Below are 956,381 nucleotides of genomic sequence, written 5' to 3'. Positions count from 1 at the left end.
AATGACAATTACTGTTATGTGAACAATCCCCAAAAGTCGTTTTACACGCAGCAAGATCACAAATAATAATCAGATATACGACCAAGTAGATCTGTTTCTGATGGTGTTGGTAGCAAGTTAAGGACATCAGGCGAATACCCACGCCCCCCTCGTGTCAAGTAGTGCTATGGGCTCCTTACCGTCCATCTAAACTAGCAGTCACTCACGATCTTGGTTTAATTTGTCATTTGAAGGACAGTATTTCAGACTGTACAGCTCTTCCGCAGTACCTGAGATGGGAAGGTTGTCTTATGAGGAAAGGCTGGACAAGTTGTTATGAGGAGCATAGATAGAGCAGGCCGGAAGAAGCTTTTCCCCTTGGTGGAGGGATCAATGACCAGGGGGCATAGATTTAAGGTAAGGGGCAGGAGATTTTTGAGGGAATGTGAGAAAGAACGTTTTTACTCGGAGGATGGTGGGAGTGCGGAACTCGCAGCCTGAAAGGGTGGTAGAGGCTGAAGTATTTAGATGTGCACTTCTGATCCCAGGGCATACAAGGCTATCGGCCAAGTGCTGGGAAATGGGATTAGAATAGTTTGTTTTTGACTGGCGCAGACTCGATGGGCTGAAGGGCCTTTTCTGTGCTGTAAGACTCAATGACTCTATGAGGGTAGGGTTGTATCCACTGGAGTTTAGAAGAGTAAGAAGTGACTTGAGTGAAATATATAAGATCTTGAGAGATATTGACAGTGTGGATGTGGAGACAATGTTTTCTCGTGTGGGAGAATCTAGAACGAGGGGTGACTATTTTAAAAATAAGGGGTCGCTCATTTAAACTCGATGGGCCAAATTGCCTCCTTCTACACTGTAAGTTCTATGATTCTATGAGGAGAATTATTTTCTCTCAGAGGGTGGTGAGTGTCCAGAACTCTCTTCCTCAAAAGGCAATGGAAGCAGAGTCTTTGAATATTTTAAGGCAGAGGTAGATGGACTCTTGGTTAATAAGGGGGTGAACGGTTATTGGTGGTAGGTAGGAATGTGGAGTTAAAGTTACAATCAGATCAGCCATGATCTTATTGAATGGCAGAGCAGGCTTGAGGGGCTGAGTGGCCTACTCTTGCTCCTAGTTCATATGTTTGTATGTTGTGTGTATGTTAGTACTGCACTTATGGGGACTGGTTTAGTTCAGTAGATAGCTGGTTTGTGATACAGAGCAAGGCCAGCAGTAGAGCTTCAATTCCCATACAGGCGAAAATTATTCATGAAGGTCTGCCTTCTTGACACTGCCTTGTGGTGATCTTCAGATTAAACCACCAGCAGTCAACTCTCCCCTTCAAAGAGGAAAGTAGGCTATGGTCATCTGGGCCTATGGTGATTTTACCTTTACCTAGTACTGCATTGGAGTGTCAGTTTAAATTATGTCCTCCTGGAGTGGAAATTGAAGCTATAACCTTCTGACCCAGAGATAAAAATGTTACTAACAAAGTGAAGTTTTAAAAACTTTCTGAAGCATTTGTACATGGTATATTTGAACAGGTTTGGTAGCAAGTGCACCATTTTGGAGGTGAAATTTGCCTTGGGTTGGGAGGCAATGTTAAATGGACAATGGTGAATCAGTTTTATATATCTGTCCAATCTTCTCTTCCATTGAAATCAAATCATGACACTTGCATCAAGTTTGCACCACTCCCTCGAAGAATTTCATAGCCCTTGGATTTTTTAATCACAACAATTTCTAGACTCTCCTAAATATTAGGTACTGGCCCAACAGAAATAAAGATAAACATGTGCCTGGAACCTGAGGAAGAAAGCAATAACATAAAATCATAATGAAAATTAGCATCTACCAGAACAGATGATGAAAATACACAGTAGGGCCAGCAGCATCTATAAAGAGAATGTGAGTTATTGAGTAGAACTCTGATGATTCATGGTCTTTCTACTTTTTGCTAGTTTTTTCTTTGTTTTTGCTTCAGATTTGTAACAGTTGAATTTCGTTTCATTAGTTTTGGAGTATCCTGAAGCCAAGAACGATGTTGATATAAATGCAAGTTTTTATTTTTTTAATATGAGAAAATGCAATTGATCCTTAATGTGTACCGGCAGGTATTTTGTAACCTTTTTTATTGTATCAAAACATATACCGGTAAGTGCACGGAAGTGTTTCGCATAATGCAAGAAAAACATTTTGAAAAATATAAAGAGAATTGAGAGGGAAATAGGATGAAAATGCTTTCAAAAATGTAGAACATCCTGGACAGTGGACATTAAGGACTGAGGCTCGTTAACAGTTCAGTAGTGTATCTTTGAAAAATAAGTTTAAGGAAGTCTTTAACGATTCACACTAACAACACAATAACAACTAAAATAATAATTAATGTTGAACATATTTCTTTAACGAGTTATTGAAATGATGCATTATATCTTTTGGAAAAGGCAACAAAAACCTTTTGAAAAGGAAAGACTGAGCGGGTTCAGGCCTTTACTCATTGAAGTTGAGAAGAATGAGAATTGATCTTATTGAAACCTAAAGGGAACGAAGATCGAAACATTGCGAGGGGGCTTGGCAGGTTGGTGCTGAGAGGTTGTTTTCCCTCTTGGGGGAATCTAGAATTAGGGGGATACAGTTTCAGAATAAGGGATTGTCCATTTAAGTCAGAGATAGGAAGGAATTTCTTCTCTCTGATGGTCATTAATCTTTACAATTCTCCATCCCAGAGAGCAGTGAAGGCTTGATCATTGAATATGGTCGAGGTTGAGTTGGACAGGTCTTTGATTAACAAGGGAGTTAAGTCTTATGAGGAACCAGCCGGAAAGTGAAGTTGAGCCCACAATCAGATCAGTCATATCCGTTAAGTGTGGAGCAGGCTCGAGGGGCCAAATGGCCTATTCCTGCTCCAATTTCTTATTCAACTAGTAAAATGGAAATCACTCAAGTCTGTAACAAAGACTTTATTCAAGCATGCTGGGGAGACACAGCCTGGTTCTTCAGGGTGTCTCTCTGATACAAAGGCTGCAAGATATATTTATATATTTTGGTTATCATATTTCACTAAACAGATTACAGATGTTCCCTTTACCTCACTGGGAGGATAGCTCAAGTCTATGATCAAACCTTCCAAGTCTTTGCTTCTTTTCACACTATTGCTTACCCATCCTGTGAAGGTCATTAAGTTTGTGATTGTTAGTTTCTCACACCATCATACCTCTGTGTTGGCTATATTTTCCATCATGCTAAGAAAGAGCTCGAAGAACAACTCATGTCTACATTTAAGGCTGTTAATGCTCATAACTACATTTGTCTACTTCAAAGATATTAATGCTCATCTTAATGTTGAATTATTTCAATTACCCCACTTCACGAGAAAGTACTCAGAACACATGATAGATCTATCAGCATCCGAAAAGTTTTCACGAGGAGATTCTTCATCAGTGTAATGCAAGAGTGGAAATATTTGAAGAGGAAAAATAATTGAAATAAATTAATGTAGCAGCAACTGCTCCATAGCTTAATTTGCTGCTCTGTTAATCTCACCATAGGGCAAACTACAATTGTAAATCACAGAAGATATTTCAAATAGCCTGCAATTACCTGTCACATACACCAGTAGTCACCAGTACTGAAAGAAGGTCATTGCGCTGAAAAACTCAGTTTCTCTTTCCACAGAAGATTCCTGACCCTTAGGACTATTTCCAGCTTTTTCTGTTTTTAATTCAGATTTGTCTGCAAGCTAGGGTGAGAGCTGCTGTGGTTACAATTTAAAAATCAAATTCCCGGAGGGCGGCACGGCATCCTGTTGCCCCTGGAATGAGGCACAGGGTTATTGTGACTGGACTAGAAATCCAGAGACCTAAGGTATGCTCTGGGACCCAGGTCTAAATCTCACCATGGCAACATTTTCAATGGTGGAATTAAAAGTCTAATGAAATCATGAAAATACTGTTGATTGTTGTAAAGCCCATCTGATTCACCTTTGGGGAAGGAAATCTGCCACCTTATCTGGTCTGGCCTCTTTGTGGCTCAGATCCACAGCATGTGGTTGACTCTTAAATGCCCTTAGGGATGGACAATAAATGCTGGACCAGCCAGCAACACCCACATTCCCAGGTGTGGCACAGTGGTGAGCACTATTGCCTCACAGTGCCAGGGACCTGGGTTCAATTCTGGCCTTGGGTGCCTGTGTGGAGTTTGAACGTTCTCCCTGTATCTGTGTGGATTTTCTCTGGGTGCTCCAGTTTCCTCTCAGAGTCCAAAGATTAGGTGAATTGGCCATATTAAATTGCCTCTTAGTCTCCAAAGATGTGCAGCTTAGGTGGGGTTACGGGGATAGGGTGGGGTGGGGCCTAGGTAGGGTGGTCTTTCAGAGGGTCAGTGCAGACTTGATGGGCCGAATGGAATCCTTCTGCAGTGTGGTAATTCTATGAATGAATAAAAAACATTTGAAAGGAAGGATGGAAGGGGTGTAAGGGACAACCCTGCACGATCCAACTCAGGGCTTGTGGAGATCCTTGAGGAGCTGGGATAGGGGAGAATGGAACTCTCAATTGTAAAGCACAGAACCCAAACAGCCTGATGCATGTTATTGCACAGCAGTCAGGTTCAACGTGGGCAGAAGTCTTTTTTTCAAAACTGGCAAGTGTTGAGATCTGGGTGTTCTTGAGTTGGATCATGCACATCACCTTTCATTTGGCTGTTGGGCCAGTTTCGTAAATGGCGAGGCTCCTGGACCTCCAAGGTGCCACCTTCCCTCCTTTACAAGGTCAGAACAGGCCCTACTATGGCTGGCATCTGCTGTTTATGCTCTACAGGTAACTCCCACCTCCTGGTAATCCTCAGCACCACTAACGGAATGCTAAGCTCACCTCTGGCTCAATTAGGGCATTCACATTTGACAGTCACAACAACGTATGAGCGCCGCAGGTGTAGCCTGGGTCAGGACCTGGAAATTATCTGATTTAAATTTAAATTCAAAAGAAAGCCTGAAGCATTTTCAGTATGCTGCTCTATGTCGTAATTATTATCCAGAATTCTGCAATAGACACAACCACTATGAAACTGAGTTTTGTTTCACCTAAACTTTCCGCGCTATAATTGCTGTTTTGCCTTTAAAAATAGGTGCATGCTTGCGCACGCTTCTGGGATTTTGGTGAGAGAGTGATGTGTCTGTCAGAAGTGTACTGAGTATGCAGACTGTGATTTCAATCAGTGCGTGAAATGAAAATTGAAAATTGCTTATTGTCACAAGTAGGCTTCAAATGAAGTTACTGTGAAAAGCCCCTAGTCGCCACATTCCGACACCCAGGCTGGTATGGGAATTGAACCATGCAGCTGGCCTGCCATGGCCTGCTTTCAAAGCCAACGATTTAGCCCTGTGCTAAACCAGCCCATGTGTCAGTGCTGACATTTTGGAGCTCAACACTCCAGCTAATGCATTCCCTTAACCTCAAGCTGAACACAAGTTCAGCATCAACAAAGACCCTCCCCGCAGTAGTGCTACTTAAAGGAGTCAATTTGTTTCAGATTATAGTTCCCAATGAATGTCTTTTGGCTTGTGCTGTGATTGTCAAAGTGTTTGTTGGTTTTCTTTTTTTTTAATAAACGTTTTATTGAGGTATTTTCTTTGGCATTTTAACAGCAACAGAATCAACAGTATCAATAACAAGAGAAATATATACATAGTGCAATTTACACCCTCTCCCGCAGGTCTTGCCATTGCTTACCCCCCTAACTTACACTAGCCTAGGCCCCCATCCTCGCCCCGCCTTTCTATTGACGATTAGTTCTCTGCGAGGAAGTGGTTGCCATCTCTGGGCGAACCCCAGCTGAGACCCTCTCAAAGCGAACTTAATTTTCTCCAGGCAGAGGAAGCCTGCCATGTCTGAAGGCCAGGTCTCCGATTTTGGGGGCTTTGAGTCCCTCCATGCCAGCAATATACGCCTCCGGGCTATCAGGGAAGCAAAGGCCAGAACGTCCGCCTCTTTCTCCTCCTGGATTCCTGGGTCCTGCGATACCCCAAAAATTGCCACCTCCGGACTCATTACCACCCTCGTCTTTAATACTGTGGACATGGTGTTGGCAAACCCCTGCCAAAACCCCCTCAGTTTTGGACATGCCCAGAACATGTGGACATGGTTCGCTGGCCCCCCCCCCCCCCCCCCACACACACACACTTTGCACATCTGTCCTCCACCCCAAAGAATCTGCTCATCCGGGCCACTGTCATGTGAGCCCGGTGAACAACCTTAAATTGGATCAGGCTGAGCCTGGCATATGTTGCGGTAGCATTGACCCATCCTAACGCGTCCGCCCAAAGGCCCTCCTCTATCTCTCCCCCCAGCTCCTCCTCCCACTTTCGCTTCAGCTCCTCAGTCTGCGTCTCCTCCGAACCCATAAGCTCTTTATATATGTCCGAGACGCTCCCCTCCCCTATTCATCCTATAGAGACCGTGTTTGGTGGTTTTCAATTGCTGACAGCTGCAGGAAGTGGTGTGGCACATACTGAAGGACCTTGTCCAGACTTCAAAGTTCTGCGTGGACCACTTCCTCCCAGACATTAGCAGTGGCAACAATGAGCATCAAACTTGGCTGGAAGAGAGTGAGGGCTTTCAGCAAAAAGTCATATCTGCCCAGAGTGTTCAAGGAGTAATTCTCCAACCTGAACCTCGGTGAGGAACAGCATGCAGATTTTTCACTTTTTCACTTCACTAAAGGAGTTTCACAATGCGATTCGCTACTTGCTGTCGTGTTGGGTGCTCTGCTACACAGACGAACCAATACGGTTGCAGATGGTACAACTCTGTTTTATTACTTTCAATAACAACATCTGTAAACTTGTTACTGTGGTTCGTTCATTACCCTTTAACCTGTGGACCCAGCCCTAACACTATCTTGGAGAGGCACTCAGCACATGCTGAATGTCTGAGTGGCTTGCTGTGAGCTCTGTGCACTGAGCTGTCTCCTGCTGGAATGAGCGGGAAGTGTGGTGTTCCCCGTTTTATAGTGCGTGTGCCCTTGCTTGTGATTGGCTGTGGTGTTGTGTGTGTGTTGATTGGTCCGTTGATCTGTCCATCAGTGTGTATGTGTGTTTGCACTATGATGTTTATCTGAATATCATGACATTTGCTATATGTGCAACTTCGGAGCAGGGTGAAGACAGTATTACCAGTGGCATGAAAGGTGACCGTGGCCACAAACTTCGATTCCTCAGGTAACTGTCGCAAAATCTCCAAATTTGTCATTCACATAAGGGAGGCTCTGTATTCCAAGAGAATGGAAAAGCAAGCTTCCCAGAGAGGTAGGCTGAGCATGCAGCTTCAAGGATTGCAGGCTTCCCTATGGTGTAGAGTGCCACGGTTCACATACATGCCACTTTGCAGGTGTTAGATGTCAATTATGACCTGGACCACAAATGGAGAGGAGTGCACTCGGTCAATGTCCAGCTGGTGTGCACCATACACAGCATATCATGCAGATCATTGTTTAGTATCCTGGCCGCAGTTATGCTGGAAGTCCACTGCACCTGCTGCATTTGAGCCACCATGATATACCAGAAGATGGCTACTCAGTGATCTGAGATAGCACTGACCACATTACCCAGGACTCCAGTGTACAGCTCATGCAAACATATTGCCATGCAAAACATGATCAAACTGCAGTGACATTTTTACAATTTAACACACCGTGCCTAGGCACAGGGCAAATGAAACAGCCATCAGGGACATTACTTTGAAATCCCTTCCAGAATTTACACGTCAATCACACTGCTGAGCCAATCATAGAGGAGGGGGCAGCTCTTCCCTGACACAACCTCTGGTCGGATCTACATTAACCATGTTGCTTCTGGCCAAGAGCCTGCGCAGTCAGGAGCAGCGGTATACAATCATAGATTATCATAGAATTTACAGTGCAGAAGGAGGCCATTCGGCCCATCGAGTCTGCACAGGCTCTTGGAAAGAGCACCCTACCCAAGGTCAACACCGCCACCCTATCCCCATAACCCAGTAACCCCACCCAACACTAAGGGCAATTTTGGACACTAAGGGCAATTTATCATGGCCAATCCACCTAACCTGCACATCTTTGGACTGTGGGAGGAAACCGGAGCACCCGGAGGAAACCCACGCACACACGGGGAGGACGTGCAGACTCCGCACAGACAGTGACCCAAGCTGGAATCGAACCTGGGACCCTGGAGCTGTGAAGCAATTGTGCTATCCACAAGGCTACCGTGCTGCCCGTAGGGGAGGCCCAGCCTGAGGTGCCTGATGGGAGTTGTAGTTCTGCTGCTTGCAGCAGTGGCTGGCGCCCAGCGTTCGGGAATTCTAATTTGAGAAAGCCCGGCCCCAAGCAGCTGTTCCATGGGTGGGGCTGGAATTGCAGGTACGCACCAGTAAACCCCAGCCTCGGGCGGCGGAAACCAGAATTGCAAATGATTAATCCTTTATACCTCGCCGCCGCATTATCACCACCCTCAAGTGGCAACCCTCTTGTCCCCCCCCCCCCCCCGCATTCCTCCTCCCCCACCTCCCCATTCCCCTCCCTCATCGCCTCATCCTCCATCCCTAATTTTGGTCCCAGCACAGATCGCTGTGGCATTCCACTAGTTATAGGGTGCCATTCTGAAAATGTCCCTCTTATCCCAACTCTCTGTCTTCTATTAGTTTGCTATATCCATGCTAATAAACTGCCCCAACACAATGGGCTCTGATCTTATTAAGTAGCCTTTTTCGTGGGACCTTATCAACCATTTTTTGGAAATCCATGTATATTACATCTACTGATTCCCCTTTTATCTATCCTGCTTGTTACCACCTCAAAAGATATTAAACAATTTGTCAGGCATAACTTTCTCGACATAATACCATGCTCAGTCCCTCCTCATCCCTCCTCCCTCACCCCTCAACCTCTCTCCACGCGTCATCCTCCCCTCCATCTCTCCTCATCTCCCCACCATCTCCTTTCCTTCCTTCCCAACTCCCCTCCTCCCCTCCATCCACCCTTCCCGTCCTCCTCTCTCCCCCATCCCCCTCCCTCCCTTACCCATACCCCAACCCTCCCTTACCCCTCATCCTCCCTTCCTTCTTCACCCCCCCCCCCCCCCCCCATCTCCCCGTAATAAAATGCTGATTGTGTGGGAGTGAGAGTGTGTGTGTGTGTGTGTCTGAGACCCATTTGGATTCAGGCTCCCTCAATCCTGTCAGCAGCCTCCAACCAGGAAGGGCCTCCGCGCACTGTGATGCATCCACTATCGCACTAGGAGCGAGAAACACATTTAGCAGGTAAATCCCTCGCCATAGCTCTGAGGCGAAGCCAAGTCAGTCCATTTTAAGCCTGCATTTCCTCAGAAAGAACAATGTATTCTGCTATTCGATTAATGTGCCTTCTTCCATTGTGTTATTGCAAGCAGGAGAAAATCAATGCAATGGCTTCTATTATAGAATCTCAGCACCAGGGATGTGACCTCTTTAGGCTTCCCAATCTAATGCATATTTTATAAAGATCAAGAATTTGTTCATATAAAGCCAAATTCATTAACAATGTAGAGTATCTTTAGACCCTAGAAATTTGGTTAATTATTTAATTTTCTATTAGAAGCATAACCACAATATCAAAATTTAGCTATATATATTATGAAACAATGATAATGGTCATCATAGATTATCATAGAATTTACAGTGCAGAAGGAGGCCATTCAGCCCATCGAGTCGGCACCGGCTCTTGGAAAGAGCACCCTACCCAAGGTCAACACCTCTATCCTATCTCCGTAACCCAGTAACCCCACCCAACACTAAGGGCAATTTTGGACACTAAGGGCAATTTATCATGGCCAATCCACCTACCTGCACATCTTTGGACTGTGGGAGGAAACCGGAGAACCCGGAGGAAACCCACGCACACACGGAGAGGATGTGCAGACTCCGCACAGACAGTGACCCAAGCCGGAATTGAACCTGGGACCCTGGAGCTGTGAAGCAATTGTGCTATCCACAATGTTACCGTGCTGCCCACTGTCATATATTGAGGCGTGTTACCTTATTCAATAGATAATATGATGGGAAAAAGATAGCTGAGGGGTCAGACAAGAATTTCTTTCATTACTCAATATGCTGGGAAGTAATGGACTTAATCAATGACAGAACTATCTGATTTTCATGTGGGAATTGTAGAATTTCATAACACAGATGGAAGCTATTTGGCCCATCATTTTCACCATACAGCTCTGAGAAATAACTATTCATGTTGTCCTATTCCAATACTTCTCTTTTTTTTAAATTAGGATACAAAAAGTGCGATGGAGTCTATTCCTGCCACTGTTTCTGGTGGGAACATTCAATGTCCCAACAGCCCCTCAATCCATATCAATGGTTTTTGTGTCATCATATTTTATTTTGTTGAGAAAGGTATTGCTGCAGACAACCTGCTGGGTTCAATTTTCAGGTACATAGAACGGTTTCAAAAACGGAGATTTGGGTGTACTGTTTACGGAAATAAGTTATAGAGAAGAAACATAAAGTTTTTTACTTAAATAGTCAGAAAGTAGCCTCAAAAATTAATATTTCACAAGTATAAAACATTGGCAACATTACATGTGTAGGTATCAGACACAGCTGAAGTTAACGAAAGACACAATTGATGCCAAAAATCATTGGGAAAAAAACAACTGATCAGGTGGTATTCTCATTATAAAGCTTTATAATCATAGAATTTACAGTGCAGAAGGAGGCCATTCGGCCCAACAAGTCTGCACCGGCCCTTCGAAAGAGCACCCTACCTAAGCCCACTCCTCCACCCTATCTCCATAATCCAGTAGCCCCAGCCAATGTTTTTGGACACTAAGGGCAATTTATCATGGCCAATCCACCTAACCTGCACATCATTGCACTGTGGGAGGAAACCGGTGCACCTGGAGGAAACCCATGCAGACACAGGGAGAAAGTCAAACACCACCCAAGCCGGGAATCAAACCTCGGACCCTGGAGCTGTGAAGCAACTGTGCTAACCACTGTGCTACAGTGCCCCCCACGGTAGGTTATGTTCTGTTAGTGGCCAGAAAAACATGACCATTAGCATGGTGGTTAGGTTGGAGGAGTAGGATATGGTTGAAATGTAAATATATATGTTTTGTATTCATGTTCAATATTTGAGATGATACAGTGGTAGGTATACATGCTTTAGATATTGATTCATAGAAACATAGAAAATAGTAGCAGGAGGAGGCCATTCGGCCCTTCGAGCCTGCTCCGCCATTCATTATGATCATGGCTGATCATCAAGTTCAGTACCCTGATCCCGCCTTCCTCCCATGTCCCTTGATCCCTTTCGCCTCAAGAGTTATATCTAATTCCTTCTTGAAATTACACAACGTTCTGGCCTCAACTACTTTCTGTGACAGCGAATTCCACAGATTCACCACTCTCTGGGTGAAGAAATGTCTCCTCACTTCAGTCCTAAAAGGTTTACCCTTATCCTCAAACTCTGACCCCGAGTTCTGGACTCCCCCATCATCGGGAACATTCTTCTGAATATACCCTGTCTAATCCTGTAAGAATTTTGTAAGTTTCTACGAGATCCCCTCTCACTCTTCTAAACTCCAATGAATATAATCCTAACCGATTTAGTATCTCCTCATAAGGCAGTCCTGCTATCCCAGGAATCAGTCTGGTAAACCTTCGTTGCACCCCCTCCAGAGCAAGAACATCCTTGCTCAGATAAGGACACCGAAACTGCACACAATACCCCAGATGTGGCCTCACCAATGCCCTATACAATTGCAGCATAACATCTCTATTCCTATACTCAAATCCTCTCGTTATGAAGACCAACATACCATTTGCCTTTTTTACTGCCTGCTGAACCTGCTTACTTTCAGTGACAGATGCACGAGGACACCAAGGTCTTGTTGAGTATCCACCTCTCTCAACTTATTAGATAATAATCTGCCCTCCTATTGTTGCTACTGAAGTGGATAACCTCACATTTATCCACATTATACTGCATCTGCCCACTGACGCAGCCTGTCCAAATCACGCTGAAACATCTATGTATCCTTCTCACAGCTCACCCTCTCACCCAACTTTGTATCATCTGCAAATTTGGAGACGTTTAGTTCCCTCATCCAAATCATTATTAATGTGAACAGTGGGGTTCTAGCCCAGATCCCTGTGGTAGCCCACTAGTCACTGCCTGCCAATAAGAATAAGACCCATTTATTTCAATGTTTTGCTTCCTGTCTGCTAACCGGCTTTTTATCCACCTCAAGATACTACCCGCAATCCCATGCGCTTTAACTTTACATATTAATCTGCTGTGTGAGCCTTTGTCAAAAACCTTACGAAAGTCTAAATAAACCACATCCACCAGTTCTCCCTGATCAACTTTACTAGTTACATCTTCAAAGAATTCTAGTAGATTTGTCAAGCATGATTTCCTTTCATAAATCCATGCTGACTATGTCTGATTATACCACTGCTTACCAAATGCTGCGCTATGAAATCCTTGATAATGGGCTCCAGCAACTTCCCTACTACCGATGTTAAGCTCACTGATCTATAGTTCCCTGTTTTCACCCTACCTCCCTTTTTGAATAGCGGGGTTACATTCGGTACCCTCCAATCTGTAGGAACCATTCCAGAGTCCAAAGGATTTTGGAAAATGACCACCAATGGGTCTACTATTTCCAGGGCCACTTCATTAAGTACTCTGGGGTGCAGATTATCAGGCCCTGGAGATTTGTCCACCTCAATCCCATTAATTTCCTCCAAACCATTTGTTTACTTATACTAATTTCCTTAAGCTCCTCACTAAAACTTGTGCTTCTCAGAACTTCCGGTTCATTATTCATGTCTTCCTTTGTTTCCTGTTATGATTCCCCTGTTTCGGACTTAAGGGCCTACATTAGTCTTTGTCAATATTTTTCACTTTTCATACTTATAGAAACTTTTACAATCAGTTTTTATGTTCCCTACAAGTTTACTTTCAAATTGTATTTTCCACCTTCTTAATCAATCCCTTGGCCTGCCTTTGGTGCATTTTAAACGGTTCCCAATCCTCTGGTCTTTTTTTTTCTTGCTAATTTGTTTGCCCCTTTGAATCTAATACTATCTCTAATTTCCCTTTTAAGCCATGGTTTAGCCACAGTTCCCTTTCTACTCTTGCGCCAAATAGGAATAAACAACTTTTAGAGTTCATCCATTCGGCCCTTGAATGCTTGTCATTGCCTGTCCGCTGCCCTTCCTTTCAGTAATGTTTCCCAGTCCGTCATTGCCAGCTCATGCCTCATACCATCATAGTTACCTTTCTTGAGGTTCAGGTCCTTGGTCTCAGAATCACTACCTCACTGCACGGTGGCACAGTAGTTAGCACTGCTGCCTCACAGCTTCAGGGACATTTATTCAATTCCGGTCTCGGGTGACTGTCTGTGTGGAGTTTGTACTTTCTCCCCATGTCTGTGTGGGTTTCCTCCGGGTGCTCCAGTTTTCCTCCTACAGCCCAAAGGTGTGCAGGTTAGGTGGATTGGCCATGATAAATTGTTCATTAGTGGCCAAAAGATTAGGTGAGGTTACTGAGTTACGGGGATAAGGAGGAGGCGTGGGCTTGGGTAGGGTGCTCTTTCCAATGGCCGGTGCAGAATAGATGGGCTGAATGGCCTCCATCTGCACTGTAAATTCTATGATTCTATTCACCTTGATAAAGAATTCTACCATGTTATAGTCACTCATCCCCAAGGGTTCTCTCACAACTAGATTGCCAACTAATCCTTTTTCATTGCACAACACTCAATCCAAGGTGGCCTATTTCCTTGTTGGTTCCTCAACATACTAGTCCAGAAAACCATCCCATATACACTCCAGAAATTCCTCCTCTATTGTACTGTCATGCAATCTATATGCAGATTAAAGTAACCCATAATCAGAGATGTTCCTTTATCACATCAATTTCTGATTTCCTGCCTAATGCTACTCCCAACATTACCATGCAGTTTGGCTGTCTGTATACCATCCCTACAAATGTTTTTTGCCCCTTGATGTTTCTTAACTCCACCAGACAGATTCTAAATCATCTGTATTAATATCATTCCTCAATATTGTATCAATATCTTCTTTGATCAACAAAGCAACTCCATCACCTTCTCCTTTCTATCTGTCCTTCCTAAAGACTGAATAGCCCTCAATGTTTAGTTCTTATCCTTGGTCACCTTGGAGCCATGTCTCCTTAATCCCAACTATATCATATCCCGTTACATCTATCTGCACAACTAATTCATCCATTTTATTTCAAATGCTCCATGTGTTCAGGTGCAAAACCTTAGGGCTAGTCATTTTAACAAACCCTGTCTCTTCCCTACTATTTTTTACAAAGTTATTATCTGATTCAGGCTTTTGATTTCTCTGCCTGCCACTTTTCTTATTCCCCTTTCTGTCTTTTTCTCTTGTTCTTAATTCCCCCAGCTCTGAATCCTTTCATATGTTCCCATCCCCCTGCCATATTAGTTTAAACCCGCCCCAATCCTGAATGTAAATGCATAAAAGGCCTTAGCATTGTTTGGGGCACTGAAGATTGATCAGGTTTCTGGACCTGATAACATTTAACCTCGAACGGTATAGAAAATCTGAGATACCATACAAGCCATTAATTTAGCTGACTAATAGTTCTTTGAGATCTGGACTGGTTTGAATAGATAGAAGAAAGACCTTGATGTATGAATGCTTATGCACATGTGCCAATCCCCATTCATTAATATCTAGATAGGAACACAGGAAAAAGAGAAAGCCAATCAGCCCCTTGAACTTGTTCTGCCTTTATGGCTGATCTATATCTCAACTTTACCCAGTTCTGTTCCATATCTTGTTGGTAACGTTCTATAATTCATTTTTACTAGGCTTGAATTGCATAAATAACCAGCATAATGAATTTCTAGCTATGCTAAAGATGAATGATTCAATGATTCCTGGTTTGAAATAAAAATCCAATCCGACAGTAATAGGTTTTCATTTTGAACGCTCGACTATGATGAGAACAATCTGAGCCTGTGTGGAAGCAAGTTAAATTTGCATGCGGGCAGTCTGAATTTGCATGACAGCAAGCCGAGCATGCAGGACTTCAGCCGGAGCATCCACTGCAGCAGCCGGATATTAGGGTGGCTGCTGATTATGCTCCAGTGAAAGCTGATGCTGCATCATAGGTGGGTCTGCATGTGTTTCCAGATGATGGACTCAAAGCTCTGCTCAAAACCCTGTGTCAAGTTGGTGCTGAGTTCCTTCATGGTCTTTGACATTGATTGCATTGATCTCCCATCATCCCCTGCACTGCAGGGGGATGGGAAAACGAGCTGCAGTCCAGAAGCCAGTGTCGAGAGTAGTGAGGTACTGAGGAGGGTATCAAGGTCGCAGGAGTGTACTGGCAGGCAGGAAGGTGGGTTGAAGTGTGTCTACTTTAATGCAACGAGCATCCAGAATAAGGTAGGTGAACTTGGAGTGTGGATTGGTACTTGGGACTACGATGTTGTGGCCATTACGGAGACATGGTTAGAACAGGGTCAGGAATGGTTGTTGGAAGTTCCGGGGTATAGATGTTTCAGTAAGTGTAGGGAAGGTGGTAAAAGAGGTGGAGGAGTAGCATTGTTAATCAAGGATAGTTTAACGGCTGCAGAAAGGCTGTTCGAGTGGGATCTGCCTACTGAGGTAATATGGGCTGAAGTTAGAAATAGGAAAGGAGCGGTCACATTGTTAGGAGTTTTCTATAGGCCCCCAAATAGTAATAGAGATGTGGAGGAAGAAATTGCGAAGCAGATTATGGATAGGTGTGGAGGTATCAGGGTAGTTGTCATGGGTGACTTTAACTTTCCAAATATTGATTGGAACCTATACGTCGAACAGTTCGGATGGGGCAGATTTTGTACAGTGTGTGCAGGAGGGTTTCCTGACACTCTATGTGGATAGGCCGACAAGAGGTGGGGCCACATTGGATTTGGTACTGGGTAATGAACCGGCCAAGTGTTAGATTTGTTTGTGGGAGAGCACTTTGGAGATAGTGACCACAATTTGGTGTCTTTCACTATTGCAATGGAGAGGGATAGGGCCATACGGCAGGGCAAGCTTTATAATTGTGGGGGGGGGGGGGTTGCGATTAGGCAAGAATTAGGGAGCATATGATGGGAACAGAAACTGTCAGGGAAAGGCACAAATAAAAAGTGGAGCTTGTTCAAGGAACAAATACTGCGTGCCCTTGATAGGTATGTCCCTGTCAGGCAGGGTGTAAATGGCCGTGTGAGGGAACCATGGTTCACAAAAGAGGTTGAATGTATTGTCAAGAGGAAAAAGGAAGCGTATGTAAGGATGAGAAAACAAGGTTCTGTTGGGTCGCTTGAGGGTTACAAGGTAGCAAGGAATGAGCTAAAAAAAAAAGGCTTAGGAGAGCTAGGAGGGAGCATGAGAAGTCCTTGGTGGGTCAGATCAAGGAAAACCCCAAGGCTTTTTACTCTTATGTGAAAAATAAAAGAATGACCAGGGTGAGGTTAGGGCCGGTCAAGGACAGTAGTGGGAAATTGTGCATGGAGTCAGATGAGATAGCAGAGGCGTTGAATGAATAATTTTCTTCAGTGTTCACCAAAGAGAGGGGCTATATTTTTGAGGATGAGAGTGTGATTCAGGCGGGTAGGCTGGAGAAGGTAGATGTTCCGAGGGAAGATGTATTCGCAATTTTGAAAAACCTGAGGGTCGACAAGTCCCCTGGGCCAGATGGGATATATCCAGGGATTCTTTGAGAGGCAAGGGATGAGATTGCAGAGCCTTTGGCTTTGATCTTTGGGTCCTCACTGTCCACAGGGATAGTGCCAGAGGACTGGAAAGTGGCGAATGTTGTTCCTCTGTTCAAGAAAGGGAATAGGAATGACCCTGGTAATTATAGGCCAGTTAGTCTTACTTCGGTGGTCGGTAAGTTAATGGAAAAGGTCTTGAGGGATAGGATTAATGACCATTTGAAAAGATGCAGCTTAATCCGGGATAGTCAACACGGATTCGTGAAGGGTAAGTCTTGCCTCACAAATTTTATTGAATTCTTTGAGGAGGTAACTAAGTGCGTAGATGAAGGTAGAGCAGTTGATGTCAAATACATGGATTTCAGTAAGTCGTTTGATAAGGTTCCCCATGGTCGGCTCATGAAGAAAGTAAGGAGGTGTGGGATAGAGGGAAATTTGGCCAATTGGATAAGTAACTGGCTATCACATCGAAGACAGAGGGTGGTGGTGGATGGAAAATGTTCAGACTGGAGACCAGTTACCAGTAGTGTACCACAGGGATCAGTGCTGGGTCCTCTGCTATTTGTGATTTTTATAAATGACTTGGAGGAGGGGGCTGAAGGGTGGGTCAGTAAATTTGCCCATGACACCAAGATTGGTGGAGTAGTGGATGAGGTGGAGGGCTGTTGTAGGCTGCAAAGAGACATTGATAGGATGCAGAGCTGGGCTGAAAAATGACAGATGGAGTTTAATCCTGATAAGTGCGAGGTGATTTATTTTGGTAGGACAAATTTGAATGCGGATTACAGGGTCAACGGCAAGATCTGAGGAATGTGGAGGAACAGAGAGATCTTGGGGTTCATGTACGGAGATCTCTGAAGGTTGCCACTCAAGTGGATAGAGCCGTGAAGAAGGCCTATAATGTGTCAGCGTTTATTAACAGGGGGCTTAAGTTTAAGAGCTGTGGGGTTATGCTGCAACTGTACAGGACCCTGGTGAGACCACATTTGGAGTATTGTGTGCAGTTCTGGTCACTTCATTATAGGAAGGATGTGGAAGCATTGGAAAGGGTGCAAAGGAGATTTACCAGGATGCTGCCTGGATTGGAGGGTAGGTCTTATGAGGAGAGGTTGAGGGAGCTAGGGCTTTTCTCATTGGAGCGAAGGAGGATGAGAGGCAACTTAATAGAGGTTAATAAGATGATGAGGGGGATAGATAGAGTGGACGTTCAGAGACTATTTCCTCGGGTGGATGTGGCTTTTACAAGGGGGCATAACTATAAGGTTCAGGGTGGGAGATATAAGAGGGATGTCCGAGGTAGGTTCTATACTCAGAGAATGGTTAAGGTGTGGAGTGGACTGCCTGTTGTGATAGTGGAGTCGGACATTTTAGGAACTTTCAAGCAGTTATTGGATAGGCACATGGAGCACACCAGAATGACAGGGAGTGGGATAGCTTGATCTTGGTTTCGGACAAAGCTCGGCACAACATCGAGGGCCGAAGGGCCTGTTCTGTGCTGTACTGTTCTATGTTCTATGTGCAGTCCTTGATAAGCAAGGGGGTGAAAGGGCATGGGGGATGGGTGATGCAGAGCTGAGGAAACAATCACATCAGCCATGATCTCATTAAATGGCGGAGCAGGCTTGAGGGGTCAGGTGGTCTACTCCTGATCCTAATTCGTATGTTTGTGTGTTCATTGGCAGCCCAACTATATCCAGTGTCTCGTCCCTCCAAACCTGCCTCTAAAATACATGTAGGGTTAATATCTGAGGTGGTGAGAAAGTAGTCTCCCACTATAAAACACACGAGGAATCAACACTCTGCCTCTTTCCACTGGTGACAACTGTAGTGACAGTCAGGGTGTATATATCAGTTAACACCTTCTGCACGTGGCTCAGAGCTAGTATAGTCTAGTTAGTTATAGTAAGCACGCTTAGATTAGTAGAGTGTCAAACCCACAGCGAACTGTGTGCACTGCTTAACAAGTTCAATAAAGTGTATTGGAGTCTACTTTCAAGTACAACTGCATCCAGTTGCAGTCCGTGTTACCTCAGGGTGATTAACACGACACTGGCAATGTATGAAAGCTGTGTGATCAGGATGTGAGGTTCGCAGCAGTTCTGCGTGTGTGAGAGTGAAGTAAAGCTATGAAGGTGATATGGGTTGTGACTGGTACAGATTGTTGGAGTGATGGAAGAGTGGCACACTGAGCAACATCTGAAATAAATGTGCAGTTGGTGGGATATGGCATCTGATGATGAATTCACTGGCTGTCACCATAAGTGTGAGGTCATTAAACTTCTTGTGGCAGTGCACCCAGTTCCTCAGGGCTAGATTCCTGGCATTGACTGTCACAGCTATCTACTCCCACTGCATGCACAGTTTGTCTCCTAGTGCCTCCTAGTCCCCAGTGGATAGAGAACCTTTCTCCTCCTCTTCACCTCCTCTACCAAGACATCCAGCAGAACTTGAGAGAACATTGGAGCAAGCTTTCTGCCGGGTTGCGTCACAGTTCAGGGATTCTGTTTGCTCACATAATCATCTGCAAGCATAGAATGGTTACAGCACAGAAGAAAACCATCTGATCCACCAAGTCCGGTTCTCAGTCCCTTTCCAACATAGTTTCAATCCTCTCCCACAATGCCAACAAACAGCCCAGCTGAACCATTGGTCCCAGCTCTCTTGACTTGCAACCCATATAACTGAAGGATCCCATTTCCCCCATCTGCAGCCAAAGTGTTCCACGAATCTAAAGCCCTCCCTCCTGTATCATCCCTCCAGCCATGCATTCATCTGCTCTCTGCTCCTATTTACATTCTCATGAATGCATTAATTTTACCACATGCTCCAGCTAGAATGCACCCTCTTTTTAAGAGGTGCATCCTAGTGTTATGTACTGCAAACTAGCTTTAAGTAATACTAGCATCACCAAAACCTGGGTGACTGCTGAGGCACACAGTCATTGGGCAGTGTGTTTTGTGCTGGTTGAATGCTCCAATCAGGCAAATCAGCAGGTAATGTGTTTGTGTGCTGCCTGCATTGAAACAGTCGGCTTAATCATGTCATATCCAATTTTGTGGCCACGGTATTTCAATAGATTTTTCATGGGTTAAGGGCAGTACTGAAAAGGCCACCATTTATTGCCATCTCCAATTGCCTTGGAGAAGGTTATCTGAAACTGTTGTAGTCCATGTTGTTTTTGAAAACTCACCACTATTCTTAGAAGTCCCCCTATACCAAAAAGGGCCGACATTCTAAATGGTGATCAGGGATTCTCACTCCCCGACTCTGATGCAAGCTTCAGTGGGTGCTATTCAGGTCAAACTATGTTTTCAAGTTATCCCCCGGTATAACCCATACCTTCACCGAAGATTTCATCTACTTACCACTTAGTAGCATCGATCCTGGGTCCCGCATTGCTAAGTAAGTAAAGTAGAATTTGGAATAACCACTATTTCAGGTTAAATTAAGTTATTTTATTATTATATTTTTTTTCTTTTAAAAGCTGCAATCACTGTCTTTACAGAAAAGTAAAAAGATCTTGCTTCTGGATTCTTCCGGTTGGTTGAAGGGACCTTCAGGCCCAACTTGACAATCAATCTTCTTTTTAAAATCTGGTCTTCTTTAGATGTATTCGCTGATGAGCTCGGTTGCTGTGTCCTATCTTTCCCATGTACCGAGCTGTGAGAGCTGACTCTGCTGGCTGTCCCCTTTCTTCGGGTTTATATATTTTTGGAACAGTTATCTAGTTTTCATGACTTTATTGTAAAGTAACTCTTGATTAACTTTGATTGTAAAAAGTATCTTTGATCTAAACATTCTAATCCAACTAAGGATTCATTTTGACATAACCTTATCTCATAGATCTGCTTACATTGTGTCCTTTGTGATGTTCAAAATGCTTTGACTTCAAGAGGTGTTACTTTTAATTCCTGTCATTTCTATAGTTTTATTTTCCAATTGTGTCCTCAGCTCATAATTTTGACTTTGATTTTGGCTTTAAATTATATTTCTCATAGACTGATAGTCTCCAGTTTTCTTTAATTTACCTGGTATTAGCAAATTTTCACACCTAGAATTCTCTCCAAATTCAACTGAACCTCATCCATGCTTTTCCAGATGCTTACTAAGATAGTTACTTTCAATGAAGGTGTGAGCCATTGTTTTTGGCTTCATTCAAAATCCTGTTTGTCTTGTTTGCTAAGTCTGCTTGACCAAGGATATCTGCATTTTACAATCCTTCCCTGGCAGCTGCTGTTAAACCTTTGTGGGATCTTGCCCTGTATTCTCTCATGTTTCTCTCAGACCAGATATTGCCAGACTTCCATGTTTCAAATGACACATCTTTCCATATTTTCAATAACAATGTGGTGAAGGTGCACCCACAGAGCTTTTCGAAAAGGAGTTCTAGAATTTGACGCCTGTGATGGCAAAGGAACGGTGATATTTTTCATGTCGGGGTGGTGGCTGGCTTGGAAGTGAACTTGCAGGTCATGCTCTCCCATACATTTTGTTCTTCTAGGAGATGGAGGTTGCCAGATTGATGGAGTATTGGCACGTTGGTGCAGTGCATCTGCATCTTGTACATGATACACATGGCAGCCACAGTGTTCTGGAGTGAGTGAATATTTAGGCGATGGATAGGACGCCATTCCAGCAGGTTTTGTGTCCTTGAAGATGGTGTTGAGTTTCTTGAGTGTTATTGGAGCTGCACTCATCCAGGCAAGGGGAGAATAATGCATTACATTTCTGATGTGTGCCTTGTTGAAGGTGGGGAGTCAGGAGCCACAGACAATCCAGCTTCTGATCTGCTCTTGTAGCCACTGTATTTATGTGCTTGGTCTAAGTTAAGTTTCAGGACAATGACAGTGGGGAACCTGACAAATGATAATGCCAAGGGGAGGGTGTTAGGCTATTTCTTGCTTGAGAAGGCTATTGCCATTCACGAGTGTAGTGCAAAGGTTGTTGCTGTACGGGACTAGCTTGGCTAGCGATGCAGCTAGTTCTGAGACACAAGTCTTCAGCACGACAAGTGGGATGTTGTCAGGGTCCATAGCCTTTGCCGTGTTCAGTGCCTTCAGCTGTTTCTTGCTTTCATGTGGAATGAATCGAATTGGCTGAAGACTGGCTTCTGGGATGTTAGAGACTTCAGGAGGAGGCCGAGGTGAATCATCCACTCGGCCCGTCTGGATGAAGATGGTTGCAAATGCTTCAACGTTGTCTTTTTCATTCCCATGCTGGGTTCCCCCATCATGGAGGAAGGAATGTTCATGGAGCTTCCTCCTCCTGTTATATGTTCATTTGTTCACCACCATTCATCGCTGGATGTGGCAGGATTACAGAGTTTAAATCTAATCCAATGGATGTGGGATCATTTAGCTCTGTCTGCTGTATGCCACTTCCACTGTTCGCATGCACATTGTTGTAGCTTGATCAGGCTGACACCTCATTTTTAGCTATGCTTAGTGTTGCATCTGCCACACTCTTCTGCAATCTTCATTGAATCAGTGTTAGGCCCCTGGCCTAATGAAATGATAGAGTGATGGATATGCTCGGTCATTCGATTACAGCTTGTTGCTGAATATAATTTTGCTGCTGCTGATGGCCCACAACGTCTCATGAGTGCCTAGTTCTGTTCTGCTGGATTTAATCTGAATCTGCCCCATTTAGCATGGTGGTAGTGCTACACAACACAATGGAGGGTATCCTCAGTGTCAAGACTGAACTTCATCTCAAGGTTTTTGTGGTGGTCTAATTTCACTACTCGGCTGATGGCTTTTCTTAGTTTATTTGCAGCAGCAGGCACGGTACCAGCACTTACTGGGCATTTCAGGTTCATGTTTAAAAGAAATTTAAAAGTCTCACTCACAGCAGGTACTCCTGAAACTACAAAATTTAAATCAAATTTGAATCCAAATGTTTTCTTGAAAATAACTGTGCTGTGGATTGAGGGGAGCCTGTAGTCATACTGTACTTTTTTTTCCAGAAAGTATTTGATAAGGTTCCATATCAAATCTTATCGTGGAGAATAAAAGCTAAAGAAAAGGAGATAGTTGAGGAGGGTTTGTCTACTGAGTCAGTATGGGTGGAAGTCAGAAACAAGAAAGGAGCAATCACTTTATTGGGAGTTTTCTATAGACCCCCCAATAGCAGCAGAGAGATGGAGGAACAGATTGGGCGGCAGATCTTGGAAAAGTGCAGAAGTAACAGAGTTGTTGTCATGGGTGACTTCAACTTCCCTAATATTGACTGGAACCTCCTTAGTGCAAATGGTTTGGATGGAGCAGATTTTGTCAGGTGTGTACAGGAAGGATTCCTGACTCAATATGTAGATAGGCCTACTAGGGGGGAGGTCATATTGGACTTGGTGCTCGGCAACGATCCAGGCCAGGTGTCAGATGACTCGGTGGGAGAGCATTTCGGTGACAGTGACCACAACTCCTTGACCTTTACCATAGTCATGGAGAGGGATAGGAACAGACAGTCTGGGAAGGTATTTAATTGGGGGAGAGAAAATTATACTGCTATTAGACCGAAGCTGAGGGGCATAAAGTGGGAACAATTGTTCTTGGGGGAATGCACAACAGTAATGTGGGGATGTTTAAGGAGCACTTGCTGCGAGTGCTGAATAGTTTTGTCCCACTGAGACGAGGAAGGAATGGTAAGGTGAAGGAGCCTTGGATGACATGAGAAGTGGAGCTTCTAGCCAAGAGGAAGAAGGAAACTTATGTAAGGTTGAGGAAGCAAGGATCTGACACGGCTCTAGAGGGTTACAAGGTAGCCAGGAAGGAACTAAAAAATGGACTGGGGAGAGCTAGAAGGGGACATGAAAAAGCCCTGCGGGAAGGATTAGAGAAAACCCCAAGGCGATCTACATTTATGTGAGCAATAAGATGATGATCAGAGTGAGAGTAGGGCCGATCAGGGATAGTGGAGGGAACTTGTGCCTAGAGTCTGAGGAGATGGGGGAGGCCCTAAATGAATATTTTGCTTCAGTATTCACGAGAGAGAGGGACATTGTTGCTCATGAGAACAGCGTGAACCAGGTTAATAGACTCGAACAGGTTGATATTAAGAAGGAGGATGTGCTGGAAATTTTGAAAAGCATCAGGATAGATAAGACTCCTGGGCCTGACGGGATATACCCAAGGTTACTACGGGAAGCGAGGGAGGAGATTGCTGTGCCGTTGGCGATGATCTTTGCGTCCTCACTCTCCACTGGAGTAGTACCGGATGATTGAGAGAGGCAAATGTTGTTACCCTGTTCAAGAAAGGGAATAGGGAAATCCCTGGGTATTACAGACCCATCAGTCTTACGTCTGTGGTGAGCAAAATATTGGAAAGGATAAATCATAGGATTTATGATTATTTAGAAAAATATTGTTTGATTAAAGATAGTCAGCATGGCTTTGTGAGGGGCAGGTCATGCCTCACAAGCCTCATTGAATGCTTTGAGGATGTGACGAGACACATTGATGAAGGTCGGGCAGTGGATTTGGTGTACATGGATTTCAGTGAGGCAGTTGATAAGGTTCCCCATGGTAGGCTCATTCAGAAAGTGAGGGGGCATGGGATACAGGGAAATTTGGCTGTCTTCCCATACAGAATTGGCTGGCCAAAAGAAGACAGCGAGTGGTGGTGGATGGAAAGTATTCTGCCTGGAGGTCGGTGACCAGTGGTGTCCCGCAAGGATCTGTTCTGGGGCCTCTGCTCTTTGTGGTTTTTATAAATGACTTGGATGAGGAAGTGGAAGGGTGGGTTAGTAAGTTTGCCGATGACACAAAGGTTGGGGGAGTTGTAAATAGTATTGAGGGTTGTTGCAGGTTACAACAGGACATTGACAGGATGCAGAGCTGGGCTGAGAAGTGGCAGATGGAGTTCAACCTTGATAAATGTGAAGTGATTCATTTTGGAAGGTCGAATTTGAATGTTGAATACAGGGTTAAAGGCAGATTCTTGGAAGTGTGGAGGAACAGAGGGATCTTGGGGTCCACGTACATAGATCCCTCAAAGTTGGCACCCAGGTTGATAAGGTTGTTAAGAAGGCGAATGGTGTGTTGGCTTTCATTAACAGGGGAATTGAGTTTAAGAGCTGCGAGGTTTTGCTGCAGCTTTATAAAACCCTAATTAGATCACACTTGGAATATTGTGTCCAGTTCTGGTCACCTCACTATAGGAAGGATGTGGATGCTTTGGAAAGGGTACAGAGGAGATTGAACAGGATGCTGCCTGGACTGGAGGGCATGTCTTATGAAGAAAGGTTGAGGGAGCTAGGGCTTTTCTCACAGGAACGAAGAAGGCAGAGAGGTGACTTGATAGAGGTGTACAAGGTGAGAGGCATGGATAGAGTGGATAGCCAGAAACTTTTTCCCAGGGTGGAAATGGTTGTCACGAGGGGACATAATTTTAAGGTGATTGGAGGAAGGTATAAGGGAGATGTCAGAGGTAGGTTCTTTATATAGAGAATGCTGGGTGTGTGGAATGCACTGCCAGCACAGGTGGTGGAGTCAGAGTCATTAGGGACATTTAAGCAACTCTTAGACAGGCACATGGACAGCAGTAAATTGAAGTAAACGTAGATTAGAATAAATGGTCGGCACAACATCGTGGGCTGAAGGGCCTGTACTGTGCTGTACTGTTCTATGTTCTATGTTCTAAAGTTGTAGAATGTAACATGTTAGCCTGGATAGAAGATTGGCTGGTAGAAAACAAAGAATATGCACAAATGGGTCTTTGTCTGATTGGCAAGATGTGACGAGTGGAGTCCCAGAGTGATCTATCCTGGGGCCTCAACATTTTACAATTTAAATCAATAACTTAAATGAGGGGAACGAAGGCATGGCAGCTAAATTTGCAGATGATACAAAGATAGGTAGGAAAGTATGTTGTGAAGAAGACATCAGGGGTGGGATTCTCCGTACCGCCGCACCCATTTTCTGGTGTGGCGCACCCCTACCGATAATGGGATTCTCCATCCCAGCAGCCGGCCAATGGGGTTTCCCATTGTGGGCAGCCCCACGCCGTCGGGAAATCCACGGGCGTGTGCGCGCTGCCGGTGAAATGGAGGATCCTGCTGACGGAGAATCCAGCCCAAGGAGTTTGCACAGATAAAGATAGTTTGAGTGAGTGGGAAAAAATCTGGCAGATGGAATATAATGTGTGAAAACGTGAAGGTGTTCACTTTGGCATGAAGAATAAAAAAGCAGAGCATTACTTAAACTGACTTCTGACGTTCAGAGAGATCTAGGTGTTCTCATGCATGAGTGACAAAAAGTTAGTGTACAGGTACATTGTGTAATCAAGAAGGCTAATGGAGCTTTCTTGTGAATGTGACCAGTCACAGCTCAATGTGTCAGTAACATCTCCCCAAGAGAGGGTGATGTCATGTCTCCAAAGTTGGTCATGGCGGGGCGGGGGGGGGGGGGGGGGGGGGGGGGCTGGTTATTTATTTCTGCTCCATTCCTCTGCCTGCACCATTTTCCACAATTGCTGCTTTTCTGCCTCTCCAGCTCCGGGAGAAGATCCTGCGCCTGTGGGTGGAGGAGGAAGCAGGCATTCAGACTGAGAGCGGAATCGGTGACATTGTGATTTATTTTACATTCCTTTCAAAGTACAGACCCCCTTCCCCGCTTGTGTTCCTGCAAATTGCTTCTGCATGAACCAATATCCAGTCCCTGGAGTAAATCTGAATTCAGGCAGAAATGCAGGAAGGTGCTTTAGGACAAGGAACGGCACCCTGGGCAGTGTCCTCAGCAATGTTCTTCACAAGAGGAAATGCATCTCGCGGTCTGCACCTCGGCCACTCTGCACTTTACAACCAGGTACAGTCCCTGCTCCATTCCCTGGCAGCAGCATGGTTATTGTGACTTTCCACTGATCCCCTTGCCTGCTCTGCATGTTTGAGTGCGCCGACTACGTGACCGGAGATAAAATGCAATCTGCAGAAACCTCTTTTATTGTGTCCAGGACCGATATTGGTGCTAATAATTACCTAATTAATCTTTGGACAATATTCTCTCCAAGGATGTTGATGCTGTTTGAATTTCAGAGTAAGCAGATATTGTACCTCTTTTGGTCGTTAACTGTGTCAATGTTGGAATTGAAAAAAAAAAGAAGGCTAATGGAATGCCATCCTTTATTACGAGAGAAACTGAAAATAAAAGTAAGAATGTTATACTTCAGTTGTACAGGGAATTGGTGAGACTGCCACTCAAATATTGTGTGCACTTTTGGTCTCCTTATGTAAGGAAGGCTATAAATGCAGTTCAGAGGTTTACTAAATTGATACCTGGAATTAGCGGGTTTTCTTGTAAGAATAGGTTCCACAGGCTGGGTTTGTTTCCACTGAAGTTTAGAAGAGTGAGAGGGTGGACTTTCAGTTGCGGCTATGCGGAGCTAAGTCGCACGTTCGGCAGCTCCCGCTAAAAACGGACTTTTGGGCTCTTTTTAGGGCCCGTAACGGCACTTGTTTGACGTTTCCCGGTGTGGGAAGGGGACAGCAACATTCCCCCGATAGTGTATGGATTGGACCAGGAGTGGGGCGATTTAAAAAGTGGCATTGAAGCAAAGAAATGTGCGAGGGAGGAGGACCAAGATGGCGGCGGGCGGAGACCAGGCAGCGTGGAGGCAGAGCTTCTCCAGCGCTGTTTTAAGGAACTGAAAGCGGAGCTGCTGGAGCCGATGAAGGTTTCAATTGATAAGCTGCTGGAGACTCAGGCGGCCCAAGGGGCGGCGATCCGGGAGGTCCGGCAGAAGATCTCGGAGAACGAGGACGAGATCCTGGGCCTGGCAGTGAAGGTGGAGGCGCACGAGGCGCTCCACGAGAAATGGCAGGCGAGATTCGAGGGGATGGAGAACCGGTCGAGGCGGAAGAACCTGCGGATCCTGGGTCTCCCGGAGGGGCTGGAGGGATCGGACATGGGGGCCTATGTGGTCCCCATGCTGAATTCGCTGATGGAGGCGGGGGCCTTTCAGGGGCCCTTGAGCTGGAGGGGGCCCACTGAGTGCAAGCGAGGAGGCCCAGGCCCAGCGAGCCGCCGCGGGCGGTGCTGATGCAGTTCCACCGGTTTGCTGATCGGGAGTGTGTGTTAAGGTGGGCCAAGAAGGTGGGAGAACACGGAGATCCGGATCTGCCAGGATTGGAGCGCGGAGGTGGCGAAGAAGAGGGCCGGTTACAACCGGGCGAAGGCAGTGCTGCAAAGGAAGGGGGTGAAGTTCGGTATGCTGCAGCCGGCGCAACTGTGGGTCACCTATAAGGACCAACACCATTATTTTGAGTCCCCGGAGGAGGCGTGGACCTTTGTTCAAGCCGAAAAACTGGACTCGGACTAAGGGTCGGGGACGAGGGGTCATGGTGGAGGGATGGTTGGGGATTGTTGTGTTGTGTTTCGAGGGGGGGTTCTTTGTTTGTCGGGGATTGATTGGGCATTGGTTTGATTAGGACCACCGGGCGGGCTCGTGGGGGAGGGGGGGTGGGGGGGTAGGTAAACTGCTTGGGGGGTTGATGGTCAGTAGGGGAGATGGGGCCCCGCGGGGGGGGGGGGGGGGGGGGGGGGGGGGGAGGCCTGAATTGGGGGCAGTGGGACCGGGCCTGGAAGGCGGGGCCAGGCGAGTGGAAAGCGCGTGCTTTTTCTCACGCTTAGGTCTGAAAGGGCGGGGCCGGAGCTGGGAAGCGCGGGCTTTTCTCCCGCGCTGGGAGTGGAATGGATGAGAGCCTGCTGGTGGACAAGGGGGGGAGGGAAAGATCCACACTGGGGGTGGGGGGGTCGATGGAGCGGCGGGAGTGGCCGGGATCAGCAGGAGTCAGCTGACTTCCGGGAGTGCAATGGGGGAGCAATGCTGCTAGCGGGGGTACCTAGCCAGGGGGGGGGGGGGGGGGTAGTTGCTGCTGGAATGGCCAAGGGGGAACTGGAGTTGGTAGAGGAGGTCGGGGCGAGGGTCTGCCGCTGTGGGGAACGGGTCGTGCGGGGGGCGCGGGCAAGTGGCTGGCCTAGGAAGGACTATGGCTAGTCGGCGGGGGAGGGGGGTGAGTAGCCCCCTGATCCGGCTGATAACCTGGAATGTAGGGACTGAATGGGCCAGTCAAGCGGGCCCGGGTGTTCGCGCACCTGAAGGGGCTGAAGGCGGATGTGGCCATGCTTCAGGAGACGCACCCGAGGGTGGCGGATCAGGTAAGGTTGAGAAAGGGGTGGGTAGGGCAGGTGTTTCATTCGGGTTTGGATGCAAAAAATCGGGGGGGCTGGCGATCCTGGTGGGGAAGAGAGTGTCATTCGAGGCATCGAGCATTGTGGCAGACAATGGCGGTTGGTATGTGATGGTAAGTGGCAAGCTGCAGAGGCAGCGGGTGGTGTTGGTCAATGTATATGCCCCAAATTTGGACGATGCGGGGTTCATGCGGTGTACGCTGGGCCGGATTCCGGACCTGGAGACAGGGGACCTGATAATGGGGGGGGGGTTTCAACACGGTGCTGGACCCGGCACTGGATCGCTCTCGGTCTAGGACGGGCAGGAGGCCAGCAGCGGCCAGGGTGCTGAGGAGGTTCATGGACCAGATGGGAGGGGTGGACCCATGGAGGTTTGCGAGGCCGGGGGCCAGGGAATTCTCATTCTTCTCCCATGTCCAGAAGACCTACTCCCGGATTTACTTTTTTGTCATGAGCAGGGCGCTGATTCCGAGGGTGGAGGATACGGAGTACTAGGCGATAGCCATTTCTGATCATGCTCCGCACTGGGTGGACCTCGAGCTGGGGGAGGAGAGGGACCAGCGCCCGCTGTGGCGCCTAGAGATGGGGATGCTGACGGACGAGGAGGTGAGCGGGCGGGTCCGGGGGTGTATAGAGAGGTACCTGGAGGCTAATGACAATGGGGAGGTGCAAGTAGGGGTGGTCTGGGAGGCGCTAAAGGTGGTGGTCAGAGGAGAGCTGATCTCCATTAGGGCACACAAGGAGAGGGGGGAGAGGAGAGAGAGGGAGAGGTTGGTGGGGGAGATGGTAAGGGTGGACAGGAGGTACGCGGAGGCCCCGGAGGAGGGATTGCTTAGGGAACCGCGTAGCCTCCAGGCTATGTTGATCACCAGGAAGGTGGAGGCGCAGTGGAGGAAGGCGCAGGGGGCAGTATATGAATACGGAAACAAGGCGAGCCGGATGCTGGCGCACCAGCTTCGGAAGCAGGAGGCAGCTAGGGAGATCGGGGGAGTTAGGGATGGAGGAGGGAGCACGGTGCGAAGTGCGGTGGGTATCAATGGGGTCTTCAGGGACTTCTACGAGAAACTGTACCAGTCTGAACCCCCATTGGAGAAGAGAGGGATGGGTCGCTTCCTGGACCGGCTGGGGTTTTGAAGGGTGGAGATGGGGCAGGTGGCGGGGTTGGGGCGCCGGTTGGGTTGGAGGTGTTGGTCAAAGGGATAGGGAACATGCAGGTGGGTAAGGCACCGGGGCCGGATGGGTTCCCGGTTGAATTTTACAAGAGGTATTCGGACCTGCTGGGCCCGCTGTTGGTAAGGACCTTCAATGAGGCAAGGGAAGGGGGGGCTCTGCCCCCGACGATGTCTCGAGCGCTGATTTCCCTGATCCTGAAGCGGGACAAGGATCCCCTACAGTGTGGGTCATACAGGCTGATCTCACTCCTAAATGTAGATGCAAAGTTGCTGGCAAAGATTTTGGCCATAAGGATAGAGGACTATGTGCCGCAGGTCATACACGAGGATCAGACGGGGTTCGTGAAAGGGAGGCAGTTGAATACTAATGTACGGAGGCTCTTGAATGTTATAATGATGCCGGCGATGGAAGGGGAGGCGGAGATAGTGGCGGCGATGGATGCGGAGAAGGCCTTTGATAGGGTGGAATGGGGGTACCTGTGGGAGGTGTTGAAAAGATTCAGGTTCGGGGAGGGGTTCGTCAGGTGGGTGAGACTGCTATATGAGGCCCCGGTGGCGAGTGTGGCCACGAACAGAAGGAGGTCAGAGTATTTCCGGCTACACCGGGGGACGAGGCAGGGGTGTCCCCTGTCCTCCCAGCTCTTTGCGCTGGCGATTGAACCCCTGGCCATGGCGTTGAGGGAGTCGAGGAACTGAAAGGGGGTGGAGAGGAGCATCGGGTGTCGCTCTATGCGGATGATTTGCTGCTACATGTGCGGACCCGGTGGGGGGAATGCCGGAGGTGATGAGGATCCTTAGGGAGTTTGGAGATTTCTCCGGGTACAAGCTTAATATGGGGAAGAGCGAGTTGTTCGTGGTGCACCCAGGGGATCAGGAGAGGGGGATTGGTGAGCTTCCGCTAAAAAGGGCGGAGGGGAGTTTCAGATACCTGGGGGTCCAGGTGGCTAGGAGCTGGGGGGCCCTACATAAGCTTAACTTCACGAGGCTGGTGGAGCAGATGGAGGAGGGGTTTAAGAGGTGGGACGTGCTGCCACTCTCTCTGGCGGGTAGGGTGCAGTCAGTTAAAATGACGGTGCTCCCGAGGTTTTTGTTCCTGTTCCAATGCCTCCCCATCCTGATCCCTAAGGCCTTCTTCAGGCGGGTTAACAGGTGCATTATGGGTTTGTGTGGGCGCAGAAGACCCCGAGGGTGAGAAGGGTGTTCCTGGAGATAGGGGGTGCAGGGATAGGGGGGGGTTGGCGCTGCCTAACCTCCGTGGGTATTATTGGGCCGCCAACGTGGCAATGGTGCATAAGTGGATGATGGAGGGGGATGAGGCGACATGGAAGAGGCTGGAGATGGCGTCCTGTGTGGGCACGAGCCTGGAGGCGCTGGTGACGGCGCCGCTGCCGCTTCCTCCAATGAGGTATACCACGAGCCCGGTGGTGGCGGCTACCCTCAAAATTTGGGGGCAATGAAGATGTCACAGGGGGGAGGTGGGGGCCTCAGTGTGGCCCCCGATTCGGGGGAACCACCGGTTTGTCCCGGGGAGGATGGACGGAGGGTTCCTGAGCTGGCACAGGGCAGGTATTAGAAGGATGGGGGACATGTTTGTGGACAGGAAGTTCGCGAGCCTGGGTGAGCTGGAGGAGAAGTTCGGGCTCCCCCCCGGGGAACACCTTCAGATATATGCAGGTAAGGGTGTTTGTTCGGCGGCAGGTAGTGGAGTTCCCACTTTTGCCGCCGCGCAGGGTCCAGCACAGGGTGCTGTCGGGGGTGTGGGTTGGAGAGGGGAGGATCTCGGCAACATATCAGGTGATGTAGGAGGAGGAGGCGGCCTCGGTGGAGGAGCTAAAGGGTAAGTGGGAGGAGGAGTTGGGTGAGGCTGTTGATGGGGGGACGTGGGCGGATGCCCTGGGGAGAGTGAACTCTTCCTCCTCTTGCGCGAGGCTCAGCCTCATACAATTCAAGGTGCTGCATAGGGCTCACATGACCGGGGCATGGATAAGCCGGTTCTTTGGGTGCGAGGACAGGTGTGCTAGGTGCTCAGGGAGCCCAGCAAACCACACCCACATGTTCTGGGTGTGCCCAGCGCTGGAGGAATTCTGGAAGGGTGTAGCGAGGACGGTGTCGAAGGTGGTAGGTTCCAGGGTCAAGCCGGGCTGAGGGCTCGCAATATTTGGGGTGGCAGAGGAGCCGGGAGTGCAGGAGGCGAAAGAGGCCGGAATTCTGGCCTTTGCGTCCCTGTTAGCCCGGCGAAGGATTCTTCTTCAGTGGAAGGATGCGAGGCCCCCAAGCGTGGAATCCTGGATCAACGATATGGCAGGGTTTATTAATTTGGAGAGGGTGAACAGGAGTATAATGGTGTTTGTGTGGGCGCGAGGGACTCCAAGGGTGAGAAGGGTGTTCCTGGAGCAGAGTAGAGATAGGGGGGGACTGGCGCTGCCCAACATCTGTGGGTACTACTGGGCCGCCAATGCGACGATGGTGCGCAAGTGGGTGATGGAGGGGGAGGAGGCTGCATGGAAGAGGCAGGAGACGGCGTCTTGTGTGGGCATGAGTCTGGCAATGGCGCCGCTGGCAATGGCGCCGCTGCCGTTCCCTCCAAGGAGGTATACCACGTGCCCGGTGGTGGTGGCTGCCCTCAAAATTTGGGGGCAGTTGAGGCGGCACAGGGGGGAAGTTGGTGCTTCGGCATGGACCCCTTTACGGGGGAACCACCGGTTCGCCCCAGGAAGAACAGATGGAGGGTTTTCGGGGTGGCACAGGGCAGGGATACGAAAGTTGAGGGACCTGTTTGTGGACGGGAAGTTCGCGAGCCTGGGTGAGCTGGAGGAGAAGTACGGGCTCCCCCCAGGAACACCTTCAGGTACTTACAAGTAAGGGTGTTTGCCAGACGGCAGGTGGTGGAATTCCCACGGCTACTGCCACACACAGTACAGGACAGGGTGCTCTCGGGGGGGGTGGGTGGGAGTGGGGAAGATCTCGGAAACTTACCAGGTGATGCAGGAGGAGGAGGAGGCCTCGGTGGTGGAGGTGAAAGGTAAGTGGGAGGAGGAGTTGGGAGAGGAGATTGAGGAAGGGACGTGGGCAGATGCCCTAGGGAGGGTGAACTCTTCCTCTTCATGCGCGAGACTCAGCCTCATACAGCTTAAGGTGCTGCACAGGGCAAACATGACCGGGACAAGGATGAGCCAGTTCTTTGGGGGTGAGGACAGGTGTGTTAGGTGCTCAGGGAGCTCAGCAAATCACACCCATATGTTCTGGGCATGCCCAGCGCTGGAGGAATTTTGGAAGGGCGTAGCGAGAACGGTGTCGAGGGTGGTAGGATCCAGGGTCAAACCGGGCTGGGGGCTCGCAATATTTGGGGTGGCAGAGGAGCCGGGTGTGCAGGAGGCGAAAGAGGCCGGAATTCTGGCCTTTGCATCCCTGGGAGCCCGGTGAAGGATCCTTCTTCAGTGGAAAGATGCGAGGCCCCCAAGCGTGGAATCCTGGATCAACGATATGGCGGGGTTTATTAAATTGGAGAGGGTGAAATTCACCTTGAGAGCATCGGTACAAGGGTTCTTTAGGCGGTGGCAACCGTTCTTAGACTTCCTGGCAGAACGATAGACATTGGTCAATGGCAGCAGCAGCTCGGGGGGGGGGGGGGGGGGGGGTGGGGGGGATGGGGGTGGTTTACTTTATTATTGTTTTTGTTATTTACACTGGAGGGTCTGAGGGGGTGTATACACCTGTTGTGTTAAGTTGGGGTGTTATTGTTAATTTATTATTTATATACAGGGGAGGGTATGGGGGGTTGCTTTTCTAGATTATGTTCTGTACTTAACCCTGTTGGGTTCCTTTTTTCATTTTGTTATTGATATTTTATGAAACCTTTTAATAAAAATTATTTTTAAATAGTAAAAAAATTTGGAGAGGGTGAAATTTGCCTTAAGGGGATCGGTGCAAGGGTTCTTCAGGCGGTGGCAACCATAGATTATCATTATCATAGAATTTACGGTGCAGAAGGAGGCCATTCGGCCCATCGAGTCTGCACCGGCTCTTGGAAAGAGCACCCCACCCAAGGTCAACACCTCCACCCTATCCCCATGACCCAGTAATCCCACCCAACACTAAGGGCAATTTTGGACACTAAGGGCAATTTATCATGGCCAATCCACCTAACCTGCACATCTTTGGACTGTGGGAGGAAACCGGAGCACCCGGAGGAAACCCACGCACACACGGGGAGGATGTGCAGACTCCACACAGACAGTGACCCAAGCCGGAATCGAACCTGGGACCCTGGAGCTGTGAAGCGATTGTGCTATCCATAATGCTACCGTGCTGCCCCAAACCGTTCCTAGACTTCCTGGCAGAACATTAGAAGATGGTCAGCAGCAGCAGCAACCCGGGGAGGGGGGGGGGGGTGGGCTCGGAGGGGGTTGGTTCGTTTTTCTTGAGGGGGCGTGTATATTTGCCTTTGTGTTGATGAAGGCTGTTCATTTATTATTTATGGATGGGGGGGGGGGGTTTGTTCTTTTCTTTCTGTATTTTGTTGCTGATATTTTGTGAAAATTTGAATAAAAATTATTTTTGTTTAAAAAGAAGAGTGAGAGGGTCACTATATTAAAGAATATAAGATCCTGAATGGTCTTGACAAGGTGGACGTGGAAAGGATATTTCTTCTTGCAGGTCACTCCAGAATTAAAGGGCATTGTTTTAAAATTAGGGGTTACCCTTGCATGACAGAGAAGAGGATTTTTTTTTCTCTTGGGACTTTGGAACACTCTGCCTCAGAAGGAAACGGGATCACTGAATATTTTTAAGATGTGGCGATGCCGGCGTTGGACTGGGGTGAGCACAGTACAAAGTCTTACAACACCAGGTTAAAGTCCAACAGGTTTGTTTCGAAGTCACTAGCTTTCGGAGCGCTGCTGCTTCCTCAGGTGAATGAAGAGGTATGTTCCAGAAACATATATATAGACAAATTCAAAAAGATGCCAAACAATGCTTGGAATGCGACCATTAGCAGGTGATTAAATCTTTACAGATCCAGAGATGGGGTAACCCCAGGTTAAAGAGGTGTGAATTGTACCAAGCCAGGACAGTTGGTAGGATTTTGCAGGCCAGGTGGTGGGGGATGAATGTAATGTGACATGAATCCCAGGTCCCGGTTGAGGCCGCACTCATGTGTGCGGAACTTGGCTATAAGTTTCTGCTCGGCAATTCTGCGTTGTCGCGCGTCCTGAAGGCCGCCTTGTGAACCCAAACCCTCTCTCCAACCCCTTCAACCCCCCGCCCCCAAGCCTTCCTTCACTACACCTCTTCAACCCTTCCGACCCTTCCTGCATACCCCCCCTCCCTTCAACACCCCCAAACCCTTCCTACACACACACACCCTCTCACCACTGTAAACCGCGGTGTGGCTAACAATGCCCTCTCTGTGTCTCCTCTTGAAAAGTTCTCCCACAATTGCTGGGAGAGAGCCCAGACTGGCCAGACATAAGAATCCTCACCACCTTGATGGCCACTGGGAGCAGGTGTCCTCCTCCATGTGGTGCCACCGTACCAAGTCCGTGAGGACATGGCACAGGTGCTGCACCATCTCCTTGTTGAAGCGGAGCCTCCTGCGGCATGTGCTGTCCGTCATCTGTTCAAACGACCAGCATGTTTTCTAGTCTCAAATCACAGTTTGAAGTAAACAGCCATGTTTATATTAAATGGACCTTGGAAAGTACGTAAGTTGAAATATGTAGGATGTATGTTCTTGCCCTTGGCTAAAAACAACTCTAGTACACATTTTGTTATCTTTCGGAGGACAATGTTGGTGTGGTGGTATGTTGACCCCTGGCTCCGCCCTGAAGGCGGAGTATAAGAACCTGAGCTTCTCCCCGCCGCTTCATTCTGTTGCTGAACTGCTGGGGACAAGTCTCGCTTAATAAAGCCTCATCGACTTCATCACTACTCGTCTCTCTCGTAAGTCATTGTGCGCTACAATTTTTTTTTTTTATTAAATATTTTATTGAAAATTTTTGGTCAACCAACACAGTACATTATGCATCCTTTACACAATATTATAACAACACAAATAACAATGACCTATTTTATAAACAAAAAATGAATAAATAATAAATAACAAAAATGAAAACTAGCCCTAATTTCCAGTCTTTCCCCTATGCCGTCTCCACTGTCCCCAAATCTTCAGTGTAGCCACCACCACCGGGCTTGTGGTGTAGTTCCTCGGTGAGAACGGCAATGGGGCTGTCACCATAGCCTGTAGGCTAGTCCCCCTACAGGACGCCCTCTCTAATCTCTTCCACGCCGCTCCCTCCTCCTCTCCCATCCACTTACTCACCATTGAAATATTAGCGGCCCAATAATACTCACTTAGGCTCGGTAGTGCCAGCCCCCCTCTATCCCTGCTACGCTGTAAGAATCCCTTCCTCACTCTCGGGGTCTTCCCGGCCCACACAAAACCCATGATGCTCTTTTCAATCCTTTTAAAAAAAGCCTTCGTGATCACCACCGGGAGGCACTGAAACGCAAAGAGGAATCTCGGGAGGACCACCATCTTAACCGCCTGCACCCTCCCTGCCAGTCACAGGGATACCATATCTCATCTCTTGAAATCCTCCTCCATCTGTTCCACCAACCGCGTTAAATTTAACCGATGCAATGTGCCCCAATTCTTAGCTATCTGGATCCCCAGGTAACGAAAATCCCTTGTTACCTTCCTCAACGGTAGATCCTCTATTTCTCTACTCTGCTCCCCTGGATGCACCACAAACAACTCACTTTTCCCCATGTTCAATTTATACCCTGAAAAATCCCCAAACTCCCCAAGTATCCGCATTATTTCTGGCATCCCCTCCGCCGGGTCTGCCACGTATAGTAGCAAATCGTCCGCATACAAAGATACCCGGTGTTCTTCTCCTCCCCTAAGTACTCCCCTCCACCTCTTGGAACCCCTCAACGCTATCGCCAGGGGCTCAATCGCCAGTGCAAACAATAATGGGGACAGAGGGCATCCCTGCCTTGTCCCTCTATGGAGCCGAAAATATGCAGATCCCCGTCCATTCGTGACCACGCTCGCCATCGGGGCCCTATACAACAGCTGCACCCATCTAACATACCCCTCTCCAAAACCAAATCTCCTCAACACCTCCCACAAATAATCCCACTCCACTCTATCAAATGCTTTCTCGGCATCCATCGCCACTACTATCTCCGTTTCCCCCTCTGGTGGGGGCATCATCATTACCCCCAACAGCCTCCGTATATTAGTGTTCAGCTGTCTCCCCTTCACAAACCCAGTTTGGTCCTCGTGGACCACCCCCGGGACACATTCCTCTATTCTCATTGCCATTACCTTGGCCAGGATCTTGGCATCTACATTTAGGAGGGAAATAGGTCTATAGGACCCGCATTGTAGCGGGTCCTTTTCCTTCTTTAAGAGAAGCGATATCGTTGCTTCAGACATAGTCAGGGGCAGTTGTCCCCTTTCCTTTGCCTCATTAAAGGTCCTCGTCAGTACCGGGGCGAGCAAGTCCACATATTTTCTATAGAATTCGACTGGGAATCCATCCGGTCCCGGGGCCTTTCCCGCCTGCATGCTCCTAATTCCTTTCACCACTTCTTCTACCTCGATCTGTGCTCCCAGTCCCACCCTTTCCTGCTCTTCCACCTTGGGAAATTCCAGCCGATCCAAGAAGCCCATCATTCTCTCCCTCCCATCCGGGGGTTGAGCTTCATATAATTTTTTATAAAATGTCTTGAACACTCCATTCACTCTCTCCGCTCCCCGCTCCATCTCTCCTTCCTCATCCCTCACTCCCCCTATTTCCCTCGCTGCTCCCCTTTTCCTCAATTGGTGTGCCAGCAACCTGCTCGCCTTCTCCCCATATTCGTACTGTACACCCTGTGCCTTCCTCCATTGTGCGTCTGCAGTGCCTGTAGTCAGCAAGTCAAATTCTACATGTAGCCTTTGCCTTTCCCTGTACAGTCCCTCCTCCGGTGCTTCCGCATATTGTCTGTCCACCCTCAAAAGTTCTTGCAGCAACCGCTCCCGTTCCTTACTCTCCTGCTTCCCTTTATGTGCCCTTATTGATATCAGCTCCCCTCTAACCACCGCCTTCAACGCCTCCCAGACCACTCCCACCTGGACCTCCCCATTATCATTGAGTTCCAAGTACTTTTCAATGCACCCCCTCACCCTTAGACACACCCCCTCATCTGCCATTAGTCCCATGTCCATTCTCCAGGGTGGGCGCCCTCCTGTTTCCTCCCCTATCTCCAAGTCCACCCAGTGTGGAGCGTGATCCGAAATGGCTATAGCCGTATACTCCGTTCCCCTCACCTTCGGGATCAATGCCCTACCCAGCACAAAAAAGTCTATTCGCGAGTCGACTTTATGGACATAGGAGAAAAACGAGAACTCCTTACTCCTAGGTCTGCTAAATCTCCACGGGTCTACACCTCCCATCTGCTCCATAAAATCTATAAGTACCTTGGCTGCTGCCGGCCTCCTTCCAGTCCTGGACTTCGACCTATCCAGCCCTGGTTCCAACACAGTATTAAAATCTCCCCCCATTATCAGCTTTCCCATCTCTAGGTCCGGAATGCGTCCTAGCATCCGCCTCATAAAATTGGCATCATCCCAGTTCGGGGCATATACGTTTACCAAAACCACCGTCTCCCCCTGTAGTTTGCCACTCACCATCACGTATCTGCCCCCGTTATCCGCCACTATAGTCTTTGCCTCGAACATTACCCGCTTCCCCACTAATATAGCCACCCCCCTGTTTTTCGCATCTAGCCCCGAATGGAACACCTGCCCCACCCATCCTTTGCGTAGCCTAACCTGGTCTATCAGTTTCAGGTGCGTTTCCTGTAACATAACCACATCTGCCTTAAGTTTCTTAAGGTGTGCGAGTACCCGTGCTCTCTTTATCGGCCCGTTCAGCCCTCTCACGTTCCCATGTGATCAGCCGAGTTGGGGGGCTTCCTACCCCCCCCCCCCCCCCTTGTCGATTAGCCATCACCCTTTTCCAGCTCCTCACCCGGTTCCCACGCAGCTGTATCTCCCCCAGGCGGTGCCCCCCCGCCCATCCTCCCCCATACCAGCTCCCCCCTCTCCCCAGCAGCAGCAACCCAGTAATTCCCCCCTCCCCCCCCCGCTAGATCCCCCGCTAGCGTAATTACTCCCCCCATATTGCTCCCAGAAGTCAGCAAACTCTGGCCGACCTCGGCTTCCCCCCGTGACCTCGGCTCGCACCGTGCGACGCCCCCTCCTTCCTGCTTCTCTATTCCCGCCATGATTATCATAGCGCGGGAACCAAGCCCGCGCTTCTCCCTTGGCCCCGCCCCCAATGGCCAACGCCCCATCTCCTCCACCTCCCCTCCTCCCCCCATCACCACCTGTGGGAGAGAGAAAAGTTACCACATCGCAGGATTAGTACATAAAACTCCTCTTTCCCCCCTTTTTAACCCCCCTCTTTGCCCCCCACATTCGCCCCACCACTTTGTTCAAACGTTCTTTTTAATAACCCACTCATTCCAGTTTTTCTTCCACAATAAAAGTCCACGTTTCATCCGCCGTCTCAAAGTAGTGGTGCCTCCCTCGATATGTGACCCACAGTCTTGCCGGTTGCAGCATTCCAAATTTTATCTTCTTTTTATGAAGCACCGCCTTGGCCCGATTAAAGCTCGCCCTCCTTCTCGCCACCTCCGCACTCCAGTCTTGATAAACGCGGATCACCGCGTTCTCCCATTTACTGCTCCGAGTTTTCTTCGCCCATCTAAGGACCATTTCTCTATCCTTAAAACGGAGGAATCTCACCACTATGGCTCTGGGAATTTCTCCTGCTCTCGGTCCTCGCGCCATCACTCGGTATGCTCCCTCCACCTCCAACGGACCCGCCGGGGCCTCCGCTCCCATTAACGAGTGCAGCATCGTGCTCACATATGCCCCGACGTCCGCTCCCTCCACACCTTCAGGAAGACCAAGAATCCTCAGGTTGTTCCTCCTTGCGTTGTTTTCCAGTGCCTCCAACCTTTCCACACATCGTTTCTGATGTGCCTCCTGCGTCTCCGTCTTCACCACCAGGCCCTGTATGTCGTCCTCATTCTCGGCTGCCTTTGCCTTCACGACCCGAAGCTCCCGCTCCTGGGTCTTTTGTTCCTCCTTTAGCCCTTCGATTGCCTGTAGTATCGGGGCCAACAGCTCTTTCTTCATTTCCTTTTTGATCTCTTCCACACAGCATTTCAAGAACTCTTGTTGTTCAGGGCCCCATGTTAAACTGCCACCTTCCGACGCCATCTTGGTTTTTGCTTGCCTTCCTTGCTGCTGTTCTAAAGGATCCACTGCAATCCGGCCACTTTCTCCTCCTTTTTCCATCCGTATCCAGGGGGGATTCCCTTCTGGTTTACCACACGGTGTTTTTAGCCGTCAAAATTGCCGTTGGGGCTCCTATCAAGAGCCCAAAAGTCCGTTTCACCGGGAGCTGCCGAAACGTGCGACTCAGCTGGTCATCGCCGCACCCGGAAGTCCTGCGCTACAATTTATTAAGCGAGCTTAAAGGACTATGGAGCTCCAGATTGCCCTGGAATGCCTGCGGATCAGCCCCCACGCAGCGAACTCGGCAGCAGTATTTAAACACTGGCAAGCATGTTTTGAAGGCTACCTCCGAACGGCCCCCGGCCGGATCACAGAAGACCAGAAAATGCAGGTCCTGCATTCGAGGGTAAGCCCGGAAATTTACCCTCTCATAGAAGACGCAGAGGATTTCCCGACGGTGCTCGCATCACTGAAGAGCATCTACGTTCGCCCCATGAACCAGGTCTACGCGCGCTACCAACTCGCAACGAGACGGCAAAGTCCCGGAGAATCGCTAGAATAATTCTACACCGCGCTGCTAATTTTGGGACGGGGCTGCAGCTGCCCGCCGGTGAACGCGATCGAACACACGGACATGCTAATTCGCGATGCGTTTGTGGCAGGTATGAACTCTCCCCAAATCCGCCAAAGACTTTTAGAAAGAGAGTCGCTAGGACTCTCAGAGGCACGGGCCATTGCAGCTTCTCTAGATGTGGCCTCGCAAAACGCCCGCGCCTACGGCCCCAACCGTGCGGCAGCCCCTTGAGCTCCGTGGACCCCCGTCGCGACAAACCCCCCCCCTCCCTCACAGGCTTGCGCGGTTAAAGTGCCAGACCATCCCAGTGGGGCCCGCTGCTATTTCTGCGGGCAAGCGAAACACCCCCGGCAGCGCTGCCCGCAGCTATTTGCAAAAGCTGCGGCAAGAAGGGCCATTACGCGGCTGTGTGCCGGTCCCGGGGGGTCGCCACAATCCCCGGAGGAGAACGAGCCCAGCGCATCCCAAACGCTCCCCAACCCCCCCAGCGCCCCATGTGCGACCCGCGGGCGCCGCTATTTTGGGTCCCGGGCACCACGAGGGGAGGATGGGCGCCACCATCTTGTGACCCCCCAGCCACGTGCGATTCATGGGGGCGGCCATTTTGTCCACCCCCGACCACGTGCGATCCATGGGGGCGGCCATTTTGTCCACCCCCGGCCGTGTGCGATTCATGGACGCCGCCATCTTGGATGACAACAAAGGACCCCAGCATCGACGGCTCCACGGGGTCCGAAGAAGACGCCGAGACACTACGACCACGACTGGCTTCGGTGACTCTGGATCAATCACGGCCCCGGACGCTCCAGACGACGACAACAACGGTGCTGATCAACGGACACGAGACATCATGCTTGATCGACTCTGGGAGCACCGAAAGTTTCATTCACCCAGACACAGTAAGACGCTGTTTTCTGACCATCCATCCAAGTACGCAAAAGATTTCCCTAGCTGCAGGATCCCACTCGGTAGAGATCAAAGGATTCTGCATCGCGAACCTAACGGTGCAAGGGAGGGAGTTTAAAAACTACAGGCTCTACGTCCTTCCCCAACTCTGCGCGTCCACATTACTGGGATTAGATTTCCAGTGTAACCTGCAGAGCCTAACATTCCAATTCGGCGGCCCAATACCCCCACTCACTATCTGCGGCCTCGCAACTCTCAAGGTTGAACCGTCGTCCTTGTTTGCAAACCTCACCCCGGATTGCAAACCCGTCGCCACTAGGAGCAGACGGTACAGCGCCCAGGACCGGATATTTATTCGGTCTGAAGTCCAGCGGTTGCTGAAGGAAGGCATAATCCAGGCCAGCAATAGTCCCTGGAGAGCCCAGCTGGTAGTAGTAAAGACCGGGGAGAAGCAAAGGATGGTCATAGACTATAGCCAGACCATCAACAGGTACACACAGCTAGATGCGTACCCTCTCCCCCGCATATCCGACATGGTAAATCGGATTGCCCAGTATAAGGTTTTCTCCACCATGGACCTCAAGTCCGCCTACCACCAGCTCCCCATCCGCCCAGGTGACCGCAAGTACACAGCCTTCGAGGCAGACGGGCGTCTATACCACTTCCTAAGGGTCCCATTTGGTGTCACGAACGGGGTCTCGGTCTTCCAACGGGAGATGGGCCGAATGGTTGACCAGCACGGGTTGCAGGCCACGTTTCCGTATCTCAACAACTTAACCATCTGCGGCCACGATCAGCAGGACCACGACGCCAACCTCCAAAAATTCCTCCAGACCGCTAACGCCTTGAACCTCACATACAATGAGGAAAAGTGCGTTTTTAGCACAAACCGGTTGGCCATCCTGGGATACGTAGTGCACAATGGGATAATAGGCCCGGACCCCGAACGCATGCGCCCCCTTATGGAATTTCCCCTCCCCACTGCTCCAAAGCCCTGAAACGTTGCCTGGGGTTCTTTTCATATTACGCCCAGTGGGTCCCCCAGTATGCAGACAAGGCCCGCCCGCTAATACAGACCACTACCTTCCCCCTGTCGACAGAGGCTCGCCAGGCCTTCAGCCGCATCAAAGCGGATATCGCAAAGGCCACGATGTGCGCCATCGACGAGTCCCTCCCCTTCCAGGTCGAGAGCGACGCATCCGACGTAGCTCGGGCGGCCACCCTTAACCAAGCGGGCAGACCCGTGGCCTTTTTCTCCCGAACCCTCCACGCCTCAGAAATCCGCCACTCCTCAGTGAAAAAGGAAGCCCAAGCCATAGAGGAAGCTGTGCGACATTGGAGGCATTACCTGGCCGGCAGGAGATTCACTCTCCTCACCGACCAACGGTCGGTAGCCTTCATGTTCGATAATGCACAGCGGGGCAAAATTAAAAATGACAAGATCTTAAGGTGGAGGATCGAGCTCTCCACCTTCAACTATGAGATCTTGTACCGTCCCGGAAAGCTGAACGAGCCGTCCGATGCCCTATCCCGCGGCACATGTGCCAACGCACAAATAGACCGTCTCCAAGCCCTCCACGAGGACCTCTGCCACCCGGGGGTCACTCGGTTCTACCATTTCATAAAGTCCCGCAACCTCCCCTACTCTGTGGAGGAGGTCCGTACAGTCACCAGGAACTGCCACATCTGCGCGGAGTGCAAACCGCACTTTTTCAGGCCGGATAGAGCGCACCTGATCAAGGCTTCCCGCCCCTTTGAACGCCTCAGTCTGGATTTCAAAGGGCCCCTCCCCTCCACCGACCGCAACGCATACTTCCTGAACGTGGTGGACGAGTACTCCCGTTTCCCCTTCGCCATCCCCTGCCCCGACATGACAGCGGCCACAGTCATTAAAGCCCTTGGCACCATATTCACACTGTTCGGTTGCCCCGCATATATCCATAGCGACAGGGGGTCCTCCTTCATGAGTGACGAGCTGCGCCAGTTCCTGCTCAGCAAGGGCATAGCCTCGAGCAGGACGACCAGCTACAACCCCCGGGGGAACGGGCAAGTAGAGAGGGAGAACGGCACGGTCTGGAAGACCGTCCTACTGGCCCTACGGTCCAGGGATCTCCCAGTTTCCCGGTGGCAGGAGGTCCTCCTGGACGCGCTCCACTCCATCCGGTCGCTGCTGTGTACCACCACTAACCAAACGCCTCATGAGCATCTCCTTGTCTTCCCCAGGAAGTCCTCCTCCGGAACGTCGCTGCCGACCTGGCTGGCGGCCCCAGGACCCATCTTGCTCCGGAAACATGTGCAGGCGCACAAATCGGACCCGTTGGTCGAGAGGGTTCACCTTCTCCACGCGTACCCGCAGTACGCCTACGTGGCGTACCCCGACGGCCGACAGGACACGGTCTCCCTGCGGGACCTGGCGCCCGCCGGCAACACACACACCCCCCCGACACCGATCAGCCCCTCCCTACCACCGGCGCACCCCGCGACCGCCCCCTTCCCGGGAGGATCGGTCCTCTTCCCGTGCCCGCCCAGGAGTGAAACAGGAACGAACACCGAAACACTCCCGGAGACGACGACGCCTGAACAAGCACCTGCACCACCACCGGGGCTGAGGCGATCGACGAGGAAGACCAGACCGCCCGCTCGACTCGTGGCATCGGCGTGACACCAAGAATGTTGGTGGATTGTAGCAAAAACATTTTTTTTTCTCTTACTAATATTGTAAATAGTTTCACAAACTTTGTACATAGCCCAGTGTAGGGCTAAAACTGTAGTAACATGCCCGAAATTTCCAGGTCCAGCCTTGTAAACCCCTACCACCATGCGAACCACCACCCCGCCGGGTTCCTTTTTAACAAGGGGTGAATGTGGTGGTATGTATTAGGGGTCATGTGGGACTGTGACGCCGTGATGCTATTGGCTGACAGATCCCGGGTCCTGGTTGGCTGTTGACTCCTGGCTCCGCCCTGAAGGCGGAGTATAAGAACCTGAGCTTCTCCCCGCCGCTTCATTCTGTTGCTGAACTGCTGGGGACAAGTCTCGCTTAATAAAGCCTCATCGACTTCATCACTACTCGTCTCTCTCGTAAGTCATTGTGCGCTACAGTTGGGTACTCTGCTACACAGACAAACCAACACGGTTGCGAATGGTACAACTCAGTTTTATTACTAACATTTATTTACAGTGGTAAACTGGTTACTGAGGTTCGATCATAACCCTAGAATCTGTGGACCTATTCCTAATACTATATTGGAGTGGCACTCAGCACATGGTGGATGTCTGAGTGGCTTGCTGTGAGCTCTGTGCCCTGAGCTGTCTCCTGCTGGAATGCCCGGGAAGTGTCATATTCCCTGTTTTGTAGTGTGTATGCTCTTGCCTGTGATTGGCTGTGGTGTGTGTGTGTTGATTGGTCTGTTGATCTGTCCATCAGTATGTATGTATGTATGTTTGTACCATGATGTTTACCTGAATATCATGACAAATGTGTTTTCATAATAAAGCTGAAACCAGAATATTTCAGCAGTATTTCATTTATGTTAATTTCCCTTCCACAACATCCAAGTACTCCGCAATCTCATCTTTAATAACGGACTCGAAAATCTTACCAATGACTGAAGTCAGGCTAACCGGCCTTAATTTCCCATCTTCTGCCTCCCTCCCTTCTTAAACAGGGGTGTAACATTCACCACCTTCCAGTCCTCTGGGACCCTGCCTGCTTCCAGTGATTCTTGAAAGATCACCACCAATGCCTCCACAATCTTCTCAGCTATCTCTTTTAGACCTCTGGGGTGTAGTCCATCTGGTCCAGGTGATTTGTCCACCTTCACACCTTTCAGTTTCCCCAAAAGTAGGCTTCTTTTCTCTAGAATTTGGAATGTTAAGGGGTGTTCTGATCGAAGTCTTCAAGATATTAACAGGAAAAGGCAGGGTAGATAAAGATAAGCTGTTTGACTGGTTGGAGATTCTTTTTTAAAAAAATATATTTCATTAAAGTTTTCAAACACAATTTTTTCCCTTACAAATCAAAAAACAAGGTAACATGATAACTGCAATATAACATTGTTTAACTAACATGGTAAACTAACCAAATAACACAAAGTAATATTCCCCCCCGCCCCCTCTCCCCCTCCAAAAACCCAAACAATTTACCCCCCCTCCCTCCCCTGGGTTGCTGCTGCTGGCCATCTATCTTCCCTCTAACGTTCCGCTAGGTAGTTGAGGAACGGTTGCCAACATCTGGTGAACCCTTGAGCCGATCCTCTCAGCGCAAACTTCATCTGCTCTAGTTTTATGAACCCCGCCATATCATTTATCCAGGCCTCCAGTCCGGGGGGTTTCGCTTCCTTCCACATGAGTAAAATCCTACGCCGGGCTACTAGGGACGCAAAGGCCACGACATCGGCCTCTTTCGCCTCCTGCACTCTCGGCTCATCCAAATGTAGCTAACCCCCAGCCTGGCTTAACCCGGACCTTCACCACCTTCGAGATCACTCCCGTCACTCCCCTCCAATACCCCTCCAGTGCACAACCAAAACATATGTGTGTGGTTCGCCGGGCTTCCCCCGCACCTCCCACACTTGTCCTCCACTCCGAAGAACCTGCTCAACCTTGCTCCCGTTATGTGTGCTCTATGCAGCACCTTAAATTGGATCAGGCTAAGCCTGGCACACGAGGAAGAGGAATTTACCCTGCTTAGGGCATCAGCCCACAAACCCTCCTCAATCTTCTCCCCGAGCTCTTCTTCCCATTTTCCCTTCAGTTCGCCCACCAGCTCCTCCCCCTCTTCTCTCATCTCCCGGTATATCTCTGACACATTGCCCTCCCCGACCCACACCCCCGAAAGCACCCTGTCCTGGATCCCTTGTGTCGGGAGCAGCGGAAATTCCCTCACCAGTTGTTTCGTGAACGCTCTCACCTGCATATATCTAAAGAAATTTCCCCGGGGCAGCTCATACTTTTCCTCAAGCGCTCCCAAGCTCGCAAACGTCCCGTCTATAAATAAATCTCCCACTCTCCTGATTCCTACCCGGTGCCAGCTCTGGAATCCTCCGTCCAGCCTCCCTGGGGCAAACCTATGGTTGTTCCTGATCGGGGACCACACCGGGGCTCCCAGCACACCCCTCTGTCGCCTCCATTGCCCCCAGATACTTAATGTTGCCGCCACCACTGGGTTCGTGGTAAAAATTGTGGGAGAGCGGCAGTGGCGCCGTCACCAGCGCTTTTAAACTCGTCCCTTTGCAGGACTTCATCTCCAACCTTTTCCACGCCGCTCCCTCTCCCTCTATCATCCATTTACGAATCATCGCCACGTTGGCGGCCCAGTAGTAGTCGCCCAAATTCGGCAACGCCAGTCCCCCTCTGTCTCTGCTACGTTGTAGGAACCCCCTCCTTACCCTCGGGGCCTTCCCTGCCCACACGAAGCTCGTGATGCTCCAATCTATTTTTTTAAAGAAGGCCTTAGTGATCAGTATAGGGAGACATTGGAACACAAATAGGAACCTCGGGAGGACCATCATCTTAATTGCCTGCACTCTGCCCGCCAGTGACAGCGGCTGCATGTCCCACCTTTTGGAAATCCTCTTTCATTTGTTGCACCAGCCGTGTCAGATTGAGTCTGTGTAAGGTTTCCCAGCTCCTGGCTATCTGAATCCCCAGGTATCGGAAGTTTCTTTCCACTCTCCTTAGCGGTAGGCCATCTATCCCTCTACTCTGGTCCCCAGGGTGTATCACAAAAAGCTCTCTCTTTCCCAAGTTAAGCCTATATCCCGAGAAATCTCCAAATTCCCTCAATATCTGCATGACCTCTGTCATCCCCCCCACTGGGTCCGTCACATACAGCAGTAGGTCATCCGCGTAGAGTGACACTCGGTGTTCCTCTCCCCCTCTAATCACCCCTCTCCATTTTCTGGAGTCTCTCAGCACTATGGCCAGTGGTTCAATTGCCAACGCGAACAGTAATGGGGACAACGGGCATCCCTGTCTCGTTCCCCTGTGTAGTCGAAAATACTCCGACCTTTGCCAACCTGTGACCACACTTGCCGTTGGGGCCCCATAGAGGAGTTTAACCCAGCTGACAAACCCGTCCCCGAACCCGAACCTCCTCAGCACCTCCCATAGATACTCCCACTCCACCCTATCAAATGCCTTCTCTGCATCCATTGCCGCCACTATCTCTGCCTCCCCCTCTGCTGGGGGCATTATTATCACCCCTAATAGCCGTCGCACGTTGACATTTAGTTGTCTCCCCTTTACGAACCCTGTCTGGTCTTCGTGCACCACCCCTGGGACACAATCCTCTATCCTCGTTGCCAGCACCTTTGCTAGCAACTTGGCGTCCACATTTAGCAGTGAGATAGGCCTATAGGACCCGCACTGCAGCGGATCTTTATCCCGCTTCAAGATTAGCGATATCGTCGCCTCCGACATTGTCGGGGGTAGGGTCCCCCCTTCTCTGGCCTCGTTAAAGGTCCTTACCTGCAGCGGGGCCAACAAGTCCACATATTTTCTATAGAATTCCACCGGGAACCCATCTGGTCCCGGGGCCTTCCCTGCCTGCATGTTCCCTAGCCCCTTGGTAACCTCGTCCACCCCAATCGGCGCCCCCAGGCCTTCCACCTCCTGCTCCTCCACCCTCGGGAACCTTAATTGGTCCAAAAACTGCTGCATCTCCTCTTTTCCCTCTGGGGGTTGGGACCTATATAGTCTCTCGTAAAAGGTCATAAACACCTCGTTTATCTTCCCTGCTCTCCGCACCGTAGCTCCCATTTCATCCCTAATTCCCCCTATCTCCCTCGCCGCTGTCCTCTTTCGCAGCTGGTGGGCCAACAGGCGACTCGCCTTTTCCCCATATTCATATCTCATCCCCTGTGCCTTCCTCCACTGTGCCTCCACCCTCCTTGTGGTCAACAGGTCGAACTCCTTCTGGAGTCGTCGCCTCTCCCTGTATAGTCCTTCATCCGGCGCCTCCACATATCCTTTATCTACCCTCAAAATCTCCCCCAGTAGTCTTTCCCTTTCCTTGGCCTCTATTTTCCCTTTGTGGGCCCTGATGGAGATCAGCTCTCCTCTGACCACCGCCTTTAGTGCTTCCCATACTACTCCCACTCGGACCTCCCCGTCGTCATTGGCCTCCAGGTACCTTTCGATACATCCCTGCACCCTTCCTCAGACTCCCTCATCTGCCAGTAATCCCACATCCAGTCGCTAGAGTGAACGCTGCTCCCTCTCCTCTCCTAGTTCCAGGTCCACCCAGTGTGGGGCATGATCTGAAACAGCTATGGCTGAGTACTCAGTTCCTTCCACCCTCGAGATCAGTGACCTTCCCAAAACAAAGAAATCTATCCGGGAGTACACCTTGTGAACATGGGAGAAGAAGGAGAACTCTTTGGCCATCGGCCTAACAAATCGCCACGGATCCACTCCCCCCATTTGGTCCATAAACCCCCTCAGCACCTTGGCCGCTGCCGGCCTTCTTCCGGTCCTAGATCTAGATCTATCTAACCCTGGTCCAACACGGTGTTGAAGTCCCCCCCCATTATCAGGTTTCCTACCTCCAGGTCCGGGATACGTCCCAGCATCCGCTTCATAAATCCCGCATCATCCCAATTCGGGGCATATACGTTAACCAACATGACCTCCATTCCCTGCAGTTTGCCACTCACCATCACATATCTGCCTCCGCTGTCTGCTACAATGTTCCTAGCTTCGAATGACACCCGTTTCCCCACCAGTATGGCCACCCCTCTGTTCTTTGCATCCAGCCCTGAGTGGAACACCTGACCCACCCATCCTTTCCTTAACCTAACTTGGTCCGCCACCTTCAGGTGCGTCTCCTGAAGTATGGCCACGTCTGCCCTCAGGCCTTTCAAGTGCGCCAACACTCGGGCCCTTTTAATCGGCCCATTTAGGCCTCTCACGTTCCACGTGATCAGCCGAACTGGGGGGCTGCCTGCCCCCCTCCCCTGTCGACTAGCCATCACCCTCTCTAGGCCAGTCCCACGTCCCGGTTTCGCGCACCCACCCGTTCCCCAGGCGGCACATTCCCGCCCCGACCACCTTTTCTTTTACCAGTTCCTTTTCGATCTCTGCAGCAGCAACCCAGTTATCCCCCCCGCTAGATCCCCATCTAGCATGTTTACTCCCCCCATATTGCTTCCGAAAGTCAACTGACTTCAACTGACCCCAGCTTCTCCCGCTCTCTCCTTGACCCCCCCGTGTGGGGAACTCCCACCCGCCTTGCGCCTATCTTCCCGCCATCATCTTTCTGGCGCGGGAACAAGAAAAATAAGCCCAGTGTTCTCTAGAGCCGTCCCGCCCCTCGTGGGGCAGCTCCCTCTGCTGCCCACTCCCATTCCCCATCCCCCGCCTATGTCTCTTCTTCCCCCCCCCACTGGCGCCCACATTTCAGTGTCCCCCCTCCCCAATTTACATCTCTATATACATCAGCATTGTCGTTTCCCCTCTAACATCAGTCCCTCAGTTCTGATCCAGTTTCTCGTTTTTAATGAAGGTCCATGCTTCTTCTGCCGTTTCGAAGTAGTGATGCCTCTCCTGGTGCGTGACCCACAGTCGCGCCGGCTGCAACATCCCGAACTTCACCTTCTTCTTGTGTAGCACCTCCTTGGCTCGATTAAAACTCGCCCTCCTTCTCGCCACCTCCGCACTCCAATCCTGGTACACCCGTACCACCGCATTCTCCCATCTACTACTTCGTACCTTTTTGGCCCATCTCAGAACCACCTCTCTGTCATTGAAGCGATGAAATCGCACGATCGTCGCCCTAGGTGGTTCTCCCGCCTTTGGTCTCCTCGCAGGGACCCGATGGGCCCCTTCCACTTCCAAGGGGCCCGAGGGGGTCTCAGCTCCCATTAGCGAGCGTAGCATCGTGCTCACGTAAGCTCCGCCGTCCGCTCCTTCCACTCCCTCGGGGAGACCCAGGATCCGAAGATTCTTTCTCCGTGATCTGTTTTCTAGGACTCCAATCCTTTCAATGCACTTTTTGTGGAGCGCCTCGTGCGTCTGCATTTTGACCGCCAGGCCCAGGATCTCGTCCTCGTTGTCCGTCACCTTCTGCTCCACCACGCGGAGCTCCATCTCCTGGGTCTTTTGTGTCTCCTCAAGCCCCTCAATTGCTTGTAGCATCGGAGCCAGCACCTCCTTCTTAAGCAGCTCCACACACCGTCTCAAAAATTTGTCTTGGTCCGGCCCCCATGTCGCCTGGGCTCCCTCCGCCGCCATCTTGCTCCTTTTTCCTTCTGCCCCTATCCTCGAGGATTCTTCGCGATGTAGCCGCCGCCGACGATATTTTTCTCTTTCGTTGGGGGGGGGGGGGGAGTCCCTGTTATCTCACCCCACACCGGGTTTCATCCCGAAAAAATTCCCCGTTGGGGCTCTTAAAAGAGCCCGAAGGTCCGTTCGAGCTGGAGCCGCCGAAACGTGCGGCTTAGCTGGTCATCGCCGCAACCGGAAGTGGTTGGAGATTCTAAAACGAGGGGACATAGTTTTAAAAATTCGGGACAGACCATTCTGGAGAGATGTTAGGAAGCACTCCTACATGCAAAGGGTGGTGGAGGTTTCGAACTCTCGTCCACAAATCGCAATTGATTCTAGATTGTTGTTAATTTTAAATATGAGAAAGATATTTTTTAGTTCAGCAAAGGTGTTAATAATAATAGCTCATTGTCACACGTAGGCTTCGATGAAGTTACTGTGAAAAGCCCCTAGTCGCCACATTCCGGCGCCTGTTCGGGGAGGCCGGTACGGGACTTGAACCCACGCTGCTGGCCTTGTTCTGCATTACAAGCCAGCTATTTAGCCCACTGTGCTAAACCAGTGCAGTGGTGGTTAAGGGATATGGGTCAAAAGCAGGTATATTGCGTTAGGCCACAGATCAGCCATGATATCATTAAATGGTGCAGCAGGCACAAGGGGCTGAATGGCCTATCCCTGACCCTATGTTCCTGTAAGTCCGCATGACTCTTCTCGAAGAGGCAAACCAGACTCAAAACGTTAACTCTGTTTCTCTCTCCACGGATGCTGCCAGACCTGCTGTGTTTTTCCAGCATTTTCTGTTTTATTCCAGATTTCCAGCATTACCATTTCTTGCTTTTATTCAAACGGAAGCTATGCCTTATGTCTCAATAGGAAAGAAGTACAAGACTCACGGCTGGCCATGGGGGAAGTATGAGATTCAGAAGCTCAAGGGAAGCAATTCTCACCTTAACACTCAAAACAGGGGCTGGGGCTGGGGAAGGAGAGAAACACTAATGGATTGAACTAAATCAAGTAAGATGTTAAATGCTGGAATACTGGATTAGGCCACTTTAACAATTGGTACTGATTATTATTCCACCATGCCAACATGTATGATGGGATTTGTAGAAATTACCAATTGCATTTTAATGGGCTACAAATTGCAGAGCTCGCTACAGTCAAAGTTACATAATTAGACAAGTAATTTTAAACAAAGCAAATGCTCTTAAGGAGTTTCAGGGCAATTTGGCAGTCCTTAATTGAGATGGAAGGCGAACATAGGAAGATTGTAATTTTCCATTTGAGCTTTGTATCTCACCCAATACTTGTTAACTTCATCATTTCCTGGATTTTAAACCTACAGGCTACATTTACCTGGCAGCTAAAGGAAGGCTTGAAGGGCCAGAGGAGTAGGAGTCTTCCCTCAGCCCACTAAGCTTACCTCCAAGTGATGGGCCCCTTGCAAATGGCCACCAACCAAGCCCCACCACAATCTTGTTCCACCCCTTTCCCGCCACCTCTTCTACACACCAGCTATCTTTCCACCCAATAGCCAGTCTGATGTTAAGATCACCTGGGGCTCCAAGAACACTTTACTTCCAGATTTCCTGACCATAATCCTTCCCCAACCCTCAGTACTCCCTTCCTGACTGACATATTATTGTGACCAGAGGGTGAGATCTTCCTAATGCTCATGGAGTTGTACGTCCAGACCCCGCTGTGGTTGGGAGAGGGGGCCAACGGGGCCCAAAAGTATGGGCAATGGCTAGCGGGCTGGTTCCCGAAGTCATTCCCAAGATCAAACATGTTCACCAGGATATGGGGAGCGCAGAATCACAATCTTGTCACATCCCCCATTGAGATCAATTAAAGTGCCTATAGAGTTCATTAAGAATTCATTATAGTGGTGTGTGGGGCATGGGAGTGTCAAGGTACATAATGGGAAGTGTGTCACTCCAGGAACTTAGCCTGAAGCCATAAATGGTTCAATGAGGCAAAGGGGAACTCCTCTATGAGGAATTAGGTGCCCTTGGTGCTGTGCAGAGTGGAAACTCAGTGCTCACACAGTGTAGGGAGTCACATACCTCCTGGTATCTCAGGCACAGAAGAACAGGACCAAGGCTGCCAAATATAATTGGACAACCAGTTGACCACAAAGAAGACAGCAGCTGGCAATGGGGGCGATGACCCTCGGACTTTGAGTGAAATGGTAATGCAGTGCTGTACTTTTCTTTGTTCTAACATCCTCGCAGAAAGGGTGGAGCCCTCAGAGTCAGGAAGAGGAACAAAGGGCAGGAATACTCTCAGCATCCCGGGCCCTCAGGAGGCCATATTCGGGGTGGACCAGCCGGGGTTGGAAACGGGCGCGGAGGCAGATGTTGTAGCTTAGCCTCTTTGATCGCCCGAAGGCGGATCCTGGTAGGGTGGAGATCAACCTCTCTACCCTGTGCCCTGGCGTGGCGGGGGGACCTGCTGGAATTCTTAACGCTTGAAAAGGTCCAATTTGAACTGAGGGGAAGGATGGAGGGGTTCTACAATTCATGGACGTTATTCATTATGCACTTTCGAGAATTGGATCACATCGAACATTAGGGGGGTTGGGAGCTGGGAGGGTTGGGGGGAGGGGGACTGTATGTGTTAATGGTGACTATGGGTGATTCCTGATTCCTTTTTGTCATTTGTTTATGTTAACATATGGGCTAATGTCTGGAGTTTGGTGGGAGGATGGGATTGTTGTTATTGATATTGTTGATGTTATTGGTGTTGTTATTGAGGGGCAGCGCGGTAGCATTGTGGCTAGCACAATTGCTTCACAGATCCAGGGTCCCAGGTTCGATTCCGGCTTGGGTCACTGTCTGTGCGGAGTCTGCACATCCTCCCCGTGTGTGCGTGGGTTTCCTCCGGGTGCTCCGGTTTCCTCCCACAGTCCAAAGATGTGCAGGTTAGGTGGATTGGCCATGATAAATTGCCCTTAGTGTCCAAAATTGCCCTTAGTGTTGGGTGGGGTTGCTGGGTTATGGGGATAGGGTGGAGGTGTTGACCTTGGGTGGGGTGCTCTTTCCAAGAGTCGGTGCAGACTAGATGGGCCAAATGGCCTCCTTCTGCACTGTAAATTCTAGGATTCTATGATATGGGGATTGACATTACATTCGTTACTGATTATTGTTTATTGTTGGATGTAAATTTGGGAGCAAATGTGAAAAAGGAGGAGAATAAAAATATTTTTTTTAAAAAAGGAATACTCTCAGCATAGGACCTATCACTAGAAGATAAGTGACACAGTGGCACAGTGGTTAGCACTGCTGCCTTACAGCACCAGGGTTCCAGGTTCAATTCTGACCTTGGGTGACTGTGTAGAGTTTGTACGTTCTCCTCGTGTCTGCGTGGGTTATTCCGAGTGCCCTGGTTTCCTCTTGAAGTGTAAAGATGGTACAGGTTAGGTGGATTGGCCTTGCTAAATTGCCCCTTAGTGTCCAAACGTTATGTGGGGTTACGGGGACAAGGTGGGGGAGTGAGCCTAAGTAAGGTACTCTTTCAGAGCATTGGTGCAGACTCAATGGGCCGAATGGCCTCCTTCTGCACTGTATGGAATCTGTAATTCTGAAAGAAGCTACCTGGATGTATGTGAGAACCAGTGCTGCAGGCATGGACTGTGGCTCAGCTGGTCACAGAGATCTGTGCCCTCATTGACAAAGGCGTCACATATCAAAGCACTGGACACCATGCCCTGCCAGTAGCATTAATGTTACTGTGGTCTTGAACTTCTTCACTTCCTTCTAAGGAACAGCTGCGGACCCTTTTGGCATCACACAAACAGAAACACACCACTACATGTCGCCTGTCACTGCTGTGCACCCCCCCCGCCCCCCCCCGTCCCCCACTGCTGATGTCTTAACTATCCTTGAAGAAGTCGATAAAAGGCCTCCATCTCAGGGCAAACCCCTCCACATACCCTGTAAAGGCAAACTTGATTTTCTACAGCCTAAGGAATTTCGTGAGGTCACTCACTCGAGGCTCCCAACTTCGGCGACCCCAATTCCCTTTACTCCAGAAAAATTCATCTCCAGGCTACCAGGGAGGCAAAGGCCAAGACGTCAGCCTTTCTCACCCACTGGGCTCCCGGGTCTTCCGACACCACGAAAATCGCCACTTCCAGACTCGGGGCAACGTTCACCTTCATCATCTCGGACATAACGTCAGCGAACCCCTGCCAGAATCCCTTCAGCTTCGGAGAGCCCAAAACATGTGAACCTCCCCGCGCACCGCCCACAGCTATGTTTCACCCCCTCAAAGAACCTGTTCATTCTTGCCACCGTCATATGCACCCTATGAACTACTTTGAATTGAATAAGGCTAAGCCTAGCACACAAAGAGGATGCGTTCACTCTCCTCAAAACTCTTACCATAACCCAGCCTCCGCCTCCCTCCCCAGCTCTTCCTCCCACTTCCGTTTAACTTCTCCCATCGGGGCTCCCTCCCAATCCATTAATTCCTTGTAAATCTCCAACACCCAACCCTTGCCAACCCCTGATTTCGACACCACTTGTCCTGCAACTCTGGGGGCAGCAGTTCGGGAAAGGATGGCACCTGTAAGTACCAATACCCACTCCCGCTGGGCAGCTCATGCTCCTCTTCCAATTCCTCTAAGCTCGAAAAGCTACCCCCACAAATAGGTCCCCAAACTGTTCAATACCCACCGCTGCCACCCCAGAACCCCGCATCCAACCCCCCTGGTTCAAATCTATGATTCCAGCAAATCGTGCCCAGACCGAGGCACCCTCCAACCTCTGGTGCTGCGCCCACTGTCCCCACACCCTCAGAGCCGCCACCACCACTGGGCTCGTGGAGTACCTGGCTGGCGAGAACGTCAGAGGTACCGTCAACAGTGCTCCTAAACTAATGACCTTACAAGAGGCTGCCTCCATCCGCTCAAATACCGACCCCTCCCCCACTTCCTCACCATGGCTATATTCGCTGCCCAATAATAGTTCATTAAATTTGGCAAGGCAAGTCTCCCGTCCCCCCCACTTCTCCATTCCAGCAGCACTTTATTTACCCATGGGGATTTCTCCGCCCACATAAACCCCGAAATTGAGGCATTAATTTTCCTAAAAAAGGCCTTTGGAAAAAAGATCGGAAGGTTCTGAAAAACAAATAAAACCTCGGAAGCACTGTCATTTTCCTCCAGGTGCATCATTGATGCACTCATCGGCACACTCCTGCATGACCAAATCACCTAACCTGTGCACCTTTGGAATGTGCGGACAAACCAGAGCACCCAGAGGGAACCCACAAAGACACGGGGAGAACATGCAAACCCCACACAGATGGTCACCCAAGGCCGGAATTGAACCCGGGTCCCTGGCGCTGTGAGGCAGTAGTGCTAACACTGTTCACCGTCATGTCCCGTCTCCGATACTATGGTGATCTGTCCTGATTTCTGTAACATGGCCCTCCAGAGTGGTATGGACCTTGAGTATAGTGAAGCCCTGAAACGAACTGGCTCATCAGAGAAAGTGGAGGAGCAGGAAATGGTGGCTGAGAGGGAGGGTACAAAACGGGCTGAAAAGATCTTGTCAGAATGTCATGAATGTCAGCGATCATTTGATTCATGACCATGTGAACTGAGCTCCTCTGACCCAGGATGAAGGGGATAATATGGAGCTAGAGGCTTTACCCTCACTATAGAGGAACCGTTGATTTCCTTGACCACCTCAGACCACATTCCTTGTCAAATCTGCAATAAAATGAATCAGACATGTGACTTGAAGTCAGGTCAGGGGCTGGTTTAGCACAGGGCTAAATAGCTGGCTTTTCAAGCAGACCAAGGCAGGCCAGCAGCACGGTTCAATTCCCGTATCAGCCTCCCCGAACAGGCGCCGGAATGTGGCGACTAGGGGCTTTTCACAGTAACTTCATTTGAAGCCTACTTGTGACAATAAGCGATTTTCAAGTGTTATTATTTACACAGCATAAAGCAATGGACAGTGCTCAGAGACAGTAAGAAGACATCCCAGTGACCAACTTAGCGTTCCGTGGTACCTCTGTACTCAGCCACTCCTACATGGTATTCTCCTTGTGATCTCAGAGGTGGAGATAGCCTGTTCACATCTTGGCTTAAGGCTGAGGTACATGTGGTGGTTGTGGGGACATCTTCAGATGCTACTGCACTGACGTCATTTTAGGGGCTGCCTCCATCTCTTGGCCCTGATGCACAAAGGCTCTCACTGTTAGAGGAGCCAAGGGAAGCCGAGGATGACATTGGAACCCCTCATTCTCCTCTGTAACATCTTCCGAACTTGGCCGATAACCTGGATGGTTGTAGGGGTACACCAGCTAGGATGTAATGCTGGGGTTTAACCGGTATCCCTTGCAAACATCTCTGCATTACCAGCATCGCTCACTAGTTCAGGCTACACAATGTAGCATGCATCCTGTGGATCGCCATGCACTCCAACTGATGCCACGTATGGTTCCCCACAATGTTGGCCACCACCTCAATGGAGAAGCTCATATGTTCAAAGCCATGACTCGGTGAAATATATGAGCTAAATGGGCTCCTCCATTCTCAGCCCATGACCTGGCCCTGCCTCAGGAAACTCTAAGAAGTCTTACAACACCAGGTTAAAGTCCAACAAGTTTATTTGGAATCACTAGCTTTCGGAGCGCAGCTCCTTCATCAGGTGAGTGAAGAGGTGGGTTCCACCTCTGGCATGTGGGAGCACATCTGCTGCAGCTGGTCCAGATAAATTCTCCTTTCCTTTGACCAGCTGTGCAGGGCTGTGTTATATTCTGAGGGGAACTGACCACATTCTCTAATACCTCCTAATGCACAGCGGCGCAGTGCTGTAATGTACTTCCTAACCGCACATGAAGACCAACTGAGGGGAGTGTTCCAGCTCTGGTGAATTGTGTGCTCATAAGATGTCACGACGTCTCTTCTGTTTACAGCTGCTCTTCCTGGGCTGATGCTTGGATGGGTGAGGGTCTCCAAGGCTGGATGTCTGCATCTGTGTATGACACAAAATATCATGACAGCTAGCCTGGGAGAACAGGCTCTGCAGTGCTGAGGCTTCCCAACAGAAATTAGTGTTTGGCGTGATGTAGAGTGCAATGTACCCTGTCAATGCAAACCATGCCCTCTGATATCAGAAGCTGCATCATGACTGCCCATTCAAAGGGCCAACTTCTTCCTCGGTCAGTAACCCTGGCTATTTCCTTTGCTCAATTCCCTATCGGCATTATCACATGAAAGTAGGAATAATCTCCTTCCATTCGGGCCCTCTCCCTCGAATTGTGTGCCCATTTCTCCTGCAAGGACAAAAGAGAATGCGATAAGGCACCGCTGGCCTCTGTGGCCATTGTCTGCTGGCCCTATGCATTAGAAGTTGCACGTCTCAGTGGTGACATGTCCTCAACAGCAGTGTTGCTTGGAGCCATTTGAATGAGTCAGTAACTGCCCTTGGCACATACACCTCCCATGTTCAGGAGCAGCATGAGCCGTGAGGTAACTCAGCTGGTATGTCTGCTAGGGAATGAATACCCAGAGGTCTGTCCTGAGGTTTGGGGGGTGGGTTCCATTCACATTGTCAGAGCGTATGAGGTAATTGAACTGTTACCGGGACTGAATCCAGGATCTACGGGTTACCCCTCTGCCCCTCACAATTGCTGCTCTCTCCTACCAGGTTTGCTTCCTTTGTGCAGGTCTGCAACTTCTCCTTCATCTAGGGCAGCCCTGTTTCAATTGTCAGGCCTCTGGCTCTCCAAAGACATCTTCGGAAGGTGAAGAGATTGATTGAAACATCAGCCAGAGAAATGGCTGTTGTTGTCTGTTTAGATTGAGTCGTGTGTCTGTGCCGCCCCCGATTACTTTTGGATGGTGAACCTGTCTCTATATCAATTACCGGGTCACTCCCTTAAATATTGTGTATCATTTCCGTTTCTCTCCCCAAGACTGGACCGTTTGTGACCCAGGAATCATGCCTGCACACATTCCACTCCTGTAATGTGAAGATTCCCTTAGGAGGTCAATTGGTTTGGGGAAATATGCCAGTCAGACACATTTGTTTGGCCTGTTATCTTTAACATGTGTTCCATGTTGTGAGAAGAATTACAAAGAGATTGAAATTTTCTATAAATATTAGCCTGGATAAATACCAACAATAAATCAATGTTTTGGTTTAGAATTGACCTATACTGTAAAATCATTAATATCTGGCATATATGGGGAATGGGTGCTGCCAGTTAATCAAAAATACTGGTTAGCCGAGGGTCCCATTTACCAATGGAATATAATACCATATTTGTAGCATGGATTAGTTTGCAAGTACTCAGGAAGCAAAGAACAATTCTTTTTACTTCTAATTGCAAACAGTAAATTAAAAGATAAATTCATGTATAAAATAGTAGTGTACAGGTCTCAGATAACTTTGTAATTGCTTCCAGTTGACGAAGACAAGGGGCAAAATTCTCCTACCCGCCCCGTCACATTTCTGCGCCGACCGGCCGGCGGGAGTCTCCGTAACACCGGCCGGTCAATGGGGTTTCCCATTGTGGGGCAGCCCCACGCCGTCGGGAAACCCCCGGGCGCCGGCAAAATGGAGACTCCCGCCGGCGGAGAATGACGCCCAAGATTTGTATCAGAAATTCCAGATAGTAGTGAATTCCGGTTGGTAGAGTCCCAGATATCACAAAGTTCTCTAAGTTGTATCTCTAAGTTGTTTTATCAGCTCACTTCCCAGAACATATGTTAAATATTTGCAAGTTTGCATATGATGTTAAAGTATCGAGTTCACATAGTTACATATTGTTACAAATTGTGGGGAGGTGGTGGCATTGTGGTATTGTCACTGGACCAGTAAATCAGAGACCCAGGGTAATGCCCTGGAGATCCAGGTTCAAATCCTGCAGATGGCGAAATTTGAATTCAATAAAAATCTGGAATTAAAAGTCTAATGATGACCTTGAAACCATTGTCGATTGTTGTGAAAACCATCTGATTCACGAATGTCCTTTAGGAACGGAAATCTGCCATCCTAACTGGTCTGCATGTGTCTCCAGACTCACAGCAATTAGGTTGGCTCTTAACTGCCCCCTCAAGGGTAATTAAGGACTGGCCTAGCCTGCGACACCCATGTCCCATAAACAAATGAAAATAAACCCTGGCTACCCTATTTTATGACTGGATATTGGGCAGTAAAGGTAAATTCTTGATCATAAGGGGTGTGAGGGCCACTTATGGTGAAAATGGTGAACTCAAAGAGATTCTCTTTAATCGGACATTGTTCCTTCATCTTCGGGACTTGAGTTTGAATCCAATCCAGATTGATGGAACATAAATCTCACATGAAAGTGCTAGTCCTAACCCAGTTCCATATCAATCTCAGTCCACAGCACTTAACTATCGAGTACAACAACATCTGACTACTTATTTATTAGGCACAAATATCCTTCACTCACCTGATCCCAAATAATAAGATAACTCATGTAGTATGAAGAAAAAAAACTATCATTAAACTAGTCTTGTAAACCAGTTTAGGATTAAGAATTAGTTGTTTGGTAGTACACAACTACTATTTTTAAAAAAAATATATTTCTTTATTCTCCTCCTTTTTCAGATTTTCTCCCAAATTTACACCCACCAACAATAAACAATAATCAGTAACAAATATGTCAATCCCCATATCAATAACAACGATCCTGTAGCGCACAATGACTTACGAGAGACGAATAGAGATGAAGTCGATGAGGCTTTATTAAGCGTGACTTGTTCCCCGCAGTTCAGCAACAGACTGGAGCTGCGGGGAGAACTCCTGGTTCTTATACTCCGCCTTCAGGGTGGAGCTAGAGATCAACAGCCAACCAGGACCCGGGATCTGTCAGCCAATGGCATCACGGCTTCACATTCCCCATGACCCCTAATGCATACTATCACAGATCCCACCCTCCCAGTTTAGGTGGATTAGCCATGCTAAATTTCACCTTAATGTCCAGGGCTGTATATGTTAGATTATGGCGATCAGGCAGAGTGGGCGGGGGAATTGACCTGGGTAGAGTGCTCTTTTGGAGGTTGGTGCATACTCAATGGACTGAATGGCCTCCTTCTGTACTGTAAGGATTCTATGATTTTATGGGGAAAAGAGATGAACTCAAGAGGGGATGTGAGAGGGCCTGCGCTTGACATCAAGGCCACATTTGACCAATTGTGGCATCAAGGAACCCCAGTAAAAGTGAATTCAGTGAGTATCAGAGGGACAACTCTCCACTAGTTGGAGTCATAACTAACACAAAGCAAGTTGGTTGAAATTGCTGGAGTCCAATTATCCCAGTTTCAGACCTTTACTTCAGGAGTTCTTTAAGGTAGCGTCCAAGGCCCAATCGTCTTCAGCTGCTTCATCAATGATCTTCCCTCCAACTTATGGTCAGAAGTGGGATGTTCACTGATGACTGCGCCATGTTCCAAACCATTTACGGCTCTTCAGATACTTAAGCAGTCCGTTTCCAAAAGCAGTAAAACTTAAACAACATTCAGATTTGGGCTGATAAGTGGCAAGTAACAATTGTGCCTCACAAGAACCAGGCAATGACCATCGGCAACAAAAGAGAATCTAAACATTGCTTCTTGACAATTAATGGCGTTACCTTCACCGAATCCCCCAATATCAACATCCTTAGAGTTATTAATGACCAGAAACTGAACTGGATCAGCTGTATAAATACTGAGGCTACACAAGCAGGTCAGAGGCTGGGAATTCTATGGTGAGTAACACAAGTCCTTGCTCCCCAAAGTCTGCCTACTATCTCAAGACACAAGTCAGGAGTCTGATGGAATATTTTTCATTTGCCTGACTGATTGTATCTCCAATAACACTCAAGAAGTTACACACCATCCAGGACAAAGCACCCATTTTATTTGCACCCCATCCACCATCTTGAACATTAACTCCTTCCAACACCAGCACATCGAGGCAGCAGTGTGTACCATACACAAGATGCACTGCAACAACTAACCAAGGCTCCCTGCACAGAACCTTCCAAACCTATAACCTTTACCACCTAAAAGGGCAATGGCAACAGACACATGGAATGCACACCACCTGCAAAATCCCCTCCAAGTCACACACCATTCTGACTTTGAACCATATCACCTTTTCTTCACTGTCACTGGATCAAAGTCCTGGAACACTTCCTACAGCACTGTGGACATACATACACCAAATGGAGTACAGCAGTTCAAGAAGGCCTACTGCACCTTCACCTTCCCGAGGGCAATTAGGGATGGGCAACAAATGCTGGCCGAGCCGGTGACACTTGCATCCCATTAATTTTTTTTTTAAATCCTTTTGGTACTAAACTAATTAGTACTAATTTGGTACTAAACTAATTAGAGGTTGTGAGTTGAAATCCCACTGATGAGTTGTGAATTGAATTGAATTGGCAATATCAGACAAAATGAAAATAAGAATTTTAGGAATGGTGGTGAAAATCCACCTAATTCAATCATATCATTCAGGACAGGTGCCTATGTCCTTCAGATGACTCAAGCCCATACCATGGGGTTGCCTCTTAAAGCTCCCTCAAGTGGCCTTGTGCTCACTCAGTTGTAAAATAACAATTGCATGAATGATGCGATTCCTTACCACAAGGACTGCAGAATCTCTAGAAGGCCACCCCCATTCTCAAGGCAATGAGAAAGGATAATGAATGTGGACTTGTCCGTATCATCTGCAGCCTGAGAATGAATGAGGAAAAGAATGGACGAATATCCAAGGAACGGTAGACCATATCCAGACGTGACCTCAGGTGATTAATGTACAAATATGTTCCCAGCAGTTTAAAACTCAATTAATAACTAATTGCATTATTAAATATTTGGAGACTTGGTTAATTTAATTACATCGTTCAACTCATTAAGCTCCTTACCTTATAACATCTCTCAAAATACTAATGGCATATCAACTAATGTAATATTAAATTATAACAATCATTAAACAGAGGAATTGGTCCCATTATGCCCTGTGTAGGATCTTTGGGCCTTAAATCTTTTTCCTTTAAAAGTACAGGCCTTTACAGGTATAAAATACAGGTAGAAAAGGGTATCTAGATCTACACCTGAAGTGCTGTAACCTGCAAGGTTCCGACTCGGTGCTGGAAGGTGGGATTAAAATGGACGGCTAGTTTATTTTTCAGCCGGCCCAGACCCTGTGGCTGAATGGCCTCTTTCTGTGCGGTAATTTTCTATGGTTCTGTGGCTCTATATGTCTTGTTGCAACTTCCATTTCACAGAGCTGAGAAATTATTGTAGCTCAGCCCTTCCTAAACAGCAGCTGGCCTGCATCTGTCAAATGCAAAGGGCAGTTGATGGTACTTTTACCCTGTCCTTAGCCGAGATTCAATTTTGGTACTGTAGTTTGCTATTGAATCATTGAATACGGAGCTTGCTGCCCACACCATCAGTGAGGGAATTAGGCAAGGTTGATGTGATTCTGAAATCCTGCACATACTTAATTCCTGAATTTAATCATGCTGCTTTGTTGAATTACTGAGTAACGGCCACACAATTCCCTATGGCCAGGCAGAGAGAGTTGGTGTAAGAGTTACCCTAAGTTGCTCCTCTGTAGCTAGTTGTAGAGTGACATTAGCACTGGTGTGGACATAGTTTAAGGGGTGAAAGAAAGAAAAAGAATATTCAATAATGGTAGAAAAATGCTTATTAATTTTTTGTTACAAAAAGTGACCAGATGATAAAGTGCAGGACACTAATTATTTTGGATAACTAGGTACTCAATGAAATGCCAGAAAAGTTAAATCATCTGATTTTGTAATTTTTTGCACACTTCTTAGCAGGAGGGCACTGCTTGACGCCTGAGCAATCTGTTAGTTCATGTGTTCCTGTAACGCACTTTAGGTGCCAGTTTCCTTCACAGATCTTAGAGATGCATGTGACTTTCTATGTGTTTTGCAAATAGATTCTTGGTAATGATGAGCTACACAAATGAGACATGTGGAAGAACTACCTCCAGAGGGCTGTGACATAGCTGCTTTGAGCTATTTAAGGGCTTGACAAGTGACATGGCCCCGCGATCAACCAGGTATTCGCAAAAACAAAAGGCTCAGAGGAACGATTGAAATGGAATATAAACAGCTCCTGGAAAACAGCTGTAGTTTAATAACAGCCACTAAAACAAAATCATTCAACATCGGAGTTTTGGTTTAATTGGTTATCCTATGGGGTACTGGGTGGAATACTGTCCCTTCAGCTCAGGAAAATGGATGTGCATCTTGCTGATAACCTGTTAAAAGTTATAAAGGTTCTCAATGGAATAGAATGAAGTCAAAATACAAATAATTGTGAACACGTGTACAACAAACAAACAGCTAGGAATGGGTGAAATGGGAATATGATGCTGGGCAAGTAGGGCGAACACGACTGAGAATGGGATTCAAGCACTTTTGCCAGGGTAAAGGGCATGTGTGAGCTTAGATAATTCTAAAATTAAAACTGTGTTCTAGTTTCCTGCATTGTCATCTTTTAGCTCAATGGCCACCACATCAAAATTAGAAATTTAAAATAACTTGGCTGATCTCTCATCTACCGCTGGGGAAATTGCAATCAACATTTGTGAAAAGAAACAAACTGGTAAGAATGTTTTCACAGAAAACGATGAAAGCGCGCCTAAACTTTTCAAAAAGTATTGTTTGTGTGATATCGAACATGCACCTGCAGCTCTTTTCTTTTACCATTTTCAGTGAATGGGTTAGCTTCATTTGTTACATCATGGGTGCAGCCTTGAATAATGTGTCCACTTTTCTTTCAGAAAAATGGTGACTTGTGATTCCATGGGTTTTAAGGTGCAATCATCTTGTGTTCTGCTGTCTCTCAATCATTCTTCATTGTGCAATCTTAAGTAATTAAAGGTGGGTTTCCTCCGGGTACTCCGGTTTCCTCCCACAAGTCGCGAAAGACGTGCTGTTAGGTAATTTGGACGTTCTGAATTCTCCCTCTGTGTACCCAAACAGGGGCCGAAATGTGGCGACTAGGTGCTTTTCACAGTAACTTCATTACAGTGTTAATGTATGCCTACTTGAGGCAATAAAGATTATTATTATCTGTGGCATGCAAACCTTGGACACCATGAAGCTGTCTTGTTGAAGTTGCAAAGAAGTCTTTATTAACAGTACTGAACAATGAACACATTTACAGTGGAGGTTAAATGTATGGAGAGGACCCTTGCATGGTGCTACCTATCTCTAGGCAGTCCTTAGCTCTAGGCCATGTGCCTTCCTGCATCACCATGTGGGCCGTACTGCATTCAGTCCCTTGTTAACCCTTTAAGTACCAGATCCTTCTATTATACCTCCCCTGTATATAGACTGACATTAGTTTACTTACAGTTTGCTTCAAACTTACATCGGTATAACTCTTGTGTACTTAACTTTAGTGTTGCAACTATAGACAATTCTAGCATCGTGTGGGTGGCACTGTATTCAGTCCCATGTTAACCCTTTTGGTACCAGATCCTTCTACCACAATAGGCAGTAGCAGGAAATGGATTACATATCTGTCTCACCTCTGCCCACTATAGTGGCTGCCAAAAGCATCCGCCTCCAATAGGCAGGAACTAAGTTTAAGTGCACACTTGGAACCATGTACATTTTACTCCGATAGAGACCATAGCCATGTGAAACAATCATGCAGGTCTGCAAGAAAAGTCACAGAATGAACATTGTAATTTCTGCCAATTCTTAACTGTTTTCCTTCATAATTCTCTGGCCTGTTCGGTTTGCTTTAGTCTTTGTGCCAACTGTTGTTCATTATGTAGTTTTCTGTCCCCAGTGCCATGAGTGACAATGATTAGTGTCCCATTGGGAATAATGGAGATATGCAAAGGTTGTATAAGAAGTCCTTTATGCCCAATCGATTCTATATTCATGACAGCACCTGAAGACAAAGGTGTTTTGGCACATGATTTGTGCCACCAGGAGAAAGGAAGCAAACTTGTAACCATTATGAGTTCTTTAAGAAAGTAATACCATCCAGACAATCTTGCCCCAGGATTGGTTGGGTGAGCTGAACTAATGGCAAGAAAGAGCCTTAAACGTTATTAGTTCGGGTACGTGACTTACTTAATGGGAATCAGAAGCTGAATGAAAATACATTTTGTCGACAGGATATCTTCTAAAGCCACAGACAACAGGACACACTGAACAATTGATATGCAGAGTTATGATTGATGCGACCATCAATTCACACAAGACGGAGAGTTGAAGTGAACAGTGGTTTTAATCAGCTAAAACTGTGCTTGTCTGCGACTGCTCTGTACTGAGTGCCGCCTACTGGCTGCAGCTCTATATACCTCTCCCGAGGCAATACAATGTAATGCAATTACAATGGTGAAAGGTAGCAGTAATACATTCACTACAGTGATAAAATTGCTAAATTTCTCCAATACCGGCTTAACGGTTACAAGTAATGATTCAGCATGTTGTTGAAGTTATTGTTTAGTCTGATATTAAAAACATCTTCATCTTTCCCAAATTTTGAAGTTCACAGCAGCAAATGCAAAATCCGAGAAAAAAATGAAAGCAAAAACACAAAGTAAACGAAAACTGAAAGCCCATTAACATTCTGCCAGCAGTCAAGAGTAAAAGTCAAGTCTTGGGTCTCAGTTGAACAGGGAAAAGTTTGTTCCATGCAGAGGTTCTTGTTGAATCTTGCAGGTACAGTCCCAAGAGAGGAAAGAGTCAGGAATCAGCACGCTTGTGTGAGTTGTCGACATGGTAAACATTGTCTCTAAAATCCCTGGATCATAGGTTAAGTCAGGAAGGATGATGAATAATGTTCAGAAAGTGTAAACATAAGTCAACATTATGGTTAGAATTCTCCAGCTGTTTGCTGGCAGTGGGATTCACTGGTCCTGCCGGCAGCTCACCCCCGCCCATGTTTTCCTAGTAGCCTAAGGTAACTTCAATAGGAATTCCCATTGACACCGGTGGGAACCGAGAATCCCACCGCCAGCGAACAGCACATCGCCTCCTGCCTCCAAGAAACATGAGGCTGGGAGGCCGGAAAATCCCGTCCTATTACAAGGCAGCACCATGGCACAGTGGCAGCACTGCTGCCTCACAACTCCAGGGTCTCAGGTTCAATTTCGGCCTTGAGTGACTGTATGTGTGGAGTGTGCTCGTTCTCCCCGTGGCTGCGTGGGTTTCGTCCGGGTGCTCCAGTTTCCTCCCCCAGTCCAAAGGTGTGCACGTTTGGTGGATTGGCCGTGCTTAATTGCCCCTTAGTATCCAAAAAGGGTAAGTGGGATTACTGGGTTACGGGAATAGGATGGAGATGTGGGCTTGAGTAAGGTGCTCTTTCCAAGGGCCGGTGCAGACTCGATGGGCCAAATGGCCTCTTTCTGCACTGTAGGGATTATATGAAATAAAGGGGGCCATTCTCAGGTTGGGTTGCACCCGAGAGAATAGTGGAAGAGCCCCTAAATGGGCTCTGCACCGGGAGCCATACAGAGTGTGATGCTTCTGGCCTGCTGCAGGGACGATATCTGGTTCACGCCCTCACTAAAGCTCCCAGTATTCACATTGGTTTTCCCACCCAAAATGACACGTAGGATGGGATTCGCCATTTGGGAGACAACGTGCTCCTGCTGGTGGAGGATTGCTGTAAATGAATGCTGCCGCTGGGAGCAGCAGCGATGAGCTATTCAGGGCATGCAAATGGCCAGCATGCAGGCACCGTGCAGCCAGCATGATTCCTCACCCGCTGGTGTATGATTCACTGGGGATGGGATTAGCCCTTAGAGATGGCAAGCTGGAGCAGCTTTTAAGCGCGCCACTAACCCCACCCTGATTTCAACATGAAGATGGTGACTAGAAGAGCTGTACCTCACTTTCTGGATGCCGGCATTGATAGTTAGCTGGACGTCATTGAGGAGAGGAGGGCCCCCCTCTTTCCCAGGGTGGGTTAGAGACCCAAGTCCGCCCTTCTCGATCAGGCTTGGGGTGAGGTGGCAGAGGCCATCACTGCTGCCAACGTAACCAAGTGGATCGGCATGCAATCCTTCGAGCAGCTCGGATGAGTAACCAATGATGTGCACCTGACATCACTCCTGTCCCTCACCCCTCACACGTGCCCCCAATCCCCTAGAAGCCAACAACACCCCACTTGCCTGCATTTCCATTACAGCTCACCCTCCATGAACTCCCAACATAGGTATTGCCCTCCTTGGCAAGGAGTCCTGCACACACACATACCGACATCTACAACCCCCCCCCCCCCCCCCCCAATCAGACTCACTTCCCAGCGCCTCAATATGTCCTTTTCTATGTCCCCAAGGATAAAATGACCCATAACTGCCAGGGGCAGGAGAAGATTGCAGGGGGCAGTACATAATTGAAGAAAGGGCACTCAAAATTGCCAGGGAAGTTGAGGCGAGGGCACCAAAGAGGTGAAAGGCCAATGCAACTATCATCTTTCATAGTGTTGAACTTCCCAAGGTCTCCACCTTGTCTTTTGTCTTACAGGATCCCAATTAGACAAGGTTGTGCCATGCAGGATCGCTGACCCCCCCACCAAGACCCTGAAGACACCCTGGGCATGACTCCGGGTAGGGCACCGACATCTCGGCACTGCTGTCACCTGCACCATCCACCATCGCAGAGACTGTCACCTCGGTGGGCAGTGATAGTGATCCGGCTCCTGGATCACCACACACCTGCTGCAGCACATCAGGTGGAGGCAGGGACTCTCGAGGGAGTGGACAGTCGGAGGGCTGCCCAAGCCCAGGGAACAGCTGTCACCCAGATAGATTTGGGGCTTCTGGAAAGGATGATCCCGGCACTCATACAGATGCAGAATCAGAGCCAGAAGCTATAGCAGGGGGTGTCAGCGACATTCCAGCAACTGCAAGGCCAGTTGGAGGAGTTTACTTGCTTTCAAGCACAGGATGTTACTGACAATGCCTGGCACCCAGGCCAAAACTGAAAGGGTGGCCGCCGCCGTGGAAGGCTTGGGGCAGGAAAGGAGAGCCCAGGCACATGTGAACATGGTCCTGGTGTAGATGGTCATTGCTGCGGCGCTCCAGAACTTGGCTTAGTCACAAAGCATCGTGGCTGAGGGTGTTGAGAGCACTGGCTGAATGCTAAGTGACCATTACTGGACATGGTCAAGGCACTGAGGGGCATGACACACCTGCAGAGTGAACTATCCAAGGCACTGAGGGACATGACTCAGTCTCAGCATGCCTTGCCTGAGGGCATCGGGACCATGGTAAAGACCTCTGGTGCTCATGCCAGCCTCCCCGTAGTCCCATGAAGTAGCCAGTGAGCATCCCGAGGGAGCCCATGCTGGTGCTACCCGCAGGGAGATGCTAGAGCACTTTAGCCCTTCCAAATCCCCCCCGACTGACACTGGAGCATCTGCTGGACAAGAGGCTGAGCATGCTGAACCCGTCATCACCTGTGACACCGGAATGTCGGCCAGTCCCATTCAGGTCCAGGCCCTCCAGGGACGCCTGCAAAGGGCATCACAGGAGAGGGGACAAGAGAAGCACCAGGCCACTTCTGATGTGCTGTCTGGGAAAACACCTAGAAGGAGCGGTAGGCCATGAAACATTAGAAAGGTAGATGACACTTAATTTGGCACTTGTACATTCAGTGCTAGATAGTCAGGGATAAGGGCATGCATCATTCACAATTAAAATATTTTGCATCGCTTGTTCGTTCTGTCTCTCCCCTCTGTTCCATGGGCGGGAAGGATGGGCTGGGACTGGGTGTTGTGCAGTGGATGTCAGGGCGAAGGGAGGGGGCAGGCCTCCCGTGACACAGGAACGTCTCACATGTCTACATCATCACTGAGAGGCTGCAGGACATGGGAGCAGCAGTGTGAGGCTGCCGCACCTCCCACAAAATGCCCCCCACGCCCCGAACATTTTGGGAAAAATGTGAATCGCCAATGCACATGCAGGGATCACCCGGGGGGACAGCAGACTGTTATCTTAGAGACAGGAGTCAGACTCTGTCACACAATGATCACCAGAGCTCATCTCATAGTGAGTCATCATCATTTTCTATCCCACAGACAAGACCCGCTGTTACTGCCAACCCAGGGGGCCAACACTCTGTGGTGATGCTGGTATGACCCTCAGAGGGGGAGGGGGAGCTGTGGTATTGGGAAGGAGTGGAAGGCTAGGGGAAAGGGGGAGTGAAGGACTATGGGAGGGGAAAGGGCTGAGTGGCTCACAGAGAGATGGATTCAGAGTGGGAGGGAGGTGTCGAAGTGGAGATGGGGAATTGGTGGGACAGAGTGGCAGAGTTGCAATTGGCCTGACCTCCTAGTTGGTAAAGCGGGAGGTGATGAGATTGTCCTATGTGCGGTGGCCCTGGATCACACGTTGGGCGGCTTGCAGTGCGAGCTCCGCCTCCACACCCGGGACTTCCTGAACACCCTCCTCAACATCCTCGTCAGGTGAGGCCACCCACTTTTCCTCCTCCTCCAGCATGTTGCCCTTCTTCTGCGTGATGTTATGGAGCATGCAACAGACTGCCACGATGCTCAGGGCCCTCTGGGGGATATTGGAGAGCCCCACCAGAGCGGTCCAAGCATCGGAAGCGCATCTTGAGAACACCGATGCATTGCTTGATGGCACTCCTGATTGCAGTGTGAGCATCGTTATAATGGTTCTCCGCCTCGTCCTGGGGCCTTCACACTGGTGCCATTAGCCATGACCTCAGTGGGTAACCCTTGCCGCCCACTAGCCAACCCGTCACCCGAGGGAGCGGCTCAGAGGTGCCGAGAACTGATGAGTGAGCCAGGATGTATGTGTCATGCACGCTGCTTGGAGAACGGATGCAGACACCAGCTGCACATTCTTGGAGTGGAACGCCTTCCTATTGACCAAGGGCACCCCTTATTGAGCAAGTGCTCGGAGGGCAACATGGATGCCATCAATCGCCCCCCTGGACCTGGGCATGCAAGCGATGGTGGCAAATCCAGCTGCCAGGGCATCTTGGTCCAGGTGTAGATGCCCGGATGCATAGGGCATCCATGACAGTGCAGATTAGCCTGTGTGTGCCTGTTTGCGATATCACTTACAGATCCAGGCTCGAGCCCTGGAATGAGCCAGAGGCGACTGTCACCTTGACAGCCACAGGGAGCGAGTAAACCCCTCCATACCCTCGCGGTTACAGGTGCACCACAATCCGGCACAGGTGGCACATAATCTCCCTGGTGGAGTCTTCCATGGCACATGCAGTCCGGCAGCTCCTTGAAAGACAAGGGTCGATGTTTTAAATGTGGCCTGATGTCACTTCATTTGTTCTTCCTCCTTGGCCTGACGGACGGCTGGCACATGAGCCTCATCAGCTGTCCCCTGCTCTTCTGGGAAAGGCTCCTCTTGTGCAGGGTCCTGCCTGGGCTGTCACACCGTCATGCACCCGTGATGGCGGCTGCGGCCAGATAGGTAGCGAGCATAGCTGGCTGTAGTCTGAAATCCATGAACTCTGCGGGGTGGGCGAGGGGGGGGAATTCTGCGGGATGGGCGAGGGGGGGAACTCTGCGGGGTGGGCGAGGGGGGGAACTCTGCGGGGTGGGCGAGGGGGGGAGACACTAAGGATGTCAGAAAGCTGAGGATTCCATTTGCCATCCAATGCCACCAGGTTACATGGTCACCATGAGTTGTCTTGCTGTGTCACTCTCACCATGTGTCCCCCCTGCCCCTCCTCCCCTTCCCCTTCGAGATGAGGTAGTCCGCACTGCATCCCTATCCCCACCAGTGACTGGCACCCAGCCTGTGATGTGGGGGGCTTCTATCCTCACCACCCGTCCATGCCAACTATGGTACTGGTAGCTGCCGCAAGCAGTGTTAGGGAGGGACTCAGCCGCCCTCGTCCTGCGTCTTCCGGTGAGGTCTATATGGGTCTCCTCACGAGGCGAGCCTTGTGCTCTCCCGCTGGTAGGGTGGCATCTGGTTGCGTGATGGAGACATTGATACTGTGCAGGCAATTGTCTCCATGCTAAGAGGCTGGTGTGTGGACAGTCCTACAGATGGGGGTGAGCGAGGGATGTGTGACGTTGCTAGTAGCTTAGTTACAGTGTTATGTGGAGCCTGGGTTTTTCACACAGGTTGTGACAGGGATGTGGTCATGTTTCCTGGCCAGGGTCGAGATCCATGGAATCAGGGACACGGTGGACAGGCAAGGCTTGGAGACATCTCATGATTTTCAGGGGTGAGCTAGCTGATAGTGTCACTGGTGAGGCTGTTACTCTGAGAGGGGCTGTGTGCCAGGGAGGATTCCAATGGCCCCAGTGCATGTGTCCATTGTTTGGGGTGAGCTCTGCTGATCCCTTGCTACCTCTGATGTGGAGCAGCACTTCTAAGAGGTGCAGTGAGGAATGCCAACACCTTGTGGGCTGGCCATTGAGCATGGCCACGCCCTTCCCCTTGATTATTAATGTGTAGCAGCAATAGGAGTCTCAGCCACGGTACCCTGGTCCTGAGGGGGACATCAGAGTCCACACATTTGCCACAAAGTCAATCCCCACTACTCCGAGGGGTCCAGGCAAACACCACCCAGAAAGCGCGACAAGCTTAAAAAGGTCACTTGCCTCCTTGATCCCCCTTAATGGCCATGTCGCCTGGTCCCCGCTTGTAAATACTTTCACCAAATTACGCCAGCATGACTCCGGGCTGTGAGGGGTGGAGAATTGCAAAGGGGTGGAGATTTGGGCTTCAGCCCATTATTGAGATTTAAATCCATGCAAATTGCGGATTTACATGGTGCCTCCGGTGCGGAGCGGGAAGGTGGCTGAGGCCGGCGTTGGGACAGCAGAACATCGCAATGATTCTGGAAACCAGTGCCAATCCGGTTTTTAGCCCGACGCTCGATTCTCCGCTGGATAAGGAAAGCCGCTGCCTGCGGCTGGAGGCAGTGCCCCTCAGTCATTTTTTGGGAGAATTATGCCCAAAGAGTCAAAGAATAGAAATAGATTGTAATGCTGTCTGTGATGACTATCCTGTTGCAAAATGCAAATATGGCTTGGTTATGGAAATTAATATGCAAATAAACTATAGCAAGTATAGCTATGGGGAAAGTACAACTCGGTGTTATTAGAAATTCATATTTATTTGTTTAAAAAGAAACTGCTCAAGGACAGATAATTGGAAAAGGCAAATAAACACTGCAATTCATATCCTGTGCTTAAATTGGTGTGAATGAATTAATCTTTTTACGGACTCAATGTTGGTATTTGTTTGGCTGTTACAGAGTGGACAGTACTGATCGAACATTGTCCTGCAGCTCACCATTCATTCGGTGGCAGAGATTCGTAACCACCCGTCTGATCAGCCTTAGATTTTGCCTGTACTTCTTCTCCATTTAGAACTGATAGTGCTTCCTGATCTGAACACATTGGTTCAAATGTACCAATGAGCTGCGCCCCCCACTCACCGTCACTGTGCTCCCATCATAGTTACAAGTGACACCCCATTTTGTTTGGGGCTGTTCTCATCTGGTTCCATTCTTACCTGTCTAATTTTAGCCAGAGAGTCACTTGCAATGGCTTCTCACCCTCTGCTCACACTATTGCCTCTGGTGGTCCCCATAAAAACCCATCTGGTTCACTAATGCTCTTGAGGGAAGGAAATCTACGGTCCTTACCGGGTCTTGCCTACATGTGTTTCCAGACCCACAGCAATGTGATGGACTCTTAACTGCCCCTCAAGGGTAGTTAGGGATGGGCAATAATGCTGGCACAGCCTGCGACTCCCATGCCCATGAACTATTTTATTTTAAACTGGCGAGGCCCGTTCTGGAGGGTTTGTTCCAAACTCAGGTCTCTTCTCCATGAATGTTGATCTGTGAGGTTATCACTGTTGAAATCTCGAAAGCTTCGTCTTTTATACGGTTTTAGTTCTTTCGTATAAACAATGCTTCACCATGCAGGCATCTGTTGCCCTTGGAGAGTCTTGTTTTTGTTGTTTCAACATAAAATGTGATCAGTGAAGAGTCCAGATGTACAAGTTGTTGTTCCTCCTTTTTCCATGCAACACATTTTGCTGAGCTGCAGCTTTTCACACAGAAGTCTGTTCGCTTCTTTTACCATCATGCCTCACAACGTTGGCCATCTCTCTGATCCATCTCGGTCTCCTCCGGAGGTCCCGAGCATCACAAATGTCAGTGTTCAGCCAACACGATTCACTCCACGTCATGTCAAGGAATGGCTGAAGGCACTGGATACTGCAAAGGCTCTGGGCCCTGGCAATATTCCGGCAATAGTACTGAAGACCTGTGCTCCAGAACTTGCCTCACCATAACTAAGCTGTTCAGTACAGCTACATCACTGGCATCTACCTGGCAATGTGGAAAATTACCCAGGTGTGTCCTGTACACAAGAAACTGGAAAAATCCAACCCAGCCAATTACCACCCTATCAGCCTATCTGCCAGAGCCACTCAACCCCTGATTTCATTACAGCCTTGGTTCAAATATGAACACAAGAGCTGAATTCCAGAGGTGAGGTGAGAGTGACTGCCCTTGACATCAAGCAGCATTTGACTAACTATAGCATCAAGGAGCCCTAGCTAAACTGGAGTCAATGGGAATCAAGGTGGAAACTCTCCGCTGTTTGGAGTCACACCTGCACAAAGGAAGATGGTGGTGATTGGATGTCAATCATCTCAGCTCCAGGACCTCACTGCAGGAGTTCCTCAGGGTAGTGCCCTCGGCCCAAACATCTTCAGCTGCTTCATCAATGACCCTTCCATCATAAGGTCAGAAGTGGGGATACTCGCAGATGACTGCACAATGTTCAGCACCATTCGTGACTCCTCAGATAATGAAGCAGTCCATGTCCAAATGCAGCAAGATCTGGACAATACACAGGCTTCGGCTGACAAGTGACAAGTTTCATTTGTACCACACAAGTGCCAGGCAATGACCATCTCCTACAAGAGAGGATCTAACCATCGCCCCTTGACATTCAATGGCATTACCATCACTGAATCCTTCACAATCAACATCCTGGGGTTACCATTGATCAGAAACTGAACTGGACTAGCCACATTACTGCTGTGGCTACCAGGGCAGGTCAAAGGCAAGGAATCCTACAGCGAGTAACTCATCTTCTGACCCCCCAAAGCCTGTCCACCATGTACAAGGCACAAGTCAGGACTGTAATGGAATATCCCCATTTGCCTGGATGAGTGCAGCTCCAACAACCCTCAAGAAGCTCGACTCTGTCCAGGACAAAGCAGCGCGCTTGACTGCTCCCCATCCCACAAACATTCAGACCCTCCACCACCAACGAAGAGTGGCAGCCATGGCCATCTAGAAGGACAAGAGTAGCAGATACCTGGGAACCCCACCACTGGAGGTTCCCCTCCAAGTCGCTCACCACCCTGACTTGGAAATATATCACCGTTCCTTCACTGTCACTGGGTCAAAATTCTGGAAGAAATCCAGGTACGACCTCCGCAAAGCCATCCGAGATGCCAAGAGAGAATATCAAACCAAGCTACAGTCACAGACAGACTCTCGGCGGTTGTGGCAAGGCCTAAACAACATAATGGGTGACAAAGCGAAGCCGAGCAGTATCTCCGGCAGCAGTGCACCCCTCCCCGATGAACTCAATGCATTCTATGCTTGATTTAGCAGGAAACCAACAATCTGCTATCGAGTGCCCCAGCAGCCCATAACTCACCCATACCCACCATCACAGCTTCCGAAGTCAGATCAGCCTTCCTGAAAGTGAATCCTCAGAAGGCAATGGGCCCGGACGGGATCCCTGGTCGTGCACTCAGAGCCTGCGTGGACCAGCTGGCAGATATGTTCGCGGACATGAAATGAAATGAAATGAAAATCGCTTATTGTCACAAGTAGGCTTCAAATGAAGTTACTGTGAAAAGCCCCTAGTCGCCACATTCCGACGCCTGTTCGGGGATACATCTTGAACCTGTCCCTACTCCGCTCCAAGGACCCCACCTGCTTCAAGAAGACCACCATTATACCGGTGCCAAAGAAGAACCAGGCAACGTGCCTCAATGACTACCATCCGGTGGCCCTGACTTCAGTCGTACTGAAGTGCTTCGAATGGTTGACCATGAAGCGCATCACCTCCATACTCCCAGAACGCTTGATCCACTGCAATTTGCATACCGCCGCAACAGGTCCACAGCAGACGGCATTTCCCTGGCCCTACACTCATCCCTAGAGCATCTCGACAACAAGGACTCCTACATTAGACTCCTATTTATTGACTACAGCTCCGCCTGCAACACCATAATCCCAGCCAAGCTCATATCAAAGCTCCAAAACCTAGGACTTGGCTCCTCACTCTGCAACTGGATCCTCAACTTTCTGACCCACAGACCACAATCAGTAAGAATAAACAACCAACACCGCCTCCATAATAGTCCTCAATACCGGGGCCCCACAAGGCTGCGTACTTAGCCCCCTACTCTACTCCCTGTACACAGACGACTGCATGGCAAAATTTGGTTCCAACTCCATCTACAGGTGTGCTGACGATACGACCATAGTGAGCCGGATCTCAAATAACGACGAGTCAGAATACAGGAGGGAGATAGAGAACCTAGTGGAGTGGTGCAGCGACAACAATCTCTCCCTCAATGCCAGCAAAACTAAAGAGCTGATCATTGACTTCAGGAAGCAAAGTACTGTACACACCCCTGTCAATGGGGCCGAGGTGGAGATGGTTAGCAGTTTCAAATTCCTAGGGGTATATGATGTACCATCAAAGACCACGAGACGAAAAGGTGAAACTATTGAGACTTTATTGCACTAGATGTTGAGCCTACTGCAGCTGAAATCAGAATGGAAACAACGCAGGAGAGCATACACTTTTATACATCGCCTGCTGGGAGGAGTCAGCAGGCTGGGATTTACTGGTGTAAACTGTAATACAGTGTCATTGCCGTAATACACGTAGTGTGTGACCAGTGGTGTTTACCACATTCACCCCTGTTTTAAAAAAAAAGTCCAGCGGGGGTGAAGCACCGTTACAGATTGAGTCTGTCGGGGACGTACCTGCGACTCCGGGAGCGTGGTGTCCTCTCCTTCTTCCCCCAGTAGTGGATCCGGTGAGGGGACGGATGCTGCTGGGGTGGGGGCTGCATTGAGTGTCGCTGGTGGGAGGGTGAACGGTGCAGGGGCGGGGGAGGCCACCGAAGGGGGAGGGGATGGTACCAGGTCGCGGGTGGTGGTGGTTGTGGGTGGGAACCCAGCGGGTGCCAGGGAGACTGTGTCCTGTCGCCCGTCGGGGTGTGCCACGTAGGCGTATTGTGGATTTGCATGGAGTAGGAGGAATTTTTCGACAAGGGGATCCGATTTATGACTCCTCGCATGCTTCCGGAGGAGGACAGGCCCAGGAACTGTCAGCCAGGTTGGGAGCGAGACACCGGAGGTGGACTTCCTAGGGAAGGCAAACACAAGTTTGTGAGGGGTCTCATTAGTAGCACTGCACAGGAGCGACCGGATGGAGTGGAGCGCATCGGGGAGAACCTCCTGCCAGCAGGAGACCGGGAGATTCCTAGACCGAAGGGCCAGCAGAACGGCCTTCCAGACCGTCGCGTTCTCCCTCTCCACCTGCCCGTTTCCCCGGGGGTTGGAGCTGGTCGTCCTGCTCGAGGTGATGCCCTTGCTGAGCAGGAACTGACGCAGCTCATCACTGATAAAGGAGGATCCCCGATCGCTATGGATGTAGGTGGGGAAACCGAACAAGGTGAAGATGCTGTGCAGGGCCTTGTTGACCGTGGCAGATGTCATGTCGGGGCACGGGATGGCGAATGGGAAACGGGAGTACTCATCAATTATATTGAGAAAGTACACGTTGCGGTCAGTGGAGGGGAAGGGCCCTTTGAAGTCCATGCTGAGGCTCTCAAAGGGGCGGGAGGCCTTCACCAGATGCGCTCTGTCTGGCCGGCTTGCACTCGGCGCAGACTTGGCAGTCCCTGGTCACGGTCCTGACCCCCTCGATGGAGTAGGGCACGTTGCGGGCCTTGACAAAATGGAAGAACCGGGTGACCCCCGGTGGCAGAGGTCATTGTGGAGAACCCGGAGTCGGTCCACTTGTGCACTGGCACATGTACCGCGGGATAGGGCATCTGGGGGCTCGTTGAGCTTCCCCAGGCGATACAAGATCTCGTAGTTATAGGTGGAGAGCTCGATCCTCCACCTCAAGATCTTGTCGTTCTTAATCTTGCCCCGCTGTGTATTGCTAAACATGAAGGCAACCGACCGTTGGTCAGTGAGGAGAGTGAATCTCCTGCTGGCCAGGTAATGCCTCCAGTGTCGCACAGCGTCCACAATGGCTTGGGCCTCCTTTTCGACAGAGGAGTGCCGAATTTCGGAGGCATGAAGGGTGCGGGAAAAGAAGGCCACGAGCCTGCCCGCCTGGTTGAAGGTGGCGGCCAGAGCCACGTCCGATGCATCGCTCTCCACCTGAAAGGGGAGGGTCTTGTTGACCGCGTGCATCGTGGCTTTGGTGATGTCCGCCTTGATGTGGTTGAAGGCCCGGCGGGCCTCAGCCATAGGGGAAAAACTGTGGACTTGATGAGTAGGCGGGCCTTGTCCGCATAATTAGTGACCCACTGGGCGTAGTAGGAGAAGAACCCCAGGCATCGTTTCAGGGCCTTGGGGCAGTGGGGGTGGGGGAGTTCCAGGAAGGGGCACATGCGGTCGGGGTCGGGCCCTAGGACTCCATTTTCCACAATGTGAGGCACGATCAATTGGACAAAGACGATAGTTGAATCCAACTGAGGCTTTATTGCTAACAGATGAGTGGCCTCCCACAGCAGCTGGCGAAATGGCTGCTGGCTGGTGGCCACGCATATTTATACCCCGTCTCCTGGGCGAAGCCAGCCGGCAGGGACTACCGGCGAACCTGTAGTACAGGTCCTACTGTACATCACCTAATACAGGTGCAACAGTGGTTTACCACATTCACCCCCTGTTAAAAATTGAGTCCGGTGGGGTTGGTGGATAACTATATACAACAATGAGTTAATATTTACAAGATTTGAGCAAACAAAAGTTCTTTGATGTCCGGTGGACCGGTCAGAGGTTTAGCCGGTCCGGGGCCTTGATGTTCCTCTGGGAGCGACGCAGTGGTGTTGGCGATGTTGGTGCTGATCTGGTCGAACGTGACTCCGGGTGCATGCCACAATCCTCTTCATCATCGGTCGTGGGCAGGGGGAGGATGGATGGTCCTGGGGGGCTGCTGTTGGGAGCGACGGGGGTGGGGAGGGTGGCGCCGGGGGCAGAGGGGGTGTGGGGGTGGAACCTGCTGGTGCCAGGTCCCTGAGGGAGACAGTATCCTGGCGGCCGTCGGGGAACGCCATGTAGGCATACTGGGGGTTTGCGTGGAGCAAGTGCACCCTCTCCACCAACGGGTTCGCCTTGTGGAGTCGGACGTACTTACGGAGAAGCACGGTTCCCGGAGCTGCGAGCCAAGTCGGGAGCAACACCCTGAATGTGGACTTCCTGGGGAAGGCGAAAAGACGTTCATGGGGTGTATTGTTAGTTGCAGTGCATAGTAATGAGCGAATGGAGTGGGTGCATCAGGGAGGACTTCCTGCCAGCGGGAGGCCAGGAGGTTCCTGGACCGCAGGGCCAGCTGGACGGTCCTCCATACCGTCCCCTTCTCCCTTTCTACCTGTCGGTTTCCCCGGGGGTTATAGCTTGTCGTTCTGCTGGAAGCGATACCCCTGTTGAGCAGGAAGTGACACAGCTCATCACTCATGAATGAGGATCCCCTGTCACTGTGGAGGCGGGGAAACCGAACAGAGCGAAGATTGTGTTGAGGGCTTTAATGACGGTGGCAGACGTCATGTCGGGGCATGGGATGGCAATGGGGAATCTGGAGTATTCGTCGACCACACTGAGAAAATATGTGTGACGGTCGATGGAGGGGAGGGGCCTTTGAAGTCCACGCTGAGGCTTTCAAAGGGGCGGGAGGCCTTCACCAGGCACGCGCGATCCGGCCGGTAGAAGTGCGGCTTGCACTCCTCAGAGACCTGGCAGTCCCTGGTGATTGTCCTTACTTCCTCGACGGAGTAGGGCAGATTTTGTGCCTTAATGAAGTGGTACAACCGTGTGACACCCGGGTGACAAAGGCTGTTGTGCAGGGTCCGGAGTCGGTCTACCTGTGCGCTGGCAAAAGTACCTCGTGATAGGGCGTCTGGGGGCTTGTTGAGTTTGCCAGGGTGATACACAATCTCTTAATTGTAGGTGGAGAGCTCGATCCTCCTCCTCAAGATTTTATCGTTCTTGATCTTGCCCCGCTGTGTGTTGTTGAACAAGAAGGCTACCGACCGTTGGTCAGTGAGGAGAGTGAATCTCCTGCCGGCCAGGTAATGCCTCCAATGCCGCACAGCTTCAATGATAGCTTGGGCCTCCTTTTTGACGGATGAGTGCCACATTTCTGAGGCATGAAGGGTGCGGGAAAAGAATGTCACGGGCCTGCCTGCCTGATTGAGGGTGGCGGCAAGGGCGCCGTCTGATGCATCGCTTTCTACTTGGAAGGGCAGTGTCTCATCTACAGCGTGCATTGTGGCCTTGGCAATATCAGCTCTGATCCGAGTGAAGGCCTTTTGGGCCTCGGCCGTCAGGGGAACCTGGGTGGACTGTATGAGTGGGCCGGCCTTGTCCGCATAGTTTGGGACCCACTGAGCGTAGTACGAAAAGAACCTCAGGCAGCGTTTGAGGATCTTGGGGCAGTGAGGGAGGGGGAGCTCCATGAGGGGGTGCATGCAGTCGGGATCGGGCCCCAGAACTCTGTTCTGGACCTCATAGCCGAGGATGGCTAAGCGGTTCGTGCAGAACACGCACTTCTCCTTGTTGTAAGTGAGGTTTAGGAGAGTAGTAGAAATTTGGCAATGTTGGCGTCGTGGTCCTGCTGATCATGGCCGCAGATGGTGACGTTGTCTAGGTACGGAAAGGTGGCCCACAACCCGTACTGGTCGACCATTCGGTCCATCTCCCTTTGGAAGACCGAGACCCCGTTTGTGACGCCGAAGGGGACCCTAAGGAACTGGTATAGGCGGCTGTCTGCCTCGAAGGCGGTGTATGGACGGTCCGATTTACGGATGGGGAGCTGGTGGTAGGCACATTTCAGGTCTACTGTTGAGAAGACCCGGGTCTGCGCAATCTGGTTAACCATGTCAGATATGCGTGGGAGGGGGTACTGTTACTAACTTTGGTTGGTTCCTAATTCGTTGCCCGTTGGGTCTTTACTGAATTTGCTCTGTTTCTATAACCTTTGTTCTAGAGTCACCAGGTATCTTTATGATACCGCCACGAGGTTCAAGTTCAAGTACTGATCAATAACTCAACACACCAATTAGTAAGATTCAAATCAAAACACATTTATTATACACAGTAAATCACTACTCATGCATAAACTCTACTTTCTAGACTATTCCTATCACTAAAAGGCCTATACTTAGCTTCGGAATTGGCCCACCAGGTCAGGGGAACAAATGGCCTTTCGTTCAGGTCCTGAGTCTGCAGGATTCAAAAGCTGGTATGGACTGGTAGCTAGGAGCGCCTATCTCGTAGCGAGCGTTGGCTGGAGACTTACTTGGTTGATGCGGCAGCTTAGACAGGTCACTCTCACGGGTTGATTCAAGTTGCTGAGTGACCCTGCCAAAGAAGGACGATTTGAACTTGGGGATTCTATTTTATAGTCCCCAGGGGCTTCCCGCCCTTTGGGGCGGACCCCGTACCTGGTTCCAAATAATTGGACTGCGTTCCGATCATTTGGATCGATTTCTCCAATACTGGAGTTGTTCCCTGATCGCTGGGCGGTCCCTAAATGTCCGTTGGCCTTCTTTTGTCTTGGCTCCTGCTGGCGCCGAGGAGTCTGGCTTGGCTTTATTCACCTTGAGTGTTGCAATTGTGCCTTGGAATTTCTCATTACTATGCAGCTGGATGCTGGTTTCAGTGCTGTCTGGTTTTTGCAAGTTTCAATACACATGATTTCTGCACTTACTCAATTTTGCCTGTGTTGGCTGAATTTCCCTTCAGTCTTTGCGGTTCTCCATTTTAAGTCGGGAAGTGGCCAAGTGGCTACAGTACGCGTCGAGCTGCGTGTACCGGTTGATGGTCTGGCTGTAGTCCACGACCATTCGGTGTTTCTCCCCAGTTTTAACTACTACCACATGAGCTCTCAAGGGGCTGTTGCTGGCCTCGATGATGCCTTCCCGAAGCAGCCGCTGGACTTCGGACCTGATGAAGGTCTTGTTCTGGGTGCTGTACCGTTTGCTCCTGGTGGCGACGGGTTTGCAATCTGGAGTTAGATTTGCAATGAGGGAAGGTGGATCAACCTTTAGGGTCGCGAGGCCGCACACAGTAAGGGGTGGTAAGGGCCCGCCGAATTTCAGAGTTAGGCTCTGGAGGTTGCACTGGACGTCCAGGCTGAGGATTAGTGCAGCGCAGAGGTTAGGGAGGACGTAGAGGCGGAAGCCACTGAATTCTACGCCCTGGACCGTGAGCGTGACCTTACAGTAACCCCGGATTGCTACGCAATGGGATTCGGAGGCCAGGGAGATTTTTTGGTTGGCGGGGTGTATCGTGAGGGAGCAGCGCCTTACCGTATCCGGGTATATGAAGCTTTCGGTCCTCCCAGAGTCCAGCACGCAGGAGGTTACATGTCCGTCGACTTTCACACTGGTGGATGCGTTGGTCAGGTTATGCGGACGAGACTGGTCGATTGACATAGAGGCGAGTCTTGGTTGGTCGTCGGATAATGGGGCGGCTGGTCAGCCCGGGTCCTGGAATGCTGGTGGTGCCCATGTGCTAAGGGTAGACAAGATGGCGGCGCCTGAAGATCTTGAGGGTTACAAAATGGCGGCACCCATGGAACGCACATTGCGGGGGTGGAACAAGATGGCGGCGCCCATGGAACGCATGTGTTGCGCGGAGGGGAAGATGGCAGCGCCCACTGGCCGCACGTGGTCTGAGGGGGAGCGGATGGTGGCACCCATTGTCCGTGACCGAGGGGGGTGGGGGCAATAGTGGCTACTGAGCAGGCCTGGCACACTGCGGCGAAGTGGCCTTTCTTCCCGCAGGCTTTACAAAGGGCAGCGTTGGCGGGGGTGCTTCTGTTGGCCGCAAAAATAGCATTGGGCCCCCCCCGGGGTTCGCTGGCTGGCGTGCAGCACAGGCGTATTGGGTGGGCAGCGCCCCCGCTGGGGCGGCTGTTTGTGGGGTAGGAGCTCGAAGCGTAGGAGGGGTGGGACGCGCGGCTGGGGGTGTAGGACTGGATGTTTGCGCAGGGCGACCGTCATGGAGGGCGCTATCGTTTTAGTCTCTGCGAGGTTGCACGTGGCCCCTTCTAGGAGCCGCTGGCGTATGAGATCTGACCCAATTCCAGTCACAAAAGCGTCCCGCATAAGGAGGTCTGAGTGTTCCGTGGCCATAACAGCCTGACAGTCACAGTCCCGGACTACTGGGGTTAGGGCTCGCCAGACGTCTTCTATGGACTCACCAGGGAGTTGAGAGCGAGTGGCGAGTGCATGCCTGGTGAAGAGCGTGTTCGGTTTCTGTGCGTAGTTGTCCTTGGGTCGAGTCATGGCTTCGGCGTAGTTCGGCACGTCCTGGATTAACGGAAAGACTTTGGAGCTCAACCTGGAATATAAAATCTGAATCTTCTGAGCCTCCGGAACAGGGCTTGGTGCCGCGTTGATATACGCCTCGAAGTAAGCTAGCCAGTGCTGGAAGTCCTTTCTGGCGTCGCTTGAGTGCGGATCCAGCTGCAGGCAATCCGGTTTGATACGGAGGTCCATCCTTAGAAACTGATAGCAATAAATTGAGGCACGATCAATTGGACAAAGACGATAGTTGAATCCAACTGAGGTTTTATTGCTATCAGATGTGTGGCCTCCCACAGCAGCTGGCGAAATGGCTGCTGGCTGAAGGCCATGCATATTTATACCCTGCCTCCTGGGCGGAGCCAGCAGGCAGGGACTACCGGCGAACCTGTAGTACAGGTCCTACCGTACATCACCTAATACAGGTGCAACAGTGGTTTACCACACAACGTAGCCAAGAATGGCTAAGCGGGTGGTGCGGAAAACGCATTTCTCCTTATTGTAGGTGAGGTTCAGGAGGTTAGCGGTATGGAGGAACTTCTGGAGGTTTGCGTCGCGGTCCTGCTGGTCATGGCCACAGATGGTGACATTATCTCGGTACAAGAACGTGGCCCGCAGCCCGTATTAGTCAACCATTCGGTCCATCTCTCGGTGGAAGTCCGAGACCCCATTGGTGACACCGAAGGGAACTCTAAGGAAGTGATAGAGGCGGCCATCTGCTTCGAATGCAGTGTATTGGCGGTCCTCCGGGCGGATGGGGAGCTGGTGGTAGGCGGACTTCAAGTCAACTGTGGAGAAGACTCTATACTGCTCAATCTGATTGACCATGTCAGATATGCGTGGGAGGTGGTACGCATCGAGCTGCATGTACCAGTTGATGGTCTGACTGCAGTCGATGACCATCCGGTGTCTCTCCCCAGTCGTAACTACCACCACTTGAGCTCTCCAGGGGCTGTTGCTGGCCTCAATGACCCCCTCCTGCAGAAGCCGTTGGACTTCCGACTTGATGAAGGTCCTGTCCTGCGCACTGTACCGTCTGCTCCTCGCGGCGACGGGCTTACAGTCCGGGGTGAGATTTGCGAAAAGTGAGGGCGGGTCGTGAGGCCACAGACGCTGAGGGGGGGGGGGGGGGGGGGGGGGGGGCAGGGGTCTGCCGAATTTCAGAGTAAGGCTTTGGAGGTGGCACTGAAAATCGAGGCCTAGTAACAGGGCAGCGCAGAGGTGGGGAAGGACGTAGAGTCTGAAGTTGCTGTACTCTACGCCCTGTACGGAGAGGGTTGCGACGCAGTACCCCCGGATTGCACGGAATGGGATCCGGAGTCCAGGGAGATTTTCTGGGTGACGGGGAGGACCGGGAGAGAGCAGCGCCTTACCGTAGCAGGGTGGATGAAACTCTCTGTGCTCCCGGAGTCAAGAGGCAGGTCGTCTCGTGCCCGTTGATCCTTACAGTCGTCGTAGCGGTCGCGAGGTTGCGGGGCCGAGACTGATCGGGGGTGATGGAGGCGAGCTGCAGAAGATGTTGGGAGTTGTTGGGCTGATCGGCGGTGGCTGAGGTATCGGCGGCCCGCGAACGGCCATGCAAGCAGGGATCCGGAGGCGCGGTCCGAGATAGTGTCGAAGATGGCGGCGCCCACGGGCCGCACATGGCGGATGACATCCAAGATGGCGGCACCCACGGGACGCACGCGGCGGGCGGCAGGGAAGATGGCGGCGCCCCTGGATTGCACGTGGGGGGTGTAACGATGCTGGGCCTGAAAATGGCAGCGACCAATAGGGCCTGGCAAACGGAGGCGAAGTGGCCCTTCTTGCCACACCCGTTGCATGTTGCACTCCGCGCTGGGCAGCGCTGCCTGGGATGCTTGCTCTGGCTACAAATAGCATTTGGGCTCTCCGGGGTTGGCTAGATGTCGTGCGGCACAGGCTTGCAGTGTACCCAAGTCGGCAGATTGTGGGGCCCACGATGCCCACGAGGGTGCCGCGCGGTCGGAGTTGTAGGCCTCCAGATTGCGGGTGGCCACTTCTAGGGAGTTAGCAAGCTGCACAGTCTCTGCAAGGTCAAGCGTAACCCCTTCCAATAACCACTGGCGAACATAATTAGACTTAATGCCCGTGACATAGGCGTCTCTGATCAGCAGTTCTGTGTGTTGGACGAATGACACTGCCTGGCAATTACAGTTCCTACCAAGTATCTGCAGAGCACGCAGGAAATCGTCCTGAGACTCCCCCGGGAGTTGACGTCTCGTGGCCAGGAGGTGCCTGGCAAACACTTGATTCACAGTCCTGATGTACTGTCCTTTTAGTAGCGCCATCGTTTCCGTGTAGGTGGGCGCCTCCCGAATGAAGGGAAAAACTTGTGGGCTCACCCATGCGTAGCGGGTCTGAGAGGGCTTCTGTAGATGCTCCGAGGTATCCTTCAAAGCAGGCTAGCCAGTGCTCGAAGGTGGATATGGCGTCGGCCGCGTGGGGGTTCAGCTCCAGGTGATCAAGCTTGACTAAGACGTTCATCTCTAAAATTCTAGTGCAATAAATTGATGTACCATCAATGACCACGAGACGAGAAAGGTGAAACTATTGAGGCTTTATTGCACAAGATGTTGAGCCTCCTGCAGCTGGAACCAGAATGGGAGCAGCGCAGGAGAGCATAGACTTTTATACATCGCATGCTGGGAGGAGCCAGCAGGCTGGGATTACTGTGTAAACTGTAATACAGTGTCATTACCGTAATACACGTAGTGTGTGACCAGTGGTATTTACCATAGTATACATCTCCAAAAATCTGTCCTGGTCCACCCATGTCGACGCTACCACCAAGAAAGCACAACAGCGCCTATACTTCCTCAGGAAACTAAGGAAATTCGGCATGTCCACATTAACTCTTAACAACTTTTACAGATGCACCATAGAAAGCATCCTATGTGGCTGCATCACAGCCTGGTATGGCAACTGCTCGGCCCAGGACCGCAAGAAACTTCAGAGAGTCGTGAACATAGCCCAGTCCATCACACAAACCTGCCTCCCATCCATTGACTCCATCTACACCTCCCGCTGCCTGGGGAAAGCGAGCAGCATAATCAAAGATCCCTCCCACCCGGCTTACTCACTCTTCCAACTTCCATCGAGCAGGAGACACAGAAGTCTGAGAACATGCACGAACAGACTCAAAAACATCTTCTTCCCCACTGATACCAGACTCCTAAACGACCCTCTGATGGACTGACCTCATTAACACTACACCCCTATATGCTTCATCCGATGCCAGTGCTTATGTAGTTACATTGTATATGTTGTGTTGCCCTATTATGTATTTTCTTTTATTTCCTTTTCTTTTTATGTACTTTTTTTGAAAAAAAATGTTTATTAAGAATTTTTTAACAAAATTTTCAACCATACAAAACAACCCCCCCCCCCCCCACCCCCCATAACACAAAATAAAAAAAGCTTGCATAGCAAGACATGAACATGGCAAGTCAATATGATACAGAATTTTGTACATTGGATTCCTCCCGTACATATCAGTTTCCCGGATCATTCGTGTATTTTCTTGCTCAAATGCCCCCCAGAAAAGCCCCCCTTCCCCCTTCCTCCCATCTCCCCCCCCCCCAAGAAAGATGTGTACCACCCCCGCTCCCCCCCCCCCCCCCCCCCACGGGTTGCTGCTGCTGTCCGACCTTCATTTAACGCTCCGCGAGATAGTCTAGGAACGGTTGCCACCGCCTGTAGAACCCCTGCGCAGACCCTCTCAAGGCGAACTTAATCCTCTCCAACTTGATAAACCCTGCCATATCATTTATCCAGGTCTCCACGCTCGGGGGCTTCGCCTCCTTCCACATTAACAAGATCCTTCGCCGGGCTACTAGGGACGCAAAGGCCAGAATGCCGGCCTCTTTCGCCTCCTGCACTCCTGGCTCGTCCACTACTCCAAATAGTGCTAGCCCCCAGCTTGGCTTGACCCGGACTTTCACTACCTTAGATACTGTTCCCGCAACTCCCCTCCAGAACCCCTCCAGTGCCGGGCATGACCAAAACATATGGACATGGTTCGCCAGACTTCCTGAGCACCTCCCACATTTGTCCTCCACCCCAAAGAACCTACTCAGCCTCGCCCCCATCATATGCGCTCTGTGAACTATCTTAAACTGTATCAGGCTAAGCCTGGCACACGAGGAAGAGGAATTAACCCTACTTAGGGCATCAGCCCACAGCCCCTCCTCAATCTCCTCCCCCAGCTCCTCTTCCCATTTACCTTTCAGCTCCTCTACCAAAGCCTCCCCCTCTTCTTTCATCTCCTGGTATATCGCCGACACCTTGCCCTCCCCGACCCATACGCCCAAAATCACCCTGTCTTGAATCCCCTGTGCCAGGAGCAGCGGGAATTCCCTCACCTGCCGCCTCACAAACGCCCTCATTTGCCATATGCCTGAAGGCATTTCCCGGGGGTAGTCCAAATTTCTCCTCCAGCGCCCCTATGCTCGCAAACGTCCCGTCGATGAACAGGTCCCCCATTCTTCTAATCCCTGCCCGATGCCAGCTCTGAAACCCCCCGTCCACCCTTCCTGGGTCAAACCGATGGTTATCCCTGATCGGGGACCACACCGAGGCTCCCATCGCTCCCCTCTGTCGTCTCCACTGCCCCCAGATCTTTAGCGTTGCCGCCACCACCGGGCTCGTGGTGTACCTTGTCGGCGAGAGCGGGAGCGGTGCCGTCACCAGCACCCCCAGGCTCATTCCTTTGCAGGACGCCATCTCCAACCTCTTCCACGCCGCCCCCTCTCACTCCATCACCCACTTACGAATCATCGCCACGTTGGCTGCCCAGTAGTAGCCACCCAGATTCGGCAACGCCAACCCTCCTCTATCTCTGCTATGCTCCAGGAACCCCCTCCTTACCCTCGGGGTCTTGCTCGCCCACACAAATCCCATAATGCTCCTGCTTACCCTCTTAAAGAAGGCCTGGGTAATCTCAATTGGGAGGCATTGGAATACAAAAAGAAACCTCGGGAGAACCACCATTTTAATCGACTGTACACGGCCCGCCAGCGAGAGTGGCAACATGTCCCACCTTTTAAAGTCCTCCTCCATCTGTTCCGCCAGCCGCGTCAAATTAAGTTTGTGCAGTGCCCCCCAGCTCCTAGCTACCTGAATCCCCAAGTATCGAAAGCTCCTTTCTGCCCTCCTCAACGGTAGGTCGTCTATCCCTCTTCCCTGATCCCCCGGATGCACCAGAAAGAGCTCACTCTTTCCCACATTGAGCTTATAGCCCGAGAAGTCTCCAAACTCCCTTAGGATCTGCATGACCTCAACCATCCCCTCCACTGGATCCGCCACACACAGCAACAGGTCGTCTGCGTACAGCGGCACTCGATGTTCCTCTCCCCCTCGGACCACCCCCTTCCATTTCCACAACTCCCTTAACGCCATGGCCAAAGGTTCAATTGCTAATGCAAACAGCAGAGGGGACAGGGGGCACCCCTGTCTCGTCCCTCGATACAGCCGGAAATACTCCAAACTCCGCCGGTTCGTGACCTCACTCGCCACCGGGGCTCTATACAGGAGCTTAACCCAACTAATAAACCCTCCCCCGAACCCAAACCTCCTCAACACTTCCCAGAGATACTCCCACTCTACCCGGTCAAAGGCCTTCTCCGCGTCCATGGCTGCCACTATCTCCGATTCTCCCTCCACCGATGGCATCATTATCACATTTAGGAGCCTTCGCACATTGGTATTTAGCTGCCTACCCTTTACGAATCCCATCTGGTCCTCGTGAATCACTCCCGGGTCACAGTGCTCAATCCTCGTAGCCAACATTTTTGCCAGCAACTTAGCATCTACGTTGAGGAGCGAAATTGGTCTATACGACCCGCATTGCAGTGGGTCCTTATCCCGCTTCAAGATCAAAGAGATCGTCGCCTCCGACACTGTCGGGGATAGGGTCCCCCCCTCCCTTGCTTCATTAAAGGTCCTTACCAGCAACGGGGCTAACAGGTCTACATACTTCCTATGAAGCCCCACCGGGAACCCATCCGGCCCCGGGGCCTTCCCCGCCTGCATGCTCCCCAGTCCTTTAACCAGCTCCTCCACCCCAATGGGCGCCCCCAAACCAGCCACCTCCTGCTCCTCCACCCTCGGGAACCTCAGTTGGTCCAAGAATCGTCGCATTCCCTCTTTTCCCCCTGGGGGCTGGGACCTATACAGCTCCTTGTAAAAGGCCTTAAATGCCTCATTCACTTTCACCGCACTCCGCACTGTAGTTCCCCTGCCATCCTTGACTCCACCTATTTCCCTCGCTGCCATCCTCTTACAGAGCTGATGTGCCAGCATCCGACTCGCCTTCTCCCCATATTCATATATCGCCCCCTGTGCCTTCCTCCACTGTGCCTCTGCCTTCCCTGTGGTCAACAGGTCGAACTCCATCTGGAGACTTCGTCTCTCCGAGTAGTCCCTCATCAGGAGCCTCTGCATATCTCCTGTCTACCCTTAAGATCTCCCCCACTACCCTCTCCCTTTCCCTGCCCTCTCTCTTCACCCTATGAGCCCTGATGGAGATTAACTCTCCCCTGACCACCGCCTTCAGCGCCTCCCATATTCCTCCCACCTGCACCTCCCCGTTGTCGTTGGCCTCCAGATACCTTTCGATGCACCCTCCCACACACTTCCTCGTGTGCCAGCAGTCCCACATCCAACCGCCACAACGGGCGTTGGTCCCTCTCCTACCCCAGCTCTAGCTCCACCCAATGCGGGACGTGGTCTGAAATGGCTATGGCCGAATACTCCGTCCCCTCCACTTTCGGGATCAATGCCCTGCCCAGAACAAAAAAATCTATCCGGGAGTAGGCCTTATGAACGTGGGAGAAAAAAATAATTCTCTGGCCAAAGGCCTGGCCAATCTCCACGGATCTACTCCCCCCATCTGATCCATAAACCCCCTGAGCACCTTGGCCGCAGCCGGCCTCGTCCCCGTCCTAGATCTGGAACGATCTAATGCTGAGTCCAACACCGTGTTGAAATCCCCACCCATTATCAAGCTCCCTACCTCCAAGTCTGGAATACGCCCCAACATCCGTTTCATGAATCCAGCATCGTCCCAGTTCGGGGCGTACACATTTACCAATACCACCTCCGTCCCCTGCAACCTACCGCTCACCATCACGTATCGGCCTCCATTGTCCGCTACTATGTTCTTGGCCTCAAACGACACCCGCTTCCCCACCAGCATTGCCACCCCTCTATTCTTCACATCCAGCCCCGAATGGAACACCTGTCCTACCCATCCCTTCCTTAACCTGATCTGCCACCTTCAGATGTGTCTCCTGAAGCATGACCACGTCTGCCTTCAGTCCCTTTAGGTCCGCGACCACTCGGGCCCTCTTAACCGGCCCATTTAAGCCTCTCACATTCCACGTGATCAGCCGGATTGGGGGGCTACCCTCCCCGCCGACTAGCCATCTCCTATCTTAGGCCAGTCCCGTGCCCGCGCCTCCCGCACCCTCCAGTCCCCCAGACGGGGAACCCCCGCCCCGACCACCTCTTCCATTTTCAGTTCCCCCTCGGCCAGTGCAGCAGCAACCCTATTGTCGTCCCCCCTCACCCCCCGTTCCCTCCCCCCCTCCCCGCTAGATCCGCATCTTGCTCTTTTGCTCCCCCTATACTACTTCCGTGTGTCAGCTGACTTCTGCTGACCCCGGCTTCCCCCGCTTTCCCGTTGATCTCCCCGTGTGGGAATCTTTCATTTTATGTACTTAATGATCTGTTGAGTTGCTCACAGAAAGATACTTTTCACTGTACCTCGGTACACGTGACAATAAACAAATCCATTCCAATCCAATCCTGGAACTCCCTCCCTAACAGCACAGTGGGTGTATCTATACCTCAGCGACTGCAGCGGTTCACGAAGGCTGCTCATTACCACCTTCTGAGGGGCAACTAGGGATGGGCAATAAATGCTGGCCTAACCAGCAACGCCCAAATCCCGTAAATTAATTTTTAAAATATCATCCAGCCTCACACCTCTTTCGCATTCCCAATTTTAATCACTCCTCCATTGGTGGCTGCACTGTGGAATATCCTCCCTGCACCTCTCTGGCTCTCCAGCTCACTTTCCTTCTTTAACACACTTAAAATCTTCCTCTTTGACCAAGCTTTTGGACATCTGACCTAATACCTGCTTCAGTGGCTCGGTGTCATTCTTTGTTTTATAATGCTCCTATGAAGCTTTGGGATGTTTATAAAAGCAAATTACTGCGGATGTTGGAATCTGAAACAAAAGCAGAAAATACTGGACAATAACAGCAGGACTCATATTCATAGCCGAATGCCCACGCCTCAATGAATTTCCGGCTCGACACAATACTGAATTCTTCTCCCGCCGCCTTCGTCTCTGTGCTCACTTCTTCAGGCAGGAATCCTCTCCCCATTCAACAGATCCTTTTACCCGCCTCCAACATTTTCCCTCCACCTGGACCCCTCCTCCAGCCCCTTGATCTTTGATCTTGATCTTTTTATTGAGAACTGTCGCGTGACATCAACCGTCTCAATTTCTCTGCTCCCCTCACCCAATCTAATCTGTCTTCCTCTGAACTTGCCGCACTCGGCTCTCTCAGGTCCAACCCTGACTTTGTCATTAAACCCACTGATGTGTTGAGTGTTCTGGATCAGAAACAGATCACCAACACTGGAAGTGGTGCAACTCTATTTTATTATAAGGTTAACTATATTAACACACTTGAACTGTGGGTAAATGCAATACCAACTTTAACTGTTGACCCTTGCCTAGTCCTAACCAGGTGATGCACACAGCACATGGTGAATGTCTGTGTTGCAGGCTGTGAGCTCTGTGCTCCAAGCTGGCTGCTACTAGAATGAGCGGGAACTCTCCTGTCCCCTGTCTTTATAGTGCGTGTGCTCTCACTGGTGATTGGCAGCGGTGTTGTCTATGCTGATTGGTCCCACTGCATGTCCATCAGTGTGTGTGTGTGTGTCTGCACCATGATGTACTGGTGTATATTATGACATCCCCCCTTTGAAATAAAGAATATGTGCCTGCATGACAACAGTAGTGAATGTACCTGATTATGTGTGTGCGTGTTATTTACATGACTATGGACATGAGGCTAATCTATTTACACGGGAAGGTGCCTGGTGCCGAGGAATAGGGTGCCACACCAACAACGAAATGAACATTATATACAAACTACTGGAACGATGAAACAGGATAACAGAACAGATCAAAGAGTCCAACATCGTACAAGTCATAAGTTAAGTCTCTGAGATGGGCGACGAATTCTGGTTGACCGCCGCAAGGGTGGGTCAGGAGCCACCGGCTGAGGAATGGGCTGGGCCATGGCAGAGTGAGGAGGATGCAGAGTATTCGGAATCTCCACATAGTCCAGGTTGGGGACAACAGGAGGGCGTGGCACCGGTGGAGGATCACGTAGCGAGTGTAGAACGAGACGAAGGGCACGCCGATTGCGGCGGCGAATGGAACCATCTGGTAGACGAACCAGGAACGAGCGGGGAGACACCTGCCGAAGAACCACAGTAGTTGCAGACCAGCCACCCTCCGGAAGATGGATGCGGATGTTGTCATCCGGCGCCAGAGCAGGGAGATCAGCTGCCCGAGCGTCATGCGCCGCCTTGTGTTGTGCACGAGACTGTTGCATCCACTGAAGGACCGGAACGTGGTCGAGGTCTGGGACGTGAATGGACGGCACCGTGGTCCTGAGGGTGCGACCCATGAGCAGCTGGGCTGGCGACAGGCCCGTGGAGAGTGGGGACGAACGATAGGCCAGCAAGGTGAGGTAGAAGTCGGATCCTGCTTCGGCAGCCTTGCAGAGGAGCCGTTTGACGATGTGGATGCCCTTTTCTGCTTTGCCATTGGATTGGGGGTGCAGGGGACTGGATGTCACATGCACAAAGTTGTACCTGCTGGCAAAGTTGGACCATTCCTGGCTCGCGAAGCAGGGGCCATTGTCCGACATCACAGTGAGTGGGATGCCGTGACGAGCAAAGGTCTCCTTGCAGGCACGGATGACCGCCGATGATGTGATGTTGTGCAGGCGTACGACCTCCGGGTAGTTCGAAGAATAGTCTACAATCAGAACATAGTCCCTGCCGAGCACATGGAACAGGTCAACGCCTACCTTAGACCAAGGGGACGTGACCAACTCATGGGGCTGTAGGGTCTCACGTGGTTGGGCCGGCTGGAACCGCTGACAGGTGGGGCAGTTGAGCACTGTGTTGGCGATGTCGTCATTGATGCCGGGCCAGTATACAGCCTCTCGGGCCCTCCGTCGGCACTTCTCCACGCCAAGATGGCCCTCGTGTAGCTGTTCCAAAATGAGCTGGCGCATGCTGTGCGGGATCACGATGCGGATCAGCTTCAGGAGGACACCATCGACTACTGCCAGATCGTCTCTGATATTGTAGAACTACGGGCATTGGCCCTTGAGTCACCGTCATGTGGCGCATGGCACGCTGTAGTAGGGGGTCAGCCGCAGTCTCGCGGAGAATGTGGATAAGGCGTTCATCCGTGGCCGGCGGATTGGAGGCCGTGAAGGCCACAAGGGCGTCAACCTGGCAGACGAACCCCTCTGGGTCACACGGGGTGTTGACTGCCCTGGACAGAGCGTCGGCTATGATCAGGTCCTTGCCCGGGGTGTATAGGAGCTGGAAATCGTACCGCCGGAGTTTAAGCAGAATGCGCTGGAGGCGAGGGGTCAGATCATTCAGGTCTTTTTGTATAATGTTGACAGGCGGGCGATGGTCGGTCTCGACAGTGAATTGGGGGAGGCCGTACACGTAATCATGAAATTTGTCAACTCCAGTCAACCGGCCCAGGCACTCCTTTTCAATCTGCGCATAGTGCTGTTCCGTGGGGGTCATGGCACGTGACGCATATGCAACGGGGGCCCATGATGAGGCCTCTTCGCGTTGCAGGAGCACCGCCCCAATGCCGGATTGGCTGGCATCCGTTGAAATTTTTGTTTCCTTCATGGGATCAAAAAATGCCAATACCGGGGCCGTGGTAAGCTTGGTCTTAAGCTCCTCCCATTCGCGCTCGTGGGCGGGAAGACATTGGCAGTCTGTCGTCTTCCTGAACAGGTTCCGGAGAGCTGTGGTATGGGAGGCGAGGTTGGGGATGAACTTCCCCAGGAAGTTGACCATGCCCAAAAATCGGAGGACCACCAGAGATTTAAAAAGAGCAGGAGCTGAGAGTCGGAGCAGAGATTTAAAAAGAGCGGGAGCTGCGAGTCGGAGCGGAGATTTAAAAAGCGCGGGAGCTGCGAGTCGGAGCAGAGATTTAAAAAGAGCAGGAGCTGAGAGTCGGAGCGGAGTTTTAAAAAGCGTGGGAGCTGCGAGTCGGAGCAGAGATTTAAAAAGTGCGGGAACTGCAAGTCGGTGCGGAGATTTAAAAAGCGCGGGAGCTGCGAGGCGGAGCAGAGATTTAAAAAGAGCGGGAGTTGTGAATCGGAGCGGAGATTTAAAAAGATCGCGGCCTAGTTTTGGGAGCGTTTCGGAGGAGGAGGAGCAGTCTCTGTCAGGGAGAGAACCTGAGAACATCTGAGACCCTCAGAAGGTAAGTAAGTGATTTTTACTCATTTTTACTTTTATTACCTTTTCAAATTGTGTGTGTGTGGGGGGGGGGGGGGGGACTGAAGTGACATCACAGAAAAGCTGTGACCTGAGTGGCTGGTTGGGAATCTACACTAAATTAAAAAAATTAAGCATTGGTAACGAATTAAACATAATTACTTAATTATAATTTAGAGGGGTATCTAAGCCAGAGATCGGAGAGTACTATATTTAGCTTTCACATTTACAGTAGAAATCTAGTGCTAGGAAACAGATAGTTAACAGTAACTTAAAAAAAAATTTTTTTTAAACTTTTAATTTTAATTTACTAATTAATTGACGCCATGTCAGTTAGAAGGGTGCAGTGCTCTGACTGTGAGATATGGCAGGTCCGGGAGGCTTCCAGCGTCACGGATGGCTTCATCTGCAGAAAGTGCACCCAACTGGAGCTCCTCACAGACTGCATGATTCGGTTGGAGCAGCAGTTGGATACACTTAGGAGCATGCAGCTGGCGGAAAGCATCATAGATCGCAGTTATGTAAATGTGGTCACACCCAAGGTGCAGTCAGAGAAATGGGTGACCACCAGAAAGGGCAGGCAGTCAGTGCAGGAATCCCCTGTGGTTGTCCCCCTCTCAAACAGGCATACCCCTTTGGATACTGTCGGGGGGGGATAGCCTATCAGGGGAAAACAGCAGCAGCCAGAGCAGTGGCACCTTGGCTGGCTCTGATGTTCAGAAGGGAGGGTCAAAGCGCAGAAGAGCAATAGTAATAAGGGACTCTATAGTCAGGGGCACAGATAGGCGCTTCTGTGGACGTGAAAGAGACTCCAGGATGGTATGTTGCCTCCCTGGTGCCAGGGTCCAGGATGTCTCCGAACGGATAGAGGGCATCCTGAAGGGGGAGGGCAAACAGGCAGAGGTCGTTGTACATATTGGTACTAACGACGTAGGCAGGAAGGGGCATGAGGTCCTGCAGCAGGAGTTCAGGGAGCTAGGCAGAAAGTTAAAAGACAGGACCTCTAGGGTTGTAATCTCGGGATTACTCCCTGTGCCACGTGCCAGTGAGGCTAGAAATAGGAAGATAGAGCAGCTAAACACATGGCTAAACAGCTGGTGTAGGAGGGAGGGTTTCCGTTATCTGGACCACTGGGAGCTCTTCCGGGGCAGGTGTGACCTATATAAGAAGGACGGGTTGCATCTAAACTGGAGAGGCATAAATATCCTGGCCGCGGGGTTTGCTAGTGTCACACGGGAGGGTTTAAACTAGAATGGCAAGAGGGGTGGGCACGGGAGCAATAGGTGAGAGCATTGAGGGAGAACGAGGGAATAGGGACAGTGTGGCTCTGAGGCAGAGCAGACAGGGAGAAGTTGCTGAACACACCGGGTCTGGTGGCCTGAAGTGCATATGTTTTAATGCAAGAAGTATTACGGGTAAGGCAGATGAATTTAGAGCTTGGATTAGTACTTGGAACTATGATGTTGTTGCCATTACAGAGACCTGGATGAGGGAAGGGCAGGATTGGCAGCTAAATGTTCCAGGATTTAGATGTTTCAGGCGGGATAGAGGGGGATGTAAAAGGGGTGGCGGAGTTGCGCTACTGGTTAGGGAGGATATCACAGTTGTACTACGGGAGGACACCTCAGAGGGCAGTGAGGCTATATGGGTAGAGATCAGGAATAAGAAGGGTGCAGTCACAATGTTGGGGGTTACTATAGGCCTCCCAACAGCCAGCGGGAGATAGAGGAGCAGATAGGTAGACAGATTTTGGAAAAGAGTAAAAACAACAGGGTTGTGGTGATGGGAGACTTCAACGTCCCCAATATTGACTGGGATTCACTTAGTGCCAGGGGCTTAGACCGGGCAGAGTTTGTAAGGAGCATCCAGGAGGGCTTCTTAAAACAATATGTAGACAGTCCAACTAGGGAAGGGGCGGTACTGGACCTGGTATTGGGGAATGAGTCCGGCCAGGTGGTAGAAGTTTCAGTAGGGGAGCATTTCGGGAACAGTGACCACAATTCAGTAAGTTTTAAAGTGCTGGTGGACAAGGATAAGAGTGGTCCTAGGATGAATGTGCTAAATTGGGGGAAGGCTAATTATAACAATATTAGGCGGGAACTGAAGAACCTAGATTGGGGGCGGATGTTTGAGGGCAAATCAACATCTGACATGGGGGAGGCTTTCAAGTGTCACTTGAAAGGAAATCTGGACCGGCATGTTCCTGTGAGGAAGAAGGATAAATACGGCAATTTTCGGGAACCTTGGATAACGAGAGATATTATAGGCCTCGTCAAAAAGAAAAAGGAGGCATTTGTCAGGGCTAAAAGGCTGGGAACAGACGAAGCCTGTGTGGAATATAAGGAAAGTAGGAAGGAACTTAAGCAAGGAGTCAGGAGGGCTAGAAGGTGTCACGAAAAGTCATTGGCAAATAGGGTTCAAGAAAATCCCAAGGCTTTTTACACGTACATAAAAAGCAAGAGGGTAGCCAGGGAAAGGGTTGGCCCACTGAAGGATAGGCAAGGGAATCTATGTGTGGAGCCAGAGGAAATGGGCGAGGTACTAAATGAATACTTTGCATCAGTATTCACCAAAGAGAAGGAATTGGTAGATGTTGAGTCTGGAGAAGGGTGTGTAGATAGCCTGGGTCACATTGAGATCCAAAAAGACGAGGTGTTGGCCGTCTTAAAAAATATTAAGGTAGATAAGTCCCCAGGGCCTGATGGGATCTACCCCAGAATACTGAAGGAGGCTAGAGAGGAAATTGCTGAGGCCTTGACAGAAATCTTTGGATCCTCACTGTCTTCAGGTGATGTCCCGGAGGACTGGAGAATAGCCAATGTTATTCCTCTGTTTAAGAAGGGTAGCAAGGATAATCCAGGGAACTACAGGCCGGTGAGCCTTACTTCAGTGGTAGGGAAATTACTGGAGAGAATTCTTCGAGACAGGATCTACTCCCATTTGGAAGCAAATGGACATATTAGAGAGAGGCAGCATGGTTTTGTGAAGGGGAGGTCGTGTCTCACTAACTTGATAGAGTTTTTCGAGGAGGTCACAAAGATGATTGATGCAGGTAGGGCAGTGGATGTTGTCTATATGGACTTCAGTAAGGCCTTTGACAAGGTCCCTCATGGTAGACTAGTACAAAAGGTGAAATCACACGGGATCAGGGGTGAGCTGGCAAGGTGGATACAGAACTGGCTAGGCCATAGAAGGCAGAGAGTAGCAATGGAAGGATGCTTTTCTAATTGGAGGGCTGTGACCAGTGGTGTTCCGCAGGGATCAGTGCTGGGACCTTTGCTGATTGTAGTAAATACAACTGATTTGGAGGAAAATGTAACATGTCTGATTAGTAAGTTTGCAGATGACACAAAGGTTGGTGAAATTGCGGATAGCGATGAGGACTGTCAGAGGATACAGCAGGATTTAGATTGTTTGGAGACTTGGGTGGAGAGATGGCAGATGGAGTTTAATCCGGACAAATGTGAGGTAATGCATTTTGGAAGGTCTAATGCAGGTAGGGAATATACATTGAATGGTAGAACCCTCAAGAGTATTGAAAGTCAGAGAGATCTAGGAGTACAGGTTCACAGGTCACTGAAAGGGGCAACACAGGTGGAGAAGGTAGTCAAGAAGTCATACGGCATGCTTGCCTTCATTGGCCGGGGCATTGAGTATAAGAATTGGCAAGTCATGTTGTAGCTGTAGTTAGGCCACACTTGGGGTAAAGTGTTCAATTCTGGTCGCCACACTACCAGAAGGATGTGGAGGCTTTAGAGAGGGTGCAGAAGAGATTTACCAGAATGTTGCCTGGTATGGAGGGCATTAGCTATGAGGAGCAGTTGAATAAACTTGGTTTGTTCTCACTGGAACGACAGAGGTTGAGGGGCGACCTGATAGAGGTCTACAAAATTATGAGGGGCATAGACAGAGTGGATAGTCAGAGGCTTTTCCCCAGGGTAGAGGGGTCAATTACTAGGGGGCATGGGTTTAAGGTGAGAGGGGCAAGGTTTAGAGTAGATGTACGAGCAAGTTTTTTACACAGTTGGTGGTGGGTGCCTGGAACTCGCTGCCGGAGGAGGTGGTGGAAGCAGGGACGATAGTGACATTTAAGGGGCATCTTGACAAATACATGAATAGGATGGGAATAAAGGGATACGGACCCAGGAAGTGTAGAAGATTGTAATTTAGTCGGGCAGCATTGTCGGCACGGGCTTGGAGGGCCGAAGGGCCTGTTCCTGTGCTGTACATTTCTTTGTTCTTTGTTCTTTGTTCTTATCCGCTGGCTTCTGCATGGCCATGATGGCTGCCACCTTGTCCGCATCCGGCCGCACACCCAACCGGGAGATGTGGTCCCCTAGGAACTTGAGTTCCGTCTGGCTGAAGGAACATTTGCCTCTGTTGAGGCGAAGGCCTTGGTCCTGTATTCGTTTGAAAAAGCGCTGGAGGCGACTGATATGCTCCTGCGGGGTGGTGGACCAAATGATGATGTCGTCAACATAGACGCGCACAACCTCAATGCCCTCCATCATTTGCTCCATGATCCGGTGGAATACTTCTGATGCCGATATAATCCCAAACGGCATCCTGTTGTAGCAGTATCTTCCAAACGGGGTATTAAAGGTACACAGCTTTCTGCTGGACCTGGCTATTTGAATTTGCCAGAATCCTTTCGAGGCGTCAAGTTTGGTGAAGATGTTGGCCTGAGCCATCTCGCACGTGATCTCCTCGCACTTGGGGATAGGGTAATGCTCCCTCATTATGTTGCGATTCAGATCCTTTGGGTCAATGAAGATCCGGAGCTCGCAGGAAGGCTTCTTTGCGCACACCATGGAACTGGCCCAGCCGGTTGGTTCCGTCACTCTGGAGAGCACTCCTTGGTCCTGGAGGTCCTGCAGCTGCTGCTTGAGGCGGTCCTTGGTGGGTGCATGAACCACAGGCGTGGCGTCTTGTTTGAGCAGGATCTTGTAAGTGTATGGAAGCGTGCCCATGCCTACGGAAACGTCGCGGTGCTGGTCGATGATGGCATTGAGTTGCGCACTGAAGTCCGCATCCTGGAAGGCAGACGTGTCCTCTGGAGAGAGAGAGTGTACTCGTTGAACAAGGTTTAGGAGTTTGCACGTCAGTGCATCTAGCACAGAGTCCTTCGAGGAGCCCACGATCGCGAAGGGAAGGATGGCTTTTCGCGTGTTGTGCGTCACTTCGAGTTGGCATGAACCGGTAGCAGGAATGACGTTGCCATTGTAGTCCACTAGTTAGCAGGTCAACGGAAGAATGGTTGGTTTAATCCCAAGGGTCTGAAAGGCTGACCACGCTAGGAGATTAGCGGAAGCACCAGTGTCCAGGCGGAATCGTATCTGGGATCGATTGACCGTCAGGGTGGCACACCACTCGTCGTCTGGATCAATGCTGTGCACCGACAGAGGCTGGTGGTTTTGATTCGGGGACAGCCTGTTCTTTGTTATAACAGCGACTCGAAAAGGCTCCCTCGGGTCCTCGGTGTCACTGGTTTGGGGGAAGTCGGAATCGGACTCGGTTTGGGGGTAGGTAACTGCTTGTTGCAGGGTTCTTCAGAGGTTTATTTAATTTCCTGTTTCAATTTGAGGCATTGTGCTGTCATTCCAGGTGAAGGAAGGTTGTTTTACAGCTTTAAAAGATTTTTTCTTTGATTTGGGACGTTTCCCCTTTAAATGGGCGTGGTCCGGGGCCTCTGACGTCATGACGCGCGTGATGTAGTACGTAGGAGGCGTTTGCACATGTGCAGATCGCGGTTCCTTTACTGATGGCCGTTTTCGTGATTGCGCACGCGCGGCGTCGTGCAACTGCACAAGTGCAGTCCCTTTAGAAAGATGGCCGCCGACCAACATCGTTCTCTGCTCCGGGATTTCGGCCTCAAGGTGAGTACTGGCACTTCTCTTACCTTTCCTTGCTGGTTGGAGTGTGTTCTCCTCACAGTATTTGCCGAATTTGTCCAGGACTGCCTGGAAGTCGCTCCTGTTTTGCCCCTTGGAGAACTTGAATTTTTGAAAGATTTCTTCTGCTCTGGCACCGGCAATGGTGAGGAGAAGTTCTGTTTTTTCAGGATCGGCCAGGTCTTCTAGTTCGGCTGCCAGCAGGAAGATTTCAAACTTTTGCCGGAATGCCCGCCAGTTTTCGCGGAGATCGCCGTGGCACTGGAGCTGCTGCGGAACCCAGATCTTGAACATCTTGCCTGGGTATCGTTGCTGGTTGTCACTGTACGCTGAGGTGCCGGCGATGCGGACCGGCGGCGGCGGGTTGATGTTCTCCATACTTCAGGATGCTGGAATGCTGATTAGTTGCAGGTGGGTCTCAGAAGGGCTAGTATGCAACCACTCCTTGTACCATGATGTGTTGGGTGTTCTGGATCACAAACAGGTCACCAACACTGGAAGTGGTGCAACTCTATTTTATTATAAGGTTAACTATATTAACATAATTGAACTGTGGGTAAATGCAATACCAACTTTAACTGTTGACCCTTGCCTAGTCCTAACCAGGTGATGCACTCAGCACATGGTGAATGTCTGTGTTGCAGGCTGTCAGCTCTGTGCTCCGAGCTGGCTGCTACTAGAATGAGCGGGAACTCTCCTGTCCCCTGTCTTTATAGTGCGTGTGCTCTCACTGGTGATTGGCTGCGGTGTTGTGTATGCTGATTGGTCCCACTGCATGTCCATCAGTGTGTGTGTGTGTCTGCACCATGATATACTGGTGTATATTATGACACCCACACGTACTGACGCCAACTCTCAGACACTTTCTCCTACCTCCTCCTGGACCATGACCCCACCACTGAGCATCAAGCCATTGTTTCCAGGATTGCCACTGACTTCATCTCCCCTGGAGCCCTTCCTTCCACAGCTTCCAACCTCAATCTCCCAACCCCGCCAGGCTGCTTCTACCTCCTCCCCAAAATCCATAAACAGGACTGTCCTGATAGGCCCATCGTGTCAACCTGTTCCTGCCTCACCGATCTCAGTTCTTCCTATCTTGACTCCATACTCTCTCCTCTTGTCCAGTTCCTTCCCACCTATATTCGTGATTCCTCCGATGCCCGACACCATGTCAACAACTTCCAGTTCCCCAGCCCTAACAATCTCCTCTTTACCATAGATGTCCAATACCTCTGTACCTGTTTCCCACTAGGATCGGTTTGAGGGCTCTCTTCTTCCTCGAACAGAGGCCTGAGCAAGCACCATCCACCACCACTCTCCTCCATCTGGCTGAACTTGTCCTCTCACTGAACAATTTCTTCTTTAACGGGCATGATCCAATAGCCACGCTGCGTAATGAAAAGCAGCTTGCCATGGTGCAGCGTGGCCGATAAAAACTGGGCGGTGGCGGCACGGTGGCACAGTGGCAAGGTGGTTAGCACTGCTGCCTTCAGCACTGAGGTCCCGGGTTTGATCCCGGCTCTGGGTCACCGTCCCTGTGGAGTTGGCATATTCTCCCCGGTCTGCGTGGGTTTCACCCCCACAACCCAAAGATGTGCAGGTTAGGTGGATTGGCCACGCTAAATTGCTCCTTAAATGGAAAAAAAATAATTGGGTAGTCTAAATTTATTTATTTTTTAAACTGGGAGACCCCGTCCTGGGATCTACCTGGCTCTTGTGAGACATTGCGATGTAAATCGATCTCATTGTGGGCAGGATCACTTTTTGGCAAATCTGCATATTAGAGCAAGGCAGCTAGCCTCACTCTAATGTGAAGATTCTCGAGGTACCTGAGGCTTTGGAATTCATTCCCTTGCCTCAGAGACCTCAGGTGAGTGCCATTCAGCACTGGACGCCACAAATGGGCACAAGACAGAATGACATTTGTGGGGGTCTCCCAGGGGATTGGAGGCCCCCAGTTGCATGCCCTTTGGGCAGATTGGTACCTTGGCACTGCTAGTGTCACCTGGGCACACTGGAAGTGCCAGCCTGGCATCTTGGCAGTTCCACCTGGGTGCAAGCATGGCATTGCTGAGGTGGCACTGCTGGCTGGCATAGGCAGTGACAGGTTGGCACTGCCAAGCTGGCATTTTGGTGCATGTGTACGATCAGGCCAGGGTGCCCTGCATGGGTGTTGGGGGGGACCAGAGGCCCTCCCATAGTGCGTTCGGATTGGGGATTGCTTTGGGGGCCTCGGAGCTCTCCACTGTACAGAACAGGGGAATGTGCGGCCTTGGCCATGCATTCCCTATTCAGGCCCCTGATACAACGACAGTCGTGTTGAATAGCCATGGGCGGGATTCTCCATCCCGCCACACCTGGGGCTGAATTCTTCGCCGGCGGGATGCCCTGTGTTGCCGGCAGCCTGGGGGTTTCCCGACGGCGTGGGGCTGCCTCACAATGGGAAACCCCATTGACTAACCGGCTTAACGGAGCATCCGGCCGGCGGGGTGAAGCAGAAATGTGGCGGGGCGGAGAATCCAGCCCCAGTTTTCTGGTGCGGGGTGCCCCCGACGGCAGCGGGATTCTCCATCCCAGCAGCCGGCCAATGGGGTTTCCCATTGTGGGCAGCCCCACGCCGTCGGGGAATCCCCAGGCCTGGGTGCGCTGCCGGTGCAACAGAGAATCCCGCCAGCAGAGAATCCAGCCTCATTTGTTCCTCGGCCCTGTGAGCGCCAGGCTAAAGAGGCTCACTATTGGACTTTGTAAACTTTTTAATCGCATCCTACATGAATCATTTCCTCCAAACCAAAGGTGTGGCTATGGTTGCCTGCATGGGTTCCAGTTTTGCCTTTCTCTTTATGGGGTATGTGGAACATTCCTTGTTCCAGTCCTACTCTGGCCCCATCCCACAACTCTTTTATCGGTACATCGACGATTGTTTCGGAGCCACTTCTTCTTCCTGTCTGGATGGGAAAATGTAATAATTACGCTTCCAATTTCCAACCCTCTATCACCTTCACATGGTCCATCTCCGACATTTCCCTTCCCTTCCTTGACCTTTCTATTTCAATTTCTGTGGATAAACTGTCCACGAGAACATGCATACATACATACAGTGCAGAAAGAGGCCATTCGGCCCATCGAGTCTGCACGACCCACTTAAGCCCTCACTTCCACCCTATCCCCGTAACCCAATAACCCCTCCTAACCTTTTTTGGCACTAAGGGCAATTTATAATGGCCAATCCACCTAAGCTGCACGTCTTTGGGCTGTGGGAGGAAACCGGAGCATCCGGAGGAAACCCACGCACACACGGGGAGAACGTGCAGACTCCGCACAGACAGTGACCCAGCAGGGAATTGAACCTGGGACCCTGGCGCTGTGAAGCCACAGTGCTATCCACTTGTGCTACTGTGCTGCCACTAATATCCATTACAAACTTATAAACTCTCACAGCTATCTCCACTACAGCTCTTCCCACACCGCCTGGGCCATCTGCCGCTGTTCCTCGTTGCCCTTTGACATCTGTGTTCTGCCATTCCCACATTCTAATCTCTTTATGTGACGCTATGAACACCCGTCTTAGCCTTAACCACCCCCCATTTGTGTTCCTTTTATCTTTCTCTCCACAACATCTTTGGGATGTTTTATTGTTTTAAATGTGTGACATTGATGTAAGTTGTTGTTGTTGCTGTAGATGGGCATTAATATTCCATGAAGCTTTCACTCCCACCTTGCTCCTCTGGTGGCAGAGGGCAGCACAGAAAACCCACCAGGTCCCAGAGGTATGATAAAGTCCCGTTCATCCGAACACAAATGTAAAATACTGCGGATTCTGAAAATCTACAATGAAATGGGGCGGCACAGTGGTTAGCACTGTTGCCTCACGGCTCACAGTAAAAAGCTGGAAATACTCAACACGTCTGGCAGCATCTGTGGCGAGAGAAAGCAAATTAATGTTTCAGGTTGATGACCTTTCGTCAGAACTCTTTCTTTCTTCCTTTCAGGTGTGAAGGATCGCAAACTTCAAAGGAAAGAGTTCTGATGTCGGGCCATCAACCTGAGATGTTGGGCGCGATTCTCCACTCCCACGCCGGTTGGGAGAATCGCCTGGGTCGCCAAAATGTCCGGGGACGAATCCTCCCACGATTCTCCCAAGCGGCGGGAACGGCCTGGTCGGGTTTCGCGGGCCGCAGGCCGGAGAATCGCCGGAGACACCCAAAATGGCGATTCTCTGGCACCCCTGCTATTCTGAGGCCCCGATGGGCCGAGCGGCCAGGCAAAAATGGTGGGTTCCCCCCGGCACCGTCCACACCTGGTCGCTGCAGTCGTGGGCGGTGCGTGAACGCTGGTGGGGGTGGCCTGTGGGGGGGCGAGGGGGGATCCTGTACCGGGTTTCATCTGGAATGTGGGGTGGCCCGCGATCGGTGCCCACCGATCGTCGGGCCGTCCTCTCTGAAGGAGGACCTCCTCCCTTCCGCGGCCCCGCAAGATCCGTCCCCCATTTTCTTGCAGGGCGGATTTAGAGAGGATGACAACCACGCATGCGCGGGTTGGCGCCGGCCATCCCGCGCATGCGCGGATGATGCCCGTTATGCGGCGCCACTTTTATGCGGGCGACAAGGCCTGGCACGTGTAGATGACGCGGCCCCGATCTTGGCCCATTGTCAGGGCCTGAATCGGTCGGGACCGGGGCCGTTCCGCGCCGTCGTGAACCTCGACGGCGTTCACGACGGCGTGGCCACTTCGGCGTGGGAGTGGAGAATCCCGCCCGTTAACTCTGGCCAGAATTCTCCGATGGTTGTGATTCACTTTTCCCACCGGCCGCATATCCTCGCCTGCGTGTTTCCTGGCGGCATGGATGTTCACAATGGAAAATCCCATTGACAAGCGGCGGGTAGATAGAATCCCACAATCAGTGAATAGCGTGTCGCTGAGGAACATGCGGCTGGGGAAGCAGAGAAACCAGCCCGCTGATTCTCTCTCCACAGATGCTGCCAGTCCTGCTGGGTACTTAGCATTTATGTTTTGAATTTAAGCTCCAATTCATGCTGGCAAATGTATTCCTCCATACAGAAAACAATACCTATTGGAGTGTCCTGGATAAAACAATGCCAAGGTATTCTTGTTAACAAGTTAGTTTTCCCCCTGCATAGCAATAAAACTGCCAAATAAAAAATGCTGGCTTTCACCCTTTCGATACCAAGCTCCTACGGTGTTGGCATTGGAAAACAGACCTGATAACAAATACTAGCAGCAACCAGGGATCAACAAATCAAGAGCTTTTGTTTATTGATACTTTTATTTCTATCCCCAATTATGAGTTTTGAGGCTGTTTTTACATTGTTGAGTTAACCAGAGTGGATTTTTAATAAAAATAAGTAACCAGCTGAATCATTTGCACAGTACATTTCATAGCCAGGTACAAGCCCCAATTTTACCTCAGGTGGGAAGGTGCATAGCAGGACTGAGGCCCAGGAAATTTTAACTCCTCTACATATCTGAGTCAGCCTCCCACCTGCACCTGGGATAATGACTATCAGGACACACTGGAGGCTGAAAGCATTGCCCTTATCATTCAGGTTTCTCACGGGGTTGGGATCCCACGGAGCTTTGAAAGTCTAGCCCTTTCTCGGTAGCCCAGTGTACTGGAGCAGGCCACTGTCTTGCAAATACTTCATGCTTTGCCTATGCAGACTTGGAGAATGCCCAGGAATAACTGAGGACTGAGCTATAAGGAATGGTTGGAGAGACCTGGTTTTTTAGACATAATTCATGGGCACTCTTGGCAGTGGTGTAGTAATAATACCACTGGAGCAGTAATCCAGAGGCCGAGGTTAATGCTCTGCAGATGTGGGTTCAAATCCTGCCACAGCAGCTGGGATAAATAATAATCTAGAATTAAAGACAAGTCTAATGGTAACCATGAAACCAATGTCAGTTGTTATAACAACCCATCTGATTCACTAATGGCCTTTAGGAAAGGAAATCTGCCGTGCTTACCACAGCAATGTAGTTGACTCTTAAATGCCCTCAGTAAGCCGTGCAGTTGTATCAAACCGCTAGGAAACCTAAAAGGATGAAACTGAGTGAACCATCCAGTCGACCAAAACACCGGAAACAACAGCAGCAAACCCAGCCCTGTTGACCCTACAAAGAACAAAGAACATTACAGCACAGGAACAGGCTCTACCCCCCACCAAGCCTGCGCTGATCCAGATTCCTTATTTAGACCTATTACTTATTGCCCAAATGATCTGTATCCCCCCATTCCCTGCCCGTTCATGTGTCCATCAAGACACATTTTAAATGTTGCAATTGTGCCTGCCTCCACCACCTCCACTGGAATGCCTTCCAGACACCCATCACTCTCTGCATGAAATCTTTCCCTGCACATCTCCCCAAAACTTTTCCCCCCTCACCTTGAATATGTGGCCCCTTGTAATTGCGTCTTCCTCCCTGGAAAAAAGCTTCTGACTATTCACCCTGTCAATACCTCTCGTAATCTTATAAACCTTAATCAGGTGTCCCTCAGTCTCCGTCTTTCCAACAAAAACAGTCCGAGTTTATTCAACCTCTCCTCATAGCTAACACCCTCCAGACCAGGCAACATCCTGGTAAACCTTCTTCGCACTCTCTCCAAAGCATCCACGTTCTTTTGGTAGTGTGGTGACCAGAACTGCACGCAATATTCCAAATGTAGCCTAACTAAAGCTTTATACAACTGCAACATGACATGCCAACTCTTGTACTCAATGCCCCAGCTGATGAAGACAAGCATGCCATATGTCTTCTTGACCACCTTCTCTACCTGCATTGTCACTTTCATGGAACTATGAACCTGAACACCCAGATCCCTCTGTACATCAATGCTCTCAAGGGTTCTGCCATTTACTGTATAATTCATGGCTGCATTTGACCTCCCAAAATGCATTACCTCGCATTTGTCTGGATTGAACTCTGCCATTTTTCTGCCCAACTCTCCAATCTATTTATATTCTGCCATATTCTCTGACAGTCCCCCTTCACTATCTGTAACTCCAGCTATCTTAGTGTCATCGGCAAACTTGTTAATCAGACCATCTACATTTTCCTCCAGATCATTTATAGATATTACAAACGACAGTGGTCCCAGCACTGATCCCTGTGGAACACCACTAGCTACACATCTCCATTCTGAAAATCTCCCTTCCACTGTTACCCTCTGTCTCCTGTTGCCGAGCCAGTTCTTTATCCAGCTAGCTAGCACACCCAAATCCAGTGCGACTTTACCTTTTGCGCCAGTCTGCCATGAGGCACCTTGTCAAACGCCTTACTAAAGTCCATACAGACAGCATCCACAGCCTTTCCTTCATCAATTAATTTTATAACCTCCTCAAAAACTTATCAAGTTGGTAAGACATGATCTTCCCCGCACAAAACCATATTGCCTATCACTAACAAGACCATTTGCTTCCAAATGTGAATGACTCCTGTCCCTCAGTATCTTCTCCAACAGCTTCCCCACCACTGATGCCAGGCTCACCAGCCTATAATTACCTGGATTATCCCTGCTTCTCTTATTAAAAAACGGGACAACATTGGCTATCCTCCAGTCCTCTGTAACCTCACCTGTGGTCAAAGATGATGCAAAGGTATCTGTTAAGGCCCCAACTATTTCCTCTCTTGGCTCCCACAGTAACCTGTGATATATCCCATCCAGCCCAGGGGACTTGTCTATCTTAATGCATTTTAAGATATCCAACACTTCCTCCTTCATAATTCTGACATGTCCTAGAGTATTCACACACCCATCCCTAACCTCAACATCCGTCATGTCCCTCTCCTTGGTGAATACCAATATAAAGTACTCATTAACGATCTCACCCGCTTCCTCTGGCTCCATACATAACTTCCCTCATTTGTCCTTGAGTGGGCCTACCCTTTCCCTAACTACCCTCTTGCTCCTTATATATGTATAAAAGGCCTTGGGATTTTCCTTGACCCTGCTTGCCAATGACATTTCATAGCCTCTTTTAGCCCTCCTAACTCCCATTTGAGTTTGTTCCTACTTTCCCTTTATTCTCTAAAAGCTTCATCTGTTTTTAGTTGCCCAGACCTTATGCATTCTCTCTTTTTATTTTTGACTGGTCTCTCAATTTGCCTGTCATCCATGGTTTCCTGTCTTTTCTGACCTTAATTTTTGCAGGGACTTACCTGTTCTGCAAAGTCCTCTTTACTAACATCTCGGGGCTGGTAGCAAAATTGGGAGAACTGACCCCACAATCTAGTCAAGCAACAGCCTGATATAGTCATATTCACATAATCAGATCATAAAGACAATAACCAAGACATCACCATCCCCGGGTATGTCCTGTCCCATTGGTAGGACAGACCCACCAGACGTGGTGGAGGCACAGTGATATACAGGAGGGGGGGAGTTGTCTTGGGTGTCCTCATCATCTACTCTGGACCCCATGAAGCCTCATGGCATGAGATCAAATATGGGCAAGGAAACCTCTGGCTGGTTACCGTATATCGCCCCACCCCCTCAGCTAATTCATCAATACTCCTTTATGCTGAACACCACTTGGAGGAAGCACTGAGGGTAGCAAGGGTGCAAAATATACTTTGTGTGAGGGACTTCAAAATCCATCACCAAGAGTGGCTCATTAGCACCACCACAGACTAAGCTGGCCGGGTCCTAAAGGGCATAAATGCTCGACTGGCTCTATGGCAGGTGATGAGAAAGATAACAAGATTTGCAAGGGCAGAACGGTAGCACAAGTGGATAGCACTGTGGCTTCACAGCGCCAGGGTCCCAGGTTCGATTCCCTGCTGGGTCACTGTCTGTGCGGAGTCTGCACATTCTCCCCGTGTGTGCGTGGGTTTCCTCCAGGTGTTCCGATTTCCTCCCACAGTCCAAAGGTGTGCAGGTTTGTTGGATTGGCCATGATAAATTGCCCTTAGTGACCAAAAAGGTTAGGAGGGGTTATTGGGTTACGGGGATAGGGTGGAAGTGAGGGCTTAAGTGGGTCGGTGCAGACTCGATGGGCCAAATGGCCACCTTCTGCACTGCATGTTCTATGGTCTAAGAGGGAAAATCTTATTTGACTTCGTCCTCGCCAAACTACCTGTTGCAGATGCATCTGCACATGACAATATCAGTGCAAGTGACCACCACACAGTCCTTGTCGAGACTAAGTCCCATCTTCAAATTGAGGCTATCCCTGTTGTATTGTGAGGCATCACTGCTAAATGGGAAAGAATTTGAACAGATCTAGCAAAACTGGGTATCTTTGAGGAACTGTAGGTCATCAACATCAGCAGAATTTTACTCAACCACAATCAACGTCGGACATATTCCCACTCTGCCATTACAATCAAGCCAGGGGATCAGTCCTTGTTCAATAGGACATGACAGGAGCAGCACCAGGCGTACCTAAAAATGAGGTGTCAACCTGGCAAAATTACAACACAGGACTACTTGCATGCCAAATAGTGGAACCAGCATTCAATGGACAGAGCTCAGTGATCCCATAACCAACAGGTCAGGTCTAAGCAGTACAGTCCTGCCACATCCATTCATGAATGGAGGAGGACAATTAAACAACTAACTGGAGGAGGAAGCTCCACAAACATCCCCATTCTCACTGATGGGGGAGCCCCGCTCATCAGTGCTAAAAGAAAAAGCTGAAGCATTTGTCACAATCTTCAGCCAGAAGTGCTGGGTGGATGATCCATCACGGCCTCCTCCTCCTGGTAACAATAATAATTTCTTAATTCTACCCACAACACAAACAGAACTGGTTAATGGAATACAGGTCATCTATACAGATAAAGGCATCTCATCCTTTAAGAAAAACATGTTGCAGTTTAGGAAATTGCCCAACATGTGGCTCATTTTCAATCACATAATTATCTCTGTCCAAAAAACAGATAACAAGCTCTTATGTTTCTTGACAATAAAGATGCAAATGAACTGTTAAGATATATTTATTATAATAAATTCCTACTGGAATCTTGCACATATTGTTTAGAAATTTAACAGAGACAGTTTAGAGTTGGGGGGAAAGTTCACCCAAGAGGAAGTCTGCAGAAGGATTTGGATAGGTTAGGTGAATGGGCTAGGGTCTGGCAGATGGAATTCAATGTTGCCAAGTGTGAGGCTATCCATTTTGGGAGGAATAACAGCAGAATGGATTATTATTTAAACGGTAAGATGTTAAAACATGCTGCTGTGCAGAGGGACCTGGGTGTGCTGGTGCACGAGTCGCAAAATGTTGGTGTGCAGGTGCAACAGGTGATTAAGAAAGCTAATCGAGTTTTGTCTTTCATTGCTAGAGGGATGGAGTTTAAGACGAGGGAGGTTATGCTGCAATTGTATAGGGTGTTGGTGAGGCCGCATCTGGAGTATTGTGTTCAGTTTTGGTCTCCTTACCTGAGAAAGGACATATTGGCACTGGAGGGAGTGCAGAGGAGATTCACTAGGTTGATCCCAGAGTTGAGGGGATTAGATTATGACGAGAGGTTGAGTAGACTGGGACTGTACTCATTGGAGTTTAGAAGGATGTGGGGGGATCTTATTGAGACATATAAAATTATGAAGGGAATAGATAGGATAGATGCGGGCAGGTTGTTTCCACTGGTCGGGGAAAGCAGAACTAGGGGGCATAGCCTCAAAATAAGGGAGGTAGATTTAGGACGGAGTGTAGGAGGAACTTCTTCACCCAAAGGGTTGTGAATCTCTGGAATTCCTTGCCCAGTGAAGCAGTTGAGGCTCCTTCTTTAAACGTTTTTAAGAAAAAGATAGATGCCTTTCTAAAGAATAAAGGGATTTGGGGATATGGTGTACGGCCGGAGAGTGGAGCTGAGTCCACAAAGATCAGCCATGATCTCATTAAATGGCGGAGCAGGCTCGAGGGGCCAGATGGCCTACTCATGCTTCTAGTTCTTATGTTCTTATGAATCATGTTTGTGGCAATTGAACATTAGCTACTGGGAGCACATTGTGAATTGTGGTCCCCATGATTTGCCACCCATTTCTAGGTGATAGTCACATGGAGGTAAAGCCCTTTATGGTATGTGTGAGTGACAGGCTGTGGATTTCATCACTGAGAAGAAACATTGTGCAGAAACCAACAAAAATAAAAACAAGGGGATATTCATCAGACTATTCATGAGCATTTCCAGGGTCTGGATTTCAAAGCGGGGTCGGGAACCCAACAACCAGATGAATTCTGTGTCCTGACCCCGCGTCTCAGCTGCATCGTTCTCGCAATACTATTTTAAAATTCAAATGGAACCTGGGACCCAGGTGCTGTGAAGCAACATTGCTAACCACTGTGCTACCATGCTGCCCTCGAAGACCAAGAGAACAGGTCGCGCCGCCAAAGCCTCCGCGTTGTGGGCATAGCAGAGGGTACCAAGGGCAGGAACCGTACGGAGTACATGGCCCAGATTCTAGGCAAATTTTTTGTAGGGGAAAGCTTCCACAAGCCCCCAGAAATGGACAGAGACTACAGGTCACTAAGGAAATTTGGCATGTCCACATTAACCCTTACCAACTTTTACAGATGCACCATAGAAAGCATCCTATCGGGCTGCATCACAGCCTGGTGTGGCAACTGCTCAGTCCAGGACTGCAAGAAACTTCAGAGAGTCGTGAGCACCGCCAGGTCCATCACACAAACCTGCCTCCTATCCATTGACTCCATCTACACCTCCCGCTGCCTGGGGAAAGCGGGCAGTATAATCAAAGATCCCTCCCACCCGGCTTACTCACGCTTCCAACTTCTTCCATCAGGCAGGAGATACAGAAGTCTGAGAACACGCACGAACAGACTCAAAAACAGCTTCTTCCCCACCTTCACCAGACTCCTAAATGACCCTCTTATGGACTCACCTCGTTAACACTACACCCTGTATGCTTCATCTGATGCCAGTTCTTATGTAGTTACATTGTATACCTTGTGTTGCCCTATTATGTATTTTCTTTTCTTTCCTTTTCATGTATTTAATGATCTGTTGAGCTGCTCGCAGAAAAATACTTTTCACTGTACCTCGGTACACGTGACAATAAACAAATCCAATCCAATCCAATCCAATCCAAAACCCAAAGCCAGGGAGTAGCCATGGGCACATCATCACAAAACTGCACTGGTACCAAGACTGGGAAAAGATTCTAAACTGGGAAATGCGTACATGGTCCTGTAAGTGGGAGGCACACTTGATCCGTGTGTGCCAGGACACTGGGGGAACCTGGCGAAGCAGCGGGCGGAATTTAACACAGCCAAGGCCCTTTACAAGAATAACGTGCGGTTCGGGATGCTGCCAAACTCGGGATGACTTTCCAGGGGAGGGAGTACTACTTCACCGCACCGGCAGAAGCAGACAGATTTGTACACAAGCACGGGCTGGGAACGCAACAACGCTAGCAGTGAACCAGAATTCTAGTCTCATGGGTCTAAGCAGAAGAGACTATTTGCATGGGAACGATCTGCCTTATCTTTGACCTGGCTATGAGTCTCAGGAAGGAAGGGGTGAGAGCAGTAGGAAGCAGAAGTAGGTGAGGAAGAGGAAAGTGGGGAGAGAAACGCAATGGTTGGGGAAAGGTGTGGATCGATGACGGAGGGTGGCACAGGGAAGTACGAATGAGTGGAGGGCTACGGTACAACTCCCGACGGGGAGAGAGTGCCTGGAGGAGAAAGCTCTAGATGGGGGGAAAAGCTGGGGGGAGGCCCATGGGGGGGGGGGGGGGTGGGGGGTGGGAAGGGATGGGAGGAGGTAGAAGGCTGGCTACGACAGATGGCACATGGCTGCAATCGCACATGGCGTACAAACCGATGGTGGCCCTCAAACAAAAGGAAATCCTGCAGTGCAGGGATGCATCCACGATATAAGTATGGTTGACCCCTTGACGCCATGGTGGGGGGCGGGGGGAGGTGCATAGAAACCCTCTGTCAGAACTTTCACCTGGAACATCAGGGGACTTAACAGCCAGGTGAAAAGATCCACAGTCTTTGCCCATCTGAGAGCTGACAGTCTTCTTCCAGGAAACCCCAAGTCAGGGGAAAAAAAATCATACATGGCAAACAAATTGAATGTTTTCATGGAACAAATGGGAGCAGTGGATCCAAGGAGGTTCACACACCCAGGGGAGAAGGAGCTCTACTTCGTCTCCCAGGTACACAGAGTATATACCACGATCAACTTTTCTGTAGTGGGGAAAGTAGTGCTTCCAGGGGTAGCAGGAGCAGAGTACTTTGCAATCGCACTTTCCAACCACATTCCACATTACGTGGATGTGAGGGTAAGACAGGATGGACACAACATCTCTATGGAGACTGGCCACAGATCTCCTGGTCGACAAGGCATTCTGAGAAAAGATAGCACAGGCCATAGACAAATACGTTACCAACAACCAGAATAGGAAGACCCACCCTCCATGTTCTGGGAGGCACTGAAGGTGATGATAAAAAGGAAAATTGCGTGCAAGGTGCGCAAAGATAGGATGGAGAAGGCGGCTAGACAACAGCTGGTCGACTCCATACAGGAGGTGGATCGGTGGTACTCCTCAACCCCAACCGTGGAACTACTGGTGGAGAGGAAAAAAGCTACAGATGGACTTTGACCTGCTCTCCACTGGGAAAGCAGTGCACCAGCTCCAACAGACACGGGGGGGTGGGTGGTGGGGGGGGGGGGGGGGGGAGAGACCTTTTACGAACATGGAGACATAGCCAGCCGCCCATTGACTCACCAGCTGAGAAAGCAGGCAGCCATGAGGCAAATATCTCAGGTTAAAGACAGAAGCGGTAGGCTAGTCGCTCTGCCAGAAAAGATCAATTAAGCCTTCTCAACCTTCTATCGAGGGCTGTATACATCCGAGCTCCCGGAGGGGGTCTCAAAGATGAAGCAGTTCCTCAATGGACTAGACATGCCGGTCGTGGGGGAATATAAGAGATGGGGCGTGGAAACACCATTAGAACTGGGGGATGTGATGGAGAGAATCAACTCCATGCTGGCAGGGAAGGCAACGGGCCAGGTGGATTCCTGGCAGACTTCTACAAAAAATTCATACCAGCTTTAGCCCCGCACTTGCGGGAGATGTTCGCAGACTCACTAGTAAGAGGCACCCTGCCACCAACACTGGCACAAGCCTCAATGTCGCTGAAAGCCAAAAAGGACAAACAGGCCCATCTCACTACTCAACATGGATACAAAGATCTTGGTGTAGGTCCTGGCAAGGCAGCTGGAGAGCTGTGTCAGAGGTAGTCTCGGAAGACCAGACGGGCTTTATCAAGGGCAAGCAGCTAACATTGAACATCAGGCGGCTGCTGAACGTGATAATGACCCCATCCGGGGACAGAACACCAGAAGTGATCATCTCCCTGGATGCATAAAAGGCCTTCGACAGAGTCGAATGGAAATGCCTCCTAGAGGTACTGGAATGGTTTGGGTTTGGGCCAGGGGTCACCTCCTGGGTGAAACTACTGTACAATGCTCCCCTGGTAAGCGCACGGGCAAACACCACCAGCACTAAATACTTCCAGCTGCAAAGAAGCAGCAGGCAGGGATGCCCATTGTCCCCGCTGCTGTTTGCTCTGGCAATCGAGACACTAGCGATCGTCCTCAGAATGGCGAAGGGATGGAGAGGTATCGAAAGGGGGGACAGAGAGCATAGAGGTTCACTCTACGCGGATGATCTGCTCCTCTACATCTCAAACCCCTGGACCATCATGGAAGGGATAATGAAATTCCTAAAGGAGTTTAGAGCCTTCTCGGGCTACAAACTTAACCTGAGCAGAAGCAAGATCTTCCCTGTGAACCTACAGGGGGAGGGACAGAGCTGGGGAGACTGCCATTCAAGAAAGCCCAGACCAAATTCCGCTACCGGGGGATCCAAATGGCCCAAGACTGGATACGCATCCACAAATAGAACCTCACGAGTCTGGTGGAGGAAGTCAAAAGGAATCTGCTGAGGTGGGGCCCACCCCCACTCTCAGGGAGAATACAGATGATCAAAATGAACGTGCTGCCCAGGTTCCTCTTCCTGTTCATATTCCTTCCAATCTGCATCCTCAAGGCCTTTTTGAACACAGTCGACAAACTAATCATAGCTTTTGTGTGTGTGTGAGGGGTGGGGGGGGGGGGTGAAGTAACATAGGAGGCCTGGCCCTTCCGAATCTATAGTTCTACCATTTGGCGGCCACTTCAGGAAGTGCATGGGGATGGGTGAAGGAACCGAGAGAGGAGTGTGTGTAGATGGAGAAGAGTTCCAGCATAGGGATATCCCTCCAATCTCTAGCCACAGCCGCTGTGCTATCCTCTTTGGCCAAATACTCGACGAGCCCAGTGGTAATAGCCACACTCCGGACGTGGTACCAAATGAGGTAATACTTTGGCTTCATCTGCAACAACCACGTGTTCACTCCGCAATAATGGACCCCACCTGTTTGGTGGGGAGGGTGAAAGATGATCTGGCAAGGTGGGATGGTCTCCCTCTGTCATTGGCGGATTGGGTATAGCGGTTAAAATGAGTGTGCTGCCACGATTCCTGTTTATTTTTCAGGTGCGGAGCTGGGTCAGAGGGGTTGACTTCCAATGGGTCAGAATGGAGGAGAGTTTGGGTAGGGGGTCGGGATTGAAGGCGCTAGCGAGAGCACTGCTCCCGACGGCCCCGGGGAGATACTCAGGGAGTCAGGCAGTAATAGCTTCATTGAGAATTTGGAGGCAGTTTCGCCAACACTTCGGGTTGGGGGCAGGGTCAAGGGAAATGCCAATTCGGGGGAACCATAGATTTGAGTCAGGGAAGTGGGATGGAAATTTTCAGAGATGGGAGGAGAAAGAAATTAAGACACTAAAAGATTTGTTTCTTGGGGGTCGTTTTGCGGGACTGAAGGAGCTGGGTGCGAAGTATGGGCTGGAGCAGGGGGAACTATTTAGATACATGCAGGTTCGAGAATTTGCCAGAAAGGAGATACAGAGCTTCCAAGTAAAGCTGACTTCCACATTGCTGGAGGAGGTGCTGACGACAGGGGGACTGGAGAAGGGGGTAATATCGGCGGTTTACGGGACTATTTTGGAAGAGGAGAAGGCGCCGCTGGAAGGGATCAAGGCAAAATGGGAGGAAGAGTTGTGAGAGGGTGATGAACGATCAATGACCACTAAAGCGAGGTTGTAGTCCAACTGAAGGCTTTAATAACCTAGATGTTTCCCCCAGCAGCTCAGGTACAGAATGAGGGCTGCTGGGGCGGCACGGGTTCTTATACCCCACCTATCAGGGCGGAGCCATTATACACTCTAGCCAATAGCAAGCATACAGGTTCTACTAATGGTACTTTAGCCTCTCAGGTACCGTAATACCTATAATACCACATTCACCTTCTGTTAAAAAAAGTCCGGTGGGGGTGGTGGCAAGAAACTACAAAACATAACAATATGGTATAATTAGTTATGGAGGTACCGTAATACCTCCCTACAGTGTTTAGTAACTATTTACAAGTCTGGTAGCTATGTACATTTGGTGTTGTATATTTACAGATTACAGTTAAAATGAAGCAATCAATCGATCGGGGGCCCTGGTCGTCCTCTGTGATCGTCGGAGCCTCGGTGGTGACTCCGGTGGAGGCTCGGGCGTCTGTGACTCCGGGAGCGTGGCTTCGATCTCCATGGCAGCTTCGGCACCCCTAGACGGCGCTGGTGAGGAAATCGGCTGACCTGGGGAGGGAGCGCCTGCGGGGGGCGTCGGTGGGTGGGGGGGCCTAGACAGGGGCGGCGGAAGGACCGATCCTCCTGTAAGGTGCTGCAGTGGAGGGACTGGTGGCTGGAATGTGCCTGGAGTTCCGGCGGGTGCCAGGTCCCGTAGGGAGACCGTATCTTGTCGGCCGTCGGGGTACACCACGTAGGGGCACTGGGGGTTAGCATGGAGCAGGTGGACCCTCTCGACCAACAGGTCCGACTTGTGCGCCCGCTCGTGTTTTCGGAGCAGGGTGGGTCCAGATGCTGCCAGCCAGGTTGGGAGCGAGGTCCCAGAGGAGGACTTCCTAGGTAAGACAAGGAGACGTTCGTGAGGTGTCTGATTGGTGGTTGTACAAAGTAGTGTCCGGATGGAGTGGAGGGCATCCGGGAGGACTTCTTGCCAGCGGGAGACTGGGAGGTTCATGATCCATAGGGCCAGTAGGACAGTCTTCCAGACCGTTCCGTTCTCCCTCTCTACCTGTCCGTTACCACGGGGGTTGTAACTGGTCGTCCTGCTCGAGGCGATGCCCTTGCTGAGCAGGGATTGACGCAGTTCGCCGCTCATAAAGGAGGACCCCCTATCGCTGTGTATGTAAGCGGGGAACCCGAACAGTGCAAAGATGCTATGGAGGGCCTTGATGACGGTGGAGGCGGTCATGTCAGGGCAGGGGATGGCGAATAGGAACCGGGAATACTTGTTAATCACGTTCAGGAAATACGTGTTGCGGTCGGTGGAGGGGAGGGGGCCTTTGAAGTCCATGCTGAGGCGTTCAAAGGGACGGGAAGCCATTATCAGGTGTGCTCTCTCTGGCCATCCCTGGTGGCAGTCCTGACCTCCTCGATGGAATAGGGCAGGTTGTGGGTCTTGACGAAATGGAAAAAGCGAGTGACCCCCGGGTGGCAGAGGTCCTCGTGGAGGGCTCGGAGGCGGTCCACTTGTGCGGTGGCACATGTGCCACGGGACAGGGCGTCAGGAGGCTCATTCAGCTTCCCGGGACAAGATCTCGTAGCTGTAGGTGGAGAGTTCGATCCTCCACCGCAAGATCTTGTCGTTTTTTATCTTGCCCCGCTGTGCATTATCGAACATGAACGTTGGTCCGTGAGGAGAGTGAATCTCCTGCCGGCCAGGTAATGCCTCCAATGTCGCACAGCTTCTACTATGGCCTGGGCCTCCTTTTCGACTGAGGAGTGGCGGATTTCGGAAGCATGGAGGGTGCGGGAGAAGAAGGCCACGGGTCTGACCGCTTGGTTGAGGGTTGCCGCCAGAGCTACGTCGGACGCATCGCTCTCGACCTGGAAGGGGAGGGACCCGTCGATGGCGTGCACCGTGGCCTTCGCAATGTCTGCTTTGATGCGGCTGAAGGCCTGGCAGGCCTCTATCGACAGGGGAAAAACTGTGGATTGGATCAGGGGACGAGCCTTGTCCGCATAGTTGGGGACCCACTGGGCGTAGTAGCTAAAAAACCTCAGGCAGCGTTTTAGGGCCGTGGAGCAGTGAGGGAGGGGGAACTCCATAAGGAGGCGCATGCATTCAGGGTTGGGGCCTATAACTTCATTTCGCACTACGTAGCCGAGAATGGCTAGACGGTCGGTGCTAAACACACATTTATCCTTATTGTATGTTTGGTTAAGGATTTTAGCGGTCTGGAGAAATTTTCGGAGGTTGGTGTCGTGGTCCTGCTGGTCGTGGTCGCAGATGGTGACATTATAGAGATACAGGAATGTTGCCCGTAAACCGTACCGGTCAACCATTCGGTCCATCTCGCGCTGGAAGACCGAGATCCCGTTAGTGACACCAAAGGGAACCCTTAAGAAGTGATAGAGCCACCCGTCTGCCTCGAAGGCAATGTATTTGCGGTCACTAGTGCGGATGGGGAGCTGGTGGTAGGCGGACTTGAGTTCCACCATGGAGAAGACCTTATAATGCACAATCCTGTTTACCAGGTCGGATATGCGGGGGAGGGGGTATGCGTCCAGCTGCGTAAACCTGTTGATGGTCTGACTGCAGTCGATGACCATCCTATGCTTCTCCCCGGTCTTTACCACCACTACTGGCTTCAATGACCCCTTCCCTCAGTAGCCTTTAGACCTCTGACCTAATAAAGATCCGTTCCTGGCACTGTAGCGTCTGCTCCTGGTGGCGACGGGTTTGCAATCCGGGGTGAAGTTCGCAAACAGGGAAGGCGGGTCGACCTTAAGGGTCACGAGGCCGCAGACAGTAAGGGGGGGTATAGGGCCGCTGAATTGGAAGGTCAGACTTTGAAGGTTACACTGGAAGTCTAAACCCAGGAGTGTAGCCGCGCAGAGGTGGGGAAGGATGTAGAGACGGAAATTTTTGAACTCCCTTCCCTGGACTGTGAGGTTTGCTGCACAAAACCCTTTATCTCCACTGAGTGGGAACCGGAGGCCAGTGAGATTTTTTGATTAACAGGGTGGATGAGGAGGGAACAGCGCTTTACCGTGTCGGGGTGTATGAAGCTCTCCGTGCTCCCAGAGTTAATTAGGCAGGACGTCTCGTGCCCGTTGATGAAAACGGTCATCGTAGCGGTTGAGAGTGTTCGAGGTTGAGACTGATCAAGAGTCACCAAGGCCAATCGCAGTAGTTGGGAATTCTGTTCAGGCAGTGTGTGGTCGGCCGAGCTGCGGTCCTGGGGGTTCATCCAAGATGGCGTCTCCCATAGGCCGCACATGGCCGGGGGTGCACAAAATGGCGGCACCCATCCCTCAAGCGTGGCGTCCGTGGAACAAGATGGCGGTGCCCGGGGTCCACATGTGGCCCTGGGATATGGGGGTGGCGGCGACCGCTGGCCACACGGGGCCCGTGGAGAAGTTTGTGGTGGCGGTCCGGATTCACCGCTGGAGACCGCGGCCACCGCTCGGGCCTGACATACCCCCACGAAATGGCCCTTTTTGCCGCATCCCTTGCAGGTGGATGCATGGGCCGGGCAGCGCTGGCAGGGGTGCTTGGCCTGCCCGCAAAAGTAGCAGCGGGGCCCCTCGGGGTTGCCAGGTCACCTTGCAGCGCAAACCTGCGGAGGAACGGGGGAAGTCTCGGGGTCGGCCGCTGCGGGGTTCCACGCTGCCCAGGGGGCTGCTGCGCGGTCGGGAACGTAGGCGCGGGCGTTCCTGGAGGCCATGTCCAGGAAGCCTGCAAGGGCCCGTGCCTCTCTGAGACCCAGGGTGTCCTTCTCGAACAGGCGCTGGCGGATTTGTGATGAAAGCATACCTGCCAGAAAGCGTCCCGGACTAAGAGTTCCGTGTGTTCGCTCTTCGAAACTTGCGGGCAGCCACAGCTTCTGCCCAGCACCAGGCGTGCGTGGTAGAATTCCTCCAACGATTCCCCAGGGGTTTGCCGTCTTGTTGCAAGCAGGTGCCGGGCGTAGACCTGGTTTACCGGGCGAATATAGTGTCCTTTTAGCAGCTCGATTGCTGCATCAAAGTCTTCCGCTTCCTCGATGAGGGTGTAAATCTCCTGGCTCACCCTTGAGTGCAGGACGTACAGTTTCTGCTCTCCCATGGGTGTGTTTTTGGCCGTCTCGAGATACCCTTTAAAACACGCCAGCCAGTGCTTAAAGATTGCTGCTGAGTTTGCCGCGTGGGGGCTGAGTTGCAGACACTCCGGCTTGATTCGGAGCTCCATCCTTCCTTCTTAAAATTCTAGCTTATTAAATTGATGCACGATCAATGACCACTAAACGAGGTTGTAGTCCAACTGAAGGCTTTAATAAGCTAGATGTTTCCCCCAGCAGTTCAGGTACAGAATGAGGGCTGCTGGGGCGGCACGGGTTCTTATACCCCGCCTATCAGGGCTGAGCCATTATACACTCCAGCCAATAACAAGCATACAGGTTCTACCAATGGTACTTTAGCCTCTCAGGTACCGTAATACCTATAATACCACAGAGGGTATGGAGGAGGGGTTCTGGTGTGAGGTGCTCCGGAGGGTGAACACCTCCACCTCGTGTGCGATGTTGGGGCTGATACAGCTGAAGGTGGTGGATAGAGCGCACCTTACAAGGGCGAGGATGAGCTGGCTCTTTGAGGGTGTAGAAGATGTGTGTGAATGTTGCGGGGTGGGGGGGGCACGCAAACCACATTCATATGTTTTGGTTCTGTCCAAAGCTGGAGGATTACTGGAAGGAGATGTTCAGGGTAATCTCTAAAGTGGTGCACGTGAAACTGGACCCGGGCCCTCGGAAGGCCATATTCGGAGTGTCGGACCAACCGGGGTTGGGAACGGGCGCGGAGGCAGATGTTGTAGCCTTCGCCTCGTTATCGCCCGAAGGCGGATCCTGTTAGGATGGAGACCAACCTCTCCACCCTGTGCCCTGGCATGGCGGGATACCTGCTGGAATTCTTGACCCTTGAAAAGGTCAAATTTGAACTGAGCGGAAGGATGGAAGGGTTCTACAATTCATGGACATTATTCATTTGGCACTTTCGAGAATTGGATCACACCAAACATTAGGGGGGTTGGGGGTTGGGAGGGTTGGGGGGGGAGGGGGGACTGTATGTGTTATTGGAAACTATGGGTGATTCCTGATTCCTCTTTGTCATTTGTTTATGTTAACCCAATGTCTGGGATTTGGTGGGAGGATGGGATCGTTGTTATTGATATGGGGATTGACATTACATTCGTTACTGATTATTGTTTATTGTTGGGTGTAAATTTGGGAGAAAATGTGAAAAAGGAGGAGAATAAAAAAAATAAAATAATGGACCCCACCTTCAAAATGCCAAGGGAACTCCGACAATTAGGGGCATTTACAAGGGCGATAGAGTTGCGATCCTGGGGGAACTCACGGAGAGATTCTGGTTACCAAGAAGAAATGAACTGAGATACATTCAGGTCAAAAACGTCCTCCGCAAGGAAACAACCAGATACCAGGACACTCGTTAGTAAAAGTACAGCTGGTCGCGGGCAACCTAGGGAAGGGAAACTGTGCGGATTTGTCCGGACGGGCAACTATTGGAGGAAATACGAGACAAGGAAATAATGGGAGTAGTAACTAGTCATAGAGATAGGGGAGGACTATGGATCGAAGCACTACACAGGGCAAATTTCACTTCCACGTGTGCAGGGCTGAGCCTAACACAGCTAAAGGTGGTGCACAGGGTGTACCTAACCAGAACTCGAATGAAAAGGTTCTTTCCAGAGGTGGAGGACAATGTTGCCAGGGAAGCCCGGTCAATCACACCCACATGTTCTGTGTTTGTCCCAGACTTTTCGGGTACCGGGCAATCTTCTTTCAGGCAGTGTCCAGGATAGTGGGAGTGAGGGAGGAGCTTTGCCCAAAAGTGGGGGTCTTCAGGGTCTCAGACCTGCCATGGGGAGGGGGGCCAACACGCTAACGTTTGCCTTCCTGATCGCCCACTGGAAAACCTGCTCAGCTGGTGATCGGCAATACCACCCAAAGTTGCAGACTGGCTGTGCGACGTGGTGGAATTTCTCAGGCTGGAGAAAATAAAATTCGCCATCCGGGGTTCAGAAGAAGGCTTCCACAGGAAGCCATTGATCACCTTGTTCTAAGACCTGTTCGCAATCAACAACCAGTAGAGTAAGGGGCAAGGGGCGGGGAGGGGGGGGATGTGAACGAGCGATGGGTCAAAGAAGAAAAGGAAAGTGGGGAGAGGGATGTGCGGAATGGGGAGGGGTGAAGGCACGCAAAGAGAACGAGAGGGACAAAGCCGCTGAGGACTGTTCCGAGGGCAAGCTGAAGCCCAAGCCAAACTGTAAATAGACACTTGTAAATACGGGCTCTGGCCATACTGGGGACTGTGACATGTAGGCCGACTAAAGGGGGATCTCAGCCACAATGGGGGAGAAGACACTTGCCTGTAAATATATCTGCTGATTTCTGTTTGTCGTTTCTTTATTTCCCTTTTTGGCGTGGTTTTGTAATATGTAACTTGTGAATTGTTAAATATAAGATGTATAAAATTCATAAGATGTATAAAATATAAATTCAAATATAAGATGTATAAAAATAAAATTCAAATAGCATAATTGGGCAGGAAGCAAGCTTGATGTCCAATTAATGGCACTGAGCACCTCCAGGAAGCAGACGTTGCCTGGTTGATGTCGGCAGCAATACGATTGGATGGATTGGATTTGTTTATTGTCACGTGTACTGAGGTACAGTGAAAAGTATTTTTCTGCGAGCAGCTCAACAGATCATACGACGGCCATACTGGGGATTATCACTGTCCTGCAGGCAGCTCAGCAGACAGACCTTGCAGGAGAATCGATCATGAGGACAACTGGGCCAAACCAAGGTAATGTGTACATTCCTGGGCAGATTACCCGATGGCTCCATAACTTTCACTGTTACAAGAGGAACCTTTCTTTGGCTTTATGGCAAACCCGACAGCATTGCACTAAAGTGCACCAGACTGCTTGTTTTTGCCGAAGAAAATATTACAAATTCCATTCCCAACTGCACAGATGCCTTAACAGGCTCCTTAAGGAGCTTAATCGGCCATTAATTGGTGGCAAGCTGGTTTCTGTTTGCTTCCTCCGCCAACCCTTTGAAAATTTCAAACTGTCCCAGTGGCATCGGGATAACAAGCTAACCTCCAGGTCTGAGATTTTTTTTCTTTCATGAGTTGTGAGCTTTGCTGACAAGGCCAACATTTGGTGCCTATCCTCAATTTCCCTTGAATTGGGTGGCGTGCTAGGTCATTTCAGAGGGCAGTCAAAAGTCCATGCTGGGGGTTTATAGTCACATATAGGCCAGTCCAGGTAAAGGTGGCAAACTTGCTTCCCTAAAGATCTTTAGAACAATCAATGATAGCTGTAATGGTCACCATTTCGGAGATTAGCTTTATATTCCAGATTTATTAATTGAATTAAATTTAAATTCACCTTCTGCCTTAGTGAGATTTGAACCCATGTCCCAAGTTATTAATAATAATAATCTTTATTTGTGTCACAAACAGGCTTACATTAACACTGCAATGACATTACTAAGAAAAGACTGCACCTCTTGATTATTGGCCAGTGACATAGCCACTATGGCACCATCTCCCTGCACCAATTCCTGGCCACAGGGCCCCTTGAAAATCCAGCCCCTGGTCTCTAGCTCAGTGCAGTGAAGCAGGCTATTGTCCTTGCTCGTAGTTAGTGCTTTGCCCATGCAGACTTGGGGAATGCCCAGGAAGGTCTGAGGACTGAGTATAAGGAATGCATGGATAAACTTGGGCTTGCACATGAAAGGCAGCAGTTTGAGGGAGCATTGTAAGGGCAGGATTTCTATTTCCAGTGAGGAACAGCACTCACTGGGAACACATATTGGCAAATTGTGCATCCATCCAATTTAGAGAAATGTATCCAGACAGGTATGGGTCCACAATGATGGGAAGGGTGTCAGGATGGCCGAGTGGTCTAAGGCGCCAGACTCAAGGAGTGAAGTCCTTCCACTGTAAGCTGGGTGTTCTGGTCTCCAACTGGAGGCATGGGATCGAATCCCACTTCTGACACACAATTGAGGGAAAAAACATCTGCAAAGAGGCACTAAACGGTATAGGAAAGGTAAACCTGGAGCATCGCTGTGGTAGTATGCATTAGGGGTCATGTGGGACTGTGAAGCCATGATGTCATTGGCTGACAGATCCCGGGTCCTGGTTGGACATTGACCTCTTGCTCCGCCCTGAAGGCGGAGTATAAGTACCTGGAGCCCTCCCCCACAGGTAGTCTATGACTGAACTGCGGGGGAAACAGTCACGCTTAATAAAGCCTCATCGACTTCACTCTATTCGTCTCTCGGAGTCTTTTGTGCGCTACAATTTATTAAGCGTGCCTAAAAAGGACTATGGAGCTCAGGATCATCCCGGAATGCCTGAGGATCAGCCCCCACGCAGTGAACGCGGCAGCAGCTTTCAAGCATTGGCAGACTTGTTTCGAGGCCTACCTCAGAACGGCCACCGGCCGGGTCACAGAAGACCAAAAACTACAGGTCCTGCACTCGAGGTTAAGCACGGAGATTTTCTCTTTCATCGAAGACGCAGAGGATTTCCAGTCGGCGTTCGCAGCACTGAAAAGTCTCTATGTCCGCCCAGTAAACCAGATCTACGCTCGCTATCAACTTGCAACGAGACGGCAAAGTCCCGGAGAATCGATAGATGAATTCTACGCCGCGCTACTAATTTTGGGACGAGCCTCCAGCTGCCCGTCGGTGAACGCAAATGAACACACGGACATGTTAATGCGCGATGCTTTTGTGGCAGGTATGAACTCCTCCCAAATCCGCCAAAGACTTCTAGAAAAAGAGTCGCTAGGACTCTCAGAGGCACGGGCCCTAGCAGCCTCCCTAGACGTGGCCGCGCGTAATACCCGCGCCTACGGCCCCGACCGTGCGGCAGCCCATTGGGCTCCGTACGTACCCGTCGCGACAAACCCACCCCCCCCCCCCCGGACACCCCACAGGCTTGCGCGGTCCAAACACCAAGTCGCACCGGGGGCGCCCACTGCTATTTCTGCGGCCAGGCGAAACACCCCCGGCAGCGCTGCCCGGCCCGCGCAGCAATCTGCAAGAGCTGCGGGAAAAAGGGCCATTTCGCGGTTGTGTGCCGGTCCCGTGAGGTCGCCGCTGTCCCGGGGGAACAGGGAGCCCTGCACGCCGCTTACGCTCCCCAACCCCCTCAGCGCCCCATGTACGACCCGCAGGCGCAGCCACTCTGGGTCCTGACCACCGCAGTCCCGAGTGAACAGGGAGCCCTGCACGCCGCTTACGCTCCCCAACCCCCCCCCCCCCCGCGCCCCATGTATGACCCGCCGGCGCTACCACTGTGGGTCCCGACCACCGCTCTCCCCGGAGAAGAGGGAGTTCTGCGCGACTCTAACGCCCCCCAAACCCCCCCCCCCCCCCCGCGCCCCACGTATGACCCGCCGGCGCTACCAATTTGGGTCCCGACCACCGCTGTCCCCAGAGATGAGGGAGCCCTGCGCGTTCCTAACGCTCCCCGGCCCCCCCAGCGCCCCATGTGCGACCCGCAGACGCCGCCATTTTGGGTCCCGGCCACCACGAGGGGAGGAAGGGCGCCGCCATCTTGGACCACCCCAGACCTGTACGACGCATGGGGGCGGCCATTTTGTCCACCCCCGCCGCCATCTTGTGACCCCCCAGCCATGTGCGATGCATGGGGGCAGCCATTTTGTTCATCCCCGACGCCATCTTGGACGGCAACAACGGACCCCAGTGTCGACGGCTCCACGGGGTTCGAAGAAGACGCTCCACTACTACAACCACGTCTCGCTTCAATAACGCTGGACCAAGCTTGGCCCCGGACACTCCAGACGACGACGACAACGGTGCTGATAAACGGGCATGAGACACCATGCTTAGTCGACTCCGGGAGCACGGAGAGCTTTATCCACCCCGACACGGTAAGACGCTGTTCCTTGACCACCTATCCCAGCGCACAAAAGATTTCCCTAGCTGCAGGATCCCACTCCGTACAGATCAAAGGTTTCTGCATAGTTACCCGAACGGTGCAGGGGAGGGAGTTCAAAAACTACAGGCTCCACGTCCTTCCCCAACTCTGCGCCCCCACATTACTGGGATTAGACTTCCAGTGCAATCTACAGAGCCTTACCTTCAAATTCGGCGGCCCAATACCCCCACTCACTATCTGCGGCCTCGCAACCCTCAAGGTGCAACCCCCGTCCTTGTTTGCGAACCTCACCCGGATTGCAAACCCGTCGCCACTAGGAGCAGACGGTACAGCGCCCAGGACTGGACCTTCATTCGGTCCGAAGTCCAGCGGCTACTAAAGGAAGGCATAATCCAGGCCAGCAATAGTCCCTGGAGAGCACAGGTGGTAGTAGTGAAGACAGGGGAGAAGCAAAGGATGGTCATAGACTATAGCCAGACCATCAACAGGTACACACAACTAGACGCGTACCCTCTCCCCCGCATATCCGACATGGTCAATCGGATTGCCCAATATAAAGTCTTCTCCACCGTGGACCTCAAGTCCGCCTACCATCAGCTCCCCATCCGCCCAAGTGACCGCAAGTACACAGCCTTCGAGGCCGACGGGCGATTATACCATTTCCTAAGGGTCCCATTTGGCGTCACAAACGGGGTCTCGGTCTTCCAACGAGAGATGGACCGAATGGTTGACCACCACGGGTTGCGGGCCACGTTCCCGTATCTCGACAATGTAACCATCTGCGGCCACGACCAGCAGGACCACGACGCCAACCTCCAAAAATTCCTCCAGACCGCTAAAGCCTTGAACCTCACGTACAACGAGGACAAGTGCGTTTTTAGCACCAACCGGCTAGCCATCCTGGGCTACGTAGTGCGCAATGGGATAATAGGCCCCGATCCCAAACGTATGCGCGCCCTCATGGAATTTCCCCTCCCGCACTGTTCAAAAGCCCTGAAACGCTGCCTGGGGTTCTTTTCATACTACGCCCAGTGGGTCCCCCAGTATGCAGACAAGGCCCGCCCTCTAATACAGACCACGACCTTCCCTCTGTCGACAGAGGCTTGCCAGGCCTTCAGCCGCATCAAAGCGGATATCGCAAAGGCCACGATGCGCGCCATCGACGAGTCCCTCCCCTTCCAGGTCGAGAGCGACGCCTCCGACGTAGCTCTAGCGGCCACCCTTAACCAAGCGGGCAGACCCGTGGCCTTTTTCTCCCGAACCCTCCACGCTTCAGAAATCCGCCACTCCTCAGTGGAAAAGGAAGCCCAAGCCATAGTGGAAGCTGTGCGACATTGGAGTCTTTACCTGGCCGGCAGGAGATTCACTCTCCTCACCGACCAACGGTCGGTAGCCTTCATGTTCGATAATGCACAGCGGGGCAAAATCAAAAACGACAATATCCTAAGGTGGAGGATCGAGCTCTCCACCTTCAACTACGAGATCTTGTATCGTCCCGGAAAGCTGAACGAGCCGTCCGATGCCCTATCCCGCGGCACATGTGCCAACGCACAAATTAACCGCCTCCAAACCCTCCACGAGGACCTCTGCCACCCGGGGGTCACTCGGTTTTTCCACTTTATCAAGTCCCGCAACCTCCCATACTCCTTAGAGGAGGTCCGTACAGTCACAAGGAACTGCCACATCTGCGCAGAGTGCAAACCGCATTTCTTCAGGCCGGATGGTGCGCACCTGATTAAGGCTTCCCGCCCCTTTGAACGCCTTAGTCTGGACTTCAAAGGACCCCTCCCCTCCACCGACCGCAACATATACTTCCTTAATGTGGTGGACGAGTACTCCCGCTTCCCATTCGCCATCCCCTGTTCTGACATGACCGCGGCCACAGTCATTAAAGCCCTGAACACCATATTCACACTGTTCGGGTGCCCCGCATACGTCCACAGCGACAGGGGGTCCTCTTTCATGAGTGACGAGCTGCGCCAGTTCCTGCTCAGCAACGGGATAGCCTCGAGCAGGACGACCAGCTACAACCCCCGGGGGAACGGGCAAGTAGAGAGGGAGAACAGCACGGTCTGGAAGACCGTCCTAATGGCCCTACGGTCCAGGGACCTCCCAGTTTCCCGGTGGCAGGAGGTCCTTCCGGACGCCCTCCACTCCATCCGGTCACTACTGTGTACTAGCACTAATCAAACGCCTCATGAGCGCCTCCTTGTCTTCCCCAGGAAGTCCTCCTCTGGAATGTCGCTGCCGACCTGGCTGGCGGCCCCAGGACCCATCTTGCTCCGAAAGCACGTGCGGGCGCACAAGTCGGACCCGTTGGTCGAAAGGGTTCACCTCCTTCACGCGAACCCGCAGTACGCCTACGTGGAGTACCCCGACGGCCGATAGGACACGGTCTCTCTGCGAGATCTGGCGCCCGCCGGCAACACACACACCACCCCGACACCAATCACCCAACCCCCCCGCTTCCTGCCACCGCCACATCCCGCGACCGCCCCCTTCCCAGGAGGATCAGTCCTCCTCCAAGGCCCGACCAGGAATAAAGCCCAAGCTGAAACCGTAAGGCTCCCGGAGAAGACAACACCAGAACAAGCACCACCACCACCGGGGCCGAGGCGATCGACACGGACGACCAGACCGCCCGACCGACTCGTGGTGTCGATCTAACAGTACAATGTGGACTCTTAATGAGAACATTTTGTTTTTCCTGACAATTGCTGTAAATAGTTGAAAAACAAACCTTGTACATACTGTTATATTGAAAGTTTTCCTCCCAGGACCAGCCTTGTAAACCCTTACCACCATGCGAAGCATCACCCCGCCGGGTTCATTTTTAACAAGGGGTGAATGTGGTAGTATGCATTAGGGGTCATGTGGGACTGTGAAGCCATGATGTCATTGGCTGACAGATCCCGGGTCCTGGTTGGACGTTGACCTCTTGCTCCGCCCTGAAGGCGGAGTATAAGTACCTGGAGCCCTCCCCCGCAGGTAGTCTACTACTGGACTGCGGGGGAAACAGTCACGCTTAATAAAGCCTCATCGACTTCACTCTATTCGTCTCTCGGAGTCTTTGTGCGCTACAATCGCTTAACCTTGAAAAGTGTGAGGTGATATAATTTGGAAGCAGTAATTTGACAAAGAAGTTTTCAATGAATGGCCTGACACTGGAAAGTTCCGAGGAACAAAGAGACCTTGGTGTGTTTGTCCATAGATCTCTGAAGGCAGAAGGGCAGGTTAACAGCATGGTGAAAAAGGCATATGGGACACTGGCCTTTATCAGTCGAGGCATAGATTACAAAAGCAGGGAGGTCATGTTGGGAGTTGTATAGAACTTTGGTGATGCCACAGCTGGAGTACTGTGTGCAATTCTGGTCGCTACATTATAAGAAGGATGTGATTGCACTGGAGGAGGTGCAGAGGCGATTCATCAGGATGTTACCTGGGATGGAACATTTAAGTTATGAAGAGAAGTTGGATAGGCTTGGATTGTTTTCGCTGGAGCGGAGAAGACTTAGAGGCGACCTGATCGAGGTGTACAAGATTATGGACAGGGTGGACAAATTGCCCTGAGTTGAAGGGTCAATTACGAAGGCACACAAGTTCAAGGTGAGAGGTGGGAGGCTTAGGGGGAATTTGTGGAAAAATCTTTTTACCCAGAGGGTGGTGATGGTCAGGAATACAGTGCCTGGGAGGATGGTTGCCTCACATCCTTTGAAAAGTAACTGGATGAGCACTTGGCACGTCATAATATTCAAGGCTATGGGCCAGGTGCTGGCAAATGGGATTAGGTACGCAGGCCAGGTGTATTTCATGCGTCGGTGCAGACTCGATGGGCTGAAGGATCTCTTCTGCATTGTATTATTCTATGATTCTATGATTCATTAGGTAAAAGAAAATGTTGTCACAGTCCTAGAGGACCATAGACTGCTCTCCAAGATTTGACTGGCGATGATTTAACCTGAGGGTAACCACACTGCGGGTCAGGGGCAAGGTTGAGGAGGTGGGGCCTTCATGGTAACTTTAGTTGGTACAGGAATTGAGCCCGCGCTGTTGGTGTTACCCCTCATCACAAACCAGCCAGCCAGCCAACTGAGCTAATTGACCAGGAGCATCAGGTAAAGTACTAATAATAGAATAAGAGAACAAGTTTAAGTAAACCTAGAACTGATGATAGGAAGCTCTATTTCAATCAATTTGGGAACACTGCCTGTAATCTTCTTTTGATTCAATTACATGGATATTAAATAACAGGCCCGGCACAGTGATGCACTGCTGCATGCTGTGCCCTCCACTACGAGTGAATTGACCCCAAATTATGAATAGCACATGAAATGGATTTCCAGGTTAGGTAGTGGAAGCACAATCATTGAATTATTTCAGAAACAGCCAGATGGTAAATTGTAGATATTCCTAGATGAATGTACCGAGATGGAGTTCATAACTATATTTGTCTGATCTAGTGAACTGCAGCAGTGGGTATGTTGGGGTAAAATTAATTATAACTGTGATGTGGGGGGAAAAAACCTAGAGTCATTATCATTATAATCTGTGGTGGGGTAGGTGGATGAGGGGGATGAGGGATAATAAATGCAGATTGAGCAGTAATTATCTTTGCAGGGAAAGACACAATTATGGCTTGGAGGTGGGAAAGAGCATAGTGATGCTAACTGTATGGGAGGTCACAGTATGATACATGTAGGCAGTGATACCGTGCTAATAACTGTTGGGAAAGGAGATAATGATTGGGCACAAGGAGGAGATAGCAATTATAATTACAGGAGGAGACCACAGTGATTATATATGTGGCAGAACAGGGACCAAAACACATTAGGAGAGAGGACAAGGAAATTCACAGACTAATCGACTGGAGAAAATATAAAAACAAGGGATGGAAAGGCATGACCAAGGTGAACAGTTGATTGATTCCAACATAATCTCTCTGAATAAGTTGCCATTTCTTGATAGAACTTTATGAAGATGGATGTTTAAATCATTAGACCTTACAGATTACCATTGTAGTGATACATTTTATCAGAACAATTTCTAACCAAGAATATGAATTTTTTCCCATTGTTATTTTGCAATTTAAGCATTCAATTAATGACACAAAACAAATGTTCAGGTGAATTTTATAATGTATTCTCACAAACAATGTTCTGCAGAGATAAATTTAATGTTCTCTAAAGTTATTTTGCAGCAGAATCGACAGTTTTGAATCCTACCCTTTTCACAATCCCTCTTGTGAGTGGCAATACTCCACCAAAATTCTAAATTAAGTAATTGAATAATGAATTGAAATCATGCATTTTTCATATACTGATCATCAATGTCACCCAACGTTTGTTGTTCATCCTTAATTGTCCTCAAGAAGGTGGTGGTGAGCAGTCCATTTGCTTCAGGCACACTTTCAAAGCTGTTAATGGAGTTCCAGGACATGTGATCCAGCGACAGTAAAGTCGATATAGTTCCAAGTCAGGATGGCGTGTGGCTTGGAAAGTAACTTGCAGGTGGTGGCGTTCCTATGCATCTGCTGCCCTTGTCCTTCTAGCTGATAAAGGTCATGGATTTGGAAGGTGCTGTTGAAGGAGTCTTGGTGAGTAATTACAGTGCATCTTGAATACAGTATACACTGCTGCCATTGTGTGCCAGTGGTGAAGAGAGTAAATGCTAAAAGGGAGTGAATGGGGCAACACAGTGTTTATCATTGCTATCTCACAGTGCCAGGGACCCAGATTCAATTCCGGCCTTGGGTGACTGTGTGGAGTTTGCACTTTTTCCCCGTGTCTGCGTGGGTTTCCCCCGGGTGGTCCAGTTTACTCCCAAATCCAAAGATGTGCAGGTTAGGTGGAGTGACCATGCTAAATTGCCCCTTAGCATCCAAAGATGTGCAGGTTAGGTGGTGTTATGAGGATAGGGCCGGGGAGGGTGGGGGGGGGGGGGGGGCGTTGGGCCTACATAGAGTGCTCTTTCAGAGGGTCGGTGCAGACTCAATGCGGCAAATGGCCTCCTTCTGCACTGTAATGATTCTATGGCCATACATTGATGGGATGGGATGCCAATTAAGTAGGCTGTTTATTCTGAATGGTGTTAAGATTCTTGAGTGTTGTTGGAGCTGTACTCATCCAGATTCTTGGCTTGTCCATTAAAATTGTTGCCTGGCACTAGTGTAGTGTGAATGTAATTTGCCACTTATCAGCCCAAGCCTGAATGTTGTCCAGGATTCGTTGCATATGGACATATGTATTGCTGCAATATCTAAGAAGTTGTGAAGGGTACTGAACATTGTGAAATTGTTAATAAACACCCCCATTTCTGATCTTATGATGGAGGGTGGGTCCTCGATGAAGCAGCTGAAGGTTAGTGTGCCTAGGACACTGTCCTGACGAACTCTGACAATACTGTCCTGGGACTGAGATGATTGACTTATGATTGATTATTAAGAAGATATATAGGACACTTGCCTTTATTAGCTGAGGTGTGGAATATAAGAGCAGGAAAGTTATAATGGAGCTGTATAAAATGCTCATTAGACCACAGCGAGAGTACTGTGTGCAGTTCTGAATGCCACAATACAGGAAAGAAGGGATTGCACTAGAATGGATGCAGAGGAGATTCACCAGGATGTTGCCTTTTCAACTATGAGAGGCTGGATAGGTTGGGGTTGTTTTCATTGGAGCAGAGAAGGCTGAGGGGGTCCTGATTGAGGTGCACAAAATTATGAAGGAAATTGATTGATTAGATGGTAAGAAACGTTTCCCCTCAGTAGCGGGGTCAATAATCAGAGGTATAGATTTAAGGTAAGAGCGAGGAGATTGAGAGGGGATTTGAGGAAAGAAATTTCACCCAGAGGGTAGTGGGAATCTAGAATTCACTGTCTGAAAGGGTGGTAGAGGTGAGAATCCTCACAACATTTAAGAAGCATTTAGATGAGCACTAGAGATGCCAAGGCTACGGACCAAGGGCTAGAAAATGGGATTAGAATAGATAGGTGCTTGAAGGCCCAAGGGCCTCGTTTTGTGCTGTAAAACTCTATGACAGTTATGACTCTATGACCTCCAATAACCACCTTTGTGTTAGGTATGACTTCAATCAATAGAACATTTCTCCCCCACTTCCTATTGACTTAAATTTTGCCAGATTGGTTTTGACCTGGTTGCTCTGGACAGTACAAACTTGAGCAACGTTCCACATTGCCAGATCGATGCCACTGTTGTAGCTGCACTGAAACAGCTTGGCTAGGGGCACAGCTAGTTCTGGAACAGAAATCTTCAGAGCTATTACAAGGATGCCAACAGGGCCCATAGCCTTTGCAATATCCAGTGCCTTTAACTGTTTCTTGATATTGCATGGAGTGAATCAAATTGGCTGAAGACTGACATCTGTGATTCGGGGGGACTTAAGAAGATGCTGAGATGGATCATCCACTTGTGGCTGAAGATAGTTCCAATGCTTCAGCCTTGTCTTTTGCAGTGAAGTGCGGTGCTCTGTCATCATTGTGGATGGGGATATTTGCGAAGCATCATCTTCTGGTTAGTTGTTTAATTGTCCACCATCATTCCTGACTGGATGTGGCAGGACTGCAGAGCCTTGATCTGATACGCTGGGATTGCTTAGCTGGGTCTATTGCCAAGATACCAGATAGCCAATCATTTTCAGTTAAGCCTAGCGCTGCTCCTGGAATGCCTTCCTGCATTCTTCATTGAACCAGAGTTTATCCCCTGGCTTGATGATAATGACAGAGTGGGGGATATGCCCGATGATGAGGTTACAGATTGTGGTTGAATAAAATTGCTGCTGATGATAGTCAACAATGCTGTGTGGATGTCCAAGTCTGAGCTGCTAGAGCTGTTCTGAATCTATCCCATTCAGCTCGATCACTGTGTTTCTGCTGATGTTAATTCATGGTCCATGCACCTTTAGACTCAGTAGCTCTTCCATTCCAATTCTTCTAGTGGTCATACCTAATTTGAATTTGAAGAAAATCATTCAACGAAGGCACAATAATAAAATCAACAAAAGATGTTATAATTGGACATAAATCTTCTCGATTATTTTATTTAATAATTCATGTCGCAAAGAAAATAATTTGTCAAGCTTTGTTTAAGAGATCAATTATTCATTTTTATCGTAAATCTTGCCAATAAATAAATCATTAATAATGCTGAATTGTGAAGTACTATAAACATACAGCTAAAGGGCATTATATATGAAAAATAACTAATTAACCAATGCAATACTTCGCCGCTTCTTATCACTTGTTGTGGCATCACCATTTCTTTTCTTTTTAAAACTTATTTTTGCAGTTAAGGGGCAATTTAACATGGCCAATCCACCTACCCTGCACATCTTTGGGTTGTGGGGGTGAGACCCACGCAGACATGGGGAGAATGTGCAAACTCCACACGGACAGTGACCTGGGGCCGGGATCAAACCTGGGTCCTTGGCGCCATGAGGCAATAGTGCTAACCACTGCACCACCATGCCGCCCACATCACCATTCATTTTCAAATCAAATGTACTCTGGAAAAATTTTAAAGATATAGCTTGGTATCGGACATGGCGGAGATTCAATGGAATCTTGTGCGACGCCGCGATCTGGATCTCACCCTCACTGGAAAACCCTCTAAATGCTGCCTCGGTGGAGAGAGGCCAAAAAACATCAAAGTGTTGTAGAATAGTGGGATGTTTCTTGTCACTGCAGGCTCCAAGAAACACCCCACTAAACGTGCCATTCAGCGGACTTTAACACAAATCTGCAGAATCACGCCCATAATCTGATCTTTTCTATTGATCAGTCGCTGACTTATTCTTGCTGCTAACCAGGCCATCTGTCATAAAAACAAAATATGCTGGAAATATTCAGCAGATGCAGCAGCACCTGTGGAGAAAGAAACAGAGTTGACATTTCAAGTCAGTGCCTTACAGCAGAACAGTTCTTGAGGCCCTCCGTGAGGTTGTGCCCAATTACGGATGCAAGGTGTGCAGGACAGGTAGGAGGGCCAATATGAGTGCCTGAGGCACTGGGCAGCTACACTGGGAGAGACGGGCACTGCCGCTTTACGAGGGGTGGATTCTACGAGTTTGCTCAAGATGGAAGCACCCTCTGAAAATTTGTAAATGCCACAAAATATACATGGCTACAGTTGCCAGGTCATCATAAAGGTGGGAGAATCCTCCACACGATTGAATATGGCCATGGCTATGGATCCATGCGGGACAGCATTGTTGGATGAATCTCTCCACCACCACCCACTCAACTTCCATCGACCTTTGCTGGTAGGCCCCATTTCATTAACAAGCTCGAACATTGTCTGGAAATTCCAGTAGCCATGTGAAGAGTGTTCTCAGTTGGCCCAATTTATTTGGTCTAAGTGGCTGCCTGCCACTGATGGGCAAATAATAACATTTGCACAACACAAGTGCCAGGCAATGACCATCTCCAATAAGAGAGAATCAAACCATCGCCCTTTGACATTCAATGGCCTTACCATCAATGAGCGCCCCACCATCAACATCCTGGGGGTTACCATTGACCAGAAACTGAACAGGACTAGCCATATAGCGTGGCTACAAGAGCAGGTCAGAGACTAGGAATCCTACGGCAAGTAACTCACCTCCTGACTCCCCAAAGCCTGTCCACCATCTACAGGACACAAGTTAGACGTGTAATGGAATACTCCCCACTTTCCTGGATGAGTGCCGCTTTAACAACTCTCAAGAAGCTCAACACCATCCAGGACAAAGCAGCCCGCTTGATTGCCACCCCTTCAACAAGCATTTGCTTCCTCCACTACCGCCACACATTAGCAGCTGCATGTACCATCTACAAGATGCACTATAGGAACTCACCAAGTCTCCTTAGGCAGTACCATCCAAACCCATGACCACTACCATATAGAAGGTCAAGGGCAGCGGGTACCTGAGAACACCACCAGTTGGATGTTCCCCTCCAAGTCACTCACAATGCTGACTTGGAAATAACTCGCTGTACCTTCACTGTCGCTGGGGCAAAATTCTGGAACTCCCTCCCTAACAGCACTGTGGGTGCACCTACATTACATGCAGCGGTTCAAGAAGGCAGCTCATCACCACCTTCTCAAGGGCAATTAGGTTTGGGCAACAAATGCTGGCCTGACCAGCGAAGCCCACATCCCATAAAAATGTGTTTTAAAAAAGCCATCACTGCCCTGAAGCGATCTACAGAAAATAAGCCAGAGGCAGGAACATGCAGACAAATCCCCTGCCAGCTGGTTGCAAGAAATTGCCAGCATGCCAAACACCAAACCAACCCCTGGCTCGGGGTAAAAATCCAGCTCAATGTTTCTATGATGGAGCAGGCGGTGGCATCATGGTATTTTCATTGGGTGTGTGACCCAGAGTAATCCTCTGGGAAGCCGGGTTCAAATCTCACCATGGCCGATGATAGAATTTGAATTCAATAAAAATCTTGAATTTAAAAGGTCTAATGTTTACTATGAAAGCATTGTCGATTGTTGTAAGAACCCATCTGAAACACTCGTCCTTTAGGGAAGGAGATCTGCCACCCTTACCTGGTCCCTACATGTGACTCCAGACTCACAGCAATGTTCGATTCCCGGCTTGGGTCACTGTCTGTGCAGTGTCTACATGTTCTCCCGTGTCTGCGTGGGTTTCCTCCGGATGCTCTGGTTTCCTCCCACAAGTCCCAAAAGACATGCTTGTTAGGTGAATTGGACATTCTGAATTCTTCCTCAGCGTACCCAAACAGGCGCCGGAATGTGGCAACTGGGGGATTTTCACAGTAACTTCATTTCAGTGCTAATGTAAGCCTACTTGTGACAATAAAGATTATTATTATGTGGTTGTCTTCTAACTGCCCTCTGAAATGGCCTAGCAAACCACTCAGTTCAAAGGCAATTAATGATGGGCAACAATAGTGGTCTTGCCAGTGACACGCACATCCCATGAAAGAATTTTTAAAAGTGCTCAATCAGAAAAGACCTCTCATTAATATACATGTGAATAATGGATGCTCTGTTTTGTCTGATTTCTTTTCGATCAATCAAAATTAATGATCAAGAATGGATCATTTTGTCAATTAAGAAGTCCTTCTGTTCGAAACCATCTTTGAGAAGAAGTGGATTTTTAAAATTAAAACTGGGAAATGGGAAATCACATACACATTTAACTTTTGAGATTTTTATGGCAATTTTGTTTTTTTCTTTTGAATATGGGTAGTGGGTGCCTGGAACTCGCTACCGGAGGAGGTGGTGGAAGGAGGGACGATAGTGACATTTATGGGGCATCTTGACAAGTACATGACTAGGATGGGAATAGAGGGATACGGGCCCAGGAAGTGTAGAAGATTGTAGTTTAGTCGGGCAGCATGGTCGGCACGGGCTTGGAGGGCCGAAGGGCCTGTTCCTGTGCTGTACTTTTCTTTGTTCTTTGTATTACTTAAAGACTGTATAAGTAGAAAGCTTATTAACTGTATAGCAATTACTTTGAGACAGAACATATAAAAACGGAAATTGGTTGACAATGGGATAAGTCATTCGGAGCAGGGACATCTGATAGTGAAAACAACTACAGATATGTTGAGACCAGTTGCCAAACAGGCAAGTCTGTGCTGGAAGATCCAATATTGGGCAGGAATCTGTGATTAATTGAATAGCTTTACCAAAGAGCAGCACAGGCAGAATGGATCAGATGGCCTCTGCCTGTGCAGTAACATTCTATAATCTTTATTATTTATCATGTCAGCATTCACTTCAAAATGTGAAGTGTGTGGAACAGGGTCAGGTTGAGTGAATATGCGGATAGATTTAATTTTAATTTCCTGGCAAATTAGCTTACAACAGATACCAAGTAGAGAGCAGTACTGATTACTCTCTGTGATCCAAAGATGTACATGTTAGGTGGATTGGCCATGCTAAATTGCCCCTTAGGTTGGGGCTACAGGGCAGGGATTGGGCAGGGCAGGACATAGGATGGTCTTTTGAAGTGTCAGTGCAGACTTGATGGACCTCTTTCTGCACTGTTGGGATTCTATGATTTTGTTCTATGATCTGAGATGTTAAGTCAAGGCCAACTTTTGCCTGCTCAGATGGATGCAAAGGATCCCACGAACCCACGGTGACATTGGCAACTATAATCCAGTCAGTTTAACATTAATGGTGGGTCAGGTTTTAAAAACAGTAATCAGCGGGAAAGAAATCCACAGACACTTGGCGAAGTTTAGTTAAGATAGCCAGCATGGATTTGGAAAAGGCGGATTGTGTTTGACTATTCTAATTGAATCTTTTGATGAAGTAACAGAGAAGGTTGATGAAGGAAATGCGGGGGATGGATGTAATTCAAGAAAATGTCTGACATCGTACCGCATAACAAGCTGGTTAACAAAGCTGTGGCTCATGGTCAATGTGAATGTGGATTAAAATAAAATTGGCTTAATGACAGAAAACAGCAAGTCATGGTGAATGATTATTTTTCAGATTGGAGGATAGAGAAATAGCAAACAGTGAGGATATTACCAATTGCCTGCAACATGGAGCAGATAGGCTAGCAGAATGGTCAGCCTAGTGGCCTAACCATTGCTTTATAAAGGTTCAAGATAACATTCCAGGAATTTAATACTGAGAGATGTGAGGTGATGCATTTTGGCAAAAGGGATGGGGGGGGGGGGGGAGGTGCGGGGTTGGGCATAAATACCGACTTAATGGTGGTTTAGCTCAGTGGGCTAGACAGCTGGTTTGTGATGCAGAACAAGGCCAGCAGCGTGGGTTCAATTCCCGTACCAGCTGAGAATTCTGAATTCTCCCTCCGTGTACCCGATCAGGCGCCAGAATATGGCGACTGGGGGCTTTTCACAGTAACTACATTGCAGTGTTAATGTAAGCCTACTTGTGACAATAAACATTATTTATTTATTTAGATCTAAAAGATGGAACCTAACCAAAAAGTGGCAAAGTTTCAGTTCCACCAAGAAAACCAGGGTGAAATCCGTTGACGGGGTTGATAGGATTTCTCACAAATCTTATGCCGCTTTAAGAAAAGTTTTTCTCCCCATTTGAATCACACCATGCTTCAGGCACCGCCATCCCCCACGTTGGCTGACAGGGCAATGGAGCAGATACATGGGACCCAAGTCTCCATCCTCATGAGCCACTTAAAAGAAGACCCCGGCATGACATTTGATGGGGTGAGTGATTATAGACATAACCATGAAGGCTTGCTTTGGTGGTCACTTCAGTGTAGCTTCTGTGAGGTAAATTCTTGATTGAGCATTGGGGTTCATTGTTTGTGACTGAGATCAGTGGCATTTTTCTTAAGGTTATCATATCTCATTGGCACTATTGAGGTGAGTAGAGTAAAGTCTGCATCGAGCATGACATTTACACATCTAGAGGACACCCACATTCTCACATTTCACACACCCTACACACTCATTCCTAAGAGACAAGCTTCCTAAACAAGCCCAATTGGTAGTCAGTAGAGCTCAACCCCTTGCTAAGCAGAATTGTGCATGAGTGTGGGGTTGCACTCACAGTTCAGTTGTGCTTCTCCAAGTGAGAGGGTCTTCATTACTCATGAGGCACGGAAGCAACTCATTCCTGAGTTTCCCACTCTGCCTTTGCAGCCTGGCTTCTCATGGGATCCCACCTAGTTATCACACAGTCACCCCGAGTGGTGCCCCTCCATATTCACCTCCTCCCACGCACTTTCCAGCTCCCAATAAAGATGGGCCCACTCTCAGTGGTGATTTGGCCTCAAGCCCAGCAAGGAGGCCACAGGGAGTGATAGCTGCATGTCAGCCTCCAGACCCCCTTAAAGCAAGGGGTGCCCCAAATGGAAAGTAAGGCCTGCTAGTAACCCCTACTCCCAAGGAACGAGTGATTGACTCCCAGCCTGGTCCTGAGTTGAAACTACCTGTGTTCCCAGCATCCCCTCCGGTGCACCCTGAGCAGTGAAGAGCCTGGAGAGTCGTGGCTGCCTGAGAGCTCACCTCCAGTATCCCCCTTGGAGATGAAGCCGACAGGTTCACGTTTACGTAGAGCAGTTGTAAATGACTGCAGCATGATTGTCATGCCGGGGCCCAATAAGTATTCAGTGAGGGAGGAAGGTCTGGAGAGAGAGTGTGCTCACTAATGACATGCTAATGTTTAAATGAGCTTCCTGGGGTGCAGCAGACCCAATTACACCAGAGGGCATTGCGTTTTTTGATTTTGGAGTTTGAGCCTATGTTGACTTTCTCAGAGAGAGAGGGCTCAAGATCCCCCAAAGAGTGTACAGGAACAGAAGGAGTGCTTGTGCATAAGTCTTTGAAGGTGGGGAATATATTGAGAGAGTGGTTAACAAAGCATATGGGATCTTGGACTTTATAAATAGAATCATGATTACAGTTTTGGATAAGGTAGAAATGGAAAAAACTGTTCCTATTAGCTAATGGTACAAGACCTAAGTGACACAAGTATAAGGTTTTGCATAATATATGCAGTGGGATGTGAGGGAATACTTTCCTTATGCAGTTTGAAATAATGATCTGGTACTTGCTGCCCACGAGTGGTGGAAGCAGAGAAGATGAACGATTTCAAAGTGGGAAAATGGGACTGACTGGATTGCCCTCCAGGGGGCTTCCATGGGCTGAATGACCTCCTTTGGTGCCAGAAATGACTATGAGCTGCAAGGTATAGGATCTGCTCACTCCTACACTTCCTGAAGACAAATGCTCTGAGGAAATATCCAAGTAACCAATGAATACCTGAGCACAAAGCCACTTGTTATTGAAGGGCAATTAAAAAGGAAAAGAAGGATTGGTGTTTATATAACTCCTTTTGTGGCCTCAGGATGTCCCAAAGAACCTTGCAGCCAGTAAAGTACTTGTCAAAATGCAACAGTTGCTGTAATGTAGCTGAAGACACCAGGCATAAGTTACAAACTTATTTTGTTATTTGTAACCCTTTGAAAGCACCAGTGCCAACAAGAAATCTTTGTCAGATCACTAACTTTGAAGTGATGTCATGTGGCAGAAAGACTGTTTTTTGTTGTTGTGTGGGAATGTGAAAAAATGAAGTGTTGGTGCTATTGAATAAAAGATGAGAGCTGTTTTTTATTGCTTTAGTGTATGTTTTGTTGTGGAAGCTTCATGAAGGTCAGTTTGAAAAACTATATCTGCTTTCCCATTAAAAAACAATAACACCACCTGGGATCTGTCATCAATGTCAGGTTTAGGACCATAGGAATAAGGAGCAGAAGTAGGCAATTCAGCCCTTCGAACCTGCTCCTCCATTCAATCAGATCATGGCTGATCTCTGCTTGGTCTCAAATCCACCTCCCATCTGTTCCCCATATCTCATTAACCCGTTTTTAAAAAATCAGAAATATATCTATCTCCTTCTTGAAACCATTTAATGACTCTGATTCTACTGCACTATGGGGCAGCGAGTTCCACAAATTCACCACTCTCAGCGGGAAGTAGTCCCTCCTCAGTTCCTTAGTTTTAACTAGGGAAGTATTGTTATAGCCACAGAAAGCTTCAGGTGCTCTGCCTGATCCCATGCTCCACACACTGGTGTAAATTTTCCAGGATGGCCTCCAAAGGAAATTGTGAAACCCAGCAACAGAAATCTCCTGTCCCTCATTTTTAATCCCAACTCAGCCATTGTTAAATCTACTCAAAGATATTCTCATACTTCAAGGAAACAGCCTCATCATTTGTGCGTGTAGATAGTTATGAGTGTGGTGCTTTTCATCATGGTTTCAATGTTCGTATAACCATTATTCTAGAAGAGTGCCATGGTTATTTTTAATCACTTAATAGTACAATACAATTGCTGTTACCCAGGCTCATTCTTGGAAAGAGCTGTTATCACTTCAAATTCTCAGGGGGAAAGTTTTACTTGCAAATTGGTAATTGAACACTAGATGGCCCCTTGATTGAGATGAATGGTTCCCTTGGTATCAACGATATTGGACTAGTATAAATATCTGGGCCTTCTGAAGACATCAAAGATCGCGAATCGGTCGAATCCCACACCATTTCTCATTAGAAGCGATTGTGTTCCACGTGGCGCCGTGCTAGCCCCTCAACAGTAGCTGAATCGGTCCAGGAGCGGGGCCAGTTTTGCTGTCATGGAACTCCACGAATCAGGCACCGGCATCAACATCTAGTCTCAGGAACGGAGAATTTAGCTCCTTTTAATGGTAGAAAGGCCAGACGAGAGGATGGAAACTGACTCTGCTGGAAATCTGTATTGCTTGGATCTGATCTTTCCATTCAATGCCAGGGTCTGTAGCCAACGGTGACCCAGGTCGCAGGGCGGGAATCACAGCAGGCCGCCTCCACTCCTGATGTACTCTCTGGGGATCCACTGAGACGTAGCGTTAAGGCCCTTAAGGCCAGAAAGTGAGACACCAGTTAAGTTGGAAGGAATGAACTGGCTCTCCCCTATTCAACCTCCTTGGATGGTCACAACAAAGGTTTAAGTCTTTTATTTACGAGGATATGATTTTTCCAAATCAAAGATGCATTTAGCTATTTATGCAGTGAGCAATTAGGAGTCAATCAAACATTAAAAGAATATATGGCCCACGATTTTACTAAAAGGCAACAAAGTCCCACAGCGAGCGCGTTTAGCTGCGCGTTTCCCGGTGCTTGCAGAAACACAAGGCTATAAAACGTCACTCACGCTTATTCGGGCGCCTCAGCGGTGGCCACACATTTCCCCGTTTGTGCACTGAGGAGCTCTGCTCACTGGAACTCCACAGTGTAGCGGGAGATCAGGACGCTATTTTTTAAATTTACTGCAGAGCTCTGAGGTGCAGAGGGATCTGGGTGTTCTAGTTCATGAATCACAAAAGGCTAGTGTACAGGTACAACAGGTAATTAGGAAATCTCACAGAATTGTTACAGTGCAGAACGAGGCCATTTGGCCCATTGCGTCTGCACCAGCTCTCCAAACAAGCCTTTTTCCCGTGGCCCTGCAAATTGTTTCTATTCACGTTATCATCTAACGCCCTCAATTAAACTTGCCTCCACCACACTTCCAGGTCGTGCAATCAGACCCAAACCACTTGTGTGAAACAACTTTTTTCCACACCGCATTTGGCTCTTTTGCAAATCACTTTCAATCTGTGCCCTCTTGTTCTTGATCCTTTAGTGAGCTAATAAAATGTTGTTGTTTATTATGAGGGGAATTGATTACAAAAGTAGGGAGGTTATGCTTCAATTGTACAGGGCATTGGTGAGACCACATACGGAGTATTGTGTAGTATTAGTCTCCTTATCTAAGGAAAATGTAAATACATTAGAAATAGTTCAAAGAAGGTTTACTAGACTAATACTAGGAATGAGCGGAAAGTTTGGAGAGGTTAAGTTTGTATCCAGTAGAATGTAGAAGGGTAAGAGGTGACTTGATCAAAACCTTTAAAGATCCTGAGGGATATTGACAGGGTTGGTGTGGAGAGAATGTTTCCTCTTGTTGGAGAATATAGAACTAGGGGTCACTGTTTAAAAATAAGGGGTGTCATTCTCCGCCGGCGGGAGTCTCCGTTCTGCCGGCGCTCGGGGGTTTCCCGACGGCGTGGGGCTGCCCCACAATGGGAAACCCCATTGACCGGCCGGTGTTACGGAGACTCCCGCCGGCCGGTCGGCGCAGAAATGTGGCGGGGCGGGTAGGAGAATTTCGCCCAAGGAGTCGTTCATTTAAGACTGAATGAGGAGTTTTTTCTTTCAGAGGTTCATGAGTCTCTGGAACTGTATTCCTCAAAGAGCAGTAGAAGCAGAATCTTTGAATATTTTTAAGGCAGAGCTAGATTAACAAGGGGGTGAAAGGTTAGCGGGGTAGACAGGAATGTGGAGTTGAGGTTAACCATGATCAACCATGATCTTATTGAATGGTGGAGCAGGCTGAAGGGGCCAGATGGCCTACTCGTAAATACGAGCTAGGAGGAGGAGACCACAAGACCATAAGACATAGGAGCAGAATTAAGCCACTCGGCCCATCGAGTCTGCTTCGCCATTCAATCATTGCTGATATTTTTCTCATCACCATTCTCCTGCCTTTCCCCCCATAACTCCTGATCCCCTTATTGATCAAAAACCTATCTATTTCTATCTTAAAGCCACTCAGTGATTTGGCCTCCACAGGCTTCTGCGGCAAAGAGTTCCACAGATTCACCACCCTCTGGCTGAAGAAATTCTTCCTCATCTCTGTTTTAAAGGATTGTCCCTTTAGTCTAAGATTGTATCCTCTGCTTCTAATTTTTCCTACAAGTGGAAATATCCTTTCCACGTCCACTCTATCCATTCAGCCCTTCGAGCTTGCTCATTCAATGTAATGGCTAATCTGATTGTATCCCCAACTCCACCCCCCTCCCCCTGATAACCTTACACCCTGTTGCTCATCAATAATCTAGCTTCTCTGCCTTTAAGAATATTCAAATATTTTGCTTCCACTTCCATTTGAGGAAGAGAGTTCAAAGATTCTGACAAGAAATTATCCTCATCTCCATACTAAATGGGCAACCCCTTATTTTTAAACAGCGGCCCTTAGTGTCAGATTCTCCCATTAGAGGAAACATCCTCTCCACATCGATCCTGTCATGATTCCTCAGAATCCTCTGCGTTTCAATGAAATCACCTCTTATTCTTCTTAACTCCAGCGGATAAAAGTCTAGCCTTTCCAACCATTCCTCATAAGACAACCCGCTCAATCTAGGCATTGGTCTAGTAAACCTTCTCTGAACTGCTTCCAACATATTTACATTCTTTCTTAAATAAAGAGACCACTACTGTACTACTCCAGATGTGGTCCCACCAATGCCCTGCACAACTGAAACATATCCTCCCTGCTTTTATATTCAATTTTCTTTGCAATAAATGATAACATTCTATTAGCTTTCCTAATTACTTGCTGTCCTGCATACAAGCCTTTTGCAATTCATGCACAATGACACCCAGATCCCTCTGAACTTCAGAGCTCTGCAATCCCTCACCATTTAGATAATATGCATTTTTAATTTTTCTGCCAAAATGGACAATTTTGCATTTTCTCATTTATAATCCATTTGCCTACTCATTTAGCCTAACCCATCTGTATCCCTTTGAAGCCTCCTTGTGTCCCTTTCACTTTGTACTATCCTACTTATCGTTCCGCCATCAGCAAATTTAGCAATAACTTTGATCTCTTCAAGTCATTTGTATAAATTGTAAAAGTTGAGGCCAATCAGAAAAAGACCAATTTATGCCTACTCTCTGTATCCTGTTCGCTAGCCAATCTTCTATCCACCTCCTACATTGTGAACTTTTATTAACTGCAATATGATGTTTTACTTTATCAAATGCCTTCTGAAAATCCCCCAGTTCCCTTTTATCCACAGAATACGGTACTTCTTCAAAAGAACTCCAATAAGAATGATCAGCATGATTTCCCTTTCACAAAACCATGTTGACTCTGCCTGATTGTCCTGAATTTTTCCTGCTATAACATCTTTGATAATAACGTCTAACATTTTCTCAATGGCAGATGTTAAGCTAGCTGATCTGTAGTTTCCTGCTTTCTGTATTCCACTACTTTTTTGAAAAAAGGAGTTACATTCGCGATTTTCCAATCTAATGGAGTCTTCTTCAAACCTAGGGAATTTTGGAAAATTAAAACAAATGTGTCAATTATCTCACTAGCTACTGATTAAGTGATGTACATAGTACATAGAAAATACAGCACAGAACAGGCCCTTCGGCCCATGATGTTGTGCCGAACCTTTGTCCTAGATTAATCATAGATTATCATTGAATTTACAGTGCAGAAGGAGGCCATTCGGCCCTTTGAGTCTGCACCGGCTCTTGGAAAGAGCACCCTACCCAAACTCAACACCTCCACCCAACAACAAGGGCAATTTGGACATTAAGGGCAATTTATCATTGGCCAATTCACCTAACCCGCACATCTTTGGACTGTGGGAGGAAACCGGAGCACCCGGAGGAAACCCACGCAGACACGGGGAGGACGTGCAGACTCCGCACAGACAGTGACCCAAGCCGGAATCGAACCTGGGACCCTGGAGCTGTGAAGCAATTGTGCTATCCACAATGCTACCGTGCTGCCCTTGAGAACAAATAAATCTACACTATATCATTTTACCGTAATCCATGTACCTATCCAATAGCCGCTTGAAGGTCCCTAATGTTTCCGATCAACTACTTCCACAGGCAGTGCATTCCATGCCCCCACAACTCTCTGGGTAAAGAACCTACCTTATGTTTTAAGGGTCAATACTGGATTTCCCAGCCAAGGTACCTGTCAGTAACTTGCCAGGGTCACTGAGATGAGTGCACAGAGGAAAGAGCTTCTTGAGTGAAACTGACAGGTTGGGCAACCTTTAATCAGCAAAATTGAAGTGTGCCCAGCACGTCGCCCCGCTGCGGTGGCAAGTTGTGGATGACACACCAGACCACTACAAAGTGGGCGATGCTCCGGGCTGTGTACTGCAGGCACCACCGGAGCAGTCGAGGCATCACTACCGCACTTTGAGCAGTCCGATGCACCACTCAATGACAGCCCGGGCAGCCACCTGGGCCTCATTGTATCAGATCTCCGGCCTCCGTACTTACATCATTAGACAGGTCCTCAGCGGGTACCCCTTATCTCCCAAGAGCCAGCCGCTCATCCTAGAGTGGTCCTTGGAAGAGGACAGGGATGATCGACTGCCCCAGGATGTAGCTGCCGTGGACATTCCCTGGGAAGCGTGCACACACTTGCATGACTTTCATGTGGTGGTCACACATGAGCTGTATGTTCAAGTAGTTGTACCCCTGCCTGTCAACGTAGGGCATTCACAGATGGCCCCGTGAGCACAAGGCAACATGAGTGCAGTCTATCAGCCCCTGATCCTGGGGCATCCCAGCGATGGCGGAGAATCCTGTTACCCGGGCATCTTGTTGGGTTTGGTCCATGTCAAAGTTGATATAGTTTTCTGCCTGGGCAAACAGGGCATCTGTGACCAGTCGGATAAACCTGTGGGCTGTGGCCTGAGAGATGCCACACAGGTCTCGACTCGAGCCCTGGAATGATCCCGAGGCGTGACAGTTCAGGGCTGCGGTGACCTTGACAGACACCGGGAGTGGGTGTCCTCCTCTTCCACATGGCGACAAGTCCGTGAGGACATGGCACAGGTGCCGCATCATCTCCTTGTTGAGGCGTAGCCTCCTGCGGCACGCGCTGTTGATTATCTGTTCAAGCAACCAGTGACACCTGTACACCCTGGGCCATCGCGGTCCTCCCTCTCTCAGTCCCTACATGGCCTGATGGGTGGCCGGGTCCTCTGGTGTGGGCGGTGAGGGCTATGGGTGCTTGGTGGGGCAGACGCCCCGGAAGGCGTACACACAATCCAGAGATTGGAATGGTGGTGCTGCCTGTGGTTGCCCCCACCCAAAGCCTCTGTCCCCACCTTCTCATTGAGGCCCACCCCTGCCGAGGGTTTCCCCTCGCCTTTTCCCACCTGGCCGAGCACTGGGGCAGCATGCCCAGCACCCCTGGGCTCTTTGCCTGTGAGCAACGATGGTTACTCACCTCCTTGGCTCCCCACAGAAGCCCTTCTGCCAGGTTCCTGTTTTCTCATGCCTACGAGAGCGGGCCGGTTGCATTGAAACTGTTTGGCGTCGGGCACGTTCTCGTTTTTGGCCTCTCCCATTATTCACCGGCCTCGTTTTGCTGAGTGAGAATGCAACGAGGCCAGAAAATCGCACCCTTAATGTGGAAAAATGTATATATAGTATATATGGCATGGTATTTTACAGGGTATCCTGCTCCCTGGCCTCGTAGCTAAAGATTCATTGGGGTTCAATGTGAGATTTCTGCCCCTTTCTCAGGAGGATGTCCCACCTTAGCTGCTGACTAATCAGATGGCTGCAAGCTCTGAAGCCATGGGGAGCAATGGCCACTGCTGAAACTATCAGCGGCCCCCAATGCTGAGGACCCCTGCCAAGTCTGGGGTTGGAGGTTTCACAAAGGCAGTGTATGGTAGTAGTAGTTTTAAAAGGCCGGGAGGAGGGCAAAATGGGGAGATGACCTTGCAGGTGCTTCTAATGTGTCCAGGGGGCTCAAAAAAGGTTTTCACCCTCGCCTTACCTGCCGCAGGTAAAATAATGCCAGTGGCGGGATAAGGCCCTTAAGTGAGTCCCCATAAAATTTCAGACAGGTTGGCAGTAGGAAGGCCAACTTCTGGATTTTATGTCGTCCCCCCACCCACTTGCAAACCACCAGCGGGGCAATGTAAATCCAGCCCATTAAGAAAATCTGGGCATCTCATACTGACTTGCGCTCAGCATGAAGTAGACCTAGGAATCATACACTCAACCTACCCAATTAATGTGCAGGGCAGCAATCAACAAAGCAAACTGAATGATAAATTATATATTTAAAATGGTGGAATACAAGTGGGTGGAAGACTTGATCAAACAGTATAATGCTCTTGTCACACTACACCTTTAATAGTGTCCCCAGTCTGGTCATTAAGACACACATTTAAGCATTGAAGGAAATGCAGCTGGGAGTCATGAGATTCAATCAACAGCAATAGAAGTCTGACTTTTGCGTAAAGACTGGAGAAAGCTGGAATTTTCAGCCCTGAAAGGGGGCGTTGTACAAGTGATCTTAGAGTAAGCAGTTAGGAGAAGGTAAATCACTAAACTAAAATATGTTTCAAGAATAATATGAGGGAGGCCCAGGCCCAGGACTGATCATACGAAGCTCCATTTCATACTAAGCGTGACCATTACTTATAAGGAGTCCTGGACAGGCTATGACATATGTTCCCATACAGGAAGTCACAATAGAATTATCAGGGGCTTAATGATGACAAGCTGACCTAAGCTAATAAGAGCCATGGTGCGGCCTTGTAAATGAAGTGGGGCACTTTAATGCAACTACAGCATAAACTATGAATCTTCACAAATTCGTCAGAGTGGATATTGAAAGTATCAGAACTGCTTTATTGTTGCATCATTTAGTTAGTGTTAGTAATGAATCCACTCACTATACAAAGCTTGCACTTTAATTTCAGATGGAAAATTTAGATGAGAAAGGATGGGAGGAGACTCGAGTGGAGCATAAACACTGAGATGGACGATTGGGCGTAATGAACTGTATTTGGGCTGAACATGTGAATTAGAAGGAGTAGCACGGTAGCGTGAGCAGCACAGTGGTTAGCACTGTGGCTTCACATCGCCAGATCCCAGGTTCGATTCCAGGCTTGGGTCACTGTGTGTGTGGAATCTGCACGTTCTCCCCGCGTCTGCGTGGGTTTCCTCCAGGTGCTCCGGTTTCATTCCACAAGTCCTGAAAGATGGGCTGTTAGGTGAATTTGATGTTCTGAATTCTCCCTCTGTGTACCTGAACAGGTGCCAGAAATGTGGCGACTAGGGGCTTTTCACAGTAACTTCACTGCAGTGTTAATGTAAGCATAGTTGTGACAATAAAGATTATTATAAGTAGGTCCCATTAAGATCATGGCTGCTCTGACTATAACCTCAACCCTCCATTCCTGGGGAGGGTTGTCTGCCCCGATAACTTTTCACCTCCTTATTAATTACATCCTTTGTAATTATATAATTTTGAACTGGCATGAGAATATGTCAGTACTGAACTGTACTGTAGACAACATGAACTGAATGAAGTTAAAGCTATCAAGCCATATGGAATCAATGATATCTGTCATGGTCACCATTACTGATGCTAACTTTATATTCCAGATTTATTAATTGAATTTAAATTCCGCCAGCTTCCATGTCCCCAGACCTTCGGATTACTAGTTTAGTGACATTACGACTATGCCACCATCTCTTGGCAAGGTAAGTCCAGCAACATGCCCACTCAAGCCGGAATTAAAGTTGGGACCCCCATAACATTATCAGATCCTGATCTACACACGTAAAGAAAACCCCTCAGGCTTTGTGGAGCTTATTCGCTCATTCGGTAGCTTGAGTTGAAATCGTGGCTGGCAGAACCAAGGTTGGTTTCCTGTTGCTGAACGACCTGGGACATTTTAACTGCTCTCCAAATAATGTTAATATTGGACCCCATAGATTAAGTGACTGAGTGAAATTAGTCACGGTTCTCATAAAGCTCTAAAATACCGTTGCACCATTAATGGAGACCTCTATTCTGCTTTTCAATTTTCAAGTGAATTATTTTCATAATTCAAGTGATTATTTTAATCCATGCACCTGATTTACTTAAGGGTAGTCTCTGTTAAATGAGAATTTCACTTCCACTCGGTGTCCCATTTACAATAAAATCCCAATGTTTTGAATTCCAGGGACCTGCCCACACATTCATGAGGCCGCATTCCCACATAAATGCATCTTTAACTAAACCATGTGCCTCCAAGCGTGTATGTCAAAACCAACAGATTTGAATGCCAAATTAAAGCATGGGAAAGCAGTCAATGTGTGAAGTCGTTATTCAATTTGCTCACATCTCACAATGGCTTGACCTTGTAAATATAATGGGCGGTTTGCATTTAAAAACGTTGGGAGTTAGCTTTTCTTGCTCTGTGTGCTGGCGTCAGCCATGTGTGATACAATCCACAATGTCATCAATGTAGTCACACATGTTTTTGGTGCTTTTGGTCTGCGAAATTCCGGAGCATTTCTACAGCCTCTGTGGCACCGGTAGGCTTTTAGGATATCATCACTAGGACGGGCAAGCGGGTGGGGGTTCATCGGACTCTTCAGGGTCATCAGACTCCATGATTTTGTGTTCTTGTGTGGTCTAACTCCACTCTGATTGGTCAGTGCTGTCAGATGCCAAACCTAGATGACTTTGGCTAATCCAGAGTTACCAATGTGGAATTGCAGTTTATCATGGACACCATTCAAGGGTAGTTTTTCTGGCAACAGGAGTGATTGACAACTTTGACATAATCGTAATTTCATATCACCCAAATTTGACTCATTGTGACTTTACAGTAGCATGTTTAAATTATATTGAACTCATAACTGTTACCTGTTCAGTCCAGAAAAAAGTTAAGCAGCAATTCCTGCTCGTTCTTTCTTTTTAATACACAGGTTTGAAAAGACGGAGACCTCAGGCTGTGAAGACTGCCAAGGCCATCCTGTAGGAGGATATTATTTAGGTATTGATGAATGAAATCGCGTTCTTGCTGTTACTTTTGCCACATTGACTCTTCTTACATGAGCCATGGATTTTGTTAGTATGCGAATACAAGAAACTCAGATTTAGATTCTGATTCCATATTGTGTACCTGAACAGGCGCCGGAGTGTGGCGACGAGGGGCTTTTCACGGTAACTTCATTGCAGTGTTAATGTAAGCCTACTTGTGACAATAAAAGATTATTTATTTATTTATTATTTTAGATGGTAAAATATCACAATCCTGGCTGTAAAACGAGGAAAAGATAATGGATCTAACTCTTAAATACAAATCTCTGACCTTTAACAAGGACAGGCCACTGTGAGGTCTCAAGCAAACTGTCAATGATTCAGTGACTTCATGCTCATTTACAAAACCAATTAGGTGACCCCAAATTAGACATCCTCAACCTCAAGAGCTGTCAGAAACTTGGCTAGTTATTTACGAAAAGTGGGAGATTGGAAATGTTATCCAATTCATCAGACTCAACGTCATGACCCAAAATGTCTTATGTCGTAATTGTGTCTTATGCCCGCAGTTAGCCAAGTATTCAAATCTATGCCCAACCGTAGATGACCTTGAATCGCATATTATTCTATAGATCAGGATTTTAGGATAATGTCAAAATGGCTTTATAATCTAGCTCATCTCTCCAGTGCACTACTGAGGATGTGTCAATGGTGACACATGGTGCTGTCCCTCAAATGATATGTTAAAAACCAATATTGAAGCCTTCATGGAATGATAGCCTTTTAGGATACCAACACTAGGAAGATTAAACGGAATGAAAAGCCATCTTGGTCTGGACCCATTTTTTGAATTCAAATTTGACTCTGATTCCTGATCCATATCACCTGTGAAATGTCAAGCGCAAGATGTAATGTACCAATTAGAAATGGCCACCGGTGATAAAGACTAATTTACACCTCAATTGAACATGGTTGACAGAGACATTACAAGTTGCCTGTGAAACTGGCATGTACGTGCCATCGACTCTGGCCTTCTGCCTTGCCTTTACCATCCGGTTAAATCAAATGGCTACAAGCATTTACATTTATTTAGCAAATACAAAGCCCCTAAGCCAAGCTTTCTTCCGGTCCTGTTGTGTTGTGTGCGGATAGGCCTCCTCTGAGTCTCTGGATTGGACATTCTTCTATGATGTGGTGCATAGTTTGTTCTCTGCCACAGGCACATAGGGGGCTGACACTAATGCTCGATCTGTGGAGGTTAGTCAGGCAGGGCCGTGGCCAATCCTGAACCTAAGGGTGGACCACCCATGCCTTGGCAGGTTAAAACCAGGCAGCTTTTGCATTGGGTCCAGGTGGAATTTGCGTTGAAGTCCTGCGTGGGAGGGTTTTTCCAGATCGGCCTTCTTGATGGGCATCGTACCTTGGGTGGGCTGAATATATCAGCATAAAATGGCAGGTGGGGGGGGTATTACAAACTTTTTCTATTATTAAGCATGTACAGACCAGTGCATGGACAATGAGGAGGCAACAATCATCTGACCTATTTGCCCTCCAAAATATTTGAAGTAGTTGTTTTACAAAACCATAGTTACAAATTTGGCTCAAGGCAATCGAGAATAGAATCAGAAGGATCCATACATACTTTAATAACATTAAGAATTTTTGTTTTGTTTTGAGAGGGGCCAATTGCAAAAACACTAGCTGTTTTCTGCCTGCCTCATGACTGAAATGCAAATCCATTTGGAATACTGTAGCGACAGTAATTGGCAACTTAAACATATTCAGATGATTGTGTGAGGAAAAATTCAACATGTTCGAATGCTTTTATTTTCCTTCAGCTTTTGAATGAATGCCATTTTGTTTATGCAGCATCTCGAGTTCTCAAACAATATTGAGTACTGTTAGCTATTTGTTTTAATGGACTGAAGAGTTCCAAATAAACCACCTTCAGCACTGCTTGCTGACTCTGTGACCTCTCTTGATAGCTTGAGCTGAAATGGTGAGGTGATCCGACCACTTTATGAACCATTGGTCTGACCACCCTGAGAAAAATGTGTCAATTCTGGTCACTGCTCAGCATAACCAATAAGGCACTTTTAAATTAATTTATGCAGAGGATTAATTGCAGAATTGATCTTTCAAAGGAACGTTGGATAAAGTATTAAAGTTGCGAATGATACAGGGTTATGGGGAGAGATTAGGGCAGGGGGATTAATACGCTCCAATTTTGTAAAACCTAAATAAAGTAATCTTTCCAAGAAACCCGATCAAACAGAGGATTCCTGTGCCACGCTAGAGGTAGGGGAACAAGTAATGATTTTTACTGAAGTCCCCCCCATCTCTCTATCCCGGACAATTTTAGGCTCAGGGCCCTCTGTGTTTCTTTCCAGCAGCATCAGCAGGTCCTTATTTCAAAGAAACATTTCACCTTTAGTATCTTAGCTGTACCTTAAATGAGATAATGAGATCTTCTGTTCTAAGCATTATGAAAGCAGTTAATGCTAAGTTAATTCGCATTGATTTCAGCCTGTGCTTGGTTTGTCTCCTTCCCTCGCTACCGTCTCACTGCTCTCTTTCAAAAAGGTGATTTTAGCTGGCTCAAAAACAAATTTTCTATTTTGTTCTATCAAATTCACATCCTTGGGACCCTTAAAAAAAATACAGCCCTGTGTGGTGAAAAACTGCCATGGAAACCACAAATAAAACATGAAATTCCCCTGGCTTTATTGAAACCAGCGCTGGGATTAAGAAGGCAGAATATGCTTGTGGGTTATGAATAAACTGGACAAAAAAAGTCTAAGGAAAATAATTAAGCAACAAGAACAGTCGGAGCAAATTTACTTTGTTTCCACAAGTGTGCTGCCACCTGTGTATACTTTCCTTCTCATTGCATTACAACAACTTTCTCATCAGTTCTCAAGTCTCGAGCAATGCTCGTGCCAACAAGGCGGTGAGCAATACTTATTTTCTTCAGTTGAAACGACTTACTAAATAAAGTAGATCAATTTTACAAGTGTTTTTTCAGGACCTTGTAGGCTTAGTGTATGGCTAGTTGATGAATTGGCTGTTCGAACATTCTTGACAAGTCTTATTTTATACACAACAGGGAACTGAAGATAAAATCAAACTTCAGCCAAAGTTCAAGGTTGTTCCACAGCCAAATAGCAAGCTGATTTAAGAGTAAAATTGATGCTCCCTCGCTGCCAACTGTGTTCAAAAAGGGTGTGGGTTGGAAAAAAAGAGAGAACGTGGTGACATTGATTTTCTAATATGCACATCCTTTCCGTGTCTGCTGCTCCCCAACTCCCCCAGCACTTGGAGCACAGGAGCTCTGAATTACAGAGAATCAGAGGAAACATAGACTGATGACAATTTGATGAGGGCAGTGTTATCAGTGGAAGTGCAGACTTGATGCCCTTTTGGCATCAAATGTAATGCAGGAGAAAATCTTTACCACGATGGTCAGACATCCAGTACTGAATAATCAGTGCACGTCAAGCTTGATGACAGATACGATAAGGCAGGAAAATACTACTGCTGGCCAGCATCCCAACTTCCGGACACATTCTCTGCGCTTGCCATTTTGCTGAGGTAAATTCAGGATCAGGGGCGAAATTCTCCGGTATCGGCGCGATGTCCGCCGACTGGCGCCCAAAACGGCGTAAATCAAGTCGGGCATCGCGCCGCCCCAAAGGTGCGGAATCCTCCGCATCTTGGGGGGCCGAGCCCCAAGCTTAAGGGGCTAGGCCCGCACCGGACAAAATTCCGGCCCGCATGCTGGCGGAAAAGGCCTTTGGTGCCCCGCCAGCTGGCGCGGAAATGACATCTCTGGGCGGCGCATGCGCGAGAGCGTTAGCGCCCGCTGACGGCATTCCCACGCATGCGCAGTGGTGGGAGTCTCTTCCGCCTCCGCCATGGTGGAGACCGTGGCGAAGGCGGAAGGGAAAGAGTGCCCCCACGGCACAGGCCCGCCTGCGGATCGGTGGGCCCCGATCGCGGGCCAGGCCACCGTGGGGGCACCCCCCGTGGCCAGATGGCCCCACGCCCCCCCCCAGGACCCCGGAGCCCGCCCGCGCCGCCGGTAAGGTAGGTGGTTTAATCTATGCCGGCGGGACAGGCATTTTAGCGGCGGGACTTCGGCCCATCCGGGCCGGAGAATCGCGTGGGGGGGGGGGGGGGCGCCAACCGGCACGATTCCCACCCACGCCGAGTATCCGGTGCCGGAGAATTCAGCAACCGGCGGGGGCGGGATTCACGCCCGTCCTCGGCGATTCTCCGACCCGGCGGGGGGTCGGAGAATCTCGCCCCAGCAGTGTCACCCAACCTCATGAGGTGGCCAGCCAATTAGATTCATTAAGATCCTTTTTAAGGGCATTGAAAGCTGGCTAAATAGGACTTTCCAATAGTCTGCAGTTTTCCAACCAGGCGGGGGGCAGTATAACTGCCTGGAGATGGGCATCCGTCTCCAGACCAAGGGGGTGCGAGTATTCCAGCAAGGTTAGAGATCCACCTGGCCTGCCTGGGTGTGAGGACAGCCAAAGACCGCCTTGAAAAGGAATCACCTGTACAATGGTGATCTGGCTGCTGCATCTCAGGGTAAGGTGGTGTGCTAAGAAGGGGAAACATTTTGGAGTGAGGCACTGAGGGTGAACTCGACCTCGTCCTGTGCGAAGCGAGTCTCATGCAGCTAAAAGTGGTGGTCCGGGCTCACCTCATGAAGGCTAGAAAGGGTTGTTTTTTTTTAAGGGGTGGATGACAGATGTGTTCGGGGGCCCGGCCCACCATGCGTACACGTTTTGGTCGTGCTCAAAGCTAGTGGGCTTCTGGACGTCCATTTTTGAGACATCGGCAATCCTGAACATTGGGTTGGAACCTTGCCCATTAGTGGTGATTTTGGGGGTTTTGGTTGTGCCGGAACTCGGGACGAAGCCGGGGGCAGACGTCCTGGCCTTTGCCTCACAGGTGTCAAGGAGGCAGATCCTCTTGGGCTGGAGGTTGACTGCACTGCCAAGCGCCTCGGTGTGGCTGGGTGACTTGAAGGAATTTTGTGTGCCTCGAAAAGGTTGAGTTCACTGTTAGAGGGTCAGTGGAAGGGTTTTACCGTAGATGGTGTCTGTTTAATAATGAACTTGAAAGAGATGGTCACTGATAGCTGTTAGGGATCGGGGTGGGGGGGAAAGACTGTGGGTGCGGGGGAATTAGTAACTAAGTTAAACTGTTGCAGGGGAAGGAGGGGTGGGGGTTCCTACAATAAAAAAGAATAATAATTAAACAGTATGTTTTGTATATAAATTGCTAAAAAGTATAATAAAAATATTTTCTAAAGAAAACAAAGTAATACAGGGAGATGATTATCATAGAATTTACAGTGCAGAAGGGGCCATTCGGCCCATCAAGTCTGCATCGGCTCTTGAAAAGAGCACACTACCCAAGCCCACAACCCCACCCTATCCCCCAGTAACCCCATCCAACACTAAGGGCAATTTTGGTCACTAAGGGCAATTTATCATGGCCAATCCACCTAACCTGCACATCTTTGGACTGTGGGAGGAAACCGGAGGACCCGGAGGAAACCCACGCACACACGGGGAGAACGTGCAGACTCCGCACAGACAGTGACCCAAGCCGGGAATCGAACCTGGGACTCTGGAGCTGTGAAGCAATTGTGCTAACCACTATGCTACCATGCTGCCTAAATACTTTATAGGCAGGGGGAGGCAGATATCTGGAGAAAGAAATGTATATTCACCTTTAAGTGTAAATAAAGTATTTTACATGTATTGCCACAGAAAACAATGGGGCTGGTAACTTCAAAGTGGAGAGATAAAGACATTTGTACATACCTGCCAAAAGCCAACTCCACAGGGTGGATACCATCACAGGGAAATAAATTGTATAATTGTAGAACACTAACTAAGGAAAGGGAGAGCTACAACTAACATCAGGCCTACAACAAACTGCAGATATAGTCTCCATAAATAAAGCAACCATTTTCTGCCTTCACTGCTCCGGAAGACCATTTCCCAGACACGGCCACCGTAACCTGTTTGTGTAATTATTTGCTGGATTTAGCTCATAAAACTATTTAAAAATCAGATATTGTTTGCGAAAAGTGGTGTCTCAGAATTCAGGTAAATGTAGGTAGCTGGGGGACCAAGGGATAGTTTCATTAAAATTGTGTGTATAGTCATCAATTTATTTAAGTGTCATAGTGTATAACAGTCCTAATCTTGTGTGTTTGTGTCTTTCTTTATGTTAAGAAATATTCTATGGTAGCACAAGTGGCTAGCACTGTGGCTTCACAGCACCAGGGTCCCAGGTTCGATTCCCCGCTGGGTCAGTCTGTGCTGAGTCTGCACGGTCTCCCCGTGTCTGAGTGGGTTTCCTCCGGGTGCTCCGGTTTCCTCCCACAGTCCAAAGACGTGCAGGTTAGGTGGATTGGCCATGATAAATTGCCCTCAGTGACCAAAAAGGTTAGGAGGGGTTATGGGGATAGGGTACAAGTGAGGGCTTAAGTGGGTCGGTGCAGATTCGATGGGTCAAATGGCCTCCTTCTGCACTGTATGTTCTATGTTCTTTATTAATTGTTGACACAACAAAGGAACTGGGTTGTACTGTTGCTCTTTTTAATGGAATACTATCCCACGGGCGTCACCAATAATGTTGGCAATCGGCACCGGAGTAATGTCGCCAATTAATAATGATGCTCTTTAGAGTCGCCAGGGATCAAATGATACCACCACAAGGCTTTACCGGTTATCGATCAAAGGAACACACAACCAGTTAGTCAGTGCAAGTTCAAAGATGGTTTATTTACACACAAGGATTACTTCGACATGCAACACAAAACACTACAAGTTGAACCACCAAACAACTACAATAACCTATACTTAACTTCAGGGCAACTGGCTCTATGCAGATGGACAAGGCCTTTGTCCGAATCTTGTGGGGCTGGGTGGAAGAAGTGGCTCTGTTTCTGCTGGGCTCATCCGTCTGGTAGCGATCATTGGTCTTGAACTTGTCTTCTGGTCGTAATGCTGCACTTGGGTTGGCATAGGCCGGATCCAAGAGAGACCGAGCACATGGCTGTGTCTCTCCTTATCCCTCTGGGATTCCGTGCTCTTTGGGGCGGTCCTTAACTTGGACCCAATAATTCGACAGGCTTCGATCACTGCCTTCGATTTTGGCCAATAAAGGGCGGGTGACTTGATAGCTTGACATGTCCTTGGCAGTCATTGACCTTGGCTGTTTGGACTCTGAGTAAAGACAGTGGCGCCGATAAGTCTGTATCTGTATCGGTTACCTGAGTACAGTTCTTTTGTCCTGGGGAAATAGGCCATTAGAATGCAAACGAGCTGGGGTTGCGATCGCGTCTAGCTATCTGGGTTGCAAATACACACACAAGCTCTGAGTCTGTCTAAGTCCTGGGTTGGCCATAATTCCCATGGCCCTTTGCACGTGGCCATCTGAGATGGCTACAGTACACCGTTCCTCACATTACCAGAAAAAGCACATGCACCACCATGTGCCGATGTGTCACCGATTTGCAAAGTTAATCTTCTGGGTTTTGGGATACCCTTGCATTTTACATCAACGTGGTTCATAACCACAGGCCATAGAATAGAATAGAACACAGAATTTACAGTGCAGAAGGAGTCCATTCGGCCCATCGAGTCTGCACCGGCCCTTACAAAGAGCACCCTTCTCAAGCCCACGTATCTACCCTATCCCCGTAACCGCCACTTAACCTTTTTGGACACTGAGAGCAATTTAGCATGGCCAATCCACCTAACCCGCACATCTTTGGCTGTGGGAGGAAACCGGAGCATCCGGAGGAAACCCACAGACACACGGGGAGAACGCGCAGACTCCGCACAGACAGTGACCCAGCGAGAATCGAACCTGGGACCCTGGAGCTGTGAAGCAACTATGCTAACCACTATGTTACCGTGCTGCCCCCAGTGGGATAGTGGTCATTTCACTGGACTAGTAATCCCAAAGCCCAGGCTAATCCTCTGGGGTTCAAATCTCAACATGTTAGCTGCATTTAAATTCAATTGATAATATTTGGAATTGAAAGCAAGTCTCAGTAATTATGATCATTAAACTATAATAAATTGTGGTTAAAAATCCCATCTTGTTCACTAATGTCCTTTAGAGAAGAAAATCTGCCATCTTCACCTGGTCTGGCCTAAATGTGACTCCCGATCCTCAGCAATGTGGTTGACTCTTAACTGACCTCTGAGTTGACCTTGAAGGGTAATTGGGGATTGGCAACAAAAGCTGGCTTTGCCAACGTCAAAGATACCCACGTCCCATGAAAGATTGTAAAAGCGTTGGAGGGTGCCTCCATGTTGAAACTCATTCTCAGTTACTTCTCCATTACTGCAGCCTGCTGCTCCTCAAATTTGAAAGCTTTTTGGACTTCCATCTTCAAGAGCCTGCCTGTTGCCCTTAATGGATAGAAACCCTGTCTGCATCCCCATAAAAATCTCAACAAATCAATAATTTTTTCTCCAGGGGCAGGTTCGAGATCTGGAAACAGTTCCTGCTCCTGTTGCCAGGCCCATGCGTGAAAATTCAGCCCCGAGCTAATTTTCTATTTCTCAACTGAAGCATTTTTTTTCATCTTAGACCATAAGACATAGGAGCAGAATTAGGCCACTCGGCCTAATCAATCATGCCATTCAATCATGGCTGATATTTTTCTCATCCCCATTCTCCTGTCTTTTCCTCATAACCCCGGATCACCTTCTCAATCAAGAACCGATCAATCTCTATCCTTTTAAATTTTTTTTTTTTTTTTAACAGTACCCAATTAATTTTTTCCAATTAAGGGGCAATTTAGCGTGGCCAATCCAACTACCCTGCACATCTTTTGGGATGTGGGGGCGAAACTCATGCAAACACGGGGAGAATGTGCAAACTCTACACGGACAGTGGCCCAGAGCCGTGATCGAACCTGGGGCCTCAGTGCCGTGAGGCAGCAGTGCTAACCACTGTGCAATCGTGCTGCCTATCTATCTCTATCCTAAAGACACTCAGTGATTTGGCCCCCACAGCCTTCATGCGGCAAAGAGTTCCACGGATTCACCACCCTCTGGCTGAAGAAATTCCACCTCATCTCTCTTTTAAAGGATCACCCCTTTAGTCTGAGATTGTGTTCTCTGGTTCCAGTTTCACTGCTACAGCTTCCTCACTCCTGGTGCTTCTCCTTTGCTTGAATTTTCTCTTTAATTTTTTTCTCTCTTGGAATCCGAGCCTCTCAGTGATTTGTTCCTACATCGACCTCTACCCATATGATCCATCTTTGGCCTATGATACACAGAGACAGAGGGAAAAATTCTACACTCATCATGTGACTGTTTCATTCTGGTCCTAGCAAGGAAGCAGCAGGATCCAGAAGAACATCATGAGCAAACATTGTTAATTTTCCATGCCAGTTCATATTTGACCTGGCATCAAGAGTTTGCCAAAGTGGTAGTGGTGGCGTGTGTTGAGTGCACGGTGGGGCGAGTGTGCCAAAGTGGGGCAGTGGGGACTGGGGTGGGGCGGGCTGGCATTAGAATTGCACATATGAGCAATTCAGAGGCTCAATGCCAAAAGTTTTAAAGACACAGCTGCTTAAAAGCAATTTGCTAGAGGGAGAAAAAAATTGTTTCAACCTTGGTAAGGATATTTGAAATGTATTTTCAACCTTTCCAAAAGCTGAATGGGACAGAATATATGCTTGGAAAAATCCAAGTAAAGGCGAAAGAGATTGATTGATATTTATTTATTGTCGCATGTACCGAAGTACAGTGAAAAATATTTTTCTGCGGCCAAGGGAACGTACACAGTACGTACATAGTAAACAAAAGAATAATCGACAGAGAACATTGACAAATGGTACATCGACAAACAGTGATTGGTTACAGTGCGGAACAAGGGCCAAACAAGAGCAACATAGGTCGTCGTGAACAGTTTCTTACAGCGAATAGATCAGTCCAAGGGAGAAGACAGCAGGTAGTATGCAGCCAAGTGCTGATGTAGTGCAGCACTTCAATCCTCTGGTGACCGCAGGCTCAAAACTCTGCCCAGTACTCGCACAACCTGGGGTTGGCTGCAGAGGAAGCTGGTATACATAAGAAGGTGCTAAAACAGGACTTCCCAGTGGCATAATTTATTATGTAAATGTCATAAAGCGTAGACTGTCAGAGTGTGTCTCATTTACTGTTGGTCCATGACAAGACCTCACAAACGATTACAGTTCTTTATTAGCTTATTGTGCATATCCAAACTACAGCAGGACACTCACTCAAGTGGTAGCTTAGAATTTGTAACCTTGCCTATTAACTGCTTCAAAGGGCTGAAACATCATTGCAATACAGGCTAATTGCATGTTATATTGTCAACACATAGGATGGATCAGGATAGTCTCCAAGGCTGTTATCAATGGCACTGCTACCTAAGGAAATACACCAGTTTGGTGGCATTGAGTGGCTGTGTCATTGCTGCTGTTGGTTTTCCATAGAAAAGGAAATGAAAATACTGGACAAGATTACTGACGCATCCGTCACCTGTTTGATACACATGTGGACAGATGCTGCTTATGTTACCCTGGAGCGAAATGGAAGCAAAACAGTTGAAACTAATCCCATATATCTCAGGCTAAACACAACATTGGTATAAGATGGATAGAAGCATATAAAGCGTATAAAGAATTGATGTTACAATACTCAGTTATATTTCTTCCCTTACTTTGAAGGGAAAATTGGGACCAAAAAAAAAAAAATCAAAAAATGCATTTATACAATAGTCAAAACACCAATCAAAATGAACTTCAAATACAGCAGAACGGTCCCCATAAACTACTGCTTCTGTCCATGGGTGGAATTCTACCTTTCCCCGCCAATCGGTTTGTAGGTGGGTGGTGAGTGTAAAATTCCTCTGATGGGCTTCCCAATAGCTCCCACCTGCCTTGACCTCTTTGCAATTTTATGCTGGGATGGACAAGGTCTTGGCAGGCCCACCCACCCCAATTGAGGCTCTTAAGTACCAATTATTGACCACTAGGGGCCATTTCTCGGTCATCCTCAATTGTTACCCTGGCAGGAGTTCCAGGGTATGGGGAACCTGAAAATAATTGGGTTCAGGTCTCGGGCAGGTTTCTATCAACAGCCCCCTTATTAACATTGGGTGCTCCCTCTCTTATTTGGCTGCATAACCTCCATCTCCCACCCAGCATCGCCGGCAAACCCCAATCCCCCACCGTTCACCTTCACCCACCTCCCCACTAGGCTTCCCAAAACCTCCCTGCCCTGAGACCCTCAAAACCTATCTTTTCCTGGAGTCCTGGGACTTTGGAGACTGCAGGATGGAAAATCCCGCCATCCTGGTCCGTGATCTATTCCAAAATGAAGCAGAACTGAGAGTCTAATAGCAGAGGAACCACTTCCTCTAAAGTTATAGATGGTGGGCCTTCAGAGAGCTGGCAAGTTAATAATTGATATTGGTTATTTCTAATTCCTGGGTGTGCCCTGCCTGTACCAGTTATTAGACAGTTAATCTGGACAGAAATGGCACATTCATCTTTGAAATTGTATCTACTTTTGTAATATTAGTGTGTTCAAGGCTGAAAGGGTTAATGTGTGGGACTGGAAAAATAGTACCACCCACATGACAATGTAAGACAGAGACATGTGACTAGGAGTCTAGAGGAGAAAGCTCATGACTTTGACTGAGTAATAACTGTGGTCTTGTATATCTGTAAATAATTATGTTCATCCAATAAATCAGTTATTGTTCAGACTTATCTATGTCTCTGTAACCATTCCTTAACCAGCCACAGCCAACATACAACATGGTAGCAGCAGTGAAGGATCACAAAATCCACGGAAATCAACTTTGAAAAAGTAGTGAAAGATCCTGAATTCTCCAAAATTCTATTTTAAAAACGTTTGCCAGACTGACCCAAGAAAAGACACCAACTGAGAAAATCTTCAAAAAAGCGCAATGGAAGTCTTGAGGCTGACAGGCTGAGAAAAAAAATCAACTGTTCTGTTTTCTAAGGGCTCCATCATAGCACGTGACGGTCCATTGAAAATTATAATCCAGCAGCAGAGTCAAAGAACCAAGCGATGATCAAGGAAAGGTGAGCAAACCTTGAAAAAGGCTCAAAATCTTCAAATTAACGGTGCTGTAAACAGGCAGGGCTGGGAAAATTTTCACTTTTAGTGAACACAAGTTTCTGTACAGCCCAGAACCCGGGTCGGAGGTCGGCACCATTTTACATGGCCACGGCGAAACACCAAATGAAAAAAAAGCTGAAGATATAATTCCCCAACAGGAGGAAAGCTGTGAACCGAGCTTAATAGTAACTTCCAGCGATTAGTTTAAAAATTCTGCAAAGTTTAGGAATGAGTACCAGATTGCAGTCACTGCAGAGGGATTGCAGGTTACCCAGGAAGTGTCAAGAAAGTATTCAGGAGAGAAAACAGGTTGAAATGCTGCGCTCTTTCCCTCTCGCTCTTTTGGAAAACGTGTGCCAATATAGAAAATATTGCACAAATTAGGGCACTTAACCATGTGCGCAATTGTATGGCCACGCTGCGTCTGAAAAGCAACCCACCACGGCGTAGTGTGACCGATAGAAACTGGAAGACCCCACTCCAGGGATTTATCTGGCTCACAAGGCCTCACGAGATCCAACGCGATCTCCCGAGACGTTACTTTAATGTGCAGGTTCCCGAGGTGTGGGATGTATCCCGTTCGCCTCTGAGACCTCGGGTGAGTGCCATTCAGTTCTGGTCTCCACAAATGGGAACCAGGCAGAACAACATCGTGGGGGTCCCCCAAGGATCGGAGGCCCCCAGGTGCATGCCCTTTGGGCAGGGTGGTCCCCCTGGCACCCTTTCAATGTCAGGATCCTAAACCAATATCACATTCGAAGGATTAATAATAGTAATCTTTATTATTGTCACAAGTATGCTTACATTAACACTGCAATGAAGTTACAGTGAAAATCCCCTAGTCACCACACTCTGGCGCCTGTTTGGGTACAAGGAGGGAGAATTCAGAATGTTAAATTCACCCAACAAGCACGTCTTTCGGGACTTGTGGGAGGAAACCGGAGCACCTGGAAGGAACCCATGCAGACACGGGGAAAACGTGCAGACTCTGCACAGACAGTGACCCAAGTAGGAATCGTACCTGGCACCTTGGCGCTGTGAAGCAACAGTGCTAACCACCGTGCTACCATACACACTGCAAAACCGCCTTTCTTCGCCTGGGAAAATCCCGCCCATTAATTTGGTTTCCCTCTCCACAAATGCAACCTGATCAGCTGAGCAATTCCAGTTTTCATTTCAATCGTTAATTGGAACAGTAGCATGAATTCCCTTCAGTGTGCGCATCTGGGAAAGTTCAAACAAACTACTCAGTGCTTCTGAATATCAGGCGAGACTACACCTGGACATGGCTGCAGTAGCTCCCAGAGTCAAATGGCTCACTGAAACTTTAGCACAGTGGGCTAAACAGCTGGCTTGTAATGCAGAACATGGATAGCAGCGTGGGTTCAATTCCTGTACCAGCCTCCCTGAACAGGCACCGGAATGTGGCGACTAGGGGCTTTTCACAGTAACTTCATTGAAGCCTACTTGTGACAATAAGCTATTATTATTATTACTACAGTGAAGAATGGATTCCTGAATAAAACAAAGAAAGCTTTCAATGCCATTGAATCCAGAACAAACCTTTCCCGGGCATTAGTTTCTGACTTCACAAAGTGTGGAAAAATTAACCTAAGACATTATTCATGACTATTGTAGAAATAACGGCACAACAAAGAAAAATTATAATTTATTGGGTTTAGGATTACAATACAAATGGTTCTCACTTTTTTTCCCAAATTTAACGCAGAATTGCAATTATTATTTTTAAACGGACACAATTTTTTCCCCTGCATTATTATTTCTCACCAATCGTGAATTCCATTCCTGATAAAATACAGAACGAGTTAAACACAATCTTCCTGTTAAAAAGCAGGTTTTCACACACCAGCCTTTCTTGGTTCTGCTCCCTGTTTGAGCAACAATAATGGGAGCATGATGGGTAACTTTATTATAACTATGCATTTTATTTAAAATGTTTTATTAATTTTGACTTCACAGCATTCAGAAAAAAAAAGGGCTCAGCAGAGGGGGAGGGTGGGGGGTCCACCGTATCCTTTTTTTGAAAAAAAAGATACAAAATGTCTTCAGGATTCAGTGCAGAACATTGTTCTTTGTATTAAGTTTAGGAGCTTTTTCCAAGGTACAATTTCTGGCAACACCTTTATGAAATAGGCTAAATGTTATTAAAAAGACTTCAAGGTTCTCTGATTGAGGGCAAGAGGCAGACGCTGAAACTGTTGGGATTCGTGAGTAACATCAAAAAATTCTTGATGCGCAGAATGAATGGAGTGACGGCCAGTTGGGTAAGTAAAGGCAAAAAAGCCTTCCAGTCACTTTGAATAATTTAAGAGGTGGTTGGATGCTGTGGTAGGAAGCAGGACTGAGAGCTTTTCTGGATGAGTGAACCAAGATGGCTGATTGTACTTCGCCTATCTATGTTAATCTGGTGTTCAAGTGTTTACATTGGAGAATGTAAACTTGAATGAATAAGGACAAAGCAGTGGCAGGTATCTGAAACATGATAGCCAACTTTACAGACAGTGCAAGGGAAACATCCCATCAGCTTCGATGCAGAACCCCAATGTTTCTTCCAATCACACAAAAGCTGGAGATTACCATCTCATGTAGATTTATTAAAAAAAGAGGAAAATTAATCTCTATTTATTCACCATCACCCAGTCGATTAGTGCTTTCCCTTCGTCTATTTTCCAGACTTCAAGGAAGGATTTCATTTTCTTCCTACAAGAAATAATAATAACAGGGTGACAGATTGTACATGTGGCATTAAGATTTGGCTGTAATTTATATGACAAACACAATTGAAGTGTTAAGAAGATTTTTGTGACTAATTATATGTCTTTCTTTGAAGCCATAGTTTAAATCCCATAATGAGGTTGGAGCAAAGTCCTGATTGTCTGAGTAATTACAACAGATAAAAATCCTTGTGTAGAATAAATATAAACAGGTTTGACCCATCTAAATGTTCATCAATAGCAAAACATATTTCTAAACAATATTTGATAGTCCTCACTTTCCTTCATTGGTTTATTTTCATGAGGGCTGAATGCCTCATTCTGTCAAAGCCAAGGCTTTATGGTCACCTGCATGCATGGTCCTTACTCAGCTATTAGAAAACATCTAAAAGTCAGAGATGAAGGAAATGTTCAAACAACTGGCAAGGGTCCATATGATCTACTCCTGCATCGATTTATGTTCATATAGTAAAATCATTTATATCTATTTTTTATTCATTTACGGGATGTGGGCATTGCTGGCTAGGCCAGCGTTTATTGTCCATTCCTTGTTGCTGTTGAGAAGATGGTGGCAAGCTGCCTTCTTGAACCATGCAGTCCATGTGGTGTAGATACATGCACAGTGCTATTAGGGAGGGAGTTAAGGATTTTGATCCAGTGACAAGTGAACAAACAATGATATATTTACAAGTTAGGATGTTAAATGGCTTGGAGGGGAATTTCCAGACGTTGATGTTCTCATGTGTCTGCTGCCAGTGTCCTTCTAGATAGAAGCAGCCATGGGTGTGGAAGCTGCTGTCTAAGGAGGCTTGGCTTGTTCCTGCAGTGCATTTTGTATACACTGCTGCCATTGTTCGTCGGTGGTGAAAGGAATGAATGTTTGTGGATGGGATGCCAATCGAGTGGGTTGCTTCGTCCTGGATGGTGTCGAGCCTCTTGAGTGTTGTTGGGGCTTCATTCATTCAAGCAAGTGGAGATTACTTCATCACACTTCTGATTGAGCCATGTAATGGTGAACAGGCTTTGGAGAGTCAGGTGGTGAGTCTCTGACCCGCTCGTGTAGCCTCAGTATTAATATGGCTAGTCCAGTTCAGTTTCTGTTATTAAATGCAATAGCCTTCAAACTTTCCAATGCTCGATTAGACTTCATACGTAACTGAGGCAGGTTAATTATGAATGGAATCCACTGGAAAGTAGATGAGGCCTGACCGTGCCAGGTCTCTGCATTTTCCAGGATTTCCTGGACTGCCTTGTAGGGGCAGAATTTCCACCTGTTTCTTATGAAGCAAACATCATTGGGTGGCTGAACTGAGGTGGGGAATGCTTTCTTCTGGGCATTCCCACATTCCTGGTTCATTCAGGAACAGGAATGATATTAGAGGCTGACTCACTCAGTGGGATGAAGAATATTAACCAGCTCGAAGTGGGTCCTACCTGAGGAAATCAAATCTGCCAAGCTGGATCTCAGAATAGTATTTTTTAAATTAAAAATAAACTTTACTGGCTCCTTACACAATGCAGAGAAATGTACAAAGCAGAGTTTGGGGAAGCAGCAGAGCAGTCCTTTCCTCAACTAATGTTGAGCAAGTGCCTGGATTACTGGCTGTAACAAGCAGCTGGGCTCTGGAGATGCACCAGCAATTGTGTGAAGAATCTGCCCGTCACTAACACCACGAACTCTAGCAGGATTAATGCTGGAGGGTACCAGTGGGAATGCTCTAAATTTCGGGAACAGTAACCCGACTTCAATCCCAGCCTTGGGTGACTGTCTATGTGGAGTTTGCACGTTCTCCCCATGTCTGCATGGTTTCCTCCAGTGCTCCCCATTGCTCCTGCAGTCCAAAGATGTGTGGGTTAGATTGAATGACCATTCTAAAATTGCCCCTCAGTGTCCAGCGATGTGCAGGTTACATTATGGAGATAGGGTGAGGTGGCCAGGGGAGCGGACCTAGGTAGAGTGCTCTTTCAGAGGGTCGGTGCAGACTCGATGGACCGATTGGCCTCCTTGTGTACTGGAGGGATTCTATGGGTTGGACAGTTTTAATCCTCTTAACCATCATCCTCATTCTTCAAAGTGCACTTTATCCATACTGCTTTCAGGACTGGTTCTGTTCAGCCATATTCTTATTGAAAGGGTGAGCAAACTCGAGGGGCTGAATTCCCTACTCTTGTTCTCACCTTATTTTTACATCACTGTGCTGAAACGTTACAAAAAGCATCAAAACTACAACAACATCTGCAATCTCAATGCGATTCATATGCTGAAAAGAGTGGAATATCTTTCTTTATAATTCCATACACGTGTTTTCAATCAGTTAAGCTAAAATGTGGCAGGCGAAATGCAAAGATGCTACAGCCTGCAAATGAAAAAGGATAAAGCATCCACAATGCTGAACTCTTTCAGAGTTCAGGTTATTATTATTTTTTGAAATGGAGGAGGAAAAAAAGCAGTTTGGGAAATATTTGAGAAGCTTTACAAGGTCTCTGGGGTAGAAACAAAATGATCATCAGTGAAGTGTTTCCACTCTGAAAATGAACTGCTCAAGGCCTAAAGTTAATTAGTTTCTTTTGGAGTCTCACTGGAAATCTTGCATGTCTGACTATTAGTGAGCTCACAGAACATGGCACTTCATGGAGCAAATGAGTACACATGGAAAGAGCAAACTGTTGGCCTCCACACAAGTCACAATGATTAGGGGACCGGAGTGCAAAACAACAAGATGAATTGAACAGGACCATAACACAGTGGTAGGGTAGCCTCAAAGCTATCTCACACTGAAGGACATATCTCCATGGGCAAATCATGGGACGCAAGCCTATCCAAAGGTGAATGTTTTTGTTGACCCGTGAGTGGGGGGACGCAGGGTGAATATTTTAGCAGGACATGCAGCACACCCTGTATTGAAAGAGCATTTGAAGCCACTTGTAAAAGTAAGCATTCACATTTAACATTTATTCCACAGGGAAGGATTAAATAATAATTCAAGAGCATTGCAGACAAGAACGTGTTATGTAACCCCTCACGTCAAGAGTTGAAATCCACATCAATTCTGTTTACACTAAGTTCATCCTCCTTGAGGCATAATGAATTGTGTTTCAATTTTCCCAGGATTCCCTCCCACAGAGAATTTTCTAACCTGAGCAATCGGGGGACAGGAATTATAAGCAGTGGCTGATGCGCCCATCCGACCCTTTTGGAAATCAGCCGAATTAGGTTCCTATTTTTGGAGGTGATATCCTGATATCCTGCTGCAGGTTCATAAAGTTCTGTTGCAGGTTAAATTGAAATGGGTCAATGAGGGTAAATTGCCAACTACAAAGGACACAAAACTTTGCCCAGTAGAAGGACTTGGATAGTAAAAAAAAAAATCAAAACGTGCAAGACAGGAACCTTTCTCCCTCCTCAGTTGATAGGCAGCAAAATTGAACTACTGCATAAGATGGGTGAAGGGAGTGCTATCCCTTAATTAGTCTGCAAGATGGAATTGCAGATAATCTTTTGAGTTGGACTGAAATTTAGCATAACTAAAGAAAGAAAATTGTGGTTATGAAAAGAGCTGTTTCAACATGGCAGGCAATTGTTGAGGCTGTTTGTGTTTACAATGTGTTGGGGCCAAAAACAAAGCTGTCCAAGTTAGCAGATGACACCAAACTGAGGTGGTGGGGAGTAAATCCAACAATAAGAAAAACAAGCAAAATTAAACGGAAGTGTATGGATTGCAAAGGTGAGTTGGTGACGAATAAAAATGGAAATTGACATGTGAAAGTAATTTGTCTGCCATGTGTCCGAGCACTCCTACATGTAATTTTATATCTACGTCTCCCTTAGCCCTCAACCACTCTAAACACTCTTGTTTCCATCAACCACCTTCTATCCCTTTAAGATTTTAAACATTGCTGTCAAATCACCATAAAAATAGCCCCAATTTATCAAGTCGTTCTTCACATTTATAGTTCCTCAAACTGGACAACATCCTAATCAATCTATATTGAACACTGTCTACTGCCTCAACATTTTTCTTGTGGTCCAGGGTCCAAAATTGCTCCAAGTACACGGATTGCGGTTATTAAGGATTTGTAGATTTGCCATTACATTTCAAATTTTACATTTTATAACGCTTGCCATAAAACCCAATAGCCAGTGGGTGAGATCTAGCAGCCTTGTCCACAAATCCCGTTATGGCTGCTAAATCTCAAGGAAGGGCCAAAATGGGATTTGTGACGGCGAGATGTCGGTTTGAGATCTTCCCCAAACTCCTCCAGAAAAGCAGTGAATCTTATTTCCATTAATTTAATTTAATTTAATTTAAATGTACTTAAAACAGCTTTATGCCGTAGCATCCGCCCACGATGGATCCCCCCCCGGCGGCATGACATTATGCCGGCATGAATGACTATTGTTTTTCATAAGTGAAAACCAGTCGTGATGACCATGCCGGGGGTACAGAGGTGTCTAGAGGCCCTGCGGTTGAGGGCTAAGGTAGCTCCAGCACCCTAAAGTGGACAGTGCCAAGGGGTGACCCTCCGCTACTAGGGGAGTGGTGGTGGTGGCAGCGGCGGCAGTGGTGGGAGAGGAGGAGGAGAAGAAATGCCCTGAATCTTGTGGGGGTGGTCCTCTGTGTCCATGGGAGGGGTTGGAGGAACTTATTTTAAACGCAGATCGGGGCACCCTTTAAAGATGCACCCTGATCTCGGTACTCACCTGGTCACACCTGGCCAGGGCGACGGCATAAACCGTATCCCCAGATTTACAGTGCCCTAACTGGCAGAAAATCTGGTCTGAAAATTCAGCTGTGTTTCTGGAAAGAAACATGCTGGTTGTCAGTCCAAGCCGGACACTCGGAAAATTCCGCCCAGTGGCTTTTGTTGGGACCTTATCCAACCAAGGTGTGGCTGTTGTGACCAAAATTCCCAAATCCCTTTGCTCTTCCACATTACCCAACTTTCCATATTCAAAGTATGATTATTACACTTTTATTTATTTATTTTTTTAAAAACGGAATGTATCACATCACATTTACTGACATTAAATGTCATCTGCCTCGGTCATTTACTCTGTCTCCCATGTTAGGATTGTCTGCAAATTTGGACACCATTGTCTCTCACCCTATTATCTAAACACACTCAACAGAAGTCATCGCAAGATAAAACTCCGCAGGGCATCGCTCCCTACTTCAATTTCCAGCTCAGCACTTCAAAATCAATCAAGTGTGAAGGGAGGTGGGGGGGATGATTGGAATGCACTTAACTCTCTTTGAAGTGGTTGATGTTTGTAAACATTGTGGTTATAGCACTTCAGAGTTATTGATCATGAAGGGAGATGAATGATGCAAGGCTAACAACTGTGTTTGTGGAAACTGTTAATCACAGCCCACTGAGCGAAATGATTGAATGACTTGCAGCTAAAGGATCCAAGGTGTTCAAACGCAGGTTACTGCATTTCACTTTCCAGGAATGGACATGTGCTGTTTCCTCTGTTTGAGCCAGCGGATGTATGCCCAGGTGAGTGTTACAACTGTAATTTTTTCAATGCCTCTGTCTGGACTGCTCTCCAGCTTCCAGACAGGGGTCTCCTTTCTGGGAAGTCTCTGGTGGGTGTTCCTTTAGTTAGGGAGTCTCTGTTTGGGATTCTTTAAGTTAGGGGGTCTTTCGTGGGGGAGGGGGCTTTAGTTTGGGGGTCACTGAGGGGAGTCTCCTTAGTTAGGGGATCTCGGAGGGGGGTTCCTGTAGTTGGAGGGGGGGTTTCTGGTGGGCTCCCTTTCTTTGAGGGACCTTTGGGGGTTTCCATATTCAGGGTTCCTTGTGGGGGGTCCACCTATTCAGGGGGTCACTGTGGGTGGGTCTCCTTTTCAGGAGATCTCTCTTGGGGGAGTCTCCTTATTCAGGCGTCTCTGGGGGGAGTCCCCCTATTCAAAGAGTCTCTGTGAGGGGTCCGCTTATCCAGTGGGTCTCGGGGGATCCCTCTATCCAGGTGATCTCGGGAGGGGGGGGGGGGGGTGAGGGGGGGTCCCCTATCCATGGGATCTCAGGAGGGGTGCCACTATCCAGTGGATCCCCTTATCCAAGGGGTACCTGTTAGTGTCACTCTAGTTAGGGGGTCTCTGAGGGGCGGTTCCCTATTCAGGGGGTGTTGGGGCATCCCCTTATTAGGGGGGGGTTCCCTCTATTCAGAGAGTCTTGAGATTTCCCCTATTCACGCAGTCTTTGGGGGGGGGCGGGCGGGTCAGGTCACCCCAGTACTTGGTGGAAGGGGGCGGACCCAGAAAATTCGGCTGTGGGGGCTGAATTGCAATGCGGGGAGTGGTCAGCCACAGGATTCTCGCTACTGGGCTGCCCACTCAAAATGGTGGCCCGATAGCAACAGTCTCTCGGCAATCCTTTGTATTCCTTTTTTAAAAAATATATATATTTTATTCAAATTTTTTGGCCAAACAAAACAATACAAAGGTTTTCCTTTTTACAACAGTAAAACAGTATAAATAACAGTGGCCGTTTTTAACAAATAAAATCCTTTGTATTCCTAGCCATGCATAAATTTGCATGGCAAAGACTATTGAATTGCTTCCTGATTTACATAGATACATAGAAGATAGGAGCAGGAGGAGGCCTTTTGGCCCGTCGAGCCGGCTCCGCCATTCATCACGATCATGGCTGATCATCAAACTCAATAGCCTAATCCTGCTTTCTCCCCATAGCCTTTGATCCCATTCTCCTCAAGTGCTATATCTAGCCGCCTCTTGAATATATTCAATGTTTTATCATCAACTACTTCCTGTGGTAATGAATTCCACAGGCTCACCACGCTTTGGGGAAAGAAATGTCTCCTTATATCTGTCCGAAATGGTTTACACTGAATCCTCAGACTGACCCCTAGTTCTGGACACACCCATCATTGGTAACATCTTCCCTGCATCTACCCTGTTTGTTCCCGTTAAAATTTTTTACAAGTCCCCATGAGATCCCCCCTCATTCTTCTGAACTCAAGCGAGTACAATCCCAACCTAATCAATCTCTCCTCACATGACAGTCCCGCTATCCCTGGAATCAGTCTGGTAAACCTTCGCTGCACTCCCTCGAGAGCAAGAACATCCTTCCTCGGAGGAGACCAAAACTACAATACTCCAGGTGTGGCCTCACCAAGACTCTGTACAATTGCAGCAACACATCCCTGCTTCTATACTCGAAACTTCTCACAATGAAGGCAACATACCATTAGCCTTCCTTACCGCCTGCTGCACCTGCATGCTTACCTTCAGCGACTGGTGCACAAGGACACCCAGATCCTGCTGCACACTCCCCTCTCCCAACTTACATTCAGGTAGTAATCTGACTTCCTGTTTTTGCTTCCAAAGTGAATAATCTCACACTTATCCAAATTATACAGCACCTTCCATTGATTTGCCCACTCGCCCAACCTGTCCAAATCATGCTATAGGATCCCTGCATCCTCGTCACAATTCACCCTCCGACCTAATTTGGTATCATCTGCAAATTTTGAGATGTTACATTTTGTTCCCTCATCCAAATCATTATATATATTGTGAATAGCTGGGGTCCCAGCACCAATCCCTGTGGTACTCCACTGGTTACTGCCTGCCAATTTGAAAAGAACCCATTAATCCCGACTCTTTGTTTCCTCTCTTAACAAATAATGATGCACACATGCAAAATGTGAAACCAGAGTAACATCAAATATTTACATGCGGAACTTAATTTGGAAAAACATCAGTACCAACTTTGTGCTCTCAAATCTTAGTTAGTGGCAATGGAGTTGGACGGGAAAGTTGTCGCTGTGACGCAGAGCCTCTCTGTTTGACCATGGGACTCTTTAATAAGCTGTGCACGGATGCAGCATTGTGAACTGACAGTGGGTTTTACCAATAGAAAGCTTCCTTAATCTCTAAATCACATAATCCACGCACACCATTGGCAATTAAAATTTTGTCTGCTAATGTGTGAGAAAAGACACAAAGAGAGAAAGTGGAAGTGGGGCACAGTTCTGCTTACAACGTCAGGAATGACATGCTATTGACCAAATTCCATCCTATGGGACTCGAGGGTCTTCATTTAAGACTGAGATGAGGAGCAATTTCTTCTCTCAGAGGGCTGGGAACCTTTGGAAAATAAGCCTCTTGAACTATTGGGGATTCAACACTTATTGGGAACAGGCAGGAAAGCGGAGCTGAAGCCAAGATCAGATCAGCCATAATATTATTTTTAAAAAATATATTTTTATTCTCCTTTTTCACATTTTCTCCCAAATTTACACCCAACAATAAACAATAATCAGTAACGAATGTAATGTCAATCCCCATATCAATAACAACAATCACATCTTCCCACCAAACCCCCAAACATTAGCCTGCATGTTAACATAAACAAATGACAAAAAGGAATCACCCAGTCACCATTAACACATACAGTCCTTCTCCCCCAACCCGCCCAGCCACCCCCCTAATGTTCGATGTGATCCAATTCTCGAAAGTGCATAATGAATAATGCCCATGAATTTTAGAACCCCTCCATCCTTCCCCTCAGTTCAGATCTGACCTTTTCAAGCGTCAAGAATTCCAACAGGTTCACGTGCCATGCCAAGCCACAGGGTGGAGATCCTCTCCACCCTAACAGGATCTCCTTCGGGTGATCAACGAGGCGAAGGCTACAACATCTGCCTCCGCGCCTGTTTCCAACCCCGGTTGGTCCGACACCCCGAATATGGCCCAGAGGGTCCGGGGCCAGTTTCACTTTAGAGATTACCCTAAAAACCTCCTTCCAGTAATCCTCCAGCTTTGGACAGGACCAAAACTTATTAATATGGTATGAAGCCCCCCCCCCCCGCAACGTTCACACACATTTTCTACACCCTCAAAGAGCCGGCTTATCCTCGCCCTTGTAAGGTGTGCTGTATACACCACCTTCAGCTATATCAGCCCCAACCTCGCACCAGAACCCCTCCTCCATACGCTCTCCCAACTCTTCCTCCCACTTTGCCTTGATCCCTTCCAGCGGCACCTTCTCCTCCTCCAAAATAGCCCCGAAAACCACCGATACTATCCCCTTCTCCAGTTCCCTTGTCGTCAGCACCTCCTCCAGCAATGTGGAAGCTGGCTCTACTGAGAAGCTCTATCTCCTTTCTGGCAAAATCTTGAACCTGCATGTATCTAAACATTTCCCCCTGCTCCAGCCCTTCCTTCGCTCCCAGCTCCTTCAATCCCGCAAATCGACCCCAAGAAACAAATCTTTTAGTGTCCTAATTCCTTTCTCCTCCCATCTCAGAAAATTTCCCTCCCACTTCCCTGGCTCAATCCAGGGTTCCCCCGAATCGGCATTTCCTTTGACCCTGCCCCCAACCTGAAGTGCTGGTGAAACTGCCTCCAAATTTTCAACGAAGCTATTACAACCGGACTCCCTGAGAGCTAAGACGAGCAAGGAGGGGACATGAGAAGTATTTGGCAGGAAGGATCAAGGAAAACCCAAAAGCTTTCTATAGGTATGTCAGGAATAAGCGAATGACTAGGGAAAGAGTAGGACCAGTCAAGGACAGGGATGGGAAATTGTGTGTGGAGTCTGAAGAGATAGGCGAGATACTAAATGAATATTTTTCGTCAGTATTCACTCAGGAAAAAGATAATGTTGTGGAGGAGAATGCTGAGCCCCAAGCTAATAGAATAGATGGCATTGAGGTACGTAGGGAAGAGGTGTTGGCAATTCTGGACAGGCTGAAAATAGATAAGTCCCCGGGACCTGATGGGATTTATCCTAGGATTCTCTGGGAGGCCAGGGAAGAGATTGCTGGACCTTTGGCTTTGATTTTTATGTCATCATTGGCTACAGGAATAGTGCCAGAGGACTGGAGGACAGCAAATGTGGTCCCTTTGTTCAAAAAGGGGAGCAGAGACAACCCCGGCAACTATAGACCGGTGAGCCTCACGTCTGTAGTGGGTAAAGTCTTGGAGGGGATTATAAGAGACAAGATTTATAATCATCTAGATAGGAATAATATGATCAGGGATAGTCAGCATGGCTTTGTGAAGGGTAGGTCATGCCTCACAAACCTTATTGAGTTCTTTGAGAAGGTGACTGAACAGGTAGACGAGGGTAGAGCAGTTGATGTGGTGTATATGGATTTCAGCAAAGCGTTTGATAAGGTTCCCCACGGTAGGCTATTGCAAAAAATACGGAGGCTGGGGATTGAGGGTGATTTAGAGATATGGATCAGAAATTGGCTAGCTGAAAGAAGACAGAGGGTGGTGGTTGATGGGAAATGTTCAGAATGGAGTACAGTCACAAGTGGAGTACCACAAGGATCTGTTGTGGGGCCGTTGCTGTTTGTCATTTTTATCAATGACCTAGAGGAAGGCGCAGAAAGGTGGGTGAGTAAATTTGCAGACGATACTAAAGTCGGTGGTGTTGTCGATAGTGTGGAAGGATGTAGCAGGTTACAGAGGGATATAGATAAGCTGCAGAGCTGGGCTGAGAGGTGGCAAATGGAGTTTAATGTAGAGAAGTGTGAGGTGATTCACTTTGGAAGGAATAACAGGAATGCGGAATATTTGGCTAATGGTAAAGTTCTTGAAAGTGTGGATGAGCAGAGGGATCTAGGTGTCCATGTACATAGATCCCTGAAAGTTGCCACCCAGGTTGATAGGGTTGTGAAGAAGGCCTATGGAGTGTTGGCCTTTATTGGTAGAGGGATTGAGTTCCGGAGTCGGGAGGTCATGTTGCAGCTGTACAGAACTCTGGTACGGCCACATTTGGAGTATTGCGTACAGTTCTGGTCACCGCATTATAGGAAGGACGTGGAGGCTTTGGAGCGGGTGCAGAGGAGATTTACCAGGATGTTGCCTGGTATGGAGGGAAAATCTTATGAGGAAAGGCTGATGGACTTGAGGTTGTTTTCGTTGGAGAGAAGAAGGTTAAGAGGAGACTTAATAGAGGCATACAAAATGATCAGGGGGTTGGATAGGGTGGACAGTGAGAGCCTTCTCCCGCGGATGGATATGGCTGGCACGAGGGGACATAACTTTAAACTGAGGGGTAATAGATATAGGACAGAGGTCAGAGGTAGGTTCTTTACGCAAAGAGTAGTGAGGCCGTGGAATGCCCTACCTGCTACAGTAGTGAACTCGCCAACATTGAGGGCATTTAAAAGTTTATTGGATAAACATATGGATGATAATGGCATAGTGTAGGTTAGATGGCTTTTGTTTCGGTGCAACATCGTGGGCCGAAGGGCCTGTACTGCGCTGTATTGTTCTATGTTCTATGTATCTCCCCGGGGCCGTCGGGAGTGGCGCTGTCGCTAGCTCCTTCAATCCCGACCCCCTACCTAAACTCTCCTACATTCTGACCCATTGGGAGTCAACCCCTCTGACCCACCTTCTCCACATTCGTCGCCCAGTAATAATACATCAGGTTCGGAAGACCCAAACCCCCTGCCTGCCTTCCTCTCTGGAGTAGCACCTTACCAATTCTGGCCACCTTCCCTCTCCATTTGAACGAGGTAATCATCCCTTCAATCTCTCCAAAAAATGCCTTTGGCTGGAAAATCGGCAGGCATTGGAAAATAAACAGGAATTGCAGCAGCACATTCATGTGGTGATCCACTGTAATAGGAGATGTAAGGTAGGACCTGCACTACAGGTTCGCCGGTAGCTCCTGCAGGCTGGCTCCACCCAGGGAGAACTGTATAAATATGCATGACCTCCAGTGCCCTGCCATTTCGCCAGCTGCAGCAGGAGGCCATGCATCTGACTGTAAAAAAGCCACAGTTGTACCCAACTTTAGTCTTTGTGCAATTGATCGTGCATCAATTTATTACAGTCAGAGTTTCCACAGAATGGATATCCGAATTAAGCCCGGTTGCCTGCAGCTGGATCCTCACTCGCCCAACGCCAGGAAAGACTTTACTCACTGGTTAGCATGTTTCGAGGCTTACATCAACGAGGCTTACATTAACGAGGCGGACCCCGCGCCAACGGAGACTCAAAAAATAAACGTCCTGTATTCCAGACTGAGCTCCAACGTGTTCCCGTTGATCCAAGACGCTACGACTTACACAAAAGCAACGGAACTCCTCAAAGAACACGACACGCAGAAGGCGAACACGCTCTTCACTAGGCATGTACTTTCCACCCGCTCGCAACTACCTGGTGAGTTCATCAAAGACTTCTGGCGGGCCCTAATTCCACTCGTCCGGGACTGTGACTGTCAGGCCGTTACGGCCGCCGAACACGCGAATCTCCTCATGCACGATGCCTTCGTGACGGGGATTGCGTCGGACCGCATCCGAGAACTATTGCTGGAAGGGGCCACGTTCGAACTGGCGGAGACAAAAACCTTGGCGCTCTCCATGACGGTCGCATCCCGTAACATACAATCGTACCTCTCCCACCACGCTGCCCACCCTTCTACCCCTTCCTATCCCTCCTGGACCCCGCCGACGACCTCCTCAGCCGGGGCTCTGCCTTCGCAATACGCCTGCGCCGCACGCCGATCCGCGCACCCCGGGGGTCCCCGCTGCTACTTCTGCGGTCAGCAGAAGCACCCCCGCCAACACTGCCCGGCCCGCACTGCAGTTTGTAAAGCCTGCAGTAAAAATGGCCACTTCGCGGCTGTGTGCCAGTCCCGCGCAGTCGTTGCGACCGCGCCTGCTATCACCCCCTCCCCCACGCCAGACGCAAAATGGGAGCCGCCATCTTCTCCTCCCGGGTCCATGTGCGACCAATGGGCGCCGCCATCTTGTCCCCTTTCAGCCACGTGCGCCCTATGGGCGCTGCCATCTTGTCCCGACCCCGCAATGTGCGCACCATGGACACCGTCATCTTGTTCCCCACAGGGTCCCCGGACATCCCAACATCGGAACTCCACACGCTCGCCACCCGAAGCATCCGATGGCTACCCGCAGCTCGCTTCGATGACACTGGACCAATCTCGCCCGCACAACCTGGCCACCGCGTCGACGACGGTTAAAATCAACGGCCACGCGACCTCGTGCCTGCTGGACTCCGGGAGCACCGAAAGCTTTGTTCACCCAGATACGGTAAGGCGCTGCTCCCTCGTGGTCCACCCTGCCAATCAAAGGATCTCCCTAGCCTCCGGATACCACTCCGTCCCGATCCGAGGCTTTTGTACAGTCACCCTCACGGTCCAGGGCGTAGAATTTAGTAACTTCCGCCTCTATGTCCTTCCTAATCTCTGCGCTGCACTCCTGTTGGGCCTGGACGTCCAGTGCAACCTCCAGAGCCTCACCCTCAAATTCGGCGGGCTCTTACCCCCCCTTACCGTTTGCAGCCTCGCGACCCTCAAGGTCGATCCCCTCTCCCTTTTTGCCAATCTAACTGCGGATTGCAAGCCCGTTGCCACTAGGAGCAGATGGTACAGCACCCAGGACAAGACCTTCATCAGGTCTGAAGTCCAGCGGCTGCTTAAGGAGGGTATTATCGAGGCCAGCAACAGCCCCTGGAGAGCCCAAGAGGTAGTGGTTAAAACTGGGGAGAAACACAGGATGGTCGTGGACTACAGCCAGACCATCAATCAGTACACGCAGCTCGACGCGTACCCCCTCCCACGCATATCTGAGATGGTCAATCAGATTGCGCAGTACCGGGTCTTTTCAACAATTGACCTGAAATCTGCCTACCACCAGCTCCCCATCCGGAAGTCGGACCGGCCATACACTGCCTTTGAGGCGGACGGTCGCCTCTACCACTTCCTTAGGGTCCCTTTCGGTATCACAAGTGGGGTCTCGGTCTTCCAAAGAGAAATGGACCGAATGGTCGGCCAGTACGGTTTGCGGGCCACCTTTCCGTACTTAAATGTCACCATCTGCGGCCATGACCAGCAGGACCATGATGCCAACCTTGATAAATTCCTCCGTACTGCCACTCTTCTCAACCTGACTTATAACAAAGAGAAGTGTGTGTTCAGCACGACCTGGTTAGCCATTCTCGGCTGTATAGTCCAAAACGGACTTCTCGGGCCCGACCCCGACCGCATGCGCCCCCTCATGGAACTTCCCCTCCCCCACTGTCCCAACGCCCTCAAACGCTGCCTGGGGTTCTTTTCCTACTACGCTCAGTGGGTCCCAAACGATGCGGACAAGGCCTGCCCATTCATCCAGTCCACCCAATTCCCCCTGGCGGCCGAGGCACAACACGCTTTCGCCTGCATCAGAGCAGACATCGCCAAGGCCGGGATGTGCGCTGTGGATGAGTCACTGCTTTTCCAAGTAGAAAGCGACGCTTCAGACGTCGCCCTTGCCGCCACTCTAAACCAGGCAGGCAGACCCGTGGCATTCTTTTTCCACACCCTTCATGCCTCTGAAATTCGACACTCATCCGTCGAAAAGGAGGCCCAAGCTATCGTTGAAGCTGTGCGGCATTACCTGGCCGGTAAGAGAATCACTCCCTTACGGACCAACGGTCGGTTGCCTTCATGTTCAATAACAGACAGCGGGGCAAGATCAAAAATGATAAAATCTTGCGGTGGAGAATCGAGCTCTCCACCTATAATTACAAGATCTTGTATCGCCCCGGTAAACTCAACGAGCCCCCAGACGCCCTCTCCTGAGGTACATGTGCCAGCGCACAAGTGGACCAACTCCGGGCCCTACACGACAGCCTTTGTCACCCAGGGGTCATTCGATTGTACCATCTGGTCAAAGCTCGCAATCTGCCCTACTCCATCGAGGAAGTAAGGACAGTCACCAGGGGCTGCCAGGTCAGTGCGGAGTGCAAGCCGCACTTCTACTGGCCGGACCGTGCGCGCCTGGTGAAGGCTTCCCGCCCCTTTGAACGCCTCAGCGTGGATTTAAAAGGGCCCCTCCCCTCCACCGACCGTAACACGCACATTCTCAGTGTGGTCGACGAGTACTCCAGGTTCCCCTTCACCATCCCGTGCCCTGATATGACGCCTGCCACCGTCATCAAGGCCCTCAGCACCATCTTCGCCCTGTTCGGTTTCCCCGCTTACATCCACAGTGACAGGGGATCCTCATTCATGAGCGATGAGCTGTGTCAGTTCCTGCTCAGCAGGGGTATAGCCTCCAACTGGGCGACCAGCTACAACCCCGGGGAAACGGGCAAGTAGAACAGGAGAATGGGACGGTTTGGAGGGCCGTCCAGCTGGCCCTACGGTCCAGGAACCTCCCAGCCTCTCGCTGGCAGGAGGTCCTCCCTGACGCTCTACACTCCATCCGGTCACTATTGTGCACCGCCACTAATAATACACCCCATGAACGTGTTTTCACCTTCCCCAGGAAGTCCGCATCCGGGGTGTCGCTCCCGACTTGGCTCACTGCTCCAGGACCGGTCCTTCTCCGTAGGCACGTCCGACTCCACAAGGCAGATCCCTTGGTGGACAGGGTTCACCTGCTCCATGCCTACCCTCAATATGCCTACGTTGAGTTCCCCGATGGCCGCCAAGATACTGTCTCACTCAGGGACCTGGCACCGTCAGGTTCCACCCCAACACCCCCCCCCCCACCAATGCGCCCCCCACCCCACACCGCGCCGCCAATATTGACCCCACCAGACCACCACCCCCCTCCCCTTTTCCTCACAAGAGGACTTCTGCACGGTCCCGGAGTTCCCCGATGACTGGCCAGCATCAGCACCGCCATCGGTGCCACCTCCACTACCGACTTCGCCACCACCGTTACGCCGCTCCCAACGAAGCACCAAAGCACCGGACCGGCTGAACCTTTGACAGACTCCGGACCGTCAACATGGACTTTTCTTTCCCTCCCACTGTACATAATTGCACTAATTGTATATAGTTTCACGTCACCCCCGCCGGACTCATTTTTAACAGGGGGTGAATGTGGTGATCCACTGTAATAGGAGATGTAAGGTAGGACCTGCACTACAGGTTCGCCGGTAGCTCCTGCCGGCTGGCTCCGCCCAGAGAGAACTGTATAAATATGCATGACCTCCAGTGCCCTGCCATTTCGCCAGCTGCAGCAGGAGGCCACGCATCTGACTGTAATAAAGCCACAGTTGTACCCAACTTTTGTCTTTGTGCAATAGATTGTGCATTAATTCATTTTAACCGCCTGTACCACCAATGAGAGAGGGAGTCCATCCCACCATGCCACATCAGCTTTCACCCTCCCTACCAAACTAGAAATGTTGTACCTATGGAGCCCCCCCCCCCCAATCCTGAGCAACCTGCACCTCCAGGTATCTAAAGTGAGTCCCTGCCCTACGGAATGGCAACCTCCCCACCCCTGGCCAAGACACCACAAAATATTCACTCTTGTCTTGATTTAATTTGTACCCGAGAAAGACCCAAACACCCAAGGCCACTCAAGTACTCCCCCTATTGACACACTCGGTTCCGACACATATCGTAACAAGTCATCGGCATACAAGGACACCCTATGCCCTATCCCTCCCCCGCCCTATCCCTTGCCACACTCCCGAACTTCTTTAACGCGATGTCCAATGGCTCAATCGCGAGTGCAAACAGCAGGGGGGACATAGGACATCCCTGCCTAGTCCCACGGTGGAGAGGAAAGTATTCTGAGATGATGTTATTTGTGCGGACACTGGCCCTCGGCTCCTTATATAATAGCTTTACCCAGTCCACAAATCTGGGTCCAATCGCAAACCGCTCTAGAACTGCCGTCAAGTGCCCACATTCTACCCAGTCAAACGCTTTCTCAGCGTCCAATGTCACAACCACCTCGATTTCCTTCCCCTCCGCCGGTACCATAACCACGTTCAATACCATACCAATGTCCAAAAAGAGCTGCCTCCCTCTCACAAACCCCGTCTGATCTTCACCTATCACCTTCTGGCCTACCTGCCAGTACCTTCGCCAATATCTTTGCGTCCACGTTTAAAAGTGCCTATACGACCCACACTCCATCATATCCTTATCTTTTTTTAAGTAACAGGGAAATCGATGCCTGCCACAAATTTTGTGGCAACACCCCCTTTCCCTATCGCCTCCTCAAACATCCCCACCATCAGCGGTACCAGCTTATTTTTGAATTTTTAATAATATTCCACCGGAAACCCATCCGGCCCTGCTACCTTCCCCGACTGCATCCTTCCAATCTCATCTTTTATATCCTGCTCCATTATCGTCCCCTCTAATGTAGCCCTATCCCCCTCCCCTAACCTCGGGTACTCCAGCCCACCTAGAAATTCCTGCATCTCCTGGCCTCCCCCAGGTGGCTCTGAGCTGTACAACCTCTCACGGAATTCCTTAAAGACCTTGTTAATCTGATCTGGAGCTACCGCCAAATTCCCTGCCCTGTCCCGCACCTGGACAATTTCCCTTGCCGCAGCCTCCCTGCGGAGCTGACCCGCCAACATACGCCCCGCCCATTTCCACCATTAGCCCAGCCAGCGCCTTCGTCCCCCCCCTGACGGGACCAGCAAGCGCGGCCGTGACCTGTCCAATCTTGGCTCCCGCACCAAGTTCCAGTCCCCCCCACTATCAGTTTGTGTGTGTCCAAGTCGGGGGTGGCCCCACACACCTTCGCGAATCCCACATTATCCCAATTGGGACCGTATACACTTACCAGCACCACTAGCCTCCCCTCCAGCACCCCTGCCACAATCACATATCTACCCCACTGATCTGCAACCACCTTCTCCACCTGGAACCGTACCCTTTTGCTGACCATTACCGCTACCCCTCGAGCCCTTCCATCAAATCCAGAATGAAACACCTCTCCCTTGTTGTACAATGCCGCCTTCACTCAGCTGAACGCCGCTCGTCTCTTGGCCAACTCCACCGTAAAGTTTTGGTAAATCCGAACTCCTGCACCATCCCACTGCACCTCCCATTTCCGCTTTGCCCAGTTTAACACCTTCTCCATCATGTGGTATTTATGGAAACAGATAATTACTGCTCTCGGTGGCTCATTTACTTTGGGTTTCAGCCTTAATGATCGATGAGCTCGGTCCAGTTCATACCGGGTTTTCACCCTCCCCCATCAACTCCGCCAGCCTCTTAGCAAAGTACTCAATTGGTCTTGAGCCCTCTGCCCCTTCAGGCATGCCCACAATTCTCAGATTTTGCTGCCTCGAGCACTTCTCCAAGTCCTCGAGCTTTGCTCAGAGTCCTCTGTTGACCTCCACCACCCTCCGCAGTTCATCTCCCATCGTTCCACCTTGTTCTCTCACCTCGGCCGATGTCGTTGCCACATCCACCCTCACCGGGGCGATTGCCTCCTCAACCAATGATCTCAGTGCGACCGCCATCTCCTTCCTCAACGCCTCCATGTACCTCGCTTCTCCAGCTCCAGAGCCATCACCTCAGTCATCTTTTCCACTGTAATTAGTGCAACCCCACCACGCGGACCGGCATCCGCCATCTTGTCAGCTCTTTTACTGGTCCTCTCCTTTGGCGGCAAACCCGCATTTCCTCCTTTCTTCACAGCTGTTTTTGGCATCCCTTAACCACTTAGTATTTTTCTCCTACTTTCTTCAATGTCCACATAAAGAAATAATTTAAAAAATAATAAAAATAATAAACAATAAACTTTTTTTTTTTTTTTTAAAAAAAGAAAAAAAATTCAAAAATTAAAGCTCAAAAAATCTCATCCCCTGGAACCAGACTTCAATCATTCATTTTCAGCGGGGGCCAGCCGGTGTGTGCTGCTCCCCCTCTACATTTGTGCTGGATTCATGTCTCGCCTCAGGCCACGCTCCTCCCCCGCCGCTTGCTTCGGGCTCGATGCCCCTGCTCCTCCGGTCATGGGGGTCCCCACCGGCTCCAAACCGGCCCGACCCGGTGCCCGTCCCTCAGGCCCCAACGCTGAAGAAATCCCGACCGGCGAAAACCCCAGGAAAACCGCAGACCGGCGTGAGCCCCTCTCCAGCACGACCGCTCCGCTCGCACGCGCCACCAAAGAAAAGGTCCAATAGGCTGTATAGTTTAAACCTGCTCTTCCATATATTCTTATGTTCTGGTGCTTTGGTGACATTTGTGATACACGAGTATTGAGGTTCACGTGTTGAAAGGTGAGCTGGATTTTCAATCCTGGCTCTAGGATCCAATATCTGGAGAATTCCTGTGTCCCAACTCCATACTGATTTATGACACTATTCAAATAAGTAAACCCCCTAATTGGTCCAGAGGTTACATTCATTGACCAATTAGGAGTCCACGACCCTCCCAGCACCCGCCCACGACCCACCCACAGGTCGCAACCCCGACTTTGAAACTGACTGTTCTAAGCCTCACAATCTTAGCTGCTTCATCAATGGCTTTTCCTCCATCATAAGGCCAGAAGTTTGGATGTTCGCTGATGATTGCACAATGTTCATCGCCATTCGTGATCCTTTAGATACTGAAGTAGTTCATGCCCAAATGCAGCAAGACTTGAACAACATTCAGTCTTGGACTGATAAGTGGCAGGTAACATTTTCACCACATAATTGCCAGGCAATGAACAACTCCAACAAAAGAGAGTCCAACCAACTCCCCTCGATATTCAATGGCATTACCATTGATGAATCCCCCACTATCAACATCCTGGGGGTTATCATTGACCAGAAACTAAACTGGACCAGCCAGGACCAGCCATATAAATACTGTGACTGCAAGAGGAGGTCACATTAATGAGGTCATGGCCCTGGCAGAACCCAAACTAAGCATCAGTGACCAGGTTATTGCTAAGCAAGTGCTGCTTGATAGCACTGTTGATGACTCCCTCTTTCACTTTACTGATGAGTGAGAGTAAACTGATGGATCAGCAAGAGGCTGAGTTGGATTTGTCCTGTTTTGTGTGGAAAGGACATAACTGGGCAATTTTCAACATTGCCCGGGAGATACCAGTGTTGTAGCTAATCCCGCAAATAGTTCTGCCTCCCATTTACAGGCTGTTGTTTCCACCGTTAGGTGAGGTCCTCCATCTAGTGGCACCCTCTTGCTCTCCGGCTGCAAAGTTTCACTAAGTTGGCCCTGGGACGAGAAGGTCGTCCTACGAGGAGACATTGGGCTGATTCTCTGGAGTTCGGGGGAATGAGAGGCAGTCTCATTAAAACGGACAAAATTGTGAAGGGGTTTGATAGGGTTGACTGCTTCTGTTGTGGATTGCGTGCGGGGAAGTCTAAAGCACAGGGGTTGTGAATGTTTGGAATTCTCTACCCCAGAGGGTTGTGGTTGCTCCATTGTTGAATACATTTAAGGCTGGGCTGGATAAATATTTGGTCTTTTCATGCTGTAAACCTTTATGGCTCTTGGGGAATTAAGAGATATAGGGAGCGGGTAGGAAAATGGAGTTGAAGACCAAGATCAGCCATGATAGTATTAAGTGGCAGAGCAGGCTTGGTGGGCCAGATGGTCCACTTCTGCTCCTATTTTCTGCGAATAGTGCTCACCTTTCAGTGAGGGTTCTGGTTAGCACTCCCGTTGGCCCCTCCTACATCTGTGAGCTGCCACCATCCCTAATTGGGTGGCAAACTAACTGGCCACCTCCTGTAAAATTAAGCCGGTAGACGCGATAGTGAAGTGCGTGAGGTTTGGACTCCGGAATTGGTCCTGATGCTTGGTTTCTGATGCCCGCAGCAATATTCAATCAATTGAAATTAAAAAGGGATTGCTTGTGAGAGCTCGTAGCACAAAGTTAGCACTTAAATATAATGCAGAAGGTTATGTCATGGAATGGTTGTTGCTTAGCTACAATTGTGCATGAAGGGTTTTATTGTCTAGTTCTTTGATCTTAGTTAGGCAATATGACAGGAAATCTATATAAACAAAACTGTTAAATAATAGTGGTTTATTCTATGACAATAGCTTATTGAATGAAATTATGTTCATACATAAATGGGAGAGTTTTTCACCAGCTGATTTCCTATCACTCCATGGCACTGTATACTGGTTATGTCCTTTCATCCAAATATACCGCAATCAAAGAGTATTCGGCATCCAGCACTTTTATGGCTAATGTCTTGTCTACCACCCAAGAGAGAGATCTTGAAAAATTGTCATTCTGTTAAGCCTCCATTTGGAAATGGATTATGAGAGAAAATTGTGCCAGAATAAGGAGCTGGATCCCTCAACAAATCAAATCTGTGATTATTTAGAAAATTTATGAGAGCATGGATTAGTGCCAGTCTTCTTTCCACCAATCAGTTTATGGGAGTTTGATATCTATCTCCTAAATCAGGAATGGAGCCTGTATGAACCTAGCATCCTGCAAATTGGTATACTCACCTTTTGAGGGTGCAGCCCTCAATCATGTGAAGCAGCTATTAATGAAGACTTTAGCTGTGACGGTGAACATTTAAAAGAATGAATGCTCTATATTTAAATATCATGTGTTGACACTTGCAAGGACAATATAATTTTTAGAGTTGGCAGTCACCCAGTTTATGTAACAATGTCAGTGAAAATCACTTGAAAGGTGGGAATATACTTTTGGTGGTAGAAAATACTCTGGTTGGCTTAATATATTCAACTATTGCCTGAAACAGGTTCTGCAGCTAAGAACCATCCATATGTTATGAAAAACGTTTCATGTTGGGACTCACATCATGGCAAAATGAAATGAAGTATTTGTGGTATAATTGTACACTCACTAAAACATCTCCGTGTTGCTGTCAAATACATATCTCCATGTCACTGTCAAATACATAATCAGCTACTTGTAGACAGTTTGTGGCCAGAGAAATGCACAATTCAAATCATTTTCAGACACAGTGAATTTAAATAAAAGAGGACACGTTAAAAAAAAAGACAAGCATTCCTACGGGATCAAATCGAGAATACTCCCGTGACCCATAATTTTGTGACGTTAGATTTCAATCATGGTCAACAAACCTGCTTCTTGGTCGGCTGTAAGAAACGAATTACAAAACTGCTTCATTTTAAAATGTTGTTTTGTTGAAAAGCACTGATTCAGTTTACCAAGAGTTTAATACCTTAATGCTTTCTAGCAGATTATTACTTAGCAGCTGTCAGTGACAGCAGTACAGCATGCTTCATGACAGATCTATGCATTTAGAATACAATGTACCCTCAGAAAATAACTCTTTTTGGGCTATATTGACTTTCATCCCTTGACTCGGAGACATGAGCTCATCACCTAGGGTAGAACTGCAAGTTGCTCCTGTTGTCATCCTTCGATGCAAAGGAGAGCATTTTTTGCATCAATTTCCATCAGAACAGCAGGGAGACACTGGCTTTTTGGAGCTTGGTGTTGTAAAGGTGACTCCCACAGGGTCACATCAGTGTTTATATGCTGACGTTTAAACAGGCTTGAAACCTATTGTATTGATCAACTTCAGTGTGCCATGATGAGCTCGTCATTTTAGGCAACATAAAATCTCTTCAAACCTATAATACAATTCTCATCATGGTAATGTTAGACTGCAATATGATATTTTACATTGATAGTATGAACGTTCCACTTGAGAATGTGAGAAATTCCTCGTAACCTTGTGACAGCAGCCATACTACCTGGATAGTTACTGACAAGCTGATTCACACTGGAGATTGGATTCATGTGGAGTTCAAATTTCAGGTTTATGAATGATATGAATCTCCCTCTCTACTTGGGAACTGCAAAGCAGTAGGAATAAAACCTGCTATTTACCTGATTTTGTGTTAACAATAGCGTGGAACAGTAACCAACCTTTTATCTTTAAATCTACATCACTAAAAGCAGGTTCTGCAGCGTACCCTGATAGCATGAGTAAGGTTCTCAGAGGTATATAGCAAGAAAACTGCCTTTCCCACATAGGGTTTCGTTGCGACTTTTCACTAGTTAGTGAGAAATAAGAGTCCAACTGGTTCACCAGACCCGTGTCCTTCACCAGGAGTCAGAAGATGTAGCTAATCCCTCTTTTCAAGATTAAGAAAATCAGGCCAGAATGTGACTGCTTAACCAATTGAGAATCAGCTGTCTGTTCTTGCTTAGACTGAAAATCTCAGATGTTGAATATAAATTTGACCCAGGGTGAGGGGTACTGAATAATTCATAAACACCAAGTGACTGTGGTACTTTCATGCGTAGAACAATCTGTCCACACAGCCTGCTATTGAGCGCTCTGCTTATACAAGTTTTGCTTTGTTGTGAGCTTGTATTAATATTAGGTTTTGATTTACTGTCTCTTATGCCTCATGGACTGTTGACTGCAGAGGTAATAATCAGATAAAAGATGCTCAATGATGCCAGTGTGAAGGAATCACAGTGAGAGTGTTTTCAATTTCTGAAGCGACTACTTACTATATATAATGTGTAATAATTGTTCATTTTAGAGAGAACTGGTAGTGCTGAGGAGTGTTCGCAGTGAAGACTTTTTGGCTTTATTTGGATGGTACAGTTATGACTTCTCATATAAATAAGTGACCCGTGAACAAAAGAATGATGATCTGTATTCCTACACTGAAAACAGAAGCATATTTAAACATTTTGCCGATGTGACTGTTAATTAATTTATTCAAGCTGAATAAAATAATAACTGCATGAGCCTAATTGCTACATATATCTGAAACACCCTTAAACCTACTCAATGTTGTCAACAGCATAAAGCACTAAGAGGGTATTCTTTCAAGCTGTTTATGTGTGAAACACCAAGAAATTCTTTGGTACAGAATCTCTTTCATGTCTAACGGGAGTGACCATCATTGCACAAGACCGAAACATGATGCAACTTCAACATTGCATTTTAGTTGCCGTTAGGAGGAACACTAAAATTTTAGCTCCTAATTACACGTATGCAGATACTCAGGCCTCGTGAACAGGCAGGGATTAATATGAAACATTAATTACAGAAATTGATTGTGTTTTTGGAATCTACTAGCCTTTCTGGTTTAGTCCACGCACATACGGTAAACATTATTTTAACCATCGCAATGATACAATTGAGACCCCTTCAGTTACTATTAACCTGTAAAATAGATTTGATAAAATCACACTGGCCCAGTGTTTGTTGGGAGTGAGGCATCTGGCAACATGCCTCATTAGATTTTTGCGCTCACCCTTCAGCTCAAAATTATTTTGCCTTGTAACTTGCTGGAAGTGTGAGCTGATAAATGAGGGCAATGGGACACTTAGGAATGTAGTGAATAGCGGGACCAACAGTCATCTCCATAACCAATGATATCTAAGGATTGTGAAAGAAACAGCAATGACTAAACGAGGCTGAATTAAAGTCTAATCAGGCACAGGAGAAATGGAAAGAGAAATAAATTGGAAAATTTTAAACGAGAATCATTTCTAACATGACTTCACTACCTGTAGGAAGGAGACTGCACAGTTTATACATTGGGTTGGATTTTGTTTATTGTCACGTATACCAAGGTACAGTGAAAGATATTTTTCTGCGAGCAGCTCAACAGATCAAGATAAAGATAAATAGTTTTTTGAAGAATAAAGGAATAAAGGGTTATTATGGTGTTCGGGTGGGAAAGTGGAGCTGAGTCCACAAAAGATCAGCCATGATCTCACTGAATGGCGGAGCAGGCTCGAAGGGCCAGATGGCATACTCCTGCTCCTAGTTCTTATGTTCTTATGATCATTAAGTACATGAAAAAAGGAAATAAAATAAAATACATAATAGGGCAACACAAGGTACACAATGTAACTACATAACACCGGCATCGGGTGAAGCATACAGAAGTGTAATGTTAATGAGGTCAACCTATAAGAGGGTCGTTTAGGAGTCTGGTAACGGCGGGGAAAAAGCTATTTTTGAGTCTGTTCATGCATGTTCTCAGACATCGGGCAGGTATCTCCTGCCCGATGGAAGAAGTTGGAAGAGTGAGGAAGACGGGTGGGAGGGGTCTTTGATTATGCTGCCCGCTTTCCCCAGGCAGCGGGAGGTGTAGATGGAGTCAATGGATGGGAGGCAGGTTTGTGTGATGGACTGGGCTGTACTCTTTCTTAGTGGTAGCGTCGACGTGGGTGGACAAGGTCAGACTTTTGGAGATGTGTACCCCTAGGAATTTGAAACTGCTAGCCATCTCCACCTCGGCCCCGTTGATGCTGACAGGGGTGTGTACAGTACTTTGCGTTCTGAAGTCAATGACCAGCTCTTTAGTTTTGCTGGCATTGAGATATAGATTGTTGTCGCTGCACCACTCCACTAGGTTCTCAATCTCCCTCCTGTATTCTGACTCATCGTTATTCGAGATCCGGGCCAATATGATGGTAGCGTCAGCATTCCTTTTCTGCTGGTGAAGTTGAGTGGCATTGTATGAAGAGCTAATCAAAAATCACATTACAAAGACTCTTTTGCTCTTCAGTAGCAGCGCTAATTTTGTGCAGCCGTTCAGCTGTAAATCAATATGCAAATTCAGGAACTGGATTTTCCTGGTTGAATCGCAATCCTAAAGCTGACCTCAATCCCAGAGCTGGCTGTGGTGGGATGTGGCACATCATCTTCGCAGAGTTGTCCAATTAGGATGCTGCCTCTGGTAGTTCCATTCAACTGGGGACAGTGAGCAGACCACAGAGGTAGGTGAGAAGCCCAAGTGGGAGGCAATTCTGGAGACAGAACTTGGAGACAATTCTAAAATTAGCTCATCAGATCTCTTACCTGACATGTTTGCACCTCTATGTGGTGTGTGCGTGTTTGCGCCTCTATATCGTGTTTGCGCGCGTTCGTTCCCATTATTCCCATCGTCGAGCAGGTACCCACACCCACCATGTCAGGAGGCTGACAGTACCTTGGAGGCAGCAGATCAGGGGACCAGAAACCTCAGCATGGGCCCATTGCAACATGATAGGTACAGTGATATGCATCACTGTAAATACACAAGGGGCTAATGTAAATACACTTAGACTAGATAGACACTAGAGGGAGCACCAGAGACATGACACACAGACAGTCAACCAATAGGTCAGTAGGATAGGACACGACCAATGGGCATTCACGATACACAGAGGTGACACTACACAGGAGGGCATTACACCAACCCATATAAAAGGACACAGCACACATGTTCAGTCTCTTTCCAGTGGTGACACTCAAGTGTGTACACAGGGTTGATTTGAAACACATCACCCACCACGTGGATTGTAGCAGACTGGTTCGTCAGTCTGAGTAGCTATAGCAGGATTAATAGTAGCGTCGAATCCAAGTAGGAGAATTGTTAACGGTAATAAATGTGTTAAAGCTATCTCCAAGTCTGAACCTTCCTTTGTCAGGGTGCACATCAAGGAAGCAGCTTATGCTATGTCAAGAGCAGAACAAAACAATAGGAACAGCCACAACCTCCATTTTGAGATGCCTTCATGGTCTCCTGCCTCCCTCAGCAATGCATAACTCTTCTGGTGGAGCTGCTGGCCAGACATCTCTGTGGGCCCTCCTGTTTGATTCCTGCTTCGCTGGTCCTCCTGCCATCCTTAGCTGGAGGGGATTCTGGCTGCAGCCTCTTAATTGTCCGCCTCTGGGAAGATCATGTGCGATATCCCTCCATGACAAACCCGGAATTAAGATGAATATCGGAATCATAACCCGACAGGGAAAATGCAGCTCAGAGGACGCGCAATGTCTGGCAGACAGCCCCACCAGGAGAGATGGATACTACCGAGGCAGGCTAAAGGCCAGACTACTTTCAGAATTTGCTCGTGGCCTTGCCTTCACTTAGCCAGGAAAACTCAATGTCACCCACACCGTAATTCAGGGGATACTTCATCACCACAAGTTGCTGGGCAACTTACACATTAATAACAGTGATTAAACACGTTGCTATTTTGACATAAATCTGGGAGCATTATTTCAATGCAAATGCATTCCTGAAAATCGGAAACATTTTGTAGCAACATATATGGCCCATGAGACTGGCACTTATATTTTAAAAAAATAAAAGGTTGGTGAGTGTTAGTTATTGCTTAATGTCCAGCAACAATATAGAGGATTCTAGAATTGAAAAGCTGCATTATGATTGCTTGGTTTATTCATGTCCACAGGACAGATGGAATACTTCTCTAGTGACAAGTTTTGGAACAGTTTTGAAAAGCCATCATAACTCAGACACTTTAATGCACCTGAGCCAAAGGACCATTTATCTGTCGAGGTAACTCCGAACTGTCAAGAATGGGGAAATGCCAGTGTAAAATGTCGGCAAAAATGCTTGAGCACATCTGAAAAGCCATTAACTATGAGAAGTGGTAGTTATCCTTCAGAGTACGTACCTCAGTACAAAACCTCTGATTATTACCTGCTGGAGTGTAACATTCTTCCATTTCTTATCGCAAGCAGCCTGTCGTTTCTTTGGGTGAATTGTTAATTTTTTGACAATCACTGTCAAATTAGATGGCCAGTTTGTACTTTCGGCCAAAGCTCACTCAGAAGTAGATCTAGGCCACCCACACTAGGTATTGGATTTGAAAATCCAATTCCCAAAGATGAAAGTCTAGTACCCAATGCTATAGCATCACATATGCCTCCCTATTGTAGTAGCCTTGGTTCAGTGTTGGCACTCTCACTTCTGAATCAGAACATAAGAAACAGGAATAGTAGACCATATGGCCCATCGGGCCTACTTCAACATTCAATACAACTATGGCTGATCTTCGGCTTCAACTCCGTTTCCCTGCCCCCTCCCTCTCCACAATGCCTTAATTCTCCGAGACCAAAAATCTGTCTATCCCAGTGTCAACGTATTGAAATGAAATGAAAATGAAATGAAAATCACTTATTGTCACAAGTAGGCTTCAATGAAGTTACTGATGGAATATCCACAATCCTCTGGTGTAGAGACTTCCAAAGATTCATCTGAGCAAATATTTTCTGATCCCAGTTCTAAAGGATTGGTCCCTTATCCTGAGAATGTGCTCCTGTATTTAAACTCCCCCCAAATCTCTCAGTATCCACCCTATCAAGCCCCTTCAGAATTTTGTAGGTTTTAATGAGATTACCTTTTATTCTTCTAGACTCCATAGAATATGAACCCAATTTACTTAGCCTCTCATAGAATTCCTACAGTTCAGAAGGAGGCCATTCGGCCCGTTTAGTCTGCACCTACCCTTCGAAAGAGCACCCTACCTAGGCTCAATCTCCTATCCGATCCCTTTAGCCTCACACAACCTTTGGACACTTAGGGACAATTTAGCATGGCTAATCCACCTAACCAGCACATCTTTGGACTGTGGGAGGAAACCCACGCAGACTTGGGGCGTGTGTGTAAACTCCACACATACAGTCACCGAAGGTCGGAATCGAACCCAGGTCCCTGGCACTGTGAGGCATCAGCGTTAACCACTGCACCATCAGCCTGCCCATCATAAGAAAACCCCCTCAGTAAATCTAGTGAACCTCGGCTGGACCGCCTCCAATCCGAGGATATACCTTTCTTAAATGTAGAGACAGAAACGGCACACACTATTCCAGATGCGGTCTCAGCAAAACTCGGTAAAACTGTAGCAAGACGTCTTTATTTTTGTGCTCCAATCCCCTTGCAATAAAGACGAACATGCCATTTGTCTTCCTAATTGCTAGCTGTACCTGCATACTAACTTTCTGTGTTCCTTGTATAAGAACACGATGTCTTGAACTTCAACACGTACAAGTTTCTTAACTTTAAAAAAAAAAAATTCTGCTTTTCTATCCTCACAAACAAAATGAATACCTTCTCACTTCCCTACATTATACTTCATCCACCACCACCCGATTGTGCACTCATTTAACCTATCTATATCTTTTGGCAGCCTCTCTTTGTCATTGCCAGCTAACCTTCCCAACTAGCTTAGTATCATCAGCAAACTTAGATGTATTACTCTGTCTCTTTATCGAAGTAATCAATGTAGATTCTAAATAGTTGAAGCCCCATCACTGATCCTTGCGGTACTCAACTATCCACTCCCTGCCAACTGGAAAAGGCCCCATTTATGTCCACACTCTGTTTTCTATCCATTAACCAATCCTCTGCCACGCTAAAATATCACCAATACCATGAGGCCTAATCTTGCCTATTAACCTTTTATGTGGCATGTTATCAAATGCTTTTTGGAAATCCAGGAATACTACATTGACTTGTCGCCCTTTGTTTACCTTACTAGTTACATCTCAAAAACCTAATAAATTTTTCAAACAGGATTTCCTTTAGGTTGGCTTGTTCTAATCATACTATGTTTTTCTAAGTACATTGTAAAGATTTCATTAATAGTAAATTGCAGCATTTTCCCCAAAACTGATGTTAGCTTAACTGGCCTATGGTTCACTGTTTTCTCTCTCCCTCTTTCTTGAAAACAGATATTCCAATTTAATGGGACTGTCTCCAAATCCAAGAAATTTTGGAAAATTATAGCTAGCACATCGGTTGAGATTTTGCGCCCAATCACTATCCCTGCATCTATGTCTTTCAAGAATCTTAGCATGTAGGCCATCAAGTCACAGGCAGTTGTAACCTCATGGAACGGTATATTCCCCACTCTACCATTACCACCAAGCCAGGAGGTCAACTCTAGTTCAACGAGTGCAGGAGGGCATATCAGGAACAAACCAGGCAGACATACAAATCAGGTATCAAACTGATGAAGCCGCATTATAGGACTCCCAGCATGCCAAACAGCGGAGGGAGCATGCGATAGAGCTAAGCGATCCCACAACCAATTGATCAGATCTAAGCTCTGCAGTCCTGACATATAAGGGGCGGTGCAGTGGCTCAGTGGTTAGCACTGCTGCTTCACAGCTCCAGGGTTCAATTCCAGCCTCAGGTGACTATCTATGTAGAGTTTGCACTTTCTTCCCGTGTCTGCGTGTGTTTCCTCCGGGTGCTCCAGTTTTCTCCCACAGTCCAAAGATGTGCGGGTTGGATGGATTGGCCATGCTAAATTGCCCCTTTGTGTCCAAAAAGGTTAGGTTGGGTTATTGGGGATAGTGTGGAGGCGAGGGCTTGGGGAGGGTGCTCTTTCCAAGGGCAAATTCGATGGGCTGAATGCCCTGCTTCTGCACTGTAAATTCTACATGAAATCCCATTGTGAATTGTGATGGGCAATTAACCAACTAACTGGAGGGGAGGCTCCGCAAATATCTGCATCCTCAGTCATGGGGAGCCCAGAACTTCAGTGCAAAAGATCAGCCAGAAGTGCCAAGTGGATGATCCATCTCAGCCTCCTCCAGAGGTTCCCAGGATCACAGGTGCCAGTCTTCAGCCAATTTGATTCACCACAGTATAGCAAGAACCAGCTGAAGGCACTGGATACTGCCAAGGCTTTGGGCCTGACAACATTCTACTATAGTACTGAATACTTGTGCTCCAGAACTAGCCCCGCCACTAGCTAAGCTGTTCCAGTATAACTACAATGCTGGCATCTGCCCGACAATGTGGAAAATTGTCCAGATAAGGCTGATACACAAAAAGCAGGAGAAATCCAACCTGGGCAATTATTGCTCTACTCTCGATCATCAGTAAAGCGATGGAAGGGGTCATCAACAATAAAGTGGCACTAACTCAATAATAACACGCTCACTGTCATGTAGTTTAGATACTGTCAGGCCATTTGTCTCCTGACCTCAAGACAGCCTTGGTTCAAACATGGACAAAAGAGCTGAACGCCAGAGATTAGAAGGTTGCATTTGACCGTGTATGGCATCAAGGAGCCCTAGCAAAACTGGAGTCATTGGAAATCAGGGGGGAAACTCTCTGTAGGTTGGAGTCATACCTAGTATAGTGCATGATGGCTTTGTTGTTGGAGGTCAATCATCTCAGACCTAGAACATCGATACAAGAATTCCTCAACTGCCCGAGGCACAACCATCTTCAGCTGCTTCATCAATGACATTCCCTCCATCATAAGGCCAGAAGTGGAGATATTCACTGATGTTTGCACAATGTTCAGCACCATTCTTGACTCCTCACTGCAGCAGTCCATATCCATATGCAGAAAGACCTGGACAACATTCAGGTTTGGACTGATAAGTGGCAAGTAACGCTTGCGCCACATTAGTGATGGGCAGTGACCATCTCCAACAAGAGATAATCTAACCATCTCCTTTGGCATTCAATGGCATTACTATCACTGAATCCATCACTATCAACATCCAGGGGTGACCATTGACCAGAAACTGAACTGAACTAGCCATATAAATACTGTGGCTACAAGAGCAGGTCAGAGGCAACGGAATCCTGTGGTGAATAACTCATCTACTGACTCCCAAAGCTTGTCTACCACCTGCAAGGCATAAGTCAGGAATGTGATGGAATAATCCCCAGTTGCCTGGATGAGTGCAACTCCAACAACACTCCAGAAGCTCAACACCATCCAGGACAAAGCAGCCCGCTTGATTGGGACTCCATCGACTACAACACACCCTCCACTCGTCAACGCAAAGTAGCAGCAGTATGTACCCATCCATAAGATGTATTGCATCAACTCATCAAAACTCCTTCGGCAGCATCTCTCAAACCCGCAATCTCTACCACCAAGAAGAATAAAGCCATCAGGTGCATTGGTACACCGCCACTTGCAATTTCCCCTCCGAGTCGCACATCAACCTGACTTGGAATAATATCACTGTTCCTTCGCTATCGCTGGGTCAAAATCCTGAAACTCGTTCCTGAACAGCACCGGGAGGTATGAACCGCAGTGGTTCAAGGCAGTGAGTCACCAGCATCTTTTCAAGGGGACTAAATGCTGACCTAGCCAGCGATGTCCACATACCATGAAAATATAATAAATACATGCTGCAATTAGACTTTCACATTTACGATTATGAACCTTGAGAGGAGAATGTGTCACCCAGTCCATCAGTTAATGGGGATGAGTGTGAGAAGTGGACTCCTGTAGCTAGATTTTAAAAAGCAAAATTACTTTACAAGTAATCCAGTATGAAGTACCAATGGAATTATGATTATAAATTAGTCCATGAGAATATTAATATCTGAATAGCAATAATTACTGTGCAAATGTCTGACTTAAATACATTCAGTAGCTGACTGCCAAGAAAGTAGAATAATTAGATAATGAAATGAAATGAAATGAAATGAAAATCGCTTATTGTCACAAGTAGGCTTCAAATGAAGTTTCTGTGAAAAGCACCTAGTCGCCACATTCCGGCGCCTGTTCGGGGAGGCTGTTACGGGAATCGAACCGTGCTGCTGGCCTGCCTTGGTATGCTTTCAAAGCCAGCGATTTAGCCTTGTGCTAAACAGCCCCTTGTTTAGGATACAGGATTGTAGATCAGTCTTGACTACAAGCTTTCTCTGTAGAAACTAATACTAGTTTGAATTTTTTTTTAAATCTGGGGCGAAATTCTCCGTTATCGGCGCGATGTCCGCCGACCGGTGCCAAAAACGGCGCAAATCCCATCTGCATCACGCCGCCCCAAACGTCGCTAAGTCTCTGGCCCGGAATGGGCTGGCAGCGACGTGACGCTATCCGCGCTGGCTCACGTGGTTCACGCCGTGTGGTGTCATGCACGCCGCAACGGCGCATAAGACGCGCTGCTCCCCCACCCGACCAGAAGACCCGACCTGATGGCCGCCCGCTGCTCAGCCCCGAGGCTCCAGTCCCGCGACATTGGGGCGCTCCTGGATGCAGTGGAGCAGAGGAGGGACGCCCTGTATCCCGGACACAGCTGCAGAGTCGCCCCACGCCACAGCCAGCATCTGTGGAGGGAGGTGGCAGAGGCCGTCAGCGCTGTGGCCCTGACACCACGGACAGGCACCCAGTGCCACAAGAAGGTGAACAACCTCGTCAGGGCAGCCAGGGTGAGCCCCCCCCCCCCCCGCCCGATATCCATATCCCCCTCCCCCATATTCCCCCTCCCCCATATCCACCCTCCCCCATTTCCCCAAGTGAATCCAGCCCTAACCTTAACCTCTGCAATACACGTGCAACCGATGGCGTGCATTCATATACCTGTCTAACACTGTTGCCTTTTACCCCTGCCACCACCCCCCACAGGAGAAGCGCGCACACAACACCAGGGAGCATGTGAGGACTGGCGGAGGCCCAGCTGATGAGAGGCCACTGACCGAACATGAGGGAAGGGCCCTGGAACTGGCTGGCGGACCTGAGGACCGGGAGGTTGCTGATGCAGAGGTCGGGGGCCCACCAGCAAGTGAGCCACCGACAGCCCATCCCCATATCCCTCCCTTCCCCATATCCCCCCCTCCCCCATATCCCCCCTCCCCCATATCACCTGATCACTGCCTGCGTGTCTAACCATGCATGCTTCATTGTGTATCGTAGGAGCAAACGTCGAGGCACCCATCCCCGCAGATGCAGACTGCCCGCATGATGCTCCTCGGAGACACGGGAGACGGAGAGACCCGGACCCTCCAGCATGCGACGCCCGCACGATGCCCCTCGGAGACCACAGGAGACGGAGAGACCCGGAACCTCTGGCATGCGACGCCCGCACGATGCCCCTCGGAGACCACGGGAGACGGAGAGACCCGGAGCAACAGGGAGACGGCTCCCCCGTTTCATGCGGGTGCGGCGACGCAGGCGTGGGCCACCCAGCGACGCGAGGGGCAGCCATAGGCCCCCGTCACAGCTGAGCCACGAAACCACAATGCAGGACACCCCTACCCAGGAAACTGAAATACAGGACAGTGACACAGATTGGATGGGCGGAGACGAACCGCCACCCCAAAATGCCATGGACTCAGAGTGGGACGATGCGCATGACGCAACGCCACTGCTGTCACCAACACCCTCCACCATCGCAGAAACACTCACCTCGGTTGGGCACTTTAGTGATGAGGCGTCTGGTACACTCACTGGTGCGCACAACACAGCCGTCCCGGTACGGCTGGTGGAGGTAGGAGCAGCAGAGGGGCCGGGCGGTCGGAGGGCAGCCCAGCCCAAGCGAACATCAGCCGCCCAGATGGATCCCGGGTTCCTGGAGTTACCACAGCCACCCATCGGTCCGATGCAACCACCGAACCTGAGACGAGCGAAGAGGGTGGCGGCCAGCTTGCGGCGGCTGCAGTCGCAGGTGGAGGAGTCCACCCGCGTCCAGGAGCTGGCAGTGGTGCCGGTCATGCGTGCCACCCAGGCCGACACCGCACGGGGGCGTCCGCGGTGGAGGCAATGGGTGCGACGGTGTCAGACATGGGGAGCGGTTTGCGAGGCATGGGGCTTTCCGTGCAGGCGGCGTCTGTGGCCCAGGACATGGCTGCCCTCTCACAGGAGGCCATGAGCCAGCGGCAGATGGCAGAGGGGCTCAACTCCGTGGCACAGTCTCAGAAGGCCATGGCCCAGTCTCAGCAGGCCATGGCCCAGTCTCAGCAGGCCATGGCCCAGTCTCAGCAGGCCATGGCCCAATCTCTGCAGGCCATGGCCCAGTCTCAGCAGGCCATCGCGGAGGGCATCGGCGCCATTGCCCATGTGCGAGCTGGCATCGCACAGTCACAGACAGGGTTTGCCAACCCCCTGAGCTCCATGGCTGCAAACCTGCAGACCCCTGTCGATACCAGCACAGGCCTCCAGGACTGGCAGCGCCAGATGTTGGGGGGGGCGTCAGATGGCCAGTCCGTTCGCATCCCCCACCCACGTAGAGGCCTGGGGGCCATCGGGCACCCCGAGGGAGGAGGTGCTGGGGCCCGTTCCGGGTCCCATTGTAGGGGAGGTCCCGGAACACCTCAACACCTCGGGCTCCCCCCCTTCCGTCCCAGGTGCATCGGGTGGGCAATGGGCAGGACAGGCTGGCAGCTTGCCATTCCAGTCGCCTGGGCCGCAGCCTGGCCCATCTATGCCAGGACGCCCCAGGAAACGGCCGCCAAAGGGATCCCGTGTCAGAGGGCAGGAATCACAGGAGTCCACCTCCAGTTCTGCTGTACTGTCTGGGGAACCACCTAGGCGTAGTCAAAGGGCCCGTAAGGCCAAACAATTAAGACACTGAGTAAGTTGGCATGGGTGCAGGGCACAGATGAGTTTTAGGGGCTAGGGCACGTGCATGAACTCCTTTGGTTATTAAAGTCAATGTTACACCTACAGAAGCTGCCTTTGTGCTCTGTCCAAAGCGTGCGGGGGTGTCATGTACGTTGAGCGCAAGTGTGTGTGTGAGGGGTGGTCTTACCTCAGCCCCAGGTGAGTCTGTCCCCTTCCCCCTGGGCCGCCATCAACATCCCCCCGGGCAGAGGACGGGACCGTGCGCTGCAGTGTCACAGCCGCATGCAGGGATGGTCCGGGTGGATGGTGGTACTGTGGCCATGGGTCAGACATAGTCCAACGATGTGGAGCCAGGAGCTCATCGCAGGGCGGGTTGTCATCATCCTCCATGGCCTGCAATAGACACGCGTCCACCGGCAACTGTGTGAGCCTGGCCGTTGTGTCGCAGGTGGATCGGCAATGGGGGGTGGTGTGCATGCGGGTGGGGTGGGTGGGGTTGGGGAGGGGGGTGAGGGTGCTGGGTGGGTGGGTGGGTGGATGGATGGGGGGTGTGGGTGGTCGGGTGTTGCCATGGTGTGGGGTCTGTGGCCATACTACCCGATTCCCACACCCATCTAGTTAGTGAAGCGGGCGTCTATCAGCCTGTCCTGTGCCCGCTGGCCCAGCCGGTAACGGTGGACAGCCACCCGCCCATGTCTAGCCCGTCTGCTCTGACCATTGCCCCCATCCCCCTCATCTGGGGAGGTCTGCGCCTCTTCCTGCTGCTCCTCCACTCCGCCGTCCTCTGCCTGCGGCACATCGCCCCTCTGTTGGGCTATATTGTGCAGGACGCAGCACACTACAATGATGCGGCCGACCCTATCTGACCGATACTGGAGGGGGCCTCCAGAGAGGTCCAGGCACCTGATACGCATCTTCAGCACGCCAAAGCACCTCTTTATCACTCCCCTTGTCGCTACATGGGCATCATTATAGCAGTTCTCTGCCTCATTGCGTGGCCTCCGTATAGGCGTCATCAGCCACAATCGCAATGGGTAGCCCCTGTCGCCCAGCAACCAGCCCCTCAGCCGGGGATGGCGTCCCTTGTACATGCCGGGGATGTATGACCGCGACAACACGTATGAGTCGTGTACACTGCCCGGGTAACGGGCGCAGACGTGCAGGATCATCATGCTGTGGTCGCAGACCACCTGTATGTTCATCGAATAGGTCCCCTTCCTATTGGTGAACACGGCCCTGTTATCTGCAGGTGGCCGCACGGCGACGTGCATCCCATCAATCGCGCCCTGGACCATGGGGAACCCGGCCACGGCAGAGAAGCCCACGGCCCGGGCATCTTGGCTGGCCCGGTCCACAGGAAGCGGATGTAGCGGTGCGCAATAGCATATAGGGAGTCTGTCACTGCCCGGATGCACCGGTGCACCGATGTCTGCGATATGCCGGACAGTTCCCCACTCGGTGCCTGGAATGACCCCGTTGCATAAAAGTTCAGGGCCACCGTAACCTTGACGGACAAGGGGAGAGGGTGTCCCCCGCCATTGCAGATGTGTACCACGGTTTCCCGGCTCATCTGGAGTCTCCTCCTGCATTCCCGGTCCGTGAGGTCCTGGTATGACAGCCGGGGCCGGTACACACGGGGCGTCCTCGGGTGCCTCCGTTGCTGTGGGGCCGCGACGTCCTCCTCCCCCTCCTCGTCCTGTCGGTCAGGTGTCCCTCCAGCCTGGTCAGCTGCCGCCTGCCCCTCTGCGGCAGCCTGCGCCGCCTCTCTGGCACGCTCCTCATCCAGGGCAACATGGACATTAGCGGCTCCCTGGCATGGACACCCCCCCACACCTCCCCGGCACGGACCCGTCCCCCACCCGTCCCCCTCCCCGGCACGCACCCCCCCCGCCGCCGGCACGGGCCCCCCCCCCCCCCCCCCCCCCCCCCCACCCCCACCCCCCCACGGCAGTCATACTCCCGTCCCCGGCACTCACCCCCCCCTCCCTGCACTCCCCCGGAGCCCAGCCCACTCTAACAACCCCCCCCCCGCCGCGCGCACACACACCCTACACACAACTCTCCCCCACACATACAGACTGCGGCCACTCCATCGCCTCTCCAGCGACCAACTCCCCAGGCCGTCACCCACCGCCACGCTGGTCGGCGTCAACCATGAGCACTGGTTGACGCCAATTAATAGGTGGTTTGATTTACACCGACGTGACCATGGGACTTCGGCCCATCCGGACGGGAGAATATCGGCAGCCCCGAAATCCATTGCCTTGCGCCCACCCGTGCCATTCTCCGAGGTGTGCGGCGCGATTGGCGTCCCGCCGACTTTTCTCCCTTCAGAGAATTCGGCGGGGGCGGGATTCACGACGGCCCACGGCGATTCTCCGACTCGGTGGGGGGTCGGAGAATCTCGCCCCTGGTACTTGATTTTCAGCTTTACATACAACTGACTAACTGGATCTGAAGTTGTTCTGGATTTCAATCATGTTTCTTTTTTCCTGAGTTTCTGTTCAGACTCATTTACATATTGCCAATGCAGAATCTGTCCTGAACCAGTGCAATTGGGCAGTATTGTGGAATGAGGATGCACGATGGCGCAGTGGTTAGCACTGCTGCCTCACGCCGCCGAGGTCCCAGGTTCGATCCCTGCTCTGGGTCACTGTCCATGTGGAGTTTGCACATTCACCCCGTGTTTGCGTGGGTTTCGTCCCCACAACCCAAAAACGTGCAGAGTCGGTGGATTGGCCACACTAAATTGCCTCTTAATTGTAAAAAATTTATTGGGCACTCTAAAGTTATTTTTAAAAAAGTATTGTGGAATGGAAATTTTTGTAATGCAACCTTCTATTGAAGAATGGCAATTTAATAAGGTCTGATTAACATAGCTCAAAATGGGCGTATCACAAGAAATGTTTTTTCATTTCACCATTTGCGAGTAACCTGGTTTTAAACAAATGAAAATTCCGTTAAAATATTCACAGGACCACTTTCTCATTATATTGAGGCACGGTAGCCAGTTTCTTAGTAAATTAGTAAGTGTACATTGAAAAGCCTTAATCCATAGAATCCCTACATTGCAGAAGGAAGCCATTTGGCCCATGTTGTCTGCACCAACTCTTTGAAAGAGCACCCTACCTAGGCCCACTCCCCATCCTATCCCCACCATCCTGCACATCTTTGGACACTGAGGGGCAATTCTTTCAGCATGGCCGATCTACCTAACCTGCACATCTGTGGGATGAAACTGGAGGCACCTGGGTGAAACCCAAGCAGATATGGGGAGAATGCGCAAACACCACACAATCACCTAAGGCCAGAATTGAACCCGTGTCCCTGGGTGCTGTGAGGCCAGTGGTAACCACCTTGCTGCCCTAACCACTGTGCTACCGTGTCACTCTAAAACACTACTATTTGGGCATATGTGGCCAAAAGGACCAACTTAATTTTGGACCCTGTTCAAAGGCCTACAAAAGGCCAACAATGAGTGGAAACTTCTTATGCATCTAGCATAACCTTTCATAAACCTTGTGCAAAAGATGACAGAAACCTAAGGAGCACCGTACACAATTATTACTTTGAAGTTCTGCAATCCTTTGTGCTGGTCATGCCAATTTTGGTTGATCTGAGGCAAAAAAAACAATTGCCACCAAATGGAGACTTCAGCCCCAGGAGTTCAGTTGGAAGGAAAGACGACAAAAAAATCTTTTCATTAGCGCTGAGCGATGAAGAGCAGATCGGTAGAGGTGATCAAATTATGACGTCTTTTGTTCCAAGGTTAGTATGGAAAAATAATTTCCATTAGTTGGTGATTTGAAGGCATAAATTTAAGAACACTAAAAATAAGAGCGAGATAAGGAGTATCATGTAACAAGATATTGTTGGGACATGCAACATTATAGTTTCATCAGCTAGTATTCTAGTCCATCCAAATGTCTAGCTATTTAAACAAATTAAATTCAAATATTTAATGTAACAACAATCAGATATATTTACTTATTGCCAGTACAATGCTGGTTGAATGGTATTAATAACAAACTGGTATAAAATCCCAATCACTATTTTCTTCTGTGAGAATACTCAAGAAAGGTGTCAGAAATGGCCAAACATTTCAAAACTAAATAAATTTGAGTTTTGAAAACTTCCATTTTGTCAAATGGATACAGGTGAATGTTTTAGCCATCTGGGATGGCCACTTCCAGAATACAAAATGGATGCTCACAAAGAATATAGGGAACTGTGAACAATGCTAGAAAACAAGCAGGCACAGAGCCTGAATGTGTATTTGGGAAACAGCTCCCAGACGGAATTGAAACTATGGGTCGATTAGCATATTGATGGCCCATCTCCGGGAAACAAAGGAATGACATTCAGGTAACCGATACTATTGCAGACATCCCGGCGCCAGTTCCCCAACCGAAAAGCACAAACAAAGCAAGGCCAACGGCGACCTAAGACACACCCAGCCATCAGGGCACCCACCCCTTTATTGGTCAAGATCGATAACAGTGATCGAGAAGCGGCCCAATTAATTGGGACCAAGTTTAAGGCCCGCCTAAAAGCGCGCAAAGCCCCTCCAAGTATAAGAAGGAACCCCCACAAGAGATTCGCCCTCTTGGACTTGGCTCTCAAAGCGGAGAGACCCGTCCACCAGCATCACCAGAAGCAAGTAAGTTCAAGGTCAACGCTCGCTACCAGACGGACGACCTTAGCTGTTCTCCTGTATATCTTCGAACCCAACAGCCTCAGATCCGAACAACGGCCATTGTTCCTCTGACTAAGTGGGCACCCGAAGTTAAGAATAGGCGTTAGCGTTAGAGATAGTTTAGTTTGTAGTACTGTTGTGCATGAGTAGGTCTTACAGTGTGTGTGTAAATAAATAGTATTGACTTTGAACTAACTGGTGTATTGGCTCTTTGATCAGTATTCGGGTTTGAACCTTGTGGCGGTATCGAGGGATACCTGTCGACTCTAAAGTAAACATAATTTAAGATTAAGGAAGGTGATCATATTGACCGCCATATTTATAACCAGATAAACAGAGCAACAATGTAATTTGGGGAGCATTGAGCAAGATATTTAAAAGGTAAAGGTTTGAAAAAATCTGCAGAAATTTATTTGTGGATTTCTGCAAGCTAGCTTCAACTTTTCACATTTCAGGCTTATCGTACCTCTTAATGTCCATCAAGCCTTCCAACTCTTTGGATTTCTGAGCGGCTTTCCTCAGCACTTCTTCGGGGATACTTGCTAGTTTGGCAACATTCAGGCCGTAACTGCAATCGGCAGCTCCCTCTGTCAGCTGATAGAGGAAAGTGATCAATTCAGGTTGCAGTTCCTCCACACAACCTAGAGGATTAAAAGGGCATGTGTCAGTTAATCCTCTCCTGGGCCAACAATTAAAGCAGATGGCTGGCATTAAAGGATGAATCGTTCTTATTCTGAAGAAAATGTAATCATACATCATGCAGAAGTGCAGAATAAAAGGGCCTAAACCTGCTCAGACACATTGTACAATCTGAATGACCTGCTTTCTCGGGTTTCTTCAGCATTTCTTTATGCACATTTGCTACAAACACTTTGGGTGCCAGGCGCAGCGGGTGAATCCCGGGAGAGGCTCAAATCAGGCTTTGCGTTGGGCTCATCGCGAGTCATCCGACTTGCTCCGCTGGCGTGATCTGTAATATTCTGGTGAATCGCGGCCTTTATATGTACAGTGGGTCTATTTAATTACCACAGACAATTTAGCAGTTACATTTATATTGACTGGATTTATAAACAGATGATGTGCCAAAATAAAGCTGTCATGTAATTGGAAGGAAACTTTTGATTTAAACAGACCAGTGAGTAGCATCGTCCAGCTCATGATGGTCTCACCAGACCATGCACAAATTATTCGCCAGCATGGTGCGTTAACGTGCATCTCAACATTGTTTTAGGTGCAGGCAACTCAGAAGACAGATCACCATCAAAAAATGTAGGAACTTTCAGTTTGCTTCTATGAGTTGGCACATGGTCGTGAGGAACAAACATTCACCCACTGAAGCTCATCTCTCTTATACCTTAACCTTTTGATTATATTATACCCCTAATATTTTTATTTCTCTTTCCCATCTAGCAGGTTACTCCCTAAGTACATTATTCAAGTAATGTTATTCCTGTTATTTTAATTATAAATTTGATTTTCATTACATCAGACTCCTATTCATTGACTACAGCTCGCTTTCAACACCATAATCCCAGCCAAGCTCATATCAAAACTCCAAAACCTAGAACTTGGCTCCTCCCTTTAAAACTGGATCCTCGACTTCCTGACCCATAGATCACAATTAGTAAAGATAAACAACAACACCTCCTCCATGATAGCCCACAATACCAGGAACCCACAAGGCTGTGTATTTAGCCCCTTACTATACTCCACATACACACTCGACTGTGTGGCAAAGTTTGACTTCAACTCCATCTACAAGTTTGATCATGACCAGACCATTGTGGTTCGGATCTCAAACAACAATGAGTCAGAGTACAGGAAGGAGATAAGGAACATAGTGGTGTGGTGTAACAACAATTTCTCCCTCAATGTCAGCAAAACTAGGAGCTGGTCATTGACTTCAGGAAGCAAACTATCGTACATACCCCTGTCTGCATCAATGGTGCCACCGTAGAGATGGTTGACAACTTCAAGTTCCTAGGTGTGCACATCACCAACTATCTGTCCTGGTCCACCCACCTCGACGCTACGACTAAGAAAGCACATCAGTGCCTATACTTCCTCAGGAAACTAAGGAAATTCGGCATGTCCACATTGACTCTTACCAATTTTTACAGATGCACCATAGAAAGCATCCTATCGGGCTGCACCACAGCCTGGTATGGCAACTGCTCGGCCCAAGGCTATAAGAACCTACAGAGAGTCGTGAACACAGTTTAGTCAATCACGCAAACCCGCCTCCCATCCATTGACTGTCTACACCTCCCATTGCCTTGGGAAAGCATAACCAAAGAGTCCTCCCAACCGGGTTATTCTCTCTTCTAACTTCTTCCATTGGGCAGGAGATACAAAAGTCTGAGCACACTATAGATTCAAAAACAGCTTCTTCTCCACTGTTACCAGACACCTGAATGACCCTCTTATGTACCGAACTGATCTCTCCAAGCATCTTCTCTACTGAGTAGTTGCATGGTGTATTGGGCAGAACGGTAGCACAAGTGGCTAGCACTGTGGCTTCACAGCGCCAGGGTCCCAGGTTCGGTTCCGAATACCGCTGGGTCACTGTCTGTGCGAAGTCTGCAAGTCTGCACGTTCTCCCCATGTCTGCGTGGGCTTCCTCAAGGTGCTCCGGTTTCCTCCCACAGTCCAAAGACGTGCAGGTTAGGTGGATTGGCCATGATAAATTGCCCTTAGTGACCACAAAGATTAGGAGGGGTTATTGGCAGACTCGATGGGCCGAATGGCCTCTTTCTGCACTGTATGTTCTATGTATGTTGCATATAGCGGCACAGTAGCACAGTGATTAGCACTGTTGCTTCATAGCACCAGGGTCCCAGGTTTGTATTCCCGGCTTGGGTCACTGTGCGGAGTCTGCATGTTCTCCCCGTGTCTGCATGGGTTTCCTCTGGGTGCTCCGATTTCCTCCCACAAGTCCTTTATTATGATGAATTCTTACAAATCTGATTCCAATAACCATTTCCTCGAGTTTTGAAATCCCGCAGGAACCCCTGCTTTTGTTATCATCCCAGTTGATGTTATGACTGGATGGGAAGATTGTAACTTTTACTTTTTTGTTAAATAAAACGTGGAGTAACAGAGTCATAGGACTAACTATGTTAATTAGTGCTAACAAGAAAAAAAACATTTATTAAACATTAACAGAGAACAAAGAAAAGTACAGCACAAGAACAGTCCCTTTGGCCCTCCAAGCCTGTGCCGATCATGATGCCCTAACTAAAAAAAAACCTTCTGCCCTTACTCGGTCCGCATCCCCCTATTTCCTCCCTATTCATGTACCTATCCAGATGCCTCTTAAATGTTGCTAATGGATCTGTTTCCACCATATGCTCAGGTAGCGCATTCGAGGCACTCACCACTCTCTGCGTGAAAATCTTACCCTGCACATTTCACTTAAACTTTCCCCCTCTCACCTTGAACTTGTAATTGACACCTCCACCCTTGGGAAAAGCCTCTGACTGTCCACCCTGTCTATGCCTCTCATAATTTTGTCAGTTCTCCCCTCAGCCTCCGTCTTTCCAGTGAAAACAATCCTAGTTTACTCAACCTCTCCTCGTACCCAGCACCTTCGAGGCCAGGCAACATTCTGGTGAACCTTCTTTGCACTCTCTCCAAAGCTTCCACATACTTCTGATAATGTGGTGACCAGAACTGCACGTAATACTCCAAATGCGGCCTAACCAAGGTTTTGTAATAGCTGCAACATGATTTGCCAACTCTTGTACTCAATGCCCCAGCTGATGAATGCAACCACGCCATATGCTTGGTTTTTATACAATACTCATTTACCCGTAGCTTCACATAGGGGCTGTTTAGCACAGGGCTAAATCGCTGGCTTTGAAAGCAGACCCAGGCAGGCCAGCAGCACGGTTCAATTCCCCTAACATCCTCCCCGAACAGGCGCCGGAATGTGGCGACTAGGGGCTTTTCACAGTAACTTCATTTGAAGCCTACTTGTGACAATAAGCGATTTTCATTTCATTTCATTCATATATACACAGACTTTAAGGGTAACATAGGTTATAAAGTATACCTTGGGCTATAATGGTCGAAGTAACACACAGTGCCTTTAAACACACAGACTTCCTGTGGCCAGACACATTCCACACTGAACCCAAGTGAATGTCTGTGGATTGCTCTTCAAAGTCCTCCCCAATTGATTCTTATACTGTGAGTCACCTTGTTTCACTGACCTCCAGCTTCCACATGAGTGATTTCAAAAAGGCACACTTTAAAATCTTCTTTTAAATTATGCTTTCCCTCAGCTTCCAGTAAAAATTCCCTTCCAGGGTTTTACACCTCTCCCTTCTGGATCCACTTACCTGGGTTATTGCACAAAATCTTCACAATTGCTTTAACTATTGAATCCCAGACTGTATTAAGATGACACCAAACATTTGGTTTACTTTTGAAGTCTGCCTTCCCAATTTAAATCTGGTTACTGCAGTTGTCTCCTCAATTCAGAATACTTTATCTGCTTTTCCCTAGAATTCTCCTGAACAGTACCATGTTCATTTCATGATCTCTGTTCCTTAACTTCAGTCTCCTTAAGACATTCTTTCCATTCCAATTCCGATTGGTCTTCATCTGGTTCTTTGGGAAGTCTGCTTTTTTTGCAGCCCACTTGCCTGTCCAGCTTTTCTTCTGGCAGAGTGAAGATATTTATTCCCAGGCTTCCTACCTTCAACTTCAATATATCCAGCTAAAAGCTAAACTCAAAAAGCCTTCTTACCTTAAAGGTGCCCCCGTTGCTAATCAACAACTTTTACTTCTCCAGACTTTTCACGATAACCTCTCTAAGCACATTGGAAGCAGTTTGAATTGAAACCAAAACCCCACACATACAAACACGTTTGTCTAGCATGAATCTAACTAAAGCTTTTCCATTCCTTACACAGAAACATTACATTAAACCTACTTAAAATTGCAGCTTATTTTTAATGTTTAACTATACAAATATAAATCCCTTAAAGCTAGAACTGTTTTCCTGACATACTTACTTAGCATTTTTTTTCTATGTATTGTTTTTTTTACATCAGACATCTTATTCTTCTCTTCTGCTGCAATATTTAACCCTCTACCTCCACAAGGAGATTCCTTTTTTTGACTCCTACCGGTTATACCTAAAAATTTTTTTTTTTACAATTTAGAGTACCCAATTAATTTTTTCCAATTAAGGGGCAATTTAGCGTGTCCAATCCACCTACCTTGCACATCTTTGTGTTGTGGGGGCAAAATCCACGCAAACATGGGGAGAATGTGCAAACTCCACAAGGACAGTGACCCAGAGCCAGGAATAAACCTGGAACCTCGGCGCCGTGAGACTGCAGTACTAACCACTGCGCCACCGTGATGCCCGGTACACCCAAGATTGAATGGAATGAGAAGAGTTGTCTGGGCTACAAGGAAATTAAACAAGTGGGAAATGGAGGTTTAAGAAGCTGTTACTAATATAAACAGGTTAATAGATCATTTACCCTTCACTGGGTTCCCAATCCAGCAATTCCTCTATGGTCTTACACCTTCCAACCTCTGAAACCTTCTGCAGTCCTTCAACCAGTGTTCCCGCTAAGCTTTACAGCCACATAATGGATTAGAAGTTACTGCACAGATTCTGTTGTGTTGTAAATGTCTCATGTTCAGTAAGGCAAAAATAATTGAAGTGATCGCACACTGAAAAAACCTTCTGCGATCTCTGCATTCCTCCAGTTCTGGCCTTTTCCATATGCACAATTTCCCTTGTGTCTTCATTTGTTCTAAGCCCTGGAATTCCTTCACGAATCTCACCATCTCACTACTTAATTTAAGACATTTCTTAACTTCTTTGACCAAGCTTTCAGTCTATTTTAACCAATGTCAAGTTGGATATTAATAGGAACTTGATTGCAATACTAAATTTCTGCTCATTATTAAAGAAAAACATGTACTATTAGGTGGTCAGCACAATCTCTGCTATGGTTTTAATATTGAGACAAAAAGTTTTGAAATCTTGGATGACAATCCCTGAATTGTGCCACGAAACAAGTATATTTTGTTGCCAAATGATGTATTTATTGGAAATTAGTTTGATACCATTTCACTTCCTTCTAATTATTGTGACTGCACAGATGGTTTAATTTGTCCAAATGAATTAGAAATCCATCATGGTCTATTCCTCTTAATTAATGCTGCGCTGTCTCGGAGAGCAGAGCTACGACAGCAACAATATTAGTGCTTTCTGCGATGTCAGTAAAAAAGTGTGGTCTCTTTGGGTATTTGTGCTTCTGCATTATCTCAATAGGGCGACACGATGGCACAGAGGTTAATAATAATAATAATAATCTTTATTGTCACAAGTAGGCTTACATTGACACTGCAATGAAGTTACTGTGAAAACCCCCTAGTTGTCACATTCCGGTGCCTGTTCGGGTACATAGAGGGAGAATTCAGAATGTCCAAATTACCTCATAGAACGTCTTTCGGGACTTGTGGGGGGAAACCGGAGGACGCGGAGGAAGCCCACGCGGACACAGGGAGGACATGCAGACTCTGCACAGACTGTGACCCAAGCCGGGAATCGAACCTGGGACCTTGGCACTGCGAAGCAACAGTGCTAACCACTGTGTTAACGTGCCATAGCACTGCTGCCTCAAAGCTCCAGGGACCCAAGTTCCTTTCCAGCCTCGGGTCACTGTCTGTGCGCAGTCTGCACGTTCTCCCCGTGTCCGCATAGATTTCCTCCGGGTGCTCTGTTTTCCTCCCACAGTTCAAAGATGTGGTTAGGTAGATTGGCTATGCTAAATTGCTCTTGGTGTCCAAAAGGTTAGGTGGGGTTACTGGGATACAGGGATAGGTTGGAGGCGTGGGCTTTAGTACGGTCTCTTCCCAAAGGCTGTTGCAGACTTGATGGGTCAAATGGCCTCCTTCTACACTGCAGTGATTCTCTGAAATCTGCTATTTATCATAGGCCAGGAAGTAGCATGTTTCTGATATTCATGGAATACTCATGGCATCTTCGAAACTTACACCAAGATTTCCAAAAATTATATCCAAAAAAAAAATCGGAAAATTGTTTCATTTTGCCTTTGAGATCGCAAATAGCTCTCCCATGGATCAAGGAGGCTGAGGCCAGCACCTCTTCCTGTATTAGAAGATCCTGATGCTTGAAGTTTACACAGCATATTATGGCTGTACAATGCACCAAGGCTTATTTTCATGAAATGATCTCCGTATACAATGCTCATTGTAGGTTGTCCTTTCACGCTTTGCATCAATCAATAAGGGGAAAGCAATTTTATATTTCACACATTGTGAGAACTGCAAAGAAAATGCCTATTGGCAAGACATTATAGCTGCATTTTAATACTATCTTAAAAGTCAGTACTCCGGTTGGGAAGGATGAATATGTTCCTGCACTGTGATGTCTTTCTAAAACTCTGCAGGGCTCAAGAGAATCTGGCGGCATCAAAGAGCTAATAGTTTCAATTATCATGCTACGTCAAGTACCATATACAAGAAGAGCAAAGCCACAAGTAATTTTAGTGCATTCAATTTTTCTCTTTTAATCAGGGTTCCTTTGCATAATTTCAATTCCACTTCTTCCCTTCAAAGTATCTAAAGGTAAAAAGGTAAAGTTGCCATAGTCCCAGATGACCAAAGACTGGTTTTTACTTTGAGGGGGAGAGCTGACTGTTGCTGGTTTAACCTAAGGATCCCACACCTCAGACGAGGGGCAAGGTTGAGAAGGCACGGCCTTCATGAATAATCTTAGCCAGTATGAGACTTGAACCCGCGCTACTGGCCTTGTTCTGCATCACAAACCAGCTGTCTAGCCCACTAAGCTAAGCCGGCCCCCTCAATTGTTGTGATAACTTATGTACGTTAACATGTCAGAGCACTAAGAAAGGTTGAGGCTACTTTAACATTTGATGCAAAATGGACAAAATATACCTGCCACCTGCCCATTGTTGCCTTGGAGAAGTCTGTGCCTCATCTGCAGCCACATTAAAAGATGCAAACCAGTGATCCAATGGAGCTTGCCCACTGGGAAAGGCAGGAAATTGGGGAACTTCTATGCGAGAACCAATGCTGCACCTCCCAGACTCAAAATGTTGTACAATGAGGAGTATTTGGGGTCACTAGATCTCAAAATATAAAATGAGTCCAATATCCATCATAGGGCAATTAATTATCTGCATGTTAAAATGGCCTCCTGGCTAAAACAGGTGAACATTCTAGCCACCGCTCTAAAGCAGGGTTTTTCAAACTGGGGGTCGCAACCCACAGGCAGGTGTCGGGGGGTTGCGGAGCAATAGGTCACGGTGTTCCTGTTCACGTCCAAAGGCCACGACTGTCTTTTAAGAATGCCGACCGCGACTGGCTTTTAAGTTGAGAATGCCTGCCGTGACCGGCTTTTAAGTTGAGAATGGTGGCTGCGACCAGCCTTTAAATGCGAACGCTGCAGTCTTCCCACCAGAAGCTGCAGCAGGTCATGTGCCCGGCACATACACTGACGTTACACACCCTGTGCGTGCTATCGGCACAAATTCGCGGATGAGTGATTCCTCCATTTTGTAGCTGCCAGTAAGGAAGCAACAGGACTGTGAAGAACTGAAGATGGGTCATTTTGGAATAAAGAAGAAAGGGCTAGAGACACAAACAAGCCAGGATCTCACAACTGAATCTTTTGGAGAGAGCTGCTGAGGAGAGTCCACAGCAGGACAAAGCAGTGTTGGTGTGAGCTGCATAAAGAGCTCCAGGGCTTTAAAGGACTACCCATTAAGAAGAAACTGAAATCGTAAACAAAGCACTATTAAGATGATTTCTTGAAATGTGGCTTTGTTAATTGTGTCATTACAAATCAGGATGCAAAGCCCATTTGTGGTATATGCAGGGAAGTACTGGCAAATGAGAATTGGATGCTAACGATAAACCTTTACAATTTTCAACAAACTGAACCTCAAATTGCAAGGTAAGGATGATGGTTGCTTTCGGCACTGCTTTCCAAAAGTAATTGAAAATTTGACAAGTGCGAGTACAAAGCCAAAACTATTACATGTTCCTCACATTGCTACAGCACATCGAAGGAAACAATGTTAATAAGTGGACTGTCAATAGACTGACCTAGGCCCAACCATCTTCAGCTGCTTCATTAATGTCCTCCCTTCCATCACAAGGTCAGAAGTGGGGATGTTTGCGGATGACTGCACAACGTTCAGCACCATTCGTGATTCCTCAGATAATGAAGCAGTCCATGTCCAAATACAGCATAACCTGGACAATATCCAGGCTTGGGCTGACAAGTGGCAAGTTACGAGAGAGGGTCTAACCATTGCCCCTTGACATTCAATGACATTACCATCACTGAATCCCCCACAATCAAGAACCTGAGGGCTACCATTGATCCAAAACTGAACAGGACTAGCCACATTAATACTATGGCTACGGAGCTGGTCAAAGACTAGGAATCCTACGGTGCCCCCCCCCCCCCCCACCCCAAAGCTTGTCAATCATCTACAAGGCACAAGTCAGGAGTGTAATGGAATACTCTCCACTTGCCTGGATGAGTGCAGCTCTAACAACACTCAAGAAGCTCGACACCATCCAGGACAAAGCAACCACTTGATTGTTCCACTTCCACAAGCATTCAAACTCTCCACCAGTGATGAACAGTGTCAGCTGTGTGTACCATCTACAATGTGCACTGCAGTAACTCACCAAGATTCTTTAGACAACACCTTCCAAACCCACGACCACTACCATCTAGAAGGACAAGAGCAGCAGATACCTGGGAACCCCACCATCTGGAGGTTCCCCTCCAAATCACTCACCACCCTGACTTGGAAATATATCTCTGTTTCTTCAATGTCGCTGGGGCAACATCCTGGACCTCTCTCCCTAACAGCACAATGGGTGTACCTACACCTCAAGGACTGCAGCGATTAAAAAGGCAACTCACCACCATCTTCTGAAGGGAAACTAGGGATGGGCAATAAACGCTGGCCTAACCAGCGAAGTCCGCATACCGTAAATGAATTTATTAAAGCGCTATTGTAAATAAGTGAACCCTATAAATCTTAGTAGAATAAAAAAAAGACTTGACATTTAAAGTAACAAAACAAAATATGCTATCCATGTTAACTAGTTCACTTAATTTCCTTCTGTTAGCCTTTTTATTTGAAACAGAGTTGTAGCAAAAGGGTACACTTTGGTACCTTTATAAAATTATACTAAAGACGGTATATAAATTCAAGATGTTGTTTTGTTATTAATATTAAGGTACCACAGTTTCAATCTGCAATTACCAAAGGTCTGAAAAATAAGAAACGGTAGATTCACTTCCAACGTGATTACAAAGTTGTGCATATGGGCTTTCCTTAACCAGGGTATCACAATTTGTTCAGGCGTCCATTCTCAAACCTTCATTCATACCATTTTGTTCATCAACGTCCTCATTCAACAAGAAAGCCATATGATAATTCCTGAGATTCTGTGGGTAGAGTTTCTCCAGTTCACACACTGGCGGATAGTGGGTAACAAATAGCGTCAGGGACTTTACCTGAAAGTAAAATTATAATACATTATCACATGGTATTAAATGATCAGCACCACTGAATCCCACAGTTAATTAATACACATATCCAGTTAGAAATAGGAGAGCTTAAAATTCCAAAGAAGCATAAAAAATTAAAGGACCATAGCAAAGTGTGAAAATAAATCCCTGACCTGCTGAATGAATGTATAGTCACCATAGTTACTGCAACAAAAGTAGTAAAGAAATCTCGGTGTTAGCAACATATAAGCCTATGGTTAATCCACTTACCCTGCACACCTTTGGGTTTGCGGGGGTGAGACCCACGCAGACACGGGGAGAATGTGCAAACTCCACACGGGCAGTGATCTGGGACCGGGATCAAACCCAGGTCCTCAGCGTGTGAGGCAGCAGGGCTAACCACTGTGCCACCATGTCGCCTCTATGAGACTACTCGAAACACTTGGATCTATCCTCTATTTGGTCCAAAATGGATGACCCCACACTTGGTTAAGTTGAAATCCATTTCTACAATTTTGCTTACTCACTCAATTAATTTATCAGTGCCTCTTTGTAATTTTATACTCCTATCTGCACTATTTACCATGCCACCAATCCTGTGTCATCCTCTGGATATTCTTTACAATGACCTCCATTGCCACCTCCAAGAACCTGTGCACCCACTCCCTACATCCCTCAACCATCCTGCAACGTACCTCTGTGTGGCAGGCAGTGTGCTCACACCTTCGGCAGAAGTGGGTGCAAGAAGACCACATATATAAAATTGAGCTAATCAGCACTTTAGTGCCAAATGCACAGATTTCTGGTTCAGCACTTCCAGGCAATTTTAAATGATAGCAATCAGCTACTGGGACCAAAACTGTGCTAAGTCCAGACTTTTAAACAGAGCTGTCTTATTGGCACAGGAACCATTTAATTTCCATTTTCATCCTTTGCCAAAATGTAATCCCATTGTTTCGAAGAAGCAACACTAAGAGCAACGCAACCGTTCATCAGACAAAGGGGCATCGAGGGAGAAGCTGATCATCATAGCCTTCTCCCATCTCAAGCTCTTCTTTATTCACACTACTTAACCATTGCCACTGACATAAAACCGATGGCATTACCATCGATTTAGCATTCTGTAAACTATATTTTGAAGCTTATGACACTATAATAAGCTATGCTCTTTACTTTTACTGTGTTTTTCCAGGAAGCTGTGCCTGTACCCTGATGCGCTCATCACTGTTCAGCAGTACTCACTTGCACCCTCACAAACACCAGCTCAGATACATATTTAGGATAGTGAGACAGAGGAAACAGTACAGGGTATTAAATTGCTGCATTGGGGCAGGTTGTATAAGCGCAGAAGGAACCTGTTGGATTGAGCACCAGCCAAAATCCATCCTCACTTCTTGAGCTCAAGGATCTGAACCTCATTGGGCTTGATATTAAAAACAAGGGTGCTTTTGTAGCAGAGGATCTTACAGCAGGAAAGATGGGACGAGTTGCCATCAACATCAAGGTATCTTTAAACCAAATTTGTTACCAAGGAGCTTCAGCAAAACAGAGGTCAGTTGGGCTCGGGGAACCAGTCTTTATTAGGAAATTACCGTTGTATTTTCTGACTATTTCAAGTAGAAGGCAATTACAGTAACTCTATCGAATACCGATTATCGCAAAAAACACGATTCTTACTACACTTTGCTGTCTGTTACTATTGGCTAGGTTAGTTTTGTGTGTAAAGAGGGCATCAGAAGAAGGATCAATATACATCTGATACCTTTCTGTAGTCAAATCCAGCTGAACTTGTCTTATTGAGACAAAAAATGCAATAAATCATCAATATGTCAGTATCGCCTTGACCCATCTGTCCCCTTTCAGTTCTGAATAAAGTTATCTTGGCCCCCGACTAAAGATATCTACTTGAAGAATATATAAACAGTAATCCCTGACTGGTGATTCACCAGTAAGTTATTGCAGAAATCTCAAGAATGACAATTCAGTAGTTCATGGATGGTGAAGGGAAAGGGGAAAGTTTCAAATAAGTGACCATCAAGAACCTCACCAAAATCCTTCTACAAAGGACCTTACTTCTCTGGTAGCCACCCTAATGCTCTCCTACATTATGTGACAGGCCACCAGCGTTTCTCCTTAAAAAGCCAAAATAAAAGTCATCTGCTTTACTTTATCAAGTATTTTACCCGCTCGCTTATCAGTGCACTGTGTCCAAAATAAGGGGTTTTGGCAGAAAATACACACAATTTTACCTTCTAATGAGGAAAAGGAAATAAACCTCATTGTGCTACCTTTACAATTGGGTATAAAGGAAAGTGAAGGAGTAAAAAACTATTTGGAATTTGCACCATGTTACAATGTCAGGGCCTCAACAAACCCATTTAAATTAAAGGGGGAAAACATTTCTGTGGAAGAAATAAGAAAGGAAATGGTTACGACAAATAATTATTCCAATTCAGCACGCCTGTGATTTTTATACCTTCCATGACCTACGATCTTTCACTTAATTGTCTACCGGTTAATCTCAAATTCAAGCCTTCTGTGCATTCCCATTTCTAATCGCTCCACCATTGATGACCCTTCTACCTTGTTTTCCTCCTTTCAAACATTCCTTAAAACCTGACTCCCTGATCTCTTGTCATCAGACCTAATACCTCCTAACGTGGATTGATGCCATACATTGTTTTATAATGCTCCTGTGACGTATCCTTGGGATGTTTCATTACATTAAAAGGAAAGGCACAGATTTGTTGTTGTTGTCTATCCCTAGCCCCGTTAAATGAAACCGCAGGCATGATATTTTTCTATTAGGCATCATTAAGACATCGTTACTCCAGTGAGAAATTAGGATAAAAATTACCTGCAATTTTCCCCAGTTAAATATGGAGATGGATGATTACTATCTGAACAAGGATATTAATTATGTGTAAATAATGAAAAGAGTACGTTCACTTAAGGGGAAAGAACATGCAGTGCTTTTACTTGAAATACTGAATTATACTGTGTTGTTAAATATGTCAATGCGGATTAAGAATGCGCATTGTCAAGTGTTTACCATATGTAGAGATCACACGTTGGAAAATGAGGAAAATGAGCCAACAATGATAGTGGTCATTAAAGAACTGGAGTCCTAGAATGTTCATAAGCCACTTCTGACTACCACTTGGCTTCCCTCAAGGGAGGCAATTATTAGATAATGTTGGGAGAATTGCAAGCACAATCATAACAGGATAAGTTCTTAAATTTTTGTTTTTGGAGGAACTTCCTGCTTACCCAATATTGGATAAAGGATAAGCTTTATGACAATTAGAACATAGTGGAGGGATCAAGAGAGATAGTGATGAGGTGGACTTGGATATCGTTGATATACATGTGGAAACTGATGCTGTAGTTTTGGATTGTGTTGCTGCGGGGCAGCATGTCATTGAGAAATAGGAGGGAGGCCAATGATAGATCTGTGGGCGAAGCCAGACCTAATAGAGAACCCATACAAGTGATTTTCTAGCTAAAACTGGATAGATAAGAATGGAAACAGAGGCCAGTCCTACTTAAATGACAGGGGAGAAGCATTGGTGGAGGATCATGTGGTCAACTGTGTCAAAGGTTATTGAAAGTTAAGAAAAGGGGAGATAGTTTACCATGGTGACAGACGCAGAGCAGTATTTCCCAAAAAATATCAACGTATCAGCTTCAGTCAAAAAACTAGCGGAACATGAAGGTTTCTCGACGCGATCTTCCCACACTTTGCCATTTTGTTTGCACTGTCATTGGGAGGGGTGGGGTCCAGGGTGCCCCAAACTCAAGGTGAAATTAAAGATCCCCGCCATTGATAGCATGTTGCCCCCCCCCCGCCCCTCCCCGCCAAACCGGAGACCAGTAGTGATTCTGTCATGTGTGAGTACCTTTAAGAACTGGGTGTTTAGCAAATAGCTGTAGTGGGTGGGTATCTTTTAAAAAATGGGTGTTTATCAAATAGCTGCAGTGATGTCAGAGTGTGGGTGGGGCTGTCTGCTTTACTTTCGCTTTGAACTAGCAGCTACAGGATGTGTTTAGTTTCGTTTTGCAGATTGGAAGCTGCATCATGCAAAACCAGGTGTAATTCTGATTTATTTCTGCATGAAAGGAATGTCTTCAAATCACTTGCTAATTTAAAAGTGATAACTGCTCTCTGTAGAGAATTTAAACCTGATGTCTGTGTTGAAGAGGGTATTTGTCTTATGGATGTTGCAAGGGAAGATTAAGGAAAGATTAAGGGTTACTTATAGAGTACTGTATTCTTTGTGGGGATTATTGGTGTTGAAAGTTGTTAAGATGTTTACTGTGTGTTTATAAAGTGTTAACTGGATTCATAAATAAACATGGTTTTGGTTTAAAAGCACATTAGATCTCTGTTGCATCACACCTGTAAAGTAGGCCCTTGTGCTCCCCATAACCACAATCTATTAAAAGTTGTGGATCAGGTGAACTCCGTGATACACTTTGGGGTTCTCGTAAACCCTGACCCCCATAATAATTCCTGCCAGGCGGCATGTCAATGGGTGGGAACATAGCACGTTTCCAGAAGATTCAACATCATGCCGACTTTGAATATTAAATCAATTTAAATGCATGGTAACCAGGTTCACACCCTTATTATGTCTACTGAGGGGGTCCTGGAAGCATCGTGAACTGTTTGGTTGGCCAAACCTGATATTTTCCCGACAGAGCCAGATTTGAACCACGCCGGAAATTCACCCAATAGTCTGTCAATAATAAATGCTGGCCCAGCCAGCGATGCCCACATCCCAACTTGAAACTTTGATAAGGGCTGTTTCAGTACTGGGACAGGAACAGAAAGCTGGTGGAGGGATTCAAATATAGGCTTCCATGAAAGATGGGCATGGATTTTGGAGGTGACAACATTTTCAAGGACTTTGAGGTGGGACAGTAATTTTAAGGACAGGGGCTTTGAGGTTTTTGAGGAATGAGGTGATGACAGCAGATTTGAAGAGGAAAGGACAATACCTGAGAGCTAACCAGCTAACAATTTAGCTAACAGGGGGTCAAGGAACAGAAATGCGGTCAGCAACATTCCCTTCAAAATATATTTGAGGTGCACAGCTAGGTTTTTTTCAGTGCATGGTCCCTTTAGATTCTTCTGTGTGGCCACACATGCACATTATATATAGAATTCATAGACTTTACAGTGCAGAAGGAGGCCATTCGGCCCATCGAGTCTGCACCGGCTCTTGGAAAGAGCAACCTACCCAAGGTCAACACCTCCACCCTATCCCCATAACCCAGTAACCCCACCCAAAACTAAGGGCAATTTTGGACACTAAGGGCAATTTATCATGGCCAATCCACCTAACCTGAACATCTTTGGACTGTGGGAGGAAACTGGAGCACCCGGAGGCAACCCATGCACACACGGGGAGGATGTGCAGACTCCGCACAGACAGTCTCCGCACAGACATATATCTCAGAACAAAGCCTGCAAGATACCTACCACGCTGCTGTGCATACACACGGATTAACGGAAGCATTAGCTGCCAGCAGTTTGACAGAAATAGAGCCATGGGTGAAGGAGCTGGGTTCCATGGACAAGAAGATCTCAGAGGGAAATTAGGAAGGAAACGAGAAGAAGATGAGAGTCCCGGTCTGGGGTAGGGCAGCCTTAGAGGGGATTTGGCCCGGTGAGTCAGGGAAGAGAGCAAAATGGCAGAGGCAGCTGAATGGATGGTCTTAATCTTTATGACAAAACGTTCCTGAGCCCCTTGCACTTGGCTTCAGAGGCGAGGGTGGAGGATGCTGGGGAGCAGAAGTGTAAAATATTTTTTTATAGTGGAGAAGAGAACTGGTGGGTGGGGGGAACTTGGAACTCCATCATGATCCGGGAATAGTGAACAGTTTTGGCATCAGAGTGCAGGAACCAGAAGTGCTTTATGTGGTGCAAACCGACTGGTAAATGGCCATAAACATTCAAGTTTGTGTCCCTTGGATTAAGTAGGCAGAGATGAATGCAGTACAGGAGGAACCAGGGTGAGAGACCATAATCGTTTTAATTATGTGCATCAAAGGTAACTGTTTGATTGAACAGATTGCCAGCTACAGAACGCTCATGGGAAATGGTAGGCTAGGCAGGTAAGAATCTAAAAACGAAGATACAAGTGCCTTAAAGAAAGAGTTCTTTCCAGGATGAGCAAAATCAGAGAAACTAGAGGTAGCTCTCATCTCAACCTGGTATTCCTAAAATACAGAAAATGGAAGTGGTGGCATTCTAAAAGCAGAAAGATCAGGCTAATCAGACATGACCCTGAATGGATTAATTAACAATTCAAGAGAGAAATAAAAAGAAACAATGAACTCTACAATTTCTAAAAGGAGAAAGAAGCTAGGGATTAGCAGAATACATACAAAAGTATGCAGAAATAGGTTAGAAACCTGCGATTAGAGAAGTTGAAACAGAGAAAAAAGGTATAGCTTCATAGAACATAGTGCAGAAGGAGGCCATTCAGCCCATCGAGTCTGCACCGACCCACTTAAGCCCTCACTTCCACCCTATCCCCGTAACCCAATAACCCTTCAGATGGAAACATGGAAAGTCATTTTCCACAGTTAAAAGGACAATGAGTGCAGAGGTGGAATCATAAGAAGTGCAAGTAGACTTGAAAAAGAGACATGCGTGAGATAGGATACATTTTAAATAGCTGCTTCCTTCAAATATTCATAGGAAGAGTGCTAACCAGCTCAAAAAATAATAAATCTAAACTGATAAACAGAAAGCAAGTCTAGTGTCTTATATAAATATAGTGTCTTTCACAATCACCTGATGTCACAAAGCACTTGAACATGAACATCACTTATTGTCACGAGTAGGCTTCAATGAAGTTACTGTGAAAAGCCCCTAGTCGCCACATTCCAGCGCCTGTTCGGGGAAGCTGGTACGGGAAGCTGGTGACAGCCAACAAAGTACTTCAGAAGTGTAATCACTGTTGGAATTTGACAGCCAATTTGCGCGCAAGAAGATTCCATTGACAGCAATGTGTTAATGATCAGATAATGGGTGTCATTTAACATGGGGGGGGGGGGGAGGAGTGTCCCGTTTTGGGCACATTTAGCTGGGTGTTTCTTGACGCCTGCAGTGCCAGGAACGAACCCGCTATCGAATGGGACACTTTTTTTGGTCTCGGCAAGGAACACCCCGCCAAAGCTGTACTCACCTTCATTTTGTGCACTGTTGGATTCTGGACACCCCAACGCCCCAACTTTCATGTTAGGGATCCCTTCACCCCACCTCACATGAACAGGCAACCCTGGGTCCAATCCCTGACATGGGCAACCTGGTTCTGGGGCACCTTGGCACTGACAGCTTGGCAGTGCCCCTGCCAGGGTACTCAGGTGGCAATGCCAAGATGCCAGGCTAGCAATGCCAAGGTGTTCAGATGACAGGAGTGTCAGGGTTCCACCCTGCCCAGTGCCTGACTACCCAGAGTCCTATGATGGCCTGGGAGACTTCCCAGATGCCGTTACCCTTGGTCCACGTTTGTGTAGACCAGTGCTAAAGGGCGCCATGATAACGACTTGCATGGCGTTTGTTCCCGGGCTTCGGGCGTACAACATATTTAAGTGAACCTAACTGCTCACTTAAATAAGTAAATCTCGATCTCACCCAGCGAGTGGTGAGATTGCAATGTCTTGTGAGGTGTTCTAAACATCGCAAATCCCAAGGAGGCCTCTCGCGAGATGTAATAGCCTGTTTGCATGTCAACGAGTCAGGTGTGATGAGGCCGTTCGATCGCACCCAACGTGTTTTGTGATGTTGATTGAGACACAATTACTGACAGAATACCAGGGATAAAACCCCTACTTTTCATCAAAATAAAGCTATTCAATCTTGTGTGTCCATCAGAGTGTAAACAGGGCCTCAGTTTAACATGTCATTTGAAAGACAGCATTTCTGAAAGTGCACTGCCAAGTAATGAAAAGGATTGCTGGCCCTGATCTTGTGTATTTCTGGAATGGGATTTAAACTCAGAACATCATAAATCAGAGGCAAAAATGCCACCAAGTGAACGACAGCTCAAGTATCAGAGAAGATTATGGAGATTTGGGTGAGTAATGACTCCAATGGAGACCAGACTAGACTAAAAAAGGTTCATTGCTTAACAGAAATAAAGCCGTAGCGCACAATGCTCTTGTCCCAGCCGGAGACCATCAGGAACTCCTGGTCCGGGTCACAGTATTTGGGTCATAGTATTTAAGCTCCCACTAGCAAGCCACAAGATTGAATCACAGACGAAAAGATTTGGTTTATGAAGTTGGAGAAATTGGGAGTTTTTAGCTTTCAAAGGAAACATCTGAAAGGTGATCTGATAGACGTACACAAGGTTAAAAATGGTTTGGAAATGGCAGCATGGTGGCGCAGTGGTTAGCATTGCTGCCTCACGGCGCCGAGGTCCCAGTATCGATCCCGGCCCTGGGTCACTGTGTGTGTGTGGAGTTTGCACATTCTCCCCGTGTTTGCAGGATTTCGACCCCACAACCCAAAGATGTGCAGGGTAGATTTTTGGCCACGCTAAATTGCCCCTTAATTGGAAAAAATGAATTGGGTACTCTAAATTTTTTTTTTTAATGGTTTGGAAAACTAAATGTGGAATTGTGAATAAGACAAGGGAGCATGGTTCAAATTTATAAAACAGCAAATGGAGAACAGGTATTCAAAATGTTATTTTCATTTAAAGAGTGATTAATATTTGGAATGGTTTCTTTGATAAAGGAGAAGAGGTAGAAATGCTGGAATCATTTAAGAACCAGTCAGGTCTTGCTTTGCAGGAACTTAAGGGTCTTGAATGACTTACGCTGAATCTAAATGACCTTCCTCACCAGAAAAAGTGGACGAATGAAGGAGAGCAAGAGGAGAAACGAGGGACAACCAATGCCAGAGAATTACAAAAATGAAATGGTGAAAGAAATTCAAATGAAATTATTTCAAGTAGGGCAATTGTGACCAATTCACAGAAACAATTAACTATAAATCATTTCTGAAATCATCATTCCTATGACAATGATTTAGAAAACAGCAACACAAGAATAATAAAAGTCAGTAATGAGAAAATGCATTACACGCATCAAAAAAGCATGTTGCTCCAATACTTTAACTCTCACATCACCTCATTGTATTTTAAATAACCTCTTTGCTTTTGCCCCTTTCTTCAATAGATGATTTAAATCGTCTATTCTTAATTTTGCATAAGCTGTCAATCGCAGTTAATTGCATCAAATTGCAAACTTTTATTGGCTTATTTAGAATGGCAAACAATACAAAGTAACAAACCATGGGCCAAAGGTTTTGCCAACAAAGATTGTCAAACACCTCTTTATCCCTGTCCCACCGTGCACATCATAGTTTGCAATTATGCCATGTTGTACGGTTTTAATCTAACATAATACAACTTTCAAAAATAGAAATGCGTTGCCAGGATACACTGTTAAAAGCCCTTGCAGCAATGAACCAACATTGACATGAAACACAACTGTGAATGTTGATCAATCGGCATCCCTACAGCAACGGCTTGAAGCTGTCAAAAATGTTTATTCAGCAAGAAAAAGATCATCGGCAATGGTGGCAGACATGTGGTAACTACAAAGTTAAGATTTCCATGAAAAAAAACTGTTTTTCATATGACGGCACACGCCCACTTTTCACAATGCACATCATTCAAAAAATATTATAAAGAACGCAATTACAAATTATGCCGGACAACCATTCTGGATTAAGACACAAAATTATAGAAATGTCCAGTGTTAATCTCCCAACATGGAAATAGCCATTTCAAGTAATAGAAGTATATATCCTACATATAGGTTTCAACTGGAGCTACAGGGCAAATGAGTATAATATGTCAAAACAACAAATTAATTTTAATCAGAGTTTCACTGGTTGTTGTTGCAGTTAAGGTTGGTTTTATATTTTTCCATTGCGACAGCAGGAATTGACAAGAATAGGTAAGGAAAGACTCTTTGCTCCATGAGGCATCCAGTAGAAAGTGCATAAAATTAGAATTTGAGCTAAACTAGTTAAAAGTGAATTCAGAAGAGATGTTCAAAATCATGAGGTGGTTGGACATGGTAAATAGGAAGTTGTTGTTCCTGTTTCTAAAAAGTTCAAGAATGAGACAGCACAGATTTAGTGATTTGCAAAAGAAGAAAATACAATGAGAACACAAACTTTTTCACATGAGTGATTCAGGTCTGGAATTCACTGCCTGGAAGTGAGGTGGAGGCAGGTTTAAGCGAGGCATTCAAGAGGGCATTAGATAATTACCTGAATAGAAATAATCCACAAGGACCCGGGTTCAATTCCGGCCTCGAGTGACTGACTGTGTGGAATTTGTACTTTCTCCCCGTGTCTGCGTGGGTTTCCTCTAGTTGCCTCCCACAGTCCAAAGATGTGCAGGTTAGGTGGACTGGCCATGCTAAATTGCCCCATAAGTGTCCAAAGGGTTAGGTAGGGTTACTGGATTGCGGGAATAGGGTGGAGGTTTGGCTTAAGTAGGGTGTTCTTTCCAAGGGCTGGTGCAGACTCGATGGGCTGAATCGTCTCCTTCTGTATGGTAGGGATTCTTGAAAACTTAATAATAATCTTTATTAGTGTCACGAGTAGACTTACATTAATACTACAATGAAGTTACTGTGAAAATCCCCTAGTCGCCACACTCCAGTGCTTGTTTGGGTACACAGAGGGAGAATTCAGAATGTCCAATTCACCTGACAGCACATCTTTCGGGATTTGTGGGAGGAAACTTGTGGGAGAAAACTTTGCATATGGTGTATGGAATGCACTGTTTCAGAAGGCCATGGATTCCAAATCAATTGAGCTACTTAAAAGCAAGTGAAATATTTACTCGGCAACTAAGAGTACAAAGGGGTATGAATAAAATAAAGGTCATTGTGATTTATGCAAATATGAGCTGCCCTGGCTAACAAAATGGCACAGCATGCTTCACAGGTCAAATATCCTTGCGTACTCATGATAATGTATCCTTATATATAAACTGTCTCTTTCACTTTTCTGAGTTTATGTGAATGCCCCTTTCTTGTAGAGGGATTGTGATTATGCCAAATATATGATTCGTGTTCAAACTTTCTCTGCTGGCAGTGTTTTCACTCACAAATGGTGCTCAGCTGGAAGGCAAGCTCTCAGCCAGCAGTCAAGGAATTTTTCCAAAATGTAACCTAGCCAGAGGACCATAAAAGCAGCCAGAAAATTGAACAGGTCAAACTCTTCATAACTTTGGAGAATAAGAGAAAAAACTTTTAACCTCAAAATGGAAACTTACTGGACCAAATTGCCATTTTGCTATTTAATTAACAAAATAAGCAGGTAATTTATGCATTGTTTGTCCCGAATCAGTACAATGTTGTTCAATCATTTCTATTATTTAGCAACTACCAGTCAGTTTAATCCTAGTGACACCCCTCCCCCACCTCATTCCCATCACAATTGGACCAGAATTAAGGGTGGCATCAGGCAGCCTACCTGCTAATGGGTCAATTGAGGCTCTCGAGCAATTAAGTCCCACTTCCAATGGCAGGAGAGGTCCACACCAAGTGGCCTGCCCAGCAGGTGGGCTGGCATATCTCCCTTAACCTACCCCCTGGACCCATTGGATGGAACCCCCATCACCACCACCACCCTAACCATGCAACCCCACATGCCCCGCCCTGCTAGGATGTCCTCTCCCCAGTCTCAATCACTAGACCCCACCAACTTCACCGAACCCGAAAGACAAGGCTCCAATCCATTGCAGCTCGCCTCCTCACCGCTCAAGTGCAGTATCAGCGGTGGCCACCACTCCCACAGGCGCTACTAATACATCGAGGCCCGTCGGCAACTCTCTGAGACAGGACGTCCTGCCCATCCTAATTGTCCTTCGAAGGTTATAGTGAGCCACCTTCTTGAATCACTGCAGTTTATCAGGTGTAGGCACAACCATAGTGTCAACACAATTGTTTGATGAGTGTAACGTGGTTGATTTGGTGTTTATGGATTTCAAATGGCCTTTAAAATATACCACACAACAGACTTTCCAGTAAAGTTGAAATCCATGGACTAAAAGGGAAAGTGGCAGCATGAATACAAAGTTGGCTGAATGATAGGAAACAGAATGGGTTCCTATGAGAACTACTGCTTCTCTTGATACATCTTAATAATCTATTAATATATACAGGCACAATTTCTAAATTTACAAAAGGCCCAAAAATTGGAAGTATTGTGAACAAAGACGAGGATATTGATAGACTTCAAGACGACATACTAGCAGGGTGGTCAAATGGGTGAAATTAAATGCAGACAAATATGAACTGGTAGATTTTGGTAGAAAGAATAAGAAGCACCAATATAAAATAAAGGACATAATCCTAAAGAGGGTGTAGGAGCAAAATGATCTGGGGCAAACAAGCTCAAATCCTCAAAAGTGACACTTGGGAAAGTGGTTAAAAGGCATATGAAATCCTGCGTTTTGTAAAGAGAGACAAAGAGTAGAAAAGCAGGAAATTATAATGAATCTTTACAAAACACTGGTTCGCTCTCAACTACAAAATGGTGTCCAATTCAAGGCATTTTAAGAAACATATGAATAAGAAGCCGGTGGAGGCCATTCAGCTCCTCAAGTCTGCTCTGCCATTTAATAAAATGGTTGATTTGATAATAACTTCAAATAGGCATGCCACCTACCCCATATAACCTATCACTCCATTGCTTACCAAGAGTCTGTCCAGCTCTGCCTTTGAATATTTTAAAGACTCTGCTTCCACTGTCTTTTCAGGAAGAGAGTTCCAAAGAGTCATGACCCTCTGAATGAAGAAATTGCCCTCATAAAGAACAAACAAAGAATACAGCACAGAAACAGGCCCTTCGGTCTTCCAAAACTGCACGGATCCAGAGTCCTATCTAGACCAACCATCCGTATCCTTCTATACCCAGTCTATTCATGTGCCTATCCAGATAAGTCTTAAAGGTCGCTAACCTATTTGCCTCAACCACCTCACTTGGCAGTGCATTCCAGGCTACCACCACCCTGTGTAAAAAAACTTCCCCCGCACATGAACCTGTTTCCCCCCCCCCCCCCCCCGCCCCACCACCACCTTGAACTTGTGCCCCCTTGTAGTTTTAAATTCCACCCTGGGAAACATCCTCCAACTGTTCACCCTATCTATGGCTCTAATAATTTTATAAACTTCTACCAGTCACTCCTCAGCCTTCGTCTCTCTAGGGAAAACAATCCCAGTTTATTCAATCTCTCCTCGTAGCTAAGATCCTCCATACCAGACAACATCCTGGTAAACCTTTTCTGTACTCTCTCCAAAGCCTCCACGTTCTTTTGGTAGTGCGGTGACAATAACTGGACACAGTGTTCCAAATGTGGCCTCACCAATGCTCTATATAACTGTAACATAATGTTTGAGCTTTTATATTCAATGCCCCGTCCTATGAAGTCAAGCATGCCATATGCTTTCTTTACCACCATTTCCACCTGTACTGTCACTTTTAAGTATCTGTGGACCTACACGCCCAGATCGCTCTGTCTCTCTATACTCCTGATGGTTCTGCCATTTATTTTATAGCTCCCACCTGAATTGGATCTACCAAAATGCATCACCTCTCATTTGTCCGAATTAATATCTTTCTGCCATTTCTCTCCCCAATTTTGCAGCCTATATCCTGTTGTATTCTCTGACAATCTTCATCACTATCCGCAACTCCTGCAATCTTAGCATCTTCTTCAAACTTACTAATCAAACCCATTGCGTTTGCTTCCAAGTCATTTATATATATTACAAAGAGCAGAGGTCTCAGTATTGATCCCTGCGGAACACCACTAGTTATGGAACTCCATTCGGAAAAACACCCTTCAACTGCTAGCCTCTGTCTTCTATGGCCAAGCCAGTTCTCAATCCATCCAGCTAGTTCACCCCTGACCCCATGTGATTTAATCTTTTGCAACAGCCTGCCATGAGGGACCTTATAAAATGCTTTACGAAAGTCCATGTAGACAACATCCACAGTCCTTCCCTCGTCAATCATTTGTCACCTCAAAATATTAACTTAAATTAGTGAGACATGACCTCCCTTGTACCATGTTGTCTGTCGCTAAGAAGACCATTCACTTCCAAATGTGCATAGATCCCATCTCTGAGAATCTTTTCCAACAATCTCGGTTTTAAATGGGTAACTTATTTAAAAATAGTGACCCCCCAGTTCCAGACTCTCCCAGAAAAGGAAACAGCTCATCAGTCAGAGTCATACAGTCCAGAAGGGCTGATGAAATTCAACGTGGGCAAGTGCGAGGTCTTGCACTTTGGAAAAAAGAATAGAGGCATGGACTATTTTCTAAACGGTGACAAAATTCATAATGCTGAAGTGCAAAGGGACTTGGGAGTCCTAGTCCAGGATTCTCTAAAGGTAAACTTGCAGGTTGAGTCCGTAATTAAGAAAGCAAATACAATGTTGTCATTCATCTCAAGAGGCTTGGAATATAAAAGCAGGGATGTACTTCTGAAGCTTTATAAAGCATTAGTTAGGCCCCATTTAGAATACTGTGAGCAATTTTGGGCCCCACACCTCAGGAAGGACATACTGGCACTGGAGCGGGTCCAGCGAAGATTTACACGGATGATCCCAGGAATGGTAGGCCTAACATACGATGAACGTCTGAGGATCCTGGGATTATATTCATTGGAGTTTAGGAGGTTGAGGGGAGATATAATAGAAACTTACAAGATAATGAATGGCTTAGATAGGGTGGATGTAGGGAAGTTGTTTCAATTAGCAGGGGAGACTAGGACCCGGGGGCACAGCCTTAGAATAAAAGGGAGTCACTTTAGAACAGAGATGAGGAGAAATTTCTTCAGCCAGAGAGTGGTGGGTCTGTGGAATTCATTGCCACAGAGGGCGGTGGAGGCCGGGTCGTTGAGTGTCTTTAAGACAGAAGTTGATAAATTCTTGATTTCTCGAGGAATTAAGGGCTATGGAGAGAGAGCGGGTAAATGGAGTTGAAATTAGCCATGATTGAATGGTGGAGTGGACTCGATGGGCCGAATGGCCTTACTTCCACTCCTATGTCTTATGGTCTAAGGGCCCTTCGGCCCATCGACTCTGCACCAACGAAACTACACTAAACCCACTTTCCAGCACTCGGCCCATAGCCTTGAATGTTATGACATTTCAAATACTCATCCACATACTTTTTCAAGTTTGTGAGGTTTCCCGCCTCTACTACCCTCCCAGGCAGTCTATTCCAGACTCCCATCTCCCTCTGCGTGATAAAACCTTTTCCCAAATCTCCTTGAAACCTCCTGCCCCTCACCTTAAAACTTATGTTCCCACGCTATTGACACTTCAACTACAGATGCTTTCCATCCATCCTGATCATACCCCTCAATCTTATACATCTCAATCAGGTCCCCCTTCAGCCTTCTCTGCTCTAAAGAAAACAACCCAAGCCTTTCCAGCCTCTCTTCATAGCTCAAATGCTCCATCCCAGGCAACATTCTGGTGAACCTCCGCTGCACACTCTCCAGTGCAATCACATCCTTCCTATAGTGAGGCAACCAGAACTGCACACCCCTCCAGCTGCAACCTAACAAAAGATTTTTTCCTCTCCATATGCACTGTCAATACCCCTCAGGATCAATCAAGTCACCTCTTACTCTTCTAAGCTCCAGCAGACACAAGCCTAGTTTGTCCAACCGTTCCTCATAAGACAACCCACCCATTTCAGGTATCAATCTAGCAAACCTTTTCTGAACCGCTTCCAATGCATTTGCATCTTTCCTGAAATAAGGTGACCAATACTATACACGGTATTCCAAATGTGATCTCACTAATGCCCTGTATATCTTTTTTTTCCTTTTTTTTTTGGCGAATGCAAAATAAGTTTTATTGTGTAGAATTTAGGCAGGGCAGGTGAGTGGCATACCTACCCTTTTAAAGGTTTATGTGCTGTATAAAGGACACACAAATTAATCAATTCCATAGGAATTTCAGTGACTCTTGAACTGGCTATTTATTGGTCATGGAAATGGGATGCTGCGTAGAATCCTCTGGAGAATCTCATTTCCTCGAAGGGCATGAAGTGTGTCTTCATAGAGGTGGTTCACCGCGCTACACAGCTGCTCGTGTGGGAAGTCTGTTCTCCTGCACATCACCACAGTGATGACTGTGCCTAGCAGCAGGAAGAGCAGCACCTTCAGCAGCACTTGGTGGAATAAGTGTCCCTTTTGAGATGATGGACTGGGGGCAAAAGCTGGTTTTTCCAACGTACCAATAGGTTTCTCCTCCTTTGGCTGGCTGAATCTCTGTAATTTCTGTGCATCATACTCCTTCCTGCGCCTCTCCTTCTCCTCCATTTTCTCTCGTTTACGCAGCTCCCGTTCCCTTGCTTCCTTAGCCCGCATTTCTGATTCACGCCTTTTCTCCAACTCCCTTTCAACCTGCAGCCTCCGCCGTTTCTCACGATCTTGTTCAGACTGAATAGTTTTCATGTACCGCAGAACATTGGCTGCACTCAGTTTGCACTGCTTCTCATCCAAGCAGTCGCCTGCCACCTTCTCAAGCAAAGGATCAAGTGGATTTCCTTTTAAATCCAACCACTTCAAGTTCTTGAGCTGAGCAAAGCTGACAGGCAAATTGGTCAGTTTGTTGTTGTACAGGTCCAAATGCTGCAGGTTAACGAGGTGCCCAAAATCTGAAGGAAGCTCCTGCAACTGGTTCTTGCTGAGGTCAAGTTTGATGAGGTGAGTCAGGTTGCAGAATTCTGGCGGCAACATGATGATACAATTACAGGACATATCCAGATTGGTGGCCTTGGGCAGGGCTGCCAGCTCCCGTGTCGGCACTTCGCTCAGGCCGCTCAGGCTCAAGTCCAGTTCGTTTCCATCCAGCCGCTCCTGGAGGCTCAGGCTCGGGCTTGGGTTCGGGTTCTGCTGCTTCCTGCTGTTCTTCGGCATCTCTACTACTGCGGCTCGAAGCCCCAGCTGCGCCGGCCTCACTTTGCACTCTGCCCTGTATAACTGAAGCGTAAACCTCCCGACTTTTGTATTCAATTCCCCTCACGGTAAATAAGAATATTAACTTTATTATTTTGGTGGGAGGATGGGTTTGGTGAGAGGATGGGATTGTTGTTATTGATATGGGGATTGACATTATTTTCGTTACTGATTATTGTTTACTGGTGGTGGGTGTAAATTTGGGAGAAAATGTGAAAAAGGAGGAAAATAAAAATATTTTAAAAAAATATTAGCTTTATTAATTATTTGCTCCACCGGCATACTGGCCTTTTGTGATGCTTGCACTAGGACACCCAGACCCCACACACACGGGAAGAATGTGAAAACTCCACATGCATAGTAACCTGGGGCCTAGACATCATTTTGAACTTCTCCATGTCATTGCTGGCCCCTATCTGCAGTAATCATCTCTTTTTTACGGGTTTAGATTCAACGTTTAGGTCATGGGAGGGGAAGGGTTTGAAGAGATTTGGGGACTTGTTTGTGCAGGGAAGGTTTATCAGTCTCGAGGAGCCATCGGAAAAATTTCAACTCCCTGGTTCCAATCTGCTTTAGATAGTTTAAGATGTGATTTTTCCGGTGAGGCTTTTCTCTCTTTTCCCTTTGCACCACCTTCCTTCCGGAAGAACAGAATCTCGTCTGTTGCCGAGTCTGGTGGAGGAAGCATCTTGGGTATTTACAGCCAGATCTCGTCAGTGGAGTCCACTCCGTTGGATGAGGTAAAGGTGAAATGGGAAAGTGAATTGGGTCTTTTTCTGGATGATGAGGTGTGAAGGGAGGATAACCACATGCATATGTTCTGGTTGTGTTTTAAGTTCGAGAGCTTTTGGGTCTCTTTCCATAGAGCCATGTCAGAGATTCTTAATGTTGATCTGGAGCCATGTCCGTTGGTAGCCATTTTCAGGATATCAGGATCGACGGTGCTTCGGATGGGGGTGAAGGTGGATGTCCTCGCTTTTGCCCTGTTAAAAGCCCGGAGCAGAGTTCTGTTTGATCGGCTTGGTTGAGTGACGAGGTCAAGTACACCATTATGGGGTAATGTCCGTAGAAGGGTTCTACCAGATGGCAGCCATTCATTTCCTTTTTTAAAGAGTTGTTGTTAAGGGCTTTGGTTTAATGTTGTAGGGTTAAGTTAGTGTGGGTTCTTGATTGTTTGTGTTCTTCTTGCATTGTAACTTGTATTAACTATTCCATATTATTGTGTTTATAATGAAAAATCTTTGATAAAAATATCGAAATAAAAAGACTGATTGAGCTTATCCAAGTGCCTTACTATAACCTTTTAAATCATAACTTCTAACATTTTCCCACGACAGATGTTAAGCTAACTGCCATTAAGCTTTCGGCTTCCCTTTTTGAATAATGGAATTATATTTGCTATCTTCCAAATCTAGGGAATTTGGGAAAATTATCAGGGATCTAGACAGAGTAGATAAGAAAAAACTGTTCCCATTGGCATAAGGGTTGAAAGCCAGAGGACACCAATTTAAGGCAATTAGCAGAATCAATGGTGGCATGAAGAAAATCTTTTTACGCAGCAAGTGGTTAGGATCTGGAAACACTTCCAGAGAGTGGTGGAGGCAGATACAAATGGGGCTTTCAAAAGGAATTGGACAAGGACCTGTACAAAGGGAATGCAGGGTCATGGGTAAATGGCAATGAAGTGGAAACCAATGAGCTGTTCTTGCAGAGAACAAGCAAAGACACAACGGGCCATCTGTGGTGTAACCATTCTATGATTTTATGGACACAATCTGCTGGCCAATGGAACGGATAAGCACTCAGTCTGGAAATTAGATTCATATAGCAAAACAGCAGCCGCAAAAGAGCAGTTTGACCAAACACATGCACCAAGATCCACTTTTAACGCTAATTTAGCAGCACAAGCTAATTGCTTTAGAGTTGAACACTCATTTCCAGCATTTTGGGATTTCATTTTTGCATGCAAAATACTTACATCCTTAATAAAGTGCTCCAGAGTAGCATAAGCGATGGCAGTACCATCGTGAGTACTTGTGCCTCTTCCCAATTCATCCAAGATGATTAAAGATTGAGATGTTGCCTTTTTTATTATCTCGGCTGCCTCTGTCAGCTCTTCCATAAATGTACTTTGACCTTTGTAGATGTTGTCAGATGCTCCCATTCTGTAAAGTAAAGATTTGATCTTTTAAAACCTGCTGATATCACCCTTAATTTTACAGAAAAGGATTCAGAATTTCCTAGCAATTGTAGTGACTAGGACCCACCTGCAATGAAAATTAAGGTATACTTGGCAAACTGGACAATATGTTTAAAGAGTCTAGGCTTTGATTTGTGAAATGCAGCTTCTGAGGTGCAGACATGAAAAGTGTCAAGCACCAGAGATCCCTCAGGACACTAAATGGTAAGGTAATTGCTGCTTATGAGTGAATGCAATAAGTTAGACCTTCAAAGTTGATGCAAAGGCCTCTGACAGAAGTGCTCTTTGATTCCTTTCCATATTGTTTCATGTCAGAATGGAGTGACATAACAATCAACCATGGAATTCAGACTAGTTTGACACGGCTTTTGCTTTGTAATTGTTTTGGTGAACATGGTTTCAAATTATGGCTGTTTATTTTCTGAATGAAGAGGGCAGCTGTTAGCTCTCTTGGGTAAAAGCTGGCACCATGACAAAGAGTAACCATCGAGAGGAATTAGCAGCATCTGTCCTCCTCCAGCAAAGGCTCAAGCCTGTAACCTTCACTTGCTTTCTATCCCCACGAGTGGGAAGTGGAAAGTTAAGAAGTGTTTTTTAAGTACAAAGTCTTACAACACCAGGTTAAAGTCCAACAGGTTTGTTTCGATGTCACTAGCTTTCGGAGCGCTGCTCCTTCCTCAGGTGAATGCAGAGGTCTGTTCCAGAAACACAGATATGGACAAATTCAAAGATGCCAAACAATGCTTGGAATGCGAGCATTAGCAGATGATTAATTCTTTACAGATCCAGAGATGGGGTAACCCCAGGTTAAAGAGGTGTAAATTGTATCAAGCCAGGACAGTTGGTAGGATTTTGCAGGCCAGATGGTGGGGGATGAATGTAATGCGACATGAATCCCAGGTCCCGGTTGAGGCCGCACTCATGTGTGCGGAACTTGGCTATAAGTTTCTGCTCGGCGATTCTGCGTTGTCGCAGGTCCTGAAGGCCACCTTGGAGTTTTTGTAGAAACTTAATGTTAAGTTTCTACTTCGTACTACAGTACGAAGTCTTACATCGACACCGCAAACTGCCGGCTCAAAGTGGAGAGGATCTCCAGGAAAATCGCGCATATAGACACTGACATTAAGTTTCTACAAAACTTTAACCTGGTGTTGTAAGATTTCGTACTGTGCTCACCCCAGTCCAACGCCGGCATCTCCACATCATGTTTTTTAAGTGTCAGGTTGACATGAAAAAGGCGCAACTAGTGGTGGGAGATTGGAATGAATCAGTAATTTGCAGCAGACTCATTAATTAATTATGAGTGAAGTACTCTTCAGTCCTCCTGGAGGTTGTTGATGGCTGACAACCATATTGGTTTATTGATTGTGTCTGGATGGGTAGATTGAAACTTCTCAGGCAAATGCTAGTAGCCCTGAAAGATAATGACCTAAACATTATAGCAAGTTTAGCTGTATTAACAGCAGGAGGTTTACCTGTCATGGTTAAGCTGTGCAATTTTATGCTGGTTAACAGCCAGCAGTACGTCTGCAGAGACTTTAGATGTTGTCAATCTGCATGCAAGTCCTCGGAGTTTGGGGATTCAACCGTGTCTCTATAAGGAGATAGCATTTATTCTTTTTCAGGCAAACAGGTAATAGTTTGACATGGATCTCCTAATTGTTTAGAAGTGTCATGTGATGGTACCTTTAAGAAATGGATGTTTAAGCAATGTACCTTTAAGAAATGCAGTGATGTCAGAGTGTGGGTGGAGCTTGGTTTTAGGTCAGCCATTTTTCAGTTTAGTTTCAGTTTGAAAAGAGCTTGGGTGTGTGCAGTGTTTGCAGTGAGCTGGATCTGCTGTGATCTCTGCCATGAAAGACTATCTCTGGATCATTTGGGTGATTTAAACTCATAATAGTAAAGCCTTTAACCTGATGTGTTTCTGTTTAAAGGTGTTAAGTCTCTCTTGGATGTTGAAAGTAATAACTGAAGGATTATTTAGTGTTGTAATATTTTTGGGGTTATCTTTGAAATAAGGGGTGTTAAGAGATCCAATGTTTATTTAAAAGGGTTAAATTGAGTTCATAGAATAAACATTGTTTTGTGTTTAAAATCCCACGTGTCCATAACTGTAATATCACACCTGGGGAACAAGCCGTATGCTCAGAAAAGCGACAATAGCATTAAAGGGGGAGGTTGGTTGAACTCCATGATACATTTTGGGGTTCTGAAAACACCTCGCCCATAACAATTGGGGGCTCGAGGGGGATAAAAGTCTATCTATTGGATTAGCTTTTGTGAACTTAAAGACAGTGATGGAGTGTTGCTTTTCCGGTGTAGTATTTTAGTTTAAGTGGGGAGTGTGTTGTGGACAATGGCTCTTTCAGAGGCTCAGAGGTTTTTGGGGATGGAGACTGTCACACGCAGTCTTACGGACAGAGACTAAACGCAGACTGTTGGGTCTGGCAAAAACATTGCAGTTAACATTACCTGACAAAATGCGAAAAGATGAGGTAATTATGGCAGTGGTTAAGCATTTAAAGTTGCCTGAAATACTGTTTGACTCATGGGAAATGGCAAAAAATTCAGTTGCAAATTAAACAAATGGAACATGAGAAAGAATTAAAGCGGCTTGAATACGAAAGAGAGAGCACGGAAAAAGAAAGAGAAAGAGAGAGAGGAAAAAGAAAAGGAGAGAGAAGAAAGGAGAAAAGAAAGAATAGCCTTAGCAGAAGAAAAAGAAAAAGAAAGGGAGATACAGATCAGGGAAAAAGATAAAGAGAGGGAGTTTGAACTTCAGAAAATGGCCATGAAACATGACAATCAGTTAAAATTGGCAGACATAAAGGGAAACGTACAGTTGGATGATAGTGATGAGGATAGTGAGAAAGAGCGTCATAGTCGAAGGCTTGGTGGGAATCTATTTAAATATGTCCAAGCATTGCCAAGGTTTGACGAGAAGGAAGTGGAAGCCTTTTTCATTTCATTTGAGAAGGTAGCTAAACAAATGAAATGGCCACAGGACATGTGGGTATTACTGATTCAAACAAAGCTGGTAGGTAGAGCTAGTGAAATGTTTGCATCACGACCGGAGGAGGTATCTGGAACGTATGAGGAGGTGAAGAAATCCATCTTAAGTGCATATGAGCTAGTGCCTGAAGCTTACAGACAAAGGTTTAGAAATTTAAGGAAAGAATTTGGTCAAACATACATGGCGTTTGAAAAGCTCAAACAGGGTAATTTTGATAGGTGGATAAGGGCTTTGAAAATAGACAAAACGTATGAAGCTCTCAGAGACATTATACTTTTGGAGGAGTTTAAAAATTCAATTCCTGATGTAGTGAGAACTCATGTGGAAGAACAGAGGGTTAAAACTGCGAGATTAGCAGCAGAAATGGCAGATGATTATGAATTAGTTCATAAATCAAAGATTGGTTTCCAACATCAGTTTCAGCCGGTGAGGGATAGAAACTGGGGACATGAGAAATACTCAAGTGGTAAAGGTAAAGGTGATCTGATGGGAGACAATAAAGAGAATGTACCTCAGATTAAAAAAGAAATCCAGGAGGGTGGAAAAGAGATGAAAAGTTTCAGATGTTTTCACTGTAATAAAGTAGGCCATGTAAAGTCACAGTGTTGGTGGTTGAAGAAAAGCACTGGAAAGGCTGATGTGGTAAAACAGGATAAGACAGTGGGATTTGTTAGAGTGGTAAAGGAAAGCCCAAGGGAAGCGAAGGAGGTGCAAACGATTGTACAGCCTGTTCAAGAAGTAATTGTTAAGAAGGTGCCAGATGTCTTTAAAGAATTTACTTGTGTGGGTAAAGTTTACTCATGTGTATCAGGAGGAGCAGGTAAAGAAGTCACAATTTTAAGAGATACAGGGACTAGTCAATCTTTCATGGTAAGAGATGAGGCATTATGTAGTTTGGGAAGAATGTTGCCAGAAAAGGTGGTGATATGTGGAATTCAGGGTGAGAGGAGTAGCGTTCCATTATATAAGGTACGGTTGGAAAGTCCAGTGAAGAGTGGTGAAGTGGTAGTAGGAGTAATAGAGAAACTATCTTGTCCAGGAATACAGTTTATCTTGGGTAATGATATAGCTGGATCGCAGGTGGGAGTGATGCCTACTGTGGTTGATAAGCCAGTGGAAAATCAGTCAACTGAAGTGTTGAAGAATGAATATCCTGGGATTATTCCGGATTGTGTAGCAACAAGGTCGCAAAGTCACAGGTTAAGACAAGAGGAGAAATCAAAGAGTGAAGATGAGGTTGAAGTGCAATTATCAGAAACAATTTTTGATCAGAAGGTTGAAAAAGAACAAGAACAGGTGGAGGATGAGGCGGATATTTTTAGTTCAGGAAAATTGGCGGAGTTACAACAGAAAGATGTAGAACTAAAACGGATATATCAGAAAGCATATACGGAAGAGGAATCTGAGAGTATACCAGAGTGTTATTACTGTAAAAGTGATGTCTTGATGAGAAAATGGAGACCTGTACATATGCAAGCGGATGAAAAGTGGGCAGAAGTTCATCAAGTAGTATTGCCGGTAGGGTATAGAAAGGAGGTGTTGCGAGTTGCACATGAGGTACCAGTGGGAGGTCATTTGGGAATAAGGAAAACTCAAGCTAAAATCCAGAAACATTTTTATTGGCCTGGACTACATAAAGATGTAGTTAAATTTTAAGAGATTTAAGAGAATTTGAGGAACCTTTTACGAGGGTCATAATTGATTGTGTAGGACCGCTTCCTAAGTGGGAATCAATTTCTTTTCACTATAATGGATGTGTCTACTAGGTTTCCAGAGGCCATTCCAGTACATAATATTACAGCTAAAAGGATTGTGGAGGAGTTACTTAAATTCTTTACTAGATATGGACTACCCACAGAAATTCAATCGGATCAAGGATCAAATTTTACTTGGTTTTAGATCAGCCATTTTGCAGTTTAGGTTCAGTTTGAAAAGTGCTTGGGTGTGTGTGCAGTGTTTGCAGTGAGCTGGATCTGCTGTGATCTCTGCCATGAAAGACCATCTCTGGATCATTTGGGTGATTTAAACTCACAAAAGTAAAGCCTTTAACCTGATGTGTTTCTGTTCAAAGGTGTTAAGTCTCTCTTGGATGTTGAAAGTAATAACTGAAGGATTATTTAGTGTTGTAATATTTTTGGGGTTATCTTTGAAATAGGGGTGTTAAGAGATCCAATGTTTATTTAAAAGGGTTAAGTTGAGTTCATAGAATAAACATTGTTTTGTGTTTAAAAACCCACGTGTCCATAACTGTAATATCACACCTGGGGAACAAGCTGTGTGCTCGGGAAAGCAACAATAGCATTAAAGGGGAGGTTGGTTGAACTCCATGATACATTTTGGGGTTCTGAAAACACCTCGCCCATAGAAGAAACCCCTCTTTTCTAAAGTACATTACCTGGGCAACTTGCACGTACTGAAATAGACAATGTTTCATGATAAATGGCAATCCAGGTTAGGAGGAGTGCGCTGTCCGCCTCACTTTTTCTACTTCTGGGTCGGCTATAACCAGAGTTTGAATTTTTAAAAACTTCGATATTTCCAATTTAATATACATTTAACTCTGACAAGCGAAGTCTAGGAATTAGGCCAGCCAGATTTCTTGCGTTAACAAGGAGTTTGTTTTATTACTAAGACTCACTCAGGCAATGATACAGAAATTAACAAAAAGATTTAAAATGAATAAACATGTCCAATGTCCCACTAATGCAAAAAACATACACAACTTCCCCAGGCATGCACAAAATAAATAAAACTTTACAACTTAAAACTTGGTCAGCAAAAGAAAGGTCAGATCAGAAAAATAATTCATGGATTGTCCAAATGCTTACACACAGCCAGAGTCACTTTTCATGATGGCTGCTGATATTTTGGTTCTCACTGAAGCAGTTGCTTTGCAGTCATGGCAAATTGATTTTGTTTTCTCTCTAAGGCAGTGTTATTGAATTGGAACCCTCCTTTAAGAACTCCTGTTTGGCAGCAATGAGGTCTTTTGATGAGTTTTTAGACCACAAACAAGGCTCAGTTCTGTTGAGAGACCTTTCAGAGAGAGAGAGAGAGAGACGGTGGGTAAGCCGCTGCCTATTATACCTGTGGCAGTCTCTATCTGTTAATTAAATTCTAATATTTTTTCCACCAGAGTTGGGTCACATGACGTCTCTCCAGTTTCAATCTGGGGCACAGTTTAGCCATTACCTTGGAGAGTTCTGTAGACTATGGACCAGGTTCCGCCCCCGCCTGCCGCAACATCACTCAGTGGGCAGGGGCCGGAGAATCCCACCCTATGTCTCCATGAAGTGACTTGTGGGTCTTCATGAATGCAATTTAGTAGCTACTGTAGGCCAGTGTCCTTTGTTTACCACAAAACGTTCTATTATATATAGATGACATTGCAAATTACTTAGTATTCTTCAATATAGCACACCCTCATAACAAATTGGATAAAAAATAACCTGCACTCCAGTATACCTCAAGATATGTGACAGACATTAGGATACGGATTTTAATGTCCTCCTGGAGTCCGTATTGGGTCAGGAACCACCAAACTGTTCTCTTCATGATGAAATTAAATTTCCCATATAAAAAATGGTCTACACAATCTTCCCATAGGCAGGAAGAGATTTGGTTTAGGTTTGGGCCGCAACCTCGCTTGCTTGTCCTCTGACATTCAGGTTCGCCATTCACAGCTCTGCGGAAAATTTACTTTTTCAGTCCCCTGGTGTTTTCATTAGGCCAGGTGCTTTTAGGAAGTTTTCTGAAACTCAACTTGTTTGAGAGTTGGTGAGCCTTGGGGGAAGTCTGGCTAGGTGTTGGGAAAGTTCTCACAGGCAAGTGTTAAATGTTTGGACAACTTCAGATGTCATTATCAGATGCTGTATCACAAGTTAGATGCATTTTTACAGCAATACCTTATCATAGGGCTCTATCCTTCAAAGGTAAGTAGCCCATTAAATTGATTAGCGTTGGATAAGTATTGAGAAGGATTAGAGTACATCTTCTATTGGGAAAAGTGCTATGAAACATTCAAAACTGAAGAAATCTGTCGATTGGAGTTGGGGTGGCATAGTAGTTAGCATTGTTGCTTCACAGCACCAGCGACCAAGGTTCGATTCCCGGCTTGGGTCACTGTCTGTGCGGAGTCGGCACGCTCTCCGTGTCTGCATGGGTTTCCTCAGGGCGTTCCGGTTTCCTCCCACAAGTCTACATGATTTGAATGTCTACACTGCTTTAAATGGGCGAAAAAGTAGCTCAGTGGTCAGCACTGTTGGTTCGTAGCGCCAGGGTCCCAGGTTAGATTCCCGGCTACTTGTGACAATGAAGATTGTTTTTTTTTAAAAATGTGAAAACAAAATGGTCTGCAGCTTTCAATGGAAAAAAAAGTTACCTGCTCCTGGAATGCTTGAATGGCAGGCCATCTGGTCTAGCTTAGAAAAACCTAGCCATCTGTTTTTACAGTTTCAATAGGCTCCCTTATCTGCAGTTGCAAGGGTTTGTTTTGACAGCTGAGCCCATTATTAATGATTGGCTGGGTTTCAAAATCTCAGAAACTGGTATTCCAGCTAGGGGTTGTGTATACAGTTTGACTGACAGTTTTAAGATGTTATTAAAGGATTATATTCGAGGTAGCCACTGAATAGATATTTGTTTGTTTTTACTGAATGACCACGAGGGAATTTAACTTTTTTCATTGGGTCAGGTGTTTTTTTCTATATGAATGGTTGTGTTTTTGAGGTACAGCTCTTTTAGATTGTTACAGGTGTACTTTTTAATGCTCACATTAAAGTTTGCTATTACTTGGCTCCTGATGACTGTATATAGTGGCTATTGAAGATACATGGAGGAATAGGGAATATGAGGTAGCATGGAGGGAACATGGGGAATATGAAGAAGCATGGAGACGGCATGGGGGTGAGGGTAAAAGGGCATAAGAACTATGTGGAGAGCTGGGCCCATGTCACAGCAAACCAAAGTAGGGTTTCTCACCTGCCCACCTTGGAACCGACAGTCCTCTGCTCGGAGAGTCAGAATCCTGCTCACCCACGTCTCCAGGAGGGGAAAATAAGGCAGGTGGGGGCAGACGTGATGAGTTTCCAATGTCAGGAAATGGCCCAACTCACATTTCCCCTAGCTCAACATCTGTCAATACTGACCACCTACAATGCTTGGTATGACAAGCGCCCATCTAATTGCCTGTCAAATAGTCATGTGTTTGCAGCATCAGAACTACATCTTCTTCTATAGGGCTCTGAATGTTCTGAGCACGCTCAGCACTTGATGCAAGGTTAGTTAAAATCATGACATACATATGATGAGCCGACACAGCGCCTGTTAACAAGTCTGCACTCTGATTTTGTTTCAATTGAAAGGACAATATAGACATTATTAAATATTATCTAGTCTCTCCACTCCGCTGTAAGCCTATTAGGCATGGCAGTGTCACAGATATAAGCCTATTAAGCATGGCAGTGTCACAGAATAATATAAACATAAGAGAATTCACAAGATTACTACATTTTGATAGCATATTGGCTCCTCTGAGGTCAGGAAAAACACTGTATAAATCCAAGGTTCTCTTTTAGAATAGCCCTGGGCCATCAGTTTAGCATTGGTCTCTCTTTTGGATCCTCTCCTGACCAAAATGTTCCATGATAATCATAGCTCTTCAGTCCACTGTATTTACCCCACTGTAAAGAGGGATTTCCAGAGAGGAGGACCTAGCGTTAAATTTTCTGTGTGGTTGGTCCACCTTACTCCTGTGAATAATGATTCTTTCTTTTTATGCCCGTAGTGCATTTTGATGAATCTAGGAAATTTTATATATATTGGCTACCTCAAATATCACCACATGCTGTCATATGCACTTGCCTTTTCCAACCTGGAGCAATTACTAGTATTTAGCACCTCTGACCTGTGAACCTTACTTGATATACGCCTCTCACCTCCCACTTTGCTTTGCTCAATCTAGAAGAGGTTTGCTTGCCGCCTTCATCCAATTTTGAGGAGGCAGCGTTATCCGAAACATAGCTGTTCAGATACTGGCAGACCTGCCTTTGACTCTTAATTGTTTACTTGGATCAGTAAAACTCCAAGGCTATAATTAAGAAGAACATGCTGTAAGTGACCTTCCTCCAGAGCAGCTATTAATAATTGCTCTAGTTGCAGTAAACAGCACACAGTTCATTAAATTTTTTTTTTTAAGTTCTGAGCATTTAACTTCTGTAAATTTAATCCAAATCAAAGAAAGAGTTAACCAGTTATTTTACTGAAAAGGATTTTCTTTGAACATGGTTCAATCCAAGCAATTTACGTAATTCTTCAGAACTGTGCCTCTTGTAGAACTTCACCCACCAGGAGTGTGGACTGTCACAGGATTTTATGTCACTTATATGAGGATGATTTAGTTTTGCCATTGTTACGGCAGCACTTATTGGTCAGAATTGGAAAAACATGAGACAGCTACAACAACTTACATATATTAATATTCACGTAGCAGCAACACTAGGCAAGCTACATTTATAAAAGGATGAGTTTTGAGAGGTTTGCGAAAGGAGGATAAGGAGGTGGAGACACAGAGAAATTTAAAGAGTGATTTCCAGAGAAGAGGACCTAGCATTAATTTTTCTGTGTGGGTTCTTTCTTTTTATGCCCGTAGTGCATTTTGATGAATCTAGAAAATGTTATATATATTGTATTATGTGTTATTAAAATAACTTGGGTTAAGGTATCCAGATTACATGTCTGCTAAAGCGCTGATAAAGGGGTTAACTACTAGGCAGGCTGTGATGCCACTCATGGGAGGGGTTGGGTCTGTTTTGAGTTTTGTTTTCGGCCTTGCACTATGTCTGTTGCTTTTAGTTTCATTTTTAGAGTTCTGCTCTGGTTTCTGAGGAAAGAGGTTACGTTTCTCAGACTGGCATCTGAAGGCTTCTCTCCAAGGACTTTGTGAATAAATCTGTAACCCACTCGGTGTTTACTTCATTTTATAAGTGGCATTTGACCTGTAGTGCAGTCATTTTCGAACCGAGGGTCGTGACCCGCAGGTGGGTCGTGGGGCCATGCGTTGTGGCGCTCCCGATTGCAGGCCATGCATCACGGTGTTCCCGATCATGGGAAGAAGTGTCTAATGGCGCAACTGGCTTTTTAAAATGGTGGCTGCAACCAGCTTTCAGAATACCGGCCATTCCGCGCTGCATGCCCCCTCAGCAATGCGATGGCTGGACGCCCAGCAGGGCAGAACACCTCCTCCTGACTTCAGCGCGCTGACCCATGAGCAGATTTTTTTTTCATAAACTCGCTGGAGTCTTCCTGCCTGGAGTGGCGGCAAAGAGCAGGTCATGCACCCCGCACACTGACGTCACATGTTCTGGGCACAAGAGAAAACCCTCCAGTTTGCAGCTGCCACAACTCAGAAGAAACGGAAAACAGGACTAAGCAGCATAACGATGATTACTTGAGATCTGGGTTATTAATTGTGCCACTGCAAATCATGATTCAAAGTTCATTTGTATTATAAGCAGGGAAGCACTGGCAAATGAAAGTTTAAAACCCTCAAAGACATTTGAAGACTTAAGCATGGTGAGTTAGAGGACAAACACCATAATAAATGGACTACAAAGCGAAGCCGAGCAGTATCTCCAGCACCAGCGCACCCCTCCCCATGAACTCAATGCTTTCTATGCTCGGATCGAGCAGGAAACCAACGGTCCGCTGTCAAGTGCCTCAGCAGCCCATAACACACCCATACCCTCAATCACAGCTTCCAAAGTCAGATCAGCCTTCCTGAAAGTGAACCCTTGGAAGGCGACGGGTCCGGACGGGATCCCTGGTCGTGCACTCCGAGCCTGCGCGGATCAGCTGGCAGATGTGTTTGCGGACATCTTTAACCTGTCCCGACTCCACTCCGAGGTCCCAACCTGCTTCAAGAAGACCACCATCATACCGGTGCCAAAGAAGACCAAGGCAACGTGCCTCAATGACTACCATCTGGTGGCCCTGAGTTCAGTTCAATTAACTGCTTTGAGATATTGGTCATGAAGCGCATCAACTCCATACTCCCAGAACGCTGTGATTCACTGCAATTTGCATACCGCCGCAACCGGTCCACAGGAGAAGCCATCTCCCTGGCCCTACACTCATCCCTAGAGCATCTCGACAACAAGGACTCCGACATTAGACTCCTATTTATTGACTACAGCTCCGCCTCCAACACCATAATCCCAGCCAAGCTCATATCAAAGCTCCAAAACCTAGGACTGAGTTCCTCACTCTGCAACTGTATCCTCGACTTTCTGACCCACAGACCACAATCAGCAAGAAAAAACAACACCTCCTCCACAACAGTCTGTACTGTACACACTCCTGTGTGTACAGTATCAACGGGGCCGGGGTGGAGATGGTTAGCAGCTTCAAATTCCTAGGGGTACACATCACCAAAAATCTGTCCTGGTCCACCCACGTCGATGTTACCACCAAGAAAGCGCAATAGCGCCTATACTTCCTCAGGAAACTAAGGAAATTCATTGTGGTGAATGGAACTACTGTTAATTCACCAGTGCACTGTGATATCATGTTACTGCTGTATCGTGTTACGTTACGTGTTTAACCCTGTGGGCTCCAACTATGGGCCATTGTACGGCTTAACCCACAGGGGGATATGTCGGGGCATGTACGGGCTCGCCCATGGCTCCACCCCTTACAGGAAGTATAAAGCCAGCAGACCTGCGGAGCCGCATTCATTGTTGTACCGGTCACAGGCAGGCTCAGGTAAGCTGATTGAAACCACGGTTTACTTCTCAACGTGTCTCAGTGAATTGATGGTCGCATCAATTTAATCAGCTTAAAATACTACTATGGTATCAGCCCTCAAACCTGATAGACTGGAACTCGATCCACAGGCCGCGGAGGCGAGCGAAGTTTTTTCGCACTGGCTTCGATGCTTCAAGGCCTATCTCGCCGCGTCGTCTACGCCATCCGTCACGGACGAACAGAAACTGAGTCTTCTCCACGCACGGGTGAGCCATCGTATTTCTGTCCAGCTCAATGGCGCTGCGTCCTATACAGAAGCCCTTGCACTACTCGAATGCATATATGCACGGCCCGTGAACGAGGTCTACGCACGACACATCTTCACCACTCGCTGCCAGAGCCCCGGGGAGTCGCAAGATGACTACCTACACGATCTCGAAGCCCTCGCACGCAACTGTAACTACCAGGCCGTTACGGCCCCTCAGCATATGGAACTCGCTATCCGAGACGTTTACGTGGCGGGCGTCCGATCGAACTATGTAAGACAGCACCTGCTCGGAAAAGGGGCCCAGGACCTGGAGGACACGGTAACACTAGCTACCTCTCTGGAGGTTGCGTTTCAGAGCCTTACTGCGTTCCCCGCCGACCACGCGACCCCCTCGTGGGCCCCCGACCAGAGACTACCCCAGGCTTGTGCTGCGCAGCCGCCCGCCCATCATGGGGGGCTGCCCTGCTATTTTTGCGGCCAGTCCCAACACCCCCGACAGCACTGCCCGACCCGCAACGCGAACTGTAGTAACCGCGGGCGAAAAGGACACTTCGCCAAGGTCTGCCTGGCCAGGTCTAAAAACTCGAACTCACAGGCCCGATCCACAGACCCACAGGCCCGCAGACCCCGCAAGGTGGCAGCGTGTCTGCCGCCTCCGCCTCCGCACAACACGTGCGACTCATGGGGGCCGCCATCTTGGCAATCCTCCCCCACGCGGCCGGCCACGTGCGATCCATGGGGGCTGCCATCTTGGACGCCATCGTCCTCACCGCCCGCCATCTTGGCCGCCATCTGCTACGACGCCCGAGATGTACGAACGACATGGACAGCTGCCATCGCGGGGCCGCCCCAGCACCTCCGATCACGCCGCCGGCTATCCCCAGCTCAGCGCGGTCATCCTGGACCAGTCGCGACCGAAGCACCTCCAGAGCTCCATGATGGCCGTCCGGGTAAACTGGTATGAGACACCTTGCCTTTTCGACTCCAGGAGCACAGAGAGCTTCATTCACCCGGTCATGGTAAGACGTTGTTCACTCCCAATATTTCCGACGCGACAAACTATCTCCCTCGCCTCTGGGTCGCACTCAGTGCAAATCCAAGGGTGCACTACTGCAACCCTAGCGATCCAGGGTGCCGAGTATGCTAATTTTAAACTATATGTGCTCCCAGACCTCTGCGCTCCTCTCCTCTTAGGACTCGATTTTCAGTGCAACCTCATGAGCCTAACTCTTAAATTCGGGGGGCCCCTGCCCCCAATGCAGCCTCGCGAACCTCACCGCCGATTGTAAGCCAATAGCCACCAGAAGCAGGCGGTATAGTATGCAGGACGGGAATTCCATTAGGTCCGAGGTTCAGCATCTCTTGCGGGAAGGGGTCATAGAAGCCAGCGATATCCCCTGCAGAGCGCAGGTGGTGGTCATCAAGACCGGGGAATGGAACTACTGTTAATTCACCAGTGCACTGTGATATCATGTTACTGCTGTATCATGTTACGTTATGTGTTTAACCCTGTGGGCTCCACCTATGGGCCGTTGTACGGCTTCACCCACAGGGGGATATGTCGGGGCATGTACAGGCTCGCCCATGGCTCCACCCCTTACAGGAAGTATAAAGGCAGCTGACCTGCGGGGCCGCATTCATTGTTGTACTGGTCACAGGCTGGATCAGTTGTAAGCTGATTAAAACCACGGTTTACTTCTCAACGTGTCTCTCAGTGAATTGATGGTCGCATCATTTGTCATGTCCACATTAACTCTTACCAGATGTCCACATTAACTCTTTACAGATGCACCAGAGAAAGCATCCTATCTGGCTGCATCACAGCCTGGTATGGGAACTGCTCGGCCCAAGACCGCAAGAAACTTCAGAGAGTTGTGAACACCGCCCAGTCCATCACACGAACCTGCCTCCCATCCATTGACTCCATCTACACCTCCCGCTGCCTGGGGAAAGCGGGCAGCATAATCAAAGACCCCTCCCACCCGGCTTGCTCACTCTTCCAACTTCTTCCATCGGGCATGAGATACAAAAGTCTGAGAAAACACACAAACAGACTCAAAAACAGCTTCTTACCAGACTCCTAAACCACCCACTTAACATCACACCCCTGTATGCTTCACCCAATGCCGGTGTCTATGTAGTTACATTGTGTACCTTGTGTTGCCCTATTGTGTATTTTCTTTTTCTTTTCTTTTCATGTACTTAATGATCTGTTGAGCTGCTCACAGAAAAATACTTTTCACTGTACCTCGGTACACGTGACAATAAACAAATCTAATCCAATCCTCTATTTTGTTTCAATATAAAATATCCCTATTTGTCAGTGGAATCACTACTGGCAGTGAAGTATCATTTCCTCACAGTTCACAAATTAAAAAATTGTTCAGGTTTCTCGTCCGGTTTCCTAATATAAATTGGGGGTCTGGTCCGGTACCGTAACAGCATTCTCCCAAAATACTGTAACACTGATCCTTGAAGTAACTTGTAAATACTGTCAAAATGTTTGCACCTGACCTACCAGGTGAAAGTTGGAGTATTTTTCTCATCTAATTTGATAGTTATATATATGTAAGGATTGACACATAGCCATCTCTATTTCCAGCTGCTTTAATGCAGCAAACCTTATATAAAAAGGAAATGACAAAAAAAGTGACGCTGTCCCACCTTGAAAAAAAACAGCTGTATTATCAAACTGACCAACCATTTAGCACTCCTTTGCATTTTCTGAAACTCCTTCATTGACTTACAAAAGATTTTGTTCAGCATAAAATCCCAGCTAACAACGCCAATATATAAATATCTCCTGTAAAGTTGCCTGTTCCATCGCAGTACATTTGGAAATTCCTAAATAACCACACAGCACTGTGAATAGTTCAGTTGAAGCAGGTTCAGAGGTCCATGGAATATAAATTCCACTTTGGACAATGCTGGCATGCTGAACTTTAGATAAGTGAAGAGAATTGGCACAATCATATAACTTTGCTTGATGCCTGTCTGGCTACGAAAGGGCTAGGTCTCCAATCCACTGCAAAGGATTGTTGCTAAGGGTCAACCTCCTCAACTCCTCATAAAAAAAACGGTTGCTCTCTCGATCAACGTCAGCAAAACCAAAATCCTCCACCAGCCCTTTCCCCAGACAAGCGTCTACCTGTCCAGCCTTTACTAAAAGATGTGGAGACTTTAGAAGTCATTGAAAATCTCCATACCTCAGCAGCTACCTTTCTGAAAAGGTGACCATCGAAGAGGAAATCCAGCATAAAATTAAGTGTTTCAGCAAAGCTTTCCACAAATTGCACAACCCATGTTTTTGACAAGAGATCTCCAGAGCAGGACAAAGGCTTTTGTCTACAATGTTGTTGTTGTTTCCACCCTACTTGTGAGGGTGAGACTTGGGTCACTTATCAAAGGTCCCTCCGGGTGCTGGAAAATGTCCATCAGGAAGGTGAACAAACTCAGCATCCTCATTGAAGCCAATTCCTCCAGCATTGATCAAGTGAAATCCACTCCGCTGCTCTGGACACTGCTTCAGTGCGCCAGAAAAATTGGCTTCTAAATGTGGCATCTGAATTCAGGGACAGTCTGAAGGCTTTACTGAAAAGGGAATGGACAGTGTGTGAGAGGAACTCGTTGTAAACCGTACCATATGGCGGCAGCCCCCAAAAAAGTTGCAACACGGTCATAAAATGACCGCTTAAACTCTGCTGCAGAGAAGCAAAGAAAGTGGAAGGAGAGAAAACAGAACCCTGGCTCGACAGTCTCCTTTCCTCGGGGCAATTCTCGTACTCTCTGCCCATAGAGTTGCGGTTCGCAGATTGGCTTGCTGAGTCACCCGAAGACCCGCAAATCATGAAGCCTGGCAGGCCTCATGCTTGTTTCAAGGGACTGACGACAATGGCGGCTGAATCCTGTTGAAGTGCACTGAAGAGAGAAGCAAGTGGGAGAGAAATAGGAATATTAATTTAGCTAAGCAGACCGCGTGAAACAAAAGCCCAATAGGAAACAAAAGCCAGAAAGAAATCAAATGAGAAGAACTGGGAAAAGGGATGAGACTAATATTTTTAAAATTAGCTTGTTTCAATAAGTACAGCGGATGAAACTTTATCTGTGGCACACTGTTCCCAACAGCTAGTTCCCAAGCCACAAATGTCGGCAACGTGCATAGGAGACAAATATGATCATACAGCAGACAAAGCTTTTCACTGGTGAAGCCTGTTGTCAGCTGACAATGTACATATGGATGGGTTATAAAAAAGCCTCTTGGTCGAATCGGGGGGGCTTTTCATCACGGCCACAAATTCGCTGTCCAAGTCCATTGCCATCAATGGAAGACTTACTGAGGGAACAAAGGTGGCATAGATGGTGTATAAATTTAAAGTTCACTTGTAAATATTTCACAGTGCACTGGTTTCACATGCCCATCATTGTTATTTGTTGAGTCTAGGTTATAGTCGGAGAGCTGGATGCAATGGCACACCTCATGATTGGCACACATTGATGGATACGGGGGAGTTGAGGCATTTTTTCTTTTTTAAATGTGGAAGAAACGGTGATGTGTTTTTGCCTACACTCTTTATTGGATGTTAATTTCCAGTGTTGTACTAGCCACTCTGGGCCAGCCATTGGGCCCACATGTGGACAGGGCTGGCACAGTCTTATAGCTCCTCATTTTCTTACCTTGTCTAACAGCTCCCACCACCCCCCGACCACACCAAGGATGCCAGTCTCTTTCCCCCACCACCCCCTCCTTCCACATTACCCACACTCCCTCCACCTCACCACTGACTCTCCCTCACCAGTCCTGAGCCTCCACGCAAGCTGCCATTCCCCTGCTCCCCTCCCATGTACCGCAGAGTTCAACAAAAAAAACTACCGACCTCAGACACAACTGCGCAAAGCCAATTGGTGCACGCCACCTTTAAAACAACTTGGACTGGGCATGAAATTCTTGTGTGCCACTAACTTTACCTTGAAGGTAAGACATAATTTTCAAAGTTTTATGCTAATAAATATTCACGGCATGCAAATGTATTACAAATGGGAACGCGCCACACACTGCTGACTTAATCTCTGCACTTCAACCTGCCGACAAGAAATTTAAATTTTGGCTCCTCGCCAACTCAGTCACCCACATACCGCATTTCCTGTTTGTGTAGGGTTCAGAAAATCCCCCCCGCCCCCCCCCCCCCCCCCCCGAAAACGGAGCGGCCGCAGCAAATACGCTCCCGCACAGCCACAAAATCACGGCTTTTTTGGGGGGCGTTTTCCCGGGGAATTTTCAAAAAAAATTTTTTTTAATTCTTTAGGCCCCGCGAATTCGGCCCTGCCCAGGCGGCAAAGCTCTGATCCACGGAGCTGGAGATGGAGAGAAAAAAAAAAAGGAGAGACTGGTCCCGGTGAGCTGCACGTGGAGGAGGAGGGGGGATCGCTCAGAAACGGCCTGAAAGTCGGAGCATGGAGAGGATCACAAGAACAAAATAAGAATTTTTTAAATTCAACCTTCCTTGTTCCTCTCCTGCAAATTTTTAAAAAAAACTTTTTTAAAAAAAATTTTTAAAATCCCTTTTTATTAAAAAAAAAATTGTTTTTGAAAGGATTTTTAAAAACCCTTGGGGGTTGTTTTATTCTTTGGGGGGAAACAAAATAAATATTGATTTTTCGCACCAAAACCCAGGAAAAAAAGAGAAAGGCACAGACCGAAATAAGCCTCCAAATAATAAATTGGGGGGACGGCGAGATGTAAGAAGGAGCAGCAGCGAAGGAAAAAAGGAGCTGCGACCGCGCAGGCAGACGACCCCACGGGGCGAGGCGGAGGTTCAGGCGAATCAGGAAGCGGAAAAGCTGGCGAGCCGAGCAGCGGAGCAGGTACAGGACGCGGTGACCATCACAGGGGGAGGAATGGAGAAGCGTGCTGAAAATGGAAATAAACGCCATAAAGGAGGAGATAAAAACGGAGATAAACGCTATGAGGGAGGCACTCACGACGGAGCTCCACACGATGATGAAGGAGATGCTGGCGGAGACAACAGAAAAAATGCAGCGAACCATCAACGGCCTGGAAAGGAAGGTGGAGATGCAGGAGAAAACTATTCAGGAGTTGGAGAGGGCCGCCTTGGACCAGAGCGACAGGACTGTAACAATGGAAACCGAGGTGAAAAGGCTGGTAACGACCCAGGGGAGCCTAAGAGGGAAAGTGGAGGACCAGGAAAATAGGTCCAGATGGTAGAATGTTAAAATAGTGGGTCTGCCAGAGGGGATGGAGGGCAGAGACCCAATACATTACGTCACCCAAATGCTGGGCAAGCTAGAGGGAAGGGAGAAGTTTCCAAACCCCCCAGAAATCGACAGGGCACACAGGTCGCTCCGACCCAGGCCCAAAGCCAGGGAGCAGCCCAGAGCGACCAAGCTGCACAGATTCAAAGACAGGGAAAAAATCCTAAAGTGGGCCCGGCAGACGAAAGCGAGCACGTGGGAAGGGAAGACCATAAGGGTGTACCAGGACATTGGGGCGGACCTGGCCAAAAGAAGGGCTGAATTCAACAGGGCCAAATCAGCACTCTACAAAAGTAATGTGAAATTTGGGATGTCATTCCCGGCCAAACTCTGGGTAACATTTGAGGGGAAGGAGCTGTTTTTTAACAGCAGCGGAGGAGTTAGTTAGAGCGAACAAACTGGGGGAGGGACAGCCACAACGGCAATCATGAAAGCGACGGGGATGGAAAAGGAAGGAAGAATCGGAACAAAGAGCAGCGGGCAGACCGCAAACAGAGACGATAAGATCACGAACTGTACACACGTGTTTGGTGCACTGTGCGGGACTGTGCTGACTCATTCCCGGGCTCGTTCCACCTCTCGATGCAGTGGGGGGGGGAGCGAAGCAAGGTGAATGAGAGTGAAAAAGGAGGACAGGAGGGCGAGACGAGGGCTAGCAAAAGGAAGGTAAAACAGGACCAGAGCAGGGCAAATGCTGGGAGGGGGCCACCGTGCTAGCGAGGAGGGCTAACACGGGAGGGCAGGAAGAAAAGAGGGCCACGGCACGCTTCTCAGGGGAGAGGGAGCGCCTGGCAGGGGGGGGGGGGGGGCAAGAGAAGGGGGGGGCAGGGCAGAAGGGGGAGGGGGGAAGAACACAGGTGGGGGACAAAGGAACAGGGACTAGGGGGGGGGGGGAAGAGGAGTCAGAGGGAGAGCGCAGAACAAAAGAGAAACAAAGGGAAGGGTGAGGTAGATAAGCAGCACGAACACAGGCCTCGGCAGGCATGGAGCAGGGCGAGGAACCAAGATGGTGCCACAAACAGCCACTCAGGAGGCCTTCAGGATGAAGGGAGACCCTGGAGTGCAGGAGGGCGCAGCCACGTGGCGTACACACAGCTGGCGGCCATGGTGGGTGCCCCCTGGACAAAAGGAAACCCCGAAGCCCTGGGGCCCGACCTCATGGTGACAGTGGTGACCGTGGCCATTTTGTACGGCCCCCTAATCGGAGGGCAGGGGCGCATCCACCAGGTAAGTATGGGTGACCCCGCAGGACCGGGGGGGGTAAAAAAAAAAACCCCACCAGGATTATTACCTGGAACGTAAGGGGACTCAACGGCCCGGTCAAAAGATCCAGAGTCTTCACCCACCTAAGAAGCCTGAAAGCAGACATAATCTACCTACAAGAGACGCACCTGAGGGAGAAGGACCGACGGCTGGTAAGGAAGGGCTGGGTGGGACAGACATACCACTCATGCTACGGGATGAGGGCTTGGGGAGTAGCAATATTAATTAGTAAGGGGGCGAGGTTTATGGAAACCAAGAGTTACGGACCCAGGGGGACGGCACGTCATGGTCAGCGGTGTCCTGGAAGGGGCACCGGTCGTACTGGTAAATGTGTACGCTCCCAACTGGGACAACACAGAATTCATAAAGAAGACCATGGCAGAAATCCCTGACCTTGACACACATCGACTGATCATGGGGGACGACTTCAACTGTGTACAGGACCCACTGACCGACCGATCAAACCCCAGAGCAGGGGAAAAGACTGGCATGGCTAGGGAACTAGGAGCATTTATGGAGCAGATGGGGGCGGTGGACCCATGGAGGTTCCTGCACCCGGGAGAGAAGGAATTTTCATACTTCTCACAAGTACACAAGGTATACACCCATATCGACTTCTTTGAAGTGGGGAAATCGGTGCTTCCAGGGATCACGGGAACGGAGTACTCCGCGCTCGTAATCTCTGACCACGCTCCACACTATATGGATGTGAGGTTGGAGACAGGTCATGCCCAGCGCCCCACATGGAGGCTGGACACGAACTTCCTGGCCGACAAGGCCTTATGTCAGAAAACATTGTGGGCCATAGGCGACTACGTGAGTAACAACTAAAACGGGGACGTCTCACCCTCCATGTTCTGGGAGGCACTGAAGGCCGTGATTAGAGGACAGATCATAGCCTACGAGGCAAGCAGAGATAGAGAAGAGAGGGTGGCCAGGCAACAACTGGTGGACTCCATCCTGGAAGTCGACAGAAAATACCCCGAGGCCCTGACTGTACAGCTGTTGGCGGAGAGGAAAAAGCTGCAAATGGACTTTAACCTGCTATCCACTAGGAAAGCAGTGTACCAACTCAGTCAGAAACGGGGGACCTTCTACGAACACGGAGACAAGGCTGGCCGCCTATTGGCTCACCAGCTGAGAAAGCAGGCAGCCACAAGGGAAATAGCGCAGGTTAAGGATAGCAGAGGCAGACTGGTAACAGAACCAAAGGAGGTCAATCGGGCATTTGAGACCTTCTACTGGGGACTGTACACCTCCGAGCCCCCCAACAGGGACGCGGAGATGAAACTGGTCCTAGACGGACTGGAGCTACCAGTTGTGGGGGAAGACAGACGGGCGGAGCTGGAAGCACCAATAGACCTGGGAGAAATCATGGAGAGCATCAGCTCCATGAAGGCGGGGAAGGCACCGGGTCCCAATGGGTTCCCGGCGGACTTCTACAAAAAATCTGCACCAGTCCTGGCCCCACACCTAAGGGACATGTTCGTGGACTCACTGGCAAGGGGCACCCTGCCCCCAACGCTAGCGCAGGCCACAATTTCACTGATACCCAAAAAAGATAAAGACCTGACGGAATGTGGATCATACAGACCTATTTCACTGCTGAACGTGGATGCGAAATTACTCGCAAAGGTCCTGGCCAAAAGGCTGGAGGGCTGTGTACCAGAGGTGGTCGCAGAGGGCCAAACCGGCTTCGTCAAGGGTAGGCAGCTCACAGTGAACATCAGGAGGCTGCTGAACGTAATAATGACCCCCTCTGGGGAGAGAACACCAGAGGTGATCGTCTCCCTGGACGCAGAAAAGGCCTTCGACAGAGTCGAATGGAAATACCTCCTCGAGGTACTGGAACGGTTTGGGCTAGGAGCGGGGTTCACCACCTGGGTGAGGCTCCTGTACAACGCTCCCAAAGCGAGCGTCCGAACTAACACCCCCAGCTCTAAATACTTCCAGCTGCAGAGAGGAACAAGACAGGGCTGCCCCCTGTTCCACTCTTGTTCGCGCCAGCCATCGAACCCCTGGCGATAGCCCTGTGGGACGCGAAAAGCTGGAAGGGAATCCGGAGGAGACAGAGAGCACAGAGTCTCACTCTATGCAGATGACCTGCTCCTCTATGTCTCGAAGCCACAGCAGGGACTGAAGGCAATACTGCAAATACTGAAAGAGTTTGGAACCTTCTCGGGCTACAAACGTAACCTGGGCAAAAGCGAGGCATTCCCAGTGAACCCAAACAGGGGAGGGAGACAGCTGGAGGAGCTCCCATTCAAAACAGCCCAGAACAGATTCCGCTACCTGGGGATCCAGATAGCCAGAGACTGGACACTGATCCACAAGTGGAACCTGACAAGCCTGGTGGAGGAAATAAGAAGAGACCTTCAAAGGTGGGGCTCACTCCCACTCTCCCTGGCGGGGAGAGTGCAGACGATCAAGATGAACGTACTGCCAAGGTTCCTCTTCTTGTTTAGATCCATTCCGATCTTCATCCCCAAGGCCTTTTTCCAAAACGGAGACAGTCTAATCATGGTGTTTGTGTGGGGGGAGGGGTAAGAACCCGAGAATCCCAAAACAGACACTGCAAAGAAGGAAAATCAAAGGGGGCTTGGCCTTACCAAACCTACCACTGGGCAGCAACGGCAGGAAGAGTGAGGGGATGGGTACAAGAACCTGACACATATTGGGTACAAATGGAGGAGGCATCCTGTAAAGGAACGACCCTCCGGGCCCTGGCCACAGCAGCACTCCCATCCCCCTCAACAAGATACACAACAAGCCCAGTGGTAGCGGCTACGCTGAGAACATGGACCCAGCTCAGACAACACTTCGGGATAACTAAAATGTCCCCCATGGCACCCATCTGCGGCAATCACAGATTCCCCGCAGCCATGCGAGATACCACCTTCAAAAGATGGAGGTGGGACAGGGGCACATTGACGGTCGGGGACTTCTACGTAGGGCACAGACTGGCGACACTAGACAAACTGACGAGGAAGTGGAGGCTAGCAAAAGGACAGGAAATGAGACACCTCCAAATAAAACACTTCCTCCGCAAAGAGACAGTGGGGTACCCTGGGACCCAAGAAAGCACACTACTAGAGGACCTGATAGGCACAAGCAACGAGAAGGGGGGGCTATGTGGGAAAATATACGGACAGCTACTGGACAGAGCACGAACTCCACTGGACGAGATCAGACAAAAATGGGAGGACGAACTGGGGACAGAGGTAGGATGGGGACTCTGGAGCGAAGCACTGAGCAGGGTGAACTCCACCTCCTCCTGCACAAGGCTAAGCGCAGCACAAAGTGGTGCACAGAGCGCACCTGACCAGAACCCGAATGAGCAGGTTCTTCCCGGAGGTGGAGGACCAATGTGAGCGGTGCCAGAGGGGCCCGGCCAACCACACCCACATGTTTTGGGCTTGCCCCAAGCTTGCTGGGTTCTGGACAGCCTTCTCTGAGGCAATGTCCAAGGGTTGTGGGGGTGAGGGTGAAGCCATGCCCAATAGTGGCAATCTTCGGGGTATCGGAGCAGCCAGAGTTACACATGGGGAAGGAGGCCAACGCCCTTGCTTCCGCTTCCCTAATCGCACGCCGGAGAATCCTGCTCGGCTGGCGATCGGCAGCACCACCCACAGCTGCAGACTGGCTCGCTGACCTTTCGACCTGGATAAGAATAAGTACGCCACCCGAGGGTCAGAGGAAGGCTTCCTGGATACTTGGGGGCAGTTTGTCGGTCTGTTCCAAAACCTGTTCGAGGCCAGCAACGAGGAGTAACCTAATAAGATTTTTTTTTTTTTTAAATAAACACAAAAGTTTAATGTGAACAGAGAATCTACAATATTTCAAAACATACAAAAGTTTTATAAAAGGTTAAAAGTTATGGTTCTCTGCCCCCATTTTAAGCTCTATCCTAATCCCCACCAACTCTCAGGAGCGATTAAAAATCCACCTTTGTAGGTGGATTTGCATGAATTTCAGAAATTCTGTTTTTAATTTTCATGGCCCCAGTGTTGTAAATCCAACTTGATGCAATTGTGAAATATCACAGAACATAAACACTGGTTATATAATATTGACCAAAATACATGGCTGCATTCAAGTAATTCAGTGTTCTAGGAATTGTAGAATGAATATTCAAGAATCAGCCAGAGGATGTAGGCAAAACATCATTGCTCTGTGTAAATGGTATTTTGAAGACAGCAGTTCCTCGCATTTGGTGTTCAAATGTTTATCTGGCAACCAGGGAAATCGGTACAGTAAAATGGCCTCAAGTGTTTAAGTATGCGGAAATGGTACAACTAAACCAAGTACTTGAAATGCCCCAGACACGTCAGTGAAGGTTTAAAAAAAAGTATTCAATAGTACTATTGTGACAAAACAAACTCATATTAGGGCTCAACTGAAAGCTGGTCCAGCACTGTCAAGATGCAAATAAAGCTAGGAGACAAATATATGGCTGATTATAAATTAGTGTTGACATATATATCTTTCAATTCATTTCCTGGTATTTAGTGCATCCCATTGATACTGCAATGAAGCTACAGGTTGAGTATCCTTTATCCAAAACCCTTGGGGCCAATTGCATTTCGGTATTGGGCTATTATCAGATCTGCCATATATATATCATACAGACTAGGTCTACTAGTCAGCATTGTAGCACAAGTGGCTAGCACTGTGGCTTCACAGCACCAGGGTCCCAGGTTCGATTCCCCGCTGGGTCACTGTGCGGAGTCTGCACGGTCTCCCCGTGTCTGCGTGGGTTTCTTCCGGGTGCTCCGGTTTCCTCCCTCAGTCTAAAGACGTGTAGGTTAGGTAGATTGGCCATGATAAATTGCCCTTAGTGACCCAAAAGCTTAGGAGGGGTTATAGGGATAGGGTAGAAGTGAGAGCTTAAGAGGGTCGGTGCAGATTCGATGGGTCAAATGGCCTCCTTCTGCACTGTATGTTCTATGTACTTGTATTGCAACAGCCAAAGCCTAGGCTAGCTATAATCTATAAATGCTAAACTGCTTCTCCATTTGCCAACTCACACTACTTTTTAAAATCGGTTAATATTTATTACACCTGTAACATATTACATTGCTTTATTAACATATACATTAGTTGCACAGCCACTGAACAAACCTTTCAGTTTTTGGATGTGTTTTGTTTTCGGGTAAAAATATTCAACCTTTATTATATGCTACCACTCTCCTGTTCACTTGTAGCTGGTCTCAAAGGTTCTCAACTCCTGAAATGCTTAAAAATACCCAGAAATTGCTGGGAATATGCAGGAAGGGGCATTGGCCCAGACCTTCCAATCAGGATTGGAATTCCTCTTTCTGACCCCGATCAGACTAAAAAAAGTGATCTTCTGATAGAAGATTGTGATGAACGGTTACTGCCTTGTCATCATGTAAGATGATGTCCCCTTTAAGACCGGGCTTGGAACCCTGGGGACTCTGCCTCTGGCTCCGCCCAACTGTGAGCCATGTATAAGGGGCTGCCTTGTGGGCTGTGCAGTAGTTAGCACATGTCTCAGCTCTAGCATAGTTCTCAGTCTATTAAAGCCTTCTTTACCGTTTACACTCTAATAGACTAAACTAGATCAGGATGGACGCAGGCCTAAAACCAGAGAAGCTCAATCTGGAAGCACGGACACCGGAGGCAAAGGAAATGTTTAAATACTGGCTGCGGTGCTTCGAGGCCTACCTGGACTCAGCAGAGATTCCCATCCTGGGGCCACGCAAGCTGAGCCTACTCCACCCCGGGTGAGTCACAGAATCTCCGCCACGCTCGAAAAGGCGACGACTTATGAAGAGGCGGTTGAGTTACTCCGCAAGCGGTTTGTCAAACCCATCAACGAGGTGCACGCCAGGCATCTGCTCTCTACCTGCCGGCAGCGCTCGGGGCAATCGCTAGACGAATTTGTCGAGAAACTCACCGCGCTTGCTAGGGACTGTGACCATCAGGATGTGACAGGGGAAATCCATATGAACCTGCACATCAGAGACGCTTTCGTGTCCGGCATCCGCTCGACCTACATCCGTCAGCGGCTGATCGAAAACGGGGCAAAAAACCTCCAGGACACGCTAACGCTCGCCTCCTCGCTGGAGGTGGCCCGACATAACTTGGGTACGTACCCCGCGGACTCTGCGAGCCCACCCCGGACTTCCTCAGACTCAGCCGTATTACAGGCCTGCGCCACGCGGCGACCCGCTCACCATGGGGGCACACCGTGCTACTTCTGCGGACAGGGCCAGCAACCACGCCCACGCTGCCCAGCCCGCTCCGCGATCTGCAGCGACTGCGAGAAGGGGCATTTTGCGAGGGTCTGCCTGGCCAGACCCAGGGGCCAGAAAAACAAAGAACAGCCGGCCCGAAAATCAGGCTCTCAGGCCTCGCAATGCGGCTGCGCACCGACCCGACACGCCCCCTTCTGACGAGTCATCAGCCTCGTGCGAATCATGGGAGCGGCCATCTTGTCGGCGGCCATCTTCTCGACCCAACACGTGCAACCGACGGCGGCGGCCACTTTACGAGTCCGACTCGGTGGAGGACTCTGACTACCCGCGAGTGGGTGCGATCACCCTCGACCAAACTCGGCCAAAACACCTGCAGAACTCTATGATGCAGGTTCAGGTCAACGGGCGCGACACTGCATGCCTCTTCGACTCCGGGAGCACGGAGAGCTTTATCCATCCTGAAACGGTAAGACGCTGCTCCCTACGCACCCATCCCGCATCCCAACCCATATCCCTCGCATCTGGGTCCCACTCGGTCCAAATCAAGGGGTATTGTGTTGCAGATCTCTCAATCCACGGTGCCGAATACACCCGTTTCAAATTTTATATCCTCCCTCACCTCTGTGCCCTCCTGCTGCTCGGACTGGATTTCCAGTGCAGCCACCAAAGCCTGACACTGAAGTTTGGCGGACCCTTGCCCCCCCCTCACGGTATGCTGCCTTGCGACATTGAAAGTCGCACCCCCCTCGCTGTTCGCGAACCTCACTCCCGACTGTAAGCCAGGAGCCGGCGCTACAGTGCCCAAGATATGACTTTTATCAAGTCAGAGGTCCAGCGTTTACTGGGAGAGGGGGGTCATCGAGGCTAGCAACAGCCCTTGGAGAGCGCAAGTGGTGGTAGTCTGGTCCGGGGAGAAGAAACGGATGGTCGTGGATTATAGCCAGACCATAAACCCATTCACGCAGCTCGATGCGTACCCCCTTCCTCGCATCGCGGAAATGGTAAATTGGATCGCCCAATACCGAGTCTTTTCCACGGTCGGCCTCAAATCCGCCTACCACCAGCTCCCCATCCGACCAAAAGACCGCCCCTATACTGCCTTTGAAGCAGCCGGCCGGCTCTTCCACTTCCTCAGGGTCCCCTTCGGTGTCACAAATGGGATCTCCATCTTTCAAAGGGCGATGGACCAAATGGTGGACCAGTACGGTTTGCGGGCTACATACTCGTACTTGGACAATGTCACCTTCTGCGGCCATGACCAGCAGGACCATGACGCAAACCTCGAAAAGTTCCTCCAGACCGCCCGAGCCCTTAACCTGACCTATAACGAGGGAAAATGCGTTTTCCACACCACCCGGCTAGCCATCCTCGGCTATGTCGTGGAAGACGGGGTCCTAGGTCCCGACCCCGACCGCATGCGCCCCCTTAAGGAACACCCTCTCCCCCGCAGCCTCAAGGCCCTCAAACGGTGCTTGGGGCTTTTCTCTTATTACGCCCAGTGGGTCCCCAAGTATGCGGACAAAGCCCGCCCACTCATAAAGACCACCATTTTCCCCCTCGGGGCTGAGGCTCAATTGGCCTTCAACCGCATCATGGCCGACATCATCAAGGCCCTATGCACGCGGTGGACGAAACCATTCCTTTCCAGGTAGAGAGCGATGCATCAGACATCGCCCTGGCTGCTACCCTCAATCAGGCAGGCAGACCAGTAGCGTTCTTCTCCCGAACCCTCACCGCCTCCGAGGTTCGACACTCTGCAGTTGAATAGGAGGCACAAGCCATTGTGGAGGCTGTGCGGCGCTGGAGTCACTACCTCGCCGGTAGGAGGTTTACCCTCATCACCGACCAACGGTCAGTCGCCTAAATGTTCAATAACACGCAACGGGGCAAAATAAAAAATGATAAAATTGAGGTGGACGATCGAACTCTCCACCTACACGTACGATATCAAGTATCGTCCAGGGGAGCTCAACGAGCCCCCAGATGCCCTGTCCCACGGCACATGTGCCAATGCGCAGGGCGACCACCTGCATGCCATCCACAATGACTTCTGCCACCCGGGGGTTACCCGGCTTGTCCATTTTGTAAAGTCCCGCAACCTACCGCACTCAACCAAGGAGGTCAAGACCATGGTCAGGGCCTGCCAGATCTGTGAGGAATGCAAATCGCACTTCTACCGGCCAGACAAGGTTCGGCTCGTGAAGGCCTCGGGTCACTTTGAGCGACTGAGCGTGGACTTCAAGGGGCCCCTCCAGTCCACCAATCGTTATGCCTATTTCCTCACCGTTATCGATGAGTTCTCCCGTTTCCCATTCGCCATTCCCTGCCCCGACATGACCTCAGCCACCGTGATTAAGGCACTGCACAGCATCTTCACCCTGTTCGGTTTCCCCCCTTATATCCACAGCGACCGGGGTACATCGTTCATGAGCGATGAGCTGCGTGAGTATCTGCTCAGCAAAGGCATCGCCTCGAGCAGAACGACCAGTTATAACCCACGGGGAAACGGGCAAGTGAAGAGGGAGAATGCGACAGTGTGGAAGGCTGTCCTTCTGGCCCTGCGGTCGAGAAGTCTCCCAACCACCCGCTGGCAGGAGGTCCTACCCGATGCACTACACTCCATTAGGTCACTCCTCTGCACGGTCACGAATGAGACCCCTCACAACAGATTGTTTCCAGGAAGTCTACCTCCGGGGTCTCGCTTCCACCTTGGCTGATGGCTCCGGGACCTGTTCTTCTCCGGAGGCACGCGAGGAGCCATAAAACGGACCCCCTGGTTGAAAAGGTCCGACTGCTCCACGCCAACCCCAGTTACGCTTACGTGGAGTACTCCGACGGCAGGCAACATACGGTTTCCCTCCGGGATCTGGCACCCGCTGGATCCCCCACTACAGACGCCCCTTCCTGCGCCGTTCCCGTGCAGGACCCGGCGCCCCCTACAACACACCCCCTTCCGGCCGGTTGGTGAGCACCTACCATGCGCCCCCCCCATGACACACCCCGCCGGCGCCGCTACCCCCGGCCCTGCCTAGTCCCCCTGCCCCGACACGGACCGAGCTCCAACCGCTGTGCTACCCTCAACCAAGACGTCCGTGCCCGCCGCACCACCGCCCGAACTGAGGAGGTCGGTGAGGACGATCCGGCCACTGAAACGGATGTACCTATGATGGCACTTCACCCCCGCCGGACTCTTTTTTAAACAGGGGGTGAATGTGATGAACGGTTACTGCCTTGTCATCATGTAAGGTGATGTCCCCTTTAAGACCGGGCTTGGAACCCTGGGGACTCCACCTCTGGCTCCGCCCATCTGTGAGCCATATATAAGGGGCTGTGCAGCAGTTAGCACATGTCTCAGCTCTAGCATAGTTCTTAGTGTATTAAAGCCTTCTTTACCGTTTACACTCTCAGCGTCATTATTGAGGGTACCTCAAAGATCCTTCGCATCTGACCCAGTGCAGCAAACTATGTGGGGAGCAACATGGAAAATCCTTACAGAAGCTACTCCTCACCGTTTTAGAGCTCTAGCTTCCATATTCTTGTAAGTAAATAATTCAAGTGTCCCAAAGCCGATTTGGGAAACAGTTACTGGGAGGAGGTAAATGTGTAGGATAAGTGTATAAGGAAGAAAGATGGGTGATGGGGTAGGAAAAATGGCAAGATGGAGTCAGGTCGGGTCGGGAGGAAGGCAGATGGGTTGTGGGGGGCGTGGGGGGGCGAGGAAAGAGTGGAATTGGGGTCAGATAAGGAGTCAGGTTGCCCACCTGACCGCTTGCCCCTCTCAGCTCCCTCACCCACTTACCTACCTCATTCGTTCACCATTCACTAACACTCAGACTGGCCATTTAAACTTATCATGTGACAGTTAAAAGTGGGCAGATCTTCTGTGCTGATATGTGGCTTCCTGCGCTGAGTGACTTCTTCTGGATTCCGCATCAGAAGTTGGACCTTTTTAAACCAGGTTTCTGACTGATCATCGGACAGAACGGTTCTGACACTGATTGGAAGATTGGGCCAATGAATAAGAGCAGGGAATTTCAGCTAGAGCACACCACACCACTTGAAGACTAAGCACCAGCAGAAGCACTAGGCCGGAATGGCCTTCTTTCATGCTGCCAGAATTATGAATTACAGAATTCAGCAGGCAGTACCAAAGTACATCCTCCATAATCTGCAACATTTTCACCATTATCCCTGGTTGCCTCAATTTTGATCAGTAGTTTTTTGAAAATGGCTTCTTCACTTTGATTGTTATTAGGACTCCTCAACCTTTTGAGAATAGAGGGGTCAGGCAGATAATCATTCCAAAGTCACTGTGTACCCTCCTAATTAACTGCGTTAAGATGGAATATCAGAAAGCAAATTCTGCCGATGGCCGACTCCATTATCATATCTTGAAGCGATATGGCATTAAGCTAAAGACTAAAATCAAACTCTACCAGATCATTGTCCTCACCACCCTGCTGTATGACGCAGAATCCGCGATCTGCTGTGCATGCCATTTCAAAACTCTTGAACACTTCCACCAAAAACAGCCAAGTGCTCATGTGCCTCAAGTTCTCCTCTTGGTAGCACATTCCAAATCCTTACTACTCTTTGGGTAAACAAGTTTTTTCCTAATGCATTTAAGAGTGATTGTCTTAAATATATCTAGTATTGGTCTTTCTCACAAGTGAAAATATTTTAACTATTTCTATCCCATCAAACCCTATCGTTAGCAAAACCCGTTATCAGGTCAACCCCCAGATCACCAGTTTTTAATTTCTAAAAAAAGGAGACTCAGCCTTTCCTGTTAATTATATCCTCTCAGTTTCATTATTATCCTTGTAAATCATTTTTGCACCTTCTCCGGTGCCTCTCTATCCTTTTCATAATATGGGGACAGAATTATAAACAGTATGCCAGGTATAGATTTAAGAGTCAGGCGTTATTGCTACTGGGGTCAAGGGCCAGAACTAGCGATCGAGGAGTTCAGAGCGAGCAGCCAGCTCCAAGCTGATGAAATAGCGACAGCCCAACCAGCCTCCAGCTCAGGAGGTACTTTGGTTGGGAAAATGAAACATCACAGCAGCTCGGGGTTGCTTTCATGGAGTCCATAGGAACACTGTTACCTCCCAGCCCCACACAAATAAAAGGGAGCTTACCCAAGGCCTCATCAGCCAGAATGTTAGCTGTTTACAGTTTTTGGGCTCAGCTGGGATTATGCTCCATTCAATTCAGTCCAAATCTAGCAAATCGGGCTTATATGTCATAGAATACCGATTAGCATTTTAGATGGGCCTAATATCCAATTCAGGTAGCCAGAATTACGCCATGGGGAACATGACCTTGAGCACAGCAATGGATTTGGCACATAACAGTGAAGGGAAGGGAGAGATTCTTGTGCACAATGAGGAGATTGTGTTGGCCTGCTGTTTATGGTGGTGACTTTGTGAAGAGATCGGCAATCAGATCAAGGACCCAGAATTCACCGGAGTCACATTAGTGGGAAACTGTTTTGCCAGAGCTATATTATATTGATAAGCTACGGATAAACAAAAAGGCGGCACGTTAGCACAGTGGTTAGCACTGTTGCTTCACAGCTCCAGGGTCCCAGGTTCGATTCCCGGCTTGGGTCACTGTCTGTACAGAGTCTGCACATTCTCTCCGTGTCTGCGTGGGTTTCCTCCGGGTGCTCCGGTTGTGTGGGTGGAGTTGCTGGGTAGCAGGGATGGGGTGGAGGGGTGGGCTTGAGTGTGAGTGCTCTTTCCAGGGGACGGTGCAGATGGGCCGACATTTCTCCTTCTGCACTGTAAATTCAATGATTCTACAAAAAACTTGGAAGATTTAATCTTAAGAAGCTGTTCGATGTATCCCCCATTAAGAATAGATTGAAATTGTTACAAATTCACTTCTTTTAGGTACGTTTCTCACTCCATGATTTTGAACCAATTCCGATTACTAGGCTGTGTCCCCCACAAGCTGGAAGCTATATCTCAACTGTCCTCAGCTTTTACAGGGCAGCACAAACTGCAGGATTAATAATTATCCAATTTGTAATAAACTGCATAATGAATTAGCCACTGTTTGCCAGTGCAACACTACTCCAGAAATGGCAGCAATACCAACAGGAGTAAAAAGGTTATTAAAAAGGTACTAATGCAACTAAAATGTATTTATTTACATTTCAATAAAACCATAGAAAACATTTTGACAAAAACTAGCAATATAACAGGAAACTATAATGAGCAACATCAATATTGGGTAAATTTATCTTTCAGAGGACAACCTCTGGAAAAAGATGTTTCTGTCAAGGCAAGATTTGCCTACCTTTTATCCTTTTAGGTTTGGAGTCAAATAAAACAGAATTCTGATTATTTAACACAAAAGTCTCACATTATGGAGTGATACAATCATACAAAATCATACAAAATTGACAGTCAGGAGACAATCACCATACCAGCCAGAAACGTATTCAAGAGGCTCACCACTCTCTGGGAAAAGAGCCACCATCTATCTTCTAGACTATTTGTATTTTTGCACAGTTTGCAGAATCTGTTTTAACAACTCTTTCTGAATTTGGAAATTTGAATAACAGCTCTTCTTTCCTCTGAAGTCTGGGTCGTTGGCCAAATTGGTGAGATTAAATTTTAGATATACAACAACCCATTGAAAAATATAAACATATCCAACAGGTTTCTCCTCGTTCAAACAGCAATTGGTATTTATATCTGCAGCAGACAGACCACCATTCCATTGTAACATCTATTGTTTAATATATAAATGTCCAGGCACATGCAGTGGGCAAAACATGATTTAATTGAGGATACAGTAATAATTTTGTTTATATTAATGATCCCATTAATAATTTAAATTGGCACACTATCTTAGAACAAAACATCCTGCGCAAGGCTAAGCCTAATGCAGCTCAAAGTGGTGCACAGAGCGCACCTGACCACAACCCGAATGAGCAGGTTCTTCCCTGGGGTGGAGGACAAATGTGAGCGGTGCCAGAAGGGCCCAGCCAACCACACCCACATGTTTTGGGCTTGCCCCAAGCTTGCTGGGTTCCAGACACCCTTCTCCGGGCAATATCCAAGGTTGTGGGGGTGGGGGTGAAGCCATGCCCAATAGTGGCAATCTTCGGGGTATCGGAGCAGCCAGAGTTACACAAGGGGAAGGGGGCCAACGCCCTTGCTTTCGCTTCCCTAATCGCATGCCGGAGAATCCGGTTCGGCTGGCGATCGGCAGCACCACCCAAAGCTGCAGACTGGCTCGCTGACCTCCCAGAGTTTCTCCACCTGGAGAAGATTAAGTATGCCATCCGAGGATCAGAGGAAGGCATCCTGGATGCTTGGGGGCTGTTCGTTGGCCTATCCCAAAACCTGTTCGAGGCCAGCAATGAGGAGTAAGCTAGGGGAAAAAAAATGATGAGGAACCAAAGGACTGTGGGAGGAAGGTGGGGAAACCACAAGAGGAGAGGAAGGGTGCTGAAGCAATGGGGGGGTATCATAGACCGATCTAGAGAGCAACAAAATGTACATAGAGTTAGTTAAATGAAGGATAAAACAAACCTCTCTGTAAAATAAAGTAAATTAGCGCAGGCAAGAAAAATGTTATGTAGATTAAAAAAAAACGAACAACAAAACGATAGTTGATTTTGTTTATATCTTGAACAGTAGCACACTAGTTGTTTATTTTAAACTGGCGCAAGTTAATCCATGCATTTACAAGAGAGATCATTTTGGAGTGACAATTCCACACTTCAATATTTGCCCAGAGACTGCAGCTAGCTTTGATAGAAACGAGGAACAGGAATAGGCCATTTGGCCCTTCGAGTTTACTCCGCCATTAAATATGATCATGGTTAATCCTCTCCCTCAACGTGTTTCCCCATACCCCTTGTCTAGAAATCTATTTCCTTCTGAAATGCATGTATTCAATGACTTGGCCTCCACAGCATTCTGTGGCAGAGAATTCCACAGGTTCACACGACCATCTGAGTGAAGAGGCTTTCCCTCATTTCAGTCCTAAATGGCCTACCCCATACCCTGAGAGTGCGACCCCGTGTTTTAGCATCCCCCCCTCCAGTCAGAGGAAACAGCATCCCTGCATCGAGTCTGTCCTATCCTGTCAGAATTTTATACGTTTCAATCAGATACCCCTTCATTCTTCTGAATTCCAGTGATTACATTTTATATAATAATGCTTTAAATAATAATTTCTTTAGCTTTACAACATGGCGTAAAGATCATACTCAGAACAGAGTCCACACAATTACAGGCCCAAAGAGGATGCATTGAACCCAAATAAAACTGGAAGGTGCATGAAAATCTAGCTCTAGAAATCAATGTTGCATTCATTAGGTTACCGATGATGGTAGAACTAGACATTTAAGCATGTAGTTTCAAACATATTTTTACTTTAAGTTTGTCAGCTTCTTGAAGTTTAAATTTATATACTTCACTGTTATTGGCATCATTCCTTTTCAACGTAAAATAAATTTTCATAAACAATAACCCCCTTTTTATTCTTTCATTGGATCTGAATTGCACCTGTCGATGGTGGAAAGGATTTGGGGGGTCAGAAGAAGAGTTAATTGCCACAGGATTCCCAGCCTCTGATCTTCTCTTTAAGGCACAGTATTTATATTGGCTGGTTCAGTTTGGTTTCTTGTCAGTGGTAACCCCTTGATGTTGGGGCATTCAGCAATGGTAATGTTGTTGAGCATGAAGTAGAGATGGTTAGATGCTCCCTTGTTGGAGATGGTCATTCCTCGAACATTATTCGCCAGTTAGCAGCTCAAGCCTGAATATTGTCCAGCTCTTGCTGCAGGCGGGTACAGACTGCTTCAGTATCTGAGGAGTTATGATTTCTCCAATCTTCCGTAGGCAAACTGATGAGTACTTTATTGAGACAAGGTGAAATGTAAACAAAGAAAGTGGTTTACTTTTTGTGAAATACATAACAGAAATTCATAATCATTCATTTCCTGCCACTCCTTGCACAATTGATAGTCTTAAAATATGCAAATATCACCCTTGGTCCAAGCCTGTCCCACTTTATTCGTCTTATGAGCTTAGAAAGAATGTGCTCTGTGCCTCTCTTGCTCGGACTGTTCCAACTCAGGCCCGCGACAGCCTGTTTGTTTCTCCGCACCACACAATGAGGGTGGGAATCAGAGAGCGAGACAGCCAAGAGTGAGTGAAAGTCCTGGTGTAAGAGAGGCAGAAACTGAGGGAAAGGGAGAAAGCAACAAAGAGTATGATAAACAGTCCAATTGTGCCAAATATGTAATCTCATCCTCATCCCCAACTCCCTTATGTTGTGCCTTGAGGATTGGCTCCTCAGCACATCTTAATGTAAACAAATTGAATATCAAGAGGGAAAAATATCTCTGAGGCGTTAAACAAACCTCCCAGTTTCAAACTAATCTGGTATGAGAGATGCAGAATTCTACGAATTCCTTCATCTTCTGCTCCAGTGAACGGGCTTAAATCAACATTCCGGATGGCTTGTGCATTTCTGAAATTTAATCAGAAATGGGAGAAATCTTGAAATTTGAGAACGAATAGCTAAGACCAACACCGTACGTTTCAGGTTAGCTCCACAGCAACATTTTCACCACCAAGTCTGAAGTTCATGAATTCAAGGCCCTCGGCAGCATATCAGTACAAACCAAGACTGACATTTTAGTGCAATACAAATGTGGTGCTGCATGGCCATAATACTTGGCTTTCAGATGAGACATTAAACTAAGGTCCTTGATCAGGTACAGTTAAGGTATCTCAGAGTATTGTTTAAACAACAAATCGGTTTCTTTCCATTATCCACAACCTTTATTACCTCGAAAGGGGCTGGTTTAGCTCAGTGGGCTAGACAGCTGGTTTGTGATGCAGAACAAGGCCGGCAGAGTGGGTTCAATTCCCGTGCCATCTAAGAATTCTGAATTTTCCCTCCGTGTACCCGAACAGGCGCCGGAATGTGGGGACTAGGGTCTTTTCACAGTAACTTCATTGCAGTGTTAATGTAAGCCTACTTGTGACAATAAAAAAAAATTTTTTTATTATTTAGAATGAAGGACATATGTCACTGCTTCTTCAATATCGCTGGGTCAAAATATCGTATCTCCGACTGCATATTTTGCAGGTATTTCCAGGAGGTGGGATTGGTCCTTGGATTCGAGATCACTGGTATTCCTTTCTCAGGCTCCTTTTCCAGATCTCCTCTTGCCATTGTGTGTTCTCGAAGAATTATGTTCCTTCGATCAGGTGATTCTTCCAAATAGGACTCTTCTGAGTAAGGTTCTCCCAGGCATTGAGGTCTATGTTGCATTTCTTGAGGAAAGCCTTCGGTGTGGCTTTGAAGTGCTTCCTTTGTCCTCCTCTAATTCAAAAGTCTTTGAGCTGGATGAAGAAGATTTGCTTTGGCAGTTGGGCTTCTGGCATCCTAAGCACATGGCTGGCCCAGCGGAGTTGGTTTTGAATGATCATGGCATTGATGCTGGTGCTCTTGACTCCTTCAAGGATGCTGATGTTGGTACACCTGATCTCCCAGCTGATAGAAGAATTGGGAGGATAACTGTCTTGCACGCGATGATCTTGGTATCAACACAGATGCCACAGTCACTGAAGATTCTTGTTATACTCGTCCGAAGGTGGAGCTCGCAGATTGGATATGACGTTAATGAATTTCTCTGGACAGCTGACCTTGGACAGGGTCTTTCACAGCACTTCCCGAGTGACTGAGTCAGAAGCCTTGGTCAGATCGATGAACGCCATGTAGAGTGGTTGATGTTGCTCCAGGCATTTCTCTTGAAATTGTCGAGCAGTGAAAATCATGCATGTTTTTCCAGGGTTTGGTTGGAAGCCACATTGGCTTTCCGGAAGGATTTCTTCAGAGATTGGGAGAAGGTGGCTAGTGAGGATTCAGGTGATAAACTCCCGACGATAGAGACTAGGGAGATTCCTTGATAGTTCACACAGTCCACTTTGACTCCTTTCTTGAAGATTGTGGCGATGATGGCAACCCCGAGGTCGACATGGATTTCTTCTCTATCCCAGATTTTCAGGAACAGCTGATGGAGATGGCCTCTTCCAAGTGTGAAAATCTCCTTTAGAATCCCACCTATTCCTGTGGCTTTTCCATTCTTCAAGTGTTTAATGGCAGCTTCAACTTCACCCATGCTTGGTGCTGTCGAAGATCATCTTTGATGGGGAGTTGGAGGATTTCCTCAAACATATCCTCATCCATGATCGTATCACGGTTTAGGAGTTCTTGAAGTGTTCTCTCCATCGAAAGTCCGATGATTTCGCTGTCTCTCAAGAGAGTTCTGTCCTTACTCAAAATGGTTTTGAAGCCTAGTGTGTTGGGTTCATATATTGCCTTTATAGTACTGAAGAAACCCCAGATGTCGTACTTGTCGGTGAGGAGTTGCAGTTCCTTAGCTTTGTTAGTCCACCATTGGTTCTTGATTTCACTAGCTCTTCCTTGTACCTCCGCTTTTGCTGATTGATGAGTTCTTCTCTGTGCCTTGCTGGCTATGCCCTTTTACCAGGTGCAGAGAGCTTTCCTCTCCTTATCGATGGGGTCTTGGATGGTGTGGTCGTTCCCGTCATGCTAGTCTTCGAGTTTTCTGGTCTTGTAGTTGATGGTTTCTTCACAGCTCGACATTATGGCTGTCTCCAGCTCTTTCCAATTTTCCTCCATTCCATTAGAAAGAACACTTTGGAGATTTTGGTGAAGATATTGTTGGAAGTTCACTAGTATGTTTGGTTGTTGAAGCCACTCAACGTTGATCTTTTTCTACTCCTCTAGTGGAGTTTCAGGGACATGGAGGAGTGGATGAGCCAGTAGTCTGAATGAATGTATGTTGTTTCTAGCGGGTATAAAGATGTCAAACTACAAGCTTGACTGATAATGTTAAAATGGTTGTTAGTGCAACGGTTTGGACACTCAGGAATGTTCAGCAAGTTCTGACAAATTACATCTAACATCGGTTTTGCAAGCACGGACTGTTTGAGTATGATTTTTAAAAATTAATTCATGGGCTCTGGGTTTCACTCACTAGACCAGCATTTTAAAAAAATATATAGTTTTTTGAAAATGTTTTCATTATAAAATAACACAATTATATAATAAAACAGATGCTTCAAGTTATACTGTACAAAAAGCACAATCAATAATCCAAAACCCATCCAATTTCAACCCCCCAACATTGAACTAAAACCTCCCTTAACAACGGACAGTGACTAACTCTTTAAAAAAGGAAATGAATGGCTGCCATCTTCGGTAGAACCCTTCTACCAAACCCCTCAGTGTACATGACCATCTCCAAATGTAGGAACTCCATGAGGTCATCTAACCAGGCCGAGGCACCGGGTAGAGTAGAAGACCTTCACCCAAGCAGAACCCGCCTCCGGGCTATTACCGAGGCAAAAGCGATACATTTGCCATCACCCCCATCTGCAGCACCAGTGAGTCAAATATGCCAAAAATTGCCACCTATGGAGAAGACTCCAGCTCAACATCAAGAATCCCTGACATGGTGTTGAAGGAGGAGAATCAAAAGCTTAACAATTTGGGACAGGGCCAGAACGTAGCCAGCCCCTGAGAATACCGCTCATACCTGTCATCCAACCCCGAAAAGAAACCACTCATCCTCACCTTGGTTAGACGAGCCCTGTGCACCACCTTGAACTGAATCAAACGAAGCTGAGCACAGGAGGAAGTGACGTTTACGCTGCAAAGAGCCTCGCTCCACACCTTCTTATCCAATTCATCCTCCCATTTCACCTTCACCTTCGCCTCATTAAACGGAGCCGACTCCGCTGGCAGGATCTGCCTATACATACCCCAAATACTCCCCCCACTAGGCCCTGCCAAAGATAAAATCCTTTCCCACAGGGAGGACAGTGGCGCCTTGGGAAATGAAGGGAAATATATGAATAAATTGGACGAAATTTTTCCGATAGCTCCTCAAAAGTGGCGAACCTACCCTGCACAAACAGGTCCCCACGTTTTAAAAACCATTCCCCTCCCATGACCTAAATGTCGAGTCGAAGCCCACTGGCACAAAGAGATGATTACTGAAAATTGGAGCCAACAACAACATGGAACTGAATTTAAAATGCTGCCTGAAGTGCTTCCAGATTCTCAGGCTGGACACCACTAATGGATTTGAAGAAAATCTCGCAGGAAAGAACAGCAGTGAGGCTGTTACTAAAGTGGCCAAAATACAGCCTCTACATGAACTCGCCTCCATTACCCCCATACGGTTCTTGGGTCACTAAGCCACCCCAGTACCTTTTCAATATTGGCAGCCCAATAACAAAATAATAAATTTGGTAAAGCTAAGCCACCTTACTATCTATATCTCTGGAGGAACGCCCTACCGATCCTTGGGGTCTTGCCCACTCAAATAAAAGGGGACACTAATTTATTAACTCTAATAAAGAAGGATTTGGGGAGAAAAGTGGGGAGACACTGGAAAAGAAATAAAAACCTCAGGAGGACATTCATTTTGATACTCTGAACTCTGCCCATCAACGACAGGGGGAGGTTATCCCATTTCACTAGACTTGCGTAATTTATTTCATGACGTTAGGCCCAGTCATGGGCCACCCGGATAATGAAAGCTAAATCTGGCAAGGTGAAAAGGCTACACCCCAATCAGCTCCCCTCCCTGCGGGGTTAACCGGAAGGTATCCACTCTTGTCCAAATTCAACTTATGCCCAGAGAAGGAGTCAAATCTCTTAAGTAGCTTAATTATCTTATCCATAGTGTGAACAAAGTCTGAACTATAATATAAAGAAGATCAGCTGCATAGAAGGACACCCTATGGTCCCTCCTTCCCAGACTTATCCTCTTCCACTTAACAGAAGATCTTAACGCCAAGGTCAGTGGTTCAATTGCTAATGCAAATCGAAGCAGAGCCAATGGACATCCCGGCCTCATACCACTATTCAATGGAAAATTGGATTGGATTTGTTTATGGTCACGTGTACCGAGGTACAGTGAAAAGTATTGTTCTGCGTACAGTTCAGACACAACATTCCATACATGAAAAAAATAAGGCATACATAAATATATAATGCAAATACATAGACACAGGCATCAGGTGAAGCATAGAGGTGTGTAGTGCTACTCAGTAGAAAAGATGTGTGAAGAGATCAGATCAGTCCATCAGTCCATAAGAGGAGACTGATAACAGCGGGAAAGAAGCTGTTTTTGTCCCTGTCAGTGCGTGTTCTCAGACCTTTGTATCTCCTGCCCGATGGAAGAAGTTGGAAGAGTGAATAAGCCGGGTGGAAGTGGCCTTTGATTATGCTGCCCGCTTTCCCAAGGCAACGGGAGGTGTAGACAGAGTCAATGTATGGGGTGGCAGATTCGCATGATGGACTGGGCTGTGTTCACGACTCTGTAGTTTCTTACGGTCTCGGGCCAAGCAGTTGCAATACCAGGCTGTGATGCAGCCAGTGACAGTAAAGAAACAGTGATAGATTTCCAGGTCAGTAAGGCGAGAGGCTTGGAGGGGAACTTCCAGGTGGTGGTATTCCCAGCTATCTGCTGCCCTTTTCTTTCTATATGGTAGCGATCATGGGTTTTGAAGGTGTTATCCAAGTAGCTTTTCAGAGTTTCTGCATGAAGATATACACTGCTGCTACAGTGTATCGGTGGTGGAGGTAGTTAATGTTTGTGGATGGGGTGCCAATCAAGCAGACTGTTTTGTTCCAGATCGTGTCAAGCTTCTTGAGTGCTATTGGGGCAGCATTCATCCAGGCAAGTGAGAGTATTGCACCACATTTCTGACATGCCTTGTAGATAAGGGACACACTTTGGACAGTCAGGAGGTGAGGAGTCTCAGCCCCTGACCTGCTCTTGGAGCCACAGTATTTACATGGCTGGTCCATTTCAGTTTCTGATCAATGGTAACCCCCAGGATGTTGATTGTGGGGGATTCAGCATTGGTTATGCCATTCAATGTAATGGGGTGATAGTTAGATTCTCTCTTGTTGGAGATGGTCATTGCCTGGCACACCTGGACATTGTCTTGGTCTTAATGCATATGGATATGGACTGCTTCAGTATCTGATCGAGTTGTGAATGGTGTAAATTGTGCAATCATCAGCGAGAATCCCCACTTCTGACCTTATGATGCAAGGAAGGTCATTGATGAAGCAGTTGAAGATGGTTGGGCCTAGGACACACTTTGAGAAACTCTTGCAGTGATGTCCTGGAGCTGAGATCACTGGCCTCCAACAACGAAAACCATCTTCATTTGTGCAAACCAGTGGATAGATGCATCTGAGGCAGTCAGGTTGATGAGGATGAGGTCAAGTATAATTTTCCCTCGTGTTGGTTCCGTCACCACCTGCCACAGACCCAGACTAGCAGCCATATCCTTTAGGACGTGGCCAACTCGGTCTGTAGTGGTGCTATCGAGCTACTCTTGATGATAGATGGTGAAGTCCCTCACCCAGAGTACATTTGGCATCCTTGTCAATTTCAGTGCTTCCTCCAAATGGTGTTCAACATGGAGGAGTAATGATTCATCAGCTGAGGGAGGGCGGTACCTAGTAACCAGCAGGTTTCCTTGTTCATGTTTGACCTGAAGTCATGTGACTTCAGGGGGTTCAGAGTCAATATTGAGAACTCCCAGGGTAATTCTCTCCCGGCTGTATACCCGTGTGCCGCCACCTCTGCTGGGTCTGTTCTGCCGGTGGAACATGACAACCTAGGCATGGTGATGCTTTGGGACATTATGTGTAAAGTATGATTCCGTGAGTATGACCATGTCACGCTTGGTTAGTCTGTGAGACATTTTGGCACACGCACTCAGATAGTAGTATGTCAACAGGGCTGAGTTTGCCTCTGTCACTTCCGGTACCTAGGTCGATGATCCATCCAGTTTCATTCCTTACTGACTTTGTAGCAGTTTGATACAGCTGAGTGGCTTGCTAGGCCGTTTTGGAGGGCATTTCATTTAAGAGTCAACCAGGTTGCTGTAGAACTAAAGTCACAAGTAGGCTAGACCAGGTAAGGATGGCAGATTTCCTCCCCTAAACGTACAGATGGGCTTTCACGACAATCAACAATGATTTCACGGTAATCATCCGATTTTCCATTCCAGATTTTTTTTTAATTGAATTTAAATTCCAGCATTTGCCATGGTGGGATTCAAACCCGGGTCACCAGGACTTTACCGTGGGTCTCTGGTTTACTAGTCTGGTGAGAATACCACTACGCCTCCCTTTCCTCCTCATCAGGACTCTACTTATTATGAACTGAAGGAGCCTGCAGTTCGATTTGATCAGCCAATCGCTGGGATATATTCCGATGTACCTGCTGTCACACCGGCACTGAGATTCGTACATGACGTTGCTCACTTGTCTAGGAGACGGAACATCTTTTAAGACTGGCAATAGCATCCGGTCAGTGAAAAATATCACTTAAGTAGCCATTGTATAGTAGCAGCATGAAACGTCTGGCTTAATCAGTAGAACAGCATTACCTGGATAAAAGCAAATTACTGTGGATGCTGGAATCTGAAACGAAAGAGAAAATGCTGGAAAGTCTCAGCAAAGAGATTTTCATCGGACTCGAAATGTTAGCTCTTTTCTCGCCCTACAGATGCTGCCAGACCTGCTGAGATTTTCCAGCATTTTCTCTTTCGAACAGCATTATCTGATTGCCCCATTCCTGGCCCCGTCAAGGTCTAAAGATCAGGCTCCATGTATTCTGCAGCAAGAAACTCACCTCCTGACTCCCTAAAACCTTTCCACAGGGCACAAGTCACCTATTTATGCCTGAGGGGGTTCACGTGCCCACAAGGAATATCTGCCTCTTGTCCCTAACCTGCCCTTGCATCCAGCATTTATGTGGTTGTTCTAGTTATATTACTGGACAATGGTGACTCCCAGATTGTTGATGGTGGGGAATTCAACAGTAGGAATATCACTGAATATCAAGAGGTGGGGTAGTTATTCACTTATCGGAGATTACATGGCACACATGTTCCTTGCCAATTATCAGCCCCACAAGTGCTACAAATCCACTTGATAGGCAACTAATAATAATAATAATGTTTATTAGTGTCACAAGTAGGCTTATATTAACGCTGCATTGTAGTTACTGTGAAAATCCCCTAGTTGCCACATTACGGCACCTGTTCGGGTACGCTGAGGGAGAATTCAGAATGTCTAATTCACATAACAGCCAGCACGTCTTTCGGGACTTGTGGGAGGAAACCGGAGCACCCGGAGGAAACCCATGCAAACATGGGAAGAGCATGCAGACTCTGCACAGTAAGTGACCAAAGCCGGGAATCGAACCTGGGACCCTGGCGTTGTGAAGCAACAGTGCTAACCACTGTGTTACCCTAACAGCTAACGGTTTTATCAACTTTAACTCCAGGATATGGCAAGTCACAAGATTACAAATCACTTCCTGATGATCTGACATTTTTTGAAGAATGGAAAATTCTGCCTCGATGGCAATTAGAAAGACAATCACTATAAACCTATCCAGATTTCACTTTTTACTTCAATTTTTCTCCAACACATGTCAGAATTATTTGGGAGGAAATAGACAATTGCTAAGTTGTGGCGAGCTATTCACACAAGCTAATTGAAGACAAGGTATGTGGCAGATATGAGCAAAGATCTGTTTTACCAAATATGGCCTTATTCAGTAGGAGCGAGCTTGGTGAGGTTTGGATTCAAAATAGCTTCGGTTTGGAGCTGTTCCAAATAATTCACTTTGCCCTTGAACGGAATTTTTTTCCCATGGTGAGCTTTTTTAAGTGTCTTGCTGGAGAATCTGTTGCTTATCAGAAGACAAAATTTTGATTTTGATTTGATTTATTGTCACATGTACCGAAGTACAGTGAAAAGTATTTTTCTGCGGACAAAGAAACGTACACAGTATACAAAAAAAATAGAACGAAACAAGTAAACGTGAACAGAGACATTGAAAACCACAACCTCTAAGCTAACTTTACAGAAATGTTTTAGATAGTTCAAATGTGCCAAGTACGAGTGCCGGAATCAAAGCTGGTATAAAAAGCAGCCAACGGAGATTTAAAAAGAGCACATTAAACTGAACTGGAGAATCAACAAAACAATCCAGATTCTCTGTGGAATAAAAGGCAGCAGGTAAATTCCTTCAACTCCACCTGACACAAAGAGCATCTCTGCAATTTTACCTGTCCGTGCCCAGCATCCGCCTATATATATTCGCAGTCACTTGTGACAAGAAACAATCTTAGTGCCATATCTAGACGGACACAGTCTCAATCAGACTAAATGGCTTTCGTTTACAGCATATGTATTAATTGCATATTTCTACATAACATGCCATCCAATGGCCAGTATCCCAATCCTGACGGTTGAGCTTTTGAGAGCCCTGACGAGAAATGTCCAGTAAAACTAGTCGAGGCTTGGTTGTGTGTTCGGTTCTAGGCTTGGTGACAGTGATTCTAATTACTTGCAGTGAGCGCTATGTAAATTCTCCACTATTACTGCGTTGCTGAGGTTAATCGATGGGTCCCATTGGATAATTGTCACTGATGCCAAAAATGATCATCTAGACCATCACCAATATTCTAATTTGCAAGGTAGCTGAAGGTGTTCCTGAACAGATAGTACAGCACTGCATCTAGCTCTCCCCTGACCCAGGCTCAGGAGATGACACTTTACCACGGACATCAATATTAGATGTGGCAAAGCCTCCAGATATGATTTGTGGCATTTTGGCAAGTATGGCATACCAGGCTATGCTGGCTGTTGGCCATCCTGCCGCATCTCCTATCATGCAGGGAAAGCATTATATACTGGTACAGAAATTTGTTTGGGCCTGGCCAATTTTCAGGCAAAGATCAGGCACCGAAGAGACCACTATGGTAGCAGATCGATGTAACAATGATTTGCCAGGCTACCTCAGAGGGCAGTTCAGAACCAACTATGTTGCTGTGGGATTGTTGTTGTGATATAGGCCAGAAGTACTGTTCTCTTTCCCTAAATGTTCTCGGAGAACAAGCTGGGTTTTTAAGACAATCGGAGTTTCATCTGATCGCAGCTTTTTTCTTTTATTTCAAGGAATTTTTAAACAAAGCCAATTTCCCATTGTGGAAATGAGGGGATACAGTTTAAAAGTAAGGGATCTCCCATTTAAGATGAAGAGGAGGAGAAATGTTTTTCTGAGGGTTGTGATGTCTTTGGAACTCTGTTCCCCGGAGAGAGGTAGAGGCAAGGTCATTGATTATTTTTTAAAGGCAGAGGTAGACAGATTCTTAACGAACATTGGAGTCCAAGGTTACCAGATTTATAAGAGATAGGATGTATAATCATCTGGAAAGGAATAATTTGATTAGAGATAGTCAACACGGTTTTGTGAAGGGTAGGTCGTGCCTCACAAACCTTATTGAGTTCTTTGAGAAGGTGACCAAACAGGTGGATGAGGGTAAAGCAGTTGATGTGGTGTATATGGATTTCAGTAAAGCGTTTGATAAGGTTCCGCATGGTAGGCTACTGCAGAAAATACGGAGGCATGGGATTCAGAGTGATTTAGCAGATTGGATCAGAAATTGGCTAGCTGGAAGAAGACAAAGGGTGGTGGTTGATGGGAAATGTTCAGACTGGAGTCCAGTTACTAGTGGTGTACCACAAGAATCTGTTTTGGGGCCACTGCTGTTTGTCATTTTTATAAATGACCTGGAGGAGGGCGTAGAAGGATGGGTGAGTAAATTTGCAGATGACACTAAAGTCGGTGGAGTTGTGGAAATGCAGAAGGATGTTACAAGTTACAGAGAGACATAGATAAGCTGCAGCGCTGGGCTGAGAGGTGGAAAATGGAGTTTAATGCAGAAAAGTATGAGGTGATTCACTTTGGAAGGAATAACAGGAAGGCAGAGTACTGGCTAATGGTAAGATTCTTGGTAGTATGGATGAGCAGAGAGATCTCAGTGCCCATGTACATAGATCCCTGAAAGTTGCCACCCAGGTTGAGAGGGTTGTTAAGAAGGCATACGGTGTGTTAGCTTTTATTGGTAGAGGGATTGAGTTTCGGAGCCATGAGGTCATGTTGCAGCTGTACAAAACTCTGGTGCGGCCGCATTTGGAGTATTGCGTGCAATTCTGGTCGCTGCATTATAGGAAGGATGTGGAAGCATTGGAAAGGGTGCAGAGGAGATTTACCAGAATGTTGCCTGGTATGGAGGGAAGATCTTATGAGGGAAGGCGGAGGGACTTGAGGCTGTTTTCGTTAGAGAGAAGGAGGTTAAGAGGTGACTTAATTGAGGCATACAAGATGATCAGAGGATTAGATAGGGTGGACAGTGAGAGCCTTTTTCCTCGGATGGTGATGTCTAGCACGAGGGGACATAGCTTTAAATTGAGGGGAGATAGATATAGGACAGATGTCAGAGGTAGGTTCTTTACTCAGAGAGTAGTAAGGGCGTGGAATGCCCTGCCTGCAACAGTATTGGACTCGCCAACACTAAGGGCATTCAAATGGTCATTGGATAGACATATGGACGATAAGGGAATAGTGTAGATGGTCTTTAGAGTGGTTTCACAGGTCGGCGCAACATCGAGGGCCGAAGGGCCTATACTGCGCTGTAATGTTCTATATTCTATGAGTAGGGAATGGGGATTTGGATTTATCATGAATTAAATGGCAGAGAAGGCTCGAGGGAAAGAATGGCCTACTCCTATCTAACTCGTATGTTCCCAATTCAAATTCTCAACCTCCACAGTCAGATTTTAATTCTCATTCTTTGGATTATTAATCAAGACCTTTGGATTACTAGCCCAGTACCATAACACTTTCTTACCATTGTATTCGCATATCTTAGTGGAGAAATGGCATACATGAAAAAGTGAAATGTGGATAACGCTGCAATGCGATTACATTCCCAGACGCATGCTTTAAAGAAACTGCACCCAATCAGTCAAAGCAATTAACAGCGGAATATCAATAGAAGAGCAGATCATCATTACACAACATCAGAGATAAGGCTCAGTGAAAAGCCAATGAATCTTTTCTCCAACTCAACAAAAATCTGACTGGATCTCAAGGAATTTTGGTTTAGACCAAACATAGAAACCCTCTCCATTGAATTTAACTTTATGCAGACTGCCAAGAGGATCCCTTTTTGAAGATGCAATTTCTATTTTTGTTCCCCTACACGCATTTAAACTTTTTTTTAAGTTAAAAAAAAACAGACCAGACAGGCCGAGGTGCCACAAACCACAATTTCACATCCCACAAAGTTGGAATGAAGACGGACAATCAACCTCTTTGGGAGCGTGAAAGACCCCTTCTTCTGACTATTCAAACCACATTGAGGCTTGAGAAATGTTTCCGAGATGAGACAACAAAATTCAATTAACTGTTCTGAAACAATAACTGCAGCAGACATGAACTAAATCAAGCCCTTCTGGAAAATACAACCAGCAAGAGAGAGGGATAGGAAGAGGACAATGCCATACTGAAACAGGCTGTTGGAGCCATGGTGCTTCTCTCTCTCTCTGGAGGTACTTCACCCAGTTTGTAGCGACCACCCTGAGAAGAAAACAATTTTGAACAGAGATCTTTTGAAAATGTGGAGACCTGCTCCATTCGACTTAATCTAGGAGAACAGCTCAACTAAACGGTTGCAATATTGAATCACTGCATCAAGACCAATCAAACAACCGCCAATGGTATACTCCATTTTTTCTTTCCTGGACTGTAAAATACTTATTAGTCACCGAACATGTGCCGGAATGTGGCGACTAGGGGCTTTTCACAGTAACTTCATTTTGAAGCGTACTTGTGACAATAAGCAAATTCATTAAATTTCATTTCAGTCTATCATCTTGCTCTGCCATTCGTACTTGTCTGTGTGTGGGCTCAGACCAATACACGAGACCTTATCAATGATGTTGCATTTTTATTATTTCAATAAACTTATCTCATTCTTTGTTTAACCCAAGAAAACATTTCTGAGCAATTTTCTACAACTCGACAAGTAAATAGTGGGATACTTACAGAATTGGCCATAGACACCATAGAATTTACAGTGCAAAAGAAGGCCATTCTGCCCATCACGTCTGCACCAGCTGTTGGAAAGAGCACCCTACCCAAGCCCACACCTCTTTTTTGGACACTAAGGGCAATTTTAGCATGGTCAATTCACCTAACCTGCCCATCTTTGGACTGTGGGAGGAAACCGGAGCACCTGGAGGAAACGCACGCAGTCACGGGGAGAACATGCAGACTCCGCACAGACAGTGACCCAAGCCGGGAATTGAATCTGGGACCCTGGAGTTGTGAAGCAATTGTAATAACCACCGTGCTGCCCACGCGTCTCTAAATTCTTTTAAAATACTTATTATGGTCAAACAAGGAGGGGAGAACTGGGGAGTCATTTCACCCTTCGCCACCTGGTAATAACAATACCTAATACAAATTTTTGAACAATGTATCGATTCTGATCCATTGTGCGAGTATGAATGGAAAAAGGGACTTTTGGAGCAACCTACCATGTTTAAGTTGGCATATAAGTGGAAACGTCAATCCAAATATCTTGAAATGTACAATACTGCCAAATATCTTCTTAGTTTTAAAAGCTTTCTCAAAATTTCTGATCTAGGTATGGCATTAGCAATAGGTTGCACAAAAAAGTTTTCAGGAGAACATTATGAAGACCTTTAGATTTGTACTTGGGAAATTCAAACAAATTAGAACATAAGCATCTTCCACTAAAGATAATTCAAGTGCACAGAACGAAATAATGCTACAACTGACAAATAAGAAAAACGTCTCACTTGTGGGGTGGCATAAATATGGATACAAAAGATTGGAAGTGATATTAAGGTGGTATAAAAGTTGTAAATGAAATGAAATGAAATGAAAATGAAATGAAATTCGCTTATTGTCACAAGTAGGCTGCAAATGAAGTTACTGTGAAAAGCCCCTAGTCGCCACATTCCGGCGCCTGTCCGGGAAGGCTGGTACGGGAATTGAACCGTGCTGCTGGCCTGCATTGGTCTGCTTTAAAAAGCAGCTATTTAGCCCTGTGCTAAACCAGCCCCTGGTTAGGAAAAATCTTAAGCAATTTAATAGGTTGCATTCGCTAACTTATCATACATAGAAGTTTACAAAAATGCAACATGCCAAGTCCACACTGAAAAGAAAATAATAATCTGGGTGTTGTGGTAGGAATAATGGTGAAGCTATTAGTGCTCACCATTATCATGGAATAAGATGGACAGCAATGTCCAGTGACTACAAATGCAATTTTCCCTGTTCTTTAAAAGCTTTGTTACAATGATAGCTCATCCAAAGACTTGGCTAGATAAAGGGCATGGATTTGCACTAGTGACCCAATAGAAGTCCAGTAATCATACCAAAAACATTGATCTATTTAAGTCTACATGAATTTTTAATAGATTAATATCTTTATTAAGGCCCAACAACCAATCTGGCACTGAAAATTCAAGATTATAATCGTTTTTAAAAAATAATCTTTATTGTCACAAGTAGGCTTACATTAACACTGCAATGAAGTTACTGTGAAAAGCCCCTCGTCGCCACATTCCGGTGCCTGTTCGGGTGCACAGAGGGAGAATTCAGAAGGTCCAAATTACCCAACGGCACATCATTCGGGACTTGTGGGAGGAAACTGGAGCACCCGGAGGAAACCCACGCAGACACTGGGAGAACGTGCAGACTCCACGCAGGCAGTGACCCAAAACAGGAATCAAACCTGGGACCCTGGAGCTGTGAGGCAACAGTGCTAATTACTGTGGTACCATACCGCCCACTTCCAGATGGGTAGTCTCATCCTTGTTTCCCCATAAACCCTGTGCTTGCTTTCCTAACAGTCTCCTGTTGCAACAATGCCTCAGTTTTAAAATTCCCATCCTCGTGCTCAAGCAGCTCCACAATATCACCCCATTATCCATGTAACAACCGCCAGCTCTGCAACCCTCTCAGATCTTCAAACTACTCAACTTCTGGTCTCATGAATATCCATTAGTTTCATTGTTGCACCATTGGCAGGCAGCTTTTAAGTAGCCTAGGCCCCAAACTCTGGAATTCCCTCCCTAAACCTCTCCTCTTTTAAGATGCTTCTTAAAACATGCCCCTTTGGTGAAATTTACGGTTACCTGCCATATTCCCATCTCTTTATTTGGTTCTGTGTCCAGTTTTATTCACTCCAGTGAAGTGCTCTTCTTTCAAAATTCTTTAATGGAATATGAGTGGCACAGGCAAGGCCAGCATTTATTGCCCATTCTTAATTGCCCTGGAGAAGATAGGGTGAGCCACCTTCTTCAATCACTGCAGTCCATCTAGAGTAAGTACACCCACAGTGCTGTTAGGAAGGAATTCTCAAGATGCTCACCCAGCAGAGAAGGAGCAGCAATGTATTTCCAGGTCAGGATGTTGGGAGGCTTGGAGGGAAAATTGCACGTAGTTGTGTAGCCATGCGTCTGCCTTGGGATGTTTGACTATGTGAAAAGTGTTATCTGAATGCAAGTTATAGTTTTTCGTTATAAATTCAATTTAGTAGCTCTGGAACATTATTCCTAGTCTTGGCAGTAATGTAATTGGAGAATCTCTAGCATTTTCGATCACAGCATACATAAAGCACTTTGGACACGACAACTCACAACTTTGAAATTGGCATTAATGTAAATGATTATTCTATTTTGGCCGATATCATCGACTGCCTATTTTAAATGCTGCTGACTCTATCACCTGATAAACAGCCGTAGCTTTCAGATAAAACAAGTGCAATGTATTTTTAAAAATAATATAGCGTGCCCAATTAATTTTTTCCCAATTAAGGGCCAATTTAGCATGTCCAATCCACCTACCCTACACATCTTTTGGGTTGTGGGGGAGAAACCCACGCAAACGCGGGGAGAATGTGCAAACTCCACACAGACAGTGACCCAGAGCCGGGATCGAACCTGGGACCTCGGCGCAGTGTGGCAGCAGTGCTAACCATTACCGCTACCGTGCTGCCCTAACAAGTGCAATGTATAAACCTACAGGTCAATCAGCATCAGACAAAATGGTCCTTTATGTTTCAAATGCAAGAATACTTTCTTCCCTTTCATCCATTGAGAAAATTGAGACATTCAGCAGAAAATTAAGTTAATCTTTGCATCTATAATACAAATCTGGGCTGTTCTACATTTGCAACAGTTGGCTACACCAAATGACTTATCATAGTTTGTATGGTCAGCTGCTTCGTCTGATAGGACAAGCGATATAGATACAGTTAACAGTTAAATTAATTCCAGAAATGTTGACATAGGATTGAACCAATTCGAGGGGATATAGCTTTTATCATATCTGAATACACTAACAACACGGTCTTTAGTGAGCTGATGAATGATAAACGGCATTGCCTAAACATAGTTGTCAAAATTAGCCCGTTGGGTTATCATTTAGCTTTTAAAGCATATTTTACAGGATTAAAAAGGTAGATTGCTCACTGGAGTAATCCTCCTCCTCAAACTATCCATTGAATTTTGGAATGAATTATTCTGGAAGCAGCACTGATAGTAAGTGTCATGATATCCACATTAGCATATCATGGTGCAATCACACACACACTGATCGACAGGTAGTTGGACCAACCAACACACACAAAATCACAGCCAATCACCAGTGAGAGCACACGCACTATAAAACAGGGAACACCACAGTTCCCGCTCATTCTACCAGGAGATAGCTCAGAGCACAAAGCTCACAGCGCGCCACTCAGACATACACCATGTGCTGAGTGCCTCACCAAGATAGTGAAAGGACTGGGTCCACAGGTTAGCTGGTGAAGCACGAACCTCAGCCAGCAGTTATTAGTTGTTATTGTTTAAGACAATAAAACAGAGTTGTACCATCTACAACCGTGTTGGTTCATTTGTGTGTCGAAACACCCAACACGACATGATACCAGTAGTGGAAACTCGCCAGCGACTGTGAGACCGACCTGCACCTTTTCAGAAATCCGCCATCCTGCTCCATGGAAACCATCAGCCCGCCACAGCCGCTCCGAATTGCTGGAAATCTTGGTGTCAACTGGAAGCTGTTTAAACAGCACTTCCAGCTCTTCCTAGAAGCCACAGACAGGGAGAATGCATTGGACACCAGGAAGATCGCCCTCCTCCTCTCCACGGCGGGGCAACATGCCATCCACATCTACAACTCCCTGGCATTCGCGGAAGGCGAGGACAAGACAAAATACAAGATGGTGCTTCTAAACTTCGAGGAACACTTCAGCGTGGAATTTAATGAGAGCTTCGAGAGGTACCTCTTCCAGCAGCGCCTCCAGGGTAAGGATGAGCCTTTTCAATCTTATTTGATATATCTCCGTATCCTCGCGCAGTCCTGCGGCTGTGAGGCCATCTCCGACTCCATGATTCGGGATCAGATAGTTTTTGGGGTCACCTCGGACACCCTATGCCAGCAGCTCCTCAAAATAAAGTGCCTCACCCTAGCGACTGCCATCGAGACCTGCGTCCTTCACGAGAACGTGACCAGCCGGTACTCCCAAATCCAGGCGGCTGAATCGGCACGGCAGGGATCCTACGAGGTGGAGCGGGTCCAGTCGATAGAGTTCTTCCCGGCCCGCGGCCCGGACGAGGGCGGCCATTTCGCCCGCTTTCCGAGGCCTCCCGCGCTTGTACGCGCCAAAAGAGGAGACGTCAACGCAGAGGGACGGGATGCGCAGGCGCTCTCTACGCAGGACCGCACCGCGCATGCGCGGTGGTGCAACGAACGCCATGACGTCACGACGTGCGGCAACTGTGGCTCCGACAATGCCTCCGCTGTGGCAGGATGGACCACTACGCTGCCTGCTGTCGAGCAGCTCAACCTGCCAACTCTCAACAATTCCGCCAGCCTCGCAGGGACGTGCGGGCCATTCAGCCCCCATACACGGAGTCATATCCTGACAACAGACCAGTGATACCGACGACAGGGAACCCTTCCGTGTTGCGGTAATAAACAAGAACCGGATGTCCCCAAGTCGGAACCACCAGCTGATGCCAGTGCACAGCATTGATCCGGGCGATGATTGGTGTGCCACCCTAACGGTCAACCGATCACATTTCGCTTGGACACTGGTGCCTCCGCCAATCTCCTTGCATGGTCAGCCTTCCAGACCTTGAAGGTTAAACCACCGATTCGGCCATCCCACTGTCAGCTGGTTGACTATAACGGAAATGCCATCCCGGCCACGGGGTCCTGCCAGCTCGAGGTTACACACAACTCACATAAAGCCACATTGTCTTTTGAAATAGCTGGATCCTCGAAGGACTCTCTGTTAGGCGCACCGGCGTGCAAGATCCTCCACCTCATTCAGCGGGTACACACACAGTCTCCAGAAGGCACGTCCGATTGAAAAGGAGTGCCTAGGCTTGTTGACCGGCATCGACAAATTCCACGATTATGTGTATGGTCTTCCGCAGTTCACTGTGGAGACCGACCATCGCCCCCTGGTCGGCATCATTCAGAAGGACCGCAACGATATGACCCCTCGCCTCCAGCACATTCTGCTCAACCTCCGCTCGCCACTTCCAACTTGTCTACACCCCGGGGAAGGACCTCATCGTTGCAGATGCTCTGTCCAAGGCGGTGAACACACCGTCCGAATTGGAGGGGTTCGTTTGTCAGGTCGACGCACAAGTAGCCTTCACATCGGCCAATCTGCCGGCTACTGACGCACGTCTGGCCCACATTCGCCGTGAGACTGCGGCTGAGCCCTTCTACAGCGTGTAATACGCCACATGACGGAAGTGTGGCTCAAGGGGCAGTGCCCACAATTCTACAATGTCCGGGACGACTTGGCCGTCATTGATGGTGTCCTCTTGAAGTTGGACCGGATTGTGATCCCACACAGCATGCACCGGCTTGTCCTCGAACAACTGCACGAAGGCCATCTCGGAGTTGAAAAGTGCATGCGGAGGGCCCGAGAAGCGGTGTACTGGCCGGGCATCAGCGACGATATCGCCAACGTGGTGCTCAACTGCCCCACCTGCCAAAGGTTTCAGCCTGCACAACCCCCTGAGACACCTCAGCCCCATGAGTTGGTCACGTCCCCCTGGGCAAAGGTGGGTGTGGACCTCTTTCAAGCACTCGGCAGGGACTACATCATTCTGATTGACTATTTTTCAAATTATCCGGAGGTCATACGCCTGCACGGCATGACACCATCAGCTGTTATCCGGGCATGCAAAGAAACCTTCGCTCGCCATGGAATTCTGCTCATCGTCATGTCTGACAACGGGCCTTGTTTTGCGAGCCAAGAATGGTCTTCTTTTCCCACCTCATACAACGTCACACACGTGACGTCCAGTCTTTTGCATCCCCAGTCGAATGGCAAGGCGGAATAGGGCGTCCACATCGTGAAGCGGCTCCTCAGCAAGGCTGCAGATGCCGGATCTGACTTCTGTTTGGCCCTTCTGGCCCATCGCTCGGCCCCACTGTCCACGGGCCTCTCGCCGGCCCAGATGTTGATGGATCGCACCCTCAGGACCGCTGGACCTGGCCACAGGCAAGCGAGGAATAGGCAAAGTGGCAGGAAGCTCAACAAAGTCGACATCAGGGACAACAGGAGGGCGTGGCACTAGTGCATGATCACGTTGCGAGCGCGGAACCAGCCGAAGGGCCCGCCGATTACGTCGGCGAATGGAGCCATCAGGCATGCGAACCAGGAACGAGCGGGGAGCCACGCGGCAGAGAACCTCTGTATTGGTGTGCCATTGGTGTACCGGTTGCCGACCAGCCACCCTCCGGTAGGTGTATGCGGACGTTGTCTCCAGGCGCCAGGGCAGGAAGATCAGTTGTCCGAGCGTCATGTGCCACCATCTGCTGAGCACGCTGTTGTTGCATCCTTCGCAGTACTGGAGCATGGTCGGGTTCAGGAACATGAATGGATGGCACAGTGGTCCTGAGGGTGCGACCCATCAACAGCTGCCCCTATTCCGCTCCGAGGTCCCCACCTGCTTTAAGAAGACCACCATCATACCGGTGCCAAAGAAGAACCAGGCAACGTGCCACAATGACTACCATCCGGTGACCCTGACTTCAGTCGTAACGAAGTGCTTCGAGAGATTGGTCATGAAGCACATCACCTCCATACTCCCAGAACGCCTTTATCCACTGCAATTCGCATACCGCCGCAACCGGTCCACAGCAGACGCCATCTCCCTGGCCCTACATTCATCCCTAGAGCATCTCGACAACAACATCTCGATTTACCAGGATGTTGCCTGGTATGGAGGAAAAATCTTATGAGGAAAGGCTGATGGACTAGAGGTTGTTTTCGTTAGAGAGAAGAAGGTTAAGAGGAGACTTAATAGAGGCATACAAAATGATCAGAGGGTTAGATAGGGTGGACAGTGAGAGCCTTCTCCCGTGGATGGAAATGGCTAGCACGAGGGGACATAGCCTTAAACTGATGGGTAATAGATATAGGACAGAGGTCAGAGGTAGGTTCTTTACGCAAAGAGTGGTGAGGCCGTGGAATGCCCTACCTGCAATAGTAGTGAACTCGCCAACATTGAGGGCATTTAAAAGTTTATTGGATAAGCATATGGATGATAATGGCATAGTGTAGGTTAGATGGCTTTTGTTTTTTTACTTCCCATGTCGGTGCAACATCGTGGGCCGAAGGGCCTGTACTGCGCTGTATCGTTCTATGTTCTATGTTCTAAGGACTCCTGCATCAGACTCCTATTTATTGACTACAGCTTCGCCTGCAACGCCATAATCCCAGCCAAGCTCATATCAAAGCTCCACAACCTAGGACTTGACTCCCCACTCTGCAACTGGATCCTCGACTTTCTGACCCACAGATCACAATCAGTAAGAATAAACAACACCTCCTCCACAATAGTCCTCAATACCGGGGCCCCGCAAGGCTGGATACTTAGCCCCCTACTCTACTTCCTGTACACACACGACCGCGTGGCAAAATTTGGTTCCAACTCCATCTACAAGTTTGCTGACGATACGACCATAGTGGGCCGGATCTCGAATAACAACGAGTCAGAATACAGGAGGGTGATAGAGAACCTAGTGGAGTGATGCAGCGACAACAATCTCTCCCTCAATGCCAGCAAAACTAAAGAGCTGGTCATTGACTTCAGGAAGCAAAGTACTGTACACACCCCTGTCAGCATCAATGGGGCCGAGGTGGAGATGGTTAGCGGGGTCAAATTCCTAGGGGTCCACATCACAAAAAATCTGTCCTGGTCCATCCACGTCGACGCTACCACCAAGAAAGCACAACAGCGCCTATACTTCCTCAGGAAACTAAGGAAATACAGCATGTCCACATTAACTCTTACCAATTTTTACAGATGCACCATAGAAAACATCCTATCTGGCTGCATCACAGCCTGGTATGGCAACTGCCCCTATTGCACTCCGAGGCCAGTGGACAGTGGGGCCGAGCGATAGGCCAGAAGGGCCAAACAGAAGTCAGAATGAATAAAACATTTTTTAAAAAATTTTAAATGCCTATATCGACCATTTCCTATTGTTAACTGAAAGTTGCTTCACAGCAACAGGGACCCGGGTTCGATTCCCGGCTTGGGTCACTGTCTGTGCGGAGTTTGCACGTTCTCCCGGTGTCTGCGTGGGTTGCTTCTGGGTGCTCCGGTTTCCTCCCACAAGTCCCGAAAGATGTGCTGCTAGGTGAATTGGATATTCTGAATTCTCCCTAAGTGTACCCGAACAGGCACCAGAGTGTGGCGACTAGGGGATTCTCACATTAACTTCATAGCAACGTTAATGTAAGCCTACCTGTGACACTATTAAAGATTATTATTTAGAAAAACACAAGCCCTATATACGCTATATCTCGAAGTGTGGCCCGCAAGGATTCTCCAGGTGGTCCATGGGCTGGTGAAAAATGCAAGTGGCTATTCAATGCCACAATCAGATTTTACAAGAAAACAGGTCAAACCCTCATCCCCACCACTCGCGTGAAGCCACAAATTAGATCGCTTATCATATGCATTGCATGAGTCATCAGAAGTGTGAGCAACAACAATGTAATTTTATCCGCAAGGTTAATACATATGGCTGTGAGGGCCTAAAACAAAAAGGAGGAACCGGATGAACGTGAAACCTGATGGGAGACCAAATCTCCCCAGCTTGGAACCAGACATCAACTCATTGGTGTCTCATCAAAAGCAGTGCCATCTTTCCCATTACGTTTTATGTTTTTTTTGGTGTTGCAATTGAAAGTGGAGTAAGACGAGTAGGTGGTCCGCTAGCGGGGTGATCTGCTGGTGAAAACGTTTGTGACACATCATGTAATACACAATGTATTACTAAGAAGGTAAATGGGTGTTTCATTCAGGTTATAATGTTTAATTGCTGTGAAGTAACACATACAGGTCAAACAGGGTTTAATTCCTCTCTGACAGAAAATGCAGTTGGTTTCAAATTTGTCATTTTTGAAAAAAATGTCTAATTACTATGATCGATCACAGACTACAGAAGTTCTCTCTCTGTTGCAAATAAGATATTTTCTATTGCTCTAACAGGTTTTCACCACAAATACAAGTAGTGCGCCTTCATTTCGTTTCATCTGTGCATTGACATACGATAAAAGTTTACGAAAGGATCGGTGTGACAAAACATGTCCAAAATAACTATTATATCTTCAGCAGTCACTTGCTAATGAGCATCTTGTCCATCATGGTTGGTGTTGCTCTTGGCACTTCACTTGCAGTTGTCGAGCAGTGAAAATCATGTTGGTTTGGTCGGACGCCACACTGGCTTTCCAGAAGGATTTCTTCAAAGACTGGGAGAAGATGACTAGTGAGGATTCAGGCGATGATCTTCTGGCGCTGGAGAGCAGGGAGATTCCGCAGTAGTTGCCATAGTCTGCTTTGTCTCCTTTCTTAAAGATGGTGGGAATGTGGGGGTGGCGGGGTCTGCAGGAATTTCTTCTCTGTCCCAGATTTTCAGGAACAGCTGACGGGAGGTGACGGGTGATCTCTTCTCCAGGTTTGAAAATCTCCACTGGAATCCCGTCTATTCCTGTAGCTTTTTCATTCTTCATGTATTTAATGGTGGCTTTGACTTTGTCCACTCTTGGTGGGAGTCCAAGATCATCCTTAATGGGGAGTTGGGGGATTTTGTCAAAAATTACCTCATCTATGATTGTATCGCGGTTTAGGAGTTCTTTGAAGTGTTCTCTCCATCGAAGGCCGATGATTTTGGTGTCTCTCAAAAGGATTATGGCCTTACTTTACACTGGTTTGAGGCCTAGAGTGTTCGATCCATACATTTCCTGGTAGCACTGAAGAAGCCCCGGGTATCATGCTTGTTGGCGAGGGGTTACAGCTCCTTAGCTTGCTTAGTCCACCATTGGTTCCTGATTTCCCAGTTCTTCTTTGCATCTCCCCCTCTGCTGATTGAGGAGTTCTCTTCTTTGCCTTGCTGGTAATGTTGCGTTGCCTGGCCAAGAGAGCGTTTCTCTTTTTGTCGATGAGGTCTTGGATGGTGTGATCATTCTCGTTGAACCAGTCTTGGTATTCCTGGTCTTGTAGCCATTGGCTTCTTCGCAGTTCGAGATGATGGCTGTCACCAGCTCTTACCAGTTTTCCTCCAGTCCATTAGAATAAATACTTTGGAGATTTTGGAGAAGACGCCATTGGAAGTTCACTAACATGCTTGTTTCTTGAAGCCACTCAACGTTGATCTTTTTTCTGAGCTGTTTCTTCATATTTCACTGCTGAGGAGTGAAACTGGAGGAGTTTGATAGACATCGAGGAGCGGGCCAGCCGCTGGTCTGTCCAGCACTCATCTGCATTGGTCATCGTTTTGGTGATGAGGGCATCCTTTTGATCTCTGATCAAATGATGCGTAAATCAATCATGTGCCAGTGGTTTGACCGTGGATGTTGCCAACATGTCTTCAACTAGTCTTTTTGGCAGAACAGTGTGTTAGTGACAACAAGCTGGTGTTCCATGCACATTGTAGCCATCTGAGAAGGCCACTTACAACAAGAAATATGGACGTTCGCAAAGCCTAAAGGGAAATATGGAGAATGTAAGATTCAGGCAGGCACAGAGCCTGCATGTATATTTGTGAGCAGAGAATCCAGACAGCATTGAAACCCCCAACCGATTAGCATTTTAATGGCCCATCTCCGTAAGACAAAGGACTGATACTCAGGTAACCGATACAAGCCCAGACATTTCGGCGCCACTCCCTTTACTCAGGAAGCGTAAACAACAAGGCCAATGACCGCTTAGGACACGCCCAGCCATCAAGGCACCCGCCCCTTTATTGGCTCAGATCGAAGGCAGTGATCGAGAACTGCCCAATTAATTGGGTCCAAGCTTAAGGACCGCACAAAACGCCCCAAGGATAAAGAGAGACACTGCCATGTATTCGATCTCTTTTGGACCTGGCACTCCGGCAGCGTCCATCTCCAACACCACGACCAGAAGCCAGTCCAAGTTCAACGCCCGCTACCAGACGGATGAGCCCAGCTGAACCGCAGTTACTTCTCCAGACCCAGTAGATCCAGATTCGAACAAAGGCCACTGTTCCTCTGACCTAAGCCGGGTGCCTGAAGTTAAGTACAGGTTGTCATAGTTGTTAGGTGTAATTTAGCTCGTAGTGTTTATGTTGCGTGTATAAGTTAATCTTGTGTGTAAATAAAGTATTATTGAACTTGAACTAACTAACTGGTTGTTGGTCTTTGATCGATATCCGGTTGAACCTTGTGGTAGTATCATTTGATACCTGGCGACTCTGAAAGCAATATAATATCGATATCTAGATAAAAGGGCAACCTTATTGACGGCTATATTTATAGCGAGTAAATAGAGCAATGAGATGGTGAGCAGGAGAACCCTGTTGGAGTTGAAGTTCCCAACTCGTTACTTTCTGATGGCTCCTTTCCAGGCTTGGGAGTCCTTTCCAATCCCAGCGTTGAAGTCCACAATCATAGAATAGAATATACAGTGCAGAAGGAGGCCATTCGGCCCGTCGAGTCTGCACCGGCTCTTGGAAAGAGCACCCTACCCAAGGTCAACACCTCCACCCTATCCCCATAACCCAGTAACCCCACCCAACACTAAGGGCAATTTTGGACACTAAGGGCAATTTATCATGGCCAATCCACCTAACCTGCACATCTTTGGACTGTGGGAGGAAACTGGAGCACCCGGAGGAAACCCACGCACACACGGGGAGGATGTGCTGACTCTGCACAGACAGTGACCCAAGCCGGAATCGTACCTGGGACCCTGGAACTGTGAAGCAATTGTGCTATCCACAATGCTACCGTGCTGCCCACAAGGAGGATGATCTGATCTTCCTTAGGAATGTTAGAGAATAGGGTGTCCACGGTGGAGTAGAAACCTTCTTTGGACTCAACAATGGCATTAATGGTTTGGGTGCAGACACTCATGACTGTTGCCTGCTGGTACATGGCAAGTTGGAGACCAGAAGGTCATGAGGTATTCATTGATGTCAACAGGGAGCTCAGAGAGCGAGTTATTGAGTTTGTTTTTGATGGTGAATCCAATTCCATGCTTCCTGGGCCAATCCACTTAATTTTACTCTACAGAAGAAGGTGCAACCACTGCCATCTCCCTATAGCTGCCCATTGCCTGCTCTTCAGATCTCTTGCAGGGCAGTGACGTCAATGTTGAAGTGCCTGAGTTTACAGGCAACAAGGGCAGTTCTTCCTTCTGGTTGATTGTTTTGCCCATGAGGATTTATACATTCCAGGTTTGAAATTGAGTTTAACTTTGATTTTCGGACTACAGGTAGAGGAGCCAGCTGGATGCGGTTTTCCTGCCAGGTTGGAGTCGCAACTGACCATTTTTAGGGCATGTTTTCTAGACCATCCTCCCATGCCAGCCACTCTGATTGATCAGAAGCTCTCCAAAGCTGCATTCCCTCCCAAAGGAGGGGTAGAAGTTCCAACCTATGCGTGTCGTTCTGGAATCCACATTATAGGATAGCACTGATAGTTATAGCACCAGAAAGAGTGCAGAGGAGATGTACTAAGATGTTGCCTGGGCTGGGGAGTTTAAATTATGAAGTGTGATTGGATAGACGGGGTTGTTTTCCTTAGAGCAGACAAGACTGAGGGGAGACATGATTGAGATGTATAAAATTATGAAGGCATAGATAGACAGGAAGAAGCTTTTCCCCTTGGTGGAGAGGTCAGTGACAAGGGAACATTGATTTAAGGTCAGGGGCAGGAGGTTTAGAGGGGATGTGAGGAAAAACCTTTTCACCCAGAGGGTGGTGGGAGTCTGGAACTCGCTGCCTGAAAGGGTGGGGGAGGCAGAGACCAGTATGTAGATGTGCACTTAAGATGCCAAGGCATACAAGGCTATGGACCCAGTGCTGGAAAATAGGATTAGAATACTTTTTCCTGTAGATTCAGGATAATTTCAAGTTTACAGCAAGGATGTGTCAAGCACACACTGGTTTTAGAGCAATAAGGCAGTTCTTTCAGCAAGGAAGGGAGATTGCGTTCCTTCGCCATCCAAGGTCTAAACACTTCTGCTATGTTCTCTCAGAAAATATCACGCAGGAACCAATCACTGACTGCTGTCAGGCCGAACAACTCGTTATCCAATGGAACAGACTTCCTCCAAAACCGATGCTCAAGATTCACTAGGCACGATGTGTTTGGGGCGGGATTCTCGACTCCCGCGGCAGAGTGTCCACACCATCGTAAACGCTGTCGCGTTTTACGACGCCATGAACGGGCCGACCCCATGACTCATTCTGGCCCGCAAAAGGGGCCAGTACGGCACTGGAGCGGTTCACGCCGCTCCAGCTGCTGATCCCGGCGCAAACTGGACGCCCCGGGATCCGCGCATGCGCAGTGGCACCGGCGCCAATGCGCGTATGTGCAGTGCCTTCCTTCAACGCGCAGGCCCCGATGCAACATGGCGAAGGACTACAGGGGCCAGCGCAGAAGAAACGGGGCCTCCAGCCAGAGAGGCCGGCCCGCTGATCGGTGGGCCCCCCCGACTCTTCCGAGCCGAGTTCCTGCCGGCTCAGAGCAGATGTGGGCAGCGCAGGCGGGACTCACCGTTTTCACAATGGGCGCTCGGCCCATCCCGGGCCTAGAATCGGCGGGCCGGCTGCGTAGAATGGCCCCTGACCAGTGCCATGCCAGCGCAAATGGCGCCGATTCTCTGCTCTGCGTAGAATCGTGTGCTGCCGTCGGGGCGGCGTGGCGCGATTCGGGCTGGTCGCGGGGATTCTCTGGCCCGGTGTCGGGCTGAGAGAATCCCGCCCCTCGTTTCTCCTCACCAAAATACTAAACATAGGAACACATTATCTTGACAAGCACTCTTCTGCTTAAAGGTACATTCTGATTATGGGTCCATGGACCAAAAATAATAAAATAAAATAAATGGGAACAAAGGAAATAAACAGGAAGGCTTCTCACCACATGGATTACAAAGTACATATTAAGCTACAATTGTCTCATTAAGGCAAAAAGTCCGTTTTAAACACGCAAAATGACTGTGGTCAAATACAAGGACTCCGCTCTGAACCCAAGTTATTGTCTGGTTTTCTCCTCAGAATCCTCCCAGATGATTGCCACATGAGAGCTTCTGAACTCCACTCCCAAAAATACGGTTTAAATTCTTCTCTCATAATAATGCTTTCTCCTGGCAATTTGCATTCCGATATCCAGCCTACTTTTTCCAAATGACTTTTTAAAACAGAGCTTCCACTCCACTTTTACCAGTGAAACTAGTCCAGGATTTTACACCAGCCCCTTTAGAATTTCTTTGTCTTAAAGGCTTCCACACAAACCCGGAGATCCAGCCACTCATTTACTTGATTATTTCAAATATCGTCTCACAAAGTTTAGAACTACTACAGCTACTTTTCTGGCCTCTTATGATCCAATGCCTTTTCTGTGACTTTACTGAACAGTAATCTGTTCTTGTTCCCAGTTTCCTCCGATTCCTTTAACCTCAGATTTCTTGGAAACTTCTCAATTTCTACAGTTGCATGAACTGTTCATTACTCCATGGTATGGTTTTTCTGATGGCAAATCGGAGAGAGATGTGTACTCTCTAGCTTTCTAAACTAACTGCTTCTAGCAGAGCTGTGAGAGCTCTCGCTCTCCACATTCCTCCAATTAATCTGGCTTCCAGTTAAAACAAAGGAAAGTGGCCTCCTGCTGCTAAGCAACGCCCCCGATACTACTATTTATTCTTCATGCTGTAGCCCTCTCGTAGCACAATAAAAACACAGTTGGAAATTAACCAGACCCCACATATACGAACACCTTTCTCCAGCTGACTATAGGTTTTACCCTTCCAGGTAGAGAAACATTATATTAAACACACATAAACCTATACCTTATTTCTACAGATCCCTTAAAACTACCTTTGTTTTCCTAACATCACTTAGCCCAACCCCTCCCCACCAGTAAGCCTTAGCACCTGCCCCATTTCTTCTCTGTGAATCAGGTCAGGATGCTTCCTATATTAAAGACACAGGTTGACAATTTCTCCTTTGACACCATGCAGCTGAGAGAGCTGATGCACTCACTACTCCCAGACACACAATCAGCCTCTCCTGTAATTGGTTACCAGGAGCAAAAGACGACACTGTTTATAACAGCACACTGTACAGGAGTGCATTCAGGAAGCTTCAAGAGCACTTAGTAACCATATCCTCCAAGAGTGGATTAAAGATCCATAAATAACTGAAAACAAAAATTGGAAAAATTAAACTCTTTCCAAATGCATGTGTATCTCTGGAACACAGATCCTGTTTCTCAGTAATACTTCCCCAAATGCTTATCCATGCTTGCAGCATTCATTGTGACAGCTTTATTATAGTCAAAAGTCTGTTGCTATGTTACGTGGTGTAACATACTTCAGTATTTTTGCCAGCATAACAGAGACCAGTTCCTTGCCAACAAAATACTCAGGTACGAACGCAATGGGTGCATGGAACATTTCAGTCCATTTATTATTTTTTATTACTGGCTCATATTACTTAACTGCTGAAATAAAATGGCAAGTGAAAGGGATTGCCTGTTGACACATGGCAGTATTGCCCAGTTTGTCATCCTTCTTTTCCCTAAGAATATGGAACAGCTGATGTATGGAATAATTAAGGCATTGTGCAGCAGACACACAGAAAAGCTGGTGCCAGAAATACTTAATTAAGTACCACTGACGTCGATTCAGGCCACAGAAGGGGATTATAGGGATTACTCCTTCCACAACTGATTTTAAAACTCTGACTTGTAGATGAACTCCACTAGGCCAGAAATGGATTTCTGCAGAAACAAAATGAAGATTAGGCTGCACCGCAATGTTTCAGATGGATTTTGAAGTTTCGGATCATTTGAGATCAGGAAGAGGCAAAACCTGCTGCAACAATTAGCATTTCCTAGCACTTAAGAGGGAGAAAAACAGCTTGAAATGACGCGTTCAACACACAGTACTGACTTATTCTGCCATTGTTTTACACCTGGACTCTCATGACTTGCCTATGTAGTGACAATGGCCTCTGCTGTCATTCAGGATTAGGGCCGGAATCTTGTGGAGGTGCGGGGGCCTTGGCTGCCAACTCAACATCCATTGAGAGTCCAGTGTTGCCTCTTTCAGTGAAGGCTCATGGTATCTCATTCACTCAGAGGAGCGGGTGCGTTTTCACGAGCTCTGGCTCTGCTCACCTTTTAATCCATCATTTCATCCTGGTGCACATTTCATAGAATCATAGAATTTACAGTGCAGAAGGAGGCCATTCAGCTCATCGAGTCTGTATCGATTCTTTGAACGAGCACCCTACTTAAGTCCACACATCCACCCTATCCCCTTAATCCAGTAACCCCAGCTAACCTTTTTTGGACACTTGACAGTAATTTTAGCATGGCTAATCCACCTAACCTGCACTTCTTTGGACTGTGGGAGGAAACCGGAGCACCCGGAGGAAACCCACGCAGACACGGGGAGAACGTGCAGATTCCGCGCAGACAGTGACACAAGCCGAGAATCGAACCTGGGACCCTGGAGCTGTGAAGCAACAATGCTAACCACTGTGTTACTGTGCTGCCCAGTAACTTGCCTTTTCTTGGGTAATGTCCCTGGACCTGGCTGTTTTTCTGAGAGAGCGGGTACCTTTAGAAGAGCAGTGGATGCACATGGGAACCTTCCTGCACTCGATAGAGGACTATTCCTGGTTAGGGGCCGCCTTAGTCGTCGAAATCCTGCTGCACGGCGTGTCGTTTATCCTGATGGATTCGGGAGATGGGGGCTGAGCTGGTTGTCCCCATTAGCCCAATCCCTGGAGAGAGATGGGAGATGAGTTCCTGATTGAGTTTGAGAATTGGCTGCCACGCTTTGGTAATCTTGATTTGGAGGCTAGGTGCATCAGATTCAATGGAGCACAACGTATCCTGTCGTTGTGGCCGGGGTTCAGTAGGGCCCACCGATCACTGGTTCTATTTGCCCTAACCTCAATGCTCATCACGAGGGGTTTTTTGAGTCATTTCTCCCAGCCGGGGAGTCTAGGCTGTGGACTGCCTTGACATCAGAGAGACGGCATGGTAAAAATGGTAGTTTAGGGCAGCACGGTGGCACAGTGGGTTAGCCCTGTTGCCTCACGGCGCCGAAGTCCCAGGTTCGATCCCGGCTCTGGGTCACTGACCGTGTGGAGTTTGCACATTCTCCCAGTGTTTACGTGGGTTTCACCCCCGCAACCCAAAGATGTGCAGGCTAGGTGGATTGGCCACGCTGAATTGTCCCTTAATTGGAAAAAATTGATTGGGTACTCTAAATTTATACTTTAAAAAAATGAAAAAAATAATAGAAATGGGAATATCTCATGCTTCAATCGATGGAATCCTGGAGAGATCGTGAAGATTGCTCCTGTCTTATCCTTTGCCTTCTCATGCGACATGGGAGATGCCTTAATCTTGCAATTTACCCTGCGGTTCTTCGATAATCCTGGTCGTTACTCCGTGTTAATCATGCTGTTGACCTTTCTTTCCTGAGGGGAGTGCGAAATGTGAGTGTGATGGTCTGTGCCATCGATTATCCTTATCCTGCTATCCTGTTTCAACAAGATCATTTTGAGTCAATTATGGGAGGTGTGATTTGTTAACAGATTTGTCAACTCCTTTCGTTATTTTTTTCTTACAATCCTTGTGGTGGTTGAGGAGGGAAGTGTTTTTTGTCACCTCCCCTATCTCGTTTATGAAGAAGCCAAGTGGAGGGTGAAGGGTGGGTGGATATGATTGTTCTTTTTTAAATGTTCTTTGAATTTTAAGAACAAAGAACAATACGGCACAGGAACAGGCCCTTCGGCCCTCCAAGCCTGTACCGGCCATGATACCAACCTTGGCCAAAACCCCTCAGCATTTCCTAGTGCCTATACCCATCCTATCCACATAAACATCAAGATGCCTTTTGAACGCCATTAATGTGTATGCTCGGCCCAGGACCGCAAGAAACTTCAGAGAGTCGTCACACGAACCTGCCTCCCATCCATTGACTTAATCTACACTTCCTGCTGCCTGGGGAAAGCGGGCAGCATAATCAAAGACTCCCCCCCCCCCCCAAACCCGGCTTGCTCACTCTTCCAACTTCTTCCATCGGGCAGGAGATACAGAAGTCTGTGAACAGACTCAAAAACAGCTTCTTCCCCGCTGTTACCAAACTCCTAAACGACCCTCTTATGGACTGACCTCATTAACATTACACCCCTGTATGCTTCACCCGATGCCGGTGGTTATGTAGTTACATTGTGTACCTTGTGTTGCCCTATTATGTATTTTCTTTTATTCCCTTTTCTTCCATTGTACTTAATGATCTGTTGAGCTGCTCGCAGAAAAATACTTTTCACTGTACCTCGGTACACGTGACAATAAACAAATCCAATCCAAGCACGGTAGCATTGTGGATAGCACAATTGCTTCACAGCTCCAGGGTCCCAGGTTCGATTCCGGCTTGGGCCACTGTCTGTGCGGAGTCTGCACATCCTCCTCGTGTGTGCTTGCGTTTCCTCCGGGTGCTCCGGTTTCCTCCCACAGTCCAAAGATGTGCAGGTTAGGTGGATTGGCCATGATAAATTGCCCTTAGAGTCCAAAATTGCCCTTAGTGTTGGGTGGAGTTACTGGGTTATGGGGATAGGGTGGAGGTGTTGACCTTGGGTAGGGAGCTCTTCTCAAGGGCCGGTGCAGACTCGATGGGCCAAATGGCCTCCTTCTGCACTGCAAATTCTATGAACCCACAACCTCCCGTGGCAACGTGTTCCAGGCACTCAACACCCGCTGTGCAAAAAAGCCTGCCCCGCACATCTCCTCTAAACTTTGCCCCACGGACCTTAAGCCTATACCTCCTGATGACTGACCCCTCCATCCTGGGAAAGAGTGCCTATCCATCCACTCTAAACATGCCCCTCATCATTTTGTAGACTTTTATCAGGTCACCCCTCAACATCCATTGTTCCAATGAAAACAGTCCGAGTCTGTTCAGCCTCTCCTCATAGCTAACACCCTCCAGACCAGGCAACATCCTGCTAAACCTCCTCTGCACCCTCTCAAGTCTCCACATCCTTCTGTAGTGTTGCGACCAGAACTGTGCACAATAGCCCAAGTGCGGCCTTACCAAAGTTCTATACAACTATAGCATGACTTGCCAGTTTTTATACTCGGTGCCACATCCAATGAAGGTAAGCATTCCGCATGCTTTCTTAACTACCTTGTCCACGTATGTTGCCACTTTCAAAGATCTGGGGACCTGCACTTCCAGATCTCTCTGACCTTCCATATTCCTAAGAGTTTTGCCATTTATGATATATTTCCCCTCTATGTTATTCCTACCAAAATGCATTACCTCACATTTGTCCGGATTAAACTCAATTTGCCATTTCTCTGCCCAAGTCTCCAACCTATCTATGTCCTGCTGTTTCCTCTGACAATCCTCAACACTATCTGCCACTCCATCAACCTTGATGTCATCCGCAATTTACTAATCAGACGAATGGTGGCAAGGACAGAAAATCCGGTGGGAATCAGGAAACACTACTATCGTCAGAGACATCACATTTCCGGATTATTCCCAGCCCTCGTCGGCAACGTCACAAGACACACGCCCATAAAGGGCATGAACTTTATTTTAATAAATTTCAATGTTATTCGTGGTCCCCCACCAAATTGCAACCCCCCCCCTCATGAAATATGCATACCTTGCCGACGGGTTTACAACAGGTTTGGCCAAGTGTGAGGCAGAGGAGGGGATCCAATCTTGGAAGCAGATGTGAGTATAACCACCCCATGGGAGGGGGTAGAGTGACATGTCTCAGCAGTCGACACTGCCAGATTGACAGTGCCAACCTGTGACTGGGGCAGTGCAGGGGCGAACCTAGTGGGAGTCCCTTTTGGGAGGGTTTGCGTTGATGTGTTGTGGGGGTGGGGTGCAGCGGTGGGGGGCGAAAGAAAGAGCAGAGATTGAAGGGAGTGCATGTCAGTGATGAATGTCAGGTGTGTGTGGCGGGAGGTAGATATTTGCGTGTTGGGGTCTGTTTGGTTGCAGCACTGGACAGGGTGTCCTTTAGAGATGACGCCTCGATCTCTTTCAAGCCGACTTCTGCCTTTATGATATCCCACCCTGCTAGGTTGACAACATGAACCACATCCACTTATTTTGGCAACGGGGCTCTGAATTGAGGGAGAAACTGGTCTGTGCAACTGGAGGGTTACACACCAGTTTTCTGTCTGAGCCTGACATCTTGCCAAATTCTGTTAAGGTTATACCCTAAACCTCCTATTAGCCTCCTTATTCCAGTGGAAATCGCCTCAGTATATCACATCTCTTCTCATTGCTGCTATCACATTAGCGAATCAATGCTTTGAACTCTTACGGGTTTAATATCATTTCTGTAATGTGGCACTTATGACTTCACCCATCACGAAGTTTGGCATAACCATTGCCTTGTAGATATCTTCCACGTCCCTATGTGCCCCGATTTCCAAAATTCAAACCGCTATCCAATTCTCACTATTGCCTCGCCACCAGAAACGAGAACCCAGAACACTGTATTCAGAGCTGATTCTGATCACTGGCCTGGCCAACAGTGGCCATTGGCCATTTCAGCATTTAAAAAAATATCAACAATGCAAGACAGAAGATTGCAACTTGTGAACTTGCTGTTAAACAAGTAATAAAAGGCAAAGCAGTGACAATTGAGTGGGTTTGCATATCGTGGTAATGAAGTCCTACTATTTCATTCTCTAGAACAGCACTTACTCCAATATACAGTTCAGATTGCAATGGCTGGCTCAGCACCCTCAGGAAGTGGTTCAACTCATCCAGTTCAATGTATTTCAGAGGCAAGTCATTCAATGTGTCACACAACCTCTGGAAGAGCAGGGTATCTCAGTCAACAATTTCTTCATTTACGCAGTTAACTGCGCATGGCTAATAACTAGAAATTGCCGACAAATTTGCACGTGAGCAAGGTTAACCTCAACTGTTATTTCCATTGAAAATTTAGCTGAATTGATTTTATATTTTAGGCAGACATAGTCAGATTGTCTGTCTCTACTGGTTTGTGAGAAATTGTTTTGATTTTCCTGGAGTCCTTAATCTTGAATGAATGTGAATTTCTTCATATTTAAACAAAAATACAATTTGGCTGTTTCTCCATTTGTTTGATTTCAAGCTTTTTATCAAAAAGATGTTCAATCTGGACTCCCGGTGGTGGTCATGGAGGAGTAGGTCGCACATTCGATAGCTCCCGACTGTGACGGACGTTTGGACCTTTTTCTCCCGTTTTTTTCTGGATTTTATTGGATAAATCGGTGAAGAGTAAAACAGTGAGGAGAAATCCCCCTCCAGTGTAAGGAGAATTGGACCAGAAGTGGCCGTGTGAGAAGACAAAGTCCTACAAGGAAGACGCGAGCAGAGCTGACAATATGGGAAAACATGGCGGAGAAGCAGGTCCGCGGGGAGACGGCACAGTGGTCGACGGAGCAACTGGTGAAGTTTTTTGAAGATTGCTTCACCAAGCTTAAGAAGGACATGCTGGACCCGATCAAGGCTTCGATTGATCAGGTGGTGCAGAATCAAGAAATACACAGACGGGCGATCCAGGTGGTGGAGAAAAAGGTATCTGAGCACGAGGAATACATAACTGTGCTGGAGACCAAGGTGGAGATGATGAATGACCACCAGAAAAGAATGCAGAGAAGCGGAGGACCTGGAGATCAGGTCCAGTAGGCAGAATCTGAGATTCGTCGGCCTCCCTGAAGGCAGTGAGGGATCAGATGAGAGGGCCTATATGACGAATATGCTGGAGAAGTTGATGGGGGCTGAGGCATTCCCTCAGCCCGTAGAAGTGGATAGAGCGCAGAGAGCTCTCGCGAAGAAGCCCCGAGTGAACGAGCCGCCGAGGGCGATTGGTGGGGGGGGGGGGGGGCCTCCCGACCAGGCTGATCACATGGAACTTCTGTGGTTATTAAGAGGGTTGAATGGGCCGGTCAAGAGGGCTCGCGTGTTTGCGCATTTGAGGGGGCTGAAGGCAGACGTCGCAATGTTTCAAGAGTCACGCCAAAAGGTTACAGACCAGACTAGAATGAGAAAGGGGTGGGTTGGCCAAGTATTCCACTGAGGGCTGGACTCAAAGACCAGGGGGTTAGCGATCTTGACCAATAAACGAGTGCCATTCGAGGCAGGAAGAATCATGTCAGACAAGGGGGGGGTAGGTACATAATGGTGAGTGGGAAGCTGGAGGGGGTGAGAGTGGTACTTGTGAACATATATGCTCCAAATTGGGACGATGTGGAATTTATGAGGCGGGTGTTAGGTAAGATCCCAGTCTTAGGGTCACATAACTTGATCATGGGAGGGGACTTCAACACAGTCATTGATCCAGAATTGGACCGGTCAAAATCCAGGACAGGGAGGATGCCAGCCGCTGCAAAGGAATTGAAGGGGTTTATGGAACAGATGGGGGGAGTAGACCCATGGAGGTTTGCACAGCCAAGGGTGAAGGAGGTTTCTTTTTTCTCCTATGTCCACAAGGTATACTCTCGCATTCGACTTTTTTGTTCTGAGCAGGGCTCTAATACCGGGGGTGGTGGATACGCAGTACTCGACAATCGCAGTGTCAGATAATGCCCCACATTGGGTGGATCTACAGGTTAGTTTGGAGAGAGGGCAACGCCCGCTTTGGAGGCTGGATGTGGGGTTGTTAGCGAACGAAGCGATCTGTGGGTGGGTGAACAAGTCCATCCAGAACTATCTGGAAACAAATGATAGGGGGGAGGTCTCTCCATCAACGGTTTGGAAAGCTTTGAAGGCAGTGGTCAGAGGGGAATTAATCTCGATACGGGCCCACAGAGAAAAGGCTGAGTGGGATGGGTTAGTTGAGGAGATACTCCAGGTGGACAGGAAATACTCGGAGGCCCCAGACGCGGGGCTACTGAGGGAGCAGCGATGGTTACAGGCGGAGATTGGGCTGTTCTACAGGGAAAGCGGTGGAACAGCTGAGGAAGGCAAGGGGGGTGATTTAGCAGTATGGGGAAAAAGCTAGCAGATTGTTAGCGCACCAGCTCAGAAAAAGGGAGGCGGCCAGGGAGATAGGGAGAGTAAAGAGTAGACAGAAATCTTTGGATCCTCACTGTCTTCAGGTGATGTCCCGGAGGACTGGAGAATAGCCAATGGTGTTCCTTTGTTTAAGAAGGGTAGCAAGGTTAATCAAGGGGTGGGGAGGGAAGGTGGCCAGAGTGAGAAAGGTGCTGCTGCAGAGGGAGAGGCAGGCAGGGGGTTTGGGTCTCCCGAACCTGTTGTACTACTACTGGGCGGCGAATGTGGAGAAGGTGCGGAGCTGGGTCAGAGAGGTTGATTCTCGGTGGGTCAGAATGGAGGAGAGTTTGTGCAGGGGGTCGGGGCTGAAGGCACTTGCAACAGCGCAGCTCCCGATAGCTCCGGGGAAATATTTAGGGAGTCCGGTAATAATAGCTTCATTGAAAATCTGGAGGCAATTTCGCCAACACTTCGGGTTGGGTTTAGGGTCAAGGGAAATGCCGATTCGGGGGAACCACAGATTTGAGCCAGGGAGGTGGGATGGAAGTTTTCGGAAATGGGAAGAGAAGGGGATTAAGACGCTAAAAGATTTGTTTCTTCGGGGTCGGTTTGCAGGATTGCGGGAGCTGGAAGCGAAGTATGGGCTAGAGCAGGGAGAAGTGTTTAGGTACATGCAGGTTCGGGATTTTGCCAGGAAGGAGATACAGAGCTTCCCAGAGGAACCGGCCTCCACATTGCTGGAGGAGGTGCTGACAAGGGAACTGGAGAAGGGGGCAGTGTCAGCGGTGTACGGAGCTATTTTGGAAGAGGATAAGGCACCACTGGAAGGGATCAAAGCAAAGTGGGAGGAAGAGCTGGGAGAGGTTATAGAGGAGGGTATCTGGTGTGAGGTGCTCCGGAGAGTGAATGCCTCCACCTCATGTGCAAGGTTGGGGCTGATACAGCTGAAGGTGGTATATAGAGCGCACCTCACGAGGGCGAGGATGAGCCGATTTTTTTGAAGGAGTAGAGGATGTGTGTGAGCGTTGCGCGGGGGGGGGACACGGGACGGGACGGACCGCTCATCACGTTCATATGTTTTGGTCCTGTCCAAAGCTAGGGGAGTACTGGATGGAGGTGTTTAGGGTAATTTCCAAGGTGGTGCGTGTGAAACTGGACCCGGGTCCCCGGGAGGCCATATTCGGGGTGTTGGACCAGCCAGGGTTGGAAACGGGTGCGGAGGAAGATATTATAGCCTTCGCCTCGTTGATCGCACAAAGGTGGATCCTGTTGGGATGGAGAGCAGCCTCTCCACCCAGTGCCCTGGCGTGGCGGGGGGACCTGTTGGAATACTTGACCCTTGAGAACGTTAAGTTCGAACTGAGGGGAAGCTTGGAGGGGTTCTACAAGTCATGGGCACTATTTATTATGCACTTTCAAGAACTGGATAACATTGAACATTAGTTATGTTGTTATGGGGGACTTTAACTTTCGAAATATTGACTGAAAACGCTATAGTTCGAGTACTTTAGATGGGTCCGTTTTTGTCCAATGTGTGCAGGAGGGTTTCCTGACACAGTGTGTAGATAGGCCAACGAGAGGAGAGGCCATTTTGGATTTGGTACTGGGTAATGAACCAGGACAGGTGTTAAATTTGGAGGTAGGTGAGCACTTTGGTGATAGTGACCACAATTCGATTATGCTTACTTTAGTGATGGCAAGCGATAGGTATGTACCGCAGGGCAAGAGTTATATCTGGGAGAAAGGCAATTATGATGCGATGGGGCAGGACTTACGATGCACCGGATGGAGAGGAAAACTGCAGGGGATGGGCACAATGGAAATGTGGAGCTTGTTCAAGGAAAGTATGTACCTGTCAGGCAGGGAGGAAGTGGTCGAGCAAGGTAACCGTGGTTAACTAAAGCAGTCGAAACACTTGTCAAGAGGAAGAAGGAGGCTTATGTAAAGATGAGACATGAAGGTTCAGTTAGGGCGCTCGAGAGTTACAAGTTAGCTAGGAAGGACCTAAAGAGAGAGCTAAGAAGAGCCAGGAGGGGACATGAGAAGTCTTTGGCAGGTGGGATCAGGGAGAACCCTAAAGCTTTCTATAGATATGTCAGGAATAAAAGAATGACTGGGGTAAGAGTAGGGCCAGTCAAGGACAGTAGCGGGAAGTTGTGCTAGGAGTCCGAGGAGATAGGAGAGGTGCTAAATGAATATTTTTCGTCGGTATTCACACAGGAAAAAGATAATGTTGTCGAGGAGAATACTGAGATTCAGGCTACTAGACTAGAAGGGCTTGAGGTTCATAAGGAGGAGGTGTCAGCAATTCTGGAAAGTGTGAAAATAGATAAGCCCCCTGGGCCAGATGGGATTTATCCTAGGATTCTCTGGGAAGTTAGGGAGGAGATTGCTGAGCCTCTGGCTTTGATCTTTAAGTCATCTTTGTCTACAGGAATAGTGCCAGAAGACTGGAGGATAGCAAATGTTGTCCCCTTGTTCAAGAAGGGAAGTAGAGACAACCCCGGTAACTATAGACCAGTGAGCCTTACTTCTGTTGTGGGCAAAATCTTGGAAAGCTTTATAAGAGATAGGATGTATAATCATCTGGAAAGGAATAATTTGATTAGAGATAGTCAACACGGTTTTGTGAAGGATAGGTCGTGCCTCACAAACCTTATTCAGTTCTTTGAGAAGGTGACCAAACAGGTGGATGAGGGTAAAGCAGTTGATGTGGTGTATATGGATTTCAGTAAAGCGTTTGATAAGGTTCCCCACGATAGGCTACTGCAGAAAATACGGAGGCATGGGAATCAGGGTGATTTAGCAGTTTGGATCAGAAATTGGTTAGCTGGAAGAAGACAAAGGATGGTGGTTGATGGAAAATGTTCAGACTTGAGTCCAGTTACTAGTGGTGTACCACAAGGATCTGTTTTAGGGCCACTGCTGTTTGTCATTTTTATAAATGACCTGGAGGAGGGCGTATAAGGATGGGTGAGTAAATTTGCAGATGACTAAAGTCGGTGGAGTTGTGGACAGTGCGGAAGGATGTTATAAGTTACAGAGGGACATAGATAAGCTGCAGCGCTGGGCTGAGAGGTGGCAAATGGAGTTTAATGCAGAAAAGTGTGAGGTGATTCATTTTGGAAGGAATAACAGGAAGACAGAGTACTGGGCTAATGGTACGATTCTTGGTAGTGTGGACGAGCAGAGAGATCTCGGTGTCCATGTACATAGATCCCTGAAAGTTGCCACCCAGGTTGAGAGGGTTGTTAAGAAGGCGTATGGTGTGTTAGCTTTTATTGGTAGAGGGATTGAGTTTCGGAGCCATGAGGTCATGTTGCAGCTGTACAAAGCTCTGGTGCGGCCTCATTTGGAGTATTGCGTGCAATTCTGGTCGCCGCATTATAGGAAGGATGTGGAAGCATTGGAAAGGGTGCAGAGGAGATTTACCAGAATGTTGCCTGGTATGGAGGGAAGATCTTATGAGGAAAGGCTGAGGGACTTGAGGCTGTTTTCGTTAGAGAGAAGAAGGTTAAGAGGTGACTTAATTGAGGCATACAAGATGATCAGAGGATCGGATAGGGTGGAGAGTGAGAGCCTTTTTCCTCGGATGGTGATGTCTAGCATGAGGGGACTTTAAATTGAGGGGAGATAGATATAGGACAGATGTCAGAGGTAGGTTCTTTACTCAGAGAGTAGTAAGGGCGTGGAATGCCCTGCCTGCAACAGGAGTGGACTCGCCAACACTAAGGCCATTCAAATGGTCATTGGATAGACATATGGATGATAAGGGAATAGTGTAGATGGGCTTTAGAGTGGTTTCACAGGTCGGCGCAACATCGAGGGCTGAAGGGCCTGTACTGCGCTGTAATGTTCTATGTCTAGTTTGGGGGGGGGGGGGGGGCTGTGTATATTAAGGGTGACTATGGGTAATCCCTGATTCCTTTTTGTCATTTGTTTATGTAAACATGCGGGCTGATGTTTGGGGGTTGGTGGGAGGATGGGATCGTTGTTATTGTTATGGGGATTGACATACCTTGCTGTTTATTGTTAATTGTTGATGGGTGTAAATGCGGGAGAAAATGTGAAAAAGGAGAATAAAATTTTTTTTATTTTTTTTTAAAAAGGTTAATCCAGGGAACTACAGGCCGGTGAGCCTTGTGTCAGTGGTAGGGAAATTACTGGAGAGAATTCTTCGAGACAGGATCTACACCTATTTGGAAGCAAATGGGCGTATTAGCGAGAGGCAGCACGGTTTTGTGAAGGGGAGGTCGTGTCTCACTAACTTGATAGCGAGTTTTTCGAGGAGGTCCCAAAGATGATTGATGCAGGTAGGGCAGTGGATGTCGTCTATATGGACTTCAGTAAGGCCTTTCACAAGGTCCCTCATGGCAGACTGGTACAAAAGGTGAAGTCACACGGGATCAGGGGTGAGCTGGCATGATGGACACAGAACTGGCTAGGTCATAGAAGGCAGAGAGTAGCAATGGAAGGGTGCTTTTCTGATTGGAGGGCTGTGACTAGTGGTGTTCCGCAGGGACAGTGATGGGACCTTTGCTGTTTGTAGTATATGTAAATGATTTGGAGGAAAATGTAACTGGTCTGATCAGGAAGTTGCAGATGACACAAAGGTTGGTGGAATTACGGATAGCGATGTGGACTGTCAGAGGATACAGCAGGATTCAAATTGTTTGGAGACTTGGGCGGAGAGATGGCAGATGGAGATTTATCCGGACAAATGTGAGGTAATGCATTTTGGAAGGTCTAATGCAGGTAGGGAATATACAGTGAATGGTAGAACCCTCAAGAGTATTGACAGTCAGAGAGGTCTAGGTGTACAGGTCCACAGGTCACTGAAAGGGGCAACACAGGTAGTCAAGAAGGGATACGGCATGCTTGCCTTCATTGGCCGGGGCACTGAATATAAGAATTGGCAAGTCATGTTGCAGCTGTATAGAACCTTAGTTAGGCCACACTTGGAGTATAGTGTTCAATTCTGGTCGCCACACTACCAGAAGGATGTGGAGGCTTTAGAGAGGGTGCAGAAGAGATTTACCAGGATGTTGCCTGGTATGGAGGGCATTAGCTATGAGGAGCGGTTGAATAAACTCGGTTTGTTCTCACTGGAACAACGGAGGTTGAGGGGTGACCTGATAGAGGTCTACAAAATTATGAGGGGCATCGACAGAGTGGATAGTCAGAGGCTTTTCCCAGGGTAGCGGGATCAATTACTAGGGGGCATAGGTTTAAGGTGCGAGGGGCAAGGTTTAGAGGAGATGTGCGAGGAAAGTTTTTTTTACGCAGAGGGTAGTGGGTGCCTGGAACTCGCTACCGGTAGGTGGTGGAAGCAGGGACGATAGTGACATTTAAGGGGCATCTTGACAAATACATGAATAGGATGGGAATAGAGGGATATGGACCCCGGAAGTGCAGAAGATTATAGTTTAGACGGGCAACATGGTCAGCACAGGCTTGGAGGGCCGAAGGGCCTGTTCCTGTGCTGTACTTTTCTTTGTTTGTTCTTTGTTCTAGAGGTGGGAATACGGTCCTGGACCCAGTGGGGGTGATTGAGGTGTTTATGGACTTTTACAGCAAATTATATGAGTCAGAACCTCCGGCAGGGGTGGAGCGGATGAGGCAGTTTTTGGGTCAGTTGAGGTTCCTGAGGGTGGAGTAGGTTCCGGTGGAGGGGCTGGGAGCCCCAATTGAAAATGAGGAAATAATTGAGGGGCTAGAGGGCATGCAGTCGGGCAAGGCCCCGAGGCCTGATGGCTACCCGGTGGAATTCTATAAGAAGTTTTCTGAGATATTGAGCCCACTGCTGGCGAGGACATTTAATGAAGCAAGAGAGAAGGGAGTCCCCCCCAACAATGTCGCAGGCCTTGATTTCATTGATCCTGAAATGGGAGAAGGATCCGGAGCAATGCGGGTCATAAAGGTCAATTTCTTTGCTGAATGTGGACGCCAAACTGCTGGCTAAGATACTGGCCACAAGGATAGTGTCCCAGGGGTGATAGGGGAAGACCAGACGGGATTTGTTAAGGGCAGGCAACACAAGGCCAATGTTCGAAGGCTTTTAAATGTTATTATGATGCCCTCAGAAGGAGGGGAGATGGAGGTGGTGATAGCGATGGATGCGGAGAAGGCTTCTGATCGGGTGGAGTGGAATTACCTGTGGGAGGCGCTGGGAAGGTTTGGGTTTGGTGAGGGCTTTATTGACTGGGTGCGGTTGCTCTATCAGGCACCAGTAGCGAGTGTGAGTACGAACCGGCTGAGGTCAGAGTACTTTAAACTACACCGAGGGACGAGGCAAGGGTGCCCCCTCTCCCCGTTACTGTTTGCTCTGGCTATAGAGCCATTGGCCATAGCGTTAAGAGCCTCTAGGAACTGGAAAGGGCTGGTTTGGGGGGGGGGGGGGGGGGGGAAAGAGCCGGTGGTTTTGCTTTCCGCAGATGACCTGCTCTGCTTTATTTCAGACCCGTTGGAGGGGATGGGGGAAGTTATGCGGATCCTCGGGGGATTGGTAATTTTTCGGGGTATAAATTGAACAAGGGGAAAAGCAAGATGTTCACGATCCAGGCAAGAGGGAAGGAGAAGAGACTGGGAGAGGTTCCGTTTAGAATGGTAGGAAGCAGCTTTCGATATCTGGGATTCCAGGTGGCCCGGGAATGGGAGGCACTGCACAAGTTAAATGTATCCCGGCTCGTAGAACAAATGAAAGAGGAATTTAAGAGATGGGACATGCTCCCGCTATCACTGGCAGGGAGGGTACAGACTGCAAATGGCGGTCCTCCCCAGATTTCGGTTTGTCTTTCAGTGCCTCCCCATCTTCATCCCAAGGGCCTTTTTCCAAGCGGGTGAATAAGGTTATTGCGGGCTTTGTGTTGGCGAGTAAAACCCCGCGAGTGAAGAAAGTGTTGCTGGAGCGCAGTCGGGGGGAGGGTGGTTTGGCGCTGCTGAACTTTTGCAATTACTACTGGGCGGCTAATATGGCCATGATTAGGAAGTGGGTAGTGGGGGAGGGGTCGGTGTGGGAGCGGATGGAGACGGCGTCATGTAAAGACACAATTTTGGGAGCACTGATATCGGCACCTCTTCTGTTCTCGCCGGCCCGACACTCCACAAGTCCGGTGGTGGTGGCGGCTCTGAGAATCTGGGGGGCAGTGGAGGAGATACAGGAGAGTGGAGGGAGCATTGGTTTGGACCCCGATTTATAATAACCATCAGTTTGTACCGGGTAGGCTAGACTGGTGGATTCCGGAGATGGCAAAGGGCAGGAATTAGGAGGATGGGGGGGTCTATTTATAAACAGGAGCTTCCCCAGCTTGAAAGCTTTGGAGGATAAATTTGAATTGCACGCAGGGAATGGGTTTAGGTATTTGCAGGTGTGAGACTTCTTGAGACGGCAGGTTCCGGCATTCCCACTGCTGCCGCCACGGGGGATACAGGACAGAGTAGTCTCCAGTACCTGGATGGGAGAGGGGAAAGTATCAGATATTTACCAGGAACTTTTGGATGCTCCGGTGGAGGAGCTTAAGGGCAAGTGGGAGGACGAGTTAGGAGGAGCGATAGAGGTGGGTCTGTGGGCGGATGCCCTAAGCAGGGTTAATACATCCTCATCATGTATCAGGCTTAGCCTGATACAATTCAAGCTAGTCCACTGGGTACACATGACAGTGGCCCGGATGAGCAAGTTTTTTGGGGTAAGAGGAGAGGTGTGCGAGAAGCCCAGCAAATCATGTCCACATGTTTTGGGCATGCCCGAAGCTTAGAGGGTTTTGGCAGGGTTTACTACGGCAATGTCCACGGTACTCAAAACACGGGTGGTGCCGTGCCCAGAGTGGGCGATCTTTGGAGTGTTGGAAGAGCCGGGAGTGCAGGGGGCGAAAGAGGCCAACGTCTTGGCCTTTGCCTCCCTGGTACCCCGGAGACGGATCTTATTAACGTGGAGGGACTCAAAGCCCCAGAGTGTAGAGACCTTGGTTAGTTTGGGGGGGGGGGGGGGTCGGAACCGGGTGTGTCGATAGGGGGAATACTGGAGCTGCTTCGTGTGTTTGGGTCTTTCTCGGGGTACAAACTAAATCAAGATGTGGAGATGCCGGCGTTGGACTGGGGTGAGCACAGTACGAAGTCTTACAACACCAGGTTAAAGTCCAACAGGTTTGTTTCGATGTCACTAGCTTTCGGAGCGCTGCTCCTTCAAAGAACAAAGAACAAAGAAATGTACAGCACAGGAACAGGCCCTTCGGCCCTCCAAGCCCGTGCCGACCATACTGCCCGACTAAACTACAATCTTCTACACTTCCTGGGTCCGTATCCTTCTATTCCCATCCTATTCATATATTTGTCAAGATGCCCCTTAAATGTCCCCATCGTCCCTGCTTCCACTACCTCCTCCGGTAGTGAGTTCCAGGCACCCACTACCCTCTGCGTAAAAAACTTGCCTCGTACATCTACTCTAAACCTTGCCCCTCTCACCTTAAACCTATGCCCCCTAGTAATTGACCCCTCTACCCTGGGGAAAAGCCTCTGACTATCCACTCTGTCTATGCCCCTCATAATTTTGTATACCTCTATCAGGTCGCCCCTCAACCTCCTTCGTTCCAGTGAGAACAAACCGAGTTTATTCAATCGCTCCTCATAGCTTATGCCCTCCATACCAGGCAACATTCTGGTAAATCTCTTCTGCACCCTCTCTAAAGCCTCCACATCCTTCTGGTAGTGTGGCGACCAGAATTGAACACTATACTCCAAGTGTGGCCTAACTAAGGTTCTATACAGCTGCAACATGACTTGCCAATTCTTATACTCAATGCCCCGGCCAATGAAGGCAAGCATGCTGTATGCCTTCTTGACTACCTTCTCCACCTGTGTAGCCCCTTTCAGTGATCTGTGGACCTGTACTACTAGATCTCTTTGACTTTCAATACTCTTGAGGGTTCTACCATTCACTGTATATTCCCTACCTGCATTAGCCCTTCCAAAATGCATTACCTCACATTTGTCCAGGTTAAACTCCATCTGCCATCTCTCCGCCCAAGTCTCCAGACAATCTAAATCCTGCTGTATCCTCAGACAGTCCTCATCGCTATCCGCAATTCCACCAACCTTTGTGTCGTCTGCAAACTTACTAATCAGACCAGTTACATTTTCCTCCAAATCATTTATATATACTACAAAGAGCAAAGGTCCCAGCACTGATCCCTGTGGAACACCACTGGTCACAGCCCTCCAATTAGAAAAGCATCCCTCCATTGCTACCCTCTGCCTTCTATGGCCTAGCCAGTTCTGTATCCACCTTGCCAGTTCACCCCTGATCCCGTGTGACTTCACCTTTTGTACTAGTCTACCATGAGGGACCTTGTCAAAGGCCTTACTGAAGTCCATATAGACAACATCTACTGCCCTACCTGCATCAATCATCTTAGTGACCTCCTCGAAAAACTCTATCAAGTTAGTGAGACACGACCTCCCCTTCACAAAACCGTGCTGCCTCTCACTAATACGTCCATTTGCTTCCAAATGGGAGTAGATCCTGTCTCGAAGAATTCTCTCCAGTAATTTCCCTACCACTGAAGTAAGGCTCACCGGCTTGTAGTTCCCGGGATTATCCCTGCCACCCTTCTTAAACAGAGGAACAACATTGGCTATTCTCCAGTCCTCCGGGACATCCCCTGAAGACAGCGAGGATCCAAAGATTTCTGTCAATCTTTCAGGATCCTCAGGTGAATGAAGAGGTCTGTTCCAGAAACACATATATAGACAAATTCAAAGATGCCAAACAATGCTAGGAATGCGAGCATTAGCAGGTGATTAAATCTTTACCCCATCTCTGGATCTGTAAAGATTTAATCACCTGCTAATGCTCGCATTCCTAGCATTGTTTGGCATCTTTGAATTTGTCTATATATGTGTTTCTGGAACAGACCTCTTCATTCACCTGAGGAAGGAGCAGCGCTCCGAAAGCTAGTGACATCGAAACAAACCTGTTGGACTTTAAACTAAATCAAGACAAGCGTAAGTATTTTGTGGTGTCTCGGCCGGGGGTGGGGGCACGAGTGGGGGGGCTGCCATTCCGTAGGGCAGGGGAGCAAGATGCCCGGGAGTGGGGGGGGGTGGGGGGGGGGGGAATGTCGGTGTCCGCAGGTACAACATTTCTAGTTTGGTGGGGAGTGTGAAAGCCGATCTGGCAAGGTGGGAAGGTCTTCCTCTGTCACTGGCGGGTCGAATACAGGCGGTTAAAATGAACGTTTTGCCGCGATTTCTGTTTATTTTCCAATGCCTGCCGGTTTTCTTGCCAAAGGCTTTTTTCAGAGAGATTGAGGGAAGGATTACTTCGTTCATATGGGGAGGGAAGGTGGCCAGAGTTAGAAAGGTGCTGCTACAGAGGGGAAGGCAGGCAGGGGGTTTGGGTCTTCCAAACCTGATGTATTACTACTGGGTGGCGAATGTGGAGAAGGTGCGGAGCTGGGTCAGAGGGATTGATTTCCCAGTGGGTCAGAATAGAGGAGAGTTTGTGCAGAGGGTCGGGATTGAAAGCACGAGCAACAGCGCTGCTCCCGATGGCCCCGGGGAAATACTCTTAGTCCGGTAATAATAGCTTCATTGAGAAGTTGGAGGCAGTTTCGCCAACACTTCGGGTTGGGGGCAGGGTCATGGGAAATGCCAATTCGGGGGAACCACAGATTTGTTGAGCCAGGGAAGTTGGATGGAAATTTTCAGAAATGGGAGAAGAAGGGGATTAAGACAGTAAAAGATTTGTTTCTTAGGGGTCGGTTTGCAGGATTGAAAGAGCTGGAAACGAAGTATGGGCTGGAGCAGGGGGAAATGTTTAGATACATGCAGGTTCAAGATTTTGCCAGAAAGGAGATACAGAGCTTCCCAGTGGAGTCAGCCTCCACATTGCTGGAGGTGGTGCTGACGACAAGGGGCATGACAAGGTTGTAGTGTCGGCGGTTTACGGAGCTATTTTGGAAGAGGAGAAGGCACCACTGGAAGGGATCAAAGCAAAGTGGGAGGAAGAGTTGGGAGAGGATATGGAGGAGGGGTTCTGGTGTGAGGTGCTCCGGAGAGTGAATGCCTTCACCTCATGCGCGAGGTTGGGGCTGGTATAGCTGAAGGTGGTATACAGAGCACACCTCACGAGGGCGAGGATGAGCCGATTCTTTGAAGAAGTAGAAGATGTGTGTGAACTTTGCTGGGGTAGGGGTCCCCGCTAATCACGTTCATATGTTTTGGTCCTGTCCAAAGCTAGAGGATTATTGGAAGGAGTTTTTCAGGGTAATTTCTAAAATGGTGCACATGAAAGTGGACCCGGGCTCCCGGCATTTCGGGGGGGTGGGGGGGGGGGGGGGGGGGCACTAATCACGTTATTATGTTTTGGTCATATCCAAAGCTAGAGGATTACTGGAAGGAGGTTTTTAGGGTAATTTCTAAAGTGGTGCATGTGAAACTGGACCCGGGCCCCGGGAGGCCATTTTCAGGATGTCGGACCAGCCAGGTTTGGAAACGGGTGCACCAGAGGCAGATGTTGTAGCCTTCGTCTTGTTGATCGCCTGAAGACGGATCCTGATGGGTTGGAGGGCAGCCTCTCCACCCTGTGCCATGGCGTGGCGGGGGGACCTGTTGGAATTCTTGACTCATGGGCATTATTCATTATGCCCTTTCAAGAACTGGATAACATCGAACATTAGTTGGGGCGGGAGGGGGGCTGTGTGCCCTCATGGCGATTATGGGTGATCCCTAATTCCTTTTTGTCATTTGTTTGTGTGAACATGCGAGCTAATGTTTGGGGTTTGGTGGGTGGATGGGATTGTTGTTATTGATATGGGGATTGACATATTTGTTACTGATTATTGTTTATTGTTGGTGGGTGTACATTTGAGAGAAAATGTGAAAAAGTAGAATAAAAAATATTTTTAAAAAACAAAGTGTGTTAGAAGCTGTTCAGAGAAGGTTTACTAGACTAATACCAGGAATGATAATTAAGAAACTTACAACCTACCTGCCCCTGCGAGATCCACTCGATTCTCCAGCCTCTCCAGGGAGGCTGCAGCTGGGCACCCATCAGTGCTGGTCAACACAAACGTGGACCAGGCAAAATGGCACTCGGGGAGTCTCCCGGGCCATTGGAGACCCCTGGGTGGTCAGGGTAAGTGCAGGTGGCCCCCTGGCCCTCCCCCCGAACATGGGCACCTTGGCAGTGCAAGGTGCCTGGGTGGCACTGCCATGGGTCAGGGGCCGAGGGGGGCCATGCCCATGAAATGAGGGTGGAGGGGGGTTTGATGGATGGGGGAGTGCAGGTAGTTAAGTCGGGACCTCTGGGAGGTTGGAGGGCTGATGGCTGGGGGTCCTAGAAAGGGGGGGGGGTTGCTGTAAAGGGGGTTGAAGAGAGGGGACCCCCATTGACTCCATAGTGGGGTGTCCTCACTTAGGGGCTGTGGGGTAGTGTCCATTTGTGTGTTTGGGGGGGGGGGGGGGGGGGTAACATTGCCCATCGGTGGGGGGGGATGACCCACATGCTCACTTAGAAATGGGGACACCCTTTCAAAATGGCGGCCCGAGTACAGCTGGGTAGCACAGTGGGTAGCACTGTTGATTGACAGTTCCAGGATCCCAGGTTCGATTCCCGGCTAAGGTCACTGTCTGTGTGGTGTCTGCACGTTCTCCCAGTGTCTGCGTGGGTTTCCTCCGGGTGCTCTGTTTTCCTCCCACTCCCGAAAGTTAGGTAATTTGGACATTCTGAATTCTCCCTCTGTGAACCCGAACAGGCGCTGGAATGTGGCGACTCGGGGGTTTTCAACAGTAACTTCATTGCAGTGTTAATGTAAGCCTATTTGTGACAAGAAAGATTATTAAATTAAAAAGCTCCCCAGTGTTAAAAAAAAAAAATCGGAAGTGTGGCTGAACCGGTGAGAAACTCCAAAACAGTGACTAAGTGTCATTGAATAGCGGTGGGGAATTTGCTGGCAGCAAACTCCCTGAAAAACCCGCCACAAATTAACTTAGAAAGTTTTTGGAAGAATCACGCCCAGTGAATCACTTTCAGCCTTTCCCAGTATGATCCTAACACAGGACGCTAGAAGTGACTCTCCCTTAGCTTTGTCTATTCAATAATCATAATAATATTCTTTTTTAGTGTCACAAGTAGACTTACATTAACACTGCAATGAAGTTACTGTGGAAAATCCCCTCGTCGCCACACTCCGGCGCCTGTTGGGGTACACAGAGGGAGAATTCAGAATGTACAATTCACCTAACAAGCAGGTCTTTCGGGACTTGTGGGAAGAAACCGGAGCACCCGGAGGAAACCCATGCAGACACGAGGAGAATGTGCAGACTCGGCACAGACAGGGACCCAAACGGGAATCGAACCTGGGATCCTGGCGCTGTGAAGCAATAGTGCTAATGTAAGAGATAATCGCAGTTTGAAACCATGTCCGATTTCATAGCTGCTTCTTCCTCTACATGTTTACAGACAAAATATTTCCACATTTCGCCTGTTTGGCCTCGTCATTTAAGATCATTTTCTGACATGTACGTGCCACACAGCAGTCTTTACTTTGGCTCACTGCTTGTCAGCATCAAACCCACACCGTTAACAGCAATAAAAAGCAATGAGTGATGTGGTTTGCAATATCTGGTTGAGAGAGTTTGGACTTTACCTACTGCACAGATTTATCACCTTCTGCAGCTCTCAAGGTTTGACAGTAAGTGCGGCCTCCCCCAGCTATTACTGCGTAATTTCCAATAATATGTCTTGCTCATCTATATTCTGTGACAAGGTTATTTAATTGGATTCCAGTAATCAATCTACTGATGACCTCAGTACTTCATAAACCTGGGCACAAAGAGATCAGTCATGAATGACTCATAATGAGTGACCAAACATTGTTGAGCAGATTATCAGTAGAGATAAATCTCTACATCTACGTATATTAAAAATCTCAGTCATGGTTTTTTATGTCAACATCCATAATGGGATAGTCAAAACAGTGTTGACTTCACAATACACCAATAAACTAGAGCTATCCACAGCACCAAAGAGGCTATTCAGTCTATTGTGTGTGAAATTAGGAGAACTTGTCAATTAAAAAAAATAAGTTCTGCACATTTTCCAATTTTATTTATAAAATCTGATCTATCTAAAAACGAAGTCAAAGCAAACCAAGGAACCTGAAAGAAAAATTCAGTTCATTAAGCAATATATAGAACCTACATAGACTATACTGCCTTGGATCTTCCTTTTCTTCATATATATCTTTAATTTTTCCTTAAAGGATGCAATCATTTTTGCTTCAACCACTTCCCATAGGAAAGCATTCCCGCTTCAAACAACAGGGTAAGAAATTTCTCTCAATGTCGAAATGATTCTCTTAGTGATGATTTCCTCATCACCCACTCCTCAACCACAGAAGATTGTCTTTCCCCATTTGCTCCATCAAAATTCTTCAATTTGTTTTGAAAATTAAAACTGCATTCAATGTCCTTTTTACCTCGCTTTGTGGATCTAGTCCCAGCATCTCAAGAGTCTTCTATTACTAATATTCCACCATCCCACTGAATCTAGCTCGTGTCAGCTTTAAAATCTTTCTATCAGTGTTCAGTGTTAAGAATTCTGTAGAAGCTGGTAACATTTTTTTTTGACTCCGTGATGGGCTGAAGGGGCTCTTTCGGTGCTGTAAACTCTATGGGTGCCATCACCAGAAGGCCCTGCCACCAGCCAATGGCGGGCCACCTCCTCCGCCGAGAAACATGCCGCAGGAAGGCCAAAGAATCTCATCCTCTGACTCTATGAAAACACCAACACGATCTTAGTTCCCCTTCCAAGCAACTCACCATCCTTCATTGTTGCTGGATCAAAATCCTGGAATTCCCTCCCTCATAGCATTGTGCGTTTATCTACACCACCACATTCTCAACGGCAATTAGGGATGGGCAATGAATAGCACATCCCTTGACTGATTTTGTTGTTAAAGTTCATCACAAATACTCTAAAACCCAAAGTCAATATTAGTAAAATATGATTTCCAGGCAAACTGCAGTAATTATAAAGTATAAATTACACATTAAATGGCAGATACAATCAAGATGGGTCAACAGTCTACAAGTATATAGGTCATCAAACTCAGTCACTAAACCCTTCAAAACTAAATGACCTGGAGGAGGGCGTATAAGGATGGGTGAGTAAATTTGCAGATGACACTAAAGTCGGTGGAGTTGTGGACAGTGCAGAAGGATGTTACAAGTTACAGAGGGACATAGATAAGCTGCAGCGCTGGGCTGAGAGGTGGCAAATGAAGTTTAATGCAGAAAAGTGTGAGGTGATTCATTTTGGAAGGAATAACAGGAAGACTGAGTACTGGGCTAATGGTAAGATTCTTGGCAGTGTGGATGAGCAGAGAGATCTCGGTGTCCATGTACATAGATCCCTGAAAGTTGCCACCCAGGTTGAGAGGGTTGTTAAGAAGGCGTATGGTGTGTTAGCTTTTATTGGTAGAGGGATTGGGTTTCGGAGCCATGAGGTCATGTTGCAGCTATACAACACTCTGGTACGGCCGCATTTGGAGTATTGCGTGCAATTCTGGTCGCCGCATTATAGGAAGGATGTGGAAGCATTGGAAAGGGTGCAGAGGCGATTTACCAGAATGTTGCCTGGTATGGAGGGAAGATCTTATGAGGGAAGGCTGAGGGACTTGAGGCTGTTTTCGTTTGAGAGAAGAAGGTTAAGAGGTGACTTAATTGAGGCATACAAGATGATCAGAGGATTGGATAGGGTGGACAGTGAGAGCCTTTTCCTCGGATGGTGATGTCTAGCACGAGGGGACATAACTTTAGATTGAGGGGAGATAGATATAGGACCGATGTCAGAGGTAGGTTCTTTACTCAGAGAGTAGTAAGGGTGTGGAATGCCCTGCCTGCAACAGTAGTGGACTCGCCAACACCAAGGGCATTTAAATGGTCATTGGATAGACATATGGACAATAAGGGAATAGTGTAGATGGGCTTTAGAGTGGTTTTACGGGTCGGCGCAACATCGAGGGCCGAAGGGCCTGTACTGCGCTGTAATGTTCTATGTTCTATGTTCAAGGACTTCACCTGATCCCCAATCAATAGTAGTGCACAACCAACAGGCATGTTCTTTCCAAAACTGGCCCACTCTGCACATCCTCTCAACTATGCTTACGATGGTCTGTGTTTATCCATCAATGTTATCTCCAAAAAACAGAAACAGCTGCTTTGCTAATTCTTAGCTTCTGGATATGACTTGATTTCTTCAGCTTGCCATAGTGCACCACTGGATGATAAACTGCTCCTACTGAGCTTGGATCGCTTTGCAGCTTTAAGCCTTAATCAGTTTCAGAGGACCCATAAGTTTTGGTTTCAGTTTTGTTTTCCTGAGAAACTGGGAGGGTCAGTCTCCTCTTTCAGTGAGGAGCTGTCTCAAACAAAAACGCAAGTTTGGCAACAGCGCATTCCACAACATCAGGCAAACAATAACTCTCAGCCAGCACCCCAAGTACAGGTTAAAATAACTCTCAGCCAGCACCACAAGTGTCGTGTTAAGCACACTGAGATAACACGGGCTGCAACTGGATACAGCTATAACTGAAATATACTCCAGACCTTGAAGTTAATTCAATTTGAGTTATTGAACCTGTCACACAGTTAGCACAGTTCTCTGTGAGTTCGACTCTCTGCTAACCTAAGTGTGATTGCTCTGTCTGAACCAGACGCTCTTCGCCACGTGCTGTAGGTGTTATGTAATATATACATTGAACTCACTCTGTAGATGTCCCCAGTGGAAAGAGGCAGAGTGTGAGTGCCTCGTGCCTTTTATAGTGGGAAACCACCCCCAAGTGTTCTGCCTGCTGATCGGTTATGTCCTGTTCTCTGTGTTCATTAGCTGCCTGTCTGTATCTCATTATGTGCATGTCTGCATATCATGACACCAAGTATAGGTTATCTGGTTAACTGAGATTAACTTATTTCTGGTAGGTGGGAACTTCCTGTGAACAGATCAGTTGTCAAGTTTGTTTATGTAACAAGGACCTCAGATAAGGAGTTTGTGAGTGATGAGACTGAGATGCTCCGAGGACAAGACAGGCATTATGCAAATACAAGTTCTTTCTTTTTAAAGAAGGCAACTATGTATCAAATGTTATGTAAACCAATTACTAAAAAAAACATTGTTCAGAGTTTTTTTTAAATGCCATGTCCTAGATTCTTAAGAAAGAAGTCTCTCTAATTTCATAGGTGCAATCCATCAAAGACCTAGAATTGGTGTGAAACAAAATAACCAAAAAGAGAGCAGATCTGTAGACCTCTCAATCATTCAATGTACTAATACAAATAAACCAACATTTGAACTGTTGGTATTTCTCATACACAATTCTCCGACTGTTGAACCAGTTGAATATAAAATCCTAATCTTAGTAAAACACATTTATCATGGGGAAAGAATTCCTCTGTGTTTTAAGTGTTATAACTCAAATTCATCCTCATAACAGATTTATAAACAGTAACAAGGCAAAAGTCATACTCCATGCTGACATGGAAGAGACACTAAAATAGAGGTGTCTGACTGAATTTGCGCACATCTACAGAGTAACACGCCAGGCCTGCTAGAGGAGCAGGCTGAACACATCTTTTGCAAATGAAGAAGCGACGTACATTTTGAGAGGGATAGAATTAAAACCTAGAGAAGTTATGCTAAACTTGCATCGAACCTTTGTTGGACCACACTTGGGAGTACAGTCGCCATATTAAAAAAAAAGATACAGAGGCACTGGAGAGGGTGGCAAAGATTTTCACAAGGATGATATCAGAATTGTGAGGTTATATCTATCAGGATAGATTGAACAGGCCTGGCAGTCTTTTTTTTCTTGAAATACATGAAGGTTTTCACCTACATAGCTTGGCAGTGAGGAAAATAGTTACATCAACTAAAACATGCGCCAACCGACAAATCTAAAAAACACAAAGAGAAATAACTGCCTCCAAAGAAAAAGATGATTCTTCAAAAATGGCCCCAAATGTAAGCACTGTGACATATGAAATGAAATGAAATGAAAATGAAAATCGCTTATTGTCACAAGTAGGCTTCAAATGAAGTTACTGTGAAAAGCCCCTAGTCGCCACATTCCGGCGCCTGTTCTGGGAGGCTGTTATGGGAATTGAACCGTGCTGCTGACCTGCCTTGGTCTGCTTTCAAAGCCAGCGATTTAGCCCTGTGCTAAAGTCAAAGAGATAGACTGGGGGTGTGGCAAGATAGAATAATTTTCATTGCAGATCAAAAAAACCTCCATAAGCTAGGTCCATAAAATACGGCTTCTGAATTGGTGGAATTACAAGTTATTTAAAATGGATTTGAGTAGCATCGAGGCAGGAGATTTATTCTTGATGGAAATCTGGGCATATCTACCCCACCCTCCGTTTCTAGGAAAACATTAGTTCTTGACCATTCAACGGTATGAGTTTCAGACTTGGGCTTATATTTGAATTAACTGCCAGCTAAAATAAGACAGATCTATCTGAGAAACATGACGACTGATTTGATGTCCTCATATTGAAATCACGAGTATTATTAGTTTTAAGTGCGATTAATTTAAGGCCAGCATCTCAAGGAGCAAATATAAGATATACAGAAACAGAATAAGATGAAGTTCATGTTTATCACTGGAGTAAGAACATAGGATTGGAGATATGATATTCCAGATTCATTCACAATTCTCAACACCAGTTGTATTTTCTATCCGCATGGCGCTGAAAAAGTCATTATTCTTTCGGACATTTTTTCCCACTTGCGGCCATATACATTTCAAGTGAACTATTTTCTTTATTCTAAGAGGAAGACAGTCAAGGGTCTCACTTTCTATGAAAGGTCTTCAGAGAAACTGAAATGAATTAAAGTACACATCATTGCCATGGATTTGGCCTTTGAGCAAGGGTTAAAAGTAGAAAGATGTGCAACAAATCGAAGGGTTAACCCTTCGAGAGTGGATATAACGCTACTCTGATACTAAACAGTCTTTGGAATTTAGAGGGAATTTGTTTTGTTATTTACAGCACAGGAGGCGGCCATTCAGTCCATCACGTCCACACCGGCTCCCAAAAGAGCTACCCAGCTAGTCCCACTCTCCAGCCCCATCTCACTAGCCCTCTAAATTAATCACTTTCACTTATCCAGCTCTCTTTTGAAATCCGCCTCCACCACACTCCCAGGCAGCTTATTCCAAACCCCAACAGCTCCAAGTAAAGAAGTTTCTCCTCATCTCACTCCGAGCTCTCTTGCTGACCATCTTGAACTTGTGATCCCTAGTCACTGACATACCAACTAGTGGAAACAGAATATCCTCCTTTACTCTGTCAAAATTGTTCAAAATTTTGAGCACCTCAATAAAGTCACCTCTCAATCTTCTCTGTTCCAAGAAGAACAAGCCCAATTTCTCCACCTTTCCAAGTATCCAAAACTCCTCATTCTTGGTACAATTCTAGTAAATCTCTTCTGTACTCTCCCCAGTGCCTTAACATCCTTCTTTAAATAAGATGTCCAGAACTCAACACAATACTCCAGATGTGGTCTGACCAATGATTTGCAGAGGTGTAGCATCGCTTCCTTGCTTTTATACCCTATGCCTCTATTTATAAACCAAAGGATCCTATAAGCCTTCTTAACAATTGTTTGAACTTGCCAGGCTGTCTTCAGAGAATTATGCACTTGAGCCCCGAGGACCCTCTGCTCCTGTACTCCCCTAAAGTTGTACCATTGAGCCCATATTGTCTCCCCATGTTTCTTCTACTAAAATGCTGTTTCTACCTCACATTTCGCTGCATTATAGTTCATCTGCCAGGTGTCTGTCCATTTGGCCAACTTGTCAGTGTCTCTCTGAAGTTGCTTAGCATCATCCTCACAATTCTCCCTAGTTTAGTATCATCTGCAAATTTAGAGATTTTGCCCTCAACACCCACTTCTAAATCATTTATATCGATCAGAAAAAGCAAGGATCCCAAAACAAAGCCCTGGGGAGCACCACTTTCAACTCGTCTCCAGTCTGAGAAATGCCATCTATACCAACCCTCTGTTTCCTGTCTCTTAGCCAACTTCTAATCCATGCTGCCAAGGACCCATTGTAGTGATCTCTGTATGTGCATGTACATAAGGGGTAAATGTGTAATCAGAAGATCAATAAGAGGGCAGCGCTAACAGGTATAAAAGCCGGACTCCGGCTGTTCCTCGCTTTCTTTTGGGTGTCCAGTGACCAGGGCAGGAGTATAGATTTAGCTCAGAGTGATTAGTGTAGTCAAACATAGCTACTGTATAGCCGCACATGGTGACCACATATGGCCTATGTGGTCACCATGTTAACACTGCAACACTCCCCTGACGGTGTCCCCCAGGAGTGTTGTGTCTTTTGGCTGCCAGGCCCGGCAGAAGCAGTGGAAGATTTGGCTGCAACAGGATAAACAGGGTCCCTTCCAGCATGCAAGCGGGGGAAGGGCAAGCTTAAAGCTGCAAACTGACCTGAGGACCTTTATCAAAAGTGAATTCTAACAGCAGAGGGAACAACTGTGAAAAGATCTCACCAGGGCCACTGAAGAAGCGGGGACGAGGCTTCCGGTGGCGGCCATGGAGGAGTAGGTCACGCATTCGGCACCTCCCGCCTGGAACGGACACTTAGACCTTTTTCAGGAGTTTCCACGGACATTTTGGGGCAGATTGGTGAAGCGAACACTGCCAAAAGGATTCCCTCTCGAGACTTTTGGGCTCTTTTCAGGGCCCCCAAGGGCACTTTTACGACGTTTCCCGGTGTGGGAAGGAGTTAATAATAGTTCCCCGTCAGTATATGGCTTTAACTAGGAGCGGGGTGACAAAAACGGTGGTGGTGGACCAGAAGAAGGGAGGGAAGGACAAAATGGCGGCGGGCGGAGACCAGGCAGCGTGGAGGCAGTGGGCGGAGGAGCAACAGGAGGGTATCCAGCGCCGCCTCAGAGATATTAAAAAGGACCTGCCAGAGCCGATGAAGGCTTCTATTGATAAGCTGCTGGAGACACAGACGGCCCAGGGGGTGGCGATCCGAGAGGCTCAACAAAAGATCTCTGACAATGAGGACGAGATCTTAGCCCTGGCGGTAAAGGTGGAGGCACACGAGGCACTCCACAAGAAATGGCAGGAGCGGTTCGAGGAGATGGAGAATCGGTCGAGGCGGAAGAATCTGCGGATTCTGGGCCTCCCGGAGGGGCTGGAGGTGCCGGACGTGGGGGCCTATGTGGTCACCATGTTAAACTCGTTGATGGGAGCGGGGTCCTTCCAGGGGTCCTGGAGCTGGAAGGGGCCCATAGTGTTGGCAAGGAGGCCCAAGGCTAACGAGCCTCCGCGGGCGGTGCTGGTGCGGTTCCATCGGTTCGTCGATCGGGAGTGTGTGCTCAGGTGGGCCAAGAAGGAGAGGAGCAGCAGGTGGGAGAACGCGGAGGTTCGGATATATCAGGACTGGAGTGCGGAGGTGGCGAAGAGGAGGGCCGGGTACAATCGAGCGAAGGCGGTGCTGCACAGGAAAGTGGTGAAGTTTGGCATGTTGCAGCCGGCGCGATTGTGGGTCACCTACAAGGACCGGCACCATTATTTGAGTCTCCGGAGGAGGCGTGGGCCTTTGTTCAGGCCAAGAAGCTGGACACAGACTGAGGGTTGGTGATTGGGGACTGCGGTGGATATGTTATGCCTATTCTTGGTTCGGGGGCGGGGGGGGGGCCTTTGCATTGTTTTGGGTTTCTTTTTCTCTGTGTTTTTCTCTTTCGGGTTGGGGAGGGTGGATGGGGCGGGTTGGGCACTGTTTTGGTTGGTGGCGGGGCCTGGTAGGTGGAGAGCGCGAGATTTTTTTCCCGCGCCGAAGACTGGGGGGGGGGGGGGGGGGGGGGCGGGACAGCGAGGATTGTTTCCCGAGCTTAGAACGGAGGGGGGAGGGGGAGAGCCTGTGAACGGGGAGCGGGAGAGGAGGGTGTGCCACACAATGGGAGGAGTCGAAGGGCAGGCGGGAGTGGCCGGGGTCAGCAGGAGTCAGCTGACTTGCGGAAGTGCAATGGGGGGAGTAAACCAGCTAGGATGGGTCCTAGCCCCGGGGGGGGGGGGGGGGGGGGGGGGGGGGGGGATCGAGTTGCTTCTGCTAAGATCAAGGAGGAGCTGGAGCGAGTGGGGTGGGTTAAGACGGGGGTATGCCGCTGTGGGGAACGGGCCGGGTGTGGGTGCGGGCGTGTGGCTGGCCGAGGAGGGATCATGGCTAGTCAGCGGGGGAGAGGGGCGGGTAGCCCCCTAATCCGGATGATAACCTGGAATGTAAGGGGACTGAATGGGCCAGTTAAGCGGGCCCGCGTGTTCGCGCACCTGAAGGGGCTCAAGGCGGATGTGGTTATGCTCCAGGAGACACACCTGAAGGTGGCAGACCAGGTAAGACTGAGGAAAGGGTGGGTAGGTCAGGTGTTTCACTCGGGGCTAGATGCCAAAAATCGAGGGGTGGCGATCTTGGTGGGAAAGAACGTGTTATTCGAGGCGTCGAGCATTGTGGCAGATAATGGCGGTAGGTACATAATGGTAAGTGGTAAGTTGCAGGGAGAGAGGGTGGTACTGGTCAATGTGTATGCTCCGAACTGGGACGATGCGGGTTTTATGCGGCGTATGTTGGGTCGGATCCCAGACTTGGAAGTGGGGGGCCTGATAATGGGGGGAGACTTTAACACGTGGTTGGATCCTGCACTGGATCGCTCCAGGTCTAGGACGGGTAGGAAGCCGGCGGCGGCTAGAGTGTTGAGTGGATTTATGGACCAAATGGGAGGGGTGGACCCTTGGAGATTTGCAAGGCCGGGGACTAGGGAATTTTCATTCTTCTCACATGTCCATAAGGCTTATTCTCGAATCGACTTTTTCATTTTGAGTAGGGCGCTGATAGCGAGAGTAGAGGATACCGAGTATTCGGCAATAGCCATTTCGGACCACGCCCCGCATTGGGTGGACTTGGAGATGGGGGAGGAGGGGGACCAGCGCCCGCTGTGGCGCTTGGAGGTGGGGCTGTTGGCGGACAAGTAGGTGAGCGAGTGGGTCCGAGGAAGTATAGAGAGGTACTTGGAGACCAACGACAACGGGGAGGTCCGAGTGGGGATGGTATGGGAGGCACTGAAGGCGGTGGTGAGGGGAGAGCTGATCTCCATCAGGGCCCACAAGGAGCGGAGGGAGAGGGGGAGAGGGAGAGGCTGGTGGGGGAGATGGTGAGGGTAGACAGGAGGTATGCGGAAGAACCTGAGGAAGGATTGTTGAGGAAGAGGCGCAGCCTCCAGGCCAAATTCGACCTGGTGACCACCAGGAAGGCGGAGGTGGAGTGGAGGAAGGCCCAGGGGCTGTCTACGAGTATGGGGAAAAGGCAAGCCGGATGCTGGCGCATCAGCTTCGGAAGCGGGACGCAGCTAGGGAGATCGGGGGAGTCAAGGACAGGGGAGGGAGCGTGGTGCGGAGTGGGGTTGGCATCAATGGGGTCTTCAGGGACTTCTACGAGGAATTGTACCGATCCAAGCCCCCACGGGAGGAAGGAGGGTTGGGCCGTTTCCTGGACCAATTGAGGTTTTCAAAGGTGGGAGAGGGACTGGTGGCGGCACTGGGGGCCCCGATTGGGCTGGAGGAGCTGATCAAAGGGATAGGAAGCATGCAGGCGGGGAAGGCACCGGGGCCGGACGGTTTCCCGGTCGAGTTCTATAAATAATATATGGACCTGTTGGGCCCGCTGTTAGTTAGGACCTTTAATGAGGCAAGGGAGGGGGGGTGGGCTTTACCCCCGACGATGTCCCGGGCACTGATCTCCTTGATCCTGAAGCGGGACAAGGATCCCCTGCAATGTGGGTCTTACAGACCGATTTCCTTGCTAAATGTAGATGCCAAGGTGCTGGCGAAGGTCTTAGCCACGAGGATTGAGGATTGTGTGCCGCAGATCATCCATGAAGACCAGACGGGGTTTGTGAAGGGGAGACAGTTGAACGCGAATGTGCGGAGGCTTTTGAACGTTATCATGATGCGGGCGAGGGAGGGGGAGGCGGAGATAGTGGTGGCGATAGACGCTGAGAAAGCCTTCGATAGGGTAGAGTGGGGGTACCTGTGGGAGGTGCTGAAGAGGTTCGGGTTTGGGGAGGGGTTTGTCAGGTGGGTTAGGCTGTTGTACGAGGTCCCGATGGCGAGTGTGGCCACAAATAGGAGGAGGTCCGAGTACTTTCGGTTGCACCGAGGGACGAGACAGGGGTGTCCCATGTCCCCCCTGCTCTTCGCACTGGCGATTGAACCCCTGGCTATGGCACTGAGAGAGTCGAGGAAATGGAGGGGGTTTGTGCGGGGTGGGGAGGAGCATAGGGTGTCGCTTTATGCGGACGACCTGCTGCTGTATGTGGCGGACCCGGTGGGAGGAATGCCAGAGGTAATGAGGATGCTTAGGGAATTCGGGGACTTTTCGGGGTACAAGCTCAATATGGGGAAGAGCGAGCTGTTCGTAATTCAGCTAGGGGACCAGGAGAGGGGGATTGGCGAGCTCCCACTAAAACGGGCGGAGAGGAGTTTCAGATATTTGGGGGTCCAGGTGGCCAGGAGCTGGGGGGCCCTGCATAGGCTTAACTTTACAAGGCTGGTGGAGCAAATGGAGGAGGAGTTCAAGAGGTGGGACGCGGTGCCGCTGTCCCTGGCGGGTAGGGTGCAGTCAATCAAAATGATGGTGCTCCCAAGGTTTTTGTTCCTGTTCCAGTGCCTCCCCGTGTTTATCCCGAAGGCTTTTTTCAGGCGGGTTAACAGGAGTATAATGGGGTTTGTGTGGGCGCGAGGGACTCCGAGGGTGAGAAGGGTGTTCCTGGAGCGGAGTAGAGATAGGGGGGGCTGGCGCTGCCCAACCTCTGTGGGTACTACTGGGCCGCCAATGCGACAATGGTGTGCAAGTGGGTGATGGAGGGGGAGGGGGCTTCATGGAAGAGGCTGGAGACAGCGTCTTGTGTGGGTACGAGTCTGGGGGCGCTGGCAACGGCACCGCTGCCACTCCCTCCAAGGAGGTATACCACGAGCCCGGTGGTGGTGGCGGCCCTCAAAATCTGGGGGCAGTGGAGGCGGCATGGGGGGGAAGTTAGGGCCTCGGCGTGGACCCCATTACGGGGGAACCACCGGTTCGCCCCAGGAAGAACAGGTGGAGGGTTTTCGGGGTGGCCCAGGGCAGGCATACGGGGGGACCTGTTTGTGGACGGGAGGTTCGCGAGCTTGGGTGAGCTGGAGGAGAAGTACGGGCTCCCCCCCGGGGAACACCTTCAGGTACTTACAGGTAAGGGCGTTTGCCAGACGGCAGGTGGTGGAATTCCCACGGCTACTGCTACACACAGTACAGGACAGGGTGCTCTCGGGGGGGTGGGTGGGAGTGGGGAAGATCTCGGAAACTTACCAGGTGATGCAGGAGGAGGAGGAGGCCTCGGTGGTGGAGTTGAAAAGTGGGAGGAGGAGTTGGGAGAGGCGATCGAAGAGGGGACGTGGGCAGATGCCCTCGGGAGGGTGAACTCTTCCTCTTCATGCGCGAGGCTCAGCCTCATACAGTCTAAGGTGCTGCACAGGGCACACATGACCGGGACAAGGATGAGCAGGTTCTTTGGGGGTGAGGACAGGTGTGTTAGGTGCTCAGGGAGCCCAGCAAATCACACCCATATATTCTGGGCATGCCCAGGGCTGGAGGAATTTTGGAAGGGCGTAGCGAGGACGGTGTCGAGGGTGGTAGGATCCAGGGTCAAACCGGGCTGGGGGCTCGCAATATTTGGGGTGGCAGAGGAGCCGGGAGTGCAGGAGGCGAAAGAGGCCGGAATTCTGGCCTTTGCGTCCCTGGTAGCCCGGCGAAGGATTCTCCTTCAGTGGAAAGATACGAGGCCCCCAAGCGTGGAATCCTGGATCAGCGATATGGCAGGGTTCATTAAATTGGAGAGGGTGAAATTCGCCTTGAGAGGATCGGTACAAGGGTTCTTTAGGCGGTGGCAACCGTTCTTAGACTTTCTGGCAGAACGATAGACATTGGTCAATGGCAGCAGCAGCTCGGGGGGTGGGGGGGTTTACTTTATTTTTGTTTATGTTATTTACACTGGAAGGGTCTGAGGGGGTGTATACACCTGTTGTCTTAAGTCGGGGTGTTAATGTTAATTTATTATTTAGGTACGGGGGGGGGGGGGGGGTGGTTGTTGGGGGGTTGCTTTTTTAGATTGTTTTTTGTACTTAACCCTGTTGGGTTCTTTTTTCTTTCTCATTTTGTTAATGATATTTTATGAAAACCTTTAATAAAAATTATTTTTTTAAAAAAAAGATCTGTACTCCATTGTCTTTGTATGTTCGTATGTCATTGACATCCTGACTCCTTCCTTTGATTTAAAAAAAATCTCTAATATATCCCTTTTACCTTGTCTGCTTTAGTATAATCAGCATCTCAAGTCTCTCCTGATAATAATTTCCCACCACTAGTATTATCCTAATAATCTATACTGTATACTTTCTATGGCTTTAACATTCTTTCCATAATGGAGTGGTCAAAACTGCACACAGCACTCAAATTGTGACCGAATTGATGTTTTGCAAAGATACAGCAGGACCCTAGTCGAGGATGTTATATTATCGGTTAGATAATCTAAAATTCTATTTGTCTTTTCATAGCTTTTTCTATTTGCACTTGAACTTTCGAGAACAAAACTCCTGAACCACCAGGTTCATTCGCTTATTAGTTAAACTGGATCTGGTCTACTGTTTATGAAACACCGGCCTGACATATCCCCTGACAGGAACTAATGCAGCCTCTATGTCTCACACAATCAGAATTATCTCAGATACCAAATGCTGGACTGTGACTTTCCTTCCAGGATCCAGAATGTTTAGCCTCAACAACGGTTTGAAGCTAAAGCGATGAGAAGCCAGCTAATTCCAGCAAATAAATGGTTTTGACCATCAATCACAACATCCTTTGCTACCCTATCACTAATGCCAGGTTAACTCTTTGTCATGACCCCAGTTGATGTTATAACTGGACGGGAAGATTTCAGAAGGGAACCTTAGCTCAAAAGACCACAACTTTTACTTTTAAAAAAAAATAAAACCTGGAGGAACAGAGTCACAGGACCGCTGGTTCCTTTTAACAGCAAGAAAAACAACATCAAACACGAGAAGTTGGATTATTATACAATACTCCTTTACTCCTCTTTGCTTAACAAATACACACAGACTTAAAGATGAACATTGTTACGACACCCAGAGCTCGTGCACCGTCAATTCCAGCCCCACAGAGAGTCGCAACACAGGTGACATTAGATTTTATATTAATACCCGCGGTTGAGTTACTTTGAAAACAGTCACCAGATATAACATGGAAAGATATCGATGCAGATGGATGTCTTCCAGTCAGTTTCTTTCTCAAGGTTAGGCCTTCAGTCAAGTACTTTTCTTTCCCTTCAGCTTGTAATGATCTTCAGTTCTGACTCACAGGGACAGCAGGCAACCAGCTACAGAGAGGGAGAAAACACAGCTGCGCCTGGACAACCATAGTAATCTGTTCTTGTTCCCAGTTTCCTCTGTTCTCTTTAACTCCAGACTGCTTGGAAACTTCTCTTCATTTCTCTAGTTTCCTTAACTAGCTGTCCATTATTCCATGTTTCAGTTTTTCTTATGGCAAATCAGAGAGATATATTCCCTCCCTAATCTTCGAAACCAACTGTTTCTACCAGAGCTGTGAGAGCTGCCTTCTCACTCCACGGGCGCGATTCTTACAAAATACTTAAAAGTTAAATTGTGGCGGGTTTTTTAGGGAGGTTCCCGCCGGCTCTGCCGGCGAGTTCTCCACCGCTACCCAGTGACACCTAGTCACGTTTTTGGGCCCTGGGGAGTTTATCACCGGTTAAGCCCAGGCTTAGAATTTGTTTTAGCACTGCGGAGCTAAACTGTGATCGGGCCATAATTTTGAAAGGATTCCCAGATCTCTAAGTGAGCGTGTGGGTCCCCCACAGCCCCCACCCACGGGCAATTCCACCCCCCCACACACATGGACACTAACCCACAGCTTGCAAATGAGGACACCCTGCTATGCGATCCTTGGAGGTCCCCCGCTCTTTAGGCCACCCCAACCCCCTTACAGCACCCGCTCCCTCCTAGGACTCCCAGTCATCATCCAACCAACCTCCCGGAGGCCCTTATTTACCTGGCCTGCACACACCACTCTTCAAATCCCCCCTCCACCCTCCTTTCATGGGCATGGTCCCCGTCACCCGCTAGCCCTTGGCAGTGCCAACCTGGCACCCATGGCAGTGCCACGCTGGAACCCAGGCAGTGTTCTTGCTGGCTTGGCAGTGCCATTTGGGCACCTTTGCAGTGCCAGGGTGGCCAAAGGCTGTCGGGAGACTCGCTGCAGGCCTCTTCCGGCATTCTCCGGCTGCGTTGTGCCCTCGCTTGAGCACATCACAGATAGAGAATCGTGCCATTCATCTCTCCAACTGCTCTAGCTTCCAGTTAAAACTAACAAAGGAAAGTGACCCCCTGCTGCTAAGCAATACCCCTGCTACAACAATTTATTCTTCACATCGCAGCCCTCTCGAAGCACGATGAAAATGGTTGTAACATAGCCAACCCCCACATACAAACACTTCTGTCGAGCATGAATCTAACTACTAATTTTACTCCTCCAAGCACAGAAACCTTAAATTAAACACTTAAAATTATACTTTACTTCTAATAATATATAATATAATCTTTATTATTGTCACAAGTAAGTTTACATTAACACTGCAATGAAGTTACCGTGAAAATTCCCTAGTCGTCACTCTCCGGCGCCTGTTCAGGTACACTGAGGGAGAATTCAGAATGTCCAATTAACCGAACAAGCATATCATTCAGGACTTGTGGGAGGAAACCGAAGCACCCGGAGGAAACCCACGCAGACACGAGGGGAACATGCTGTTTACCAATACAAATGTAAATCCCTTAAAACTATCTTTGATTTTCCTTATGATTAGGAAATGAAAGATTTAGTTAATTTTCATTATGAGAAAGTTCACTTTGCCTTCAATTAAAAATCTTAAGCACCCAATCAGTAAATTAATCTGGTACGTGACCAGAGTGACAACCAGTTGCTGTCAAAATTCTCCAGTCTCGAGACAAATTAATTGTGCGCACGTGTGTTATATGACTTTCCTTTAACTTGAGTCTTTGTATCACAACTGAACAGTTGCAAAAACAATTTAGGGACTTAAACATCCAACTACTGCCAAAATACCTGGCTTACATGGTCATCTCAGGAAGCAGTGTGATATAATCGCTGACGGCAGATTCAGCCTGCCTAGGCCAACAGGGTGGATTTCATTCATCCTCCCAAACAACCAATTCCATTAAATCAACTCAGAAAAAGTTAGTAAGAAATTTAGGGCTGGATTCTCTGTTTCAGGGACTATGTGCCCACACCATCGTGAAAACTGTGGTCTTTTACGCCAGAAAAACTGGCGTCAAAAGGCCACAGATTCACAGCTCTGCATGGGCTACCAGGGAGCCGTCGTGAAGCTCACAGCTCCAGGTACGGCCCCCCGCACTTCCGGGTCAGAGGCCATGCATGTGCACGGCGGCCGCCTCCAACAGCCGCGCCATGCTCCATGGCAGACTCAGACCACGGAGGTGGACCGCGGAAATAGTCTCCCCGTTCGGATGCGCGCCCGACCCGGACCGCCTGCACAATTGCGGCACAGTCCCGTATGAGGCGCCGCCTGCGCTCCGATCTGCCCGCCCCTGACCATGGCGGCCGCGGACTGAGTCCGCAGCTGCCACCCGAGTATCCCGAACAGCAGGACCAGATTAGAACCACGCGTCGGGACTTCGGCCGGTCGGGGGCGGAGAATAGCGGGGCAGGCCTCAAGCAATGGCCGCAGGTGGAGGATACGCGGCGCAGCGCACCTCTAGAGAATGCCGTTTTTTGGGGGCCAGAGAATGCCGTTTTTTGGGGGCCAGAGAATCAAGGAACCATTGCCGGTCCCGATTCCATGCATGAAACTGAATTCTCCGCCCCGGCGCCAGGTGTGATTTCGGCTTTGGGGTGCCGAGAACCCAGCCCATAGCATTTTGAGGAACGCCTGATCAATTCTGAGGCAATGAATGGGGATAGGTGGGAATGTGGAATTCAAAACCCAAGTGGGACTGCCATGGGACATTCTAGAGAATGGACATTATTGAATGGTCGAGCAGGCCCGAGGGGCCAAATGGTCTCAGCCTGCTCCTATTTTGCACATTTGTATGTTCACAATAATGCACCAGACAGTGATGATGTGAAGATAGAATTGTGGAAGTATTCTCCCACTTTCCTACTGTATCATCCAGGCTTTTCGCCAGCCTCCCACCAATGTTACAGTAGAAAATGGAGATAACCTTTGCAAAAAATTGTGTGCCTATAATCAAAGATTGCTTTTACATTAAAAGCTGGCAATTGGCACATTATTTTCCCCACCTTACCACACCAACTGTCCTCATTTGTACAAACAGTAGTTAGAGCTACTTTAATTATCAGAGCATAAAGAAACTTTTAAAGTAAAATATCAGTTCTAGTTATACAAAAGAATTAGAAATTCTACTAAAAGCCAACTGATTCAAATATAATTTTGTCTCCTCTATGATGGTGGTTAATACTAGGTAACATTAAATTATTCCATGCGAGGAATAATAAAAGTTATATGATCTACTTTAAAATCGTCCACCTTTTGATGCTTTTACTGATATTATCAACCTTATTTGACTGTTCCAAGAACAGCCAATAGCTCTTTGAAATAAATGGAGAATTGTTTCTAGTGAGAGATAGTCAGTGAAAGGAAATTAAGCTTTGAAAAGTGCCAGCATACAGAGAAAGAGCTCACTGCTGAAGCTACTGCTGTATTACATCTGCACACAAAATGCGGATGAAACAAGGCTTTGAAAATTCTAGAGCCTTCTTCATTCATTCCTTCACGCATTAAGGTCCGGTGTTGCAGGAGACACTGCTATTCATACATCATTTGTAACTGTGTATGACATTACTGTTTAGTTCATTTTCCACGAAGACAGTACTGATAAATGTGGGGCGATGAGACAATATACGGTCAGCCCATTATTGTGATTGATAAAGCCAATATTGGGCCAGCTGGGAGTCCTGATAAACTCTCCCTCTGTGATCTTTTCTTCAGCAGCCAACAAAACTGAACCATGCACAACAATATTTGCTGGATAAATCACTTCTTTCCTGTTGTCAAATCTCATGAATATTTAAAGTTGCACCATCTGTTGAGATCTATTCATCAATGCCAAGTCAGTACCATAAATTCAATAAAGTTCTCAAACAAATTATCTTTGTGCAACTGAGTCAGTTCAAAGATAGACAACTAGTCAAATGTAAAATAAAGAAACATCAAGTTGAAATGCACTAGTTCCTTGAAAGCAAACACAGATTCTGCACACATCCCTGAAGGATTGCTTCGTTCACCAATAAACCATGCAAGGCAAACACATTTATTTTTAACTTCTTAGCAAAATCAGCCTGCGTAATTTCTGCTCTTGCAGAACTATTATTTTTAAGGGAGGCTTCGAAAGCAACTGGATGTGTCAAAATTTTGAATCTTGCAACATACATTTTAATACAACTGAAAATTGCACAATATTAATTTTAAACATGCTCACTGAATTCAGTTTATACCTTGTTTTCAATTCCATGCACCAACAGGGATCCTTCTAAATCAGAGAGTGAAACAAAATGGGCATTCTCATTTGCATTTCTGGCTTTTAAAACTATGAAGATGATCAGCCTGGTGGGCTATGAGGCACTTTATTCACACTCTCAATCAATACTGGCATGCCAACTCCAATTTTGATGGTTTTGCCAAATAACTTCCATCCAATGCTCTATTCTGTCCAAAATTTATGACTGACATTGACCTTTAGCCCAGTAATCTCAGTCAGATCCACCGCTCTCTGGATTGCAATTAAATATGGTCATAATCTTAAGGATACGAGTCTCCAACCTAATGATTTCTCTTTGATGTGAGGAAGTACAAAAAAGCAATTAGTTTAAAATTTCCACTGAATTGAGAGTATTGACCAGACAAAAAATAAATTGTTCAAATAACTTTAAATCTCAAATCTGATCATTCTGGAAATCAATGGCAGCTTTTCAGTCTCTCATTCCCAAGCCTAATTTTCCTTCTTGGAAACTAGCTGATGCTCATTCCATCCTTATACCTATTGCATTACACTCCGCACAACTGTGCTTTCCAAAATCCAAAGCTGCCGTTCACTCTCAAACTGTTCATCATCAATACTATAATTATCAGTATGAATCCTTGTGGTCTTTCACCTTTATTTTTTTACTTGAAAATATTTATATTAAATTTTTATCATTTTTTGCAAAAAATACAAACATTACAAACAACAGTAAACTGAATAATAAAAACAATACCCTAGTAAACCCACCCCCTCCTTACTTCTCCTCCCTCACCCCTCTAACAGCTAACAGTGAACAATTCCTTAAAGTACAATATGAACGGGTGCCATCCACGGGAGAACCCTTCAATTGACCCCCTCACGGTACATTTGACCTTCTGGATGTGCAAAAACTCCATTAAGTCACCTAGCCACACCAAGGCACTAGGTGGCATCACCAGTCCCAACTCAGGAGGATTCGCCTCCGAGGAACCAGCGAGGCAAATGCCTAGGCACCTGCCCCCATCCGCAACTCCGGCAGGTTCGATACCCCAAATGTAGCCACTAAATGACAGGAGTCCAGTTCAATATTCAGAATTTCTGATATGGTGCTTGAAAAGAGACACCCAGAAACCCACAAGCTTGGGACATCTGTAGTTTGCAGGCCCTCTCGAACAGCGCTCGCACCTGTCCTCAATCCCATCAAAGAAACACCTCATTCTGACCTTGGTGAGGTAGTGAGGTGCGCCCTGAGCACTACCTTGAGTTGGATCAAACTCAGCCTCGCACAGAATAATGTGGCATTCACCCTGGAGAGAGACTCATTCCACATCTCCTCATCCAGCATAAGTCCTAACTCCTCCTCCCATTTAACCTTCACCCACTCCATCAAGACAGACTCTTCCCCGAAAGTCCATCGATAGATGCCGAATGTACTACCTTCTTCCGACCCCAAACAAAAAAGTGTCCTATCCAATTAGGTTGAAAGCGGCACCACCGGAAATGCTGGAAACATCCGTCGATCAAAGTTCCGAACCTAGAGGTACCTAACCGCGTCCAAGCTCGAGAGCCCGACTTTGTCTTGCAGCCCCTCCAGGCTGGCAACCACCCCTCCAAAATTAAATCCCTCACTCTCTCCAGCTCCTTCCCCTTCCACCCTTGAATGTGGCATCTAACTTAGCCGGTTTGAACAATTGGTCCACTTAAATAGGGGCCCGCCTTGACGCCGACCCCAAATTGAAATGCTGCCTCCATATTTTTAAAGTGGAGACAACCATCGGCTTGGAAAGGTACTTTGCAGGCAGTCGCCAGCACCCCTAAACTGGACGCTTGACACAACCCAGACTTCATCTGCACCAGGTTACATCCTGGGTCTCCACCCCACCCCATCTCCTCCTCCTGTCCATATGAAACCCAATACAAGCCACTCAATCCCCTGAAAAACAGACTTGAGTAGGAATACGGGAAGACGTTGAAATAAAAATAAAAATCTCGGCAAGATGTTCATCTTGAGAGATTGCATCTGGCCTGTCAAAGACAGTGGGGAACCCGCGCCAGAAAGAATAAGGCGGGAAGACAGGCGCAAGGCGGATGGGAGTTCCCCACACGGGGGGGTCGAGGAGTGAGCAGGAGTAGCCGGGGTCAGTTGAAGTCAGCTGACTTACGGAAGTAATATGGGGGGAGCAATCATGCTAGAAAGAGATCTAGCGGGGAGGGGGGGGGAGGGAGGGGGAGGGGGGGGGACAACTGGGTTGCTGCTGCGGAAATCCAAAAGGAAATGGCTAAAGAGTGGGTGGGCGGGGATGGTGTGCGACGCTGGGGGAGCGAGCGGGAGCGCGGAGGGGGGATATGGGACTGGCCTAGAGAAGGTAATGGCTAGTCGACACGGGAGGGGGGCAGGTAGCCCCCTAGTGAGGCTGATCACGTGGAACGTGAGAGGCCTGAACGGACCGATAAAAAGGGCCCGAGTGCTCGCGCATTTGAAAGGACTAAGGGCAGACGTGGTTATGCTCCAAGAGACGCACCTAAAGGTGGCGGACCAAGTTAGGCTAAGGAAAGGATGGGTGGGACAGGTGTTCCACTCAGGACTGGACGCAAAGAACAGAGGGGTGGCCATTTTGGTGGGGAAACGGGTAGCATTTGAAGCAAAGAACATCGTAGCAGATAGCGGAGGTAGACATGTAATGGTGAGTGGTAGGCTGGAGGGAATGGAGGTCGTGTTGGTTAATGTGCATGCCCCAAATTGGGACGATGCGGGATTCATGAGACGGATGCTGGGGCGTATACCGGACCTGGAGGCAGGAAACTTGATTTTAGGAGGGGACTTTAATACGGTGCTAGACCCGGGGCTAGATAGATCCAGCTCAAGGACCAGAAGAAGGCTGGCAGCGGCCAAGGTACTTAAGGGGTTTATGGACCAAATGGGGGGAGTGGATCCATGGCGATTTCTTAGACCTAGGGCTAGGGAGTTTTCCTTCTTCTCCCATATCCATAAAGTATACTCCCGGATAGATTTTTTTTGTGTTGGGAAGGTCGTTGATCTCTCGGGTGGAAGAAGCTGAGTACTCAGCCATAGCGGTTTCGGATCATGCCCCACATTGGGTGGACCTGGAAGTAGGAGAGGACAGGGAGCAGAGAACACTCTGGACTGATGGCGGAAGAGGGAGTGTGTGCAAGAGTGCGGGGGTGTATTGAGAGATACCTGGAGGTCAATGACGACGGCGAGGTCCCTGTGGGAGTGGTCTGGGAAGCATTAAAAGCGGTGGTCAGAGGAGAGCTGATCTCTATTGGGGCCCACAAAAGGACAACAGAGGCCAAGGAAAGGGAAAGATTACTGGGGGAGATTTTACGGGTGGACAGGGAATTTGCAGAGACCCCGAAGGAGGAATTGTACAGGGAGAGGAGACGACTCCAGACGGAGTTTGACCTTCTGACCACCAGAAAGGCGGAGGTACTGTGGAGGAAGGCACAGGGGAGGAGGTATGAATATGGGGAAAAGGCTAGTCGCCTGTTGGCGCATCAATTGCGAAAGAGGGCAGCAGCAAGGGAGATAGGAGGAATTAGAGACGAAAGGGGAGACACGGTGCGAAGGGCAGGAAAGATAAATGAGGTTTTCAAGACCTTCTATGAGGAACTGTATAGGTCTCAACCCCCAGAGGGAGAGGAGGGGATGCGGCAGTTCCTGGACCAATTGAGGTTCCCGAAAGTGGAGGAGCAAGAGGTGGCAGGCCTGGGGGCGCCGATTGAGGTGGACGAGGTTATTAAGGGACTGGGAAGCATGCAAGCAGGGAAGGCCCCAGGGCCAGACGGCTTCCCGGTGGAATATTACAGAAAATATGTGGACTCGTTGGCCCCGTTGATGGCGAGGACGTTCAATGAGGCCAGGGAAGGGGGGACTCTACCCCCGACGATGTCGGAGGCGACGATATCGCTAATTTTGAAGAGGGACAAAGATCCGTTGCAGTGCGGGTCCTATAGACCTAATTCACTATTGAACGTGGACGCCAAATTGCTGGCAAAGGTACTGGCATCGAGGATAGAGGACTGTGTCCCGGGGGTGGTGCACGAAGACCAGACAGGGTTCGTAAAAGGGAGACAACTGAATGTTAACGTGCGACGACTATTAGGGGTGATAATGATGCCCCCAGTGGAGGGGGAGGCAGAGATAGTGGCGGCAATGGACGCAGAGAAGGCATTTGATAGGGTGGAGTGGGAGTATTTATGGGAAGTGTTAAGGAGGTTTGGGAACGGGTTTATTAGCTGGGTTAGACTTCTTTATGGGGCTCCAACAGCAAGCGTAGTTACAGGTCGACATAGATCGGAGTATTTCCGATTATATAGGGGAACAAGACAGGGATACCCGCTGTCTCCATTGTTGTTCGCGTTGGCAATTGAACCTCTGGCCATGGCGTTGAGAGACTCCAGGAAATGGAGAGGGGTGATTAGAGGGGGAGAAGAACACCGAGTCTCGTTATACGTAGATGACCTATTGTTATACGTGTCGGACGCAGCGGGGGGGGATGATAGAGGTTATGCGAATTTTGAGGGGGTTCGGGGAATTCTCGGGGTATAGGCTAAACATGGGGAAGAGTGAATTATTTGTGATACATCCAGGGGACCAGAGTAGAGAGATAGAAGGCTTACCGCTAAGGAAAGTGGAAAGAAACTTCCGATACCTGGGGCTTCAGATCGCTAGGAGCTGGGGAACCTTGCACAGACTTAATCTGACACGGCTGGTAGAACAAATGGAGGAGGACTTCAAGAGGTGGGACATGCAGCCTCTATCGCTGGCGGGCAGGGTGCAAGCAATTAAGATGATGGTCCTCCCGAGGTTCTTATTTGTATTTCAATGTCTCCCTATACTAATCACCAAGACCTTTTTTAATAAAATAGATAGGAGCATCACGAGCTTCGTGTGGACAGGGAAAGTTCCGAGAGTAAGGAGGGGGTTCCTTCAGCGTAGTAGGGACAGAGGAGGACTGGCACTACCGAACTTGGGTGATTACTATTGGGCCGCCAATGTGGCAATGATACATAGATGGATGATGGAGGGTGAGGGAGCGGCGTGGAAAAGGCTAGAGAGAAGGTCCTGTAAAGGGACGAGTCTAGAGGCGCTGGTGACGGCGCCGCTACCGTTCTCACCGAAAAAGTACACCATGAACCCGGTGGTGGCGGCAACACTGAACATATGGGGACAGTGGAGGCGACAGAGAGGGGTGCGTGAAGCCCTGGTGGGGTCCCCTATCAGGAACAACCATAGGTTCGCCCCAGGAAGAATGGATGGAGGATTTCAAAACTGGTACCAGTTGGGAATTAGGAAGGTGGGAGATTTATTTATAGATGGGACTTTTGCGACCTTGGGAGCATTGGAGGAAAAGTATAAGTTGCCCCGGGGAAATTTCTTGCGATATATGCAGGTGAGGGCGTTTACTAGACACCAGGTGAGGGAATTTCCATTGCTCCCGACACAGGGGATACAGGACAGGGTGCTTTCAGGGGTGTGGGTCGGAGAGGGCAAGGTGTCAGAGATATACCGAGAGATGAGGGAAGAGGGGGAGGAGTCGGTGGGCGAACTAAAAGGAAAGTGGGAAGAAGAATTAGGGGAGGAGATAGAGGAGGGTATGTGGGCTGATGCCCTAAGCAGGGTAAATTCCTCTTCCTCATGCGCCAGGCTTAGCCTGATTCAATTTAAGGTGCTACATAGAGCACACATAACGGGGGCAAGATTGAGCAGGTTCTTTGGAGTGGAGGACAAATGTGGGAGGTGTGGCGGGAGCCCGGCAAACCACGCACATATGTTTTGGGCGTGCCCGGCACTGGAAGGGTATTAGAAGGGAGTGACGGGAGTGATTTCGCAGGTGGTGAAGGCCCGGATCAAACCAGGCTGGGGGTTAGCTCTATTTGGAGTTGCGGAAGAGCCGGGAGTGCAGGAGGCTAAAGAGGCCGATGTCATGGCCTTTGCGTCCCTAGTAGCCCGGCGCAGGATCCTACTCATGTGGAAGGAGGCGAAACCCCCCGGACTGGAGGCCTGGGTAAATGATATGGCGGGGCTCATTAAACTGGAGCAGATAAAGTTTGCCCTGAGAGGATCGGCTCAAGGGTTCACCAGGCGGTGGCAGCCATTTCTCGACTACCTAGGGGAACGTTAGAGGGAAGACAGATGACCAGCAGCAGCAACCCAGGGGGGGGGGGGGGGGGGGGGGGGGGGGGAAAGAAGGGGGGGGGTTTAGTTTAGTTTAGGTCAATAGACAATGGGGTTTTGTTACCTGTGTATTGTTAAAAATTTCTGTTTTGTTATTATTTCGTTTGCTTTGTAAGAGGGAAAAATTGTTGTTTGGAAAAAAATTTCAATAAAATATATTTCTTTTTAAAAAAGACAGTGGGGAAGGGTGTCCCACCTTTGCAGGTCCGCCTTGATCCTGCCCACTAGGTTGTTGTAATTCAATTTACGGAACCATGTCCAATCCTGAACTACCTGGCCCCCCAAATACCGAAAGCTAGTCCCGGCCAGGCGGAAAGGCAAACCCCCCAAACTGGCTCCATTCCTAGAGGTGGTGACCACAAAATATTCATTCGTCCCTAAATTTAACTTGTATCCCGAGTCAAGCTCTTCAATATACCTATTGTCTCCCATAACTGACCCGGATCCCCGAGATAAAACAGAAGGTCATCTACATGTAAGACACCCTGTGCTCCACCCCATCTCTACCAATCCCTCTCCACTTGTTTGTGGCCCTCCGGGCAATCGGCAATGGCTCAATCGCCAGCACGAACAAGAGGTGAGACACATGGCACCCGGCACTCTTCTATCATCCCCCTATGTAGCCAAATAAATCCAGAACTCGTGGAGTTGGTACGCGTGCTGGATGAAGGAGCCGTTTACAATAACTGCACCAGAGCCCAACCGAAACATCTCCAAGACTGCGAAGAGGTACCTCCACTCAACCATGTCTAATGCTTTTTCTGCGTCCAGCGACACGATTATTTCCGATTCCGGCCCAGTAACCTGGGTGAGAACCACATCGAGCAGATGTCTCATGCTGGTTGACAACTTTCAGCCTTTCACAAAACCCATCTGGTCCTCCCCAACTATCTCCGGGAGACAGGGTCCCAACCGCAGCGCCAGGATCTTGGCCGAAAGCTTTGCATCCACATTGAGCAGTGAGATCGTGGGATCCTTATACGTTTTCAGGAGAAGGAAGATGGGCGCCTGCCTCAACATCCTAGGAGAGAGCCCTGCTCCAGGAAATCATTATACATCTCCATCAGTAACCAAACCAACTGATCAGCAAACTTCTTATACAATTCTACTGAGAACCCATTTAGCCCCGGCGCCTTCCCCATCTGCATCTTTTCTCGGGCTGTTCAGACCTCCTCCAATCCCAGTGGTGGCTCCAGCTCCTCACCCAATTCCTCCCCCACCTTGGGAAACTCCAGACCCTCTAAAAACCCTGCCATTCCCCACTCATCCCCCGGTGGCTCTGACCTATACAGACAATCATAAAAGGCTCAAATCTGGGTGAGAGACCAACCTACCCTCCGAATCCCTAACCTGAAAGCATCCTGTCACCTTAGCTGGTGAGCCAAGAGATGACTGGCCTTCTCCCCATACTCATATACCAGCCCCTTCAAAAGCCTCAGCTGGTGCACCACCCTGTCCATAGACAGCAGGACAATCTGCATGTGCAGCTTTTTCCTGCGTACCAATAGTTCCAGAGTTCAGTCGCTCACATATTCACGGTCCACTCCCATGATCTCATCCATTAACTTCTGTCACTCCTTTTTGGTCTCTCCATCCACGTGTGCCTTGTATGATATGATCTTCCCTCTAATCACCGCTTCAACAAACAGGGCGAGACTATTCCCTTCCCATTGAACTTTCCATATTCCTTATGGCTCTAGAGACCATCCCCCAAGAACCCAATATGCGATAAAAGCCCCAAGTCCAACTTCCATTCCGTGTGTTGCGTCCGACCCACCTCTAACATCAGATCTACCAAGTGCAGGACATGATCAGAAATAAAAAGGGTAAAGTCGCCTTAGTCCAGATGACCACAGGCTGCTTTCCCCTCTAAGGAGACGCTGACTGGTGGTGATTTAACCAGAGGATCACCATACCTCAGGCGAAGGGCAGGGTTGAGAAGGCAGGCCTTCACGAATAACCTCCGCCAGTACGGGAATTGTTGGCCTTGCTTTGCATCACAAACTGTGGGCTGAAGTTAGAAATAGGAAAGGAGCGGTCACTTTGTTAGGAGTTTTCTATAAGCTCCCAAACAGTAACAGAGATGTGGAGGAAAAGATTGCAATGTAGATTTTGGATACGTGCGGTAGTCACAGGGTAGTTGTCATGGGTGACTTTAACTTTCCAAATATTGATTGGAACCACTGTAATTCGAATAGTTTGGATGGGGCAGTTTTTAACCAGTGTGTGCAGGGGGGTTTCCTCACACAATATGTGGATAGACTGACAAGAGGAATATATGGCAGGGCAAGGTTTATAACTGGGGGAATGGTAATTACGATGCGATTAGGCAAAGAATTGAGGAGCATAAGATGGAAACAGGAATTGTCAGGGATAGGCACAATTGAGATGTGGAGCTTGTTCAAGGAGCAAATACTGCGTGTCCTTGATATACATGGCCCTGTCAGGCAGGGAGGAAATGGTCGAGTGAGGGAACCATGGTTTACAAAAGAGGTTGAATGTCTTGTCAAGAGGAAGAAGGGGGCTTATGTAAGGATGAGAAAACAAGTTTCAGTTAGGGCACTTGAGGGATACAAGATAGCTAGGAAGGAGCTCAAGAAAGGGCTTAGGAGAGCTAGGAGGGGGCATGAGAAGTCCTTGGCGGGTAGGATCAAGGAAAACCCCAAGGCTTTTTACACTTGTGAGGAATAAAAGAATGACCAAGGTGAAGTTAGGACCGGTAAAGGACAGTAGTGGGAACGTGTGCATGGAGTCTGAAGATATAGGAGAGGCCCTAAATGAATACTTTTCTTCAGTGTTCACAAAGGAGAGGGGCCATGTTGTTGAGGAGGATAGTGCGATACAGGCCAGTAGGCTGGAGGAGGTAGATATTCGGAAGTAAGATGTGTTAGAAATTTTGAGAAGCCGGAGGATAGATAAGTCCCCTGGGCCTGATGGGATATATCCTAGGATTCTTTGAGAGGCGAGGGATGAGATTGCAGAGCCTTTGATCTTTATGTCCTCACTATCTACAGGAATAGTGCCAGAAGACTGGAGAGAGGCGAATGTTGTCCCCTTGTTCAAGAAAGAGAATAGGTATAACCGTGGGAATTATAGGCCGGTTAGTCTCACTTCGGTCATAGGTAAATTATTGGAAAGGGTTCTGAGGGATAGGATTTAAGATCATTTGGAAAGATACAGCTTAATCCAGGATAGTCAGCACGGATTTGTGAGGGGTAAGTCTTGCCTCACAAGTTTGATTGTATTCTTTGAGGAGGTAACTAAGTACATAGATGAATGTAGAGCAGTTGATGTCTTATACATGGATTTTAGTAAGGTGTTTGATAAGGTGCCCCATGGTCGGCTCATGCAGAAAGTAAGGAGGCATGGCATAGAGGGAAATTTGGCCGATTGGATGAGTAACTGCTCATCACATAGAAGCCAGAGGGTATTGGTAAATGGTAAATTTTCATCCGGGAGCCCAGTCACCAGCGGTGTACCACAGGGATCAGTGCTGGGACCTCTGCTATTTGTGATTTTTATCAATGACTTGGATGACGGAGTTGAAGGTTGGGTTAGTAAATTTGCTGGAGCAAAATGGCTAGATGAGGATCTAGTGGGGGGGGGGGGGGGGGGGAGAGAAAGGGAGGGGGGAGAACTGGGTTGCTGCTGCATTGGCCAAAGGGTAGCTGGAAGTAGGAGAGGTAGTCGGGGCGGGGGTCCGCCACCTGGGGGACTGGAGGGTGCGGGAGGCGCGGGCACGTGGCTGGCCTAGAAAAGGAGATGGCTAGTCGGGGGGGGGGGGGGGGGGGGGGGGGGGGGGGGGGGTGGTAGCCCCTGATCCGGCTGATAACTTGGAATGTGAGGGGCCTGAACGGGCCGGTCAAGAGGGCCCGGGTGTTCGCGCACTTAAAGAGACTGAAGGCAGACGTGGTTATGCTCCAGGAGACACATCTGAAGGTGGCAGATCAGGTTAGGCTGAGAAAGGGATGGGTAGGGCAGGTCTTTCATTCAGGGCTGGATGCGAAGAACAGAGGGGTTGCAATACTGGTGGGGAAGCGGGTGTCGTTCGAGGCACTGAATATTGTAGCAAATAATGGAGGTCGATATGTGATGGTGAGTGGTAGGTTGCAGCGTACTGGTGAACGTATATGCCCCGAATTGGGATGATACCGGATTTATGAAACGCATGCTGGGTCGGATTCTGAATCTGGAGGTAGGAAGCCTGATAATGGGGGTGGACTTCAACACGGTGCTGGACCCAGCACTGGACCGCTCTAGGTCCAGGACGGGTAAGAGGCCGGCTGCGGCCAAGGTGCTCAGGGGGTCTATGGACCAGATGGGGGGAGTGGATCCATGGAGGTTTGCTAGGCCGCAGACCAGGGAATTTTCCTTCTTTTCCCATGCCCATAGAGCCTACTCCCGGATAGATTTTTTCATTTTGAATAGGGCTCTAATCCCGAAAGTGGAGGGAACGGAATATTCGGCCATAGCCCTCTCGGACCACACCCCACATTGGGTGGAGCTGGAGTTGGGGGAGGAGAGGGACCAGAGCCCGCTGTGCCGCCTCAATGTGGGACTGTTGGCAGATGAGGGGGTGTGCTGGCGGGTGTATTGAAAGATACGTGGAGGCCAACGACAACGGGGAGGTGCAGGTGGAGGTAGTCTGGGAGGCGTTGAAGGCGGTGGTCAGGGGAGAGCTAATCTCCATTAGGGCCCACAGGGAGAAGAGAGAGAGGAGGGAGAGGGAGAGGTTGGTGGGGGAGATTTTAAGGGTGGACAGGAGTTATGCAGAGGACCCCGAGGAGGGGCTACTGAGGGAGCAACGGAACCTCCAGATGGAATTCTACCTGATGACCACGGGAAAAGCAGAGGCACAGTGGAGGAAAGTGCAAGGGGCGGCGTATGAGTATGGGGAGAAGGCGAGTCGGATGCTGGCACACAGCTTCATAAGAGGGAGGCAGCGAGGGAGATTGGTGGAGTTTGGGATAGAGGGGAGAATACGGTGCGGAGTGCGGTGAGAATAAACGAGGTATTTAGGGACTTCTATGGGGATCTGTACAGGTCTGAGCCCCCAGCGGGGGAGGAGGGGATGCGACGATTCCTAGATCAGCTGAGGTTCCCGAGGGTGGAGGAGGAGCAGGTGGCTGGTTTTGGGGCGCCGATTGGGCTGGAGGAGCTGGTTAAAGGATTGGGGAACATGCAGGCGGGGAAGGCCCCGGGGCCGGATGGGTTCCCGGTTGAATTTTACAGGAAATACGTGGACCTGCTGGGCCCGTTGCTGGTGAGGACTTTTAATAAGGCGAGGGAGGAGGGGATCTTGCCCCCAACCATGTCCAGGGCGCTGATTTCTTTGATCTTGAAGCGGGACAAGGATCCATTGTAATGCGGGTCGTATAGACCGATCTCGCTCCTCAATGTTGATGCTAAGTTGCTGGCGAAGGTGCTGGCTACGAGAATTGAGGACTGTGTCCCGGTGGTGATTTATGAGGACCAGACGGGATTTGAGAAGGGTAGGCAGCTAAATACAAATGTGCGGAGGCTCCTCAATGTGATTATGATGCCCTCAGTGGAGGGGGAAGCGGAGGTAGTGGCAGCTATGGACACGGAGAAGCCTTTGATCGGGTGGAGTGGGAGTATCTTTGGGAAGTGTTGCGGAGGTTTGGGTTCGGGGAGGGGTTCATCAGTTGGGTCAGGCTGCTATATAGAGCCCCGGTGGCGAGTGTGGCTACGAACCGGCGAAGGTCGGAGTACTTTCGGCTGTACCGGGGGACGAGGCAGGGTTGCCCCTTAACCCCCTTGTTGTTTGCACTGGCAATTGAGCCGCTGGACATGGCACTGAGGGAGTCCAGGAAATGGAGGGGATTGGTTCGGGGGGGGGGGGGGGGGGGGGGGGGGGAAGAGAACACTGGGTGTCGTTGTATGCCGATGACCTGTTTTATGTTGCGGATCCAGTGGAAGGGATGGCGGAGGTCATGCGGATCCTTAGGGAGTTTGGGGACTTTTCGGGGTATAAAACTCAACGTAGGGAAGAGCGAGCTCTTTGTGGTGCATTCAGGGGACCAGGGAAGGGGGATAGACGAGCTACCACTGAAGAGGGCGGAAAGGAACTTTCATTACCTGGGGATCCAAGTAGCTAGGAGTTGGGGGGCCCTGCACAAGCTCAATTTGACGCGGTTGGTGGAGCAGATGGAGAAGGATTTTAAAAGATGGGATATGCTGCCACTCTCACTAGCGGGTAGGGTGCAATCGGTCAAAATGACGGTCCTTCCGAGGTTTCTCTTTGTGTTCCAGTGCCTTCCCATCTTGATCCCCAAGGCCTTTTTCAAACGGGTAAGCAGGAGCATTATGGGATTTAAGACCATAAGACATAGGAGCGGAAGGAAGGCCATTCGGCCCATTGAGTCCACTCCGCCATTCAATCATGGCTGATTTGAACTCCATTTACCCGCTCTCTCTCCATAGCCCTTAATTCCTCGAGAAATCATCCCCCCTCTGATAACCTTTCTTTTCTTTGGGATAAACCTCTGTACTGTGTCCTCAATTACTCCCAGAAACTCCTGCCATTGCTGTTCTACTGTCTTTCCCACTAGGCTCTGCTCCCAGTCGATTTTTGTCAGTTCCTCCCTCATGCCCCTGTAGTTACCTTTATTTAACTGTAACACCTTTACATCTGATTCTACCTTCTGTTTTTCAAATTGCAATCTGAATTCGACCATATTATGATCACTGCCTCCTAAGTGTTCCCTTACTTTAAGATCTTTAATCAAGTCTGGCTCATTACATAACACTAAGTCCAGAATGGCCTGTTCCCTCGTGGGCTCCATCACAAGCTGTTCCAAAAGGCCCTCCTGTAAACATTCAATGAATTCTCTTTCCTTGGGTCCACTGGCAACATTATTTACCCAGTCCACCTGCATATTGAAGTCCCCCATGATCACTGTGACCTTGCCTTTCTGACATGCCCTTTCTATTTCGTGGTGCATTTTGTGCCCCTGGTCCTGACCACTGTTAGGAGGCCTGTACATAGCTCCCATTATGGTTTTTTTTGCCTTTGTGGTTCCTCAACTCTACCCACACAGACTCCACGTCACGTGACCCTATGTCGTTTAGTGCTATTGATTTAATTTCATTCCTAATCAACAAGGCAACCCCGCCCCCTCTGCCCACCTCTCTGTCTTTTCGATAGGTTGTGAATCCCTGGATGTTTAAATGCCAGTCCTGAACCCCCTGCATCCATGTCTCTGTGATGCCTACCACATCATACCTGCCAGTCACAATCTGGGCCACAAGCTCATCTACCTTGTTCCGTACACTGCGCGCATTTAAATATAGCACCTTTAATTCTCTATTGACCGTCCCTTTTTGTTTACTTAGTGTGGTGGACCTTGGTTTACTGAGCCTTTCCATACACTGTCATATTTTGTGAGATGGGGACTATCGTAACCGCTCCGGAGTTCTGTCTTTTCGTGCTTATTTGTATTCCTAAGCAGCTGCGCTTCCCACTGATTACTTCACCTCTTGGTTCCCTGACTTTCCCTTCCCCCCCCCCAATCTCTAGTTTAAAGTCCTATTGACCACCCTATTTACTCTTTTCGCCAGAACACTGGTCCCAGCTCGGTTCAGGTGGAGACCATCCCAACGGAAAAGTTCCCCCCTGTCCCAAAACTGATGCCAGTGTACCATGAAAAGGAACCCCTCTTTCCCACACCACTCTTTCAGCCACGTGTTAACTTCCCTTATTCTTGCCTCCCTATGCCAGTTTGCACGCGGCTCGGGCAGTAATCCGGAGATTATGACCCTTGAGGACCTGTTTTTTTTAAAAATTTGAATCCTAGCTCTTTATAATCTCTAAACAGGTCCTCTTTCCTAGACTTGTGTGGGCGAATAAGACCCCGAGGGTGAAGAGGGTGTTTCTGGAGAGTAACAGGGACAGAGGGGGGCTGGCGCTGCCGAATTTATGTGGCTATTATTGGGCAGCCAATGTGGCGATGATCCGTAAGTGGGTAATGGAGGGAGAGGGGGCAGCGTGGAAGAGGCTAGAGATGGCGTCCTGTGTGGGCACAAGCCTGAGGGCCCTGGTGATGGCACCACTGCCGGTCTCGCCGACAAGGTGCACCACGAGTCCGGTGGTGGCAGCGACGCTGAAGATCTGGGGGCAGTGGAGGCGACACAGGGGTGAGGTGGGAGCCTCGGTTTGGTCCCCGATTCGGGAGAACCATCGGTTCGTCCCGGGAAGGATGGATGGGGGGTTTCGGAGCTGGCATCGGGCAGGGATTAGAAGAATGGGGGACCTGTTCATCGATGGGACGTTTGCGAGCCTAGGGGCGCTGGAGGAGAAGTTTGAGCTACCCCCGGGAAACGCTTTCAGGTACATGCAAGTGAGGGAGTTTGTGAGGCAGCAGGTGAGGGAATTCCCGCTGCTTCCGGTACGTGGGATTCAGGACAGGGTGATTTTGGGTGTATGGGTTGGAGAAGGCAAGGTTTCTGCTATTTACCAGGAGCTGCAGGAAGAGGAGGAGGCCTCGGTGGAGGAGTTAAAGGGCAATGGGAGGAGGAACTTGGGGAGGAGATAGATGAGGGTCTGTGGGCTGATGCCCTGAGTGGGGTTAATTCTTCCTCCTGTTTTGCCAGGCTCAGCCTAATACAGTTCAAAGTCACTCACAGAGCGCATATGACAGCCCGGCAAATCACATCCATATGTTCTGGTCGTGCCCGGCGCTGGATGGGTTTTGCGAGGACTATGTCCAAGGTGGTGAACGCCCAGGTCAAGCTGAGCTGGGGATTGGCATTATTTGGGGTATCGGACGAGCCAGGAGCGCAGGATGCGAAAGAGGCCGGTATTCTGGCCTTTGCGTCCCTGGTAACCCGGCGGAGGATTTTGCTACTACGGAAAGATGCGAAGCCCCCTAGTGTGGAAGCTTGGATCAATGACATGGCAGGGTTCATCAAGCTGGAGAGGATAAAGTTTGCCTTGCGAGGGTCTGTGCAAGGGTTCCTCAGGCGGTGGCAACCGTTCCTAGACTATCTCGCGGAGCGGTAGGAGGTCAGCAGCAGTAACCCAGGGGTGGGGGGAGGGAGGGGGGTTTCTTTTGGGGTGGCGTTTGGGTTAAGGTGGGGATTTTTCCCTATTTGTGTTTTTTACTGTTATGTGGGGGGTTATTGTATATGGGGGAAATCCAATGTATAATTTCTGCTTGTGATCTTGTTTCTTTCTTCTTGTTTTTGGGGGGGGGGGGGGTTTGTTGAAAATTTGTTTTAAAATTTGAATAAATATTTTTTTTTTTTACAAACCTCATTCCTTTGCTAAAATGAATGAAAAGTAAGTGAAATGTTTACAAGAATAACTGTAATTAATTTACTGCAGGAGTACCTCGTGCTAGTTACAATGCTACACTGCTGTCATAGTTTTAATCACAAGACAGTTACTGATTTAATATACATTCATAAGAAATGTTTATAGCTTACAGCAAATTGATTATGCAATGAGGAGGAATTATTTTATAATTGCTTTTCATGATTGAATCAATAATTTATGACAGAATCAATAATTTATCTAATCTACACAGCAATGCAATCAGAAAACAAAGACCTGAAGTTGAATTTGTTAAAGCAGAGTTATTCTACAGTACTGGAAATGCGCCATGGCAACGGAACTGCTTTTCCCTTCTACAGGTTTCTGTGCTTCATTGTTGGCAGTGTCAACATGGATATAAGTACATGGTGCCTATTATTCAACATACTGCATCTGGGACGAACTCTCGATTTGTGCTACTCCATGGCAAACTTGTGGATATCATCCATCCATATTTAATATTCATATAAATAAAACCCATCCATAAGTGACCGATCATTATTACTTCAGCAATATTAATTAGAACAGGGTCCTACAGCAAGCACATGTTATATAATCAAACATTATACACCAATGATACAAATAACGTATGCAATGTCAATATTCTAAATGAGAGAGGCCATGATATTCTAAGGTACAGGAACCCGGCTTAGCCGTTTACACAGAATTTTATGCCTAGCGGGCTGGGGTGTGGGGGTTTACCGTGCCCATCACCCTCCTGCTATCACTGGCTTTCCACCAGAGGGGGGAATGGGACACTGCGCCACCATGCGCAGTATATCCTGGCAGCTTCCCTGCAGACTTGAGGTAGGGGGCAATTCCCTCCTGATCAGACATCCTGTGGTCCAAGGAGGACTTTTCCTTGGCAATTGCCACCTCAGCTGTAAGACCCCCCCCCCACGCCCTTGCCTCGGCAATTGCCACCTCAGCTGTAAGACACCACCCACCCCCCTCCCCAAAATAAATCCTCATTTCACCAGGACCAGTCTGATTGCCATTGCCGAGCCCTGGCCTGACTTTCCTTCACTCTGGGCTCTGGTGACAGCACCTCACCTTTCATCTTGCCACTCTACAGCCTTCAATATCAAGTTCAACAACTTTAGATAATAATCTTTGCCTCACCTTGTTCCATTTTTTTATTTCTTTAATCCTTCATGTTGCAGTCAGATGACTGCTATCTTCCCTTAGGTCTTCCTGTCCCCACCCTTCCTCTTCCTCCTCCACTGACCCTTCAACTGGCATAAAAACACTTATATTTCAATCTTCCTTCAGTTCTGATGAAAGGTCATTGACCTGAAAGGTTAACTCTTTCTCTCCACAGATGCTGCCTCACCGGAGGAATTTGAAAACATTGATGAAAATTTTAAAATGAGGTGTCACTCAACCAGTGATCACAGAGGTGAACAGATCTAGTGCGAGTTAGGATACAGTTGAGTTTTGAATAAACTTATTTACATTCATTTCTTGAGGATATCCGCAGTATAACTGGTCCAAAAATGAAATAAAAGAGTACATGTTAAAGGGAACAGTGATGCAAAACTATAAGTACTTTGTACATCTGCCAATAAAATTATCATGATCATCAAGGAAAGTCAAAGAGATGGACGCTATGAATGAGTTCAAGAGGCAATTAGATGCTTAAAGAAAGAGAGGCTTTCCTCAGTGCTGTTCTAGTCTGCACTGTGAGCTGGTGAGTGAGAGTGTTTAAAGGGTTAATATCTGATGTACCATCAATTGACGACAGACGAGGAGTCGGGAGAAAAACTGTGGCTTTAATCAGCTTAAAGACACCTGCTGGCAGCCGGTCCCAGAATGAGGGCAGGGCTGGAGGTTGGCCACCTTTATACATGAGCCCGAGGGGAGGAGCCACAGGCAGAGCCAGCAGGGGCAAGCCCAGGCATGTGACAACACAACAGTACAGTACAATACAATACAGTGGTTTACCACAATATCTATCCAATGTCTACTGTTTTTTCTTTAATGTAGCAATTAAGTAAAAATTACTAATCAAATTTGAGGTTAAGTTTAATTCCAATCTTAAAACGACCCTCTAAGAGCAGCAACAGCTACTTAATTAGCCAGCTAGCTTAAACAGGTTTTTCAGGGAGTATAAGAACAGACCTTCCCCAATGCTGCCTCGTCTGCCCTCAGCACTGTGTTGGTGTACTGCACAGAGTTTAAAGTGGGATTTTGGTGAGGGAGGAAGTTTGGTGAAGAGGGCCAGGATATGCTACTTTCTTTTTCTACCTTCTTTCAGCCTCCAGTAGCTGTCTCTTGCTTTGGTACAGGGGAAAACGCTGATCGGTGAGTAATTGGCAAGTTGTTGAATTGTAATAAATGGCTTTTAAAGTTATGGTAAGTGATTAAGGTGTATCATATTCTGAAGGTTTAAAAACAATACAAATTGGTGGTAACGTTAATAAACTAGTTAAACAAGGAAAGATAAATAAGTGAAGAATATAAGTAGGCAATTAATTAAAACAAATTAAGGATGGCAGAAGGTGATGTGCCACAATTGCTGTATGTGGGAACTCCTGGATGCCAGTGAGATCCAGGACAAACATATCGGCAGTAAATGTTTGCAGCTCAAGGAGCTTCGGTTCAGAGTCATTGAGCTGGAGACTGAGCTGCAGACACTGCAACATAGCAGGGATGGAGAAAGTTACCTGGATGCTTTCTGCCAGCAGGCAGTCAAACTACTTAGGATATAGGGCGAGATTCTCCACTCCCGCGCCGGTTGGGAGAATCGCCTGGGCCGCCAAAATTTCCCAGGACGCCGGTCCGACGCCTTCCCACGATTCTCCCAAGCGGCGGGAACGGCCCGGTCGAGTTCCACGGGCCGCAGGCCGGAGAATCGCCGGAGACATCCAAAATAGCGATTCTCCAGCACCCCCGCTATTCTCAGGCCCGGATGGGCCGAGCGGCCAGGCCAAAACGGCGGGTTCCCTCCGCCGCCGTCCACACTTGGTCGCTGCCGTCGTGAACGGTGCGTGAACGCTGTGGGGGCGGCCTGCGGGGGGGGTGAGGAGGGATCCTGCACCGGGGGGTACCTCAAATGTGGGGTGGCCCGCGATCAGTGCCCACCAATCGTCGGGCCGTCCTCTCTGAAGGAGGACCTCCTTCCTTCCGCGGCCCCGCAAGATCCGTCCGCCATCTTCTTACGGGGCGGACTTAGAGAGGACGGCAACCACGCATGCGCGGGTTGGCACCCGTTATGCGGCGCCAGCCGCATCATCTATGCGGCGCCGCCTTTACGCGGGCGACAAGGCCTGGTGCGTGTAGATGACGCGACCCCGATCCTGGCCCATTGTCAGGGCCTGAATCGGTCGGGATCGGGGCCGTTTTGCGCTGTCGTGAACCTCGACGGCGTTCACGACGGCGCGGCCACTTCGGCGCGGGAGTGGAGAATCCCGCCCAGGGTCTTCTGATTTGGTCAGGGACAAGAGGGTGTAAATGTGTAAGAGGCAGGTAACAATACCCAGATGACAGGAGTAGAGGTGCTTTAGACTTTGCAATTGTCCAATAGGTTTGAGGTTCTCGCAGCCATTCAAATGGAGTGGGAGGTGTTATATTATATTCCTGGTAGCATGTTGCATTACTTGGTTAAAGTAATATCTGTCGTTACTGGTTGCAGATGATCTTGAACAATACACGAGTCTTCGGTGTAAAGTTAACAAATTTATTAAGTAACGATAAAACTAATAAATGAGGTCGACACTCTACTGAACTAAATCTGGAAATAAAGTAATGAAAAATAACTGCACAAACTGTATCTGAACTACACATGGTGGCTAGGCTAAGACCTGACTCTGCTACACGACAGCTATTTAACTACCCCTGTGTGGAAAGAGACCAAGAGCCTCTAGGAGCTCGGTTATATGGTGTGGTTTAGTGGTGCACTCTAGTGTTAGTGCCACAGTTGTGATTAACCCTTTAGTTGCCTGTCTGTTTACATATCATTACAGGGGGAAAGCAAAAAGAAATGTGGTAGTAGGGGAAAGTATATTGAGGGGGATTGACAATGTTCTTTGCAGTTAGGGCAGCACGGTGGCGCAGGTTTGGTCCTGGCTCTGGGTCACTGTCATGTGGAGTTTGCACATTCTCCCAGTGTTTGCGTGGGTTTCGCCCCACAACCCAAAAGATGTGCAGGTTAGGTGGATTGGCCATGCTAAATTGCCCCTTCATTGGAAAAAAATTAAGTGGGTATTCCTAATTTATTTTATTTATTCAAATGTTCTTTGCAGCAAAGAGCTCTATTGTATACCCAATGCCAGGTTTTGGGGCATCTGCTCGGGGCGAGAGAGGAAGTTGAGGGGGAGAATCCAGCTGGCGTGGTCCATGTAGCTACCAGTGACCTAGTTGAACTAGGAAAGGGGTTCTGCAGAATAGGCGGAGTTAGATAATAAATTATCAAGCAGGTCCTCAAAAGGTAATAATCTCTAGGTTAGTATCTGCCCAAGCCACGTGCACAGGGCAAATACGGTTAGTGAAATTAATGCGTAGCTCAGAAACTGATGTGGGAGAAGTGAGTTCTGATTCTAGGGGCACTGGCACCAGTTCAGGGAAAAGGGAGATCTGTACCATTGGGACAATCTACACCTGAACTGTGCTGGGACTAGTGTTCTAGCAAGCCACATAACTAGGGAGGTAGAAAGGGTTTGAAACCAATTAGTGGGGACAAGGGATCAAATTTGGGAAGATGTGTTAACTCAAAGATAAGAGACAAGGCAAAAGAGAAAGCTAATAATACAGGAAATGAAAAACAAGTCGTGACAGGAAGGAATAGAGAGCACAGAGTACAATTCTGTGAGTAAAACCGTAGTCACGGCTCGTGGTGTACAAAACAATAATAAAAATGAAAGGTTATGTATCTGAATGAAAGTAGCATTTGAAACTAAACAGATTAACTGAAAGCACAACAAGAAATAAATAAGTGTGATCTGATAGCCATTCCAGAGACGTGGATGCAGGATAACATAGAATGGGACCTGAATATTGAAGGGCACGTGATCTTTAGGAAGGACAGGAAGTTGGGAAAGGTGGAATGTGCCTCGACTGATTAATGATCATATTTATACTTTAGAGAGATAATGCAAGTTCAGGAAACCAGAATGTAGAAGTGATCTTCATTAAAATGAGAAATGATAAAAGCAAGAGGTTACTTAACTACATGTTAAGACAGAGTATAATGGGCGGCACAGTGGTTAGCAGTGCTTCCCCACAGCTCCAGGTACCTAGGTTCAATTTCAGCCTCAGGTGACTGTGTGGAGTTTGCACTTTCTCCCCGTGTCTGTGTGGGTTTCCTCTGGGTGCTCCGTTTTCCTCCCACAGTCCAAAGATGTGCAGGTTAGGTGGATTGGCCATGCTAAACTGCCCCTTAGTGTCCAAAAGATTAGGTTGGGTTACTGGGTTACAGGGATAGGCTGAAGGCGTGGGCTTAAGTAGGGTGCTCTATCCAAGGGCTGTTGCAGACTCGATGGGCCAAATGGCCTCCTTCTGCGCTGTAAATTCTATCATTCTACAGTACACTGTTCCTTTCTCCAAATCACTAATATATATTATGAAGAACTGCAATCCCAGGCTTGATCCCTGTGGCACTTCAATCTGAGAAATAACCGCTTATCGCTATTCGCTGATTCCTGTTAGTTAGCCAATCTTCTATCCACACCAGAATCTTATCTCCCGTGGCACAGTGGTTAGCACAGCAGCCTATGGCACGGAGGACCCGGCTTCGAATCCCGGTCCTGGGTCACTGTCCATGTGGAGTTTGCACATTCTCCCCGTGTCTGCGTGGGTTTCACCCCCACAACCCAAAGATGTGCAGGTTAGATGGATTGGCCATGCTAAATTCTGCACTGTAAATTCTATAAAATTCTATGAAATTGCCCCTTAATTGGGGAAACAAATAATTGGTCACTCTATAAAAAAAAAAGGAATATTACCTCCAACACCATGAGCTCCTATCTTGTGTAGTAACCGATTGTGTGGCACCTTATCAAATGCTCGTTCATAATCCAAATATACAACCTTGACCGGTTCTCGATCAACTCTGGTTGATACCACCTCAAAGAACTCTAGTAAATTTGTCAGACATTATTTCCCCTTCATGAAACCATACTGACTCTGCTCGATCAGATTATTACTTTCCAAATGCATCACTATACTCTCCTTATTAATTGATTCTATTATTTTGCCAATTAATAAATTATTGCCTACTTTTGCCTCCTTCTCTTTTTGAACAGGGGTACCACATTGGCAGTTTTCCAATCCTTTGGCACAGCTGCAGAATCCAAGGATATTTGGAAATTGACTATCAATGAACACATGGGCCGGGATTCTCCCCTACCCGACGGGGCGGGGGGTCCCGGCGGGATGGAGTGGCGGGAACCACTCGGGTGTCGGGCTGCCCCAAAAGTTCTCTGCACCTTTAGGGGCCAAGCTTTCACCTTGAGGGGCTAGGCCTGCGCTGGAGTGATTGGCGCGCCGCCTGCCGGCGGGAAAGGCCTTTGGCAGCACGCCAGCCGGGGCCGAAGAGACTGCGCCGGGCGGCGGAAGTCCGCGCATGCGCGGGAGCGTCAGCGGCTGCTGACATCATCCCCGCATGCGCAGGGGGGTTGTCACTTCCGCATCGGCCATCGCGGAGGCTGTGGCCGAGGCGGAAGGAAAAGAGTGCCCCACGGCACAGGCCCGCCCGCGGATCGGTGGGCCCCGATCGCGGGCCAGGCCACCGTGGGGGCACCCCCTGGGGCCAGATCGCCCCCCCCCCCCCCCCCCCCCAGAACCCACCCGCGCTGCCGGGAAGGTAGGTGGTTTGATTCATGCCGGCAGGACTGGCATGACAGCAGCGGGACTTCGGCCCATCGCAGGCCAGAGAATCGCCGGGGTGGCCCCACCGACTGGCCCGGCGCGATTCCCGCCCCCGCCGAATTTTTGGTGCCGGAGTATTCAGCGGCCGGCGGGGGCGGGATTCACGCCGCCCCCCCGGCGATTCTACAACCCGGCGGGGGGTCGAAGAATCCCACCCATGATCTCCATAGCTACCTCTTTAAAGAACCTGGGATGCAAACCATCAGGTCTAGGAGACGTGTCAGTCTTTGACCCCATTCGTTTGCCTGGCAATGGTGACTATATTTAATCCCTCCCTGTATCAATTAATAAAATATATTCTTTAATTTAAAATAAAAACACAAGGAGGACTATAAAATACCACAACACTTAACTACACTCAAGTTACCTCTTTCTTCCCAACTACCTACATTTCCTGAACTCTGAGACACCCTTTGTTCCCAAACAACATTCAATATTATGTAACACTATGAGCCAAATCCAACAGATAACGACCACGCACAGGCTCTTTGTCCACATTTGGGAAAACCGTCTGCAGTTTCAGTGAAGGTGTAATCTTCTTGGTTCAAGTTTTGGAATTTAACCGGCTGCCCTTTTAGCAGTAGCTTGTTTTTCATGGAAGACTGTTTTCTGCAGCTGGGTATGACTGTGATGATAGCTGCCTCTATGGTGTCCCTATCTCCAGTTATTCTGCTATGGATATATTATTCTTCCCCTTTGATGCTACCAACCCTGTGGATCCAGCTTTTAGTATACAAGTGTCGATTTCCTTATCTCTCCATTTTGAAGTTAGCTCTTCTATACCCTGTTGTGCCCCCATTGTCAATTGCTTTTCTCACTGACATGCTAATTCACATACCAATACCCCCTTCAGAAAGCTGCCATTATCAATTCCCCTTTTTGTTTTTTTATTTCAACTTCATTTTTTTAAACCTTAATTTTCCCCAATTCTTAACACTAGTGAGACAGTTCATGCATTGTTTTAATTGTCCAAAACTCCCTAGATCTGAGGAAGGTTCCATTAGGTTGGAAAATAGCAAGTGTAGCACTTTTATTCAAAAAGGGAGGGAGATTTAATAAAACAGGAAACTGCAGGCCAGTTAGCCTAACATTTGTCACAGGGAAAATGTTAGAAGTCATTATTAAAAATGTTATAAGCAGGGCAATTAGGAAAAACTCAAGACAATCAGGCAGTCAACATGATTTTGTGAAATGGAAATTATATTTAACAATTTATTTGAGTTATTTGAAGGAGTCACATGTGCTGTGGCTAAAGGGGAACAAGTGGACATGCGTAAATTTCTAGAAGACCTTTGATAAGGTGCTACATCAAAAGTTATTGCAGAATATAAAAGTTCATAGTATAAGGGGTAACAAAAAGGTAATAAGCAGGTACAGCAAGTAATTAGAAAAACGAATAGAATGTTATTGATTATTGAGAGGAGAATTTAATACACAAGAAGGGAGGTTATGCTCACTAGTACAGGGCACTGGTGAGACCACACCTGGAATATAGTGTACAGTATGGGTGTTCTTATTTAAGGAAGAATGTAAGAAGGGGGTGTAGATAGCCTGGGTCACATTGTGATCCAAAAAGACGAGGTGTTGGGTGTCTTAAAAAATATTAAGGTAGATAAGTCCCCAGGGCCGGATGGGATCTACCCCAGAATACTGAAGGAGGCTGGAGAGGAAATTGCTGAGGCCTTGACAGAAATCTTTGGATCCTCGCTGTCTTCAGGGGATGTCCCGGAGGACTGGAGAATAGCCAATGTTGTTCCTCTGTTTAAGAAGGGTGGCAGGGATAATCCCGGGAACTACAGGCCGGTGAGCCTTACTTCAGTGGTAGGGAAATTACTGGAGAGAATTCTTCGAGACAGGATCTACTCCCATTTGGAAGCAAATGGACGTATTAGTGAGAGGCAGCACGGTTTTGTGAAGGGGAGGTCGTGTCTCACTAACTTGATAGAGTTTTTCGAGGAGGTCACTAAGATGATTGATGCAGGTAGGGCAGTAGATGTTGTCTATATGGACTTCAGTAAGGCCTTTGACAAGGTCCCTCATGGTAGACTAGTACAAAAGGTGAAGTCACACGGGATCAGGGGTGAACTGGCAAGGTGGATACAGAACTGGCTAGGCCATAGAAGGCAGAGGGTAGCAAAGGAGGGATGCTTTTCTAATTGGAGGGCTGTGACCAGTGGTGTTCCACAGGGATCAGTGCTGGGACCTTTGCTCTTTGTAGTATATATAAATGATTTGGAGGAAAATGTAACTGGTCTGATTAGTAAGTTTGCAGACGACACAAAGGTTGGTGGAATTGCGGATAGCGATGAGGACTGTCTGAGGATACAGCAGGATTTAGATTGTCTGGAGACTTGGGCGGAGAGATGGCAGATGGAGTTTAACCTGGACAAATGTGAGGTAATGCATTTTGGAAGGGCTAATGCAGGTAGGGAATATACAGTGAATGGTAGAACCCTCAAGAGTATTGAAAGTCAAAGAGATCTAGGAGTACAGGTCCACAGATCACTGAAAGGGGCTACACAGGTGGAGAAGGTAGTCAAGAAGGCATACGGCATGCTTGCCTTCATTGGCCGGGGCATTGAGTATAAGAATTGGCAAGTCATGTTGCAGCTGTATAGAACCTTAGTTAGGCCACACTTGGAGTATAGTGTTCAATTCTGGTCGCCACACTACCAGAAGGATGTGGAGGCTTTAGAGAGGGTGCAGAAGAGATTTACCAGAATGTTGCCTGGTATGGAGGGCATAAGCTATGAGGAGCGATTGAATAAACTCGGTTTGTTCTCACTGGAACGAAGGAGGTTGAGGGGCGACCTGATAGAGGTATACAAAATTATGAGGGGCATAGACAGAGTGGATAGTCAGAGGCTTTTCCCCAGGGTAGAGGGGTCAATTACTAGGGGGCATAGGTTTAAGGTGAGAGGGGCAAAGTTTAGAGTAGATGTACGAGGCAAGTTTTTTACGCAGAGGGTAGTGGGTGCCTGGAACTCACTACCGGAGGAGGTAGTGGAGGCAGGGACGATAGGGACATTTAAGGGGCATCTTGACAAATATATGAATAGGATGGGAATAGAAGGATACGGACCCAGGAAGTGTAGAAGATTGTAGTTTAGTCGGGCAGTATGGTCGGCACGGGCTTGGAGGGCCGAAGGGCCTGTTCCTGTGCTGTACATTTCTTTGTTCTTTGTTTGTTCTTTGTAACTGTGTTGGAAGCAGTTCAGAGAAGGTTTACAAGAGTAATACCGGGAATGGATGACTTGTCTTGTGAGGAAAGCTAGGGTCCACTGAAGTTTAGAAGAGGAAGAGGCAACTTTATTGAAACACACAAGATTGGATTGGATTTGATTTATCGCCACATGTACTGAGGTACAGTGAAAAGTATTGTTCTGCATACAGTCTAGATAGATTGTACCATACATGAAAAAAACCATAGGATATACATACATAAATACACAATGTAAATACATAGGCACAGGCACCGGTTGAGCATACAGAATATAGTACTAGTCAGTAGAGAAGATATGTGAAGAGATCAGTTCAGTCCATGAGAGGGCCATTTAGGCCATCTGGTAACAGCTGGAAAGAAGCTGTTTTTGAACCTGTTAGTGCGTTTTCTCAGACTTTTGTATCTCCTGCCCGATGGAAGAAGTTGGAGGATAGAATAACCCAGTGGGAGATGTCTTTGATTATGTTGCCCGTTTTCGCAAAGCAGCGGGAGTGTGTAAACAGAGTCAATGAATGGGAGGCAGGTCTGTGTGATGGACTGGGCTGTGTTTACGACTCTCTGTAGTTTCTTACAGGCTTGGGCTGAGCCGTTGCCATACCAGGCTGTGATGCAGTCAGGTAGGATGCTTTCTATGGTGCATTTGTAAAAATTGTTAAAAGTCAATGTGGGCATGCTGAATTTCCTTAGTTTCCTGTGGAAATATAGGCGCTGTTGTGATTTCTTTTTTTAAATAAGAATTTAGTGTACCCAATTCATTTTTTTTTCCAATTAAGGAACAATTTAGTGTGGTCAATCCACCTACCTTGCACATCTTTGGGTTGTGGGGCGAAACCCATGCAAACACGGGGAGAACGTGCAAACTCCACACGGACAGTGACCCAGAGCCGGGATCGAACCTGGGACCTCGGCGCCGTGAGGCAGCAGGACTAACTCACTGCGCCACCGTGCTGCCCTGCTGTTGCGATTTCTTGGTCGTAGGGTCAATATGGGTGGACCAGGACAAATTGTTGGTGATATGCACACCTAGGAATTTGAAGCTGTCAACCATCCCCACCTCGGCACTATTGATGCAGACAGGAGTGTGTACAATACTTCGCTTCCTGAAGTCAACGACCAGCTCCTTGACAGAGTGGATGCCGAGAGGATATTTCCTCTTGTGGGAGAATCTATTACTAGGGGTCATTGTCTTAAATGAACAACCTCTTATTTTTATAGAAATGAGGCAGACTTGTTTTCTCTCAGAGGGTAAAGTGGCTTTGGAAAACTCTGCTTCCAATGCAGCGGAAGCAGAATCTTTAAATATTTCTGAGACAGAGTAGATGGATTCTTTAAAAACAAGAGGGTGAAAGGTAATCGGCAGTAAGCATGATCGTATTGAATGGCGCAGCAGGCTTTAGGAGCCGAATGACCTACTCTTAACTTGTATTTCTACAGACAAGAGATTGAGTGTTAAGATGAGATAGCAAGAAAGTGGAACTGATGTATAAGGAACAGATTTGTTTCGCTATAATAGTTCTCTACTGTTCCTAAAAGATTATTAGTGATAAATGGGATCAGACTTAGGAGGGTACCATCAATGACACACTAATTATCAGTGTAGCAAACATACTGACTATTCCTGCAATTATGACATTTTAACTGAAGCAATGGAACACATGGCTCACAGGATATTAAACCATTTTAGACTTTGATAAGGTATCCACATTAACTCATGCAGATTAACTGTGTGTATATAATAACAATGTTCATCATGTCTCCTCGATTATTGCAATCTTTAAAATAAATTTGAAAACATATAACATTCACAAAACTGATAACTAGAATCTCACATATTGGCTAAACAATTATTTTTACAGAAAAGGGAGAACGGAATCCCCCAATACAGTACAAATACACTCCCAGCAGCGCAGGTTCAATTCCTGTACGTGGCGGAGGTTATTCATGAAGGCCCCGCCTTCTCAACCTTGCTCCTCGCTTGAGGGTGGTGATCCTGAGGTTAAATCACCATCAGTTAGCTCTCCCCCTCAAAGGGGAAAGCAGCCTATGGTCATCTGGGACTATGGCAATTTTACACTTTCAAATACATTGAAAAAAGTATTTTCCACCTCCTGCCTTTAAAATTCTTGGCCAATTCAAAAAATGGATCTGCCCATTGCCACCGAACTTCTGAATAAAAATTGTGCAATCTGACACAAATTGTTTGCTACAATGTTTGGACAGTTATTTCTACTGCTTCCCTGCTCTGAAACAAAAGAAGGTTGCAGTTGGGTCATTGAATTTTTTGAAGAGGTGACTAAGGTAGTGGACAGGGACCTATGGACTTTCAGAAGATATTTGATAAAGTCCCACATAAGAGACAGTTAACCAAGGTAGAAGTCCACAGATTAAAGGGCAAATTACTGACATGGCTGGGATAAACTGTTTTTCACTGGTTGGAGATTCTAAAACTAGGGAGCATAGTCTAAAAATTAGGGCTAGACCGTTCAGGAGAGATGTTAGAAGCACTTTTATACACCAAGGGTGGTGGAGGTTTAGAAGTCTCTTCCACAAATGGCAATTGATGCTAGATCAGTTGCTAATTTTAAATCTGAGATCGATTTTTGTTAAGCAAAGATATTAAAGGATAGGGGTAAAGGCAGGTATATGGAGTTAGGCCACAGATCAGCCATGATGTAAGGGCAGGCTTGGAAGGCTGAATGGCCTACTCCTGGTCCTATGTGTATTAACACCGGGGTGGTTTCCATATCAGTCGGTGACAAGCAACATTCATACAAAATTATATAAGCCTTTTAGCAAACTCTGTTAAGTACCAAAAAGCTGGATTTTACATTCAATCCTGCATATTGTTACATTTCTACACAAAACGACTGATTCAATACAAGCGATCTATCATTCCTAACATAAAGGCAGAAATCTCCTAACCAGCATTATAGCTCACAGACAATATAGCGTAACTTCTAAACACTGGAGGGACATTTATAGGATACCGTTAAATATTCAGATGCTGGTACACCAAGACGTTTCTAAGCTGCATGATAATGCTGCTGGCTCCCAACATGCGCCTTCAAGACCTCCCACCAGAAGAACCATATCTTCTGGCTTTTCTCAGCAGGCAGCCTGAACATCTCTGGCACATTTATTTGCTACCGACTGTTGCTTCTGCAGCATCAACCTACTTTGTATATTCTGCTTCAAAATAGCTACAGGCATATCCCATACTTGCCAATATAATCAGTCTTCTGGTTTTACTATAGTCCTCGTCAATAATTATTCAGAACCTAGCAACAAGCCTGTGCCCCCAGATGCAACTGAGTGAACAGATTCTTGTATGGTCCAAAGAAATTAGAGCCAATTCTTGTTGAGGCTCCACAGCTTCTAAGAATGGGACCAATATTCCTCAAAATCAAACCAGGCTCACAGCGAAGGAGAAAGGTACAGCAAGGAGGAGGGGAGAGAAAGGAATGCACACACCAGCAAAGATTTAGACTGAATCAGTCTGGCCTGGATTTTAACCTCAATCTTGATTTAGATTGTTAGTGCACTGGTTAACAATTGAACTCCCTTTATTTTATAAAGTAAGGACTTTGTAAAAAAAAAAAGCACACAAGTGTCCACCAATCCTAATGTGTTAATGATACCACAAGAGGATTTTCTCCCCAATTTCCCTTTTCTCCAAGTGCATTAGTTTAAATTAATTATTTCAAAACAATCTGATTTGAGACCAAGTATCTGCACAAAAAGATCAAATGTTGGCACTGTTTTAGCACAGAAAGCAATTTCACAGAATTTACAGTGCAGAAGGAGGCCATTAGGCCCATCGAGTCTGCACTGGCTCTTGGAAAGAGCACCCTACTTAAGCCCATGCTTCCACCCTATCCCCCTAACCCAGTAACCCCACCGAACCTTTTTGGACACTAAGGGCAATTTATCATGGCCAATCCACCTAACCTGCACGTCTTTGGACTGCTAAGGACTGTGAAAATTTAAAACATTTTAATAGCTATGCGAGATAAGGGAAATGACAGAAATGAATTCTCATGCGAAGCATTTGCTCGTATTGAGAAATTAAAGCCATACCTTGTGTAAATGTTATCCACAACGCCAATCACAGCTTCTCCTGCAGGAACATAGGACCCAATTTGTGCCATGACAGTGATCAGTGCCACTTGTCTTATATAAGAACTCTTTCCTCCCATGTTGGGCCCAGTAATTACCATCACCCTCTGTCCATCTCCCTGAAAAACAATACCCAACAAAATTAATGATCATTATTTTATTATTAATTGATCTGTTTTTGTCTTACCATGAAATATACTGACTGGACACAGCACCGCTCCGCATGCTCATATATAATCTGTTTGGAATAAGACTGCACATTTCCTTCTGAGGAATAGATTATCTCACATTCTTTCCTTCAATTCATCACGACTATGCCAGTTCTTTGAAATTTCTCCGTAATCTTTTTCTCAGAGCCCTACAATTGTTTTCTTTTCAATTAAAATGTTATTGAATCTACATTTTGGGCAGTGCATTCCAGATTAGAACAACTCGCTGCATAAAATCCAATCCCCTCAGGACCAGTTTCCCCTCAGAGGCAAGTGTTCGGTTCACCAAAAGACAAAAAACATTGATGAAAGGAGGAAAGGGAAAACATGGAACTAAAAGCAAACATGCAAAAGTTCAAAAGATAGCACAAATCCTGGTGGCAGAGAGATACAAATTTGGACAAACAGTGGCGAGACATTTTACAATTATATTAGTTCAAACAAGATGGTCAGGAGCAATGTAAACTGACCATAAATTGCCAATGAAAATTAGGAAATAGCAGGTATGTTTCTTTTAAATGTTTTTATTGGGTCTTATACTTGGTATACTTACAAATGCACACAGAGAAATCAAAAGAAAAAACAAATGAAAAAAAGAGGAAATATATATACTAAGAAACAAGAAACATTTCATAGCACTTAGCAGTAAAGTGGGGGGGGGGGGGGGCTTTCTCTTCCCCTTCTTCGCTTTTTTTACAAAACAAGCAAATTAAAACCGGGTGGAAGGGGCCCGTGGGTGATTCCCCAGATGTCACTTGCAACTCTTGGTCGGTTTTCTTTTTTGTTTGTGTCCATTTGCCTCAGCTTCGGCCTTCGGTCGTTCCTTCTTCCTGCTCTTTCTTTCTCTCTTTCGCCTTGCTATGCTTGTTGTGGTCGTTGTAGTTTCCTGCGCTCCCCCCCCCCCCAGTTTGTGTTTCCTCCTCTTTACTCACTTCTGGCTCCCCTCTGTTGTTCTCCTTCCCTCCTCCCTCCCTCCCCCCGTCTCCCCCCTCCCCCCCCAATCCCACCCTCCCCAACCCCACTGCCTCCCCTCCCATCCCCTTCTTCTCTGCTACTCCCCTTTCTTTTCTGCTGTATGCGGCTACTCCCTGTTGCTCCCCCCCCCCCCCCGTCCCCCGTCCCCGCAACCCTCCCTCTCTTCTATCATGTCTTGGTTACTTTCCCCTGGGTCTTTGCTACTTGTTTATTTGTTTGTTGGCCACAAACAGGTCCCGGTACAGTCAGGTGAATGACTCCCAATATTGAGGAAGCCATCTTTTGACCCTCAGATGGCGAATTTGATTTTTTCCATTCCAATCGGTCGGACAGCCAGTCTGCAGCTTTAGGTGGTGGTGCTGACCGCCAGCCAAGCAGGATTCTACAGGGGGCGATCAGGGAGGCAAAGGCAAGGACCTGTTTCCTGCCACTCAGTCAATTCCATATCCATGTTGCTACTATCCCTCTTACTCCATGAACTTTAGCTTTGCTCACATCTCTGTTGTATGGCATGGTCATCTCATCAACCCTCTCGGTTACCTCTACAAAACCTCCAGCGAGTTGAAACATATTTTCCCTCGATAAATCTGTGCTAGCTTTCCTTAATTAACCCATAGTTGTCCATTAACTTTGTCCCAAATTATTTCTAGAAGCTTCCCCAAAGTTAAACTGTCCGCCCTGTAGTTATGAAATGTTCTTCGACCAGGGGGGTCCCCAAAAAAAAAGGTTAGCTGGGATTACTGGGTTACGGGGATAGGGTGGAAGCATGGGCTTATGTAGGGTGCTCTTTCCAAGAGCCAGTGCAGACTCATTGGGCTGAATGGCCTCATTCTGCACTGTAAATTCTATGATTTCTCTTAGCTTTGCTATAAGAAAAAACATACCATGGAGTAATGAGCAGCTAGTTGAAACTAGAGCAATGAAGAAGTTTCCACGAATCCGGAGCTTCAAGATACTAGAACAATGATCTGTTCAGTAAAGACAGACAGGGTTGAGAGGAAGGCAGAGTCTCCAGAAAGACATCTGAAGTGGTTTTCAGATTTGTGGCATTTTACTACAGTCTGTGGAACGGGAGTTAATATACCTATGGAAATTAGTGGCTGGATCACCGTCTGTGTAGTAGCCTGTAAGACAAAGAAACCCTAAAGAGATTGGTGTGAAACCCTGGATTTGATTCGCTGTTAAAGGTGGAGCAGAAGCCTTGTTTGAAAGTGTCATTTGTAAAACCTGGACTGGAGTTCGGAATGCAAATCACCAAGGGAAGGAATTATTGAGAGCTGTGTTTAAAGTGTGTTTTTGAGAGTGGAGTTTTTAAACTTTCCTGTAACAATTATTTAGGGGGATTTGGAGGAGAAAACCAGAGACACGAACTTGGATTCAGAGTGCAGTGTATTTGACAATGGTCGTCATTGTGTGCTTAAAAGGGACTTTTTGTGTGAATGAGACTTTGTGATCCATGTTGATCTTTAAATCTGTGTGTATTTGTTAAGCTAAAGGGGTATTGTAATCCAAATTTTTCATGTTCCAAAAATTTTTTAATTCTGGTCATTAAAACTAATTAGCGATCCTGTGATTTTGCTCCTTCACATTTTATAGAAATAAACACTTTTGAGCCAGGCTTCCGATCTGGAAATTTCTCGTCCAATTGTAACACCAGTTGTAAGTTTTCAACTGATCTCGTCAAACTGGCTGGTTTGATTAACTCCATGAGAGCTCCAGATTTGTGTATTTTCATTGCTCCACATCTGTCAGCTGTTTCCATTAAGTGTCTATTAAATCTATTTAATAACTTTGCCATTACAAAATGTGTCTATCAATTGACCTAATCAGTTTGCAGACTATTTATTCTGCTTTACAATAAAACCACCAATGGCACATTATGACCAACATACTAAATAATAATAATAATCTTTATTGTCACAGGTAGGCTTACATTAACACTACAATGAAGTTACCATGAAAAGCCCCAAGTCACCACATTCCGGCGCCTGTTCAGGTACACTGAGGGAGAATTCAGAATGTTCAAATTACTTAACAGCATGTCTTTCGGGACTTGTGGGAGGAAACTGGAGAACCCGGAGGAAACCCACACAGACACGGGGAGAATGTGCAGACTCTGCACATCCAGTGACCGAAGCGGGAAATCGTATCTGGGACCCTGGCGCTGTGAAGCAACAGTGTTAACCACTGTGCTACATGATTACATTTCTATATCAGTGACCGTGGTTTCTCCTTTTACAACAATGGGGAAAATATAAGTAGCGGAAAGGGGGCATTTTTCAGGTTGGAGGGCAGTAACCAGTGGAGTGCCACAAGGAACAGTACAGGGACTGCAGCTCTTCACAATATATATTAATGATTTGGAGGAATGAACAGCGTGGATTGTGACCAAATCAGCGGATAATACAAAGGGAAGGCAGGTTGTAAGGAGGATATAAATAGTTTACAGAGAGCTATTGACAGGTTAAACGAGTAGGCAGAAAATTGGCAAATTAAATTCATTGTGGGAAAATGTGAGATTGTTGATATTGGAAAAAGAACGAGAAGGAGGTTACAGAGTTCCCGCCGACTGTGACCAGGTGTGGCCGGCGCCGGCGGGACTCTGCCTTTTTAGAGGGGCTGCTCAGCCCATCCCGGGCCGAGAATCGGCGGCTCAGCCGGGTACAGTGGCCTGCGACCGGTGCCGCGCCTGCTCAAATGGCGGCAATTCTCCCCTCTGTGGAGAATCGCATGCTGGCGTCGATTTGATAAGACTGATTTGAGTAAGAATTTCTTCTCTCAATGAATGGTCAATCTTTGGGATTTTTTTACTCCAGGAGGCAGAGTACTTGAACATTTTCAAGGTGGAGATCGATAGGTTTTTAATCAGTCGGAATTAAGGGTTACAGTGGACTTAGTGTTAGATCAGCCATGATCGTATTAAATGGCAGAATGGGCTCGAAGGGCTGAATGGCCTATTCCTGTTCCTATTTCTTATGGTCTTATGATCTGATAAGTGACTTCAGAATACCTCGAACAGAACACCAGGCAGAGCAGAACATTACAGATCCGCTCCTAGAGTTTGCATCATCCAAGTTGTTGCATGCCTCACTACAGTTAAATTGTTCTGAATTTGTAATTATGGGAGTATTGTGGTTAGCGTGGAAGTTTAACTTCTTCTATATACTGTGGATAAAGTAGCCAGCATTTTAAGCAATGTGTTAGAGCAACTGTGCCTGAGAATTAAACTCCACTATCATCTCCACACATGTCTGGACAAACAGATATCAAATAACCATTCATTTATTTGGTAGAAAACACAGATATAAGTGGCTATATAGTGCTGAAAATAGGTTGATCACACTTGTGCTGAAGCCAAATTTTTCATTAAGTGTTCAATGACATATCAGGAAGGGAGGAGTTAGCTCCGTGTTTCCAGTCATTCAATTGTTTTGTTCTCAAATGTATTCACTGACCTTAACCCTACCCACTGACCTGCGCTTCCAAAAAAAAATAACAGGTTTGACGCCATGTCTAATAATTTCCACAAACACAAATCAAGAATCAAAGCACGCGAGGTTTCCAATAGCCACAATTGTCAGTTTGTTCTTTATAAATATCGGCAACCCTCCCAGTAGTCGTGTGTATCTGGCATTGAAATGAAACTTGCATCACAATTAACTCGGGGTGAGAAGAGTATGAAACTACTCAGTATTTTCCGGACTATATTCTCTGGATAATTTGCAAACTATTAACAGCAGTTGGAATAAGAAATATGATTTTATTCATACGGTATTATTTTCCAATCTTCCCACAAAAATCAAATCCATATTTTTCTTAAAAATCCTTCCAATGGATACAAATTAAAAGGTGCAAGTAGAACTTCCACCATTGTCTCAAGTTAATACATATTGTGTCATAACAACCATCAATGTACAATAATTCTCCAAACATCACCACTCTTTCTTTTGGCAATGATCTTACAACTTCTAGTTTACAATTTCAACACATTTGGAAGCAGTTCTTTCCTACTTTACCATATTTCATTATTTTTGAATATTTGCATCAGTTCTCCTTTTAACCTTTTCTGTACTCAAGTTGTAGTTCCCTAGTCTCTTATAGCTACAGCCTCTTGTACCGATACCAATTTGTTGAATCCTTTTTTCCCCCCACACTTTCCTGGGCACTCCCTGGAAGTATATCCAAAACTCTTAACTATAGCCTAACTGTTCTTAACTATAGCCTAACTGACTTCAGGTGGCGTCCATGGAGGAGTAGGTCCTGCCTGTGACGGACTTTTGGATTTTTTTCTCCCGTTTTCCCCCCTGATTTTAAGGGAAGAATCGGTGGAGAGTGAGATGGAGAGGAGAAATCCCCCTTCCAGTGTATGGAGAATTGGACCAGAGGTGGTCGTGTAAAAACACAAAGTTCAACAAGAAAGATGCGAGCAGAGCTGGCAACGCAGGAAGGCATGGCGGAGAAGCAGGGCCGCGGGAAGATGGCACAGTGGTCGACGGAGCTTAAGAAGGACCCGCTGGACCCGATCAAGGCTTTGATTGATCAAGTGGTGCAAGAAATCCATGGACATGCGATCCAGGAGGTGGAGAAAAAGGTGTCCAAGCACGAGGAATACATATCAGGTGCTGGAGACCAAGGTAGAGATGATGAATGACCACCAGAAAAGAATACAGAAGTAGCTGGAGGACTTGGAGAACAAGTCCAGGAGCCAGAATCTGAGAATCGTCGGCTTCCCTGAGGGCAGTGAGGGATCGGATGCGAGGGCCGCGAGGGATCGGATGCGAGGGCCTATGTGACGAACGTGCTGGAGAAGTTGATGGGGGCTGAGGCGTTCCCTCGGCCCCTGGAAGTGGATAGAGGGCACAGAGACCTCGCGAAGAGGCCCCGAGCGAACGAGCCACCGAGGACGATGGTGGTACGGATGGACCTATTCCTGAATAAGGAACACGTTAGGCGGTGGACCAACAAAGAACAGAGCAGCAGGTGGGAGAATTGTGAGTTGCGCATTTATCAACTCCTGGGCGTGGATTTGGCCAAGAGGCGAGCTGCGTTTAATCGGGCAAAATCGTCCCTCTTTAAGAAGAGGGTGAAATTCGGAATGTTGTACCCAGCGTGTCTGTGGGTCACATATGAGGACCAGGCTGATTACATGGAACATTAGAGGACTGAACAGGCCGTCAAGAGGGCTCGAGTGTTCACACATTTGACGGGGCTGAAGGCGGACGTGGTAATGTTCCAAGAGACACACCTAAAGGTTACAGACCAGACTAGATTGAAAAAGGGGAGGGTTGGCCAAGGATTCCACTCAGGGCTGGACTCAGAAGACCAGGGGGGTAGCGATTTTGATAAATAAACTGGTGGCATTCGAGGCTGGGAGAATAGTGTCAGACACAGGGGGCAGGTACATAATGGTGAGTGGGAAGCAGGAGGGGGTGCGGGTGGTACTCGTGAACGTATATGCTCCGAATTGGGATGATGTGGAATTTGAGGCGGGTGTTAGGTAAGATCCCAGACTTAGAGTCATGAGGGGAGATTGTAACAGTGTCATTGATCCAGAATTAGACCGGTCAAAATCCAGGACAGGGAGGGTGCCAGCCGCGGCAAAAGAATTGAAGGGGTTAAACAGATGGGGGGGGTAGTATACCCATGGAGGTTTGCACAGCTAAGGGCGAAAGAGTTTTCTTTTTTTTCACATGTCCACAAGGTATACTCTCGGATTTACTTTTTTGTTTTGAGTAGGGCTCGAGTACCGGGGGTGGTGAATACGGAGTACTCGGCAATCGCAGTGTCGGATCATGCCCCACATTGGGTGGATCTACGGGTTAGTTTGGAAAGAGGACAATGCCCGCTATGGAGGCTGGATGTGGGGTTGTTAGCGGGTGAAGCGATCTGTGGGCGGGTGAACAAGTCCATCCAGAACTACCTGGAAACAAATGATACGGGGGAGGTCTCTGCAGCAACGGTCTGGGAAGCTTTGAAGGCAGTGGTCAGCGGGGAATTAATCTCGATACGGGCCCACAGAGAAAATTTGGAATGGGCTGAGAGGGATAGGTTAGTTGAGGAGATACTCCAGGTGGACAGGAGATACTCGGAGGCAGCGGACGGGGGCTACTGAGGAAGTGGCGGAGGTTACAAGTGGAATTTGGGCTGTTGACTACAGGGAATGTGGTGGAACAGCTGAGGAAGGCAAGGGGGGGGGGTGCAATCGATGAGTATGGGAAAAAGGCAAGCCGAATGTTAGCGCACCAGCTCAGAAAAAAGGGAGGCGGCTAGGGAGAGTAAAGAGTAGAGGTGGGATCATGGTCCTAGACCCAGTCTGGGTGAATGAGGGGTTTACGGACTTTTACAGCACATTATACGAGTCGGAACCCCCGGCTGGGGTGGAGGGGATGAGGCAGTTTTTGGGTCAGTTGAGGTTCCCAAGGGTGGATGAGGATCTGGTGGAAGGGCTGGGAGCCCCAATTGAAATTGAGGAAATAATTGAGGGGCTAGAGGGCATGCAGTCGGGCAAGGCCCCGGGGTAGGACGGCTACCGGCGGAATTCTATAAGAAGTTTTCGGAGATATTGAGCTCACTGCTGGCGAGGACATTTAATGAAGCAAGAGAGAAGGGAGTCCTCCCCCCAACAAAGTCACAGGCCTCGATTTCATTGATCCTGAAACGGGAGAAGGATCCGGAGCAATGCGGGTCACACAGGCCAATTTCTCTACTGAACGTGGACGCCAAACTGCTGGCTGAGATATTGGTCACAAGGATAGAGGATTGTGTCCTGGGGGTGATAGGGGAAGACAAGACAGGATTTGTAAAGGGCAGGCAACTCACGGCTAACGTTCGCAGGCATTTAAATGTTATTATGATGCCCTCAGAAGGAGGGGAGATGGAAGTGGTGGTCGCGATGGATGCGGAGAAGGCTTTTGATCGGGTGGAGTGGGATTACCTGTGGGAGGTGCTGGGAAGGTTTGGGTTTATCTTGGGAGGGATTTGAAAAAAATATAGGTGTTTTAAATTCATGTCACTGGTGAAACTAAGTGACCACGGAAATGATGATGAATGGAAATTTTTGCAACTTGGGGTAAGGGAAGCAGAGTTTAGGATTTTCGGAGGGTGGAAGTTGAGAGGGCAGCAGGGAGAGCATCGTAATAGTTCAGTCTGGAGGTAACAAGGCACGGATGTTGGATTCAACAGCAGATGGTTTGAGGCAGGAGTGGAAAGGAGTGATGTTAGCAGTGGAAGTAGATGGTTTTTCTGAAGGGCAGAATGATACTTTTCTGAAGGGCAGAATGATACTAATATCTGTGCAAGAAAGATGAATCAGTCCATGTTTCAACTGGATTGTTTTCTTTGAAGTTGCATTTTGAAAGCACACAAAGCTTATTTGAGGAAATAAATAGAAACTGAGGGTAAGGGGGAAGCTGGTTGAGGAACATGGGAGCAGCTGTCTCCTGTCACCCGCCTTAGAAGTGGGTCAAGGATGGTTCAGGGTGCAATGAGTAAGAACAGAATAAAAAGGGAGGAAGGAAACATCCACAAGGAAGAGATAGTGGGTAGGGGCCAGGAAGAGAACAAGCTCTTGGGAATGTGACTGGTGGATAGGAGGAAAAGTAGCACAAATGTTTGGGGAAAGGAATGGAAGGCAGCTGGCAGGAGCCATATTTCCCTGCAAGCCCTTCCAAAATGGAACCTCTTAACATCGGAGCCTCCTTTACCTGCCACACTCGCCACCATCATCTCTTCAAAAGAAAGAAAGGAAAGAAAATGAAGAAACAAGTGAAAAGGGACAGAGAAGTAGAAGGACAAGATAAAGGTTGTGATGAGAAAATGCAGATCTGGCTTGAGTATTCAAGCATAAATTTAAATCTAGATCTTAACTTCACACATTAGGAAATGTTTACTTTCACCTCCTGGTGTCACAAATCAGTGTGAATATGTAGCAGTGAACACATACCCCTGCACCTTCTCTACCTCCCCTTACCTCGACAAAGATAATTTGGAGAAAATATATTATAATGCCCTTACTTTCTGCCACATGACACAAGTGAAAACATATTGTTAAAGCAAAGGTCATCCAATCAACCAAACACACATCAATTTAATTGCAAAGTAGGACACTGAAAGATTTTATTGAATACTCACATGCAGTTCAGTGCTATTTGGAACATACTGCTCCTGTTCTCCCATAAGAATGTCAATCACAGGGTGCCTGCCATTCTTGATTACTATTTGTCTCACTTCTTCCAGCACAGTTGGTCTGTACAGATAAAACAATGTTTTAAAGTATTAAATAATATAACACTTGGTGTTCTATATTCTGTGAGAGCACTCACGTTATCAATATATTTTGGTTCATTTCAATTCTAAAATACAAGTCAACATGTACAAGTCGCACAGAGAACAGTTGGATGTTCAGATATATTACTTCTTCTTAGGCAGTACTTTGGGACTGAGGATGAATTGCTTCCACCCAATCTGGTAGGTTGTGAAATGGCCGATACGCCCAATGCATGATCTGCAGGCTCAACTATTTGCAGGGCAGGTGATGCATGAAGGATTGGGTAGATGAATAGTTTGGAGTTTGTGCGCTCTCTCCAATGCCTAGATTTGTTTGCCCCCTGTCCTGGAATGCCCTTGCCATCGGAACAGGCCCTGCTCTGTCAACGTGTAACGGCATACGACGACCACCCAACATTAAAATAATTCACACACCAGCATCTTCTACTTGCCAATATGAAATTTGGGACTTGGGACATCAGGACCCTCATGGACAGCCCCAACAGTCACAGCCCTGAGCACTACATTGCTATCATAGCTTGGGAACTCGGGCACATTGACACCAACAATGTTGCCCTGAGTTAGATACAATACGCGAGAGAAGGCAAAAAAGGAGCAAAACAGCAGCTACATCGTTTACCGGAAGGGCAATCCACAGATAAAGAATAAAGAACAAAGAAAAGTACAGCACAGGAACAGGCCCTTCGGCCCTCCAAGCCTGTGCTGTCCATGCTGCCCGTCTAAACTAAAATCTTCTACACTTCCTGGGTCCGTGTCCCTCCATTCCCAGCCTATTCATGTATTTGTCAAGATGCCCCTTAAATGTCACTATCGTCCCTGCTTCCACCACCTCCTCCGGCAGCGAGTTCCAGGCACCCACTGTGTAAAAAAAAAAAAAAAAAAAAAAAAAAAAAAAAAAAAACTTGCCTCATACATCTGCTCTAAACCTTGCCCCTCGCACCTTAAACCTATGCCCTCCAGTAATTGACCCCTCTACCCTGGGAAAAAGCCTCTGACTATCCACTCTGTCTAAGCCCCTCATAATTCTGTAGACCTCGTATCAGGTCGCCCCTCAACCGCTGTTATTCCAGTGAGAACAAACCAAGTTTATTCAACCTCTCCTCATAGCTAATGCCCTCCATACCAGGCAACATCCTGGTAAATCTTTTCTGCACCCTCTCTAAAGCCTCCACATCCTTCTTGTAGTGTGGCAACCAGAATTGAACACTATACTCCAAGTGTGGCCTAACTAAGGTTCTATACAGCTGCAACATGACTTGCCAATTCTTATACTCAATGCCCCAGCCAATGAAGGCAAGCATGCCGTATACCTTCTTGACTACCTTCTCCACCTGTGTTGCCCCTTTCAGTGACTTGTGGACCTGTACACCTAGATCTCTCTGACTTTCAATACTCTTGAGGGTTCTACCATTCACTGTATATTCCCTACCTGCATTAGACCTTCCAAAATGCATTACCTCACATTTGTCCAGATTAAATTCCATCTGCCATCTCTCCGCCCAAGTCTCTAAACGATCTAAATCTTGCTGTATCCTCTGACAGTCCTCATCGCTATCCGCAATTCCACCAACCTTTGTGTCGTCTTCAAACCTACTAATCAGACCAGTTACATTTTACTCCAAATCATTTATATATACTACGAACAGCAACGGTCCCAGCACTGATCCCTGAGGAACACAACTAATCACACCCCTCCAATTAGAAAAGCACCCTTCCATTGCTACACTCTGCCTTCTATGACCTAGTCAGTTCTGTATCCACCTTGCAAGCTCACCCCTGATCCCTTGTGACTTCACCTTTTGTACTAGTCTACCATAAGGGACCTTTGTCATCTGAAGTCCATATAGAGAACATCCACTGCCCTACCTGCATCAATCACCTTTGTGACCTCTTCGAAAAACTCTTATAAAGTTAGTGAGACACGGCCTCCCCTTCACAAAACCATGCTGCCTCTCGCTAATATGTCCATTTGCTTCCAAATGGGAGTAGATCCTGTCTCGAAGAATTCTCTCCAGTAATTTCCCCACCACAGACGTAAGGCTCACCGGTCTGTAATTCCCTGGATTATCCTTGCTACCCTTCTTAAACAAAGGAACAACACTGGCTATTCTACAGTCCTCTGGGACATCACCTGAAGACAGTGAGGATCCAAAGATTTCTGTCAAGGCCTCAGCAATTTCCTCTCTAGCCTCCTTCAGTATTCTGGGGTAGATCCCATCGCCCTGGGGACTTATCTACCTTAATATTTTTCAAGACGCCCAACACCTCGTCTTTTTGGATCTCAATGTGACCCAGGCTATCTACACATCCTTCTCCAGACTCAAGATATGTAACTCTTCTACACTTGAGCCAACAGACAAAACCAAGGAAGGATTCTACACTGACCTTGAATACCCCTAGACTGAGTCCCAGTGGGCAGCAAACAGAGCCTGATCTGGAATTGTGTTATTGGCAAGGAAGGAGAGAAGGGAAAGCAAACTCCAATGGAGTCCTCCTCTTGATGTAGCATGACATTGCCATAGCCAACACCCTGTTCTTCCAGTGAGACAAGCACAAGATCTCATGGCAACACCCACAGTCCAAACACTGGCGCCTGCTTGACTAAGTCATCGTTGAAGCAAGGAGTCGATGAGATGCCCACATCGCCTGTGCCACCACAGCTGTAGATATCACAGGAAGAACTACTTTAAAGTCGGTGCTTTAGACTCCACAACCAATAAAGAGGCAGCAATGTCAGCATCAGAAAGAGGACTTATCAATTCTGTGCTAGTTTATCTCCGCATGAGGCTCCTGGTCTAATCCACTGTCCTGCTTGGTCATCAGAACCTTAAATTGTCTCCATTTCAAGCAATAGCTTAATTTCCTTTTAAAAGGAAATTATGGATGGTTTCAACAATAGTTCACAGCCGGAAATTCCACATTCTAATCACACGCTGTGGAAGAGGTTTCTAGCTTGCCCTTTAATTCTAAAAATTTTATATTTGTTCCTCATTATATTCTCATTGGTTAGTGGAAACAATCTATCACTATTTCATAGAACCCTTTATAGACTAGTTGGCAGTGATGTACAACTCAGCTGCTCTTCCTGGGCATCAAAGAATTGTTGCACTTCCCAATCTGTTTTTGGGGTAATGATTCTTGTTTACAAAAGAAGTAACGTTTGTAGAAATCTCTTCAAATATCCAATCTGGTGATAGGTTTCCCATTTGCTTCTCATTTCTGGGTGTGTCTCCCTTTACTCCTATCTTACAGGTATCAGTAAATAGAATATTTACATTTTCTAACTCAAACATGGGCAATAAAGAATGTGTGTGAGAAAAATAAAACCCATTTGTGGTTTTTTCAAACAAAAAATATTAATGTTAGGATGAGGAAAGACACTGCCCCCTTCTTTGAGATTACTAGGTTTTTTGAAGTATAAATTATTTAATTGTTAAATCATTTGTCAGTTTTAAGAGTACTAAGTAAAATGCCTTTGACATTGCCCATGATCAGTTGATTAATATACTATTTGTAACATACATGTATTAGTTACATGAGATGGGAGAGAGATTTCAGTAACTCGATGGGCTGAATGGCCTTCTTCTGCACTGTAAATTCTATGATTCTATGAAGTCATTCTATGGTGTCAAACTTGCTAGAACGTCCAATTATTTCACCACAGACTACTGTTTATATACAGGATTTCCAGTCTTCTTTCTGACATCGGTAAGTGTTAGCACAAAAGCCACAGGAAGTGTGTGTGTATAAACAAGACGTACACTCCCATATACATTATTCTGAGGCAACTAAAGCTGCATCAGGTGTTGGAATTAGATTGGTATTTATTTCCTCATCCTGTCAAACTGTTTGATTTACACACCGTGTCAGTTTAACTTGAATAATGGTTTTGAAATTTTTCTTCGAATAATTTTAAAAACACACCAAATAGATTTTGTTAGACTGAAAGAGAAGCATCGTGGGATATTGTGTCAAGATTCTTGGAACTGCCTTTCACTCACACTTCCGATAAGTCCAAGCTAAAGGCTTTAGAAGTGGCCATGGTCTTCAAGCAAAATAAGACATTAAATGACATAAAAACACATTTCAATTGCTAAATTTAGTCCAAGAGTAAAATGCATGTTTTTTTATTTTAAAAATTTAGTTTGAATCTTAATTTTGGACATAAGTTACTTCTTTTTTTTTGTAAATATTTTATTGAAAATTTTTGGTCAACCAACACAGTACATTGTGCATCCTTTACACAATATTATAACAACACAAATAACAATGACCTATTTTATAAACAAAAAATGAATGAATCAATAATAAGTAACAAAAATGAAAACTAACCCTAATTGGCAACTGCCTTATCACAAGTAACACTCTCCAAAAATATAATTTAACAGTCCAATATATAATTATCTGTAGCAACGACCTATACATATTATACAGTATATATTAACAACCCTGAGAGTCCTTCTGGTTCCTCCTCCCCCCCCCCCACCCCCCCGATCCTGGGCTGCTGCTGCTGCCTTCTTTTTTCCATTCCATCTATCTTTCTGCGAGGTATTCGACGAACGGTTGCCACCGCCTGGTGAACCCTTGAGCCGACCCCCTTATGACGAACTTAATCCGCTCTAGCTTTATAAACACTGCCATGTCATTTATCCAGGTCTCCACCCCCGGGGGCTTGGCTTCTTTCCACATTAGCAATATCCTGCGCCGGGCTACTAGGGACGCAAAGGCCAAAACATCGGCCTCTCTCGCCTCCTGCACTCCCGGCTCTTGTGCAACCCCAAATATAGCCAACCCCCAGCTTGGTTCGACGCGGACCCCTACTACGTTTGAAAGCACCTTTGTCACCCCCATCCAAAACCCCTGTAGTGTCGGGCATGACCAAATCATATGGGTATGATTCGCTGGGCTTCTCGAGCACCTCGCACACCTATCCTCCACCCCAAAAAATTTACTGAGCCGTGCTCCAGTCATATGCGCCCTGTGTAATACCTTAAACTGAATCAGGCTTAGCCTGGCACACGAGGACGACGAGTTTACCCTGCTCAGGGCATCTGCCCACAGCCCCTCCTCGATCTCCTCCCCCAGCTCTTCTTCCCATTTCCCTTTTAGTTCATCTACCATAGTCTCCCCTTCGTCCCTCATTTCCCTATATATATCTGACACCTTACCATCCCCCACCCATGTCTTTGAGATCACTCTGTCCTGCACCTCTTGTGTCGGGAGCTGCGGGAATTCCCTCACCTGTTGCCTCGCAAAAGCCCTCAGTTGCATATACCTGAATGCATTCCCTTGGGGCAACCCATATTTCTCGGTCAGCGCTCCCAGACTCGCGAACTTCCCATCCACAAACAGATCTTTCAGTTGCGTTATTCCTGCTCTTTGCCACATTCCATATCCCCCATCCATTCCCCCCGGGGCAAACCTATGGTTGTTTCTTATCGGGGACCCCCCCCAAGGCTCCAGTCTTTCCCCTATGCCGTCTCCACTGTCCCCAAATCTTCAGTGTAGCCACCACCACCGGGCTTGTGGTGTAGTTCCTCGGTGAGAACGGCAATGGGGCTGTCACCATAGCCTGTAGGCTAGTCCCCCTACAGGAAGCCCTCTCTAATCTCTTCCATGCCGCTCCCTCCTCCTCTCCCATCCACTTACTCACCATTGAAATATTAGCGGCCCCATAATACTCACTTAGGCTCGGTAGTGCCAGCCCCCCCCCCCTATCCCTGCTACGCTGTAAGAATCCCTTCCTCACTCTCGGGGTCTTCCCGGCCCACACAAAACCCATGATGCTCTTTTCAATCCTTTTTAAAAAAGCCTTCGTGATCACCACCGGGAGGCACTGAAACACAAAGAGGAATCTCGGGAGGACCACCATCTTAACCGCCTGCACCCTCCCTGCCAGTGACAGGGATACCATATCCCATCTCTTGAAATCCTCCTCCATTTGTTCCACCAACCGCGTTAAATTTAATCTATGCAATGTGCCCCAATTCTTGGCTATCTGGATCCCCAGGTAACAAAAGTCCCTTGTTACCTTCCTCAACAGTAGGTCCTCTATTTCTCTACTCTGCTCCCCTGGATGCACCACAAACAACTCACTTTTCCCATGTTCAATTTATACCCAGAAAAATCCCCAAACTCCCCAAGTATCCGCATTATTTCTGGCATCCCCTCCGCCGGGTCTGCCACGTATAGTAGCAAATCGTCCGCATACAAAGATACCCGGTGTTCATCTCCTCCTCTAAGTACTCCCCTCCACTTCTTGGAACCCCTCAACGCTATCGCCAGGGGCTCAATCGCCAGTGCAAACAATAATGGGGACAGAGGGCATCCCTGCCTTGTCCCTCCATGGAGCCGAAAATATGCAGATCCCCGTCCATTCGTGACCACGCTCGCCATTGGGGCCCTATACAACAGCTGCACCCATCTAACATACCCCTCTCCAAAACCAAATCTCCTCAACACCTCCCACAAATAATCCCACTCCACTCTATCAAATGCTTTCTCGGCATCCATCGCCACTACTATCTCCGTTTCCCCCTATGGTGGGGCCATCATCATTACCCCGAACAGCCTCCGTATATTCGTGTTCAGCTGTCTCCCCTTCACAAACCCAGTTTGGTCCTCGTGGACCACCCCCGGGACACATTCCTCTATTCTCATTGCCATTACCTTGGCCAGGATCTTGGCATCTACATTTAGGAGGGAAATAGGTCTATAGGACCCGCATTGTAGCGGGCCCTTTTCCTTCTTTAAGAGAAGCGATATCGTTGCTTCAGACATAGTCGGGGGCAGTTGTCCCCTTTCCTTTGCCTCATTAAAGGTCCTCGTCAATACCGGGGCGAGCAAGTCCACATATTTTCAATAGAATTCGACTGGGAATCCATCCGGTCCCGGGGCCTTTCCCGCCTGCATGCTCCTAATTCCTTTCACCACTTCTTCTACCTCGATCTGTGCTCCCAGTCCCACCCTTTCCTGCTCTTCCACCTTGGGAAATTCCAGCCGATCCAAGAAGCCCATCATTCTCTCCCTCCCATCCGGGGGTTGAGCTTCATATAATTTTTTATAAAATGTCTTGAACACTCCATTCACTCTCTCCGCTCCCCGCTCCATCTCTCCTTCCTCATCCCTCACTCCCCCTATTTCCCTTGCTGCTCCCCTTTTCCTCAATTGGTGTGCCAGCAGCCTGCTCGCCTTCTCCCCATATTCGTACTGTACACCCTGTGCCTTCCTCCATTGTGTCTCTGCAGTGCCCGTAGTCAGCAAGTCAAATTCTACATGTAGCCTTTGCCTTTCCCTGTACAGTCCCTCCTCCGGTGCTTCCGCATATTGTCTGTCCACCCTCAAAAGTTCTTGCAGCAACCGCTCCCGTTCCTTACTCTCCTGCTTCCCTTTATGTGCCCTTATTGATATCAGCTCCCCTCTAACCACCGCTTTCAACGCCTCCCAGACCACTCCCACCTGGACCTCCCCATTATCATTGAGTTCCAAGTACTTTTCAATGCACCCCCTCACCCTTAGACACACCCCCTCATCTGCCATTAGTCCCATGTCCATTCTCCAGGGTGGGCGCCCTCCTGTTTCCTACCCTATCTCCAAGTCTACCCAGTGTGGAGCGTGATCCGAAATGGCTATAGCCGTATACTCCGTTCCCCTCACCTTCGGGATCAACGCCCTTCCCAGCACAAAAAAGTCTATTCGCGAGTAGACTTTATGGACATAGGAGAAAAACGAGAACTCCTTACTCCTAGGTCTGCTAAATCTCCACGGGTCTACACCTCCCATCTGCTCCATAAAATCTTTAAGTACCTTGGCTGCTGCCGGCCTCCTTCCAGTCCTGGACTTCGACCTATGCAGCCCTGGTTCCAACACCGTATTAAAATCTCCCCCCATTATCAACTTTCCCATCTCTAGGTCCGGAATGCGTCCAAGCATCCGCCTCATAAAATTGGCATCATCCCAGTTCGGGGCATATATGTTTACCAAAACCACCGTCTCCCCCTGTAGTTTGCCACTCACCATCACGTATCTGCCCCCGTTATCCGCCACTATAGTCTTTGCCTCGAACATTACCCGCTTCCCCACTAATATAGCCACCCCCCTGTTTTTCACATCTAGCCCCGAATGGAACACCTGCCCCACCCATCCTTTGCGTAGCCTAACCTGGTCTATCAGTTTCAGGTGCGTTTCCTGTAATATAACCACATCTGCCTTAAGTTTCTTAAGGTGTGCGAGTACCCGTGCCCTCTTTATCGGCCCGTTCAGCCCTCTCACGTTCCACGTGATCAGCCGGGTTGGGGGGCTTCCTACCCGCCCCCCTTGTCGATTAGCCATCACCTTTTTCCAGCTCCTCACCCGGTTCCCACGCAGCTGTATCTCCCCCAGGCGGTGCCCCCCCGCCCATCCCCTCCCATACCAGCTCCCCCCTCTCCCCAGCAGCAGCAACCCAGTAATTCCCCCCTCCCACCCCCCCCCCCCCGCTAGATCCCCCGCTCGCGTAATTACTCCCCCCATGTTGCTCCCAGAAGTCAGCAAACTCTGGCCGACCTCGGCTTCCCCCCGTGACCTCGGCTCGCACCGTGCGACGCCCCCTCCTTCCTGCTTCTCTATTCCCGCCATGATTATCATAGCGAGGGAACCAAGCCCGCGCTTCTCCCTTGGCCCCGCCCCCAATGGCCAACGCCCCATCTCCTCCACCTCCCCTCCTCCCCCATCACCACCTGTGGGAGAGAGAAAAGTTACCACATCGCAGGATTAGTACATAAAACTCCTCTTTCCCCCCTTTTTAACCCCCCTCTTTGCCCCCCACATTCGCCCCACCACTCTGTTCAAACGTTCTTTTTAATAACCCGCTCATTCCAGTTTTTCTTCCACAATAAAAGTCCACGCTTCATCCGCCGTCTCAAAGTAGTGGTGCCTCCCTCGATATGTGACCCACAGTCTTGCCGGTTGCAGCATTCCAAATTTTATCTTCTTTTTATGAAGCACCGCCTTGGCCCGATTAAAGCTCGCCCTCCTTCTCGCCACCTCCGCACTCCAGTCTTGATAAACGCGGATCACCGCGTTCTCCCATTTACTGCTCCGAGTTTTCTTTGCCCATCTAAGGACCATTTCTCTATCCTTAAAACGGAGGAATCTCACCACTATGGCTCTGGGAATTTCTCCTGCTCTCGGCCCTCGCGCCATCACTCGGTATGCTCCCTCCACCTCCAACGGACCCGCCGGGGCCTCCGCTCCCATTAACGAGTGCAGCATCGTGCTCACATATGCCCCGACGTCCGCTCCCTCCACACCTTCAGGAAGACCAAGAATCCTCAGGTTGTTCCTCCTTGCGTTGTTCTCCAGTGCCTCCAACCTTTCCACACATCGTTTCTGATGTGCCTCATGAGTCTCCGTCTTCACCACCAGGCCCTGTATGTCGTCCTTATTCTCGGCTGCCTTTGCCTTCACGACCCGAAGCTCCCGCTCCTGGGTCTTTTGTTCCTCCTTTAGCCCTTCGATCGCCTGTAGTATCAGGGCCAACAGCTCTTTCTTCATTTCCTTTTTGAGCTCTTCCACACAGCATTTCAAGAACTCTTGTTGTTCAGGGCCCCATGTTAAACTGCCACCTTCCGACGCCATCTTGGTTTTTGCTTGCCTTCCTTGCCGCTGTTCTAAAGGATCCACTGCAATCCGGCCACTTTCTCCTTTTTCCATCCGTATCCAGGGGGGATTCCCTTCTGGTTTACCGCACAGTGTTTTTAGCCGTCAAAATTGCCGTTGGGGCTCCTATCAAGAGCCCAAAAGTCCGTTTCACCGGGAGCTGCCGAAACGTGCGACTCAGCTGGTCATCGCCGCACCCGGAAGCCTCCGGACAGAAGTAATTTCATGCACTGAGAAAAATGCGAGTGATTTGTTTCCTCAAAAACATTTTGAATGGTTTGATTGGTTCATTCGCAAACCATGGTGGAAAAAAAGTGGGCATGCTGATATAAGGTTCTGTCATTCTGTAAGTTTGTGTGCATTTGAACTTTAAACACTGACATAGGAAGTTTCAATGTTATGCAATACGGAAAGGCATGACTCGGAAACAAGACACATGAAGTAATACAAATGGACAGGGAACATGTGCCACACCTGACAGAGTGTCAGGCTCCATACCAGGTCAAAGTACTGTTCCTAACCTTCCAAGGCATGTGAAGCATGTATACCTAAGAGTTCAAAGCAGTAGCTGCTACTACGTAGAGATTTTTATATTGGTACAAATGAGAGCGTTTTAAACTAGAACAGTGATCGTCTAAGATAAGCTGGTGCAAAGCCAAGATGGTGGAAACATCAGGTTGCGTTTAAAGGCCAGAGCACAAAATAACAGGGCAACTCCAACCTCATTTCTTCAGTTGAGCCCACCAGTAGGTCAGCAGACAAAGTTACACCAAATCATAGCATCATAGAATTTACATTGCAGAAGGAGGCCATTCGGCCCATGGAGTCTGCACAGGCCCTTGGAAAGAGCACCCCATTTAAGTCCACACTTCTAATCTATCCCCATAACCCAGTAACCCCACCTAACCGTTTTTTTTTAGACACTAAGGGCAATTTAGCACTGCTAATCCACCTAACCTGCACATTTTTTGACTGTGGGAGGAAACCGGAGCACCCAGAGGAAACGCACGCAGACACAGGGAGAACGTGCAGACTCCGCACAGACAGTGACCTAAGGCGGGAATCGAACCTGGGACCCTGGAGCTGTGAAGCAACGGTGCTAACCACTGTGCTGCCCTGATGATCCAGGCATCGACGTACCTTATGGAGTGCTTGTATATAAAGACCAGGGGCGTCATTCTCCGACCCCCCCAGCGGGTCGGAGAATGGCCGTTGGCCGCCGTGAATCCCGCCCCCGCCGGTTTCCGAAGTCTCCGGTACCGGAGATTGGGCGGGGGCGGGAATCGGGCCGCGCCGGTTGGCGGGCCCCCCCGCTCGATTCTCCGGCCCGAATGGGCCAAAGTCCCGCCAATAAACTGCCTGTCCCGTCGGCGTAAATTAGAGTACCTATTTACCGGCGGGACAAGGCGGCGTGGGCGGGCTCCGGGGTCCTGTGGGGGGCGGGGGCGATCTGACCCTGGGGGGTGCCCCCACGGTGGCCTGGCCCGCGATCGGGGCCCACTGATCCGCGGGCGGGCCTGTGCCGTGGGGGCACTCTTTCCCTTCCGCCTCCGCAACGGCCTCCACCATGGCGGAGGCGGAACAGACTCTCCCCACTGCGCATGCGCGGGAAACTGTCAGCGGCCCGTTCAGCTGGTTGGGAAGGGAAGGAGAGAATGATGTGCTTTCTGGATCAGCTGGAATTTCCTAAGGTGGAGGAGCAGGAGAGAGTGGGGCTGGGAGCACAGATTGAGACGGAGGAAGTAGTGAAAGGGGTTGGGAGCATGCAGGCGGGGAAGGCCCCGGGACCAGACGGATTCCCAGTTGAATTCTATAAGAAATATTTGGACTTGCTGGCCCCGCTACTGATGAGAACCTTTAATGAGGAGAGGGAAAGGGGGCAGCTGCCCCCGACTATGTCAGAGGCAACGATATCGCTCCTCCTAAAGAAGGAAAAAGACCCGCTGCAATGCGGGTCATACAGGCCCATTTCCCTCCTGAATGTAGATGCTAAGATTCTGGCCAAGGTAATGGCAATGAGGATAGAGGATTGTGTCCCGGGGGTGGTCCATGAGGACCAAACTGGGTTTGTGAAGGGGAGACAGCTAAATACAAATATACGGAGGCTGCTAGGGGTAATGATGATGCCCCCACCAGAGGGGGAAGCGGAGATAGTGGTGGCGATGGATGCCGAGAAAGCATTTGATAGAGTGGAGTGGGATTATTTGTGGGAGGTGTTGAGGAGATTTGGCTTTGGGGATGGGTATATCAGGTGGGTACAGTTGCTGTGTAGGGCCCCGATGGAGAGCGTGGTCACGAATGGACGGGGGTCTGACTATTTTCGGCTCCATAGAGGGACGAGGCAGGGATGTCCTCTGTCCCCGTTATTGTTTGCACTGGCAATTGAACCCCTGGCCATAGCACTGAGGGGTTCCAGGAAGTGGAGGGGAGTACTTAGGGGGGGGGGGGGAGAAGAACACCGGGTATCTCTGTATGCGGATGATTTGTTGCTATATGTGGCGGACCCGGCGGAGGGGATGCCAGAGATAATGCGGATACTTGGGGAGTTTGGGGATTTTTCAGGGTATAAACTGAACATGGGAAAAAGTGAGTTATTTGTGGTGCATCCGGGGGAGCAGAGCAGAGAGATAGAGGATTTACCGTTGAGGAAGGTAACAAGGGACTTCCGGTACCTGGGGATCCAGATAGCCAAGAATTGGGGTACATTACATAGGCTTAACACGGTTGGTGGAACAGATGGAGGAGGATTTCAAGAGATGGGACATGGTGTCCCTGTCATTGGCAGGTAGGGTGCAGGCGGTTAAAATGGTGGTCCTCCCGAGATTCCTTTTTGTGTTCCAGTGCCTCCCGGTGGTGATCACGAAGGCTTTTTTCAAAAGAATTGAGAAGAGCATTATGAGTTTTGTGTGGGCTGGGAAGACCCCGAGAGTGAGGCGGGGATTCTTGCAGCCTAGTAGGGACAGGGGGGGGCTGGCACTACCGAGCCTAAGTGAGTACTACTGGGCCGCCAATGTTTCAATGGTGTGTAAGTGGATGGGAGAAGGGGAGGGAGCGGCGTGGAAGAGATTGGAGAGGGCGTCCTGCAAGGGGACTAGCCTACAAGCAATGGTGACGGCGCCGTTGCCGTTCTCACCAAAGAAATACACCACAATCCCGGTGGTGGTGGCTACATTGAAAATTTGGGGGCAGTGGAGACGGCATAGGGGAAGGACGGGAGCTTCGGTGCGGTCCCCGATAAGAAACAATCATAGGTTTGTTCCGGGGAGAATGGATGGGGGATTTGGAGCATGGCAAAGAGCTGGGGTAGTACAACTAAGAGATCTATTTGTAGATGGGACGTTTGCGAGTCTGGGAGCGCTGACGGAGAAATATGGGTTGCCCCAAATGGAATGCATTTCGGTATATGCAATTGAGGGCTTTTGCGAGGCAACAGGTGAGGGAATTCCCGCAGCTCCCGACGCAGGAGGTGCAGGATAGAGTGATCTCAGAGACATGGGTGGGGGACGGTAAGGTGGCGGACATATACAGGGAGATGAGGGACGAGGGGGAGATCATGGTAGATGAGCTGAAAGGGAAATGGGAAGAAGAACTGGGGGACGAGATTGAGGAGGGGCTGTGGGCTGATGCCCTACGTAGAGTAAACTCATCGCCTTCATGTGCCAGGGTAAGCCTGATACAATTTAAGGTGCTACACAGGGCGCATATGACTGGAGCACGGCTTAGTAAATTTTTGGGGTAGAGGATAGGTGTGCGAGAGGCCCAGCGAATCACACCCACATGTTCTGGTCATGCCCGGCACTACAGGGGTTCTGGGTGGGGGTGGCAAAGGTGCTTTCGAAGGTGGTGGGGGTCCGGGTCAAACCAAGCTGGGGGTTGGCTATATTTGGGGTTGCAGAAGAGCCGGGGGTGCAGGAGGCGAGAGAGGCTGACGTCTTGGCCTTTGCGTCCCTTGTAGCCCGGCGCAGGATATTGTTAATGTGGAAGGAGGCCAGACCCCCGGGTGTGGAGACCTGGATAAACGACATGGCAGGGTTTATAAAGTTAGAACGGATTAAGTTAGTGTTAAGGGGTTCGGCTCACCAGGTGGTGGCAACCGTTAGTCGATTACCTCACAGAAAGATAGAGGGAATGGAAAAGTAGTAGACAACAGCAGCAACCCGGGGGGGGGGGGGGGGGGGGAGGAATCGGACGGACTCTCAGGGATGTTATTGTATATGTATTTGGTATATGTAATTGTATATTGGATTGTTGGACTGTATTTTTGGAGAGTATTTATTTTGGACAAGGCAGTGGCCATTTAATTTTGTTTTTGTTTATATATTACTTATTTATTTGTTTAAAACTGGCCACTGTTATTTATATTGCTTTATTGTTGTGTAAAAGAAACACTACGTATTGTTATGTGTGGCCAAAAATCTTGAATAAAATATATTTAAAAAAAAAAAGAATGGGTGGTGAATCAAAAAAATGGAGTGGATTTACAAGAAAAATTATACATGTATTAGTCAACAGATGGGCTAGATGGACCAACGGTCTTTGTCCGCCTGAAACTGTTCCACTCTTACACAACTGAACCAGTGTATATTTTGGAAACGTTAAGGACACTCAATAATCCAAAAATGCTTTATACAAGACTAAGCTCAGAATATGGGGGTCATCACTTAGAATTGAGAGGGCGGCAAATTTATTTACTCAGAGGGTTATTCGTCTATGGAATTCTCTATCCCAGAGAGCTGTGGTTGCTCAGTTGACGAATTCATTCAAGGCTGAGAACCTTAGAGTTTTGGATATTAAGGATTATGAGGAGTTGATATCAATGTTCAGATAATTATTGAATGGTGGAGCAGATTTGATTGGTTTTATTTCTTAATGTCTTTAATATCAAATAAACTTTTGAATGTTATTCTTTTATCAAAGCCGCTACAGGAAACTAATCACGCAACATCATACACAATTGTTTGATGCAGCACAGGAGCACACGTGGCTAGCACTGTGGCTTCACAGCTGCAGGGTCCCAGGTTCGATTCCCTGCTGGGTCACTGTCTGTGCGGAGTCGGCACGTTCTCCCCGTGTCAGCGTGGGTTTCCTCCAGGTGCTCTGGTTTCCTCCCACAGTCCAAAGACATGCAGGTTAGGTGGATTGGCCATGCTAAATTGCCCTTAGTGTCCAAAGAGGTTAGGAGGGGTTGTTGGGTTGTGGGGATGGGGTGGAAGTGAGGGCTTAGGTGGGTCGGTGCAGATTTGATGGGCCGAATGGCCTCCTTCTGCACTGCCTGTTCTATGTTCTAATTCAAATTCAAAATTCAATTATCTACAATCATGGGGATTATGGATGATTAAATTTAATGTGAAATTACAGTATAACATTATCAAATAACAAGTGCCATTGTGGAATAACATTCTGTGAGGAAGAAATGTACACTTCACAATGGACTAAAATCAAACAGGCTGATTCAGGATTTGAGACCATAAGGGTATGAATTCAAGGCCCACCCAGGGACATAAGTAAATTATCCAGGCTGACATTTCAGTGGAGTAGTGAAAAGATTCTGTTGAGGTCCTGTCATTTAGATGTTAAACTAAGGTTCTGCCTTTCCTCCTAGCTGAGCCAAAAGATCCTGTGCCACTATTCCATAATCTTCTCCTGATGTCCTGGCTCTCAATCAACATAATTAAAGCGTTTATCCCATTCTCACTTGTGGGATCTTACAATGCACAACATTGGCTGTCACATTTCTCCATATTGCAACAGTGCCTATATTTCAAAAATACTTTGTTGGCTAAGAAGCACATAGGGCATCATCAAGCTGTGAAAGGAATTATATAAACGCAAGTTCTTTCTTCCGTTCTAGAGCACAAACTGCAAAGGAAATTGGAGTGGGCAAATGCCAGATAAAAGTGCACTAGAGAGGCAAAAAATATAAACAAAACCTCCAAAATTAAATGAATAGCAGCAAGAGATAACAACAAGCTTATAAATCAATTTTATTACCTGGTATATCCTTCTTGCTTAGCAACTGCTGCCAATGAAAAGATGCAGTCAATGGTTGCCAGGTGACTGATTGCATTTCTTATTCTATGGTAGTGTTCACCAAACTGACTGTAGATGAACAGAATGAAGATATATTTTTTTTAAAAATCAGTTATCAAAGCACAATAAATGTCCCTCAAACAAGTTGCTAACCATCCACATCCACGTATCCTGGCTGAATAATAGAGGGTTCAGAGGGGATGTGCGGTATGGTAGCACAGTGGTTAGCACTGGTGCTTCACAGCGCCAGGGACACGGGTTCAATTCCCGGCTTGAGTCACTGTCTGTGCGGTGTCTGTACATTCTCCCAACATCTGCGTGGGTTTTCTCCGGGTGCTCCGGTTTCCTCCCACAAGTCCTGAAAGACGTGCTTATTAGGTGAATTGGACAATCTATATTTTCCCCTCTGTGTACCCGAACAGGCGCCGGAGTGTGGCGACTAGGGGCTTTTCACAGTAACTTCATTGCAGTGTTAATGCAAGCCTACTTGTGACACTAATAAAGATTATTATTATTATAAAAGCAAGTAAGAGAAGCAAAGTGGGAATATGAAAAGGGATGGGCAACCAACATAAAAAGGAATCCCCAAATCTTCCATAGGCCTATAAAAGGGTGATAAAAAGAGTAGGGCTAATTAGGGACCAAAAAATGTGGTTTACGTATGGAGGCAGAGGGTATAGCGGAGATATTTACCAAGGAAGAAGCTACGACTCAGACCATGGTGAAATTAGATGAGTTTATAATGATAAGGAGGCATTGGATAGGCTGTCCAGAAGGCACCGAGACTGGGTGAGATGCATCACAAGATACTGAGGGAAGTGAGAGTGGAAATTGCAGAGGCACTGGCCATAAATATTCAGTCTTTCTTAGACTTAGGGACAACTGGAGAATTGCAAACGTTCACACCCTTTTTTTGAACAAGGGTGTTAAAAACAAAAAAGCCCAGCAACTACAGACCAGTCAGTCTAACGTTAGTGGTGGGGAAATTTCTAGAATCCATAATTACGGACAAAATTAGTAGCCACACGGACAAATGAGAGTTAATTAAGGAATACCAGCTTAGATTTCTTATGGAAATTTGAGTTTAACTGGAGTATTTTTAAGAAGGTAAAGAGGATTGATGTGGGCGACACTGTTGATGTGGCGTACATTGATTTTCAAAATGCATTTGATACTGTGCCCCAAAACTATGTGAGCAACCTTCTAGTTTATGGAATAAAAGTGACAATAGCAATATTAAATTGGTAGAAGTTAGTGGAATGGACAGGCAGGTGGCAGATAAAGTTCAATGTGGAGAAGTGCAAAGTGATTCATTTTGGTAGGAAGAAAATAGAGACACAATATTAAATAAAGGGGGGTGCAGGAGCAGAGTGACCTGGGTGTGTGTGTGTTTAAGTCATTGAAGGTGGCAAGACAGGTTGCGAGAGTGATTAATAAAGCGTCTAGTATCCTGGACATTATTAATAAGAACTTAGAGTACAAGAGCAAGAAGGTTATGTTGGGAGCTTGTATAAGACACCAGTTCAGCCTCAGCTGAAGTATTGTATCCAGGTGTGGGCACCACACTTTAGAAAGGATGTGAAGGCACTGGAGGGAGTGCAGAAAATATTCAGAGGTTCCAGGAATGAGAAACTTCAGTTATGAAGATAAACTGGAGAAGTTGGGACTGTTTCCCTTGGAGAAGAGACGTTTGAGAGGAGATTTGACAGAGGTTGTTGGCAGAGTAGATAGAGAGAAACTTGCCACTTGTGAAAAGATAGAGAACGGGAGGGCACAGATTCAAAATCATTGGCAAAAGTGACATGAGAAAAAGCTTTTCCATACAGTGAGTGTTAAGGCCAGAATGCACTGCCCAAGAGTGTGGCCGAGGGAAGTTCAATTGAGGCATTCAAAAGGGAATTAGACTGTTATCTGAAAAAGAAGAATGTGTAGGATTACGAAGAGAAGACAAGAGAATGGCACAAAGTGAGCTGCTCATTCAAAAAGCCAACACAGATATGAGCCGAATGGCTTCCTCATGTGATGTGACAATTCTGTAAAACCATCCTATAAAAAAGCATGTTGGATTTTGCAAATGTGCAAAGAAGAAAACCGAATGAGTTTTGCACAACCTTGAAATGCCATTAAGATTTTTCAATTGGACACTTAACTGAATAATATTCATTCGGTTTCTTCTCATTCAATTTTATTCAGGATGATTCACTTTATTCCAGTTTTTAACATTTTTTAAATTCCACAGTACTTGGAAATAAACATTTTTGCAGTTGTCAGAGCTGCTGTTTTTTCTGACAGGAATTTAGATTTGACTATTATGGTGGAGAAAAACCAATTCATGCCCCATACTCAAAGAACATTAATTTGTCAGGGAGTCTGGTACCCTGGTCAACATTAGCCTTTATTCAATATGGACATACTTGGAGTCAAGTGGCGGGCTACACTGCTGAATGCAAATAGTGGCTGCCATGGAGAACGTTAAAATCTAGGGTATGGAAGATCCCACAGTTATTTTCTGCTCTCCCAGTCTTCCTAAGTGGCTGTTCCCAGTTGCATATATCCACTCAAACAATTGTATTCTTTCACCACCTAGAAGCTTCAACAGTGCTGTTATTAATTAAATGCCAGAGCATCAATGTTATGAAGCGGTAACAAAAGTGCAATGTCACTTTACACATGTATAAAGAGAGCAACAAAATCCCATTTCTACCCCTTGGATATTTTAGCCCTGTAACAAGTAAAATATGAGACAGGGAAGTCTCCAATGTCTGCAAGACATTAATTAGAATTGAAAAGTTTCATCCATTGGACTAATCAACATTAAGCTATAACCTTTGCACAAAGGAATATAGATATAAACTAACAAAGCAAGTTCATGACCATCAGGAAGCACCCATCATAAAAACAGTGATTGATGCATGAAATAGTCATCCAGTTAGAATAATGGAAGAATAAACTTTGGTTTCATTCACCTGGCAGTACAGTGTGATGTCCTGGTGACAGGATTATAAATTTATTCGAAGGATTACCTCAATGGGCCAAATAACCTGTATTACACTAGTGTCTTCATACTTTTTTCATGATCCTCTTCACTAAACATTTACACCACTGCTGATATTTCAGGAGGAGGGAAAAATCATTCCAGTCTGGAAGAACTGAGCATAATGTATGTTTTATCTGAATTATTATATTTTAGCTATTTAAATGATGTACGTCCATGTTGGTGATGACATTCCTGTGTTATGCGTTTATAAACAAAGCTCAAGAACAATCCTAGAACAGTTACGGAGGTTTCAAAAACCTCTTCAAATCAATATTTAATTTTTTTTAAATGTGTATTTTTGGACAAATGGAAGTAGCAGAATCCTTCAGGAAATCATATCTAGCCAAACCACTTTGGATCAAGCTGGGGGCATTGGTGCCCTCATGTGAGGGCATGCATCTTCATGATTTTTGTCATGCCACAAATCATACCACAGTCCAAGAGGCAACCTAAGTTCACATCAATTGATGTAGACAAAAAAAAAAATCTTTACATTTGTATCTCAGACCGCAATACCATGACACTGCACTTAAACCAAAGCTAGCTTTCTCAGCAGGCATTGTTCTGCTATGAAACATTGCCAGTCAATTTACCAATGGCAGCTTGTTCCAGTTACTGATCATTCAATCGTTCACGTTACTGATTTGATATTTCTGATGATTAACTTCCAACCAAAATCTCCACGGCCCCCCTCCCAATATCAAAAGAGCTGCCATGTATATTCTTGTTTTCTAACTGTTTAGTGAAATATCTTTAAGCTACAACAATTCAGCTCTTATCACACCTGAATGCTAATTTCGCCATAACTGTTTATGGAATGCCTCATTTCCTAATGCTGCAGGAGCAACAAAGATATAAAGCATCCATAATACATTTAAGTTCAACAAAATCGACCTTTTAAAAAAAATTGTAAATGCAGTTAATCAATGTTTTAAATTTAATCTTACGTTTCGATTATCTAACTTCTACAACAAACAGTTTTAATTCAGACTTATAGCCATGACATACTCCAGCAATTTCAGCCACTCTGCATTGCAGTCAAGAATAAGCTGCTCTCGAAGCTGGCACAGACGCTTATGTTGCTCCACAATGAATGGGGTATGGAAACGGATGACGGCTTTTGTGCTGCAGATAAAAAGAAATGGAACCAAGGTTACTAAAGTAATCAGTTATGTCAGTAGTGGAGGAAGTCAGATTCACAAAGAATTCTTTCTGAATTAGCCTTGAAGAGAATACATTTTTAAAAAGTGCTGTTATAGCGAACCACTTTCTGTACTGTCCATTATAGCAGAGGGAGCACTTAGTAATAAAGTTGCACACACCTCAGGCACAACAAATAGATAAGCCTAAAGAAGCAGCCCAATTTAATATCAGAGCATTCCTTTCATCTAAATAGATAAATGAGCGCATTGACCAGGTGGCAAAACAAGTGTAACATGAAAAGTGGATTTCTCAATCAGTAAGACAGGCGATTTCTTCTGGCAGGTATTCTGTCCCTGTTCAGAATACAGTAATTTTAATAACTGCAGAATTTTTCAATGCAAAATTGTAGCCGTTAGCCAACAGGTCACACAGCATTCAATAAAGATAGAATGTGTGATGTTAGGTACAATTTGTGTGATGTTGTGGTGAGACTAACTACTGCTATGATCTTGCTGGAGGTAACTGCCATGCAAACCAAATCCTAAAGGGAAACTTGACGAGCTTATCACAACTCATTTTCTTTGTGTTTTGACCACGAGAAGATATAGAGGTACTGAAGTCAGGAGCTACAAATTACAGTAACCTTTTTGAGCATTTTAAATATTAAATTAAAATGTTTATTAATAAAAGATAATTAGTCAACACTACTTCCTACTTGGTATAGACTCACCAATAAACAGCCCTTTAGGCACAATCCCTTAAAGATGTTTAACTTTCTAGGTTGACTGAAAGCTGCCTTGCTTCTTCACAGTTCTTTTCCCAGCACAGATCAGTCCTCCAGGAGGTCTTATATGGCCATTTCCCCCAAAAGCAATCCTCAAGTGGTCCTTATTTTGTTTAATCTGTATTTGAAACTTACCTTTCCAAATAAAAATTCTTTCATGTTCTCCTTATTACTTCCACTTTCGGGTCAAATAAAATTGAATAACCGTGCCTTATTTATTCATGATATTTTCTAAGTTTCTACATTCATGTTCTCCTTTTTACTCCCCATTAAAATTCAACAACTAAACACAACAAACCTTCTTCATCTCCCAATGCAAATTTCTACCCACGGCTTATTTATTTAATGAAATTCAGCTTGGCCATATTTACTTGATGCTTTTCATACCAAGGCCCCTTTGATTTCCTAAACCGTGACACTGTCACACTGGACACACACACACAAGTCCGCTTTGTAGAATAACACGATTAAAAAAATATCGGTCTTGCAATACTAATGGAGACCATTTAGCCCATCATCCCTATGCTAGCTCTTTGGTATCCAATTAGTCTCAATGCCCGGCTCTTGTACAATTGTCCTATAATTGTTTCTCCTTCAACATTTATCCAATTCTCTTTTGAATGTTACCAATAAATCTATTTTCATCACTCTTTCAGGCAGTGCATTCCCAACCATAACGATTCACTACATTAAAAAATGTTATCTCGTGTCATCTCCGGTTCTTGTGGCCCACTGATTATTACCATTTTGGCCACTGGAAGGTTTTTCTTTACTTACACTATCAAAATTAGGATTTTGAAGACCTCCATCAAATCTTCCCTTAACCTTCTCTGCTGAGCAGAACAATCCCAGTCTTCAATAACTTAAATTCCTCATCTCTGCTGCCATTCTAGTAAATCACTTCTACACAATGTCTAAGGCCTTGATATTCTGCGTAAAATGTGTGCCCAGAACAGAACACTATTCTCCAAACCAATGTTTTTTTTAAAGCTTTACCATAACTTTGTAGTTTTTGTACGCTATTCCTCTATTAAGAAAGCCAAGGATTCAATATGCTTTTAAAACAGGATTTCTCAACTTGTCCCATTCCTGAACACCCCTTTTAAAATTGTATCACTTCGTTCCCATTGCCTCTCCTCATTCTTCATGTCAAGATGCAGCACTTCGCAATCTCTGGATTAGATTTCACATCTACCACTTTCTTAAGTGTAATTAGGTTGAAGCATACCTCATCTTCTCATTATGAAACAAAATTTTCCAACTTGCACTCCGGTGATATTACAAAACACTCCACTGAGAATGTAGGGTATTCAATATAGTTGGACATAGCTCTCCATCTGAGTATTCAGAAACATAAAAGCACCAAAATATTCTCTAGTTACAGAAATCACAACCACCTTTGACTCCCCTCATCCCATCCTAGATAGATACAGCAATGTAATTCACCAAAAAGGTCCCAGCAACCTCTTGCAGAGGGAGAAAAGCACTATAACATTTTAAAATTTTGTATGTCTGACTTAATTTTTCATAAATTAATCTAAGTATACATGCTGTGACATTATAATAGTTGCCGACTTCCTTACATTTAAATGGTGTCTGAGTTAAAGTGCCAGTAGGTAGTGTCAATGATTCAACTAGCAAGGACTCGTTGTGAGATGAAGAACCTGTTTGCTCAATGGCAACAACACTTAGCCAATAAACCAGGAAATCTCCTTGGCTGGTCCTTGTGAATCATTTATCTCTCACTAGAGTCGTACGTTTCCTGTTGTATCAGTGGAAAGCAGTCAATTGTATTGATGGCAAGTTACGTATACGGTTCTTAATTGGATTTATGCATGAACTATTGATTGTTTCCTGATGAAAAGCATCTCTGAACCAACTCTCTACATTTATCATAAAGTTGCACAAAACAAACAATAACATTTGGGCAGAACTCACAGGTCAGTCACCAATTGTGGAGCGAAAGAAGTAGTTAATGTTTCCAATGTGGACATTTTGTATTTATTTGATTTGAGCTAGAAAAGGAGGCTATTTAGTTTTCCAGAAATATTGCTTTTGGTATCTGTGGTATCAGAAGCAGGTTTTTCAAAGTAATTTAGGAGGAAATTGCAATGGAGGGAATTTAGGCAGCCAATTGCACCCTCTAGCACTAATGAGATACATGACCGGGTAATCTGTTTCAGTGGCCGTGGTTGGAAGGTAAATATTTGCCAGGATACAAAAACTCCAGCTCTACTTCAAATAGCAGCATGGGATCTTTAATGCTCAAACCAAAAGAATTTAGTTTAACATCTCATCCCCTCAATATTGCATTGAATGCCTACCCAGATTATGTACTCATGGCTCTGCTGTAGGTCCAGAACCTTCTTTGTCTTCGGAGGTGTGGGTACTACCTCCCCAATCCATCCCCCTCCCCTTAAATAGGGTTCTGGCCCAAATCCACAACACTCCAGACAATCAAAATACGACCCTATCCACCTCCCCACCCCATACCTCTTAACCCTAACCCCACCTTGCCTGCACAGATTGTTAACACTTACCCCACAAGCAAATTTGTGAGGAAAAACTGGGAAGGAAGCTTCTGAGAGGTGATCCTACAGAGATGTACGGAATACTAAACACCACAGAAATGGTCAATCCAGAAAAATCACGAGAGAACGCAAATTCAAACTAGTAAAAAGACAAATTCAGGACGTCAAGTAACAGAGTGATCACTACACTGGATGGACTCCTCAATGGAACACAAAGCAACAATTCTAGATTCACTTAAAATCAATTGGTTGCTGCAATAGGGTGAGGACTTTGAGATCTTTCAGTATAGATGAGCTGCTATTCTCATGAATATTGAGTGGGATCGCTTACATCCACCGGAGTTTAGTTTAATGGATCATCCTCCTAATCTCTTCCTCTATGGATCAGTATATATTCCATTCTATTGTAAATCACATAAATCTCACTGAAAATGGGGGGAGATAGTACACGCAGTTTCTCGCATAACTGACCGGAAAAGCATCAATCAAATGCAGGCTGGGGAAAAACAACCTTTGATTTACAAAGAAAAGTGTGATTTACAAAGAACTGGACATGAAGGTATGTTTTGGGACTACTGACACATATTCTCCCCAAATCTCTGATTGCCTCCCTAAGATTTTTGTGCAAGTTCATTTAAGATTATCTTTCATGGTATTAATACGAGTCAAGTGAAAAATAAAATGGAATAAAAAAGGCGTTCATTTTTCTCTATAAATGAAAAACACAACTTGCACAAATAAAGAACCGTTAATATCGAAAATACCCCCAAAGCATCTTGAGAGAGAAGCAGAGAGAAAACAAAATCAACAGGAAGAACAGATACCAAGCTATGGAAGGAGAGAGTTGAACGCTTGGTCAACAAAGTTGGTTTAAGGAAGGATTTCAAACGTAGATGTGCAAGAGAATGGGTTTAGAGAAGGTGTTAGCAAAGGTTTGACACAAGTGGTTGACCTTGGGCCAGTTGGAAAGCTTGTAGAATATGAAGGCTTGGAAGGAGCAATGTTTGATCTAAACTGGGTGCCGCGACAGATAATATTGCAAAGGCAGAAATAGGCAAAGTTGATCATAGCTGTAATGTTATCTCTGTCTAGCTCAGCTGTTGAAAGCTGGAGTCACTAGTAAGGAAGTGGAGTTTTGGATCTTCTGAAGGTAGTCACAGGATCAAACACAGTGATAAAGATGTACAGCTGGAAGTCCAGCATGGATATGAAAGCAGGTCAACTGCCTGCAGATGATGCTATTCAGATGCAGCATGTAGATCAGGCTGATGGAGAGCTGGTGGTGGGGGTTTGACGTGGGGCCAGGGAATAGATCCCTGAACTCCAAAGTTGAAGGTTGAGGATAGCAAAGAGAAGCAATGGATGTGTTCTCATAGGTACAAGTGGAAGAACTCCAAGAGCAGTGCCACAGATCTGGACAACAGAAGCCAGAAAATGGACGAAGATGATATGGTCAAACATTCAGGAAACATTGACAAAGACAAAAATAAATTACACACATTGATCGTGCTCACTGAAAACATATAGTTCAACTTTCAGCTAGGGCAATCATAATGCTAGGAACAAAGCAATGACAGACCAGAGAGATTCAAACTGTACATTATTAGGAAATAGCACGTTAGTAATGAAGGCGCACAGTTTAAATGACAGACTTACTGAAGCATTTATTAATTTATCAAAATCCCGTTCAGTCCATCTCCCCACCAGCACAGCAGAAACTCCTCACTGCTCTCACTGATGAGATCACCAGCATTTTCCATTTAACACGAGCATCAATTTGTATTTACGAAAACCTATAAAATGTTGATGTGTAGGCAGCTCTATCTAACGAATAACCCTGCTGGTCATCCTTGCATTAGTTATGTACTGCGGTGACTTCCGGTGTGGACAATGGAGTAAGTGGTCACATACAACGCAGCTCCTGCCCAAGGTTACAGAAAACGGCTCTTTTTAATCAATACGGGGTGGAATTTTGATGAAAAGATGTAGGTGAATATTGGAGGAGTACTTTCCCCCAGGAATGGTATGTCTCTTGGTTACCAGACCCGGCAGAAACAGTGAGGGATTTGGCTGGTGCGGCAGCAAAGACAAAAGCCTCTTCAAGCATGCAGGCGGGGGAAGGGCAAGCACAAAGGCTTCAAACTGACTTGGTGGCCTTTATTAAAGCTGAATTCCAGCAGCAGAGCAACTGCGAAAAGATCTCACAAAGGCCACTGAAGAAGCGGTGACGAGACTTCAGGTGGCGGCATGGAGGAGTAGGTCGCGCATTCGGCATCTCCCATCTGGAACGGACACTCGGACCTTTTCTCAGGAGTTTTCACGGACCTTTTGGAGCAAATTGGTGAAGCGAATACTGCCAAAAGGATTCCCTCTCTGTTGTATGGGTATCTGGACCAGGAGTGGCCGGGTGAAGCGTTTAAGTCTCAACAGACAGAAGCGTGCGGAGGGGGCGCCGAGGCACGGCATGGCGGCCGGTATAGACCAGGGTGCATGGGCGCGGTATTCACAGGAGCAACAGGAGTTCCTCAGGGGCTGCTTTGCTGATCTTAAAAAGGACATGCTGGCCCGGATGAAGGCATCAATAGACCAAATGATCGCAACTCAGGCGACACAAGGGAAAGCGATTAAGGAGATGGAGAAAAAGCTATCCGACCATGAGGACGAGTTGGTCGTATTGACCCTTAAGGTGGAGGCGCAGGATGACCTCCACAAGAAGTGTCAGGAGAGGCTGAAGGACCTAGAAAACAGGTTCAGGAGACAGAACTTGAGCACTGTGGGCCTCCCCGAAGGTGTGGAGGGGTCGGATGCAGGAGCATTTGTGTCCAAGATGCTGGAGACGCTGATTGGGACTGGGGTAATCCCTCAACCCCTGGAGCTGGACGGGCGCACAGAGCCCTCGCAAGGAAGCCCAAGGCGAATGAACCGCCGAGGGCCATGGTGGTGAGATTTCATCGCTTCTCGGACAAGGAACATGTCTTGCGGTGGGCAAAAAAAGAACGGAAGAGCAGGTGGGAGAACAGCGTGATACGCAACTACCAGGACCTGGGTGTGGAGCTGGCCAAGAGTTGGATTCAACTGGGTGAAGGCGACCCTCTTCAGCAATGGGGTGAAATTTGGGATGCTGCACCCAGCGAGGCTATGGGTCACGTACAAGGAACGGCATCACTATTTTGAGACACCGGACGAAGCGTGGTCATTCGTCAAACAAGAAAAGCTGGACTCGAATTAAAGGACAGTTAAGCTTTGGTAGAATGCGGCGGTGGGGCTGGGTAACACGGTACCGTTTCTAATATAAGATGGTATACAATGTTGGGTACGTGTAAGGGCTGTGGTGGTGGCTGGAGGGTGCAGTGTTTTCGGCAAAGTTGAGATATGGAGGGGGAGGGGGCCCTGTACTTAGTGCGATTTTTCAGGAAGTTGGAGCCTTGGTTCAATAAGTGTCTCCTCACGGGGCAATGTTAGTGTCTTTTGTTTATTTTTCGTTTCGTATTACTATTTACTCACTGGGGCTGGAGAGGTAGTTTAATTGGTTTATTCATGTGGGGAGAGGGGTCCAGACAATGAGGCGACAGTCTGATCGGCGCCAGGGGCGGGAGCCGCCGGGGTCAGCAGACTTTCGGGAGTGTCGTGGGGGGTGAACAAGTGCTCAGCTGGTGCTTGGTGGGGGGTTTGGGACGTGGGGCTGTTGGGGGGGCCGGGGGTCGGGGGTGCTGCTTTGCTGACAGGATCCCTGGAGGTTCACGCGGCCGAGAGCGAAGGCGTTCTCTTTTTTCTCCCATATTCATAAGATTTATTCCCGCATAGACTTCTTTGTCTTGAGCAGGGCGTTAATCCCAAAGGTGGCGGGAACAGAATACTTAGCAATCACAGTCTCGGACCATGCCCCGCACTGGGTGGACCTGCGGCTTAGTGAGGAGAGAGGGCAGCGCCCACTCTGGAGACTGGATGTGGGGCTGCTGGCGGACGAAGAGGTTTGCGGGCGGATTAGCAGGAACATCCAGGATTACCTGGAAACAAACGATACGGGTGAGGTAGCAGCGGCAATGGTCTGGGAGGCTCTGAAGGCAGTTGTCAGAGGGGAGCTCATCTCAATTCGATCCCATAGGGAAAAGAGAGAAAGAGCGGAGAGGAAGAGACTGGTGGAGGAGATACTCCAAGTGGACAGGAGATACGCGGAGGCCACCGAGGCAGGGCTACTGAGGGAGCGGAGGAGTCTGCAGGCGGAGTTTGAACTGCTGACCACAGGGAAAGCGGTAGCACAGCTGAGGAAGGCAAAGGGGGCAGTCTATGTGTACGGGGAGAAAGCGAATAGAATGCTGGCACACCAACTGCGAAAGAGGGAGGCGGCCAGGGAAATCGGGGGAGTAAAGAATAAGGAGGGTAACATGGTCTTGGATCCAGGGGGAGTGAACGGAGTCTTTAAGGAGTTCTATAGTAAACTATACGAGTCGGATCCCCCGACGGGAGCGGAAGGGATGAGGCATTCTTTGGACCAGTTGAGGTTTCCAAAGGTGGAAAAGGACCTGGTGGAGGGGCTGCGGGCCCCGATTGAATTGGAGGAGATTGTCAAGGGTATAGAGTGCATGCAATCGGGTAAAGCCCCGGGGCCGGACGGTTACCAGGTAGAATTCTATAAGAAATTTTCGGAAATAGAGCCCACTCCTGATGAGGACCTTCAATGAGGCTAGAGAGAAAGGAACCCTCCCCCCAACAATGTCACAGGCCTAGATCTCACTCATTCTTAAATGAGGGAAGGACCCGGAACATTGCGGGTCATACAGGCCAATTTCGCTTTTAAACGTGGATGCCAAATTGCTAGCTAAGATTCTGGCCACAAGAATGGAGGATTGCGTCCCAAGGGTGAGAGAGGAAGACCAGACTAGGTTTGTTAAAGGCAGACAACTCAATACCAATGTCCGGAGACTTTTGAATATTATTATGATGCAATCAGAGGGAGGGGAGGCGGAGGTGGTAACAGCGATGGACGCAGAGAAAGCCTGTGACCGGGTGGAGTGGGAGTACCCGTGGGAAACGCTGGGGAGGTTCGGGTTTGGTGAGGGCTTTATTGGCGGGGTGAAATTGCTGTACCTGGCGCCTGTAGCAAGTGTATGTACAAACCGGCTGAGGTAGGGGTACTTCGAGCTTCACCGGGGAACGAGGCAGGGATGTCCCCTCTCCCCATTATTATTTGCCCTAGCTATAGAACCGCTAGCTATGGCGCTGAGAGCCTCGAGGAACTGGCGGGGACTGGTTCGGGGTGGGGGGGGGAATATCGGGTCTCGCTATACGTGGATGATTTGCTCCTGTACATTTCGGACCCTGTGGAGGGGATGGGGGGGGTTCTGCGGATCCTGAGGGATTTTGGTAGTTTTTCTGGGTACAAACTGAATATGGGAAAGAGCGAGTTGTTTGTGATCCAGGCCAAGGGAAGGGGCAGGAGGAGAGACTGAAAGAGCTGCCGCTCAGGATGGCAGAGAAAAGTTTTCGTTACCTGGGTATTCAGGTGGCCAGGAAATGGGATGCCCTGCACAGGCTCAACCTGACCCGGTTGGTGGAGCAAATGGAAGGGGACTTTAAAAGGTGGGACATGCTCCCGCTGTCACTGACAGGGAGGGTTCAGACCGTGAAATTGACTGTCCTCCCCAGATTTTTGTTTGTCTTTCAGTGCCTCCCCATCTTCATCCCTAAGGCCTTTTTTAAGCGGGTGAGTAGGAGATCGCTGTTGGGAGCGTAGTCGGAGGGGGGTTGGCGCTGCCGAACTTTCGCAGCTACTACTGGGCGGCCAATATAGCTATGATTAGGAAGTGGCCGATGGGGGGGGGGGGCGCGCGGCGGTCGCGTGGGAGCAGCTGAAGGCGGCGTCATGTAAAGGTACTAGTTTGGGAGCTTTGATAACAGCTCCTTTGCCTTTCTCGCCGACCCGTCACTCCACAAGTCCAGTGGTGGTGGCGATACTGCGGATCTGGGGAGTGGAGGACGTACAAGAAGGTAAAGGGAGCGTCGGTCTGGACCCCGATATGTAACAACCACAGGTTTGCCCCGGGTAGGATGGATGGTGGGTTCCAGAGCTGGCAGAGGGCAGGCATCAGAAGGATGGGAGATCTGTTCATAGACGGAAGTTTTCCCAGTTTGAAGGCGCTAGAGGACAAATGTAATCTGCCACCAGGAAACAGCTTTAAATATCTGCAAGTACGAGCCTTCCTGAAAAAACAGGTAGTGGCCTTTCCGACGCTGCCGCCACTGAGGATACAGGACAGGGTGGTCTCCGGTACCTGGGTGGGGGAGGGGAAGGTGTCGGATATCTACCAGGAACTACAGGAGGCGGAGGAAACCCTAGTGGAGGAGCTCAAGGGCAAGTGGGAGGAGGAGCTCGGTGAGGAGTTGGAAGCGGGTCTGTGGGCAGAGGTCCTGGGCAGGGTTAATTCCTCCTCATCATGTGCCAGGCTCAGTCTAATTCAATTTAAGGTGGTCCACCGGGCACATATGATGGCGCGAGAATGAGCAAGTTTTTTGGGGTAGAAGACAGTTGTATGAGGTGCAAGGGCAGCCATGCAAACCATGTCCACATGTCTTGGGCATGCCCGTAGCTTAGAGAGTTCTGGCAAGGGTTCGTGAGGGCAATGTCCAAGGTGCTTAACACTCGGGTGGTGCCAAGTCCAGAGATAGCGATCTTTGGAGTGTCAGAAGACCCGGGAGTTCAGGGGGCGAAAGAGGCCAACGTCATGGCCTTTGCCTCCCTAGCCTCCCTTTGCCTCAGGAGCTGTTTAGCACAGGGCTAAATCACTGACTTTGAAAGCAGACCAAGGCAGGCCAGCAGCACGGTTCAATTCCCGTAACAGCCTCCCCGAACAGGCGCCGGAATGTGGCGACTAGGGGCTTTTCACAGTAACTTCATTTGAAGCCTACTTGTGACAATAAGCGATTTTCATTTTCATTTCATAGTAGCCCGGAGACAGATTTTATTAATGTGGAGGGACTCGAAGCCCCCGAGTGCAGAGACTTGGGTTAACGACATGGCTGGGTTTCTCAGCTTCGAGAAAATAAAGTTTGCCTTAAGAGGGTCTACGCTAGGGTTCTCTCCGAGGTGGCAGCAGTTTGTCGACTTTCTCAGGGAAAATTAAAATGTCAGCAGCAATCCGTGTTGGGGGGGGGGGGTGCTTCATGTGTGGGAAGACCGAGTCGCGTGGGGTAATGTCTATTTAATTGTTATTGTATATTCTCTTTTTGCACTATGTTAATGTTCACTCTAGTTTGTTGTTATTATTGTTACTACTGTTTTATTATGAAAAATTCTGCAAAACCTTAATAAAAATACTTTTTAAAAAAAGTTATGTACTGCGACACGGTAGCACAGTGGTTAGCACTGTTGCTTCACAGCGCCAGGATCCCAAGGTTCGATTCCCGGCTTGGGTTAAGTCTGTGCGGAGTCTACACGTTCTCCCATTGTCTGTGTGGGTTTTCTCCGGTTGCTCCGGTTTCCTCCCACAGTCCAAAGATGTGCAGGTTAGGTAGATTGGCCATTCTAATGTCCAAAATGGTTAGGTGGGGTTACTGGGATAGGGTGGAGGTGTGGGCTTAATTAGGGTGCTCTTTCCAGGGGCCAGTGAAGACGCGATGGGCCGAATGGGCTCCTTCCGCACTGTAAATCCATTGATTCAGAACTCCCGTGCTTAAAACGGAAAAGAAGAAACAACATTTTCCGAATAAAATTTAATGTTATTGTTTTCATAATGGCATTTGGAATACATAATCTCAAACAAGAACTCCATTTACATGTAATCCCTGTAGGCCAGTAAAGCGGCCTAGATTACACTGCCCCGTTGCATGCTTTGCAAGCAGGAAGAGCTCACAATTACTACACTATAACAACATTATAATCTCTCTCAAAATAAAAAGTCGCCATGGAGTTTAATTATATACATATTTGCAGTAACTGAATAAATAAGATAAGACATTCTGCAGCTGATCTAATACAGCCTTATGCTCTATGAGCTTTCGAGCAAGATTAGCCCTGACAGCAAAGCAGTAAGTGACCAGTTAGGTAAGTGTAGCACAGCCCATAGCTCACAGTGCGATCCAAAGCAGGAAATTTGAAGAGCAGCAACAATAGAAACAGATGAACATTGTCAAAGAAAGGACACCAGCATTCTGTTTGCAAAGCCAAAGTTTCGCAAGTAAAATCGCTTCATGCCCAAATTGGCAAGTTCAAGCAGCTCATAATTTTTTTCATTCTTTCGTGGGATGTGGGCGTTGCTGACTGGCCCAGAGTTTTTTTTACCCATCCCGAATTGCCCTTGAGGGGACATTTAAGAGTCAACCACAGTGCTGGGGATCTGAAGTCACATGCAGGCCAGACTAGGCAAGGATGGCAGATTTTGTTCCCTAAACAGTATTAGTGAACTAGATAGGTTTTTACAACAATCTACAATGGTTGCATGGTTATCCTTAGACTTTTAATTCCAGATTTTAATTGAATTCAAATTTCACCATCTGCCGTGGTGGGATTCGAGCCCAGGTCCCCAGAGCATTACCCTGGATCGTTGGATTACTAGTCCAGTGACAATACCATTACACCAGTGCCTACCCTTCATGGTAATAAAGCCAATAATTCAAAAATATTATGATTATTCATGTATGAATAATAAAAATTGCACCGTTCATTCAAAATATCAGGTTGCAAAAAGTTACCCTTTGAAATTTGAGCTTGACTGGAATCATAGAATAGTTGCAGCACAGGAGACATTCAGCCTGCCATGACCATGCCAGTCCTAAGAGAGAGTACCTGTACATATCCAACTGACTCTGAATGTTCATTGGCATCTAATAAGAATATACAAACACAGGAAATAGGAGCAGAAACTGAACTCGACAAGCCATGTAAATGCTGTGGCTAGGCAGGCTGGGAATCCTGTGGCGAGTAACTCACCTCCTGAGTCACACAGCCTGTCCACAATCTACAAGGCACAGGTCAGGAGTGGGAAGGGATACTTTACACTTGCCTGGATGACTGCAGGTCCAACAACACGCAAGAAACATGACAGCATCCAGGCCAAAGCAGTCTAATTGATTGGCACCCATTCTACAAACATTCACTCCCTCCACCACCAATGCACAGCAGCAGTGTTTTCATCTGCAGGATGCACTGCAAGGAGGACAAGGGACCATCTAGGAGGTCAAGGGATAGCATATGCATAAGAACACCACCACCTGGAAGTTCCCCTTCAAGCCACTCACCATCCTGACCCAGTTGTCGCTGTCATAATATCCACTCATGTATATAATGAGTTGCAGACAGGCAATGATTGACACACAGGATGACCAGTAAGCACACAACAGTGCAGCCAATCACCACACAGGACACTACCACTATAAAGCCAGAGGACACTAGGTTTCCTGCTCTCTCGGGACCCAGCCACTGAGACAGTCAGAGTGCAAGAGCTAGCAAGTGCAAACACCATGCAGTAGCTAATAAGTCTGGTCAGGCTACTATAAGGTCTCCAGTCAGTTCAGTATAGTGCCGCCCCACAGCTGAATATGTATATCAGTTCTATCGTTGAATAAAACAGTGTTGGATCTTCTCCAGTGTTAAACGTCTGTTTCTAGCTTCCCTGCATCGAGTGCAGTCCACATTGAACCTACCTGCCTAACACAACATGGTACCAGAGTGATACTGATCAGAGTGCGCAGGTGCGTACGTCGACCGACCGCACTCCACATGCGCGATGGTGCACGGAATGCGCTGACGTCGGCGTCATGACATGTCCAAATTGTGGCCCCGCCCATTTAAAGCGGCAATGTCCGGCAAAAGGACGCCGGTGTCTAGTGTGGCAAGCTTGCCCACTACGCAACCCTTTGCAGATCCGCTCAACCGCTCAGCAGCCAGCGATCCCAGCTGCTGCGCAGAAGTGTCCGCTCAATACAAGGCATGCCAGATTCCGATCCCGACAGCCCAACAGACCATGATGCTGAGTGCCTCAAGTCCCCATACCGGGTGGGCATCATAACTACACATGCACTGCTTTCCACCACAACGGCGAAACGCCTCTCGATCCTCAGTGTGGATCCTGACGACCTCCGTGTGGATCCCGATGACAAGTGGTGTGCTGTCCTCACAGTTAACAAGGCTCGCATCCGATTTAAACTGGACACCGGCGCATCAGCGTACCTCATCTCAAAATCCAACCTCGACACCATCCGCGCCAGAACAAGCATTCTTCCACCGGCCTGCCAGCTCCTTGACTACAATGGCAATGCCATAGCTGCCAGTGGTTCCTGTCAATTAGGGATATCCAACAAGGCGATCAAGGCACCACTGCGGTTTGAAATCGCCGGGCCTGACAGAGCGTCCCTGCTTGGTGCTTGAGCCTGCAAGCTCCTGAACCTGGTTCAGCGAGTCCACACCATGTCATCATCACCGGCGATGGCCTCGCCTGATGTAAACTTGCAAGCCGACATAGTTGACATTATCACACAGTACCACAGCGTATTCGATGGAATGGGCACGCTCCCATACCGATATAAAATCCTGCTCAAGCCGAATGCCACCCCTGTAATTCATGCACCACACCGGGTGCCGGCACCTCTCAAGGGTCGTCTGAAGAAGCAATTACAGGACCTCCGCGACCAGGGCATCATATCGAAGGTCACAGAGCCAACAGACTGGGTCAGCTCCATGGTCTGCGTTAAGAAGCCGTCAGGGGAGCTTCGCATTTGCATTGACCCTAAGGATCAACATCATGTGGGAGCATTACCCGATACCAAAACGTGAAGAGTTGACCAGTGAAATGGCTAATGCTAAATTCTTTACTAAGCTGGACGCCTCCAAGGGTTTTTGGCAAATACAGCTGGACGCGTCCCGTCGCAAGCTGTGCACGTTCAACACCCCGTTCGGTCGCTACTGCTACATCCGGAAGCCTTTTGGGATCATATCTCCCTCCGAAGTATTTCACCGCATCATGGAGCAGATGATGGAGGGCATCGAGGGGGTGCGAGTATACGTTGACGACGTAATTATCTGGTCTACAACGTCCCAGGAACACATCGCTCGCCTCAAGAAGGTATTCCAGAGAATTCATGAACATGGTCTCCAGCTCAACAGGACCAAGTGCTCATTTGGTCAATCGGATATCAAGTTCCTGGGTGACCACATCTCGCAGCAGGGCGTGCGGCCAGATGCCCACAAGGTCTCGGCGATCAACGCCATGAAGACCCCGGAGGACAAGAAGGCGGTCCTCCGCTTCCTCGGGATGGTCAACTTCTTCCTAGATCTGGTCCTGTGTAATGAGGCAGGATTGATTAATGATCTCATAGTTCGGGATCCTCTTGGAAGCAGCGACCACAATATGGTGGAATTTAAAATACAGTTGGAGGATGACAAGGTAAAATCAAGCACTAGTGTTTTGTGCTTAAACAAAGGCGATTACAATGGGATGAGAGAAGAACTAGCTAAGGTAGACTGGGAGCAAAAACTTCATGGTGAAGCAGTTGAGGAACAGTGGAGAACCTTCCAAGCGATCTTTCAGTGTTCAGGAAAGGTTCATACCGACAAAAAAGAAAGACGGTAGAAAGGGGAAAAATCGACCGTGGATATCTAAGGAGGTGAGGGAGAGTATCAAATTGAAGGAAAAAACATACAGAGTGGCAAAAATGAGTGGGAGACTAGAGGACTGGGAAGTCTTTAGGGGACAACAGAAAGCTACTAAAAAAGCGATAAATAAGAGGACTATGAAAGTAAACTGGCTTAGAACATAAAAGCAGATAGTAAAAGCTTCTACAAATATATAAGACAAAAAAGAGTGGCTAAGGTAAATATTGGTCCTTTGGAAGATGAGAAGGGAGATTTAATAATAGGAGACGGGGAAATGGCTGAGGAGCTGAACAGGCCTTGTGGGTCAGTCTTCACAGTGGAGGACACAAATAACATGCCAGTGACTGATGGAAATAAAGATATGATAGATGAGGACCTTGAGATGATTGTAATCACTAAGGAGGCAGTATTGGGCAAGCTAATGGGGCTAAAGGTAGACAAGTCTCCTGGCCCTGATGGGATGCATCCCAGAGTGTTAAAAGAGATGGCTAGGGAAATTGTAAACGCACTAGTGATAATGTATCAAAATTCACTAGACTCTGGGGTGGTCCCAGAGGATTGGAAAGTAGCAAACGTGACACCACTGTTTAAAAAAGGAGGTCAACAGAAAGCGGGTAATTATAGGCCGGTAAGCTTAACTTCGGTTGTAGAGAAAATGCTGGAATCTATCATTAAGGAGGAAATAGAGGGGCACCTGGAGGGAAATTGTCCCATTGGGCAGACGCAGCATGGGTTCACAAAGGGTAGGTCGTGTCTGACTAATTTGGTAGAATTCTTTGAGGACGTTACCAGTGCAATAGATAACGGGGAGCCAATGGATGTGGTATATCTGGATTTCCAGAAAGCTTTTGTCAAGGTGCCACACAAAAGGTTGCTGCATAAACTAAAGATGCATAGCATTGAGGGTAAAGTGGTAGCATGGGTAGAGGATTGGTTAACTAACAGAAAGCAGAGAGTGGGGATAAATGGGTGTTTCTCTGGTTGGCAACCTGTAACTAGTGGGGTCCCTCAAGGATCAGTGTTGGGCCCGCAGTTGTTCACAATTTACATAGACGATTTGGAGTTGGGGACCAAGTGCAATGTGTCAAAGTTTGCAGACAACACTAAGATGAGTGGTAAAGCAAAAAGTGCAGAGGATACCGGAAGTCTGCAGAAGGATTTGGATAGGTTAGGTGAATGGGCTAGGGTCTGGCAGATGGAATTCAATGTTGCCAAGTGTGAGGCTATCCATTTTGGGAGGAATAACAGCAGAATGGATTATTATTTAAACGGTAAGATGTTAAAACATGCCGCTGTGCAGAGGGACCTGGGTGTGCTGGTGCACGAGTCGCAAAAAGTTGGTGTGCAGGTGCAACAGGTGATTAAGAAGGCTAATCGAGTTTTGTCTTTCATTGCTAGAGGGATGGAGTTCAAGACTAGGGAGGTTATGCTGCAATTGTATAGGGTGTTGGTGAGGCCGCATCTGGAGTAGTGTGTTCAGTTTTGGTCTCCTTACCTGAGAAAGGACATATTGGCACTGGAGGGAGTGCAGAGGAGATTCACTAGGTTGATCCCAGAGTTGAGGGGATTAGATTATGATGAGAGGTTGAGTAGACTGGGACTGTACTCATTGGAGTTTAGAAGGATGCGGGGGGATCTTATTGAAACATATAAAATTATGAAAGGAATAGATAGGATAGATGCGGGCATGTTGTTTCCACTGGTCGGGGAAAGCAGAACTAGGGGGCATAGCCTCAAAATAAGGGGAGGTAGATTTAGGACGGAGTGTAGGAGGAACTTCTTCACCCAAAGGGTTGTGCATCTCTGGAATTCCTTGCCCAGTGAAGCAGTTGAGGCTCCTTCTTTAAACGTTTTTAATAAAAATATAGATACCTTTCTAAAGAATAAAGGGATTCGGGGATATGGTGTACGGGCCGGAGAGTGGAGCTGAGTCCACAAAGATCAGCCATGATCTCATTAAATGGCGGAGCAGGCTCGAGGGGCCAGATGGCCTACTCCGGTTCCTAGTTCTTATGTTCTTATGTATATCAGTTCTATCGTTGAATAAAACAGTGTTGGATCTTCTCCAGTGTTAGACGTCTGTTTCTAGCTTCCCTGCATCGGGTGCAGTCCACATCGAACCTACCTGCCTAACACATCAGTCGCTGGCTAAAAGTCATGGAACTCCCTGCCTAAAGTACTGTGAGTTCACCTGTACCACAAGAACTACAGCAGTTCAAGGAGACAGCTCACCGCCACTTTTCAAGGGTAATTAGGGATCAGCAATAAATGCTGGCCTAGCCTGTAAGAGAATAACAAGAAAGAAATTCAGCCTCTACTGACTTTCGAGATGGTTCTCAGGAAAGAAATTCCTTCTCATCGTCTTAAACGGGAGGCTCCTTATTTTTAAACTGCGGCTCCCTAGTTCTGGATTCTCCCACAAGGGGAAACATCCTCTCAGCATCTTCCCTGTTAAACCCCCTTAGAGTCTCATATGTTTCAATATGATGACCTCTCGGGCGGCACAGTAGAACAGTGCTTAACGCTGTTGCTTCACAGCGCCAGAGAACCGGTTTCGATTCCCGGCTTGGGTCACTGTCTTTGCGGAGTCTGCACGTTCGCCCCGTGTCTGTGTGGGTTTCCGCCGGGTGCTCCGGTTTCCTCCCACAAGTCCCAAAAGACTTGCTTGCTCGATGAATTGGACATTCGGAATTCTCCCTCCGTGTACCCGAACAGGCGACATGGGGATTTTCACAGTAACTTCATTGCAGTGATAATGTATGCCTACTGGTGACACTAATAAAGATTATTATCCAAACTCCAATGACTTTAGGCCAAAACTGTTCAACCCTTCCTCGTAAGACAATCCCTTCAACCTAAGAATCGACCTTGTGTACCATCTCTGCACTGCTTCCAATGAAAGTATATGCCTTCTTAAATAAGGGGCAGAAACCTCCCATGCCCTCGCTGGCGTGGGTGTTTTCATAAAATACACTTTGTCACATGTAAATATCACACAATATATCATTCCACTGTATTAATGTGTGCATCATCTTTTTTAGGCTCTTGATTAGTCAGAGACCGTCCAGAACCAATGTGCCAAGCAAAAGTCTGGACTTAGCTGAAGTGGGTGGCACGGTAGCACAGTAGTTAGCACTGTTGCTTCACAGCACCAGGGTCCCAGGTTCGAATTCCGCTGTGCGGAGTCTGCACGTTCTCCGTGTCTGCGTGGGTTTCCTCCGGGTGCTCCAGTTTCCTCCCACAAGTCCCGAAAGACGTGCTGTTGGGTAATTTGGACATTCTTAACTCAGAAGAGTTTTACATTGCACAGCTAATTACACACACCCTTTAGAGCTCACTACATTGGGCCATAACCTCCTGGTTCCCTAGCCTCGCATTAGCAGGGTTCTCCAAAGATTCGGTGGGGGGTCCCCCTGGAAGTTCCCGTGGAAGAGTTTACCTGGCAATTGTCCAGAAGGGCAAAATTCCCCTGGACAATTGCGCTGGGCTGGGAACCATCTGACAAAGCAATCAGAATTGCTAATTTCAGATGGTTCTGCCAGTTTTACACACATAGTTACTCCAACTCCAACTCTGAAAGAGTTAGAAGAAAACAAAAGCCTTCTAATTTCAGAATAACAATTTTTGAGCCCCGTATGGCACCTTCCCCACTCACCAATGTGCAAACCCCCAATGCCACATTCCATTCACTTGCCATAGAAACTTATCTTCTTCCTTTCAATGGGACCTTTAAACTCACCTGCTCCACATTCAAACAAAAGTTGTCTTGATGTTCAGGGTAGTCCCTCAACTGGAGTCAAGTGCTCTTCGTGGAGCCTAAACAGAGTATTGGTGAGCAGGTTGTTGTTCGGAATGTGCTGCTCTCAATCATACCATCCATTACTATTCAGATATCCGAGAGTAGCTGATAGGGTGGTACATGGGTGGATTGAATTTATCCAACATTTTGTGGACAGGACATAGCTGGGCAATTTTCCATGATGATGGGCAGATGCCAGTGTTGTAGCTGGATTGCAGCAGCTTGCGAGGGGTGCAACAAGTTCTGGAGCACAAATATTTTGTTCTATAGCTGGGATATTTTAGCTGGTTTAGCCTCAGTGGGCGAGACAGCTGGTTTGTGATGCAGAACAAGGCCAGCAGTGCGGGTTCAATTCCCGTACCAGCTTACCCGAACAGGTGCTGGAATGTGGCGACTAGGGGCTTTTCACAGTAACTTCATACTTGTGACAATAAAAGGTTATTATTATTATTACATTTTGGGGCCCAAAGCCTTTGCTGTATCCATACGCTCAACCCTTTCCTGATACCACATGGGGCTAATTGAATTGTCTGATAACTGGCATCTCTGATGCTGTGGGCCTCAGCAGGAGGAGGAAAACAAAAAGAGGCCGAGATGGATCATTTACTCAGAACCTCCAGTTTCTGCTTTGATTGTTGCACTGATGTGCTAGCTCTGCCATCAGTGAGGATGCACGTGCTCATGTGACCCCCTTAGTTTTTCTGTTTGTTGTTTAAATTGTCCATCATCATTTATGAACTTTGATCTGATCCATTGCTTGAGGGATGACTGGGCTGTGTCTTTCACATGCTGCTTCTGCAGTTTAACATGCATGCAGTCCAGTTGTTGCATCAGTAGGTTGATATCTCATTTTTAAAATTATGCCTTGTGCTGCAACTGGTATGTTCTCCTCCACCATCATTGAATGAAGGGTTAGTCCCTTAGCTTGATGGTTAATGGCAGAATGAGAGATATGCCCGGCCACGGGGATACAGATTATGTTACTGCTGATTGCCCAGACTACCTCATGGCTGCTCAGTTTTGAATCTATCCCATGTAGCATGGCGGTAGTGCCACACAACACAATGGAGGCTGTCCTCAGTGTGAAGACGGATGCAATTGCTGAAAGAACTGTACGGTTTTCAAAGGTTTTGGACCTGCTCCAAATTCCATTCCCTAGCTACAAACTTCACCATTCTCGTTGGCAACTGCCCAAGGCTGTTTACAAGCTTTGTATTTTGTTTCACGCTATGGATGGCTTCCAACCACTATTCTTGCCGTCACTAAGATCACCTTTTCCAACCTCCTTAACATTGCCCGAGTTTCCCCCTTTCTCCGCTCATCTGCTGAAACCGTCGTTATATCTGGACTTAACCATTTCAATGCACTCCTGTGTAGTCTCCCAGTTTTACCCTCTGTAAACTCGAGGACATCGAAAGGTCTGCTGCTCACGTCCTTATGCACACCTCTCACTCCTGTGCTTGCGGATTTACGGTTGGCAACCCAGTCAAGCAAAATTTTTGTTCGTCTTTTCAAATCCCTCCATGATCTCAGAAGTTATATTATCCCTTCCAGCCCCAGAACCCAGTTGCCAATGTTGCGAGCTTATGAATTCCCTCCATAAGCCTCTCCCCCTTATCTTTCTCAACCTATGTCTTCGATCAAGCTTTTGGTCTTCTGATTTAATGTTTCTATATGAGGCTCAATGTGGTGCTTGGTTTGATGATGCCCCTGTGAAGCACCTTACAGTTGTGTCCTTCAGAGGTCTGCCAGTTCGGTCATTAGAGCTACAATTGAGCCACTCTGGGTGATGAGCAATGTAGTTCCCCCACCCAGAGTGCATTCTGTGCCCTTGTTCCCCTCGGAATCATAGAATTTACAGTGCAGGAGGCCGCCATTCGGCCCATCAAGTCTGCACCGGCCCTTGGAAAGTGCACCCAACTTAATCCCACACCTCCACCCTATTCCCATAACCCGTACCCCCACCCAACCTTTTTGGGCACTAAGGAAAATTTAGCATGGCCAATCCACCTAACTGCACATCTTTGGACTGTGGGAGGAAAATGAAGCACCCGGAGGAAACCCACGCAGACACGGGGAGGAAGTACAAACTCCACACAGAAAGTCACCCGAGGCTGAAATTGAACCCGCGTTCCTTGGAACTGTGAGGCAGCAGTGCTAACCACTGTGCCACCTTGCCACCCATCTTTCAATTTGTGTTCAACATGGAGAAAATCTGATTCATCAATTGAGAGAGAGTGATAGGTTGTAATTGGTAGGGGTTTCCTTGTTCAAGTTTCTGTGACATTTCATGGCACCCGAGGTTCATGTTGAGAACCCCCAAAGCTATTCTAGTCTGGCTGTACGCCATCTCTGGTGGGTCAGTCATACCGAGTGTCATGATATTCAAACACACACATCATGATGGACACACCAACAGGCAAATCAGAGCACACAACACCACAACCAATCACAGACAAGAACACCAACCATATAAAAAGCACGAGCACGACACCTGGTGTTCAGTAGGTCTGGGGACAAAGAAACAGAGAAGAGCTGTTACAACATCACAAGCAGGGAACCCCCACGTGCAGAGTGTCAAGACAAAACTGTACATAGTAAGTTTGAATAAAATAGCGTTGTACCATATACAACCGTGTTGGCTCATCTGTGTGTCAGAACACCCAACACCACATGGTACAGGAGTGGATCGATACCTGCCTACTAACCTGCCATTCTGGACATGGACCGCACCGACAAACCGCAGCCGTTGCAAGTCGCGGGGAACCTAGGTACCAATTGGAAGCTCTTCAGGCAGCGATTTGACCTGTACATCCGTGCCACCGAAAAACAGAGTGCCTCGGATGAAACGAAGATTGCAATGCTCCTCTTCTACGCAGGTCAGCACGCCGTCGACGTCTTCAACTCACTGGTGTTCGAAGAAGGCGAAAACCAATCCAAATATGACACGGTCATCCTCAAACTGGACCAGCACTTTCAAGTTGAAGTAAATGAAAGTTTTGAAAGATACCTCTTTCAGCAACGCCTGCAAGGTAAGGAGGAGCTTTTTCAACCCTTCTTGACGCACCTCCGGATTCTAGCGCAGTCCTGCGGTTACGGCACCACCACAGAGTCCATGATCAGGGACCAGATTGTTTTTGGCGTTGCCTCTAGTGGCCTACGCCAGCAGCTTCTTAAAATAAAAAGCCTCACCTTAGCGTCTGCTGTGGAAGCCTGTGTCCTCCACGAAAATGCTACCTGCCGTTTTGCCCGATTTCAGGCGTCCGAGTTGGCACGGAGGGGGTCCCCAGCCGTCGAATCGGCAAGCCAGGCCGCCCACGACGTCGAACGCATCCAGGCCGTCGATTACTTCCCGACCCACGGCCCGGACGACAGCGGCCGCTTCCCGCGCTTTTCGCGGTCTCCCGCGCAGGTGCGCGCCAAAAATAACGGCCACAACGAGGGACGCACTGCGCAGGCGCGCCCACCGCAAGATCGCACTGCGCATGCGCAGTGGCGCAACGAACGCCGTGACGTCATGACGTGCGGCAATTGTGGAGCTCTACATTTAAAAGGGCAATGTCCTGCAAAAAACCGACAGTGCCTCAGATGTGGCAAGATGGGCCACTACGCTGCCCACTGTCGTTCGGCTCAACCCATGGATCCGGCACATCCTCGACAATCTCGCAGACAAGTCAGGACCGTCCAGCCCACGCATCAAGACTTCCAGTTAAGTGATGCAGATGACCAGGATGCCTTCCGCGTTTCCGTCATCGATGTCAACAAGGTCAATGCCATCAATCCAGCCGATGAGTGGTGTGCCACCCTGACGGTCAACCCGAACTCGTCGCAAGCCCATTAGACTGGACTTATAATACCGTTCATATGTCTAACAAGTTGCACAATTTTACATGATAACCTGTTGTTGTTTATCGTTCCAGATGTCGTCTGACTGGACAACTGTTCAAGTTTTTTTTCTTCTCTCGTTCGCATTTATGTTATGTTATGGTACAACTTGGTTCATGTGACGCACCCGACATCGCCCCATGTACATAGTTCCGTCATATGCACATGCTGCACACGACACACACACACTCTTAGATGCACTCACGACACGATCATATTTATTACCACGTAGGCACATATCTTTGTAAAAAGGGGGGATGTCATGATATTCAAACACACACATCATGATGGACACACCAACAGGCAAATCAGAGCACACAACACCACAACCAATCACAGACAAGAACACCAACCATATAAAAAGCACGAGCACGACACCTGGTGTTCAGTAGGTCTGGGGACAAAGAAACAGAGAAGAGCTGTTACAACATCACAAGCAGGGAACCCCCACGTGCAGAGTGTCAAGACAAAACTGTACATAGTAAATTTGAATAAAATAGCGTTGTACCATATACAACCGTGTTGGCTCATCTGTGTGTCAGAACACCCAACACCACACCGAGGACTTGTGTAAAACTGTTCTTCTCGGACTAAACGTTATTCCGAGACTAAATGGTGCTCTTTTGAAGGGATTGTGTGAGGACACAGCAGTGAAAGGGTTGGGGAAAGAAACTGCTGCCAGCCTGTACCTGGTCCTCCAGCATTTTCCTCCACCCATCTCCCAAGACTTGCTAGCAATGTCATGAGGCCCAAAATCTTTTCCCGTTTCAGATGTGCTGCCTCCAGAGGAGAGAGGTGAGTCACAGCCAGAGGCACAATTTTCAATAAACCTCTGGCTCTGGCTTCCAACATCTGCTTGACTACCCCACTGTTCCTGGAGGATTACATTTCTCCAAGTTTCTGCTGCACAAATGGATTTGGTGACACAGCTATTTCATGGCTAATGCAAGTCTTGACAGCAACATGGCAAACATTAGAAAACCTTATTTGATGATTTTTGCAATTGCCGCTGTTTAAACAATGAAGCCAATTCAGAACATTTATTTTGTATACATCCTCTATGTATTTGCCATATTCCTCAAAGTGGTGTGCATCAGTGGTTCTGAGCATTTAAATCTTTCACCTCAGCTACCTGTTGCTTACAAATCAAGCTCATGGGATTTCCACTTATGTCCACAAGGGAATTCAAAGTTAAATTCATTATTAATATGAATGTTCTGGTAATTAGTGTCCTGGGACACAAACCGCACTGATTTAAGAGGGAGAGTTTAAAGGTTATAGCAAAACAGAGATTTAAAAATGTTTTTTGTTTGAATGAAATTAACTTTTTATCTTTTGTGACAAAAATGCTGAAACTGGCTGTAATCATTTTTCCCTCACTTAGTACCTTGGATTTGGCTGAGACAATGTAACAACTTACTCTCACCTCATGTGTTCATTCTCTTTATCTCCCTCGCTGAACTTCTTGTCAAAGAGTGGGCATATTGGACTACTAGGTGCAAGCTAATTTACCTGCTGTTAGCTGGCTGGTGCTACACTCACCTCACATTTATCTAATCATAGCCAAAGAATCACTTGAATGGTTTCTCTGCCCACCCCCACGTTGTTTCTGGAAGATCTATCCTTGACTCCCCCCACCGGCCCCCCTCTCCTATTTCTCATCAACATGCTGCCACTTGGCGACATCATCCAAAATCATAGCTTTAATTTTCACATGTACTCTGATCGCACTCAGTCCTACCTCACCACTGCCTCACTCAACTCCCCCACTACTGTTAAATTATCAAACTGCAGTACAAGCAGAAATTTCCCCCAATTAAATATCGAGAAGAATAAAGCCTATGAGCTGAGTTTTCATCTCCCAATGTTAAGCGAACCCACGTTGGGAGGCCCAAACTGGCAGCATGCCACAATTTTAAACTTTGTGGATCACTCCTGATGGATATAATTTTCCCGGGGTTGTGGGGACATGGTAGGTCACAACTGACATTTACGTGAGTTGACATCAAGAGCGCCATTTAGATGTCTGCTGCAAATTCAGTTTTCACTGACGTAGGTATTTTTGTCGATGCGGACGGGTTCCTGAAGACTGTGAACTGCGACAAGCAAGTCAGTTTGTGAATCTTGGGGGATGCTTTCTGTGGAAAGTTTAAACGGTCTTGTCAACTTCAAATGTCATAATTTAATGTTTTTAATGATGTGGTTCATCAAAGAGCTTTGTTCTTTTAAAAGGTAAGTGATCAAATTGACCAGCATTGTCTGAGTCTTCGCATGCATAGGAGTACTTTATCCAGAGGATAAAGTCCTCTTGTGAATACAACAGTGTGTGGAATCTGATTTAAATGGGTCATCTGGCCTCTGTAGTTTGACTTTTACGTTGATTTGAAGTCTAGAGAACTGTTGAGACTGTTGAGAGCAGAAGGATGGACAAAGACTATAATAACCCGCAACTTCCTCAGAGTAGCAATCCGTGACAGATTGCCATTCCACAGTGACGTACCTGAACTTGAAACAGGAAGCGCCCATCTCAGCTGACCTTTCTGAAGGGACTGAAGGAGTAAAGCATGTCCACTGCTCCAGCAAAGTGCAAAAGGAGCGGACCGAAGGAGGTCATGCCCCTTGACAGGCCCTCAATGGGACCTTCAAATTCAGCTAGCCTCAAACACAACACATGGCTGGTCAGATCGAAAATGCCAGGCCAAGAGTGAAAAAGATTTCTATCGTCAAAACAGAACACCTATTGCTCTTCACGTGGCCATGGCACTGTAAGCGCAAGGTAACAAATGAGGAAATTCCAAGCCAAGTTCAGCATCACTATCAGCAACAACCCATTCAAGGCATGAGCATGAACCCAGGACAACAAAACCTGGTATTCAATAAGTCTCACAAAACCCAAAAGAAGTCGGAGGTCCATGTTGTCCTAACATACTTGGTCAGGCCAACTAAACAACCACTAGCTAGACACCTTGGATCTCCTATTTTCCGAAGAAATGTTTCAGACCATGAAAAGTTTCAAACTTGGATCCATCAAACGGTTTTACAAAAAACGGGTCCAAGAGTCAAATAATTTGCTGACTGATGCAATCAGCTCATTAGGGCTTGTTGTCAGGCACATTGTGTGATGCACACCTCTCCTTTATCTAAAAATAAATTACGGAACTGTGGTTCAAAATTAGATCTTGGATGATTTCTACCTCAATTCTAATGACCTCTGCCTTTGATCCAGATCTCCCGATATCCTTACTTAACAGATCTCAGTTTTGAAAATTACAGTTCGTGCAGTGCTTTGACATTTTGAGGGGATTAATCCCAATTTCCACGACCCTTTGTGTGAACATGTACTTCCTGATTTAATTTTCAATCTAAAGTATTCTCCCATTAATATGTTAAAAAGAAACTGCTGAGAACACCATCCTCAACAAGACACTGAACTTGGATTTTTGGGGGTAGGAGGTGAAATACTTACTTTAAAGGTTGATGTTATACTTTTCTCATTCATTGCAATGTTTCCCTTTACAATTGTAATTGCCGTGCTTTGAATGCACCAATTCCTTAATGTGACATGCAAAAGTCAATGTAATCAAAAGGGAATATATGGTCCACGAGTTTCTTCTGCTTTGCACCCTTTGAAGCCTGGGCACAAACCAATTACAGCAATATTTTTTACATTGCAGAAAATTAAGTCTTAGTTAAACGCATGACTGCCATAGGCCCATACAGTGCTTCACGGTGGTGCCGGCCTCCACATTGCTGGAGGAGGTGCTGACGACAGAGGGACTGGAGAAGGGGGTAGTGTCGGCGGTTTACGGGGCTATTTTGGAAGAGGAAAAGGCACCACTAGAAGGGATCACAGCAAAGTGGGAGGAAGAGTTGGGAAGAGGGGTTCTGGTGTGAGGTCCTCCGGAAAGTGAACGCCTCCATCGCGTGCGCGAGGTTGGGGCTGATACAGCTGAAGGTGGTATATAGAGCACACCTCACAAGGGCGAGGATGAGCCAGCTCTTTGAGGGGGTAGAAGATGTGTGTGAACGTTGCGCCGGGGGGGGGAAATAACGTTCATATGTTTGGTCCTGTCCAAAGCTGGAGGATTACTGGAAGGAGGTTTTTAGGTTAATCTCTAAAGTGGTACACATGAAACTGGACCCAGGCCCTCGGGAGGCCATATTTGGAGTGTCGGACCAGCCGGGGTCTGAAATGGGTGCGGAGGCAGATGTTGCTGCCTTTGCCTAGTTGATCGTCTGAAGGCGGATCCTGTTGGGATGGAGAGGAACCTCTCCACCCTGTGCCGTGGCAGGGGACCTGCTGGAATTCTTGACTCTTGAGAAGGTTAAGTTTAAACTGAGGGGAAGGATGGAAGGGTTCTACAATTCATGTGCATTATTCATTATGCACTTTTGAGAATTGAATAACATTGAACATTGGGGGGGGCGAGAGGGGGGACTGCATGAGTTTATGGTGACTATGAGTGATTCCTGATTCCTTTTTGTTATTTGTTTATGTTAACATGCGGGCAGTTGCTTGGGGGTTGGTGGGAGGATGGAATTGTTGCTGTTGATATGGGGATCGACATTATATTCGTTACTGTTATTGTTCAATATTGGTGGGTGTAAATTTGGGAGAAAATGTGAAAAAGGAGAATAAAAATATTTTATAAACAAAAATGACTGCCATAGACCCAGGTCTCATTGATCTTTTACATAAATTCATCATGCCCTTCAACCAAAAGTACTTCTGTCCACAAAACCTAGCCCCCCACCCCCCAAACTCGGTACACACACCATTCATTGCAACCACATTTTCAAGTACAGCAGGAAAGAAAGTCATCTTTCTAGTGTTGAATTGTAAACGTTGAGAGGTTTTATGCTCATTTATACTTGCTCTATTTCCTGAATGATTTTTACGGCATAAGCGCAAATCACATTTAAACGGAAAAGCTTCTCTGAGCACCAAGGGTTCCAGAAGGCTATATGACATAGAAGCAGAATTAGGCCACTCGGCCCATCGAGTCTGCTCCGCTATTCAATCATGGCTGATATTTTTCTCATCCCCATTCTCCTGCCTTTCCTCCTGCAGTCCTTGATGCGCAGAGATAATTAAATGAGTTGAAAAGTTACATTTTGATACCGAAAGAAAAATATATATATTCGGTGCTTTCCTTAGGCTCCAATTACTTATTTAGATTTATGTCCATTTTAAAGTTCAACCATATTCTAATTGGGAGCATACTTGGGCATAAAGTCATAGCCTCCAAACGGGCCCAACATAGGCTCCCAGATTTTGTCCATTTTTAATTTTTTTTTATAACTTTACTATTTTTCTCTAATTAAGGAGCAATTTAGTGTGGCCAATCCACCTAACCTGCACATCTTTGGGTTGTGGGGGTGAGATTGTGTCCAATGATGAAACTCCAGGCCATGGAACAGAAACAGAAATGGGCCTTTAGAAAAGTGGGGCTTCAATTGACCACCCGAAACTGCAGCCTGGTTCATCATTCTTTCACGTGTCTTAAGTAATGCTTCAAGGACAAGGTTTACCCTCCTTTTCGTAAAATCCAACTGCAACCCCTTTTCCTTATGAGCTCTTCCAAATGAGTACTTCCAAAATCATACCCACTTAGTATAATGTCAGCTTGGCCCAGTTGTAACTAGTGCAAAACTGAAGGGGATATGCACTGTCCAAGGCACTATCTTTCAGATGTTAAACCAGGTTTGCCAGCTTATTGCAAAAGATCCTTTCAAGAGGAGCAGGGAGTTCTCTAGTTTCCTGGCGAACATTCATTCCTCAAACATTAAAAACAGAACAAGTGCTCGCTCATTCATTTACTACCTGTAGAACCTTGCTGTGCACCATGTGAATGCTGCATACATATGTCATGAGGATGTGCTTACGAACTACATAAATTCCAGTCAATAGTTACGACCAACTTCCTAGATTTTTAAATTTAGTCGAAAATGAATGGAAAACCAGAATGTTCAATTTCTAAACAGTAAAAAGTAGAATTATTTCAACACATACCTTGAAATTTGTGTCCAGTCAGTTGGAATGATGGATAGCAGAGAGTTTTTGACTTCTATCAAAAACTGGAAGATAAAACAGGATTAGAAATGTTACAAGTAATTAAAATATGCTGTTGTTCTGGAACATTAGTGGAATGGAAACTGTTGCATCTTTCCCTATTGGCACCATCATTTGGCTAGATTCAGATGGTTTCTCAGCCATAGTGCTGCACTCCGATCAGAACCCTATTCACACCGACTAGTTGGATCTTAATTCACCTTTCAGAAGAGAGATCTGCATGTGTAGATACATACACACAATCCTGTCCTAGCCTTCAGAACATCAACATCGGAGTTCAGCATAAACAAAGAACAAAGAAAAGTACAGCACAGGAACAGGCTTTCGGCCCTTCAAGCCTGTGCCGATCATGATGCAATAACTTTTTTAAAACTTTAAGCCCTTACTCGGTCCATATCCCTCTATTTCCTCCCTATTCATGTACCCATCCAGATGCCTCTTGTAGCCATCTGGGATGGCCACTTCCCGATTACAAAATGGACACTTTGCAAAGATTGCAGGGAAAATGGACAATGCTGAGAAAACAAGCAGGTTCAGAGTTTGTCTGCATATTGGAGCCGCAGCTCCCAGACAAGACCAAAACTGTAGGCCAATTAGCATACTAATGGCCCATCTCAGAGAAACAAAGAGTAACATTTGAGTAACCGATACTAAGGCAGACACCCCGGCGCCAGAGGAGACCGAAACAAAACAGGCCAACGGCCACCTAGGACATGCCCAGCCATCAGGGCACCCACCCCTTTATTGGATAAATCAACAGGAATGATCAAGAAACGGCCCAATTGATTGAGGCCAAATTCAAGGCCCGCCCAAAAGAGCGCAAAGTCCCTTATAAGAAGCAGCCCCCAAGAGAGAATAGTTCTCTTGGACCAGGCTCTCACCGAGGAGAGACCTGGCCACCAGCTGCACCAGAAACAAGTAAGTCCAAGGTCAACGCACGCTACCAGACAGACGACCTTAGCTGTTCCCCTGTACCAGTTCGACCCCAGCAGCCTCAGAACCGAACAACGGCCATTGTTTCAATTGCTTCACAGCTCCTGGGCCCCAGGTTTGATTCCAGCTTGGGTCACTGTCTGTGCGGAGTCTACACATCCTCCCCGTGTGTGCGTGGGTTTCCTCCGGATGCTCCGGTTTTCTCCCACAGTCCAAAGATGTGCAGGTTAGGTGGATTGACCATGATAAATTGCCCTTAGTGTCCAAAATTGCCGTTAGTGTTGGGTGGGGTTATTGAGTTATGGGGATAGGGTGGAGGTGTTGACCTTAGGTAGGGTGCTCTTTCTACGAGCCGGTGCAGACTCGATGGGCCGAATGGCCTCCTTCTGCACTGTAAATTCTATTCTATGACTGAGTGGGCGCCCGAAGCTAAGTATAGGCTTTAGCAGTAGTGATATTTTAGTCTGCAGAGTTTTGTGCATGAGTATATTTAACTGTATGTGTAAATAAATAAGCATTGACTTTGAACTAACTGACTGGTGTATCGAGTCTTTGATCAGTATTCGGTTTTGAACCTTGTGGCGGTATCGAAAGATACCTGGCGACTCTAGAGCAAACGTAATTAGGATTAAAGAAGGCGACCATATTGACCGCAATATTCAGAGCCAACCAAAGAGCAACACTCTTAAATGTTGCTAATGTGGCTGCTTCCACCACATCCTCTGACAGTGCATTCGAGGCTCCCTCCACACTCTGTGTGAAAAACCAACCCTGCACATCTCCCTTCAACTTTCCCCCCCCTCACCTTGAACCTGTGCTCCCTTGTAATTGATACTTCCACCGTTGGAAAAAGCCTCTGACTATCCACCCCGTCTATGCCTCTCATAATTTTGTGGACCTCCATCAGGTTTCCCCTCAGCCTCCGTCTTTCCAGTGAAAACAATCCTAGTTTATTCAACCACCCCTCACAGCCAACACCCACGAGACCAGGCAACATCCTGGTGAACCTTCTTTGCACTCTCTTCAAAGCTCCCACAACCTTCTGATAATGTGGTGACCAGAACTGCACGCAATACTCCAAATGCAGCCTAACCAAGGTTTTATATAGCTGCAACCTGATTTCCCAACTCCTGTACTCAACACCCCAGCTGATGAAGGCAAGCATACAATGTGCCGAAATCACCTTGGCCACTTACGTGGCCACTTTTAGGGAACTGTGGACCTGCATGCCCAGATCCCGCTGTATGTTAATTTTCCTTAGGGTTCTGCCATTTACAGTATAATTCATACCTAGATTTGATCCTCCAAAATTCATCACCTCGCATTTATCCGGATTAAACGCCACCTGCCATTTCTGTGCCCAAGTCTCCAATCTATCTATATAATATTTATTATTGTCACAAGTAGGCTTACATTAACACTGCAATGAAGGGGCAGCATGATGGCGCAGTGGGTTAGCCCTGTTGCCTCACGACGCCGAGGTCCCAGGTTCGTTCCCGGCTCTGGGTCACTGTCCATGTGGACGTTGCACATTCTCCCAGTGTTTGCATGGGTTTCCCCCCCACAACCCAAAGATGTGCAGGCTAGGTGGATTGGCCATGCTAAATTGCCCCTTAGTTGGAAAAAATTAATTGGGCACTCTAAATTTTTTTTAAAACACTGCAATGAAGTTACTGTGAAAATCCCCGAGTCGCCACATTCCGGCGCCTGTTCAGGTACGCTGAGGGAGAATTCAGAATGTCCAATTCACACATCTTTCGGTACCACCCACATTTTTCTCCAGATCATTTATATGTACTACAAACAACAGAGGTCCCAGCACCGATCACTGCGGAACACCACTAGCTACAGATCTCCATTCTGAAAAACACCCTTCCACCGCTACTCTGTCTTCTATAACCAAGCAAGTTCTGTATCCATCTAGCCAGCCCACCCTGAATCCCATGTGATTTTAGTTTTTGTATCAGTCTGCCATGTGGGACCTTGTCAAATGCCTTACTAAAGTCCATATAAACTACATCTACAGCCCTTCTCGCATCGATTTTCTTTGTTACCTCTTCAAAAAACTCAATCAATTTGGTGAGACACGATCTTCCCCGTACAAAACCATACTGCTCGTCATTAACTAGTCCATTTTCCTCCAAATGTACATATATCCTGTCCCTCAGCACCTTTTCCAAAAGCTTCGCCACCACTGATGTCAGGCTCACCGGCCTAGAATTTACTGGATTATCCTTGCTTTCTTTCTTGAACAAGGGAACAATGTTGGCTATTCTCCAGTCAGCTGGAACCTTAAGTGTGGTCAAGGAGGATGTGAAGATATCTGTTAAGGCCCCAGCTATTTCTCTCGTCTCCCGCAGTGACCTGGGATAGATCCCATCCTGCCCCAGGAACTTGTCTACCTTAATGCAATTTAGAATAGTCAACACTTCCTCCTTTGATATATTGACGTTCCCAAGAGCGTTCACACACCCATCTCTGACCTCAACATCCCTCATGTCATTCTCCCTGGTGAATACAGATATAAAGTACTCATTAAGGATTTCACTCACTTCCTGTGGTTCCACGCAGAACAGCCCTCTATTATCCTTGAGTGGGCCTACTCTTGCTCTGCCTACTCTTTTGCTCCTAATATATGCATAGAAGGCCCTGGGATTCTCCTTGACCATGTTTGCTGAAGACATTTCATTGTCCCTTTTAGCCCTCCTAATTCCACGTTTAAATTCCTCCCTACTTTCACTGGACTCCTCAAGGGCTTTGTCAGTTTTTCGATGCCCAGACACATCGTAGGCTTCCTTTTACCTTTTGGCTAAGCTTACAATTTCCCTCGTCATCCATGGTTCCCAAATCCTGCCATTTATATCCTTCATTTTTGCAGGGATGTGCCTGTCTTGCACTTCAATCAATTGGCCTGTAAAAGTCTCCGACATGTCAGATGCGAATTTGCTCTCAAATAGCCACTCCCAATCCACATTCCCCAGTTCCTGTCTAATTTGGATGTAATTGGCCCTTGCCCAATTAAGCACCCTCACCCACGGGTCACTCTTGTCCTTATCCATGAATACCCAAAATTTGAAGGAATTATGGATGTTAAACCTAAAATGCTCCCTCACTGAAACATCAATCACCTGGCCTGGCTGATTCCCCAATACCAAGTCTAGCATGACCCCCCTCTCTGGTTGGATTGTCAACATGCTGTATCAAAAAACCCTCCTGGACATTGCTTTCCATCCAAGCCCCTGGCTGTAAGGGATTCCCGGTCAACATGGGAGAAGTTAAAGTCACCCATCACAACTACCCTGCTTTTTTCACACCTTTTCAGTAGAAGAGTCATTTGGATTCAAAATATTAACTCGGTTTCTCTCTCCACAGATGCTTCCAGACCTGCTGAGTTTATCTAGCATTTTCTGTTTTAATTTCAGATTTGCAGCATCTATGGTATTTTGATTTTATCCAAATTTAGCCTGTCTTTTAAACTAATTGCAGCTAGCTTTACCAAAGGAAGTCCAAAAAGTTCTACGATTTCCTTAAAACTTTCCAGGCACCTTTTCAAACTGATTTGATACACCATTGAAGTTGCAATCCCAGTTTAAAAATTAGAAATAATGCAGGGGGGGCTTCAGATGGTTTCTTTAAGATGGAGGGAGACAAAAGAGGCAAGGACAATGACAGCTGTTAGGGTGAGGAAAATAATTATGAAATAGAGATTGGTGGGTAAAGCACCACTAAAGCTACGCAAACTAGAAGGCCCACTTTAAAGTTCCTGGTTAATGATGAGTTTGCTGAACTTAGAAGCAGAATCAGCTTCAACATTCCAAGATTAGGGAGGAGGAAAAAGACATTCCATAATTATCTTTTTTGGGGGATATATGTCTTGCACTATGTCCCTGGATGATCCTGGTTGGAGTTTGGTTGTGAAGAGCCGAGTTGAATCAGTGAGAATCCTTGTTTGATTGGGGCTATCGGAGATGACGGAGGTGGGGCCCAGCTTGGAGTGGCGTTTTTTCTGGTGAGCGGGTCTACACCTCGACAGTGCTGTACACATCGGGACGATGGCTTCCACTGTGAATGATGTTCTGGATGATCTCAGCTAGGTGATGCAGGTTTTTGGTGCTCACTTTGATGAACTGCAGGTTCGATGGAGCGCATTGTATCCGGTCTTCATGGGGGAGGCTCCGACCATTGGTCTTACACAGTCCTGTCAGTCATGCTCGACGTGAGGGGTTAAAGGTGGATAGCCAAGTTGGGTTTCCCCCTCCCCGGCTGAGCCCTGGGTTTCTGGCCGCCTGGGCTTCAGGGCAAAGGCTTTGCAAGGTGATAGTTCTATGGAATTTTTTTTAGAGATCTTGAAGGTTTTTCGATGATCCTGTCATGGCCTTTCCAAGCACATAGATGGTGTTATTATCCTGCACTTCATCAGTAACCCTGGACTTTATTCCTTTGTGATTATGATGCTGATTTCATATTGTTGTCTTTTCTCCTGACAAGTGTACGATGTTTGATCACGAGGGAGAGTGTAGTTTGTTATCCAGTTTTAGCAAGAACCATATTGAATAGGTATGGTGATATATGGTTTGTGCACAGTCTTATCCTTTTTTAGTGTGCTATAATCATTGCATCCAGGAGAAGGGCGTGCATAACACAGTTTCTATAGAATGTTCCCTTTGGTGCAGACTATATCCGCGATACATGAACTCTAAGACTTCTCCTGTTCCCCAAACAACATGCAAATTGAACAATAAGCTTTTGTTACCACATAATACAGGGATTATACTTAAATCCAAGAACCGTCTTTTTCCTGGTCAAGCAACGATATTTTAAAACTGTTGTTACGAAGGTTTTCTGCAACACCCCTTGACCATCACACTCTGCTTCATTGTCACGGTCATTGCCGCTTGCAACACACCCCATGCCGAAAAGCTTAAAATGTGCCTTCTAGACCTTTTACAAAATCATCTAATAGGAACAGTTTTTCTTTGTCTATTTTATCTAAGCCTGTCATAATCTGGTAAATAAAAACAGAAAATGCTGAATAAACTCAATTGGTCTGGGAGCATCGTTGGAGACAAACAGAGTTAACATTTTGGATTTAAATGACCCTTCTACAAAACTGAAGCAAGGTAGAAATGCAGAGAATTGTATAGTTGGAAAGGGGGCAGAATAGAAGAACAGGGATGGCACAGGGATGGAACAAGGAACAGTTCAGCACAGGAACAGACCCTTAGGACCTCCAAGCCTGCACTGACCAAGCTGCCCATCTAACCTAAAACCTTCTACATTTCCGGGGTCCGTATCCCTCTATTTCCATCCTATTCATGTATTTATCAAGACAACCCTTAAATGTCACTATCGTCCCTGCTTCTACCACCTCCTCCGGCAGTGAGTTCCAGGCACCCACTACCCTCTGCGTCAAAAACTTGCCTCGCACATCTCCTTTAAACTATGCCCCTTGCACCTTAAACCTATGCCCCCTAGCAATGGACTCTTCCACCCTTGGAAAAAGCTTGGGACTATCCACTCTGTCCACACCTCTCATCATTTAGTAGACCTCTATCAGGTCACCCCTCAACCTCCGTTGTTCCAGTGAGAACAAACCAAGTTTATCTAACTTTTCTTCCTAGCTAATGCCCTCCATACAAGGTTACATCCTGGTAAACCTCTTCTGTACCCTTCTCCAAACCTCCACACCCAGATTCCTCTGCCTGTCAATATTCTTAAGGGTTCTGCCACTTATTTCCCACCTGTATTAGACTTTCCAAATTGCATTACCTCACATTTGTCCACATTAAATTCCTTCTGTCATCTCTCTACCCAGTCTCCAACTGATGTATATCCTGCTGTATCCTCTGACAGTCCTCATCACTATACGCAATTCCATCAACCTTTGTATCAGCCATAAACTTACTAATCAGACATGTTACACTTTCTTCCCAATCATTTTTATATGCTACAAACAGCAACAGTCCCACCACTGATCCCTGCAGAACACCACTTGTCACAGCTCTCCATTCAGAAAAGCACCCTTCCACTGCCACCCTGTCTTCTATGACCTAGCCAGTTCTGATTCCATCTTGCCAGCCCACCTCTGATCCCGTGTGACTTCACCTTCTGTACTAGTCTGTCATGGGGTATCTTGCCTTACTGAAGTCCATACAGACAACATCCACTGCCCTCCCTTCATCAATCATCTTCATCGCTTCCTCAAAAAACTCAATCCAGTTAGTGAGACAAGACCTCCCCTTCACAAAACCAGATGGAAGAAAATAATGTCTCGAAGAATCCTCTCCAATAATTGCCTTACCACTGATGTAAGACTCCCCAGCCTGTAATTTCCTGGACTATCCTTGCTAGGTCGGGGCAAAGGGGATATGACATAAGACAAAAGAGCGCGTTAATGGTGCCATTAAGGGATGAAGAATTCTAATGTTGCAAAAGGCAAGATAGCAGGATGTGTTTTTGGAGCAACTGAGCAGCACCTCGCTCATACCTCCTGGTGCTAGCTTTCCTGGTAATGTGGTGGCCCCCTCCTGGGTTTGGCCTTTCCTACGCCGCTGTTTTTCTTCCCTTTCCCCTATTTCCTGTGCCCCGCTGTCCTCGCCCCTCTTTTGCGTGCCTTGGCTTTAAGTTTCAGAATGAGGCCGTACAGTCCCGCACAAATTGTCTTTTAGTCTCTAAGGGTGACAGCTTTACCCGTTTCTGCTGCAATATTCCGAGCATGTTCTTTTGGACAAACCCATCCATTTCTGCAGGGGCCGTAAAATAGTGCTCCCTGCCCTGAAACTTACCCATAGCTTGGCAGGGTAGAGCATCCCAAACTTCACTACACTTTTGAACAGGACCGCCTATACTCGGTTGACTCGGCCCAGCGTTTAGCCAGGTCTGTCCCAATGTTCTGATATATTCTTATCTGGTGTCACTCCCAGTTGCAGGTTCTCTCCTGGTCTTGGTACTAGTGCATCTTCGCGATTATTGCCCTCAGCTGTTCCCTGGCTCTGGGTTTTGGCCGGAGTAACCTGTGTGCCCTGTCTATCTATGGCGGGCTTGAGAAGCTGTCCCTTCTCCAGGTTTCTCCAGGCTCCTGTTGCCTCTCGTTTCCTTGCGGCCTCAGTTGCAGCTGTCGTTTGACAATTTAGCAAATATCTTACTTCTTCGCTTGTAGGTTTAAGAGGGTGATGAGGTGGCTGTTTTTCTTCTCCCTGGGTTCTGGCGGGCTATTTTGGATAAAATTGCCCACATTCCATTTCCTTGGAGGAGAGCCACCTTCCATGCACCCATTCAGAATATTCCAGTAACTGGAAGATGGTCATTACTGACTGTTTATTCAGCAGTGCTGAGTTTCAACGGTGTCATTTGTTTCAGGGTTTCCACTGATCTTCCCATGAAATTACAGCAGAAAACTGGTTAAACTTCCTGGAAATTGTCCCCATCCCCCGACCGAGTGCCCCCCCCATGTGCAAGTTTCAATTCATGCTTAGATTATGACTCGTGAAACAAACAGGTTGATTCCATGACTGTAACCTCTCAACCACGAATGGGGAAAGAGAGGACACAGGGCAAGGTCGAGGCCTGCAATTTCTCAACCACAGGTAACATTACATGGTGCAAATGTGAACATTTTAGCCCTTAAAATGTTGCACCTATATACATGCCGAAGCTGTCACATGATAATCATTACCTGGAACAAAAATAAAAAGCTGTTTTCTTTAAAAAGAGACTTCCATTTAGTTAGTAAAATCCTCATGGTCCAATCACACTGTACCAAACAACAAAGAATCTGCCAGTGGCTCTTCCATCGGTGTCTACACCACACTCGTCTAGTATGCAAGCTCTCTCATCATGGCACCCAACTGTATTTTAAATGAAGAAGTATGTTTTCCTCTGTTAGTAGATAGTTGCAACATTTACCATACTGTCTAAGCAAGTTGCGCATTCTTTGAAAGAACATGTGTTCATACAGCAGACTGTTGCTTGATTTGATTTTACTTCTTAGATGGCAAATAGTTCCATACACAGAATTATAAAAGACATTGTTTAAAGGAACAAAAACAGAACAGACAAGTTGTCACATGAATAATTCATATGCTATTTTGAACTCAGCTGGAATTGATAGCTATTCTAATTTTTAGGTTTGCTGAAAAGCATTCAATTTGATTTCTGTATGTTCCACAAAATACAGAAACAGAATAAATACCCATAAACTAATTCTAGTGAAACTCTTTTCCCATTGCTACCTGTACCACATATAACTACTGCAATTACTTCCCACGTTACTATCAGAGAGAGAGAGCAGGGATTAATAAAAATGAGCAAAACAATTGCACGATCTCAACAAGCAGTAATAGTAGACAGAAAATCCCCACGGCAAAATGCTCTGACCTTTATGAGAATGTACTCGCACTATGGTATGCAGTACACAAAATTACTTAGTACCATTCTGAGGTCCTGCTGACCTCGACTGTCTGGGATGTAATTGATGTTTTTGCCAAAGACCTCCAAGCACAAATGATCAAACCACAATTTAGGTTACATAGATCAGGATGACAGTCAGATGCTTCTGAATTTCTTTGTCCTGGAGACATGGGTGGGCGATGCTAGAAAGATTGTATGAGCTGGCCATCCTTAACTAGCATTAGAAGACAATCGTGGAACTTCCGTTGGCGGCAAGGAGTTGAGCGGTTGCATGAATGGTGGCTCCTGCCTGAACTTTGTTTTTGACCCAAGGAACGGGCACCAAATCTGTAAAAAAATCAAACTAATCAGACCCCCATCAACAACTCGACTGATTTGGAATGCCGGCGAACCACCAGACAGGATGCAAGGGGAGCAAAAGCATGGAGAGAAGAACCCCAATATCGGAGCGGGGGGGACCCTGCTTCGCAACGCAAATCCGAACATTCCGGAACCAGCAGAGTCGCCAACGCTGTCCCAGTCGTCGACAAAGAGGCTGATGGAGCTCATCTCGCTAGAACTCCAAAAGCATAGTAAGGCAGTAAAAAAGGACCTAATTGCGGCGATGAAGGCCACGCTGGCCCCCATAGATGGGTCGATGGATAGGGTTGAGTGACAGCTGCTGGCCCCCATAGATGGGTCGATGGACAGGGTTGAGTGACAGCTGGAGGCCCAAGGAGCGATGATCTGGGAAGTGGAGAAATGGTCACCGAGCAAGACATTTAAAAAATAAATTTAGAGTACCCAATTATTTTTTTTCCAATTAAGGGACAATTTAGCGTGGCCAATCCACCTATCCTGCACATCTTTGGTTTGTGAGGGTGAAACCCACGTAGACACAGGGAGAAAGTACAAACTCCACAAGGACAGTGACCCAGGGCCGGGATCGAACCCGGATCCTCAGCGTCGTGGGTAGCAGTGCTAATCACTGTGCCACCATGCTGCCCCAACACCGAGCAAGACTAACGGATCGCCGAAAAAAAAAAAGAGGTTGGCATCGACCCAAAAGACACTGAAGGCCATTATAGATGACCAGGAGACAGGTCCCAGCGCCAAAACCTTTGGATCGTCGAGCTACCATAGGGCACAGAAGATAGGAGCCGAACCGAGTTCATGTTTAGGATGCTCGGGAAGCTGGTCAGGGAAGAGGGCTTCACCAAACCCCAGAGATAGACCGGGTCCACAGGTAGCTCCACAGAAGCCGCGACCAGAGGAACCACTGCGGACGGCAATCGTTAGGCTACACAAAAACCAAGACAAGGAACGTATCGGAGTTGAGTGAGGAACACAGTCTTACAAATTGGAAGGACACACCATCCATGTCCACCAGGGCATTGGTGCCAACCTGGCCACGTGCAAAGTGGAGTTCATAGAAACATAGGAATTAGGAGCAGAAATAGGAAATTCAGCCCTTTGAGCCTGCTCCGCCATTCAATCACATCATGGCGGATCTCTTCCTGGTCTCAAATCCACCTCCCTACTTGTTCCCCATATCCCTTTAACCCGTTTTTGTTTTTTTGGTTTTTTTAAAAATCAGAAATATATCTATCTCCCTCTTGAAACTATTTAATGATTTAGACTCCACTGTACTATGGGGCAGCGAGTTCCACAAATTCACCACCCTCTGCGAGAAGTAGTTCCTCCTCATCTCAGTTTCAAATCTACCGCCTCTCAACCTATATCTGGGACCTCTTGTTTGAGATTGCCTCACAAGGGGGAACATTTGGTCTACATTTCAATCCCTTTTAGTATTTTATATACCTTGATCAGATCGCCTCTCATCTTTCTAAACTCCAGCGAGTATTAGCCCAAACTGTTTAATCTCTCCTCATACGCCAACCCCTTCATCCCCGGAATCAATCTGGTGAACTCCTCTGAACTGCTTCCAATGCCACCACATCTTTCCTCAAATGAGGAACAATACTCCAGATGTGGCTTCACCAACACTCTATATAATTGCAACAACACTTCTCGACTTTTATAGTCCTTTTGCAATAAATGCTCACATTCCATTTGCCTTTCTTATTACATTTTAACCTGCATACAGACTTTCTGCGATTCATGAACAAAGACACGCAGATCCCTCTTCCCAGGCGCATTTTGAATCTGCTTTCCATTCATTTTGCCTGACTATACAGACTCCGTAAGTGCATACGGTTTTAGTTTAGGCAGGTACCATGGTCAGCGCAGGCTTAGAGGGCTGAAGGGCCTGTTCCTGTGCTGTATTGTTCTTTGACCTGCTACGTTACCGGTGGACCTCTGCAAAACGTTTACAGCAGCACTGGCCTGCATCTGCAGGAGGTGTTGAACGACTCGCTGTCACATGGGCCTCGCTGCTCATACTGGCACAGGCCTCAATTTCACTGATTCCGAAGAAAGGCAAGTCCAGCGGAGTGTGGGTCATACAGACCCAGCTCACTCCTGAACACTGACGCAAAATTCCTGGCAGAAGTTCTGGCGAGACGACTGGAGAATTCTTTGCCAGAGGTGGTCGTGGAAGATCAGAGTAGATTTGTTGAGGGCAGACAGCCGAAGGCAAACATCAGACATGAACATAGCCTTGTCCCCACCCAGGGAGGAGACACCATAGGTGCTCAACTCCTGGACACAGAGACCTTCGACCGGGTGGAATGGAAGTACCTCATTGAGGTACTGGAATGGATTAGGCCAGTGTTCACCTCATAGGTGAAACTGCTGTACAGCGCTTCTATGGCGAGCATACGGAAGAACGCCATCAGCTCAAAGTACTTCTGGCTGCACAGAGGAAGGCAGGGATGCCCGTTGTCCATGCTGTTGTCAGCTCTGGCAATTGAGCCACTGCCTATTGCCCTCAGATTAGCGGAAGGTTGAAGAGGCTTTCAGAGAGGAGACAGGATGCACAGAGTCTCTCTATGCAGATGACTTTCTGCTCTACGTTTTGAACCCAAAGCCAGCATGGGAAAGATATTGGACCACCTGAGTGAGGTCGGGGTCTCCTCGAGATACAAATTAAACCTGATCAAGAGCGAAATGTTCCTGGGGAACCCCAGGGGGGAGAAGCATAACTGGGGACGCTGGTGTTCAAACTGGCCCAAACCAAGTTCAGATACCTGGGGGTCCAGTTATCCCACAATTGGACCCGGCTCCACAAATGGAACCCAGTCTCGCCTGGTGGAGGAGGTGAAGGGGACATGCGGAGATGGGACACACTCTCACTCTCCCTGGTGAGGAGAGTACAGACAATAAAGATGAACATCCTGCCAAGGTTCCTCTTCGTGTTTGCATAACTCACGATCTTCATCACCAAAGCCTTCTTCGCTAAGGTAGACAAACTAATCACGGCCTTCTTGTGGGGTGGAAAAGAACCTCAGGATCCGAAGAACTGTCTTGCAGAGAAAGCGCTATCAGGGGGCTTGTCATTGCCAGATCTCCTGTTCTACTACTGGGCAGCGAATGTGGAAAGGGTGTGGGGTTGGCTGGGGAAGCCGTGGGAGGAATGGGTGTAGAAAAAATAAGCGTCCTGTGTAGGGACATCCCTGCGAGCACTGGTCACCGCCCCACTCCCATTCCCCCAACCAAGTACTCGATGAGCCCAGTGGTGGTCGCTTCATTGAAAGCCTGGAACCAGCTTAGGCACCATTTCAAGCTAAGAGACATGTCTGACTCAGCTCCTTTCATTAAAAAACACAGATTTTCCCGGCCAAAGTGGATGCCCCATATAAACCCTGGAGAAGGGAGGAAGGGGTGTTGAGGGTCAGGGGCTTGCAGAGTGGAAACTATGGGGAAATTAACAGAGAAGTTCCAGCTCCCGAAAGGGAAAGAGCTCCAGTAACTTCAGATAAGTGACCTCCTCAAAAAGGAGGTCCCATCGTATGCTCCAGTTACCCAGGCACACCCTGCTAGATAGACTGGCATCACAGGACAAGTTTGGAGAGAGGGGTTGTGCAGACATATATGGATGACTACTAGAAAAGGTCAGGGCCCTACTGAACGAAACGAGAAAGAACCAGGCCTGGACCTAGGGGAAGGATACTGGAACATGACTTCGCACAGAGTGAACTCAACTTCTTTGTGCACGAGACTGAGCCTGAGGCAACTGAAGGTGGTGCACAGGACATAACTGACCAGGACAAGGATGAGCAATTTCTTCCCAGGAGCTGAAGACAGCTGTGAGCAATGTCGAAGGTGATCCGGCCAACCACTCCCACATGTTCTGATCCTGCCCAAGACTGATCGGATTCTGGACCACTCTCTTAGAGGCCATGTCCAAGTGCATTGGAGGGGGGAGGGAGGGAAAGAGTTGAATAATTTTTTTTAAAAATTTTTTTTAATAAAGACAACAATCATGGACCTTTTTCAACAAATTAATTGTCTAAAATTGGACATTAGTTTGAAATGCCTGACTCATGACTGCATCACATTTAGTGCACAAAATCACACTGCAACAGTAATGGGAAACAAATGGTGCTTCATCCTCAGTGGATTCATTTAAAATAATCAGCAGAATCTTCCAACCTGATTAAATCAAACTCAGTTTACCTCTTGCCCCGAAACTGTCACATAATCTAGAGACGGTTTTCTCAGAATCAATCGGATCTCCCTGCGATGCTCCTGCAGTTGGGAAAGCACATTCTGAATCTCCAGCTTTAGCTGCTGTATTACAGGGAACTCAGTGAGGTCTGTAAAGAGCTGCGTCTTATCGCCTGTCCTGTAAAGATGACAGACACAAGCTATGATAATGCAGTAATTTTCTTTCAACATGGTGTGAAACACATGAAGTGTATCAAACACTGAATAAATTCACTATTATGTATAATATTATATGTCAATTATTTTCTGTTTACGGCAAGTTTACCATTGCTCAAGTCACAAAGAGGGATATTCACAGGAATTTAATTTCAGACTTATGTTGACCATGATTAATCTAATTTTAAATTTCCATTGTAACCACATTGTTTTTTTAAAGTAGCGCACTAGTTGGTTCTCTGCCAATCTGAAGTTATTAGAGGCCAAAAGCAGTAGTGGGATTAATATTTTTGGCCATATGCTGTCAGCGAAACTGAGCCAGGATTATTTTGGAAAAACAATCAGATCTAGAGATTATACGGGTGGGGAGGAAGAGAAAAGAAAGCAAAGCAACAAGGTTTCCACCCTGTGCCTAAAATGGCAGTCTTGGCAAGACTCCTTTTATCTCAAGGGGTGAAGGGGTGGTGGTGGTGAGGGGGGGAGGGGGGGGGAGCAAAACATTAAGTTAAAAAGAAAATGAAAGAATTTCTGCCTTGATTTAATGACTCGATAAAATTCATTTCCAAAGCTGCCCTGATCATGTCAATCCTCAAGTCCCTCGACTGCTGATGCACCAAATTTACGGTCAACCTTCACAAAAGCAGAGGAAATGGATTTGCATTTTTAGATCTTTTTTTTAAAAACAAGGAAAAAAGCACCTACGGTGCTTCATGGAGTAGGGTAAAGGTGCCAAAACTGTATCGCTTTTTTTAAAAAATCAATTTTTTCCACCTAGTGGTGACTCAAAAGGTTGAACAACATGCTTTACTCACAATCACAGGAAGTACAACTTAGTGAAATTAGACCAATCGAAATGTTGTTAACACAATAAATTATATTTCCCAGGGCTTCTGGAAAATATAAGCAAAAATGTAAGTGGGGGAATGAATCTGCATGTCTAATTTTCATGTGCGCACACAGATCCAGGAAGGCTCAAGGCCTGTCCAAAACTGGGCCCTGGGGCTCAATCCAATAACTGCATGAGTTGCCGATGCCTCTAGTGCTTCCAGAAGTAACTCTCAACTTCCCCACAAACCAATTTGGGCCATTTGCCTTGCTGGAGCAAATTGGTTAAATCTAGGTTGGAAGTGTGGAGAATAAAGAAGAATATGCAAGGGGAAATTGCTAATGGTAGGGCCCTCAGGAGGGCCCTACTGCCTAAAGGAGTGATATGGGGCGAGACATATTTCAATTGTCTCTGTGGCCCGACACAACTGGTTCTGTTTGCCATTTTCCGTCTAAAAAAACAAAACAGAAAAGCTAGATCCAATTTCTATCTCAAAGAATCAAAGTATTAAGAAAAATATTGCTCATACTCAACATTCACAATAAAGAAACAGGTTAATTCAACAACCAGGTTGCAAGTACTAAATTACAAGTATGGAATCTTTCCACCCGAACGTACTTGGCTGCACTTTCATCCAAAATCTTCAAATAATGATACACAGGGTCCAACAGCTGTGGCAGCTCCAAAAGAACACTACGAAGAAGGGATGAAGTTAACTGGGCCTCAGCAGCTGGAAGCAGTGCCTGGAAGCCCACTTCCAAACTTCTTAAAGTGCGGACCAACTGGTAGAACTCCCACGTGGAGCACTAAAAGAAAATGAATTAATTGGTCAGGAACTTTGACAAACACAGGATTATTTGCAGTACTTTGCCTGTGATTATGTACTGCTGCCTTCAACTTGCACTCAAGATCAAAAGCAGCCCCGTTTAATTATTTTACGGAATATAAATTAATACCAAAAGCAAAGGAAAGACCTGCAAGCAGACTCTTATTCCATTCTGCCGCTCCATGGAAAGGCAATATGGGAGAAGAGGGTTCTGGGCAGAGGCAACGCACGACATCTGATACCAATTAGCAATCGCCACACTGGGCACCCAAACACACTATGTGAAATATTCAAGGTTTGAAAATGTAATGTTATTTTAAACAGCTGAATTTAGTCAAAAGTTATATTGGGATGAAATCACACTGCCAAACAGTCTTTTAAATCCATCACTACAGAACCGCTCTAGCTTCTACTTGCATGAAAAACGAGTTTTTTAAAAATGGTATAATGTACCTGCTAAAATAAGTCACAGACATTTTTTACAAATCAAATAAACACACTCATATAGCTAATATTGCAGAGCAAGAATTCACCAACTGTGCGTTACTATGGAACCAGAGGAAATATCTTGCAGCACAATCATGGTGGTAATTTGCCACATTTGGCCGTGTTCTGGACAAAGTGCAGGACAAATGCTGTCTTAACATCCCACAGTGAAAGAAATTGGGTGCTGACAGACTACTGCAGAATGAGTAAACTCAGCCATTTGCATTCACAAAGTTAGGTGGAAAGGTAAGCTGCGAGGAGGATGCAAAGAGGCAGAAATAGATTCTAAGCTGGTTAAGTGATTAAGAATTAAAGTGACAGATCGAGAATGAAGAACAGAATTTTTTTTAAAAAGAAGATATTTCAAAGGAATTTGAGATTCCAGTTCGTGAATGACAGAAAGCTAGCATGCAGGTACATCAAACAATTAGAGACAAATGGTATCCAAATCGTTATTGCAAGTGGGTTGTATGGTAGTCTTGCTACTATTATGCAAGGATTTGGTGAGCCAACACCTGAAATCTGCATATAGATCGGATCTCTTTAATCACCAAAAATAAACAATTATCTGAGAGGAAATGTAACAAAGATTGACCAGCTTTACTCCTGAGATGAGAGGATTGTCCAAAGAAAGATTGAGCAGATTGCGAGTGATCTCATTGAAACATACAAAATAATGAGGGGGCTGGACAGGGTAGCACTTAGATTCACTTGTGCTCCTCTGTGGTTGCTCCTCTGTGGTAGTTGAGTTTGTAATCTGTAGCTGTGCAAATAACTACAGAATCCAACCTTGCACATTCTTCCTTTTCAGAAAACAGTCTAATTCCCTTTTGAATGCCTCCATCACACTCAGGCAGTGCATTTCAGAATCTAGCCACCCACTGTGTGCAAATCGTTTTCCTCCCATCACTTTTAATAATTCATACTGTGCAAAAATTGGTTTCAATTGTATTCTTCACCAACTGGTGTACAACAATATGGCTAGAATGGGGATGTGTGGCTGATGTAGAAATTTAGCCTTGTGTGCTCACTAGTTACTTGTAAGACCACAAGACATAGGAGCAGAATTAGGCCATTTGGCCCATCAATACACCTTGTCATGGCTGATACGTTTCTCATCCCCATTCTCCTGCCTTCTTCGCATAGCCCCTGATCCCCTTATTTCACCTTGTATACATAAAAATTATGTTCTGTTTCTTCTGAATATTTTCCAAAGACTCCACGAAAGCATGAACTGACATTGGTCCTCACTCATTTTGTGCATCTACCTTTTTGTGATAAATGCTACAGATTCCTCTCTCCAGATCAGGGAGCTTCGACAGCAGGTTTTTGGTCTTTGCCAGGACAATGGACTCCGATGTCAGAATTTCGGTAACTGCATCCAAACGAGCATTAACTTCACTAGAAACACAGAATTGAAGAAAGTCAATGATCGCTTAAAATAATTTATTAGGAGCTATGTCTATCGGTCAATTGCTGGAGATCAGGTGATCAAACCAGGAAATCAGGTGGCTTGCACTTCCAGCAGTTTCAGCTGGATATACACCCAAAAGATATTTCTTTTCAGGTAGTATGTTTACGTTTTAAATCTGGCAGCTAATTATGCATTGTGATACAAATGGTTCACTGGTATTTCTCATATGGTTTGAAGAGGACCTTTCGGTGTCGAGAAGCAAGGGGATGCTTCAAACCTCAATATAAAATTGGCAAGTATTCAAATTTTAAAGCAATTTTTATTTAACGTATTGGTACTTTTATCCAATACAAGGTGTATTAATGTTGACTGCATGGGTAATTTAAAAAGCATTATCTCATTGGTAATTGTATAGAAAATGTCGATTCAGTTATTCTTACTACTGCAGATAACATTTCTGCATTTATCATCTAATTTCTGAATGGCACCAAGGCAAGACATTCTCACCAATATCATAGCAAAACTACACAGAAAATATATCCAAGAGCTGTTAAAAAAGAAACACTCCTGCAAAAATCAGATATGCCATCCTGGAGGTCAATTTGACTCAGTGAGTTATGCAAGTGTCATTAGTCAACGTATCACAGTTGGGGCAAATAGACAACAATGCGCATCAGAAAATATTTAGCTCACTTGGTCTTTCTGTTCCAAGAAAGTTAGCAACTGAAGTTAAAAGTACCAGTTGAATAGCACTACAAATCTCTGGTCATCTCGTCAACTCAAAGTTCATAATACAAAGCATCACAAAACACGTCAATTATCTTCCCCATTTCAAGTTAAAAAAGAAACGTGTTTTCAAAATGCAGATGAGTTTATCGCCCATCCTCATTTGCCCCAAGAAGTTGACCATGGACCTCATTCTTGAACTGCTGTCGCCCTCCTGTTGACAGTGTTTATACAATATTGCTGGTGAAGGAATTCAAAGGTATTAATCCAGTAACAATGAAAGAAGAACACCATGGGAATAGTGTAAATGGGCTTTAGAGTGGTTTCACAGGTCGGCGCAAGATTGAGGGCCGAAGGGCCTGTACTGCGCTGTAATGATCTATGTTCTATGTATGGCCGGGATTCTCCGCCGGCGTGATTCTCCGTTATACCGGTGCCCGTGGTTTCCCGGACGGCGTGGAGCTGCCCCACAATGGGATACCCCATTGACCGGCTGGCCTAACGGAGAATCCCACCGGCCGGTCGGGGCAGAAATGTGGCGAGGTGGGGCAGAGAATCCCGCCCATATGTCAAAGTCGCAGTGACTTTCATTTTTTTTCCAATTAAGGGACAATTTAGCGTGGCCAATCCACCTAACCTGTATATCCTTGGGTTCTGGGGGTGAAACCCACGCAAACACAGGGAGATTATGCAAATTCCACACGGACAGTGACCCAGAGCCGGGATCGAACCTGGGATCTCGGCGCCGTGAGGCAGCAGGCTGACCTCTGCATCACCATGCTGCCCTCAGTGACTTCAAGTTGATGGCTTTTCCTTGACTTGCTGCTCTTATTACGATCCATAATACTGACATCGCAAAGTCGGGCGATGCAGTCAAAGTAACTTTGGTGAGTTGCTGTGGTGGTGAGCTGTATGCATTAGAATTACAGTGGAAAGTATGGACATTGAGTCCAGGCATTGAGCACAGATCAGCAAATTACTTTGACTTGGATAAGGTCAAATTTCTGAATGTTGTTGAAATTGCTCCATCCAGATGAATAGGGAGTGTTTCACTACACTTCTCACATACCTTGTAAATGGTGGATAACATTTGTGGGGTTTAAGAGTTCTGAATGTAAGCCACTTGTCTCTCTCTGTTCCTGGCTAAACCACATAAACTTCTACTCAATAATGACTCACAAGATACTGAAATCAGCCTTTTCATCCCGTTTGCGTTACTTGACACAAAATATTCAAAATTGGAGATTTTACCACATTCGCTTCTCTCCTCATAGCTGATACTCCATTTCCTACTCCCTCCTCACAGACTGCTAAGAGTGTCATGCGGCCAGCATTACAGTGAAGCAGGCTGGGTGCTGATTGTAGGTAGGAACTGGTGAGTATTTATTCTTCCATTTGACAGAATAGTAAGAACAGGTACAGTCTGTTCTTGGTGCTATCAACATTTTCGAACTTGGAAGCAGTAAGTAGAGTGATGGTAGGAAGCTTGGCCACATGCAGTGTGTGGCCATCTAAAATGGCCGCCCACAAAGGATAATGGGAATAATAATAATAATAGCTTATTGTCACAATGAGGCTTCAATGAAGTTACTGTGAAAAGCCCCTAGTCGCCACATTCCGGTGCCTGTTCGGGGAGGCCGGTACGGGAATTGAACCCGCGCTGCTGCCTTGTTCTGAATTACAAGCCAGCTATTAAGCCCAGTGTGCTAAACCAGCCCCTACATAGACAATACTTTTCGTCAGAATTCACTCAGGAAAAAGATAATGTTGTGGAGGAGAATGCTGAGCCCCAGGCTAATAGATTAGATGGCATTGAGGTACGTAGGGAAGAGGTGTTGGCAATTCTGGACAGGCTGAAAATAGATAAGTCCCCGGGACCTGATGGGATTTATCCTAGGATTCTCTGGGAGGCCAGGGAAGAGATTGCTGGACCTTTGGCTTTGATTTTTATGTCATCATTGGCTACAGGAATAGTGCCAGAGGACTGGAGGATAGCAAATGTGGTCCCTTTGTTCAAAAAGGGGAGCAGAGACAACCCCGGCAACTATAGACCGGTGAGCCTCACGTCTGTAGTGGGTAAAGTCTTGGAGGGGATTATAAGAGACAAGATTTATAATCATCTCGATAGGAATAATATGATCAGGGATAGTCAGCATGGCTTTGTGAAGGGTAGGTCATGCCTCACAAACCTCATCGAGTTCTTTGAGAAGGTGACTGAACAGGTAGACGAGGGTAGAGCAGTTGATGTGGTGTATATGGATTTCAGCAAAGCGTTTGATAAGGTTCCCCACGGTAGGCTATTGCAAAAAATACGGAGGCTGGGGATTGAGGGTGATTTAGAGATGTGGATCAGAAATTGGCTAGCTGAAAGAAGACAGAGGGTGGTGGTTGATGGGAAATGTTCAGAATGGAGTTCAGTCACAAGTGGAGTACCACAAGCATCTGGTCTGGGGCCGTTGCTGTTTGTCATTTTTATCAATGACCTAGAGGAAGGCGCAGAAGGGTGGGTGAGTAAATTTGCAGACGATACTAAAGTCGGTGGTGTTGTCGATAGTGTGGAAGGATGTAGCAGGTTACAGAGGGATAAGCTGCAGAGCTGGGCTGAGAGGTGGCAAATGGAGTTTAATGTACAGAAGTGTGAGGTGATTCACTTTGGAAGGAATAACAGGAATGCGGAATATTTGGCTAATGGTAAAGTTCTTGGCAGTGTGGATGAGCAGAGGGATCTAGGTGTCCATGTACATAGATCCCTGAAAGTTGCCACCCAGGTTGATAGGGTTGTGAAGAAGGCCTATGGAGTGTTGGCCTTTATTGGTAGAGGGATTGAGTTCCGGAGTCGGGAGGTCATGTTGCAGCTGTACAGAACTCTGGTACGGCCGCATTTGGAGTATTGCGTACAGTTCTGGTCACCGCATTATAGGAAGGACGTGGAGGCTTTGGAGCGGGTGCAGAGGAGATTTACCAGGATGTTGCCTGGTATGGAGGGAAAATCCTATGAGGAAAGGCTGATGGACTTGAGGTTGTTTTCGTTGGAGAGAAGAAGGTTAAGAGGAGACTTAATAGAGGCATACAAAATGATCAGGGGGTTGGATAGGGTGGACAGTGAGAGCCTTCTCCCACGGATGGAAATGGCTGGCACGAGGGGACATAACTTTAAACTGAGGGGTAATAGATATAGGACAGAGATCAGAGGTAGGTTCTTTACGCAAAGAGTAGTGAGGCCGTGGAATGCCCTACCTGCTACAGTAGTGAACTCGCCAACATTGAGGGCATTTAAAAGTTTATTGGATAAACATATGGATGATAATGGCATAGTGTAGGTTAGATGGCTTTTGTTTCGGTGCAACATCGTGGGCCAAAGGGCCTGTACTGCGCTGTATTGTTCTATGTTCTATAATACACAGCCCCGGTGTATGGTGCAGAGGAAACCAGACCTACACAGAAACTTGCACCTGCTAAAGCTCGATCACCGATTTCCCCAGGACAATGGGACACAGATTGAAACATAGCAGTAGTAACAGACTAGGGCCGTCTATTTACCTTATTTGGGAGTGCCTACATGCCTTGGGCAATAACAACTAGGACACGCCCAGCTATCAAGGTACCTGCCCCTAATTGGCCAGAATCGATTAGAGTGTTCAAAATCCTATCGATCCATTGGATCCCGGGTTGGGACCGCCCAAAAGAGCACGAAAGATCAGAGGATAAGAAGAACTGCACGACCAATATTCTGTCTCTTTTGGGACTGGCCTCTGCCCCACCAACTGCAGAACATCGACCAGTCAAGTTCAAGGACCCGCGATCGCTACCTGAAGGACGAGCCGCAGCCAAGACGTACCTGACGACTTCCAGCCGCCACACGTGGGGATTCAGACAAAGGCCTTGTCCAACCTGCACAGAGCCGGTCACTTGAAAGGTAAGTAACGGTCATTTAAGCTGTTAGGTATAGTTTAATGTGTAGCCGCGTGGAGATTATTACGCATAGAGCCAAGCCTATGTTTAATAATAAACAGTAATTGAACTAATATACTGGTTGTGTGGTCATTTGTCCAGTACACGGAACATACTCGCGTCTTGTGGTTATTAATAATAAAGATAAAAGAGCAGTAAGTGCACCTCCTGTACGGTGTGGGAAACCAGGGACACTCCAAATGTCCAGAATGAATGTGTGCGCAGGAAATGTCCACAGCGGCAGCAACTGGAAATCCATATATCAGGGCTGAAGTCACTCTGGAGAATCCATAAGGCTCAAACGTTCGTGGACAGCACGCTTGGAGAGGTGGTCACACCCCAGGCTAAGTCTGCACAAGCAGAAAGGGAATGGGTGACTTCCGGCAGAGTAAAAGTGGCAGATAGTGCAGGAATCCCCAACCCCTGTCAAACACATATGCTGCTTTGGATACTGTTGGGGTTAATGGCTTCTTTGTCGATGCCACTACGAGTTGCTTAACTGGAGATGGGGAGGTAAAGGGGTGGTGCTATAGTGATAGAGGATTTAATTGTAAAAGGAGCAGATATACATTTCTGTGTCCACAGAAGTGACTTTGGGATGGTATGTTGCCTCGCTGGTGCTTAGGGAACAGGATGTCATAGAGCTACAGAACATTTTGGAGGGGGAGGGTGAAGAGTCAGAAATCATGGTACACATTGGTACCAATGACATAGGTTAAAAAAGGGTTGAGGTCCTGAAAGAGGAATAGAGGAGTTAGGTGATAAATCACGGCTGAACATGGCTCCATTAGTGGAACCTGTCTAGCCTGGTGGAGGAGGAAAAGAGAGAACTGCGGAGTGGGGTGCGTTCCTGCTCACCTTAGTGGGAAGAGTGCAGACGCTAAAAATGAATATGCTGCCATGGTTCATCTTCTTATCTAGATCGTTCCCGATCTTCATCCCTAAAGTCTTCCAAAGTAGATGAGCTAATCATGGCATTTGTGTGGGCTGGAAAGATTCCCAAGATCCGAAAAACCATCCTACAAAGAGGGCAGCATATGGGGGTTTGGCTCTGCTGAACCTCCTATTCTATCACTGGGCAGCAAACGCAGAAAGAGTGAGGGGCTGGCTGGGACAGCCAGAGGTGGAATGGGTGCCGATGGAGGAAACTCTCTGTTGGGACATCCCTTCAAGCACTTGCCACCACCCCACTCCCAATTCCTCCCCCCCCCCCCCCCCCCCCCCTCCCAAACCAAGTACTCGAGTAGCCCAGTGGTGGTGGCCACACGAAGGACCTGGACCCAGCTCAGACACCACTTCAAACTTGGTGACTTGTTTGCTGCAGCCCCCCATCTGCAGAAACCATAGTAGATGCCACATGACGGGTTGCTGACAATAAGGAACTTGTGCATAGACGGTAGAATAGGGACCTTGGGGGAATGAGCGGAGAAGGTCCAGCTGCCGAAATGGAACAAGCTCCAGTCCTTTAAGGCAGTGTTTCTCAAATGTTTTTTCCTGGGACCCAATTTTACCAACCAGCAAACCTTCGGCACCCGCCGGCCGACCATCGCGACCCATGCCAGCCAACCTTTGTGAGGCACGATCAATTTGACTTAAAGACGAAAGTTGAATCCAAACTGAGGCTTTATTGGTATCAGATGTGTGGCCTACCACAGCAGCTGGCAAAATGTCTGCGAGCTGGAGGACAGGCATATTTATACCCCGCCTCCTGGGCGGAGCCAGCAGGCAGGGGCCACAGGCGAACCTGTAGTGCAGGTTCTACCGTACAACCTCTAATAGAAGTACAACAGCGGTTTACCACATTCACACCCTGTTAAAATTGAGTCCGGCGGGGGTAGTGGATGACTATATACAATCATGATTTTAATATTTACAGAGCAAAACAAATGTCTCTTGGCGTCCGGTGGACCGGTCAGAGGTTCAGCCGGTCCGGGGCCTTGATGGTCCTTTGAGAGCGACGAAGTGGATACGGCCTTGTTGGTGCTGACCTAATCGAGGGTGACTCCGGGAGCGTGGCAAAATCCTAATCCTCTTCATCAACGGGCGTGGGAAAGGGGGAGGGGGGGTTGCGAGCGACCCGGGGGGGGGGGGGGGGGGGGCTGGTATCCTGGCGGCCATCGGGGAACGCCACGTAGGCGTATTGGGGGTTTGCGTGGAGCAAGCGTACCCTCTCCACCAACGGGTCCGCCTTGTGGAGTCGCACATGTTTACGGAGAAGCACGGTTCCCGGAGCTGTGAGCCAAGTCGGGAGCGACACCCCGGATGTGGACTTCCTGGGGAAGGCAAAAAAACGATCATGCGGTGTATTGTTAATGGCAGTCCAGAGTAACGAGCGAATGGAATGTAGTGTATCAGGGAGGCCCTCTTGACAGCGGGCGGCCGGGAGATTTCTGGACTGTAGGGCCAGCTGGACTGCCTCCATACCGTCCCATTCTCCCTTTCTACCTGTCCGTTTCCCCGGGGGTTGGAGCTTGTCATTCTGCTGGAGGCGATACCCCTGCTCAGCAGGAACTGACGCAGCTCATCACTCATGAATTAGGAACCCCTATCACTGTGGATGTAGGTGGGGAAACTGAACAGAGTGAAGATCGAATTGAGGGCTTTGATGACGGTGGCAGATGTCATGTCAGGGCAAGGGATGGCAAAGGGGAACCGGGAGTATTCAGCGATCACACGGAGGAAATGTGTGATGATCAGTGGAGGGGAGGGGGCCTTTGAAGTCCCTGCTGGGGCGTTCAAAGGGGCGGGAGGCCAAGTGCGGCTTGCACTGCGCACAGACCTGGCAGTCCCAGGTGATTGTCCTTACTTCCTCGACGGAGTAGGGCAAATTTTGTGCCTTAAATGAAGTGGTACAACCGTGTGACCCCTGGGTGACAAAGGCTGTCGTGCAGGGTCCGGAGTCGGTCTACCTGTGCGCTGGCACATGTACCTCGTGATAGGGCATCTGGGGGCCCGTTGAGTTTACAAGGACGATACCTAATCTTGTAATTATAGGTGGAGAGCTTGATTCTCCACCGCAAGATTTTATCATTTTTGATCTTGCCCCGCTATGTGTTGTTGAACATAAAGGCTGCCGACCGTTGGTCAGTGAGGAGAGTGAATCTCCTGCCGGCCAGGTAATGCCTCCAATGCCGTACAGCTTCAACGATAGGGCCTCTTTTTCGGCGGATGAGTGCCGAATTTCAGAGGCATGAAGGGTGTGAGAAGAGAATGCCATGGGCCTGCCTGCCTGATTGAGGGTGGCGGCAAAGGCGACGTCTGTGCGTCGCTTTCTACTTAGAAGGACAGTGTTTCCATCTACAGCGTGCATTGTGGCCTTGGCAATATCAGCTCTGATCCGGGCGAAGGCCTGTTAGGCCTCGGCCATCAGGAGGAAGTAAGTGGACTGTATGAGTGGGCGGGCCTTGTCCGCTTAGTTTGGGACCCACTGCGCATAATATGAAAAGAACCCAAGGCAGCGTTTGAAGGACTTGGGGCAGTGGGGGAGGGGGAGCTCCATGAGAGGGCACATGCGGTCGGGATCGGGTCCCAGAACTCTGTTCTGGACCACATAGCCGAGGATGGCTAAGCAGTTCGTGCTGAACACACACTTCTCCTTGTTGTAAGTGAGGTTTAGGAGAGTAGCGGTGCGGAGAAATTTAGCAAGGTTGGCGTTGTGGTCCTGCTGATCATGGCCGCAGATGGTGACATTGTCTAGGTACGGAAACGTGGCCCACAAACCGTACCGGTCGACCATTCGGTCCATCTCCCTTTGGAAGACCAAGACCCCATTAGTGATGCCGAAGGGGACCCTAAGGAAGTGATATAGACGGCCGCCTGCCTCGAAGGCGGTGTACGGACATTCCGATTTACGGATGGGGAGCTGGTGGTAGGCGGATTTCAGGTCCACCGTTGAGAAAACCCGGTACTGTGCAACTGGTTAACCATGTCAGATATGCGTGGGAGGGGGGACGCGTCAAGCTGCATGTACCTGTTGATAGTCTGGCTGTAGTCCACGACCATTCGGTGTTTCTCCCCAGATTTAACCACTACCATTTGAGCTCTCCAGGGGCTGTTGCTGGCCTCAACGATGCCTTCCCAAAGCAACCGCTGGACTTCGGACCTGATGAAGGTCTTATCCTGGGTGCTATACCTTCTGCGCCTGGTGACGACGGGTTTGCAATCTGGAGTTAGATTAGCAAAGAGGGAAGGTGGGTCGACCTTTAGGGTCGCGAGACCGCACACAGTAAGGGGTGGTAAGGGTCCGCCGAATTTAAGGGTTAGGCTCTGGAGGTTGCACTGGAAATCCATGCCGAGGATAAGTGCAGCGCAGAGGTTAGGAAGAACGAAGAGGGGGAAGCCCTGGAATTCTACGCCCTGGGCCGTGAGCGTGGCCGTACAGTAACCCCGGATCGCTACGCAATGGGATCCGGAGGCCAGGGAGGTTTTTTGATCGGCGGGGTGTATCGTGAGGGAGCAGCGCCTGACCGTATCCAGGTGTATAAAGCTCTCGGTGCTCCTGGAGTCTAGCAGGCAAGAGGTCACATGGCAGTCGACTTTCACGCTGGTGGATGCGTTGGTCAGGTTATGCAGGCGAGATTGGTCGAGTGACTTGGAGGCGAGCCTTGGTTGGTCGTCGGATAATGGGGCGGCCGTTGAGTTGCGATCTTGGAACGCTGGTGGTGTCCATGTGCTGAGGGGTCGACAAGATGCCCAGACATCTTGGGGGTTACAAAATGGCAGTGCCCATGGAACGCACGTTGCAGGGGTGGAGCAAAGATGGCGGCGCCCATGAAACTCACGTGTTGCGCGGAGGGGAAGATGACGGCGTCCACTGATCGCACATGGTCTGGGGGTGGGAGAGGAGGAGGAGAAGATGCCGGCGCCCACTGTCCGTGACGGGGGGGGTGGGGGCGATCGCGGCCACTGAGCGGGCCTGGCACACCGCGGCGAAGTGGCCCTTCTTCCCGCAGGCTTTACAAAGGGCAGCGCGGGCCGGGCAGCCTTGGCGGGGGTACTTTTGCTGGCCGCAAAAGTAGCATCGGGGCCCCCCGGGGTTTGCTGGCTGGCATGTAGCGCAGGCGTATTGGGTGGGCAGTGCCCCCGCTGGGGCGGCTGCCTGTGAGGTCCATGAAGCGTAGGAGGGGTGGGCCGCGCGGCTGGGGGCATAGGACTGGACGTTGCACAGGGCGACCGTCATGGAGAGCGCTAGTGTTTTAGTCTCTGCGAGGTCGTGCGTGGCCCCTTCTAAGAGCCGCTGACGTATGATGTCTGACCCAATTCCAGTCACAAAGGCGTCCCTCATAAGGAGGTCTGAGTGTTCCTTAGCTGTAACATCCTGGCAGTCACAGTCCTGGACTAGTGGGATTAGCACCCTCCAGAAGTCTTCTATGGACTCACCCAGTAGTTGAGAACGAGTTGCGAGCGCGTGCCTGGGGAAGAGCGTGTTTGTCTTCTGCTCGTAATTGTCCTCGATGCGAGTCATGGCTTCTGCGTAGTTTGGCGCATCCTGGATCAGCGGGAAGACTTTGGAGCTGAGCCTGGAATATAAGATCTGGATCTTCTGAGCCTCTGGAACAGGGGTCGGCGCCGTGTTGATATACGCTTCAAAGCAAGCTAGCCAGTGCTGGAAGTCCTTTCTGGCGTCGCTTGAATGCGGATCCAGCTGCAGGCGATCTGGTTTAATACAGAGGTCCATCCTTCAAAAGTGACACCAATAAATTGAGGCACGATCAATTTGACTTAAAGACGAAAGTTGAATCCGAACTGAGGCTTTATTGGTATCAGATGTGTGGCCTCCCACAGCAGCTGGCAAAATGTCTGCGAGCTGAAGGACACGCATATTTATATCCCATCTCCTGGGCGGAGCCAGCAGGCAGGGGGCACAGGCAAACCTCTAGTGCAGGTTCTACCGTACAACCTCTAATGCAAGTACAAAAGTGGTTTACCACACTTTGCAACACAAGCCGGTCGACATTCGCGACCCAGGATTTTCTCTTACCTTTAATGCGAGAGGGGAGCCTGCTTGGTATTCATTTAGTTGTTTGTTGCTGACAAAATGGAGGATTCGCAATCGCGCCCAAAACATGTGATGTCAGTGTTTGGGGCGCGTGACTTGCTCTCTGCCTTGCTGCAGGCAGGGAGATTGCATTGAATTTTTTTTTTTAATCTTCTGGGTCAGCGTGCTGACATCAGGAGGAGGCAGTGCTTCTCGCTGGGCTCCGTGCATGCGCATTGATGATCGGGCACGAATGCACAGTGCACCCACATCTTTTTAGCTGGTCACGGCCATTATTTTTAAAGCCGCTCGCAGCCGGCATCGTTAAAAGCCAGCTGTTGGGATGGCTCGCGACCCACCCGACACCCTCCCTCAACCCACCTCCACTTTGAAAATGCCTGCTTTAAGGTGCTAAATTGGGGAAGACTAATTATAACAATATTAGGCAGGGACTGAAGAATGTGGATTGGGGGCGGATGTTTGAGTGTAAATCAACATCTGGCATGTGGGAAGATTTCAAACGTCAGTTGATAGGAATTCAAGACTGGCATGTTCCTGTGAGGAAGAAGGATAAGTATGGCAAGTTTCAGGAACTTTGGATAACGAGAGATATTGTGAGCCTAGTCCAAAAGAAAAAGGAAGGATTTGTAAGGGCTGGAAGGCAAAGCACATGAGGAATACAAGGGAAGTAATAATAAGAAGAATCTTTATTGTCACAAGTAGGCTTACATTATCATTGCAATGAAATTACTGTGGAAAGTAGGAAGGAACTTAAGCAAGGAGTCAGAAGGGCTAAAAGGGGTCACGAAAAGTCATTTGCAAACAGGATTAAAGAAAATCCCATGGCTTTTGACATGTATATAAAGAACAAGAGGGTAGCCAGGGAAAGGGTTGGCCCACTCAGGGACAGGGGAGGGAATGTATGAGCGAATCTATGCATGGAGCAAGAGGAAATAGGTGATGTACTAAATGAGTACTTTGCATCAGTATTCACCAAAGAGAAAGACTTGGTGGAAGATGAGTCTGGGGAAGTGTGTGTAAATGTTCTGGTCGCATCGAGATCAAAAAGGAGGTGGCGTCTTTAAAAACATTAAGGTAGATAAGTCCTTATATGACACCCAGGAAAGAACCAGGCTAACAACGGGGAGACAGTTGGGTGGAGAGAATGCATGTAAAATTTGTAAATAAGAAACGTCACAATGTGTGAATACAGGTGCACTATATGTTAAATTGTTATTCAGCAAAAACTGGGAAAATGCCAATGAAAATATTTTTTTTAAAAGGTAGATAAGTCCCCAAGGCCTGATGGAATCTATCCTAGAATGCTGAGAGAGGCAAGGGAGGAAATTGCTGGGGCCTTGACAGAAATCTTTGTTTCCTCACTGGCTACAGGTGATGTCCCAGAGGACTGGAGAATAGCTAATGTTGTTCCTGTGTTTAAGGAGGGCAGCAAGGATAATCCTGAAAATTACAGGCCGGTGAGCCTTATATCAGTAAGGAAATTATGGGAGAGGATTCTTCGAGACAAGATTTACCCCCATTTGGAAGCAAGTAGACATATCAGCGACAGGCAACATGGTTTTGCGAAGGGGAGGTCGTGCCTCAATAACTTGTATTGAGTTTTTCGAGGGAGTGATGAAGATGATTAATGAAGGTAGGGCAGTGGATATTGTCTATATAGACTTCAGTAAGGCCTAGGACAAGGTCCATCATGGCAGACTGGTAGAGAAAGTGAAGTCACACAGGATCAGAGGTGAGCTGGCAAGGTGAATACAGAACTGGCTCGGTCATAGAAGACAGAGGGTAGCAGTGGAAAGGTGTATTTCTGAATGGAGGGCTGTGACTAGTGACGTTCCTAAAGGATCAGTGCTGGGACCTTCGCTGTTTGTAATATAAATAAATGATTTGAAGGAAAATGTAACTGGTCTGATTAGTAAGTTTGCATATGACACAACGATGGTGGAAAGAAAGAGAAAGATGGTGGAATTGTGGAGAGCAATGAGAACCGTCAGAGGATACAGCACGATAAAGATCGCTTGGAGATGTGGGCAGAGAGATGACAGGTGGAGTTTAATTCTGACAAATGTGAGGTAATGCATTTTGGAAGGTCTAATACAGGTGGGAAATATACAGTAAATGGCAGAACCCTTAAGAGTATTGACAGGCAGAGGGATTTGGATGCACAGGTTCACAGGTCACTGAAAGTGGCAATGCAGATGGAGAAGGTAGAAGTTGAGAAGGTAGTCAAGAAGGCATACAGCATGCCTGCCTTCAACGGACAGGGGCATTGAGTATAGAAATTGACAAGTCAGGCTGCAGCTGTATAGAACCTTCGTTAGGCCACACTTGCAATAGTGTTCAATTGCGGTCGCCACACTCCCAGAAGGATGTGGAGGCTTTGGAGAGGGTACAGAAGAGGTTACCAGGATATTGCCTGGCATGGAGGGCATTAGCTATGAGAGGTTGGATAAACTCAGTTTGTTCTCACTGGAATGAAGCTTGTTGAGGGGCGACCTGCTAGAAGTCTACAAAATTATGAGGGGCATGGACAGAGTGGGTAGTCAGAATCTTTTTCCCAGGGTGGAATAGTCAATTACTTATGTTTAAGGTACGAGGCTCAAAGTTTTGAGGATGTGAGAAGGAAGTTTTTGTTACACAGAGGTAAGTGGGTGCCTGGAACTCGCTGCCGGAGGAGGTGATAGCAGCAGCTATGATAGTGATGTTTAAGGGGTGTCTTGACAAATACATGAATAGGATGGGACGAGAGGAATACAGACCCCGCAAGTGTTGAAGGTTTTAGGTTAGACAGGCAGGCTGGTCAGCACAGGCTGATGGGCTGAAGGGCCTGTTCCTATGCTGTACTTTACTTTGTTCTTTGTACTTACAGCTGAGACTTGCTCCGCAAAGAGATTGAAACCCGGTCACACCCTACTGGACAGACTGTTAGTGCAAGATGAGTTAGGGAACAGTAAACGCACCAACATATATGGACGACTGTTAGAAAAGGTAAGGGCCCCACTAGACAAGACACAGGAAACATGGGAGGAGGAACTCGGCATGGAGTTACAGAGAAACATACATAGAAAATAGAAGGAGGCCATTCAGCCCTTCGAGCCTGTTCTGCCATTCATGTCGCATTACATTCACCACCCACCATCTGGCCTAGGCTTGCGAAATCCAACCAACTGTCCTGGCTTGAGACAATTCACACCTCTTTAACCTGGGGTTACCCTCTCCCTGGATCTGTAAAGACTTAATTACCTGCAAATGCTCGCATTCAAAGTATCGTCTTGCATCTTTGACTTTGTCTATATATATGTTTCTGGAACTTACCTCTTCATTCACTTGAGGAAGGAGCAGTGCTCCGAAAGCTAGTGATTTGAAACAAACCTGTTGGACTTTAACCTGGTGTTGTAAGACTTCGTACTGTGCTCACCCCAGTCCAAAGCCGGCATCTCCACACCATTCATTATGATGGCTGATCTTTAACTTCAATATCCTGATCCCACCTTCCACCCATATCCCTTTAGCCCCAAGAGTTATATCTAATTTTTTTCTTGAAATTACACAATCGTTTTGCCTCAACTACGTTTGTAGTAGTGAATTCCACAGATAGGGAGAGGACTCTGGTTCAAACCATTGCATAGGGCGAACTCCATCTCCTCATGCACAGGGCTGAGTCCGTCGCAGCTAATCGTGCTGCACAGGGCACACCCGAGTAAGTTCCTCAAGGAGGTGGCGGACAAGTGCGAGCAGTGTTGGGGACTCCGGCCAACTACACCCACATGTTGTGGTCCTTCCCCAAGCTGGCCACCATTTTTGAGGTCATGTACAAGGTTGTGGGGGTGAGGATGGAGCCATGCCCTTTAGTGGCGGACACAAATACACATCCCAACACCCACACAATTTTTTTTTCTTTCCTAAGCTATAAAGTTACCACATCTGTCACAATCGGCAAATATGTACCGCACAAGCAAAATATACACTACAAGTGTATAGTCTAATCGCCAGGGTATTGAATTTGATGATTAGCCATGACCATCATAAATAAAGGTCTCAAAGGGCCAAATGCCCTTTTTCTGCTTCTATTGTATGTTTCTATGTAAATCATGCCTAACATATATACTCGTCTTCTTTGAGGGAGCATCAGCCAGCGATGATAGAGGAGAACCAGTCAATGTTATGTATTTGGATTTTCAAAAGGCATTTGATAAGGTGTCACTCAAAAGGCAAGACACAAGATAGAAGCTTATAGTGTTAGGGGTAATATTCTGGCATCAATAGAGGATTGGCTAACTAAAAGGAAGTAGCGGCTAGAGTGAAGGGTCCTTCTGAGATTGGAGGACATTAACCAATGGAGTGCTACAGGGATCAGTACTGCGACCTGCACTTCACAATATATAATAATGATTTGGAAAGAACAGAGTATGCTGTGGCCAAATCAGCAGATGATTCAAAGGTGGGAGGGAAAGCAGGTTGTTAGGATACAAATAGATAGAGAGATAGTGACAGGCTAAGTGAACAGGCAAAAATTGACAAATGAAATTCAATGTAGGAAAATGGGAGTTTGTTCATTATGGAAGAAAGATTGAGAAGGCGGATTATTATTTAAATGGAGAGAGACTGCAGAAAACTGTAGCACAAAGGGACTTGGGGGTCCTTGTTCATGAAACACAGAAAGCTTGCAGACAGGTGCAGAAGATAATGCGGAAGGCAAATGGGATGCTAGCTGAGGTGGCTGGAGTATAAAAGTAAAGAGGTGTTGCTGCAACTGTACAAGGTACTAGGGAGGCCACATTTAGAATACTGTGGACAGTTTTGGTCCCCTTATTTAAGGAAATATATATCATCATTGGAGATAGTAAAGAGGAAGTTAACTGGGATGATTTCAGGTATGGAGGGACTACCATTTGAGAAAGATTAAATGCGTTGGGTCTGTACTCCTTGGTGTTCAGAAGAATGAGAGGTGATATGATTGAAACATAAGATTTTTAGGGGGTTAGACAGGGCAAATGTTAGGACGATGTCTCCATTCATGGAAGAGTAGGACCAGAGGGCATAGTCGCAGAGTAAGGAGATGTTCATTAAAGACAAATTTGAGGGAGAATTTCTTCTCTCAAAGAGAAATGAATCAGAAAATGGAGGCTGGAGCACCAGGGGAGGCCGCATTGCTTACGGCTGAAGAAATAACTAAGGTGATGGCTGCGGAATTCGAAAGGCAGTTTGCAAAATGCATGGAGACGGTGAGGAAGGAGATGCGGGAGGTTTTGAGTGCGCTGGTGGAGGAGGCGATTTCCCCGGTGATGACGGCGGTGGCGAGCGCAGTGGCGGAGGTGCGAGAGCAAGGGGAGGAGCTGAAGGAAGTGGAGGAGAGGTTATTGCAGCACAGTGATCAACTTGCCTTGATGGGGAAGGAGATGCGGAAGGTGATGGACATTAACAAGGATCTGCGAGGAAAAATGGAAGACCTGGAAAATAGATCCAGGCGACAGAATTTGAGGATTGTGGGGCTGCCCGAAGGAGTTGAAGGACCGAAGCCGACTGAGTATTTTGCCGCGATGCTGGCAAAACTATTGGGGGAGGGGGAGGATCCCTCCCGATATGAACTGGATCGGGCACATCGGTCGTGGAGGCCTGAACCAAAGGCGAGTGAGCCGCCAAGGGCAGTGACTCTGTGCTTCCGTAGGTACAGTGTGAAGGAGAAGGTCCTGAGCTGGGCCAAGCAGAAGCAGGTGGTGCAGTGGGGTGGAGCTGGTATACGTGTATACCAGGACTTTACAGTGGAGCTGGCGAGGAGGCAGGCTGCCTTCAACCGGGTGAAGAGGGCACTGTACATTAGCAAGGTGCTGTGCGGCATTGTATATCCAGTGAAGCGGAGGGTGACTTATAAGCTCAGGAGCTTTTATTTTGGAACGGCGGAAGCAGCGGAGGAGTTTGCGAAGGCAGAAGGACTGGCAGAGCTGACAAATTGAGAAATGGCCATGTGCCGATGTAACCTCATGACTGTATTTTCTTCTTTTTTTGTTTCACTGCGGAGGGTGTAGGGGCTAAAGGAGCCAATGTTGTATATATTTGGACAAGGGAAGGGATGGGACTTTCACTCGAAATGAGGGCTCTTTGGGGTGTAGGTGGATATGCGGGGTGTGCGTGCTAAAAGGGGATCTCTGGGCTTTCCTAGGGCCGGGCAAGGGGGAAAGGGACCCGGGCGGGGGCCTCCACGGTGGCCGGTTTAAGCCGGCCAGTGAACGGGAGTGAGGTGGGGGGAGGGGCTGCGGCCATCGGAGCCTGGCAGAACAGGGTCCGAGTGGTCTAGCCAGGGTGGAAAGTTGGGGGGAAGGAACAGAGGTTGGGAGGAGGGGTTTTACAAGAGGCAGTGGACGGGAGGAGCTGGAGACTTTGGGGGGGGGGGGGGGGGGGGTTGTACACAACTCTTGGGTATCATGTACAGTACTCTTTCAGAGGCTGGATGGCGTTGAGTGTAGGGGGTGTAGGGGGGGGGGGGGAGGGGGGAGTGGACTCTATAGGTCAATGGTGACCATGGGCGGTCCCGGACTCCTTTTTCTTTTTCTCCTTTGTTTTTTGTTTCCACCGTGGGAGGGTTTGGTTTATTGGATGCATGTACTGACAGGTGGGCCGTTGTTTGGGGTGGTGGGAGGATGGGATCATTGGTATTGTTAAGGGGATTGATTTTGTATTTGTTACCATTTTCTGTCTGTGGGTGGGGTGTAATTTGTTTAAGGAAAATGTGAAAATGTAGAATAAAAAAATATTTTTTGAAAAAAAGAGAAGTGAATCATTAGAATTCTTTATCCCAGGAAGTTGTGAAGGCAGGGTCCTTGAACATTTTCAGGACTGAGATCAATAGGTTTTTAATCAGTCGGGGAATTAAGGGTTACAGAGATAAGGCAGGAAAGTGGATTTAGCGGTTGTTAGATCAGCCACGGTTATATTAAATGCCAGAGTATGCTTGAAGAGCCGAGTAGCCTTCTCCTGTTCCTATTTCTTGTGGTCTTATGGCAGCACCTCTATTGATCGGCAATTGCTGCCACTCGAAAGGCTGACACTCTACCTATTATTGTCACCTCTTTGTTCTCTCCACCCATTTAGCCTAAGGAGATATCCAATGGTAATGTAATTTGTACAATGCAGAGCTACTTGCAAATGTATTTTTTCATTTTTAATAAACAAATGTCATTTTTGAATGGCCGACTCACCCTTAGTTTTTACATTATATACAAAAATAAACATGCAATATCTTGTTACCATGCATATAGACCTTTCCAAGCTTTCATTTGCCTATTATGCATTATTTACAGAGGACACATGAAGTGACTCTCTGTAGTCCATGGTTGTGTATAATATTAAAGACTGCATGTGATACGCTCCTTGGTATGCTACAAAACTGGCACCATTTCTGTCTGAAATAGCAAGCACAACTCATGATCAGTACTTACAGAACAATTCTTTCAATCCTGTATACATAAAACTGAATTACAAATTGTAAGCAAGTTGCTCTGATGATCTAACTATGACAAAAGGACAGAATGACAAAAAAGTAGAAAGACAGAAGAGCCTCTTCAGGGAGTTATCTTGCCCTCTGCTGATAATGAAATAATTCCACCAACAACAGATATTATTGATAAAAATAATTTTCATCCATTCCACAACATAAAAGGACACTGGGTTCATCACAAACAATACAAAATAATCAGCGAGTGCAGTGACCTGGGAAGCAAATTAAAAACTGCCAAAATGTCCACCATTTGTTTTACACCAGTTTTGTCCTTTTCACAGGCCTTTGCGCACAGCTGGAATGAGGTGTAGAGTATTTGCTGTATCAAAACAGTCGGTCTTAAAATGTTAAAAGGTGAACCTGCAGTTTAATCATCTCCACATTCAGCAGTCTTAGTCCCCAAAGTTACCAATCCAGTCATCAATCCTTAAAAAAAAAAAATCAGATTGCAACTCAACCACAGTCCTCGGTGGTCATAAACCTACATCGTACTGCTGGGTTTTATTCGGAATTTTAATTTCAGGGAATGAAATCATTTTGCCTCAACTCTCGAAACGAGTAGCAGCATTGGACAAATGGACTGAAGCTCACCTTGCTTTTGTTAAAGGCTGCGCCACCCATTTCTTTAGAAGTCGCCTTCCAAAGGAATTCTGGGCATGATCAAGGACCCAAAGTAAACTGCCCTTTGCCGTGCCAGTGGTCTGCCAAGAAAAAAAAACTAGACATTAGCTTGCATATTGTTTTTAAATCAAATACTAATTTTTTTTTTAAAGACATTTCTGTCGACTGGTGATTCTGCTTTTCAGTTTAATATAAATTAGTTTTGTTTTACTATCACCACGAGACTGACTTTTCACTCCATAATTGAAAAGTTGAGCAAATGTAAAGTGATAATTTTTCCAGCGAGAAGGATCTGGATTTACATCATAAAGTGGATCTTTCCCAACTCCTAAACATTAGTACAGGTGCATCTAGATATGGTATATATTAGTTCAAAATCAGGGGTTCCCAATTGGTTACGCCAATCTGTTCAGCAAGTAGCTGAGCTAAGCAGGCAGGATCCCAGATTTGATCCTCTGTCTACACTGTGTTAGTTGATCTCAACCATGACAGCTGGGATTTTTCAAATAATTCTGTAACCCTTGCGTTAGTTGGTGGAAATCTGTGTCTGGGGTACTTTGTTGCTAACTACTGACCCCTGCTGGATGCATAAGTACATAGATGAGGAGAGGACAAAAATCGGACTCCACCGTGAAGTTTCAATGTTGGCTAGCCTGAGATACGACAAACAGGCTCACAGATTGGGTGGACGCGTGACAGTTGAGACTTAATGCAGAGCAGTTTAAAGTGGTAAGTTTTGGTAGGGTGAACGAGGAGACAGAATACAAAATAAAGGTACAGTTCTAAAGGGTATTCCAAAGTTATAAGTCAACAAAGCTCAGAGAATGCTCCTCCCACAAGCACCTCAGAGAGGAATTTGCTTCCGAATTGCTAAAGCTTGCATTTTTTAATGTGCTGCTAGTCCATGCAAGCACTCCTCACTGTTGCTGCTTTTATTGGGTTTGGTTGACGACGATATCGAAAAATTAGGCTTAAAGTTTTAATGCAACACCGCTGGGATGCGGTGCAGAAGGGTAAAGGGAAGAGAGAATACACATCAAGCCACCCAAAAATCCATTCACTGGCTCATCCCCAAGTTAACCAGTAAGAGCTGCCCATTCATTGCTGCTCTAGGAAAATTGTTACCAGATGTGATCTGTCACTTCATTTGATTCTTTACCCATACCTGGTTTTGTAAAATTTCCAAGTTCTTCAAGGTTGTTCCATTGATGGACATGCGGGTGGAGTCCTGAGAGAATTTGCTCAATTTGCTGGAGAGGGTCATAAAAAAAAAGTGCCTGCATAATTACTGAACACAGCGAAAAATCCAAATATGCACATCATTTCTCAGTTATCTGGTCGAACACTGGAACTATTAATACCATTGCTTTGTTTGAAAGTACTTCCCTTTGACCTTACAATGCCCAAGTAGATCAAAAGTAACAAAACCCAAAACGAAAAGAGAAAATGTTGGAACGATGCAGTAAGTTGGCTGCATTTGAAGATGACAAATTAATTAAGAATTTCAGGGAGGAGAACGCTCATCACTGATAAATTCCCATCCATGATTTTAGCACAACTCTTCTCTTCAGATACTGCCCACCTGCTGTACATTTCCAGAATTGGCTGTTTTTATTCTCTCAGACACTTGTTTGCAGTTCACCAAGTGTCCGGGTCTGGCGCACACAAAAACCCAGCTCTAGTTTTAAAATCCTCCAAGCTGCCAAGAAATCCACCCAAGGTCAGTTCTTTGTTTGCCCAGTATGGTGTGTGCCCTTCCTCCCCATTTACCAAAGTTTGGGCAGCAGGGCAAATTAAAAACTGTAAAAGGTCTCCAAGTACACACTTGGGCAGCCGTTGGAATTCAAAAGTTAAAACCATATGGTTTATTAAAAAAAACTACAGCTCCCCAACGAAAGAGTGCCATCATGTTTCCTATCTTGCACATTTCATATTTTATACACATTGCTTTTTATTATATCATGTTCTGGAGGATTACAGCCCTGCTATTCCATGCTCACCTCCACAAGTTAAGCTAGTTGAAGAGTCACAATTCTATCCAGTCTGCAATATTATTATTTTTTAATTATTTCATGGGTTGGGAGCATCAATGGCAAGACTAGCATTTGTTGTTGACTCCTAATTGCCCACAAGAAGCAGAGACACATTCCTGAACCGCTGCAGTCCATCTGATGTAGATACACCCATACATAGTCCTATTAGGGAGGGAATACCAGGATTTTGACCCAGCGATAATGAAGGAATGGTGATATATTTCCAAGTCAGGATGGTGTATGCCTTGGGAGGGAGCATGCCGGTGGTGGTGTTCCAACGCATCTGCTACCCTTCTCCTTCTAGATGGTAGAGGTTGTGAGTTTGAACAGTGCTGCGAAGGAGCATTGGTGAGTTGCTACAGTGCATATTGTAGATGGTGCACACCGCTGCTACTGGGAGCCAGTAGTGGAGAGAGTGAATGTTTAAGGTGGTGGAAGGGATGCTGACCAAGAGGACTGATTGGTCTTGGCTGGTCTCAGGCTTTTGTATACTGTTGGAGCTGCACTGATCCAGGCAAGTGGAGATTACTCCATCATGCTCCTGATTCGTTCCTTGTAGATGTTAGGCAGGCTTTGGGGAGTCAGGAGGCAGGTTACTCGCCACAAAATTACCAGCTTCTGGTCTGCTCTTGTAGTCAGTGTTTATAGTACAGTTGAGTTTCTTTGCAATGGCAACCCTCCAGAACATTGATGGTGGGGGACTCAGCAATGGTAATGAGGCAGAATGTCAAGGGGAGATGGCTGGATTTTATCCTGTTGGAGATGATTATTATCTGGCATTTGCAAATGTGAATGTTACTTGCCACTTATCAACCCAGGCCTGAATGTTTTCCAGGTCTTCTGCGTGATTTTGGACACAGACTGCTTCACTATCTGAGGCGCTGTGAATGGAAGTTAACACGCTGCAATCAGTACCCAATTATGTTTTTCCAATTAAGGGGCAATATAGCCTGGCCAATCCACCTACCATGCACATCTTTGGGTTGTGGGGGTGAGACCCACGCAGACACAGGGAGAATGTGCAAACTCCACACAGACAGTGACCCAGGACCGGGATCGAATGTGGGTCTTCAGTGCCCTGGCAGCAGTGCTAACCACTGCGCCACCGTGCCGCCCCAGCAAACATCCACTTCTAATCTTATGTTGGAGCAAAGATCATTGATGCAGCAGCTGAAATGGTTGGGCCTAGAACATTACATTGAGGGACTCCTGCAGTAATTTCAGAGGCTGAGATGACTTATCCCCAGCAACCTAAACATTCTTCTTTGTCCTCGGCATAGCTGTAATGAGTGAGTTTTCCCTCGGATTCCCTGAGCTGTGCCAAGTGGACCATTGACTGCAAATCACAGATTAGCAACATTTTCTTTTTTAGATGAAAATTCAGGACAACTGTTACTTATTAAATACAGTAGAAATCCAGAACCATTTTGCACAATTTCAATTATCAAGATCTCTGCTAATGCCACTCATTTACAGTGCTTTTAAATGTGTAATACATTAATTCAGGAACAAAAACAAAATTTAAAAATGACTAACATTCATATTGCATCTTTAATGTAGTAAAATTAAAATCAGACAGAATTATTATTTGCCTCAGAGCTTTCTCACACCTTCATTACTTTGATTCACAAAATTGCTGTGCCGTAGCAATTAATATTCGCTTGGGGGGGGGGGGGCAGAATTGGAGTTCAGACTACAATCAGATCAGTCACGATCTTATTGAATGGTCTTGAATGAATCAGTTCTGCATATACCCTGAAAGTCTAAAACTGCAATCTTTCTACTCACTTCAGGAAAAACATTGACCAATTTATGCCAAATCAGCTGCTTTTTAAAAAAAAAAAACTTGAAGTTGTTGAACAATAAGGCAGCACCTTGGAGGGATTGGACTCAGAAATAGGGGGTGAGGGTAGCTGTAGAAATCCATGGCTGACGCCAGCTCTCCACAGCCTCTCTCATGTGGCCAATTAAAAATTCTTCAAATCTACGCCACAGTGAATCTGATCTTTTCTTACTGGCACTCGCACACAAACCTTCCCATGTGAATCACTGGATAGTGAGTGCTAACCCTGGTTGATTATTATTTTTGCTGCCCACCTCTGAAGCGCAGAAACCACCGCACCTGCCGTTCTATCACATAAGACAGTCCAACCCCAGATTAAATATGGAGTTTCCATGGATGGTAGGGATGGGTAAATATACCACTCGGTGCACTTAACCATTCAGCAGTTAGGGAATTTTATCATAGACTGTCGTAGAATTTACAGTGAAGGAGGAGGCCATTTGGCCCATCATGTCTGCACCGGCCCTTGGAAAGAGCACACTACTTAACCCCACACCTCCACCCTGTCCCCGTAACCCAGTAACCCCACCTAACTTTTTTTTGGGACACCAAGGGAAATTTAGCATGGCCAATCCACCTAACCTGCACATCTTTGGACTGTGGGAGGAAACCGGAGCACCCGAGGAAACCCACGCAGACACAGGGAGAAAGTGCAAACTCCACAGTCACCCGAGGCTAGAATTGAACCAGGGACCTTGGAGCTGTGATGCAGCAGTGCTAACCACTGTGCCACCGTGCCGCTTTTAAGCAGTTGCAAAAGTGATCCATGTGTAATGTGCTCAAGTGTTTTCGTGAAGCTGAAGGAAACTTAAAATACACAGATTTGTAATTTTCTGAGCTTACCTCAAATTATGTAGAATCTTCTCCAATTTGAATTCGGAAAGATATTTGATGACTGCTGCCAGACATGAAATGACCGGTATCTCCAAATTTAATATTATTGACAACTGTTGAGACGCTACAAAACAAAAAGTAGGTTCTTCTGCACAAGCGCATTAAAAACACACAAAGCTGAAGATCATCATCAGTAGCCGCAACATTCTTCCCCCTCCCCTCCTGTCACCAGGTATTCCTGAAGTAGCAGAGATCTTAAAAAAAAAGTTTATAAACTAGTATTGCTCCCTCAGTGAAAAAGTAGCAACGGAACATAGAATTCGTACAGAATCAACAATTTATTATCGGACGGATACTTAAATACACGCAAGAAAGCTGCTCTGCCCGCCATTCATTATGATCATCCAACTCACATCCCGATCCCTACAGTGCAGCAGGAAGCCATTCAGCCCATTGAATCTGCACTGACCATCTGAGCAACCCACCAAGGCCCAATCCTCCACCCAATCACTGTAACCCCACACAAGAGGCATATCCACCTTAACTGCACATCTTTGGACTATGGGAGGACACTGGAGCACCTGAAGGAGGAAACCCATGCAGACACGGAAAGAACGTGCAAACTCCACTTAGACAGTCACTCGAGGTCGGAATCGAACCCAGGGCCCTGCCGCTGTGAGGCAGCAGTGCCGCCCTCCCCCTCCATACCCTCATACCCCATGAGCCCCAAGAGCTCATAATAAGAATCTTTATTGTCACAAGTAGGAACACTGCAATGAAGTTACTGTGAAAATCCCCTAGTCATCACATTCTGGCGCCTGTTCGGGTACACACGGGAGAATTCAGAATGTCCAAACAGCACGTCTTTCAGGACTTGTGGGAGGAAACCGGAGCACCCGGAGGAAACCCACGCAGACACAGGGAGAACGTGCAGACCTCCGCACAGACAGTGACCCAAGCCGGGAATCGATCCTGGGACCCTGGAGCTGTGAAGCAAGTGCTATCCACTGTGCTACTGTGAGGCGCGTGAGCGATATCTAATTCCGTTTTGAAATTACACAAATGTTTTCGCCTCAACTACTTTCTATGGTAGTGAATTCCACATATCCACCACTCTGGGTGAAGAAGTTTCTCCTCACCTCAGGTTACCCCTTATCCTCAAGGTATGACCCCTAGTTCTGGACTCCACCATCATCGGGAAAATTCTTTCTGAATTTATTCGGTCTAATCTCGTTAGAATTTTAGAAATATTTATGGACACGATTCTCTGGCCGCATTGCGCTCAAGCGAGAGCACAATGTGGCTACAGCTAGAGAATCCTGGGAGAGCCCTCCCGCGGTCTTCCCGGAAGCCTCCGCACCTCACAGGATTCACCCAAGTCCCGCGGGGCCTCGGAAACTGAACTCTGCCCAAAACGGGCGTGACCAAACGCCGCTTGCTAAAGTAGGTCGCAAACCTACTAAAGGCCTACCTACCTGGGATCTACCAGCCTCCCTCGATTCACCGGCTTCCCCAAAGAGGCTGCAAGTGTAGGCTAAACTGGTGAGAAACTCCCCAGAGCTCAAAAGTGTCATTGGATAGCGGTGGGGAACTCGCCAGCAGGAACCTCACTGAAAAAGCCGCCACAAATGAACTTAGAAACTTGTGCCCCATGAGATCGCCCCTCATTCTTCTAAACTCCAATTAATATAATTCTAACCGACTTAGTCTCTTCTCATATGACAGTCCCGCTATCCCAAGAATCAGACTGGTAAACCTACGTTGCACTCTCTCCATTGCAAGAGCATCCTTCTTTAGACAAGGACGCCAAAACTGCACACAATATTCCAGGTGACGTCACCTATGCCCTGTACCATTGGAGTAAAACATCCCTATTCCGATGCTCAAATCCTCTCACCATGAAGGTCAACATACGATTTGCCTTCTTTACTGCCTGTTGTACCTGCATGCTTACTTTCAACGACTGATGCACAAGGCCACCAAGGTCTCACTATCTACCTCTCTCAATTTACACCCATTCAAATAATAATCTGCCTTCCTATTTTTGCTACCTCAGATAGATAACCTCACATTTAGCCACATTATACTGCATCTGCCATGCATTTACCGACTCACTCGGCCTGTCCAAATACTGCCGAAGCATTCCTACATCCTCCTCATAGCTCACCCTCCCACCCACATTTGTATCATCTAGGGGCCCGTTCATTTAGGGGCAACACGGTAACATAGTGACTCGCACAATTGCTTCACAGCTCCAGAGTCCCAGGTTAGATTCCCGGCTTGGGTCACCATCTGTGCGGAGTCTGCATGTTCTCCCAGTTTCTGCGTGGGTTTCCTCCGGGTGCCCCAGTTTCCTACCACAGTCCAAAGATGTGCGGGTTAGGTGGATTGGCCATGCTAAATTGCCCTTAGTGTCCAAAAAAAAAGGTTAAGTGGGGGTTACTGGGTTACGGGAATAGGGTAGATAAGAGGGCTTGAGTAGGGTGCTCTTTGCAAGGCCAGTGCAAACTCGATGGGCCGAATGGCCTCCTTCTGCGCTGTAAATTCTTGAAAAAAGACGGGCAGCACAAGTGGATAGCACTGTGGCTTCACAGCGCCAGGGTCCCAGGTTCGATCCCCTGCTGAGTCAGTCTGTGCGGAGTCTGCACGTTCTCCCCATGTCTGCGTGGGTTTCCTCCGGGTGCTCCGGTTTCCTCCCACTGTCCAAAGACGTACGTGCAGGTTAGGTGGATTGGCCATTGTAAACTGCCCTCAGTGATCAAAAAAGTTAGGAGGGGTTATTGGGTTATGGGGATAGGGTGAAAGTGAGGGCTTCTTAAGTGGGTTGGTGCAGACCCGATGGGACGAATGGACTCCTTCTACACTGCATGTTCTATGTTCTTATCTGCAAATTTGGAAATACTACATTTAGTTCCCTTATCCAAATCATTAATATATAATGTAAACTATTGGGTCCTTGCACAGGTCCCTGCAGTACCCACTAGTCACTGCCTGACAATCAGCAGAAGGCTCATGTATTCCAACTTTTTGCTTCCCGTCTGCTAACCAGCTTTCTATCCATCTCAAGACACTACCCACAGTCCCATGCGCTTTAACATTACATATTAATCTGCTACGCAAGACCTTGTCGAAAGCCTTCTGGAAGTCTAAATGAACCACATCCACCAGATCTCCCTGGTGAACTCTACAAGTTACATCTTCAAAGAATTCCAGTAGATTTGTCACGCATAATTTCCCTTTCATAAATCCATGCAGACTTTGTCTGATTATACTGCTGTGCAATGAAATCCTTGATAATGGACTCAAGCAACTGCCCTACTACCGATGTTAGGCTCACTGGTCTCTTGTTTCCCGTTTTCTCTCTACCTCCCTCTTTGAATAGCGGGATTATATTAGCTACTCTCCAATCTGTAGGAACCATTCCAGAGTCCAAAGAATTTTGGAAAATTACTTCCAATGGATCTACTATTTCTCAGGCTACTTCCTTAAGTACTCTGGAATGAAGATTATCAGGCCCTGGAGATTTATGCACCTTCAATCCCATTAATCTCCCTAGAACTATTCCTCTACTAATACTACTTTCCTTCAGCTCCTCACTAAAACGTGTTTCTTAGAACATCCAGTACATTATTCATATCTTCCTTTGTGAAGTCAGAAGCAAAGCATGAATTTAGTTCCTCAGCCATTTCTTTGTTCCCCGTTATGAATTCTCTTGTTTCTGACTGTGAGGGGCATACATTAGTTTTTAAATCAATCTTTTTCTCTTCACATACCTATAGAAACTTTTACAATCAATTTTTATGTTCCCCGATAGCTTACCTTCATTTTGTATTTTCCTCTTCTTAATCAATCTGCCTTTGCTGAATTTTAAACCATTCCCAATCCTCTGGTCTATTGCTTTTCCTTGCTAACTTGTATGCCTCTTCTTTGAATGTAATACTACCTGTAATTTCCCTTGAAAGTCATGGGCCGAGATTCTCCGAGCCTCCGCGCCGCAATCGCGCTCGGCGCAGGGCGGAGAATGGGCGTCACCGGAGGAGGCCAGGCTTGCGATCGGGGGCCACCGATCGGCGGATGTGCGCGGTCTCGGGGATGGGGGGGACCTATATTGTCGGGGCCGGCCCGTGGTGTGGGTCTGCCATGTCGCGCTATTTTCAGGGAATTCCGCCCATGGTTTGGACACAGTTCCCTTTCCACTCTTGCACCAAATAGGAATTACCAACTTTTGGAATTCACCTTCGTTCCGTGACATGTCCACTGCCCTTCCTTTCAATAATGTTTCCCAGCCCACCATAGCTAACCCATGCCTCATACCATCATAGTTATCTTTATTAAGTTTCAGGACCCTAGTCTTAGAATCAACTATCTCACTATACATCATGATAAAGAATTCCATCATATTATAGTCACTCATCCCCAAGGGTTCTCTGACAATTAGGTTGCCAACTAGGTTTCCTCATTGCACAATACCCAGTCCAACATGGCCTGTTCCCTTGTTGGTTACTCAACGTATTGGTCCACAAAACCATCCCATATACACTCCAGAAATTTCTCCTCTATTGTACGGTGACTAATTTGACTCACCCAATCTATATGCAGATTAAAGGTCACCCATAATCACAGATGTTCCTTGCATTCAACAGGAAATCAGAGATGCACGTGCTATTCCCAACATTGCCACTGCTATTTGGTGGTCTGTACACCACCCCTACGAATGTTTTCTGTCCTGTGGTGTTTCCTATCTCAACCCATACAGATTCCACATCGTCTGTGCAAAATATCTGTCCTCAATATTGTAGATTCCATAATGCTATGAAATAATATTCCCCACCTACACTCTTCAGCAATTCAAACTCGGCTTGTTATCCTTTATGGGTAATCTGCCAAAAACTTCATAAACATCAACAGCTTGCATTTTTACTGTCGCTAACATGGAAAACATCCCAATATGTTTCTCACGGGCAACATGTATGATAATCCACCATTTTCAATAACATTTGAATTCAATAAAAATCTGGAATAAAAAGTGCAATGATGACCATGAGATCATCATCATAAAAACCCATCAGGTTCACTAATGTCCTTTAGGGAAGGAAATCTGTAATCCTTACCTGTATGTGACTCCAGATCCACAGCAATGTGACTGACTCTTAAATGCCCTCAGGGATGGGCAATAAATGCTGACCCAACCAGCGACACCCACATCTCATGGACAAATTTTTGAAAATTAGTGATATTATTCTGCCCTGACGACTAGTAGGAAAGCAAGCAGTGTAAAGTAGAACGTAATGAGAAGGGTTAGGCAGCCAAAACTTTGAAAATACAATTGAAAAGAGTCTTAAAATTGTAATCTCCACCTCCCATCTTCTCACCCGTCAACGAGAGATATTCACTCTTGTGCTTGTTCTTTAACAGCTCGAGCGTTGGCATCGTAAAAGATACATTTTTCATTCACTGGGTCTAAATTCTAAAGGCCCTTCAAACCTCATTTACATAAACTTTCCCACCCAGTCCACAAATACTCATTCAGCTTTGTCCTCACTTAAGGTCTGTCCATCTTTCAATATCAAAGCTACTTCTGGCCACTTTTATTCTTTGCTAACTACCTATAACCCCCAAATTCATCAGTATTACCCCTGGCAGAAAAAAACAACTTCCTGACAGCACCTTCTCACTAATTAATTCTCAACAGAATGCTTTCTGTTGATGACAGAAATGGCTCAAACAATTATTGACCTTTAGCTTAATGAACTGCATCTTTTTAAAATGTGATGTGAAGCCCTTTGGATTTAATAACCTTCAATATACTGCTTCTCCCTGCACAAACCAGAAGCAGTGCAAGGGCATATTTAAGTTCATGAACATGGCTCCGAGATTCCAGCTCTTCAGAGTGGCAGCACACGCAACAACCTCATTAGCACTCTGACTGCGATCATTCAATTGCTCCACTGTTCTTTGTTGAAAGGTGGATTAGCATTTATTATACCAGTGCTGCAAAGAATTAAATACAAATAATCAGTAGTAACAATAATGATGCATTTTATAAAGAGGTTTGAAGAACTGAAATAAATAGTATTATCAAACACCGTTAGCGTGAATTTTCTTAGATACTAGGAACACAAGTCAAATGAGAAAATACACTGACTATATTACTAACGATGAATAACAAAATTTTGCAAGCATTCAGATCCTGAGTTGAGTTTTTATAACAATATAAACATTTCCCTGAGACTCATCCTGCAGTGCAAAGTCAGCAATTCAAAAATATACCAGACACACCTTGCTCTGCGAAGGAGGGCAAAAAGGGGACACGAGATTGTCTTGGCAGATAAGGAAAAGGAAAATCCAAGAGCTTTTACATATGCATAAAGGGTAAAAGGGTGATTAAGGAGGGGGTAGGGCCTCTTAAGGATAAACAAGGTCATCTATGTGCAGATCCACAAGGCATGGGAGAGGTCCTAAATTAATATTTCTCGTCAGTATTTACTGTTGAGAAAGGCCCGAATGTTAAGGAAATAAAAAGTAATGTCTTGAGTGTACATATTATAGAGGTGGTGGTGCTGGAGGTATTAAAGCGCATCAAGATAGATAAATCCCCGAGACCTGATGAAATATATCCCACAACGTTGTGGAAGGCTAGTAAGGAAATTGCCGGCCCCCAAGCTGAGATATTTGAATCATCGGCAGCCACAGGAGCGGTTCCTGAAGATTGGAAGGTAGCAAATGTTGTGCCCTTGTTTAAGAAGGGCTGCAGGGATAAGTCTAGGAATTACAGACCAGTTAGCCGTACTTCTGTAGTGGGTAAATTGTTAGAAGATATTCTGAGGGACAGGATCTACAGGCATTTAGACAGGCAGGGGCTAATTAGTGAAAGTCAGCATGGCTTTCTAAGGGGAAAATCGTGTCTCACCCATTTGATTGAGTTTTTTGAAGGTGTAACCAAGAAGGTAGATGAAGGCAGTGCAGTCGGCATTGTCTACATGGACTTTAGCAAGGCCTTTGACAAGGTGCCGCATGGTAGGTTGTTGCAAAAGATTAAATCTCACGGAATCCAGGGTGAATTAGCCAATTGGATACAAAATTGGCTTGGCGATCGAAGCCAAAGGGTGGTTGTGGAGGGCTGTTTTTCAAACTGGACGCATGTGACCAGCGGTGTGTCTCAGGGCTCGGTGCTGGGTCCACTGTCATTTGTTATGTATATTAATGATTTGGACGAGAATGTAGGAGGCATGGTTAGTAAGTTTGCAAATGACACCAAGTTTGGTGGCATAGTGGATAGTGAAGAAGGTTATACAAGATTGAAACAGGATCTTGACCAATTGGGCCAGTGGGCGATGAATGGCAGATGGAGTTTAATTTGGATAAATTTGAGGTGATACATTTTGGTGGATCAAATCAGGGCAGGACCTACTCAGTTAATGGTAGGGAGTTGGCGAGAGTTACAGAACAAAGAGATCTAGGGGTACAGGTTCATAGCTCCTGGAAGGTGGAGTCGCAGGTGGACCGGGTGGTGAAGAAGGCATTCAACATGATAGGTTTTATTGGTCAGAATAATCAATACAGGAGTTGGCATGTCTTGTTGAAGTTGTACAAGACATTGGTAAGACCACACATGGAATACTGTGTTCAGTTCTGGTCACCCTATTATAGGAAGGATATTGTTAAACTAGAAAGAGTGCAGAAGAGATTTACGAGGATGCTACCAGGACTTGATGGTCTGAGTTAGAAGGAGAGGCTGGATAGGCTGCACTTTTTTCCCTGGAGCGTGGAAGGCTGAGGTGTGGTCTTATGCAGGTCTATAAAATAATGAGGAGCATAGATAAGGTGGATAGTCAACATCTTTTCCCAAAGGTAGAGGGGTCTAGAACCAGAGGGCATAGCTTTAAGGCGAGAGGGGAGGGATACAAAAGAGACCAAAGGGGAAATCTTTTCACACAGAGGGTGTGAGCATCTGGAACGAGCTGCCAGAGGCAGTGGTAGAGGTGGGTACAATTTTTCCCTTTAAAAAACAGTTAGACAGTTACATGGGCAGGGTGGGTATAGAGGGATATGGGCCAAATGCGGGTAAGTGGGACTAGCTTAGTGATAGAAACTGGGCAGCATGGACAAGCTGGGCTGAAGGGCCCGTTTCCATGCTGTAAACACCTATCACTCTATGACTCTAGACTCTAATTGCACTTTGAACATGGAGATTCAGATGATCCAATTAGACAGCTGGGGAATGTTTGCGAACTCACTGAACGCTTAATTTTCATTCAGGTTGTGAGAGACTGCTTCATGGAAGTGATCTCATCCCACTTGGCTATAGCTCAATAAGGAATCTAATTACCTGAAGTATGACATTGCCTTTGTGTGTATGCAGCTATGAAGCTGCGACCAATACAGAAACAATAGTAGTATTGACTATTTTGATGCCTCCTGGCCAGCCTTCATGCTTGCACCCTCCATAAATGTGTGCTCATTTTGTACCCTGCTGCCTGTATGTTAACCTCATATCAAGTTCCATTCACCCATCATCCTTCTACTCAGTGACCTAAATTGGTCCCCTATCCGACAAATGCTTTATTTTAAAATTCTTAAGTTAGTTGTTTTTCTTTATAAATTTAGAGGGACAATTATTTTTTCCAAATATGGGGCAATTTAGCGTGGCCAATCCTACACTGCACATCTTTTGGGGTTGTGGGGGTGAGCCTCATACAGACACTGGGAGAATGTGCAAATTCCACATGGACAGTGACCCGGGGCTGAACTCGGGTCCTCAGCGCCGTGAGGCCACAAGTACTAACCACTGCGCTGCCGTACCGCCCAACAATGTGCAATTTGTAAGACCATGCGGGAAGACTGCTAAACCACAAGAGCGATAATACTGATCAATAGGTATCTTTATGTTAAAATAAACTTTAATTTAAACACAGATTCAATCATATTAGCGATTAGTAATAGCTTTCCCAATAACGTTAAAATAGTTCTTAAATGAAAAGAAAAAAACCACAAACTCTATCTATACCACTTCCGGTGGCGGCTATGAAGGAGTTAGTCGCACATTTGGTGGCTCCCACTCTGGTCAGACTTTTGGACCTTTCCCCCATTTTTCTACCGGACTTCAATTGTAAAACGGATGTTAGTGGCAATTCTCTACTGAATTCCCACTTCGGTGCATGGAGAGAAGGACTAGAAGTGTTCGTAAGGGCAGAAACAAAAAGATAGAGAAGGCTTGGGCTGTAGCTGCAACAGAAGACAGCATGGCGGAGGTTCGGACGTCTGGCTTGTCGACCCAGCAGAGCAGCTGATGCAAGTCATTCAGGAAGGCCTTGCTATGCAGAAACTGGCCTGCTTGGACCCGATAAAAGAGTCAATTCAGCGATTGGAGCATAGATTGGGCGCCCAGGATCAGGCGATCCAGAAGGTGGAGAAGGCGCTGGCTGAGCAGGAGGAAGATCAGACTGCGGCGGAGCTGGAGGTGGTTATGCTGAGGGACCAGCAGATGAAGCTCCTGGCTAAGGTGGAGGACCTAGAAAATAGGTCCCGCCGGCAGAACCTAACAATCGTCGGGCTCCCGGAGGGGTCCGAAGGAACGGACGCTGGGGCATACATCGCAGACATGTTTGTGGAGCTGCTGGGGGTTGGGGCATTCTCCCGGCCCTTGGAGGTGGATAGGGCTCACAGAGCGCTCGCAAGGAAGCCGCGAATGGGAGACCCCCCGAGGGTAATGTGGTTAGATTGCACAGGTTCTCGGATAAGGAGCGCATTCTACAGTAGGCCAAGCAGACACGGAGCTGTAAATGGGACAATAGCATCCTGCGGGTTTACCAGGAGGAGAGCAGGCTTCAACCAGATCAGGTCCATCCTTTTTAAGAAAAAGGTGAAGTTTGGACCGTTATATCCAGCCCGTCACTGGGTCACGCATGAGGATCAGCACTTGTGCTTCAAGTTGCCTGAGGACACTTTGGACGTTGCAAAAAAGAAAGGGCTGGTGATGGATTGAGAACTTTTGAACTTGGCTGCAATGTTCATGTTTTTGTTTCTCTGTTTTTCTAAAAGTTTCTTGTTTTGCATTTCTTGGAAGATGTTTGTGATGCCGTTTGCATTGATTTGGAACCAGCGGTAGAGCTGAATGAGTTAAGGTTTTCATTTGCATGTTGGGGGATGGAGGTGTGCTGGTTTTGATCTTGGTGTTTTTCTGTTGGGCAATTGTGTGGGGATGGTTTGGTGTTGGAGTTTGTTACTATGAGCGGGGGGGTGGGGGGGGGGGGGGGGGAAAGAGAGACAATAGGTGGGAGACTATCTGGCACCAGGGATGGGTGAGCTAGCTCTCGGAAGCGCAATGGGGGTGTGGGGGTGTGCATATGTTTGGTTCAGTAAAGGGGTTGGATTACAGGGTGTTGTTACTAGGAGGGGGAGTGAATGTTCTGCTGACGAGGGAGGGACTTGGGCTGAGCGGGGGGGGGGGGGGCATTTGGGCAGCAGAGGGTGAAGGAGTTCTCCTACTCACAAATGCACAAAGTATATTCCTGGATTGATTTCTTTATTTTGAGCAGGGCCTTGCTGGCTGGGGTGGACACGGGGTACTCGGCGATTACAATCTCAGACCATGCTCCTCATTGGGTTGACCTGCAGGTTAGTAAAGACAGTAACCAGCGCCCGCCCGCACTGGAGGTTGGATGTAGACTTTTGGCGGATGAAGGGGTGTGCGAGTGGCTGAGGAAATGCATTCAGAACTACCTGCAGGTCAGTGACACGGGGGAAATTACAGCATAGGTGGTGTGGGAAGCACTGAAGGCGGTGGTCAAGGGGGGGGGCGGGAGCTGATCTCGATCCGGGTCCATAGGGAGAAGGTGGACAGGGCAGAGATGGACCGACTGGTAAAGGAGATACTACAGATTGATAGGAGATATGCAGAGACCCCAGAGGCAGGGCTTTTAAGGGAACGGCGCAGATTACAGGCGGAGTTTAGCTTGCTGACCACAGGGAGGGCGCTGGAGCAGCTGAGAAAGGCGAGGAGGGGCGATCTATGAACATGGAGAGAAGGCCAGCAGAATGCTTGCACAGCAGCTAAGGAAGAGGGAGGCAGCTAGGGAGATAGGGAAAGTAAAGGATGGAGATGGGAACCTGGTTGGTGATTCAGGAGGGGCGAATAACACGTTTAGGGATTTCTACAGCAGGCTGTACAGGTCGGAACCCCCTACAGGGCCGGAGGGGATGAGACACTTCTTGGAGGGGCTGAGACACTTCTTGGAGGGGCTGAATTTCCCAAAGGTGGACAGGGAGCGGGTAGAAGGACTGGGGGCCACAATCGGGCTGGAAGAGATAGTGGAGGGCTTGAAGACCATGCAGGCGGGTAAGGCCCCGGGGCCGGACGGGTACCCAGTGGAGTTTTATAAAACGTTCTCGGGGATATTGGGGCCGGTGTTGTTGAGGATGTTCAATGAGGCAAGGGAAACAGGGGTGTTGCCCCCGACGATGTCACAGGCAACGATTTTGCTGATTCTTAAGCGGGACAAGAACCCGGAGCTGTGTGGGTCCTACAGGCCCATCTCCCTGTTGAATGTGGATGCCAAGTTGCTGGCCAAAATCTTGTCCTCCAGAATTGAGGATTGTGTTCCGGACGTTATTGGGGAGGACCAGACGGGGTTTGTTAAGGGCAGACAGTTGGTGGCCAATGTAGGAAAGCTGATAAATGTGATCATGATGCCCCTGAAAGGTAGGGAGGTGGAGGTAATGATCGCAATGGATGCAGAAAAGGCTTTTGATCGGGTAGAATGGGACTATCTGTGGGAGGTACTGGGACGGTTCGGATTTGGGCGGGGCTTTATTGACTGGGTCAGGTTACTGTATCAGGCTCCTGTGGCAAGTGTACGGACGAATAGGACAACATCAGACTATTTTGGACTGCACTGGGGGACGAGACAGCAAAGCCCCCTCTCCCCACTGTTGTTTGCGCTGGCTATAGAGCTGTTGGCAATTGCTCCGAGAGCCTCGAAGGGTTGGAGAGGACTGGTCCCGGAGGGGGGGGGGGGGGCCACAGGGTTTCACTCTATGCAGATGACCTGCATCTGTACGTTTCAGACCCAATAGAGGGGATGGAAGAAATCATGAGGACTATAGGGGAATTTGGCCGGTTTTCGGGGTAGACCCTTAATATGGGAAAGAGTGAAATGTTTGTAGTCCAGGCGAGGGGACAGGAGAGGCGACTGGCAGAGCTGCCCATTTCGGTTAGTAGAGGGAAGCTTTAGGTACCTAGGCATCCAAGTGGTGCGGGAATGGGACCGGCTGCATAAATTGAATCTGGCCCGGCTGGATGATTTCCGGAGATGGGACGCGTTTCCGTTGTCTCTGGCTGGGCGGGTGAAAACGGTGAAGATGACAGTCCTCCCGAGATTCCTATTTGTATTTCAGTGTCTTCCCATCTTTATTCCGCGGTCCTTTCTTAAGTGGGTCAACAGAGTGATCACTTCGTCTGGGCGGGCAAGTAAGGAAGTAATGCTTGAGCGGAGTTGGGGAGTGGGCGGGATGGCACTGCCAAATTTAAGCAACTATTACTGGGCGGCAAATATAGCCATGATCAGGAAGTGGGTGGTGGGGGAGGGGTCGGCATGGGTGCGAATGGAGGCGGCTTCATGCAAGGGCACCAGTTTGGGGGCACTGATAACCGCCTCTGCCGGCATGGTACTCCACCAGTCCAGTGGTGGTGGCGGCCCTGAGAGTTTGGGGCCAGTGGAGGCGGCATGTGGGAGCATCGGTCTGGGCTCCAATTTGTGATAATCACCGGTTTGCCCCGGGGAGTATGGGCGGGGGATTCCGGTTATGGCAAAGAGCGGGGATTGAGAGGATGGGGGATATGTTCATAGAGGGGAGCTTTCAGAGTATGAGGGCATTGGAGGAGTAGTTTGGGTTGGCGAGGGGAAACAAATTCAGATATCTGCAGGTGCGGGACTTCCTTCGTAAACAGGTGTCAACCTTCCCGCTCCTACCACTAAGGGGGTTCAGGACAGGGTAGTTTCCAGAGGGTGGGTAGGAGAAGGGAGCGTCTCGGACATTTATAAGGAGCTTATGGGGTCGGATGAGACGCAGACCGAGGAGCTGAAGCGCAAGTGGGAGGAGGAGCTGGGAGGTGAGATAGAGGATGGTCTCTGGGCAGAAGTGTTGAGTAGAGTCAACGCGTCCGCAACATGTGCCAGGCTCAGCCTGATACAATTTAAGGTTGTTCACCGAGCTCACATGGCAGTGGCCCGGATGAGCAGATTCTTTGGGGTGGAGGACCAGTGCGCAAAATATGCGGGAGGGCCGACGAACCATGTCCACATGGTTTGGACATGTGCAAAGCTTAGAGGATTTTGGCAGGGGTTTGCAGACGTCATGTCCACAGTGTTAAGAACAAGGGTGGTGCTGAGTCCAGAGGCGGCGATTTTCGGGGTGTCAGAAGACCCGGGAATCCAGGTGGAGAAAGAGGCAGGTGTTCTGGCCTTTGCTTCCCTGGTAGCGGAATACTATTAGCATGGAGGGACTCAAAGCCCACGAAGTCGGAGACCTGGCTATCGGACGTGGCTAGCTTTCTCTGTTTGGAGAAAATCAAGTTCGCCTTGAGAGGGTCACTGTTAGAGTTCACCTGGAGGTGGCAACCGTTCGTCGACTTCTTTGCGGGAAATTAATTGTCAACAGACCCCGGGGGGGGGGGGGGGGGGGGGGGGGGGGTGTAGTTTAGATTAGAGTAGGGGGTCAATAAGGGTGGGACCTGTACAAGAGGTAAATGGCTTTTGCACTATGTTTATGGTTTCATGTATATTGTTTATTTTGTTGTTGTTACTATACCAAAACTACATCAATAAAATGTTTATTCAAAAAAAAACTCTATCTATGCCTGCCATTCTATATTCCAACTCAGCAACCTGATACAGCTCAAATGTCACTTATAAATAAAGTTAACAATCAGGGTTACTTGCTTCTCTGTATAGACCTTTGGAGAGAGACCCCCCCCCGCCCTTTCAGGAACAACCTGAAACTCTTTCTGTCTCGTCAGTCTGAAATCCAATGGCAAACTGCAAAAGTATAGACAGACCTGGCTCCTCACATTAATTACATCATCTGCATCCCAAGCATCAGGCATTCTCCAGTTTGATAGCGGGATAGTGCCCAAAACGGGACTTTTTCCCCATTAAAGTTGCGCCCATAATACCTAATAATTTCCTACAGTCATCACACTTACCCTTGTTTTCCAATTCCTCCATCATCTTGCCCTGTGCTATCTCAGTATTTTCTAATCCTACAGCCCTCAGCAATCTATAAACCTCCAGTTATCATTATTTACACAACCCCGATTTTTGTTGTTCCACCATTACCAGCCTTCAAATGTCTATCCCTAAGCTCCGGAATTCCCTGCCTAAGCCTCTCTGTCTCCACCTCTGTCTTACATTTTTTTAAACCTACCACTTTGACCAAGCTTTCGGTCAACTGGGCAAATGTCATTTTGGGTGTCTCATTGTCAAATGTTGCTTGATATGGCCCCTCTGAAGCATCTTGTGATACCTTGCTGCATTAAAGCCGCATAGCAATGCAAATTGCAGTTGTCAGTATTCTATGCAAGTAAACCTGCATGTCTACCATTCCCTGTTGCTAAGCATCTCTTAATGACAAAGAAGCCAGTAAATAATCTTTGATCGCAAAGGTATGTCCTCCAGTTGAGAGGTCCCACAATCAGTATTTTAATGTACAGAAGACCAAACGGTTACTGACCGACAACAATACATCTTTGACAGAAACTTTCTTCAAAAGATTAAATGGACGGTACCTGAAAGGTCAGAACCTCGGTGTGCATAAAACTCAGAGGTCAACTGGACAGCATGACAATACTCAAAATGGATACCGTCCATACGCTCAACACGAATTCTGTCGTCACGTAAACTGCAAGAAAATTTTTTTTAAATGATAAGCTCCATCTTTATTAATCAACTACGTGGTTTTATACATTAACAAATCTGCACAAAGGAATACAGTATTTGAACACTGATGACAGGCCAGGTTTGCTTCAATTTGTCAACTCTCCAGTGAAGAACACAAAGAAACTAAAAGGGCTCTAAATGTCATGCTCCAACCACAAAAGCCTCATGGCTATATCATGAATGCCATCCGGTAACCCATTTGTATCCACAATGCAATGCAGCTGTCTATGATCTAAATTCACATGAGGAATGATTCACCATTGCGGAGCGTGCACAAAATATACATAAACAGTGATTTTAAACCTATCTGGATGTTGTATGTGGAGTGACACTGTGGATCAGTTGGTAGCACTCTTGCCACTAAGTCACAAGGTTCTGGGTTCAGGTCCTACTCTGGGGGCTTGAAGCAAAAATCAAGGCTGATATTCCAGTGCAGCACTGAGGAAATGCTGCCCTGTCAGAGGTGCTGTCTTCCATTGACAAATTGAGATTTCTTTACCCGTCAGTCTGGCCTCAATAAAACTCGAGATGGATTTGTAGGCATAGTATTATTTATTTTTACCCGACTTGCAAGTCTGACTCGCTTCACAAAAACCCGGAACACAAGCAGCCTCCTGGGTCTTTAGAATCGAGTGCTGTTGGAGACAAAGGAATCTCTACAAATACATTCAAATGGCATCAAGTTTCACATAAACGATTCCCATAGGTCATCCTATACCCATCCTGACCTGGCCATACATCCTAATTGGCTCACTTCTTATTCCTTTCCCCTGGCCTCTTGTTACACAGCATCCTTTTCTCCTCCTCCACTAGACACCCCTCCCCCTCCCGTGCCATGCTTTCTGAAATCCTTTGTCTGTGAACTCACTAGAATTAGACCGGCCTACATCTACATTACTGTAACTAATATATTTAACCTAACTATTTTATATCACATTCGTCACCATCAGCCTACTGTAAAAGATCCCATTGAGCTATTTCAAAGAAGAGCAGTTGAGTTATCGCTGGTAGCCTGGCCAATATTTATCCCTTAATCAACATCAGGGGGGGAAAAAAATCACCTGGTCATCATCACATTGCTACTTGTTTGTTGAATGTCAGAATACAGGAGGGAGATCGAGAACGTAGTGCAGCGACAACAATCTCTCCCTCAATGCCAGCAAAACTAAAGAGCTGGTCATTGACTTCAGAAAGCAAAGTACTGTACACACCCCTGTCAGCATCAACGGAGCCGAGGTGGAGATGGTTAGCAGTTTAAAATTCCTAGGGGTGCACATCTCCAAAAATCTGTTCTGGTCCACCCACGTCGACGCTACCACCAAGGAGCACCTATACTTCCTCAGGAAACGAAGGAAATTCGGCATGTCCACATTAACTCTTACCAACTTTTACAGATGCACCATAGAAAGCATCCTATCTGGCTTCATCACAGCCTGGTATGGCAACTGCTCGGCCGAAGACTGCAAGAAACTTCAGAGAGTCTTGAATACAGCCCAGTCCATCACACAAACCTGCCTCCCATCCATTGACTCCAACTACACCTCCCGTTGCCTGGGGAAAGAGGGCAGCATAATCAAAGACCCCCCCCCCCCAACCCGGCTTACTCACTCTTCCAACTTCTTCCATCGGGCAGGAGATACAAAAGTCTGAGAACACACACAAACACTCAAAAACAGCTTCTTCCCCACTGTTACCAGACTCCCAAAATGGCCTCATCAACACTACATCCCTGTATGCTTCACCCAATGTCGGTGTTATCTAGTTACATTGTGTACCGTGTTGCCCTATTATGTATTTTCTTTTATTTCATTTTCTTTTCATGTACTTAATGATCCGTTGAGCTGCTCGCAGAAAAATACTTTTCACTGTACCTTGGTATATGACAATCCAAGAATGCAATTGGATTACCATGCTTCCTGCATTAGAACAGTGACCGACACTTCAAAAAGGAAAAGCACTCCATTGGTCGTAAAGCACTTTGAGGTGTTCAGTGGTTGAGAAAAGTGTCATTAGCTTTCCTTTTTTTAAATCTGCAATCTGAAAAACTTCACTGGCACAGAACTCAGAATTACCTCACCTAGGCGGCACCACTGCCTCCTGAAGCAGCGCTCTAGTGCAAACAGGATGCTAGTTTTTCATGGGTAAGACACTGAGGTCCCATAGCATCCAAATCAAAAGGAGAATACGATCTACTGTGAAAGATGCAACAACCTACCCAGGCCAGATTGAAAAGAGTGACACTAAACAGAAAGAGATATCCCGGAAATCACAAGAAAATATGCAAATTATCAAGATTTCTCTGATAATCAGCAAATTGCAGAGTGGTACAAACTCAAGTTTGCTCTCAAGTCTAGCGGAGTTAGCTGATCTTGATCAAAACAGTGATGTCCATGAACTAGGGAGAGGAATAAATCAAAAAGAGTTCTCAGCTTTTATCATTGTACAGTGTCACAGGCCTAGGTGTGTGTGTGTGTATATATATATTGCTCTTTGGATGAGGGGCAACTGGTATCTAATTCTATGGTACCATATTCACATAAAGCAACCATCACTTTCAGAAGAGGAGAAAAAAACCAGTGAGCATAATTGTCAAACAAAAAAATTGCCAAGGAAATAAATATAAAACAATCAATACTGATCGAACTGAAGATAAATATTAATAAAAGATAACGCAGCAGGAAGCACAGGTCAGTGAAGCGAGACGACAATGAGGCTACCAACTTGCTTACATGGAGTGTTTGGCATCCCCACTGGAAGCAGGGATTTGCCTTTATAATCCATCATCAGTGGTTACATATTTTATAAGTATTAGCTGATTGACCATAGCATCGCTCATGGCAAATTAGATAACATTCTGCTTTATAACAATAGAATCATTATTCGGAATACTTCACTAAATTTTCCCTGCACTGTGGTGCAACTGCGTTTTTGCAGTCCGTCTCTTAAAGCACAGTCTGAATTGTGCAATAAGCACAGCAGAATGCAAGTCAAAAGTTTAAATGAGGAAATTGTCTGTACTCGTGTGAAGGGTGTGCATGAGCGCTGTGATGGGTCTTCCATTGAGGGCTGTGAAAATCATGGTCAGTGCTGCTGTCTGAGCTGATGCCCACGACCTGGTGAGTGGAGCCCCAAAGCTGCTTCCCAGATGTGCCTGCAAAAGAAAACAGGGGTCATTCGTGATTGGCAGGGGTCTGAGAATCAGAGACATGACTCAGGGCATGTTAGTCTGATGGGTGCTGTAGTGTTTGATCCTCACTTGGCTTAATCGCCGTCGGCCTCACCATCAGCACACCAATGGTCCACGTCCTTGCCAGCCAGCTCAAGCGCTCGCTCCTCGAACTCTTGTGAGGATCTTCAGTTGGGCATCCCACTACCAATCTGGGATCTCGGGGCAGCACGGTAGCATTGTGGATAGCACAATTGCTTCACAGCTCCAGGGTCCCAGGTTCGATTCCGGCTTGGGTCACTGTCTGTGCGTAGTCTGCACATCCTCCCCGTGTGTGCGTGGGTTTCGTCCGGGTGCTCCGGTTTCCTCCCACAGTCCAAAGATGTGCAGGTTCGGTGGGTTGGCCATGATAAATTGCCCTTAGTGTCCAAAAACATTGGGTTGGGTGTGGTTACTGGGTTATGGGGATAGGGTGGAGGTGTTGACCTTGGGTAGGGTGCGCTTTCCAAGAGCCGGTGCAGACTCGATGGGCCGAATGGTCTCCTTCGGCACTGTAAAGTCTATGAAAAAATCTCATTCTTGTTATGTGCCAGCTTGTCCTGCATGAAGGCAGATGAAGAATTGTCAGCAGGACACCTGCCAGGCCAGATGATAAGGCTGCATGGCACATGTGGGTAATGAGTGGGGCCATGGATGTCTAGAGGATATGAGCCGCAGGGGTAATGAAGGAGTGTGTGGGAGGCCAAGTGCTGCTGGCTCTTGAGCGAGATTCCTGTGGATGTGTGATGGGTCTGAGAGTGTATGAATTGAGAGTTTTCTTGTTCGAAATAGCTGTCGTCTTCTAAATGGAACTGCCACTCATGATCGCTGCCACCGCCTCCCATGCTAGGTTTTCATCCAGTGCTGGGCAGATGATATCAAGGCGTCGAGCAGTTTCTCCAGGAAGGCAGCCGAGAACTTCAGGGCAGATTTCCTGACAGCCACCACTTCCCAGTGACCTGCGAAGTGTGGCTGCTATGTGTTTGTGCGGGCCCTAAATATGGTACGCCAATCATTAAAGTGCTGAGGTGCTGGCGGGGTGGGTGAATCCAAGGTCACCCACCGGCGATACAATGGGGAGCCTGCGCATACACATTTTTGGCACTAAGTGCTGCACTATATGCAGTGAAAAGCCGCCATTGCTGTCGGCAGGCTCAACGCTGCTTTTCCAACCTGCCATTGGCCTTTGTCAATATCAGAGGAAAAAAATCTCACCCCCGGTTTCCAAGCTTCTGCAGAAAACAGTTTCTATCGTGATAATAAAGAATTTGACAAGGCTATGAAAGACCATGGGCTGCATTCTCCGCCCCGCCACATTTCTATCCCGACCCGCCGGTGGGATTCTCCGTTACGCTGGCTGGTCAATGGGGTTTCCCATTGTGGGGCAGCCCCACGCCGTCGGGAAACCCCCAGGTGCCGGCAAAATGGAGCATCCCGCCGGAGGAGAATCCCGCCCCATAAATATGCTATCTTGCACAATAGGAAATATCATTGCATATTGCTTCTTAAGAGGAGGAAAGAAAGAATGAAGACTTCCTTACTAAAGTTGCTTAGCATAAATCAAAGTCTATTTGTAAATGATAACAGATATTGAAATAGTATAAGTGGACAATATGAAGAGTTTGCTGACAAACATATATTTCCTCAGCATTGAGTTTATTCAGATGCAAGTATTTTAGATTGTTGGATGCGACCTCTACACAAATGAATTATAAAAAAAAATGACAATTTTGGAAATGAACAGTTGCCTTGGTCGAAACACCAATAAGCCAGATCATACAATCTGAGGAAATAAGCATCCATCAGCTTAGAAGAACATTTGCACATTTACCCTTTGGACCCTTTCACATACCAGTAACCTGACAAATAGCCGTCACGGATACAGAACCACAGCATTCCTCCTCAACTAAAAACACACACTTGTATATGAAGTCACCATAGTCCCAGATGACCATAGGTTGCTTTCCCCTTTGAGGGGGAAGAGCTGACTGGTGGTGAGTTAACCCGAGGATCACCATACCTCGGGCGAGGGCCAAGATTGAGGGGGCAGGGCCTTCATGAATAACCTCACAGGGCAGCACGATGGCGCAGTGGTTCGCCTTGCTGCTTCACGGCGCCGAGGTCCCAGGTTCGATCCCGGCTCTGGGTCACTGTCCCTGTGGAGTTTGCACATGCTCCCAGTGTTTGCGTGGGTTTCGCCCCCACAACCCAAAAAAAGATGTGCATAGGTTAATTGGCCACGCTAAATTGCCCCTTAATTGGAAAAAATGAATTGGATAATCTAAAAAAAAATTTTAATGAATAACTTCATGTTTTTTTTTTAAAAAGAGTACCCAATTCTTTTTTTTTCCCAATTAAGGAGCAATTTTCCATTACCAATCTACCTACCCTGCACATCTTTGGGTTTGTGGGGTGAGACCCATGCAGACACGGAGAGAGTGTGCAAACTCCACATGGACAGTGACCTGGGGCTGTGATCAAAACCAGGTTCTCGGCGCCATGAGGCAGCAGTGCTAACCACTGCACCACCTTGCCACCCTTACAGTCACATGGTAGTACAGAACTGGAATATTGCTGAAAAGAGAGATGTCACTAAAGCTTACACTCATCACAACAAATGCAAGAATGCTATTTTCAAATGTTCACAACAATTTATACTACAGGAGAAAAGGATGCTGATTTGTTGGCATGTTGAATTTGATTGGATGAGGCATTGCCACGGAAAATGCAACAAGGAATCATAGGTTCTCCAAGCTCCCAGGTAAACCAAAAAGGGCACATGGCTTGAACATATTCCTTTTGTTTGCAAAAAACAGGTCCATGCATATAATGCATGTTGCTTCTGGCAAGCGTGTGAGTTGCAAGCGTGTGGGCTGATTATCTTAAATTGGTTGTTAGTGTAACTACCAGCACACAAGGGGCAGGATTCTCCGAAATGGAGGCAGAGTGTCCGCGCCATCGTAAAAGCCATCGCGTTTCACGACGGCGCGAAACGGGCGTGGTCACTACCAATTCTGGCTCCCACAGGGGGCCAGCATGGCGCTGGAGCAGTTCACACCGCTTCAGCCTCCCTTCCCGGCGCCAACTGAGCGCCGCACCAACCAGCGCATGCACGGGGGACTTCCTCAACGCGCCGGCCCCGACGCAGCATGGTGCGGGGGTTCAGGGGCCGGCCGCGTATCAAAATAGGGCTGGGGCTGGAGAGGCCGGCCCACCAATTGGTGGGCCCCGATCGCGGGCCAGACCCCACCGGATCCCCCCCCCCCTCCCCCCGGTGAAGGAGCCCCCCCCCCCCCCCAATATCACCCCCCACAGGCCGCCCCCCAACACGGCGCACAGAGTTCCCATCGGCTGTGAGGTGTGGACAGCGCCGGCAGGACTCTGCCGTTTCCGCGCAGCCACTCGGCCCATCAAGGCGGAGAAACAGCGGCCCGCGATCGGCGCCGCGCCAAACGCGCCAGCACAAATGGCGCCGATGCTCCGCTCCTCGGAGAATCACGTGCCAGCACCGGGGCGGCGTTGCACGGTTGCGCGATTCTCCGGCCCGGCGCAGGGCTCAGAGAATCCCGTCCAAGGTCTTTAAAGACAAAATGAGAGACGGCAAGAGAGAAAGAAACAATTCCCCTTGTGGCCATTTCATTTCCCAACTCAATACACTTTTAAAGCATAAATAAATAAATATCTATATATTTATTATGCATATTATACAAGTGCGACTTTTAACATGTTTCCCATTCTACAAATTCATCCATAAAGTGTAGTCTGGTGAAGCCACATGACCAAATGGCGCAGCAGATAGATAACGATATATGCATCTCCAGCGATATATGCATCTCCTGATCAGAAAAACTTGGGGTAAGATTTAAGGATGATGAGTGAGTGGGATGAAAACTGGTTGGATTGGTGTGATGTTCCTGGCCCACAAGCAGCATGTGGTGGGCACTTAATTCTTCCACACTCTAGGCCTCACATTTCTTTCGTTCCCAACATTCCCGAGGTCCAGCTAGTGTAAAATCTAAAATAAGTGGTCAAATCTGTGGCATACGACCTCATTGAAATATGTAAGCCCAGGTTTGCCCAGTTCTTGCGAGGTAAATTCTCCAATGTCCAATGTCCCCATTCAAGTCTAGGCACTGTTAAAACTGGAAATGAGCAGGTTTGAGGCAGCTTATTTTGGATTTAAGGATCTGATGTTCTTGTCATGTTGGATCATATTTGGGGGCTTTCCTCGATCTTTTGAAAGCTATCATTTAAGAGTTATTTGTAAGTCAGATGCTCAGCATCAGAAATTGGATCTATTCAGATATTAAAAGCCAATTTTTAAATCAGCCAAATACACCCAGCATTCTCATTAAAAATCAAACTCAAATGTTGCCATGGTACTGCTAGAATACAGCTAATTAGCTGTCTATAAGCACCAATGAAATTGAATCTCCAGAACTGCAGCTCTTAGAAATAACTGAAAAGTGGACGTTGCCAGGAAAACAAGACAAGCTTTTGAAAAAAGATAAGCAGCAAGAATGCAGCAGATGTGGCAAATCATTAGCATGGAAGTATTATGTTGTGCAATGGCTCAATTTAAAATGAAAACCATTTTAAAAGCAATAGCACACTGACATATTTCAGAAAAGCAGTTCCCTAGGCTTCACTCCAACCTCACTTCAGAGTAGAGAGGAAAATTCTGCCTTGCAGTAAAATAGCAAGGTGGAAAACATGCACAACTTAAAATTACAGTCATGTTAGTCAATCAATTCGTAAATTGCCCTTTAGTTAGACAGAAGGTTAGAAACCATTTTATGCATATTTGTACAACAGAGTGGTGCCCTCTTTCTAGTCCTAACTATTTGAATGTCATATAAAACTCACAGCAAAGGCAGCTCCTGGCTAATTAGAGGCGATAAACAAAAAAGGTCAACAGGCGTGAGGTACAATTTGGTGCATCTTCAGTTGGCCAACAGGGTATAACATATTTGAAAATTAATCCTTCTTGCAGTCCTATTCACTCCTATTGCAGTTAATTGTTGAAAGTAAAATCAGCAGACTAAACAGCTTTTGGTGGGAGCAAGACATAGAAACGGACTCCTTTCCTGTTCAAAAAGTAAATATCAAGAACATTTGTGAAATTATTACTGCTGGTCGGACATCATATTGTCAGTCACATCACAGAGCACCTTCAAAAATATTTTCTTAGGCTTAAATTAAAATAACCATTAGCCAACAGAAATTCGACTTCAAACGCTGGAACTATAATCAGGGCGGAGAGTTTCATATTTTAAAAATTATCATTTGTGATTTCGTCCAGCGACTCTCATTGCAGGAATGATGCACCATAACACTGCCAGCCAACTATAAAGATACCCAACGTATAATATTAACTTGGCCCCAATAATATGGCAATACTACATCTGTATTCAGCAGATCATGGAAAAGCTTAATTGATCATTTAATGAAGACAGCAGGTTTTCTAATTGGTGCGCTCATATTTTGCTCCACACATATAAGCACGCACACCCTCTCTGGTAAAGTGTACCTGAACATATTTTGTAAGGTTTGCCCTGTGCTTGTTCCTCAAATAATTTTGAAAAATTGAACAGAAACCGTGAAGAATCTAAAGAAAGAGTAATATCCCGCACGGGACCGTCGTGGGGGGAATGCTCGTTTTGCAGAATACAAGCCATCCCGCTAGAGGCGCGGTATCTCAATTACCCATGATCTCAATTACCTCGATTACTCAATAAGATCGACCAAGCATGAACCTGGCATAGGTCTACTGGGAAGTGTAACACCGTTTGTAAAGACAATTGTCTTATTTTTACTCTGTGGACTCTCCATGACCTTATTTTAAAAGTAATTCATCGATATAGCTGGCAGAACAGTACTGAGGCACCCTGAGAAATTCAGGATACTGCACAATGAAAGTTCAGCTAATATCACCTCAGTTCTGGGCTAAACTAAGTCACGTCCAAGCCCAGGCTTTTGTGTGTGACTGAGGTAAAACCTTTTCACAACAGTCGGGCAGCACGGTAGCATAGTGGTTAGCACAATTGCTTCACAGCTCCAGGGTACCAGGTTCGATTCCTCGCTGGGTCACTGTCTGTGCGGAGCCTGCATGTTCTCCCAGTGTGCGCATGGGTTTCCTCCGGGTGCTCCGGTTTCCTCCCACAGTCCAAAGATGTGCGGGTTAGGTGGACTCGCCATGCTAAATTGCCCTTAGTGTCCAAAATGGTTAAGTGGGGGTTGCTGGGATAGGGTCGATACATGGGCTTGAGTGGGTTGCTCTTTGTAAGGGTCAGTGCAGACGCGATGGGCCGAATGGCCTCCTTCTGCATTGTAAATTCTATGAATTCTATGAACAACATCAAAAGACAAATACATAATCCAATGGGTTAATCTAATCAGGAGATTGTGAGTTTCGTATTATTTAAACCTTACTTTGGAAATTAAGAACAAAAAAACAATTATAATGCAATCTAAGCTTTTTGTGAGGAAAAGCCACCAGAGTTAGGGTTTTACAGCTCAGAAAGAGGCCCTTCAGCCCATCATGTCTGCACCGGCCATCAAACACCTGTCTATTCTAATCCCATTTTCCAGCCCGTGGTCCATAGCCTTGCTTGGGATGTGGGCATTGCTGGCTGCACCAGCATTTACTGCCCATCCCGGAGGGCATTTAAGAGTCAACCGGGATATTCGATGGCGGCCATGGAGTGTGTGGTCGCACATGTGGTGGCTCCCACTCAAGGTGGAATTGTTTGGTTCTTTTCACCCGATATAGAGGGTGTTTGCTGGTGCAAAGTGCATGAACACGGAGACACAGGAATTCTCTAGTGGGGCCTGTTTATGGCTTATCAGACGAGGAGTGTAGCGAGCAAGGGGCAGCAGTCTGGCCAGGAGGACTTTCGAAGTGTGACAGAGGGAAAGATGGCGGAGGGCTCTGGGGCGTCGTTGGCAGCTCAGTGGTCTACCAAACAATTGGTGGACTTCTGAATGCCCAAGTTCCAGCAGCAGAGGCAAATGGCCTTGGCGGACACGGCATAGGTGGCGGAGCCGTTCATGCTGGTCATTGAAAGAGAGGAGCAAAGGCTGGAAACGCAGTGTTTGGTGCTCACAAAGGTGGAGGAGTCAGTGTTTGATCATGAGGACTGGTTGGCCTCGTTGGGGGCAGAGATGGTGCTCATGGCGGAGGGCCAGAAGTGGCTGAGGGAGAAGGTGGAGGACCTGGAGAATCGCTCCAGGAGGTAGACTCTTCGGATTGTGGGGCTGCCTGAGAGTACTGAAGGGCTCAGGCCACAACATATATGGCGAAGATGTTTGAGAAGCTGGTGGGGGAAGTGGTCTTTGACCATCCTCCCGAGATGGATCGAGCACACAGGGCGTGGAGGAGGAGGCTGAAGGCGGGGGAGCAGCCAAGGGCGATGGTGGCGCGGTTGCATCATTTCCTGGACAAACAAAAGATTCTGCGGTGGGCAAAGGAGATGAGAGAATGCAGAGAGAATTTGCTGGGAAAGAAACGTGGTGCATATCTACCAAGACTTGGGTGCGGAGCTGGCCAAGCGATGGGTTGGAGTTAACAGGGTCAAGGCGGCCCTCTATAAGAAAGCAGTACGGTTCGGGGTGCTATATCCTGCTCAACTGTGGACCACTCACCAGAATCAGGAATTTTACTTTGATACGCCAGTGACGAGTAATTTTATGATAGACCTTGGACTCGGGGGCTTAAGGACACTGAACTTTGGTGATATCAGTATGGGAAATGTGGGTGTGTATGCCGGGCAGATTGGTATACTTACCATGTGTGGGTGTGGATTGGGTAAGGGTGTTTAACTGTTTTAGGGAAATTGCTGGTGAAGGGTGGTAGAGGGGAAGGGGGTGTAGACAGTTGCCTCGCATGGGAGCCACCTTGCTAGCAGGCAGGCTAGTTAACAGGAGTACAATTGGGGGGGGGGGGGAAAAAGAGTGTGGACAAACCGTGGAGGGTGTAGGGGCGGGGCTGGGGTGGATTGTTTTTGTGTTTGTAGGGGGGTTGCGGGAGGGGGGTGGATGCTGGCATGGGCGGAGTTGGTGTGGTGCAGTTGGTTAAGGGGAGATTGCGACTGACCTCTTGGGGAGGCCAAGAGGTAAACAAGGTGTGAACCTGGGTAAAGAGGGGCTATGGCTGATCGTGTGTGTGTGGTGGAGGGTAAAAGAGAAGGGCTCCATCTCCCAGTTGATTACATGGAACGTTGGGGGATTGAATGGTTCCGATTAAGAGCCCTGGTGTTTCTTCAGGAGACACATTTGAAGGCGGGGCACCAGGCAAGGTTGAGGAAGAGCTGGCTGGGGGCGGTTATTCCATTCGGGGCTGGATAGGAGGTGGCTGACAGTGCTGACCAGTAAGAGGATGGCTTTGGAGGTGGGAAGTATAATGACAGACCCTGGGGGCAGATTTGTGATGGTGAGTGGGAAGTTGGAGGGGGCACCCATGTGGCGGTCATGTCCCAGGACCCTGAGGATGTCGGCTATGGCAAAGAAGCTGTTGGGGTTTATAGAGCGCATGGGCAGGGCAGACCCGTAGTGGCTTGAATGGCCACGGGCAAATAAATTTTTGTACTTCTCAGACGTCCACCGGGTATATGCCCACATTGATCTCTTTGTCCTGGACAAGGCGCTGTTGGCGGGGTGGTTGGATCGGTGTATTCAGCGATCGTGGTATCTGACCATGTGCTGCATAGGGTGGGTTTGCGGGTGGTAAAGGGGAGGCCCCAATGGTCGCAGTGGAGGCCGGACATGGGGTTTATTGGTGGAGAAGGAGGTTTGCGAGAAGATCAGGGTGGCTATTCGGAACTTGGAACTATGTGGAGCAGAATAAGACAGGGGAGGTTTCTGCACCCATGTTGTGGGAGGCGCTGAAGACAGTGGTAAGGGGGGTGTTTGTCTCGATCCGGGAGCACAAAGAGATGCTGCAGCAGGTGGAGATGGAGGCCAGTTTGAAGGTTGACCGGAGGTATTCGGCGCCTGAGGAGGCCATTGTTGAAGGAGAGACAGAAGCTCCAGATGGAGTTTGGGCTTGTGTCCACAGGAAAGCCGATGTGGCAGCGGGGCAAATGGCCTCCTCTGCACTGCAACGGTTCTGTGATTCTGTGATGGAATACTCTTCATTTGCCTGGAGGATTGCAGTTCCAACAACACTCGAGGAGGTCAACGCCATCCAGGACAAAGCAAGCTGCTTGATTGGCAACCCATATACCACCTTCAATATCCTCTTCCTCCGCCACTGATAAGAGTAGCAGCAGTGTGCATCATCTACAAAATGCACTACAGGAACTCAAGGCTCCTTCAACACCACTTTCCAACCTCTGCCACTTAGAAGATCAAGGGTAGCAGATGCATGTAACACCACCACCTGGAGGTTCCCCTCCAAGCTACACATCATTCGGACTTGGAAATATATCACCCATCCTCCACTGTGGCTGGGCTAAAATCCAGGGACTCCAACCCTAACAGCAATGAGTGTATCTACACCACATGTACTGCAGTGGTTGGAAGCAGTGGCTGAAGGCAAGGTTCACCACCACCTGCTCAAGGGCTGTTAAGGATGGGCAATGAAAACAGTGCTAGCCAATAATAATAATTAATAATATTCTTTATTGTCACAAGTAGGCTTACATTAACACTGCAATGAAGTTACTGTGAAAAGTCCCTAGTTGCCATATTCCGGCGCTTGTTCCGGTACACTGAGGGAGAATTCAGAATGTCCATATTACCTAACAGCACCTTTCGGGACTTGTGGGAGGAAACCGGAGCACCCAGAGGAAACCCACGCAGACGCAGGGAGAACGTGCAGACTCAGCACAGACAGTGACCCAAGCCGGGAATCGAACCTGGGACCCTGGTGCTGTGAAACAACAGTGCTAACCACTGTGCTACCCACATCACATGAAAGAATAAAAAATACTCAACAACAACTTTTAAGTAGTGCCTTAATGTAATAAAACATCCTAAGGCACTTCATGGGAGTATTACAAAAGAAAATGCGGCCATGAGTCACATAAGGAGATATTTGGTCAAATTGTACAGTGGCTAGCACTGCTGCCTCACAGCTCCAGGGTTTAATTCCAGCTTCAGGTGACTGTCTGTGTGGAGTTTGTACGTACTCAGTGTATGCGCGGGTTTCCTCCGGGTGCTCCGGCTTCTTTCAAGATGTGCAGGTTAGGTGGATTGGCCATGCTAAACTGCCCCTTAATGTCCAAAATAAGGTTAGGTGGAGTTACTGGGTTACGGAGATAGGGTGGAGGAATGAGCTTAAGTAGGGTGCTCTTTCCAAGGGCTGGTGTGGACACGATGGGCCGAATGGCCTCCTTCTACACTGTATATCCTATGATTCTTTTTTTTTTTTTTAAATTTAGAGTACCCAATTCTTTTTTCCAATTAAGAGGCAATTTAGCGTGGCCAATCCACCTACCCTGCACATCTTTGGGTTGTGGGAGCGAAACCCACGCAAACACGGGGAGAATGTGCAAACTCCACACGCACAGTGACTCAGAGCCAGGATCAAACCTGGGAGCCTTGGCGCCTTGAGGCAGCAGTGGTAAAAATTCTATGATTCTAGGACCAAAAAGCGTGGTTAAATAGTCAGTTAGGTATTAAGGAGTCTTAAAGGAGGGAAGAGAGGCGGAGGCGTAGAGAGGGAATTCCAGAACTTGAAGCCTAGACTCTGAAAGCACAGCCACCGATGTTATAGGATCACAGAATCCCTACAGTGCATAAGGAGGCCACTTGGTCCATCGGTCCTGCACCAACCCTCTGAAAGAGCACCCGACCTAGTCCCATTCTCTTGCCCTATCCCCATAATCCCACATAACCTGCGTCTCTTTTGGACTGTGGGAGGAAACTGGAGCACCTGGAGGAAACCCACGCAGACACGGGGAGAAAATGCAAACTCCACAAAGACAGGAACAAAAAGAAACAGATGCATTTAAGGGAAAGCTAGATAAACAGGCGAAGGAGAAATAATTTGCAGAATATGTTGATGGGGTTCGATGGAGCAGGACGAGAGGGGCCTCAGGTGAATCACAAACACCAGCATGTGGCAACTGGGTCAAACGACCCGATTCTGAGCTGCAAATACTTTGTAATCCTTGTAACATTCTAAAATAGATCAAAGGCGCAAGAAAAAGCAATAAAAACACTCCTTTGAGCTGGTCTTCTACTATAAAATACATGATTATGAAAACCTGTAAAACATGTGGAATTAATTTTATTTTACAGCTCTAACTGCTCTTTTTTAGAAAACATTTTTCTTGCTTTCCCTCGGACACATGTACACACAAACACACCAATAATTTGCTCATGCACCATTTATGATTTTGCATCCCATCCTTTCCCTAAACCCCAAATGTCCCTCCCCCAGGGCTAGCTAATGGCAGCATTAATAAAAACATTGGAATATTCCTCGCACAGGTCTGAAAAATACAGACCCTATGGAAACGAACTTTTGAGCAAAGGGCAAAAGAGCACCAAAGCAAATAGCATGAATTTATATTCTTATTGCAAGGACTCAAATTTTTTTAATTGCTTATCAACTTGCACCTTTAAAATTGAAGCGCCCCCCCCCACCCACCCCTCCTTCATGGTTTTGGTTAGCATTTATACTCCACCTTAAGAAGCCTCCAGCAAAGCTGTATGTGTTGACAGTCCCTACACACATACCTTTACTTCAAGAATAGGTAACACATGTTATCAAGCGTTTGTCATGCACTGCTTCTCAAATGATCAGAATATAAATCCCAGTAACTTGCTTCATTGAGCAATTGATACAGGAGAACAAAAATAATTTGATAAACAGATTTAAACAATCTACTTTACCCTGAACACAGATGGCCAAAGAAAACAGAATGTTTTATGGTTCTGTAGCTCAGAGGACTGCGTAAGCTCAGCCAATGGGTATATTGACGATCAATCGAGTTTTGGGTACCAAGGGATGTGGGGATAAGGCGGGAAAGTACAGCAGATATAGAAGCAGTTGCCTTACTGAATACCAGAACAGGCTTGAAAGACCAGACTTTTGCTCCCATTTCTTATGTTTTAGTCATCATGATTCGCTGGGGCTTGTACATTTTTAAACACTAACCACAATCAAAAGATTTTGTATATTTTTCTTTTATGCTGTGTTGCCATCCCAATTGATGTTACAACTGGACGGGAAGATCCCAGAATGGAACCCTAGTTCAAAGAACATAACCTCTACTTTATTTTTTTTTTTTTTAAAAGAATAAGTGGAGGAACAGAGTCACAGGATCGCCAATTCTTTTTACCAGAAAGAAAAAAAAATCTATTAAACATGAAAAGTTGGATTATGGTAGGCTCTTTCTCCCCCCCCCCCCTTAGCTTCACAAATATACACAGATTTTAAGGTTAATGTGGATTACGAAGTATATTTCAAGGATACAATAGTCTCAATAACAGAGTCCCTTTAAACACAGACTCAATGTGGTCAAATACACTCTCCACTCTGAACACAAGTGAATGTCTGTAGATTTCTCCTCAAAATCCCCACAGGCGATTCTTATATGGTGAGCTGCCACCGTGTTTCACTGGCTGCCACACGAGTGAGTTTCAAAAAAATACACACTTTCAAATCTTCTTTTAAACAGTGCTTTCTCTCAGTTACTGGTATTGAAAACCCCACCACAGGTTTTCCAAGCTAAGCTTTCAAACAAAGTTTTCGTTCCAGTTTTAACAAGGAATCCACCATCCAGGTTTTACAACTCACCCGTCCGGATCTCTTTGTCTTGACTGCTGCACCAATTTTAGCAATTGCTTAATTATCAACTCTCAGACTCTATTAAGATGGCACCAAATATTTAATTTACCTCTGAAGTCTGCTTTACACTTTAATCTGGTTACTGCAGATCTCTCTTTAACTTACGCTATCTGCTTTCCCCTTGAATTCTTCTGAATAGTACCTTGATCAACTTCTGAGTCTCTACCCTCTTAATTTGTTTTCCCAAGACATTCTTTCTGTTTCAATTCCCTGGGTATCTGGACTTTACCAGGTTCTTTTGGAAGGCTGCCTCTTTGCAGCGTCCTTGTCCTGTCCAGCTCATCTCTTCTTGGCAGAGTTAAGATGTTCCCTCTCCAGTGTCCAATCTTCAACTATAAGCAAATTTAGCGAAAACTAAATTCAAAAAGCGCATCTATCTGAAAAGGGCCCCCAGATGCTCAGCAACAATCGCACATTTCTACCTTTTATTTACTCTTCATGCCATAACCCTCCCTAAGCACAATAAAAGCACACAGTTGAAATGGGAACCGACCCTCACACATACAAACTCTTTGCCCAGCATTAATCGAACAATAGTTTATCCTTCCTTACACAGAAACAATAATGTAAATCCACTAAAAACTATCCAGAGGGCACATCCTCAGACTGAAGGACCGATCCTTTAAAACCAAGATGAATGGGAATTTCTTCAGCCAGAGGGTGGGGAATCTGTGGAGCTCTTTGCAGCAGAAGGCTGTGGCGGTCAAATCTGCCTTTAAGAAATAGATACATAGGTTCTTGATTAATAAGGGGGTCAAGGGTTATGGGGAGAAGGCAAGAGAATGGGATGACAAAAATATCAGCCATGATTGAATGGCGGAACAGACTCTGTGGACGGAGTGGCCTAATTCTGCTTCCATGTCTTTTGGTCTTGTACCTTATTTCGCATGTTTACCAATATAAATATAAATTCCTTAACCTACCTTTGTTTTCCTGACAGCTCAAAGCCCAAATATACATAGGTTCCAAATTGAATATGGACGTGCATCTTGCAATTGTTGGGCCGGGAAGTGGATGTGATATGCACTTCCGGCCACAATCAGACTCCGGCCACAATTTTATACTGGCTGGCCAATTAACTACCAGCCAACATGTGCACCAAAAAAGCACAGCGCTGCCAGGGAGAGGGGGTTGGAAAGAGGGCAGCTCCCAAACAAAGGGAGGGTGGAGTGGGCGTTTTTAGAGAGCTTCCTGAAGGCTGACAGCTGCTGTGGAGGGAGCTGTTACAGTTCTGTATAGTTTCATAGTATTTACAGTGCAGAAGGAGGCCATTCAGCCCATCAAGTTTGCACCGGCTCTTGGAAAGAGCAACCTATCCAAGGTCCACACCTCCACCCTATCCCCATAACCCAGCAACCCCACCCAAAACTATGGGCAATTTTGGACACTCCCCAATCCACCTAACCTGCACATCTTTGGACTGTGGGAGGAAACCGGAGGAAACCCACGCACACACGGGGAGGATGTGCAGACTCCGCACAGACAGTGACCCAAGCCGGAATCGAACCTGGGACCCTGGAGCTGTGAAGCAATTGTGCTATCCACAATGCTACCGTGCTGCCCCTATAAATGAAATGAGCTCAAGGAAATGCAGCAAAAAGTGTCTGTGTTGCAAACTGAAGCAGCTGACAGCAGACCTCACAGCACCTTAACCCTCACGTCTTATTTTCTTTTGTACCACCCCAGACATTTTATTCCTCCCTGGAACATGCTTGCTGTGGAAACATGAAGGCCAACGAGTGGACTGGTTCATCCGCCAACCGTAAAAGTGAATGGGACATGTAAAATTACCAATTGCTTCCTTAATGGGCTCGCTGGGGTGAACTGGGAAAATAGCTTAAGGGGTAGGTCAGTAGAAATGCACCTACAGTTCATAAAGGAGATAGTTCATAACACTCAGCAAATATACTGAAAAGGCAGGTGGGAAAAAGATTCTAGGAGATGAATGAGCCATCAATGGCTAACTGACAGGTTAAAGATTGCACCAATTAAATCACAAGTTAGTGTGGAGGTACATGGGTAGGCAAATGGAAAGTGGTCTTTGATTGAAGGGGAATGGAATATAAAAGTGTAGGATGGTGGTGAGGCCACACCTGGAGTACTGTTTTGGTCTTCTTACTTGAGAAAGGGTGTGACTGCATTGGAAGCAATTCAGACCCATTCCTGCGATGGGGAAAAAGATTGAACAGGTCGGGCTGTACCCATCGAAGGTTAGAGCAGAGTTGATCTTAATTAAACATACAAGGTCTTGACCGGATTTGACTGGGTGGATGTTGAGGGGAAGATTATGGGCGAGAGTAAAACTAAGCGGCACAATTTAAAATTAAGGTGTCTCCTATTCAAGACATAGGTGAGGAGAATTCTTTTCTCAAGAAGGTAGTTGGTCTGTGGAATTCTCTTCCCCTCGAGGCAGTGTCATTGAACAGTTTTAAGGCGGAGTTGGACAGATTCTGGGGTGACAAGGAAGTCAAAGGCTTATAGGGAGTGGACAAGAAAGTATAGTTGGGGCCACAATCAGATCTGCCATGATCTTATCAAAGGACAGTGCAGGCTCTGGGGGCCAAATGGTACCCGTGATCCTAATCCTAATTCATATGTTCGTATGTACATTATGTAATTATTTAATCAGTATGAAATTTGCCCGAAATTCCCCTTCTAAATAATAGCTGAGCAAAATGTAAAATACCTGTATTCACCTTTCAGGCTCAGTTCACTTGTTTGCAATGAAGGACTAATTCTGTTTTCAGAAGTATATTAGCCACCAGATTCTAGCGAGCTTCTAATAATCCCTGTCCATATTTAGCTTTATAACCTTTAATCCAATTAGCAGACATTTAACCAGCTTCCCTTTTTTAAGGAGTCTATCAACACAAAAACATTAGCACTGTAATGAAGGGCAGTTAAGGTGGAACGGTGGACTTTTTGATCGGGTTTTGCTTGAGGATTGATAATTTAGTCCCTGCCAGCTATCATTTACACTCTCAAGTTAAAGCCCGTTTACTTTCACATTATTTATGTCTCAGCGTTTTGAAGTTCCCAATCATGCCCCACCCAAAGCTTCTTTATTCTTTAAAGGTGGGCAATGAATGCCGGCCTAGACAGCAAAGCCCACATTCCTTGAACAAATACCCCCCCAAAAAAAAACAGAAAAACATGTTTAGCTCCAAGATGACTTTTGTCTTAAATGGTCTAATCAAAAGCAAGTGACAGCCTGTCAAGCAGGGAATGTCATAACAACTTCCATTTTTATAGTATCACCACAGTGCTAAAACATTCAAAGGTATTTCACAGGAGAATTATCAAGTAACGACACTGAGATATGGAAGGAGATTGTGAAATAGGTAGGTATCACGGAGCACCGTAAAAGAGAGGTGGGGCAGGGAGAGGTTTAGGGAGGAAACTTCAGAATGGAAAGAGCAGCAAATAGAATTGGGTGCGCGCAAGAGGCCAGTATTGGCAAAAATGCAAAGATCTCAATGAGGTTGGAGGAGTTTAGAGAAACAGGGAGGTTTGAGACAATGAAGAGATTTTAAAACAAGGAGGAGAATTTAAAAAACAAGCTGTTGCTAGCGGTGATTGAAATCACTCAGGCAAGTGAGAATTAATTACAAAACATAGGGCTGGATTCTTCGCCACCCACTGACGGTAGCGGAGAACCCGACGTGTCGGAGAATCGCCCGTCGGGCAAAAAACCGTAATCATCCACATTCTGCTGCTCCAACTAAAGAGCAAACCATGAAAAATCATTGCTTGTTCACTTACCTGTACCTTACATCTGCTGCCTCAGGCGGAAGTGTAAAAAGCCGCAACTGTTACTTCATAGAAAGCCGAAACACATCACAAGGGTTTAAAACCACTCAGATCCTCTGATCTGCAAAGCTTCTATTCACTTTCAAAGAGAAATAGCTTTTAGTAGGCTGTACTTGACAGGGTAATAACTTCCAGACAGCCAGGTGTCTGGATTGTTTATTTTCATCTCGCTTCATGCTTGAATGCATCTCGACTACCCTGCTGTAAAGCTAACCACAATGAATGCCAATCAGCTGTTTGCATGTTCCTGTCAACGAGGGTGGGAAGCCCACTATAGCCAGCGGGGAACAGAGAATCCTAGCCGCATCTCCAACACAGCAGCACTCCATAGGACCTGGAAGCAAGAATAGCCTATTCGGCCCTTTTGAGCCTTTACTCCCTCAGTCCTATACTGAAAAGTCAGCCTGCATTTTGTGCTCAGGTCTCTGAAATGGGACTTGGACACGCAACCTCTGATTCGGGTTGTAAGTACTACCACTGAGCCATGCGTCATGGGAGTGTCCCTTTATAAATGTTTTGCATTATCAAATGGCTTCAGTAATGTCATTGTGTGGGTGGAGCTGGGCTGTGGCTCTGGGTTTTCTGTTTCGTTTTTGAGCTGCGAGCTGGCTGTGGCTAGGTTTTACTTTTGTTTACACATTTTTGGAAGCTGGATTCAGACAGACAAGCATCTTGTCCTGCCTTTCTCTCGCTCTCTGCATGTTAAAAGGTGTCTCCAGATCGCTTGATAATTTAACCGTGATAACGGTTTTCTGGAAGGAATCCAAACCTGCTATTTTGGTAAAAGGGTTTTCTGGTTTATAGATGTTGTTACTTGATTGAAACAGTTAAGGGAAGTTATTAAGGATTATATATAGAGTACTGTAGCTGTGTGAGGTATTTATGTTTGTAGTTGATAAAAATGCTTACTGTGTATGTTTATAAAAATGTTAACTGAATTTGTAGAATAAACTTTGTATTTGATGAAAAAAGTGCTTACGGCCTCTGTTGAATAACACCTGAAAGGTAGGCCCTTGAGCTCCTCATAACCAAAATCTATAAACAGTTGTAGGTCAGGTGAACTCCATGATATACTTTGCAGTTTTCTAAACCCTGGCCCATAACACATGGCTGATGCAAACAGGAAGACAAAATGGGTGACAACTGTTCTCTGATCACGCATTAACTCGCTAAGGAAGACGCTAAAAGGTCTGGGATGCTAGAGTCAACACTTAGCATGTCTGTTCACCATGGAGCAGTAACAAAGCATGTAATACGGCACAAAAGTATTCCACCAGTAAAGTCATAGGAGGTTGTGCTGATTACACACAGTGCTCTGCTCAAACTACACTTTGAGCACTGTCAAACTTCAATCCCAGAGGCACAAGGGAAACCTTCAAGACCTGGGTATGATGCAAAGAGGAGGCACCAGGGTGAACGCTAATTGGAGAACTGTGATATGACTCTTGCACTGTAACTAAACCCAGGGCTCTGTGGCCCGCGTATGCAAAGGACTTTCCGTGGAGTGCAAATGAACGCATTGGCAAGCGGATCATACAAGTTTTCTTACATTTATTAACCGGCAGTTCAAAAGCACTCAAGAAAAGAAATTATCCCCCTCAGTAGTATTACAGCGAAGTTCTGCAGTGGGCTAAATTGATAGTAAATTATCTAATTCCATTATTTCCTAAATTCTTCAACACAATTTCTAGTGAACATGGACAAAAATACAAAAAATATTTTTGATATTATAGTACAACTTTGTTCTAACTTGCAGATGGTTGAAAAGCCATTTCCATTTAATAAGGGATTTATACAGGTCTACAGCTAAATGATACAAAGCATTCACATGGCCTATTAAGACTACATTGTGAACAACGCCATTAGCAGCCAGTTATTGTAGTAAATATAGACTTTTGATAATGGTTAATATCAACAAATGCAATGTACATTACTACTTTGGGAGGCGATCCACTTTTTATTACAGGTGACCTTATAAATTACTGAATACGGGCAGCACGGTGGCGCAGTGGGTTAGCCCTATTGTCCCAGGTCCGATCCCGGCTCTGGGTCACTGTCCGTGTAGAGTTTGCACATTCTCCCCATGTTTGTGTGGGTTTCGCCCCCACACCCAAAGATGTGCAGGCTAGGTGGATTGGCTACGCTAAATTGCCCCTTAAATTGGAAAAAAATAATTGGGTACTCTAAATTTAAAACTAAAAAAAAAAAAAATTACTGAATACACGTTATCTTTCCAAAGACTTTGTTGTCGTCCTGTAATTAGCTCCCTTTCTGTTGCCCAGCTTTTAATATACAGAATTCGGGAAGCGGAAAATATGAATTGCACTGTTTTGTTCATCAATAACAAAAACAATAAAAATCAAAATCAACTTTGTATTGATTTCCTAATATAAAGATCTGTGCAAGTGAAATGCTTCTCAGCAAAACAAAGCCTCCATGATCAATGCCCTAACAAAATTGCATTGAGAATTCCTGCATTTCTTTAGCAATTTGAATTATGAAATGAGTTCCCCCCCCCCCTTTTTTCTTCCTTTGTTATTTTTATCTGTTCACTAAAGATAAATTCTAGATATCTTTAAACTATCAGCATCAAGTGGGTCTTCAATTTCCAAAGCAATATCGCCCTTGCTCCCAACAGCAGAGGAACAATTGATCAATATTTATTATGAAGGAATTAATTGCCAGAAAAGTGTTTTCTGGACAATTTTATAGAGCAGCATGTTCCAATGCAAACCAGAGAGCAGGCAATCCTAGACCTGCAGCGAGACAGGATTAATAACCGCATAGTGAAGGGGCTTCTGGGCAACAGTGATTATAACATGATTTAATTTCACCTTCAGTTTGATAGTGGGAAGAGTGAGTCGAAGACTGGTGTTTTAAACTTTAAAAAAAGACTGTTGCAAGATGAAATGGAGAGTTGGCTAAAGTGAACTGAGAAATTACGTTCAAGGGTAGTATAGTAGAGATGTAGTGACAGACATTTAAGGAGATATTTCATGACACTCAGCAAGAAAGCCTCCAGAAGAAGAATGCATCATCCGTAGCTAACTAAGGAAGTCAAAGGTAGTATCAAATTGAAAGGAGAAGCGTATCATTCTGCAAAGATTAGTGGTAGGTCAGAAGACTGGATTGATTTGGAAAAAAAATAACACCTTGTATCCCAGCAACCTAGGGAACCCCCTCCAGAACTTTCGCGCAAAGTACCTAACCTGCAGATACCTGAAATCACTCCCCCTCGGCAGCTCTATCCTCTCCCTTAGCTCTTCCAGATTGACGAACCCTTCCTCCAAATACAGATCCTTCCACCTTGACCAGCCCCACTTCTCTCCAACTCTTGGATACATTTTCGATCTCCTCCGGCTCAAACCCATGATTCTCGCACAGCAACAGTTAACACAGACATCCCTTCCACCCTAAAATGCCTCCTCAACGGATTCCAAATCTTCACCGTGGGCTGCAACACCAGGCTCCCCGAATACCTACTCGGTGCCATTGGCAATAGCCCTCAAACTGGATGCCTTCCAAGATTCCTCCTCCATCCTTTTTTTTTTAGTAAATTAAGAGTACCCAATTATTTTTTTTCCAATTAAGGGATAATTTAGCATGACCAATCCACCTAATGTGCAAAATCCACATGGACAGTGACCCAGGGCCATACTCTCCAGCGGATCCAAAACATACAGCAACAGGTCATCGGCATAGAGCAGCACCCAGTGCTCCCTCTGTCCCCTCATAATCCCCCACCACTCCGCCAACCCCCTAAGAACCGTCACCAACAGTTCTATGGCCAGCGTAAACAACAATAGCGGCAGCGGGCTCCCCTGCCTCGTATCCGTGTAAGCCAAAGCTTCACAAACCCGTATTATTAGTCCTGACACTCACCCATGGTGCCACACACAGCAACCGCACACATGCCACAAATCTTGGCCCAAAACTTCCTAAAACCTCGAACAAGTACCGCCACTCCACTCCATCAAATGCCTTCTCCGCGTCCATGGACACCACCATCTCCAGTACCAGAGCCCCCAATGGATTCATCACTACATTCAATAACCGTCTTATATTACTCGCAAGGAGCTGCCCTTCACGAAGCCTGTTTGATCTTCTGCAACCACCCCCAGGGCACAATCCTCCATCCTCCCTGCCAACAACTTAGCCAATTAAATCCATGTTCAATAGTGATATGGGCCTATACGAACCACAATCCACCGGGTCCTTCCCCCTTTTCGGGATTAGCTTGATTACTGCCTGCGTCATCGTCTCCAGCAGCTCCCCCTTCTTCAGCGCTTCATTAAATGCCCCCCAACAGATGTGGTGCCAGGTACGTCACCAATTCCTTTTAAATTAACGCCGGGTACCCATCCGGCCCGGGGCCTTCCCAGTCTTCATACCCCTTATATCCCTCAGCTCCTGGTGCTCCTCCAACGCCTGCCTCTTTGCTTCCTCCACCTGGGGAAATTCCAGCTCGTCCAGAAACCGCCCCATGTCCCCATCCTCCCCCAGGTCCGCCTCGTCCAGTCCCCGTTAGTACTCCCTAAATGCCTTGTTTATCTTCTTCGGCTCCGACATCACATCCCCAGCCCTTATTTTCAATATTTCCCTGGACGTGGCCTGCCTCCACAGCTTGTGCGCCAGCATGCGGCTAGCCTTCTCCCCATACTCATAATGCACTCCCCTTGACCTACGTAGTTACCCTACCGCCCTCCCCGTTGTCAACCTGTCAAACTGTCCCTACATCTATTTCCTCCTCGCCAATCCCTCCGCTGTGGACACCCTCGAATACTCTCCGTCAACCTCCACTATCTCGCTCACTGGACGGTCATGTTCCTCCCTCCTTTCCCGATCCACATGAGCCTTAAACAAAATAATTTCCCCCTGGACCACTGCCTTCTGCGCTTCCCCCAAAATGGCTGCTGACACCTCCCCTTTCTGATTCAACTCCACATACTCCTTAATCGCCGCCTGCACCTTATCACAAAAACCCCCATCCGCAAACAACCCCCGAGTCAAACCTCTACCCCGTCCTCTGCTCTTGTCCCGATCTAAACCAAATCTCCAGCCATTGGGGTGCATGGTCCGAGATAACTATCTCCGCATCCTCTGTCCCCTCCACCCCAACCAAAAGCTCCCGACTCACCACGAAATAGTCAATCCACGAATACACCTTATAGGCGTGTGAAAAGAGAGATACTCCCTTCCCCCTGGGTTCTGAAAGCGCCATGGATCCACCATACCCATCCTCTCCATTCGTACCCTATCCATCGACCTGGGGCTCAACCTATCCACCCTCGGCTCTAGGACACAGTTAAAATCTCCTCCCATGATCAACTGGCGGGATCACTGCCAGCATCCCTGTCATAAAATCCACATCGTAACAATTTGGGGCATACACATTTACTAACGCCACCGGTGCCCCGTCCAATACCCCACTCACAAATCTCCCAACCCGATCCCTCACCTCTTTCGCACTCACAAATTCCATTTTTTTGTTCATTAAAATCACCACTCACCTTGATTTCAAATCAAACCCAGAGTGAAAAACCTGCACAACCCACCCCTTCCTTAACCTAACCTGGTCCTTCACGCGGAGGTGGGGTCTCCTACAGAAAGACCAACCCCTGCTTTCAAGCTCCCGAGCTGTGCCAACACCTGTGACCTTTTAACCGGCCCATTCGGTCCCCGGACGTTCCACGTGACCAGCCTTACCGTTCGCCTCCAATCCCATCTACCGTCCGTCAACTTCCCCACTTAATTCCAGCGTCCTTAATTCCACCCTGTACCTAGTCCATCTCAGGTGGCCCCCTTCTCCGCCCCTGACCATGTCATCTCTCACACCCTGCCATGTCGCGACCCCCCACCCCCACCCCACCGTCACCCCCCGTTCACAAGTATTACTTGCTAGCGTGGCAGCCCCTGCCCAAAGGCACCTCCTAATGACCTCCCCTCTCCCTACTCCTAAGCTCAAGGAAGGAGGCTTCCTGCTGACCTTACCCTACCCCAACGAAACACGACTCCCCCTGAACTCCAGGACGCCTCCCCCAAAGGCAAAGGTAAAGACAGTCCCACAAAATAGGAGGGGGGGGGGGGGGGGTTTTTGCTCCTCAATGAAATCTTCAGCCGCTTCTGTGGTCTCAAAATAATACACCTGACCCATAATTTAGTAGGGTAGAGCACCCCGAACATGATCCGCTGCCAGTACAGCACCCCCTGGCCTTGTTGAATCCTGCCCGCCGCTTTGCCAATTTGGTTCCGATGTCCTGACAAATTTGGACCTTGTTTCCCTCCCACTCACAGGTGTGTTTCTCCCTCGTCTATCGCAAAATCTTCTCTTTCTCCAGAGATTTGTGGAATTTCGCGATCACCGCCCACGGCGGCTCCCCATCTCTAGGCTTCTGCCTCAGGGACTTGTGCACTGGGTCCACTTCAGGGTCTTTGTCTAGCACCTCTTCCGCCACCAGCCCCACCACACAAACTCTTCAGGGGTGCCACAGCTCCTTCGATGGCCTTCGAGCGATCTTCCCGCTTTTCCTTCCTCTGTTGGTGGAATTGCTCCTTAATAAAAGCTATCACTGCTCCATCTGGGGCTTTCCACCTGGTACCAGCCCTTCCTCCTCCGCCACCATTACACTGGCTGCTGCGCCACAGGTTTCCTCCAATTTATTGGCCATGTCTCTCACCGTCTTCTGCTGGGTTTGATAACCAGCGGACGGCCACTCCTGGGTAAACTAATCCTTCGATCATCAGCTACCCCTTTTCATCAAAACTCAACCCAATATAGTGTAAATAGAGCTCTTTCCTGTGCCTTCGAGCAGGAGCTGCCGTGTGTGCCCACTCACACCCTGGCCGCCATGGGAAGTCCTCGTGGCTTTTTGAATTTCAAATCAGAATCCTTTCAATAAAAATCTCTATCTAAGTCAAGCAGCTCTTCCTATTTGTAATAAGAGAATTGCCAATCGTGGTTAACTGAGCACTTCACACAAACCAAGTGGATTCCCCTGGATGGGCGGGCCATGTAGCATGTGGGAGTCATTGCCTAGCATCCAAATCAGACCGTGATGCCTGCACACTGTGCTTGAACACTGCGGGAGACAACAACGCACATGCAGCAGCCAACATCCGAACACCCAAGGGATGGGACAAGGCTCTGGAGAGTGGGTGCGTGCCACAGGGAGGGGGCCATCATCCGGTCTAGGTGACACTATGAGGTGTCCAGGGTACAGGGTCTAGGGTCCGGTGAGTATGGGCCACTGTGGGCAGGTGTGCATGGGCATTGCGTTCCGGTTTGGGGGGGTATTGAACGCAGAAGTTGCCCTCGTGGTGCTGCTGCTAGGCCGGGAGGCTGGATGACGGCAGCAGCAGTGTCAGCCGATGCTCGAGGTGGTGGCCCATGTACAGGTTCCTGCCCCACACCCAGAGGACCTGACCGCCCATCAAATCAGGGAGGGACCCAGAGGAAGAGTCCCATGACGGCCCAGGGTGTACATGCGTCGCTGGACGTTTGAACAGGAGACAGACAGCACATGTCCCTGGAGGCTCCGCCTCAACAAGGAGCGACACCTGTGCCATGTCCTCACGGACTTGGCAACTCATGGAGATCTCGTTGCCATCAAGTTACCGCAGCTCTGAACATTTACGCCTCAGGATCATTCCAGGGGTCAAGCGGAGACCTGAGCCATATCTCACAGGCCACAGCCCACAGGTGTATCTGACAGGTCATGGATGCCCTGTATGCCCGGACGGAAAACTACATTGTTTTTGACATGGACCAAGCCCAGCAAGATGTCCAGGCAGCAGGTTTGTCTGCCATAGCTGGGATGCCCCAAGTTTGTGCACGTTTCCCAGGGAGTGTCCATGACAGCTCCATCCTGGGAGAGTCGGTCACCCCGGCTCCTTCGAGGAGCACCCCAGGATGGGCGGCTGGACCAGCAGGGGCTGGAGGACGAGGCCGGGGAGGTACGGAGGACCAGCCAGAGGCTGCAGGACAGGCGGCAGCGGCGACGGTCCAGCAAGCCCCAAGGGCCACATACTCGCCCGATTTACTTAGGTGGCCTGGTCCTTCACCCCCCCCCCCCCCCCCCTCGGGTACAGGTCACATCACTCCAGGGTGCTGGTATTGTGTCGGCACTATCAGCGGGTCACTGTTGAGGGCAGGAGGGTGATGATAACCGCAGAGAGCTGAGCACATGTGCTCCTCAATCTGTGCCATAGTCACATCTATCACATGCACGAGGTGTGCGTGGGGACAGGGGAATGCCTAAGAGATGGGCCACGGGTTCAGTGGTCAGCCCACAGTGCAGAAGAAAGCGACAAGAGGCATCATGCTGGTTGTGCAAAAGGGTGTTTAATGTGTAATACAATTCCCCACTCTCCCGATGGTGCTGCATCATACACAGCTGTGCCGCCCTGTCCCGTGCGCTGACTGTAAGACATGGCCACATCAGAGGGGTAGAACTCAGGGAAGCTGGTGGCCCACCATGGGATGGCTCCGGGTTTGCACTCAGCGCCCCCTCCTCCCGGTCAGTGCCCATAGGGCCCTGGGGTTAACCTTGGGACGGAGGAGCAGCTGGTTCAAGCCCCAGCTGCTCGTGCATCATCTGGCTCTGCCAGCCCTGGTAGTTCCCCAATGTCCGCACCATCGTGTTGACGCACTCAGTGATCGGGCTATGCTCTGCTGTGCCTCGGCAATGCCCACCTGCAACTGGGACAAGCTCCGCATCCCCTCGGCCTTGCCCATCTGAGAGCAGGACATGATGAGATTCTGCGGGACAAGGTCAGCCTGATACTGGGTGACATTCCCCAAGCGAGGCGGACATTCTGCCGAAACCCTCAGCCGAGGCCTTCACTGACTGCACAATGCCTTGGACACTGTCACTAATGGTGCAGACATCGTGCACCAGGCTCACCATTGCGGTCGCTACCCTAGCAGTGTTGGCCTCAGTGCCATGCATTTTCACCATTTTCCATGCGCATAGCCTCTGGGACTCCTCGAAGCAGCTATGGATCAGCTGGGGCGACACAGACATCTCCATCTGAATGTCCTGGCCACTCCCTCACGTCTTCAGCAGCTCCGGGTACCTCTGCACCAGAGGCTCAGCATTAGGCTGGGACCCAGCTGGATCCTGGGATCCAGCAGATCTCCGACTGCTGTCTCGCCTGGGGGCTGCTGCCTCCACTTGATGTACATCGACAGCTGTGCTCACCAGATTGCGACCCAGGAGCCTGACCACTAATGTTTCCCACCGAGGTGCATGGATCTGCACTGGTAGAGAGTGGGCATGACAGCTGTGCCTCGACTATTACGGTGGCATCCTCGGAGCTCTCCTCCGAGGTTGTCTCCAGGGTAGCTGGAGAGAGGCCGCCCGGGATCGGCCGGCAGTCAGCTGGAGGACCTGCCGGAGAATGGACATGGTCAGTGGAGGGATGGGTCAGTCAGTCAGTCAGACAACAAGTCACGTCCGACAGGTCCCGCGGGTGGAGCCCAGTGGTTCCTCACCTCTGCGGTGACCGCCAGCCTCCGCATGGGTGACTGCTCACTCCTGCTGCCCGGTGTAGGTCATTGTCCTTCTTCCTGCTCTGGAGGCCAGTCCGCCTGGTCACAACTCCGCCACCTCGTCCCAGGCAGCACCAGCTGCCATATGGCTAAACCTTGTAGCCACCTAAAATGGCTGATTCCCGGTTAATTTGGCCAGAACCCGATGTAAAATGGCCAACCGAAAAGGCTGATGGGAAAAGCAGCCAACAGGGCACAAACAGACAGCTGCAGACAGAACAGCATATTCGGCTCTGGGGAAGTCGGCCCAGATCGATACCTACGACCATTAGCAGCACATCAACCCAGACATCTGCAGTTTAATCGGCTACCCCCGGGAACAATTGCAACATATTAGCAATTGAATGCCGATCCAGACCTCTCGGCGCCAGCAGTGGCCGAGACAAAGAAAGGTGAACGACGACCCCCCGATCAAGGAATCGCCCCATTATTGGAGCATATCGAACCCAGTGATTGGGAACAAGTCCAATCACTTGGGACCAGGGTCAAGGTCCGCCCCGAGAGGCGGGAAGCCCCTGGGACCTATAAAAGATAGGGGCCAAGTTCAGATCGACCCTTCTCTCCCTTCTTCTCCTGCTCGCAACCTTCGCAAGAACCATCGACCAGCAACCGTAAGTTTGACTCCAGCGATCACTACCCGATAGACTCCTAGCCATCGACCCGTATCAGCCTTTTGAATCCCGCGGGCCAGACCCAATTCGATAAGCCATTCGTTTCCCTGACCTGGTGGGCCATTCCCAAAAGTTAAGTATTGGCCAGTAGTGGTAGGTAGTAGTCTAGAAAGTAGGATTATTGTGTAAGTATTTATTGCTGTACATAATAAATGACCGTTGATTTTAATCTTACTAAGTGGTGTGCTGTCTTATTAATCATAACTACAGCTTGAACCACGTGGCGGTATCAGAAAGATACCTGGCAACTCGTGAGCAAAGGTGACATAATTAGAGCTAATAAAGCTAAGGCTAATAAGAGCAACACCCTCCGGGACCGCTGGGGTAACAGGACATCCCTCCTGACCTCCACGCCATCTAGCAGCCTCCCAGGTCAGCGTCCCCAAATCTTGGAGCTGGTTGTTGCGAGGTGGCTGGGATTGACTGACCAAGAGCAGCTGACGTGCTGCTCGACCTTGTTAGCAAGCTCACGGTAATTCCCGCTCTCCACAACACAGACGTCTTTCCGGAGAATCGCACCAATTTATTTTTCCCAAAACACTGGGGTACTGAACTCTGGTCGGGCCGCCATTTTGTGCGCTGATATCTAAGTGAGCTTGTGGGTCCTCCACATCCCCAATCCATGGGCAATGTAACCCCCTACACACATGGACACTACCCCACACCCCCACTATGGAGTCCCTGGGGTGAGGACACCCCGTTATGGGGTCCCTGGGCAGGTAGGTTTAAGAGCGCAGTTTGGTCCGACCCCTTTTGGGCAGAGGGCCGACTCAGATGTCTCGGTAAACCCCGCGAGGCGTGGTGGTTTCTGGGAGGCCCACTGGAAGGCTCACCCGAGATTTTCCGGCCGTGTTGTGCTCTCATTCGAGCGCAACGTGGCAAGAGAATTGAGTTGCGACCAATCACAGGATTAAAAAAAATATTTGTTCATGGTATGCGGACATCACTGGCATTGCTATTCTTCATCTCCCTCAAGGTGATGCCGAATTGCCCTCTCAAAAGCACTGCAGTCCAACCCCCAATGCTGTTGAGAGGAGTTCCAGGATTTTGACCTGACGATTGTGAAGGAACAATACCTTTCCAACTTAGGATCATGGTCAACTTATAAGTGGTGATGTTACTGTATACCTAGAATCCCCAAGGTGCATGAGGCCATTCAGCCATCAAGTCTGCACCTACCCTTCGAAGTGAGCACTCTACCCATGTCCACTCAGCCGACCACCCTGTCCTACCCCCGTAACCCCATAACCAAACCTGCGCATCCCTGGACACCAAGGGACAATTTATCATGGCCCATCCACCTAGCCTGCACATCTTTGGACTGTTGGAAGAAATCAAAGCACCTGGAGGAAACCCATGCAGACATGGGGAGGACGTGCAAACTCACCACATACAGTGACCCGAGGTCGGAATCGAACCCGGGTCCATGGTGCTGTGAGGCAGCAGTGCTAACCACTGTGCCACTCTTAACTTGACATAACATAGCTACCCCTCCACCTTTTTCCGAACTCCTGTTCTTACTAAATATCATGTACTCTTTGCCAGATGCAATATGTCATCCTTTAGCCATGTCTCTGTAACAGCCATTAGATTATATATGTTTATTTCTATTTGTGCTGTCAATTCATCTGCTTTATTATGAATGATGCTTGCATTCAGCTAGTCTTTCATTCTGTCTTTTTACTATTTATGTAACCTCTAGCCTTATCTGCGGGTGCGCTTATCCCTTCCTGCCATGTTCTGATCACCATTTCCCATATTTCTACCTTGTTCTCAGAGTTCCTACAGTGCAGGTGGTGGTCATTTGGCCCATCGAGTCGGCAGGGACCATCTGAAAAAGAGTACATCACCCAAGCTCACTCCCCCGCTGTATCCCATTAACCCCTTAATCTAACCTACACATCTTTTTGGACACTAAGGTGCAATTTAGCATGGCCAATCCACCTTACCTGCACATCTTTAGGCCGTGGGAGGAAACCGGAAGACCGGGAGGAAACCCATGCAACCAAAGGAAGAATGTGCAAACCCCACACAGACAGTGGCCCAAAGCCAGAATTAAACCCAGGTCCCTGGCGCTGTGATGCAGCAGTGCTAACCATTGTGTCACCATGTCCCCCTCTTGCCTTCTCTTATTTATCACATCTTGCCAAATTTGACCCCTTACCCCCATGATTTAGATTTAAACCCCCCCACATCAGCCTGGTTATACGACTCATCAGAACACTGGAGTCAGTGTGATTCAGTTGAAGATTGTCCAAATGGTACAGTTCCCACTTTCCCCAATACTGGTGCCAGTGCCTGAGTAATCAAAATCCACTTCTCCCACATGCATTTAACTCTCCAATCTGATTAACCCGATACCAATCTGCTCATGTCTCAGGTAATATTCCAAACATTGGAGGTTCTACTCATTAATTTAGCTTGTAGCTTTTCATGCTCCCTTAGCAAGATCTCTATCAGAGTTCTATCCATCTTATTAGTACCTACATGGATCATAACCATTGGATCCTCCCCTTCCCACTGCAAATTCCTCTCCAGCCCAGAACAAATGTCCTAAACCATGGTACCAGACAGGAACCACAGCCCTCACACCCTCTGGTCCCTGACCATGGACTACCTCCTGGTACAAAATGTCCGAGTAATTTACCCCCACCCCCTGAATCATCACAGCGTCTGCAGCTCAGCCTCCAGCTCAATTACTCGGAGCCGAAGCTCCTCAAGCTGCAGACACTTACAGTATAGACACATTTGTCCTGGGGTCCAGGAACTCCCACATTCTGCATCTGCAACACATTACCTGCACTGCCATCTTTATTGTGTTAATTCATTATATTTAATTAGTTTATAATTAATAAACACTGTTGTTCCCAATAATCTTTACTACTGTTAGTACAGTAACTAATAACTACTAATAAAACCTTACACCTTATGAAAAAATTGCACAAGCTTTTGAAGATAAATGAACAAAATATTCACCAACCAGTCACTTATCGGTTTTCCTAGGATGTCACATTTTGATTTCACTCAGAAAGTGGCCGCTCCGCTCTGGAGCCACAGACTGGATTTCGATAGAATCCCATGGTGCAATGAGGCCATTTTGTACATCGGGTTTGCACCACACCTCGGAAAGAGCATCCTACCTAGCCCCCCCCCCCCCCCCCCCCATCCTATCCCCGTAACCCCACCTAACGTTTGGACACTAAGGGGCAATTTAACATGGCCAATCCACCTAACTAATACATTTTTGGACTGTGAGGGGAAACCGGAGGATCCGGAGGAAACCCCACACAGACACTGGGGGAAATGTTCAAACTCCACACAGTTATCCAAGGTCAGAATCAAACCCGGATCCCTGGCAGCATTGCCACCGTGCTGCCCATTTGATTGGATAGTTCTTCTAGTTCCTGATGACTGCCTCAGACAGTTCTTTCCGCCTGCTCCTCCAGGTGGTGGTTACAGCCTCTGGGTCCTCTATTCGCCCGCTCCTCTTCCAGATATAGTCCCAGCAGTGGCCACTGTTCTGGGTGGCCCTGCCCGAGACTGCTTAGCTGCCAGCTCTGTGATTGGCCAGCAACTCCAAGGGGTGGGCAGCCATCCTTGACATTTTCAGCTGCTACTGGCAACTTGTGGCCCTGGATCCCGCAGTCCGCTAAAGCAGTGGTGATCCTGCTTTTGGGCCCAAAGTCAGCACTAAATTCAATCTCAGGTCACTGGGCCTCCAAAGCATTAATCCAGGCATCTCTGGGTTACTGGTCCAGTAACATGAACACGATGTTCCAATACCTATCTTCACAGCATGACTCCTCGCAGACATGAAATCATGTTACTTGTGTACCACCTGATTGTGCTGACACTGGGATCAAAAGCTGAAGCAGTTCCATTCTTGAGCCATTAAGCATAGATAAACACAAACGGTCACTGGAAACGTTTTGGGTGGTTAAATCAGTACAGTGGAAATACATAGGACACGCAGCACAAAAACAGGCTATTCAACCCCCTTCTATGTCTATGTATGCTAGCTAACTGAATACATTTAAACTTATTTTTTAAAATCAAGACATTCCATCAGAAATCCCAAATTTGTTTTAAGCAGTATGTAGCAACATAATGGCTAGAAAAGATTCAAATTGGAAGGCTATTTCTAAGTTGTGCCCTGCTTGTTAGTTTGAATCCAAAATTCACAAATTAAACGGAAAGTCTGTAATAGTTTATTCCTGCTGTAGAACTCACCTCATCAGGACTAGAATTGTATTTCTGTTCTATTGGTTGCCTCCTTGGTCATCGTATATATTTCTTTTAAATCACAAGCAATGGCACTCGTCAACAAGCAGCTGAATAGTTGGACACCGACTATGCAACATGGGCAATGTCCTGGTTAAATTGTCTCTATGGCGCCTAGCTTAAAGACTTGGATGTGCCTGTTATAGCCATAGGATTAACCCTGCAGAGACAGGCCAACAATAAACTGGGCACAAAAACAGCTGTCTGGTGGATCAGCAGCAGCCTTGGCAAAGACCAGATAGCAGACCACATACGTAGCTTTCTCGCAATGCCACAGGGGTGGGGAAACTGGGTCAAATTAATAAATGACAGAAAATACCTCGCCCTGTTCCCAGCTTACACATTAAAACAGTTTAGATCATTTCGTCCTGCCACATATACACATGGCATATGCAGTAGAGTCAATAGATATAATATTAAAAATCATCCATTCATAAAGATGATTAACATAAATAATTCTTGTTTCCCAGCAACAGGGCCGAAAGGATCCACGTGAAGCCACATCTTGATAGGGTCTCCTGATGTTTTTCCATTTGGTAATTTGCTCACACTGGTTCTGCACACCAGAATCACAGTGTGAAGCTGTTTTTTTCACAATGAATACCATTTTTTAAGTATCTTGAGTTTTTCTTTTCTAATTGTATGAGAAAAAGCAACTCAGAAACGTATGCAATGGGCAGCATATACAGTAAATGTGGCAGGCAACAATTGTAGTGGAATAAGTGATGTTGGCTAAGTTCAGACCTGGGGTTGAGATATATTTTGATAAACTGCCCAAGCTTTGTTAAAGATCTTGAGGTAGGTGAGAGTGCAGAAAGCATTTAGTGATAGCAGTGGCTGATTGCTTGATATGAATAAATATACTGGCGATGACCAATACTTCTGATATTAAAAGGAAACTGTCCACCCTTGCAATTTGTTTAATGTTACATGTGATGTCAGGTTCACAGCATTTATTGCTCATCTTTAATTGCCCTCAAAAAGGTAGCAACGAGCCACGTTCTTGAAGTGTTGCAGTCCACGTGTTGCAGGGACACCAACTGTGCAGACATTTGACCCAGCAATAATGAAGGAACAGTGATATAGTTGCAAGTCAGGACGGTGTGCTGGAAGTCACAGGTTTGTTGATGCTGTTGAAGGAAGCTTGGCAAGTTGCTGCAGTGCATCTTTGTACAAACTACTGCCACATGAAGTCAATGATGGAAGAAATGAATGCTGAAAGTGGTAGATGGGGTGCCAATCAAACAAACTGCTTTGCCCTGGATGGTGTTGAGCTTCTCGAGTGGTGTTGGAGCTGCACCTATCCAGGCAGAGAGGATTCCATCCTTGTAGATGGTGTACAGGCTTTGGGGAGTCAGGTTAGTTATAGGCTGCAGGATTTCCAGCCTGACCTGCTCTTGTAGTCACATTATTGATATGGTTGTCCAGCTCACTTTCCAGTCTATGGTAACACCCAGGATGTTGAAGGAGGCAGATTCAATGATGGTAATGCCATTGAATGTCATGGGGCGATGATTAGATTCTCTCCCATTGGAGATGCTCATTGCCTTGCACGTGTGGTGTAAATGTTCCTTATCACTTGTCAGCTCTAGCCTGGATATTGTTCAGGCTTTGTTGAATTTGGACTTTGACTACTTCAGTATCTAAGGAGTCGCAAATGGAACTGAACACTGCAATCAGCGAACATTCCCACTTCTGACCTTGGGATGGAGGGAAGATCATTGAAGAAGGTTGGCTCCAACAACCACAGCTATTTTCCTGTGTGTTAGGTATGACTCCAACCAGTTGATTTAAAATTTTGTGAGGGTCCTGATGTCACAAGTCAGTCAAATGCAGCATTGATGTCGTCAAGGGCAGTCACTTGAGTTCAGCTTATTTGTCCATGTTTAGAACAAGGCTTTAATAAGGTCAGGAGCAGATAGCCAGAGCAAAACCAAAACTGCCCATTGATGAGCAGGTTATTGCCATTTAAGTGTTGCTGGATAGCACTATCAACTCTTCCATCGTTTTGCTGATGATCAAGAGTAGACTGATGAGGCAGATGGATTCCGATACAGTTTAGAAATTCCTTTACCTAAAAACAACATGGTCATGCAATGTGTAACAGGCGCAACAGGGGCGAGGCCATAAACTCTTCCACAGGGAATATCTGCCAATGGAGAAGAACTGCTGCATTGTTGGAGGCGTCGTCTTTTGGACGAGATGTTAAAACAAGGCTCCGTCTGGCCTCTCAGGGGTAAAAGATCACGTGACACTATTTCAAAGGAAGAGGCGGATTGGTTTGCGTTCTAATCGGAATCGCTGAACAAAAATTAGCCAACCATTTCTGCATTTTCTACATTATGATGGTGGCTCCACTCCAAAAGTACTTCCGAGGACATAATTTGGTGCGAATCCCACAGTCCTGCACCAACCCACCACCCCTGCTGAAAGGTCAGGGAGTGTTTGCCTCCATTTGGCATGGTTGCCCTGCAGTTATAATGGGCATCAGGGCGTTAACTTAGTCCAAGCGAGACTTTTACCCCACCTTGGACGAAGTCCCACCCTCTAGAGCTGCCAACCAATCAGATGGCCTGCAGCTCTCTAGTCCCAATAGTTGCACTCAGAGCAGTGGGCCACTGCTGAGACTGCAGGTAGTCCCCAACCACGATCACCACAGAACTGACTTAAAGGTAGGTTTGGTCCTCTGGCAGGACCGATTTGACAACAGAAAGATAGTGGGGGTGGTGGAGGACCAAGTTTAGGAAGGCAGGAAGTACTGAGGGAGCCTCCATCAGGCAGAGAGTGCCCAAACTCTGGGGAAATGCCCCCATCCACCCTCTGACTTCAAAAACACCATAAAGTGAAACCTGACCTCACCACATAGCATGGACACCTCCTGTCATTGGTATATATCAGCAACGGCGGGAGGAAGAATCAAGCGGCTGCCACCAGACCACCCACTTTTACTGCCCCATCACCTGCCAACCATCTCCTCAAGGGCAGATGGCATAAAGTTCCAGCCAAAGAATGAAACACACGGGACATGATTTCTTTATTTCCCTTCTGTACCAAAGTCAAAGGCACCATAGCTGTATACAACTGACATGTAAACCTCAAAAGCAATTCACCCATAAAGTCCAACATGCTTTCTTTTTGTTCAGCTTTTTTTGTTCATTCATGTGGGTGTCACTGGCTAGGCCAGCATTTATTGCCAATCCCCAATTGCCCTTGTGAAGGTGCCTTCTTGAACTGCTGCAGTCCATGCGGTGTACCCAAATAGTTGTTAGGGAGGGGATTCCAGGATATTGACCCAGTGACAGTGAAGGAACAGCGATATATTCCCAAGTCGGGATGGTGAGGGACTTGGAAGAGAACTTCCACGTGGTGGTGTTATTCCCATTTACTCCAGTTTTGCTTGGGCTCCTTGATGTCACAGTCGGTCAAATGCAGTCTTGACGTCAAAGGCAGTCATTCTCACCTCACATCTTTTGGCCACGTTTAAACCAAAGCTGTAATGAGATCAGGAGCCATGTGACCCTGGGAGAGCCCAAAATGGACAGTTTATTGCTAAGCAAGTGCCACTTGATAGCATTGTTGATGACACCTTCCATCAATTTTCTAATGTCTGAGAGTGGATTTATGCGGCAGCAATTGGCTGGGTTGGATTTTTTCAGTGCGTGCGGTGTACAGGACACACCTGGGCAATTTTGCACATTGCCGTGTAGCTGTTCTGTTAGTGTTCCTATTTTCCTATTGACTGACTGTTGTCATTCTAGTGCAGTGTTTTAAAAACTTTTTTGCCCGGGACCCATTTTTGCTAACCGTCCATCCTTCGTGACCCATGCCGACCGACCCTTGCAACCCACCATTTTCACTTACCTTTAATGTGCCAGATGAGCCTGCTGGGTACTCATGATGTCACTTGCTTTGTTTTTCAATGCTGCATTTCTGATAATGACTTCCATTGATGATTTAAGATCTCACTGCATCGGTTGAAAAGAATCAAGGGGTTTGTCCTCTAACTCGCCATGTTTAGTCTTCAAATGTCTTTGAGGATTTTAAACTTTCATTTGCCAGTGCTTCCCTGCATATAACACACATGAACTTTGAATCCTGATTTGCAGCGGCACAATTAATAAATCCACACCTCAAGTAATTATCTTTATGCTGCTTTGTTCCTATTTTCAGCTTCTTCTTCATGGGCTGTTTAGCAGAGGTCCAGGAGTTCACATCAGCACTGCTGGCAGCTGCAAAATGGAGGAATCTCTCTCGCGCCCAGAACACATGATTTCAGTGCACGGGGCAGGTGACCTGCACTTTGCTGTCGCTCTCGGTGGGAGGACTCCCTCATTATCTAAAACAAAACTGGCCCTGGACAGCATGCTGATGTCAGGAGGAGGTGATCCACCCCGCTGGGCTCTGGGCCTGCGCATTGCTTGATCCAGCATGCATGCGCAGAAATGCCGGCAATTTCAAAAGTCCGTCACTGCTGACATTTCTAAAGTCCGGTGGCAGTAGTTGGGCGCTCTTCCCACGATTGGGAATGGTGCGACCCTCCCGAAACTTGCCCGCAGGTCGCGACCCCGAGTTTGAAAACCCCTGTTCCAGTGAACTTTTCAATTATTCCACAAAGTATTCTAATCAGCTGCTAGAGCATTACTGATGAGGCTCCCTATTATGTACTGCAACACCCCTGGTTTGGTTTTGGTGCTTAAACCAAAACCAGCAAGAAAATATAAATAAAAATGGGAGTAGAGATTACGGTGTGAAATTGTTGATATCAATATTGCGTCTGGCAGGCTGTAAAGTGGCCAATTGGAAGATGAGCTGCTGTTTCTTTGAGCCAAGGTTGAACTTCGTTCAACCATTGCAGGGGACCAAGGAGAGAGATATATACGGGCTATGACAACATACAAAAAGAGGATCATAAACTTGAATGTAACTGGCAAATGAGCCTCAATAGAGGTTTATTATGATGTGGTTATATTTTGATTAAGAATAAGGGGGCCACAAACCCCTAGGAGAATAAGATGGCAGGAGATTGGGGATGAGAAACATACCAGCCATGATCGAATGGCGGAGCAGACTCGATGGGTCAAATGGCCTAATTCTGCTCCTGTCTTATGGTCTCTCAAGTCTAATTGGGGGCAAAGAATCTAGAGGCTTGGCATTCACAAATCAATAAGCGTAGCAATGCAGGTTAATAAAATGGTTTTAAAAAATCAGGTAAACAGACCTCCAGGGTTATTTCTGGAGGAACATATTTGAAAAGCAGAAGTAGTGAGAATGTTGAACTCGCTACCACAAGCAGTAGTCGAGGTGAATTAAGGAGAAACTGGATAAGCATATGATGAAAGGAAGGATACGTTATAGGAAGAGATGATGTAGCACGGCAGGGAGGCTATTGAGGACCATAAACACCAGCGCAGAGCATTTGGAGCAAATGGTCAGTTTTGTCCTGTAAATTCGGTGCAATTTTGTCTCAGTTAAATTCACTCCGAGAAAATCGATTACACCAAGTTTCAGTGTCTTTGTGACAAAAGAAAATGTGGGTTTTTCTAAACAGAAAATAATTGGTCTTTAAATTCTGATAATAGTTTTTGCAAAAAACTTTGTACTCCCCCTCTTAAGTGCAGTTTGTGTCCCAGAACATATTTGTCACCAACCGGGTAAATCACCAGAACATTCAGATGAATTCTGAAATTAATTTTGAATTTCTTTGTAGACCTGAATGAAAATCCCATGAGCTGAATTTGTAAGCAACAGGTAGCTGCAATAAAAGCATAAAGCATTCAAAAAGACTATGACACACAGCAGGTTGAGGAATATGGCAAGTGCAGAGGAACGATGTATAACTTTTCTAAATTAGCACTATTGTTTAAACAGCAACAATCACCAAAAGGAGCAAATAAAGTTCTCCAACTCTCATCATGTCAGTGATGTTGCTGTTAAGATGTAATTATCTGCAAAATATTAAATCACGGCATTAAATCAACTCCCAGAAGCAGAGATATGAAGAACTGCTCTTGGGGCTTTTCACAATAACTTCATTGAAGCCTACTTGTGACAATAAGCGATTATTATTATTTAAATCCTCCAGAAATAGTGACAAAATTCTAGCCTGCGACAGTGCAAGATCCAGAGCCTCATTTAAATTGGGCCTCAGGCCTCCTTACAATGGAGGCCAACTGCATTGCATATTTCACCTCAAGCATCAGCTCGCTCAGAACAGAATCAAATCGTAACTTTGTTGTGTCGCTGATAAGTCTTGGGAGGTGGGTGGAGGGAGGAAAATACAGGAGGGCCAAGTGCGAGATGGCAGCAGTCCACAGTATTGTTGTGGAGGCACTCTTACCCACACTTTCTTCAGCAGCCTCTGTAGATCCCTAAACAGACTGCTGGTTAGGCCCCAATAGAACTGGGAACACTAGTCAGAGCTTGCACAATGCATTTTCCAGGAATAAGTGTAATTCTTTACATTGATAAAATAATCGAACATTGATTTTAAGTGGCTGCCAGAGACATCTAAAATGCAGTGGGGACTAATATGGCAGAAACCATGTTACTCTGGTGTCTAAATATTTTACACAAAGCAGCGCAATGCATACAGATCCCTACCTCAGAATGTCCAGATATCCTTTGGGGAATGTGGCCCTCACCAAGGGAAGTCAGATCGAGCCCACCTTTAGAAAATGAGTTTGACTCCACTGTCATAGAATGCGTATGGGTGGGCGGTCTAGTTTTGAATGTCCTCTGGAAGAAATAGATTGGGCGGGATTTTCCAGTCGCGCCCACCCTGAGACCGGACATTCCGACCAGAGGTCAACGAACCTTTAAATGATCCATCAAATCGTGCGCACCGCTCACAACAGTTCCCGCAGCAGGCGGGGCTGAAAATTATTCAAGTGCCAAGTTCCCTTTCATTAAAGTCAAAACTGCTCACATGTTAGATGTACCTTGAAGCAGTGATGCTCGCCAAAAGCTTTTCAGTGTTCTCCGAAATCTCCACCGGAAGCAGAATCTCAACCGGCTGTAGGCATAGGATTCGACTTTCCAGCTCCAATCTGGATTTACAGTCACGAAAACAATCGAAAACCACGTCACCAGTATTGGGTTGAACTGCCTGTGAAACACAGGTAAAAATCAAAAACTGATGTTATAACTGGATGGGAAGATTCCAAAATGGAACCCTGGAAAAGACTAACTTTTACCTTTTTTAAATGTGGAGGAAGATTCTCAACCTTTTGGCTAAGATCAAGCGTGAGGTCGAGCCCAAGGTGAGGTGCAATGCTGTTTCTAGTCAGCTTGGATCTTGCGTCTCTCTCTTGTAGAGACCATGAATTGGCTTCAATTTGAATTTGGATTGGTTTTGGAGCGGGCAATGGGGTGGATTAAGATTTTGCCCTGTCCACTCTGCGCATTGGCTTTGTACTTTAAAGATGGGATTTAAAAAAATGTGGAGGAACAGAGTCACAGGGCCGCAAATTAGTTTTAGCAACAAGGGGAAAAAATTTATCACACATGAAAAATTGGATTATTGTACATCACACCTTTACTCCCCCCCCCCCCCTTAGCCTAACAAATACACTCCAATTTTAAGATTAACACTCATTACAATATACATCTTAAGTTACAATGTTCCGAGGAACACAAAGACCCTTTAAGCACATAGATTGGCTATGATCAAATACACACACTCCACTCTGAACCCAAGTTAGTGCATCTGGGTCTTCAGAATCCCCCCAGATGATTGTCACATGAGAGTTTCCAAACTTAACTCCCAAAAATACACTTTAAAATCTTCTTTCATAATAATAATTTCCATTACTGGTTTGCATTCTGAAATCCTGCCCAAGTTTTCCAAATGACTCTTATAAAAAAAAAAAATGCTCCGCTCCACATTTAACAGAGAATCTAGTCTTTGGTTTTATACCACCCCCTTCAGGATTGATTTGCCTTGACTGCTGTACAAACTGTTCACAATTGCTTTAACTCTTGATTTCCAGGCTCTATTAAACGGTCATCAAACTTCTGATTTAACCCTGTAGTCGGTTTTCTCACTTTAAATCTGCAATTGTCTCGCCAACTCAGAACACTCTGTTTGCTCTTCCTGGAATTCTTCTGAACAATACCTTGGTCTCTGTTCTCTTAACTCAGTCATCTTAAGACATTTGTTCTGTCCCAATTTCCTGGTTATCTGGACAACTGATTATTTAGGAATTATGAGAGGTATGGACAGGGTGGATAGCAACAGGCTTTTTCCAAGGGCCTGTTCCTGTGCTGTAATTTTCTTTGTTCTTATCTGTTGTGGACAGTTAATATTGACCGCACGTGGTGTATTTTGAGTTTTGGTGGGAAGATTGGCTCACATTTAATTTAGGTATACAGAGTAACTTTTTTTTAAAATTCTTTTTACATTGCTCTCTGTCATGCAGCTGCCAAAGACTGTGTTTTGCAGGAATGTACAAATTCTATATCACTGTCCCCACCACCACCCACACTCAATGCTTGAAGTCACGGAGACAAATAAATGATCACAAGACACAGAATTAAACCTTAATATGAAAGTCCTACATCCAATAGTTTAACCACGCTACTCGCCAGTTTATTTTAAATGGGGAAAGAACTTTGTTGATACAGCAGGCAGTGAATTCCTTGCAAATGTGTACACTATTTTATTACTACTATTAACGCAACATAATCCCAATTGCAGAGTCTGGCATGAATTAGACTTGCGCTTGTACATTTAGACTTTGACAATTTGTGCACGGTAATTTGTTGGAAATGTGAGCTGACAGTGTCGCAGTGATGACCATCTGGAACTTGAGTGCACATGGCAAACAACTGTGAAAACCCAATCAGATTGACGAATTGAGATAGAATCTACAATCGTGGGCAAAATGTCCCACTTGTCCACAAGTGTAACACGGACCTCGTGGTGTGTGGGTGGGGGCTTGTGCTCTGGGGTACTGTTCTCGGGGGAAATGTTCCTCTCTTCTGCCCTCATTTATCCACACGGGTTCCTGGCTAGTTCTGACTGGGTACATTGTGGCTTCTACTGCATTCTGGTCCATCTGATCCTGAAGTGACTGTTCCCATGCCCTGGATAGGCGTCTAAGTACCCAAATCTCATTATGCGTGGTATCTGCCCGGTCATAATTCGTGCAAGCCTTTTTATTTTATTTTTTAAATAATATTATATTAAGGTATTTGAAACATTTTGAACAGTAACAAAAACAATGACATCAATATGGTAAAATAAACATCTCCTCCCCCAGCACAATCTTCACACACCTCAACCATACAACAACAATCCGCCGCTCCCCGCTTTGGAATACTGCATCTGCTGACATTTTTAATTTTCTCCGAGAAAGTCGACTAACGGCTGCCACCTCCAGGAGAACCCCAACATTGACCCTCTTAAGGCAAACTTTATTTTCTCAAGACTGAGAAACCCAGCCATGTCACTAACCCAGGTCTCCACACTCTGGGGCTTCGAGTCCCTCCACATTAATAAGATCAGTCTCCGGGCTACCAGGGAGGCAAAAGCCAAGACGTCAGCCTCTTTCGCCCCCTGAACTCCCAGATCTTCCGACAGTCCAAAGATCGCGACCTCCGGACTCGGCACAACCCGTGTTTTTAGCACCGTGGACATTGCCGGAGCAAAACCCTGCCAAAACCCTTAAAGCTTCAGGCATGCCCAAAACATGTGGACATGATTTGCTGGGCTTCCCGCGCACCTCACACACCTATCCTCTACCCCGAAAAACTTGCTCATCCTAGCCACTGTCATGTGTGCCCAGTGGACTACCTTAAATTGTATCAGGCTAAGCCTGGCGCACGATGAGGAGGTATTAACCCTGCTTAGGGCATCCGCCCATAGACCCGCCTCTATCTCTCCTCCTAGCTCGTCCTCCCACTTGCCCTTAAGCTCCTCCACCGGAGTTTCCTCCACCTCCGAAAGCTCCTGGTAAATATCCAATACCTTCCCCTCTCCCAACCAGGTACTGGAAACTACTCTATCCTGTATCCCTCGTGGCGGCAGCAGCGGAAAAGCTGACACCTGTTTTCTCAGGAAGCCTCGCACCTGCAAATACCTAAAACCATTCCCTGCTGGCAATTTAAATTTATCCTCCAAAGCTCCCCCCTCCTCCCCCCCTTCCCCCTCCCTCCCCCTCCCCCCTCCCCCTCCCTCCCCCTCCCCCCTCCCCCTCCCTCCCCCCCCTCTCCCCCTCCCCCCCCCCCTTCAATCTCTTCCACGCCGCTCCCTCCTCTTCTCCCATCCACTTACTCACCATTGAGATATTGGCGGCCCAGTAGTACTCACTTAGGCTCGGTAGTGCCAGCCCCCCCTATCCCTACTACGCTGTAAGAATCCTTTCCTCACTCTCGGTGTCTTCCCGGCCCACACAAAACTCATGATACTCTTTTCGATCCTTTTGAAAAAAGCCTTCGTGATCACCACCGGGAGGCACTGAAACACAAAGGGGAATCTCGGGAGGACTACCATTTTAACAGCCTGCACCCTCCCTGCCAGTGACAGGGATACCATGTCCCATCTCTTGAAGTCCTCCTCCATTTGTTCCACCAATCGCGTTAAATTTAACCTATGCAATGTACCCCAATTCTTGGCTATCTGGATCCCCAAGTAACGAAAGTCCCTTGTTACCTTCCTCAGTGGAAAGTCCTCTATTTCTCTGCTCCTCCCCTGGATGCACCACAAACAACTCACTTTTCCCCATGTTCAGTTTATATCCTGAGAATTCTCCAAACTCCCGAAGTGTCCACATTATCTCTGGCATCCCCTCCGCCGGGTCCGCTACATATAACAACAAATCATCCGCATACAGAGATACCCGGTGTTCGTCTCCTCCTCTAAGTACTCCCCTCCACTTCTTGGAACCCCTCAATGCTATTGCCAGGGGCTCAATCGCCAGTGCAAACAATAATGGGGACAGAGGGCATCCCTGCCTTGTCCCTCTATGGAGCCGAAAGTATGCAGATCCCCGTCCATTCGTGACCACACTCGCCACTGGGGCCCTATACAACAGCTGCACCCATCCAACGTACTCATCTCCAAAACCAAATCTCCTCAGCACCTCCCACAGATAATCCCACTCCACTCTATCAAATGCTTTCTCGGCATCCATCGCCACCACTATCTCCGATTCCCCCTCTGGTGGGGGCATCATCATTACCCCTAGCAGCCTCCGTATATGCGTATTCAGCTGACTCCCCTTCACAAACCCAGTTTGGTCCTCATGGACCACCCTCGGGACACAATCCTCTATCCTCATTGCCATTACCTTGGCCAGAATCTTAGCGTCTACATTTAGGAGGGAAATAGGTCTATAGGACCCGCATTGCAGTGGGTCCTTTTCCTTCTTTAGGAGAAGCGATATCGTTGCCTCAGACATAGTCGGGGGCAGCTGTCCCCTTTCCTATGCCTCATTAAAGGTCCTCATCAGTAGCGGGGCGAGCAAGTCCACATATTTCCTGTAAAATTCAACTGGGAATCCATCCGGTTCCGGAGCCTTCCCCGCCTGCATGCTCCTAATTCCTTTCACTACTTCCTCTATTTCAATCTGTGCTCCCAGTCCCACCCTTTCCTGCTCCTCCACCTTGGGAAATTCCAGCCGGTCCAGAAAGCCCATCATTCTCTCCCTCCCATCCGGGGGTTGAGCTTCGTATAATTTTTTATAAATTGCCTTGAACACTCCATTCACTCTCTCCGCTCCATCTCTCCTTCCTCATCCCTCACTCCCCCCATTTCCCTCGCTGCTCCCCTTTTCCTCAATTGGTGGGCCAGCAACCTGCTCGCCTTCTCCCCATATTCGTACTGTACACCCTGTGCCTTCCTCCACTGTGCCTCTGCAGTACCCGTTGTCAGCAAGTCAAATTCTACGTGTAGCCTTTGCCTTTCCCTGTACAGTCCCTCCTCCGGTGCCTCCGCATATTGCCTGTCCACCCTCAAAAGTTCTTGCAGCAACCGCTCCCGTTCCCTACTCTCCTGCTTTCCTTTATGTGCCCTTATTGATATCAGCTCCCCTCTAACCACTGCCTTCAGCGCCTCCCAGACCACTCCCACCTGGACCTCCCCATTATCATTGAGTTCCAAGTACTTTTCAATGCACCCCCTCACCCTTAGATACACCCCCTCATCTGCCATTAGTCCCATGTCCATTCTCCAGGGTGGGCGCCCTTCTGTTTCCTCCCCTATCTCCAAGTCCACCCAATGTGGAGCGTGATCCGAAATGGCTATAGCTGTATACTCCGTTCCCCTCACCTTCGGGATCAACGCCCTTCCCAAAACAAAAAAGTCTATTCGCGAATAGACTTTGTGGACATAGGAGAAAAACGAAAACTCCTTACTCCTAGGTCTGCTAAATCTCCACGGGTCTACTCCTCCCATCTGCTCCATAAAATCTTTAAGCACCTTGGCTGCTGCCGGCCTCCTTCCAGTCCTGGACCTCGACCTGTCCAGCCCTGGTTCCAACACCGTATTGAAATCTCCCCCCATTACCAACTTTCCCACCTCTAGGTCCGGGATGCGTCCTAGCATACGCCTCATAAAATTGGCATCATCCCAATTCAGGGCATATACGTTTACCAAAACCACCGTCTCCCCCTGTAGTTTGCCACTCACCATCACGTATCTGCCCCCACTATCCGCCACTATAGTCTTTGCCTCAAACATTACCCGCTTCCCCACTAATATAGCCACCCCCCTGTTTTTCGCATCTAGCCCCGAATGGAACACCTGCCCCACCCAACCTTTGCGTAGTCTCACCTGGTCTATCAGTTTCAAGTGCGTTTCCTGTAACATAACCACGTCTGCCTTAAGTTTCTTAAGGTGTGCGAGTACCCGTGCCCTCTTTATCAGCCCGTTCAGCCCTCTCACGTGATCAGCCGGGTTGGGGGGCTTTTTCCCCCCCCCCTTGTCGATTAGCCATCCCCTTTTTCCAGCTCCTCACCCGGTTCCCACGCAGCTGTGTCCCCCCCAGGCAGTGCTCCCCCACCCATCCCACCCCATGCCAGCTCCCCCCTCTCCCCAGCAGCAGCAGCCCAATAATTCCCCCCCCCCCCCCCGCTAGTACCCCCACTAGCGTAGTTACACCCTCTATGTTGCTCCCAGAAGTCAGCAAACTCTGGCCGACCTCGGCTTCCGCCCGTGACCTCGGCTCGCACCGTGCGACGCCCCCTCCTTCCTGCTTCCCTATTCCCGCCATGATTATCATAGCGCGGGAACAGAGCCCGCGCTTCCCCCTTGGCCCTGCCCCCAATGGCCAACGCCCCATCTCCTCCACCTCCTTTCCTCCCCCCACCACCTCCTGTGGAAGAGAGAAAAGTTACCACATCGCAGGATTAATAACATAAAACTCCTCTTTCCCCCCTTTTTACCCCCCTCTTCGCCCCCCCATACTCACCCCACCACTTTGTTTCAAACGTTCTTTTTTTAAAAAAAAAAATAACCCGCTCATTCCAATTTTTCTTCCACGATAAAAGTCCACGCCTCATCCACCGTCTCAAAGTAGTGGTGCCTCCCTTGATATGTGACCCACAGTCTTGCCGGTTGCAGCATTCCGAATTTGATCTTCTTTTTGTGAAGCACCGCCTTGGCCCGATTAAAGCTCGCCCTCCTTCTCGCCACCTTCGCACTCCAGTCTTGGTATACGCGGATCACCGCGTTCTCCCACTTACTGCTCCGAGTTTTCTTTGCCCATCTGAGGACCATCTCTTTGTCCTTAAAACGGAGGAATCTCACCACTATGGCTCTAGGAATTTCTCCTGCTCTCGGTCCTCGTGCCATCACTCGGTATGCTCCCTCCACCTCCAGCGGACCCGCCGGGGCCTCCGCTCCCATTAACGAGTGCAGCATCGTGCTCACATATGCCCCGACGTCCGCTCCCTCCGCACCTTCAGGAAGACCAAGAATCCTTAGGTTGTTCCTCCTCGCGTTGTTCTCCAGCACCTCCAGCCTTTCCACACATCTTTTATGGTGTGCCTCGTGCATCTCCGTCTTCACCACCAGGCCCTGTATGTCGTCCTCATTCTCGGCAGCCTTTGCCTTCACGCCCCGAAGCTCCCGCTCCTGGGTCTTTTGCTCCTCCTTTAGCCCTTCGATCGCCTGTAATATCGGGGCCAACAGCTCCTTCTTCATTTCCTTTTTTAGTTCTTCCACGCAGCGTTTCAAAAACTCGTGTTGTTCAGGGCCCCATGTTAAACTGCCACCTTCCGACGCCATCTTGGTTTTTGCTTGCCTTCCTTGCCGCTGCTCTAAAGGATCCACCGCAATCCGGCCACCTTCCTCTCCTTTTTTCATCCGTATCCAGGGGGGATTCCCTTCTGGTTCACCGCACAGTACTTTTAGCCGTTAAAATTGCCGTTGGGGCTCCTATTAAGAGCCCAAAAGTCCGTTCCACCGGGAGCTGCCGAAACGTGCGACTCAGCTGGTCATCGCCGCACCCGGAAGTCTAGCACATCATAATCTTATTCACCCGCTTGAAAAAGGCCTTTGAGATGAAGATGGGGAGGCACTGAAAGACAAACAGAAATCTGGGGAGGACCGTCATTTTCACGGTCTGTACCCTCCCCGCCAGTGATAGCGGGAGCATGTCCCATCTCTTAAAGTCCCCTTCCAGTTGTTCTATCAACCGGGATAGATGTAACTTGTGTAGTACCTCCAGTTCCGGGCCACCTGGATTCTCAGATAGCGAAAGCTCTTCCCTACCATTCTAAGCGGGAGCTCACCCAGTCTCTTCACCTGCCCTCTTGCCTGGATCACTAACATCTCGCTTTTCCCCATGTTCAATTTATACCCTGAAAAATTGCCAAATTCCCCCAAGATTCGCATTACTTCCCCCATCCCCTCCAACGGGTCCGAAATATACAAGAGCAGGTCATCTGCGTAGAGCGAGACACGGGGGCGACCCAGCCCTTTCCAGTTCTTAGAGTCTCTTAATGCCATGGCCAATGGCTCGATGGCCAGAGCAAACAGTAACGGGAAGAGGGGGCACCCTTGCCTCGTCCCTCGGTGTAGTTCAAAATACCCCAACCTCAGCCGGTTCGTACTCACACTTGCTACTGGTGAAAAAATGAAAAAAATGAAAATCGCTTATTGTCACGAGTAGGCTTCAATGAAGTTACTGTGAAAAGCCCCTAGTCGCCACATTCCGGCGCCTGTTTGGGGAGGCTGGTACGGGAATCGAACCGTGCTGCTGGCCTGCCTTGGTCTGCTTTCAAAGCCAGCGATTTAGCCAGTGCTAAACCAGCCCCTGTGCCTAATAATAGAGCAACCGCACCCAGTCAATAAACCCCTCACCAAACCCAAACCTTCCCAGCACCTCCCACAGGTAATTCCACTCCACCCGATCAAAAGCCATCTCCACTACCACCACCTCTGCCTCCTCTCCTTTTGAGGGCATCATAATAACATTTAGAAGCCTTCGAACATTGGCCTTGAGTGGCCTTGAGTTGCCTGCCCTTAACAAACCCCGTCTGGTCTTCCCCTATCACCCCCCGTACACAGTCCTCTATCCTTGTGGCAGTATCTTAGCCAGCAGTTTAGCATCCACATTCAGCATAGAAATCAGCCTGTATGACCCGCTTTGCTCCGGTCCTCCTCCACCCTCGGGAACCTCAACTGATCCAGAAATTGCCTCGTCCCCTCCACCCCAGCCAGGGGTTCTGACTCATACAATTTACTATAAAAGTCCTTAAACACCTCGTTCACCCCCGCTGGGTCCAGGACAGTATTATCGTCTCTACTCTTTACTTTACCTATCTCCCTGGCAGCCTCTCTTTTCCTGAGCTGGTGCGCCAACATTCTGCTTGCCTTTTCCCCGTACTCACAGATCACACCCCTTGCCTTGCTCAACTGTTCCACTGCTTTCCCTGTGGTCAACAGCCCAAACTCCACCTGTAACCTCCGCCGCTCGCTCAGTAGCCCCGCTTCCGGGGCCTCTGAGTATCTCCTGTCCACCTGGAGTATCTCCTCCACTAACCTATCTCTCTCAGCCCGTTCCACTTTTTCTCTGTGGACCCGTATCGAGATTAATTCCCCTCGGACTACTGCCTTCAAAGCTTCCCAGACCGTCGCTGCAGAGACCTCCCCCGTATCATTTGTTTCCAGGTAGTTCTGGATGGACTTGTTAACCCGCCCACAGACCACCTCGTCGGCTAGCAACCCCACATCAAGTCTCCACAGCGGGCGTTGCCCTCTCTCCACACTAACCCGTAGATCCACCCAATGCGGGGCATGGTCCGACACTGCAATTGCCGAGTACTCAGTATTCTCAGCGCCCTGCTCAGAACATAAAAGTCGATGAGAGTATACCTTGTGGACATGTGAAAAATAGGAAAACTCCTTCGTCCTCGGCCGTGCAAACCTCCATGGGTCTACCCCCCCCCCCCCATCTGTTCCATAAAACCCTTCAATTCCTTTGCCACGGCCGGCCTCCTCCCTGTCCTGGATTTTGACCGGTCCAATTCCGGATCAATGACTGTGTTGAAGTCCCCTCCCATGATCAAGTTATGTGAGTCTAAGTCTGGGATCTTACCTAACACCCGCCTCATAAATTCCACGTTGTCCCAATTCAGAGCATACATGTTCACAAGTACCACTCGCACCCCTCCAGCTGCCCACTCACCATTATGTACCTACCCCCTTGTCTGACACGACTCTCCCTGCCTCGAATGCCACTCATTTGCTGATCAAGATCACTACTCCCCTGGTCTTGGAGTCCAGTCCTGAGTGGAACACTTGGCCAACCCACCCCTTCCTCAATCTCGTCTGGTCTGTAACCTTTAGGTGTGTCTCTTGTAGCATTGCCACGTCCGCCTTCAGTTCCCTCAAATGCGCAAACACGCGAGCCCTCTTGACTGGCCCATTCAGTCCTCTCATGTTCCATGTGATTATCCTGGACGGGGGACTTCCAACCACCACCACCCCCCCCCTACCCCGCCGACTAGCCATCACCCTTTTTAGGCCAGCCTCGAGCCCGCGCCCTCTGCTTCCTCGAGTCCCCCCTCGGGCTGTCGCTGTTCCCAACCTCCCATTTGTCCCCTAGTAACAGTTCCTCCCGTCAGCAAAGCAGCAGCAACCCCCCCTCCCCCAGCATCATCACTAACAACCCAATCCCCCAAGTCAAGCTCCAGCTTATCACCTGTCCACCCCCCACTGCGCTTCAGAGTCAGCTGACCCATGCTGACTCGATAGCTCCCGCCCCTGGCACCAAGCAGTCTGTCTCCCTATTGTACTCTCCTCTCTCCCCCCCCCCCCCACATGAATAAACATTTTAAAAGCATCACATAGAGCTACTTAAATTTTTACAATCCAGCACCACAAATCGCTGCCACAGTACTTCTCCAAGGCTTAAGTGTCTTTTAATTCGCCTCCAGCTTCCTTTCTTTAATAAGGGTCCATACTTCATCTGGCATTTCAAAGTAGAAGTCCCGTTCCTCATGTGTGATCCACAGGCGGGCTAGGTACAGCATCCTGAACTTCACCAACTTCTTAGAGGGTCGTTTTTGCCCGATTGAGCCCAGCTCTCCTCTTGGCCAAATCCGCTCCCAGGTCCTGATAAATGCACAACTCACAGTTCTCCCACTTGCTGCCCCGTTCTTTCTTGGCCCACCGCAAAACGTGTTCCTTGTCCACGAAACGGTGAAAGCGTTCCACCATGGCCCTCGGCAGTTCGTTTGCTCTGGGCTTCCTCGCAATGGCTCTGTGCGCTCTGTCCAATTCCAGGGGCCGAGGGAACGCCCCAGCCCCCATAAACTTCTCCAACATGTCCGTCACATAGACCCTCGCATCCAACCCCTCACTGCCTTCAGGGAGGCCAACAATTCTGAGATTCTGCCTCCTGGACCTATTCTCCAGGTCCTCCAGCTTCTCCTGCATTCTTTTCTGGCGGTCGTTCATCATCCCCACCTTGCTTTCCAGCATGGTTATATACTCCTCATGCTCGGACAACTTTTGTTCGATCTGGATCGCTCTCCCGTGGGTTTCCTGATTCTGAACCACTTGACCAATCGCAGCCTTAATCAGGTCCAGCGTGTCCTTCTTCAGCTTGGCCAAGCAACCCTCGAAAAACGTCACCAGCTGCTCTGTCGACCACGGTGCCGTCTCCCCGGGGCCCTTGCCCTCCACCATGCTGTCCCGTGTTACCAGCTCTACTTGCGTCTCCCTTATAGGACTTGTTGTCTCACACGGCCACTTCTGGTCCAATTCTCCATACACCCGAGGGGGATTTCTCCTCACTGTCTCACTCTTCACTGCTTTATCCCATAAAATCCCCCCAAAAATGGGGGAAAAAGGTCCAAACTCCCATTACAGGCGGGAGCTATCAAATGTGCAACCTACCCCTCCATGGTCATGGCCGCCACTGGAACCGTGCAAGCCTTTTTACCTGCTGCAGTGGCATGTGAAACGAAGGTACAGGACCATTTAGTGGTGTCTTCCTCACCGAGGTGAGCGCGGTCTTAGTTTCCGTATACTGCCTTGAAATGTATCCAGAGGCAACCAGCAAAGGCGGTCGGATGTTCCCCTTTCTTTTGCCTGCATCCGTTCAAACCCTCTACCGGATCCCCTGTTGTATTCGATAGCATCTAATATTGCGGCCTTCATTTCCTCTGGGTTCCTCCTCCTACGTTTTGGGGGTCTGGCAAAGCTGACCTTACCGACTGGCTGAGACTCATTACTATCAATTTAACTTCCCCCCTCTCATCTAATCCGTACATAACCTTTTGTTGGCGCATCTCCTCAAAGAAGCTATGCGGGTCTGCAGTGGGCTGAAATGGAGTAACTTTACTGCAAGCGTCCCTCAATTGAGTTACCGAAAGTGGGGTGATGTCGGTAATATCTGGACCTGCCTGATCCCTTATCCTTCTTACTGTGGTGACCGGATTCATGAGTGTCGGGGCAGCTGTGGGGGTTGGTGCGACCTGTGCTGCCGGTACTTTTCTTTTTGGGATGCGTGGCGGCTGCTTTTGACTTTCCGTTCCTTTAACATACATTTGCGCGCTTTCAATTAACTCTTCCCAATCTGCCATCTCTTCCTCATCTGTCTAGTCTGTCCCGAAGGTACACATAAAACCATTCTGAACGGAAAGTAACGACTGGAGCTTATCCATCTTCCGCTGGCATTTAACGTGGTCAACGGTGCTCTGCATTTGTTTTTTAGTGGACTGGTGGAGCGCTCTTAAAGCTGCCTGTAAATCGGTGCATTTCTTTGTTCATTGGGTGACCTGGTGTTCAGTCTCCTCTCTTATCAAGACTGCACACTGTGTGTCTTGATCAGCCTTGTCGTACTGGGTTTGGAAGCTGCTAAGGTGTACTATGCAAGACTGGTTTAACATCGGCGATTTCCCTGTCTTTAGCAGGTAACTTCTCCCGGAGTTCCTCAATCATTTTCTCACTTTCTTTACTGCTTCCCTCATTCTCTTCTTCCTTCTCTGCCAACTGTCTGCGGAGCGTGTCGACGACCTCCTCGGTGCCTCGCAACTATGCCAAGCAGCACACTATTGCCATTGGCTTTCTAAACTTTGCTGCGTTTTTCTTATATATCTCACAAAGATTCTCCCGCCAAGTCTGTCCCATCTTTCCTGGACCCGACTCAGTGTTTGCACAAAAATTCGACCAAAGGGCCATCCTTTCCCCTTTAAATACTTTCTCAACAAATCCTCCTATATGGGCACTGCTCTGATTTATCAACTACTGTAACCTCGGATTGCTGCTGTGGGTTCATCAACTTCTCTATCATCTGCGCTGCCATCTCTTCTCTACTTAAAATTTGGAACGGGGGGGAATAAGGAGTCGATCGAACAACGGGTACGGCTTACGGCTATATTCTGGTTCACAATCCCTCTAGATTTGCATGCAAGTCTCCCTGTTAGTTACGCATGCGGTTAGTGCACACTTCCGAAAATCGGTTATTTGGCCGATATGAACCTTACTCTTGTGGTTTGTTCTTTTTCCCAATTTAATTCGAAGTTGTGGGATCCCTCGGAGTAACAAAGTCACTTCTATTCGAGGTCCTGTCAGAGTCGCCAATAAATGTTGCCTTCTTTACTTTGGGGTGAACCACAAGCTGTTTCTTCTATCGACCAAATGACCACACAACCAATATGTTAGCTCAAAAACAGAGTTTATTAATAACACAAGACGTGTATCTCAATGCAATAACACACATGGCTCCGTACTAAACTACACCTGACGACGAAGATGGCCTTTACTTAGCTTCGAGTGACCGGCACTGTGCAAGATAAGGCTTTTACCCGGGTCCACGTGGTCAGTTTGGCAGTTGATGGGTTCGTCTCAGCTGGGCTCACCGTTCACGAATGGACGCGGGATCTTGAACTTGGTTGTTCTGCTGCAGTTGGTCGCACACAGGCCGGTCCCAAAAGAGACCGATCTCTAGTGCGCAGGGCTTTTTATCCTTAGTCTCTTTCACGCCCTTTTGGGCGGTCCTTACTCCAGGTCCAATGGATCAATAGGGTGCTCGATCACCCTCATCGACCTCAGCAAGTTAGGGTGTGGATACCTCGATAGCTGGGCGGGTCCTAGCTATCATTGTCCCAGGCACGTAGGCCTTTCCAAATAAGGGGGTTGGTGCCGGTTAGTCTGGTACTGTTGTAACTCCTCGATTCACACTCTATTGTCCTGGGGGAAATGGTGATCGACTCTTAATGGATACAAGTTTCAGCCAAGTCTGGTTTCTTTGCGCAATACACAGAGGCTGTGTACCTGTCTGTGTCCCAAATTGACCACAATTCCCATGGTCCTTTGCAGGTGGCCATTTTACATGGCTACACTACTTACACTTGGAACAAGACAAACACTCTGGCAAATTTAGTAATAGCAGAAATAGAAAGTTCAGCAACTTTGGCATATTTACATAAAAATCACATATTTGTTAAATGGAGAATGCCTTAACCTCACCACCATTTTGGCAGTAAAATCTGGTCCATAGGGTCTCCAAAAAATCTCCTAAATTTCAGAACAAGAACGCTGACTGTGAAAATCAGTTTGCAATTGAACAAGAGGAAAAAAGCAGTCAGCAGTTAAAAACAATGTTATGTGATTGTAAACCACATTCTTAATCTTTTATTAATATTAAAACTAATATGCGAGAAACTCATAGCAGAAAAAAAACTATTTGTATCCATTCAACAATTTCTGATGAAGAAGCGAGGTAAATAAAAACAGGAGGTGCTGGAAATAGTCATCAGGCTTAGCAACATCTGTGGAGACAGAACAAAGTTGACGTTCCAGGTTGGCGATCATTCAGCAGTTCTGATGAAAGGTTAAAAAAAAAAGGTCAACTCCGTTTCTCTCTCCACAGATGCTGTCAGATCCAATGAGCATTTCCAGAATGTTGTGTTTTTTTATTTCTGTTTCCAGCACCCACACTATTTTGAATAGTATGAGGGATTGATTGTTGGGTTTCCTGGCTGAGTCTGTTAATGCAGTGCTTTAAACTGGCCTATTCAAGGGAATATAGAAAATGACTGAACTGTCATTACTACCCGTCATAAAATGCTCATTTGCTGCAACAGGATTGTGTATTAAGGAGACGACCCTCTTGCTGTAAGTGTCCTACTGTTCTATCAATTAATGGACAAGCTGGTTCAGTTACTGTTGCCTTTTGCTGCCATCTAGTGGCCACACAAACAAAAGAAAAACTTTTCGTAACGCATTCTAAACGCATAGCGCGCGCGGGATTCTCTGATCTGGAGGCTAAGTGTTGACGCCTTCAGAAACGCCGCGTTTCTTGACGGCGTCAACATGGCCTCAGGATCAGCAATTCTGGCCCCTACAGGGGCCAGCACAGCACTGGAGCGACCCACGCCGTTCCAGCTGCTGATCCCGACGTCAACTGGGCGCCGCGGGGTCCGCGCATGCGCAGTGGCTCCCTTCTCCGCGCCGGCCCCAACGCAACATGGTGTAGGGCTAAAGGGGCCGGCATGGAAGAAAGGAGGCCCCCAGCCCGACCCGCCTGGCAGGCCGGGCACAGTGGACCCCCCCCCCCCCCCCCCCCCCCCCCCCCCAAGACCCTTCCACTCCGAGGTCCCGCCGGTTAAGACCACACGTGGACGGCGCCGGCGGGACTGGGTTTTTCGTTACGGCCACTCGGCCCATCCCGGGCCGAGAATCGGGGGGGGGGCAGCGTAGAGCGGCCCCCAACCGGCACCACGCCGGCGCCAATTCTCCGCTCTGCGGCCCCGGGCTGAGAGACTCCCGCCCCCAGCATTGGAGATTACGAAGGTTTTTGTTTTAACTTTATGCACAGGACATTAAAAATGCTGACATGACGTATTTCAGCCCATCCGTAGCTGCCCTGGCCCATCCATTAGGATGGCCAGATTTATCTGTTCCATTTGACAAGTCAAAGTTTCAATTTTGATAAGCACCGGGGAAAAAAAGCAATCGTGAGAATTTTAGAAGTTAATTTTTTCAGTAGTGAGAAGCTTTGAAGAAGGAGAAAAGTGCTGGCAAAACGAGCATTAGACGGTAATCAAACTCAGCTGTGAACAAATTGGCTGACCCATTTCTTGCATTGCACCAGTGACCACACTTCAAAAGTACTTCATTGACTGTAAAACGCTTTGGAATGTTTTGAGGCTGTGAAAGGCACTAGATAAATGCAACTCTTCCTATTCTTTCAGTTTCGAAAGCAAGTCAACAGTGACTGTAAATTATTTTAGCACAATGTAATAATTAAATGCATAAATTTAGTGAATTTAGAACAAGGAAACAGGGTCATAAAGGACAACTACAGACCGAATCCATAGAATCCCCAGAGTGCAGTAGGAGGCCATTCAGCCTATCAAGTCTGCACCAACTCTGACAGAGCACCCAATGTATGCCTTATCCCCTGCCCCTATCCCCATTACGCCACCTAACCTACATAATTTTGGACACTAAGAGGCAATTTAGTATGGCCAATTCACCTAACTTGCACAATGTTTGGACAATTCTCCAGGGTATAAGAAACACTGCATGGAGAAATGGTATTGTTTTTATATGGTAACTAAACCTGAACAAATGCCACAATACACCCAAGAATTAAACTGAGTTTATATTTACAGCTCCTAATTTTAAGTTCCCACACAAAAGCAGGCATTGCACATAAAGTCCGAGCACATAATTAAATCTTAATCAATTATTCATTACAAATATGAACTTTAACCAATAACAAAGCATATTTTGGACAATTCGCCAGTCTAGGTTAACGTTTTATATCTCTTGGCATACATTAGCAATTTCAGAAACAATTTGTGTTTACTGACGTTTTTGTGAAGGGATTCTTACCACAAGCCCAATCTGAACTCCTTGCTTCTTATAATCTTTCTTCTTGTGTATCTGTTCACAGATACACATCAGGTAGCTGTTGGGAAGCTCACTCGGCACATCTCCAACTTCAACTGAGTCACTGTCTAGGTTCAGCAGTGGGTTAATATGTAACAATCGTCAAGGAGCATTATACATCTGCATACTGCTTAAACCTTTATCAAATCAGAGCTCAGAAATCACAAATATTGATTCAACTGCACTTGGTAATCCATTCAGATATCTATATATAGATATGTCTCAATACAGGCACAGGCCATTCAACCCATCATCACCATTCTGGGCTACAGAAGCTATGCTCACACCTGACCTGAATAATTCTATATAAACTTAAAAGTTCTAGAAGATAATTTGTGCATATCCCTGGTCAGACCATCAGGTGGTTCAAGGGGAAAGTGAAACTAGTTCAAAATGAGTATGAAGCTGAAAGGATATCTTCTCCAATGAGTGTAGACTTGGTGTAGAGAGCAGTCAGCTTGCGGGTGAACAGATTGCCTTTGTTCTCTCCAACAGCTTTAAGAGCTGCAGTCTCAGTCTGTTTCACCACTCCCACCTAAAACAGAAATACACACCATAATTGTTCTTCAGATTCAATACATTACCGTCACAATGCATTCCTCATAATAATACCTGGTGTCGCAGTACTAATTGTGGGTGGGAGGGGAGAAATCCAACTTGCAAACAAACAAAATTCATTCACTTGTATTTATTACACTGCTGTCAAAACAAAATCCTAGCTGACTAAGTTGTGTTTGTCAATTCAAATCAATGTCTACTTAAACTTCCTCCCCCATTTGCTTTAATACAGAGCTACTCGTTTCAACAGTACTTGAGTTAACGGAGCACCACATGGATTTTTAGTGTAAACAAAGTGCCAAATGAAACGATTTTGCTACAGGTGTAAAAAGAAATCTGTTGGCCTGAAAAACAATTAGCCTCTTACATTAAAATGCCTCATTTTAAACCCAGGATGGAAACAGTCAAGGTGGGAGCAGGAGTGGAGAAGGTAAGTGGAGAGTGTTGGGATGCTGGACAGCAGGGACAGGTGAAGAGCCAACACTCCTGTGTAATACTGAGGGAGTACTGAACTCTCAGAGGTGCCATCATCTGGAGGAGATGTTAAAACAAGGCCTGCATCCAACATCTCAGATGGACCACCCCCCCGTGCTAACAGTGACCCTCTCAAGGCCTCCGGGCTACCAGGGAAGCAAAGGCCAGAACATCTGCCTCTTTCTCCTCTTGGATTCCCGGGTCGTCCGACACCCCGAAAATCACCACCACTGGACTCATTGCCACCCTTGTTTTCAATACTCTGGACATGACATCCGCAAACCCCTGCCAATATCCCCTACATTTTCGACACGCCCAGAACATGTGGACATGGTTCGCTGGTCCTCCCGCACATTTTACACACCTGTCCTCCACCCCAAAGAATCTGCTCATCCGGGGCAGTGTCATGTGGGCCGGTGGACCACCTTGAATTGGATCAAGCTGAGCCTTGCGCATGTTGCGGTCGCGTTGATTCTGCTCAACGCGTCCGCCCATAAGCCATCCTCCATCTCACCACCAAGCTCCTCCTCCCACTTACACTTCAGCTCCTCGGTCAGCGTCTCCTCCGCCCCCATGAATTCTTTATAGATGTCCGAGACGCTCCCCTCTCCCACCCATCCCCTCGACACTACCCTATCCTGCATCCCCTTAGTGGTAGGAGTGGGAAGGATGATACCTGCCTGCGCAGAAAGTCCCGCACCTGTAAAAATCTAAATTTGTTCCCCCTTGCCAGCCCAAACTTCTCCTCCAGCACCCTCAAGCTAGGGAAGCTCCCCTCTAAAAACAAGTCCCCCATCTTCTCAATTCCCTTCCTTCGCCATACTCTGAACCCCCCATCCAAGCTCCCCGGGGCAAACCGGTGATTGTCACATATTGCGGACCAGACCGATGCTACCACTGCGCCAGCATACCTCCTCCACTGACCCCAGATTCCCAGGGCCGCCACCACTACGGGGCTGGTGAAGTACCTCGCCGGCAAGAACGGCAGAGGTGCCCCCAGACTGGTGCCCCTACACGAAGCTGCCTCCATCTGCTCCCAAACCGACCCCGCCCCCACCACCCACTTCTTTATCATGGCTATGTTAGCTGCTCGGTAATAATTACTAAAATTCGGCAGCGCAAGCCCCCCCTCCCGCCGATTCCTCTCGAGCATCACCTTCTTCACTCGCGGGGACTTACCCGCCCACACAAAGCCCAGGATGATTTTATTAACCCTCTTAAAAAAGGACCGCGGGATAAAATTGGGAGACACCGAAATACGAAAAGAAATCTCGGTAGGACCGTCATTTTGACCGTCTGCACTCTCCCAGTAACGACAGCGGGAGCGCATCCCATCTCCGAAACTCGCCCCTCATCTGCTCAACCAACCGGGACAATTTCAACTTGTGTAACCGGCCCCAGTCGTGTGTCACTTGTATCCCTAGGTACCTGAAACTGTCCCCGACTAACCTAAACGGCAGCTCCCTCAGCCGACCCTCCTGACCCCTCGCCTGGTCTACAAACATCTCACTCTTCGTCATATTCAGTTTATACCCCGAAAACCGGCCAATTTCCCCCAAAATCTCCACATATTCACCCATCCCTGCCCCTGGATCCGATACGTATAAGAGCAGGTCGTCCATGTACAGCGAGACTATGTTCCAGCGCCCCCAAACCAGCCCACTGAAGCTCTCAGAGCAATTGCCAGCGGTTCTATAGCTAACGCAAACAACAGTGCGGAGAGGGGGCATCCCTGTCTTGTTCCCCGGTACAGTCTAAAATAGTCCAAGGTCGTCCTATTCGTCCTTACGCTAGCCTCCAGGGCCTGGTACAACAGCCTGACCCAGTCGATAAAGTCCCTACCGAACCCAAATCATCCCAGCACCTCACGTAGATAATCCCACTCCACCCGGTCGAACGCCCTTTTCCGCATCCATTGCCACTACTACCTCAACCTCCCTACTCTCCGGGGGCATCATGATCACACGGAGCAGCCTTTTTAATATTGGCCACCAACTGCCTACCCTTGACAAACCCGGTTTTATCCTCCATAATCACATCCGGCACACAATCCTCAATCCTGGAGGCCAAAATTTTGGCCAGCAACTTGGCATCCACATTAAGCAGCGAGATCGACCTATATGATCGCATAGCTCCGGGTTCTTGTCCCGCTTCAATATCAACAAAATAGTGGCCTGTGACATCATCGGGGGAAGCACCCCTCTGTCCCTTGCCTCATTGAAAACCTGGACCAGCAACGGCCCTAAAATCCCCGAGAACCTTTTATAGAATTCCACCAGGTACCCGTCTGGCCCCGCGGCTTTACCCGACTGCATTGCCTTCAAGTCCTCAACTATTTCTTCGGCCCTAATCGGGGCCCCCAGCCCATCTACCAGCTCCCTACCCACCCTTGGGAAGGTCAGTCCGTCCAAAAAGCGTCTCATCCCCTCCGGCCCTGCGGGTGTTTCCGAGCAGTAGAGCCTACTGTAAAATTCCCTGAACGCCCTGTTTAGCACTGCCCTACCAAGTTCCCATCCCCATCAACCACCTTCTCTATTTACCTGGCCACCTCCCTCTGCCTAAGCTGCTGTGCAAGCATTCTGCTGGCCTTCTCCCCATGTTCATAAAACACCCCCCTCGCCTTTCTCAGCTTCTCCACTGCCTTACCATAAGACATAGGAGCGGAAGTAAGGCCATTCGGCCCATCGAGTCCACTCCACCATTCAATCATGGCTGATTTCAACTCCATTTACCCGCTCTCTCTCCATAGCCCTTAATTCCTCGAGAAATAAAGAATTTATCAACTTCTGTCTTAAAGACACTCAACGTCCCGGCCTCCACCGCCCTCTGTGGCAATGAATTCCACAGACCCACCACTCTCTGGCTGAAGAAATTTCTCCTCATCTCTGTTCTAAAGTGCACAACCTTACCTGTGGACAACACCCCAAACTCAGCCTGCAGCTTCCGACATTCCCTTAAGAGCTCTACCCCCGAATAAACGAGGTATTCAAGGCCTTTTATGAAGAGCTGTACAGATCCCAGCCCCCAGCGGGGGAAGAGGGGATGAGACGATTCCTAGATCAGCTGAGATTCCCGAGGGTGGAGGAGCAAGAGGTGGCTGATTTGGGGGCACCAATTGGGTTGGAGGAGCTGAGCAAGGGTTTGGGGAGCATGCAGGCGGGGAAGGCCCCAGGACCGGACGGATTCCCGGTGAAGTTCTACAGGAAGTACGCAGACCTGTTGGCCCCGCTACTGGTGGGGACCTTTAATGAGGCAAGAGAGGAGGGGACCCTGCCCCCGACAATATCGGAAGCGACAATTTCTTTGATCCTAAAGCGGGAGAAGGACATACTGCAATGTGGATCGTACAGGCCGATCTCGCTCCTCAATGTGGATGCAAAGTTGCTGGCAAAAGTGCTGGCCACGAGGATCGAGGACTGTGTCCCGGGGGTAATCCACGAGGACCAGACGGGATTTGTAAAGGGCAGGCAACTAAACACCAATGTGCGGAGGCTCTTAAACGTGATAATGATGCCATCGGAGGAGGGAGAGGCGGAGATAGTGGCAGCTATGGACGCGGAAAAGGCCTTTGACCGAGTAGAGTGAGAGTACCTCTGGGAGGTGCTGCGCAGGTTTGAGTTCGGGGTAGGGTTTATCAATTGGGTTAAGCTCCTTTACAGAGCCCCGATGGCAAGTGTAGTGACGAACCGGCGGAGGTCGGAGTACTTTCGACTGTACCGAGGGACGAGGCAGGGGTGCCCCCTGTCCCCCCCTGTTGTTCGCATTGGCGATCGAACCATTGGCCATGTCATTAAGGGAGTCTAATAAATGGAAGGGGGGTGGTCCGAGGGGGGAGAAGAGCATCGGGGTGTCGCTATATGCGGATGACCTGTTGCTGTACGTGGCGGATCCAATGGAGGGGATGGTGGAGGTCATGCAGACTCTAAGGGAGTTTGGGGAGTTTTCGGACTATAAGCTCAATGTAGGGAAGAGTGAGCTCTTTGTATTACAGGTGGGGGACCAAGAAAGAGGGATAGGGGACCTACCGCTGAGGAGGGCGGAGGAGAGCTTTCGGTTTCTGGGGATCCAGATAGCCAAGAGTTGGGGGACCCTACATAAACTGAATCTGACGAGGTTGGTGGAGCAAATGGAGGAGGATTTCAAAAGATGGGACATGTTACCGCTCTCGCTGGCGGGTAGAGTGCAGTCGGTCAAAATGGTGGTCCTTCCGAGGTTTCCGTTTGTGTTTCAGTGCCTTCCCATCGTGATGATCACTAAGGCCTTTTTTAAGAGAGTAGGCAGGAGTATTATGGGGTTTGTGTGGGCGAATAAGACCCCGAGAGTAAGGAGAGGGTTCCTAGAATGCAGTAGGGACCGAGGAGGGTTGGCGCTGCCAAACCTGGGGAGCTACTACTGGGCAGCAAATGTGGCGATGATCCGCAAGTGGGTTATGGAGGGAGCGGGGGGCGGCATGGAAGAGGATGGAGATGGCGTCCTGTAAAGGAACGAGCCTGGGGGCGTTGGTGACGGCACCGCTGCCGCTCTCGCCCACAAAGTATACCACGAGCCCGGTGGTGGCCGCAACGCTAAGGATCTGGGGCCAGTGGAGACGGCACCGGGGTGCAATGGGAGCATCGGTGTGGTCCCCCGATCAGGGGTAACCACCGGTTTGTCCCGGGGAAGATGGACGGGGGGTTCCAGAGCTGGCATCGGGCGGGGTTTGGAAGAATGGGGGACCTGTTCATCGACGGGACGTTTGCGAGCCTAGGGGCACTGGAGGAGAAGTTTGAGTTACCCCCGGGAAATGCCTTTAGATATATGCAGGTGAGGGCTTTTGTGAGGCGACAGGTGAGGGAATTCCCGTTGCTCCCGGCACAAGAAGTTCAAGATAGGGTGATCTCGGGTGTATGGGTCGGGGAGGGCAAGGTGTCGGAAATACACCAGGAGTTGAAAGAAGAGGGGGAAGCGCTGGTAGAAGGGTTGAAGGGTAAATGGGAGGAGGAGCTGGGGAGGAGATCGAGGAAGGTCTGTGGGCTGATGCCCTAGGTAGGGTTAATTCCTCCTCCTCGTGTGCCAGGCTCAGCCTGATACAATTTAAGGTGGTCCACAGAGCGCACTTGACGGGGGCGAGGTTGAGGTAGGTTCTTTGGGGTAGAGGACAGATGTGGAAGGTGCTCAGGGAGCCCGGCGAACCATGTCCATATGTTTTGGTCATGCCCGGCACTGGAGGGGTTCTGGAGAGGAGTGGCAGGAGCAATGATAAATGATGTGGCTGGGTTCATAAAGTTGGAGAGGATTAAGTTTGCCTTGAGAGGGTCTGCGCAGGAATTTTACAGGCGGTGGCAACCGTTCCTAGACTATCTCGCGGAGCATTAGAGGAAGGTCGGTCAGCAGCAGCAGCAACCTTGGCGGGGGGGGGACGTCCTGGGAGGGGGGGGGGGGGGGGGTGGAAAGAGGGGGGACTACCTGGGAGGGTGGATGAGCAAGAGATAACATGAAGGGTTGGGGAAACTGGCACGTACGGGTGAGGGCCAGTGTACAAAGCTGTGTAAATATATCATTTTGCCATGTATATATCTTGCTCTATGCGATTTCTCGTTTTTTTTTTGTTACGGGGGGGGGGGTTATTGTTTGTAAGGGAGAAAAATTGTGTTAAGAAACTTTAAAAAATATATTTATTTTTTTAAAAAAGAGCTCTACCCCCGGGGTCACCGCATACCTCCTGTCTATCTGTAAGATCTTCTTAACCAGTCAGTCCGTTACTGCCCTATCCGTCCTATCCCTATAAGCCGGGATCGAAATCAGCTCCCCTTTCACCACTGCCTTCAGCGCCTCCCAGACCACTGTTGCTGAGACTTCCCCCATGTCATTAACCTGCAGGTAATTCTGCATACACTTCCTCAGCCTCTCGCACACCGCCTTATCCACCAACAACCCCACATCCAACCTCCATTGCAGCGCTGGAATTTCTCCTCACTAACCCCCGCACCCCCCCCCCCCCCCCTGTTGATCAAATCGCAACCCCTCTAGCCTTGGTGTCCAGCCCCGAATGAAACACCTGACTGACCCAACCCTTCCTTAGCTTGACTTGATCCGCCACTTTCAGGTGTGTCTCCTGTAACATTGCCACGTCCGCCTTCAGAGCCCTCCGATACGCGAACACACGTGCCCTCTTGACCGGCCCATTCAACCCTCTAACATTCCAGGTGATCAGCCTAGTTGGGGGGCACCATGCCCCCCCCCCCCCCCCCCTCCGATCAGCCATCCCCTTTCCTGGGCCCCACCACCAGCCCATACGCCATGCCTCCATCCGCCCGCCTCCTGGCAGCCCCCCACCACCTGGCAGCCCCCACCACCAACCTCCTCTCTGTCCCAAAACCTAAGTCTCTCCCTCGTCAGCAGAGTAACTCTCTTCTTCCCCCCCCAGCAACAACACTTTGTAACCTAACCCCTGCCGTAGATTAATCATGTACACACTCCCCACATTGCTCAGAGTGCGCCAATGTTGACAAAGGACATGGTCTTGATATATGACTGAGTGCGAGGCGAGGGCCGAATAGAAATGGGATAGGAAGCTCAGTTCAAGGAGCATAAGGCGAGCCCTTAAGGCCTAGATTGGAGGTACGTAGGTATTGACAAGTGTTGCGTGTTCATAGTCTTTTAGTGTTTGCTCAGAAGCAGCTTTGTAGCTGAACTGGGGAACTTTAAGAGAACAATTGCATGATGTCATCAGAATCAGCCGTTTGTGTGGGCAAACGGACAGTCTAACATCGCAGCCTGTCGTGTTAACATCTTCAAAATAAACCTTTACATTTTGGTTGAACCTCCAAGGCCTACAGACTCGATCTTGAATCCACAATGAGAGCCAAAGAAATTGGCTTTAACCATCCTTCCCCTCCATCCCACAGCTCCCCCATTATTTGTGTGAAAGATCTTTTTGAGACATAGTTGGGACTCTGTCTCATTGGGGCAAAGATATCAATACAGAGAGTGGATATGGGGTGGGAGTGGGAAACAAAGGGAAACCAAAAGTATTGAATTCCTTCCAGTCACATCCACTTCTTGCCCCTCCGGTGGCCTCCGACTGCCCAGTTTCATCCATGTTATTAAAAAGAGCTGTTGGGTTAATCTGCCCAGTGTTACTGGAGAGGGAGAGACTGTGGGAAAAGTACACGGGAGATTCAATGGATTGTAAAGCTTACATCCAAGCATCCCATATATCAAATACACAAAATCAGGTGCACAACTTAAAGATGCCAAGTGGAATTCCAGTGGAATGACTAGGAGGAGCAGCAAAATATGGGAGCAGGATCCACATTCCCAATCCCACCCTGCCCCTCCCACACTCGGTATCTCCGAAAGCAGGTTTTAATTAGCACTGGTGGACTTCCGGTGACGCTGGGGTGCTGAGCCGACGCACATCAGTTGGCTGTCCTCCGAGAAGGAAAAAAAAGGCACTTTTGGTTGAATTTTGTCCAAATTTCAAAGGAAAAAAATCCCCAACAACAAGGGCAGCACGGTAGCATAGTGGTTAGCATAATTGCTTCACAGCTCCAGGGTCCCAGGTTCGATTTCCAGCGTGGGTTACTGTCTATGCGGAGTCTGCACATTCTCCCTGTGTGTGCGTGGGTTTTCTCAGAGTGCTCCGGTTTCCTCCCACAGTCCAAAGATGTGCAGGTTAGGTGGATTGGCCATGATAAATTGCCCTTAAGTGTCCAAAATTGCCCTTAAGTGTTGGGTGGGGTTACTGGGTTATAGGGATAGGGTGGAGGTGTGGGCTTGGGTAGGGCGCTCTTTCAAAGAGCCGGTGCAGACTCGATGGGCTGAATGGCCTCCTTCTGCACTGTAAATTTATTGAAAGAGGGCAACCAAGAAAAGATGCCAGCGAACGAGAGCTCGAGGAGCCAAAGAGACGGCAGAAGCGGCGGAAAGAGCCACGACCCATGAGAAGAAGGGGGCCCCGGCGACCCGAGCATCGGCAAACAACAACCCCACCCCCGCCGCCACCATCACCACCACCAGGAGACAGATGGAAGAGCTTCCTGACGAAGGAGCTGACTGCCATGAAGGAGGCGATCAGGACAGAAATCCAGGTGGCGGTCAAGGTGGCAGAGGCAATGGCCACCATGCAGACAGCAATTAATGGGCCGGGGAAGAAAGTGGCAACTCGGGAGAGGACGTTCCTCGACCTGGAGAAGCCCTCGATGGACCAGAGCGTACAGAATCGCCGCCCTGGAGGCAGAAGTAAAAAGGTTGATGGTGGTCCAGGGGAACTTAAGGGGGAAAGTCGAAGATCAGGAGAACAGCTGCCGACGACAAAATATCAGGATCGTGGGCCTGCCAGAAGGTATCGAGGGCAATGACCCGATTGACTACTTTGCCCAAAAGCTGGGCAGCTTAGTCGGAGCACAGGGGTTGCTCAGATCAAAACCTACGGCCAGGGAGCAGCCGAGGGCGATTATCGCGAAGCTCCACCGATACCAGAACCTTGAGAGGATCCTGTGGTGGGCACGCCCGACAAAAGCGAGCACCTAGGCAGGACACAAAATCAGAATCTACCAAGACATTGGGGCAGACCTAGCAAAACGCAGGGCCAAGTTTAACCAGGTGAAATCGGCCCTATAAAAGAATAGGGTACGTTTTGGTATGTTAGGCTCTGGGTCAGGTACAAAAAAAAGGAACATTACTTCAACTCCCCGGAGGAAGCGAATGAGTTTGTCACAACCAATGGCCTGGACAAGGGACAGGCACAACAGGATTGAGATTTGTGCAGGAAAAGATGCTGAAAGAGCAAAAGACTCATTGAACAGTGAGCATGTTTGCACGGGATTGGACACCTCCAAATTAAACACTTTCACCGCAAGGAGACGGCAAGGTACCCCAGGGCCCCGAGAGACATCCTACAGAGGAATTAATCAACACGGACAGTAAGGGGGAGGGGGGAAAGAGATAAATGTGGGAACATATACGGACAGGGCAAGACTACCCCTGGACGAAGTTAGACGGAAATGGGAAGACAAGTTGGGGACGGAAGTGGGTTGGGGACTCTGGAGCAAGAATCCAAATGAGCAGGTTCTACCCGGAGATGGAGGGTAAGTGTGAACGGTGCAAGGGAGGGAGGCCCGGCCAACCATGCCTTACATGTTCTGGGCCAGCCTTGGATTTGTTGCGTTCTGGACAGCCTTCTTCAAGGTGATGTCCAAAGGGTGAGGATGGAGCCGTGCCCGAGAGTGGCAGTCTTCGGGGTATTGGACCAGTAAGCCTCCCATCCATTGACTCCATCTACACCTCCCGCTGCCTGGGGAAAGCGGGCAGCATAATCAAAGACCCCTCCCACCCGGCTTACTGACTCTTCCAACTTCTTCCATCGGGCAGGAGATACAGAAGTCTGAGAACACACACGAACAGGCTCAAAAACAGCTTCTCCCCGGTTGTTACCAGACTCCTAAATGACCCTCTTATGGACTGACCTCATTAACACTACACCCTGTATGCTTCATCCGATGCCGGTGCTTATGTAGTTACATTGTATACCTTGTGTTGCCCTATTATGTATTTTCTTTTCTTCCCATGTACTTAATGATCTGTTGAGCTGCACGTAGAAAAATACTTTTCACTGTACCTTGGTACACGTGACAATAAACAAATCCAATCCAATCCAATCCAATATGTTCATTTTAAAAAAAAATAAATTTAGAGCACCCAATTATTATTTTCCAATTAAGGGGCAATTTAGCATGGCCAATCCACTTACCCTGCACATGGGGTGAGACACACGTAGACACAGGGAGAATGTACAAATTCCACATGGACAGTGATCCGGGGCCAGGATCAACCATTGTGCCACTGTGCCACCCCTCAGCCAGATCGTCATACGGGGAAGAGGGCCAAAACCCTGGCTTTTGCATCCGTAATGGCACGCCGGAGAATCCTGCTCGGCTGGCGATCGGACCAGGTGGAATTTTCCACCTGGAGATCACATACACCATCTGAGGGTTGGTCGAGGGCTTCCACAAAGCATGGGGGCCATTCATCAGCCTGTTCCGAGATCTGTTTGAGGCCAACAGCGACTAGGGGGGGGGGGGGGGGGGGGGGGGGGGTTTACTATGTAAAAACTGGAAATCCTAATAAAAATATCGCAAAAAAAAAAAAAAAAAAAAAAAAAAAATTAGCGCTGAAAGCTGTACACTTCCCTCCTCTTCCATGGATAGAGTGTGCATGGAATATACCAAACGGAGATCAAACACATTCTCCCATAACTTTTCTCCAGGAAAAGGAGGAAAATACAATTAAGAAAGCATACCTTGTATCCCTTGGCAACTAGCCGACGAACATGGACAAATAGCCGGTGCACTGGTATGCTGGCAGTCATGAAGTTATGGTCTAGGTGACAATAAATGTTCAGCTCTCGAGCTGCAATCTGAAAACATATAGGCATGGTATTTTTAAAAAAAAAACTGAAAACCCCATTAACTACTCCCCACAGTAAGTAGGGGACATGTGGAACAGATTGCTGAGGGAGGAAAAGGTTTGGGAAGAATTGGAGATATTTGAGGAAATAGTTGAGAGATGTGATTGTTTTTAAATTACCACACTGTCTTTTTAAAACTTGTATTTTCCTTTCATGCAAGCGCTCTTAAGCAGCTATTCGCATTCCAGATACAGGAACGAGAACTCCACCTTTCAATCAGCACACCACCTTCAGTTGTGGGATCTGAGCAAAACTGGCAAAACATAGAAAATGGGAGGAGGAGGAGGCCTTCGGCCCCTCGAGCCTGCTCTGTACTCATTATCATGGCTGATTATCCAAATCAGTAACCCTTCAGCTCCAAGACGTATATCTAACCCCTTCTTGAAAATATACAATGTTTTGACCTCAGCTGGTTCCTTTGGTAGAGAATTCCACTGGCGCACCACTCTCTGGGTCAAATGATTTCTTCTCATCTCTGTCCCAAATGATTTATCCCGCATCCTTTGACTGTAACCCTGATTTTGGACTCCCCCGCCATCAGGAACATCCTTCCTGCATCCACCCGGTCTTGGCCTGTTCGCATTTTCTACGAGATCCACCCCCCCCCCCTCATTCTTCTGAACTCCAGCGAATATAATCCTAACCGACTCAATCAGGTCAGTCCCACCATCCCAGGAATCAGTCTGGTAAATTTTGCTGCACTCGCTCCATGGCAAGAACATCCTTCCTCAGATAGGGAGACCAAAACTGCACACAATATTCCCAGGTGTGGCCTCACCAACATTTCCGGCCCATTGCAAATTATCCTTCAGAAGGTGGCGATGAGCCTCCTTCATGAACTGCAGCAGGCCACGAGGCGTTAGTGTTAGGAAGAGAGTTCTGGGTTTTTGGTCCAGTGACAGTAAAAGAGGAGAGGTACAATTCCAAGTCAGAATCGTGCTTGGCTTTCAGGTAGTGGCATTCCCAAGCATCCACTGCCCTTTGCACAGAAGCTCCTGCTACATATATAGTCAAGAACAACTTTGTGATTTAGCTCCCTATATCTGCGCCACGATAACCAAAACCAACGTTATTCCTCATTGGGTCAGTTTTCCATGTTGCCGAAAACTTTTGCATGGCGAATTAATCATTTTTAAAAAAAACTTTTAAGTTTGAATAATAAATAAACCATTCCAAATGTGATCAAGGAATTGAATTATTACAGTGCGTGTGTGGTCCATGTTTATTCACCTTAAGGTAACTTATTTGGCAAAGAAGAAGCAGTCAGATTCATTTGGTACTTTACATGCGAGCAGATTAATTTATACATCACACATTGTCCGGTTTAGTTATTGTACCATAAGATCTAGATTTAGTTATTGTACCATAAGATCTAGAATTCAGTTCTAGTGCAGTTAGCTGAGGGAATAATATTGCCCAGAAAGTGGAAAAGCTCTACATCAGCAGAATGGGCAGATGGGGTATCAAACATGTGGCACGCCCACCACTCGTAAGTGACTGTGGTGAAGTCAAATCATTCTTCCTTGTCCTTCTGGAGCCTTTGACACAGTTGGCTACACCATTACCTTGTAACAATGCCTCGCCACTCACGTTATTGATCCATTTAGCACCAGATGATGGCCTCCTTCTGGACTGGAGGCTGAATGGCTTCCTTCTGCATTGTAAATTCTATGATAATCATCTGCAATGGCTCCTCTTTCCTCTCCTGCAGTTATCCCTGGAGTCCCTCAGAATTCTTTCTCGACCCCTCCTTTTCCTCAACCAAACATGGTCAGTCAGTGACATCATTCAAAAACACTGCATCACTTTCTGCACGCAAGTTGACAATAACCTTTCCACCACCTTTCTCCAAGTAGTCGGACTGCTTATCCGACATTTCCTCCAACGAAATATTGGAAAGACAGTCTTCTGTCCCCATCAAAAACTCCTTTTCCTAGCTATCAACTTCATCTCTCTGCCTGGCAACAGTCTGACAGTTCACAATTCTGTCGTCATATTTGACCCCAAGCTGAGTTTCTGACCACATATTCGCACCATCATTGACACCGCCCATTTCCAGCTCTGTAAAGTTATCCAACTTCCACTGTCTCAACTGATCTGCTGCTGAGACACTCGTTCATGCCTTTTGCCACCTCTGGACTTGACTATCCAATTCATTCCCGTTTGCCCTCTTACATTCTACCCTTATTTGAGGTCATCCAAAACTCTGCTGCCAATGTTCTAACTCACACCAACCCTATTCACCCATTAACCCAGTGCTTGCTGATTTATTTTAACAGTTAAACAGTGCCTCAATTTTAAAATGCTCATCCTCGTTTCCATTTCTCTCCATGGTCTGGCCTATCCGAATCTCTGCAAGCTCCAACCAGCCCCTAACATCCTCCATAAATGAAAAAAAATGAAATGAAATGAAAATCGCTTACTGTCACAAGTAGGCTTCAAATGAAGTTACTGTGAAAAGCCCCTAGTCACCACATTCCGGCGCCTGTTCGGGGAGGCCGGTACGGGAATTGAACCGTGTTGCTGGCCTGCCTTGGTCTGCTTTAAAAGGCAGCTATTTAGCCCAGTGTGCTAAACCAGCCCCAAAATATTTGCACTCCACAAATTCAGGCCTCGAGCAGCCCCGAATTTAATTGCTCCACGATTAATGGGTCATTCCTTCAGCTGCCTAGGCCCTGAACTCACCTCTAAATCTCTCTGCCTCATTTTCCTCATTCAAGCCACTCCTTAAACCCTTTGTCTTGGACCAAGCTTTCAAATATCTCCCCATGTGGCTCAGTGTCAAACTTTAATAACACATCGGTGAAGTTCTTCTTGGAATGATTTATTATTTTAAAGGTTCCATGTAAAGATAGGCTGTTGTTGTTGTCACTACAATGAAATATCTGGGTTATATGTTGAAGCCCTTGAGTATGACTTGAACCCAGAATATATTAACAATAATAATCATCTTTATTAGTGTCACAAGTAGGCTTACATAAACACTGCAATGAAGTTACTGTGAAAATGGCCTCCTGAATCAACTAAGAGCACTGCCAACTGTGACAATCTGACTCTTGCGCAGTGCGATAAAGCTTTATGATGCTATGCAATATTTAACCCACTAGTGCCTTGATCATCCATGTAATGTATATGGGCTCAGCATGTTAAACAGATTTACTCATCAAACAAAATGATTAAATCGCTGTTTGTGAGAGGTGTGGGTGGGGGCCAGCGAATCACGCGCACATGTTTTGGGGTTGCGAAAAATTGGGAAGATTCTGGGCGGGCGTATTTACAGTCTTAACCAAGGTAGTGGAGGAGGAGGTGGACAGGGACCCTTTGGTGGCGATATTTGGGGTTTCAGAGAAACCGGAGCTCATGGAGAGGAGGAAGGCCGATCTTGAGGCTTTCGTCTCGCTGATTGCACGGTGACGCATTTTGCTGAAGTGGCGGTCGGCATTGCCACCAGGGGTAGCGGCTTGGTTGGGTGACCTGTACGACTTCCTGCAGTTTAGAGAAGATAAAGTATGAGTTACCGGGCTCAGCAGGGGGGTTTGAGAAAAGGTGAGGGATGTTTGTGACAGTGTTTGAGGAGCTGTTCCTCGCAGGGAGGAGGGGAATTGAAAAAGGGGGAAATTCTGTGCAGACCGTACAGTTGATTGTTGGGAAGTATGTTTCCCGGGGTGTTTATTTGCTGTGACCTGTTTGTAATAAAAAAAAAATTTTTTTAAATGATTACATTGCTGTTGTAAACCAGTTTCATCACCATTTCAAACTTATTTACTTATCCATATCCCGGGGCACTGCACACAGGGGACTGGGTTTTAATGAGCGGCAGCCCCAATGACAGGCCAGAAAGCAGGAGGATGCCACTTTGGTTGTTTGGCAGAATCCCAACTGGATCTAATGCCAATCATTCAGCTGATGAGCTGCCGCTGGAGCACTCAAACCTTCAAGGGACAACATCCTGCCTCCAAGGGCTGAGGTTACATCTAACCAGAGACTCGCCGAGGGTTGCCAGCCTTGGAAGGCAAGCGGGGTCAGGGATAACCGCAGCCAGCCTCTCGTGAAGGACAGGGGCTGGTTGGGGAGGGCTAGGAAGTGTTGCCACAGAAGTTGCCAATACAGGTGGCTGCTCATTGGGCCACCAATTAAAAGGGCCCCTGACCCAAGCCTGCGCGCGACACCGACGCATGCACGCGCACACGCACACGCAGGGGGGCAGAGGTAGAGAACATGTACATGTATAGACTGGGGGAACTTACAGGAAAGTTCCAACTCCCGAAAGGGAACGAGCTTAGGCACCTGCGTAACTTTCTCTGCAAGGAGATGAAAACGTTCCCCCAGAGGTCCGCGCACACATTTCTGGACACAATAATAGGGCTGGACTGGTTAGGAGACAACGAAAGTGGCGACATCTACAGAAGACTAATAGAAAAGGTCAAGACCAAACTGGATGAGACCAGAGGGAAATGGGGGGAGGAAATGGGCATGGAGATAGTCCACTCCACCTCCTCCTGTGCCGGGCTAAGCTTGATGCAGCTCAAGGTAGGGCAAAGCACACCTTACCAAGACGCGTATGAGCAGGTCGTTCCCAGAGGTGGAGAACAAGTGCGAGTGGTGTCAGAGGGACCTGGCCAACCACACCCACATGTTCTGGTACTGCCCCAGACTTGAGTTCTGGGCGGCCTTCTGCAAGGCTATGTCCAGGATGGTAGGGGTCGAGATGGAGACGTGCCCATCTGTGGTGGTCTTCGGGGTGTCAGAGCATCCAGAGCCTCGGAACTGCTCTCAGATCTGGCCAAATTCTGGCAATACACTAAAAATTAACACTACTGTAAAAATGTGAATTGGTATTGGAGCCTCAGTCACGGTTATGGTGACAACGAGGGACTCATATCTTGTTGTTTCTATTTTTGTTAGATATTACTATCTTTGTTGTTGTATCGTCATTTATATGCAAAACTTGTTTTTCTAACTCCACATGCCAATAAAAATATTTTTTTTAGAAAGAGGAAAGCGATCATCAGAATTTAACAGTCAAAAAATGCTCAGCTAAAGAGAAAGAGGAGACAGGAAGGAGACACAACTTGCAAAACAGAGTTCAGGCAATGGCAGAGAGAAAACTTACACCTCACTTCAGAGGCTGCATTTTTCAAAAGGCATCATCCGTAGAATGAGAGAGAGAGTTTCGAGTGACATTGGGTGGTTAGAAAATGGTTCAGTGCCACACCTCAACAAAGAGATAGCCTTAACTGCACAGGGGCGCCTTAACTGCACAGGGGCGCCTTAGCTGCACAGGGGAGCCTTAGCTGCACAGGGGAGCCTTAACTGCACAGGGGAGCCTTAACTGCACAGGGGAGCCTTAATTGCACAGGGGAGCCTTAACTGCACAGGGGAGCCTTAACTGCACAGGGGAAAGATACAGGAGATGATGCAATGCACCAAGCAACTGGGAGCAGAGGGAAGTGTTTCTCAGTCTTCGATAAGGTAATGAGCAACCTGGTGAGGGACAACATCTCGTTACAGATATAATGGGCAATGCTGGAGCTGTGTACGGTTCTGCTACAGAAGCCACACGGACAATCAGTGGTCAGTCAGCTCAGTTATAACCCCTTGCATAGAACCCATGGCTGGTCTAAAGGATCAGAAGCACAAGGCAATACAGGGACATGTCCACCAACTACTAAAGTTTGGAAAGATCGGCAGCCATGGGTCCATGCCAAGTGAGAATGGCACAGAGTCAAAGAGTCTTACAGCACTGAAAAGGCCCTTCAGCTCTTGGTGCTCACAAGCAAATAAGAAATGGAAACGTACATACGAGATTGAGAGTAGCACATTGTCTTCACAAACCAGCCAAAGCTCTCCAAAGCAGACATCCTCTGGAGGCAAGAGATATGTCACACTTGAGGAATTTTTGGCTGCTTGGCCATGGAAGGAATTTCTCTGGGAATTCTGCAGAGCAAACACCCAAACCTGAGAATTGTTTGGCAAAGTGTCAGAGGCCAAGCTGGTGAGAAACTAAGGTCAGAGCAGCACACTGTGGAGTTCAGTTGTGCATAATTTGGTATGGAATCCAGAGGGAGAGCAGAGTCTCTTGTTAAGCAGTGGCACTGGTCAGAAGAGTTCAATATAACCGGATATCAGGGTTTGACAGAATTAATTTGAAGTTGGATACAGTTTATTAGAAACATCACTGTACATGTTTGTTTGCAGTTTGGAAGACATAAACCAGATTATTGATTTACAATTGGCTTTAGTCAGCCTATGTGAGGATTTGAGGTGAACTCATGCAGTGCTTATAAAAATTACTGAATACAATCCCAAGGACAAGAGGTTTCAGTGTCATTCTTTCAGGACATGCTATCATCTGACTGGGTTGGACAGTAACAGTAAAGTTAAAACAGTTGCAAGTGCATAGGGTTGATGCTGCTGAGCCCGACATTAAGTTGTGTGTGTTTGCAGAAGCTCTATAAACCCACAGGCAAGTTGGTTTCTGTACCAAAGATGAGTGGCTCAGGAGAGGTCTTTGGATTTTAATGAAGCGGTTGATTAAAATGTTGTTGTACAACATGGAATCAGGGCTGAGCTGACTCGAGAAGAGTGCACAAAATTCCCAGAAGCAGGCAGTAACACACCACCTGGTTTAGCATCACATGTTATACAGGTCTCTATGCAAGCAACCACGGGCAGAATGTACGGGAGCAGTCCATTTGGATTGGGGCACTAAAAATGATGTCTGCGTGACTGAGACCCAAACCAATAGCAGGCGTATAAATGAACTTTCAGTGCAGTAGATACCTCCAAATACCTGAAGCTTTGAGAAATAAGACTGGAGCCTGTGTTAAATGTCAGTAAAACAAAGTTTTTGGTGAGAATGACCTACCTCTGCATCTTCACCAAAGAACCTGTATTTGTATCCACACTCAACACAAAGGACCGCATCCTTGTTCTGCTCTTTGAGCTCCACGAACTGCAGCTCTAGCGGGGTGTACGTGCTCTTTGTCCTGCGGTTAACTGTGCCTGCCTCAAAAGTGTTCTTCACACTGCTTCCTCTGCTTGATGCTGAAAATCGATTCCAATCCAGACTCACAATTTCTTGAGAGCGAGACTATCAGAAGTGAAAAAGAGATCAGGTCAACATTGTTCTCAAAAAGTCACAATCACAATTCAGGGACGACAACCTGAAATTGCTATATTTCAGAACGAGCTTAAACAGCGTTGGAAACTGAAACAAAGGAGAATTTCTGGAGGAAAGGGGTGACAGAGGAGCAGGTGTTAGTGCAGCATAAACAAAGTCAGGAAATTGATGAGGAGAGAATTGCATTTACTCGAGCTTTAAGTTGTTAAAGGTTTGAGTAAGAGATTTTCTCAGGATATGCAAAGGTTTAACATTTGAGCAAAGTTCTGACACTAGTACAAATGGATTACATTGAGCCTCGAAGCGTGCTAACCTACCTGATCTTCTCTGTCCACGTCATTGGTAATCACAAAGTCATCAAGTTCTGCACAACTGTTGTCAGAGTTTCGATCATAATTTTCTGCATGTTTAAATCTCTTGAATTGGATATCCACACCTGGGCCTTTGGTATTGGATGGCTCTAGCTGCTTGTCAATAGAAAATTCCTTCAATCTGTCCATGGTGGATGAAGATAAACTGGGATTTGTCCGTACTTCTGCTTCACCGTCTGGAGAAAAAAAAAAGAAATTGTTTGAATTAAAAAGAATGACAGCAGTTATGCAGCTATAAGCTTAAATTTAAAATAAATGGATGAAACGGTATTTCACAGAATCATATACACTAAGAAATGTATTACTTTTCTCAGACTTAATATTATTTTCGCTTGTAAATTTGGAAAAGAAATTAGTGTTTAACAAAGTAGATGAACAGCAGATACATCATTATGAATTAATCATGCATGAACAGAATGGGCTCATTGAATGATCTTACATTCCTTGCAGACTTTCACATATTTATTTAGTTAATTAGACCATGCATTGAAAGACATGGAGCAGGCCGGACAACCCGGTCTAATTTAGTGAATTAGCAAAATAAAAGCACTGCTGCAGACTGGTTTCTACACTGCAACATTATAACAAAGATCAGCATCAGCTTATCCAACCGTCAGCTGGACAAACTGGACCTTTTTTGTGTTCCCGAGAGCAATGCCGTCGGGAGTTTTACCTCTTGGGAGTGTCACTCATGAAGGCAAGGTCGGAGGGGAGGAACCAAACAAAGCCCAATCCAAAACAAGTCCTCAACAGCAGATGAGGCAGAGATACTTGTGTGATATCCACGACTGCGATGGCGGGTAAAGGCTGCAGTAGTTGGAAGATCCCCAGTTATCGATCCTTGCCAGTGGAACTAGACCTACCTTCCATCCAGTATCGGGTGTCTGCTGATATGCAATGGCGTCCCCACATTAAAAGAAGTCCAACACATTTCCCGCATAAATAAGTCCTGCGGCGATCAGCAAGAGGTGACGGGGACAGAACCTTGAGATCTGGAGACCCTAGCTTCAGACCGGCACATCGGCGGTGTAGTTTGATTCAATCATTGCACTCTAGAAATAGGAGCAGGAGCGTGTTTCGGTAGCTTTCTTCATGATTGAGAAGCCCTTCGTAGGATTCACTCTGCACGGGAAAGGGGCTAGAAAAGGTGTCCTGAAAAACAGCCTGTTCCATCCCCAATCTGGCTGGAAAACCGCATCCCGCAGGCTCATTTACTCGCAGTCAGAAAATCAGCGGGTTTTTTTATAAATGGTTTTTAATTGGGTTTTTGAAGAAAGTATATTTACCGTTATATATAAATAAATAATAGAAGAGAAGGGAAGGGAACACGCACAAAAGACAAAACAAACAACAACGACGAAAACTTACAACAGGTTAAAGTCCAACAGGTTTGTTTCAAACACTAGCTTTCGGAGCACTGCTCCTTCCTCAGGTGAATGAAGAGGTATGTTCCAGAAACACATCTATATATATATATATCCAAAGATGCAAGACAATGCTTAGAATGCGAGCATTTGCAGGTAATTAAGTCTTTACAGATCCAAGTTCCGCACACGAGTGCAGCCTCAACCGGGTCCTGGGATTCATGTCGCATTACATTCATCCCCCACCATCTGGCCTGGGCTTGCGAAATCCTACCAACTGTCCTGGCTTGAGACAATTCACACCTCTTTAACCTGGGATTACCCCATCTCTGGATCTGTAAAGACTTAATTACCTGCAAATGCTCGCATTCAAAGTATCGTCTTGCATCTTTGACTTTGTCTATATATGTTTCTGGAACATACCTCTTCATTCACTTGAGGAAGGAGCAGTGCTCCAAAAGCTAGTGTTTGAAACAAACTTGTTGGACTTTAACCTGGTGTTGTAAGACTTTTTACCGTGCTCACCCCAGTCTAACGCGGCATCTCCACATCATAACAAAAAAAAAGTTAGAATAAAATACTGGTAGGGTATTATGTGCTAGCTCAACAACAGCAGCTCTGTACAATTGGCAGTATTGTTTTTAGCACATAAGTAGGCATCTATTTGTCGGGGGGCGGGGGAACTGGGTGGGGAGGGGGGGGGGGGGGGGTATCATATACATTTGGGCGCCGGGGATACAAATACAGAACAATTACAGAGAGCGATATGCGAATGGGTCTGGTGTTGGTGTTGTTGCTTGCTTCTCCCGGACAGTTTTCACTGCCGCTGTCTCGCAATCACCTCCGCTTCAGCCGTTCATCCCGTCTTTCGCCCGGAATTTCCTTGTTCACTGCTCCTGTAGATGCCAAGTTTGTTTCCCCTGCCCTCCTTCCGGCTGTCATTCCCTTGCCTCTCCCCCCCCCCCCCCTCCCCCACCTCATTGTTTCCCCTCTATTGTTCCCTGGTCTCCTCCCTCTTCCACCCCCTCTCCTTCTCCTGTGGTTGGCCTTTCCTTCCTCTTAGGTTTAAGCTGTTCCCCCACCCCACCCCACCCCCTCCGGTCTATCCCGCCCTCTCACTTCTTGGCTACTTTCCCCTGATTCTTGGCTACCTGGCTATCTTCTGCTTGTTCGTTGGCCACATACAGGTCCCAAAACAATTGGGTGAATGGCTCCCACGTTCTGCGGAAGCCGTCGTCTGACCCTCGGATGGCGAATTTGATTTTCTCCATTTGGAGAGATTCCGAGAGGTCGGACAGCCAGTTTGCAGCTTTGGGTGGTGCTGCTGACCGCCAGTCGAACAGGATTCTATGGCAGGCGATCAGGGAGGCAAAGGCAAGGGCGTCCGCCCTGCTCCCCAGGAATAGATCTGGCTGGTCTGATACCCCGAAGACCGCCACTTTCGGGCATGGCTCCATCCTCATCCCCACCACTTTGGACATTGCCTCGAAGAAGGTTGTCCAGTATCCCGCAAGTCTGGGGTAAGACCAGAACATGTGAGCGTGGTTGGCCGGGCCTCCTTGGCACCGTTCACATCTATCCTCCACCTCCAGGAAGAACCTACTCATACGAGTTCTTGTTAAGTGGGCTCTATGTACCACTTTTAGTTGCCTCAGGCTAAGCCTTGCGCACGTGGAGGTGGAGTTGACCCTATGCAGTGCTTTGCTCCAGAGTCCCCACCCTATTTCAATCCCCAGGTTCTCCTCCCATTTCTTTCTTGTTGCGTCCAGTACGGCGCGGCCCTTTCTACCAGTCGGTCATACATGTCGCTGCAGTTCCCTTTATCGAGGATGCTTGCGTCCAGTAACTCTTCCAGCAATGTCTGTCGTGGCGGTTGTGGATACATCCTTAAGTTTTTGAGTTGCAGGTACCTTAGCTCGTTCCCCCTGGCTAGCTGGAATTTCTCGGTCAGTTCGTCCATTGTTGCGACCCTGCCGTCCGTGTATAGGTCCCTCACTGTCAGTGTCCCTCCGTCCTGACCCCACTTTTTAAAGGTGCGTCAGTCAGCGCTAGTGCAAACCTATGGTTGTTGCAGATGGGAACTTTGTCCGGCATTTTGGTCAGGCCAAATTGCTGCCGTAGTTGGTTCCAGGACTGGAGGGTGGCTATCACCACCGGACTGCTGGTGTGTTTTTTGGGTGGGGATGGGAGTGCCACCGTGGCGTGGAGGGACGTCCCCCTTGCAGGAGGCCTCTTCCGCACGCACCCACTCGGCTTTTGGCTCCTTGATCCAGCACCTTATTCGCTCGGCCGTCGCCGCCCAGCGGTAGAATTGTACCTGTGGGAGGGCTAGCCCCCCCCTGGATCTAGCATTCTTTGCCCCCCCCCCCCCCCCCCCCCCCTCATACGAACGCCATGATTAGTTTGTCCAGTGCTTTGAAAAAGGCCTTGGGGGTGTAGATCGGGATGGATCTGAAGAGGTACTTGTGCAGCACGTTCATTTTGATCGTCTGGACTCTCCCCGCGAGGGAGAGTGGGAGTGTGTTCAATCTGTGTAGGTCCTCTTTTACTTCCTCTGTCAGACTGGTGAGGTTCCATTTGTGGCTCTCTTTCCAGTCATGGACTATTTGGATCCGCAGGTAGCAGAATGTATGTCAGGCTTGTTTAAACGGCAGTCCTGATAGTGCTGCCCACCCCCCCACCCTCCTTGTGGGTGAACCGGGAAGATCTCACTTTTGCTCACGTTGAGTTTGTAGCCCGAGAAGGCGCCAACCTCTTTCAGGAGCGCGATGATTCCGTCCATGCTGCTTTGTGGGTCCGAAATGTAGAGGAGCAAGTCATCTGCTTAGAGTGAGACTCTGTGCTCTCTGCCTCCCCTTCGGATCCCCCTCCAGCTTTTTGCTGCTCTGAGCTCAATTGCTAATGACTCGATCGCTAGAGCGAACAGCAGTGGGGACAGTGGGCATCCTTGCCCGGTGCCCCTGTGCAGCTGGAAGTATCGGGAGTTGGTGCTGTTGGTCCGTACGCTCGCCATGGGAGCGCTGTATAGAAGTTTTACCCAGGAGGTGAACCCTGTTCCGAGCCCAAACCGCTCCAGTACCTCTATGAGGTGTTTCCATTCGACTCTGTCGAAGGCCTTTTCTGCACCTTGGGAGACGATCACCTCTGGTGTACTCTCCCCGGAGGGGGTCATTATCACGTTTAGCAGGTGCCTGATTCGAGGTTAGCTGCCTACCTTTGACAAAGCCCGTCTGGTCCTCTGCGACCACTTATGTTACGCAGTCTTCTAGCCTTTTAGCTAGGATTTAGGCCAGTATTTTGGCATCTGCGTTCAGTAGTGAGATGGGTCTGTATGATCCACATTCCGTTGGATCTTTATCTTTCTTAGGTATCAGCGAGATTGAGGCCTGTGCTAGCGTAGGTGGCAGTGTGCCCCTAGCTAGCGAGTCTGTGAACATCTCCCGCAGGTGCGGGGCCAGTGCTGTCGCAAATTTTTTGTAAAGTCCGCCGGGAACCCGTCTGGTTCCTGCGCCTTCCCCACCTGCATGGAGCTAATGCTGTCCATGATATCGCCCAGTGCTCATGGTGCTTCCAGGGCCCGTTTTCTGCCCTCCCCCATGACTGGTATACCCAGTCCATCAAGGAACGGTTTCATCCCGGACTCCCCAATTGGGAGCTCTGAGGTGTACAGCCCTTGGTAGAGGGCCTTGGAGGTTTTGTTGAAAATTTCCGGTTCTGTTTCTAATGTGCCTCTGGTATCCCCGAGTTGTGCAATTTCTCTGGTGGCTGCCTGCTTTCTCAGCTGGTGTGCCAACAGGTGGCTGGCGTTGACTCCAAGTTCGTATAGGGTCCCACGTGCTTGGCGGAGTTGGTGCACTGCTTTCCTGGTGGAGAGCAGATCAAAGTTCCTTTGTAGCTCGTTCCTTTGTAGCTTTCCTCTCCGCCAAGAGCTCTGTGGTCAGGGCCTCGGAGTGTGTACGGTCTACTCCAGTATGGAGTCGACCAGCTGCTGCCTAGCCACCCTATCTCGTCGAGCTTTGAAAGCGATAATTTCCCCTCTTACTACGGCCTCGAGCGCTTCCAAAAACGTGGAGGGTGAGACCAACCCGTTTTGGTTGTTCTCCGTGTACTCTGCTTGGCTTGTGATATCATTTTGTTGAAGGCCTTGTCTGCCACTAAGACCATAAGACATAGGAGCGGAAGTAAGGCCATTCGGCCCATCGAGTCCACTCCACCATTCAATCATGGCTGATTTCAACTCCATTTACCCGCTCTCTCTCCATAGCCCTTAATTCCTCGACAAATCAAGAATTTGTCAACTTCTGTCTTAAAGACACTCAACGTCCCGGCCTCCACCGCCCTCTGTGGCGATGAATTCCACAGACCCACCACTCTCTGGCTGAAGAAATTTCTCCTCATCTCTGTTCTAAAGTGACTCCCTTTTATTCTAACTGTGTCCCCGGGTCCTAGTCTCCCCTGCTAATGGAAACAACTTCCCTACGTCCACCCTATCTGAGCCATTCATTATCTTGTAAGTTTCTATTAGATCTCCCCTCAACCTCCTAAACTCCAATGAATATAATCCCAGGATCCTCAGACGTTCATCATATGTTAGGCCTACCATTCCTGGGATCATCCGTGTGAATCTCCGCTGGACCCGCTCCAGTGCCAGTATGTCCTTCCGGAGGTGTGGGGCCCAAAATTGCTCACAGTATTCTAAATGGGGCCTAACTAATGCTTTATAAAGCTTCAGAAGTACATCCCTGCTTTTATATTCCAAGCGACTTGAGATAAATGACAACATTGCATTTGCTTTCTTAATTACGGACTCAGCCTGCAAGTTTACCTTTAGAGAATCCTGGACTAGGACTCCCAAGTCCCTTTGCACTTCAGCATTATGAATGTTGTCACCGTTTAGAAAATAGTCCATGCCTCTATTCTTTTTTCCAAAGTGCAAGACCTCGCACTTGCCCACGTTGAATTTCATCAGCCATTTCTTGGACCACTCTCCTAAACTGTCTAAACCTTTCTGCAGCCTCCCCACCTTCTCCATACTACCTGCCCCTCCACCTATCTTTGTATCATCGGCAAACTTAGCCAGAATGCCCCCAGTCCCGTCATCTAGATCGTTAATATATAAAGAGAACAGCTGTGGCCCCAACACTGAACCCTGCGGGACACCACTCGTCACTGGTTGCCATTCCGAAAAAGAACCTTTCATCCCAACTCTCTGCCTTCTGCCTGACAGCCAATCGTCAATCCATGTTAGTACCTTGCCTCGAATACCATGGGCCCTTATTTTACTCAGCAGTCTCCCGTGAGGCACCTTATCAAAGGCCTTTTGGAAGTCAAGATCGTTAACATCCATTGGCTCTCCTTGGTCTAACCCATTTGTTATCTCTTCAAAGAACTCTAACAGGTTTGTCAGGCACGATCTCCCCTTACTAAATCCATGCTGACTTGTCCTAATCCGACCCTGCACGTCCAAGAATTTAGAAATCTCATCCTTAACAATGGATTCTAGATTCTTGCCAACAACCGAGGTTAGGCTAATTGGCCTATAATTTTCCATCTTTTTCCTTGTTCCCTTCTTGAACAGGGGGTTTACAACAGCGATTTTCCAATCGTTACAACTCTAGGATGTAGCCCATCTGGGCCTAGAGATTTATCAATTTTTAGACCTCTTAGTTTCTCTAGCACTTTCTCCTTTGTGATGGCTACCATATTCAACTCTGCCCCCTGACTCTCCTGAATTGTTGGGATATTACTCATGTCTTCTACTGTGAAGACTGACGCAAAGTACTTATTTAGTTCCTCAGCTATTTCCTTGTCTCCTATCACTAGATTACCAGCGTCATTTTGGAGCGGCCCAATGTCTACTTTTGCCTCCCGTTTGTTTTTAATGTATTTAAAGAAACTTTTACTATCATTCCTAATGTTACTGGCTAGCCTACCTTCATATTTGATCCTCTCTTTCCTTATTTCTCTCTTTGTTATCCTCAGTTGTTTTTGTAACCTTCCCAATCTTATGACTTCCCACTACTCTTTGCCACATTATAGGCTTTCTCTTTTGCTTTGATGCATTCCCTAACTTCCTTTGTCAGCCATGGCTGCCTAATCCCCCTCTGATAACCTTTCTTTTCTTTGGGATGAACCTCTGCACTGTGTCCTCAATTACTCCCAGAAACTCCTGCCATTGCTGTTCTACTGTCTTTCCCACTAGGCTCTGCTCCCAGTCGATTTTCGTCAGTTCCTCCCTCATGCCCCTGTAGTTACCTTTATTTAACTGTCACACCTTTACATCTGATTCTACCTTCTTTCTTTCAAATTGGAGATTGAATTCTACCATATTATGATCACTGCCTCCTAAGTGTTCCCTTACTTTAAGATCTTTAATCAAGTCTGGCTCATTACATAACACTAAGTCCAGAATGCCTGTTCCCTCGTGGGCTCCATCACATGCTGTTCCAAAAAGCCCTCCTGTAAACATTCAATGAATTCCCTTTCCTTGGGTCCACTGGCAGCATTATTTACCCAGTCCACCTGCATATTGAAGTCCCCCATGATCACTGTGACCTTGCCTTTCTGACATGCACTTTCTATTTCGTGGTGCATTTTGTGTCCCTGGTCCTGACCACTGTTAGGAGGCCTGTACATAACTCCCATTATGGTTTTTATGCCTTTGTGGTTCCTCAACTCTACCCACACAGACTCCACATCATCTGACCCGATGTCGTTTAGTGCTATTGATTTAATTTCATTCCTAATCAACAAGGCAACCCCGCCCCCTCTGCCCACCTCCCTGTCTTTTCGATAGGTTGTGAATCCCTGGATGTTTAAATACCATCCTGAACCCCCTGCAACCACGTCTCTGTGATGCCTACCACATCATACCTGCCAGTCACAATCTGGGCCACAAGCTCATCTACCTTGTTCCGTACACTGCGCGCATTTAAATATAGCACCTTTAATTCTCTATTGACCTTCCCTTTTTGTTTTCTTAGTGTGGTGGGCCTTGGTTTACTGAGCCTTTCCATACACTGTCATATTTTGTGGGATTGGGACGATCGCAACCTCTCCTAAGTTTTGTCTTTTCGTGCTTTTTTGTATTCCTAAGCAGCTACGCTTCCCACTGATTACTTCACCTCTTGGTTCCCTGACTTTCCCTTCCCCCCCAATGTCCAACCGCCATGTGGGGCGTTGGGCCCTGCCCATCTCCAGCCTCACGTCCATGTAGTGTGAAGCGTGGTCAGATATCACAATTGCGGAGTATTCCACTTTGTCTACCCCTGGAAGCACGGTTTTCCCCACCACAAAGAAGTCAATTCTGGTGTATACATTGTGCACTGGGGAGAAGAAGGAGAATTCCTTCTCCCCCCGGGTGGGTGAACCTCTAGGGGTCCACCACTCCCATCTATTCCATAAAGTGACCGAGTTCCCTTGCCATGCTTGAAGATTTCCCCGTTTTGGAGCTTGATCGGTCAGTCGTTGGGTCCTGTACACAGTTGAAGTCTCCCCCCCCCCCGCCCAATGATTAGTCTGTGCGTCGCTGTGTCAGGGATTTCTACCATGGTCTTTCTGATGAAGCTCGTGTCGTCACAGTTGGGCACGTACACGTTAACTAGTACTACCGGTGCCCCATCCAGGGCCCCGCTGACCATGACGTACCGTAACTGGGTCCGTAACTGTCTTCGTCGCCCTAAACATAGTCTTCTTGCCGATCGGTATTGCCATCCCCCCTGACCCTCGTCCCACAGCAGGAATGTCCCACCAGCCTTTTCTTGCCCGCAGTCGGTCCTGTTCTCTCAGGCGTGTCTCTTAGAGGAAGACTATGTCGGCTTTCATATTTCTTAGGTGGGCGAGGACTCAACCCTGGATCTTTTCACTGGGCCATTGAGTCCCCTTACATTCCAGGTGACTATCCTGGTGGGGGGCTTCTGTCCCCCTTCCTCCTGTGGGATTAACCATATTTACCTGGTGGACGCGCCCCTGCCCTCCGGGGTTTCCCTTTGTTAGGTGGCCGTCCAGGATGGTCACCGTCACTGCTCTCTCCATGCGGTCGGGCGCCTGCGCTCCGGGGTTTCCCTTTGTCCAGGGGGCACCTGAAATGGCCACCCGCTGCGCGTCTGCCACACGGGTAGCCCCTTGCACTCTGGGGCCTCCCTTCGCCCAGAGACCGTACTGGGTGGATGCTTGCAGCGAGTCCTTGTTCCGAGCCCTTGGTTGTGGCACTTTGTAGCCCTATTGCTATTCCTTTTCTAGCCTGGTTTGTTCTCCTTCCCCCCCCCCCCTTTTCCTCTCCTTTCCCGTATACCTCTATTTTGTCCCTCTTTCCCCTGCTCCTATCTCCGTTTGCTCTCCTGTCTCTGTGGAGTGGAGTGGAGTGGAGTGGAGTGGAGTGGAGTGGAGTGGAGTGGAGTGGAGTGGAGTGGAGTGTGTGTGTGTGTGTGTGTCCCACCCCACCTGGCGCCGTCCCATCCCCGTCCCCCGTTTTGGGGGGGGGGGGGGGGGGGGGGGGGGGGGGGGGGGCCTGCTTTGTTGCATGCCTCCGGTGCTAGCTTTCCTGCTAGTGTGGTGGCCCCCCCTCGGGGGTTAGTGTCTCGCTTCTCCCTTGCCCGGCCTCTACGCTTTTCTGCCCCCTCTTCCCCCACTCCTACCCTGCACTCCTCTCGCTTACTCTCCCTTCTCCGCTACTCTCGTTCCCTCGTGATGGGGCCTGGTCTCCCACCTGAAGCGGTTCCTTGGGTAGTGGTTTGCTTTTTGTTCAGGGTGCACTTGCCATGGCGGGGGGGGGCCTGACATTGCGCATGCGCCCCCTCCCATTGACGTCTGTTGCCCCCTGCCAGGGGCCCATTATTTCTACCCTTGCTGTCGTCTTTCCAGCCCGTGTTCCTCAACAAACTTGTTTGCATCGGCGGGGGCTATGATGAAATACTCTCTTTCTTGGTGTCTGACCCAGAGTTTCGCCGGGTACAGCATACCAAAATGTACGTCCTAGTGAAGAGCTGCTTTCGCTCTATTGAATTCGGCCCATCTCCTGGCTAGGTCTGCCCCAATGTCCTAGTGTCCTTCCAATTTGCAGGTTCTGGTTTGTCTGGCCCAGCGCAGGATTGTTTCCCTGTCTTGGTACCGGTGCAGTTTAGCTATAACTGCCCTCGGATTATCCCCTGCCTTGGGCTTCGGGCGCAGCGACTGGTTTGCTCTGTCCATTTCTGGTGGGTTGGGAAAGTTTTCCTCCCCACTAAGTTACCCAGCATCTCAGCCACTTATGACGTGGGGTTTCTACCTTTGATCTCCTCTGGAAGGCCCACTATCCTTACATTTTGCCTTCTAGAGCGGTTTTCTTGATCGTCCACTCTGTCCTTCAAGCTTCCCTGCGTTGCGCCCAGTCTTGTCGCCACTTTCTCCAGGACTGTGATCCGGTCGCTCTGGTCAGTCGCGGCTTTTTCCAGCTCCTTAATGGTCGCCTCTTGGGCTTCCAGTTTATCCACTTGGGCATCCAGTCTCTCCTCTGCTCTGCCCAGGGCGAGCTGCACCTCCGCCAGGGCATTGCCCATTGCTGCCTGCACCGCAGCCTCTATGTCTGCCCTAGCCTCTGCCTTGTTTTCCTGCTGATGTTCCCTCAGCGCCTCAGCAAAGGCTGCCTTCCAGTTCCAGTTCCCCTCTGGCCCAGGGGGAAAATGCTCCTGTCTGCCCAGTTCTTTTTGTTGCGGCGAACCTTCCGTACCGCCGCTTTGTTTGCCGGTTAGCTCGTCTGAGTGGGCTCACCCATGGCCCCTTCTGCTTCTGGTGTCCTTTCTCCCTCTGTTTTGGCTACCTTCTGGCATTTTTTCCCCCTTTTTTTTCTCCCCCCTTTCCCTTTTCTTTTCTCCCCCTTTTCCTTCCCCTTCCCTTCTCTCCTTTAACACTTTTTTCCCCCCTCTTAAACCACTTTCTCAAAAAAAAATTGTAAAACACTTTTTTTTGTTTAAAAATAAAAGGGGGGAAAGAAAAAAAAAATTCTCTCTTTACAAGTTTCCTCTGTAAAAAGATTTTGGGGAAGTTCTTTTTTTTCCCTCTCTCTCACCCACACGTCGGTCAGGAGGGCCGAGAGAGAGAGAGAGAGAGAGAGAGAGACGCCGGGGGGAGGTCGGTCCTCACTCGCTCACCGCTTTCTCCTGCCGTGCGCGGGGGCGGGGTTCATCAATTTGCGCGTTTTTTTTTCTCTCTCCCCCGGGAACAGGATGCGACTGTCGGAGCTCCGTTGCCTGCGACCGCTCTCCTCAGAAAATCAAAGTTAATCTCAATCTCGGAACCTGGAATGTGCGAACCCTCACGGATAGCAAAATAATCGACTGGAATAGAGAACTGCCCTTGTTGCCTGTGAACCCAGGCACTTCAACATCGACGTTGCTGTCCTGCAAGAGATCCAAAGAGCAGGCGAGGGGCAGCTGAGGGAAGACGATGGTGGTTACACCTTCTTCTGGAGAGAAAACCCAAGGATCAGCGCAGGATGCATGGAATTGGATTCGCCCGTCAAGAACAAACTTGTCAACCGACTTTCGGAGCTCCCTGCCAGCATCGACGAACACCATACGACTCTCCGACTACACCTTGCCAAGATCCAGCAGGCGACATTCGTGAGTGCCTACGCCCCCAACCCTTGATGCGGATGGGAAGTCCAAATACGGCTTCTACTACATCCTGGACACCATATCCTCCAGAAAAGACTGTTGGAGAGCAAGATCATCCTCCTTGGGGACTTCAACCTCAGGGTCAGGAAAAGAGTGTTGGGAACTGCTTCTCTAGGGGCTGGTTTAGCACAGGGCTAAATCGCTGGCTTTGAAAGCAGACCAAGGCAGGCCAGCAGCACGGTTCAATTGCCGAACCGGCCTCCCCAAACAGGCTCCGGAATGTGGCGACTAGAGGCTTTTCACAGTAACTTAATTTGAAGCCTACTTGTGACAATAAGCGATTTTCATTTTCATTTCATTTCTAATGGGATTCTCCTGCTCACCAAATGCGTGGAACACCAGCTTGTCATCACTAACACCAAAAAGATAAGTTCAAGTCTTCCTAGAGATATTCACAATCAAAGCACTGATGGCACATGATCGCCTAAGCCATTGTCCAATCCCGTGACTAAATGAATGCCCTCATCAACAAAGCAATGACCAGTGCGGACGACTGCAGGACAGACAACCGGCTCATTTGCTCCTCCATATCCATCAAATTCCATCAGAAGCAGCGGAAATTAAGAAACAGCTCAGAGAAGAGATCAATGTTGAACGGCTTTAAGAGCCTAGCATGTTAGTGAACTTCCAATCATGTTTTCCCTCAAATCTCCAAAGCGTTCATTCTAATGAAGTGTAGGAAAACTGGAAAGAGCTGAAGAGAGCCATCACCTCGAGCTGTGAAGAAACCATTGGCTACAAGACCAGGACATATGAAGCCTGGTTCAACAAGGACAACATCAACCAAGAACTCATCGACAAGAACAGGAAAGCTCTCCAGGCTTGGAAAAACAACGTAACCAGCAAGGCAAAGAGTAGAGGTCATCAATCGCCACGGTGGAGGTACAAAGAGCAACTAGGGAAATCAAGGACCAATGGTGAACTGAGAAATCTAAGGAGCTGCAACTCCTTGCTGACCAGCGCAACACCTGGGGCTTCCTCAGTACCACCAAGGCAATCTCTGGACTCAACATCCTAGTCCTAGGCCTCAAGCCGATGTAGATTAAGGAGGAAACCCTTTTAAGAGACAGAGAAAACATTAGTCTTCGATGGAAAGAACACTTCAAAGAATTATTAAACTGTGATAGACTCATAGATGAAGACGTGTTCGAGGAAATGCCCAAACACCCCATCAAGGATGATCTTGGACCCTTGAGTTGGCGTTGCCGAACTTGCTTCATTATTATTGGGCGGCGAATGTGGACAAGGTGCAGCGGTGGTGGGAAGGAGAAGGGGTAAAGTGGGTTAGGATGGAGGAGGAATCTTGTAAGGGGTCTAGTTTGAGGGCTATGGTGGCGGTAGCGTTGCCAATGGCTCCGAATAGGTATTCAAGGAGCCCGGTGGTGCAGTACACAGTGAAGATATGGAATCAGTTGAGGAGGCATTTTAGGGTGGAAGGGATGTCGGTGCTAACACCGCTGTGTGCGAATCATGAGTTTGAGCCGGGGGGGGCATGGATAGTGTGCGCAGGAGGTGGTGGGGGAGGGGGGGTTGGAGGGGGAGTGGGGCTGGTCAAGGTGAGGGATCTGTATTTGGAGGAATGGTTCGCCAGGGAGGATCAAAGGAAGAGGGTAGAGCTGCCGAGAGGGAGTGAGTTCAGATATCTGCAGGTTAGGGACTTTGTGCGAAAGGTCTGGACTGGATTCCCTAGGTTGCCGGGATAGACCCTGCTGGAGCGACTGCTGCTCCCGGATGTAGATGGGGAGCGAAGAATTGGGGATATATACAAATGGCTGGGGGAACGGGGAGGCGAGCGGGGAGTGAAGATCAAAGAGAAAGGGAAGCCGAGTTGGGAGGAGAGATCAATTGGGGAGCATTGAGTGAGGCACTGCGTAAGGTAAACGGGACCTCCTCATGTGCAAGGATGAGTTTAAGGTGGTGCACATGGCTCGGGCGAGAATGAGTGGGTTCTTTCATGGGGTAGCAGATGAGTGTGAGAGGTGTGGGTGGGACCAGCGAATCACACGCTCATGTTTTGGGGTTGCGAAAAATTGGGAAGATTCTGGGCGGGAGTTTGCAGTCTTAGCCAGGACAGTGGAGGAAGAGGTGGACCCGGACCCTTTGGTGGCGATATTTGGGGTCTCAGAGAAGCTAGAGTTCATGGAGAGGAGGAAGGCTGATGTCTTGGCCTTCGCCTCTCTGATTGCACGACAGCGAATTTTGCTGGAGTGGCGGTCGGCATCACCACTGGGGGTAGCGGCATGGTTGGGTGACCTGCACGACTTCCTGCGATTAGAGAAGATAAAGTATGAGTTAACGGGCTCTTCAGGGGGGTTTGAGGAAAGTTGGGGGATGTTGGTGACCGTGTTTGAGGGGCTGTTCGTCCCTGGGGAGGAGTGAAAAAGAGGAAAAATCTGTACAGACTGTATAGTTGATTATAGGGAAGTATGTTTCCCAGGGTGTATGTTCGCTGTAACCTGCTTTGATACACGTTTGTAATAAAATACATTTAAAAGAAAAGGATCATCTTGGACTCCCACCAAGCGTGGGCGAAGTAGAAGCTGCTATTAAACACATGAAGAATGGAAAAGCTACAAGAATAGATGGGATTCCAGCAGAGATTTTTAAACTTGGAGGAGAAGAGATCACCTGTCATCTCCATCAGCTGCTCCTGAAAGACTGGGACAGAGAATAAATCCCTGAACTCAGGGATGCCATCATAACCACCACCTTCAAGAAAGGCGACAAAGTGGACTGTGAGAAGTACTGATAATCTCCCTACTCAACATCGCCGGGAAGATCGTCATCTGAACCCTCACTAGTTGCCTTCTTCCAGTCTCTGAAGAAATCCTTCCGAAAAGCTAGTGTGGCTTCCAACCAAACCATCGAACAGCAGACAGGATTTTCACTGCTCGGCAACTTCAAGAGAAATACCAGGAGCAACACCAACCACTCTACATGGTTCGAATTGATCTGATTATGGCTTTTGACCAGTTTATCAAGTAGTGCTATGGGAGACCCCATTAAATGTCGGTTGTCACGAGAAATTCATCAACATCATATCTAATCCACGAGCACCGCTGCTTTCAGACGCCCAAGGACGAGAGGTTTTGCCAACCACGACATCCGTTCTGATACCAAGATCCTCGTGTACAAGGCCGTCGTCCGCCCAACTCTTCTATAAACTGGTAGGACCGGTGGTACTAACATCCGCTCCACATCCTTGAAGGAGCCAAGTAACACCAGTATCGATGCAATGATCATCAGAAACCAACTCCGCTGGGCGGGCCAGGTGCTTAGGATGCCAGAGTCCCAACTGCCAACGCAAATTTTCTTCGCTCAGCTCGCAGAAGGCTCCTGAACAAGAGGGCAAAGGAAACACTTCAAAGACACCCGAAAGACACACCTCAAGAAATGCAACGTAGACGTCAACCCTTGTGAGACCCTTGCTTAGAAGACACCTACTGGGAGGAACCTGCTGATTGAAGGGACACAATTCTTCCAGAACACTTCTGGCAAGAGGAGGTCCGGAAAAGGAGCTTGAGAAAGGAATATCAGTGATCTCGAGTCCAAGAACCAATTCTACCTCCCAGAAACACCTGCCAAATGTGGAGTTGGAGATGCAGCTCTAGGATTGGGCTCATCAGCCACGCAGGGACCCACAGAACTCCTGACCAGTGACATGGAGTTTCTTAGGGGGTAATCATGCTCGTCAGCCAAGTGATCGCCGAAGGAGGAGAATAAATTGGAACAAATGGCAGTTTTTGAATATGAAAGTGTAACATCAGGTTTTCAATGCAGGCCATTAGCAAGCTTGACAAGGATAGGAAACAAGATAACGTGCATTACAAAGTCATGATTAGGTGCTGGCAAACTTGGCCTGAAGAATAGAGGCTACACTGTGGGAGACGTGGAGTTTCATTGTTTCACAGGGCTTCCAAAAGTGTTAGCTTAGGCACCTTGTTGCCATTGAGAAGATGGTGGTGGGCTGCCTTCGTGATTCACTGAGTGCATGCAACATTAGAACAAAAATAGATGAACTGACAGCGCAGATATTAATAAATATAAATATTTCAGAGATGTAGTTACAAGCCAACCAAGAACAGGACTTAAACATTCACGGATATTTGAAATTTCGGCAAGACAGGAAGCTAGGAAAAGGGCAGCACTGTCAAAAGGAAGGAGTCACTCGTGGGATTAGTTTACAGCCCTGCTAATAGTAGCTATGCTGCAGAACAGAGTATACAGGACAAAATAGTGGGGGATTGGAAGAAAAGTACTGCAATAATCATGGGTGATTTTAATCTTCATATTGATTGAACGAATCCAATTGACAAAGTTGCCCGAAAAATAAGTTCATAAGAATGTATTTGGGACAGTTTTTCCAGAGTGGCATGTTCTAGTACCAAACAGGGAATAGTTATTTTAAACCTAGGAATGTGCCAATGAGGCAGGATTAATGAATGACTTCATAGCAAAAGAGCCTCGAGGCAACAGTGATCATAACATGGTAGAATTTCACATTCAGTTTGCAGGTGAGAAGTGTGGGTCTAAGATGAGTGTCTTAAACTTTAAGAAAGGCAATTACAAAGTTCAGAAGATAGACCTGATAAAGTGAATTGGGAAAATAGATTAAAAGGCAGGACAGTAGAGTAGAGTCATGGGATTTTACAACTCTGAAAGAGGCCCTTCGGCCCATCATATCTATGCTGGCCATTAAACATCTATCTATTCTAATCCCATTTTTCAGCACTTGGTCCACAGCCATGTACACTACGGTGTTTTAAGTGCTCATCTAAATGCAGTGAAGGTTCCCAACTATACCACCCCTTCAGGCAGAGAGTTCAGATTCCCACCACCCTCTGGGTGAAAAGATTTTCCCTCAAATCCTCTCTAACTCTATGCCCCCAGGTTATTGATGCCTACACTAAAGGGAAATGTTTCTTCCCAGCAACTCTATCTTTATCCCTCATAATTTGGTACATATCAATGAGATTTCCCCTCCGCCTTCTCTGCTCTAAGGAAAACAACTCCAGCCTATTCAGCCTCTTCATAGCTGAAACTCTCGAGTCCGGCCAACATCCTGCTGAATCTCTTCTGCACTCTTTCAAGTGCAATCACATCATTCCTATAGTCTGGCAGTAGCAGTCGTTTAAGGAGATATTTCAGAATTCTGAGTAAAGATATATTCCATCGAGAAAGAAAGATCATGAGAAAAATGCCCCATCCGTGGCTAACTGAAGAAATTGAGGATACTACCGAATTGAAAGAAAAAGCAATACTGTGAAGATTCATGGCGGGTCAGAAGATTGGCCAGATTTTAGAAACCCAGCAAAGAAGATTAAAAAAAAAAGAGGGTGAAATCAGAGAATAAACACAGGAGCTAAAAATCTATAACCAGGTTGAATGGGGGCTTAGAGAACAGACCATTAGATTAAAGTAAGCAAGATACAGTAGTATGTAATTCAGCATACACCTCTATACTTCGATAAATGTTTAAACACAGTACAAGTCAGCAAACGTTTCTATAATTAGATTGTTAAATGAACAAGGCCGACAGGATCAATAGCGGAAAAGCATAAACCCGAGTAGCAGACAACACACTTCTGGGTATGGGCACTGGGAATAGTGAATTGCACGCAAAGCATGATGGGATTTAAACAAACCAGACTCAACCACATTCCTGGGAAGAACAGACACACATGGAATGAAGGCTACTCAGCTCAGCGCAAATATTCCTTATCCCCAGCTGCAAACAGCCTTGACTAATTCGACAATGGTGCCATTCGGAGACAGAAGTAAGATAGAGGACTGTTCATACAAAACATAAGGAGGGTCTGGGAAACTTCAGAACACCATGAATAAGGCCCCACGGGTGCAGGAGCTGGTCACGCAGCCCCAGGTTGCCCAAAAGCAATTTTACTGTCAATATATGTTATCTTTAGCCACAATGATTGGATCAAGTCCAGCAGAGGCAGGGCTACTGATGTTTGGAAATTGTATAATTATTGAACTTAAAGCAATGTAAGGTAGAGTCAATCTGCCGCAGATTGCTCTCCCATCGTACGCTGGTAAATGAAGAACGTCTTTACCAGGGTTGCTGTCTCCGGGAGGAAGAGTTTCTACATTTATTTTAAATGGTAAAGTGAATGCTGGTCCCCAAGAGGGTGAGACTGGGAAATTAATGTTGGTAAATATAAATGGTGGGTGCGTTGAATGTTGGAATTTTGTGTCTGTCTTCACCGAAAGAGACACAAAGAATGCTCCAATCGACTTGAAAGTCAAGGAGGTAAAAGGGAGAGAGGATCTTAAAACAATTAATGATTAGGGAAAAAGGAAATGGATAAACTACTGAAACTGTAGGCTTACAAGTCTCCTGGACCTGATCGCATGCAACCCAAGATCTTAATGGAAGTGGCTGCAGTGACAGTAGATGCATTGGTTGTGATCTTCCAAACATTACTCAAATTCTGGAACGATCCCAGTGGATTGGAAAATCGCAAATTTAACACCTCTATTCAAGAAAGCAGGGAAACAGAAAACATGAAACTATAAGCCACATAGCCTAACACTTGTCACAAGGAAAATGCTAAAATCTTTAATTAATGAGACAACAGCAGAACATTTAGAAAATCATAAAACAATCAGGCAGTCAACATGGTTTTGTGAAAAGGAAATAGTGTTTTAACAAATTAGAATCCTTTGAGAAACTAGCATGCAAGGTGGATAAATGGGATATGGTACATGGATTGCTAAAAGGCATTTGATAAGATGCCACATCAAAGGTTACTACATAAATAAGAACTCATGGTGTAAGGGATAACCTATTGACACAGGGAGAGAATTAGTTAGTTAACAGGAAGCAGAGAATATTGTTGGCCTCGTCAAAAATAAAAAGGAGGCATTTGTCAGGGCTAGAAGGCTGGGAACAGAAAAAGCCTGTGTGAAATATAAGGAAAGTAGGAAGGAACTTAAGCAAGGAGTCAGGAGGGCTAAAAGGGGTCACGAAAAGTAATTGGCAAATAGGGTCAAGGCTTTTTACACATACATAAAAAGCAAGAGGGTAGCCAGGGAAAGGGTTGGCCCACTGAAGGATAGGCGAGGGAATCTGTGTGTGGAGCCAGAGGAAATGTGCGAGGTACTAAATGCATACTTTGCATCAGTATTCACCAAAGAGAAGGAATTGGTGGATGTTGAGTCTGGAAAAGGGCATGTAGATAGCCTGGGTCATATTGTGATCCAAAAAGATGAGGTGTTGGGGGTCTTGAAAATATTACGGCAGATAAGTCCCCAGGGTCTGATGGGATCTACCCCAGAATACTGAAGGAGGCAAGAGAGGAAATTGCTGAGGCCTTGACAGAAATTTTTGGATCCTCACTGTCTTCAGGTGATGTCCCGGAGGACTGGAGAATAGCCAATGTTGTTCCTTTGTTTAAGAAGGGTAGCAAGGATAATCCAGGGAACTACAGGCCGGTAGGGAAATTACTGGGGAGAATTCTTTGAGACATGATCTACTACCATGTGGAAGCAAGTGGACGTATTAGTGAAAGGCAGCACGGTTTTGTGAAGGGGAGGTCGGGTCTCTCTAACTTCGAGTTTTTCAAGGAGGTCACAAAAATGATTGATGCAGGTAGGGCAATGGATGTTGTCTATATGGACTTCAGTAAGGCCTTTGATAAGGTCCCTCATGGCAGATGGGTACAAAAGGTGAAAAAACACGGGATCAGAGGTGAGCTGGCAAGATGGACACAGAACTGGCTAGGTCATAGAAGGCAGAGAGTAGCAATGGAAGGGTGCTTTTCTGATTGGAGGGCTATGACTAGTGGTGTTTTGCAGGGGTCAGTGCTGGGACCTTTGCTGTTCGTAGTATATATAAATGATTTGGAGGAAAATGTAACTGGTCTGACTAGTAAGTTTGCGGACGACACAAAGGTTGGTGGAATTGTGGATAGTGATGAGGACTGTCAGAGGATACAACAGGATTTAGATAGTCTAGAGACTTTAGCGGAGAGATAGCAGATGGAGTTTAATACAGTCAGAGAGATTTAGGTGTACAGGTCCACAGGTCACTGAAAGGGGCAACACAGGTGGAGAAGGTAGTCAAGAAGGCATACGGCATGCTTGCCTTCATTGGCCGGGGCATTGAGTATAAAAATTGGCAAGTCATGTTGCAACTGTATAGAACCTTAGTTAGGCCACACTTGGGAGTCTAGTGTTCAATTCTGGTCGCCACACTACCAAAAGGATACGGAGGCTTTAGAGAGGGTGCAGAAGAGATTTACCTGGATGTTGCCTGGTATAGAGGGCATTAGCTATGAGGAGAGGTTGAATAAACTCGGTTTGTTCTCACTGGAACGACGGAGGTTGAGGGGCGACCTGGTAGAGGTCTACTAAATTATGAGGGGCATAGACAGGGTGGATAGTCAGAGACTTTTTCCCAGGGTAGAGGGGTCAATTACTAGGGGGCATAGGTTTATGGTGCGAGGGGCAAGGTTTAGAGGAGATGTACGAGGCAAATCTTTTACACAGAGGGTAGTGGGTGCCTGGAAGTCGCTGTCGGAGGAGGTGGTGGAAGCAGGGACAATAGTGACGTTTAAGGGGCATCTTGACAAATACATGAATAGGATGGGAATAGAGGGATACGGACCCTGGAAGTGTAGAAGATTTTCGTTTAGACAGGCAGCATGGTCGGCGCAGGCTTGGAGGGCCGAAGGGCCTGATCCTGTGCTGTACTTTTCTTTGTTTTTAAGAGGGATAAATGGGCCAATTTTGAGTTGGCAACTGTAACAAATGAGTGTCAAAGAGATCAATACTGGGGCCTCAACTTTTTATTTATTTAAAGTATTTTTATTCCACTAATTTTCAACATTTTTACAATTTACAACAAACCAACAAACCTCCCCAACCCATTAACACCCGCTCCCCCCCACTCCCTCTGTCAATGGCAACCAACTCCCGAAGATGCAAAATAACCCCCCCCCCCCCCCCAATGCCCATAAACAATGATGAGGGAGGCACTATTGGGAAGATGGGGAAGACCTTCCTCGCAAAGTCACGCACCTGCATATTCCTAAACCTTCGCCTGCGCCAGCCCAAATCGCTCAACTCCTCCAAACTCACAAACAGCTCTCTCCCAAAAATCAAATCCTTCATTCCCTTGTTCCCTCGGTCTTCCATCCCTGGAATCTTGCATCCACCCTTCTGGCTCGAACCCATGATTTCCCCCTATTCAGCATTCCTCCCGACCCAGCTCCCAACCTAACATGCTCCCCAAACTGCCTCCAGTTCTTCAGCGGGCCACCACCATGGGACTCACCGAATACTTCCCTGGAGCCAGCGCCCGCAACCCCATACAAGAGTCGCCTCCATCCTCACCCATAAACCCCCATCTCCCTATTCCATCCCCGAATCTTCTCTGCATTCGCCGCCCAATGGTAATATATCAAATTTGGGAGGCCTAGCCCCCCCCCCCCCCCCCCCCCCAACCCCCCTCCTGCCATCCCCTCTGCAATGTCACCTTCCTAATCTTAGCTACCTTCCCCCCCACCCACCCCCCAACGAACAAGGAGATCAGCCTGTCCACCCCCTAAAAAAGACCTTGGACAAAAAGGCTGGCAAGCACTGATACAGAAACAAGAATCACGGCAAAATATTCATCTTTACTGTCTGTAACCAGCCTGCCAACGACAGAGGAAGATTGTCCTACATCAACATTTTATTTTTAATTAATTAATGGGATGCGGAAGTTGCTAACTAGGCCTGCATTGATTGTCCATCCATAATTGCCCTCAAGAAAGTGGTGGTGAGCTTCCTTCTTGAACCATTGCAGTTCATGTGGTATAGGTGCACCCTTAGAGAGGGCATTTCAGATTTTGACCCAGACACAGTGAAGGAATGGAAATATATTTCCAAGTCAGAATGGTGAGCGGCTTGGACACAAACATTCCTGCTGGTTGTGTGCCCAATGTCTGCTGCACTTTTTCTTCTAGGTGGTAGTGATCACGGAATAGGAATGTGCTGTCTAAGGAGGCTTGTTGAGTTCCTGCAATCCATCTTGTAGATGGTACACACTGCTGCTAATGTGGGTTAGGGCTGGTGGGAGTGAGTGCTTGTGGATGCAGTGTCAATCAAGCAGTATGAATGTTACTCGTCAGTCCAAGCCTGGGTATAGTCCAGGTATTGCTGCATTTGGTCATGGACTGCTTGACTTGCATTAATTAGTTGGATGAGGGGACTGGTAGATAACTGTAGTGATAACACTGGTGTTAAGTTGTCAAGAGGACATAGGGATTTAAATAGGAAAGTGAACGGGCATAAATTTGCCACCCGAGCATAACGTGGAAAAATGTGAATTTCTTTACTTTACTTTGGCATGAAGAATGGAAAAACAGTATGTTATTTAAATGAAGAGAGATTGCAGAATTCTACAATGCAGAGGCATCAGTGTCCTGGCTCATAATCACAAAAAGTTAATATGCAGGTACAGCAAGTGAAAGGAAAATGGAATGTTGGTGTGTATTGCAAGTGGCCTGTGTGTATTGCAAGTGGAGTGTGAAATTAGGGGGTTGTTGAAACAACTATACAGACTACAGTTTTGGTCTCCTTACTTGAGGAATATAATTGTATTGGAAGCTGTTCAAAAAAAGTCCATTCAACTGATTTCTGGCATCAAGGTATTATCTTATCAAGAAAGGTTGAGGAGTTTGGGCTGATATCCATTGGAATGACGCACTATCTTATTGAAACATATACTGAGCCAATTTGACAGGATGGATGTGGAGGAGGTATTCCCTTGTGTGTGTGAAGGGGGGCTCTGAAACTAGGGATGCAGTTTGAAACATTTTTTTTTTTTTTTTTTAAATAAATCGGAATCTACCATAAAGCTGAGGATAATTTTTTTTGTCTCCAAGTATTATTGGTCTGTGGAATTCTCTTCTCCACAGAGCAGAGATGGCAGGGTCAACAAATACATTCAAGGAGGAGTTAGACATATTGCTGCTCAATAAAGGAGTCAAGGGGTTATAGGGGGTTCAGAAGGAAAGTGAAGACGAGGCCATATTCAGATCAGCCATGATCGAATGGGAATGGTGAAGCAGACACGAAGGACGGAATGGCCTACTCCTGCTCCTAATTCGGATCATTCGGGAGGCAGAGGTGGTTATAGATAGAAGCTTCAGGGATGTAGTTACTCTGAAGAATAAAGATAGATGGGTGACGGTGAGAGGGGCTGGGAGGAAGCAGTCAGTACAGGGATCCCCTCTGGTCGTTCCCCTCAGCAACAAGTATACCGCTTTGGATACTGTTGGGGGGGGGGGGGGGGGGGGGGGAAGAGAGAGAGAGAGAGAGAGAGAGAGAGAGAGAGAGAGAGACTTATCAGGGGTAAGCCAGGGGGTACAGGTCTCTGGCACAGAGTCTGTCCCTATTGCTCAGAAGGGCAGGGGGGAGAAGAGCAGAGCATTAGTCATTGGAGACTCCATAGTTAGGGGGATAGATAGGAGATTCTGTGGGAACGAGAGAGGCTCGCGGTTGGTGTGTTGCCTCCCATGTGCCAGGGTCCGTGATGTCTCGGATCGTGTTTTCGGGATCCTTAAGGGGGAGGGGGAGCAGCCCCAAGTCGTGGTCCACATAGGTACCAACGACATAGGTAGGAAAAGGGTGAGGGATGTAAGGCAGGAATTCAGGGAGCTAGGGTGGAAACTTAGATCTAGGACAAACGAGAGTTATTATCTCCGAGTTGTTACCCGTGCCACATGCTAGCGACACGAGGAATAGGAGAGAGAGGAGTTGAACACATGGCTACAGGGATGGTGCAGGAGGGTGGGTTTCAGATTTCTGGATAATTGGGGCTCATTCTGGGGTCGGTGGGACCTCTACAAACAGGATGGTCTACACCTGGACCAGAGGGGCACCAATATCCTGGGGGGGAAATTTGCTAATGCTCTTCGGGAGGGTTTAAACTAGTTCAGCAGGGGATTGGGAACCTGAATTGTAGCTCTAGTATACAGGAGGTTGAGAGTAGTGAGGTCATGAGTAAGGTTTCAAAGTTGCAGGAGTGTACCGGAAGGAGGTTTAAAGTGTGCCTTCTTCAATGCCAGGAGCATCTGGAATAAGGTGGGTGAACTTGCAGCATGGGTTGGTACCTGGGACTTCGATGTTGTGGCCATTTCGGAGACAAGGATAGAGCAGGGACAGGAATGGTTGCTGCAGGTGCTGGGGTTTAGATATTTCAGTAAGCTCAGGGAAGGTGGTAAAAGAGGGGTGGCATTGTTAGTCAAGGACAGTATTACGGTGGCAGAAAGGACGTTTGATGAGGACTTGTCTACTGAGGTAGTGTGGGCTGAAGTTAGAAACAGGAAAGGAGAGGTCACCCTGTTAGGGGTTTTCTATAGGCCTCCAAAAAGTTCCAGAGATGTAGAGGAAAGAATTGCAAAGATGCTTCTGGATAGGAGCAAAAGCAACAGGGTAGCTGTTATGGGGGACTTTAACTTCCAAATATTGACTGGAAATGCTATAGTTCGAGTGCTTTAGATTGGTCCGTTTTTGTCCAAGGGGTGCAGGAGGGTTTCCTGACCCAGTATGTAGATAGGCCAACGAGAGGCGAGGCCATATTGGATTTGGTACTGGGTAATGAACCAGGACAGGTGTTAGATTTGGAGGTAGGTGAGCACTTTGGTGATAGTGACCAAAATTCGATTATGTTTACTTTAGTGATGGAAAGGGATAGGTATATACCACAGAGCAAGAGCTATATCTGGGGGAAAGGCAATTATGATGCGATGAGGCAAGACTTAGGATGCATCGGATGGAGAGGAAGACTGCAGGGGATGGGCACAACGGAAATTTGGAGCTTGTTCAAGGAACAGCTCCTGCGTGTCCTTGATAAGTATGTACCCGTCAGGCAGGGAGGAAGTGGTCAAGTGAGGGAACCGTGGTTTACTAAAGCAGTCGAAACACTTGTCAAGAGGAAGAAGGAGGGTTATATAAATATGAGACATGTAGGTTCAGTTAGGGCGCTCGAGAGTTACAAATTAGCTAGGAAGGATCTAAAGAGAGAGCGAAGAAGAGCCAGGAGGGGACATGAGAAGTCTTTGGCAGGTAGGATCAAGGATAACCCTAAAGCTTTCTATAGATATGTCAGGAATAAAAGAATGACTGGGGTAAGAGTAGGGCCAGTCAAGGACAGTAGTGGGAAGTTGTACGTGGAGTCCGAGGAGATAGGAGAGGTGCTAAATGAATATTTTTCGTCAGTATTCACATAGGAAAAAGACAACGTTGTCGAGGAGAATACTGAGATTCAGGCTACGAGACTAGAAGGGCTTGAGGTTCATAAGGAGGAGATGTTAGCAATACTGATAAGTGTGAAAATAGATAAGTCCCCTGGGCCGGATGGGATTTATCCTAGGATTCTCTGGGAAGCTAGGGAGGAGATTGCTGAGCCTTTGGCTTTGATCTTTAAGTCAACTTTGTCAACAGGAATAGTGCCAGAAGACTGGAGGATAGCAAATGTTGTCCCCTTGTTCAAGAAGGGAAGTAGAGGCAACCCCGGTAACTATAGACCAGTGAGCCTTACTTCTGTTGTGGGCAAAATCTTGGAAAGGTTTATAAGAGATAGGATGTATAATCATCTGGAAAGGAATAATTTGATTAGAGATAGTCAACACGGTTTGGTGAAGGGTAGGTCGTGCCTCACAAACCTTATTCAGTTCTTTGAGAAGGTGACCAAACAGGTGGATGAGGGTAAAGCAGTTGATGTGGTGTATATGGATTTCAGTAAAGCGTTTGATAAGGTTCCCCACGGTAGGCTACTGCAGAAAATACGGAGGCATGGGATTCAGGGTGATTTAGCAGTTTGGATCAGAAATTGGCTAGCTGGAAGAAGACAAAGGCTGGTTGGTGGTTGATGGGAAATGTTCAGACTGGAGTCCAGTTACTAGTGGTGTACAACAAGGATCTTGATGTCAAGTGTAGTCACTTAGTAGGATTAGGAAGATTCTCTCCCTTATAGAGCAGAATGATTGGAGGTTATTAGGCCAATTAATAGCCATACAGCAGCAATAGAAACTCTAATGTAGAAAAAACTCCCAAGGAACTTCACAGAGACTTAGGGAATGGCAACTGTTGCATTGATTCTCATGCCAGTTTTGTCACTGATAACCAATAAAAAAATAATCCGACACGGTTTAGAAATTGTGTGTGTACTTACCACGGGCCTTTTTCACTATTTCCCCATTCTTTTCCTGATTTGCCAGCTTCCTGAATTTTGTCTTGGGTTCCCCTTGATTGACCTTTGCTTTCTTTTTCCTGCCGGAGTCGGACGTCTGTAGCAGGTGAATTTTCATAATCATAACAATAAAAGAAAGAAATCTCAGATCATGAGGATATTTAATTTGGACATGTTTATATCCTCTTGTCCTCCTCTCCTGGGTACAGTAAATAGTTGTAGCTGCCTTCTTGAAGCGTGTGACTTTACGTGAAACGACTTTAAGTGAATTGGATTTCCCCATTACAGCCAATGTAAAAGCTCTAGTTAGGTCCTTTTCTCATCAGAAAATACATTATACCCTGCAAGTTGAAATACTTTATTGCTCAATTCCTACATTGGTAAATGACAACATTTCAAATAAAATAAATCTAAGAATATAAAAGAAACATGCTAACATTTTCCACTTACGTCCTGCTTGCCGACCCTCCGGTTCACTGCCTCTCCTGTTTGCCAACCCTCCCAAGCTTACCAACCCTCCCAGTCACTGCTGATCCTGCTTGCTGATTTTCCTGTTGCCACATACCCAGCTCCCTAACCCTCCCTCTCTCAAGTCCACATTGTGAGTGAGGACTCTGTAGGTGAGTGGTAAGAGGCAGAAAGAGCAGCTTTGACTTGTAGGAAACAAGCCACAAGCTGGAGAGGGAGCACGAGAGGGAGCATCAGCAATGATCAGAAGGTCAGAGAGCAGGAGAGGCTGCAAGTCAGATGGTTGACAGTAACAGGGAGGGTTAGAAGTGACCAACGGGTCAAGGCCATGAATGGGAAAATCAGGGGGTGGGATAGGTTGTAAGTCGGAAGGTCGGCTGGAGGATGGTGGGTCAGGGTACAGGGAGAAGCTTCTCCAAAATGGCACTGATCAGGTCACACGACCCTACATTAGACCCAGCGCAAAACAACTTTAAAATGAAACTCCTGATGCTAAATGCAAACATTGGGCTGGATTCTTCTGCCCTGCCGACCACAAGATCACCGCGGGTGGGAGGCGGACCGTGTAAATGTCCATTGACTTCGGGCAGGAATTTCCGGTTACCAGGCGGGCACTGCAGGAAAATCCCACCCATTAACTGACTGATGTTAAAGCAGAATGACTTAACACAGGGTAACTCAAAAAACAGAGACTTAGTATACAACTATAACATTTTAATTCTATTTTAAAATGTTAAATTTAATTAATTGCAGGGAACACCCAGCTGTTCAGTCATCATTTTAAAAGGATCTAACTTCATGTTTCAAGCTTGTACTCTTCCTCAGAACTGTGCTGCACATTTCCAGTGCTGACTGTTTCTATTTCAGGTACACTGCAATCTGGTTCTGATGTTCACAGGATATTACCAGCAATCTAACTAATTAAAGGAACTTTCTTTTTTTTAATAAAATACTCACATTTCAAAAACGTGTTTAGTTCACCATGAAAATTGCTTCCAGTCATGACAAATAGAATTTGGATCCCTGCACAGCAACAAACATTGTTGGCTAAAATGTATGAATGCACACTCTAATGCAGAATGCAATATTCAGGATTGAACTTTGGGACTCACAGGCACGTTGCTCTTGATTTTCTGGCCATTCGTATGTACTTCCACTATTAAGGGACTGTTTGTAAAAGTTACTCAAAGATGTTCACTGTTGCTTTGCACTTTCTCGGTTTGACACTGTAGCACAGAACTGCTGCAGCACGGAAGGAGGCCATTCGGCCTATCATGTCTGCACTGGCTCTATATAGGAGCAATTTATCTAGTGCCACGCCCCGATATTTTCCCTTTAGGTCTACATATTCTGTTAGTTCGGAAGAATGAGTCTGTACCTTAAACCAGATCATTTCCGAGACTTCCGGGTGCGGCTATGCAGAGCTAGGTCGCATATTCGGCAGCTCCTGCTTGGAACGGACTTTTGGGCTCTTTTACAGGGCCCCCACAGCATTTGTTTGACATTTCCCGGTGTAGGAAGAAGGCTGCAATATTCCCCCGACAGTGTCCCCCAGGAAGGGTATGTCTCTGGGTTGCCAGACATGGCAGAAACAGTAAAAGATTTGGCTGCAACTGCAGGATAAACAGGGCCTCTTCCAGCATGCAGGCGGGGGAAGGGCAAGCTTAAAGCTGCAAGCTGACCTGAGGGCCTGTATCAAAGGTGAATTCTAGCAGCAGAGGGAACAACTGTGAAAAGACCTCATCAAGGCCACTGAAGGGACTTCCGGTTGCGGTGATACCTAGCTAGCCGCACGCTTCGGCGGCTCCAGCTCAGACGGACCTTCGGGCTCTTTTAAGAGCCCCAACGGGGAATTTTTCGACGACGCAACCCAGTGTGGGGTGTGTGAGAAGGGAGTCCCCCCCCAAACGAAGGAGGAAAAAACCGGCGGCGGCGGCTGCAGCGCGAGGAATCGTCGACCAAAGGGTCAGAAAGAGAGAAGTACAAGATGGCGGCGGAGAAAGCGCAGGCGACATGGGGGCCTGAGCAGGATGAAATTGTGAGACGGTGCGTGGAGCTGCTGAAGAGGGAGGTGTTGACCCCGTTGCTGCAGGCAATTGAGGGGCTCAAGGAGACATTAAAGACCCAGGAGACAGAGCTCCGCGTGGTGGAGCAGAAGGTGACAGATATTGAGGACGGGATCCTGGGCCTGGCGGTTAAGACAGACGCACGAGGCACTTCATAAAAAGTGTACTGAAAGGATCAAAGCCCTAGAAAATGGAGCGCGAAGGAAGAACCTTCGGATACTGGGTCTCCCTGAGGGTGTGGAAGGAGTGGACTGTGGAGCGTACGCAAGTACGATGCTGAGCTCACTGATGGGTGCTGAGGCCCCTACGGGCCCCTTGGAGGTGGAGTGGGCAAATCGGATTCCGGCGAGAAGAGCAAAAGCGGGAGAACCACCCAGGGCGATAATCGTGCAATTTTACCGCCTTAAGGATAGAGAAGAGGTCCTGAGATGGGCTAAAAAGGTGCGGAGTAGCAGATGGGAGAATGCAGTGGTACGGGTATACCAGGATTGGAGTGCGGAGGTGGCGAGAAAGAGGGCGAGCTTCAACCGAGCCAAAGAGGTGTTGCATAAAAGGAAGGTGAAGTTCGGGATGCTGCAGCCGGCAAGACTATGGGTCACGTATCAGGAGAGACACCATTATTTCGAGACCGCGGAGGAAGCACGGACCTTCATCAAAGAAGAGAAATTGGATCGGAACTGAGGGACTGATGCTGCAGGAAATTTTATTGTTAATGTTATGGTTGAAGTTAATTGAGAAGTAAATTGGGACGGGGGGGAAGACATTGGGGAAATGTGGGCGCCGGTGAGGGGGGAAAGACGGGACATAGTTGGAGAATGGGGAATGGGAGGGGGAGGGGAAAGGGAGCTGCGCCATAAGAGGCGGGTCAGGTAAAGGGATGTTCCCGCGCCAGAAAGAATAAGGCGGGAAGACAGGCGCAAGGCGGATGGGAGTTCCCCACACGGGGGGGGTCGAGGAGTGAGCAGGAGTAGCCGGGGTCAGTTGAAGTCAGCTGACTTACGGAAGTAATATGGGGGGAGCAATCATGCTAGAAAGAGATCTAGCGGGGAGGGGGGGAGGGAGGGGGAGGGGGGGGGACAACTGGGTTGCTGCTGCGGAAATCCAAAAGGAAATGGCTAAAGAGTGGGTGGGCGGGGATGGTGTGCGACGCTGGGGGAGCGAGCGGGAGCGCGGAGGTGGGATATGGGACTGACCTAGAGAAGGTAATGGCTAAACGACACGGGAGGGGGGCAGGTAGCAAAGAATAGAGGGGTGGCCATTTTGGTGGGGAAACGGGTAGCATTTGAAGCAAAGAACATCGTAGCAGATAGCGGAGGTAGATATGTAATGGTGAGTGGAAGGCTGGAGGGAATGGAGGTCGTGTTGGTTAATGTGTATGCCCCAAACTGGGACGATGCGGGATTTATGAGACGGATGCTGGGGCGTATACCGGACCTGGAGGTAGGAAACTTGATTTTAGGAGGGGGCTTTAATACGGTGCTGGACCCGGGGCTAGATAGATCCAGCTCAAGGACCGGAAGAAGGCCGGCAGCGGCCAAGGTACTTAAGGGGTTTATGGACCAAATGGGGGGAGTGGATCCATGGCGATTTCTTAGACCTAGGGCTAGGGAGTTTTCCTTCTTCTCCCATGTCCATAAAGTGTACTCCCGGATAGATTTTTTTGTTTTGGGAAGGTCGTTGATCTCTAGGTTGGAAGAAGCTGAGTACTCAGCCATAGCGGTTTCGGATCATGCCCCACATTGGGTGGACCTGGAACTAGGAGAGGAAAGGGAGCAGAGAACACTCTGGCGATTAGATGTGGGACTGATGGCGGATGAGGGAGTGTGTGCAAGAGTGCGGGGGTGTATTGAGAGATACCTGGAGGTCAATGACGACGGCGATATCCCTGTGGGAGTGGTATGGGAAGCACTAAAAGCGGTGGTCAGAGGAGAGCTGATCTCCATTGGGGCCCACAAAAGGAAAACAGAGGCCAAGGAAAGGGAAAGATTACTGGGGGAGATTTTAAGGGTGGATAGGGAATTTGCAGAGACCCCGGAGGAGGAATTGCACAGGGAGAGGAGACGACTCCAGACGGAATTTGACCTTCTGACCACCAGAAAGGCGGAGGTACTGTGGAGGAAGGCACAGGGGAGGAGGTATGAATATGGGGAAAAGGCTAGTCGCCTGTTGGCTCATCAATTGCGAAAGAGGGCAGCAGCGAGGGAGATAGGAGGAATTAGAGACGAAAGGGGAGACACGGTGCGAAGGGCAGGAAAGATAAATGAGGTGTTCAAGACCTTCTATGAGGAACTGTATAGGTCTCAACCCCCAGAGGGAGAGGAGGGGATGCGGCAGTTCCTGGACCAATTGAGGTTCCCGAAAGTGGAGGAGCTGGGGGTGGTAGGCCTGGGGGCACCGATTGGGGTGGACGAGGTTATTAAGGGACTGGGAAGCATGCAAGCAGGGAAGGCCCCAGGACCAGACGGGTTCCCGGTGGAGTATTACAGAAAATATGTGGACTTGTTGGCCCCGTTGATGGTGAGGACGTTCAATGAGGCCAGGAAAGGGGGGACTCTACCCCCGACGATGTCGGAGGCGACGATATCGTTAATTTTGAAGAGGGATAAAGATCCGTTGCAGTGCGGGTCCTATAGACCCATTTCATTTTTTTTTTTCTTTTTTTTTTTGAGTTTAAATTTATTGGTTTTATTTCAGTAAAACAGGGTTACTAATTTTTCAGTGAAAACAATCCGAAACATAGTACTGAACCATTGAAAACAATTTTACTGAAAATAAATAGGTACAGTCCCTTTCTGATGTTTCAATCTTCTGTGCTCTCACGGCTGTCCAATGAATGACGAGATTTAGCAAATCCCACTCTATCATTTCCCCGGTCAAAAATGGTGTAGAACTTTGCAAGAAAAACATCTCCCAGAATCCAAAGAGGTCCTTTAGAAGAATATACATTTATTGCCTGGATTCCGTATAGACACACTGCCTTTTCTTCTTGAAACTTTTTAATGTAGTCTTCTGCTTCCAATGTATATTCCACCCCTCCTATAGTGAAAGTCAGATCTGGCAGCACAGGTAATTTTTTGCAATCTACTATAATCTCTCCCATGCCAAGCTCCATTTCAGGATGATCAGGAAACATTGTTCTTAATGAGGTGTAAGGACCAGCTATCAAAGAGGTTCCAGTGTCAACTATTGCAGAGCACCCATTCCTACAGACCACGGTGTCTCGAAATGTTATATTTTGTACTTCTATTTGCCAGTAACCCTTCTGGGAGACACTGACCCAATTAATTGAGCCTGTGTAGCGTGAATGGTCGATGCCTCCCAGGAACAATTCGCCACCATTTTCACTATCAGCTTCTCTGTTTATTAGGACAGAAAATATAGGTTCTTCCAACAGATTCTGGTACATCATTCTGTCAAACACAGGAATGGCTCCACCTTCAGCTAAAGAAGGATATCCTAGACCTAAAATACCTTCAAAATGTGCAAGAGTAAATGTCGAACCTGGCTCATAGACAGATTCCCCAAATTCCTGTCCATTTACAGTAATGTTTCCAATTGTGACTTTATCTTTACCTAACACTCCCATAAGTTGCCCCGTGCCATATCGTATGGTAAAAGAGTTTCCTCTGGGAGAATATGATGATGAGAAAAATGATTGAAAGCGTTGATGTAGTTGGCATGCCTCGCTGACACAGTAGGATGAAGGCACCCAGAGATTCGATGAGCCAGTGTCAAACACTACAGCAAATGTCTGTGGTGGAGTTCCAATACTAATCTCTCCATAATATTGGGCCTCGCGGGTTCCCACAGGTGACGGGGCCCTCTTCTCCTCTCCCTGCCCCCCCAGCCGCCACCACCTTAGTCTGAACTCTGCTCCTCACATCTCTGCTCGACCCATTTAATTATTGAACGTGGATGCCAAATTGTTGGCAAAGGTACTGGCATCGAGGATAGAGGACTGTGTCCCGGGGGTGGTGCACGAAGACCAGACAGGGTTCGTAAAAGGGAGACAACTGAATGTTAACGTGCGACGACTATTAGGGGTGATAATGATGCCCCCAGTGGAGGGGGAGGCAGAGATAGTGGCGGCAATGGACACAGAGAAGGCATTTGATAGGGTGGAGTGGGAGTATTTATGGGAAGTGTTAAGGAGGTTTGGGTTTGGGAACGGGTTTATTAGCTGGGTTAGACTTCTTTATGGGGCTCCAACGGCAAGCGTAGTTACAGGTCGACATAGATCGGAGTATTTCCGACTATATAGGGGAACAAGGCAGGGATGCCCGCTGTCTCCATTGTTGTTCGCGTTGGCAATTGAACCTCTGGCCATGGCGTTGAGAGACTCCAGGAAATGGAGAGGGGTGATTAGAGGGGGAGAAGAACACCGAGTCTCGTTATACGTGGATGACCTATTGTTATACGTGTCGGACCCAGCGGGGGGGGATGATAGAGGTTATGCGAATTTTGAGGGGGTTCGGGGATTTCTCGGGGTATAGGCTAAACATGGGGAAGAGTGAATTATTTGTGATACATCCAGGGGACCAGAGTAGAGAGATAGAAGGCTTGCCTCTAAGGAAAGTGGAAAGAAACTTCCGATACCTGGGGATTCAGATCGCTAGGAGCTGGGGAACCTTGCACAGACTTAATCTGACACGGTTGGTAGAACAAATGGAGGAGGACTTCAAGAGGTGGGACATGCAGCCTCTATCGCTGGCGGGCAGGTTGCAAGCAATTAAGATGATGGTCCTCCCGAGGTTCTTATTTGTATTTCAATGTCTCCCTATACTAATCACCAAGACCATTTTTAATAAAATAGACAGGAGCATCACGAGCTTCGTGTGGGCAGGGAAAGTTCCGAGAGTAAGAAGGGGGGTTCCTTCAGCGTAGTAGGGACAGAGGAGGATTGGCACGACCGAACTTGGGTGATTACTATTGGGCCGCCAATGTGGCAATGATACGTAAATGGATGATGGAGGGTGAGGGAGCGGCGTGGAAAAGACTGGAGAGAAACTCCTGTAAAGGGACGAGTTTAGAGGCGCTGGTGACGGCGCCGCTACCGATCTCACCTAAAAAGTTTACCACAAACCCGGTGGTGGCGGCAACATTGAATATCTGGGGACAGTGGCGGCGACAGAGAGGGGTGCGGGGGAGCCCTGGTGGGGTCCCCAATCAGGAACAACCATAGGTTCGCCCCAGGAAGAATGGATGGAGGATTTCAGACCTGGTACCAGTTGGGAATTAGGAGGGTGGGAGATTTATTTATAGATGGGACTTTTGCGAGCTTGGGAGCATTGGAGGAAAAGTATAAGTTGCCCCGGGGAAATTTCTTGAGATATATGCAGGTGAGGGCGTTTACTAGACAACAGGTGAGGGAATTTCCGTTGCTCCCGACACAGGGGATACAGGACAGGGTGCTTTCAGGGGTGTGGGTCGGAGAGGGCAAGGTGTCAGAGATTTATCGAGAGATGAGGGAAGAGGGGGAGGAGTCGGTGGGCGAACTAAAAGGAAAGTGGGAAGAACTAGGGGAGGAGATAGAGGAGGGTATGTGGGCTGATGCCCTAAGCAGGGTAAATTCCTCTTCCTCATGCGCCAGGCTTAGCCTGATTCAATTTAAGGTGCTACATAGAGCACACATAACGGGAGCAAGATTGAGCAGTTTCTTTGGAGTGGAGGACAAATGTGGGAGGTGTGGCGGGAACCTGGCAAACCACGCACATATGTTTTGGGCGTGTCCGACACTGGAAGGGTATTGGAAGGGAGTGACGGGAGTGATTTCGCGGGTGGTGAAGGCCCGGGTCAAACCAGGCTGGGGGTTAGCTCTATTTGGAGTTGCGGAAGAGCCGGGAGTGCAGGAAGCAAAAGAGGCTGACGTCGTGGCCTTTGCGTCCCTAGTAGCCCGGCGCAGGATCCTACTCATGTGGAAGGAGGCGAAACCCCCCGGACTGGAGGCCTGGGTAAATGATATGGCGGGGTTCATTAAACTGGAGCAGATAAAGTTTGCCCTGAGAGGATCGGCTCAAGGGTTCACCAGGCGGTGGCAGCCATTTCTCGACTACCTAGGGGAACGTTAGAGGGAAGACAGATGACCAGCAGCAGCAACCCGGGGGGGGGGGGGGGGGGGTTAGTTTAGTTTAGGTCAAAGATAAAGGGGTTTTGTTACTTGTGTATTGTTAAAAATTTCTGTATTGTTATTGTTGCGTTTGCTTTGTAAGAGGGGAAAAATTGTTGTTTGGGAAAAAAATTTCAATAAAACATATTTTTTTTTTTAAAAACCAGATCATTCCCAAGACATCAAAGTCACATACTCACCCTGTTCCTCCTCACTTTACTGCTCCAGCTGCCCCCCATTTATACTATTTTGGGTTGGACTGACAAAACTAAACTAAACAAACTAAGGGACAAAACAAAAGAGCAGCCCCTTAAAGAAGCATCAAACAAAAACCAAATAATAAAAGAAATTTAAAACATCAATCCAGATGTCCCATTTATGGGTGGGTTAATACGCATCACCGGTTTAACCATTAAACTTTTCCAAACTAATTGCCATTTAACAATGTGATTGGCATGGGATTTTAATGTGATTAATAAGATATTGACAGATATGCCCTCTTTGCTTTAACCTTTAGAAATTCAGGAATAATTTATCTAATTTTTAAAAAAGTAAACAAGATCAAGTATTTTCCATCTTCTGTTTCATATTGTATTATAATCACCTATTAACAGGCTGCACATTTCCCCCTTCTTTAAACAATTATTTTTCACATATATGGACACATATGTGCAATTACCAAGCAAAGGAAAATATTGGTTTTCCATTTCATCATTATATCATTGTTGACCCTCTTCCAGTGCATCTTGCAATTTCCATTCATTTTTGTAAAGCAGTCCTAATAATTGGTGACTTGCATCAACCCATTGTATCTTAGAAATATTAAAAAGAGAGATCTCTATTACGCTAGCTAAGTCTATCGTTAGTCTTTTTTTCAATGACACTTTGCATTGGATGAACATTTTTCCCCAAAGAGACCGGTTATCGACATAGCATTCTATAGGCAAAGTCTTCCCAGATTGCCCCTTGTACAGTATTTCCATCAGAATGTTGAATAAGTAAACTCCCATATCTATCACTTCTATTAATTCCAATAACTGAAGTGCTTTGCACTACCCTTTTTATTTCCTTTGTTGCGCAAGCAAATGGGCAACATTTATTAGTCTTGTTCTCCAAGACTATGACAATCCCTGTTGCACTTGAATATGAATCTGGAAGATTTGATAATAATAATCTTTATTATTGTCACAAGTAGGCTTACATTAACACTGCAATGAAGTCACTGTGAAAATCTCCTTGTCGCCACACTCCAGCGCCTTTTTGGGTACACTGAAGGAGAATTCAGAATGTCCCATTCACCTAACAGCACATCTTTCAGGACTTGTGGGAGCACCCACAGAAAACCCACGCAGACACAGGGAGGGAGAATGTGCAGACTCCACACAGACAGTGACCCGAGCACGAATTTAACCTGGGACCCTGGTGCTGTGAAGCAACTATGCTAATTACTGTGATACCGTGTCGCCCGAATGCGAAGCATCGCTAAAAATGATTGACCTCATCTTATCTACCATTCATGGCTGGAAATTAGAGTGTGCATTTCTCTAAATTTAATTTCTTTAATGTTTTATCTGCTCTCAGAACTTCATTTACTGTAGCTTGTTTCATCATGTTACTCAGTTGCAGCACACCATAATTTGCATCAGGTCTGGTCTGAGTGCACAACCAGGTCAAACTGTCCAATCAAATTTCTTAATTGATCTATTTCTCACATGCAGGATCCACTTTCTGGGATGACGTGGCCCGATTAATTGGGATGGAATTGACATTTCCTAAATAAGATTGTTGATTCAAAGGTCACCGCTGATTTATTCGCACACCAGCAATTGGAGAGGGCACATCCAGAGTGAGACACGGTGCATTTGGGAATTTGGGAGTACTGTGGATATTTGGTACGGAGGGGAAAGTGGTGCTTTTTGCTTTCTAACTTGTTAATCTTCAGAGAGTGATCTTGCTCTGCTGGAGTAGAGGCTACAAGGGCGAGAGCTGGTTGGCCAGTCGTGGGTACATTCTTTCTCTCCAATTTAAAACAACATTAAGAAAAGGTAAGTGTTCTAGCTTTTTTTTTTTAAAAACTTGTTATGCCAATTAGAAAATTATTTTAGGTATGAGTCTTTAAAACTAAATGTATGACTGGAGAGCTCAGTCCCGTATTTTGCATGCCCTACAGCATATGGGAATCCCTAGACTCTCCATGCAGCCTGGATAACCACATTTGCAGGAACTTTGACCAGCTTGAAAGCTGGGTTTCAGAGCCCGAGCATCGACTGGAGGCACAGCGGTGCATCTGTGAGGCTGAGAGTTATGTGGATGGCATGCTTTTATACGTGGTCACTCTGTAGCTTTAGGAAGTGGAGTTATCGCTTCTCGGCCTTTTGGCTAAGATCTGGTATGTCTCTCTTGTGGGGACCATGAATTGGATTCAATTGGAATTTGAATTGGTTTTTGGAGCAGGCAAACTGGAGCTGGATTAGGGGTTCGCCCCTGTCCACACTCAGCCCTGGCGTTGTAACTCAGAAAAAGCAATAACAAAAAAAAATATTTTTAAAAAAAGAACTGGAGTCAGAGAGGCAATGAGTGACCACCAGTCAGAAGGGGGGGCAGGCAGGTAGTTAGAAAAGCCCCAGACTGCATCACAAGTTGTATCCCCAGCCTATTCTATGGTCCTTATTCTGATCAAGCTATGACTTTGACTTTCTCACATTTCTCTTCTGGACTATTGCCACATGATCTCTCCCGAATGTGATCAGTGTCCCTTTCACAGGTCCGGTGATCTTTTTTCTAGAGTCATAATTACTTTCCGTTCTGTCATGCTATTCAGGTAAACATCATGGTACAAACATGCATACATACTGATGGACAGATCAACTGACCAATCAACACACACACACCACAGCCAATCACAGGCAAGAGCATACACAGTACAAAACAGGGAACACAACACTTCCTGGGCATTCCAGCAGGAGACAGCTCAGGGCACAGAGCTCACAGCAAGCCACTCAGACATCCACCATGTGCTGAGTGCCACTCCAAGATAGTATTAGGAATAGGTCCACAGATTCTAGGGTTATGATCGAACCTCAGTAACCAGTTTACCACTGTAAATAAATGTTAGTAATAAAACTGAGTTGTACCATTCGCAACCGTGTTGGTTCGTTTGTGCAGCCGAGTACCTAACACATCACGTTCGACTTCCAGATTTCTCACTGTGTTTTATGACCTTCCACATCTTTGCCAATCCATGTGGCTTAGCTCCTGACCTTCATCCTGCACATTTGTATTTGCCAGTTGTTTTTCATGCTCTCCTTATAATGGTGGCATCCTTCCACACACTGGCCCCTCTACTCGCATACATGCTACACACATTCCCACTTTGGATAGTTGCTCTTTTGCATGAATAGCTTTATCCTGTGCTTCAGTGTTCCTTTATAGTCAGTCATCCCTCTATCTGCCACAGTCTGCTCCTCCTAACTACCCAATATATGCATATGTCGCCTCTTTGCTTTCTATGTCTTGTTCAGAAACTGTAAAATAGTATAATCAGTGCCAATTAGCCTTGTAGAATGTACCTAAACAGTTTGATTCCCATGTTGTACAATCACTGTTTTCCATCACTGCCTATAACTTTACAAGGTCCTTTGCAGTCCTTCCGTTTTGTAATATACAATGTCTGCATGATTAAACTGTTTTCCCGAAGGCCTTGGCACAAGTTTTCCTGGATTTTCTCAAAATTCTCAGCTTTAATTACAGTTTTCCCGTCTGTATACAAGGTATGCTGCCTGTATGGATGACACGGTGGCACAGTGGTTAGCACTGCTGTCTCCGCGCCAGGGTTCAATTCTGGTTTGGATGGCTGCATTTGTGGAATTTGCACATTCTCCCAATGCCTGGGTGGGTTTCCCCCAGGTGCTCCGGTTTCCTCCCACAGTCCAAAGATGTGTATGATAGATGGATTGGCCATGCTAAATTGCTCATGTCCAGGGACAATAGTGTCCAGGCTAGGTGACAGGGATAGGGCGGGGGTAGGGAACCGGATAGAGTGCTCTTTCAGAGGGTTGGTGCAGACACAATGGGCTGAATGGCCTCCTTCTTCACTGTAGGGATTCTACGGTTCTATGATTCTATGATGGCATTCAAGTAAGCAGAAAAAGTGGAGGTATCCATTTGCACTGAAGGCAACTTCAGATTCTTCTGTACACCCACCCATTTCTCCATGCCCTATCGACAATTATCCGTTTGTCCTTACTACCATGCATTACCATAGGTACACTAAATCTGGTCGCCATATCTACAAAGTGTAGCAAAAAAAAAAAAACCCTGATTGTTGTCCCATACATTTAAGGCCATTGCAACTGAGGGGCAGCACGGCGGCACAGTGGTTAGCACTGCTGCCTCACGGCGCCGAGGTCCCAGGTTCGATCCTGCTCTGGGTCACTGTCGGTGTGGAGTTTGCACATCCTCCCAGTGTTTGCGCGGGTTTTGCCCCCACAATCCAAAGCACGTGCAGGGTAGGTGGATTGGCCACGCTAAATTGCCCCTTAATTGGAAAAAATGAATTGGGTACTCTAAATTTTTTTTTTTTTTTTTTTTTAAAGCCCATTGCCACTGCATTATTAAATTGCCCGGCCATTGGCAGGCGCACAACAGAATGCAATGGTGTCTTTCAATATATAACACAAATGTCACTTGCTCAATAAGCAGATCATATTATCGACCACTCCAGCATCTTGCAGTAAGGCTTTCAATTTTTGTGGTGCTGGGTGTGCAATCTGTTTATGCAACTTCCAAGTAATCTCCTTTTTGTCAACCAGATTTTTATCCCCAACGGTTCACAAAACTGCTTGAACTCTTTGATATCTGGCTTCCTTAATGGCAGGCAGGAAAGGCCTGACCAAGTGAAATGTAGATTTAGCAACACCCGCACTGGAGACTGGATGTGGGACTTTTAGTGGATGAGGTGTGTGGGCGACTGAGGAAATGTATTCAGAACTACCTGGAAGTTAACGACACGGGTGAAGTTTCGGCTGCGGTGGCCTGGGAGGCACTGAAGGCGGTGGTGAGAGGGGAGCTGATCTTGTTACGGGCCCACACAGAGAAGGCAGACAGAGCAGAAATGGACCAATTGATAAGGGAAATACTATAGGTCGGCAGGAGTTATGCGGAGGCCCCAGAGGCAGGGTTTCTAACGGAACGACGGAGGCTACAGGCGGAGTTTGGCTTGTTAACTACAGGGAAGGTGGTGGAACAGCTGAGGAAGGCGATTTATGAATATGGAGAGAAGGCCAGCAGAATGCTCGCGCAGCAACTCAGAAAGAGGGAGGCAGCCAGGGAGACTGGGAAAGTAAGGGATGGGGACGGGAACCTGGTCGGAGATCCAGCGGGGGTTAATAAGGCGTTTAAGGAGTTTTACAGCAGGTTGAATGAGTCGGAACCCCCAGCTGGGTCGGAGGGGATGAGGCAATTCTTAGGGGGGCTGAAGTTCCCGAAGGTGGACAAGGGGTTGGTAGAAGGGCTGGGGGCCCCGATCGGGTTGGAGGAAATAGCAGATGGTCTGAAGGCCATACACTCGGGTAAAGCCCCGGGGCCGGACGTGTACACAGTGGAGTTTTATAAAACGTTCTCTGGAATATTGGGGTCGCTGTTGATGAGGACAGTTAATGAGGCAAGGGAGAGAGAGGTGCTTCCCCCGACGATGTCACAGGCCACTATCTCCACATAACTCCTGCCGGGTGCCGGCTCCACTCCAGGATCGTCTGAAAACGCAGCTACGAGAGCTCCAAGACCAGGGCATCATTTCAAAGGTCACGGAACCCACAGACTGGGTCAGCTCCATGGTCTGCATCAAGAAACCCTATGGCGAACTCCGCATTTGCATTGATCCCAAAGACCTGAATTGCAACATCATGCAAGAGCATTACCCGATCCCGAAGCATGGTAGAGACCAACTCGCGTGTGGTGATGATGCCCACCCGATATGGAGACTCAAGGCAGTCAGCATCACGGTCCGTTGGGCTGTCTGGATCAGAATCCTGCACGCCTTGTTGTACGCAGCGGACACGTCTGCGCTGCAGCTGGGATCGCTGGCTTTTGCTCGGTGGAGCGGACCTGAAGGCGGCCACGTTGTGGCCAGGTTTTCCACACTGTAGGCATCGCCTGCCTTTGGCTGGACATTGCCGTTTTAAATGGGCGGAGCCACAATTCGGACACGCCATGAGGCTGACGTCAGCACATTCTGTGCGCCATCGCGCATGCGCAGTGCGGTCGGCCTATGTTCGCGCATGCATCGCAGGGTCTTCGGCCTCATCGTCCACCCAGTCGTGGCGCGCATGCGTGGGGACCCAAGAAAAGTGCGCAAAACAGCCACTCTCCTCGATGCTCAGGCCTTGCATTTTCGCTATGGCCTGCACCCTTTCTGCCTTGTGGGAGGCCAGTTTTGCCGTTTCTGCCGCCCTGATGCGGGAGTAGCGATTTCTGGCATGCTCATGGACAACGCGTGTTTCGATGGCGACGGGAGAGGGTCAACGGTTTTATTTTGAGGAGCTGCTCCCGCAGGGAGTCGGACTGGACCCCGAAAACGATCTGATCCCGGATCATGGAATCAGTCGTCGAGTCATAATCACATGACTGCGCTAGGATGCGGAGATGGGTCAAGAAGGACTGAAAAGGTTCATCCTTACTCTGAAGCCTCTGTTGGAAGATGTACTGTTCAAAGCTCTCATTCACCTCAATGTCACAGCAGCTGTCGAATTTCAGCAGAACTGTCTCGAACTTTGTCTTGTCTTCGCCATCGGAAAACGTAAGCGAGTTATAGATGTGGATGGCGTGATCCCCCGCAGTCGACAGGAACAGCGCAATCTTTCTGGCATCCGATGCTGCCTTGAGGTTGGTGGCCTCGATGTACAGGAGGAACTTTTGTTTGAAGACTTTCCAGTTGGCGCCGAGGTTGCCGGAGATCCGGAGTTGCGAAGGAGGCTGGATCTGTTCCATGCCGCTCGATGGCTGCTTGCTGGTCGTTGCTGATGCACCCGAGGTAGGTTAGTTAGGATTAATCGCACTCTGGTACCATGATGTGTTCAGTAAATTGGTTCAACGTTGACTGAAACTGAATGCAGTGAAACTAGAAACAGGCTTCCGACACAGGAGATGTCCAAAACTGTTTTATTGAACTTCCTGACTGCTGTACATAGTCTGCTGTGAGTTGACACTATCAATCTAACTGTTAACCTCCTACTGGCTTGACCAGACTAACTCTCTATCTCATGGTGAGTGCTCACTGGCTTGTGCACTCTTACTCTCTCAGTAGCTGTGTCCTGTAGAGAGAGGGAGAGTCTTAATGTCCTGTGTGCTTTATAGTAGTGGTGTCCTGTCTGGTGATTGGTTGTTATGTGTCGTGTGTGTTCATTGGTTACCTTGTGTGTCAATCACTGCTGTCTGCATCTCATTATATACGAGTGAATATGACAGCTGGGAGGGTGCAGAGAGTGAAAATGACGGTCCTGCCGAGATACCTGTTTGTGTTTCAGTGTCTCCCCATCTTTATTCCACGGTCCTTCATTAAACAGGTCAATAAGGTGATCATTGGCTTTGTATGGGCGGGTAAGACCCCTCGAGTAAAAAAGGGGATGCTGGAGCGGAGCCGGGGTGGGGGGGCTGGAGCTGCCGAACTTTAGTAATTATTATTGAGCGGCGAATATAGCCATGATTAGCAAGTGGGTGGGTTGGTCGGTTTGGGAGCGAGTGGAGGCGGCATCATGCAAGGGCATTAGTTACGGCGCCACTGCTGCTGCCTTTCCCGCCCGCACAGTATCCCACGAGCCCCAAGATGGTAGCGGCCCTGAGAGTCGGGGGGCAATGGAGGAGATATGTGGGAGCATCGATCTGGTCTCCAATCTGCAATCATCACCAGTTTGCCCCGGGGAGGCTGGATGGAGGGTTCCGGAGATGGCAAAGAGCAGGGATTGACAGGATGGGAGATATGTTTATAGAGGGGAGCTTTTCTAGCCTGTGGGAGCTGGAGGAGAAATTTGAATTGACGAGAGGGAATGAGTTTAGGTACCTGCAGGCACGGGACTTCCTACTCAGGCGGGTCTTAACCTTCCCGCTCCTACCGCCAAGGGGGATACAGGACAGGGTAGTTTGCAGAAGGTGGGTGGCAGAAGGGAGGGTTTCGGACATTTACAAGGAACTCATGGGGTCAGAGGAAATGCAGACCGAGGAGCTGAAACGCAAATGGGAAGAGGAGTTAGGAGGAGAGATAGAGGATGGTCTCAGAGCAGACGCGTTGCGCAGAGTCAACGCGTCCACATCATGAGCCAGGCTCAGCCTGATATAGTTTAAGGTCGTTCACCGGGCCCACATGACAGTGACCCGGATGAGCAGGTTCTTTGGGGTAGAAGACTGGTGCGCAAGCTGTGTGGGAGGGCCAGCGAAGCATGTCCAAATGTTCTGGGCATGCCCGAAGCTTAGGAGATTCTGGCAGGGATTTGCGGATGTCATGTCCAAGGTGTTAAAAAGAAGGATGGCACAGAGTCCAGAGGTGGCAATTTTCGGAGTGTCGGAAGAACCGGGAATCCAGGAGGAGAAAGAGGCAGACGTTCTGGCCTTTGCTTCCCTGGTAGCCCGGAGACAGATATGTTGAGCTTGGAGGGATTCAAAGCCCCCGAAGCTGGAGACCTGGCTATCTGACATGGCAAACTTTCTCTGTCTGGAGAAAATCAAGTTCGCCTTGAGAGGGTCAATGTTAGGGTCCGTCCGGAGATGGCAGCCGTTCATCGACTTCTTTGGGGAAAATTAACCGTCAGCAGAAGGGGGGTGGTTGGGGTTTAGTTTAGTTTAGAGTAGGGTGTTAGTAAAGGTGGGACCTGTGACGGAGGAAGACATCTTTTACACTATGTTTATATTTGTATGTACATTGTTTCTTCCTTCCGTTGTTATAAAACCATAAATACCTCAATAAAATGTGAATTTAAAAAAAGAAATGGAGATTTAGTTTTCCCAAACACATCCTCTTATGTCCAGCTACATCTGTGTTTTTTTCATCAAAGATCTGCTTAACAATATAGAGATATCTTGCCAGAGACCACATCGGTACTGATGAAGAGGCTGACCCTAGCTGTCTTGCAAGCGAATGCAAGTCAGAAGACATTAGCACGTTACCTTCCCAAACCTGAAGCAAGTAGAGCTTCTATGCTCCTTAACCTTCCTCCAATCTGCCTCATCAAGAGACTCTAAATAGCAGTTTAGCCAATCCGCCCCATACACAGAGGAAGTGAAACCACTATCTAAAACTGCACAGTTGAATGAAACAGCCATCAAAATACTCATCAATAGCTTCAAACTCCAATGACCAATACAATTCCTTCACGGCCGTCACCATCATCATTGTTCAGCCTACGACAATTCCTTCACGGCCGTCACCATCATCATTGTTCAGCCTACGAAGCATCTGTTTCATGCGTTATTTCAAAAACATGATTCTTTCATTGCAGGCAATTCATTTGCGTACAGACTCTGATAACACCGCCTATGGTCGCCATCCCAGACCTGCTGCTTGCCACAACTCTCAAATTGGGTAAAAGTACAACCACCTTCAGGCCACCTATCAGCAACTATGTCTTTGAACTGGAACCTGCATTGTAATATTTTGTCGACCATGGAGGCCTCCATCCCTTGCTTTATTGTCGTCTGTATCGGTTAGGGAAGTAGCTGGAAATGACAGTCCCACCAAAATTTTTTATGGCAGCAGCCATTTGGTCTAGCATTGAGTCTTTTGCCCTGGAACTGAACCCGTCAATCCCAAAAGTCTATTAATGGGAGAAATCCAGCAACAATCAGTAACTTAAAAGCTAATACAGACTCAGGGATTTTTTTTTAATTTAGAGAGCCCGATTCTTTTTTTCCCAATTAAGGAGCAATTTAGCGTGGCCAATCTACTGACCCTGCACATCTTTGAGTTGTGAGGGCGAGATCCGCGCAGACACGGAAGAATGTGAAAACTTCACAAGGACAGTGACCCGGGGCAGGGATCGAACCCAGGTCCTCGGCACCGTTGTGGTGAATGTATTATAGTAACCATTCACCAGTGTACTACATTGTACCACGCTGTTGCCCATGTGGGCTCCACCTATGGGCCATTGTACTGTACTACACTGATTGTATCATGTTGGTGCCCTTGTGCACTCTGCCCCTGGCTCCGCCCCCTTGAGGGGAGGTATAAAGAGCAGCTGCCCAGTAGAGGCCTCTCATTGCAGAGCAGTCGCAGGCAGGCACCGTTCTGGTTGATTAAAGCCACTGTTCACTTCAGCTCTCTTGTCGTGTGAATTGATGGTCGCATCAACCATGAGACAGCAAGACTCAGGGATTTCAAGGTTAAACTTTTTGAGTCTCTTATACCACTCAAAGTTCTCCTCCATGGACTGATCATCCATTTTCTTAAATCTTATCAAAGATTGACCACGCTTCAAATACTTCCAACCAATGATCCTTTTTGTAAATCTAATCCAAAAACTGTAATACTATTCCCTCTTCTGTATCCAGGTCATCCACATCCAATTCTGAAAAAAAAAACTTTACTGCGAATTTAATGCTAACGGCATAACTTGCTCTCTTCGGGGCAACAAATTAACCTCTGTCCACATCTCAACTTAATCTTTTCATTGTTGGCATGGTTCCACTCCCAGAAGAAAGAAATTGGTGGATTGTCGAAACCTGACATTTTGCAACATCCTTCTGCCATTCTGTAACTGAAATGGTGTGGCCATCTAAAATGGCCGCCCGCAAAGAATGATGGGAATTGTGGTCAGATTTGGGACACAGACAAGCTGCAGCTTGTATCTTTTCAAACGGCAGCCAGAAGTATGCAGGAATTCACACCTGCAAATGGGCCATTCAAGGCGATTAAAATAACAATGGGACCATCAGGTCCATCGCATCATCTTCCAGACTAGGCGGCACCGAGCTCCTGCTCGGAGCCCTCCCAGGATTGGCCACTGAATGTCCACCCCAAAAGTGATGCGGCAGCCCCTGATTGGATGTGACCAGAGGGTGGAGCCCTGAGGAATTGATTGACAGTGACCCAGAAACTGCCCACAAAAGGGGCGGGGAATACTCAAGCCAGTAAAAAGACAATGCAGCCATGATTTCTGTCTCTTTTGGACCGGCCTCTGCGCGACCAATTGCAGCATATCTACCAGCCAAGTTCAAGGACCCGCGATCGCTACCTGAAGGACGAGCCCAGCCGAAACGAACCTGACGACTTCTAACCGACCCGTGTGGACACAGGTAAAGGCCTTATCTCCCGTTCAGAGCCGGTCACCCAAAAGTTAAGTAAAGGTCATCTTAGTTAAGGGCAGCACAGTGGCGCAGTGGTAGCACTGCAGTCTCACGGCACCGAGGTCCCAGGTTCGATCCCGGCTCTGGGTCACTGTCCGTGTGGAGTTTGCACATTCCCCCCGTGAATGGGTTTGCATGGGTTTCGTCCCCACAACCCATAGATGTGCAGAGTAGGTGGATTGAACATACTAAATTGCCCCTTAATTGGAAAAAATGAATTGGGTATTCTAAATATATATTTTTTTTAAACTAAAAAAAAATAATTTTTAATTCAAAAAAGGTATTAGTTATTAGGTCTAGTTTAGTGCATAGCCGCCTTTATCACTGCACATCGAAATAAGTCTGGTGTTTGTTAATAAACTGTCTTTGAACGAACATACTGGTTGTGTCGTCATTTGGTCAATACACAAAACGTACTCGCTGATTGTGGTTTGATAATAAAGTGGCAACAATGGTCAGCAGCCGTATACTTTTTTTCTGAGGATTGAGACAAAAAAAACATCTTATTCAGCAACCAAAGTGTTAGTTCCAATATTTGTACTTTTGAGGAATAACGAATCTGAAGTGAATTTGTACCTTAAACCAGGTTTATTTCCAAGGCAGCAAAGTCACAGACTCCCAGTTCCTCCTCACCTCAGGTGTTCCAGCAACCCCATTTATAGTGTTTTGAGTTAAACTAATTCCATCCCTATTTATAGGTGGACATGCGATTAGGAGTATACCACTCGGCTCCTAGAATCTTTTCTGCAATTTAATAAGATCAGGGCTTCAACTTCACATTCCTGCCTACCCCGATAATCCTTCACCCCCTTGTTAACCAAGAATCTATCGAGCTCTGTCTTAAAAATATTCAAAGACTCTGCTTCCCCTGCCTTTTGAGGAAGAGAGTTCCAGAGATTTGCAACCCTGAGAGAAAAAAATTCTCCTCACCTCCATCTCTTATTTTTAAATAGTGACCCCTATTTCTAGATTCACCGACAAGAGGAAACACCTCTCCACATCCATCATGTCAATACACCTTAAGATCTTGAAGGTTCAATCAAGTCACCTCATATTCTTCTAAACTCTAACAGCCAACTTTTCCACATAAGACAACTCACCCATTTCTGGTATTAGTCAAGTAAACCTTCTCAACTGCTCCTAATGCATTTACATATTTCCTTAAATAAGGAAACCAATACTGTACACAGTATTCTTATAATAATAATCTTTATTGTCACAAATAGGCTTACATTAACACTGCAATGAAGTTACTGTGAAAAGCCCCTAGTCGCCACATTCCGGCGCCTGTTCGGGTGCACAGAGGGAGAATTCAGAATGTCCAAATTACCAAAACCGCGCGTCTTTCGGGACTTGTGGGAGGAAACCTGAGAACCTGGAGGAAACCCAAGCAGACACAGGGAGAATGTTCAGACTCCGCAATCGAGCCTGGGACTTTGGAGCTGTGAAGCAACAGTGCTAACCCTGTGCTACCATGCCGCCCATCTAGGTGTAGTCACACCAATGCCCTGTTTTGGTATTGATTTTCCTCTTTGCGATAAACTATAATATTCTATTAACTTTCCAAATTACTTGCTGTACCTGCGAACTAGCCTTGTGATTCATGCACCAGGACACCCAGATCTCTCTTTCACAATTTAGATAACAAGCTTCTTTTTTATCCTTCCCGTCAAAATGGTCAATTTCACCTTTATACTCGCTTTATACTCTATTTGCCACTTACTTAAACTATAAACCCCTTTATAGCCTCTGTGAATTTACTTTCCGACATAACTTTGTGTCCATAAGACAAAGGAGCGGAATTCGGCCACTCGGCCCATCGAGTCGGCTCCGCCATTCAATCATGGCGGATATGTTTCTCATCCCCATTCTCCTGCTTTCTCCCTGTAACATCTGATCCCCTTATTAATCAAGTGTTGGTGAATTTAGCAACCATACTTTGAGTCTCTTCATCCATGTCACTTCTATGAACTGTAAAAAGGATCCAGCGCAGATCTCTGTGGCACACCACTCATCACATCTTGCCAACCAGAAAAAGACCCATTTATGCCAACTGATTCCTGTTAGCTAGTCAATCTTCTATCCATACCAAAATGTTCCACCCACACCATGAGCTTTTAATTTACACAATAACCTTTGATATGGCACCTTATCAAATGCCTTCTGGAAATCCACGAACAGTACATCCACTAGTTCCCCTTTATCCACAGCATAAGACCAATACCCATCACCTGTTTAATAATGCAACTGCCTGCAAACCTTTGGAATAAAACAGACACATTCTTCCTCTTCAGATAAAAATCCAATTTCCTCGTGGAAACCACAATTGATTCTGCCTCCACCACGGAGGCAGTGCATTCCAGATCCTAACCATTCATTGCGTAAAAAAGTTTTCCCTCATGTTGCCATCTGTGCTCCAAGTTCTATATTTTTCCACCAGAGGGAACGTCAACACATTGAGGGTACCCTCCATCATGTTGCGTGGCACTACCATTGTTTTAAATGGGATAGATTCAGAACAGATCGAGCAACTCAAGACTAGCCATCCACGAGGCGCTGTGGGCCATCAGCAGCAGCAGAACTGTACTCAGCCACAATTTGTAACCTCATGGCCTGGCATATCACCACCAAACCAGGGGAACAACCCTGGTTCAATGAAGAGTGCAGGAGGACATGCCAGGAGCAGCACCAGGCATACTGAAAAAAGAGGTGTCAATCTGGTGAAGCTACAACACAGGACTACTTGCATGCCAAACAACATGAGCAGCAAGTGTAGACAGAGCCAAGTGATCCCATAACCAGATCGAAGCTCTGCAATCCTGCCACATCCAGTCATGAATGGTGGTGGACAATTAAATAACTCACTGGAGAAGGAGGCTCCACGACTATCTCCATCCTCAATGATGGAGGTGCCCAGCACATAACTGTAAAATACACGACTGAAGCATTCACAATAATCTTTCACCAGAAGTATCGAGTGGATGATCTATGTGGGTCTCTTCCAGAAGTCTCAAGCTTCACAGATTCCAGTCTTCAACCAATTCAATTCACCCCACATGATACACTGAAGACACTGGATACTGAAAAGGCTATGGGCCCTGACAATACTTCCACATACTTACTGATGACTTGTGCTTCAGAACTTGCCGTGCCCCTAGCCAAGCTGTTCCAGTACAGCTACAGCACTGGTATCTACCCGGCAATGTGGAAAATTACCCAGGTATGTCTTGTACACAAAAAACAGGATATACCCAACCCAGCCAATTACCCTATCAGTCTACTCTCAATCATCAGTAAAGTGATGAAAGGATCATCAGCAATGTTATCAAGCTGCACTTACTTAGCAATAATCTACTCACTGACACTCATTTGGGTTCCACCAGGGTCACTCAGCTCCTGACCTCATTACAGCCTTGGTTCAAACATGGACAAAAAAGCTGAACTCCAGAGGGGAGGCGAGAGAGACTGCCTTTGACAGCAAGGTAGCATTTGATTGAGTATGGCACCTCCTCCCCCCCCCACCACCCCCATTTCCTGTCTACGCCCTGTGGTCCCGTTGACTCCCGTGCGTCGACACCCCTCCCCCCATTCTATTGGCTGTTGTCTTCAAACAGATCCGGGAACAAGTGGTGAATGGCCTCCATGCTTTGTGGAAACCATCCTTTGACCCTCGGATGGTAAACATGATCTTCTCCGGGTGGAGAAATTTAGACAGGCCTGCCAGCCAGTTTGCAGGTGTGGGTGGTGCTGCTGATCGCCAGCCGAGTAGGATTAGTCGGCGGGCGATTAGAGAAGCAAAGGCCAGGGTGTCGGCCCTCTTCAAAATCTGCATATTAGAGCGAGACAGCTAGTCTCATCAATATCCACTAATCACGATCTAACCAAGGTGTTGGGATCTAATCCCTGCGCCTTGGAGATCTCAGCCGAGCGTTGTTCACTGGTGGTCTCCACAAATGGGGACCAGATGGAACAGCACTCGTGGGGGTGCCCTGGAGATTGGAGGCCTCCAGGTGCTTGCCCTCTGTGTAGGGTGGCACCCTGGCACTGCTGGTACCACCCAGGTACCTTGGCACTGCCAGCCTGGCACCACCACTTGGGACCCATCATCCCTTATTGGTGAGTTGGGATATTGGGTGCGTTTGGGGGTCACGTCAGGGGGGGGGGGGGGGTCGAGAGATCGGGATGCTATTTAAAAATGGCGTCCCGATCGCCTTCCGCACTAAGGAGTTCCGGTATGCAGAGCTCCTCACTGCAGAAAACAGGCCCGAGTGCGGCCTCGTTGGGATGTTTCCCGCTGAGGCCCAATCTATCCAAATGGGAACAGAGTCCCATTCGATAGTCTGGGGTTTCTCGGCGCTCCGAGTGCCGGGAAACACACGGCTAAACGCGCTAGTTATGGGACTCTGTTCCCATTCGGGTAGATCTCGCCCCAAATCTCACGGTGTTCTCTCTTCTTTGCACTGGATTGGGCAGCACGGTAGCACAGTGGTTAGCACTATGGCCTCACAGCTCCGGGGTCCCAGGTTCGATTCCCGCTTGAGTCACTGTCTGTGCAGAGTCTGCACGTTCTCCCAACGTCTGCGTGGGTATCCTCCGGGTGCTCCGGTTTCCTCCCACAAGTCCCGAAACCCGTGCTATTAAGTCATTTGGACATTCTGAATTATCCCTGTGTGTACCCGAACAGGTACCGGAATGTGGCAACTAGCGCCTTTTCACAATAACTTCAGTGCAGTGTTAATGTAAGCCTACTTGTGACAAGATTATTATATTATTATTATTAAGCCACTTCCTCCGCAAGGAGACAGCAACATTCCCCCAAGCGCCAGGACGCTCCCTATTGGACAGACTTCTAACCGCAAGCGAACTGGGGAATGGTAACTGCACCGATATGTACGAACAACTACTGGATGAGATACGGTCAACACTGGACGAGACGAGGAAAAAATGGGGGAGAAAAACTCGGCATGGCAATAGGGGGAGGACTCTGGCTGGAGGCACTACACAGGACAGATTTCACCTCCTCATGCCCAGGGCTGGGCCTACTGCAGCTAAAGGTGGTGCACATGGCCCACTTGACCAGAGCACGCAGGAGCAGGTTCCTCCCGGAGGTACAGGATAAATGCAAACGGTGCCAGTGAGGCCTGGCCAACCACTCCCACGTGTTCTGGTCCTGTCTCAAACTTGTCGTGTACTAGACAACCTTTCTCAAGACCATGTCCAAGGTTGTGGGGTGATGGTGGAGCTGTACCCAAAAGTGGCGGTCTTCAGGATATCAGAACAGCCAGAGCTCTTTATGGGGAGGGGCAGATGCTCTAACCTTTGCCTCAATAATCGGCCAGCGGAGACTCCTGCTCAGCAGGAAATCAGCAGTACCACTCAATTTGAATTCCTCTATTTGGAAAAAATAAAATTCACCATCAGAGGATCAGAAAAGGGCTTCCATAACACATGGAAGCAATTCACCAACTTACTGGAGAACCCTGTTCATAACCAGCAACCAATAAGGGAAGGGGGGTGGGGACTGAAAACAGACAAAGAAGGAAATGGTGGAGGGGGGGGAAAGAGAGAAGGGATCAAAGAAGAAAATAGGGAAGACACAACCCAGAACACAGGGAAAACAGGGCAGAGGGGCCAAAAGGGCACCGAAGACGGGAGGAAAGCCCAGGATATCCATAACAACAGCAATGGTGTCCACAGGCAAGCCAGTAAGTTTGTTTTAAAATATATTTTAATACTAGGGAGCCACACAAACAGTGGAACAGGGCGGCCAGGCACCCGATCACTGGGGGCCTAAAGCAAATAGGCCCCAAACGTGTACATAACTCCCAGTTTGCGTTATATTTTGTAGTGTACATTTTCAATGGATCCCTTGTTCTTGCTTCTTGTATGGTTAAACACTGATGTAATAACATTGCTATAAATCAAATGTAAATAACCAATAAAAACACTTTAAAAAAATATATAATTTCCAAACAAGATTTGTCACAACATTATACAGCTTCCACAGGAATCAGGTTAGACTCTTGACCTACAGTCAGTTTAAGCATCAATACAAAATTGTTTCACACCAATGCTAAACTGGTAGTGCAAGAGCCTCCTAAAAGATTTAAAACAGATGTTGAATGAGGAATTAAAATTCAACAATTTTAAGTTAGCAATGCAGCCTTGATTTTTTTTTTCAACAATAAAGGTTACATTTTAAAGGAACGTAATGGGATTAATATTCTGTTACCATCATTGTTATTCGGCACTGGAAGGAAATCACTTTAGGAAATCATACAATTTGATGGAATTTGAGAAACATGGATGAATTTGAAGGAAGTTGCTCAACTCAGACTGTTTAGTACAGAAGGGGAAGGGGTACACAGTGACAGTGAAAGGAACTAATTTAATGCTACTCAACTATTTAAAAAGTGTTTCTGTTTCAGAGCAGAGTTGAATATTTTACAGATAAGGTCGCAGACATTCAAATACTCTATAGAAAGTAAAGACTCTGACCTGCTGAGGTAGGTGGGAAGAGTCATCTCTGCAATGCAACTATTTTTTTAATCCTTTCATGAGGTGAGCATTGCGGGCAAGGCCAGCATTTGTTGCCCATCCCTAATTGCCCTCAAGATGTACCGCTGCAGTAGGTCTACCCACAGTGCTGGCATAGCTTTACCAGCAATACCCACATTCCATGAAAGATTTTTTTTTTTTTTTTTTTTAAAGACTACTGGCAACATAAAACGAGCTGAAAGTCTTTTTAAACATTGTATTCGTGAATTCTGTATTCACTCTTTATCTTGTTTTTAAGCCTCTTCTGTACTTACATATTAAGCATGCTTCTCAACTTATTATGAACCTTACATTTGTCATAAGTGGTTCTTTATCCTGACACATTTTAATTTCTGTACCTTTAATCATCTTAAAGTTTTAGCCCTCCCTGGAGTGTTTTTTCAACCTCACTTTAACTCAGGATAACCCATCCTTCAGAGGGAAATGTACTGAGCAGATATTTCACAAGACAATTACATTTCCTCTGTGAAGGAAGTGGGTCTGTTGAGCCAAGTGGTCTTTTCAATTTTAATAATTATGCACCATGCAAATTGCAAATGCCCTCACCATGCAGGCCTCCAGAGTTTCAAAGCACACTATGAGCAACACAAGAAAAGTTACAACACTCCCACAGGCTACAAATTCCCCCAAACTACCAACAACAAAATAAAACACACAAAATAGAAATCACCTTTAAAAAAAAAATGAATGTTTTAGAATCAAATACATCAGAAAGTAGGTCGCTGACAAAACAAAATTACTCATGTCAAGCCATCACAAATTGTTTTTCTATGTCTGAACATGCATTTTGTGCACAAACATTAGACATCAAAATCGCATGAAATTAGTTTTGTTAATTGACCAGTCCGCAAATGAAGAGCACACCGTAACCCAGCAATAACTCACCTGCTGCCCTGATCTGTCTGAGGTGAGGGAGCTTGTTGCTGCATTGTTGTCTTGCCTCGGAGCATTGCTGACTACAGGGCGGAAGAACTTGCTAATCACAGCCTGCTTCCCAAAATTCTTCATCCCGCGGCCTTTCGTCTTGGACATTGCAAATATCCTCCAGGCCCTCTTCACAGGCGAGTAAAGCCCCTTACTAAACGTGCAATTCAGCACCGAGATCCACTTAATCCCAGAGCTGCTGCAGCGGCGCGCGAGCTGGAGCACGATAACACGTCAGAGGCAGAGTTAGAGCCGGAGCCGGGACCCACGTGCTGCTGTGTCCTCCCCTTAAAGCTGCACCCTCTCCACTGTAACAGTGTGACATTGCAACAATGAATACCAATCTTTCACAACAATGTATCAAAGGGAGCATGCTGACTGCAAAGCGTGCCATTTCCTCTTCCCTGTAAAATCCCATCAGTAGCAAAATGTATTCTTTAAAGGGGCACCTTGTTCATAAAAATAGAAAGGGCGCGATTCTCCCCCCAAAGATTCTAAGTTCATGGGCGAGATTCTCCACTCCCGTGTCGGTTGGGAGAATCGCCTGGGCCGCCAAAATTTCCCGGGACGCCGGTCCGACGCCGTCCCGCGATTCTCCCAAGTGGCGGGAACGGCCCCGTCGAGTTCCGCGGGCCGCAGGCCGGAGACACCCAAAATGGCGATTCTCTGGCACCCCCGCTTATTCTCAGGCCCGGATGGGCCGAGCGGCCAGGCCAAAACGGCGGGTTCCCCCGGCGCCGTCCACACCTGGTCGCTGCCGTCGGGAACAGCGCGGGAACGCTGGGTGGGCGGCCTGCGGGGGGGGGGAGGGGGGATCCTGCACCGGGGGGTACCTCAAATGTAGCATGGCCCGCGATCGGTGCCCACCGATCGTCGGGCCGTCCTCTCTGAAGGAGGACCTCCTTCCTTCCGCGGCCCCGCAAGATCCGTCCGCCATCTTCTTGCGGGGCGGACACAGAGAGGACAGCAACCACGCATGGGCGGGTTGGCGCCGGCCAACCCGCGCATGCGCGGGTGACACCAGTTATGCAGCGCCGCCTTTACGTGGCGACAAGGCCTGGCGCGTGTAGATGACGCGGCCCCGATCCTAGCCCATTGTCAGGGCCTGAATCGGTCGGGATAGGGGCCGTTTCGCGCCGTTGTGAACCTCAACGGCGTTCACGACGGCGTGGGCACTTCGGCGCGGGAGTGGAGAATCCCGCCCCATTTGTGGCGCTTTTTTCAGGGAGTTTTCCTGCCGGCGAGTTCCCCACCGCTGTTCAATGAAACTTGTTGGATTCTTCCTACCCGCTCGCCACAAGATCGCCACCGGCAAGATGCGAGCAACGGAAACGTCCATTGGTCTCATGCGGGATTCTCCAGTCACTAGATGGGCGTGGCTGGAGAACCTGCCCTTAGTCACTTTTTTGGGCCCTGGGGAGTTCTTCACCGGTTTAGGCCACACAATGTTTTTTTGCACTGGGGAGCTGAACTCCGAGATTGGGCCGCCATTTTGAAAGAGTGCCTGGATCTCTAAGTGAGCTTATGGGTCCCCCACACCCCCCACCTATGGGCAATGTCACCCCCACACACGTGGGCACTACCTCACCACCCCCTACCCCCCCCCCCGCAAGTGAGGACACCCTGCTATGGGGTCCCCTCTTCAGGCCCCCTGTGCCCACTTACAGGCCCCTCCCCTTCCAAGACCCCCACCTATCACCCCCCCACCTCCCAGAGGCCCCTTCTTACCTGCCCTGCACACCACTACCCTTCAAATCCCTCCTCCACCCTCCTTTCATGGGCATGGCTCCTGGCCTTTGGCAGTGCCACCCTGGTACATGGGCATCCTTGCACTGGCACCCAGGGAGTGCTCCAGTCAACTTGTCAGTGCCATCTGGGTAACTTGGCAGTGCCAGGGTGGCAGCACCATGGTGCCAACTGGGTAGTGCCAAGGTGCCCATGTTCCAGAAGAGGGCCAGGGAGCCACCCTGACCACTGAGGGGCCTCCGATAGCCCGGGAGACCCCTGGGTGCCATTCCACCTGGTCCAACGGTCTCGCTGGAGAGGCAGGTGGATCCCGGGTAAGTTTGCCAAAGTCTGTTTTAAACCGGCTTCGGCGAGGCCGTTTGGTCACGCCACTGATGGCAGTGTTTCTGACTCGAACGCCTCGTGGGACTTGGGTGGATCCCACGAGGCATTAAGACATTCGGAAATCCCGTGAGCCACCGCTCCCATCATTCACCAGCCACACCGTGCTTGGGCCAGAGTGCAATGCGGCCGGTGGTTAGCGCTCAACATCCTTCTTTGTTTCTTCGCATAGATACAGCAGGGTCAAAATTAAGCACTATTGCACTGGACTCAGCGCTAAGGGAAGACTCCAAACAGATTGAAGAGCTGGCATGACTATGTGTAGCCTAACGGGAACAAATGCAAAGAGACTAAGAAAGGATAATAAGCAGCGGCAACATAATCAAAATTGTATTATTCTACAGAATACAATACCAGGAAGGGATTTGAAAGAGAAAATGCTGGAAAATCTCAGCAGGTCTGGCAGCATCCGTAAGGAGAGAACAGGGCTAACATTTCGAGTCTGATGACTCTGTCAAGGCTAACTGTCAGAGAAAGTGGGAAATATTTATACTGTGGAGTGAGAACATTATATTTGGTCAGGATGGCAGAATTCTGCTCATGGATTCTACATAAAACAAAAGCAGGTGCTTTATACCTGGTGCCCTGGCGAATAATATATCCCTCTATCAACATCATAAAAAATGAATTCCTCACATTGCTGCTTGTAAGAGATGACTGTGTGCAAATTGGCTGCTGGTGTTTCCAACAATGGCTGCTCTTCAAAAGTACTTCATTAGTGTAAGGTGCTTTGGGATGACCCGAGGTTGCCCAGGCTGCTAAATAAATGCAAGCCTTTCTTTTCTCGCAAAAAGTTGAAATTAATGTTGCTGATTTCTCCACAGATTGCTTCTGCAAAAACTACAACAGGGCAGCCTGTGGAGGAGCTGGGTATCCCTGACAGGACACAGACAGCATTATCAAATATTGGTCTGATGCTGAAAGTGTATTCAGTTATTCTTCCAGGTTGCCCAGTTTTCTCCAGAGATGTTAATGTTCCTGTGGGGAAAATATTTTTTTAAAATCCAGACTGTCAGAAAATCTTCATTATCGTATTATAAAAGGTTGTACATTCAACCCTAGTCCATAGGCCAGAACACATTGCCTAAGCTCACAATTCAGCGCAGTGCTAAAAATGTGCCAAAAGGTAAGTAAAGGGTGCTATCTCTAAGATGTAAGATTTCAACTAAGATTTCAACTCTTCTTTTTCAAGTGGGTGGAAATGTTCCCATGGCACTATTCAAAAACAGCTGGGGAGTTCTCCTCAGTATCCCGAACAAAATGTATACCTAAACCAGCATCATAAAAACAGATTAGCCGATAAGAATAACACTTAAAATTATGAACATCTCTTAACATGTAACCACTTTTCAAAGGTTTGCAAGTTCTGTCTTAAGACTGTGTGCCTTTGTTTACTTTGCTTTTTACATTTTTTTCACAGCATGCAGGCATCACTGGCTAGACCAGCATTTGAGCCCTTCTCTAATTGTCCTTGAGAAGCTGCCTTCTTGAATTACTGTAGTCATGTGGTATAGGGAGACCCATAGTGCTGTTAGGAAGGAAATTCCAGGATTTTGACCCTGCAACAGTGAAGGAATGATGATAAAACTCCAAGTCAGAATGGTGTGTGACTTTTTTTTTTAAAATATATTTATTAAAGTTTTTTAACAGCACAATTTTTTCCCCTTACAAACAATAACCCCCCCCCCCCCCCCCCCCCCCGTAACAAAATAACACAAAATCACACTGAGCAAGATATATACATGGCAAAATGGTATATTAACATAGCTTTATACACTGGCTCTCGCCCGCACGTGCCAGTTTCCCCCCCCCCCACTCCATGTTATCTCCTGCTCCTCCATCCCCTCAAACAATCTCTCGTTTCCCCCATCCCCCCCAGGGTTGCTGCTGCTGCTGACCGACCTTCCTCTAACGCTCCGCGAGGTAGTCTAGGAACGGTTGCCACCCACTGTAGAACCCCTGCGCAGACCCTCTCAAGGCAAACTTAATCCTCTCCAGCTTTATGAACCCAGCCATGTCGTTTATCCAGGCCTCCAGGCTAGGGGGCTTTGCCTCCTTCCACAATAGCAAGATCCTTCGCCGGGCTACTAGGGACGCAAAGGCCAGAATTCCGGCCTCTTTCGCCTCCTGCACTCCCGGCTCATCCACTACTCCAAATATTGCTAGCCCCCAGCTTGGCTTGACCCGGACTTTCACCACCTGAGATATTGCTCCCGCCACTCCTCTCCAGAACCCCTCCAGTGCCGGGCATGACCAAAACATGTGAACATGGTTCGCCGGACTCCCTGAACACCTTCCACATCTGTCCTCTACCCCAAAGAACCTACTCAACCTCGCCCCCGTCAAGTGCGCTCTGTGAACCACCTTAAATTGTATCAGGCTGAGCCTGGCACATGAGGAGGAGGAATTAACCCTACCCAGGGCCTCAGCCCACAAACCTTCCTCGATCTCATCCCCCAGCTCCTCCTCCCATTTACCCTTCAACTCTTCTGCTAGGGCTTCCCCCTCTTCTTTCATCTCTTGGTGTATTGCCGAAACCTTGCCCTCCCCGACCCATACACCCAAGATCACCCTGTCTTGAATTTATTGTGCCGGCAGCAACGGGAATTCCCTGACCTGTCGCCTCACAAAAGCCGTCACCTGCATACATCTAAATGCATTTCCCGGGGGTAACTCAAACTTCTCCGCCAGTGCCCCTAGGCTCGCAAATGTCCCGTCAATGAACAGGTCCCCCATTCTTCTAATCCCCGCCCGATGCCAGCCCTGGAACCCCCCGTCCATCTTCCCCGTGACAAACCGGTGGTTACCCCTGATCGGGGACCACACCGAGGCTCCCACTGCACCCCTGTGCCGTCTCCACTGGCCCCAGATCCTTAACATTGCCGCCACCACCGGGCTCGTGGTATACTTTGATGGCGAGAACAGCAGCGGTGCCGTCACCAACGCCCCAAGCTTGTTCCTTCACAGGACGCCATCTCCATCCTCTTCCATGTTGCCCCCTCTCCCTCCATAACCCACTTGCGGATCATCGCCACATTTGCTGCCCAGTAGTAGCTCCCTAGGTATGGCAGCGCCAGCCCTCCTCGGTCCCTACTGCGTTCCAGGAACCCTCTCCTTACCCTCGGGGTCTTATTAGCCCACACAAACCCCATAATACTCCTACCTACTCGCTTGAAAAAGCCCTTGGTGATCACGATGGGAAGGCACTGAAACACAAACAAAAACCTCGGAAGGACCACCATTTTGACCGACTGCACTCTACCCGCAAACGAAAGCGGCAACATGTCCCATCTTTTGAAGTCCGCCTCCATTTGGTCCACCAACCTCATCAGATTCAATTTGTGTAGGGCCCCCCAACTCCTGACTATCTGGATCCCCAGATACCGAAAACTCCCCACCGCCCTCCTCAGCGGTAGGTCCCCTATCCCTCTTTCTTGGTCCCCTGACTGTAATACAAAAAGCTCACTCTTCCCTACATTGAGCTTATAGCCCGAGAACTCCCCAAACTCCCTCAGAGTCTGCATGACCTCCACCATCCCCTCCATTGGGTCCGCTACGTACAGCAGCAGGTCATCCGCGTATAGCGACACCCGATGCTCTTCTCCCCCGCGGACCACCCCCCTCCATTTATTAGACTCCCTCAGTGATATGGCCAAGGGTTTGATCGCCAATGCAAACAACAGGGGGCACCCCTGCCTCGTTCCTCGGTGCAGCCGAGAGTACTCCGACCTCCGCCGGTTCATCACCACACTCGCCACCGGGGCGCTGTAAAGGAGCTTAACCCAGCTAATAAACCCTCCCCTGAACCCAAACCTACGCAACACCTCCCAGAGGCACTCCCACTCTACTCGGTCAAAGGCCTTTTCCGCGTCCATAGCTGCCACTATCTCCGCCTCTCCCTCCTCCGATGTCATCATTATCACGTTTAAGAGCCGCCGCACATTAGTATTTAATTGCCTGCCCTTTACGAATCCCGTCTGGTCCTCATGAATCACCCCCGGGACACAGTCCTCAATCCTCGTGGCCAGCACTTTTGCCAATAACTTAGCGTCCACATTGAGGAGCGAAATCGGCCTGTACGATCCACATTGCAGTGGGTCCTTGTCTCGCTTCAGAATCAAGGAAATTGTCGCATCCGACATTGTCGGGGGCAAGGTCCCCTCCTCTCTTGCCTCGTTAAAGGTCCTCACTAGTAGCGGGGCCAACAGGTCCACATACTTTCTATAGAATTCCACCGGGAACCCGTCCGGCCCCGGGGCCTTCCCCGCCTGCATACTCCCCAAACCCTTACTCAGCTCCTCCAACCCGATTGGTGCCCCCAAACCAGCCGCCTCTTGCTCCTCCACCCTCGGGAACCGCAGTTGGTCTAGGAATTGTCTCATCCCCTCTTCCCCCCCTGGGGGCTGGGATCTGTACAGCTCTTCATAGAAGGCCTTGAATACCTTGTTTATTTTCATTGCACTCTGAACCGTGGCTCCCCCTCCATCTTTGATTCCCCCTATTTCCCTCGCTGCTGTCCTCTTACGGAGCTGGTGTGCCAGCATCCGACTGGCCTTTTCCCCGTACTCGTAGGTCGCCCCCTGCGCCTTCCTCCACTGTGCCTCTGCCTTCCCCGTGGTCAACAGGTCAAACTCCGTCTGGAGCCGTCGCCTTTCCCCAAGTAATCATTCCTCCGGGGCCTCTGCGTATCTCCTGTCCACTCGCAAAATCTCCCCAATAACCTCTCCCTTTCCATGCCCTCTGTCTTCTCCCTGTGAGCCCTGATGGAGATTAGCTCTCCCCTGACCACCGCCTTCAACGCCTCTCATACCACCCCCACTCGCACCTCCCCGTTGTCATTGGCCTCCAAGTACCTTTCGATACACCCCCTCACCTTCCCACATACCACCTCATCTGCCAGCAGTCCCACATCCAGCCACCACAGCGGGCGTTGGTCCCTCTCCTCTCCCAGACCCATTTCCACCCAGTGCGGGGCATGGTCCAAAACGGCTATGGCCGAATACTCCGTCCCCTCCACCCTCGGGATGAGCGCCCTGCCCAGAACAAAGAAATCTATCCGGGAGTAGGCCTTGTACACGTGGGAAAAGAAAGAAAATTCCCTGGCCTGCGGTCTTGCAAACCTCCATGGGTCCACTCCCCCCATCTGATCCATAAACCCCCTGAGCACCTTGGCCGCCGCCGGCCTCTTTCCCGTCCTTGATCTGGAGCGGTCCAGTGCTGGATCCAGCACTGTATTGAAGACCCCTCCCATTATCAGTCCTCCTACCTCCAGGTCCGGAATGCGCCCCAACATGCGCTTCATGAATCCAGCATCATCCCTGTTCGGGGCGTATACATTTACCAACACCACCCACGTCCCTTGCAACCTACCACTCACCATCACATATCTCCCTCCGTTATCCACTACGATAGTCTTGGCCTCAAATGACACATGCTTTCCCACCAGAATTGCCACCCCTCTATTTTTCGCGTCCAGTCCCGAGTGAAATACCTGTCCTACCCATCCCCTTCTTAACCTAACCTGGTCCGCCACCTTCAGGTGTGTCTCTTGGAGCATAGCCACGTCTGCCTTCAGTCCCTTCAAGTGCGCGAACACTCGAGCCCTCTTCACCGGCCCATTCAGGCCCCTCCCGTTCCACGTTATCAGCCGGATTGGATGGGCTCCCCCCCCCCCACCCCCGCCGACTAGCCATCTCCTTTTCTGGGCCAATCCCGTGTCCGCGTCTCCCTCACCCTCCACCTCCATCTCGACCACCCCTTCTGTGCCCCATTCCCTTTCGGCCAGTGCAGCAGCAACCCTTCCCCCCCTCCCGCTAGATCCCTAGCTAGCTTTTTTGCTCCCCCCATATTACTCCCGTAAGTCAGCTGACACCTGCTGACCCCGGCTTCCCCCGCCATCCCTTTGACCCCCCCCCCCCCGTGTGGGAGGCTCCCCATCAATATACGTTCCTTCGTTCCCCTTCCCGCCTTTCTTCCCGCGCGCGGGAAAAGAACCCCGCGCTTTCCAAAGCCTGCCCCGCCCCCTCTGGCGCAGCTATTGTCGCGGCCTTGTCTCTCTCCCCCAGCCCATATAACATTCCCTGCGCGTGATTGACCCCCTATATACAACTACCATCATACTTCAACCCTCAAACACCCCCCACCCTCACAAACCCTCAATTAGAGTCCAACTTTTCAGTTAGTAGAAAGGTCCACGCCTCTTCTGGCGTTTCGAAGTAGTGGTGTTGGCCATTATGTGTAACCCACAGTCGCGCTGGCTGCAACATTCCAAATTTCACTCCTTTCCGATGCAGCACCGCTTTGGCCCGGTTGAAACCCGCTCTCCGCTTCGCGACCTCCGTGCTCCAATCCGGGTATATTCTAATCTCTGCATTGTCCCACTTGCCGCTCTGCTCCTTCTTGGCCCATTTCAGGACCCTCTCTCTGTCTGTAAACCGGTGAAATCTCACCATCATCGCCCTTGGCGGCTTATTTGCCTTGGGCTTCCTCGCCAGCACCCGGTGCACCCCTTCCAGCTCCAGCAACCTCGGGGGGGCCTCCGCGCCCATCAGCACCCCGATCATTGTGCCCTCATATGCTGCGGCGTCGGCCCCCTCCACTCCTTCTGGGAGACCCAGGATCCTCAGATTATTTCTCCTCGACCTGTTCTCCAGGTCTTTGAGTCTTCCCGCCCACGTCTTGTGCAGCGCCTCGTGCCACTCCACTCTCACCGCCAGGCCCAAGAGCTCGTCCTCATTCTCACTCACTTTGTCCTGGATCTTCACCTCGTGGGCTTTCTGGGTTGCCCCAAGTCCTTCAATTATTGCCAACATAGGCGCCACCATCTCCTTACGCAGCTCCTCGAAGCAGCACTTGATGAATTCCTGCATCTCCTCTTTGTCCCCGGCCGCCGCCATTTTGCTTGTTTTCCCTCTCTTCTCCCGCTGCTCCAATGCCACTTTTTTGGCCGTTTCGCTGCGGGTCCGGTCCATACAAGTTGGTAGGGGACCTCTCTCCTCTCTTCCCCATGGGTTGGCTGTAAAAAAAATTCCGTTGGGGCTCTTCTATCGAGCCCGAAAATCCGTGTTCGCGGGAGCTGCCGAATCGTGCGGCTTAGCTCCGCATAGCCGCAACCGGAAGTCCATGGTGTGTGACTTGAAGGGGAACTTTGGTGTTCCCATGCGTCCGCTGCTCTTGTCCTTCTAGGTGGTAGAGATTGTGGTTTTGAAACATGCTACTGAAAATATGGTGAGTTGCCGCAGTGTATCTTGTAGGTGGTACACAATATGTTCATGGTGGAGGTAGTGAATGTTTATGTTGGTGGGTGGGATATCAATCAAATGGGCTGCTTGGTCCTGGATGGAGGCCAGCTTTTGAATGTATTTGGAGCTGCATTCATCCAGGCAAGTGGAAAGTATTCCATCAAACTCCTGGCTTATGCCTTGTAGATGGTGGACAGATGATGGACAGGCTTTAGGGAGTCAGGGGTGAGTTAGCCGGCTCAGGATTCCTAGCCTCTGAGCTGCTCCTTTAGCCACAGTATTTATATGGCTAGTCCAATTCAGTTTCTGGTCAATGATAACCCTCAGGATGTTGATGGTAGAACATTTAGTGATGGTAATGCCATTGAATGTCAAGGGAGATGGTTGGGTACTCTCTTGTTGGAGATGGTCATTGCCTGGTACTTGTGAAGCATAGTTATTAACCCAAGCCTAAATGTTGCCTTGGTCTTTCTGCATATGGACATGGCTTGCTTCAGTACCTTAGGAATTTCGGATGGTACAGATCATTGCGAAATCATCAGCAAACATCCCCACCTCTGACCTTATGATGGATGGAAGATTGTTGATGAAATAGCTGAAGATGGTTGGGCCTTGAGGAACTCCTGCAGTGATGTCCTGGGACGAAGATGATTGATCTCTCACAACCAATCTTTGTGATAGGTATGACTACAACTAGTGGAGAGTTTTCTCCTGATTTCCATTGACTTCAGTTTTGCGAGGGCTGCTTTATACCACAGTTGGTCAGATAGCACCTTGATGTGAAGGCCAATCACTTTCACCTCACGTCTCGAGTTCAGCTCTTTTATCCATGTTTGGATCCTGTAAAGAAGTCAGAAGCTGAGTGACCCTGGCTGAACACAAACTGAGTGTCAGTGAACAGATTATCGCTGTGTAAGTTCCGCTTGTTAGCACTGTTAATGACACCTTCCATCACTTATAATAATAATCTTTATTATTGTTACAAGTAGGCTTATATTAATATTGCAATTAAGTCACTGTGAAAATCCCTTAGTAGCCACACTCCTGTTTGGGTACACTGAGGGTGAATTCAGAATGTCCAATTCTTTTTTTAAAAATATATTTTATTGAAAATTTTTTCCAAACAACAATTTTTTCCCTCTTACAAAGCAAACGTAACAGTAAAGAAATGTTTAAACAATACACAAATAACTGAACCCCATAATCTTTTAACATAAACTAAACTAAAACCCTCACTCCCCCCCCTCCCCCCCCCCCCTCCCCCCTCCCCCCTGGGTTGCTGCTGCTGGTCATCTGTCTTCCCTCTAACGTTCCCCTAGGTAGTCGAGAAATGGCTGCCACCGCCTGGTGAACCCTTGAGCCGATCCTCTCAGGGCAAACTTTATCTGCTCCAGTTTAATGAACCCCGCCATATCGTTTACCCAGGCCTCCAGTCCGGGGGGGTTTCGCCTCCTTCCACATGAGTAGAATCCTACGCCGGGCTACTAGGGACGCAAACGCCACGACATCGGCCTCTTTCGCCTCCTGCACTCCCGGCTCATCCGCAACTCCAAATAGAGCTAGCCCCCAGCCTGGTTTGACCCGGGCCTTCACCACCTTCGAAATCACTCCCGTCACTCCCTTCCAATACCCCTCCAGTGCCGGGCATGCCCAAAACATATGTGCGTGGTTTGCCGGGCTCCCGCCGCACCTCCCACATTTGTCCTCCACTCCAAAGAACCTGCTCAATCTTGCTCCCGTTATGTGTGCTCTATGTAGCACCTTAAATTGAATCAGGCTAAGCCTGGTGCATGAGGAAGAGGAATTTACCCTGCTTAGGGCATCAGCCCACATACCCTCCTCTATCTCCTCCCCTAGTTCTTCTTCCCACTTTCCTTTTAGTTCGCCCACCAACTCCTCCCCCTCTTCCCTCATCTTTCGGTATATCTCTGACACCTTGCCCTCTCCGACCCACACCCCTGAAAGCACTCTGTCCTGAGACCCCTGTGTCGGGAGCAGCGGAAATTCCCTCACCTGTTGTCTAGTAAACGCCCTCACCTGCATATATCTCAGGAAGTTTCCCCGGGGCAACTTATACTTTTCCTCCAATGCTCCCAAGCTCGCAAAAGTCCCATCTATAAATAAATCTCCCACCCTCCTAATTCCCAACTGGTGCCAGCTCTGAAATCCTCCATCCATTCTTCCTGGGGCGAACCTATGGTTGTTCCTAATTGGGGACCCCACCAGGGCACCCCGCACCCCTCTCTGTCGCCTCCACTGTCCCCAGATATTCAATGTTGCCGCCACCACCGGGTTCGTGGTAAACCTTTTGGCGAGAACGGTAGCGGCGCCGTCACCAGCGCCTCTAAGCTCGTCCCTTTACAGGACTTTCTCTCCAGTCTTTTCCACGCCACTCCCTCGCCCTCCATCATCCATTTACGTATCATTGCCACATTGGCGGCCCAATAGTAATCGCCCAAGTTCAGTAGTGCCAATCCTCCTCTGTCCCTGCTACGCTGAAGGAACCCCCTCCTTACTCTCGGAACTTTCCCTGCCCACACGAAGCTCGTGATGCTCCTGTCTATTTTATTGAAAAAGGTCTTGGTGATTAGTATAGGGAGACATTGAAATACAAATAAGAACCTCGGGAGGACCATCATCTTAATTGCTTGCACCCTGCCCGCCAGCGATAGAGGCTGCATGTCCCACCTCTTGAAGTCCTCCTCCATTTGTTCTACCAGCCGTGTCAGATTAAGTCTGTGCAAGGTTCCCCAGCACCTAGCGATCTGAATCCCCAGGTATCGGAAGTTTCTTTCCACTTTCCTTAGAGGCAGGCCTTCTATCTCTCTACTCTGATCCCCTGGATGTATCACAAATAATTCACTCTTCCCCATGTTTAGCCTATACCCCGAGATATCCCCGAACTCCCTCAACATTCGCATAACCTCTATCATCCCCCCCGCTGGGTCCGACACGTATAACAATAGGTCATCTGCGTATAGCGAGACTCGGTGTTCTTCTCCCCCTCTAATCACCCCTCTCCATTTCCTGGAGTCTCTCAACGCCATGGCCAGAGGTTCAATTGCCAACGCGAACAACAATGGAGACAGCGGGCATCCCTGTCTTGGTCCCCTATATAGTCGGAAATACTCCGATCTTTGTCGACCCGTAACTACACTTGCCGTTGGAGCCCCATAAAGGAGTTTGACCCAGCTAATAAACCCGTTCCCGAACCCAAACCTCCTTAACACTTCCCATAAATACTCCCACTCCACCCTATCAAATGCCTTCTCTGCATCCATTGCCGCCACTATCTCTGCCGCCCCCTCCACTGGGGGCATCATTATCACCCCTAATAGTCGTCGCACGTTAACATTCAGTTGTCTCCCTTTTACGAACCCTGTCTGGTCTTCGTGCACCACCCCCGGGACACAGTCCTCTATCCTCGATGCCAGTACCTTTGCCAGCAATTTGGCGTCCACGTTCAATAATGAAATAGGTATATAGGACCCGCACTGCAACGGATCTTTATCCCTCTTCAAAATTAGCGATATCGTCGCCTCCGACATTGTCCCTCCTTCCCTGGCCTCATTGAACGTCCTCACCATCAACGGGGCCAACAAGTCCACATATTTTCTGTAAAATTCCACCGGGAACCCGTCTGGTCCCGGAGCCTTCCCTGCTTGCATGCTTCCCAGTCCCTTAATAACCTCGTCCACCCCAATCGGTGCCCCCAGGCCTACCACCTCCTGCTCCTCCACTTTCGGGAACCTCAATTGATCCAGGAACTGCCGCATCCCCTCCTCTCCCTCTGGGGGTTGAGACCTATACAGTCCCTTATAAAAAGTCTTGAACACCTCATTTATCTTTCCTGCTCTTTGCACCGTGGCTCCCTTTTCGTCTCTAATTCCTCCTATCTCCCTCGCTGCTGTCCTCTTTCGCAATTGATGAGCCAGCAGGCGACTAGCCTTTTCCTCATATTCATACCTCCTCCCCTGTGCCTTCCTCCACAGCACCTCCGCCTTTCTGGTGGTCAGAAGGTCAAACTCCATCTGGAGTCGTCTCCTCTCCCTGTACAGTCCCTCCTCCGGGGTCTCTGCAAATTCCCTATCCACCCTTAAAATCTCCCCCAGTAATCTTTCCCTTTCCTTGGCCTCTGTTTTCCTTTTGTGGGCCCCAATGGAGATCAGCTCTCCTCTGACCACCGCTTTTAGTGCTTCCCATACCACTCCCACAGGGACCTCGCCGTCGTCATTGACCTCCAGGTATCTCTCAATACACCCCCGCACTCTTGCACACACTCCCTCATCCGCCATCAATCCCACATCTAATCGCCAGAGTGCTCTCTGCTCCCTTTCCTCTCCTAATTCCAGGTCCACCCAATGTGGGGCATGGTCCGAAACCGCTATGGCTGAATACTCTGCTTCTGCCACCCTAGAGATCAACGACCTTCCCAAAACAAAAAAATCTATCCGGGAGTACACTTTATCGACATGGGAGAAGAAGGAGAACTCCCTAGCCCTAGGTCTAAGAAATCGCCATGGATCCACTCCCCCCATTTGGTCCATAAACCCCTTAAGCACCTTGGCCGCTGCCGGCCTTCTTCCGGTCCTTGAGCTGGATCTATCTAGCACCGGGTCCAGCACAGTATTAAAGTCCCCTCCTAAAATCAAGTTTCCTACCTCCAGGTCCGGTATACGCCCCAGCATCCGTCTCATAAATCCCGCACCGTCCCAGTTCGGGGCATATACATTAACCAACATGACCTCCATTCCCTTCAGCCTGCCACTCACCATTACATATCTACCTCCGCTATCTGCTACGATGTTCTTTGCTTCAAATACTACCCGTTTCCCCACCAAAATGGCCACCCCTCTGTTCTTTGCGTCTAGTCCTGAGTGGAACACCTGTCCCACCCATCCTTTCCTTAACCTAACTTGGTCCGCCACCTTTAGGTGCGTCTCTGGGAGCATAACCACGTCTGCCCTTAGTCCTTTCAAATGCGCGAGCACTCGGGCCCTTTTTATCGGTCCGTTCAGGCCTCTCACGTTCCACGTGATCAGCCTCACTAGGGGGCTACCTGCCCCCTTCCCGTGTCGACTAGCCATTACCTTCAGAATGTCCAATTCACCTAACAAGCACGTCTTTCGGGACTTGTGGGAGGAAACCAGAGCACCCGGAGGAAACCCACGCAGACATGGGGAGAACGTGCAGACTCTGCACAGACAGTGAACCAAGGCGGGAATTGAACCCGGGTCACTGGTTCTGTGAAGCAACAGAGCTAACCACTGTGATGATCAAGTGTAGACTGATGGGGCAGCAATTGGGGCAGGATTTGTCCTGCTTTTTGTGAACTTGACCCACCTGGGCAATTTTCCACATTGTCGGATAGATGCCAGTGGGATAGCTGTATTGGAACAGCTTGGCTAGTTTAGGACCACACGTCTTCAGTATTACTGCTGGCAGGATGATCAACACTTGCGGAGAAAATTAAGGGGCAGCCTGCCGTGGAGGTTCGTACGAAACAGGGGAGTGGTTTCTGCCAGAGCAAGGTCAGGGTAGGTTGTTTTTTTAGAGCTGTATGAGTATGGAGACAGGAAGAGAGCGGGCACAACACGTGCACAAGATTAAAAGGGCCAAATTGCAGGACAAACAGTATCCCACTGCCATACAGCCCGGGAAACAGGACAATGAACTCAGGCTCATGTAAAATAAGGTACGGCTGGTCTGCTGCAATGTTGTCACAGCCATCGCCTTTGCAATATTCTGTGTCTTCAGCCATGTTTTTGATATCACATGGAATGAATCAAATGGCCTGAAGACAGGCATCTGTGGTGTAGGGGACCTCAGGAGGAGGCGAAATGGATCATCTCACAATAATGCCACAGTTTTAACAAAGCTGACTGACCCAGACCCAAAGAACATTTTGCATTTAACAAACTGAGACAAGATATTGCAAAATATTTCAGCATGCAGGTGAAACACTGATCTGGATTAAAAGGATCCTAATGCCTTTAATTTCCTAAAATTACTTCTTCACCTGCCATATAAATGGAGGAAAGAGATGGAGAAACCAATGAAATCGCAGTCATTCTGTTAAGCTTCCCAATCGCAATGTAGATGGAGACAGCATTGGCGTGTTATAGGGTGGAGACATGTTTTGGACCCTTGGACCCAGTGAATGATAGTGCAACAGTTCAGAGCAACAGGTTTCTCATTGGGCGCTCGCGATTGACGTCATTTGGGCGCGCTGTTTTTGCCGCGTTCCAGGGAAGTTAATTTAAGTTTGTGGTTGGGTTTGACTCTTGGTCTCAAAGCAGAAAGATGCACCACTTGATCAGCTGTATCGTAGCTGTCTGCCCGAACATGGGGATCGGCAAAGACGGAAACTTCCCCTGGCATCCGATTAGATTGAAGTAAGTAATTCAGCAGAGACAGACAGAGGAGTGCTGAACCGTCTTGACCTGACCATTCTCTGTAGAGTTTCTAACCGCAGCTTTCTGTGTCTTACCCGACCATCGTCCCTCGTGAGATTCTCGCGCTCCGAGAGGGATTTCCGCCTTGTGGTGCAAAAAGAGTCCTCTGGATCTAACCCATTTCTGTACATGTGGAATCTGAACGTTGGGGTGCAGAACAGGAGAGCGCGCCGCCTTCCCTTGTCCCAACTGGCATGGGATGCCCTGCAACTACTTGTCTTTCCTACTGTTTAAATACCCGTCTGCCTGCTTTAATAATACTGGGCACAAAGAACCGACTGCATTCCATGTGGCTGTGGTGTTAATTGATGTTTTCCTTTCATTAGTGTGTTTGAATATACCCGCCATATTTTGGTGGAGGCTTTCAACGTGCACTGTTATTTCTTGTGGCACCTGCTTGTAGTGCAGTAAGAAGTCTTAGTGCAGTAAGAAGCCTTACAAAGCCAGGTTAAAGTCCAACAGGTTTGTTTCAAACACTAGCTTTCGGAGCACTGCTCCTTCCTCGGGTGAAGGAGCAATGCTCCGAAAGCTAGTGTTTGAAACAAACCTGTTGGACTTTAACCTGGTGTTGTAAGACTTCTGACTGTGCTCACCCCCAGTCCAACTCTGGCATCTCCACATCCTTGCTTGTAGTGGTCACAGGGAGGCTCGCTTCCCAGGCACTTTCTGTGTACCCTGTAATTCATATGTTTGATCTATAAGAGGAGGAGGTTGTCAGTGGCAGGTAGAAAGGTGGAGTTATGAGCACAATCACATCAGCCATTATTGTATTGTAGAGCAAGCTTGAGGGGCCAAATGGCCAACTTAGTTCTTATGATTGACCCCTGTTGGAGCCATGTTGAGTTATTCTACACTAGCTTCACTTGGGAGTTTTAATATCCACTTTTGAGTGCTGGGAGAAGCTCTTCCAGGATCGCTGTGGTATAACTCCTATTTTCAGTAGAATCTTTCAGCTGCAAATCAGCCTTCGTATTCACCTAAGTACCCACCGAATACCCCAGATGATAAACATGGTCAACTTTGTCACGAAAGACAAAGAAGATTCTGAACACCTCGCTATATCTTATAAGACCGAGAGTAGACCTCATCTAGACTGTCAGGTTATGATATAGTCCCTCACATGTACCTTCAGAAAGATTCAGATGAGTGTTCTGATGATAGGTCGTTGAGCCCAAACTTTTAACTCTGCTTCTCTCTCTCCACAGAAGCTGCCAGACCTGCTGAGTATTTTCAGAATGTTTTATTTTTATTACAGATGAGAGTCACTTGGCTAATAACCTAGTGGCACGGTAGAACAGTGGTTAGAACTATTGCTTGACAGGGACCCGGGTTCGATTCCTGACTTGGATCACTGTCTGTGCAGTGTCTCCAGGTCTGCATGGGTTTCCTCCGGATGCTCCGGTTTCCTCCTACACGTCCCGAAAGACGTGCTTGTTCGGTGAATTGGACATTCTGAATTCTCCCTGTGTTCTGTACCTGAACAAACGCCATAGTGTGGCGACTAGGGGATTTTCACAGTCACTTCATATGGAAATATATATTTTTTAAATTTAGAGTATCCAATTCATTTTTTTTCCCAATTAAGGGGCAATTTAGCATGGCCAATCCATCTACCCTGCACATCTTTGGATTGTGGGGGCGAAACCACGCAAACAAGGGGAGAATGTGCAAACGCCACGCGTACAGCGACCCAGAGCTGTGATCGAACCTGGGACCTCAGCGCCGTGAGACAGCAATGCTAACCACTGCAACACCGTGCTGCCTAGGCTTGGAAATATTGACTGCCAGAGGTTTTATTGAGGTCTTCAAAATAAACTTCTTTTTCTTTGCGGCTAGACCACTTGGATAGGTTAGAGTGAACTAGGATCATGTGTGCAAACTAACAGTATAGTTAGGTTATCTATGCATAGAAATAGGTTGGGTACAAAAGGTCATTGACGTTGCAAATGAGTTGCCTCTTGTGCAATGGATATGGATTCACTGCAAGTGCTCAGAAACTTAGCTGATAAAAAGTAGCTGGGAGATTGAACAACGAGTTCATCTCCTGGAACTTGCTTTGATTGTCTCAGGGACTGAATTGGAGTTTCGCCTTTTTTACTTTTTGCTTTCTATTCTAAGAAGATTGAGGGGAGTTATTTGATAGCTATTGAGGCATACGTTCATTGCAAAAATAAATTAGTAATCAATAGTTTAATTACAAATATACAAAAGAAGTGGTGCATAAATGGCTCAAAGTAAATGTTACTTAAGTCAATTAAAGCGACTGTTTCAAATTGTGCTTTTTCAACTTTTAGCAAAGAACTCAAGTATTTCCAGAAGATGACCACCACACCAACAGTAGAAGGTATTACCGACACTTTAAAAATATTTCTGAATGTAGCTGAACCAGGTTTACAAATAGTCATTAGTAGTATAGAACTTAGTACTGATGAAAAAAGATGTTTATGTTAAAGTTTTTTGTCTTTCACTCATCAGGACATTTGCAAGAATGGATTAATTGTAAGGCAAGTCAACAAATTTATACTGTATGAGAAGAGAGTGCTGATTGGTTGGCAAGTAGACTTTGCTAGAAGTGTTGCCATGGAGAATGCACTAGTTGATGGTGGCTGACAGTTAACTGTCAATTATGAAATTTAAATCAGACTGCTCAACTCTAATTGATCACAGCATTGCCCTGAGGAACGAGCTAGTAAATGGCTGTTTTTGTTTAGCTGAAGCAGGTGCAATATGTGTATATCATTTCTGTCTGCAAAGAACAGGGCTCTGTATTAATATATGAATCAAATCAAACAGTATATCCCTTCTGCTATTTGTCGCGGGCACAGTTGCATAACTCAAAACAGTATCCAACATTAGATATAATTTCACAATTGGACAACATTTGCTAATCCTCAGTGAGCGAAGCATTACGCTGACAACCAATTTAAGATTGTCAGTCGGGTGTGCGGTGGGGCATATTTGTGTGTACCAGAAGCTACATATATTAATAGACCGGGCGCTGTTCTTTGCCGACAGAAAGAACATATATACACATTGTTTCAGCTAAACAAAGTAAGTGACAACCATTTGCTGGTTCATTCCTTAGGTCAATGCCTTGACCAATCGAGTCAAGCCAGCTGATTTAAATTTAAAACCATGCTTGGCAATTAATTGTCAGTCACCATCAACTGGTGCATTCTCCATGGCAACACCTCTACCAATCAAGTCCACGTCTCAATCAATCAACACTCTCTTCTCACAGTATAAAGTTGTTGATTTCCCTTGCATTGTATTCTTCTGTATGTCCCGATGAGTCCAAGACAAAAAGCTTCAACAAGAACTGTCTGTCATATTCTGGATCCAGGTTATGACTGCTGTCCCAACTAAATGTTACAGCTCATTCATTATTTCAGCCATAAATAGTTGAATTTGTCAGTTGCAGCCAGTAGAGTTACTAATTCTTCATTCTGTTGCAACAACAACTAATGGATAGTTAATCCTGAAACTATCTCCCTGATCTCCTGCATTCATTTATTATTAACTAATGAGAATTATCAGGTTATGGCATGCTCTTTTGTCACCAGAATGATACTAGGACATAAAGAGTTACATTCTGAGAACATATTGCATGAACTTGGCTTGTATTCCCTTGAGTTCAGAAGGTTCCGGAATGATTTAATAGAAATGTTTAAGTGAAATGAAAATCGCTTATTGTCACAAGTAGCCTTCAAATGAAGTTACTGTGAAAAGCCCCTAGTCGCCACATTCCGCCGCCTGTTCAGGGAGGCTGTTACGGGAAGTGTTCAATAGAGGAGATTAAGGGAGGCATAATCTTAACATTAGAGCCCAACAAATTCAGGAATGAAATCGGGAAGCACTTGTTTACGTGAGGGCTGCAGAGACATTGGATACTAGGAAAATTAGAATTTTTGAGACTGAGATCGGTAGATCTTTCGTAATGGGTCTTGAGATATAGAGTTATAGCAGATGAATGGGGTGGAGGTAAGGTCCAGCTATGGTGGGCAGCACGGTAGAACAAGTGGATAGCACTGTGGCCTCACAGCGCCAGAGTCCCAGGTTTGATTCCCCACTGGGTCACTGTGCGGAGTCTGCACGTTCTCCCCGTGTCTGCATGGGTTTCGTCCGGGTGCTCCGGTTTCCTACCACAGTCCAAAGACGTGCAGATTAGGTGGATTGGCCATAATAAATTGCCCTTCGTGACCAAAAAGGTTAGGAGGGGTTATTGGGTTACGGAGATAGGGTGGAAGTGAGGGCTTAAGTGAGTCGGGTGCGGACTCGATGGGCCGAATGGCCTCCTACACTGTATGTTCTATGTTCAATGGTCTAACTGAATGGCAACAGGCATAATAGCCAGCAGCCTGGTTAGCTGCCCCTGCTTTAAGAATATTAAATGTAACAGCCTTCTGCCATATTGATTTTTCTGCCACAGTGTGTCACTGTTGCACTGCTTCTGTTTTAGAATCTTTTAAAACATTGAACGCTGTTTCATACCCATTTTTGCTGGTGTGAAATGTCTGGGTGGTTATTGCCAAGCTGATCATGGCCCTGGCACTCCATGTCAAGTCAAGTGTTTTACGTTTTGGTGGGGGACTTTAAAGTCAGGGCATTCTTGAGCTGGGCAGTGGTGCTGGGACAGGGGGAAAGTCTAGCCAAGTCTGACTGGGATCAGCTGCACTTAGTTTTTGTAATATGCGCACACTCGTTCTGTGAAAGTGACACATGCTACTTTTGAACTTCGGGCAGGGAAACGCAATGCTGTCGTCATGGGAAGGAAAACGTGGTTCTCTATTCCTGAGAAGTTCAGGCCCCTTAAAGACCGAATAAATATTGTACTAAGCAGAGAACTTCAGTAAGTATCTGAGAGGTGATATTTGTTCCTGGTAACGAGAAATAACAATATTATCCATCATATTTGATTTACACTAGTAAATGAAACCTGCACCTGAGTAGAAAATGTATGATAACATTTTCTTTCAAACCTTTTATATAATCATTCGGAATATATACTGCATTAACATGATTAAACTGACACCTGCTAGATGCTGTTTTAGACTTAAATAGTTCAGCATATCATCTTGTCTCAATCTAATTTTTTACTTTTAGTCGCCTAATTATTTTAGGTAAGGAAAATACAGTTTTGACTTTCCTCACTTTAGAGAGCAACACTTTTGTATCATTTGTATAAAATAAATCAAAATAATGGCTCTATTACAGTATTATGTGATATAATTTCCTTTTCTGTTATCCTTATCTTTTGTTTGCCTAACTTTTTCTTTTCCTCCCTATAACATGCTCTCTTTCCTTGAACGTGTTGACCCCGTATTGGGTACTTCCATGGGTACTGCCCAAGGAGTATTTATTGAAGTGTAAGCCTTTCAGTCATGAAGGAGCAATAGAAAAAGCAACACGCCCAAGCCTGATCTTGCCCTTTCCCAACACTCGGTGCAGATGGCCATAACCGTTCTGTGATTCTGATTCTGTGACTCGACCTTCAAGAGTAAAAATATCGTCTCTGCATTAAATGGATGTCCGTTTATTTTAAACTGTGACCCCTAGTTCTGGATTCTCCCACATGAGGAAACATATTTACCACATCCATCCTGTCAAGACCTCATGGAATCCCTACAGTGCAGAAGGAGGCCGTTCAGACCATAGAGTCTGCACTGACGTTCTGAAAGAGCAGCCCTAGCTAGGCCCACTCCCCTGCTCTATACCCGTAACCCCACTTAACCTTCGGAAGCTACGGGGCAATTTAGCATGGCCAATCCACCTAACCTGCACATGTTTGGACTGTGGGAGGAAACTGGAGCACCTGCAGGAAACCCACGCAGACATGGGGAGAACATGCAAACTCCACACAGTCACCCAAGGCCGGAATTGAACCCGGGTCCGTGGCACTGTAAAGCAGGAGTGCCAGGGACAATGATAGGTAGGAAAGTAAAATGCAAAGAGGACATATGAATGCTACAAATTGTGCAACCATGCTTCCCACTTTTATGTTTATCCTTCATAAAATAAGACCAAAAATCGGCACGGTGGCGCCAGAAAATTGCGGCACAGTGGAGCTGAGGACCCAGGTCGATCTCTGCCCCGGGCCACTGTCCACCTGGAGTTTGCACATTCTCCCCGTGTGTGCGTGGGTCTCCTCCCACGTGCAGGGTGGGTGGATTGGCCACACTAAATTGCCCCTTAATTGGGGAAAAAAAAAAAATTAGGTACTTTAAATTTAAAAAAAAAATAAGGAGACCAATACACCAGATGTGGTCCCACCAATGCCTTGTTCAACTGAAGAATAATCTCCCTGTTTTTGTAATCCATTTCCTTTGCAATAAACAATTACTTTCTATTAGCTTTCCTACTTTCTTGTTGAAGCTGCATGCTAACTTTTGCAATTCATGATCCTCTGCATGTCAAAACTCTGCATTCTCTCGCCATTTAGATTATTTGCTTCTTCTTTATTGTTCCAGCAAAAATGGACAATTTCACATTTTCCCACATTATACTCCATTTGCTAGATCTTTGCCCACTCACTTAACCTCTCTATGTCACTTTGTAACTTTCATATGTCCTCTTCGCATTTTACTTTCCTACCTATCATTGCATCATCGGCATATTTAGCAGCCATACCGGTAGTTCCTTCATCCAAGTCGTTTATTTAAAAAAAATGTAAATGATGAGGTCCCAGCACTGATCCCTATGGCATGCCACCCTTGCCAACTACCAATGGGATATATTGAGATCAATCAAAAGGATAATGGGCAGTCTGTTTAATCTTCAGCTATTTCCAATATGATGCCTTGTTTGATTTGCACCCATTCTGATCAACTCCTGATAAGTTACATTGTTTACACAGCATGCCTAAATGACTGGCTTAGTTAGTTTTTGTGACCATACTGTGTTTTAATCTGATGAGGTCAGAGTGGGTTATGTCTCGTCAGTGTTGTTATGTTTAAACAGATGAAACTAGGTCAAATAATAATTCCAAACTTTGCGTGTGTGAAGGGCAGCAAGGTGGCGCACTGGTAGCACTGCAGTTTCACGGTGCCGAGGTCCCAGATTCGATCCCGGCTCTTGGTCACTGACCGTGTGGAGTTTGCACATTCTCCCCGTGTTTGCGTGGGTTTCGCCCTGCAACCCAAAGATGTGCACGGTAGGTGGATTGAACATGCTAAATTGCCCCTTAATTGGAAAAAAAATGAATTGGGTATTCTAAATTTAAAAAAAAAAACTTTGGGTCTATCATGAGTATTGTGCAATCTTTTCAGCTACTAAGGTTTTTTTTAATTCATTCATGGGATGTGCGGCGTCACGGCTGGGCCAGCATTTATTGCCCATCCCTGAGGGCAATTAAGAGTCAACCACTATGGATCTGGAGTTCCATTCTAGGCCAGACCAGATAAGGATGGCAGATTTCTTTCCCTAAAGGACATTAGTGAATGAGGTTACACCAATGGTTTCATGGTCATCATTAAACGTTTTGATTCCAGATTTTTATTGAATTCAAATTTCACCATCTGCAATGGTGGGATTCGAACCAGAGTCCTCGGAGCATTATCCTGGATTTCTGGTTAACTAGTCCAATGACAGTACCACTGCGCACTGCCTCCTGATTGCTTCATGCAATGTTTTTAGATGCAAGTGATGTGCATGCTGAACCTTACTATACTGGTGAAATTTCTGTATGGGTTTGAAGTAACAGTAGCGAGGTGCCCTTTGTTAATTTAGGGAGGTTGAAATCAGCTGCAAAACTCTATAATTGGAATAAAGAAATCTTGTGCTTTAACCACTAGGAGAGAGTAACTTTTGTCCTGCAGATGTGCTTTAAATGTCACATTTTAAGTTTCCTAGGTGACTGTCGGGAGATACATTTGAAGTAATGTGTCTGTCTGCAGTAGCACAGCATCCTGCAGGGAGGTGTGGGAGAAATGTCTCTAAGTAGAGCCTAATTTCTCGGAACTGAAAGTGATTCCAATCCATGATGTCTGAGGTACAGTGTGACGAGTAGCAGGCTGCAGTTTTGAACTCCAGTAAGTCCATGTCGACTTAATGCCATAACAAAGCTGAGGTGAAGAATGATTTTCAGCTTCCTCCTGAGTGGAACCTTTTTGTTCTCTCTATATCTCAGTAAAATTGGAAGGGGAAAGATTCGAAAATAAATAGTGCAAGTCTTCCTTGATAACTGACCAATCTTCTATCTATATTCTAACAGGAAACAGGATAGCCATAAGTGGGTATTTTTCTGGTTGGTGGAATGTAACAAGTTATGTGTCACAGGGATCCGTGCTGAGATCTTAACTGTTTATAATCGATATAAATGACTTGGATGAAGGAATGGTTGGTAAATTTGCTGATGGCACAGATAAGTGGGGAAGTAAGTTGTGAACAGGACATTGGAAGGCTACAAAGTGACAGAGGTTAGGTGAGTGGCAAAGATCTGACAAATGGAGCATAATGTGGGAAAATGTGAAATTATCCAATTTGGCAGGAAGAATAAAAAAGAAGCATATCTAAATGGTGAGAGAATACAGAGCTCTGAGATGCAAAGGGATCTGGGTGTCCGAGTGCATGAATCAAAAAAGGATAGTACAGCAAGTAATTAGGAAAGTTAATAGAATATTATCATTTACTGTGAGGGGAAATTCCATACAAAACTAAGGATGTTACCCTTCAGTTATACAGGGCACTGGTGAGACTACATCTGGATGCAGGATACAAATATCACCACCTGCAGTGGTGGGATTCGAGCCAGAGTCCTCGGAGCATTATCCTGGATTTCTGGTTAACTGTTTAAGGAAATATTTAAGGAAAAATGTAAATGCATTGGAAGCTGTTCAGAGAAGGTTTACCAGACTAAAAACAGGAATGGGTGGGTTATCTTGTGAGGAAAACAGGCTAGGCTTGTATCCACTAGAGTTTAGATGAATAAGAGGCAACTCAATTGAAATCCTTAAGATCCTGAGGGGTCTTGTCAGGGTGAATGTGGAGAGGATGTTTCTCTTTGTGGGAGAATCTAGAACTAGGGGTCACCCATTTAAGACCAAGATGATAATTTTTTTTCTGAGGGTGATAGTCTCTGGGACTCTCTTCCTCAGAAGGTGGTGGAAGCAGAGTCTTTGAACATTTTTCGGCACAGCTGGATAGATTATTGATTAAGAATGGGGATGATAATTATCAGGGGTTGGTAGGGATGTGGCATGGCGGTTACATCAGGTCAGCAATGATCTTATTGAATCTCTCTCTCTCACGCTCTCTCTTACCCACCAACCCACTCGGTCTCTCTATATCTCTATCTGTCAGTCCATCCCTCCCCTCCCCCAGATCGTACTTTGGCTGAATGGACTAAGAAAGGATGCGCAATGGTTAGTGCTGCTGCCTCAAGGCACCGAGGTCCAGGTTTGATCCCGGCCCTGGGACACTGTCCGTGTGGAGTTTGCACATTCTCCCCGTATTTGCGTGGGTTTCTTCCCTTCATTGGAAAAAATGAATTGGGTACTCTTTTTTTTTTAAAATTAATTATTTAAAAAATTTTATTTAAAAAAAAAAATATTTTTTTTAAAAGAAAGGAGGAACAAACCCCTGCCATAGTCATTACAGCACAACCAGTGACCATATGGCACATTGAATCCATACCAGCTCTCTATAGAGCAATCCGGTCAGTCCCATTTCCCTGCTACCCCATTGTCCTGCAAGTTTCCCTCGCCTAAGTCTGAGGCCATCCTCCATTTTGAATTCACACTTGTGTAAATGTTTAGTTACCATTGCCCTAATGTCGGCACTTCCATAAAATAAGGTGAAGCATTACTCATTGTTGTGCTTCTCAGGGAGCTGCCAAAAGGAGCAAATTATCTGGCACGTGATCTGGAGTCAGCGTTAGCTCATCTGGATTCACCGGAGATGCGGGACAAGGTGGATCTTGTGTGGATAATAGGTGGCAGCAGCCTCTACAAGGTACGGTGGCAAATTTGTTTATCCTTATGCTACTAATGGTTCATAAACTGACGGGCTGGATGGATATGTGTGCTATAAAGTTACGACTTGTTGCAGATTATTGTCTGAAGCTGTATTTATACTTGAAAAAGAATTGTAGGGCAATGGGGCAAGAGCTGAGGATTGGGACAAATTGATTTCCTCTTTCAGAGAGCTGATATAGACCCAATCGGACAAACCTGTGTAATTCTGTGATTTTGTTGAATTGTTCGAATTCTACCGTCCGTAGCTCTTTGGGGATGGCAGTTGCAATATTTTACCAGGATCCTTTTCTTCTTTTCTGTTGGAATTGGGGATCGGGTCTTTAGTGTTGGGTCAGTGCCCATTTTAAAGACAGACCAGAGGTTTTGTCAGAAGTGATTGTAATTTGAGGAAATATCTGCCAGATGCAACTGAGCATGTTTCAGTTATGAGTCAAATGGCAAGGACTTCACTCCTGAGTCCACACAGGGGTAGGTGGGAACTTAATACTGTTATGGGCCAAGGTTTAGAGAACCCCAAAGTGTTGGAGTTCACCTGACCCACAACTTTTAATAGATTGTGGTATGGGGAGCACACGGCCCACTCGACGGGTGTGGTACAGCAGAAATGGAAAAGTATTTTTTAAAGCAAAATAATGTTTATTCTATGAACTCAAGTTAACATTTTTAAAACCTACAGTGAACATCTTAGCAACCATCAATTCAAATACAATCCCCAAAGAATACAACACTAAGTAATCCTTATTAACTACCCAAATAACATCCAGAAGACAAAAGAAACACCTTTTAACAGAAGCACATCAGGTTTACATTCACTACTGAAAACATTTATAATTCTGAATTCACCAAATAATCAAGAGATAGTCTTTTCATGGCAGAGATCAACAGTACACCTGCTTTGTCTGGCTTCAGCTCCAACACTGGGCAGCACGGTAGCATTGTGGATAGCACAATTGCTTCACAGCTTCAGGGTCCCAGGTTCGATTCCGGCTTGGGTCACTGTCTGTGCGGAGTCTGCACATCCTCCCCGTGTGTGCGTGGGTTTCCTCCGGGTGCTCCGGTTTCCTCCCACAGTCCAAAGATGTGCAGGTTAGGTGGATTGGCCATGATAAATTGCCCGTAGTGTCCAAAATTGCCCTTAGTGTTGGGTGGGGTTACTGGGTTATGGGGATAGGGTGGAAGTGTTGACCTTGGGTAGGGTGCTCTTTCCAAGAGCCGGTGCAGGCTCGATGGGCCAAATGGCCTCCTTCTGCACTGTAAATTCTATGATAATCTATGAAACACTGAAAACGAAACCAAAAACTCACTCTATAACAGCCTGCTCAAAAACGAAAGTAAAAAACTGTCAGACAGCCCAACTCCACCCACACTCTGACATCACTGATAAACACCCATTTCTTAAAGGTACATTTCTTAAACACTTATTTCTTAAACGGTTCTTAAACGGTGACATCGAAACAAACCTGTTGGACTTTAACCTGGTGTTGTAAAACTTCTTACTGTGCTCACCCCAGTCCAACGCCGGCATCTCCACATCATTATTTCTTAAAGACACTCTCACATGACACCTCCCTCCTCAAGAAAAAAAAAATAAACCATCAACGTCAAGATTGTTTCATTTTTCACCATTTCATTATCCTTTAAGAAGTGCACACAGTAAATATACATTTTTGTTTCAAAAAGCACAACACGCGAACAGGTATAATAATATAGTCCATTTTTGTTCTTGTCCCTCCAACTGAACCTGCTTCCGTCCATTTCTCTACGCCTCGGCATTTCTCTTTAAAGTCAGATACTTTAGTTCAATCTGATCACAGAGTCCCTTGTAATTCTCCAACACACGAGCATTGGTTATCACAGCTATCAGGCAGTCAAACGCCTGTTGAAAGTCTGCTGTCCACTGAAATTTTCGACGTTTCTTCAGCAAGTCCATCGGTGGAGCAACCACGCTATAAAAACTTTTCCCAAATGTTCGATCAAATCCACTCATGCCAAGAAATCGCATTATTTCCCGTCGTCTTGAGGGTATCGGCAACTCCTCAATAACTCTTGTCTTCACATCCCGTGTGACCATTCGACCCTGTCTATTTGTATGGCCAAGGAAAGTGACTTGGGCCTTTCCAAATTCACTTTTGGCTACGTTTATCACCAAACCCGCTTCCTGAAGTCGACGAATAACTCCATCAGATGTTTCAAATGTTCTTTCCATGTCTGGCTGAAAGTTACCAGATCGTCGATGTATACCGCACAATTGGATAATCCTGAAACAACTTTGTTAGTTAACCGTTGAAATGTGGCTGGGGCGTTTTTCATGCCAAATGGCATAACTTTGAATTGGTAGATACCATCTGGAGTCACAAAAGCTGAAATCTCCTTCGCCCTTTCGGATAAAGGTACCTGCCAGTAACCTTTTTAAGTAAATCCAGTTTGGAAATAAAAGCTGATTGTCCCACTTTCTCAAGGCAATCCTCCAAACTTTTAAATGTTGTCTGGCCAATTCACCTGCTCTATTTAATCGTTCCCTAAAATTTGACACGTAATCCAATAATGTAATTTCTGATTTCGCACTAACCAATTTTTCCTTAATCAATTTATGTGGTCCTCTTACCTCATGACCAAAAATTAGTTCAAAAGGACTGAATTTGGTTGACTCATTAGGTGCATCCCTAATTGCAAACAGTACGAATAGAATTCTTTTATCCCAATCCTCTGGATAATCTTGACAATAAGCCCTCAATATTGTCTTTAATGTCTGATGCCACCTTTCTAACGCTCCCTGTGATTCTGGATGGTACGCAGTTGATTTAAATTGTTTTAGTCCTAAGCTATCCATAACTTCTTTGAATAACCTGGAGGTAAAATTTGATCCTTGATCCGATTGTATTTCTGTGGGTAATCCATATCTAGTAAAGAATTTAAGTAACTCCTCAACAATCTTTTTAGCTGTAATATTACATATTGGGATTGCCTCTGGAAACCTAGTATCCATTATAGTCAAAAGATATTGATTCCCACTTTTCGTTTTAGGAAGCGGTCCTACGCAATCGATTTGGACCCTTGTAAAAGGTTCTTCAAATGCTGGAATGGGTATTAAAGGTGCTGGTTTTATCACTGCTTGAGGTTTCCCTATCACTTGACATGTGTGACATGATTGACAAAATTAAACTACATCTTTATGTAGTCCAGGCCAATAAAAATGTTTCTGGATTTTAGCTTGAGTTTTCCTTGTTCCCACATGACCTCCCACTGGTACCTCATGTGCAACTCGCAACACCTCCTTTCTATACCCTACCGGCAATACTACTTGATGAACTTCTGCCCACTTTTCATCCGCCTGCATATGTAAAGGTCTCCATTTCCTCATCAAGATATCACTTTTACGGTAATACTCTGGCATACACTCCGATTCCTCTTCTGTATATGCTTTCTGATACATCCGTTTTATTTCTACATCTTTCTGTTGTAACTCTGCCAATTTTCCTGAATTAAAAATATCCGCCTCATCCTCCACCTGTTCTTTTCCAACCATCTGATCAAAAATCGTTTCTGATAATTGCACTTCACCTTTATTTTCACTCTCTGATTTCTCCTCTTGTCTTAGCCTGTGACTTTGCGACCTTGTTACTACACAATCCGGAAAGATCCCAGGATATTCGTCCTTCAACACTTCAGTTGTCTGATTTTCCACTGGCTTATCAACCACAGTAGGCATCACTCCCATCTGCAATCCAGCTATATCATTACCCAAGATAAACTATATTCCTGGACAAGATAGTTTCTCTATTACTCCTACTACCACTTCACCCCTCTTCACTGGACTTTCCAACCGTACCTTCTATAATGGAACGCTACTCTCAGCCTGAATTCCACATATTACCACCTTTTCTGGCAACATTCTTCCCAGACTACATAACTCCTCATCTCGTACCATTAAAGATTGACTAGCTCCTGTATCTCTAAAAAATGTGACTTCTTTACCTGCTCCTGATCCACATGAGTAAATTTTACCCACGCAAGTAAATTCTTTAAAGAGATCTGGCACCTTCTTATCAATCACCTCTTGATCAGGCTGTACAATCTTTTGCACCTCCTTCGCTTCACTTGGGCTTTCCTTTACCACTTTAACAAACCCCACTGTCTTATCCTGTTTTACCACATCAGCCTTTCCTGTGCTTTTCTTCAACCACCAACACTGATTTTACATGGCCTAGTTTATTACAGTGAAAACATTTGAAACTTTTCATTTCTTTTCCACCCTCCTGGGTTTCTTTTTTAATCTGAGGTGCACTCTCAATATCTCCCATCAGATCACCTTTACCGTTACCACTTGTGTATTTCTCATGTCCCCAGTTTCTATCCCTCACAGACTGAAACTGATGTCGGAAACCAAGCTTTGATTTATGAACTAATTCATAATCATCTGCCATTTCTGCTGCTAATCTCACAGTTTTAACCCTCTGTTCTTCCACATGAGTTCTCACTACATCAGGAATTGAATTTTAAAACTAATCCAAAAGTATAATTTCTCTGAGAGCTTCATACGTTTGGTCTATTTTCAAAGCCCTTATCCACCAATCAAAATTACTCCTGTTTGAGCCTTTCAAACTCCATGTATGTTTTTTAACAAGAACACAACAATCAGAAATTATACATTGGATTTCCCCCATATACAATAACCCCCGTATAACATTTAAAAACACAAATAGGGATAAAACCCCCACCTTCACCCAAACGCCACCCCAAAAGAACCCCCCCCCCCCCGCCCTTGGGCTGCTGCTGACCTCCTCCTGATGCTCCGCGCGATAGTCTAGAAACGGTTGCCACCGCCTGAGGAACCCTTGCACAGACCCTCGCAAGGCAAACTTTATCCTCTCCAGCTTGATGAACCCTGCCATGTCATTGATCCAAGCTTCCACACTAGGGGGCTTTGCATCTTTCCATAGTAGCAAAATCCTCCGCCGGGCTACCAGGGATGCAAAGGCCAGAATACCGGCCTCTTTCGCCTCCTGCACTCCCGGCTCGTCCGATACCCCAAATAATGCCAATCCCCAGCTCTGCTTGACCCGGGCGTTCACCACCTTGGACATAGTCCTCGCAAAACCCCTCCAAAACCCATCCAGCGCCGGGCACGACCAGAACAAATGGACGTGATTTGTCGGGCTCCCCGAGCACCTCCCACATCTGTCCTCCACCCCAAAGAAGCTACTCAACCTCGCCCCTGTCATATGCGCTCTGTGAGTAACTGTGAACTGTATTAGGCTGAGCCTGATGCAAGAGGAGGAAGAATTAACCCTACTCAGAACATCAGCCCACAGACCCTCATCTATCTCCTCCCCAAGCTCCTCCTCCCACTTGCCCTTTAACTCCTCCAACGAGGCCTCCTCCTCTTCCTGCAGCTCCTGGTAAATCGCCGAAACCTTGCCTTCTCCAACCCATACACCCAAAATCACCCTGTCCTGAATCCCACATGCCGGAAGCAGCAGGAATTCCCTCACCTGCCGCCTCACAAACGCCCTCACTTGCATGAACCTGAAAGCGTTTCCCGGGAGCAGCCCAAACTTCTCCTCCAGCGCCCCATGGCTCGCAAACGTCCCATCGATGAACAGGTCCCCCATTCTTCTCATCCCTGCCCGATGCCAGCTCCGAACCCCCCCCCCCCCCCCAATCCATCCTTCCCGGGACGAACCGATGATTCTCCCGAATCAGGGACCAAACCGAGGCTCCCACCCCCATGTGTCGCCTCCACTGCCCCCAGACCTTCAGCGTCGCCGCCACCACCGAACTCGTGGTGTACCTTGTCGGCGAGCGCGGCAGCGGTGCCGTCACCAGCGCAACTATATGTCTGTTTGACCAAATTCTTTCCTTAAATTTCTAAACCTTTGTCTGTAAGCTTCAGGCACTAGCTCATATGCACCTAAGATGGATTTTTTCACCTCCCCATACGGCTCAGTTACCTCCTCTGATAGTGATGTAAACACTTCACTAGCCCTACCTACCAGCTTTGTTTGAATCAGTAATACCCACATGTCCTGTGGCCATTTCATTTGTTTAGCAACCTTCTCAAATGAAATGAAAAAGGCATCTACCTCCTTCTCATCAAACCGTGGCAGTGCTTGGACATATTTAAATAGATCCCCACCAAGCCTTCGACTATGACGCTCTTTCTCACTATCCTCATCACTATCATCCAACTGTACGTTTCCCTTTGCGCCTGCCAATTTTAACTGACTGTCATGTTTCATGGCCATTTTCTGAAGTTCAAACTCTCTCTCTTTATCTTTTTCCCTGATCTGTATCTCTTTTTCCTCTCTTTCTCTCTCTCTCTCTCTCTCTCTCTCTTCTTTTTCTTCTCTCTCGCTTTCGTATTCAAGCTGCATTAATTCTTTCTCATGTTCCATTTGTTTAATTTGTAACTGAAGTTTTGCCATTTCCAATGAGTCAAACTGTATCTCAGGCAACTTTAAATGCTTAGCCACCGCCATAATTACTTCATCTTTTCGTATTTTGTCAGGTAATGTTAACTGCAATGTTTTTGCCAAATCTAACAGTCTGCTTTTAGTCTCTGTCCTTAAGGTACTGCGTGTGACCATCTCCACCCTCAAAAACTTCAGAGTCTCTGAAAGAGCCATTGTCCACAACACACTCCCCACTTAAACTAAAATACCACACCTGAAAAGCAACCACAATATGCTCACCCCTCACTGTCTTTAACTTCACAAAGCCAATCCAATAGATAGACTTTTATCCCAGACAAGCCCGCAATTTGTTATGGGCCAGGGTTTAGAGAACCCCAAAGTGTATCATGGAGTTCACCTGACCCACAACTTTTAATAGATTATGGTATGGGGAGCACACGGCCCACTCTATGGGCCGTGTGCTCCCCATACCACAATCTATTATGTACAGGCCTCCTAACAGTGGTCAGGACCAGGGGCAAAAAATGCACCACGAAATAGAAAGGGCATGTCAGAAAGGCAAGGTCACAGTGATCATGGGGGACTTCAATATGCAGGTGGACTGGGTAAATAATGTTGCCAGTGGACCCAAAGAAAGGGAATTTAATTGAATGTTTACAGGAGGGCTTTTTGGAACAGCTTGTGATGGAGCCCACGAGGGAACAGGCCATTCTGGACTTAGTGTTATGTAATGAGCCAGACTTGATAAAAGATCTTAAAGTAAGGGAACACTTAGGAGGCAGTGATCATAATATGGTAGAATTCAGTCTGCAATTTGAAAGATGTAAGGTAGAAAGGTAGAATCAGATGTAAAGGTGTTACAGTTAAATAAAGGTAACTACAGGGGCATGAGTAGGAACTGACAAAAATCGACTGGGAGCAGAGCCTAGTGGGAAAGACAGTAGAACAGCAATGGCAGGAGTTTCTGGGAGTAATTGAGGACACAGTACAGAGGTTCGTCCCAAAGAAAAGAAAGGTTATCAGAGGGGGGATTAGGCAGCCATGGCTGACAAAGGAATTCAGGGAATGCATCAAAGCAAAAGAGAAAGCCTATAATGTGGCAAAGAGTAGTGGGAAGTCAGAAGATTGGGAAGGCTACAAAAACAAACAGAGGATAACAAAGAGAGAAATAAGGAAAGAGAGGATCAAATTTGAAGGTAGGCTAGCCAGTAACATTAAAGAAACTTTTACTATCATTCCTAAATACATTAAAAACAAACGGGAGGCAAAAGTAGACATTGGGCCGCTCCAAAATGACGCTGGTAATCTAGTGATGGGAGACGAGGAAATAGCTGAGGAACTAAATAAGTACTTTGCGTCAGTCTTCACAGTAGAAGACATGAGTAATATCCCAACAATTCAGGAGAGTCAGGGGGCAGAGTTGAATATGGTAGCCATCACAAAGGAGAGTGCTAGAGAAACTAAGAGGTCTAAAAATTGATAAATCTCCGGGCCCAGATGTTCTAAAGGAGATAGCTGAAGAAATAGTGGAGGCGTTCGTTATGATCTTTCAAAAGTCACTGGAGTCCTGGAAAGTCCCAGAGGATTGGAAAATCGCTGTTGTAACCCCCCTGTTCAAGAAGGGAACAAGAAAAAAGGTGGAAAATTATAGGCCAATTAGCCTAACCTCGGTTGTTGGCAAGATTCTAGAATCCATCGTTAAGGATGAGATTTCTAAATTCTTGGAAGTGCAAGGTCGGATTAGGACAAGTCAGCATGGATTTAGTAAGGGGAGATCGTGCCTGACAAACCTGTTAGAGTTCTTTGAAGAGATAACAAATAGGTTAGACCAAGGAGAGCCAATGGATGTTATCTATCTTGACTTACAAATGGCCTTTGATAAGGTGCCTCACGGGAGACTGCTGAGTAAAATAAGCGCCCATGGTATTCGAGGCAAGGTACTAACATGGATTGACGATTGGCTGTCAGGCAGAAGGCAGAGAGTTGGGATAAAAGGTTCTTTTTCGGAATGGCAACCGGTCACGAGTGGTGTCCCGCAGGGTTCAGTGTTGGGGCCACAGCTGTTCTCTTTATATATTAACGATCTAGATGACCGGACTGGGGGCATTCTGGCTAAGTTTGCCGATGATACAAAGATAGGTGATGGGGCAGGTAGTATTGAGGAGATGGGGAGGCTGCAGAAAGATTTAGACAGTTTAGGAGAGTGGTCCAAGAAATGGCTGATGAAATTCAACGTGGGCAAGTGCAAGGTCTTGCACTTTGGAAAAAAGAATAGAGGCATGGACTATTTTCTAAACTGTGACAAAATTCATAATGCTGAAGTGCAAAGGGACTTGGGAGTCCTAGTCCAGGATTCTCCAAAGGTAATCTTGCAGGCTGAGTCCGTAATTAAGAAAGCAAATGCAATATTGTCATTTCTCTCAAGAGGCTTGGAATATAAAAGCAGGGATGTACTTCTGAAGCTATATAAAGCACTAGTTAGGCCCCATTTTGAATACTGTGAGCAATTTTGGGCCCCACACCTCCGGAAGGACATACTGGCACTGGAGCGGGTCCAGCGGAGATTCACACGGATGATCCCAGGAATGGTAGGCCTAACATACGATGAACGTCTGAGGATCCTGGGATTATATTCATTGGAGTTTAGGAGGTTGAGGGGAGATCTAATAGAAACTTACAAGATAATGAATGGCTTAGATAGGGTGGATGTAGGGAAGTTGTTTCCATTAGCAGGGGAGACTATGACCCGGGGGCACAGCCTTAGAATAAAAGGGAGTCACTTTAGAACAGAGATTAGGAGAAATTTCTTCAGCCAAAGAGTGGTGGGTCTGTGGAATTCATTGCCACAGAGGGCGGTGGAGGCCGTGACGTTGAGTGTCTTTAAGACAGAAGTTGATAAATTCTTGATTTCTCGAGGAATTAAGGGCTATGGAGAGGGAGCGGGTAAATGGAGTTGAAATCATGAATTGAATGGTAGAGTGGACTCGATGGACCGAATGGCCTTACTTCCGCTCCTATGTCTTATGGTCTACAGGTGTGGTACAGCAGAAATGGAGAAGTATTTTTTAAAGCAAAACAATGTTTATTCTATGAACTTAAGTTAACCTTTTTAAAACATACAGTGAACATCTTTGCAACCATCAATTCAAATACAACCCCCAAAGAACACAACACTAAGTAATCCTTAATAACCTCCCCAAACAACATCCAGAAGACAAAAGAAACACCTTTTAACAGAAGCACATCAATCAGGTTTACATTCACTACTGAAAACATTTATAATTCTGAATTCACCAAATGATCAAGAGAAATGGCAAAAAGATCAACCGTACACCTGCTTTGTCTGGCTTCAGCTCCAACACTGAAAACGAAACCAAAAACTCACACTATAGCAGCCTGCTCAAAAACAAAAGTAAAAAGCTGACAGGCAGCCCAGCTCCACCCACACTCTGACATCACTGATAAACACCTATGTCTTATGGTCTTAACACCCATTTCTTAAAGGTACATTTCTTAAACACTTATTTCTTAAAGGTACTCTCACGTGACAATACTACCAGACTGCGTATACACAAGTGCTGTACAGGCAGAGAAAATAATGTGCCTCCCATGGCGATGCCAATGAGATTTTAAAATAAATTTTATTAACTGGCTCAATTAGCCTTGGCGTATCATACATCACAATATCATTGATCATGAGCGCGTTTCAATGGACTAGAGTTAAGGACCGCTGACCGGCCCATTTAGCGGTGTGTTACTCAGCGCCAGCAATGCCAAAAAAGACCCTGCTATTTCCAGCACTTTGCCGCTTTTTTGACCTTGGGGAGATTTTCTCCGCCAAGACGGCATTTAATCTCCCCTCCGCCTTTGTGACCCCCCCCCCCCCCAAACGTTGGAGGCACCTGGGAAACCCCTGGCAGTGCAAACCTAGGCACCTTGGCACTGACTCAGTGGCATGCTGGCAGTGCCAAGGTGTTGAGAGTGCCAGGGTACTACTTTGTCCTGCCCCCTACCACCCAAGGGTCTCCAGTGGCCTGGGAGACCCCCCCTCCCCCCAGGTGCCATTACAACTGGTTCACATTTGTGTGGACCAGTAGTAAACAGCACTCTGGCAAGGTCTCCCAGGCACGGCTGTTGAGTCCTGCATGGCTTATTTAAATATTCAGATCTGGATCTCACTTAGCGAGGGCAAGATCCAGATCGCACCGGGCGGAGCGAGTTGACTCGCAAACAGCCTGGCTCCGAACCCGATTTTGGGCTCATGTGATTCAGCTCTTGCTCCCGGATTTGCGCAGGGCGCAATGGGGTCACTGAATCTTGTGCCATATTCCTGATCTTTTTTTTTTTTTTTTTTTACAGTTTTTTGTGGGATGTGGGTGCTGCCGGCAAGGCCAGTGTTTGTTACCCACCATTCCTAATTGCCATTGAACTGAGTGGCCATTTCGGAGGGTAGTTCAGAGACAAACGCATTGCTGAAGTCACTTGTAGGCCAGACCAGAGCTGCATATTTTCTTCCTTAAAGAACGTTCAGTATTGTGTGCAGTTTTGGTCTCCTAGTTTGAGGACATTGATGGACATTCTTGCTATTAAGGGTGTCCAGCGAAGGCTCACCAGACTAATTCCCAGGACAGCAGGACTGACATATGAAGAAAGACTGGATCGACTGGATTTGTATTCACCAGAGTTTAGAAGAATGAGAGAGGATCTCATAGAAACATATAAAATATTGATGGGTCTGGACAGGCTAGATGCAGGAAGAATGTTCCCGATGTTGGGGCCGTCCAGAAATAGTGGTCAAAGCCTAAGAATAAGGGGTAAGCCATTCAGGACTGAGATGAGGAAGAACCTCTTCTCTCAGAGAGTTGTGAACTTCATAGAATCATAGAATTTACCGTGCAGAAGGAGGCCATTCGGTCCATTGAGTCTGCACCGGTCCTTGGAAAGAGCACTCTACCCAAGCCCACACCCTATCCCCGTAACTCAGTAACCCCACCTAACCTTCTTGGACACTAAGGGGCAATTTAGCATGGCCAGTCCACCTAACCCGCACATTTTTGGACTGTGGGAGGAAACTGGAGCACCTGGAAAAAACCCACGCAGACACTGGGAGAACGTGCAGACTCCGCACAGACAGTGACCCAAGCCAGGAATCGAACCTGGGACCCTGGAGCTGTGAAGCAACTGTGCTAACCACTGTGCTACCATGTTGAGGCCAGTTTGTTGGATATATTCAAGGGGGAGCTGGACATGGCCCTTGCGGCTAAAGGGATCAAGGGGTATGGAGAGAAAGTGGAAGTGGGATACTGAATTTGCAGAATCAGCCATGATCATATTGAATGGTGGTGCAGGCTCGAAGGGCCGAATGGCCTACTTCTGCACCTATTTTCTGTGTTGATGAAACAGAAAATTGTGATAGTGCCACAGATGCTATTACTGAGACAAGCTTTCAATTTGTTTTGTTTAAATTAAATTCATTAATTATATTTATATTCCACCAGCTGTCACTTTGGGATTTGAACCCATGTCCGCAGAGCATTATCCTGGGCCTTTAAATTTTGAGTCCAGCGACATTCGTGCTGAATCACAATCTCTGCCGTCCCATCATCCTAGCGATGCTGGACATGAACTGAATTCCAGCTGTAAACTGGCAATGGTTCAACTGGCAAAATCTGGACTATTTTGTGCAAACGTGAGCAATTTCCCTTCAATGTGAAGTTAAAGTAGATGCCATTTTCAACACATCACCTAATTTCTTCATCAACAAGCTAGGTGTCACCATTGCCCAGAAGTTCTGATAGGTCAGTCATATAACACTAAGGGCTTTTTCTTTTGTTTGCACCTATCTCATAACCCCTCAAAGCGTCCACCTGTAAAGCTGAAATCAGGCATGTGATGAGGTACTCGCCATGAACCTGGATAGGTGTAACCACAACAACACAAAGAGGTTTGACACCATCCAGAAGAATTGCGTGTTATGTTGGCGGCATGGTGGCTCAGTGATTAGCACTTCTGCCTCACGGCGCCGGGTTCGATCCCAGCCCTGGGCCACTGTCCATGCGGAGTTTGCACATTCTCCCCGTGTCTGCGTGGGTCTCGCCCTACAACCCAAAGATATGCAGGCGAGGTGGATTGGCCAAGCTAAATTGCCCTTAATTGGAAAAAATAATTGGGTACTCTAAATTTTTTTTTTAATGTTATGTTGGGGGAGAGTCCCTTTAAGAGATGAGTACCATTCACACTGGTGACATCATCAACCAGGTATATAGGCTTTAGGTGCAGTCTTGTATTTAAGCCTGTGAGAATGCACAGCATAAAATAATAAAAACTTACCTGTTGAATTACAGCAATCCATGGGGTTGTATGTTCTTTGATTCCGACTGCAGCCTAGTAAATGGCCCAGTCCAGAAAAAGTTAATGCTTGTAGATACCCCCAGCCTTCCCTCTGCCCCTGACACAATGGTGTATGCAGTGAAGCAACTTACCAAGTTTTAGGCAAGAACATCTTCTCACCCTCTGTACTACAGAGAAAGACATGAGCAGCAATATCAAGGGACACAATTCCCTTCAAATCAATACCTCATTGCACCTTGGACATGTGCTTTATTGCAAATGTGTAGAACATGCGGCCAAACACCACTACCACAAGATTGAGAACGCCTATTACCATCTTCTCTACTAAATAGCAATAGGCCATCTTCAAAACAAATCATTTCAAGGAGAAACACAGATAATTAGAACATGGAACAGTACAGGCCCTTCGGCCCTCAATGTTGTGCCGACCTGTGAAACCACTCTAAAGCCCATCTACACTATTCCCTTATTGTCCATAGGTCTATCCAATGAATATTTGAATGCCCTTGGTGTTGGCGAGTCCACTACTGTTGCAGGCAGGGCATTCCACGCCCTCACTACTCTGAGTAAAGAACCTACCTCTGACATCTGTCCTATATCTATCTCCCCTCAATTTAAAGCTATGTCCCCTCGTGCTAGACATCACCATCCGAGGAAAAAGGCTCTCGCTGTCCACCCTATCCAATCCTCTGATCATCTTGTATGCCTCAATTAAGTCACCTCTTAACCTTCTTCTCTCTAACGAAAACAACCTCAAGGCCCTCAACCTTTCCTCATAAGATCTTCCCTCCATACCGAGCAACATTCTGGTAAATCTCCTCTGCACCCTTTCCAAGGCTTCCACATCCTTCCTGTAATGCGGCGACCAGAATTGCACGCAATACTCCAAATGCGGCCGCACCAGAGTTTTGTACAGCTGCAACATTCGAAACTCAATCCCTCTACCAATAAAAGCTAACACACCATACGCCTTCTCAACAACCCTCTCAACCTACGTGGCAACTTTCAGGGATCTATGTACATGGACACCGAGATCTCTCTGCTCATCCACACTGCCAAGAATCTTACCATTAGCCCAGTACTCGGTCTTGCTGTTATTCCTTCCAAAATGAATCACCTCACACTTTTCTGCATTAAACTCCATTTGCCACCTCTCAGCCCAGCGCTGCAGCTTATCTATGTCCCTCTGTAACTCGTAACATCCTTCTGCACTGTCCACAACTCCCATCGACTTTAGTGTCACCTGCAAATTTACTCACCCATCCTTCTACGCCCTCCTCCAGGCCATTTATAAAAATGACAAACAGTAGTGACCCCAAAACAGATCCTTGTGGTACACCACTAGTAATTGGACTCCAGTCTGAACATTTCCCATCAACCACCAACCGCCCTTTATCTTCTTCCAGCTAGCCAATTTCTGATCCAGACTACTAAATCACCCTGAATCCCATGCCTCCGTATTTTCTGCAGTAGCCTACTGTGGGGAACCTTATCAAACGCTTTACTGAAATCCAATTACATCACATCAACTGCTTTACCCTCATCCACCTGTTTGGTCACCTTCTCAAAGAACTCAATAAGGTTTGTGAGGCACGACCTACCCTTCACAAAACCGTGTTGACTATCTCTAATCAAATTATTCCTTTCCAGATGATTATACATCCTATCTCTAATAAACCTTTCCAAGATTTTGCCCACAGCACAAGTAAGGCTCACTGGTCTATAGTTACCAGGGTTGTCTCTACTCCCCTTCTTGAACAAGGGGACAGCGTTTGCTATCCTCCAGTCTTCTGGCACTATTCCTGTAGACAAAGATGACTTAAAGATCAAAGCCAAAGGCTCAGCAATCTCCTCCCTAGCTTCCCAGAGAATCCTAGGATAAATCCCATCTGGCCCAGGGGATTTATCTATTTTCACACTTTCCAGAATTGCTAACACTTCCTCCTTATGAACCTCAAGCCCTTCTAGTCTAGTAGCCTGAATCTCAGTATTCTCCTCGACAACATTGTCTTTTTCCTGTGTGAATACTGACAAAAAATATTCATTTAGCACCTCTCCTATCTCCTCGGACTCCACGTACAACTTCCCACTACTGTCCTTGACTGGCCCTACTCTTACCCCAGTCATTCTTTTATTCCTGACATATCTATAGAAAGCTTTAGGGTTATCCTTGATCCTACCTGCCAAAGACTTCTCATGTCCCCTCCTGGCTCTTCTTCGCTCTCTCTTTAGATCCTTCCGAGCTAACTTGTAACTCTCGAGCGCCCTAACTGAACCTACATGTCTCATCTTTACATAAGCCTCCTTCTTCCTCTTGACAAATGTTTCGACTGCTTTAGTAAACCACGGTTCCCTTGCTCGACCACTTCCTCCCTGCCTGACAGGTACATACTTATCAAGGACACGCAGTAGCTGTACCTTGAACAAGCTCCACATTTCCATTGTGCCCATCCCCTGCAGTTTTCCTCTCCATCCGATGCATCCTAAGTCTGAACCTGAGGAGGTCTATTTTGTTTCTGAACTATGGTGGTGCAAGCTATTCAGTCAAGCCTGACTTTGTCCTCTGTGATCTCTACATGAATGAACTTTCAGCAGGGGCTCTAATTGACATTCAGGAGCCTATGTCCCATTACACCTTCTGTTCCTAGACCAGAAGTATTGAAGCTAATCTACACTCCACTACCACTTATACTCAAACTATTGAATTGAGGTATTGCAGTACAATCTGGAATTGAACTGCTAACTGTATTGATGTGACTGGTTCAATTGCTTAGTACCTTGCCAACAGAATGATTGGAAAACACAGTGACCAGAGCTGCTAATGCTGAGAACAATGGTTCATCATGATGGTCGGTTGTTTTAAAAGCTTGATAAATACCTGATTAAGAGCAGGTACCAAAAGATAAATTTATGGGAGATTGTCAAATTAAAGGTCTCTGAACTGCTATGGACGCAAGAGTAGATTGCTTGTTTGTACTTGTGAGTTGAATAGCCTTTCTCATTCCATTCCTCTCTTAGTGTGTTTCATGAAACAGATACTGATTTAATATGCTGTTTTTAAATTGCATTTGCTCAATACAAAGCTGTTGCTTTCAAACTGAGACGACAAAATGTCTTTTTTTTTTTCAAGCCTCGATATAATCGGCAATTTAAAACTCCCAGGCTTCTGTACAAAACAACCAGTGTCTCTATAGAGCAATAGTCTTTTTAAAAAGGAAAGATAAAAGGATTTAGCGTTTTTGTAATTTGCTCTCTGATCTTGTCAACCGATGTGGTAAGTCACTTTGATGTTCTCCTATTGTGCGGTCAGCATACCCGCTGCTTGGTTTGCTGCATATTATGTAATCTTTCCCCCCTGATTTATAATGGCTTAAAAGACCCTTGCAATTACTTAGTCCCTTGTCCTTCAAGGTGGTAGGCCCTGGTGAGGTTAAAATTGAAATATTCGAATGATTTGTACCACTGTTAATTCTTTGTGGGAAAAATCATTTGGATTACAGCTGGATGACAAAAATAACCCAAAAATGCATCGGTAAAGAAAGCAAAATGCAATAGATGCTGGAAATCTGAAATAAAAATGGAAAATGCTGGTAATACTCTGGATCTGGCAGCGTCTGTGGCAGAAGAAACCGAGCTAATATTGAAAGCATCGGGCATTCTGCAAGTACAGGTTTATTTAAACATTAATTGAAAAAAGCATGTGGAACCCCTTACAATGTTTGTCTTCAATGCTTTTCCCTCTGGTAATAGTGCCCATAAAACCCAGCGCTGCACCAGTAAGCCATTTTTGGAATCATGGAATGATGTGGTGCAGAAGGGGATCATTTGGTCCATTTTCTCCGTGCTAGCTCTTTGGTATAGCTGTTCAATTAGCCTGACAGCCATGTGAATTAGTTCCCTTCCAGTATTTATGAATTTCCTTTTGAAATATATTACTGAATCTGCTTCCAACACACTCTCTCAGACGGTGCGTTAAAGTCTATTCTTGTTGTTTATACATTTCTGAATTGTCATCTGGTCATTAATATACATCAAAAAGTACAAGGGCACTATGACCAAGAGGGACACCACGGAGTACCTTCCTCAAGTCTAAATAGTTGTTCACTGCCCTCTGCTTTCCGACCCTTGGGCAATTTTGTATCCACACTGACATTTTCCCTTGAATTGAATGAACTTTAATATACTTAAAAAGTCTATCATGTGGTACTTTTGTCAAACTCCTTTTGAAATCCTAGATTTGCAATACCCTGTTACTTCGTCAAAGAACTAGTTGCCTGGAACAAATCCATGCTGACATTTATTTATTAGCCCAATGTTAACCAACTTTGTCCCAGATTATTGTCTCCCCACCACTTTTATTGTTAATTCACTTTTATGGGTGCCACCGCTCGGCCAGCATTTATTGCCCATCCCTAATTTCCCTGGAGAAGGTGGTGATGAGCTGCCACCTCGAACCACTGCAGTCCATGTGGTGTAGGTACTCAGTGCTGTTGGGGAGGCAGTTTCCCCTTTTGAGGGGGAGAGATGATCAACCTGCTGTTGATGAGGAACTTCCAGTTGGTGGTGTTGCCATGCATCTGCTGTCCCTTGTCCTTCAAGGTGGTAGCTGTTGTGGGTTTGGAAGGTGCTGTCTGTTGTGTAATTACTAGGCTTATCCCTCTTTATTTTTGAATCACTAAAAAGATTTGCAATCCTCCTTTCCTTTGGCACCATCTCCATATCTAAAAGGATTTATTTAAATTAGACCTACGAGAAGGTTATAGAATAAACATGACTAACCTTGAAGTTTGCTTTTATCTTGTATGTGTGTAGCATCTTGCTGCATCTCTGTAGTTAGATTTTTTTTATACAGAGATTGAAGAGGCTCTTGAGAAAGTATGAAATCAAATGCAGCCTTGATTGTTGTGTGCAGCGTAAATACAATTACCATCTAAGTTAGTACGGTAGCTGTATTAAAAATAAATTATCTTTGTTTTTATTTGTGCAATCAACTCATTTATGTGTGCATATACATTTTTTTTCATTACATTTTTATTATTATCAATGTCATGATTTTGGGCAGCCTAAAGTTCTTTATAGCCAATTGCTACTTTACAATATATAGGAAAAGCTAATGACCTCTTCTCTCCACTTTTTCCATCTTCTCTCCTGTTACCACATAGGCTCATTTACTGTAATTAGTTAAAACACTAACTTTCAATCTTGATGTGCGTGAGTGAGCATTAGCAGATTATTTGAACATGGAGTTCAGCACCACTGTCCATTCCTTCGCTTGCACCATACAGGCACACTTTCAGTAGCAGTCACTGCCTAGAGATTGAGAGCATGGTCTAGAACTAAACAGAAGTGGGATATGGAATAATATCATGCACCTCCCGTATGATCAGACCTGGCACCTGCCACATTCACACCTTCCCAAGGCCTGCAGGTGAATCCATAAGAGTCAATATGCCACAGATTTCCATTTACTGTACAAAAAAACTGCCATCTCTCAATATCCCATCAACAGTTGTTACTTCAACATATGGCTTCTTTGCGAGCCAGAACGCGCACAATTTGTCTGGCACAATTTATCAATTAATCACTTGCATTGCAAATGGCCTTTTCGGCTATCGTGCTTACTCTTTGGCCTTTAACTTTAAAAAAGATCTTCTGCGTTGTGGGAAATACCAGCAAGCTGAATGTATTATTGTATTAATGTGATAGGCTGCAGAATTTCAAAAGGGCCTTTCTGCTGATGCTGTCCCATGGTGGTGGATATGTCATTGCAGGATTATGATCCAGTGATAAATGGCAGGGTGATTTGTGATTAAGGAATGTTATGGGCCAGGGTTTAGAGAAGTGTATCATGGAGTTCACCTGACCCACAACTTTTACTAGATTGTGGTATGGGGAGCACACGGCCCACTCTACAGGTGTGGTACAGCAGAAATGGAAAAGTATTTTTTAAAGCAAAACAATGTTTATTCTATGAACTCCAGTTAACCTTTTTAAAACATACAGTGAACATCTTGGCAACCATCAATTCAAATACACCCCCCAAAGAATACAACACTAAGTAATCCTTTAAGCTTTCCACTTAAAACACCTTTTACCAGAAGCACATCAGGTTAAAGCCACTAATGTTGTTAGTTTTCAATCGCCAGGATCGATTTGCAGTCTTTACATTACAGCGAGAGACTCTAATACACCTTCTGGTTGTGACTGCAGCTATCCAGCTCTGAAAACGAAACTAAAACACACCCTGCAGCAAACAGCCTAAAACAAAAGTAAAAAGCTGACAGACAACCCAGCTCCACCTCCTCTCTGTCATCACTGCAGTAAGAAACATCCATTTATAAACACCCATTTCTTAAAGGTAGTCTCACATGACAGGAAACAGCCCCATGATCTCGCTGCTCAACATCAACAGATCTAGAAGTTCAAAACTAGACCTCCCATGGGGTTCTGGAGGCCAGCACCTGTAGCAGAATTGTATGCAACCAGGATCAGGAACTTCATGGCCCGGCAAATCCCCCATTACCATCAAACCAGGGAACTGACCCTTATTCAGAGTGTAGCAGGCAGAAAAAGCTGTGGAGCGGGCCTGAGTAGGACTGGAACAAGGAATGTTCCACATACCCTCCCACAACAACTCTTTTTCCAGTACTTCAATGATTGGATAGTTGTTACCGCCTACTTACAATAACAACTGGAAAAATTAATTAATTTCCATCCTTCTCTCACCTTCACATCATCCACCTCTGGCCCTTCATGTCCCTTCCTTGATTACTCTGTCTCCATTTCTGAGGATAGACTGTGTTAATATTCATTATAAGCCACCAGCTACCTTAACTACAGTTCACATCCTGCTTCTATAAAGACACCATTCCATTCACTCAGTTTCTCTGACACATTTGTTCTGATAATGCTACCTTCCACCATGATCATGGATTTCTTGAACTAAAGATCTCTCCCATCTCTCTCTCCCTCCCTCCCTCTCACACCACCACCACCACTGTGGTTGAGTGGGCCCTCAACCGTATCCGACCCATTTCCTGGAATTCTGCCCTCGCCTCTTCCCCTCCCTTCCAGAACTACAATAGCATTTCCCTTGTCCTCACTTTTCATGCCACATACCTACATACTTTAAGGATCACCCTCTCCTCTCCCTGTCAGCATTCTGAAAGGACTGTTGCTTCCATGACTTCCTGATCCATTCCTCAATTGCCCCCAACACCTCATTCCCTTCCCACGGCACCTTCCCATGCAATTGCAGGTGGTAGAACAGCTGGCCCACCCTCCTCTCTATCTAAGGCCACAAACACTCCTTCTGGGTGAAACAGCAATTTACATGTACTTCTTTCAATTTAGAAAACTTATTTTCACTGCTCACAATGTAGTCTCCTACACTGGGGAGACCAAACGCAGACAGGGTGACTGCTTTGCGGAATACCTGTGCTGAGTCCACAAGCATGACCCCGGCTTTTCGATCACTTGACATTTAGTTTTTAAAATATTTTAATTAAAGTTTTCATTTTATAAAACACAAAATAAACAAATCCATACCTTAAATGCCATTTATAAACCCCTTCCCTTGAAGAGATTTTTTTTTTTTTAAACCCCATCCATTGAGTGACCAATTCTTTTTTTCTTTTTTAATTTAGAGTACCCAATTCATTTTTTTTTTCCAATTAAGGGACAATTTAGCGTGGCCAATCCACCTACCCTGCACATCTTTGGGTTGTGGGGGCGAAACCCACTCAAACACTGGGCGAATGTGCAAACTCCACACGGGCAGTGACCCAGAGCCGGGATCGAACCTGGGACCTCGGTGCCGTGAGGCGTCAGGGCTAACCCACTGCCCCACCGTGCTGCCCCCAAGTGACCAATTCTTAACGATAAAAGACAAAGGTTGCCACCTTCGACTGGCTGCTCTCAGGGCACCATTTTGAAAGGGTGCCCAGATCTGAAAGTGAGGTTGAGGGTCCACCACCCACAGACCTCACGACCCCCTAATACCCTCAACCCCTCATACCCTCAACCCAGCCATCACTAAAGGCCCTCTTCCGCTATGCACCTGGCGCAGCGGCATCGGTGCCGGGCGCAATGGGGTGGGAAGTCCATCCATAAGACTTAAAACACCTTTTACCAGAAGCACATCAGGTTAAAGCCACTAATGTTGTTAGTTTTCAATCGCCAGGATCGATTTGCAGTCTTTACATTACAGCGAGAGACTCTAATACACCTTCTGGTTGTGACTGCAGCTATCCAGCTCTGAAAACGAAACTAAAACACACCCTCTCTTTCCCTCAGCACACCGACTGCCAGACCTGCTGAGTTTTTACCGAATTTTCTAACCCCTGTCAGCTCTCCAGCATCTGTAGTATTTTGCTTTTATCCCAGATGTTATTGAGATGCTCCATGGTGAGTTCACTAACCTCGGTGATCCTTCTGGTGACAGAAATTGCTTCCTAAATCTCCAAATCCAAAAGCAAAATACTGCAGGCATTTTGCTTTGATGAAGGCTGAGACTTCGCAAGATTAACTCCGCAACCCGCTGTGTGTTTTGTGGTGGCGGGAAGGGGCCTGCCATTGGCCAACGGTTCTGGCCATTATGTCTGTTTCTCTCCCAACAGATGCTGCTAATTATTTCCAGCATTTTATGTTTCTTATGTCTGTGGCAATCCTTGTGCAATAAGGTGTTCTTCAGAACTGATGAAGATCAGTTTCTTTTGCTGCATTTTTGAAGATGGGCCTGCGAGAGATCATTGATAAATAACCTCCATTGTACTTTCCATCCAGATGCTTCTTTTTTGTCTCATTTGATAACGCGCAATAACCTTTTTAAAAACTTCTGTTCAACTAGATTTCCCACAAGGTGACTAACTGTTGATGACACCAGGGTGCCCTCTGCTTTTTCCTGTGTATGAAGCCTATTAAAGTGTGAGCCAGTCAGAATTTAACACTGCAATCCCTTCTCCACTAGTAACCAAGCCATGGTTTTTGCAATTTTTGCTGACCTGTTCATGAGCTCTGACTTTGTATCATGGATGGAAAGACACGCTACATACAATAGGGAAACACATGCATGCATCACCAATCTTTTTAATGGGTGTGTACATGCCTGTGCACAAATGTGGTGTTAGTCACCATGGCTCACACTTGCCAATGCAACCATTGCTGTTCACTGGAGTCTATAGTGTTCATTATTCAAACAAAGTGACATTTTTGAACTAATAATCCACAATTTGAAATGAGACACAAACCAGGGGCGTCATTCTCCGACCCCCCGCCGGGTCGGAGAATGGCCGTTGGCCGCCGTGAATCCCGACCCCGCCGAAGTCTCCGGTACCGGAGATTGGGCGGAGGCGGGAATCGGGCCACGCCGGTTGGCGGGACCCCCCCGTTCAATTCTCCGGCCCGGATGGGCCGAAGTCCCGCCCAGAAATTGCCTGTCCAGCCGACGTAAATCAAACCTGGTATTTACCGGCGGGACCAGGCGGCGTGGGCGGGCTCCGGGGTCCTGGGGGGACGCGGGGCGATCTGACCCCGGGGGGTGCCCCCACGGTGGCCTGGCCTGCGATCGGGCCTGTGCCGTGGGGGCACTCTTTCACTTCCGCCTCCGCCACGGCCTCCACCATGGCGGAGGCGGAAGAGACTCCCCACTGCGCATGCGCGGGAAACTGTCAGCGTCCGCTGACGCTCCCGCGCATGCGCCGCATTTCCGCGCCAGCTGGCGGGGCAACAAACACCATTTCCGCCAGCTGGCGGGGCGGAAGTCCCTCCGGCGTCGGCCTAGCCCCTCAATGTTGGGGCTAGGCCCGTCTGATTGGCGCCAGTCGGCGGACATCGCGCCGTTGGGGGAGAATTTCGCCCCAGATCTCCTGCCCTGATCCCAGGTAGAGGTGAGCTAAAAATCCAGTCCTGAACCTGTATGTTGGTTTCAATATGTACCAGATTTATTCCTAATAGAAGTTTATAAAATTATATGGGGTATAGATAGGGTGAAGAGTTGGAGGCTTTTTCCCCGGACGGAAATGACCATTACAAGGGGAGGAAAGAGTTTTTTTTACACAGAGGGTGGTGGTGGCCTGGAATGCGCTGCCAAGTGAGATGATTGGGGCAGATACGTTTGCGACCTTTAAGATAGATACGTGAACAGACAGGGTATAGAGGGATATAGGCGTTTGGTCTAGATAGGACACATGATCTGCGCAGGTTTGGAGGGCCAAAGGGCCTGTAACTGTGCTGTATTGTTCTTTGTTCTTGTTCAAACAGGCTTGAGTTCCTCCATTTAAGAATTAGGCTTTTGAATGTCAGACTGATTATTACAAGGTTGACCAAAATTCCGCATGGAATTAGGAAACCAAATGGCATGTTGTCCTTTGCTGCAAGGGGACTGGAGTACAGGAATAAAGAAGTCTTGCTGCAATTATATGGGGCTTTGATGAGACCGCACCTGGAATGCGGAGGGTGGTTTCGCCCTGTACATGTTTAGGGAAGGATATATTTGCATTGGAGGCAGTATAGAAAAGGTTCACAAAATTGAGAGAGGGTTGTCCTCTGGTGAAAGGCTGAATAAATTGGGTCTAGGTTCTTTGGAGTTTAGAAGAATGAGAGGTGATCTCATGAAACATTCCAGATTATGAAGGTTTGACAGGGTAAAGACCGAGAATTGTTTGCTCTGGCTATGGCATCTAGAACATGGGGGCACAATTACAGAACACCGGGCCGACTATTGGGACTGAGATGAAGAGAAATTTCTTCACTTCATAGGGTTGTGAATCTTTGAAATCCTGTACCCCAGAGTGTTGCGGATGGGCCATCAATGAATATATTCACGGCTGTGATAGACAGATTTTTGGTCTTTCAGGGAATTACGGGATAATGGTTAGTGGACGGCAAAGTGCAGTAGAAGCCCAAGATCATACTGAATGGCGGAAAAGGCTTGACGGGCCTTCTGGTCTTCTCCTGCCTTCTCTATTTTATGTCCTACTTTGGCATTTTGGAGAGTACATTTTTTTTTTTAAACATCAAATAAGTAGTGCAACTAAATAGCAGCTGTTTTATCCAGTAGAAATTTCACCTGACTTTGTCATCACACTTGTCAGTTCAAGAATTATTGACTCACTTTGAAAATTCTGTGCGCATTAATAATTGAGGGGCAAGGGAATTAAATGGGAAGATTTTGCAACCAATTGCTAGATGATCTTCCATTTAAAAAGACAAACTTGGACTTCCGGGTGCGGCGATGACCAGCTGAGTCGCACGTTTCGGCAGCTCCCGGTGAAACGGACTTTTGGGCTCTTGATAGGAGCCCCAACGGCAATTTTGACGGCTAAAAACACTGTGCGGTAAACCAGAAGGGAATCCCCCCTGGATACGGATGAAAAAAGGAGGAGAAGTTGGCCAGATTGCAGTGGATCCTTTAGAACAGCGGCAAGGAAGGCAAGCAAAAACCAAGATGGCGTCGGAAGGTGGCAGTTTAACATGGGGCCCTGAACGACAAGAGTTCTTGAAATGCTGTGTGGAAGAGCTCAAAAAGGAAATGAAGAAAGAGCTGTTGGCCCCGATGCTACAGGCGATCGAAGGGCTAAAGGAGGAACAAAAGACCCAGGAGCGGGAGCTTCGGGTCGTGAAGGCAAAGGCAGCCGAGAATGAGGACGACATACAGGGCCTGGTGGTGAAGACGGAGACGCATGAGGCACATCAGAAACGATGTGTGGAAAGGTTGGAGGCACTGGAGAACAACGCAAGGCGGAACAACCTGAGGATTCTTGGTCTTCCTGAAGGTGTGGAGGGAGCGGACGTCGGGGCATATGTGAGCACGATGCTGCACTCGTTAATGGGAGCGGAGGCCCCGGCGGGTCCGTTGGAGGTGGAGGGAGCATGCCGACTGATGGCTCGAGGACCGAGAGCAGGAGAAATTCCCAGAGCCATAGTGGTGAGATTCCTCCGTTTTAAGGATAGAGAAATGGTCCTTAGATGGGCAAAGAAAACTCGGAGCAGTAAATGGGAGAACGCGGTGATCCGCGTTTATCAAGACTGGAGTGCGGAGGTGGCGAGAAGGAGGGCGAGCTTTAATCGGGCCAAGGCGGTGCTTCATAAAAAGAAGATAAAATTTGGAATGCTGCAACCAGCAAGACTGTGGGTCACATATCGAGGGAGGCACCACTACTTTGAGACGGCGGATGAAACGTGGACTTTTATTGTGGAAGAAAAACTGGAATGAGCGGGTTATTAAAAAGAACGTTTGAACAAAGTGGTGGGGTGAATGTGGGGGGCAAAGAGTGGGGTTAAAAAGGGGGGAAAGAGGGGTTTTATGTACTAATCCTGCGATGTGGTAACTTTTCTCTCTTCCACAGGTGGTGATGGGGGGAGGAGGGGAGGTGGAGGAGATAGGGCGTTGGCCATTGGGGGCGGGGCCAAGGGAGAAGCGCGGGCTTGGTTCCCGCGCTATGATAATCATGGCGGGAATAGAGAAGCAGGAAGGAGGGGGCATCGCACAGTGCGAGCCGAGGTCACGGGGGGAAGCCGAGGTCGGCCAGAGTTTGCTGACTTCTGGGAGCAACATGGGGGGAGTAATTACGCTGGGGCGGGGGGGGGGGGGGGGGGTGGATTACTGGGTTGCTGCTGCTGGGGAGAGGGGGGAGCTGGTATGGGAGGGGATGGGCGGGGGGGCACCGCCTGGGGGAGATACAGCTGCGTGAGAACCGGGTGAGGAGCTGGAAAAAGGGGATGGCTAATCGACAAGGGGGGGGGTAGGAAGCCCCCCAACCCGGCTGATCACGTGGAACGTGAGAGGGCTGAACGGGCCGATAAAGAGGGCACGGGTACTCGCACACCTCAAGAAACTTAAGGCAGATGTGGTTATGTTACAGGAAACGCACCTGAAACTGATAGACCAGGTTAGGCTACGCAAAGGATGGGTGGGGCAGGTGTTCCATTCGGGGCTAGATGCGAAAAACAGGGGGGTGGCTATATTAGTGGGGAAGCGGGTAATGTTCGAGGCAAAGACTATAGTGGCGGATAACTGGGGCAGATACGTGATGGTGAGTGGCAAACTACAGGGGGAGACGGTGGTTTTGGTAAACGTATATGCCCCGAACTGGGATGATGCCAATTTTATGAGGCGGATGCTAGGACGCATTCCGGATCGAGAGATGGGAAAGCTGATAATGGGGGGAGATTTTAATACGGTGTTGGAACCAGGGCTGGATAGGTCGAAGTCCAGGACTGGAAGGAGGCCGGCAGCAGCCAAGGTACTTAAAGATTTTATGGAGCAGATGGGAGGTGTAGACCCGTGGAGATTTAGCAGACCTAGGAGTAAGGAGTTCTCGTTTTTCTCCTATGTCCATAAAGTCTACTCGCGAATAGACTTTTTTGTGCTGGGAAGGGCGTTGATCCCGAAGGTGAGGGAAATGGAGTATACGGCTATAGCCATTTCGGATCACGCTCCACACTGGGTGGACTTGGAGATAGGGGAGGAAACAAGAGGGCGCCCACCCTGGAGAATGGACATGGGACTAATGGCAGATGAGGGGATGTGTCTAAGGGTGAGGGGGTGCATTGAAAAGTACTTGGAACTCAATGATAATGGGGAGGTCCAGGTGGGAGTGGTCTGGGAGGCGCTGAAGGCGGTGGTTAGAGGGGAGCTGATATCAATAAGGGCACATAAAGGGAAGCAGGAGAGTAAGGAACGGGAGCGTTTGCTGCAAGAACTTTTGAGGGTGGACAGACCATATGCGGAAGCACCGGAGGAGGGACTGTACAGGGAAAGGCAAAGGCTACATGTAGAATTTGACTTGCTGACTACGGGCACTGCAGAGGCACAATGGAGGAAGGCACAGGGTGTACAGTACAAATATGGGGAGAAGGCGAGCAGGTTGCTGGCACACCAATTGAGGAAAAGGGGAGCAGCGAGGGAAATAGGGGGAGTGAGGGATGAGGAAGGAGAGATGGAGCGGGGAGCGGAGAGAGTGAATGGAGTGTTCAAGACATTTTATTAAAAATTATATGAAGCTCAACCCCCGGATGGGAGGGAGAGAATGATGGGCTTTTTGGATCGGCTGGAATTTCCTAAGGTGGAAGAGCAGGAAAGGGTGGGACTGGGAGCACAGATCGAGGTAGAAGAAGTGGTGAAAGGAATTAGGAGCATGCAGGCGGGAAAGGCCCCGGGACCGGATGGATTCCCAGTCGAATTCTATAGAAAATATGTGGACTTGCTCGCCCCGGTATTGACGAGGACCTTTAATGAGGCAAAGGAAAGGGGACAACTGCCCCCGACTATGTCTGAAGCAACGATACGCTTCTCTTAAAGAAGGAAAAGGACCCGCTACAATGCGGGTCCTATAGACCTATTTCCCTCCTAAATGTAGATGCCAAGATCCTGGCCAAGGTAATGGCAATGAGAATCGAGGAATGTGTCCCGGGGGTGGTCCACGAGGACCAAACTGGGTTTGTGAAGGGGAGACAGCTGAACACGAATATACGGAGGCTGTTGGGGGTAATGATGATGCCCCCACCAGAGGGGGAAACGGAGATAGTAGTGGCGATGGATGCCGAGAAAGCATTTGATAGAGTGGAGTGGGATTATTTGTGGGAGGTGTTGAGGAGATTTGGTTTTGGAGAGGGGTATGTTAGATGGGTGCAGCTGTTGTATAGGGCCCCGATGGCGAGCGTGGTCACGAATGGACGGGGATCTGCATATTTTCGGCTCCATAGAGGGACAAGGCAGGGATGCCCTCTGTCCCCATTATTGTTTGCACTGGCGATTGAGCCCCTGGCGATAGCGTTGAGGGGTTCCAAGAAGTGGAGGGGAGTACTTCGAGGAGGAGAAGTACACCGGGTATCTTTGTATGCGGACGATTTGTTACTATATGTGGCAGACCCGGCGGAGGGGATGCCAGAAATAATGCGGATACTTGGGAAGTTTGGGGATTTTTCAGGGTATAAATTGAACATGGGGAAAAGTGAGTTGTTTGTGGTGCATCCAGGGGAGCAGAGTCGAGAAATAGAGGACCTACCGTTGAGGAAGGTAACAAGGGACTTTCGTTACCTGGGGATCCAGATAGCCAAGAATTGGGGCACATTGCATAGGTTAAATTTAACGCGGTTGGTGGAACAAATGGAGGAGGATTTCAAGAGATGGGATATGGTATCCCTGTCACTGGCAGGGAGGGTGCAGGCGGTTAAGATGGTGGTCCTCCCGAGATTCCTCTTTGTGTTTCAGTGCCTCCCGGTGGTGATCACGAAGGCTTTTTTTAAAAGGATTGAAAAGAGCATCATGGGTTTTGTGTGGGCCGGGAAGACCCCGAGAGTGAGGAAGGGATTCTTGCAGCGTAGCAGGGATAGGGGGGTGCTGGCACTACCGAGCCTAAGTGAGTATTATTGGGCCGCTAATATTTCAATGGTGAGTAAGTGGATGGGAGAGGAGGAGGGAGCGGCGTGGAAGAGATTAGAGAGGGCGTCCTGTAGGGGGACTAGCCTACAGGCTATGGTGACAGCCCCATTGCCGTTCTCACCGAGGAACTACACCACAAGCCTGGTGGTGGTGGCTACACTGAAGATTTGGGGACAGTGGAGACGGCATAGGGGAAAGACTGGAGCCTTGGGGGGGGGGCCACGATAAGAAACAACCATAGGTTTGCCCCGGGGGGAATGGATGGGGAATATGGAATGTGGCAAACAGCAGGAATAACGCAACTGAAAGATCTGTTTGTGGATGGGAAGTTCGCGAGTCTGGGAGCGCTGACCGAGAAATATGGGTTGCCCCAAGGGAATACATTCAGGTACATGCAACTGAGGGCTTTTGCGAGGCAACAGGTGAGGGAATTCCCGCAGCTCCCGACACGAGGTGCAGGACAGAGTGATCTCAAAGACATGGGTGGGGGATGGTAAGGTGTCAGATATATATAGGGAAATGAGGGACGAAGGGGAGACTATGGTAGATGAACTAAAACGGGAAATGGGAAGAAGAGCTGGGGGAGGAGATCGAGGAGGGGCTGTGGGCAGATGCCCTAAGCAGGGTAAACTCGTCGTCCTCGTGTGCCAGGCTAAGCCTGATTCAGTTTAAGGTATTACACAGGGCGCATATGACTGGAGCACGGCTCAGTAAATTTTTGGGGTGGAGGATAGGTGTGCGAGGTGCTTGAGAAGCCCAGCGAATCATACCCATATGTTTTGGTCATGCCCGGCGCTACAGGGGTTTTGGATGGGGGTGACAAAGGTGCTTTCAAAAGTAGTAGGGGTCCGGGTCGAACCAAGCTGGGGGTTGGCTATATTTGGGGGTTGCACAAGAGCCGGGAGTGCAGGAGGCGAGAGAGGCCGATGTTTTGGCCTTTGCGTCCCAAGTAGCCCGGCGCAGGATATTGCTAATGTGGAAAGAAGCCAAGCCCCCGGGGGTGGAGACCTGGATAAATGACATGGCGGGGTTTATAAAGCTAGAGCGGATTAAGTTCGTTCTAAGGGGGTCGGCTCAAGGGTTCACCAGGCGGTGGCAACCGTTCGTCGAATACCTCGCAGAAAGATAGATGGAATGGAAAAAAGAAGGCAGCAGCCCAGGATCGGGGGGAGGGGGGGGGGGGGGGGGGGGAGGAACCAGAAGGACTCTCAGGGTTGTTAATATATACTGTATAATATGTATAGGTCGTTGCTACAGATAATTATATATTGGACTGTTAAATTATATTTTTGGAGAGTGTTACTTGTGATAAGGCAGTTGCCAATTAGGGTTAGCTTTCATTTTTGTTATTTATTATTTATTCATTTTCTGTTTATAAAATAGGTCATTGTTATTTGTGTTGTTATAATATTGTGTAAAGGATGCACAATGTACTGTGATGGTTGACCAGAAATTTTCAATAAAATATTTTTTAAAAAAAAAAGACAAACTTGTGGAATACAATTGAAAAGAACATATCGCTCTTACTTTTATTTGTGACAGTTTGGAGCTGCTTTTCCTCATACAGTTTTGTTTTCTTTGAACCATGCTAAAGATCAAAAGAAAGTTGTCAACTGAAATTACCGCTACAATGTTTCAAAGTGGCCAAGAATATTTTTTAGAAAGTGTTCTCTTTCTGAGTTCCACCTACAGAGTCCACATGCAGGGAAAATAGTTTCAATGAAGGGGACTTTAATGTAACACCCTCAGTGGGCCTGGGCATGGAAGTTGTCCTCTCAGCCTGTCTGGCCCCCTGTTGTGTGTCTCTCTCATCTCTCTCCCTCTCTCCTTCCCCCCCCCCCCCCCCCCCCCCCCCCCCCCCAGCCCTCAGATAGACTGGCCTGCATCCTTAATTGGACGGTGTGCTTGACCTCTGGCCATTTATTCAGGGAAAATCACAGAGGGCGATTGTTCCCCACACTGGGGGCCTGAAGCCTGCAGTGAAAATTCTGACCAATCTGTATGTGGTTTGCTCTTCCCAGTTCTAATGTCATAATAATACCTGACTGATTGGAAAGTGGTCACTTCTTATTCAGACCCATTAATTATCATAGAATTTACTGCGCAGAAGGAGGCCTTTTGGCCCATCGAGTTTGCACCAGCCCTTGGAAAGAGCACCCTACCTAAGCCCACACCTCCACCCTATCCCCGCAACCCTCAGTAACACCCACCTAACCTTTTTTGGACACTAAGGGCAATTTAGCATGACCAATCCACGTAACCTGCACAACTTTGGACTGTGGGCGGAATCCGGAGCACCCGGAGGAAACCCACACAGACACGGGGAGAACGTGCAGACTCCACAGAGACAGTGACCCAGCGGGGAATCGAACCTGGGACCCTGGAGCTGTGCCATCTTTAAAGCTGCACTTCAAAATACAAATAATGAAGCCTCTTATTATTCCTGTGGGAAATTCTACAAAATAAATGCAGCTTTTAATGCTTGACTAATGTTTTGTGAACAGCGATGATGAGCAGATTTTTAACATTAACACTCCCATTGTGGAGGCCTTCCCATCAGGGCACAAATCAGGAATTCATGTGTAGAAATCATTGGGCATTGTAGATTGCTAGATAGAAGCTCCTCTGAGGCCAGCTTTCCTTTTTGTTTGAATTCCTGATATGCACTCCCAGCAGATGAAACTCTGCCAGGAGCACGCACTTTTTTTTATAAGAGTACAGTTTGCAATGTGGACAACAGCTGCAGTTCCTATTATAAACAGCCCACTGTTGCTCCCACATTTCAATTGCTTTATTCCTTGTTTAACATATCGCAATGTTTGAGTTTAATCTTGAGTTGAAGAAAGAAATGTAAATAGTCATTTATATTGTAGGGAGGCAGCCCTATTCAAATTTTTGTTTGTCATTTAGGACATTTTAAATGAGCAAGCAAGAAAAAGCTGTTCTCATTCGGTAGAAGGACACAGGTTTGCGTATTTTAACAAGCGATGCTTGGTGGGGGAGGGGAAATATGAAGCATGTTTTTATGCCCTTGAGTAATAATGCCCTGGAACCCACTGCCTACAAGGGTAGTGGAATTGGAAACGATTAATGATCACAAAAGGAAATTGGATGAGAACTTAAGGGAAATGAACTGCAGGAGAAAGAGTGAGGGAATGGGACCAACTGATTGCCCTATAGAGGGGCTAGCATGGACTTGAAGGGACAGATGTCCCCTTTCTGTGCCTCTATGACTCCACAAGCTGTGTAGGGAACAGTAGTCGGGCGGAAAATCTGCTTAGTCAAAAATAATTTATAAACATATGCTGTAAGATATTGATCTGAACAAAATCTAAACTGCGAAAAGTATGATGTGTTAAAGTTTGTGTTATCGTGGCCCAGTGCTAGAATTCCTGTCACCAACTCAAAAGGTTGTGGGCCCAATCTCTGTTCCAGAAAGTTGAACGCATCGGTCAGTATTTTCCATTCGGGAGACCAAGTTCTCCCGCTGGAATAGAATCGCTCCTGGTCTGCATGGGCACTAACAGCAATTAGGAGCAACACACTAGGAGCAATTCTCTTTCCCTTTCTATGCATATTTATGCCTTGCGGGGAGCTCATGGGATACCGTTGGAGTCCCAGTATCGGGCAACCAGCGGTGGGCCCCCCTTCCCTTGCTGACAAATAGGGGCATCCTCCCTCACCATGGGAACCACGGGTCACCTCCCCACAGTACACATGCATGAGGGTAACACGACCCCCCCCTCCCCCGCATATCAGAGACGGCCCCACACATCCCGCTGTCAAGAGATCCACCCATCCGAGAACCCCCATCAGTCACCCCTGTCTAGATGCTAAAGAGCAGGACAGACAGAAAAGGTGAAAAATCGCTGCCTTTTCACTTATCAGTCCCTTACACCTGCTGCCTCAGAAGTGTTGAAAGCAACAGCTGTTACAAGTGTCCTAGACTTCATAGAAAGCAAAAGCAGATCATAAAGCTTTAAACCCCCCCCCCCCCAGATCTTTTGATCTGCGAGGCTTCTATTCACTTTCAAAGAGATAGCTTTTAGTAAGCTGTAATTGACAGGGTCTGGATTGTTTATTTTCATTTCTCTTCGTGCTTGAATTTATCTCAGATAACCTGCTTTGAAGCTAATCACAATGTTTATAATCATCTACTTATAAACATTCACTTCCTCTTTTCTCAGCAGAAAACACTTCGCTTATTTTGATGTGGTCAGGAGTTGTCAGTCACAGTTAGATGTTGTGGTTAGGAACATAGAAAATAGGAGTAGAAGGAGGCCATTCGGCCCTTTGAGCGTGCACCGCCATTCATTATGATCATGGCTGATCATCCAACACAATAGCCTAATCCCACTCTTTCCCCCCCCCCAAAAATCATTTGATCCTATTCGCCCCAATTGCTGTACCTAACTGCTTCTTGAAAACATACAATATTTTGGCCTAAACTGCTTTCTAGTAACGAATTCCACAGGCTCACCACTCTCTGATTGATGAACTTTCTCCTCATCTCTATCCTAAATGGTCTACCCCATATCCTCCAGCTGTGACCCCTGGTTTTGAACTCCCAGGTTGGGAACATTCATTTCATTTCTTCTTGCATCTTCACTGTCTAGTCCTGTTAGAATTTTATAGGTTTCTATAAGATCCCCCCTCCATTCTTCTGAACTCCAGAGAATACAATTCGAACCGACTCAATCTCTCCTCGTACGTCAGTCCTGCCATCCCAGGAATCAGTCTGCTAAACCTTTACTGCACTCCTTCTTTTGCAAGAACATCCTTCCTCAGATGAGGAGACCAAAACTGCACACAATATTCCAGGTGTGGCCTCACCAACGCCCTCTATAATTGCAGCAAGACATCCCTGCTCCTGTACTCTAATCCTCTCGCAATGTAGGCCAGCATACCATTTGCCTTCTTTACCACCTGCTGCACCTGCATGCTTGCCTTCAGTGACTGGTTTACGAGGACACCCAGGCCTCGTTGCACATTCCCCTCTCCAAATTTATGGCCATTCATATAATAGGCTTCCTTCTCGTCTTTGCTACCAAAGTGGATAACTTTGCATTAATCCAAATTATCCTGCATCTGCCATTCACTTGCCCATTCACTCAGCTTGTTCAAATCACACTGAAGGATCTCTGCATCCTCCTTACAGCTCACCCTCCCACCCAAAGCAGGGTATTTGAGATGTATTTAAGCATGAAGGGAAATGAAAATAAACAATTCAGAAAATAAACAATCTCAAAAGAATATCTGAAAATTATATACCGTGACCTATAAAGTAACGGACCAAAAGCTGGAAACTAGGATTAGGCTGGATGGCTACTTGACAGCTTGCAGACATGGTGGGCAAATTGCCCTCATTCTGTGTTGTAAATTTATGTGAACAAATTTTTAAAAGCCTTACTGGCCGGGATAGCTAAAAGAACCATACTCCTCCATGTTTTTGATGCATTTCTCGTTCTGTGCACCGTATCCTATTTTGATAACCTCTGCAAATAAATGTTTGTTTGCTAGCTCCAAAGTGGAGGAAAGAAATAAAAACAGTTTCTCAGGGCCCAAGGGTTTAACAGCTGATGAGTTACTCTAAAAGTTAATTTATTGTTATGTAAGCAAATGCAGCGGGTAACTTATGCACAGCAAGATTCCACACGACAGATGGTAAAATAGACTGTTTTTGATAATGTTAATTGGAATAGGTATGTTGTCTGGAACATTGTGCTAGTTGAGGATGTTAGACAGGGGCCAGGATTTTCCAGCCCGGTCCTGGCAGGATCCGCCGTGGGACATTCGGGAAGCCCAGTGGGACCAGACAATCCCGGTGGTGGGCAAGGCCTGAAAATCCCACATGGGGTCTTCATGTCACATTTCATCTTTTTTACATAGGGAATAACATGGGAACAGGAGCAGGCTATTCAGCCCCCCTGTTTGTGGGAGAGAGTTCCAAACCTCTACCACCCTTTGAATGGAGAAGTGCTTCCTAACACCTCTCCCATCTGCATGTAATTCATTATCTCCGGCATTCACTGAGTTTGGCTGTGTTTTAGAATCAAAGCATAATGAATAAATATTAATCTCATTATCTCGGCTTCTATAGCCTCGGCTCTCATTAGTTTGCATGCGTGTTGTTGTTCATTCTGAGAACTTTTTGTCACTTACCTGAAATGGTATCATTTAATTAGATGTGGCTCCATATTCAAAAGTGTCAATAAGATTTGTTACATAAATCTCAGTGTAATATATTTTGTTTCTGATTGTGCACTGGGGGAGGGGGAGGAGGTGCTGGATTCCTCAGATCAAAACACTTCTTTCACTTTCTAAAACCTAGATTCCAGTTCAAATGATGGATGAAAATTTCATGAGTTTGGAGTGTAGCTCGCGAATTCAAAATACAGAATGAAACCACTTAAGAATTTTCAATTAAGTTGACACCTTTCCTCTGAGCCTGCAAGGATGAGAAGTGTGGGCGACGGCAGTGTCTCACTGGTACGAGACATGATTGATTAAGGGTGAATTCTGTCAGAATTAACCTTTTTCAATCCATACTTTACTGAACTAGATACATCTGATAGGTCTACTGAGCCCAAAAAGCAGAAGAAAAATGCCCCATTTCCAGCTCCAAGTTTAAACTGACTCTAAACTCGAGGATAGTTGTCTTTTGGAAAGGTTGGTATAGGACCACCCAGCTGTTTTAAACAACAGAATCAGGAGAATAAGATGTAAATTGTCTACTCTGGGTAAAAATTCTACTTGTTTTCTTTTTTTAAAAATTCTGTTGTATGTTATTGCATTTGCCGTATACAACAAGAGCAGTGTATAAACTGTTGCACCTAAAGTAATGATGCCCAGAAACAATGATCAGCCCCATTTTAATTGGTTGTGCGCATTTTTACAATTTTTATTCAAAGATATCATTAGGAGAGTCTGGAATTTCCGTGGTGCTTTTTAGCATCTTGTCACAAAATGTTCTACGGCCAATGAAGTATGTTTAAAGTGTTGACTTCTGTGTTTCCCACAACAGCGACAGATGGTGCGCAGCATGTTTCCACGAACTGTAATGCGATAATGACCTGATAATCGGTTTTGGTGATGATTGAGAGATAAATCATGGTTAATAATTAAAACTAGTGGTTAAAAGCTCTTTTTTTTTTTTTTTTTTAAATTCATTTCCCTAGGAGGCCATGGAAAGTCCAATGTCACATCGTCTTTTTATGACTCGTATCCTTCAGGACTTTGAGAGCGATACCTTCATACCGGAGATCAATCTGAATAAGTATAAACTCCTTCCTAAGTAAGTCATTCTGTTGCAGAACTCTGGTCCTGAATAGCTTATAACAGTCCTCTAACTGAAATGGTGTAAGTAATCAATTTGTGGGATTGCCGCGACCCTCACGAAACCTGCTCCACGACCCACCCGCAGGTTGCGACCCTCAGTTTGAAAATCCTGTTCTAGTAAATGACCAATTTTAGATTCAACCTGACCATTTCCTGATTGCAGCTATAAATGTGCAATGAATGTTTTGAGATTCAATTTAAAGTAGTTGGAGCAGTTACCTTGGGGCTAAGCAGATCTTTCTTCAGTTCATGTCATCTGATCCTAATTCTGTGCCTGCTAACTCGAGTGGCATCTGCGAATTCAGCATCTAGGACAGTGCTACAATCCCGTTCCCTGTTGTGTACATGCGTAAAGCATGCTCTCTGTTTATTGTCTAGCGTCTTCAGATCAGATACAAGGGTTGATGGGGAAGAGCCGGGTGCTGGGGGCTCCAATAGTGAGAGATGAGAAGGTTTGTCCTCTGATAAGAGGCTGAGTATATTGGCCTTGTATTCTCTGGAGTTTGGAAAAAACAGAGGTGGTCGCATTGAAATATACAGCATTCTGACGGGGCTTGACAGGGATACTGAAAGATTGGGTGGAATTTTCGCATATTTGTTCAGAATGTCAGGCTCTGACTGAAAACTGGTGTGTAGCTCTCCTATTAGTCCACATTCTTTCTCCACGTCGCCATTCTGTCTGATTGTGGGCTGAAAACTGTCCCCATAAAAAAGATAAGATAGGAAGGAGTGGCGCAGTGGTTAGTACTGCTGCATCATGCCGCCAAGGATCTGGGTTTGATCCCAGCCCTGGGTCACTGTCCGTGTGATGTTTGTGCATTCTCCCCCAGTGCCTGCATGAGTCTCACCCCCACAACCCAAAAAGATGTGCAGGGTAGGTGGATTGGCCGTGCTAAATTGCCCATTAATTAGAAGAATTTTTAAAAAATAGATAAGATAGGAAGGCATGGAAAGGGGGGAAAAAAATCATGTGAGCAGAAATCAATTGTTTAAAAGTTTATTTTGGGTCAATGGTATACAGTAGTAGGAACAGTACTGATGTCTAAGCATTTCTGTTACTGTAATATTACAGCTTATTTCAATGTCACTGCACAAGTGCTTCAACAAAACCAATCGGGCCAGAATACTAAGAATTCCAACAGTTACATGCTTTATTTCAGAACTGATTGATAGCCAGTTGTATTTTACGCCTCCATTCTGGGTTTGAATTCAACCAGACTGACGACAGGAACTCCCTCCTGCCTGTAACGTCCCAGAATGAAATAACTTTGAGTGGCCTCCGTGCAGTTCTGAGTGTGTGCATGACCGCAAAACAAAGGACTGGCTAATTTAGCACTGATCCTTGCTGAATCAGCGGTTTCATTCTTGAAAGTTCACAGGACAGTTATTGGTCACAAGTGGAAAAATGTCACGCAGACTCAGTAGAAGGTGAGCTTCACATTTACCTGATTTTGTGCTGACACTGGGCTCCTGGCAGTGAAAATGTTCGCGCTGCCCTCCACTGACATCCCACAGCTTGAGCATCAGACCTGCAAAGCCAAAAATGGGGCCGCTATATTCAAACAAGACTGGTTCCCCGAGTTCAAAGAAGAACCTAGGAAGATACCTTAGGATAAGTTGTCTTCTGAATTTGGTTCAGTCCAGGTTAACATTCACCGAAACACGAAGAGGTGTATTGCCTTGTTTACATGAAAGAAGATTGTAGACTAGTTTTGCCCTTGTTGAGTCTGCAGTTTTATTTGTAAACATTCAAGAATGTTGTCTTGTGCTTCTACACAGGTTCCCTGATGTTCCTACAGATGTTCAGGAGGACAATGGGATTCGGTATAGATTTGAGGTTTATGAAAGGATCACCCAAACATAGCTTAAGAAAATGCTGCACATAGGTGCATTTGTGTTGTTCTTCCCAAATGTCTAAAGCTCTTAATGTGATTTGACCTTTAGAAATGGAATGTGTTTATAAATATAAATAACTAAGAATCTTAAAGAATGATGACGTTACACTGAAAAGAATTGTGGCGACGATAACCATCAGCAGGTTCCCCACTGTAAACCACCTGGAGAGGCACCATTGATCGGAAACCCAACTGGCCCAGCCACTTCGTTTCTGTGATTACTGGAAGTCAACGACGCTGAAGCTCAATACCACCCAAGAAAAAGCAGCATGTCTAATCTGTCTACCAAATTTGCAGCATCTACTACCAGCAAGAACAGGGTAGCAGGATCATGAGAACATCACATTGAGATGGGACAGGCTGGATTAAATCCCACCCCTAGTTTCAGTAGCCAAGCCTCTGAAATATTTGATCGGCAAATGATGTAATGTTACGTGTGCTTTTCAAAATTAGTCACTGGGAATTTTTTGTCGGACAAATCATTGATGATAAAGACATTGTCGGCCTTTACCTGCAGTTAATTTTATTTTGTTCTCTGGATGGGCAATATCAGCAATGCCACGTTTATTGCCCATCTATCGTTGCTCAGAGAAGGTAGTGGTGGAAGTGGGCCTGCTCTTTTCACTTATGCATTCCTTGTGGTGATGGTACTACCTCAATGAGGTGGAGCAGAGATTCCAGGTCATTGAGTTTCCCGACAGTCACAACAGTGGGGGACATTCCAAGATCACAAGCTACCATGTAAATGCAATTCTTTGTTTCCTGGTTTGGAGAGATTTTTTTTTAACATTTAGTTTAGTTTTCTCACATTATCAGCTTTGGTGGCCGAGAAGGCCTAAATTTTCCTACTCTGCTTTGGGCTTCTGTCCATGTAGACATACAGCTGCCCACAATGGGCTAACTGCTTTTCTCCCCATCCTTCTCTCCCTTGCTGTGCAGAAAAATCTCCCAGTTAGTGGCAGCGTACTGTTTCCCAGACTGGTATCAGAACAGAGAAACACAGTTTTTGTGACCAGGTGCAAGGATCATTTAGTTTGCACCTTTCACAAACAACACAGGCTGTCCTCAATATCACACTCATTTTGTCAAATCTAATATTTAGTTGTGATATGCTAATTTCAAATGCCTGGTTCCAAACGTTCTCTTAAAAATCACACTATATTTACACATACCAGCTTAATTTGTGTTTCTCAAATTATCCCTTCACCTGAGAGGAAAACAAAACTTAACCTAAGTTCAAATATCAAAAGTGAAATCATTCAGTTGAGAAAACCCAGAATTCGTCCTTATACCTGCAGCAATATTTTTGGCTTGTAATAACATTCCAACTCCCATATACATGTTTGGAATCATAATTTTATCATGACCAAAAGCTTTGTTGCATAAAGTAGGGCTTTAGCCCACAACATTGCCAGTATGTAAAACCTGATTAGAATTAAATTATAATATTAAGTTGAATTTTACACATCAAATTGACACGTTTATACTTTTACCTTGTAGTCATGTTTTTGGGAGAGAGCTTTACCTCTGGTAGTGTTCCAACAGTATATTTTTCCGACCGGCATACCCAGCAGCTAATATTAGTTCATCAATCTTTCAGGGATTCTGATGAAAAGATTGCCAGTGTTAGTTCAAGGTACACGATTGGTTTTTGAACTTAATTGAACTGGGTATTAAGCAGGTTGCCCAATTCTAATGAACGGGGGTTGGAAAAACTTGGAGGAGAATGCTGCACACGTTGAAGATAGTTGCTATTGACCATTTACAAGGCTTTGTGTAACTAAAGCATAACTCCTCCCCACATGAATTCTCATACTCTAAAGAGAAAGAATGGCATTCCGTTAACCTTTTGTGTTTATTTTTTGTCCTGTTCATGACATTTTAATGATCCATATACCTGGATCCCGCCAGCGCCCAAGTCCCTTTGGCCTTGCACTGTTTCTGACATTTCATCATTTAGAAAGTATACTGTTCCATTCTTTTGGGTGCAAAGTAGATGACCTCACCTTTGCCTACATTGCAATCCATTTTCACAGTTTTGTCCACTTAATATTCCTAATGTATTACTAAATTATGCTTCCATTTACACTGCCTACAATGCTGCCTATCTCTGGCAAGCAGGAGTGTGTGGCTTTCTATCCTAAGTGACAACAAATACTGTGAATACTTTGCAGGTCCTTGCAGGGGGCTTCGAGTCACATCTGACAATTAACATACCTGTCCATCTTTGTCACTTGTCAGTACAATTCCAGCTTCTTGAGCATCCTGATTTTAATTGCTTCACAATTGGTGGCCATGTCTTTAGTTGCCCATGCCCTGTGCCCTTCCTATACCACTTTCCATCTTTAAGACGCTACTTAAAACCTACCTATCTGATGATGTTTTGCTAATCTGGCCTAATACATCTCTGTCCTGTGATGTCTTATTTTGTTTTATAATGGCTCAGTGAACATCTTGGGATGTTTTGTTATATTAAAGGCACTATATCAATGAAAATTGTTGATCGGAGAGCTGCCGGGGCAAATATTCACATGGGAATCTGATGTAATAATGGAGACCTGGGTTAAAAATGTAGGACTGGGGATTAAATACTCCTAGATCCTCCAATGCCTCCCACTATCATTCAGCTGGGTTGGATTGATGTCACATGGTTCCATTCTTATCCATCTAATGGTAGCCGCAGAGTCACGAGAAAGGACTTCTCTTCCTGCCCTTGCACCAGTACCTCTGGTTTGCCTAGGGGCAGGATTCACCCATTTTGAGACTAAGTGCAGTGGCGACTCAAGTGGTGCCTGTCCTGTCAGCCAGAATGGTGGGATCCATGCCACATTGTGCACTTGAAACCTCATTATTTATTCACAGGCGACTCACCTGGTGGGCTGGCAGCTGATTCCATCTGCCTGCACTCAACAAACAGGTTTGAAAGACTTGGCACCATATTCAAATACCAGACCAGCACACTCCTATCACTCTTCCCAGCCCACCTGTCTTCATTAGACTGCGCAGGATGTCAGCAACCCAGAGGGAAAAGGTTAATGGCCTCAAGAAGTATGTTCCTCAATTCAACCACTTTCCCATCCACTCTGCCCCCCAACCGAGTCCAACACCTGCAAAGGGCCCATGTCCCACTTGGACTTCTATCCACCACCTCTGGAGCCTTTGTGCATCCTCTTCCAGGAAACAATGTGGTATCCCTTTGACCCATCTTGTTTGTGAGCTTTTCATGCAGGCTTGTTGAGTTCAGCTTCCCTTGGTCTTCCCTCTGCCTTCCATTGTTCATCTTCAACCATCTCGTTGGCCCTCTGCCAGCCTTAGTGAGCTGACTACATGAGTCCTGATGCACACTGCTGTCCACACTCCCCCTGGCATATGGCACCAGGGAGGGACTCCCCAATACAAGGCACAGTATTGAACTGAGACGGTGACAAATGAGGTTCCATGGCCCCAGCAGCACAGTGCTGCCCATGAAGACCAGCTCGGAGATGAATGGCAGGAAACGGTCTGCCTGGCAAAGTGTTGGAGAGTGCGTCAGAAGTAGCACAGCACCATGGCAAAAAGTTGTTACACTCACACTGAAGTCTCTGGTGACAAGCTTGACTCCATTCTCCGCCCCCAATGTCCAGTCTCTTCCCACCTACATTCATGATTCCTCTGATGCCCTACTTCATACTTGCTTCCATGCCCACATGTCCATCCTTGGCCTGCTACAATGTTACAGGGAAGCTCAATGCAAACTAGACGAAGAATACCTCAGTGTCCGATTCGGCACTTCACAACTTGGACTCAACATGAGGATGAATTTTCTGTTTCCCCAGCTGTGTATTTCTCTGTGGCACGCCAACACTGGCACTAGGATTCTCTGTTCCTGCCGTTGTCCAATGGGATTTCCCACTGGAAGCACCCTGCTCTGCCAGGAAACATGTGGGTGGGGGTGCGCTGCCAGCAGATTGGAGAATCCCGCTAGCGGAGAATTCACCCCATTGAGTTCAACAACTTTAGACTGAACGTTCTCCATCTTGGCCCTTTATTTTAATCAAAAAATGTCCCAATGCAACTCCCCTCCCCCACAGGCCCATCTGTCACTTGCTCTTACGTTTTGTTTTCACTGAGCACTGACCTTTATTCATTAGCAGAGCTAGCAGAAAAGAGTGGAAAATTGAGACCTTGTGGTGAACCACTGTAATAGGAGATGTAAGGTAGGACCTGCACTACAGGTTCGCCGATAGCTCCTGCCGGCTGGCTCCGCCCACACAACTGTATAAATCTGCATGACCTCCAGTGCCCTGCCATTTTGCCAGCTGCAGCAAGAGGCCACGCATCTGACTATAATAAAGCCACAGTTGTACCCAACTTTAGTCTTTGTGCAATTGATCGTGCATCAATTTATTACAGTCAGATTTTCCACAGAATGGATATCAGGATTAAGCCCGATTGACAGAAAAGACTTTACTCACTGGCTAGCACGTCTTGAGGCCTACATCAAGGCTGCGGACCCCGAGCCAACGGAGGCTCAGAAGATAAATGTCCTGTGTTCCCGTTCCAAGACGCCACGAATTATACAAAAGCAATGGCACTCCTTAAGGAACACTACGCGCAGAAGGCGAACACGCTCTTCGTCAGGCATGTACTCGCCACCCGCTCGCAACAACCTGGTGAGTCCCATCGAAGACTTCTGGCGGGCCCTAATTCCACGCATCCGGGACTGTGACTGTCAGGCCGTCACGGCTGCCGAACACGCGAATCTCCTCATGCGCAATGCCTTCGTGACGGGGATTGCGTTGGACCGCATCCGAGAACGATGACTGGAAGGGGCCACGCTCAAACTGGCGGAGACGAAACCCTTGGCGCTCTCCGTGACGGTCGCATCCCGTAACGTACAATTGTACCCCTCCCGCCGCGCTACCCACCCTTCTACTCCTTCCTACCCCTCCTGGACCCCGCCGCCGACCTCAGCCGGGGCCCTGCCTTCCCAATACGCCTGCGCCGCATGCTGATCCGCGCACCCCAGGGGTCCCCGCTGCTACTTCTGTGGTCAGCAGAAGCACCCCCGCCAACGCTGTCCGGCCCACACTGCAGTTTCTAAAGCCTGCAGTAAAAAGGGCCACTTTGCGGCTGTGTGCCAGGCCCGCGCAGTCGCTGCGATCGTGCCCGCTATCACCCCCTCCCCCACGCCAGATGCACAATGGGAGCCGCCATCTTCTCCCGGGTCCATGTGCGACCAATGGACGCCGCCATCTTGTCCCCCTTCGGCCATGGGTGCCGCCATCTTGTCCCGACCCCGCAATGTGCGCCAACATCTTGGCCCAACCCCGCAATGTGCGCACCATGGGCGCCGACATCTTGTCCCCCACAGGGTCTCCAGACATCCCGACATCGGAACCACACTCGCTCGCCACCCGAAGCATCCGATGGCTACCCGCAGCTCACATCGATGACGCTGGACCAATCTAGCCCGCACAACCTGGTCACCACGTCGCCGACGGTTAAAATCAACGGCCTGCTGGACTCCGGGAGCACCGAAAGCTTTGTTCACCCAGATACGGTAAGGCGCTGCTCCCTCGTGGTCCACCCTGCCAATCAAAGGATCTCCCTAGCATCCGGATCCCACTCCGTCCCGATCCGAGGTTTTTGTACAGTTACCCTCACGGTCCAGGGCGTAGAATTTAGTAACTTCCGCCTCTATATCCTTCCTAATCTCTGCGCTACACTCCTGTTGGGCCTGGACTTCCAGTGCCCACTCATTCAGTCCACCCAATTCCCCCTCGCGGCCGAGGCACAGCACTCATTCGCCCACATCAGAGCAGACGTCGCCAAGGCCGGGAAGCGCACAGTGGACTAGTCACTGCCTTTCCAAGTAGAAAGCGACGCTTCAGACGTCGCCCTTGCCGCCACTCTAAACCAGGCAGGTAGACCCATGGCATTCTTTTCCCGCACCCTTCATGCCTCGGCAATTCGACACTCATCCGTCGAAAAGGAGGGCCAAGCTATCGTTGAAGCTGTGCGACATTGGAGGCATTACCTGGCCGGTAAGAGATTCACTCTCCTTACGGACCAACAGTCGGTAACCTTCATGTTCAATAACACACAGCGGGGCAAGATCAAAAATGATAAAATCTTGCGGTGGAGAATCGAGCTCTCCACCTATAATTACGAGATTTTGTATCGCCCCGGTAAACTCAACGAGCCCCCAGCCCCCTCTCCCAGCACACAAGTGGACCAACCCCGGGCCCTACACGACAGCCTTTGTCACCCGGGGGTCACTCGATTGTACCATCTGGTCAAAGCTCGCAATCTGCCCTACTCCGTCGAGGAAGTAAGGACAGTCACCAGGAACTGCCAGGTCTGTGCGGAGTGCAAGCCGCACTTCTACCGGCTGGACTGTGCACGCCTGGTGAAGGCTTCCCGCCCCTTTGAACGCCTCAGCGTGGATTTCAAAGGGCCCCTCCCCTCCGCCGACCGTAACACGTACATTCTCAGTGTACTCCAGATTCCCCTTCGCCATCCCATGCCCCGATATGACATCTGCCACTGTCATCAAGGCCCTCAGCACCACCTTCACTCTGTTCGGTTTTCCCGCCTACATCCACAGTGACAGGGGATCCTCATTCATGAGCGATGAGCTGTGTCAGTTCCTGCTCAGCAGGGGTATAGCCTCCAGCAGGACGACCAGCTACAAACCCCGGGGAAACGGGCAAGTAGAACGGGAGAATGGGACGGTTTGGAGGGCCGTCCAGCTGGCCCTACGGTCCAGGAACCTCCCAGCCTCTCGCTGGCAGGAGGTCCTCCCTGACGCTCTACACTCCATCCGGCCACTATTGTGCGCCGCCACTAATAACACACCACATGAGCGTGTTTTTACCTTCCCCAGGAAGTCCACATCTGGGGTGTTGCTCCCGACTTGGCTCGCTGCTCCAGGACCGGTCCTTTGTAGGCACGTCCGACTCCACAAGGCGGTCCCCTTGTTGGACAGGGTTCACCTGCTACATGCCAACCTTCAATATGCCTACGTTGAGTTCCCCGACGGCTGCCAAGATACTGTCTCACTCAGGGATCTGGCACCGTCGGGTTCCACCCCAACACACCTCCCACCAATGCGCCCCCCTCCCACCACGCTGCCAATATTGACCCCACCAGAGCACCCTTCCCCTCCCCTTTTCCGCACAAGAGGACGAAGAGGACTTCTGCACGCTCCCGGAGTTCCCCGATGACTGGCCAGCATCAGCACCGCCATCGGTGCCACCTCCACCACTGCCAGCACCAACTTCGCCGCCACCATTACACCGCTCCCAACGAAGCACCAAAGCACCGGACCGGCTGAACCTTTGGCGGACTCCGGACCGTCAACATGGACTTTTCTTTCCCTACCACTGTACATAATTGTACTAATTGTATATAGTTTCACGTCACCCCTGCCGGACTCATTTTTAACGGGGTGAATGTGGTGAACCACTGTAATAGGAGATGTAAGGTAGGACCTGCACTACAGGTTCACCGGTAGCTCCTGCCGGCTGGCTCCTCCCACGGAGAACTGTATAAATATGCATGACCTCCAGTGCCCTGCCATTTTGCCAGCTGCAGCAGGAGGCCACGCATCTGACTGTAATAAAGCCACAGTTGTACCCAACTTTAGTCTTTGTGCAATTTTTTTTTTTTTTTTTTAAATATTTTATTGAAAATTTTTGGTCAACCAACACAGTACATTGTGCATCCTTTACACAACATTGTAACAATACAGATAATAATGACCTTTTTAAAATTTAAACAAAAACAACAACAAATAAATAAATATTAAATAACAAAAAATAAAAACTAGCCCTAATTGGCAACTGCCTTGTCTCAGGCCACACCCCCCCCATCCCCCCCCCCCCCCCCATCCCTCCCCCCCCCCCCCAAGTCCTGGGCCGCTGCTGCTGCCTTCTTTGTTCTCCCCTATCTATCTTTCCGCAAGATATTCGACGAACGGTTGCCACCGCCTAGTAAACCCTTGAGCCGACCCCCTTAGGACGAACTTAATCCGCTCTAACTTTATGAACCCCGCCATATCATTTATCCAGGTCTCCACCCCCGGGGGGCTTGGCTTCTTTCCACATTAGCAATATTCTGCGCCGGGCTACTAGGGACGCAAAGGCCAAAACATCGGCCTCTTTCGCCTCCTGCACTCCCGGCTCTTGTGCAACCCCAAATATAGCCAACCCCCAGCTTGGTTCGACCCGGACTCCTACTACTTTCGAAAGCACCTTTGTCACCCCCATCCAAAACCCCTGTAGTGCCGGGCATGACCAAAACATATGGGTATGATTCGCTGGGCTTCTCGAGCACCTCGCACACCTATCCTCCACCCCAAAAAATTTACTGAGCCGTGTTCCAGTCATATGTGCCCTGTGTAATACCTTAAACTGAATCAGGCTTAGCCTGGCGCACGAGGACGACGAGTTTACCCTGTTTAGGGCATCTGCCCACATCCCCTCCTCAATCTCCTCCCCTAGCTCTTCTTCCCATTTCCCTTTTAGTTCGTCCATCATAGTCTCCCCTTCGTCTCTCATTTCCCTATATATATCCGACACCTTACCGTCCCCCACCCATTTCTTTGAGATGACTCTGTCCTGCACCTCTTGTGTCGGGAGCTGCGGGAATTCCCTCACCTGCTGCCTCGCAAAAGCCCTCAATTGCATGTACCTGAATGCATTCCCTTGGGGCAATCCATATTTCTCGGTCAGCGCTCCCAGACTCGCAAACTTCCCATCCACAAATAGATCTTTCAATTGCGTTATACCTGCTCTTTGCCACATTCCATATCCCCCATCCATTCCCCCCGGGGCAAACCTATGGTTGTTTCTTATCGGGGACCCCCCCAGTGCTCCGGTCTTTCCCCTATGTCGTCTCCACTGTCCCCAAATCTTCAGTGTAGCTACCACCACCGGACTCGTGGTATAGTTCCTTGGTGAGAACGGCAATGGGGCTGTCACCATAGCCTGCAGGCTGGTCCCCCTACAGGACGCCCTCTCTAATCTCTTCCACGCCGCTCCTTCCTCCTCTCCCATCCACTTACTCACCATTGAAATATTAGCGGCCCAATAATACTCACTTAGGCTCGGTAGTGCCAGCACCCCCCTATCCCTACTACGCTGTAAGAATCCCTTCCTCACTCTCGGAGTCTTCCCGGCCCAAATAAAACCCATGATACTCTTTTCTATCCTTTTGAAAAAAGCCTTCGTGATCACCACCGGGAGACACTGAAACACAAAAAGGAATCTCGGGAGGACCACCATCTTAACTGCCTGCACCCTCCCTGCCATTGACAATGCTACCATATCCCATCTCTTGAAATCTTCCTCCATCTGTTCCACCAACCGCGTCAAATTTAGCCTGTGCAATGTGCCCCAATTCTTAGCTACCTGGATCCCCAGGTAACGAAAGTCTCTTGTTACCTTCCTCAACGGTAGGTCTTCTATTTCTCTACTCTGCTCCCCTGGATGCACCACAAACAGCTCACTCTTTCCCATGTTTAATTTATACCCTGAAAAATCCCCAAACTCCCCAAGTATCCGCATTATTTCTGGCATCCCCTCCGCTGGATCCGCCACATATAGTAGCAGATCATCCGCATATAAAGATACCCGGTGTTCTTCTCCTCCCCTAAGTATTCCCCTCCATCCCTTGGAACCTCTCAGCGCTATCGCCAGGGGCTCAATCGCCAGTGCAAACAATAATGGGGACAGAGGACATCCCTGCCTTGTCCCTCTATGGAGCCGAAAATATGCCGATCCATTCGTGACCACACTCGCCACTGGGGCCCTATACAACAGCTGCACCCATCTAACATACCCCTCTCCGAACCCAAATCTCCTCAACACCTCCCACAGATAATCCCACTCCACTCTATCAAATGCTTTCTCGGCATCCATCGCCACTACTATCTCCGTTTCACCCTCTGGTGGGGCCATCATCATTACCCCTAACAACCTCCGTATGTTCGTGTTCAGCTGTCTCCCCTTCACAAACCCAGTTTGGTCCTCATGAACCACCCCCGGGACACATTCCTCTATTCTCATTGCCATTACCTTGGCCAAGACCTTGGCATCTACATTGAGGAGGGAGATTGGTCTGTAGGACCCGCATTGTAGCGGATCCTTTTCCTTCTTTAAAAGAAGCGATATCGTTGCTTCTGACATAGTCGGGGGCAGTTGTCCCCTTTCCTTTGCCTCGTTGAAGGTCCTCGTCAGTAGCGGGGCGAGCAAGTCCAAATATTTTCTGTAAAATTCAACTGGGAATCCGTCCGGTCCCGGGGCCTTTCCCGTCTGCATGTTCCTAATTCCTTTCACCACTTCTTCTACCATGATCTGTGCTCCCAATCCCATCCTTTCCTGCTCTTCCACCTTGGGAATTTCCAGCCGATACAAAAACTCCATCATTCTCTCCCTCCCATCCGGGGGTTGAGCTTCATACAATTTTTTATAAAATGTCTTAAACACTTCATTCACTCTCTCCGCTCCCCGCTCCGTCTCTCCATCTTCGTCTCTCACCCCCCCTATTTCCCTCGCTGCTCCCCTTTTCCTCAATTGGTGTGCCAGCAATCTGCTCGCCTTCTCTCCATATTCATACTGTACACCCTGCGCCTTCCTCCATTGTGCCTCTGCAGTGCCTGTGGTCAGCAAGTCAAATTCCACATGCAGCCTTTGCCTTTCCCTATACAGTCCCTCCTCCGGTGCTTCCGCATACTGTCTGTCCACCCTCAAAAGTTCTTGCAACAACCGCTCCCGTTCCTTACTCTCCTGCTTCCCTTTATGTGTCCTTATTGATATCAGCTCCCCCCTAACCACCGCCTTCAACGCCTCCCAGACCACTCCCACCTGAACCTCCCCATTGTCATTGAGTTCCAAGTACTTTTCAATGCATCCCCTCACCCTTAAGCACACCCCCTCATCCGCCATTAGTCCCATATCCATTCTCCAGGGTGGACGCCCTCTTGCTTCCTCCCCTATCTCCAAGTCTACCCAGTGTGGGGCATGATCCGAAATGGCTATAGCCGTATATTCCGTTCCCCTCACCCTCGGGATCAATGCCCTACCCAACACAAAAAAGTCTATGCGTGAATAGACTTTATGGACATAGGAGAAAAACGAGAACTCCTTACTCCTAGGTCTACTGAATCTCCACGGGTCCACCCCTCCCATCTGCTCCATAAAATCCTTAAGCACCTTGGCTGCTGCCGGCCTCCTACCAGTCCTGGACTTCGACCTATCCAGCCTTGGTTCCAACACCGTGTTAAAGTCTCCCCCCATTATCAGCTTTCCGGTCTCTAGGTCTGGGATGCGTCCTAGCATTCGCCTCATAAAATTGGCATCGTCCCAATTCGGGGCATACACGTTTACCAACACCACCATCTCTCCCTGTAATTTGCCACTCACAATCACGTATCTGCCCCCGTTATCCGCCACTATAGTCTTTGCCTCGAACATTACCCGCTTCCCCACTAATATAGCCACCCCCCTGTTTTTCGCATCCAGCCCCAAATGGAACACCTGCCCTACCCATCCTTTGCGCAGCCTAACCTGATCTATCAGTTTCAGGTGCGTTTCCTGTAACATGACCACATCTGCTTTAAGTTTCTTAAGGTGTGCGAGTACTCGTGCCCTCTTTATCGGCCCGTTAAGCCCCCTCACATTCCATGTGATCAGCCGAGTTGGGGGGCTTCCCACCCCCCCCCCTTGCTGGTTAGCCATCATCTTTTTCCAGCTTCTCGCCCAGTTCCCACGCAGCTGTATTTCTCCCAGACGGTGCCCCCCCGCCCATCCTTTCCCGCACCCACTCCCCCCTTTCCCCAGCAGCAGCAACCCAGTAATTCCCCCCTCCCCCCCCCCGCTAGACCCCCCGCTAGCGTAATTACTCCCCCCATGTTGCTCCCAGAAGTCAGCAAACTCTGGCTGACCTCGGCTTCCCCCCGTGATCACGGCTCGCCCCGTGCGGCGCCCCCTCCTTCCTGCTTCTCTATTCCCGCCATAATTATCATAGCGCGGGAACCAAGCCCGCGCCTCTCCCTCGGCCCCGCCTCCCATGGCCAACGCCCCATCTCCTCTCCCTCCCCACCTCCCCCCATCACCACCTGTGGGAGAAAGAAAAGTTACCATACCGCAGGATTAATCATACAATCCCTCTTCGCCCCCCCCCCCCCCCCCCCCACTCGTCCCACCACTTTGTCCAAACGTTCATTTTCGTAGTCCAATCATTCCAATTTTTCTTCTACAATAAAAGTCCACGCTTCATCCGCCGTCTCAAAGTAGTGGTGCCTCCCTTGATATGTGACCCACAGTCTTGCCGGTTGCAGCATTCCAAACTTTATCTTTTTTTTGTGAAGTACCGCTTTGGCCCGATTAAAGCTCGCCCTCCTTCTCGCCACCTCCGCACTCCAATCTTGATAGACGCGGATCACCGCGTTCTCCCATTTACTACACCGAGTTTTCTTCGCCCATCTAAGGACCATTTCTCTATCCTTAAAACGGAGAAATCTCACCACTATGGCTCTGGGAGCTTCTCCTGCTCTCGGTCCTCGCACCATAACTCGGTATGCTCCCTCCACCTCCAACGGACCCGTCGGGGCCTCCACTCCCATTAACGAGTGCAGCATCGTGCTCACATATGCCCCGACGTCTGCCCCCTCCACACCTTCAGGAAGGCCAAGAATCCTCAAGTTGTTCCTCCTTGCGTTATTTTCCAGTGCCTCCAACCTCTCCACAGATCGTTTCTGGTGTGCCTCCTGTATCTCCGACTTCACCACCAGGCCCTGTATGTCGTTTTCATTCTCTGCTGCTTTCGCCTTCACGACCCGAAGCTCCTGCTCCTGGGTCTTTTGTTCCTCTTTCAGCCCTTCAATCGCCTGTAATATCGGGGCCAACAACTCTTTCTTCATTTCCTTTTTTATCTCCTCCACGCAGCGTTTCAAAAACTCTTGTTGTTCAGGGCCCCATATGAAACTGCCACCTTCCGACGCCATCTTGGTTTCTGCTTGCCTTCCTTGCCGTTGTTCCAAAGGATCCACTGCAATCCGGCCACTTTCCTCTCCTTTTTCCATCCGTGTCCAGGGGGAACACCCTTCTGGTTTACTGCACGGTGTTTTCAGCCGTTAAAATTGCCGTTGGGGCTCCTATCAAGAGCCCAAAAGTCCGTTTCACAGGGAGCTGCCGAAACGTGCGACTCAGCTGGTCATCGCCGCACCCGGAAGTCCAGTCTTTGTGCAATTGATCGTGCATCAGACCTTTATCCTCCAATTAACACATTCTGCTGTGTTACCTTTATACCACTATCGGCACTTTCTATAGTCCGTTAATGCCACCATTAACACTTGTTTTGTGCCCTAAACATCTTTATGCATCTGTCCTAGCTCACACCTATCCCTGATCTATTTTGCTCCACCTGTTCTTGAACAGTATAAAATCCTGGTGTTAACCTGATATTGTCAGACTTCTTGCAGTATAAAATCCATCACATTTCTCACTCTCTTTAACTCTGAAGAAGAGTACTATTGAACTCAAAGCATAACTGTTTCTCTCTCCACAGATGCTACCAGATCTGTTGAGCTTTCCCAGCATTTTCTGTTCTTATTTCAAACTTCCAAAAGGCATTTGATAGGTGCAGTATAATAGGCCAGGCAGCATGAATATGGAGTTGGCTGAGTGACAGGAAAGAGAGACTTATGGTGAATCATTGTTTTTCACACTGATGCTTACCATGAAATCAGTACTAGAATTTTTCTCGGCCTTTTGGCTAAGATCAAGCATCAGATCAAGCTCGAGATGAAATGCAATGCCTTTTCTTGTCTGCTTGGATCTTGTATGCCTCTATTGTGGACGCCATGAATTGGCTTCAATTTGAATTGGTTCTTGGAGCAAGCAATGAGATGGATTAAGGGCTTGGCCTGTCCACTCTGCGCATTGGCTTTGTAAATTTAAGGATGGGACTTTTTTAAAAGTATTAGGATCATGCTTTTCTTGTTATGTGGCAATGGTTTGGACTTGGATATGCAGTTTCAAAGTTTGAAGATGTTACAAAACTTGGAAGTGTATTGAACTGTGGGAAGGATTGTGATAAACCTCAGGAGCACACAGAGAGGGTAGTGGGATGGGCAGGTACGTGGCAGATTAATGCAGAGAAGGACAACAGGATATATTTTTGTAGAAAAAACAAGAACATGCAAATAAATGAAACAGAGCAATTTAAATGTGGTGCAGGAACAGAAAGACCTGGGGGTACAAGTGCACCAATTGATAAAGGTGGCAGGGCAGGTTCACAGAATTTTGGATCCTAAGCTTTATAAATAGAGGCGTAAATTACAATAGCAAGGAAGTTATAATAAACCTTTATAAAAAATTGGTGTGGTCTTAACTGGAGTATTGGGTCCAATTCTGGGCAATTAAATTGCTCTTATAAAGCTGAAATGGCCTCGACTGACTGAATAGTCTCCTTCTATGCTGTATCAGTTACACACTTCTATTCCGTTTCTGTGGTGGGGTTGGGTTACAAATATTTAAATAGTTTCAGGATCCCTGTACAAACATTGAGCCACTGCAAATGAACATCTTTTCCTCGTAACATTGGGGGTGATTCTCCTGCTGCATATCCCATTATATTGGGAGAATTGAGGGAGAGCTCCGAAACGGGAGTTTCCCATTCTCCCGGCCCGCTCCAGTCGGTGTGAGAAACTGATTACAACTACTTTGCATTCATTTTAATGCCATTAGTGTGATTGAAGTCCTATGCAGTGGCCTCACGGTATTCCCCCCCCCCCCCCCCCCCCCCCTTCCCAGCGGGAAGGCACAAATCACTCCAGATCCTTAAAAGTGAGGTCCGGACACCATGAACTCTGAGGAGGAGCAAGGAGGTGAGTACCCCTCTCCACTTACCTCCAGGGAGCACATGGACACATCCGCTGGCCAGATGTTATGTATGATGGGGTCCTTCACAGCAGTTGGGTTGGGGGGCTTGGCTGAGCTGGAAGAGACCACGTCAGAGGTCTCTCCCAGGATGAGGGTCGCTTTAAGTCTGCAAAGCATTGAAGCCTGCTATCTTACATGTTTAACACCCCATAACAGGGCAACACACAGCTGGTGTCTGTTCAAAAACCCTCTCACATGACAGAGCCATTCTGCATCTTGTTCCTTGGAGAAGCATTTCACTCCCCTCGAAGTATCAAAAGGCTCTGGTTTCACTGTTGACATGCATTCTTTTATCGCTTTGTACTTGGTTTTTACATTGAATTTCACATCCCATTGAGTTTTCCAAGACTCTGAAGTGTTGGGAGTGGCCGGGGTCAACAGGAGTCAGCTGATTTACGGGAGTGCTATGGGGAGAGCAACGCAGCTAGGGGGGGGACCTAGCTGGAGGGGGGGGGGACTGGGTTGCTGTTGCATTGGCCAAAGGGGAGCTGGAGCTTGGAGAGTCAGGACGGGGGTCTGCCGCTGGGGCGAATGGAGAGTGCGGGAGGCACGGGCACGTGGCTGGCCTAGAAAAGGGGATGGCTAATCGGCAGAGAAGGGGGGGGGGCGCGCGGGAAGCCCCCTGATCCAGCTGATAACTTGAGAGGCCTGAACGGGCCGGTCAAGAGGGCCCGTGTGTTTGCGCACCTGAAGGGACTGAAGGCAGATGTGGTTATGCTCCAGGAGACGCATTTGAGGGTGGCAGATCAGGGTAGGCTGAGAAAGGGGTGGGTAGGGCAGGTTTTCCACTCGTGGTTTGATGCAAAGAATCGAGGGGTGGCGATTTTGGTGGGGAAGCGGGTGTCGTTTGAGGCGCTGAACATCGTGACAGACAATGGAGGTAGGTATGTGATGGTGAGTGGTAAACTGCAGGGGGTGTGGGTGGTATTAGCGAATGTATATGCCCCGAATTGGGATGATGCCGGATTTATGCGGTGCATGTTGGGCCGGATTCCAGACCTGGAGGCAGAGAGCTTGATAATGGGGGGACGGGGGGACGGGGGGGGGGGGGGGGGGGGGACTTTAACACGGTACTGGATCCAGCATTGGACCATTCCAGGTTCAGGACGGGTAAGAGGCCGGCGGCGGCCAAGGTGCTGAGGGGGTTTATGGACCAGATGGGAGGAGTGGACCCATGGAGATTTGTCAGGCCGGGGGCCAGGGAATTTACTTTTTTTTCCCAAGTCCATAAAGCCTACTCCCGGATAAACTTCTTCGTTATGAGCAGGGCACTAATCCCGAGGTTTGAGGACACGGAGTATTCGGCCATTGCCATCTCAGACCATGCCCCGCATTGGGTGGAGCTGGAGCTAGGGGAGGAGAGGGATCAGCGCCCGCTGTGGCACCTGGATGTAGGCTTGCTGGCGGATGAGGAGGTGAGCGGGCGGATCCAGGGGTGCATTGAAAGCTATCTAGAGGTGCCGTGGGGGTGGTCTGGGAGGCGCTGAAGGCAGTGATTAGGGGAGAGCTAATCTCCACTCGGGCCCAGAAGGAGAGGAGAGAGAGGGAGAGATTGGTGGGGGAGATTTTAAGAGTGGATAGGAGATATGCAGAGGTCTCCGAGGAGAGACTACTCGAGGAGCGACAAAGTCTCCAGGCCGAGTTTGACCTGTTAACCACCAAGAAGGCAGAAGTGCAGTGGAGGAAAGCGCATGGGGTGGTGTATGAGTACGGGGAGAAGGCTAGCCGGATGTTGGCACACCAGCTTCGGAAGCGGGAGGCAGCGAGGGAGATTGGAGGAGTTAGGGATAAAGGGGGGAACACGGTGCGGTGGGAATAAATGGGGTATTTAGAGACTTTTATGAGGGGCTGTATAGGTCTGAGCCCCCGATGGAGGAGGGGGGGATGCATCAATTTTTTGGAGCGGCTGAAGTTCCCGATGGTGGAGGAGGAGCAGGTGGCTGGGCTTGGTGCCGGACCGGTAGGGCTGGAGGAGCTGACTAAGGGGCTGGGGAGTATGCAGGCGGGGAAGGCACCGGGGCCAGATGGGCTCCCGGTGGAATTTTACCGGAAGTACATGGACCTGCTGGGCCCTCTAAGTGAGGACTTTCAATGAGGCGAGGGATGGGGGTGCCCTACCCCCGATGATGTCCAGGGCGCTGATCTCGCTGATCTTGAAGCGGGACAAAGACCCATTACAGTGTGTGTCGTATAGGCCAATCTCGCTCCTCAATGTGGACGCGAAGGTGTTAATGAAGGTGTTGGCTACCAGAATTGAGGACTGTGTCCCGGGGGTGATTCACCAGGACGAGACGGGTTTTGTGAAGGGAAGGCAGCTGAATACCAATGTGCGGAGGCTCCTTAACGTAATCATGATGCCTGCAGTGGAGGGGGAAGCGGAGATAGTGGCAGCGATGGACGCGGAGAAGGCCTTCGATACGGTGGAGTGGGGGTACCTTTGGGAAGTGTTGAGGAGGTTTGGGTTCGGGGAGGAATTCATTAGTTGGATTAGGCTACTTTACGAAGACCCGGTGGCGAGTGTGGCCACGAATTGGAGGAAGTCGGAATACTTTCAGCTGTACCGAGGGACAAGGCAGGGGTGCCCCCTATCCTCCTTGCTATTTGCGTTGGCAATTGAACCGTTGGCTATGGCTTTAAGGGAGTCCAGGAACTGGAGGGGACTGGTCCGGGGAGGGGGGGGGGGGGTATCGTTGTATGCCGATGACCTGTTACTGTATGTGGCGGACCCAGTGGGGGGGGGGATGCCGGAGCTGATGCGGATCCTCAGGGAGTCTGGGGACTTTTCCGAGTATAAACACAACATGGGTAAGAGTGAGCTCTTCGTCTGTTTTCCGAGACTTGATTAGCAGCTGAAGGCTACCTCAAAGGAGGTAGTTTTGTTAGTTTTTGTAGCACTTCACAGATGATTAACTCTGAAGTGCTTCCTCCTTTCAGCAGGTGTCCTGTCTGCATTTGTTTTCCACATTTGGGTTTTTTCTACTCTGAAGTGCTTCTTCGAAAGGGCAGATGTGCAGTCTGAGAGCATTTTATTTAGACTGGTTCTTTTTTAACCTCTGGTGCCTGAACAGCAGGCCTGCACTGGAAAAGCCTTTCCACCATAGAAGCAGCTGGCACCACTTAGACATTGATGTGCTAGGGTTCCTCAATGAGGATCTCAGCCACTGTTGAATTCCCTGGATAAATATGATGACGACACCGGGGAGGCTCAGAGTTCTTTGTAGCCTCTAAGTGGTCAGGGACATGGCTGGACAGTGCCCTGGCACTGCCCACTGGCATGCCAACCTTGTAGGTTGGCACTGCCAAGGGGTGGAGTCTGAAGGGCCTTTGACAACCCCATAGTGGGGTGTCGCTCACTTAGGGGGCATGCCTGATGCCAGTAATTGGGGAAGGTCTTTTCCGGCAAGTGCGGGAGGGGCCTTACCAGCAATTTGGTGCAGTGGGAACTGTAGGGTTAGTCTGAAATCGGGGTGCCTTTATAAAGGGTGCCCTGATCTCTGTGGATCCGATCGTGCCGATTTTGTTGAGGCCCACAGCAAAAATCACCCCGACTCCAAAACAAATGTCGATGGATTTGATTTGGATCGTGCTAATCCAACCATTGGGATTTGCACCTTGTTTCCTGCCAGAGACCACATGTCATGAATATTCCTTGCAACAGCAGTAAAATGAATTTAACAAAGCTTAATGGGGAGTTCAGATGAGAATCCAATGTGAATGGCTTATGAGTATCACAGAATCACAGAAATATACAGTGCAGAAAATGCCCTTTGGCCCATTGAGTCTGTACAGCCACATTAGCACCTGATCTGCCAATCATAACCCCATTTGCCAGCACTTGGCCCATAGCTTTGAATGTTAAAACGTGCCAAGTGCTCATCCAGGTACTTCTTAAAGGATGTGAGGCAACCCGCTTCCACTACCTTCCCAGGCAGTGCGCTCCAGAGCATCATCACTCTCTGGGTAAAAACGTTTTTCCTCAAATCCCCCCTGAATCTCCCGGCCCTCATCTTGAACTTGTGTTCCCTCGTAACCGATCCTTCAACTAAGGGGAACAGCTGTTCCCGATCCATCCTGCTTTGCCCCTCATCGTCTTCTACACCTCAATCAGGTCACCCCTCAATTTTCTCTGCTGCAGAAAACCAACCCAAGCCTATCTAACCTCTCATCATAACTTAAATGTTCCATCCCAGGTAACATCCTGGTGAAAGGCCTCCACACCCCCTCCAGTGCAATCACATCCTTCCTATAATGTAGCGACCAGAACTGCACACAGTATTCCAGCTGTGGCCGCACCAATGTTCTATACAACTCCAACATGACTTTCCTGCTTTTGTAATCTATGCCACGATTGATAAAAACAAGTGTACGATAAACCTTTTTCACCACCCTAATAACCTGCCCTTCTGCTTTCAGAGATCTATTTACAAACATGCCAAGGTCTCTTTGTTCCTCAGGACTTCCCAGTGTGGTGCCATTCATTGAATATTTCCTTGTCAATTTACTCCTTCCAAAGTGTGTCACCTCACACTTTTCAGGATTAAATTCCATCTGCCACTTTTCTGCCCATTTGATCATCCCTTCTATATCTCCCTTTAACCCAAGACTCAGTCTCACTGTTAACCACCCGGCCTATCTTTGTGTCATCCAGAAACTTACTGATCCTATCCCCCACATAGTAATCTAAGTCATTTATATAAATGACACACACGGGAGGGTTTAAACTAGTATGGCAGGGGGGTGGGCACGGGAGCAATAGGTCAGAAGGTGAGAGCATTGAGGGACAACTAGGGAATAGGGACAGTGGGGCTCTGAGGCAGAGCAGACAGGGAGAAGTTGCTGAACACAGCAGGTCTGGTGGCCTGAAGTGCATATGTTGTAATGCAAGAAGTATTACGGGTAAGGCAGATGAACTTAGAGCTTGGATTAGTACTTGGAACTATGATGTTGTTGCCATTACAGAGACCTGGTTGAGGGAAGGGCAGGATTGGCAGCTAAACGTTCCAGGATTTAGATGTTTCAGGCGGGATAGAGGGGGATGTAAAAGGGGTGGCGGAGTTGCGCTACTGGTTAGGGAGAATATCACAGCTGTACTGCGGGAGGACACCTCAGAGGGCAGTGAGGCTATATGGGTAGAGATCAGGAATAAGAAGGGTGCAGTAACAATGTTGGGGGTTTACTACAGGCCTCCCAACAGCCAGCGGGAGATAGAGGAGCAGATAGGTAGACAGATTTTGGAAAAGAGTAAAAACAACAGGGTTGTGGTGATGGGAGACTTCAACTTCCCCAATATTGACTGGGACTCACTTAGTGCCAGGGGCTTAGACGGGGTGGAGTTTGTACGGAGCATCCAGGAGGGCTTCTTAAAACAATATGTGGACAGTCCAACTAGGGAAGAGGCGGTACTGGACCTGGTATTGGGGAATGAGCCCGGCCAGGTGGTAGATGTTTCAGGAGGGGAGCATTTCAGGAACAGTGACCACAATTCAGTAAGTTTTAAAGTGCTGGTGGACAAGGATAAGAGTGGTCCTAGGATGAGTGTGCTAAATTGGGGGAAGGCTAATTATAACAATATTAGGCGGGAACTGAAGAACATAGATTGGGGGCGGATGTTTGAGGGCAAATCAACATCTGACATGTGGGAGGCTTTCAAGTGTCAGTTGAAAGGAATTCAGGACCGACATGTTCCTGTGAGGAAGAAGGATAAATACGGCAATTTTCGGGAACCTTGGATAACGAGAGATATTGTAGGCCTCGTCAAAAAGAAAAAGGAGGCATTTGTCAGGGCTAAAAGGCTGGGAACAGACGAAGCCTGTGTGGAATATAAGGAAAGTAGGAAGGAACTTAAGCAAGGAGTCAGGAGGGCTAGAAGGGGTCACGAAAAATCATTGGTAAATAGGGTTAAGGAAAATCCCAAGGCTTTTTACACGTACATAAAAAGCAAGAGGGTAGCCAGGGAAAGGGTTGGCCCACTGAAGGATAGGCAAGGAAATCTATGTGTGGAGCCAGAGGAAATGGGCAAGGTACTAAACGAATACTTTGCATCAGTATTCACCAAAGAGAAGAAATTGGTGGATGTTGAGTCTGGAGAAGGGTGTGTAGATAGCCTGGGTCACATTGAGATCCAAAAAGACGAGGTGTTGGGTGTCTTAAAAAATATTAAGGTAGATAAGTCCCCAGGGCCTGATGGGATCTACCCCAGAATACTGAAGGAGGCTGGAGAGGAAATTGCTGAGGCCTTGACAGATATCTTTGGGTCCTCACTGTCTTCAGGTGATGTCCCGGAGGACTGGAGAATAGCCAATGTTGTTCCTCTGTTTAAGAAGGGTAGCAAGGATAATCCAGGGAACTACAGGCCGGTGAGCCTTACTTCAGTGGTCGGGAAATTCTTCGAGACAGGATCTACTCCCATTTGGAAGCAAATGGACGTATTAGTGAGAGGCAGCATGGTTTTGTGAAGGGGAGGTCGTTTCTCACTAACTTGATAGAGTATTTCGAGGAGGTCACTAAGATGATTGATGCAGGTAGGGCAGTGGGTGTTGTCTATATGGACTTCAGTAAGGCCTTTGACAAGGTCCCTCATGGTAGACTAGTACAAAAGGTGAAGTCACACGGGATCAGGGGTGAGCTGGCAAGGTGGATACAGAACTGGCTAGGTCATAGAAGGCAGAGAGTAGCAATGGAAGGATGCTTTTCTAATTGGAGGGCTGTGACCAGTGGTGTTCCACAGGGATCAGTGCTGGGACCTTTGCTGTTTGTAGTATATATAAATGATTTGGAGGAAAATGTAACTGGTCTGATTAGTAAGTTTGCAGACGACACAAAGGTTGGTGGAATTGCGGATAGCAATGAGGACTGTCAGAGGATACAGCAGGATTTAGATTATTTGGAGACTTGGGCGGAGAGATGGCAGATGGAGTTTAATCCGGACAAATGTGAGGTAATGCATTTTGGAAGGTCTAATGCAGGTAGGGAATATACAGTGAATGGTAGAACCCTCAAGAGTATTGAAAGTCAAAGCGATCTAGGAGTACAGGTCCACAGGTCACTGAAAGGGGCAACACAGGTGGAGAAGGTAGTTAAGAAGGTATATGGCATGCTTGCCTTCATTGGCCGGGGCATTGAGTATAAGAATTGGCAAGTCATGTTGCAGCTGTATAGAACCTTAGTTAGGCCACACTTGGAGTATAGTGTTCAATTCTGGTCGCCACACTACCAGAAGGATGTGGAAGCTTTAGAGAGGATGCAGAAGAGATTTACCAGAATGTTGCCTGGTATGGAGGGCAGTAGCTATGAGGAGCGGTTGAATAAACTCGGTTTGTTCTCACTGGAACGAAGGAGGTTGAGGGGCGACCTGGTAGAGGTCTACAAAATTATGAGGGGCATAGACAGAGTGGATAGTCAGAGGCTTTTCCCCGGGGTAGAGGGGTCAATTAATAGGGGGCATAGGTTTAAGGTGAGAGGGGCAAGGTTTAGAGTAGATGTACGAGGCAAGTTTTTTTACACAGAGGGTAGTGGGTGCCTGGAATTCGCTACCGGAGGAGGTGGTGGAAGCAGGGACGATAGTGACATTTAAGGGGCATCTTGACAACTACATGAATAGGATGGGAATAAGAACATAAGAACTAGGAGCAGGAGTAGGCCATCTGGCCCCTTGAGCCTGCTCCACCATTCAATGAGATCATGGTTGATCTTTTGTGGACTCAGCTCCACTTCCCGGATGAACACCATAACCCTTAATCCCTTTATTCTTCAAAAAACTATCTATCTTTAGCTTAAAAACATTTAATGAAGGAGCCTCTACTGCTTCACTGGGCAAGGAATTCCATAGATTCACAACCCTTTGGGTGAAGAAGTTCCTCCTAAACTCAGTCCTAAATCTACTTCCCCTTGTTTTGAGGCTATGCCCCCTAATTCTGCTTTCACCCGCCAGTGGAAAAAACCTGCCCGCATCTATCCTATTTATTCCCTTCATAATCTTATATGTTTCTATAAGATCCCCCCTCATCCTTCTAAATTCCAACGAGTACAGTCCCAGTCTGCTCAACCTCTCCTCATAATCCAACCCCTTCAGCTCTGGGATTAACCTAATGAATCTCCTCTGCACACCCTCCAATGCCAGTACGTCCTTTCTCAAGTAAGGAGACCAAAACTGAACACAATACTCCAGGTGTGGCCTCACTAACACCTTATACAATTGCAGCAGAACCTCCCTAGTCTTAAACTCCATCCCCCTAGCAATGAAGGGCACAATTCCATTTGCCTTCTTAATCACCTGTTGCACCTGAAAACCAACTTTCTGCGACTCATGCACTAGCACACCCAGGTCTCTCTGCACAGCAGCATGTTTTAATATTTTATCATTTAAATAATAAAACATGCTGAATAGAGGGATACGGACCCAGGAAGTGTAGAAGATTGTAGTTTAGTCGGGCAGCATGGTCGGCACGGGCTTGGAGGGCCGAAGGGCCTGTTCCTGTGCTGTACATTTCTTTGTTCTTTGTTCTAAATGATGAATAATAGGGGACCCAGCTCAGATCTCTGTGGTACGCCACTGGACACTGGCTTCCAGTCAGTAAAATAGCCATCTGTCATCATCTTCTGTCTCCTACAGCTCAGCCAGCTTTGAATCCACCTTATCAGGTTCCCCTACATGCCATGGGCGGAATTCTCAACCCCCACGCCGGGTGGGAGAATTGCCGGGGCGCCGCGCGAGTCCCGCCACGCCGCCCCGACACCCGCACGTGATTCTCTCACCCCCCCCCCCAAAACCAGTGCCGCGAGAATCACGCCTGGCTGCTCGTACAATTGCCACTCGCCGTTTGCAAAAGGCGTGCGGCGATTCTCCGGCCCGAATGGGCCGAGCTGCCGCTCCAACACGAAGGGTTACCACCGGCGCCATCCACACCTGGTCGCTGCCGGCGGGAACTGCGTGGGAACGCTGAGGGGGGTGGCCTGTGGGGGGGGGGGGGGGTTCCTGCACCGGGGAGGGCCTCCGATGGGGTCTGGCCCACGATCGGTGTCCACCGATTGGTGGGCCGGCCTCTCTAAAGGAGGACCTCCTTTCCTCCGCCGTCCCCTAAGATCCATCCACCATCTTCTTGCGGGGCGGCCTCAGGGAGGACGGCAACCACGCAAGCGCGGGTGACGTCATTTACGCGATGCCAGCCGCATCATTTAGCGGCGCTACTTTTTACGCGGCGCCAAGACCCAGCACGCGTAAAATACGCGACGCCACTCCTAGTCCCCCGGGGCAGGAGAATAGGGGCTGAGAGTGAGCACCGACGCCGGAGTGAAACACTCCGGTTTTCACTCCGGCGTCGGGACTTTGTCTCCATTTCGGAGAATCGCGCCTCATGTTCTTTTGCCTTCTCCCATGTGGGACCTTGTCAAATGCGTTGCTGAAATCCATGTAAACTACATCAACTGCCCTACCTTCATCTTAGTCACGTACTCAAAAGGTTCAATCAAATTTGTTAGGCATGACTTCCCTCTGACAAAGCCATGCTAACTATTCCGGATCAAACTTTTCCTCTCCAAGTGGAGATAGACTCTCTCCTTCAGAATTTTCTCCATTAGTTTCCCCACCACTGATGTGAGACTCACAGGCCTGTAGTATGGCCTATCCCTACAGCCTTTCTTAAATATTGGGACTACATTTGCAGTTCTCCAGTCCTCTGGCACCTCTCCGGTGGCCACAGAAGAATTAATAATTTGGATTAAGGCCCTTACGATCTCCTCCTTCACCTCCTACAGCAACCTTGGACACAATTCATCCAGATCTGGATATTTCTCCACTTTTAAGCCTGCTAATACCTCCAATATCTTGTCCTTCCGTATGACAATTTCCTCAATAAGCTCACAGTCTCTCTCCCCGAGTTCCAGATCTGCCTCCTCATTCTCTTGGGTGAAGGCAGACGTGAAATATTTATTTAACGTCCTACCAATGTCTTCTGGCTTCACACACACATTGCTCCCTTGGTCCCTAATGGGCCCTACATTTTCCCTAGTTATCCTCTTCCCATTAATATACTTATAGAATATCTTGGGATTTTCCCTACTTTTACCAGCTAGATATTTCTCATATCCCCTCTTTGATCTCCTAAATGCTTTCTTAAGATCCATCCTGCACTTTCTGTACTCCACTAATGCCTCTGTTGATTTGATCTGCTGTACCCTCCCATTTCCTCTTTGAATACCCCTCACTGCTCTTATGTAGATCTCCCCACCATGAACTTGTTCCAATTTACCTCGGCCAGATCCTGCCTTATTTTACTAAAGTCTGCTCTCCCCCATTCCAAGATCTTTTTCTGCAATTTGTGTATTTCCTTGTCCATAACAAACTTAAATTGCACCATGTTGTTGTCGCTATCACTAAAATGCTCTCCCACCATCACATCAAGCACCTGTTCAGCTTCATTCCCCAGAATTAGGTCCAGCAAGGCTCCACCCCTTTGTTGGACCCTCCACATGTTGAGCTAAAAAGTTCTCTTGTATACATTTACGAACTCTGCTCCCTCTGAGCCCTTAACACAATGACTATCCCAGTTAATGTTGGGAAAGTTGAAATCACACGCTATAATTACCCTATTATTATTTTTACACACGCGAGCAAATAGCGCACATATTTGCTCCTCAATTTCCTGATGACTATCTGGGGGTCTATAATAAACACCTGGCAGTGTGGCTGTCCTCTTTTTATTCCTGAGCACTATCCACAAAGCTTCATTTAACACTTGTATAGATATTATCTCACCTTACTGCAGTAATTGACTCCTTAACTAATAGTGCAATGCCTCCCTCTCTTTTGCCTCTGCCCCTGTCCCTCCTGAAGATTCTGTATCCCGGGATGTTAAGCTGCAAATCCTGCCCTTCCCTCAACCACGTCTCTGTGATGGCTCCTATATCATAATTCCACGTGTCAACCCTCACCCTTAACTCACCTGTTTCACCTGTAATACTCCGGGCATTAAAGTAGAGACCACTCAGCCTTGCCTTACTCTCCTGAAACGTACTACCACTGTATTCCCGCTGACTTGATTGTTTTTTGTGATACACTGTGTCCCTATTCTGTTAACAGTCTGCATCCCATCCCCTGCCAAATTAGTTTAAACTCCTACCAACAGCACTAGCACATCGACTAGCAAGAATCTTAGTCTCGCTCTGGTTCAGATGTAGACTGTTCAGCTTGTACAAGTCCCACCTTCCCAGAAACGGTCCTAATGGTCCAGGAATCTAAAATCCTCCCTCCTGCACCAACACATAAGCCACGCATTCATCTGTGCTATTCTCCAGTTTCTATACTCGCTAGCGTGTGGCACTGGGAGTAATCCAGAGATTACAACCCGAGAGGTCCTGCTTTTTAGTCTACAGCCTAACTCCTTGAATTCCTGATGCAAGACCTCATCCCCCTTTCAACCTATGTCATTGGTATCAACATGTATCATGACCTCTGCCTTATCACACTCCCCTTCGGGATGCCCTGCAGCCATTCAGTGACATCCCGGACCCTGGCACCAGGGAAGCAAACCCCATCCTGGATGATTACAGCAACACGCATCCTTTTCACGACTACAGAATCGCCTGTCTTTATTATCTTTATTTTTATTAGTGTCACAAATAGGCTTACATTAACACTGCAATGAAGTTACTGTGAAAATCCCCGAGTCACCACACTCCGGCGCTTGTTTGGGTACTGAGGGAGAATTCATAATGTCCAATTCACCTAACAAGCATGTCTTTTGGGACTTGTGGGAGGAAACCGGAGCACCCGGAGGAAAACCACGCAGACATGGGGAGAACGTGCAGACTCCGCACAGACAGTGACCCAAGCCGGGAATCGAGTACAGGTGCCTGCTGCTGTGAAGCAACAGTGCTAACCACTGTGCTACCGTGCCTCCCTATCTGTGCCCCTGACTATGGAGTCCCCTATGACTATTGCTCTTCAGCACTTTGATCCGCCCTACTGATCAACAGAACCAGACGTGGTGCCACAGCTCTGGCCGCTGCTACTGTTTTTCCCCGATAGGCCATTCCCCTCAACAGTATCCAAAATGATACACCTGTTAGAGAGGGGGATTCCTGCACTGACTGCCTGCCCTTTCTAGTGGTCACCCATCTGTCTGTCTGCACCTTGGGTGTGAAAAAGTCTCTATAACTCCTGTCTATGACGCTTTCTGCCATCTTTCCGCTCTTAAGTGCATCCAACTGCTGCGCCAACCAAACCACGCGGGCTGTGAGGAGCTGCCATTGGGTACATTTCCTGCAGATGTAGTCATCCGGAACGCTGGAAGCGACACAGACCTCCCACATCTCACAGTTAGAGCACTGCACCCTGCTGACGGACATACCTGGCATTAATTCATTAAGTCAAAATAAATAGTTATTAAATTTCGTATTAATTAATTATGTTAAAATGAATAGTTTTTAAATTTAAGTTAAAAGTAACTATATGGGCCCTTGCGCTAGATTCCTCGATAAATATTAAATGCTAAATGCACTAATCTCCGAGTTACTCCTCTACTTAGTCAATTACTCTAGTTTTTCAATTTATGACAAATTCCCAACCAGCCAATCAGGTCGCAGCTTTTCTGTGACGTCAATTTTCCATTTTTTTCCCCAATACCCAACAGGTGAGTTATTTACTGTTTCGAAGCCCCTCCTCCCCAAGTTCACGGAAACTCCACTCCCTACTGACTAGTTAGATTAAATCCAATTTTCTATGCCCCTTCTTTGCTTGTCTTTGTTACTACCAATTAAAGCCCTTACAGATTATAAACCACAAAACTTATTTTTAAACTATAATTGATGAAGTTGTAAAGACTTACTGACCTTGTCCATTATTTATCAATCCGCCCTCTTCTTTGTATCCTCAGCTGCAGCAGGGCAAGGCCGCTCTCTGAAGATTTGAACGGCACAAAGCAAGAAGAAAAAGCAAAGAGCACCACAGATTTGAGCCAGGGAAGTGGGATGGAAATTTTCGGGAAGGAGATTAGGACACTAAAAGATTTGTTTCTTAGGGGTCGGTTTACAGGATTGAAGGAGCTGGAAGCGAAGTATGGGCTGGAGCAGGGAGAACTGTTTAGATACATGCAGGTTCGAGATTTTGCCAGAAAGCAGATACAGAGCTTCCCGGTGGAGCCGGCCTCCACATTCCTGGGAGAGGTGCTGACGACAGGGGGACTGGAGAAGGGGGTAGTGTCGGCGGTTTACGGAGCTATTTTGGAAGAGGAGAAGGCACCACTGGAAGGGATCAAAGCAAAGTGGGAGGAAGAGTTGGGAGAGGGTATGGAGGAGGGATTCTGGTGTGAGGTGCTCCGGAGAGTGAATGCCTCCATCTCGTGCGCGAGGTTGGGGCTGATACAGCTGAAGGTGGTACGCAGAGCACACCTCACGAGGGCGAGGATGAGCCGATTCTTTGAAGAAGTAGAAGATGTGTGTGAACGTTGCGGAGGGGGCCCCGTTAATCACGTTCATATGTTTTGGTCCTGTCCAAAACTGGAGGATTACTGGAAGGAGGTTTTTAGGGTAATCTCTAAAGTGGTGCACGAGAAACTGGACCGGGGCCCCCGGGAGGCCATAGTCGGGGTGTCAGACCAACCGGGGTTGGAAACGGGTGCGAAGGCAGATGTTGTAGCCTTCGTCTTGTTGATCGCCTGAAGACGGATCCTGATGGGTTGGAGGGCAGCCTCTCCACCCTGGCGTGGCAGGGGGGACTTGTTGGAACTCTTGGCTCTTGAGAAGGTTAAGTTTGAACTGAGGGGAAAGATGGAGGAGTTCAGCAATTCATGGGCATTATTCATTATGCACTTTCAAGAACTGGATAACATCAGACATTAGTTGGGGGGGGGGGCGGGGGGGGGGTGGGGGGTGGTTGGGGAGAGGGGGGGACTGTGTGTTAATGGTGACTATGGGTGATGCTTGACTCCTTTTTGTCATTTGTTTATGTGAACATGCGGGCTAATGTTTGGGGTTTCGTGGGAGGATGGGATCGTTGTTATTGATATGGGGAATTACATATTTGTTACTGATTATTGTTTATTGTTGGTGGGTGTAGATTTGGGAGAAAATGTGAAAAAGGAGAATAAAAATATATATTTTTAAAAGCAAAGAGCACCTCTTTCCCCTCTGCAGCGAATACCCGCTCGGCACCAAATTCCCAAGTCTAAAGCTTAAACCTCACTCTGGCTGTGGCCTCACTCTGATTGTGGCCTCTCTCCCACTGCTCGTGCGCAAAGCTCACTGAGTGCGCTTTGAAGCTCTTTACTTAAATACAACTGAGACTGTCTGAGATGACACACACTAGTTAAGCTTTGAATTATGTAATCAACACCTCTCGTCTGCTAATCAGGCTTCAGGAGATTGACAGAAAACTGCCACTCAGGTATTTGGGGCAGCTCCTTATTAACCCTTATTAACCATTTAACTGGACAACTAAACTTATAGAAAATGAAACTTGTAGAAAATGAATAGGTTTACCAATACAATCCCCGCTTGGCTTCAAACTTCCAAGTTTAAAACTTAAACCTCACTCTGGCTGTCGCCTCCGGATGTGGCCTCTCTCCCACTGCTTGTGCTGAAGCTCACTGTGGAAAAGGACAACTGGGGAAGATCAGTGAGCTATACATATGTTAATGCCTAGGTATAATGGGCCTAACCCTTAGAAGCAAGAGAGGCCAGTTACATCAAGCAGACAAGCCAGTTTCCAGTCACCAAGCCTGAAGGCCAAGTTTTACAGCTAAATGAGCCAAGACAGTGCAGAAAATCTTTGTTAAGGCAGTTTAAATATCTTCGCTGGATCCAATTCCCAGAATTGATTAACGTCCCTGTTTTGTGTGGTAACTATAAGTAGTTTTTTGACCTCCAGATTTAATTACTGTGGATGTTGTTTGGGGGACAAGGGAAGTCTTCCAGAGTTCGGGTATCATAGTTATATTTTGGAAATAGGGGTACGCTCTACATAAACTGTGTGTGCTTAGTCATTCTTATACCTTAAATCTTGAAGAGTAGCCCTGGTTTTGTGTATTTGTCTTTACATTAATAAGTAGCCTGTGGCGAATGGTTACTGTACCCTTAACACCATGTAGGTAATGCCCCTTTAAGACCGGGTTTGGAACCCTGGGGGGACTCCGCCTCCGGCTCCGCCCACCAGGAAGCCGTATATAAGGTGACACCCTGTAGGCGGCACACGTCTCTGTAGCTGGCTAGTTCTCTGCTTATTAAAGCCTTCATTTACCATTCCACACTCTCGTGTCGTTATTGAGGGTACTATAATTTAATAAGCAGACTACGTTGGGATGGACGCCGGTCTCAAGCCAGAAAAGCTCAACCTGGAAGCACGGACACCGGAGGCCAAAAAAATTTTAAAGTACTGGCTCCGCTGCTTCGAGGCCTACCTGGAATCCTCGGAAGCCCCCATACTAGGGCCTCGCAAACTGCGCCTACTCCACGCCCGAGTGAGCCATAGAATCTCCGCCATGATCGAGAAGGCGACCACTTATGACGAGGCGATCGAGATCCTGCGAAAGTGTTTCGTCAAACCCATAAATGAGGTACATGCACGGCACCTGCTCTCTACCTGCCGGCAGCGCTCAGGGGAAACGCTGGATGAGTATGTGGGAAAGCTCACCACGCTCGCCAGGAACTGCAACCATCAGGATGTGACGGGCTAAGTCCACATGAATCTGCACATCTGAGACGCTTTCGTGTCCGGCATCCGTTCGCCCTATATCTGGCAGCGACTCCTCGAAAATGGAGCTAAAGACCTTCAGGACACGATAACAAAGAACAAAACAAAGAACAAAGAAATGTACAGCACAGGAACAGGCCCTTCGGCCCTCCAAGCCCATGCCGACCATACTGCCCGACTAAACTACAATCTTCTACACTTCCTGGGTCCGTATCCTTCTATTCCCATCCTATTCATATATTTGTCAAGATGCCCCTTAAATGTCCCTATCGTCCCTGCTTCCACTACCTCCTCCGGTAGTGAGTTCCAGGCACCCACTACCCTCTGCGTAAAAAACTTGCCTCGTACATCTACTCTAAACCTTGCCCCTCTCACCTTAAACCTATGCCCCGTAGTAATTGACCCCTCTACCCTGGGGAAAAGCCTCTGACTATCCACTCTGTCTATGCCCCTCATAATTTTGTATATCTCTATCAGGTCGCCCCTCAACCTCCTTCGTTCCAGTGAGAACAAACCGAGTTTATTCAATCGCTCCTCATAGCTTATGCCCTCCATACCAGGCAACATTCTGGTAAATCTCTTCTGCACCCTCTCTAAAGCCTCCACATCCTTCTGGTAGTGTGGCGACCAGAATTGAACACTATACTCCAAGTGTGGCCTAACTAAGGTTCTATACAGCTGCAACATGACTTGCCAATTCTTATACTCAATGCCCCGGCCAATGAAGGCAAGCATGCCGTATGCCTTCTTGACTACCTTCTCCACCTGTGTTGCCCCTTTCAATGACCTGTGGACCTGTACTCCTAGATCTCTTTGACTTTCAATACTCTTGAGGGTTCTACCATTCACTGTATATTCCCTACCTGCATTAGCCCTTCCAAAATGCATTACCTCACATTTGTCCGGATTAAACTCCATCTGCCATCTCTCCGCCCAAGTCTCCAGACAATCTAAATCCTGCTGTATCCTCTGACAGTCCTCATCGCTATCCGCAATTCCACCAACCTTTGTGTCGTCTGCAAACTTACTAATCAGACCAGTTACATTTTCCTCCAAATCATTTATATATACTACAAAGAGCAAAGGTCCCAACACTGATCCCTGTGGAACACCACTGGTCACAGCCCTCCAATTAGAAAAGCATCCCTCCATTGCTACCCTCTGCCTTCTATGGCCTAGCCAGTTCTGTATCCACCTTGCCAGTTCACCCCTGATCCCGTGTGACTTCACCTTTTGTACTAGTCTACCATGAGGGACCTTGTCAAAGGCCTTACTGAAGTCCATATAGACAACATCTACTGCCCTACCTGCATCAATCATCTTAGTGACCTCCTCGAAAAACTCTATCAAGTTAGTGAGACACGACCTCCCCTTCACAAAACCGTGCTGCCTCTCACTAATACGTCCATTTGCTTCCAAATGGGAGTAGATCCTGTCTCGAAGAATTCTCTCCAGTAATTTCCCTACCACTGAAGTAAGGCTCACCGGCCTGTAGTTCCCGGGATTATCCTTGCTACCCTTCTTAAACAGAGGAACAACATTGGCTATTCTCCAGTCCTCCGGGACATCCCCTGAAGACAGCGAGGATCCAAAGATTTCTGTCAAGGCCTCAGCAATTTCCTCTCCAGCCTCCTTCAGTATTCTGGGGTAGATCCCATCAGGCCCTGGGGACTTATCTACCTTAATATTTTTTAAGACACCCAACACCTCGTCTTTTTGGATCACAATGTGACCCAGGCTATCTACACCCCCTTCTCCAGACTCAACATCTACCAATTCCTTCTCTTTGGTGAATACTGATGCAAAGTATTCATTTAGTACCTCGCCCATTTCCTCTGGCTCCACACATAGATTCCCTTGCCTATCCTTCAGTGGGCCAACCCTTTCCCTGGCTACCCTCTTGCTTTTTATGTACGTGTAAAAAGCCTTGGGATTTTCCTTAACCCTATTTGCCAATGACTTTTCATGACCCCTTCTAGCCCTCCTGACTCCTTGCTTAAGTTCCTTCCTACTTTCCTTATATGCCACACAGGCTTCGTCTGTTCCCAGCCTTTTAGCCCTGACAAATGCCTCCTTTTTCTTTTTGACGAGGCCTACAATATCACTCGTCATCCAAGGTTCCCGAAAATTGCCGTATTTATCTTTCTTCCTCACAGGAACATGCCTGTCCTGTATTCCTTTCAACTGACACTTGAAAGCCTCCCACATGTCAGATGTTGATTTGCCCTCAAACATCCGCCCCCAACCTATGTTCTTCAGTTCCCGCCTAATATTGTTATAATTAGCCTTCCCCCAATTTAGCACATTCATCCTCGGACCACTCTTATCCTTGTCCACCAGTACTTTAAAACTTACTGAATTGTGGTCACTGTTACCGAAATGCTCCCCTACTGAAACATCTACCACCTGGCCGGGCTCATTCCCCAATACCAGGTCCAGTACCGCCCCTTCCCTAGTTGGACTGTTTACATATTGTTTTAAGAAGCCCTCCTGGATGCTCCTTACAAACTCCGCCCCGTCTAAGCCCCTGGCACTAAGTGAGTCCCAGTCAATATTGGGGAAGTTGAAGTCTCCCATCACCACAACCCTGTTGTTTTTACTCTTTTCCAAAATCTGTCTACCTATCTGCTCCTCTATCTCCCGCTGGCTGTTGGGAGGCCTGTAGTATACCCCCAACATTGTGACTGCACCCTTCTTATTCCTGATCTCTACCCATATAGCCTCACTGCCCTCTGAGGTGTCCTCTCGCAGTATAGCTGTGATATTCTCCCGAACAAGTAGCGCAACTCCGCCTCCCCTTTTCCATCCCCCTCTATCCCGCCTGAAACATCTAAATCCTGGAACGTTTAGCTGCCAATCCTGCCCTTCCCTCAACCAGGTCTCTGTAATGGCAACAACATCATAGTTCCAAGTAGTAATCCAAGCTCTAAGTTCATCTGCCTTACCCGTAATGCTCCTTGCATTAAAACATATGCACTTCAGGCCACCAGACCCGCTGTGTTCAGCAACCTCTCCCCGTCTGCTCTGCCTCAGAGCCACACTGTCCCTATTCCCTAGTTCTCCCTCAATGCTCTCACCTTCTGACCTATTGCTCCCGTGCCCACCCCCCTGCCATACTAGTTTAAACCCTCCCGTGTGACACTAGCAAACCTCGCGGCCAGGATATTTATGCCTCTCCGGTTTAGATGCAACCCGTCCATCTTATACAGGTCACACCTGCCCCGGAAGAGCTCCCAGTGGTCCAGATAACGGAAACCCTCCCTCCTACACCAGCTGTTTAGCCACGTGTTTGTCTGCTCTATCTTCCTATTTCTAGCCTCACTGGCACGTGGCACAGGGAGTAATCCCGAGATTACAACCCTCGAGGTCCTGTCTTTTAACTTTCTGCCTAGCTCCCTGAACTCCTGCTGCAGGACCTCATGCCCCTTCCTGCCTATGTCGTTAGTACCAATATGTACAACGACCTCTGCCTGTTTGCCCTCCCCCTTCAGGATTCCCTCTACCCGTTCGGAGACATCCTGGACCCTGGCACCAGGGAGGCAACATACCATCCTGGAGTCTCTTTCACGTCCACAGAAGCGCCTATCTGTGCCCCTGACTATAGAGTCCCCTATTACTATTACTCTTCTGCGCTTTGACCCTCCCTTCTGAACATCAGAGCCAGCCGTGGTGCCACTGCTCTGGCTGCTGCTGTTTTCCCCTGATAGGCTATCCCCCCCGACAGTATCCAAAGGGGTACATCTGTTCGAGAGGGGGACAACCACAGGGGATTCCTGCACTGACTGCATGCCCTATCTGGTGGTCACCCATTTCTCTGCCTGCACCTTGGGTGTGACCACATTTACATAACTGCGATCTATGACGCTTTCCGCCACCTGCATGCTCCTAAGTGCATCCAATTGCTGCTCCAACCGAACCATGCGGTCTGTGAGGAGCTGCAGTTGGGTGCACTTTCTGCAGATGAAGCCATCCGGGACGCTGGAAGCCTCCCGGACCTGCCACATCTCACAGTCAGAGCACAGCACCCCTCTAACTGACATTGCGTCAATTAATTAAAATTAAAATTTGTGTTTTTTTTTTATAAATACTTTTTTTTTTAAATTGCAAAGTTACTGTCAACTATCTGTTTCCTAGCACTAGATTTCTAATAGAAATGCGATAGCTAACTATAATACTCTCCGATCTCTGGCTTAGATATCCTCTAAATTATAATTAAGTTATTATGTTTAATTAGTTCCCAAATACTCAAATTTTTTTAAAATTTAGGTTAGAATCCCAACCAGCCACTCAGGTCACAGCTTTTCTGTGATGTCACTTCAGTTTCCCCCCGACACACACAATTTGAAAAAAGGTATAAAAGTAAAAATCACTTACTTACCTTCTTACCTTCTGAGTGTCTGAGATGTTCTCAGGTTCTCTCGCTGACAAAGACTGCTCCTCCACCTCCGATCCTTGACCTGCACAATGCTAATAATATAATAATATAATATGGCACTTACCTTACACCAATGGGTCTTATTATTAGGTTAGAGGAGGAGGGCGGGTGGGAGACACTACACGTGTAGTGTCTCGGGTTTCCTCTCCACCAGAATTTATTGGTTGGGGGGGGGGGGAAACTTGCCAGAGGTCGAACTTCCGGTTCCCGCCTTATATAAAAACAAATAAAACAGAAAAGAAGAACAGACACGGGACCAGGCAAGGCTTTTTAAACTCACTACTCACCTCCCAGAAGGCCCCTGCGCACCGCTGCCGCCGAAATCCAAAGGGCTGCTCCTGTAAAGGTAAGGTTTTTAAACTCACTACTCACCTCCCAGAAGGCCCCTGCGCACCGCTGCCGCCGAAATCCAAAGGGCTGCTCCTGTAAAGATAAGGTTTTTAAACTCACTACTCACCTCCCAGAAGGCCCCTGCGCACCGCTGCCGCCGAAATCCAAAGGGCTGCTCCTGTAAAGGTAAGGTTTTTAAACTCACTACTCACCTCCCAGAAGGCCCCTGCGCACCGCTCGCCACCTCACTGGAAGTGGCCCGCCACAACCTAGTCACGTACCCCGTGGACCCTGCGAGCCCCCCTCGGACTTCCCCAGACTCGGCCACGCTACGGGCCTGCGCCGCGCGGCGACCCGCCCAGACCGGGGGCCCCCTGTGTTATTTCTGTGGGCAGGGCCAGCATCCACGTCAACGCTGCCCAGCCCGCTCCGCCATCTGCAGTGACTGCGGAAAGAAGGGGCATTTCGCGAGGGTCTGCCTGGCCAGGCCCAAGGCCCAAGGCCCAGAAACAAAAAGCTCATCAGGCCCGAAAATCGAGCTCCCAGGAGCCGGCGGTGCAGTGCCCAAGATATGACTTTTATCAAGTCAGAGGTCCAGCGTTTACTGGAAGAGGGGGTCATTGAGGCTAGCAACAGCCCCTGGAGAGCACAAGTGGTGGTAGTATGGTCCGCGGAAAAGAAACGGATGGTCGTGGACGACAGCCAGGCCATAAACCGCTTCACGCAGCTCAATGCGTGCCCCCTTCCCCGCATAGCAGAGATGGTCAGTTGGATCGCTCAATACCGTGTATTCTCCACTGTCGACCTAAAATCCGCCTACCACCAGCTCCCTATCCGACCGAAAGACCGCCTCTATACTGCTTTCGAAGCACCCGGCCAGCTTTTTCACTTCCTCAGGATCCCCTACGGCATCACAAATGAGGTCTCCGTTTTCCAGAGGGCGATGGACCAAATGGTGGACCAGTACGGCCTGCGGGCTACTTACCCGTACTTGGACAATGTCACCATCTGCGGCCATGATCAGCAGGACCATGACGCAAACCTTGAAAGGTTCCTCCAGACAGCCCGGGCCCTCAACCTGACCTACAACAAGGAAAAATGCGTTTTCCACACAACCTGACTAGCCATCCTCGGCTACGTCGTGGAAAACGGGGTCCTAGGTCCCGACGCCTACCGCATGCGCCCCCTTAAGGAGCTCCCCCTCCCCCGTAGCCTCAAGGCCCTCAAACAGTGCTTGGGGCTTTTCTCCTATTACGCCCAGTGGGTCCCCAGATATGCGGACAAAGCCCGCCCACTCATAAAGACCACGACATTTCCCCTGACGGCTGAGGCCCGGTCGGCCTTCAGTCGCATCAAGGCCGACATCATCAAGGCCGCTATGCACGCGGTGGACGAAACCATCCCTTTCCAGGTAGAGAGCGATGCGTCAGACATTGCCCTGGCTGCTACCCTCAACCAGGCAGGCAGGCCAGTAGCATTCTTCTCGCGGACGCTCACCGTCTCTGAGATTCGGCACTCTGAAGTCGAAAAGGAGGCACAAGCCATTGTGGAGGCTGTGCGGCACTGGAGGCACTATCTAGCCGGTAGGAGGTTCATCCTCGTTACCGACCAACGGTCGGTAGCCTTCATGTTTGATAACGCACAACGGGGCAAAATTAAAAATGATAAAATCTTGAGGTGGAGGATTGAACTCTCCACCTACACGAACGATATTAAGTATCGCCCAGGGGAGCTCAACGAGCCCCCAGATGCCCTGTCCCACGGCACGTGCGCCAACACACTGGAGGACCGCCTGCAAGCCATCCACAATGACCTCTGTCACCCAGGGGTTACCCGGCTTGCCCACTTTATCAAGTCCCGCAACCTACCTTACTCCACCAAGGAGGTCAAGGCCATGACCAGGGCTTGCCAGATCTGCGCGGAGTGAAAACCGCACTTCTAATGGCCAGACAAGGATCGCCTTGTAAAGGCCTCGGAGCCCTTTGAGCGACTAAGCGTGGACTTCAAAGGTCCCCTCCCGTCCACCAACCGCAATACCTACTTCCTAACCGTCATCGACGAGTTCGCCCGCTTCCCATTCGCCATTCCCTGTCCCGACATGACCTCGGCCACCGTGATAAAGGCACTGCACAGCATCTTCACCCTGTTTGGTTTCCCCGCTTATATTGATAGCGACCGGGGTACATCGTTCATGAGAGATGAGCTGCGTCAGTATCTGCTCAGCAAGGGCATCGCCTCGAGCTGAACGACTAGTTATAACCCGCGGGGAAACGGGCAGGTGGAGAGGGAGAACGCGACAGTTTAGAAGGCTGTCCTTCTGGCCCTACGGTCGAGAAGTCTCCCAACCACCCGCTAGCAGGAGGTCCTACCCGATGCCCTCCACTTCATTAGGTCGCTCCTTTGCACGGCCACGAATGAGACCTCTTACAACCGCTTGTTTGGCTTACCCAGGAAGTCCACCTCTGGGGTCTCGCTTCCACCTTGGCTGACGACTCCGGGACCTGTTTTTCTCCGGAGGCACGCGAGGAGCCATAAAACGGACTACCTTCTCGATACAGTCCAACTGCTACATGCGAACCCCCGAAATGCCTACGTCGTGCACCCCGATGGCAGGCAAGACATGGTTTCCGTCTGGGATCTGGCACCCGCTGGTTCCCCCACTGACGCCACCCCTCGCGGTTTCCCTATGGGACCTGGCACCCGCTGGTTCCCACACTGACCGCACCCCCCCCTCCCAGCGTCCCCCCCCCTCCACACTCGGCGCCGGCACCGTAACCCCCAGCCCCAGCTATTCCCCCAGCTATTCCCCCTGCTCCCCGACCTCCTACCCCGACTCGGACGTAAGCTCCGACCACCATACTCCCGGAAGTACCCTCACCAAAGACGTCCGTGCCCGCCGCACCACTGCCCGAGCTGAGAAGGTCGACGAGGACGATCAGGCCGCCGAAAAGAATAGACATGTAATTCCACTTCACCCCCGACGGACTTTGCGTTTTTATTAAACGGGGTGAATGTGATGAATGGTTACTGTACCCTTAACATCATGTAGGTGATGCCCCTTTAAGACCGGGTTTGGAACCCTGGGGGACTCCGCCTCTGGCTCCGCCCACCAGGGAGCTGTATATAAGGTGACGCCCTGTAGGCGGCACTCAATAAGCACAGGTCTCTGTAGCTGGCTAGTTCTCTGCTTATTAAAGTCTTCATTTACCATTCCACACTCTCGTGTCGTTATTGAGGGTACGACATAGCCTTTAATGATTGTTACACGGTGACGGAGCTATTCATTCTCACTGGGGTTTCACTTGTCTCCTCAGACCAAAACAGAAACAAAACTCCACAAACCAGGGGCGGGATTCTCTGATAATGGGGCTAAGTGTTGACGCCGTCGTAAAGGCCGGAGCGTTTTACGACGGCGTCATCTGGTCGCTAAGAACAGCGATCCTGTGTCGCACAGGGGGCCAGCACGGCATTGGAGCGTTTCACGCAGCTCCAGCTGCCGATACAGGCGCCAGCACGGGTGCGCACATGCGCGCCACTGCCGGTGCGTGTGGGTTGCCTTCTCCGCACCAGCCCCCGGGCAACATGGCGGAGCCCTACAGGGGCCCGGCACGGAGGAACATAGGCCCCCCCGGGATAAGCCTGCCCGCCGATCGATAGGCCCCGATTGCGAGCCTGGCCACCGTGGAGGCTCCCCCCGGAGTCGGATCCACCCCTCGTCCACACCAGGACGGCCTCCGCAGCAGGAACGCTGATGTCCCACCGGGTAGGACCACACGCGAATGGTGCCAGCGGGACTCGGCCGAACCAGTGGTCATTCGACCCGTTGAGCGCAGAGAATCGCCGGGGGGGGGGGCGCATTGAGCGGCCCCGACTGGCGCAGCGGCGACCACGTCGGCATCATTGGCAGCGATTCTCCGGTTGGCAGAGAAATGGCGGACCGGCGTCGTGTGATTCGAGTGCCCCCCCCCCGCCGATTCACCGACCCGGCACGGGGTCGGAGATTCCCGCCCCCCATACCCTGGCAAATAACATCAGCTTGCTTCATGGCACACACTTAGAGTTTTGTGGAGAATTCCACCCATTGTCACGTTAACAACATTAAAGCATTTTGCAGTGGAGCGCAAAAATGGAAAGAAATGGACACAAAGCCTTTCAAGGAGTCACTGCTGGGCAGACTATCAGATGGACGTTCCATCTTGTCCATTTCTAGCAGCACAGCTGCCCAAACAGAATATCTACATTCCTGAGTTTAAAGATAAGCCGGAAAGACAAAGCAAACGCAATTTGTGCTCAGCATGATTTCTCAAACAACAATGAAACAATGATCAGACAATCTGAACACTTTGGTTGAGGAATAAATACAGGCCAGAACACCAGGAGAAAGTCATACTCTTCAAATGGTGCTATGGACAGAAGACCGAGAGGGCCTCAGTTTAATATTTGATTTTAAAAATTACATCTCGGACAGAGAAATGTTCCCTCAGTACTGGATCAAAAGCAGTAAAGTACACTACAAAATCAGTCATAATGTCAGTATTTCTATATTCAAAGATGTATGTAATGTAAAATAAAATTTATTCTGTGCTGATCTTTTGTTATACTTTTCTGACAAGTCCTGTCAGCAGCCAACCAGCAAGCTGTACACTGATTTCTCCTTAGTTTTATTTGCATCTTGAGGATTGCTGTCTTCAAGAAAATAAGCTGTAGATATTGGGGAACATATTTCTTGCAATGAGTGTTGCCATCTCTGAGACAGCAACAATACTGTCAGCTGTAACTCAGTTGGCAAAACTCTTGCCTGTGAGTCACAAAGTGATGGTTTCAAGTCCCATTTCAGTTCTTGAAAACAGAAGTTTAAATGGCACTCCAGTGAAGCCCTACTGAGGGAGTGCTTCTTGTGGAGATATCATAGTTGGGCCATATCATAGTTGGATGGTATGAGCCCTCCAACGAGCAGGTGGTGGTACACACTCACCATGCGGTCTCCAGACCAAGGTCATGTGACCTGAGAGCTGGATATAAAGAGGCACATCCAGCCATTTTGAGAACAAGATATAGAGGGTAATAAGACATACATGTAATTGGTCAGCACAAGGTGTAAGTTCCAGAGGAGTAGCAAGACTCCATGATAACATGCTCTGTATCAGCTTGCCATCCTAGCGCACTAGACACAATAAAAGGATCTTGGTTTGGACAGATCAAAGTGTTTGGTAAGTTCTTCATAATAGTACAAGGGACCAAAGACAACACTTGACTGTTAGAGGTGCCGTCCTTTAGGTCGGATGATACACTGAGACTTCCATCTGTTCTCTCAGGTGGATGTAAAAGATCGCATGGCACTATTTCACAAAAGAGCAGAGGAGGTATCCCTGGCGTTCTCAACAAACATCACAAAAACAGACTATCTAGTCATTATCACGTTGCTCTTTGAGAGAATTTGTTGTGTGAAAATTGGCCGCTATCTTTCCTTCATTACAATAGTGACAACACGTCAAACGTAATTAAATATCGGTGAAGTGCTTTGGGAATTTGGTGGTTTTATGGAGGGCTACGAGCGATTTAGGTATTCCCGGACCCAAAGGGTTTATCTTACTAGCTTATGTCTGGCTAAGTCACCGAAGGGGGGAAATCTATTTTCCTGTAAGACACTGGGCTGCTCTCACAAGAGGGAGGTTACTTTTCTGTGCAAAAACAGTCGACCAGGATTTCAGTTACAATCTGATGGGCGATATTCGGATACGTCAAGGAACAATAACAATACAGCACGGGAACAGGCCCTTCAGCCCTCTAAGCCTGTACCAGTCATGATACCGGTCACTCATAACTAAATCCCCTATCTCTTTCGGTCGTGGATCCTTGCCATTTAAGACTTCCTAAGTGAGCGTCTAGGATCTAAAATGTATTCAATGTAAAACTACACAGTTTATTTATTAGGGATATTTTATTATAAAGCATTCTAGATTTATAACATACAAAAGTGCAGCCTTAAAAGATATTAATTGGTTAACAGTCTTTTGTTGTCTGTAAAAATATAAATCAGTTAACTGTCTTTTGCTATCTGCTAACAAACTAACTTCTCTAAGAGAAAGATGCATCGAAACATGGAAAATCCTAAAGTATCTCATATCAATTTCTAATTCGTTTCGAAGACGTTTCAGAGAAACATATACTTACAACAACCACGATGGTCTTTGTTTGACGAATCAGGCTGAGGAACAGAACTTTGACTGCACTCTGAATAGGATTAGAGGGTGAGTGCTGATTCAGTGAATCTGCCTTGTCTTTATGCACATATTTTCCAATTTAATGAATAGCCATTCCTGTGTCTTATCTCCCCAACTAAGCGATATATCTTATAACCAAATAACCATGATTTTGGTTTCTCAACAAAATGTGACTGAATGTCCTTAGTATTAGTTTGAGTGTCAGATATTTAAAATATATGATCGGGACTTCTGGTGGCGGCCATGGAGTGAGTGGTCGCACATTTGGTGGCTCCCGCTCGAGGTAGATTTTTTTCTGTCTTTCCCCACCCGTATTGCGTGGTATTTGATGGCAAAAGGTGCATGAGTGTGGAGGGAATGTGATATTCCTCTGGTGGGACTGGTTTATGGCTCATCGGACGAGAAGTGCAATGAGGAAGAGACAGCAATTTGAGCAAAAAAGCTTTTGTGTTGCGACATAAGAGAAGATGGTGGAGAGCAGGGGTGGCAGTGTTGCCCTCCCAGTGGTCTAATGAACAGCTGATGGAATTCCTCAATAGCACGTTTCAGCAGCAAAGGAAGGAGACCTTAGAGGGCCTGGCTAAAGTGGTGGAGCTGCTTAGGGAGGGGCGAGCGGGTGGAGCAGAGACAGGAGATTTAGGGCCTGATTTCCAATAGGTGAAGAAATCAGTGGGGGAGAGTGAGGATCGGTTGACCTCGCTGGAGGTGGAGATGGGGATGGTGATGAGCAGTCAGAAAAGGCTGAGGGAGAAGCTGGACGATATGGGGAAGAGGGTGAAGATGGTGAGGCTGCATCGGTTCCTGGATAAGGAGAAGATCCTGATGTGGACGAGGCAGACCAAGAATTGTATCTGGGAGGAGAGTGATTTACCAGGACCTTGGAGCAGAGTTGGCCAAGCGGATGGTCTGTCTAACCGGATTAAGGCTGCCCTCCACAAGAAGGGGCTGAAGTTCGGGATTCCGTAGCACCAGAAGCAAGAGTTTGTTTTGACTCGCCGGGGGAACATGGACTGGGAGGAGTGTGAGGACATTGAACTTTGAGTTGAGTTTTGTGTAAACCGTTGGTACACAGTTGGTGTATTGGTGCAGGTTACAATGGGGGGAGTGGTGATGGTGAGTGTGTCTTTTGTTTTTCCTTGTATGTTTGTTGCTTGGAGGGATGGGGGGGCATATTGGGGGATGACAGGTAGTCAGATGCCCCGGGTGAGGGCCACCGTGCTAGCTGGTTGGGCTAGTTAACAAGAGCGAAGTGGGGGGTTGGTAGGGGGTGGGAGTGGGGGGACGGCGTGGGGGGGGAGGGGGGGGGGGGTGGTTTGAATTGTTTGGTTTTTGGTGTGGTTATGGGGAGGGGGTGGCCGGGGAGGCTTGCTGACATGGGAGTGGTTGGTGTGGCGCAGTTGGTTAAGGATGGTTGGCAGTGGACATCTTGGGGCGGGTCAGGAAAAATGCATGACGCGGACCGGGGGGAGCTGGCTAAAGACGGGTTATGGCTGATTGGCAGAGGATAGGGCAGGCAGCCACCCAACCAGGCTGGTAACCTGGAATGTGCGACGGTTGATTGGGCCGGTTAAATGGTTGCTTCTTTTCACACACCTTTTGTGTTTGAAGGTGGACGTTGTGTTCTTGCAGGAGATGCACTGAAATTGGGGGACGAGACGAGGTTGAGGAAAGGATGGGTGGGGCAGCTGGTCTACTTGGGGTTGGACATGAAGTCAAGGAGGGTGGCAATAAGAAAGTGGCTTTTGAGGTGGGTAGTTTCGTAGCCGACCTGGGGGGTAGGTATGTGATGGTCAGTAGGAAGTTGGAGGGGATGCCGATGGTCCTGGTGAATGTTTACGACCCAAATTGGGCCGACGTTGACTTTATGAGGAGGGTGTTGGGGAAGGTCCGGATCTGGACACGCACCGGCTGATAATGGGGTGCGATTTCAACGCGGTTTTGGATCCGAGGATGGACAGGTCGTGGCACAGGCCATTAAAGGGGCTGGCGGTGGCGAGGGAGTTGAGGGGGTTCATGGGCTATATGGGGGTGTGGACCCGTGGAGGTTTGGGAGGCCAAGGGCGAAGGAGTTATTGTACTTTTCACATGTGCACCAGATGTATTCCGGGATCGATTTTTTTCATGATGGACACGGCACTAGTGATGGGGTGGCCAACTCGGCATATTCGGTGATTGTGGTTCATGACCACGCGTGCATTGGGTGGATTTGCAATGGCATGGGGGAAGCCCAGAGGCCTCAGTGGAGGTTGAACGTGGGGTTGTTGGCGGATGAGGAGGTGTGGGAGAGGGTGAGGCCTGTCATTCGAGGATATGTGGAGCTGAGTGACACGGGGAAGGTCTCACCCCCCCCCCGCACGGTGGGAGGCACTTAAGGCAGTAGTCAGGGGTGAATTTATCTCGATCTGACCGCACAGGGAGAGAGTGGAAGACGAGGAGAGAGCAAGGCTAGTGGTTCGAGATTTTGAGGGTGGATTGGGGGTACTCCGTTGCACCAAAGGTGGGGCTATCAATGGAGAGCTGGAGGCCCCCGATGGAATTTGGGTTGGTGTCCAAGGGGAAGACGGTAGGGCAATTGCGGAGGGGCAGTGTGTGAGTATGGGGAAAAGGCGAGTAGGATGTTGGTGCACCAACTGAGGAAGCGGGCAGTAAAGAAGGAGATTGGTAGGGTGAGGGATGAGAGGGGCAAGATGGTGTCAGACCCAGGAGGAGTGAATGGGGTATTTGAAGCCTTCTACAGAACGTTTTATGAGTCGGAGCCTCCACCTGGGTAGGAGGGTATGAAGCGGTTCTTGGACGGGTTGGCGTTCCCTAGGGTGGCGGAGGGGAGGGTGCAGGGATTTGGAGTCTTGATTGGGCTGAGGGAGGTGATGGACAGTGTAGGATCGGTGCAGACAAGGAAAGCCCCCAGGGCCAGACGGGTTCCTGGCAGAGTTTTACAAGAGTTGGGGCCATTGCTAGTGGGGATGTATAACAAGGTGAGGGGAAGGGGGGAGCTCCCCCCAACATTGTCGCAGGTGTACATTCCGCTGATTTTGAAGAAATATATGGACCCGGAGCAGTATGGGTCATACCCCCTGATATGGATGCAAAGTTGTTAGCGAAGGTGTTAGCATCACGGATTGTGTGCCGTGGCGATAGGGGTGACCAGACAGGGTATGTGAAGAGACGGCAGTTGTCAGCGTAAGCTGCTTAATGTCACTATGATGCCCTCAGAGGGACAGGAGGTCGAAATGATGGTGGCAATGGACATGGAGAAGGCATTTGATCAAGTGGAGTGGGGCTATCTGTTGGAGTGCTGGGTTAGTTCAGGTTTGTTCAGGGGTTCGTGGACTGGGTTTAGCTGCTGTACAGGGCGCTGAGGGCTAGTGTCCAAAAGAATAAGATGAGGGGTACTTCAGGCTGCACCTGGGGACGAGGCAGTGGTGCGCGTTCTCTCCGTTGTTTTTTGCTTTGGCCATAGCACTTAGGGCATCGAGGGGTTTGAGAGGGATTGAACGGGGTGGGAACGAGCACAGAATTTCTTGTATGCGGACGATCTTTTGTTATATATTTCAGACCCAGTGGGCAGCTTTGGAAGGTTCATGGTGATCCTGAGGGAATTTGGCCGGTTCCCGGGGTATAAATTGAACAAGGGCAGGAGAGGAGGTTAGGGGAGTTGCCGTTCAGGGTGGTGGGGGCGAGTTTTTGGTATTCAGGTAGCACAGAGTTAGGCCCAGTTACATCCGTGTTCAATAGTGATATGGGTCTATACAACCCACATTCCACCGGATCCTTCCCTTTTTGGGGGATTAGTGTGATTACTGCCTGCTTCATCGTCTCCAGCAACTCCCCTTTCTCCAGTGCTTCATTAACAGATGTGGTGCCAGGTCCGCTGCAAATTCCTTATAAAATTCTGCCCATCCGGCCCAGGGGCCTTCCCTGACTTCATACCTCTGATTCTATCCAGCAACTCCCTCAGCCCCAGGGACTCCTCCAACGCCTGCCTCTTTGCTTCCTCCACCTGGGGAAATCCCAGCTCGTCCAGAAACCGCCCCATGACCCCCTCCTCTCCTCCTGGGTCTGCCTCATAAAGTCCCTGGTAATACTCTCTAAATGCCTCAATTATCTTCCCTGGCTCTGAGACCACATCCCCCGCCTCAGTCCAGATCTTCAATATTTCCCTGGACGCAGCCTGCCTCCGCAGCTGGTGCGTCAGTATGCGGCTCACCTTCTCCCCTTACTTGTATTGCACGCCCCTTGCCCTACGCAGTTGCCCTACCGCCTTCCCCGTTGTCAGCCTGTCAAATTGCCCCTGCAACTTTTTCCTCCTCGCCAATCCCTCCACGGTGGGCACCCTCGAATATTCCCTGTCCACCTCCACTATCTCGCTCACTAGATGGTCATGTTCCACCCTCCTTTCCTTATTCGCATGAACCGTAAATGAGATAATTTCTCCCCGGACCACTGCCTTCAATGCTTCCCAAAAAATGCCCACCGACACCTCCCCATTCTGATTCAACTCCCCATAATCCCTAATCGGCAACCGCACCTTATCACAAAAACCTCCATCTGCCAACAACCCCGAGTCATATCTCCACCCCGGCCTCTGCTCTCATCCCGTACTGAACCGAATATCCAGCCAGTGGGGTGCATGGTCTGAGGTAACTATCCCCGCATACTCTGCCCCCTCCACCCCAACCAAAATCTCCCGACTCACTACAAAGTAATCAATCCTCGAATACACCTTATAGACATATGAAACAAAGGAATATTCCCTTCCCCCAGGGTTCTGAAAGCGCCATGGATCCACCATACCCATCCTCTCCATAAACCCCCCCAGCTCCCTTGCCATTCGTACCCTACCCACCGACCTGGGGCTCGATCTATCCACCCTCGGTTCCAGGGCACAGTTAAAATCTCCTCCCATGATCAATTGGTACGTGGCCAAATCTGGGATTGCTGCCAGCAACCCCCTCATAAAACCCACATCATCCCAATTTGGGGCATACACATTTACCAACACTACCGGTGCCCTTCCAATACCCCACTCACAATCACATATCTCCCACCTGGATCCCTCACCTCCTTCGCACTCACAAATCCCATTTTTTTGCTCATTAATATCGCCACACCCCTCGATTTCAAATCAAACCCCGAGTGAAAAACCTGCCCGACCCACCCCTTCCTTAACCTAACCTGGTCCTTCACACGGAGGTGTGTCTCCTGCAAAATGACAACCCCCGCTTTCAAGCTCCTGAGGTGCGCGAACACCCGCGACCTTTTAACCAGCCCATTCAATCCCCGCACGTTCCACGTTACCAATCTTACCGGATTCTTGCGCCTCCAATCCCCTTTACCGTCCGTCATCTTCCCCACTTAACTCCTGCCCCTTTAATTCCACTCTGCACCTAGCCCATTTCAGATGGCCCCTTTCTTTGCCCTTGACCATGTCATCTCTCACCCCCTGCCGCGTCGCAGAAACCCCCCCCCCCACTTCTCCCCTTCCCCTTCTTCCCCCCCCCCCCCCACACTTCCCCTTTCCCCCCTCCCTCCGGCCACCTCTCTTGGCCTTCTCCCCCACCACCTCACTTCCGTTCACCAGCTGTAGCACCGTCAATATGACGCGAGGCAGGTTGAGGTAATGTCAATTGAAGGCTTTATTAAGCAGAACTTTATCCCCAGCAGCGTGGTTACAGAATGCAACTGCTGAGGGAAATGGAGGGAAAAACTGGGTTCTTATACCGGCATTTCTGGGTGGAGTCCAGTAGGTGGCAGATCCTATCAGGACCTGGCATCCCTCCACCAATAGCCTGTCGACATGTGGTGTACCGTATTACCCCTAATACATACCACCACACCAGATTAACCTGCTAGTGCATCCTAATGACCTCCCCCTCCCTCTCTGCCCCCACTCCTCAGCTCAAAGAAGAAGGCCTCCTGCTGGCCTTACCCTCCCCCACCCAAACAAGGACTTCTCCTGAACTCCAGGTAGCCTTCTCCAAAAGCAAACAAACAGATGTTAAACACAAACAGTCCCAAAAAACAAGAGAGGGGGATGGGAACATCCATCCCCACATAACCATTTCACCCATAAAACTCCTTACAATCTCAACATTGAACAGAAACACAGCCCCCCCCCCCCCACACAAAAAAAGGCGAAAATCCCCCAATCCCTATACCGACTTCAAACATGCTCCCGGCCATTACATAGCGCCAGCACCCCGGTTCCCAAGCATTGTCCGCTCAGTTCTCCCCCAGTTTATGCTCGTTAATGAAGTCTTTGGCCGCTTCTGGGGTCTCGAAATAATACTCCCGGCCTCCAAACGTCACCCATAATTTCGCCAGGTAGAGCACCCAAACCTGATCTGCCGCCGGTACAGCACCGCTTTGGCCTTGTTGAAAACTGCCCGCCGTTTTGCCAACTCGGCTCCGATGTCCTGATAAATCCGGACGTTATTTCCCTCCCAGTCGCTGCTACGCTTCTCCCTGGCCCACTGTAGAATTTTCTCTTTCTCCACAAATTTATGGAGTCTCACGATCACCGCCCGCGGCGCTCCCCAGCTCTAGGCTTTTGCCTCAGAGACCTATGCGCTCGGTCCACTTCAGGTGCCTTATCTAGCACCCCTTCTGCCACCAGTCCCGCCAGCATCCTCGAGACGTACCTTGTGGCACTCACATCTCCCACTCCTTCAGGCAGGCCCACTATTCGCAGGTTCTGCCTTCTCGAGGCATTATTCTGCTCCTCCACCTTTGCCCTCAGTGTTTTACAAAGGTCTCCTAGGAGCCCCACCTCCGCCTCCAGAGCCACCACACGATCGCTGTTGTCCGAGATCACTCCTTCAATCTCCCGAATCTGTGACCCCTGCACCTCCAAACACCTCTCCATCCGCTCCAAAGAACTCTTCAGGGGTGCCACAGCTTCTGCAATAGCCTTTGCATGACCCTCATGCATTTCTTTTCTCTGTTTATGGAATTCCTCCTTGATAAAAGTCCTCAGTTCCTGTATCTGGGGCCTTACAGCTTGCCCCTCTCCCGCCTGCATGCTGGAAGAGACTGTCTGTGAAGCACCAGACTGTTTCAACTTTCCAGCCAAATCTCTCACTGTTTTCTGCCGGGTCCGATGATCAGAAGACATACCGTTCCAGGGGTAAACTACTCCTCTAACATTCACCGACGCCTTTTCATCAAAATTCCACCCGGATCTGGGTAAAAAGATCCCTTTTCTGTGACTTTGAACAGGAACAGCCCTTTCTGTGACCAATCACTCCATGGTCACAAGCGGAAGTCCTGCTAGAGTGGTTTTAATCCATCACAGGGCGAGATTCCCAGGTCCCCCGGCCACGTGTTTCTCGGCGGTGCGCCATTCACTGGGGGCAGGATCTTCTCGCCAGCTGCCCACTGTAACCACTGTTGCTAACTTTTGGTTGGCTCTTAAATGTTGCCCGTTGTATCTTTACTTAATTTGCTCTGTTTCTATAACCTTCGCTCCAGAGTCGCCAGGTATCTTTATGATACCGCCACGAGGTTCAAGTTCAAGTACTGATCAATAACTCCAATTAGTAAGATTCAAAACACATTTATTATACACAGTAAATCACTACTCATGCATAAACTCTACTTTCTAGACTATTCTCTATCACTAAAAGGCCTATACTTAGCTTCGGAATTGGCCCACCAGGTCAGGGGAACAAATGGCCTTTCGTCCGATCTGAGTCTGCAGGATTCAAAAGCTGGTATAGACTGGTAGCTACGAGCGCCTATCTCGTAGCGTGCATTGACTGGAGACATACTTGGTTGGTGCGGCAGCTTGGGCAGTTCACTCTCAAGGGTTGATTCGCTGCTGAGTGACCCTGCCAAGAAGACCGATTTGAACTTGGGGGCTTTACTTTATAGTCCCCAGGGGCTTCCCGCCCTTCGGGGCGGACCCCATACCTGGTTCCAAATGATTGACTGCATTCCGATCACTTGGATCGATTTCTCCAATACTGGAATTGTTCCCTGATCGCTGGGCGGTCCCTAAATGTCTGTTGGCCTTCCTTTGTCTTGGCTCCTGCTGGTGCCGAGGAGTCTGGCTTGGCCTTATTCACCTGAAGTGTATCAATTGTGCCTGGGAATCGCTTATTACTATGCAGATGGCTGCTGGTTTCAGTACTGTCTGGTTTTTGCAAGTTCCAATACACAAATTTCTGCACTTGCTCGTTTTTGCCTGTGTTGGCTGAATTTCCCTTTAGTCGTTGCGGTTCTCCATTTTAAGTAGGGAAGTGGCCAACCAAGGTGGCTACACACCCTCCTTGTGATCCCTAACGCGAAGCGTGAAGGATCACATAACTGCGTTGTCTTCATTCCCTGACCCAGCGGGCACTCTTCCATGGCCTCTACACTGACCATAACTATGCAGTAAAAATTTTAACTAACAATTTGTAAGTGGCGCTATGTCAGACAGGGGCATGCATTACAACACAAAAAAAGCGGTACCTCTTTTGGTACCATTCCGTTTGGGACCTCTACAAATGGGATGGTCTGCATCTGGACCAGAGGGGTACCAATATTCTGGGGGGGGGGGGAATTTGCTAATGCTCTTCGGGAGGGTTTAAACTAGTTCAGCAGGGACTTGGGAACCTGAATTGTAGCTCCAGTATACAGGAGGTTGAGAGTAGTGAGGTCATGAGTAGGGTTTCAAAGTTGCAGGAGTGTACTGGCAGGCAGGAAGGTGGTTTAAAGTGTGTCTTCTTCAATGCCAGGAGCATCCGGAATACGGTGGGTGAACTTGCGGCATGGGTGGGTACCTGGGACTTCGATGTTGTGGCCATTTCGGAGACATGGATAGAGCAGGGACAGGAATGGTTGTTGCAGGTGCCGGGATTTAGATATTTCAGTAAGCTCAGGGAAGGTGGTAAAAGAGGGGGAGGGGTGGCATTGTTAGTCAAGGACAGTATTACGGTGGCAGAAAGGACGTTTGATGTGGACTCGCCTACTGAGGTAGTATGGGGTGAGATTAGAAACAGGAAAGGAGAGGTCACCCTGTTAGGGGATTTCTATAGGCCTCCGAAAAGTTCCAGAGATGTAGAGGAGAGGATTGCAAAGATGATTCTGGATAGGAGCGAAAGCAACAGGGTAGTTGTTATGGGGGATTTTAACTTTCCAAATATTGACTGGAAACGCTATAGTTCGAGTACATTAGATGGGTCAGTTTTTGTCCAATGTGTGCAGGAGGGTTTCCTGACACAGTATGTAGATAGGCCAATGAGAGGCGAGGCCATATTGGATTTGGTACTGGGTAATGAACCAGGACAGGTGTTAGATTTGGAGGTAGGTGAGCACTTTGGTGATAATGACCACAATTCGATTATGTTTACTTTAGTGATGGAAAGGGATAGGTATATACCGCAGGGCAAGAGTTATATCTGGGGGAAAGGCAATTATGATACGATGAGGCAAGACTTAGGATACATCGGATGGAGAGGAAGACTGCAGGGGATGGGCACAATGGAAATGTGGAGCTTGTTCAAGGAACAGCTACTGCGTGTCCTTGATAAGTATGTACCTGTCAGGCAGGGAGGAAGTGGTCGAGTGAGGGAACCGTGGTTTACTAAAGCAGTCAAAACACTTGTCAAGAGGAAGAAGGAGACTTATGTAAAGATGAGACATGAAGGTTCAGTTAGGGCGCTCGAGAGTTACAAGTTAGCTAGGAAGGACCTAAAGAGAGAGCTAAGAAGAGCCAGGAGGGGACATGAGAAGTCTTTGGCAGGTAGGATCAAGGATAACCCTAAAGCTTTCTATAGATATGTCAGGAATAAAAGAATGACTGGGGTAAGAGTAGGGCCAGTCAAGGACAGTAGTGGGAAGTTGTACGTGGAGTCCGAGGAGATAGGAGAGGTGCTAAATGAATATTTTTCGTCAGTATTCACACAGGAAAATGACAATGTTGTCGAGGAGAATACTGAGATTCAGGCTACTAGACTAGACGGGCTTGAGCTTCATAAGGAGGAGGTGTTAGCAATTCTGGAAAGTGTGAAAATAGATAAGTCCCCTGGGCCGGATGGGATTTATCCTAGGATTCTCTGGGAAGCTAGGGAGGAGATTGCTGAGCCTTTGGCCTTGATCTTTCAGTCATCTTTGTCTACAGGAATAGTGCCAGAAGACTAGAGGATAGCAAATGTTGTCCCCTTGTTCAAGAGGGGGAGTAGAGATAACCCCGGTAACTATAGACCAGTGAGCCTGATTTCTGTTGTGGGAAAAATCTTGGAAAGGTTTATAAGAGATAGGATGTATAATCATCTGGAAAGGAATAATTTGATTAGAGATAGTCAACACGGTTTTGTGAAGGGTAGGTCGTGCCTCACAAACCTTATTGAGTTCTTTGAGAAGGTGACCAAACAGGTGGATGAGGGTAAAGCAGTTGATGTGGTGTATATGGATTTCAGTAAAGCGTTTGATAAGGTTCCCCATGGTAGGCTACTGCAGAAAATACAGAGGCATGGGATTCAGGGTGATTTAGCAGTTTGGATCAGAAATTGGCTAGCTGGAAGAAGACAAAGGGTGGTAGTTGATGGGAAATGCTCAGACTGGAGTCCAGTTACTAGTGGTGTACCACAAGGATCTGTTTTGGGGCCACTGCTGTTTGTCATTTTTATAAACGACCTGGAGGAGGGCATAGAAGGATGGGTGAGTAAATTTGCAGATGACACTAAAGTCGGTGGAGTTGTGGACAGTGCGGAAGGATGTTACAAGTTACAGAGGGACATAGATAAGCTGCAGCACTGGGCTGAGAGGTGGCAAATGAAGTTTAATGCAGAAAAGTGTGAGGTGATTCATTTTGGAAGGAATAACAGGAAGACTGAGTACTGGGCTAATGGTACGATTCTTGGCAGTGTGGATGAGCAGAGAGATCTCGGTGTCCATGTACATAGATCCCGGAAAGTTGCCACCCAGGTTGAGAGGGTTGTTAAGAAGGCGTACGGTGTATTAGCTTTTATTGGTAGAGGGATTGAGTTTAGGAACCATGAGGTCATGTTGTAGCTGTACAAAACTCTGGTGCGGCCGCATTTGGAGTATTGCGTGCAGTTCTGGTCGCCGCATTATAGGAAGGATGTGGAAGCATTGGAAAGGGTGCAGAGGAGATTTACCAGAATGTTGCCTGGTATGGAGGGAAGATCTTATGAGGAAAGGCTGAGGGACTTGAGGCTGTTTTCATTAGAGAGAAGGTTAAGAGGTGACTTAATTGAGGCATACAAGATGATCAGAGGATTGGATAGGGTGGACAGTGAGAGCCTTTTTCCTCGGGTGGTGATGTCTAGCACGAGGGGACATACCTTTAAATTGAGTGGAGATAGATATAAGACAGATGTCAGAGGTAGGTTCTTTACTCAGAGAGTAGTAAGGGCGTGGAATGCCCTGCCTGCAACAGTAGTGGACTCACCAACACTAAGGACATTCAAATGGTCATTGGATAGACATATGGACAATAAGGGAATAGTGTAGATGGGCTTTAGAGTGGTTTCACAGGTCGGCGCAACATCAAGGTCCAAAGGGCCTGTACTGCGCTGTAATGTTCTATGTTCTATGTTCTCTAACTGTCCTCAATAAACTACACTCACTAAAAAATTCAGTCATATTAACTTCCTAAACAATACAAAATAATAGCAGCATTCACATTTTTCCTCTGGCTTGGCAGTTAAGCACAGGGGTGTACAATATTTCCATTTCTTTATTTTCAAAAGATGCAACACAAATGGTCTTTATTGTAGATCAAGGGGTTCGGGGGCTTGGTGAAAACGAAAATAGGGGATCTCATCCTGTATACCGGGGTGCGAGCGCGGTAGGCTCTCCTTCTCCATTTCCTCATGCAGATAGTCTGCACGATGCTGCAGAGTATCGCCAACATGAATAGGGATTCGACTACTTAGGAAAGGGAGTACCATGTTATGAGCTTATCACACCATGATGGTGTGGTGTTGCCTGTTACTGGGCTCTGGGTGCTATGGGGAAGTGAATCATTAATGGCCGGGGGGGGGTTGGGGTCAGGGGGTTCGTGTTCGCGCGCAACCGAATACACACTATAATGGTGGTGATCAACACGGAGAATGTCCTCATTGTTCTTCTTCTTTCTCTTCTCTTCTTTTCTTTCCTTGGGGCTTCTGGAGTTCTGTGGGATCAAGCAGAGTTTTGGTTACTATCTTGGTTAATATCTCATCTGTTAGTATGTCTGTCCTTTAGTGCCAAATCCCCTTCACAATTTGTCACCATGTGTGACTCCCTCATTTTTTTTTTAAGCCGAATATTCAGGACAAGACACACTTAAAAATACTGAAACAGTACGAGCCGTCTCGCAGGCTGTGCGATATATCATCCAAATGTTTGAGGATGTAAATATCATAGGGATGGCAACCTAAGGGTCGCTGGAAAACGAAACAAAACGTTCTGAACCAAAAGTGCCGAAATGAGATGCGTATGGGCCGCGACGGGTAAGATTTGGATGGAATCCCCGGGTAGGACGGTGATCAATGCCGTATGTTCTCTACCCGAGCGTAGTTGACCAGAGGGGGGTCCTCAGGCAGGGCGGGGACCAATGCCGTTTCTCCACTGCCTGAGCAACCGGCAAGAACGGGCAAAAAATGTAATCATCGTGGTTGCCGTATTTGTTCTTCCTTCGAACCAGAAGAGCAGTTATGAATGGGGGTCTGGGGGACTTCCGGGTGCGGCGATGACCAGCTAATTCGCATGTTTCAGCAGCTCCCGGTGGAACGGACTTTTGGGCTCTTGATAGGAGCCCCAACGGCAATTTTAACGGCTAAAAACACTGTGCGGTAAACCAGAAGGGAATCCCCCCTGGACACGGATGGAAAAAGGAGAGGAAAGTGGCCAGATTGCGGTGGATCCTCTAGAGCAGCAGCCAGGAAGGCAAGCACAAAGCAAGATGGCGTCGGAAGGTGGCAGTTTAATATGGGGCCCTGACCAACAAGCGTTCCTGCGGCGCTGCGTGGAAGAACTTAAAAAGGAGATGAAGAAGGAGCTGTTGGCCCCGATATTACAGGCGATTGAAGGGCTAAAGGAGGAGCAAAAGACCCAGGAGCAGGAGCTTCGGGTCGTGAAGGCAAAGGCTGCTGAGAATGAGGACGAAATACAGGGCCTGGTGGTGAAGACAGAGATGCACGAGGCACAACACAAAAGGTGTGTGGAAAGGCTGGAGGTGCTGGAGAATAATGCGAGGAGGAAGAATTTAAGGATTCTTGGTCTTCCCGAAGGTGCAGAAGGGGTGGACGTCGGGGCATATGTGAGCACGATGCTTCACTCGTTAATGGGATCGGAGGCCCCGACGGGGCCGTTGGAGGTGGAGGGAGCTTATCGAGTTATGGCGCGAAGACCGAGGGCTGGAGAAATTCCTAGAGCCATAGTGGTGAGATTTCTCCGATATAAGGGCAGAGAGATGGTCCTCAGATGGGCAAAGAAAACTCGGAGCAGTAGGTGGGAGAACACGGTTATCCGCGTATACCAAGATTGGAGTGCGGAGGTGGCGAGAAGGAGGGCAAGCTTTAATCGGGCCAAGGCGGTGCTGCACAAAAGGAAGGTTAAATTTGGAATGCTGCAGCCGGCAAGACTGTGGGTCACGCATCAAGGGAAACACCACTACTTTGAAATGGCAAAAGAGGCGTGGAGATATATTGTCGAGGAGAATCTGGAATAAGCGGGCTAGAAAAAGAACGTTTGGGACAAAGTGGTGGGGTGACTATGTGGGGTGAAGTGGGGGGGGAAATGGGGGAAGAGATGATTTCCCAAGTTGTTAATCCTGCGATCCTGTAACTTTTCTCTCTTCCCCATGTCGTGGGGGAGGGGGGGAGGGAGGATGAGGAGCTGGGGGTGCCGGCCATTGAGGGCGGGGCCAAATGGGAAGCGCGGGCTTTGTTCCCGCGCTATGGTAATCATGGCAGGAACAGGGAAGCAGGAAGGAGGGGGCCTCGCACAGTGGGGGGCCGAGGTCACGGGGGGAAGCCGAGGTCGGCCAGAGTTTGCTGACTTCTGGGAGCAACATGGGGGGTGCAATTACGCTAGAAAGGGATCTAGCGGGGGGGGGGGGGCGGTTAACTGGGTTGCTGCTGCTGGGGAGAAGGGGAGCTGGTATGGGGTGGGGTGGTCGGGGCGGGAGGGCGCCGTTGGGGGGAGATACGGCTACGTGGGAACCGGGTGAGGAGCTGGATTGAAAAAGGAGATGGCTAGTCGACAAGGGGGGGGGGGGGGGGTAAAGAGCCCCCCAACCCGGCTGATCACGTGGAATGTGAGAGGGCTGAACGGGCCGATTAAGAGGGCACGGGTACTCGCACACCTAAAAAAACTTAAGGCAGATGTGGCTATGCTGCAGGAGACGCATCTGAAATTGATAGACCAGGTCAGACTTCGCAAAGGATGAGTGGGGCAGGTGTTTCATTCGGGGCTAGACGCAAAAAACAGGGGGGTGGCTATATTAGTGGGGAAGCGGGTAATGTTTGTGGCAAAGACCATAGTGGCGGATAGTGGGGGCAGATACGTGATGGTGAGTGGCAGATTGCAAGGGGAGGCGGTGGTTTTAGTGAACGTATATGCCCCGAACTGGGATGATGCTAATTTTATGAGGCGTATGTTGGGACGCATCCCGGACCTAGAGGCGGGAAAGTTGGTAATGGGTGGAGATTTTAATACGGTGCTGGACCCAGGGCTGGACAGATCGAGGTCCAGGACCGGAAGGAGGCCGACTGCAGGTAGGGTGCTCAAGGACTTTATGGGGCAGATGGGAGGAGTAGACCCCTGGAGATTTAGTAGACCTAGGAGTAAGGAGTTTTCGTTTTTCTCCTATGTCCACAAAGTCTACTCACGGATAGACTTTTTTGTTTTGGGAAGGGCACTGATCCCGAAGGTGACGGGGACGGAGTACACGGCTATAGCTATTTCGGACCACGCTCCACATTGAGTGGACCTGGAGATAGGGGAGGAAAAAGAACAGCACCCTCCCTGGAGAATGGACATGGGACTATTGGCAGATGAGGGGGTATGTTTAAGGGTGAGGGCGTGTAGTGAAAGGTACTTGGAACTCAATGACAATGGGGAGGTTCAGGTGGGAGTGGTCTGGGAGGCGTTGAAGGCTGTGGTTAGAGGGGAGCTGATATCTATCAGGGCTCAAAAAGGAAAGCAGGAGGGTAGGGAAAGGGAGCGGTTGTTGAAAGAACTTTTGAGGGTGGACAGACAATATGCGGAGGCATCGGAGGAGGGACTGTACAGGGAAAGGCAAAGGCTACATGTAGAATTTGACTTGTTGACTACGGGTAATGCGGAGGCACAATGGAGGAAGGCACAGGGTGTACAGTACGAATATGGGGAGAAGCTGGTTGTTGGCCCACCAACTGAGGAAAAGGGGAGCAGCGAGGGAGATAGGGGGGGTGAGAGATGAGGAGGGAGAGATGGAGCGGGGAGCGGAGAGAGTGAATGGAGTGTTCAAGGCATTTTATGAAAGATTATATGAAGCTCAGCCCCCGGAAGGGAAGGAGAGAATGATGTGCTTTCTGGATCAGCTGGAATTTCCTAAGGTGGAGGAGCAGGAGAGGGCGGGACTGGGAGCCCAGATTGAGACGGAGGAAGTAGTGAAAGGGATTGGAGGTATGCAGGCGGGGAAGGCCCCGGGACCAGACGGATTCCCAGTGGAATTTTATAGGAAATATATGGACTTGCTGGCCCCGCTACTGATGAGAACCTTTAATGAGGCCAGGGAAAGCGGGCAGCTGCCCCCGACTATGTCAGAGGCAACGATATCGCTCCTCCTAAAGAAGGAAAAAGACCCGCTGCAATGCAGGTCCTATAGGCCCATTTCCCTCCTGAATGTGGATGCTAAGATTCTGGCCAAGGTAATGGCAACGAGGATAGAGGATTGTGTCCCGGGGGTGGTTCATGAGGACCAAACTGGGTTTGTGAAGGGGAGACAGCTGAACACAAATATACGGAGGCTGCTAGGGGTAATGATGATGCCCCCACCAGAGGGGGAAGCGGAGATAGTGGTGGCGATGGATGCCGAGAAAGCATTTGATAGAGTGGAGTGGGATTATTTGTGGGAGGTGCTGAGGAGATTTGGCTTTGGAGATGGGTATATCAGATGGGTACAGTTGCTGTATAGGGCCCCGATGGCGAGCGTGGTCACGAATGGACGGGGGTCTGATTATTTTCGGCTCCATAGAGGGACGAGGCAGGGATGTCCTCTGTCCCCGTTATTGTTTGCACTGGCGATTGAGCCCCTGGCCATAGCATTGAGGGGTTCCAGGAAGAAGTGGAGGGGAGTACTCAGGGGAGGAGAAGAACACCGGGTATCTCTGTATGCGGATGATTTGTTGTTGTATGTGGCGGACCCGGCGGAGGGGATGCCAGAGATAATGCGGATACTTGGGGAGTTTGGGGATTTTTCAGGGTATAAATTGAACATGGGGAAAAGTGAGTTGTTCGTGGTGCATCCAGGGGAGCAGAGCAAGGAAATAGAGGATTTACCGTTGAGGAAGGTAACAAGGGACTTCCGGTACTTGGGGATCCAGATAGCCAAGAATTGGGGTACATTACACAGGCTTAATTTAACGCGGTTGGTGGAACAGATGGAGGAGGACTTTAAGAGATGGGACATGATGTCCCTGTCACTGGCAGGTAGGGTGCAGGCGGTTAAAATGGTGGTCCTCCCGAGATTCCTTTTTGTGTTTCAGTGCCTCCCGGTGGTGGTCACGAAGGCTTTTTTCAAGAGAATCGAGAAGAGTATTATGAGTTTTGTGTGGGCCGGGAAGACCCCGAGAGTGAGGAGGGGATTTTTGCAGCGTAGCAGGGACAGGGGGGGGGGGGTTGGCACTACCGAGCCTAAACGACTATTACTGGGCCGCCAATGTTTCAATGGTGTGTAAGTGGATGGGAGAAGGGGAGGGAACGGCGTGGAAGAGATTGGAGAGGGCGTCCTGCAGGGGGACTAGCCTACAAGCAATGGTGACGGCACCGTTGCCGTTCTCACCAAAGAAATACACCACAAGCCCGGTGGTGGTGGCTACATTGAAAATTTGGAGGCAGTGGAGATGGCATAGGGGAAAGACGGGAGCCTCGGTGTGGTCCCCGATAAGAAATAACCATAGGTTTGTTCCGGGGAGAATGGATGGGGGATTTGGAGCATGGCAAAGAGCTGGGGTAGTACAATTGAGAGATCTGATGGTGGATGGGACGTTTGCGAGTCTGGGTGCGCTGACGGAAAAATATGGGTTGCCCCAAGGGAATGCATTTCGGTATATGCAACTGAGGGCTTTCGCGAGGCAACAGGTGAGGGAAGTTCCGCAGCTCCCGACGCAGGAGGTGCAGGATAGAGTGATCTCAGAGACATGGGTGGGGGATGGTAAGGTGTCGGACATATATAGGGAAATGAGGGACGAGGGAGAGATCATGGTAGATGAGCTGAAAGGGAAATGGGAAGAAGAGCTGGGGGAGGAGTTTGAGGAGGGGCTGTGGGCTGACGCCCTACGTAGGGTAAACTCATCGTCCTCGTGTGCCAGGCTAAGCCTGATACAATTCAAGGTTCTACACAGGGCGCATTTGACTGGAGCATGGCTCAGTAGATTTTTTGGGGTAGAGGATAGGTGTGGGAGATGCTCGAGAAGCCCAGCGAATCACACCCACATGTTCTGGTCATGCCCGGCACTACAGGGGTTCTGGGTGGGTGTGGCAAAGGTGCTTTCGAAGGTGGTGGTGGTCCGGGTCGAACCAAGCTGAGGGTTGGCTATATTCGGGGTTGCAGAAGAGCCGGGAGTGCAGGAGGCGAGAGAGGCTGATGTTTTGGCCTTTGCGTCCCTAGTAGCCCAGCGCAGGATATTGTTAATGTGGAAGGAAGCCAAACCCCGGGTGTGGGGACCTGGATAAACGACATGGCAGGGTTTATAAAGTTAGAACGGATCAAGTTCGTATTAAGAGGTTCGGCTCAAGGGTTCACCAGGCGGTGGCAACCGTTCGTCGACTACCTCACAGAAAGATAGAGGGAATGGAAAAGTAGAAGACAACAGCAGCAACCCAGGGGCGGGGGGGGAGGAACCGGACGGACTCTCAGGGATGTCATTGTATATGTATAGACACTTGTTATAGGTAATGTATATTGGATTGTTGGATTGTATCTTTGGAGAGTAACTATTTTTGACAAGGCAGTTGCCACTTGGTTTTGTTTTTGTTTTTGTTTATATATTATTTATTTATTTGTTTAAAATTGGCCACGGTTATTTATATGGCTTTGATGTTGCTGAAAAGAAAAACTATGTACTGTTATGTTTGGCCACAAAATTTTGAAAATTTTGAATAAAATATACATATTTTTAAAAATGAACGGGGGTCTAGCAAGCTCTCAGCGGTTTCTGCCGATACGCGTGCTGGCAAGTTTTCACAGGTTTTGGCCGACAAATATGGCGTGTGGCCGTGGAACGTCCGAGTGCACAAACAACATTTAACAATAACACTAACAAACAACATTAAACATGCTGCAGGTTCCATCAGAAAGGACACCGTTTCTCCCAAGCGGTTCCTTTTTAAAACATCATCTGGACACCTCAGTTATCAGTTGCGAACAGGGTCGCAAAGGTGTTCTCGCTTTGGGAGTCAGACTCAAAGTCGTCATCTTCTCCCGGATGCCATTCTCTCGAATGTATAAGGGCTGATAGGGCTGCATGGTGCGATTTGGGGTCCATCTCGTCGTTCCGGACGAGCCTGTATGAATTATCGTGGTGCCAAAAGATGGTGTCCAGTTCTGTGGAGACGGAATCGTCATTGTAGGGTGTGGTCTTTGGTGGGGTTTGTTGAGGAATGTGATGATGAAGGGATTATTCGAATCGTGGTCAGATTCGCTGGGTGTGGGGCCTGTTGCCTGGGGATAGTAGGGAGGCGTGCTGTGGCTATTGCCTGAGTCACAGTCGCTGTCTCTGCTGCTGTCTGTGGGCGTTCTGGGCGGAGTCTAGAGTTCGGGTGTGGAGTCGAGGGCGAGTCCATGGATGTGTTGGGGGAGAGTAGGGATACATTGGGTATGGGCGGGGTGTGGTCTGCTGCGTCGAGCATGACGTGGTGTGCATGATTGGACTGTGGGCCATATGCCTTAAGCTGGTTAATATGGAACCGCGCAGTCTTTCCTTTGGGGTACTTAATTTTATACACTGAGGGGCTTACTTTGTCCGCAATGGAGTACGGACTCGTATACTTCAGTGACAGGAATGTGCTGGGGTTGTAAATTGAGAGCATGACCTGCTGTCCTACCTCAAACTCAGTCGCATGCACGGTCTTCTCTGTTTCTTTCTTGTGCCTAATCTTGCTGCGGCTACTAGCTGAGCCGTTTTCACATTTTCAACTAACTGTTTGACTGCGTTCCCGTGTGTGAGGGCCGTCACTTCGGGGCTGGTCAAGTCCAATCCTAATAAAAATTCTGTGCCTTTCATGGGGCATCCGGTCATGAGAGTGTGTGGGGTGTAACCTGTGGAAGTTGAGACAGTATTTTTCAAAAACATCAGCGCAAAAGGGAGGACTGAATCCCAAGTGGTGTTGTTTTGCTGGACCATTTTTCTGAGGGTTGATTTTAGGGTCCGATTCATGCGCCCCACGATACCACTTGACTGGGGGTGTTATGCGATGTGGAACTTTTGGGTAATGCCAAATATCGTGAGGACGTTCCTCATGACACGTCCCGTAAAATGGGAACCTTGGTCGGATTCAATGCTGCGGAGGAGTCCCCATCTCGTAAAGATGTGGTGGGTTAAGATCTTTGCGGTGGTCTTTGCCGTGTTCGTTCTGGATGGGAATGCCTCTACCCATTTCGTAAAAGTGTGTATGACGACCAATACGTACTTGTAACCATTCCTGCAAGGGGGGCAATGGTCCTATAAAATCAATCTGGAGGTTAGTCCAGGGGCCGTTAATGGGGCGGGTGTGACTAAGCTGAGCCTTCTTTGCGTATCTGTCCGGATTGTTCTGGGCACAGATAAGGCAATTCTCAACGTAATGCGTTACATCTTCTTTTAAACTTGGCCACCAACAGAGCTGACTGAGGTGGGCTGTAGTGGGATCAATTCCCTGATGCCCATGACTGTCATGGAACAAACAAATAAGCTGATTCCTGTCCTGTTCAGGAACCACATAAAAGGGTGTCTTTTAACACCACACCGTCATGTGTGGTCAGTGCATTTTTAAATCTAACGTAAGGTGCTGGAAATTGTCCTTTCAAAATCTCCCTGAGATTGCTATCCTGCTTCTGGGCCTGCACTAAATCCTCGATATTAGTCTGCGAGACCTGAACTGCATTCACTGGTGCGCTTTCGGGGGCTGTCTAAAAATATCCATGCCTGGAACCTGCTTTGGCCAGTGCGTCGGCTTTTACATTTCCAGGGGGGGAGGAACAGTGGTGACAGTGAACTTTAACAATACCAAAGGTCCTGTCCTGTGCTTTCTCTAAAATGTGGCGGAGCAATGGGGCTGAAGGGAGGGGTTTTCCGTCTGCGGAAACACAGTCTTTGCTTTCCACAGGGGTAGGAATTCTGTAAGGCTGTTGCAGACATAGAGGCTGTCCGAGTATATGTCTGCTGGGCTGGGGAAGGAATCTGGGTGATCCACAATGTACGCAACGGCTGCTAGTTCTGCCGCCTGCGTGCCTAAGTGTCCTGGTAGTTTTAGTGAGATTCCGTCTAGGGCGCGTCCTCGACATATATGTCGCATCCTGTAATGCGCTTCCCGTCTAATACTGTGGAAGAACCATCCACATATATCCTTAAAGGTGCGCACGTGTCTGTGTGCTGGGGGCTCTGGGGTGAGCGACCTATCTTTCTGGGGGGTGTTTTCGCAATAAAGGGGCCTGTGTTATGGTGCGATGAGATGATTTCACCTTCGTGGGGGGTGCTTGGGTGCTGAAGGTTATCGGCTAAGAAAGTGTGGGTCTTGGTCCTTTCAACAGTGATGTCCCGTCCCTGCAAAAGAAGGGTCCATCTAGCTGCTCTAATTTGGCTGACTGTACCGTCCTTAAGTCATCCGTCCAGTAAAAGTTGGGTGGGGGTGTGTTCTGTGAGGATAGTGATGGGGTTTAGTCCGGTTATGTAAGAAAAATATTGGACTGCCCAGAAAACTGCGAGCAGGTGCCTTTCACAGGCTGAAACTCCCTGCTCCACAGGATCTAAAAGTCTGGAGGCGTTTGCCACGGGTCTTAACTGTTCGTGCCGTTCCTGGAGGAGCACGGCCGAAAGGGTGCGGTCTGTGCTAGTTATCTCTATAGCATAGGGGGAAAGCGGGTCTGGAACCTGTAGTGCGGGGGCTGCAGTGAGGGCTCTTTTCAAAGCATCCACAGCATCCGTATGCTGCGGAAGCCATTCCCAAGGGGCTCCTTTCTTTAGGAGTTCCGAGAGGGGTGCTGCCTTGGTGGCGAAACCGTCAATATGGTTTCGGCAGTAGCAAACCAGTCCTAAAAACGGCTGGAGGGCTGAAACTTTCTGGGGAAGGGGCAATTTGGCAATCGAGTCAATTATTTTGTGCTCGATCTCGCGTTTACCGTGCGTGATAACGTACCCAAATATATCACCTTGTTTTCCAAAATCTGGGCCTTTTTGGGGTTTACTTTGCAACCAATCTGTTGTAGGAGTTCCAGGAGTTTGGACAGAAGCTCGATGTGCTCTGCCTTGGTGTCTGTCTGCAGTAATAGGTCGTCCACATACTGGACCAGACATTCGGGGCGAGAACATTTTGATAATCCGTAAAGTTTTGTGAGTTGAGTCCCTGTTTGAGCATGGTCTCGGGACTTGTAACTACCGTGGGGGCTGCTGCGGGGGTGACTTTGTTGAGTTCCCGGTAATCGATGGTCAGTCGCCATGATCCATTGGCTTTCTCACTGGCCAAATCAGGGCATTATTAGTGGAGGCTACTGATCTGAGTACGCCCTGCTCTAATAAGCTGTCGATAACTTTTGCGATTTCTCCCTCTGCCTCTTGGGGAAATCCGTATAGCTTTTGGGATCTAGGGTCAGGTCTTGTGATTTGAACGGAACCAGTCATCCGGCCACAGTCGTGTTTGTGGGTCGCGAATGCTGTCCAGTGCTTCTGCAGAACTGCCCTAACCTGTGCTAATCGTGGTCAGGTCAAACCAAAATTCGCCGACTGCGCTAATCTTGTTTGCATATTCTCCTATTGTGAGCATAGCGGGGGCTCTTGCGGATTTTGCCATTTTCCAAGCACACTGGTTTACCGGATCAAATGAGAGGTGGTGGGAGTTCATAAAGTCAATTCCCAAAATGTGTTCTGCTGTGTGGGGTAGATTGACTAAAACTATGGGGTGCTTTGTCGTTATATTGCCAATCTGAATGGGTACAGGGGCTGTGATGTGTCCCTGCTGTGAGTGGCCTGTGAAGCCGCTGAGGGTGATTGTGGCTGTACTGGGCCACGTGTCTTTCTGAAACATGGTGGAGGAATTAATTGTGGTGCGGGACCCTCCTGTGTTCCAGGGAAATTCGATGGGCTGTCCCCGTATCTTTGCTGCAACTGCTGGTCGGCCGGACCTATCCCAAAGGGTGTCGCAGACCCAACTGGGGGAGCCCGAACACCGTCAGTCAGTTCCGTTCAGGTCTGCCTGGTCTGAACGGGTGCTTACACTATGGACTGGCTTTGTCCTGTTTCTATTCAGAATGCCTGTCTGCTGGGCTCTCTGTGGCTTTCGTGGGGCCTTGCATTCTCGTGCAAAGTGTCCTAACTGTCCACAGTTGTAACACTCCTGTGGCTTTTGGGGGGGGGGGGCTGTTCCTGCCTTTGTTCACCCATGCGGGCTTCTGGTGCGTTTTTAACCGCTTGGATGTCTGCTTCTGCCTGCTGATCCTCGGGTTTCCTAACTGCGGGACCATCTCTTTAAAACCCATTTCTCATTATGCGCTTCTTCTGAGGGGTCATAGTTGGTACAGGCCTTTTGTCCTGCCTCTGTGGCATTGGGGATAAGGGTGTGGGTCCATTTGGCCTAACCTTCTTGGGACAAATGGGCGCGGTCCAGATGACCGAAAACGGCTGTAAAATGAATCCACAGGCGTCCAGCAAACGCTGTGGGGTGTTCTGTCTTTTTCTGCCTGCACTTATTCAGGCCTTCTTCTGGGTCACCTCTGTTGTAGCCGATCGCATCTAGGATCACTGCGTGCATCTCTGCAAGGGTGCTTCCTCCTACATTCTGTGGGTCGGGAAGGGCTGCTACGACTGAAGGGTCTAAACTCAAAACTGTGAGCTTCACGTGCTCATGCTCATCCAGGCCGTACATGGTCGCCTGCTGCTTTACTCTAGCAAAGAAGTGGTGGGGGTCTGAGGTGGGGAGGAAAGGTGTGATTTTCTCGCACGCGTCCCGTAATTGGGTCACGGTTAAGGGGGTGGAGTATAGAAATTCTGTATCTCCGTCCGATGTGACTGTGCGGTGGGTGGTTACTGGATTCATTGGTGCCTGAACTATCTGCTCTGTGGGGGGTTGGGGCGCTTTTCTCTTTTGGGGCTTTCTTTGCGCACATGTTCCCTGAACATTTCTATGTGCGGTCTCATTTAATTCTTCCCAATCCGGGCCGTCTTCTGTATCTAACTGGGATCCAAAGGTGCTGTGGAATCCATTCTGAACTGAAAGCAAAGACTGCAGTTCTGCAATCTGCTTCTGACACTTTGCATGATCTAATGAGCTTTGTCTCTACTCCGTGGTGGCAGCATGGAGTGCTCGTAATGCTGCTTTCAGGTTGCTACACTGCCTTTGCAATGCCTCTACCTGTTCCTCTGATACCTCTCTTACCAGGACTGCACGTTGCGTGTCCTGATAGGCCTTTTTGTACTGTGTCTGGAAGCTGCTTAGGTGCGCCAGACAAGACTGGTGTGCCTTCTTGGCATCATCCACCTATCCGTCCTTTGCTGCTAACTTTCTTCTCAACTCTATGTTCTCTTTCTCAACCTCACTTTCATCGACCTTGCTCATTCGATGTATTCCTTCTATCTCTTTACGGAGCGTCCGAACGACCTCCTCTGTGCCTCGCAATTGTGCCAGACAGGACATGATTGCCATCGGCTTGCGAGCTTTTCCCAAGCTTTTCTTCTGGATCTCTGACAGGTTCTTCCACCAAGTATGTCCTATACTCCCAGGTCCTGTTTCCTCATTATCACAGAATTGACTCCAAAGGGGCCATCCTTTCCCTTTGAGATATTTCCTGATCTCTTCTTCCCAAATGGGACACTGACCTACTCTACTGCTGGTCGCTGTGACCACAAATTCTTCAGGGTTCATGAGGCATTGCATTGCCTGCATTGCCATCTTTCCTCTCTAAATACTCTCTTAAAATTTGGAACGAATTACGGGTATGGCTTTCGCTATTTTCCGGAATACAAACTCCCGACAGTTTTTAGCAACAAAAATCTATCAGTTTTACCTTATAGCCCTGTTAGTTACGCATGCATTAACACACTTCCAAATTACGAGGATTGATCAGAACTGCTTGAACACTTGTAGTTTTTCTGTTCCCAATTGGATTCTAATTCAAATTTTGGGTTCTCCCGGAGTGGTTAAGCCACTTCTAAGTCGGGTCCCGTCAGGATGTCGCCAGTAATATGTTACTAACTTTTGGTTGGCTCTTAAATGTTGCCCGTTGTATCTTTACTTAAATTGCTCTGTTTCTATAACCTTCGCTCTAAAGTCGCCAGGTATCTTTATGATACCGCCACGAGGTTCAAGTTCAAGTACTGATCAATAACTCAACACACCAATTAGTAAGATTCAAATCAAAACACATTTATTATACACAGTAAATCACTACTCATGCATAAACTCTACTTTCTAGACTATTCTCTATCACTAAAAGGCCTATACGTAGCTTCGGAATCGGCCCACCAGGTCAGGGGGACAAATGGCCTTTCGTCCGATCTGAGTCTGCAGGATTCAAAAGCTGGTATGGACTGGTAGCTATGAGCGCCTATCTCGTAGCGTGCATTGACTGGAGACTTACTTGGTTGGTGCGGCAGCTTGGGTAGTTCACTCTCAAGGGTTGATTCGCTGCTGAGTGACCCTGCCAAGAAGACCGATTTGAACTTGGGGGCTTTACTTTATAGTCCCCAGGGGCTTCCCGCCCTTCGGGGCGGACCCCATACCTGGTTCCAAATGATTGACTGCATTCCGATCACTTGGATCGATTTCTCCAATACTGGAATTGTTCCCTGATCGCTGGGCGGTCCCTAAATGTCTGTTGGCCTTCCTTTGTCTTGGCTCCTGCTGGCGCCGAGGAGTCTGGCTTGGCCTTATTCACCTGAAGTGTATCAATTGTGCCTGGGAATCGCTCATTACTATGCAGATGGCTGCTGGTTTCAGTGCTGTCTGGTTTTTGCAAGTTCCAATACACAGGATTTCTGCACTTGCTCGTTTCTGCCTGTGTTGGCTGAATTTCCCTTTAGTCGTTGCGGTTCTCCATTTTAAGTCAGGAAGTGGCCAACCCAGGTGGCTACACCACCCCATGCCACCGGTAAACCCGCTGGCAGAGATACGGTGCCAGCGAAAAAAGTGAATCGCAATGACCGGAGAGTTCCGGCCAAAGTCTTCCTTTTTATTACTTTTTTCAGCTTTCCGGCTTTGTGCATAGATTACTTAGTAATTATGGTCCTCTGAACTTTGTCCAGTTGCAAAGAAACATGCTATGACACAGCACAGTAGATGGCTATTTGGTACATCCTGCCTATTGAAAGAGCTATCCAATTATTCTACTCTTTGCTCTTTCCCTGCAATCCTGCAAATGTTTCCTTTTCAAATGTTTATCCAATTCCCACTTGTAAGTTATTATTGAATCAGCTTCCTTTCAAGCAATGTATTCCAGATCATAATAATGCACTGCCTAAAAATAATCTCTCCTCAATACTTTTGTCAATTTCCTTAAATCTGTGTCCTTGGGTTATTGTCCCATCTGCCATTATTATGATCCCCATAGCAACTAATAACTTGTAAAAATATATTTGAATTTACAGTAACTATCTGGAAGGATTCCCATTTTAAGACTCAAAACAACATTGTCTAAACACTACTTTTGTGCACTGCTTAAATTTACAGAAAGTTTCCCCCCCCATTCAAAGTTAAAAATGACTGAAAATCCCCCAGTCATACTTGACTCTGTCCCTTAAGTGGACACCATGTTCTTGAACCAATCCAAAGATATTCTCAGCTCCTAGTGGCCTGTTTTCTTTTCTCTTTTCCAGCCAAATAATTCTAATCCATGAACTGACTTTCACAGTGTGGTTTATGCTGGAGATCGCCCCCCCCCCCAGCCAAAGCTAGGCAAATCTTCTAACCTCACTTAATTCTTCATAAACTTGGTCTCTTCAATGCAAGCAAGAGCTCCCACCCATATTCTGCATGGTGAACAATAATGGCTGCCATTAGTTCTCTGATTTTTCTTGCTTTCAAATTCTTGCAAACTGATCTGTCTCTGAGATTCAAGGATATCAATGGCCCACTGTGCACACTTCCCCTCTCAAAGCCCATCTCCATGCCAACATGAATCACGCGTGCCTTGTATCCAGGTGGAAATGTTAATTAGCTATCCTTAGACTCCCAACTCCATTCTATCGTGGAAATAAATAGACGGTTTAAATATAATTGTTTACAAAAGCTGACATTCCTAACATCTCCCTGATGGACTTGGACCCTAACCGTCTGCACTGTAAGCACAGCTGCTCTAGTCATTATTTACAGGTGTGAATATCTCGCAATTTCCACTCTGTAAGACAACCCTTTAACCTTTAACAACCAAGCCACACAGGCGTGTTGTTGGACAGAATTCAGAACAGTTCATGTGACACTCAAATCTTTTCCATTTTACCCTAAATTAAAGTGACAGCCCTAAACTAATCTTATAAACTCTGTATTTGTAACAGGCACTGTAAATAATTGTAGCATTTTTATATTGCCTTTCCTAAGTTCTGAGAGCAAAATGAATCTCCTCGCACTTTTCTATTATATGCACTGTGTTTGGCTATTTCACCAGTCTGTCTGCTGACACCCAGCTGGGTGGGATTGCATTCACTTCATTTAATTCTTTACTAATTGTAGCCAATGAATTACCTGCAATGGATTCTCTTCCTGCTCCTGTACTGTTATCTTTGGTGTCCCGCAAGGCTATATCCTTGGCCCCCTCTCATTTCTGGTCTGCATGTGGTCCCTTGATGGCATCATTGGAAAACACAGGACCAGATTTGCCAATTGATTGTGGAACCCACCTGGAGAAGCTTTCAATTCTGGGTTGTGAACCTGTCGCCAATGCAAAACAGGAAGCTAAGGAATGAGTCTACCATCTTCGAACTCCCCCTGAGTCCCATTCACCCACCACACTGAGTTCACTGAGTTGCATTGGCTCTTGATTAAATTTAAAGTACCCCAATTCATTTTGTTTCCAACTAAGGGGCAATTTAGCGTGACCGATCCATTGACCCTGCACATCTTTTGGGTTGTTGGGGAGTGAGACCCATGCAGACATGGGGAGAATGTGCAAACTCCACATGGGCAGTGACGTGGAGCCGGGATCAAACCCGGGTCCTCAGCACCATGACGTAGCAGTGCTAACTACTGCGCCACCGTGCTGCCCCCGATTTTAATATTCTCACCTTTGTTTTCAAATCCTTTCACGGCCTTGGCTCTCCCTATTATTATAATCTCCTAGAGCTTCCCGGACCTCCAGCGTATCTGCATTCCTCTAATTCTGGCATCTTGAACATTGCCAATTTTAATCACTCCTCCATTGGTGGTCATAGCTTCAGCTGCCAAGACCTTAGCACTAAAATACCTTTTCTGAACCTCTCTATCCTCTGGCTCGCTTTCCTCCCTTAAGACACTCCTTAAAACTTCCTCTTTCACCGAGCCTCTTCTCTAATATCCCCATATGTGACTGAGTGTCACATTTTCCTTTGTGATGCTCCTGTGAAGTACCTGGTGACATTTTATGTTCAAGGTGCTATATAATTCAAACTGTTTTCTCTGTCCTCCTGAAGTCTGTTATTATCCTCATGACTAAATATTGCATTTCCAAGTTTTGTCCAATTTGTAAACTTTAAAGTTATGGCCAATATACCCAGGTCCAGGTCATTAATATATATCAAAAAGAACAATGCTACTAATACCTTGAGGGACACCACTGCACACTTCCCTCTTGCTTGAAAAAACAACCATTCACTATGATTTCTATTCCTTCGACAATTCAATATGTATGTAGCCACTGCCCCTTTAATCCCACGGGTTTCAATTTTGCTCCAAGACAGATGATTGTAGAATGCACTTGTATCGGAAGTGACATATCCATTGGAAGGATTTAGCACTTTAATATCAGTTGCTACATAAAATGGATTGTTAGATTTTTCCATTTACTGTATGTGTTCACTCAGATAACCAGCACAGGAGACACAGGGAAGTAAAGGGCATGAGCCAGCCAATGGAGAAATTCTGAAACAGGAAGAAATGTAAAACTATGCCACCAAAACAATGATAATGTCAAACTCTGGAAAGAAAGAGTGTTTTCATTTAATTTTCTAAATATTCAGAAATGTCAAGTCCAATTATTAATTATGGCTGGGGAGTAATGGAACGGGAAAACATTTAATCTACTTTGCTCTATTTTGTCCACTAGTTAATGTAACTCCTCTAAATTCCTGCTCCCAGTTACCCTTTGACACACTGCTCCCCTTTGTTCTGCCATTCACACATTTTAATCTCTTTATGTAAAAGCTTTAGCACCCTTCTTAGCCCTAATCACCTCTATTTACATGTGCCTTGTCTTTCTGTCCAAGACATCTTTGTCAATCTCCACCTATGGGAATTCTGAATTCTCCTTCTGTGTACCCGAACAGGTGCCGGAATGTGGTGACTAGGGACTTTTCACAGTAACTTAATTGCAGTGTTAATGTAAGCCTACTTGTGACAAAAGATTATTTATTTATTTATTTTATCGCAAGCTCCCTATCCAGCCCCACCGCTCCACCCCTTCCCCTACAACAGTATAAATCTGACCCTATTTCCAATTCTCTCCAGCTTTGAGTCATCCAAACTCTAAACGTTAGCTCTCTTCTCTCTCCACAGATGCTGCCAGACCTGCTGTGAAAGTCCTGTTTTTTTCTGTTTTTGTTTCAGATTTCAATGTCCGCAGTAACTTGCTTTTATCTCGAAATTACTGTCTGGTTATTTTTACACAATTGTTACTCATTTAAAATAAACAGTTAATGGCTGTATTAAATGGCTGCGGAAAGGAATTTAGTGCATACAGGATACTGGAATGCATATATGGGAACACATTTGGCCAGAGACCTGGTTGAGGGAAGGATAGGATTGGCAGCTAAACGTTCCAGGATTTAGATGTTTCAGGCGTGATAGAGGGTATGTAAAAGGGGTGGCGGAGTTGCGCTACTGGTTAGGGAGAATATCACAGCTGTACTACGGGAGGACACCTCAGAGGGCAGCGAGGCTATATGGGTAGAGATCAGGGGCGGAATCCTCCGCAATCGGCACGATGTCCGCCGACTGGCGGCAAAAACGGCGCGAATCAGTCCGGCATCGCATCGCCCCAAAGGTGCGGAATCCTCCGCATCTTGCGTGGCCAAGCCCTAACCTTGAGGGGCTAGGCCCGAGCAGGACTGATTTCCGCCCCGCCAGCTGGCGGGAAAGGCCTTTGGTGCCCCGGCAGCTGGCGCAGAAATGACTTTGCCGGGCGGCGCATGCGCGGGAGCGTCAGCGTCCGCTCACGGCATCCGCGCGCATGCGCAGTGGAGGGGGTCTCTTCCGCCTCCGCCATGATGGAAACCATGGCGAAGGAGTAAGGAAAAGAGTGCCCCCACGGCACAGGCACGCCCGCGGATCGGTGGGCCCCGATCGCGGGCCAGGCCACCGTGGGGAAACCCCCCCCGGGGCCAGATCGCCCCCAGGACCCCAGAGCCCGCCCGCGCCACCTTGTCCCGCCGGTAAGAGAGGTGGTTTAATCCACGCCGGCGGGACAGGCATTCCAGCAGCGGGACTTCGGCCCATCCGGGCCAGAGAATCGCCGGGGGGGCGGGGGGGGTGGGGGCCTGCCAACCGGCGCGATTCCCGCCCACGCCGAATATCCGGTGCCGGAGAAGTCGGCAACCGGTGGGGGCGGGATTCACGCCAGCCTCCGGCGATTCTCCGACCCGGCGGGGAGTCGGAGAATCCCGCCCCAGGAACAAGAAGGGTGTAGTCACAATGTTGGGGGTTTACTACAGGCCTCCCAACAGCCAGCGGGAGATAGAGGAGCAGATAGGTAGACAGATTTTGGAAACGAGTAAAAACAATAGGGTTGTTGTGATGGGAGACTTCAACTTCCCCAATATTGACTGGGACTCACTTAGTGCTAGGGGCTTAGACGGGGCAGAGTTTGTAAGGAGCATCCAGGAGTGCTTCTTAAAACAAAATGTAGACAGTCCAACTAGGGAAGGGGTTGTACTGGACCTGGTATTGGGGAATGAGCCCAGCCAGGTGGTAGAAGTTTGAGTAGGGGAGCATTTCAGGAACAGTGACCACAATTCAATAAGTTTTAAAGTGCTGGTGGGCAAGGATAAGAGTGGTCCTAGGGTGAATGTGCTAAATTGGGGGAAGGCTAATTATAACAATATTAGGCAGGAACTGAAGAACCTCGATTGGGGGCGGATGTTTGAGTGTAAATCAACATCTGCCATGTGGGAGGCTTTCAAATGTCAGTTGAAAGGAATTCAGGACCGGCATGTTCCTGTGTGGAAGAAGGATAAATACGGCAAATTTTGGGAACCTTAAATAACGAGAGATATTGTAGGCCTCGTCAAAAAGAAAAAGGAGGTATTTGTCAGGGCTAGAAGGCTGGGAACAGACAAAGCCTGTGTGGAATATAAGGAAAGCAGGAAGGAACTTAAGCAGGAGGGCTAGAAGGGGTCGCGAAAAGTCATTGACAAATAGGGTTAAGGAAAATCCCAAGGCTTTTTACACGTACATAAAAAGCAAGAGGGTAGCCAGGGAACGGGTTGGCCCACTGAAGGATAGGCAAGGGAATCTATGTGTGGAGCCAGAGGAAATGGGCGAGGTACGAAATGAATACTTTGCATCAGTATTCACCAAAGAGAAGGAATTGGTGGATGTTGAGTCTGGAGAAGGGTGTGTAGATAACCTGGGTCACATTGAGATCCAAAAAGACGAGGTGTTGGGCGTCTTGAAAAATATTAAGATAGACAAGTCCCCAGGGCCTGATAGGATCTACACCAGAATACTGAAGGAGGCTAGAGAGGAAATTGCTGAGGCCTTGACAGAAATCTTTGGATCCTCACTGTCTTCAGGTGATGGCCCAGAGGACTGGAGAATAGCCAATGTTGTTCCTTTATTTAAGAAGGGTAGCAAGGATAATCTAGGGAACTACAGGACGGTGAGCCTTACGCCAGTGGTAGGAAAATTACTGGAGAGAATTCTTCGAGACAGGATTTACTCCCATTTGGAAGCAAATGGACGTATTAGTGAGAGGCAGCATGATTTTGTGAAGGGGATGTCGTGTCTCACTAACTTGATAGAGATTTTCGAAAAGGTCACAAAGATGATTGATGCAGGTAGGGCAGTGGGTGTTGTCTATATGGACTTTAGTATGGCCTTTGACAAGGTCCCTCATGGTAGACTGGTACAAAAGGTGAAGTCACACGGGATCAGGGGTGAGCTGGCAAGGTGGATACAGAACTGGCTAGGTCATAGAAGGCAGAGAGTAGCAATGGAAGGGAGCTTTTCTAATTGGAGGGCTGTGACTAGTGGTGTTCCGCAGGGATCAGGGCTGGCACCTTTGCTGTTTGTAGTATATATAAATGATTTGGAGGAAAATGTAACTGGTCTGATTAGTAAGTTTGCAGATGACACAATGGTTGGTGGAATTGCGGATAGCGATGAGGACTGTCAGAGGATACAGCAGGATTTAGATCATTTGGAGACTTGGGCGGAGAGATGGCAGATGGAGTTTAATCCAGACAAATGTGATTTGGAAGGTCTAATGCAGGTAGGGAATATACAGTGAATGATAGAACCCTCAAGAGTATTGAAAGTCAGAGAGATCTAGGTGTACAGGTCCACAGGTCACTGAAAGGGGCAACACAGGTGGAGAAGGTAGTCAAGAAGGCATACGGCATGCTTGCCTTCATTGGCCGGGGCATTGAGTATAAGATTTGGCAAGTCATGTTGCAGCTGTATAGAACCTTAGTTAGGCCACACTTGGAGTATAGTGTTCAATTCTGGTCGCCACACTACCAGAAGGATGTTTGAAGGCAAGTAGTGGAGGTGTGGGGATGACCTTGGCAGGATGTTCATCTTCATCGATGACGTGTTGAAGGCTGTGAAGAAGATGTCGTAGTTTCTCCACTCCGGGAAAGTACTGGACGACGAAGGGTATTCTGTTGGTTGTGTCCCATGTTTGTCTTCTGAGGAGGTCGGTGCGGTTTTTTGCTGTGGCGCGTTGGAACTGTCGATCGATGAGTTGAGCGCCATATCCCGTTCGTACGAGGGCATCTTTCAACGTCTGTAGATGTCTGTTACGCTCCTCCTCGTCTGAGCAGATCCTGTGTATGCGGAGAGCTTGTCCAGCTCTCGGAGAGAGCTGTGTATACGGAGAGCTAGTACCAGAAGGATGTGGAGGCTTTAGAGAGGGTGCAGAAGAGATTTACCAGGATGTTGCCTGGTATGGAGGGCATTAGCTATGAGGAGTGGTTGAATAAACTCGGTTTGTTGTCACTGGAACGACGGAGGTTGAGGGCCGACCTGATAGAGGTCTAGAAAATTATGAGGGGCATAGACAGAGTGGATAGTCAGAGGCTTTTCCCCAGGGTAGAGGGGTCAATTACTAGGGGCCATAGGTTTAAGGTGCGAGGGGCAAGGTTTAGAGGAGATGCACGAGGCAAGTTTTTTACACAGAGGCTAGTGGGTAGCTGGAACTCGCTGCCGGATGAGGTGGTGGAAGCAGGGACGATAGTGACATTTAAGGGGCATCTTGACAAATACATGAATAGGATGGGAATAGAGGGATATGGACCCAGGAAGTGTAGAAGATTTTAGTTTAGTTGGGCAGCATGGTCGGCATGGGCTTGGAGGGCCGAAGGGCCTGTTCCTGTGCTGTACTTTTCTTTGTTCTTGTTGTTTGTTGAATAATAGCAAATATCTGTATATATCTCTGCAAGTATACATGGCTAATATTATGTAAGTGAAATTGTTCCTGTTTACATGTGTCTTGGTGGTGGTTGTTTCTGTGAGTCGTACATGTTTGTGGGTACATGTGTTGGCATATGTATATGTTTCATGTGACATCTGTTTATTTGTGCATATGTGGTTCATGTTTATTATGTTCACATTTATGTGCATAAATGTGGTTGATAGTTGCTAATGTTTATTTATTTATTTGCTCTATCTTCAAATGAGAGAAAAGAAACAGCAATCAAGGAGAATCACCTGCATACTGCTTATTGTCTATTGTTGGGGGGTGAAAATTTGGGGCAAAATGTGAAAAAGGAGAATAAAAATATTTTTTTTTAAAAAGGAGAATCACATGCCAGGCAAGATACACATGTGAAGCATTTCTCATGACTAAGGATCAATTTGAAGTTTAAAGCACATAGTGAATAATTTTTGAGAAAATGTATCTGCTGAATTAGCTTATGAAATGTTTAGCTCTTTTCCTGTTTATTTGATACAAAATGCCTAACAATTACATTTCATATTGATCATATGCTTCAGCTTTCATTTCAGTTACCATATAGTCCAGTGTAAGATTCGTTATAGACTCAGCCAGCAATTCACGATAGAATGCACATTTTCAAATTTAAACCACTCAATGTTTCAGCAGCATACTTTATTCCTTCCAGATTACAAGAAGAATAACAGCCTTGTAACCAATGACAACAGCACTGATATAAGAGATTGGATTCTATTCTCCACAAATCTTGCAAGAATTCAAATTCAATCAATATCACACCTCTGTATTCATCCTGTTTTGCGTAATAGCTTACTGAAATAAAAAATAAAAAGAGAAGTCTATTCATCTCACTTTAGATGGAGCACAGATCCACTTCACACGTACTGGGCTGGATTTTACACTCCCTCCGTTGCTGGGTTTTAAATGTGATGGGGGAGCATATATAATTCAGTGGGTGGCTTTCCACCCAAATCCAACCTGTCTTCAATTTTAGAGGGAGGTTGGGGGGCAGGGGAGGCATTGAGTTGCACTCCCACACTTGGGTCACATTGGGCCCTTCCTTCATCCCAGCTCCACCAATATTTTACGCACAGTGGGGAAAGACCCACGCCATGCAGCTTTAACTGTATGAGTTGGTGTCAGGTAACATTGGAGGAGGGGTGGGAGGGACCCGCCTCCACCCCGGAGTCTTGAATCTGACCTCTGACATCTACACTCACCCATTCACACCTCCTTGCCATGATCTACAAACCTGATTTACCTCAGTATTGGCCCTTAATCTCAGCAGTGGCTCCTGGTGATGCTGCTACAACTACAGACCTGCCAACCAATCCAATTAGCCAAGAGCTTTCTAAGATAGGACATTTTTTTTTAATGCATTCTTTCACAGGGATGTGGGTGTCTCTGGCTAGGATAGCATTTATTCCCCATTCCTCATTGCCCTTGAGAAAGTGGCAGTGAGCTGCCTTCTTTAATCACTGCAGTCCATGTGATACACCCACTGTGCTTTTCGGGAGTTCCAGGATTTTGGACCAGCGTCAGTGAAGGAAGGTTGATATACTTACAAGTCAGGGTGGTGTGTGGCTTAGAGTGAAACTTGCAGGTGGTGATGTTCCATTGTTTCTGCTGCCCTCATCCCTCTAGATGGTAAGGGTCATGTATTAGGAAATGAAAGGAAAGTGAGTTATATTTGTATTGGGAAACATTAGAAATAAGGTATAGTTTTAGGTGGATTTAATTTAATGTTTCTGTGTTTGGAAGGGACTTATAGTTAGATTCACGCTGGACAAAGATGTTTATAAGCGTGGGGAGTTGGTTAAGTTCCAAATGTGATAGAGGGAGCTACGGTGTGAAGAGTAATTATAGTTGCTTGGCAACTGGGGACACTTATAAGGGCCTTTGTTCTTTCCTTTGCTCTTTATTCATTGTTCTTTAGTTTTAACTGGAAGTCAGGGCACTTATTGCAGATAGTCCGCTGGAGAGGGAACATAGAATATAGAACATAGAACATAGAAAATACAGCACAGAACAGGCCCTTCGGCCCACGATGTTGTGCCGAACCTTTGTCCTCGATTAATCATAGATTATCATTGAATTTACAGTGCAGAAGGAGGCCATTCGGCCATTTGAGTCTGCACCGGCTCTTGGAAAGAGCACCCTACCCAAACTCAACACCTCCACCCAACATGAAGGGCAATTTGGACATTAAGGGCAATTTATCATTGGCCAATTCACCTAACCCGCACATCTTTGGACTGTGGGAGGAAACCGGAGCACCCGGAGGAAACCCACGCAGACACGGGGAGGACGTGCAGACTCCGCACAGACAGTGACCCAAGCCGGAATCGAACCTGGGACCCTGGAGCTGTGAAGCAATTGTGCTATCCACAATGCTACCATGCTGCCCTTAAGAACAAATAAATCTACACTATACCATTTTACCGTAATCCATGTACCTATCCAATAGCTGCTTGAAGGTCCCTAATGTTTCCGACTCAACTACTTCCACAGGCAGTGCATTCCATGCCCCCACTACTCTCTGGGTAAAGAACCTACCTCTGATATCCCTCCTATATCTTCCATCTTTCACCTTAAATTTATGTCCCCTTGTAATGGTTTGTTCCACCCGGAGAAAAAGTCTCTGACTGTCTACTCTATCTATTCCCCTGATCATCTTATAAACCTCTATCAAGTCGCCCCTCATCCTTCTCCGTTCTAATGAGAAAAGGCCTAGCACTCTCAACCTTTCCTCGTAAGACCTACTCTCCATTCCAGGCAACATCCTGGTAAATCTTCTTTGCACCTTTTCCAAAGCTTCCACATCCTTCCTAAAATGAGGCGACCAGAACTGTACACAGTACTCCAAATGTGGCCTTACCAAAGTTTTGTACAGCTGCATCATCACCTCACGGCTCTTAAATTCAATCCCTCTGTTAATGAACGCGAGCACACCATAGGCCTTCTTCACAACTCTATCCACTTGAGTGGCAACTTTCAAAGATGTATGAACATAGACCCCAAGATCTCTCTGCTCCTCCACATTGCCAAGAACTCTACCGTTAACCCTGTATTCCGCATTCATATTTGTCCTTCCAAAATGGACAACCTCACACTTTTCAGGGTTAAACTCCATCTGCCACTTCTCAGCCCAGCTCTGCATCCTATCTATGTCTCTTTGCAGCCGACAACAGCCCTCCTTACTATCCACAACTCCACCAATCTTCGTATCGTCTGCAAATTTACTGACCCACCCTTCAACTCCCTCATCCAAGTCATTAATGAAAATCACAAACAGCAGAGGACCCAGAACTGATCCCTGCGGTACGCCACTGGTAACTGGGATCCAGGCTGAATATTTGCCATCCACCACCACTCTCTGACTTCTATCGGTTAGCCAGTTCGTTATCCAACTGGCCAAATTTCCCACTATCCCATGCCTCCTTACTTTCTGCATAAGCCTACCATGGGGAACTTTATCAAATGCCTTACTAAAATCCATGTACACCTCCCCCTTAGCTCTGCTAATGGCAGTTGGAGACAGGGAGAGTGTGAGAGGCAGCTCTCAGAGCTCTGCTCAAAGCAGTAAAATGCAAGAAATCAATCTCCAGAAGAACTAAAGGGTGGTTAGTTCCAGAAACCTGTAAATAGAACTAGAGAATGTTCATGGGCAGCACAGACAAAGCTGAGAAGGGATCAGCAGGTGAGAAGCTACATTTCTAAAGGTTTCCAAAGTAATCCTAAAGGTTTTTAAAGTAATCCTAAAGATTTAGGGCAGTAAGTGGCGCAGTGGTTAGCACTGCAGCACCTAGGACCCGTGTTCGAATCCCGGCTCTGGGTCCGTGTGAGGTTCTCTCCATGTCTGCGTGGGTTTCACCCTCACAACCCAAAATATGTGCAGGTTAGGTGGATTGGCCACTCTAAATTGCTGCTTAATTGGAAAACAAAATAATTGGGTACTCTTAAATTTATATTTAAAAAAATTAAATGGCTATTTACATCATTTTACTGGAGATTTTACCATTTCATGCTGGAATATTTTCTCGAGACCAGCAGACACCACCCACCTGCCCATCCCCACCCCAACCCACAGAAATTCAGGGTTCAGGGCCTGCATGTCAGATATTAATTTTACCAGGATACTTTGTTGCCATAAATGATGTGCTGAGGGGTTCCACCTACAGTGTTTTTGCTGGTCTAAGCTGGGCTGCAACATAATTTTTCATTAGTGCATGACTGACCACAGTGCAGAACACTCTGTACCGGTCTCCTTCCATAATTTGGCTTAGATAGACCTTTCTGAAGAATGCTGTGAGGTTCCTGAGAGGTAATATAGCTGCAGTAGCCTTCACAGGTTAGCAGGGAAGCTAGAAGCTTCACTGAGTTTGAAGATGACTGTACAGATTATAATTAAATCATCAATGTGTAGATTTTTTTTTAAATCAGAAGAGGCTCACCAAAGTTATGTAATGCCATAAGTAAACAGCATTTGCCAGGAGTGTACCATCATCTTCCATAATCACTCTTCAACATTTATTTATAGCTCATAAAAAAAATAAAAGTTCAATTATATTGCAACTGGAAATTGACAAGGAGTGGGATAAAGACAGTAACTCTTTCCATTACAAATAGATTTTAAGTATCACTTCTTAATCAGGGTTGCTGAAGCATGCATGAGAACACAGGGAATCTTTCCTTGCCTGCTGACACCCAGTGTCAATTTTCTAATGGTGTGTGAAATCATACTCTGCGATATTAATAACAAACACATTAAAACATTCATGCCATTCTAATTTTCAAATTCCCTTTCCAAAAGTGTTAACACATCTGTTACTGATGTCACATGCCATCATTTCACCCTTCAAAACCTTTTATGCACCCAGCCACAACTATCTTGTGATATATCTGTGCATGATGTCTCTGGCAGCACCCTGTCGGCTATTGCATAATATACAAAAGTGGAGAATCGCCCTATATTAATAGCAGATGTGAGTCAGAGGATATGCTGTTCTCTGACTATAATAGGTGTAATCAATAAAGTGTTACGGAAAAGTGTCACAGGAAGCAGGTGTAACACAGGAAAGGAGTGCTATACGCAAGACATTTATGATAACTAGATATTGCTGCATAAAACATGATATAAAATAAGTATTTTGGTTTTTTGACAAAACATTTGCAATAGAAGTCGGGAATTGAACTTAGTGAAGAAGTCTCAAAACGAAAAGGAATAGTGAAACTGGACAACTTGTTGCTAGTGGAGCTGATTTCTGTGGAGTCTTCTGGAAATGCCATCTTCAGATCATGTGATATTATGCTTTTCTTTATAGATATGTGATAACCAACTGTTCACCTTAATGACTGACATGTAAGGGGTAAGCAATATCACCACAGTCAATATACTGATCATCAAACTCCCGTCCTATGTGCTGGATGATTGAGATGCCCTTTTACGTGAAGATGGTTGAGGGCAACATCAAAAATGCACTCATTTTATTTTCCATAACAACGGCTAATGAAAGTGAACAATTTATGACAAAGTAATTGAATAATTACTGAGACATTTGTTTGATAAATGGATGGTGATTAAACACTTTAACCTTTCATTGAGCTCTTTGAACAGAAGGATGCTAGGTTTTTAAATATCAATAACCATCTACTGATTACTGACTACTAACAATTAGAAGAATGCTTTTAATTATATGAAAATAGAAATAAACTGAAAAGCAGCTGTCAGCTACTGGATACTATTACCTTCAATTATGGTATCTTCAACAATAGTTCATTCTGATTCAAAACATTATTATTGAGGAACATAGGAAGAGGAGTAGTCCATTCGACCCATCAAGCCTGTTCTGCCATTCAATACGATCTTGGCTGATCGAACACTTCAATGCCTTTTACCCACACTATCCCCATAGCCCTATACGTTATTGTTAATCAGAAATCTATCAATCTCTACCTTAAACATACACAATGACTGAGCATTCACATCCCTCCAGGTAGGGAATTCCAAAGATTCACAACCCTCTGAGTGAAGAAATTTCTCCTAATCTCGGTCCTAAGTCGCTTCCCCCTAATTTTGAAATTGTGCCCCTGGTTCTAGACTTGCAAATCAACGGAAACATCTTACCTGCATCTACCCTGTCCGTTCCTTTAAGTATTTTGTATGTTTCAATGTGATCACCTCTCATTCTTTGAAACTCTAGAGAATACAGGCCCACTTTGCCCAATCTCTCTTCTAAGACAGACCTGCCATTCCCAAAACAAGTCTGGTGAACCTTCGTTGCACTCCCTCTATGGTAATAATATCCTTTTTGAGGTAAGGGGACCGAAACTGCACACAGTACTCCAGGTGCGGTCTAACCAAGCTCCTAAACAACTGAAGACCTCGCTACTCCTGTACTCAAATCTTCCGTGATAAAGGCTAACATTTCATTCGCCTTCCTAAGAGTTTGCTGCACCTGCATGCTAGTCTTCAGTGACGTATGAACAAGGACACCCAGGTCCCTTTGTACATCTACACTTTCTAATTCCAACTGCCGTGCTCTTGCGCACTGACTAAGTCTGTCCACAGTCTTCTGTAGCCGCTTTGCATCTTTCTCACACCACACATTCCCACCTAGCTTTATATCAACCATAAACTTGGAAATATTACATTTGGACCCCACATCCAAACCGCTGATATATATTGTGAACAGCTGGGGCCTAAGAACTGACCCTTGTGGTACCCCACTAGTCACAACCTGCCAATGGGAGAATGATCCGTTTATTCCTACTCTCTGTTTCCTGCCTTTTAGCCAATTCTTAATCCATGACAGTACATTGCCTCCTACCCAATGTGCTTTTATTTTGCTAATCAGCCTCCTGTGGGGGACTTCATCAAAAGCCTTCTAAAAATCCAAACATACTATGTCCTTCAAGTTTGTTAGTCACATTCTCAAAAAACTCTAAGTTCTATATTTTCTGATTAGTCTCAAAGAGACTACGAGGATATGCTGTATAAATATAAACAAAAAAATTCACTCCAATTAAACAAGATATGGCAGATGACCCATCATGTCCACAGTTGGGCAGAGAACGGAAGAGCATAAGGGGGCACAAGGTTGGAGGCAGCAGCAGAGGTAAGATGGAGAAAAGATAGGGATGGATTTTCAGAAAATCAGGATTTTGAAATGAATAACATGAATACTGAGCAGAGGAGTTAGTAAGGGTAGGGAATGACTGGTGAATGACATTTCATTTGGGATATGATACAGCCAAAGGAACACTAGATGACATAAAATTTGTGCAGTGCAGAACTGTGGAAACCAGTAGGAAGAACTCTGAAAATGTCACGCATGAAGGTATTGAAGGCATAGACAAGGGTCTCAGTAGTAACAGAGGTAATAGCAAGCAATATTATGAAGATGGATGTAAGCAGTGTTGGTGATGGCAGGGTAGAATTTCAAGCCAAACTCAATAGGACAGCTTTTCTCTCATCAATATATTGCAACATGAAGCCCAAGGAAGTTCTGGTTTACTCACCTTTTAATTCTGGAAAGATAGCTAGAAATCACAAAAACAAAGTTGAGGTAAAGCCATTAACACATGGAGGCTTTTGATTACAGATGTTGTGGAATAAGGCAGCTAAGTGGAAAATCTCAATTTTACAGACAAAGAAATTCTCAGTCTTGACATCAGAAGTCAGGGTGGATGGGATCGAGAAGGAGGTCAAAGTTGACATGTTTGGTAGCGAAGAGACCTTGGGATTGTCCATACTCTCTAGGATGACCCCAGAGTAATAGGAGAATTTAGCCACATTTAGGGAGATGCGTTTGTTTCACATCGTCAAACCAGATGTGAGAGTCTATGACCAAGTGTTTCACACACAAAGCAAGTACAAGCTTGGATATGAGGTCACAGATGGACTCTTAAATTGAGGAACTGTGCGATTTAAGTGACTCTGGATCATCTAGTGGGAATGAAGGTGTTATCAACTTTCCTTTGAAATACTGGCAGTCCTCATCTCAGGAATATTATAAACAGGTCCAAGGTCGACATTCCTCTCCTTCCCAATTTCTTTGAGGAATTCCTTTTGAACTCTTAAGAAGATTGGTGAATGAGAGGAATTTACCTCTAGGCAAAACGGAATGAATTTTGTGAAACTTTGCACACTTAAACCTTGCACACTCAACTTGCCTGGTCACCACGGTGCAACTTTGGGTTAAATATTGAGGTGGTACTACTGGAAATCCTGGCAAAACTAGAGCAACACCTTGAACAGGATTAGGCTGGATCAAAATACGCTGTGTAAATTGAGTAGTCTGCAGGTACAGGGAGATCTTTTTTTTTTAAATAATATTTTATTGAAAATTTTTGGTCAACCAACACAGTACATTGTGCATCCTTTACACAACATTGTAACAATACAGATAATAATGACCTTTTTAAAATTTAAACAAAAACAACAACAAATAAATAAATATTAAATAACAAAAAATAAAAACTAGCCCTAATTGGCAACTGCCTTGTCTCAGGCCACCCCCCCCCCCCCCCCATCCCCCCCCATCCCTCCCCCCCCCCCCAAGTCCTGGGCCGCTGCTGCTGCCTTCTTTGTTCTCCCCTATCTATCTTTCCGCAAGATATTCGACGAACGGTTGCCACCGCCTAGTAAACCCTTGAGCCGACCCCCTTAGGACGAACTTAATCCGCTCTAACTTTATGAACCCCGCCATATCATTTATCCAGGTCTCCACCCCGGGGGCTTGGCTTCTTTCCACATTAGCAATATTCTGCGCCGGGCTACTAGGGACGCAAAGGCCAAAACATCGGCCTCTTTCGCCTCCTGCACTCCCGGCTCTTGTGCAACCCCAAATATAGCCAACCCCCAGCTTGGTTCGACCCGGACTCCTACTACTTTCGAAAGCACCTTTGTCACCCCCATCCAAAACCCCTGTAGTGCCGGGCATGACCAAAACATATGGGTATGATTCGCTGGGCTTCTCGAGCACCTCGCACACCTATCCTCCACCCCAAAAAATTTACTGAGCCGTGTTCCAGTCATATGTGCCCTGTGTAATACCTTAAACTGAATCAGGCTTAGCCTGGCGCACGAGGACGACGAGTTTACCCTGTTTAGGGCATCTGCCCACATCCCCTCCTCAATCTCCTCCCCTAGCTCTTCTTCCCATTTCCCTTTTAGTTCGTCCATCATAGTCTCCCCTTCGTCTCTCATTTCCCTATATATATCCGACACCTTACCGTCCCCCACCCATTTCTTTGAGATGACTCTGTCCTGCACCTCTTGTGTCGGGAGCTGCGGGAATTCCCTCACCTGCTGCCTCGCAAAAGCCCTCAATTGCATGTACCTGAATGCATTCCCTTGGGGCAACCCATATTTCTCGGTCAGCGCTCCCAGACTCGCAAACTTCCCATCCACAAATAGATCTTTCAATTGCGTTATACCTGCTCTTTGCCACATTCCATATCCCCCATCCATTGCCCCCGGGGCAAACCTATGGTTGTTTCTTATCGGGGACCCCCCCAGTGCTCCGGTCTTTCCCCTATGTCGTCTCCACTGTCCCCAAATCTTCAGTGTAGCTACCACCACCGGACTCGTGGTATAGTTCCTTGGTGAGAACGGCAATGGGGCTGTCACCATAGCCTGCAGGCTGGTCCCCCTACAGGACGCCCTCTCTAATCTCTTCCACGCCGCTCCTTCCTCCTCTCCCATCCACTTACTCACCATTGAAATATTAGCGGCCCAATAATACTCACTTAGGCTCGGTAGTGCCAGCCCCCCCCCTATCCCTACTACGCTGTAAGAATCCCTTCCTCACTCTCGGAGTCTTCCCGGCCCAAACAAAACCCATGATACTCTTTTCTATCCTTTTGAAAAAAGCCTTCGTGGTCACCACCGGGAGACACTGAAACACAAAAAGGAATCTCGGGAGGACCACCAACTTAACTGCCTGCACCCTCCCTGCCATTGACAATGCTACCATATCCCATCTCTTGAAATCTTCCTCCATCTGTTCCACCAACCGCGTCAAATTTAGCCTGTGCAATGTGCCCCAATTCTTAGCTATCTGGATCCCCAGGTAACGAAAGTCTCTTGTTACCTTCCTCAACGGTAGGTCTTCTATTTCTCTACTCTGCTCCCCTGGATGCACCACAAACAGCTCACTCTTTCCCATGTTCAATTTATACCCTGAAAAATCCCCAAACTCCCCAAGTATCCGCATTATTTCTGGCATCCCCTCCGCTGGATCCGCCACATATAGTAGCAGATCATCCGCATATAAAGATACCCGGTGTTCTTCTCCTCCCCTAAGTATTCCCCTCCATCCCTTGGAACCTCTCAGCGCTATCGCCAGGGGCTCAATCGCCAGTGCAAACAGTAATGGGGACAGAGGACATCCCTGCCTTGTCCCTCTATGGAGCCGAAAATATGCCGATCCCCGTCCATTCGTGACCACACTCGCCACTGGGGCCCTATACAACAGCTGCACCCATCTAACATACCCCTCTCCGAACCCAAATCTCCTCAACACCTCCCACAGATAATCCCACTCCACTCTATCAAATGCTTTCTCGGCATCCATCGCCACTACTATCTCCGTTTCACCCTCTGGTGGGGCCATCATCATTACCCCTAACAACCTCCGTATGTTCGTGTTCAGCTGTCTCCCCTTCACAAACCCAGTTTGGTCCTCATGAACCACCCCCGGGACACATTCCTCTATTCTCATTGCCATTACCTTGGCCAAGACCTTGGCATCTACATTGAGGAGGGAGATTGGTCTGTAGGACCCGCATTGTAGCGGATCCTTTTCCTTCTTTAAAAGAAGCGATATCGTTGCTTCTGACATAGTCGGGGGCAGTTGTCCCCTTTCCTTTGCCTCGTTGAAGGTCCTCGTCAGTAGCGGGGCGAGCAAGTCCAAATATTTTCTGTAAAATTCAACTGGGAATCCGTCCGGTCCCAGGGCCTTTCCCGTCTGCATGTTCCTAATTCCTTTCACCACTTCTTCTACCGTGATCTGTGCTCCCAATCCCATCCTTTCCTGCTCTTCCACCTTGGGAATTTCCAGCCGATCCAAAAACTCCATCATTCTCTCCCTCCCATCCGGGGGTTGAGCTTCATACAATTTTTTATAAAATGTCTTAAACACTTCATTCACTCTCTCCGCTCCCCGCTCCGTCTCTCCATCTTCGTCTCTCACCCCCCCTATTTCCCTCGCTGCTCCCCTTTTCCTCAATTGGTGTGCCAGCAATCTGCTCGCCTTCTCTCCATATTCATACTGTACACCCTGCGCCTTCCTCCATTGTGCCTCTGCAGTGCCTGTGGTCAGCAAGTCAAATTCCACATGCAGCCTTTGCCTTTCCCTATACAGTCCCTCCTCCGGTGCTTCCGCATACTGTCTGTCCACCCTCAAAAGTTCTTGCAACAACCGCTCCCGTTCCTTACTCTCCTGCTTCCCTTTATGTGTCCTTATTGATATCAGCTCCCCCCTAACCACCGCCTTCAACGCCTCCCAGACCACTCCCACCTGAACCTCCCCATTGTCATTGAGTTCCAAGTACTTTTCAATGCATCCCCTCACCCTTAAGCACACCCCCTCATCCGCCATTAGTCCCATATCCATTCTCCAGGGTGGACGCCCTCTTGTTTCCTCCCCTATCTCCAAGTCTACCCAGTGTGGGGCATGATCCGAAATGGCTATAACCGTATATTCCGTTCCCCTCACCCTCGGGATCAATGCCCTACCCAACACAAAAAAGTCTATGCGTGAATAGACTTTATGGACATAGGAGAAAAACGAGAACTCCTTACTCCTAGGTCTACTAAATCTCCACGGGTCCACCCCTCCCATCTGCTCCATAAAATCCTTAAGCACCTTGGCTGCTGCCGGCCTCCTACCAGTCCTGGACTTCGACCTATCCAGCCTTGGTTCCAACACCGTGTTAAAGTCTCCCCCCATTATCAGCTTTCCGGTCTCTAGGTCTGGGATGCGTCCTAGCATTCGCCTCATAAAATTGGCATCGTCCCAATTCGGGGCATACACGTTTACCAACACCACCATCTCTCCCTGTAATTTGCCACTCACCATCACGTATCTGCCCCCGTTATCCGCCACTATAGTCTTTGCCTCGAACATTACCCGCTTCCCCACTAATATAGCCACCCCCCTGTTTTTCGCATCCAGCCCCGAATGGAACACCTGCCCTACCCATCCTTTGCGCAACCCAACCTGATCTATCAGTTTCAGGTGCGTTTCCTGTAACATGACCACATCTGCTTTAAGTTTCTTAAGGTGTGCGAGTACTCGTGCCCTCTTTATCGGCCCGTTAAGCCCCCTCACGTTCCACGTGATCAGCCGAGTTGGGGGGCTTCCCACCCCCCCCCTTGCCGGTTAGCCATCATCTTTTTCCAGCTTCTCGCCCAATTCCCACGCGGCTGTATTTCTCCCAGACGGTGCCCCCCCGCCCATCCTTTCCCGCACCCACTCCCCCCTTTCCCCAGCAGCAGCAACCCAGTAATTCCCCCCTCCCCCCCCCCCCCCCCCCCCGCTAGACCCCCCGCTAGCGTAATTACTCCCCCCATGTTGCTCCCAGAAGTCAGCAAACTCTGGCTGACCTCGGCTTCCCCCCGTGATCACAGCTCGCCCCGTGCGGCGCCCCCTCCTTCCTGCTTCTCTACAGGGAGATCTTGCCAACAGAGGTTGTTCTTTAGCAGACCATGTTTGGGGATATGAGATCCGACGAGACGGTACCCCTGAATGGGAAGCACCTTCTTTTTGAATATATTGTTATGGCAAGGACAAACCTGTGGATTAGTTGTTCTTGTTTCCCCATACAAAACATTTGGGTGGCATGGCGGCACAGTGGTTAGCACTTCTCCCTCACAGTGCCAGGGACCCGGGTTCAATTCCGGCCTTGTGTGACTGTCTGAGGAGAGTTTGCATGTTCTCCCTGTGTCTGCGTGGGTTTCCTCAGGGTGCTCCAGTTTCCTCCCAAAGGTGTGCAGGTTAGATGGATTGGCCATGCTAAAATTGCGCTTTTGTGTCCAAAGATGTGCAAGTTTGGTGGGGTTAAGGGGATAGGGCGGGGTGTTGGCCCAGGTAGGGTCTTTTGGAGGGTTATGCAGACTCGGTGGGCTGAATGGGATCCTTTTGCACTGTAGAGATTCTGTGAAATTCTATGTAGGCATCATTGATTCCTGTAAAACCCAATAGTTGAAGTCCATGTTTAGGTGAAGTAAAACTGCTGTTGGGAGCTACTTTAGTGGATAGGATGGGGAGGTGAAAGTGCAAGAAGGTAGAATCAATTTTTTCTTTCTGTATTAGTTTGCAATAGGAGCTCAATCCTCCTCCCTTAGCACAGGATGAAGTCATATTGGCCTATTATAAAAGCAAATTACTGCGGATGCTGGAATCTGAAACCAAAGAGAAAATGCTTGAAATTCTCAGCAGGTCTGGCAGCATCTGTAGGGGGAGAAAAGAGCTAACATTTCAAGTCCAGATAACCCTTTGTCAAAGGTATAAGATAGAACCGTACAGCACAGAACCTGCCCTTTGGCCCTCGATGTTGTGCCGAGCATTGTCCGAAACCAAGATCAAGCTATCCCACTCCCTGTCATTCTGGTGTGCTCCATGTGCCTACCCAATAACCACTTGAAAGTTTCTAAAGTGTCCGACTCCACTATCACAGCAGGCAGACCATTCCACACCCTAACCACTCTCTGAGTAAAGAACCTACCTCGGACATACCTCCTATATCTCCCACCCTGAATCTTATAGTTATGCTCCCATGTAACAGCTACCTCCACCCGAGGAAATAGTCTCTGAACGTCCACTCTATCTATCCCCCTCATTATCTTATAAACCTCTATTAAGTCGCCTCTCATCCTTCTCCGCTCCAAAGAGAAAAGCCCTAGCTCCCTCAATCTTTCCTCATAAGACCTATCCTGCAAACCAGGCAGCATCCTGGTAAATCTCCTTTGCACCCTTTCCAATGCTTCCACATCCTTCCTATAATGAGGTGACCAGAACTGCACACAATATTCCAAATGTGGTCTCACCAGGGACAGGTATAGTTACAGCATAACCCCGCGGCTCTTAAACTCAAGACCCCTGTTAATAAACGCTAACACACTATAAGCCTTCTTCGCGGCTCTATCCACTTGAGTGGCAACCTTCAGAGATCTGTGGACATGAACGCCAAGATCTCTCTGTTCCTCCACATTCCTCAGAACCCTGCCATTGACCCTGTAATCCGCATTCAAATTTTTTCTACCAAAATGAATCACCTCGCACTTATCAGGGTTAAACTCAATCTTACGGCCCAGCTCTGCATCCTATCAATGTCTCTTTGCAGACTACAACAGCCCTCCACCTCATCCACTACTCCACCAATCTTGGTGTCATCAGCAAATTTACTGACCCACCCTTCAGCCCCCTCCTCCAAGTCATTGATAAAAATCACAAATAGCAGAGGACCCAGCACTGATCCCTGTGGTACACCGCTGGTAACTGGTCTCCAGTCTGAAAATTTTCCATCCACCACCACCCTCTGTCTTCTATGTGATAGCCAGTTACTTATCCAATTGGCCAAATTTCCCTCTATCCCACACCTCCTTACTTTCTTCATGAGCCGACCATGGGGAACCTTATCAAACGCCTTACTAAAATCCATGTATACGACATCAACTGCTCTACTTCATCTACACACTTAGTTACCTCCTCAAAGAATTCAATCAAATTTGTGAGGCAAGACTTACCCGTCACATATCCATGTTGACTATCCCGGATTAAGCTGCATCTTTCCAAATGGTCATAAATCCTATCCTTCAGGACCTTTTCCATTATCTTACCGACCACCGAAGTAAGACTAACTGGCCTATAATTACCAGGGTCATTCCTATTCCCTTTCTTGAACAGAGGAACAACATTCGCCACTCTCCAGTCCTCTGGCACTATCCCCGTGGACAGCGAGGACCCAAAGATCAAAGCCAAAGGCTCTGAAATCTCATCCCTTGCCTCCCAAAGAATCCTTGGATACATCCCATCTGGCCCAGGGGACTTGTCGACCCTCAGGTTTTTCAAAATTGCTTATACATCCTTCCTCAGAACATTACCTCCTCCAGCCTACCCGTCTGAATCACACTCTCATCCTCAAAAACATGACCCCTCTCCTTTGTGAACACTGAAGAAAAGTATTCATTCAACGCCTCTCCTATTTCTTCTGACTCCATGCACAAGTTCCCACTACTGTCCTTGACCGGCCCTACCCTCACCCTGGTCATTCTTTTATTTCTCACATAAGAGTAAAAAGCCTTGGGGCTTTCCTTGATCTGACCCGCCAAGGACTTCTCATGCCCCCTCCTAGCTCTCCTAAGGCCTTTTTTCAGCTCATTCCTTGCTACCTTGTAACTCTCAAGCGACCCTACTGAACCTTGTTTTCTCATCCTTACATACTCTTCCTTTTTCCTCTTGACAAGACATTCAACCTCTTTTGTGAACCATGGTTCCCTCACACGGCCATTTCCTCCCTGCCTGACAGGGACATGCCTATCAAGGACATGCAGTATTTGTTCCTTGAACAAGCTCCACTTTTCATTTGTGCCTTTCCCTGACAGTTTCTGGTCCCATCTTATGCTCCCTAATTCTTGCCTAGTCGCATCATAATTACCCCTCCCCCAATTATAAAGCTTGCCCTGCCATATGGCCCTATCCCTCTCCATTGCAATAGTGAAAGACACCAAATTGTGGTCATTATCTCCAAAGTGCTCTCCCACAAACAAATCTAACACTTGGCCCGGTTCATTACCCAGAACCAAATCCAATGTGGCCCCTCCTCTTGTCGGCCTATCCACATATTGTGTCAGGAAACCCTCCTGCACACACTGTACAAAATCTGCCCCATCCGAACTGTTCGACCTATAGAGGTTCCAATCAATATTTGGAAAGTTAAAGTCACCCATGACAACTACCCTGAGACCTCCACACCTATCCATAATCTGTTTTGCAATAAGACAGAGAAAGTGGGCAATAATTATACTGTGGAGTGAGAATGAAAGATGAGCCATAGTCGCAGAAACCCAGGGAAACCAGATGCTAATAAACACAGAAACCACAGGGAAAGAGTGTTAATGGCAGTCCCCAGAGAGGACAAAAAATGTGAAAGCCAAACAGCAAAGAAATTAATATCAGAGGGTAAACTGTGACAGATGTAGATGTGGGGGGAGGGGAATGGGGAAGCAAAGAGGAGAAAGGGTAAGGAAAGGTGGATAAGGTGGGGGGGGGGGGGTAAATATATATAAAGAAAGAAAGAAATGGTAAAAGACAGTTAAACTGAAATGGGATAAAATCAAATGGATCGAGGTGGGGTAGAGCTAATCATCTGAAGTTGTTGAATTCGATGTTGAGGCCGGAAGGCTGTAGCATGCCTCAGCGGAAGATGAGATATTGTTCCTCCAGTTTGCGTTGAGTTTCACTGGAACATTGCAGCAGGCCAAGGACAGACATGTGGGCTATTAGCACCATTTCCCTGGGTTTCTGTGGCTATGACTCATCTTTCATTCTCACTCCACAGTATAAATATTTCCCACTTTCTCTGTCTTATAGCTTTGAAAAAGGGTCACTTGGACTCGAAACATTAGCTCTTTTCTCTCCCTACAGATGCTGCCAGACCTGCTGAGATTTTCCAGCATTTACTCTTTGGTCTCATATTGGCCTGTTGTTTAACTAACATTTCAAAATCAACATAGTGAAATCTTCTCTTGTTGTCTTTCCAGTCAAGCCTTTTTTTTCTCCATAGTTAATTCCATAGATCCTTTTGGTAACAATATAAGAGTCAGCAATGAATCCAATTGGAAATTCAGAAGAAACTCCTTTACCCAAAGAGCGATGAGAAGGAACTTGCTGCCACAGGGAGCATGTGAAGCGAATAGTATAGTTTAAATTAGAGAAGCATTTAAGGGAGAAGAAAATAAAGTTATTTAATATGATAGATTTAAATGAAGAAAGATGGGAGGAAACACGAGTGGGGCATGAACTCTGACATGAATTGGTTGGCCAAAAGGCCTGTGTCTACGCCATCTGTCCTATGCAATTTTTTCAATTCTTAATAATCTCAAACTAATACCAGTGTTCTTGCACAAGCTGTCATTGTACTGATATTTATCCACATTTTAAGGGATTCAAAAATATTTGCGTAGGAGTTTGCAAAGATATCACATTATTCTGCCTGGTGTCCAAGGATTGCTGCAGTTAATTGTTCTGGGGATTGCGAAGAAAGAAAAACAATATATAAAACTGAAAAGCAGTATCATAAGGTGGTATGCATTTTGAAAAATGCAAGAGATCTGAATTGAAGTGGTATTTGTATTTATATTTTAGTCTCTTCAGGAGACTAAAATATAAATGTTGTTTGTTAAATGTTAAACATTCAAATCTTCACAGCCAGTCAATAATTAATGGAATATCACTCTTTACCTACTTTGATTGGCAGCAGCACCACGAATATCCCACTCCCCCCACTAAATTAACTGAGCAGTCAGGTTCTCCTGGTGTCACTCCAAGGTTCCCAGTTCCAACAGGAGCCAGCTGAGTAAAGGTGCAGCTGGGTATCACCTCTCGCCCTGTTGGGAACGAACTGCATCGCACAGGCTGCACAGGGGTGGGTGAACTGACCAACCCAGTAGGAGCTAGCAACTCTAGAGAGATATTAATCGCAACGAGAAGAAAGTCTATCACGCAACACTGTGCGCACCCAAAATATTTTAAGATACTTCCACTCCCATTGGAAATTATCTAGTATCCGATATCTTTTATTGACAGCTTACCAACTTGTTCGTCTTGATTGTGCCTGAATAATATCATACCGACCCACATTAACACCTTACTTTAAACAGATGTTAGCCCCTTTTATTTCCATTGGGACAATCGAGATGACAGGAATGTGAGTGCGGTCCGCACGTTTAAAGGGTTTGGATGTGAACTGTGCCACTTGTTTATTTTTTTTCTTATCTTTCCCTGTCAGTCTGCTGTGGCTTCCCACCAAGCCAAGGCAGGTGGAGTGAGTTCCACAGCGTCCTTCCTCCTCGGAGCCCCTTTGTGAATCAGTGCGCAGACCAAGCCCGCAGTGACACAGCTTAACAGTATTTCAATGTCAAACTACTCCCTGCAGTCCTCAACTTAATCAAATTCATGGGACCACGGCTACATTTCTGTGCGGTCCACTGTTCCACGCATAACCTGAGAGCGCTGTAATGAAGCATTTCCTTTCGGCGTTTAGTATTTCTCATCGCTCAGATGACTGGTTTTGCTTTACAGTTTATTGTGAAGTGCACAGAAATCTGCTGATGCCCCGCAGACTCCACTGATGCCCCCATCGCGCGTTTCCTGTTGCAGTCCCATCGGTGCCCTGTGATGAAGATGCTGCCGCCTGCTCAGTAACGCCCCTCCGCTCGCCAGACGCCTCCGTGTCACTGGCTGCCCAGTCTGTCGATCAAAACATCACCCCGCACAGACTTTTACCAGATAAAGGACGGCACAAAGTCCACCTTTGAGGCTGTCAGGTACTTTGAACATCCTGGAAGTGATTTCTACTTTACTAATATTCGCACTGCTGTACCAGTCAGTTTAAAAAAAATATTATTTGCCTTTCAAGAATGGGGGAAATTATAAACTCTAAAGGCAGGTCAATCATTGCAACACTTGGGAATTTTGAAGAGAGATCGTGAAGATGTTATTTTAGAAAGTAGAAGATTCCTAACGTGTTATCATTGGCATATTTAGTCTGAACACTGCAGTGGAGTGCATGAACGTTGACATTTTCTTGAAGATTACAGTATTTCCCACTAATTTTGCATCCTGAACCATATGAAACAAGATTTATACCTGTATTGGGTAAGACTTCTTATGCTTTCTTTAATATAAAGACTTAGGGACGTGCCTTTCATTAGTCACTGTCACCTAACAAATGTTAATTCTGTAATTCTGTAATTTCTAAAATCTTTTATTACTGGTGCTTAGTTTATTGTCTTTTTCCTGCTCTTCTATTTTGATTCCAGCTTTGTTTGCTGATTGTCTCTACTGTCTAATCTCGCACACCTGCCCTCTTCTGCATCTTGTGTATTTAAGATCTGTTTACAAATAAATAAGACAAGATGTCCTAGGTTTGAAATATTGGATGCAGAAAACTGTCTGTTCTGCAGACCTTAGAGTCCATCTGATTCGTGCATTACTGGAATGGATTAGAGGTGTCAGCTTTGTAACAGTAATTTTAGTCTCCGAAACTATATATGTTTTGTCGCTGCATTATTTGCCGCATTCAACGGAGTTAATTTCCATAAGCTAGTGTTATTCTTTTGTGCATTATGATGGATTATCTCTTCTCCTCGATGAACCCTTTACCTTTACAGGCAAAAACTGCAAAACCAGTGACAGTTTTCTTTTTAATTTCTGATAAGCTCTCCCAAATCCAATTAAGAGAATTTAACTTTGTTTTCCGAAGTTTATGGACTGGTTGCTGGTGTGGGTTTGTACACTATAATTTCTCTATGAATTTTGAATTTGAAACCAGCTCACACTTAATGTTTTACTGTCGGTACAGGATATGTTTGTATAATCAGGAGCCTGATTATATTGAGCATGAGGAACTGTACAGAACCGCCTATGATTTGCCGGTGTCATTTAGAGTAGTGACTAGAAAAACTCACACTGATGCAGTGAGGATGATCATCCCAAGTTTGAGGTCACCATGGGAACAATGAGTAAGGATGGCCCTGAGACAAGTTAAATTTTGTGCCCAAATTTCCATTATATGCTCTTGTCACATGAAGTTTGGCATCGAGATCACCATTTAAAAAAAATCTAACATATTGTGACCTATTGACACGCTGTGCCAAAGCAAATGTAAACTCAACAGTGTTGAATGAAGAATTTGATTTTCTTGGGCGGCATAGTGATGCAGTGGTTAGCACTGCTGCCTCACGGCCTTGAGGACCCAGATTCGATCCTGGCCCCAGGTCACTGTCTGTGTGGAATTTGTACATTTCCCCGTGTCTGCGTGGGTCTCACCCCCACAACCAAAGATGTGCAGGAGATGGATTGGCTATGCTAAATTATCCCTTAATTCGAAAAGAATAATTGGGCACTCAAAATTAAAAAAAAAAAATTATTTGATTTTCTTTTTGGGTGTAAAAGAAATAGAATCATAGACATGTGGCACAGGAGGTCATTATGTCCATTGTGTCTGTACCAGTGTTATCAGATCTATCTATCTATATATATATGTATATATATATAATATATCGCTCATTTTTGATTTGTAGCGTTTAATATTTTTCCATGCAAAAGACAATCAAATTTCTTCCTAAATGTAACTATTCATATGAACAAAAACTTCTAACCTCCCTTCTTAAACTTTTATTGCAAATTCTAAATTTGTGCTAACTTTATATTCAACAGGTAACAAGATAACATGTGACTTTATCAGGATTAAAACTGAGTTTTGACTCAGTGACTGCTACAGAAATTTGCTATGCCATAGAGTTGAGGTTTGCATTTACATTTCTTCTGAAGATATGGTACAAATTAAGGGAAGACAACAAAGAAATGAAATATTAAAATGAGGGACGAGAGGCCCGATATTAATGTTGTGTAAGGGTGGGTTAGAATGAATTAAAATCTCACACGATATCTTGGAGTTTAAACTAAGTTGGTTAAAGATGGATCCAGGACAAAATTCTTCACACAAAGGATTGTAACATTGTGGAACTCACTATCCTGTAAGCTATTGATGCAAAATTAATTAAACTGTTTCAAAATGGAGTAATAGTACTGAGGAGGCAGAATATTGTGATTAAAAGGTAAAGTGCCACTGTTAGCAAGAATGATTTGGGAAGTAAATGGCCTATTCCTGTTTCTATGTGCCTAAAGACTAAGAAACAAGAAATAATTCAAAGAAACTAACAAAGAGACAGCAGAAACACTTGTATAAATAGAAAATGAAATAACCCCAAAGGACTGGCAGACAACTGATGTTATTCCGATGTTCAAAAATATAGAATCCAGGGAACTCTAGACATTGATGTTAGGAAATAGATTGGGATACCTTTTCAAATATGTGATAGTAAAACATTTAGGAGCTGAAAATATAATAAGGAATCGTCAGCCTTGATTTGAAAAAGGAAGCCCATGCTCTGACAATCTTATTGAATTATTTGCAGAAGTAACATAAATAATTGACACGGGCAATGCAATCAATATAATATTCAGGGAATTTTAAAAGACATTAAAGGTGCCACACAACAAACTCATGACTACAATCAGATCATTTGGAGTCAAGGGGCAAGTAATAGAGTGGACAGAAAACTGGCTATAAAACTGAAAATGAAAAGTGGGAGTTATAAGTAATTGCTCAATTAGAATTTTTTGAAAAAGTTATTGCTCAAACTGGTGGAAGGTGGGAAGTGATCTGTCATGGAAATCAGGGCTGGGGCTACTGTTGTTCACCATTTACATGGATGATATTGGCGGCTAACACAAAACTGATGGATACCGTTAATACAGAGGAAGACTGCAACAATATACAAGAAGATGTTAACAAGTGTGCAGAATGGACATGCAATAGCTAATGAATTCTGACATAGATAAATGTGAGGTTTGCATTTTAGAAGGAGTACTAAGAAGGCCACATATGTTTTGGAAAGCAAGAGTCTAATAATAATAATAATAATCGCGTATTGTCACAAGTAGGCTTCAATGAAGTTACTGTGAAAAGCTCCTAGTCACCACATCCCGGCGCCTGTTCGTGGAGGCTGGTACGGGAATTGAACCCGCGCTGCTGGCATTGTTCTGTATTACAAGCCAGAATGGGGTGATATGCAAATAAATCTAGGGGTAAAAATTCACAAATTATTAAAAGTAAGAATCTACATTAATAAAACTCTAAAAGATGCAAAAAAAGCCCGAGGCTAATTTCTAGAGGCAGAGGATTGAAATGCAACAGGGTTAGGTTAAACTAATAGAGAAACTTGGTTAAACAACACTTAGAGTGCAATGCACAGTTGTAGACTCCAGATTACAAAAATATATTGAAGCATTGGTGAAAGTGACAAAAAGATTTACAGGAATTATATTAGATTTGAAGGGTATCAGGGAAAATCTAACAGACTGGGGAGCTTTTTCGCTTGTGCGGAACTCCAAATTTAGGACCAGAAATGCCAGATACTCACCAATAAATTCAATCAGAAATTCATGAGAAACCCTAGGAGAGGAGTGAGAATGGGAATTCACGACCAAATTGAGCGATTGTGATGAATACGTAGATATATTTCGGGAGACGATAAATAAATACATGGGAGAGAAAGAAAAAATGGTTATGTAGATAACAGGAGGTGGCATGAAGTGGGAGAAGGTTTGCATATAACATAAATATCTGCATATATCTGTCATGCCAAAGGCCTTTAGCTGTGCTATAAATTGTATGTAAAAATGGATGATAAAAAGATAAAAGTGGAAGAAAGTACTGTCAGCTCAACTCATTCTAATTCTTACAAGGCCTCTCTTGTTCCCAGTGGGAGTTTACTCTGTGACTTTTAATTGCACAATGAAATCCCAATTCAGTTATTTCCAATGGCTGTAAACACTTGAGCTCTAATGAACAAGATTTCCCACTACACAAACAAGTCAAGTAAATGCAATTAATCATTAACATCGCAGTAGCCAAATTATTTTTCTTTAGCCACAACTTTCCAGTATTAAGCTTCACCTACTAGCATACAGGAAATATGGGCACATGCTGACTGTCCATGGCCCAATTTCCAACATGAGCAAGAGCTTACCACTGACAGTGCAAAGTCAGAAAATTATTCAGGTTGAAACATTTTTCTGATACATTTGGGTCAGACAGTAGCATGTTAGTGTAACATAATTCTCTGCCTAGAATGCTCTCTGTGGTAAGGTATTTCCAACCCTCACATTTTGCCGTGCTCAATATAGGAACACAAGTAGGCTATTTATCCCCTCAAGCCTGTTCTGCCAATCCATGAGATCATTGCTGATCTGCGACATAACTCTTTATGCTCACTTTTGCCCCATATCCCTAATACCTCTGGCTCACAAAATTCTATCACCCTTAATTTTAAATTTAACAATGAATCCAGTATTCATTGTCATTCGGGGCATATGATACCAAACTTCTGTCCTTGGTGTGAAGAATTTCATATTTCATTCCTAAAAGATCTGGTTCCACTTTTTGACTGTGCCCCTTAGTCCTAGATTTCTCAACAAGTGGGAACAGTTGATTCAAAATCAACACTGTCTGTTCCGCTGAATATCTTGAAAACATAAGAGGAGAAAGATAGACCATGCTGTAATTATGTGTGAGACAGATTTTAATGCATTACTAAATTCAGTACCAGTGGGTGATGTTCCACCCACAGCATGCACCTTGCCCATATAGAATAGGAATATTGGGAGTCCCGGGAGCCGGTCTCATCAAATAAAGTTTGTAAATGTACCTGACAGTTTCAATTGCTGGTAAAATATTTTGTTCCTGTACATTTCTATTCTATTTCAGTGTATTTTGCATGCATCAATTGGTTTTGCTGGAGGATCTGTCATTTTTGTTTTATTTCCCCAGACAATTAAATTTCCTCCACAAGTCTTGATTGCTGCGTCATTTACATCTGGTGAGGATAGGTTTTTCATTAGGAATTGTGAATATGCATCCTGATTTAGATGAGGAGGAAGAGTTCATGAGAGGGATAAAAAGTAGAATTGCAATAATACTTTAGGCATTTTGTTTACACCTATTATTATCACTAGTCCAGCCCTTCACACTTGCTTGGACATAGCAGAGGAGGCCTATCTTTTCCTGTTTCACAAAATAGGATATCACAGATTAGTACCATTGGCTGCAGCATGACCTAAAAGAACATCAGGAGTAGAGGTGCCTCTTCTCATAGAAACAAAGGTTAGCACATTTCATGAAACCTTCATGCTAATGGATCCTTCCAAACCAACTTTTCCACGTGGGGCAGCCTGGTGTGCACATACCTGTCAAGTATGGAACAAATGCTAGGTTTGCAATTGGTTCCCCCATCATTACTTTTTCTGTGGAAAGGAAAAATCAATTGGAAGTGGTTACAGGTTTCCCTCAAATCAGAAGCGCCACCCATGTGTCCATCGCACCAACCCCATGATTTCTATCTATAGAAATGTTGCACTGATTTAATATGATGTGATCCGATCAGAGAAGCATCATTATGCATGCCAATGGTCACCATCAAGCGAATGGCCACAACACTATATTATCTGGCATTCATGCTGATCACAATTTTGATGGAGAAGTAACTCAGAAAACCCAGTAGAGAAACATCATGGGTTCGAACCAGGAATATCTGTTTGTTGTCTTCAGTCGCCTCCTCCACCTACAAGAAGAATATACAGTCTAGATTTGGCACAATGAAAGAGTGTATTCAAAAGAAACATTATTGTAAAATGTGCTTTAAATGGTGCCTAGCTCTCAAAGAGAGCAGGAGTTCTACAATTGTGATATGTTTAATATGCATCAAAAAATGCAGGAACAAATGAATAGCATGATCACCCTCACATTCCTCCCAAGAGAATCATAGAATTTACAGTGCAGAAGGAGGCCATTCAGCCCATCGAGTCTGCACCGGCTCTTGGAAAGAGCACCCTACCCAAGTCTACACCACCCTATCCCCATAACCCAGTAACCCAACTCAACCAACACTAAGGGCAATTTTTGGACACTAAGGGCAACTTAGCATGGCCAATCCACCTAACCTGCACATCTTTGGACTGTGGGAGGAAACCGAAGCACCCGGAGGAAATCCACGCACACACGGGGAGAACGTGCAGACTCCGCACAGACAGTGACCCAGCTGGGAATCGAACCTGGGACGCTGGAGCTGTGAAGCAATTGCGCTAACCACTATGCTACCGTGCTGCCCACTATTTTCACAAACTACTTTCTCATAGAAACATAGAAAATAGGTGTGGGGGTAGGCCATTCAGCCCTTGAAGCCTGCACCACCATTCAATATGATCATGGCTGATCATGCAAATTCAGTATCCCATCAGTATCCCACTCCCGCTTTCTCTCCATACGCCTTGATCCCTTTAGCCGCAAGGGCCACGTCCAGCTTCCTCTTGAATGTATCCAACGAACTGGCCCCAACAGCTTTCTGTGGTAGAGAATTCCACAAGCTCACAACTCTCTGAGAGAAGGAGTTTTTCCTCGCCTCAGTTCTGAATGGCTTACCACTTATCCTTAGACTGTGACCCCTAGTTCTGGACGTCCCCAACAGCTTCTTTCCCGCTGTTACCAGACTCCTAAATGATCCTCTTATGGACTGATCTGATTAATACTACACTCCTGTATGCTTCACCCGATGCCAGTGTTTATGTATTTACATTGTGTATCTTGTGTTGCCCTATTATGTATTTTCTTTTTCTTTTCTTTTCATGTACTGAATGATCTGTTTGAGCTGCTCATGGAAAAATACTTTTCACTGTACCTCGGTACACATGATAATAAACAAATCCAGATCCAGATCCAGATCGGGAACATTCTTCCTGTATCTAGCCTGTCCAGTCCCATCAGGGTTTTACATGTTTCTATGAAATCCCCTCTCATTTTTCTAAACTCCAGTGAGTAGAAGCCCATTCAATCCAGTCTTTCTTCATATATCAGTTATCCCAGGTATTAGTCTGGTGAACCTTCGCTCGACACCCTCAATAGCAAGAAAGCCCTTCCTCACTAGGAGACCAAAACTGCACACAATACTCAAAGTGTGGCCTCACCAAGGCCCTGTATAACTGCAGCAAGACATCCCTACTCCTATACACAAATACTCTCACTATGAAGGCCAGCATGCCATTAGCTTTCCTCACCGCCTGGTGTACCTGTATGCCAACCTTCAGCAACTATTCTGCCATGACACCCAGGTTTCGTTGCACTTCCCCTTTATCAAAACTGCCACCATTCAGATAATAATCTGCCTTCCTGTTTTTGCCACCAAAGTGGATAACCTCACATTTACCCACATTATATTGCATTTGCCAAATATTTGCCCACTTAGCCAGCCTGTCCAAGTCACCCTACAGCCTCTTTGCATCCTCCTCACAGCACACACTGCCACCCAGCTTAGTGTCATCTGCAAATGTGAAGATGTTGTATGCAATTCCTTCGTCCAAATCATTAATGTATATTGTGAACAGCTGGGGCTCCAGCATTGAACCCTACGGTACCCCACCAGTCACTCTGAAAAGGACCCGTTTATTCCCACTCTCTGTTTCCTGTCTGCCAACCAGTTCTCTATTCATGTCAATACATTACCCCCAATACCATGAGCTTTAATTTTGATCACTAATCTCTTGTGTGCCAGGAGCGAAGAATCAGAGTAATCACATTGACTTCCTCATCAATATTCGTCCATATTGCATGTACATTTGATTTTACTGGAAAGTGGGCTTAAGGTCTAAATAGGGCCACCTTCCTTTGGTGCCACCCTTGTGGCAAGATCTCCAATTCCTTAACAGCAAAGGGACCAGTGTTGCTTGCTAGCTCCTTGTTTATATGTGAACAATTTGTCCATTTTACTCACTAACATGTGCTTTATGACAAGCTAAGGCCAATTGTGCTGTTTGCTAAATAACTTGAACATGTTTGTCGTTTGCCAGCAGCGGATTCATGTTGGGGGAAGCACATATTTCAATGCAACTGGCTTGCTGAACCACTTATTGTATTCATTCAGGGGATGTGTGCTTCGCTGGCTAGGCCAGCATTTATTGCCCATCCCTAAATTGTCCCTGAAAAGGTGGCGAGCTGCCTTCTGGAACCACTGCAGTCCATGTGGTGTAGGTACACCAACAGTCATATTAGGGAGGGGGGTTCAGGATTTGAACCAAACAAGAGTGAAGGAATGGTGATATTTGTCCAAGTCAGGTTGGTGAGTGACTTGTAGGGGAACTTCCAGGTAGTCTTTTATCAGTGCCACAGATCCTCATGTCCTCTTCCTGATGACGTAAGATCACAAATTTGCCAAGTAGAGGATTATTTGAATGATTATCCATCTCCTGCCACTTTCTGCAAGGATCTACAGCATAGCTGGTTTGCAGCACCGCACTTTTCATATCTTTGAATATATTTTATTTGCTCTGTGACGCCCCGATCTTGCAACAAGTTTACAGGACAGATCGGTTAGCTGTTTTGAACCCTCTATCATGCTGCCCAACAATGAATCTATAAGAGGAGATTTGACTGATTCTGTGCCCAGGTCCACTGGATCTCCTGGGCACAGTAAATATCAGAAGATTGGCCGGGTCAGAGCACATAGCTGTAAAAAGCAATCTGCCCAATTTTGCTCCAATTTAAATGCAAGGAAAGTTGTGCAAGTTCCTTTACATCTTTATCTTCCACTCACTGGACATTCTGACATCTGCAACACAAGCACAGATCCAGCAAAATCTCCCCTTAATGAATTTTCTACTTATTTTCGCACCTTGGCTTCTGTTCAGTCCACTCCCACAGTGCACAGCTAAATCTCGGAACTCACGTGTGTCATGGCTACAATAGTTGCTGCACCCACATATGGCATCACGCACTAATGTTCCAGCCGGATGCCTTATTGCCATTGTGAGGGTTGTATCCTTGAAATGTTGGCCTCAACGTTTAGTTGCTGGCTGGGGCAGGAAAGCGCATCATTTGAAAATTGCATTCCCAGAAGGCAATACTGGATCCTGTTGCCTCTGGGACATTCCACAATTTTCAAAAGACTGCAAGGGAAAAGGGATGGGAAACCCGCTTGCCACCAATCAGTAGGCCTTAAACTTCTGAAGGAGCTTGTTAAGGGGTTTTCATGGAACAGAATAAGATTTTCAATCTTTATTCCCGATTAAGTTGAACAGTCTGGTGCATGTTAGTGTACAGACATCAGAATTTCTACCGGGTAAAAGGAAGTTTATTGCCATCTATTTTGGGGGAAATTTGAGGGGTTAACTAGCGCCAGGTTGAACGCTATACCTTGGCTTGGTGTTCATTGTCATTTTGTGCCACCTTTATCCTCCTGGTCCTGTCATGAGCTGCCTACTCTCCTCAGCAAGACAGCGGGAGCCACCAATATGGCTGCTGCCCCTCTTTGCTGCTGGCTCCAGACAGGTAGCTTCCACCAGCACCTCTAATTGGGTGCCGAACCTGTCTTCTAGCCAATCAACCCACTTACATTTAAACGTGATGTAGTGCAGGCACGGAGTCGGCACCCAGAATTCATCTGGATGTCAGGTTCCCAACCCTGCCTTAAAGATCCAACCCTTTCAATCAGCCAATGGTCTGCTGGTGAGGGAAATGGAACTGCTGTGGTACTACGGTAGGTCCCTTCTAAGTTTCTTAAAGAAGCTTTTGTTACAGTTTGGTTTGCACTTCAGCCCCACACTCCAGATCTATGGCACCCATTGGAGAGAGACAGGGAAGGAGAAGGTCTCTTTCGTGAACCTGCTCCTGGGCCTGGCTAAACTTGCCATAAATAGGTCCAGGCAGTGATTGAGGGGATCATCTGGCCCAACTGTCTGCCCCTCTACCTTGGCTTTATTCACAGCGGGTGTCCCTGGCAGGGAGTACACAGTGTCTACGGGCACTGTTGAGGTCTTTCATGCCCAGTGGGAACAGGGGGGGTTGAGGTATTTCATTGGCCCCCTTAATCACATTTTGGCTTGATATTTTAAATTTCCTTTGTGATTTGGTTTTTGTTCAATGTAGTATCCGTTTAAGGGGGTGCCTCTTCAATTTATCCCAGTTTGTTTAATTTGGTTTAAGTGGTTAACACAAAATAGGGGTACTGCAGTCTAGATTGATATTTTGCACCAAGTTCCGAAATAACATCAGGCAGAGACATTGAATAGGTTAATACACCAAATGGCTTGAAGTATATGATTTTCTGAACATGGGCTGATTAGCATATTTCAGCCCATGCTGAAACAAAGTTTGAACTTTAGCTTTCATGTATTTGGAACATATTAGTATCTTAATATGTATTTACTAAAGATATTGTTAATTACAACCCTTACTGATGACAAGCAGTCTTGGTTGTTGTGTGGTTGGGAAACATTTGGAGCATTGCAATTGAATTGCTGACTTTGAGGATGATTATATATTTGTTAGAGCACATCATCCTCAAAGTCAGCAATGCACAGGAAGCTCGGTGTGATTTCAGTGATTCCTCAGGACCAGAGTCGTGATCATACTCACCCTACTTTCACACCAATGCTGTCACAATGTTGTACCATCTAATGCAACAAACCTGCAGGAGCATCTATCACAGAATCAAAAGATATGACAGCACAATGAACCCCAGTACCATTGGAGCAGGCCCACAATATATTCAGTCCGCAATCAGCAAGTTAAAATATCATTTAAATGAGCGAAATAGGTTATTAAAATAGTCTGCACCCTCGCCAATGCTGAAAGCCAGGGGTGCTAATATCAAAATAAAAAAGGTTGATTTTACACTAAGTGCATGTAAATCTACAATAAGCTTTCAATAGCAGCCATTTCACTCCAATATTTTGCCTCGTTCAGAACAAATTTAACACTTATCTGTATTTACATAGTAAAGGACCCAGTACTCCATTATGTGAAACAAAAAACAAGAAAACCAAACATGCATTAGTAAAGCTCAGGTAAGCTCCTGAAAGCTTTGACTATTTGCCCACTTTATTCAGCATTCTGTTCAGCCTCATTTTATTCAGTTACTTCAGTTTCTGCATTATTTTTATTTTTTATTTCCCCGCCCCCATTTTTTTTGCTGTTAGCTTTTATTAAACCTCAGATCAGAGTGTCCACACAGTTTTAAAGAACACATTGATCTGTAATTGATAACTGGCAAAGGACAGATCTTTAGAATCAAAACCCTCCCGCAGAGATCATTTCAAAGCTTCTGCCTCTGTGTGTGTTTCTCTCAGGAAAAAATAGCACTTGCTTTGAGAGAGTAGATTTTCCAGCATAACCTACTTAAAAGGGTGTTATTAACTCGATGGGGAATAGGTGCTTGGAACAGACTGGAACAGCAGTGGCACCAGGCTTTCCCAAGATTGGAGATAATCCGAGTGACTGTTCTCATGCAGCTTTCTGGCCATTCAACTGAGGTGTCACTCCCAGGGGAGTGTCAATGGCATGGCTGGAAGACAAGAAAGTTGTGCATATCTTTCCACTCCAGTCAAGCCCGTCAAAATATTAAAGAAATGCCTGTGGTGAGCAGGAACTGGCCATGCTTCCAGCTCTTGCAAGACATTGTGTGGCCGTGCGCCCAGAGGGTCAAGGCCATGACAATGTCGACAGGAGAGAACCAACTAACCTCAATCTGGCACTACAATTTCTCCTTCCACTCAGCGAGAGCACTTGTTTAAGATGTGGAACAAGTAAAGGCGTGGAGCTTTGATCATATAGCAAAATAAATATAGATCTTTTTGTGTGGACAGCGTGTGTTGCTATGACCATGGAAACATAAGAGGTGCTGGGACAAGATTGACATCTGATAATTCAGCTTTAGTGAGAGGAAAGTGCAGCATGTTCTTGTGATAATCGTGGATAAGCATGCACAGGAGGTCTTTCGCAAACCAAGTTGTTGAGCAGGAGGGGCCCATGGTTGGAAATAATTCTTGATCACAGGCTATGGGCGGGACTCAGTGGACTTGAGTTAAAGTCCACTGAATGGTGTGTTTAATGGGGTTGTTTCTCGCCGCTATAGCTCCGAGAAAGACCCTGCTATTCAAAGGCACTTTGCCGTCTTCTTTGGCCTCGACGAGGAACTCCTCGTCAAGGCCACTCTTTAAGTCATTTTCTGCACTGGCGGGGCAGGCAGACTTCTCGCGGATCGAGGCTCCCTTTTTAAAGTCAGCCCCGATCTTTCGATCCCCCTCACCACCCTCAGTGTGGCCTCAGGAACCCCCAATGTACCTCTTCCAGGGTCCACGAGGCACCCCTCACCCTACCTCTTATGGGCAAGGCGCACCTGGGCCCAGCTCGGCATACTGCCAGGGCGCATTGGCAGATGTGCCAAGGTCCCTGACTGGCAGTGCTGAGGTGGCCAGGTGCCAGGGGGAGTGCCAGGATGTCACCCTGCCTAGTGCACGACCACCCAGACACTTCAACACCTCAGCGAGATCCCCCTAGGTTCCATCATGATTGGTTCACGACTTTGTGAACCAGTGCCAAACAGCACCCGGTTGAGGCCTAATGGTTTGTTTAAATATGCGTGCCTGGATCTTGCCCAGCGAGAGCGAGGTCCGGATTGTGACCCGCCACAAAATTACATTGAATTTTGCGAGACTTTGTGCAAATCTCGCGGAGGATTCAAAGGCCTCGTCCTGACACCAAATCGGATGCCATGAGGCTGCTGAATCACACCATATAAATCAAACCTCTCTCCCTATACATGATTGCAGCAATGACATATTTAAAAAAAATTGATTCCCAGGTTCTCAGTGTCCTCTTCTTATTGCCCATCTTCTGGTTGTCCCACTGAATGAATCAATAAACTATTTTTGAAGGCAGATGAGAGAAAAGTGTGGGACTCATATACTGAGTTACATAGAGGGTGCAATCCTCCGGCCTCGTTACACTCATGCTCGAGCCAGGTGCCAAACAGTTTGCGATGCAACCGGCTCACTCCCATAGGTGAAATCGGGATCTCGCTGTAGCGTGGCGAGAAACCAATTATCACCACTTAAGCCCCATTTCCATACAATTAACGAGAGCCATCCCTTATCCAACGGTCCCCTGCCATTCAGCGGCCTCTCCAGCAAGCGGTCACGCGGCGCCGATTAGTACTCCTTTTGAAAAACGTGAACCTGACGGGAAGGCTTCTGTGGGGAGCCGAGAGGGTAAGTAGCCATCTTTACTCACAGGCAAGGAGCCCGGTGGTGCCGGGCTTGCTGCCCCTGTGCTCGGTGAGGGATGGGGGACCCTCGGCTTGGGGGGGGGGGGGCCTCTACAGGACGCATTCTATGCCTTTCCGAAAAACTTGATGCCCCTTCTAATTTTGGTTGTGCATCTATCCCTGCTGAACATTCTCTCAGGATCCCAGGCCCTGCCAAGTTAGTTTAAACTCCACAACAGCTCTAGCAAACCTCCCTGCAAGGACATTGGTCCCATTTCAGTTCAGGTTCAAACCATCCACCTTGTACAGGTTCCACTGTCCCCAAAAATGGTCCCAATGTCCCGCAAATCTAAAACCCTCCCTCCTGCACCATTTCTCCAGCCACACATTCATCTGGACTAATCTCCTATTTCTATACTTATTAGCATGTGGCACTGGAAGTAATCCTTCCAGGGTTTGTATTTTAATCTACTTCCAAGCTCCCTAAATTCTGCGTTCAGGACCTCAACCTTTTTTTTAGAATTTACAGTGCAGAAGGAGACCATTCGGCCCATCGAGTCTGCACCAGCCCTTGGAAAGAGCACCCCACCCAAGCCCAGACCTCCACCCTATCCCCGTAACCCAGTAACACCTCCCAACCTTTGTTTGGCCAATCCACGGCCAATCCACCTAGCCTGCACATCTTTGGACTGTGGGAGGAAACCGGAGCACCTGGAGGAAACCCTCGCAGATACAGGGAGTAAGTGCAAACTCCTCACAGACAGTGACCCAAGCCAGGAATCGAACCTGGGACCCTGGAGCTGTGAAGCAACTGTGCTAACCAATGTGCTACGGTGCCCCCCCAATGTAGCACCAATGTGTACCATGATACCTATCTGTTTGCCCTCCCCCTTCGGTATGCCCAGCAGCTTTTCAATGACATCCCTGACACCAGGGAGGCAACATAACATCCTGGAGTCTTTTTTTGCAGCCACAGAAACACCTGTCTGTTCCCCTTACAATTGAATCCCCTACCACTACAACCCTGACATTCTTCTTGCTCCCCTCTTATGCAGCAAACCCACCCTTGGTGCCATGAAGTTGACTGCCACTGCTTTCCCCATCATAGTCATCTCCCCCAACAGTTTTGAATACAGTATATCTGTTAGAAAGGGGGATGGCCACAGGGGTCTCCTGCACTACCTGCCTTCCTATACTCTGCCTGGTGGTCACCCATGCCCTTTCTGCCTGTTCAATCCTTACCTGCAGTGTGACCACCTCACTGAATGTGCTCAGCATTGCGGATGCTCCACAGCGAATCCACCTTCAGCTGCAGCTCCAAAATGCGGTTAGCCAGTAGCTGCAGTTGGACACACTTCCTGCATATGTGCTCACCAGTAGACAACTGACACTTCCATGCTTTGCCACATAGTACAGGTTGAGCATATAGAAAGCTTTCCTGTCATGACTACCCTTAAGTCTCTTATTTACTCCCTTTTTACAAAAGATTAAACTACACAAGAATACTATTTACTTACCTCCCTAACACTAAAGTAGACATGGAGTGGATGCTTCGTCTTGTTGGGCATTCTAGAATAAGAGGACATAGTCTTGGGATAAGCGGTAGCAAATTTAAAATGGAGTTTGTTTTTAAATTTAGAGTACCCAATTATTTTTTTCCAATTAAGGGGCAATTTAGTATGACCTATCCACCTACTCTGCACATCTTTGGGTTGTGGGTGTGAGACTCATGCAGACACGGGGAGAATATCCAAACTCCACACGGACAGTGGCCTGGGCCAGGGTCGAACCCAGGCACTTAGCGCTGTGAGGTAGCATGCTAACCACTGCGCCACCGTGCTGCCAAATTAAAACAGAGTTGAGGAGTAACTATTTCCCCCAAAGGACTGTTAGACGTTTTAGTTGCTGTGATATGAAGAGTCTAAAGTTCTGTTCCTTTTTCACAAACACACATTTATTTCATTCCAACAGCCTTTGCACAAAACTCTAACCATCCATCACCTGACAGAGGCCACCTGAAGCCCCTTTACATATCAGTGTCAATTAATGGATACTTAACATAAATGAGACAACTAATTGCAATGTCTCTTAACCCATTACTTAACAGTCTCCCCTTCCTTGGAGAAAAAATAATAATTTGGTGAAAACAACATTTCAAGAAACTCAAAAACACACACATGATTCCCCCCCTTTTTTTTTTGTTTGGACGAGAAAGAAAAAAAAAACAGTCACAGAAACAAGCGCCCTTCATTAACAATATCCAAAAGTTTCTGTGAACTCGCCCCTCTTTTTGTAAAACAGTCTGACAGTTGATAGCTCCTGTCGACCCATTTAATTTTTGTTATTTCCCCTCTGTCCAACATCTGCTTCAAACTTGCGGTGTCTATCTGTAACCTCTTTTCATTTACACTTTTTGTAGAGTGCACATTTTCCCACAGGGATTTATTGTCAATGTGACAGTCAACAGGTATATTACCCAAATCCCCTAATCCCAAAATTTCTGTCAATATCATACTTATATAAAAGGCCATATCCACCGCCTCTACAAGGCTTAACGTCTCAGCAGCCAAAGTGCTTTTTACCACTCTCCTTATTATCTTTGTTTCCCACACAAGCGGGCAACATTTACCATTATTCTCCAAAAGGAAAATTATAAAACCGCCTGCGCTTGAAACCCCATCACATAAATTTGCATAGGACGCATCACTATAAACTATGAGTTTCAAGTGCCTAAGGTCACCTAAAACCGGGAACTTCAAAACACACTCCTGCATTTTTAGTTTGGCCAACGCTTTATTTGCTCTTATTATGTCTTCCACTTTGGGATCATTCATTTTTGTACTCAACTCTAAGACATCAAAACTCACGTCCGGTCTAGTCGGTCTACCTAACCAGTTCAGTTGCCCAATTAAATTTTGCAGTTGTTCTTTTTCTATCTTTGAAACCATTGCGTCTTTTTGTTAAACTCGGCCACGACTAATTGCTGTTGGGGTGATGCTTTCCAAATAAGATTGCTGACGTAAAGTTGCCCCTAACTTAGTCTGTCCAATTTCCAGTCCAATATATTTAAAAGCACCGGAAGCCTGACTTCCAACCCTGAATTCTTTCCTCAAACCTGAGATTACAATAGCTTCAAAATCACTAGTCCCACCACACAAAAAATCATCGACATACATCATAAAAATGCCAGAAAGATTTCCTTTATAGTGCCAGTAAAACATTGCAGGATCTGCTTTCAACTGGCAACAGCCTAACTTTAACAAAACTGACCTTACCGAAAAATATCAGACTCTAGATGCATCATTTAAACCATATACACATTTGTTCAACTTCCAGAGTATCCCTTCTGTGTTAGCTGCTTCTTTGGGAGGATGGAGAAAAATGTCTCTCTGGAGCTGTGCCCCTGCAAAAAGGCAGCTTTTATATCTATCGATTTGCATTCCCATTCCTTTGTGGCTAATAGAGCCAAGAAGATCTTTAAAATAACCTTTCCTGCAGTAGGTGAATCTACCCTTAGATCCTGATCTTCTAAGTTTTCTTCAAATCCCCTTGCCACAAGCCTGGCCTTTGCCTTATAAGTTCCATCCGGAAGAACCTTTTCCGTGCAAATCCATCTGTGGGATAGAGCTCTTTGTCCTCTATCCGGTACTTCCGTGTATACCCCAAATTCACTCCAACGAGGCAATTCTTGCTGTTTAGCTTCTTTAATAACTTTTTCATCTAATTTATTTGAAGCCACCAAAATCTCACGTGCATGTGGGCTTCTACTCCTATTAGTATTCATAGTCTTACTCATGTTCCGAGATCTTGACAAACTACGTCCCCTCTCCCGCCTGGTATCTCGTTCTGTACTGCTACTGCTTGATCTTTCCCTTCTGCTGTGGGATGTCCTTTCAATAGTTCTCGACCTTTTCCAGCGGACCTGTTCACTATCCGATGTACTATCTGAACTGGCACTGCGTTTCTGTGCCCTCCATTTTTGAACTTCGTTTTCCCAATCCATTGTCTTGACTCCTTCCCCTGAATGGTGTACATTCATCCAATGTTTATACTTTCCAGTGGCCTTCCCTGCTCTACTAATAACAGTTGCATCCTTCCATTGACTAGGCCTTTCAGGCAAGTATGTCACTTTTGTACCAACTTTTGGCAGTTGCCCTTTCAGAAAAATGGCCTGTTCTAATTCATCAGAAGTGTTGTGTTCCTCCACAGAAACCCTGTCTATATCAGTTAATTGGTCCTCATAGTTCTGTAACACATGCGTACCAGATGACTGGTTCCTCGTCATGTCTGTCTGCTCTGTCTGAATTTGAAAATTTGTAATCTGTACTCGTTATCCTTGATGAACAGTTTGATTACCATGTTGCAAAATAATTGTTTTTCCATCTATGCCTATGATCTTCCCTGGGCCTTTCCATTCATTAGAAATATCTCTCTTATAGTATACCATGCCTCCTTGCTGCAAAACGGCATCTGATGGCCATACGTTATGTCTTAAAGCTCTGCGAATTCTTTCAGAGACTTCTGCTTCCAAAAAAGCTTTTCTACTGCTATGCATTTAAATGTTCAGCAAAACCAGAGCTAATTGTAGTCCCCTCCCAAGCTGGAGGCTGGTCATCCACAATGGACGGAACTTTAGGATTTCTACCAAACACTAATTGATAAGGACTATAGCCCCCAACCATCTGCAATGAATTCTTTGCATGTACTGCCCATGCTAAAGCTGAATTTAGCCTGCAATTTGGTCGATCTGCCAAAATTTTCCAAAGCATGTCATCGATGACAGCATGATTTCTTTCACAGACACCATTACTAAATGGGCTTTCTGCAGCCGTATTCATAACTCTGATATTCATGTTTTCACACATATCCCGAAACTCATCATTAGCAAATTCTCCCCCATTGTCCATAAGGAATTTTGTTGGTGGACCCATTCCTGTCCCTATCCATTTTTCCATGATTTGATCCAGAATTACTCTCTTTTCTTTACTTCGTACAATCGTTGATTGACTAAATCTGGCTGCTAAATCTACAAAATGCAAAATAAATATATTATTTGCTTTATCCCAGATCTTAAGGTCCATGGCCACAATGTCGTTAAAATCCCTGGCCAAAGGTAGCGTTACTATCGGTCGTGCTGGTGTCCTTCTGTACTTCCTACAACCTTCACAGCGGTCACTCACCTGTTCTATCAGTTTAGTATAGTCGTCATCCCTTACCTGCATCCTTTAATAAAAAATTCAGCCTCCGAGGAGACGGATGTGCAAATTGCCTATGCAGTTTTAATACCACAAGCTTTTTATCAGCTAAAGTCCCATTTTCAACTGCCATTAACACATCCTTAACCACTCTACTTGAAAAACTATTTGTCAGTAATGGAATACAATAGTGTCCCGACTGTGTAAATTGTAAGTCCACCGTCTTTCCAAAAACTGTTGCCTTATCCTGTTCCATATCCAGTTTCATGTGTGCTTTCTTCATCGACGGTCTGCTCAGAAGCAAAGGTACCTCACTTGATACAACATCCGTGCTAATGAAATGATTCACTTCAGCAATATTGCAAGGGATTACCGCTCTTTTCAGCGACTTCAGAGTATTATCATCCCCAAACCTGAAACTTGTAGAACTTTCAAATTCCTTAACCTTGTTACGATTTTCAGCATTCAAAGAGTCCAGGTAACATTTTAACCAGTCAATTCCACATACAGTAGATGTGCAGCCACTGTCCAATACAGCACAGTTGAAGGATTCTGCAACCAACACCCTCATTACCGGCGTAAAACTGCTTGTCAATAGGACAATGCCTTCTTTCTGGTCACTATCTTTTTCCTCTTCTGACTCTTCCGTGTCATGTGTCGCTTCAAACACTCTATCATAACGAGTTGGACAGTTGAAAGCACAATGGTATTGAGAGTCACATCGAAAACATCGATTTATCATGCCCCGTGCATTTCTGGGGTTCATCTTCCCATTGTAGGTTCTAACTGGGTTTCTGTCTTCATAATTTCCTTGTCTCGGTCTCCGTCTATAGTCTTGAACCCTGTTCGTAGCCATATGATTTCGCCATCCTGTTATTAGTGTATCTTCCATATTCTGCCTTATTGCAGGCTGACCTATTTGGGTCATCAGAGCCATCGGAATCGAATGTTTCCCCAGAAACTTTTGTAAAGCTTTTGTCATCTGTTCGAATAAAGTATCCTCATCAGTAAACTGAACTCCTGTCAAAACCAGGAGCCTATCCATGTTGCTCACTCTGGCACCGTCAAGTAATTTAAAGGCCAACACAGACTGTGGAAATTCCAGATTGTGTTTTTGCAGCCTTTTATATAGTCTGCCAAATTCCATTATATAGTCTTCCATGGAGATATCCTCCATTTTCCAGAACTTATCAAAATCTGACCATGCTTCATACACACTTAACAAGTCATCTTTCTTATAAATCTTATCCATATAATGTAATAAAGTCTCCAGACCTTCTTCTGAGTCTAACTCTTCCAATTCCAGCTCAGAAAGCACTTTGTTTCAGATTTTACTACCATATGGTAGAGAAAGAGCCAATGCCATACCTTGTTTTCTCTTTCCCAAAGCAGTTACCTTAGTCCACATAACTACTGCACTTCTCCATTGGTCGTACGATTCCCTTTCAGAAAATAAGGGAGGACAGTCACATCCAGCCATCTTTATCCTCGGTTCAGCCATATATCCCTTTTTTTTTTCTTTTCTCACTCACTCCTTGGTTTGATCTGGAAAAGTTGTATCTTTCAACCCTTCACATTTACACAGCAACCATCCTCTGCTACTAATTGTTAGACGTTTTGGTTGCTGTGATATGAAGAGTCTAAAGTTCTGTTCCTTTTTCACAAACACACATTTATTTCATTACAACAGCCTTTGCACAAAACTCTAACCATCCATCACCTGACAGAGGCCACCTGAAGCCCCTTTACATATCAGTGTCAATTAATGGATACTTAACATAAATGAGACAACTAATTGCAATGTTTCTTAACCCATTACTTAACAAGGACTGTGATGGCGTGATGTCGCCAGGCAGGAATGTTCTCTTCCAGTCGGGGAACACTTCAGCAGTCAAGGCATTCAGCCTCTGATCTTCGGGTAAGCGTTCTCCAAGGCGACCTTCAGGATGCGCAACAACGCAGAATCGCCAATCAGAAAATGATAGCCAAGTTCCACACGTATGAGTATGGCCTCAACCGGGACCTTGAATTCATGTCTCATTACATTCAACCCCCACCATCTGGCCTGGGCTTGCAAAATCCTACCAACTGTCCTGGCTTGAGACAATTCACACCTCTTTAACCTGTGATTATCCCTCTCTCCAGTCGCACCATCTGAACCTGTAAAGACTTAATGACCTGCGATGACTCGCATTCAAAGTATCATCTTGCATCATTGACTTTGTCTATATATGTGGTTGTGGAACCCACCTCTTCACTCACCTGATGAAGGAGCTGTGCTCCGAAAGCTTGTGATTTGAAACAAACCTGTTGGACTTACCCTCCTTTGTTTACTTATATTACTTCATTATAATGACCCTGACTTATACTTATTTATGTTGTTTCTAAGTTAGTCCCCTACTCCAAAAAAAAAACACTTTTTATACTCCAACTGTTTAGGTGTCTACCCAGTTTTCCCTTAAATGCATCAATGCTATTTGTCTCAACTAATCCTTGTTTTTTTAATTCTTTCATGTAATGTGAGCATTGCTGGTGAGGCCAGCATTTGTTGCTCATCCCTAATTGCCTTTGAGAGTGGCCATTCTTGCTATTCTTTGGATAAAGACATTTTCCTGAGTTTCCTATTAAATTTATGAGTGACTATCTTATAATTGTAATAAGGAAGTATGTTGTCTTATGAAGGGCTTATATGGTTGAACAATAACTGTTTATTAATGACACATAACTTTATACATAGATATCTTCATGTCGGCTTCTCACGACAAAACTCTACTACTCCCATGTGAAAAAATTAAAATGAAATGAAAATCGCTTATTCTCACAGGTAGGCTTCAAATGAAGTTACTGTGAAAAGACCCTAGTCGCCACATTCCAGCACCTGTTCGGGGAGGCTGGTACGGAAATTGAACCATGCTGCTGGCCTGCCTTGGTCTGCTTTAAAAGGCAGCTATTTAGCCCAGTGTGCTAAACCAGCCCCTGGTGACTCTCTACATCGTAATGTGGGTGGAACCATTTTCCCAGTCCCACATTAACCCTTACAGTCCTGAACACCCTAATCCCACACCTCCCCCAAGCCTTTACCCAGATGTATTTGCAATAATATTTACATTGTACCGTTTCTCTTCGTGAATCTCTGATTTTACAGATTCAGATTTTCTGGAAGTTTTGGACTCTTCCCAATCTTGTTCTTTTCAAGTTTGGAGGAGTGGGATTCTCAACTGTTTGGGCTAACTTTGCTGGTCTGAAGTTAAAGTTGTAGTACTTGATGCTTCAAATACTTGGGTGTCAACTTCTGGTTCAGTTCTTGCATTCCTTAGTGTTGTATCTTTCTGTTGACAATGCTTCTTCTTTGGTCGGATACCATTGGCTTCTCTCTCTCCTTCGAGAGGGAATGTTTGCCCCATTCATTCATAGAATGGACTTGGGGTCCGCCATGTTATTCCCAGACGTTGAAGGTTAACATGTTTGTCTGTTCCTCCTCCTTGCGCTCAATCTGCGTTTGGCTGCTAATGCTGCTGCGCTTTCTTTCTTCATTTGCAGTTGTGCCTCCCTGAACTTTGATTTGGTGAGTTGGTGGTTGCTTCTTCTCCATGTTTTGGTGTGTGAGCTTGAAGAATATTTCTGCCATCTGTGAAGGAGCTGGAATAACTGCCTCTGCAAAGAGTGAGGACAATTCCAAACTGAAGTTCCAGTCAAGATCACTAGCACTAGTGGACCCCTTGGGATTCTGCAATTCAATGTATAGGTCGTCCTCAGATTTATGACTCAATTGCTTCCTGAAAACCACATTGTAAGTCGAAACGCTGTAAGACAGAACCGAATTTCCCAGGACCAATGGTATAAATGGAGGATTGGTTCCTGAACCAAGGTTGGAAAATCACAAATAGGGCACCTGGCAGTGTTACATGCCCTCAATTCTTGCCCTGTTAAGTTGCTGAGGCAACTGTTGATTTCTGTTCACCTCAGCACAAGTCCCTGGGTTAGGACAGGGGATACAATGAAGCCATTTGATCACTGTCAGTTGGCTGTTTGACCTTGAACTATTGCCAGTCTGAGCGCATATCAAATACAACGGGCGCTCTTCTCACCCCCCTGCCGGGTGGGAGAATTGACGGGGCGCCGCGTGAATCGTGCCACGCCGCCCCGACCCCCGCACGCGATTCTCCCACCCCCCCGGAAGCCAGCGGCGCGAGATTCGCACCGGGCCGCTTGGAGAACCGGCGAGCACCGATTCTCCGGCCGGATGGGCCGAGCGGCCGCTACGACACGAAAGGTTCCCACCGGCGCCGTCCACCCCTGGTCGCTGCCGGCGGGAATTTTGCGGGAATGCTGGGGGGGGGGTGGGGGGGGGGGCAGCCTGTGGGGGGGGGGGGGCTCCTTCACCGTGGTGGCCTCCAATTGGGTCTGGCCCGCGATCGGCGCCCACCGATCAGCGGGCTGGCCTCTCCCCCCCCGGGCCTACCTCCTTCCACGCGCGGCCCCAGAAGCGCATGCGCAGGATTGGGCTGCCCCAGCTGCGCATGCGCGGGTTGGCGCGGCACCCATTTGTGTCCGGGCCCTGTTTGCGCCATCGTGAAACGCGATGGCGTTCACGATGGCGCGAACACTTGGCCTCCATATCAGAGAATCGCCCCCAACATACGCATGTAACTACATTAAAATCACGGCAGTTGTGCCAAAAGAAATTAATTGAAGAAAACACTTGTTTTCAACCTAATAAAAATGTTCAACCTGTATGTTCACTGCTTTACCAAAGACAAATGCTTTGTCATTCTCCACGTCCTAACACATCTTTGTTTTTTTCATCGAGGATGCACTCAGCAATGTCACTCTGAACGACATCAGTGTTGGTGAAATGCAATTTCACATGGAAGGAGCACTCTCTTTAATGACATTAATGTATTATTATCCCCGAATCAAAAGCAGGTAGTGCTTTCATATTCCTTGATTCTTTTAAATCTATTTTGTCAAGACTTTCCAAACAACAGATTAGCCAACTGATCCCACACACGATAAGACCACAAGACCATAAGACCGTAGGAATGGAGGTAGACCAGTCAGCCCATCGGGTCTGCTCCACCATTCATTGAAATCATGGCTGATCTGATATGATAATCTTCAACTCCACTTTCCCACCTTATCCCCATAACCCTTGATTCCCTTACTGATTAAAAATCTGTCTATCTCAGCCTTAAACATACTTAACAACCTCTGCAGCTCTCTGTGGTAAATAATTCCACAGATTCACACTCATCTCTAGTTTAAATGGGTGACCCTATTATAGGGAGATTATGCCCTCTGGTCCTAGACTCTCCCATAAGGGGAAACATACTTTCAGCATCTACTCTGTCAAACCCCCTGATTTATGCACAGGGACCTGCAAATCCCTCTGTGTTGCAGCATTCTGCAGTCTTTCTCTGTCATGATACGCAAACATGCAAATAATGAACACTCAGAATAGGACACAACCAATGGGCAGTCAGGACACTCAGAGGTGGCATCACCACAAGGGGGCATGACATAAACACTATAAAAGGGATGAGGCACTCACACCCTGCCTCCTTCCACAGATGGACATCTAGAGAGTTAGACAGGGTTGATCAGCAACATTTACCAAAATTCACTAGACTCTGGGGTGGTCCCGGCGGATTGGAAATTAGCAAACGTGACACCACTGTTTAAAAAAGGAGGTAGGCAGAAAGCGGGTAATTATAGGCCAGTGAGCTTAACTTTGGTAGTAGGGAAGGTGCTGGAATCTATCATCAAGGAAGAAATAGCGAGGCATCTGGATGGAAATTGTCCCATTGGGCAGATGCAGCATGGGTTCATAAAGGGCAGGTCATGTCTAACTAATTTCGTGGAATTTTTTGAGGACATTAACAGTGCGGTAGATAATGGGGAGCCAATGGATGTGGTATATCTGGATTTCCAGAAAGCCTTTGACAAGGTGCCACACAAGAGGTTGCTGCATAAGATAAAGATGCATGGCATTAAGGGGAAAGTAGTAGCATGGATAGAGGATTGGTTAATTAATAGAAAGCAAAGAGTGGGGATTAATGGGTGTTTCTCTGGTTGGCAATCAGTAGCTAGTGGTGTCCCTCAAGGATCAGTGTTGGGACTTCCGGGTGCGGCGATGACCAGCTGAGTCGCACGTTTCGGCAGCTCCCGGTTAAACGGACTTTTGGGCTCTCGATAGGAGCCCCAACGGCAATTTTGACGGCTAAAAACACTGTGCGGTAAACCAGAAGGGAATCCCCCCTGGATACGGATGGAAAAAGGAGGAGAAAGTGGCCGGATTGCAGTGGATCCTTTCGAACAGCGGCAAGGAAGGCAAGCAAAAACCAAGATGGCGTCGGAAGGTGGCAGTTTAACATGGGGCCCTGAACAACAAGAGTTCTTGAAATGCTGTGTGGAAGAGCTCAAAAAGGAAATGAAGAAAGAGCTGTTGGCCCCGATACTACAGGCGATCGAAGGGCTAAAGGAGGAACAAAAGACCCAGGAGCGGGAGCTTCGGGTCGTGAAGGCAAAGGCAGCCGAGAATGAGGACGACATACAGGGCCTGGTGGTGAAGACGGAGACGCATGAGGCACATCAGAAACGATGTGTGGAAAGGTTGGAGGCACTGGAGAACAACGCAAGGAGGAACAACCTGAGGATTCTTGGTCTTCCTGAAGGTGTGGAGGGAGCGGACGTCGGGGCATATGTGAGCACGATGCTGCACTCGTTAATGAGAGCGGAGGCCCCGGCGGGTCCGTTGGAGGTGGAGGGAGCATACCGAGTGATGGCGCGAGGGCCGAGAGCAGGAGAAATTCCCAGAGCCATAGTGGTGAGATTCCTCCGTTTTAAGGATAGAGAAATGGTCCTTAGATGGGCAAAGAAAACTCGGAGTAGTAAATGGGAGAACGCGGTGATCCGCGTTTATGAAGACTGGAGTGCGGAGGTGGCGAGAAGGAGGGCGAGCTTTAATCGGGCCAAGGCGGTGCTTCATAAAAAGAAGATAAAATTTGGAATGCTGCAACCGGCAAGACTGTGGGTCACATATCGAGGGAGGCACCACTACTTTGAGACGGCGGATGAAGCGTGGACTTTTATTGTGGAAGAAAAACTGGAATGAGCGGGTTATTAAAAAGAACGTTTGAACAGAGTGGTGGGGCAAATGTGGGGGGGCAAAGAGGGGGGTTAAAAAGGGGGGAAAGAGGAGTTTTATGTACTAATCCTGCAATGTGGTAACTTTTCTCTCTCCCACAGGTGGTGATGGGGGGAGGAGGGGAGGTGGAGGAGATGGGGCGTTGGCCATTGGGGGCGGGGCCAAGGGAGAAGCGCGGGCTTGGTTCCCGCGCTATGATAATCATGGCGGGAATAGAGAAGCAGGAAGGAGGGGGCGTCGCACGGTGCGAGCCGAGGTCACGGGGGGAAGCCGAGGTCGGCCAGAGTTTGCTGACTTCTGGGAGCAACATGGGGGGAGTAATTACGCTAGCGGGGGATCTAGCGGGGGGGGTGGGAGGGGGGAATTACTGGGTTGCTGCTGCTGGGGAGAGGGGGGAGCTGGTATGGGAGGGGATGGGCGGGGGGGCACCGCCTGAAGGAGATACAGCTGCGTGGGAACCGGGTGAGGAGCTGGAAAAAGGTGATGGCTAATCGACAAGGCGGGGGGGGGGGTAGGAAGCCCCCCAACCCGGCTGATCACGTGGAACGTGAGAGGGCTGAACGGGCCGATAAAGAGGGCACGGGTACTCGCACACCTTAAGAAACTTAAGGCAGATGTGGTTATGTTACAGGAAACGCACCTGAAACTGATAGACCAGGTTAGGCTACGCAAAGGATGGGTGTGGCAGGTGTTCCATTCGGGGCTAGATGCAAAAAACAGGGGGTTGGCTATATTAGTGGGGAAGCGGGTAATGTTCGAGGCAAAGACTATAGTGGCGGATAACGGGGGCAGATACGTGATGGTGAGTGGCAAACTACAGGGGGAGACGGTGGTTTTGGTAAACGTATATGCCCTGAACTGGGATGATGCCAATTTTATGAGGCGGATGCTAGGACGCATTCCGGACCTAGAGATGGGAAAGCTGATAATGGGGGGAGATTTTAATACGGTGTTGGAACCAGGGCTGGATAGGTCGAAGTCCAGGACTGGAAGGAGGCCGGCAGCAGCCAAGGTACTTAAAGATTTTATGGAGCAGATGGGAGGTGTAGACCCGTGGAGATTTAGCAGACCTAGGAGTAAGGAGTTCTCATTTTTCTCCTATGTCCATAAAGTCTACTCGCGAATAGACTTTTTTGTGCTGGGAAGGGCGTTGATCCCGAAGGTGAGGGGAACGGAGTATACGGCTATAGCCATTTCGGATCACGCTCCACACTGGGTAGACTTGGAGATAGGGGAGGAAACAGGAGGGCGCCCACCCTGGAGAATGGACATGGGACTAATGGCAGATGAGGGGGGGTGTCTAAGGGTGAGGGGGTGCATTGAAAAGTACTTGGAACTCAATGATAATGGGGAGGTCCAGGTGGGAGTGGTCTGGGAGGCGTTGAAGGCGGTGGTTAGAGGGGAGCTGATATCAATAAGGGCACATAAAGGGAAGCAGGAGAGTAAGGAACGGGAGCGGTTGCTGCAAGAACTTTTGAGGGTGGACAGACAATATGCGGAAGCAGCGGAGGAGGGACTGTACAGGGAAAGGCAAAGGCTACATGTAGAATTTGACTTGCTGACTACGGGCACTGCAGAGGCACAATGGAGGAAGGCACAGGGTGTACAGTACGAATATGGGGAGAAGGCGAGCAGGTTGCTGGCACACCAATTGAGGAAAAGGGGAGCAGCGAGGGAAATAGGGGGAGTGAGGGATGAGGAAGGAGAGATAGAGCGGGGAGCGGAGAGAGTGAATGGAGTGTTCAAGACATTTTATAAAAAATTATATGAAGCTCAACCCCCGGATGGGAGGGAGAGAATGATGGGCTTCTTGGATCGGCTGGAATTTCCCAAGGTGGAAGAGCAGGAAAGGGTGGGACTGGGAGCACAGATCGAGGTAGAAGAAGTGGTGAAAGGAATTAGGAGCATGCAGGCGGGAAAGGCCCCGGGACCGGATGGATTCCCAGTCGAATTCTATAGAAAATATGTGGACTTGCTCGCCCCGGTATTGACGAGGACCTTTAATGAGGCAAAGGAAAGGGGACAACTGCCCCCGACTATGTCTGAAGCAACGATATCGCTTCTCTTAAAGAAGGAAAAGGACCCGCTACAATGCGGGTCCTATAGACCTATTTCCCTCCTAAATGTAGATGCCAAGATCCTGGCCAAGGTAATGGCAATGAGAATAGAGGAATGTGTCCCGGGGGTGGTCCACGAGGACCAAACTGGGTTTGTGAAGGGGAGACAGCTGAACACGAATATACGGGGGCTGTTAGGGGTAATGATGATGGCCCCACCAGAGGGGGAAACGGAGATAGTAGTGGCGATGGATGCCGAGAAAGCATTTGATAGAGTGGAGTGGGATTATTTGTGGGAGGTGTTGAGGAGATTTGGTTTTGGAGAGGGGTATGTTAGATGGGTGCAGCTGTTGTATAGGGCCCCGATGGCGAGCGTGGTCACGAATGGACGGGGATCTGCATATTTTCGGCTCCATAGAGGGACAAGGCAGGGATGCCCTCTGTCCCCATTGTTGTTTGCACTGGCGATTGAGCCCCTGGCGATAGCGTTGAGGGGTTCCAAGAAGTGGAGGGGAGTACTTAGAGGAGGAGAAGAACACCGGGTATCTTTGTATGCGGACGATTTGCTACTATACGTGGCAGACCCGGCTGAGGGGATGCCAGAAATAATGCGGATACTTGGGGAGTTTGGGGATTTTTCAGGGTATAAATTGAACATGGGGAAAAGTGAGTTGTTTGTGGTGCTTCCAGGGGAGCAGAGTAGAGAAATAGAGGACCTACCGTTGAGGAAGGTAACAAGGGACTTTCGTTACCTGGGGATCCAGATAGCCAAGAATTGGGGCACATTGCATAGATTAAATTTAACGCGGTTGGTGGAACAAATGGAGGAGGATTTCAAGAGATGGGATATGGTATCCCTGTCACTGGCAGGGAGGGTGCAGGCGGTTAGGATGGTGGTCCTCCCGAGATTCCTCTTTGTGTTTCAGTGCCTCCCGGTGGTGATCACGAAGGCTTTTTTTAAAAGGATTGAAAAGAGCATCATGGGTTTTGTGTGGGCCGGGAAGACCCCGTGAGTGAGGAAGGGATTCTTACAGCGTAGCAGGGATAGGGGGGGGGGCTGGCACTACCGAGCCTAAGTGAGTATTATTGGGCCGCTAATATTTCAATGGTGAGTAAGTGGATGGGAGAGGAGGAGGGAGCGGCGTGGAAGAGATTAGAGAGGGCGTCCTGTAGGGGGACCAGCCTGCAGGCTATGGTGACAGCCCCATTGCCGTTCTCACCGAGGAACTACACCACAAGCCCGGTGGTGGTGGCTACACTGAAGATTTGGGGACAGTGGAGACGGCATAGGGGAAAGACTGGAGCCTTGGGGGGGTCCCCGATAAGAAACAACCATAGGTTTGCCCCGGGGGGAATGGATGGGGGATATGGAATGTGGCAAAGAGCAGGAATAACGCAACTGAAAGATCTGTTTGTGGATGGGAAGTTCGGGAGTCTGGGAGCGCTGACCGAGAAATATGGGTTGCCCCAAGGGAATGCATTCAGGTATATGCAACTGAGGGCTTTTGCGAGGCAACAGGTGAGGGAATTCCCGCAGCTCCTGACACAAGAGGTGCAGGACAGAGTGATCTCAAAGACATGGGTGGGGGATGGTAAGGTGTCAGATATATATAGGGAAATGAGGGACGAAGGGGAGACTATGGTAGATGAACTAAAAGGGAAATGGGAAGAAGAGCTGGGGGAGGAGATCGAGGAGGGGCTGTGGGCAGATGCCCTAAGCAGGGTAAACTCGTCGTCCTCGTGTGCCAGGCTAAGCCTGATTCAGTTTAAGGTATTACACAGGGTGCATATGACTGGAGCACGGCTCAGTAAATTTTTGGGGGTGGAGGATAGGTGAGCGAGGTGCTCGAGAAGCCCAGCGAATCATACCCATATGTTTTGGTCATGCCCGACACTACAGGGGTTTTGGATGGGGGTGACAAAGGTGCTTTCAAAAGTAGTAGGGGTCCGGGTCGAACCAAGCTGGGGGTTGGCTATATTTGGGGTTGCACAAGAGCCGGGAGTGCAGGAGGCGAGAGAGGCCGATGTTTTGGCCTTTGCGTCCCTAGTAGCCCGGCGCAGGATATTGCTAATGTGGAAAGAAGCCAAGCCCCCGGGGGTGGAGACCTGGATAAATGACATGGCGGGGTTTATAAAGCTAGAGCGGATTAAGTTCGTCCTAAGGGGGTCGGCTCAAGGGTTCACCAGGCGGTGGCAACCGTTCGTCGAATACCTCGCAGAAAGATAGATGGAATGGAAAAAAGAAGGCAGCAGCAGCAGCCCAGGATCGGGGGTGGGGGGGGGGGTGGGGGGGGGGGGTAGAGGAACCAGAAGGACTCTCAGGGTTGTTAATATATACTGTATAATATGTATAGGTCGTTGCTACAGATAATTATATATTGGACTGTTAAATTATATTTTTGGAGAGTGTTACTTGTGATAAGGCAGTTGCCAATTAGGGTTAGTTTTCATTTTTATTATTTATTATTGATTCATTTTTTGTTTATAAAATAGGTCATTGTTATTTGTGTTGTTATAATATTGTGTGAAGGATGCACAATGTACTGTGTTGGTTGACCAAAAATTTTCAATAAAATATTTACCAAAAAAAAGGGATCAGTGTTGGGCCCACAACTGTTCACAATTTACATAGATTATTTGGAGTTTGGGACCAAGGGCAATGTGTCCAAGTTTGCAGACGACACTAAGATAAGTGGTAATGCAAAAAGTGCAGAGGATACTGGAAGTCTGCAGAGGGATTTGGATAGGCTAAGTGAATGGGCTAGGGTCTGGCAGATGGAATACAATGTTAACAAATGTGAGGTTATCCATTTTGGTAGGAATAACAGCAAAAGGGATTATTATTTAAATGATAAAATATTAAAACATGCTGCTGTGCAGAGAGACCTGGGTGTGCTAGTGCATGAGTCGCAAAAAGTTGGTTTACAGGTGCAACAGGTGATTAAGAAGGCAAATGGAATGTTGTCCTTCATTGCTCGAGGGATGGAGTTTAAGACTAGGGAGGTTCTGCTGCAATTGTATAAGGTGTTAGTGAGGCCACACCTGGAGTATTGTGTTCAGTTTTGGTCTCCTTACTTGAGAAAGGACGTACTGGCAGTGGAGGGTGTGCAGAGGAGATTCACTAGGTTAATCCCAGAGGTGAAGGGGTTGGATTACGAGGAGAGGTTGAGTAGACTGGGACTGTACTCGTTGGAATTTAGAAGGATGAGGGGGGATCTTATAGAAACATATAAGATTATGAAGGGAATAGACAGGATAGATGCGGGCAGGTTGTTTCCACTGGTGGGTGAAAGGAGAACTAGGGGGCATAGCCTCAAAATAAGGGGAAGTAGATTTAGGACTGAGTTTAGGAGAAACTTCTTCACCAAAAGGGTTATGTGTCTATGGAATTCCTTGCCCAGTGAAGCAGTAGAGGCTCCTTCATTAAATGTTTTTAAGATAAAGATAGATAGTTTTTTGAAGAATAAAGGGATTAAGGGTTATGGTGTTCGGGCCGGAAAGTGGAGCTGAGTCCACAAAAGATCAGCCATGATCTCATTGAATGGTGGAGCAGGCTCAAGGGGCCAGATGGCCTACTCCTGCTCCTAGTTCTTATGTTCTTATTATCACACCCCAGCACGTGGCTTAGAGCAAGCTGGTAAAGTTAGACTGAGTTACTACAGTTAGATTAGCAGACAGTCGAACTCATTTGAGAACTGTGTTAATAGTTCAATAAACACCTTGAACTCATTTCAGAGTCGGGAGCATCCTTTAATTAAGACTGCATCAAGTAGCAGCCTGTGTTATCCAAAGCAGCATAACACAACATGATACCAGGAATGACCGTTCAATCTATTTAGTTCAACTCAGCAAGATCCATGACAACCAGCTTCTGAATACAGGCACAATGGACAAGATTCAGCTCCTCATCAGCTCAGGACCACCGGCAATCTTAGTGCCAACTGGCGATCATTCAAGCAGAAATTTTAACTGTACGTGGAAGCATCCGACCTCAATGGTGCGACCGATGCTCGGAAGATAACTCTTCTACTCACCACTGCGAGATCTTCAACTCCTTTCACTTTTCCGAAGGGCAGGACAAAACGAGGCACCAAACCATCCTGGACAAATTCGACAGTCACTGCAAGGTGGACACGCAACAAAATCTTAGAGCGCTACACCTTCAAGCAGAGGATGCAAGGTAAATACGAATCCTTCAACTCCTATCTAACTAGACTGCTAGCACAATCCTGCACCTTCGGTGATATCACTGACTCCATGATCAGCGACCAAATCGTTTTTGGAGTCCACTCTGATCCTCTGCGAGATCAATTGTTGAAGATCAAGCACATGACCCTGCCAGTCGCGATTGAAACGTGTACTGTGCATGAGCACTCTAAAAATCGCTATTCACAGTACAAAACGGAAAATGAAAAACAAGCCTCCCATGAGGTGGAGAGTGTTCAGGCCATCTCCCGGATGCAGCGCCTCCACATTGACGAAAGCGGCCATTTTGCACGCTCTTCCCGGGCCCGACGCATGCGCAATGCGATCGGGAACACGAAGCAGCCGAAAACCGCACTGCGCAGGTGCAGATGTCCGGGAACTGCACTGCGCATGCGCAACGACGCACTGAGCATCATGACGCCGACGTCATGACGTGTGCGAACTGCGACACCGCCATTTTTTAAAAAACTGCCCTGCAAGAGGCAAACGCTGTTTAAACTGTGGGAAACCAAACCACTATGCAGCCCTGTGCAGATCTGCACCACAATCAGGAGCCATCGCTCCCAATTCCGACAGCGGCGCATCAGAAGTGTGCAACACCGAATGCATGACTCTGATCCAGGCAGTGCGACAGATCCGAATGATGAATACCCGGACAACACTTACCAAATGGGCATTATTACGAAGTGCGAATACGCCACACCGGACACATCGTGAGTCCAATCAATCCTGGCCGTGGATTCCGAGGACAAATGGCATGCAATGATGAAGGTCAACCACTGCTCCATCCAGTTCAAACTGGACACAGGTGCCTCCGCCAACCTGATTTCGCAGGTGGACTTCAAGTGAATCAAGAAGCCCCCCACAATCCTTCCAGCTGCCTGCAAACTCCTGGACTACAATGGAAATGCAATCAAGGCACTGGGGTCCTGCTATCTGCAGGTGTCCAGCCGACACACACAAGCAAGCTTACGCTTCGAGTTTGTTAAACCAGACAGGGCGTCCCTGCTAGGTGCGCACGCCTGCAAGCAACTGAACCTCATTCAAAGGGTCTACACCACGACGCCGTCCCATTCGGATCTTCAGGTCAGCATCGACGACATCCTAACCCAGTACCCAGATGTATTTAGCGGGATGGGCACGCTGCCGTACGATACAAGATTCTACTGCGGCCTGATGCCAAGCCAGTGGTCCACGCACCACGACGGGTCCCTGCTCCACTGAGAGACCGCCTGAAGGCAGAGCTCACGAGTCTGCAACAAAAAGACATCATCTCCAAGGTCACTGAACCAACCGACTGGGTCAGCTCGATGGTGTGCGTAAAGAAGCCTTCTGCATTGACCCCAAGGTTCTAAACAAAAACGGGGGGGGCGGTATTCTCTGTGCACCGGCGGGGTGGGCCACTCCGGCGTCGAGGAGTGGCGTGAACCACTCCGGCGTCGGGCTGCCCCGAAGATGCGGAATCCTCCTTCGCCGAAGGGCCTCCGCAACTTGGCGCATGCGCAGGAGCGCCAGCGTGTGCTGGCGTCATCCCAGCACATGCGCAGGGGGGGTTCTTCTCCGCACTGGAATGCGGAGGTTGACAGTGGCCGGTGCGGAGGGAAAGAGTGCCCCCATGGCACAGGCCCGACCGTGGATCGGTGGGCCCCGATCGCGGGCCAGGCCACCGTGGGGGTACCCCCGGGGCCAGATACCCCCACGCCCCCCCCCCCCCGAGGACTCTGCAGGCTGCCCGTGGAGCCAGGTCCTGCCGGTAAGGACCTGTTGTGATTTACGCTGGCGGGACCCGCAAAAAACAGGCGGCCACACAGCCTCCCGGCGGGGGGGGGGGGGGGGGGTCAGAGAATCCCACCAATTATGCAGGAACGTTACCCCATGCCGAAGAGCGAAGAAATCACGAGTGAGATGGCACACGCGCGCTTCTTCACAAAATTGGACACATCCCAAGGATTTTGACAAATCCAACTTAAAGAATCCAGCAGAAGGCTCTGCACCTTCAACACACCTTTTGGCAGATTCTGCTACAATCGAATTCCATTTGGCATCATCTCGGCATCAGAAATTTTCCATTGCATCATGGAACAGATGATGGAGGGAATAGAAGGGGTTCGTGTCTACGTTGACGATATCATAATCTGGTCCACAACCCCAGAGGGACATGTGTCGCGACTCAAGAAAGTATTCCGACGCATACATGAACATGGCCTCAAGCTAAACAGGTCCAAGTGCTGTTTTGGGACATCCATGCTCAAGTTCCTGGGCGATCAGATTTCGCAACACGGTGTACGCATGTACACAGACAAAATTAAAGCCATCGAGTCAATGAAAGCCCCCAAGGACAAGAAGGCAGTGCTGCGCTTCCTGGGAATGGTCAATTTCCTTGGCAAGTTCATCCCGAATTTGGCCACACACACCACGGCCCTACGCAACCTGGTGAAAAAATCAAACGCCTTTGAGTGGAAGGTGGAGCACCGAACAGAGTGGCTGGAGCTGAAAGCCAAGCTCACCACTGCACCCGTCCTTGTATTCTTTGACCCAGACCGAGAGACCAAGATATCCACAGATGCGAGTCAGGATGGCATTGGGGCAGTGTTGCTTCAAAGAAACAACATGTCATCCTGGGTACCAGTAGCATACGCGTCACGGGCAATGACACCCACTGAGACCAGATATGCGCAGATTGAGAAGGAGTGTTTAGGTCTTCTCACCGGCATCCTCAAATTTCATGATTATGTCTACGGCTTGCCAACATTTACTGTTGAGACGGATCATAGACCTCTGGTCCACATCATCCAAAAGGACCTGAACGACATGATGCCTCGTTTGCAGACAATTCTGCTCAAACTCCAGAGGTATGATTTTAATTTGGTGTACACACCTGGAAAGGAGCTCATCATCGCCGATACATTGTCCTGCTCCGTCAATTCACCCAGTGAACCACTTGAGATCATCCAGCATATTGAATTGCAGGTACAACTGTGTGCAAGCACTCTCCCGGCAACAGATGAGAAGATTGTTCTTATCCGGGAAGAGACGGCCAAAGACCCCCTGTTGCAGCGAGTCATCCACAACCTCAGCAATGGCTGGCAGAAAGGGCAATGCCCTCAATTCTACAACGTCAAGGACCACCTGACACTGATCGATGGCATCCTGCTCAAGCTGGACAGGATAGTCATCCCGCTACGTCTCCAGAGCATGGTGCTGCGGCAGATTCATGAGGGACACCTGGGTGTAGAAAAGTACAGACGCAGGGCCCGACAAGCTGTCTACTGGCCCAGCATCAACCAGGACTTCACGGACATGGTCCTGAATTGCGAAACCTGTCAGAGGTTCCAGCCAACGCAGAGCAAGGAGACGCTCCAACCACAGGACCTAGAGACCTCTCCGTGCTTCCACAGTCGAGAATGGTCCACGTTCGCCAAGAGCTATAATTTCAGGCATGTCACCTCCAGTCCGCACTATCCGCAATGGCAAAGTCGAAAAAGGGGTGCACCTCGTTAAGCATCTCATCCGCAAGGCCTCGGACTCCGCTGCCGACATACACCTTGCACTACTTGTGTACCGGGCGACTCCCTTGTCCACTGCCATGTCGCCAGCTCAACTACTGATGAACAGGGACCTGCGGACGATGCTTCCAGCCATACACCTGCCCAACCTTGATCACCTGCAGAAGATGCAGCAGCTTCGCGACAGCCAGAAGCAGGGCTATGTCACACATGCCATCAATCTGGACATGCTATCCCCGGCAGACACGGTCAGGATCAAGATACCGGATGGTGGGTGGTCTGCTCCGGCTGTCGTTGTTCGACAGGCCGCGCCCAGATCCTATGTCATACGTATGGCTGATGGCTCCATTGTGCAAAGGAATCGAAGGGCACTGCGAAAAGTTGCTTGCCCACAACCACTTTCCCCTCCATTTCCACATGTCGAATTGCCACCTCCAGACACCTCGAACCACGAGGCCACCAGTCGTGCCTCCCACTCGCCTGTCAAGACACCGTCATCCCCTCCACCACCTCTCCGGCAGTCGACGAGGATCAGACGCAAGCCTCAGAGACTGGACTTACGAGCATTTGTTTTGTTTGTTCTGTTCTGTATTCCTCTGTCAGTCACATTAGACAGACACATTCACATGTATATACATCTAAAAAAACAAAAACAAAAAAAAGGGGGGATATGCCATGATATGCAAACATGCAACCAATGAACACTCAGAATAGGACACAACCAATGGGCAGTCAGGACACTCAGAGGTGGCATCACCACAAGGGGGCATGACATAAACACTATAAAAGGGATGAGGCACTCACACCCTGCCTCTTTCCACAGACCGACATCTAGACAGTTAGACAGGGTTGATCAGCAGCATCACACCCCAGCACGTGGCTAAGAGCAAGCTGGTACAGTTAGACTGAGTTACTACAGTTAGATTAGCAGAGAGTCAAACTCATTTGAAAACTGTGTTAATAGTTCAATAAACAGGTTGAACTCATTTCAGAGTCTGGAGCATCCTTTAGTTAAGACTGCATCAAGTAGAAGCCTGTGTTATCTGAAGCAGCATAACACAACATCTCCATTTAAGTAATATTTAACTCCTTTATTCCTCCTACCAAAGAGCATAGCTTCACATTTTCCTACGTTATATTTCATCTGCCAAGTTTTTTGCCCACTCACTTAACTTGCCTATATCCCTCTGTAGACTCTGTGTCATCCTCACCACTTGCCTTCTCATCTATCTTTGTGTCATCCACAAACTTGGCAATAGTACATTCACTTCCCTCATCCAAGTCATTAATATGTATTGTAAGGAGACTTCCGGTTGCGGCTATGCGGAGCTAAGCCGCACGGTTCGGCAGCTCCCGCTACTACGGACTTTCGGGCTCATTGGAGGAGCCCCAACGGAATTTTTTTGACGACAATCCGTGGGGAAGTGAAGAGAGAGGTCCCCCTCCAACCTTTATGGACTGGACCAGAAGTGCAACGGCCAAAAAAGCGACATTGGAGCAGCAGGAGGTAAAAAATCAAAATGGCGGCGGGCGGAGACCAAGTGGAGTGCGGGCCAGAGCTGCAGGAATTCATCAAGCGCTGCTTCGAGGAGCTGCGCAAGGAGATGCTGGCGCCTATGCTGGCGGTAATTGAAGGACTAGGGATAACCCAGAAGGCCCTCCAATCCGGCTGATAACATGGAACGTGAGGGGCCTGAATGGGCCGGTGAAGAGGGCTCGAGTGTTCGCACACTTGAAGGGACTGAAGGCAGACGTGGCTATGCTCCAAGAGACACACCTGAAGGTGGCGGACCAGGTCAGGTTAAGAAGGGGATGGGTAGGACAGGTATTTCACTCGGGACTGGACACTAAGAATAGAGGGGTGGCAATATTGGTGGGAAAGCATGTGTCATTTGAGGCCAAGACTATCGTAGTGAATAAGGGAGGGAGATATGTGATGGTGAGCGGTAGGTTGCAAGGGACGTGGGTGGTGTTGGTAAATGTATACGCCCCAAACTGGGATGATGCTGGATTCATGAACCGCATGTTGGGGCGCATTCCGGACCTGGAGGTAGGAGGCCTGATAATGGGAGGGGACTTCAATACAGTGCTGGACCCAGCACTGGACCGCTCCAGATCAAGGACTGGAAAGAGGCCGGCGGCGGCCAAGGTGCTTAGGGGGTTTATGGATCAGATGGGAGGAGTGGACCCATGGAGGTTTGCAAGACCGCAGGCCAGGGAATTTTCTTTCTTCTCCCATGTGCACAAAGCCTACTCCCGGATAGATTTTTTTGTTCTGGGCAGGGCGCTCATCCCGAGGGTGGAGGGGACGGAGTATTCGGCCATAGCCGTTTCGGACCACGCCCCGCACTGGGTGGAAATGGGGCTGGGAGAGGAGAGGGACCAACACCCGCTGTGGCGGCTGGATGTGGTACTGTTGGCAGATGAGGTGGTGTGTGGGAAGGTGAGGAGGTGTATCGAAAGGTACTTGGAGGCCAACGACAACGGGGAGGTGCGAATGGGGATGGTATGGGAAGCGTTGAAGGCGGTTTTAAGGGGAGAGCTAATCTCCATCAGGGCTCATAGGAAGAAGACAGAGGGCATGGAAAGGGAGAGGTTAGTGGGGAAGATTTTGAGAGTGGACAGGAGATACGCAGAGGCCCCGGAGGAAAGACTACTTGGGGAAAGACGACGGCTCCAGACGGAGTTTGACCTGTTGACCACAGGGAAGGCGGAGGCACAGTGGAGGAAGGCGCAGGGGGCGACCTATGAGTATGGGGAAAAGGCTAGTCGGATGCTGGCACACCAGCTCCGTAAGAGGACGGCAGCGAGGGAAATAGGGGGAATCAAAGATGGAAGGGGAGCCACGGTTCGGAGTGCGACGAAAATAAACGAGGTATTCAAGGCCTTCTATGAAGAGCTGTACAGATCCCAGCCCCCAGCGGGGGAAGAGGGGATGAGACGATTCCTAGACCAACTGAGATTCCCGAGGGTGGAGGAGCAAGAGGTGGCTGGTTTGGGGGCACCAATTGGGTTGTAGGAGCTGAGCAAGGGTTTGGAGAGTGTGCAGGCGGGGAAGGCCCCGGGGCCGGACGGGTTCCCGGTGGAGTTCTACAGAAAGTATGTAGACCTGTTGGCCCCGCTACTAGTGAGGACCTTTAACGAGGCAAGAGAGGAGGGGACCCTGCCCCCGACAATGTCGGAAGCGACAATTTCTTTGATCCTAAAGCGGGACAAGGATCCACTGCAATGTGGATCGTACAGGCCGATCTCGCTCCTCAATGTGGATGACAAGTTGTTGGCAAAAGTGCTGGCCACAAGGATTGAGGACTGTGTCCCGGGGGTGATCCATGAGGACCAGACGGGATTCATAAAGGGCAGGCAATTAAACACTAATGTGTGGCGGCTCTTAAACGTGATAATGATGCCATCAGAGGAGGGAGGGGCGGAGATAGTGGCAGCTATGGACGCGGAAAAGGCCTTTGACCGAGTAGAGTGGGAGTACCTCTGGGAGGTGCTGCGTAGGTTTGGGTTCGGGGGAGGGTTTATCAGCTGGGTTAAGCTCCTTTACAGAGCCCCGGTGGCGAGTGTAGTGACGAACCGGCGGAGGTCGGAGTACTTTCGGCTGTACCGAGGAACGAGGCAGTGGTGCCCCCTGTCCTCCCTGTTGTTTGCATTGGCGATCGAACCCTTGGCCATGTCATTGAGGGAGTCTAATAAATGGAGGGGGGTGGTCCGAGGGGGAGAAGAGCATCGGGTGTCGCTATATGCGGATGACCTGTTGCTGTACGTGGCGGATCCAATGGAGGGGATGGTGGAAGTAATGCAGACTCTAAGGGAGTTTGGGGAGTTTTCAGGCTATAAGCTCAATGTAGGGAAGAGTGAGCTCTTTGTATTACAGGCAGGGGACCAAGAAAGAGGGATAGGGGACCTACCGCTGAGGAGGGCGGCGGGGAGTTTTCGATATCTGGGGATCCAGATAGCCAGGAGTTGGGGGGCCCTACATAAACTGAATCTGACGAGGTTGGTGGACCAAATGGAGGAGGACTTCAAAAGATGGGACATGTTACCGCTCTCGCTGGCGGATAGAGTGCAGTCGGTCAAAATGGTGGTCCTTCCGAGGTTTCTGTTTGTGTTTCATTGCCTTCCCATCGTGATCACCAAAGGCTTTTTTAAGAGAGTAGGTAGGAGTATTATGGGGTTTGTGTGGGCGAATAAGACCCTGAGGGTAAGGAGAGGGTTCCTGGAACGCAGTAAGGACCAAGGAGGGTTGGCGCTGCCAAACCTAGGGAGCTACTACTGGGCAGCAAATATGGCGATGATCCGCAAGTGGGTTATGGAGGGAGAGGGGACGGCATGGAAGAGGATGGAGATGGCGTCCTGTAAAGGAACGAGCCTGGGGGCGTTGGTGACGGCACCGCTGCCGTTCTCGCCGTCAAAGTATACCACGAGACCGGTGGTGGCGGCAACGTTAAGGATCTGGGGCCGGTGGTGGCGGCAACGTTAAAGATCTGGGGCCAGTGGAGACGGCACAGGGGTGCAGTGGGAGCCTCGGTGTGGTCCCCGATCAGGGGTAACCACCGGTTAGTCCCGGGGAAGATGGACGGGGGGGGTTCCAGAGCTGGCATCAGGCGGGGATTAGAAGAATGGGGGACCTGTTCATTGACGGGACATTTGCGAGCCTTGGGGCACTGGAGGAGAAGTTTGAGTTACCCCGGGGAAATGCCTTTAGATATAAGCAGGTGAGGGCTTTTGTGAGGCGACAGGTCAGGGAATTCCCGTTGCTCCCGGCACAAGAAATTCAAGATAGGGTGATCTCGGGTGTATGGGTCGGGGAGGGCAAGGTGTCGGCAATATACCAGGAGATGAAAGAAGAGGGGAAAGCGCTGGTAGAGGAGCTGAAGGGTAAATGGGAGGAGGAGCTGGGGGAGGAGATTGAGGAGGGGTTATGGGCTGATGCCCTAGGTAAGGTTAATTCCTCCTCTTTGTGTGCCAGGCTCAGCCTGAAACAATTTAAGGTGGTTCACAGAGCGCACTTGACGGGGGCGAGGTTGAGTAGGTTTTTTGGGGTAGAGGACAGATGTGGAAGGTGCTCAGGGAGCCCGGCGAACCATGTCCATATGTTTTGGTCATGCCCGGCACTGGAGGGGTTCTGGAGAGGAGTGGCGGTAGCGATATCTCAGGTGGTGAAAGTCCGGGTCAAGCCAAGCTGGGGGCTAGCAATATTTGTAGTGGACGAGCCGGGAGTGCAGGAGGCGAAAGAGGCTGGCATTCTGGCCTTTGCATCCCTAGTAGCCCAGCGAAGGATCTTGCTAATGTGGAAGGAGGCAAAGCCCCCCAGAGTGGAGGCCTGGATAAATGATATGGCTGGGTTCATTAAGCTGGAGAGGATAAAGTTTGCCTTGAGAGGGTCTGCGCATGGGGTTCTACAGGCGGTGGCAACCGTTCCTAGACTATCTCGCGGAGCGTTGGAGGAAGGTCGGTCAGCAGCAGCAGCAACCCAGGGGGGGGGGACCGTCTTGGGAGGGGGGGGGGGAATGGGGGGCTGCTTGGGGGGATGGATGAGCAAGAGATAACATGAAGGGTGGGGGAAACTGGCACGTGCGGGAGAGAGCCAGTGTATAAAGCTATGTAAATATACCATTTTGCCATGTATATATCTTGTTCAGGGCAATTTTTTGTTATTTGTTACGGGGGGGGGGTTATTGTTTGTAAGGGAGAAAAATTGATTTGTTAATAAACTTTAATAAATATATTTTAAAAAATATATATATATGTATTGTAAATAATGTGGTCCCAGCACTGGCCCTGTGGCACTCCACGAGTTACAGGTTGCCATCCTGATAATGCCCCTTTCATCCCAACTCTCTGGGTACAATTGAATGGCCACGCTGGGCCCGAAAAGCAGCTCGCCGCAGCGCAGCGTGGTTGATAGAAGCCGGAAGGCCAAGTTCCTGGGATGTACCCGGTGCGCAATGCCTCGCAAGATCTAACGCAATCTCGCGAGACATTGCGATGTAAATCCTGCCCATTGTGGGTGGAATCACCTTTTAGCAAATCTCCATTTAAAAGTGAGACGGCTAGCCTCAGAGACCTCAGGCAAGCGCCATCCAGTACTGGTATCCAGAAATGGGGATTGGCAGTCCCCAGGGGCATGCCCTATGGGCAAGGTGGTACCCTGGCCGGGGACCCTCCCATAGTTCATTGGGGCTGAGGAGCTGGGAGGGGGGGGGTGTCACATCGGGGGGCCTCGGCATCCCAATCTCTTGCTGCACTGAGGAGTTCCAGTGAGCAGAGCTCCTCTGAGCACATTGGCATAGGATACATAAAATTAGAATATGTAGTTCAAAGCCAGGTGTTGGAGAAGTGGAGTTTGGTTCGTGGGGTACTGGAGAAAGTGGGAGCATCGAAACGGGCACCGGTCCTTTTTTCAGGCTAATGTTCGATTCTCCGCCGGATCAGGAATTCTGCTACTATTGGCAGGCGACGGAGAATCTATCCCCATTTCTCCGTATTGGCTGTAAGATCATACCCACTAACCTCAAGTTACGCCATTAATTCATTCATTTTCTGCCGAATGCTACCTGCATTTAAAAAAAGAGCCATTAAATTTGCCTTTTTAGTATTTTCTTTTTGCTAATGTTTGTTTATGTTTATACACTCTGTCCCTTCCTGGGTATCATTTCCTAAATAGCTGCCTTGCAATGCTGCCATATCTTTTCGTTTTGTAAACCTATGTATCCCCTCTCCAGGCCACCCCCCTCTATTTAGTTTCAAGCCCTCACTATCTCCCCAGTTATGTGGTCCACATAAGCACAGGTCCCCGCACAGTTCAGCCTCACACCTTCCCAACGGTACAGCCCCCACTTTCTCCAGTACTGATGCCAGTGCCCCACAAACCAGAATCCACTTCTCCAATACCAGGCTTAGAACCACATATTCTAATTTTATGTACCCTATGCCAATTTGCACGTGGCTCAGGTAATAATCCGGAGGTTATCACCTTGGAGGTTCTGTTGTTTAACTTAGTTCCTAGCTCCTCAAACTCTCTATGCCGAAACTCTTTTCTCCTTCTGCCTTTGTCATTGGTAGCTACATGAACCACAACAACGGGATGCTCCTCTTCCCACTGCAGGTTCCTCGCCAGCCCAGAGCAGATGTCCCGAACCCTGGCACAGGACAGGCAGCAGAGCCATCTGGCTCTTTGCTTTAGAGAACAGTATTAGAATAATCAAGGATGCTACCCTGAGGAGAAGAAGAAGGTCTCCATTTTCTAATCAGTAGTGTCCAAATAAAGTTCTATAGTTTTGTACAAAATAAGCTTTTTTTCCAAACTTGCAAATTTGGCAGATGCAACTGGGGGTGGTAAAGAAATAAAAATTTGCAACATGTAGATTTGTTATGTGATGTGAGTTGCATATCTTACTGAAATATGTTTCTTTTACCATTACAGTGCAACTGAGTGCCAAACTTAGGACCTTTAATCAGTTGCTGATCCCTGGGAGAGAGATAACAGGCACCATGGAAGTGCGCACAGATGGTAACTCTCTGCTAAAAGCTGTCTATCTGAGCAGACTGCGCCTCACTAGGTTATTGCTTGAAGGTGGGGCTTACATCAATGAGAGCAATGAGCAAGGTGAAACCCCTTTAATGATTGCTTGCAAGACAAAACATGTGGACCAACAAAGCATCAGCAAAGTGAAAATGGTGAAATATCTTCTGGAAAATCATGCGGACCCTAATATTCAGGACAAATCTGGAAAGACTGCTTTAATGCATGCATGCAGAGAGCGAGCTGGCGCTGAGGTTATAGCATTGCTGCTAAAAAGTGGAGCTGACCCAAGTCTGGAAGATCATTCTGGTGGTTCTGCTTTGGTTTATTCTGTAAACGCTGATGACAAGGAAACCCTTAAAGTTCTGCTGGATGCCTGCAAAGCAAGAGGAAAAGAAGTAATCATCATCACAATGGACAAATCACCCTCTGGTAGGCAGACGACGAAGCAGTATCTAAATGTTCCTCCTTCTCCAGATATTGAAGTTCGGCATTCACCACTCCCTTGCACCTCACCCTCAGATATTGAGCTTAAAACATCATCCCCTCCCTTAGCAAACAATGCAGTGAAAGACAAGCATGTGTTTAGCTTCAGAGATCCGGCACAGGTCTTCAGTGACAAAGGTTCCTCTGAACCAGCTTCTCCAACGCGGAAATCCAGCCAGCCACATCCTGGGGCCAATTTTGCCCAGCTGCAAAGGTTGCACTCTGAACCTTGGTTGACCATTTCCCCTTCACTCTCCTCCCAGCACAAAACATCTTCATTTCATGAAGATGTGCAGAACTTGACCACAGAAGAAGACCTATCCCTGAAAATCAATGGCTTAACTCTACCCAAGCGACTCTTCACCAGGCATCAAAGTATTGATGTAAAAGACACCGTAGCATTGTTAAGAACCTTAGGTCAAGCTTCAGCTTTAGCTACTCCAAGGAAATTTTCCTGTGATGAAATACACTCCCAATCTCTTCAGTCTGGCCTCTGTCGTAGTAACACAATTCCTGTGGACCATGATCCAGATTCAATACAATCGATTTCTGTTTCAAGTTTACAGAACATTGTCCAGAAGAGAAACTTGGGCATTGATCACTATAATTCTGATTCACAGCTCACAATCTGTTCTAAGCAAGTGGCAAAGGATGAAAGCAAAGTATTACTGGAGCGTAAAAAAATGATCTCTTCCCCGTTATCTGCACTGACCAGTTCTAAAGAATCTCTGGACAATTTGACGACTGGTTCTTTGAGCGCTGCAGGCAAGAAACATGCTGGGATCCTGGAGAGGCGAGGTTCAGGGACACTGCTCTTAGACCACATTTCGCAAACAAGGCCAGGCTACCTCCCACCTTTAAATATAAATCCCCATCGTCCAATTCCTGATATCGGAGTCAACAACAAAGGATCTGCGTCACTTTCCAATGCTGCAAAACCTCTAGTACCAGCAGCTCCAAACAGTCAAAAGCTGACAGATGTAAAAAGCAAAAAAATGTTGTTCAGGAGACATTCAGTCCAGGTGGAGCAAATGAAACAGCTGGCAAATTTTGAGGAAATATTTGGACAGTAATGGCCTTCTCATTGGAATAACTGGTGGAAGACCAAGGGATATACTCTGATTTTGGAAAGGAAGACATTAGCCTACACAGCTTTTCTGATGTACGAACATTTGTTTTCCACTCATTGACTTTGTGATGAACAGTTTCCTTAGGGTTAGCGCCACAAACCCCTAATGATGCTCATTTCGCAAGTAGATTGACACTCCATTACAGCAAACACCGTTTTTAATCTTGAAGTGCACACAATCTAATTTATTACTTAACTAGATCTCAAAGCTCAGTTCACTGATAAGACCATTTGCATTTTTATGTGCAGAAGGTGACTGGAGTGATCAGAAGCTAAAACAAAGTTAAAGGGCAGGATAGCCTGGAAGATCCCATCGGCGGCCAATGACAAACTGCCTCCCCCACTGGAAAATATACCACGGGGGGGGCAGGGGAATCCCGGCCATGAGAAATCCTGATACAGCCACACACGATGGCACTGGCTGCTTGTTAAGTTTTGTTCCTCTATAACAGTGTGCCCATCCTATGGTTTACAGAGAATTATTTAGCAGTAGTACAGTAGTTTAGTCATAGCTACTTGTATAAACTCAGTGAAATTACTTGTGCCGGTTCATATTTTTTCAACTTTATGTTTTATTAATTATATTAACTTATGCGCCCAATAAACTTTAAGGAATATTGATAAAAGAAGCAAAGACAGATAGTAGAGCGAAGAAATGTCAAACAGCAAATTAAATTTTAAAAAAAATATAGCATTGTTTTAATTGGCATTGCCACGGCATCCCCTCTAGGCCCAGCTTTTGCTAACGTTTTTATTGGCTTTCACAAGAAACGTGTTTTTGATGGAATGACCCATAATCTCCTCCCCCTTGCATAATTCCGCTATTTGGATGATACATTTGCTAGGTCCGGTTGAATTGTGTCTCAGGCTGCAGTGGGAGGTGAGGGAGGAGATTGTCGGGACTCTGACCCAAATTTTTAATTCCTCTCTGGCCACCGGGGCGGTGCCAGAGGACTGCAGAACAGCTAATGTGGTCCCATTATTTAAGAAAGGCTGTAGAGACAAGCCAGGGAACTACAGACCAGTGAGTATCAAGTCAGTGGTTAGGAAACTACTGGAGAAGATCCGGAAGGAGAGAATCTCTCTCCAATTGAAAAAGCAAGGTTTGATCAAGGATAGTCAGCATGGCTTTGTCAGAGGTGTGAAAGGTGTGAGGTGATACACTTTGGAAGGAGTAATTTGACAAGGAAGTATACTATGAAAGGTCTGACACTGGGAAGTTCCAAAGAACAAAGGGACGTTGGTGTGTTTGTCCATAGATCTCTGAAGGCAGCACGCAGGTTAATAGGGTGGTGAAAAAGGCAAATGGGACACTCACTTTTATCAATCGGGGCATAGATTACAAAAGCAGGGAGGTCATGATGGAGCTGTATAGAACTTCTGTGAGGCCACAGCTGGAGTACTGCGTGCAATTCTGGTCGCAACATTATAGGGAGGATGTGATTGCACTGGAGGGAGCACAGAGAGGATTTACCAGAAAGTTGCCTGGGATGGAACATTTAAGTTATAAAGAGAGGTTGGATAGAGAGGTTCACTGCTTGGAGCAGTGAAGACTGAGGGGTAACCTTTTTTTAAAATAAATTTAGTGTACCCAATTAATTTTTTCCAATTAAGGGGCAATTTAACATGGCCAATCCACTAAGCCTGCACATCTTTGAGTTGTGGGGGCGAAACCCACGCAAACACGGGGAGAATGCGCAAACTCCACACGGACAGTGACCCGAGCCGGGATCGAACCTGGGACCTCAGTGCCGTGAGGCTGCAGGACTAACCCACTGCGCCACCGTGCTGCCCCAACTTACTGAGGGGTAACCTTATTGAGGTGTACAAGATTATGAGGGGCATGGACAGGGTGGATAGGAGCAGCTGTTCCCCTTAGTTGAAGGGACAGTTGCGAGGGGACACATGTTCAAAGTGAGGGGTGGGAGGTTTTGGGGGGATTTGGGGGAAAACATTTTTTCCCAGAGAGTGGTGACGGTCTGGAATGCACTGCCTGGGAGGGTGGTTGAGGAGGAATGCCTCACATCCTTTAAAAAGTACCTGGATGAGTACTTAGCTTTCCTCGATGTGCTAATTGAGAAATCTGCCAGTGGGTTCTCTCCTACTGTCTACCACTAGCTTACCATCACTGGTCAACATATGTGTTGGGATTCCTATAGCTCAACACACTATAAGATCGGCCTTACTGGCAACCTCATACATAGGGCCCGAGCCATTTGCTCATCATGAAACGTCGCAGGATAGTGGTGACCGTGATCAGATCACTGCGCACTGTGTATCGCACAAACACACAAATCGGTCTACGGCTGCCACCTTCAGGCCTACAAAGTGCCCAGTCCACCTCAACGATTCACGCTGCAGTAGGAACGCAAGTGGTATTTCCCACCAACAGAATGCTGCTGACAAGACTAAATGACATTCTGCCCACCACACAGGTGAGTAATATAAATGAATTTCAGCATTGGTGCAATGCCTGGTGCATAGGCTATTTTTCTAACGACTGGCAGATTGTTCTCAATAGTACTGACCATAATCAATCAATCCGTGCTTACAATACTCAGAACATAATGGACCGTAACTCATGAGCTCGAGAGCACCCTATCTGGGAGGATACCCCAAAGAAACACTGGGACTACCTCCCACTCCCTGCCACCCCCAGATGTTCCCTGGTAAGATTTGCAAGGCAACCGCCTGGAATTGCAAATTTCCAATGAGCAATTCCCCATCACTGGGAACTATCCGAAATGTGATTTAAATCCCAAACTTTAGCTGGTTTGGACTGTCTTAGATCAAAAAATGTTAGAAAAATTAAAACCACTTCTCGCTTCTGGATAATCATTGTACACACCCACACAGAACTCCCATCGGACTCCTCTCACACTCCCAAGCCTTGAGGGGACCGCTCCCTACATGTGACAACCCCCACCCAACCTAAGGGACACCCACCAACCTCCGTGGAACTTCCCCAGCCCCTGACTATCCCCAATCCAGCTGGACGTTTAACCTTATCTGGTTTACAGCAGCTAGTGTGATAATAAAGGGGGCATGGCTCACTTACTTTTGACTGTACAGCCCTTGACACTAGGCCCCGGGGAGGTGTTGCACTGTCCAGATGTAGCCCGGTCTGAGTCGGAAGTTTGGGCAAGATAGGATCAGCTAGAGTGGCAATTTGACTCCATTGCCATCCCTTTAGAAATTGCGGCTCAATGTCTAACATCAGATGTGATTTTGCAATTGAACAGCATTTGCTGAACAATCCTGAGTGTGCTAAGAATTATACTAATGGCCAACATAGGATTGTCACTTGGGCTTGCAACTTGCACTTGTTCGAAGCTACTTATATTCATGCGCAAGGATATATCGTCTGTGAGCAAATACAAACTTATCCAGACATTAAGCCTTTTTGAATAAAACCAAAGTCTGGTGGATAATGGTTCCTTGGTGCATTCTCCATGGCAACACCGTGACCCATCTGAGTCAACTTGCCAACCAATCAGCCCATTTCTCACGCAGTCTATTTGTTGCTCCTTTTGAAAGCTGACATTCTTGTCTGTTCTGATGAATGCAAAATGAATAGCTTCAACAGCATGTCTACTTTTTTCAGCAATAGCCAATGTTCTAATTGTTAAAACTTCTGAAAAGCATTTCCGTCTTATTGGATAGATTTTAACTTTTGAATGGTTGACCAAACTTACCTTCTGAATCTCTTTGGCTCCATCGCGAGTGAAACTGCAGCTGCTTGATGGATACTCTAACCAGCTCTATGTTAAAATAGTGATCACAGTCCTATGTATACCGTTGGCCCCAGGTTTTGCGATTAAAATGCACCTGAGACAGGCTGGTGCTTTGTGAAATGGACAGTGAGTCAATCGTTGGTGTTAATGGGGTGAGCAGGCTACCACCCTCGCATTGAGGCCAATTCCATGAGGGCAAAATGAGCACATTTCTGCTTAATGGCTCTTTGGTTTGAAACTAGAAACCAAGATGAGGAATGATATCAAATAATAATAAAAATTTGAAAGGCTATCATACTTTTTTGCTTCAGCATCTTCAAATTCCTGGGTAGTTTTGGCAACCTTTGTAGTTACAGTAATGGAAACAAAGTAATCTTGAGATTCCCAATTTCTCATGAAGAAAAATGACTTGTAAATATATAACTATGTTGGCAGTCACATCAAAGGGGGACAGCACACAGTCTTGTCCCTTGTGTTTTTGAATGAGAATAATAAATTAACATGCCTTCATAAACAATGAGCGTAAATCATGCAAACTTCAAACCAGGTAAACTTGTGGGAGGAAACCGGAGCACCCGGAGGAAACCCACGCAGACACGGGGAGAATGTGCAGACTCCGCATAGACAATGACCCAAGCTGGGAATCGAACCCGCTATCCACTGTGCTATCGAAGTCTGCCGGCGGGCGCGTTTCGCGGGGTGTTTCTTGGAGGCTGCAGCGCAAAGCAACACCCTGCTATTGGCCTCAGGCTGTTTCTCTCCGCCGAGGCCACGCTTAGAGTTTGCAGGTCAGGAGACCATTTTGACCGACTGCCCCGATCTTCCCCTGCACTCTATAAGGTTCCCCCCATTTTATTGGCCCCCTCCCCTTCCCGCACCTTGGGGAGGCTCCTGGGAGCCCCCTTCACCCCTCCTTCAATTGGGCCTGATCCCTGGCAGTGCCACCAGGGCACCCTGCCAGGATGCCAGTGCCCAGGAGCCAAGGGGAGTGCCAGGGTACCATCCTGTCCTGTCCCAAGCCAGCGGTTGTCTCCAATAGCCTGAGTGACCCTCTTTGGTCCACGATTGTGTGGACCAGTACTAAACGGCTCCCAGGTGCCCCTGGGGGGCGGCGCGAATCTCGCCCACAAGCTCCAATGCCGGCTGCCGAATTCTCCGGCATCGGTCTTCGAGCGAAGGTGGGGATCACACCGCGCCAGTCGGGGGCCGTTGGCAGCACCCCCCCCCCGGAAATTCTCCGGGCCCTGATGGGCCGAGCGGCCGTCGTTTCCTGGTCAGTCCCGCCGGTGTGAAATGGACATGGTCCATCGCGGTGGGACCTGGCTTGTAGGCCGGCTAGGTGAGTCCTCGGGGGGGGGTGCGGGGGGATCTGGACCTGGGGGGTGGGGGCCTGGCCCATGATCACGGCCTACCGATCTGCGGGCGGGCCTGTGCCATGGGAGCACTCTTTCCTTCCACGCCAGCCTCTGTAGGGCTCTGCCATGGCCGGCGTGGAGAAGAACCCCCCTGCGCATGCGCAGGAATATGCCGGCCAGTCTGCGCATGCACAAACCTATGCCGGTGGTTCTGCGCATGCGCCAACTCACGCCGGCCATTCGCCGCCGGTTGGCGCGGCACCAACCCCTCCGGTGCAGCCTAGTCCCCGGAAGTGTGGAGGATTCCACACTTTCCGGTCGGCCCGACGCCGGATTGGGTTGCGCCGCGCTTGGCGCCAGCCTCAGGCCATCCGGCCAGTTGCGGGAGAATTTGGATCTCACCCTCATAGATTACACCGGGCGGAGCAAGTTGGGCGACTCACAATTGGCCCACGCGCCAGGGCTTGCATGGAACCCGATTTGAGGCTCTCACATGATTCACCGTTTCCCCCAATGTAACAGGGTTGCTGAATTGCACCCTACGTCCCCTTTAAAGCAATACTAAGAGACGGTTCTATTTAATTACTATTTGTGACAGCGGCAAGTCAAATTGCACCTCATGAATATTTGTTTACATAGGTGAATCATATTTTCTGTGCAGTATTATAGAACGTTAATCCAGTGCACTCACTCTTGTTATTCCAGGGTTAAAGTAGCTGGTTCATTTGCTTTACTTGCTGATTAATCGCTGGGTTTGATTTTAACCCCTGTCCTCCTGGTCAGAAATAGCATAAGGAAAGAGGCCGTACAGTAGCACAGTGATTAGCACAGTTGCTTCGCAGCTCCAGGTCCCAAGTTTGATTCCTGGCTTGGCTCATTGTCTGTGTGGAGTCTGTACGTTTTCTCCGTGTCTGCTTGGTTTCCTCCAGGTGCTCCGGTTTCCTCCCACAGTGCAAAGATGTGCAGGTTAGGTGAATTGGCCATGATAAATTGCCCTTAATGTCCAAAAATAGATTAGGTGGGGTTACTGGGTTACAGGGACAGGGTGGAGGCGTGGGCTTGAGTAAGGTGCTCTTTCCAAGGGCCAGTGAAGACTCAATGGACTGAATGGTTTCCTTCTGCACTGAAAATTGTATGATTCTATGTTTCTATGAAACCCCCTAGTGATGACTGAAAAAACAGAGGCAAAGGGGTTGAAATCTGCAAATTAAAATGTGAAATTTCTGCATGAATTATTTTTTTTTTTAAATGATAGGGAATAAAACAGTAAAATGTAGTGAAAAATTGACAGAAAAATGGAAATAAAATTATACAGGAAGAGGAGTAGGCCATTTAGCCCAGCAATGTGATGTGGGAGAAGCTCAAATTACAGATTAAATTAGAGAGTTTTCCAAATTAAATCAATTAATGTTAGTACTGGATTGCAGACAATATTGAATTTATACCATCGACAATGATTACGTAAAATAATGTTGGTTTCTCTTGTTTTGTGATTGACACCTTAAAATTATAAGGATTACCATGCAGATAGAATGAATTTATTGGCTGAGTTTTTCAGTCCATCTTGTTCACGCAAAGATGAAAGGATTTATTCTCTTTGATGTGATATCGATTGAAATGAAAGTTTGCGTGGATGCTGTCTGACTCAATGGATATCATTTCTGGTACATTAGTCAGCCTGAAGTGAACAAGAAACAAAATGGTTTCATCTTCTTGTGTTGTGTAGTAAAATCCTTGAAATAAAACACCCACAATCAGATGTGTTAATACACAAATTATTTTAATTTTACAACCAAAACCTCACAGATAGGTCTTTTCAGCTGAATCATTGCTTTTATGATGATCAGTGACAACGTAAAAATGGATTCATTTGCTACAATTGATTGAATTGCCTAAGGTGATGTTGAGTTAGGCTGGTTTAAGTTATTTAAAGGTGTATATTGTTCAACTGAATTAAGGAAAATTTTGGCAAGTTTTTGGGACTCGTACACGTCAGTGCATTTGGCACATCAGACAGTGTCACTTTCATATTTTACAGTTGCTTGTGCAGTGAGTCTTTTACAAAAGCCACCATGGGTTTTAAACATCCCCTGCTCCTCTGAGGTTAACCAGAATGTTGCTGGCGTAAGTCGTTCTGTTCACATGATTGAACAATCGACCATTCACATACAAGCGTGAGCATTTCAACAACACAAAAGCTCAAAGTAGTCGGAAAAAGACTGTGGTTTTGAGTCTCTCTCTGGTACTTGATCTGTTAACAAACCTGTACTAGAACTGTTTAAAAGCTAGTATACAATCCCATTTTCAGACATTTACCCCTGAGGTCTAGCATTTATATAAAAATGTAAATAGAATGGGGTTCAGCATCACAAGTGTTTATGCTTTATACAAACTTTTCTGCTTCTTTGTGTTCATCAATAAAAACTCAACTTTTCTACTTCTCCATCATGGTTCAGTTTTTCTTTCGATATCATGCTGCATTCAGTGAGACTAATTTGTTTTTGGTGGGGAGCCCAAGAGCTGTTGGGGATTTACTGGACCCTGATTGCGCTCAAAGTTTTTTATTTAGGCTGCAAAATAGGTCACTGACTTTTACATATCAAATGCCCCCACTCAATTCTATGAGGCCATATTTTCAAAATGTACATCTTCTGACTTTGTGCTTCACTGCATCTCAATGCCTCAATTACACGATCTACCTACATGTGTGGGTGCTTCAGGGTGCTGAGTACTGTCATGATATTCAGGTAAAAATCATAGCTCATACATACATCCATACTGATGGACAGATCAACGGACCAATCAACACACACAACACGACAGCCAATCACAGGCAAGAGCATACACAGTACAAAACAGGGAACACGACACTTCCTGGGCACTCGAGCAGGAGACGGCTCAGGGCACAGAGCTCATTACAAGCCACTCCGACATCCACCATGTGCTGAGTGCCACTACACGATAGAATTAGGAACAGGTCCACAGAATCAAGGGTCATGATCGAATCTCAGTAAACAATTGACCAGTGTAAATAGATGTTTGAAATAAAACTGCGTTGTACCATTCGCAATCGTGTTGGTTCATCTGTGTAGCAGAGTACCCAACACTTCAAGTACAAGGGAGCTTGCTGGTGATGGATCGGAGGGGTCACCAGCATTGCCATAGGTCATAGAGTAATTTGGCCCATCCAGTCCATACTGGCTCCTTACAGAGCAGTCCAGTCAGTCTCACTCCTCCGCTCGATTCCCGTAGCCCTGAAGGTTTATTTCCTTCAAGTGCCTATCACAATTCCCCTTTGAAATCATTGATTATTTCCACTTGTACCACCTCTTGGGCAGTGAGTTTCAGGTCATTGTCATACTGCATAAAAATGTCCTTCTTCACATTTCCCCTGCATCTTTTGCCCAAAATTTTAAATCTCTATCCCCCTAGTTCCTTATCTAATCTTTTCATAATCTTGTACACTTCAATCTCTCCCTCAATCTCTTTTGCTCCAAGGGGAACAACCCCAACATTTCCACACTAATCTTGTAGTTATAACCCCCTGGAACCATCCTGGTAAATCTCTTCTGCCTTCATATCCTTTTTTAAGTGTGGTCACCAGAACTGGATGCAGATCTAGTTGGGGTCAAAGATCCAGCATCAGCACCACCATAGAAAGCATCCTATCTGGCTGCATCACACCCTGGTATGGATTGGATTGGATTGGATTTGTTTATTGTCATGTGTACCGTGGTACAGTGAAAAGTATTTTTCTGCGAGCAGCTCAACAGATCATTAAGTACATGGAAAGAAAAGGAAATAAAAGAAAACACATAATAGGGCAACACAAGGTGCACAATGTAACTACATAAGCAGCGGCATCGGATGAAGCATACACGGGTGTAGTGTTCATGAGGTCAGTCCATAAGAGGGTCGTTTAGGAGTCTGACAACAGCGGGGAAGAAGCTGTTTTTGAGTCTGTTCGTGCGTGTTCTCAGACTTTTGTATCTCCTGCTCTATGGAAGAAGTTGGAAGAGTGAGTAAGTCGGGTGGGAGGGGTCTTTGTTTATGCTGCCCGCTTTCCCCAGGCAGTGGGAGATGTAGATGGAGTCAATGGATGGAAGGCAGGTTTGTGTGATGGACTGGGCTGTGTTCACGACTCTCTGAAGTTTCTTGCGGTCCTGGGCCGAGCAGTTGCCATACCAGGCTGTGATGCAGCCAGATAGGATGCTTTCTATGGTGCATCTGTAAAGGTTGGTAAGAGTTAATGTGGACATGCCGAATTTCCTTAGTTTCCTGAGGAAGTATAGGCGCTGTTGTGCTTTCTTGGTGGTAGCATCGACTTGGGTGGACCAGGACAGATTTTTGGTGATGTGTACCTCTTGGAATTTGAAACTGCTAACCATCTCCACCTCGGCCCCGTTGATGCTGACAGGGGTGTATACAGTACTTTGCTTCCTGAAGTCAATGACCAGCTCTTTAGTTTTGCTGGCATTGAGAGAGAGATTGTTGTCGCTGCACCACTCCACTAGGTTCTCTATCTCCCTCCTGTATTCTGACTCGTTGTTATTCGAGATCCGACCCACTATGGTCGTATCGTCAGCACACCTGTAGATGGAGTTGGAACCAAATTTTGCCACGCAGTCGTGTGTGTCCAGGAAGTAGAGTAGAGGGCTACGTACGCAGCCTTGCAGGGCCCCGGTATTGAGGACTATTGTGGAGGAGGTGTTGTTGTTTATTCTTACTGATTGTGGTCTGTGGGTCAGAAAATCGAGGATCCAGTTGCAGAGTGGGGAGCCAAGTCCTAGGTTTTGGAGCTTTGATATGAGCTTGGCAGGGATTATGGTGTTGCAGGCGAAGCTGTAGTCAATAAATAGAAGTCTGATGTAGGAGTCCTTGTTGTCGAGATGCTCTAGGGATGAGTGTAGGGCCAGGGAAATGGCGTCTGCTGTGGACCGGTTGCGGCGGTATGCGAATTGCAGTGGATCAAGGCGTTCTGGGAGTATGGAGGTGATGCGCTTCATGACCAACCTATCGAAGTACTTCATTACGACTGAAGTCAGGGCCACCGGACGGTAGTCATTGAGCAGTTGCCACCGGTATGATGGCGGTCTTCTTGAAACAGGTGGGGCAACTGCTCAGCCCAAGACCGCAAGAAACTTCAGAGAGTCGTGAACACAGCCCAGTCCATCACACGAACCTGCCTCCCATCCATTGACTCTATCTACACCTCCCACTGTCTGGGGAAAGCGGGCAGCATAATCAAAGATCCCTCCCACCCGGCTTACTCACTCTTCCAACTTCTTCCATCGGGCAGGACATACAAAAGTCTGAGAACACGCACGAACAGGCTCAAAAACAGCTTCTTCCCCGCTGTTACCAGACTCCTAAACGACCCTCTTATGGACTGACCTCATTAACACTACACCCTGTATGCTTCACCCGATGCCAGTGTCTATGTATTTGCATTTTGGGTCTTGTGTTACCCTTTTATGTATTTTTTAAAAAAAAATTATTTTCTTTTCATGCACTAAATGATCTGTTTGAGCTGTTTGCAGGAAAATACTTTTCTCTGTACCTTGGTACACATGACAGTAAACAAATCCAAATCCAAATCCAATTTTCCTACTTTTCTACTCAATGCCTCTATTAATGAGGCCCAGGATCCCACTCCCTCAATATACCCTGTCATCTTCAAAGATCAATGCAATGCACCCTCAGGTTCCTACATACTCTTCAGATTGTACCATTTAAGTGTATATAGCCTGCATCTATCACTTCTGCTACAATGCATAATCTCACACTTCTCTGTATTGAAACCCATCTGCCATTTTCCTACATTTTTCTAGCCTATGTTTTGCTGCAGCTGATTCATAACATCCTCACTGTTTTCCACTCCTCCAAGTTTAGTGCCATCAACAAATTTTGAAATTTTACTCTGTATTCCAAGATACAAGCCATTTATATATGTCATAAAAGCAGTGGCCCTAGCACAAACTCTTGGGGAACACTACAGTCTACTACCTCCAGATTGAACAACAACCATCTACCAACCTCGCTGCTTTTTGTCATTGAGACAATACTCATCCAGTGGAATACTGAACCTCCTATTCCAAAAGCCTCAATTTTGTCAACCAGCCTTTCATGTGGTACTTTGTCAAACACATTCTTAAAATCCATAATCGATCGCCACCTTTAAGAGGTGGCAACAGGAGAGGGGGGCACTAACGGTTAGGTACTTTTACACAGAGGACAGGCTGGCGAGGAACCGACAGAGAGAATGCAGCTACCTAATGAGAACAAACTCCGACACCTACAGGTTAAAAACCTTCTCCAAAAGGAGACAACAGTATACCCACAGACCCTGGAGAGACACAATGCTAGAGGAACTACTAGACGCGGGTAATCTGGGAGAGGAGAACTGCGGGGACGTGTACGGAAGACTATTAGAAAGGGCACACTCTCCACTGGACAAAACACAGGAAAAATAGGAGGAAGAACTCGGGATGGAAATAGGGTGGGGGCTCTGGAGCGAAGCACTGAACAGGGCCAACTCCACCTTCACTTGCGCAAGCTTCATGCAACTAAAACTGGTGCATAGAGCGCACCTGACAAACCCGAATAAGCAGGTTCTTCCCGGAGGTGAAGGACAAATGTGAACTGTGGCAGGGAGGCCCGGCCAACTACACCCACATGTTCTGTCATGCACCAGACTTGTCGGGTTCTGGATAGCCTTCTTCGAGGCGATGTCCAAGGTTGTGGGGGTGAGGGTGGAGCCGTGCCCAAGTGTGGCAGTCTTTGGGGTATCAGACCAGCCAGAACTATTCATTGGGAAGGGGGCTGCGCCCTTGCCTTTGCTTCTCTAATTGCCTGCTGAAGAATCCTGCTTGGCTGGCGACCAGCAGCACCACCCACAGCTGCAGACTTGCTGGCAGACCTGTCGGAATTTCCCCACCTGGTGGAATTTCTCCACCTGAAATTCACTTGTTTAGGACCTGTTCGAAGCCAACAGCCAATAGAGCGAGGGGAGGGGGACACACAGGAGCCAACGAGACAGCAGAAAACAGATACGGGAGGGGGGGAACCCAGGGAGAGAGGAGGGGGAGGCTGGAGAATGGACATAACAGATAATACGGGGCCTAGAGCAGGGCCATAAAGAACAGAACCTCCAAGGAAACACCCAAAACAGGAGTGGGGGGGGGGGGGGGGGGGGGGGGAAGAGGTGGGGGGGCAATCAACAAAAGGGAAAAGGGGAAGGGGATACGAATGGAAATTTCTTGGATACTATACCCGATCCACATACCCTTGTCTACTGTACAGTGTATACATGAAAAACTGCAATAAAAGTATTTTTTAAAAAATTCTATACAGATAACATCTACCACATTCCCTTCATCACTACAGGAGGAGACAACAGGAATTTGCTTGCCAGGTATCTTCTTTGCTTTGTCCTGGCTTGCAGCCTCGGTTGGAAGAAAGAAGGATTGTTAGTTTTGCTTGTGCAAATCATTAACTTTGCGGATCTCTTCTGAGGAGTGCAGCAGCCAGCAAAGAGATTGAAGTATACAGTTTCCTAAAGCAAAGACTTCACAACTGACACAACTGTCAGTCACCTGGCGCACTCCCCATAGCAATGTCTTGTTATGGGCCAGGGTTTAGAGAACCCCAAAGTGTATCATGGAGTTCACCTGACCCACAACTTTTACTAGATTGTGGTATGGGGAGCACACGGCCCACTCTACAGATGTGGTACAGCAGAAATGGAAACGTATTTTTTAAAAGCAAAACAATGTTTATTCTATGAACTCAAGTTAACCTTTTTAAAACATACAGTGAACACCTTAGCAACCATTAATTCAAATACAACTCCCAAATAATACAACATTAAGTAATCCTTTAAGCTTTCCTTTTTAACATCCATACGACTTAAAAACAAAACCTTTATCAGAAGCACATCAGGTTAAAGTCACTACTGAAAACATTTATAATTCTGAATTCACCAAATGATCAAGAGATAGTCTTTTATTAAAAAGTATTTTTATTAAGGTTTTGCAGAATTTTTCATAATAAAACAGTAGTAACAATAATAACAAAACAAACCAGAGTGAACATTAACATAGTGCAAAAAGAGAATATACAATAACAATTAATTAGACATTACCCTACGCGACTCAGTCTTCCCACACCATCCCAATGAAGCACTCCCCCCACCCCCCCCCCCCCCCCCCCCCCCCCATGGATTGCTCCTGCTTTTTCCCCGAGAAAGTCGACGAACGGCTGCCACCTCCAAGAGAACCCTAGGTAGACCCTCTTAAGGTAAACTTTATTTTCTTGAGGCTGAGAAACCCAGCCATGTCGTTAACCCAGGTCTCTACACTCGGGGGCTTCGAGTCCCTCCACATTAATAAAATCCGTCTCCGGGCTACTAGGGAGGCAAAGGCCAAGACGTCGGCCTCTTTCGCCCCCTTAACTCCCGGGTCTTCTGACACTCCAAAGATCGCTATGTCCGGACTCGGCACCACCCGTATGTTAAGTACCTTGGACATTGCCCTCGCGAACCCTTGCCAGAACTCTCTAAGCTCCGGGCATGCCCAAAACATGTGGACATGGTTTGCAGGGCTGTCCTTGCACCTCATACAGCTGTCTTCTACCCCAAAAAAACTTGCTCATTCTCGCTGCCGTCATGTGTGCCCGGTGGACCACCTTAAATTGAATTAGACTGAGTCTGGCACATGATGAGGAGGAATTACCCCTGCCCAGGACCTCTGCCCACAGACCTGCTTCCAACTCCTCACCTAACTCCTCCTCCCACTTGCCCTTGAGCTCCTCCATCAGGGTTTCCTCTGTCTCCTGTAGTTCCTAGTAGATATCCGACACCTTCCCCTCCCCCACCCAGGTGCCGGAGACCACCCTGTCCTGTCTCCTCAGTGGCGGCAGCGTCAGAAAGGCCACCACCTGTTTTTCAGGAAGGCTCGTACTTGCAGATATTTAAAGGCGTTTCCTGGCGGCAGATTAAATTTGTCCTCTAGCGCCTTCAAACTGGGAAAACTTCTATCTATGAACAGATCTCCCATCCTTCTGATGCCTGCCTTCTGCCAGCTCTGGAACCCACCATCCATCATACCCGGGACAAACCTGTGGTTGTTACATATCAGGGTCCAGACCGACGCTCCCTCTACCTTCTTGTATCTCCTCCACTGTCCCCAGATCCGCAGTAATAATCACTTATTGTCACAAGTAGGCTTCAAATGAAGTTACTGTGAAAAGCCCCTAGTCGCCACATTCCGGCGCATGTTCGGGGCGGCTGGTACGGGATGTGTCGCCACCACCACCAGACTTGTGGAGTAATGGGTCGGCGAGAACGGCAAAGGAGCCGTTATCAAAGCTCCCAGGATAGGACCTTTACATGACGCCGGCTCCAGCGGTACAGCAGTACACCTGCTTGGTCTGGCTTCAGCTCCAACACTGAAAACAAAACTAAAACACACCCTGCAGCCTGCTCAAAAACGAAAGTAAAAAGCTGACAGACAGCCCAGCTCCACCCACTCTCTGACATCACTGCAGTAGTAAACACCCATTTCGTAAAGGTACTCTCACTACAGATATTTATATACATACCCATTTATAAACACCCATTTCTTAAAGGTACTCCCACATGGCACCTCCGCCCAAGAAATAAAAACCATCAACTTCAAGATGGTTTCATTTTTCACCTTTCCACTATCCTTTAAGAGATGCACACAGTAAATAGACAGTACACAGTAAACAAACAACACACGCAAACAGGTACAATAATATAGTCCATTTTTGTTCTTCTTCCTCCAACCGGAATCCTTCTCGATTGACATTCTCTTTGAACAAGAAGGCCCTTGCACGATCCGTCCATTTCTCTACGCCTCGGCATTTCTCTTTAAAGTCAGATGCTTTAGTTCAATCTGACCACAGAGTCCCTTGTAATTCTCCAATGCAGGAGCATTGGTTATCACAGCTTTCAGGCAGTCAAACGCCTGTTGAAAGTCCGCTGTCCATTGAAATTTTCGACGTTTCTTCAGCAAGTCCATCAGTAGAGCAACCACGCTACAAAACCTTTGCACAAATGTTCGATCAAATCCACTCATCCCAAGAACTCGCATTATTTCCCTTCATCTTGAGGTTATCGGAAACTCCTCAATAACTGTTGGTTTCACATCCCGTGTGACCATTCGACCCTGACAGATTGTATGGCCAAGGAAAGTGACTTGGGACTTTCCAAATTCACTTTTGGCTACGTTTATCACCAACCCACCTCCTGAAGTCGATCAAATAACTCCATCAGATGTTTTAAATGTTCTTTCCATGTCTGGCTGAAAATTACCAGATCGTCGATGTATACCGCACAATTAGGTAATCCTGAAACAACTTTGTTAGTTAACCGTTGAAATGTGGCTGGGGCATTTTTCATGCCAAATGGCATAACTTTGAATTGGTATATACCATCTGGAGTCACAAAAGATTAAATCTCCTTCGCCCTTTCGGATAAAGGTACCTGCCAGTAACCTTTAAGTAAATCCAGTTTAGAAATAAAACCGGATTGTCCCACTTTCTCAATGCAATCCTCCAAATGTGGGATAGGATAAGAGTCCGTTCTTGTAACTGCATTAACCTTTCTATAGACCACACACAACCGTTGGGTACCGTCTGGTTTAGGTACCATCACTATGGGTGAGCTCCATTGGATGCAACCCACTTCAATTATGTCATTTTTAAGCATACTCTCAATCTCTTTGTTAACCTGTGCCAATTTTAAAGGGTTAAGTCTATATGGATGTTGTTTGATTGGAACAGCATTTCCCACATCTACATCATGTACAGCCATTTTAGTACTTCCCAATTTATCTCTACAAACTTACTCACGTGATATCAATAACTCTTTCAGGTCAGTCCGTTTTTCCTCTGGAAGGTAACTCAACAATTTATCCCAATTTTTAAGATCATCCTCGTTTTCCAATTTAATTTGAGGTATGTCAAATTCACAGTCATCTGGATTTGATTCATCACTTTGAGTTAGAATCATTAAAACCTCCTTTTTCTCTCCTTCCCTTTCAAAGTACCTTTTAAGCATATTCACATGACACACTCGGTGAGTTTTCCTTCTTTCTGGTGTTTTTACCACATAATTCACCTCACTTAATTTTCTTTCAATCTGATATGGTCCACAAAACCTTGCTTTTAAAGGTTCACCTACCACTGGTAACAACACTAACACTTTACCTCCACTGGCAAAACTACAAACTTTGGATTTCTTGTCCGCTACCCGTTTCATCACATTTTGTGCAGCTTTTAAATGTTGTCTAGCCAATTCACCTGCTCTATTTAATCATTCCCTAAAATTTGACACGTAATCCAATAATGTAATTTCTGATTTCGCATAACCAATTTTTCCTTCATCAATTTAAGTGGTCCTCTTACCTCATGACCAAAAATTAGTTCAAAAGGACTGAATTTGGTTTGACTCATTAGGTGCATCCCTAATTGCAAACAGTACGAATGGAATTCCTTTATCCCAATCCTCTGGATAATCTTGACAATAAGCCTTCAACATTGTCTTTAATGTCTGATGCCACCTTTCTAATGCTCCCTGCGATTCTGGATGGTGCGTAGTTGATTTAAATTGTTTTATTCCTAAGCTATCCATAACTTCTTTGAATAACCTTGAGGTAAAATTCGATCCTTGATCCGATTGTATTTCTGTGGGGAGTCCATATCTAGTAAAAAATTTAAGTAGCTCCTCCACAATCTTCTTAGCTGTAATATTATGTACTGGAATGGCCTCTGGAACACGAGTAGACACATCCATTATCGTCAAAATATATTGATTCCCCACTTTTTGTTTTAGGAAGCGGTCCTATGCAATCAATTAGGACCCTTGTAAAAGGTTCTTCAAATGCTGGAATGGGTATTAAGGGCGCTGGTTTTATCACTGCTTGACGTTTCCCTATCACTTGACATGTGTGACACGAATGACAAAATTTAACTACATCTTTATGTAGTCCAGACCAATAAAAATGTTTCTGGATTTTAGCTTGAGTTTTCCTTGTTCCCAAATGACCTCCCACTGGTACCTCGTGTGTAACTCGCAACACCTCCTTTCTATACCCTACCGGCAATACTACTTGATGAACTTCTGCCCACTTTTCATCCGCCTGCATATGTAAACGTCTCCATTTTCTATCAAGACATCACTTTTACGGTAATAACACTCTGGTATCCACTCAGATTCCTCTTCCGTGTATGCTTTCTGATACATCCGTTTTATTTCTACGTCTTTCTGTTGTAACTCCGCCAATTTTCCTGAACTAAAAATATCCACCTCATCCTCCACCTGTTCTTGTTCTTTTTCAACCATATGATCAAAAATCGTTTCTGATAATTGCACTTCAATGTCATCTTAACTCTTTGATTTATCCTCTTGTCTTAACCTGTGACTTTGCGACCTTGTTACTACACAATCCGGAAAAATCCCAGGATATTCGTCCTTCAACACTTCAGTTGTCTGATTTTCCACTGGCTTATCAACCCAGTAGGCATCACTCCCATCTGCAATCCAGCTATATCATTACCCAAGATAAACTGTATTCCTGGACAAGATAGTTTCTCTATTACTCCTACTACCACTTCACCACTCTTCACTGGACTTTCCAACCTTACCTTATATAATGGAACACTACTTCTCTCACCCTGAATTCCACATATTACCACCTTTTCTGGTAACATTCTTCCCAAACTACATAACTCCTCATCTCTTACCATTAAAGATTGACTAACTCCCGTATCTCTTAAAATTGTGACATCTTTACCTGCTCCTCCTGATACACATGAGTAAACTTTACCCACACAAGTAAATTCTTTAAAGAGATCTGGCACCTTCTTATCAATCATCTCTTGATCAGGCTGTACAATCTTTTGCACCTCCTTCGCATCACTTGGGCTTTCCTTTGCCACTTTAACAAACCCTACTGTCTTATCCTGTTTTACCACATCAGCCTTCCCAGTGCTTTTCTTCAACCACCAACACTGTAACTTTACATGGCCTAGTTTATTACAGTGAAAACATTTGAAACTTTTCATTTCTATTCCACCCTCCTGGATTTCTTTTTTAATCTGAGGTACACTCTCCTTATTATCTCCCATCAGATCACCTTTACCTTTACCACTTGAGTATTTCTCATGTCCCCAGTTTCTATCCCTCACAGGCTGAAACTGATGTTGGAAACAAAGCTTTGATTTATGAACTAATTCATAATCATCTGCCATTTCTGCTGCTAATCTCACAGTTTTAACCCTCTGCTCTTCCACATGAATTCTCACTACATCAGGAATTGAATTTTTAAATTCCTCCAAAAGTATAATTTCTCTGAAAGCTTCGTACATTTGGTCTATTTTCAAAGCCCTTATCCACCTATCAAAATTACTCTGTTTGAGCCTTTCAAACTCCATGTAAGTTTGACAAAATTCTTTCCCTTAATTTCTAAACCTTTGTCTGTCAGCTTTCAGGCACTAGTTCAAATGCACCTCAGCTGGATTTTTTCTTCTCCTCATACGTCTCAGATACCTCCTCCAGTAGTAATGCAAACACTTCATTAGCCCTACCTACCAGCTTTATTTGAATCAGTAATACCCACATGTCCTGTGGCCATTTCATTTGTTTAGCCACCTTCTGAAATGAAATGAAAAAGGCTTCTACCTCCTTCTCATCAAACCTTGGCAATGCTTGGACATATTTAAATAGATCCCCACCAAGCCTTCGACTATGACGCTCTTTCTCACTATCCTCATCACTATCCTCCAACTGCACGTTTCCCTTTAAGTCTGCCACTTTTAACTGACTGTCATGTTTCATGGCCATTTTCTGAAGTTCAAACTCTCTCTCTTTATCTTTTCCCTGATCTGTATCTCCCGTTCTCTTTATTTTTGTTCTGCTAGGGCTATTCTTTCTGCTTTCCTTTCTTCTCTCTCTTTTTCCTCTCTCTCTCTTTCTCTTTCTCTTTCTCTTTCCTCTCTCTCTCTTTCTCTTTCTCTTTCCTCTCTCTCTCTTTCGTATTCAAGCTGCTTTAATTCTTTCTCATGTTCCATTTGTTTAATTTGCAACTGAATTTTTGCCATTTCCAATGAGTCAAACTGTATCTCAGGCAACTTTAAATGCTTAGCCACCGCCATAATTACCTCATCTTTTCGCATTTGGTCAGGTAATGTTAACTGCAATGGTTTTGCCAAATCTAACAGTCTGCTTTTAGTCTCTGTCTGCAAGGTACTGCGTGTGACCATCTCCAATCCCAAAAACTTCAGAACCTCTGAAAGAGCCATTGTCCACAACACACTCCCTACTTAAACTAAAATACCACACCTGAAAAGCAACCACAATATGCTCACCCCTCACTGTTTTTAAGTTCACTAAGCCAATCCAATAGATAGACTTTTATCTCCCTCGAGCCCCCAATTTGTTATGGGCCAGGGTTTAGAGAACCCCAAAGTGTAGCATGGAGCTCACCTGACCCACAACTTTTAATAGATTGTGGTATGGGGAGCACACGGCCCACTCTACAGGTGTGGTACAGCGGAAATGGGAAAGTATTTTTAAAAGCAAAACAATGTTTATTCTATGAACTCAAGTTAACCTTTTTAAAACATACAGTGAACATCTTAGCAACCATTAATTCAAATACAACCCCCAAAGAATACAACACTAAGTAACCCTTTAAGCTTTCCTTTTTAACATCCATACGACTTAAAAACAAAACCTTTATCAGAAGCACATCGGGTTAAAGTCACTACTGAAAACATTTATAATTCTGAATTCACCAAATGATCAAGAGATAGTCTTTTGATGGCAGAGAGAACAGCAGTACACCTGCTTGGTCTGGCTTCAGCTCCAACACTGAAAACGAAACTAAAACACACCCTGCAGCCTGCTCAAATTCAAAAGTAAAAAGTTGACAGACAGCCTAGCTCCACCCACTCTCTGACATCACTGCAGTAGTAAACACCCACTTCTTAAAGGTACTCTCACTACAGATATGTATATACATACCCATTTATAAACACCCATTTCTTTAAAGGTCTCTACCAATCAGAGTCTTCATGCCAACCAATCAGCACTTGTTTCTCATAAATTATATTAATTTCTGTTTACCCCTTATATTGACATTCTTGTGAAGTGTCATGATGAGTGCAAAATGAAAAGCTTTGACATGCGGGGGTGGCACTGAGGCACAGTGGTTCACAGTGGCAGGGACCAGCTCAATTCTAACATAGGGTGATTGGCTGTTTAGAGTTTGCCCATTCTCTGCGTGGGTTTCCTCCGGGTGCTCTGGTTGCCTCCCACAGTCCAAAGATGTGCCGGTTAGGTGGATTGGTTATGCTAAATTGCCCCTTTAGGTGGGGTTGCAGGAATAGGGTGGGAGTTTGAAGGGTCAGTGCAGTCTCGATGGGCCGAAGGGCCCCTTTCTGCACTATAGGGATTCTGTGATTCTATGCCACTTTTCAACAATAATCAAGTTTTATACTTGCAAACAACTAAATATAGACATTCATATGTCATCCTCACTAATTTATAAAAGAATTTTGGGGGGGGGGGCGGCACGGTGGCACAGTGGTTAGCACTGCTGCCTCACGGCACCAAGGCCCCAGGTACGATCGCAACCAAGGGTCACTATCCGTGTGGAGTTTGCACATTCTCACCCCCACATCCCAAAGATGTGCAAGGTAGGTGGATTAGCCACGCTAAATTGCCTTTAATTGAATTTTAAAAAAAAATAAGTTAAATTATTTTTAAAAAATATAAAGAGGCTTTAAAATGGATAAAACCATGACTGGCTCTGACTCAAACAAAAGGAATTTCCTGACATTTAGAACAGTTGCCACCTCATTATCTTTAAAGAAACACTAATGACCCCTGTGCTGCAGTAATCAAATGCCAAGGAATTTTATAAAGCCCTTTTACATCTCACCTGAGGAAGGAGCTATGCTCCGAAAGCTAGTGTTTGAAACAAACCTGTTGGACTTTAACCTGCTGTCGTAAGACTTCTTACTTTTACATCTCAACAGAGACTATCAGCCTGCGAGGGCAAGGGATCTTGAAATCTCTTTTGTGAAATTACTAATGGTGAAACATTAACCATCTCAAGAATCCAGACAAAGCAATATGCACCCTTTGTCTGGACCAAACTGGAAAAGTGACAGTCATGATACCCCACCACACCCCTGCTGGTGGAACTTGTAATATTGCCTTGTGGAGCTACAGAACTCAGTCTTCCATCTTGCCATCAATCAAGCAGCAGCCCAGGGCAATGGCTTGGTCCAAGTGAATGCCTGTCCCCTCCATCTACACTGTTTCTATTGGAACTTCTGAACTTCCGTACCAGCACCTACAAGGCCAATTCATCTCGATATATTGTCATGAGAATGTCACTTTAAGAAATGTTTGTCTGCTCAAGTTAATGCAGTGATGTCAGAGTGTGGGTGGAGCTGAGCTCTGGCTCTGCTTTTTAGTTTCACTTTGAGAAAAGCTTGGGTGTGTCTGTGTTTTTTTGGTTTCGTTTTAGTGTTGGAGCCAACCAAAGAATGTGTAATGTTGTTCTCTCTGTCATGTAAAGACTATCTCTTGATCATTTGGTGAATTCAGACTGATAACTGTTCTCAGTAGTGAATTTAAACCTGATGTAATTCTGTTAAAAGTTTTTTTAATGTCTTATGGATGTTAAACGGAAAGCTTAAGGATTACTTAGTGTTGTATTCTTTGATTTTTTTTGAATTGATGGTTGCTAAGATGTTCACTGTGTGTTTTAAAAAGGTTAACTTGAGTTCATAGAATAAACATTGTTTTGCTTTAAAAAATACTTTTCGATTTCTGCTGTACCATGCCTGTAGAGTGGGCCGTGTGCTCCCCATACCACAATCTAGTAAAAGTTGTGGATCAGGTGAACTCCATGATACACTTTGGGGTTCTCTACACCCTTGCCCATAACAAATATCCATGGAAGTCATCTCTGCTGGAAAAGTGAATTATCCAGCATCAATCTTTGACCTGTCAACTCTGTGACAGTATACACCATTGGACGTTTAATTCTGGACTCATAGAAATCATAGAAACAGTGCAGAAGGAAGCCATTCAGCCCATCAAATCTGCATTGCCTCGTGAACAGAGCACTCTACCTAGGCCCACTCCCCCACCCTATCCCCATACCACACCTAACCTTTGGACACTAAGGGGCAATTTATCTTGGCCTATCCACCAAACCTGCGCATCTTTGGACCGTGTGAGGAAACCGGAGCACATAGACAAAACTCACACACACGGGAAGAACGTGCAAATTCCACACAGTCACCTGAGGTCAGATTCGAACCCGGTTCCCTGGTGCTGTGAGGTAGCAGCGCTAATCACTATGACACCCATGTGAAACAATGGCCGTGTTTCTTGGCGGCGGCAGGAAGCCCCCCGTTGGCCAGGAGTTCCCATTGAATCCACCCCATGCCAACTGGGCAATCTTGCCCTGTACCTCTATTTTTTGTATCCATGTCCGATTGCATGAATATAATGGGCGCCGCACTTGAGTGTAGGCAAATAACTGAACCCTCTGACTTTACCTTACTTGAGTTTGCCATGAGGGTTTTTAATCAAAATCAGATCACACTGAAACTGAGGGGATGGGAAAATATGCCACCACTTCTAAAGGGGGAAATCAAAAGCAAAAAGCCTTTCTATTACGGATAGTTGGTGAGAGGAGAAATAAGGGTTATTTAAACCTAATCCATCTCCTGTAATAATAGTAACATTAAAAAAGCCACACATTTACTCCAACCCACTATTAGCATAGGGACTCCCCTCCCTCACCCACAAACACATACCTCCATCCCAACTGCCAAATCACAGTGGAAGTGAATGATGGACTTTGCTTCACATGCTAGCGGATACTAGATGTTGGCTCATCCTGCTCCAGTTTCCTGCCATTCCCTGGAATTATGTGCTGTCCTCTCCTTCGGACGTCTTCCTTCATTTGGTCCACCAGTCGGGTCAAATTTAGCTTGTGTAGCCGTTCCCATTCCCGTGCCACCTGGATGCCTAAATACCGAAAGCTTCCCCCTACCACTGTAAACTCCCCCAGTCGCCTCTCCTGCCCCCTTGCCTGGATCGCAAACATCTCACTTTTCCCCATGTTCAATTTCTAACCCGAAAACCGGCCAAATTCCCCTAGAATCCTCATAATTTCTCCCATCCCCTCTAGTGGGTCAGAAATATATAGGAGCAGGTCATCTGCGTATAGCGAGACTCTGTGTTCCACTCCCCTCCCCGAACTAGCCCCTTCCAGCCCTTTGAGGCTCTCAGCGCAATTGCCAGCAGCTCTATGGCCAGCGCAAACAGCAGTGGGGAGAGGGGGCACCCCTGCCTCGTCCCCCAATGCAGCCTAAAATAGTCCAATGTCAATCTGTTCATCCGTACACTCGCCAGAGGCGCCTGATACAGCAGCCTAACCCAGTCGATGAAGCCCCGTCCAAACCCAAACCGTCCCAGCACCTCCCACAAATAGGTCCACTCCACCCGGTCAAAGGCCTTCTCTGCATTTATTGCGACCACTATCTCTACGTCCCTACCATCTGGGGGCATCATGATCACATTCCAACAGTCTTCTAATGTTGGCCGCCAACTGCCTGCCCTTAACAAATCCTTTCTGGTCCTCCCCAATCACATCCGGAACGCAGTCTGTGGTAAACCCCTGTTGCACCTGTATTAGGTGATGTAAGGTAGGACCTGTACTGCAGATTTGCCGGTAGTCCCTGCCTGCTGGCTACGCCCAGTAGGCGGAGTATAAATATGCGTGTCCTCCATTCAGCAGCCATTTTGCCAGCTGCTGTGGGAGGCCACACATCTTAGAGCAATAAAGTCTCAGTTGTATCCAACTCTAGTCTTTGTTCAATTTATTGCTCTAAGATTTTCAAAAGGTGGACCTCCATATCAAGCCAGATCGCTTGCAGCTGGATCCGCAATCAAGCGATGCCAAAAAGGACTTTAATCACTGGCGAGCTTGCTTCGAGGCAAACATCAGCTCAGCGACCACCCCTGTCCCGGAGGCTCAGAAGATACAGATCCTGTACTCAAGGTTGAGCTCCAACCTGTTTCCGCTGATCCAGGACGCCCCGAACTACGCCGACGCCATGGCGCTTCTCAAAGAAAACTACGCACAGAAGACGAACACGCTCTTCGCCAGGCACGTACTCGCCACTCACTCTCAACTCCCTAGTGAGTCCATAGAAGACTTCTGGCGGGCCCTAATCCCACTCATCCGGGACTGTGACTGTCAGGCCGTTACGGCCACTGAACATTCCAACCTTCTTATGCGGGACGCATTCGTAACAGGGATTGGGTCGGACCTCATATGCCAAAGACTGTTAAAAGGGGCCACGCTCGACCTAGCTGAAACAAAGAAGCTAGAGCTCTCCATGACGGTTGCCTCACGTAACATTCAGGCCTACCCCACCAGCTGTGCGGCCCAACCCTCCTACCCCTCAGGGACCCCACAGACGGCCACCCCAGCTGAAGCACCCTCGCCAACGCTGCCCGTCCCGCGCTGCCCTTTGCAAGACTTGCGGCAAAAAGGGGCACTTCGCCGCGGTGTGCCAGGCCCGCGCAGTCGCCGCTATCGCCCCCACCCCCCTAGCCTACACACAATGGGCACCGCCATCTTCATCTCCCCGGACCACGCGCGGCCAGTGGGCGCGGCCATCTTCTCCCCCTCAGTCCACGTGCGGCCCATGGGCGCCGACATTTTGTCCCCAGCAGGATCTTCAGGTGCCGCCATCTTGTCTCCCCCACGGGACATGGACACCGACAGCATTCCAGGACCTGGGCCCCCCAGGCTCCCCATCATCCGACGTCAGCAACGACTGACCACGACTCGCCTCAGTGACGATCGACCAGTCTCGTCCGCACAAGCTGGCCACCGCATCGACCAGTGTGAAAATCAACGGCCACGTGACCTCTTGCCTGCTGGACCCCGGGAGCACCGAAAGCTTCATACACCCGGATACGGTAAGGCGCTGCTCCCTCGCGGTACACCCCACCAACCAAAGAATTTCCCTGGCCTCCGGATCCCATTCCATCGCGATCCGGGGGTTCTGCACGGTCACACTCACGGTCCAGGGCGTAGAATTCAGCCTCTACGTCCTCCCTAAACTCTGTGCTGCCCTACTACTCAGCCTGGACTTCCAGTGCAACCTCCAGAGCCTAACCCTCAAATTCGGCGGGCCCCTACCACCCCTCACTGTATGCGGCCTCACGACCCTAAAGGTCGATCCGCCTTCCCTCTTCGCCAATCTAACCCCTGATTGCAAATCCGTCGCCACCAGGAGCAGACGGTACAGCACCCAGGACAGGACCTTCATCAGGTCCGAGGTCCAGTGGCTGCTGCGGGAGGGCATTATCGAGGCCAGCAACAGCCCCTGGAGAGCCCAAGTTGTAGTTGTCAAAACTGGGGAGAAACACAGAATGGTCGTGGCCTACAGCCAGACCATCAATCTGTACACGCAGCTCGGTGCGTACCCCCTCCCACGCATATCTGATATGGTCAATCAGATTGCACAGTACCGTGTCTTCTCAATGGTAGACCTCAAATCCACCTACCACCAGCTCCCCATTCGTAAATCAGACCATCCATACACCGCTTTCGAGGCGGACAGTCATCTCTATCACTTCCTCAGGGTTCCCTTCGGCGTCACTAACGGGGTCTCAGTCTTCCAAAGGGAGATGGACCGAATGGTCGACTGGTACGGTTTCCGGGCCACCTTCCCGTACCTAGACAACGTCACCATCTGCGGCCATGACCAGCAGGACCACGATCCCAACCTTGCCAAATTTCTCCACACCGCCACTCTCCTCAACCTCACCTACAACAAGGAGAAGTGCGTGTTTAGCACGACCCGCTTAGTCATACTCGGCTATGTGGTCCAGAACGGAGTTTCGGGGCCCGATCCCGACCGCATGCATCCCCTCATGGAGCTTCCCCTCCCCCACTGCCCCAAGGCCCTCAAACGCTGCCTGGGGTTCTTCTCGTACTACGCCCAGTGGGTCCCAAACTATGCGGACAAGGCACGCCCACTCATTCAGTCCACCCATTTTCCCCTGACGGCCCAGGCACAGCAGGTCTTCGCCCGTATCAGAGCCGATATCTCCAAGGCCGCGATGCACGCAGTAGACGAGACACTGCCCTTTCAAGTAGAGAGCGATGCATCAGACGTCGCTCTAGCCGCCACCCTCAATCAGGCAGGCAAACCCGTGGCATTCTTTTCCCGCACCCTTCATGCCTCAGAAATTCGGCACTCATCCATCGGAAAAGAGGCCCAAGCTATCATTGAAGCTGTGCGGCACTGGAGGCATTACTGGCCGGCAGGAGATTCACTCTCCTCACTGACCAACGGTCGGTAGCCTTCATGTTCAATAACACACAGCGGGGCAAGATCGAAAACGATAAAATCTTGTGGTGGAGGATCGAGCTCTCCACCTATAATTACGGCAAACTCAACAAGCCCCCAGACGCCCTATCCCGAGGTACATGTGCCAGCGCACAAGTAGACCAACTCCGGACCCTGCACGACAGCCTTTGTCGCCCGGGAGTCACACGGTTATACCATTTCATAAAGGCCCGCAACCTGCCCTACTCCTTCGAAGAAGTACGGACAATCACCAGGGACTGCCAGGTCTGTGCGGAGTGCAAGCCGCACTTCTACCGGCCGGACCGTGCGCACCTGGTGAACACCTCAGCGTGGATTTCAAAGGGCCCCTCCCCTCCACCGACCGAAACACGTATATTCTCAGTGTGGTCGATGAGTACTCCAGGTTCCCCTTCGCCATCCCATGCCCCGACATGACGTCTGCCACCGTCATCAAAGCCCTAAACACTATCTTCGCTCTGTTCGGTTTCCCCGCCTATATCCACAGGGGATCCTCATTCATGAGCGATGAGCTGCATCAGTTCCTGCTCAGCAGGGGTATCGCCTCCAGCAGGTCGACCAGCTATAACCACCAGGGAAACGGGCAGGTAGAGAGGGAGAACAGGACGGTATGGAGGGCCGTCCTACTGGCCCTACGGTCCAAGAACCTCCCAGCCTCTCGCTGGCAGGAGGTCCTCCCTGATGCACTCCACTCCATTTGGTCACTGCTGTGCACCGCTACGAACAACACACCCCATGAACGTCTTTTTGCCTTCCCCAGGAAGTCCACATCCGGGGTGTTGCTCCCGACTTGGCTCGCAGCTCCGGGGCCAGTCCTGCTCTGTAGGCACATCCGCCTCCACAAGGCGGACCCGTTAGTGGAAAGGGTGCAATTGCTCCATGTCAACCCCCAGTATGCCTACGTGGCGTACCCCGACGGCCGCCAAGATACGGTCTCCCTCAGGGACCTGGCACCAGCAGGTTCCACACACACACACCTCCGGCCCGGCACCACCCTCCCCTCCCCCGGCGCTCCCAGCATTAACCCCAACAGGGCCATCTGCCCTTCCCCTGCCCACGCCCGAGGATGAAGAGGATTTTGGCACGCTCCCGGAGTCACCGAACATCAGGCCAGCATCTACATCGCTGCCACCGCTACATCGCTCCCAGTGGAACATCAAGGCACCAGACTGGTTAAATCTCTAACTGGCACCGGACTTCAAAAGACATTTTTTTTCTGATCAAATACTGTAAATATAAATTCATTGCTGTATATAGTTCTCCAACACCCCCGCCGGACTCAATTTTAACAGGGGGTGAATGTGGTAAACCACTATTGCACCTGTATAAGGTGATGTAAGGTAGGACCTGTACTACGGGTTCGCCGGTAGTCCCTGCCTGCTGGCTCCGCCCAGTAGGCGGAGTATAAATATGCATGTCCTCCATTCAGCAGCCATTTCGCCAGCTGCTGTGGGAGGCCACACACCTTAGAGAAATAAAGTCCCAGTTGTATTCAACTCTAGTCTTTGTTCAATTGATCGTGCCTCACAGTCTTCTATCTTTGTGGACACGATTTTGGCCAACAGTTTGGCGTAACATTTAGTAAGGAGATCAGCCTGTAGGACCCGCATAGCTCCGGATCCTTCTCCCGCTTCAAGATCAGTGAGATTGTGGCCTGTGACATCGTCAGGGGAAGCGCCCCTCTCTCCCTTGCCTCATTAAATGTCCTCGTCAGCAGCGACCCCAGCATCGCAGAGAACATTTTATAAAATTCCACTGGGTACCAGTCCGGTCCCGGGGCTTTACCCGACTGCATGGTCTTCAGCCCTTCTGCTATCTCTTCCATCCCGATCGGGGCCCCCAGCCCTTCCTCCACTTTCGGGAACCCCCGCCCCATTAAGAATTGCCTCATCCCTTCCAGCCCAGCCGGGGTTCCGACTCATATAGTCTGCTATAAAACTCCTTGAACACCCTGTTAACCGCTGCTGAATCTCTAACCAAGTTCCCGTCTCTGTCCTTCACTTTCCCCCTGGCTGCCTCCCTCTTTCGGAGCTGATGCGCAAGCATTCTGCTGGCCTTCTCTCCATACTCATATATCATCCCCCTCGCCTTCCTCAGCTGCTCCACTGCCTTCCCTGTAGTTAGCAAGCCAAACTCCGCCTGTAGCCTCCGACGTTCTCTTAAAAGCCCCGCCTCTCGGGTCTCCGCATATCTCCTGTCGACCTGAAGTATTTCCCCTATCAGTTGATCCGTCTCTGCTCTATCTACCTTCTCCCTGTGGGCCCGTATCGAAATCAGCTCCCCTCTGAACACCGCCTTCAGCGCCTCCCAGACCATTGCTGCCGAGACTTCCCCCGTGTCATTAACTTCCAGATAGTTCTGGATGCATTTCCTCACCCGCCCGCCCACCTGCTCATCCGCTAACAGTCCAACATCCAATCTCCAATGCGGGTGCTGGCCACACTCCCTGCTCACCTGTAAGTCCACCCAAAGCAGGGTATGATCCGAGACCGTGATCGCGGAGTACTCAGTGTCCACTACCCCTGTCAGTAAAGCCCTGTTCAAGATGAAAAAGTTGATCCGGGAGTACACTTTATGTAAATGTGAGTAAAAAGAGAACTCCTACACTCTTGGCCGACCAAACCTCCATAGGTCCATCTCCCATCTGCTCCATAAACCCCTTTAGCTCCTTTGCCATTGCTGGCACACTGCCTGTCCTTGAGCTCGACCGGCCTAGTCTTGGGTCAATGACTGTGTTCAAGCCCCGCCCCATGACCAGCTTATGCGAATCCAGGTCCGGGATCTTCCCCATCATCCTTCTTAGAAACTCCACATCATCCCAGTTTGGCGCGTAGACATTCACGAGCACCACCGGCAGCCCTTCCAGATTCCCACTAACCATAATGTACCGACCTCCCACATCCGCAACTATTCTTCTCGCCTCAAATGACACTCGTTTATTAATCAGGATCGCTACCCCTCTAGTCTTAGAGTCCAGCCCCGAATGAAATGCCTGCCCGAACCATCCCTTCCTTAGTCTAGTCTGATCGATTACCTTAAGATGCATCTCCTGTAACATTGCCATGTCCGACTTCAATCCCCTCAAGTGCGCTAACACGCGTGCCCTCTTAACTGGCCCATTTAGCCCTCTAACGTTCCACGTGATCAGCCTCGTCGGGGGGGGGGGCTTCTCATGCCCCCCCCCCACCCAAACCAATCAGCCATCACCTTTCTTAGGCGTCTTCAGCTTAGGCGCACCCGCAGGCCCGCCCCCAGGCAGCCTCCACCCCCGACCTCCCTTTTGTCCCCCAGCAACAGTCCCTCCCCCGTCAGAGGAGCAATTCCTCCCCCCCCCCCCCAGTAACAGCACAGCAAAAGCAGCCTTCTCCAATAAGCATAACATCTGCTCACTCCCCACTGCGCTTCCGTGAGCCAGCCCGCCCAGCTAGCTTGGTAGCCCCCGCCAAACATTTTCCCACCTATTGTTTCACCCCCCCCCCCCCTCCCCGCTCGGACACACATATGCAAGAGAACACTTTCCCAGCCCAGTTAACAGAAGGAAACAAAAAGAAGAAAAAAAACACATCGAAAATTCACATCTCCATCCCCCACCAGTACAAATGCAAACTTTAACTTACAAAAATATGCGGCAGCTCCAGGATCGATACAGAAGGCATCACAAATATAGTGCAAAACAAAAGTATTTTTAACGTGAACACTGCAGCAAAGTTCAATCACCTCAGTCCCTTGCCAGCCCTTTCCTTCTGGCAAAGTCCATTGCTTCCTCGGGAGACTCAAAATAGAAGTGTTGCTCCTCATAGGTGATCCAAAGATTGGCCGGATACAGCGGACCAAACTTCACCTTCTTCTTGAAAAGGGTCGACTTTACTTGGTTGAATCCCGCTCTTCTCCTCGCCACGATCGCACTCAGGTCTTGGTAAATGCGCAGGTTGCTGTTCTCCCACTGCTTGGCCCACCGTAGAATACGCTTCCTATCCAGGAACCTGTGTAATCTCACCACCATAGCGCTCGGGGGGTCGCCTACACGCGGTTTCTTCGCTAATGTTCTGTGCGCCCTGTCCATCTCCAAGTGTCGGGTGAACACCCCATCCCCCTTTAGCTTCTCGAGCATACCCGCTATATATGCCCCTGCATCCGCTCCTCCTTCGGACCCCTACGGGAGACCAACGATCCTCAAATTCTGCCAGCGGGACCTATTCTCTAGATCCTCCACCTTCTCCTGAAGCCTTTTCTGCTGGTCTCTCAGCATCCCCATCTCCACCTCCATTCCTGTTTGGTGTTCCTCGTGCTCGGTCAGTGTCTTCTCCACTTTTTGGATCGCCCGATCTTGAGCATCCAATCTCTGTTCCAGCCGAGCAATCGATTCCCTAATCGGGTCCAAGCATTCCTGTTTTTACTTGGCGAAGCCCTCTTGGATAAACTTCATCAACTGCTCCGTCGACCGCTGGGTCATCGAGCCAGTACTCCGCTCGACCGCCATGCTTTTCTCCGCTGCAGCTTCAACCCAAGCCTTCTCTGTTCGCTTATTTCTTCCTTTGCGAGCACTCCTGGTCCGCCTATCCATGCGCTGGTGTGGGACTCCTCCTCATAGTCGCATCCACTATCGATTTTTCAAATAAAATCCAAGAAAAAATTGGGGAAAAGGTCCATCCTGAGCGGGAGCCACCAAATGTGCGACCTACTCCTTCATAGCCGGTCCTCTAAGGGGGAAAGTTGACTGGTGGTGATTTAACCTGAGGATCACCACATCTCAGGCGAGGGGCAAGGTTGAGAAGGCAGGGCCTTCATGAATAACCTCAGTGCTGCTGGCCTTGGAGCAAGGAGCAAGACTGTACACTAACCACTTATCACTTTATCGACTTAATATGGTTTTTGATAAAGTAGGATAACAGACGACCCTTGGCCTCACGCTCACACGTCGCACACCCTTGCTAGAAGACAACAACATAAAATCAACAGCATAACCACAAGGGAAGAAAGTCCAGAATTATTGATGAACTGCAGGATAATAACATATCTATGTCCCTTGGGAAAACCATGACAGGATTGCCCAACAACCCTCAGAATCCCTTGACATTTCCATTGAACAAAGCGCCTTTGCCTTCACCTCAGCCACACCCTGACGCCCAAGCTACTAAGACCCTAGGCCCTAGCCGGTCGGATGATTTGACATGGCCACCCATCTCCAGCTCCTCATGACAAACATCAAGAACAGAATTTAGGACCAGTGGTCGGGGCCTCTAACCGACCCCAGACCTCAAAAACCGGTTACAATGTGCTCCATTGAACCTGATGTGCCCAGCCTCCAAATCAAGATTGCTAATACATGGCAGCCAATTTTCAAACTCAGTCAGAAACTCCCACTCCCCGCAAGAGACGGGGCTCACAAATACTCCTTGTCTGGCCCCCACTTAGTCAGCTTGGACGACACACCATGCAGCAGGATATCCAAAGACAGAAGTTGGGACCCCACCAGGGAAGTTGCTCTATCAAATACCAGAGGCTGGATTCTCCGTTCCTGAGAGTTGACGATGGGGCAGGATTAGTGGACTTTCATGACAGCAAAACTGCCGCCAAACCTGGATCGATTCAGCAACTGTGTAGGGGCTAGCACTGGCGCCACGTGGAACACAATCAATTACAATGAAAAGCGGTTTGGTATTGGCCTGGTTCAAGATTGACATTCGAGAGGCTGACAAGCTGCAGCCACATATACACATTACAATCCCCACACACACTCATTTCAGCCAACAAGATGGTACTGGTTGCCCTGAAATCCCCCCATACAGCTGATGGGTCAGCTGGGGCCAGAAGGCACCTGAGGGGCTGGCGTGGGGGGAACACCAAACGACCCGTGGCATGCGCGGCTGCATGGCTGCCTTATAGGTTGAGGCAATAGTGTTCCGTGCCCGTCCATCCCGACCCCACAGCCTACCTCCTGGCCACCTCTTGCTATTCCCCCGGCCCTGGCAGAAGCCCCACCGGCAAGCGGCACAACTGTCAACAAACTATGGAGATGTTGGACACTTTCCGTACCCCCTCTCTCTCCCTCAGCAGCCACGACACTGATTTCACAATTTTTAAAAGCACAAGTCAACCTTGCCATTGGGAACTTGGTCCATCGGAGGCGAAGAATGGCAGAGGCCCTGGAGAATACCAGGTCAGGCCTGCTAATGATATGCAAACGCTGTTTACTGTACGTGTGTTCCGGACCGCATTGACATCGCTGATGGAGAATTGCGATTTGGAGTCAAATCGGTGCCCGCCGTGATTTTGGCGTTGGAATCTATTCGCCCAATCACTTTTCCCGATTTCGGCATCAGCCAATGCAGAATTCCACCGCAGGATTCTCTTCTCCGCCTCCATCATTCACTCAAGGATACTTTGCAGTTTGTCAAAGTAAATACCAAAGACCTGCACCACAAAGTCGAGTTCATCATCCAGGATATCATTTGCAGTGACAGCCATCATCCCGATGCCGACAGCACCACCGAGACATAGGCCTGCTCACCAGCAACACCACCACTGCAAGCTGGGCCCCACCCCAGCCACCTCTGCCACCTCAATCAAACGAGAATTCTCCCCGATTTACCTTGGTTCTTTGTCACCAAACTCCAACCTGGATCATCCAGGGACAAAATGCAAGACATATATCCCAAAGAAAGATAATTATAGAATGTGCATGTGGTAGTAGAGGTATTATGGTACCTGGTAATGCTGGAACACCATTGGTAGAAATTGTATGCTTCCTATTGGTCAAGCTGTATGGTAGCTCTGCCCTGCTAGGCGGGGTATAAGAGCCCATGCCGCCCCAGCAGCCTTCATTCTGGGCAGCACGGTAGCATTGTGGACAGCACAATTGCTTCACAGCTCCAGGGTCCCAGGTTCGATTCCGGCTTGGGTCACTGTCTGTGCGGAGTCTGCACATCCTCCCAGTGTGTGCGTGGGTTTCCTCCGGGTGCTCCGGTTTCCTCCCACAGTCCAAAGATGTGCAGGTTAGGTGGATTGGCCATGGTAAATTGCCCTTAGTCTCCAAAATTGCCCTTAGTGCTGGGTGGGGATACTTGGTTATGGGGATAGGATGGAGGTGTTGACCTTGGGTAGGGTGCTCTGTCCAAGAGCCGGTACAGACTCAATGGGCCGAATGGCCTCCTTCTGCACTGTAAATTCTATGATAATCTATGATTCTGTACCTGAGCTGCTGGGGGAAACATCTAGTCTATTAAAGCCTTCAGTTGGATTACAACCTCGCTTTAGTGGTCATTGATCGTGCATCAATTTAATAAGCTAGATTTAAAAGAATGGAGCTCCAAATCAAGCCGGAGTGTCTGCAACTCAGCCCCCACACGGCAAACTCAGCGGCAATCTTCAAGCACTGGCTGGCGTGTTTTAAAGGATATCTCGGGACGGCCGAAAACACACCCACGGGAGAACAGGAAATGCAAGTCCTGCACTCGAGGGTGAGCCCGGAGATTTACACCCTCATCGAGGAAGGGGAAGACTTCGATGCAGCAATAGAGCTGCTAAAAGGACATTATATTCGCCCGATAAGCCAGGTCTACGCCCGACATCTGCTAGCAACGAGGCGACAAATCCCTGGGGAAATCGCTGGAAGAATTCTACCGTGCACTCCTGGTGTTGGGGAGAAACTGCAGCTGCCCGCAAGTTTCGGCGAGCGAACAGACTGAACTCTTGGTCCGGGACGCTTTCGTGGCAGGTATGCTGTCCTCCCAAATCCACCAGTGATTGCTGGGGAAAGACACTCTAGGTCCCAAGGAGGCACGGGCCCTTGCAGGCTCCCTAGATGTGGCCTCCCGAAACACCCACAATTACGTTCCCGACCGCACAGCAGCCCCCTGGGCAGTGTGGAACCCCTCCAAAGCCGACCCCGATACATCCCCCATCTCCCCACAAGCTTGTGCTGCAAAGCGGCCTGGCAACCCCGGGGGGCCCTGCTGCTACTTTTGCGGGCAGGCCAAGCACCCCCGCCAGCGCTTCCCGGCCCGTGCATCTAAGGGAAAACAAATCCCTTAGTACACATAGAAAAGTCTATATACTGCAAGGGATGCGGTAAAAAGGGCCATTTCGTGGTGGTATGCCAGGCCCGTGCGGTTGCCGCGGTCTCCAGCGGCGAATGCAGACCGCCACCACAAACCTCTCCACAGCACCCGTGCGGCCAGTGGGCGTCGCCATCTTGTCCCGCGGACGCCACGTTAGATGGATGGGCGCTGCCATTTTGTGCACCCACAGCCATGTGCGACCAATGGGAGCCGCTATCTTGGATGGACCCCCAGGACCCCAGCTCGGCTGACCACACACTGCCCGAAGAGAACACTCAACTGCTGCGATTAGCCTCGGTGACTCTGGATCAGTCCCGGCCTCGAACACTCTCAACTGCTACAACGACTGTATTTATCAACGGGCACGAGACATCCTGCTTAAACGACTCTGGGAGCACGGAGAGCTTCATACACCCCGACACGGTAAGGCGCTGTTCTCTCCTTGTCCACCCCGTTAATCAAAATATCTCCCTGGCCTCCAGTTCCCACTCAGTAGAGATAAAGGGGTTTTGTGTAGCAAACCTCACAGTCCAGGGAAGGGAGTTTAAAAATACACTGCCTTCGAGGCAGATGGGCGGCTCTATCACTTCTTAAGGGTTCCCTTCGGTGTCACCAACGGGGTCTCGGTCTTCCAGCGCGAGATGGACTAAATGGTTGACCGGTACAGTTTACGGGCAACATTCCCGTATCTCGATAATGTCACCATCTGCGGCCACGACCAGCAGGACCACGACACCAACCTCCGAAAATTCCTCCAGACCGCAAAGATCCTTAACCTTACATACAACAAGGATAAATGCGTGTTTAGCACCGACCGCCTAGCCATCCTCGGCTACGCAGTGTGTAATGGAGTTGTAGGCCCGACACTGAGCGCATGCGCCCCCTTATGGAGTTTCCCCTCCCCCACTGCTCCAAGGCCCTGAAGCGCTGCCTAGGGTTTTTCTCTTACTATGCCCAGTGGGTCCCCAACTATGCGAACAAGGCACGTCCCCTGATCCAATCCACAGCTTTTTCCCTGTCGATAGAGGCCCGTCAGGCCTTCAGCCGCATCAAAACGGACATTGCAAAGGCCACGATGCATGCCATCGATGAGTCCCTCCCCTTCCAGGTCGAGAGCGACGTGTCTGACATAGCTCTGGCGGCCACCCTCAACCAAGCGGGCAGGCCCGTGGCCTTCTTCTCACGTACCCTCCATGCTTCCGAAATCCGCCACTCCTCAGTCGAAAAGGAGGCCCAGGCCATAGTAGAAGCTGTGCGACATTGGAGGCATTACCTGGCTGACAGGAGATACACTCTCCTCACTGACCAACGGTCGGTTGCTTTCATGTTCGATAATGCACAGCGGGGCAAGATAAAAAACAATAAGATCTTGCGGTGGAGGATAGAACTCTCCACCTACAACTACGAGATCTTGTATTGTCTCGGGAAGCTAAACGAGCCTCCTGATGCCCTGTCCCACGGCACATGTGCCACCGCACAAGTGGACCGCCTCCGAGCCCTCCACGAGGACCTCTGCCACCCGGGGGTCACTCGCTTTTTCCACTTTATCAAGACCCGCAACCTGCCCTACTCCATCGAGGAGGTCAGGATAGCCACTAGGGACTGCCAAATCTGCGCGGAGTGCAAATCGCACTTCTACCGGCCAGAGAAAGCGCACCTGATAAAGGCTTCCCGTCCCTTTGGACGCATCCGCATGGACTTCAGTGGCCCCCTCCCCTCCACCGACCGCAACACGTACTTCCCGAACGTGATTGAGGAGTACTCCCGGTTCCCATTCGCCAGCCCCTGCCCCGACATGACCGCAACCACCGTCATCAAGGCCCTCCATAGCATCTTTGCACTGTTCAGGTTCCCCGTCTACATACATAGTGATAGGGGTCCTCCTTTATGAGTGACGAACTGCTTCAATTCCTGCTCAGCAAGGGCATTGCCTCGACCAGGACGACCAGTTACAACCCCCGGGGTAACTGACAGGTAGAGAGGGAGAATGGAACGATCTGGAAGACCGTCCTACTGGCCCTACGATCCAGGAATCTCCCAGTTTCCCGCTGGCAGGCAGTCCTCCCGGATGCCCTCCACTCTAACCGGTCACTGCTTTGTACCACAACCAACCAGGCACCTCACGAACATCTCCTTGTCTTCCCCAGGAAGTCCTCCTCTGGGACCTCGCTCCCGACCTGGCTGGCTGCTCTCGGACCCATCCTACTCCGAAAACATGTGCGGGCACACAAGTCAAACCCGTTGGTCGAGAGGGTCCATCTTCTCCACGGTAACCCCCAGTATGCCTACGTGGCGTACCCCGACGGCCAACAAGATACGGTCTTCCTACGAGACCTGGCGCCCGCCGGAGCCCCACGCACACCCCAGCCACCAGTCCCACCCTCCCCTCCACCAGGGCACCTTACAGGAGGATCGGTCCTTCCGCCAGCCCCGTCTAGGCTCCCCACCCACCGATGCACACCACAGGCGCTTCCTTCCCAGGTCAACTGTCGAAGCTGCCACAGAGATCGAGGCCACGCTCCCGGAGTCACAGATGCCCGAGCCTCCACCGGAGTCACCACCGAAGTTCCGACGATCACAGAGGACGACCAGGGCCCCCGAATGACTGATTGCTTCATTTTAAATTGTAAATTTAAATCATAGATTGTAAATAGTTACTAGAATTGTAAATAGTTACAAAATGCTGTACGGAGGTATTACAGTACCTCCATAACTAATTCTACCACGTTGCCATGTTTGTAGTATCAGGCCACCCCCCCCGCTGGACTCTTTTTTAACAGGGGGTGAAAGTGGTAGTAGAGGTATTACGGTACCTGGTAATGCTGGAACACCATTGGTAGAAATTGTATGCTTCCTATTGGTCAAGCTGTATGGTAGCTCCGCCCTGCTAGGCGGGGTATAAGAGCCCGTGCCGCCCCAGTAGCCTTCATTCTGTACCTGAGATGCTGGGGGAAACATCTAGCTTATTAAAGCCTTCAGTTGGACTACAACCTCGCTTTAGTGGTCATTGATCGTGCATTAGGATGAAATAAAGGATTAAAAGACAAGTAGAGCCAGAGCTCGCCAAAACGTAGCTGCTCCTATGCTCACATCAAGTGACGCCCACTAATGGTCGTTTGATAAACTTACTGCTAAAATACTCTTGTGTCCTTTAGCTATGAGTATTGATTCAGATTCATTGCGCTGGACATATCAAATTTTACTCTGCATTTTCCCACTGTAGTTTGTCGAATCAATAGTTAATCAACAATGTTTAGAGTCACAGAGAATCTACAGCACATAAACAGGCCATTCCACTACACTGGCCAATGCTGGAATCTGTGTTCTGCAGGCGCCTCCATCCTCGTCATCTAACACTATCAACTTGTTCTTTTATTAATTTCTTCCTCATCTGTTTATCTAGCTTTTCCTTAAAACGCCTCAACTACTTGTGGTATGGTAGCAAGTTTCACTTTCTTATCGCCTTTTTAGGTAAACAGCTTTCTCCTGAATTATTTATCGGATTTCTGAGTGACTATCTGATTGGCTGCTTTATTATGGCCTGATTGAGCAATGCAACAACTGTGCAGCAACAGACTGCAAAATACTTCATCGGCAGACAGGAAGTTCAAACATTTCCTTCGAACAGCTTTCTGCTGGGGTCCAAGAAGTTCAAAACAAACAAAACTGCAGCCAATTATGCTTCAGAATTCTGCAAAATAGTCCAGTTAGAATGGAATTACAAATACCTGCAATGAGCGATTTACTCGAGGAGCCTCTGCAGAAATATTATACAAATTACGTTAAAAAGGAGTCAGTCCAAGCGATTAAGAAAATCACTTTGCATTTGATGCTAAAGAATCTTCTTGAATTTATTCACAGCAAGGACGACTTGTTTGCGAATGACTTTATCCAGGTTGGGAGCATTGCAGATGGAACCAAAGCAGAGGCTGTCGATGAGCTGGATGTACTCGTTCCCTTGCGAAAGGATAAACTTCAGGTTGTTGCAGATGACGGGAATTTGGGAACGTTTTCAATTGACGAGCATGTAAACGGGACGTGGAGGTGCTTTTCTCACGATGAAACTATCTTGAAACTGTTTGAGTTGGTAACTGAATACAAAAAGAAGTATTACGAGGATAACCCTTTCTTTAAAGGTAAAAACATACACAGCGTTATCTAAAAATGTTAACTAAAACCTTAGTAGCCAATCAGCTTTGATTGTTAACAAGTAGAAGTATTTGAACTTTCCTGAGGATTGGGAGTGCAGTGACAAGTGCACAGAGTAAAAAATATCTCACTTTATAAACAGCAAGAAACAGGACCTAATGGTTGTTAACTGTATTGGGTTTCCGTGTTAGTACCTCTGTCTACTCACGCGCTCTTATGTAGTTGCTGGGGAATCTAGAATGGGCGGGAACACTTCCAAACTCCCTGCAGTGTTGTATTTCCAATCTCAGCTAAACTGCAGTGGAGAGTGTTCAATTCACCCCAGGAATCTCCTCACAGTAAGGACAGAAAATACAATGACGAGTGACCCTTTGGGTTCCCAGATCTAGAGCTACAGATTATCATCTTGCCTGCGCGACAGCCAGCTGTGCCTCAGCGAGACCAAGAAAGTGCATGCCCTGTTGTAGGGGGAAAATATGATTGAGTTCATGGCAGATGCTGTTGTTCAGATGTTAATCTGCTCAATGAGTGATCAAAGTATAACTGTTAAAACAAGATTGCGATGGTTAATTGTGCAATACTTCTGCATAAACAGGTTATTCAAGAGTAATAACATGATACTTATCTCGGAATCTGTAATGTAAAGCCATTTGTGGTAGCAGCTATATTGTGATATATCCGAGATCCCTGTAGCTCAGAAAGTAACGTTGCATAAGCATTCAATCATTAGTAGGCAATTTACAAGCAAAAGGTAGATTGACTATCTTTGGAGAGATTGGAATTAATTATGTGGATAGTTTGAGACATGGCAAATGGTTTTTGATGTTGGCAAATGCATTGTAAAGAAACAATTTTTAAAAATATTTTTATTGGCATTTTCCAATTATTATAGTAAACAGTTTAACACAGTCATTTCCAAAATTGGGGTTGCAACCCGTGGGTGGGTTGCGGGCGGGTGGCGGGAGGGTCGCGGAGCCATCCAACGGCGTTCCCAATCGTGGGAATTAATGCAGAATGGCCGCAGCAGCCGCCTTTCAGAATGCGGGCACGCTGCGAATGCATGCTTGCTCATCAATGCATAGGCCCAGGGTCCAGCGAGAAACACTGCCTCCTCCTGACGTCAGCCGCTGACCCAGGAGAAGATTTTTTTTGAAATTCAGTGCAGTGTTCTTGCCTGAAGTGGCAGAGAGCAGGTCACATGCCCCGAACACTGACATCACGTGCTCTGGATGTGATTGTGATTCCTCCATTTTGTCAGCAGCAAACAAACAACAGGAGGGTAAAATTTAAAATGGATCATTTTGTATTAAGAAAGAGAGGGTAAGAGACACAAACAGGCCAGGATCTCACAACTAAACCTGCTGCAGAGAGTGGCTCCAGAGAATCCACAACAGGACAAAGCAGTGGTGGTGTGAGCTGTTCAGGAGAGTCCACAACAGGACAAAGCAGTGGTGGTGTGAGCTGTTCAGGAGAGTGCACAACAGGACAAAGCAGTGGTGGTGTGAGCTCCAGGACCTCTGATGGACCCATACAGAAATGTAACATTGGATGACAAAGCAAGTGAGATCATGAGGACCAAGCAGGCTCACCTGTCGCATTAAAGGTAAGCGAAAATGATGGGTTCCGAAGTTTGGCGGCATGGGTCGCGAAGGTCGGCTGATCTGGGTCGCGAAGGTCAACTGGCGTGGGCTGCGAAGGTCAACTGGCGTGGGTCCCGAAGGTTGGCCAGTTGGTAAACTGCCCATGTTTATTAGCTCCTCCAGTAGAGTGTCTCTTGGGGCTCTAGGGTACCTCGTCATCTTCTTGCGGAGAAAGTGTTTAATTTGCAGGGGTCGGAGTCCCTGTCCTGTCAAAAAGAAAAAGGAGGCTTTTGTATGGTCTAGAAGGGTCGGGACAGTCAAAACTCTTGAGGAGTCTATAGCAAGTAGGAAGGTACTTAAGTGGGAAATTATGAGGGCTAGGAAGGTTCATGAAAAGTCCTTGGCAAATAGGATTAAGATGAATCCCAAAACGTTTTATTCATATGTAAAAAGCAAGAGGGTGACCAGGGAAAGGACTGGACCACTTAAGGACAATGGGGAATCTATGTGTTGAACCAGAGGAAATGGGTGAGGTACTAAATGAGTAATTTGCATCATTGTTCACCAAAGAAAAGGACTTTGTGGAAGATGATTCTTGGGTAGCATGTGTGGACAGTGTGGATCACGTTGACATCAAAAAGGAGGAGGTATTGGGTATTTTAAAATACATTAAGGTAGATAAGTCTCCTGAGCTGGATGGGATTTACCCCAGAATGCTGTGAGAAGCAAGGGAGGAAATTGATGGGTCCTTGACTGACATCTTTGTATCCTCATTGGCTACAGATGAGATCCTAGAGGACTGGAGAAAAGCTAATGTGGGACCGCTGTTTAATTTTAATTTTAATAATCTTTATTGTCAGAAGTAGGTTTACATTAATACCGCAATGAAGTTACTGCGAAAATCCCCTTGTCGCCACATTCCGGCACGTGTTCGGGTACACAGAGGGAGAATTCAGAATGTCCAAATTACTTAATAGCATGTCTTTTGGGACTTGTGGGAAGAAACTGGTAAACCTGGAGGAAACCCATGCAGACACAGGGAGAACGTGCAGACTCCGTACAGACAGAGACCCAAGCCGGGAATCGAACCTGGGACCCTGGCACTGTGAAGTCATAGTGCTAACCACTATGCTAGCGTGCTGCCCATAGAAAGGTCATAAGGATAATCCAGGGAACTATAGGCCGGTGAGCCTCACATCAGTAGTAGGTAAATTATTGATGAGAATTCTCAGGGACAGGATTTATACCCATTTGGAAACGGACTCATTAGCAATAGACAGTACGGTTTTGTAAAGGGGAGGTCGTGCCTCGCTAACCTGCCTTTTTTGAGGAGGTGACAAAGATGATTGATGAGGGGAGGGCAGTGGATGTTGTTTACATGCACTTCAGTAAAGTCTTTGACAAGGCGCCTCATGGCAGACTGGTACAAAAGGTGAAGTCACACGGGATCAGAGGTGAGATGGTAAGGTGAATACAGAACTGGCTCGGTCACAGGAGGCAAAGGGTAGCAGTAGAAGGGCGTTTTTCTGAATGGAAGGTTGTGACTAGCGGTGTTCCACAGGGATCTGTACTGGGGCCTCTGGCATTTTTTAAAAATTACTTTATCTGAGTTACAAAGCCAGGCCTCAGAGTGTGGACAGGGGCGAACCCCTAATCCAGCTCCTTGCCTGCTCCAAAAACCTGTAGCCACCTGGGTTGGCCACTTCCTGACTTAAAATGGAGATCCGCAAAGAATGCAGGGAAATTTAGTCAGGCCAGGAAAAACAGCAGGTGCAAAGTTTCCTGTGTATTAGAACTTGCAGAAACCCAGACAGCACTGAAACTAGCGACCATCTGCATATTAATGAGCGATCCTCAGGAACAATTGGAAACATTTAAGGTGAATAAGGCCAAGCCAGACTCCTCGGCGCCAGCAGGAGCCAAGACAAAGGAAAGCCAACGGACACTCAGGAACCGCCCAGCGATCAGGGAACGGCTCCAGTATTGGAGAAATTGATCCAAGTGATTGGAACGTAGTTTAACCTTTGCACTAGAGTTGCCAGGTATTTTTATGATACCGCCACGAGGTTCAAGTTCAAGTAATGATCAATAACTCAACACACCAATTAGTAAGATTCAAATCAAAACACATTTATTAGACACAGTAAATCACTACTCATGCATAAACTCTACTTTCTAGACTATTCTCTATCACTAAAAGGCCTATACTTAGCTTCGGAATTGGCCCACCAGGTCGGGGGAACAAATGGCCTTTCTTCTGCCTGCACTTATTCAGGCCTTCTACTGGGTCACCTCTGTTATAACCGATCGCGTCTAGGATCGCCGTGTGCATCTCTGCAAGGGTGCCTCCTCCTACATACTGTGGGTCGGGAAGGGCTGCTACAGCAGAAGGGTCTAAGCTTAAAACTGTGAGCTTCACTTGCTCACGCTCATCCAGGCCGTACATGGTCGCCTGCTGCTTCACTATAGCAAAGAAGTGGTGGGGGTCTGAGGTGGGGAGGAACGGTGTGATCTTTTCGCACGCGTCCCGTAATTGGGTCACTGTTAAGGGGGTGGTGTAAAGGAATTCCGCGTCTCCGTCCTATGTGACTGTGCGGTGGGTAGTTACTGGATTCATGGGTGCCTGATCTATCTGCTCTGTGTGGGGTTGGGGTGCTTTTCTCCTTTGGGGCTTTCCTTGCGCATACATATCTATGGGGTTCCCTGTACATATCTATGCACTGTTTCGTTTAGTTCTTGCCAATCAGGGCCGTCTTCTTCATCTAATTGGGATCCAAAGGTGCTTTGAAACCCATTTTGCACTGAAAGCAAAGACTGCAGTTCTGCAATCTGCTTCCGGCATTTTGCATGCTCCACTGAGCTTTGTCTGTGCTCCGTGGTGGCAGCATGGAGTGCTCTTCAAGCTGCTTTTAGATCGCTGCAATGCCTTTGCAATGCCTCTACCTGTTTCTCTGTCTCTTCTCTTACCAGGACTGCTTGTTGCGTGTCCTGATAGGCCTTATCGTATTGAGTTTAGAAGCTGCTCAGATGCTTCCCTATGCTATTTACATCCTCAAACACTGGGATGGTAAATCACACAGGCTGCGAGACGGCTCGCAGTACGGCAGTATTTTCTTAGATGCCTAGTCCAAAGGTGGCTACACACCCTCCTTGTGATCCCAAATGCGAAGCGTGAAGGATCACATTACTGCGTTGTCTTCATTCCCATGACCCGGCGAGCGCTCTTCCATGGCCTCTACACTGACCATAACTATGCAATGAAAATTTTTAACTAACATTCTAAGCGGCGCTGTGTCAAAACAGGGACATGCATTACAAAAAATGTTTTTAAAGGTACCTCTAACTGTCCTCAATAACCTACAATCACTAAACGTTCAGTCATATTAACTTCCTAAACAATACAAAATAAAAGCAGCATTTACATTTTTCCTGGCTTGGCAGTCAAGCACGGGGGTGTACAATATTTCCATTTCTTTATTGACAAAAGATGCAACACAAATGGTCTTTATTGTAGATTAAGGGGATCGGGGGCTTGGTGAAAACGAAAATAGGAGATCTCATTCTGTATACCGGGGTGCTACGCGGTAGGCTCTCCTTCGCCATTTCCTCATGCAGATAGTCTGCACGATGCTGCAGAGTATCGCCAACACTAATTGGGATTCGACTACGTAGGAAAGGGAGTACTATGTTATGAGCTTATCACACCATGATGGTGTGGTGTTGTCTGTTACTGGGCTCTGGGTGCTATGGGGAAGTGAATCATTAACGGCCGGGGGGAGTTGGGGTCAGGGGGTTCGCATTCGCGCGCAACCGAATACACATTATAATGGTGGTGATCAACACGGAGAACGTCCTCATTGTTCTTCTTCTTTCTCTTCTCTTCTCTTCCTTTCCGTTTCGTCTCTCTTGCTGAAGCTTCTGGGGATCTATGGATCAAGCATAGTGTCTGTTACCATCTTGGTTAATATCTCATGCGTTAGTATGTCTGCCCTTTAGTGCCAATTCTCCCTTTACAATTTGTCACCATGTGTGACTCCCTCATTTTTTTTAAAAACCGAATATTCAGGACAAAACACACTTAAAAATGCTGAACCAGTGCGAGCCATCTCGCAGGCTGTGCGATTTACCATCCAAATGTTTGAGGATGTAAATAGCATAGGGATGCCAACCTAAGGGTTGCCGGAAAACAAAACAAAACTTTTTGAACCAAGAGTGCCGAAATGAGGTGCGTATGGGCCACGACGGGTAAGAATTGGATGGAATCCCCGGGTAGGACGGCGACCAATGCCGGTGTGCTCTACCCGAGTGTAGCTGACCAGAGTGGGGGGTCCTCAGGCAGGGCGGAGACCAATGCCGTTTCTCCACTGCCTGAGCAACCGACAAGAACGGGCAAAAATGTAGTCATCGTGGGGGGTTGCTGTAAAGGTTCTACCTTCGAACCAGAAGAGCAGTTATGAACGGGGGCTGGCATGCTCTCAGCGGTTTCTGCCGATGAGCGTGCTGGCAAGTTTTCACAGGTTTCTGCCGAAAAATATGGCGTGTGGCCGTGGAACTTCTGAGTGCACAAACAACATTTAACAATAACACTAACAAACAACATTAAACATGCTGCAGGTTCCATCAGAAAGGACACCGTTTCTCCCAAGCGGTTCCTTTTTAAAACATCATCTGGACACCTCAGTTATCAGTTGCGAACAGGGTCGCAAAGGGGTTCTCGTTTTGGGAGTCAGACTCAAAGTCGTCATCTTCTCCCGGATGCCATACTCTCGAATGTATAAGGGCTGATAGGGCTGCATGGTGCGATTTGGGGTCCATCTCGTCGTTCCGGACGAGCTTGAATGAATTATCGCGGTGCCAAAAGGTGGTATCTAGTTCTGTGGGGACGGAATCGTCATCGTTGGGCAGTGGTCTTTGGTGGGGTTTGTTGAGGAATGTGATGAGGAAGGGATCACTCTAATCGTGGTCAGATTCACTGGGTGTGGGGCCTGCTGCATGGGGATAGTAGGGAGGTGTGCTGTGGCTATTGTCTGAGTCACAGTCGCTGTCGCTGCTGTCTGTGGGCGTTCTGGGGCGGAGTATAGAGGTCGGGGGTGGAGTCGAGGGCGAGTCAGTGGATGTGGTGGGCGTGTTGGGGGAGGGTAGGGATACGTTGGCTGTGGGCGGGGTGTGGTCTGCTGCTTCGAGCGTGACGTGGTGTGCGTGGTTGGACTGTGGGCCATATGCCTTAAGCTGGTTAATATGGAACCACGCAGTCTTTCCGTTGGGGTATCTAATTTTATACACGGAGGGGCTTACTTTGTCCGCAATGGAGTACGGACCCGAATATTTAGGTGAGAGGAATGTGCTGGTGTTGTAAATGGAGAGCATGACTGGCTGTCCTACCTCAAACTCAGTCGCATGCACTGTCTTGTCGAAACAGGCCTTGCTCTGTTTCTTCCTTATGCCTAATCTTACTGCGGCTGCTAGCTGAGCCATTTTCACATTCTCCACTAATTGTTTGACTGCGTTCTCGTATGTGAGGGCCGTACCTTCGGGGCTGGTCAAGTCCAATCCTAATAAAAATTCTGTGCCTTTCATGGGGCGTCCGGTCATGAGACTGTGTGGGGTGTAGCCTGTGGAAGTTGAGACAGTATTTCTCAAAAACATCAGCGCAAAAGGGAGGACTGAATCCCAAGTGGTGTTGTTTTGTTGGACCATTTTTCTAAGGGTTAATTTTAGGGTCTGATTCATGCGCTCCACGATACCACTTGACTGGGGGTGGTATGCGATTTGGAATTTTTGGGTAATGCCAAATATCGTGAGGACGTTCTTCATGACACGTCCCGTAAAATGGGAACCTTGGTTGGATTCAATGCTGCGGGGAAGTCCCCATCTCGTAAAGATGTGGTGGGTTAAGATCTTGGCTGTGGTCTTTGCCGTGTTAGTTCTGGATGGGAACACCTCTACCCATTTCGTAAAAGTGTCTATGATGACTAATACGTATTTGTAACCATTCCTGCAAGCGGGCAATGGTCCTATAAAATCCAGGGGCCGTTAATGGAGCGGGTGTGACTAAGTTGAGCCTTCTTTGCATATCTGTCCGGATTGTTCTGGGCACAGATAAGGCAATTCTCAACGTAGTGCGTTAGTTCTTCTTTTAAACTCGGCCACCAACAGAGCTGCCTGAGGTGGGCTGTAGTGGGATCAATTCCCTGATGTCCATGACTGTCATGGAACAAACAAATAAGTTGATTCCTGTCCTGTTCAGGAACCACATAAAGGGTGTCTTTTAACACCACACCGTCATGTGTGGTCAGTGCATTTTTAAATCTATCGTAAGGTGCCGTAAATTGTCCTTTTAAAATCTCCCTGAGATTGCTACCCTGCTTCTGGGCCTGCACTAAATCCTCGATATTAGTCTGCGAGACCTGAACTGCATTCACTGGCGCGCTTTCAGGGGGTGTCCAAAAATATCCATGCCTGGAACCTCCTTTTGCCAGTGCATCGGCCTTTACATTTCCAGGGGGGGAGGAACGGTGGTGACTGTGAACTTTAACAATTCCAAATGTCCTTTCCTGTGCTTTCTCTAAAATGTGGCGGCGCAATGGGGCTGAAGGGAGGGGTTTTCCATCTGCGGAAACAAATCCTCTTGCTTTCCACAGGGGTAGGAATTCTGTAAGGCTGTTGCAGACATAGAGGCTGTCTGAGTATATGTCTGCTGGGCTGGGGAAGGAATCTGGGTGATCTATAATGTACGCAACGGCTGCTAGTTCTGTCGCCTGCGCGCCTAAGTGTCCTGGTAGTTTTAACGAGATCTCTTCTAGGGCGCGTCCCTGTGCGCCCTCAACATAAATGCCGCATCCTGTAATGCGCTTCCCGTCTAATACTGTGGAAGAACCGTCCACATATATCCTTAAAGGTGCGCACGTGTCTGTGGGCTGGGGGCTCTGGGGTGAACTACCTATCTTTCTGGGGGGTGTTTTCGCAATAAAGGGGCCTGTGCTGTGGTGCGTTGAGATGATTTCACATTCATGGGGGGTGCCTGGGTACTGAAGGTTATCGGCTAAGAAAGTGTGGGTCTTGGTCCTTTTAACAGTGATGTCCCGTCCCTGCAAAAGAAGAGTCCATCTAGCTGCTCTAATTTGGCTAACTGTACCGTCTTTAAGTCATCCGTCCAGTAAAAGTTGGGTGGGGGTGTGTTCCGTGAGGATTGTGATGGGGTTTAGTCCGGTTATGTAGGAAAAATACTGAACTGACCAGAAAACTGCGAGCAGGTGCCTTTCACAGGCCGAAAATCCCTGCTCCACAGGATCTAAAAGTCTGGAGGCGTTTGCCACGGGTCTTAATTCTTCGTGCTGTTCCTGGAGGAGCACGGCCGAAAGGGTGCGGTCTGTGCTAGCTATCTCTATAGCATAGGGGGGAAGTGGGTCTGGAACATGTAGTGCGGGGGCTGCAATGAGGGCTCTTTTCAAAGCATCCACAGCATCCGTATGCTGCGGAAGCCACTCCCAGGGGGCTCCTTTCTTTAGGAGGTCTGAGAGGGGTGCTGCCTTGCTGGCGAAACCGTCAATGGGGTTTCGGTAGTAGCCAACCAGTCCTAAAAACGACCGGAGGGCTGAAACATTCTGGGGAAGGGGCAATTTGGCAATCGAGTCAATTCTTTTATGCTCGATCTCGCGTTTACCATGCGTGATAATCGGACCCAAATATATCACTTTGTTTTCCAAAATCTGGGCCTTTTTGGGGTTTACTTTGCAGCCAATCTGTTGTAGGAGTTCCAGGAGTTCGGCCAGAAGCTCGATGTGCTCTGCCTTGGTGTCTGTCTGCAGTAATAGGTCGTCCACATACTGGACCAGACATTCGGGGCGAGAAAATTTGGACAAACCATTTGCCAGCTGTCGGTGGAAAATGGAAGGGGTGTTGTGGAATCCTTGTGGAAGGCATGTCCACGTGTATTGCTGACTTTTAAAAGTAAAGGCAAATTTGTATTGGCACGCTTTTGCCAACTGAATGGACCAGAATCCATTACTGATGTCCAAAACCGTAAGGTATTGTGAGTTGAGTCCCTGTTTGAGCATGGTCTCGGGACTTGTGGCTACCGTGGGGGCTGCTGCGGGGGTGACTTTGTTGAGTTCCTGGTAATCGATGGTCAGTCGCCATGATCCATCGGGCTTTCTCACTGGCCAAATCAGGGCAATATTAGTGGAGGCTACTGATCTGAGTACGCCCTGCTCTAATAAGCTGTCGATAACTTTTGCGATTTCTCCCTCTGCCTCTTGGGGAAATCTGTATTGCGTTTGGGGTCTAGGGTAAGGTCCTGTGATTTGAACGGAACCAGTCATCCGGTCGTGTTTGTGGGTCGCGAATGCTGTCCTGTGCTTCTGGAGAACTGCCCTGACCTGCTTGTCTGTGCCAATCGTGGTCGGGTCAAACCAAAGTCGCCGACTGCGCTAATCCTGTTTCTGAAACCAGCTGTAAAATGGATCCACAGGCGTCTGTTCTGTTTTCTTCTGCCTGCACTTATTCAGGCCTTCTACTGGGTCACCTCTGTTATAACCGATCGCGTCTAGGATCGCCGTGTGCATCTCTGCAAGGGTGCCTCCTCCTACATACTGTGGGTCGGGAAGGGCTGCTACAACAGAAGGGTCTAAGCTTAAAACTGTGAGCTTCACTTGCTCATGCTCATCCAGGCCGTACATGGTCGCCTGCTGCTTCACTATAGCAAAGTAGTGGTGGGGGTCTGAGGTGGGGAGGAACGGTGTGATCTTTTCGCACGCGTCCCGTAATTGGGTCACAGTTAAGGGGGTGGTGTAAAGGAATTCCGCGTCTCCGTCCGATGTGACTGTGCGGTGGGTAGTTACTGGATTCATGGGTGCCTGATCTATCTGCTCTGTGGGGGGTTGGGGTGCTTTTCTCCTTTGGGGCTTTCCTTTCGCATACATATCTATGGAGTTCCCTGTACATATCTATGCACTGTTTCGTTTAGTTCTTGCCAATCAGGGCCGTCTTCTTCATCTAATTGGGATCCAAAGGTGCTTTGAAACCCATTTTGCACTGAAAGCAAAGACTGCAGTTCTGCAATCTGCTTCCGGCATTTTGCATGCTCCACTGAGCTTTGTCTGTCTCCATGGTGGCAGCATGGAGTGCTCTTCAAGCTGCTTTTAGATCGCTGCAATGCCTTTGCAATGCCTCTACCTGTTTCTCTGTCTCTTCTCTTACCAGGACTGCTTGTTGCATGTCCTGATAGGCCTTATCGTATTGAGTTTGGAAGCTGCTCAGATGCTTCCCTATGCTATTTACATCCTCAAACACTGGGATGGTAAATCACACAGGCTGCGAGACGGCCCGCAGTATGGCTGTATTTTCTTAGATGTCTAGTCCAAATTTTCGGTTTAAAGAAAAAAAATGAGGGAGTCACACATGGTGACCAATTATAAAGGGAAATTGGCACTAAAAGACAGACATGCTAACGTACAAGATAGTAGCAGAAACTATGCTTGATCCACAGAATTCCAGAAGCTCCAGGAAGAGAGAAGAGACGAAAAGGAAGAGAAGAGAACAATGAAGACAACATACGTGTTTTTCGTTACCATTGTAATGTGATTCGGTTACGTGCGAACGCGAACCCCCTGACCCCAAACCCCCCAGCCGTCAATGATTCACTTCCCTATAGCACCCAGATCCCAGTGACAACACCATCATGGTGTTATTGGCTTATAACATGGTACTACCTTTCATACGTAATTGAATCCCTTTTAGCAATGGTGCTATTCTGCAGCACCGTGCAGACTATCCGCATGAGAAAATGGTGAAGGAGAGCCCACCGCTCACGCACCCCGGTATACAGGATGAGATCCCCTATATTCGGTTTTCACCAGGCCCCCGAACCCTTGACCTACAGTAAAGGACATCCGTTTGCGTCAATAAAGAACATGTCTCATTCGCAAATGAAAGATTGTACAACTCTGTGCTTGACCGCCAAGCCAGAGGGAAATGTGAATGCTGCGATTATTTTTGTATTATTAGGAAGTTAGTATGATTGGATGTTTAAGTGAGTGTAGTTTATGGAAGATAGTTAGAGGCACCGTTTTTGTAATATGTTGTACTTCATGTTCCTGTTGTAACATAGCGCCACTTAGAACTGTCAGTTAACATTTTCTTGCATAGTTATGGTCAGTGTAGAGGCCATGGAAGGGTGCTCGCTGGGTCAGGGAGTGAAGACGACGTAGTTATGTGATCCTTCACGCTTCGCGTTAGGGATCACAAGGATGGAATGTAGCCACCTGGGTTGGCCACTTCCCAACTTAAAATGGAGATCCGCAAAGAATGCAGGGAAATTCAGTCAAGCGCAGGAAAAACAGGAGGTGCAAAGTTACCTGTGTATTAGAACTTGCAGAAACCCAGACAGCACTGAAACTAGCAACCATCCGCATATTAGTGAGCGATCCCCGGGAACAATTGGAAACATTTAAGGTGAATAAGGCCAAGAAAGACTCCTCGGCGCCAGCAGGAGCCAAGATAAAGGAAGGCCAACAGACACTCAGGAACTGCCCAGCAATCAGGGAACGGCTCCAGTATTGGAGAAATCGATCCAAGTGATCGGAACGTAGTCCAATCACTTGGAACCAGATACGGGGTCCGCTCCGAACGGCGCGAAGCCCCTGGGGACTATAAAGTAGAGTCCCCAAGTTCAATTTGTCCTTCTTGGCAGGGTCTCTCAGCAGCTCGAAACAACCCTTGACAGTGACCTGCCTAGCCGCTGCATCAACCAAGTACGTCTTCAGTCAACGCACGCTACGAGAAAGGTGCTCCTAGCTACCAGTCTATACCAGCTTTGAAGCCTGCAGACTCAGAATCGGACGAAAGGCCATCTGTTCCCCTGACCTGGTGGGCCAGTTCCAAAACTAAGTATAGACCTTTTAGTGTTAGAGATAGTCTAGTAAGTAGAGGTTTATACATGAGTAGTGATTGACTGTGTATAATAAATGTGTTTTGATTTGAAACGTACTAACTGGTGTATTGAGTTATTGATCAGCACTTGAACTTGAACCTCGTGGTGGTATCATAAAGATACCTGGCGACTCTAGAGCAAAGGTTATAAAACAGAGCAAATTAAGTAAAGACACAACGAGCAACATTTACTAAGAACCAACCAAAAATTAGCAACAAACCAATTCAAATTCAAATTGAATCCAATTCATGGTCCCCACAAGATAGACATACCAGATCTTAGCCAAAAGGCCGAGAAGCGATGGGCCTCTGTTGTTTGTAGTATACATAAACAATTTGAAAGAAAATGTAGCCAGTCTGATTAGTAAGTTCGCGGATGACACCAAGGTTAGTGAAGTGGCAGATAGTGTTGAGGATGTCAGAGGATACAGCAGCACATAGATAGATTGGAGACTTGGGCAGAGAAATGGCAAATAGAATTTAATCCAGACAAATGTGACGTAATGCATTTTGGTAGGTCTAACATAGAGGGGAAATCCACCGTAAATGGCAAAACTCTTGCGAATATAGAAAGCCAGAGAGATCTGGGCGTGCAGGTACACAGATCTTTGAAAGTGGCAACACAAATGGACAAAGTAGTCAAGAAAGCATACGGAATGCTTGGTGAGTGCCTTGAACATGTTGTTAGGGGAGGTTGCGGAAGCAGATGCATTTACGGTGTTCAAAAGGGATCTCGACAAATGCATGGATAGAATGGGTTTAGAGGGATACGGCACTAGCAAGTGTTGAGGGGTTTGGCCAAGGGTGGTATCATGGCCGGTACAGGCTTGGAGGACCGAAGGGCCTGTTCCTGTGCTGTACTGTTCTTTGTTCTTTGTACATATTGGTTTGGAAAGGAGTCGCAGATAAAAACAACTCGAGAGACTGGAAGTAGATCATTTTATTATAAGCATGCAGGGAAATGCTTCAGCAAAGTCTCTCAAAAAACATCAGTAATGGAAAGTTATTTATAAAGTAATTTCAGGAAGTACAAACACAATTGTTTGCACCCATGCTTGGTCAAAATCTGCATTGTCATCTTTGGCCTCCACAATATTGGTTCCATTTGAATAAACACAATTAGCAAAATACATATAAAACCAGCATGCAGCTGTGTAGGTGAAAGGTTATGGTAGAAAAATACATGAGAGAGACAGCTTTCATAAGCTTAACGCATAACCATATTAACCCTTTATTTCCCACATCAGGAGCTCTATACATTGATACGATCAGGTGAGGAGGGATTGAATGGCTCCCCTCTTTGCATTCTCCTTGTTTGACTGCAACAAGTTTTTTTGTATGGAAATGACAGATTTGCCAATTGAGTGAGTACTTAACTCTTTACATACAGTGATCATAAATCAAACAATGTGACAGGTTTTCTTGAGTTTAATATAGAAAGAGATTAGCTGTATTATACTTAAACCAATCGAAGTAAAATAATAAAATACACACCAACTTTAGTGCAGACACAGACACAACATAAACTTCACACACACACAAGTACAGATTACAGAATGGAGATGGATAGGTTGGCCATATTAGAATACATAAAGTTAGAAGCAATTCATACTCTATAGTGATGCAACTATCAATTCACTCGAAGACACGTGGAGAAGTAAACCGTGGTTTTAATCAGCTTAGAACTGAGCCTGCCTGTGACCAGTACAACACTGAAGGTGGCCCCGCAGGTCAGCAGCTCTAATACTTCCTGTAAAGGGGGTGGAGCCATGGGTGGAGCCCGTACATACCCCAACATATCCCCTGTGGGTGAAGCCACACAATGGCCCATAGGTAGAGCCCACAGGGCTAATAACATAACACAGTGCACTGGTGAATTCTCAGTAATTATACATTCACCACATATAGTTTGCTGACTAAGCTGGCCTCAGGCTGAATCCTGTGGCTGCTTTCACTTGGTGATCTTCTGCTTTCAGCGTCGAGATGGTTTACAACTGCAGATGGATGATTTATCTGTTTTTCTTTGAAATCTTTGTCTGCTGGACTTGGAGGGCGAATCAAGCAATTGAAGACAGGGCCCCAAATCTTGCAAGTTGGGTGTCGAGGGCAAAAAGGAGCAAGGATCTCTCTCGGCCTCTCGTAATCCATTCCGTTGAAAAAAACATGTGTTTGTCATGTGACCACCCTTTCCCACTGACCAGTTATTTAAACATCATTGTGTATTTCCATGGTAACTTGATTAGGCCCGGCCTGGGAAACCCCCCTCTTAGCCAGGGTCCCATTGCTTATGTGGTTAGGCTTGATGGCTTGTCTCCACCTGGTTGAGAATCTGGACATTGTGCTAATGGAATCGGAAATATAGTTCATTCACATTCCTATGGGGTCACTGTCTTTGATGAATTTTGACAGGTCTGTGTCTATTGCAAATTAAGTAGCTATCTTGGCTGTGAGTTCAAGTCACTTGAGTCTATGTTTTTAAAAGTTTAATTCATATTTCCAGCCGGTGGATTAAAACATTACTTGGCATAAAGCACATCTTCATGAGCACACACTATAGGAACTCCCCCACCCCATCCCTTTTGCCTACCCCTTCTGTCCAATTAATATCAGGGTGGGCAAAAATCCCCCATGATTATTATTCTATGTTTTTACTAAATTCCCTCATTTCTCTGCATGTTTCTTCCTTCACTTCCCTCCCACAATTAGATGGTCTGTAAATTACACCTATTAATCGGAGGAATCCTTTATTATCTCATATCTTTATCCATATGGATTCCATTTTTCCCTTGCTGACCACTGTGTCCCTTTTTCTACAGCCATTATGTTATCCCGAATATGTACCACCTCCCTGATGCACTAAGCGTCGAGAACCACAAAGACATGTGAGACTTTAACTAAGGCTTTAATACACTACATAGGAAACTTACCCGACACAGACGACCCCAGACAAAATGGGTCCGGTCTCAGAAGTTGGGTCTTAGCCACTCCCCCGGGAGTTAAGTATAAGGCGGAGCTCTCCGTGGCCAGGTCAGGTTACATACAGGTGACCGAACCTCTACAGAGCTACAGTACAATACACAGTACCATACACAGGATTACAGGGCCACGTTACACACAACTATTATATAACTATGTACAATGCTAGGGAAGTACAGTGGTGTATCACCACATTCACCCCTTGTTGAGAAGGAAGTCCGGGGTGAAAATATGGAGTAGCAAACACAGTGAACAAACAGGGAGTAACGAACAGAGTCCATCAGGAGGTTCCGTGTCATCAGAGGTCGAGACGAACGATGGGTTTGGTCGATCTCTTTGAACGTCAGAGCTGCGGCGCTGAGGTAGTGTCCAGCGGAATCCGTGCGGTCGGTGGTGCTGGGTCGCGAGGTGGCATGACGTCCCCCACCGCTTCGGCTGGCTCGAGGCGAAACTGCGGGATGACAGCGGCTGGCATGGAGTAGTAACATGCCGAGGGATCGACGGGAGCAGAGAGGGAGCGGGATGGAGGTTGCGGGGCGGGGGCGGCAGGGGCCCCAGAGGGGGCCAGGTCCTTGATGGAGACGGTCTCCTCACGCCCGTCGGGGTACGCTATGTACGCGTACTGTGGATTGGCGTGGAGGAGACGGACTCTCTCCACCAGGGGCTCCGCCTTCAAGGTCCGCACGTGCTTGCGGAGCAGGACGTCTCCCGGGGACAGGAGCCAGGACGGAAGCGATGTCACGGATGCCGATCTCCTGGAGAAGAGAAACATCCGCTCATGAGGGGTAGCATTCGTTGCAGTACACACAAGGGACCGGATGGAGTGGAGTGCGGCAGGGAGGGCCTCCTGCCAACGGGAGACTGGTAGGCCTTTGGACTTGAGGGCTAGCAGCACGGCCTTCCAAACTGTTGCGTTCTCCCTCTCCACCTGTCCGTTCCCCCGGGGGTTGTAACTGGTTGTCCTGCTCGAGGCAACACCCCTGGCGAGCAGGTACCGACGCAGCTCCTCACTCATGAAGGAGGAGCCCCGGTCACTGTGAATGTAATTGGGATAACCGAACAGCATGAAGAGGTCGTGCAACGCTTTGATGACGGTGGCGGAGGTCGTGTCGGGGCAGGGAATGGCGAAGGGGAACCGCGAGTACTCGTCGATGACGTTGAGGAAGTACATGTTGCGGTTGTGGGTGGGGAGGGGCCCTTTGAAGTCAATGCTGAGACGTTCAAAGGGGCGGGTAGCCTTGATTAGGTGCGCCTTGTCTGGCTTGTAGAATTGCGGCTTGCACTCCGCACAGACTTGGCAGTCCCTAGTCATGGCCTTGACCTCCTCGACTTGACCTCGTTGTACATATTGGTACTAACGACATAGGCAGGAAGGGGCATGAGGTCCTGCAGCAGGAGTTCAGGGAGCTAGGCAGAAAGTTAAAAGACAGGACCTCGAGGGTTGTAATCTCGGGATTACTCCCTGTGCCGCGTGCCAGTGAGGCTAGAAATAGGAAGATAGAGCAGATAAACACGTGGCTAAACAGCTGGTGTAGGAGGGAGGGTTTCCATTATCTGGACCACTGGGAGCTCTTCCGGGGCAGGTGTGACCTGTATAAGAAGGACGGGTTGCATCTAAACCGGAGAGGCATAAATATCCTGGCCGCGAGGTTTGCTAGTGTCACACGGGAGGGTTTAAACTAGTATGGCAGGGGGGTGGGCACGGGAGCAATAGGTCAGAAGGTGAGAGCATTGAGGGAGAACTAGGGAATAGGGACAGTGTGGCTCTGAGGCAGAGCAGACGGGGAGAAGTTGCTGAACACAGCGGGTCTGGTGGCCTGAAGTGCATATGTTTTAATGCAAGGAGCATTACGGGTAAGGCAGATGAACCTAGAGCTTGGATTAGTACTTGGAACTATGATGTTGTTGCCATTACAGAGACCTGGTTGAGGGAAGGGCAGGATTGGCAGCTAAACGTTCCAGGATTTAGATGTTTCAGGCGGGATAGAGGGGGATGTAAAAGGGGAGGCGGAGTTGCGCTACTTGTTCGGGAGAATATCACAGCTGTACTGCGAGAGGACACCTCAGAGGGCAGTGAGGCTATATGGGTAGAGATCAGGAATAAGAAGGGTGCAGTCACAATGTTGGGGGTATACTACAGGCCTCCCAACAGCCAGCGGGAGATAGAGGAGCAGATAGGTAGACAGATTTTGGAAAAGAGTAAAAACAACAGGGTTGTGGTGATGGGAGACTTCAACTTCCCCAATATTGACTGGGACTCACTTAGTGCCAGGGGCTTAGACGGGGCGGAGTTTGTAAGGAGCATCCAGGAGGGCTTCTTAAAACAATATGTAGACAGTCCAACTAGGGAAGGGGCGGTACTGGACCTGGTATTGGGGAATGAGCCCGGCCAGGTGGTAGATGTTTCAGTAGGGGAGCATTTCGGTAACAGTGACCACAATTCAGTAAGTTTTAAAGTACTGGTGGACAAGGATAAGAGTGGTCCGAGGATGAATGTGCTAAATTGGGGGAAGGCTAATTATAACAATATTAGGCGGGAACTGAAGGACATAGATTGGGGGCGGATGTTTGAGGGCAAATCAACATCTGACATGTGGGAGGCTTTCAAGTGGCAGTTGAAAGGAATACAGGACCGGCATGTTCCTGTGAGGAAGAAAGATAAATACGGCAATTTTCGGGAACCTTGGATGACGAGTGATATTGTAGGCCTCGTCAAAAAGAAAAAGGAGGCATTTGTCAGGGCTAAAAGGTTGGGAACAGACGAAGCCTGCGTGGAATATAAGGAAAGTAGGAAGGAACTTAAGCAAGGAGTCAGGAGGGCTAGAAGGGGTCACGAAAAGTCATTGGCAAATAGGATTAAGGAAAATCCCAAGGCTTTTTACACGTACATAAAAAGCAAGAGGGTAGCCAGGGAAAGGGTTGGCCCACTGAAGGATAGGCAAGGGAATCTATGTGTGGAGCCAGAGGAAATGGGCGAGGTACTGAATGAATACTTTGCATCAGTATTCACCAAAGAGAAGGAATTGGTAGATGTTGAGTCTGGAGAAGGGGGTGTAGATAGCCTGGGTCACATTGTGATCCAAAAAGACGAGGTGTTGGGTGTCTTAAAAAATATTAAGGTAGATAAGTCCCCAGGGCCTGATGGGATCTACCCCAGAATACTGAAGGAGGCTGGAGAGGAAATTGCTGAGGCCTTGACAGAAATCTTTGGATCCTCGCTGTCTTCAGGGGATGTCCCGGAGGACTGGAGAATAGCCAATGTTGTTCCTCTGTTTAAGAAGGGTAGCAAGGATAATCCCGGGAACTACAGGCCGGTGAGCCTTACTTCAGTGGTAGGGAAATTACTGGAGAGAATTCTTCGAGACAGGATCTACTCCCATTTGGAAGCAAATGGACGTATTAGTGAGAGGCAGCACGGTTTTGTGAAGGGGAGGTCGTGTCTCACTAACTTGATAGAGTTTTTCGAGGAGGTCACTAAGATGATTGATGCAGGTAGGGCAGTAGATGTTGTCTATATGGACTTCAGTAAGGCCTTTGACAAGGTCCCTCATGGTAGACTAGTACAAAAGGTGAAGTCACACGGGATCAGGGGTGAGCTGGCAAGGTGGATACAGAACTGGCTAGGCCATAGAAGGCAGAGAGTAGCAATGGAGGGATGGTTTTCTAATTGGAGGGCTGTGACCAGTGGTGTTCCACAGGGATCAGTGCTGGGACCTTTGCTCTTTGTAGTATATATAAATGATTTGGAGGAAAATGTAACTGGTCTGATTAGTAAGTTTGCAGACGACACAAAGGTTGGTGGAATTGCGGATAGCGATGAGGACTGTCGGAGGATACAGCAGGATTTAGATTGTCTGGAGACTTGGGCGGAGAGATGGCAGATGGAGTTTAATCCGGACAAATGTGAGGAAGGTCTAATGCAGGTAGGGAATATACAGTGAATGGTAGAACCCTCAAGAGTATTGAAAGTCAAAGAGATCTAGGAGTACAGGTCCACAGGTCATTGAAAGGGGCAACACAGGTGGAGAAGGTAGCCAAGAAGGCATACGGCATGCTTGCCTTCATTGGCCGGGGCATTGAGTATAAGAATTGGCAAGTCATGTTGCAGCTGTATAGAACCTTAGTTAGGCCACACTTGGAGTATAGTGTTCAATTCTGGTCGCCACACTACCAGAAGGATGTGGAGGCTTTAGAGAGGGTGCAGAAGAGATTTACCAGAATGTTGCCTGGTATAGAGGGCATTAGCTATGAGGAGCGGTTGAATAAACTCGGTTTGTTCTCACTGGAACGAAGGAGGTTGAGGGGAGACCTGATAAGAGGTCTACAAAATTATGAGGGGCATAGACAGAGTGGATAGTCAGAGGCTTTTCCCCAGGGTAGAGGGGTCAATTACTAGGGGGCATAGGTTTAAGGTGAGAGGGGCAAGGTTTAGAGTAGATGTACGAGGCAAGTTTTTTACGCAGAGGGTAGTGGGTGCCTGGAACACGCTACCGGAGGAGGTAGTGGAAGCAGGGACGATAGGGACATTTAAGGGGCATCTTGACAAATATATGAATAGGATGGGAATAGAAGGATACGGACCCAGGAAGTGTAGAAGATTGTAGTTTAGTCGGGCAGCATGGTCGGCACGGGCTTGGAGGGCCGAAGGGCCTGTTCCTGTGCTGTACATTTCTTTGTTCTTTGTCTTTGTTTGTTGACTGAGAAGGGCAGGTTGTGGCCCTTGGTGTAGTGGTCGAGCCGCCTGACGCCCGGGTGACAGAGGTCATTATGTAGTGCCCGCAGTCGGTCATCCTGTGCGTTGGCACAAGTACTACGGGACATGGCATCAGGAGGATCATTGAGCTTACCTGGCCGGTATAAGATAGTATAATTGTAGGTGGAGAGTTCGGTCCTCCACCGTTATATCTTACCATTTTTGATTTTACCTCGTTGTTTGTTGTCGAACATGAACGCAACTGATCGTTGGTCAGTAACGAGGGTAAATGGTTTTCTGGCCAGGTAGTGCCTCCAGTGCCGGACGGCTTCCACTATGGCTTGTGCCTCCTTCTCAACAGAGGAGTGGCGGATCTCGGGGCCTTGGAGTGTGCAGGAAAAGAAGGTGATGGGCCTGCCCGCCTGGTTGAGGGTGGCACCCAGGGCAAAGTCGGAGGCATCGCTTTCGACTTGGAATGGTACAGACTCGTCTACCGCATGCATGGCGGCTTTGGCGATAGTGGTTTTTAGGAGGTGGAAGGCCTGGCAGGCCTCGTGCGGGAGGGGGAATGAGGGGGAACGGAGGAGGGGTCGGGCCTTGTCAGCATACTCGGGCACCCACTGGGCATAGTAGGCAAAGAACCCGAGGCATCGCCTCAGTTCTTTGGGGCAGGTGAGAATGGGGAGTTCGAGAAGGGGGCGCAGACGGTCGGGATCGGAGTCGAGGACACCGTTCTCCACCACGTAGCCGAGTATGGCGAGACGGGTGGTGCCGAAAACACATTTTGCCTCGTTGTACGTGAGATTGAGGCGTTTGGCAGTTTAGAGGAATTTAGTGAGGTTGATGTCATGGTCCTGCTGGTTGTGGCCGCAGATGGTGACGTTGTCCAGATACGGGAAGGTAGCCCGCAGTCTGTTCTGGTCTACCATTCGGTCCATCTCCCGTTGGAAGACCGAGACTCCATTGGTGACGCCAAAGGGTACCCTAAGAAAGTGGTAGAGGCGGCCGTCCGCCTCGAAGGCCGTGAAGTTACGGTCCTCCGGGCGGATAGGGAGCTGGTGGTAGGCGGATTTCAAGTCTATGGTGGAGAACACCCGGTACTGTGCAATCCGGTTGACCATGTCAGATATGCGGGGGAGGGGATACGCATCAAGCAGCATGTACCGGTTGATGGTCTGACTGTAGTCAATGACCATGCGGTATTTCTCGCTAGACTTGACTACCACCACTTGGGCTCGCCAGGGGGTGGTGCTGTGAGTAATGATCTTTTCTGAGAGAAGGCGCTTAATCTCCGCTCGAATGAATTGGCGGTCCCCAAAACTGTAACGCCGACTTTTAGTAGCCACGGGCTTGCAGTCGGGGGTGAGATTAGCAAACCGTGAAGGGGGGGGGGATCCTGAGCGTGGAGAGACTGCAGGTGGGACCCGGGGGGGGATCAGGGAAGAACTGGGGGTTGGAGACCATGAGGGGGGGGGGAGGGGGCCGTTAAAATGCAAGGTGAGGCTGCGCAGGTGGCATTGGAAGTCCAGGCCGAGGATCGCGGCGGCGCAGAGGTGAGGGAGGACCATGAATTTGAAATCCTGGAACACCGCGCCGTTCACTGAGAGGGTGACGAAGCAGTAGCCCGAAACCTCGGCCGACTGGGAGTTGGAGGCCATGGAAATATGCATGCGCATGGGTAGTACCTTGAGGGAGCAGCGGCGTACGGTGTCCGGGTGGAGGAAGCTCTCCGTGCTGCCGCTGTCGAAGAGGCAGGTAACAGTGAAACGATTTACCTGAACCTCCATGGTGGATCTGGCGAGCTGATGCGGTCGGTCCTGGTCGAGGACGATGGATGCGATGGTGGAGCTGTTGGAGAAGGGTGCCGGATCCGGGGAGCGGCCTGCGGAAGAAGGTGGCGGCGCCCAGGCGTCGTAGGCTGCTGTTGGAGGGCAGGTTGCTGTCGCTGGCTGCATCTCAGTTGTTTGCAGCATTTCGGTCGAGTGCGCAGGACCGGAAGTGACGATCGGCGGTGGACCGGAAGTGACGTAAGTCAGGGTTCCGGGCGGCGCCCATGCAGACCACATGGAGGGGGGGCCAGAGGTCGAGTGCGCAGGTCCGAAAGTGACGATCGGCGGCGGGGCGGACCCGGAAGCGACGATCGGCGGCGGACCGGAAGTGACGTGCAGCGGACCGGAAGTGAAGGGAGCCGGGCTGGGGATAATCAAAGATGGCGGCACCCCTGCGTCGCACATGTCGAATATCGAGCCAGGAACGGAGGATGGCGGCACCCAGGAGTAGCAGGCCGCGGTGTTGGACCCCGAGGCAGCAGTGGAGCGGCAGACGTTTGCAAAATGGCCTTTCTTGCCACAGGCTGAACAGGTAGCATCTCTAGCAGGGCAGCGTTTCCTGGGGTGTTTTGTCTGGCCACAAAGGTAACACTGGGGCCCAGGCCTTATTTTTACTGCTGGTGTGGCTGGGTGGGCCGTGACTTGCAGGGGTTGTTGCTGGGAGGTAGCAGCCACAGGGAACGTGGGCAGGCGTATAGGAAGTTTGTGCAGGCGTGTAGGACGCATTACTGTCATAGGCTGCCTGTTGGGCCTCTGCCATAGTGACTGCCGTGTCCAGAGTCAGGGTAGTTTGTGCCAGTAGGAGTTGGCGAATTGGGACGGAAGCGATGCCAGCTACAAAGGCATCGCGCGCCAGGGCCTCAGTGTTCTGCTCAGCGGAGACTGCTGGCGCGTTGCAGGTGAGCGCGAGGGCACGGAGGTCCCGAACGAACACGGATAGGGGTTCACCCGGCTGCTGGTGCCGGGAGGCAAGGTGGTGGCGGGCGTAAATAGAATTAACAGTTCGTGCATACCGGCTTTTGAGCTTCACGATGGCGTCGGCGTAGGTCGTAGTTCCCGTGATGAGGTCGAAAAGTCCGTAGTCGAGCCGTGAGCACAGGAGGTTAAGTCAGTCAGCGTCCGTTTTGGTGAACGCGGAGGATGCTTCCAGGTAGGCATTGAAACACCGGAGCCAGCAGGTGAAAAGGTGATCCGTGCGTGGAGCGTGGGGGTCGAGCAAGAGCTTGTCGGGTTTCAGAGCAGCCTCCATTATAACTGTAGTGTATTAAATTGATGCACTAAGCGTCAAGAACCACAAAGACATGTGAGACTGTAACCAAGGCTTTAATACACTACATAGGAAGCTTACCCGACACAGACGACCCCAGACAAAATGGGTCCGGTCTCAGAAGTTGGGTCTTATACTTAACTCCAGGGGGAGTGGCTAAGGCGGAGCTCTCCGTGGCCAGGTCAGGTTACATACAGGTGACCAAACCTCTACAAAGCTACAGTACAATACACAGTACCATACACAGGATTACAGGGCCACGTTACACACAACTATTATATAACTATGTACAATGCTAGGGAAGTACAGTGGTGTATCACCACACTCCCCTTTTCCACTCCCTAAATGGGATTTTCCAGACCCTCCTACTGGCGAGATCTTTTGGTCTCACCAAAATCAACAGAGATTTAAATGGATCACCTCAGTTTTCCCACAGCTGGGCCAGAAAGTCTTGACGTCTACCTTTTCTAAATACGATATACCCTTCACTGGTTAATTCCCAGTTCTGATTTTCCGGAGGCCATGGCTCATATGTTCCCTGCTATGTATCGTTCCTCCCAAATCCTGATTGCTTCCCATTCATTTATTTTATTGAACTGTATGCGTTGCTGCACTCTTTCACTAAATTTAATAGGATTTCCTTTCATTTGATGTTTAACCATCTATTGAACGCCTGCTCTATTACTCTATTATTCACTGGAATCAATGTCCTGCCTATAATACAATAATAATCTTTATTGTCACAAGTAGGCTTACATTAACACTGCAATGAAGTTACTGTGAAAAGCCCCTAGTCGCCACATTCCGGCGCCTGTTCGGATGCACAGAGGGAGAATACAGAATGTCCAAATTACCTAACAGCACGTCTTTCAGGACTTGTGGGAGGAAACTGGAGCACCCGGAGGAAACTCACACAGACACGGGGAGAACGTGCAGACTCCACACAGACAGTGACCCAAGCCGAGAATCGAACATGGGACACTGGTGCTGTGAAGCCATAGTGCTAACCATTATGCTACCATGCTGCCCATATTACTTAGGAGTAAACAGTCACTCTGTATTAGAGACAGCAAACCTATCATAGTCTGGTTCTTATGGATGGTCAGATAACAATGGTCCCTGATGAGCACTACTGCAGAATGGCAATGTTTTAAGTTTTTCAAAAGCTATATACTTAATTGCGATTACATTTGTCCCAAATTGAAGGAAGTTCACCTTTGCGAATAGATGTTGTGTTGTATCTCATCTATTTGGTATCTTATGCATTTAACTAATAGTGAACTTGTATTTATAGTTAGGAAAAAGAAGATTACAGCTGGAGCTTTGCCTCTGATGATCGACTGGATAAAAATTGATATGGTGCTTTGCATTGAAGATGCCCTTCAATTTTCTGATGTGAAATGGCCTTTTCCAAAATGGCTGAATGGCCAGTCCAAATGGCTGAGCTGTCAACAACAAGAACATGTCAGACGCATGGGCATAGATATGACATGTCATGGAATACAATGGAGGTGAAAAAAATGTATTTGCTGCATCAAATATGTGTTTTATTAAACTGAGTATGTAAATCAGTGTTGAAATGAAAATCGCTTATTGCCACAAATAGGCTTCAATGAAGTTACTGTGAAAAGCCCCTAGTCGCCACATTCCAGCGCCTGTTCGGGGAGGCTGGCACGGGAATTGAACCGTGCTGCTGGCCTGCTTGGTCTGCTTTAAAAGTCAGCAATTTAGCCCAGTGTGCTAAACCAGTCTGTTATCATTAGGATCTCAGACAAACACAAAATTTTACACAATGTGTACTGGTTGCATATCAGTAAATGATAATGGTAAGTTTACGAAAATTTAGTTCTGTGTCGACTTGAACTGCGAAAAGCACTCCGTGTCTGGAAAGAGCAGTTGAAGCTACGATGAAACTGAAGCAGGAGTAGACCTATGGCCCCCTCAAGCCTGATCCACAATTCAATACGATCATTGTTCATTGTCTGCTTCAACTCCACTTTCCCGCCCACTCCCCATATTCCAAGCCTCCCTGAGGGACAAAATCTATCTCAGTCTTAAAAAGACTCAATGATAGGGCATCCACAACCCCCTGGGCAGTCAATTTCAAAGATTCATAACCCTCTGAGTGAAGAAAACCCTCTGCAATCCAGTCATAAATGATCAGCCTATTATCCTGGGATTGTGCCACGTTTTTTAGATTCCCCACCCGAGAGAATCAATCTCTCAATGTCTACCCTGTCAAAACTTTTCAGACTCTTGTACGTTTCGATGAGGTAGCGTCTTACTCTTTTCCAGAGTGTGTAGGCCTGGTTTGCAGAGTCTCTAATTATAGAACAGCCTTGTCATCCCAGGAGCCAATGTACCTTCTGTTGTACTGTCTCCAAGGCAACTATATCCTTCCTTAGATATGGAAACCAAAACTGTGTAGTTCTCCAGGTGTGGTCTCACTAAAGCCATTTAAAGATTCCCTTTATTCCTGTACTCCCATCCCTTTGTAATAAAGCCCAGAATGTCATTTTTGCCTTTCCCATTAACTGCAATTTAACTTCCTCTGTTCCTTGTACAAATACACCCAAGTATCTCTGAACATCAACATTTAGAAGTTTCATATCTTTTTTTTTAAATCGACTTTTCTATTGTTACTACTAAAGTGAATCACTTCACACTTGTCCACAATCTACTATAAATACCACCTTCATGCACACTCACTCAACCTGTCTGTATCTATTTGCTGACTCTTTGTGTCCTCCTCCGAACTTACATTCCCACCTAACTTTGCATCATCAGGAAAGCTGGATACATTACTGTCAGTCTCTTCATCTAAGTCATTAATATATAAATAATTGATGTCCCAGCTTGAACCTTGTGACACTTTGCGAGTTACAGGCTGCCAAATTGAAAATGTTCCTTTATGCTTTCTCTATGTTTCCTGTCATTAACCAATCCTCCATTCATACTGATACATTAACCCAACTCCATGAGCCCTTATCTTGCCCTTATAGCTATGTGATATAATTATAGTTACTGGCGAGGATAGTAGTGGGAGTAATTTGAAAACTACATTAAAGGTATACCACAATATTAAATCAAAGGGTCTTAAATCAATTTTCCTATAAATTTATAGGTACTATAATGTGCTAGGTAATGTAGTGATGGCATGGTTTTGTTGTAATTCACCAACTGACCACTAGGTGTCTCGCTAGTATATAAGTGAATGTTAGAGTCAGGTGACCCCTCAGACTGGCTGGAGGAAGCTGAAGAGAGAGGTTACTTGTGCTTGAACTTACTGGTATTCATCTGATAATGTTAATAAATCGTTTGTAGCTTTAGCTACAAGTGTTCTTGTAATATAATCAGGCCATCCGACAAGAACATTACAGGTACCACAAGTAACACAATTATAACAATTTGCATTTCATTTAGAAAAATATGCATAATCCGAAATCAATAAACGTTGATCCAAAGGAGGAGATTTTAGGAGGACCTAAAGTTGGTCAAATTAAGACTAAAGTAACAATGCTGAAGGCATTTGTTAAACATTGTTTACTCTCTCCTCCTACAAATCTGCCGTCATCACTCCCCTCGGTAAACAAACAACCCTCGATCCCTCTGTCATCGGTCCAATGTCACTTTCCTTTTCAAAGTTCTTGAATGTGCTGTCAGCTTCTAAATATGTGACTGACTATCTTCCCCAGAACTGATGTTTGCTTTCCTCCAACCTATTTTCTCCTTGCTACAGTACTGAATGGCTTTTATTAAATAACAGCCAATGTGACTGTTTGTCCTGCTTGAGTAAGTTTACAACTTTTGACACAGGTGATCATGTCCTCCTCCCTCCTCCAATGCTTCTCCACCAACATCCAGCTGAGTGGGGCTGCACCTGTCTGGTTCAATTCTTATCTATCTCATCTTAGCTAAAGAATCATATACAGTGTTCTCTTCTTGCTCCTGGACCATTCCCTTTGGTGTCGCCTACTATTCCCTCCTATTTTCCATCTTCATGTTACCCCTCAATGGCATCATCCAAAAACAGCGCCATTATCTCCCTTGCCTCCTCCACTGTCTCTAAACTGTCGGACTGCCTTTCGAACATCCCACACTAGGTGAGTAGAAACTTCCTCCAAATAAATGTTATGGGCAGGAGAGAGACAGTCAAACTGCACTGATTTCTTCTTACCACATGTCTGTAAACAGAACACGTTTGAATTTGAATTTAAAAGCTAGGCAGTGTGTGTTTTCCAAAACCCGGGTTTCCATGATCCAATTTTACTAATTCTCCACAGCAAACCTGGGTTAGGATTAAGGTTAATTTACTTTCCACATAAAGGGAGGCAGTGGCTTGGTGGTATTGCCACTGGACTAATGAACCAGAAATGGGTTTGAATCCTGCCACTGCAGGTGGTAAAAATTCGCACCAAAGGAGAGGGTGAGGATAAATAATATGAGTTCACAAAGCTTTGACTTACACAGGGGTACGAGGCAGGGGTGCCTGCTGTCACTTTTACTGTTTGCGCTGGTCAGAGCCATTGGCGATGGCTCTCAGGGGGTCGACGGAGTGGCAGGGGATTATGAGGGGACAGAGGGAACATCGGGTGTCGCTCTATGCTGATGACCTACCGTTGTATGTTTCGGACCTGCTGGGGAGCATGGAAAGGATCATGGACCTGCTGGGGAGCTTTGGGGAGTTTTTGTGGTAGAAGTTGAATGTAAGGAAAAGCAAAGTGTTCCCGGTGAATGAGTTGGGACGGCAAGCCAATTTAGGTAGAATGCCATTTAAGGTGGCTAGGGATAGGTATTTGTGGATTCCGGTAGTGAGGGAATGGACGATGCTCTACAAGTGGAACTTAACGAAGCTGGTGGAGAAGGCCAGGGAGGATCTTAAGAGGTGGGATACATTGCAATTGACTTTGGCGGGGAGGGTGCCAGTGGTAAAGATGAATATTCTGGCAAGGTTCCTGTTTATTTTCCAAACACTCCCGATCTTTAAGCATAAGGCCTTTTTTAGGGAAATTGGATATGATTATTTTGGGCTTTGTATGGGCGGGGAAGGTGCCAAGGGCCGGGAGGACCCTGCTACAGAGGCAGCAGGGGCATTGGCTTTGCCGAACCTGCATCATTATTATTGGGCGGCGAATATGGAAAAGGTGCGGCAATGGTGGGAAGGAGAGGAGGCAGAATGAATTTGGATGGAGGAGGAATCTTGTAGGGGCTCCAGCTTGAGAGCTATGGTGACGGCTGCATTGCCAATGGCGCCGCGTAGGTACTCAGGGAGCCTGGTGGTGCAGTCCATGGTGAAGATCTGGAACCAGTTGAGGAGACATTTTAGGATTGAGGGGATGTCAGTGTTAACACCGCTGTGTGAGAATCATGGGTTTGAGTTAGGGGGGATAGATAGCATGTAAGGAGGTGGAGGGAAGTGGTGAGGAATTTGTACCTGGAGGAAGGGTTTGCCTGTCTGGAGGATCTAATGGAGAAGGTAGAGTTGCCGAGAGGCAGTGATACTTGCCGATGAGGGACCTTGCGTGGAAGGTTTGGAAGGAGTTTCCTAGATTGCCGAGGTATACCCTGCTGGAGCGACTGCTGATCCCTGATGTGGAAGGGGAGGGTAGAATTGGGGATATATACAGGTGGCTGGGAGAACAGGGAGGTGAGCAGGTGGTGAAGATTAAGGAAAAATGGGAAGGGGAGTTGGGAGGGGAGATCAATTGGGGAGTATGGAGTGAGAAACTGTGTAAGGTAAACATGACCTCCTCGTGCGCAAGCGTGACCTAATGGCACTTACCACACACGTGGTCATCCAGACTGCCAGGAGCGTCTACAAATTCCCATATGCTGCACGGTAGCACAGTGGTTAGCACTGTTACTTCATAGTGCCAAAGTCCCAGGTTCGATTCCCGGCTTGGGTCACTGTCTGTGCGGAGTCTGCACGTTCTCCTTGTGTCTGCGTGGATTTCCTCCCACAAGTTCCGAAAGACGTGCTGTTAGGTAATTTGTACATTCTGAATTCCCCCTCCGTGTACCCGAACAGGCACCGGAATATGGCGACTAGGGGCTTTTCACAGTAACTTCATTGCAGTGTTAATGTATGCTTATTTGTGACAATAAAGATTATTATTATGCTGCAGGTGGTACAACAAACATCACTGCCTATTAAATTAGATGGTAATGGAAGTGTTAAGAGTTGAATTGCGCAGAGACCAAACTTAACCTGCTTTGATTAACAGGCTCAACTGCGCCCATTATTTTGGGCAAGTGATTGACAGGTTGTAGTCGGGCCACACAGAACATGTTGAGACATTTGAGCTATTTTGAGCAAATTGTCAAGATACCGGGTCGTTTAATGAAAAACTACCTTGGACCTGAAGTTGCCTGGACACAATACTATTGAGAATAAAAAGCTGAGGGGCTGATTTTATGGGGGGGGGGGTTGCTGGCGGGGCGTATGGGTTGGGGGTTGGTGCTGGTATTGGAAATGTATTGCATGTTTCCCCTTATTGCAAGAGTCGGTCAGCAGCCAGCTGACCTAATAGAAAGCCTGCCGGCGGCAATAGCACACTGCTGGCAGGCTGCACTGAGAACCTCTACCCTCAGTGAGGGGACGTCCTGTCAAGAGCGGCTGGCCAATCAGATTGCTCTAGCACTACTAGAACCCGGTAGTGGGCGCTGCTAGGCCCAAGCATAACTTTGATAGACACCGCCCGGGTAAGTCCTGGGCTTTTAGAGTTGGAAGAGATTGGTCAGTCTACAGAGAGGGGTGCAGATGGGGCAGTGTTTTGAGGCCAGGTAGGGTGAAACAAAGGGCAGGGTGCACTTGGTGCACACACAGCACCCCCTGTACACTGTGCCCCCACCTGCCTCTACTCCTGCTCGCCTGTCAGACGTACCATGTTATGGTTGTGGGAAGTGTGAAATGTGGGCAAATTGTCTTGGTAACAAGCTTGCTTGTCTATTTTTTTTAAATGGCGGGCGGGCTGCCATTTTCAGCACCCACTCACTCACCATATTATGGGACTAGAGCTGGTGGGGGTGGGGGGGGGGGGTGGGAGGAGGGACAGGAAGGCAGTGAGCTTGCCATACTTCATATTTCCTATGTGTGTGTCCCCCCCCCCGCCTAACCCTGGTGGAAATATATCTGGCAGGGGGCAGAAAAAATCCAGCCGTGGGAATCTATCGTGACTCTTTAGTTTGACCTATTTGCAACTGACAACACAGGAGACCATATAATTCTGCTCTAACATATCTGACATGCCTTCATTTGATTCTGCTCTTGACTAACTGATCACAGCCTAAATATCTTTAGCAATCGCATAGAATTAAAGAATGTCTCTAACAAAAACAGGCCATTCAGCCCCACTGGTCTGTGCTGATGTTTATGATCCATCTGTGCCTCCTCCAACCTAACTTCAATATTCCACTTCATTATTGGCCACTTTTTCCACCCAACATTACCTTACCGGTCTCCCAAGAAGACCCTCCCTCATCGACATACTGCTCCTTAGTAACACCATCTGCAAGCATGGGGCCAGTTTATGCCCTCTCTCTCTCCACTGCCTCCCTTTACCCTTCTGCTGCCTCTGTGTTGACAGCCTGTCTGTTCAACACCCAGCCTTAGATGAATTGCGATGACCTCCTGATAAACATTGGAAAGTCCGAAGTCACTGTCTTTGATCCATAATACAAACCCAAATGCCACAGGAACCAATTCTACCTGATCTCCAACCACTGCCTCAGACTCAACCAAACCTGTTAAACCCCAAGCCTGGTCTCGAGGGTGTTGGCTATGAGGGAAGGTTGAATAAACTCAGATTATTTTCGTTGGAAATTCAGAGGCTGAGGGGGACAAAATTAAGAGAGGTATAGACAGGGTGAATAGTCGGAAGCTTTTTCTTAGGGTGAAAGACTCAATTACAAGGGACACAGGTTCAAGGTGAGAGAGGGAAAGTTTAGGGGAGATGTGGGGGAAGGTTTTTCACGCAGAGGGTGGTGGGTGCCTGGAACACGTTGCCAGTGGAGGTGGTGGAGGCGGGTACGATAGCAACATTTAAGATGGATCTTGATAGACACATGAATGGGCGGGGAATGGAGGGATACAGATCGTTTGGGCAATAAGTAGTAGGTCTAAATAAGGAATCTGGATCAGTGCAGGCTCGGTGGGCCAAAGGGTCTGTTCCTGTGCTGTAATGTTCTTTGTTTTTCTTTGTTCTTGTTCTATCCCATCCATCTCCCTGGCTTAAACCTATGGTCCCGTAACAGCCTCCCCGAACAGGCGCCGGAATGTGGCGACTAGGGGCTTTTCACAGTAACTTCATTTGAAGCCTACTTGTGACAATAAGCGATTTTCATTTTCATTTCATGGTTCCCGCACAGAACGATCGTTCTGGCCAGATACCACCTTCTCCACCTCACATATCATCGCCCCTTCACCTCGAGACACTTCTCCACTTGATCCAACGGCCCTCGCAGAGGTGCCACTGCTCCCTCAATCGCCTTTGACCAGTCACTGTGCATGTCCTTTTCTGCTGCCGAAATTCCTCCTTGATGAAGCTCATCAATTGCTCCATTTGAGGCTTCACCCCCGCCGACGACCCTTCCCCCACCGGCATTCTCAAAATTGGTGCTGCGCCACAGATCTCCTCCAACTCCGTAGCCAGGCCCTGAACTGTTTTCTGACGGGTCTGATAGCCAATGGACATGCCAATTCTGGGGTGAACCTCTCCCTCTACACCTTCTGCACCACTTTCCTGCCTGAGCTACACTACTAACAGGTAAAACATGCCCAAACCAACGCCTTTGAGCCGGAGCTGCCCTGTGTGCGACCACTCACTCCATGGCCGCCATCAGAAGTTGTCACGGGCCTCCAATCATCCACGCTCCTTAAACTTCAGCTCATCTAACTGACCATATCCTATTGGTCTTAGTTTCAGTCACTCAACATCTTCGTCCTTGCTGAAATATGTTGGCTGCCAGTCCTCCAATACTTCAAACTTAAAATTCTATTTCTCAAACTTACACCCTTCCAGCTCTCTAAATTTCCTCCAGCCTTATGATTCCCATTTCCCACAAACATTGCATTCCGACTACTCTGGACTGTTGCATCTCCCATCCTACTCCCCACCTTCAAACGTCTAGGTTCCATGGTATTGAATTCTCTCCTTAAATTCCCTCTTCCCCACTATTTCACTCTTCTCTATTAACATTCTTCTCAATGGGCAGCACGGTGGCGTAGTGGTAGCACTGCAGTCTCACGGCGCCAAGGTCCCAGGTTTGATCCCGGCTCTGGGTCACTGTCCGTGTGGAGTTTGCACATTCTCCCCGTGTTTGCATGGGTTTCGCCCCCACAACCCAAAGATGTGCAAGGTAGGTGGATTGCCCACGCTAAATTGCCCCTTAATTGGAAAAATGAATTGGGTACTCTAAATTTTTTTTTTTTAAACATTCTTCTCAAAACCCACTTGTATTGCTGAGCTTTTGTCTCAAGATATTTTATTTTTTTGCCTGAGGATTCATTTTTGATTATGCCTCTGCCAAACATTTTGGGTTGCTGGTCTGCATCGGGCATGTTAAAGAAAGGCAAGTTATTGCTGTTGTTGTTGTTATCGACCCTGAGCTTATTTTTTACTTTCAAGTGTCGGGAATCAACACATTTAGAAACTCTCTGTGACGACAGGCATTAGAGATCGATTAATGCTGCAATTACAGAACAAAATTGTGTCCCAGAGTTGCTATAATTTCTAATCAGACGATGTGTGAGGGAAAATTACAGCTATGCATTATTGTTTTTAAAGGCCTTCCTTCTCGAAGATTGATGCCTTTTTACTTGGTAAAATTGATAGCAAAGGTGGCTATCGGAAAAAGGCTTTCAAAATCTTAAAATCTCTCAATGGTTACTATTGGACAGTGGATCAATTATGTGAAAACTATCGAGGAAAGAGCCGTCCTTTTCTTGGGTCCTTCATGATGAAGGTAGACTTTACAGTTACACTCTAAATTAATGAACATATTTAGCTTGTCCAAATTCTCACTGGTTCTCCTCTTTGCAGATTCTCTATTTACACACGAGGGAAAAGTATCCAGAAGATCAGCAATGGGAGTCACTGGGAAAGTCATTTTGCAACCTCTTGGAAGTTTTGAACCAATGCTGTAATGAGAAGCGCCTGGATCACTATTATCAAGCTGACATCAATCTTTTTGACCGTGTTGCTGATAAAACCTTCCAATGGTTACAGGAAAAAATCCATAATATTCTAGAAGATCCAGAAGAAGAGCTTTCCTAACCTGTTTGGAAGAAGAAATATCACATAAGAACCAGGATGTTTCTTGTATAATTTGGAAAATAATTGTCCCTATAATTTCCACAGTGTTCTCCTAATCATCAAACATAATTCCAGCAAAATTACTGGAGAAACTACGCAAACGGCCAACGTTACAGCAAATAATTTGGAAATGCCCTGCAAAAAGTTATCAGCCAAACCCCAAAGTTTCTTTTGCAAAATGTTTCTTTTGAATTATACGTTGGGCTGAATCTTCCCAAAAGCACTGGGTCCTGGACACTGAGAGTGGAGCCCAAGCCTGTGCTTATCTCCAGAGTGACCACGGGTGAAGCTTTACATGAGATGTGCTCCTCATTTGCCACTATTCCTTATAACTCAGACATCAGTGATAACAACAGCAGAATTAGATCTTTGATTTTGACAAGCTCATGTTACACAACTCAACATGAGTACTCAACCAATATGATTCCATTTGATGATATGATTAATTATTGAATTCACTACAAAAACTCAGGCACCATGATTTGCCATTCCAGCCCGACTCTGCTTACTCTGCTCCAGCTGCTCTGCACCCTCTTATGCAGTATATAATCCATCACATTTCTCCCTCTCTTTAACTCTGAAGAAGAATCATACAAACTATAAACATTAACTCTGTGTCGCTCTCTACAGATGCTGCCAGACCTGCTGAGTTTTTGCAGCATTTTCCCTTTTTATTACAGCCAGCAGTGGTTTGATCAAAGCACTTATACCAATTCTACATTTGATTGCTACATTCCTTGCACACCAACACAAAACTACAATGCATCAAAAGACAAACAATGCAAACTTCAGAATACGTGCAGCGAAGAAGATACACTCATTTTCATCTCAAACTCTCCCAATGATTGTTTTGTTGGAGGTGAAAATATTCACACGAAACCTGACTACAAGTAAAAAAAGCAGTTTATTATGTTAGAATTCTGGGAGGGAAGGTCTCAGACTCCGCAGCCTTTGACAGCCCCTTCTCTCACCTGAGCTAAAGCTCACACGGGTTAATATACAGATTCAAGGGGCGGAAATAGTTTGTATTCTCATGAAATGAAATTAAATGAAATTGCTTATTGTCACAAGTAGGCTTCAAATGAAGTTACTGTGAAAAGCCCCTAGTTGCCACATTCCGGCGCCTGTTCGGGGAGGCTGTTTACATACACTCAATCAACTATATTCGCTTCACACTTATTACATGCAATCAATCAATTTTCCGAGCATCCCTGTTATCACATATATGGTTTAAAGTGGGTGTTGTCTTACACGACCCTAACTTCATACAGAAGTCATTCAAAACTAACATAATAATGTGTCCTGTCTACAGCTGTAGACCTTGAGCTTTATCAATGATACATTGCATGTCTTGTTCTGTAAAGCTGTTATCAGCGGCTGTTGGAACACTCCCTGTACATACCCACGCTTGGGTCTCATGAGACAGTTTACAGGGAATGTGGCTTGTTCAGCCATTTTATATCACAAAATAGCTCACAGCCATTTTGTATCTTTTCTGATATTAACAGCATTGTGTATATACTATCTATTTCTACAAATTGCCTCTTCTAAACAGGCATCTAAGCCAATGAGTACCTTTTGTTACATCAGAACTATTCAAAAGTAATATAGGAGCACAAATGTAGTTACAGGGCCACCTATAATTTATACCATAGTCCAGTATCACAAAATGCCCTCCAACACTTCCCCCTTTTGGTCATGAAAGATGTTTGCAGAACTCCAACTGACCACAATGAAATGATATGAGGACTGCAGGGTGCGTTTAATACGGCCTTTGGGGCATGTAACCTCCCAGATGTTCCGTACATACACCGTGCATGTGATTTATTGATTACCCCTCAAACTAACCCATATATGTCACATTTAATGTCTTGATATCAATCATTCCTGCCTCCCTGACTAACTCTGCTGTTTGTCATTAAATTATGTTATTCATAGCAGTTTTCAAGTAAGCTCATCTAACAGCCCCATACTTGCTGCCACTAACTGTCACTTTGCAGTAGTTCCTCTGTGTGTTTATTTTTCAAAGCATGGATTTGGTTTTTTTTCGTTAACTGATGGTAAAGCTTAACTTATTGACTGATCTTGAGTCTTCATTCCCTCAGAGTTTCTGCAAGATGTGGGACCATCTCTGGCTATTATACTCCCAACTCAAATGATCCTTGCTAGGCCTATAGTGGTGGGCCTAAGGGGTCCAAAAGTTATAGCGTAAGAGGTTACGGTATTTTCCTTTCTTCCGCAAACGTAAAATGCCTGAGGGCAGGTGTAATCTCTAAGACACAACCATGAGTTCTGATTAACCCACATTCGTCCAACTCTCCCGGTCCCACTGGGTGGGGGCAACATGAGGGAAATCCCACATATTATCCCTGCGTATAGCAGAGGTCTCGATGAGATAGTACCTGAGGGCGGTGTTAGCCTGTACGATTCCAATGTCCTTCAGTTAGTTGTGAGGGTATGGCCCTGGGTCCGGTGTGATGATAGGGATCATCAGGACCACCTGTGCCCCCGTTATCTCATCCATTTTACAGTCGGGGATCACTGAGTATACTTTGGTTACTCCCTTCAGAGTACGGATTTCCAGCGTCCCTTGTCATTTGGCTAGCTTAGCCAGTTGCAGGCTGTCTATTCAATCAGGCACCTCCTCCCTTTAGATCAGATCAAGGTTGTGGCTTAGCTGCCCCGTCAGAGCCTTCCGGCTGTCTCCCTTTCTTGGTCGATGAGTTTGTTAATTAATGTTGAATGTCTTAATGTGTGTACCTAACACTGTTGTCCTATTCAATTGTATATCGAGGCCCTCTTCCCCAAGCTGGCTAGACCTTTCTCTGCTTTCTCTAATATTCTCTTCCTTATTCCTGTAAGTTGTTCCACCTTTGCATTTAACCTTCGTATGTCTAGTGACTTTACCATAGAAGTTTCTGTGTGAAGTCAAGTCACTGCATCATTGATTATGCCTCTTCTAACCCTGTGTAGGTTGTCATGCCCTAAAAATTTAGCCCGTGTGATTGGCAGCCTGCTTCATAACAACCTTACTTAAAACACTGTACATATTTATTTCATATTATAAACAATACCGGGACGCGCAAGAAGTACAGACACAAGTTGTAAACGCATCCGATGTCTTTCCCTGAATGCAGCTGCAGCCAAGCATTAAAATAAGCTATATCATTGGTCCAGTCTCTGGCTGCTGGGATGCACATCCCGTCAATAAATTTATATAAAGCACCATAGTTTATATAGCTACGTGCACCCTGTGTACATTGTGAAGTGAAGTGCTTGTAGTTGTTCTGAGATCTCAAGAGCCATCACTAGTCTCCACAGCTGCTGCTGTCGGTGCAGCCTTTCTTGAATGTTTAACCTAAAAATTTAAAGGAAAAGTGGAAAAGTGTCCTGGTGGTCACCAGGTGTTAGATGTTGTCCGTAAAAAGCTTTTCCTGTATGGGCCGAACATGTGTGTTATGCAGAGGTTAGTAGTTCTTATATATATATTCCAACCCTTTCATATCTATTTTCCTAATTCTGTTGCGTTTGAACCCGACCTTGTCGAGCATTTGCCTGGTTAATTAGCCAGTTTACAATAACTCAACTGTCTCAAATTCCTTAAGCTACTGCAAATATCGTGGCACTTGTAGTTACTTGTAAAGTTCGGCACTGTATGTTCTATGTTCTAACACCAAAGATCCATTCTGCATGGGACAGAGTGGGTTAACTAATCTGAATATATCTGACAATTCAAAACTTAAGATTTGTAAGTTCCAATTAAAAATACATCTTCAGCTGTTTTGTCTTTTCATTACTTTATCAGAATTACAAAACCAGAGTTCAGAGTGTGGACAGGCAAACCCAGCACGGGAGTGTTGGATTGCTGCCAAGTTCCTGTTATCAAGTGTCTGAGAACAGTGTGATTTTTTTTGGAATATAGATTTGCTTTCAAGCAGAGTTGTGTGTTTTTCCTTTTTAAAAACTAGCTTCCAGATTGTCTGAAGTTTTAATTTCCAAGCTAATTTTAAACATTTATTTTAAAATATCAAACACAATAAATTATTGAATATATGACTGAACCAATTTTGTGCTGTATCGTGGTTCTCTACCAGGCGTCATTTTATCACCACTCTTATTTTGTTTAAACAGGGGCTGTTTAGCACAGGGCTAAATCGCTGGCTTTGAAAGCAGACCAAGGCAGGCCAGCAGCACGTTTCGATTCCCGTAACAGCCTCCTCGAACAGGCGCCGGAATGTGGTGACTAGGGGCTTTTCACAGTAACTTAATTTGAAGCCTACTTGTGACAATAAGCGATTTTCATTTCATTTCACAAGAAACATGATCATGGACATATTTGATTTACCCATCTGTCCTTTACGCTTAATTCTGCAATCTCAGAATTAAAACATCTGCGTTGTATCAGGGATGTTTTAACCCTGAACTAATGAAACACTGGCTTGGTCATATGTATTTCAACCATCCTAACTTCCAATGAACACCATAAACTTAATATTTTCTTATTCTTACATATGTGATTTTGTACCCTGATTAAAATTCCCCGTGTATCAAAATTACCCTGGAAATGTCAATGATAGCCTTTGAAAATAAAAATGTGTTAACTACACTCAAACTATGATCTTTAAATCACAATGTCAGACAACACACCAAAATAAGTTATGTAAAAATCCTTCCGGAGCCTATTGTAAAATTCCAGATTATAAACCCAAGGTTACTTTCTCAGAAGATAAATCTTAGCAGAGAGATATTAACATTCACAGATCAAACACACACACATTCTCACAGGTCGCAAATATCAAAGTAAAGAGACAGCAATTTCACAATCGCTTAATTAAAATACTGAACAAAATCTTCCATTCTCCTTCGTCATAAAACTTTATCTGTGTTATTCCATTTAAGTCAGTTTCCACTGATTAATTTTATAGGCATTAGCTATTCTTAGAGACGTATATTTCTTTATGCAGATGACCTGCTTGCTGAAATGGTTACATTTTTGTACAGAATCGGAAGAGGCGGAGAACTTGGCATGATGCCATTTTTATCTGTTACGTGACCTCAAACATTATTTATTCTTTCCTTTAATGTTACTCAAATTTCTTTCTTGTTCTTTAAACTGAATTCAATTTTCAATGTTCGCTATTTAACCAGTGTTTGAGAGAGATATTACTGAATGTTTATTTATTTATTTTGTTTGCTTCAGATGAATTGAATTACTGCCGAGTTTATCTGGATGGCTTGAAACGATCTGAAGTTATTTTAGACAAGAATCCATTGTTAAGTTTCTAATCGTAATCTTGTATTGACTTTACTCCCCATTTTCTTTTCTCGTTTTGGGAGGGGATTTGTCATCCTCAGATATTTCTGAACAAAAAGCTGATTGAGCGTTTCAGCCCCTTTCTGATCTTTTGGACTTTACTTTATTTGATTTTTTCCTTTCCTTTCCTTTGGACATGTCTAAACTTTTAGTTGATTTAAAATGTCCATTTCCAGGGAGCCAATTTCTTTCCCCTCTTCTTGAGACATTCCAGGACAGTCCTTAGCCGTAATTGTTGGCAGTTTTTGTGATTCTTTGCCAGTTTGCACAATCTGTACTGCCGCTATCTTAACTCACTTTATTGCTATGCTTATAGGAGTGAGACCTCAATTCCTTTAAACTAGCCTGTTTTCCAAATGGTGTGAAGGCTTAATTTCAGTCATTTGTTCTTCTAACTGGTGAACTAAGATGACTCCTGCTTTATTTGCCTGTATATCTCACCATTTTCTTTGTTCCACAGGGGCTGCGCAGGGTCCCACCCATCTTTGATCATTGTTTTTTTGGTAGCAGAGTATTTTGCTCTTACCCGAACGCCAGACTCATGGATCCCCAGGGGACCCCAGAAAAGCAGCCTCATGCCTCTCTTTTCCATGATATGTTAACCATGTCATCTCTATCACCTGCATATCCCTTGTGACTAGGCGACTGTGCTCAGAGGCTTTACCTATCATCCACTCCCGTAGGGTGGTGGTCCTGGCTTGGCACTGTGTCACGATAAATTTTGTGACCCGTTATTCACTCAACAGTCTGTGCACCTCGGACTCCCAACTAGCTCTGGCCGTCACGTGAGAGCTCAATTGCCCCCTTAATTCAGGCTCAGCATGGGTCCTCGAGCAGCCAAAAGAAAATAGTATAGCGGACCAACAAAACCAAAAAAAAGAAATTTTAAACTGAGTCTTTTACTCACTTGGCCTTTATACCAGATTTGTTGGATGTTGCTTCGCCGTCCGTCCATCTCGCCGTGTAACTCTAATTTCTGGCGGTCAAAGATTTGACTACTCGCCTTGTCCACCGGCTCGAGCGGCGTCCGGCTCAGCAAACCCCACCAGACTACGCCAAATGTTAGAGGTGAAAATATTCACACGAAGGCCTGAGTACAAGTAAAAAAAGCAGTTTATCATGTCAGAATTCTGGGAGGGAAGGTCTCAGACTCCGCAGCCTTTGACAGCACCTTCTCTCACCAAAGCTAAAGTTCACACGGGTTAATATGTAGATTCAAGGGGCGGAATTAGTTTGTATTCTCATTTACGTACAATAAATCAACTATATTCGCGTCACACTTATTACATGCAGTCAATCAATTTTCTGAGCATCCCTGTTATCACATATATGGTGAAAGTGGGTGTTGTCTGGCAGCATGGTGGTGCAGTGGGTTAGCCCTGCAGCCTCACGGCGCCGAGGTCCCAGGTTCGATCCTGGCTCTGGGTCACTGCCCGTGTGGAGATTGCACATTCTCCCCGTGTTTGCGTGGGTTTTGCCCCCACAACCCAAAGATGTGCAGGCCAGGTGGATTGGCCATGCTAAATTGCCCCTTAATTGGAAAAAAAATAATTGGGTACACTAAATTTTTTTTATTTTTTAAAGTGGGTGTTGTCTTACCCGACCCTAACTTCATACAGAAGTCATTCAAAACTAACATAATAATGTGTCCCGTCTACAGGTGTAGACCTTGAACTTTATCAATGATACATTGCATGTCTTGTTCTGTAAAGCTGTTATCAGCGGCTGTTGGGACACTCCCTATACATACCCACGCTTGGGTCTCATGAGAAAGTTTACAGGGCATGTGGCTTGTTCAGCCATTTTATATCTCAAAATAGCTAACAGCCATTTTGTGTCTTTTCTGATATTACAGCATTGTGTATACACTATCTGTCATAATATACACATCAGTATATGATGGTGCAGAGACACACACTGACTGACACACTGCAAGTCCAATCAACACACACAACACAGCAGCCAATCACCAGTTAGGGCACGGTCACTATAAAGACAGAGGGCACTAGTTTTCCCGCTCATTCGGGATGCAGCCTCTGAGACAGACAGAGCCCACAGTCAGTAGCACAAACATCCACCATGTGCTAGCAGTTTAGGCTGGTCAGGTTAGGCATAGGTCTTCAGTCAATCTAACATAGTGTCGACCCACAGTGCAAGTATGTTTAACAGCTCTTAGTTAAATAAAATAGAGTTGTACTATTACAAGTGTTGGTAGCCTGTCTATGTTACTGCTAAGGTAAACGCAGTCTCCACAGATCCAGAGTACCCAACACATCACTATCTATTTCTACAAATTGCCTCTTCTAAACAAGCATCCAAGCCAATGAGTACCTTTTGTTTCATCATAACTATTCAAAAGTAATATAGGAGCACAAATGTAGTTACAGGGCCACCTATAATTTATATCATAGTCCAGTATCACAAAATGCCCTCCAACAGTTTCAATCATTTTATCTTCTCCAGTGATCACTCATTAATGAGTATGATTGTCCACCTAAGAAAATCCATGTTCCTGATCATGGGTTCTGTGGGTTCTTGCATGACTGATGAGCCCAAACCTAGAGCCGCATCTTCAACCGCACACTTGTTGGTGTCTATGTTGCATTTCTTGAGGTAAACATTCAGGGTGTCTTTGAAGTGCTTCCTTTGTCTTTCTCTTGTTCGACAGCCTGCCTTGAGCTTGGAAAAAAGATTTGCTTTGGCAGTTGGGACTCTGACATCCTAAGCACATAGCCAGCCCAGTGGAATTGGTTTTGGATGATCATGGCCTTGATGTTGATGCCCCTACCTCCTTCAAGAACACCAATGTCAGTATGCCTGTCCTTCCAGCTGATGTGAAGACAGCATTGATGGTACCTCTCCAGAGTCTTGAGGTGGCATCTGTACATAGTCCAGGTTTCTATACGTTTTTGTATGTAGTCGAAGCTGTATAGAAGAGCTGGGAAGACGACTGCCTTGTACACAAGGGCTTTGGTGTCAGCAAGATACGATATTGAATCTCTGCTACTATGTCAGCCTTAGATGAGAGGTGGCTCCCCAGGTAGCGGAAATGTTCCACATTTGGTAGGGGTTTCTCCGTTGACCTTGAAGAAGGGAGAGACCGGATGTTGCCCTGGGATGGATTGGTAAAGGACTTGAGTCTCCTTGAAGTTGAGACTGAGACTGATTCTTTGAGCACAGCTTTGCAATTCTCTTTTAAAAAAATCTTTTTATAGACATTTTCAAAATTATATACTTTGTCATTCGTTTTCATTTATTGTACAGTCACAAAGGTTCCTTCTTAGGTTTCTCTATTTACAGTCTGTCGCCATCTGGCTCAGCATACAATCCTCCCTATTCTCCCCCCGTCCAGCTCCTCTCTCCTTGACACCACCCCGATCCCTTCCCTCCTTTTTCACTGCTGCTCCCCATTTTATCCACTGAATTTTGCTACCTCACCTTGCCACCCCCCAGCCCACCCCTCCCCCCTCCCTGGTCCTCCCTCGCTTTCCTCTTTCTATTTTGTCCTGGCTATTTCCCACTGGCTACTGGCTATTTATTTTTATATGTGTTGTCCACAAACAGGTCTCGGAACAGTCGGGTGAATGGCTCCCATGTTTTGTGGAAGCCTCCTTCCGACCCACAGAAGGTGAATTTGATTTTCTCCATTTGGAGAAATTGGTTTTTTTTTTTTTACTCTTTTTATTGGCATTTCCCATATTTATAAATAGCTGTATATATACACATCACATTTTTCTCACCCGCAATAATTTCCTTTATTATACAGAGAGGTTTAGTTTGTCCTTTGTTTAACTGACCATATGTGCATTTCATTGCCCTCTGGATCAGTCTATGGTTCCTCCCCCTTCCCTGTTGTCGTCGTCGTCCCCCCACTCTCTGGATTGCGCAGTCTTTTGGTACCTCGCCTATCTTGGTGTGTTAAAGAAATTCTTATTAGCTTACTCCTCATTGCTGGCTTCGAAAAGATTTTGGAACAGACCGACAAACTGCCCCCAAGTATCCAGGAAGCCTTCCTCTGACCCTCGGGTGGCGTAAGTAATCTTCTCCAGCTGGAGAGATTCCGAGAGGTCAGCGAGCCAGTCTGCAGCTGTGGGTGGTGCTGCCGATCGCCAGCCGAACCGGATTCTCCGGCGTGCGATTAGGGAAGCGGAAGCGAGAGCGTTAGCCCCCTTCCCCATGTGTACCTTTGGCTGCTCCGATACCCCGAAGATTGCCACTATTGGGCATGGCTTCACCCTCACCCCCACAACCCTGGACATTGCCTCGGAGAAGAACCAAGCAAGCTTGGGGCAAGCCCAAAACATGTGGGTGTGGTTGCATTTGGAGAAATTCCGAGAGGTCGGACAGCCGTCTGCAGCTTTGGGTGGTGCTGCTGACCGCCGGCCAAACAGGATTCTATGGCGGGTGATCAGGGAGGCACAGGCAAGGGCGTCTGCCCTCCTCCCCATGAAGAGACCTGGCTGGTCTGATACCCTGAAGACTGCCACCCTCATCCCCACCACTTTGGACATTGCCTCGAAGAAGCTTGTCCAGTACCCGGCAAGTCTGGGGCAAGACCAGTACATGTGGGCATGATTGGCCGGGCCTCCTCGGCACTGTTCACATCTGTCCTCCACCTCCGGGAAGAATCTGCTCATTCGGGTTCTAGTCAAGTGGGCTCTATGTAGCACTTTTAGCTGCGTTAGGTTGAGCCCCGTGCATGTGGAGGTGGAGTTGACCCTGTGCAGTGCTTCACTCCAGAGTCCCCACCCTATTTCGAACCCCAAGTCTTCCTCCCATTTCCTCCTTGTCGTGTCCAGTTCAGTGTCGGCCCTCTCTAGCAGTCGTTCGTACATGTCACTACAGTTCCCTCTGCCTAGGACGTTTGCGTCCAGTAGCTCTTCTAATAGTGTCTGTCGTGGTGGTCGCGAGTATGTCCTTGTCTCCTTCCGTAGGAAGTTATTAAGCTGCAGGCATCTGTTATGGGCGAGGCATTTTCAGAACCCCAAAATGTATCATGGAGTTCAACCAACCTCTTCCTTTAATGTATTTGTTGCTTTTCCTAGCACACGGCTTGTTCCCTAGGAGTGGGATTACAATTATGGACACGCGGGGTTTTAAAAACAAAACAATGTTTATTCCATGAACTCAACTTAACATCTTAAATAAACATTGGGTCTCTTAACACCCCTTACTTCAAAGATAACTCCGAAAATATTGCAACAGTAAATAATTCCTCAAAATGTTCCTTCAAACTTCCAAGAGACTTAACACCTTTAAACAGAATCACATCAGGTTAAAGGCTTTACTATTATGAGTTTAAATCACTCAAATGATCCAGAGATAGTCTTTCATGGCAGAGATCCAGCTCATTGCAAACACAGACACTCCCAAGCTCTTTTCAAACTGCAAAACTAAAAACTGCAAAATGGCTGATCTAAAGCCTAGCTCCACCCACTCTCTGACATCACTGTTTTCTTAAAGGTACATTACTTAAACATCCATGTCTTAAAGGTACTCTCACATGACACATCTGAGTTTGTTGCCTTTAGCTGGTTGGAATCTCTGCGTCAGTTCTTCCAGTATTGGGAAATTCTCTTTTGAGAGTGTTGATGGCGATGTCAGTGTGGAATTTCAACCAGTTGAAGTTGAAAAATTTGGGGTGGCACGGTGGCAAAGTGGTTAACACTGCTGCCTATGGCGCTGAGGACCCGGGTTCGATCCTGACCCCGGGTCACTGTTTGTGTGTAGTTTGCACATTCACCCCCACAACCCAAAGATGTGCAGGTTAGGTGGCTTGGCCACTCCAAATTGCCCCTTAATTGGAAAACAAAATTGGATATTCTAAAAAAAATTTTTTAAATTGGACCGAAGTTGAAAGAATTTCCGTCCATCCTGTAGACGATGTCCATTCCTTTGGGATACTTGCTCATGACAAGGTGAAGGATGGCGGCATTGAAGATGGAGACAAGGGTGAGGGTGATGACACATCCCTGCTTGACTCCAGTCTTGACCTTGAAGGTTTCTGTCTTATTTCTGTCGGTGAGAACTGTCACCAACATCTTGTTGTGGAGAAGTCGGAGGATGTTGATGAATTTCTCTGGACAGCCGGTCTTTGACACAGTCTTCCATAGCACTTCCCGATTGGCTGAGTCAAATGCTTTGATCAGATCGATGAAGGCCATGTAGAGTGGTTGGTGTTGCTCCTGCTATTTCTCTTGAAGTTGCTGAGCAGTGAAAATCACGGGCTGGATTCTCAGTTCCTGCGTCTAAGTGTTGATGTCAACGGAAGATCCGTGAAGTTCCACGACAGAAAAATCGGCGCCACACCCGCACCGATTCTGCTACCGGTGAGGGGCTAGCACCAGCACCGTGTGGAATACACACAGAACACGCAAAAAACAGTGGGAGAATCGCCGGGTCCGTGCTGGACAGGCTACAGCCACGCGTACACTTACACTCCCCACACACGCACCGATCGCGCCTGAAAATGGCGCCGGTTGTGCTGGACTGTGTACCTACCTACTCACTCCAGCCCTGGCAGAAGCCAGCGGCACGACTGTCGGCGAAGTATGGCGGCGCTGGACACTCTCTCTTCACAGCCACCACGCCAGGCTCACAGCTGTTGAGACCACATGTGGCCCGTGCCTCCGGGAACTCGGCCCATCAAGACGGAGCACCATGGGTGGGCCCAATAATGCAATGCAAACGTGGCTGCGTCGCAGTGACACCGATTTGGAGGGGGTGGAGCATTGTGATTCGGCACCAAACCGGCGCCTGCCACGATTTCGGCATCGGGTCCTATTCTCTGCCCGATCGCCATTCCCAATTTTGGCGCCGGGCAACGGAGAAGCCTGCCCCATGCCTCCTGTTCTCTGGTTTGGTCGGGAACCACTCTGGTTTTCTGGAAGGATTTTTTCAGAGTCTGGGAGAAGGCAGCTAGTGAGGACTCGTGCAATAAACTTCCCGGTGATGGAGAGTAGGGAGATCCCTCGGTAAATCCCACAGTTCGCTTTATCTCCTTTCGTCGACATCTCTGATGTTAGCAGGAACTTCTTCTCCGTCCCAGATTTTCAGCACTAGCTGATGGAGATGACAGCTGATCTCTTCTCCAAGTTTGAAAATCTCCGCTGGGATCCCTTACACTCCTGCGGCTTTTCCAAACTTCACATGCCTTGCTGGTGATGTTGTTTTGCCAGACACGCAGAGCTTTCCTCTTCTTGTCGATGAGGTCTTGGCTGGTGTGGTCGTTCTCGTCGAAGCAGTCTTGGTGTTTCCAGGTCTCATGGTCAATGGTTTCTTCCCAGCTTGAGGTGATGGCTGTCTTCAGCTCTTTCCAGTTTTCCTCCACTCCAATAGAATGGACACTTTTGAAGAAGACCTTTTTGGAAATTCACTGGCATGCATGGCTCTTGAAGCTCTCAACATTGATCTTTTTTCTGAGCTGTTTGTTCATCGTCCAGAGTTTGATGGACATAGAGGAGCGGATGACCCAGTGGTCTGTCCAGCAGTCTTCTGCCTTGGCCATCGCGTTGGTGATGAGGGCATCCTCATTTGACCTCGGGATCGGGCGATCACAAAGTCGATCATGTGCCAGTGCTTTAGCCGTGGATGTCTGCAGGAAGTCTTGAACTTCTCTTTTTGATGGAACAGTGAGTTAGTGATGACAAGCCTGTGTGTCCACAAATTTGATGAGCAGAAGAACTCCATTGGAGTTACAATTCCCAATTCCTTCCTTTCCAGAGTTGGGATCTTTTCCAACTCTGGTGTTGAAGTCCCCAAGGAGGATGATCTTATCTTCCTTCGGATTGTTGGAGATTATGGTGTCCAAGGTGGAGTAGAAACGTTCTTTGGATTCACCATTGGCATCAATGATTGGGGTATAGGCGACCACAACTGTTGGCTGTTGGCAAGTTGTCGATGGAGGGTTGTGAGGTGCTGTTGATGCTGACAGGGAGCTCCAAGAGTCAGTTAACAAGTTTGTTTTTGATGGAGAAACCAATTCCATGCGTGCTGGACTGATTCTCGGGTTTTCCTCTCCAGAAGAAGGTGTAACCACCACTATCTTTCCTCAACTGCCATTTGCTTGCCCTTCGGGTCTCTTGCAGGGCAGCCGCGTCAATGTTGAAGTGCATGAGTTCACGGGCAACAAGGCAGTTCTCCATTCCAGTCGATTGTTTCGCGCATTATCCATGAGGGTTCGTACACTCCAGGATCTGAAATTCCGTTTAATTTGATTTTCTGACTACAAGTAGATGAGTCTGCTGGATGCGGGTTTCCAGCCAGGTTGGGGACGGAACAGGCAATTTTTAGGGAACTTTTTCCAGCCCCTCCCCCATGCTGGGTGAACTCCAGTGAATACTGGAGAGGCAGGTGCTGCGGAGGCAAAACAGTGAGTGGAAGGGTGCCTGCTGAAAAGTTTAAATTAAAGTCCAGTTGAATTATTAATTTAAAACCTCATTTTTGCAAAACATTTTTCAATTTCTATTCCATGAATCGAAGAAAACAAAAAACACAGTAAAAATCAGTTATTGGAAAATGTGTTTTATTGCTTCCATACCCACCCCTTCTCAAACCACCCAACTAAAACAAAGACGCAAAGAAAATGTGGTACGGTTTGGTTGCATTCTTTTTTTAGAATGTTTTATTGATTTTCATATTTCATGGTACATTAGTCTATCATCACTGACAAAGTCAAAGTTTGCACATTTACATAGTTCCTTCTAGGCGGGGTGGGGGGGCGGGTGTCGGTGGTGGGCGTGGGTGTCGAGACACACACCCTCTGGACAGAGGGAGACAAGAGACATATGTGTTCTGACTTGGAACTTTATTTTATTTTATAAAAATCTTTTTATTGGGATTTTCAAAATTATGTACATTGACGTTCGTTTTCATTTATTATACAATGCAAAAAGTTTTTTTCTTAAGTTTCTCTATTAACAAACTGTTGCCATCAGATTCGGGGTATCATGCTCCCCTTCTCCCTAGCCTTCCTCTGACCCATGGATGACGTACTTGATCTTCTCCAGGCAGAGAAATTCTGAGAGGTCAGCGAGCCAGTCTGCAGCTGTGGGTGGTGCTGCCGATCGCCAGCCGAGCAGGATTCTCTGGCGTGCGATTAGAGAAGCAAAAGCAAGGGCATTGGTCCCCTTCCCCATGTGTAACTCTGGCTGCTCCGGTACCCTGAAGATTGTCATATTCGGGCATGGCTTCATCCTCACCCCCACAACCTTGGACATTGCCTTGGAGAAGGCTGTCCAGAACCCAGCAAGTTTGGGACAAGCCCAGAACCATATGGGTGTGGTTGTCCGGGCCCCTCTGGCACCGCGCACATTTGTCCTCCACCTTCGGGAAGAACCTGCTCATTCGGGTTCTGGTCAGGTGTGCTCTGTGCACCACTTTGAACTGCATGAGCCTGAGCCTTGCGCAGGAGGAGGTGGAGTTGGCCCTGCTTAATGCTTCGCTCCAGAGTCCCCACCCCACTTCTGTCCCCAGTTCGTCCTCCCATTTCCATCTGGTCTTGTCCAGTGGTGTTCGGGCTCTGTCCAGTGGCTGTCCATATATTTTCCCACAAAGCCTACCCTTCCTTACTGTCCGTGTTCATCAGGTCCTCTAATAGCGTGGTCTCCGGGACCAAGGGGTATCCTACTGTCTCTTTGCGGAAGAAATGTTTTATTTGTAGGTGCCTCATTTCCTGTCCTGTCGGTAATTCCCATTCCTCTGTCAGTTCGTTCAGCATCACTAGTCTGTTTCCTATGTAGAAGTCCCTAACTATCAGCGTTCCCCCGTCCTGTCTCCATTTTTTAAAGGTTGCGTCTAGCATGGCTGGCGGGAATCTGTGGTTACCGCAGATGGGGCCATGGGGGACATCTTGGTGAGCCCGAAGTGTTGTCTTCGTTGGCCCCACGTTTTCATTGTGGCCACTACCACTGGGCTAGATGTGTATTTTGAAATGAAATGAAAATCGCTTATTGTCACAAGTAGGCTTTAAATGAAGTTACTGTGAAAAGCCCCTAGTCGCCACATTCCGGCGCCTGTTCGGGGAGGCTGGTACGGGAATTGAACCCGCGCTGCTGGCCTGCCTTGATCTGCTTTAAAAGCCAGCAATTTAGCCCTGTGCGGCGTCAAAGGCCCCCCAAAGTGAGGAATTCTCAGCTTTCTAGGGGGCTAAATGGACGCTGGAGTGGTTGGCGCCGCTCCAGCCGACGGCGAAGATCCGCCGCGATGTCGCGCATGCGTGGAACGGCCGGCGTGATTCCGTGCATGCACAGGCCGGCCGCTGTATTTTCACGCATGTGCGGGGGGTTCTCTTCTCTGGGCCGGCCCCTGGGGAATATGGCGGAGCCCTACAGGGGCCCGACGCGGAAGGAAGAAGTGCCCCCACGGAACAAGGCCCCCCGCAGATCGGTGGGCCCCGATCGTGGGCCAGGCCACCGTGGGGCCTCCCCCCAGGGTTGGATCCCCCCCGAGGGCCGCCCATGCATACTCACCTGCCAGGTCCCACCGTGTGGGACCTGAGTAACCCACGCCGGTGGGAATGGCCAAAAATGGACGGCCGCACGGCCCACCGGGGGCCCGGAGGATCACCGGGTGGGCCGCTGCCAACGGCCCCCGACCGGCGTGGCGGGAATCCCGTCCCCGCCCCAAAAACGGCGCCAGAGAATACAGCAGCCGGCGTCGGGTCGCGATTCGCGCCTCCCCCGGGGGATTCTCCGACCCGGCGGGGGGTTGGAGAATCCCGCCCATTAGCTTTAATGTAGGTAAGACCGATTATTATAACAGTACAAAAGCATTTTATGCTAAAATATTAGAAAGAGTTTCGCAACCAAATAACAAATACTTTTCTTCATGTAGCACCTTTAAAATTGTAAAACATTTCAAGGTGTTTCACAGGAGCATTATCAAACAACATTCGCCATCAAGTCACATTAGGAAATATTAGGATAGGTGATCCAAAGCTTTGTTTTAAAGACTGTTTTAAAGGAGGTGAGAAAGGCGAAGGGATGGAGAGATTTTAACAGTGAATTCCAAAGCTATGGACTTGGCTGTTAACAGAAAGAAATGAGATGTGAATAGTGGACTGTGACACCCAAGCACAGATTATCTAAAGTTGAGCTTCAAATGAGTTGTGTCAACATGCATTAGAGAAAGAATGTGATCCACAATAATCAACTTTATTAGTATCACAAGTAGGCTTACATTAACACTGCAATGAAGTTACTGTGAAAAGCCCCTAGTCACCACATTACGGCGCCTGTTCGGGTACACTGAGGGAGAATTCAGAATGTCCAATTCATCTCACAAGCACGTCCTTTGGGACCTGTGGGAGTAAACTGGAGCTCCCAGAGGAAACCCATGCAGACATTGACCCAAGCCGGGAATTGAACCTAGGACTCTGGCTCTGTGAAGCAACAGTGCTAGCCACTGTGCTACCATGCTGCCCCATGTAATGCTGGTGCTATAAAAGACCAAGTAACACCTTTCAAGTGTCTTTAATATAATAAAATGTCCTAAGGTGTATCACAGAAGGATCATCAAGCAGTATTAGACAATCAGCCATATGAGGAGATAATGAAGAGTGATATAGGTAAAGAGTTGCAGAGGTTTAGGGAAGGAATAATATAAGACCATAGGAAATAGGATCAGGAATAGGCCATTCGGCTCTTCGAGCCTGGTCTGTTTAATAGAATCATGGATGATCTACGCAGCATTGGTTCATAAAGGGCAGGTCGAGCCTAACTAATTTGGTGGAATTTTTTGAGGACATTACCAGTGCGGTAGATAACGGGGAACCAATGGATGTGGTATATCTGGATTTCCAGAAAGCCTTTGACAAGGTGCCACACAAAAGGTTGCTGCATAAGATAAAGATGCATGGCATTAAGGGTAAAGTAGTAGCATGGATAGAGGATTGGTTAATTAATAGAAAGCAAAGAGTGGGGATTAATGGGTGTTTCTCTGGTTGGCAATCAGTAGCTAGTGATGTCCCTCAGGGATCAGTGTTGGGCCCACAATTGTTCACAATTTACATAGATGACTTGGAGTTGGGGACCAAGGGCAATGTGTCCAAGTTTGCAGACGACACTAAGGTGAGTGGTAAAGCAAAAAGTGCAGAGGATACTGGAAGTCTGCAGAGGGATTTGGATAGGCTAAGTGAATGGGCTAGGGTCTGGCAGATGGAATACAATGTTGACAAATGTGAGGTTATCCATTTTGGTAGGAATAATAGCAAAAGGGATTATTATTTAAATGATAAATTATTAAAACATGCTGCTGTGCAGAGAGACCTGGTTGTGCTAGTGCATGAGTCGCAAAAAGTTGGTTTACAGGTGCAACAGGTGATTAAGAAGGCAAATGGAATGTTGTCCTTCATTGCTAGAGGGATGGAGTTTAAGACTAGGGAGGTTATGCTGCAATTGTATAAGGTGTTAGTGAGGCCACACCTGGAGTATTGTGTTCAGTTTTTGTCTCCTTACTTGAGAAAGGATGTACTGGCACTGGAGGGTGTGCAGAGGAGATTCACTAGGTTAATCCCAGAGCTGAAGGGGTTGTATTACGAGGAGAGGTTGAGTAGACTGGGACTGTACTCGTTGGAATTTAGAAGGATGAGGGGGGATCTTATAGAAACATATAAAATTATGAAGGGATTAGATAGGATAGATGTGGGCAGGTTGTTTCCACTGGCGGGTGAAAGCAGAACTAGGGGGCATAGCCTCAAAATAAGTGGAAGCAGATTTAGGACTGAGTTTAGGAGGAACTTCTTCACCCAAAGGGCTGTGAATCTATGGAATTCCTTGCCCAGTGAAGCAGTAGAGGCTCCTTCATTAAATGTTTTTAAGATAAAGATAGATAGTTTTTTGAAGAATAAAGGGATTAAGGGTTATGGTGTTCGGGCCGGAAAGTGGAGCTGAGTCCACAAAAGATCAGCCATGATCTCATTGAATGGTGGAGCAGGCTCGAGGGGCCAGATGGCCTACTCCTGCTCCTAGTTCTTATGTTCTTATGTTCTTATGTTCTAACACTCACCAAGTCCACTTTCCTGCTTTACCCCTTAATTTCCCAACTGACAAAAAACATATCGATCTCAGCCTTGAAAATGTCCATGGATGGACTTCCGGTGCGGCAGCATGTAACAGCCGGTCGCACTTTAGGTGGCTCCCGCGCAGGTCCCAGGACTTCGGGCTTTTCTGCCCTGTTTTGGAGGAATTTTTTCGATCTAACCTGGTGGCCCAGCGGAGCAAACAGAAGTGAATTGAAGTCGACGTCAAAGAGAGGCGGGGAAGGGAAATTACAAGTACCGATCCCAAACAAGGATTCAACAAAGATGGTGGGGGAAGCGGCCGCACCAATCACGCTTGATATGATAGCGGGAATGATGGCAACAGAACTGGAGAAGTTCGGTGGGGATGTAGACGCGTGATTCCAGAGGCATGGCCAGGAGATGAGGGCATCAGTAAAAGTTATCACGGTGGTAATAGCTGACTCAAGGGAGGAGGTGAGAGACTCCCCACAAGGGTGGCCACCTGGTAAGTGCAGGGCCTGGGGGGCCTATTTAAAAGTGCACGGGTTTTTGCTCATTCAAAGAGTCTGGGGGCTGATGTGACATTTCTCCAAGTGACCCACATGCGCGAGCGGGATCAGGCATGGCTTCGGAAAGCTTGGCTGAGTCAGGTTTTCCACTCAGGGTTCGACAGCAAGACCCGAGGGGTGGTGATTCTCATTAATGAAAGGGTCCCGTTTAATTCGGAGAAGTTAATAGCATATGTGGGTGGGTGGTACGTTATAGTCACGAGGCTATTAGAAGGGAAATAGATGGCGTTGGTGAATGTCTCCGCCTGGAATTGAGATGATACAATTGGATTGGATTTGTTTATTGTCACGTGTACTGAGGTTCAGTGAAAAGTATTTTTCTGCCAGCAGCTCAAACAGATCATTTAGTACATGAAAAGAAAAGAAAGGAGCTAAGGGAGAGGGTAGAGCTGCCGAGGGGTAGTGAGTTCAGGTATCTACAGGTTAGAGACTTTGCACAAAACGTCTGGAAGGTGTTCCCTAGATTGCCGGGATACACCCTGCTGGAGCGACTGCTGCTTCCGGATGTGGAAGGGGAGGGAAGAATTGGGGATATACATAAGTGGCTAGGGGAGCAGGGAGGCGAGCGGGTGGTGAAGATCAAGGAGAAATGGGAAGCGGAGTTGGAAATGGAGATCAATTGGGGAGTATGGAGTGAGGGACTGCGAAGGGTAAACGGGACCTCCTCTTGTGCAAGGATGAGCTTGATACAGTTTAAGGTGGTGCACAGGGTGCATATGACTCGGGCGAGAATGAGTGGGTTCTTTCAGGGGGTAGCAGATGAGGTGAGAGGTGTGGGCAGGGGCCAGCGAATCATGCACACATGGTTTGGGGTTGTGAAAAATTGGGAAGATTCTGGGCAGGAGTGTTCGCGGTCTTAGCCAGGACAGTGGAGGAAGAGGTGGACCCGGACCCTTTGGTGGCGATATTTGGGGTTTCAGAGAAGCCGGAGCTCATGGAGAGGAGGAAGGCTGATGTCTTGGCCTTCTCCTCTCTGATTGCACGGTGACGAATTTTGCTGGAGTGGCGGTCAGCATCGCCACCTGGGGTAGCAGATTGGTTGGGTGACCTGTATGATTTCCTGCGGTTAGAGAAGATAAAGTATGAGTTAAGGGGCTCAGCAGGGGAGCTTGAGAAAAGGTGGGGGATGTTTGTGACCGTGTTTGAGGAGCTGCTCATTGCAGGGCGGGGGGGGGGGGGGGGGGGTGATTGGGGGGGGGGGGTGAAAAAGGCGAAAAATCTGTACAAACTGTATAGTTGATTGTTGGGAAGAATGTTTCCAGGGGTGTTTATTTGCTGTAACCTACTTTGATACAAGTTTGAATAAAATGCGTTTAAAAACAAAATGAAAAGAAAAGAAAAAGAAAATACATAATAGGGAAAAGATTAGTACGATTATAAGAGATGTAAAAAGAGGACCTGTTTGGGAGAGCTTGCAGGGAGTCGCCTCGCTTCGGCGCCATCTTGGATCTCTAAGGATCTCCGGAAACAGTTTTTCCCTTTCTACTCTGCCCAGACATCGCAAGATCTTGAATTCCTCTATCAAATTTCCTCACAACGTTATCTTCTCTTTATATTTTTAGGCCATTTACTTCTACTAGTTACAGTCGTTATGCTCTTCATTTTGAGATCCGTACCACTCAGTTCTGAAAATGGAAAGAAAATTTATTTAATGTGGGAAATCCCAGTTTGCACACAGCACTTCCACAAAGAAAAATGTAATAATGACCAGACAATCTGTTTCTGTGATGTCAATAGGGGATAAAATATTGGTCAAATATTGGTCAAATATAGGGGGTAAAATAACGGTCACTGTGAAGAACTCAACTAGTTTTCACTCCCGTAACAGCCTCCCCGAACAGGCGCCGGAAAGTGGCGACTAGGGGCTTTTCACAGTAACTTCATTTGAAGCCTACTTGTGACAAGCGATTTTCATTCATTTCATTTCATTCATTTCATTCATTTCATTCATTTCATTTCATTCATTTTCATTCATTTTCATTTTCATTTCATTTTCATTAAAATTCTGCCACTCAATCATTTACATCCATTGAGGAGACCTCAGTTTATTTCTATTTTTTTCCAATTAAGGGCCAATATAGCGTGGCCAATCCACCTACCGTGCACATATTTGAGTTGTGGGTGTGAGATCCACACAGACATGGGGAGAATGTGCAAACTCCACATGGACAGTGATCCGGGGCTGGGAATAAACCCTGGTCCTCAGTGCCGTGAGGCAGCAGTGCTAACCATTATGCCACCGTGCCGCCTGATCCCTCGACTTATGTCTCAAAAGTACACTCCCTCAATACTGCACGGGAGTGTCACCATTGATCTTTATGCTCTAGTTCTAGAATGGGACTTGATAGCACAATCTTCCAACTCAAGAGAGAAGGCCAACAACTGGACTACAGCTGACAACTGGCTTTAACAAACACACAGTTTTGTGAGGGCCACAAAGAATCCAGCACGCGTTTGTAGAATAGAAAGAAATAACATTTATTTACAATTACATATAACAGCAGCAGCTGTACTCTCTTGCTGCTCACTCCTCTCTAGCTGATTCCATACTGGCCAGCTCTATTTATGCAGGGACTCTGGTAATGATTTATCCACCCCCCCTCATTGGGGAAGCTCATATTCCCTAAGGATTGTGGGATTGCCATTAGTCCCCAGCCAGTGGTAAGCAGGCAGGTATAACATCCCTCCCCCTCAAAGTCCAAGGAATCCACCGAAGACCCTGGCGAAGGAGGGCGCCGGATTCATTTTGCCGCAGGCCGGACACCATTTGCATGAGGCGCTGGATAGGGCGGCATGTAACGAGATGGAGAACGGCGCTTCCGTGATGAATAGCGTAATGGTTGTACACCCAAGGCCCATGGGACCGAGGACTCCCCCTCTGAGGCTTCCTGTGTCTCCATCTCGGAGTCGTCTTCGTCTTCTCGGCGTCCCTATCTCCACGTGGTTCTGCAATGACCTGATCAGGCTTTGAGTGCGGCGCCAGAGGAAGATCGTGAGGAATACTCTCCACTGTGTCTGGTCTCTGCGGCTGTAGACGTGAGCTTCAGGGGCAGGGAATCTTTGGAAGAAATGGTCTTCTGGACCCATAATTACGCTGGAGACGACACTGGGCTTGCATCCGGTCAGAGATAGGGCCCGTTCGGCGAAGGATAACGCCAGGGATCCACTGGGCACCACCAGCAAAATTTCGAACAAACACTGGGTCACCAGGCGCAAACTGCCGAATCGGCCGATGCCGAGAAAGGCCATGTCCCTGCCATTCTTGAGTGCGGCGTACCTTTGCGCCGTTGTTCAGGAAAACCATGCTAAGGCGGGTGCGAAGTCCGGCCCAATAGAAGTTCCGCGGGAGCTACCCCAGTCACCGCATGTGGAGTGGTCCTGTATGAAAACAAAAACGAGCCAGTCTTGTGTCCATAAAGCGCGCTCCGTCAACCCATTTGAAGAAGGGTGGTATGGAGCGGTGCGGATATGCCATTCATCTTCATGAACCTCGCAAACTCCTCACTTGTGAACGGAGTGTCGTTGTCTGTGACCAACACCTCGGGGAGGCCATGCGCACTGAAAGACAAACGCATCTTCTCGATTGTTGCGCAGAACGTTGTCCCTACCATCTTATGCACCTCTATCTATTCAGACTGGGCATCGATAAATAGAAGGAACATGGATCCTTGAAAAGGGCAGGGAAATCCGCATGCAAGCGCTCCCAAGGCTGCACTGGCCATTCCCAGTGATGTAGGAGCGCAGCCGACGGAAGCTTCTGATGCTCTTGGCAAATGGAGCAGTTTTGTGGGATTGCCATTAGTCCCCAGCCAGTGGTAAGCAGGCAGGTTATAACACACAGGTACAACTTGATGACAAAAGGATTTCTCCCAATGATTGGCCAGACGTAATTAATGAATCACTGTACAGTGAAAACTGTTGATATGTACATGCTCTAAAAACAGACATCTTCAAAATTACTACTTGAGACCCTCAAGTAACTTGCATGATGTAACAGACAAGAGGGACTGTGAAACCACAAGCACGCACAAATTACAAAATGTAATAGCCATCAATTCACCAAGCCATTTTATAACTTTAAATACAGGGCACAACCTATTGCAAAGCTTCAGGAAATAATATTTTATAGATCCCAATCTCAAGTACTTCTCCTTGCAAGATGTTTTCTATGCAAAGCAGCAGCCATTTTGTGGAAGACTCATTTTGTGCAATGGGGAATTTGTTACTCAGCAACCATAGCAACAGAGAAATTGTTCCAACTTGGGGAGTGAGAATTTTTTTCAGAAACTCAACTGTCTCATCCTGACCCATATTCATAGACCTTATCAGACTTCCAAATCAAGTAAACAGATGCAAAAAACAAGAGGTGCCATCCTTTCCTGTCACAACACTTCATCAATGCACCCTTTCAGCAGCTTCTGGGAGCTCTTCACTCTGACTTTGCCATAATCTTCTTTCCCTCAATGCTTGTGTTATATTACATGATAGTAATATCTCGTTATTTTTTTGCTTACTTCCAGAATGGCCTGATGGTTGCAGTTCAGTAAAACTATCAGTCTTCAAATTAAGCAAATAACATTTATTGAATAACAAATTTAAATATCTAGGTGTTCGTTCACTCTTCTACAACTATAACTGAAGATTAGGTAAATAAGAGTAAGTATATATAATGTTTTAACTGCACTGGCAAACTAAGCTATATCTCTAACACTCTGCTCACTATCTCCTGATACGAAGAGACGTGAATCTCCTCTGAGTACAGTTTATATACATAGATCTGGAGCTGCCATCTAGTGGTTGTCTAGCACTGTAATACAGATGTTAACCTCTTACATACCAGCAGATATACAGATCACTACATCAACTTTTTGTTAACATATTTTCTATGCGACAGAGAAAATTGTATAACAAGATATTTATAAACATGAGATGCATATCTGTACAAGCAAAACTTGAGTACTACAAAAAATTTAAATAATACAATATTTTAGAAGTTCAGTCTGTTAGGTTTTCTTCATCGTCGTGTTGAGCTTCTTAACTGATCAGGTGGTGAATCCGAAACTTTGACAGTTTTGTGCATGTCATCGGATGATCATGAAGTGGTTGCTGGCAATGATACCAGATCAAGAAATCCATCAACTCATTATGGGGACACACATGAACTGCGTGTTAGACCCGAGGGTGGATCATTCTAGGCCAAGGTCACTATCCTAGGGGGGGATGGCAAAGGCATTAATTGCATCCTTGATAGTTCAGTGGGGAGGTGGGGGGAGGGGGGGGGGGGGCAGACCCTTGATAGTTCAGTGGGGGGGGGGCAGACCCTTGATAGTTCAGTGGGGGGGGGGGCAGACCCTTGATAGTTCAGTGGGGGGGGGGCAGACCCTTGATGGATCAGTGGGGGGAGACTCTTGGCGGTTCAGTGGGGGAGGTGCAGACCCTTGACTGTTCGTGGGGGGAGGCAGACCCTTGATAGTTCAGTGGGGGGGGGCAGACCCTTGACGGTTCAGTGGGGGGAGACTCTTGGCGGTTCAGTGGGGGTAGACCCTTGACGGTTCAGTGGGGGGGGCAGACCCTTGACGGTTCAGTGGGGGACAGATCCTTGACTGTTTGTGGGGTGGGGAGCAGACCCATGCCGGTTCAGGGCAGGGGGGGGCAGACCCTTGATGGTTCAGTGGGGGGGGGCAGGCCCTTGACGATTCGGGGGGGGGGCAGACCCTTGACGGTTCAGTGGGGGGGGGCCAGACCCTTGGTGGTTCAATGGGGGGGGCAGGCCCTTGATGGTTCAGTGGGGGGGCAGACCCTTGACAATTCGGGTGAGGCAGACCCTTGACGGTTCAGTGGGGGGGGGCCAGACCCTTGGTGGTTCAGTGGGGGAGGCAGACCCTTGACGGTTCAGTGGGAGGAGCAGACCCTTGACGGTTCAGTGGGGGAGGGAAACCCTTGACGGTTCAGTGGGGAGCAGACCCTTGACGGTTCAGTGGGGGGGCAGACCCTGGACGGTTCAGTGGAGGGGGCAGACCCTTGACGGTTCAGTGGAGGGGGGCAGACCCTTGGCTGTTCAGGGGAGGGGGGGCAGACCTTTGATGGTTCAGGGGGGGGCAGACCCTTGGCGGTTCAGTGGGGGGGGGCGCAGTTTGGCGGTTCAGGGGAGGGGGGGCAGACCCTTGGCGGTTCAGTGGGGAGGGGGCAGACCCTTGGCTGTTCAGGGGAGGGGGGCAGACCCTTGGCGGTTCAGTGGGGGGGGCAGACCCTTGGCGGTTCAGTGGGGGGGGCAGACCCTTGGCAGTTCTGGGGAGGGGGGCAGACCCTTGGCGGTTCAGTGGGGAGGGGGCAGACCCTTGGCTGTTCAGGGGAGGGGGGGCAGACCTTTGATGGTTCAGGGGAGGGGGGCAGACCCTTGGCGGTTCAGTGGGGGGGGGCCAGACCCTTGGCGGTTCTGGGGAGGGGGGGCAGACCTTTGACGGTTCAGTGGGGGGGCAGACCCTTGACAATTCGGGGGAGGGTCAGACCCTTGACGGTTCAGTGGGGGGGCAGACCCTTGACAATTCGGGGGAGGGTCAGACCCTTGACGGTTCAGTGGGGGGGCAGACCCTTGACAATATGGGGGAGGGTCAGACCCTTGACGGTTCAGTGGGGGGCAGACCCTTGACAATTCGGGGGAGGCAGACCCTTGACGGTTCAGGGGAGGGGGGCGCAGTTTGGCGGTTCAGGGGGGGCAGACCCTTGGCGGTTCAGTGGGTGGGGCGCAGTTTGGCGGTTCAGGGGGGGGCAGACCCTTGGCGGTTCAGGGGGGGGCAGACCCTTGGCGGTTCTGAGGAGGGGGGGCAGATCCTTGGCGGTTCAGTGGGGGGGGCAGACCCTTGGGGGTTCAGGGGAGGGGGGGCAGACCGTTGATGGTTCAGGGGAGGGGGGCAGACCCTCGGCGGTTCAGTGGGGGGGGGGGCAGACCCTTGGCGATTCTGGGGAGGGGGGGCAGACCCTTGATGGTTCAGTAGGGGGGGGGGCAGACCCTTGGCGGTTCAGTGGGGGGGGCAGGCCCTTGACGGTTCATTGGGTTGGGGCAGACCCTTGACGGTTCAGTGGGGGGAGCAGACCCTTGACGGTTCATTGGGGGGAGCAGACCCTTGGTGGTTCAATGGGGGGGGGCAGGCCCTTGACGATTCGGGGGGGGCAGACCCTTGGTGGTGCAGTGAGGGGGGGGGCAGACCCTTGGTGGTTCAATGGGGGGGGGCAGGCCCTTAATGGTGCAGTGAGGGGGGGGGGCAGACCCTTGACGATTCGGGGGGGGCAGACCCTTGGCGGTTCAGGGGAGGGGGGCAAACCCTTGACGGTTCAGTGGGGGAGGTGCAGACCCTTGATAGTTCAGTGGGGGGGGGGCAGACACTTGACGGTTCAGTGGGGGGAGGCAGACCCTTGATAGTTCAGTGGGGGGGGGGGAACCCTTGGTGGTTCAGTGGGGGGAGGGGCAGACCCTTGACGGTTCAGTGGGGGGGGGGGCAGACCCTTGACGGTTCAGTGGGGGGGGGGCAGACCCTTGACTGTTCAGTGGGGGGAGGAGGCAGCCCCTTGACGGTTCAGTGGGGGACAGATCCTTGACTGTTTGTGGGGTGGGGAGCAGACCCATGCCGGTTCAGGGCAGGGGGGGGCAGACCCTTGACGATTCGGGGGGGGGGCAGACCCTTGACGGTTCAGTGGGGTTGGGGGGCAGACTCTTGGTGGTTCAATGGGGGGGGGCAGGCCCTTGATGGTTCAGTGGGGGGGCAGACCCTTGACAGTTCAGTGGGGGGCAGACCCTTGACAATTCGGGGGAGGCAGACCCTTGGCGGTTCAGTGGGGGGGGCAGACCCTTGACGGTTCAGTGGGGGGGCAGACCCTTGAATGATCAGTGGGGGGGCAGACCCTTGGTGGTTCAGTGGGGGGGGCAGACCCTTGACAATTCGGGGGAGGCAGACCCTTGACGGTTCAGTGGGGGGGGAGGCAGACACTTGACGGTTCAGTGGAGGGGGGCAGGCCCTTGGCGGTTCAGTGGGGGGGGGGCGCAGTTTGGCGGTTCAGGGGAGGGGGGGCAGACCCTTGGCAGTTCTGGGGAGGGGGGCAGACCCTTGGCGGTTCAGTGGGGGGGGGCGCAGTTTGGCGGTTCAGGGGAGGGGGGGCAGACCCTTGGCGGTTCAGTGGGGGGGGGGCAGACCCTTGGCAGTTCTGGGGAGGGGGGCAGACCCTTGGCGGTTCAGTGGGGGGGGCAGACCCTTGGCTGTTCAGGGGAGGGGGGGCAGACCCTTGGCGGTTCTGGGGAGGGGGGGCAGACCCTTGGCGGTTCAGGGGAGGGGGGGCAGACCCTTGGCTGTTCAGGGGAGGGGGGGCAGACCCTTGGCGGTTCAGTGGGGGGGGGGCAGACCCTTGGCGGTTCAGTGGGGGGGCAGACCCTTGGCGGTTCAGTGACGGGGGGGCAGACCCTTGGCGGTTCAGTGGGGGGGCAGGCCCTTGACGGTTCAGTGGGGGGGCAGGCCCTTGACGGTTCAGTGGGGGGGCAGGCCCTTGATGGTTCATTGGGGGGGCAGACCCTTGACGGTTCAGTGACGGGGGGCAAGCCCTTGAAGGTTCAGTGGGTGGGGCGCAGTTTGGCGGTTCAGGGGGGGGCAGACCCTTGACGGTTCAGTGGGGGGGCAGGCCCTTGACGGTTCAGTGGGGGGGCAGGCCCTTGATGGTTCATTGGGGGGGCAGACCCTTGACGGTTCAGTGACGGGGGGCAAGCCCTTGAAGGTTCAGTGGGTGGGGCGCAGTTTGGCGGTTCAGGGGGGGGCAGACCCTTGACGGTTCAGTGGAGGGGGGCAGACCCTTGCCAGTTCTGAGGAGGGGGGGCAGATCCTTGGCGGTTCAGTGGGGGGGTGCAGATCCCTGGCGGTTCAGGGGAGGGGGGCAGACCCTCGGCGGTTCAGGGGAGGGGGGCAGACCCTTGACGGTTCAGTGGAGGGGGGCAGACCCTTGGCGGTTCAGGGGAGGGGGGCAGACCCTCGGCGGTTCAGTGGGGGGGGGGCAGACCCTTGACGGTTCAGTGGGGGGGGGGCAGACACTTGGCGGTTCAGTGGGGGGGCAGACCCTTGACAATTCGGGGGAGGCAGACCCTTGACGGTTCAGGGGAGGGGGGCAGACACTTGACGGTTCAGTGGAGGGGGGCAGGCCCTTGCCGGTTCAGTGGGGGGGGCGCAGTTTGGCGGTTCAGGGGGGGGCAGACCCTTGGCGGTTCAGTGGGGGGGTGCAGACCCTTGGCAGTTCTGAGGAGGGGGGCAGATCCTTGGCGGTTCAGCGGGGGGGGGGTGCAGATCACTGGCGGTTCAGGGGAGGGGGGCAGACCCTTGGCGTTTCAGTGGGGGGGGGCAGACCCTTGGCTGTTCAGGGGAAGGGGGGGCAGACCGTTGATGGTTCTGGGGAGGGGGGGCAGACCCTCGGCGGTTCAGTGGGGGGGGGCAGACCCTTGGCTGTTCAGGGGAAGGGGGGGCAGACCGTTGACGGTTCAGGGGAGGGGGGCAGACCCTCGGCGGTTCAGTGGGGGGGGGCAGACCCTCGGCGGTTCAGTGGGGGGAGGCAGACCCTTGATGGTTCAGTGGGGGGGGGCAGGCCCTTGATGGTTCATTGGGGGGGGGCAGACCCTTGATGGTTCAGGGGGGGGGAGACCCTTGACGGTTCAGTGGGGGGGGCAGACCCTTGATGGTTCAGTGGGGGGGGGCAGGCCCTTGATGGTTCATTGGGGGGGGGCAGACCCTTGACGGTTCAGGGGGGGGGAGACCCTTGACGGTTCAGTGGGGGGGGCAGACCCTTGACGGTTCAGTGGGGAGGGTCAGACCCTTGGTGGTTCAGTGGGGGGGGGCAGACCCTTGACTGTTCAGTGGGGGGGCAGACCCTTGGCGGTTCAGTGGGGGGGCAGACCCTTGGCGGTTCAGGGTAGTGGAGGCAGACCCTTGACGGTTCAGTGGGGGGGGGAGACCCTTGATGGTTCAGTGGGGGGGGGAGACCCTTGATGGTTCAGTGGGGGGGCAGACCCTTGACTGTTCAGTGGGGGGGCAGACCCTTGGCGGTTCAGTGGGGGGGCAGACCCTTGACTGTTCAGTGGGGGGGCAGACCCTTGGCGGTTCAGTGGGGGAGCAGACCCTTGACGGTTCAGTGGGGGGGGGCAGGCCCTTGACGATTCGGGGGGGTCAGACCCTTGACTGTTCAGTGGGGGGGCAGACCCTTGGCGGTTCAGTGGGGGAGCAGACCCTTGACGGTTCAGGGTAGTGGAGGCAGACCCTTGACTGTTCAGTGGGGGGGGGCAGGCCCTTGACGATTCGGGGGGGTCAGACCCTTGGCGGTTCAGTGGGGGGAGCAGACCCTTGACGGTTCAGGGTAGTGGAGGCAGACCCTTGATGGTTCAGTGGGGGGGGGCAGGCCCTTGACGATTCGGGGGGGGCAGACCCTTGGCGGTTCAGGGGAGGGGGGCAGACCCTTGGCGGTTCAGGGGAGGGGGGGCAGACCCTTGACGGTTCAGGGTAGTGGAGGCAGACCCTTGATGGTTCAGTGGGGGGGGGCAGGCCCTTGACGATTCGGGGGGGGCAGACCCTTGGCGGTTCAGGGGAGGGGGGGCAGACCCTTGGCGGTTCAGTGGGGGGCAGACCCTTGACGGTTCGGTGGGGGGGGGCAGACCCTTGGTGGTTCAGGGGGGGGCAGACCCTTGACGGTTCAGTGGGGGGGGGCAGATCCTTGACGGTTCGGTGGGGGGGGGCAGACCCTTGGTGGTTCAGGGGGGGGCAGACCCTTGACGGTTCAGTGGGGGGGGGCAGATCCTTGACTGTTCGGTGGGGGGGGGCAGACCCTTGGTGGTTCAATGGGGGGGGCAGGCCCTTAATGGTTCAGTGAGGGGGGGGCAGACCCTTGGCGGTTCAGGGGGGGCGCAGACCCTTGACGGTTCAGTGGGGGGCAGACCCTTGACGGTTCAGTGGGGGGGGGGCAGATCCTTTGCGGTTCAGTGGGGGGCAGACCCTTGACCGTTCAGTGGAGGGGGCAGGCCCTTGACGGTTCAGTGGGAGGGGCAGTTTGGCGGTTCAGGGGAGGGAGGGCAGACCCTTGACGGTTCAGGGGAGGGGGGCAGACCCTTGAAGGTTCAGGGGAGGGGGGCAGGCCCTTGACAGTTCAGTGGAGGGGGGCAGGCCCTTGACGGTTCAGTGGGCGGTGGGGGGCAGACCCTTGACTGTTCGTGGGAGGGAGGCAGACCCTTGGCGGTTCAGTGGGGGGAGGGGGCAGACCCTTGACGGTTCAGTGGGGGGGGGGCAGACCCTTGACTGTTCAGTGGGGGGAGGAGGCAGCCCCTTGACGGTTCAGTGGGGGGAGGAGGCAGCCCCTTGACGGTTCAGTGGGGGACAGATCCTTGACTGTTCAGTGGGGGGGGCAGACCCATGCCGGTTCAGGGCAGGGGGGGGCAGACCCGTGATGGTTCAGTGGGGGGGGGGCAGGCCCTTGACGATTCGCGGGGGGGGTGGGGGCAGACCCTTGACGGTTCAGTGGGGGGGGGGGCAGACCCTTGACGGTTCAGTGGGGGGGGGGCAGACCCTTGACTGTTCAGTGGGGGGAGGAGGCAGCCCCTTGACGGTTCAGTGGGGGACAGATCCTTGACTGTTTGTGGGGTGGGGAGCAGACCCATGCCGGTTCAGGGCAGGGGGGGGCAGACCCGTGATGGTTCAGTGGGGGGGGGGCAGGCCCTTGACGATTCGCGGGGGGGGTGGGGGCAGACCCTTGACGGTTCAGTGGGGGGGGGCAGTTTGGCGGTTCAGGGGAGGGGGGGCAGACCCTTTGCGGTTCAGTGGGGGGGCAGACCCTTGACAATTCGGGGGGGGGGCAGACCCTTGACGGTTCAGTGGAGGGGGGCAGGCCCTTGGCAGTTCAGTTGGGGGGGGCAGTTTGGCGGTTCAGGGGTGGGGGGGCAGACCCTTGACGGTTCAGTGGGGGGGGGGGGCAGACCCTTGGCGGTTCAGTGGGGGGGGGGCAGACCCTTGGCGGTTCAAGGAGGGGGCAGACCCTTGACAGTTCAGTGGAGGGGGCAGACCCTTGACTGTTCGGTGGGGGGGGCAGACCCATGGTGGTTCAATGGGGGGGGGTAGGCCCTTAATGGTTCAGGGGCGGGGGGCAGACCCTTGACGGTTCAGTGGGGGGGGCAGACCCTTGACGGTTCAGTGGGGGGGGCAGTATGGCGGTTCAGGGGTGGGGGGGCAGACCCTTGACAGTTCAGTGGGGGGGGGGCAGACCCTTGGCGGTTCAGTGGGGGGGGCAGACCCTTGGCGGTTCAGGGGAGGGGGCAGACCCTTGGCGGTTCAGTGGGGGGGGCAGACCCTTGGCGGTTCAGGGGAGGGGGGCAGACCTTTGATGGTTCAGTGGAGGGGGGCAGACCCTTGGCGGTTCTGTGGGGGGGGGCAGACCCTTGGCGGTTCTGTGGGGGGGGGCAGACCCTTGGCGGTTCTGTGGGGGGGGGCAGACCCTTGGCGGTTCTGTGGGGGGGGGCAGACCCTTGGCGGTTCAGTGGGGGGAGCAGGCCCTTGACGGTTCAGTGGGGGGCAGACCCTTGACTGTTCGGTGGGGGGGGGCAGACCCTTGGTGGTTCAATGGGGGGGGGGCAGGCCCTTAATGGTTCAGTGAGCGGGGGGCAGACCCTTGGCGGTCCAGGGGGGGGGGGCAGACCCTTGACGGTTCTGTGGGGGGGGGGCAGACCCTTGGTGGTTCAATGGGGGGGGCAGGCCCTTGACAATTCGGGAGGGGGGGCAGACCCTTGACGGTTCAGTTGGGGGGGGCAGACTCTTGGCGGTTCAGTGGGGGGAGACGCAGATCCTTGACGGTTCAAGTTGGGGGGGGGCAGACCCTTGACGGTTCAGTGGGGGGGGGCAGTTTGGCGGTTCAGGGGAGGGGGGCAGACCCTTGACGGTTCAGTGGGGGGGCAGGCCCTTGATGGTTCATTGGGGGGGGGCAGACCCTTGACGGTTCAGTGGGGGGGCAGGCCCTTGACGGTTCAGTGGGGTGGGGGGCAGACCCTTGGCGGTTCAGTGGGGGGAGCAGACCCTTGATGGTTCATTGGGGGGGGGCAGACCCTTGACGGTTCAGTGGGGTGGGGGGCAGACCCTTGGCGGTTCAGTGGGGGGAGCAGACCCTTGGCGGTTCAGTCGGGGGCAGACCCTTGACGGTTCAGTGGGGAGGGTCAGACCCTTGACGGTTCAGTTGGGGGGGGCAGACTCTTGGCGGTTCAGTGGGGGGAGAGGCAGACCCTTGACGGTTCAAGTTGGGGGACAGATCCTTGACTGTTTGTGGGGGGTATGGGCAGACCCTTGGCGGTTCAGTGTGGGGTGGGGGGCAGACCCTTGACGGTTCGTGGTGGGGCGGGGGGGGGGTGCCGTGGGGTAAGGTATGGGCCGACCCATGACGGTTCGGGCATCTGGGGGATAAAGAGTTTTGCTCTTTTCCTCAGTACATAATTTTTTTTCCAGGATTGATTACTTTGTTCAGAGCTGGGCGCTGTAGCAGGTGTGAAGACGTCTGGGTACTCGGCGGTGGTCATTCATGACCATGCCTCACATTGGGTGGACCTGGAATTGGAGATAGACCGGGGGTGTCGCTAGGGATGGCGGTTAGATGTAGGTCTGCTGGCGGACCTGGGGTCTGTGCAAGGATTCAGGGGCCATCCAGGATTATATTTTGAACTATGGTAACGGGGAGGTTTCACCCTCAATACTATGGGAGACGCTGAAGGGGAGAAATTATGGGCGGGATTCTCTGTCGACGGAGGCAAGGACGGAGGAGGGAAAACTGCTAGACGATATCATAGAGGTTGATCACAGGTATGCGAGCAGCCCATCCCCAGAGCTATTAGCAGAGAGAAATAAACTGCAAATGCAGTTGAATTTGATCTCTACAAATGGGCGGTGTGACAATTGAGGCAAGCTAAAGGGGCAATCTACGAGTATGGGGAGAAGGCAAGTCGGCTCCGAGCATATTAACTGAGGTAACGAGAGGCTGAGAGGGAGATTGTCCAGATTAGGGTGCAGGTGGGGGGCTGGTCTTGGCTCAGGAGAAGGTCTTCTACAAAAATGTATACAAGTCCAAACTGCCTCGGGATGAGAGGGATATGGTGGAGTTCCTGGGCAGTCAGAGTTTCCCAAGGTGGGAGGAGTTACAGGAGGATCTAGAAGCTCAGTTGGAACATAGGAATTAGGAGCTGAAATTCAGCCCTTCGAACCTGATCCGCCATTCAATCAGATCATGGCTGATCTCTTCCTGGTCTCAAATCTGTCATGATATTCAAACATACATCATAACACATACATAATGATAGACAGACCAACGGACCAATTAGCACACATAACATGACAGCCAATCACAGACAAGAGCAGACACAGTATAAGACAAGAAACACGACACTTCCTGGGCAGTCCATCTGGAGACAGCACAGGGCCAGGACCTCATAGCAAGACGCTCACGCCGTCACAACGTGCTGAGTACCAAGTCTGATGTATAAATAGTTAAATGGAATAAAACTGCGTTGTACCAATCGCAACCGTGTTGGTTCGTCTGTACCTCAGAGCACCCAACACTTTATGATACCAGGAGTGAATCGATACCTACCGGCAAATCTGCCATCCTGAGCCATGGACACCCGCAACAAACCGCAGCCGTTGCAAGTCGCTGGGAACCTGGGCACAAATTGGGAGCTCTTCAAGCAGCGCTTCGAACTCTTCATGCAAGCCAATGAAAAACAGGGCGCCTCGGACGAAACAAAGATTGCCATGCTCCTCACTACTGCAGGTCAGCACGCCATCCATGTATACAACTCCTTGGTGTTCGCGGAAGGCGAGAACATATCTAAATATGACACGGTCCTCCTCAAGCTCGACAAGCACTTCAACGTTGAGGTCAACGAAAGCTTTGAGAGGTATGTCTTTCAGCAGCGCCTGCAAGGTAAGGATGAGCTCTTTCAGTCCTTCCTGACGCACCTCCGCATACTCGCGCAGTCCTGCGGTTACGACACCACCTCAGAGTCCATGATCCGGGACCAGATCGTTTTTGGCGTTGCCTCCAGTGGCCTACGCCAGCAGCTTCTAAAAATTAAAGGCCTGACCTTAGCATCTGCAGTTGAAGCCTGTGTCCTGCATGAGAATGCGACCAGCCGCTGTGCCCAATTTCAGGCGACCGAATCGGCAAGGAGGGGGTCCCACACGATCGAATCGGCAAGCCAGGCTGCCCACGAGGCCGAACGCGTCCAGGAAATCGAGTTTCTCCCGGCCCGCGGCCCGGACGAGGGCGGCCGTTTCGCGCGCTTTTTAAGGCCTCCCGCGTTTGTGCGCGGCAAAACCTACGGCAACACTGAGGGACGTGCTGCGCAGGTGCGCCCGACGCAAGACCGAACTGCGCATGCGCAGTGGCGTAACGAACGCCATGACGTCATGACGTGCGGCAACTGTGGAGCTGCACATTTAAAAGGGCAATGTCCTGCAAAAACCCGACAATGCCTACGCTGTGGCAAGATGGGCCACTACGCTGCCTACTGTCGAGCGGCTCAACCTGTTGATCTCCCACATCTCCGACAACCTTCAGGAACGTGCGGACCATTCAGCCTCCACATCACGACATCCAAACCGACGACACAGATGACCAAGACGCCTTCCGGGTTGCGGTCATTGATGTGAACTGGGTCAACACCATCAATCCGGGCGATGAATGTAGTGCCACCCTAACGGTCAACCGATCGCCGATCACTTTCCGCCTGGACACTGGCTCCTCCGCCAAGCTCATAGCATGGTCAGCCTTCTATGCCATGAAGGTCAGACCACCAATCCAGCCATCCCGGTGCAAGATGGTCGACTACAATGGGAACGTTATCCCGGCCATGGGATCCTGCCAGCTCCAGGTGACACACAAACAACACACGGCCACACTCTCGTTCGAGATAGTTGGCTCATCGAAGGACTCCCTGCTGGGCGCACAGGCATGCAAGGCTCTCCACCTTGTGCAATGAATTCTCTCTCTCTCTCCAGACGGCACGTCTGACTTCCCGGATGCAGAGTTCAATGCACAGCTCCAATCGCTCCTCGCCCACAACCAGGAGGCATTCGAAGGCATGGGAACACTGCCATACACCTACCGAATTCGCCTCAAACCGGATGCCATCCCGGTCGTTCACGCACCTCGCAGGGTTCCTGCGCCACTTAAAGACCGCCTCAAGCAGCAGCTGCAGGATCTCCAGGACCAAGGGGTCCTATCCAGGGTCACGGAGCCCACGCCATGGGTCAGCTCCATGGTGAGTGCCAAGAAGCCCTCTGGCGAGCTCCGCATCTGTATTGACCCCAAAGACCTCAATAATAATATTATGAGGGAACATTATCCCATACCCAAACGGGAGGAGATCACCACTGAAATGGCCCAGGCGAAGATATTCACAAAACTGGATGCTTCTAAAGGATTTTGACAGATCCAACTGGACCCGGCCAGCCGAAGGCTATGTGCCTTCAACACCCCTTTCGGCAGGTTCTGCTACAACTGGATGCCATTTGGCATCATCTCGACATCCGAGGTCTTCCATAGAATCATGGAGCAGATGATGGAAGGCATCGAAGGGGTGCGCGTATATGTGGATGATGTCATCATCTGGTCTACCACACCGCAGGAGCACATACATCGTCTCCAACGCGTTTTTGCCCGCATACGGGAAAACGGCCTGCGCCTCAACCGAGCCAAGTGCTCCTTTGGCCAGACCGAGTTGAAGTTCCTGGAGGACCATATCTCCCGGTCAGGGGTCCGTCCGGATGCAGTCAAGGTGAGCGCCATCACAGCCATGCCGCAGCCGGCCGACAAGAAGGCTGTCCTACGCTTCCTTGGCATGGTCAACTTCCTGGGGAAGTTCATTCCCAACCTTGCCTCCCACACGACGACTCTGCGCCACCTCGTCAGAAAATCCACAGAGTTCCAGTGGCAACACACACACCAGCTGGAATGGGAGGAGCTCAAACGCAAACTCACTACGGCACCAGTGTTGCCGTTTTTTGACATGTCTCGTGCCACCAAAATCTCAACTGATGCCAGCCAATCCAGCATTGGAGCAGTGCTCCTGCAGAGGGATGACACGGCATCATGGGCCCCAGTGGCCTATGCATCGCGGGCCATGACCCCCACAATGCAGCGCTACACGCAAATCGAAAACGAATGCCTGGGCTTGCTAACCGGTTTAGACAAGTTCCACAATTATGTCTATGGTCTTCCACGGTTCACAGTCGAAACTGACTACCACCCCCTGGTCAGCATAATAAACAAGGACCTGAACGAGATGACCCCCTCGCCTCCAGCGCATCCTGCTTAAACTCAGGAGGTACGACTTCCAACTGGTCTACACTCCAGGGAAGGACCTCATCGTGGCGGATGCCCTATCCAGAGCAGTGAGCACGCAGCCAGATGCGGAGGGGTTCGTATGTCAGGTCGAGGCACAGGTGGCTTTTACAGCGGCAAATCTGCCGGCTGACGACTCCAGTCTGGCCCGTATCCGCCGAGAGACTGTGGCCGACCCCCTTCTGCAGCGAGTGATGCGCCACATGACGGGAGGATGGCTCAAAGGGCAGTGCCCGCAGTTCTACAATGTACGAGATGACCTAGCCATCATTGATGGTGTCCTTCTGAAGCTGGACTGGATTGTGATTCCGCATAGCATGCGCCAGCTGGTTCTCGACCAACTACACGAAGGCCACTTGGGGGTCGAGAAGTGCAGACGGAGGGCTCGAGGGGCAGTATACTGGCCGGGCACCAGTGACGATATTGCCAACATGGTGCTCAACTGTACAATCTGCCAAAGGTTTCAGCCGGCGCAACCTCCTGAGACGCTTCTGCCCCATGAGCTGGTGACGTCCCCCTGGGCGAAGGTGGGTGTCGACCTGTTTCACGCGCTCGGCAGGGACTATGTCATCATAGTTGACTACTTCTCAAACTACCCAGAAATCATACGCCTGCACGATTTGACGTCGTCTGCTGTCATCAGGCCTGCAAAGATACCTTTGCTCGCCACGGCATTCCGATGACTGTCATGTCGGACAATGGGCCCTGTTTTGCCAGCCAGGAATGGACGTCCTTTGCTGCTTCGTATGGCTTCACACACGTGACGTCCAGCCCTCTGCATCCCCAGTCCAATGGAAAGGTGGAGAAGGGCGTTCACATTGCCAAGCAGCTCCTCTGCAAGGCTGCTGCTGCCGGGTCGGACTTCTGCCTCGCCCTGCTGGCCTATCGCTCGGCCCCACTAGCCACTGGTCTCTCACCAGCATAACTGCTGATGGGCCGCGCCCTCAGAACCACTGTGCCTTCCATCCTGGCACCAACAATAGACCATGCTCCGGTACTGCATAGGATGCAACTGCAGCGTGGTCGCCAGAAGAGGTCGTACGACATACGCGCAACTGATCTTCCCTCCCTGGCCCCTGGAGACAAAGTCCGCATCCACCTACCAGACGGTGGCTGGTCAGCACCTGCCGAAGTTCTCCGACGCGTGGCTCGCCGCTCGTTCCTGGTACGCATGCCGGATGGATCCGTGCGTAGGCGCAATCGCCGAGCCCTTTGTTTACTTCCACGCTCGCAACGGGACCCTACACAGACGCCGTGTCCTCCACTGGTTCCTGATAGCGACTTTGTGGAGCTGCCATATACCATGTCCCTTCTGTCGCCGCCCGTGGCCAGGCTCACACCTCAGCCGGTGGTTCTTGACCCACCCTTGAGGCGGTCAACCCGAATTCGTCGCCCACCTACTAGACTGGACTTATGAGACTGTTCACACGTCAAACTTTTGCAACCACTGTTTTATAACAAGTCACTGTTTTATCGTTACAGGCCTCGTTTGATCGTTCCAAATTTCAACGTTATCTTCTTTTGTTATGGTACAACCTCGTTAGCATGTCACACCTGACATCGCCCCTTGTATATAGTTAAGTCCCATGTACATGATGTAAATACTACGCACACACACACACCTTTAGCTGCACTCAGGACACATTTATATTTATAACCACGTAGGCACATAATCTTGTAAAAAAGGGGGGATGTCATGATATTCAAACATACATCATAACACATACATAATGATAGACAGACCAACGGACCAATTAGCACACATAGCACGACAGCCAATCACAGACAAGAGCAGACACAGTATAAGACAAGAAACACGACACTTCCTGGGCAGTCCATCTGGAGACAGCACAGGGCCAGGACCTCATAGCAAGACACTCACACCGTCACAACGTGCTGAGTACCAAGTCTGATGTATAAATAGTTAAATGGAATAAAACTGCGTTGTACCAATCGCAACCGTGTTGGTTGGTCTGTACCTCAGAGCACCCAACACTTCAAAATCCACCTCCCTTCCTGTTCCCCATATCTCTTAAACCCATTTTAAAAATCAGAAGTATATCTATCTCCCTCTTGAAACCATTTAATGATTCGGACTCCACCGCACTATGGGTTCCCGGTGGAAGTTTATAAATCACTCATAGACCAGCTGGCCCCTTTATTGTTGGGGATGTTCAGGAATTCATTGGAGAGAGGGGCAGGCATTGATTTCCCTTCCCCTAAAGAAGAACAAAGCCCTCACAGACTGTGGGTCATATCGTCTGATCTCCCTGTTAAATGTGGATGCGAAGGAAGGTGTTGGCGTTAAAACTGGAGCGTTATCTCCCGGAGGTGGTGGGGATGTGTAAAGGAGCGGAAGTTGACAGCAAACGTCAGACGGCTGTTCAACGTGGTGCTTACCCTGGGTGAGGGTCGGGTTCCGGAGATCATACTTTTGCTTGATGCGTTGAAAGCTTCTGACCGGGTAGAGTGGGACTATCTGTTTGTGATACAAGGGAAATACTAGAGCTTCGGAGTGTGGGTGCAGCTGTTGTATGCGGTCCCATTTGCCAGTGTATGCACTAACAAGGTGACTTCTGAGTCCTTTTGTCTATACCAGGATACTAGGCAGGGATGTCCATTGTCCCCTTTGTTGTTTGTGTTAGCAATAGAGCCACTAACCATGACGCTGAGGTCTTCGAAAGCATCGGAAGGAATAGTTTGAGAAGGGGTCTCGCTAAACGTCCACAATTTGGTATTATACGTTAGGGATCTGGAGGCATCAGTGGCAAACATTATGAGGATTTTGCAGTGTTTTGAGGCCTTTTCCGGCTATAAGCTAAAGATAGGAAAGAGTGGACACTTGGTAGTTGAGGCACCGGGGCAGAGGAGTTCCAGCAGGAAGTCATTTTTGGTATTTGGGGATCCAGAAAGCAAGGGACTGGGGGAAACTCTGGAGTTTCTGGCAAGGTGGATACAGAACTGGCTAGGCCATAGAAGGCAGAGAGTAGCAATGGAGGGATGCTTTTCTAATTGGAGGGCTGTGACCAGTGGTGTTCCACAGGGATCAGTGCTGGGACCTTTGCTCTTTGTAGTATATATAAATGATTTGGAGGAAAATGTAACTGGTCTGATTAGTAAGTTTGCAGACGACACAAAGGTTGGTGGAATTGCGGATAGCGATGAGGACTGTCTGAGGATACAGCAGGATTTAGATTGTCTGGAGACTTGGGCGGAGAGATGGCAGATGGAGTTTAACCTGGACAAATGTGAGGTAATGCATTTTGGAAGGGCTAATGCAGGTAGGGAATATACAGTGAATGGTAGAACCCTCAAGAGTATTGAAAGTCAAAGAGATCTAGGAGTACAGGTCCACAGATCACTGAAAGGGGCTACACAGGTGGAGAAGGTAGTCAAGAAGGCATACGGCATGCTTGCCTTCATTGGCCGGGGCATTGAGTATAAGAATTGGCAAGTCATGTTGCAGCTGTATAGAACCTTAGTTAGGCCACACTTGGAGTATAGTGTTCAATTCTGGTCGCCACACTACCAGAAGGATGTGGAGGCTTTAGAGAGGGTGCAGAAGAGATTTACCAGAATGTTGCCTGGTATGGAGGGCATAAGCTATGAGGAGCGATTGAATAAACTCGGTTTGTTCTCACTGGAACGAAGGAGGTTGAGGGGCGACCTGATAGAGGTATACAAAATTATGAGGGGCATAGACAGAGTGGATAGTCAGAGGCTTTTCCCCAGGGTAGAGGGGTCAATTACTAGGGGGCATAGGTTTAAGGTGAGAGGGGCAAAGTTTAGAGTAGATGTACGAGGCAAGTTTTTTACGCAGAGGGTAGTGGGTGCCTGGAACTCACTACCGGAGGAGGTAGTGGAGGCAGGGACGATAGGGACATTTAAGGGGCATCTTGACAAATATATGAATAGGATGGGAATAGAAGGATACGGACCCAGGAAGTGTAGAAGATTGTAGTTTAGTCGGGCAGTATGGTCGGCACGGGCTTGGAGGGCCGAAGGGCCTGTTCCTGTGCTGTACATTTCTTTGTTCTTTGTTCTTTTGTTTGTTGAACTACACAAATCTGGTAGGGAAAGTTAAGACAGACCTGCAAAGGTGGGACGGCCGCCTACTTTCCCAGGCAGGCCGAGTGAAATCGGTGCAGATCAATGTCTTGCTGAGAATTTTATTTTTATTTCAGTGCCTCCCGGTGTTCCTGCCCAAGGCATTTCCAGTGAGATTGACCGGCTTGTGACTGGGTTTATTTGGGCGGGTAATGGCTCGAAGATCAGGAGGGTGGTGAAGCAGAGGGAGAGACAAGCAGGGGACTTGGCTGTGCCAAACTTTCAATGTTACTATTGGGCGGCCAATGCTGAAAAAGTGCTAGAGTAGTATGGGGATTCGGAGGAGCAGTGGGTCCGGGTGGAAGCAGAGTCTGTGAAGGGGGTAAGCCTGGGACATTAGTAACAGCTCCGCTCCTGGTGGTGCCAAAGAAACACTCGACTAACCTGGTGTGGTAGTCACCTCTAGTGGTATATTATATGTATTACTGCACTGCCCGTATATTAGAGATACAATAGTAAATCCCTGCCTGCTGGCTCCACCCCATCAGGCAGCGTATAAAAGTGTGTGCTCTCCTGCTCTGCAGCCATTCTGGTTCCAGCCACAGGAGGCACAACATCTTGTTCAATAAAGCCTCGATTGTTCCACCATTCTCGTCTTGTGGTAATTGACGGTGCATCAATTTATTGAACAAGATTTTTAAAATAATGGATCTCTGCATCAAGCCTGATCGCCTGCAGCTGAGCTCTCAAGCAGCCAATGCCACATCCACCTTCGACCACTGGCTAGCCTGCTTCGAAGGCTACCTCAGAGCAGCCGCTGAAGAACCCTCGGATGCGCAGAAGCTCCAAGTCCTCTATTCACGGGTGAGCCCTGACATTTTTCCCCTCATCCGGGATGCGCCCACCTACTCCGAAGCGATGGGGCTCCTGAAGGGACACTACATTCGACCGGTGAACCAAGTGTACGCCAGGCACCTCCTGGCCACGAGACAGCAACTCCCGGGGAGACTCTGGGCGATTTATTGCGTGCCCTGCAGATTATAGGTAGGAACTGTGACTGCCAGGCAGTTTCGGCAGTCCAGCACACCTAACCTTTAATTAGAGACGCTTACGTCACGGGCATGAAGTCTGCGTACACCCGCCAGCGGCTACTGGAAGGGGGGAAGTTCGATCTTGTGGGGACTAGGGAGCTCTCTAATTCGTTAGAAGTTGCCTCCCGTAATGTTCAGTCCTATGCCCCCGACCGCGCGGCACCCTCGTGGGCATCGTGCGCCACACCAGCTGTCGAATCCAGCTCACCGCAAGCCTGCGCCGCGTGGCAGCCAGCCAACTCTGGGGATTTTTGCAGACAAAACAAACACCCCAGGCAGCGCTGCCCGCCCTGGAGCGCGACCTGCAACAGGTGTGGGACGAACGGGCACTTTGTTTCTGTTTGCCAGGCCCGGTCGGTCGCCGCTGTTTCCAGGCCCGGCATTCCTACACTCCCCACGTGCGACTCAGGGGCGCCACCATCTTCCTCACCGCAAGCCACGTGCGGCCCGTGGGTGCCGCCATCTTTGGCGCCATTTTGGACCGCACCTCAGGACCTCTGCTCGGCGGACCGTTCGCTGCCTGCTGATACCTCCGCCACCGCTGACCAGTCCGGGACCTCCCAGCATCTTCCGCAGCTCGCCTCTATCACCCTGGATCAGTCCCGGCCCTGCAAACCCGCGACCGCGACAACGACGGTAAAGATCGAAGGGCACGAGACGACCTGCCTCTTTGACTCCGGGAGCACAGAGAGCTTCATCCACCCCACTACGGTACGGCGCTGCTCCCTCCCGGTACACCCCGTCACCCAGAAAATCTCCCTGGCTTCCAGATCCCATCCCGTTGAAATCCGGAGGTACTGCATCGCGACCCTCACCGTCCAAGGAATAGAGTTCAGCAACTTCCGGGTCTACGTCCACCCCCACCTCTGCGTTGCCCTGTTACTCGGCCTGGATTTTCACTGCCACCTCCTAAGCCTTACTTTAAAATTCGGCGGAGCCCTACCCCCCCTCACCGTCTGCGGCCTCACGTCCCGTAAGGTTGATCCACCTTCACTGTTTGCAAACCTCACCCCGGACTGCAAGCCCATCGCCACGAGGAGCAGACGGTACAGTGCCCAGGACAGGACCTTCATCAGTCGGAGGTCCAACGGCTGCTGCGGGAGGGGGTCATTGAGGTCAGCAACAGCCCCTGGAGAGCTCAAGTAGTGGTAGTGAAGACTGGGGAGAAGCACAGGATGGTCATTGACTACAGTCAGACCATCAATCGGTACACACAGCTCGACGCGTACCCTCTCCCACGCATATCTGACCCGTCAATCAGATTGCGCAGTATTGGGTCTTTTCAACAGTGGACTTGAAGTCCGCCTACCACCAGCTCCCCAATCTGCCCGGAGGACCACCAATACACTGTGTTCAAAGCAGGTGGCCGCCTCTATCACTCCCTTAGGGTTCCTTTCGGCGTCACTAATGGGGTCTCGGCCTTCCAGCGAGAGATGGACCGATGGTTGACCGGTACGGACTGCAGGCCACCTTCCCGTACCTAGATAACGTCACCATCTGCAGCCACGATCAGCAGGACCATGACGCAAACCTCCAAAAATTCCTCCATACCGCCAAACTCCTTAATGTCACACACAATAAGGAGAAATGCGTGTTCCGCACCAACCGCTTAGCCATCCTTGGCTATGTAGTGGAAAATGGAGTCCTAGGGCCCGTTCCCGACCGCATGCGTCCACTCCTGGAACTTCCTCTCCCCCACTGCCCCAAGACCTTGAAACGATGCTGGGGCTTTTCTCCTATTACGCCCAGTGGGTCCCTAATTATGCAGACAAGGCCCGCCCACTCATTCAGTCCACAGTTTTTCCCCTGACGGCTGAGGCCCGGCAAGCCTTCAACCGCATCAAGGCGGACATCGCCAAGGCCACGATGCACGCGGTCGACGAGTCCCTCCCCTTCCAGGTGGAGAGCGATGCATCGGACGTGGCTCTGGCCACCCTCCTCAACCAGGCGGGCAGGCCCGTGGCCTTCTTTTCCCGCTTACCTCCATTCCTCCAAAATTCGACACTCCTCTGTCGAAAAGGAGGCCCAAGCCATTGTGGAAGCTGTGCGACATTGGAGGCATTACCTGGCCGGCAGGAGATTCACTCTCCTCACTGACCAACGGTCGGTTGCCTTTATGTTTAATAATACACAGCGGGGCAAGATCAAAAATGACAAGATCTTGAGGTGGAGGATCGAGCTCTCCACCTATAATTATTGTGGTGTTGGGTGCTCTGGTGCACAGATGAGCCAACACAGTTGTATGTGGTACAACTCTATTTTATTTTAACTCTTATAATACAGTTCGTTCTGGATACTCTGCACGTGCTGTCTCCCTGAGTGTGTTTGGTAACAGATCTGTCCTGGTCCTCCTCTGCAGCTAATACTGACCACTGGGGGTCGTGTCTGTGCTTTTATATCTTTCTGTCATTGGTTGTGGTGTTGTGTGTTCTGATTTGTCTGCTGGTGTGTCTATCATGATGTGTGTGTTTGAATATCATGACATCCCCCCTTTTTACAAAGATATGTGCCTACGTGGTTATAAATATAATTGTGTCGTGAGTGCATCTAAGAGTGTGTGTGTGTGTTGTGTACAGCGTGTGTATATGACGTAACTATTTACATGGGGCGATGTCGGGTGCGTCACACTAACAAGGTTGTACCATAACAAAACTTGGATTCGAGAGAAAAAAAAAAACTTGAACATTGGTCTGGTCAGACGATATCTGGAACAATAAACAACAACAGGTTATAATACAGAAGTGTTTGACTTTTTGAACGTATGAACAGCGTTATAAGTCCAGTCTAATGGGTGACCGCCTGTAGAATGGGCTGGTCCTCAAGCCGGTTCAGCTGTGGAGATTTGGGGTCACACTGGTTCACCTTGAACTGTTGGAGGTGATGCTGTTGCCGAAGTCTCTACTTTACCATTTGTTGTACGTCGTGCAGTGCTTGGTTTTTTCATTCGTGCAAATATAACATTCAACATCTTTGTTAGTGGTGCCTTGGCTGTGGTTTGGTTCTGGTGGCGATGGAAGGGGCATGATCCGTGGCATCTCCACGAAGTCATCCTTGGGAACCAGTGGAGGATCCGGCGTGTGCGTACGGTTCAGTTGCGAGCGTGGAAGGCGGCGCAAAGCTCGCTGATTGCGCCTACGCACCAATCCATCCGCCCTGCATGCCAGGAACAAGGTGGAGTCTTTTTCTTTTTATGTTTGTGGTGGACGGCATCTTGTAGCCGATGGGTCGTTGCCATCGAAGTAGCACCATCACTAATATCATGCAAGGTGATGACTGTGCCAGATGTGGAAGTTGGCCGAGACCGTGTACGCTGGTTCCGGCCACCTGCTGTGCCGGAAGGGCGACTCCGCAGAGAAACGTCGAAGCATGTCGCCTTGGAGAGAGAATTGTTGCTCGCATCAACGTCTGGCGATGGCGCGAATTGGTGTGTCCATCTTGGACCGCCGGTGCTGGTTGCCACTGCCGACCCAGTGGGACTGCCACGCGATCCATTCCCTGTCGCCGTGGCATCCGCCGTCACCCTGAGCGTGCCATCACCGAGGCCGCGACACCGCCCGTCCGGAGCAAGGTCTGGCGTGCGCAAATCAGAGTCGGCGCTTGGCTGCTCCCCATCTGGAGTCCGGTCTGCCTTCCGTCGATGCCCCCCGTCCGGAGTCCCAACAGGTTCACTGGAGGCAGCCGAGATTCCCTGAAGCTGCACTTCTGGAGTCGGAACATGCAGGAATGCACCAACCAGTGGAGAGGGTCGAGCCATCGAGGGTGGAAGCGGTGCGCCGCCACCGCAGTCGTCAGTGGTCCCACCGTGATCGTCGAGTGCCTCGGTATGCACTAGGCGAGGTCTGTCACCTTGCACCTTTTGCATGGGAAGTGGGATGCTGTCGTCACTCGTCTCACATCCCGTGGATAGATCCTCATTAGCAGCTTGCTGTTCACTAGGGTTGGGTAAATTGTCAGAGTTTTCATCTGGTGGTGCACACCATGTCGGTGGACTGTCATTGTCTTGCCGTTGTCCTTCATTTGGGCTTTTCTTCTTTGGAATTTTAAATCTTCCCCCAGACATTGCAGAACCTTGTTTATTACCCCCAAATTCTCCCATATGTATGGTCTCGAATGTAGGATCCAATGTTTCTATCGACATTGTACTATTTTCCAAAGAACATTCCGTTTCACTTTTCTTCTCAGGTACCTCATATGTATCTTTGTCTAATGTACATGCCTTCATGGTCTCTGGGTCTGATTTTGCTGGGACTGGCATGGTCACAGTCTCTCTTTTACTGTTCTCAATTGCCCACATTATACTCCCCATACATAACTGCTTAATCTCTGGGGTTAGTGTGGTACAATGGATAATCGGGTTGACCTTATCTGCATCTTCACCATTAGTGGAAAGCACACTTGGTTCACTTGAAACTGCTGTGGGTTTTAAATTCGTTATCTGGCTACTCGATATCGGTGTCCTCAGGATTCTTGCTCCAATGTTCTGCTCAATAATCAGTGGAGTGTGTATAGGTTCAATGCAATTAATGTTCCCCTCAAGGTTTGAAGAGTCATTACTGACTAACTGCTGGTCTCCGAAGTTGGGATTTTGTGGCGTTGTGTTGAAGGGAGACATTTGTCCCTGCTGTAGATATGATTCAGGTTGTGTTATTTCCATTACCTGAGGATCAATGTCTTGTCCATTTTTTCGATCCGTACTAAAACACTGGCAATTCTCAGTCTGCTTCTTGCAAGTTAAACATTCAATTAATTTCGTTAGCAAATCCTCAGCATCCTTCTGTGGCCGTGCAGCATTATTAATCTCTGTTCGGCTATAATGATCCTGAAGGTCAGCGCATAAACCTTTTTTCTTCGGGCTTGGACGAGGCGATTCCTGTGGCTTGTCTTCAGTTGGGCTTGAACAGTCTTCAGCGCTGTGCCCTTCATTGTAGCATGAGAGACCGTCATGCTGCTGTGTAGTGGAGCATGGTAGGCTGTTATAGCCTTCTTGCTGTTCACGTGAGCATGGCAGACTTGCATCGTCTGCCGCTGGTTGGTCAGGAGAGGTTGCTAGACCCTCATGGTCTTGTTCCTGCAAGGACTGCACATTGGAGTCTTGCGTTGCTTCTATCGTGGAGGCTGTCCACGAGCTCTCTGTGGAGGCTTGTGACACTGGAGTCACTTCTTGTTCGTGCAAGGACTGCGCTCTGGAGTCTTGCGTTGCTTCTATCGTGGAGGCTGTCCACGAGCTCTCTGTGGAGGCTTGTGACACTGGAGTCACTTCTTGTTCGTGCAAGGACTGCGCTCTGGAGTCTTGCGTTGCTTCTATCGTGGAGGCTGTTCACGAGCTCTCTGTGGAGGCTTGTGACACTGGAGTCACTTCTTGTCCGTGCAAGGACTGCGCTCTGGAGTCTTGCATTTCTGCAATTGTGGAGTCTGTCCACGAGCTTGCTGTGGAAGCTTGTGACACTGGAGTCACTTCTGGTTCATGCGAGGACTGCACTCTGGAGTCTTGCATGTCTTCTTTCATAGAGTCGGGAACGTTGAGCGGGACGTGGACCACGCTCTGTGTGGCAGCAGGGCACTCTCCGTGTGCTTGCACCGCTCCCTGTCTGTTAATGTCAGGCTGCAGCATCATCCGGTACTGATAAGTTGGAACGTCATATCTGCTGGATTGAAGATCCTCAAATCCGAAAAATGAATCCGCATCTGCGTCGGATTCAATGTGGGGGCCGCCAATGTGCAACACGAAAGGTTCGTCCGAGTCATAGTCGTATAGGACCACGGAGCTATCATTGGGCTCGCGAGGTCCGGAAACACTGTAAAGATCGTCATCGAAGTATTCAAGGTCGGAATCATCGGCTTGTGCGTAGGTAACTGCTTGTCGGAGGGTTCTTCGGAGGTCAAATTCATCTCCTGGGTCAATTTGCGGCAATGTGCTGTCATCCCAGGTGAGGGAAGGTTGTTTTACAGCTTTAACAGATTTTTGTTTTTTTGATTTGGGACGTTTCCCTTTTAAATTGGATTTGGGACATTTCCCCTTTAAATTGGTGCAGTCTGGGGCCTCTGACATCCTGACGCTCGGTATGTAGCACGTAGGAAGCGACTGCGCATGCTCAGATCGCTGTTCCTTTACCGATGGCCGTTTTCTTGACTGCGCGTGCGCAGCATCTCGCGCATGCGCAAACAAAATTTCCGGTTCTGCGCACTGCTCGCGCAACTGTGCTAGCGTGATACCTTTAGCAAGATGGCCGCCAACCTCGACCCAGCCCTCTCTCAGGCCCGGGATTTCGGCCTCTGGGAATTCGGGCTCCGGGATCCCAGCCACGAGGTGAGTACTGCAGCTTTTCTTACCTTTACTTGCCGATTGGATTGCGTTTTCTTCACAGTACTTGGAAAATTTGTCCAGGACTGCCTGGTAATCGTACCTTTGCTGCCTCCTGAAGAACCTGAACCTTGTGAATATTTCTCTTGCCCTTGCACCGGCGATGGTGAGGAGAAATTCAATTTTTTCGCTATCATCCAGGTCTTGGAGTTCAGCTGCCACCAGGAACAATTCGAACCATTGCCGGAATCGCCGCCAGTTTTCGCGGAGATCGCCGTAGCACTGGAGCGGCTGCGGAACCGGGAGCTCTATCATTTTGCCTGGGCACTGCTGGTTGTCTCTGTACACTGAGGTATGCCGGCAGGTATCGATCCACTCCTGTACCATGTGGTGTTGGGTGCTCTGGTGCACAGATGAGCCAACACAGTTGTATGTGGTACAACTCTATTTTATTTTAACTCTTATAATACAGTTCGTTCTGGATACTCTGCACGTGCTGTCTCCCTGAGTGTGTTTGGTAACAGATCTGTCCTGGTCCTCCTCTGCAGCTAATACTGACCACCGGGGGTCGTGTCTGTGCTTTTATATCTTTCTGTCATTGGTTGTGGTGTTGTGTGTTCTGATTTGTCTGTTGGTGTGTCTATCATGATGTGTGTGTTTGAATATCATGACAATTATGAGATCTTGTATCGCCCGGGAAAGCTCAACGAGCCCCCTGATGCCCTATCCCGCCGTACATGTGCTAGAGCACAAGTGGACCGACTCCGGGCTCTCCACTATGACCTCTGCCACCCAGGGGTCACCCTGTTCTTCCATTTTATCAAGGCCCGCAACCTGCCCTACACCATTGAGGAGGTCAGGACCGTCACCAGAGACTGCCAAGTTTGCGCAGAGTGCAAGCCGCACTTCTACCGGCCAGATCGAGCGCACCTGGTGAAGGCCTCCCACCCCTTTAAATGCCTCAGCGTGGATTTCATGGGGCCCCACCCCTCCACCGACCGCAACACGTATTTCCTGAATGTAATTGACGCGTACTCCCGGTTCCCTTTCGCCATCCCATGCCCCGATATGACTTCTGCCACGGTAATCAAGCCCTGCACAGCATCTTCACTCTGTTCGGTTTCCCCACCTATATCCACAGCGATCAGGGATCCTCTTTCATGAGCGATGAGCTGCGTCAGTTCCTGCTCAGCAAGGGCATCGCCTCGAGCAGGACGACCAGCTACAACCCCTGAGGAAACGGGCAGGTGGAGAGGGAGAACCGGACGGTCTGGAAGGCCGTCCTGCTGGCCCTGCAGTCTAAAAATCTCCCGGTCTCCCGCTGGCAGGAGGTCCTCCCCGACGCGCTCCACTCCAAACGTTCGCTCCTCTGCACCGCGACTAATGAGACCCCTCACGAACGTGTGTTTGCCTTCCCCAGGAAGTCCACCTCTGGGGTCTTGCTCCCAACATGGCTGACAGTTCCTGGACCCATCCTCCTCCGGAAGCATGTGCGGACCCACAAGTCGGACCCCTTGGTCGAAAAAGTCCACCTCTTACATGCTAACCCGCCGTACGCCTACGTGGCACACCCCGATGGGCAACAAGACACAGTCTCCCTCCGGGACCTGGCACCCGCTGGATCCCCACCCACGACCCCCGACCTGACACCGTCCCCCCTCCCCTCCACCCCCGGTTGTCTCATTCACCCCTGCGCCACTCACCCTCCCTCTAGCGAACCTCACCGCAGCCCCCACCCCAGCAGGATCCGTCCTCCCACTGGTTCCACTCAGGGGTGACGAAGACGAGGACAACACGCTCCCGGAATCGCAGGTGACCAAGTCGGTGCCCACATCACCACCAGGACTGAGGCGATCGCAGAGGAGGGTCAAGGCCCCCGACAGACTTAACTTGTAATGTTTTCATCACCCCGGACTCTATTTTTAACAGGTAGTGGCCACGTTAAAATTTGGAGGCAACTCCTTTAACATTTCAATTTGAAGGCTGCCTCAAGGCGAACTCCCATCTGTGCAAACCAGTTATTCAAGCCTACTAGGCCTCATGTGAGGTTTAGGGAGTGGAAGGAAAAGAGGTTAGAGAAGGTGGGAGATTTGCTTTTAGAAGGTCGGTTCGCTAGCCTAGGGGAACTGAAGGAGAAATATGGGTTTATGGATGCTGATGGGTTCAGGTATCTCCAGGTGTGTCGCTGGGTCAAAGGCACTTTCCAGCCTTCCTGGTGAAGCAGCCTTTCACCTTGCTTGAGCGGATTTTACCCTGCTTGGGGCAAGAGGTGTCCAATACATCGGGCATATACCAGCGGATAGTGGGGGAGGAGAAGGGCTAGGTTGAGGGTGTGAAGGGAAAGTGGGCAGAATAACTGGGGCCGATCTTGAAGGAGGAGGTTTGGAGTGAGGCACTGAGGAGGGTGAATGGGATCTTGTCCTGTGCGAGGCTTAGTCTCATTCAGCTAAAAGTAGTGTTTCGCGCACATCAGGTTTAGCTCACTGGGCTGGTTTAGCTCACTGGGCTAAATCGCTGGCTTTGAAAGCAGACCAAGGCAGGCCAGCAGCACGGTTCAATTCCCGTACCAGCCTCCCCGAACAGGTGCCGGAATGTGCGACTAGGGGCTTTTCACAGTAACTTCATTGAAGCCTACTCGTGACAATAAGTGATTTTCATTTCATTTCATCTCCTAGAATAACAAAAGAACAAAGAAAAGTACAGCACCCTCCAAGCCTGCGCCGACCATGCTGAGTCGGTTTTCGATGTGGTGGAGAATCGATGTGACTGGTGTGAGAGGGGGCCAGCGCACCACGCGCATATGTTCTGGTCGTGCTCAAAGCTGGTGGGCACCTGGAAGTCCTTTCTTGATACCATGACAGCAATCCTGGGCATTGGGTTGGAGTCTTGCCCAATGGTGGCAATTTTGGGGGTTTTCAGGTGTGCCGGAGCTCCGGGTGGGGGCGAGGCAGATGTTCTGGCTTTTGCCTCACTTGTGGCAAGGAGGCGGATCCTCTTGGGCTGGAGGTGGACTACATCATCAAGTGCCTCGGTGTGGCTGGGTGACTTGGTGGAGTTTTTGCACCTCAAGAAGGTCACGTTTATCGTGAGGGGGTCGGTAGACGGGTTTTACTGTAGATGGCAGCCGTTTATAATGTACTTTAAAGAATTGGTCACTCATAGCTGTTGGGGGGGGGGGGTAGGGTGAGGTGGGGAGGTTTAGTGGCAAGGTTATATTGTTGTAAGGGGAAGTGAGGGGTGGGTTCTTACTGTTTTGTTGTTAGTTGTTATTCTGTGTTATTATATGTTTTGTCTAAAAATTATAATAAAATGTTTTTTTTTAAAGAAAAATCTCATGGGCTGGAGGGCAGGTATAATAATGTTAATATTTCTGCTAGGAGCTATTCAACATCAAGCAGTGTCTGTGAACATCTCTAACACACTGTCCAGATCACAGGATAGAATTATACCACTTCTAGGTCTTGGGGTACCACTGCCAGCACCTGACACCCAAAGCTGCAGGCAGAACGTTCAACTGCATTGCAACCTCGAGGCTGAATCATCTTCTAACACAGTTCATCTCAGTCTCTCCTGGATAGATCAAAAAAACCTATCATTTATAAACTGACCATGAACCAAAGGATGTTGTCAAGAAGTTAGATATTAAGTAATAGAAATCATAAGGCACAAAAGACCATTGCAAGCAGTATTATTTCCACAGTGACTCATATCTGTTTGACTGTAACTGTCCTGCTAAAGGGAAATTATATAATTCCTGTGGGAAGGTAGATCAATTTTCACAGCGCTGTCACTTGCAAACAAAAAATATGATGGAAACCTGAAAATTGAGGTGAAACCATAAAAGCAGAGCAACAAAGAAAATGACGCTACTCAATCAATCAGGAACATTAGGGAATATAGCTTCTAACTGAAAAGTGAAAAGAAAGTAACAAACTGAATCAACTAACTAAAATGGAATGTTATTCTTTATTTAAGAAGGGTGGGAGAGAACAAACAGATAAGTATGTCAATTTAACGTCAGTTTTGAGGAAGCAGCTAGATTTTGTTGAAAGTGTGTTTGATTGGCGGCCTGGTGGTGCAGTGGTTAGCACTGCTCCCTCACGCCGCTGAGGACCCCGGTTCAATCCCGGTCCCGGGCCACTGTCCATGTGGAGCTTGCGCAGTCTCCCCGTGGCTGCATGGGTTTCACCCCCTCAACCGAAAGATGTGCAGGGTAGGTGGAATGCCCGCACTAAATTGCCCCTCAATTGGACATTTTTTTAAAAAGTGTGTTTGAGTAGATGACTTCCAGTGGCAGCATGTGAGGAGAGGTTGCACAACAGGCAGCTCTGATCAGGACCCCATCTTTCCTGTGCCCTTTTGTCTGATTTTCTGGGAAGATTTTACAGATAAACGTTTCTGATTCATTGGCAAAGGATTCCAACATCGATTAAATGGGGAAAAAAGGAGGGACAAAACCACCAAATACAATTCTTTGACGGACTCTGAGGCCTCATGCAGTCCTTTAACAAACAAAATGGTGGAGGCAGCTTTATTGACGATGGCCACCCCAATACCAGCTGACCATGCTTTCAGGGTGTTTGAAAGAGAATTTGAGAAATACTTTGAAAGGCACTGGAAGGTGATCTCAGAGAGGCTATTGCAATTAATTGAGGAGGCATTGGGCCCCATTCGGAAGAAACTTGACAAAATTGCCAAAGGAGTAGGGATAGCTGGTGGGGTGCTTGAGTGGGTGGAGAAGACCCTGACCATGCAAGGTGATCAGCTTGCGTCATTGTAGGCTGAGATGGCGGTGGTGGCTGATCTAAAAAAACAATTGAAGGCTAAGGGTCAACAACCTAGAAAATCGGTGTCAAAGAGACAGAATCTCCGAATCGTGTTGTATCACTTGAGACGTTGCAAGGGGAATCTTGCTCACAATGGGTGAGATCACTTTTGGCAAATCTGCATATTAGAGCGAGGCAGTAAGTCTCACTCTAATGTGCAGATTCCTGAGGTAATAATAATAATCTTTATTAGTGTCAGAAGTAGGCTTACCTTAACACTGCAATGAAGTTACTGTGAAAATCCCCAAGGCGTCACACTCCGGCGCCTGTGCGGGTACACTGAGGCAGAATTCAGAATGTCCAATTCACTTAACAGCATGTCTTTCAGGACTTGTGGGAAGAAACCTGAACACCCGGAGGAAACCCACGCAGACGCAGGGAGAATGTGCAGGCTCCGCACAGTGACCCAAGCTGGGAATCGAACCTGGGACCCTGGCGCTTTGAAGCAACAGTGCTAACCACTGTGCTACTGTACCGCCCTAGTACCTGAGGCTTTGGGATTTAACCCTTTTGCCTCAGAGAACTCGGGCGAGTGCCACTGGTCCCCACAAACAGGAACCAGATGGATCAGCACTCGTGGGGGTCTCCCAGGGGGTCGAAGGTCCCCAGCTGCATGGGAGGGTGGTGCCCTGGCACTGCTGGTGCCACCAGAATACCTTAACAGTGCCAGCCTGGCACCCTGACAGTACCACATTGGTGCCAGCCTGGCATTGCCCAGGTGGCACTGCCAGCTGACATGGGCACTGTCAGGTTGGCACTGCCACGGTGCCACACTGGCATTTGTTTTGCACGTGCAATTGGGCCGAGATTGCCTGGCGTGGGTGTTGAGGGGGTTGGGCGGAGATCCTCCCATAGTGTGTTCGGGCTGGGGGGTGGGAGGTAGGGGTTTGTTTGGGGGCCTTGGAGATCAGAACGCCATTTAGAAATGGAGTCCCGATCGCTCACTACACAGGGGAGTTCTGGCGGGCGGATCTCCCCATTGTACAAAACGGAGCTACGAGCGGCCAAGGTCGCAAGTTCCCTGTTAAGGCCCCTTATTCAACACAAGTCGTGTGAGTGGGAGCGGGAACAGGAGTGAGATGGGGGGGGAGGGGTGAAGCTGCAGCCATTGAACCAGTTTTGGCTGGTTCGAAGTGCTTAGCGTCTGGGTCGGAGCCTGGGTCGGGGGTTTGGATCTTGGATTTTGTTTCCATTTGTATATTTGGGTGGGGTATTGGTGGGAAATCCGGGGGGGGGGGTTAGTTTGCTGATTATGACTATAGAGTTTTTGTTTTACTCTGAGGGGGTGCGTGAAGACCATCTTGGGTGGACCCTTGACCTGTGTTTTTAAAAATATTTACTGGGTACTTCCTTGTGGTGGAAATGGCTGATTCTGTGATGAAGCGGGGTGGGAAAACCCCGATTGGGTTGGTCACCTGGAACGTAACAAGTTTGAGTGGCCTGGTGAAGAGGTCAAGAGTTTTCACTCACCTGAAGAATCTAAATGCTGATGTGGTATTCTTGCAGGAGAGTCACTTGAGGGTTAGAGATCAGACCAGACTGCAGAGGGGGTGGGTGAGCAGGTGTTTCACTTGGGCTTTGATGGAAGGGCTCGATGAGCTGCAATTCTGATCTTTTGCTGATTGGCAGGCTGATTAGTGGGATACTGCAGGGATCTGTGCTTGGACCCCAGCTGTTCACATTATATATTAACCAAATTTTCAGATGACACAAAGTTGGGTGGGAGGGTGAGCTGTGAGGAAGTTGCAGAGATGCTTTCAGCAGGATTTGAACAGGTTGAGTGAGTGGGCATATGCTTGGCAGATGCAGTAAAATGTGGATAATGTGAGGTTATCTGCTTTGGAATTTTGCTTTGGAAGCAAAAATAGGAATGCGATTATTATTTGAATGGGTATGAATTGAAAGATACTCAGCGAGACCTTGATGTCTTTGTGCATCAGTCACAGGTACAGCAGGCAGTTAGCAAGGTAGATGTATGTTGGCCTTCATGGCGAGACGATTTGAGTATAGGAATAGGGATGTTTTACTTCAATTGTATAGGGTGTTGTTGAGGCCACACCTGGAGTATTGTGTGCAGTTTTGGTGTCCTTATCTGAGGAAGGATGTTCTTACTGTGGAGGGAGTGCAGCGAAGGTTTACAGGCTGATTCCTGGGATGGCGGGACCGTCATTTGAGGAGAGACTAAATTGGTTAGGATTATATTCTTTGGAGTTTAGAAGAGTGAGATGAGATCTCACAGAAACTTTTAAAATTCTAACAGGATTAGGCAGGGTAGAGTCAAAAAGAATGTTCCTGATGGTGAGGGAGTCCAGAACAAGGGATATGGGGGGAAGGCGGGATTGAACTTGATGATTAGCCATGATCATAATGTCTGTGTGGAGTTTGTATGTACTCCCCGTGTCTGCATGAGTTTCATAAGAACATAAGAACATAAGAACTAGGAGCAGGAGTAGGCCATCTGGCCCCTCGAGCCTGCTCCGCCATTCAATGAGATCATGGCTAATCATTTGTGGACTCAGCTCCACTTTCCGGCCCGAACACCATAACCCTTAATCCCTTTATTCTTCAAAAAACTATCTATCTTTATCTTAAAAACATTAATGAAGGAGCCTCTACTGCTTCACTGGGCAAGGAATTCCATAGATTCACAACCCTTTGGGTGAAGAAGTTCCTCCTAAACTCAGTCCTAAATCTACTTCCCCTTATTTTGAGGCTATGCCCCCTAGTTCTGCTTTCACCCGCCAGTGGAAACAACCTGCCCGCATCTATCCTATCTATTCCCTTCATACTCATATGTTTCTATAAGATCCCCCCTCATCCTTCTAAATTCCAACGAGTACAGTCCCAGTCTACTCAACCTCTCCTCATAATCCAACCCCTTCAGCTCTGGGATTAACCTAGTGAATCTCCTCTGCACACCCTCCAGTGCCAGTACGCCTTTCTCAAGTAAGGAGACCAAAACTGAACACAATACACCAGGTGTGGCCTCACTAACACCTTATACAATTGCAGCATAACCTCCCTAGTCTGAAACTCCATCCCTCTAGCAATGAAGGACAAAATTCTATTTGCCTTCTTAATCACCTGTTGCACCTGAAAACCAACTTTCTGCGACTCATGCACGAGCACACCCAGGTCTCTCTGCACAGCAGCATGTTTTAATATTTTATCATTTAAATAATAATCCCTTTTGCCGTTATTCTTACCAAAAAGGATAACCTCACATTTGTCAACATTGTATTCCATCTGCCAGACCCTAGCCCATTCACTTAGCCTGTCCAAATCCCTCTGCAGACTTCCAGTATCCTCTGCACTTTTTGCTTTACCACTTATCTTAGTGTCGTCTGCAAACTTGGACACATTGCCCTTGGTCCCCAACTCCAAATCATCTATGTAAATTGTGAACAGTTGTGGGCCCAACACTGATCCCTGAGGGACACCACTAGCTACTGATTGCCAACCAGAGAAACACCCATTAATCCCCACTCTTTGCTTTCTATTAATTAACCAATCCTCTATCCATGCTCCTACTTTCCCCTTAATGCCATGCATCTTTATCTTATGCAACAACCTTTTGTGTGGCACCTTGTCAAAGGCTTTCTGGAAATCCAGATATACCACATCCATTGGCTCCCCGTTATCTACCGCACTGTTAATGTCCTCAAAAAATTCCACTAAATTAGTTAGGCACGACCTGCCCTTTATGAACCCATGGTGCGTCTGTCCAATGGGACAATTTCCATCCAGATGCCTCGCTATTTCTTCCTTGATGATAGATTCCAGCATCTTCCCTACTACCGAAGTTAAGCTCACTGGCCTATAATTACCCACTTTCTGCCTACCTCCTTTTTTAAACAGTGGTGTCACATTTGCTAATTTCCAATCCGCCGGGACCACCCCAGAGTCTAGTGAATTTTGGTAAATTATCACTAGTGCATTTGCAATTTCGTAGCCATCTCTTTTAGCACTCTGGGATGCATTCCATCAGGGCCAGGAGACTTGTCTACCTTTAGCCCCATTAGCTTGCCCATCACTACCTCCTTGGTGATATCAATCCTCTCAAGGTCCTCACCTGTCATAGCCTCATTTCCATCAGTTTCCTCCGGGTGCTCCAGTTTCCTCCCACAGTCCAAAGATGTATGGGGCAGGTGGATTAGCCATGTTAAATTGCCTCTTTGTGTTCAGAGATGTGCAGGTTAGATTATGGGGTTGCAGGGATAGGGAGGAGGGAGGGGGGGGGGGTGGACATGGGTGGGGTGCTCATTTGAAGGGTTGGTGCAGATTCAATGGGCTGAATAACCTCCTTCTGCACTGTAGGGATTCTATAATTTTTAAAATATAAATTTAGAGTACCCAATTCATTTTTCCCAATTAAGGGGAAATTTAGCGTGGCCAATCTACCTATCTGCACATTTTTGGGTTGTGGGGGTGAAACCCACGCAAACACGGGGAGAATGTGCAAACTCCACACAGACAATGACCCAGAGCCGGGATCGAACCTGGGACCTCGGCGCCATGAGGCAGCAATGCTAACCCACTGCGCCACCGTGCTGCCCCGTAGGGATTCTATGATGAATGGCAGAGCAGACTCGAAGGGCAGAATGGCCTCCTCCTACTTCTATTTTCTATGTATGTTTCTATGTAACAAACAGGTCCCTCTATCGATCACTAGGATCATTGCGGACACTAATGGGAGATACGTGGTGGTCAGTGGGTCGGTAGCAGGGTCATTGATGGTGCTGGTGAATGTCTATGTCCCTAACTGGGATGATGTGGCATTTGTAAAAGGTCTGTTGGGATCCACCCCTGACATGGATATGCATCAACTGATTTTTGGAGGAGACTTCAATTGTGCTCTGATTCCTAAAATGGACTGATCCATATTTAAATCGTTAGCTCTGTCGGGGTGGCAAAGGCACTTTGAGCCTTTATACAGCAAGTTGGGGGGAGGGGGGGGCAGATCCGTGGAGATTTCTGAACCCAAGGCATAAGGAGTTCTAATTATTTTCAAATGTACATGGAATATACTCCAGAACTGATTTCTTTCTAATGGGTAAATCCCTGCTCTCTTGCGTAAAAAGAGTGGACTACAGGCAATAATAATTTTTTTCTTTTGAAAAATATTTTATTCAACATTTTCAACATTCTTACACAAACAAAACAAAACCCACTGCCCCCCCCCCCCCCCCCCCCGCCCCATCTCCCAATTCCCCCCACCCCCCACACACACCTTTTGGCATCAGCCAGATCTCCAAAGTGCAAAATGAACAACCTCCATCTCTGGTGAAACCCCTCATCTGCCCCTCTTAGAGCAAATGTCATCTTTCCCAAGGGCAAAAACTCCAGCAGATCCCCCAGCCAAGCCGAGGTACTGGGGGTGGAGAAGATGATCTCCATCCAAGAGAACCCGCCTGCGAGCGATCAATGAGGCGAAGGCCAAAACATCTGCCCCCGCTCCCATCTGCAACTCTAGCTGGTCCGACACCCCAAACATGGCCTCTAGGGAACCTGGCTCCAGATCCACATGCAGAACCTCAGACATGGTGCTGAAAAACGACCCTCAATACCTCCTCAACTTCGGGGAGGATCAGAACATATGAACACGGTTTGCTGGTCCCCTCCCACACCGCTCACAACTATCCTCCACCCCTTCAAACAGCCGGCTCATCCTCACCCTTGTTAAGTGTGCCCTAAACACCACTTCTAGCAGAGTCAGCCCTAGCCTCGCACACGAGGTCAAGGCATTGATTCTTCGCAGCATTCGCACCATAATCCTTTCTCCAGCACCAACCCTAACTCTTCCTCCCACCTAGCCTTAATCCCTTCCATCGATTCCTTTTCGACTTCCATAATCCTACCATAAATCGCTGAGACAACCCCACTCTCCAACCCCCACCGACAGCACCTCCTCGGGGCCCACTCACCGCACCCATATGTTCTGCTCATGTCCTCGGATGGTAAGCTTTTGGGTCTCCTTCTTTAACACTATCAGCGATTCTCAATATGAATCTGGAGCCTTGTCCATTGTTGGCTACTTTCAGGATTTCGGACTCGCTGGGGCTGCAGACGGGAGTGAAGGCGGACATTCTGGCCTTTGCCTCAGTAATAGCCCAGAGGTGAGTTCTGCTGGGATGGAGATCCTCTACTCTAGCCAGTGCCTTGGCCTTGTTGGGTGACCTTATGGGGTTTCTATATCTGGAAAAGGTCAAGTAAGCCATTAGGGTATCAACGGAGGGATTCTAGCTGAGGTGGCAGCCATTCATTACCTGCTTTAAATAATTAGTCATCAGCTGTTGGGGGGGGGGGGGGGGGGGTAGTTAGTATTGTGAAAAGATCATGATAGATTGCGTTAGTCTTATTTTTTTCTGTGCTTTTGTCATTACATTATATTGTGTAACAATCATCTATGTTATTGATATTGATGTCCTGTGTTATAAATGAAAATTTTCAATAAAAATATATTTTTAAAAAGTGTCTCTGAGTAATTTAGTTTACTCTTTGATGTCATTAATAAGATAGATATAAAGGGTGGAATTCTTCTAATTTGAGACTAAGTGTGGTGGCGGGCGCTCCAGCGGTACCTGTCCCATCGACCAGAATAGCAGAATTTTTGACACATATTTTGACAAGTATTGTCCTCGTGATCTGTTCTCGGGCTTCACCATATTTATTCATGGATTTGTACTTAACTGTAAGCACTCTGTTCTTCTCAGATGAATAATAATGTTTTTTATATATGAAGTGTGACTGGCGTAATTGAGTAGAATCTGCAATACCAGTAAAACATGTGGTGATTTCCCATTCAACACATCTACCCTCCATCAAAGTCCTTATTTGAGTCCTTTGTAGCAGAAGTCTTATGAGAATGAGGTGAAGCTATATTATTAGAAATTATTGGTTGGTGAGTGAGCTTATGGTGAATTGAGCAGTGTCAGAGGTCGGTGATTCAGTTGTAAGGCTATGGCATTTGAAGATGCATTCACTGATCTTGATCACTCGTGTGAGGTCGTTGAATTTCCTGTGGCACTGCATTCAGGATATTGGGACTATTCTACCGGTATTGGCTGAGCTGGCAATCTGTTGACATGGCCTTTAGTCATTTCTGTTTGAGGGCCTCCTGGCCCCTTGGGGACTGAGGACACCTCTCTTCAACTCCTGCACAAGGCCTACAATATCTGACAACCTCAGAAAAAACTGTTCCCCCTGTTGCACCACTAGTCATTTGTCTTACATTTCAGAATCTCTTTCTAGCCACTGCTGCAACCAGAACACATCTCTTTTAAGAGGTACAGGCTGGACTATGGTAATGCAGTCAAGCTTTAAATTGTGTTAAACTTGCATGAACAGCTGTCTTGCATGAAAGTGCAATCTTCTCTTGTGCGATCTCCTCTAAGATTGCATGTGTGGTTGCAGCAGCTAGCAAATCTTCACCTCCTTCATGAAAGAGCCATGTTTGTTCAGTTTTTTCCACTGAGGCTAGGGCTCACACCCTGGGCTTGGTTGCTGAGATCTTCTCCCTTTCTCCTTGCTCCTCCAGCTGCTTGCTCTGCTGTATTGCCTCTTTTTGTACTCCTTGTCATTCTGTAGTCAAAGGGCATGCATGGGAGCAAGTGTTTTGTGGAATATCCTTCAAGTCAGTTCCAAGTCCTTCAGCACTGATCAACCATTCCATATTGGCTTTAGCAACTTTAAATAACTGCACAAACCACCAAACACTTCTACAAACTCAGCAATAGCCAGTCGGTATCAATCGATTTGATTTGATTTGATTTGAATACCACTGTACCGAAGTACAGTGAAAAGTATTTTTCTGCAGCCGAGGGAACGTACACAGTACGTACATAGTAGACAAAAGAATAATCAACAGAGAACATTGACAAATGGTACATTGACAAACAGTGATTGGTTACATTGCAGAACAAGGGGCCAAACAAAGCAAATACATGAGCAAGAGCAGCATAGGGTGTCGTGAATAGTGTTCTTACAGGGAACAGATCAGTCCGAGGGGGAGTCGTTGAGGAGTCTTGTAGCTGTGGGGAAGAAGCTGTTCCTATGTCTGGTTGTGCGGGTCTTCAGACTTCTGTACCTTCTGCCTGATGAAGGATCTGGAAGAAGTCAATGTCTGGGTGGGAAGAGTCTCTGATAATGCGGTCTGCCTTCCTGAGGCAGCGGGAGGTGTATACAGAGTCAATGTGGGGGTGGCAAGCTTGTGTGAAGCGTTGGGCTGAGTTCACAACACTCCGCAGTTTCTTGCGATCTTGGTCAGCAAGTAACCTGAGATAAGTAGTGCTGTTGGGAGTGTCCTTCCTGCTGGTGAATGTATGTTCAGCTGTGCATGTTTAGGACACAGCATTAACCGGAGCGTTGAGCTCCAAATATTTTTTTTTTTAATTGTCACATGTACTGAGGTACAATGAAAAGTATTTTTCTGCGAGCAGCTCGACAGATCATTAAGTACATGAAAAGAAAAGAAATACATAATAGGGCAACACAAGTTACATAATGTAACTGCATAACACTGGCATCAGGTGAAACATACAGGGGCGAAGTATGAATCAGACCAGTCCATAAGAGGGTCGTTTAGTAGTCTGGTAGCGGGGATGCAGCTGTTTCTGAGTCTGTTCATGCGTATTCTCAGACTCTTGTATCTCCTGCCTGTCAGGTGGATGTACCTATAAGAAATGGGTGTTTATCAAATAGCTGCAGCGATGTCAGTGTGTGGGTGGAGCTAAGCTCTGGCTCTGCTATTACTTTCGTTTTTGAGCTGGCAGCTGCAGTGTGTTTTTGGTTTTGTTTTCAGAGGTGGATAGCTGCATTCAAAGCAAGCAGCTGTATAATGATCTCTCTCTCTGCAAGTTAAGGAATGTCTCCAGATCATTGATGATTTCACAGTAATACCTGTTTCTGTAGAGCATTTAAATCTGTTGTCTTTATTTTAAAAAGGATTTAACTTTTGGATGTTGTTTGGAATGTTATTAAGGGTTATCTATAGTGTACTGTATCTTTTTTTTGGGGGGGGGGGTTGGCCAGGGTTGGCAGTTGATAAACTGTTTACTATGTGTTTATTAAATGTTAACTGGATTCATAGAACATTGTTTTGTTTTAAACATACTTTAGCTCTCTGTTGCATCACACCTGTAAAGTGGGCCCTTGTGCTCCCCATAACCAAAATCTATTTAAAGTTGTGGGTCAGGTGAACTCCCATGATATACTTTGGGGTTCTCTAAACCCTGGCCCGTAATACCGGCCAATGGAAGAAGTTGGAAGAGTGAGTAAGCCGGGTGGGAATGGTCTTTGATTATACTGCCCATTTTCCCCAGGCAGCTGGAGGTGTAGATGGAGTCAATGGATGGAAGCCAGGTTTGTGTGATGGACTGGGCTGTGTTCACGACTCTCTGAAGTTTCTAGCGGTCTTGGGCCGAGCAGTTGCCATACCAGGCTGTTATGCAGCCAGATAGGATGCTTTCTATGGTGCATCTGTAAAAGTTGGTAAGAGTTAATGTGTACATGCCGAATTTCCTTAGTTTCCTGAGGAAGTATAGGCGCTGTTGTGATTTCTTGATTGTTGTGTCGACGTGGGTTGGTGTCAAATTACACTGTGGTTCGTGTCATAAACCCATGAATCTGATGAATGCCAACCAGAGAAAGAAAGCTCAGGATATGGCCAAAATATTAGCATTAGAGAAATTAAATGGGTATCAGTGTGTATGGTCCCATTAAGTATAGCCACAAAAACAGAATACCAGGTAACATTTGACACTGCATTTGCCACATCCCAATGTAGTTGCGTTGCTGGACTGAACAACTTGTAATGCCTAGTACATGCCATAAAGCATGTGGATAGGTTGCAAATATTGTGTGTATTTTATGGACGTGCTATACGGTGATGTGTTCCATGCAATTTGTGCTCATGGGACCATACTAATCAAGAGGAAAGCCAAAGATCTTAACATTACTTTGATCAATAATTATGGGATCTCACTGTTGCTGCTGAATTCTGGAAGTTTATTTGTGAATAAAAATACTGGACCTCAGTGCACTGAGGGTTCAAATTATTCTGCTAAGTGTTCCAATTTCTGAAACCCATGGCTCTGGGTGCATTTATTGAATTAAAATTGTTGTACTTTAATTGAAATAATTCACTTTGTAGATGTAATTGGCCACTTCTGCATATCCCATATAGATGTTTCACATCAGCCTCCTTAGTTGGTGACAATTATATCTTGTTTTAAAACTTATTTAACATATGATTATAGTTCCATCAAAAATGAAGATTGGGCAGGGGAATGGATTAATTATTATTATTAGAAACTTGTTTCATTGGTGGGCATGATCGAATGAATAACATACAAAATACTATGATTTGATACAATCAGTTGGAGCAGTGATCGGAAAATAAGTTAGAACTGGAAGTAAAATCTATTTATATTTCACATCTTTAAAGCAGTTTCTATCTGACATCTGTATAACTTTGATATTAAACACTTTAGTCTCCTCAGACCAATTGTTGTTATCTACAGGATTACGCAGGGTATCTGGCATAGAAACAGTCATTTGGCTCAACCAGTCCTTGACAATGTTTATGCTCCTCTCAAGCTTCCTCCCATTTTTCCTCATCTAAATCTACCACCATAACCTTCTATGTCCTTCTCCCTCTTTTGGTTGTCTACTTTCCCGGGATGTTTGTGTTAGAGGAGAACTTGCACATGGTGGTGTTCCCATGCATCTGCTAATATTGTCTTTCTAGGTAGTAGAGGTCGCAGGTTTGGTAAATGCTGTCAAAAGAGCCTGGGTGAGTTGCTAATTTGTCAACTTTGTCCAAAACCTTGCCAAAATAAATGTAGACTACACTGACCAAGCTACCTTCAGCAATCAACCTTGTTACTGCTTCCAAATTAAATCAAGTTAATCAAACGCTGCCTTCCAATAACAAATCCATACTGACTGCCTTTTATTAATCTGTGCCTTTCTAAATGATGATTTGTACTATCCCCCAGAAATTTTCAAGGTTTGGTTGACTGATTACACAGTCTATCCTTTTCTCTCTTATGGTACCATGCATAACCAGGGAATTGGGTAATGATGGCCAGAACCTTGGCCAATTCCTCCCTTGGTTCACTTTGCAGCCAGGGTTACATTTAATCTGAACCTGCCAATCTGAACCTACTTTAAAAGGTGCTCATCTCCTAAATGTTTCCCCTCTCATTTTTTATCCTATCCAATATTTGACAGGTCCTCTTCCTTATCATATCTGCATTAGTCACCACTTTTGTAAATAGGATTGTCAATTATTCATTAAGAATCATGCTCATGTCCTGCGCCTCAACATACAAGTTAGCTTTTTGATCACTAATGTAATATATATGGCGGCACGGTAGCAGTTGCTTCAGAACTCCAGGGTAAATTCCTGGCTTGGATCACTGTATGTACTGCGTACACTTTAATAGGGGTGGCACAGTGGTTAACACTGCTGCCTCACAGCTCCAGGGACCCGGGTTCAATTCCGGCCCTGTGTGGAGTTTGCACTTTATCCCTGTGTCTGCGTGGGTTTCCTCCCAGTCCAAAGATGTGCAAGTTAGGTGGATTGGCTTTGCTAAATTGCCCCTTACTGTCCAAATGGTTAGGTGGGGTTACTGGGATAGAGTGGATGCGTGGGCTTAAGTAGGGTGTTCTTTCCAAGGACCGTTGCAGACTCGATAAACTGACTAGTCTCCTGCACTGTAAATTCTATGATTCTTTTAAAAAAAATAATTTTTATTAAGGTTTTCATAAAGTAGCAATAACAAAATGAAAAAGGAACCCAACAGGGTTAAGTACAAAACACAGTCTAGAAAAGCAACCCTCCATACCCCCCTCCCCCCTGTACATAAATAATAAATTAACATTAACACCCTGACTTAACGCAACAGGTATATACACCCCATCAGACCCTCCAGTGTAAATAAAAACAAAAATAAAGTAAACCTCCCCCACCCCCGAGTTGCTGCTGCCATTGACCAATGTCTACCGTTCTGCCAGGAAGTCTAAGAACGGTTGCCACCGCCTAAAGAACCCTGGTACCGACCCTCTCAAGGCGAATTTCACCCTCTCCAACTTAATAAACCCCGCCATATCGTTGATCCAGGATTCCACGCTTGGGGGCCTCGCATCCTTCCACTGAAGAAGAATCCTTCGCTGGGCTATCAGGGACGCAAAGGCCAGAATAATGGCCTCTTTCGCCTCCTGCACTCCGGGCTCCTCTGCGACCCCAAATATTGCGAGCCCCCAGCCCGGTTTGACCCTGGATCCTACCACCCTCGACACCGTCCTCGCTACCCCCTTCCAAAATTCCTCCAGCGCTGGGCACGCCCAGAACATATGGGTGTGATTTGCTGAAGTCGCTGAGCACCTAACACACCTGTTCCTCACCCCCAAAAAACAGCTCATCCTTGTCCCGATCATGTGTGCCCTGTGCAGCACCTTAAACTGTATGCCTCGCGCATGATGAGGACGAGTTCACCCTCCCTAGGGCATCTGCCCACGTCCCTTCCTCAATCTCCTCTCCCAACTCCTCCTCCCACTTACCTTTCACCTTCACCACCGAGGCCTCCTCCTCCTGCATCACGTGGTAAGTTTCCGAGATCTTCCCCACTCTCTCCCCCCCCCCCTCCCCGGGAGCACCCTTTCCTGCAGTGTGTGTGGCAGCAGCCGCGGGAATTCCACCACCTGCCGCCTGGCAAACGCCCTTACCTGTAAGTACCTGAAGGTGTTCCCCGGGGGCAGCCCGTACTTCTCCTCCAGCTCACCCAGGCTCGCGAACTTCCCGTCCACAAACAGGTCCCCCAACCTTCGTATCCCTGCCCTGTGCCACCCCGAAAACCCTCCATCTGTTCTCCCTGGGACGAACCGGTGGTTCCCGCATATTGGGGTCCACACCGAGACCCCAAAACTTCCCCCCCTGTGCCGCCTCCACTGCCCCCAGATTTTGAGGGCAGCCGCCACCACCGGGCTCGTGGTATACCTCCTTGGAGGGAACGGCAGCGGCGCCATTGCCAGCGCCCCCAGACTTGTACCCACACAAGACGCCGTCTCCAGCCTCTTCCATGCAGCCCCCTCCCCCTCCATCACCCACTTGCGCACCATCGTCGCATTGGCGGCCCAGTAGTACCCAGAGGTTGGGCAGTGCCAGCCCCCACTATCTCTACTCCGCTCCAGGAACAGCCTTCTCACCCTCGGAGTCCCTCGCGCCCACACAAACCCCATTATAATCCTGTTAACCCGCCTAAAGAAGGCCTTCGGGATAAACACGGGGAGGCACTGGAACAGGAACAAAAACCTTGGGAGCACCGTCATTTTGACTGGCTGCACCCTACCTGCCAAGGACAGCGGCAACGCATCCCACCTCTTGAACTCCTCCTCCATTTGCTCCACCAGCCTTGTGAAATTAAGCGTATGCAGGGCCCCCCCAGCTCCTGGCCACCTGGACCCCCAAATACCTGAAGCTCCTCTCCGCCCTTTTTAGTGGGAGCTCGCCAATCCCCCTCTCCTGGTCCCTTGGGTGAACCATGAACAGTTCGCTCTTCCCCATGTTGAGCTTGTACCCCGAGAAATCCCCAAATTCCCTCAGGATCCTCATTACCTCCGGGTCCGCCACATATAGCAGCAAGTCGTCCGCATAGAGCGACACCCTATGCTCCTCCCCATCCCGCACCAACCCCCTCCAGTTCCTCGACTCCCTCAGTGCCATAGCCAGGGGTTTAATCGCCAGTGCGAAGAGCAGGGGGGACAGGGGACACCCCTGCCTCATCCCTCGGTGCAACCGAAAGTACCCGGACCTCCTCCGGTTTGTGGCCACACTTGACATCGGGACCTCATACAACAGCCTAAACCACCTGACAAACCCCTCCCCAAACCTCTTCAGCACCTCGCACAGGTACCCCCATTCTACCCTATCGAAGGCTTTCTCAGCGTCTATCGCCACCCCTATCTCCGCCTCCCCCTCACTCGCCGGCATCATGATAACGTTTAAAAGCCTCCGCACATTCGCGTTCAACTCCCTCCCCTTCACGAACCCCGTCTGGTCTTCGTGGATAATCTGCGGCACACAATCGTCAAGGCTACGACCTTCGCCAGCACCTTTGCATCTACATTTAGCAACGAAATCGGTCTGTCAGACCCACACTGCAGGGGATCCTTGTCCCGCTTCAGGATCAAGGAGATCAGTGCCCGGGACATCATCGGGGGCAAAGCCCCCCCGTTCCCTTGCCTCATTGAAGGTCCTAACAGCAGGCCCAACAGGTCCATATATTTTTTATAGAATTCGACCGGGAACCCGTCCAGCCCGGGTGCCTTCCCCGCCTGCATGCTTCCTATCCCTTTGGTCAGCTCCTCCAGCCCAATCGGGGCCCCCACCAGTTCCTCCTCCACCTTCGTAAACCTCAATTGGTCCAGGAAGCGGCCCATCCCTCCCTCCTCCCGTGGGGGCTCGGATCGATACAATTCCTCATAAAAGTCCCTGAAGACCCCATTGATGCCAACCCCACTCTGCACCACACTCCCTCCCCTGTCCTTAACTCCCCCGATCTCCCTAGCTGCGGCCCGCTTCCGAAGCTGATGCGCCAGCATCCGGCTTGCCTTTTCCCCATACTCGTAAATCGCCCCCTGGGCCTTCCTCCACTGCACCTCCGCCTTCTTGGTGGTCACCAGGTTGAATTCAGCCTGGAGGCTGCGCCTCTTCCTCAACAATCCTTCCTCGGGCACCTCCGCATACCTCCTGTCTACCCTCACCATCTCCCCCACCAGCCTCTCCCTCTCCCCCCGCTCCCTCCTCTCCTTGTGGGCCCTAATGGAGATCAGCTCTCCCCTAACCACTGCCTTCAGCACCTCCCATACCATCCCCACTCGGACCTCCCCATTATTGTTGGCCTCCAGGTACCTCTCTATACTTCCTCGGACCCGCTCGCTCACCTCCTCGTCCGCCAACAGCCCCACCTCCAAGCGCCACAACGGGCACCGGTCCCTCTCCTCCCACAGCTCCAAGTCTACCCAATGCGGGCCGTGGTCCGAAATGGCTATCGCCGAATACTCGGTATCCTCTACTTTCGCTATCAGCGCCCTGCTCAAAATAAAAAAGTCGATTCGGGAATAAGCCTTATGGACATGTGAGAAGAATGAAAATTCCCTAGCCCCCGGCCTTGCAAATCTCCAAGGGTCCACCCCTCCCATCTGGTCCATAAACTCCCTCAGCACTCTAGCCTCCGCCGGCTTCCTACCCGTCCTAGACCTGGAGCGATCCAGTGCCGGATCCAGCACCGTGTTAAAGTCTCCCCCCATTATCAGGCCCCCCACTTCCAAGTCTGGGATCTGACCCAACATGCGCCGCATAAAACCCGCAGCGTCCCAATTCGGGGCAGACACATTGACCAGTACCACCCTCTCTCCCTGCAGCTTACCACTTACCATTACGAACCTACCGCCATTGTCTGCAACAATGCTCGACGCCTCGAATGACACCTTCTTTCCCACCAAGATCGCCACCCCTCTATTTTTGGCATCCAGCCCCGAATGAAACACCTGACCTACCCACCCTTTCCTCAATTTTACCTGGTATGCCACCTTCAGGTGTGTCTCCTGGAGCAGAACCACATTCGCCTTCAGCCCCTTCAAGTGCGCGAACACGCGGGCCCGCTTGACCGGCCCATTCAGTCCCTACATTCCAGGTTATCAGCCGGATCAGGGGGCTACCCGCCCCCCTCCCCCGCCGACTAGCCATAACCCCTCCTCGGCCAGCCACGTGCCCGCACCCCGCGCCCGGCCCGTTCCACACGGCGGAAGACACCCCCCACTCGCTCCAGCTCCCTCTTGACCATAGCAGCAGCAACTCGATTCCTCCCCCCCCCCCCCGCCCCCCCCGGGCTAGGACCCATCCTGGCTGTTTTACTCCCATTGCACTTCCGTAAGTCAGCTGACTCCTGCTGACCCCGGCCACGCCCACCTCTCCTTCGACTCCTCCCATTGTGTGACACACCCTCCTCTTCCGTTCCCCATCCGCAGGCTCTCCCCCTCCCCCTTCCATCCTAAGCGCGGGAAACAACCCTCGCTTCCCTGCCCCTCCAGTCTTCAGCGCGGGAAAAAGCCCTCGCTTTCCACCTACCTGGCCCCACCACCTCTGATGCAGCTCCTTTTACAGGCCCAGTCCCCTCACCCCTGACTCGGGCCTCCCCCTCCCCCGCGGGGCCCCATCTCACCGCCGGCCATCCACACCTGTTCCATTTGCTTACCCCCCTCCAAGAGCCCCCCTGACCAACCCAACCAAAACAGTGCCCAACCCGCCCTAACCACCCTCACCGACCAGAAAGAGAAAAACACAAAGAAAAATAAACCAAGAGCAAAGGACCTCCCCTCAAAAAGTAACATATCAACCGCAGTCCCGAAACGCCCATCCCGACCCTCAATCTGTGTCCAACTTCTCGGCCTGAACAAAGGCCCACGCCTCCCCCAGAGACTCAAAATAATGGTGCCGGTCCTTGTAGGTGACCCACAGTCGCGCCGGCTGCAACATGGCAAGCTTCACCCCCTTTCTATGCAGCACCGCCTTCGCTCGATTGTACCCGGCCCTCCTCTTCGAACCTCCGCGTTCTCCCACATGCTGCTCCTCTCCTTCTTGGCCCACCTGAGCATGCACTCCCGATCAACGAACCGATGAAACCGCACCAGC

The 956,381-nt window shown here is 47.8% G+C and overlaps 5 protein-coding genes, 1 non-coding gene and 1 pseudogene across 7 annotated transcripts; 4 read left to right on the top strand and 3 right to left on the bottom strand.

Annotated features, from left to right (window-relative positions):
- The first annotated feature begins 125,277 nt into the window (after nt 1-125,277).
- On the top strand, nt 125,278-125,391 carry trnal-caa (transfer RNA leucine (anticodon CAA)). The gene is made up of 2 exons: nt 125,278-125,315; nt 125,346-125,391. It is a non-coding gene; the product is annotated as a tRNA-Leu (tRNA).
- A 40,840-nt stretch (nt 125,392-166,231) lies between these two features.
- msh3 (mutS homolog 3 (E. coli)) lies at nt 166,232-613,808 on the bottom strand. The gene is made up of 24 exons (XM_072516186.1): nt 613,655-613,808; nt 586,223-586,337; nt 559,971-560,200; nt 559,399-559,623; nt 552,363-552,479; nt 541,466-541,583; nt 540,992-541,140; nt 524,634-524,800; nt 483,229-483,341; nt 468,453-468,567; nt 464,899-464,983; nt 463,704-463,813; nt 444,800-444,932; nt 442,838-443,025; nt 441,187-441,355; nt 427,228-427,292; nt 398,494-398,610; nt 394,410-394,517; nt 378,624-378,738; nt 369,271-369,428; nt 236,321-236,507; nt 217,194-217,320; nt 207,229-207,403; nt 166,232-167,296 (listed from the first exon to the last, which is right to left on the bottom strand). Exons 1-24 carry the CDS (start codon nt 613,799-613,801, stop codon nt 167,215-167,217), a joined length of 3,315 nt encoding a protein of 1,104 aa, XP_072372287.1. The 5' UTR covers nt 613,802-613,808; the 3' UTR covers nt 166,232-167,214.
- Nucleotides 233,342-234,347, bottom strand: LOC140429335 (leucine-rich repeat-containing protein 59 pseudogene; annotated as a pseudogene).
- LOC140429999 (cathepsin E-like) lies at nt 591,444-592,432 on the bottom strand. Its single transcript, XM_072517573.1, has one exon. It carries the CDS (start codon nt 592,358-592,360, stop codon nt 591,575-591,577), a length of 786 nt encoding a protein of 261 aa, XP_072373674.1. The 5' UTR covers nt 592,361-592,432; the 3' UTR covers nt 591,444-591,574.
- dhfr (dihydrofolate reductase) lies at nt 613,807-677,379 on the top strand. 2 transcript variants are annotated; one of them, XM_072516185.1, is made up of 6 exons: nt 613,807-613,830; nt 631,811-631,860; nt 634,260-634,365; nt 639,338-639,464; nt 674,815-674,930; nt 676,754-677,379. In XM_072516185.1, exons 2-6 carry the CDS (start codon nt 631,836-631,838, stop codon nt 676,836-676,838), a joined length of 459 nt encoding a protein of 152 aa, XP_072372286.1. In that variant the 5' UTR covers nt 613,807-613,830; nt 631,811-631,835; the 3' UTR covers nt 676,839-677,379. The 2 variants fall into 2 exon arrangements, with proteins under 2 accessions (XP_072372286.1, XP_072372285.1); XM_072516184.1 differs by lacking the exon at nt 613,807-613,830 and adding an exon at nt 629,277-629,456.
- Nucleotides 677,380-813,156: 135,777 nt separating this feature from the next.
- On the top strand, nt 813,157-814,997 carry ankrd34bb (ankyrin repeat domain 34Bb). The gene has a single exon (XM_072517572.1). It carries the CDS (start codon nt 813,157-813,159, stop codon nt 814,744-814,746), a length of 1,590 nt encoding a protein of 529 aa, XP_072373673.1. The 3' UTR covers nt 814,747-814,997.
- A 37,996-nt stretch (nt 814,998-852,993) lies between these two features.
- On the top strand, nt 852,994-891,202 carry LOC140429333 (cyclic GMP-AMP synthase-like). Its single transcript, XM_072516183.1, has 4 exons — nt 852,994-853,549; nt 878,131-878,347; nt 886,622-886,799; nt 886,877-891,202. The coding sequence occupies exons 1-4, from the start codon at nt 853,126-853,128 to the stop codon at nt 887,108-887,110; spliced, it is 1,053 nt and encodes a 350-aa protein (XP_072372284.1). The 5' UTR covers nt 852,994-853,125; the 3' UTR covers nt 887,111-891,202.
- The last annotated feature ends 65,179 nt before the right edge of the window (nt 891,203-956,381 follow it).

The sequence above is a fragment of the Scyliorhinus torazame genome, chromosome 9 (assembly GCF_047496885.1).
Source record: "Scyliorhinus torazame isolate Kashiwa2021f chromosome 9, sScyTor2.1, whole genome shotgun sequence".
NCBI classification, from domain to species: Eukaryota; Metazoa; Chordata; class Chondrichthyes; order Carcharhiniformes; family Scyliorhinidae; genus Scyliorhinus; species Scyliorhinus torazame.
Note: the sequence above shows the minus strand (reverse complement) of the source record. Positions and strands in the feature narration are given on the sequence as shown.

Excerpts from the sequence above, each read along its gene's own strand:
- ankrd34bb (XM_072517572.1), top strand. The coding sequence starts at position 813,157 with ATGGAAGTGCGCACAGATGGTAACTCTCTGCTAAAAGCTGTCTATCTG.
- LOC140429999 (XM_072517573.1), bottom strand. The coding sequence starts at position 592,360 with ATGGGAGTGTTAGGTAAAGATAAAGTCACAATTGGAAACATTACTGTA.
- LOC140429333 (XM_072516183.1), top strand. The coding sequence starts at position 853,126 with ATGGAATTACAAATACCTGCAATGAGCGATTTACTCGAGGAGCCTCTG. Across the intron at positions 878,348-886,621 it reads TGTCATGGAATACAATGGAG|GCCTTCCTTCTCGAAGATTG; the intron begins GTGAAAAAAATG and ends TTGTTTTTAAAG. Across the intron at positions 886,800-886,876 it reads TTGGGTCCTTCATGATGAAG|ATTCTCTATTTACACACGAG; the intron begins GTAGACTTTACA and ends TCCTCTTTGCAG.
- dhfr (XM_072516184.1), top strand. The coding sequence starts at position 629,365 with ATGCACCACTTGATCAGCTGTATCGTAGCTGTCTGCCCGAACATGGGG. Across the intron at positions 631,861-634,259 it reads CACCACACCAACAGTAGAAG|GGAAACGCAATGCTGTCGTC; the intron begins GTATTACCGACA and ends AACTTCGGGCAG. Across the intron at positions 634,366-639,337 it reads GTACTAAGCAGAGAACTTCA|GGAGCTGCCAAAAGGAGCAA; the intron begins GTAAGTATCTGA and ends TGTGCTTCTCAG.
- msh3 (XM_072516186.1), bottom strand. The coding sequence starts at position 613,801 with ATGTCCAAGACGAAAGGCCGCGGGATGAAGAATTTTGGGAAGCAGGCT. Across the intron at positions 560,201-586,222 it reads AATAGTGAAAAAGGCCCGTG|ACGGTGAAGCAGAAGTACGG; the intron begins GTAAGTACACAC and ends TTTTTTCTCCAG. Across the intron at positions 552,480-559,398 it reads TCTTTGGTGAAGATGCAGAG|ATTGCAGCTCGAGAGCTGAA; the intron begins GTAGGTCATTCT and ends ATATGTTTTCAG.